The sequence below is a fragment of the Lissotriton helveticus genome, chromosome 8 (assembly GCF_964261635.1).
Source record: "Lissotriton helveticus chromosome 8, aLisHel1.1, whole genome shotgun sequence".
NCBI lineage: Eukaryota > Metazoa > Chordata > Amphibia > Caudata > Salamandridae > Lissotriton > Lissotriton helveticus.
In genome coordinates this window covers 1,609,113,991-1,610,267,423 of record NC_136069.1, presented here as the reverse complement: position 1 = coordinate 1,610,267,423, position 1,153,433 = coordinate 1,609,113,991, and positions in this window count along the sequence as shown.

Genomic DNA, 1,153,433 nt, shown 5'->3' with positions numbered 1-1,153,433 from the left:
GGATATGGAAACTTACTCTATGAATTAAATACACTGAGTCTGCTAGGGTGTAAGTTGTAGTGAATTTCACCAAGGGGGTGAATGAATCCAGAATGAAAATCTGCATTTTCAAGTCATTGCAACATTGTTACTTGGCATCTCAGCTTATGAGAGCATGGCTTATTCCTCACTCCAACATACAAATAATTAAAGGAGGGTTCAAGGGACGGTTTAATGACCTGCGGACAGTTATTATCCCCCTAACAGACTATGAGAAAAACATCGAATAGCTGTGGGTCAAAAACAACATAAGATTATGTGTGTCTAGCTGGCTCTGGGTCTGTTTAAGAGTGTGAAGTGAAAACAGACTAAAGGACAATCACCCTTTGTGAAAATATGACCATCAGTTACGTATTCTGTACCACCCAGTACATCATTTGGTCTACTCCACAGTAGGTAGTCCTTGTTGCATCTCCAGAGATGGTAACAGGAGATAGTTGTCGAAAGCGGATGTCTGGTAGATGTTAGTTAGGTCGTAACTGAAAGCAGTGCATTAGTGATAAGTGAAAAAATGAATATGTGTTGAATAAAATTGGATAGTGCACGAGGCGAGGATTTCTCTCCTTACAAATTAAGGTGAGCCCATGATAATTTAATTGATGGGAGACATTGAATGGTTATTATACCATAAATGTTAGGCATAGCAATTGAGTAATGTGATTTGATAGCCCTTACTAATGAAGGTGTGTTATCTTATGTCTTGTTTATGTGTGTGTATGGTGGCGGCTCTACATTGGGATCCTCTGACTCCTTCAGGAGGAGAACCAGAAGTGAACAGGTGACATTTAAGCATTTTTGTTCACGTTTGTCCTTTTTGTATATATTAATCACGTTTAAGCAGTAGCAATTAAGTTAATGGGTCCTGAGGAAGTGTCAGGTACAATGTTTGGCCTTTAAATGTCCGCAGAAACATGTCGACCAGATTACCCAGTCAGTAGTTATTTATTTGCACCATCTGACTTTTTTGCACTTGATTGATTTTAGCGTTGGAGGTGCATGACTCCAGAATAAAGTTACATTGCGTGCACTATCCAATTTTATTCAACACATATTCATTTTTTCACTTATCACTAATGCACTGCTTTCAGTTACGACCTAACTAACATCTACCAGACATCCGCTTTTGACAACTATCTCCTGTTACTATCTCCGGAGATGCAACAAGGACTACCTACTGTGGAGTAGACCAAATGATGTACTGGGTGGTACAAAATACGTAACTGATGGACATATTTTCACAAAGGGTGATCGTCCTTTAGTCTGTTTTCACTTCACACTCTTAAACAGACCCAGAGCCAGCTACACACACATAATCCTATGTTGTTTTTGACCCACAGTTATTCAATGTTGTTCTCTTATTTCTCACTCTACATGTTTTATATTACTACACTGATACCAGCCATCTCTGGGATTAGATAAGTATAACACTGGGCCACACACTAGACATGCCTTTACAATTAATTAGAATACTCGTCCTTTTACATGATATAGCAGATTTGCTCATAGTGAAAGACCATCAATGCCGTTTAGTAGCCTCGACTATGACTGTTGCATCTAGAGACACTGGAGGACCCCACACCTTTCCACACATGATGAATGGCTGCAAGACATATATAAGTCAGCCTCCTTTGAGCACCCTATCTACAGACTACAAGATATCCAAGACATAATTCTGCACATCTGATCATCTTTCATTGGTCTACCTCCGGTCTTCACGTATGGATAGCAGTCTTTTTGAGCTTTGGGATGGGACCTGACTTTTCTTGTTTTTTTTTATTTAGGTGTTTCTTCTTCTCTTATCATGCCTGGAGTATTTCTTGGCAGCCACACCCCACTTCCTTTTGATGAGTTAGCCATGCTGGATACCTGGTCAGACCCAATTTCCAACCCTTTTCCTGGTACAACTCTGTCCTACACATCCTCACCTTCCTGATCCATCTCCCTCTTCCTTTCTCCATCCACCATACTCCCTCGTCAATTTGTTCTTTGTACCAACTGCATGTTAAGCCATTATTTATTGGTAATTTAGGGCCACTATATCTAACTTCAATAGTAGTAACTTACCTTTGTGAATACTGAAAAGTGTTGAAGTTAGACTTAGTAAACATACACAAAAGTGTAAGTTAACCTTTCTGAGTAAGGCCCTCTGTGTTAAATTCTACATCATAGGCTATGGCCTTAAAGGAGAGTTAATATTCCAATAAAGGGTTAGCCATTGTCTACATGTTTTAGCGGTCAAGACAGATACACTGGACACTGGTCAGAACTGCCCACTATGAGGAGTCTAAAAACCAGAAATACAAAACCACCGAAAAAAAGACATTGCATCACATGCAGTACTTACTATTTTACAGCTTAACTCTTTGATACATATTACAAAATGTAGTTATGGAATAACTTTAAAAATAAACCTCCACAGGCCACGACTAGCTGACGCCAATAGGGCTGTTTCATGTTTGTTCAAACAAATATATGTTTGCTTGGCATGTACATGGTCCATCTTGGTTTAGATACATGCATATTACATTTTCAGTGCCTCATTCTGGATTCCCCATATTGTAAGACAGTATTTTCCTGAAAATTAAAGAACAAAACTTTGCGGAATTTCTTGTAGAAACACTGTAGCATCTACAAATGTCAAAGACCTCTACTTTGTGCAGCCTTATGGTGTTCCTTCCCTTCCCACTAGTGAGGTAAAGATTGGAAAGTGGTCCTTCCTTCATGGCTTTAAAGTGCCAGCAATACTCAAGATGCACATTTCTATTGCCGGTGGCTTTATGTACTGATATACTTCATTTTCATTAATAAATTTTGATGACATCACTTTCTTTTCACTTTCTCTTGTATGTTAGGATGTCTTGAAGGTAAGGAAAGATTTCCATTATTTTCTCATTTTGCACTTGCAATAAGTTGACTCAATTTTTGAGTCATGAGGTTTCATTTGTGATTTGTTTTCATGAAACACTGCTTTCCATGGAATAATCCTAATGAGTAATTGCCACCAACAAAATATCATTTGCACAAAAAAACCTAGGCACAATCAAAATTTCAGGTTCTTCTGTGTAATGTGTGTTTACTCCCAAATTGTTGATGTGACATCACATGGAACAAAGGAACAGAACCCGGTCAAGTCCATTCTTCATGAATTATGAACTTTATTTAATTAATTTTGCAGATGCAATTTATTACTATCAGTGAAGGCTGAACTAAACTAAGAAGGACTTGCTCTGTACCTAAATGTCACTAATGCTAAATTTCTTTCAATTACCATATATCCACATTTTACATTAGATGCGGAGACTATATAACCCCAGTGATGTTTGTTCCTGTGCTAAAAACAGAACATGACAGCATGCGTCTAGTGTGATTTACTGGTAATTATGCCTCTACAGCTCAAGCAGAATGGACTTTACAACAGGTGGGATATTTTGCTCAAACTTTATGTGAGGGCATTAGAATGACTTCTCCCTTCCTAGCATTCATAGACAAAACCACTAAACTTTCAGCAGCTGTTGGAAGGCTTCCTGTAATATTCAATAGTTTTTTCTTCTTTTCCTCCCCATTACTTACCTATTTATGCCTAATACCCCTCCTGGGGAGAGAATTGGGCTGAAAACCATGTTATGCCATCTCTGGAGGGCAAATGTGTAGTTTTCTTTCATTGCTACATCCAGCACCACCCACCTATGAATCCTACCACTAGGGGCATAGCTTGGTCATTAGAACTGGGGGTGTGTAACCTTCAGACTATCCGAATCCAACACGCACGCTATAGCTATAATATAATTGTATCATTATATAAGAAGCAGTACATGAGGGGGGCTTAATCCCTTCGCTCCCAGGCCTTTTCCTCCAATGTGCCAAGCCTTTTTGTTGGCTATGTGGGGTAGTTCACCCTTAGGCCCCCGTATCGATTTGTTAAACATAAGGTGTCCATGCCAAATTTGTGTCCTTTTAGTAACATCCGGGGGATTCTAATGGTACCCAGGGTTTGTGAAATCCCCTGGAGGGATCCAAGAAAAGAAATTAGAAAAGAGTGCTGCTGAAGAAAGTGTTTGTTTTTCCCTGCAAATGGAATATTTGAAGGGTTTATTGTGCTAAAATCACCATCTTCCCAGCTTTGAGGATCAGGCAGACCTTCATCAGAAAACAACCTTTTTCAAGGCAGTCTTGTCATTTTAGTGGTACAGAGACCATTTTTCTTATTTTTTTGTGTTTTCAACCTCCTTTCAGTTAGTGTCAGTTAGTGTTAGAAATGTGCATAAAAACAACAGTGGATCCCAGAAAGCTATACATTTCTGAAATGTGAACAGAGTTCTGAATTCAGCAAGTGGTCATTTGTGTAGATCGTTCAAGTTTTTCCTATTGAAAGTAACTAGTTAAAAAAAAAATATTGAAATTCAGTTGAAAAAATACAGCCATTTGTGCTACATTTTCAACTGTAACTTCATCTAACTATGGTAGATTTTTTGAAGAAATATACTGTTACTTCGACTTGGTCAGAACCAATTTCCATTATTTCTCCTGGCTACAAGTCTGTCCTTCACATCTTCACCTTCCTTATCCATGTACCTCTTCCCTTCCCCATCACCCATACTCCCTTGTCAATTAGTTTTTTGTACCAACTGCATGTTAACCCATTATTTATTGGTAATTTAGGCAGCTATTATAAAAGGCTGATCATCTCAAGGTGCCAACAGATATTTGCTTTTGACAATGCAGGTGACTTCAAAGTTAATCAGGTTCCTGGACCCACCCAATGGGTCTTCATACCAGAGAAGTAAACAGACCATCCTACATCCAGGCCAATGTCCCTTCTCTGGGAGCATGTTGGATACCTTATTAAAGCCAAGTAGAGGTTGTGAAGCTTCTCGAGAGCTGTTTCAAATTAGCCTCAATGACATAAAGGTACAAAACACATTACTTTCTAATAGTAACTTTTTCAAAATATTTATTAAAAATCTGAATTTGGCATTTAACTTAACATTTAATTGAGCATTTAATCATTATTCAAAATAGTGGTTTAATATTTTTTCTAATGGGCTTCAAAGAGCAGAATCTTATTCTGTACCTCAGATTTCCATATGGGGCAGCCAGGCCTTGAAACAGAGAACATAACTTCTGGGGCCTTGTCATCGTACCATGCACCTTGACTTGTGAACTTGTGAAAAATATTTTCAAAAGGGGTATGTTGACCGCTCAGACTGTAAAGTTAATCTGCAGCATTCAGGATAAAAGTCATGTTCCCTTTCACACTATAGGAGCATACTAATTGCTGTAGTCAACCAGTAACAATAGATTTTCCATACCCTGGTCCTGATTCAAAATAGTAAACTTACACTTTGGTATGAATTTACTAAATTTTCGTATTCACAAAGGTAAACTTAGATCAAAAGTCTTTGTTTACTACTTTACAATAAACTTAGACCACAGCCTAACTTTACTACCTTTTGGTATTCACAAAGGTAAACTTAGACCAAATGTCTAACTTCACTAGTAGCAACTTACCTTTGTGAATACCGAAAAGTAGTAAATTTAGACTTAGTACACATACACAAAAGTGTATGGTAACCTTTGTGAGTAAGGCCCTCTGTGTTAAATTCCACGTCATATGCTATGGCTTCAAAGGAGAGTTAATATTCCAATAAAGGGTTAGCCATTGTCTTCATGTTTTAGCGGTAAAGACAGATACACTGGACCCTGGTCAGAACTGCCCAATATGCAGATTCTAAAAACCAGAAATACAAACAACCGAAGAAGAGACATTTTATCACCTGCAGTACTTACTATTTTACAGCCATATCTTTAGCTTAACTCTTTGATACATATTACAAAATGTAGTTCTGGAACAACTTTAAAAATGAACTTCCACAAACCACGACTAGCTGACGCTAATGGTCCTGTTTCATGTTTGTTCAAACAAATATTTGTTTGCTTGGCATGTACAGGGTCCATCATTGTTTAGCTACATACATATTCCATATTCTGTGCCTTATTCTGGGTTCCCCTTACTGTAAGACAGTATTTTGGTGAAAATTAAATACCAAAACTATGAGAAATTTCTTGTATTAACATTGTAGCATCTATAAATGTCAAAAACCTCTACTTTGTGCAGCATTATTGTGTCCCTTCCTTTCCCACTACTTTTAGTGCTAAACGTAGGCAGTTTGTTTGTGAATTAGGGATGAATGATAAACTACAAGGCTTGCACTAAATAGTATCCCTCTCTCCTGATCATGATCAAATCTACTGTTTTTTTTTTTACAATATTCACATTTTTAGAAACGGTATCTATCTTATTGACCATGATGTGAATTAGACATTTGTCAATGCTGACCTCATGTAAGTTTCTTTTTCATTTGTTGCTACTCAATGCAATGGTTCTGCATAAATAGTGAGGTAAAGATTGGAAAGTGTTTCTTCCTTCTTGACTTTAAAGTGCCAGTAATACTCAAGATGCACAGTTCTATTGCCGGGAGCTTTACGTACTGATATAAAAAAAATGTCATTAATAAATGTTAATGACGAGGAGGAGCTTCGCGCGCAACCAAGATGGCCGCGTGAGCTTAGGGCTCCCGAGACCCTCGTAACCTCCCGCATTTATCCTGTCATCTATCCTGTTCCTCATTGACGTATCCGTGAAGGTGAACCGCGAGTGAGGCGAAACTCGCTTTCAGATTCTGAATCAGACCCCGGAAACCGGTGTTACGGAGCTTCAAAGATTGAGACCTACGTCTACGTGAAGCCCGGCTGTGGAGTTGGCATGGTGCCAGAGCAGTAATTGAACAACATCAGCTTGTGGGGGCTGGGACGTCCGGTCTGGTTACTTTCACTTTCGATCTGGTTCCAGGGAAGACCTGTGACTGGTGAAGAGCCCACCCCAGTCCCCGAGTATTGCCGCCCTGTGTCACCCACGAGTGTTACTCTTCATCGCCGTGCCGATCTTTGAGACCATCCGGCCTGTGCCCTCCAGCTGTGATTTCTTAAGCCCTAGGTGGGACGAAGACCGCCATCGTCCAGCATTGTCTCATCGGCCAAGATTCGACTTTCGCCCGCAATGACTGGGAAACTAGAGGGTGCCACGCAGAAACTTAAGACCACTCGGCGAGGTGGCTATACCCAGACTAATAGCATGGATCGCTATGCCCAAGTTAAGGGTTCCCCCGGTGGATCGGGTAGGTCGCAGGAAGACTTGAAAGGCCCACCGACTCCGGCGACTGAGCTGACCTTACAGGATGTAATGGCCGCGATCAAGGGGATTAAGTCCACATTGGGACAACAAATAGCGACTCTCGACCATAAGCTTGATACTGTGGCAATAAACGTCAATTTGATCCGTATAGACTTGGCGAAGACTAATGAAAAAGTCAAGTCTTTGGATCTTAAGACTTCCAGCCTGACGGGTGATGTCGCTAGTTTACAGACTGAAGTCGGTCGCTTGAGAACTACCAGTGATATCCTCGCACGTCGTCTGGAGGATTATGAAGGAAGGGCCAGGCGGAACAATGTTCGTATTATTGGGGTTCCGTAGAAAGCCACGGAACCAGCGGTGGACCTATTTGTGGAGGATCTCATTGTTAACCACCTTGCACCTAAAGGACTGAGTAAGTTTTTTACGGGTGAACGGGCCCACAGAGTTCCGGGCGGATGTCCGAAACTGGGTGCACCACCTAGGCCTATCATTGCGAGAATTTTCAATTTTCGTGATAGAGACGCTATCCTGCAGGCCTCCCGGATGGATGGCCACGCAAAGTTCGAGAATACTACCATCAGTTTCTACCCGGACTTCACTCAATCGGTCCAGAAGCAAAGACTTGGATTTCTGGGGGTGAAGAGGCGATTGCGCGACATGGGTCTCAAATACGCCATTCTTTTCCCAGCCAAACTACGAACCGAACATGCAGAGCAAACTTATTTTTTCGATAGCCCTGAAGTGGGTTCTGACTGGTTGGACGCTCTGCCGAAGCAGTATCCACCGGAAGAGCAGTCTTGCGGGGCAAAAGGTGGTCCAACGGAACAGGGATAAACTCCGGTTGCTTGGTACTCTGGGGTCTGTTGTTGGCCTCAAACTGTGGTTCGATAATCCTGACAATTGATCAATGGGACATTGAGGGGGTTGTGGGGCCATTGGTGGGTCCTTTTCCTCCTCTGAGTTTCTTTTTGTAGTTTAGGTAGATGTGGGGGCGATAGGCACACTGCAAGTTGGGGTGGCTTTTTAGTCTTAAGCAGGGGTGCAGGGTGGGGGGTTTTGAAACGGGATGTGGGTGGGAAGGACCGGGGGTTCTGTTGGGGTGTGTGTTTGTTTTTTTGCAAGGCTATGTATCCTTAGAGTGTTTGATGGACGTGACGGGTTCTGTCAGGGGTTGGATCCTCTTTCTCTTTATGGATGGAGGGTAAAGGGCTGAAATTGATAAGTTGGAATGTGAATGGGCTCGTAGATAGGATAAAACGTGGTGTGGTATTGCAACTGTTGAAGCGTTTCTCCCCTGATGTAGTCCTTCTTCAGGAGGCGCACTTGATTGGTAATACTTGTCATGCTCTTAACAGGAAGGGTTATCGTTTGGTCGCCCACTCTGGGTTTTCCTCTGGCTCCAGGGGAGTCGGTGTCCTCATTAAAAACTCTCTCCCGTTTGAGATTGACTCCACAGTCATAGATGATCGAGGGCACTATGACGCTCTCACGGGTAGGTGGGAGGGCCGGACTCTTTCCCTGGTTTCTGTATATGTCCCCCCTAGTTTACAGTCCACCACTTTTGCAGACTTGGGGAGAGTTATTCTCGCCCTCCCTGAGGGGTCATTGATTTTAGGTGGTGATTTTAACGCAGTGGTTTCCGGTCTGGAGGATTGGCACCCTCCCAGGGACCTGAGGGGAGCACAGAACTGGCTTCATGATTTCCTCAACACTTTGGGACTGGTGGATTGTTGGAGGTTGTTGCACCCCACACAGAAGCAATATACGTTCCTTTCGGGCGCTCATGGTAGTCTCTTTAGGATTGACTATGTTTTGGTGCCATCTGCATAGGCCCTCACTGTCGCTGAGGCCAGGCATTTGGCTCGGGGAATTTCAGACCACTCCCCACTGTGGCTTAGGATAGTGTTGGACTCGGGGACTGAGGGACGGGTCGCCCCGATTAACCCTTGGTATCTCCGTAACCCTAAAACTCGTGTTGCCCTGATAAAAGCTCTCGACCTGTATTTCTTGGAAAACGAGGGTTCAGTTTCGTCTGCCGTATCGCTTTGGGAGGCTTTCAAGACCGTCCTCAGGGGTCAGGCCCTATCCTTGATAGCGGATGTTAAGAAACGACGTGATGAGGAGGTTGTTAGGATCGAGACGGAGAAAGCGGACTTGGAGCTTGACCTGGGGCGGGGCGTCACCCGTGCTGCGACGCATGTTCTAAGGCTCAAACAACTTGAATACAGGGCATTGGTCACCGATGCGGCTAAGGTCATGAGTAGGGAGCAGCAGGGACGTTTGTATGATGTGGGTAATAAGAAAGATAGAGCTAGTCGGGTGGTGCCTGTTGTCGAGCTGGCTAGTGGCGTTCGGGTCTCAGATCCTAAAGAAATCGCTCAGTGTTTCGCGAAGCACTTCCAAACAGTGTACTCCTCCCTGTCGGACAGGCCAGAGGAGGACTCACATCTATTGTTGCGAGATATCGCTTTACCACGCCTCTCTGATGTTGACAGGGAACATATGGATGCTGCAATAACGGCTGACGAGGTGGCTATTGCGATCCGTTCCCTGCGTTCGGGGAAAGCGATGGGTACCAATGGCTTGCCTATTGAGCTATATAAATTGCGGCTTGACAAGATGGCGCCGTATCTACGTGACATGTTTTTGGAATCTCGGGAGTGTGGTTCTCTCCCCCGTGATCAGCGTCTAGCGACTATTGTGGTGATTCACAAGGAGGGGAACCGCGAGATCGATGTGCGTCATACCGACCTATTTCTCTTCTCAACGCCGAACCTAAGATTCTTGCAAAAGTGTTGGCTAACCGATTGATCACTGTTATTAGTGAGTTGATACATCCGGATCAATCCGGTTTCATCCCGCACAGGAACACTGCCCTTAATCTTCGACGTGTGAATGGGGTTCTCGCAAGAGCCGCAACGTTGTGTGAGCCGGCCATCTTGGCGTCGCTGGATGCCACAATGGCTTTCGATACTGTGGAATGGCCATATTTATGGGCCGCTTTGGCTAAATTTGGGTTTTGTCCTGTTTTATCGGTTGGGTGAGACTCCTCTATGAGGACCCCCTCGCACAAATTGTTGTTAGCGGCCGAGTTTCTGCTCCGTTTAGTCTTGGGAGGGGAACTCATCAGGGGTGTCCTTTATCACCCCTCCTGTTCGCTCTGGCGCTTGGGCCCCTTGCAGCGTGGATTCGATGGGAGCGCTTGATGAAGGGTATTCGGTGGTCCTCGGAATTTGAAGATTGCATCTCACTTTATGCGGATGATATCTTATTGTACTCGACATCTCCCCGGAATTCCCTGATGGTATTGTGCGATGTCTTGACTTCATTTGGTAGGAATTCTGGCCTCATTATCAACTGGTCGAAATCCTATCTGTATGTCCTTTCTGGCAACTTTCCTCTTCTTCCGAAAAACTGTCCCATCCAGATCGCACAAACGGGGTTTAAATACCTTGGTATTTATATAACATTGGACCCCGCACTTCCATATGAGCAAAATCTCCTCCCACCACTGTCTAGATTGAAGCAAGATGTCGAGGGTTGGCGTAAGCTTCCACTGTCCCCGCTTGGCAGCGCAGCCCTCTTCAAAATGATGTTGCTGCCTCGTTTTCTTTATGCTCTCCAAAATGCTCTTGATGTAGTACCGGCTAGCTATTTCCAGGCAATTGAAGATCTTCAGAGGAAGTTGGTATGAGACGGGAGACCTCGTATTGCGCTAGCTAAATTAACACTCCCGTGGTACGACGAAGGTATCGCTCGCCCCGATATAAAAGGTTACTATTGGGCGTCGCAACTGAGTGCCATAAACCATAGTCTATATAGTCCCGAATTGAATCCCGCCTTTGCCATGGACAGATGGATGTTACCTGGGGGTAATTACTATAGAGCGCTGTATTCTCACTTGGTGATTAAGGATTTGTCAGGATCTACCAGGACAGCTGTACGCCTGTGGCAGGACGCGAATAGTTCCATGGGGTGGAAAGATCGCGTGACTTGAGCAACTCCGCTTTTTGACTCTGATAAACTCGGTAAACTGTGGAATGCCAAAGGGTTCGATAAATGGGATCTTATTGGTATTAGTAAGGTGGGAGACCTCTGGGTTAAGGGTCAGGTTAAATCATTCGAGTCATTGCGGAAAGAGTTCGAGTTAGGTGCATTGGAATACTTCCGGTATTTCCAGGTTCGTCACGTGCTGCGATATGTTTTCCTGGAGGGAGAGGTGGTCCCCGAATCGTCCCAGCTTGAAGATAGGTTGCTGGACGGCCATGTGCCGGACAGCACAATCTCCCTAGTCTACAAGAAATTAATAAATGATAGATCAAGCCTCCTATCACATCTTCGTGACTTGTGGACCCGTGACGACCTAGAGCTGGATGACGAGGACTGGCAGTCAGCAATCTCCTCTCCGAAGGAGGTCGCAATTCCATCTCGACTCCGGCTTGTTCTACTAAAGATACTCCATTGGATATACGTCACGGGCCCACGTTTGGTTTGCATGGGCTTTTCCGAGGAGGGGTTGTGTAAGCGAGGATGTGGGCAGGTAGGGACATTTCTCCATATTATCTGGGAGTGTTGAGGGGTGGCTACCTTCTGGAGTGGGGTACATGAAATTATGAAGGACGTTACGGGGATTGCCCTTTTGCCAGAGGTCAGACGATGTTTATTGAATGTCTGGGAGCCCACAGATTACAACGCAGCTCAGACTCAGTGGGCGGCCCTGGGGAACATGATTCCCAAGCGAGACATTGCTCAATTGTGGGGCTCCCAAAGGCCACCTACAGTAGAAGTGTGGAAAAAGAACATGGACTGGTGCATGTTTAGAGAAAAAACAGTATATTTGGCCCAGGGTCGACCCCGAAAATGGTGTAGAGTGTGGGGTCCTTGGAATAGCTACCGTGGAGACATATGTACACCACCTATTGTAGATAACCTTGACCCATCGCTTTCCCCCTGAACCCGCATTCTGATTATTCTATTGTATGAACATCTCCTTTACCCTTGCCCTCCCCCCTCCCCTTCCCTAACATTAACTGTTGATTTCATTGTATTGTTTTTCTCTTCCTTCCCTGTCTGGAACTGGTGCTTCGTGTAATGTAATCCTTGTCTTGCTGTTTGTATAATTTTTTTCTAATATAAATTTAAAAAAATAAACAAATAAAAAAAAAGGTAATGACATCACTTTCTCCAAAGGTAAGGATAGATTTCCATTATTTCCCCTGTTTGCACTTGCAATAAGTTGAATTTGTCAGAATTACATTTCAATTTTTGAGCCATGTGGTTTCATTAGTGATTTGTTATTTCCATGAAACTCTGCTTTCCATGGAATCATCTTGGTGAGTAATTGTCGTCAACAAAACATCATTAGTACAAAAACACCTAGGCTCAACAATTTTGTTATGGTTGGTGAGTTTAATGTGGTTGCTCCCAGATTGTTGATGTGACATCACATGGAAAAAAGGAACATAACCAGGTCAAGTCCAGTGTTCATGCATTATTAATTGTATCATATTAATTTTGCAGGTGCAATTAATTACTACCAGTGAATGGTGATCTAAACTAAGAAGGACTTGCTCTGTACCTAAATGCCACTAATGCAAAATTTCTTTTAATTACCATATATCCACATTTTACATTAGATGCAGAGTCTATATAACCCCAGTGATGGATGTACCTGTGCTAAAAAAAATCTAAACATGACAGCATGTTTCTAGTGCGATTTACTGGTGATTATGCCTCTACAGCTCAAGCAGAATGGACTTTACCACAGGTGGGATATTTTGCTCTAACTTCATGTGAGGACATTAGAATGACTTCTCCCTTCCTAGTATTCATGGCCAAAACACTAAACTCTCAGCAGCTGTTTGAAGGCTTCCTGCATTAATCAATAGTTTTTTTTTCTTTTTCTCACCATTACTTACATACTTATGCTTACTACCCCTCCTGGGGCGAGAATTGGGCTGACAACCATGTTTATGCCATCTCTGGAGGGCAAATTTGTAGTTTTCTTTCATTGCTACATCCAGCTCCACCCACCCATGAATCCTACCACCAGGGGCACAGCTTGGTCAGTAAAACTGGGGAAGTGTAACCTTCAGATTATCTAACACTCATGCTATAGCTATATTCATATATATCTAGAGCATGCTTATGCAGAGAACACACATTATTCAGTTTGCCCTTCACTTTCCTCTGACAGTTTCTTGGAGCTGCGTTAGTAGTGACTGGATGGTTCAAGGCAGAAAAAACATATTTACTCTTGCCACATGAGACAGGAAAAGTAGCATCCAATAGAAAAGTCCTACACCCTATCAAATGCCCAAGTCCTACCTATGAGTTGCTCTGATGTATAGGTCTTAGCAGGTCTGCCCTCTGGGGTGGAACTAGCATATTGCCTGGCGCTGGCCACAGGCGGAAAGAGGATGGGTGCAGGCGGACTTGTCTTTGGCGTGCCTTTGGTGTACCGGCGACGCCTCCCCTGCAAGTTTGAGCTGAGGGCATCATTTTATAAACTTAGCCTCTTCCCACTCATCCATGGAGCTATGGAACAATAGAGAATGCCCAATACAAAACGGTGTCACTCTATGACTAAAAACAACTTTTCAGTAACCCTGATTTTGCCCCAGGCCTCCGATGTGGTAAGATCTCCCTTTACCGTAACAGTAGATAGAGCAACTGACAGCAATACTGAAAACCTAATCTACATGTGTAACACAAACAGAGCTGTGCTGAAAAAACACTCATTGAAGAATCTACACACATTTTTCATTTCATTACATTTCACTTTTCACATTTTATGACATAAAATGTTATTCCTTTAAAAAAAATGGCAGACAGTTTTCCTTAAAACCGTACTGATATAAAAAATGTTCATTAATAAATGGAGACTCACGCCAAGACCCTTTTTTGGATGCCCCTTATTAGCTTACCCGCTCTGCAGCCATCATTTTATAAACAAAGCTTCTTCATATTCATCTGTGAAGCTATGGAATACTAGAGTGCACATTAGTCTGTGTTCAAGTACTTCTTCTTCCAGCAACCCTGACTGTGACTGTGGCCTAAGACTTGCTAAGATATTTCTTTACCACATCAAACAGGAGATAAAGCAAATGACTGCAATGCCTAAAACCTAATCTACATGTGTTAAAAAAATGAAGCCATTAAGAAAAATAAAAACGTAATCAGAAAAAAATAAATTTCAACATTTCAAGGTGCATGATAGCAATTGTAACAAAAAATATGACACATGTTGGACACGTTGCATTTGGTGATATTCTAAAGTATATAGGGTGACAAGAAAAAGTCAGCATACTCAAGGGGCAGTGACTGCACACTGGAGTCTACAGGCTACTGGAACTGTATCACGTGATCCACATATATACATCGTTTGTGATTCAGCTCAACGGGCTCGCTATATGCCCCTTGAGAAAGTTGAATGCCCGGACAAAATTTTGTTGTAAATTAATATGACAATGCTTTATGAAAGTCATGTATAAGAATGCCCTTGTTACAAAATTGCCAAAATGAGGTGGTCTGTAGATTATTAATAATTGGATAATTGCATTTGATGCAGTTATTTCAGCAACTCTATTCATATTGACAGTTGATTGATACCTACGAGCATTTATTCCTAGGCCTTACTGGTTTATGGTAAGGTCTTGTAGCTACATTCATCACTCTGAAAAAGTTAGCATTTTTCTGCCCTTAGCCCTTTTGTGACTGCAGCCATTCTTGGGTCACAAAACTTGCAATTGCAAGCTAGACTTCCTGATTTTTTTCCAGACAGTCACACAATAGAAGGATTAGGTGTGCCTGAATGGGCCATCTGCTGGCAAGATGGAGGGCAGAGCTGAGCACAGCCCCACTTGCAACTGAGTAGGGAGGGTTTTTCTTTATACATAGGACCCATCACCTCCACTTTGTCACTGCAGCTAGCTTGGACCCAGGGCTGGGGAGTCAGGAAATTCAATGCACTTCAAAGCCACAGTTTAGAAGTATCTCCCACTTTCCAGAAGGAGACTTTCAGGGTATAAAGGAGGACCTTGGATACCAACTTTTCAATACAATTCCTGTGGATACACTGTGAGGATGAAGGACTGTTGTGCTGCTGAAAGGACTGCCACTCTGCTGGACTGCTGACCTGCTGCCTTGCTGAACTGCTCCCTTTCTGCCCTGCTACCACCTTCCCTGGGGAAGCAAGATTAGACTTGCAACTTGAACCTAGGAACACCATATTGATGATGAAGGGCTAGGTTGCTGGTCTCCTGATCTGAGCATCGGGGACACAAAATGAAGGTTCAACTTAAGATTTTATTGCAGGCAGTGAAAGATTGGGTTTTTATAAGGAATAAGATGGGAGTAAAGTACTACTCTAATTATTCTCCGATTTGGGGTTCACCAGATACGCCAGAATGTCTGGATGATGTCCTCAGACTGCCATTGAAACAAGCAGGCTCTCTCTGTTGGGGAGATTTGAAATCATGTGAGGGCTTGATGACATGGGAATCATTGTCATTATGTACTCAAGGATAGTTAACCCGATTTAAATACTATCAGCATTCAGCCTAGTGGGCCAGACAGTAGTGGCTAGAACATCAGGATGATGAGTGGTTAATTCAGGCTATGAAGACCGAACAAACCAATAAGGAGGTTGCCTGGTTGTATCGTATGCTTATTCAAGCAGAGGATAATCTTGCTAATGATATTCAACAGTTATGGCAAAATGCATTAGAAAATATTGATTTGCACAATGCTTGGCAAGCCTCCTTTACATTGCTAGGGGAAATAGTTAGACCAGCATATTTTAAGCATAATCACCTGTTCACCCTTTACGGAGTTTATTGGACCCCTGCAAAGGTAACAACATTTTTTGGGAACTCAACATGTATGTTCAAGATGTAAGAATCCTCTAGCGAACGACCATCATATGTTTTTAACCTGCCCAGCGTTAGCCAAATTTTGGGTTGATATTGTTGAATTTTTGAAGGACGTCACAGGAATTCAGCTAGAAATTACACTGTTGTTTATTTTTTATGTTTCATGTCAAGATAATGTATTGACATGTGATAAGAGGGCCACAAGATTAATTTTTTATGTTATTTTATTTGGAAGACGAGAAATATGTAAAGCCTGGAAATCGGCTGTCCCACCCCTTTTCTCTGAGTGTAACCAAATATTATACGAACCAGCCAATCAGATATTGCATGTGATCCTAGAAGCCAGGATAAGGTTTGGGTCTTGTTGGTTGACTGGTGTCAGAGATTGGGGTCCAATGATTAAGTCGCTTGTAGTTGTTGGTCCTGTTCCCTCTCATTCGTGAGATATGAGGGGTAGGAATGGAAGCAGCTATTTCTTGTCTGGAAAGACTCTATTTCCACCCGGCCCTCAGTTTCGGAAATTGAGTATCACAAGAAGTTAATTGACAGGATGAGGACCTTTTAAAAAATATATATATATATATGTTCCCTTCGCCTTAGACATATACCCAAACCCAGCCTGAGTCCTGACCTTCCAAGTGGTGTTCCATCGGTCCGGGACCCTTGGTTGTGGTGCCAAATATGCCCAGATGGCCAAATCCCAAAACAGAGGGCGTAGAACATTTGTAGCCAACAACTGCTCTGACAACCTGGAAGAGACCATAATAAACAAGCTAGCCTATTTGCCCATGGTATATAGCCAGTTGGATTGGCTGCACAGCTTCAACTGCTATGTTCTTCTCCACAGCAGCAAATCGTGCTCAGCAGTCCTCAACCAAAGGGTTATCTAGAATTGTGAATCTGTCTTCGGCTACAGCCCTCTGCTTTAACCCGCTGCATATTCTCAACTTCTGAAAAAGAGTCCAAACATAAACATCTTCACTGCAGCTTCAACCCAAGTCTCCCGCATGATGGCTCACACTCCTCGGATACCACCGGCTGAATATTACATTCTCAAAACATTTTTCTCAGCAATTCTTCAAGCTAAGCGCTGATCAGTCAAATTCCACTTCTTGTATTTGAACCTTATCCCATCACAATCAGTCATATTTTTGACTGACCCAGTCTCATAAGATTAGATGTCCATAGTTGGCACTATGATCTTTTAGGCGCTGAAACTATTTACTCCAGTTAGGGTGTCAAATAATTTATTTAACTTAGGTTTTATCTTGGGTGGTGTTTTCACTTTGTTTGTGTGCTGCATAACCTCTAAGTTATGCCTGACTGCTTTTTCTGACAAGCTACCCAGGGGTATGCACAGGTCAATTTAGTGACTTTTTGTAGTTCACCCTGAAAGGGACCATGGCTGGTGCTTGAATAGGGCTCATAACCACTTCAACCAACAACTCAATTTTTCACATTGTGTCAGGAGTGTGGATCAGGACTTATATTTATGCTGTACTATACAATGATTTGTGTTACACAAAAACCCAAGATAAATTATTCAAATCTTCCTTAGTTTTTTCAATTGCCCATTTGTAAATGCAAGTGTCCTAACAGCGGTGTGGATCAGGACTTGTAATTGTGCAGTGACATACAGTGATTTGTGTAACACAATATCCTAATTAAATTGTGTAATACCAAATTGAGCATTTTTAAATTCTCCTTAGTCTTTCATTGGCTGTTTTCCTCTTTATTAAATGTAAGTACCATACCCTCTTCTTTTTACTACAGAGATGGATCTGATCAATGCTGACAACCTCAATAGGCTCTGTAAGCAAATAGGGTTGAATGTGTGCAGGAAAACGTTCCAATGCAATTTGTAGAAAATCCTCTGGGTCTATGAAGAAATGTAAAGGTTGCAGGTAGCAACAGTAGAGGATAACCATGAGGAGGACATGGACTCCGTTAAAGAGGGAGAGAAGGATCCAGAAAGGAACTCTGAGCTGCAAGAAGAGCCCAACTGGACCCCAAAGAGAAACACTGATAACCAAGATGGGGTTAGGAGCAGTATATCTCCAGCTGAAGTTGGAGCTGCCCAAATTAAAGCTGGATAAGGAGAAAGCTGGGAGGGTCCTAGTTGAAAGGACAATACTGTTGGAACTTGATAAAAGCATGAGGGATATGGAGATAAATACAAGGCACCCTTCAGGACACAACAGTAATGGTGACATTGTACCAATTGTGTCTGCCGCTTAGGTGGCAGTCTGCATACCACAGAAGGCAGTGCCTATGTAGTTGGAGATTATATAGCCAAGAGGTTTGCTACACATGACATTGCACTCAGGGTGCACAAATTCCCAAAGGAATAGTGGGATGACAGCTTGTGGAAATGCATGCCCACAGTGGGGATGGATACTATCCTTACACTAGAGGCAAGGGAATATGACAAAGTAAGCCCCATGAAATGTATACTTGCTGTTAGATTTGGGCTGGTATCAGAGGTTCAGGACAGCAATAAACTCCCAAACCAGTCCTAAGTGAACTTTTAAATTATTCCAGCACGGCATTAAAGGGTTGGGTGAGGAGCAGCAAAGGCAAACATTTTACTAGGATGAACAACAATATTTTGAGGGAGCACGTGCTTAATATATGTTTTACAGAGCTGTGCTGACACCAAGTGGATAGCATTCTTTCTAATCCCAGAAGCTTTTTCAGGAGGCAGCCTCCTGGGTCAGCACCGGAAAGTCTAAAAGGGCACCTGGAGGGCACACCCAAAAGTGTGGTCATAGTTCCCAAAAGAAGAAAGAGGGAGGAAGATAAAAATATTATGAAGGAGTTCTCTCAAGGCCCCCAGTAAAGTACACAAGGGCCCCAATCCTAATCTGGAGACCAGAAGAAATGCTTCATAGACAAGAATGATGCAAAGTTGGTCCCTAGGTCCTAAGAATGCGACCAATATGGGCATGTCAAGGGAGATGCCAAGTGCTTCAAAAGGGCACCACCCACCGTCATAGGCAGTCACAGGGATTGGCTAGCATAGCACTTGAGAAGGAGATGGTCCCAGTTTGTGAGTCTACCCTAGTGTCCTGGGGTGGAAAGGAGATGGTGCCCAAAGCTCACATGCCCTTCAATAATTAAAAGTATAGGCAGTGTGTCACCATCAATGGGCAGAGGGTAGAAGCTCTGAGGGACAAAGGAGCCAGTATGACTACTGTCAGGTGTCAGGTATTATTTTGTATCCTCAGAGCAAGAGATCTCCTATACATTCCACCAGGTTTTAGTAGCAGACAGCTAGGAGAGGCACTACCATGTGGCTCTGGTTCCCTTTTACTGGGGTGGGGTCTCAAATCCTCTGAACATTGTTGTGAGCTCTGCTATGCCTGTGGACTATCTGTTGGGGAATGACCTGGTGCACACTTCTATGAAGAAAGAAGAGCTCAGGTTACACCAAGATATGCTAGCATTGCCTGAGTGGGTCTGTGCAGTCACCTGTTCCTTGGCTGCCCAGGATGGGATTCAAGAAGGTCTGGAGCATGGAAGAATGGTCCAGACAGCTGCCAGGAAATGGACGGGCAAGGGGCGTGGGAACCCAGCCCCTGCAAGTCCCATAACACAGGTAGTTGGGGCACTGGAGCATGTGCCTCTAAGCCTATTAGGGAGTACAGTGTCTTCCTTGGTCACCTGTCTGAGCTTTTTGGATGGCAAGTGGAAGAGGTACCCTCTAGAAAGGAAATATTCAAGTCACAGAAGAAGTGCCCAATCCTTGAGGGCCTGAGCGGGTAAGCTGTAGCCCAATGGAAATCACCTTATATATTAGGAGAATTACCTACTTTATTGTGTGCCTAAGGCTCCTGTGCATGGGGCAACTCATGTACCAGGCTAGTGGGAAGACTTTTAAAAAGCTGTAGTGTTATTCTTTTTCCTATGCCTGTCGTTGTTACACCATTTGAGACGGTTGGCTTTGTAGGATCCTTGTACCACCAAGACAGCCTTAGGCAAGAGGTTCATCTGGGTGTTGGTGGACCATTCCACTAGGTAATCAAGGCAATCCCACTGAGGACTGTCACTGCACTGTCACCACGGCCTTGATGGGGATTTGGGCCATAGTGGGTTTCCCCAAAGAAGTGGAGCCAGACAGAGACACCAACCTCATGTCTGTGTACATGATGTCAATCAGCAAGGAGTGTGGAGTCACTCATAAGTTCTCCACACCCTACCACCCACAAACCAATGGGCTTGTGGAAAGTTTCAACAAGACCCCAAAAGACATGATTATGGGCCTGCCTGTGGTCATGAGGCAGAAATGGGGTGGCTTCTTACCATGCACGCTTTTTGCTTAGAGGAAGATACCAAAGAAGAGAATGTGGTTTAGCCCATTTGAACCTCTGTATGGTCATCCTGTCAGAGGACCTCTTAGTCTGGTGAAGGATGGGTGAGAGCAAGCTCCCAAGAATCTCCCTCAGGATGTGGTTCGCTAAATTCTAGCCCTTTGGAAACAGATGACTAAGTTCTGAAAGAAGGCTTCTGATATTTTTGAGGTTAGGCAGGAGTAAATGAAGCAATGGTATGACTAAGCAGTTACCAAAGTAGAATATCAGCATGGACTGAAAGTATGGTTGATGGAGCTAATGCAGCCCAGGGTTCTCAAGGACCCCTGGACAGCTTTAGGAGGTGATGAACAGGAAGGGTGAGAATCCAGAATTGTTAAGGTGGTCCATTTCACTGAAAGGTATGAACTTTGTGGTAGAACAGCATACTTGGTCAGACTACACCAGTGCTAATGGTCTATCCAAGTTTCTGTACCTTCATGAAGGTAAATATCATAGTTTGGGTGCAACCAGGTTTCAATTTGAGTGTGTCATTCTGGGCTCCACTTATTGCAAGATAGCAGTTTGCTGCAAATTAGATATCTAAACTACGAAGAATTGTATGCAGACTTTTTTTGCATATGCACATTTTAGGCACCATTACTTTGTTCAGCTTTATTATATCCCTTCAAATCTCACTGCTTTTAGGGCTAAATGTAGGCAGCTAATTGGTGACCTTGGGTCGAGCAGTACAGTGCCAACTTTGTATTAAATTGTTTCCCTATCTCCTGTATATGCTCAAATATATCAGATTTTGTGCTGACAATATGTTAATCTTTATAAATGGTATATTCCTAATGGAACATGACGTGGAATAATAATTTTCCCAATATTGACATCATCTCTTGATACATGTGTATGTTGCATTTTCATTTGTTGCTACTAAATTGCATTGATTGTTAATTAGTTGTGAACTCAACTTTGGATTTTGTTCTTTTTTATTTTGCTTTAGAGTGTGAGCAATACTCAATATGCAAGTTTTGCTGCTGAATGGGTTTATATCCTGGTATTTTATTATACAATTTTTATTCCTAATCTTTTTCCTAACTTTCTTCTCTCTATCTTAGCGTGCCTTGATGGTAAGAACAGTTTTTTTTTAATTATTTACCATGATTGTACAAAAGCGTAGTATAAGATGACTCTGAATATGTTTATTTCAAATTACATTTTTAACTCATGATGTTTGATTTGTTATTTGTTTGGTTTCATGAAGACATGCTTTCCAGGGAATATTGCTAGCGATTCATTGCCACCCACAAAATATTATTGGTACAAAAACACAGGTGCACAATGACATTATCCGATTTGTGATTGCACAGTGTTAGGTTCAAAATTTCATTGGGGCAAAATATAGATACTGGGAACAGAAACGGCGTATGTTCATTGTAATAACAATATGTGTGGTAGCAGGGGTTACTGCACATATCACACATAATCAGGCTGCCCACAATTGGGTCAAAGTATTTTCTCCACACTAATTTCCATGGCAAGCAGTCATTCAAATAGGTCAATATAGGCCAATATAGATTCATGCATTCATTATTCTACCAGGAAGATTTAGATTCACCACATCCATCTATAGAACCATCTGTTTGTGCTCAGTAAGCTATTCATCCATGCATTCATTCAATCATTCTTTCATTGAGGCATTCTAATATGCACCCACAAAAAAATAAAAACTCATAAATAATCGATTTCATTTATAAAAGAGACATATTGACATTGTCCTGGCTTCCTATTTTGTGCGGCCTTACTATGGGAAAAGAATCCTGATCTATTAGTTGATATTTAAAAATCAATATATATGAATAAAATGGCACAAAATCACCCAATGTCTAAACATTAGCTCTAGCAATATTGTGTAGTTTTCATGCAAAAAATATTCATGAGCGCCCAAGTATCCCATGTCATGGAAGAACATATATGACAGCACAATGGCATAACAATCTCAAAAGAAATAATGCAATGGAAAGATGGTACCCCTCCTTACAAGGAACCTTAGACAAAGCCTCCCTATACCTGACCAATCCCTACAACTATTACTCTAATACTCCAAATATACAAACTTAATTTAAAACTCTGAAAATCAATCTCATATTTAAATAATGTATTGATCATTAATATTCGGTTAAAAATATATATTTAATTTGAAGCAAAAGCCAGTCAGATTGAAAATGAAAAGTACTTAAATAAAGAATAATTAAATAACAGTAAAAAACAAACACCTTTTAAAATGAAAAAAAAGTAAAACAATGCATAATACCCTAGAAAGCAAATAGTAAATCAAAGAACTTTAAAATACATAAATATTGCCCACCCATAAGCTGAAGTCCAGGAACACCAAGGAATCCTCATGCTCACTAAATGTGCTCTTAAAGTGCGATTTGTTCAACAAATTACTCTTAATTTCATGAGGAGGAGCAATCACATAATTATTGATAATTATTTTAAAAGAGTAAAGTGGAATTACTGAAAATATTCCAAATACAATGGCGTAATAAAAAATCTTCCTAGTCCTAGAGATCACTAGATATGAAATCACCCAAGCAATCACTCATGTGTGCTGCAATAAGGCCCCACAGAACAAGGGTTTTCATGTGAATTTTTCAAATGGCTTAAACTAGATCCCATGGAATCACTTTAAAGTGCCATTAAAAAGTGATATGCTCCAATGGTCTATGTTGGTATTATGTTATCAGTGTTTTTTATAGCAATACCCTGTGGGTATCCTCACTGTAGCAGGTGTGTGAGGATAGCTCTAGTGACATATTTGAAAAGACAGGTCTTCAGCTACTTGCAAACCTCAAGAATAGAGGAGGAGATGTTGATGTGTTGTGGAAGGTAGTTCCTGGCTTCAGGGACCAGGTATGAGAATGTGCACCCTTACCCTGCTTTTGTGTATGTGTGGGCTGATTATGAGACAACAGAGTTTGTTCAGGTAGGCCGGGTCAGTGCTGTGGGGCACTTTGTAGGAGATGGAGAGGAGATTGACGTTTGCACGCTTGTGTATTGTGAGCCAGTGGCGTTAACTATGGTTTGGTGTAATGTGGACTCTGTGCAGGAGTGTGAGGGCTAGTGAGGCTGCTGCATTTTGCTTGCTGGTTGGCTATCCCTGTACCCAGTGCATTTCTGTAGTCTAATCTTGATGGTGATGAGAGATTGATTGATAGTTTTCCTGGTGTTGTCTGGTAGTCATTTAAGATTTTCTTCAGCATCCCAAAGGTGTAGAAGCAGGGCAAGACCATTGTGTTGACTTGGGCAGTCATTTCATTTCATTTCATAAAGCTTTATTCGGTGCATATCAACAATGACCATAAAAGCACATAACAAATACAAACAAATATTTACAACTAGTAAAATTGCAGAGGTAGTTATTACAGACAATCGTATATTAAAAACAGTTAAAACACCATATTTTTTCTTATATGGATTGATTTATAAAGATAGGTAGCAGTAAAAAAGCAGACATCGGGGTGATGCATGTTAAAAAGCATATGCAACCTCGGAAGATAGTGTTAAAAAGTATATAGAACTTAACACAGTAAATGTTTTAAATCCACAACAAACAAAACAACTAGAGGAAGACATCACAGTAAGAGAAATTAGAGAGGCTATTAACTCCTTAGCAACAGGGAAAGCAGTAGGGGAGGATTCTATTCCTCTGGAACTATACAAATGCTGTGCCGAGGAATTAATACCTTTATTATTGGAAGTGATCCGGGCAATTGGTAATGGACAACAAGCACCTAAATCTTGGAATCTAACTCAGATCATTTTTTTCTTAAAAAAGGGTAAAGTACCTCATGAGAGGGGATCATATCGACCAATCTCACTTATCAATAGCGATGCCAAAATTTTTGCTAAAATATTGGCCACTAGGCTTGCACCAGTTATGTCTCAATTAGTATCTTCCCAACAACATGGATTCATACCAAAACGTGATACAACAGCACACATTAATATGGCCATCTCTGCTTTTGATGTTGCACGGATACAGTCCGCCCCACTCGGTATGATCTTACTAGATGCAGAAAAAGCATTTGACCGAGTGGGGTGGGGTTTTCTGTGGCCAGCCCTACAGGCATACTGTGTATGTGTGGGCTGATTATGAGACAACAGAGTTTGTTCAGGTAGGCCGGGTCAGTGCTGTGGGGCACTTTGTAGGAGATGGAGAGGAGATTGACGTTTGCACGCTTGTGTATTGTGAGCCAGTGGCGTTAACTATGGTTTGGTGTAATGTGGACTCTGTGCAGGAGTGTGAGGGCTAGTGAGGCTGCTGCATTTTGGATGTCCTTTTTGCTTGCTGGTTGGCTATCCCTGTACCCAGTGCATTTCTGTAGTCTAATCTTGATGGTGATGAGAGATTGATTGATAGTTTTCCTGGTGTTGTCTGGTAATTATTTAAGATTTTCTTCAGCATCCCAAAGGTGTTGACGCAGGGCAAGACCATTGCGTTGACTTGGGCAGTCATATCCAGTTTGTTGTGATGATTCTGAAGTTAATTGCTTGTGAGTAGGGATTGGAGGTGTGTCCAAGGTTCCATGGTGAGGCGATGTACCAGAAGACTGCAAGTTCAGTTTTAGGCAGTTAGATTTTATCCAAGTGGCCACTTCTATCATACATGTGGTGAACGTGTTTCTGGTGTTGGGTGTTTTGTCTGAGAGGGACAGTATCAGTTGCATGTTGCCAGTATATGTGAGGATGATTATGTTGTGAGCTTGATTGATGTTGACCAGTGGCATCATGTAGATTCCACTAGACGATCATATCTATCCAATAAAGTGATTTCTGTCTTCCCTAAAAATGGGAAAAATACTTTGGACTGTATGAGTTACCACCCAATATCCCTTCTTAATATGGACTGCTTGCCAGTATCTTGGCTGCCTGGTTTAAACAGGTAATTTGTACCTCATCCACACCTCAGTTGACTAGTAGACTTTGCACCTGACTGTACCTCCTGTAACCATATGTGTATGCTCTCACTCAACTTTGGCTATTTAAGGATTTGTTAAAGGACACACATGCCATGTTGTTCAATGCAGAGAAGGCATTTGACCATATAGAAAGGGGATGATTTCATTACCAAAGTCACATGTCTCCATAAGTCCCCTAGGGCAAAGGTAAATTGTGGTGGTTTTTTTTGGACCCCTTTCCTATCCACGGAGAAAATGGCAGTTGATGTTCCTATAGGCCCTAATAACCCTCTCAGTGGCTAGCCTACAATCATCAGACATCAGCAGTATCCCCACACCTGCAGGCGCTTCCAAATTCCTCCTGTATACTGATGATAATCTCCTTACACTTACCAATGTGGACACATCACTCCCTACTTTCACATTGACTATAAATGCTTTTTCCAATATGTCAGGCAATAAGATTAACTGGCGGAAGAACATTGCTTTGCCAATGCTGCACTTATGATGAGAGTTGCCATAGAAGGGTATCAGCTCCAATGGAAATCATAATGCTTCTGGTACCTGGGGGCATACAATAACAGGGGCCTACGCAACATGGTACCAGGCAATCACAACCAACAACAATCAGGAACCTTAATCACAAAAGCCCAGTCAGACTGTAGGAGATGGACGCACCTCCATCTCTTGCTATGGGGTAGGTTACAATCCATAACGATGGTTGTGGTACCCCGGTTCACATATTTCCTCGGATATACCCAATTCCTTTAAAGCTCCGGATTTTGAGAACTATCGATACCACCATCAACATATTAGTAATGGGTGAAATGAAACTTCAAATCAGTCTCTCCAAACTGATTAATAACAGACGATACAGGGGCCTGAGACTCCCTTGTGTGGAACTCTGCTGTACTGAACTACAACTGTCATAAGTAGTTTACCTTTTGGCCAGAGACAAGATACACGCTCCAATGGGTCCATTTGGAAAGGCAGAGCACACAAAGTGGCCCTGATAATGCCAGACTTCACCCCCAGGTACGCCTACTCGGAGAATTCCAGCTTGTGCATAGAGGGGTTTCCCTTAAGTTGGGAGATTTGGTAAGGGAAAGGCATACTCACCCTTAGTCATTTGTTGGCTCAAGGGACTCACAAACCCTTTGTGGTCCTGCAGGTGGAATTCAATCTTCCAATCACATGCATAGCATTACACAAAACATATACATTGCATGTCGCATACTGGGGGGAGTACTCATTGAACCATTCATCAATATCTAAAAACACTGGGTTCTTGATAAGGGAGTGTTGTTCCTCATAAAGCCTTCAACCTGACAGCCTGACACTACTTTCAACCCCTTTTCGTTTCATGTTGTGCAGGAAATGGCAACTTACTCTATGAATTAAATACACTGAGACAGCTAGGTTGTAAGTTGTAGTGAATTTCACCAAGGGGGTGAATGAATCCAGAATGAAATTCTGCCTTTTCAAGTCATTGCAACATTGTTACTTGGCATCTCAGCTTATGAGTGCATGGCTTCTTCCTCACTCTACATGTTTTAGCTTGCTACACAGATACCAGCCATCTCTGGGTTTAGATAAGTATAACACTGGGCCACATACTAGACATGCCTTTACAATTAATTAGAATACTCGTCCTTTTACATGATACAGCAGATTTGCTCATAGGGACAGACCATCAACGGCGTTTAGTAGCCTCAACTATGACTGTTGCATCTAGATACACTGGAGGGCCCCACAAATTCCACAGATGATGAATGGCTGCAAGAAATATATAAGACAACCTCATTTGAGCACCCTATCTACAGACTACAAGATATCCTAGACATATTTCCGCACATCTGATAATTTTTCTTTGTTCGACCCCCGTATGGATAGCAGTCTCTTTGAGCTTTGGGATGGGACCTGACTTGTCTGATTTTTTTTTGTTTAGTTGTTTTCTTCTCCTCTTATCATGCCTGGAGTATTTCCTGGCAGCCACACCTCACTTCCTTTTGATGAGTTAACAAATTTCCATCCCTTCTCCTGGTACACCTCTGTCCTACACATCCTCACCTTTCTTAGCCATCTCCCTCTTCCTTTCTCCATCACCCATACTCCCTCGTCAATTTGTTCTTTGTACCAACTGCATGTTAACCTATTATTTATTGGTAATTTAGGGCCCCTATATCCAAAGGCTGGTCATCTCAATGTGCAACCATACATTTGCTTTTGACAAGGCAGGTGACTTCAAAGTTAATCAGGTTCCTGGACCCACCCCAATTGGTCTTCATACCAGAGAAGGAAACAGACCATCCTGCATCCAGGCAATTATCCCTTCTCTGGGAGCATTTGTTATACCTTAACAATGCCAAGTAGAGGTTGGGAAGCTACTGGAGAGCTGATGCAAATTAGCCTCAATGACCTACAGGCACAAAACAAATTTTGTTCTAATAGTAACGTTTCCAAAATATTCATTAAAAATCAGAACTTAGGATTTAACTTAACATTTAATTGAGCATTTAATCATTATTAAAAATAGTGGTTTAATCATTGTTCTAATGAGTTTCAAACTTGAGAGAGTGTACCTCAGATTTCCTTATGGGACAGCCAGGACTTGACACAGTGAACATAACTGCTGGGGCTTTGTCATCGTACCATAAATTGTGAACTTGTGAAAATGAGTTTCAAAAGGGGTTATGTTGACCGCCCGGACTGCAGACTTAATCTGCAGCAGTCAGAATAAAAGTCATGTTTTTCCTTCCACACTAGAGGAGTGAATAAAATTTGCTGCAGTCAACTAGTAAGAATACATTTTCCATGCCCTGGTCCCAATTCATAATGGTAAACGTACACTTCTGTATAAATGTACTACATTTTGCTATTCGCAAAGGTAAACTTAGATCATAAGTCTTTGTTTACTACTTTACAATAAACTTAGGCCACAGCCTAACTTTACTACTTTTTGGTATTCACAAAGGTAAACTTAGACCAAAATTCTAACTTCAATAGTAGAAACTTACCTTTGTGAATACCGGAAAGTATTAAAGACTTAGTAAACATACACAAAAGTGTATGTTAACCTTTCTGAGTAAGGCCCTCTGTGTCAAATTCTACATCATATGCTATGGCCTTAAAGGAGAGTTAATATTCCAATAAAAGGTTAGCCATTGTCTACATGTTTTAGCGGTCAAGACAGATACACTGGACACTGGTTAGAACCTGCCCACTATACAGAGTCTAAAAACCAGAAACACAAACCACCGAAAAAGAGACTTTTTATCACATGCAGTACTTACTACTTTACAGCCATATCTTTACCTTAACTCTTTGATACATATTACAAAATGTAGATATGCAATAACCTTAAAAAATATACCTCCACAGGCCACAACTAGCTGAGGCTAATCGGACTGTTTCATGTTTGTTCAAACAAAAATATGTATGCTTGGCATGTACATTGTCCATCATGGTTTAGCTACATGCATATTCCATTTTCACTGCCTCATTCTGGGTTCCCCATATTGTAAGACAGTATTTTGATGAAAATTAAATAACAAAACTATGAGGAATTACTTGTAGAAACACTGTAGCATCTACAAATGTCAAAAACCTCTACTTTGTGCAGCCTTATTTTGACCCTTCCCTTCCCACTATTTTTAGTGCTAAACGTAGACATTTTGTTTGTGATTTAGGGTTGAATGATATACTACAAGGCTTGTACTAAATAGTATCCCTCTCTCCTGATCTTTATCAAATATACTGGTTTTTGACAATATTCACATTTTTAGAAACAGTATCTATCTTATTGACCATGATGTGAATTATACTTTTGTCAATGCTGACCTCATGTAAGTTTCATTTTCATTTATAGCTTCTTAATGCAATGGTTCTGCATAAATAGTGAGGTAAAGATTGGAAAGTGGTCCTTCCTTCATGGTTTTAAAGTGCCAGTAATACTCAAGATTCACAGTTCTATTGCCGGGGGGCTTTATGTACTGATATACTACATTTTCATTAATAAATGTTGATGACATCATTTTCTCCTCACTTTCTCTTGTATCTTAGAGTGTCACACAGGTAAGGATAGATTTCCTTTATTTCCCCATTTTGCACTTGCAATAAGTTGACTCTGAATTAGTCAGTATTACATTTACATTTTTGAGTCATGAGGTTTCATTTGTGATTTGTTATTTTCATGAAACTCTGCTTTCCATGGAATAATCCTAATGAGTAATTGCCACCAACAAAATATCATTCATACAAAAAAACCTAGGCACAATCAAAATTTCAGGTTCTTCTGTGTAATGTGTTTGCTCCCAAATTGTTGATGGGACATCACATGGAAAAAAGTAGGTGGGGGGGAATTTGTGTAATCGCGTTACGCAAATCTTGGCAAAAGAGTAAAAAATCTCTGTGAACACGCAGAAATTCCGTGAACACGCGGAATTGCTTGTTCGCGATGCCTTTATCCTGTTCACAATCGCTGCTTGCGTGCTCGAGGGGAAATATCTTGCAAACGCGCATTTTGAGAACGCGAACAAACAAACAATTTCGCGAAGCCGTGGAATGCAGACTTTTGGGCAATTTCGCGTTCTCCGCGGAGCGCGAAATTACCTAAATTCCGCAAGCGGAACGGAATTTACCGCCCAGGCCTAGAAAAAAGGAACAGAACCAGGTCAAGTCCATTGTTCATGAATTATTAATTGTATTTCATTAACTTTGCAGGTGCAATTAATTACTATCAGTGAAGGCTGAACTAAACTAAGAAGAACTTGCTCTGTACCTAAATGCCACTAATGCTAAATTTATTTCAATTACCATATATCAACATTTTACATTAGATGCAGAGTCTAGATAACCCCAGTGATGGTTGTACCTGTGCTAAAAAAATAGAACATGGCAGCATTAGTCTAGTGTGATTTACTGGTGATTATGCCTCTACAGCTCAAGCAGAATGGACTTTACTACAGGTGGGATATTTTGCTCAAACTTTATGTGAGGGCATTAGAATGACTTTTCCCTTCCTAGTAATCATAGACAAAAACACAACTCTCAGCAGCTGTTGGAAGGCTTCCTGTATTATAAAATAGCGTATTTTTCTTTTCCTCCCCATTTCTTACTTATTTATGCCTACTACCCCTCCTGGGGTGGGAATTGGGCTGAAAACCATGTTTATGCCATCTCTCGAGGGCACATTTGTAGTTTTCTTTCATTGCTACATCCAGCTCCACCCAAACATGAATCCTACCACTAGGGGCATAGCTTGGTCAGTAGAACTGGGGGGTGTAACCTTCAGAATATACGAATTCGACACTCACGCTTTAGCTATAATATCATTTCATCATTATGTAAGAAGCAGTACATCCCTTCACTCCCAGGCCTTTCCCTCCAATGTGCCAAGCCTTTTTTGTTGGCTATTATTGGTAGTACACCCGTAGGCCCCCGTATTGATTTGCCCACATAAGGTGTCCATGCCAAATTTGTGTCATTTTAGCAACATCCAGGGGATTCTAACGGTACCCAGGGTTTGTGAAATCCCCTGGAGGGAACCAAGAAGTTTTTGGGGAAAAATCAGAAAAGAGTGCTGTAGAAGCAAGTGTTTGTTTTTTCCCTTCAAATGGTATCATTGAAGGGTTTATTGTGCTAAAATCACCATCTTCCCAGCTTTCAGGAACAGGCAGACCTTCATCAGAAAACAACATTTTTCAAGGCAGTCTTGTCATTTTACTGGTACAGAGCCCATTTTTCCTATTTTTTGTGTTTTCAACCTCCTTTCAGTTAGTGTTAGAAATGGGCATAAAAATAACAAAGGATCCGAGAAAGCTATATATTTCTGAAATGTGAACAGAATTCTGAATTCAGCAAGTGTTCATTTGTGTAGATCCGTCAAGTTTTTGTAATTGAAAGTAACAAGTTTAAAAAATCAAATATTGAAATTGAGTTGAAAATATAATGTTAAGTCCACTGGACCCTTCTATTTACAGGGATATATAGGCTTGTACTTTCACCAAGATACCCAGAGGCAATAACTGAGCTGCACCTGGCAATGGCTTTTCATTGTATACAGTGTATACAGCAATCCATATGGTGAAATGCAAAGAATGAAAAATAAGTATCAAGGAACCCTATGTGTCTCCAAAATGGGAAACAAGATATGAAGTTTAGAATCAGTAGTTTTTTGCACATCTCTGAATTTGTGGGTACCTATACTACCATGTGATGTAACAGGCATTTTTCAAATTGTCTTCATTTTTATACACTGTCTTACTTGGAAGGCAGAAATGCAGAGAAAGACATTTGTTAATTATAGTTGTTATACTATTCTGTATTTTTCTACGACTGCTGATGAAAATGGTACCTCACTTGTGTGGGTAGACCTACTGCCCGCGACAGGAAATGGCCCAAGACACAGTACAAACACAACATATTTTTCCAATGAAAACTGTCCCTCTTTTTCAATGTGCCTAGCTGTTGATTTTTTGACCTAGCTCAGCTGGCATCTAGGGCAACCTAGCAAACCTGTACATTGTTTTTAAACTAGACACCTAGGGGAGTCCATTAAGGGCTAACTTGCATAGATCTCAATGTTTTCATACCCAGAATCCCTTGCAAACCTGAGAATGTGTCTAATAAAAACATTTCCGTGATGGAAATTCTGGAATCCGTGGGGAACCACAAACTTCTACCCACCCAGCATTCCCTCAAGTCTCTCTTGTGTATGTGGGCCTAGTACCTGAGACAGGAAACGGCTAAAAAAACCACGTTTTTCCACTGACAACTGTCCCTCTTTGCATTGGGCCTTTCTGTGGATTTTGGGCCCTAGCTGAGTCAGTATCTAGGGAAACCTAGAGAAACCTAGCAAACCTGTACATTTTAAACCTAGACGCACAGGGAGAACTAGGATGGTGTTACTCGTGTGTTGCACTTTCCAGGGTCTCTCACCCAGCATTCTTTGCAAACCACAAAATTTGTCTAAAAAACTAATTTCTCTCACATTTCTGTGACTGAAAGTTCTGGAATTTGTGGTGAGACACAAATCTCCACCCCCCCAAGACCTTGATAACAACAGTGCCTCACTTGTGTGGGTAGGCCTAGTGTCCACGACAGGATATGGCCCAAAATGTACCTTAGATATATCAGAATTATCTATCACAAAATGACCTGATTTTGCAAGGGAGTAACCAGTGTTTTTGGTCTCAAGTTCGACGTCCATCTAGGGAAACCTATCAAACCACACACACTGTCAGCCAAATGCTATTCCATGCACACCACCAGTCAAATACCAGTCCAAACCCACTGCCAGCTAAGAGCCAGTCCATGCATACCACCAGACAAACGCCAGTCCACGCACACCGCCATCCCATTTGCTTTAATAAAACAGAAAACACAAACCAATTGGTAGTAGATGCAAAAGTATAGACCTCTGAAAAAATTGATCTACAAAGTGATCAAGGACAGGCCAAATCTTTAAAAAATGGTCACAATGATGGAGCTCATGTTGCAGCGCTAAAACATTATCAACAAAATGCAGCATCTATTGAAGCAAATACCAATTACGACTCATGGTTTCAGGAAATATAGCTGTTGCCATCAAGGGACTAGTAGACCAATATGAAGCCAGTGATGGCTTCCTTATCAGGACCATCACAAAATGTAAAACCCACAAACTACTTCAACTCATGCAGATTGTGGTAGTCCTCCGGGTAGCTCTAGAGTGGGGCTTAGTCTGGTACTGTTGTCCCTCAAACACTGTTCATCAAAAATTAGTCTGGTCAACATCCTCATTCAAAAATGCCTAATCCATAAAGGACTGAAAGAAATGCATGGGCTGTCATTTTTCTGTATTCACTGTACACCCTGCTAACCATTAAAGGCAGGCAATTAGGCTGCACCATGTTTGAAACAACCCAATGTTAAGCTCTTCCAATGGGAAGCCTTCAGCCCAACATCTGTATCTTCCTCTAAAAGAGACACTTTCCCTGTACTGAGACTAGCTTCATCATCACACGATTCCTCTTGGACAGAAAATTCATGGTCAGAATACTGGCCTGCCTCTTCTGCCTCAGACGCAGAGTCAGTATCAAAATCATGGTCAGAGGAAGATTTGAAAATCATACCAACAACCTGCAGAGGTCATCCTTTGGCTAGCCATGATCCTTGCTAAGAAAAGTAACTTGACAAATATGTCAAAAATACGCAATACTAGAGACACTAGCACAGATGATCAACTGCCCTTACTCTACACAGACACAGCAAGCACCAGAAAGAAACAAAAATAAACAAAATTGCACACAAGGCAGTATATCATATCCACAAATCAATATGTAACTTTGACAGACAATCACACACATAGCTAACAAAACAAATTATACAACCAGGCAAAAGATGCACATTAGGTGAAAAGATTACACATTTAGGTGCTTACTAAACACAATTCCACAAACTGCAGAACTGCCACAGCTGCACCCGCAAACAGGATTCACCAACAAGACAAAGGAAACAACTGGCTTGACAATATAAAAGAAAATTAAAATACGAATTTAATTATAACAACATATCAAAAGACACTGATATTCTCCTGAAAGGAGGCATGACACCGCCAGATGGAAGTAAACATTACACCCGAAGCAGGACTCCCACCATATACACAACCTTACTCCCAGGTGACCCAAGTGTTACCACCCACACTGATGCTCAATCCACTCACAAATCTCTTGAGGGGGCAAAATCACACCCCAGGGCCACCAAGGGCAGTGAGGCTTACCCAGGGGTTGTTCCCTTTCAAAACATAATTCCCTGGTATATAGTAGACTTCCACCCCCACAAGGGGCAAATCCGCCTAAAATGGTGTTATGCTCTTTAGAGGGGTATACAAAAAAATGCCCCCCAAGGTGAGTGACTCCTGCCCAACAAAGCAATCCCTGGTGGTCTTCTGACCACCAGGGGGCAGATAGGCCTAAAACAGCTGATTTGCCCTATGGGAGTAAAATAATTCTTCCCCAAGAGGAGCAACCTCTGCCCAAGGGGGCTCTCTCCGAACAAGAAAACAATCCCTATTGGTTTAGTGGGCTTCCACTCCAGCAGAGGGCAGATCAGGCTAAAAATGGCTGATCTGCCCTCTGTAGAGGTGGAATAGGCAAAACAAAGATCTCCCCCAAGGGGTTACTTCCTATAATTTATTAATTTATGCCAAAATATACATCCTTGACATGGGCAGACTGGATGAATAAAAAACAGCTGTTCTATTCCCCAGCGGGGTTGAAACACAGGGAAACAATTTAGCCCCCAGAGGAGCAAAACTTGCCCAAAGGGTTGCTCTCCCAGCAAGAAAGAAATCCCTGGTGGTCCAGTGGTTGGATTACTGCCCTATGATTGCGAGTCTCACCACGATTGTGGAGCAGGAATCCACTCAAAACAGTTTCCTCGTGTGTCTGTTTTCCCCAAATAAAACACCACCTGGAGAAGGACTCACCAGAAGTACATCCTCCTGTTAGACCCGCTGGAAGCATATGGCCCCCTCAGCATCCCCGGCTGCACTTCATTATGTTGGTGTGCCATGAACACTCCATCTCGTAATATGGACAACGCTGTGCTCCCATCTGACCAACTGTTTTCCAGTAATACAGCAGGCCCGAAGGACAACTCAGCCTCACAATTTCAAACTTTCATTACAGTCAAAGTTACTTAAGAAAGCCAGGAATAAGGCCCTGCGGTCACTTGCAAAAAATCCTGGGAACAGCGAATGTTTAAATCTCTATCAAGCTGCCCAAAAGTCATTTAGGATGGCGACCTTCAAAGACAAACAGAACCACGAAATCAATTTTGGTGCAAACTGGTGTGGGAGAGTAAGAGCAAAAACCCAAGAAAGTTCTGGGCCCTAATAAACCACACCAATCCGAGCACCACCAGCTTCGGATCAGCAAATATACAAGAGTCTGAATGGGCATTATTCCTCACAGATCATTTCAGTTCCCCAGAACATCTAGGACCCATAGGATGTGGACCGTTGAGAGAGACCGCGATCGGGGCCAGCACCCAGCGGAACACACTCAATGAGCCATCAAGCTCACTTAATATGGATCTTCAGGTGTCCCAAGACAGAGTAGCGACGGTTGTGACTAAAGCAAGATCAGATGGAGCACCGGGCCCAAATGGCCTGCCACAGAACCTTTTTAAATCTGATGTAGCTTTTTGGTCAGGAACTCTAACAAACCTTTTCAACTACGCCCTGAGAACCGCAACCATCCCAGACTCATGGCGGGGTGCAATAATACATCCAATTTATAAATCAGGATCTCGCGCTGCCCCTAACAACTACAGACTCATAGCTCTTTTGGACATTGAGGCTAAGCACTATGCAGGCCTCCTCTTGGAGGACCTGAAGCATTGGGCAACGGAACACAACCGGATTCCGATGAATCAAACGGGGTTTGTTGCCAACTCAGGGACTATGACCAATCTCCTAGCAGTGTCAACCATCGTCGACAAAGCACTCTTAACATCCAGGACAGTGCTATGCTGCTTTGTCGATTTCAAAGCAGCATTTGATAGGGTTCCTAGGGCGGCCCTATGGGAAAAGCTAAGGAAGTGGGGAATCCCTGACAAACTACTGGAGGCCATGATTCAACTTCACTCTCGTACCTGGGTACGAGTGAAGTTAGGGTCCGGCACGCATCTCTCCCGGAAAATTATGACAACGAGAGGTGTAAAACAGGGATGCGTGCTGGCCCCCCTTCTCTTTAATCTGTTTATAGCAGATCTGTCACAGACCCTGGATGAAACTAATAGTCATCCTCCAAAGGTGGGCGGCACGGCACTCAGCAATCTGTTATATGCCGATGACCTAGTTCTTTTCAGCCTCACCAAGGTCGGGCTGCAAAGGCTCCTTGACACACTGCTTCGCTACACAATAGCGAATCAATTAGAAGTCAATCTAAAGAAAACCCAAGTAGTCCCCTTTGGGAAGAAACGACATGTCTGCGGTGGGTGGACTTTCAACAACATAAGCCTCGCGATTGGTAAATCGTATAAATATCTTGGTGTCCACCTGGATTCAAGGGGCAACCTTTTAAAACAGCGTCATGAGATTGCAGTTAAAGCCACGACCCTTGCAGTATCTTTAAGCAAGCTTTCAAAAAACCTCTCAGGTCCAACCCTCTCGCCCCTCCTGGAAGTCCTGAGAGCGAAAATCGGCCCCACCCTATCATACGGGATAGAGTCATTCAAGGGTAAATTGAATACGGCCCTAAATCAACATACCACCAAAATCTATAAAAAGGTCCTCCAGTTGCCAACTTCTGCATCTGCTGCACAGATAAGACTGGAGATGGGGCTACCAAACTATGAGGTTTTCAATATTGGTGCATATCTAAACTTGTGTCACAAGCTGAGGCAGGCTAACCCAGGCTCATTAGAATCTCTAGTCTGGCTGGAAATCTCCCAGAAAAATCCAGGTGGAACGTTTGGTCGCCTTTTTAAGGACTACATTCAACAAATGTCAGCAGGTGACCTATGGGCTCTTAACCCCAGTCAGACAGCATTTAAAATCGCCATCAAAAAATGTGTAAGAATGAGATCACTCATCACAGACAAAGCACTCTTCTCAAAACGCAGCCATTCTTGGGCCCTTGTAAATTCTTACAGTCGGCTACTCCCCGCCGCTTACTTTTCCTGCACATATCCACTGTATCTAAAACGAACCCTTATAGCCATTAGAATGGGTGATTGGCGTTTTCTGCAAGATTTACCTCCCTGGAGACGGACAGTGGAAGATCTAACCTGCAGAGGGTGCGGTAAAACAGCCGAAACATTGCTACACGTGGTTTGCCTTTGCCCAGCCTTTAACCTCCAACGCAGGTGCAAACTAAAACCCGAATGGAATAGGTTGGGCGCCCGAACCTGCAGGCAAGCCATCATTGTGGCTCTGAACCCTGAAAACACTGACTTGAATATCAGACTTACAAAGTTCATCCAGCAAGCTTATCGTAATTTTAACTTAAAGAGGTCCTGGTAAATCCTCCCTCTTATTTCCTTTTTCTTTTTTATTACTTAATGACCCTTACGATACATCCCAAATTTCTAGGGGGATGAAACGAAAAGAATATGAGTAGTACCCCTAGGAGAATTGGGTCGTTTTTTAGTTGTTTGATATCCAACTCAGTGAGAGTAAAGAAAATGGGGTGAAGTTCCCAGTATATTAGATTTTAACTTTTGTATTATTTTTACTTTTTTTCTTTTTTCTTCTGGTTTTTATCCTTTATAAAAATAAATAAATAAAAAAGAGAAAAAAAGAGAAGGGAAAGGAAGGAAAATGGACCTAGGAGGCTGAGGATGCGGAAGACCCCTATTTTTATCATGCCTGGCTAATTGACTGTCTTGTTGTTTTTATTTTTAGTAAGTTGTATACAACATGAACTATGTAATCCTCTTTTAAAGATATCTGTGTTATATCTAAATAAAGAATTTCTACTACTCTAAACACTCCATGTCATCAGATTACCAACTGGGGGCTTCCTCTGTGGGTGGGTGCCATGATGGAATGGTTCCGTCATCGGCACAGGAGTGCCATGGCCAATGACGGACCTGTGCAGGTTAAGGGCCAATGGAAAAGAGAAAGGAATGATGATTGTGAGGGATACTTAAAACGTTCACTGACAAAATATCGACTCCCAAAATATCTCCATACAAAAATATCAAGTCAAACATATCTATGTTAAAAATATCAACTTTCTATACTTATAATCGAAAATAAATATATATATTTTTTAATTACAATAAAAAACAAAATGTAGATTTTACAAAAAAATTATAAAATACTAAAAACATTAATAATTATATATCGGTTGAGAGCGTAGACACCATCTGGGAGGCGTTTAAAGTGACGGTCAGGGGGTATTACATATCAAAGAGCTTTGGGGTGCTGCGAGATATTAGGGGCACTATTACGAAGCTGGAGCGAGAATTGAAGGAGCTAGAGTCAAGTATGACTGAGGAACCGATGGGGCCTGTACACAAAGACTTTAGGGACAAGCTCACACAATACGAGGAGGAGGCGGCCAGAGAAGCCAAGTTCAGAGGCAAATATTGGCAAGCGAGGTGATATTGTGAGGGGGAAAGGCCGGACGGGCTCTAGCAGAAATCACCAGACACCCAAGAAATAACACACATATACTGGAATTACACGCACAGGAGGGTAGACTGTGCCAAGATATGAAGGGAATATTGGACATGTTTACAGCACATTATGGAAGGTTATACTCTATGCAAAGTTCTGGGGAAGTACGGTTTGGAGAATTTTTAGATGATGTGGCGTTGTGTTGGCTCAGTGACAACCAAAGACAGTATCTTGGCACTCCTCTCGAAATTGATGAAATTCGGGATGCTATTATGTCCCTCAATAATGGTAAGGCGACAGGATAGATGGCCTGCCGGCCGAATTTTATAAATGCTATATTGATATAATGGCCCTGGTATTAAAGGAGGTCTTTCAAGAGTCCTTGGAGGTGGGAGTTTTGCCCAGGTCAATGAGGGAGGTAGTAATTACGTCTCTTTGAAAGCCAGGGAAAGAACCTACGGAGTGCGATTCATATAGACCGCTATCCCTTATAAATTGTGACGCTAAGATATGGACGAAGGTTCTAGTGACCAGGCTTTCGTTGCTTATGACGAGGATAGTGCTTCCTGACCAAGCGGGATTTGTCCCCGGTAGGTCTACCAATCACAATTTGCGTACCTTGTTTTCTCTGATTCAAACGTAGCGCCTGACCTACCCGTGGCTGCTATATTTCTAGATGCTACAAAAGTGTTTGATTCGGTTGAATGGAGTTACCTCTTCGAAATCTTAGCCAGAATGGGGTTCCCGAAAATATTTATTGCCTGGATACGGCTCCTATATACCGATCCAACGGCAAGGGTGCTGATTAATGGTGAGCTTTCGGCTTAAATATCGATATCCAGAGGCACCAGGCAAGGGTGTCCGCTGTCTCCATTGCTTTTCGCGATAGCGATAGAACCCCTGGCTTGTCGCATCCGACAACTGCACAAGCAGAGCGCCTTTAAATGCTTTCAACGGCAGATCGATATATCGCTCTATGCTGATGACTTGACGTTATATGTTGTGGACCCGCAGACAAATCTTAACCCACTGCTCCGAGAGTTCTTGGTGTTTGGTCGGCTGTCTGGCATACAAATTAATTGGAGAAAATCCCAATTTTTCCCCTTGACTCCTGCCGTTTCTCAATTCTCTCTGGATTACCCGCTTGAATGGTGTGGTTCGGACCTTCGCTACCTAGGTATTCAGGTTTCGGTTGTAAAGGATGAAACGAAACGACTGAATTATGGCACTGCCATCACTAAACTTACGGATGATATTACACGGTTAATATCATTGCCGCTATCCATGGCTGGCAGAGCCTCGCTGATCAAGATGGTGGTCCTGCCCCGTTTTCTATACCTATTTCAGAACAACCCATATTATCCGGGCGCCTTCTTCTTTAAATCGTTGCGGTCGGAATTAGTACGGTTATTTTGGGGAGGCAAGCAACCGAGAGTAGCGTGGTCGGTCATTACCCAACCTTATGTCAATGGGGGATTTGATGTCCCTGATTTTCGGATATATTATTTGAGTGCTCAGGCACAATATGCTTATCATTGGTTTGATCCAACATCGTTCATGCCACAATTGGCTGTGGAGGATTGGATAGTCCGACCTCTTCCTCTGAAAGGTATTATTTATGGCCCGGCCAGTTTTGTAGAGACACCGGCCACCACGGTGACATGCACGATCGATGCATGGAACCGAATTCTTAATATACTGCTGGTCGCGTTCCTATATGCACCGAGCATGCCTCTCGTGTATCATCCAGGGCTTTCCCTGTTGCAGAAGGGGGATTCCACACACTATGTCATAAACTGAAACTGTGTACCTGGGGGCATTTGTTCTCGGGTGGCAAGTTTAAAATGCGTGAACAGTTTTTTCAGGGACATTCGCCCACACCATTTGAACTCTTTTATTACGTTAGGTTACGACAGGGACTGCGAAGTGTACTGCCACGATTCCCGGATTAGCCTGAAGTGGTACTACCTTTACAAGCTATGCTTGTGTCTGCGGATGGACGACATCTGGTTTCGCACCTTTACCGTAGTATTCGCGGGCAGTGTGACGGCTGTGAGAGCAGGGCGCTTAAACACTGGAGTGCAGATCTTGGCAGGGAAATAACTGATACACAGTGGACATACTGCTGTGGCCTCACTGCTAATATGTCGCCCAGCTGCAGACTAAAAATTATTCATTATAAGTTCCTGCAGAGGATGTATTATACGCCGGAGAAAAAGATGAGGTTTCGATTATCGGACAATGCTAGATGTGAACGTTGCAGATCGGACGCGGCGGGCTTCTTGCATTTAGCATGGGAGGTCCCAGTTGTCTTTGACTACTGGACTCGGGTACATCTGGCGCTCCAGTAGATGGTGAGCGAGACGATTGATAAAGATCCACTTACTATGTTGTTGGGCTACACTATGCAGCTGCCTAAATTGATGCGGAAGTTTATGAATGTTGCATTATTGTTGGCAAAACGCAGAGTGGCATGCAGATGGGGGAGGGGACGAGCCCCGAAATTTAAGGACTGGTTGAATGATCTGATTTATTGTCAAGATCAGCATACGGTGTATGCAGACACACAACCGGTGAGCAGTAGGACCAGAGACATATGGGACCCGTTGCGGGAATAATTGCTGGCCACTGCAGCTTCCTCGGACGATGGGAGCCGGGATGATGCGGGCAATGCCACGGTGGGATAGGAAGGATGGCTATATGCTGCAGACTCTGACTAATACACGTCTCTGTTATGTGTTAGGGTATGTTACCTGCAGAATGAATGGCTGTGATTGCCGGATGCCTGGTTTGGGATTGTGTTTCGGTACATGTATGCAAAAGCTGCTGCACTGACTTGATTGTATTGGAAGATGACTTCAGAGCATCCAGTGGTCGATGATGTAGAACTCCAATGCACAGAATGTACCGTTGTGAAGTGTCAACACTTTCTACGCTGATACCCGCTAGCAATGCACAAAAATATGGTATTTTCTCTCTCCACTTTTGTTGTCTTTACCTCGTTATTGTATCATGATATGTTTCTCCTTTCACGTGTCTGTCCTGATGACCAACGCAGCTATTTAGCGGTGCCTGCCTTATGTGCCAGCGCCTCTATGTACATACTGAAAAATGTTGCAACTATAAGATTGTGCTTTACACGACTATTACAGGGAAAGCCCTCCCCCCTCGTTTACATTATGGTTTGATGTTGGACACATAAAAATTTCAGGGACCCCTGGACTTATTTATACCACACAATGCTAAGTGTATGCAAAATTCTAAGGCATTACGCCGTCGGACCTCCGGGATGTCGCACTTAGGCTGTGTATTGATATTGCTGTTGAAAGCGGATTACAACGAACGCAGCTGGCCCGTGAGGTTGTTGGCATCATGCGGTGTTAAACTGTGTTGGTATAATAAAGGTCTTTGAAAAAAAAAGAAAAAGAAAACTGTGGAGTCAATGAGAGAAATGGGGCAGCAGCAGTATGGATTATTTTTATCCCTTTTCTTGAAAACTGGAACATAGGTAGCAGTTGACCAAGAAGGTTTCATACCTTTTTCTTGCTGCTGTTTTCAGCCCCCTGGTTAATACCGGGCCCACACATGTATGTTGTCTTGTATGTTGTAATGTGGAATCCCATCAAGTCCTAGTGCCTTATTCTGGGACAATCCCTCAATGCCCAGACGTACTTCCATCCATCACTATGTCTAATTACTTGGAATAATTTACTTCCCACCATGTACCCCTATAAACACCATTATAACATAATTAATTATCAAATAAATAATATTAATTAACAACTAATTATTATTTAATCAAAATGTATTTACTTTCCATCCTGTACCCCTATAAACCTCACAACACACACCTAAAAAGGAAAAAAGTATTACACAATTCACATAATTAATTGTTAATTAAATAATTCATATTAATTAATAACTGAGTATTAATTAATTACAATTAAATAACTTCCCATCCATTACTGCACAATCTGCACAAAAAATTGAATTTAAAAAATGTATTTCACAATCAACATAATTATTGATTAAATAAATACTATTAATTTCAAAATATTCATTATTTTTTTATAATTAAATTACTTCCCATCCTGTACCCCTATAGACCCACAACCCACTACAGTACTGAAAATCACAAAATTAAATTAAATTACATTTAAAAACTATTACAAATTTAACAACTACATTAACAATCCTAAACAATAATTATACACTATTATTTCATGATATACATTTAACATATCTATTAAAATACATGACAGTTATTTAAAAATTATACCCTACTGTATTTTTGTAAATTATGTTAATGTATTCGATATTTTAAGAAAACAATATTACTTACCTTAAACTTAAACTTATTCTTGACAAAGATATCCTTGCTGATGATATTAGCACATTACAATATTTTTTACTAGATATTTTGGTAAGTTAATATTTTGTACTTGACATTTTGTCTGAAAACAAATAAAAACACATGATTTTGTGAATAACCATGTTTTAGGAACCTTCAAAACCAAGATGAGTGTGTTTGTGTGTTTGTGTGTGTATGTGGTTTTATCTCAGAAAGCATTTAAAGATCCGAGGTGAAATCTGAAAGACACCTAACCATTATGGACTGAAAGCTCTCATGTACGCAACTATAGAGTCGATTACGATGCCATTCGGAAAGCATTCCGTCCAAAATGGTCTCATAATTCTTTCCGACTGAATCGGATCAGGGGAGTCCGACCGATTATGATGCATCCGGATGCTTCCAGATACGATTCGATCAGAATCCCATTGTCTTCTATGGGAGCCTGTGTTCCGACCGAATACACGGGCTCCCATTGAAAAAAATGGGGTGGCTGTGGAAAATTGTGCACCATGTGGCGAGCACACCATGGTGTCTGCCTCACTCTACATGGTTGGAAATGGGGCTTCCTTGGGTACCCCCAAGGTGCAGATTTCAGATTTGGAAGGCCCTTGGTGAACAGGAGCCTGCTACAAGTCCCCATATTCAGATTCCGACAGCCGATCAGAGTCAGAACAACCGATTCGGAAAGGCTGTCTGAATCGGACATCATATTCACTTGTTCAGAAAGCTTCCGAATTGTTCGGAAAAGCAGCCCATAGACACTGAAGTTTAGCCTCCGAATGACTCAGACTTTCCGAATGCCGTCAGGTTCGGATACAGAAGCTATTCAGAAAGTCCAAACATAGTAATTGGTTGTTCTGAAAGGTTGCCGAATCAGTCACAAACAAGGCTTCCGAATCTGATTCGGCAGACCCGATTCGGAGCCTTTCTGAACGACATCATAATCAACCTCTATGTATTAAATAATACATTTATTAGGGGGGTGTAACACCTCAAACAACATCCTCCTCCGTAGCAACTCCCCTACTTACCCTCCTAGCTTGGAATTTGACCCTGATTGAATACATGACATTCCTTCTGGGTTGGTGGTATCACCTTTTACGACTCCTCTTTCCTCAGGGAGGTACTGCAAAAAACCTTTCATGTTCCAAACAAAATCAATAGGCCTGATTGATCGGTGTGCCATGCAAATTACAACTAAATGGCACACCATGGTGGAGTGTACAGAACAGAGCCGGCTCTTATTAACGCCAGTGGTGGATATAGGATTCAATTATTATTTTATTGTTAGTTGACTGTGACTCTTATCCTTGTTAAGGGGTGACCCTTGGAGAGAAGAAACAAATGAGACGAAATATTTATTAGGTGAGCCTCACTTGGAATTTTCTTCAGAAACTAAGGGGAGACTTGGAAAGCTTAGGGAGCATTTGTCAGGTATCAAATAGCTAGCAATTGTCTTTCGATGTTGTAAACCTGAGCATCAGCTACAAGTTGCTTGTAGTAATGGCAGGAACATCACTCTTGTCCTTTGATTCCCATGCTTTATAAGAACTGGTGTGTTCTCTCCCTGTAGGGGTTATCTGCAACTATCTCCCTTTCATATTCAAATGTTCCCATAAATCCATCACGCAGACTCGTGTTTGTGCCAATACATCTCTTTTACTCTAATTGCAATTTAATGATTTCTAAATATTTGATGTAGTTGTTTTTCAGAATGAAAATTTGCTGAGAATTATGAATCATTCAAGTATATTTTAGTCCTTAGCTTGCCCTTTTAATTATTCTTATTAGTATGCACATTACGTATTTCTTCCTCCATCAATTACACTTCATGGGATGGTGAACATCTGTGGTTACCAATTTGTCAAAACAGTTCCAAAGTGCCTCAGGCAGTGCAAATGATAACGTAATTTATTGATTAGGAACTAATAATACGCAGTTTGTTCATGCCCCCCCTGCACTCATATTTTCTTTTCCAACTGAGGAAACATGGTCTTAAAACAAAGTATGTGTTGGTTTCATGAAGCTATGAGATTCAGTTCCAATTCAACACAATAAAACGAAACCCAAAGCAACACCACACCACTTTGATTGATATGAATTTTGTATATTTAGCCCACTCAAGTAGATATCCATGTAATGTCTAAAGCAATCATATTTGATAAACATTCGGACCTGCTACTACCAATTTGTGTGTTCAGTTCGTTTTTCACTTTTTACCAAGAAAGCCTCTGGGATAAACTCTTACTTCAACTAATTATGCCCCAAAACATGTACTTACTGTTGCACTTGCAAAACATTTAACACATGAGACTTCTGAAACCTGGTGGAGAACACTATGCATATCAACGGTATAAAACATTTTATACCGCTGCAGGACCATCGACCCACGGGAGAAATAAGGGTGGGTTATGCATTCATGTATCCAACCGTGTAAATGCAAATAAAATGATTGAATTGAAGAAATCAGAAGTTTATTACCCAATTGTGACATTTGACATTGATAAAATGCATTGTAATGCTCTGTTGATTTTCTTATAATAATGCCCTATCAAACCAGATTGTGGGGGTACTAAGGAATTTGAGCAGTGACCTGAGTTTTATACAGAATGACAATGTAAACGATGTTTGCGTCATTTGGGGTAGGGATTTTAACTCTGCCTTGTGCCTGCATACCTAGAGGAACATTGTTGGAATCACGTCTGAAGATGGGACTAATTGTATACATTTCTTACATACAATCTTTGGCAAATATTTAAATGAAATTATATTTGCACTTGACGTTGGTTTCGCCAATGATTTATGTTCTCTGTTAGTCCCCTTCAGAAATACCTTTAACAGAAGAGGTATGTTCAACCATTGATTTTAACCTTCTGTCAAACAGGCATTTCAGCAGGCTTAAATGTATTACCATCCATAAAAATGCCATGAGTGATCACTTTCCATTAAGTATTACTTTTTTACTCCCGAGCAAAGTGATACATACTAAGGTTGAATCGGCTCATATTGTTCAGAACTTAGTTCTGAGCAAAACAAATGTCTATTCTCTATGCTGGCCTATGGTGGACTCGACTGAATTTTCAAGGTCACTACAAATAAACTGTAAATTCGCCTCTTTAGTTGTCCTTGAAGAGACTACCCCAATGCTGAAATTTTAAACTCTTTCACACAGATCACAAGATATGTTAAAAAGGCCTTAATTGTGGAGAACAGTAAACAAGGCTGGTTCAATGCCAAATGCACTAAAGATTATAGTAAACTGAAACATGCTTTACACAAGCCTACTAGAAATTTACAAGAAATTAAAATGGCACGGGGGATTATAAAAGTGCCCTTAAAGAATGCAAAAGCGCGTTAAGAGAAGAATCATTGGCAGCACTGCACAAAGCCACTTTAACCAAAGATAATACTGCCTTTTGGAAGTCAGTAAATGCCCTTTTTCTGGCCCCTCGAGATATACCAACCCTAGAGATAGCAATTACTAAGGACCAATGAGTGGACCATTATTCGAACTAGTATAATAACAATGTATATGAGACATGAAGGGTTACGTCAGAATAATTTCATGAGATATCTCTACCCAATTACCATCACATAGATGTACATTTTACCTTAGAAGAGGTCAACTGTACCCTTATTGCAAGTTTGCATGGGACAGCTCCCAGCCCTGACAGTGTCCCTATAGACCTTTATAAATCAAATTTGTCCCTATGGGTCCATCAGCTAACCCAAGTAATAGCAGCATGTATGTTGCTCTTCTGGCTTCATGACAACTTAGTCAGAATCAACATTGGTCCTAATTTTTAAGAAAGGAGACTGTCATATCCCTGCATGCTATCGACCAATATCATTGCTAGATTCCTTGGTCACGGTGGTGTGACGCATTATACTGAATAGATTACAGGGTTGAAGACAATGGCATCATAACTGAGCTACAATTTGGTGTCCGACAGGGCCTAGGCATGGTCGATCAGGGACTATTCTTAAACATCTGTTTGGGAAAGTACACACTAGCCAAGCAGGTAGGCTCTATCTGGCATTTGTAGATTTAACTGCAGCCTTTAACTGTGCCATAGATGACAAACTATGGAAGATCTTAGAAGATATGGGTGTGGAAACCCCACTTATTCACTTCTTGAGGCAGCAAGCTTTGTTATGGGACCCATATGAAGTGTACAGCTATGTTCAAAATACGGAGAGAGAAAAAAAAGGATGTGTTTTAGCACATTTTTTATTTACTTTGTATAATAATGAATTAGGTCAAGTCATAGCGAATCAATGCTAGGACCTGCCACAAATCGATAAGTGTACTATACCCATACCTACTGTATGCAGACAATGCTGTTTTGATGTTGCAAATGCAATTGGGGATCAAAGGCTTGTGACTAGTTTTTCCACATTTATGCATAATTTGTGCCTTAGAGTGAATACCGCTGAAACGTTTCTCATGAAATGTGAGAAAGATAATATGAAATGTGGAGACATATTTATTGAACATAATAAGGTTGAAATTACCAAGAGATTTTCTTATTTAGGCATTAGGAGACATGGTTCCAGGCTGTTAAAGCAAGAAAATTATTATTTATGAAAGTTATTGCTACACTTGCCAACTTTGCCATTAAACTGGGAAGATGACCGGTCATCCAAATATTACATATCTGTAAAGCAAAATGTGTCTCTATGGCAATCTAGAGTGCAGGCATCTGGGGCTGTGTAACAATCAAACCCTGCCATCATTTAAGAATGGCTTTTTTAGATTTTTGTTGGTAGACCAAAATGGTATATCATTATCTACTCATATATGTCATTCTGAACTAGGGATGCCACATACATCCAACCTTATACAAATACAACCCATTGTATCATGGCACAGGATATGGTCCACCTCTATAACCAGATTTAATCAGGATATTCTAAATGATAGCTTAACATTACAACAGGCTTCTTGTATCTCATAGTTAAAATATGTCAAAAAATGTTATGAAAGACCTTGGGCATCCAGAATACTTTGACAACCCTGGTACCATAATTACAGTTTCGAGAAATAATCTAAAAATAAGTTGTTAGATGCTCCTTGAGACACACAGATTCCCAACTGAAATATTAAAGCCAACTACTGGTAATCTTTCATAGGCTAATCAGTTTCCGCATCACGAATGATTGGTCTAGTATCATGACTTTGTGCCCATGTGATGATAAGTCTCTGCAAGCAACAACGCATGTTCTTTTAGTTTTTTAATTTTCTTCTGTACCAAGAAAGAGGTGGAGTTGACCAATTTTAAGCCTACTTGGTCCTAGACAATGTCACCCTGTGTTTTTAGTGTTACAGTTTTTAGAGAACAGACATTTCACAAGGTCTATAGCTTCATTCTTAAAAAGTGTCATTAAATACAGGAAAACTATTTATATATGCATTTCTCATAATATGTTATTTACAGAAGGTTTCTTTTTAAGCATGTTATGCTTAGTATTTTTAGTGTTTTTCCTTTAATGTTGAACTGTTTATAATATTATTTAATATCATGTGTTTTTATTATTTTTTTGCAAAAATCTAATAAAGCTCATTTGAATTGAATTGAGAAGCAAAGAAAAAGCTAACAAAGACTTCCTTACCTGTAAAAGTGTTATGTAAAGGGTGAGACCTAAAATTGACACAACAAGCTGATCTGCAGCCAAATCGAGCAGAGGGTCTTAATTGCGCTAAGAGCCGGTGTATGAGCTGAGCCCTGAAAATGTTTTCATATAAATCAGCAAATATTATGAAAAAATTAGGAAAGTCCCTTTAAAATTAAATAAATATATATTTGTGAACATGCTGAAGCGTTTCACCTTAGTACAGGAATCTAGAGTGATGTATCCCACCGCCCCCCCAGCCTGATGACTTTGCTATTAGTGAACTATGAGGCAAGTCACTTGACATGCAACCTAAATGTTATCTACTTTTTTATTACATATGGGTCAACATTGAAGAATATTACATCAAAGTCAAGTGGTTTTTGTACAGCACAAATCTCAAGCTCATGTAGGTTAAAAAGTTCTCTTACGCAATTATAAAGAAAAATTACACTTAAAATCTCGTTTCATTTAGGGTTGAGGGGCCAGGAGGAGCTCAAGCTGAGCACCTGGCTTGAGAATTCTGAGACTCACCCACTCCTAGGTGAATATAATCTATACTAATATAATAAAGAGAGAGCCCAAACCTTTGAGGCTGGTAATCTCAGGAACCACAGCACAAATCACACACCCAATACAGCGTTGGAAAGGGCAGTTGCAGCAGAAGGACATAGGCTATGCAGACGCCCACCATATACATTTAAAAGGTAAAAGAACCATGCCATCAAAGTAGTCCCTTGTGGGCGTGTCGGCATTGTGCTATGGGCGTGTGCTGGGGCGTGACAAACGCTGGGGGCATGTGGTACGTTCCGGCCTTCATGCCATGTCTCATATCGTGTGCTGTGGGCATGTGCTGGGGGCGTGGGCGTGTGTGGGGCGCGGCATTACGGGAAAAAAGCGAGCGTTGTGCCCAATATTTCATTGTTTTTTCTTCCCAGGTTCTGTACATTCCAGCTCCGGGTGTCCACCCTGCTCCCTTTAAATACCCCTGCACCCCATAATCATAACCCACCCATACTCCTTAAAATACCCCAACACCTTTAAACACTAACCCATCTTAACCCCAATGAATATACCCTGTACCCCAAAACCCAAACCTATCCCTGAACCCTAAAAATACCCCTGAACACCAAAACCCAAACCTAGCCATGAACCCTATAAACACCCCTGTACCTCAAAACCCAAACCTACACCTGAACCCTAAAAATACCCCTGTACCCCAAAACCCAAACCTACAGCTGAACCCTAAAATACCCCTGTACCCCAAAACCCAAACCCTGAACCCAAACCCCAAACCTAGCCCTGAACCCTTAAAATACCCCTGTACCCCAAAACCCAAACCTACCCCTGAACCCTAAAAATACCCCTATACCCCAAAACCCAAACCTTGCCCTGAACCCTAAAAATAACCCTGTACCCCAAAACCCATACTTATCCCTAAACCCTAAAACTACCCCTGTACCCCATAACCCAAAACTATATCTGAACCCTTAAAATACCCAAACACCCCAAAACATATACCTCAGTACCCCAAAACATATACCCCTATACCTATACTTACCTTATCCCAACATTTAAAAAAAAACATGCTTTTACCATTCATGCATTTACAATGAATTTCGTTGTTAATGTATGCGTGGTAAAAGCATATAAAATGTAATGCCATGCGCTATAATGGCATTGCGGAGTCATGGTACTTTCATAAATAAAGTATGCGGAGTGATGGTATGCGGAAAGAAAGTTGCGGAATAATGGGTGTTTACCCTCCCCCGGTAAGTACATTGGTGGCACGGCGGCCCACATCTCCAGCAACAAACACATATTTTTTCACCACCGATTTGAAAAATGCACAGGTCTCTCTCATTGATGGCCAGCACCGACATACACTTTTAGACACACCTCCCGCCACAAGTTCTACAATTGCGAACTTTAGAGCTGGGGAGCTACGTGCGAATCTCGGCATCAGCTCAACATCCTGTGATTCCAGGCAAATCGCTTTGTCTCCCCGTGCCTACCACAAATTAATGTGTTCTTCGGTAATGTAAATTGTGCTCATGCCATGTTGTCGAGTTCGCGCTATATAATATTGCAAGGAAAAATAAAGTAATAAAGTAGGGAAACTCGAGTTCACACACTACTGAACGCGCACTCTTCAGTGCATCAGTAGTGCACTGTGAATCAGAGTGTTTCACAGGCTTGTCACAGATAAGAAATGCTATCAAAACGAAATCCTACAAAACAATATACTACTGGCTGGCAGCAATTCATACCCGGACAACGTTGGGACTGGCTGCTAGAATTAAGATAAAGACTTGAACAACCTTATGGCTTTCAGTGGAGGAGGACTACACAAAGCCCCATTCCCCTGTTCATTTAACGGGATGCAGTTTGTGACTATCTGGTTAAACACACAGACATTTGAAGGGATCACATTAACCAAATACGCTGTCTATAGCATAAAATAATACATTCCACGCCAATTACTTTAACTTGTATTTAAAGTGTATACCTTGCATTTTATATGCATTTACCTGAAGGCTGAAAGGCCCACAAAACAGTTGGAGTATTGTGTTCCCATGTAGGCCCTCACTCTCACATTCAGGGTCACAGTTCCCATATTTAATGTACTTCAGTTTCTGGATGACCTGCAAAGTTCTTTTTAAAAGGCTGTCACTGCACTCTATCTGCAGCGCAGCCCTTTTAGCCAGGTCTAAAACACACGACGAGGTGGCTGAAGCCCTTTTAGCCCAAAGTGTGTTGCATACCTGTACTAACTACATATTGCTTAATGTCTGACTAGCACCACATCATCAGTACTTACTGGGAAAGCAGCTTGCTGTTAGATTTCTTAAAATCCTAAGGGGAGGATTGAGCTACTGAAGTTGGAATGCTTTGGGGACTTTTCCAATAATACATGTTGTTGATGAATTTGTGATGTGTCATATTTTGCAAACTGAGATATTGGACATTGCTTTTGTCACTCTCGCCCTCAATTCTGTTAGGAAAATAAAGTTGGATATTATAATATAGGTAAGTTTCTGTATGAGAAATAAGAATGACATCAGATTTGTGTTAATTCCTTGCAGCTCTGAAGAAGCGTCCATAAAGGCAACAAAACACCTGCTGGCTTTAAAGACGTATCTCAACAATTTGTCCAATGCAATAGATTTACAGAATAGCTAATCAAGATATTTTGTCTGAAGAATATTGGAACATTGCATATCTGCTGTAGTGCAATTCCTAAGAACCTGGTGTCAAAAATCATTTGAATGATAGTTCTCGTTTGTACACATTTTGGAATTTTGTTGTACTGTCATGTACTAAAAATGTCATATGAAACAATTGGGTATTAAATACATTTGTGTGATTTCATGTGTTCTTTGGCATGTATTTTTTTCTTTTTTGCTCCCCATTGGAAAACAATGTTTAGATTTTGAAACAAATGTTGGTTTGCTTAACAAGTAACAGTGGGTGTGAGCCAGCATGATGCTTCATACATCCTTAACCCAATTAAGTTATATAGATATTTTATATAAAGGATTAGCACAGTGCCACCCATGCTGAGCTAGAAAGGGACAAAGTATTCTTTCAAATTTTTACAGTGAAGTCGTTAAGCATATGATTAGCACAGTGTAACCCTCAACAAGCTGTAAAATGAGAAAAGCTGTTTACCACTCCATGCACGGTATTATTAAATGTGTTTCACTATCAATATAGCTGTTCAGATGTTTAACTTTGTCTCCGAAAAAGAGGGGATACACAGTAAAAGCCTGGGAGCCTGGGCAGTCCCCAGTAGGTAGTTATAGTTAGGACCTTGTTTCTATTCCAAAAAACTTTGTTTTTTAGCCAATATCTTTAGCACCATTTGATGAATCTTTGAGAAATTTTCCAAAGTAATGGGCCGTTCCGGTCAGGTCCAGTGTTGAAAGTTTTGGGGTGATTCATTGAACAGGGCTGAGGAGAAAGGGGTGTCCCAAAGCCTGTTTTCTACATGTTAATGTCCATAGGAAACTTTTGTTGCAGGTACAGCCTGAACTGCTGAACAGAATTACACCAAATTTGGCAGAGAGGTAGCTATTGGTCTAGCGTGCACTCTTTGCTTTAACTGCTGTAAATCCGATTAGTAGTTCCTGAGAAAATGATATGTACAAATATTAGTATCTGGCCACCGCAGTGGATCTGCAAACCCTTCTGAGGGCCCAAAAAAGCCTTTTTTTCTAAAAAGAATTTGGCAGTATTCACATAGGGTCCCTGAGTCCTGCCAAAAATAGAAAAAAAAGAAGCACGGTATCCCGCGCGTTATTTCTTTTAAGCCCCCAGATGGGCCAGGTCCTGGGGGCAATAATTAAGTAATAAGCAGGGGCACGTGGGGGCCTCCACTGCCCCAGTAACCGTCACCTCCCTGGGGCTTTTTTTAATAATGTGCAGGATGGCAAGCAGCCCCCTGGAGCAATGGGGACCACCACCATCCCGGGGCTTTTTAAATTAGGCCCCCCCAAGCCTCAGCGACTGCACCCTTCCTGAGTTTTTTAATACAAAATAGCGCAGGGGGACTCCTGCCGACCCAAGCTGCCCAGGGACCGCCACCTCCACGTGGCATACATCAATTAAGTGCGGGGTCCATTTTGGTCCCCTGGTCCTGGGGACCACTACCTCCCCAGGGCAGTACAGAGATGGGAGGGGGGCTGCCTGGCTCCCCTCTAGGTGCCCACCTAGGTATTGGGGACAAGGACCCCCCAGGACTGGCTTTAGAATTGTCCCAGGGTGCCCTCCCCTAGTACAATGCTGTTTGCTATGGCAGGGCAGGAGCACTGCTTCCACTCTGCCATCGCAAACTTTTGCTTCATTTCATGAAAGCGTTAGCAGGAAAACTGGTCTTGCTTCCATGAAGCGCAGCAGAATTCCTTTTGGGCAAAAGGAAATGCATGTGTACAGCTCCCTTTGTCCAAAAGAAATGCCAGCTCCCACAGGAGGTGGAGAGCTGGCTGGGACCATGGGGGTATTGGGGCTCCCTCCACGGTCCCAAACGTGAGGGCATGCCCCAGATGATGTGGTCCTCAGGGTAGACATTTAGTAATGGGAGTGGGGAGCATTTTTTTCTCTTGATTTTGGAGTTGTGAACTCATCGCAGCTCTCAGTACTGCCCCAGTGTAAGGTTGCTTTTGATTCGCAGATACACCTCAAATAAATAATTTAATAGCATATAATTTAGAAGGTAGTGTTGCATTTGTGAACTTGTTTTATATAGCTAGAGAGATTGAATTTAATAATAACATTACATTTGATAGTTAGTAATAATATAAAAAATAAGAATTACAAATGAAACCTACAAAAGTGTATTGTGTTGTAGTGCATTGAAATAAGGCTTTTCTGCATCCATACATCATTCATTCATGCATCCACCCATCCATCATTCATCCATCCACCCATCATGCATGCATCTATGCATCCATACATACATCATTCATGCATCCACTCATCCATCCACCCACCTATCCTGCATCCATACATCATTCAGCTCTGGAAATCTCTTATGATCTTCAGATCACATGCAAATTGTGGCAAGGCCTGAGCGGCGTTTTATCCTTCTGGGGAAGATAACATGTATGTCCCATTGCTTTGGGCCACAGCATCATGTTTTATGTATTTACAGCAACACGAAGGTAAACGCTATGGCAGAAAGCACTACATACATTTACATTTTCGTTTGGCGAGAGCCCTCACTGGGGCGCCGAGCTGTGCATGATCGATGCAGACAGAGAGCGAGGCCCAGCCACCCCGGGGTGCCCTGCGTCATGACGTGTGGCCGGCTAGTAAGATTACACAGAAGGCACATTATCTGCATGATCTCTGTAAACACTCCAAGGTTTACCTCTCGCACGCGCCGGCTCCTCGTTAGATAAATATAATGATGGTATCTGCGCGTGCCAGCCATGCTTGCCAGCGGCAAACCAGCTCTCAAACATGCCAGGTTACAATCTTCACCAGAAACTGCCAACCTCTATGAAAGGAACGGCCACAGAGCTCGGCAAAGGGCCTTGCTGGAAGCAGCCCTCTGTACGTCGTTGTTAAAGCCAGAGGTCAACAGGAAATCGCTCATTGACCGGAAGTGGGGTGACATTCTGAGATTTGAAAGCTTGGTTATTCGAGAGAGGAAACTCATTAATACACTAAAGGGGCCCAACGCTGATAGGTTCTCTTTGATTAAACTGTGCATTTTGGAATACACACCGGGAAGTGTTGTCTTTCTTCACTTTTCCCCTTGTGTGACCTTTATTGAGAGATAATGCATGTTCAAGAGCAAGTCTGACATGTAACAATAACAATTGTATATTCATGAAACCTTTGGGTGTTCTTGTGCAGCAGAACTACACCATTGTCCTAAACGTAGCTGTAAACAATAACAAATGTTCCATATGTAGTAGGATTACCTTAGTGTTAGCGCTTATACAGAAACTTCTCCTGGCGCTGCAGGGGCACAGGTTACTCTACGCCCAGAGCACGCCCATTAGGAGACCGAAGGGCTCCTAATGGGCATGCGCAAAAAAGCACGAACACAAGTGCGCATGCGTGGGCATGGGTAAAAACTTCACCCTCCGTCCCCACGCATGCGCACTCGTGTTGCTGCCTGCCTGGTGACAATCATGTCAATCAACATGACGCCTCCCAACGTCATGCTGACTGGCATGCAGTGTCAGTTCTCCCTCGGTGTCTCCTGCGAGCGGCTGCGGGCGGGGGGGCTACGCCCCCACGCCCCTATGGACGCACCGCGCCTGATCTTTCATAGGCTAATCAGTTTCCGCATCACGAATGATTGGTCTAGTATCATGACTATGTGCCCATGTGATGATAAGTCTCTGCAAGCAACAACGCATGTTCTTTTAGTTTTTTAATTTTCTTCTGTACCAAGAAAGAGGTGGAGTTTACCAATTTTAAGTCTACTTGGTCCTAGACAATGTCACCCTGTGTTTTTAGTGTTACAGTTTTTAGAGAACTGACATTTCACAAGGTCTATAGCTTCATTCTTAAAAAGTGTCATTAAATACAGGAAAACTATTTATATATGAATTTCTCATAATATGTTATTTACAGAAGGTTTCTTTTTAAGCATGCTATGCTTAGTATTTTTAGTATTTTTCCTTTAATGTTGAACTGTTTATAATATTATTTAATATCATGTGTTTTTATGATTTTATTGCAAAAATCAAATAAAGCTCATTTGAATTGAATTGAGAAGCAAAGAAAAAGCTAACAAAGACTTCCTTACCTGTAAAAGTGTTATGTAAAGGGTGAGACCTAAAATTGACACAACAAGCTGATCTGCAGCCAAATCGAGCAGAGGGTCTTAATTGCGCTAAGAGCCGGTGTATGAGCTGAGCCCTGAAAATGTTTTCATATAAATCAGCAAATATTATGAAAAAATTAGGAAAGTCCCTTTAAAATTAAATAAATATATATTTGTGAACATGCTGAAGCGTTTCACCTTAGTACAGGAATCTAGAGTGATGTATCCCACCGCCCCCCCAGCCTGATGACTTTGCTATTAGTGAACTATGAGGCAAGTCACTTGACATGCAACCTAAATGTTATCTACTTTTTTATTACATATGGGTCAACATTGAAGAATATTACATCAAAGTCAAGTGGTTTTTGTACAGCACAAATCTCAAGCTCATGTAGGTTAAAAAGTTCTCTTAGGCAATTATAAAGAAAAATTACACTTAAAATCTCGTTTCATTTAGGGCTTGAGGGGCCAGGAGGAGCTCAAGCTGAGCACCTGGCTTGAGAATTCTGAGACTCACCCACTCCTAGGTGAATATAATCTATACTAATATAATAAAGAGAGAGCCCAAACCTTTGAGGCGGGTAATCTCAGGAACCACAGCACAAATCACACACCCAATACAGCGTTGGAAAGGGCAGTTGCAGCAGAAGGACATAGGCTATGCAGACGCCCACCATATACATTTAAAAGGTAAAAGAACCATGCCATCAAAGTAGTCCCTTGTGGGCGTGTCGGCATTGTGCTATGGGCGTGTGCTGGGGGCGTGACAAACGCTGGGGGCATGTGGTAAGTTCCGGCCTTCATGCCATGTCTCATATCGTGTGCTGTGGGCATGTGCTGGGGGCGTGGGCGTGTGTGGGGCGCGGGATTACTGGAAAAAAGCGAGCGTTGTGCCCAATATTTCATTGTTATTTCTTCCCAGGTTCTGTACATTCCAGCTCCGGGTGTCCACCCTGCTCCCTTTAAATACCCCTGCACCCCATAATCATAACCCACCCATACCCCTTAAAATACCCCAACACCCTTAAACACTAACCCATCTTAACCCTATGAATATACCCTGTACCCCAAAACCCAAACCTATCCCTGAACCCTAAAAATACCCCTGTACCCCAAAACCCAAACCTAGCCATGAACCCTATACACACCCCTGTACCTCCAAACCTACACCTGAACCCTAAAAATACCCCTGTACCCCAAAACCCAACCTACCGCTGAACCCTAAAATACCCCTGTACCCCAAAACCCAAACCTAACCCTGAACCCAAAACCCAAACCTAGCCCTGAACCCTTAAAATACCCCTGTACCCCAAAACCCAAACCTACCCCTGAACCCTAAAAATACCCCTATACCCCAAAACCCAAACCTAGCCCTGAACCCTAAAAATAACCCTGTACCCCAAAACCCATACCTATCCCTAAACCCTAAAACTACCCCTGTACCCCATAACCCAAAACTATATCTGAACCCTTAAAATACCCAAACACCCCAAAACATATACCTCAGTACCCCAAAACATATACCCCTATACCCATACTTACCTTATCCAAACATTTTTTTAAAAACATGCTTTTGCCATTCATGCATTTACAACGAATTTTGTTGTTAATGTATGCGTGGTAAAAGCATATAAAATGTAATGCCATGCGCTATAATGGCATTGCGGAGTCATGGTACTTTCGTAATTAAAGTATGCGGAGTGATGGTATGCGGAAAGAAAGTTGCGGAATAATGGGTGTTTACCCTCCCCGGTAAGTACATTGGTGGCACGGCGGCCCACATCCCCAGCAACACACACATATTTTTTCACCACCGATTTGAAAAATGCACAGGTCTCTCTCATTGATGGCCAGCACCGACATACACTTTTAGACACACCTCCCGCCACAAGTTCTACAATTGCGAACTTTAGAGCTGGGGAGCTACGTGCGAATCTCGGCATCAGCTCAACATCCTGTGATTCCAGGCAAATTGCTTTGTCTCCCCGTGCCTACCACAAATTAATGTGTTCTTCGGTAATGTAAATTGTGCTCATGCCATGTTGTCGAGTTCGCGCTATATAATATTGCAAGGAAAAATAAAATAATAAAGTAGGGAAACTCGAGTTCACACACTACTGAACGCGCACTCTTCAGTGCATCAGCAGTGCACTGGGAATCAGAGTGTTTCACAGGCTTGTCACAGATAAGAAATGCTATCAAAACGAAACCCTACAAAACAATATACTACTGGCCGGCAGCAATTCATACCCGGACAACGTTGGGACTGGCTGCTAGTATTAAGATAAAGACTTGAACAACCTTATGGCTTTCAGTGGAGGAGGACTACACAAAGCCCCATTTCCCTGTTCATTTAACGGGATGCAGTTTGTGACTATCTGGTTAAACACACAGACATTTGAAGGGATCACATTAACCAAATACGCTGTCTATAGCATAAAATAATACATTCCACGCCAATTACTTTAACTTGTATTTAAAGTGTATACCTTGCATTTTATATGCATTTACCTGAAGGCTGAAAGGCCCACAAAACAGTTGGAGTATTGTGTTCCCATGTAGGCCCTCACTCTCACATTCAGGGTCACAGTTCCCATATTTAATGTAATTCAGTTTCTGGATGACCTGCAAAGTTCTTTTTAAAAGGCTGTCACTGCACTCTATCTGCAGCGCAGCCCTTTTAGCCAGGTCTAAAACACATGACGAGGTGGCTGAAGCCCTTTTAGCCCAAAGTGTGTTGCATACCTGTACTAACTACATATTGCTTAATGTCTGACTAGCACCACATCATCAGTACTTACTGGGAAAGCAGCTTGCTGTTAGATTTCTTAAAATCCTAAGGGGAGGATTGAGCTACTGAAGTTGGAATGCTTTGGGGACTTTTCCAATAATACATGTTGTTGATGAATTTGTGATGTGTCATATTTTGCAAACTGAGATATTGGACATTGCTGTTGTCACTCTCGCCCTCAATTCTGTTAGGAAAATAAAGTTGGATATTATAATATAGGTAAGTTTCTGTATGAGAAATAAGAATGACATCAGATTTGTGTTAATTCCTTGCAGCCCTGAAGAAGCGTCCATAAAGGCAACGAAACACCTGCTGGCTTTAAAGACGTATCTCAACAATTTGTCCAATGCAATAGATTTACAGAATAGCTAATCAAGATATTTTGTCTGAAGAATATTGGAACATTGCAGATCTGCTGTAGTGCAATTCCTAAGAACCTGGTGTCAAAAATCATTTGAATGATAGTTCTCGTTTGTACACATTTTGGAATTTTGTTGTACTGTCATGTACTAAAAATGTCATATGAAACAATTGGGTATTAAATACATTTGTGTGATTTCATGTGTTCTTTGGCATGTATTTTTTTTTTGTTGCTCCCCATTGGAAAACAATGTTTAGATTATGAAACAAATGTTGGTTTGCTTAACAAGTAACAGTGGGTGAGAGCCAGCATGATGCTTCATACATCCTTAACCCAATTAAGTTATATAGATATTTTATATAAAGGATTAGCACAGTGCCACCCATGCTGAGCTAGAAAGGGACAAAGTATTCTTTCTAATTTTTACAGCGAAGTCGTTAAGCATATGATTAGCACAGTGTAACCCTCAACAAGCTGTAAAATGAGAAAAGCTGTTTACCACTCCATGCACGGTATTATTAAATGTGTTTCACTATCAATATAGCTGTTCAGATGTTTAACTTTGTCTCCGAAAAAGAGGGGATACACAGTAAAAGCCTGGGAGCCTGGGCAGTCCCCAGTAGGTAGTTATAGTTAGGACCTTGTTTCTATTCCAAAAACCTTTGTTTTTTAGCCAATATCTTTAGCACCATTTGATGAATCTTTGAGAAATTTTCAAAAGTAATGGGCCGCTCCGGTCAGGTCCAGTGTTGAAAGTTTTGGGGTGATTCATTGAACAGGGCTGAGGAGAAAGGGGGTCCCAAAGCCTGTTTTCTACATGTTAATGTCCATAGGAAACTTTTGTTGCAGGTACAGCCTGAACTGCTGAACAGAATTACACCAAATTTGGCAGAGAGGTAGCTATTGGTCTAGCGTGCACTCTTTGCTTTAACTGCTGTAAATCCGATTAGTAGTTCCTGAGAAAATGATATGTACAAATATTAGTATCTGGCCACCGCAGTGGACCTGCAAACCCTTCTGAGGGCCCAAAAAAGCCTTTTTTTCTAAAAAGAATTTGGCAGTATTCACATAGGGTCCCTGAGTCCTGCCAAAAATAGAAAAAAAAGAAGCACGGTATCCCGCGCGTTATTTCTTTTAAGCCCCAGATGGACCAGGTCCTGGGGGCAATAATTAAGTAATAAGCAGGGGCACGTGGGGGCCTCCACTGCCCCAGTAACCGTCACCTCCCTGGGGCTTTTTTTAATAATGTGCAGGATGGCAAGCAGCCCCCCTGGAGCCATGGGGACCACCACCATCCCGGGGCTTTTTAAATTAGGCCCCCCCAAGCCTCAGGGACTGCACCCTTCCTGAGTTTTTTAATACAAAATAGCGCAGGGGGACTCCTGCCGACCCAAGCTGCCCAGGGACCGCCACCTCCACGTGGCATACATCAATTAAGTGCGGGGTCCATTTTGGTCCCCTGGTCCTGTGGACCACTACCTCCCCAGGACAGTACAGAGATGGGAGGGGGGCTGCCTGGCTCCCCTCTAGGTGCCCACCTTGGTATTGGGGACAAGGACCCCCCAGGACTGGCTTTAGGATTGTCCCAGGGTGCCCTCTCCTAGTACAATGCTGTTTGCTATGGCAGGGCAGGAGCACTGCTTCCACTCTGCCATCGCAAACTTTTGCTTCATTTCATGAAAGCGTTAGCAGGAAAACTGGTCTTGCTTCCATGAAGCGCAGCAGAATTCCTTTTGGGCAAAAGGAGATGCATGTTTACAGCTCCCTTTGTCCAAAAGAAATGCCAGCTCCCACAGGAGGTGGAGAGCTGGCTGGGACCATGGGGGTATTGGGGCTCCCTCCACGGTCCCAAACGTGAGGGCATGCCCCAGATGATGTGGTCCTCAGGGCAGACATTTAGTAATGGGAGTGGGGAGCATTTCTTTCTCTTGATTTTGGAGTTGTGAACTCATCGCAGATCTCAGTACTGCCCCAGTGTAAGGTTGCTTTTGATTCGCAGATACACCTCAAATAAATAATTTAATAGCATATAATTTAGAAGGTAGTGTTGCATTTGTGAACTTGTTGTATATAGCTAGAGAGATTGAATTTAATAATAACATTACATTTGATAGTTAGTAATAATATAAAAAATAAGAATTACAAATGAAACCTACAAAAGTGTATTGTGTTGTAGTGCATTGAAATAAGGCTTTTGTTTTGCAAATCTGCGACGCGCTCCTAAATCCCCCCAAAAATATAAAAATAGTATGTATGTTTAAAAAAAAATCAAATAAAGATTCATTGTTGGGTGGTTCTTAAAAGAGACCTTGTTTCCATTATGACTTTGTTGGAGCTACATGTAAGTCCGGATGCACAGCTTAAGGTTGTTGAGAAATACTCTGTTTCCTTCATCTGTGAAGTGTACTCCATCAGTTCTGTAGATATCATCCATATCAAAAGTTAGATTGTTGTAATAGATGGACCCCATTCTAAGGCATTTGCGGTAAACAGAAAAAGCTACATTGACATTCTTCCTAGCTTTCTTAAACTGTGGACAATATTGATTTGACCACTTCCATTTATGTCTTTGGCATATATCAGAGTATACAAAGACAGTTTGAGGCAAAAACAACGTCAAGTGTGCAAAGGTATCCTTAATTAGCATTTCCAGACCTACCCCTGACAATTTGCCTAGGTCATTGCCACCACAGTGCACAATCATGATGTCAGGGGGTTGAAGATGCAAAACATGTTTAGTTAAAGGCATCAATTGGTGCCACTTTAATTCTCTCTGTGCAATCCATTTATTATCCACATTTCGCAAACCTAGGTCTTTGTCAATACTTCTGTGTTCAGCATACATTTTGCACCATAAAACATAGATGTGTCCTAAAATCCATACTGTAAGCATCTTGAAGGGATGTCTGAATGACAAGAAGTCTGTAGTTCAGTTAGTCAGTTGGTAGAATGAGAGGTATCTAAAATGGTGGAGAAGATGCTGTTTTTGAAAAAGCCAATAAGTGATTTGCTGTTCATTAACATTGTGCAATCAAAAATAGGATGCATGTTACTTTCCTGAAGAAGCATGTTTATTATTGGTTATTCAAAAACATTTTGAAAGGCACAGTAAATACGATACAGTAATATTTTCCAAAAGACAACCACACCTGCTATTTGCATTTGGAAGCTACTGTGCTGAGCTTGAAAATAAGGCAAACCTCTGACCTGCCAGTACAGTTGAATGTTGCAGAAACTGTTACTATGAAACTGGCATTAAGCAGAGTGATGGATGGGTTGAAACTTAAATGTGGTATCAAAATAAGAAAACCTAATTTAAATGTAAGTGGTATGCTATTAATGTTATGTTTTCCAAAATCAGTAGTATGTTTAGAAGTAGTGTGTTGTTAACAAATAATACTAGTATTATTGTAAATAGGTTTTTGAACTCCTGCAGGGTTTGCAGCTCCATTGCGATTCTACTGCAGCACCATGGGGAGTCACTGTTGTAGTTCTATCGAGGACCCTAATTCAATATTCCTGATTCATGCCCTTGTGTGGTTATAATAAATAATATCCTTATAAAGGCATAAGAATCATATCCATATTTAGTCATATCCCATGCTGTCCAAATTAAGCAAGGCTACTTCCCCAGGCTCCTAGAAAGTTCAACGAGTTCTGTAAACAAACCAAACCTCCAGCAACCTTGGAATTCCCCATTGCTTTTGTTTTGATTTCGTCCTAGAACTCCTGGGAGCACTGTAAGAACGGCCAGTTCTTAGTGACATCTTTATTGACGTCTTATGTCCAACCTTACGTCAAACCCGGCACCTTTCAGGTATAAATATACCAACGTTGCCTTAAGCAAACACACGGTGGTGGTTTTGGAGCAGAGCGGCTATCTACTTGCCCGAGAGCCCAGCTGATGCGGGAGCCCACGGACACCGCCCTTTCCTTTTGATGCACTGAAAGAGATGCTGTCTTTTCTCCTGCCGAGAAATCCAGCTCCGGTGTTTCCAGATACCCTCGCGGGTTACTGGGATATCGAGTCCTGAGAGAGATACCAGACCTCCTGCTTTCTAAATACCCAGGTACGGAACTGATTAAACCCTTTAAGAGAATTCTTGATTCAGATTCATGGCAAAACCAACTTAACTTAAACTGCTACTTACTTACTCCATCCCACGTATTAGGCTTAGGTCAGATACACCGGGGTAGGCGTATTTAGAAGCACCAGTTGAGTACGTTAGTCAATGTATATTTGTATGTATATATTTTATCTATTTTAAGTATCATATGGCTAAGAAACCATATCAATGCTTTTACAGTATTATTTCATAATACTCCTTTTACTGTACGCACTTTACTTTATGCTAAGTATTGCAATTGTGGCAATTCATTTCTCTTGTATGAGAAAGAAGACTGCTCAATAAATAACACCTTTTATTGAAAACGCCCGTCTCTCTTTTCTCTGCACTCTGGTGAAACTAAGTATGCACACTTGACTGAGTGAAATAGCTGTCTATTGTTTTCACACGACTCTAGAGATACACTCTTATTCTGAGGGAGCAAAGTTGTCATGTTTTATGGTTGTCAGAAGCTAATCCCTTCTTGTCTATCCAGGGAGGTTAAACTCCTCCTCGTTTATTCGTGAAAGTTTCTAGTGACCTCTGAGCTAGCTGGCAAACCTTAAGTCTAATATAGTCAGTAGAGACCTAGTCGACCTCAGTCCTACGTCTGCACTGCTGAATATATTATTCTAATGCACTGAGCCTATTGGGAATATAGGAACTACACTACATGGCGCCCAACGTTTGGTAAGGCGATAAATCTAACGCAAGACGTTAGAGTAACTCAGTCGTGCTTTTTCACACAGACCCCTTTTCCCGTAAAATACTCCAAAAGACGTCTGGAGTGGGTAAAAGGTTAAAATCCGCCGGAACTTAGTAGGAAGAGATTCCTATGTATAGTTTTTGGTTTAGTCAACGTTGAAGGATACAGTGTTCCAAAATATTGTGCATCTAATCTTTGTTTCCTTGAAACTTGATCTGCAACAAAAAACTTTCTGTCAGTAAAATGGGGGAAAGTGAAGACGAAAGGGAGGCAGCTAGAATAGCAGCTCAACTCCTAGCGGATGACACAAGTCTCCAAGACAATGACCCGAATGTTATACTCATTCCGGTCCACATAAGAAAAACTATAACTCTTAAACTTATGGAAAATGGACTGACATCACGAGGTGGTATAGTCATATTCGTGATAGAGGCCCATGAATATTGGCAGACAGAGGTATTCTATTCATGGATAAACTTTCCAGCAGCAAACGCTGTAACACACGAATTCCACTATTACAAAATAGAGGAACCTCCGGATGTATACACTCCTTTCGAGGAGATTGAAATCCCATTAAATTATCAAGAGCACCTGCTCTGGTTTAAAGGCGCCCTAAAACATAACAATCACATCACCAGGCTTGGTCCACTAGGTAGAGCAGGAGCAACGTGGCCGGTTCTAGCCAGCTACACACCACATCCAGACATTGATAAAATGTCAGTACCAGAACTTTTAGCCCAGCTAAAACAACTGATTAAAATACATAGACAATTAGTCCAATATGTAATGCGGACTACAACTGTCCAACCAGCAATTAACATTCCACAGCTGACCCCTCATCAGGGGAACACAAACAAAATAACACCACAGAACATACAATCCTGTCTTGGTAAAACACCCGCAAAACGGGAACAAATTCCTTTCTGGTTAGCAGAAAAAATCACTCAAATAGAGGCAGTATTTCCTGATACTACACCTACTGAGAAACACATAATTCTGACTATCTGTCTTCCAATGGGGATCGCACCTCATGTGGAGGACTGTGACACTTGGGGCACAGTCTTTGCTTCCATTTAGACAAAAACACATGGTGTTCAGTCCATGGCGGTAATACCAGATGTGCTAAGACAGATTCAAAATGAATACAGTCCAGAACCTGCTTTAACTCTGGGTATGAAATTACTGAAAGACGTCAAGCAGGTCTCAGCTATATTATTAGCCAACATAAAAAGAGAAGCAGCATTTGTGGCGATCCGCCAGAAATTGGAAGAAACAGATATAGCAGAACAGCCATTTGAACTTGCCAGAATCATAGAAAAATCCTATCAAGAACTAGGTAGAGATAGTTTGGGTGGGAAACAAGTAAACCCCCAACTAACTGAGAATCCTGAAAAAATCTTTATTAAAAATAATCTAAATAATCCAAAAAAGAGTTGGGTTGGAAATAAACAATCCACTCACAAAGAAAAACAATTCCAGTCCAGAGGAAGGTCTCCTCAACGAAGAGAAAGATCTCCTGACCGAGGAAACAAGTCTCCCCAGAGGGAGCCCTCTGAGAAAAGATACAACCTTAGAGATAGGGATAAATTGAGAAAACCTGATAGATATCAAGATATTGATACACGTCCCTCTCGATCTTTTCAGACTTCCTCACAGAAATCGGAAAGAAGAGGACGGTCAGAACACAAGGAAGAGCACGTCAAGTCCAAAGACAAGGAACCTGCTCAACAAAGTAAAAAGTTACAATTTCCAAGAAAGAAGGTAGCCAGTATTAAAATAATTAAACATGCCGAGGATACTGAGGACACAACTGAAAAACGGAGAGTGAGCCCACACAATGCTAGACAGCGCAGCAGAAGTGACAATAGCTCGCAAGATCTTGATGAATCTTCTGGAGACAGTGGACACGAGTGAATATATTCAGGTGGAAACTGCAGATACCAGAGTTAGCAAACCTCATAAAATATACGAGATAAATGTATGTATAGAGGGAGATAAGACCAGGAAAGTAAGGGGTCTCTTTTGGGATAATCTTTCAAAAGGCTATGGCATCCTTTTAGCTGAAAAAGACTGGCCACCAGAGTTTGTCAGGGAGTGTCCTCATGGCGAAGAAATGATTATGCCTGCCTTCTCAAATCATATTCCAATACATAAAAAATATACATATGCAAGAAAATGGGCAGTAGCCCAAGCTCCTGCATTATATAAAAATCATGTAGGATGGGATGAGGACTCTCCTCCTCACAAAATCCAGTTAAAATATCAACCCACTGCACAAAGGCAGTACCCAATTAAGCAAGAAGCAAAAAAGCAAGTCAGGGAGATCTTTGTTTCCTGTCTCCAGCCCAGACGATTCATATAGTCTAGTTTTGGACTACAGGCACCTTAACTCATGTTGCAAAACATTTGCAGTACAAAATTCACACAGTGCAGAACTAATGAATAACATTGTGCGCAAAAAATATAAAACGACATTAGACATCTCTAATGGATTCTTTTGTCAAAACATTGCACCTGAAAGCAGGTATTTGACCGCTTTCTCAATAATGGGGTCACAGAAAAATTTCTGTTGACTCCCACAGGGATTCAAGAATAGCCCAGAATTATTCTCAGCAAGGGTAACAGAGTTACTACAAATATATGATGATGAGGCATTATCCTATGTCGACGACATCTATCTAACAGATGATGACCTGGAGACTCACTTGAAAAGAGTGAACACCATAATACTTGGGTTCGCAGCTGAAGGTTACAAATTCAATTTTAAAAAATTCACGAATTGCCCATCTAACTGTCCTGTTTTTAGGATATGAATTATCACGTGAAGGCAAAAGCCTAGCAGACAACCTCTTAGAGAAGTGCGCTGTACTCCAAGCACCAAAAACGCTGAAGAACTTACAATCAATACTAGGTTTCCTGAATTTCGGAAGAATATACATTCTAAATTATGCAGAGAGGGTTAAACCTCTCTATGAATTAATAAAACCTGATTTCAAACCAATCAATTGGACTCAGAAACACACAGAAATTTTGAGATCATTGCAAACAGACATGTTAGCTGAAACAAAATTGCAAACATGCGAAAACATATGCAACCTTGTAATCCGAGTCATCCCAGGAAGATGCGGATTCACGTACCTAACCTCTAATGAGGGAGAAACAGTACCAATAGCTTATAAATCAAACTTGTACACACAAGCTGAAAAGACGTTCAGTCTTACGGAAAATATTGTAAATGCGGTTCAAACTGCTGTAGCAAAAGAAAGAGCCCAAGCCCAAAGCAAAAGGATAACTGTTTTTACAGCAGAATCAGCCTTTGAGGCATTAACAAGCCCATGCAATTTGACTAAGGTGGCATTAGATCCAAAATGGATACAATGGGAAAATTCGCTTGCTGCAGTAGACGTGAAATACTATTTTGACCCGAAAATGAAAAAACGGAAAGATCTAAGATATGAAAAAGAATATCCTATGCCAATCGAGATTCTGCCTCTCGAACAATACACATGTGTAATCTATATGGACAGATTTGCACAGCATTACGATGTAGAGAAAAAATCCTACAACGCAACGTGCGTGATTGTTAAAGGTCGCTGGCGCTTGGGTAAATTCAAACCTTTAATTACCAAAACTGAATCAGTCAGAAACTGTTCAAGTCAGCGAGCTGAAATAAGATCTTTAAAGATGGCGCTTGAAAATGCCGATCGCGAATTCCCCACACTAATAGTGTGCGATTCGCATTACTGCGTCAAATCTTACAATAATGACTTGCAGATCTGGGTTCAAAACGATTACAAAGATAACACAGGTGCCACAATAAAGCATAAAACGCTTTAGGAACAAGTAGTTCTTTTACAGAAAGAACTACGAAAGACTCACGTGATACATACACTGAGTCATCAGAGTGATGGCGTTCACGCTGCAGGGAATTCATTGGGTAACACAGCCACAGCGGAAGCAACTAATCCGGCTTCCGTAGCCACAAAAAAGCGTTCAGAAAAATACATAGACGGGGAAACCATGCTGGCGGTAAAAACGTCTTCTAAAGGCGACTGTGCAGCACTACCTCTGAACTATCCACTCACTTATACATACATAATTGATGCAAAATCCGTTCCTTTTGCTCGAATCCCTGGAGTGGGGGATAGAGTGATTCCAAACACGAACAGGAGAATCTTCTTGATTCAAGAAGCACATATGGGATTAGGTCTAAGGCACCAGGGGATCATGAAATCTCTGAAAGAATTACTGTGAGACTTGGCCCTTTCCCCAGAAATTTTTCGCTTTTTATCCCCTGTTAATTTAGGATGCCCCTATGGAAACAACAGTGTATAGGCCTTGGGTGGTGGAGAATGCCCTGTTTAGTTTAAAACTAGTGTTAAAATGCAGATACCTTCTACACCTAACATGGCCGCCACAGACCTCTGCTGCAGCAGCGTGGTTTAAAGGGCGCATTCTAGTAGCCAGGGGCAGGCTGGAACCCTCAGGCAATGTATCCATCCTAGCCTGCCAGCCTGTCCACAGGTAGAATGGTGGAACCTCCTGGAAGCCTCTGGAACCTTCTGGGAGAGGTGAGGTGACACCAACTGACACCAACTGACACTACCAACTGTCAACTGGCTCTATAAAAGGAAAGGGAGGGAACTTTCCTGAGGAGAAGAAGGAGAGAAGCTGAGGGGAGGAACCTACGCAGGAGTTTAGGCAGAGGGGCCTAGTCAGGGACTATGATGCTGGAAGTGACAGTACTTTGAGTACTGCCTTTCAAGTATTGAGCACACCTGTAATCCCCCCTGACCTAGCCCGGCGGAAGGGAACCCCCAGGGACCACTTGAGGGGATTGGCTGAGGAGATCCAACACCAGCCACCAACTTAACCCCCTTCAAGGAAACAAGAACCCAACTGCTATTTACAAGGGCGCCAGAAACAGCTGCGCCAAGAAGAAATCAAGGAACCAGAAACCAAGTAACTAAACTAAGGGCACAAGAAACATCACGCCAAGAAGAAAACTAAATCACCACAGGACTTTTGAGGAACCCACCAGGTATTGGCGCTGTGTCGCTCCCTGTGCCCCCCTGACGCCACCTGGGGTTCCTGCGCTAACCTGCCACTGCTGTGTGGCTTGACCTGTGAACTGCCCTTGTTTGAAGACAGCTACTGCTGAAGCGCTAGCCTCCTAGAAACTGCCTAAGCGCTACATTGCCCTCCAAGCGCTTATCTACCGTGTCCCTGTGAGAAGCACTGAGCCTGCTGATATTGCCAGAGTGCGCTGTGATTCTTGAGGCTATAGTGATCCTGAAGCGCTAGAATCCTGAAGCGCTATATCTGCCTGGATTGTTGTCCTGTGAGCTGCTTTTATTTTAAACCCGCTATGGATGAAGCGCTGTATCAGAGACTGCCTGGCCTGTCAAGTTGCTTGTAAAGCGCTGTGAACTGTTGCCCCTGAGAAGCGCTCACCTGTTGTGAGGTACTGCCCCTGAGGAGCGCTATACATGTCTCCCAAGCGCTATTGTAGAGACTGCCCAGCGCTGCAATCTGACAGAGCTGCTGTAAAGGCCCCTCGGAGGAGTGTTGGACCCCGGCATCCTGCTATCTGAGGAGCGCTATACATGTCTCCCAAGCGCTATTCTGTTATCAAACTGCGGGGCCCACCAAGTGATGCATGCCCCTTGAAGCGCTGTCACTTCCAGGCGCTATTGCTGAATTGCCCAAAGCGCTGAGCCCAAGACGCGCTACCGGCGCCACTCACCGCTACAAGCCCGGAGCTGCTCACGATCCCTGAGGCGCTGTTGGTCGTCCGGCGTTGTTGCCGCCACCGCACTGAGCCCTGAGCCCTAGCAGAGCCAGCGTCATCATCGTGACCCCCCTCGGCGGCCCCCATGTGCCAGGAGAGGGCCGCCGCATTGTAAATCATTGAGGGGGCCTCCGCGCATTCCAGTCGGGCCGCGTTAGGCCTGAAGCAAGCCTACCCCTCTCACGTGATGGGGGCGCCTCGTCATAGGCCGCGCCCCCGCCGGAAGTCGCTCCACCATTTGATCAGCGGCCGGCACTGCATTGAGGAAACCTACGTGTAGGAGACCTCGGGGAAAAGCCTGGCCGGGCCCAGCACTCATCGGGAGGGGGCCGTGAAGCCTGAGAGCCCCCTCCGATTTGCCCCACAACGTCTTGGACTTGCCTCGCGACCGGCGCTGGTGCTCTGTAGCTGCTCCCTGCACCGCGCCCGGTCGTGTGAGGCTCCAGAACCGGCGCATGGGCCCCGGAGGGCCGAAGCAAAAGGTAATCCCCCAGGGGAGGAGGGCGGAAGGCCCCGTGTTCGCCCCTCCCCGGGGGTAGATGTCACTGGGCCCCATTGGCCCACATTAATTGCTGAGAACTGGTGACTGGGTCCAGTTGGCCCTAATTAATTACAGAAGCCCTTCAGGCATGGGGACTGGGCCCACGAAGGTCACTGTGGGTCTTCTGCGGTAGGAACCTTGTACTCCTGCAGTGAGATAATTATTAAATTGGGCTGCATTGTTGATTAATGTTTTTCCCTTGCCTTATGGGAATGTTCCCTGATTAATAGGAGCATTTTACTGCTCATTTATGCACCAGCCGATGTGTAGTTTGCCCAATGAAAGGTTCATTCAAATATGCTTTGAGTAATGCTCTAGGTAAAGGAATGGTTATTCCTCCCAAGTGAAACTGGTAATTAACTGTCTGGTTAGTTTATGACTAATGAAATGTTCTGCCTTTACTCTCATGACAGGTATATTACTGCCTAAGGCACTGTTATTTGAATGCTGTTGCTACCTCAGGAAATGTTTATACTACATTATTACATGGTTCCTGGGTCATATGTCATGCATACTCCTGCCTAATGCAATGGTTCCCAAAGACCTCTAGGTATATAAGGAGATGGTTACTCCCATTAAAAGAAAGGTTTATTCTTACCTGATGACATGGGTAATGCTGGTTAAATGAAATGTTTTCTTCCACATAGGGCTATATTTATTAGAAACTTATAGTGATCTATTTACATGTTGCTGTTCTGAAACGCTCAGCCTTGTTTGGGGAGTAAAAAGTAGAAACCTACTGTTATCTATTGAAATGCTTTCTGTTATAACTCCTTAAGGTATTTTGATGCAGGTGCTGACCAGGAGCAAGGCATAGGTCAGGCCTGTGTTATACTAAAAATGTATTTATTCAATATTTAATATTTATAGAATATTTAATATTTATGAGTTATTCATCCAGTATTTAATGCTAGGTGTTCTCACACATGTATTTTAGTGGAAAGCTAATAAGCTAATTTTATGATGAATTCCTAATACCCTGATCCTGCTCTATCTTAATAAAGTTGACTTGAGTTTTTACACAAGCTCACTGGAGTGGTGTCACTAATTGCGTGCCCATGTTTCTGATTCAGTGGTTGCGTGTGCTGCATGGTCGCTTAACACATGTGCTTTCGGATGCCTACCCGCTCGTGCCATGCTACCCTAGGGGACTGGTGACCTCAGTTCCAACAATTACAATCAGAATACTGGTGGCCGGGGATGAGCCTGCATAACTACAAATTTGCGATGGGCTGTCAAAACTGCAACAGAGATCGCAGTGGCGAACCGGCCGGAGTAATGCCAGGACACTTCTTTTAGAAAGCATAAGGCGATCTATAGGCAAAAATCGAACAGAAGAAATGCGTCCCATTGATGTTCAAGACTATATTCACTTACAATGTAGACACCAGCGCTCGGCTGATGCCAGAACTGTTATAAAAGATTTGCGAGTCTTTATCGGCACATACACAATTAGCATGCTACATTCTGACCAGGGTCCTGCTTTTAGCTCTCGAGCTTATAAGGAGGCCATGACCAGCATGGGCATTGCATTGCGGTACTCTTGTCCCTTCCATCCTGAGGGAAATGGGATAGTGGAAAGAAAAAACCATGACAAAAAGCAATCTATAACGGCGAGGGTATTAGGTTCGGGTGATGGGTGGGTCCAACATTTAACAAGTGTCCAACGTAGTCTTAATAATCTGCCAAGAAATTCTCTAAAAGGTTTCAGTCCGTACGAACTATTGTTCGGGACTAGAATGCATATTCAGGACCTTCAGACTTCAGGGGTAGAAGAAAAATGCTTTGATATCAAAGATCGTTTGGCTATTTTACAGGACTTAAATGAAACAAGAAAAGGCCTGAGCAACGTAAAGTTAAAACAGCAGCCAACAGCCACTGAAGATAAACCACCTGTCCCAGCAAGGCCTGTCTGGATTCCAAAGATTGGGCATCTGGTCAGAGAGAAGATCGCGGTGAAGAAGGAATTTGGGCCTTCTTACAGAAAAGCAGTACCTGTCTTAGCTGTCAGCGGAACAAGATCAGTTGTACTACCGCCCCTTGCTGGTAAAAAGGAGAACCGAGTTGTATCCATCGACCTGGTAAAACCACAATCATGTGGCCAATAATAAGTAGTAGGCCCAGTGGACTCCCAAGAAATAGCAGAGTACCAAAATCTGCTACAATACAATAGGTTCAAACTGAGAGACTAATCACATTCGACAAACCTGCAGTGAATAAAAAAGGACTATGCAACAATGCCATGGAACTTGTACCTCTTGAAACCCAAATTGTAACAGTTCGTCAAGAAACACCAGTCTACAACGATGTAGCCTCAGACTATGCTAGTGAAACAAAGAAAAATCCAGAAGCAAATAAAAACCCGGAAGCGATTCCAACAATTGACAGAACTGCATCTGGCTACTTCATCAATTTCGATGACTTTTCTGAAGATCTAAGCGAGCCTGAAGAATCGCCAGCAACAAAGACTTTAAAAGACAAAGCAACATAACTCTTTCATCAACTCAAAGAAACCTGATTTCTCCATGGATTGAATTTTGGAATGTGGTAGGTGTACTTTTCCTCCTGCTTTGGATCATCATGATTCTTTGTTTGGGAAAATTTATTGAGGGAAAATATAGTACAATGGACACAGCAAGTCAGAACATCAACTTGGTCCTGAAGCCTCACAAGTCATCTCACATAGAGAAAAGAGAACTATCATCAGTGAATGTCACAGCCAATCCAATACCCGGTGGGGTAGCAAAGGACAAAACGAATTACGAAATCTATGGCCCGGTTGAGCTCTTGAAATATCCACATCAGTTCAAGGTTTCATTAAGTGACTTTGTAAAGCCAAGTACATTCTCTGATGATTGGGACTTTGAAAGTATTAATGATATGATGTCAGATTTAGTAATGTCAGCAAAATTTACAGAACATGATTACTTACAGGGTTCATCAAATTATGAAGAAATGTATTGTTATAATCACTTTGCACATGACTATTTGCATAAATCTGCTCAACCTAGAAATGTTTTTAATTATAATCAATGGGAACATTGTGCAACTCCACCTAAAAGCAGTTCGAAAACATTTTACCAGAAATTCCCATTATTCTCAGGGTTTAACACAAGTGATGCAGAAACGTTTTATTTCAAACTGTTAAATAAGACAGGGGTAAAAACAATGCTGACAAATACTAAATTGATCTATTCGGAAAAATTTTATGAAAAAATGAATATGTTTGGTTTTGATTTCTGGAAAAACAACATTGAAACGAAAACTATCTGGGGTACCAAAGCTTGGCAGGTCCAAGGTTTAGAAGCATTATTTAGAGCCTGCATGATCCCAGAACAAATAATATTCTTGAATGATACCATTCAACAGACTACTTGTCTTGGCCTAGCCAAGATAAAAGATTTAAATAAACCGTCTATTCCAAAGCCAACACCTGACAGTAATAGCACTACAGATTTTGAGATAGACGTATCCCATATTTGTAACCAAAACAGAACACATCCTGATTGGAAAAAATGGTTGATCTGGCCCACAGACACAAATAACTGTCAAGATAGATTCCTGAACAAAATACAGGGGTTAAAAATGACCAGGCCAGACCCAAGATACTCCCAGAGACAACATCCAGTGATAGTCACAACATACAGTGTAGGGAAACTATGCCTCGAATGGCTGCAGAAATCCACACTGGCTGAAATTAAGCAACACTTGACTTTACTTAAAGACGGTGCTGACTTGCGTGATTTCATTCTGGGACCACGCAAACAGCATCAAAAACGTTTCATAGCGGCCGGTATATACGCTGCGTACAACGAAGCTTGGAAAGTAATGCAAATTGAAACAGCAGAAAAAATACGAGAAATTGATTGTATTAATTTGGAAAAATCACTGTCTGTTGTGGACAATGGGTTAACGACTCTGTCCTCCAGAATATATTCACTGGACAGTATTGTATCATCTGCTATTGATATAATAGAGCAGGACTTACTAATGTTACAACACGGTCAGTCCCAATTATGTTCTATTGTGCAGCTTGGATGGACGTTTCAAAATCTGCGTTCAGGCTACGTACCATGGCGTTTAATCAACACAACGTCTTTATTCTCTATCTATAACCTTACTGATCAACAAATCAGTTTGGCACAAAAAGGAGCAGACTATACGATTCTTAGCATTGTAAAACTTGAGAGATTACCATTGCCAATTTTAGAAAGACCTGTCATTAAATGGATAATACACAGAATAATTACAATTCCAATAACAACTTTCCAATTTAAATACTGCCAAGAGTATATACCAGCGGGCCAGTATGAAAGGTTGGGTAAAGGGTACATCAAGTCATCATGGAAATTACCTTATACACACACATGCTACAGTGAAAAGAAAAGAAATGTATTTCTTAGTGGTAACAAATGTAAAAAATCACTGAGCGGTACACTTCTTTGCGAAGGCATTAACCTGCATGAAGCCTGCGAAGGATCTTCAAATAACCTTTCATGTCACCAGCAAGGCACACCTGCAACACAGATAGAGCCATTCTTTAGACAAATTTCTAACGGGAGTTATATTCTAATAAATGACCACAGCTGTTGTGGCATGGTGCCAGGAAAAGCCTATCTCGTCAGCGTGAGTTCCATGGTCACTTGCTGTATGCAAGTATTGTATCCAAACAGCACTCCAGATACGGAGGCAACAATTTGGCCTTCTTTGAATATCTCTTCTATTTGAATTGATACTTTAAGCAGAATAAAGTCTGTTCTTTTACAGACAACGGTGCCCTTAACGTTATCAAAAGAAACGTATGATCTGCAAGTCGCAAGGACAACGGCAGAGATACATACCCTTTTATCAACAAATTGCCCCGTGCATTTCGTAGAAATGCTAAGCCAAATCGTAAATATGTCAGATACCAGTGGTATCCCACATATATTTAAGACAATTTTTTCGGGACTGTTAACACCCTTCGAAACAGTCCTGGGCATTTTTCCTAATTTTGTCCATTCTGTCTTTGGCGGCCTACCACTTCTTTTGGGACTCGTAGCAGGAATTTTATTTTTGATCCTTCCGCTCTGATATGGCAAGCCAAGTCGCAGACAAGACTCCAGCAACGATGGAAGAAACGATCCTAGCTATACGCTATCGGGACCGCATAACTAAAGTCCTTGGATTAGCCCGGCTAAGAGACCTGAATATGACCTGGTTTCTTTCATTCAGACCCATCTGGCAGAATTGCATCTTACCTGTGCTTCGATGTATGCTATGCAAAGAAGAATGCGTGTTGGACGTCTGTCTTACACTACCATCAGCGGTACCATTGGATACAGATACTTTGCTAAGTCCTGTAACGGCTCATGCATCATGTTGTCCCCAGCGGCTACCCATTCTGATGACGGCATTCGTTGAGACTTCACCGCTACGATTAGGGGGTAGTGAAGTACGAGGTGAGAGCAGCATCACCCAGGTACAACCTTCAGTGAGCATTGCTGATCCTGACATCGATGATAGCAATCATTCTCACGACTGTACTGTTTCGGCATTTTCAAACTTGGTCGAACTTTCACCTGATGTCATAGACCAATTTTTTGAGAGTCTTTCTGAAATGATGTTCTCCCCTGAACAGAAAGAATAACTTTTAAAGCAATGAGCACACAGCATTCCATGAACTCTGACTTCGGCCTTCAGCTTTGATAAACAAAAGCTACTGAAAGTATTTGGAACTATTTTGTCCCCTGAAGCGAATTTTTTTGTTTCCCTTCCAAAATATTTACCTTTTTTCTGGCACTTGTACTCTGCTTAAAGTAAAACTATTCTTAGAGAACAGAGCTTCTATTTTAGGAACTCTAGAGACAACATTTTACCTCAGCCTCTAGCACATGTACAGCATTTTGTATTAATATGTGATGGAATGGTCTCGACCTTCTTTTCTGTATTAAGAGCCATTTCATGTGTAAATTTTTGCAATTCATTCAGCTGATATATATATATGCATTTTTTAACTGAATGATACCACTGCTTGAAAAGCGTACAGTACCAATACTCATTTTCGTGTATTGCCATATACCATTTCAATATGCAAATTTATGTATTTTGGGGTGGGTTGGAAAACACATGCATCATTATATGTTTATATGTTTACTATTGCTTAGTTTTAAGTAGTGAGGGACATTAGGTCATGGATTGGGTGTTGTAGTTCTATCTAGGACCCTAATTCAATATTCCTGATTCATGCCCTTGTGTGGTTATAATAAATAATATCCTTATAAAGGCATAAGAATCATATCCATATTTAGTCATAGCCCATGCTGTCCAAATTAAGCAAGGCTACTTCCCCAGGCTCCTAGAAAGTACAACGAGTTCTGTAAACAAACCAAACCTCCAGCAACCTGGGAATTCCCCATTGCTTTTGTTTTGATTTCGTCCTAGAACTCCTGTGAGCACTGTAAAAACGGCCAGTTCTTAGTGACATCTTTATTGACGTCTTATGTCCAACCTTACGTCAAACCCGGCACCTTTCAGGTATAAATATACCAACGTTGCCTTAAGCGAACACACGGTGGTGGTTTTGGAGCAGAGCGGCTATCTACTTGCCCGGGAGCCCAGCTGATGTGAGAGCCCACGGACGCCGCCCCTCCCTTTTGACGCACTGAGAGAGACGCTGTCTTTTCTCCTGCTGAGAAATTCAGCTCCGGTGTTTCCAGATACCCTCGCAGGTTACTGGGATATTGAGTCCTGAGAGAGAGATACCAGACCTCCTGCTTTCTAAATACCCAGGTACGGAACTGACTAAACCCTTTAAGAGAATTCTTGATTCAGATTCTTAGCAAAACCAACTTAACTTAAACTGCTACTTACTTACTCCTTCCCACGTATTAGGCTTAGGTCAGGTACACCGGGGTAGGCGTATTTAGAAGCACCAGTTGAGTACGTTAGTCAATGTATATTTGTATGTATATATTTTATCTATTTTAAGTATCATATGGCTAAGAAACCATATCAATGCTTTTACAGTTTTATTTCATAATACTCCTTTTACTGTACGCACTTTACTTTATGCTAAGTATTGCAATTGTGGCAATTCATTTCTCTTGTATGAGAAAGAAGACTGCTCAATAAATAACACCTTTTATTGAAAACGCCCGTCTCTCTTTTCTCTGCACTCTGGTGAAACTAAGTATGCACACTTGACTGAGTGAAATAGCTGTCTATTGTTTTCACACAGCTCTAGATATACACTCTTATTCTGAGGGAGCAAAGTTGTCATGTTTTATGGTTGTCAGAAGCTAATCCCTTCTTGTCTATCCAGGGAGGTTAAACTCCTCCTCGTTTATTCGAGAACGTTTCTAGTGACCTCTGAGCTAGCTGGCAAACCTTAAGTCTAATATAGTCAGTAGAGACCTAGTCGACCTCAGTCCTACGTCTGCACTGCTGAATATATTTTTCCAATGCGCAGAGCCTATTGGCAATATAGGAACTACACTGCAGACAGTTACAGAACCAGTGTGGGCACTTTTAGAAGATAGTTGGAAAGGGTTAAAATGTTTAACCAATTGAAAAGTGTTTCACAATTTGAAATAGTGTGGATAGCAATATGAGTTGTTACTTACATATATTTGTCTAGAGAAAGAGAGGGAAACTTTGCATTTACTGGTTGTACATTGTTGAGAGTGCTGCATTATATGTATTGTGTGAAAAAGAAAATATATATCTATTTGTATGTTTCTTTTACACATTATGCCACTAGTAAAAGGTCCTGACAGAAGCATGTGTAGTTTCGATAATAGTGTGAGACTTATAAAGAGAGATATGAAGGGTTGGTTGTTTATATTTTCCTAGGAGCAAGACTCTGACTATTCACAGATAAGTGAAGGTACGTGATAAATCGGGGGGTTTGGACAGGTTGGCACAGGGATTACTGATTAGGGAAGCCACCTAATTGTAGGTTTCTTTTTTAAATAAGAACTGCAGTATGTCAAGTTTTAAGGTCTGCAAGTTTTTTTGAATGAGGTATATTTCTACTTGGACATGTATGCTCACATGTGTTATGGATCTGTACATGACATTAGCAAAAGGTACAGAATCCTGCATGCATTCTTTTAGTAATATGGTTAGGCCCAACACTCTCTGTAGTTGCTGAATATTGATGCTGAAGCCAAAAAGTGAGGTTAAAGATATGTAGGCAGAGGGAATAGTGATTAGACACCATTGTATAAGTCTGTGAAAAAGTACACTTGAAAAATGCTGTTTAAATGTAGATGTCTCTTTCAAATGGGAAATGGGAAATGGAGTCTGACAAGTTCAAAGTTCTTTATTGTCTTGTGACTAAGGTACATCTCTACTTACGTATGTATTCTCACACATGTTATAAGTATGAAGATGGTAGAGGTATAAAACACAGGTATACATCTATTTGTATGTTTCTTTTATAAATGATGCCACTAGTAAATGGTAGAGACACATGTATGCATGCTTTCAGAAATATGGTGAGACTTGCAACAGAGATATGTGAAGGGTTGCTCTTTTATATTTGGATAGATTTAACACCTGAGAAGTAGTAGAATGGTGAATGTACAGTTCAAAAGTGAGATTTAAGAGATGTTGGCAGATGAACTAATGATTAGGCTAATTTGTATAAGTCTGTGGAAAGGTACACTTGAAGTACACCCCATAAATCTGAGGTATGCTTCTATTTACTCATGCATTCTCAATATGTGTTATGCATCCGAAGGTATACGTCTAGTTGTATGTTATTTTGATATATATTGCTACACCCAACACTGTCAGTAGTTGCTGAATAGTGATGCTGCAGCACAAAAGTGAGGTTTAAGAAATGTTGGCAGAGGGCTCAGTGATTAGGCAACCTTGTATGAGTCTGTGAAAAAGTATATTTGAAAAACGCCAGTTAAATTTAAGTGTCTCTTTCACATGAGAAGTGGAGTATGACAAGTTTAAATGCCTTTCTGACTGCGGTATATATGTACTTGCCGATGTATTCTCACATGTGTTATGACTATGAAGATGGTACAGGTATAAAACACAGGTATACTTGTATTTGTATGTTTCTTTTATGTATGATGTAACTAGTAAAAGGTATAGACTCAAGCATGCATGCTTTTATGAGAGAGTTACAACAGATGCATTAAAAAAGTTGATTGTTTATATTTGGCAAGCCCCAACAATTTCAGTAGTTGCTGAATAGCTGAATAGTAAAGCTGCAGCACAAAATAAGGTTTAAAAATATGTTACATAATATTAGGTGTCTCCTTGAAATGGAAGTCTGTCAAGTTTAAGAAACTTTATAGTCTTATAGTCTTATGAGTGAGGTATGTCTCTACTTGCACTTGCTTCTTTGTGGATCCCTCTAAGTCTATCTGCACTGGTCTTTGCTCTTTTTCTACCTCTCTTATCTGTTTTTGCAGCTTTCTTGCCTCTTTTCGGACATCTCTCATTCTTTCTGAATCTTCTTTAACCTTTTGGCTACCTCTCCTATCAATTTGAGGAGCTCTCTGTGTTCTTTCTCTTTATATTGTGTTTATATGGGCACGTGTTTCTTTTGTCTGTACTTGTTTGCCTCTATGTCCAACTTGCTTTTCTTTTTGTGCACCTCTGTTGCTTTTTTACCATTCTGCTTGTGTCTTTCACTATTGTTCTTTCCTCTTTGTGCACCTCTGTACCTTGTTTGTGCACCTTTCATGCCTCTTTCTATATCCTTTTTGCCCTTTTCTGCACCTGTTACTAATTATTTGCACCTATCCTGTCTTTTTTATCTGTTCTTTCCTGTCTTTCTACACTTGTGCTGTGTGTTTTTGTAATTGTATTGGTTCTTTTTGTACTTTTCTTGCTTGTTTCTCTTCTTCTTTGTCTCTTTCTGCATTTTCTTCAATTCTCACAGTTTTCAGTTGCTGTGGTGTTGTTTCTGTATTTCTTTACATTGTTTCTAAACTTTGTTTTTGTCCCTTTCTTTCTGTCAGCACAATTCCTTCTCTTTCTGCAGTTCACTTACTTGTTTCTACACTTTCTTTTTGTATTTGTTTTAAAGAGAATAATAATGCAATTGTAACTAATTGCTTACTAGTTATTATAAATATTGAGATGCTATTAATTTTAAATTGTTAATTGATGTAACAAACTTTTCTTTGTTTTTCAGAAAATTATTTTGTTTCAATTATAAATTGAAGATGGCAAGAAAACATGAAAAGAGACAAGAACAAAGAAAACAGAAGTACTTAAATAACTTGAAAAAGACCAAAATGATATTGAGGATAAAGTCTCTTCTGGTAAGAGTACTAAACAATTTATTAAAACACTTGTAGAGAGATTAAAGAATGAAAGTAGTAGTGAAAGCAAAAAGGAAATTTTTAGAACAAAGCACAAGCAAATAAACTGATGTAATGGAAAATATAACATTAATTTATGGAAAAACAACATATATTTAAAAGAAAAAACTGTCTAAACAGATACATATACGATTATTTTGAAGTAGAGTAATTCAAAATGTATTAAAAGATTGCAAAAAGTATAAAAGAAGATTAGCAGCATATAAGAAGAAGCAACACATTGAAAGAGTAGTAGATACTGCTTTTTACTGGTTAATAGAAGTAACTTTTTATAACATTTTCACTGGTAAATAGAAGCATACTTATAGTACTGAGCCTTTCTTTAATGAAGAAAGTTATTTTCAACAGAACACATCAGTTCAAGCAGTTGATACTAGTGGTCGGTGCTATGAGATTAAAGATGGTTGCCCCATTCCAAAAGAAAAGATGGCTACTAGGAATGTGGAAGAGTAATAGCTGAAAAAGTAAAAGGGAGGCGTACATAGGCTCCGGTATATAAGTGGGATTGTAGTAGTATTTGCAGTATTCAACAGGAATCTATTGACATATTTTGAATTTGTTATGGAGAATATGCTGAGAAAAAGTCTTAAACAGAAGATTAAGATGTTATTAGGGCTAGATCCATGCAAAATAAGAAAGTATACTAAGTTGCAGCGTCATTCTCTGGCTTGTCTTTCAAGAAAGGTTTGTAAAAGTATGTTTTATCATTTAAGAATATTAGCAGTACACCACTCATAAATGTGGAAGTTAGTAGGGAGACTCTACTATGTAAAACGTCCTGCATTATCTTCAAGTTAAATGAACACAGCTCCTTTGCACGGTTCAGATGTAAAAAAAAGTTTGTGATGATATACAATTTTGTTTTTTGGGATTACAAGTGGAGTGTAGCAAAAGTGTGAGCTTGATAAGAGTAGATTATGACGAACAGGTGGAGGATATGAGAATTGACGAGTTTGCAGGAGAAATTAGAAAGTTTAAGACAATTTCATCTCAAAACCCAAACTATGTTTGTGTTTGCTGTTGACATACTAACTATAGAAGTCAAACTAGGAATGTTGATTTGTATTTAAAAAGTGAAAAGGAAACAATGATAAGTGGCAGCAATTTGGTGCTTATTTGTTGGTAGAAGGTCAGTTTGAGTTGGCTACTGATCCACATATTTGTAAAAATTGTTACAACAAATTTGAAGAGAATAAAATGCCAGCTTGAGCAGTAAGTAATAACTTAGAGTTTATGCCTTTTACTCCAGGACTGGCAGATTTGAACACATATGAGCCCATTCTTAATCAATCTGTGCACCCATTTCAGGCAATAGTTCACATGGAGCCTAAAACAGGTTAACTGCCTCCAACAGATTTACTTTCTTTTTTTTATTAATATTTTTTTTCCCAAAAATTATATCTACATGTCTTGGCCAATTCATCAGAAAACAATACATTGAAGCTTTTACAATACAATGGCAAAATCAGCAATAGAAATTCATGACAAAATTTCATAGTCCAGACCCAAAAAAAAGAAAAAAGAAGCATTCCATTACTAATCTGTAAATTGTCTCGTCCTGATTTACTCTATCCAGCCTAGATTTTTTGCCCCAGCTTCCGTCTCCTTCGTCCTCCTAACCTATATACTGAAGATTCACTATTATATATAGCCAATATCCTAGACCGCCAATTAAAGAAATTATGAGAGTCAGGACTTATCCATTGAGAGGTAATACATAATCGCACAATAACAATTACAATAAACAAGAATCCAATCACGGATCTCTGCCTCGCATTTTCCCCCATGTTACCCTCAATGCCCAGAATTACAAGATCTTGTGTAATTGCTAACAAGATCCCTCAAACCGTATTCAAAAACGATTCGATATCCTGTAGAAACTTCCCTAAATTAGGGCAGGAATAAAACATGTGTATGGTATCAGCAGCCTGCAACCTACATCTGCTACATTTACCTCTCCCCACCCCCCCCCACTTAGTTATCTTTGCAGGGGTATAGTAAAGGTCGAAAACAGACACATAATGTTGACTCCTAAGACTTCCGGTTATTAAAATCTGATTGGATAATTCAAGTGAGTCTTAAATGCTTATTCCTTCCTTCCCAAACTTTCTCTCCCATCTGGTATTCTGACTACATATATCATTGGAAAGAGCTTCCAATAGATTTTGATAGATATCCCCAATTTCGAGATTTAGTTTGTATTATTTCTACCAAATGTATCTTTTCAAGATTTAAGACTAACCCCTGCGCATTCCTCCCCAAAAAAATCTGAATCTGCAAATACTTAAACAAATCTCATTTGTACAGACCAAACCTCTCTTGTAAAAACATAAATGAAACAATTTGGTCTTCATTACATAAGTCTCTCAAATCATTCATTCCAATATTCCCCCTTCTGAAAGTAGTTTGGTTTTGGAAAATTGATCTCAATATGCCACAAGCCGAAAATGGAGTATATACATTTATGTTTAAGATCTTCAATCTACACCGTATCTGTCTCCAGATCGAATAAGCCAGCTTAATTATTTTAAATCTAGTCTTTTTGTAGTAGCTGCATTCTAGTATCCTAACCAAACATTGCTTTGCTATTATCCCCCAGCCCTATTTCAAATATAGTTGGTCTGACAGACACCGGAATTTCAAACTTGGCCCCAACTAAGAGTATCCCCATATGTTGCAGCTTAGACGCCCAATAATAAAGAAGGAGGTTGGGCACAACCCACCACCCCTGAGTCTTGGAAGTGCCCATCTCAAACTATGATGCCCCCATAGAAATCTAGAACATATCATTTCTACCACTTGTAGAAAACTCCAGGGGAACGGTCCTGAAGAGGTATAAACTTTTAGGGAAAACCAACATTTTAATAATGTTACATCGTCCATGTAGGGATAGATGTAGATGATCTGAACCTCCACAGTGTCCTATGGACATTATCAATCATTGGCCCAATCTTTAATTTATGGGTTCGGTCTACCGCTACTGAAATCCTAATCCCCAGGTATATTGCTTCAGAAGTGATTGGGAGATCTGCAGTGAACATAGTAACAGAATGAAGAATCTGAGTCTTTGTCAATATTTAATTTGTACCCCGAAGAGATCCCAAATTTCTCTGCCAAAGCCTTCACTGCTGGGAAAGCCGAGGTGATTTTGCTGGTAAGTATCACAATCTCATCAGCATACGCCAGTGTCTTAAACTCAGTATCATTGACCTTCACTGGTTTGATATTTATACGCAATTCTAGTTTGTTAAGAAAAGGATTCATTGATAACACAAACAGCAGCGAGAACACGGACACCCCTGCCTAGTGCCTCTACTTATACTGAATGGTTATGATTCCTGTCCCGATATACAAATCCCAGCTTCCGGTGATTGATAAAGTGCCTGTACTGCTTGAATAAATTCAGTGCACATCCCCTTCCATAGCAGGACAGACCACAGACACTGCCAGGAGACCCTGTTGAAGGCTTTCTCAGCTTCCAACAGGACCACCTCTAACAGTGATTCTGTGGCCTGAGCCCAGTCAAGAAGGGCAATGATGCATCCAACATGATCAGTCGTGTCCCTACTTGGGATAAACCCATGCTGGCGAATGGAAAGCAGAAGGGTGATAATCTTTCCTAACCTAGAGGCTATTATTTTAGAATAGATATTTATGTCAGAATTAATAAGCGAAATATGTCTGTATGAAGATGGGCTAAGTTCAGGTTTGTCTTTCTTTTTAAATACTGCTATGGTAGTCTTTCGCCAAAAGTCAGGAGTACAGCCCCTTTGACCCAGCGAAAATCGAGACATAATATGTAGCCGAAGTGATTGACAAAATGTCCTAAAACATTTTAACAGGATGCCATCCGGACCCACAACCTTACCAATAGCTAAAGAAGTTATACCACTTTTAACCTCTTCCCATGTAATCAGGGCTACAAGAATCTCATTTTGATCAAATGTAACCTTTGTTATTTGGAGGTCTCCAAGAAACTCCTCAGGAGATTCTTCCCCTTTCACAGCTGCTTCCTCAGTATAAAGCTGCTAGTTAAAATTCTGAAATACATACAGAACTCCTGTTGGAGATTCCTTAATCTTATCAAGATGATCTTTGATCCTACATATTCTATTTGAAACTTTCCTCTATTGTAAATTCTCCGAGTTCATATATTTTAGCCCTATACTGCACATACTTAGTAGCAAGCTCTTCCCGAAAATACTGATGTATTCTAGATTTGATAATAGCTATTGACTGTTGGCACTGTTCTGTGTCTTGACCCTCCCCTATTTTCCTCATGAGCTCAATCTCAGCCGGCCTGAGCTGTTCGGCCCATCCCCTAATCTTCTCCTGTACAGCCTTCTGACAGTAGAAAGAAAAGCTAAGAGTCTCACCACGTGCGGCCGCATTAAATGCATCCAAGACTACAATTTCAGAAGCTGTATTACTATTAATATTGAAAATTTCAAAAATCCACTTAACCATGTGTTCACAGTATGACTGGTCAAGCAACAATTTCGTTGTGAAAGTCCACGGCCTCTGGATTCCTACCACCCCCACCTACCCTACAGTCTGGATTTCTAAAATGCAGCTTAGTGGGAATTCTACTACTAATGGGTTGTGATTGGAAATGACTCTGGGAAGATCTCAATGCTGACTCTCTCAGCCATTTGATGTGAAATAAAAAAAGAATCCAGGCGGTCCAATTTTATGAGGAACTGAGAAAAAAGTGAACCCTGGATCCTCTTGTCTATGCCTATACCAGGCATCAACCAACCAGTGTTACCTAACCAATTCTTGGAGGGCCTTAAACGTTCTGACCTTTCTTCCTTTATATGGAGAATTACTGAAAAGGTTAAAATTACAATTCAAATGAATATTGAAGTCTCCACAGAAGATTAGCAGATGCGACCATAGGTCCAATTCTATGCTTAAGTGATTCAAAACTTATGGATCATCCAAGTTCAATCCAGACAGTGCCAATAAGCATTACAGATTAAACCAAAATCTCCTATTATTCTTACATAATGACAAATGCCATGACAATATATGGAAAACACCCAGCACTCTACCACCCCACCTACCCTCCTCTCTAGCTTCAGATTCTTTAATCCTGACTGCAAAATCAGAGCAAGTCTTTGCGACCCTACGTATTGAATTCTGTAATTTACGACACACACCCGGAGAACGTGAGCTCTCCAACCGGGTCTCATCCGGATAAACCATGATACTCTGATAGATAGTAGCAATTTCATCGGGATCATCTAGATTTACACTTGAAGCTTTATTGGGCATCCGTCTAGCAGCAGCTTCACACCCATCCAGTTAAGGGAAAAAAGAGTAGTCCCACACCATTGAGCCGGTCAAACCTAAAGCCTTATTTGGCAAGGCATCTCCTTGCTCCCATTGCTTGCGAACCATTCCAGGAGTATGTGGAATAGGATCTCCTGTCTCTCCCTCTTACAGGTATAAACTGCTTGCATCATTTTCATCTTCAGCCCAGTCTCTTCCAAGACTATCATCCACCAAGGAATTGAAGTGATCCGACATGGAATAAAATGTATCCCCTGAATCCCCCTCCTTTACAAAACCTGTAGCTGAATGTTCTTCTTGATGTCCCTGCTGAGGCTCCATTTCCATTATTTCAGCACTCTTGCTAAGGATGGCCGACCATCACTTTTTCCTGGCTAATATCTTGAGAGGCTACAGTTCGCATAAAGCTTGTTTCTTGCTGTTTATCAGATATCCATCCCCTCCAGCAAACAGCGCTGCAACAATAATCAGAGTTTCTAGTTTCCATGAGAGCCAATAATGCTGGGGAATTGACTTGAACCTTCCAGTGCCCCCCTTACCACACTCTCCATACTCAGCTCATTCACATCCACCAAAGATGAAGATACAGTACCTTGAGAAAGCCCTTCCCGAAGTGCTGCGGATGTCCCAGATGTAACTGGTACCATTGAGTTTTTATTGTGGCATTACCTCCAGCAGCTGTATCCCCTGTATTTTTGATTTTTCCAGCCTGTGCCTTGAATAGTGTGGGGACCGTCTGGCATCCACAAGCCTGGACACTTCCTTTGCCTACTCGCTACCCAGTTCCTTAAGGTCCAGTAGATACCCCCACAGCTGACCGGCGTGATTCCGCGTCTATGCCATCGCCATCAGTGGTAGCTTTTCCGGGACTCCCAAAGCCTGCAAGTGGCCCCCGGGTCCTAGTGCCTCTGGTGGAAGTCTTAGCCGGCATCGGGAGGATCTAGTGGGTGAAAGCAGTGGTGAATGCACTGGGAAAGAAAGGACTAGTGTGAACCAGCCTAGAAGGTGTAGACTGTTCCCAGAGCCACAGCCACGAGCACCAGATCATGCCGAGAGCCCCCATTACAATTGTTCTTCTCCTCTAGTGAATTGCTCGGGACCGGGTGAGGAGGGGGGGAGAAGTTAGCCAGAAGAACATTGGAGAACCAGTCACTCGGCCGACAGGGTGGCTGCCATCTTGCCTCCAGCACCAGCTTGAACAGTACATAACAACTTAGAGTTGGTAGCTATTCCTCAGGAACTGGCAGATTTGAATGCATATGATTCTATTCTTATTTAATCTGTGCACCCATTTTAGGCTGTATTTCATATGGAGCCTAAAAACAGGTAAGCTGCCACCAACAAATTTACAAAGGGGTCTGAAAGGAAGAGTAGTGTATTTACCTTTAGATTTTGAGAAGAATATTGAAACTATTGGTATAGACAGGGAGGAAAATGACCCAGTAGTTATTCTAGTTAATGGTGTACTACCAAAATGTCGTAAAATATAGCAAGAGATTGTAGATGTTAGTAAACTTCAAAGGCTACGTTATATCTGGTACAGAATAATATTTATTATGAGAATGTAAATGTTAATGAACTGGAAATATGCTTAGAAGATGAGACAGAAATTTCAAGTGGCCAAATTGAAAAAGTGAATAAGTTTAGGACTGAAGAGATCTATGAACATTACACTATACATCCCCCAAATTCAAAAGAAGTGATATGAAACAGTATTGAATTATTTCAAATGAAGGAAAGAAAGGGAACTCCCATGAGTGTAAGGGAAAAACGTTTAGAAACTCATTGTTTTCCACAGCTGTTCCCCACTGGAAAAAGTGGATGATTTGATGATTGAGCAGTTCAGATTCCAGCTTCAGATCACTGCTCTACACGATTGTACCATGAAGAGCCGAGATATTGACAGTGCATTCCATATATATTTCTTCTTTTGTTTGACAGTGATTTGTCTGTACTTTCATATGCAGTGAAACACATTAAAAACAGGAGTTCATCTTCAACATGTTTCTGCAAAAGAATTCATGAACAAAGTTCAACAAAGAGATGAAAATTTAGAATCACAGTTATTTCATTTGATGGCATGTCAACGTGGTACCAATGAACAACAATTTCATTGTTATAGTGAACTCAAATGCATGTTAAGAAACTTGGGTAACCCTACATGGTTTGTAACACTTAGCTGTGGGACGATTTACTTGAATTTCTATGAGAAACACATTTAAATGTAAAAATATATTGAATTGAAAACATCTGGAGTATGATGTAATTTAATTGTAATAAAAATATTCCTCCTCTTGGAGAAGTTACAGAATTCTTTTGGTGAAAAGAGTAACAAGCCAGAGGTGATCCTCATCTACATAGGCTATTCCGAATCAAGAATGCTCTAAAATTTGGAACTGATACAGATGAAGTATCTTGTCTTTCATCGAACAGTATGTTACCTGTGCCATTTCAGGAGAAGGAGGAGAAAACAGCTTGACACAACACGTTTTATTGTTTCAAAGTAATTGATATCGAAATTACTGTAGATAAATATACAAGTCTAAAGGAAAATTGTATACAAAATGTGGTTTTGGATTCCCATGTCCAATAATTTCTAAAGGAAGAGTAAATAGTTTTATGTCAGCAGTAAGGCATACAGTAACTCAATATTCTCTGAAGAATACATACAACTTAAAAAAAACAAAGATTCAAAGTATATTAATGACTACAATCTAGTGATTTTGAAAATGTGCAATGCAAACATGGATAGTCAATATGTTGCAGATAATTCAATTGCTATTGCTCGCTATGTTATATCATATATGACCGAATTAGAAAGTATACAGCTCTATCTTGAAGATGCTTTCCCATTGAGAGATGTGTTCCAATGATTGTTTGGATAGCTTGAGCTCTGCCAGTTTATATTCAAAGTTAAGAGGAATCTGTACGTTTAGGTCTTGCTTCCTCATGAAAGAGAGTATTGAAAACATTACAATTAATCGAATACTTAGCACTCAAGGAACCAGAAAGTACAGATATTCTTAAAGCTAATTTTCAGGATACATACTATCACAAAAGGAGTTCACATTTGGAAAAACTATGTCTGTATGAAATACTTCAACATTACAGCTTTAAAAGAAACGTAACAGAAAATATAAAAGAAGAAAGATATGCAGTAATTAGATGTGATGAATGTTTAGTAAAACATGCCAAAGGAAATCTTATTAACCTGAGAAAACTCAGCTGCCAATGTCTAGATAAGAAGGAATGTTTCTATTTAGCACTGCTACAAATGTTTAAGCCTTGGCGTAGTGAAACGTTATTACTTGGACATTTTGACTGCTATGAACATAGCATTCAATGCACAATTTTCCCTATATATCTACAAATGATAAATGATAAATGAAGATATTGAACAAGAAAGTACTATTGCAGCTGAAATAGCTGAAATAGCTAGAGACAGTTCTCAGGACAGTCAAAGTTCTGTTCCTCTAAGTCAAGATCCACTGGGACAACCAATTATTGATAATGAACCAGCAATAGCCATGAATGAGGTAGAAACTGCAATGCAACAAGCACAACAAGATATTACTCCATTGGAAACCTTAGAAGAACAACTAAATATTGAACAGAAAGAAATATATCTACAAGTGAAAGAACAGATCCAACATGGTTTGCTACATGACAAAAAAATAATACCAATGTTCATCTTTTAAACCTATTCTAATGTACATCAGCGGTCAAGCTGGAAGTGGAAAAGGTTTCTTGATTAATATTTTGACCAGTAATCTACAGAAAACTACAGAATCACATTTATATTGTGTTGTAACAGCTCAAACTGTATTAGCAGTACACAACATTAAAGGAATTACTTTACTTTAAATACTTATGCTACCTTTTGAACATGATAATAAATTGGAATATTGGAACCTATCGGGAGAAGTGTGTTATGAAGTCTCAAGGGTAATGGAGAAAATGAAACATTTAATCATTGATGAGGTGAGCATGGTCACAAACGTAATGCTTGCCTTTGTACATTTAAGAATGCAACAGATTTAAAAAACAGATTACGATGTTTTGTTTGGAGGAAAACATTTAATTGTATTCGGAGATCTACTACAACTTACTCCATTAAAAGGACTACCTGTTTTTCAAACACTTGTCCATGTAGAAACTAGGAAATCTTTGGGAAGTATTGGAAATGTGAACATTTAGTTACATTTTGAATATAAAGAACTTATTCAAATATACAACAAGCTAATGATGAATATTATGGAAATATTATTCAAGAAGAAGCACAGTGGCTGGAGTAATGCATGATACGCTTGGATAAAACAAGTCTTTAGTTTGCCTAATGCCTACACTGCAAGAGTGTTCTACATTTAATCAAAAACGTTTGAAACTGGAAAAACAGGAACAAGTGCAAATTGAAGCTATCAATAAAATTGAACACCAGAGAGTGACTATTCTTCTTACAGATAAACTACAGGCTAAATTGCATTCTTTGGAATAGTCTCTATCTAAAACTGCAGGCTTTGTAAAGACTGTTGGGTAATTATACAGTGTAATTTGAATGTAGAAGAAGGTTTAGTGAATGGAGCAATGGGAAAAGTTGTTGATTTTGTGAAATTTCAAAACAGAGACGGAATAGAATTTTTGATTATAAAATGTAATCAGATTAAAGAGGTAAGACAAATTGGGCATTGTGTTGTACATTTTTTGCTTGCAAAAGATGCGTATGTTTGCAGAAAACAGCTTCCTCTGTTCTTAGCATATGCAGTAACTATTCATAAATCTCAGGGTTACAGTATAGACCATGCTTTTGTAAATATCAGAAGTGCAAAGTTCAAAGAGGGAATATAAAAAGAAAGTTAGTGCTGATGCAAATTGTGTAACAGAGTATAAGCGTTTAAGAAGACTTTATGCTTCTACTCTAGGTGATTATCCCATATATGAGAAACATATAGTCTGTCTAAAACGAAAATATCTCACAGATGAAATTGAGGTTCAAAAAAAGGAAAATTTGAAGAGAAACTTGAAGGTGTAAAGAAAAAGAAAATGGAAACTGTTGATGAGAGTGTAGGATACCAGTTGGGAAATAGTTTAGAAATCAACTGCTATGCTAATGTGATTCTGAATGTTGTGTTTTATCTAGAAGATCCACATTGTGAAATCATGGTAAATCATGAAAAAGATTCTGTTCTTTATTACATCATGTATTTCAACAGTTGATAACTGACAGAAGTAAAATCCATACTGATTTTGACGTTCAGCATTTTTTGGATAAATGCACTGGTGCAACGACATTTACTCTTAATGTACAACAACATGCACAAGAATTTCTAATGCTTATGCTTAGAATGTTAGAACATGAAGCACTACAGATTGAAAACTTATTTGGACTAAGTTACAGATGGGGTCTTAAATGTGAAGAGTGTTCATTTACCTCAATCACTGAAATACAAACAGAACAATTCATATGCTTGACAATACCAGACTACAAATCAGTACCTTTTAAGAAATTGATTAAAACAGCCAATCAGGACATGACATGTTCACATTGTAGATCATAGATATTGTCTACATTACAAATAGAAAGATTTGGAGGGGGCGTGGCTTGGACATCATCGGGCATGGACGCGTGAGCTAAGAGCTCCGTGTCGGCCTCGATGTACATCCTTCTGGTGAGGTTCCCCGGGGGGCGTCTGCCGCTCTGAGGAGGGCCCCAAAGGTCAAGGGGTGGCCTTGGGCTGCTCCCCCGGATGTTGCTGCCGTTCCCCTCGGAGAGGACCGGCCATCTTAGTTGCGGCCTGTGGAGGGCCCTGCATCCCCGGCCTCATGTAGATAGGAGGCCGCCGGAGGGAAGTGGCGCCCTGGTGGAGGCGGAGTTTGGCGCCGAGACGGGCAGTGGATACCGATGACACAGGAAGGCATATCGCTGATGGTGGCGGACTGGGCTGCGCAGCCGGTGCTGGCTTCGGGAAGTGCATGGGACGCCGCAGACCACTAGCGGCATAATTAGTCGGCGAGACATACAGTGCGAGGTCGGAGCTGCCGGTTTGCCAGGCGGTCATCTGTGAGGTGCGGAGCTGGTGGCGTCGGACGGTGAGGCTCACAGCACTGCTGAGGGGACTACACTTGAGGTCAGCAGGGACCCACCCGGGCCCGACAGGTGACTGAAAGTGGAGCTGGAGGCGGGGATGGGTGGTGGGTTGAGCCAGCTTGGGGGAGCAGTCGCAGGAGCACTGAGACTGCTTGGGCATTGAGGAGGCCCTTTCTTATGTGAACCCCCCCCCGCGCCCATCTCCCTCTGTATATCGGGGTGATGGCAGGCCTTACCCGCGGATAGACGAGAACAGAGAAGGCGGCTTCTCACCACGCCGTAATTTTAGGGTTGGGGGCCCGGCGCCTGAAGGGACAGGAGAACTGGCGGTTCCCCGGAATTAATGAGGTGGCCACACAACAGAATTGGAGGCGGTGGGCTGGTGGCTGCTCCCCCCCCCCTCTGTGGCATCGCTCCGGAGGCCAGCCCATGTCAGATGCTATGGAGCAGAGAGACCCGCTTGGCGACAGTTGGAGATTCCGGGTGAGGATTGGGGCGGAAGCTGGCGACGCTGCGGCAGCACTTGAGAGCGGCCCGTCCTGGCTAGGAGGTGGGCAGTGGAGGCAACTGAGGGCAGCCGAATCGTGGTCCAGAGGACGGAGACTGGTGGAGATGCTCGGCTGGCTGGCAGTGGCTGACTTCCTTGGCTTCCGTTCTGCGCCTAGCGGGCAGAGAGGTCCCCCTACAACGTTGAGGGCCAATCGGGCAAACGGAGGCAGTGTGGAGTGACTGACTGGCCTGTATATATTTGTTCCTGGAGACCACGACTGAGAAACATAGTCCTTGATTTCGGTGCTGGAGAACTATATTGGGGACAGGACTATGGGGAAGCCACGACGGATACAGGGGGCGGCGCAATCAGAGCAAGCTGAGGACTTCCTCGAGAGCCAGGAGCCTGGAACTGCTGGGACTCCGGCTGTGGGGCTACAGCAACAGCAGATGGAACAGATCCTCAAAGCTATATCGGACACGAAGGAGGCACTACACCAGGATATCGCACAGGTGTCGACGAGCCTAGGACTACTGCGGGCGCATCATGGTAAGCTAGCCGACCGCGTCAAGAGCACAGAACTCGTGCTGGAAAAGCTGGAGCCGGCTCATAAGACGATGGACGCAACGGTGGGTGATCTGTTGCGCAGAGTACATCAGCTGGAGAGGAGGGCTGAGGATGCAGAAGGGCGCAACAGGTGCAATAACATACGGGTGGTGGGCCTTACCTAAAAAGTTGAAGGGGACAACATGGTTGCCTATCTGGAAGCATGGCTACGGGAGGTGGTCATCCCCGAGGGCCTGACTCAGTTCTATACCTTGGAACGGGCTCACCGTGTGCCGGCCCGCCCTCCGGCTCTGGGTCGCCCCACTCGACCGGTGGTTGCACGTTTGTGGCATTTTAAAGACCGTGACATTATACTACAGAATGCCCGGACGTCTGGCCCCTATCGTGTGGACAATGCCTCGGACTCCCTTTACCCTGATTACTCCCAGGAGGTCCAACGGAGCCGCTTTTCATTTCCTGCGGTCAAGAGAGCCCTACGAGAGGAGGGTATACAATATGCTCTGCTATTCCCGGCGCGATTGAAGGTGATGGTAGACGGGAATACGACCTTCTTCGACACGCCGGAGGACGCAAGGCACTAGATAGAAACGTATCGTGCAGGAACGGACAGTACTGGCGGGTGGGAAAAGGTGGCCGAGACTCAACCGAAACCTCGCAGGGGCCGTCGCACTAGGAGACGCGGGATGAACAAACAGTCGCCTTCGACTTCCCAGACGGCGCTGGAGAGACAAGCGGCCTTACAACCGGTTTCTGTTATTTCTGGTGCTGTAAACACGGCCTCGTTAGGGGATTCGGGATCCCAGCAGGGGTCTGGAGAGGTGGGATTGGAGGGATCTGAAGAGGACTCCGGCAACCTGCCTCAGGTTACGCCAGGGGCTGCCGATGGCCTATTAGATGAGTGACTATGCTGGACTCCGGGCTGTGTACAGTAAGGGGGCATGCTTTTGGAGGTGTCCCATGTTGGGGGGGAGTGAGAATGGTTTTGTTGAAAAATGCGGGAGGCGTGTTCCCTTGTGGGAGGGGGTGGCGAGGGGGGAGGTAGGTTCCTTAAGTGGGGGGGGCTCTCCCGGGGTGGGACGCTGTCAAGGGGAGGGGAATTTCATATACAAGGCTCGACTAAACATGGGGACGATGCGATTGTTGTCCGGCTCATTTTGGTGTAGGGCCACCTCCTCTACCTCACATTTATTGTGAGACTCTGGTAGCTACCAGAGTAGTTCCCTTAGTAGGGATTGAGTTTGGATGGGTAACTATGGTTTAGCGCCTATTCTGGGGAAGGGTGGGTTGGGAGTTTGTTGGGGATGTTCTGAAACTCAGGGGTTGGTCAGTCTGCCCTTTAGGCTGTGTTGTTGTTGCATACTCTCCTATGGCGACCCGACCTGAGCTCAAATGTATTACTTGAAATGTGCGAGGGCTGAATTCCATGAGGAAACGTTACAAAGTGCACGCATATTTAGTCCGTAGGGGGATGCAGGAAGCCTTCTTACAGGAAACACACATAGATCAGGCGGAGGGGCGGCCACTACAGAGGAGATGGAGGGGACAGTTGTTTTACACCACTTATTCTGCATTCACCAGGGGGACCTTAATTTGGGTGTGATCAGGGGTTCCCTTTCAACCCATGAACACAATAGTAGACTCAGAGGGGAGGTTTGTGGCGGTGCTGGGCTGCCTCGACGGCAGAGAGGTCACCTTTTGTAGTGTGTATGCCCCAAATTCGGAACAAACCGCATTTTTTTCGCGGCTTTCTAGGAGGTTGGCATCGTTCTTAACAGGCACGGTGTTTGTGGGGGGAGATTTTAACTCCATCACAGATGTGGAATTGGATCGTTCCCTCCCCCCACTGGCCCAATCAGTGGTGCATAGAATGGCTAAGGTGAAATGGGAATGGCAGGAAGCGTGGGACCTCACAGATGCATGGCGGGAACACCACCCCGCAGACAGGGACTATTCGTTCTACTCTGTGCTGCACGATTTACATGTACAACTTGATAGTATTCTGTGTACCCCGGGGGCCCAGGAAGCGAGTATCTGGCAAAGACGCTCTCAGACCATAACCCTTGCTTGATAACAGTCCTATGGTTGCGACAGCGGCAAGCGATTCCGACGTGGCGTCTGAACCCGGCGACGCTGGAAGACCCAGTATTTTATGCAGAGGTCAGAGAGGGCATTGAACATTATTTTTTAGAAAATTCGGGGACGGCGTCGAGTAGAGCCCAGGAGTGGGACGCCTTCAAAGCGGTGGTGAGGGAGATATGCATCTCGTCCATCATGGGGACATGGAAGACGTTGTTGCAAGACATAGATCGGGAGGAGGATCGCCTACGCCAAGCAGAAAAAGATAGCCAGTCGAATGGGACTGGGCAGGAGGAGGTGTTGGCAGCACGACAGAGGGTGGCCACCCAGGTTGAGGCGCTTCGCTGCTATGATTATAAAGAATATATGGTACGTGCACACACTGAAAGAGACAGGGTGGGGTCGCTATTGGCATGTCTGGCCAACCCGACTGCCAGGGGCTGCCCCAATAGTGTCACTGGCTACTCAGGAGGGGGGACTGGTATACTCCCAGAGAGAGGTCAATGACCAGTTTCTAGATTATTATACATCGCTCTACCGGAGTAAGATGAGGGAACCGCCTGATGGTCTTAATGATTTTTTAGAAGCGGCACGGTTGCCACAACCGGATCCGGAACAGAGCGTCAAACTGGGTGCAGCTATTTCACTGGGAGAGATCAGAGCGTCGGTTAAACTCATGGCCAGGAGGAAGACCCCGGTGGCTGATGGCCTCCCGGTGGAGTTTTATGCCACGTATATAGACCTCCTCATACCACACTTGCAAGCAGTGTACAGTGAGGCCTAGGAATTGGGCAGACTGCTGCTAACCACGAGAGTAGCGATCATAGTGCCAATACTGAAGAAGGGTGGTGCCCCGACTTCTAGGTCGGCGTACCGGCCTCTCTCGATGCTCACGGTAGACTACAAGGTGCTGAGCAAGATCTTGGCCACGCGCCTGTTGGATTACATGAGCACGCTGGTGCACCCAGACCAATCGGGCTTCATCCCCGCTAAGAACACTGCGACGTGTATACAGCGGCTGATACGGATCATGGGAGAGGGAGGTGAGAGGTCGCCGGTGGCTGCGGTATTGTCGATAGATATCGAAAAGGCCTTCGACAGTGTGGAATGGCCGTACCTTTTCCGGGTACTACGAGGATTTGGCCTAGGAGATCATTTTGTACGATGGACAGGACTGTTATACAGCTCTGCCTTGGCTAGGGTTCGCACAGGGTGCGCCATATCGGCGGCATGCCAGGTGGAGAGAGGTACCCGTCAGGGTTGTTCATTATCTCCGCTCTTGTTCGCTTTGGCTATCGAACCACTGGTGGCGCATGCTCGACAGGGACGGTCGTATGAGGGTGTTCTGCTGCGGGGAGAGATTCATTATATCTCCCTCTACGCAGATGATCTTTTCATGTATCGGGCTGATGCGGAAGATTCCCTGCGGGGTGCTAGAGCTCTCCTTCGGGAGTTTGGCCAAATGTCGGGTCTACCAGTCAATTGGAACAAGACCTGTTTGTTTCCCTTGGCCCCAGAGGGCCAGAGGCCCTTGGCGCTGGAAGAGCTACAATGGGAGGCTGAGTGCTTGCCGTATCTGGGCGTCCGCATATACCATGCTCACTCCGACCTTTTCGAGGGGAATGTGGGCGGTGCAATGAGGGGGCTCAGAGGCAGTTTGGGGTTCTGGCGTACACTCCCCCTGTCGGTGGCGGGGAGAGTGGCACTCCTAAAGATGGTGGCACTCCCACGGCTGCTCTACTTCTTTCGTACTTTACCAATATGGATTCCTGTGTCCTTCTTCAAGACACTGCGGGCACTGATGACAGGGTTTATTTGGGGCACAGGCAGAAGTCGTGTTGCATTGAACACCTTGATGAGGCCGAGGGGGGAGGGGGCACTGGCGGTCCCAGATTTTGAGTGGTATTATTTAGCGGCACAGCTGCAGTGGCTTACACAGGCCGTAGCGCGTGAGTTTAAAGGCCCGGACAGGCTGCAGGGTAGAGTGATTCCCCGCCATGTGCTGTCATTCATTGTGCTTAGACAGAGAATTAGGCTGGACCACCTCACTCTTGAGGATTTTAAGCCAGAAAAGGGCGGGTTTTATCAACCCATACGCTCCAGAAATTCCCTTAGGCATGTGCACAGCTCTCCCGCATGGAGGGGACTGGTCAGCGCTGGCCGGCTGGGAGGAGCGAGGGGTCCATATGATTGGTGACTTATATAGAGACGGCACCCTACTACCTTTTGCAGAATTGCAGAATATCTTCGACCTGCCGAAGGGAGATTATTTATTGCACCGGCTCTGGTGGCGGGAATCCAGAAACAGTGGAGGATGGGACTGACGGAACCCCCGACTTCGTTGGATTGCCAATATGTTACTATGGCGGCGGGTACATACAAAGCTATCACCTGCCTGTATAGACGACTGTCCACAGAGAGACTCTCACCCTTAGATGGGTTAAAGGGGAAATGGGAGGAGGACCTTGGCAGGACCATACCTGAGACGACATGGACGCAGCTCCAGAGGAGGGCTTGGACGGGCACGCGTAATGCCCGGTTCAAAGTGCTTCAATTTTTTACTCTTCACAGGGCCTATTTAACTCCGGTTAAACTTCAACAGTATTTTGGGGGAACTCAATCTTCATGCCCCAGATGCAACGCGGAAGGCGCAGATTTTGGTCATATGTTTTGGGCCTGCGCAGGACTGGGATCTTACTGGGCAGATGTGGTGACGTGCCTGAACCAAGTAACAGAGCGTGAGCTAGTGGTAGAGATGGGAACTCGCCTTTTGCTGTGGTTTCCGCACACTCCCAATACTAAAGTTACTAGCAAGTTCTGTGATTTGGGGTTGATACTGGCTAAGAGGGAGCTCACCATGCATTGGAAGGCGAGAGCAGGCCCTAATTTTCGAAGATGAAAGGCGGACAGTGAAGGGACGCTTCGTCTTCAATTAGCCAGGTGTACCGCTAATGAGAAGGCACTGGAGTCAGAGAGAGCTTGGGGGGTATTAGTTACAGAGCTACATCCATCTGTAGAAGTGGATGAGGGGGATGGAGGTGACGCAGGAAGAGGCCAGGACGAGGAGGCTATTCCAGGGAATACTGGGGAGTGAGATGGGGAATGGGGATAGGAGGCCTGAGCATACCTAAGTAACTGAACGGAATATCTTGCTTTTTGAGACTGGAGATGAGATCATCATCCGTTGATTTGTGATCCTTGCTTTGACATAGGTGGGTTACCAGTTTGGATGAAGGGGGTAGACACGGGCACACTGACAGGGCGGGGTGGGAGTAGAGAGGGAGGCGGGTAGGGTAGTTAGGGGGAGAACGCTGAGAATTTATTTTCCTGTTGTTATACATTTGCTTGTGGACCATCTGGGCAGATGGTCTTGAGTGTGGTTTTGTAATAATGGTTTGATAGATGGAAAAAACAATAAAAATTATTTTAAAGAAAACAAATAGAAAGATTTGGAAAAATATCTAATTTTAATGCTACAACGTTTTAGAGCAAATGGAAGAAAATTGGAAACAAAAATGTAAAATTTAAATGCAAGTCAAATATCTATTTCAGGAAGATCTTTTATAGCAGTGGCTATTATTTTCCATGATGGACCTACTACAACATATATACACTATACAGTGTAGTTGAAGTATAATAAAGGATGGACACATTGCAATGATGCCAACTTGGAATTCAAACCTATATTGCCTTATGAATGACCAAATTCATATTTGTTATTTTTGAAGCCAAAGTTTTGAGTACGTCATTCAGTCAATTAGGAAGATATGAAAAGAAACTAAACAGGAATGCAAACTATTAGTATTTATAATTAGTGCTTGGATTATTATTTACAGTAATTGATATTGCATTTGGAAATAGTTTATATATGTGTTGTCTATTTTGAACCATATGTAAATGAGAGTCTATATATTGGAAAATGTATTTGAGATAAATAATATAATTTATGTAGATGAAGAACGTAATTAACAACGTGTAGATAGAAAAACACATAGCTACACATATTGAAAATTATGCTTTATGAAAGTTTTCTTTTCTACAATCAATCAGATTGTTTATTTCCCCGCTGTTCAATTATGATACCACATTGAAATCATTGTGTCTACTGAAGTTAAGTGGAATCTGAGAACAGCAAAAAAGGGAATCTGAAAATGTTATTTAATTCTAAATTTATGTTGAGTTGTTAAAAAATATAATCTTACAATTTCAGTAATACATTATCATTAAATACCAGTTTTTCTGCTTCTTCTTTATAGTAGTTACTGTTGAAGTTCAAGAAGAGTTTTAATGCTGTTTACGACAATACTACTCTAAAATATTTCTAATGAGCAATGTATCTAAATTATGTAAAAGAATACTTAATATAATATGCATGATAACGTGAAACAATGTTTAAAGTTTAATTATATGTTATTTGTTTCTAATATAAATAATGATGATCCTTTAGACTACTACAACATTTTAATTATGTTGCTCATGTAATCTAGTAGACAGTTATCCTTACATTGATACCTTATGCATACACTTATGCATTCTCTAAAGCACAAGCTTTGCCTTAATAGCAAAACACAGTCGTTATGCTTGCATTATTTCTTTTACACAGGCACTACCCATGCACTCATTAAATTACCCAGGCAGTACTGCTGCACGTATGCAATCACCTAGGTACTACTGATGCACTTATGCACCAAAATGCTAATCTTCCACTCAACAAATTCACTCAGGCACTACTCATGCACTCATTCATTCACTCAGGCACCACCCATGCACTCATCCAGTGATCCAGGAATTACCCTTGCAATCATACTTTCACCCAGGTACTTCCCATGCATTTATGCATTCACCCAGACACTACACATGCGCTCATGCAATTACTCAAAATGCATCCATATAATTATGCAATCACTCTTGCACTCAACCATTCACCCAGGCACTAACAATGCACCCATGCATTCTCTCAGGTACTACCAGTACACTCTTCAAATGATGCAGGCATTACTCTTGCCATCATCCTTTTACTCATGCAGTACCCATGCACTGATCTAATCACTCAAACATTACTCCTGCACTCATGCAATCACTCTGGAATTATTCTTGCACTCACCTATTCACTCAGCGACTACCCATGCACTCATCCATTCTCCAAAGTATTATGCATACACTCATTCAATGACCCAAGCAGTAGAGTTGGATTATTACATTCAGTGACACAGTTCCCATGGAGTCATCCATTCACTAAAGCAATACCCATACACTCATGCAAAGGCACCATTCTTGCACTCAACCATTCATTCAGACACTACCCATACACTCATCTATTCATCCAGGCAGTACCCATGCACTTTTACAATGACACATGTTTTACCCTGCACTCATCCTTTCACACATGCACTACCCATGCACAGATCCAATCACTCAGAGTACAGTCATGCAACTGTTCATGCACTACTCTTGCACTCAACCATTCACTCAGGCACTAACTATGGACTCATCCATTCTCTCAGGCCGTACCCATATACTCATTTAATGGCCCAGGTATTACCCTGGCACTCACGTTTTACTCAGGCGCTTCCAATAAACGCATCCAATCACTCAGGCAACTGCCCCTTCACTTATGCAATCACTTAATCACTATTCTTGAACTCAACCATTGACTCAGGAACAACCCATGCACCCATCCAATGACCCAGGCACTAACCATGCACTCATCCATTCTCTCAGGAACTACCCATGCACTCATACAGTGACCCATGAATTACTCTTGTTCTCATTCTTTCACTCAGGCAGTATGCATCTATTCACCCCATTACCCAGGCGCTACCCTTGCACTCATCCATTTACCCTGACATTACCCATGCACTCATCCAATAACCCAGGCAGTACTCCTGTACTCATGCAATCACCCAGCTACTACCCATGCACTCATGCTATCACTCACACACTGCTATTTCACTCAACCATTCACTCAGGCACTACCCATTCACTCATCCATTCTCTCAGGCACTACCCATGCACTCATCCATTGACCCAGGCATTTCTCTTGTACTCATTCTTACACTCAGGCAGTATGTATTCACTCATCCAATCACCCAGCCACTAACCTTACACTCATCCAATCACTTAGGCACTACCTATGCACCCGTCCAATTACCCAGGCAGTATCCCAGTACTCATGCAATCACCCAGGCACTACCCATGCACTCATGCTATCACCCAGGCACTACTGTTTCACTCAACCATTCACTCAGGCAATACCCATGTACTCATCCATTCTCTCAGGCACAACCCATGCACTTATTCAATGACTTAGGCATTACCTTTGTACTCATCCTTTCACTCAGGCAGTAGGTATCCACTCATCCAATCAACCAGGCATTAGCCTTGCACTTATCCATTTACTCAGGCACTAACCGTGCACTCTTCTAATCACCCCAGCAGTATCCCTGTTCTCATGCAATCACACCAGCACTACCCATGCACACATGTTATCACTCAGGCACCAGTGTTTCACTCAACCATTCATTCAGGCACTACCCATGCACTCATCCATTCTCCCAGGCACTACCCTTGCACTCATCCAATGACCCAGGCATTACCTTTGCACTCATTCAGTCACTCAGGCAGTACTCATGCACTCATACAATGCCTCAGACATTATCCTTGCAGTAATTCATCCAACACATACAAGTTTGTAAATCTTTAACCAAATAGGCGGTTCTAAAAAGAAGCATTTTTGTCTTCTTTTTTCTTCTTTTTTATTTTTTCTTCTTTTTTAAAAACTTTTTTATTTATTTATTCATTTTTTTAAAAGCTTGAAAAAAATAAGGCAATGAACTGTAAAAACATTTTAAAACATTTTGGAATTAGAAAGTCATTGCAAAAACAAACAAATAAATAACATATATTTTGCAACAACAACAACTGCTGCAATAGACTGTTTGCCTGCAAAAAGAAGTTTCTTGCACTTTATGCAGTGCTGTTCCACTCCTGCAACATCTGGTACAATTAACGATGTTTGCATTGTTGCAGTGGATCCCGCAGAAGTCCTAGTTCCTGTGACTTTATCATCATGTCGTCTTTCTTGCATTTTTCAGTGATGTTGTTCCTGTGCAAGACGGTTTGGGTTCATCATTTGAAGATGCTTCATCGTAGATAAAACTTTGTCACACACAATGCAAGTGACCTCACCAGGTGGAATTGAGAAAAAAGCCTACACAACACTTTCCTTCCATTTCTTGGTGGTTATCCCAGCTCCACTTCATCTTCAGGAACATACTGTGGTGGATTTTGAGATGCCATTTCTTTGGTTGAAACCCCCCCCAAAAAAAAAAAATGAAGAGGCACAGAAAACACAAGAGGCGTTTCTTGTAAAGATGCTCCTGGAAGAATGAAAAAATTGGGTGGGGTCCTCCAAGTACTGGAATAGAAAGCTTCTTAACCAATTAAATGCTTTCTTTTGAAGTCACATGGAATTTGCGTACTGGACACGCATTCACCGCCCACCAGACGCATTTCCCAAAAATATGATTAACGATAATATATATTTATTCCAGTTACAAAATAGTAAACTTACGAATTTGAATGTAGATCTCTTGGTATAATAAATATTATAATTTATATATAGATATATTTTTAGAACTAAAATATGCGCTGGATTCACGTACCTATCAGGTACCCAGAAATATGTGTGTTAAGGTATGCGGGACAATCGCAGCTCCCATAACTTCATTCTAAGAACTCTAATATTCAAAATGTTTATGTTAACATCATTTTTATAACTCTTTCAATAAAGCATATACGATTGATTAAAAAAATATAGTATATAACATGTATTTACATTTTATAAAAATAAAAAATGTGGGAATTGCGTACCCATCGCACACCCTACGCGCATGCTAAATGACTAAACAATTATGGTGGCACAATGTTTGGATTTGTGCACTCACCGCCAGCGGTACGCGATTGGTACACGATTAACACAATTTTTTACAAACAATATATACATTGCTAAATATATATGAAACAAAGGATTCTAAAATTACATCACCTTTCTGAATGCAAAAAATATTTTGAAGAAACAGTCTTAACATGTATTGTAACTTGTATACACTGCACTTCTTCAGAAATAGTCGAACATGTAACAGCATGTTGTTCTACTCTAAACATTTCAGTACTAGTTACAAAGCATTACATTTTCACTTAAAAACACAGGTTTCAAGGATGTTAGACTTAAACATTTACAGTTCAATGACTTTATAGTTAGGGATTAGCGTTTAAAAAACCTTAGAAATTTGCTGAAAAAAACAGAGGTTTCAGGAAGGTTATAGTTAGGGATTAGCATACAGAAAACCTTAGAAATTCACTGAAAAAAACACAGGATTCAGGGTTATTATAGTTAGCTGAGCTAACTATAACTTGTGCCCCCGCAATGCACTGCTGATGACGTTGCATATTACATTCCTCATGACATGGTCAGTGACATCACTGATGACATCTCAAATTACATCACTGATGATATCATACACTTAATATCTGATGCACCTCATCACACCCTAATATAACCTTTGATACACCCACTCTAAAATACAGATTACCATTCTCCAAACCATAGACACACCAATACCAGTTAGTACATAACCCCTTCCGATTGATAGATCTACACACAAATCCACTCTCTAACTCATACACGTAGTCACTCATCAATACAGTCAATGATATATGCACTCATTCACCCATACACACACTGCCACTCATCCATAGAGTTACTCAAGCACCTATTCAGTCACCCAAAGAATCAGTCACTCAACCATTTATTCACCAATACAGTTATACACACATGCCACCTCACTTATTCATACAGATAGGAATGCATACTTACTCTCTTCTACAATCACTGACACAAGCACACACTCATCCATACAGCTACTCTCACAATCAATCACTCTCACATTTTGTCACTTATTAACTTCAACACTCACATATACTGCCGTTCACATATGTAGTTACGTACACATATACCACTGAGACATCCATTCACTCACCAACACAACAATGTGTATACTCACTCACCCATACAGCCCCTTGCAAATGCACTCATGAGCCCATACATCCAGTGTATCACACAACGAACATCCATGCAGGGATCCTCACACCCCCACCCACCGATACAGATAGTCAGGCACCCATACAGATAGTCAGACAATGAATCATTTAACACATATAGACACTCATGTAGCTACTCAACAACTCATACAGCCAATTACACACCAACTGACAGACTGATACAGACAGTCATACAGTTTAGTCATTCACCCATGAATTCACTAGGATGACTTTAATCACTCACTTATACAGTCAGTCATGCACCCACTAAATCATCCATTCAGACACACCTACACCCAATTATTCTGCAATACACCTTGGCGTATATATGTGATCAAGGCACTTCGGTGCTGAAACGCGTTATGGCCGACAGAGTACAACCCGAATAAAGGGGATTCTGTGCACTCAAAGGTGGTCTGTGCTCCTATGTGTGTGATTGCAAAGGTCGGCTGGCAGAGGAGTCTTTCAAGATATATACGATTTATATATATATATATATATATATATATTCACTGAAAAAACCATAGGTTATAGACCATATATAGTTAGGAATTAGCATTTAAAAAACCTTATTTTACTCACACAAAACCATTGAAATTCCATATATAGTTAGTTGCACTAACTATATATCGCGCACCCGCAATCCACTGCTGATGATGTCACATATTACATCATTCATGACATGGTCAGTGACATCACTGATGACATCACTGATGACATCATCTAGTGTCTGTGTGTTTTTGTAAAGTTTAAATACGTTTTACATATTGAAGAATGACTGGATGGATGGAAGACTGAGTGTGTGTGTGGCTGGCTGGGAGGTGTGTGACGCTGTGCATATCAATGTGTACTTGTATCAGTGATTGTATAAGAGAGTAAGTATGTGTTAGTATATGTGTGAAAAGTATGGTGTTCTGTGTTTAACTATAGATGAGGAAATCGAAGTGTGATTGATTCTTCACAGGACTGACTAGGTGTATGAGTGCATATGATAGTGTTCTAATAATAACTGACTGTATGTATGAGTAATTGTATGGGTGAATGAGTGAATGTGTGTGTAGACGTACGAATCAGTGAGTGAGTATGTAGTAACTGGTATTGGTGTGTCATGATGTCATCAGTGATGTCATTTGAGATGTCATCAGTAATGTCATTTCAGATGTCATTAGTGATGTCAACAGTGATGTCACTGAAGTATGGTGTTCTGTGTTTAACTGTATAGATGAAGAAATGGAAGTGTGATTGATTCTTTACAGGACTGACTTGGTGTGTGAGTAACTCCATGGATGAGTGGCAGTGTGTGACTGTCTGTATAGGTGTATGAGTGCATATGATAGTGTTGTAATAATGAGTGACTGTATGTATGAGTGATTGTATGGGTGAATGAGTGAATGTGTGTGTAGACGTAGGAATCAGTGAGTGCGTATGTAGTAACTGGTATTGGTGTGTCATGATGTCATCAGTGATGTCATTTGAGATGTCATCAGTGATGTCATCAGTGATGTCATTTGAGATGTCATCAGTGATGTCATCAGTGATGTCACTGACCATGTCATGAATGATGTAATATGTGACATCATCAGCAGTGGATTGCGGGTGCGCGATATATAGTTAGTGCAACTAACTATATATGGAATTTCAATGGTTTTGTGTGAGTAAAATAAGGTTTTTTAAATGCTAATTCCTAACTATATATGGTCTATAACCTATGGTTTTTTCAGTGAATTTTCAAGGTTTTGTAAATGCTAATTCCTAACTATATATGATCTATAACCTATGGTTTTTTCAGTGAATTTCAATGGTTTTTTAATAGCAAATATCATAAGCTGTCGAATGTCAAGTAAGTGGTAAGTGAAAACATTTTCGTGTTTATGCACACTGATCTGCTTTGAATGGTGCCCCCCCCCCTCATTTCTATTAGGAGTACTCTCTCTTTGCACATAGTGAAGGGTAGTTAACGCAGGCCTTTGCCCCCGTTGTAATACGGCGTGCCTGCTTCTCTCTCCATTTGATTGATTGTTATCCAAGTATTTACTGTTTTAGAATTGGTTCTCTTTGGTTCATTCTCTATTTACAAACAAACACAGAGTCGCAATACTCTGTTTAGTCTTTGCAGATAATGAAAAATCGTGTAAAAAAAAAAGAAAAGGAATCGAGCAAAATCAGTAGGCCACTAACGGGATCTCTTTTTGACCTCGCTAAAATAGAAACAACCCCTCATGACAAATACAAAACTAGTGAAATGAACTGAACTCCACACAATGATGGCTGCAAAACAGCTCGACTCCGCCACCCACCCCGCCCAAAATAACGATAAAGAGCGGCTGCCATGATTGGTTGCGGAATGGCCACGACGGAGCTACGAAATGGTACTGCTCTCATGCTAACCCCAGCTTCAGTCTGAAACATCCAGAAACACTGTAGACTACCAATTCGATCAGTTCCGGTAGCGCCCCAATGTAACCCGGTAGAGAAGAACTAGCCCTCCCCTCTTTGACTGATGGTTCTTGTTGCCTGTCCCTTCTGTTGTCATTTAACAGAACTATTTAGCCTGCTGAAAGGGGTTGTGTTCCGACCGCTGGTTGGTGGAGACATTTTGACTATATTCTGGACCTGCGTTGTCGCGTAATACGTCATATGACGCGCCGCGTTAGCGCATCCGGAAGTCATCCGGGGCGCGCAGCGCGTAACGTAAGCATAACAAGTCATGTGACTTGTTAATAAAACTTTTCATTGGTTCATTTTACTTTTCTTATTCTAATGATGAAAGGCTTTGTCATATGACCTAAAAATTACGCTTTTTATTACTTCCGAACATTATTTTTTCTTAAATATATGTTATAATGTTCCAGGCTAATGTACTTTCCCGGAAAATTTACAACTGTCCTGCAAGTAAAATATATTCTTTTTTCGAGAAAAAGAGCGTTTCTTCGTCCCATGACGGAGCCGTTGAGCAAAAGAGGGTCGACCTGCTGTCTTAGTCGCCGATACGCCTGAATATGAGATTCTTATCGATCACTTTATGTTGCAGGAATAGAAAACACAACAGCCCTTGACCATTTATCTTTACTGCGTTCCTTCGTATTATACCTTTTACCCTTCATGTAATTGGTCTGCTTTATTTCACTTGCCTTTTAATGATTCTAAAACAGTGACTATTATTAAAAACTTTACCAATGTATATACTACTACCATGTTTTCTTTTAAAAACCTTTATTGTGAAAATTTCATTATACAAATACGAGCCTATAACCACGTGGGCCTGCCACGGAGCAAACTGTAATCGTATATGATGAGTAGACATTTACACTGTAGAGGAACGTAACGGGCGGGCCATTAGGTTGCAAGAACTAAGATGTCAAACAGTTACGGAATCGGTGGACGTACATTTTATAATTAAAATACGACAGGGCCAGTTACAATAAAATTATCTAGATATGCATTTGCGGGCAAGTACCATGGGTGACGTTAATTCGAACTTTCAATAGTACAGTAATCAATAACACATCAGAACTTAATATCAATAGGGATGTCGAAATATTCAATCAATTCTCGTCCCTGCCCGCCATGTGCTTCAAAACTGCATACGTATCTCGTGATTTCAAGGTTCTGCAACCAGTACACAACAAGGAGTTACGAGTCCCATTTATTCCGGCGCCATTTTGGGCGAGGACGGGCAGGTCCAGGATATAGTCAAAATGTCTCTACCAACCATCGACTATGATGATGTTCATATGCTGTATTTATTAGAGTAACACTCATCTGTCCACATGAAATTAATTTGCCACAATCTAAACATGTCATTTTAATCTTTCCAAAGTTCTTCTAAATATTTGGGACCGTTTCCCTTGCCTCTGATGCTGTCAGTGCCACTTCTTTGATGAATGTACTAGCAGGTCAGGGGTTCTCCTCCGAATCTCTCTTTTATGCAGCACTATAATTAATTGGTGCCACCTCTCCATATGACGATGCATGGTATAGTTACCATAACTATATTTTTTTTCGGTTCCTCTGGAGAGTTCATCGTGGCAGATGAAGCGTGTAACGTACCGGGCATTTACCTTTTTTTGCATGTACAGGAAAGGAAAAAAAAATCGAGCGTCTGAGTTCTAAGGTGTCCCAGGGCCATTTTAGTGGACCAGGCCCAAATCCAAAGAACAGGCCGCCATTTTGAGAGTCCTGTTGCAGCCGCCTGTCGCTGTAGCATCAAGAGCAGCCGAAACTCAGCTGAATGGCAACTGAAACGGTAAAGGGGCGCCCCGCTACAGCAGACGAGCCTCCACCTAGGAAGGTCCGTTCACGCCGCCTCCCCCCCCCCCTTCGGGCACCCCACGCCGTTATTCGGAGCAGTATTGTAGGATAGCCACACCAGTGCGGCAACTTGCTAGACATCACCTCGGTGGTAACCGAATCTCAACGCCTTGTGGTGTCTTCTATTCAGAAAACATCGTTATGCTGCCTTCGACCTATTCGCCGCAAGTGCGCACACAACTCAACTGCATAGCTTGCTAGACACCACCTCGGAATCTCAGCGCCTTTTGGTGTCTTCTCTTCAGAAAATATTGTTGCGCTGCCTTTGGCCCCATTCGCACATCGGTCCGCTACTGACGCCATCTCACAGGCTAATGGGGCGCCCCACGCCGACTTTCAGCATTGTAGGATGACCACACCAGTACAGCAACTTGCTAGACATCACCTCGGTGCCATCCGGATCTCGGCGCCCCACTGCAGATGAAGTGCCTCTCAACTATGAAACCACCACGGTGACATCCGGATCTTGGCGCGTTGTGCTGCCTTCGGCCTATTCGCACATCGGTCCGCTACTGACGCCATCTCACAGGCTAATGGGGCGCCCAACGCCGAGTTTCAGCATTGTAGGATGACCACACCAGTACAGCAACTTGCTAGACATCACCTCGGTGCCATCCGGATCTTGGCATCTCAACGCCTAGTGGTATCTTCCATACAGAAAATATTGTTGCGCTGCCTTTGGCCCCATTCGCACATCGGTCCGCAACTTAGACATCACCTCGGTGCCATCCGGATCTTGGCATCTCAGCGCCTTGTGGTGTCAGTCAGAAACTATTGTTGCGCTGCCTTTGGCCCCATTCACACATCAGTCCGCTACTGACACCATCTCACAGGCCAACAGGGCGCCCCACGCTGACTTTTACCATTGTAGGATGGCCACACCAGTGCCACAACTTGCTAGACACCACCTCGGTGCCATCCAGATCTTGGCATCTCAGCGCCTTGTGGTGTCTTCTATTCCGAAAATATTGTTGCGCTGCCTTTGGCCCCATTCGCACATCGGTCCGCTACTGCCGCCATCTCACAGGCCAACGGGGCGCCCCACGCCGACTTTCAACATTGTAGGATGGCCACACCAGTGCGGCAACTTACTAGACACCACCTCGGTGCCATCCGGATCTTGGCGCGTTGTGCTGCCTTCGGCCTATTCGCACATCGGTCCGCTACTGACGCAAACTCACAGGCCAACGGGGCGCCCCACGCCGACTTTCAGCATTGTAGGATGGCCACACCAGTGCTGCAACTTGCTGGACACCACCTCGGTGCCATCCGGATCTTGGCGCGTTGTATTGCCTTCGGCCTATTTGCACATCGGTCTGCTACTGACGCCGCCTCACGTGCCAACGTATTTTCTCCGCATTTTATACCCTATGCTGCATAACAGGTCATGTGACTTGTTTATAAAACTTTTCATTGGTTCATTTTACTTTTGGTTTCCTAATGATGGAAGGCTTGATCATATGACCTAAAAACAACACTTTTCATTTTTTTTCCCAAACGATGAAAGCCCCACCTTGTTTCTGGATGTTTCAGACTGAAGCTGGCGTCAGCATGAGAGCACCACCATCTCGTAGCTCCGTCGTGGTCATTCCGCGAGCAATCATGGCAACCGCTCCCCACCAGAAGCCTACAGGAGTCGGGGGCCCCCAAAACTTTTGATGAATTCTCAAGGCGGAGGGGACGCTTTCGAGAATGGGGTCCAAGACCTAGCAGACAAGTGTCCGATTTCCAAGGTGTCCCAGGGCCATTTCAGTGGACCAGGCCCAAAAAGGAAAGAGCCTGCCGCCATTTTGAGAGTCCTGTGACAGTCGCCTATCGCTGCACCGCAAGAGTGGGCGCAACTCAGCTGAATTGCGGCTTTTGACACAGTGGACCAAAAACGGACGGAATGGCAACTGAAACGGTAAAGGGGCGCCCCACTACAACAGATGACACTCCACCTGGAGAGGCCCGTTCACGCCGCCTCCCCCGGGGCGCCCCACGCCGTTATTCGGAGCAGCATTGTAGGATACCAAAACCAGTGCGGCAACTTACTGGACATCACCTTGGTGCCATCGTTCTGCTGCCTTGGAACTATTCGCACAACAGTTTGCTACTGATGACCCACCCCCCGCGACGCCCCACGCCGGAAATTTGGACGTTGTGCTGCGTTGGGACTATTCGCACAGCCGACCGCTACTTCGTTGTTTTTCCCTAAAAATGTTTATATGTTATTACTATTTTTGTTTTCTTGTATATATTTATAAATTATTAAAGTTTTATAATCTTACTACTTTGTCGGAGTGCTATATATTTTTAATGTGACACATAATTGTAAAAACTTTGATGTACAAAGAGTCATCCCTGGAATCTTCCGCTTCAGGCTCGGTCCCCTCCCCAATCACAATACAGGATGGTTTTCAGATAATAGGAACGCGTCTGCTGTGACGGATCTCATCGAGTGTGGGCCTTGATCTACTGTAACTCCTTTGAAGAGGGGTGATTCTTTACAGCTGGGGCCATAAACTACATCTGCAGGACTAGCTGATACCCTAGGACCAGCCTGGACAATCGGACACAGAGGAAAAGGAGTGTCAGAGGGTGCGGTAGTGAATAGGGCGAAAGGGAGGTGTCGGGCGGGCACAGGGTGTGATTCTCAGGGAAGAGCAGCGCAGATGGGGGGAGGTTTATTACCCATGCATAAGACAGAGAGCGGGGGTGACCACTGCCTGGGGGAGATGCTTGCGAGGGTGGGGAGCCATGCTAAGGATCGACAACGTGCACAGAGTGGGTCTGGTCAAGGCATCTAAAATGGCTGCCGTGCACGACAAAAGTGTGGCATTTGAAAAAAGACAAGATGGCGCAGACAATGTTTTTCAACACTTCCTGATTTCCTTCGAATCGAACGTTAACAGACGTTGGGGCATATTACCAAAGTTAAGCGATATTTATCCCTAACGATGCTTAGCAACGATTTTTTTACCGCTAAGCATCGTCAGAAATTATCGCAGATAAACCTTGCTATTATCAAGGTTTATCGCAAATACGATAATAAACGACCGCAATGCATTAATATCGCTGAAAACTCAGCGATATTCATGCATTACCGAGCTAATGCTCTTAGCCATGTTATCCACCTCCCATTGGATAACATGGCTAAGAACTGCTCAGGGCAGGTGCTAGCTTTTGGAGATATTCGCGCTTATCTCGAATATTTCCAAAAGTTGATAATAGGAGATAGCGATGTTAGCGACTGTTTCCAGTCGCTAACATCTTGGCATGCCCACTTTGCATGTCATTAGTGATAAATATCACTCACATGCAAAGTGGGGCCCAAGATGGTCGCTATCTCCTACTAGCCGTCGCTAACTGGTGTTAGCAACAGCTAGGTAATACAGATATAATTTTATCTCCGCGAAGCGGAGCGCTGTTACAGATATATATCTTGTTTTTGAACGTTAATTTCTCAAAATCCACTGAAGCACATATATTGAGACCTAGCAAAGGCACATCGAGCTACCAGTCCCTACAATTTTGCCAAGTTTCGTGCAAATCCATTCAGCCGTTCGATTATTATTATTATTTTTTTTTTGCCCCGCGGGGCCCTTTTAAAACCTCCACATCAAACCTAAGAGGTCAAGGAGGATCTACTATGCCCCCTTATGGTCATTTGCCCCTTCGCTTTGGCCTCCTCTTGTCTCTCGATCCTACAGAGAGACAAGATGGCGGCCGCTACGGACTGTTTGCAATGTTTACAGACGCCGGAGAACCAATCAGCTTCGCAAACCTCCGTTACGCGAAGCGAAGCGCTGTTACAGATATATATCTTTTTTTGAACGTTAATTTCTCAAAATCCACTGGAGCACATATATTGAGACCTAGCAAAGGCACATCGGGCTACCAGTCCCTACAATTTTGCCAAGTTTCGTGCAAATCCATTCAGCCGTTCGATTATTATTATTTTTTATTTTTTTTGCCCCGCGGGGCCCTTTTAAAACCTCCACATCAAACCTAGGGGGTCAGCGAGTATCTACTATGCCCCCTTATGGTCATTTGCCCCTTCGCTTTGGCCTCCTCTTGTCTCTCGATCCTACCGAGAGACAAGATGGCGGCCGCTACGGACTGTTTGGAATGTTTACAGACGCCGGAGAACCAATCAGCTTCGCTTCACAAAGCTCCGTTGCGCGAAAAGTAAGCGTACTGGAGCGCTGCCCGGTCCGCTGTTACAGATATATATCTTTTTTTAAACGTTAATTTCTCAAAATCCACTGTAGCACATATATTGAGACCTACAAAAGACACATCGGGCTACCAGTCCCTACAATTTTGCCAAGTTTCGTGCAAATCCATTCAGCCGTTCGGGCTAAAAGTGAGGCCAACCGCCCTATGGAAAACTCAATGTTAAAAACACGTTTTGGGACCCCCCTTTTTTTTCAACCCCCCCTGGACGAACCCCCCCCCAATTTTCAGGGGCTGCTCAGAAACAAAATGTGCCATTTTCCTGAAAATTTCAGCCAATTCCGCCCACAAACGCCAAAGTTATTTGACATAGAATTTTCAAAAATCCCATAGGAAAAAAATCCTAACTATATATACCTACTGGCGACCGCCAGTAGGTAATATATATATATACACATATTCACTGAAAAAACCATAGGTTATATACCATATATAGTTAGGAATTAGCATTTAAAAAACCTTATTTTACTCACACAAAACCATTGAAATTCCATATATAGTTAGTTGTACTAACTATATATCGCGCACCCGCAATCCACTGCTGATCATGTCACATATTACATCATTCATGACATGGTCAGTGACATCACTGATGACATCACTGATGACATCTCAAATGACATCACTGATGACATCACTGATGACATCTCAAATGACATCACTGATGACATCACTGATGACAACATCCAGTGACTGTATGTTTCTGTAAAGTTAAAATATGTCTTACATATTGAAGAATGAGTGGATGTAGAAGTGTCTGAACAAAGGATTTAGTAGGTGCATGACTGACTGTATGAGTGAGTGATTAAATGTGTCTCACTGAGTGCATGGGTTAGTGACTAAACTGTCTTAATTTGTGCATCATTATGTCTGTTGTTGTGTAAACTGCTGCATGTGTTGATCAGTAGCTATATGATTAACTATATGGGTTATTGATTGGTTGCCCAATTATTTGTATGGGAGACTGAGAGTGTGTATGGGTGGCTGGGAGGTGTATGACTCTCTGCATAGATGTATGGGCTCAAAAGTGCATGTGGAAACAGCTGTATGGGCGGTTGACTGTGTGCATGACTGTATTGGTGAGTTAATAGATATCTCAGTGCTACATGTCAAAGTAAGTACATATGTAAATTACAGTACATGTGAGAGTTGACATATATAAATAAATGTGCATAAGAGTCAGTGAATGTGTGAGTGGCTGTATGGATCATTGTGAACTTGTATCCAGGATTGTATAAGTGAGTAAATATGTTTTAGTATATGTTTGAATAAGTAAGGTGTGTTTAACTGTATAGTTAAGGAAATGGAGGTGTGATTGATTGTTTGCATGACTGACTAGGTGTGTGTGTAACTTCATGGATGAGTGACAATCTGTGAGTCTGTGTTTACACTGAGTGTATCTAAGGTTATATTAGAGTCTGAAGAGGTTCATCGTATTATCACATGAATGATGTCATCAGTGATGTGATCAGTAATGTCAAATGAGATGTCATCAGTGATGTCATCAGTGATGTCATTTGAGATGTCATCAGTGATGTCATCAGTGATGTCATTTGAGATGTCATCAGTGATGTCATCAGTGATGTCACTGACCATGTCATGAATGATGTAATATGTGACATGATCAGCAGTGGATTGCGGGTGCGCGATATATAGTTAGTACAACTAACTATATATGGAATTTCAATGGTTTTGTGTGAGTAAAATAAGGTTTTTTAAATGCTAATTCCTAACTATATATGGTATATAACCTATGGTTTTTTCAGTGAATTTTCAAGGTTTTGTAAATGCTAATTCCTAACTATATATGGTCTATAACCTATGGTTTTTTCAGTGAATTTCATTGGTTTTTTAATAGCTAATATCAAAACCTTTACAATGTATTATTCTTTAAATAGAAAAATATTTTTTACATGTTTTTAATACAATTTTTTTTTTATTATTTTTTTTGTTTCGCTCCCGGTACGCGTACCGGGAGCTAACCTCGCGAAATTTTTTAAAAAAAATGTTTTTTTTTCGCACATATAAACCTCCTCAGCCACCCTCAGAAAACCTAGGGGGTCAAGATAACTCTACCGTGCCCCCTTCTACCCATTCCGAACATTAATTGCCCTCCATCTTGTATCTTAATTCGACCGAAACACAAAATGGTGGACTCCCGGAACGCTTAAGGTCCGCGAACCGAGGCGCTCAACGGTTCGCGTACCTGGTCACTCCCTGGGAAGATAAAGGAAATAAAAAATAATCAAAAAATCCAACAATCAATTAACATACAGCATTTGAAAAGACTATCATTCATTTTTCATTGTAGTACGCTCCCCAGAACGCTTCCCGGTTCGCGGACCGGGCGCTAACCACGAAAAAAAACAAAAATTTTTTTTATTTTTTTTTGCCCCGCGGGGCCCCTTTAAAACCTCCACATTAAACCTAGGGGGTCAGCGAGGATCTACTATGCCCCCTTATAGTTATTTCCCCCTTTGTTTTGGCCTCCTCTTGTCTCTCGATCCTACCGAGAGACAAGATGGCGGCCGCTCCGGACTGTTTAGAATGTTGACAGACACCGGAGAGCCAATCAGCTTCGCTACGCGAAGTTCCGATACGCGTAAGGTCCGCGAACCGGGGCGCTGCCTGGTCCGCGCTTACAGATATATATCTTTTTTTGAACGTTAATTTCTCAAAATCCACTGCAGCACATATAATGAGACCTACAAAAGGCACATCGGGCTACCAGTCCCTACAATTTTGCCAAGTTTCGTGCAAATCCATTCAGCCGTTCGGGCTAAAAGTGAGGCTAACCGCCCTATGGAAAACTCAATGTTAAAAACACGTTTTGGGACCCCCCTTTTTTCTCGGCCCCCCCTTGACAAACCCCCCCCAAATTTTCAGGGGCTCCTCAGAAACAAAATGTTCCATTTTCCAGAAAATTTCAGCCAATTCCGTCCACAAACGCCAAAGTTATTAGACATAGAATTTTAAAAAAACCCATAGAGAAAAAATCCTAACTATATATACCTACTGGCGACCGCCAGTAGGTAATATATATATATATATATATATATATATACACATATATATATATATATATATATATATATATATATATATATATACACAATTCTTACACTTTTTAAAAGCACTCAGTCAGTGGATGGTGTCATCTGTGATGTTATCCTTGATATCATTTGAGATATCATCAGTGATGTCACTGAACATGCCATTAGTTATGTAATAGGTGACTTCATCAGCAGTACATTGCAAGGGAGTGAGTTATAGTTAGCTCAGCTAACTATAATGGACAAATTTCTCTGTTTTAGTACGAATGAAATGTCAGCCTAACAATAAATTCCTAAATTCTGTGTTTTTTTCAATGACTAGTAGGTAGTTATAGTTAGGACCTAGAAGCTTTTTTTGATTTGCCAATATCGTTGGCATCGTTTGACAAATCTTCACAAAATTCCTAAAACTAATGGGGCATTCCAGTCAGCTCCTGTCTTTAAAGTTTCAGGGTGATTCTTCCAGCAAGGGCTGAGAAAAAATGGGGCTTCAAAATGCGTTTCCTTCATGTTAATTTCAACAGGAACTTTGTTGCGGCTACAGCTCGAACTGCCAAATGGAATTACACCATATTTGGCAGAGAGGTAGCTGTTGTTCCAGAAGGTAAACTTGCTTCAAATGGTGTAAATATGTTTAGTAGTTCCTGAGAAATATGAACAAAAAATATTGATATCTGGTGACCGCAGTGGATTCGCTAACCCTCACGATCACGAGCTTCATTTTGATTGGCTAACAACACTCCAAACCAAGCAGTGTTGGCAGCCATCTTGTGACTCTGTAAAACCCAGTCACAAGAGAAAATGGAATAAAATGATTAGGAAAAGAAAAGGGGGCAGCGTAGGAACACCCTGAGCCCCTAGGGCTGCTCAAGCGGTCCCACAGGGACCCAGAGGGCACAAAAAAATCTTATTTGTTTTTAAATCAGCGGGATTCGCACAGGGTGCGTGAACCTTGCTGAAAATTAAAAATAAAAAAGCTGCGGGCTCTGGTGCTTCGTTTTTGTTTAAGCACACGGGTGGGCCAGGTCCTGGGGGCAATAGTTAATTATGTAGCAGGGGCCTGTGGGGGACCCTGCGGCCCCCAGTGACTGCCACCTCCCCAGGGCTTATTTTATCATATGCGGGGGCACACAGCCTGCTACCACCTCTCAGCATTCCCACTGACTGGGACTTACTGGAGGTAGCAAGTTGGCTAGTTGGCCCCGAAGGACCCCCAGCAGTGAAGGGGACTCCAATCCCCATCTGTGAGCTTGCCAGGGAGTGCATTTGCAGAGTGGTGGGCAAAGGGGCATTCCCTGCCATGAGAACTTAGCAATCCTGCTGAGTAGGACTTACTGGAGATGAAATGAGGGATAGTTGGCCCTCAAGGATGTCCTAGTGCACCAACTACCCCTCCTGTTACCTTCAGAAAGTCCCACACAGTGGGATTGCTAAGAGGTCTTCGGAGGCCATGCCCCATTCTCCACCACTATGCAAACACGCCTCCTAGCACACCACTGGTTGGGGAATGAATTCCACTTTACTCCTGAGGGACTTTGGGGGCCGAGTAGTCTTCCTGGTATCCACTGTGTGTCCAACGCAGTGGAATTCCTGAGCGCTGGTTAAGGCCCAGCACCATTTCACCTTGACTCTGCAAACATGACTACTAGTTAATGAAGTATTTGCAATGTAATAGGTCTATCATTAGTCTGTTGCTTCTTTCTGCACTTCTCTTGCTTCTTTCTTTACCTTTCTTTTTCTTTCTGCACTTTTGTTCCTCTTCCTGTACCTCTCTTTCCTCTTTCTGCACTTCTCTTGCTTCTTTCTGCGCCCTTCTTCCTTTTTTTTGTACATGTTCTACCTATTTAGGCATAGTTTGAAATTAGCATTTAAAAAAAACCTGAGAAATTCACAGAAAAAAAACCACAGGCTTCAGGGATGGTATAGTTAGGGATTAGCATAAAAAACTTCTAAATTCACTGAAAAAACGATAGGTTTCAGGGATGCTATAGTTAGAAATTATCATTTAAAAAACCTTTGAAATTCACTCAATATAACTTTTCATACACCTACTCTAAACTTTAGACTACCGTTCTCAAAACCATAGACACACCTTATTAATTACAACCTCTGAAGTCGGAAGAAAGGAAAATGCACTGTTCCTCCAAATCGATCAAGTTCAACCTGAGGAGTTTGAACGGAAATTGTCATTCATCCCCGAATACTAGACTAAAGGAAGCCAGGACACGCTAAATAGAGGAAATCTTTTGAGGCTCTTCAACAAAATTCCAGAGCTAAAAGGAACCCGCTCTTGTGACCTAATATTGGTTGAATTCAAACAAACAACCAAGAGGGGAGTCGAAGAGACACTGACAACCTGGTCACGTAAGGACTTGGTGGACAAAATAGTGGCAATGAGTGCTTGGTTCGGAGCCTGGGGAATTTTGTTGAAGGTTCACCAGTGCCCAAGGTACCCGCATCCACTCCTCAAAAATGTAATAGAGTCGGATACTTCGGGGAAACCCTATACTACATGTGTACGCGGCGCGCGTTCTACCTCACCAGCAACATCCTCCAGTAAGAACAGGTATAACGCAAGAGAATGTTCCGGGAAGAATGAGGATCACTCACAGGAAGCCAGGGACTGGTCTTGGGTGCCCAGAACTCTAATAAGTATCCCTAATCAAGCCAAGAAATGCACTATTACAGAAAGGAGGACGTTCCCCCATTACGGTAGACTCCTGCACCACCAACATCACGCTTTGCTCGTGGAACGTTCACGGATATAAAGATTTGGGGCAGGATTACAAAACTTTATCATTCTTCATCCAACAAGACATAATCTTGCTCCAGGAAACCTGGAATCTGGTTGCTAACCCAATTCCAGGATTCATAGAACATCACTGCATGGCAGAAAGACCCTCAACCTTTGGACACCCAAGAGGGGGCCTATCAACTTTCATCACTCAAAAACTGAATTGGACATCAGAAGAACTAGATACGGGGACCAATTGGATCCAAGCGACCAAAGTTAGCAGCAAACACATGTCCGATGAACTAATGAGGCAACTTCTATTAATAAATGTCTACATCCACCCAGAAAGAAAAATGTAGAAGGGAAAATATATAATTCTAACCAATTTAATAAAATCAATGCAGAGAAGCCAAGAGAACTGTCACATTGTTATCTCAGGCGACTTCATTTGCAATCTCCTAGCTAGTACCTCGCCTGGATGCAAAAGAAAAGATACTAAGGGAGCAAGAACCCTACTGATCAAAGTAGAAGCTCTTGACCTGACAATTCTGAACGGTAATACCCCGGGGGATATTCCAGCTGCCGCAACATACCTGAGCGGAAAAATCTCCTCAACTATAGACTTTATTATTATCAGTAACAACCTGCTCCCTCAAATTGACAAGTTCAATATCACTCCACGAGCCGAAAGCGATCATCTTCCTCTCATTTTAAAAATGAGTATTGAAGCAAAGTTGGCACAACAAATCAGGTCCATTATGCAACCGCCTGAAATATTCAACCTCCGAAAGTTAAAGTGGCGGGGAGTGACACCCCAATCCTTCCAGGAGGCTGCCAAGGCTTTCTTGGCCAAACTGGGTCCCAACACAGAGAATGATTGCGTTAACACCTGGGAGCATCTAGCCCAGTTTCTAGTCCTAAAATTCCCAGTCTCCTTGAAAGGCACTCCAAGAATGATGACCATAAGCGATCCGTGGTTCAATCAAGATCTTAGAACACAAAAAAGAAAGATCGCAAGAGAAGTGCGCCTCCAGCTACTAGCGGGAAAACTGGGTCCTTGCACAGACAAATCGAAGCTGCATGAATTAAGGCGTAATTACAGGAGGAACCTGGGGAGAGCTAAAACAGCACACACAGGGTCAATCTGGCTGCAATTATTGTCCGCTAGCAAAAAGCCCAACAGCAGCGAATTCTGGGGCATAATTAACAAACTGGCAATCGGTCCCAAATCTCAACAAGAAGCGGGACTCGGAGAAGACATATGGATTGCCTATGTACATTCACTGTATAAGAACGTAGGGACAGGCCATGCAGGATGGCCCCAGGGGCTGGATTTTGTCCAGGAAGAAATACAATCACTTCCCCCCCCAGGATCATGCAGAAGGTAGTTCATACTGATCAGAGCCACTCAGCAACGAGCCAAACACCTTGACTAACGCGAAGGAGCTAAGAGGCCTAATATTAAAACTTAAGACCGAGGGAGCGGCCGGTCCAAATGGCATTCCCAACGCCATCTTTTAAAACGAACCAGAGTTTTGGTCCTCGTATTTCAACGCTCTCTTCAATGAGATCTATAAGCAAACCAACATCCCGGCTTCCTGGAAGGGGAATATCATCCACCCCATATTTAAAAAGGGAGATCGCCGTAAGTGGGGAAATTATAGACTAATCTCATTGATTGATGTAGAAGCCAAACTGTATGACTCGTGCCTGTTAATCCAGCTGCAAGGCTGGATGGACGAAAAAACATAATCCCAAAGTTCCAGACGGGATTCAGGCAAGGCATGGGAACTACTACGAACCTCGCTACCTTAGCACTACTCACCGAAACAGCACAAAAAAGGAAATCTCGGCTGTTTGCCTGCTTCGTGGACATCAAATCAGGGGGCTGCATTGCAGAGAGGTGTAATGAGGCCACGCCCCTTTTTACAACACTCTGCAACGCAGCTCCGTGGAGCTTACTGGAGGTGCCTGGTGGGCTAGTTGGCCCCCATGTAGCCCCAGTATTCAAGGGGAATTACTTCCCCCTCTGCAAACATGCCAGGGGGGCGCGTTTGTAGAGTGGTTAAGCGAGGGGACTAAGCTTGAGGTGACGGATCGTACCACTGTGCAAACGCGCCCCCTGGCGTGTTTGCAGAGGGGGAACTATTTCCTTTTGAATACTGGGGGTCCCTGGGGGCCAACTAACCCACCAGGAACCTCCAGTATGTGCCAGGGGGCTGCGTTGCAGATAGGTGTAAAAAGGGGCATAGCCTCTTTACACGTCTCTGCAAGGCAGCCCCCTGGCACGTTATGTTATGTTATGTTATGTTAAAGGGGGTACTTTTATAGCGCATGGCTACTCCGAAGAGTGTCCCGGCGCTGAAAGAACCTCATGGACCCAGGAAGAGGATGGCGCGCGAGAAAGGGCAAGGCTCATAAAAGAGCAGATTATTGCGTGAAAAGCAGGGTCTTCAAATCCTTCCTAAAAGCCAGCAGATTGGTGTTGGATCTGAGAGAAAGAGGAAGAGGGTTCCATAGTCGGGGGCAAGATGTTTGAAGGAACGCCCACCACAACGGGCACGTCGGATCACAGGGATAACTGCCCTGGCCTGGGTGGAGGAGCGCAGGGATCTGGAAGGCAGATAGAGGCTGATCCATTTCTGAAGATATCGGGCTCCAGTACCATGAAGGGCTTTAAAGGCAATGGTCAGGGCCTTAAAAGTGATCCGCTTCTTGATGGGAAGCCAGTGAAGAGATCTAAGAAGTTCACTGGCCCTGGCTCTCCTAGTGAGGCAAAAGATAGCCCGAGCCGCAGAGTTCTGCACAACCTGAAGACGCGCAAGGAGGAAATCCGGGAGGCCTAGGTACAGTATGTTGGAATATTCCAGGCGGGAGCCTATCTTTCTATGCTCTAAGGATAAGAGCGGCAAAAATGTCCTCAACATCTTCAGGATCGCGAAACACCTGCCAGTCAGACCAGACACCTGGGCCCTGAAGGAGAGGCTGTTGTAGATCTGGATACCCAGATTTTTAGCAACCTCTGAATCGCTGGCAGGAGGGAACATGGCAACAGGCCACCATTCTTTCAATTTGGGGTCCGCTGGGCAACCGAAAAACAGCACTTCGGACTTATCGGAGTTGCACTTGAGGCTGTTGCGACTAAACCAGTCAAACACAGCCCCGAAGCAGACCCCAATAGACGCCCCATCGAAATTGCGGCCCCTATCACAGGTGAACAGAAGTTGTGTGTCGTCCGCGTACAACACAATTTGGGCCCCATATTCCTCTGCCATGCCGCCAGGGGGGTCATGTAGATGTTAAAGAGCGCAGGGCTCAAAATAGAGCCCTGCGGAACTCCGACTTCCAAAGGCGGCATTGCGGCAGAAAAAGGTGGGGCCCACATTGTTTGCTGGCGATTCAAGAGAAAGGACCTAAACCAGCGGAACACCGTCACCCTTAGACCCACCTCCCAGAGTCTAGAAAGGAGGCGGTCATGGGGGACGGTGTCGAAGGCCGCAGAGAGGTCGAGCATCACTAGCATGGCCTTACCGCCCCTGTCCAAAGTTTCCTTGATGGCCTCGGTGACCTCGAGCAAAGCTGTTTCAGTGCTCAGGTTGGAGGGGAAACCGGACTGTGATTTATGGAGTATGTTGTTTGTTTCAAGAAAGTGGGACAGGGTATTATGGACATGCTTCTCGACCACTTTCGCAAGTGCTGGCAAGAGGGAAATAGGTCTGTAGTTGGCATGGGATTCAGGATTAAGGTTGGACTTCTTGAGCAGTGGCAGAATGAGTGCCTGTTTCCAAGGCTGGGGGACTTCACCCCTACTGAGCGAGAGATTGAGTATTGGATTAATAAGATGGTTAAGAGTAGGGGCCATCTGCGCAAGGAATTTAGCAGGACATTGGTCTAGCGGGGAGCCAGATTTGCAGAGGGGGAACTAATTCCCCTTGAATACTGGGGATGCCTGGGGGCCAACTAGCCCACCAGGAACCTCCAGTACGCACCAGGGGGTTGCGTTGCAGAGAGGTGTAAAAAGGGGCATGGCCTCTTTACACGTCTCTGCAAGGCAGCCCCCTCGTGCATACTGGAGGTTCCTGGCGGGCTACTTGGCACCCAGGGACCCAGGGACCCCCAGTATTTAAGGGGAATTATTTCCCCCTCTGCAAATGCGCCAGGGGATGCATTTGCAGAGTGGTGCCTTAATTTATTGGGGGGGGATCGGCAGGGTACGAGTACCCTACATGTATCCCGGGATTTAAAAAAATAATAATTTAATGGGGGCTTGGGGGTCATTGTGAGACCCCTGAGCAGGCCTAGGGGTCAGGAACCTCTAGTATGCGCCAGGGGGCTGCCTTGCAGAGAGGTGTAAAAAGGTGCGTGGCCTCTTTACAGGACTCTGCAAGGCAGCCCCCTGGCGGGTTTGCAGAGTTGGAACTAATTCCCCTTGAATACTGGGGGTCCCTGGGGCCAACTAGCCCACCAGGAACCTCCAGAATGCGCCAGGGGGCTGCGTTGCCGAGAGGTGTAAAAAGGGGCATGGCCTCTTTAGACGTCTCTGCAAGGCAGTCCCATGGCGCATACTGGAGGTTCCTGGTGGGCTACTTGGCCCCCAGGGACCCCCAGTATTCAAGGGGAATTATTTCCCTGTCTGCAGTCGCGCCAGGGGGCGCGTTTGCAGAGTGGTGCCTTAATTTATTGGGGGGGGGGCGGCAGGGTACGCGCACCATACGTGTATCCCGCGATTTAAAAAAATAATAATAATATTTTTTGGGGGCCTTGGGGGTCCTTGTGGGACCCCCTAAGCAGGCCTAGGGGGTCAGGGGGTTTCTACCCTGCCCCCTTTTCACGTTTTTCGTGTTTCTTTTTATGTTTTCTTGTGCCTCGGTTCTACCGAGGCACAAGATGGCTGCCAACACTTCCTGGTTTGGAGTGTTGACAGACAGATGACAGCCAATGAGCATGCAGCTCGTGCTCGTAATTGTACGTTTTAAAGTACGCTTACCGTACGCATACGGTACTTCGTCTATAGATATATCTATGATTAAAAATTTTTATTTTCTCAGGAACTACTGAACTACTGAACGGATTTACACCATTTAACCAAAAGCGTGATCTGCGAACCGAAATCTACCTTTTTGCCAAATTTGGTTTAATTCCGTTCAGCCGTTTGGGCTGTAGCCCTGGCTAAAGGTCCTATGAGAAATTGCATGGGGTAAACACGTTTTGGGACCCCTTTTTTTCTCAGCCCCCTCTTCACGAATCACCCCCAAACTTTCAGGGAAGGAGCAGAGCGGAGCAGGCCATTTTCTTGGAAAATTTCGCGAAGATTTGTCGATCGGCGCCAAGGTATTCCAAATAGAATGTTGCGGATTTCCTATGGAAACTAGCTCCTAACTATAACTACCTACTGGCCAGTAGGTAATACATATATATATATATATATATATATATATACACCATTCTTTGACTTGTTAGAAACACTCACAGTCATTTGGTGATGTCATCAGTTAATTCATCAGTGATGTAATTTGAGATGTCATCAGTGATGTCACTGACCATGTCATGAATGATGTAACATGTGACGTCATAAGCAGTGCATTGCGGGGGTAAGAGTTATAGTTAGCTCAACTAACTATTACGGCCGAATTTCTCAGTTTTTTTATGAGTGAAATGCCCAACTAACTATAACGTCCTAAACCGTGTTGTTTTTTCAGTAAATATGTATATATATTCACTGAAAAAAACATAGGTTTCAGGGCTGTTATAGTTAGCTGGACATTTCACTCATACAAAACCATTGAAATTCCTCCGTTATAGTTATTTCTACTAACTATAACGTGCGCGCCCGCAATCTACTGCTGATGATGTCACATATAACATCATTCGTGACATGGTCAGTGACATCACTGATGACATCTCAAATGACATCACTGATGACATCATCCAGTGAATGTGTATTGGTTCGATATTTAAATATATATTATATATATAGCAATCTGCATTGAAGAATGAGTGGAAGTATAGGTGACTGGATGAAGGATTTACTAGCATTGTGATTGACTGTTTAAGTGACTAAGTTAAAGTGTGTCACTAAATATATGGGATAGTCATTAAAATGTGTGAATATCTGTATCAGTCTGTCTCTTGTTGTGTAAACTACTGCATAAGTTGGTTAGTAGCTATGTGAAAGTCTATATTAGTTATTGATTAGTTAAGTGAGTATTTGTATGGGAGAGTACATGTGTGTTTGAGTGGAAGGCGTGTGACTGTCCAAAGATGTGTGACTAGTTGATTTTGTAGGTATATGAGGTTAAGATTGCATGTAGAAACAGTTGTTTGGGTGAGTGAATGTCTTTATGGGTGTAGTGATGAGTAAATATATTTGTCAATGATACATGTCAAACAAAGTAGAAATATAAAAGGCAGTGTATGTGACAGTTGTTCTATATAAATAAGTATACATAAGACTCAGTGATTGTATGAGTGACTGTATAGATAAATGTATAATTGTAATAGAGATTTTTTAACACACTACATATGAGTTACTATTTATATAAATAAATGAAGTGGTGTTTGTATAAGTGTATAGCTGAGTAAATGTAAGTATGATCAATTGTTTGCATAAGTGAGTAGGATGACTGCATACGTGAATAGGATGTATGCTGGTTTGTAATGTTGAAATAGGTATATAAGTATATTTCATAGTGTTCTATTGATCTTTGTTGTATGAGTGACTCTAAGTAAGTGTTTCAATGAGTGTGTAGATCTAGCAATCACTGAGTGTTTTTTTAGAAACTTGTATTGGTGTGTCAATGGTTTCAAAAATGGTACTTTGTATTTTATACTGAGTGATTAAAGGTTATACTATATATATAAGGTGTATCAGATGGGCACGTGGATGATGTCATCAATGATGTTATCAGTGACGTCATTTGAGATGTCATCAGTGATGTTACTGACCATGTCATGAATGATGTAATATGTGACATCATCAGCAGTGGATTGCGGGCGCTCAAGTTATAGTTAGTAGTTAGTGGAACTAACTATAACGGAGCAATTTCAATGGTTTTGTACAAGTGAAATGTCCAGCTAACTATAACAGCTCTGAAACCTATCTTTTTTTCACTGAATTTGTAAGGTTTTTTAAATGGTAATTCCTAACTATAACATGTCTGAAATCTTTGGTTTTTTCAGTGAATTTTCAAAGGTTTTTTAAATGCTAATTCCTAACTAGTGTAGTTCCTATATTCCCAATAGGATCTGTGCATTGGAATAATATAAACCGCAGTGTAGACATAGGACTGAGGTTGACTAGGTCTCTACTGACTATATTAGACTTAATTAGTTTCGCCAGCTAGCTCAGAGGTCACTAGAAACTTTCTCGAATAAACAAGGAGTAGTTTAACTTCCCTGGATAGACAAGAAGGGATTAGCTTCTGACAACCATATAACATGACAACTTTGCTCCCTCAGAATAAAGAGTGTATCTCTAGAGTCGTGTGAAAACAATAGACGGTTATTTCACTCAGTCAATCGTGTATACTTAGTTTCGCCAGAGTGCAGAGAAATAGAGAGACGGGCGTTTTCAATAAAAGGTGTTATTTATTCAGCAGTCTTCTTTCTCATGCAGGAGAAATGAATTGCCACAATTGCAATACTTAACATAAAGTAAAGTGCGTGCAGTAAAAGGAGTATTATGAAATAATACTGTAAAAGCATTGATATGGTTTCTTAGCGATATGATACTTTAACCCCTTCAGCGTGGCGCAAATTCTCACGCTGGGCTGAAGGTTCTATTGGGCCTATGGACTCATGACGGAACGGTTCCGTCATGAGCACAGGCCAACCGACGCTCATGACGGAACCGTTCCGTCATGAGCATCGAAGGGGTTAAAATGGATAAAATATATACATACATAAGAACATTGACTGGTGCTTCTAATCTACGCCTACCCCGGTGTACCTGACCTAAGCCTAATACGTGGGAAGGAGTAAGTAAGTTGCAGTTTAAGTTAAGTTGGTTTTTGCCAAGGATCTGAATCAAGAATTCTCTTAAGGGTTTAGTCAGCTCCGTACCTGGGTAATAGAATGTAGGAGGTCTGGTATCTCTCTCTCAGGACTCGATATCCCAGCAACCCGCAAGGGTGGCTGGAAACACCGGAGCTGGATTTTCTCGGCTGGAAAAAAAGACAGCGTCTTTCTCAGTGCATCAAAAGGGAGGGGCGGCGACCGTGCGCTCTCTCGTCAGCTGTGCTCTCGGGCAAGTAGATACCCGCTCTGCTCCACACCACTGTGTGTATGCTTAAAGCAACGTTGGTATATTTGGTATATTTATACCTGAAAGGTGCCGGATTTGACATAAGGCTGGACATAAGACGTTACCAAGAACTAACAGTTCTTTCTGACTCTAGGAGTTCTTGTGCAAATCAAAACAAGAGCAGGGGGATTTCCCGGGCTGCTGGAGGTTTGGTTTGTTTAAAGAATGCGTTGTACTTTCTAGGAGTCTAGGGGAGTAGCCTTGCCGTATTCGGACTGCATGGGCTATTACTAAATATGGATTTGATTCTTATGCCTCTATAAGGATATTATTTATTATAGCCATGTAAGGGCATAAATCAGGAATATCGAATTAGGGTCCAAGATAGAAACACAACACCCACTCCACGAATTAATGTCCATCATTACTAAAAACTAAGCAATATTAAACATAATGATGCATGTGTGTTTTCCAACCTACCCCAAAATACATAATTCGCATTTGAAATGGTATATGGTAAATACACGAAAATGAGTATTGGTACTGTACGCTTTTAAAGCAGTGTTATCATTCAGTTAAATGCATATATATATCAGCTGAATGAATTGCGAAAATGACACATGAAATGGCTCTGAATACAGAAAAGAAGGTCGAGACCATTCCATCACATATTTATACAAATGCTGTACATGAGCTAGAGGCTGAGGTAAAATATTGTCTCTAGAGTTCCTAAAATAGAAGCTCTGTTCTTTAAGAATAGTTCTACTTTAAGCAGGTTACTGCATGCCAGAAAAAGGTAAATATTTTGGAAGTGGAAAAAATAATTTCATTTTCAGGGGGAAAAATAGTTCCAAATGTTTTCAGTAGCTGTGTTTATCAAAAACTGAAGGCCGAATTGAGAGTTCAGGGAACGCTGTGTGCTCGTTGTTTTAAAAAGTTATTCTCGTTGTTCAGGGGAGAACATCATATCAGACAGGCTTGCAAAAAATTGGTCTACAACATCAGGTGAAAGTTCAACCAAGTTCGAAAATGCTGTAATTGTGCATATGTGAGAATGATTGCTATCATCGATGTCAGGATCAGCAATGCTCACAGAAGGTTGTACCTGTTTAGTGCTGCTTTCCTCTCGTACCTCACCGCCACCTACTCGTAGTGGTGAAGTCTCAACGACTGCCGTCATCAGAATAGGTAACCGCTGGGGACAACACGATGCATGAGTTGTTACCGGACCTAGCAAGGTATCTATATCCATATACCGCTGATGGTAGTGTAAGACAGACGTCCAACACGCATTCTTCTCCACATAGCAGACATCGAAGCACAGGTCAGATGCAATTTTGCCAGATTGGTCTTAATGAAAGAAACCAAGTTGTACTTAGATCTCTTAGCCGGGGAAATCTGAGGACTTTAGTGATGCGGTCCCTGTAGGGTATAGCTAGGATCGTTTCTCCCATCGTTGCTGGAGTCTTGTCTGTGGCTTGGCTTGCCATATCGGAGCAGAAGAATCAAAAATAAAATTCCTGCTACGAGTCCCAAAAGAAGAGGCAGACTGCCGAACACAGAATGGACAAAATTCGGAAAGATGCCCAGAACTGTTTCAAAAGGTGTTAGCAGTCCGGAAAAAAATTGTCTTAAATGCATGTGCGATGCCACTGGTATCAGACATGTTTAAAATTTGGCTTAACATTTCTACGAAATGTACGGGGCAATTTGGTGATAAAAGGGAATGTATCTCTGCCGTTGTCCTTGCAACTTGCAGTTCATACGTCTCTTTGGACGAGGTTAAAGACACAGTTGTTTGTAAAAGAATGGATTTCATTCTGCTTAAAGTATCAATTCGTATAGAAGAGATATTCAAAGAAGGCCATATTGCCGCCTCCATGTCTGGATTTCTGTTTGGATACAATACTTGCATACAGCAAGTGACCATGGAACTAACGCTCACGAGATAGGCATTTCCTGGCATCATGACACAACAGCTGTGGTCACTTATTAGAACATAGCTGCAGTTGGAAAGTTGTCTAAAGAATGGCTCTATCTGTGTTGCAGGACTGCCGAGCAGGTGACATGAAAGGTTATTTGAAGACCCTTTGCAGGCTCCATGCAAGTTAATTCCTTGACACAGAAGTGTACCGCTTAGTGATTTTTTACAATTGTTACCACGAAGAAATACCTCATTTTTCCCTTCACTATAACATTTGTGTGTATAAGGTAATTCCCATGTCGACTTGATGTATCCTTTACCCAACCTTTCATACAGGCCTGCTGGTATATATTTTTGGCAATACTTAAACTAGAAAGTTGTTATTGGGATTGTAATCGTCCCATGTATTATCCATTCAATGACAGGTCTCTCTAACATTGTCATGGTAATCTCTCAAGTTTTTCAATGCTCAGAATCGTATAGTCTGCTCCTTTTTGTGCCAAACTGATTTGTTTATCAGTAAAGTTAAAGATAGAGAATAATGACTTTGTGTTGATTAAACGCCATGGCACGCAGCCTGAACGCAGATTTTGCAATGTCCAGCCAAGCTGTACAATAGAACGTAATTGGGACTGACCATGTTGTAACATTAGTAAGTCCTGCTCTATTATATCAATAGCAGATGATACAATGCTGTCCAGAGAATATATTCTGGAGGACAGAGCCGTTAACCCATTGTCCACTACAGAAAGTGATTTTTCCAAATTAATACGATCAATTTCTCGTATTTTTTCAGCTTTTTCAATTTGTGTTACTTTCCAAGCCTCGTTGTAAGCAGCGTATATACCGGCGTATATGAAACGTTTATGACGCAGTTTGCGTGGTCCCAGTATGAAATCACGCAAGTCAGCACCGTCTTTAAGTAAAGTCAAGTGTTGCTTAATTTCAGCCAGTGTGGAATTTTGTTGCCATTCGAGGCATTGTTTCCCTACACTGTCCCTGGATGTTGTCTCTGGGAATATCTTGGGTCTTGCCTGTTCAGTTTTAACCCCTGAGTTTTGTTCAGGAATCTATCTTGACAGTTATTTGTGTCTGTGGGCCAGATCAACCATTTTTTCCAATCAGGATGTGTTCTGTTTTGATGTAAAATATGAGCTACGTCTATCTCCACATCTGTAGTGCTATTGCTATCAGGTATGGGCTTCGGAATAGACGGTTTGTTTAAGTCTTTTATCTTGGCTAGGCCAAGACATGTTGTCTGTTGAATGGTGTCATTCAAGAATATTATTTGTTCTGGGATCATGCAGGCTCTAAATAATGCTTCTAAACCTTGGACCTGCCAGTCTTTTGAACCCCAGATGGTTTTTGTTTCAATGTTTTTTTTCCAAAATTCAAAACCAAATGTAGTCATTTTTTCATAAAATGTTTCAGAATAAATCAATTTAGTATTTGTCAACATTGTTTTCATTCCTGTCTTATTTAACATTTTAAAATAAAACGTTTCTGGATCACTGTTGTTAAACCCTGAGAAGTATTGGAATTTCTCATAAAATGTTTTCGAGCTGCCTTTAGGCGGTGTTGCACAATGTTCCCATTGGTTATAATTTAAAACATTTCTAGGCTGAGCAGATTTATGCAAGTAGTGATGACCATAATGATTATAACAGTATAACTCTTCATAATTTGACGAACCCTGCAAATAATCATGTTCTGTAAATTTTGCTGACATTACTAAATCTGACATCATATTATTAATATTTTCAAAGTCCCAATCATCAGAGAAAGTACTTGGTTTTACAAAAACTGGTGTAGATATTTTAAGAGCTCAATCGGGCCATAAATTTCATAATCCGTTTTGTCCCATGCTACCCCACCGGGTATTGGATTGGCTGTTATGTTCACTGATGATAGTTCTCTTTTCTCGATGTGAGATGACTTGTGAGGCTTTAGGACCAAGTTGATGTTCTGACTTGCTGTGTCCATTGTACTGTATTTTCCTTCAATTAATTTTCCCAAACATAGAACCATGATGAGCCAAAGCAGGAGGAAAAGTACACCTAACACAATCCAAAATTCAATCCATGGAGAAATCAGATAGGTTTCTTTCAGTTGATGAAAGAGTTCAGTTACTTTGTCTTTGAAAGTTTTTGTGGCTGGTGTTTCTTCATGTTCACTTGGATCATCAGAAAAGTCATCGAAATTGATGAAGTAGCCAGATGTAGTTCTGTCAATTGTTGGAATTGCTTCCGGATTTTCTTTAGCCTTTGGATCTTTCTTTGGGACATTAGTATAGTCCGATGCTACATCATTGTAGACAGGTGTTTCTTGACGAACTATTGCAATTTGGGTTTCAAGAGGCACAAGTTCCATGGCTTTGTTGCATAGTCCTTTTTTATTCACTGCAGGTTTATCAAAGTGATTAGTCTCTCAGTTTGAACCTCTTGGATTGTAGCAAGATTTGGTCTTCTGCTATTTCTTGGGAGTCCACTGGGCCTACTACTTATTATTGGCCACATGATTATGGTTTTACCAGGTCGATGGATACAACTCGGTTCTCCTTTTTACCAGCAAGGGGCGGTAGTACTACTGATCTTGTTCCGCTGACAGCTAAGACAGGTACTGCTTTTCTGTAAGAAGGCCCACATTCCTTTTTCACCGCTATCTTCTCTCTGACCAGACTCCCAATCTTTGGAATCCAGACAGGTCTTGCTGGGAAATGTGGTTTTTATTCATTGGCTGTTGGCTTTAACTTTGTGTTACTAAGATTTCTTCTTGTTTCATTTAAGTCCTGTAAAACAGCCAAACGGTCTTTGATATCAAAAGCTTTTTCTTCTACCACTGAAGTCTGACTATCTAAGTCGCTGATATGCATTCTAGTACCAAACAATAGTTCGTATGGAGTGAGGCCTTTCAGAGAATTTCTTGGCAGATTATGAAGACTACGTTGGACACTTGGTAAATGTTTGACCCACCCATCACCCGAACCTAATACCCTCGCCGTTATAGATTGCTTTATGTCACGGTTTTCCACTACCGCATTTCCCTCAGGATGGAATGGAGAAGAGTACCGCAATGCAATGCTCATGCTGGCCATGGCCTCCTTGTAAGCCCTAGAGCTGAACTGAGGACCCTGGTCAGAATGTAGCATGCCAATTGCGTATATGCCGATAAAGACTCGCAAATCTTTTATTTCAGTTCTGGCGTCAGTCGAGCGCTGGTGTCTGCATTTTAAGTGAATCTAGTCTTAATATTTATGGGATCGCGTTTCTCCTGCTGGATTTTCGCGGATAGATAGCCTTATGCTTTCTAACAGAGGTGTCCTGAAACTAGCCTGGTCCGGTTCACGACTGCGATCTTGGTTGCAGTCTGGACAATCCTTTGCAAATTTGTAATGTTGCAAGTTCATCCCCAGCCACCAGTAATCTGATTGTAATTCTTTTAGAGATTTCACGATCTCTAGGTGCCCTAGACCCTCTCCCATGCGTGCGTCTGCTATTAATAGGACTCTCCTGTTCGTGTTTGGAATTACTCTATCCCCCACTCCAGGGATTTGAGCAAAAGGAACGGAGTTTGCATCTATTATTTATGTATAATTTAGTGGATAGCCGAGAGGTAATGATGCATAGTCGCCTTTTAATGAGCGTTTTACCGCTAGCATAGTTTCTCGCCTATGTATTTTTTAAGAACGCTTTTTTGTGGCTACGGAAGCCGGTTGAACCGTTTCCGCTGTGGCTCTGTTAGCCAATGAATTCCCTGTAACGTGAATACCATCACGTTGATGACTCAGTGTATGTATCACGTCAGTCTTTCGTAGTTCTTTCTGCAAAAGAACTACTTGTTCCCAATGCTTTTTATGCTTTATTGTGGCACCTGTGTCATCTTTGAAACCGTTTTGAATCCATGTCTGCATGTCATTATTATAAGACTTGACGCAGTAATGCAAATCGCACACTATTAGTGTGGGGAATTCGCGATCGGCATTTTCAAGCGCCATCTTTAAAGATCTTATTTCGGCAAACATCCTTTACAACGCAACTTTTACCACGCAGTGCCTTTACGACGCAACTTTTACAACGCAAACCATTACAACGCATTGCGCTGGGGGGCGCTCTAGGATAGGGAATAGGTTTAATTTACTATCCAACAACTTCCCTACTATCCACGGGGACTGGAGTTGGAATAGTAAATTAAACTATTCACTATCCAGTGCCCCAAAGCACTATGCGTTGTAAAGGAATGCGTTGTAAAAACAGCGTTGTAAAGGCATGCGTGGTAAAAGCATGCGTTGTAATGTCATACATCCCTTATTTCAGCTCGCTGAGTTGAACAGTTTCTGAGTGATTCAGTTTTGGTAATTAATGGTCTGAATTTACCAAAGCGCCAGCGACCTTAAACAATCACGCACGCTGCGTTGTAGGATTTATTCTCTACATCGTGGTGTTGTGCAAATCTGTCCATTTAGATTACACATGTGTACTGTTCGAGAGGCAGAATTTCGATTGGCAGAGGATATTCTTCTTCATATTCTAGATTTTCTAGTTTTTTCATTTTCGGGTCAAAATAGTATTTCACGTCTTCTGCAGCAAGAGAATTTTCCCATTGTATCCATTTTGGATCTAATGCCACAGCATTCAAATTGCCTGGGCTTGTTAATGCCTCAAGGGCTGATTCTGCTGTTAAAACAGTTATCCTTCTGCCTTTGGCTTGGGCTCTTTATTTTGCTACAGCAGTTTGAACCGCTATTAGAATCTTTTCAGTAGAACTGAATTTCATTTCAGCTTGTGTGTACAAGTGTGATTTATATAAGCTATTGGTACCGTTTCTCCCTCATTAGAGGTCAGGTACGTGAATCCGCATCTTTCTGGGATGACTCGGATTACAAGGTTGCGTATGTTTTCGCGAGTTTGCAATTTTGTTTTAGCTAACATGTCTGTTTGCAATGATCCTAACATTTCTGTGAGTTTCTGAGTCCAATTGATTGGTTTGAAATCAGGTTTTATTAATTCATAGATAGTTTAGTCTCTGCATAATTTAGAATGTATGTTCTTCCGAAATTCAGGAAACCTAGTATTGATTGTAAGTTCTTCAGCGTTTTAGGTGCTTGGAGTACAGCACACTTCGCTAAGAAGTTGTCTGCTAGGCTTTTGCCTTCACTTGATAATTCATATCCTAAAAACAGGACAGTTAGATGGGCAATTCGTGACTTTTTAAAGTTGAATTTGTAACCCTCAGCTGCAAACCCAAGTACTATGGTGTTCACTCTTTTCAAGTGAGTCTCCAGGTCATCATCTGTGAGATAGATGTCATTGACATAAGATAATGCCTCATCATCATATATTTGTAGTAACTCTGTTACTCTTGCTGAGAATAATCCTGGGCTATTCTTGAATCCCTGTGGGAGTCGACAGAAGTGTTTTTGCGACCCCATTATTGAGAAAGCAGTCAAATACCTGCTTTCAGGTGCAATGTTTTTACAAAAGAATCCATTAGAGATGTCTAATGTCGTTTTATATTTTTGGCGCACGATGTTATTCATTAGTGCTGCACTGTGTGAGTTTTGTACTGCAAATGTTTTGCAGCAGGAGTTTAGGTGTCTGTAATCCAAAACTAGACAATATGAATCGTCTGGCTTGGAGACAGGAAACAAAGGATTGTTCATTTGTGAGGTGTATGTTTCAATCACCCCCTGATATTCAAGTTGATCTAAGATCTCCCTGACTTGCTTTTTAGCTTCTTGTTTAACTGGGTACTGCCTTTGTGCAGTGGGTTGACTTTTTAACTGGATTTTGTGAGGAGGAGAATCCTCATCCCATACTACATGATTTTTATATAATGCAGGAGCTTGGGCCACTGCCCATTTTCTTGCAAGTGTATATTTTTTATGAATTGGAATATGATTTGAGAGGGCAGGCATAATCATTTCTTCGCCATGAGGGCACTCCCTGACAAACTCTGGTGAAGAGTCTTTCTCAGCTAACAGGATGTCATAGCCTTTTGAAAGGTTATCCCAAAAGAGACCCCTTTCTTTCCTAGTCTTGTCCCCCTCTATACGCAATGTTATTTCGTATAACTTATGGGGTTTGCTAACTCTGGTGTCTGCAGCTTCCACCTGAATGTATTCATTCGAGTTTACTGTCTCCAGAAGATTCATCAAGATCTTGCGAGCTATGGTCACTTCTGCTGCGCTGTCTAGCATTGTCTGGGCCCACTCTCCGTTTTTCAGTTGTGTCCTCAGTATCCTCGCATGTTTTATTATTTTAATACTGGCTACCTTCTTTCTTGGAAATTGTAATTGTTTACTTTGATGAGCAGATTCCTTGTCTTTGGACTTGACGTGCTCTTCCTTGTGTTCTGATGGTCCTCTTTCTTCCGATTTCTGTGAGGAAGTCTGAAAATATCGAGAGGGACGTGTATCAATATCTTGATATCTATCAGGTTTTCTCAATTTATCCCTATCTCTAAGGTTGTATCTTTTCTCAGAGGGCTCCCTCTGGGGAGACTTGTGTCCTCGGTCCGGGGATCTTTCTCTCCGTTGAGGAGACCTTCCTCTGGACTGGAAACGTTTTTCTTTGGGAGTGGATTGTTTATTACCATCCCAACTCTTTTTTGGAGTGTTTAGCTTATTTTTAATAAAAGTTTTTTCAGGATTTTCAAGTAGTTGGGGTTTTACTGGTTTACCAACCAAACTATCTCTACCTAGTTCTCCATAGGATTTTTCTATGATTAAGGCAAGTTCAAAAGGTTGTTCTGCTATATCTGTTTCTTTCAATTTCTGCCGGATCGCCACAGATGCTGCTTCTCCTTTTATGTTGGCTAATAATATAGCCGAGACCTGCTTGAAGTCTTTCAGTAATTTCATACCCAGAGTTAAAGCAGGTTCTGGACCGTATTCATTTTGAATCTGTCTTAGTATGTCTGGTATAACCGCCATGGACGGAACACCATGTGTTTTTGTGTAGATTGAAGCAAAGACTGTGCCCCAAGTGTCACAGTCCTCCACGTGTGGTGCAATCCCCATTGGAAGACAGATAGTCAGAATTTTGTGTTTCTCAGTAGGTGTAGTATCAGGAAATACTGCCTCTATTTGAATGATTTTTTTGTGCTAACCAGAATGGAATTTGTTCCCATTTTGCGGGTATTTTGCCAATGGCTGATTGTATTTTCTGTGGTGTTATTTTGTTTGTGTTCCCCTGATGAGGGGTGGTCTGTGGAATTTGTATTGCTGGTTGGACTGTTGAAGTCCGCATTGCATATTGAACCAATTGTCTATGTATTTTAATTAGCAATTTTAGCTGTGCTAAAAGTTCCTGGTCTGACATTGTTTCAATGTCTGGATGTGGTGTGTAGCTGGCTAGAACCGGCCACGTGGCTCCTGGTCTACCTAGTGGACCAAGCCTGGTGATGTTATTTTGATATTTTAGGGCGCCATTAAACCAGAGCAGGTGCTCTTGGTAAGTTAGTGGGATTTCAACGTCCTAGAAAGGAGCGTATTCATCCGAAGGTTTCCCTATTTTGTTATATTGGAATTTGTGTGTTACAGCGTTTGCTGCTGGAAAGTTTATCCATGAATAGAACACCTCTGTCTGCTGATACCCATGGGCCTCTACCACGAATATGACTGTACCACCTCGTGGTGATACTCCATTTTCTATAAGTTTTTTAGTTATAGTTCTTCTTACATTTACCGGAATGAAAACAGCATTTGGGTCTTCATCATTAAAACCTGTAACATCGAAACCCGGTTGATTCGCATCTACTGCAGCTTCACCGGTTTCGTTGCTTTCGCCGTTAGTTGACATTGTTTTAATGAAAGTTTGCAGAGTAAGTTTCCAAGGAAACAAAGATTAGGTGCACAATATTTTGGAACACTATCCTTCAACGTTGACTAGACCAAAAACTATACATAGGAATCTCTTCCTACTAAGTTCCGGCGGATTTTAACCTTTTACCCACTCCAGACGTCTTTTGGAGTTTTTACGGGAAAAGTGGTCTGTGTGAAAAAGCACGACTGAGTTACTCTAATGTCTTGCGTTAGATTATCGCCTTACCAAACGTTGGGCGCCATGTAGTGTAGTTCCTATATTCCCAATAGGCTCTGCGCATTGGAATAATATAAACAGCAGTGTAGACGTAGGACTGAGGTCGACTAGCTCTCTACTGACTATATTAGACTTAATTAGTTTTGCCAGCTAGCTCAGAGGTCACTAGAAACTTTCTCGAATAAACAAGGAGGAGTTTAACTTCCCTGGTTAGACAAGAAGGGATTAGCTTCTGACAACCATATAACATGACAACTTTGCTCCCTCAGAATAAAGAGTGTATCTCTAGAATCGTGTGAAAACAATAGACAGTTATTTCACTCAGTCAATCGTGCATACTTAGTTTCACCAGAGTGCAGAGAAATAGAGGGACGGGCGTTTTCAATAAAAGGTGTTATTTATTGAGCAGTCTTCTTTCTTATGCAAGAGAAATGAATTGCCACAATTGCAATACTTAACATAAAGTAAAGTGCGTACAGTAAAAGGAGTATTATGAAATATTACTGTAAAAGCATTGATAAGATTTCTTAGCCATATGATACTTTAAAATGGATAAAATATATACATACATAAGAACATTGACTAACGTACTCAACTGGTGCTTCTAATCTACGCCTACCCCTGTGTACCTGACCTAAGCCTAATATGTGGGAAGGAGTAAGTAAGTTGCAGTTTAAGTTAAGTTGGTTTTTGCCAAGGATCTGAATCAAGAATTCTCTTAAGGGTTTAGTCAGCTCCGTACCTGGGTAATAGAATGTAGGAGGTCTGGTATCTCTCTCTCAGGACTCGATATTCCTGCATCCCGCAAGGGTGGCTGGAAACACAGGAGCTGGATTTTCTCGGGTGGATAAAAAGACAGCGTCTTTCTCAGTGCGTCAAAAGGGAGGGGCGGCGTCCGTGGGCTCTCGCATCAGCTGGGCTCTCGGGAAAGTAGATAGCCGCTCTGCTCCAAACCACCGTGTGTCTGCTTAAGGCAACGTTGGTATAATTATACCTGAAAGGTGCCGGGTTTGACGTAAGGCTGGACATAAGACGTCACCAAGAACTAAAAGTTCTTTCTGACTCTAGGAGTTCTTGTGCAAATCAAAACAAGAGCAGGGGGATTTCCCGGGCTGCTGGAGGTTTGGTTTGTTTAAAGAATGCGTTGTACGTTCTAGGAGTCTAGGGGAGTTGCCTTGCCGTATTTGGACTGCATGGGCTATTACTAAATATGGATATGATTCTTATGCCTCTATAAGGATATTATTTATTATAGCCATATAAGGGCACAAATCGGGAATATCGAATTAGGGTCCTAGATATAAACACAACTGTATTGGTGTGTCAATGGTTTCAAAAATGGTACTTTGTATTTTATACTGAGTGCTTAAAGGTTATACTATATATATAAGGTATATCAGATGGTCACGTGGATGATGTCATCAATGATGTCATCAGTGATGTCATTTGAGATGTCATCAGTGATGTTACTGACCATGTCATGAATGATGTAATATGTGACATCATCAGCAGTGGATTGCGGGCACTCAAGTTATAGTTAGTAGAACTAACTATAACGGAGCAATTTCATGGTTTTGTACAAGTGAAATGTCCAGCTAACTATAACACCCCTGAAACCTATCTTTTTTTCAGTGAATTTGTAAGGTTTTTTAAACGGTAATTCCTAACTATAACATGTCTGAAACCTATGGTTTTGTCAGTGAATTTCAAAGGATTATAATACATTTTATATTTACTTTTTTGATACTGATTGTTTACTTTTTTTAACTATTTATTTTTACATATTTTATTTTTTAATTACACTATATAGTTTTAATATAAATGGAAAAAAGAATGTTTTTTTTAAATATTGAAACTCAAATTTTTTGTTTTATAATTTTTTTAAATATATTTATATTATTTTTTTTTTTTCATTCAAAGCGTACCTTTCTCGATCACTGCGCGGAACCTAGCCACCATTTTAGGATTGTTGTCTAGGATCCGCGTAGGATGTGCGATTGGTGTGTATTTTCCTGCGCGATTGCTATCAGAACAGTACGCGACTCTAGGCACATACGTATTACTTTACGCGACGCTCGCTCGCTCGCTTGTGTGTGACGTCATATAGTGTTGTACTTTTACTTTTAATAAACTCATGTTAGTTTTAAATGCAATTTCGCGAAGTCGCGTTGGGTGCGTGCTGCCTGTACGCACGGTGTGCGGATCCCATGTGACCTTAAAAAAAAAGATTTGATTGGTTCAAAACATTTCCTATTGTAATTATTGAAGGACCCCACCCATTCAAATCATTCTTCTAAGACCTTCTTTGGAGGAACATCTCAGGGCTAAGAAGAACTTTTTTTGCTGACTCACAAGATGCAATTGATTTCCATCTCAAGAGAATGGCTTCTGGACAGCAGCTACCATCAGACACGGAACACTCTTCTGATGATGGGTTTGTTCATGAACCTCCACGCCCAGAAAGATACACCTCTGTCGTGTGGAACTTTTTTTTCCTTTCCTGAAGGACAGAAAAAAGTAAACGCGAATAAAGTCACCTGCAAAATCTGCCAAAGGGTCCTGTTGAGAGGTGATCCAACAAAGAATTACTCTTGCGGGACTGCAAGCATGATGAAAGACCTCAAGACTCTACACCCTGTGAACCTGGCGAACGAGGAGTGCAGAAGACTGTGTGACAACCCTCCACCAGCAGTGGCAAGCACATATGCGGGATCGTCATCTCCAGGTCACCCGGACATACGACCAGAATTCGGACAAGCTAAAATTAGTTGCATTAAATGAAAAAAAATGCTCTGCTGGTCCAGGGAAGACATGGCTTGGCAGTTCGGTCTGGACTGTTCCCATGAGGCACAGGGTCAAGACTGATTTGCATATGGCCATGTCTGAACTGGGGGGTTGATGAGCAAAATAACTATGGTCCCGTGCTCACTAAGCCACTGGAGTCAAGCTACCCTGGCTGAAGATGGCTGATAGCCAGAAACCGGTCCTAGGATGCTTGATTCTGGTCCAGGGAAGACATGGCTTGGCATTTCGGTCTGGACTGTTCCCATAAGGCACAGGGTCAAGACTGATTTGCATATGGCCATGTCTGAACTGGGGTGGCTTGATGAGCAAAATAACGATGGATTAAACCCAGATCTGTGACTGGGGGTGAATATTTTGCCATTGTGCAAAATTCCGTCCATCATCTTGTGTGTTTTGCTGTTCACCCTATGTGGGAAGGGTATGCCCAGAAGTGGGTCCTGTGCTCACTAAGCCACTGGAGTCAAGCTATCCTGGCTGAAGACGGCTAATAGCCAGAATCCGGTCCTAGGATGCTTGATTCTGGTCCAGGGAAGACATTGCTTGGCAGTTCGGTCTGGACTGTTCCCATGAGGCACAGGGTCAAGACTGATTTGCATATGGCCATGTCTGAACTGGGGTGGCTTGATGAGGAAAATAACGATGGATTAAACCCAGATCTGTGACTGGGGGTGAATGTTTTGCCATTGTGCAACATTCCGTCCATCATCTTGTGTGTTTTGCTGTTCACCCTATGTGAGAAGGGTATGCCCAGACGTGGGTCCCGGGCTCACTAAGCCACTGGAGTCAAGCTATCCTGGCTGAAGATGGCTGATAGCCAGAAACCGGTCCTAGGATGCTTGATTCTGGTCCAGGGAATACATGGCTTGTCAGTACGGTCTGGACTGTTCCCATGAGGCACAGGGTTAAGACTGATTTGCATATGGCCATGTCTGAACTCGGGTGGCTTGATGAGCAAAATAACGATGGATTAAACCCAGATCTGTGACTGGGGGTGAATGTTTTGCCATTGTGCAACATTCCGTCCATCATCTTGTGTGTTTTGCTGTTCACCCTATGTGGGAAGGGTATGCCCAGACGTGGGTCCCGTGCTCACTAAGCCACTGGAGTCAAGCTATCCTACATTCCGTCCATCATCTTGTGTGTTTTGCTGTTCACCCTATGTCGGGAGGGTATGCCCAGACGTGGGTCCTGTGCTCACTAAGCCACTGGAGTCAAGCTATCCTTGCTGAAGATGGCTGATAGCCAGAAAACGGTACTAGGATGCTTGATTCTGGTCCAGGGAAGACATGGCTTGGCAGTTCAGTCTGGACTGTTCCCATGAGGCACAGGGTGAAGACTGATTTGCATATGGCCATGTCTGAACTGGAGTGGTTTGATGAGCAAAATAACGATGGATTAAACCAAGATCTGTGACTGGGGGTGAATGTTTTGCCATTGTGCAACATTCTGTCCATCATCTTGTGTGTTTTGCGGTTCACCCTATGTCGGAAGGGTATGCCCAGACGTGGGTCCCGTGTTCACTCAGCCACTGGAGTCAAGCTATCCTGGCAGAAGACAGCTGATAGCCAGAAACCGGTCCTAGGATGCTTGATTCTGGTCCAAGGAAGACATGGCTTGGCAGTTCGGTCTGGACTGTTCCCATGAGGCACAGGGTGAAGACTGATTTGCATATGGCCATGTCTGAACTGGGGTGGCTTGATGAGCAAAATATCAATGGATTAAACCCAGATCTGTGACTGGGAGTGAATGTTTTGCTACTGTGCAACATTCCGTCCATCATCTTGTGTGTTTTGCTGTTCACCCTGTGTGGGAAGGGTATGCCCAGATGTGGGTCCCGTGCTCACTAAGCCACTGGAGTCAAGCTATCCTGGCTGAAGACGGCTGATAGCCAGAAACCGGTCCTAGGATGCTTGATTCTGGTCCAGGGAAGACATGACTTGGCAGTTCGGTCTGGACTGTTCCCATGAGGCACAGAGTCAAGACTGATTTGCATATGGCCATGTCTGAACTGGGGTGGCTTGATGAGCAAAATAACGATGGATTAGACCCAGATCTGTGACTGGGGGTGAATGTTTTGCCATTGTGCAACATTCCGTCCGTCATCTTGTGTGTTTTGCTGTTCACCCTATGTGGAAAGGGTATGCCCAGATGTGGGTCCTGTGCTCACTAAGCCTCTGGAGTCAAGCTATCCTACTTTCCGTCCATCATCTTGTGTGTTTTGCTGTTCACCCTATGTCGGAAGGGTATGCCCAGACGTGGGTCCTGTGCTCACTAAGCCACTGGAGTCAAGCTATCCTAGCTGAAGACGGCTGATAGCCAGAAACCGGTCCTAGGATGCTTGATTCTGGTCCAGGGAAGACATGGTTTGGCAGTTCAGCCTGGACTGTTCCCATGAGGCACAGGGTCAAGAATGATTTGCATATGACCATGTCTGAACTGTGGTGGCTTGATAAGCAAAATAACGATGGATTAAACCCAGATCTTTGACTGGGGGTGAATGTTTTGCCATTGTGCAACATTCCGTCAATCATCTTGTGTGTTTTGCTGTTCACCCTATGTGGGAAGGGTATGCCCAGACGTGGGTCCCGTGCTCACCAAGCCACTGGAGTCAAGCTATCCTACTTTCCGTCCATCATCTTGTGTGTTTTGCTGTTCACCCTATGTGGGAAGGGTATGCCCAGACGTGGGTCCCGTGCTCACCAAGCCACTGGAGTCAAGCTATCCTACTTTCCGTCCATCATCTTGTGTGTTTTGCTGTTCACCCTATGTCGGAAGGGTATGCCCAGACGTGGGTCCCGAGCTCACTAAGCCACTGGAGTCAAGCTATCCTTTCTGAAGACGGCTGATAGCCAGAAACCGGTCCTAGGATGCTTGATTCTGGTCCAAGGAAGACATGGCTTGGCAGTTCAGTCTGGACTGTTCCCATGAGGCACAGGGTCAAGACTGATTTGCATATGGCCATGTCTGAACTGGGGTGGCTTGATGAGCAAAATAAGGATGGATTAAACCCAGATCTGTGACTGGGGGTGAATGTTTTGCCATTGTGCAACATTCCGTCCATCATCTTGTGTGTTTTGCTGTTCACCCTATGTGGGAAGGGTATGCCAAGACGTGGGTCCCGTGCTGAATAAGCCACTAGAGTCAAGCTATCCTGGCTGAAGACGGCTGATACCCAGAAACCGGTCCTAGGATGCTTGATTCTGGTCCAGGGAAGACATTGCGTGGCAGTTCGGTCTGGACTGTTCCCATGAGGCACAGGGTCAAGACTGATTTGCAATTGGCCATGTCTGAACTGCGGTGGCTTGATGAGCAAAATAACGATGGATTAAACCCAGATCTGTGACTTGGGGTGAATGTTTTGCCATTGTGCAACATTCCGTCCATCATCTTGGGTGTTTTGCTGTTCACCCTATGTGAGAAGGGTATGCCCAGACGTGGGTACCGTGCTCACTAAGCCACTGGAGTGAAGGTAATCTGGCTGAAGATGGCTGATAGCCAGAAACCGGTCCTAGAATGCTTGATTCTGGTCCAGGGAAGACATGGGTTGGCAGTTCGGTCTGGACTGTTCCCATGAGGCACAGGGTCAAGACTGATTTGCATATGGCCATGTCTGAACTCGGGGGGCTTGATGAGCAAAATAACGATGGATTAAACCCAGATCTGTGACTGGAGGTGAATGTTTTGGCATTGTGCAACATTCCGTCCATCATCTTGTGTGTTTTGCTGTTCACCCTATGTGGGAAGGGTATGCCCAGACGTGGGTCCCGTGCTCACTAAGCCACTGGAGTCAAGCTATCCTACATTCCGTCCATTATGTTGTGTGTTTGGCTGTTCACCCTATGTCGGAAGGGTATGCCCAGACGTGGGTCCCGTGCTCACTATGCCACTGGAGTCAAGCTATCCTAGCTGAAGATGGCTGATAGCCAGAAACCGGTCCTAGGATGCTTGATTCTGGTCCAGGGAAGACATCGCTTGGCAGTTCAGTCTGGACTGTTCCCATGAGGCACAGGGCCAAGACTGATTTGCATATGGCCATGTCTGAACTGGAGTGGCTTGATGAGCAAAATAACGATGGATTAAACCAAGATCTCTGACTGGGGGTGAATGTTTTGCCATTGTGCAACATTCCGTCCATCATCTTATGTGTTTTGCTGTTCACCCTGTGTGGGAAGGGTATGCCCAGATGTGGGTCCCATGATCACTAAGCCACTGGAGTCAAGCTATCCTGGCTGAAGATGGCTGATAGCCAGAAACCGGTCCTAGGATGCTTGATTCTGGTCCAGGGAAGACATGGCTTGGCAGTTCGGTCTGGACTGTTCCCATGAGACACAGGGTCAAGACTGATTTGCATATGGCCATGTCTGAACTGGGGTGGCTTGATGAGCAAAATATCAATGGATTAAACCCAGATCTGTGACTGGGAGTGAATGTTTTGCTATTGTGCAAAATTCCGTCCATCATCTTGTGTGTTTTGCTGTTCACCCTGTGTGGGAAGGGTATGCCCAGATGTGGGTCCCGTGCTCACTAAGCCACTGGAGTCAAGCTATCCTGGCTGAAGACGGCTGATAGCCAGAAACCGGTCCTAGGATGCTTGATTCTGGTCCAGGGAAGACATGGCTTGGCAGTTCGGTCTGGACTGTTCCCATGAGGCACAGAGTCAAGACTGATTTGCATATGGCCATGTCTGAACTGGGGTGGCTTGATGAGCAAAATAACGATGGATTAGACCCAGATCTGTGACTGGGGGTGAATGTTTTGCCATTGTGCAACATTCCGTCCATCATCTTGTGTGTTTTGCTGTTCACCCTATGTGGGAAGGGTATGCCCAGACGTGGATCCCGTGCTCACCAAGCCACTGGAGTCAAGCTATCCTACTTTCCGTCCATCATCTTGTGTGTTTCGCTGTTCACCCTATGTCGGAAGGGTATGCCCAGACGTGGGTCCCGAGCTCACTAAGCCACTGGAGTCATGCTATCCTTTCTGAAGACGGCTGATAGCCAGAAACCGGTCCTAGGATGCTTGATTCTGGTCCAAGGAAGACATGGCTTGGCAGTTCAGTCTGGACTGTTCCCATGAGGCACAGGGTCAAGACTGATTTGCATATGGCCATGTCTGAACTGGGGTGGCTTGATGAGCAAAATAAGGATGGATTAAACCCAGATCTGTGACTGGGGGTGAATGTTTTGCCATTGTGCAACATTCCGTCCATCATCTTGTGTGTTTTGCTGTTCGCCCTATGTGGCAAGGGTATGCCCAGACGTGGGTCCCGTGCTGAATAAGCCAATAGAGTCAAGCTATCCTGGCTGAAGACGGCTGATACCCAGAAACCGGTCCTAGGATGCTTGATTCTGGTCCAGGGAAGACATTGCTTGGCAGTTCGGTCTGGACTGTTCCCATGAGGCACAGGGTCAAGACTGATTTGCATATGGCCATGTCTGAACTGCGGTGGCTTGATGAGCAAAATAACGATTGTTTAAACCCAGATCTGTGACTTGGGGTGAATGTTTTGCCATTGTGCAACATTCCGTCCATCATCTTGTGTGTTTTGCTGTTCACCCTGTGTGGGAAGGGTATGCCCAGATGTGGGTCCCGTGCTCACTAAGCCACTGGAGTCAAGCTATCCTGGCTGAAGACGGCTGATAGCCAGAAACCGGTCCTAGGATGCTTGATTCTGGTCCAGGGAAAACATGGTTTGGCAGTTCAGCCTGGACTGTTCCCATGAGGCACAGGGTCAAGAATGATTTGCATATGACCATGTCTGAACTGTGGTGGCTTGATGAGCAAAATAACGATGGATTAAACCCAGATCTTTGACTGGGGGTGAATGTTTTGCCATTGTGCAACATTCCGTCCATCATCTTGTGTGTTTTGCTGTTCACCCTATGTGGGAAGGGTATGCCCAGACGTGGGTCCCGTGCTCACCAAGCCACTGGAGTCAAGCTATGCTACTTTCCGTCCATCATCTTGTGTGTTTTGCTGTTCACCCTATGTCGGAAGGGTATGCCCAGACGTGGGTCCCGAGCTCACTAAGCCACTGGAGTCAAGCTATCCTTTCTGAAGACGGCTGATAGCCAGAAACCGGTCCTAGGATGCTTGATTCTGGTCCAAGGAAGACATGGCTTGGCAGTTCAGTCTGGACTGTTCCCATGAGGCACAGGGTCAAGACTGATTTGCATATGGCCATGTCTGAACTGGGGTGGCTTGATGAGCAAAATAAGGATGGATTAAACCCAGATCTGTGACTGGGGGTGAATGTTTTGCCATTGTGCAACATTCCGTCCATCATTTGTGTGTTTTGCTGTTCGCTCTATGTGGGAAGGGTATGCCCAGACGTGGGTCCCGTGCTGAATAAGCCACTAGAGTCAAGCTATCCTGGCTGAAGACGGCTGATACCCAGAAACCGGTCCTAGGATGCTTGATTCTGGTCCAGGGAAGACATTGCTTGGCAGTTCGGTCTGGACTGTTCCCATGAGGCACAGGGTCAAGACTGATTTGCATATGGCCATGTCTGAACTGGGGTGGCTTGATGAGCAAAATAACGATGGATTAGACCCAGATCTGTGACTGGGGGTGAATGTTTTGCTATTGTGCAACATTCCGTCCATCATCTTGTGTGTTTTGCTGTTCACCCTGTGTGGGAAGGGTATGCCCAGATGTGGGTCCCGTGCTCACTAAGCCACTGGAGTCAAGCTATCCTGGCTGAAGACGGCTGATAGCCAGAAACCGGTCCTAGGATGCTTGATTCTGGTCCAGGGAAAACATGGTTTGGCAGTTCAGCCTGGACTGTTCCCATGAGGCACAGGGTCAAGAATGATTTGCATATGACCATGTCTGAACTGTGGTGGCTTGATGAGCAAAATAACGATGGATTAAACCCAGATCTTTGACTGGGGGTGAATGTTTTGCCATTGTGCAACATTCCGTCCATCATCTTGTGTGTTTTGCTGTTCACCCTATGTGGGAAGGGTATGCCCAGACGTGGGTCCCGTGCTCACCAAGCCACTGGAGTCAAGCTATGCTACTTTCCGTCCATCATCTTGTGTGTTTTGCTGTTCACCCTATGTCGGAAGGGTATGCCCAGACGTGGGTCCCGAGCTCACTAAGCCACTGGAGTCAAGCTATCCTTTCTGAAGACGGCTGATAGCCAGAAACCGGTCCTAGGATGCTTGATTCTGGTCCAAGGAAGACATGGCTTGGCAGTTCAGTCTGGACTGTTCCCATGAGGCACAGGGTCAAGACTGATTTGCATATGGCCATGTCTGAACTGGGGTGGCTTGATGAGCAAAATAAGGATGGATTAAACCCAGATCTGTGACTGGGGGTGAATGTTTTGCCATTGTGCAACATTCCGTCCATCATTTGTGTGTTTTGCTGTTCGCACTATGTGGGAAGGGTATGCCCAGACGTGGGTCCCGTGCTGAATAAGCCACTAGAGTCAAGCTATCCTGGATGAAGACGGCTGATACCCAGAAACCGGTCCTAGGATGCTTGATTCTGGTCCAGGGAAGACATTGCTTGGCAGTTCGGTCTGGACTGTTCCCATGAGGCACAGGGTCAAGACTGATTTGCATATGGCCATGTCTGAACTGGGGTGGCTTGATGAGCAAAATAACGATGGATTAGACCCAGATCTGTGACTGGGGGTGAATGTTTTGCTATTGTACAACATTCTGTCCATCATCTTGTGTGTTTTGCTGTTCACCCTGTGTGGGAAGGGTATGCCCAGATGTGGGTCCCGTGCTCACTAAGCCACTGGAGTCAAGCTATCCTGGCTGGAGACGGCTGATAGCCAGAAACCGGTCCTAGGATGCTTGATTCTGGTCCAGGGAAGACATGGCTTGGCAGTTCGGTCTGGACTGTTCCCATGAGGCACAGAGTCAAGACTGATTTGCATATGGCCATGTCTGAACTGGGGTGGCTTGATGAGCAAAATAACGATGGATTAGACCCAGATCTGTGACTGGGGGTGAATGTTTTGCCATTGTGCAACATTCCGTCCATCATCTTGTGTGTTTTGCTGTTCACCCTTTGTGGGAAGGGTATGCCCAGACGTGGGTCCCGTGCTCACCAAGCCACTGGAGTCAAGCTATCCTACTTTCCGTCCATCATCTTGTGTGTTTTGCTGTTCACCCTATGTCGGAAGGGTATGCCCAGACGTGGTTCCCGTGCTGAATAAGCCACTAGAGTCAAGCTATCCTGGCTGAAGACGGCTGATACCCAGAAACCGGTCCTAGGATGCTTGATTCTGGTCCAGGGAAGACATTGCTTGGCAGTTCGGTCTGGACTGTTCCCATGAGGCACAGGGTCAAGACTGATTTGCATATGGCCATGTCTGAACTGCGGTGGCTTGATGAGCAAAATAACGATGGATTAAACCCAGATCTGTGACTTTGGGTGAATGTTTTGCCATTGTGCAACATTCCGTCCATCATCTTGTGTGTTTTGCTGTTCACCCTGTGTGGGAAGGGTATGCCCAGATGTGGGTCCCGTGCTCACTAAGCCACTAGAGTCAAGCTATCCTGGCTGAAGACGGCTGATACCCAGAAACCGGTCCTAGGATGCTTGATTCTGGTCCAGGGAAGACATTGCTTGGCAGTTCGGTCCGGACTGTTCCCATGAGGCACAGGGTCAAGACTGATTTGCATATGGTCATGTCTGAACTGCGGTGGCTTGATGAGCAAAATAACGATGGATTAAACCCAGATCTGTGACTTGGGGTGAATGTTTTGCCATTGTGCAACATTCCGTCCATCATCTTGTGTGTTTTGCTGTTCACCCTGTGTGGGAAGGGTATGCCCAGATGTGGGTCCCGTGCTCACTAAGCCACTGGAGTCAAGCTATCCTGGCTGAAGACGGCTGATAGCCAGAAACCGGTCCTAGGATGCTTGATTCTGGTCCAGGGAAGACATGGTTTGGCAGTTCAGCCTGGACTGTTCCCATGAGGCACAGGGTCAAGAATGATTTGCATATGACCATGTCTGAACTGTGGTGGCTTGATGAGCAAAATAACGATGGATTAAACCCAGATCTTTGACTGGGGGTGAATGTTTTGCCATTGTGCAACATTCCGTCCATCATCTTGTGTGTTTTGCTGTTCACCCTATGTGGGAAGGGTATGCCCAGACGTGGGTCCCGTGCTCACCAAGCCACTGGAGTCAAGCTATCCTACTTTCCGTCCATCATCTTGTGTGTTTTGCTGTTCACCCTATGTCGGAAGGGTATGCCCAGACGTGGGTCCCGAGCTCACTAAGCCACTGGAGTCAAGCTATCCTTTCTGAAGACGGCTGATAGCCAGAAACCGGTCCTAGGATGCTTGATTCTGGTCCAAGGAAGACATGGCTTGGCAGTTCAGTCTGGACTGTTCCAATGAGGCACAGGGTCAAGACTGATTTGCATATGGCCATGTCTGAACTGGGGTGGCTTGATGAGCAAAATAAGGATGGATTAAACCCAGATCTGTGACTGGGGGTGAATGTTTTGCCATTGTGCAACATTCCGTCCATCATCTTGTGTGTTTTGCTGTTCGCCCTATGTGGGAAGGGTATGCCCAGACGTGGGTCCCGTGCTGAATAAGCCAATAGAGTCAAGCTATCCTGGCTGAAGACGGATGATACCCAGAAACCGGTCCTAGGATGCTTGATTCTGGTCCAGGGAAGACATTGCTTGGCAGTTCGGTCTGGACTGTTCCCATGAGGCACAGGGTCAAGACTGATTTGCATATGGCCATGTCTGAACTGCGGTGGCTTGATGAGCAAAATAACGATGGATTAAACCCAGATCTGTGACTTGGGGTGAATGTTTTGCCATTGTGCAACATTCCGTCCATCATCTTGGGTGTTTTGCTGTTCACCCTATGTGAGAAGGGTATGCCCAGACGTGGGTACCGTGCTCACTAAGCCACTGGAGTGAAGGTAATCTGGCTGAAGATGGCTGATAGCCAGAAACCGGTCATAGAATGCTTGATTCTGGTCCAGGGAAGACATGGGTTGGCAGTTCGGTCTGGACTGTTCCCATGAGGCACAGGGTCAAGACTGATTTGCATATGGCCATGTCTGAACTCGGGTGGCTTGATGAGCAAAATAACGATGGATTAAACCCAGATCTGTGACTGGAGGTGAATGTTTTGGCATTGTGCAACATTCTGTCCATCATCTTGTGTGTTTTGCTGTCACCCTATGTGGGAAGGGTATGCCCAGACGTGGGTCCCGTGCTCACTAAGCCACTGGAGTCAAGCTATCCTACATTCCGTCCATCATGTTGTGTGTTTGGCTGTTCACCCTATGTCGGAAGGGTATGCCCAGACGTGGGTCCCGTGCTCACTATGCCACTGGAGTCAAGCTATCCTAGCTGAAGATGGCTGATAGCCAGAAACCGGTCCTAGGATGCTTGATTCTGGTCCAGGGAAGACATCGCTTGGCAGTTCAGTCTGGACTGTTCCCATGAGGCACAGGGCCAAGACTGATTTGCATATGGCCATGTCTGAACTGGAGTGGCTTGATGAGCAAAATAACGATGGATTAAACCAAGATCTCTGACTGGGGGTGAATGTTTTGCCATTGTGCAACATTCCGTCCATCATCTTATGTGTTTTGCTGTTCACCCTGTGTGGGAAGGGTATGCCCAGATGTGGGTCCCATGATCACTAAGCCACTGGAGTCAAGCTATCCTGGCTGAAGATGGCTGATAGCCAGAAACCGGTCCTAGGATGCTTGATTCTGGTCCAGGGAAGACATGGCTTGGCAGTTCGGTCTGGACTGTTCCCATGAGACACAGGGTCAAGACTGATTTGCAGATGGCCATGTCTGAACTGGGGTGGCTTGATGAGCAAAATATCAATGGATTAAACCCAGATCTGTGACTGGGAGTGAATGTTTTGCTATTGTGCAACATTCCGTCCATCATCTTGTGTGTTTTGCTGTTCACCCTGTGTGGGAAGGGTATGCCCAGATGTGGGTCCCGTGCTCACTAAGCCACTGGAGTCAAGCTATCCTGGCTGAAGACGGCTGATAGCCAGAAACCGGTCCTAGGATGCTTGATTCTGGTCCAGGGAAGACATGGCTTGGCAGTTCGGTCTGGACTGTTCCCATGAGGCACAGCGTCAAGACTGATTTGCATATGGCCATGTCTGAACTGGGGTGGCTTGATGAGCAAAATAACGATGGATTAGACCCAGATCTGTGACTGGGGGTGAATGTTTTGCCATTGTGCAACATTCCGTCCATCATCTTGTGTTTTTTGCTGTTCACCCTATGTGGGAAGGGTATGCCCAGACGTGGGTCCCGTGCTCACCAAGCCACTGGATTCAAGCTATCCTACTTTCCGTCCATCATCTTGTGTGTTTCGCTGTTCACCCTATGTCGGAAGGGTATGCCCAGACGTGGGTCCCGAGCTCACTAAGCCACTGGAGTCAAGCTATCCTTTCTGAAGACGGCTGATAGCCAGAAACCGGTCCTAGGATGCTTGATTCTGGTCCAAGGAAGACATGGCTTGGCAGTTCAGTCTGGACTGTTCCCATGAGGCACAGGGTCAAGACTGATTTGCATATGGCCATGTCTGAACTGGGGTGGCTTGATGAGCAAAATAAGGATGGATTAAACCCAGATCTGTGACTGGGGGTGAATGTTTTGCCATTGTGCAACATTCCGTCCATCATCTTGTGTGTTTTGCTGTTCGCCCTATGTGGCAAGGGTATGCCCAGACGTGGGTCCCGTGCTGAATAAGCCACTAGAGTCAAGCTATCCTGGCTGAAGACGGCTGATAGCCAGAAACCGGTCCTAGGATGCTTGATTCTGGTCCAGGGAAAACATGGTTTGGCAGTTCAGCCTGGACTGTTCCCATGAGGCACAGGGTCAAGAATGATTTGCATATGACCATGTCTGAACTGTGGTGGCTTGATGAGCAAAATAACGATGGATTAAACCCAGATCTTTGACTGGGGGTGAATGTTTTGCCATTGTGCAACATTCCGTCCATCATCTTGTGTGTTTTGCTGTCACCCTATGTGGGAAGGGTATGCCCAGACGTGGGTCCCGTGCTCACTAAGCCACTGGAGTCAAGCTATCCTACATTCCGTCCATCATGTTGTGTGTTTGGCTGTTCACCCTATGTCGGAAGGGTATGCCCAGACGTGGGTCCCGTGCTCACTATGCCACTGGAGTCAAGCTATCCTAGCTGAAGATGGCTGATAGCCAGAAACCGGTCCTAGGATGCTTGATTCTGGTCCAGGGAAGACATCGCTTGGCAGTTCAGTCTGGACTGTTCCCATGAGGCACAGGGCCAAGACTGATTTGCATATGGCCATGTCTGAACTGGAGTGGCTTGATGAGCAAAATAACGATGGATTAAACCAAGATCTCTGACTGGGGGTGAATGCTTTGCCATTGTGCAACATTCCGTCCATCATCTTATGTGTTTTGTTGTTCACCCTGTGTGGGAAGGGTATGCCCAGATGTGGGTCCCATGATCACTAAGCCACTGGAGTCAAGCTATCCTGGCTGAAGATGGCTGATAGCCAGAAACCGGTCCTAGGATGCTTGATTCTGGTCCAGGGAAGACATGGCTTGGCAGTTCGGTCTGGACTGTTCCCATGAGACACAGGGTCAAGACTGATTTGCAGATGGCCATGTCTGAACTGGGGTGGCTTGATGAGCAAAATATCAATGGATTAAACCCAGATCTGTGACTGGGAGTGAATGTTTTGCTATTGTGCAACATTCCGTCCATCATCTTGTGTGTTTTGCTGTTCACCCTGTGTGGGAAGGGTATGCCCAGATGTGGGTCCCGTGCTCACTAAGCCACTGGAGTCAAGCTATCCTGGCTGAAGACGGCTGATAGCCAGAAACCGGTCCTAGGATGCTTGATTCTGGTCCAGGGAAGACATGGTTTGGCAGTTCAGCCTGGACTGTTCCCATGAGGCACAGGGTCAAGAATGATTTGCATATGACCATGTCTGAACTGTGGTGGATTGATGAGCAAAATAACGATGGATTAAACCCAGATCTTTGACTGGGGGTGAATGTTTTGCCATTGTGCAACATTCCGTCCATCATCTTGTGTGTTTTGCTGTTCACCCTATGTCGGAAGGGTATGCCCAGACGTGGGTCCCGAGCTCACTAAGCCACTGGAGTCAAGCTATCCTTTCTGAAGACGGCTGATAGCCAGAAACCGGTCCTAGGATGCTTGATTCTGGTCCAAGGAAGACATGGCTTGGCAGTTCAGTCTGGACTGTTCCCATGAGGCACAGGGTCAAGACTGATTTGCATATGGCCATGTCTGAACTGGGGTGGCTTGATGAGCAAAATAAGGATGGATTAAACCCAGATCTGTGACTGGGGGTGAATGTTTTGCCATTGTGCAACATTCCGTCCATCATCTTGTGTGTTTTGCTGTTCGCCCTATGTGGGAAGGGTATGCCCAGACGTGGGTCCCGTGCTGAATAAGCCACTAGAGTCAAGCTATCCTGGCTGAAGACGGCTGATACCCAGAAGCCGGTCCTAGGATGCTTGATTCTGGTCCAGGGAAGACATTGCTTGGCAGTTCGGTCTGGACTGTTCCCATGAGGTACAGGGTCAAGACTGATTTGCATATGGCCATGTCTGAACTGCGGTGGCTTGATGAGCAAAATAACGATGGATTAAACCCAGATCTGTGACTGGGGGTGAATGTTTTCCCATTGTGCAACATTCCGTCCATCATCTTGTGTGTTTTGCTGTTCGCCCTATGTGGCAAGGGTATGCCCAGACGTGGGTCCCGTGCTGAATAAGCCACTAGAGTCAAGCTATCCTGGCTGAAGACGGCTGATAGCCAGAAACCGGTCCTAGGATGCTTGATTCTGGTCCAGGGAAAACATGGTTTGGCAGTTCAGCCTGGACTGTTCCCATGAGGCACAGGGTCAAGAATGATTTGCATATGACCATGTCTGAACTGTGGTGGCTTGATGAGCAAAATAACGATGGATTAAACCCAGATCTTTGACTGGGGGTGAATGTTTTGCCATTGTGCAACATTCCGTCCATCATCTTGTGTGTTTTGCTGTTCACCCTGTGTGGGAAGGGTATGCCCAGATGTGGGTCCCGTGCTCACTAAGCCACTGGAGTCAAGCTATCCTGGCTGAAGACGGCTGATAGCCAGAAACCGGTCCTAGGATGCTTGATTCTGGTCCAGGGAAGACATGGCTTGGCAGTTCGGTCTGGACTGTTCCCATGAGGCACAGAGTCAAGACTGATTTGCATATGGCCATGTCTGAACTGGGGTGGCTTGATGAGCAAAATAACGATGGATTAGACCCAGATCTGTGACTGGGGGTGAATGTTTTGCCATTGTGCAACATTCCGTCCATCATCTTGTGTGTTTTGCTGTTCACCCTTTGTGGGAAGGGTATGCCCAGACGTGGGTCCCGTGCTCACCAAGCCACTGGAGTCAAGCTATCCTACTTTCCGTCCATCATCTTGTGTGTTTTGCTGTTCACCCTATGTCGGAAGGGTATGCCCAGACGTGGGTCCCGAGCTCACTAAGCCACTGGAGTCAAGCTATCCTTTCTGAAGACGGCTGATAGCCAGAAACCGGTCCTAGGATGCTTGATTCTGGTCCAAGGAAGACATGGCTTGGCAGTTCAGTCTGGACTGTTCCCATGAGGCACAGGGTCAAGACTGATTTGCATATGGCCATGTCTGAACTGGGGTGGCTTGATGAGCAAAATAAGGATGGATTAAACCCAGATCTGTGACTGGGGGTGAATGTTTTGCCATTGTGCAACATTCCATCCATCATCTTGTGTGTTTTGCTGTTCGCCCTATGTGGCAAGGGTATGCCCAGACGTGGTTCCCGTGCTGAATAAGCCACTAGAGTCAAGCTATCCTGGCTGAAGACGGCTGATACCCAGAAACCGGTCCTAGGATGCTTGATTCTGGTCCAGGGAAGACATTGCTTGGCAGTTCGGTCTGGACTGTTCCCATGAGGCACAGGGTCAAGACTGATTTGCATATGGCCATGTCTGAACTGCGGTGGCTTGATGAGCAAAATAACGATGGATTAAACCCAGATCTGTGACTTGGGGTGAATGTTTTGCCATTGTGCAACATTCCGTCCATCATCTTGTGTGTTTTGCTGTTCACCCTGTGTGGGAAGGGTATGCCCAGATGTGGGTCCCGTGCTCACTAAGCCACTGGAGTCAAGCTATCCTGGCTGAAGACGGCTGATACCCAGAAACCGGTCCTAGGATGCTTGATTCTGGTCCAGGGAAGACATTGCTTGGCAGTTCGGTCTGGACTGTTCCCATGAGGCACAGGGTCAAGACTGATTTGCATATGGCCATGTCTGAACTGCGGTGGCTTGATGAGCAAAATAACGATGGATTAAACCCAGATCTGTGACTTGGGGTGAATGTTTTGCCATTGTGCAACATTCCGTCCATCATCTTGTGTGTTTTGCTGTTCACCCTGTGTGGGAAGGGTATGCCCAGATGTGGGTCCCGTGCTCACTAAGCCACTGGAGTCAAGCTATCCTGGCTGAAGACGGCTGATAGCCAGAAACCGGTCCTAGGATGCTTGATTCTGGTCCAGGGAAGACATGGTTTGGCAGTTCAGCCTGGACTGTTCCCATGAGGCACAGGGTCAAGAATGATTTGCATATGACCATGTCTGAACTGTGGTGGATTGATGAGCAAAATAACGATGGATTAAACCCAGATCTTTGACTGGGGGTGAATGTTTTGCCATTGTGCAACATTCCGTCCATCATCTTGTGTGTTTTGCTGTTCACCCTATGTGGGAAGGGTATGCCCAGACGTGGGTCCCGTGCTCACCAAGCCACTGGAGTCAAGCTATCCTACTTTCCGTCCATCATCTTGTGTGTTTTGCTGTTCACCCTATGTCGGAAGGGTATGCCCAGACGTGGGTCCCGAGCTCACTAAGCCACTGGAGTCAAGCTATCCTTTCTGAAGACGGCTGATAGCCAGAAACCGGTCCTAGGATGCTTGATTCTGGTCCAAGGAAGACATGGCTTGGCAGTTCAGTCTGGACTGTTCCCATGAGGTACAGGGTCAAGACTGATTTGCATATGGCCATGTCTGAACTGCGGTGGCTTGATGAGCAAAATAACGATGGATTAAACCAAGATCTCTGACTGGGGGTGAATGTTTTGCCATTGTGCACATTCCGTCCATCATCTTGTGTGTTTTGCTGTTCACCCTGTGTGGGAAGGGTATGCCCAGATGTGGGTCCCATGATCACTAAGCCACTGGAGTCAAGCTATCCTGGCTGAAGATGGCTGATAGCCAGAAACCGGTCCTAGGATGCTTGATTCTGGTCCAGGGAAGACATGGCTTGGCAGTTCGGTCTGGACTGTTCCCATGAGACACAGGGTCAAGACTGATTTGCATATGGCCATGTCTGAACTGGGGTGGCTTGATGAGCAAAATATCAATGGATTAAACCCAGATCTGTGACTGGGAGTGAATGTTTTGCTATTGTGCAACATTCCGTCCATCATCTTGTGTGTTTTGCTGTTCACCCTGTGTGGGAAGGGTATGCCCAGATGTGGGTCCCGTGCTCACTAAGCCACTGGAGTCAAGCTATCCTGGCTGAAGACGGCTGATAGCCAGAACCCCGTCCTAGGATGCTTGATTCTGGTCCAGGGAAGACATGGCTTGGCAGTTCGGTCTGGACTGTTCCCATGAGTCACAGAGTCAAGACTGATTTGCATATGGCCATGTCTGAACTGGGGTGGCTTGATGAGCAAAGTAACGATGGATTAGACCCAGATCTGTGACTGGGGGTGAATGTTTTGCCATTGTGCAACATTCCGTCCATCATCTTGTGTGTTTTGCTGTTCACCCTATGTGGGAAGGGTATGCCCAGACGTGGGTCCCGTGCTCACCAAGCCACTGGAGTCAAGCTATCCTACTTTCCGTCCATCATCTTGTGTGTTTTGCTGTTCACCCCATGTCGGAAGGGTATGCCCAGACGTGGGTCCCGAGCTCACTAAGCCACTGGAGTCAAGCTATCCTTTCTGAAGACGGCTGATAGCCAGAAACCGGTCCTAGGATGCTTGATTCTGGTCCAAGGAAGACATGGCTTGGCAGTTCAGTCTGGACTGTTTCCATGAGGCACAGGGTCAAGACTGATTTGCATATGGCCATGTCTGAACTGGGGTGGCTTGATGAGCAAAATAAGGATGAATTCAACCCAGATCTGTGACTGGGGGTGAATGTTTTGCCATTGTGCAACATTCCGTCCATCATCTTGTGTGTTTTGCTGTTCGCCCTATGTGGCAAGGGTATGCCCAGACGTGGGTCCCGTGCTGAATAAGCCACTAGAGTCAAGCTATCCTGGCTGAAGACGGCTGATACCCAGAAACCGGTCCTAGGATGCTTGATTCTGGTCCAGGGAAGACATTGCTTGGCAGTTCGGTCTGGACTGTTCCCATGAGGCACAGGGTCAAGACTGATTTGCATATGGCCATGTCTGAACTGCGGTGGCTTGATGAGCAAAATAACGATGGATTAAACCCAGATCTGTGACTTGGGGTGAATGTTTTGCCATTGTGCAACATTCCGTCCATCATCTTGTGTGTTTTGCTGTTCACCCTGTGTGGGAAGGGTATGCCCAGATGTGGGTCCCGTGCTCACTAAGCCACTGGAGTCAAGCTATCCTGGCTGAAGACGGCTGATAGCCAGAAACCGGTCCTAGGATGCTTGATTCTGGTCCAGGGAAGACATGGTTTGGCAGTTCAGCCTGGACTGTTCCCATGAGGCACAGGGTCAAGAATGATTTGCATATGGCCATGTCTGAACTGGGGTGGCTTGATGAGCAAAATAACGATGGATTAGACCCAGATCTGTGACTGGGGGTGAATGTTTTGCCATTGTGCAACATTCCGTCCATCATCTTGTGTGTTTTGCTGTTCACCCTTTGTGGGAAGGGTATGCCCAGACGTGGGTCCCGTGCTCACCAAGCCACTGGAGTCAAGCTATCCTACTTTCCGTCCATCATCTTGTGTGTTTTGCTGTTCACCCTATGTCGGAAGGGTATGCCCAGACGTGGTTCCCGTGCTGAATAAGCCACTAGAGTCAAGCTATCCTGGCTGAAGACGGCTGATACCCAGAAACCGGTCCTAGGATGCTTGATTCTGGTCCAGGGAAGACATTGCTTGGCAGTTCGGTCTGGACTGTTCCCATGAGGCACAGGGTCAAGACTGATTTGCATATGGCCATGTCTGAACTGCGGTGGCTTGATGAGCAAAATAACGATGGATTAAACCCAGATCTGTGACTTTGGGTGAATGTTTTGCCATTGTGCAACATTCCGTCCATCATCTTGTGTGTTTTGCTGTTCACCCTGTGTGGGAAGGGTATGCCCAGATGTGGGTCCCGTGCTCACTAAGCCACTGGAGTCAAGCTATCCTGGCTGAAGACGGCTGATACCCAGAAACCGGTCCTAGGATGCTTGATTCTGGTCCAGGGAAGACATTGCTTGGCAGTTCGGTCCGGACTGTTCCCATGAGGCACAGGGTCAAGACTGATTTGCATATGGTCATGTCTGAACTGCGGTGGCTTGATGAGCAAAATAACGATGGATTAAACCCAGATCTGTGACTTGGGGTGAATGTTTTGCCATTGTGCAACATTCCGTCCATCATCTTGTGTGTTTTGCTGTTCACCCTGTGTGGGAAGGGTATGCCCAGATGTGGGTCCCGTGCTCACTAAGCCACTGGAGTCAAGCTATCCTGGCTGAAGACGGCTGATAGCCAGAAACCGGTCCTAGGATGCTTGATTCTGGTCCAGGGAAGACATGGTTTGGCAGTTCAGCCTGGACTGTTCCCATGAGGCACAGGGTCAAGAATGATTTGCATATGACCATGTCTGAACTGTGGTGGCTTGATGAGCAAAATAACGATGGATTAAACCCAGATCTTTGACTGGGGGTGAATGTTTTGCCATTGTGCAACATTCCGTCCATCATCTTGTGTGTTTTGCTGTTCACCCTATGTGGGAAGGGTATGCCCAGACGTGGGTCCCGTGCTCACCAAGCCACTGGAGTCAAGCTATCCTACTTTCCGTCCATCATCTTGTGTGTTTTGCTGTTCACCCTATGTCGGAAGGGTATGCCCAGACGTGGGTCCCGAGCTCACTATGCCACTGGAGTCAAGCTATCCTTTCTGAAGACGGCTGATAGCCAGAAACCGGTCCTAGGATGCTTGATTCTGGTCCAAGGAAGACATGGCTTGGCAGTTCAGTCTGGACTGTTCCAATGAGGCACAGGGTCAAGACTGATTTGCATATGGCCATGTCTGAACTGGGGTGGCTTGATGAGCAAAATAAGGATGGATTAAACCCAGATCTGTGACTGGGGGTGAATGTTTTGCCATTGTGCAACATTCCGTCCATCATCTTGTGTGTTTTGCTGTTCGCCCTATGTGGGAAGGGTATGCCCAGACGTGGGTCCCGTGCTGAATAAGCCAATAGAGTCAAGCTATCCTGGCTGAAGACGGATGATACCCAGAAACCGGTCCTAGGATGCTTGATTCTGGTCCAGGGAAGACATTGCTTGGCAGTTCGGTCTGGACTGTTCCCATGAGGCACAGGGTCAAGACTGATTTGCATATGGCCATGTCTGAACTGCGGTGGCTTGATGAGCAAAATAACGATGGATTAAACCCAGATCTGTGACTGGAGGTGAATGTTTTGGCATTGTGCAACATTCCGTCCATCATCTTGTGTGTTTTGCTGTCACCCTATATGGGAAGGGTATGCCCAGACGTGGGTCCCGTGCTCACTAAGCCACTGGAGTCAAGCTATCCTACATTCCGTCCATCATGTTGTGTGTTTGGCTGTTCACCCTATGTCGGAAGGGTATGCCCAGACGTGGGTCCCGTGCTCACTATGCCACTGGAGTCAAGCTATCCTAGCTGAAGATGGCTGATAGCCAGAAACCGGTCCTAGGATGCTTGATTCTGGTCCAGGGAAGACATCGCTTGGCAGTTCAGTCTGGACTGTTCCCATGAGGCACAGGGCCAAGACTGATTTGCATATGGCCATGTCTGAACTGGAGTGGCTTGATGAGCAAAATAACGATGGATTAAACCAAGATCTCTGACTGGGGGTGAATGTTTTGCCATTGTGCAACATTCCGTCCATCATCTTATGTGTTTTGCTGTTCACCCTGTGTGGGAAGGGTATGCCCAGATGTGGGTCCCATGATCACTAAGCCACTGGAGTCAAGCTATCCTGGCTGAAGATGGCTGATAGCCAGAAACCGGTCCTAGGATGCTTGATTCTGGTCCAGGGAAGACATGGCTTGGCAGTTCGGTCTGGACTGTTCCCATGAGACACAGGGTCAAGACTGATTTGCAGATGGCCATGTCTGAACTGGGGTGGCTTGATGAGCAAAATATCAATGGATTAAACCCAGATCTGTGACTGGGAGTGAATGTTTTGCTATTGTGCAACATTCCGTCCATCATCTTGTGTGTTTTGCTGTTCACCCTGTGTGGGAAGGGTATGCCCAGATGTGGGTCCCGTGCTCACTAAGCCACTGGAGTCAAGCTATCCTGGCTGAAGACGGCTGATAGCCAGAAACCGGTCCTAGGATGCTTGATTCTGGTCCAGGGAAGACATGGCTTGGCAGTTCGGTCTGGACTGTTCCCATGAGGCACAGCGTCAAGACTGATTTGCATATGGCCATGTCTGAACTGGGGTGGCTTGATGAGCAAAATAACGATGGATTAGACCCAGATCTGTGACTGGGGGTGAATGTTTTGCCATTGTGCAACATTCCGTCCATCATCTTGTGTTTTTTGCTGTTCACCCTATGTGGGAAGGGTATGCCCAGACGTGGGTCCCGTGCTCACCAAGCCACTGGATTCAAGCTATCCTACTTTCCGTCCATCATCTTGTGTGTTTCGCTGTTCACCCTATGTCGGAAGGGTATGCCCAGACGTGGGTCCCGAGCTCACTAAGCCACTGGAGTCAAGCTATCCTTTCTGAAGACGGCTGATAGCCAGAAACCGGTCCTAGGATGCTTGATTCTGGTCCAAGGAAGACATGGCTTGGCAGTTCAGTCTGGACTGTTCCCATGAGGCACAGGGTCAAGACTGATTTGCATATGGCCATGTCTGAACTGGGGTGGCTTGATGAGCAAAATAAGGATGGATTAAACCCAGATCTGTGACTGGGGGTGAATGTTTTGCCATTGTGCAACATTCCGTCCATCATCTTGTGTGTTTTGCTGTCACCCTATGTGGGAAGGGTATGCCCAGACGTGGGTCCCGTGCTCACTAAGCCACTGGAGTCAAGCTATCCTACATTCCGTCCATCATGTTGTGTGTTTGGCTGTTCACCCTATGTCGGAAGGGTATGCCCAGACGTGGGTCCCGTGCTCACTATGCCACTGGAGTCAAGCTATCCTAGCTGAAGATGGCTGATAGCCAGAAACCGGTCCTAGGATGCTTGATTCTGGTCCAGGGAAGACATCGCTTGGCAGTTCAGTCTGGACTGTTCCCATGAGGCACAGGGCCAAGACTGATTTGCATATGGCCATGTCTGAACTGGAGTGGCTTGATGAGCAAAATAACGATGGATTAAACCAAGATCTCTGACTGGGGGTGAATGTTTTGCCATTGTGCAACATTCCGTCCATCATCTTATGTGTTTTGCTGTTCACCCTGTGTGGGAAGGGTATGCCCAGATGTGGGTCCCATGATCACTAAGCCACTGGAGTCAAGCTATCCTGGCTGAAGATGGCTGATAGCCAGAAACCGGTCCTAGGATGCTTGATTCTGGTCCAGGGAAGACATGGCTTGGCAGTTCGGTCTGGACTGTTCCCATGAGACACAGGGTCAAGACTGATTTGCAGATGGCCATGTCTGAACTGGGGTGGCTTGATGAGCAAAATATCAATGGATTAAACCCAGATCTGTGACTGGGAGTGAATGTTTTGCTATTGTGCAACATTCCGTCCATCATCTTGTGTGTTTTGCTGTTCACCCTGTGTGGGAAGGGTATGCCCAGATGTGGGTCCCGTGCTCACTAAGCCACTGGAGTCAAGCTATCCTGGCTGAAGACGGCTGATAGCCAGAAACCGGTCCTAGGATGCTTGATTCTGGTCCAGGGAAGACATGGCTTGGCAGTTCGGTCTGGACTGTTCCCATGAGGCACAGAGTCAAGACTGATTTGCATATGGCCATGTCTGAACTGGGGTGGCTTGATGAGCAAAATAACGATGGATTAGACCCAGATCTGTGACTGGGGGTGAATGTTTTGCCATTGTGCAACATTCCGTCCATCATCTTGTGTTTTTTGCTGTTCACCCTATGTGGGAAGGGTATGCCCAGACGTGGGTCCCGTGCTCACCAAGCCACTGGATTCAAGCTATCCTACTTTCCGTCCATCATCTTGTGTGTTTCGCTGTTCACCCTATGTCGGAAGGGTATGCCCAGACGTGGGTCCCGAGCTCACTAAGCCACTGGAGTCAAGCTATCCTTTCTGAAGACGGCTGATAGCCAGAAACCGGTCCTAGGATGCTTGATTCTGGTCCAAGGAAGACATGGCTTGGCAGTTCAGTCTGGACTGTTCCCATGAGGCACAGGGTCAAGACTGATTTGCATATGGCCATGTCTGAACTGGGGTGGCTTGATGAGCAAAATAAGGATGGATTAAACCCAGATCTGTGACTGGGGGTGAATGTTTTGCCATTGTGCAACATTCCGTCCATCATCTTGTGTGTTTTGCTGTTCGCCCTATGTGGCAAGGGTATGCCCAGACGTGGGTCCCGTGCTGAATAAGCCACTAGAGTCAAGCTATCCTGGCTGAAGACGGCTGATAGCCAGAAACCGGTCCTAGGATGCTTGATTCTGGTCCAGGGAAAACATGGTTTGGCAGTTCAGCCTGGACTGTTCCCATGAGGCACAGGGTCAAGAATGATTTGCATATGACCATGTCTGAACTGTGGTGGCTTGATGAGCAAAATAACGATGGATTAAACCCAGATCTTTGACTGGGGGTGAATGTTTTGCCATTGTGCAACATTCCGTCCATCATCTTGTGTGTTTTGCTGTTCACCCTGTGTGGGAAGGGTATGCCCAGATGTGGGTCCCGTGCTCACTAAGCCACTGGAGTCAAGCTATCCTGGCTGAAGACGGCTGATAGCCAGAAACCGGTCCTAGGATGCTTGATTCTGGTCCAGGGAAGACATGGCTTGGCAGTTCGGTCTGGACTGTTCCCATGAGGCACAGAGTCAAGACTGATTTGCATATGGCCATGTCTGAACTGGGGTGGCTTGATGAGCAAAATAACGATGGATTAGACCCAGATCTGTGACTGGGGGTGAATGTTTTGCCATTGTGCAACATTCCGTCCATCATCTTGTGTGTTTTGCTGTTCACCCTTTGTGGGAAGGGTATGCCCAGACGTGGGTACCGTGCTCACCAAGCCACTGGAGTCAAGCTATCCTACTTTCCGTCTATCATCTTGTGTGTTTTGCTGTTCACCCTATGTCGGAAGGGTATGCCCAGACGTGGGTCCCGAGCTCACTAAGCCACTGGAGTCAAGCTATCCTTTCTGAAGACGGCTGATAGCCAGAAACCGGTCCTAGGATGCTTGATTCTGGTCCAAGGAAGACATGGCTTGGCAGTTCAGTCTGGACTGTTCCCATGAGGCACAGGGTCAAGACTGATTTGCATATGGCCATGTCTGAACTGGGGTGGCTTGATGAGCAAAATAAGGATGGATTAAACCCAGATCTGTGACTGGGGGTGAATGTTTTGCCATTGTGCAACATTCCATCCATCATCTTGTGTGTTTTGCTGTTCGCCCTATGTGGCAAGGGTATGCCCAGACGTGGTTCCCGTGCTGAATAAGCCACTAGAGTCAAGCTATCCTGGCTGAAGACGGCTGATACCCAGAAACCGGTCCTAGGATGCTTGATTCTGGTCCAGGGAAGACATTGCTTGGCAGTTCGGTCTGGACTGTTCCCATGAGGCACAGGGTCAAGACTGATTTGCATATGGCCATGTCTGAACTGCGGTGGCTTGATGAGCAAAATAACGATGGATTAAACCCAGATCTGTGACTTGGGGTGAATGTTTTGCCATTGTGCAACATTCCGTCCATCATCTTGTGTGTTTTGCTGTTCACCCTGTGTGGGAAGGGTATGCCCAGATGTGGGTCCCGTGCTCACTAAGCCACTGGAGTCAAGCTATCCTGGCTGAAGACGGCTGATACCCAGAAACCGGTCCTAGGATGCTTGATTCTGGTCCAGGGAAGACATTGCTTGGCAGTTCGGTCTGGACTGTTCCCATGAGGCACAGGGTCAAGACTGATTTGCATATGGCCATGTCTGAACTGCGGTGGCTTGATGAGCAAAATAACGATGGATTAAACCCAGATCTGTGACTTGGGGTGAATGTTTTGCCATTGTGCAACATTCCGTCCATCATCTTGTGTGTTTTGCTGTTCACCCTGTGTGGGAAGGGTATGCCCAGATGTGGGTCCCGTGCTCACTAAGCCACTGGAGTCAAGCTATCCTGGCTGAAGACGGCTGATAGCCAGAAACCGGTCCTAGGATGCTTGATTCTGGTCCAGGGAAGACATGGTTTGGCAGTTCAGCCTGGACTGTTCCCATGAGGCACAGGGTCAAGAATGATTTGCATATGACCATGTCTGAACTGTGGTGGATTGATGAGCAAAATAACGATGGATTAAACCCAGATCTTTGACTGGGGGTGAATGTTTTGCCATTGTGCAACATTCCGTCCATCATCTTGTGTGTTTTGCTGTTCACCCTATGTGGGAAGGGTATGCCCAGACGTGGGTCCCGTGCTCACCAAGCCACTGGAGTCAAGCTATCCTACTTTCCGTCCATCATCTTGTGTGTTTTGCTGTTCACCCTATGTCGGAAGGGTATGCCCAGACGTGGGTCCCGAGCTCACTAAGCCACTGGAGTCAAGCTATCCTTTCTGAAGACGGCTGATAGCCAGAAACCGGTCCTAGGATGCTTGATTCTGGTCCAAGGAAGACATGGCTTGGCAGTTCAGTCTGGACTGTTCCCATGAGGCACAGGGTCAAGACTGATTTGCATATGGCCATGTCTGAACTGGGGTGGCTTGATGAGCAAAATAAGGATGGATTAAACCCAGATCTGTGACTGGGGGTGAATGTTTTGCCATTGTGCAACATTCCGTCCATCATCTTGTGTGTTTTGCTGTTCGCCCTATGTGGGAAGGGTATGCCCAGACGTGGGTCCCGTGCTGAATAAGCCACTAGAGTCAAGCTATCCTGGCTGAAGACGGCTGATACCCAGAAACCGGTCCTAGGATGCTTGATTCTGGTCCAGGGAAGACATTGCTTGGCAGTTCGGTCTGGACTGTTCCCATGAGGTACAGGGTCAAGACTGATTTGCATATGGCCATGTCTGAACTGCGGTGGCTTGATGAGCAAAATAACGATGGATTAAACCAAGATCTCTGACTGGGGGTGAATGTTTTGCCATTGTGCACATTCCGTCCATCATCTTGTGTGTTTTGCTGTTCACCCTGTGTGGGAAGGGTATGCCCAGATGTGGGTCCCATGATCACTAAGCCACTGGAGTCAAGCTATCCTGGCTGAAGATGGCTGATAGCCAGAAACCGGTCCTAGGATGCTTGATTCTGGTCCAGGGAAGACATGGCTTGGCAGTTCGGTCTGGACTGTTCCCATGAGACACAGGGTCAAGACTGATTTGCATATGGCCATGTCTGAACTGGGGTGGCTTGATGAGCAAAATATCAATGGATTAAACCCAGATCTGTGACTGGGAGTGAATGTTTTGCTATTGTGCAACATTCCGTCCATCATCTTGTGTGTTTTGCTGTTCACCCTGTGTGGGAAGGGTATGCCCAGATGTGGGTCCCGTGCTCACTAAGCCACTGGAGTCAAGCTATCCTGGCTGAAGACGGCTGATAGCCAGAACCCCGTCCTAGGATGCTTGATTCTGGTCCAGGGAAGACATGGCTTGGCAGTTCGGTCTGGACTGTTCCCATGAGTCACAGAGTCAAGACTGATTTGCATATGGCCATGTCTGAACTGGGGTGGCTTGATGAGCAAAGTAACGATGGATTAGACCCAGATCTGTGACTGGAGTGAATGTTTTGCCATTGTGCAACATTCCGTCCATCATCTTGTGTGTTTTGCTGTTCACCCTATGTGGGAAGGGTATGCCCAGACGTGGGTCCCGTGCTCACCAAGCCACTGGAGTCAAGCTATCCTACTTTCCGTCCATCATCTTGTGTGTTTTGCTGTTCACCCCATGTCGGAAGGGTATGCCCAGACGTGGGTCCCGAGCTCACTAAGCCACTGGAGTCAAGCTATCCTTTCTGAAGACGGCTGATAGCCAGAAACCGGTCCTAGGATGCTTGATTCTGGTCCAAGGAAGACATGGCTTGGCAGTTCAGTCTGGACTGTTTCCATGAGGCACAGGGTCAAGACTGATTTGCATATGGCCATGTCTGAACTGGGGTGGCTTGATGAGCAAAATAAGGATGAATTCAACCCAGATCTGTGACTGGGGGTGAATGTTTTGCCATTGTGCAACATTCCGTCCATCATCTTGTGTGTTTTGCTGTTCGCCCTATGTGGCAAGGGTATGCCCAGACGTGGGTCCCGTGCTGAATAAGCCACTAGAGTCAAGCTATCCTGGCTGAAGACGGCTGATACCCAGAAACCGGTCCTAGGATGCTTGATTCTGGTCCAGGGAAGACATTGCTTGGCAGTTCGGTCTGGACTGTTCCCATGAGGCACAGGGTCAAGACTGATTTGCATATGGCCATGTCTGAACTGCGGTGGCTTGATGAGCAAAATAACGATGGATTAAACCCAGATCTGTGACTTGGGGTGAATGTTTTGCCATTGTGCAACATTCCGTCCATCATCTTGTGTGTTTTGCTGTTCACCCTGTGTGGGAAGGGTATGCCCAGATGTGGGTCCCGTGCTCACTAAGCCACTGGAGTCAAGCTATCCTGGCTGAAGACGGCTGATAGCCAGAAACCGGTCCTAGGATGCTTGATTCTGGTCCAGGGAAGACATGGTTTGGCAGTTCAGCCTGGACTGTTCCCATGAGGCACAGGGTCAAGAATGATTTGCATATGACCATGTCTGAACTGTGGTGGCTTGATGAGCAAAATAACGATGGATTAAACCCAGATCTTTGACTGGGGGTGAATGTTTTGCCATTGTGCAACATTCCGTCCATCATCTTGTGTGTTTTGCTGTTCACCCTATGTGAGAAGGGTATGCCCAGACGTGGGTACCGTGCTCACTAAGCCACTGGAGTGAAGGTAATCTGGCTGAAGATGGCTGATAGCCAGAAACCGGTCCTAGAATGCTTGATTCTGGTCCAGGGAAGACATGGGTTGGCAGTTCGGTCTGGACTGTTCCCATGAGGCACAGGGTCAAGACTGATTTGCATATGGCCATGTCTGAACTCGGGTGGCTTGATGAGCAAAATAACGATGGATTAAACCCATATCTGTGACTGGGGGTAAATGTTTTGGCATTGTGCAGCATTCCGTCCATCATCTTGTGTGTTTTGCTGTTCACCCTACGTGGGAAGGGTATGCCCAGGCGTGGGTCCCGTGCTCACTAAGCCACTGGAGTCAAGCTATCCTACATTCCGTCCATCATGTTGTGTGTTTGGCTGTTCACCCTATGTCGGAAGGGTATGCCCAGACGTGGGTCCCGTGCTCACTAAGCCACTGGAGTCAAGCTATCCTAGCTGAAGATGGCTGATAGCCAGAAACCGGTCCTAGGATGCTTGATTCTGGTCCAGGGAAGACATCGCTTGGCAGTTCAGTCTGGACTGTTCCCATGAGGCACAGGGTCAAGACTGATTTGCATATGGCCATGTCTGAACTGGAGTGGCTTGATGAGCAAAATAACGATGGATTAAACCAAGATCTCTGACTGGGGGTGAATGTTTTGCCATTGTGCAACATTCCGTCCATCATCTTGTGTGTTTTGCGGTTCACCCTGTGTGGGAAGGGTATGCCCAGATGTGGGTCCCATGATCACTAAGCCACTGGAGTCAAGCTATCCTGGCTGAAGATGGCTGATAGCCAGAAACCGGTCCTAGGATGCTTGATTCTGGTCCAGGGAAGACATGGCTTGGCAGTTCGGTCTGGACTGTTCCCATGAGACACAGGGTCAAGACTGATTTGCATATGGCCATGTCTGAACTGGGGTGGCTTGATGAGCAAAATAACGATGGATTAAACCCAGATCTGTGACTGGGGGTGAATGTTTTGCCATTGTGCAACATTCTGTCCATCATCTTGTGTGTTTTGCTGTTCACCCTATGTGGGAAGGGTATGCCCAGACGTGGATCCGGTGCTCACTAAGCCACTGGAGTCAAGCAATCCTACTTTCCGTCCATCATCTTGTGTGTTTTGCTGTTCACCCTATGTGGGAAGGGTATGCCTAGACGTGGGACCGTGCTCACTAAGCCACTGGAGTCAAGCTATCCTACTTTCTGTCCATCATCTGGTGTGTTTTGCTGTTCACCCTATGTCGGAAGGGTATGCCCAGACGTGGGTCCCGTGCTCACTAAGCTACTGGAGTCAAGCTATCCTGGCTGAAGACGGCTGATAGCCAGAAACCGGTCCTAGGATGCTTGATTCTGGTCCAAGGAAGACACGGCTTGGCAGTTCAGTCTGGACTGTTCCCATGAGGCACAGGGTCAAGACTGATTTGCATATGGCCATGTCTGAACTGGGGTGGCTTGATGAGCAAAATAAGGATGGAATAAACCCAAATCTCTGACTGGGGGTGAATGTTTTGCCATTGTGAAACATTTTGTCCATCATCTTGTGTGTTTTGCTGTTCACCCTATGTGGGAAGGGTATGCCCAGACGTGGGTCCCTTGCTCACTAAGCCACTGGAGTCAAGCTATCCTGGCTGAAGACGGCTGATAGCCAGAAACTGGTCCTAGGATGCCTAATTCTGGTCCAGGGAAGACATGGCTTGGCAGTTCGGTCTAGACTGTTCCCATGAGGCACAGGGTGAAGACTGATTTGCATATGGCCATCTCTGAACTGGGGTGGCTTGATGAGAAAAATAACGATGGATTAAACCCAGATCTGTGACTGGGGGTGAATGTTTTGCCATTGTGCAACATTCCGTCCATCATCTTGTGTGTTTTGCTGTTCACCCTATGTAGGAAGGGTATGCCCAGACGTGGGTCCCGTGCTCACTAAGCCACTGGAGTCAAGCTATCCTACTTTCCGTTCACCATATTGTGTGTTTTGCTGTTCACCCTATGTCGGAAGGGTATGCCCAGACGTGGGTCCCGTGCTCACTAAGCCACTGGAGTCAAGCTATCCTAGCTGAAGATGGCTGATAGCCAGAAACCGGTCCTAGGATGCTTGATTCTGGTCCAGGGAAGACATGGCTTGGCAGTTCAGTCTGGACTGTTCCCATGAGGCACAGGGTCAAGACTGATTTGCATATGGCCATGACTGAACTGGGGTGGCTTGATGAGCAAAATAACGATGGATTAAACCCAGATCTGTGACTGGGGGTGAATGTTTTGCCATTGTGCAACATTCCGTCCATCATCTTGTGTGTTTTGCTGTTCACCCTATGTAGGAAGGGTATGCCCAGACGTGGGTCCCGTGCTCACTAAGCCACTGGAGTCAAGCTATCCTACTTTCCGTCCATCATCTTGTGTGTTTTACTGTTCACCCTATGTCGGAAGGGTATGCCCAGACGTGGGTCCTGTGCTCCCTAAGCCACTGGAGTCAAGCTATCCTGGCTGAAGACGGCTGATAGCCAGAAAAAGGTCCTAGGATGCTTGATTCTGGTCCAAGGAAGACATGACTTGGCAGTTCATTCTGGACTATTCAAATGAGGTACAGGGTCAAGACTGATTTGCATATGGCCATGTCTGAACTGGGGTGGCTTGATGAGCAAAATAAGGATGGATTAAACCCAGATCTGTGACTGGGGGTGAATGTTTTGCCATTTGTTCAACATTCCATCCATCATCTTGTGTGTTTTGCGGTTCACCCTATGTGGGAAGAGTATGCCCAGACGTGGGTCCCGTGTTCACTCAGCCACTGGAGTCAAGCTATCCTGGCTGAAGACGGCTGATAGCCAGAAACCGGTCCTAGGATGCTTGATTCTGGTCCAAGGAAGACATGGCTTGGCAGTTCGGTCTGGACTGTTCCCATGAGGCACAGGGTGAAGACTGATTTGCATATGGCCATGTCTGAACTGGGGTGGCTTGATGAGCAAAATAACAATGGATTAAACCCAGATCTGTGACTGGGAGTGAATGCTTTGCTATTGTGCAACATTCCGTCCATCATCTTGTGTGTTTTGCTGTTCACCCTGTGTGGGAAGGGTATGCCCAGATGTGGGTCCCGTGCTCACTAAGCCACTGGAGTCAAGCTATCCTGGCTGAAGATGGCTGATAGCCAGAAACCGGTCCTAGGATGCTTGCTTCTGGTCCAGGGAAGACATGGCTTGGCAGTTCGGTCTGGACTGTTCCCATGAGGCACAGGGTCAAGACTGATTTGCATATGGCCATGTCTGAACTGGAGTGGCTTGATGAGCAAAATAACGATGGATTAAACCAAGATCTCTGACTGGGGGTGAATGTTTTGCCATTGTGCAACATTCCGTCCATCATCTTGTGTGTTTTGCGGTTCACCCTGTGTGGGAAGGGTATGCCCAGATGTGGGTCCCATGATCACTAAGCCACTGGAGTCAAGCTATCCTGGCTGAAGATGGCTGATAGCCAGAAACCGGTCCTAGGATGCTTGATTCTGGTCCAGGGAAGACATGGCTTGGCAGTTCGGTCTGGACTGTTCCCATGAGACACAGGGTCAAGACTGATTTGCATATGGCCATGTCTGAACTGGGGTGGCTTGATGAGCAAAATAACGATGGATTAAACCCAGATCTGTGACTGGGGGTGAATGTTTTGCCATTGTGCAACATTCTGTCCATCATCTTGTGTGTTTTGCTGTTCACCCTATGTGGGAAGGGTATGCCCAGACGTGGATCCGGTGCTCACTAAGCCACTGGAGTCAAGCAATCCTACTTTCCGTCCATCATCTTGTGTGTTTTGCTGTTCACCCTATGTGGGAAGGGTATGCCTAGACGTGGGACCGTGCTCACTAAGCCACTGGAGTCAAGCTATCCTACTTTCTGTCCATCATCTGGTGTGTTTTGCTGTTCACCCTATGTCGGAAGGGTATGCCCAGACGTGGGTCCCGTGCTCACTAAGCTACTGGAGTCAAGCTATCCTGGCTGAAGACGGCTGATAGCCAGAAACCGGTCCTAGGATGCTTGATTCTGGTCCAAGGAAGACACGGCTTGGCAGTTCAGTCTGGACTGTTCCCATGAGGCACAGGGTCAAGACTGATTTGCATATGGCCATGTCTGAACTGGGGTGGCTTGATGAGCAAAATAAGGATGGAATAAACCCAAATCTCTGACTGGGGGTGAATGTTTTGCCATTGTGAAACATTTTGTCCATCATCTTGTGTGTTTTGCTGTTCACCCTATGTGGGAAGGGTATGCCCAGACGTGGGTCCCTTGCTCACTAAGCCACTGGAGTCAAGCTATCCTGGCTGAAGACGGCTGATAGCCAGAAACCGGTCCTAGGATGCTTGATTCTGGTCCAGGGAAGACATGGCTTGGCAGTTCAGTCTGGACTGTTCCCATGAGGCACAGGGTCAAGACTGATTTGCATATGGCCATGACTGAACTGGGGTGGCTTGATGAGCAAAATAACGATGGATTAAACCCAGATCTGTGACTGGGGGTGAATGTTTTGCCATTGTGCAACATTCCGTCCATCATCTTGTGTGTTTTGCTGTTCACCCTATGTAGGAAGGGTATGCCCAGACGTGGGTCCCGTGCTCACTAAGCCACTGGAGTCAAGCTATCCTACTTTCCGTCCATCATCTTGTGTGTTTTACTGTTCACCCTATGTCGGAAGGGTATGCCCAGACGTGGGTCCTGTGCTCCCTAAGCCACTGGAGTCAAGCTATCCTGGCTGAAGACGGCTGATAGCCAGAAAAAGGTCCTAGGATGCTTGATTCTGGTCCAAGGAAGACATGACTTGGCAGTTCATTCTGGACTATTCAAATGAGGTACAGGGTCAAGACTGATTTGCATATGGCCATGTCTGAACTGGGGTGGCTTGATGAGCAAAATAAGGATGGATTAAACCCAGATCTGTGACTGGGGGTGAATGTTTTGCCATTTGTTCAACATTCCATCCATCATCTTGTGTGTTTTGCGGTTCACCCTATGTGGGAAGAGTATGCCCAGACGTGGGTCCCGTGTTCACTCAGCCACTGGAGTCAAGCTATCCTGGCTGAAGACGGCTGATAGCCAGAAACCGGTCCTAGGATGCTTGATTCTGGTTTAAGGAAGACATGGCTTGGCAGTTCGGTCTGGACTGTTCCCATGAGGCACAGGGTGAAGACTGATTTGCATATGGCCATGTCTGAACTGGGGTGGCTTGATGAGCAAAATAACAATGGATTAAACCCAGATCTGTGACTGGGAGTGAATGCTTTGCTATTGTGCAACATTCCGTCCATCATCTTGTGTGTTTTGCTGTTCACCCTGTGTGGGAAGGGTATGCCCAGATGTGGGTCCCGTGCTCACTAAGCCACTGGAGTCAAGCTATCCTGGCTGAAGATGGCTGATAGCCAGAAACCGGTCCTAGGATGCTTGCTTCTGGTCCAGGGAAGACATGGCTTGGCCGTTCGGTCTGGACTGTTCCCATGAGGCACAGGGTCGAGACTGATTTGCATATGGCCATGTCTGAACTGGGGTGGCTTGATGAGCAAAATAAGGATGGATTAAACCCAGATCTGTGACTGGGGGTGAATGTTTTGCCATTGTGCAACATTCCGTCCATCATCTTGTGTGTTTTGCTGTTCACCCTATGTCGGAAGGGTATGCCCAGACGTGGGTCCCGTGCTCACTAAGCCACTGGAGTCAAGCTATCCTACTTTCCGTCCATCATCTTGTGTGTTTTGCTGTTCACCCTATGTCGGAAGGGTATGCCCAGACGTGGGTCCCGTGCTCCCTAAGCCACTGGAGTCAAGCTATCCTGGCTGAAGACAGCTGATAGCCAGAAACTGGTCCTAGAATGCTTGATTCTGGTCCAAGGAAGACATGGCTTGGCAGTTCGGTTTGGACTGTTCCCATGAGGCACAGGGACAAGACTGATTTGCATATGGCCATGTCTGAACTGGGGTAGCTTGATGAGCAAAATAAGGATGGATTAAACCCAGATCTGTGACTGGGGGTGAATGTTTTGCCATTGTGCAACATTCCGTCCATCATCTTGTGTGTTTTGCTGTTCACCCTGTGTGGGAAGGGTATGCCCAGATGTGGGTCCCGTGCTCACTAAGCCACTGGAGTCAAGCTATCCTGGCTGAAGATGGCTGATAGCCAGAAACCGGTCCTAGGATGCTTGCTTCTGGTCCAGGGAAGACATGGCTTGACAGTTCGGTCTGGACTGTTCCCATGAGGCACAGGGTCGAGACTGATTTGCATATGGCCATGTCTGAACTCGGTGGCTTGATGAGCAAAATAACGATGGAATAAACCCAGATCTGTGACTGGGGTGAATGTTTTGCCATTGTGCAACATTCCGTCCATCATCTTGTGTGTTTTGCTGTTCACCCTATGTGGGAAGGGTATGCCCAGACGTGGGTCCCGTGCACACTAAGCCACTGGAGTCAAGCTATCCTACTTTCCGTCCATCATCTTGTGTGTTTTGCTGTTCACCCTATGTCGGAAGGGTATGCCGAGACGTGGGTCCCGTGCTCCCTAAGCCACTGGAGTCAAGCTATCCTGGCTGAAGACAGCTGATAGCCAGAAACTGGTCCTAGAATGCTTGATTCTGGTCCAAGGAAGACATGGCTTGGCAGTTCGGTTTGGACTGTTCCCATGAGGCACAGGGACAAGACTGATTTGCATATGGCCATGTCTGAACTGGGGTAGCTTGATGAGCAAAATAAGGATGGATTAAACCCAGATCTGTGACTGGGGGTGAATGTTTTGCCATTGTGCAACATTCCGTCCATCATCTTGCGTGTTTTGCTGTTCACCCTATGTGGGAAGGGTATGCCCAGACGTGGGTCCCGTGCTCACTAAGCCACTGGAGTCAAGCTATCCTGGCTGAAGACGGCTGATAGCCAGAAACCGGTCCTAGGATGCTTGATTCTGGTCCAGGGAAGACATGGCTTGGCAGTTCGGTTTGTACTGTTCCCATGAGGCACAGGGACAAGACTGATTTGCATATGGCCATGTCTGAACTGGGGTGGCTTGATGAGCAAAATAACGATGGATTAAACCCAGATCTGTGACTGGGGGTGAATGTTTAGCTATTGTGCAACATTCCGTCCATCATCTTGTGCGTTTTGCTGTTCACCCTATGTGGGAAGGGTATGTCCAGATGTGGGTCGTGTGCTCACTAAGCCACAGGAGTAAAGCTATCCTGGCTGAAGACGACTGATAGCCAGAAACCGGTCCTAGGATGCTTGATTCTGGTCCAGGGAAGACATGGCTTGGCAGTTCGGTCTGGACTGTTCCCATGAGGCACAGGGTCAAGACTGATTTGCATATGGCCATGTCTGAACTGGGGTGACTTGATGAGCAAAATAACGATGGATTAAACCCAGATCCGTGACTGGGGGTGAATGTTTTGCCATTGGGCCACATTCCGTCCATCATCTTGTGTGTTTTGCTGTTCACCCTATGTGGAAAGGGTGTGCCCAGACGTGGGTCCCGTGCTCACTAAGCCACTGGAGTAAAGCTATCCTGACTGAAGACGGCTGATAGCCAGAAACTGGTCCTAGGGTGCTTGATTCTGGTCCAGGGAAGACAAGGCTTGACAGTTTGGTCTGGACTGTTCCCATGAGGCACATGGTCAAGACTGATTTGCATATGGCAATGTCTGAACTGGGGTGGCTTGATGAGCAAAATAACGATGGATTAAACCCAGATCTGTGACTGGGGGTGAATGTTTTGCCATTGTGCCACATTCTGTCCATCATCTTGTGTGTTTTTCTGTTCACCCTATGTGGGAAGGGTATGCCCAGACGCGGGTCCCGTGCTCACTAAGCCACTGGAGTCAAGCTATCCTACATTCCGTCCATCATGTTGTGTGTTTGGCTGTTCACTCTATGTCGGAAGGGTATGCTCAGACGTGGATCCCGTGCTCACTAAGCCACTGGAGTCAAGCTATCCTAGCTGAAGATGGCTGATAGCCAGAAACCGGTCCTAGGATGCTTGATTCTGGTCGAGGAAGGAAATGGCTTGGCAGTTTAGTCTGGACTGTTCCCATGAGGCACAGGGTCAAGACTGATTTGCATATGGCCATGTCTGAACTGGAGTGGCTTGATGAGCAAAATAACGATGGATTAAACCAAGATCTCTGACTGCGGGTGAATGTTTTGCCATTGTGCAACATTCCGTCCATCATCTTGTGTGTTTTGCGGTTCACCCTATGTGGAAAGAGTATGCCCAGACGTGGGTCCCGTGTTCACTCAGCCACTGGAGTCAAGCTATCCTGGCTGAAGACGGCTGATAGCCAGAAACCGGTGCTAGGATGCTTGATTTTGGTCCAGGGAAGACATGGCTTGGCAGTTCGGTCTGGACTGTTCCCATGAGGCACAGGGTCAAGACTGATTTGCATATGGACATGTCTGAACTGGGGTGGCTTGATGAGCAAAATAACGATGGCATAAAAACAGATCTGTGACTGGGGGTGAATGTTTTGCCATTGTGCAACATTCTGTCCATCATCTTGTGTGTTTTGCTGTTCACCCTATGTGGGAAGGGTATGCCCAGACGTGTGTCCCGTGCTCACTAAGCCACTGGAGTCAAGCTATCCTAAATTCCGTCCATCATGTTGTGTGTTTGGCTGTTCACCCTATGTCGGAAGGGTATGCCCAGACGTGGGTCGCATGCTCAAGAAGCCACTGGAGTCAAGCTATCCTGGCTGAAGACGGCTGATAGCCAGAAACCGGTCCTAGGATACTTGATTCTGCTCCAGGGAAGACATGGCTTGGCAGTTCGGTCTGGACTGTTCCCATGAGGCACAGAGTGAAGACTGATTTGCATATGGCCATTTCTGAACTGGGGTGGCTTGATGAGCAAAATAACGATGGATTAAACCCAGATCTGTGACTGGGAGTGTATGTTTTGCTATTGTGCAACATTCCGTCCATCATCTTGTGTGTTTTGCTTTTCACCTTGTGTGGGAAGGGTATGCCCAGATGTGGGTCCCGTGCTCACTAAGCCACTGGAGTCAAGCTATCCTGGCTGAAGACGGCTGATAGCCAGAACCCCGTCCTAGGATGCTTGATTCTGGTCCAGGGAAGACATGGCTTGGCAGTTCGGTCTGGACTGTTCCCATGAGTCACAGGGTCAAGACTGATTTGCATATGGCCATGTCTGAACTGGGGTGGCTTGATGAGCAAAATAACGATGGCATAAATACAGATCTGTGACTGGGGGTGAATGTTTTGCCATTGTGCAACATTCTGTCCATCATCTTGTGTTTTTTGCGGTTCACCCTATGTGGGAAGTGTGTGCCCAGACGTGGGTCCTGTGCTCACTTAGCCACTGGAGTCAAGCTATCCTGGCTGAAGACGGCTGATAGCCAGAAACTGGTCCTAGGATGCTTGATTCTGGTCCAGGGAAGACATGGCTTGGCAGTTCGGTCTAGACTGTTCCCATGAGGCACAGGGTCAAGACTGATTTGCATATGGCCATGTCTGAACTGGGGTGGCTTGATGAGCAAAATAAGGATGGATTAAACCCAGATCTGTGACTGGGGGTGAATGTTTTGCCATTGTGCAACATTCCGTCCATCATCTTGCGTGTTTTGCTGTTCACCCTATGTGGGAAGGGTATGCCCAGACGTGGGTCCCGTGCTCACTAAGCCACTGGAGTCAAGCTATCCTGGCTGAAGACGGCTGATAGCCAGAAACCGGTCCTAGGATGCTTGATTCTGGTCCAGGGAAGACATGGCTTGGCAGTTCGGTTTGGACTGTTCCCATGAGGCACAGGGACAAGACTGATTTGCATATGGCCATGTCTGAACTGGGGTGGCTTGATGAGCAAAATAACGATGGATTAAACCCAGATCTGTGACTGGGGGTGAATGTTTTGCCATTGTGCAACATTCTGTCCATCATCTTGTGTGTTTTGCTGTTCACCCTATGTGGGAAGGGTATGCCCAGACGTGGGTCCCGTGCTCACTCAGCCACTGGAGTCAAGCTATCCTGGCTGAAGACGGCTGATAGCCAGAAACCGGTGCTAGGATGCTTGATTCTGGTCCAGGGAAGACATGGCTTGGCAGTTCGGTCTGGACTGTTCCCATGAGGCACAGGGTCAAGACTGATTTGCATATGGACATGTCTGAACTGGGGTGGCTTGATGAGCAAAATAACGATGGCATAAAAACAGATCTGTGACTGGGGGTGAATGTTTTGCCATTGTGCAACATTCTGTCCATCATCTTGTGTGTTTTGCTGTTCACCCTATGTGGGAAGGGTATGCCCAGACGTGGGTCCCGTGCTAACTAAGCCACTGGAGTCAAGCTATCCTACATTCCGTCCATCATGTTGTGTGTTTGGCTGTTCACCCTATGTCGGAAGGGTATGCCCAGACGTGGGTCGCATGCTCAAGAAGCCACTGGAGTCAAGCTATCCTGGCTGAAGATGGCTGATAGCCAGAAACCGGTCCTAGGATGCTTGATTCTGCTCCAGGGAAGACATGGCTTGGCAGTTCGGTCTGGACTGTTCCCATGAGGCACAGAGTGAAGACTGATTTGCATATGGCCATTTCTGAACTGGGGTGGCTTGATGAGCAAAATAACGATGGATTAAACCCAGATCTGTGACTGGGAGTGTATGTTTTGCTATTGTGCAACATTCCGTCCAACATCTTGTGTGTTTTGCTTTTCACCTTGTGTGGGAAGGGTATGCCCAGATGTGGGTCCCGTGCTCACTAAGCCACTGGAGTCAAGCTATCCTGGCTGAAGACGGCTGATAGCCAGAACCCCGTCCTAGGATGCTTGATTCTGGTCCAGGGAAGACATGGCTTGGCAGTTCGGTCTGGACTGTTCCCATAAGTCACAGGGTCAAGACTGATTTGCATATGGCCATGTCTGAACTGGGGTGGCTTGATGAGCAAAATAACGATGGCATAAATACAGATCTGTGACTGGGGGTGAATGTTTTGCCATTGTGCAACATTCTGTCCATCATCTTGTGTTTTTTGCGGTTCACCCTATGTGAGAAGTGTGTGCCCAGACGTGGGTCCTGTGCTCACTTAGCCACTGGAGTCAAGCTATCCTGGCTGAAGACGGATGATAGCCAGAAACTGGTCCTAGGATGCTTGATTCTCTTCCAGGGAAGACATGGCTTGGCTGTTCGGTCTGGACTGTTCCCATGAGGCACAGGTGCAAGACTGATTTGCATATGGCCATGTCTGAACTGGGGTGGCTTGATGAGCAAAATATCGATGGATTAAACCCAGATCTGTGACTGGGGGTGAATGTTTTGCCATTGTGCAACATTCCGTCCATCATCTTGTGTGTTTTGCTGTTCGCCCTATGTGGGAAGGGTATGCCCAGACGTGGGTCCCGTGCTGACTAAGCCACTGGAGTCAAGCTATCCTGGCTGAAGACGGCTGATAAGCAGAAACCGGTCCTAGGATGCTTGATTCTGGTCCACGGAACACATGGCTTGGCAGTTCGATCTGGACTGTTCCCATGAGGCACAGGGTCAAGACTGATTTGCATATGGCCATGTCTGAACTGGGGTGGCTTGATGAGCAAAATAACGATGGATTAAACCCAGATCTGTTACTGGGGGTGAATGTTTTGCCATTGTGCAACATTTTGTCCATCATCTTGTGTGTTTTGCTGCTATGGAGAGCAGTCCATTGACCTTACCTGCAGAGCGGAGAAAAAACACCCGTGTTAAACATATTTTTTTTTTCTGAAGTTCATTGTTTTGTTCCTCCAGTTCTCATTTTTTTCTATTAAAAAAAAATCAGAAAATCGTTAAAAAAACGACAAAAAAATATAAAACAAAAAAAAAGTTCTTTTCAGAACTAACTTCTCTGGTTAAAAAAAGAGCTATATTTGTATGATAGTGTGTGAAAGTTTGGTTGAATGTATGCGTAGTGCATAATTAACTGAAAGAATGCATTAGTAGTGTATGGTAAATGTATACGTTTCGAACTGTAAGGAATTGCTGCAGCATGACACTGTTACCTCTTTAGGTGTAGTGTGCTGTGGTACTTCCAAAGCACAGGGATGCAAAATATGTCCATAAATATGTTGCAAGTCTATCCTTCACACTGCACTGCTGCTTAAACTGCAGCCATGCGGTGACACAGGCACCCTTGCACCATGGTGCAAGGATATCAGTGTCATGAGGAGTTTGTTTTTGTGCATGAAGACTCACCTTCCTCCACAAAAACAATCAGTGAATGCATTTTTCTCCTTCAATGTAGATGTGCAATGCAGCATATATTGAAAGAGAAAAAATGAGGAGAAATGAAAACAATTCTCCTTGTTGAGCCTTGCTACACCAATTGGAGAATGGTGCAGCATTCACACACATATCCAGATTTATGTTTTCTGATAAATCTGGAGATGTGTCTTGTTTAAGCCTGGCGGAGAACTACGCTCCGTTCGCGGAGTTTGCGAAGTTTCGGCAACTTCGCACTACGCGGAGAGCGCGAAGCTGTCGCCTACTTCGCAATCTACAGCGTAGCGTAGTAGTTTTTCTTCCTCGCGCGCTCAATAGCATTCTCGCGTGCGCGATAATGACTTACCATGGTTCTGCGTTCGCTTTCTCGCTTTTCTCTCCCGGTCGCGTTCGCTACGATGTTTGGAATCTGGCCGCACAATCCTATGCGACTTTGAGCCCGCGAACATGTCATTGGGACGTGCGATCCTCCCATGTTGGTAAGATCGCGTTTCTGAACCCGCAGAAACTGCATTCTGGCACAGAATATCTCCCGAGCATGTTAAAATCTTCTCAAAAATGTTCATTTAACCCCTCAGATTGTTATTTGGCTGTATTTTTTGGGGCTAGGAGTCTTCTTTTTGTTTCTACTCTTTTTTTCAAGAGAAAGGAAGTGCCCCTGAGTCTCCAACTTCCTGTTCCTGTCCACCAGGCTCCTCCCAGTGCTTTGTCCATGTGGTGTTCACTTTCATTTGGAATTGGAGCTGGAAGGATCACTCTTTGTGTTTGTCTGCTGCATCATAGCAAATGATTTAATTGGATTTATTGAGGAATTTTGGATTTGAACTTTTCTTTCACAAGTAAGTTTGAGAATTGAGAATTGGTGTACTGTATAAATGGTTTTTTTTTTTAACTACAGTTTTCTGTGCTTCTTAACCTTTCCTAAATATTCTTTTTGGGGGAGGCCTGTACTGTTTTTGCATGTTTGCACAGTGCTGCAACGCGACCTTACAGTTTTTGTCTTCTTCGCGCGCTCAATGTGCGTGCTCGGGCGCCCGATCACGACGTTTTGTACAGTTCGCGCCGCCGAACACGCCGAATTTGCATTCTCGCGAGCAATATCTCTCGAGTTGCCTAAAATGTTCCCGAAAATGTAGATGCTGTTTTTTTTGCTAAAAGAAACTCCTCAGGTTGTCATTTGCTTGTAGTTTTTGGAGCATGGGCCACTTACTGTTTCTGTCCTCTATGTACCTTGTTGTTAGACGGTGGCCTGACCATGTGGGCGGCTTGGTGGCGGCCATTTTGTCAAGCCAAGCATTGTCCTTTTGCCATGGGAATGTATTGGCTGTCTTCTCTTTCATTTTATGTTTTTGGGGGTGGCCAGGCCATGTGGGGGCGGCCATTTTGTGTGACCTTCCATCCTGGTTGCCGGCTTGCCGCAGGCCTAGAAAGTTGTGTGATTTTTTTGCTGCCAGTAGGCCTAGAGTCCCAGAGCTAGTCAGCGGGATGCTTGATGTAGCGGTTTCCATTTTGTATGTTGAATTTAACATCATTTAGGGCATGGGTGGCCATGCATTAAATTTTCAAATGTGGTGTTTGGGGTGTAGTTAACTGTTTGGGGGAAAACTCCAAATGCCTTTGTTGTTTGTGTTGTTGTGTAACTTTCAAACCTTGTAGCCATGGGGATTTTCTTTTTTGCATTAAGCTGTGATGTATGCATCCTCCTTTTTCTGGCCATATAGGGAGGGATATAGGCCTGGTTGAGTTTATTTTTTTCTAGCCTTTGCCCTTTACCCATGTACCTGTGATGAGTGCCCATGTGGAGCTGTGGTGGTAGTAGTAGTGTGCCGTTTGTTTTTGACAAATTAGCCTGTGTCTTGCCATTGTTCCTGTTGGCTTACTAGTTGTTCACATCCCCATTGCTATCTGCTGCAGGTCACTGATGCTGCATCCATGATGCACAAATTATGGATAAACAAGTTCCACTTCCACTACATTTGCATATTAATTCTTTGCTATTCTTACTCTTACTGGATGTGCTAATACTTCTAGTAGTAATTAAAGCTAAAAAAAAATCCATATTCGACTGATGTTGTTCTGCCTTCTTTGCTTGTAGGTGCACAAAAGACTGAAGAGGAGGTGTCTGTCATCATTCATCGCCTGTTCTACTGCCAGACGGACGTCCTTCAGTACTACGTCACGTGTGGTGTGAGTGACTAACCTGACCAGACATCATTCTCAGCAACTGAGAGCTGCTGCTGACATCTGAGGAAGATGGGCCCAAAGAAAGCAGGTACCAGGTCCTCCAAGACCAAGAAAGTTGCTGAGAAGAAGGAAGAACAGAAGAAGGAACTGACACTTAAGTCTGGTGTTGACCCGAAAACCTTTTTTGGGAAAAAAAAAAGTACACCTGCAGCAGCAGTGACCGGGGTCCAAGCTGGGTCCAGCACCTCCGCATCAGTGGGCCCAAGCCACCACCCCAGGCCCAAGCCGATGAGTGGGGAAGAGGTAGCCAGCTTAATGGTGGAAAGCAGTGATACTGAGCCTGACCTGAACTTATCTCAATCTCAAAGTAGTACACATTCCACGCAAGAGGGAACACAGCAGAAAAGTGGTGAACAACAACCAGCGCCCGCAATAGTAGATGTTCAACAACCACCGCCCGCAATAGTAGATGCTTGTAACGGGCCGGGACTGTCCCTAAAACAGGGGAAGATACGAAGAGAGATTAAACAGAACTCTGGTACCATTGCTCATCACTTATACTCCCCACAGAACGTCGACGACGAGCTGGAACAACCAGATGAGGAGACGGGTCAATGGCCCGTTAACTTTGAATGGAGTGGCGAGTGGGAGGAGTCACATCACGACGCGGAGGCGTCTTATACAGAGAGAGACGAATCAACAGTGTGTTTATTCACCCGGAGGGAGCGAGTAGGAGGCCGGAGCGGAGAGGAAGGAGAAGACGACGCGGAGACGAGTTCGGAGGAGTTGGGCAAGACGGAGAAGAGGCGCCGAGAAGAAGAGGAGAAACGGGAGACGCCAGGAGGCCAACGACCCTGCGATTCGCCCAGCCATACACCTGCGGGAGGTGTATGGCTAGCACAGGTACGCGACAAGATCAGGGGCTGGGTTCGTAATAAGGGGAAGCCCGCTGAATAACCTCCGCACTCCCACATCCTTGGCACTGGGTCCCCACCCTGAGCACTTCCACCTCACGGCATCAGTTTTACTAGATGTGTGTCACGAGTTATTAGGTCCTCACTCCCTTTCCTGTAAAAACATCGTATACAAAGTGAACGTCCAACTGATACGGTGTAAAAAATTAGGAGACATGAAAACAATTCTCCTTGTTGAGCCTTGCTACGCCAATTGGAGAATGGTGCAGCATTCACACACATGTCCAGATTTATGTTTTCTGATAAATCTGGAGATGTGTCTTGTTTAAGCCTGGGCGGAGAACTACGCTCCGTTCGCGGAGTTTGCGAAGTTTCGGCAACTTCGCACTACGCGGAGAGCGCGAAGCTGTCGCCTACTTCGCAATCTACAGCGTAGCGTAGTAGTTTTTCTTCCTCGCGCGCTCAATAGCATTCTCGCGTGCGCGATAATGACTTACCATGGTTCTGCGTTCGCTTTCTCGCTTTTCTCTCCCGGTCGCGTTCGCTACGATGTTTGGAATCCGGCCGCACAATCCTATGCGACTTTGAGCCCGCGAACATGTCATTGGGACGTGCGATCCTCCCATGTTGGTAAGATCGCGTTCCGAACACGCAGAAACTGCATTCTGGCACAGAATATCTCCCGAGCATGTTAAAATCTTCTCAAAAATGTTCATTTAACCCCTCAGATTGTTATTTGGCTGTATTTTTTGGGGCTAGGAGTCTTCTTTTTGTTTCTACTCTTTTTTTCAAGAGAAAGGAAGTGCCCCTGAGTCTCCAACTTCCTGTTCCTGTCCACCAGGCTCCTCCCAGTGCTTTGTCCATGTGGTGTTCACTTTCATTTGGAATTGGAGCGGGAAGGATCACTCTTTGTGTTTGTCTGCTGCATCATAGCAAATGATTTAATTGGATTTATTGAGGAATTTTGGATTTGAACTTTTCTTTCACAAGTAAGTTTGAGAATTGAGAATTGGTGTACTGTATAAATGTTTTTTTTTTTTTTTTAACTACAGTTTTCTGTGCTTCTTAACCTTTCCTAAATATTCTTTTTAGGGGAGGCCTGTACTGTTTTGGCATGTTTGCACAGTGCTGCAACGCGACCTTACAGTTTTTGTCTTCTTCGCGCGCTCAATGTGCGTGCTCGGGCGCCCGATCACGACGTTTTGTACAGTTCGCGCCGCCGAACACGCCGAATTTGCATTCTTGCGAGCAATATCTCTCGAGTTGCCTAAAATGTTCCCGAAAATGTAGATGCTGTTTTTTTTGCTAAAAGAAACTCCTCAGGTTGTCATTTGCTTGTAGTTTTTGGAGCATGGACCACTTACTGTTTCTGTCCTCTATGTACCTTGTTGTTTGAGGGTGGCCTGACCATGTGGGCGGCTTGGTGGCGGCCATTTTGTCAAGCCAAGCATTGTCCTTTTGCCATAGGAATGTATTGTCTATTTGTCTGTCTTCTCTTTCTTTTCATGTTTTTGGGGGTGGCCAGGCCATGTGGGGGCGGCCATTTTCCATGTGGAGGGCGGCCATTTTAATTCCTGGTACTAGTAGCAGCCTCTGTGTTTTTGCCATAGGCCTCCAAGCTACTAGAGTCCTCCTCATCATGGGTGCATGAAAGTTGTTCAATTGTTATAGGGGTGTTTATGTTGTAAGTGTAACATCATGTAGGTCATGGATGGCTTTGGATTAATTAGCAAAATGTGTCTTTGGTGTTGAATTGCAGGTTTTGGTTGTGTTGAATAATATGGCTTTTTCCTGCGCACTAGGTAACCCTAGAATTCAGCTCGCGTAGTTTTGGTAAGTTTGCACAGTGCAGCAACGCGACCTTACAGTTTTTGTCGTCTTCGCGCGCTCAATGTGCGTGCTCGGGGGCGCGATCACGACATTTTGTTCAGTTCGCGCCGCCGAACACGCTGAATTTGCATTATTGCGAGCAATATCTCTCGAGTTGCCTAAAACGTTCCCGAAAATGTAGATGCTGTTCATTTTGCTAAAAGAAACTCCTCAGGTTGTCATTTGCTTGTAGTTTTTGGAGCATGGGCCACTTACTGTTTCTGTCCTCTATGTACATTGTTGTTAGACGGTGGCCTGACCATGTGGGCGGCTTGGTGGCGGCCATTTTGTCAAGCCAAGCATTGTCCTTTTGCCATAGGAATGTATTGGCTGTCTTCTCTTTCATTTTATGTTTTTGGGGGTGGCCAGGCCATGTGGGGGTGGCCATTTTAATTCCTGGTACTAGTAGCAGCCTCTGTGTTTTTGCCATAGGCCTCCAAGCTTGTGGCCTACTGTGCCAGTAGGTAGGCCCAAGGGTACTACTAGAGTCCTCCTCATCATGGGTGCATGAAAGTTGTTCAACTGTTATAGGGGTGTTTAAGTTGTAAGTGTAACATCATGTGGGTCGTGGGTGGCTTTGGATTAATTAGAAAAATGTGTCTTTGGTGTTGAATTGCAGGTTTTGGTTGTGTTGAATAATATGGCTTTTTCCTGCACACTAGGTAACCCTAGAATTCAGCTCGCGTAGTTTTGGTAAGTTTGCACAGTGCAGCAACGCGACCTTACAGTTTTTGTCGTCCTCGCGCGCTCAATGTGAGAGCTCGGGGGCGCGATCACAACGTTTTGTTCAGTTCGCGCCGCCGAACACGCTGAATTTGCATTCTCGCGAGCAATATCTCTCGAGTTGCCTAAAACGTTCCCGAAAATGTAGATGCTGGTCATTTTGCTAAAAGAAACTCCACAGGTTGTCATTTGCTTGTAGTTTTTGGAGCATGGGCCACTTACTGTTTCTGTCCTCTATGTACCTTGTTGTTAGACGGTGGCCTGACCATGTGGGCGGCTTGGTGGCGGCCATTTTGTCAAGCCAAGCATTGTCCTTTTGCCATAGGAATGTATTGTCTGTCTTCTCTTTCTTCATGTTTTTGGGGGTGGCACTGGCCAGGCCATGTGGGGGCGGCCATTTTGTGTGACCTTCCATCCTGGTTGCCGGTTTGCCGCAGGCCTAGAAAGTTGTGTGATTTTTTTGCTGCCAGTAGGCCTAGAGTCCCAGAGATAGTCAGCGGGGATGCTTGATGTAGCGGTTTCCATTTTGTATGTTGAATTTAACATCATTTAGGGCATGGGTGGCCAGGCATTAAATTTTCAAATGTGGTGTTTGGGGTGTAGTTAACTGTTTGGGGGAAAACTCCAAATGCCTTTGTTGTTTGTGTTGTTGTGTAACTTTCAAACCTTGTAGCCATGGGGATTTTCTTTTTTGCATTAAGCTGTGATGTATGCATCCTCCTTTTTCTGGCCATATAGGGAGGGATATAGGCCTGGTTGAGTTTATTTTTTTCTAGCCTTTGCCCTTTACCCATGTACCTGTGATGAGTGCCCATGTGGAGCTGTGGTGGTAGTAGTAGTGTGCCGTTTGTTTTTGACAAATTAGCCTGTGTCTTGCCATTGTTCCTGTTGGCTTACTAGTTGTTCACATCCCCATTGCTATCTGCTGCAGGTCACTGATGCTGCATCCATGATGCACAAATTATGGATAAACAAGTTCCACTTCCACTACATTTGCATATTAATTTTTTGCTATTCTTACTCTTACTGGATGTGCTAATACTTCTAGTAGTAATTAAAGCTAAAAAAAATCCATATTCGACTGATGTTGTTCTGCCTTCTTTGCTTGTAGGTGCACAAAAGACTGAAGAGGAGGTGTCTGTCATCATTCATCGCCTGTTCTACTGCCAGACGGACGTCCTTCAGTACTACGTCACGTGTGGTGTGAGTGACTAACCTGACCAGACATCATTCTCAGCAACTGAGTCTTGCTGCTGACATCTGAGGAAGATGGGCCCAAAGAAAGCAGGTACCAGGTCCTCCAAGACCAAGAAAGTTGCTGAGAAGAAGGAAGAACAGAAGAAGGAACTGACACTTAAGTCTGGTGTTGACCCGAAAACCTTTTTTGGGAGAAAAAAGTACACCTGCAGCAGCAGTGACCGGGGTCCAAGCTGGGTCCAGCACCTCCGCATCAGTGGGCCCAAGCCACCACCCCAGGCCCAAGCCGATGAGTGGGGAAGAGGTAGCCAGCCTAATGGTGGAAAGCAGTGATACTGAGCCTGACCTGAACTTATCTCAATCTCAAAGTAGTACACATTCCACGCAAGAGGGAACACAGCAGAAAAGTGGTGAACAACAACCAGCGCCCGCAATAGTAGATGTTCAACAACCACCGCCCGCAATAGTAGATGCTTGTAACGGGCCGGGACTGTCCCTAAAACAGGGGAAGATACGAAGAGAGATTAAACAGAACTCTGGTACCATTGCTCATCACTTATACTCCCCACAGAACGTCGACGACGAGCTGGAACAACCAGATGAGGAGACGGGTCAATGGCCCTTTAACTTTGAATGGAGTGGCGAGTGGGAGGAGTCACGTCACGACGCGGAGGCGTCTTATACAGAGAGAGACGAATCAACAGTGTGTTTATTCACCCGGAGGGAGCGAGTAGGAGGCCGGAGCGGAGAGGAAGGAGAAGACGACGCGGAGACGAGTTCGGAGGAGTTGGGCAAGACGGAGAAGAGGCGCCGAGAAGAAGAGGAGAAACGGGAGACGCCAGGAGGCCAACGACCCTGCGATTCGCCCAGCCATACACCCGCGGGAGGTGTATGGCTAGCACAGGTACGCGACAAGATCAGGGGCTGGGCTCGTAATAAGGGGAAGCCCGCTGAATAACCTCCGCACTCCCACATCCTTGGCACTGGGTCCCCACCCTGAGCACTTCCACCTCACGTCATCAGTTTTACTAGATGTGTGTCACGAGTTATTAGGTCCTCACTCCCTTTCCTGTAAAAACATCATATACAAAGTGAACGTCCAACTGATACGGTGTATTCTCCTTTTTGTTTACATTGAGTCACAAGACGGATCCGGACAAATCCCTGTATCGACGGACACCTGAAAGAGGCCGTCGACTAGAACCCCCGGAGTCAAGTTATAGAAGAACAGCAAGAAGCCGTTCACCGTGTGGGACTATAATTAAGGGAAAGAAAAGCTCAGACTTGTTGTTCCGTAAAATAAAAGATAAGAAAACAAGAATACGTTTGTAGCCAATTAATCCCGCACCTGTAACAGTGGTGGAGAATGCGGGCATAGCTACCATCTCTGGAGAAAAGATGGAAACCGTGGTGCAACAACTAGTGAAAGGGCAGGAAAAACTCGAATGGGTACTAGAACAGCATTTGGTGTCCGCCCAGGCAGATAGGGAAGTACTAAAAAAAGCCATTGAGGAAAAAACGGAACCGCCTTGGGTTGACCCCGTGGTTAGGGGAGGAGCCGCAGAAAGACCCGTGGCACATGGAACACCAGCCGTTTCCCTACAAATATATAGATCAGGAGAAGACCCGGATGCCTTCTTATTACATTTTGAAAGGGCAGCTAGAGCCTGTGGCTGGCCCGTAACGAAATGGCCTTTCTTCTTAGCTCCACTACTAGGGGGGGAGGCTCAGGCCGCATATCAAGTGGCCAACCCCAACGGAGATACTACCTATGCAGAGATAAAAAGAATCATACTAGATCATCTAGGACTAGATCCGGAGGCCTACCGGCTGCGCTTTCGTAAGGAGAGAGGCACGGTGGGAGAAAATCCAAAAACCTTGTTTGTGCGCTTAAAAATGGCCGCGGATAAGTGGCTTACCCCATACACTAGTAGCAAGGAAGAAATACTTGACAGAATATACCTGGAGCAGTTTCTGGAGGCACTCCCCTATGCTACCCAAAAATGGCTTAGACAACACCATAGCCTAACAACCGCCCAAGCCGTAGAGATGGCATCATCCTTTTCCAGAGCACAACCAAAAAACGTCCCGTTTGACCTGGAGAGAGAGAAAAAAATATTTACACGACCCGAAAGAAATTTCCCTAAGGGAAAAGAACCAGTACGAACTCGTACCTGGCGGACAGAAACCCCAGGGACATTTGGACCACAATGTTTCGATTGTGGACAGTGGGGTCATATCGCACGCTTGTGTCCGAAAAAAAGACTGGATGAAGAACCTATGGAAGTCGGGTACCTCCCCAAAACGGTACTCTACTCAGCGGAGCTTGGCAGTTCATTCCGAGTAAGTGTGAAAGTTAATGGAAATTCACTATTAGCCTTGTTAGACTCCGGCTGCAGGCAGTCGGTTATACAATCCCAATATGTGTCCTCAAAGCAATACATCCCTCTGGGTACCGTTAATATTAAGTGTGTTCACGGGGATATCAAATTATATCCTATTGCTAACATTGAAATAGAACCTACAGTAGGGACTCCCCAGACAGTGAGGGTGGGAGTGATGTCCAAATTGCCTGAAGATATAATCATTGGGACAGATAATCCCCGCTTCTTGAACATGTTTAAAAAAAAGTTGGAAGATACTCACAAGCGCTCGATAAACGAATACAAACCTACCGGGGAGGGAAGCAAAGAACAGGGGGTAGAACCGCGGGAGGTCTGTCTTAACTTCGTAAAGTTATCGGAACACGCAACATCCCCCACCAAGGGTTCGGCCAAAGCGGCCGGATATGATTTGTATAGTGCCTATGAATATGACATACCAGCCAAAGAAAAAGCCTTGATTAAAACCGACCTGCAAATTGCAGTTCCGCCCGGCTGCTGATCGCTCCTCGTTCTGGATTAGCCGCTAAATACTTCATAGACGTGGGGGCGGGCGTTATTGATGAGGATTACAGGGGTAATGTAATCATTTTCCTGTTTAACTTTGGGACAGAGAAATTTTTTGTACGTAAAGGGGACAGAGTGGCACACCTAATATGTGAACATATAGCATCCCCTACAATACATGAAGTGGATAAACTAAACGACACAGGTCGAGGAGAGAAGGGGTTTGGATCCTCTGGACAACATAGCGAACCGATACATGCGGTTCTGGCACAGGACCCCTGGGTCCTCGATAAAATCTTTAAGTTTGCGCAAATTAGCGACACAACTCTTTTCAATGCATGGGAACAGGCACACCTGAGGCCCAAGGAGGCTGACTCTTATCCCGGATTTGTTATTCAAGACGGGCTACTGTATAGAATAGGTAAACGGGGTGACTCCCCTCAACTCCTGGTGCCTGTCTCCTTTAGGGAGCAAGTCCTTTTTTTTGGTCATAGCCACCTGATCGCCGGTCACACTGGCGCCGAAAAAACAACTCAAAATATACTCAGAATTTTTTTTGGGCCAGGGATCTATAAGGACACCGATTCATATTGTAGGAAGTGCGAGATTTGCCAACGGTGCAATATGACCAAGCCCCCGGCTGTCCCCCTTCAGCCGTTGCCGATAATTGGGAAGCCATTCGAACGCGTGGGAATGGACCTTATTGGTCCGTTACCTAAGACATAAAAAGGCTTCCAACACATTTTGGTCGTAGTCGACTATGCAACTAGGTTTCCGGAGGCTTTTCCCTTATCTGCTGCAAACTCTAAACAAGTTGGGGATAAGATGATAGAACTGTTTAGTAGGGTGGGTTTTCCAAAAGAAATTTTGACGGACCAGGGTACTCCCTTCATTTCGAAACTAATGAAGGAGATATGCCTCATGTTGGACATCCACCAGATCCGTACCTCTGTGTACCACCCCCACACCGACGGTCTGGTGGAACGTTACAACCGCAACCTGAAGGCCACCCTCTGCAAAATGATGGTAGTCAGCGGGGCGGATTGGGATAGGATGTTGCCTCTAGCACTTTACGCCATAAGAGCTCAAAAACAGTCCAGCATGGGGACGTCGCCATTTGAGTTGCTTTATGGGCGTCAACCCCGCTCTCTTTTAGAAATGACTAAAGATGCATGGGTTAATGAAGCTCCTGAGGAAACTGCAGCGACACTAGACTATGCTAGAGACCTGAAATCTAAACTGGGCAAATTAAGGGATCTTTCCTTTACCAATTTGGATGCTAGCCAGCGTCGACAACAAGTTGCATATGACAGGGGAAAGAAATGGAGACAGCTACAGATCGGTGACTGGGCCTTGGTTCTGTTGCCTTCCTCTTCCCACAAATTTAAAGCAGAGTGGATGGGTCCCTATAGGGTGGTAGAAGTGATTGGCCGCACTAGCTATAAGTTACAGGTTAATCGCGACAAGCAACAATCATACTACATCAACCTTTTAAAGAAGTGGCTAGGCCCTCCTCCTTCCCAGGTGAACTTGGCGGATGTCTCCCGCCCCGGGGAATCTACAGTTGAGTTGCTTACACATAATGAGGAGTTGACGGATGTGCAACGGAGAGAACTAATGGATACTCTGAAATCTTACGAGTGTGTCTTTTCCAGTCGACCGGGACGTACGTCCCTGGCAGAACACTGTATTGTGACCCCGCCGGACAAGAAAATTAGAATTAGACCATACCGAGTCCCTGAGGCAAGGAGAGCTGCTATTAAAAATGAGGTGGATGAGATGCTTCGCCTAGGGGTCATACGTCCTTCTAAAAGTGACTGGTCTAGCCCCATAGTCATGGTGCCCAAACCTGACGGCAGCAGGAGATTTTGTATGGACTTCCGAGCTTTGAATGAAATCTCACTCTTTGACGCCTACCCTATCCCCAGGGTGGACGAGTTGATTGAAAAACTTGGCAGCTCGAAATACATCACTACCCTGGATTTGACTAAGGGATATTGGCAAGTTCCTTTACATCCGGAGGATGCCAAAAAAAACGACTTTTCCACACATGAGGGACATTTTGAATTCACGGTGCTTCCCTTCGGACTGCATGGGGCGCCAGCAACATTCCAGCGCTTAATGAACACTGTCCTGGCTGGCTTGTCCGAATTCACGTCGGCATATCTAGACGACATGGTGATATACAGTCCGGATTGGCAATCACATATAGGCCATCTGCACAAAGTGTTCGGTGCCCTCCGGAAGGCGGGGCTCACGGTCAACGCAAAAAAATGTAAGATGGCCTTTCAGAAGGTAAAATATCTTGGCTATGTTCTGGGCCACGGACTAATTGAACCGCAGATCGAAAAGGTTCGGGCAATTGCCGACACCCCTTTCCCGTCCACCCGAAAGGAAGTGAGATCCTTTTTGGGGCTCGTCGGTTACTACCGACGATTTATTCCGCAATTTGCGGACATAGCTGCCCCCCTGACGGATGCACTGAGGGTAGCTGGGAAATCGTCCACTCCGGTTCAACCTTCCGATAAAATGCTGGAAGCCTTTAGAGTATTGAAGTCCATTATAACATCTACGCCAGTGCTCTCTTCCCCAGACTTTTCTCGGCCATTTTCTTTGCATACGGATGCTTCTGACTATGGTATTGAAGCAGTTCTCTCTCAAATGGGTGCTGACGGTCACGACCATCCGATACTTTATGTCAGCAGGAAGCTGTTCCCGCGCGAATTGAAATATGCCACAATTGAGAAGGAGTGCCTCGCGATTAAATGGGCTATTGACAAACTTGCCTATTATCTCGAGGGAAGGAGGTTTGACCTCTTTACGGATCATGCTCCGCTACTATGGATGGCTCGCAACAAGGCCAATAATGCTAGAGTTCTACGCTGGTTCCTGTCCCTGCAGCCTTACGTATTTACGATACATCACAGGAAAGGCACTGAGAACGTAGGCGCTGACTTTTTGTCCCGTCATCCACTCACCGATCGTGAGTTTCCTGAGGGGGAGGTATGTAACGGGCCGGGACTGTCCCTAAAACAGGGGAAGATACGAAGAGAGATTAAACAGAACTCTGGTACCATTGCTCATCACTTATACTCCCCACAGAACGTCGACGACGATCTGGAACAACCAGATGAGGAGACGGGTCAATGGCCCTTTAACTTTGAATGGAGTGGCGAGTGGGAGGAGTCACGTCACGACGCGGAGGCGTCTTATACAGAGAGAGACGAATCAACAGTGTGTTTATTCACCCGGAGGGAGCGAGTAGGAGGCCGGAGCGGAGAGGAAGGAGAAGACGACGCGGAGACGAGTTCGGAGGAGTTGGGCAAGACGGAGAAGAGGCGCCGAGAAGAAGAGGAGAAACGGGAGACGCCAGGAGGCCAACGACCCTGCGATTCGCCCAGCCATACACCCGCGGGAGGTGTATGGCTAGCACAGGTACGCAACAAGATCAGGGGCTGGGTTCGTAATAAGGGGAAGCCTGCTGAATAACCTCCGCACTCCCACATCCTTGGCACTGGGTCCCCACCCTGAGCACTTCCACCTCACGTCATCAGTTTTACTAGATGTGTGTCACGAGTTATTAGGTCCTCACTCCCTTTCCTGTAAAAACATCGTATACAAAGTGAACGCCCAACTGATACGGTGCATTCTCCTTTTTGTTTACATTGAGTCACAAGACGGATCCGGACAAATCCCTGTATAGACGGACACCTGAAAGAGGCCGTCGACTAGAACCCCCGGAGTCAAGCCATAGAAAAACAGCAAGAAGCCGTTCACCGTGTGGAACTATAATTAAGGGAAAGAAAAGCTCGGACTTGTTGTTCCGTAAAATAAAAGATAAGAAAACAAGAATACGTTTGTTGCCAATTAATCCCGCACCTGTAACAATGCTCAACGAAAAGAACAACCACAACCACCACCTGTAATAGCAGTGGTTACACAACCCCTGCCCGCAATAGTAGATGTTCAACAAAAACAACTACCACAACCACCGCCTGCAATAGTTGTTCAAGAACCACCACTGGCAATAGTAGTTGTTGTTCCTCCCGTAGTCGGGGCAGTTCAGGAAATTGAGCCTAATGCAGAGCAAGAAGAGGCAGCACATCATGCAGGAGATCTATTGGTTTCCAAATCCCCACCAAGGAAAAGGAGGGTCCATTTAGTTCTTCGCCAAGCATCCCTTCTGATGATCTTGACATCACTTGGGAGCCAGAACGATCTGAGCATGAGAGGGAGAGACATCCCAAGAAGACCAGGCTAGGGAAAAGGAAGGTTCCAGGAAGCCTACCACTTATGGAGTGCGATGTTCAGCAGCCGGATAATGATGGTGATGATGAGTCAGACCCAGTCATCACAAGCATTACTCCTGGCCCTGAGGACATGGAGACCAAAATTTTAAACCTATCAAGAATGGCTGCGACTAGGGATGTAGTAGCACGCATACCACCAACACAGGCCACACCAAAACTACCTCCAGCTTCCATTTTTACATTTGCACAAAGCCGGCAGCGTCCTACATCCAGCACAAGTTCCACCTCAGCAGAAGGAGGTAGTGGTACTACTGCACAGCCACATAGTGCAGTTCACCACACAACCTCCAGTTCATCCGGCATTGGAAGTGGCACTTCTAGCAGGAGACAAAAGTTAAGCTCCTCAGTGTGGGACTTCTTTACAGTTAGCGCAAATGAGGACAACATTGCTATATGCTCCATTTGTCATTCCTCTGTTAGTCGTGGTAAGCTTGGCACAAACTATGGTACCGGAGGCCAAATGACCCATATGAAAAAACACCACCCAATCAGGTGGGAGGACCACCTACGTAACATAAAAGCAGGAACCATTAATGTTGGTGGGGAAGCAGTATAAGGTCCACGGGTAACCGGACAGGATGAAGAGGGAGACATTCTATCTGGTAGTGGTACACTAAGTACCCCTGTCCCACTCCCCAGCACTGCAGTGGTAGAACCCAGATCCTCCGGATCAGCAACATCTCTGTGGCACCAGAGTAAGAGTAACCCGGAGACACCAAGGAGTACGGGTGCGAAGTCTGCGACACGAAGTACTGCATCGGGCATATCTGAAAGAAATAGCAAGCAGCGTACCATTCTTAGCATGTTTAGGCAGGAGGGGAAGTACGAGCGCAACCACCCAATAGCACGTTTGTATAATGCTAAGCTTGCTAAAATGTTAGCTCTGGACCTTCTCCCTTTTTCTTTTGTTGAAGGGATGGGTTTCCTGGAATTTGTGTCAACCCTCTGCCCAAAATGGAATGTTCCCAGCCGCTACTATTTTGCCAGAGTTGCTGTTCCAGCACTACACCACGACGTGCTGGAATTGCTTGGAAAAGCCTTGCAGCAGAGTGCTGTGCATAGTATCCACCTGACAACAGACATGTGGAGCAGTAGTCAAGCCACAGATTACATGTGCATCACAGCACACTGGATCTCTTTTTCAGGTGTTAGAGACAAGATATCTACAGGCATTGACACTACTGAGATTTTTAATGATACTCGCAAACATGCTACTGTAGCCATGTTTTCTATGGAGAAATCGCATACTGCTGCAAACATTTTGGATGAGTTCAACAGCAAGGTCTTTGAATGGCTCCAACCAAGAGGCCTCAATATTGGTTTTGTTGCCACCGACAATGGCAGTAATGTAGTTAAGGCCATGGAAGATGGCCGCTATTTCAGGGTCCCGTGTTTGGCACACTGCATTAACATTGTGGTTCAAGACTTTCTGAAAAGTGAAAGCAAAGTCAGCAACTTACTGACCATTTGCAGAAGAATCTGCACACATTTCAATCATTCTTTTAAAGCCCGGAAGCAGCTACGGGTCATTCAACGTGAGTGTAACATGCCAGTCAAAGCACTCATTCAGGAGGTACCAACATGTTGGAACTCTCTGTATTACATGCTTGAACGGCTGTTTGAGCAGTACATACCACTTAATGCTTATGTCATGACAAGAAGATCAGGGGATAATGCTGTTAAAGCCATGACCGTTGAGATGTGGCAATGGGACCTCATTAAATGCCTGACTGAGATGCTACTTCCTTTTGAGGTCTTCACACGTGCAGTCAGCAGGGAGGACTGTACTATGAGCCAAGCAATCCCATTGTTGTACATGCTTGAGCAAGAGCTGAAGGAGGTGTCTGAAACGTACGAAGGTGTGGAAGGAAAACGTGAAGCATGTAATTTAGCGAAGTCCTTAGCAAGCCGCTTACCTGAGAATACAAGGATTCAAAATAAGATTGTGTCACATCAACATTACATTACTGCCACAATTTTGGATCCACGGTACAAATTATTTGTGAACAGTAATGCAGTAATACCTTTTTCAGAAGAGGATGTTTCCAAGTACAAAACTGTAATAGCCTAGGAAGCCACTGATTTAGAAAACGAATGGCTCTCAATTAGAGGACTGCCAGTGCCAGCCCAGGACAGTGCAAGTACTACTGAGCATCCTACAGAGTCATGTTCTTCTTCACAGCATGCAAGCAGTGCGTTTGCTTCCCAGCAGTCACCAACTCAAACAATAACACCAACCGCACCAACAGGATCTGATTCATCAGACACAAGCAAAAAAATAGCTGCTTGGTTTCTACAGAAAGGGATGGGGAAGTCCGTTGCTGTCGCAAAGCAAAAAGAGGACGAGCAAACCAGAGCACCAATGAACATTGAGCGGATGGTCCAGGCCTATCTGGATGACACAACAGAGGTGTTCATGGAGCAAAGCCCATTGGTGTATTGGTGTAGGACAAGAAGCCAATGGCCACTGCTCAGCAGGCGGGCGATAAAGTATCTAGCTTGCCCTGTTGCAAGTGTCTCTTCTGAGCGTGTGTTCAGTGCTGCTGGTGCCATTGTGACTGTGAGAAGGACCAGTCTCTCGCCCAAAAGCGTGGAGAGGTTAACTATGATAAAAATGAACCAGCACTTGATACCACCAGACTACCAAGTCCGTGAATCAGAGCTGGAAGAGGAGAGCGAGTCGGAAGAGATAAGTATTGGGTTACAGGACCTACTTCTGTCAGAAGAGCCACCAGGGTTTGAGGACGAGCTCCTCTTCCCTGACAACTAGGCTTGGAAATTGTTACATTCTTCCTTCCTTTATTTCTCCCATCCTTAGTTATTTGTGTGTATCTGTCTTTCTGACTCAAACTTGAAAACCAAGTCCATCTTCCTTTCTCTTTTAATTACCTATTGGAGTTGCACATCTGACCATTTACTGTGCACTTCACTCATCAGAGTCCTGCTCCATCTCCCTGACTCACCCTAAATACATTTCCATCTTGCCATACTTTGGATTGAGATGGACAATAGTGCAATAATGTAGCCTCTAACAGTCCCTCCATAACAATTGAAACGTACGTGACTATAGCCATCTTCTGTTTTGTTTCCAATCTGAAATGCATCACTGTCTTAAGGCTACACCTCTGTCTGCAGGCATACACAACTCTTCAATGTCAGAACTTGAACAGGGCTCCAAAATTAAACTAAACTCGTCATCACTTTCAGAAGGCTCTGCTGCATCTGTGATCTGACAGTCACAAAGAAGAGAAAGACAGGTATATGAAATAAATGATGCCATACATTGCTTTGGCTGCTTGCTGACTCAGAGCAAATGTGCATGAAGTCGAAGTATACTAGTAGTTTCAAAGTGCTTGTGTCTCGCGTGATGGTCAATGTTTCCATGTTGTTTAATAATATGTATCCAATTGTACTCCTACTACTGCAGGTGCAGTCTGGACTTAATCGTAGTCACTCAATACATACTTAGTTGCTGTTTTTGGTCAGTTGGAGAACACGTACACGTGCCACACCGGATGATGATGTCAGTCAGTTTGATCAGAGATGAATGATGGAATATGTTCAGGAAGTGGAATACAAGGTAAACACACAACCAATCAAGAAGAAGCACAGCAGACCTAGGCTACATGTGTGTGCAGTGGTGGAATGGAATAGTGGTATGATTGACATTGGCGCATTGATTTACAATTACATTAATCTCTTGCTTTGGAAATACTAGGTTGATGTATATGCCTTTTGTCTGAAACTCTGAAAAATGTAGGTAAATGGACTTTGGGCCACAGACTCACGTCCCGGTGTTGTGGCCCTGTAACTGTTCTGTGCTGGCTCCTATCTTGTTGTTCTTTCTGATGACTGCTGTGCAACTAGAAGAGTAGAGTTAATCAATGTATCCAATTAGCCTCAGTCTGAAAATGTTCTCGCTCACGAGCCTTGTCTTTTTCGCACTACACCGTAATTGATTTCTATGTTTTCATTCTGTTAACTTATTTTGTAATACCCCATTTCTTCTTTCATCAACACTTACAGGACAGCCTTTCACCCAGCGCTACTATATTATACGTGGAGCAACAACTCACACTTACCTTACCAATCCTCCTCATCATTCTGCCAGAGGCGCCCAAGGATGATATAATCAATCAATCAGTCACAACAGTGTCCATGGAAGGGAGGAAAAAATGAATGACGAGATACAACTACACATTTGGCCCTGGATAATACATTAACTTTAGTATCATTTTCATATTTTTCTTTGATTCCTTTTTCCTCTTCATTTATTTTATGCTTGTGTTTGGTAATTGATTGTTCACTTAAAGTATCTCAATTTTGTTTGCTAGCTTTCAGCCCGCTACAACAGGTATTACGGTTTCTCAGAGGGCATACAGCCTAGGCAAAAGTCATATCATTCATATCATAAGAAGTACTTCCTTTGAATTGTGTAGTAGTAGTTAAGTGATTACCACTTCTTATTAATCATCCAGTTAATGAAACCTTCATCGTGCATCCATTTCGTTGTTCTTAATTGACTTTACATTTATTGTGGAATTGTGGATCAGCATTCATCGTCTTCATTGTTTTGCTTTTTGTCTCCATGCGTATTGTTTTTCTTTGTCAAACCTTTCCCCAAACCCCCGTTCCCATCCATTCATCAAACCCTAACCCTCTTCCCCCAGGCTGTGTGGTTTTTATTGAGGTGTGATGTTACTACATTAAATGTACACCAACAATTGATCACACGCTTGCTGGGGCAGATGTGGTGAAACCAACACTAATAAAATCAAAAGTCAACGAGGCAGGGCGAGGATCTTCTTCTGCTTGCCCACCCAAGCTCACTCTATGTAATAGTTTACAAGGGAATCAATTTCCCAAAGTGACCCAACGAATAAATGTAAATCATTGCTGGGATTGTTTGAATTTAATTTTAGAGCATGTACGTTTACGATTTGTATTGTGTTTTAATGACTACAACGCAACTACAGTTATCTTCTTCTACTTTTTCAGTCCCCGACACCATTAATTTCTTTGAGTTCGTTTAGCTGTTGCAATATTGTTTGTATTTTTGGTCCGTATAATGTACTGTCATTTTCTACTTCTCTCACATTCTTTCTCAGGCAAATTACCGTCTCTTTGTTTTTGTTTTCCAATGCTAGTGCCAGTGTCTAGGACTAGGAGTCTACTTGACTACTATCACACAACCACGGCATATTCTCCGTTGTCTTGGGAAACCATGCAGCCCTTGCGGTGCCAAACGTAATCATCATCAATCACAGGTAAGAAGAGCAGTTTGCTGGGAGGTCTAATGGAGGAGAGGCTGGTAGTACTAATAGGACAAATGTTACTTTGAGTGAGGGGCACAGCATCTATCTGCTTGCATGTTACACATGTGGTCAGTTAATAAAGTATTTCAATCAAACACTGGCCGCTGCCCTGCATGTAGAGTAAACCTTGTGACGTACAACAGTAACCCCACCACAAAACAACATCATATCATATCTGTGTTAGTTGAAAATAAATAACATTTATTCATGTATAAAAATATCCTCCTATCCCCACCCTAACCCCAACCATAGTCCAAGTCCAAAGAATGTCCCACAAAAATAACCCCAACACCCAATTCCCACCCACCAACAAAAGTATTAAAAAAGGGGCAAATCAACAGGGTCCATTACAATTGGCGGGCTTTGAGATGTTTGTCCACTAAAATCTTTACACGCTCCTCTAATTGGTCCTCCAGCTTGGCCACCCGGAGGAGAAGTTGTTGCCGAAATGCACGGCACCTACATTTGCATCCATGCTGTGAGGGGGTGGCATATGTTGAATGGCGGCGGTGGGCGGCTGCCTGGCCGCGGCGCCGTACTCCTGCAGGTGGAGCCTTGCTGGGGCCAGACGCATTGGAAGAGGCAGCAGCTGCTGCCGCCGCCTCTTCCTCCTCCTCAGCCTCAGCCAACAGCTTGCGGTACTCCTCCACAATGGCCTGCAGTTTCCTTTGCCGGGCCCTGGCTGCCAACTCCTTCCGTGATGGTTTTGAGGAAGGAGTAGGAGTATCTATAAAAAAAGAAACAGAATTGTAGCAAACTCTTCTTCATAATGAATTCAACAGTACATAGTGGCATTGTAGCACTATCAAGCGCAGTCCATACAATTGGTGTCAACTTTTAGTATCTATCTAATCTGTCCTCCTGCTTCCCCTGCCTGTAGCATTTGTTGAAGTTTTTTCCGACATTATACTTGCCCTAGTACTGGGTGGGCTTGAGTAAACATAAGAACAAAAGTCTTTTTTGTATCTCCTTTTATTTTTTCAAAGTAAGACTCTGCTTCCAGTGACAGTCTTCACCTATGATGAATACAAATACATTTAGGGGGCATCCACCCATTAAAAGTAAATGTCTATCATTCTTTATTATCGGCTTAGCTGGTTTCACTTTCACCAGCAACCCAACCACCCATGCGTCCACTCCTTCCTTGCCTTGGGTTTCATTGACACAAACTCCGCTCATGATTCTTGCTATCCACTGTATCCATGCACCCATATTCTTTTGCCCAACCAGGCCTGCATTTTCTTTGACCTTACAGTTCTACCCATCCTTTAACAACCCATGCATCCGATTCATATCAGCCATGTGAATGAACCTTCCAAAGTATCCTTCTATGGTAGTTAGTCTTATTATTACATCTCTGAGTCCTCCCTTCCTCCTTCTACCCTAGTTCACTTCTTTCCCTTTTTGTTCAACACATGCCTCAAGGTCATCTGATCTGACTTTTAGTCTTCTCCATAAGTTTCACAGCTGAGTTGGAGTCTGATGGAAGAGGCCTTGTTTACTCAACTAAAACTGGTAATGCTACAAAGGGTGTCTTCTTCAACCATTGTTTATTGTCCAGTACAACTTAAAATTCATACTTTCTTAATAAGTCTCATAGCACAGTGAGGAAAAAAATGTCCTTCATCCACCTAGTAATGCAAATAAGTAATGAATATAACTTACCACCGCCCACCGCTGAACTTTCCTCCCCCACTGATGCTCCTGCAGGTGCCGCATCCTCTGTCCCCTCCTGGATGGCAATCTCTTCGCCGCTGGCCCCGTCGGCACTGGTGGTTAGTATTGATTGTGCACCTATGAAATCAAGTACACCTTTTTAGATGCCTGCACACCTCCCCCTATTTTACTAGTTGTACTTTTTTAACCAGGAAGGAAGATTGAAAAAACAGTTACGTATAACATGAATCGTTGTGACAGTGTAACTAGTCCAAATTGCGTCCTAATGTACAGCAGTCATATTAGACAGAGTTTAGTTTTCATTTATTAGATGGTCCCTAGGGTCATCTAATCTACTCCTACTCTAGTCTTTGAAAAGTTAGCCTGAGCCATATAACCATTTTTAGATCCGTGTCTACTGCTTTGCCCATGTTACCTCGCAGCTTGTTGCACAGTAAGAAAGACACCATTGAGGCCACATGAGTGTCGCATACAATTGACAAACCAGTATTGGTAGTCCCTGTTGCTTATCCATAATGTAATGTTGCACTTTTTGCCATGACTGCTAAAAACTGGCATAGTTTTATTCACTGTCTAACGTGCAACATTTTTCTCATAGGCAGATGAGAAGAGAAGATTGCTTTACGAAACAAGGGATTTGCAGAGCTTTCGAAAGATGCATGTGTAACCACTTACAGTATACGTTCAACGGTGAGAGGTCTCCCACAATTCACACATTTCTCTATCGTGCACTAGATGTACAAAATGTACAGTATTTAATCTTCTTCATTTTGCATGGTGGAGCAGGATGTTTTTCATGGAAATACTTACAAGTTACAACAATACAAAGCTTGTTATTAAAAAAAATAAAGTTTTTGAACTTGCACGTAGACTCTGTGGTATATTATTTTCAGTGTCTGGGGTGTTGTGGAGTGAAACGAGTGAGTGAGCGAAAGGGTCTTCTTCTTCTTCTGTTCTGGGTTGTGTAATAAAATCATTGGGTATATCTAACTATCTTCGTGTGGGGGTCGGGAGTGGGACAAATGACTATGACCAAGACACTTAGGTAGGTAGACTAGACGGTCATTGGATTATGGGTTCTTCTGACTGAGTTCTGTGACCAGGGGGTAAGGTCCAACCTCCCTATCACCAACATCAACAACATCCTAATTTCTTGTGCATAGTTCTGTATGTGTATGTGCAGAGAATAATAACCACAACAGTAGTAGAAGTATACTAACTGAACAAAAATTAGTAGGTAAACATCTGGTTGTGCATTTTTGTTGGTGGGAATTGACAAAGACTGGAGATTACAGTGGACAACGCAAAAGACAGGAATGGACCCAGTGCCTACAGCTATTCTATCACAGCTTTATTCAAACGAATACCTTAACTAAAGAGTGGCCCACAGGGCAAGCTTAGCTACACACAGTCTAATAGTAGTAGCACAGAGAGTCTTGTGGCAGAGGCAGTTTGAAGGAACTGAAAGTCAGAGATGGCATTGGATAGTTAGTGACCCAAAATTTGGAAAACAAATTTAAGACCAAAGAAGGTTTTGCTAACATTGAATTAGGAAGGAGGATTAATCGGTTGGAAAAAATAAAGTGCGTTAAAAAGTTAGGGAAATATAATTGTTAATATAAGCACTGTAGGACATACTGGGGCCAGCAGCAGGATCCCCGGTAGAGGAGCGCTCCTCTTGTGGTTGTCCCGCCAACTCGGACCCCGTCTTCTTGCCCTTGGGTGGTGCTGATCATGTAAGAAATAATAAAGAAAGAGAAACATTAAGTGCTGTGAAACAAAGACCTCATTCAAAAATCCTCTCAAACATTTTAGGGAACAACAATTCCAATAAAATTGACTTCAAAGTATAAATGCAAGATCCACAGACCGTCTACTTATAGAACACTAATCAAATGTGCCATAAACATTCTGATTGCAGAATATGCTAAGGAAGCCAGTACCACCTGACATACAACACCTATTCAAGAATCCAGATGGGCCAATTGTTCAGTAAGTCGGCATTGCAATTTTATTTTTGCCCGCAAACATGCATAGATGATGAGATGGAGGACACATGCATAAATTTGTACATACACGTAATTGTTGGTTGCTTGCATCAGAACTGCTACTGACTCACCTGACCATGCTATTGCTGTGCTGCTAAGCCTACCACTCAGTAAACAAACTCAAACTGGTTTCAATGGAGGGGTGGGGTAAATAAGAACTAACTAAGCATTCAGTGACAGAGGAGGCGTCATGCAGACCGTTAAAAAATATGAACTAATACTATCCATCCACCACTATTTCACTAAAGGACAATGTAAGGACTAGACTCTAGCAATAGCATCAACTAACTTCAGTTCTCTAAAAACTCTAACATCAATAATCAGCAGCCCAAGCCAGCGCTAAGTTACAAACCAGTAAGAGAAGTGGCGAGCAGCACCTGTGTCATACAATAACAGAAGAATTTTAGACGGAATTCATCGGCAATGTAACTAAGCACACCAGTAACCGTGTTACTTATTCGTCCAAGAATTATACACAATACTTATACTACTATAATATATATTAAATTATTAATATTACTAGCTACTCACCAAGCCCCACGACTTCAACACCTAGCAGGTCCAACAGCGTCCTGCTCCCTGTCCAGAATGTCTGCCCACCGGTGGGCCAGCTGCTGGTGGGTGCGCCGGATTTGCGAGCGACGGTACACTTCCCGGCGCACCTTCACCCACCGGCGGTGACGCTCCTCTGTGAGGTAACCGGACCCTGGCCTGCCGCCTGCTGCCAAGGTCAAGGGTAGGTGGCGCTGCATGAAAAAAACCAGGGTGGCCACCTCCGCCTCCCCGAAAAGATTCCGGGCCTGCACCCCTGCAGGTCGCATTCTGTCGCAAGGCAGCCGGCTCTTCTTGGGCGCAGGCGCCTTGCCCTTCGAGCCGGTTCTGCTGCTCCCCTTTGCCATGGTTCTGGGGTGGAGGTGGAAAAGAAAAGTTAGAACAAAAGGAAAAAATGTTAGGGGGAAGAAGTAGGAGCTTAAATGAAGAAGTAAAATAAAACAGTAGAAAAGCTAAAAAGAAAGCTGGAAAAGTAGAAATAAAATGCAAAATATAAACTTAGGGACAGAGAGAAATAGATGAGAAGTAAAAAAAGTAAGAAAAACTGTGAAAATAGGTAAAAGATTGAACAGATATAAGGTGGATAGAAAACTAGGCCCAGAACCATAGCATACAGTGTGAAAAACAAGATGGCCGCGCCCATCGCGACCACGTGGGTAAGTTTGCGCGAGATTTCACGCGAACACGCACTTTCTCAGTGTGAACAAGTCGTTGTGTTCCCGAACAAGACGGACCCACGCGAACGCGTTATTCGCGACCCGGAAGAGGAAATAGGGGGCGCGGGCGGGCGGGACAATTGAAAAAACAAGATGGCCGCGCCCATAGCCCAACCACATGGGTAAGGTCGCACGCTACAATCCCCCGAACACGCAGACAGCGCCCCGACCACGCACTACGCGCTCCCGAGCAAGAAAAACGGCTCGCGAACGGGACCAGCAAGCTTCTACGCATGCTCGCGAAGCTCGCGTAGTGCGCGAACGTCTTCGCGTAGCTTCACGTAGCGCGACTACGCGTACTACGCCCAGGGTTAGTCTTGTTCTATGAGTGTTCTGTACAAACACGCGCAGCAACACCCATAGAACACCCCTTCAACACAAAGTGGTGTGCATGATTAGGTCGTATTTACATGAAAAGAAAAGATACACAGAGTGCCTTTCCCTTTCCTTGTAAATATGAAAGAGTGTCTCGCGCCATCTCTATGTTACAAAAAATGACATATTGTTGGTACATGATGCTTCTAAATTTCCCCCATCAGTGCTTAGGTATTGGCAGACTGTTACAATAAAAACATATTGATAATACATTGTTTGAAAAATTGCATGAGATTGACAGGAGGTAAGCACAGAGTTATCGCTCCAAAGATGCTCGAAGAAGAATGATTGAATTGATTACAATGGGAAATGTTATGAACCAATCAAATCTTTTTTTTTTCAGGTCACTTGGGATCCTATGACAGAGTGATTCCAAAACTACTAGGTATGTTGAAGACTGTATTAATACGTTTGTAGCTTCTTGCAGGTCTGCATGCATAGTATATAAAGAAATTGACTTGTTCTAGGGTTAGGGGCTAGGTCAATCCTTAACTATTTGACTAATAAGTAGAGTAATTTCAGTAGTGCAATCAGAGAACAACATAAATTTATAAGTACTTAGGTTTTGGCAAAGTGATAGGACATGTTTATAGAGTGGTGAAGGGAAGGGATGAGGCCTTATGTGGCATGTGCAAACACTCTCTGTGACATGTTTTAAGTTGAGGAATTAAGTCTCTTTTAATATTGAAAGTCCCTGGGTCCTACTAGCACAACATGTCTCTCTATTGAACACCATACAGCTGCTTTGCAGAGAGGTGGTTCGAAGCCATGTCCCATTTTACACCTCTCAGCAATACAACTATCTGGCACTTTCTGCACATATCTGGTGGGTTAGTTGGCCCCCAAGGACACTCAGGATTCAAAGCAACTTTATCCTGTAACTTAAAACGCCCACAGAGCATCTTTCAACACATATCTACTCCGTCCATCCCCCCTTTTTTCACCAGTGTGCAAAGACAGCCCAATATCCATTTTAATGCTTAGTTAATCTTACCTTCACAGTAATAGATATAAAAAACACTAAACATTTTTTTCAGTTGTTTTTTATAACATACATTTCGGAAAATGTCATATTTTAGAATTAGGATCTGTGAAAGAGAAGAATAAATACAGTTATAATATATAATAATATATTTTTTACAACACAACATAATTTTAACATTTTATAAATTATTTTGTTTGCCTTTTTTGCTGTTGCTGTTGAATGTCACTACAAACAGTGATTTCAATGTTACTCATCACATAACAGCTGGCAAAAAAAAAAACAATCAATAAGATTGTTTAAAAAAAAAAGTACCCCTAAAATATTTTTAATATACTCAACTATTTCTGAACATTCCATAAAAACTACATCCTCAATAACATACTATATAATACAAATCACACATATATAAAATGCTCTCTTCTAAGAAAATGTTCCTACTTGAATTTCTATACACTGTAAATGTTGGTCTTTAAAAATATATGCTGAGAGAATGTGCAAGAAAAAGTCCATAATTCAAATATATACCTTTCCTCTAGGCCAAATGGTATTACTGAAAGCCTTTATATTGAAATTGTCCAATAGTAATCGTATTAATACATATTAATGAATTCCTCAGAGTCTGAATTATGTTCCTAAAACTTTGGCTTTAAAAATATTAGCTAGGAATTTGGTAATTCACTAGGCAAACGTTGTTTATTAACCAATTGAGCATCATTGCAATATGTCCATCCTTTATCACATTTTAAATAGGCACTGTAATGTCCAAATGTTGTAGAAGGACCATCATGGAATATTATTGGTACTGCTACGAAAAAAGTTCTGATGTTGATAGTTGACTTGCTACAAAATGTTTAATTAAAGTTTCCAACTTTCTTCCATAAACTGTACAACGTTGCATCATTAAAATTATATATTGTCCATATCTTCATATAAATAATGTTGATAATATTTTTGATTTGCATTGGCTACACTACATGTTTTGATTTGCTGCTTTAACTAGTTTGTTGAAAGACACTGATTTACAGTCTGGTAATGTCAAATATATAAATCTTTCAGTGTCTATGTTAGTGGTACAGGTAAACGTACAATTTTCACATTGATGTTACCATTGATAACAAAGGTCTAAAAAGATTTTCAATTTCTATGCCTTCCTTTTCCAATACGGTAAGCATATACATTAGAAATTCCTGAGCATCTTGTTGGATATTCTGCGTAAATTGTGTAGAACCAGAACATATATCCAAAAGGTTACGAATTTTAGAAACGCTTTGCATTTTACTTTTATCAGTTGTCAATTTTTCATAAACAGAATGCAACAAGTAACAAAATCTTTTTTCACGATTCTCCATAATTTGCTGTTGCAAACTTTCAAGAAAAAAACCAACATTGACCACTACATTAGCATAGCAGGTGATTCCTGAACTATTTTAAACTGATAACCAACAATCTCTTCAACAGTGTTCTTTTTCTTTTTGCTTGCAATCTCAACATTATCTTGATTTGTTTACTTCTCTATAATTTCACTACAGATATTCTTTCTTTTTGTTTTTATATAATTTTTATTGAGAATTAATTGGCACAGAAAAATAACTTCATAGTACAAAAAATAGATATTGTTCGACATTAAAACCACTAAAACCGCTTGCAGCCTTAGAAAAGAGAGACACCATATATACATAATCATACATTTACAAATTATACAATGATCAGAGAAGAGTAAAAACCATTATATACATTACTATGTATTTCTACGATGTGTTATTTAATGCTACAGCCTTACGGCCCTCCATTTATCCAAGGGTGCCCAGATCTTTAAACCCATCTCCCGTGCTTTTCTGCCCTTAAGCTCGTATAAAACGGCCTCTAGATAATGTATGCCTTAAAATCTGGCCATCCACATCCCGAAAGATGGTGAGACTGTATCTTTCCAAGCAGCTGAAATAAGGATGCGTAGGACTGCCACTGATATAAAAACCAAAGCTTCCGTCTCTGCCTTAAGGGCCAACTTACTTTCGCAACCTAAAATCATCAATGTTGGGGATAGACTTATCTTGATGTCTAACAGCCTCTCCCAGAATGCCTCAATCTCACTTTTAATCATACTAAGTTTTTCGCACTGATGAAACATGTGCAGTAAATCAGCTGGACCCTCCAAACATCTGGGACACCTGTTATCCTCTCTCTTCCCCCATTCAAACACCTTAGAGGGTGTATAATATAGATTAAAGAGTGTTTTAAAATGTTGCACTTTTAAATTGGAGGAACGTAAAAATCTTTTATACAGCTGTAAAGCTTTGTCCAGATCTACATCCGGGTCTTCCAGTTTTTTTCCATGTCATCCTGGATTTCATCCATTCTCATATCTCATATCTTCTTTTTCGACCTAGCACATGATTTTCAAATACAGGATATTGACCTAAATTGGGAGCATACGCTCTTCTTATCCTATTATACTCTTTTACACAGTTTGCATCTGCAGTAATCCTTGGCTCATCAAAATCAATCAAAAACAAACCAGATAAAGTTCTGACTCAGGACAAAGCAACATATGCCATACCCTCTTTAAACACGGTACTTCTAATGTTCACCAAAGCACTGTCTACACTTAATCCTTGAGATTTATGAATAGTCACTGCATACGTCAGAGAAAGTGGAAATTGTTTTCTACGGACATAAATCTTTAACAAGCAAAAAACGAACTGAACAACAACCAATTTGTTTTACTTCTTCAATTTGATCAAATTATATTTTTAAAAATTCAATTCCATCTCTATTTTGATAATTAACAAAATCCACAACTGTACCCATTGCTCCATTAACTAAACCTTTTTCTGCATCCAAATTACCCCTTAAAATTACCCGACAGTTTATACATACATATGGATTTTATTCTAAACCAGCAGTTTTGGATATCAATTTTGTTTTCAATTTTTCCATCAAAATAATAGTGATTCCTTCATGCTCTATTTATAAATGGCTTCCATTTTTATTATTTCTTCATTTTCTAGCTTCAAAAGTTGTTCATTGAATATAGAACACTGGCGCAGTGTTGGCATTAAGCAAATTATAGATTTACTTTCTGCAAATTTCATATATATTTTTTCTGGAACTATATTTTCATTTGGAAACAAATTCATAAGTAGTCGACTTTACAAAGCTTGTTTGCCTTGTTCTGTCACAACTCCAATTCTTATGTCTTCAAGAATAGTTCCATAATCAACATCATTTGCCTGTCGCATATTTGTAATGAGTTCTTTGTATTCAAAATATGACCAAATATTAATGTTTCCAACACTTCCCAAAGACTTTCTGGTGTCTTTATGCACACGTGTTTTAAATACTGGTTGTCCTTTATCAGGAGTAAGTTGCAGTAGATATCCAAAAACTATGACATGTTTTCCTTCAAATGAGACATCAGATTCAGTTTTAAGAATTTGCTGCATTCTTAAATGCACAAAAGCAAGCATTAAGTTTAAGACCATGCTTACCTCATCAATAATTACAAGTTTGTGTTTCCTCAGCACTCTTGAAACTTCATAGCAAGCTTCTCCAGATGTAATGTGATTCCTTTAATGTTGTGTGCTGCCAACCCTGTTGGAGCTGTTAGAACACAAGACAAAGGTGAATCAGTTGTTTTCTGCAGATAACTGGTCAATACTTTAATTAAGAAACTTTTTCCTATTCCAGCTTGACCACTGACATACATTCTGATAGGTTGAAATGATGTGCATGGTTCTTTTTACCCTCCATAGGGCTTACTATTCTCCCCAGAGGTTGTCCAAATTCTCAACAGGTTCACCAGTGGCCTGTTCCCGATGTGGCCAAGTAGCAGCCTCAGATGCTCATATGTTTTACGACTGCCCATGTTTAACATCCTTCTGGCAATCAATAGGCAAAACATTAACATCATCAATAGGTTCTACTGTGAACATAGATCTTAGCCTAGTAATCTTCGGGGTTATGGACAAAAAACGTAGTATTAACTACAACCTCTTGTTCTACTCAATGCTGGTGGCACGACGTGAGATTTGCAGGCGTTGGAAAGAGGTCTCTCCTCCGACGCTATATGACTGGAGTACTTCGAAGCTTCAAATATCAAAATTGGACCTTTGCAGGACTGGAAATCCCGAAAAAAGAGCTTTTGGTTGAAACTTGATGGGTTCCAATAAATAGAGTTGTTTTTTTTTTTTTTTCCCAGTTCCAATGATTATGAAGCCATGACACACTCTTTCTGCTCTATCACCTAAGTCCTTGCTCTCATTTAAGGTCAATCGGTGGTAGCGGCAATGGTGGAATCTGGCTAATGGCATACACTACCAAAATGGTATACAAGGATTTGTGATTCTTTGTGAAATCAACATGACTGTAGGGTCCGGGTGCCTCCCTATTACGATCGACCCCCCCTTCCAGTCTTGCGCTGTGACAGTTTGTCTTTTTCTCATACCACATTTTTCCCTGTTTACGATACTATTGGGCCAGCCATGGTTGAGATGAGGAGCAAAAAAAAGTTTAAAAAAAAAAAAAAGACAAAGGTGAATCAGTTGTTTTCTGCAGATAACTGGTCAATACTTTAATTAAGAAACTTTTTCCTTTTCCAGCTTGACCACTGACATACATTCTGATAGGTTGAAATGATGTGCATGTGCATTCTTTCTTTTCATGAACAAATCAATGGTCAATCTGTTGTCTCACTTGCTGATATATTTCTTTCTGTTCAACATTTAGTTGTTCTCCCAAGTTGCCTAAGTCCATATTATCTTCTTAAGCTTGATGCATTGCTGTTTCCACCTCATTCATTGCGATTGCTGCTTCATTTTCAACAATTTGTGATCTTGACTCAGTGAAGCAGAACTTAGACTGTCTTGAGAACTGTCTCCAGCAATCTCAGCTGCAATAGTAGCTTCATGATCAATTTCATCATTTAACATTTTCACTTAATTTGCTAAAACAGTACATTCTAGGGTATCTTTACAAGCATTGATTGAAGGAATCTTCATAGCTCTGAAAATCTCCAAAGAATTCCAATTCTGAACACCACGGTTTGAACAGTTGTAAAAGTACCAACTAGTAAAATTCCCTTTCATCAAGAGTGTCGCAACTCAGTTTTCTGTGATTAATCAAATTTCCTTTCCTTTGTTTCAACAAACATCCTTCGGATCCAATCACTGCACATTTTCCATCATTGATGTTTTCTGTAGTAGTCCGTTTAAAAGTGTGATTTTGCAGCACTTCATAGAGACATATGTTCTCAAGATGATAAGTTCTATTTGGATAATATGTGTGCAACATATTTGTTTTCACAATATCTATACTTTCCGGATCTTTTTCTGCTAAATATGCTAAATATGCAATTTCTTTAACAGATTTAAGTACTCGATTTCGCGTTGCAGCAAGACCTAGACTCACCCAAATGATTCTTCTAGATTTGGAGTATAAATTTGCAGATGATAACCGATCTGAGAATTCATACGCTCCGATTTCTCAATGGGATAACATCTTCAAACTGAAACTGTATAATTTCTTACTTAGACTCTTCTCATGAGAAATCTCTTCCCACATTACTTTCAAGTCGGTCTTTTCTGATTTTGTAATGTAGGATGTTACATACCGAGCAACAGCAATGGAATTATCCTCAACGTACTGAATATCCATATTAGTATTCCACATTGAGAGAATAACCGGATTGTAGTCATTTATGTATTTTGATTCTTCACTTCTTCTCAAATTGTATGTATCTTTTGGAGACTTTCTAGTCATGGTATGTCTCATAGCTGACATAAAACTGTTTACTCTTCCTTTGGATATTACAGGACGTGGAAATCCAAAATGACATTTGGTATAAAACTTTTCCTTAGACTTGTACTTTCATCTACAGTATTTTCCACATCAATGGCTTTGGAATCGTAAGACTTGTTGTCTTAACTTGTTTTCTTCTGTTGTTTTGGGTATGGCACATGTGGCATATTCTTCAATAAAAGACAAATCAGAATCAATTCCGAATTTGGGGGCACCCTTGATCCATATCAGCATATGTATTGTATTCAAAGCTTTATTCGAGGAATAAACTCATAAAAGCACAAACATACATATAAAAGAATATATCCCATTAAACACAATATTCCTCGATTATACATACTTTTGAAAACATTTATACATATATGAGGAGCACCTCTAGCTTGATACTCCTTTCTCCAAAAGAAATCCACAACTTCTCCAAGAGGAGGATTTATGTTATTGTAGATAAAAGACATCATAGCTTCAAATCTATGATTGAAATACCTGCATACATTAACAGGATCCAAAGAGCACAATTCTCCAGGTCTCTTGTATTCAATATTTTCTATATCCGAATTTGCCTCTCGAAGAAATTCAAGTAAATCATCCCAAGCGTATTCAGCACAGCTTAGGGTAAGAAACCACGTAAGAGTTCCTAAGTTCCCTAGCATGCATTTAAGTACTCCAAGATGACTGCACCAATACTCATTAGTACCACACTGACATGACATCAATATAAATCAGCTGGGATTCTAAATGATCATCTCTCTGATGAACTTTATCCATAAATTCCTTTGCAGAAACATTTTGAAGATGTACTCCTGTTTTCAAAATGTGGTTGACTGCATATGAAAGTCCAGATAAGTCACCCTCAAACAAAAGATTAAATATATATGGGATACATTGTCGAAATCTTGGATCGTCTGCATACAATCCTGTTGTATGATATTCAGATGCAGGAATCTGCACAGGGCATTCATCATATCATCCATCTTTTCCAGTTGGAAAGATCTGTGGAAAACAACAAGCTTCCAAACTTTTCTCCCATACACTCATGGGAGTTCCCTTTGCTTCCTTCATTTGGAATTATACAATAGTATTCCCATCCCTTCTTTCGAATGAATTATAATGTTCATAGATTTCTACACTTTTCAACATGTCCAACTTTTTCAATTTAACTACTTGGCGTTTCAGTGTCATCTCCTAAAAGAATTTCTTCTTCTCCCTCTTACACATTTTTATAGTACTCATTGTTTTTTTTAACAGATACCATGTTGCCTTTTGCACTTTCCTAACATCCACTAATTCTTGCCAGATTTTCTTACTCTTAGTAGGAGCGACATTAACTAGAATAACTAGTGGTTCATTTTCTACATTCTCTACACCAATATTTTCAATCGTTTTCTTTAAATCTGGAGGTAAATATACAACTCTTCCTTTTAATCTTCTCTGTAAATCTGTAGGAGACAATTTACCTGTTTTAGGCTCCATACAAACAATAGCCTGAAATGGGTGTACGCAGTGAATCAGAATAGACTCATACATGTTTAAATCTATCAGTTCTGGAGGAATAGTTACCAACTCTAGATTATTATGGACAGCTCTAGCGGGCATTTTATTCTCGTCAAATTTGTTATAACAATATTTGCAAATACACTGATCAGAATCCAAATCAAAACAATTCTCTACCAACAAATAAGTTGCAAATTCCTTCCACTTATCATTATTTTCTCTTTCACTTTTTAAATACAGATCAACACACGTAGTCTGATTTTTATAGTGAGTTCACCGGCAACAAATGCAAGAATAATTTGGCCTTTCACCTGAAATCACCTAATACTTTGTAATTTGATCCTCAACATTTTTTGTAGTAGTATGTTGCACATTCTCTTCAACATTTTCTTCTGTTAATGTCTCAGTTTTTGCATTCTCTTGTTCAGGACCAAAGTAACAAAACTCAATTTCATCACAAACCTTCTTCACATCTGATACTGACCTACGCAGAAGAGCACTGTTCAACTCATTTAATTTTAGTGCTGGACTTTTTGCATAATACAATCTTCTGACTAACTTCCGCATTTGAGAATGATGTACTGCTAACATCCTGAAATGATGAAAAATACTTTGACATACTTTTCTAGAAAGACAAGCCAGAGAATGACCTTGTAAACCAGTATTTGTTCTCACTCTGCAAGGGTCTAGTCCTTGCAACATCCTAATCTTTTGTTTAACACTTTTTTTTAGTATACTCTCGTAAGAAATTGCGTAAAATATCAATAGCTTCCTGCTCTACACTACAAATACTACTGCAATCCCAAGTATACACTGGGGCTTTAGGACATCATCCTGGAACTTCATCAGCTATCACAGCTACATTTCTGGGAACCATCTTCTCTTTCTCTATTGGGCAACCATTGCTAACCTCATAAGCTCGACCACTGGTAACAACTGCATGCAATAAATTATTGGTCTGAAAATAACTTTCTTCATTAAAGAAATGGTCTGAACTTGAACTGTGTTTTCATTCACCCCTAAAAATGTCTCAAACATTAATTCTGTTAATTACTCTTTTCTTCTTACTTTTGGCCTTCATAAAATGGATTGGTTTATCTAGTGATCGAATTCTGTTTAAAATTAAAATGAATAATTTCCTTTTTAATTCAAAACTTTTTGAACAATGGATCAATATGCTTCTTCTTTTTATAAAATAGTGCTCTTTTTAATATGTTTTCAAATCTTTAAGCAAGTTAAAGACAACTCTATTATAAAAAATCTTTTTCCTGATTTCTTTATACTGACTTTGCCTTATTTTACCTTTCAGTGTATCTTTTGAATGTAATTTTCCATTTACTCCTTTCTTTTTACTCATATTCTTTTTTCTGGTCGAAGCATTGTTTATACTTTGTACAATATGCACACTATTTCGAGGCTTTGAAAGTCTTTTAAGGAATTCTTTTGTTGTCTTACCGGAAGACTCTTTCTTTTTACCCACATGATGTTGGTCATCCAATACTTGTTCTGCAGTTTTGTTCAATTAATTATTCTTTTGCTGTTGTTTTCTCTTTCTTGATTTTTCATGCATGATAACTTTATTTTAATGATGATAAACAATATCTGTAAAACATAATTATAAATAAATGTATTTTAATAAATGCATAAATTATTCCTTTGCATTACTATACAAACACATTGCACATGTTAAGGCCTAGCTCACTGTATAAATAGTTAGATATCAAAACAATCATTAGAGTACTACAAGGAGAGTGCCTGGGTGAATTTATACGTTGTTCAGTTTTGGTGCAGTGAATGGATTAGTACATAGTGCTGAATGGGTCATAACAACAGTGCAAGTGCAGTTACAGGATGTTTGCTGGAGTGTATGGATAATGCCTGGGGAAATGAAGGAGTGTAGGATAAGTGTGTGGGAGATTAAAGGACTGCATGCATATTCAATAAAGATGTGTAGCAGTCCATGTGCTAAAGCCTGGCTCACTGCATGACTACTTGTGTACTGATTAAATGATTAGTGTACTGCAAGGAGAATGTCTGGGTGAAATTACAAGCAGTTGGGTTTTGGCAGGGTGAATGCATTAGTACATGGTGCTGAATGGGTCAATACAGGATTGCAAGGGGAGAGACGGGGTGTTTCCTGGACTGTAAGGAGACTGACTGGGGAATTAAAGGCCTCAAACACAAGTGCGTGGATAGTTAGAGGACTACATGAAACTGGATAGTAATTTGAAGCAGTCTATGTGGTAAGGCGCTAAGTCAATCAATGAGTATTTGGGTACTAACTGAATGATTAGAGTACTGCAAAGAGAAAGGCTTGGTGCATTTATAAATGGTTATGTTTTCGCACAGTGAATGGATTAGTACATGGTGCTGAATGGGCCACTAGAGGAGTGCAAGGGGAGTAACAGGGTGTTTGCAGGAGTGTATGGATACTAACTGGGTAATTGAACGTGTGAAAGACAAGTGTGTAGGTGTTTAGAGGACTGCATGCATAGTGGATAGGCGTTTGAAGCACTGCATGCTGTAAGGCATGAGTCTCTCACAATTATTGCCTAAAAGACACAGACTCACAGTGTGATTCTAGACAACCAACACTATTCCTTGGACTTCATCAAAACAAACTCACTAGTCTGGAAGGAGTAACATGACTGCACACATTATACATATTTCAATACTGCGCTCTAGTGTGAAAGCCTGACTCATTTTGCGAATGCATAAGCAATGACTGACTTCTAATACTACTAAAACTTGACAACATGACAGGTTTTAAAGCAGTTATCTGTCTGCAAAGACATGAAGTAACCAAATGCTTCTCTCACAATTGTTGCCCAAATGCACACAGACTCACAGTGTGATTCTAGACAAGCAACACTATTCCTTGGACGTTACCAAAACACATTCACTAGTCTGGAAGGGGTAAAGTTGCTGCAGAAGCCACATGAGACTGTTAAAACGCTAACAGCTATTAACAGCTATCACCAGCATTTCCAGGGGGCTTACCTAGCAGCCTTCACCGCCAGGAGTCAACGGGCACCACCACCAGAGTTGCCGATGCCCCGGGACTACATCTCCCGGCAGCCTCAGTGGCGGCGCGCCTAATCGACGAGGCTAAAGCGCCAGGAGGCGTATTTAGCTGACACTGACCTCGGTGGAGCGGGGAAACTTTGCAGAAGCCACACGAGACTGTTAAAACGCTAACAGCTATTAACAGCTATCACCAGCATTTCCAGGGGGCTTACCTAGCAGCCGCCACCGCCAGGAGTCAACGGGCACCACCACCAGCATTGCCGCCGCCCCGGGACTACATCTCCCGGCAGCCTCAGCGGCGGCGCGCCTAATCGACGTGGCTAAAGCGCCAGGAGGCGTATTTAGCTGACACTGACATCGGTGGAGCGGGGAAATTTTGCAGAAGCCACACGAGACTGTTAAAACGCTAACAGCTATTAACAGCTATCACCAGCATTTCCAGGGGGCTTACCTAGCAGCCGCCACCGCCAGGAGTCAACGGGCACCACCACCAGCGTTGCCGCCGCCCAGGGACTACATCTCCCGGCAGCCTCAGCGGCAGCGCGCCTAATCGACGCGGCTAAAGCGCCAGGAGGCGTATTTAGCTGACACTGACCTCGGTGGAGCGGGGAAACTTTGCAGAAGCCACACAAGACTGTTAAAATGCTAACAGCTATTAACAGCTATCACCAGCATATCCAGGGGGCTTACCTAGCAGCTGCCACCGCCAGGAGTCAACGGGCACCACCACCAGTGTTACCGCCGCCCCGGGACTACATCTCCCGGCAGCCTCAGCGGCGGCGCGCCTAATCGACGCGGCTAAATTGCCAGGAGGCGTATTTAGCTGACACTGACCTCGGTGGAGCGGGGAAACTTTGGAGAAGCCACACGAGACTGTTAAAACGCTAACAGCTATTAACAGCTATCACCAGCATTTCCAGGGGGTTTACCTAGCAGCCGCCACCGCCAGGAGTCAACGGGCACCACCACCAGCGTTGCCGCCGCCCCGGGACTACATCTCCCGGCAGCCTCAGCGGCGGCGCGCCTAATCGACGCGGCTAAAGCGCCAGGAGGCGTATTTAGCTGACACTGACCTCGGTGGAGCGGGGAAACTTTGGAGAAGCCACACGAGACTGTTAAAACGCTAACAGCTATTAACAGCTATCACCAGCATTTCCAGGGGGCTTACCTAGCAGCCGCCAATGCCAGGAGTCAACGGGCACCACCACCAGCGTTGCCGCCGCCCTGGGACTACGTCTCCCGGCAGCCTCAGCGGCGGCGCGCCTAATCGACGCGGCTAAAGCGCCAGGAGGCGTATTTAGCTGACACTGACCTCGGGGGAGCGGGGAAACTTTGCAGAAGCCACACGAGACTGTTAAAACGCTAACAGCTATTAACAGCTATCACCAGCATTTCCAGGGGGCTTACCTAGCAGCCTCCACCGCCAGGAGTCAACGGGCACCACCACCAGCATTGCCGCCGCCCCGGGACTACATCTCCCGGCAGCCTCAGCGGCGGCGCGCCTAATCGACGTGGCTAAAGCGCCAGGAGGCGTATTTAGCTGACACTGACCTCGGTGGAGCGGGGAAACTTTGCAGAAGCCACACGAGACTGTTAAAACACTAACAGCTATTAACAGCTATCACCAGCATTTCCAGGGGGCTTACCTAGCAGCCGCCACCGCCAGAAGTCAACGGGCACCACCACTAGCGTTGCCGCCGCCCCGGGACTACATCTCCCGGCAGCCTCAGCGGTGGCGTGCCTAATCGACGCGGCTAAAGCGCCAGGAGGCGTATTTAGCTGACACTGACCTCCGCGTCGCGGGACGCCGGGCGAAGCCCAGGCAAAGGGCGGGCCGTTTTGTGGCCGTTCGGTGGCTGAGCGAGGCTGGGCTGGGCCCATTCTCTTACGTTCATTTCCTCCACCGCCCGATGCTCGTCGCCTCCAAATCTAAAAGTAAGATGTTGCTGAATCTTATATTGCACATTCTTTTAATGTGCTTAGTTTCCAACTTCATCTAGGATTTATCCTTTAATGCTACATTCTACAAAGTATATTGTACCCTGTTGACACCTATAGGGCACCCCCCCTTGTTGCCCTTTTAGAGCCATTTCACTTGCTGGGTAACGGTGCGGGGGTTCATCGACCTGGGGATTGCACTGCTACTATTATAGTCTGTTTTATGGTAGAGCTAAGTAACTAACAAATACCATCTAACTCTGCTATATTACCTTATTATTTGTTTTTGTTTTCTTCTATGGCTGCCACCCCTGAACAAATTGTGTTGGCTGACGTAGGGGCAAATAGCAAAGGTACCCTGGACAACTATTTTATAAAACTTGCCCCTGACATAGAAAGGGAATCCCTATTGGCTGAGCGTAGGGCAGAGCGCCGTCGCTCTATTGAATCTATTAAATCCAGATCCCCTTTGATAACATCACACCAGTTCAATCCATCGGGAGTAGGTCTGACTCCTGAAAACGAGGATCCGTTATCTACGCAGGGTATTCCAATGCTTCTGCGAGATACTCCCCTCTCATCAGCTGTTCTTAATAGCGTGGGTACAAATAATATATTAAGCCCCAGTGCTATTAATACGGGTATAGAAGTTATATCTGACACTCCTCGAGTAGCAGTGGGTGATTCCAAAAAGAAAGTTGAGAAGCGGGAGGTTTCCAAAGTCTTTGGACCGCCACCAAATAAGAGACGGAGAAGGGGTGGTGCTCCACAAAAAGGTAAGATTAGCCATACTGATTTTGGCAAGGGCAAAAAGGCTAGTGTTACACCTGTACTCACCACAAAAACTACTTTAATTACTGATTCAGCCCAAGAGGCCCGCTCGAAATAATACCTTCTATAAATATCCCTATATTGACTGCACTTAGTCCCGGCTCATTATCTACCAGAAATCCCATGTCCAATGAACAGTCGTCCGCTGTCTTCCTTGACAGCATTGAACATCTACTTAAGTTATTTGCATCTCCCATACTAGAAAGGCTCAAGAGGATGGAGCCACGGCTGGAGGGCTTGGAAATGGCTATTATCAACAAAGCAGGCCTACCGAAAGATACTGCAAAGCCAGTCTCACCCCCCGTAGCCGCAGCCCCAACCTCTACCCCTGCTATTCAAAAGGATCTAGCAACTCCCACACACTTTTAAGGAACCGCTTAAGGGGGGTAATATAGCCGCTACCAGAAATAAACAGGAGGTAAGGGGGAGGGCGAATCCAGATAAAGCAGTAAACCATAGGGGCCGCCAAGTTCAAGTTGAATTACCACCAGACGCAGTCCCCTATGTGGTTATACTTACGGGTGTTCCTACTTTAGAAGATGACAGGAGGGAAGGTTTCAGTCAATTAAAAAACAAAACTATGCATTGGCTTAGCCAACATAGACCGCTCCCATGCAATATCAATGGTGAGATTGTGCATGTGCGACGACTCTCCTGCCTGGGGAGCCGAGGGAAAGACATTGCGGGCGATTTAATCGTCATAAATTTCAGAGATCCAGGTGCGGTCAGACACATCCTAAACTGGAGGCTAGGGACTGCTAGTACAACCATTGTTCCCTGCGATCTGACCTACTTTTACCCAAGATCCCAGGTGATTCCTATAATGCGCTTAGGCGCCCCTTCTGGTTCACTGAATAATCCACCAACAACATTTAACAATCAATATATGTCGCATGCTTCCAATTCTCTGCTGGCAAACAATGTTTTTGGGTGGAATACTGTACCTTATAGGGGACATGGTAATAATTTTGTGGGGCTGGACCACTCGCAAGGAACCAGGGGAATGGAGCATTTGTTGCCATTTACCTTCCTTGAAGTCGCTAACAGATTTGAAGCCTTTTCAGGCTTGGACGACTGTGAATGACGGTTGGGGCCCCCTGCTAACATGTCCCCAATTTTTAAGACAAAAGTCAATAAAGATAATTCGAGTACCCAAAAATATAACCTGGTCCCGGTACATATAATTAGTATACAGGAACCATGCCCTGAGATAGTCCCTCAGCTTGAAACCCAAGTACCTGGGGAAGAAATAACATCGCTCCCCCAGTTGGCTAATCTTTCAGGGATAACTCCCAGTGTTTTATAAACCCCTGTGATATCTACTGATGCAATATGCCCAATTGATACAGAAATTCCCGGTAGTATAATATCGTGGAATATAGCGGGCCTTGATTCAAAAATTAATGACGCAGATTGGCGATTACTAACCATGTCCTACTCCATTATAGCTCTACAGGAGACATGGGCTAGTGAGCAATCCCTTTTGATGGGATATAAAACCTTCTTTACGCCAGCAGTCCCTAGTAAAATGGGTAGACACAAGGGAGGGTTGTCTATATATGTGTCAATTTACTCAGGTCCTACTGTTCGCGGGAGCTTTCTGGACTGCCCATATTAACAAATATTAATGGTAACATGGGGATCTCTTAAAAATCTAGCTATAATTAATTTCTATAACAATGTCCCGAAAGTACACGTGGAAACTGTAATTAAAAAACTGTCAGGCACTCTTAAGAGGTTTGAAGACAGCTGTCCGGGCGACTTGGCTCTTATGTGGGTAGGGGATTTTAATTGCGCTTTATGTCCAAGGAGTCTACAGGGTGTGTGTGGATGGGAAGATGAAAACTTAGGGGCATCAAGCCACTTTGGCCATACAAAATTAGCGGACATGCTAAACAACTTATTGGTGGATTACTCCATGGTATTTATTAATGAGGCCTGTTCCGCGCCTAAAACATTTTCACCCACCTTTAATGGAAGAGGGGTAAAATCAATTATTGATTTCACTTTACTTTCATCTTGCTACGCCCCACTAGTCACTAAATGGGAGACACTCATAAGTGGCATTAGTGATCATTACCCTATCTCAGTCACCTTTAAGCTAAATCTGGATGCGCCGTTCCTTAATATTGCACGTAATTATGACCTTAATCCCATCTTAGGTCAGCGTAACAGATTTTGAATTAAATGGGAGAAGGTAATACCAGAGAGCTTCCTAAAAAAATTAGTGACCATTTCCCAAAAGGAAATTAATACGTGTTTGACGCTAGAAGAGAACGAAAACATGTTTTGGACTCCTTTAATAAAATCTGTTGTTCAATTAAACAACTCTTGACCAGAAACCCGCGCAATACAGTTAAGAGAATCCCTGGGTGGTTTGATTCAAATTGCACAAGGGCACTGAGCGTACTCAAACAAGTATTGCATGCTACCCCGCTAGACAGAGCACAGGTACAAATGGCAAGGCGCAACTATCGCGTCGCCCTGGCTAAGAGAAAGAAAGATATAAAAGCTGAACCTTGGGAAGCTCTTCACGCAGCAGCAATACAAAAGGATACTGTTGCCTTCTGGAAGGCTGTGAACGCTCCCTTTTACCAAGATGACCATGGCCCTCGTTTAGATAACGCCATTACGGCCCAGGAGTGGGTGTGTCATTTTCAAGCCCTTTATGACTCACCGGTTCTACCTGTACCTTGCCCGGAAACATTAACAACTAGGGAGGTTGCCAATTGCCCATTCCCATTAGATATCCACTTCAAACTAGAGGAGGTCTATAACGCTTTGGGGGAAAGCTCGGCCTCTAAAGCACCAGGACCAGACTCTGTCCTTATTGGCGTGTTCAAAATGCATTTAGATCTGTGGGCTTCTCTACTTACTAGAGTCCTGAACTGTATGGGCAAAAGAGGTCTGATCCCAACATGGAAGGAGGCAATCCTGGTCCCGATCTACAAGAAGGGGGACAGGAATGATCCTGCCTGCTATCGGCCCATCTCATTGCTAGATGGCTTTATGAAGATGGCAGGCAGGGTCATTCTTGCTCGCATACAGGATTAGCTTGAGGGACGGGAAGTGCTATCAACTTTTCAGTATGGGTTCAGGGGAGGACGGGGGACAATCGAGCAAGGCTTAAATCTATCCCTAACCATCTCTAAATATATACATGCAAAAAAAAAACAACCTATATGTGACATTTGTAGACCTTAGCTCTGCATTTGATTGTGTTTTGCGCGATAATCTCTGGCAGACTTTAAGGGACATTGGGCTGGACAATAAAATAATAGATTACATTAGAGAACTTTACGCCGAGGCGGGAGCACGAGTAAGATACGGCCAGAGGGGGGAATGCACTGAGCTCTTTAGGATTAATAGCGGGGTAAGGCAGGGCTGCATATTGGCTCCCCTGCTATTTAACCTCTATATTAATGGGGTGGGAGCTTGCTTAACACAACAGTATCACGATTATCCTGCAATCAAAGGCAAACCCATCCCCATTTTACTCTACGCTGATGACGCGGCAATCCTCTCGCAGACAAAGGTGGGTCTTCAGAAAGCTGTACAGACTTTTACCAACTTTATGAAGAATAAGGGGTTACGTGTAAATGTCACGAAGACGTTTACCATGTCATGCGGCCCAAACAAGCAAAGATCACCATGTCTAGTTACTCTAGATGAAAGGAGGGTGGAGCTAGCCGACATCTTTTGTTATTTGGGGGTTCATTTTGACAGGCAAGGCACGAGGAAGCCTGCGGTGAATGCAAGGGCCCTGGCACTTAATAGAGCTACTGGTGCGCTTATGTGCTTTGCAAAAAAAATAGGGAACAGGCCTGTCAGGGAGCTCCTCCAAATATTTAAATCGAAATGTGTGGCTATCGGGACTTATGGGGCGGGTATCTGGGGCTGGCAGCAAGTGGAGGCGTTACAGCGAATCGAGAATAGGTTCCTGCGATTTATAACAGCCACACCGAAGAGCACTCCTATATATGTTTTACATGCCGAAGTTGATCTTTTACACATCACGGTCACTATAAAATTAGCCCCGGTCTTACTTTGGCATAATGTTTGGACCAACCCTGCCACAGAACTGAATAGGTTTATTATTGAGGATTGCTTAAGTTGTCATGGGATGAAAAATATCAAATGGCTTAGCTATATCAAGAACTTTGTCAGTGAGATTGGTCATCCTGAATACTTTACCGACCCAGCCTCACTGGAACAGCTCTCGCGATCCATGCTCAAAAAGACCTTATTGGATCACTTGGAATTGCAAAGGTGGAAGGGTGAAAGGAATAAAAAATCTGTCATCAGCCACAACAATGTGACATCTCAGAGGGGCCCTCAGTTGTATCTTGTGATAGATCTCCCCATACAGCATCATAGGCTCCTGACATACTTCCGCCTGGAAACCTTTTACAGACTCGTATCATTTCCGAACTGTAACGACTGGACGAGAGTAAAAATGCGGTGTCCTGGTGATGACAAATCATTTCAATCAAATATACACTGTATTCTTTTTTGCACTTTATATAGCTATTCTAGACGACAAATTTTAAAACCCCTTCTGTTAACCTGGGCCTAAGGAAAGCAAGAGATGCCTATAACAAACTCAGGTCTTTAGATGATTGTATTACCATCAGCACAGTGAGCCTCTACTTAAATACAATTTTAAGAGTAAGAAGGACCATTGTCAAGGGATAGAAAGAGATACTTAAGCAACTTTTAACTATTATGTACTTAACTGATTGCACTGTTTTATCTATTTTAGCTTTTTTTACTAATTTAAAAAAAAATCTATCTGTAATAATGTTTAATCTTGATTGGAAAAGATGGAATTTTAATTGTGTTTTTATTTGTACACATTTATGAATTGTAAATTCAATTCGAATAAAGTCTTTGAACGAATGACTGCATACATTCTACATATTTCAGGACTACACTCTAGTGTGAAAGACTGACTCATTTTGTGAATGCATAAACAATGACTGGCTTCTAAAACTACTAAAACTTGACAACATGACAGGTTTTAAAGTAGTTATCTGTCTGCAAAGACATGAAGTAACCAAATACTTCCCTCACAATGGTTTCCCAAATGCACACAGACTCACAATGTGATTTTAGACAAGGAACACTGGGGCATATTATAAAGAAAGGGTGTTACAGTATCGCCGCTTTTATCGGCAGGAAACTGCCGATAAACCGGCGATAATGGGCTTGATAATATGCTCTATGAATTCCAATCGAAGCCCATGTTAGATGTCTTCACATTTAACATGGGCTTCGATTGGCATTCCATAGAGCATATTATCAAGCCCATTATCGCCGCTTTATCGGCAGTTTCCTGCCGATAAAAGCGGCGATAATGTAACGCCCTTTCTTTTTCTATTTTTATTTTTTTTTTTTTTTAAAAACCTTTATTGTCCATCAAAAAAGAACAAATACGGGCCCATAACCAACCGGCCGGCCACGGATACATTCGAAGCACCAACGCATGCAACACGGCGACACAGTAACATCTTGTCACGAAAAGCAAATATTCGAAAGTTACACTGTAGATCATGGTGTTACTGCGTCTCAGGATTAATAAAGGTTTGTTTTATATTTTCTGGCAGTTAGGAAGGTCGACATTCGCCATTTTAGCATAAACAAAGAAATCAAAAGAGCAGAGTCCGTGCAGGCATGACGTAATAGTAACCACAATACTATCATGCAATCATGAAACCCAGAAGTAATTCACACAGGCGGAAGAGCGGCTCTGAAATTGTACGCAAGATTATAATAGTCAACGTCATAAACAGTGCCCATCACCACCCACCCACCAACTATCCCAAACACGGACCCAAGAGAAAATAAAGAAAGGGGAACGAAGGCAAAAAGAAAGAAAGCAAAAACAAGGCACCATAGAAACCGAAACCAAACTCAAAACCCATCCCCCAACCCCCACCCTACACGCATGCAGAGGCTACGGCCTACCCCCCCCCCAGCAGTGTGTCTGTCGCCCAATAAACCCGAAATATAGAATAGGAAGAGAGAAGAAAAGGAAAGAATATAGATGACTTCTAAGATATAGGGAGTAAGAAAAGAGCAATCTAATCTATAACTCCCAGTAAAGAAGAAAAGAGGGGGAGGAGCCCACCGGATACTAAGTCTCTCGGACACCCCAACCATACATCCTCTCCTACCCTATACACCGTAACAAGAATAGAGAATATACAGCACAAAGGAAAGTAGGGAGAGCACAAGTGTCATATCAGTATGAACTTAAGAGGCGTCCCCTCCCGAATCCCCACCCGTCAATCAAACCCAAGTAGTCATATCCCCTCATGTGTACCAGCAAAAGCAGTGAGCTACGAGCATCACACAAAGCAAGGAGAGTCACATTAGCACACTGTAAAGAAGTGCTTCAGTCCGAGACCTCGCCAGCCAGGAATGTACCATCCACCAAGGGAATCCGCTAACCCTGGCCAGTCCGCACACGTCTCCCCGGCCAGAACCCTCGTGGGGCAACCCCCACCAGCAGAACAAAGGTACAAGATGGCCGCTCTCTGCAGGGAGTTGTTGTTCCGAGACAAAATGGACGGGTCCATTCCCGACCAGATCCATGAACCCCACTGAATAGCGCCAACAGGTGCCCCCAATGCTGCAAAATAATAAGAGTCAGAAGCGGGGCCAACTGAGCGTGGGCAGTCAGGTGAAGTAGATGCTGCGCCTGCGGCGCCATTCCCGAAGGCAGCATAACCACGGCAGAAATCATGAGCTCCGATAGAGGTGGAAACAGTGTAGCGCTGGTGAAGAAAGCGGGCATCAAACCGCGGTCACCAACACTGCCGGAGAGATGAAGTGTGGAGCACTCATGCGGCAACAATGTAGCCCGATCATGAGTCAGGATAGGCAAAGCGTCACAATGAGAAAAGCAAGCCAGTGGTGTACGATCCACCCCGGGCGCAACAGCCTAAAGTCTCTCGCACAGCGACAGAAAGCCTTCACGCATTTCTGCCCGCAAGTCGTCGATGGCATCGAGAATAGAGCCACGAGTTAGAGCGGCCGGGGGTTTCATCTTTTCCACAATCACAGGCGCGGCCACCAAGACAGTATAGTGCCCAGGGTCCCGCAGCACAGTCCAGTTGTTATCCGGGGCAACGTTGGTAATCAGTGCAGCCGGACCAGCCATCTTAGCCGCCCCACCGGGGAATACACAGGGGCGCGTGGGCGCAAATATCTCGAAACAACAGGGACTCAGGTCGTAATAGAAGCCGCACGCAGTCAAGACGGAGCAGGAGCAGGCTTGTGGGGGGGCTACGGTATTCAGACGTCGGCCACCATGGGGGAGGCTCAGCGCCCCTCACCTGTAGATCCCAGCAGCAGAGGCACCAGCGAGAACCCCCGGTCGGCAGGCACACAGTTCAGGGCAGGCGTAGACCCTTAGCAGACAGCAGCGTCAATCAGGGCGCCAGGTTCGCTCTGCATCCATAACCCCTCGTAGCTCCGGCAGTCGCCATGTCTGGATCCCAGCCTGGGCTTCGGTAACGGGGGCAGAAACGAAATCCGCAAATCGCTCGAAAATACATCGGGTTCTGAGGCAGGCAGGGACATCGGGGGAGCAACAGTCAATTCAGCCCTCTTTCGCCGTCCTCCCGCTATTACGCCATGGCAGGAGAAATATCAGGATATCGTCGCGAGGAACAAAGGATCGAGGAGCCGAGAGACTACACGTCCGTCCTCATCGCCATCTTGGCTCCTCCGTAACGCCCTTTCTTGATAATATGCCCCACTGTTCCTTGGACTTTAGCAAAACAGACTCACTAGTCTGGAAGGGGTAAGGTGACTGCACACATTCTACATATTTCAGAACTACACTCTAGTGTGAACTCCTGACTTTTTTGCGAATGAATAAGCAATGACTGGCTTGTAATACTACTAAAACTTGAGAACATGACAGGTTTTAAAGCAGTTATATATCTGCAAACATGAAGTAACCAAATACTTCTCTCACAATTGTTGCCCAAATGTGCATAGACTCACAGTGTGATTCTAGACAAGCAACACTATTCCTTGGACGTTACCAAAACACATTCACTAGTCTGGAAGGGGTAAGGTGACTGCACACATTCTACATATTTCAGTACTGCACTCTAGTGTGAAAGCCTGACTCATTTTGCAAACTCATAAGCAATGATGGACTTCTAATTCTATTAAAACTTGAGAACAGGATAGGTTTTAAAGAAGTTATGTGTCACAAAAGACAGGAATAAAGCAAATACTTCTCTCACAATGGTTGCCCAAATACACACAGATTGACAGTATGATTCTAGACAAGCAAGACTACCCCCTGGACTTTAGCAGGACAAACACATTAGTCTTATTAAAAACAAAGGCATCACATACAACCTCTCACAAATTAATAACTCATCTTTCAAATTGATTTGTAGATTAAGAAGTATGTCACTCACACACCAGATTTTCTTATACAGAATGTCTGTACTGCACTGCTCTTAGCAAAACCAAAAAATGGCAAACTTTCCCTCTCATTCTGCACACATATATATGTAACTATGGGCGTAAAATCTGTTTCGCGGGCGAATTTGCGGATTTTTGATGATTTCGCGAATTTACCCAATAATCCGCAAATTCGCAAGCTACGAATTATTTTGCTTGGTCGCGCTTTAAAAATACAATATCGTGCGTGCGGCGTTGACTCTGAGCCTGCCGAGTTGTTTTTCTCCCGGTTTTGCGTGTGCTGCGCCATTTTCAATCCTGCTGCGTGATCGCGCGAGAGTTTTTCGAATGCAATTACGTCATCGTGGCTTGCCATCTTGCACAGCGAGAGTTTCACAACCCGAGTACGTCACAAATGCCCGCGACGGCGCGCAGCTGACTTCCGGCGGGAGGTTTGAACAGCTCAAGTTCCCGAAATTGCAAAAATTGCAATTCTGCACGAGAAATCCACCGCAGGAAGCATAAACCTTGTGAAAATGATGATTTTGATCAGAATAACTCCTCAGATTGACATTTGGCTGCACTTTTTGGTGAGGAGTTCATTTTTTGGGGTGGGGTGGGAGAAAGGAAGTGCCTCAGAGTCTCCAACTTCCTGTTCCTGTCCAGCAGGCTCCTCCCAGTGCTTTGTCCATGTCCTGGCCACTTTTTATTTGGCTGTTGAGCTGGAAGGATGACTTTTTCTTGTTGGTGGTGGATTTTTGTATTTGAGGACTTTTTGGAGTTTGGATCACTTTTGGACTTGAGATTTTACAAGTAAGTTGGTGTTGTTTGTTTGGGGCATTGCACTTGAGGCAGCTACGGTTCTAAAACTTTTTTCACAACTTTAACAAAATATATATTGTGGTGGTAGCTAGCCACAGTATCCAGTAGGCCCAGGGTTAGTCATGGGTGCATGATACAACTGTTTCTCTGTTTTTTTTAACTTAATTCTCATATATGTCATGGAATTTTAGCTCACTGTTATATGTTGGGTTTTTTTTTTTTGGGGGGGGGGCCTGTAAAGCCCCACTAGCCAGTAGGCCCAGGGGTAGTGAGTGGTGCATGGGCCTAGTCTTTCTGTGGGGTGTCTTGAATTTAAACATCGTTGAGGGCATGAATGGCATGGGATTGTGGTGATTTTTATGTGTTTTTCGATTTTTGGGGGTGTTGTTGTGGACTGTGCATGTGGGTGGGGGCCATTTTGAGTGCTGGTACAGGCAGGGACGGGCCATGTGCTGGGGTGCAAGGGGCCATTTTGAAGGCAGGCAGTGTTCTCAGGCCTGCACCCATTTTGCCTAGCTTTCATCCATTATGCCCAGGGGTAGTGAGTGGTGCATGGGCCTAGTCTTTCAGTGGGGTGTCTTGAATTTAAACATCATTGAGGGCATGGATGGCATGGGATTGTGGTGATTTTTATGTGTTTTTAAATTTTTGGGGGTGTATAACTGATGTTCCTCTGTCTTCTATTGCTTTTAGGTGCACAAGAGAACCACCAGTTCCAGGAAGAAGTCCTGCAGCGGTGTGTGCAGCACAACGTCACGCGACGTCACGTGTAGCCACAGTCAAGACAACTCTGCAACTCGTGCAACTGCGGCCTGCTGTTCTGACATCTGAAGAAGATGGGCCCAAAGAAAGGTGTCCGTAGCGCCTCAGCAAAGAAAGTTGCCAGTGCCACTGCCAGTAAGAAGGAGCAGAAAAAGCAAGTGGCACCACCTACCAAGGAGACGGGTGTGCCCACCGACACCTTTTTTGGGGAAAAAAACAACGCCTGTAGCAGCAGCGGTGTCCGCTGGGAACCAAGCTGGAAGAAGCACCTCCGCCTCATTGGGGTCAGTGCCACCACGCCAAGTTAGGTCCAAGACCATGAGTGCCGCTGCGGCAGCCACTTTGGTTGTTCAATCACCATCGACCAGTGATGTTGGCTCATCACAAGAAAGTACCATCCAATCAACGCCGGGTGTAACTCAGCAGGCGAGTGTTCAACAACCACAGCCGCAATGACAACCACAGGTGCAACTAGTACAAGTGCAAGTACATGGGCAAGGAGAGGCGCACGGAGAGGCGCAAGTAGAGCCGCAAGGAGAGGCGCAAGGAGAGGCGCATGGACAGGTGCATGGAGAGGTGCAACTAGAGGTTCATGGAGCGGCACAACTGCCTAAATCGCTTGTTCCTCCAGAAGTAAGGGCACATCAGGAAATTGATATTCAAGAGGAGGTATCATCTGAGGAAGCCACTCCTCCTGATGATGATCCATTGTCTTCGCAAGAAAAGGTCAAGGAGGGCTACTACTACAAGTTCTTCTTCAAGCCCCCTTCATTCTGATGACCTTGATCCTGATTGGAACCCACAAATGCAGTCTGAGAGTGAGGCACGCCATGAGCCGACAAAGGTAGCTAAGCCTAAAAGGAAGGTTCCCGCAAGTCTTCGACTTATGGGTGATGATGACGAACAAGAAGTGGTGCCTTCTGCTGCTGATGAAGAGTCTGACGATGACCCAGTCATCACAGATGTCACTCCAGCCACAGCGGGCATGCAGCAGACCAACATTTTAACCCTAGCTCAAATGGCTGCTGAGCAGGATGAGGGTGGCGCGGCCCTGGTGGTACCACCACCAACGCAGATAACTACAACACCAACACGACCTACAGCTTCCATATTTTCTCGTCAGAAGGGCCGGCAGGGACCTCCATCCAGCTCGACCCCCATTACCTCAAGTAGTGGTGCTGTAAGTCAACTACAGGGAAAAATTCAGCCACTCACAACCTACACTTCATCTGGCATTGGAAGTCAAAGTAGCACCTGCACCACCACCAGCAGACATCTCCAGTCCCCAGTTTGGGACTTCTTTACTGTTAGCAAAAAGGCGGAAAACATGGTTGTTTGTTCAATTTGTAAAGTATCAGTTAGTCGGGGTAAGCTTGGTACCAACTATGGTACCGGAGGCCGGAGAGGTCATCTCAAAAAACACCACCCTATCCAGTGGTATAAGCACCTAAGTGACATCGATGAAGCCAAAACAAATCCAAATGTATCCCTTGATATTGCATCTGATGATGATGAGAGGCTGATCGTGCAGGGGGGAAGTGAAGAAGCGACAGGCATTTTTTCAGGTGCACGCAGTACCCCTGGCAGCAGCACTGCAGTGGTAGGGCCCACACCCTCTACCCCTGCAATATGTATGAGGCACAATAAGAGTCTAGGGGACACACCAATGCAAAAAAGTTAATCAATGAGCCTAACTGGTTTGAAGTCTGCATCATCATCATCATCATCATCATCACGTAAAATGGTCCAGCGCACCATTAGCAGCATGTTTTGGTCTGATCCGCCATTTGAACGCAACCACCCAACGGTGCGTCTCTATAACGCAAAGCTGGCTATAATACTAGTGCTGGACCTTCTCCCTTTCTCTTTTGTGGAAGGGGTGCGTTTTCGTGAATTTGTGGCAATAGTCTGCCCTAAATGGAAGGTTCCTAGCCGGTGCTATTTTGCAAGGGTTGCTGTTCCAGCACTACATCAAGATGTGCTGGAGGTGATTGGCGCAGCTATTCTTAAGAGAGCTGTTCACACTATCCACATGACAACAGACATGTGGACCAGTTGCGCAGCCACTGATTACATGTGCATCACTGCACACTGGGTCTCTTTTGCAGGGGTCGAAAGACAGTTAAAACACAAAGATGTTGACACGGAGGAAGTTTTTCAAGCTACTCGCAAACATGCAACAGTAGGCATGTTTGCCATGGAGAAAACTCACACTGCACCTAACCTTTTGGAGGAGTTTAACAGGAAGGTCAATGAATGGCTGCATCCAAGAAACCGCACAGTTGGTTATGTTTCCACGGATAATGGCAGTAATATAGTTAGGGCCATGTCTGATGGTGTCTATTTCAGAGTGCCGTGTTTGGCGCACAGTATTAACATCGTGGTGCAAGCCTTCTTGAAAGCAGAAGAGCCAGTCGTCAATGTACTGATCACCTGCCAAAAAATCTGTAGCCATTTCAACCATTCTTTTAAGGCCCGGAAGCAGCTGAGGAGCCTTCAATATGAACGCCAACTGCCAGTCAAAGGACTAATCCAGGAGGTGGCAACACGTTGGAACTCAACCTTTTACATGCTTGAGTGTCTGTCTGAGCAGTGGGAGGTAATACATGAGTTTTTCTTTAAACTGGGTTCTGCTCACAAAGACTTGATGCTAGAGATGGAGGAATGGAAGCTAATTGCAAGCCTGACAGACATGCTTCGTCCTTTTGAGCTCTTCACGCGTGAAGTCAGCAGGGAGGACTGTTCTTTGACCAAAGCTATCCCATCAACATTCCGAGATGATGGTGAAAAGTGAGAAGCATAAGGTTTGGCGCAGAAGTTATTATGGCGCCTACTTGACAATGAAAGGCTTAAAAAGATACATGCAGAACAACATTACATTTGTGCCACTATTCTTGATCCACGGTACAAAAAGGCACTGCCCACCAATATTTTCTTTCCTTTTTCGGAAGCAGAAGTTTCAAAGTACAAACATTGGCTAGCTGTGTCAGCCACTCGGTTCGAAAGAGAGCGGCAGAAGATTCAAGCAGGCAGCACAAGTACAACCTTTTGTCCACTGACCTTGCTGCGAGGACGCTTGAATCCCTTTGCCAGGAGAAACGCCACTGCTTGCCGGACCCGCTGCGCGGGTCCTGCTTCGTCGAGGAGGACCCTTTGCACCAACGGACCTGCTCCTATCTCCGAGGTCTTCTGGGGTGTGTGTGGGCTAAAGGCAGGGCTGCGAGTGGCGCTACAGGGACTCCAATTCCCAGGAGTCCCTGCTCAGCTGACCGGCACCACCTGGACCGCTCTCCCTGCTTGCCCCGCCCCCAGCACACTTGAACCTTTTAAAACTGTCCCGGCCCAACCCCTCGTGGGAACCTTCTGTCCACTGACCTTGCTGAGAGGACGCTTGAATTCCTTTGCCAGGAGAAACGCCACTGCTTGCCGGACCCGCTGCGCGGGTCCCGCTTCGTCCAGGAGTACCCTTTGCACCGACGGACTTGCTCCTGTCTCCGAGGTCTGCTGGGGTGTGTGTGGGCTAAAGGCAGGGCTGCGAGTGGCGCTACAGGGACTCCAATTCCCAGGAGTCCCTGCTCAGCTGACCGGCACCACCTGGACCGCTCTCCCTGCTTGCCCCGCCCCCAGCGTGTACATATTAGTCCCAGGTGGCCGCTGCGCGGGAGCGACCGGGCCAAGAGCGGGCCCGTTGTAGCCCGTTAGAGACCGAGTAAGACCGGACCGGGCCCAGCCTCTTGGCTTTTAGTTCTGTACTATTACTATTGTTTTGTGCCTATAAGTCCTTTGGAGGGAATTTAGGTATAATGTCTACACGAGAAAGTAGAAGCAGGGCTGCCAAAGGAGGGAAACAGTTAAACGGGACTCTTGACGATTTTATAACCAGGACTAACACTGCCATAGACGTAGAGATTAACAAAATGCAACAGAGAGTTTCTATGGATTTAGAAGCAGCAAGAAGACTATCCCAGGATCTTGCAATGGCCAAGAAATCATCTTTAGGTCACATAGCATCTGCTAAACCCCCCGAGCGCTTGACTGGCCCAGTACCAATTATAACACTGGCGGATGTGCACCATACCTTGGACATATCCCCCCCCATGTCAGCCCCTAATCCAGGGTTACTCCATCCATCCACCAGCCAGAGTTTATCTTTGGATGTGGCGGATTCGTTACCGGGGGCACCCACAGAGATAGTTCATAAGGGCAACGGGGCGTGTGGGAGTAATTTGCGTGATATTAAAGAGGGTGTAAACCAAAAAAGGAAACGTAATATCACATCTGCCTATACTAGGAAAAAGGCTAAAGTAGCAAAGGCCCAGTATCTTAACCTTTTCCATGCTAATGACAAGGTGAACTCGTCATGAGGCACACTGGAGCTGTGCTCATGACACGGTGAACTCGTCATGTATAATGGGATTATCAAACTTTCAGCGCACGAGGGCAAAAGCCTTAGCAGCCAAGGTGTTAATGGCGGGAGGTCTATCGCAGGTGGTGGGAGTGGTATATTCCATCAGGCGTCCCCAATTGTTGAGAAAAACCGTCTGAATGCTGATGAGGCTAATTTAGATGTAGCAGATGGGGAGCAAGACTCCCTAATAGGATCTGAGACTGGTGGGGCGTCCGTGTGTGAGGTAGAGGGAGGAAATGAGGAATTTCTGAAAACTGTATGGGAAACGTTAAAAAAACTCCTAACCCCTCTGGAAGTTAGATTATCACGTATGGAAAACCAGTTGATTGAGGTGGAAAAGAGCATTATAACCCTAGCAAGCCTTAGTATAGTGGGAAACAAACCAAATAGTACAACTGGTGTTGATAAAACTACACCAGCACCTATTGCTATTTCCCCAACATTACCGCTAGTAAACCCCATACCCAAACCCCGATCTAAGGCTCATGAATCCAACGTTAATTACCTAAAAGTGAAGGTATCTAAGCAATTGTCTAGGCAATTGCCTACATAATCTGTACCAGCTCATAAAGATACTGCTGCCTTGAGGGTCAAAGAATCTAGGGCTCATGAATCTAATCTACAGGGGATCCAAACAATAGAGAACATCGGGGGTGCTTTATAGATCTTCCACCAGATGCCAGGCTGTACGTAGTAGTACTAACAGGGGTACCGGAAATAGGCAATCACTATCAGGAAAACTTCTGGTCACTGAGGAATAAAGTAACTCATTGGCTGGATGAAAACAGGCCGTTACCCAACCATTTGAGAAGCAAAATCTAAATGGTGCGAAGGGTGCCATGGATAGGCCCCTCTTACAAATCCTTCCCGGGGATTGTATTGTTGTTTCATTTGAAGATCCAAACACGGCACACCACATATGTTCATGGAACACCTACGGCGGGAACTCACCTATTGAAGCTAGACCACTCACTTTCTTCTATCCCCCGCAGACGCGGTCTAATTATGGGGGGAATTGGTTAATGCCTAGACACCATGTACAGGGAGGAGATGGCTGGCAGGGTACCCACAGCTGGTGGAATGGGGCACCAACTTACAACAGGTTTAGTTGCCTAGAAGAAGTAGATTGACTCACCACAAAGATAGGTTGTACAATTAGCACGAATGGCACATCCCCTACATCTTGCACTGGGTCTATGCTGATTACATGTAACCCAGAAGAAAGTAATCTAGCAGAAAGCATAGAAATGATTGCGGGGGTGGGAGCTGCCAACTATTTAGACATTGAGGCAGTCCCTAAGTTCCCACGAGATAAGATATGCCTGTTAGAACCAGCTGAACAGGGAGTGATGGGAAATGCCTTACAAAGGGAGGTGCATGAAGCACGTAGATTGTCTCAAGATGAGTTGTCTCTTCCGGTGCCACCATTACCGGATGTAGCTACCTCAAATGAAGGACCTCCGAGTAGCAGATATGACTCGCCGTTGACGTTAATCTCGTGGGGGGAGCCTGCTCGGTCCCCCTTGGAGGGCCCTGAGGGGGAAGTTCTATCTTTGATCTCGGATGAGGCCCCTAGCACTGTGCATGACCCCCTTCCGAGCGAACTTGTGTTAGGGCAGGGAGTAGCTGGTGGTGTAGCCCTGAAGGTGGTCAGTTGGAATATAGCGGGTCTTGCACGGAATATCGACATACCTGAATGGAATTCATTTGTTGAATCCTTCGGGATTTGCTTGTTCCAGGAAACATGGTGCTTGGAACCACGCCACAAGGTGGGTTATATCACCTACTTTGTGCCTGCATTACAATCGCCTGGAGGGAAGGGCCGCCCCTCTGGCGGCCTATTAATTTGGGCTAGTGTCTCCCTGGGTTTCTCTATCAGGCCTATAGCCACCAAATCACCAGATCTGCAGAGAATATCAGTTAGAGGACCACGTGGGGGGGGGGGACGCTTGAAGTCTTTAATATCTATGTTAGAGGAACAAGGGGTGGTGCATCCACATTGTCCCTTACGGGCATCGACGAGGAACTTAGATCTAGTGGCGCCGACTCCCTTGTCATACTGGCTGGGGACTTCAATTGCACATTTGAACCACTTGCTAGGGAGGATATATTGGGTACCCGGGAGGACGATGCTAGGAGAGGCATCCCCCCTTACACTATCCCCAATTAGAAGCTGGCCCCAAAGTGCCATTGACCTTAATGCCCTCTGCCTGGAACATGGCCTTAGGGCAACTAACGGTAGATCAAATTCAGACCCTACCGGGGCACATGCGTTTAATAGAGTAGGCCATTCTTCACGAATTTACTTTATTCTTTTGAACTATAAACTTTGGGCTCATTTGATAGACATGGTGGTTTTACCGTCCACTGACAGCGACCACAATCCTCTATCCTTGTCCCAGTCCTCTTTTTGGACGGGAGCAACCTCAGCTCCAACTCCACATGTATGGAAAACAACGCACGAAGTATGCCCTTCTAACTGTGGCAGGCGCCTGAAATGGAATACCTTTGCTGCCAACGAGGGGAAGATTTTGGAAGTAAAATCCATAATGTCCAATATCGTGCCCCGTTTAGACTCCCTCGCACTCAGTATGCATGAGGTTCCCGCTTTGTTTTTCGAAACCACCAACGCCTTAGGTGAATTGTTTTTAGTACGTCCTGTAGGCATAAGGGGCAACGCAAGAGGTAGTAGGGTGGTGGCAGCTCCATTACTACGCTTGGTGTTTTGGCAGATTGCGAGGGGCTCCTCCTCTGCCACGGATATTTAGGGCACACAATTTCATTGACCCACATAATTTGAGAATTGTATTGGACAGAGAGCGTATTTCGAGAATTTATTTTAAAATCACAGGAAGCATTGTTTTTACATTGTAATTTACCTCTGTGCTCCCCTGCACCGATCCACCGCGGCGTGTGCCGTTTGAGTGGCGGGCAGGGTCTCAAACTGATCTCGCAGGCTCCCGCTTCAACCGAACGAATTAGCGTTCGAGTTGGGGGCGGGGCCTGGATTATTTAAACAGCTTTGTCTCCGAGCGCTGGGCGTTATTAGGGTGGTGGCAGCTCCATTACTACGCTTGGTGTTTTGGCAGATTGCGAGGGGCTCCTCCTCTGCCACGGATATTTAGCGCACACAATTTCATTGACCCAAATAATTTGAGAATTGTATTGGACAGAGAGCGTATTTCGAGAATTTATTTTAAAATCACAGGAAGCATTGTTTTTACATTGTAATTTACCTCTGTGCTCCCCTGCACCGATCCACCGCGGCGTGTGCCGTTTGAGTGGCGGGCAGGGTCTCAAACTGATCTCGCAGGCTCCCGCTTCAACCGAACGAGTTAGCGTTCGAGTTGGGGGCGGGGCCTGGATTATTTAAACAGCTTTGTCTCCGAGCGCTGGGCGTTAGTAGGGTGGTGGCAGCTCCATTACTACGCTTGGTGTTTTGGCAGATTGCGAGGGGCTCCTCCTCTGCCACGGATATTTAGCGCACACAATTTCATTGACCCACATAATTTGAGAATTGTATTGGACAGAGAGCGTATTTCGAGAATTTATTTTAAAATCACAGGAAGCATTGTTTTTACATTATAATTTACCTCTGTGCTCCCCTGCACCGATCCACCGCGGCGTGTGCCGTTTGAGTGGCGGGCAGGGTCTCAAACTGATCTCGCAGGCTCCCGCTTCAACCGAACGAGTTAGCGTTCGAGTTGGGGGCGGGGCCTGGATTATTTAAACAGCTTTGTCTCCGAGCGGTGGGCCTTAGTAGGGTGGTGGCAGCTCCATTACTACGCTTTGTGTTTTGGCAGATTGCGAGGGGCTCCTCCTCTGCCACGGATATTTAGCGCACACAATTTCATTGACCCACATAATTTGAGAATTGTATTGGACAGAGAGCGTATTTCGAGAATTTATTTTAAAATCACAGGAAGCATTGTTTTTACATTGTAATTTACCTCTGTGCTCCCCTGCACCGATCCACCGCGGCGTGTGTCGTTTGAGTGGCGGGCAGGGTCTCAAACTGATCTCGCAGGCTCCCGCTTCAACCGAACGAGTTAGCGTTCCAGTTGGGGGCGGGGCCTCGCTTCGTCATAAAGATGCGCTTCACCGAGCGCAGCGGGAGCGCCTCCAGCGCGCCGAAGCCTCGCCAAAGGGGTGCCAGTCTGCGCCAGTCCGCGCCGGACCCGTGCCTAGTGCCTTAATTCCTGGCCGGGTACTACACCATTCCAGTAAGTTATTGAAATACACATCATCTGACCTGTTAGATATAAAAAACACGATGGCCTTGGAAAAATGTACACACTTCAATTTAGAAGAGTGCTCTAACATGTCTCATGTAGCTTGCTTAAATTGTAATTTTAAATTCACTCGTTCCCTCACTCAGATACCACCAGTCCTAGGGGCTTCTTTTAATGAGGCCAAACGCATTAAATGCGCACTGGTGAATGCTAGATCTATGTGCAAACATAGAGAAGATGTGGCCAAATTAATCTCGGCACACAAACTAGATATCCTGTTTATAACAGAGACATGGGCCGATTTGGCTTCCGACCCTGACCTTGTGGCAGCCATTCCTGAGGGCTACTACATCGTCAGACAAGATAGACCGACAGGGAAAAAAGGGGGCGGCCTCGCCATAATTTTACGGTTAGAACTAGCATTAAAAACAGGAACACCAGATAGTATTCCCGCTGAAACACTAGCCTTCTCTATTACTTTGTCTCCCATCCAAATGTTTAATGGTGTTCTGCTTTATCGTCCCCCAGCGGCTCGAGCGCCTTTTCTCCAATCCATTAGTACCTTATTAGAACCAGTGGCAGAAGCCTCCGATTTCACAATACTTAGAGATTTTAATTTTCATTTAGAAAAAATAACAGACAAAGATACATTGAGCCTTATTGAGGATCTTAAGGCAGCTGGGCTAAACCAGTTAGTTACTACAGCCACGCACAAAGCAGGTCATGTTCCTGACGGCCTATTCACGAATAACCCGGCCATTACCCCCCCTACTGTTGTTCCAATTGTATGGTCAGATCACGCAGTGATGGTCTTTCATATCTGTGTCAAAAAACACAAAAATCAACACTCGGCTAAAAGGCAACTGAGGATGTGCAGGGACTGGAAAAATATAGATATAAAAACACTATATGAGAAACTAGAAAATAACAAACCATCTAACGCGTTAGATTCTCAATTAGCAGCAAATAACTACAACCAATGGCTCACAGACACTTTTAATCAGGTAGCGCCTTTAAAGAAAATGCGTCCAAATCGCGCAACACCATCAGCCCCTTGGTTCTCTGAACCTTTAAGATTGGAGAGACAGAAATGCCGCAATCTAGAAAGATGTTGGCGAGTTAATTATGATAATAACGATAAAGAAAGGTACAAACAAGCACTATCAGGCTACAGGAAGCTGTTAAGACTGGAAAAGAGTAAATACTTTTGTGAACAGATAGAGAAGGCCCAGAACTCTAGTAAGCAATTATACCAGGTAGTGGCAACATTAACAAATATACCAACAGCTAATACTGCAGATGTCACCCAAGACTTCTGCAATGAAATGGCTGATTTTTTTAGGACCAAGGTCACAGAAATCTTTGATAAATTTAACAGTAACATGACAGGGGAATCATCAGAAAGCCTCAAGAACACACAACTCACATCCTCATCTTTGAATGAATTCCTCCCTCCATCACTGTCAGAAATAAAAGATCTTATTAAATCTACAATGTCGGGTTCCCCTCTGGATCCCTGCCCACCGACCATCATAAAATCAACAACTGATGTGGTAGCTCCAGTCTTGGAAAACATCTGCAGTACCATCTGCGAATCAGGAAACTATCCTCAAAGATGGAAAACAGCTATAATAAAGCCACTTCTAAAGAAACCCACCCTTAACACCTTGGAATTAAAAAGTTATCGCCCTATAGCAGCGCTCCCATTTCCTTCTAAAATACTTGAAAAAATTATAAATAAACAGCTGGCCAACTACATTGACTATAATAACCTGTTAGACAACACTCAGTTTGGGTTTAGGAGAGGCCATGGAACAGAGACGGCGCTCATAAAGGCTTCTGAGGAGATCAGACAGATCATGGACCAGGGTGGCACGGCAGTCCTGATCTTGCTGGATCTCTCAGCGGCCTTTGACACGGTCGATCATAACATCCTGATCGACCGTGTCACTGCTATGGGCATACAGGGTAAAGCTATGGAGCTCCTGGCTTCTTTCCTGTCTAACAGAGAACAGTCGGTAAAGATGGGGAGCTTCTATTCACCAACGTTTGTGCTGCCCTGCGGAGTCCCCTAGGGATCCTCGCTAAGTCCGACACTCTTTAACATCTATGTGTCGGACTTGGCGAGGGTCATTAAAACCCATGGAATGGGAGTGACTTCGTATGCCGACGATATCAGCTGGTGCTAGCGGTGCATAAAAATGGGAGTGAGGTGGCAGCCAACTTTCAGTCAGGTATGAGAGCCATTAGTCACTGGATGGACAGTAATTGTCTAAAATTAAACACCGATAAGACCGAGGTAATGGTGTTTGGAGACCTAAAACCATCTTGGTCCCCGGTCTGGTGGCCACCAGAAATGAGTAACCCACCCACCCCAGTTTCAAAGGTTAGAAACCTGGGAGTGTTGTTTGACAACAAACTAAGCTTTACCAGTCATGCTAATGCGGTAGTTTCCTCTTCCTTTTTCACGTTACGAAAAGTGAAAAAGTTGTTACCTTTCCTTCCCCTGTCTGCGGGAAAAACCCTTATGTCCTCCTTGGTGTTATCCAAGGTGGATTATTGTAATGGGCTTCTGTTGAATGCCCAGGAGCAGGTTTTTAAAAAACTACAAATGGTGCAGAACGCTGCTGCACGAATTCTGACCAAAACTCCCAAGTTCGCATCCATCTCTCCTATTGTTTACCAACTTCACTGGCTCCCAGTAAAAAAGAGAACCAAATTTAAGGCTTTATGTATCATCTATAGAGCATTGAACAGCCTAGGACCTGACTTTTTTAGGGAATCACTGTTGGTGTATGTCCCTAATAGAGCTTTAAGATCTGCCTCATCCGCATCTCTATGCATTCAACGGGTGAGAACGGTTACATGGGGAGACAGACGCTTCCTGGTAGCCGCCTCGAAGCTCTGGAACACCTTGCCCCACCATATAAAAAGCAGTTCCTCACTGATGATTTTCAGAAAGCAAGTGAAGACATGGCTATTCATCCAATAATGCACAGTAGGTGCCTCTCTGTCTGCCCAGCGCCGAGACACCATTCGTGGTATTTGTTGAGCTTTATAAGTTTAAAAAAAAAAAAAAAGAGGTGGACCCATGGGCAATGTGGGCTGGTTTTCCTCTGCCTGTCGTATTGCCAAAAATGAGCTAATCAAGGCGGTAAAAGCCAAGGATGGTGGCCTGATTAGTATTGCAAGGAGTAATTATAGAAGGGCCGTAGCTAAGGCCAAGGCCGAGCATGAGAACCAGTTTTGGGATGACCTAAAGGTGGGTAGCTTAAGGAAGGACTCAAAGGGATTTTGGGACCTAATAAGAGCTAGGGACAAACCCGTGGACTCGCTCATAACATGCAATATAACGGAGGGCGTGTGGCTTGACCACTTTTCCCAGCTCTACACGATGGCTCCGGGTACTGAGGTATCCCTGATGGAACAGTACCGCATAGATTGTACTGAGCTTAATGAGGAATTCCTGTTTACATCCAAGGAAGTGGTGGGGGCGATTAAGTGCCTTGTCCCCAATAAGGCAGCGGGACCTGATGGCCTCCCAGGAGACTTGCTCCGCATTAATCCAGATGAATGGGAGAGACTCATTGCTTCCCTACTGAATGCTGGATTGGCTGGTGCGGCTCTCCCGGATTCATGGAAGGGCGCAGAGGTCTTTAAGAAAGGCAGTCGGGACGACCCTGCTAACTATCGCCCTATAAGCCTCTTGGATTCCACACAGAAGGTGGCAGGTAAAGTGGTTTTAGGAAGGGTCTTACAGTGGGTAGAGGAGAAGTAAATTCTTTCAGACTTCCAGGCTGGCTTCATATCAGGTATGGGGACTATTGAGCAATCATTCCGGCTAATGTTGCTTTTTTGGAAAGTGGTTGTACTGGGCAAAGTCAGTCTGTACCTTGCATTTATAGATCTATGGACTGCCTTTGACCTGGTCCCACGTAGCCAACTTTGGAGTGTACTCGATGCTCTGGGTATTCCTCCTTACTTATTAAACATGCTGATAAAGTTACATGCAGATATCTTTGCACAGATCAGGTGGGGTAACCAGGGACAAAAAACACCACGAATTCCTTTAAATTGAGGTGTCCGTCAGGGTTGTGTGCTAGCCCCCACTCTGTTTTCATTGTATGTTAACGGACTGGTGGAGCACGTGCTGCAACATCCAGCAGACGCACCATCCCTGGCTGGCAGGAGAATACCTACCCTCTTATTTGCAGATGATACCCTCCTGATCTCCAAAACCCCAGCGGGCCTGCAGAGTCTTTTAACTAGCTTTAATTCCTTTTGTGACTCAAGGGGACTAGTTATAAACACAGGAAAGACTAAGTTTCTGGTCCTAAACCCTCCAAAGAAGACTGTTAAACCACCTACCCTAGAATCAGTTCCACTAGAGAGGGTCAAGGAGTTCGATTACCTAGGCATTCGTCTCTGCGACTCTATGAGTTGGAAATGTCATCACCAAAAGATGCTGCTGACCCAAGAGGGTGGTGGGGGCCCTCCTTAAAGAACAGCATGCCCCATCCCTCAAACCCATTGCACCGGTACTTGACATCTACAGGGCAAGAGGTGTCAGTACAGCTCTTTATGGGGCAGAACTCTGGGGTGTACAGAATGTGGACCAGTTGACTCGCTCCGAAAACAAATTCCAAAGGACCTAATGGGCCTCCTCTACAGCACACCAACTCTTCCACTTCTTTTAGATATGGGTACCCGGCCCATTAGTGACCAGGCGAGGCTGCGTCCCCTTCTTCTGTGGGCGCGTATTTGGAGAGTCCGAGAAATGTCCAGTTATGCCGAGGGTTTAAAAGAGGTTCTATTAATGCCTAGCTGGTCTAAGGTCCGCTGGTTAAGGGAAGTCAAGCGCTTTCTTATAGACCTGGGCCTTGAAGACGCTTGGATTACTGGAACTGCCCCGCCCAAGTCAACTCTGAAGAAGTTATACTGGAGTTGGGTGATTGATGGCAGAAATAGTAATGCCAATTTGAGAAAGACCACTGTGGAATTCCTTCTGGTTAAGGAGGTGCACTTCTGCGAGCCTTATCTGGATATTATTTTAAAATCCTGGGACAGGGCTCTATACTTCAAATTTAGGGTAGGCTTACTTCCAGTAGGGAATCTGACTTCCAGCTGGAAGGTCCCGGCACAGACAACTCCCTTCTGTCCCTTCTGTGTGAATAGGATAGAGTCAGTTCCCCACCTATTGTTTGAATGCCCGGCCTATGTAGTTCCTCGCCGCAGATGGTTAAAGCCACTCTGTAGAGAGCTTGGGACTAGATGCCATAAGGAGGCCTTACGAATCTTAAAAACGGACCCGCGGCCCCTGTTCGCATGTGGTTTGGCAAAATTTCTAGGTTGGACATGGCGTATTAGATCTACTAGGCTTTTGTATCTTGTTTAATATGTATTTTAGACTGTTTCTATACAAATTATTCATGCCACTTGCAATATGAATTGTATGTTTACTATTTATGCATTGGCTTTTATTGTTTTTATGTATATGTGCTGCTTTTTAAGATATGTATTATATCGAAATAAAGCCTAATCTAATCTAATCTAAGTACAACTGAATCAGCAGGCCATCCGGCGTCAAGTTCCACTTCTCAATCCGTGGCCGAAGGGAGTCACTTTCCCTCACAGCCGTTAACGACACCAGCAACCATATCATCACCCTCACCAGCACCAGGCCGCAAATAAATATTGTCGTTAGGGGATTGGCTAACTCAGCAAGGTCCACTGATGAAAAGGTCACAGATGGTACGCAAAGTGGATCAACCCTGGAGAAACTTGAGTCGGTGGTGCAGGCCTATCTGGATGACCCAACAGAGGTCTGTCATGATGAGAACCCACTGGGATATTGGTATACGAAAAGCTCAAAATAGACACAGCGGATTAAAATGCAGGGAGATCTGGATGTTTTGAGATGTCTGGATTGTACAGGGCATATATCAGTCTTTTTTAAGAGCATCAAAAGAAAACCACACATTCTCAACATGTTCCCTTCAAAGCATGTGGAAGTAGAGTGGTGCATTTGCTGTCTCTGTGCCATTTTTACTCGACCTTTTCTTATTTCCTCATTGACAAGGCTCTGTTACTGTGCTAATTATGTTGCCAATCCACTCATAAATGTCTCTTTCATTGTCTGGAGTGGTATGTGGACATCGTGAACACTTTAGAATGTTGTACGTTTTCTCATTGCTTTCTTATCCATCCTTTGGAGACCTCCCTATAAGAAAAGCATTGCATTGCTCACTTTACTGGTTTGAATATATTTTAACACTGAATGTCAAAGAAGTTAGTTCATAAGTAATAATTGCTGTGTTTATTAGGTGCTTCTTTTCATTCAATCATCATAGTTTGTGCTCAAGTCAAAGCCAACCCACAAAAAGGATATAAATTAGTAATATAGATAGAAAACCATTACCCTTTCACCTTCAGGGCATTCCACATTCAGTGTTGGATAAGATACCACAATTGCTCACTCACTAGCAACTGGAAAGGTATCCACTTAAAGCTTTTTCAGCTGCCTTGAAGTTTTCTCTGAGACATGATTAAACAACAGGCTTCAACTGAAAGAAAGCTAACCCATGCCATTCATGAAAGATTGGGAAAAGCAACAAGATTACCAGTGTACCCAGGGGTATCTATAGTTTGAAAGGGTCTCTAACAATATATACTGAAGAAGAAAACGGGAGACAAAACGTTTTTTCAACAATGAGCACACTGTTTGGAAACTGACTGTGGATGGTGAAAATGAAGCACCTCAGCTTTTGGGATTTTTTGTGACTTTAAATACTAGAAATAGTGTAGTGCTTATGGGTTTGATTGATTTCCATTTAGAGTTTTTTGTGATAAATAACCAATAGTGCAACAATTCAAGAAAGAATTCTCTTCAACCGAAGTTATTGTTAGAACTGCAAGTTTTTCTTTCTTTTTTTATTCCTAGGTTTAGGCTTGGTTTATGACTTAGAAGGATATAAAAGCGTTGATTCCAATTTGCCAGAAATACTGCTGTTGGCCAAACTCATAATCAGGCCTTTGGTCTCTAAAATGAAGGTCAAAATAATCTAGAAAGGCATATTTTTGGCTACATCCGAAAACAGTTTTTCAAGCTGGATAGCCGTTGTGTGAGAGTTCACTGACGCCTTTGGTTTAGGTGCAAAAAGCACTGAACAGGAGCAATACACATGTAATAGCTGTGGAAGTGTTCTTATTGGATGGTTAGATTTAACGTTTTTGCCCCTTCAGGATATCTATCTTCTTTTTTAATCGGACTCAAAATCTTCCTGTGGGGCAAGTCTGGAGCTGTATGTGACAAAGTCCCCCGAAATCCTCCATCATTGCTGTGAGGTCCTACTGCAGGGCTTAAGATCCTGAAAGTGTCACACTTTTGTAAGCCTGAACTTTTAAGAGTTTCTGGAGAAGCTCTTTTTTCTCACTTCTAAGCCCCCCAAGACCTCAGGGGCTGCATGGTTGGAGCTGGTCATCTGATTACTTCAGTTAAAAGGACTCTTGAATCTTACATGTGCCTGTTGCCGTAGGTGGTAGCAGCCATTCCAGCCATGGGTGTGTTTAGGGAAATGAGCAGTCGCCCCCTCCTTAGCTTCAAAAACTGTTTCTGGGACCAGATCCTCCACCCATTATTTTCTAGGTCTCCCTTTACAGTAGTAAATGAGTACATGAGTAGGCCTCATTCTTGTCCCATTCAAGGTAATTAAGTGCCTGAACCCTCTCCAGCGGCTCTTTCTAAGCTGATCTGTGCCACATACTTTACACCCAGGTTTTAATGCCAACAGATCTAGACTATTATTTTTTGCTTTGTGAGCATTTTTCAAACCTTATTAAGGTGAAACACAGAGAGGTCGGCTGCTTGCAGCCTAATGCTAATTAGACTACTAGAAGTTCAGGTAGACAAAGTCAAACTTTTTGGAAGCTACTTTTCCTAAATATTTATTAAAAAACAGACTTTACCACTAAATGGGATATGAATTATTCTGATACCTTGTCCTAAATTAAAGTTATCAGAGTTATGATTGTTTTCTCAACTTCAGATTCCTCTTTGGAAAGATACAGTCCTTCACAGTGAAGATACTGTTTGAGGACTATACACTGTGGATGCACGTCAACACAAAATTCTAGAATACATCAGTTTTGAACACTGATAATCCTACTTTGTAGGCTACAAGTTGAACTTTTGGGTGATTTAGTCAACAATTTGAAGTAGTGTTCTTTCCTGTCAAAAAGATGTATTTTAACAGTTCTTCTTTGCAGGTTTAAAGCAGTGGCAGGAGTCAGGTTACACAAGTAGGCTTAAAGCCACGTGACACAGTCCACAGGTGACATTTAACTTCTCCATATCATTGATGTAATTTTTCTACACCACACCATGGCCTTACTGGAAAGTTAATCAGGCCATCTAAGAGTTAGGCACATTTGAAAATGTTTTATTTATCAGAGCACAGACACTGGGGCATGGGCAGCAGTGCCTCAGTGTAAAGAATTAAAAAAACAGGGAAGACATGCAAAAGCGGTCACTGTCTCACAAGCATTACATATTGTTCAGTTGCTGCTTGTGTAGTGTAGTTCCTATATTCCCAATGGGCTCTGCGCATTGGAATAATATAAACAGCAGCGTAGACGTAGGACTGAGGTCAACTAGGTCTCTACTATATTAGACTTAATTAGTTTTGCCAGCTAGCTCAGAGGTCACTAGAAACTTTCTTGAATGTTCAGGAAAGAGTTAACTCTCCAGATTTAGACAAGAAGGGATTAGTTTCTGACAACCGCATAAACATGACAACTTTGCTCCCTCAGAATAAAGAGTGTATCTCTAGAGTTGTGTGAAAACAATAGACGGTTATTTCACTCAGTCAATCGTGCATACTTAGTTTCACCAGAGTGCAGAGAAATAGAGAGACGGGCGTTTTCAATAAAAGGTGTTATTTATTGAGCAGTCTTCTTTCTCATGCAAGAGAAATGAATTGCCACAATTGCAATACTTATCATAAAGTAAAGTGCGTACAGTAAAAGGAGTATTATGAAATAATACTGTAAAAGCATTAATATGGTTTCTTAGCCATATGATACTTTAAAATTGATCAAATAGATACATACATAAAAACATTGACTAACGTACTCAACTGGTGCTTCTAATCTACGCCTACCCTGGTGTACCTGACCTAAGCCTAATACTTGGGAAGGAGTAAGTAAGGTGCAGTTTAAGTTAAGTTGGTTTTTGCCAAGGATCTGAATCAAGAATTCTCTTAAGGGTTTAGTCAGCTCCGTACCTTGGTAATAGAATGTAGGAGGTCTTGTATCTCTCTCTCAGGACTCGATATCCCAGCAACCCGCAAGGGCGACTGGAAACACCGGAGCTGGATTTTCTCGGCTGGAGAAAAAGACAGCGTCTCTCTCAGTGCGTCAAAGGGGAGGGGCGGCTTCCTTCGGCTCTCGCATCAGCTGGGCTTCTGGGCAAGTAGATAGCCGCTCTGCTCCAAACCACCGTGTGTTTGCTTAAGGCAATGTTGGTATATTTATACCTGAAAGGTGCCGGGTTTGAAGTAAGGTTGGACATAAGACGTCAATAAGGACTAACAGTTCTTTCTAGACTCTAGGAGTTCTTGTTCAAATCAAAACAAGAGCAGTGGGATTTCCCGGGCTGCTGGAGGCTTGGTTTGTTTAAAGAATGCGTTGTACTTTCTAGGAGTCTAGGGGAGTAGCCTTGCCGTATTTGGACTGCATGGGCTATTACTAAATATGGATATGATTCTTATGCCTCTATAAGGATATTATTTATTATAACCATACAAGGGCATAAATCGGGAATATCGAATTAGGGTCCTAGATAGAAACACAACACTTGGAGTGGAATGCTGATAGTTGTTTTGGGCACCAATATTCTTATTACAAGATTGCCACTTCATTGTGATCCCTACAGTGGCAATGAGCTGCCCTACTATACCTCCATCATACTGGTGATCTACCACCATTACTTCAACAGTACCCACTACTGGTAGTTTAACTATTTCATAATGGTGTTCCTATCGTACAAGCAAAGCTTCTCCTGAGCTTAAGACATGCCGTGGTGGAGAAGAAAGATTATGTTTAACCATGCACACAGTCCAGCAGCCAAGTTACTGTCAAAATGTTCTAACATATTCAATATTTCCCACACATTTATTGAGTTATATTTCAGAGTGTATTTAGTGACTTTTACACATACTGCTCACCCCATTCACTTTGACATTAGTTATGGAGTGTTTGATGCCCCCTCCTCTATTTTTGGCATCCACTGGTACTCCTACATTAAACTGGAAACAATGACATGAATCATTGGAGGCAGATTTGAAAGCAATGCCTGGAGATTTGTTTATCATTCAAAGATTTATTTGAAAACATTACCAGTTAAGTTGGTCTTTACACACACAGGTGAATATGGTGATGCTTTTGAGGTGGCAGATGAATATGCCAGTGTGTAAAAACACTTTAAAATTCAATTCAATCCTTGGAAAAATGCTATGCACATTTTGGTATGAATAAGTCAATGAACATTGGAGTTAACTGTTGACTCTGTGAGAGCACTATAAACATGTGTAGCCATTTTGTATCTACAGTAAGACCATTAGAGACTAATTAATAAATAAATAACAACATTTAAAAATAGATAATACTAAAAAGAGCATACTTTATACCATGGTTCAAACTTGACATGTATCTGCCAGTCTGAGATTGAAACCTTCTGCTATACTACCTACAATTCTCAAATGTTGATCTCAATAAAATACAATCTGCAGTCTTCACTTGTTAATTCTAAAGCATGCTTAGGTATTGTGATGATGCAACAAAGTAGTCTAAGAAAGATGGTGTCCGTTAGGAGTCATAAATATGGACTGCAAGCTCACAATATGAGGAACATTTGACACAAATAGATTGCAGAGACTTTCTAATAGGCACCTTCCCAATATGTCGGCTGATGATTTCTTTTACTACTTGCATAAGAGCCACTGGTTGGAGTAATCAGGTAAATAGACTCCATGAAGGGGGTTTTCACATCAGTAATATGATGACAGTATTTCCAAAGAATAATTAAAATAATCTCTGTTGAGTCTTATAATGTTTGTTTTTTAACACTGTCTAACATTTATTTGATCTCTTGCATACATGAATGCTTGGGCTCAGCATTAGACCTCCTGGGTAGGGCCTCTTAGAGGCACATCCTCACGTTAGATAGTGCCAGCTGAGGTAAAAACTCTTTTCTTGAAAGAGGAGCTGGCAAAGAAGCCCAAGTGTACACAATTGATCAGAGTATAGTGTTGAGTAGACTGTCCACAGCAGGCCACCTACATGCAATGTAAGCATTTCTTCCATCCCTACTATCTGGGAAGGCAGTTTGTGGCCTGTTGGTAGGGTTGGAAGCTTGCCAGAGCCCCAGCCCCTATGGGCCCAAGATGTCCTGCTGGAGCACTCACTATGCCCGGGGAAATAAGGATGACAAACAGATCCTGGGCAACCCGCCTTATTAAGCAAGTTTCCTTTATTCTGTATACTCTGAATGAAAGAAGAGTATATTTAACTGAATATATATGTTCCTTCGGAGATCTGGCAGGAAACAAATCTTCAAAGGAGCTCAAAAAGGGAGTTTTGGCACAGCTCGCCCTTTAGTCATAAATTTTGATTCCTATGGCTTAAAATGAGACGTCAAATCTCAAATTATAGACATCTCTTCGCACCATGTATTCCTATGGGAGATGGTGTGACTTTCCGCTTGCATTTAGGGGGTAGGCAGGACATGGAGAGACGCTCTGGTCACTATGGTTTGACGCTGCACCATGGACTGACTGAGGGGTGGGGTATTAATATTTAAAAGAAATGTTTAAGCCTTTAAAATTTGCAGTTTATACCTGCAGAGCCCGGCTACACAAGGCAGAGCGGTAGTCGTGTTAACACTGTCACTGTAGTGGATGTTACAATTGGTGCTACAGTCTACTCGTGACATTTAACTTACAGACCTTTTGAATAATGGGGATAATTTGCAAGGGAATAATAGGTAGGTTAGATATGCCAATTACAGATAGGGTGACTTCACCATGTTGAAAGGGGAAGCACAGGCATTTACCACAGTCAGCACAAAATGTGAAAGCAAAATTCTGAGGTACACAACACAAAAGATGCTGATTTCCAATACCAGCCTACTCTCTACCCGTTCCTAGAAATATTTAATAAAGAACAAAACTACTAGGAGCTAAGAAAAGAACAATACCCAACCAAAAACACAACACTAACTAAATAAATGCATGGACTCCTAGTACACAGAGTACATTTATTTGTAACAACCAAGGACTGGCATATCCTGACCGAAAAGCAAGAACCCTATTTGAAAAAAATACTAAACAACAATGCAATTTATCTTCACTAGTACTTGAACACTTGTAGAACGTTAACATTTACTTCTAAACATTAATCAAACACATTTCAAATACTTTTCCATTACCCATAAAAAATATATATTTAGATTTAGACATGGCTCAACAGGCAAGCAAACGGAGTTTTCTAATACAGGGGTACTCTATTAGAACTGTAGATAATGCCATTGCAAAAACAAACAATATACACATATTGGATTTGCTAACTAACAGCCAATTGGGGTAAAATAAGAAAGGTCAATCTGTGCCCCCAGCCACTAACAAAACCACTAAATCAAAGAGAACTGACAATAATTTAAGAATGATGCTAGCATTCAATAAACAAGACAAGGCGCTGAGAACCATCATGAAAAGCAACTGGCCCATTTTCCTAAATGACCCTGTAATAGGCTACCTTCTCCCTAGAAATCCATTGATTGCATTCAGGAGGGCACTCTCCATGAGCCATTCCCTTGTAAAAAGTTGCCCATGGATAGGGTATGGCAATACTTGGTGATCACAATGAAAAGGTTTTCATGAATGCAAAACCTGTAGGGCTTGCCAATACGGTATAAACAAAGTGACATACACCACACCATTTGGCAATAGAGAGGTTAAGATCTCAAAGTTATTGACATGCAAAATGGACCATGTGATATACGTGCTGGAGTGTTCTTCTGGACTACATTATGTGGGTAGCACTAAGCTACAAGCCCACAAATGGATACTCCAGCACATACGGGCAATCACCAACCAGAACCCAACATATCCCATGGCCCGGCATTTCAAGGAGAAACACAAACCTTGAGCATTTCCAATATTATTTTGCTGCACAATAGGAGACGGTCCAACAGGGAACTAGACTCCTAACATCCGGGAGTTCTAAATATGACAGAGGATCTGTTCATGTGTCTTTAAAAACAAAAATAGAAATCAAAATACTCACTGGGCTCGAGAAACTCCATTGACTAAACCATGTGACATGAGAGATGAAATAAGGGGGATCATCAAATCAAGGTCACAAGATATAAGTTAACAAATGAGGGGAACATATGATAGTGTCATAATACACAAAGAATGAACAATATATGTATTTACACATGTATCACATATCGAGGCATATATAACATATGCTGCTAGACTTCCCAAACGAATGTTTTAGCTAAGCACATAAGATTAAGCTTATCAGCACAAGAGCACTTAAGATTGAGACTAATGGGTTAGAATGTACATATAGCACTTTTTATAAAATAGGATTGGGCACAAAACGCACTTTAAACAGTCAGTCCAATAATGATGCTGACATGTAATAAGATGAAGAATGCCGGCATGGTCAATTGTGCTTGGCATGAATAGGATACAGTTTGTACTTCAATATAACCTGCACTGTATTTGCGTGGTTCAAAGTTTTATGTAATGCATTTGAGCATTTTATTTGAAAACAACAACAAGATTTTACAACAACATTGTAAACTATAAGAAAAAATGTACGCTGTTGTAACATGTTTGTCAGTACAAAGCACAATGTATAGTCTTTTGTTGATATCTTTGACTGTGGTAATGAGCACCTGTCACTTAAAAAGAGAAAAACAGCTACGCAGAATTTGTCATGTGATAAAGGCCCGCAAATACTGAAACACTTAATGGCTGAATCAAATAAATATTGATTTACACACGTAGCATGGTCCATGCCAGTTTGTAGGTTTCCAGGATATGGTGGTAATATCTGGATATATATATACTTAATTTTTTGTACCTAATAACATAAGTAAATAAAATGAACTACAACTGAAGTCATGGTCTGTTAAAAGTTGCTCTAAAAAATAAAATCCCTTAACAAATAACAGTCTAAAGAGCACCCACAATGCAGAAATAAAGCAAAGATAAATAGAACATCAAATACAACTTTAAGTATATATGGAAACCACTTAAAACCCTAAAATTGAGTTAAAAAATAAATGGGTGCTCCAGAAAACCTGGTAAATCAAGGTAACATTCATAAATCATTTTTGTTTAAAAGTAGCTCTCCTTTAAAAAAAATGAAACACATCCTGGTTAAACATGAAAGTTCAACATCGGAAAATAGAAACCTGTAAATGAAGAAATACAAACACACTCTGAAATACATTTACATCTCTCTTAGCTTTTTTGTGCTTATCTTACGCAGAGAATTAAAAAAAAAACAAAGTCTAACAATCGAATACACATATAAAATGCTAATATTACATTTCAGAACTTACCACAACACCCTACACTGAAATATAGTTCACACAAAAATACACAAATTCAATATCCAATAATTCAGACTAGCTTAACTAAGTCTAAGCACTGCACCCTATGACTAAACTTTAAGAATACAAACCTTATCTGCATTGGAGACCAGCAACTCGAAGCTGCAAATGCAAACTCCAGGAACAGTTCAAAATTGTGAAGAGAGACAACAACATCAAAGCGATTAAGGCAAATTGGCAAACAAATTAAAACATAAAAAAACTTACATCCCATAGAATCAGTGTGAGCAATGTCTTCATGTGTTAATGTTCATTAATTAATAAACAAACAAATAAAGAAGGGAACAAGCACAAAAATCAGTGACGATATATGTAAATGCTTAATATCACAAAAGATACTCCTTCCTTAGACATCAATATATCATTGAGGACACCATAAAGTTAAGCTAATAGGCATTACATAGTACTGCTGATTGCCAGTACACCTCATTTGAATGTCTGTTAGACTGAAGTGTGTTGAACGTTTCTAAGAGTTAAACAAATCCCTGTTCCTTTTTAGTCGATAATTTGAGATCTAAATATAGCTTCTGGTATTCCAACAATAGGTATTTTAGCCCACACAATTTATTCCCTATGCTGGTGTCAGGAGGGGCCCAATGATGAAACATGCCACCTGAGAGTAGTTGAAGTGTTTTCAGCCTGTAAATGCAGTGCTTTTGCATAATAATTATGCTACCTGTATGGTGTCCTCACTCATCTATTGTCTAAACAAGTAGAATGTTTTAGACTATTAAACGACATGTTAACAATTTAAATAAATATTCTCTGCTGATCAAGATGTGTAATACTATTTTATATATAAACCTATTGAAAAATACCGCTAAGATATAAAACCAACGCTTTCAGAACTTTAAAAAAATGTAAACTTTTACAAAATGCCACTAATTATAACAGCAAGTATTTGTTTTATCATCATCGTCAAAATGTGTTAATAATTACTATACAGCATGTTTAAATTGTTGCAAAAATATAAAAAAGTGTATAACTACAAATCAAATGTACAATGTTAATTATTTTCATGGGCATACATAACATACCAAAAACTCTCAAATATTCCTTGTAAATATTGAAAACTAATGCATAGTAAAAAGAATGTATAGGTTAAAAAATACATTTTGCAATTGTACATAACATTACAATCTAAAAAAAAATGACTTCACAAAAACTAAAGTACAAAAAACACAAAGTTTAGTGTACATTTTTATAATTTTTTAATGTACAAAATAAAATTAGTTTATGGATACACATCTACTATTCCCCTAAAAAAGGAAGCCACATTGGAAAAAATGTTTTTTTATATAATGAGCTACTCCCACTTCAAACATACCTCCTTTGGGAAACGTTGACTTTCAGAAGGGGCTTCAGACGAACTATTCCTAATAAAAACGTAACCACATATGAGAAAATGCTGGAACTTTAGGCTTCAAAATAACCAATGCCTCAAAATGTTCATAGATATTACATTAGAAAAGAATATATTGCTAAAAGATATTTAAATTCCAAAAACAAGCTACAGGGCATAAATAAGGTAAACAGAGATTATTGCAAAACATATTTATCAAATACTTACTATATAATCATAAGTCTTGTAAAAAAAATGCATACAATTTACCAATAGTATATAACATTATAAATGCATTTGTTCAAACCCCAAAAAGTAATGAAATATATTGAAGTATATTTCTTTTAATTAAAACATATTTTTAAGAACAAAAAGGAATTTCAAATAGCAAGGGACAAAATTCTTAAAAAAATCAATGATATGCAGAAATCATTTATTAAACCTTGCAAAAATATAAACTTTAAAATTCTTTTTTTAGTATAATAATTACACATAATATTTACATTTTCCACAAGTAAACATAAAAAATAAAAGTACATATGTACTTTCACAAATATTATATATTTCACAATAGATCTAAAAAACTAATCAATCAAGAACAATTTCAAAACATTTAATTATTTACTCTACACCCAATTCCATTATAAACCCAAAGTTCTACTCCAAAAATCATCATACAAAGAATACTACTATTTAAAATCAAATACAATATATTAATATATAAAAATATACACAACACACTTAAAATCATACTATAAATTGCAATATAAATACAATATAAATGATGCTCTAACACACAAAAACAACGTTAACACTAATGTTACAGAAAGAATTATTATCTTACCTGCTATATCCTGGCCCTAAACATTTTGGTCATCACAATATTTTAGACACAACAATTGAATCTAACTGTATTCTTTCCTATAAAAAGGAATTGCAATACTTCTGTCAATACGGACTTATTTTCTTGCAGCATATACACACTGTTTTTCCATTTCTTGCTACTAAATTGGTTGCTCATATATATTTAGCAATACCCAATATTAGTGCGTTCTGAATGGGAATTCCATGGCTGCAATAATCAAGGCACATGATATTGAAGCAGGGTTTGTTTTATTTGCTGATATTTCATTAAATGTTGCTAGCTAGACATTATTCTCACTTTCACCACTCCACACTAGATATTCACTTCCCAGATAGGAGCACATATGTCTTTTATTTTCTGTTTCCACAGTGTACAATAGGTTGATTCTGAATATGTCAGTTTTAAATGTAATTTTAAACTCATGAGCTTTGAATTATTTTTTCATGAAACATTTCTTTCCAGGGAATTATCTTAGTGTATAAATGTCACCCAGATATAATTATGGTTACAAAAACAACAGGGCAAACCTAAATTTCCATTTGGTGACTGCGGTGCAGCTCAATTCAGTGAATGTGTCTTGCTGGGAGGGCAATTCCTGCATTCCTAGCCTACAATTTGTATATACATATTATGCAGTACCTAGAGCCAAATGATGATCCCTGACACACCTTTTAAAAAATACAACCCTGGGGGTTGGGGTTCCCAGGGCCCAATGAGGCTTGGGGTGGGAGTTCCAACACAGCATATTTTGTCTGGAAGGGCATGTTACCCATAGTAGACAATGTATGCAAAATGCCATTACCTATCAGCAAGAAATTTGTGGTTCTGAAAATTCTAGACTAGTGTAATAATTCTGGACTCGAGAATTAAACTTCGTCGTAACATGACGAATTTGGTATCAAAAGACCGAGAATGGCTAGTACACTATGTACAAGCATTTTCGTCATATTCGAGTGACGATTTCACCTCGAAATCGTCATTTGCGTCCTGAACCCTTGGCATCCATTTTGTGTACGGCAGCCATTTTGTGACTTGCCCTCACATAGGCAAGCGAATTAAGCCAAATTCGATCCCAAAGGACACGTACACCTTAATTGACTTTCCTGTGACCTGGGCAAGTTGGAACCATTGCCCCAGGCCGAACGTGTTTGGTCAGTTCCTCTCCCAGTGGCCGAACAAGATAGCATCAAGGCACAACAGGCCATAAACCCTTTTCATCGCACACACACCCTGCCGAATCTTGCTCACACCTGTCCCTGCTCTTTTCTCTCTCACTTGCTTTATGATGGGGAGGTGCCTGTTTTTATTTGGGGTCCACCGGTATCTGATGGAAATGCTGGGCCTTGCCGGGTAATTTGTTGTGGGCTGGACGAACTGTAATATGGATTTGTCATCATGACTCTGCTTTTCCTTTGTAGTGGAAACATTTCAATGGTATAGTAAAATGTGAAGAATGTTTGCCTAAAGCACAATATTTCGTATAAAAAGAGAAGCCTGACTTTGTGAATTTGAGCAGTCTCCTGAGAATATACATCCCGTGTTGTTGTACTTCTAGGACCTGTTACTTGGTTGCAGCCAATAAAATCGATCCCTGACTTCACCTAGAAGACTCTGAGTTTCTGTGGTCTGAATCAGGAAAGTACTCGAGGTCTTTGGGTGTACCCTGACACCGCTGGGTTACCGGTTCGGTACCGGTTCTGAAAAACCCAGTACCTTAGTTGGCGCCCCACGTGGGGCGATACCAGCGGTACCGGTCCAGCCAGAGGTTCGTGAGGAGCTTCGTGTGAAAATTCTGGAGGAAGGCCGCCACTTCATCGACCCCTGCATGTCGACGTGGTCCGAAAGTCTTTGCTGCGAGGTTCCCCGCTTCCCGACGGCTACAAATGACTGCTGCCCTGGCTATCGCTGTCAGGACCCGGTCTGGTAAACAAGCCACCCTTAGCCAGTTGAACAAATTGCGCAGAATATCGAGTACCCCGCTCTCCTTATGGAGCTGGAGACAGAGATTAGCGCAATCCTGGTCTTATTAGGGAATTCAGTTTACTTCCTGGCTGTGCCACTCTTGTATAAAGTTAGCGCTCTAGTTTGTTATTCTGTCCGCCATTTCGTGCGCTCGCGTTCTACACGCGGCGCACTTCAACTGACATTTTTCTGGTGTTTAGACGTGCTTCCTGTGAGCGCGTCCGTATTTTACCGCTCAAGGAGGTTTTTCCCCGTACATCTCTTGAGAACCCAACTGAATTTTGACTACGTCAGTCCAAGTCTTTGAATCCAGTGTTTCCAGGGTTTTTCCCGGGTTTAGTGCTGTTCAGTCCCCGTTTCGAGTCCATGGTCAGTCAGCGTCTCCAATGGGCAAAGGTCAGTCCCCGTTTGGAATCTCCTCAAGCGGATAAGAATTCCTTCTTCAAGCTTTGTGTACTTCCCAGTGTTCGGCAAGCTGATCTCTCGCTCCTTTGAATGGAGTTTTGAACTGCACAATGGCATAGCTTACAACCTGGGTCCTCAGTCAAGTTTCCAGAGATATCTGTCAAGCAGCAAGGAAGCATAATTACAGAGACTTTCTGCAGCATGTATGTGGGGGTATTTCTAATATATGCATATGTTAAATACTGCTAGATACCAACTTAAAGAACACTTCCAGTCAGCGTAATTATCTCCTGAGCAGGATTTTTCTTCAACCTTCCTTCAATCATCTATCTATAAATGTACTGACAGTTCACCAGAGAGGGGCTCTATTCCACACAGAAAAAGGTATGGTTAGAATAAGGTAGTTGAGGTAAATGTACTGACAAGGCTTTTTGGGAACTGTATTAATCCTCTGCTAAATGTTCTAGGTGTAACTTATCAGCAAAAAGACGAGTTGGAGAAGACACCTGTGTGGCAGTCTCTCTTGTTTGTTATCCACTTCCCCTTTCCCCCATATTCCTGGACTTAGAGAGATCTGGGCCCAGGGGTGTCGGGGAGTTGGGAAATATTCTTCCAGAAGCTTCCTCCCTTCAAGTTGTCTGCCCCCACGGAATCACAGGAATTCAGGTACACTTCTTGACAATCGCCCTGATTTGGACCCTTGAAGTTTGGTAGAGCGAAACGCTAAGACGAGTCTTCTGGTGACGTCATCGATATCTCAGTTAAGTATAAGTGGAGCGTCTCCCAGTCCTTAGTTGGTTCTTAGTTTTGGGTATCCCTTGGGATCTTTATTTGGAACTTGCAAGTGCCAAAGCCGAAGGACTCGTGTATTCACGAGAAATATCGTAATCGATAATCCTTTGAAGTTTGGAGCTAGACTAGAGGGCGAAGATGCCTGGTCTTAGCAGACTTGGAAATTTGTTTTGTCTTGGTTGTAGTAATAGGGATTCCCGATTGGAGGACTCGTGTCCGGTTCCTCCGATTGGAACTCCAACATATGAATTGTATGTGAAACATGGAGTAGGCCCCATCACATATAACGAAGTGTGGATCAAATACACCAGAAAAGATGGTGTTTTGAAATGGCCCCAATATGGTAGCTTTGATACCGAAATCCTGGATAATCTTGAAGTTAAACTTTTTAAGAAGAAAGCCCGGCCGGCGATGTTTGACTCTTTCCGCCTATGGCGTAAGGAGGCCAAACAGAAGGAAATTAAATTAGCGAAGAAAAATAAGAGAGAAAGGGGTATTTCGATAATGCAAGCTGCTATGCAGTTTAAAGACAATGAAGAAGAACAGATGAGTGAGCAGTTGCACAGGCAACGTAAAATGGTGATAGATACATGCTATCCAGTTTTGCCGCCTCTTCAGCAAGATGCAGCAAAAGAGCTTGAAAAAGAGCCGTTAATGGTGCATTTGTTAAGTTCGCCACCCCCCTATGCGCAGAATGCCACGGCACCTGCGCAACCTTTAGCTGCGCAACCCGTAGTTGCATTGCCTCCTGCTCCTCCACAGCACCCACCAGCTACTCTTCAGCTGGCTCCTGCTCCTCCGGTGCAGCCTACTCAAGGGCCACTGACTTTGACATCTGCTCTGCCTTTACCTGCTACAACTTTGACTACCATATCGACTACCACTCCTAGTACTTCTCCTGACACTGCCTCTACATCTGCCTCGTCTAACTCTGCTTTCCCTCTTGTCTTTTCCTCGACTTCTCCTTCTGTTCGTCAGAGAGTGGCTAGCACTGTTACTAGTATTTTGTATCCTTTCTTTAGAGCGGCAAGTCCGGCTCCTGTCTCTGAGCATAAACAGTTGCGTAGCAAACAGCCTGATTCTAGGGAGAAAGAAATGTTAAATCATTTGGCATATAGATGGGTGACTGACCCGACAATATATGATCTAGAATCTGTTATGGATGTCTTCCATCAGTGGGAAGCATCAAAGCAGAGATACGTTTTTGAGAAAATGTGTGCTTTCCTGTGTGAAGATTTAGAGGAAAATGATTTAGACTCTAATCCGCCCGAGTTGAGCCATGTACGGTTTGAGTTTTCAAAAGGCACAATTGTGGGTTCAGATGTTAGGAAAGCAGTTGCAACGTTGTTGTCACTTAGGACTGAAGGTATTTCTCGTTCATTGTTTGAGTCAGATTCCTCTGCTAAGAGGAAGGCGAGACAATATCCCATGAGAGAAGTTCCTCCAGTGTGGAAGGAAGCAGTAGCAGCTGGTCCTGGTAATGTTCCACCACCTGTGCCAGCACATTTTCAGCGTGTGTGGGTACATGTTCCTTGGAAGCGAGCTGAAGTTTTGGCCCTTAAGCAGACATTGCCTGATCCCCGTAAAAATCCTGCAGGGTATTTCAAGGAGTTGTCACAGACTGCTGGGTCATGCATTATGAATTTAGCCAATATCGATATGTTATTTGGGAATGGTGTTCCACAGCCTTTATGGGGAAATATTCGTCATGCAGATCATGATCAGGAGTTAGGTGACTCATGGGCTAATATTGCTGCTGCAGATGCCCTACAAATTGGTGGTGCTAAACCTGAACCTTTAGTAGCAGATCTCCCTGGTAGGATAATTGAGTACATGAAAACTATAATGCCTGCGATGCGTGTAAATTGGGATAAGTTGTCTGCATGTAAGCAGAAGAAAGATGAAACGGTGTCTGATTTCTTCACCAGGTTTGAAGAAACGTTTGTCGACCACAGTGGTCAAGATATGAGCACAGAAGGTGGTAAGCGATTGTTCGTCGATAAATTTGTGCACAATCTGCTTCCCGAGTTGTGTAAAAAATTGAAGGATTCAGAGAGTTCTTGGGCAGTTTCCTCTTCAGCACAAATATTGGCTACTGCACAATATTATGAAAATCAAGACAAAGACGAGAAAGATAGAGCAGAAAAGAAAACTAAAGAGTTGAAAACGAAGGTTTAGTTACAGCAAGCGTATCCGCCACGTGGTGGTGGTGGCCAGAATAATGGTGGTCAGAATAACTATCAGAATAATTATCAGCAGCCTCAACAGTATCAGAGGAACTCGCAAAGAGTAGAGTATACTCAGCCACGTGTTCCTGTAGGTCCCAACCAGTGTTCGTATTGCAAGGAAGAGGGTCATTTTAAGTATAGTTGCCCTATTCTGTTACAGCGCGCAAATGGTGGTTCAAACACAAGAGGTAGAGGTGTTCAGCAAACGCCTAGAGGTAGAGGACGTGGAAACGTCCCCCAGAACGCACGTCCCCTTCCACCTCAAAGTTCTATGAATAGGTTCGATCAGCAGAATATCGCATCTGGTAGGACAGCTCAGTACTATGCTGATGATTACTATACAGAAGATGAGCATTGGGAAGGTAATGATTGCTAGGACAGCCATAGACAAAGAGAGGGAGTTGTTTCAGTTCCAGTAGATCAGAATGGACCATACGTTGAGGTGATTACATCAGGTGTGTCAGAGCCTTTTCTGTTGGATACTGGTGCTACAAAGTGTTCTATTATGCACTCCAAACTCCCTGGCGCACCTTTGTCTGGCGAAATGAATGTTTCTGTAGGTTTTTCTGGCGCCCCGGTTAGGAACCCGATTTCTAGTCCTATGTCCCCTTCTGTTGGTCCTTGTGAATTAGAAGCACCCCTTATTCTGACAACAGGTTGTGGTGAAAACTTGTTGGGATTGGATCTGTTAAAAAGATTGTATGTGACTTTGTACTGTTCTCCTTCAGGAGTACAACTTACTTTAGGTAAGAAAGTGGTTTCTCCTATGTATTTGTCAAGGGATAAACTTCCATCAGAATTGTCGTTTCTCCCTGATATTCTTTGGGCTACTGGTGCTAATGATGTGGGTCTTTTAGAAATGCCACCATATATTGTAACATTGAAAGCCAATGTTAAAATGCCACGAATTCCCCAATATAGAATTTCTAGTGAAGGTGAAAAAGCTTTGCTAGCGATCGTTTACGATCTATACATGCTGCCACGGTTCCACTTTCAAAGTTTTCTTACAAGGCGAAAAGACTGGGCATATACGGAAGGTAGAGGAACATGGCATGAGTAATAAGCAGCAGGTAAAGATAAATGACTTGAAGAATGAAAGGAAAGTAGGACAAATGATAGAAATTTAAAGGAAAAAATGTGTTTACAAAATCTCATCTGGTAATGGATGGAATGGGTCACGGGAAGGTGTAATACAAATTATAAAGTAATGCTTCATAAAGCAGTGATTTATTTTAACACCTTGGCTGCTTGAGATGTTCCTCTGCTGTGCTGGGCCATAATAGAAATGGGTGTGGTCATGATGAGCTCAGCTCGTCATGAGCACACAAGAGGTGTACCTCATGATGAGCTGAGCTCGTCATGAGCACCGAAAGGGTTAAGGAACCTTAGTGCATTTGTACAATAGTGACGGCATTATTCATTTTTCAGGTGGAGATACATCCTATGCTGACAGAGGGCTAGAAACATTACACAATCTACCAATGCTTCATGTTCAACCACCTTCCAACTTCATAACATTCTATTTCACATCTACAATTCGCATGGGCTTCATGAAGTTTTGAGCTCATATTTCCATTTATATAAGGTGCTCTAATGTAAACTATGCCCAAAGTTGTTATTTAATATTATTCACATCATACAACCAATCAGATCTGTTTTTAAAATGTACTGATTTTCCCATACCCTGCTCATGAGGATATCCTTCTCCTCTTAGATCTGTCTTTTCACCCCTATCAATGATGGGGCCAAGTTAGAGCCCTCATGCTTGCACTTAAGAGAAATAAAGCAACAAATGACAGCCGGAGTGTGGGAAGTGGTGCTGCATTACCACATAATTTTAGGGGGTGCTTTGTCCTGGGTGTACTTTGGCAAGCTGCAAGCAATCTTTTTGCTATTTTGTTTTATTAACTTAAGTAACACTAGGGCAGCACAGCACACTTTTAAAATGGATTGCACACATCTCATATAAGAAATGTGTCATGAAGTCAGTTTTCAGCCACTGTTTATCACCTTGGTTTTGGTATACCTTCTTGCAGAAGAGCCGCTCTTAAAAAGATCAGCAGCATATTGGTGATGTTATTTACTTCCCTCACAACAACTTTGCATGTCTTTGCAGCAAACATTTGAAATGCATTCTTATGCTGCCAAATAAAATAGCATGAGCCTATGCATTCCATTGATTAAACAGTGTCTGCTGTGAGTTTGCCAACAGTCTGTCTTAACTACATGTTAATGTTGATGACACCTACCCCAGGCTTGATCGGAGATATTCAAAGAGATTGTTTCATCTATAAATCATTTAAGCTCAATCTTGACAGAACACTCTTTAACGCAGATTTACAAAAGGGACACACAACACAGCACTCAAAAAAATCTGTGTTGCTTTGCGTGACAAGGAGAGCACATAAGAGTGCCATATCTATAGAGATATGGCTCTCTCCTCCTCTCATCATTATGATTGGGCAGAGTTTTGCTGCTGAGTGCCATGTACACAACTCTGCACCATAGTGCAAGGTTGCGTGTGTGAGTCTAGCATAGGTTTTGTAGGCTTCCCAGTACAAAATACTATGATAAGGCAAGTAAATAAACTTTTCCTACTTTGTATGTGGGCTGTCCAGAGCAGCACACATGCAGTCGGAAAAGAAAGGAGAAATGAAAACGACTCCTTTTTAAGGCATGCCTTCAAGCAGCATTATTGTTTGGCACCAAACCCTGTCAACAAGTGTTACTATATAAGAAACAAATGGGAGAGAAAGGGTGTTTGACTGTAAGTCGGGAGGAAACTCCTGGTCCCCTTAATCAGTATTTAACAACAAATAGAGGAGTACCTCTGAAGAGAGGCATTATATAGCCTCTATGAGTTACTCCTCCATTTGTTGTTAAACAAATGTTACTAAACAGGATTTTGCATAAAAAACCCATGAGTGTTGGGTACACAAACAGCAACCTATCTGGGGGTCTGTCTTAGTAGCCAGATCAATGATATCATAACTCTGTACGACAAACCTCATCTGAAGACAGTATCTGCTAAACTGCGCAGCTGGCTTTGACTCCCGTTAAGTATATCCGGGAGGTGTAACGTCATAAGAAGGAACATTCTCCCAAAATGTTTATATTTGTTTCATTCAATACCCTTGCGGGTTCCGTGATCCTTTTTTTAAGAAAGTAGATAGTGTCATATGCAGTTTCATTTGGGCTTACAGGTGTGCCAAGAGGGCTCTCAAGTTTATGAAATTGCTACATGTACGAGGGGCTTTAAGCTCCCAGATGTTAAGCTTTATTACTGGGCTTCCTTCGTTGGTCGGATTTGTGGCTTGCTCTGCGGGCTGGACGCTGGCCCAACTTTGCTGTGTTATCAGTTAGCCTGCTGCCCATTGGTCAGGTTTATGCTGTATACAACTTTTGATCTAACTACTGCAAGTGAGTGAAGTTCAAGGTAGTTAAGGACATTAGTCAGATATGGCAAGATATTAGTAAGCAATATTTGCTTCCTGTGCTGCATCAATGCAGGGTGTTATGGAGTAATCCTATCTGCTCAATATATTTCTGCACTTTCGCTGCGCTTAAAGATGAGTTTGGCCTTTTGCAAAATATGTTCTTTAAGTATCTACAGGTTAGGGACTATTTCATATGAGACAAAAGGTATTATCAATGATGAACCCATCGGTAATTGTGTCCGGTATATATATATACTCTGGCTAAGGGGCTATTGGTCTAGCCTATCAGCAGTTTCTGGCTAGCACCAGTTACAATAGGTTACAGATCACTTCCCAAATAAGTTGGGCTGTCAGAGCTGAAATAATGACAGAGGAAATACAGGAATCTTTTGGCTCATTGGACCAAGGGGTAACAACTGTTAATTTAAAGCTGCAACAGCACTGGGTAGTATATATGCTGTAATATACACCAGAGATGGTATCTAAGTGGGCATCTTGATCTTCTGAAAAGTCACTTTGTCAGAAATGTCAACGGTATGCTGCAGAGCAGGCACATGTTTGTCAACTGTCCAAGGCTGAATATGTTTTGGAGTGGGTCTCCATATTCTTAGTTTGCTCCTTGGTCCAAAATTTCAGCTTACTGAGAAAGAAATATTTCTTGGGATTTAAAGTGAGGTGGCTAGCTATGTTAACTTGTTGGCTCCTAATATTATAGCATGTGCCCGGCTATGTTTTGCCAGAGTCTGGATTGATAATGCCAGTCCTAGTGTTAATGAGTTATGGGTTTTACTCAGACAGACATATGAGATGGAACTCGCATTGGCTAAAGCTAGAGGGCCGTGCTCTCGGTTTGAATTCAACTGGTTTTGGACCAGTCTCCAATGAGAGTAACAAGGCACTATCTCTTTATAATATGGTCTGCTATGGCCTTATGTCAGATGCCTCTTTATTATTTCTTGGTTGTTTATTTTTGGGAAAACGTTGTTGTTCCTTAAATTGTGACTAGTATTGTTTTCTCCAACACCTGATTTATTTGTCACCTCCTTTTCTGGACTACTGTATAAGTTAAAAAACAACAGAGTTATGTATTGTTAGCATTTCTACGGTATTTATGTATTGTATGTCTTACTTTTGCTACACAAAAAAAAAACATGAGTGGTTAAGTGGAATTGCCCATGTACCGCCCACGTAACACCCCTTTGATGCCAAGTAATGCAAACCAGAAACTTTTTCTTACAAACCAGTGCAGGTAACAATTTGCATTTGTTTGTAAATCCCCAAAAAGATTTTACGTCAGGTCTGTGTTAAAAAAGTAATGCAACCCCAATGCAATCCTTGTTAAATCTTGGCCCTAGACTATTGTTGTCGGAATGGTAAATTTGAGACCCAGCAGAAGTTACTCATTTCAACGAAATATACTCCATGCCATATTTCTTATGTAAAACTTAAACCTGGTCTATTTATGCATTCTGGGACTATTCTTTACTAGGCATTCTGAAACATGGGAGAAATGTTTATTCTTGGTGATAACACTATGTTGTTTCTTAGGAGTGACTTCTCATAAGAGAAATCCTACAAATTCTGGAGCATGTCATTTTTGCTTCAGAATCTCTGAGGAGTTTGAGTGAGAATACCTCTACTGCTCATTATGCCAGCTGGCATTAAGGGCTTCAAAGAAGGAACTCTGCATCTGGTTTGTTTTGCATGGATTTCTGTACGGGTACCCGGATGGGGTTTAGTCTTCAGTTCAGCTTCCATAGTTGCCTCCAGGTGTTCTTTTGCCTGAAGAGGCCATGAAGAGCTGTTCTTGTTCTATTCTCACGGTGTGTCTTATCCATCTGCACATTTTTCTAATAATGATTGGGCTGTATCCTCTCTAGCTTGCATCTGGTTAGCAGTTCGTTATTGGAAATGGTTTGCAGCTAGATAATGTGTAAGATTATTCACAGGTTCCTGATGTGGTAGGCTAACAATGTGGTAATGTCACTTTTCATCTCCAAGAGGATGTTTTGTTTTGTACAAACTGAAAGCTGACCTTTCTTGAAATCTGTGATTAAAATATGTGCAAATATGTGAAGGGTATAGTGAGCATAGTTCTAGTTCTCCTGGCGTCTTTCAATGAATGTTTTTTATATTTGAATTTTCCTCTTGCAAAAATTCTAGAGGTGCAGAAAGAGGGAGGAGAGGTGCAAAAAAAGGCATTAGAATTGCTGAAAGAAGCAAAAGAGGTGCATAAAGAGGCAAGAGTGGTGCAGAAAAAGAGAATAGAGGTGAACAGAGCGGGAAAAAGTGTGCAGAAAGAGGCAAGAGCGGTGCAGAAGAAGCTAGATAGGTCTAGGAAGAAGCAAGAGAAGAGCAGATTGAAGCAACAGGGGTGCAGAAAGAGGCAATAGACCTGTAGAAAGAGCCAATAGAGGTGCAGACAGAGGCAAGAGAAATGCAGAGAGAAGCAAGAGAAGTGCAGAAAGAAGCAAAATAGTTGCAGAAAGAGGCAAGGGAAGAGCATAAATAAGCAAGAGAGGTGCGGAAACAGGCAAAATAGGGGCAGAAAGAGGGAAAAGGGGTGCAGAAAGAGGCAAGAAGAGTGCAGAATGAAGGAAGAGAGGTACATAAAGAAGCATGAAACGTGCAGTAACAAGCAATGGAGTGCAGAAAAAGACCAGAGAAGTGCCGACAGAAGCAACTGCTGTACAGAAGAGGCAAGAGAACTCCAAAAAGAGGCAACAGAGTGGCAGAAACAGGCAAACGAGGTGCAGAAAGAGGGAACAGGGAGACAGAGGAAAGATAGCTGTAGAAAGAGGGATGCAAAATGAGGCAAGAGGGGTGTAGAAATTTGCAAGAGAGGTACAGAAAGAAGCAATAGAAATACAGACTGAAGCAACACAGATACAGAGAGGGGCAAGAGGGGTGCAGAAAGAAGAAAAAATAGGTGCAGAAAGAGAAAAGGGAACTGAAGAAAGAGGCAATAGAGGTGCATAATAAAGAGGCAAGAGAGGTGTATGAAAAGGAAGAATGGTGAAGAAAGTGGAAAGAGGGTATAGAAAGAAGCAAGGGACATGCAGAAAGAGGCACAAGGGGTGCAGAAAGAAGCAAGAGAACTATGAAAAAGAGGCAACATAGGTACAGGAAGAAGCAAGAGGGGTGCAGCAAGAGGCAAGAGAAGTACAGCAAGAAGTAAATGGAATGCAGCAAGAAGAGAACTAAAGAAAGAGGCAAGAGAGGTACAGAAACTGGCAAGACAGGTGAAGGAAAAGGGTGGAGGGGTACAGAATAAGGCAATAGAGGTGCAGAAAGAGGCAGCAGATGTGCACAAAGAGGGAAAACATATGCAGAATGAGGTAAGAGGATTTCAGAAGGAAGCAAGAGAAGTGCAGAAAGAAGCAACATAGGTACGGAAAGAGGCAAGAGGGGTGCAGAAAGAGGCAAGAGTAATGCATAAAGAGGCAAAAGGGGTATAGAAAGAAGCAAGAGAGGTGCAGAAAGAGGCAAGAGAAGTGCAGAAAGAAGTAAAAGAGGTACCGAAATAGATAGGAGAGGTGCGCAGAGACGCATAAGAGGCAAGAGGCAAGAGGGGTGCAGAAAGAAGCAAGAGTGGTGCAGGAAGAAGCAAGATAATTGCAGATTGCAGCAACAGGGGTGCAAAAAAGGCATGAGAGGTACAGAAAGAGGCAAGATGCAAGAGAATTACAGAAATATGCAAGAGAGGTGCAGAAAAAGGCGTGCAGAAAGAAGCCAGACATGTACCGAAAGAGGCAAGAGAGGTGCACAAAGGGGAAAAAGGGAGGAAAAGAGGCAAGAGTGGTGCAGAAAGGAGCAAGGGAAGTGCAGAAAGAAGCAACAGATATTCAGAAAGGGGCAAGAGGGGTACAGAAAGAGGCAAAGAGCAACCTCCTTTGAAAAGTCCATACCGTCAAATTCTTTTTGACATTCTCTCACCAGTTAACATGAAAATAAAATGCATCTTGAATGAGAGTATTGTTTTATTGGACTTTGTTATATATATTTGACTAACGTATTAAGTACCGTGAGCTTAATAATCATTTCTCTTCATGAAGCTCTTGAGTTTAATTACTGAATGCACTAAATGGGAATCTTTGATTTATGTCCTGTATGATTAAGGTCTAGGACCATTGTTTTTTGTATCGTACTGCATCCAGGTCCAGGACCACAATCAGGTAACCCCATTTTTTGAAAGATGCAACAGAGCAGCAGAAAGTAGGAAGAAGGGTACAAAAAGAGGCAAGAGGGGTACAGAAATGTGCAAGTGAGGTACAGAAAGAAGTAAGAGAAGTAAAAAATGAAGCAACAGGGGTGCAGAAAGAGGCAATAGGGGTGCATAAAGAAGAAAAAAGACGTGTAGAAAGAGGAAAGAGAACTGTAGAAAAAGGCAAGAGAGGTGCATAAAGAGGCAAAAGAGGTGCAGAAAAAAGAAGAAGGTGCAGAAAGAGACAAGAGAGGTGCAGAAAGAGGCAAGAGAAGTGGAGAAAGAGGCAAGAGAAGTAGAGGAATAAGCAACAGAAATGCAGAAGAGGCAAGCGAATTGCAAAAGTATGCAAGAGAAGTGCAGAAAGTAGCAATAGAGGTGCAGAAAGAGGCAAAGGGGGTGCAGCAAGAAGCAAGATAGGTACAGAAAGAAGCAAGTGAGGTAACGAAAGAGGCAAGAGAAGTATAGAAAAGGGCATGGGTGGTGCAGAAAGAGGCAAGAGAGGTGCAGAAAGAGGGAAGAGGGTGCAGAAAGAGATAAAAGAAGTACAGAAAGAAGCAAGAGGTCCCGAAAAAAGCAAGAGAGGTGCAGAAAGCAGTATAGATGTGCAGAAAGAGGATAGAGAAGTGCAGAAAAAGGAAGAAAGGTGCACAAAGTGTTATATTCCATATAGTTACCTTATATAGGCGCAGGTAACACTGCAATATTTCACCTACATCCTTCCCTACATTATATACATAATGGTTCATAGGAACTGACCTTTTACCTAGATACAACACTGCATTCATAACGCTGGTTTTTTACTTTTTCAAAACTCATACATTATGAATGAGGTTTCTTGGAAGCACATCAGGATGAATATCTATTGTACAATATCTCTGTATAAAGTTCATGCCCAATGTCATCCTTCAGGCTGACAGAGTAACACAGATAGGTAGGACCCCTTGGGAGACCTGTGGGTATATATACATCACACCTTGCTTTCGAATGACAGAGGAGACCGTGACTTCCCAGCAGACACACTGACCAGAGACACTGAGGTTCCTGCCCACAGACACTTCAGCTCGCAGTGGTCTAACATTCCTCGCGGGGTGTCCACCTCGTGACCAGAATGGGGTCCTAGATTCTCTCATTCTCAAATAATGGGGCTGACTAGATCCTAGAGGAATTCTTGGCATAACACCTACATATATGCTAGGTACATTCAGGTACATCTAGTTAGGGAGGCATAGTAGGAGCACTCACTTATTATCATGTGTTTTATATTCTTCCAAAGCTCCTAACGAAAAACTGTCTCACCAACGCTGCCTATCACCACAATACTCACCATTAATCATGAATCACTTATAAAGGCCCATAAACCAACGAGACAATTTTTGAGCGACTGAATCATGTGACTTAATTAATCAGAACTTTTCAAAAACTATTTACATATTTATATACAACTGCAGTTTATCTTTTCTTACCATTGGTTTTAAACATACATCAATCATTTTAATTAAGCCACTAAGGCAAATGGATCAACTGATGGCAACTAGACCATGAATAAACAAGACCAGCTTGTCGTTTAAAATCTAATTTTTATTATCTTCATTATTCAAGGAAGAGCATTTTATAAAGAATCTTTTATTTTATTAGCAATAAGAAAGCAGCATTTATAAATGAAATGATTTATTAGACTGACATTTTCAAAGCAAATCAGTAAGTATGAATAAAAGCAAAATAACAGTTTCCATTCCCTATTTCTATTTCAATGTCTAAACTCGCTTCACCTAGAAAAGAATATTCATTAAAGTCTGCTGTCCTTACGTGCGCCAAAGAATCCAACAGCACGTCACACCATTCAGGAATCGGAAAGCAAGCAGCACCCTCCTGCCCATGAGGTCAGGTTTGATACCTTTCTATCGAACTAAACTTCCTACAAATTATATATTTTCTTAAAAAATGCACGCCGCTCATTGGCTACGCCATGTCAGTCCACGATTAAGGCATTAGGTCATCTCCGTTTCTAAACCAAGTTCAGGTTTTTCTTAAGCCCTATTGTCCTTTGCTTTCGCGTCATTTGGCTTCCTCAAAAGAGATACTTTTCTCTCGAGTTACGGTCCACAACTTCCTTGCCTTGGCAGTCACACTGATATCCTGTCCTTGAGCCTTTTTCTCCATAAGCATATTCAGCACAACTTATTAAACTGCATTTTCTGACAAAAATGTCAACGTGGTAAAAGTTTTCACTTCTGAATATGTGCAAGGCTCCACTCTGGACAAGTTTTCGTAATGCCATTTCTTTGCATGCCTTAGGCCTCATTCGGAAACTATTATTCAAACAAACACAAGACATCAAATAATTAGAGAAGTGAGACCCATTCTGTTACCCACCCCCTTTGATAATTAATAACCCATTAATTTATGTTACCTAGCAGGGCACACAAAGCAGCATTTATATCTATCTTCTTCTTTAGAAACTGCTCGAACTCTTTTAAGCGTTTTGTCACAGAAAGACATAACATAAGCACACAAAATAAGAACATGCCATTAATTAGACAGCCGTATTTAATACTGACAAAGACAATAGACAAGGTTAGTTTATTATTTTCTTTTCGCATTTGCAACATAGAGCACATAAGTTAATCCCACGTGTTTTCTGAATAAATGCATTTTAAAACTAAGTTGATTAATATTTTCACCACATGCTTGTTAATACTGTTACATATATTATGGAAGTTTAACTTTGCGAGTTTGAACAAAATTTTATTCATCAGCTCGCTCCATCAACTCCCTCATCTGGTGATTTCAAAATCACCAAACAGCACCCAAAATTTTTAGAAAATTTTCAACCCTTGAACATATTTTGGACTTTCTTAATATTAGTATTTCTAAACTTTTGATTCAGCTGTTTGTCTGCACATCCCATATTGAGATCTACGAAACTCTTCCAATTCTATTTATTTTTATTTTTCTTTTCTGAGTTTGTAAATTCTTTTCTTTTCCCTTAGATATTTCTTTCTCTTGTGTATCATGCAACTCATTTTTAACAAAAGTATCACTATGACTATGACTATTAAAGGACAAAATATTTTACCTAAAATTGAACTACCAATCTCTTGAAACCAGTTTCTGATTGCTGCAAATCTTTTGCTCAAACGTTTTGAAAAAATTTCATCCTCTAAAAGTTCAACCTCAGCATGTAATTCTGTTATATTCTTGATATACATTTCTATATTCTGACTCTTGTCAGGTATGTATGTACAGCAGTGCTGGACATGTAAAATTCCACAGACTCCTCCTTCTTTTGCGAGCAGAATGTCTAATGCAAGACGGTTCTGCATTACCATAGTTCTCATGGCAATAAGTTCTGTATTCACTAATTGAAATCCACTAGCAGAATCAGTTGACAATCTATCAACAATTGTGGACATTTTTCTGATTTTATTTGCATTCAATGTTGTTCCTACCATAGGTATTACTGCACCAAATATATCTGCCAACATTTCTGAAAAACTTTCCCTTTTGAATCTATTCAGGTGTTTGCCAATTTCAAATGACCCCTTTACATTTCTATCTACATGAAAAATCTTTGGAAAAACTAAACCAACATAACAAGTCCCATACCAGTGGTCTGGGAGATTAAAATAAGCTTTGTTCCCACAAAAAAATAAATTCCAGGAAAAATTGGATCTTTACCTCCTTTAAATCCCTATCCCCCTAAGATACAAAAAGTATCTTCACATTGACTAGCACCTACAAAGTAATTATCAAACATAGTATTATCTCTTATACAAAGCTTTCTACTTACTGAAGTACTGGGTTTTTCAGAACCCAGCGGTGCCAGGGACAACACTCTAAGACTTCGAGTCCTTCCTGTTTCAGACTACAGAAACACAGAGTCTTCTAGGTGAAGTCAAAGATCGAATTTATTGGCTGCAGCCATTAACAGGTATCCTAGAATTACAACACGGTGTATATTCTCAGGAGACTGCTCAATCTTACAAAGCCAACCTTCTCTTTTTATACAAAATATTATGCTTTAGGCAAACATTCCTTATTTTACAGTTGACCATTCATTTTCTCTACAAAAGAAAAGCAGAGTCATGATGACAAGCCCATATTTCAGTTTGTCCAGCCCACAATTAATTACCCGGCAAGGCCCAGTATTTTCATCAGATATCGACGAACCCCCAATAAAAACGGGCACCTCCTCCTCGTAAAGCAAGTCATAAAGAAAGAAACAGAGGCAGGTGTGTGTAAGATTAGGAAGGGTTTTTGTGCGATGAAAGGTTTATGGCATGTTGTGCCTTGATACTATCTCGTTCGGCCACTGGGAAAGGAACTGACCGAACAGGTTTGGCTTTAGGCAGTGGAGTCAGCTTGCCCAGGTCACAGAAAAGTCAAGAAGGTGTACATGTCCTTCAGAGTCGTTTTTAGCCTTAGTCATCGGCCTATGTGAGGGCAATCACAAAATGGCTGCCGTTCACAAAATCGAACCCGAGGGTTCAGGACGAAAACTCTAATTTTCGGGTGATTTCGTCACTCGTATATGACGGAAATGCTTGTGCATAGTCTACTAGTCATTCTCGGTCTGCTGATATCAAATTTGTCATGATACGACGATGTTTATTACACGGGTCCAGAATTTTCAGTACCACAGACCCTCCTTTTGCCCTTACATAGGCAATAACCTATACTCATGCTAATCTGAGTCCGGGTCTATATTCATAAAGTCATTGAGATGTTGCTGTAGCATCATCCTTTTACGTAACTCGTCCCTTGATACAGGTTTCCTTACACATGATATAGCACAGAGGCCACATATTGCAGGAGCACACTGTACGCACAGACAGAACAGGAAAAGAATGGCTAAGATCATCCCAATGACCATCAGAATTTTCCATCCCCAGGCGGATATCAGTTCCCAGAACCATCCCATCAACGACCAATCTCCTTTATCCACATGAATAGATTCGGAAATCTTATTCAGTTTGGAAATGGCCTGGTACACTGTTGGAGCGTTATCTGGAATGAAAACACAGCAACTCGATTGGATCACTCTACATACCCCACCTCGGTCTGCTAGGATGACGTCTAACGCGACCCTGTTCTGAAGGGTCATAAGACGATCCGACTGGAGCTCAGCAGTCAAATTACTAAGGGCACCGGCAGTTTCAACTACGGTGGATTCAACCACCCTCGTCAATTGCCTAATGTTCCTGCTGTTAACCATGGGTCCCCAAAACGGCAGAAAACCCTTCACGAAGTCTCCAAATTCTTGTCCAGCAGTGTCTTCCTTACTGAAGCCACCTCTAACTATCCTTGTCTTATGGTAATCTGCCGTAGCTGTGTAGGTGGGGGGCAACAGGAACGAAATAAAACATGTGCCCGAAAAGTCAGGGGGCAACCATGTATAGGCTCTATCATGGCAGATGAAATAGGTACCCTTAGCTGCTAGGAACGAAGGGGAAATCTGAGACGCAAAAACATATGTTTCAGTGCAGGTACTCTTCCCTAACTGAGCTCTGGGATTCTTGCCATTACCTTGCAGACATAGGTGACCCTGATGGGGTACATTTCAAATCGGGGAATATCTCTTAGCTTGCTGTTTCTCACTCAGAGTAACTCCATATCCGGTCACGTTCCATCCTATATATACTAGTGTCTCATCTCTCGGGATAGTCTCATAGGAAACATCTTCCCTAATCATATCTACTATACCCTTGACTAGAGCACTATTCTTAGGATTATCTTTCACAGAACGTAGGGGGTAGACTTCATGTGCGTAGATGAACATTGTTCTGTATGCCCACACAGAACCATTATGGCTGAAAGGCAGGACCAGATAAGGGATACCTTTATCGGTAGTATGAGGCATAAGACCACACACCCAGCAGTTAGTCGTGTTCACTACTAATTGGTGTTGGTGCAAAAGCTGAACAAAGGAGTTATTGATAAACTCTAATCTTCTAGCGGATTCATGTTCAGGAAGAGGGTGAAAAGAATGTGAGGAACCAGTAGAAGGAGGAGGTATGGGCGATGTAGTGGGTGCAAATGTCACTTGAAAAGAGAATAAAACATATCCTATTAAAAACATCATTACACTAAACAACATGAAAATGCATAATATCAAAAAGCGTTTCTTGGTCATCATTCTACAAATTTTATCTTTAGAGTTCGTTTCTTTGGCAGGTCTCTCCATCTCGAAAAACTCCATCCTCTCTAAATGCTGCTCGCGATGGTAGGGTGTTCTATGCTAAGGAATGCTTCTGTCAGTCCAGGGCAACTCCCTTAGACCAACCAGAACTGTCGACCTAACGTCTTCAGCTGCACCCCAAAGACTTCAGCAACCGCGACCCTACAGCTGAACCCGGATGGTGGTTCGAAAAACAAAAATAAAAAAGTTTCTCAGATGAGAGAGCTGCACTTTAAAACATAGTAAAGAAAAAGGAATTTTTTTATTAGTCCATAGTTCTCGGCCTCAGATTATAGCGTCTTTTCCCAGGTAATGTCTGGTTTTGAAACTAGAGATCAGACTCTGTAGTGTCCAATCGAATTGACGGCGGCACAACTTCTTGCAAAAGATTGTCACTTTCTTGTTCAGAAATTGTTCCTTTGAGATGTGCATCACTGAAAGGCAGAAAACGAGGCACAGTTTCAGTCTCTGAGTCAGCGACACCCTCCTGGACCCACCGGTCGTACGGCAGAGGCAAAGGGACCCTCTTGCAATATACGCCGTGGATGCAGTTTTTCTTTCCTTCCACTCAAACGGCTGATCTCGTTGAGAGAAGAACTAGATGGGGGCCGGTCCAGCGGGGTTGATCTTTCTTTGTTCGCTGAAAATTCTTCACCAGCACCCATGTTCCAGAATCGATCGGATGTCCTGGAGCTTCAGAGACCTGAGGCAGAGTATCGTGAACCTGTTGGTGTAAAACACGCAATTTAGCCGTCAATTCGTACAAATAATCAAGCAGTACAGGGTGTTCGATCTCACTTAATTTTGTCGGCCTTGGCACTCCCCATATGTTGGCCGGGCGGCCGAACACAATCTCGTATGGACTAAGTCCCACTCGTGAATGCACAGTCATTCTTGTTGATAGGAGTGCTAAAGGCAGAGCGTCAGGACATTTAAGGCCAGAGCTTGCTTATATCTTGGCCAGTTTAAGTTTAAGAGTGCCGTTGTAACATTCTACTAATCCAGCTGATTGGGGGTGATTTGCAGCGTGGAATTTCTGTTGGATACCTAGCCCTTCACATACTTTCTTCATCACTCGACCCACAAATTCACTCCCATTATCACTCCAGACCATTCTCTGCATTCCAAATCTAGGGAAGAATTCTTTGACAAGGGCTTTAGCTGTGGATAAGGCAGTGTTGTCTTTCAGGGGATATGCTTCTACCCATCTCGAAAAGGCACAAACAACAACGAGTACGTATTTCAAATTGTTGCACCTTTCCATGTGGATGAAATCTAGCTGCAAAACCTCGAACGGATACGTAGGAGGCGCAAAATGACCAGCTGGAGCTGGGGTTCCCCTACCAGGATTGTATTTCAGACACACCATACAATTCTTGACCACATTCTCTGCACACTTAGGAATTCCAGCGTTTTGCCATACTGGAGCCAACAACTTACAAATCCCTTTCACACTGATATGAGCCATTCCATGGGCCATTGTAACCACTGCAAGCACATACGCATCGGGTAGCAACCATCGCTGATGCTCTGACAATTCAATCCAACAACCATTTGCATCCATTTTACCCGTACTCTCTCTCCACACACTCAACTCTTTTTCTGTAGCTTCAGCTTGAATAGACTTCACACTCTCTATCGTATCTTCACACATTCCAACATCACCAACCCATCTTGCAGGGCCCGCAACATACATTCGACTCATCACATCCCTTGCTGTTTCTTTTGCGACTTCATCAGCAAATGCATTTCCATGACCAACATCATCAGTCACCTTCTTGTGTGCACTGCATTTTACAATCGCAACTTGCAACGGCAAAGTAAGTGACTCAAGAAGTTCATTCACCAACTGACCATGCTGTATCTTAGCTCCATGCGAAGTCAGAAACCCACGCTCTTTCCACAATCGTCCAAAACTGTGAGCCACACCAAATGCATACTGGCTGTCGGTAAATATGGTCACTTTTATTCCTTTTGACAACACACACGCTCTCGTAAGTGCAATCAACTCCGCTGCTTGAGCAGAATTATGTGGGATACGTGCAGCTTCAACAATCGTATGCAAAGTCGTAACAGCATATGCTGCAGTCGTATCACCATTCGGAAGCTTGAAGCATGAACCATCCACCCATAAGGTACCATCACACTTCACAAGAGGAGTGTCCTGAAGATCTACTCTCCCTTTCGTATCTTCTTCTGTTCTGAGAAAACAATCATGCTGTTCTGAAACATCTGTCTCTGCTATAATCGGCAACAACGTAGCTGGATTCAACGTGTTGCATCTTTTTATGTGCACATGACTCGCTAACAGTGTCAACTCGTAACCTGACAATCGAGCACTAGTTAAGTGCTGTGTCTTGGTCCTGTTTAACAACGTGTCCACTGCATGTGGAACCATCACAATCAATGTATTATTCATCACTAAGTAACCGCTGTCTGGGTTGACAGATTGGCCAACCGCACTCTATTGTACTGAGCACCTGGCCATATGGGCTATAGTCACTTTAAACGAATTGCAAGATTGATTTCACGCAGACTGTGACCTGTTTCTTCCCATCAACTTATGTTTGTTTTAATTACCCCACAGAAATGTATTTCCCCTGATGAAGTGCTTTCCAGCACGAAATGCATTGGGCATGTGGATGAACTATTTGTTGTGAACATTTACAAAAAAGAGAACCTATGAGCCCTGATAATGTTGTGAAATAACAACGTTCATTTATAAACTGAATCATAGCGAATAAATTCCAATGGACTAATTGAATTTCTTTGGATTATTTCATTGGCTAAAGCTTTGGATTTACTTGGTTCAAACCTTTGAAGAGGTCACTCTCCCAAAAGAGTGCGGTTGGCCAATCTGTCAACCCAGACAGCGGTTACTTTGCATTTTACTAACTCCCCACAGGGCAGAGGGAGCAGACCGGCCAGCACCTAAATAAGATAGACATTTCTGAACTCTTGAACACTTTACGTGTGCCACGCCACCCCACATTTATTCATCACTAAACCAGCAGACTGCCGAATGTAAACAGCTGCTGCTGCTGTGTCTCTCAAGCAACTCTGCAACGCTTTAGCTACCGGATCTAAAGTCGACGAAAAATACGCGCATGGACGCTGCTTGTCTCCGAACAACTGAGTCAACACTGATAATGCACAACCTTCTTTCTCATGGACATACAATGTAAAGGGCTTACTGTAGTCGGGAGTACCCAACACAGGAGCCGAACATAATGCATTGCGCAATTCGGAAAAACTTTTCTGACACTCTTCAGACCACGGAAGGGGATTCGGTGTATCTTTACAAGTTAATGCCACCAAAGGTTTGGCCAGCAAAGAAAAATTTGGTATCCATTGTCTGCAGTATGATGTAATACCCAAGATGGCACGCACTTCTCTCTGTGTCCTTGGCACACTCAATGTTGCTATTGCCTGAATTCTTTCTGGGGTCTGTTTCCTTCCCTCCTTCGATAAGAGATGGCCTAAGTAGGTCACTTCTTGTCGACAATATTGCAATTTTGAAAGAGACACTTTGTGATGCAGATCAGACAAATGACGCAACAACGACAACGTGGCTTCTTTACAAATCTCCTTAGTATCTGCAGCGACAAGCAAATCGTCAATGTACTGAATAAGGGTAGCGCCCTCAGGTAAAACAATCGTATCAAGCTGTGTCTTTAAAGCCTGACTATATATCGATGGGCTTTCACAGTAGCCCTGGGGAGCGTGTTTGAAGCGGAAGCTTCGGCCTCCTAAACTGAAGCCAAAAATATCCCTACTCTCCTCGGCTATCGGGATGCTGAAGAAAGCATTCTTCAAATCAATCACCGAAAACCAGGTCGCAGAAGCTGGAATCATAGTCAATAGGGCAGTGATATCAGGAACAACTGGAAATTGTGGCACAACGATTTTATTCACCTCTCTAAGGTCAATCACAAACCTGTAAACAGGTGGCTGAGAAGGGTCAGTACGCTTCAAAACAGGCAGAACAGGACTATTGCAAACATTGCCTCTTGTCTCTTCAATTACATCTTTTTCAATCAAATCATAAATGATCGTTAGCAACGCCTTTTCACCTTCACTAGAGATCTTATATTGGGGAATTCGTGGCATTTTAACATTGGCTTTCAATGTCACAACATATGGCGGTATTTCCAAAAGGGACATAGGACTAGAAATCGGGTTCCTAACCGGGGCGCCAGAAAAACCTACTGAAACATTCATTTCGCCAGTCAAAGGTGCGCCAGGGAGTTTTGAGTGCATAATAGAACTCTTTGTAGCACCAGTATCCAACAGAAAAGGCTCTGACACACCTGATGTAATCACCTCAACATAACGTCCACTCTGATCTACTGGAAGTGAAACAACTCCCTCTCTTTGTCTATGGCTGTCCTAGCAATCATTACCTTCCATATTCTCATCTTCTGCATAGTAGTCATCAGCATAGTACTGAGCCATCCTACCAGACGCGTTATTCTTCTGATAAAACCTATTCATTGAATTCTGAGGCGGAAAGGGACCCGCGTTCTGTGGGAAATTTCCACGTCCTCTACCTCTAGGAGCTTGAAAAATACCTCGACCTCTTGTGCTAGGGACACCATTGATACGCTGTAACAAGGCAGGGCAGCTACTTTTAAAATGACCTTCTTCTTTGCAATATGCACACTGATTAGGGCCTACAGAAAAACGTGGTTGAGAAGGCTCGAACCTTTGCGAGTTTCTCTGATACTGTTGAGGTTGTTGATAGTTATTCTGGCCACTACGTGGCGGGTACGCCTGCTGTAAAAGAACCTTCGTTTTTAACTCTTTCCTTTTCTTGTCTGCTCTATCCTTCTCCTCTTTATCTCTATTTTCGTAGTACTGTGCAGTAGCCAATATCTGTGCTGAAGAGGAAACGGCCCAAGAACTTTCTGAATCTTTCAATTTCTTACACAACTCGGGAAGCAAATTGTGCACAAACTTGTCAACGAACAACCGTTGACCACCTTCTGTACTCATATCTTGACCACTGTGGTCGACAAACGTCTCTTCAAACCTGGTGAGAAATCAGACACTGTTTCATCTTTCTTCTGCTTACACGCAGACAATTTGTCCCAATTCACATGCATCGCAGGCATTAACGTCTTCATGTAATTAATGATCCTACCAGGAAGGTCTGCTACTAAAGGCTCGGGTTTAGCACCACCAACTTGTCTATGATTTGCAGCACTAATATTAGCCCATGAGTCACCTAACTCCTGATCATGATCCGCATGATGGATTTTTCCCCATAAAGGCTGTGGAACAACATTTCCAAACAACATGTCTATATCAGCTAAATTCATTATGCATGAGCCTGCAGTTTGTGATAATTCCTTGTAATACCCTGCAGGATTTTTACGGGGATCAGGCAATGTCTGTTTGAGGGCCAAGACTTCAGCTCGTTTCCATGGAACATGTACCCAAACACGCTGAAAATGAGCTGGTGCAGCTACAATACCAAGACCTACATCAGCCTGCACTGCTTCCATCCATACCGGAGGAACTTCTCTCATTGGATACTGTCGCACTTTTTTCTGAACAGAAGAATCAGGCTCAAACAACGACCGAGAAGTACCTTCCTCGCTTCTAAACGATAATAATGTCGCAACTGCTTTCTCAACATCGGAACCCACAATTGTGCCTTTTGCAAACTCGAACCGTCCACGGCACAACTCAGGCGGATTGGATTCCAAATAATTTTCCTCCAATTCCTCAGAAAGAAAAACACACATTTTCTCAAAAACATATCTCTGCTTTGGTGCATCCCATTGATGGAAGACATCCATAACAGATTCTAAATCATATCCTAAAGGGCGAGTAACCCATCTACGCGCCAAACGATCAAACATTTCTCTCTCTCTTGAATCAGGCAGTTGGCTGCGTGACTGTTTTCGTTCCGAACTAGGGGTTACACCAGCTGACCCAAAGAGGGAAAATATAAGACTAGCAACAGTATCAGTCATTCTCTGTCGAACAGAAGGAGAAGTCGATAGAACGGGAGAAAAAGCAGACTGAGAAAAAGGCAACGTAGGAGCAGTAGTGGAAGAGGTAGTAAGAACAGGCGAAAAAGTTACAGGAGGTAAAGTCTGAGCAGGTAACGAAGCAGGTAGCGAAGTCAGTGGCCCTTGAGGAGGCAGGACCACAGGAGTAGGAGCCACCTGAAGAGGAGCTGGCGGTTGTGGAGGAGCAGGAGGCAACACAACAAGAGGTTGCGCAACTAAAGGTTGCGGAGGTGCTGTAGCACTCTGCGCATAAGGGGGTGGCGAACTCAATAAGTGTGACATTAAAGGATCTTTTTCAAGTTCTTTTGCTGCATCTTGCTGAAGAGGCGGCAAAACTGGATAACATTTATCAATCGCCATTTTACGTTGCCTGTGCAACTGCTCACTTGCCTGTTCTTCTTCGTTATCTTTATACTGCGTAGCTGCTTGCATTATCGAGATACCCCTTTCTCTCTTATTTTTCTTCGCTAATTTAATTTCTTTCTGTTTGGCTTCCTTACGCCATAGACGGAAAGAGTCAAACATCGCCGGCCGGGCTTTCTTCTTGAAAAGTTTAACCTCTAAATTATCTAGGATTTCCGTGTCAAAGCTACTGTATTGGGGCCATTTTAAAACACCATCTTTTCTGGTGTATCGGATCCAAACTTCATTGTATGTGATGGGGCCTACGCCATGTTTCACATATAGTTCATAGGTTGGAGTTCCAATCGGAGGAACCGGACATGAGTCCTCCAATCGGGAATCCCTATTACAACCAAGACAAAACAAATTTCCAAGTCTGCTAAGACCAGGCATCTTCGCTCACTAGTCTAGCTTCAAACTTCAAAGGATTATCGAAAACGATAGTCTCGTGAATACACAACTCCCTCAGCTTTGGTACTTGCAAGTTCCAAATCAAAGATCCCAAGGGGATACCCAAACTAAGAACCAAACTAAGGACTGGGAGACGCTCCACTTATACTTAACTGAGGTATCGATGACGTCACCAGAAGACTCGTCTATCGTTTCGCTCTACCAATCATCAAGGGTCCAAAACAGGGCGATAGTCAGGGCAGCAGTCCTTCGTAGCCGTCGGGAAGCGGGGAACCTCGCAGCAAAGACTTTCAGACCACGTCGACATGCAGGGGTCGATGAAGTGGCGGCCTTCCTCCAGAATTTTCACACGAAGCTCCTCACGAACCTCTGGCTTGGACCGGTACAGCTGATATCGCCCCACGTTGGACGCCAACTGAAGTACTGGGTTTTTCAGAACCCAGCGGTGCCATGGACAACACCCTAAGACTTCGAGTCCTTCCTGTTTCAGACTACAGAAACACAGAGTCTTCTAGGTGAAGTCAAAGATCGAATTTATTGGCTGCAGCCAGTAACAGGTATCCTAGAAGTACAACACGGTGTATATTCTCAGGAGACTGCTCAATCTTACAAAGCCAACCTTCTCTTTTTATACAAAATATTATGCTTTAGGCAAACATTCCTTATTTTACAGTTGACCATTCACATATTTTCACTACAAAAGAAAAGCAGAGTCATGATGACAAGCCCATATTTCAGTTTGTCCAGCCCACAATTAATTACCCGGCAAGGCCCAGTATTTTCATCAGATATCGACGAACCCCCAATAAAAACGTGCACCTCCTGCTCATAAAGCAAGTCATAAAGAAAGAAACAGAGGCAGGTGTGTGTAAGATTAGGAAGGGTTTGTGTGCGACGAAAGGTTTATGGCATGTTGTGCCTTGATACTATCTCGTTCAGCCACTGGGAGAGGAACTGACCGAACAGGTTTGGCTTTAGGCAGTGGAGTCAGCTTGCCCAGGTCACAGAAAAGTCAGGAAGGTGTACGTGTCCTTCAGAGTCGTTTTTAGCCTTAGTCATCGGCCTATGTGAGGGCAATCACAAAATGGCTGCCGTTCACAAAATGGAACCCGAGGGTTCAGGACAAAAACTGGGTGATTTTGTCACTCGTATATGACGGAAATGCTTGTGCATAGTCTACTAGTCATTCTCGGTCTGCTGATATCAAATTCGTCATGATACGACGATGTTTATGACATGGGTCCAGAATTTTCAGTACCACATTACAGGTTTGTCTATATGAATCACAACATTTTCGTTTCTACCATTAAGCTTTTCATCTTCTATTTGCCAAAACTTAGATTTGGTTTGTTTCAGCATCTCATTTCGCTTATAGATTGCCCTTGTCTCTTCAACCATATTTAAAAATGATTTTTCTTCCGTTCTCAACTTACATGTTAAATTATTTCTAAAAGCACACTCATAAGTAAGTTCATTAGTTACTATGAAAAATTCCCTCATCTGTTTAGCATGCTTTAGTTTATTCAAGCTATAAACAACTTTTACATTTGCAAAAATGTCATCATAATTAGAGTAATAATATTCTAAACAACATGTTTGATAAAACAGACTAGCTATTACACTCCAAGTGATGCCATAAGTAAGAGGAAGCATATTATATGTCACGCCTTCAGAGACAGAAGTAGGTAATTTCACACAAATCTAACAATCTTTCACATCCATCACCTTAACATATTCAGGTAAAAGTCTTGAAAAGGTATTACTAGAAAAATCTCCAACAGATCTATCTTGGTGGATCTCTGGTTTATGCTCAATGATTTTATTAGTCTTGCCTACAATGTCATGGTTGCCTTGTTTAACCACAACTGTACTAGTCATGTTAGTTTTATACATCTCTTTATCAATTCCAAAAGGGAAAATGACAGCTAAAATCAACCAAACCAAAATTATTAGAATTACATATATAGAAGACATTTTGCAACATCTCCGGAAAATAGAACATCTCGAATTGCTATTAGTAGAAGGCATCTTTACTTTGAAACAAGAGCCTTTAAAAAAAAACTAAAATTAACAAAATCACTAAATATACACCCCCCTATTTTACTTTTTTTTTTTTAAAGAAAACCCTATTTTCTAACAGCTTTTCTTCGACCTATTGTCTTACCTCATGGTGTTTTACCAGTTAACACAATTTCTTCGACCTTGTGTCACCTAACACAATTTCTTCAACCTTGTGTCAGAACAAAATCAATCACTATCACTTGTATCATCTAAATCTTCTTGGCTACTACTATTCACTTCCACCACTGGTGGGATAATGATGTAGGTCCATTCAGGTGACTTATACTTATGATTAGGCTTTATTACTCTTTTTGCTCTATTAATTATAACTTCTATTTTCTTTCCTGCTTGATTTTTCTTATCTGAGTCTCCTTCTTTCTGACTTGAGACCGCATTAACTTGCTCTTTTGATCTGTTCACTAATTTGAATTTTAGACTCTCATTTTCATCGCCCCAATTATCTCCTTTTCTTAATAATTTCTTCTTTGGTTCAGTTACATTACACTCTACTCTCCAAGCTCTTTTCCTTGATCTTTTCATTTTGGATTCATCATCACTTTCATCTGATTCGCTTTCTGTGATATCAGCTCTAGATCCAGGTACTTCTTTACTCAGCAGTTTCACTCTGTTAGGAACATCATCCTTATAGCTGGTACTCGGAATTTCGTCTTCTTCTTCTTCTTCTCCTTCTATTACTTCCAATCCACCAGTTTCAGAATTTGTGTTCCTTCTTCCAGAGCTTCCAATCTGCTTTTCAATACTCTCCGGATCTTGAATCACTTCTTGTTCAGACTCCTTTTTCTGCTTCTTGATCTAGCAGATCTTCATCATTTTCAGAGTCTTGTATCACAATCTCTTCAATTTCTTCATTCAATGCTTCATTCGCATTTGAATTTTCCAGATGTCGACCTTCTTGTCGATCTTCAGGATATGGATTTCTTTCAGGTTCTTCTTCAGAATCTGAATCAGCTGTAGTGTCACCTTCCTCAGGGTTTTCAGGAGCTGGCACACGTATGGTGTAACTAGCATGAATCCATCTCTTCAATCCTCTACACTTTACTGCATTTGTTATGACGAGTGTCACCTGTCTTGCCTACTGCCACCTGGGTACTAGGCAATTTCTTCTTCGGTGTACTTTTGTTCTCACCCAGTCTCCTGCTAACAGATCATGAGCTTGTTCCTTCTCTTTTGTTATCACTTCAGTTCCCACCTGATGGAACACAGAAGTTACCACATCAGATAGATTCTCGCAGTAGTCCAATATGACGCTATCATTAATGCTCAATACTTTACCAACTGGAGCAAATGCTTGTCTCATAACTCTGCCCATGAGAATTATTTCGTGGGGGCTCAAACCTGTTTTTCTATCTGGAGTACTTATCAAAGACATCAAAACAAGTGGAAGTGCGTCAGTCCACTTCATTCCTGTAGCTAGACACATTTTAGCTATTCTATTTTTTATTGTGCCATTCACTTGCTCAACAACACCTGATGCTTCTGGTCTCTAAGCACAATTAAGCTTTTGCTTTATGTCCAGTGCTTTACAAATCAATTGTAACAATCTGTTTTCAAAATGTGAGCCACGATCAGTCTCGACCGTCACTGGAAATCCATACCTTGGTATGATTTCTCTCAAAAGCAATTTTGCCACAGTAACTGAATCATTGTGACGTGTTGGGAATGCTTCCACCCATCTCGAAACAGACAGATTATCACCAAGACCTATCTTAACTTGTTATGAGGTGGCATATCAATGAAACCAAGTTGTAATCTGGTAAAAGGAACACCCTCCCGTCCTATGGTTCCCATGCTCACAACTGTTTTTTTGTTTGGATTGATCTGCTGGCAGATCAAACATCTCTGACAAAAAGATTCTGCAATTAGTCTAAACTTTGGATTGTACCATGTCTGCCTAAACAATCTGATCATTGAATCTCTTCCAATATGTCCTGGACCATGATACATTCGAGCCATGTCAGCAATCATGCTATCTGCATTACTGGTCTGTCATCTTTGTAAACCCAAATCTCATCTTCTTCTCTCTGTCTGCAACCTGCTTTTAAGCATGTGCCTTTTTCCTCATCACTTGCCTCATCTTGTAAATCCTTTACTCCTTGCCAAGTCTCAACTACAGATGTTAGCATAAGTGAGTTCAAAACATGTTCATTGTTTTTTTCCCGATTAATGGACATATTATTCTTTTCACAAAATTTTGCAATTGTGTCAGCATATGCATTTCCTTTTGTCATGTAATCATCTCCTTTCTTGTGTGCTGTGCACTTTACAACAGCAATTTTCTCTGGAAACTGAATTCCGTCAATTATCCTTTTGATTAATTTTGCATTCCTAATTGGAGTTCCTGCAGAAGTTAAATAACCTCTTTGAGACCGGAGCTGGCCATAGTCATGGACTACGCCATATCCATACTGACTATCAGTCACTATGGTAACTTTTAACTCTTTTCCTTTTTCACATGCACGAATCAAAGCAATCAATTCCGCTACTTGAGCTGAACGAATTCCTTTGAGACAGGAGGCTTCAATTACATCTGCAACTGTGCACACAGAGTATGCTGCACTCAGAACACCTTCATCTGTTCTTAAGCATGAACCATCAACAAATAAACCATAATCTGATTCAGCTAATGGGACATCTTTAATGTCTTGCCTAGGTTTAGTGCAATATTCTAATACATCCAAGCATTCATGATCATTATCATTTTCATATCTGATTTCTGTTACAGTACCATCAGGCAATAATGTGGAAGGATTTAAATTCACACATATTGCAATCGATACGTTATCTGATCCAAGAATAACTTTTTCATATTTTGTTAGCCTATTACTTGTCAAATGCTGTGTTTTGCTTCTAGTGAGGAGAATTTCAACTGAATGGGGTACATATACTTTTACAGGGAATCCCATTACTATCCCTTCACTTTGCTCCAAACTTACACTTGTTGCAGCTAAAGCTTTTAAGCAGCCTGGTAATGCTTTTGCAACGGGATCAAGAACAGCTGAGAAATATGCTATTGGCTCTCTCAGTTTTCCATGTCTTTGAATCAAAGTCAAAGTCAAATAAGTCTTTATTTCGACAATTAGTCATAAAAGACAACACAATAAAAACAATAAAAACAACATTTCATACTTGTTACATCCATTGTTCACAGTTTACAGGGAAAATTCATTAATTAATCTATCCAATCGTTGCTATGTACAGGGTGTTCCAACACAACCATTTAAGAAAATAAATACTGTGTGAATATAAAATCCATTAAAATTGTAGTACCATTTTTACTTATCATACATTTTTTGGGTTTCGGGGCCAGATTAAAATAGTGCAGACTACAGTAATTTCAATGTATTCCTGCGTATTGACCACATCCATTTTAAAAATTTTGCAAGTGCAATTACCATGCTATCAGTGCAATCTGTTTTAACAATTCTTAGTGCCGTAGTGCCACTTTGGATGCCTTTCTGTATGCAAATTGGTCTGATCCATTTATGGCGCGGGGCTTTATATGCTGGACATATAAACAAAACATGAGCTAGACTTTCAGATTGGGCTACACAAAAAGGACACAAATGGTGATCTTTGTTACTTGACCATTTGCTAGTAAATGTATTGATAGGAAGGGTTCCCACCCTGTATTGATGGAAAAGTTTCCTATCATTTGGGATTGTAATGAGGTCCCAATATCGCTCGTAAGCAGGAGTATGTTTTTGTTCCAGAAAGGCCCTAGTGAGTGATGGATCAGTATATTTCTGAAACTCCCTCTGAGTTATGTACGCCCAGTACAACTCTTTTAAGGTCTTTTAAGAGGGAAATATATTTTCTGAAGGGTTTTCCCATAGTTCCATCATTCCTAAGGCTTTGAAAAGCGACTTGACCTGTCTGAACCATAGTATTTTACCCCCTGAATCCATATTTCTGGTTTCGAGAAGCGCTAAAGCATAATGGGAAAGTTCGAGTGTAACCCATAGCCTCCTCCAATATGCGATAGGTCTAAAGCTAGATATGTCCTGTATTTTTCGACATCCCAGATCCATGTACAGAGGTACCAGTGGTGTAGATTGCGGGAGCCTTGTTAGGCACCGCAAAAAATTGTTTTGTGCATTAGTCAAGGCTGTGACGTCGGAAACCCCCCACAGTTCAGCCCCATACAGCATTGAGGCCCTAACTTTTGTGTCGTATATTTTAAGTGCTGGGGCTATTGGTTGTGTGGCTGAGGATTTTAACTCTCTAAGTAGGACACCAGCCAACTGTGCATGTTTAGTGGTTAAATAAGTCATGTGTGGCTTCCACTCTAACCGAGACCCCAGTGTGATACCCAAATACCTGAAACTATCTGTTTGTTCTAAGAGCTCGTAATTCATAAAAACTGTGCCCCTTACTTTCTTGTGTCTATGCATTACCATAAATTTTGTTTTCAACACGTTAATGATTAGGCCATAATCATTGCAGAACATCTCAAAACAACCAATTGCTTTCTGAAGCCCTTCTTGCGTTTTGGAGACTATGAGGGTGTCGTCTGCAAACATTAATAGGGGAACTAAGATGCCATTTTGTTTGGGTGCATCTGTGTGTACTTCCCTATAATATTCGGTGACCCTATTTATATATAACATAAACAGTGTTGGTGCCAGGACGCACCCTTGTCTGACTCCCCTTTCTGTTGCAAATTTATCAGTAACCTGGCCCTGGTTTCCCCACCTAACCTGAGCGTAGTTATTTTCATGAAATTTGATCAGGAAGGCAAGGAGTTCATGTGGCATACCTTGCTCATGATGCACTCGCCACAGCCTAGTGCGTGGCACAAGATCAAAAGCCGATTTCAAATCGACAAAGGCTGCGTAAAGAGTGCCCCCTCCAAGGATAACCCATTTCCAATATATGGCAGAACATCTAAAAACTTGATCCACAGTACTCGTAAATGGGCGAAAGCCTGCCTGAAGCGTAGACATGACCCCTCAGTCGTCGATCCAGTTCTGAATCCTAAGGAGCACGAGCCTGGCCACCACCTTCTGAATACATGCAATTAGGCTAATTGGCCTATAGTCTTTGAATCAAAACTGATAATGCACATCCTTCTCTTTCACTGCAATACAGCTCAAATTCCTTCTCGTAGTCTGGCATTCCTAATGCTGGAGCTTCACACAAACTTTTCTTTAACTGCTCAAAAGCTTCCAACTCAGTTTCTGTTAGGGTAATCGGGTCTTTTATGTCTGCCTTTGTCAGTCTCTGCAATGGTTTTACAATTACTGAAAATCCACTAATCCATTGGCGACAATAACCTACCATACCTAGAAACATTCTGACCTGTCTTTGTGTTTTTGGAGGTTGCATTGCCTGAATGATTTTAATTCTCTCAGTTGTCACTTGCCTAATTCCTTTTGCAATTCTGTGACCAAGGTATTTTACTTCTTGTGTGCAAAACTGTAATTTTGCAGGAGACACTTTATGTCCCTCATTTGCCAAATGATTTAAAAGAGTAATGGTTTCTGTCACACAGTTATCTCGTGTTTTTGCAGCCACAAGGAGTTCATCCATATACTGCACTAACGTTGACTTTTCAGGTAAATCTAGATTTTCCAAGGATTTCTTCAGCAACTGATTAAAAATAGATGGACTTTCTGTGTACCCTTGAGGGATTCTACACCATGCTAGGATGCGCTTTTTAAACCTAAACGCAAAAATGTGTTGGCTTTCTGGATGCAATGGAACAGTAAAGAATGCATTACAAAGATCTAGAACTGTATACCATTCTGCATCTGATATAGAATTACCGCTGGGTTTGGCACAACTGGGCAACATGGAACAACTATTTTATTAACCTTTCTCAGGTCTTGAACCATCCTAAAAGTTCCATTTGGCTTTTTGATTCCCATAATCGGTGAATTACATGGACTGCTTTCAATAAATTTTAGAACACCTTGTTTTATGAATTTATCAATTACAGGTGTGACACCTTCAATAACTTCTGCTTTCATTTCATACTGAGGAATGTTTGGGTAACCTGCTCCTTGTTTTACAGATATTTTTACTGGGTCCACATTTTTCATCAAACCCATTTCATCTACAGTGAAATCCCAAATTTTAGCATTGACTATCTCTTTTAATTCTTCAGGCAGATTATTTTTATCAAATACAGGAAATAATTTACTTCCCTCTGCTTCAACCATTAACATTGTTAATTTGTAAAGCCCATCTTCTTCTTGAGTTTGGAGCTCAATACCATCCGGTGAGCAATATATTTTACAATTCATCTTGCAAAGGATGTCCCTTCCTAACAAGTTTACAGGACTGCTGTCACAAACTGCAAATCTATGCTTGTCCTTAAACTTACCAATTTCAACGTCAACTGATTCGGTTAAATCTGTTTTAATTTGTTGATTAGCTACACCCACTACTTGGATCTTTTCCCCAGAGAGAGGCATGTTTTCTATTTCTACTGATCTAACTGTAGAACGGGTAATACCTGTGTCCACCAGAAAAGTGATTTCTACATCATTCACTTTACCATTTACAAATGGACCAGACTGATCTACCTCAAGAGTGGCTCCAAGCACACACTCTTCCTCCTCTCTCAGGCACCGTCATAAGTAATCCTCAGAATCACTCACTCCATTTTATTTTAACCAATACTGTTGAGACATTCACTCTTGGCGATGTGTTTACCTGTTCACCTCCGCAGAATCCTGTTTCTGTATTGTATCTCCTCACATTTACACAGTTTGGAAATGGCGGTTGTGGTATCTGACTTTGCTGAATCACTACCTGTCGCTGTAGCTGTTGCTGCTGATTTATCTCATTCTGCATCTGTGGATTTAATGATGCATTTTTAACATTTCTGGGCGGATTCTTACATTCGTGTTTCCAGTGTCTAATTTCACCGCAATTAAAACATGGGAGTTTTTGCTTTAATTCTTCAATATTTCCCATCAATCTTGGCTTACTATAATTACCTTTAAATTTCCCTTGATTCTGACTAACATTTTTGTTTTCTAGAGTTGCTATTTGTTGTTCAGCCACTTTCACCTGTGTCCACATAGCTTTTTCTTTTAGCTTCTTTTTTTTTAGCATCTAATTCATCACTACAGTATTTTGCTTTTCTCAAAATGTCATCTACTGAGAACGATTGCCAGCCAACTATTCCAGATCTTATCATTTCACCAATTTCAGGTCTCAAGCCATAAACAAATCTGTATATGAAATGGCTCATATCCTTTTCACTCAATTTTTCATAACCACTGTATTGTTTAAATACCAGCAGTAATCTTTCATAAAATGAATGTACTGAATCTTTTGGCTCTTGATTTGTTCTATCTATTTTAACCCAAATATACTTCTTTTGGAGGAATCTTATTTTTCAACCACACAATTACCTTTTCGTACAGATTCATAACATCTGATGAAGGAGCACCTGTTACTTTATCTCGAGTAGGTTCTTCTTTAGGCCAATCTATAGAAATTTTACATTCTGTCCATAGATCTGATGGGACAACTATGTCAAAGAATCCATCAAGATCAATCCACAGAACCTTTGAGACTTTCACAAATCTGTCTACTTGTCGATACCATTCCACAGGTTTTTTCTCTCAGCCGAGGAAAATCATTTGTAAACAGTAAAATGTCCTGCCTTGACCATGGAACATGCACATACCCTCCTCCTGGTATTTCTCTCATTGGAAACTCATTTGCTACTTCTCCTCTTTCTCTTCTGTCTTCGTCTCTTTTTTTGTCCATTTTACTCTCCATTTACTTAATTCACCCAAACTTTTTAGAAACACAATTAAATCTTTTATATGAATAATTCTTCCTGTGGTATTCATGTTTTCAATGTCTTTTTCAGAGAAATCCACTCTATAATGTGTCTGCAAATTTTTCTGACTACTTAAATCTACTTCTAATTCAGCAGCCATTTCCTCTAATTGATCATACTTGGTTTTCGTTTTCCATTGTATGCTTTTGCAAATAAATAATAATTCATCATCCTGATATAGCTTCAAACTGTCAGGTACAATCGTACCAATAATCAATTCCTCCAAATCTGCTTTCAATTTTGCAACATCAAGTAATTTAAATTCTGGGCTTCGTGGAGTATGCGTTAAATCTATTTTATTTATGCTCTTTTCTGGAGTTCCTGAATCAGATTCTGCACCAGATGGAGTTTTATTTGACAAACTTAGATTAAAAGTTAAGTCAGGCATCATTGTTTTCTCTCTGTGAATTTCAGATACATCTGATTAAAGTTTTTCAGCCACTTTCTGAATTTCTGCGTTTAATGGAACAGTTAAAGCTGATTGTCTAACTTCCCTTTGATCAAATACTGGAAGAACAGGTCCAATCGTTACAGGTACTGTTACTGCTTCCATGCTTTTAGTTAACTGCTGTATTAATTCATCTTTTGATCGAAAATATTCTGATGTATTTGGTATTTCCTCACTTCTTTCTGTTCTCATTACATTTCTTGGGATTTCATTTCTCTGAACTGGGGTTTCAGCATACTTTCTATTTTCTCCTGATATACTAGAATTAGATCTTGTTTCTACTCTTTCGGGTGTTTTTCCATTATTCGGATTTAATCTAGGTGGAGGAGCACTTGGAGAAATTCCTGGTGGAACTCTTGGGGAAGACCATGAACAAACTGGTTGGTAAGGTGGCGGCTTCGGTTTTGTAATATAAATCTCTTCTAAAACCGCATCTTCTAAATCACTTTCTTCACCATTATTATTTTTCTTTTGAGCACTCTTTTGACGAGTTGCCTCACCAAATCTTGCTGGATACAAACCATCACACATGTCTGCACGTCTCCATCGAAGCATTCTATCCTCATGAGTTTCACTATTAATGTCTAATCTAGTACCTCTTGTTAAACCTCTATTTTCTCGTTCTAATTCAAACATTTCATCCTCCCATTCAGCTACAGCCTCAAATTGAGTAGGTCTAGGTCTTGGTACAAGAGTCATCATTTTTTCTCTTAAGTTTTTCAAAACCTTAATGTTAAATGATCCATCTTCCGGCCATGCTAATACACCATCATTTTTGGTATATTCCATCCAATTCTCAATCCAAAGACAAGTATGATAACCATATTCACCTAACATATAAGCTGCAGGTGTTTTGTACTTATGAAGTAATCTTCCACCTCGCGTTTCAATTTTCTTGTCAGGTTTAATTTTATTTTTCAATTTCTGAAACCATGAAAGCTTCTTTTTCTCTTTCATGTAATAATAATCCATGTTTTTAAACGATTCCGCTCACTTCGGAATAGATCGTAACTATTTCCTTGTTGTTCCCCAAAACCAACCAATCCTTGCGCGAAACTTACTAACAAGCCAATCAGGTTAAACTTCGTCACTATTTTGCTCAACCAATAGAATTTCTGCTTTTCAGAATAAGCCAATCAGCTGCAAGCCTGCCCAGTCACATGAGCCAATCAGTGCGCGATTACTGTGACGTATGTTAGCCAATCACAGCGCGACACTAGTGACGTATACCGCCGCTGCAACTTCTCTGTCCTCGCTCCGCTCTGACACTGACTCCTCCTTTACAAAATATTTTTACAGCGCGATATTTTACAAATCTTTTCAAAGGATTTCAGTTAGTAACTCCACAAAAACAAACCATTTGTCTGTTTCGCTAAATAAAGTGATAGCTTTCCCAATCATTCAGGTATTCTTTTGTGTGAAATAGACGATGCTATTCTCACAGAATATTTTAAATTCGTTGATAAAGTAAGGCTACTCTACCCTTCTAACAAGTAATAACGAACTTGTTTCTCTCTGAATGCACATATAGTAACAATTCATAGTTTCACTCGATCGTATATTACAAAATCATTTACGCACATTCAAACGGAAAGATCTGTAACCATACATACATGAATCTTGGTAGGTCTTTAACCCACCATAGAAATCCTCACTCGCCAGTAAGATAGACGACGCTTCCTTACCCTTCACTCAAGCTTGGATAAATTCTACTACTCTTTTCACAGTGAGTTTTAAAACAGGACACCAGTCCCTATACTCGAAAGCTACAATTTCATAGACAATCCTCACTATACATTCTACCTTACACACCTAAAATCCCTAAACTTGTGCTGTACGTCCACAACACTAGTGATATATGACAATACCACTATTTTGAAACAGAACAAATGCACTGTGCAACTTCACCTGTTACAATTCACTTTTACTTTGCCGGCAAGCCAGGAATTTTCACACTGCTGGAAAAAACCTTTCGACTACATATAACAACTGAACAAACTTAACATGTTTTAGTCATCAATCCTATGTATTTACCATGTAGCATGTCAGTTACCATAGAAACCATAATTCTGCTACCAAGTTATGGATTCAAGCAAGCCGGGCTGAAGACAGCTGGAATGCCAGAAACCGGTCCTCGGAAGCTTGTTTCCGGTCCAGGGAAGACATGGCTTGGCAGTTCGGGCTGGACTTTTCCCATGAGGCACAGGGTCAGACTGATTTGCATATAGCCATGTCTGAACTGGGGTGGCAGAGTGAGCTAAAGAACGGTGATGGATTAAACCCAGATCTTTTGACTTGGTGTGAGTTTTTGATTGATTCAGATGCCCCGTCCATCACCACCACCTTTTGTACCACCAAGTTATTGATCCAGCGCTCCTAATGAAAAACTGTCTCACCAACGCTACCTATCACCACAATACTCACCATTAATCATGAATCACTTATAAAGGCCCATAAACCAACGAGACAATTTTAGAGCGACTGTATCATGTGACTTAATTATTCAGAACTTTTTACAAACTATTTACATATTTATATACAACTGCATTTTATCTTTTCTTACCATTGGTTTTAAACATATATCATTTTAATTAAGCCACTAAGGCAAATGGATCAACTGATGGCAACTAGACCATGAATAAACAAGACCAGCTTGTCGTTTCAAAATCTAATCTAATTTTTATTATCTTTATTATTCAAGGAAGAGCATTTTATAAAGAATCTTTACTTTTATTAGCAATAAGAAAGCAGCATTTATAAAGGAAATGATTTATTAGACTCACATTTTCAAAGCAAATCAGTAAGTATGAATAAAATAAAAATAACAGTTTCAATTTCCTATTTCTATTTCCCTGTCTAAACTCGCTCCACCTAGAGAAGAATATTCATTAAAGTCTGCTGTCCTTACGTGCGCCAAAGAATCGAACAGCACGTCACGCCATTGAGGAATCGGAAAGCAAGCAGCACCCTCCTGCCTACAAATTATATATTTTCTTAGAAATCCACGCCGCTCATTGGCTACGCCATGTCAGTCCACTATTAAGGTGTTAGGTCATCTCCGTTTCAAAACCAAGTTCAGGCTTTTCTTAAGCCCTATTTTCCTTTGCTTTTGCGTCATTTGGCTTCCTCAAAAGAGATACTTTTCTCTCGAGTTACAGTCCACAACTTCCTTGCCTTGGCAGTCTCACTGATATCCTGTCCTTGAGCCTTTTTCTCCATAAGCACATTCAGCACAACTTATTAAACTGCATTTTGTGACAAAAATGTCAACGTGGTAAAAGTTTCCACTTCTGAATATGTGCAAGGCTCCACTCTGGACAAGTTTTCGTACAAAATATTATTCATCACCCCGCTCCATCAATACATTTACCTTTTTAGTGCTTCTAATCATATATCTCTGCTACTGTCTAATAATTGTTACAGCTCATCTATTTTACACTTGAATAACAACTGTTCAATAAATTCTTATTGACAAATGCCCTGTATGTTTATTCTGTGTATCTCTGGGAGACTCTAAGTGAGAACGAGTGACTGAGCGAAAAGCAGTATATTGTTTCCACATTATTGGGGGATCAGGGTTGTCATGTTTTGAGGTTGCCAAGAACTAGTCTCTCCCCAATAAGAGTAGATTCTAGTGGCAATGTGTGCTAGCTGATACAGACAGCGGTGGGGTGCTCGGAACCAGTCTGCCACCAATCCCACAGTTTATGTTCTCCAAACATGCAGATCCTGCATAGGTAATATAGGAACTACACGACAAAAGAAGCAAGAGAAATGCAGAAAGAGGCAAGAGAGGCGCAGAAAGATGCAAGGGTGGTTTGCGCACCATCAGTACCAATTTAACACCCACATTTAGCAATAAATAACACAGAACCATTCCAGGTTTGCAAAGGGCCTTCCAACAAACTGTAAAACATGATGGATTTTGTGGCAAATGCAGAAAATTTATAATTATGCAAAACTTGATGCAGCCAAACATTCTCATAATTCCAGCGGCCCTATCCATACCTCCGATTAGGTCCAGAAGTGCTCCTCAGTGGCTCCTTCTTTTCTCATTGAATTTATAGTTTAGCTTCTGTGGAAATGAGGAAGAGTAAACCTGAGTTTACCACGCCACAACACAGACTACCATACCACATAATTACTCTCCATAACACATAATCCGACTCTACATAATTCCTATACACTAAATACTACATACTTTCTATCCACATAATTTCACTGCACAACATACCACATAATTCCACTACACACAACATACATCCACTCCAAAAAGCAGTAGTAGAAAACGTTTACATTTACAATGCCAATAGCCCTAACTTTTGCAAAAGCGAGACCTATTTATTTGCAAATGCTTCTTTAAATAGTAGTCGCCTTTACAGAGAGGTGGAGAAAGGGTGCCCATCCCCAAACCAACACTCAGGAATTACGCTGTGTAGGACTTACAGGAGGTACGAGGAGGGCTTCTTAGCCCGAAAGTCCATCAGGAGTAAAAGGGTTTTCATCCCCCAACTATTAGTTTGCCAGGAGGTGCTTTTGCAGAGTGGTGAAGAAAGGGGTGTGTGGCCTCTGAAGACCTCTTATCAATCCCACTGTGTGGTACTTACTGGAAGTAACAGGAGGGGTAGTTGGCCCCAAGGAAGTAATTGAGAGCCAACTGCCCCTACTATTACCCCCAGTAAGTCACACACAGCAGGATTGGTAAATTCTCATAGGAGGCCATGCCCCCTTTACCCACCACTCTGCAAGCATCCTCCCTGGTGTGCTCTTGGATTGGCATTAAAGTACCCTTTCCTTTTGGGGATCCTTAGGGGCCAACTAGCCTACCTGCTACCTCCAGTAAGCCCCACACAGTGGGATTGCTGAAAGGTGGACACAGGCCATGCCCCATTTCTCCATCCATCTGCAAACGCTTCTCCTGGCACACTTTTGGTTGGGGAATAAAGTCCCCTTGCCTCCTGAGGGTCCCTGGGGTCCAACTAGCCCTCCTGTTACCTCTAATAAGCCCCACACAGCTGGATTGCTCAGAGTGCTCAGAGGGCACACACCCTTTTTACACCACTCTGCAAAATGCCTCCTGGCACACTGCAGCTTGGGAGATGAAGTCCAGTTTAGTCCTGAGGTCCTCAGGGCACAAGGGGACCTCATCGCCCCACCAGCAGTGTGCCAAGAGGCATGTTTGCAGTGTGGCATTAAAAAGGGTGTGGACTCAGGTCATCTCTCAGCAATCCCTTTGTGTGGGGCTTACTGGAGGTGCCTGATGGGCTAGTTTGCCCCTAAGGACCCTTAGGACCGAAGAGGACTTAATCCCTCAATCCAGAGTGCACCAGGAGGTGTGTTTGCAGAGTTGTGCAGGGAAGGGGCAGGGCCTCCGACAGTTTGTTGGTTTCTTTTTTTATTTTAGAAAGGGGCTGTGTGGCCCCCCTGAGCTTGTCCCTTTTGGGTCCCAGTGACCCCATCTCCTGGGCCTGACCAATTTGTTAGTTATATTTTTTATGGAAGCGGGGCCAGGTGCCTCCTTTCCCTGGGTCACTTTTGTCCTGGGGCCCCATTCCCGGGGCCCCATTCCCGGGGCCTGCCAACCTATAAAAAAAAAGAAATTTGGATGGGGCCTGCCTGGCCCCCTCCCGAAGCCAATTTTTTCCCCTGGGACACCATCTACCAGGGCCCTCACATTCCATTTTGGGCCCAGGGGACCCCATCCATGGCCTCTCTGTTGGGGGCAGTGGGGGAACTCTAATGCCCCGCGGTCCCTGCCCGCTCCCCGCCTCCTGCAGGAGCCAGCATTGCTTTCAGGGAAAGGGAGCTCCTGACATGGGCGCTTTGTATATTTTTAATGATATTGCTGTGAAACAATATTTTTTTCGATATTGTTGTACTTACCATTATAAGTATAGGATACAATATTTTCGTAAACAATATTTTTTACACAATATTTTTGCTTCACAATATTGTTGTTTTCAATAATGTGTCAGTGTTCCATGTAGGAAGGCAAACTTGTAAACGCAACAATATGAGTGAAGACATGGGGAGAGGAGTTGGCCTCATGGCTATATTGGTCGACCTCAAATCTGGGGAACTGTGTTCGAGGCTCGGCAATAACGCTGAACATCCTGTGATTTTGGGCAAATCTCTTAATCTCACCCCGCCTAACAAAAATGAATATGTCCTCATGTAATGCAACTGGTGCTATTTAAAGAGCTCTGATACCCGATTCGGGTCAAGTTCGCGCTGTATAAAACTTGCTGTATAAAAGTCTGTAAAATAAATACAAATAAAATAACTGTGTAACATGCAATTAATATCATGTCATGAAAATACTTCTGTGATATATGGGTGCTTGTAATCAAAAGACTGCATGTATTTCATTGTGCTAGTGTTCTTATAGTTTAGTGATGAAGACATGCCTTAGGTCATACATAAAGTCTTATCTTCTCATCTTTGAAGGGCTGTATTGTGAACACATCTTTGCTGTAATGCTTCCAGTAAGCAAAGTTTCAGGAGTGTAACTTGAACTGGGGCATTCAGAAATGTCACATCAGATCTAATGCTTGTGTTTAGCATGCCAGATTGTTTTGTTTTGATGAGCAGGACTGCTTGTTCTGTGTTTTTTTATTTTTGTGACATCTTGTAGAAAATATAGTATTTTGAGCGCTAATTTGTTCCATGATCACAATTACCAAATCGATTATCTTTCCCAATGTGATCACAGATATTTATAAAACAGCTCTCAACTAGCTAACTATAGGTAAGAGAAGAAGTTCATTGTAAACAGTGAGACAGCATCTCCGACCCATGTTATCCTCTTTCGTCCATGCTGCCACAGTTCCACCTTCAAAGTTTTCTTATAAGGGGAAAAGACTGGGCATATACGGAAGGTAGAGGAACATAGCATGAGGAATAAACAGCAGGTAAAGACAAATGACATGAAGAATGAAAAGGAAAGTAGGACAATTTACAGTATTTTAATGGAAAGCATCAGTGTACAACATCTCATCTGGTAATGGATGGAATGGGTCACGGGAAGGTGTAATGCAAATTATAAAGGAATGCTCCACAAAGCAGTGATTTATTTTAAGGAAGCTTAGTGCATTTGTACAATTAGTGACCGCATTATTAATTTCTCAGAGAGGCCATGGGTTGAAGATGCATCCTATGCTGACCAAGGGCTAGAAAAATTACACAACCTACCAATGCTTCATGTTCCACCACCTTCCAACTTCATAAGGTTCTATTTCATATCTACAATTCTCATGGGCTTCATGAAGGTTTGAGCTCATAATCCAATTTATGTAAGGTCTCTAATGTAAATTATCAGCAAAGTTGTTATTTAATATTATTCACACCATTCAACTAATCAGATCTGTTTTTAAAATGTACTGATTTTCCCATACCCTGCTCATGAGGTTATCCTTCTCCACTTAGATCTGTCCTTCCACCCCTATCAATGATGGGGCCATATTAGAGCCGGCATGCTTGCACTTAAGAGAAATAAAGCAACAAATGACAGGCAGAGTGTGGGAAGTGGTTCTGCATTACCACTTCATTTTAGGGTGGGGGGCTTTCTCCTGGGTGTACTTTGGAAAGCTGCAAGCAATCTTTTTGCCATTTTGTTTTACTAAGTTAACTAACACCAGAGCAGCACAGCACACTTTTAAAATGGATTGCAGACATCTCATATGAAATGTGTCATGAGGTCAGTTTTCAGTCACTGTTCATCACCTTGGATTTGGTATACCTTCTTGCAGAAGAGCCCCTCTTAAAAAATATCAACAGCAAATTGGTGATGTTATTTACTTCCCTCACAACAACTTTGCATGTCTTTGCCTGAACAGCAAACATTTGAAATCCATTCATATGCTGCTAAATAAAATAGCCATGAGGCTATGCATTCCATGTATTAAACAGTGTCTACTGTGAGTTTGCCCACAGTCTGTCTGAACTGCTTGCTAATGTTTCTGACATCTACCCCAGGCTTGATTGGAGATATTCAAAGAGATTATTTCCATCTATAAACCATTTAAGCTCAGTCTTGATAGAACACTATTTAACCCAGATTTACAAAAGGGACACAAAATACAGCACTCAAAAAATCTGTGCTGCTTTGCGTGACAAGGAGAGAACATAAGACTGCATATCTGTAGAGATATGTCTCTCTACTCCTCTCCTCTTAGTGCTGGGTTCGAATTTTGCTGCTGAATGACATGTACACAACTCTGCACCATAGTGTAAGATTGCGTGTGAGTCTAGCAAAGGTTTTGTAGAAGGCTTCCCAGTACAAAATACTATATAAGGCACATTATTAAACTTTTCCTACTTTGTGTGTGGGCTGTCCAGTGCAGCACACATGCAGTCGGAAAGGAAAGAAGAAATTAAAATGTCTCCTTTTAAGGTCTGCTTTCAAGCAGCATTATTGTTTGGCACCAAACCCTTTCAACAAATGTTAGTAAACAGGATTTTGCATAAAAACCCAGGAGTGTTGGTTACACAAACAGCAATCTATCTGGGGGTCTGTCTTAGTAGCCAGATCAATGATATTGTAACTCTGAAATATGAACCTCTTCTGAAGACAGTATCTGCTAAACTACACAGCTGGCATTGACTCCTGTTAAGTATATACAGGAGGTGTAACGTCATAAGAATGTTCATTCTCCCTACATTTTTATATTTGTTTCGTTCAATACCCTTTCGGGTTCCGTGGTCCTTTTGTTAAGAAAGTAGATAGTATCATAGGCAGTTTCGTTTGGCGTACCAGGAGGGCTCTCAAGTTTATGAAATTACCATATGTACGAGGGGGCTTTAAGCTCCCAGATTTTAAGCTTTATTACTGGGCTTCCTTTGTTGGTTGGATTCATGGCTTGCTCTGTGGGCTGGACGTTGGCCCAACATTGCTGTGTTATCAGGTAGCTTGCGGCCCAACGGTCCGGTTTATGCTGTATAAAACTTTTGATCTAACTACTGCAAGCGAGTGAAGTTCAATGTAGTTAAGGACATTAGTCAGATATGGCAAGATATTAGTAAGCAATAGTTGCTTCCTGTGCTGCATCAATACAGGGTGTTATGAAGTAATCCTACATGCCCAATATATTTCAAGATCCTATTGGGAAAGTTTGTCAATGCAAGGGGATTACCGGGCTGGGTCAACTATATGATGGACGGGGGTTCCGCTCTTTCGCTGCGCTTAAAGACGAGTTTGGCCTTTTGCAAAATGTGTTTAAGTATCTACAGGTTAGGGACTATTTCATATGAGACAACAAATTATTATCAATGCCGAACCCATCGGGAAGAGTGTCCAGTTTATATAGGTACTCTGGCCAAGGGGCAATTGGCCTAGTCTATCAGCAGTTTCTGGCTAGCACCAGTGACATTACCTTACAGATCGCTGCCCAGTCCGGCTATTATGGGCTCTCACTTAGATTACGGCAACATTTTAAAATTAGGACTGCCTGCAGTTACTAATCATACCAGAATAATGTGGCAAGGCTGTTACTCAAATGTCCTTAATTTACTCCCATTGCTGTCATTTACAAGCTTCTTTTTTGTGCTTCAAAACATTATATTGGAGCAGTATTTTATTTTTGCAGCTATTTTTGTCTGCCATGTTCCCTTTTGCAAGTTATGTTCTGCTCAGGCTTCAGCGAAGTATATCCCTAGGATAAACAATTTTTAGTTAGGATGACATGTCTTCTCTCACAAAGAAGCCTCACTTTTGAATTTCCTTCCTCTGGACTTGACAAGCAATGACTTGCTATTTGAATGTTAGTAAAGCAATGAAAACCTAATGATTATTCAATGCTTTTTGCCTTTTGGAATTTACAGGCTATATAAAATGACTAAAGACATGACTAAATTGAAGAAATATACACGGGGTAGCCTAATTTATTAGTGTACATTTTCAGCTAAAGACATTTTTATATGTATGTGTTAGACATTAACAATAATTAAAATATATGTAATTTATTTATATTACCTTAATTATTATCATACACTAAAGTAACATGTATTTTGAAAAAGTAATTTATTAGTTTTGAAATAAAATAAAAATTATACTTTTGATATAATGTTCAAATATGTAATTATATTCATATATGTATATTTAAAAAATTGCAAAACTAATCATTTCTTTAAGATTATTTCCTATGGGGTTTTACATGTTTTGGATCTTTATGTCTGTAGGACCTGCAGATAGATATGGGCTCAATATGTGGGTGGTCGCATATCTCTACTTTATCTCCACTTTAACCCCCATCCACCCCTTAACTCCTCCTTAGTCCTCCCAAAACTACTTGCATACATTAGTAAAGACCCTCCTTTTCCAGCCACTCTCCGTTGCTCTCACATTTACCACTAGAATGCAGGAGTATGTTTATGGAGATTTCCACACAGAAAAGATAGAAGAGGCAGATACCTTCTTATAGAGTTTAGTGCATATCAATGGGAAAAATGTCAGAAGACTGTACAGTCAGAGATATCACAAAGTGATATTCCTAATGTCTCTTCTAAGAATGCATAGTTCAATTAAAGTACCAATAATTATGATATTGAAAAGCATGATGTAGTATGATTTGGGAAATTAAAGGTGGGGTTCAAATAATTGGAAATATGGTGTTACAATTCAAATAGTGTTTTAAATTTGATATTCATTGTGTGTCTGAAGATAAACCATTGTAGCTTAGTGCAGGACCAAATACAAATATCTTATGTGCTTCATTTACATGTCAGGATGTAACTGTGTATGACGCTTGTATAAGGTCATCTGTTGGTGATGGCTTCATGTTTATAGCATCACTTATGATTGAAATATCTGAATTAATAATTATTTTAGTGAATAGATCACATCAAAACATGACTAGACACACTTTTCATTCAAATGAAAAGGTGTGACATACATTTTAAAGGAACATTGAAGATGGTTTAATCAAACATGCTCGCCTGCTCGAAAGGGGATAATAAAACATGTTTTGGGTCAGATCAAGCACGACTAGCAGTTTTTGTCAATGGAAATTCTCTGCCAGCAAACATTCAACGGCAGACACTTGAGAGTCTCTCTCTCTCTCTCTCTCTCTCTCTCTCTCTCTCTCTCTGTCTCTCTCTCTCTCCCTCACGCTGTCTCTCTCTCTCCAGTATTATATAATATCATTCAATCATCCCATACAACAAAGGTAGCCTCACATCTAGGGGCATTTACATCAAATGTAGTCAGATCTTTCCATATCACAATAGGACTGTGTTAGACCTTGGTACTACATGTATCAAGGCCTATAAAATAAATGTAATATTGGCCTTGCCACACATAGTGTGCCACCTACCTAAGAGTCCCTTGAAACAAGAACATGTTCATCCCTGCCATTGCAGTGTGTACAATTTAAAAGTGCTACTTTGACCCGGCAAAATAAACCTTTTGTTAGGCCTAAATGTTTTTTTCTAAAAGATCAAAGTTACCACTTAGGTACGCCCTAAACTGGCTATAGTGCATGTGCAGTGTATTTACTAGTTGAGCTTAACTGGTCTACGCATTTATAGGAGCCTATCTCTCTGTGAGAAAGCATTTTCAAACTAAAACAGTACAATTTCTTCGTAAGACTCTTTTCTACTGAAATGTCTTCCTACATCTCTTTGATCTCAGTTTTTTCCGACTTTATTATACAAGATGTAACATAGAGAACAGCAATTGAGTTGTCTGCAACAAACTGTACATCCATGTTTGCATTTCATATCTTCAGAATCACAAGGTTGATATTATTAATGTACTTAAAGGCCTAAGTTCTTCTTAGATTGAAGGTAATTTTGGGTAATTTCCTGGTAAGTCTCTTCCTTATGAGATGACTGGTAGTGGAACCTGAAACAATGTCTTGTATAACATTTCTCTTTCGCTCTTTATTTTCGCTGACAATATTCTCTACATCTATGATTTTGGAATCGTAGATCATGTTGTCTTAATATATTGTTACTACTCTCCTTTGAGATGGAGCAATCTATTACAGACAATACAGACTCATCACTGTTCCAAACTTTGGGGCAACTTTTACCCACAACAGCATGTGAAAATGGGGAGCACCTCTGGCTAGGTATTCTTTATGCCAAAATAAATTATTCACTTCTCCAAGAGGATGTTTTGTTTTGTTCAAGATGAAAGCCAACCTTTCTTGAAATCTGTGCAAATATGTGAAGGGTATAGTGAGCATAGTTCTCCTGGCGTCTTAAGATGAATGTCTTTTATATTTGAATTTGCCAATTTGCCTCTTGCAAAACTTCTAGAGGTGTAGAAAGAGGGAGGAGTGGTGCAGAAAGAGAGAAGAGAGGTGCACAGAGAGGGAAAAAGGGTGCAGAAAGAGGCAAGAGCGGAGCAGAAAGAAGCAACAAAGTTCTAGGAAGAAGCAAGAGAAGTACAGATTGAAGCAACAGGGGTGCAGAAAGAGGCAATAGAACTGTAGAAAGAGTCAATAGAGTTGTAGAAAGAGGTAAGAAAAGTGCAGAAAGAAGCAAGAGAAGTACAGAAAGCATCAACATAGGTGCAGAAAGAGGCAAGGGAAGTGCATAAATAAGCAAGAAAGGTGCGGAAACAGGCAAAAGAGATACAGAAAGAGGAAAAAGGGGTGCAAAAGAGGCAAAAGGAGTTCATAATGAAAGAAGAGAGGTACATAAAGAAGCATGAAAAGTGCAGTAAGAAGCAATGGGGGTGCAGAAAGAGGTTATAGGGTTGCAGAAAGATACCAGACAAGTGCCGACAGAAGCAACTGATGTACAGAAGGAGGCAAGAAAACTCCAAAAAGAGGCAACAGAGTGATAGAAACAGGCAGAAGAGGTGCAGAAAGAGGGAGCAGGATGACAGAGGCAACATCGCTGCAGAAAGAGGGAAGAGGGGTGCAAAATGAGGCAAGAGGTGTACAGAAATTTGCAAGAGAAGTACAGAATGAAGCAATAGAAATACAGAATGATGTAACACGGGTGCAGAAAGAGGCAAGAGGGGTGCAGAAAGAAGAAGAAAAGAGGTGAGGCAAGAGAAAAGAGAACAGAAGAATGATGCAATAGAGGTGCATAAAGAGGCAAGAGAGGTGCATGAAAAGGAAGAAGGGTGAACAAAGTAGAAAGAGGGTATAGAAAGAAGCATGGGAGATGCAGAAAGAGGCACAAGGGGTACAGAAAGAAGCAAGAGAAGTCCAGAAAGAGGCAAAAGAAGTACAGCAAGAAATAACAGTAATGTAGCAAGAAGAAAGAGAACTAAAGAAAGAGGCAAAAGAGGTGAAAAATGTAGCAAGACAGGTGCAGTAAAAGGGTAGAAGGGTGCAGAAAGAAGCAAGAGAAATGGAGAAAGAGTCAAGAGGGGTGCAGAATGAGGCAAGAGGGCTGCAGAAAGAGTCAGGAGCAGTGCAGAATGAGGCAAGAGTGGTGTAGAAAGAGGCAATTGATGTGCACAAAGAAGGAAAAACATGTGCAGAATGAGGCAAGAGGGTTGCAGAAAGAGGCAACATAGGTACAGAAAGAGGCAAGAGGGGTGCAGAAAGAGGCAAGTGTGATGCAGAAAGAGGCAAAAGGGAGATAGAAAGAGTCAAGACAGGTACATAAAGAGGCATGAGAAGTGCAGAAAGAGGCAACAGAGGTGCAGAATTATGCAGGAGAGGTACAGAACAAGGCATTAGAAGTTCACAGAAGTAAAAGAGGTACAGAAAGAGATAAGAGAGGTGTGCAGAGAGGGAAGAAGGGTACAGAACGAGGCAAGGGGGTAGCAGAAAATAGCAAGAGTGGAGAAGGAAGAAGCAAGAGAAGTGCAGATTGCAGCAACATGGGTGCAAAAAAGGCAAGAGAACTGCAGAAAAAGGCAAGAGAGGTGCGGGAAAAGGAAGAAGGGTGCAGAAAGCGGCAAGGGGGTGTATAAAGAAGCAAGAGAGTTACAGAAATAAGCAAGAGAGGTACAGAAAAAGGCATGCAGAAAGAGGCAAGACAGGTACAGAAAGAGGCAAGAGAGGCGCACAAAGGGGAAAAAGAAGGTGGGAAAGAGGCAAGAGTGATGCAGAAAAGAGCAAGAGAAGTGCATAAAGAAGCAACAGATGTGCAGAAAGAGGCAAAAGGGGTACATAAAGAGGCAAGAAAAGTACAGCAAGAAGCAACAGAAATGCAGAAAGAGGCAATAGGCAAGAGGAGCGCAGAAAGATGCAAGAGAAGTGCAGAAAGAACAAGAAATGTGCAGAAAGAGGGAAGTGGGTTCAGAAAGAAGCAAGAGATGTGCAGGAAGAAGCAAGAGAGGTGCAGAAAGAGGCAAGAGAAAAACAGAAAGTTGCATGTGAGGTGCATAAAGAGGGAAACAGGGGTGCAGCCAGAGGCAACAGAGCAGCAGACAGTAGGAAAAAGGGTGCAAAGAGAGGCAATAAGGGTACAGAAATGTGCAAGAGAGGTGCAGAATGAAGCAACATAAGTACAAAATGAAGCAACAGGGATGCAGAAAGAGGCAAGAGGGGTGCAGAAAGAAGAAAGAAGATGTGTAGAAAGAGGTAAGAGAATTGCAGAAAGAGGCAAGAGAGGTGCATAAAGAGGAAAGAGAAGTGCAGAAAGAAGCAAATGAGGTAATGAGAGATGCAAGAGAAGTATAGAAAGGGGAGAATCTAGTGGCACTGTGAATCAGCTGATACAGACAGGCTAACATATCCAGTGGGGGTGCTCGGAAACAGTCTGCCACCAATCCTGCAGTTTATGTTATCCAAACATGCAGATCCTGGATGGGTAATATAGGAACTACACTACAAAAGAAGCAAGAGAAATGCAGAAAGTGGCAAGAGTGGTGCAGAAAGGTGCAAGAGTGGTTTGCGCACCATTAGTACCAACTTAACACCCACATTTAGCAGTAAATAAGAGGGAACCATTCCAGGTTTGCAAAGGGCCTTCCAACAAACTATAAAACATGATGGATTATGTGTGAAAATGCAGAAATGTATAATTATGCAAAAATTCAGTGCCCCTGTTCATACCTCCGACTATGTCCAGAAGTGCTCCTCAGTGGCGCCTTCTTTTCTCATTGAATTTATAGTTTAGCTTCTGTGGAAATGAGGAAATGTAAACCTGAGTTTACCACGCCACGATACAGACTACCATATGACATAATTAATCTCCATAACACATAATCCCACTCTACATAATTCTTATACACTAAATACCACATACTTTCTATCCACATAATTTCACTGCACAACATACCACATAATTCCACTACACACAACATACATCCACTCCACTCCAAAAAGAATTTTTAAAAAACGTTTGCATTTACAATGCCAATAGCCCTAACTTTTGCAAAAGCGAGACCTATTAAATTGCAAATGCTTCTTTAAATAGTAGTTGCGTTTGCAGAGAGGTTGGAGAGATTGGGCCGGTCCCCCAACCAATAATTCTGCTGTGTAGGACTTACAAGAGGTACGAGGAGGGCGTCTTAGCTCCAAAGTCCCTCAGGAGTAAAGAGGATTTCATCCCCCAACTAGTAGTTTGCCAGGAGGGGCTTTTGCAGAAAGGTGGAGAAAGGGGGGGCTGGCCTCCAAAGACCTCTTATCAATCCCATTGTGTGGGACTTACTGGAAGTAACAGGAGGGGTAGTTGGCCGCAAGGACATCCTTGGGAGCCAACTACCCCTCCAATTTCCTCCAGTTAGTCCCACACAGCAGGATTGGTAAATTCTCATAGCAGGCCGTGCCCCCTTTACCCACCACTCTGCAAGCATCCTCACTGTTGGGCTCTTGGTTTTGCATTAAAGTCCCCTTTCCTACTGGGGGTCCTTAGGGACCAACTAGCCTACCTGATACCCCCTAGTAAGCCCCAGACAGTGGGATTGCTGAGAGGTGGACACAGGCCATGCCCCATTTCTCCACCACTCTGCTAACATGCCTCCTGGCAATCTCTTGGTTGGAGAAGGAAGTTCCCTTGCCTCCTGAGGGTCCCTGGGGGCCAGTTAGCCCTCCTGTTACCTCTAATAAGCCCCACACAGCTGGATTGCTCAGAGGGCTTAGAGGCCACACACCCTTTTTACACTACTCTGAAAACATGCCTCCTGGCACATTGTGGCTTGGGAAATGAAGTCTACTTTAGTCATGAGATCCTCAGGACACAGGGGACCTCATTGCCTCACCAGCAGTGCGCCAAGAGGCATGTTTGCAGTGTGGCATTAAAGATGGTGTTGCCTCAGACCATCTCTCAGCAATCCCACTGTGTGGGGCTTACTGAAGGTACCTGACGAGCTGGTTTGCCCCTAGGGAGGAGACTTAATCCCTCAATCAAGAGTGCACTAGGAGGTGTGTTTGCAGAGTTGTGCAAGGAAGGGGCAGGGCATCCAACAGTTGCTGGTTTCTTTTCTTATTTTAGGAAGGGGGCTGTGTGGTCCCTCTTCCCTTCCCAAGGACCCCATTTCCTGGGGCCTGACCAATTTTGGGTTCATTTTTCTTTATGGATGTGGGGCCAGGTGCATCCTTTCCCTGGGCCACTTTTGGCCCAGGGCCCATCTCCCGGGTCCTGCCAAACTTTAAAAAAAAAAAATTATGGTGGGGTCTGCCTGACCCCCTCCTGAAGCCAACTTTGGCCCCTGTGACCCCATTCCCCAGGACCCTCTCATGCCTTTTTTGACCCCGGGGACCCCATCCATCGCCTCTCTGTTGGGGGCAGTGGTGGAACTCTTATGCCCCACCGTCCCTGCCCACTCCCCGCCTCCTGCAGGAGCCAGCATTGATTTCGGGCAAAGAGAGCTGCTGACATTGGCGCTTTGTATAGTTTTTTATGATATTGCTGTGAAACAATATTTTTTCGATATTGTTGTACTTAACATTATAAATGGAATGCAATATTTTTGTAAACAATATTTTGTACTCAATATTTTTGTTTCACCATATTGTTGTTTTCGATATTGTGTCCGTGTTCCATGTCCATGTATTAAGGCAAACTTGTAAAGCTGAGCAAGAGAATCAGTTTACGCAACAATATGAGTGAAGACATTAGGAAAGGGGTTGGCATAATGGCTAGGTTGGTCGACCCCGTATCTGGGGAACCGGGTTCAAGTCTCTGCAATAACGCTGAACATCCTGTGATTTTTGGTAAATCACTTAATCTCCCCGTGCCTAACAAAAATAAATGTGTCCTCATGTAATGGCTATGTAAAGAGCTCTGATACCCGATTCAGGTCAAGTTTGTGCTGTATAAAACTCTGTAAAATTAACAAAAATAAAATAACTGTGTAAAATGCAATTAATATCATGTCATGAAAAGACTTCTCTGTTATATGGGCGCTTGTAATCAAAAGACAGCATGAATTTAATTGTGCTAGTTTTCTTATAGTTTAGTGTTGAAGACATTACCTATATAAAGTTGTATCTTTTCTTCTTTGAAGGGCTGTATTGTGAACACATCTTTGCTGTAATGCTTCCAGTAAGCAACGTTTCAGGAGTGTAACTTGAACTGGGGCATTCAGAAATGTCACATCAGATCTAATGCTTGTGTTTATCATGCCAGATTGTTTTGTTTTGATGAGCAGGACTGTTTTTTTCAGGGGTTTCTCATTTTTGTGACATCTTCTAGAAGATATGCTATTTTGAGCGCTATTTTGTTCCATGATCACAATTACCAAATCGATTACCTTTCCCAATGTGATCACAAATATTTATAAAACAGCTCTCAACTAGCTAACTATAGGTAAGAGAAGAAGTTCATTGTAAACAGAGAGACAGCATCTCCGCCCCATAGTAGCCTCTTTCGTCCATGCTGCCAGAGTTCCAATTTCAAAGGTTTCTAATAAGGGGAAAAGACTGGGCATATACGGAAGGTAGAGGAACATAGCATGAGGAATAAACAGCAGGTAAAGACAAATGACATGAAGAATGAAAAGGAAAGTAGGACAAATTATAGAATTTTAAAGGAAAGCATCAGTGTACAACATCTCATCTGGTAATGGATAAAATGGGTCACGGGAAGGTGTAATACAAATTATAAAGGAATCCTTCACAAAGTAGTGATTTATTTTAAGGAAGCTTAGTGCATTTGTACAATTAGTGACCGCATTATTAATTTCTCAGAGAGGTCATGGGTTGAAGATGCATCTTATGCTGACCGAGGGCTAGAAAAAATACACAACCTACCAATGCTTCAAGTTCCACCACCTTCCAACTTCATAAGGTTCTATTTCATATCTACAGTTCTCATGGGCTTAATGAAGGTTTGAGCTCATAATCCAATTTATGTAAGGTCTCTAATGTAAATTATCACCAAAGTTGTTATTTAATATTATTCACATCATTCAACTAATCAGATATGTTTTTAAAATTTACTGATTTTCCCATACCCTGCTCATGAGGATATCCTTCTCCACTTAGGTCTGTCCTTCCACCCCTATCAATGATGGGGCCATGTTAGAGCCCTCATGCTTGCACTTAAGAGACATGAAGCAAGAAATGACAGCCAGAGTGTTGGAAGTGGTGCTGCATTACCACATCATTTTAGGGTGTACTATGGCAAGCTGTAAGCAATCTTCTTGTTATTGTGTTTTACTAACTTAACTAACGCTAGGGCCGCACAACACACTTTTAAAATGGATCGCAGACATCTCATTTAAGAAATTTGTCATGACGTCAGTTTACTGTTCATCCCCTTGGTTTTGGTATACCTTCTCGCAGACGAGCCGCTCTTAAAAAATCAGCTGCATATTGCTGATGCTATTTACTTCCCTCACAACAACTTTGCATGACTTTGTCTGAACAGCAAACATTTGAAATGCATTCTTCTGCTGCCAAATGAAATAGCCATGACTGCATGCATTTCCATGTATTAAACAGTGTCTGCTGTGAGTTTGCCAACAGTCTGTCTGAACTATATGCTAATGTTACTGACACCTACCCCAGGCTTGCTCGGAGATATTCAAAGAGGTTGTTTCCATCTATAAACCATTTAAGTTCAGTTTTGACAGAGCACTCTTTAACCCAGATTTACAAAAGGGACACACAACACAGCACTAAAAAAATCTGTGTCGCGTGACAAGGAGAGAACATCAGAGTGCTATATCTGTAGAGATATGGCTCTCTCCTCCTCTCCCCCTAGTGCTAGGGCAGAGTTTTGCTGCTGAATGCCATGTACACAACTCTGCACCAAAGTGCAAGGTTGCATGTGTGAGTCTAGCATAGGTTTTTTAGAAGACTTCCCAGTACAAAATACTATGATAAGGCAAGTTATTAAACTTTTCGTACTTTGTATGTGGGCTGCACACATGCAGTCGGAAAAGGAAGGAGAAATGAAAACGCCTCCTTTTAAGGCCTGCTTTCAAGCAGCATTATTGTTTATCACCAAACCCTGTCAACAAATATTAGTAAACAGGATTTTGCATAAAAACCCATGAGTGTTGGTTACACAAACAGCAATCTATCTGGGGGTCTGTCTTAGTAGCCAGATCAATGATATCGTAACTCTGAACTATGAACCTCTTCTGAAGACAGTATCTGCTAAACTGCACAGCTGGCATTGACTCCTGTTAAGTATATACGGGAGGTGTAACGTCATAGGAATTAAAATTCTCCCTAAATTTTTATATTTGTTTAGTTCAATACCCTTTCGGGTTCCATGGTCCTTTTTTTAAGAAAGTAGATAGTGTCATAGGCAGTTTCATTTGGGCTTACAGGCGTGCCAGGAGGGCTCTCAAGTTTATGAAATTACCATATGTACGAGGGGGCTTTAAGCTCCTAGATTTTAATCTCTACTAATGGGCTTCCTTCGTTGGTCGGATCTGCGGCTTGCTCTGCGGGCTCGAGGCTGTCCCAACCTTGCTGTGTTATCAGTTAGTCTGTGGCCCATTGTCAGGTTTATGCTGTATACAACTTTTGATCCTAACTACTGCAAGCGAGTGAAGTTCAAGGTAGTTAAGGACATTAGTCAGATATGGCAATATTTTAGTAAGTAATATTTGCTTCATGTGCTGCATCAATACAGGGTGTTATGAAGTAATCCAACCTGCCCAATATATTTCAAGATCCTATTGGGAAAGTTTAGCAATGCAAGGGCATTACCCAGCTGGGTCCACTATATGATGGTCGGGGGTTCTACTCTTTCGCTGCGCTTAAAGACGAGTTTGGCCTTTTCCAAAATATGTTCTTTAGGTAGTTACAGGTTAGGGACTATTTCATATGAGACAAAAAGGTATTATCATTGCCGAACCCATCAGGAATAGTGTCCGGTGTATATATAAGTACTTTGGCCAAGGGGCTATTGGCCTAGCCTATCAGCAGTTTCTGACTAGCACCTGTGAGAATAGCTTACAGATCGCTGCCCAATTAGGTTGGGCCGTCAGAGCTGAAATAACGGCAGAGGAAATACAGGAATCCTTTGGCACATTAGACCAAGGGGTAACAACAGTTAATTAAAAGCTGCAACAACACTGGGTAGTATACATGCTGTATTATACACCAGAGATGACATCTAAGTGGGCCTCTCGATCTTTGGAAAGTCACTTGTCAGAAATGTAAACTGTATGCTGCAGACCTCAGGCACAAGCTTGTTGACTGTCCAAGGCTGAATATGTTTTGTAGTGGGGTCTCCATATTCTTAGTTCGCTCCTTGGCCCAAACTTTCCGCTTACTGAGAAAGAAATATTTCTTGGGATTTAAAGTGAGGTGGCTAGCTATGTTAACTTGTTGGCTCCTAATATTATAGCATGTGCCCGGCTATGTTTTGCCAGAGTCTGGATTGATAATGCCAGTCCTAGTGTTAATGAGTTATGGGTTTTACTCAGACAGACATATGAGATGGAACTCGCATTGGCTAAAGCTGAGGGCCGTGCTCTCGGTTTAAATTCAACTGGTTTTGGACCGGTCTCCAATGAGAGTAACGAGGCACTATCTCTTTATAATATGGTCTGCTATGGCCTTATGTCAGATGCTTCTTTATTATTTCTTGGTTGTTTATTTTTGGGAAAACGTTGTTGTTCCTTAAATTGTGACTAGGATTGTTTTCTCCAACACCTGATTTAATTGTCGCCTCCTTTTCTGGACTACTGTATAAGGTAAAAAACAACAGAGTTATGTATTGTTAGCATTTCTACAGTATTTATGTATTGTATGTCTTACTTTTGCTACACAAAAAAAAAACATGAGTGATTGAGTGGAATTGCCCATGTACCACCCACTTAACACCCCTATGATGCCAAGTAATGCAAACCAGAAACTTTTTCTTAGAAACCAGTGCAGGTAACAATTTGCATTGGTTTGTAAATCCCCAAAAAGATTTTACATCAGGTCTGTGTTAAAAAAGTAATGCAACCCCAATGCAAATGTGTGTTAAATCTTGGCCCTAGGCTATTGGGTTCAGAATGGTAAATTTGAGACCCAGCAGAAGTTACTCATTTCAACGAAATATACCCCATGCCATATTTCTTATGTAAAACTTAAACCTGGTCTATTTATGCATTCTGGGACTATTCTTTACAAGACATTCTTAAACATGGGAGAAATGTTTATTCTTGGTGATAACACTTTGTTGTTTCTCATAAGAGAAATCCTACAAATTCGGGAGCATGTTATTTTTGATTCAGAATCTCTGTGTAGTTTGAGTGAGAATACCTCTACTGCTCATTATGCCAGCTGGCATGAAGTGCTTCAATGAAGGAACTCTGCATCTGGTTTGTTTTGCATGGATTTCTGTACGGGTACCCGGATGTGGTTTAGTCTTCAGTTCAGCTTCCATAGTTGCCTCCAGGTGTTCTTTGGCCTGAAGAGGCCATGAAGAGCTGTTCTTGTACTCTTCTCACGGTGTGTCCTATCCATCTGCACATTTTTCTAATAATGATGGGGCTGTATCCTCTCAAGCTTGCATCTGGTTAGCAGTTTGTTATTGGAAATGGTTTGCAGCTAGCTAATGTGTAAGAATATTCACAGGTTCCTGATGTGGTAGGCTAACAATGTGGTAATGTCACTTTTCATCTCAAAGAGGATGTTTTGTTTTGTACAAACTGAAAGCTGACCTTTCTTGAAATCTGTGATTAAAATATGTGCAAATATCTGAAGGGTATAGTGAGCACAGTTCTAGTTCTCCTGGCGTCTTTCAATGAATGTTTTTTATATTTGAATGTTCCTCTTGCAAAAATTCTAGAGGTGCAGAAAGAGGGAGGAGAGGCGCAAAAAAAAGGCATTAGAAGTGCTGAAAGAAGCAAAAGAGGTGCATAAAGAGGCAAGAGTGGTGCAGAAAAAGAGAATAGAGGTGCACAGAGCGGGGAAAAAGGGTGCAGAAAGAGGCAAGAGCGGTGCAGAAGAAGCTAGATAGGTCTAAGAAGAAGCAAGAGAAGAGCAGATTGAAGCAACAGGGGTGCATAAAGAGGCAATAGAACTGTAGAAAGAGCCAATAGAGGTGGAGACAGAGGCAAGAGAAATGCATAGAGAAGCAAGAGAAGTGCAGAAAGAAGCAAAATAGGTGCAGAAAGAGGCAAGGGAAGAGCATAAATAAGCAAGAGAGGTGCGGAAACAGCCAAAATAGGGGCAGAAAGAGGGAAAAGGGTTGCAGAAAGAGGCAAGAAGAGTGCAGAATGAAGGAAGAGAGGTACATAAAGAAGCATGACAAGTGCAGTAATAAGCAATAGGGGTGCAGCAAGAGGTTATAGGGGTGCAGAAAAAGATCAGAGAAGTGCCGACAGAAGCAACTGCTGTACAGAAGAAGGCAAGAGAACTCCAAAAAGAGGCAACAGAGTTGCAGAAACAGGCAAAAGAGGTGCAGAAAGAGGGAACAGGGAGACGGAGGAAACATAGCTGTAGAAAGAGGGAAGAGGGGTGCAAAATGAGGCAAGAGGGGTGCAGAAATTTGCAAGAGAGGTACAGAAAGAAGCAATAGAAATACAGACTGAAGCAACACAGGTACAGAGAGAGGCAATAGGGGTGCAGAAAGAAGAAATAGGTGCAGAAAGAGAAAAAGGAACTGAAGAAAGAGGCAATAGAGGTGCATAAAGAGGCAAGAGAGGTGCATGAAAAGGAAGAATGGTGAAGAAAGTGGAAAGAGGGTATAGAAAGAAGCAAGGTACATGCAGAAAGAAGCAAGAGAAGTATAGAAAGAGGCAACATAGGTACAGAAAGAAGCAAGAGGGGTGCAGCAAGACGCAAGAGAAGTACAGCAAGATGTAACAGGATTGCAGCAAGAAGAGAACTAACGAAAGAGGCAAGAGAGGTACAGAAACTGGCAAGACAGGTGCAGGAAAAGGGTGGAGGGGTGCAGAATGAGGCAATAGAGGTGCAGGAAGAGGCAAGAGAGGTGCACAAAGGGGAAAAAGGGTGGGAAAGAGGCAAGAGTGGTGCAGAAAGGAGCAAGGGAAGTGCAGAAAGAAGCAACAGATATGCAGAAAGGGGCAAGAGGGGTACAGAAAGAGGCAAGGAGCAACCTCCTTTGAAAATTCCGTACCGTCAAATTCTTTTTGACCTTCTCTCACCAGTTAACATAAAAATAAAATGCATGTTGAATGAGACTATTGTTTTATTGGACTTTGTTATATATATTTGACTAACGTATTAAGCAGGGTGAGATTAATAATCATTTCTCTTCATGAAGCGCTTTAGTTTATTTACTGAATGCACTAAATAGGAATCTTTGATTTATATCCTGTATGATTAAGGTCTGGGACCATTGTTTTTTGTATCGTACTACATCCAGGTACAGGACCACAATCAGGTAACCCTATTTTTTTGAAAGACGCAATAGAGCAGCAGAAAGTCGGAAGAAGGGTACAAAAAGAGGCAAGGGGGTACAGAAATGTGCAAGTGAGGTACAGAAAGAAGTAAGAGAAGTAAAAAATGAAGCAACAGGGGTGCAGAAAGAGGCAAGAGGGGTACAGAAAGAAGAAAAAAGACATGTAGAAAGAGGAAAGAGAACTGTAGAAAGAGGCAAGAGAGGTGCATAAAGAGGCAAGAGAGGTGCAGAAAAAAGAAGATGCAGAAAGAGACAAGAGAGGTGCAGAAAGAGGTAAGAGAGGGGGAGAAAGAGGCAAGAGAAGTACAGGAAGAAGCAACATAAATGCAGAAAGAGGCAAGCGAATTGCAAAAGAATGCAAGAGAAGTGCAGAAAGTAGCAATAGAGGTGCAGAAAGAGGCAAAGGGGGTGCTGTAAGAAGCAAGATAGGTACAGAAAGAAGCAAGTGAGGTAACGAAAGAGGCAAGAGAAGTATAGAAAAGGGCATGGGTGGTGCAGAAAGAGGCAAGAGAGGTGCAGAAAGAGGGAAGAGGGTGCAGAAAGAGATAAAAGAAGTAAAGAAAGAAGCAAGAGGTCCCGAAAAAAGCAAGAGAGGTGCAGAAAGAAGTACGGTGCAGAAAGCAGTATAGATGTGCAGAAAGAGGCAAGAGAAGTGCAGAAAAAGGAAGAAAGGTGCACAAAGTGTTATATTCCATATAGTTACCGTATATAGGTGCAGGTAACACTGCAATATTTCACCTATATCCTTCCCTACATTATATACATAACGGTTCATAGGAACTGACCTTTTACCTAGATACAACACTGCATTCAGAACGCTGGTTTTTCACTTTTTCAAAACTCATACATTATGCATGAGGTTTCTTGGAAGCACATCAGGATGAATATCTATTGTACAATATCTATGTATAAAGTTCAGGCCCAATGTCATCCTTCAGGCTGACAGAGTAACACAGAAAGGTAGGACCCCTTGGGAGACCTGTGGGTATATATACATCACACCTTGATTTCGAATGACAGAGGAGACCGTGACTTCCCAGCAGACACACTGACCAGAGACACTGAGGTTCCTGCCCACAGACACTTCAGCTCGCAGTGGTCTAACATTCCTCGCGGGGTGTCCAACTCGTGACCAGAATGGGGTCCTAGATTCTCTCATTCTCAGGTAATGGGGCAGACTAGATCCTAGAGGAATTCTTGGCATAACACCTATATATATGCTAGGTACATTCAGGTACATCTAGTTAGGGAGGCATAGTAGGAACACTCACTTTTTATCATGTGTTTTATATTCTTGTATGTATTCATGATCATCCCAAGATGGTAGAGCTATACCATACATTTACCTTTTTAGTGCTTCTAATCATATATCTCTGCTACTGTCTAATAATTGTTACAGCTCATCTATTTTACACTAGAATAACAACTGTTCAATAAATTCTTATTGACAAATGCCCAGTATGTTAATTCTGTGTATCTCTGGGAGACACTAAGGGCCAGATGTAGGTGTCCAAATACCGGTCTGAAACCGCCGAAAATACCGATTTTCATCCGTTTCCGACCGGTTTTTGGACATTGGTATGTAGGGGTAGGAAAAACATACAGATTCGGTAAGTTTACCGAATCGGTCATTTTACAGATTCGGTAAAATTACCGATCGGTAAAATTACCGAATCTGTAATTTCTTATGTAGGTAGCACTTTAAACAGTGCTACAGGGCCTTTAGAATTTGTTATTTACCACCCAAAACTATTGGGTGGTAAATTACGAATTTCTGTGTACATGCACATCTGTGCATGTACACCTGTGCCATGTGGCACACATACACGTGTCACATGGCACACAAGCCAGAAACAGGGGTGCAACAGCGTGTCAAAGTGACACCCTGTCCCCCTTGGAAATTCAGTATTTTTACCGATTCGGTAATTACCAAATCTGTATTTGCTATTGATTCCTATGGGCTTCAAGGCCCATAGGAATCAATGGCAAATACTTTTACCGATTCGGTATTTACGAATCGGTAATTACCAAATCTTACCGATTCGGTATTTTTACCGATTTTTTTTCCTACATAACAATTACCGATTAGTAAATACCGAATCGGTAAAATTTGGTATTTACCATTCGGTAATTTGCTATTACCTACATCTAGCCCTAAGTGAGCACGAGTGACTGAGCGAAAAGCAGTATATTGTTTCCACAATATTGGGGGATCAGGGTTGTCATGTTTTGAGGTTGCCAAGAACTAGTCTCTCCCCAATAAGAGTAGATTTTAGTGGCAATGTGTGCTAGCTGATACAGACAGGCTAACATATCCGGCGGGGTGCTCGGAACCAGTCTGCCACCAATCCCACAGTTTATGTTCTCCAAACATGCAGATCCTGCATAGGTAATATAGGAACTACACGACAAAAGAAGCAAGAGAAATGAAGAAAGAGGCAAGAGAGGCGCAGAAAGATGCAAGGGTGGTTTGCGCACCATCAGTACCAATTTAACACCCACATTTAGCAATAAATAATACAGAACCATTCCAGGTTTGCAAAGGGCCTTCCAACAAACTGTAAAACATGATGGATTTTTTGGCAAATGCAGAAAATTTATAATTATGCAAAAATTGATGCAGCCAAACATTCACATACTTCCAGTGGCCCTATCCATACCTCCGATTAGGTCCAGAAGTGCTCCTCAGTGGCTCCTTCTTTTCTCATTGAATTTATAGTTTAGCTTCTGTGGAAATGAGGAAGAGTAAACCTGAGTTTACCACGCCACAACACAGACTACCATACCACATAATTACTCTCCATAACACATAATCTGACTGTACATAATTCCTATACACTAAATACTACCTACTTTCAATCCACATAATTTCACTGCACAACATACCACATAATTCCACTACACACAACATACATCCAATCCACTCCAAAAAGCATTAGTAAAAAACATTTACATTTACAATGCCAATAGCCCCTGACTTTTGCAAAAGCGAGACCTATTTATTTGCAAATGCTTCTTTAACTAGTAGTCGCGTTTACAGAGAGGTGGAGAAAGGGTGCCGATCCCCAAACCAACACACAGGAATTCCGCTGTGTAGGACTTACAGGAGGTGCGAGTCCATCAGGAGTAAAAGGGTTTTCATCTCCCAACTAGTAGTTTGCCAGGAGGTGCTTTTGCAGAGTGGTGAAGAAAGGGGTGTGTGGTCTCTGAAGACCTCTTATCAATCCCACTGTGTGGGACTTACTGGAAGTAACAAGAGGGGTAGTTGGCCCCAAGGACATAACTGAGAGCCAAGTGCCCCTCCTATTACCCCCAGTAAGTCACGCACAGCAGGATTGGTAAATTCTCATAGCAGGACATGCCCCCTTTACCCACCACTCTGCAAGCATCCTCCCTGGGGTGCTCTTGGATTGGCATTAAAGTCCCCTCTCCTTTTGGGGATCTTTAGGGGCCAACTAGCCTACCTGATACCTCCAGTAAGCCCCACACAGTGGGATTGCTGAGAGGTGGACACCGGCCATGCCCCATTTCTCCACCCATCTGCAAACGCTCCTCCTGGCACACTTTTGGTTGGGGAATGAAGTCCCCTTGCCTCCAGAGGGTCCCTGGGGGCCAACTAGCCCTTTTGTTACCTGATGGGCTAATGTGCCCCTAAGGACACTTAGGATCGAAGGGGACTTAATCCCTCAATCCAGAGTTCACCAGGAGGTGTGTTTGCAGAGTTGTGCAAGGAAGGGGCAGGGCCTCCGACGGTTGCTGGTTTCTGTTTTTATTTTAGGAAGGTGGCTGTGTGGCCCCCCTGACCTTGTCCCTTTTGGGTCCCAGTGACCCCATCTCCTGGGCCTGACCAATTTTTCAGTTATTTTTTTTTGGAAGTGGGGCCAGGTGCCTCCTTTCCCTGGGCCACTTTTGTCCTGGGGCCCCATTCCCGGGGCCTGCCAACCTATAAAAAAAAAAGAAATTTGGATGGGGCCTGCCTGGCCCCCTCCTGAAGCCAATTTTTTCCTCTGGGACCCCATCTCCCAGGGCCCTCACATGCCATTTTGGGCCCCGGGGACCCCATCCATGGCCTCTCTGTTGGGGGCAGTGGGGGAACTCTAATGCCCCGCGGTCCCTGCCCGCTCCCCGCCTCCTGCAGGAGCCAGCATTGCTTTCAGGCAAAGGGAGCTCCTGACATGGGCGCTTTGTATATTTTTAATGATATTGCTGTGAAACAATATTTTTTTCGATATTGTTGTACTTACCATTATAAGTATAGGATACAATATTTTCGTAAACAATATTTTTTACACAGTATTTTTGCTTCACAATATTGTTGTTTTCGATAATGTGTCAGTGTTCCATGTAGGAAGGCAAACTTGTAAAGTTGAGCCAGAGACTCAGTTTACGCAACAATATGAGTGAAGACATGGGGAGAGGAGTTGGCCTCATGGCTATATTGGTCGACCTCAAATCTGGGGAACTGGGTTCGAGGCTCGGTAATAACGCTGAACAGCCTGTGATTTTGGGCAAATCTCTTAATCTCCCCGTGCCTAAAAAAAATGAATATGTCCTCATGTAATGCAACTGGTGCTATGTAAAGAGCTCTGATACCCGATTCGGGTCAAGTTCGCGCTGTATAAAACTTGTTGTATAAAAGTCTGTAAAATAAATTCAAATAAAATAACTGTGTAAAATGCAATTAACATCATGTGAAGAAAAGATTTCTGTGATATATGGGCGCTTGTAATCAAAAGAATGCATGTATTTCATTGTGCTAGTTTTCTTATAGTTTAGTGTTGAAGACATGCCTTATGTCATACATAAAGTTGTATCTTCTCTTCTTTGAAGGGATGTATTGTGAACACATCTTTGCCGTAATGCTTCCAGTAAGCAAAGTTTCAGGAGTGTAACTTGAACTGGGGCATTCAGAAATGTCACATCAGATCTAATGCTTGTGTTTAGCATGCCAGATTGTTTTGTTTTGATGAGCAGGACTGTTTGTTCTGTGTCTTTTTATTTTTGTGACATCTTGTAGAAAACATGCTATTTTGAGCACTATTTTGTTCCATGATCACAATTACCAAATCGATTACCTTTGCCAATGTGATCGCAAATATTTATAAAACAGCTCTCAACTAGCTAACTATAGGTAAGAGAAGAAGTTCATTGTAAACAGTTAGACAGCATCTCCAAACCATATTATCCTCTTTCCTCCATGCTGCCACAGTTCCACCTTCAAAGTTTTCGTATGAGGGGAAAAGACTGGGCATATATGGAAGGCAGAGGAACATAGCATGAAGAATAAGCAGCAGTTAAAGATAAATGCCATGCAGAATGAAAAGGAAAGAAGGACAATTTATAGAATTTTAAAGGAAAGCATCAGTTTACAACATCTCATCTGGTAATGGATGGAATGGGTCAAGGGAAGGTGTCATACAAATTATGAAGAAATGCTTCACAAAGTAGTGATTTATTTTAAGGAAGCTTAGTGCATTTGTACATTTAGTGACCACATTATTCATTTCTCAGAGAGGCCATGGGGTGAAGATGCATCCTATGCTGACCGAGGGTTAGAAACTTTACAAAACCTACCAATGCTTCATATTCCACCACCTTCCAACTTCATAACATTCTATTTCACATCTTCAATTGTCATGGGCTTCATGACGTTTTGAGCTCATATTTCCATTTATGTTAGGTGCTCTAATGTAAACTATGCCCAAAGTTGTTATTTAATATTATTCACATCATACAACCAATCAGATCTGTTTTTAAAATGTACTGATTTTCCCGTACCCTGCTCATGAGGATATCCTTCTCCACTTAGATCTGTCCTTCCGCCCCTATCAATCATGGGGCCATGTTAGAACCCTCATGCTTGCACTTAAGAGAAATAAAGCAACAAATGACAGCCGGAGTGTGGGAAGTGGTGCTGCATTACCACACCATTTTAGGGGGTGCTTTTTCTTGGGTGTACTATGGCAAGCTGCAAGCAATCTTTTTGCTATTTTGTTTTAATAACTTAACTAACACTAGAGCAGCACAGCACACTTTTAAAATGGATTGCAGACATCTCATATAAGAAATGTGTCATGATGTCAGTTTTCAGCCACTGTTCATCACCTTGGTTTTGGCATACCTTCTTGCAGAAGAGCCCCTCTTAAAAAAATCAACAGCATATTGGGGATGGTATTTACTTCGCTCACAACAACTTTGCATGTCCTGAACAGCAAACATTTGAAATGCATTCTTAAGCTGCCAAATAAAATAGCCATGAGGCCATGCATTCCATTTATTAAACAGTGCCTGCTGTTAGTTTGCCAACAGTCTGAAAATACATGCTAATGTTGATGACACCTACCCCAGGCTTGATCGGAGACATTCAAAGAGGTTGTTTCCGTCTAAGCTCAGTCTTGACAGAGCACTCTTTAACCCAGATTTACAAAAGGGACACACAACACAGCACTCAAAAAATCTGTGCTGCTTTGCATGACAAGAAGAGAACAAAAGAGTGCCATATCTGTAGACATATGGCTCTCTCCTTCTCTCCCCCTAGTGCTAGGGCAGATTTTTGCTACTGAGTGCCATGTACACCACTCTGCACCGTAGTGCAAGGTTGTGTGTGTGTGAGTCTAGCATAGGTTTTGTAGAAGGCTTCCCTGTACAAAATACTAAGATAAGGCAAGTTATTAAACCTTTCCTACTTTGTATGTGGGCTATCCAGTACAGCACACATGCAGTCAGAAAAGAAAGGAGAAATGAAAACGCCTCTTTTTAAGGCCTGCTTTCAAGCAGCATTATTGTTTGACACCAAACCCTGTCAACTAATGTTAGTAACAGGATTTTGCATAAAAACCCATGAGTGGTGGTTACAGAAACAGCAGTCTATCTGGGGGTCTGTCTTAGTAGCCAGATCAATGATATCATAACTCTGAACTACGAACCTCTTCTGAAGACAGTATCTGCTAAAGTGCACAGCTGGCATTGGCACCCGTTAAGTATAAACGGGAGGTGTAGCGTTATAACAATGAACATTCTCCCTAAATTTGTATATGTGTTTCGTGCAATACCCTTGTGTGTTCCATGGTCCTTTTTTTAAGAAAGTATATAGTGTCTTAGGCAGTTTCATTACGGGGGTGCCAGGAGGACTCTCAAGTTGAATAAATGACCATATGTACGAGGGGGCTTTAAGCTCCCAGATCTTAAGCTTCATTACTGGGCTTCCTTCGTTTTTCGGAGTCGTGGCTTGCTCTGCGGGCTGGAGGCTGGCCCAACCTTGCTGTGTTTTCAGTTAGCCAATGGCCCATTGGTCGGGTTTATGCTGTATAAAACTTTTGATCCTAACTACTGCAAGCGAGTGAAATTCAAGGTAGTTAAGGACATTAGTCAGATACGGCAAGATATTAGAAAAAAATATTTGCTTCCTGTGCTTCATCAATACAGGATGTTATGGAGTAATCCTCTGCTGCCCAATATAGTTCAAGATCCTATGGGGAAAGTTTGGCAACGCAAGGGCATTACACGGCTGTGTCAACTATATGATGTACGGGGGTTCCGCTCTTTCACTGCTCTTAAAGACGAGTTTGGCCTTTTGCAAAATACGTTCTTAAAGTATCTACAGGTTAGGGACTATTTCATATGAGACAAAAAGGTATTATCAATGCCGAACCCATCGGGAATTGTGTCCGGTATATATACGTATTCTGGCCAAGGGGCTATTGGCCTAGCCTATCAGCAGTTTCTGGCTAGCACCAGTGAGAATAACTTACAGATCGCTGCCCAATTAAGTTGGGCCATCAGAGCTGAAATAATGGCAGAGGAAATACAGGAATCCTTGGGTACATTAGACCAAGGGGTAACAACGGTTAATTTAAAGCTGCAACAGCACTGGGTAGTATACATGCTGTATTATACATCAGTGATGATATCTAAGTGGGCCGCTTGATCTTCTGAAAAGTCACTTCATCACAAATGTCAACTGTATGCTGCAGACCTCAGGCACATGTTTATCGACTGTCCAAGGCTGAATATGTTTTGGAGTAGGGTCTCCATATTCTTAGTTCGCTGCTCGGCCCAAACTTTCAGCTTACTGAGAAAGAAATATTTCTTGGGATTAAAGGTGGGGCAGCTATCTATGTTATCTTGTTGGCTCCTATTATTATAGCATGTGCCCGGCTATGTGTCGCCAGAGTCTGGATTGATAATGCCAGTCCTATTGTTAATGATTTTTGGGTTTTACTCAGATGGACATATGTGATAGAACATGCATTGGCTAAAGCTAGAGGGCCGTGCTCTCGGTTTAAATTAAACTGGTTTTGGACCGGTCTCCAATGGGGGTAACGGGGCACTATCACTTTACAATATGCTCTGCTATGGCCTCATGTCAGAAGCTTCTTTATTATTTCTTGGTTGTTTCTTTTTGGGAAAAGGTTGTTGTCCCTTAAATTGTGACTAGTATTATTTTCTCAACACCTGAATTATTTGTTGCCTCCTTTTTTGGACCACTGTAACAAAAAAAATACTGAGTTATGTATTGTTAACATTTCTACAGTATTTATGTATTGTATGTCTTACTTTTGCTACACAAAAAAAACCATGAGTGGTTGAGTGGAATTGTCCATGTACCACCACGTAACACCCCTTTGATGCCAAGTAATGCAAACCAGCAACTTTTTCTTACAAGCCAGTGCAGATAACAATTTGCATTGGTTTGTAAATCCCCAAAAAGATTTTACATCCGGTTTGTGTTAAAAAAGTAATGCAACCCCAATGCAAATCCTTGTTAAATCGTGGTCCTAGACTATTGTGTTCGGAATAGTAAATTTGAAAACCAGCAGAAGTTACTAATTTCACCTAAATATACCCCATGCCATATTTCTTTTGTAAAACTAAGACCTGGTCTATTTATGCTCTCTGGGACTATTCTTTGCCAGACATTCTTAAACATGGGAGAAATGTTTAGTAAGCATGGGCGCATTTAGCGAATCTGGCGTACGCGAACTTGCGTATTTACGGATTCGCAATCCGCAAAATCCGCGAACTCTCACGAATTTGAGGATTTTTGTGGTTTTTTGTGTTTGCAAGGTTTCGCGAGGATTTGTGTGCCAGTTCGCAATTGCGAACTTACTTGTCGGCTCGCAACGGCCGCGACTATGTTGTTTCTTCGTCTGCTTCATCATCACAGGTTCACAGCACCCTCTGTTTCACCACTGCCACCCTCTGGTGCACCCATGCCACCCTCTGGTACATCCTCACTGCCACCCTCTGGTTGGTTTATCACTGTAAATTATGGGGGTGAAAAAAAGCAAGCACACCTGCCCTGCTTCAACTGCCATGAATTAATTTGGGGTTGATTAATGTGTCAGTGATTTTGAAACTTCCAGTCTGGCTGGCACCTGCTTCCTTCCTTATCTGTAATTTGCTTTCTGTTGCAGTGCAATTTTTTTTTCACAGGACCTTTATGGCCTACTTGTAGCTATTCTATGAGCCTGCTGTTTGGGTCAGAGCAGGGTCATATAATAGTTGCAAATAGGCAACTGAACTCTGGAGGGGCCCCTCAGGAAGCACTAGAGTGAATGGTTACTAATGTTAAGATTGAACTTTTGCACCTGCTGATTGCTTTCAGTTCTGCAAAAATCGTTTTTCTGCAATTTCGCGCGATTTGCGGGCGCGAATCCGTGCGAGATCGATTTCGGAAGCCGCGAATTCGAGCGAATACACGATTTGTTTTTTTTGCGGAGTGTATGTTCGTGTGATTTTGTGCGTGTTTGCAAGGCGCTTGTAGCGCTACGTTTGTGAAGTTATCCTAGCGGTCGTACATGGGCGCGGCCATCTTGTTTGCGTGACGTAATTCCGTTTCCGGCCGCTATGTGTAATCTCGCAAAGTATGCGGCTCGCTAGTACAATTTCGCGCGTGATCGCGAGGAAAATCTCGCGCGAACTTACCCACGTGGTCGTGAACGGGCACGACCATCTTGTTTCTCATTCATTGCTATGGTTCTGGGCATGCTCTCTGTATCCTTTCTTAATCTCTGCCATCCTTTGCTTTTTTTAAGTTTCTTTTTATCTATTTTACTTATTATCTATCCCTCTATTTTTCTAGCTCTATATTTTTGTGTTTTCTGCTACTTTTGGTTACTTTTGAACTACTTTTTTAAACACTTTTCTTTTCTTCTTCCCTGTTCTATTTCTTCTTTCTTATTTTGCTTCCTTTCTGCCCAGACCATGGCAAAGGGAGCCGGGAAGAAGCCCGCAAAGGGGAAGGGTCCCGCACCCCGTGCCCGGCTCCCGTGCGGGCGTTTGAGGGGGGAGACAGTGATAGCTCGGGAGATTTTTAGTGCGGAGGAGGTGGCCGCACCAATATTTTACGTCCAGCGCCGCCTCCCCAAGACCATCATGGGATGCGGCAAGATCGCAACCGGCTACGGCATTCGGGAGCGCCGGAAGTGGTGGGAGAAGGTGTGCCGGGCCATGTTTAAACTCTCTGGGGTCCGGCGCACTTATAACCAGGCCACCCACCGCTGGACGAATGTCATGGACCAGGAACGCGACTTGCTGGACGTGCTTGGCGTAGAGATCCCCGGGCTTGGTGAGTAGTAGTAGCTATTTCGAGCTATTTCATCACTACTCTACTTTATCCGGCTCTGTTATTTGCAAATGTTTGTTTTTTACCAAGAGCAATAATGCTGCCGATTACATTGTAGGTAAATTATATTTGAAAATCTTCTATGCATTTCAGGTGCACTGCTCTCCTTCTCAGTAGCCTTGCTACTATGCTTATTTGTTTTGTATTTTGTGTTCATTTCATTGGCCTGAGAAATTATGTATGAGTGTAGTGTAAAGAACTGCGTAATGCTAGACACTAAGGGTCATATTTTCAATTACCGGCGCATCCCTGCAAAGTAGCAGGGATGCGCCAGTAATTGTGCGCCATGCCACCACCACCCATGGGCCCAAAACGTCAAAGAAGCCTTACGCATCTGTGCCGTAAAGGCGGCGCATTGCTGGAGTTGCGTGCCAACGATGGCGCAGCTCCAGCAATGCTCTGGGGTGCCCGATCTCCCCAATGCTGCATCAAGCAGTACGTCGGCTTCAAGCAGGCGCAGGGTTTGAGTCACGCATCATTGTCCTAAAAGTGACTGATTGACATCTTGTAGATTTCCCTCAGCCACTTTTAGGATTCGTTCCTGCGCAGGAACGCCCTCCCTTGCGCCGGAACCCCCCCTGATGGCGCAGGGCTTTACAACGTGATGCATCTCCCATATGCGTCACTTTGTTAATATACGCCGCACCATGGCGCCTCTTTTGTTCTGCCGCTGCGTCACAAAAGTCACGCAACAATGGAGCAAAAGAGCCGCAAGGGGCTACAAAATCAGCCCCTACAGACTCAAGTCCAGTCCTTCCTTTAGACACATGGCTATAAGAAGAAATAGTGGTGGTGGTCGGTGGATTTATAGTTTGAGTATTCACTGATCTGCAAGCACGATGGACTTTGTCTGTCACTTTGCGTGCTGCGGACTGCTGCCTGCCAGGCCAAGGTAAACCTTTTTAGTAGTCTGTTTAGTGAGTTACATAGGAACTTTCAAAGTCAACGGTCCGCAAATCAAGCAATACTAATAACGTAGTATACCACATGAGATCGGTCAATATATCCCGTGGAATAGTTGTCTATCTATTTGCTATTTCGCCAAAATATTTTGTATTGTTATTTTGAAATGTTTGATTTGGTTGACAAATATCATCCATGTTTTCTGGTCTTTCTTTCTTTCATGTTGTACATCAGCTCCCCCCAGTGGCAAGAGAACACAGGAGGAGGAGGAGGGTGCTGTTCAGGATGCAGGCCAGGATGGGGCAGGCGAGGGCTCCTTTGCTGGCCCCAGTAAGTTTTAATTTTAATATAGAGTACCTATTTTTTCCTAGCGTTCCTCATTCGATTTTTTCTAAATCGTCTTTGATCTTCTTGTAGACTGGATCTAAATTCTTATCCTGCCTCAACTATGACTCCCTGTGGTATTACTAGATTATTCTTATTAGTCTGTCTGTGTAGCTAACTAAGATTGCACATTTGGCAATTCCATTGGACTCCCATTCTAGTCAGCAATAGCTCTATGCACTGAGTGCAGTCCTCTGGGATTGACCATAATGTCTTTTCAAGTCTTCGAAATGTTTATGCTTTGACAATTGCCAACAATAAAAAGGTGAATGACCACCAAGAAAGAATAAGATACTACTTTACTTTTGGTTTGGATACTAGGACAATCCATTCTACTACTGTTGCAGGGACAAATCTGCACAAACAGAACTATCGACACGAAATAATGCAATAAATTATTACATTGTATTTAGTTTTTTTCACATTTCTTTATTCCTCCTAGACCAAATATTATATAGTAGTGAGTGGTGTATTCTAACATTCTTAAATGTACTTTGTAGGTGGAACATCTGGTGGCGGGGCCAGCGCGGAGGTGGTGGTGTTGGACGAGGACTCTGGGGAGAAGGCGGTGCAAGTGCCGGACGTTCCTGTGAGGGTTCACGCGGTGGTGGCGGGAAGAGGTAAGCTATATATTCCTTACTTATTGAGATTGAAGACTGCATAGTGTGCTTTCTGCACGGGTGTTTTATGAATCAACCAGGTAGTAGCCTCCTCTAAATGTACTTTGACTTAGTTGTGAAGTTTTTGGCGAGAAGAATCCCAATAGGATCTGAGATGAACTTGATGGATGGGATGAACGAAAAGCGAAAGACGGGTGTAAGTAAGTGTGGAATGATGGCTGGCAAAGAAGAATGATATTTGTTTGCTTGGTCCCTGAGGTGGCTGGGAAGGAAAGAAAATGGTATGGTGCATGGCTGGGTGAATGATGAAGCAAGGATGGGTGGAAGGAGAACAGCCTGGGTGGGTGAAACAGAAACTGTATGTGTGTGCATATACTTTGAATGGATGGATGCCTGGATCATGGTATTATCTGACTCTTAGATAGCATATGTGTATCTAGAGAGAGTAGACGGTCACTGGATGAACTAAGTGTTACCTTGAAGAGCATGTAACACCGCACCCGCACGTCCGTTCCAATGTAGGAAAGGCAAGGAAAAGAAGTTGTAATTTTGTCCAAATACTACCATGAATAGTAGCAGTAGTTTGTATTGCAACTGCAAGCACAGCATATATCCGGTTCTTACGGTGGACACTCCCTACCTCTCTTAATAACTTTAGTTTAGTAGTAGTACATCATTCATGTGTGGGTGTATCACTGTTCACTCAATAATAAGCAAAGCACCTAAAATCATCCCATATGTCATCAAATACATCCCATGTGAAGTGATAGATAATCAAATTATTTAGCTTCTTCATTTTCCTTTTCTAGTACTCATTTGCACTGTAGGGTGAAAGCTAAATTAATTAAGCAGTAGCCCTTGTAACAGAGTATTCTCAGTGCCACCCGTAATAGAAAAGGAAGAGCTTCACCACCTGCATGTACTGGACCGGTACAGTAACGCAAGTCTGTCTCACTCATCATGGTGTGCGTCTGTTTTTCTCGGGTGCAAGTTCACTGCGCTGGCATTATGCCGGCTTGCATAAGATAACGTACCAATTTTCCTAAACAAGAGAGAAGAAGAAGAATAATAAGACTGGTGGACTGTCATAGTCGACTGTAATGGAAGTCCATAGTGCTCGTAGAATTAGTTCCTTAAACTCCCACTAATGTTAGAGCAAGGATGAAGAAGTGGGAGGTTAGATAGATACTGTCCTCAATAGTTATGTACTGTGCTTTCAATTTGCTACTTGTGCTGTGACACAACTTTGTGCTCAATCACTTTGTGTTATTAATCTTAAGGAGCATTGGTTACAGACTATGTCTTTCTTTCTTCATATAGTTGCTCCTTCCAAATCAACTAGACCATCACGGAGGGAGCAGGCTTGAGTGGCCCGGCAATGGAGGCTGGATGCCACTGTCACCGAATATCGGCGGCTGGTGGCCCTGGAGGAGGAGGACACGCAGTCAACCGGTACGACAACAACATCTACTGGGACAGCTGCATCCTCCTCCGTGGCCCCACGGGCTGCCAGCCAGCGCAGTGCTCCAGCGGTACGGAGCAGGGCTACCAAAGCCAACCGCCGAGCAGCAAAGACACCAGCTGCCCCCCACAGGAGTTGCAAGGCACGCCAGCGCCGCTTATCCCTAAGAGTGTCCTACCTGGAGCAGGAGGTCCATACCTACAAGAACTTGGTGGAGGGCCTCCGCTTCGACCATGCCACCCTCCGCAAGGAGTATGATGCCCTGGCTGCTAAAGTCCACAGTACCCTCCCGTAGTGTAGTGTCCCTTGCCCCTTTTTTAGAGACTTTGGGGGGTGGGAATTGGGAGTTGGGTTGTGGGACTTTTGAAGGACAATCGTTGGGGTTAGGGAGGGTCTTGCGGGAGATTATTTTGTTAGGGCTACTAAAATATACTTTTTGAAACTTTATCTGACCATACCTGTTTTTTACTGCTTTTGAGTCTGGTGGGTGGGGGTTTAACAGTAAGTTTGTTTTCCTGAGGAGTCCTAGGACTTTAGTAGTACTACCGTCAATCTCTCGTCTATTCCTAATACTCCATTATACTACCTCCCACCAAACGCTTATCTTACCTGTAATTTGTGTTTGAAAGTAGGGCTAGTCCCAGGGCTGGCTCCACAGGAAATGGCGATTAAGGTTGGCAATCCTGGGCGGATTAAATGTCCTCATTGCGGTGGTACTAGTGGTGTGACACAGTGGCAGTTGCATGCATATGGAAAAAAAGAAAATGAAACCTGGTTTGTCCTTACTATAGCATTACAACGGTACGATAGAGAATATAGGAGGTGACAGTTCACTAGAACAGTGCCACATAGAGCCTAACAAATGGTAAAGTAGAAAGTATAACTAGTACTTGTGTTGAATTTCTTTGACATTGGCTACTACTACAAGAAATAGTACTGAAGCTAGCTGAGTAAGTCTAGAATATATCCTCGGATTCCTTCACCAGCCTGTTGCTATGACCTTATCCCCCCAGCAAGTGTGTGGAATTATTGATGTCATTAAGTCACACATCAAGCATTGGGTAGGTTGTGTTGAGAGAAAAAAAAAAGCACAGTATTGACAATCAAGAATTGAAGATAAAGAAATCTTTGGGTACATGGCTAAATCTTTTGAACACTAAGTGCCTCTCACAGAGTAAGTGATCCCCCCTTTCCCACCATGGATTTTCTTCAAGTCGCTTGCAACAAAAATTACACATTCCCACGAGTGCTCTAAAACCCCAGAACTCAGTTGCAAAAACCAAGAACACCCCGAAACACATGCAATCCTACTGCTAGGGCTAACCCTAACGAACCCTAAGTTACAAAAAGTACCAAAACCTTTTTCATCATGGATGTTGTTAAAAGCAGTTTTATCCGGTATTAGACCTTCCCAGCTATGGCCCCAGAGCCGTCAACCCAGGCGAAAACAAGTAGAAGACCCCCAAACTGCCAAAAAGCAAAAGTACAAAAATGTGGACTTAGTCACTTTTCTAAAAATTTGCCAAATCACTCCGCGCGCGCTATGCAGCTAGGCCCTAACTCCCCTCTGCCTCCATGGATTTCCTTCAAACCTCTTGCTATCTAAATTATCCATACCCAGTAGTGCTCCCAGACCCCGAAACCCACCCACAAACACCAGGAAGGCCCCCAAACAGACCCCTGAAAACGCTACATTGAGCAATAAGTCAGAAAAGGGAAAACCTTTTTTCCTCATGAATGTTGTTTAAACCACCTTCCCAGCAATGGCCCCAGAGCTGTCAACCCAGGCGAAAACAAGTAGAAGACCCCCAAACTGCCCAAAAGCAAAAGTACAAAAATGTGGACTTAGTCACTTTTCTGAAAATTCGCCAAATCACTCAGCGCGCTCCCTGCAGCTAGGCCCTAACTCTCCTCTGCCTCCATGGATTTCCTTCAAACCTCTTGCTATCTAAACTATCCATACCCAGTAGTGCTCCCAAACCCCGAAACCCACCCACAAACACCAGGAAGGCCCCCAAACAGGCCCCCCGAAAACGCCACATTGAGCAAAATGTCAGAAAATGCAAAACTTTTTTCATCATGGATGTTGTTAAAAGCAGTTTTATCCGGTATTAGACCTTCCCAGCAATGGCCCCAGAGCCGTCAACCCAGGCGAAAACAAGTAGAAGACCCCCAAAATGCCAAAAAGCAAAAGTACAAAAATGTGGACTTAGTCACTTTTCTGAAAATTTGCCAAATCACTCAGCGCGCGCTCTGCAGCTAGGCCCTAACTCTCCTCTGCCTCCATGGATTTCTTTCAAACCTCTTGCTATCTAAACTATCCATACCCAGTAGTGCTCCCAGACCCCGAAACCCACCCATAAACACCAGGAAGGCCCCCAAACAGGCCCCCGAAAATGCTACATTGAGCAAAATGTCCGAAAATGCAAAACCTTTTTCATCATGGATGTTGTTAAAAGCAGTTTTATCCGGTATTAGACCTTCCCAGTAATGGCCCCAGAGCCGTCAACCCAGGCGAAAACAAGTAGAAGACCCCCAAACTGCCAAAAAGCAAAAGTACAGGTGATTAAAGTTTTAATTATATTAACTTGTGCAAAACAAAGAAAGACAGAAACACAGGAATAAAAGTCAATAAGTACGAAAAAGAAAATGTCTGAATTCATTGGCTCATTTTCAGGCCTCGGTGTCAGGGAAGAAGAGTTCGTCCTCATACTCTGCGAAATGATCAGGCAGGAATAGGTCAGTGTCACCTAACGCAGAGGAAATTCCCTCATCTAAGTTGCTGTCTTCTTGCGTCATGCGATCTGGTACTTTGAAATCTGGTGGTATGAGGTGCTCATTCATCTTGATCATTGTCAATATCTCCACATTTTTGGGTGAGAGGCGGGTCCGTTTGTAAGTTACAATGCCACCAGCAGCACTGAAAACACGTTCAGAAGACACACTTGCGAGTGGGCAAGACAAGTAATGTATAGCCAGGCGGGAGATCTCTGGCCACAATTCTTTTTTCCCATGCCAATACGCCAATGGGTCAGCATTAACATAGACCTCTGTTGAGTCATTCAGATAGTCCTGCACCATCGACTCAAAGTTCTCCACGTTTCCTCCACTTTGCTGAATTTTCGCTCTGACCTTTTCAGAACCATAACCAATCTCAGCTAGCCAATCGTCTTCATCACCCGATATTTCTGTTGTGTCTGGTGCAGATGATGCGGTTGCCGGTGTCTTTAACGGCTGAGAGGTCACTTGTGCCACATCCACAGGTGCAGAAGTGGAGTCTTCTGACTGGGGATGGCCTGCTGATGCTGATGTACTGCCTTTTCCTTCAATTTGCTTCCGTTCTTTTTCAAACCTGATGGCTGACCAGGCTACCCAACGTTTGTACTTTGTAGCATCTTCATAACTAAAAGGAAATAATGCAGAGCCTGCCAGCGCCTTTTTGTAGCGTGGATGCAGAATAGTAGCACAAATGTAATGCTGTTCTGAGTGGATCTTTTGAAGACGTTCATCGCCACGTAGACGCTCTAATAATTTCTCCGCCAAAAGAAAAGCGTCTTGCTTTTCTTCATCGTTTTGAAACTTTGAAGACACCGCCTTCAGTTTGTGCTCCAGCATGCGCAACAATGGGATAGCTTTTCCCAAATTACAGTCTTCCCTGCTGACTGCACGCGTGAAGAACTCAAAAGGACGAAGCATGTCTGTCAGGCTTTTAACTAGCTCCCATTGCGCCGCATTTAACCTCAGGTCCTCCTTCACAGCTGTACCCATTGTTAAGAAATACTGATCGAGTACCGTAAACTGCTCATACAGACGCTCAATCATGTAGAAGGTTGAGTTCCAACGTGTTGGCACCTCCTGGATGAGTGCTTTCACTGGCATTCGACGTTCATGTAGCAGGCTCCTCAGATGCTTCCGGGCCTTAAAAGAATGGCTGAAATGGTTGCACATTTTTCGGCAGGTGACCACTAACTGGCATGCTGGACTTTCTTTCTCCAAGAATTTTTTAACAACCAGGTTTATACAGTGCGCCAAACACGGCACTCTGAAATAGTCACCCAGTTCCATGGCCTTAACTACATTGGCGACATTATCCGTGGAAACATAACCAATGCCGCGTTTTTTGGGAGACAGCCAGTGAAAGACCTTTGTGAGGAACTCATTCAAAATGTTTTCTGCTGTATGACGTTTCTCCAAGCCAAACATGGCTAGTGTTGCATGTTTCCGAGCAGCTTTAAAAACTTGGTCCAGGTCAGCACCTGCGTTTAGCTTTGCTTTAACCCCTGAAAAAGAGACCCAGTGTGCAGTGATGCACATGTAATCAGTGCCTGCGCCACTGGTCCACATGTCTGTTGTGAGATGTATAGTGTGAACAGCACTCTTCTGCAAAGCTGCCCCAATCACCTCCAGCACATCTTCATGTAGTGCTGAAACCGCAACTCGGGCAAAATAGTACCGGCTAGGAACCTTCCATTTAGGACAGAGGGCTGCCACTAATTCGAGAAAACCAACCCCTTCGACAAAAGAAAAAGGGAGAAGATCCAGCGCTAGCATTTTAGCCAGCTTAGTGTTATACAGACGCACCATTGGGTGGTTGCGGTCATATGGCGCGTCTGAAAACAACATTGTTTTAACGTTGCCCTGGCCCATTTTACGGGACGATGATAACTTCTTTGACCCAGTTACGCTCGCTGATGAACTTTTTCGCATTGGTGTCTCACTCTGTCCCACACTCTTAGTGTGGCTCCCAGGGGTACTGGGTGTAAGTGAAGTGTGTGACACTTCTTCCTCCTCGTCATCATCAGATGGAACATCAACTTTTTCTCGACTTGCAATTCGGGCTTCCTTGATCTGCTTTAGGTGCGCCAACCATTGGACAGTGTACTGTCTCTTAAGATGACCTCTCTGGCCTCCAGTCCCATAGTTGGTACCAAGCTTACCACGACTAACTGCAAGCTTACAAATGCTACAAATGGCTATGTTTTCCCTTTTTGTGGAAACACTAAAGAAGTCCCAAACTGCGGACTTGAAATGTCTCTGGGGGCCGGAGGAGGCGATACTGGTGGTGGCCGTGCTGCTAATGCCAGATGAAGTGGAGGATGTGTATTGCTGAACTTTACTATGTTGTGCACTTTCACCACCACTAATTGAGGTCGAGGTGGATGGAGGTCCCTTCTGGCGAGTAAGAAATATGGAAGCAGTACGTTGTGGTGTACTAGTTAACATCAATGATTCTGGTGTTCCCATTGCCTCCTCGTCGACTTCATCATCACGCTCAGCAGCCTGTTGGGCTAGGGTCAAAATGTCTGTTTGCTGCATGCCCACTGGGGCTTCAGTGACGTTAGTGATGATGACTGCGTCGTCGTCGTGAGAGTCTTCAGCAGCAGGAGTATACGCCACTTCTTGTTGAGCGTCATCACACTCCATAACTTTGAGAGTTTCGACGACCTTCCTTTTACGCTTAGCTACCTTTGTCAGATCATGGTGTGCCTCCTCAACCTCACTCTCAGACGGCAGTGGTGCTGGTTCCCAAGTAAGATCCATATCATCAGAAGGAGGTGGGCTTGAAGAAGATGTAGACACCAACACCCTTGATCTTTTCCTTGCTCGGGATGTGGACGACAATGAATGATCATCAGGAGGAGTGGCTTCCTCGAATGATACCTCCGCTTGATTGTCGATTTCCAGATGTGCCCCTACTTCTGGAGGAACAACTATTGTGGCCACTTGTTGTGCCCCTCCATGCACCTCTGCTTGCTCCTCTCCTTGTGCCGCCTCTCCTTCCACATGTACTTGGGTTTGTACTTGCACATGTGATTGTTGTTGCGGCTGTGGTTGTTCAACACTCGTCAGATGAGCTACAACAACATGTGTTGATTGAGGGACATTGCTGCTGCTTTCTTGCGATGAGCCAACATCACTGGTCGATGGTGATTGAAGAACTATACTGGCTGTCTCTGAAGCACTCAAGGGCTTGGACCTAAGTTGGCGTGGTGGTGGTGGCACTGAGCCCAATGGAGCGGAGGTGCTGCTCCCAGCTTGGTCCCCAGCAGACCCCGCTGCTGCAGCAGGCGTACTTTTTTTTCCCAAAAAATGTGGCGGTCGTCATCACAGCAGTCTCCTTGGCAAGTGGCGCCACTTGCTTCTTCTGCTCCTTACTTGCAACTTTCTTGTTAGAGGAGCTACGGGTAACTTTTTTTGGGGCCATCTTCTTCAGATGTCACTCTGAACAGCAGGCCGCAGTTGCACAAGTTGCAGAGTTGTCTGTGGCCACACATGACGTTGTGCTGCACACACCGCAGCAGGACTTCTTCCTGGCACTGGTGGTTCTCTTGTGCACCTACAAGCAATGGAAGACAGAGGAACATCAGTTATACACCCCAAAAAGTCGAAAAAACACACAAAAATCAGCACAATCCCAGCCCATCCATGGCCTGAATGGTGTTTAAATTCAAGAAGACAACCCACAGAAAGACTAGGCCCATGCACCACTCACTAACCCTGACCAAAAGGCCCCAACAGCAGCCCCCAAAAAACGACAAAAAACACAAAATTCAGCACAATCCCAGCCCATCCATGGCCTCAATGGTGTTTAAATCCAAGAAGACACCCCACAGAAAGACTAGGCCCATGCACCACTCACTACCCCTGGGCATAATGGATGAAAGCTAGGCAAAATAAGTACAGGCCTCAGACACTGCCTCTCTTCAAAATGGCCCCTTGCACCCCAAGCACATGTTGCCTGTACCAGCACTCAAGATGGCCACCACCACCACCCACATGGTCAGTCCAAATCAACAGTAGCACCCCCAAAAAAAGGAAAAACACACAAAAATCACCACAATCCAATGCCATCCAGGATGTTTACATTAAAGAGAGTGAGACCCCACAGGCAGACTCAGTCCATGAACCACTCACTACCCCTGGGCAAAAGGCCCCAACAGCAGCCCCAAAAAAACGACAAAAAACACAAAATTCAGCACAATCCCAGCCCATCCATGGCCTCAATGGTGTTTAAATCCAAGAAGACACCCCACAGAAAGACTATGCCAATGCACCACTCACTACCCCTGGGCATAATGGATGAAAGCTAGGCAAAATAAGTGCAGGCCTCAGACACTGCCTCTCTTCAAAATGGCCCCTTGCACCCCAAGCACATGTTGCTTGCCTGTACCAGCACTCAAGATGGCCACCACCACCACCCACATGGCCAGTACAAATCAACAGTAGCACCCCCAAAAAAGGAAAAACACACAAAAATCACCACAATCCAATGCAATCCAGGATGTTTACATTAAAGACAGTGAGACCACCACACAGCCAGACTCAGTCCATGCACCACTCACTACCCCTGGCCAAAAGGCCCCACTAGCAGCCCCAAAAAAACGACAAAAAACACAAAATTCAGCACAATCCCAGCCCATCCATGGCCTCAATGGTGTTTAAATCCAAGAAGACACCCCACAGAAAGACTAGGCCCATGCACCACTCACTACCCCTGGCCAAAAGGCCCCACCAGCAGCCCCAAAAAAACGACAAAAAACACAAAATTCAGCACAATCCCAGCCCATCCATGGCCTCAATGGTGTTTAAATCCAAGAAGACACCCCACAGAAAGACTAGGCCCATGCACCACTCACTACCCCTGGCCAAAAGGCCCCACCAGCAACCCCAAAAAACCGACAAAAAAACACAAAATTCAGCACAATCCCAGCCCATCCATGGCCTCAATGGTGTTCAAATCCAAGAAGACACCCCACAGAAAGACTAGGCCCATGCACCACTCACTACCCCTGGCCAAAAGGCCCCACCAGCAGCCCCAAAAAAACGACAAAAAACACAAAATTCAGCACAATCCCAGCCCATCCATGGCCTCAATGGTGTTTAAAACCGAGAAGACACCCCACAAAAAGACTAGGCCCATGCACCACTCACTACCCCTGGGCATAATGGATGAAAGCTAAGCAAAATAAGTGCAGGCCTCAGACACTGCCTCTCTTCAAAATGGCCCCTTGCACCCCAAGCACATGTTGCTTGCCTGTACCAGCACTCAAGATGGCCACCACCACCACCCACATGGCCAGTCCAAATCAACAGTAGCACCCCCAAAAAAAGGAAAAACACACAAAAATCACCACAATCCAATGCCATCCAGGATGTTTACATTAAAGACAGTGAGACCCCACAATCAGACTGAGTCCATGCACCACTCACTACCCCTGGGCAAAAGGCCCCAACAGCAACCCCCAAAAAACGACGAAAAACACAAAATTAAGCACAATCCCAGCCCATCCATGGCCTCAATGATGTTTAAATTCAACAAAACAGTTGTATAATGCATGGACCCATAACCAACCCTGGTCCTACTGGATACTGTGGCTACCCACAATATATTTTATTTAATGTTCTGAAAAAGTTCCAAAATTGTAGTTGCCGCAACTGTAATGCCCCAACAAACTTACTTGTGAAAGTTGATTTCTAATCCAAAAGTGATCCAAAGAAAGTCAAAAAGGCCTCAAATCCAAATATCCAGCAGCACCCACAAAAAGTAATCCTTCCAATTCAAGGTCCAAATGAAAGTGACCAGCACATGAAGAAAGCACTGGGAGGAGCCTGCTGGACAGGAACAGGAAGTTGGAGACTGTGGGGCACTTCCTTCCTCTCCCCTTCCCCCCCCAAAAAAATGGACTCCTTGCAACAAAAAAGTGCAGGCAAATGTCAACCTGAGGAGTGATTCTGATAAAAATCATCATTTTCTGAAGGTTTATGCTGTTTGCTGGTGGATTTCTTGTGCAGAGTTGCAAAATCTCTATTTCGCGAGTGTGAGATTGTTCCTGCCCGCCGCACCTACGTGTTCGCAATTGCGAACTCTCGCGATGCGTGCTGTGCAAGGTAAGGTGGCAAGCCGCGATTACGTATTCGCGGGCGCCAACTCCCGTGGGATCCCGCAGCAAGATCCAAAATGGCGCAGCACTCGCAAAATATCGAGAAAAACAACTCGGCAAAGGCTGAATGACGGAAAGTGAACGCCGTGCGCCACGCCGCGCGCCGCAATATTGTATCACCAAGCAAAAAAATCCGCCGCGTGCGAATTGATGGATTTTCGGCAAATTCGCTAGAGTTCGCGGATTGCGAATTTACCAAAAATCCGCAAATTCCGCGAGCGGAACGGATTTTACGCCCATGCTTAATGTTTAGTCTTGGGGATAACACTATGTTGGTTTGCAGCTAGATAATGTTTAAGATTATTCACAGGTTCCTGGTGTGGAAGGCTAACAATATGGTAATATCACTTTTCATCACCATCTGGTAATCCGATACGACTGAGAGCTCTACCTCTTATTACATTTTCTACTAAGAAGGCAGAGACATCCTTGCATCTTTTTTTAGGTTTAACTTTGTTTTATTGACATTCTGCAGCCATAAAAGAACATACATCTCAAGGGTGAAACAGCACCTCATCACCACTGCCCTGTTTGGGCCATACATATGGAAATCTGCAGATGGTTTATGGGTGTCATGTGGTCCATGTCTGTCAACAGCTATGAGGTAATCTATAAAGTTTCTGTATGTTCCAGTATAATAAAAATCATACTTATGCAGCAATGCCGAAGGGAGAAAAAACAGAAACAGAAGAAAAAACAAGAACATAACCCCCACCCTCCCCTTCCCACCCACAAACTGGTGTGCCTGAGGCCTATTTGTAGTGGAGCAGAATATTGGGAGAGGGCAAGGGCACTGATCATGAGGTCGGAGTCGGTGTATCCAGAGATGTGAGGCGGAGGAGCCGGAGGTACCTTGGGCATGTGATTTCAATCATTACAGTGGCTAGCAAAGAGATTATTGGCTGCCAAATTTCAGTAAAGTTGGCTGTGGAGTTAGTGAAAGTAGCCTAGTTACCTACACTCCCACGGCAGATGTACGAGTGTGCCCTCTTCCCCACAGCCCCTCCAGCAGGTCGGACTGCGATCCTGGTTCCCCTTGTTAAGGCATACTGGTGACAGTATGTGGCTATTTTAATTGTGAACTCCCTGCTGGCTGTGTTACGCACCGTATGATTTGCTCAGTAGTAGATATCCTTCCATTGAGGTCCCTTCCTTAGTATTTCGCCTATCTTTTATGACTAGCCGTGGGCGCCTAACGTGTTTGGGGGGGAAACAGCCATTACAACGCAACTAAAATAACGCACTACAATTACAACAAAACTTTTACAACGCAGGATCCATTACGACGCATGCCATTATAACGCATGCCATTACAACACAGCTGCTATTACAACGCATGCCATTGCAACGTAAGTATGGGTAAGTATTTAATTTCATTTTAACCCCTACACCATCCAACACTTACCCTACTATTACGCCCCCCTGGAGTTAGAATAGTAATTTTAACCCCTACACTATCCAACACTTACACTACTATTACATTCCCATTAATAAAAAAAGAAAAAAAAAGTGCCCATACTTACGTTGTAATGGCATGCATTGTAATAGCAGCTGTGTTGTAATGGCATGCGTTTTAATGGATCCTGCATTTTAAAAGTTTCATTGTAATGGTATGCATTATGAATGTATGCGTTGTAACGTCATACATCCTTAAGGGGGCTTATCATATCACACAGTTCGGAGATCATTTTCTTATCAGTATTCTTTGTTATTAGCAACTGTTTTTCAACTTCCTGCTCACATTTGGCTGCACCTCCATTTGCAGTAGCCAGTGCTGGAATTGCAGATATTGGAATTGCACCGCTTCGGGAAGGCTATACTCTACTCTGCGGTCAGGAAATGAAAGAATCCCATTGAGGTCAAAGAAGTGCCCTGCCGAGTTACATTCAGTTCCTCGCCACCCCAGAAATACCCTCTGTCCAGCCCCGGTGTAAAGTCTTTGTTCTCCAATAGAGTAGTCATGTGCGAGGGGAAAGAAGTCAGTCTTTTCTCAGTGGCTACACCATCCCAAACCCTGAGTTGTGTGAGTGTGATGAGTGATCCCCGTAACTTTAAGGGCTTATCTGCACTCTTGAGGAAAGGGACCTTCCAAAGGGAAAGTATTGGTAACGTTCTGTCCTGGAACATCCATCAATTTTCTGATTCTGACCTATTCCATTCCACAAAGTACCGGAATTGCGCTGCTCTAAAGTATTCCAGTATGCAAGGAATCCCCAAGCCTCACTCATCGTAGTATCCCTTGTTGTAGTTTATGGAGAGTACCCGGTGGGACCATAGCAGAATTGTCTGGAAGGGATAAAGTGATTTAGGAAGGATGGACATCTTAAGCGCTGCTACACTTCCCAGGAGTGATAGTTGACAGTGCTTCCAATGCTGAGCTCATTAGTGAAACACGCAAGATGATGGACGGAAAGTTGCACATTGGCAAAAAAATTCAATCCCAGTTGCAGATCTGGGTTTAATCCATCGTTATTTTGCTCACCACGCCACCCCAGTTCAGACATGGCCATATGCAAATCAGTCTTGGCCCTGTGGCTCATGGGAACAGTCCAGCCTGAACTGAAAAGCCACGTCTTCCCTGGACCGGAATCAAGCATCCTAGGACCAGTTTCTGGCTATCAGCCGTCATCAGCCAGGATAGCTTGACTCCAGTGGCATAGTGAGCACGGGACCCACGTCTGGGCATACCCTTCCCACATAGGGCGAACAGCAAAACACACAATATGATGAATGGAACATTGCACAATGGCAAAACATTCACACCCAGTCACAGATCTGGGTTTAATCCATCTGTATTTTGCTCACCACACCACTCCAGTTCAGACATGGCCATATGCAAATCAGTCTTGGCCCTGTGCCTCATGGGAACAGTCCAGCCCAAACTGCCAAGCCATGTCTTCCCTGGACAGGAATCAAGCATACTAGGACTGGTTTCTGGCTATCAGCAGTCATCAGCCAGGATAGCTTAACTCCATTGGCATAGTGAGCACGGGACCCACATCTGGGAATACCTTTCCCACATAGGGCCAACAGCAAAACACACAAGATGATGGACGGAATGTTGCGCAATGGAAACATTCACCCCCAGTCACAGATCCGTGTTTAATCCATCGTTATTTTGCTCAGCACGCCACCCACGTTCAGGCATGGCCATATGAAAATCAGTCTTGGCCCTGTGCCTCATGGGAACAGTCCAGCCTGAACTGCCAAGCCATGTCTTCCCTGGACCGAAATCAAGCATCCTAGGACCAGTTTCTGGCTATCAGCCGTCATCAGCCAGGATAGCTTGACTCCAGTGGCGTAGTGAGCACGGGACCCATGTCTGGGGATACTCTTCCCACATAGGGCGAACAGCAAAACACACAAGATGATGGACGGAATGTTGTGCAATGGCAAAACAGTCACCCCCAGTCACAGATCTGGGTTTAATCCATCGTTATTTTGCTCAACACGCCACCCCAGCTCAGACATGGCCATATGCAAATCAGTCTTGGCCCTGTGCCTCATGGGTACAGTCCAGCCAGAACACCCAAGCCATGTCTTCCCTGGACTGGAATCAAGCATCCTAAGACCGATTTCTGGCTATCAGCCGTCTTCAGCCAGGATAGCTTGACTCCAGTGGCATAGTGAGCATGGGACCCATGTCAGGGCATACCCATCCTGTAGGAGAGTAGGGTCTGCTTCCTATGGTCACCCCCACTTTTTGCTGTGATACTCTTTGTTTTTACTTTAGTGTGGCTGTGGGCCTGCTAATCAGACCCACAGCCCAGCTGTTCTCTCTCTAAATTGATACCATGTACTTTAGGTACATACCTAATTGTGGATTGGGTCACCTTTGTGAGCCCCTGTATAGTGTACCATAGGTACCCAGGGCATAGGTGCATCCAAGGCCTACCACGGGCTGATCCATGTATTATGCCACCCTTGGCTGACCATCCAAAATGACACCACAGGCCGATCACTCAGCTTGGGTAAGGTGGTGTAATCACCCCTGACTTAGGTATAGTATACCTATATCTACCCTTATATATAGACACATATATACCTATAAGTCACTCCTTTGGCAGGCCTTAAGAATTCTAAAGACAGAGTGCTTGGTTTTATGTGAGAGGGTGCTCCAGCATGAGCTGAGCCCTTCTGCAGCTTTCGGAACCATCTCCTTATAGCTGTTCTATGATATAGCCATACCATATACTCTTAAGTGCATTATAATCCTCGTGGTTAATGCTAACTTTGGTTTGGCTTTATCAAAACATGTCGTGTAAGGTGTCAAACTCTTTGGAATACTACCCCCCATAAGTTCTGGCGGCGGGGGTAGCATTCCATCCTTCTAGAGGGAGAAGACAGGTAGTTACTGCTTTACCCGGTTAAAGTTAAACAGAGCCTCAGCATCACAAAATGGATGCTGCTGCCACAGACACAAGTCTATCCTCCTGCAGCTGGGGGAAATTCCAGCAAGGGAGGCTTGGACAATAGGTTTCCTGTCGAGGGAGGTGCTAGCACCCCCCCCCCAACAGCCTGTATTGTATTGGGGCAGGGTGGGTTGAATGGAAAGATGCTTTTCCAGACACTGGCTGGGGTACACAAGGTGCTCCATGCACAGCCCAGTTCAAACCAGTTGCTGGGGCACACCAGCCCCGCTCTGGTGCGAAACTGGACAAAGAGAAAGGGGTGTAACCCCCCCTTCTCAGGGTCCACCCATAGGAGGGACCTAGCAGGTAATCCAGCCCCTTAAATCAGTATAATGTAGGAGCTGTGTCTAGAGACCTTAGATTAATCCTGGAAAAAACTTTAATACAAACTCTTGGACCTTTGACGTTCTATATGGACTAGAAGACTGAAGACATCTCCCATGTGGTCAAGGAGTGACAACCCTGTGCAAACAGGCACCATCAGTAACTTGCCAGTTTGCTTTGTTGATGCTCCTGCCGGAACCTGAAGACTCAGCTACTCAGGAACTGGACTTCCAGACTTCTCCAACTCAGATCCACAACGACATCAAACCTGAGACCCGTCCCGGACACGAGAGACGTGGGACTGGACACACTGGACATCCTGCACTTTGCTTAAAGTGCAACCACTGAGGCATCCTCGAAATTGTGCATTGGGGTTTGAGAAGCCCCAGACCCGAGCGCCATTTGCACCAAAGCTCAGCCCTCCACACTCCACGAGTGCCGCGTGAGGCCTGCTCCTGCATTTCAGCTCGACACGTCTTCCCGGTTGCTAGCCCGTTGGCTAGTGAGCCCTCCAAAGATGAACCTTTAAAACTAAACTTCTTTCCTTGTTGCTCCAGGTTTGCTCCAGCTTCCCTCCAAAGGAGAAGCTCCCCAGACCTTGCTGGTCTGACTCGAAGCCAATCTTCACTTCCTGCATTGGTTGCAGTTACCAAGGCTTGTTGGGTCCAGTCCGGATACTGACACCGCAGTCACCTAGATCCTTTGTGGGACAGCTCTGTCCCCTCTGCTTTCAGGTTCTTCTCGTCTCTGATCCACCCTTGAATCCACCCAGACATTTTTCCTCTGGTCGCCTGCAGCACTTCTTTGCGGATCTCCACCGAAAACATTGACGAAACGAAAAGACACCTATGCACCCGGCTTCCCTGGGTGAGGTAACTCGAGTGCTTCGGTGCTCCCGTGGGTGTTGACTCTCTATGTGTCCTAGTTTAAAGGGGTTTTACCGTAGTCCATCCGGAAGTGTCTTTAATCCGTAACTTTGTAACTTCCACGTTCTCCAGTATAAGTCAATGATAACTCGCAAGTGTGTTTAGACACTGCACGCGTCTCACGTGGGTCTCCTGCTTCCTAACCTTTGGTTGTTCAGTGTAGCCTCCGCGATTCCCTAGTCCCTCGGCCCATTCACTATCCTTGAAGTGGTTCTTATACCAATTACTTAGTATATGGTTTGTGAGGCCCCTAGGGCAGAACTGTATTTGTGCAACTTATAGTATGCTTAATGAGTAACTTGTGATGTATTTCGAACTCCGGCCTCATAAAGAGTTCAGAGGGGTTGTGCTAGAAATAAATACATATATATTTGATATATACCTTGTGTGGTGTCCTTTAATTTGGTACTCAGGGATTATAATTGGTAAAAGAGGTTGCTTCACATGCTCTCTGAGGTTGTAGCCTAAGACTGCTGGTTCATGCTACCACTAGGAGAGCTTGTCTATAAGGTTGACTTTACAATCACCATCAATAAGGGTCGTTTATACTGGTGCAAGGTGCCCACTAGAATAGTGGACAACATTTGCCAGGCTACATTCTACCATTGGTGTGCAGCGGTTGGGATAAGAGCTTGCTGTTGTTTTACCATATAATCTTGAGATATCATTTGAAATATCACATTAAGGTACCTGGAGGTACATATAAATCAAGTTCTTATAATACTTAAGTTCTACTGAACTTAGTTGTTGTAGAGCAGAGGGCTTAGCACACCCTGACTACAACTCCTAGAGAGGTTCTAGTAGGAAAACATTTAGTGTAGGTAGGTGCACACACCACACCTCACTATAAAATGTCCTTGAATGCAGGGTCTAGTGTGCCTCTGCAAGAAGAGGATCCTCCCAGGATCCCTTCTAAATATGACACATTACTTTTCATGAACTGAGAAGTCTGTGTATAGCTAGAAAGTTAAGACAAGGACAGAGTCCAACCTTTAATCACCTGGTAGACATTTTAGATGAATATGATGTTGATAAGGCATCAAACCCTACTCAAACAGGTAGTGCAGAGGGGGGCCATCCCTCAACAGATGACCCCACTGATGAACATCAGGGGGACACTGATGATAAAGTGGATGAGGACCAGGTGCAAGTCAGTGAACTGAATCTGGTTAACTTAGATCTACATGGAACTCGAGATAGTAGGAACCAATCCAGACCCCCAAGTAGATCTAACACTGAGCACAGGAGAGGGAGGTTACTATCCAGTGAGTCCAACCACTCTGGTGGCTCAATAGGGTCCAATCCCTCAGCTCTAAGGAGGATGACTTCCCCTCAGAGAACAGAGCATAAACCTAGGATGAAGGAAGTAAATCTTAGGATCAAGAGGCAAGAAATTGCCCTTGCCAAAGAGACCCTGGCTCTTGCAAGAGAGCAAAAGTTGAGTGGGTAAGAACCCACTGGTGGCAGCATAATTCCTAGAGATGGGGAAAGGACTTATGACCATAAAAACCTAAATAAGGTTGTCCTTTTTTTGACTTGACTTGATTGTCCCTCCCTACAAGAGTGGGGATGACATCCACAAATGGATAACTGCTTTGGAGAGGGCCTGCAAAGTACAGCAGGTACCCCAAAGTCATGGGCATCAATCTTATGGCTCTCCTTTTCAGATAAACGTAGAGACAAGCTCCTCACAGTTAGTGATGAGGAGGCTAACAACTACACTGTCCTACAGAGTGCTCTGATATATGGGTTTGGCTTAACCACTGAGCAGTATAGGTTGCGGTTCAGAGACACCCAGAAGACGCAGACTCAGGACTGGACTGACTTTGTAGATTGTGCCACTAAGGCTCCGGAAGGCTGGTTACAGGGCAGTAAGGTCAAAGACTTTGCAGGATTATATAATTTGATTATGAGAGAACAAATTCTTAGTAAATGTCAGAACCAGTTATTGCATCAACACCTGATTGAATCTGATCTGACCTCTCCCCAAGAATTGGGAAAGAAGGCAGACAAATGGGTCAGAACCAGGGTGAAGCAGAAGGTACAAAACCAATCAACATTCGGGTGATTCAATTTGTTTGCCCAAACTATCTCCGTTCTCCCCAGATCATCCTGCTGTTGGTCCATTATTAGCCCAAAAAGTGTACCTATCCTAGTGGTTCGTTTACCCACAGCTTCATATATGGGGATATTAGACAGTGAAATATTTGAACGTTTTGAGCTAAGAATGGTGTTTACCTGAATGATTGATTTATTGATTGATTGATTGATGAACTTAAAAAGATCGGAGGATGGAATATTAAAATTGTTTTGGAGGTTAGAGAACCTAATATCAGGGTCAGCATCAAAAAAGTCACCCACTGAGATTACTCCAAGAGTTTCCCACCTCTTAGCAATATCATCATTCACTTGCCTAGATAGTAAAAAGGAGTGCCATAGCTATGTATATTTATTTATCTTTGGGATAGCGAGATGTTTAGAGACTTTCTTCCATATCTTCCAGGCAGTATTTATAATTTTAAACTTGACATTCTTGTAATAGGAAGGTTCTATCTGTCTCAGCAGGAGTCCCTTTGCTTTGTCCCCCACAGCTAACTCATAAATTGTGGGGATCCTATTTTCTACAACGTTTATAATCATTGGACTTATATTCAATAAGGGAGTCATTCCCTGGAGGAGAGTAGCCCATAAATAGTACATTATATTTGGGAGCCCAAGACCTCCTTTTTTCTGTGGTAGAGAAAGAAGTTTCAACGATCTCCTTACTTTGCCATAGCCCCAAATTAATTTCGAAATTTGTGATTCCAAGGCATTTACCATCTTGTCCTCCAGCATTATAGGGATTGCACGAAATAGATATAATATCCTAGGGAGGATATTCATTTTGACAAAGTTTCCTCTGCCGATAATTGACAGATGCAGACTATTGATCCTCATAAGGTCTTTCTTTATGGCTTCCAGAAGGGGCTCATAGTTAAGTTTGTTAATATTTTCTATCTCAGGGGATATTAATACACCAAGATACATGGCTCTAGCTGCCTTTCTAGAATCTTTAAATTGAATATTGTTAGTACAGATGACTAAGGTTTTGTCCCCAAAAGAAAGAGTGATATTTTCTATATTTTTGATTGCCTCAGAGGGGATAGATGTTACTACCGCCGCATCATCAGCATAGGCAAGTATCGAATGCCAATAGTAATAGGTCTTGTTAGAGTGTTTGAAAGTAGCTTAAGAATCAGGGGATTTTTATATAGAGCAAATAAAATTGGGGAACAGGGACAGCCCTGCCTTGTGCCTCTAAAGATGTTAAATGTTCTGGATTCAAGGCCCATTGTTTGTACCTTGGCGATTGGATCATGGTACATTGCTTGGATGGATTTAACAATGCCAGGTCCGAAGTTATTATATTCCAATATTGCCCAAAGGTATTTCCATGAAACTCGGTCGAAGGCCTTCCGGCGTCAAGGGGGATCATAAACATCTGGCCCCCCGTCGCAGCCATGATGTCGAACAGCGATATAACCCTACGGGTATGATCCGTAGTGACTTTATGAGGAATAAATCCGTGCTGCCACGGGGAGACCAGATGTTCCACAAACCTCCTTAGCCGATTGGCCAAGATCTTAGCATACAGTTTCGAATCTGAGTTAATTAAGGAGGTGGGTAGGTCTGGGGGCTTGCCCTTTTTGGGAAATATTATAATATTGCTTTCTTTCCAGGATTCCGATGTAATACCGTTCCCCTGGATCCCTACACATAAATCTAATATATAGGGTGTAATATCTTCTCCCAAAATTTTATATAGCTCTACAGGGATCTTATCAGGGCCCGCTGCTTTACCGGAAGCGAGTTCAGACAGGGCCACTTGTACCTCTGTTAGCGTAATATCTTTTTCAAGATCATCTCTAGCGATCTCATCAAGGATGTTATTCGAGCCACAATCTATCAGCCATAGCCGCAAAGCTTCTTAAATTTCAGCCAGGTCGAGGATCTCCTCATTTCGGTATAAGTTTTGATAATACCCTCTAAAAACATCAAGAATATCCCCTGGTTCCGTATAGACCCTACCATCTCCTTTAATATTAACAATTGTATTAAGTGATTGTTTTTGCCGAGTGCGTAAAGCTAGTTGTTTTCCCACTCTTTCGCCATCTTCGTAGAGTTTATTACGACTTGTTTGAAAGATTTCTGCTGCTTTCTGATTGATCCTATTATTGAGCGCAGTTTTAAGGATTAGCATTTTACGTAACGAAGCTCCCCCATCTTCACCTCTTGTTATAGCCGCTGTGTGTTCCTGCTCGGCTTTGGCCAGATCTTGCATCTGTTGTTGGTTAGGTTGATTTAGTTATTTCTTTTGTTTGGCCACAAAACTAATGGTCTCTCCCCTGAGGGCAGCCTTAAAACTGTCCCATACTACACCCCTCGACGAGCTATAGCGATTGCAGTCGAAGTATCCTTGTGTCCAAATCTTTATATACTCAATATAATCTCTATTTGCGAGGCGTTTCCTGTCAAATGACCAAATAGAGCGGGGCCTATTTAGATTAGTTAGATTAATAACAAGGACAAGCATATTATGGTCCGAGATTGTTTTAGGACATTTATCTATTTCTGTATCTGCAGCACAGGCGCTAACTACCCAGATATAATAAATCCGAACATATTTATTATGGGGATATGAAAAATACGTGTAGCCTGGATCCGATTGATACCTAGAAGCCCAAATGTCTACTAAATCTAAACTCTTCCTAAGTTGAGAGATAGCTCTAAAGACTTTTGGTTTCCTTCCAATACATGCAGGCATATCTTGTTTTTGACATATACCCGCAGGGCCTAGAGAAACATTAAAATCTCCACAGAGTATCAGTATCCTAGGCCAAGATGCTAGTTCCAATTCTAGATCTTCAAATATTTGTGGGTCATCGTAAATGGAAGCATAAACTGAACAGATTGTAATACCGTGTTCCAATTCAATGATAACCCATCTACCAAAACTATCAACTAACTTGCGTTTGGCCTGTCCCAGAAAAGCCTTGGCTAAAATAGCTACCCCACAAGTTTTAGAAGTCTGCGTGGTGGCTGCCAATAAGTTGTAGCCGGGCATTTTTAACAGATCTCTCTCTTCCCATTGACTATGGGTTTCTTGAAAGCATAGTATATCATAAGCCCCTTGCCTAATTAATTCATATAAACTAGCTCTCTTTGCTCTATCATTGAGCCAGCAACATTCCAGGAGCATATTCTCATCCTCCCCGTGACCCTTTTCGGTTGATTATCCAGGTTATCTCCTTTCCAATTTTAGAAAACATTCCTTTTATTGTTTTTTGTAAATTCAATATACATACTGAGGTGCTATTTTTTTTCTCTTTTTCCCCTTACCCTAACCTCCCAACCCCTTACTACTACCCTCCCCTTACCCCGCCCCCCCAAACACATAAAGTGAGGCATTTAGACTCCATAAGAGTCTATTTGATGGATGTGCTTCCCTGGACCAGTGCCAGAACCATATATATATTCATACTAGCTCTTTTAAAGCATCAGCAGTTTCCAATATTTCAAACAATTTTAATTATAATAACCCCCAAAAAACCACCATGATTGTATTAACACTTTTGCACTTATGCCTATACATAGATACTCTCCCCATTACTTGACATACAAAAAAAACCTCTCTCTGCCCTACTAAGATAGAAACCCTCTTACATCCTACTCCTCTCTAAACACTTAATTAAATTAGAGACCATCAAGATATTCCTTGGCTTTAATTTTGGATGTAAAAAATGTTGTTACTCCCCCATTAAATACTTTAAGACGGGCAGGATTATTTAAATACGGCAACACTTTCTTTTCCTGAAAAGGTTTAATCAATTGGTGGAGATGCCATCTCCTCTCCACAGTCGCGTGGCAAAATTCTGGGCGAACAAAATAGCAGATGGCACCACTAACACGCTTCGCCTCAGGCCTGGCCTTCTCAGAGATCACCTGTCTGAGAAGGAAATTGCCAAAATAGACGAGAATGGCTCGTGGATAGCCCCCACGTCTCACAGGCTGCTTTAGATTCAATGGAACACGATGCGCGAGCTGAATTTCTAAGTCCCAATTCCAAGTAGATAATTCAGGTAGGGAGTCGCTAAATAGTTTAACCACAAATGAGTGGGCGTCCCCCCCTCTAAAGTCTCGGGTCTTCCCAGTACGTGGAGACTATTTCTCAAAGTCTTCCAGTTTACACCTTACGTCTGTCAATTCGGCTTCATGTGATTCAACTAGTTTGTGGTTTGCCGCGATCTCTGTTTCATTGGAGACAATACGGGATTCAAGTTCTACCATTCTATCCCCAAATGTGCTGACAGTTCTGGTTAGCTTGCGTATCACCCCTTGTACTTTCCGTAGGGCGGCTTGGGCCTTACGTCCATCGTGAGAAGTCTCTTCTCGATGGGCCGCGATGGCTTGGAGGACTGTTGCCATTACTGTTTTCAATGTAGTAGCTGGTGGATCTGTGGGCAGGTCTGCGGACCCGGGACCCCCTGAATGATGAGACAGTTGTAGGGCGCTTGTCAAGCTGTGTTTTGAGGTAAGTTGTGTTGTAGGGGTATAATCCCATACCAAATCGGTTGTCCCCTTTTCTTTCTCATTACTGTTTTTGAGCTCCGTAACTTTTTTCGTTGTCACTTCCTTCAGTCGAAATGGAGCATGTCTCGTCAGACCATTCAAGCTCGTCTGAGAAGGAATAGAAGTCAGTCAGATCCTTTTCCAAATCTGTATCTATGGTTTTAGAATTAGTTCTTTTTATCTGAGGATCAATAGATTGACTTGGCGGATTTAAATGAGGAATTTCCCCAGGTAGATTACTTAGGCTCGCTTTTTCACCAACCTCCAAATCAATCATGGGCACTAGTTTTGGTATTGGTATTGGTGCTGAGGTTATGGTCTCATTATGGTCCATATTTATTTCTGCCAACTGAAGAGTCAATACAGGGGGAATACTCTCACCCTCTTCGTTCTCCCCCGTTATACTAGCACCAGCCCCCCCACTGCAATAGTCTTATGTGAGTCAAGACTTACTTCAGTGTTAATAACCTCTGGCACTTGGGAGCGTATGGGGCAGCCTTGATCAGCAACATTCCCGCTATTCATATTGATCAATCCAGGCGCTTGTCCCTCTAAGTCTGCCATCTTGCTCTGCCTTCTCTGACCCGGAAGGGCTGCCCCAGGTGTTTGCCGAAGGAGATCAGCTACCGATGGGCCGGCGATACTCCCCTTCCTTGACACGGCAGCTCCCTGCCTCGGAGTACTTAAACTGACAGTAAGCATGGGCGGATTTTGCGAATTGGCAATCCGCGAACTTGCGTATTTACGGATTCGCAATCCGCAAAATCCGCGCACTCTCGCGAATTTGCGGATTTTTTTTGTGTTCGCAAGGGTTTCTGCCAGTTTGCGAGGGTTGTGTACCAGTTCGCAATTGCGAACTTACTTGTCAGCTCGCAACGGCCGCGACTATGTTGTTTCTACGTCTGGTTCATCATCACAGGTTCACAGCACCCTCTGTTTCACCACTGCCACCCTCTGGTACACCCATGCCACCCTCTGGTACATCACTGCCACCCTCTGGTTGGTTTATCACTGTAGATTATGGGGGTGAAAAAAAGCAAGCACACCTGCCCTGCTTCAACTGACATGAATTAATTTTGGGGTTGATTAATGTGTCACTGAATTTAAACTTCCAGTCTGGCTGGCACCTGCTTCATTATCTGTAATTTGCTTTCTGTTGCAGTGCAATTTTTTTTCACAGGACCTTTGTGGCCTACTTGTAGCTATTCTATGAGCCTGCTGTGAGGGTCAGAGCAGGGTCATAGAATAGTTGCAAATAGGCAACTGAACTCTGGAGCGGCCCCTCAGGAAGCACTAAAGGGAATTGTTACTAATGTTAAGATTGAACTGTTGCACCTGCTGAGTGCTTCCAGTTTTGCAAAAATCGTTTTTCTGCAATTTCGCGCGATTCGCGGGGCGCGAATTCGTGCGAGATCGATTTCGGAAGCCGCAAATTCGTGCGAATACATGATTTGTTTTTTTTGCGGCGTGTTTGTTCACGTGATTTTGTGCGTGTTTGCAAGCCGCTTGTAGCGCAACGTTTGCGAAGTTACCCTAGCGGTCGTACATGGGCGCGGCCATCTTGTTTGCGTGACGTAATTCCGTTTCTGGGAGCTATGTGTAATCTCGCAAAGTGTGCGGCTCGCTAGTACATAATCGCGTGTGATCGCGGGGAAAATCTCGCGCGAACTTACCCACGCGTTCGTCAACGGGTGCGGCCATCTTGTTTTTCATTCATTGCTATGTTTCTGGGCATGCTTTCTGTTTCCTCTGTCAATCTCTGCCATCCTTTGCTTGTTTGAAGTTTTTTTTGTTCTATTTTACTTATTATCTATCCCTCTATTTTTCTAGCTCTATATTTTTGTGTTTTCTGCTACTTTGGGTTAATTTTAAACTACTTTTTTTAACTCTTTTCTTTTCTTCTTCCCTATTCTATTTCTTCTTTATTATTTACCTTCCTTTCTGCCCAGACCATGGTAAAGGTAGCCGGGAAGCAGCCAGCGAAGGGGAAGGGTCCCGCACCCCGTGCCCGGCTCCTGTGCGGGCGTTTGAGGGGGGAGCAAGTTATAACTCGGGAGATTTTTAGTGCGGAGGAGGTGGCCGCACTAGTCTTTCATGTCCAGCGCCGCCTCCCCAAGACCATCATGGGAGGCGACAAGATCGCTACCGGCTACAGGATCCGGGAGCGCTGGAAGTGGTGGGCGAAGGTGTGCCGGGCCATGTTTGAACACTCTGGGATCCGGCGCACCTACAACCAGGCCACCCACCGCTGGACGGATCTCATGGACCGGGAACGCGGCTTGCTTTCTAGCTATTTCATCACTACTCTGTTTTCTCCCGGTGTGTGTGTTATTATATTGCAAATTTTTGTTTTTACCAAGAGCAATAATGCTGCCGATTACATTGTAGGTAAATTATATTTCAAAATCTCCTGTGCCTTTCAGGTGCACTGCTCTCCTTCTCAGTAGCCTTGCTACTATGCTTATTTGTTTTCTATTTTGTGTTCATTTCATTGGCCTGTGAAATTATATATGAGTGTAGTTTAAAGAACTGCGTAATGCTAGACACTAAGGGTCAGATTTTTGCAAAGTAGCAGGGATGCGCTAGTAATTGTGCGCCACGCCACCACCACCCATGGTGCGCCGTATTTACAATGTGGCGCACTATGGGCCCAAAATGTCACCGAAGCGTTACGCATCTGTGCCGTAAAGGCGGCGCATTGCTGGAGTTGCGTCACAACGATGGCGGAGCTCCAGCAATGCTCTGGGGTGCCCAATCTCCATATGCTGCGTCAAGCCGTACGTCTGCTTCAAGCAGGCGCAGGGTTTGAGTCACGCATCATTGTCCTCAAAGTGACTGATTGAAATCTTGTAGATTTCCCTCAGCCACTTTTAGGGTGCGTTCCTGCGCAGGAACGCCCTCCCTTGCGCCGGAACGCCCCCTGATGGCGCAGGGCTTTACAATGTGATGCATCTCCCATATGCGTCACGTTGTTAATATACGCCGCACCATGGCGCCTCTTTTGTTCTGCCGCTGCGTCACAAAAGTCACGCAACAATGGAGCAAAAGAGCCGCAAGGGGCTTCTAAATCAGCCCCTACAGACTAGTCCAGTCCTTCCTTTGTACACCTGGCAATAAGAAGAAATAGTGGTGGTGGATTGATAGTAAGTTTGAGTATTTTAATGACTGGTTAATGTAGTAGGAAACTTTTTAGTGTTGTCGCTGATCTGCAATCACGATGGACTTTGTCTGTCACTTTGCGTCCTGCGGACTGCTGCCTGCCAGTCCTAGGCGAACCTTTTTAGTAGTTTGTTTAGTGAGTTACATAACTTTCCAAGTCGACGGTCCGCAAATCAAGCAATACTAATATCGTAGTAGACCACATGAGATAGCTCAATATTTCCCATGGAATACTTGTCCATTTGCTATTTTGCCAAAATATTTTGTTATTGTTCTTTTCAAATGTTTGATTTGGTTGACAAATATCATCCATGTATTCTGATCTTTCTTTCTTTCATGTTGTACATCAGCTCCCCCCAGGGGCAAGAGGGCAGTGGAGGAGGCTGCTGCTGCTGCTGAACAAGGCCAGGATCGGTCAGGCGAGGGCTCCTTTGCTGGTCCCGGTAAGTTTTAATTTTAATATAGAGTACCTATTTTTTCCTAGCGTTCCTCATTCGATTTTTTCTAAATCGTCTTTGATCTTCTTGTAGACTGTATCTAAATTCTTATCCTGCCTCGACTATGACTCCCTGTGGTATTACTAGATTATTCTTATTAGTCTGTCTGTGCAGCTAACTAAGATTGAACATTTGGCAAAAGGTGTAAAACGAAACTCCCATTCTAGTCAGCAATAGCTCTATGCACTGAGTGCAGTCCTCTGGGATTGTCCATAATGTCTTTTCAAGTCTAAATGTTTATGCTTTGACAATTACCAACAATAAAAGGTGAATGACCACCAAGAAAGAATAAGATACTACTTTACTGTTGGTTTGGATAGGAGGACAATCCATACTACTACTGTTGCAGGGACAAATCTGTACAAACAGAACTATGGACACTAAATAGTGCATTGTTTGTCAATTATAATAGGCGCAGGTAGACTGTCCACATACCTCAGTGATATCAGACTTTGAAGAACCCCCAATTTCCTTACTGACTAGATAGTGTGGCAGAGTCATTTAGCTCCCGAATTCATCGATGATTGATCCCCAATGATGATTATCCAATGCAGGACAAGAGTACGGAGTCAGAGTCCAGAAGTGTCAGAGGCACGGGCTCATGCATTGCAAATTGCAAAACCTTTTGCTCATTCACTCATGACCAAAAACCACAGAGTCTATTTAAGTTTTAAAGCTTTATTAAAAGTAAAAATATTTATTAAAACCAAGCTTGTCATAAAACATAAACGGTTGATTAAAAATGGAAAAGTGCTTATAGTGATTTATTTCATACATTTATTGTGGGCGAGCCGAACCCTCACCTGGTTTGAACTTTAATTTTCTTTTTGGTGCTGAATCGTTGGTCCCTCCGTCCTAGTGATGATGATTTGTTCTTAGAAGTGAAGCTTCTGTCTGTTATGAGACAAATGGTGCGTGTTAAAAAGCAAGCATTTATCAGTTGTGCCAAAAAGTGCAGCAAGACAACACCCTTCCCTGGAAAAAGGGACATTTTTACTTTAGAGTAGACAGTCACAAATTATTAGATTGTTTTCTGTATTCACATTTCTTCATTCCTAGACAAAATACTAGTGATTGGTGTATGTCTATGACATCTAACATTCTTAAATGTACTTTGTAGGTGGAACATCTGGTGCTGGGCCCAGCGCGGAGGTGGAGGAGGAAAGTTCTGGGGAGGAGGCGGTGCAAGTGCCGGACCAAACTGCTGTGCGGGTTGCCACGGTAGTGGCGGGCAGTGGTAAGCTCTTATATTCCTTACTTATTGAGAATTCAGACTGCATAGTGTGCTCCCCGTGAGAAAACATAAGGTTTGTCCAGATGAGAGACATGAAGAAGAATGATTGACATATAGTTTGAATGGATGGATGCCTGAAACATGGTACTATCTGACTCTTAGATAGCATATGTGTATCTCGAGAGAGTACACGGTCACTGGATGAACTAAGTGTTACTTTGAAGAGCATGTAACACCGCACCCGCACGTCCGTCCCAGTGTAGGAAAGGCAAGGAAAAGAAGTTGTAATTTTGTCCGAATTCTACCATGAATAGCAGCAGTAGTTTGTATTGCAAGCACAGCATATATCCGGCTATTACGATGGCCACTCACTACCTCTGTTAATAAGTTTAGTAGAACTCGGTCATTCTTGTGTGGATGTATCACGGTTCACTCAATAAAAAGCAAAGCACCTAAAGTCATCCCATATGTAAGGCAATACATACCATGTGCAGTGATAGATAATCAGATTATTTATCTTCTTCATTTTCCTTTTCAAGTATCTATTCATTGGCACTGTAGGGTGAAAGTTAAATTAATTAAGTAGTAGCCCTTGTAACAGAGTATTCTCAGTGCCACCCGTAATAGAAAAGTAAGAGCATCACCACCTGCATGTAGTGGACTGGTACAGTAACGCAAGTCTGTCTCACTCATCATGGCGGGCGTCAGTTTTTCTTGGGTGCAAGTTGACTGCCCTGGCATTATGCCGGCTTGCAGAAGTTAACGTACCAATTTTGCTAAACAATAGAGAAGAAGAAGAATAAGACTGGTGTACTGTCATAGTCGACTCTAATGGAGTGAGTCCATAGTGCTAGTAGAATTGATTCCTTAAACTCCCACTAATGTTAGAGCAAGGATGAAGAAGTGGGAGGTTAGATAGATACTGGACACAATAGTTATGTACTGCGCTTGCAAGTTGCTACTTCTACTGTGACACAACTTTCTGCTGAATCATTTTGTGTTAATCTTAAAGAGCATTGGTTACAGACTATGTCTTTCTTTCTTCATATAGATGCTCCTTCCAAACCAACCCGGAAGGAGCTGGCTTCACGGGCCCGGCAACGGAGGCTGGAGGCCACTGTCGCTGAATATCGGCGGCTGGTGGCCCAGGAGGAGGGGGACTCGCAGTCTACAACAACATCTACCGGCACAGCTGCATCCTCCTCCGCGCTCCCTGGGTCACCCAGTCAGCGCAGAAGGTCTCCAGCGGTACGGAGCCGGGGTACCGCTGCCGCAGCCACCACCACCGATGAGCAGCAAAGAAATCAGCTGCCCCCCACAGCAGTTGCAAAAAACGTATGCACCGCCTTTCCCTGAGGGTTTCCTACCTCGAGCAGGAGCTGCTCAACATGAAAACCCTGCTTGAGACCCTCCGCAAGGAGCATTTCGACCTTGCCCGGAAAGTCAACAGCAGTAGCCAGCAGTAGGAGGAGAGACTGTCCCTTGCCCCTTTTTTAAAGACTTCTTGGGGGTGGGAATTGGGAGTTGGGTTTTTTCACTTTTTTGGACTTTTCAAGGACATTCGTTGGGGTTAGGGAGTGGGGGTGGGTTGGGTCTTGTGGGAGATTATTTTTGTCAGGGATATAAATATACTTTAAACTTTATCTTAGCATACATGTTTTTTTTACTGCTTTTGAGGCTGGTGGGTGGGGGTTTAACAGTAACTTTGTTTTCGTGAAACTGAAGTGGCATCTTGATTCAAGTTGTGTAATTAATTGCCCAAATGTTTTCAAAACGAAGTGCCTCTCACAGAGTAAGTGAATTCAATAGTCCTAGGACTTTACTAGTACTAGCGTCAGTCTCTCGTCTCTCCTAATACTCCATTATACTTCCTCCCCCCAAACGCTTATCTTACCTGTAATTTGTGTTTTGAAATAGGGCTACCTTTTCGGTCTCATCCAACAGCTCTGGAGACGACACAGACGCCTCCACGTCTGCGTCCACCTCAGGACCACAACCACTCTTACCACCTGGTTTTTTAGCTCGAGGCCGAGGACGCGGACAACCGCCACCACAAAACCGCGCAACCAGAGGCAGGCAATACCAACCTCAAACACCAGGCAACCGCCAAACACGCAATCGCTATTACCAATGGGGCCCTCCTCAATAAATGATGAAACAGGTTCAATCGGAATGACCATCCCCATTTTCAACCTGTCTAACCACACTCTGACACACGAAGAAACCACGCTGTTGTCTCGAGGACTGTCATTTGTGCCCACCGTCAGAACTAACTTTTTAGAACTACAATCAAACCTCCTTAAATTCTTCAGAAGAATCTGGCTAAAACAATTTTTTGCTGACAAATCAGACTCCAGAACAGATCTAATTTCCCCCTTCCGGTTGCGTCCACCTTCAATCCCCCCTCTAACCAAATGACACCAGAAATACTGGCCTTCGAAAGGCTAGTTATGAAGGAAGTTATGGACCTCAAAGCTACACCTCGATTCATCCCCTACAACCTTCCTCTTACAGAAAAAGAAGCTCTCAACTCCCTTCAAAACAACTCTGAAATCGTCATCAAGCCTGCTGACAAGGGCGGTGGTATTGTCGTCCTGAGCAATACTCAATATGACCAAGAAATTGAATGTCAACTTACAAATACTGAACATTACCGTATCCTTACCAAAGACCCCTTGATTGACATCAAACAAAAGATTCTTTCAATTACTACCACAGCTAAGGATCGTAATATCATAACCAAAACGGAATTTGAATTCCTGAACAATCCACACCCAAGGACACCCGTCCTGTACGTCCTTCCGAAAATACACACGGACGCCAGGAATCCTCCTGGATTCCCCATCGTGTCTGGATGTGGCTCTATACTGGAACCCCTTGGAAAATACTTAGACTTTATCATCAAAGAATTTGTACCTGTCACTGACACTTACATACGTGATACGATGGACCTCATTAATACCATAGAAGACCAAACTTTTGACCCTGAGACCCAGCTGTTGGTTAGTATGGATATCGAGTCCCTTTACACCAACATCCCCCACCGTGAAGGACTCGAGGTGATCAAAAATCTCCTACTTTCCAGACCACAACCCACCCAGATCCCGACTGATTTTATCATGGACCTTCTACGTGTTGCTCTGCAGAATAATTACTTCATGTATAAGAACAGCTACTACCTACAAGTGAAAGGAGTATCTATGGGCGCTTGCTTCGCCCCTAATTTTGCCATTCTATTTGTCCACGACATGGAAAAATCTTTGATCCTAAACTCCATCAACCTATACCGGCCCCAAATCCATCTGTGGCGCCGGTATATAGATGACATTTTATTGATCTGGAACGGACCATCCGACACTCTTCTACTCTTTGTTGACTGGCTGAATACTGCACAGGAACACTTAAAATTCACCAGTGAATGGAAATTCAATGACCTACCATTCCTTGACGTCATAATTCATGCTGAAGACAGCGTCCTGGGTACATTACTCTTTCGAAAACCAACGTAACGTAACACATTGTTACATTACTCAAGTTACCATCCTAGAGGCCTACGTGACGGTCTACCCTACGGTCAGTTCCTAAGGATCCGCCGAAACTGCAAATGGCGAAAAGACTATTTCAGGGAGGCAGACATATTGGTCACCAAGCTAATCAATAGAGGCTACCCGCGACGCTTGGTAACAAAAGCAAAGAAACGGGCTTGGTACAATCACCGTGAAGATCTATTGGTGCCAAACAACAACAAAAAGACTATGACTAGAATCCCTTTTGTCTCAGTATACAGCCCTGACAGCAACAAAATCGCGAAAATAATTAAGAAAAATGTGCCTATTCTACGGTCTGAAGAACAATTCCAGGAACCACCTTTATTTTCATATCAAAGGGGCAACAACTTCGCCAACCACCTGGTACGTGCTATTACCTGGCCCACCACAACAACGGAACGGCACACCATCACTGCTGCCTGGGGCTTGAATCCAGTGATCGGACATTTTAAATGCCAATCCTGTAGTGTCTGTGAGCTGACTGCCAACACAAAAGAATTCTTGTACAATGGACATACCCATCATCTCACACACCACTCTAACTGCAAAACCCAAAATGTCATCTATGCCATCCGTTGCCCCTGCGACCTCATCTATATTGGCCAAACAACACAAATGGTCAAACAATGGATAATTCAGCATACGAGCAGGATTAACTGTAAAGTCCTTACAGCTCCCCTGGTCACACATTTCTTGGAAAAGTCACATGCCAATACAGATCTGAGATGGTTGGCTATCGAGAAACTCACACTACCCATCAGAGGGGGCAATATGGCTACCCTTCTGAATAGAGCAGAATGTAAATGGATTGCACGGGTTGATTCTGTCAATCATGGACTGAACACTTTTGATGAGTGGAATAGCACCATTACTGTCTAAAGTGTGCTCTCCTCTAACCACTTAAGAATCTTGCGATATAGAACCCCAGATTTTAGACCACACTGCTCCATTAGGCAATAGTCTCATAATTTGTTCAACTTGAGCCACCTATAGATCTCGATGTAATTAACCCCCCGGTTTTAGACCACACTGCCTTGCTAGGCAAACAATTGTACCCAATCATGTACGGGCAGGTTTACACGTCACCTTATCTGTGTTTGTACTTTAACAAGTGTTATGAACTTGCTGACTATAGACCTTAATTTGTATAATATCTGCATAATTATTGTGCTCCTCTATAAACTATTGTAAGGTCTAGCCCAAATAGATCGATATCTATCAATATATTCACCCAGTCATTATAACCAACTGTAACTGTGCACCGTTTAAAAATCGAATGTCCTTTTTCTTTACTGTTTTTGTTTCACGATATACGCCATGACTGTTGCTGAATTGACCCCTTCAGCCTTGTAATCGTGGGCTTTGCATTTTATCGAACGCATACCAGTTTCCACCAAAACCTTTTCCTGTTTGTCCACGTCACCTGGGCAACCAGCAGACACTCCCACGGCCCGCCTCCCCTCCCGAGCACGCCCCGCGCTGACCCCGCCCACCCTCATTCGTTTCCCATTATCCAAGCCGCCGCCATCGAGCCGCGCGGAGCTCCTGCATTCACTGCGAGCTATGTCCAACTGTGAGAGCCCTTATCGCCTCCTCCGTCCTGTTTCATGCAGGTATGCCTCAGATACGCACCTTCTGTGTGATCGCTTTCTTTCCCTGTCTCCTCTAACCCATTACCCCTCCTTTCCTCCCTGAACAGATGCCGCCCGACCCCGCTGACCAGAGTCTACCGAATCACCGATCAGGTAATTACCAGTACATAGACGGGTCGCCCTCACCCCGAGCGCTTGATCCTTAATCAGCTTCTCCACTTTTCACTTCCCTGTAGCCGTGGACCAGCAACAGACTGCCTGGACCCCAACCATCCACGCGACTTCGCCTTGGGTGACTATGTAAGTGCCCTGTCTCATTTGCGCCCCCCTTTCTCCGTTCCCTACACAGCGCCACTCCTGACTCCCCGGATACCCCAAATTTAGTCATTGGTTTCTAGCCACCAGTCTCCTGACCCGGCTGTTACTATAATCTCGCGCCCCTCCTCTAATTTCTAAATTTAGTCATTAGTTTCTAGTCACCATTCTCCTGACCCGGCTGTTACTATAATCTCGCGCCCCTCCTCCACCAGCACCCTAATTAAATGCAGTAGCGTCCTCACCCGCACGCCCCGGCCACCTGCCTTAATCGCTTAGGTGTACCCACCTCACCCCACATTGCGCTTCCCTTCCTGCCCGCCAACTTACCCGCCCTTCTCTTCCCCCACAGCACTGTTTTCATCGACAACCCTGTCCTGATGACGATCCCGACTGACGGGGATCGAAACGCCGTCGACCTTACAGCTTAACTTTATGGCGCCTATTATGTTTTGTACTCCTGAAAAATTTACTCATTCATGTTTTAAGTGATTACAACTTGATCCTTGGAGACATTTCTGTTTTATAATTTCGTAAATTGTCACAACGCGCCAACTACGCTGTTCACTCCAGCACTTGCACTATCACTATCACCCACTGTATATATCACTGTATATATATCACTTTTCACCAAGTGTCACCGGGTTGTCACATGATTTGATCTGTACAGTGCTGTTCAACTGTATTACCATGTGAAAGACCCCCCTTTCTCTTAAAGTGGTGAATAATACCCTTTCTCAAAAAACTTTAGAGACTCCTTTCTGTTTATTTATGTGATGCGTACTGCATACACTTTTGAAATTGTCTTTTAAATGATACCTGTTGGGAATTGTTCTAATCTACAGTATACACCCATCCCAACGTGGTTTATGGGTCCCATCCTGTTATTCTTACACACATTGAAATAGGGCTAGGCACAGGGCTGGCTGCACGGCAAATGGCTATTAAGGTTGGCAATCCTGGGCGGATGAAATGTCATCATTGCGTTGGTACTAGTGGTGTTACACAGTGGCAGTTGCAGTATCTGAAAAAAAAAGATAATTAAACCTTGTTTGTCCTTACCGTAGCATTAGAACGGTACGATAGAGAATATAGCAGGTGACAGTACACTAGAACAGTGCCACAATGTAGCCTAACAAATGGTAAAGTATTGAAAGTATAACTAGTACTTGCGTTGAATTTATTTGACATTGGCTACTACTACAAGAATTAGTACCGAAGGTGAAGGACACAGCAGCGTAATAATTTGCCACGTCTAGGAGGAGGATGTTCTAATCTTGATGACCTATCAAGTTGATGGCGCACATGAAAATCTGCTTTCATTTGCCAATAGCGACTGAGTGTCAAGCTGAGTAAGAATAGAATATATATCCTCGGATTCTTTCACCAGCCTGTTGCTATGACCTTATCCTCCCCAGCAAGTGTGTGGAATTATTGCTGTCATTTAGTCACACATCAATCAAAACCACACAGCCCAGGGGAAGAGGGTTAGGGTTTGGAAAATGAATGGGAATGGGTTTTTTTTTTGGGGTAAGTTTTGTTGAGAGAAGAAAAAAAAAGCACAGCATGGACAAAAAATAATTGAAGATAAAGAAATCTTTGGGTACAAAGCTAACCCTAAATCTTTTAAGTGACATAAAGGAAGTGCATGCACAACTGCATGCATGGTTACTGAACTATTTTCGACAACCGTGAATGACAGAATGCGACAGTACAGGGCTGCAGCGTTTTCACTTGCCTATCTCTGCACTCAGAGAAACACTTCTTACATTAAATTAGGTTTAAAAAATAGCAGAAGTAAAACCTATAGAATGGCTGCAGGGATGAATTTAGAAGCAGAGAATGGAGATCCAAGAAATGCAGAGTCACACTCATAGAAGTTCACAGCAATAACATTACTTTAAAGATAATTAGAAAAGAACGGATACTGTATCTGTATGTTGTTGTAGTTGTCCTGTTGAATTTGGTAAGTTGCATGCATCAAACCATTCCTCATATTAGCGGGACTCCTCCATTCCAGCTGACGCTCCGTCCATCAATGTTGGTGACCAGAAGACACCCTGTCCACTGCCTGCCTGGCGGATGCTGAATTGCGGCTCGCTAATGTGAAGCCTGACTTCATCCTTTTTTTCCCATTGCACAGACTGAAACCCGGCCTGTAATTATTGATGGAAAAACAGGAAGTGATATTAGAACACCACTGACAAATAAATATAAGGTATGTAAGCTGTGTAGTGCAAAAAGTCACACTTTTAGTTTCCTAAAAGACAGTACAATATTTTTGAAAGTGCGTACTCTGTCTGAGTCTCCTTTTGAAGGATAAATAAGTATGGGCAAATTAATTTAGCAGATATTTCCCCTCAAGCTAGGTGTACTGTAAACTGCGTTTTAGAACAAAATTAGACCTTCCCAGCAGTGCTCCCACCCAGACCCTTACTAAAGCCAGTCGCAAAAATGTAGAAGACCCCCAATCAGATCTCAAAAAACGAGGCCTAGTAGAAAACTGGTGACAAAACGTACTTTGAAAGTAAAAGTAGGCCCAAATCCCCCCTTACCCACCGTGGATTGTATTCAAAGCACTTGCAAGCAAGCAAAAGTATCCATACCCAGGATCGCTCCAAGACTCGCGAACTCCCCCACAAACAGCCCCCCACCCAAACACATGCAATACAAATACTGCTAACCCTAACGAGCCCTAAGTTAAGAATAGTGGCAAACGCTTTCTTTAACTATGCCAAATCCCCCCTTTCCCACCATGGATTTTCTTCAAATCACTTGCAACCAAAATTACACATTCTCACGAGTGCTCTAATACCCCAGAACTCAGTTGCAAAAATCTAGAACACCCCGAAACACATGCAATCCTGCTACTAGGGCTATTCCTAACGAACCCTAAGTTACAAAAAGTGCCAAAAGGCTTTTCCGCATGGATTTTCTCCAAACCAGTTTTATCCGGTATTAGACCTTCCCAGCAATGCCCTAAGACCCGCCAACCCACCCGCAAAAAAGCACAACACCCCCAAACAGCCAAAAAGCCAAAATGGAAAATCTCATATTACTTACAATATTTTTCTGCCTTCTGTCCAAACGCGCTGTGCAGCTAGGTCATAACTCCCGTTTTCCACCATGGATTTCCTGAAAAGCAAATGCAATCAAAACTAGACTGTGCCAGCAGTGCTCCCAGACCCCAAAACCCACCCACAAACACCAGGAAGCACCCCAAACAGGCCCCTAAAAACGCTGTAGTGAGCGAAATGTCAGAAAATGCAAAAACGCTTTTCCTCATGGATTTTCTCCAAAACACTTTTATCCGGTATTACACCTTCCCAGCAATGCCCAAAGACCCGCCAACCCACCCGCAAAAAAGCACAACACCCCCAAACAGGCAAAAAGCAAAAATGAAAAATCTCATACTTAGAATATTTTTCGGCCTTCTTTCAATTCTGTCCAAACGAGCTGTGCAGCAAGGTCATAACTCTACTTTTCCACCATGGATGTCCTGGAAAACAAATGCAATCAAAATTAGACTGTGCCAGCGTTGCTACCAGACCCAAAAACCCACCCACAAACACCAGGAACCCCCCCAAACAGGCCACCGAAAACATGATAGTGAGCAAAAAGGCAAAAACTTTTTTTGCTCAGATTTTCTCCAAACCAGTTTTATCTGGTATTAGAGCTTTCCAGCAATGGCCCCAGAGCCGTCAACCCAGGCGAAAACAAGTAGAAGACCCCCAAACAGCCAAAAAGCAAAAGTACAAAAATGGGGACTTTGTCACTTTTGGGGAAATTTCCAAAATCACTCCGCGCGCGCTCTGCAGCTAGGCCCTAACTCCCCTCTGCCTCCATGGATTTTCTTCAAACCTCTTGCTATCAAAACTATCCATACCCAGCAGTGCTCCCAGACCCCGAAACCCACCCACAAACACCAGGAAGCCCCCCAAACAGGCCCCCAAAAACGCTGTAGTGAGCGAAATGTCAGAAAATGCAAAAACGCTTTTCCTCATGGATTTTCTTCAAAACACTTTTATCCGGTATTACACCTTCCCAGCAATGCCCGAAGACCCGCCAACCCACCCGCAAAAAAGTACAACACCCCCAAACAGGCAAAAAGCAAAAATGGAAAATCTCATACTTAGAATATTTTTTGGCCTTCTTTCAATTCTGTCCAAATGCTCTGTGCAGCAAGGTCATAACTCTACTTTTCCAGCATGGATGTCCTGGAAAACAAATGCAATCAAAATTAGACTGTGCTAGCGTTGCTACCAGACCCCAAAACCCACCCACAAACACCAGGAACCCCCCCAAACAGGCCACCAACAACGCTACATTGAGCGAAATGTCAGAAAATGCAAAAACTTTTTCCTCATGGATTTTGTCCAAACCACTTTTATCCAGTATTAGACCTTCCCACCAATGGCCACAGAGTCGTCAACTCACCCGCAAAGAAGTAGAACACCCCCACAAGTGCAAAGTCTTTCTTCATTGGGCATAATCCAGCCATCTGCTTTGAGGGAAATAGGAGTCTGGAGGAGGAGAATAGAGGAGCATGTTCTTGTGAACTTGTGAACCTGAGGAATGCAGACAGCGGCACCTTCAAATCAATAAGCAAATAAGTGAAGACAGTTCTGCTGATGGGCTTCTTTTTGTGATTGATTAGGTGATTACATTTTTTATTTATATTGACTTTGCAAAACAAACAAAGACATACACACAGGAATAAAAGTGAATAAGGACGAAAAAGAAAGTTATTGATTAATTGGCTCATTTTCAGGGCTCGGTGTCAGGGAAGCAGAGTTTGTCCTCATACTCTGCGAATTCAGGCGGGAGTAGGTCACCTAACAGAGAAGAAATTCCCTCATCTAAGTTGGTGTCCTCCTCGTCTTCTTCCGGCGTGTATTCTCGTACTTTGCAATCTGGTGGTATGAGGTGCTGATTCATCTTGATCATTGTTAACCTCTCCACATTTTTCGGAGAGAGGCGGGTCCTTTTGCAAGTTACAATGCCACCAACAGCACTGAAAACACGTTCAGAAGACACGCTTGCGAGTGGGCAAGACAAGTAATTTATAGCCAGGTTGGTGATCTCTGGCCACAATTTTCTTTTCCCATGCCAATACGCCAATGGGTCATCGTGAATATAGACCTCTGTTGGGTCATTCAGATAGTCCTGCACCATCGACTCAAGGTTGTTCTGCAGGGTTCCTCCACTTTGCTTTCTTTTTGCTGGGACCTTTTCAGAAGCAAACCCAAGCTGAGTTAGCCAATTGTCTTCTTCACACAATGTTCCTGTTGTGTCTGGTGCAGATGATCCGGTTGCTGGTGTCTTTAACAGCTGAGAGGTCACTTCTGCCACAGCCACAGGTGCAGGAGTGGATTCTTTGGGCTCCGGATGGCCTTCTGATGCTGATGTACTGCCTTTTCCTTCAGTTTCCTGCCGTTCTCTTTCAAACCTCATGGCTGACAGAGCTAGCCAACGTTTGTACTTTGAAACTTCTTCGTCACCAAAAGCAAACAATGCTCTGGCTGCCAGTGCCTTTTTGTAGCGTGGATATAGAATAGTGGCACAAATGTAATGCTGTTCTGTGTTGATCTTTTGAAGACGTTCATCGCAAAGTAGGCGCTGTAATAATTTCTCCGCCAAATGAAAAGCTTCTTGCTTTTCTTCATCTTTTTGCAACGTAGAAGACACCTCCTTCAGTTTGTGCTCTAGCATGCACAACAATGGGATAGCTTTTCCCAAACTATAGCCCTCCCTGCTGACTGCACGCGTGAAGACCTCAAAAGGACGAAGCATGTCTGTCAGGCTTTTAACTAGCTCCCATTGCTCCGCATGTAAACTCATGTCCTTCGCAACTGTACCCAGTGTAAGGAAATACTGATCGAGTACCATAAACTGCTCATACAGACGCTCAAGCATGTAGAAGGTTGAGTTACAACGTGTTGCCACCTCCTGGATGAGTGCTTTCAATGGCAGTCGACGTTCATGTAGCAGGCCCCTCAGATGCTTCCGGGCCTTAAAAGAACGGCTGAAATGTGTGCACATTCTTCGGCAGGTGGTCAGTACCTCGCACACTGGACTTTCTTCACTCAAGAATTTTTTAACAACCAGGTTTATACAGTGCGCCAAACACGGCACTCTGAAATAGTGACCCTTATCCATGGCCTTAACTACATTGGCGCCATTATCCGTGGAAACATAACCAATCATGCGTTTTTTGGGGGACAGCCATTTCAAGACCTTTGTGTTAAACTCCTGCAAAATGTTTTGTGCTGTATGACTTGTCTCCATGCCAAACATGGCTAGTGTTGCTTGTTTCCGAGCAGCTTTAAAAACATTGTCCGTGTCAACACCTGCCCTTAGCTTTGCTGTAACTCCTGAAAAAGAGACCCAGTGTCCAGTGATGCACATGTAATCAGTGCCTGTGCCACTGGTCCACATGTCTGTTGTCAGATGTATAGTGTGAACAGCACTCTTCTTCAAAGCTGCACCAATCACCTTCAGCACATCTGCATGTAGTGCTGGAACTGCAACTCTGGCAAAATAGTACCGGCTAGGAACCTTCCATTTAGGGCAGAGCGTTGCCACTAATTCAAGAAAACCAACCCCTTTCACAAAAGAAAAAGGGAGAAGGTCCAGCGCTAGCATTTTAGCCAGCTTAGTGTTATACAGACGCACCATTGGGTGGTTGCGTTCAAATGGCGCATCTGATAACAACATGCTTCTAATGGTGGGCTGGACCATTTTTTTACGGGCAGATGATGATGACTCCTTCGACCCAGTTACGCTCGGTGATGAAGTTTTTCGCATTGGTGTCTCTCCCACACTCTTAGTGTGGCGCACAGGGGGTGTGCTGCTGACAGGGGTACTGGGTGTAGGTGAAGAAATGTTTGACGCTTCTTCCTCCTCGTCATCATCAGATGAAACATCAACGGATACAGTTTGTTGACTTCCAATTCGGGCTTCCTTGATCTCCTTTAGGTGCGCAAGCCATTGGACAGTGTGCTGTCTCTTAAGATGACCTCTCTGGCCTCCGGTACCATAGTTGGTACCAAGCTTACCACGACTAACTGCAAGCTTACAAATGCTACAAATGGCTATGTTTTCCCTTTTTGGGCAAACACTAAAGAAGTCCCAAACTGCGGACTTCAAATGTCTGTGGGGGCGGAGGAGGCGATACTGCTGGTCATGCTGCTAATGCCAGATGAAGTGGAGGATGTGTGTTGCCGAACTTTACTACGTTGTGCACTTGCATCACCACTAATTGAGGTGGAGGTGGATGGAGGTACCTTCTGGCGAGAAAATATGGAAGCGGTAGGTGGTGGTGTACTAGTTAACTGCATTTGTGGTGGTCCAGTTGTCACGTCGCCATCATCACGCTCAGCAGCATTTCGGGATAGGGTAAAAATGTCTGTTTGCTGCATGCCCGCTGAGGCTGGAGTGACGCCTATGATGACTGCGTCGTCGTCAGGAGAGTCTTCATCAGCAGGAGTATACGCCACTTCTTCTTCTGCGTCATCATCACACTCCATAACTCTGAGACTTTCGGGAACCTTCCTTTTACGCTTAGCTACCTTTGTCAGATCATGGTGTGCCTCACTCGCAGGCAGGACTGGTGGTTCCCAATTTTCATCCATATCATCAGAAAGAAGGGGGCTTGAAGAAGAAGTAGACACCATCCTTAATCTTTTCCTTGTTGGGTATCTGGAAGACAATGAATCATCAGGAGGAGTGGCTTCCTCATGTGATACCTCGGCTTCAATGTCGATTTCCTGATGTGCCCCTACTTCGGGAGGAACAACTATTGTGGGCACTTGTGCCGCTCCATGCACCTCTGCTTGCGCATCTCCTTGCGCTGCCTCTCCTTCCACATGTACTTGGGCTTGTACTACTTGCACAGGTGGTTGTTGTTGCGGCTGTGTTTGTTGAACACTCGTCAGATCAGTTACAACAACCTGTGTTGATTGAGGGACATTGCTGCTACTTTCTTGCGATGAGCCAACATCACTGGTCGATGGTGATTGAACAACTATACTGGCGGCCTCTAAAGCACTGAAGGGCTTGGACCTAAGTTGGTGTGGTGGTGGTGGCACTGAGCCCAATGGAGCAGGGGTGCTGTTCCCGGCAGCTTGGTCCCCAGCAGACCCCGCTGCTGCTGCAGGCTCACTTTTTTTTCCCCAAAAAATGTGGCGGTCGGCACACCAGTCTCCTTGGTATGTGGCGCCACTTGCTTCTTCTGCTCCTTACTGCCAACTTTCTTGCTAGAGGAGCTACGGGGAACTTTTTTTGGGGCCATCTTCTTCAGAGGTCAGAACAGCAGGCCGCAGTTGCACGAGTTGCAGAGTTGTCTTGTCTGTGGCCACACGTGACGTCGCGTGACGTTATGCTGCACACACACCGCTGCAGGACTTCTTCCTGGCACTGGTGGTTCTCTTGTGCACCTAAAAGCAATGGAAGACAGAGGAACATCAGTTATACACCCTAAATAGTCGAAAAACACACAGAAATCAGCACAATCCCAGGCCATCCATGCCCTGAATGATGTTTAAATTCAAGAAGACACCCCACAGAAAGACTAGGCCCATGCACCACTCACTACCCCTGGGCATAATGGATGAAAGCTAGGCAAAATGGGTGCAGGCCTCAGAACACTGCCTGTCTTCAAAATGGCCCCTTGCACCCCAAACACATGGGTAGGGCCTGCCTGTACCAGCACTCAAAATGGCCACCACCCACATGGCCAGTCCCCATCAAAAGTACACCTCAAAAAAACCGAAACAAAACACAAAAATCACCACAATCCAATGCCATCCATGATGTTTACATTAAAGAGACCCCACAGACAGACTCAGTCAATGCACCACTCACTACCCCTGTGCAGAAGCCCTCAACAGTAGCCCAAAAAATCAAAAAACACACAAAACTCAGCACAATCCCAGGCCATCCATGCCCTGAATGATGTTTAAATTCAAGAAGACACCCCACAGAAAGACTAGGCCCATTCACCACTCACTACCCCTGAGCATAATGGATGAAAGCTAGGCAAAATGGGTGCAGGCCTCAGAACACTGCCTGTCTTCAAAATTGCCCCTTGCACCCCAAACACATGGCCAGGGCCTGCCTGTACCAGCACTCAAAATGGCCACCACCCACATGGCCAGTCCCCATCAACAGTGCACCCCAAAAAAAACGAAAAAAAACACAAAAATCACCACAATCCAATGCTATCCATGATGTTTACATTAAAGAGACCCCAAAGACAGACTCAGTCAATGCACCACTCATTACCCCTGGGCAAAAGGCCTCAACAGCAGCCCCAAAAATCGAAAAACACACAAAAATCAGCACAATCCTAGGCCATCCATGCCCTGAATGATGTTTAAATTCAAGAAGACACCCCACAGAAAGACTAGGCCCATGCACCACTCACTACCCCTGGGCATAATGGATGAAAGCTGAGCAAAATGGGTGCAGGCCTCAGAACACTGCCTGTCTTCAAAATGTCCCCTTGCACCCCAAGCACATGTGCAGGGCCTGCCTGTACCAGTACTCAAGATGATCACCACCACCCACATGGCCAGTCCACATCAACAGTACACACCAAAAAAACGAAAAACACACAAAAATCACCACAATCCAATGCCATCCAGGATGTTTACATTAAAGAGACCCCACAGGCAGACTCATTCCATGCACCACTCACTATCCCTGGGCAAAAGGCCCCAACAGCAGCCCAAAAAAAATGGGGAAAAACCCACAAAATTCAGCACAATCCCAGGCCATCCATGCCCTCAATGATGTTTAAATTCAACAAAACAGTTGTATCATGCACCCATAACTAACCCTGGTCCTACTGGATACTGTGGCTACCCACAATATATTTGATTTAATGTTCTGAAAAAGTTCCAAAATTGTAGTTGCAGCAACTGTAATGCCCAAAACAAACTTACTTGTGAAAGTTGATTTCTAATCCAAAAGTGATCCAAAGAAGGTCAAAAAGGCCTCAAACCCAAATATCCAGCAGCACCCACAAAAAGTAATCCTTCCAGGTCAAGATCCAAATGAAAGTGACCAGCATATGAAGAAAGCACTGGGAGGAGCCTGCTGGACAGGAACAGGAAGTTGGAGACTGTGGGGCACTTCCTTCCTTCCCCCACCCCAAAATGGAATCATCATTTCCAGAAGGTTTATGTTGCTTGCTGGTGGATTACTTGTGCAGAATTGCAAATTTTGCAATTTCTCGAGTGCGAGATTGCTGCTGCCCGCCGCATCTACGTGTTCGCAATTGCGAACTCTCGGGATGCGTGCTGTGCAAGGTGGCAAGCCGCGATTACGTAATCGCGGTCGCCAAACTCCTGCGGGATCCCGCAGCAAGATCCAAAATGGCGCAGCACACGCAAAATATGGAGAAAAACAACTCTGCAAACGCTGAATGACGGTAAGTAAACGCCACGCGCCGCAAAATTGTATCACCAAGCAAAAAAAATCCGCTGCGTGCGAATTTACGAATTTTCGGCAAATTCGCGAGAGTTCGCGGATTGCGAATTTGCCGAAAATCCGCAAATTCCGCGAGCGGAACGGATTTTACGCCCATGCTTAACTGACAGCCGCATCTGGCCTAGATCCATTATCTTGCCTCTCGGCCCCGGCGTCCTCGCGTTGAGCCTGTTTTGCTGCCGCCCCCGCTGCAGCCCTTGCCTTAGCAGCAGCGGCCGCTCCCGCGTTCTTTGGGCCATCTCCACACCACCTCCACAACGCTCCAGAAGCGGCTCCCGCACAGTCCCTCGAGGGAGGTAGGTTGATTCCACGTCTGTGCTTTTGATTTTATCTTGTACACAATACGTAGCCTCCCTGACGTTTTCGCGGTGATCCCGGCATAAAAAGCAAATTACTGCCAAACCAATCAGAGAGCCCACAATCTTTAGATGAGGTCCAGACGCTACCTTAACTGTATTCGCCTCTGGGTTAAGCTTTTTATTCGCCATCAGCGCCATCGATGCCATTTCCTATTTTATTCTGTTGACCTTTTTAGTATATTGACATAATGTGCACGGTTAAAATGGGATTTTCATATTTTCTTGGGCGGTTTACACACTAAAAAGCTGCTGTTATCTTCTCCCAGCACTGGTCCATCCACACTACGGTCTCACTCGACCGCCATCTTGCCTCCAGCAACCACAACTGCCCCGCTGCTCCCTCAAAAAGCTTCTAATGAGGGGGGTTCCAAGAAATACAAAAAGAAAGAAGGTCCAAAGAAACCATGGTGTAATTTTTGTAAAAGTAATACTCACTGGACCAGTGATTGCACCAAGAAGGAGGCAGCTCCAGCCACCATTGCCCCTAAGGCAACTGCTCCCCCTAGTACAGCTAATAGTGGTGGTTCTCAACAGAAGGGTGTAGTAGGGTTGACCCTGGGAACTGAAGTGGATTCTGGCCTAGTCAGGATACCCACTCAGGCTGTTCTTGTCTGTGATGTGGACATGGCTATGTCATCTACTGTGAGCCCCAGTAACCTGGGCAAGTACAGACAGACTCCTTTGATTAATAATAAAGTGGCTCGGGGAAACATGTGCCATTGTGTGGGAGAGGTGTGGCGTCGCGGCCAGGGCAACTGACGCAGGAATCTGGGGTCCACGGTTCGATCCCCGGCTCCGGCGGCAGGTTAGCCCAGCACCATGTGACTCTGGGCAATAGCTCGCTTAATCTTCCCGACGGCCCCCAGCGCCTAGAGACCCTTACGGGTGATTGTGCGCTTTACAAATGTGGACTTTATTGTCACCATGGTGATGCCTAACTTTGTGGACCCTGGACAGATAATACTAGGTGACAATTACCTAGTGACCAATGCAAGCAATGTCACTACCACCCATAGTATGGCAATTGTTAATTTCTCCTGGGGAGGGGTAACTGGCCTAAAAAGAGTTGTTGTTAGTTCAGACCTCCCTGTAGAATGTCTGCTTGGCAATGATCTGGAATCTGAAAAGTGCAAAACTGAACAGGCCCTGTATCCTGAAATAATGGACTAGTAGCCTACCAAGAGAAAGAGCAGTAGGCTTAAGGCAGTGCCTTCCCCCTTGCCTCAGAGTGAGGATCAGCCTTCCAAGGAAGCTGACTGTGAGACCCTAGAAGGAACTGTCCTAGAAGAGCTTGAGCCTGATCAGGTTGAGTTTCTTGGGACAGGGTGACCTTCAAGGGTAGATCTGAGGCAGGATCAGTTGGACTGCCCCTCTCTTGAACCCTTCAGACAGCAAGCTGATGCTGAGGCTGCTGGGAATGCTACAGGTACCCATAGAGTCTATTGGGATTAAGGGCTCCTGTATTCAGAGGCTAGAGACCCAAGCCTGGTGCTTCCAGGAGGTTGGTCATACATTTGGCATTATGGGGCTTCCTTCTTGCCTTAGCCCATGATATTCCCCTAGCAGGACATCTTGGACAGATCAAGACTTGGGACAGGTTTGTCCCTCACTTTCACTGGCCCCACATGTCAGAAGATACCAAGGAGTTTTGTCGCTCCTGTGTCACCTTCCAAGTCAGTGGCAAATCAGGTGGCACCACAAAGGGCCCCCTAATACCATTATCGGTGGTGGGGGTTCACTTTGAAAGAGTTGGGATAGACGTTGTTGGTCCAATGGATCCCCAAACAGCATCTGGGCACAGGTTTGTTCTGGTGGTAGTGGATAATGCCTCCAGATACCCAGAAGCTATTCCCCTAAGGACCACAACAGCACGTGTTGTGGCAAGAGCCCTCCTGGGAGTTTTCTCAAGAACGGGTTTTCCGAAGGAGGCTGTCTCAGACAGAGGTGCCAACTTCATCTCTGGATACTTGACTGCTATGTGGAAGGAATGTGGAGTGAACTACAAGTTCACCACACCCTATCATCCACAATGGAATGGTCTGGTGGAGAGATTCAACAAGACCTTATAGGGCATGATCAAGGGTTAACCTGAAAAGCTTAGGCGAAGATGGGACATCCTTCTGCCCTGCCTTTTCTTTGCTTACAGAGAGGTCCCACAGAAGGGGGTTGGCTACAGCCCTTTTGAACTTCTCTTCGGGCACCCTCTAAGAGGACCCCTTTGTCTGGTTAAGGAGGGATGGGAGTTACCTCTCAAAGCTCCAAAACAAGACATAGTGAATTATGTACTTGGTCTCCGCTCCAGGATGGCCGACTATGTAAAAAAAGTCATCCAAAAACCTTGAGGCTAGCCATGAACTCCAAAAAGCCTGGCATGACCAAAAGGCTGTGCTGACTGTTTACCAGCCAGGACAGAAAGTGTGGGTTTTGGAGCCAGTGGCCCCAGCAGCTCTCCAAGACAAATTGTCGGTACCCAACACTGTTGTTGAACAGAAGGGAGAGGTAACCTTTCTGGTTGACCTTGGAACTCCCAGGAGCCCCCACAGGGCGCTTCATGTCAACAGATTGAAGCCATATATTGATAGGGCAGACATGGGCGTGCTCATGGCTACAGATGAGGGACAGGAAGAGGAGAGTGACCCACTCCCAGACCTGCTTTCTCAGAACCCTGATGATGGTTCCGTTGATGGTGTAGCCTTGGCAGGCAGCCTCACTGACCAACAGCAACAGGACTACAGACAAGTTCTACTGTCCTATAGACATATGTTTTCACTGACTCCAAGTCAAACAAACTGGTGCACCCATGAGGTGGACACTGGTGACAGTCTGCCTGTGAAGAGTAAAATCTACAGGCAACCATGTCAGGGACTGTATCAGGACAGAGGTCCAAAAGATGTTGGAGTTGGGAGTCATTGAGCCCTCAGAGAGCCCTTGGGCCAGTCCTGTAGTCCTAGTGGCTAAGTCTCACACCCAAGATGGTAAGAGAGAGATGAGGTTTTAAGTGGATTACAGAGGCATCAATGCCTTCACTAGGACAGATGCCCACCCAATACCTAGAATAGATGAACTAATTGACAGATTGGCTTCTGCCAAGTTTTTGAGCACATTTGATCTAACAACTGGCTACTGGCAGATCAGACTAGCTGATGATGCGAAAGCCAAAACAGCATTCTCAACCCCTGGAGGTCATTATCAATTCGTGGTGATGCCCTTTGGCTTAAAGAATGTACCTGCCACATTCCATAGGCTGGCAAACCAAGTCCTCTCAGGTCTGGATGACTATTGTGCAGCTTATCTTGATGATATTGCTGTCTTTACTCCACTTGGGAAGATCACCTGATCCTCCTAAAGAATGTTTTGAAGGCCCTGTAAAAGGCAGGCCTAACTATCAAGGCTACTACGTGCCATATATGGCAGAGTAAGGTTGTGTACCTGGGACATCTTGTGGGTGGAGGTTAGGTTCAACCATTGGAGAGCAAGATTCAGACCATACAGGACTGGACTCCTCCCACCACCCAGACACAGGTCAGAGCTTTCTTGGGCTTGACTGGGTACTACAGGAAGTTTGTTAAGAACTATGGGTCTATTGTGACACCACTTAATGACTTAACCTCAAAGAAATTGCCAAAGAAATTTCAGCGGACAGTAGGCTGTTAAAAGGCATTTGATGACCTGACGCAGGCCATGTGCTCTGCACCTATTCTGAAAAGTCCAGATTACTCCAAAGAATTCATTTTCCAAACAGATGCTTCTGAGTTGGGTGTGGGAGCTGTTCTTTCACAATTGAATTAAGATGGTCAAGACCAGCCAATAGCTTTTATTAGCAGAAGGCTGACCCTAGAGAGAAACGTTGGTCAGCTATTGAGAGGGAGGCCTTTGCTGTGGTTTGGGCCCTGAAGAAACTGAGGCCATACGTGTTTGGTACTCACTTCAAGATTCAGACAGACCACAAGCCCCTCTTGTGGCTAAATCAGATGAAGGGTGAAAATCCCAAACTGCTCAGGTGGTCCATTTCCTTACAGTGGAACATAGACCTGGAACTGACCATGGCAATGTAGATGGACTCTCCAGATATTTCCACTTAGAACATGAAGACTCAACTGGTCAAGGTTAGTTTAATTTTTCCTTCATTTGGGGGGGGGGGGTTGTGTAGGAGAGTGGGGTCTGCTTCCTATGGTCACCCCCACTTTTTGCTGTGATACTCTGGTTTTTCGACTTTAGGGTGGCTGTGGGTCTGCTAATCAGACCCACAGCCTAGCTGTTCTCTCTCTAAATTGATATCATGTACTTTAGGTACATACCTAATTGGGGATTGGATCACCTTTGTGAGCCCCTGTATAGTGTACCATACATACCCAGGGCATATGTGCATCCAAGGCCTATCAGGGGCTGCAGCATGTATTATGCCACCACTGGCTGGCCATCCAAACTGACACCACAGGCTGATTACTCAGCTTGGGTAAGGTGGTGTAATCACCCCTTACTTAGGTATAGTATAACGATATCTACCCTTATACATAGAAACATATATACCTATAAGTCACTCCTATGGCAGGCCTTAACAATCCTGGAGGCAGAGTGCTTGGCTTTATGTGAGAGGGTGCTCTAGCATGAGCTGAGCCCTTCTGCAGCTTTTGGAACCATCTCCTCATAGCTGTTCTCTGATATGGCCATACCATATACTCTTAAGTGCTTTATAATCCTCGCGGTTAATGCTCACTTTGGTTTGGCTTTATCAAAACATGTTGTGTAAGGTTTCAAACACTTTGGAATACTACCCCCCATGCCAGTTCTGGCGGCGGGGGTATCATTCCACCCTTCTAGAGGGAGAAGACAGGTAGTTACTGCTTTACCCGGTTAGAGTTAAACAGAGCCTCACCATCACAAAATGGATGCTGCTGCCACATACACAAGTCAGACCTCCTGCAGCAGGGGGAAACTCCAGCAAGGGAGGCTTGTACAATAGTTTTCCTGTCGAGCTCCCCAGACAGCCTGTAGTGTATTGGGGCAGGGTGGGTTGAATGGAAAGATTCTTTTCCAGACACTGCCTGGGGCACACAAGGTGCTCCATGCATAGCCCGGTTCAAACCAGTTGCTGGGGCACTCCAGCCCCGCTCTGGGTTGAAACTGGACAAAGAGAAAGGGGTGTTACCACCCCCTTCTCAGGGTCCACCTAAAGGAGGGACCTAGCAGGTAATACAGCCCCGAAAATCAGTATAAAGAAAGGAGCTGTGTTTAGAGACTTTAGATTAATCCTGAAACTTTGATACGAACTCTTGGACCTTCGACGTTCTATATCGACTAGAAGACTGAAGACATCTGCAAACAGGCACCACCAGTAACTTGCTGGTTTTCTTTGTCGATGCTCCTTCCAGGACGCGAAGACTCAGCTACTCAGGAACTGTTCTTCCACACTTCCCTGAGTCCGATCCAGATCCACAGCAAAGCTGAGACCCGCGGCAGACATGAGATACCTGGGACTGGACACCTTGGACATCCTGCACTTTGCTAACAGTGCAACTACCGAGGTACTCTCGAAGGTGTGCATTGGGGTTAGAGAAGCCCCAGACTGGATCGCCATTTGCACCAAAGCTCAGCCCTCCACACTCCACGAGGGCCGTGTGGGGCCTGCTCCTGAATTTCAGATCGACGCGTCTTCTCGGTCGCTAGCCCATTGACTAGTGAGCCCTCCGAAGACGAACCTTTAAAACTAAACTGCTTTCCCGGTTGCTCCAGGCTTGCTCCAGCTTCCTTCCAAAGGAGAAGCTCCCCAAACCTAGCTGGTCTGACTCGAAGCCAATCTTCACTTCCTCTGTGGGTTGTGTTTACCAAAGCTTGTTGGGTCCAGTCCAGATACCGACACTGCAGTCACCTAGATCCTTTCTGGGACAGCTCGAAGCCAGCTCCTGGTCATCATCGACGCCTCCTTGTCCTCATGGCTGCAGAGACAAGCTTCACCTCTTCACCTGAATCAACTCGACATCGCCTGGTTCCTTCCTGGTGACTGGCTAGTGACCCGGACTCTGTCCCATCTGCTTTCAGGTTCTTATCATCTCCGATCCACCCAGACTTTTCCTCTGGTCGCTTGCAGCACTTCTTTGCAGATCTTCATATAAAACATCGACGAAACCCGACACGAAAAGACACCTATGCACCCGGGTTCCTTGAGTGAGGTAACTCGAGTACTTTGGTGCTCCCGTGGGTGTTGACTCTCGAAGTTTCCTAGTTAAAGGGGTTTTACCGTAGTCCATCCGGAAGTGTCCTTAATCCGTAACTTTGTAACATCTACTTTTTCCATTAAAAGTCAATGGTAACTCGTGACTGTGTTTAGACACTGCACGCGTCTCCCGTGGGTCTCCTACTTCCTAACCTTTGGTTGTTCAGTGTAGCCCCAGCGATCCCCTAGGCTCTAGGCTTATTCACTATCCTTGAAGTGGTTCTTAGACCACGTACTTAGTATATGGTTTGTGAGGCCCCTAGGGCAGTACTGTATTTGTGCAAATTATAGTATGATTAATGAGTAACTTGTGATGCATTTCGATCTCTGACCTCATAAAGAGTTCAGAGGGGTTGTGTTAGAAATAAATACATATATATTTGATATATACCTTGCGTGGTGTCCTTTGATTTGGTACTCAAGGGATTATAATTGGTAAAACAGCATGCTTCACATGCTCCCTGAGGTTTTAGCCTAAGACTGCTGGTCCATGCTACCACTAGAATAGCTTGTCTATAAGGTTGACTTTACAACCACCATCAATAAAGGTAGTTTAGACTGGTGCAAGGTGCCCACTAGAGTAGTGGACAATATATGCCAGGCTAACTTCTCACACATCCCACATAGGGCGACCTGCAAAACACACAAGATGATGGACAGAATGTTGCACAATGGCAAAACATTCACCCCAGTCACAGATCTGGGTTTAATCCATAGTTATTTTGCTCATCACCCCACCCCAGTTCAGACATGGCCATATGCAAATCAGTCTTGGCCCTGTGCCTCATGGGAACAGTCCAGCCAGAACTGCCAAACCATGTCTTCCCTGGACCGGAATCAAGCATCCGAGGACAGGTTTCTGGCTATCAGCCGTCATCAGCCAGGATAGCTTGACTCCAGTGGTGTAGTGAGCACGGGACCCACGTCTGGGCATACCCTTCCCACATAGGGCGAACATCAAAACACACAAGACGATGGACGGAATGTTGCACAATGGCAAAACATTCACCCCCAGTCACAGATCTGGGTTTAAATCCATCGTTATTTTGCTCACCACGCCACCCCGGTTCAGACATGGCCATATGCAAATCAGTCTTGGCCCTGTGGCTCATGGGAGCAGTCCAGCCCGAAAAGCCAAGCCATGCCTTCCCTGGACCGGAATCAAGCATCCTAGGACTAGTTTCTGGCTATCAGCCGTCATCAGCCAGGATATCTTGACTGAGTGGTTAACTTTGAATAATTTCATTTAACCGTTTGTGAAACGGATGGGATCCAGTTTAATTCCAAGGTATGGGATATATGTCATAACTGGTATCCCCACATAGGTGTCCCTTCACAGCCTATTTGTTGTCCCCTGTTGGTGCAACCAAAGAACCATTGATTTCCCAACGTTGACTCGGAACCCAGATACCTGGTTAAAGGATTCCAGTTCCTGTAAAAATGCCAGGACCGAGCACTGTGTTGATTCGAGGGATGCGATGATGTCATCCTTATAGAGGCTGACCGTTTGTCTCTCCCAGCCAAACAGAATGCCAAAAATGTTGGGATTATCCCTGATCCTCTAGGCCTGGGGCTTGATGCGCAACACGCAGAGGAGGGGCAACAGCGGGAATCCCTGCCGGGTCCCTCTCTGGATCGCAAAGGGGCTGGATGAGACCCAATTGACTCTAATAGTCGCAGTGGGCGCTGTGTAGCACCTCGACACCCTGACCCTGAACCTGTCTCCCAAACCAAAGTGCACTAGGGTCTGGTCTAAAAAGTCCCAGCCCACCCAATCAAATGCCTTCTCGGCATCTTCCAACAGGAGGCGAGCATTCATGTTTGTACGGTGGGCTTTGTTGACCAGGTGTAAAATGCGTTTTGTAATGTTGCTGCTTTGTCTGTTAGGGAGGAAGCCGGACTGGTCCAGTTTGATGATACCCAGCATGAGAGGGCCTAGACTCTCCATGTCTGCATGTGGCAGCTTCATCAACGTGAGCGATGTGGCTTGGTATGTGGTCCCAGGCACCAAGCATTTTTCTGGCTGATGGCCTAGCTTCGCTGTATTTCATGCCGCTTCTGCACCCTGCTCCACTTCATCTGCTGCGTGCCTAGGTCCTGTGCGAATCTCTAGGCCCCTTCACACATCTCACTCTCAGGCAGCTGCTCTGCTCCCTCCGCTGCCGATCTCTGTGTGGAGCTCCCCACAACTCGACACACTGTGGTCAGTCGCCTTCAGTTGTCCTCTGCTCACCCCCGGGGGTGGTCGTCATCTCCTCGTCACTGCAGCCGGGTATTTCTGATGGCTGGTTCTCCGTTGTTTGGATCACCCCCGGTTTTAAGCCCCAGGCGGTTCCCGAGGTGCGCTGCCTCAGACAGTTTCTGCTCTGGGTAGGCTCTCGGCTCAGAGTGGGCCAGATTGTCCATCAGGCCCATTGGCACCGCTGCTTGGGTTGCACAGTCCCTTCTCTCCAGGGGTTGGCGGGCTCAACTGTACTTGGTGCCGGCTCCCTGTATTCACTGTCCGCTGCCCTCGGGCACCAGTCTATGAGCCTGGCTGATGCCCCTCTGTGCCATGTGGCTGTTCCATCATCTGCACTGTTGCTGCCCCTGCTACCTAGCTGCAGGCCTACGTGTACCTCACTAGGTCTTGCTGTGGTCCTGGACCCCAGGTGCACCACTCTATCTCCCCCGTGTAGGGCTGCAGAGAAGCCACAGCTCTGATATTAGGCCTGCAAGGGAGCACCAGTGATAACTCTAGCTGATGCTCCGTTTCAGCAAGCCTGCACCTTCCTGAAGTTTCGCAGTGACTCTCTGTGCGGACTCTTTACGGCCTGTTATGCCGGTACCCGGCAGCTTCCGCTCTCCCTCCATCTTGAAGCCGTGCGTTGGGCGCTCCAACCGGCTTTTCAACATTTTCCACAGCGTCGACTACCTCTCTGGCGGCTCTGAGATCTCAGCTGCTTCTCACCAGCCCCCGTTGGAGCGGACAGATCTGGCTGCCATTTTCAGGTCAGTTCCTCGCATTCCGATGCGTGGTGAGTGAGTCGACTCTCGAGCCCCCAGCCTCAGTCCTTGCTCTGTTGAGGCATCAGACAGACTGAGGGAGAATTTCCCTTGCAAAGTTTGACTTTTAAAGGGTGAATAGCGTAACTTAGGGATGAGTTGAGCACCCAGGAGTGGGGAGATGATGCAAGACACGTCTTACCTTCTCACCATCTTGGCCACACCCTTGCGTCTGCTTTTTAGAGGCATTTGAGATCATTTCTATGGGGGTGAGTTGATTGCTTTACAATGTTGAATAACATTTTTGGTGGTTATTAGTTTATTTAGTCTCCTTTTTGAAATGAGTAGATTTAAATCAAAATGTGTCTTTATATTTGTGTATTGTAATTTGCAAATACACCAGATATTTAGGGGAGAAATATTTATGTCTCACTCATTCAGTTGTTTCACAGTTTTCCTCTGTGTTCAGTTTTTTTGTGCAGATGATTTGGTGTTTTTTTGAACCTATAATAGCTATGATCCCTAGCATTGATTTATATCTCTGGGATGTGCGCCACTGAAATTATGCTCTCATAATATGGTTTGAAGGTGTAAAGTACTCCTAGGCTAGTGACAGAGAGACAATATTCCTCAGACCTCTGTCCCACAGTTTGGGCCTTTTCGTTGTATCTGTGACTACTATTTAAGTGAAATGAAATGAGCAGCAGATGAGAAAATGATCAGTCCAAACCACTGAGACTGGTGTGTTGGTATTGAGTAATCCTTGTTTCACAGTGATAAGGTCAAAGTTTGATGTTTTTGTGTTCATAGTAGCTATACATAAAATAATGAGTTTATTATTGAATAAGTACTGGCATGCCAAGGTATTGTTATTGTATGCATTACAAAACTAAAACAACTGAAATGTCTTCATCTATGCTCAGTAAAGCTGTCAATAAATAAAAATAAATAATTTGTTTGAGTGACTCCTTAAGCCTATCTTTTTAAAATCTCTTTATCAAAGATCAGAGACCAGGAGATCTGAGGAGACAACTATGCATATGAGCTTAGCTTACATTCATGTACTCATGGGAGCAGTGATTTAAATAGAAAAGGGGACTTACTGTCAATGTAAGGCATCCTTGGAAGTTCCTGAGTTACACTTGACCATAGACTCAAACAATTACATTGTCCCTAGTATTGGAATGCTAAGTCTGCTGACCCTCACAATAATCTAAAACATTAGAGAGTATCTGATTTGGGGCCAGATGTAGGTAGGGTTTTACCGGTCGGTAACGGCCGAATTCGGCCGTTACCGACCGGTATTTGGCATTTGATATGTAGGGGCAGGTATACAGGGAAAATCGGTAATTTTACCGATTCGGTAAATATACCGGTCGGTAAATTTACCGACCGGTATATTTACCGAATCGGTAACATTGATATGTAGGTGGGACTCTTCTGAGTCCCACAAGGCCTACAAAATCGGTATTTTACCATCAAATTGTATTTGATGTTAAAATACCGATTCAGGTGTGCATGCACATGTGTGCATGCACACCTGTGCCATATGACAGGCAGACCTGCCCTTAGGGCAGGTCTGCCTGCCATATGGCCCCCGAACCTTTTGTGGGGGTGCTAGAGGGTGTCAAAGTGACACCCCCTGCACCCTTGTCAAAATCGGTATTTACCGAATCGGTAAATACCGACCGGTAATGCCCCATTCATTCCTATGGGCTTCAAAGCCCATAGGAATGAATGGAGCATTACCGGTCGGTATTTACCGAATCGGTAAATACCGATTCTTAACGATTCGGTAAATGGAACATCAAGGCCCAGATGTAGGTAAAACTTATTTACCGATTCTTAATTACCGAATTTTACCGATTCGGTAATTAAGAATCGGTAAATAAGAAGTGGGGGTATGTAGGAACATCCAGATGTTCCATTTACCGAATCGTTAAGAATCGGTATTTACCGATTCGGTAAATACCGACCGGTAATGCTCCATTCATTCCTATGGGCTTTGAAGCCCATAGGAATGAATGGGGCATTACCGGTCGGTATTTACCGATTCGGTAAATACCGATTTTGACAAGGGTGCAGGGGGTGTCACTTTGACACCCTCTAGCACCCCCACAAAAGGTTCGGGGGCCATATGGCAGGCATACCTGCCCTAAGGGCAGGTCTGCCTGTCATATGGCACAGGTGTGCATGCACACATGTGCATGCACACCTGAATCGGTATTTTAACATCAAATACAATTTGATGGTAAAATACCGATTTTGTAGGCCTTGTGGGACTCAGAAGAGTCCCACCTACATATCAATGTTACCGATTCGGTAAATATACCGGTCGGTAAATTTACCGACCGGTATATTTACTGAATCGGTAAAATTACCGATTTTCCCTGTTTACCTGCCCCTACATATCAAATGCCAAATACCGGTCGGTATCGGCCGAATTCGGCCGTTACCGACCGGTAAAACCCTACCTACATCTGGCCCCTGGATGTTCCTACATACCCCCACTTCTTATTTACCGATTCTTAATTACCGAATCGGTAAAATTCGGTAATTAAGAATCGGTAAATAAGTTTTACCTACATCTGGGCCTTGGTTTTTTGTAAGGCAAACAATTGCTTTTTTAAGTACATTTTCTATTCCATCCTTGGGAGGAATAAATATTATACAGTGGCAGTTCCAAGAATGCATATAAAGGACAGATAAAATGCTGGTGCTTAATTATGGTCTTGCGTGTGCATTAATATGAACTTGTTGCCATTACCAGATCAAGTACAAGACTGCTTCTCCTTGAAGGATGCCACAGGAAGATAGATTGCATCTAGTGTCTGTGTGCTAAGATCTCCAAAAGAGGGGTGGGAAAACACACTATGGGTCATATTCACAAAAGTAAACTCATACTTTTGTGTAAGTTTACGTTTGTTTTGGTATTCACGAAGACAGGGAGATAATAGAATATTTATAATTGCAGAGACTCCGCAGTCAGTGTCGAGATAGGATATGCCTATCTTTTTATGTGCCCTGATAGCAGCAGATGATGTACCCATGCTTTTCAAATGCCTGGTATTGTGGTCATATTATTGCGATGTGGGTAAGGCATTGAGTAACATTTTCAAGTTTGAGATTGAGGTAAGCCTTACTCTAATCATTTTCAGAACATTGGAAATGGTCCCAGATGGAAGAGCGAAAAATCAAGATGACAACAAACTGACCTTGTATCTGATGCTTTTAGTAAGAAGAGAGATGTATATATTGTGGATAAGAGTTGACCCCCAACTATCCCTGATTGAATTGTCTCTGTTAGACATGTGCATGCATTAGCCATGGCAAGGTGTTAAGTGAGTGAGACTGACTTATGGTCACCGTTTGAGAACTGGAGAATGAGCGGAATGGGTTAGTCCAGTGATTACACCCTGGCGCATTTCTCCAATACAGGGTCAAAAGGCCGTGTAAGAATAAATGACCATGAATAGACGGTTATATTATAGCTAAGTGTGTGCAATCAGTGGACATAACCGTTGTGTATATGAGGACAAAAAAACTATAAAAAAACAATGCCTTACACCTAAACTTCGTGTGTCAAAAAACAGGAGTAAAAACCCATCAACCTTGTTGGGATTGGGGTAGGGAATTATATACAATAGACAGTATCCCAACTGGTATTATTTGTGGACGATTATGAAGGCTATCTATACAGCATTATCCAACAAGGAACGAGAACAAGGAGACTCAATTTGATTTTCATATGTGCTCAAGGCATCATTTTTATCAGCATATACAAGAATATAGGACAGGTGTAATTAGACTTAGAATTAGCACTGCAATTAATAAATAACAGGTGAAAGCCCAGAGTTGTACAAGGTGCACGAGTGCAAGGGTGAGTGGCACTACGGCGACACAAGTGACAGTGAGAGCAGCGTGGACGGCGCAAGGTGTATTGTGAATAATTATATACAGTGAGTAAAAACAGAGTGGTTTTCAAACAGTTCAGTTTTTGTTTTTCATTCTTTCGAGAACCACTGTGTGAAGGGCGCCTAGTATCTTGCTGGGAAGTCGACGGCGTTTCGATCCATGAGAATAAGGATCATCATCAGGACTAAGGGGCTGGATGCAGTGCTGTAAGGGAAAGAGAAGGAGAATGAGAGGCAGGAAAGGGGGGGAGGACTGTTGGGCTCAAGGGGGGGAGAATGGTGCTCACTATCTAGCAACTGATTTCAAGTAGGGGGTTCCGTGGGTAGGGGATCTGTGGAGAAGTCTCATGGGACGTCCCGGTGCAAAGTGGCACAATTGCCTGGTGTGAGAAGTTGGCCATCTGAGTGATCAGCCAGTTGTGTCAAATATGGAGGCCAGGCCAGGAGGGGCACAATACATGCTGCAGCCCCTGGTAGGCCTTGGAAGCACCTATGCCCTGGGTACCTGGGGTACACTGTTACAGGGGCCAATAAGGTGAACCAATTCCAATTGTGTATGTACCTAAGGTACATGGAGTCCATTTTAAGCAGAGAGCAATTGGCCTGGGGCCCTGAATAGCAGGATCCCAGGCCAACTAGGTCAACAACCAGCTAAACACTAGGCAAAAAGTTTGGGGGTAACCATAGTCAGATATCCACCTTCCTACACCTGGGATCTGAGAACAAAAGACGGAAAGGCAATTTCGGGTGTGGGGCTCGAGGGTCAGGTGTCCCTGGAGTCCATTGTAAGAACCAGGAGGATACTTACCAGGGGGAAGTAGTCAAGACATCAATTATCCGGAACCGGGTAGTCCGTTAAGGGCGAGAGCAGATCTCAGAGCAGTAAGGCGAGTCAATCTGTGGAGAAACGAGAAGGGTCAAGGATCGGAGTCGATCTGGAAGGAATCGGATCAGTATTTATTTTATTTATTTATTTATTTAATGACATTTATAAAGCGCATACAATTACCAGTGGGCGTCTCGGCGCTGTCTGCAAAAATGTCTCTCCCTGAACAGGTGATCCAGAAGCTTGATTTACTGGTTAAATAACCACGTCTTCAGTTTTTTCCTGAACTGAAGGAGTGAGGGGCTTGTTTTTAAGTGGTATGGCAGGGTGTTCCACATTTTAGGGGCCGCAACTGAGAAGCGGCGGTCACCCCAAGAGACTGTTCTGCTTCGTTGAACCACCAGTTGGTTAAGTGAGGTGGATCTGAGTGTTCTGGGCGGATTATAGGGAATTAGTTGCTCTTTAAGGAAACGCGGTCCTTGGTCCTGCAGTGTTTTGTAAACTATGCACAGTGATTTGAATTTTATCCTGTTTTGGATGGTTAACCAATGGTAGCTTTTCAGAGTATCTGAGATGGGTGCAAATTTAGGTTTTTTGGACAGCATGCGTGCCGCCGCATTTTGCACGGTCTGTAGTTTTTTGGTTACTCTGTTTTGTGCATTGAGCAAAAGACCATTACAGTAGTCTAGGGATGTCAAGACCAGGGAGGTGACTAACGTCTTGGCAGCCGAGTCTGGTAGATAAGGTAAAATTTTCCTTATCATTTTGAGCTTGAAATGGGCGTTTGCTGCCACCTTATTTGCATGAGCCAGGAAATTAAGCTGGTCGTCGAATGTTACTCCTAGGTTTCTAACCTTAGCGGTGGGGCAGGGAGGAGTGCCTAGAGCCGATGGCCACCAAACTACAGACCAGACTGGCAGCAAGTTGCCAAAGATAACCACCTCCGTTTTATCGGAATTGAGCTTCAAGCAGTTTTTTGCCATCCACTCACCGATAGCAATCATCCCACTTTGAAACCTCTCTGCCACCTCCTGTCCATCACCCTTTATGGCCAACACCAATTGGGTGTCGTCGGCGTATGAGGTTAGGCTCATCCCATATGCTTTGATGACACTTGCAAGGTCCGACACATATATGTTAAATAGTGTCGGACTTAGGGATGAGCCTTGAGGAACCCCACACGGTAACGACAAATTTGCCGATTGAAAAGGGCCCAGTGTAACCGCCTGGGTTCTGTTAGCTAGAAAGGAGGCGAGTAGGTCCCTTGCAGTGAGCTGAATACCCATCCTTTCGACACGATCGACCAGGATCTTATGGTCGACCTTGTCGAAGGCTGCTGATAGATCAAAAAGGACAAGCAAAGCTGTTCCTCCTTGATCACGGATGAATCTTATATCATCAGCTGCTTTGATGAGAGCGGTTTCCGTACCATGGTGTTTACGGAAACCGAACTGTGTATCATCCAGCAAGTTGTTGCTTTTTATGTATTCCGACAACTGCTGATTCATAGCCTTTTCTGTAACTTTAGCTAAAAAAGGGAGACTCGCTATGGGGCGATAGTTTTTGAGTTCACCCTTATCCAGACTAGGCTTTTTGAGCAGGGGTTTGATCAACGTGTTTTTTAAAGAATCAGGATAAATTCCAGATGTCAGAATTATATTGCAAACATGAGTGATAATAGGGATGATCGTGTCTGGCACCATCGCGATCACAGAAGTTGGACATGGATCCAGGGCTGACCCAGCTTTAATTGATTTAACTATGCCCTTGATTTGGTCAGTAGTAAGGGGTTTAAAACTGGTCATGGTATTTTTTAAAGTAGTCATGGGGGTGGAAGCACTACTGCTGCCAGAGTTAGAGTTAAAGGCCTGGTAAATGTCATTTACCTTTGCGAAGAAAAACTTAGATAAGGCATCACATAATACTTGTGATGGGGGCGAATTGAGATCCGGGGTGTTACCCGAAAGAGTTTTGGCAATGTTAAAGAGCTGTTTGCTAGAGTTATTCGCAGTCTCTATATGAATTGTAAAAAAATGTTTTTTAGCTGCTGTTATCATTGCTTTGTAGGAGGCAAGAGCTTTTTTATATTTGTCCTTATTGTCGCTGTCATAGGTTCCTCGCCAGTGCCTTTCCCTGTTCCTAGTTAATTGTTTTTGGATGTTTAATTCTTCTGTGTACCACTTGGCCGTTGGCGAACTTCTATTTCTTGAAAGGGATTTGATTGGAGCCAACTGAGTCGTGGCATCGCCCAGCCATTTCTGGAATTGATTAGTTGCAATGTTCGGATCAGTAGATAGTTCCGGGCTGGTATTGTTTAAGAGCGACGTTAAGTCATTAGGGTTTATGTCCTTCCATGCTCTAAACGTAGCTGTTTTCGGGTGAACAGTTTTTTTCCTCAACGAGCCTTTAATAGTGAGGCTGCTAAGAATGACTGAGTGGTCTGTCCAGGTCATGGGGGAAACTGAAGTTATGCACAGACCTTCCACATTTGTGAAAATTCCATCCAGCGTGTGGCCTGCCTGGTGAGTAGGCGTCATGACCAATTGTCTGAGGCCCATTATTTCTAAGTCTGATATAAGGGCAGTAGTGTCCCTATCACTGCTATGTTCCAGATAAAAATTGAAGTCGCCCATGATTGTGGTGGACTCTTCTGTAATTATGGACTCAGTAATATTGCTTAGATTAGCGAGGAACGCTGATCTGGTCCCAGGGGGTCTATAAAGAAGTACTCCCTTGAAGTTATAGGTTGAAGTAAGTTTTATATTAAAATGCATGGCTTCGCATGATGTCATGGGAATAGGCGAGAGGCGGACCTCAAATTGGTCTCTTGCTATGATTGCTAGCCCACCTCCTTTCCCTTTGGCCCTATCCTGCCGATAGGCATTATAGCCTGGGGGAGCTGCCGTTACGTAGTCAGGGGCAGATGCCTCATCGGTCCATGTCTCTGTTATGTAGAGAACATCCAGATTAAGATCAATAATGAGATCAGCTTTTTCCTGGCTATGTTTGCACAGGGAACGCGCATTAATGAGTGCCATGGTAATGTGCGCATCTCTCTCAGAAACTGGAGTTTTAGCAGCGATGGTAGGTTTATTAAGCGCGAGCGTAGTGTTGCAGTGTGGGCATTGTATTTGTTGCTCTGAGGGCATATGTAAAAGATCGTATTTGGTGCAGAGAGGGGCATATGAGGGACAAAGCTCCAAGAGCGTACTGCGATTGTACGTAAGAGGAGGGACAGGGGTTCTGGCCCTCGGCCCGGTCCCGGCGCGGACGGGCGCAGACGGGCTTGCCTTTGGCGAGCCTTCGGAGCGCCGCCGGCGCACCCGCTGCGCCCGCCCGCTGCGCGGTCGGGCGATACTGTTGTTAATGTACATAGTTTGGGCGGGACGGGAGGAGGGCGGGAGGGCGCAGAGCTATCCGGCCAGCCTTCCCAATTGAAGATGGCGGCCAAGATGATGCAGAAAGCTTCCCTGCGCCTGGATACAGCGGCGCCGTGGGAAGAGATGTGTTGGAGCCTCGGCGAAGTAATCTCGCCTTAGGGTAGGGCAGGAATGTAAAAACGCACCTTATTAAAATATTTTACAAGTTATAAAACCAATTCGTAATTCAATCGTTTTAGGTAGTAAATAGTGCAAGGGAGCAAAAGACCTCCGGCTTCCGCCTCAGAGGGAAACATCAAGCAATTACTGGCGATGACAGATAACGCCCATTAAATACCCTGGGAGGGCGGGAGGGGCGCAGAGCTATCCGGCCAGCCTTCCCAATTGAAGATGGCGGCCAAGATGATGCAGAAAGCTTCCCTGCGCCTGGATACAGCGGCGCCGTGGGAAGAGATGTGTTGGAGCCTCGGCGAAGTAATCTCGCCTTAGGGTAGGGCAGGAATGTAAAAACGCACCTTATTAAAATATTTTACAAGTTTTAAAACCAATTCGTAATTCAATCGTTTTAGGTAGTAAATAGTGCAAGGGAGCAAAAGACCTCCGGCTTCCGCCTCAGAGGGAAACATCAAGCAATTACTGGCGATGACAGATAACGCCCATTAAATACCCTGGGAGGGCGGGAGGGGCGCAGAGCTATCCGGCCAGCCTTCCCAATTGAAGATGAAGGCCAAGATGATGCAGAAAGCTTCCCTGCGCCTGGATACAGCAGCGCCGTGGGAAGAGATGTGTTGGAGCCTCGGCGAAGTAATCTCGCCTTAGGGTAGGGCAGGAATGTAAAAACGCACCTTATTAAAATATTTTACAAGTTTTAAAGCCAATTCGTAATTCAATCGTTTTAGGTAGTAAATAGTGCAAGGGAGCAAAAGACCTCCGGCTTCCGCCTCAGAGGGAAACAGCAAGCAGTATAGGAGGTAGGAGACAACGAGGAGCATTACCTGGCCTCGAGGTGTGGGCGAGCGAGTGAAGCGCTGTCCGGGGGTTGCTATGGGAATCTGGTTCCCGGGACCGAGCTAAATAGAGATAGGCTGAATAGGCACGCCAGATGACGTGGGGCTGCCTAAGGAAGGTAGGGCCGCAGGGATAGGGCGAAAAGGTTGGGGTGGGGAAGGGGGCGGAACTCCTGTCACGAGAGTTACACAGGAAAGGAGGAAGGCTAGATCGGAGGCGGGCCAGAGGTGTGAACTGGTGTCGATGTCCCGGCGAAGAGTCAGCAGGGTCAAAAGAAGGGTGATGACGCCACAGACAGTTCTTCATTAATGAACCCAAACCGAATGCACCTATGCCACAACGGTTCCACCCACCATCATCTTTCAACCCTCCATCAGCAACCATGCCACCTGAAATCCTAGCCTTTGAACGGTTAGTACTCCGTGACATCGCTGAACTACAGTCGCAACCACAATTTGTCCCTTACAACATTCCCCTCGCTGAGAAACAGGCACTCGAGGCCTTGAAAAATAACACAGAAATTATTATAAAGCCTGCGGACAGAGGCGGAGGAATTGTCATTATACAAGCTGACAAATACGACTGTGAAATTAAACGCCAACTGAGCAATGCCGAACATTACAGCCCACTTACTAAAGACCCACTGCAAGAAATCAGGAAGAAGATCATGGATGTAACTGAACAAGCCAAATTGATGGATATAATCACCCACAAGGAGTGCCTTTTCCTAAACAACCCCCACCCACGCACTCCTGTTATATACGTTTTGCCAAAGATCCACAAGGACCAAAATAACCCGACCGGCAGACCCATCGTATCCGGGTGTGGATCTATTCTAGAACCAGTAGGGAAATACATCGATGCCATCCTCAAAGAATTTGTCCACCTCACGGATACATTCATCAGAGACACCACAGACCTTATAAACACCATCGAGGACCTTGACTACGATGAAGAACAAAATCTCATGGCAGGGCTGGACATCGAGTCGTTATATACAACATTCCCCACCTTAAAGGTTTACAAGTGATCGAAAACCTCCTCCACTCCAGACCTCCAGATCGACTCCGATCCTTGACCCTTCCACACCGCCACCTTCCCGGAGAGCTGGAAGCACGCCGAGCTCAGCGCCCTCCTGAAGAAACCAACAGCGGACCCCACCGACCTGAAGTACTTCCGCCCCATCTCGCTCCTCCTTTTTCCTGCCAAAGTCATCGGTAAGACCGTCAACAGACAGCTCGTCGCCTTCCTCGAGATGAATGGATCCCCCGACCCCACGCAGTCCGTTTTCCGAGCCAACCACAGCACCGAGACCGCCCTGATCGCAGCCACCGATGACATGAGATCCCTGCTCGACAACGGGGAAACAGCAGCCCTCATCCTCCTGGACCTCTCCGCAGCATTCGATACTGTCTGCCACCGCACCCTAGTACAGCGCCTCAGCAACATCAGAATCCAAGAGAAGGCACTGGAGTGGATCATCTTGTTCCTCGCCGGAAGAACCCAGGAAGTCCGCCTCCCCCCCTTCAGATCCAAGGCCACCGAAGTCATTTGCGGCGTACCACAAGGATCATCACTCAGCCCAACCCTCTTCAACATCTGCATGAGCCCCTTCGCAGCCATCGCACGACAACACAACCTCAACATCATCTCCTACGCCGACGACACCCAGCTGATCCTCTCCCTCACAAACGACCCCGCCACCGCCAGAACCAGCCTACACGAAGGGATGAAAGACGTCGCTGAGTGGATGAAGAACAGCGGCATAAAACTGAACTCAGACAAGACAGAAGTCCTCATCCTGGGATCATCGCCCTCCACCTGGGACGATTCCTGGTGGCCCCCTGCCCTGGGGTCCACTCCAAAGCCAACGGACCAGGCACGCAACCTGGGCTTCATCCTGGACTCCTCCCTCTCGATAACCATACAAGTCAACGCCGTCTCCTCATCGTGCTTCAACACCCTGCGTATGCCTAGTAAGATCTTCCGTTGGATCCCCACCGAGACCAGGAAGACGGTCACCCAGGCACTCATCACCAGCCGACTGGACTACGGGAACACCTCTATGCCGGAACCACAGCCAAACTGCAGAAAAGACTCCAATGCATCCAGAACGCCTCCGCACGACTCGTCCTGGACATCCCCCGTCACAGCCACATCTCCGGCCACCTGAGAGACCTGCACTGGCTCCCCATCAGCAAGAATATCACATTAAGGTTCCTCACCCAAGCACACAGGCTCTCCACAACCTGGGCCCCAAGTACCTCAACGACCGCCTGACCTTCTACACGCCCACCCGGCAGCTACGACGACCAGCCTCGCTGCCATACCACGCATCCGCAGAGCCACCGCCGGAGGAAGATCCTTCTCCTATCTGACAGCCAAGACTGGGAACTCCCTCCTCATCCACCTTCGGCTGACCCAGGACCATCTCTCCTTCAGGAAGCAACTCAAGACCTGGCTGTTCGTGCAGTAACATATCCCCTCCCCCAGCGCCTTGAGACCCTTCCGGGTGAGTAGCACGCTATACAAATGTCAAGATTGATTGATTGATTCTCGTTTCTCCACAGATTGACTCGCCTTACCCCTCCGAGATCTGCTCTCGCCCTTAACGGACGACCAGGTTCCGGATAATTAAAGTCTTGACTACTTCCCCCTGGTAAGTTTCCTCCTGGTTCTTACAATGGACTCCAGGGACAACCGACCCTCGAGCCCCACACCCGTAATTGCCTTTCCGTCTTTTGTTCTCAGATCCCAGGCAATTGTGCCACCCTGCACCGGGACGTCCCACGAGACTTCTCCACAGATCCCCTACCCACGGAACTCCATACTTGAAATCAGTTGTTAGACGGTGAGCACCATTCTCCCCCCCCTTGAGCCCAACACTCCTACCCCCCCCTTTCCCGCCTCTCATTCTCCTTCTCTTTCCCTTACAGCACTGCATCCAGCACATATGAAAATCAAATTGAGTCTCCTTGTTCTCGTTCCTTGTTGGATTATGCTGTATAGATATCCTTCATAATCGTCCACAAATAATACCAGTTGGGATACTGTCTATTGTATATAATTACACCTAAACTTCAGCATTAATAAATCTTTTTCATTGCAGTAAGGGGTAGACTTAAAAACAGTAGTAAAACATTCATAGGACAGGTACTCTTTCCATGAGTGCACACAGTAAAATAAAGCACATGCAAATGACAATGTAACAAATTTTAATTACCATCAAACAATAGGCAGAGAATGCATTGTGACACTGTTCGATGCACATACTCATGAATACAGTAACTGGTAGCTTTTTTTTTATAAGCGCAAAAATGAAAGCTTTTTGCCAAGTTCCAGCTATATTTGTACAATGCAGCAAGTGGAAAATCCCAGAGTGTTACCAAAGGAACCATTACAAAAACACTCAATACAGAATAACTCAGATGCTGGCACCAAGGCAGCTCCATTCAGGCTGCTTTGCAAGAATGAGGGGAAGTTATTGAATCACAATTGAGTTTCCAAAAGTATTTTTTAGAGTAAAATATTCTGTGTAATTTTGTTTGGCAAGCTTTCAAATTGACAATGATTACTAAATAGAACTCCTAAAATCTCTTCCTTTACAGCAACACCATTGCAATAGGGAGTAACATGTAACCTTGTTACACTTGTATTATCCTGGCAGTAGTTGCTTAAATTTCCTTTGCAGATATGATAATATTAAAGCCTGAGTTTCAGCTATTTATTGGAAATGTTGGCATTCTAGAGTGTTTTGCCTACTACCTCCATTTTTTTTTCTGGAATTTGTTTTGTCAGTCTTAGGACTCTGTGCACTTTAATCTGCTAACCAGTACTAATGTGCTGGTCCTCATTCTCCTAAACATGGTATGGTTGACTTATACCTGATTGGCATATTATATATATATATATATATATATATATATATATATATATATATATATATATATATATATATATATATATATATATATATATATATATATATATATATATATATATATATATATATATATAAGTCTCTTTTAGAATGAAATACCATATACCCAGGGCCAATAAGTGAAATGCTACTTTTAGGACTGCAAACAGGCACAAGAGGGGCTGGGCCCGATGACACACCCAGACATGGCCTCACCAATAGTTTAATACAAAAAGATGTGAGGGTGTGTGTCTCAAATTGATATTATTTCAACAGAAACCACTATGGCAACTAAAGGGGTTTGGTGTTTTTATTATACCTTCTTAGTTCAATTATTTTTCAGTATACACATATAACATTTATGACATATCAGGACCAAGAAAAACAACAAACAGTTGAGAAATTAACCATAAAATGAATGACACATACATTTGACAGTAAACAATTGCTCAAAAGACACATAACGTTGTAGAAAAATTAACAGTACATCAGTTGGACATAAAGCAATGGCGGTACATATTATTTAAAATTCATAATATTGCACCCTGCCAGCAACAGCTAGTCAAATGTGATATAATACAATTACAACAGGCAAAATGCTATGTTTGAACACCACATTTCTCAATAAATCAAACACAAATTACGACTAGCTGAATATTCACATCTTTTTGCATTAAACTTTTAGGACTGCAGCACTTATTCTGCCACTCAGTTCAGTACCACTTTAAACACGTGTCAGGCCTGTCATTGCAGTCCAAGTACAGTTTTAAACTGCCAATTCGACTTGGCAATGTATTCCTTGCCAAGCCTTAAACTCTCCTTTAATTACATAAAGGTCACGCCTACGGTAGGCCCTAGGTAGCTAACAGGGCAGGGTGAATTGTAATTAAAATGTTGAATATGTACTTTAAAGTTTTACACACCATACTACTGTGTGTGAGACCTACCTATCCCACAGGTAACATTGTTTTTATTTTAATTCCTTCCACACAGTCATACAAATAGAGGGATTAGGTGATCCTGAATGGACCATCTGGTTGCAGGATGGGGGGACAGAGCTGAGCACAGACCCACTTGCAACTGAATAGGTTGTGCTCTGACTTCACACAAGGACTTATCACCTCCCCTTTGTCACTGCTGCCAGGTTGTAGCCAGGGCAAGGGAGTTAAAAAATCCAACGCATATCAACGCACATCAAAAAACCATGCTAGAAGATTGTCCTACCTTCCAGAGGAAGGGCACCAGCTATAAAAAAAGGACCCTCAGACTCACTCACTTCACTTTCTGGACCTGCAGAAAGACTCTCAGAGGACTCCAAGTTTCTGTGACCTTCTGTGCACTCTGCAAGACTGCTTTACTGTAGCCTTCTTTGATCCTCAGAGGCCAGCCCTGGTGTGTGTGCCTTGCATCTTCACTTGAACCCAGGACTATCAGATTGACTACCAAGGGTTAGTTTGCTGGCCTCCTGTTCAGAGCCACTGCAAAACAAAAGGCTTCCACACTCATAAGCCCACACTTGGACCCAGCCTGGGAGAGTCCTGAACTCCCAAGTAGTGCCCTACCAGTTCTGGACCATTTGTGGTGGGGCTACAAGTACCCAGATGGCCTAAATCAAAAACTGCTCTGAGACCCAAGAGAAGACCAGTCCAGGACTTGCCAGCTCACCTATCTGCCTGAAGTGGATCACCGTTTGGATTGACTTTGCAGCTTCTCCAGGAATGTTGTTCTCCGAGGCAGCAAACTGCCCTCAATGGTCTTTGAAAAGCATCTCTGTAGCCAAGCATCTTTGGCTACAGTCTCTCGTGTTGTACCACTAGAGATATTTGACTTCCTAAATAGAGACTTAGGGCCAGATGTATGACCCTTCCATTTTGCGACTATCAAAATGGAATTTACAACAGAGTCTCACACACTGTTTGCAATTCCCATTGGGGTCGCAACTGACCTGCCTCATTAATATTTATGAGGCAGGAGACAATTTATGACACCATTGGGAATGGCCAGCGCTCACAGGGATGGATGCCTGTTGGGGTCAGCAGACCACCTTGTCTGTGACTGCTTTTAATTAAAGCAGCATTTTTTAATGCAGCAGAAAACGGGATGCATTTAAAAAAGAAAAATGAAAGATTTCTGTCTCATTTTTTAAGAGTAGGCAGTGGTCCGTGGGACCACTGCATGCTCTGAGAAAATAGCTTTGCTGCCAGTCATAAAGGAGAAGTATTCCCCTGAGAACCCCTTCCCGTTTACGAGTGGCTTAACATCTTTTTTAAATGCGTGGTAAACTGTGAATGTATTGCGACCGAAATTACGGTACATTGAAGTGAGACTAGCTATTAGGAAGGGACATCCCCTGGCACGGCCCTTCCTAATCGCGAGTCGCAAACCCTATTTTGCTAGTTGGTAATAGGTGACTGACTCGCAAGTTTGGGTTTGCACATAGGGCAGACATTTTTTGTCGCACATCTGGCACGTAGTCTGAACATAGAAATATTCACCACTACTGTGACCCAAGGCTCCACGATACGTATCTACGCTCCCTACTCGCACATCACCTGCAGCCTTGACCTGCTGACCTTTACCTTCTCATAACATTTTGTCTCAAAATGTCTTCTAATCCTAAGGTAAGCACTGACCAGGCCCATTCCCCTTCTTGTATCTGAATCATGCTACATTGGGGTCAGCTATATTTCTTAACTTTAACATGGTCTCTCATGATCAGATGTCTGTGTATTACACTTTGATATTTTAGGTGCTAGTAAAAACTTTAAGAAACTCATTACTCTTGTTCTTCTGACTGGAATTTTTATCATCTATGAGTCAAATAATTTATTAAAATGTACTTTATTTTAAAAAATGGTGTAGGATCTTCCTTATGTTGTGTTTCATGTAATTGCTGTTTATTTGCACCTAAGATTGCAGTATGTTTTCTCGTACTACAAAACATACTATAAATCAGGCCCCACTGTCTGGAGGATGAAGTATACTGTAGTGATTGTTATGATGAAGTAATGAATAGTATATTAACATTGTGTTACTACGATGCCGTGATATATTTTAGTTACAGGGGGATGTGGCTCAGCAGTCAGAGCTGCTGACTCAGGAGCTGGGAATCCGGATTCGAGACTTGGTGTCGGCACAGCATACTCACATTCTGGACAAATCACTTTATCTCCCTATGCCCATGGACATCGCCTGGATACCCTCAAGGAGGATAAACTGCTATAGAAAACTGAAAACATTAACTATATTGTAGCTATAAAGCTGTAGAGTGGAATGTTAGTGACACTATAATGTATTGGGTAATGCTGGTGGTATGGACTACTGTTTAGTAAGGCATTGTCCTTTGAATACAATGCAGTAGGATATTTTAGTGTCCAGAGGGTGAGGGCCATTAGTGTTCAAATAATGCTGAAAAGCGTATGTGTTAGTGTCAATAGGATGTAGTGGATTGTGGTTGGTTATGTGGTATAATATGTAGTACAGAAAGGCAGCATTGCATCTCCGGTATGTAATGCATTTTGGAGAGTTAGAATGCTGCAAGGTAGGGTAGATTTCTACCCACTAACATGCAGTGCACTATACCAGATTTAAGTAGAGAACGGTATTTAAGTGTCAGATCAAATATGTACTAAACGTTTGTATCATCATTTGACATTCATTAGCATCGTGCATCCACCACTCATTCACACACTTTTCACATTTGCCAGAAAGCATCACAGAGAGAACAACTCATTAGAGGGAAAGATATATGATAGAAACGTGCTGTCCTTGAAGGCCCCTGTCCCTGTAATTACAACATATTGCATACAACAAAAAATTGGCACCAGACTAATGAACATCAATTAGGCAGGTGATATTTAACCCCTTGTGATTCAGCATTTTTTACCTAATAGTACATAGCTCAGTTTTCAAAATTCTATTTCATTCACAAAAAGTCTGTGTGCAATTTGCGACCATTTTTTGAAAATGGAATAATAATACAGGAGGACTACCATAATGAGATGGGTGACAATTGTGTTCCCTCCTTATTTGCATTTATGTTTGGTGATAAGTGCCAGTTGAAATCTGCATAATGTACATGTAAAGAGAACCCATCCCCAGCATCTTATTAGGGCTATGACCCAACACCCATAAACTCCCCTCACTTACCTTTTTTACTCCAGCATGGCCAAGATGACCAATTCCAACAGCCTCTACCCTGGAGGAAATCAAAAGAAAGGGTTAATTCAGCAGCCCGGGATCCAACGTCATCAGGAGGGGGCGGACTGAACAGTACACCGGGCCAATCAGATGACAGAGAGGAGAACAAGATGTGTGTCACTGGATACGAGTGAAGAGGCCATGAGGAAAAACCGGAAGACGCCAAAGAGCCAAGCGGGACAGTGAGAAGACACAAAGAGGAGGAAACCCTTTGCACCAGAATGGATCCAGATCCCTACAGGAGCAGGGAGCGGTGCTCCAAAGAGGAAAAGCCTTTGCTGACTGACGAGCCAGGGGACGAAGCTCCAGAGGTCTGGAGGGAAGAGTGGTGGTTGCCCTGGGAGTAATGATGATGCCACCCCCACTCAGGAGAGTTGCCTTTTCCGCGATCCTGGGGCACCGAAGAGAGGAAGAAAGAGAAGAACCTAAAAGAGGAAAAGACAATCAACTGTGAAGAAAGATCACCTGAATACTCCTATAACCTGTTACTCTCACATGACTCTACCTTTTGTACAATAAACCGCTAAGATTGTGAAACACATCAAGCCTCTTAGATTTACTTTTTGCCCATCCCTCCCACAATACAATACTATGGAATCTAATCTGCTTAGCCAGCAGGTAGGTAAATAGTACCAATAAGGTAAAGTTCATCTATATTTTACCCAGATTGTGTTCAGAATGATGGATGCTGAAGAAAGTCTCTGCATTAGAGTTGTGGAAACAGGAATGTGAAACTGTATCATAAACATAGGAAGTGTAGTTCCTACTTCTTAAGGTTTAAAAGTTATCAGGGATCGATCCATATGTAGCTGATTAAAACATCTCCCTTATTTGTCTGTCATTTTTGTGTTTAAGGTCAGGCCATCCAGGTCTGTCTCAGTTCATATCTATGGTTGAATTCCGAAGTCCATCTATCCATAACCTTTTCTTTTCAAATGGAGGTGATGAAAAAGTATGTTTATTCCAAAACTAGTGCATAGATAGAAGAGTTTTCTATATTAAATGCTGCCTAAACAAAATGTTCCAATGTGTTAGACAAGGTTTGTTGCATTCTTACGGATACACATTTTTGGGGAAGTACCACAAAATTCCCTTTTCTTTGATTTTACCAAGACTTCTGTTAAGATTGGTGGACTGAGACAACACACATAATTCACTTTACCAAATGTGTTTCCGGTATTAAAGCTGTTGGACCTGTCAGCCTTAGGGTGGTATTTACCTATAAACTTTACATCACTACTTTTTTCTGAATCAGATTTTATTGGACTTAGGACTCTGTGCACTTTACGTCTGCTAACTAGTGTTAAGTGTTTGTGTTCACCCCGGAATATGGTCAAATTGTCTTACACCTAAATGGCATATTTAATTTACTCAGAAGCCCCTTGTAAAGTCCTATACCATATAAACATTAATTGCTACTAGTGAGCTGTCAACACTGATTGTGCCACACACTTAAGTAGCCCTTCCAAACATGTCACAAGCCTGCCATTTGTAGACTTTTGAGAATTGTAAACTGCCAATTTGACCTGGTAAAAAAAAAACCTTATTCCAGCCTAAAACCTCCTTTTAAATACATATATCACCATTAAGGTATGCCCTAAACAAGTCATAAGGCAGGTGTAGTATATTTAAAACATTGGACATATACTTTTAAGCTTTTCCGGCCTTTTTAGGAACAAAAACCCCAAATTTGTTTTCCCTCCTGTGAGGCCTACCTCTCCCATGAAATAACATTAGGGTTACCTTATTACATTTAAGAAGTGATATTATTTGTGTGGGAACAGGTAGAGATGTCATGTTTGGTGAGTGTGAATGTTCTAAATTTATAATTCACTGTAATTGTGAAGTCAGGTTTTAAGTCACAATTTTGAAAATAGCACATTTGAAAGCTGGCATTTTCGTGTCCTAACCATTTGGTCTGTCAGCCTGTTTCTTGGGTAACATGACTAGTTGTAGTTGACAGTTGACCTGGGTGTATTCCTGCTAGACAGCCACATAGTAGGGGGACAGGGTGTTGGCATGGTGGGTCATTTCAGCACAATGGAGGGACGGAGCAAGGCACAGCCCTACTTGCACCTCAAAGACAATGACTCACAAGGCCTCTGCACACTCACACAAAGAACTTCATACTAACAATTGTGACACCAGACCGAGTTCAGCTTGGACACGGATGCAGAAATTCCCAGACACTTATGTGAAGGGAAAACTTCAGATGTTTCTACCACTTCAAAGCTGGCACCTGGTATAAATGTAGGACCCTCACACCAACTTATCAGTTGACTTTTCGACCTGCGGAGGAGTTTCAGAGGACTTCCCTGCTTCATGTGACCTGATGTGTATTTCAGAGGACTGTCCGTCTGCACCAAGAGGAATGCCCTCTGTGCAGCGCCTGCCTTGTGCCCTCAGTCAAAGGACCTCCCTGCTGCTTGAGTACTGCTCTTCTGCTTACAAGACTACCTGAGCGACTCAAAGAGCTAGTTGACTGTCCTCTTGTTTGAAGCCTCAGGGACATAAAAAACTCCAATCATTGTGAACCCATAGCTGGATCCGGACCCTGAAAGTAGTGTCCCTCCAGTCCTTGGTCAAAATGTACTTTAGGAACTGAGAAGAGACCAGGACCTACCTGCTCGGCAGTCTACCCAAGGTGCATCGCTGTCAGCCTTACTTAACGGTTGAACCCGCTGTGCTCCTGTCTGTAACAGCAAATCATTAGTGGCTCCTCTCTGGAAGGGAATCTGGCCCTATAAATCCCACATTGGCTACAGCCTTCAGCCTCATCCCTCTAGAGATTTTCAACTTTCAAAAAAGAGGCTAAGTCCGAATGTGGAAATCTTCAATGTGATTTCACCCAGTGGGTCCCCCACGATAATCATTCATCCATGGAGACTATAGGCTGCCTTGTCTAACTGAGCTTTGCCTTCTCATAGATTTTTCTCTTAAATTGTATTTAAGTCCAAAGATAAGCAGAGACTGGCCTATCCACTTTATGTATCTGAACCGCATTCCATCATGGTCGGCCATAATGTTTGACTTTGTCCTAGACTCATTCAATGAAATGTTTGTGGTTGGCACTAAATTTCACTAAATTCCAGTACTACTGACTGGATCTGTGTCATTTCTGTGTAAAATAATGTATTACGTTGTCCTTTATATTTTATGAATTGGTGTGTGATTTTTCTTTTCTGGTGTTTTCTCATTTTTACTGTTTGAGTGCCTGCTAAATACTTTACACAATGCCTCTAAGTTAAGCCTGACTGCTTTTGTGCCAAGCTACCAGAGGGTTAAGCACAGGTTAATTTATTGACTGTTTGTAGTCCACCCTGATAAAGATTCTGGTGTTTGCTTGAGAAGGGACCACACACCCCACAACCAACAACCACATTTCTCACAAAAGCTATATCAGAGTGGATAAATGTGGACCTCCTTTTTCATCATATAGTGTGGAAAGGCATTACCATTTAAGGGAATAAAGGGTAAATGTTTGGTGCTTTCAATGGGTTGAATCAAATCCAAACTACTAGCAATACACTGCCATATCGATAATCAGAATTATCAGATATAGGGTGCTATCACCGAATCACCAACTGGTTGCAGCATTCAGTGTCAGGTAGTACCACGGGTTTCAGGTTTTTCCAAGCACCACAGACAAAGGAGTCTATACATCCCATTTGACGTCACCATGGATGCATAAAAGTGTTGTGCTCATGCTGAAGGTTTATGCTAGATGTTCAGTTATCTTATTCAGTGTTTCATCCTGTGTATGATAAACAGTGAGTGTCCTTGAGTGAGAAATGATCGAAGCAAGAATCAAAATATAAAGTGTATTTGGTCCTTTATTGTCCAAAATGTACATTCTGAATATTGTCATGTAACTGCTATGGTGTGGTGCTTTTCTAATGTGTTAATTGATTTTTCTAGTTACTATATGTGAAATAGGACAGCATCAGGGCTCCGCATTCTGAATTATTAGCTATTTGTATCTACCGGTATAGCTGTGACAAGAGGAGCCTATATATGTTCCTCCCCTATAACATATGAATGTGTGCCTCAACACATCCCTGGAAGAATGTCATCCATGCTCCACACTAACCCACATGCTGCACTGTGAATACTCAAGATATTCCCCAAAGAAGATGTAAACAGAATGAAAATCAATGTACATGTTTAATAGGGGAGTGAGGGTTATGTATGCATGAACATGGCTATTGATTTACTTTCAAAGCAAATAGTACTTTTATTTTTTAACTTTCATTACTATGGAGCCTGTCTGGTACAGTGATTCATTTTCCACATCAAAAGGGTCTGAAAGCGGTTGTGTTCTGAACAGTGGTTTCTGGGCAAATAATCTGGCAAGTATTGCTAATATTGAACATGGACCTGTCATGTGACTGTGGGAGGAACGTAGGCTGCTAGGTTCTATCTATACAATTATTATAGCTATGTATGAATACATTCACCTGAGACTGAGCTGAGTATTGCAGAAACAGGCTCAAACATCTCTTTCATCATGAAGCTATTTGTTGTCCTCATTGTTCTGACGCTTCTCTCCTGTGCTGGTAAGTTTATATTCAGTTACCTTTATACATGAGGTAGATTAATAAACATCTTTTCATAGGGTAGGAGAGGAAGTTTCAGTTCTTTTGTAGGAAACTGCCTGTATGATGCTTGTACAAAAATGTGTTCATTGCAAATGTATATACAAATGAATGTGGGATTAGTCGGTGTTCTCATTGTGTATATTTTCCTTGCATTTCCAAGTCTATTTACACCAACATTCTAGGACAATTAAGCCATAACCGTAAGCTGTAAAGCAACAACCCTCCACATTAAAGCACATTAACTGCATTTCTAACCTACCCCCTATCCTCAGGTTTTTAAGACTCAGAGCAGACAGATTTGTGTATTTTCTTTAGTTGAAGGTTATCACGATCATCTGTTGTTTAAATGTTCACTCCTCCTCCCGGAGCAATCAGGTGAAGGGCAGAAGATTGAGAGTGTTATTTCAGTGGCATCTTTCCTGCTTGGGTCTGTTAGGGCCTGCGATGGGCCTTAGGCCAGAGACTTAACTAGAGTAAAAAGCATTATATTAAAATACCACCAGATCACTCTGTAGAGCATCAGTTGGTTTGTAAATGTGCTCTGTAAATACCATTACAATAAAATATAATATAGCACAAGAAGGGATACCACACAACCTTGACATGAACAAAATTGGCATTAGAACAAAAGAAATTGTAAAATATTTCCAAGATAAACTAAAATATATTCTTTGCAGGCAGATGTCTTTTATGTTGCTTACCATTGCAAATCTATCCGGCATCCAATCTATTCATGGGTTTTTCTATATGAGGGCAACAATTGCTAGTTTCAATTATTTGTGGAATTTATCTATAACCTTGCCGCCAGCATGTGGCAGGGAGCCTAACTTAAGCTCTGAATTTCGCTTAATACTAGTTACGCATGAAGGATTATGGAGGTTGAGAGGACATACCTTTGACATGGTGTGATTAATTCTGCTGATGACAGTGTTATCAATAAGGAATCCATATATTAATAACTGCAATATTGATTAACCTTCCTTTTTTTGTTTCCTATTTTTTGTTTTGTAGAATCGTTCGAGTTCCATCCACTGGTAAAAATATGTAATATATATACGTTTTGCTTTGTGAAGTTCTTTAGAATGTGATTTCCAAAAGAGGTAGATTGGGTGAAGTAAATGTAATTTTAGAAGAGACAGAACCAGGTACCTTTGCAGCAAGGCACCTGCCCCCTATCTTTATATGGAATTGCTTTATACATTTTATTTAGATTTCCTTGTATTCAAAGGAAGACACATAGAGAATAAAGAGTAAGTGGGGTGGAAAGTCGGGTGACAAAAATCAACAAATCACTTGCCAACTGAGGAGCATATTTACGAGCCTCATGCAGAGGCAGAGTAAAGCTTTTTGTGATGCTTCGGCAGCGAAGACTACAAAATCATATCTATGAGGCCACACAAAGCCCCTATGCTTAGCTTTGAATTACCTCATAGATATGAAGAAAGGCAAATCAGAGCAAATTACTGCATTGCCTTACTCTGGGCTCTGGAGGCATTTCATGGGCAGTGCTGTGGGTGTTCACATGCAACACCCATGGATTTTGATACTTCCCCAGATGTACAAGACCATGCAACCCAGGGGAAGGGCCAAATACTGTTGCCTTCCAATGTGAACACTAATGAGGAGAAATTACTTTATTTCTCCTTTTTTTGTCCTCTTTTTATGTTTGCTGTATTATGCAGCACACATAGAAAGAGGAAACTGCCAATTATGATTTTTCCTCTGCATTAAAGGGCCACTTCCTGCGCAAAAACAATCCTGCCAACAACACAGGCCCGCTTGTACTAAGGTACAAGGGTGCCTGCATGGGTGCTAAGCGGCAGAAATTGCAATAGCACAGGTGGAAATTACATGGATGCAACATAGTGCATAAATATGGTGCATTCTTGCCCTTTTACTTTGGTATGGGGCAGCACACCAAATCCTCATAAATGAGGGCCTGAATATATATTGTATTGTGTGTAGAGGTAAGTGAGTGGATGTGAGTTACTATATTGCACAATTTCTACTAGTATAACTAGATGAAATACAAAAATGGCACAATATGTGAAATACAGATCCTGGGGTCCCACTAACATGGCCCAAATAAGCATCTCATACTAAAACAAATAATAGCATGCAAACCAGCATGATGGTTGGCACACTTGCACATCGTTTTTGTACAGTAAGTTGTTTTCAGACTCTAGCATGCTCTTTTGTAGCTGACTTCTCTGACTAATCAAACCATATTCATCCTATTCCTGTCCAATTCATATTTTTTAACTTTCTTTTCACTTTTTTGTCTCCTTAATGCACCCCTATGCGTCTATTTCACATCCCTCATTTGCATGGTACATGTGCCTCCTTAATAATGGCAGAGGCAGGCAGTGTGCTTATGCCACACTAGGATGCCAACTCTAGCCATTAAGGGTTCCCCACTAAATATTTTTTTAAGGAAGAGGTGGCAAAACTTGTTATTTGTGCAGCACCACCCCCCTCTTGTTGGTGGCTGGCGGCAGGCATGGGAAGGGTGGTACTTCCTCGTAAAGGAAGGAACAGTGAGGCAAGAGAGAGAGTTAAGATTCACATCCTCAATAGGGTTGTATTTATTGAACGGCATGTAAAACCTGCTGGGCCGATGTGATCGACTGATTGGCAGTGAGCAGAATCTATTGGTACTTCTAGAAAGTGAGGGCCATATTTACAATAGAAGTGGCGGAGAACAGTGCTAGACTTCTTGACTAAATTCAGGACTGCACCATATTTACAACAAAATGGTGCAGCCCTGCGTTTTCACCTGCACAGGCACTAAATGTAGCTGCCAACGCCATAGTGCATGACTGTCTGCGTTGCCGTCAAGGTTGTTTATGTGCAGAAAGGTGTCCCTTCCTGCACTTAAACATTCTTTAAAAGGTATTTTGTAACTTCTATGTGTGCTACCTAATGCAACACACACAGAAGTTGCAAAATGTTATTGTTTTTAATTATTGTTTATGTGCAGGAAGGGACACCCTCCTGCACATAAACAATCAATGGCGTTTTGCTGTTTCCATGTGTGCTGCACAATGCAGCACACATGGAAACAGCAAAAATTTCTCCTTGTTGCGCCTGGGTAATACCAGGTTTACCCAGGTCTTCATTTTGGTGCAGCCCCAAAATGTATGCCACCCTTGTAAATATGGGCAGCGTCAAAATAAATGGGTGTTTCGGTGGAACCGCAACACCAATTGCCCTCCCCTTTCACACTAAGTATAGCATGAAAGGGAGACGTTTTTAAAAGGCAGCGTTAGGCCACATTAAGTTGCTTAGCACACCTTGAAAAATTATGTTTTGGTGGCTATAGGGATTTTAAATATACCCCTGGGGGTTTCACCAAAGCACCAGTAACATTTGTAATTATTATTAACTCCAGCCATCCAAAACCCCAAAATGTCCATCATACCTTAATTTCAATCAGTCCTGATGGGAAACACCCTTTTCCCAACAGGAAAAACCACAACCTTCACTCCCCAGTCACTACCTTAACTGCAATGTTATCCTGCATTCTTTTACCGCAAAACTCTTTACAACGACTTGCTTTAGGGGAGGTGCATTATTGAACTAGTGTTCGATTTTATGTCCAACACCTACCCTACTGATACACTGACTGGATTTGGAATAGTATCTTATACTATTCAAAGGTCCAGTGCCCCCCTAATGTAAGTTGTTGTAACAACTTTTGTGGTAACGTAATGCGTGGTAACGTCACAGTTGGAGTAGTGACTGTGGAGTAAAGGCATGTATGGGAAATGCATGCATGGTGCCTTCATACATTGTCACTCTCCCTATTCTAAACCCTAGGTCAGCAGTAACAAATAAATGCAATACAAAGTGAAAACTAGGGTTGTATGATACAGAGACAACTGCAGGTGCAAACAAAGGCTGTGTAATGCTCTACCTCCAGAACCTAAATCCAAAATGACCATGGAAAAACCTAAAGGAGAATGTTAAGGACAGGAAGAGGAAGTTGCATTCATGTGTACATTAGCCTCACTTTTTTATGGAATTCCCTCGGTGCAAAAACAAAGAAATAAAATAAAAGGCATTTGATGCTCAAAATGTACCCAAAAGGTTCACTCCGGTAAACGAATTAACGCAAAATTGCTTTTACTGGTGCTTGAAATCATTATTCCACTGAGTGGTAATATCATGCATGCGAAGGGGCATAATGGCATAACTTTCAGCATTAGGTGTTATTTTCCCCAGTGCAAAATTCATGACATTATGTTAAATTACTCTGGAGTAAAATAGTTACACTGAGGCCAAGTATTCAGAGTGGTAGAAGAAATCTAAGATTAGTATCTTTATATGGTAGAGTACAGATCTTAATCCTGGATGACTCCTGTAACTATGTGAAAAAGTGAGGATTCAGTCTACCTGGTGTAGTTTGGGGCAATACAGCCTACTTTGAAAGTACATTTCCAATTTCTGATCTCTGATAACTTACGACTAATTGTGAAGTTCCTAAGCCATTATATATCCAATAAAACATCCAATGAAACATCCTTTCATGAGAGAGTCGTACACAAAGATTGCTGGTCTTAATTCATTATCAGATGCCAACTCTGGTTTCTGCCTTGTTGCTCCCTGGTTTCTGTTCCTGCAGCTGTGTGTGAGAGAGGTTCTGTGGCTCTGTATTACATGGATTTCCATGTTTTCATGGAGAAAATTGCAGCAGACAGACATCAACTGCCCTACTGGGAGAATGTATGCAGGACCTCTTTGGTCAGGAGCTTTCTAGTACCACCTCACCTTTCTCTGGTGTTCGTCCAGTGGCATTGCTTGAAATGATGTTCATGACACATATGGTGCCAAAGGAAAAGTGGTGGTGTCACCAATAATAGGCAATGGTAAAGAGCATTGGCACATGCATGTATGTATGTAACCAGAAGTATAATATGAAAAATCAATCTACAGTCTACAAATTCAGGAATACATTATAAGCAATAGGCAGCATAATGACTAGGGGAACATACCACTCTAGGCTATTGTGAGGAGACTAGAGTTTCTGGATCCTTGATACCTTGGTATGGAAATACCAGACCTGGTAATGCCATGTTCGGGAAGCATTGTGCCCAGATTTAGATGTGGGGCTGGGGTAGAGTGGTGGGAAAATAGGAATTAATTAACAAAAAATGTGAGGGATTTACAGAAATGTAAGGATACGTTTAGGAAGAAATAGGCTTCTACAGTCAACAACCCACAAAAGACTAACCACACATCTCTTAACGAACTACACATCTAAGTACCACAACCCTAAACATGGCAAAACAGTAATAAATGTAGTCCAGTCCAGCCCTAAGGTCATTGAAGAAATCCACAAGGCAGCTCACAAGTACTAAAACAAACGCACAAAGAAAATAATGACATGGATTTTAAATAATACTTCATGATAAATAATGAAATATACATATACATATTCACAGAAAAGAAACAAAGGTAATAGGGAGTTTATAGTTATGTTAAAATATCAGTTAAAACATACAGTTTTAAACAAACAAACAAACCCACTGAGATTTAACAAGCATGGGCAGGGAAAAATAAAAAGTGCTGACCTAGCAAATTAAATGTGCATTTTGTCATAGGGGATGAGGTCTCTGGGGCGAATGGTTGGTTTGGAGGGAAGGCCAAGTACACCCCCCTCACCCACTTAAATCTTATTTAAAAATGTGACAGCCTTCAGAAGTCCAGCCCACCTGAGGGGAATGTAAATGAAAACAGAGCTGCCCTTTTCTTTGGTGGTTCTGTGGGGTTCCTACAGGACTTCAATTGGACACCAAAATGGAAAAAGTCCCGGGGTCCCACTAAGGCTATGGGGTCGGGATATCCCTAACCAGCCCCTTGATGTTCTTTTTTAATCAAAAATGTCAGGACAGGCTCCTGTAATGCCTGTTACAACATTTCTTTTCATGCATGTTGCAGCCAGTCAATCAAAGTGATCGCCCTGAAAAAAGCCTTCTCTGCCAATCAGAAGGCTTGAAGTTTTGAATTTCAACCGAATGGTTCAGATATTTATACATATTGAACTTTAAGTTTTCAAAAACGATTAAACAGAATCATATCAAATTACCAAGGCATACTTTTAGGAAGAATATCTAACTTTCTCTCAAATTTGGTGCAATTCATTCAGCTGTTTTGGTTGTGGCACTGTTAAAAATCCCTTTGGAAATTGCATAGCTAAATTGCATTTTGGGACACAATTTGTTTCTCATTCCCCGAAACTTTCTGCGTAGGAGCTGAACTTTCTTTTGCAAAGTTTAATCAAATGGTGCCAAAGTTATAGGTGAAACAAAAAAAAAATGTTACTATAATACTAGGTCCAAACTATAACTGCATATTCACTGACAAAAGGTTAAAGGGATGTTATGAATAGGAAATAGAGTTAAAAAAACCTTAGAAATTCACTGAAAGAACCAAGGGTTGCAGGGAGGTTATAGTTAGGCTCAGAGTTCACTCATACAAAACCATAGCGATTCAGCAGATATAGTTACCTGTGCTAACTATAGCTTGCATTCCCATAATACACTGCTTATGACCACACATATTACATAACTCATAACATGGTCGATGACATCATTGATTACATCTCAAATGAATTCACCCCATTAATGTTTTTGAGACTTAAGGATATAAACAAAACTACAATATAAGTTAGAATACTATTCTTATTTACTAGTAATTAGCCATACTATTTCTATATCTCATCTGAGTGTCTGTGTGACTGTCTGTAGTAGTGTGTGAGTTGATGTCTGAGTTGCTGTATGGGTTTCTGAGTGGATGTATGGATGTGTTAGTGGGTATGAGAATAGCTGTATAGATGACTGAATAGCTGTATTGGAGAGTGAGTGACTGTGGAAGAGACTGTATGGGTGAGTTAATGGCTGCATGAGTGGCTGCATAGGTGTGTGAGTGGCTGTATGTGTATCGGAATGGCTGTGTAAGTGGTTGTATGCGGACATAGTGCGTTTGTGTGTGGTTGTATGGCTAAGTTAGTAGCTGCCAGTGGTTGTATGGATACATGAGTAGGCATGTGAGTAGCTGTATTGATAAGTAAGTAGAAGTGTGAGTGCCTATATGGGTGAGTGAGTGGCAGTATGATGAACTGTATGTGTCATTGAATTTTTGTTTGAGTGGCTGTAAGAACTTATGTATGGGTGTGTAAATGTCTGAATGTCTGGATATGTATGTAGTTGTATTGGTGAAAGAATGGGTGCATTAGAGGCTGTATGAGTATGTTAGTGGTTATATGAGGGGCAGTATGAGTGAGTGGTTATATGAGGGGCTCTAGGGTTGAGTTATTGGTTGTGTGAGTACTAGAATGGGTCTGTGAATTGATATGTGAGTAGTTGTGAGATTGTGGGAGTAGGATTATGAAAGGTTCCATGGGCCGTGAGTTAGTGTGAGTGTGGCCCTGTGGAAGATGTCATCAGTGATATAATTTGAGATGTCATCAGTGATTTCATCAATGATGTCACTGACCATGTCAGCAGGGATGTAATATGTGCCGCCATCAGCAGTGCATTGTAGGGTGTAAGGTACAGTTAGCTGAGGTACTATGCATGTAACCTTTGTTCTTTTCACTACATTTCTATGGTGTATTAAAATGATATTTCTTAACTCGGCGTCTCTGTAATCTTTGTTTTTTCAGTACATTTCTAGGGATTAAAAAAATAAATTCTAACTGTAATCTGTAACATTTCAGAATGAATGAATGTGTGAGTGAGTGAGTGAGTGAGTGTAAGAGTGTCTCAGTGGGTTGTGACTAAGCGTGTGAGTGTTTCAATGGGTATGTGAGTGGGTATGTGACTCCCTGAGTGGGTCTGGTAGTGCCTGCATAAGTGTCTCACTGGGTGTGTGAGTGGGTCTTATCTTATCTTAATAGGAATTTATAAAGTGCACGTTCACCCTGAGGTTTCATGGCGCTGATTAGGCAGATGTCACATCAAGGGGAAGCTACACAAGAGCTTGCTCGTACAGCCAGGTCTTAAGCAATCTTCTGAACCTCAGGAGATTGTTGCTCATCCGGATTGCTGAAGGCAAGGAGTTCCAGAATTTAGGGGCGAGGTAGGAGAACCTAAGCCCTCCTTGGCGTCTGAGCTTGAAGGTAGGGATAGACAGGAGATGAAGATGGGCGGACCATAGGTTGCGGAGAGGAGCATGCCTTGCTATTAGGCATCTGATGAATTTGGGACTACTACCGTACAGGGATTTAAGGATTATACATCCTGACTTAAAGGCAATACGTTGGGCAATGGGCAGCCAATGAAGTTTATCCAACAGAGGTCTAACAGAAAGCGATCTAGGTTGCTTGTGGAGTAACCTAGCGGCCTGATTTTGTACCAGTTGGAGGCGCTTGAGTAGGCACAAGGGAAGGCCAAGGTAGATGGAGTTGGAAAAGTCTAAGCGGGACAGTACCAAAGCAATCACAACCTGTATCAGGGCAGAGTGGGTAAGCAAGTGGGCAATTTTCCTGATCCTGCACAGCTGAAATAGGCAGGCTGAGACCACTGCCCCACTTGGCCACTGAGAGAGAGGTCAGCGTTAATGATGACCCCAAGACTTTTTTCGATGAAGAGGGGACAGGAGAGGGACCCAATTCCACCGGCCAATAATGAGGGCCCCAGGAAAGTTCGCTCTTCCCAGGCAAAATTAATTCGGTCTTGCCAGGGTTGATTTTCAGATGGTTTAAGTCAATCCAGCTCTGAATATGGAGCATAGTGGTTTGGAATTGAAGAATGGAATCAGAGGAAGTGTCCAGGGTAAAAACCAGCTGGAGGTCATCCGCATAGTTAAAGGTAGTAACCTTCATGTTTTTTAAGGAATGAATCAAAGGCTGGAGATAAATATTAAACAGGAGTGTGGAAAGGGATGAGCCCTGTGAGACTCCACATGAAGTCGCATGGGAGCACTGAAAGAAGCAAGGCGAACAGCTTGGGTTCTGCCTTCAAGAAATGATTTAATCCAGTTGTAGGCAGAACCCAATATGCCAGCCTGTTTGACACGGTCCAACAAGATTTTATGGTCGACCGTGCCAAACGTGGCCGACAGATCTAGTAGCACCAAAGCCTGAGGGTCACCTTTGTCGGCATTGGCTCTCATAGTATCCATCATAGCCAGAATCACAGCCTCAGTAGAATGGGCGGGCCGAAAGCCAGCTTGGTGCGGCTCTAGATATTCTGTCTGTTCGATAAAGTTGGAGAGGCTCTTAGTCACATGAGCCTCTAAAATCTTAGCAAGGAAAGGGAGGAGAGAGATAGGCCAGTAAGTGGAGGGATTCAGAGGATCAACCCCCCACTTTTTAAGTAGGGGACGACAATAGCATTCTTAAAAGCAGGAGGGACCCTACCCTGCGTGAGAGATTTGTTAAGAAAGGGTAACACGCTGTGAGGTTGGTTGGAAAGAACGTCCCTCATGATATGGGGGGGCAACAGTCGTTAGGGGAGCCGGATTTAACACGAGTCAGCAAATCTGAAAAGGTCGAAGGGCAAATAGTGGGAAGTTGATCCAGAGTGTATATATTAATTATCAGATTATCCAGGGATTCTCTATGCAATGTAGTTGAAATTGGAATACTGGCTTTGATGGTGGAGATCTTCTCCAGGAAAAAGTTATTCAGAGAATCACATAAATCTTGGGTTGGTGTCTGTACGGGAAGGGTCCTTTCGGAATTACATAGGTCATCGACTATTGAAAAAATGTCCTTCGACTTATTCTGAGCGTCTGATATTCTTTGAGAAAAATATGCTGCTTTAGCTCCCAGAATAGCAGTTTTGTATTCTTTATGAGCTAATGAAAACTGGAGTTTGTCTTCCAAGGAATAGTGAGACCTCCATTTCCTTTCTTTTTGTCGGAGCTCAAGTTTCTGTATTTTTAACTCAGCAGAGAACCATTTTTGGGAGTCGGAATGACGAGCACGGGTGAACCTAGTAAGTGGGGCGTGAGTATGACAGGCTGACAGTAACCAAGTGGAGATATTCGCTTCCATGAAGTTAACATCTGAGTAAAAGGTGGGTACTTAACTGGCCAGTGTATCCGCAAAAGCTTGTTTATCTAAAACCCTCCATTTCCTGGGAACCCCGCCCTCAGATGTGAGGATCTTAGACTTAGAAAGCAGTAAGACATTGAATTGTATTAAATGGTGGTCTGACCATCTGAATGGGTAAATAGACAATTCTGTCAGTGTGAGATGAATGGACCATATAGGGTCCAATGCGTGGCCTTTTGTATGAGTGGCAGAGTGAATGTGTTGGACAACATTTAAATTTAAAAGTAAGTCAAGTAGCTCTTAGCATGGGGCCCACCTAAGGCGTCATTGAACCAATATTTCAGGTCGCCAATAAGTAAGATGTGAGTGAAGTTCATGGCAAGATTGGCCAGCTGTTCACATAAGGAGATGGGAAAATTAGGCATGTTCTGAGGCGGCGGATAAAGCAGGACAAAAATAAGAGCTCCAAAGCTGGAGTCAAGTTTGATAACTATATTCTCCACCGCCGGCAGAGCCAGGGGAGAAACAGAGGTAAATTTGTGATGTTTAAGTATAATAGCGGCGACTCCACCACCGGGGCTACCTGAGGATCGGTTAGCCTGTACTATATAGTAGTCCTAGGGAAGGGTGGCCAGAACATCAGGGATAGAGTCCTGAGACAGCCAGGTTTCAGTAAGCAGAAATATATCTGGTTTGTCTTCAGAAAGCAATAAAAAAAATCAAGCTGATGTTTAACTAAGGAACGTGTGTTAAGGTACATAATGCGAATGACAGAATGTTTAGCAGTGGTTGGGTCAGGGGTGAGGGAATGCAGAGGAGTGCAGATGAGGGTAGGGAGGGAACTGTGTGTATGGGAAATTCCGTTAGACCTGATGCGATGACAGGTGGCTTCATCAAGAGGTAAGCACTGTGTAGCAAAAGATCTAAGTTCCTCAGAGGAATATTTTAGAAAATGGCCATAGTGTCTTGTCCCAGGGCCCATCAGGGCGCGGACGGGCGTAGACGGGCTTGGCTTTGGCACGCCTTTGGCGCGCCTTCGGCGTGCCCGCTGCACGCGTCCTCTACGCACCCGCCATGTTGTGTGCATTTAAGCCTAGGCACTGCCGCCAGCACCTCCCACCTAGCGGCCGATTGGCTGAGGCCTCGGGGTGGTGTCTGGAGCAACAAGAGGGCAGCAAGTGATTCCCTCGATTTCTTAAGTAAGTACATTTTTAAAACACAGAATCAAAAGAGGATAATCTCTGAAGTAACAGCTTTTAAAAACAATTTAGCACAAATAACAGCCCTTCGGCGTGACACACAGGCCTAGAATCGCCTGAGGTCGCGCTGTGGCGATCTTTAAGGCCTAGGCTCTGCCTCCCGCTCCTCCCACCTAGCGGCCGATTGGCTGAGGCCTCGGTGGTGTCTGGAGCAACAAGAGAGCAGAAAGTTATTCCCTCGATTTCTTAAGTAAGTACATTTTTAAAACACAGAATCAAAAGAGGATAATCGCTGAAGTAACAGCTTTTAAAAACAATTTAGCACATATAACAGCCCTTCGGCGTGACACACAGGCCTAGAATCGCCTGAGGTCAAGCTGCGGCGAGCTTTAAGGCCTAGGCTTTGCTTCCAGCTCCTCCCACCAAGCGACCAATTGGCTGAGGCCTCAGGGTGGTGTCTGGAGCAACAAAAGGGCAGCAAGTGATTCCCTCGATTTCTAAAGTAGGTCAATTTTTAAAACTTAGAATTAAAAGAGGATAATCTCTGAAGTAACAGCTTTTAAAAACAATTTAGCACCCCTTCGGCGTGACACACAGGCCTAGAATTGCCTGAGGTCGAGCTGCGGTGAGCTTTAAGGCCTAGGCTCTGCCTCCAGCTCCTCCGACCTAGCGGCCGATTGGCTGAGGCCTTGGGGTGGTGTCTGGAGCAACAAGAGGGCAGCAAGTGCTTCCCTCGATTTCTAAAGTAAGTACATATTTAAAAGACAGAATCAAAGGAGGATAATCTCTGAAGTAACAGCTTTTAAAACAATTTAGCACATATAACAGCCCTTCGGCATGACACACAGGCCTAGAATCGCCTGAGGTCACGCTGCTGCAAACTTTAAGCCCTAGGCTCTGCCTCCAGCTCCTCCCACCAAGCGGCCGATTGGCTGAGGCTTCGGGGTGGTGTCTGGAGCAACAAGAGGGCAGCAAGTGATTCCCACGATTTCTAAAGTAAGTAAATGTTTTAAAACATAGAATCAAAAGAGGATAATCTCTGAAGTAACAGCTTTTAAAAACAATTTAGCACATACAACAGCTCTTCGGCGTGACACACAGACCTAGAATCTGTGAGTGGGTGTGTGAGTGCCTGAATGGGTGCATGAGTATCCGGGTGAGAGTCTGAATGGGTATGTGAGTGGGTATGTGACTCCCTTAGTCGGTCGGGTAGTGCCTGCATAAGTGTCTCACTGGGTGTGTGAGTGGGTCTGTGAGTGGGTTTGTGAGTGCTTGAATGGGTGCTTGAGTAACCGGGTGAGCATCTGAATGGGTCTGTGAGTCTCTGAGAAGGCCTGTTAGCGGATCGGTGAGTGTCTAAGTGGATATGTGAGTGAGTGCATGAGTCCACAAACTCCTGTGGTCTGCAGAGAGTGGTGAGAAGATGCCCCACTCCACCATCTATTCCATCACTTCCCTAAGGTCATAGTTGACCTGAGTGAGGCACAGAAAGACTGAGGAAGCAAATGCTGCTATTTGCAATTCCACAAGCACCGACAATTGCTTTTTTCGGTAATTATTAGTGATAAAAAATAATAAATATGATTTACGTGTTTTAATCTCAAACACAAGGTACTGCATGCAGGCCTGTTTCTGGTCCAGGACACCTGCACAGGTAGGTGCGCATGATGTCGGGTCTGCCATGCACTCACTCTGCAGTTGGAGGCCCTTAGTGGGTCTTTTTCCTGTTGCCAACATGAAGGGACGTTTTGCAGCATCTAAAACATAAGTATCAAAACTTGGTGTTCTGGAAAGATGTTGCTCTGCATCACCCCCTCTAGGCAAGTGCAGGACAGAGACTCATCTTCTGTACCTCATGCCATGACAACCGGAAAGAAGGGATGACACAGAAATAATAACATTTCAAAATAGACATTAATATAAAAAAAAAAGACTTAAAAAGCAGCATGGAGCGAGCATATCAGGACTGTAAGTTAAAAATAAAATAGGAATCATGAATTGTCTGAGCAGGATAGCATTCAGGAGGCAGGTAAGAGCAGGCAGGGCGTTGGTAAGAGGAGACAGTGGTGCCGTGCCTTAGTCCCAAATTGGGTGACTCATGCGGGTCATGTAATGCAACAATCTTGCAAGACTTCTCTTTCACTAATTCCATCCTTGCGTCCATGTTTGTGACATGTTAATGTTAATGCTATTTATAGAGCGCACAAATACCATAAAGGTGACTTGGTGCTAAGGACAGCAAGTATCCCCACAAGATCACCCCCCACTGAAACAACCAGGTTTTCAGGCTTTTTCTGAAACTCATGCGGAAACTGACCTTCCTGATCTCAAGTGGAAGAGAGTTCCACAACCTGGATGTCCTGTGCTGAAAGCTCCGCCCGCCCCAGTGCAAAGTCCGGAACTTAAGCACCACCACCAGATTTACCCCGGTGGAACGGAGCTGTCTAGCTGGCTGATACTAAACAAAAAGCTTCTGAAAAAAAGACATTTTGCATCAGGGCTTTATGAGCCACACAGAGAGCCTTCAATTTAATTATTTGCTCCACTGGCAGCCAGAGAAGCTTCCGAATTCCCTCTGAAACAGACTTATACTGTGGCACTACCTGGAGTTTCCTCAAACATTGCTTCTGGGCAGTCAAATAAAGCCCGTTGGAGTAATCCAGCTTCGACTGTATAAGGGAGGTAATCACCACTTTCTTAGTCTGTGCAGGAATATAGGGTAGTACCTTCCTAATTTTCTTTATAAGGAAATGGGAAGCAAACACGATGGCATTCGTTTGTTGAACAAACGAGAGTCTGTTATCAATCAACACACCCAAGTTTTTAGTTTTTGCCGTTGGAGTAGGCAGGGCCCCCATTTCAGCCGACCACCAAAGATTGCTCCAAGAGGGATGTAGGTTCCCAAAAATCAAGACTTCCGTCTTGTCGGAATTTAATTTAAGACAATGCCTACTCATCCAATTGTTGATCACAGCCATGCAGTTTTGAAACTGCAAGGCAGGCGAGACCTGGTTTTTATATGCTGCTACCACAATCTGTGAATCATCAGCATACGATGTTAACATAAAACCAACGTCTCAGACCAATGGAGCCAGTTCGGAGACATAGACATTGAATAACAAGGGACTCACCGAGCTGCCCTGCGGAACTCCGCAAGGCAACAGATAGGGAGCTGAATGAAACCCATTGAGAGACATCGTCGATCTCCTCTCCTGCAAAAAAGGAAGCTAGCAGTGCAAGAGCCATGCCGTCCACACCCATGATTTTTAATCAGTGCAGCAGGAGAGTATGATCAACAATGTCAAACGCGGCGGAGAGATCGAGGAGAATCAATGCGGCAGAACCTCCTCCATCCATAACCGCTCTGATCTCCTTGGTCACCTTGATAAGCGCTGTCTCTGTGCTGTGTTCCTTGCGGAAACCAAACTGGGAGTGATCCAACAACCCATTGTCATGAGGTACCACCAACAATTTTTGGCATTTGGTAAAATGTTTGCATAATTGTCCGTGAATATGAGAAATTCTCTGAAAGAATGGCATGAATTATGCTCAGGTTTACTTTGCTGTCCTCTTGCATTACTCTTTTATGCAAGGACATACTCTCTAATGGAGATACTGGCACGATGACCTGACAGTTACCAGGAATGACTGACTTATAACCCCTTTTGTCGTGGACGTAAAAGCATCTGCTAAAGTTTTAAGAAATGTACCTGAAAGTGGGCAGATGACAGGACCCTTTTACTCTGTTTACAGAGCAGCGTTCAGGGCTGAATACAGCACCATGGACAGCATGCCTATGAAATATCTCCTAGTGAAACATTTTCTACTTAAACCAGTCTTCCCAGGTGAACATTTAAGCAAAATTACATAATGCAAAAGTAGGCTTTTCCTATTATGTGAAATTTGTGTCTTTTAGTCATAAAGTTTAAATTAAACTCAAGTCAAGTAATTGTCATTAATGCCTCTATTTATCCTCTATAGCCATAAGCCACAATTGGTCGTCTAAGTGTGCAATTCTTGTGTCAGTTTCTTAGTAATTAATGCTTATTCACTTGTGACCTACTCATGAACAATTTGAAAAGCAAAAACAAAGGGGCATATTATCAAGAACAGCGTTAAAATTGTCGCCACTTTAGCGGCAGGAAACTGCAGCTAAAGCGGCGATAATGGGCTTGATAATATGCTCTTGAGAATTCCAAAAGAAGCCCATGTTCACTCCAGAGCATGGGCTTCCATGGGAATTCACAAGGGTTATCAAGCCTATTATCGCAGTTTTAGCGACAGTTTCCGGTCGCTAAAGCGGCGATAATTATGACGCTGTTTCTTGATAATATGCCCCAAAATAGGATAATAATAATAATAATAATAATAATAATAATAATAATAATAATAATATTAATACTGATACTTGTAAAGCGCGAACAGCTACCTCACGAGGAGGTGTCCCGGCGCTAAGAGAGTACTTCAGTAAGACAAGATGCATGGTGAGTTGCTTAGGTTTTCTGCATAAAGAGCCAGGTCTTTAGGAGCTTCTTAAAGCTAGCTTCTGTCGTAGCAGATTGGATGGCAAGGGGCAAGGCGTTCCAGAGTTTCGCCGTGCCAGCAGAGAAAGACCTGCCCCCAAGTCTGGCTTTTCTAACTCGTGGGACAGTTAACTGAAGCAGGGAATTGGATCGTAGGTGTCTCTCCTGATGGTAACGGGGGAGTCTGAATTTTAAATAGGTGGGGCAGGTCCCTTTTAATGCTCTAAACGCCAAGGTAAGAACTTTGAATTTAATTCTGCTCACCACTGGGAGCCAATGCAGTTCGCGCAGATGCGGAGAGACATGATGTCTGAAAGGAATAGGTTTTATCAGTCTCGCAGCCGCATTCTGCACGATCTGCAGGCGTTGCACCAGATATTTGGGCAGGCCAAGGTAGAGGCCGTTCGAGTAGTCCAGTCTGGATGTGACTGTCGCATGGACTACCATTTTGCGACACTCAACTGGTAGAAAAGAAAGGAATTTACGGAGGTTTTTAAATTTGTGGAGACATCCAGTGGTGACCTGCTGTATGTGCGAGGAGAAAGAAAGATTCTCGTCCCATCTTACTCCCAAATTCTTGGCACTGGTTCCGGGAACTGGTGCTGGGCCCATTTCGGGGGGCCACCACAGGTCGGGAGGAGGATGTGTATTTTCTCCAAAGAATAGTACCTCCGTTTTGCTTGCATTCAATTTTAGTTTGTTTGCATTCATCCAGCTGGCCACATCTCAAAGGCAGCCCCTTATTTTACTAAAAGCTGCCTTAAGGTTAAGAGATGTATTCTCCAAGTGGAACAGTGTATAATAACATCTAAAGAAGAAGGACATCTGGGCCCATATTACAAATAGAGTGCTCTTTCCCTGCTCGCACTGTGGCACACCTTTCAACATGTGCCCAGGCTGCAAACAGGTAAAATGTGCTGTATAATGATGAATGTGCTTCCTTAGAGAAGCTTCAAACTTGAAGTGCCTTGATGGAAGCACATCCAGTGAAATATCGAGTGTGTCTTAAAGCCACTCAATCTGGCACAGTGAAGTTAGCAACCCTACTTCAGATTAAAGTGGGGAAAGAGAACCTACTTCAGGTGTGTGCAGTGAGTGACTCCACCAGTCTGCAGGGAGATAATTGAATAGTTCATTAGAATTACTTCCCTCCACTTGGGACACAATTTAGCAGCTGCACTGACAGTGCGCACTGGATTTTTGTGGCACACCATCAGAGCACCTCCTAAGAGCATGTTTGCATCTGAGCCTGTGTCTACAATATGATGCAAGCCCAGAGGCAAAGAGACTCCCTCAACTTTAAAGGGCCACTTCTGTGACCAATTAAGGGGTCTGAGAACTTCCACATTTCGCAAGTCATATGGGTAGCCTTAAAACTGGTATCCCCTACCTCAAATAAATGAAGGGTTGTGGTGGTTTTTGAGTACATGCCTGATACATGGGATCAAAGGTATGCCCTATTTAGAGAAAATCTTCAGATGTTACATGTGCTGGCTCTTATCTGCCCCATCTCTGAGAGGTATGGCAAGAGAACACCATAGAGGAAAAACGCATACAATTCCTTTTCTGCATTTTAGAAAACATATTCAGTATACCTAGAATAATGCTTTAGTATTTTCTGAAGGAAGACAGATTCACTATGTCGATGTGGAATATCAACTGTACCTTTATTGTGTTATACCTCGAAGCAGTCCCACTAGGGTGCTGGGAGCTGCTTAAAAGAATGCTCACCTAGTAGTGACCCTTAGATATGACAAGCCAGCTACTTCTGAGTCTGCTAAAAGAGCCAGCCAGCAGTGGTTTCACATTCAGCAAATGACAAACTAAAATGTATATAAATATCATAGTTTAAGATTATTTTTGAATGAATGAATAAACACACATATACTGTACGTCTTTACATTTCGATTACTTCTTTCTTTGTCTGTTCTACATTTACGCTTGAAGAAAATAATTTTACAATTTTGGTGACACAATTAGGTTTGTGTTCCTATATAATGTTCTATTTCTTTGAGTAATTAGAGCATTTATGGTATCAGTGTATTGCATAATAATTCTATGTGTTTCCTCAAAGTGTAAATCTTGTTCTACATTTCTTACATCTCTGTCTTCTCTTTCTAATTCATCATATTTTAATATTGGTTTCTATATGTTTTTTATTTGTTTGCTCAATGTTTTTGAGTTGCATTCCATTTTTTCTCCAGAAGTCTTGAACAGTATTTTATGCTGGTTACGAAGTCCTGCTATAATTAAACACAAAGGGCCTGATTCACAAAGAAAACTGAGACAAAAGTTCTCTGAATTTCACAAGCAGAGTAGAAAGCATGTTCCATCATTCATAGCAAAAGAGGCAGAAGTGTAATTATGGCAGTGTGATTGATGTTATGTTATGTTATGTTAAATGTATTTTTTGAGCGCACAGCAACCCCAGCAAAGGGGTGTCCTGGCGCTATATCTGAAAAGGAACATAACAAACAACAAAGTAGGAAGCTAATAGGGGAGTGGGAAAAGATGAGTTTTCATAGCTTTCCTAAAAGCAAAAAGGTTTTCTAAAGAGCGAATATGGACTGGAAGTGCATTCCACAATTTGGCGGCCAGCACCATAAACGATCGACCACCCAATCTGCATTTGCGAAATCGGGGAATAGATGCCAAACTTTGGCCAGCAGAGCGCAGACTACGCGAAGGGGTGTAGGGAGTCAGGAGATGCTGAAGAATGGCAGGAGTATCAGATTTCAAGATTTTAAAAGCAAAACATAAAGCTTTAAATTCAATGCGTCTGATGACTGGCAGCCAATGTAGTTTAGCAATTGTACTGCGCCCGACATCGCCATCGCCATCCCAGAGGGCTACAAGATCACCCGGAGGGACCGCACCGCCAACCAGACGGGAGGAGGCATCGCCATCATCCACAGAGACACCATCCGCATCACGACCAACACCGACGACACCCTAACCACCGCCGAACACCTGTACTTCCAGATCCACACCGACCCGAAGACCACCCTCAGAGGCACCCTGATCTACCGACTCCCGGGACCACGCACACGATTCAGCGAGGACATCGCCGACTTCATCAGCCCGCATGCCCTCCCCTCCGCCGACTACATCCTCCTGGGGGACCTCAACTTCCACCTGGAGAACAACAGCGACCGCAACACCATCACCCTGCTCGACAACCTCGCCAACCTCGGACTCAAGCAGCTGGTGTCCACCCCCACCCACCTCGCCGGACACACACTCGACGCCGTCTTCTCATCCAGCAAAGACATCGCCTTCAGCCACGCAACAGGACTCCACTGGACGGACCACAGCTGCGTCCACTTCACCTTCAAAAGAACGACGATCCACCACCACCAGCAACAGGTTGCCCGAAGAAGCTGGAACAAGATCACAGCCGACCAGCTCACCGCCTCCCTGAGCCAGCACCCTCCTGCCGGCTCAGCGAACCCCAGCCAGGCCGCCGACAACCTCACGAAGTGGATCAGCAACTGCGCGGACGAACTCGCCCCTCTGAGGACCCCGCCCAGCAGACCCGGCAGCAGAAAAACCCCATGGTTCACCGACGAACTCAAGAGCTCCAAGAAGAACTGCCGAGCCCTCGAGAAAGTATGGAGAAGGGAACCAACAACGGACAACATGACCACCCTCAAGCTCGCCACCCGGAAACACCACCAACTGATCCGCGCCACCAAGAAAAACACATACAAGGACCGGCTGGACAACAACGCACACAACTGCAAGGAACTCTTCAACATCGTGAAAGAGCTCTCCAACCCCAATGCCGGAAACAACGACATCACCCCGTCGCAAGACCTCTGCAACTCCCTCGCGTCCTACTTCCACAACAAGATCGCGGACATACACAACAGCTTCAGCATCCAACCAACGCACGCCACAACCGCAGCAACGCCACCCACCACCACCCTCCGCGCCTGGACTCCGATCAGCACCGAAGACACCATCCGCACAATGAACTCCGTCCACTCCGGATCTCCGACTGACCCCTGCCCTCACCACATCTTCAACAAGGCCGACGCTGTCATCGCACCCCACCTGCGGGACATTATCAACACCTCCTTCGACACCGCCACCTTCCCGGAGAGCTGGAAGCACGCAGAACTCAGTGCTCTTCTCAAGAAACCTACAGCGGACCCCATCGAACTCAAGAATTACCGTCCCATCTCGCTCCTCCCGTTCCCGGCCAAAGTCATCGAAAAGACCGTCAACAAACAGCTGGCCGCCTTCCTCGAGACGAATGGATCCCTCGACCCCTCACAGTCTGGCTTCCGAGCCAACCACAGCACCGAGACCGCCCTCATCGCTGCCACCGATGACATCCGAACTCTGATGGACAACGGAGAAACAGCGGCCCTCATCCTCCTGGACCTCTCCGCGGCTTTCGACACTGTCTGCCACCGCACCCTAGTGCAGCGCCTCGGCAACATCGGAATCCAGGAGAAGGCACTGGAATGGATCACCTCCTTCCTCGACGGAAGAACACAGAGAGTCCGCCTACCACCGTACAAGTCAGAGGCCACCGAAGTCATCTGCGGCGTCCCTCAAGGATCCTCGTTGAGTCCCACCCTCTTCAACGTCTACATGAGCCCCCTCGCGGCCATCGCACGCCAACACAACCTCAACATAATCTCCTACGCCGACGACACCCAGCTGATCCTCTCCCTGACCAACGACCCCGCCGCCGCCAGAGCCAACCTGCACGAAGGGATGAGAGATGTAGCCGAGTGGATGACGACCAGCCGCCTGAAACTGAACTCAGACAAGACGGAGGTCCTCATCCTGGGCTCCTCGCCCTCAGCCTGGGACGACTCCTGGTGGCCCCCCGCCCTGGGCACCGCACCCAAACCGACGGACCACGCACGCAACCTGGGCTTCATCCTGGACTCCTCCCTCTCCATGACCAGACAAGTCAACGCCGTCTCCTCGTCATGCTTCAACATCCTACGCATGCTACGGAAGATCTTCTGGTGGATCCCCACCGAGACCAGGAAGACTGTCACCCAGGCCCTCGTCACTAGCCGACTGGACTACGGCAACACCCTCTATGCCGGAACCACCGCCAAGCTCCAGAAGAGACTCCAGCGGATCCAGAACGCCTCAGCCAGACTCATCCTCGACATCCCACGAAACAGACACATCTCCGGACATCTGAGAGACCTGCACTGGCTCCCCATCAACAAGAGAATCACCTTCCGTCTCCTCACCCACGCACACAAAGCCCTACACGACCAAGGCCCGAGCTACCTCAACAACCGAATCAACTTCTACGCTCCCAAGCGCCACCTCAGATCAACCAGCCACGCCCTCGCCGCCGTCCCCCGCATCCGAAGAGCGACAACAGGAGGAAGGTCCTTCTCCTACCTGGCCGCCAAGACCTGGAACTCCCTCCCGACCGACCTGCGCCTGACCCAAGACCACCTCGCCTTCAGGAAGAAGCTCAAGACCTGGCTGTTCGAGCAGTAACGGCACTCCCCCCCTCCTAGCGCCTTGAGACCCTACGGGTGAGTAGTGCGCTCTATAAATGTCTTGATTGATTGATTGATTAACTCCTTAGGCCACCAATTTGCACCCCACAGATCTGGCTGTTTACCCAGTACCATCACCTCGGTTTTTAGGGCGTTGAGCTGTAAGCAGTTGGTCGTTAGCCAGCTAGCAACTGCCCTCAAACCATCCGCAAAGTTAGATGCCAGTTGGTCGGAATCTCCGTTAAGGGCCACCGCCAACTGGGTATCATCGGCGTAGGATACCATTGTGAGACCCCATCTCTTCGCAAGCTCCGCTAATGGTTGAACGTAAAGGTTGAAGAGAGTGGGGCTCAACGCCGACCCCTGCGGAACTCCTTGGGTGATGGCACGGGATTTAGATCTGAATGGTGGTACAACCACCTGAAAGGAGCGTTCCGACAGGAACGACTGAAACCAGTCTAAGGCACTGCCTGAGATGCCAGCCTCCCTAAGCCTTTGGACAAGAATGGAATGGGATACAGTGTCAAAGGCGGCACTAAGGTCCAAAAGGACCAGTGCCGCCGTTTGACCGGCATCTAGTACAGAGCGGAGATGTTCAACCATATACAGGAGTGCCGTCTCTGTACTGTGTCCAGGTCTAAAGCCGTTCTGTGTGGGATCCAATATTTGAGCTGAAGTCAGATGTTTCGATAGAAGATTATTCACATGGGACTCTGTGATCTTTGCCACCCATGGAAGGAGAGAGATTGGACGATAGCTCTCCGGCTTCGATGGATCCAGTCCAGGTTTTTTTATAATAGGCATAACACAGGCGGCTTTCCAGGCAGGCGGAACTGAGCCGGTGATTAGGGATTGCTCCACAAGATGACGAATGGGAGGAAGGCAAAGGGGCGCTGATTCCACAAATTGGGCCGGTCTTAAAGGGTCATCTGGGGAGCCAGATTTAACCTTGGCCACCAAGAGGTTAAACTCTGATTCTGATGGTATAGGAAGAGCGGCCATGCCTAGAAAAGTACGAGATGTTATAATTGTACTATCCAGGTCAACTTTGGGAAAAGAGCGATAAATAGCGCTGACTTTTTCCACAAAGAAACTGGCCAGACCCTCACAGTGATCAAGGGAACAGATCTCGTTGTTGGGGAGTCTGTTCACTGTGAGCTCCTTCAGGACCTTAAAAACCAACTTGGAAGGGTTAGAGCTAGCCTGAAATTCCCGTGCATAATAATCAGCTCGGGCCCGACAGACAGCTCTATGGTAAGCCTTGACCTTTAGCAGGTAGACAACTTTTAGGTCTTTCTCAAATCTCTTCCTCCAAGCTCTTTCGGCTTGGTGACAGGTAGCTTTTAATCTCCTGAGATCCTCCGAGTACCAAGGGTTAGACTGGGAGGAACGGTTCCTACTCCAGGTAGCTGGTATCAGTAGGTCAAGCACTCGAACAATCCAGGCGCAAAAGGTGTGATACCCAATTTACACGTCATCCGAATAAACTAAGGGTGTAATGGTCAGAGCACGATGGAAATCCTCCAATTTGAGCTTTTTCCAGGGGCGCCTGAAAGTTGTTTTATCAGGCTTCCCGGTTGAGCAAGCTGCCGTGGTAATAAAAAGCTCAATGAGGTGATGATCACTCCATCCCATAGGTTTAGGGGGGGAGACCTCAATCAGTTGAAGGTTAGTGAAGACCGGATCTAAAATATGACCACCCTCATGAGTCGGATGACGGACCAACTGGGTCAACTGTACAGCTTCAAGATCGTCGAGTAGACCACTAACCGCTGGTACTTCCAAGGCATCGAAATGGATGTTAAGATCGCCGATAATAGTGAGATTGGAGGTGAGCAGAGAGAGAGAACTTACCAGCTCAAGAAGAGCTTTCCTAAAGGCACAATCACTCCCAGGAGGGCGGTATATTAATAGACCTGAGAACGTTTGGTTCGGGCTAGTGCTGATGGAAAAATGAGCACATTCGGCGCCCACCAGGTCCATGGGCTTCCAAGTACAGGTGAAACAGTTTTTAAAAGCCATGGCGATGCCTCCGTCTCTCCCCTTGCGATTCAGGGTGTAAATAGCGTAGCCTGGGGGGAGGGCCAGATTAATAATGGCCGAATCCTCATCTCCTAGCCAGGTCTCCGTCATAAAGAAGACATCAGGGCCTTCTAAAGAGATAGCTTCGTAAATATCTCGGTGGTGCTTGGACAGGGACCTGACATTATGGTGCCACAGTTTAATGACACTAGGAGGAGGAGGTACCTTATTCCGGTGCAACATAGCCTGACTAGGGGCCCTTTGCGGAGCCAATAATTCCCAATGGCCACAAGGACAAATATGGGGACCACACAGGGGATAGAAACCCACATGTGAACAGGGGGGCAATGTATGTCTGATCAGATGTAACGACTCAGAGGAATACTGGTGAATCATTCTTGCGGAAGGGGAATAGAGTCTTACCACAATCCACGCGTCCTGGCGCGGACGGGCGCAGACGGGCAGGACTCTGGCTTGACTCCGGCGCGAGTCAGGCGCTACCGCTGCGCGTCACCGCTGCGCGACTCGGGCGAGCTTTAAATAGGGCTCACCTGTGGTCCTAAGCAGCGCTAGAGCGCTGAACCAAGTGGCACACTCGACCCTTGCCTCCCCCAAGATGGCGACCAGGCGCCAGACACGAGAGTATGAAGGTAAAAGATCCGCTCAAAACGCGGTGGGGGGCACGATTAGAATGCAAGTGTGTGGGCGCAACGTGAAAGATTTAAAAACAGGGAAAAATGCAATTAGAAGAAATAAAATACAAAATGCGGTAGGCCGAGCAAGTGAAATGCTCACCTTAAATAGGGCTCACCTGTGGTCCTAAGCAGCGCTAGAGCGCTGAACCAAGTGGCACACTCGACCCTTGCCTCCCCCAAGATGGCGACCAGGCGCCAGACACGAGAGTATGAAGGTAAAAGATCCGCTCAAAACGCGGTGGGGGGCACGATTAGAATGCAAGTGTGTGGGCGCAACGTGAAAGATTTAAAAACAGGGAAAAATGCAATTAGAAGAAATAAAATACAAAATGCGGTAATTTTAAAACTAAGCTGTGCTTACAAAGAGATTACAGCAGCATAGCGCGCGTGCGTGCTAATACCTTTTCTGTTGGTAATGCCTCACGGAACCACAAGTACCACAGAGGTTATAAACGATTCTTATGCATCTTGCAGATTGATATTCATAGGATCCAATCTTGGCCATACACATGTTTTCGGGTTATGGTGACAAAATGCAGCATGACCCCATGTGGAATAGGAATGCACTGTCTTTTGGGCATGCTTACAGATTCACACCAAGTATTCACATTTGTTAAATGGTAATTTGATGCTATACCAGTTTGAAATATGTCATCAACCAGGCCTAATCTGTTATTATGTTTGTGTATTGATACTTATGAGCCTGATTCAAGATAGAGTAGGTGTGGACCAGCTTGTGTAATATTGCACCGACTGGTTACAGGCTGCATTGCATATCTGCGGGATGTAACAAAACCTTGTAAAATTTGTGAGGCATAAACAGAGGTCTGTCTGGAACAGCAGACTTCCATTCCATGCTTATATCTGCACATGTCAACATTTCTTTTTCAAAGCTTATTTTCCTTGTCACAGGTGTTGTTTAAAATATATATATAATATAAAGACCACTGTACCCTGAATTCACTTACAGTGTTACAGTTTATTTATGATTATGGAACTCCGAAGAGGTCCACATCAGTCAGTCAGTCAAATCACTTTATTCGATCCTTGTTCAAAAAGATCATAAAAGTTCAAATGTACAAATAAGAAACATTCATCTTTATACAAAATATACTATTGAAATGTCCTAACAAAATGTTTTCTTCCTGGGTTATATTGGTATATAACGACGATATGTCTAATGTGGCAATCCGATCAGTTTATGTATTGAATTGCATGTTCTCAATAAGGTTTATCATGAACATACTGTCCCTCACTTAAGTCTCTTGTATGGGGACAACATCCCTGACGAAACCATCAATTTAAGGTCTGAATGGTTCTAGAAGCAAGCCACAACAGATAAGATGGGGCAACCCCGAAGAAACGTGGCATTATTGGGAATTTTTCGAAGGGTGTACAAAACTGGAATGCCTGGTATTTAAATACTGAGATATTCAAGCTATTTTCTGGTTATGCAGCCTTGTTCTCAGTGGTGATTTCAGAATGTTTTCTGAAGGTCACCACTGAGTTCAAGTAAGCATCCTTGTTTTAACCCATTTGTGTTAAAGATAGCTTGTGATAAACCTCTTTCCCCACCCACTAAAACTCTACATCAACTCTCTGTATGGACGATGTGACGTAGCTCTAAAAGGGAACCCCGCATACCCACATTTAAAATCTTACTCAGCAGCAAAGGATGATCTACTTTATGAAATGCTGTGGAGAAGTCAATAAAAACGGAGTATACCTTTCCCCCTCTAACGTTAACATATTTTTCATTTATTATCTGAAGGTCGATTATATTATTAATAACCCTGATCCCTGTTTGCTCCATAGGTATGATTTTATGAGCTTCTGTTCATTCTCTAATCTGGGTCAGTAAGCATTTAGCAAAGACTTTACCCACTGGGTCAAGAAATGGAAATTGGTTGGTTGTTTTCTGGTAGGCTAGTCTCCTTTCCTAAAGAGTGGAACAATGATACTCCCCTTCCAAGAGTGAGGAAACATTTTTCTTTCATAACAATATTTAAAAGTGAGGTGGAAAATTTCCCCCCAAAGAGGGACATTTTGGTTTATAACAGTAGTTGAATTACGCATTCCCCTAATAACAGGTTTCATTTCTATTTCATGGGGTGGTCCATACCGAGCAGAATCTTCCTTTATTATAAAATACTTGGCGGCATCCTAATTTATGTGTAGAGACCCCGGATAAAGCTGGCCCATTAGAGGGGCATATCAGAAAGGGCCGGCGATAATTATCGCTCAGCGGTCTTAGCGCAAGGATAATTATTGCAGTGCTATCAGCAACGCTTATCTCAAAAGCGATACAATTCCAAGTGCAAGCTGCCAAAAGTGCACATATCACTAAAAATCCAGCTATAATCGCGCAATGTTTGGTGATAGCTTGATGATAGAGCAGGGTATACTTAGCCATTATTTCCACCTATCATTGGATATAAAGGCTAAGTCAGACTGAAAGCAGTCGTATGGAAAGTAGAGATAACCGAGGTTAGAGCTACTTTTTTTATCGCTATGCTGTTTAGCGTGCAGCTTGTTAATTGGAGAAATGTCGGTTAGCGACATTTCTCACGTTATTTAGGTGTGGAACGCCCACTTTGCATCTCATTAGAGATTCAAAGGGATGGCATAGGGAAAAAGGGTGCTAAGATGCGGTTATACATGTTAGCACCCTCTTGTTAATAGGGCAAAAGCTTTATCTGCACTTTTCTGGCTTTTAAAGCCAAAGAAGCGGAGATAAAGCCCTTGTTAATATGCCCTTGAGTTCTTCAATAGTGACAGGGATGGATCTAACTCTAGCTTCACAACCCTCTTCAACAAGAGTCCAAAGAAACCTTGTCCTGGCCTTTAAGTATAGTTTCCTACGTTTTATTCAGAATGTATCTTCATCCACCTTTCTTAATCGGCGTTTCAGCCTGGCCCTCCTCCTTTTTAATAACAACACCCTGTCAGATATTTCAGGGGTATAATCAAATATTGTTCCCTGACCAGAGCGTTTATCTCGCAAATTAACTGGAGGAGTGGATGCGGACCCATTTCCTTTGGGTTCACTTTTTTAGCAGTTTGAAGTAATTGCTCCATAGAAGTATTATTACATTCTATTTATTTTCCCGACCAGCCAAACAACTTATCTAAAGAAGTCTCTAGGGTTCCTCTAAGGCATGCATTTACCCTGTAATCCCAATGACTTCTCTCTATTTTCTTATCAAACCTAGCAGACTGGCCATCCATCCCCAAGAAATAATGGGAGGCGTATCAAAATATACAACAACATTTAGAATCTTATGGTAAGTAAGAAAGGTATCAACAAACTTGATATCACCTAATAAAAAGGAAGCAATCCTCCCACCACATGGTCTAAAATCAATGCTCTACTTGGAGTTCTAAGTGTATAGGCTGCGGGTGAGTCAGAAAGTTCCTTCCCATTCATTATGACCCCATCAAACATTCTCAACCCAGTAGCTAAAATTAACCCTATCTTATTAGTTCTTATTTTGGGGGGGAAAAGAGCTTGTGGTATGCACATGGCTTCCACTTTTTCTGTCTCCCGTAACTCATCTAAAGTAAAATTCGATATTTTACAAATCAAATCGCATACCAAAATTATGTGTGCAGGAAACTCCATATCATACCCTTTTTTATTATAGGAAAATACCTCACTTACAAGATCATCATCGGAGGCCTCTGGAGGAATATTAGCAGTTATCAACATTAGCAGGGGTATTCTCAGAATTTCCATAATTTTTAAACAAAGTTACTGCCAAACAAAAGTTACTCAAATCTTCATAACATTTGTATCTTCATTGGATCTTATTAGAATGTAGACATGCCAACCCTTTTGCATGTCCCCTCCTTGCAGGTGTTGCTTTACAGTCTAAAATTATGAAATCATCAGAGATCAATCCACCTGCACACCAGGTCTCCTGGAGACAAACCACATCTGCCTCTAAAGAACTCAGATGATATGACATTTCCCTGCTATTCTTTAAAGCTGCTGCATTCCAGGATATGATTTTTAACTCATTGCTAATAAGAAGGATGTTGCAGGCGGTTACTATGACCAATTCCATTTGAGGTTCTGATCTTTAGACGTTCCCTGTAAGGAAAAAGTGAGGGATTATCCTAGTGACACATGTCTACCATGTTTATCTAAAAGGATTGTTAGGACTTTGAGATCTATCAATAAACATCTGCTGTTAGTTCCGAAGATCAAACGGTCCCGGACTGGAGGACGGCTGTTCTCCTATAATGCGGCCAGGCTTTGGAATCAGCTTCCAGATTCTATCCGCCTTGAAGTTGACCATCTTAGGTTCAGGAAACAGTTGAAGACTTTTTTCTTTGCTTAATTATTGATGAATGATTGCTGTTACAGTATGTGCTGGGATGCCCTTTGGGTAGCCATGCGCTATATAAGTGTGTATTCATTCATTCATTCATTCATCTCTTTTGCGTCAGTTAGTGTTCCCTTTCAAAGTCAGAAATAGACATGGCGAAGACCTTATATCCACGGCACACTATCCATCCTCTTCTAAAATTAGGGTTACAGCAATCCCTCCACTTTTTAAACCTTCATGCAATCTTATTATCAAATTTGCAGTAATTTTAAAATAAAAAGTAGCCCTTGATTTAAAACCAACTTCAAAGGGAAAAGGGAAAACAGATTGCAATCACTACATTGGATAGGCTTCAGACTCTCAATCTCCAAAAAACATCTAAACAATAAGGCCCTATTTACTATTAGTTCTCCATTAAACAAGAGAATACAAACTAACCTATAAATGTCTTCATCACATCAAGAAGGTTATAACCTTTCTAACTCTGAATTGCCTCTCTTCTGTTCCATTGGGTTGAATACAGAAGAAATATGAGAGAGGGACATTCTTTGATCTATCATTGGTGCCCCTAGAGGCCCCTCAGCTAAAGCATAAGCATAACCGGTTTCAAGAGAGGTCAAATTCAATGGAGATGATATGGAGAGATACCATATACACCAGCATTGAATCCACTGTAGGTCCCCTATCCGGTAAAATATCATAACCACTTTCAGAGTCAATACCTTGAGGACATAACTGCTGGGTTGGATTAAAACCTCCATAATAAGTGTAGCTTCTATGGCCTCTATATGTTCTCTAAAACATAGTCTCCTTTGTCTCTTTTTGGCAAATCTATACATAGGTTTATGTTTCCTTTCTCTTTTATTTTCCTTCCTCTCTTTCTCTTTGATCGTGGGGCACCCATATCACCAAAAATTTTCTATAACTAGACTGAATTTTAAAAATGGGAAGCACTTTCTTTTCAACCCTTCAGATTGTTCCTATTGGGAGACGTATCAGAAATAGATTGTATAGATTAAAATGTAGCTACAGCATGACTCTCAGAACTAGAGGTTTATTAACCAGCTTCTTACATTGTGGGTGACCTGCCAGAGTACTAAAATCGATTTGACAACCAACATCCATCTGAGCATTTCATTTACAGCCCTTTACAGAAATGCTTTTATTTCTATTGGTTCAATTGGATCTGCTTCATTTTCCTTTTAATTTCTTATAAGCTCCTTTAATATTTGAGTCCATAACACAGTCAGAGCCACCGACAAATATTTCCAACAGCTTTAAAATGGATGATAATAACCTTTCTAAGTACACTAAAGAATCTGATACTTTGACGTGTTTATTTGGAGGTTGACGGGGTTGGATGCCACTTATAACAAAATAGGGGGACACAGAAAAAATGAGATATCAAAAAAGAATTATTTGAAGACGTGCCACTAAACAATTTCAATCCCATGTGGGCAATCACAGCTGGTGTACCAACAGTCTACACAATCTTACTAATATCATGTGAGTCTTGTCTCCGACAGATGTCTATAAACAAAAGGGGTAAGGTAAAATTCTCACCCTGGACATTTTCTACTAATGAAGAAAAGGAGGGCAGGGAGCCTCTTGAATGATTATATGTGGATTATCCATTAACATCACTGACACTGATAGAGGTGGACCTGAAGGGGTCAGATGGTAAGGAAAGCTATTTTTAGCCCAACAGCACCATACAGGATCCTTCTGTGATGCAGGAAATTCTCCCCCTATGACACCAGGTTCCATAAAATGCAGATTCATATCAACATTAGCATCAGCAACAGCATTAAAACTCCCATTATTAAAAAAATATTAGTCTCCTCTCCATTTGATTCAGACAATACATTTGTTTCCAAGTGAATATATTTCTCCTTGTCCCTTCCTTTTCCCATAAACTGAATATCTTTTTCCCTTTCAACTTTGTAACAGGAGCATCTTTATTCCAGAGAGGGTTACATTTAGTTTTTGTATAGGCTTTTCTCATAGCAAATGACCATATCTCAACTTTCTTGCTGTCACTATTGTTTTTACTCTAGGTCTCACAAACATCGCACCTTCCTGACTAAGCAATGTTAGTTTTCTCCAAGCGTGATTTCAAGATTTTCCAAGATTTCCAAAGTATGCTCAGGCAGCAACAGTATTAATGTACCCAATCCTGCATTTGCAACCTCAGGAGCCTCACAATAAACCACACTCCTCACTCCACCCGGCCTTAACTGCTGATGAAGCCAGAGAAGGAGAGATATCGAAGTCTAACGAGGCATGCCTCACTTTGGAGTAACAATAGCTTAAGAGCATAAGGAGGTGGTGGAGGGGTTGGGGGCAGACCAACCACCACTTCCACCATAAATGGGGCTACTACTCTCTATAGATTATAACATTTTAAAACAGCATTTGTACAGGTGGTTTAAGGCAAAGAGATGGTGAGGAAATAGTCATCTCAGCCTCCTTAGCTGTACAAGGCATCTGCCCACCAAAAATGGCCGGTACAAAGCTTAATCCCAACTTGTTTTAAACTTAATCCAAACTTACTTCCACTGAGAATATGATAACAGTGAGCCCCCAGAAGAGGTTTACAGAGCAAATAAAAGAAATGGGGGAATAAAGAAGGAGTGCAGTGTGTGGGCCCCCCTAACAGGAGCAAACCTCACATGCCTAATGCCAGCCACTTCTGTGCCTGCTGGGAGTCAACAGTAGCCTTATGACCTCACCTGCACCCTTCTACACCCTCCTCACCAAGCTCCAGGAACATGCACCACCTGGTACTAGTCAGCTCCTGCCCTAATCTGGGATCTACCTATCTGTCTGTCTTTCCCCTGCTAGAATACAGACTGGGGCAAGGAGGCCAAGGGCCAGGAAGAGGAGCCCTGAGGCTCCAGATTTTGTGTGGAGTTTCTCCATTTCAGCGTATTCGGCGTCTGACGTCAGCACCCTGCGCATTCACAAACAATCTAAAATGATGTCAAAGGAGAAGTTTGTCCTTTATGAATCAGTACCTACTCCAGGGGACTGATTTACAGAGCTGTTACTGAATGCTACATAGCAACTAATGTTGCTGCACTGGGTTTCATGAGAGGTAGAGAACAGGACATCAGCATATCTATTAAGATATGGCACGGTCCTCCTTTTCCGCCACTATTCATGCAGCTATTACTCACAGTACTTGTAATGCAATGAAACTTTGTTATCACAAACCTAGACCTTATGGGTAGCTGTAGCTGAAGAGCCATGGTAGTTCTCAAGAGACGTGATGGAAGGATAATCCTGATAATCAAGCAAAATGTATATACTTTTTGCAATCAAACGGGAATGATACCTCAAAAATAAAAAATAATTAGATATTCACATATTAGAAAAGTAACCGTTGAGATATGATGATTCCATTAGTGAATTTTTTCTTATGCAATATTGATTTAACATAAGGTCACTATGACATGCACATGTAAATAGAGGTGTCTTCTCAATAATGACACAAAAATTAATGGTGCGCTGCTGTGGTCAAGTAATTGGGGATTTATGTAATCGCTGATCGCGAAGAATTGATGCACCTAAATTATAGCAGAATGATGGAACACATAACAAGTAGTGTCACAAGATGGATAGAGCTTCCACTCTCCATGGCGGGACGCACGTCGCTCATTAAAATTATCATACTTCAAAAACGACTTTATATCTTACTAAATATCCCATACGACCCAGGTGTAAATGTTTTCTCGGCGCTTCGCAGGGAGCTGATACGCCTGACCTGGGGAGGCAAATGACCTCGACTACAATGGGACACACTCACCAGACCATACTCACAGGGTGGGTTTGACATCCCTGACATGGAACTCTATTATCTCTGCACACAGGCGCATTACGATCATTATTGTTTTCATCCTCCCAAATATAGGCCTCAAGTAGCCACAGAACACTGTTTGGCAGACCCTATCCATCTGGAGGGGGCTCTGTTAAGCCCGGTCATGCTTCGGGACCCTGCCCCTACACCAATCATGAGCATTGTTGTAAAGCATTTTAGGACCCTAGTGTAATTTTCCCGATTCGTGCCCTTATATAGGTATAAATCATCATGTCCTGGCATAGAAATCATAACCATATTTAGACATAGCTCATGCAGTCCAAATACGGCATGGCTACTTCCATTAGTTCCGAAAATCCACAACTATTTCGTGAAAAACTCGGCTTCAGCAGGTGGGGCCTTCCCCTTGCTAGAATAATAATTTATCCAAGAAATCATGGAGCTTTCAAAGAACTGAGACTCTTTGTACGCATTATACATTACCAGCCAGGATTACGATTGTAGCAGTTAATTTCTTCTGCATAAGAAAGAAGACTGTTCAATAAATACTTTTATTGAAAACGCCTGTTTCTCTATTTCTCTGCACGTCTGGTGAAACAAAGCATGCACGATTGACTGAGTGAAATATCTATCTATTGTTTCCACAACTCTGAAGATACGTTTTATCTTGGGGAAACAAAGTTGTCATGTTTATGCGGTTGTCAGAAACTAAATCCCTTCTTGTGAATTCGAGGGGCTCTCCTCCGTTCATGGGAAGCCCCTACCTACGGAGCAAAGTCTCCATCATCGTCACGGGGTAGGCTCCTGCCTGGCTTTGTCTGTAGATGCGGGGCTTTCACTGGCACGGGGACCACGCTGGGCCGTCAGGCACACTGCCCAGAGTGGGGTGGGCTCCCACCAGGGTCTTCTGGCCGGTGCTTCTCTTTTGCCCCATGTCCTTCTTACTTGGGCACCGGACGTGGAAGGTGGCAGGACCTGCATACAGTCAGGCAGACATCACTGGCTTCCTGGGTGCCTTGTGATCGCGGCAGATGTTGTTCTTCCTTCGTGTGATGCAAGGCGGAGTGGGCACCAGCCAGACCCAAGGCAGACACGGGGTGGGCACCTGTATTAAAATAATCACAAAAGCGGTGTAGGCTCCCGTTCAATCGGCACCATGCGGAGTGGGCACCCCCGTCTCAAATATGAACATGTAAGTGGGGTGGGTACTCGCCAGTCAGCACAGAATGCAGGGTGGGCTCCCGCTTCAATAAGGAGCTCAGGGGGAATCCCACATGCTGGGATTCCCTCGCAGCTCAGCTCCTCACCCCTTAATCAATTAAAATACAGTGCTCACAAGGCGCTAGGCCATAAAAGTCTTTAAAAAGGCAGAAATAAGAGGGTCTTTGGTGCTGGGGAGAGGACTGCAAAGTGTAGCCACACAGGGACCCCCAGGAATCAGCAGCTAGGTCCCGCGATGGTTCCTCCTGGCAGAGTGTCCTCTCAAAGTAAGATCAAGCACAACACTTTCATGGGGTCACAGCCCCGTCATTTATAGGACATTTACCTTTGTCTGTAGAGAACAGGGCTTGGGGGAACCATTTTCAACTGGTTCTGGAGCACTCTGTTTACCAGCTTCCTCTTCCATATTGGTAGGTGGGGGATGGTCATCAGACACACCACAGGGGGATGGAGCCAGCATTCACTAGGGCAGGCACTATCCTATTCAGGGACCAGGGACTTCCCCTCCCACTACTCAAACTGTAGATGTCGCATTCAGCTTAGCGCTGACTTACCCTGCCCCTCCTGGAGCCACCCACACCTCACCAACCCCTGTCACTCAAAAGCCAGACATGCAATTCACATTAGGCAGGCCGACACATAGCACACAGAAATGCCAACTTCTAAAATTGGCATTTCTAACATAACCACAATATTGTGCAGCATTTATTAATACCATTTCATACATACCAGACTTGACCACGCTGCACCTCTCATATCAGGATTCATCACTGACCCACATTCATCAGGGAATCCTCCATGCATTCCTATGGGAGGGCAGGCAAATCTCACTACATGTAACCCAAAGCACATGCACTTTACACTGGACAGCAGTGATAAAGTGCCTAGAGGCCTAAAACCACAAAGTATACACACAGGGAAAAGGATAGGAGACAGGCAAAAAGTTTAACGGCTGTTAAATATATGTAACCCAGCTGAACAAGACATGTATATCTTCTAACACTGAACATGCTGAAATGGTCTAAGTTTAATCTTTTCTTTTTGTAAGAACACATAAAAATGGTAAAAAATTAATAAAAGAAAAGTATAGGTGTCTTCAAAAATGTTCAATTGCTTGTTGGACTTGGCCTTTCTCCAGGGTCATCCCTGAACTTTTTGCCTTCCTCCAATATTCAATCTGACTTGTTTTTGTTGGTTTAATGACTCAGGGCACTTTACCACTGCTGATAGTGCTAAAGTGCACATGCTCTCCCTACTGTAAAGTAATGTATACATTGATTGGATTCCATGATTGGCTTATTTGGTTTACTATCTGACCCCAGTAAAATACACCAGGAGCGCCAGGGCTTGTAAATACAAATGCTGCTGGTGGGCTTGCAGCACTGGTTATGCCACCCACAGAAGCGGCCTGGTAAAATATGTTCAAGGTCTGCCATTGCAGAACCTGCGTGCAGTCTGGTACTGTCATGCTGACTGGACAAGGGCACCCCCTTGCCAGTCCCTAAACCTTCCCTTAACTTCATATTAGTCACCCCTATGGTAGGCCCAAGGGCAGGGTGCATTGTAATTATAAGGTAGGACAAGCCCTGATGTTTGTGGCATGTCCTAATAGTGAATTACAGCCATTTTTGTTTTTCACTATCGTAAGGCTACCTGTTCTCATAGGCCAGAATGGGCTGTTGGAATTGTTACACTCTATGATCCCAACAGACTCAGGGAACACGGTAGAAATTCAAGTTTAGTATGTTTAAAATCAGAGTAATAAAATACATCTTTTATTAAAGTATATTTTAATAATAATGTGTTTGCAAATACTACGTTTAGAAAGTTAGTATTTGCTTGCCTAACCATTTCAGCCCACCTCTGCTAGGATGTGTATTTGCTGTCTGGTTTCTGTGTGTGACAGGAATGGGGAATTCCAGGAGACTGTCTGGGGCTGACAGGTGGTGAATAGAGAGATTACTCGTAAATCATAAGGTGAGGAGAAGGAAAAAAGAGTTGGATCCAATCACTTTCCTTGGAACGTAATCTTATAAATCAATTGTGGGGGGGTTGGTGCACTTAGAGAGATTACACCAGGATGGGTGGGGGGAGTGCACCTTGACTCTGAATAGGGCTGTGCTCTGCCACCTCAATGCTGGCTCCGCCCCCTGGGGAGCGTCTGATGTCTCTGCCCTGCACCTTGTGAAGAGAGAGGGGAAGACTATCAACATAGTACTCCTGGACTGTACTTGTCACCACAATGCTGGCTCCACCTCCTGCGGAGCGTCTGATGTTCCTGCCCTGCTCACTGAAAGGAGAAGCCAGAGTCTGCAAAACAAAGAGCTCAGGAACTGGACTGGATTAGGTAAAGGCCGCCCTGGCCTGAAAGAACCAAGGATTTTGTGTATAAAACTAGGAGCCCTGCTCCTAAGAAATCAGATCCTGTTTGCGCCAGGAAGAACCACTGCCCGCAGAGAAGGACCTGGAAAAGCTGCATGGAGAACTACTGTCTCTAGCCTGAGAGACTGGCCTGTGGTGGGTGCCTTGCTGCAGGAAGGAGAGGAAAAGATTGAGAGAGACTTTTAAATCTACTGTGCATTCCTTTTGAAATAATCTACAAGGGCTTGGAAGCAAGCTTGCCCCCTGAACTGAGCCCCAGGTCCATTGGGCTCATCTCCTGCCTTCGCTGTCTGTTGCCGGTCTGCTGCCATCTCCTTTTGCCGGAGCCGTGATCCCCAGTGCGCCTCGCCACCTCTTTCGTTCATGACGCTTGTGCCTGGCCGCCACTGCCTCGTTTGAACCCTGCATGAGTTCGAGCCGCTCACCGTCCGTCCCGCTGGGCCGCCCGCACTTTGTCACCTTGTCCTGTTTGCGCCACATTGGGCGCCTCTTACCCCTCCCGCTGGAAGCGAACTCAAGTGCTGCCTTGAGCCCCGGACAGTCCATACATATGAGACGTACCCCAGCCGCCCCGCTCCGCACTCCCGAGTCCCGCCGGGCCGCGCCGCACGCTGTGAGCTCCCCCGTATGCTCCGTACTGTGAGCCCCGTGCCACGCCTGTCCACATTGTACCGCACCGCCCCAGCAGATCCGAAGGTATGGCTCGTACGCCGTGGACGCTTCTCTGCACTACATCGCCTGCCCCGCTCCTTGAGGCCCCCCGCTCTACGTCTCGCACCGAGACCTTCCAGAGCCAGGGCTCGACTCGTAGAGGAGTTGCCCGCACCGCATCAGTGCACTGACGTCACCGCCTACACGTCGGACTCTGCCCCCCTCCTCACTAAGGTAGTTATTCGACGCGCACTACGGTAAACTGCCTTTTTGTTGCCCAGGCAGAGTCGGACAAAGTGCGCAACGCGCCCCACAAAAGAAGATACGCTTATTTACAGAACGCTTTGCCTAAACAATCTTGTGGCTTATTTTTAAAAATGTTATACTGGTCTTGTATAAGTCTGCATAAATCTATATATATATATATATGTATATATATATACAGAAACCTATTTTTACATAAAAACTAGACTGGTGTCCATTTGTGGTGTATTACTGTATGTAGTCATACATGCTTAATTACTAACACCCTGAAGATTAGCCTTGTTTGCTCACACCACACTGCCTAGAGGGTGAGCAGGGGTTATTTGTTGGAGTAAGTCCCTTGCCCTGACTAGAGGAGAGGGTCCCTGTTTGTCACAAGTGTATACCTGTGCCAACCAGAGACCCCCAAATCTAACATTGCTTTATTTTGATTTGTAAATTAGCAGTCATTTAAAGCTAAAGTCTACATTGGGTATTGGTGAGCTCTTCTCAATAAGTAAATAAATAAGAAAAAAAAGTGGTTTACACACTTTCAAGTCATTCTAGTGCCCATCACATTCATATGTCACCGGTCGGAATCCCCTGTCAAACATCTTTCTCCTTGTCATCAACCAACTTGCATACAAACACACACAAGCAAACTTCTATACACTTTTGGTTAGACATGTTGACAGTTGGTGCCTCAACAACTATCCCAAATTAAAAAACAGCATGACTAACTTTTTACTGTCTGTCAATTATCTGCCTCGATTGATGTCCTAAGCATTACTGAGCGAATACCCACAGTAACTTCTCCTATGAGAGCCACCTGTACTTTCACCCAGGAAGGTATACTGCTGTAGATGAAGGAGCAGACTGAGCTGATCCATGAATTGCCTAGTTAAAGAGCCAAGAACCTGAAAGGTGTCATTGAAGTGTAGGCGCAGGTTGTTCCAAACTTTCAGAGTGAGGTAGGAGAAGGCACTACTGACTGTACTGGTTCTGTGTTTGCAGGGGAGGGAGAAAAGAGGAGTTTGGTCAAGCGGAGGTATCTGAAAGGCTTGTTAAATGTAGGGTGGTGGTTGAGATATGCTGGCCCAGTGTATAAGGCTTTAAATATGTATGTGAAGAGAGGTAGCTTGCTGATGGGAAGCCAGTGAAGCTCTTTGAGGTGCAAGGTATGTGCTTAATGGGAAGTTGAGTGTGTGTCAGGCTGCTGCTTTCTCAATGGTTTGTAGTCATCTGGTTAGTTTAGTGAGGAAGTAATTGAGTATCAGGGTGAGTGTGGTGTGTGGTGCAAATAGTTTTAGTCCCTTGGAGAAGATGAAATGACAACATGTAGCTCAACTACCGCAACTATCTGCCTTTAACCTATGCAAGATAAATGTAAAAGCACATCTAGACTCAGCTTTTCACCTCCTTTTGTCTCCTTCAAAGTCCTGACTAATCCCATTTACTGAACCTTTACTGATGCCTTTCATTACAGCAACGTCAAGCTCAAAAAGATCTGTCTTCCACGTGCCTTTACAAACTCACTTTGCTAAATCAAAATCCTTTCAGTTTGTGGATGTGAATTGGCAGGTAACTAAGGATGCCTCAAGAGCTAGATTCCCTGATCGGAGTGAGCATATATACTTTAAAAACGAAGGAAAAAAAGCAAAGTTCCTTAAAGAGCACTTCAAACACTACTAAATTGCTTAAGACTTTAGGTTTTACTACAAAGTTTATTCTGTGACAATGTGGATATGTTATTTGCACTCTTATGTGCTGTGCAGTGACTGTAATGAACTTGTCATATGGCAAACAGTACATCTACCTCGTTGTAAAGGCACATAAAGTTGTCAAGCAGCCCATAAGCAAGTCAAGGATTTTATCAACTAGAGGAAACAATTTGAAAGGCTGCTGCCTAGTGAATTTGTGCCTCATTGAAGGTATATATCAATGCACAGCTTTTGAAAAATATATACTAAGACAGCTCTAACTTAGTCAATTTCCCAATACTTCACTTTTGTAAAGTGCAAAATAAGGCAAGTTGGAAAACAAGGTAAAGCCGGATGGTGGCTATGTGTTAGGTAACACGTTTACTGGGATAATAGGGATCTTAATTCGGTTTATGTATTTTTTGTTTTGTAGAATACATGTTGGTCCTGAGGAGAACCCCGCAATAGGGTGTTCGAAACGCGTCACCAAACATTAGAAGGACTGCATTAGGAAAATACAGGAGTTATTCCAACTGACTCTGTTTTATTACATAATCTCTATGAAGAAATAACTAGGGTTCATGTATATGTATAATTAAGTATTCTTGTTGACAAAGGGCCAGACCTCAGAGGTATATGTTGTATGGTTGTGAATGTGAGTAGATTGTATGGAGTGAGCAAGGTGTGCTGTGGATGTGGTGTAAATTTGTACAGATATTGATGTTTTTGTAAAAATTGTATTGATTTGTATATATTTTGTATATGCACCAAAAAATGTCTTTGAGAAAAATGAAAAAGAATTAGATCAGTCAGAAAAAATGACTTAATAAACTAGTGACGTTAGTAAAAACGGATCGGTATGTTTCATTCATAACAGGTTCTTTTGTTAAAAGCATTCAAGCCAAGTCCAGTATTGGCAGTTGTGTTGTTGTTCACATTGTTAAAAGAGAGGCAGAGTCTTCAAGAAAGGAGGCTGCTATTGGGTACTGGTATTCTAAATACCACATCTTGATCTATATTATTGTTGAATTAGTACACTTGTGTTGTTAGTACCTTAATTGTTTAGTCCACACCTTGCGTTGTATTTCAATGTTTTGCTACTGAATCACATTGGTAGTTGTGTTGAATTCAAACACTGCAAACCTACAACACTGAAGGGGTATATGCCTTTTATACAGAGAGTATTTGATATGGTGGGACATCCTTACTAACTGCTGCTAACTAATCGCATATATTTATTTCTGCTTTAGGCAAAGATTGAGGTAAGAGCACATTTGTATCTTTGATTGAACTTTGTTATGTTCAATGTTCATTCTGTCTCTTTCGAATTGCATTTTCCAATTGTTAGGTTTAAATTGTGATTTATTGTTTTTATGTCATATCTATTCTCTTAGTCGAGCATTCTTATCCTGGTAGTAATATTTGAGCAGGATCTTTCATTTTTTTTTGTCCCCAATTGCTCATCAAGGATTACAAATTATATTTTTGCTCATTGAATCAGTAAACAATTGAAATAGTTTGCATATGATTTTACAATCAGTGAAAAGAGTAGGATAACAAGTTTTGAAGAAGTGTGAGGGAAATTGAACTTCACTCGTAACTTGAAGTAACTCAAAAATAATGAAAATTTATTTTATGCATTTTTTGCAATCGTGCCAGGACATATAATCAAGTTATAAAGTTTGATGCCAGCTCTAGTCAGACTGCATGTTGTTTCCAAGAATGCAGAGTTTCTAACACTCACTTATGTCGAGCTCTGTCACAGGGTGGACATTTGATTTGCACTTTGACTTAAAACATATTTTGTGACTTTTCATAGTACCCTTCCCAGTACTCAGAGATATAAACACCAAACCTGCAGCAGCATTCTGAAGGCATCCAGTCTCGATAACTAGTAAAGTTATTTTATTTTACTTTCTGTATACTGCACAATTATACTCCAGAATAAAAGGTTATGTAGTGCCAATCTATCAGTGAGTTTGTTTAAAGCATATGTGCTACTCATCATCGAGGGCCTACTGCAGACTCATGCTGACAGAGACTGACAGAAAGCCGCTGTCATTGTGGTATTTACTCTCCACTCCTAATGTTTAGAAAGGGAGGCATTGGGAAGATACAGAGAGTGTTAGGGACATGGGGAGAATGGAAGGTACTTGTATGTCTGGTATCTCTGGAGGAGGGATAGCCAGATGGCATTGGGGGTGACTGGCAGAACACCAAGTATGTATTATTTTGATGCTAGAGTTTGGATGAGAGTGGTTGAAAGCAATGAAGCCATGTTGAACTTGACGCCCTCAAGAATCCTCTTTGTCTGTAAATCTAATCCATGCAATCAGCTGCAATGTGGCGGAAATTAGGTGCTCATAATATAACATTGTAAGTGATCAGTCCTCAATATCTGGTATTTGAAGTGACATTATGGGAACTTGAGCTTCCCTCTTTTGATGTCACTTGGTACCCATCATAAAGAGTTACCCAACTATACCTCTGTATGTTCTGCAGTTGGCGTAATTTCTAGCTCATTTAATGTAGCTGATGATCAGCCACCTCTGCGTTTTATTACTCTGGTTTCCCTAATTATATTCAAGCCAGGCTTCAAATCCTCTCCCATGCTCTTCATCCTGAAATATGTTAACAACATATTTGCTTGCAACAGAGCCTTCAATATTGATTTATTTTTCATGGGAATATTTGACTGAAAGTTTTGGGCTTGAAACACTTCTATAACAACCAAAAAGTCTCCTAAATAAAGAATTCTTAACTTACCTAGTTAAATAATTACATGTTGTGGTGTATACCTAAATGTCTCAGGTTGTGACAAGTTTTAGAACATTGTTCTTTATTTGTGATACTTAGAAATAAAAACAAGATAATTACTGTATGATAACCCGTTAGCAAATGCCATTCTAGGGAACCTTTCACTGTTTTCTTAAATATAACTCTTTAAAAAAAAGAAAGAAATGTTAATTCCAGAGTATGCTAATACAAAGGAAAAACAGTGATTTCAATTTGGAGCAATGAGAATGTTATATATTAAGTATTTTATATATTCATCAAAGCAGACTTTTGGTATGATTTGGAGATTGGTATGCAGGATATTCCATTACAAACACTACAAATTACTTTGTCTGAAAAATCACCTGTTCATCTCTCTCACATAAAAAAGGGTGGAATAATAACAAAGAGACACAAAGGAAGATTCAAATATGTATTTAAACTATCATGCTCTACCATTCAATATGTGCACCAAAACTATAAAACCAACGCAGGCCAGTAATGTTATTGGCATATTCAACAGGCTATAGTCAATGAAATCATCTTTCATATTTTTTTTAAGTTATGCCTAAACCCTCCTCACTACAAAAATCTAAGTCATTATAGATTATAGATCTCTGAGCTTAGTGGCAGACCACATACTTTAACATACACAGATTGTTGTTCAACACCCCAGCTGGCACAGTCCTCTCATCTCAGGACCTTTGCTATATCTGAGTGTTTTTGAATCCCACATGCAAAATTACATAACAAAATATGTGTTCTCAAAAACAACAGCTGCGTTTCTCTTTTAAGTCTAGGTGCTAGTGTCTGACCACAAGGAAAAACAATAAGTTAGGGTTGATCTTGCCTAGGCTGTTCCTACTAAATCCCTGGAAAGGAACAAAATATAAAAACATTGGCTGACTATGAGCAAAACTACAATCCGGCAAAAAACAAGTGTGTTATTTGTTAACCTGTGCAAAGCAAAAGTGGCCTACAATGTCCACAATTAGGCTAACATAGGGAAAACAACAATAGGCTTCTAAGGAACACACAACAAAGCAAAGACACTTTGGGTCAGATTTACGATAAGTGACGCATCCCTGCATATCAGCAGGGATGCGCCACTTATTGTGCGCCTTGCCTACGCCACCATGGATGCGCTGCATTTACAATGCGGCGCACCATTGGGCAAAAACGGCACAGATGTGTCACGCATCTGTGCCGTAAAAGCGGCGCATTGCTGGAGTTGCGTCGCAAGCACGACGCAGCTTTAGCAAGGCTTGGGGGGGCCCTATTCTTACAAAGCTGTGTCAATCCTTACGCCTGCTTCAGCAGGTGCAGGGTTTTGACGCAGCTTGGGCCCAAAAGTGACTGAGTGAAATCTTGTAGATTTCACTCAACCACTTTTAGGTGGCGTTCCTGCGCCGGAATGCCCCCCCTGCGCAGGAACGCCTCCTTCTGGCGCAGGACTTTACATCGTGATGTATCTCCCAGATGCGTCACGTTGTAAGTACCAGGTGTAAAGTTGACTACACACAAGAAGATAAGTAAAGTGTAGTTTATTGAAGGAAGCACAGGAGCAAGGTAGGTCACATCCTACACAGGACTTCTTCCTCAGCAACTGGCCAACAGTTGCTAGGAAAGGAATCCTGGATACAACAGAACATAGAATACAGATAATTCTAAGAAATACTTAAAGGGACAACATAACACATCTTCCCATTTATAAAATAATTTAAAAAAAAATAAAAAAAATTAACAAACATAATCTTGCAACCACTTTGGTTTTGAGCAAACACGTTTCTGGTTCACAACTGTATCACTGTTACAATTGGATTCATCAATAGATGTAAAATTATAAACTTGATTAGATGGAATAACATCATGTGAAGTGCACACATTAGACATGTTGGTAGGAGAATCAAAACCATCAATATCACTTGCAACTTCTGGAGTACTGGAACATACGTCAGAGATGGGAACGTTTTCTGTTACAATAAAACCACCATGATCCTCATCATGAACAGATTGAGAAACAGGTACATTGTTTGAACAATGAGAAGAATCATTAGGATCCTTCTTCAAATTTTTCTTTCCTCTGTAAATAGTGATTCTTTTAAGATTCCACACTTTACCATCACTTAAAAGAACAGCATTCCGTAAAACTTTCTTAATCATTAAAGGTTCAGAAAATTGAGAATCCCCTTTGCGAACTCTCCAAGGTTTCTTGACTTTAACCCACATTCCAACATCAACATTCACAGCGCTAGTACGATATTAACTATCAAAATTCCTTTTATACTCTAGATGTTTATCAATAACATTGGTTCTTACTTTATTCATACATATATCCAAACAAGATTTCTTGTGTAACCAATTGGGAATACACTTGGTTCTTGCAACACGACCTCTCATGACTTCAAAAGGTGACATTTTTAAAGCATCATGAATGTTGGTTCTATAAGACCAAACAGCTTTGAAAGCAGAAGTTTCCCAATCCTCATTTTTTTGATTAGCAATTTGAATGGCATTCTTCAGAACTCTATTGAATCTCTCACATAATCCATTACCACTGGGGTTATATAGAGAGGAGGTTTTATGGAGAATACCAACTCTATCAAAATAAGATTGAGTAAATTTAGATGTAAATTGAACACCATTATCACTTATGATCTGGTTAGGGAGACCTTCTTCAATAAAAACCTTATCAATAAAATTTAAAACAGATGAAGAATTAACTTTATCATCAATGGTAATACAGGGCCACCTTGAAAAAACATCAATTATAGAAATTATAAATGTATGATTATCCCCAATAGGTCCCATGATATCCATTGCAACTGTATGCCAGGGACCTTCTGGTATTAAAGGTTCACACATGCCAGGTTTTAGAGTGTTGAGTACTTTATCCGAATTAGAGCATGTAACACACTCTCGTACGATTCTTTCTGTAAGAATATCAACTCCTGGCCACCAATACCATTGTTTGACATTTTGTTTAGTTTTAACAATGCCACAATGGTCTTTGTGACACAACTCAACAATATTATTCCTTAAAGATGAAGGAGGAACAGCTCTGTCACCCCGAAAAATAGTATCCTCACAAACAGTAAGTTCATTCCTAACTTCCCAAAAAGGTTTGAAATCAGGTAACAATTCTTTCTTTTCTGTCCACCCCTCCTGAATAAATGAAATAACAGAGATTAAAATGTTGTCTTTCAAATATTCTTCACTCCATATCTTTTTCTCAATACAGAAAGGATTAGTATCAAGAATAAGAGCAATGTGGAAAGAATCCCATTCATTTACCTCACACTCTTGTAAGTCAGTAGGCATGCGGGAAAGAAAATCAGCAATAACGTTGCTTTTTCCAGGAAGGTATTCAATCTTAATAATAAAATCCTGTAAACGCATAGACATTTTAGCTATTCTAGCTGTAGCACCATAAAGACCTTCAGTAGTAAGAAGTTTGGTGAGAGGTTTGTGGTCAGATCTAACTATACATTTCTTCCCCCACACAAAACTACGAAAATGTTCAAGGGCCCAGACTACTGCTACAGTTTCCTTCTCTATAACAGAGAACTTGCTCTCTGGAATCGAAAGTGCTCTTGATGCGAATGCAACAATACGTTCTTTTCCTAAACCATCAATTTGAGAGAGAACACTGCCCAGCCCTTTGTTGCTGGCATCAACAGTCATCACAAAATCAAGATCTAAATCATAAGGAGATAAAACTGGAGCATTAATGATGTCCAACTTGATACTATTGAATTCATTTTCACAAGAAGCAGACCATTCAAATCTGACTTTACTTTTTAAAAGCTGCCTAATGTTAAAAACTTTGCTAGAAAAATTCTTAACGAATTTTTAATAAAATTTTACCATTCCCAAAAATGATCTTACATCATCTTTACTGGTAGGAGGGGGGGGGGCTTCTTTTATAGCATCAACCAATTTAGGTTTGGTAGAAACACCGTCACAACATAAAACATGACCAAGGTAAGTTACAGATTTAACTGCAAAATTGCATTTTGAAAATTCAATAGTTAATCCTTTTTCTTCAAGAATACTTAAAACTTCTTCAAGGATATAATTGTGTTCATCTTTATCTTCACCATATACAAGAATGTCATCTTGAAAAAATTTAACTTTAGGGTGTTTTCCAAACAATTGATGCATTATGCGTTGGAAAATGACAGCAGACGCTAAGCCAAATGGCATTCTCTTAAATTGGAAACACCCCATGGGAGTAATAAACGCTGTAAGTTGTCTACTTTCTATATCAAGAGAAATCTGATGAAATGCAGCAGAAAGATTTATTGTTGAAAAGATCTTTGCACCATTAACTGAAGATAAAATTTCAGAACTTTTAGGTAAGGGAAATTTATCTATTACAATATTCTCATTCAAATGACGAAGATCAACACAAAGACGGATTTTGCCATTGGCACGCCTTGCGATAACAACTGGCGAAATCCAATTGGAGGACTCAATGGGCTCAATAATGTCTTCTTTAACCAGTTTTTCTGATTCTTTTTCTACATCACTTCGAACTAAAATGGGAATGTTCCTAGCTTTGAAAGTTTTAGGATTAGCATTATCTTTTAGAACGATGTGATGAGAAAATCCCTGACAATTGCCTATTTTACCACTAAAGACTTTAGGAAATTTTTTAAGCATAGATTCTCCAATCTCTACCCCTTCATTGACAACTAAAACAGGATCAGGACTGTTAGGATTCAATATAATATCCAAATCTCTTTGGTCTCTCCATCCGAGAACTGAAGGTCCAAGTTTGGCTACATATAATTTGCCACAAGATTCTCTACCTTTGAACCTAAATTTCAAAGGTTTGAAGCCGATCATGTCAATCTTACCACCGGAAAAACCTTCTGGGGAAATATCAGGTGTGTAGAGATCATTTCCAAGATAACAGGCAAAATCAGAATTCCAGACATTCTCATTAATGATGGCATATGGAGTACCAGAATCAGCGTAAATGTCAATAGGAACTCCACCAATAAGCATATTGCAAATAGGTTTTTTGAGAATATTTCTTTTACAAGAATCATTAATAATGAATATGTAAACTTTTTCAATAGGTTTTGGAATGCAATCATCTTCCATTGAACAAGGTATCACATTTTTAATGCAATCATCATCGACATAACAATGCATGACTTTTTTAGTTAAATCCTCTTCATCATCTGAAGAAGAATCATAAACTACTTTAACTTTTTTACTTTTGACTCTATTACAAGCTCTGGAATAATGCCCAGTTAACCCACAATGCGAGCATTTTTCCTTAATTGCAGGGCAAAGATTATAGTTAGTCAAATGTGAGCTGCTACCACATCGGAAACACCTTAAATTATCTTTTTTTTTAATATCAGTAGGTTTAATTTTTGTTTGAAATTTTTGTTTATAATTAGATTTGCTTTCAACTTTTGAGACAGTTTGATCAATGGTGGATTTTTGTTCAAGAATAGTTTTCTCCTCATTTTTAATTGCTTTTGCACTACGGCCTGAAAGTTCAGCCTTTCTGACAATGGCTAAAATATCTTTAAGGTCTGAATCGCCATTTATCCAAAGTCTGTCTTGAATAGAAGGATCGGAAGCGTGCATCACCACTTGATCTCTTATAAACTGTTCTTGGAGATGGTCAAACTTACAATCTTCCGCTATCTTTTTAAGTTCAGCAATATAAACATCAATTTTTTCTCCAGGTCCTTGTTTCCTGCGAAAAAACGTATAACGAGTAGTACCTATACATACTTTAGGAGAAAAGTGACTATCAAAGTCTTTTAAAATATTATCAAAAACATTAGAATCACCACCACCGCTACCTTTAGACATTTCTTCATACATTTTGAGTCCACCAGCACCTCACGAGTGTAAAAATAGTTTCTTTTTCCTTTCAGGTTTCATTTTACCGTCTTCATCAATAGTATCAATAAAGTTCAGAAAATAAGCTTTCCATTGAAGCCATTTCATACATGGTTCCAAACCTGATGGTCAAAATGGTTGTGGAGATTGAATAGTAAAGTTTTGTGAAGCCATATTGAATTGTAGACTTAAATTACTGTGAAAGCAAAAAAAAAATTTTATGTGAAGAATGAAGCTTACTTGAAGTTTGACTCGATGACTCGCTATAATGTCTTCTCCTTAGACACTCTGAACTTGAAGAAAATGAATATAATGTTAAAGGTTAAATTAACAAACTCTAGAAAATTAACTGAAATTAGTAGCAAAACCAGTGTCTCGTATTCAAATGAAATCAGTGTTGAAATCCGTACTCTACGCTCGTTAAGGAAGTAGTAAACGTTGCCAAGGAGATTTAAAATGGCTGCTGTGCGTAAACGTCAATACATATCAGAGGAAATGCTGCGTCTGAACGTGTAGACGAAGTGACATCACAAGCGGCGGAGGTAGCAACAAGGAAGCGCGTGAGGAAATGGAGCACGATGAAAAGGTAACCGTTTGTGGTTTGAAAGATGCACCGAAATTAACACTTCCTTCCCTTTTTTTGTGAGTTTTTACGAGTAAAAGCGCAAGCGAAAAGTAAATGGAACCGCTATAGTAACGCGCAAAGGTAGAGAATGAAACGGGTAATTAAAAGTCTTTTACTCACGACGAGGAGTCCATTACAAACGATGAGAAGATTCTTCTTAAATGAAGCGGGGGTCGAGTAGACTTCTTCAATTATCTAAGATGAAGATCTTCAATAATTAATCGTCAGTAATGAAGAGAATTCCTTTTAAGTTTTCTTTCCATTTAGTTAGGAATACGAAAATGATGAATTCTTTTTAAAAAATTAAAATAGGGTTCTTGAGTTTCCTGGTGCTTCCTGTGGAAGATCGTCGCCAAAATTGTAAAGTTGACTACACACAAGAAGATAAGTAAAGTGTAGTTTATTGAAGGAAGCACAGGAGCAAGGTAGGTCACATCCTACACAGGACTTCTTCCTCAGCAACTGGCCAACAGTTGCTAGGAAAGGAATCCTGGATACAACAGAACATAGAATACAGATAATTCTAAGAAATACTTAAAGGGACAACATAACACCAGGGTGCATCTTTTGCGCCGCCGCTGCATCACAAAACTGACGCAAAGGCAGGGTAAAAGCGCTGCAAGGGGCTTGTAAATCTGCCTCTTTATGCTTAAAAATGTTTATTTTAACAAGATAATTATACTGCTTAGAAGATTTAAAATAACTATACAGAGTATTAATTAAACAACATTAATCCATCTTTTGAACAATGACAATATTATGAAAATGCTGATCGTAGTGAAAATGTAATCTAGGATCCTAACACCTACAAACCTTCTTCTATGTGCTATACTTTGAGAGCATGGAGTAGTGTAACTTGCATCTAAAGTTTCCAATAGATAATCAATGCACTGCATATGTGTTTTCAGCAAAAGCCTGTAATTATCAGTTGCCAGGAGAGAGTCTTCCATTGAAAGGAAAACATGCATCAGCAAAAGCTCCTCTCCTCTCCCAGTCTGGCAGTCTCTTTCAAGATTTACTGTCATAATCTTTCATGATAATCTGAGGTGAAGGAACTCTCCTGCCAAGTTGTCGCTTGACATGCCTATTATACCATAACGTACATGATATTTGAATTTCTGACATAACCTTAGTAATGTCTGTCATAACCTGCGTGCATCAATATACAAGCAGGAGACACATTATCATAAACAAATAAGGTAAACACAAAATCAAAGCAGACTACTCTTTTGTATGTTATTATTATTATCTGACCTTAAAATAGAGACACCAAGGCACTTGTCCCAGTTTGTCACATCAGCTGTATTATAAAGGTTATTGTCTGAATGACATGACATTTTCACAGTTCTTCAGATAAATAAATACAGTTGCCATCTGCGTTCAAAGGTAGACATTTGATGATTATGCACATAGAGAAAACACAATCTCGTCCAGCTCAAGATGGCTTCTGGCCTTTTGGATTTTACGTCATCCCCGGTTTGTGTGTCTGATTTTAATGTAATAGAGCAGAGCCAAGTTTAGCAAATCATATATTTTATATAGAAATCCATGCTCTAAATAAAGTATGATATTAAAATCTATATCTAAACAATTTCATAAACTTCAACATAAGCCTAAAATTATTATGTGTAAAAATACATAACAATATAAAGAAAGTTATGCAGAAAGATTCACATACATGTTTCTCATTATCCTTGCATGGTTCAAGGAAAGAAATATTTAAAACAATATAATATATAAAATAAATTATCTTTAAGTATACTATTGAGAAATGGGTTTTGCTAATAAAACATATCAGGCATGATGCAGAATATGCCACGGTATTTTGTTTTTTATAGTTGGTTGAATTTTGTCTGTTTCAGAGCAGTTTTTGGGGAAGATACAAGATTCTATGCATGATATGCAAATCACAAGCTGCCCTTCTGATGACAGGTTCAAATGCAATGTAGGACTCTGGGTTGTTGGTTGAGTTGGGTAAAACATAGGTCACGGCAGAGTACGCAGAGTTGTGCTACGTGAAACTCCGTGAAGTGACTAAAAAACTCCACCTCGCTACCTGGAGTTCTGCAAACATGCGGAGTGCCATTTGCACTGATTTTTAGTGCCAGGTATTTGTCCCACATTGGAAAATCAGTGCTAATGGCACTATGCCACAAAGGTGGAGAATGATTTATTGGGGCCAACTGTGCAGATTGAGGGCCTAGATAGTAACCATCAGCCTACTTTGGAGCTATTCCAATTGGCTCTGGAGGAAACGTGTAATAATATAGTTCTGACCGTTTCCTTGGGGTCACCACTGGAGCCCCTCCCTTAGAGGGTGTGGAAGGAATTTAAGGTGGAACTTTTCCTCCGGTTGCATCAGATATCCTGCCAATCGCTACAGGAAGGAGAGGTCCCAGAATGCTGGAAACAGGTAGTAGTGACCCCGCTACTTAGTAACCAACACTTGACACCTCTGATATGTCTAGTTATGGACCTATCTCCTTACTACCTTATCCAGTAAAAATCCTTGAGCGAATAGTGAGCAAGTCTTTGTCCCACTATCTAGGGGCTACTAGATAAACAGCAATTTGGATTCCGTCAGGAGCACAGAACAGAAACAGCCCTAGTAATTATGTCTGATGACATGACAATGCTAGCTGACAATGGACAATTGGTCGTCTTGGTGCTGCTGGATATGTCAGCAGCATTTGACACAGCGAACCATAGAATCCTGCTTGAAAGACTCAGAATTATTGGAGTTAAAGGTCAAGCATTAAAAGGGATTCAGTCCTATTTAGTGGACAGGATGGAGGCAGTAAGCATCCAACCTTTTACATATTTAAAGACAGCTGTTCATTATGGGGTCCTGCAGGGTTCTGCTATCAGTCCGCTTTTATTCGACATCTACCTGTGCCCACTCATTCCCATCATTAAATCTTTTGGAGTGGAACTGGTCAACTATGTTGATGATACACAGCTTATGTTCTCGCTGGAAACAATTTCCATGGATATATTTCATCAGTACATGGAGAGGACTACAAACAGGCTTAGAAACAAACTTTCTCCAATTTGACAGAGACAATACAGAAGTTGGCTTCTGCACCACAAGCAAAATAGCCCATCCCCTTCCTGCTGATTTTCGGCCTACCCCTACGAATAGCGTGTTAACTCCAACTAAAACAGTACGCAATCTGCGGGTGCTGATGGATAACAATTTCCAATTGGATTCACACGTTAACAAAACAGTCAGCACTTGTTTCTCCTTGATTTGAGCTTTACGTAAAATTCTTCCGCTATTACCAGTCTCTGCCAGAATACAAGTGGTGAGGAGTGTTATCTTGAGCAGACTGGACTACTGCAACTCGCTGTGTCTTGGAGTCCCTAACTCAATGATAATGAAGTTGCAAAGAATCAAAATAATAGCAGCAAAGCTGGCCTTAAATCAGGCGTACAGATCTTCTGCATCTCTAGCTCTAAGAGCCCTTCACTGGCAACCGATACAGCAGAGGATTTATTTTAAATCTCTCTGCATTGTTTTTAAGGCAGCACATGGCCTGGGTCCTAGACCACTGCAGAGAAACTTTGCATGGTATATTCCTATAAGAAATCTTCACTTGTCAACAGCTGATCAACATCCCAAGATTTAAAAGAGCTAGGACAGGAGGAAGAGCTTTTAGCTCAGGGGCCTAACGACTGTGGAATGAGCTTCCATCTAACATCAGGCAGAGTGAGAATGTAATTCAATTTAGGAAGAAACTGAAGACATGGTTATTCCAGAGGGAGAAATAATACATAGATGTAATGTCACTGATTCATCTTCTGATCTCGTCTGGTTCTCCCCTCTCTCTCTAACCAAGTTCCTGTAAATTCTTCTTAGGGTGACTTATCAAACATGCTCATAACAACAAGGTATTCTCCCAGCACCAAGATGACCGTAGGGTGGTAGTGCGCTATAGAAATCTATTTTACATTACATTACATACACAGCACAAGAAGAGATGGTTTATCAACATGGGTGATCACGACCATCCACAACTGCCCACCCTCATTGTAAAATCTCACTGGAATGTGGCCTAGGGTAGGGTAGTTTTTTCGGAATCTTGCATGCTCTGTGTTCTGAGTGAAGTTCACTGACCAGGCCTAGTAAACCTGTATTCATCAACAACTCCAATCCTTGTCATGGTGAACCACAAAAGTCATTTCATTAACCTATGCTTAACCCCCTTGTAGCTTGGCATTAACTTAGAAGGAATGAAATGTGGCTTTTAGTCACTGGGGGGATGCTATCAGGCCCCCGTCTCCAATTAATAACATCATTGCATCCTGGCAAGATCATTTTTCTACATTTTACTCCAAGCCACGTAATCCCGATAGTATAGCCAATACCCTTGACCATCCCCATCTATATTCTGCTGATTTATTCACAGGAGCTGAAATCAGGTCCAGCATAGCTTCCATCATAGGTGCCAGGGCGCTGGACCTGATGGCATTTTGGGAGATGTTTTTCTTAATGATGTTGTTGCAAATTTGACTACCTATATTCTAGTACTAGCAAATGGTATTGCAGCGGATGCCACGATTCCACCTTCATAGAAGGGAGCTGAGGTAATCCCAATCTACAAGAAGGGCGATCGATCTTCAACTTCTACCTACAGGTTTAACAGTTTGATGGACTGTGTTCAGAAGGTGTTCGCCCAAGCTCTTCTTATGAAAATACAGGTCTGGTGTAGTCACCTTAACATTCTGTCCCCCTTCCAAGCTGGGTTCAGGCAAAAGATAAGTACTATTGATCGGGTATTTTGCTTCCTTTTAATTCATTTGGAAGACTGTGGTCATAGGTGAGGGAAGCCTTTATGTTGCTTTCATTGATTATGGTTAGTCTTAAACGAAATGGGACTTCCACATGACATCTTATCACTAGTTATTTGTCTCCATGAGACTAATTATGCAAGAGTCTGATCGGGCAGCCAAGGTCAGTTAACAGACCCGATCCAAGTTAACAAAGTGGTTCGGCAGGGCTGTGTACTTGCCCCCACACTTTTCTCTTTTTGGTAATGGAGTCGTCCAACATCTCTCCGATATTCCTGCGAATGCTCCTACCTCAGGGGGTTCAAAAATAGTAACAATCTTGTTCACCGACGATACTGTGTGGGTATCCAAAACCCAGAGTGGGCTACAGATGCTCCTGGCTTGCTTTGAGGCCTTTTGTACCATGCGTGGGCTGGAGGTTAATACCTTGAAAACTAAATTGCTAATGATCAATCCCCACAAATCTTTTAATAGAAAGCTCACATTGGGGAGGGGGTTGTTCCCCTGGAGAGAGTGAATACCTTTGAGTACTTGGGGATCACCCTGATGACAATCACTCATGAAGCTCCATATAGTAAAGCAGAACCTGCAACTCAGACAGATCACAGGGGCTCTGATTAAGGAGCATAGGACCTCCTCTAGCAGACCTATTGCAGTTCCTCTTCACATGTATGACTGTAAGGCAGTGATCTCTGCACTCTATAGTGCTGAACTGTGGAGGTTTGAAATCTTGGATGGTCTCCTGGCTACAGAGAACAAATTCTTTGGAGCCCTAGTTTCACTCCCACAGAGTACCGCCCTGCATCCTCTCAGGCTGGACATGGGTAGAACCTCTATCATTCAGAAGGCTAAGTCCCACCCCCTTTTGTTTTGGTTGCGTCCTAGGAGTACTTCTGATTTTCTCCCATGTGCAGCTGCTCTATCTGAGGTAACTGCCCTCGGCCACTTCAAGAAAATTGGCTAGTTTAACAAACTGAAAAGTCTGCTTACCTCAACAGGGATAGAGGGCTTATGAGATGTTAGGGACCCTGCACAACTTCTCAGTAAGGCCCTAATTAAGAAACAATACTGGGACTGGGACTGGCTGGCCCAGTCTTCTTTAAGTTACCATCAATGGGGCCATTTTACATTGGATCTTTCTTGAGTTCACACTGACAAGAAAAGGTGAGCAATACTTGGAGGCCATTACGGTTCAGCTGAAGATAAAGCTCAACATGCAATTTGGCTTTGGCTCCAATCCGGTGATTTTGCTCACAGCCTCCTGGTGAATGTCTCCCATTCAATTGGGATTTGGTCCAGGAAGTCCCATAGTTGCTGAGTCTATAGCCCACATACTATTTACTTGTCCACTTTATAGAGCCCCAAGATTGAGATGGCTGGCTTCTCTTTTTAAGAGTCACAGTACTCATTGTCATAGAGCAGCACTGCACATTTTAAAATACAATACCAGGCTGCTGATAGTCTGTGCAGTTCCCAAGCTCTTAGGCAAAATGTGGGAAGATCTTTTCTGAGAATTGCTAATTGATTATTGTATTGCCTAGTTTTAACCTCGCACAGTTTATTTATTTAAAATAACTCTTAATGTGGATCCAGAAAGGCAGGACGTATGGCAGTGCGCCTTAGGCAGATTGACAAGCATGTTGGCCCTGATCTTCCCCCGGTATTGGAGGAGCTTTTAGTCAACATTTATTTAAGTCCCTTGTTTTGGATTTTGACACTCTGGGCACTTGTAGCACCGCAACCAAGGGTTTAGGAATGCCCAAATACAACCCCACCATCTCCCTCCCATCCAGCCAGGAGTTGACCCCTTTAGGCACTCTTAATCCCTCTATTGTGTGACTCACTGTGAGAAATTCACAAATCCTGTCAGTTACTATGAGGTATTTGAACCAGCAGAAACTGCAGGGATCAAAAGTCTAAGGGTAGGAAAATGGAAACTTTCTAAAAGGTGTAATTGTGTATAGAAATTTGACTTTGCCTTCAAAGAGGACTTTTCTTTACGATTTCATAGATACCAAGCACAAAATGCTTACTGGGTCGCAATCAAAAGCTTGCACTTATTAAATGTATTAAGACAACTCAATGTTATCCTATGGGGCAAGTTTGCCTTGCAGTAGTGAAAAAGGAATTTAAAAGTGCATGTCCAACCTTTTAATTACAATACACCCTGCCCTTTTTGCTACCTAGGGCCTAACTTAGGGGTAACACATGAAATAAAAGAAGAGTTTACAGTTTAGCCTAGGGGTTATATTACCAAGTTGAATTCGCAGGTTTAAACTGCATTCTGGCTGCATTTATGTGCCTGTGAAATATGGCCTAATGAAACATTTCTACTTAAACCAGTCTTACCAGGTGAATAATTAAGCAAAATGCATAATACAAAAGTTAGGGAAATACCAGGCTTTTCTTATTATGTGAAATGTTTGCGTTTTAGTCATAAAGTGTAAATTGAACTCAAGTCAAGTAAATGTTAATAATGCCTTGATTCCTCCTCGATAGCCATCGGCCACCATTGGTCTTCTTATGGGTGCAATTCTTGCACCATTTTCTCATTACGTAATGCATATTCACTTGTGACCTACTCATAAACAACTTGAAAAGCAAAAAAAAATGAGTTTCAGGGATTTATTTTCTAAGTGGAACAGTTTATATTAAAAGCTAAATAATCCTAGCCCATATTACAAATTCAGTGCTCTTTCCCTGATAGCACCATACTCACCTTTAAACAGGTGAGCAAGGTGCAAACTGGTAAAATGTGCCCTATATTGGTGAATCTGCTGCCCTTAGGGAAGCTGAAAACTTGAACTGCCCTGAAGGAAGCACATCCAGTGAAATATCGAGTGGGAGTCTCAAAGCCCCTCAATCTTGCACAGTGAAGTTAGCAACCCTCTTGCAGATTAGGGAAAGAGAACCTACTTCAGGCGTGTGCAGTGAGTGACTCTATCTGCCTGCAGGGAGATATTTAAATAGTCCATTAATATTACTTCCCTCTACTTAAAACACAATTTAGCAGTTGCACTGACAGTGCACCAGATTTTTGGGGCACACCATCAGTGCACCTCCTAAGAGCATGTTTGCGTCTGAGCCTGTGTCTATAATATCATGCAAGCCAAGAGGCAAAGAGAGTCACTCAATTGTAAAGGCCCATATCTGTGACAATGTACAGTGGCTGAGAAGTACTACATTTCGCACGTCATATGGGTAGCCTTAAAACTGGTATCCCCACCTCAAATAAATGCAAGGTTATGGTGGTGCTTGTGTATATTGTATGGTAGAGGCTGGGCACACCTATCTTTAGGATAATTAAACTATATAGCTCTAACTTATCTATGCGTGCTGCGTAGGTAGGCACGATGTCCCTCTCGTGCATGAACTATTAACACAACTATTCAAGCGCAAACCGCTTGACCTAACGCGCACTGTTGCACTTCCAAATGGAATACACTTTAATGTTATACGTATGGTACGGTTTCATTAGACAATATCACTTTGGATGTGAAAGCATTGTATACCTCCATTCCACACACAGGAGGCATTGAAGCGGTAGAATGGGCACTACTGAAACAAGAAACACTCGGAGCAGATAAAGTTTTTCTACTTGAACTACTTCATTTTTGTCTCCATCATGGATATTTCAAGCACGAAATGAATTCTTTTTACAAAATAGAGGCACATCCATGGGATTTTCTGGGGCGCCTGCATACGCCAATACCTATATGGCGAGATTTGAAGAGACATTTCTACTATCAGATAATGAATGGATGGACAATCTAACCTTATATTGTCGATATACAGACGAAATTTTTTTGATATGGCACAACAACAAAGAACTCCTAGAACAGAAGATCCAACAACTCAACAGATATGATGAGAATTTACAGTTCACTCAAACTATAGAAAGTAAGACGATACCTTTCTTGGATGTGTTAGTACAAATAGATGGAACCAAAATTAATACAGAGGTATACCATAAATCCACTGATAAAAACACAGCACTGATGTACAAAAGCTTTCACCCCAGGAACCTCATTGAAAACTTACCATACTCACAGATGCTGCGAGCCAAAAGGATATGTACAGACACACAGTCACTGAAGAATAACATAGAAATCATTACCGAGAAATATTTGGATAAACAATACCCTGAAACATTATTGGAGGACACTAAACTCAGAATCGCTAACAAAACCAGAGAATCACTACTGTCTCCCGCAGATAAGCCACAAACGAAACGTCAAGTTTTTGTATCCAAATATTCTACTAGTTCAAAAGAGATAAAGAAGAGCATAAATCAACACTGGGACTTATTGAGCAATGAAAATGACTTTCAAGGAGAATTCAAAGAAAAACCGATCTTTGCATACAAAAGATCTAGGAATATCAAAGAAATGTTGAAATCACCATCCAAGAGCGCAGAAGAGAATTTCAGAGGAACTAAAAAATGCCAAAATTGCGTACAGTGCAACAATGTCATCGTGAGTGACAATGTTAAGCATCCATATACAGGCCAAACCATCAAAACAAGACACAACGCAGATTGCAACTCCATGAATCTGATATACGCCATAAAATGTCCCTGCGGACTAATGTACGTAGGTAAAACTGAGCGAAAAATCAAAACCCGTATATCCGAACACAAAAGCACAATACGCAACAACAACCCCAATAGCAGTCTCGCTGTACACTGGGCCAATCATAGACACACCATAGCACAGTTAAAATTTCAGGTACTAGAGGTAGTCAAGCCCACTCCAGGAAAGGACCTGACTAAGATGTTATTGCAAAGGGAAATCTTCTGGATAAGGAAACTAGATTCTCAGGATCCGAAAGGGATCAATGATAGAGTGGATCTAGGATGTTATCTATGAATATTGTTCACGAGTCGCCTGCGTGCGACAGTTGGTTCATAGCACATTTATACAGCTGTAAATAGTTATGAAACTTGTATTCAGCTAATGTTAATACACAATTTGATTTATTTATTTATTTTCTATTTATTTTCCATTTATTTTTTATTTTTAATTTTCTACATGCTCTCAACATCTCTCTTTTCTATTCATAATCTCTATCTGAGTAGCACTTCGTTAGTTCCCCTAATATGGCGCACGCTTCATCTACCTTTTACCTCTCGGTAGTCCGTTTTCAGTATCCACCCCTCGATTATAGATTGCGCATGCGCGACCTCACATACGGAAGCCGATCAGAACAGAGACGTTCGTTTGTATACGAGAGTACCTTCCAGGGCTCCCGGTAAGTCGAATTTCCTAGACGTAACTATTTTCATTAGTGACGGTTGGCAACACAGTATGCTAACCGCGGTTCCCCATTGTTTATAGTTCGAGGAATTTACACGCCGCAACTCCAAAGAGACAGCGGTCAACACGTGAAACGAGATAACTGATATCGAGCGAACTGCAAGGTATGACCCGACCAGTTCTATTAATTTTCTATTCCTTCCGGTAAAATGTTCATGCACTAATGAAGTACCGGTATATTTTACGTTATAGGACTTAACATCCCACTTATTCTGAACCGGTGTAACTATTCGACAGCAAGGTTAGTACAGAAGCTATATGCTTCACTTCGAGTGTCACACTAGGGTGTTCTTACTATTACTATTGGCACCTAGGCATTGTGGAGATCAGTTGAGCTTTTTTGGTCAATTCTCACTTTTCATTTGTGATTTATTTTTCACCCTTCACTCGCACTGGTATTTTCATTTACATTCATTCTCCGACACTCTCATCCAACCACCTGAGTCCACACACATAAGGTTCATGTACTATTGGTTCTAAAAATAATCACGTAGGAACATAGTGGTAACTGTTGTGAGATTGCTCACTCTGCATGTATGAAGGACCGCAACATTACAACAAAATGTGTAATTATTTTTATTTTCTAGATACAGCCCCTGAAGAAGGGCCTGGAGGCCCGAAATGCATAGGGCGGGCAATGCAAAATGAGTTACATACGAATGTCATAATCATGAAAAGTGAAATGTTTATGATGTAATGTTATGAAATTGAAAACTGTGTTTTATGTTTATAAGCATATACAGTAAATTACAATGCAAGTCAAAATACAATGATGGTTTGCTGATTATCAAAATTTGATATTGTCTAATGAAACCGTACCATACGTATAACATTAAAGTGTATTCCATTTGGAAGTGCAACAGTGCGCGTTAGGTCAAGCGGTTTGCGCTTGAATAGTGGTGCTTGTGTATATGCCTGATACATGGGGTCAAAGGCATCCCCTATTTAGGACAAATCTTCAGATGAAACGTGTTGTTTTTTCCCAATCCTATCTCCGAAACATATGACAAGAGAGCACTGTAAAATCCCTCCACAGTATTTTGAAAAACACATTCAATATATCTAAAAGAATGCTTTAGTATTTTCAGAAGGAATATACATTCACTTTGCCAATGTGGACTAACAATTCTACCTTCAATGTTTCCATTCCCAAAGCAGTCCCATGCAAATGCTCACATAGTTGTGACCCTTAGATATGCCAAGCCAGCTACTTCTGTGTCTGCTACAAGAGGGCATCCTTTAATTGAGCGAGACAACAGTGTCTTGACATTCAGTAAATATCAACCTAAAATGTATTTATCTTAGTTTAAGATAATTTTTTAATGAATGAATTAGCAAATGTATACTGCACATCTTTTTATTTCAATTACTTTGTTCTTTGTGCTGTCTACTTTTCCTTTTGAAGAATATCATTTTACAATTTTGGTGACAAAATCAGATTTGTTTTCCTATCTATTGTTTTATTTGTTGGAGAAATTTTATTTTAAAGCATTTATAGTATCGATGTAATGGCTAAGAATTATATGCGTTTCCCCAATAAATAAATCTTGTTTTACATTTCTTACAACTCTGTCTTCTCGTTCTTATTTATTCCCTACGGATTAGTGGTAAGGCATCAATAATTATCTAATTTGGGTCTCTATATTTTTTTTTATTTGTTTGCTCAATGTTTTAGAGTTGCATTCCATTTTTTGCCCACTAAGTCTTGAATAGTGTGTAATGCTGGTTATGAAATTCTGCTGTAATTAAACACACAGGGCCAGCTTCACAAAGAAAACTGAGACAAAAGTCTTACTTTACTACTCATAAATGTCTTTTGTGAATGCTGAAAGTAGAGAACCGAACAAAATGCCTTTTGTGAATACCGAAAGTAGAATTCAAAAAGAAGTAAAGTTAGACTTTTGTCGCAGTTTAGGTCTCAGTTAAATCTAGAGCCAAAACTTAAGTTTAATTAAGACAAAAGTCTAACTTTACTATGCGTAAATGCCCTTTGCCAATGCTGAAAGTTGTAAAGTTAGATTTTCATCTCAGTTTACCTTTGTAAATCGGGCCCACAGTCAGCATGCCCTACATAAGGCTTCAGAATATACTAACATTAGGGCCAGAATGGCACCTCTTTGTACTTCAGTAAAAACTAGGGACAACATTTAGAATTTGCCGTGAACGTCAAAACCTATAGTTCTTAGAGGAAAGTATAAATATGGAGTATAATCCAATGCTGAATTTCTTCAACAATATTTTCCTTAAGGAGGAGGCAATTCTGCTACCGACACCACTTATATCTTTAGTGCCTCCAAGTACCCCAGCCAGTGCAGAAAAGGAAGTTTACTGGTGACAGGTGATGTTGATTCTTTACATGCAACAGCTGAGATCGAGAGATGGTCTTAAGAGAGGGTTCTCTGGATTTCACAAGCAGAATAGAAAGTATGTTCCATCATTCATTGCAAAAGTGCAGAAATGTAATTATGGCAGTGTGATTTATGTACTTGTTGGGAATGCCTCATGGAACCACAAGTACCACAGAGGTTAGATACAATTCTTATGCATCTTGCAGAATGATATTGACATGGTCTGATCTTGTTCATACAAATATCTTTAAGGTTGTTGTGACAAAGTGCAGCATGACCTCATGTTTACAGATGCACAACGACCAGTGAGCATTGTCACTGGATGTATTACATTTGCAAATGGTAATTTCATACTTAGCAAGTTTGAAATGTGTCATCAAACAGGCCAAATCTCCTATTATTTTGTGGTTTGATAATTATGGGCCGGGCTTAAGATAGACTAGTATGGTGGCAACCAGCTACTGTAATTGTGCACTGACTGGTTGCCACCTGCATTGCACATCTGCGTGATGTTACAAATCTTTGAGTACATTTATGAAGGCTAATCACCTTACAAATGGTTGTTCCTACAGGGACAGAGCTCTATCTGGAACAGCAGACCTCCATTCTATGCTTATATTATATGCAAATGTCGACATTTCTTTTTCAAACCTTGACACAGATGTTGTAGTAAGAAAAAAATAATAGGAAGACCACTGTACCCTTACTTCACTTGCCCTTAAGCCACTGACCACCATTTTCACATTGGAAGAGGTCACAAAAGGAAAACTTCCCATTTTTTAAAATAGTTTTACAGTTTATTTTTTTTATGATTAAGGAACTCTGAAGAGGTCCACATAACATTTACAAGAATACAAATGTATAAATGTGATAAGGTTAGTCAAGCATAACAAAATATTCCATGAGATCTGACAATCATAAATGATATCCAAGGTTAAAAAAATTATTTGACAAAATTCCAACAAGCAGCAGCTTGTCATACAGATCAAAATATAAAGTGTGCTTTGTGCCATCAGAACTGGGGATTATGAAATGAAATTAACATTTTTATTGGTATAGTCCTCTTTCAAGATTCACAATATGTTGAAATAGTATAAACAGATTTCCGATTCCTTTGTACCACGATATATCACAAAATACATCATATGCAAAAGAGATTGTTGTTCTCAATTTAAAGCTCTCTAAAATTACAGAAGAAACGCTTTAAAAAAATTAAAACCTTGTAACATACAAATTCATCAGGTGGAGTTCTTATGAGCTAAAGCTAATCCATTGTTCTAAAAATATTATATTTTGTGCAAATTGGATTTAAGAATCAAGAGCGTGCATCTACCAAGCTACTATTTGGTCAGACAAAAAGGAAATTGACCAAATCTTTGATTCCTCCACTACACAAATCACATTGGCCAGTTTTTTCAAAATTACCACCCCAATTTGTTGATATATCTTTTAGCAGTAATGTCCTCAGTCTTAGCATCAGGATGCAATTCCTAACCAATTTAAAACTGAAATATTTGGGAACTCTTTATACTCCTACCTGGCTAGTGAAAGCTTATAATGCTGAAACTGTTAACAATAAAGTTTATCCATTTCATAGCTCAATCTTTGTAGTAGATTTATTCAGAAAAAACTTCAGGAGAACTGGAGACCATCTTTGTAAAAGATTCTTGTAGCATTGGAAGTGCTCCAAAGTAATCTCTAAATTTCCTTTAAACATATTTATTCCTGGACCATCCTTAAAAGTTTCTTGACATATAATTGATCTCCATGTACCTTCAGGTGCATGCAGTAAATTATAAGCCCACCGGCCAAGGTTTGCTATAGATCTTGTATATGCACTCACTAACCCTAATTCCAGTCGGAGTGTGTGAACGTGAGTGGCTTGGCTTTTAACTAAGCAGTGGAAAGAGTTTTCCCTCTTTGATTTAAAAAAACACATCGATTTATAGGAATATATTCTAAACTGTACATTAAAAAAGGGGTAATCTTTGTTTGTTAAATTTCCAGGAGGGCTGAAAAATGTCAGTAGCTAAATAAAACATTTTTATAGCACTATCATGGGATAATATTTTTAATTTAGTCCGTTGAAAATGTGAGGCAGCTCCAATAGACTGAAAGAAAACTCTCCCTATATTAATATAAGTAGATGCTATATCTACTGGAGATCCTCCTAACTTCCAGGTAAAAGGTGTAGCTTTTTTCCTACCCTAAATTATACTATTTTTGTTTTTGAGATATTTATTATGAAAAATAAATTCTCTGTGTAGTTCAAAAGAGCCTCTAAATTGTGCTGCAGCCCAATTGGGGTTAAATCAAATCTAACCACGTCATCAGCTTACATTAAAATATGTTTTTTTTGTGATGGTAATTTAAGTGGAAAATGATTTCCCTCCACTAAGAAATAACGAAAAGAGGAGGGCAGCAAGTAAACATCTGTGTTTAAGACCATTTTGCTTGGAAATCTCTTGAGTTAAACCCTTATCTCCTTCCATCTGTATCTTACACCATGTGGATGTATGGAGCACTACTATTATTCTTAATAAGGTTATCAGAACACCTAACTTCAACGTTTTTCTCCATAGTGAAGGCCTGTCCACATTGTCAAAAGCTGTGGAGAAATCCATAAATAAACTATAGACTACCTGAGCTTTACTAACAACATTTGTATCAATAATAGTTTGCAGGATAGCAATATTGTTAATTACAGAGGGATTTCGACGGCCACAAATATTTTTCCTGTAGCATCAAGGAGGGGAATTTGGTGATAATTACTTGGGGAAAAATGGGAACCTTTTTCAGAAGAGGGACCACTATACTAACTATCCATGAACTCAGAATTTGGCCAGTTTGGTAGTAGTACATAAATAGAGGGGCCAAGAATTTATTCCATCCTTCTATGTTTTCTTTTAGGACCTTCACCGGGATCCTGCCTGTCCCATTGCTGCTGTATCCCTTGCTTTCCTTACATATACTGCAATTTACTGTTGAGTGGGAGACTTTATCTGCTGATTGATCTTGCTGCAGTTTCCATCGCATAGAGATTTCCCAAAGACAATAGTTAATAGGGTTTTTCCATACAGTTTGGATAAGTAAACAACCAATTCTTTTTGTAAGACTGGAGTTGGTGTCAGGGATATTTTATTTACACTGGCTTCTGCAATGATGCCCCAGAAAGCCTTGATTTTTTTTGTCGCACTGCTACTTGCAGGGATACCCAGTATATGTCCATTTGTATTATATTTTCTTTCATGCAGAGCATTTTCGTTTTTTCTTCAGGATTGAAATTTTGGCCTTCCAAGCCAGAGAGAAGTTTGTAAATTGCAGCCTGATTAATTTATTTGATGCCCTAGAAAGGAGGTTTACTATTGAATCTTTCTTTTTTAAGGGATTATTTTTAAAAGGAAGAGACTCCCTCTGCATAGTACTCGGTATCAAAATGTTAGTACTTTCAAAATAGGAGATTGGATTGGCTCTATTGTTGATTTGCTAAATCGACTGGAACTCAATTATCCTACTAATTTATTTGTTAATTTGCCTGTATCTCTCTATACCAAAATATTTGGGTTGGCTTTTGTTTGACTAATACCTCTCTTCTACCATGTGATAGAGACCATATGGAAACAGTGGAATTAAGAAATATATATACATATATATATATATAAAAAATGAATTTGCATACCACAAGAACACAATCGACCATTACGCATGAACAATACATGAAAGATAAATGTCTCCCACATAAAAAACTAGCTCTCAGCCTCTACTACCATCATACTGATGCACCTTCAAATAATATAAAAAAATGAAAAAAATGAAAAACTCTATTACAAAATATTTCATTAGGAGGATCATAAAGTGAATGTAATACTAATGAGGCTGAGAGGAAAGACATAATGGTATCAGACAGTTCCGCAGACATAATAACAAAGCAGGACAAATGATTGATGTTTGCATAGATTACAGACTGGTGATGAACCATACCATTTATCCAGGAGGTTATTTAAAGGAAGTATGCCCTACTCCAACAATATCAAAACAGAGCACACTCCATATGGAAGATTCCATAAAATGTAAATCTTTATTTTGTTTATAAAACAGGAATTAATAGACGGATGGTAACCCTTTTTTAAAATATAGGCCTCCCTGTCCATGAGTAAACTAAAGGAGCAGATGTCCTGTTTCAAAGCAGCTTTTAATTGGTGTGGCATCAAAGTAAAAATAGGAGACTGGTCTAATCGCAACAAATATATTGTAATCATGACAATTCTATAGACTTGTTGAGTCCATGGTAAATTTATTTAACCCATTCTAATCATCTGCATTCCATTCTTTGTACAATCTGAGATATGTCTCTTCCTTTTTCTGGAATGATAGTCATTTCAATTATCTGCCATCCTCTGTGTGTTTTGTTTTCATTCAAATGAGTGACCAAGGGTGCATTCAATACAGGGCATCTTATCCTGCTTTGATGTTGGCAGATGCGTGTCTTGATGGGTTGTGATGCTTGCCCAATATAATGTAATATATATGGATACCATATACAGTAAACCACATTGCACAAATTCCAGTTAGAGAAGAAATTCAAATCTTGTTTAATGTTATAATGCTCAAAGAAATTTGTGTCAAAAGAGAAAGTTTAAGCAATACAGTTTCCACACCAGAAATTACCTTTCACTTGGGGAAGACCCCATGCGGTTGCTAGGGTCCTAGGTTTACAACTTGTACTTCGTTGTGTTAATGAGTGCACTAAATGTTGGAAACAAGGCTTTAAATCAGATGCCAGTTTTTTTGCAATCAGATTTTGGATCTTATTTGTGTGGGTGCCAAAGGTGGCAACACAATTAAATTTTTCAGGGGCAGTTTTGTTTTTGGTAATAAGCAGTTCCTCTCTTGGACAAAACCACACATGTTTTAGGGAGTTCTTTACTATCTTATAACATTTTAAAAATTAAATGTTAGAACAAAATCTATTTTGCTGAGAAAGTGCATATTTTTTTCTCTATATAGTGCATATAGATATTTGCCAGATTGGGAGCAAAAACTGGTCCCATCGACGTTCCAGTACATTGTTGGTAAAAATCACCATCAGACATAAAGTAGTTTTGTTGAAATGCAATTCTCAGGAGAGGAATAATAAAACTGGTGGGAACTTGTTTGTGGTATATGTGTGTATTCAGTATGTTTTCTATTAGCAAAATGCTTTCTTACTAGTGGAACATTGGTATATAATGACAATATGTCTAATGTGGAAGCCAATCAGTTTCTGTAATGAAGGGCATGTACTCGATAATGTTTATCATGAACATACTGTCCCTCACTTAAGTCTTTGTATGGGGACTAAGTCCCAGATGAAAATATCAATGTAACATCCAATAGTTTCTAGAACCAAGCCACAACCGGATAAGATGGGCCACCACGGAGGAGTGGTGGTATTTTGGGGATTTTCTGGCAAGATGTACAAAACCGGATCGCATGGTGTTTCCATATTGAGATATTCTAGCATTTTTTTTATATGTAGCCCTTTTCTCTGTCCTCAGTGGTGAATGTTGTTTTTTATTCTGAATGTCACCACTGAGGTCAAGCAAGCATCCTTGTTTTAACTCATTTGCTGTGAGGTAGCCTGCAATAAATCTCTGTCCCCACCCAATACAACTCTACATAAAATATCAGTATGGAGTATGTGAACTAGCTCGAAAAACGGGACCCGGCTTACCCAAATTTTAAATCTTACACTGCAGCAAAGGATGATCTAGTTTATTAAATACTGTGGAGAAGTCAATAAAAGCTGTTTATACCTTTCCCCCTCTGCGGATAACAAAATATGTATTTATTACTTGAAGGGCAGTCATATTATCAATCGCCCTGAACCCAGTTTTCTCCGTAGGTATGCTTTTATGAGCTTCTGCCCATTCAACAATCTGGGTTAGGAAGCATTAGGCCAAGACTTTATCTATTGTATCAAGAAGTGCAATCTGAGAAAAACATTTTGGATGAAGCTGGTCTATTTCAGTTCCTCAATAGTAAAAGGGATAGGTCTAACTCTTGCACCACAACCCTCTGTAACAAGAGTCTAAAGAATCCTTATCTGCCCTTTTAGTACGGCTTTATTCAGAATCTATATTCCTCCTCCTTTCTTAACTGGCGTTTCAGCCAGATTCTCCTCCTTTTTAATAACAATACTCCAGTAGATCTTTCAGGGGTATAATCAAATACTGTTCCCTGACCAAAGTGTTTATCTCACAATTCAACCAGAGGTGGGTTGGGGAAACCCCTTTTGTTTGGTTTCACTAGTTTTGTAGTTTTAAGTAATTGCTGCCCAAGAGCTTTGAAACTTTCCATTTGCTTTCCTGACCAGCCAAACAATGTGTCTATAGAAGTCTCTATGGTACTTACAAGGCATGCAGTTGCCCCGTAATTCCAATGACTTCTCACTCTTTTCTTATCAAACCTAGCGGACTGACCATCCAACCCCCAAGAATTAATGGGGGACATATTACAAGTTACACAAAAGTTAGAATCTTATGGCCAGTAAGAAAGGAATTGGAAAACTTTAAATCATCCAATAAAAAGAAGGAAGCCCATCCTCCCACCACATAGTCCAAAATAGACTCTCCCCTTGGAGTTTTGCGTGCATATGCTGCAGGTGAGTCAAAAGGTAACTTCCCATTTACTATGACCCTATCAAACTTTTTTAACCCTGCCCTAACATTTTCCATCTCTTATTAGTTCTTATTTTTGGATGAAAACACCTTCTGGTATGGGCATGTCTTCCTCTTTTTCTTTCTCCCCCTAACCAATCTAAAGTAAAATTAGATATTTTATAAATCAAATACCCTACCAACAGTATGTGTGGGGGAAACTCCTTATCATGTGCTTTTTTACTATAGGAAAATACCTCACTTAAAAGCACATCATATTAGGCCTCTGGGGGAATATAAGCAAAACAAAAGTTACTCAAATATTTATAACATTCATATCTTCATTGGATCTTATTAAAGTGTAGACATGCCACCCCTTTGCATGCCCCCTCCTTGAAGGTATTGCTTTACAGTCTAAAATTATAAAATCATCACAAATCAATGCAACTGCATACCAGGGATCCTAGAGGCACATCACATCTGCCTCTAAAGAACTCAGATAATACTATTATTTATACCTGCTGTGTTCCAGGACATCATTTTCTACTCATTGCAAATAGGAGGGATGTTGCATGTGGTTACTATGAGAAATATTGGATAATGCACCGTGTAACCTATTGCATTTGAGATTCTCATCTTTAGATATTCTCTGTAAGGAAAAAGCAGGGGATTATCTGAGTGACACTTGTCTACCATGTTTATCTAAATGGATTTTTATCTATTTTGCTTGAGATAGTGACTCCCATTGAGAGGCAGAAATTGAAATGGCAAAGATCTTTTAATGTATTTAAATAATGTGGACTGGCCCACTATGTGAGTGTAATTATTTTAGTCACTGTTTTTGTGGCCTGAATTAGGACCCACTAGGTGCTATTAAAAGACCCCTCACACACCAACCTGGTTGGTGTCATGCATCATCATCGGGGTCCCGACCAGGCAGCCGAGTGCCACCTGGTTGTGCTACGATGCCTGATTACAGTGGAGCGTGTGTGGGTGCAACAATGTGATGTGATGTGAAAATAATACAGTTAAAAATACCCCTGGGAATCCCTGCCTTTGTATTTTAATGATGTGGCCCAGGGTATCATTTAAAATATTTGTGGTGCAACTACTAAAGGAGTAATTTTCCTATAGGTTGACTTATGTGTGGCGGTCCACATGTTTCAGCCCCCTCTGTGTAATTAATGGGGCTTTCTTCAGGACCAGGACGGTGAAAAGTGAGTGGCGAAAGGTGAAAGTTGCCACGTGAAAAAACAGTGTTATCCCTACACACTCGCTAAGGTGTGTGGAAAAGAAAAATGGCGGCGTACTCACAGACACTTTGGAGTAGCAAAAAATTCCTGTGGGGAAAAAAACAATACAAAACATATGATTTCGCAACATTAAATGCAATCTTAAACATTCATAACAGCGTCATGCATTTCTCATCTTGGAAGGCCATTATGGTGACTAAAATCTGGCTCATGCGGAATGGCATGCATGGATACTGTGTTGCATGCCTGTACCAATTAGAATATAGAGCAATGGCTGCGCTTTCCTACTTTACTGGAAGGGGTAGTTGTGCCAGTGGAGCTCTGTCTGTGAATCTGTGCACTTGTGGCTGCTTTGTCTTTACAGCCAGGAGGAATGGCTGTGCCCATGGTGTACAGAATTTGTGGGAGAAACTGTGGCACAGGTGCGTGCTGGAGGGCTACTGGGGAGAGAACCCAGCAGTCCGCGGCGCGCTGCGTGCTTCCCTTTTTGAGCTACCATTGTTTTTACACATTCTAGTGCACCCATATTTAACTAAAACCATGGCAGACAACCCTGGCCTGGGTTTTACCATGGATGACGCCAACAGCATCTTAGCCAACACCCCACTCATGGCAGACTTCAATGTGGCAACATCCATTGCACAAACAGCAGACTGGGAGAGTCTGAATGAGAAAAAATGTAACCGCATAAGAACCATCCTCCACGGGGTAATTCTCACTGAATATCTAAGAAATAACACTGCCCCGAGAGGCCTCATAGTGACGAATGCCCCACGTATCTTTTTGGATGAAACTACCTTCCGCAAGGGCACAAATAGCGTGGAGATGCACCAGAAATTGGATTGTCCTGATAATCCAGACAGCCAAAGGCCTCTCTGAAGCAATCCTCATTGAAATTCATGCCACCGAATCACACTGCAAAGCCACTCTCACTTCATATAAAAAACGACTGGATGAGACCAACAAAGAAATTAACGAATAAAAAGAAAGCCTGACGCAAAGCAAGATGAATACATTTCAGAAGGATCTCAAAAAGTTTTCATACTCTAAAACATACCCCTACTCGGACACCGACTACAAAGCTCCCAAAAAAAGCGACACTTCAGGAGGATCTTTGGATGAAGACTCATCTGGAATTAGCAACTCCAGCTCAAGCAGTTATAGGAGGAAGCAGCAAGGAAGAGGTAGAAACCCCTGGTGGCAACAACCCTGGCCAGTACCTACCAATGCATCCACCATATGGGTATGGCTGGAACATGCCATTTGGACCCCCACCACATCCCTACCCAAACCAGAACCAATGGTTCCCTTATTTAGGGGGGGGGCATGAGGCCTAGGGAGCAGACACCGAGGGAACCAAGTACACTGGAGAGAGGATCAACATGAGGGAGCCCTGAGGAGGAGCAAATCAAAAGACCAGGGCCCAGCACAAGATGAGCTTGGTCACCAACCTCTCGACCCACAACCTAACACCAAACGAACAGACAGTCCTGGAGAAAGGACTTGGGTTCGTACCTACGGCCTGACTGGATAAATTCCAGCTACATTGCAAACTAGCGACATTCTTCAGAAAACTGAAACATAAAGCCTTTTTTGAAAACTCTCCTCTTGATGCAACACCGGAAGCTGAAGGGGACACCATATTCAGAGCAAAGTCTACCTTTATGCCGCCCCCTACTGCCATTCCTCCAGAAATTACAGTATACGTACAAGCGGTATTCAGAGACATTGAAAAGCTCAATGAGGACCACACCTTTCAGAACACCATAACTGGAGAACGAGCAGCAATCCAGTCATTGAGATCCAACGATTCCATTGTCATAAAACCTGCTGACAAAGGTGGAGGCACGGTCATCATGAACAAAGAAGATTACCAAAAAGAGTGAATAAGACTACTCAGTGACACAAAAAACTATGAAAAACTATCCAGCAACAGTTATTGCTCAAGGAACAGAGATCGATTTACCGTCTTTCCAGCCACAAAACTGGCCTTAATAACAATATCCCTTGGAACAGCCTCAGAAGATGCTAAAACTAAAAACACTTGTCCCATACTCCTGGGCATCCCTCTGCATCTCTTGCACCCACACCATCTCAGATGCCACCACACTAGCATGACACTGTGGTCCCCGATGCCATTTGACATACCACTACAGTAACGCGACATACACCTAGAGTATAATGTCCAATTCAACACTTCTGTAGTGCTTCTGTACCCAAGAGACCATTCGGTCCCCTGCACTACTCTACTGTGCAACTGGACTAGCGTAACTCCGAGCTTACCGCTCAGTTACACTTCTGCTGCACCGCAACACAGGACTTTTGCCCTGCATGCCCACTGGGTGGTCTCCCCCTGCTGTCACGTTTCAGAAAATTACAGCCATTGGGGTTATACGCTCCCCGAAGAGTCGCAAACTCCATGAGTGCTGCCTCTTTACCATTTTTCAACTTAACACGCACATTGTTGGCACTTTATATCTAGTCCAAGCGTTATCCAGCTCTCTACCCCTCTCCAAGATGGCCACCTCAGTAGACTCTAGATCCCAGGCCATCTGCGCATATTCGCGCATGCGCGATCTATCAGTATCCCCGAGTCATGGTCATTCCCGGAAGTGCCCCGGCGCACTTACCAGATCTGCAGCCCTTACTATTTAAACAACAGACATCGGTACCCAGGCACCAGCCAGGACCACAGGGGACCACAGATAGGTTTGCAGCAAAGGACACATTTCTCCCAAGTAAGGCCTTGTGTAATATCGGACGCTGCACCGCAAGTGAACTTATCGCCCCGATATAGTTCACAGCAGAGCTCTTACTTTTAATTCCAGATAGGACCCAGGATGTGGCTCTTCCCCCGAGCTTCAATTTCTGCTTAAAACCTTTTAGCATTGTAAATATTGATGCATGCTTTTAACTTTTCAACTTCTCATTTACTCATTAAGTAGCATTGTAACATACACTGCACCAATTGCGGTTTCTTTACGAGACTTTTCGGGGCTGTGTTTGGGTGTCTCATTCATTTACTCAAATGCATGCCACCAATAACAGCACGCAGCGTGCCACAGACTGCTGGGTTCTCTCCCCAGTAGCCCTTCAGCAAGCACCTGTGACACAGTTTCTCGCACAAACGCTGTGCCCCCTGGGCACAGCCATTCCTCCTGGTTGTATAGACAACGCAGCCACAAGTGCACAGATTCACAGACAGCGCTCCACTGGCACAACTACTGCTTCCAGTAAAGTAGGAAAGCACAGCCATTGCTCTATATTCTAATTGGTACAGGCATGCAACACAGTATCCATGCATGCCATTCCCCATGAGCCAGGGTTTTAGTCACCATAATGGCCTTCCAAGATGACAAATGAATGACGCTGTTACGAATGTTTAAGTTTGCATTTTAGTTTGAGAAACCATACATGTTTTGTATGTTTTCACCACATGAATTTTTTGCTACTCCAAAGTGTCTGTGAGTACGCCGACATTTTTCTTTTACACACACCTTAGCAAGTGTTTAGGGATAACACTGTTTTTTTCACGTGGCAACTTTTACCTTTCAATAATGAGGGTTTGTGCAGTGCACACCTGATATGAACCGTTTACACTAGTTGCCTCTTTCATCAATTGGTAATGGGGTGTGCTGGGTGGGCAGGAGGAAGCTACCCTCCAAATTAAACAATAGATTAACCCAATCAAGTAACAAAAATCACTTGACCCTACCGGCACAGCTATTGGCAGACATCCGTCTGCCCAACTTAATCAACAATTTTTTTTTTATTGTTCTATTATTACAATTATTACACTGAAAAATGAAAGGTTATCTACATATTTTACTGATTCTTTTGGAATGAACATCATCAATTGATAAATTCCTTTAAACTAAACAAAAACAATCCCCTATACTTAGAACACAGCATTATTTTAACAAATAAAGTTGTTATTTCTTGAAAATGCTTCTTGTCCAATCCCAATGCATTTCAGGAATAATCCCTTGTTATGGAGAACAGTAAAAAATGTACCCAAAAAAAACATATGTTTTCACACTGCTCAGCACATTAAATAGCAGAACAAGTCACAATTTAAACCTTTGAAAAATATAGTGTGACCTCCACCGCATGCATGTTTAAAAAAAATATAATAAAAAGTACCAAAATGAGAATCCAAAACCAAAAAATTGTGTCATAAAAATGCTACTCAACAACCGTCTTGCTATTAGAATGAATCTGCAAGTTCGAAGGAACTACAATGAATACCTAAAAAAAGTTTTACAATGATGCTACTCAAACCCGTCCTCCATGGTTGTCAATATCACACTAGTAGTTTACTCGATACTACTATAATCTCTCCCTACTGCCTCCACGAGTACAATGATGTCACATGTAACAAAATATCTGATTCCTAATCAATGCATTCAAATAAACAAAACTCCATTGATTACCTCCTTTTTTGAAAAACCGAGCTTGGAACTTTTAGTCATCAAAATCACTGAAATGTAGTTGACGCCGTCCTCCTTCCTTCCTGATAACCAAGTTGTCCCACTCTGCAAAACGAAATGCTTTCTTAAAAAAGTGTTTGCAGCAACTATATTGCCCATCAATGACACAACGACTCCAAACTTCTGTTTTACCAGAAAAATATTCTGCGCTTCACTGCTGTTATGATTCCAACACAATGCTCCAGTCAAAGTGGATCCTTTTTCTATTTCTTCAATGTGCAGAGAACTTCTTCCTGCAACAATATATATTCCTGCCTCATTAACCATCCTGTATATATCGTTTTTCATTACACAAACCTTTGTGTCAAACAACCACTAATGACTACGAAATGTGGAGCCTTACACCGCTATTTACTGCATTGAAAAATCAAACCATTCATTCCTCTCTTGCAAAACCTCATGCTTCGCCTCCTCCTACCTGCTAATTCAAACTGTCTCATTGTCAAACATCCCACATCTATGGTTATTCAAACTACAAAAACCCAATATAATCAAACCTTCAGTATCTGAACGCGCTGCTCTCAGACATATATCCGCCACTTTGCTGTGACAAGACTATTCCGCTCCGCTTTGCCTGTCAATACAATTCAACACATCAATTACTTACTGCTCACCGCAATACCCAACTTTTGCTAAATATGATTATGTATCAGCCACGTACCTTTAAAGTTGCACTCTCTCGATATAAACTCTCCCATACTAAACTCCTGGTACGACACCATGAAACGCCACTTTACTCATCTAAATACTATAAATAGTAAGCACCAACAAAGGACTCGAATAACCACAAAAAAGCGGAGGCCATCTTAGAATAGTAAAAAGGTTCTATTAACTTTATTACACCCTTTCTAAGTTGTTGCAACACCATAAATCAGAACTCTCTCATACTCAACTGAAGATGCAACACCATAAAACAACGCTCACTCGTCTGAAATGTTATGAATAGTAAACACGAGCGACAGACTCGAATAGATCAAATAAACGACGGACATCTTGAATAGTACAAAATGTTCAATCACAATATTTGGCCACACAAAAACCGCAAGTGTAGGATGATACGTCACCATATGTGATGAAACTTACTGATCAACTTTAAAAAGTGAAAAAAGAAAGAATAATATACAAAAAAAAATCAATAAAATGAAAAACATTAATACAACTTAATGACATTTTTAGGTTCTGCTCAAAGATCCTATTGAATATGTAAACATCGTATACAATGTGTCAACCAAGTACATACTTTTTGATCCATCACAAGTTCATACTATCCAAAACATAGAACATCCAAATTGAGATTTATAGTCATGAATTACTTTTAACCCCTGACTTTCTCTCTTGTGTTTTAGCCTCACTACACTAAAATCCAACTCTTATTATCATAGAAAATAAATCATGTCCAATTTGTCATTGAGGCCCTTAAGCATCATAGTTTCCAAAAAATTGATCCACCAGATCTCCCTTTTAGACAGCCATTTGTCATTGTCCCGATCGGGTTTCACTTTGATTTGTTCTAAGACTTGAAACAGTAATTGCTGTATGGTATGATTCATTTCCATCCAATGCGTTACTAAACTAGATGTAATGGTTTTGTTATGAATTCTGCTTTTATGTTCAGTGATACGCACTTTCACTTTGCTCTCGGTCTTGCCTATTTGATGCTGTAAATTTCTTGAGAAGAATTACAATCAGTCTGACATCTTAATTTTACTTTTCTTGCCAGTTTGTTGATGTAAAATGAATGATCCCTCTATGACATTATTGCAATGTGTGCAATTGTGACATTTCTCGATACCTGGATTCAAACATTGTTCCGGTTGGGATTTTATAACTGTAGTTACCAATTCTTTCAAATTGTTGCTTCTCGTGTATTATAACAACGGTTTACGAGCAAATAATCCTTGAAAGTCTTCTTCTTGTTAAAGTAATTCCCGACGGGCATTCAAAATGCTTTTGATTTGTGAGGACTGTGAAGAAAATTTGGAAACGAACACCACCCTTTCCTTTTTGATCTTTGGTTTGCTTTGTATCAATGTTTGTCTAGGCACTAGTTGCATTCTATTTTCTGCAGTTTGAACAGTTTCACTCGGATATCCACGTTCAAGAAACTTTTGTCTTTGCTTGTCCACTTCTACTGTAATTGCTTGTTTGTTAGAAGCTATGTGCTTAATGCGCAAACATTGTGATTAAGGCAAATTTCTCAGCAAAGCCTTCCGTTGAAAGCTGCTGTACAGTATCTCAATGTTCCTATCTGTAGGTTTATGATAAACCGCAATGTCCAATTTATTCCTATTCAGCTTTACTAGAACATCCAAGAACGGATTTTGAAAATTATCTACAGTGTTCGTCAATTGTATTCTTATATTTTTGGTGTTTAATTCATCAATTTTGGTGATCAACAAAGACTTAGATCCTTTCCACACCAGAAAGATGTCATCAATGATTTTTTAATAAAAAAATTGTGTGTTGGTTCCAAACTGCGTCTGTGAGAATATGATCGTTTTCAAATTTCGCCGTGAAGGTATTAGCGAAAGCCGAGGCCCCAGAAAACCCCATTGATGTACCACTAATTTGTAAATAGTAGTTGTTCTTCCATTTGAAGTATGAATGAACCAAACAAAATTGTAACAATTCCAATATGAACATTTTGTTTGCTGCTACTTGAGGTTTTTTAATAATGCCCATTTTCACGCTTCCATAACTTCTGCTACTGGAATCGATGTATATAATGCGGTAACATCAATAGTACACAAAAGTACATCATCTTCGTCCAAATCAACAGTTTGTATCAATTGTAGAAAATGAGCCGGATCTCTCACATACGTAACCCATCCTTGCACAAAAATCTGTAAAAACTCGTCAATGTAGTGACCCAAAGGCTCAAAAATAGATCCACAACCACTTACTTTTTGGAAGCATATATAATTCAGGACACCTGGGATATTGAGTGGTAAAAAAGGTTTTGGTGTTAACATTAATCCATCCCATTTCCAATGCTTTATTTAAGATCACCTCCAAAGTGTGTGCTATTTATAATACTGGATTGTTAGGCAGTTTCAAGTACTTTGTTTCATCATTAACATGAACAGAGACTTTGGTTTCGTAAAACTCAGTGTCCATAACACCAATGCTCCACCTTTGTCTGCTTTTTTAATAGTAATCATGGTATCTCTCGTCAAACATGTGATGATACTTTGTTCATGCTTATTGATGCTGGATCTGATTTGTTTATTTCAATTTACTTTCTGTAAATCTTGCTTTACTAGAACTTCAACTGTATCCAGAATCTTGTGAGACATCGGTGGCATATAAGTACTCGGTGCTTTGAATTCTTTGTACTCACTTGTAACTTTAGGTTGTGAAAATTTAGGTAAATTAGGTACAATAGTGTTGAAAAAATGCTGTAACCTGAGTGTACGCATGAATCTGAAAAAACACACCTCAGTCTCAAATTTGAGTCTCAGTCTCAAATTTAGAGCAATACGTAGGTACAAATGATGTGCCTTTTTCAAGTACTCGTAGTTGTTGTGTGTTCAATTTTTTACAGGAAATGTTGATTACTGATGTTTGTTTTTGCTCCGTAGATTTTGACTGACTGTTTCTTTTACCACGTATGTTCTTTTTGGAACAACAGCTTCTGGAGGATTTCCTGTGGTCGGTCCCCTGTCTAAAAAACCAGGTTGTTGAATTGTGTGCTACTGGATGCATGGGTACCGTCACTTTCACTCGTAATATGGGATGATTCAACGGTAGTTGGTTGTCTTGAAGTTGATAACTTCTGGTCGGACACCACATTCTCTTGTGAAGTTGTTGCTGATTTGGGAGGAGGTTTTTTAGTTCTAAGATGGCCGCCGCTTTTTCGTGGTTATTCGAGTCTTTTGTTGGTGCTTACTATTTATAGTATTTAGATGATTAAAGTGGCGTTTTATGGCGTTGTACCAGGAGTTGAGTACGGGAGAGTTTATACCAAGGGAGTGCAACTTCAAAGGTACGTGGCTGATACCTAATCATGTTTAGCAAAAGTTGGGTATTGCGGTGAGCAGTAAGTAATTGATGTGTTGAATTGTATCGACAGGCGGAGCGGAGCGGAATAGTCTTTTCACAGCAAAGTGACGGATATATGTCTGAGCACAGCGCATTCCGGTACTGAAGGTTTGCTTATATTGGGTTTTTGCAGTTTGAATATCCATAGATGTGGAATGTTTGACAGTGAGGTAGGTAGGAGGAGGCGAAGCATGAGATTTTGCAAGAGAGGAAAGAATGGTTTGATTTTTGAATGTAGTAAACAGCAGTGTAAGGCTCCTTATTTCGTAGTCATTAGTGGTTGTTTGTCACAAAGGTTTGTGTAATGAAAAACGATATATACAGGATGGTTAATGAGGCAGGAATATATATTGTTTCAGGAAGAAGTTCTCTGCACAATGGAGGAAGGGAAAAAGGATCCACTTTGGAGCAATTTGCTGGAATCATAACAGCAGTGAAGAGCAGAATATTTTTCTGGTAAAACAGAAGTTTAGAGTCTTTGTGTCATTGATGGGCAATACAGTTGCTGCAAACACTTTTTTAAGAAAGCATTTCGTTTTGCAGAACGGGGCAACTCGGTTATCAGGAAGGAAGGAGGACGGCGTCAACTACATTTCAGTGATTTTGATGACTATAAGGTCCAAGCTCGGTTTTTCAAAAAAGGAGATAAACAATGGAGTTTTGTTTATTTCAATGCATTGATTAGGAATCAAATATCTTGTTACATGTGATTTTGTTGTACTCGTGGAGGTAGTAGGGAGAGATTATAGTAGTATTGAGTAAACTACTGGTGTGATATTGACAACCATGTTGAACGGGTTTGAGTAACATCATTGTAAAAAAAATTGTACGTATTCGTTGTAGTTCCTTCGAACTTGCAGATTCATTCTAATAGCAAGAAGGTTGGTGAGTAGTGTTTTTATGACACCATTTTTTGGTTTTGGATTACGATTTTGGTACTTTTATTATATTTTTTTGAAACATGCATGCAGTGAAGGTCACACTATATTTTTTTAAGGTATAAATTGTGACTTGTTCTGCTATTTAATGTGCTGAGCAGTGTGAAAACATACGTTTTTTGTGTGGACATTTTTTGCAGTTCCTCTGAAGAAAGGATTTATTCCCAAAATGAATTGGGATTGGACAACAAGCATTTTCAAGAAACAACAATGTTATTTGTTAAAATAATAGCTGTGTTCTAAGTAGAAAGGATTGTTTTTGTTTAGTTTAAAGGAATTCATCAATTGATGATGTTTATTGCAAAAGAATGAGTAAAATATGTAGATAACCTTTCATTTTTCAGTGTAATAATTGTGATAATAGAACAAAATTTTGTTGATTAAGTTGGACAGACGGACAGACGGATGTCTCCCAAAGTGTGGGTAGGGTCAAGTGATTTTTGTTACTTGATTGGGTTAATCTAACTTTTACCTTTTGCCACTTACTTTTCACCGTCCTTGTCCTGAAGAAAGCCCCATTAATTACACAGCGTGGGCTGAAACATGTAGACCGCCACGCATAAGTCAACTTGTAGGAAAATTACTCCTTTAGTAGTTGAACCACACATATTTTAAACGATACCCTGGGCCACCAACATTAAAATACAAAGGCAAGGATTCCCAGAGATATTTTTCACTGTATTATATTCACATCACATTGTTACACCCACACCTGCTCCGCTGTAATCAGGCGTCGTAGCCCAACCAGGTGGCACTAAGCCGCCTGGTTGGGACCCTGATGATGAAGCATGACACCAACCAGGTAGGTGTGTGAGGGGTCTTTTAATAACACCTAGTGGGTCCTAATTCAGGCAACAAAAACAGTGACTAAAATGATTACACACACATAGTGGGCCAGTCCACATTGTATAAACATATTACGCATCTGGGGAATAGGACGTGCCCCTCATACCCTTGCTCTCTTATTGATTCTTCAAGAGATCTTTTAACTACAACAAAGTCTCCATCCTCTTCTAAAATGAGGGTGGCAGTATTCCCCTTACTTTGTAAACCTTCAGACAATCTCAATATCACATTTGCAGTAATTTTAGAGTAAAACATTGCCCTTGATTCAAACCAACTTCAATGGGAAAAGAGAAAGTAGATTGATATCACTACCTTGGAAAAGCTACAGACCCTCAAACTCTGAAAAACATGCCAGCAATAAAGCCCTATTTAATATTAGCTCCTCAACAAACAAGGGAATAAAATCAAACTTATAAATGTCTACATTACATCAAGAAGGTTCTAACCATTCTAGATCTGAAGTTACTCTCTTCTTACCTGAATCAACAAAAGAAACAACCATTGGGTTTAATACAGAAGGAAGATTAGAGAGGGGCAACCTATGATCTGTCATTGGTGCAGCTACAGTTCCCTCAGCTAGAGCATTAGCATAACGGGTTTCAAGAGCAGTTGGATTCAATGGAGATGATATGGAGAGACACCCTGTACACCTCCATTCAATATACTGTAGGATCCTATTCGGCAAATTAGAATAACCACTTGCAGAATCCATACCTTGAGGACATACTTACAGGGTTTGAATAAAACATCCATATTAGATAGCCTCTAGGGCCTCTATATGTTCTCTAAAATGTAGTCTCCTATGTCTCTTTTTGGCTAATCTAAGCATAGGTTTATGTTTCTTTCTCCTTTGATCACGGGGCACCTATGTCACTAACATTTGTTTTCTATGACTCGACTGGATTTTTAAAATAGGAAACACTTTCTGTTCAACCCTTCTAGATGTACCCCCCAGATATTTTCTATTAGGAGTAGTATCAGAAATATATTGTATAGATTCAAATGTAGTTTCTGGAGGACTCTCGGAAATAGAAGATTTTTAACCAGCTTCTTCCATTTTGGGTTACCTGCCTGAGTACTAAAATCAATTTGACAACTAACATCTATCTGAACAGTCCATTTACAGCCCTTTACGGAAACACCTTCTATTTATATTGGTTCAATGGGATATATTTCCATTTACTCTTAATTTCTAATCAGCTCCTTTAATATTTGAGTCCATACCATAGTCAGAGCCACCAACAAATGTTGCATAAGCTTTAGAATAGATGATATTATCCTTTCTAAGTTCACTAAAGAATCTGATGCTTTTACCTCTTCGTTTGAAGTTTGACTAGGTTGAATGCCACTTATAACAAAATAGGGGGTCACAGAAAGATTATATATCAACAAAGAATTATTTGAAGGAGTTCTGCTAAACATTTCTAAACCCATTGGGGCAAAAACAGCTGGTGTACCAACAGTTGACACAATCTTACTAATATCATATGAGTCATGTCTCTTACAGAGGTCTAAATCCAAACCAGGTAAGGAAAAATCCTCACCCAGGACATTTTCTACAACAAAGAACCGGAGGACAGGGAGCCTCTAGAATGAATATGTGTGGATAATCAATTACCGTCACTGACACTGATAGGGGTGGACCTGAAGGGGGCAGATGGGATGGAAAGCTATTTATATCCCAAGAGCACCGTACAGGATCCTTCTGTGATACAGACAATTCTCATCCATTTCATCTGGTTGCATAAAATGCAGATTAACATCAAAATCAGCAAAAGCATTAACACCAACATTAAAAGGAACATTAGACCCCCATTTGATTCAGACAATACATTTGTTTCCACTTGGAGATGTTTCTCCTTTTCCCTTCCTTTTCCCATTAGCTCCATCTCCATTTTGTTCACTTTCAGCATTGTAACTGGAGCATCTTTATTGCAGAGAGGGTTTGATTTACTCTTTGTACAGGCTCTACCCTGGAGCAAATGACCCAATCTCACCTTGCTTGCTACCACTATCACTTTTACTCTAGGGTCTTATAAAATTTGCACCTTCCTTGTACGAAATTGTAATTTTCTCCAGCGTGAGTTCAAGATTTTCCATGATTTGCAAAATTATGGTCAGACAGCAACAGTATTAATATACCTATTGGACTTGGCCATTTTGGCAGGTTCACCCTGAAACTTTTTGCATTTGCCTAGCCTGTTTCTGGAACCTGTTGTTGGTGATTTTAGACCTCTGCACACTTTTTCACTGTGGTCCAGTGTGAAGTGTGTGCACTCTCTGTGTATGTGTGGTGAGAGTGGCCAGCCCTCCCATAGGAATGCATGGGGATTTGTGTGTCCATGGTAGTCCCTGATGTGTGGGAAGTGCAGGGGCAAGTTTGGTATGTGAAATTTGTGAGATTAAATGCTGCGTGATGATGTGCACAGATTTATTATGTCTAGTGGAGATGTGCCACTTTTAGAAGTTGGCATGTCTTTTAGTGAATGTGAATTGACTGTCTTGCTTGTGATTGGCTGGAGCTGGCTGGTGTGCTTGGCTCCAGGAGCCAGGATGGGTCTGCCCGGCGGTGAATGGAGAGATCTGCATGTTGATAGGAGAGAGGAGTGCACCTGGGACCTGAATAGGGCTGGGCCTTCTCTCCACAATGCTGGCTCCACCCCCTTTAGTGTGTCTGATATCCCTGACCCACCCTGTGAATAGGCAGAGGGGCTGAGCAAAACAAAGTGCTCCAGAACCAGTTTTATCTGGTTCGCCCATTGCCTGCACTTTTGGAAACAAAGGATATGTGTGGAGGGAATCAACAGCGTAGGGATTCACCTGAAATTGCTTAACTGCATTTGCCCCCCCGCTTATTTTAAGTGTTGTTAAGCAGGTGCCCACCCTGCATTCTGGCAGCTTTGTCATACCTAATTACGGGTGACACCCTGCTTATTTAATTGTTTTCCGCATTGTATCTCTGAGGGAGCCTACCCCTCATCCTGCCCCCATATCGTCGTCTGCGGCCCTCCTGACTGTGGGCGGGGCTGCCGGACAGAAGAGACACATGCGGACCGGAAGTGCGGGGGGAGAAGGAAGTCCCGGAGCCTCGCAGGTTCCATCTGCAAAGTCAATCAATCAATCAATCAAGAATTTTATATAGCGCGCTACTCACCCCGGGGGTCTCAAGGCGCTTGGGGAGGGGGGTTTGCTACTGCTCGAACAGCCTGGTTTTGAGTTGCTTCCTGAAGGAGAGGTGGTCTTGGGTCTGACGGAGGTGAATGGGGAGGGAGTTCCATGTCTTGGCTGCCAGGTAGGAGAAGGATCTTCCTCCCATGGTGGCTCTTCGGATGCGTGGAACGGCGGCGAGGGCGTGGCTGGTAGATCGAAGCTGGCGGGTGGGAGTGTAGAAGGTCAGGCGGTTGTTGAGGTACCTAGTGCCCAGGTCGTGGAGAGCCTTGTGTGCGTGGGTGAGGAGTCGGAACGTGATTCTCTTGTTGACAGGGAGCCAGTGCAGGTCTCTCAGGTGTCCGGAGATGTGGCTGTGATGGGGGAGGACCAGGATGAGTCGTGCAGAGGCGTTCTGGATGCGTTGGAGTCTCTTCTGAAGTTTGGCTGTGGTTCCGGTGTAGAGGGTGTTTCCGTAGTCCAGTCGGCTGGTGACGAGTGCCCGGGTGACCGTCTTCCTGGTTTCGGTGGGGATCCATTGGAAGATCTTACGGAGCATGCGTAGGATGTTGAAGCATGAAGATGAGACGGCGTTGACTTGTCTGGTCATCGAGAGGGAGGAGTCCAGGATGAAGCCCAGGTTGGGTGTGTGGTCCGTTGGTTTGGGTGCGCTGCCCAGGGCAGGGGGCCACCAGGAGTCGTCCCAGGTGGAGGAAGATGGTCCCAGGATGAGGACTTCCGTCTTGTCTTAATTGAGTTTCAGGCGGCTGTTCCTCATCCACTCGGCTACGTCTTTCATCCCTTCGTGTAAGTTGGTTCTGGCAGTTGCTGGGTCGTTGGTGAGGGAGAGGATCAGCTGGGTGTCGTCGGCGTAGGAGATGATGTTGAGGTTGTGTTGGCGTGCGATGGCCGCGAGGGGGCTCATGTAGATGTTGAAGAGGGTGGGGCTGAGTGATGCTCCTTGTGGTACACCGCAGATGACTTCGGTGGCCTCGGATCTGAACGGGGGAGGCGGACTCTCTGGGTTCTTCCGGCGAGGAACGAGATGATCCACTCCAGACCCTTCTCTTGGATTCTGATGTTGTTGAGGCGTTGTACTAGGGTGCGGTGGCAGACAGTGTCTGCGGAGAGATCCAGGAGGATGAGGGCCGCTGTTTCCCCGTTGTCGAGCAGGGCTCGGATGTCGTCAGTGGCTGCGATGAGGGCGGTCTCGGTGCTGTGGTTGGCTCAGAAGCCGGACTGCGAGGGGTCGAGGGATCCGTTTGTCTCGAGGAAGGCGGCGAGCTGTCTGTTGACGGTCTTCTCGATGACTTTGGCAGGAAAAGGGAGGAGCGAGATGGGGCGGTAGTTCTTGAGGTCGGTTGGGTCTGCTGATGGCTTCTTCAGGAGGTTGCTGAGTTCGGCATGCTTCCAGCTCTCCAGGAAGGTGGCAGTGTTGAAGGAGCAGTTGATGACGTTTCGGAGTTGGGGTGCGATGACGTAGGAAGCCTTGTTGAAGACATGGTGGGGGGCAAGGGTCGTTTGGTGATCCGGCGTGGATGGTGTTCATTGTGTGGATGGTGTCTACGGTGCTGACCGGGGTCCCGGCACGGAGGGTGGTGGTGTAGTGTGTCGGTTCGGTGGTTGGGTGCGTGGGCTGTGCGCCAAAGCTGTTGTGCATGTCGGCGATCTTGCTGTGGAAGAACGAGGCGAGTGAGTCGCAGAGTTCTTGCGAGGGGGTGATGTCGTTGGTTCCGGCGCTGGGTTTGGAGAGCTCTTTGACGATGCTATAGAGTTCCTTGCTGTTGTGTGAGTTGTTGTCTAGTCGTTCCTTGAATGTTGTCTTTTTGGTGGTGTGGATCAGCTGGTGGTGTTTGCGGGTGGCGTGCTTGAGGGCAGTCATGTTGTCTGTAGTCGGGTCTTTGCGCCAGGCTTTCTCGAGGGTGCGACAGTTCTTCTTGGAGTTCTTGAGATCGTCGTTGAACCAGGAAGCCTTCTTGCTGCGGGGCCTGTTGGGATGGTTCTTCAGGGGTGCGAGGTCGTCAGCGCAGTTGGTGATCCACTGTGTGAGGTTGTTGGCGGCTTGGTTGGGGTTCGTTGTGCTGGCGGGAGTGTTCTGGCTCAGTGCTGTGGTCAGCTGGTCGGTGGTGATCTTGTTCCAGCTCCTGCGGGGAGCCTGTCGCGGATGGTGGTGGGTCATGGCCTTTCTGAAGCTGAAGTGGATGCAGCTGTGGTCTGTCCAGTGGAGTCCAGTGGAGTGGCTGTAGGAGATGTACTTGCTGGAGGAGAAGACTGGGTCAAGCGTGTGTCCGGCGTAGTGGGTGGGGGTGTTCACCAGTTGCTTGAGTCTGAGGTTGGCGAGGTTGTCCAGCAGGGTGGTGGTGTTGCTGTCCTTGTTGTTCTATAGGTGGAAGTTGAGGTCCCCTAGGAGGATGTAGTAAGCGGAGGAGAGGGCGTGCGGGCTAATTGAAGTCTGCGATGTCTTCGCTGAATTGTGTGCGAGGTCCTGGGGGTCTGTAGATGAGGGTGCCTCTGAGTGTGGTCTTGTGGTCGGTGTGTACCTGGAAGTGAAGATGTTCGGCGGCTGTGAGGGTGTCGTTGGAGTTGGTAGTGATGCGGAGGGTGTTCTTGTGAACGATGGCGATGCCTCCTCCTGTCTGGTTGACGCGGTCTCTCCGGGTGATCTTGTATCCGTCGGGGATGGCGATGGCGATGTCGGGCGCCGAGGAGGCGTTCATCCATGTTTCCGTGAGGAAGGCGACGTCTGGAGATGTGGTGTCGAGCAGGTTCCAGAGTTCCACAGCGTGTCTGTGGATGGAGCGGGTGTTGAGCAGCATGCACTTCAGGTGGTTAATGCTGGTGCTCGGCTTGGCGGGTGCGGTGCAGGTCCGGAGGCAGGAGAAGTTGCAGGATTGGCAGCAGAAGGGTCCGTGGGTGCGTCGCGGGGTGGCTCGGTAGCATCCGGGGATCCGGCCTGTGTTGAGTGCGTTGAGTGTGGCGGCGTCGAAGGTCCGGCGGGTGGGATGGCCTCTGCGGGGGCCAGGGGTTCTGGCGCTGGGCGCGGTCCAAGCGCGGAGGGGCGCGGACGGGCGCAGACGGGCTTGCCTTTGGCGCACCTTCGGCGCACAATCGGCGCGCCCGCTGCGCGTCAACGCTGCGCATGCGTGGGGGCGTCATAAGAAGGTAGCCGGGCGGGAGGGTCAGCTGGGTGGCGGGAGCGTGGCGGCCAATGGGCTGGCGCGGGGCCGAGGGGAGCCAGCGGCGGGAAAGTCGCGTGCGGGCGGGCGTCTCAGCGGCGGCTGGGTCGCCCGAAGCGAAGCTCAGGAGCAGGGCACAGGAGCAGGTAGCAGGAGGAGCGTGGGGGCGACCAGGCCTGGGCAAGGCAAGGCTCAGCGGTCGCTCCCGAGGTTGAGGACGTGGTCCCCTTAAGAAGGTAGCCGGGAGGGAGGGTCAGCTGGGTGGCGGGAGCGGGGCGGCCAATGGGCTGGTGTGGGGCGGGGCTGCAGGGAGGCAGCGGCGGGAAAATCGGGTGGGCGGGTGGCACAGCGGCGGCTGGGTCGTCCGAAGTGAAGCTCAGGAGCAGGGCACAGGAGCAGGTAGCAGGAGGAGCGTGGGGGCAACCAGGCCTGGGCAAGGCAAGGCAAGGCTCAGCGGTACAAGATGGGGGACGGGGTAAAGACGGGGGCATAGAGAAGGCGGCGCTCTCATGAGGTGAGAGAGCCCCGCAGGCACCACCGCCTGTGTCCTGTAGAGGGGGAATGCAAGGCACATTGCTGGTGCCTGCCCCCCTGCCGCATTGTGAGAAGAGGCTGGCGTGAGTCTGTGACGCGGGGCTCCCATGCTCGAGGGAGAGCCCCATGGTAGCAGAAGAAGCAGAGAGCTGAGGCCGGAATCCTGCTGCAAAAGGCCCGATGAGTGGGGGCTCCATGTTTTGTGCCCCTCGAGGCACAGGGTCATTGCTACATCCCTGAGCGGCACCATCTTGCAGCGGCTGCTCCACCGTTTTGGGTGCAATTGTTTAAGGAGTCAGGGTGCTCCTGGGGCCAGAGTTGATTCTTTAAAGGAGCCAGGGTGCTCCTGGGGCCATAGTTGAGTATTTAAGGAGCCATGGTGCTCCTGGGGCATAGTTGATTTCAGGAGCCAGAGTGCTCCAAGGCCCCTATTTGTTTTTAGAGCCAGATGGCTCCAGCGTGTGGTACAAATTGTCCTAAGGGCCAATGAGAGCCCCCTGCCACAGTTTACCTTCTATAGCTGCCCAGTAAGTTGTGGGCAGCTGCACCGTTTAGGCGCAATTCTGGTGAGAGTCCCTGAGAGGGGCAGAAGTGGCACAGAGGTGCCAGGCCTTACACTGCTGCGCAGCACTTAGTGCAAGCTGCAACATTTAGGCTCCCTGTAGTGATTCTCAGCTGCCCAGCAAGTAGTGGGCAGCTGCAATATTTAGGTTTACGCAGATGGCGCACCACCTATGTGCTGCATTGGCAGCGTGCCCTGACATTCTGGACACAGGGCATTTGAGCCCCTCTTTGGAGATGGCCAGTTGGCTAGAGGGGCTGGTGGATGTATAGGGCGCAAAGCCCTAATGTGATTGATGTGCTCTTGATGTGGTGCTAGGAAATGTAATGCATTTAGTATGTTTTACGCACCCTGTTTGATACCTCTAGATATGGTTTAGACTTATGAGGTTGTTTTACCTATTTAGGTTTGTGTTAGTAAGATGATGTCTCACTGTTTGATTTACGCCCCTAAATGTGAGTTATACTTAGGGGGTAGGGTCTATTGTGTTTAGACTAGTGAGGAGATTGCATATTGTGTGTATGCAGGTGAGGTTGGCGCAGGATGTAAGTTGCGCCTGATGAGACTGTGCATAATGTAGTTTATGTTACAGGTTGAGGTGGAGTACAGTAATTACCAGTAGTTAATGGTGGTATCTTTATGAACTATTTTTACTTGTACCAATTTCTGCTAAGTGCTGATCCTGACAGTGGCCCACGTGGCCCTGTCTTATGTGTGATTACTATCTGATGTGTTTTGAGAATACAAAGGCTATTTTTATATAACCTTGTGTGGAGTTCCTTTTGTGGTGTGCCGGGTATGTTGTTGCTGTGTGCGGGCGCAAATGCTTTACACATTGCCTCTGGGATGAGCCTGAATGCTCGTGCTAAGCTACCAAGGGGGTGAGCAGGGGTTATCTTTTGTGTGTAACTCCCTTGCCCTGACTAAAGTGGTGGTTTCTGCCTGGCTTTGGCCAGAGGCGTAGCTAGAGCTTCTGGCGCCTGGGGCTATCCCTCAGATTGCCGCCCATGGCAGGGAGCGGGGGGAGGTGCTGGAGAAAAATGACGGCGAGCAGAGGTCCGAGAGACACGTAGTATAGCCGCTAATAGTTACCTTGATCATGCAATTTACATGTTCATACAGGACACAGTCCAAGGCTACCCAGTAGGTAGAAAGGCACATCTTTATAACTTTCACTAGCTCCCTCTGTGTTTTTCACTTTTCAAAGAAAGCAGGGTATGCAGTTGGCACTCAGAGCCACATTATGCCCAGACCCCTCACTCTTATCTCTTCCTTTCAAGCAGCCTCAAGCTCTCTACCTCTTTTCTATCCAGGTGCCACTTGTTGGTTTTAACTCGTTTAAGACACCAAGATAAATATTTGTAGAGTGTGGACTTGGCGCAACGGTCTGCACATATCACCTTCAATGTAGTACGTCATGATAAAGGATATACAGAGAACATAGACACTTGCCTGAGGTAGCTAACCAATTGCATTTACTGTTGTATTGTACCTGAGATTATATTGACCAATGAAGGCACCCAAGGTATTCCTGTTGGTCAGGTATGGTCAGTTCATACCAGAAAATAATTGATATTTACACCCTTGGGCTGCAGAAGTGTGGTGGCAGGCTGGGGGCACAGAAATCCAGTCTTGAGTTGAGAGGTGTACACTGAGGGAGTTTGTCTATGCCTGTTTTCTGTTGCAGGTTTTTCTTCTTCTAGTTCTACTAAGTGCATGATCCCGAGTAACTGAGAATAGAATGCTGTATTTCCTGTATCCAGTAGACACACTTACTTACTCCAAGTGAGGTGTTTACTGGTTGTGAGAAATAGAACACATTCAAAGCTTTTCACTGTGGCATAATGTGCAGAATCAACATTTAACTCACCCAATTTAACATGTTTTCTCGTTTTCAAAGGCCTTTTCCGTCAAATACATTTTCACAAGTTTGACCTGCCAAAATCTGTAATGGTAAAAAAGCAGAGATGCAATTTGTATGTATGTATCTCACAGATCAAAACCCCAATCCTGTTAGGAACTTCTGTTGTTCAAAGCTCATAATCAGGGCCTAACCTTCTGAATTACCCATGCTAAGGGGCTGAGAACATGTCCCTGCCATGGTTTGGCTCACCCCAGGCCACTACAGGCTCCGCTTCCAGGCCTGGATTGTTCTGTAACATCCTAATGCAGTCTGGGATTTGTAGTGATGTTATACTTCCATTGAACTACTTAGACAAGGACACATGACACCAGACATTTGTACGTTTAAAGTAATGACCTGGACAATGGATGTTACCCTAGAAGAGCTCCTCGCATGAGTGTGTTCTTCGGTTTTTAAGGATATGGAAACAAGAAACTCATTAACTTTTAAAATATAGTTGTACAGATGCTCTTTTGCACCACTTACTTCCACCTGAATCAGCTGTTCCGATCCCCCCCGCACTAAAATCCAGGCTTTCCCAGCAGCACTTCCCTAGCAGTAGAGGGGGCTGCTACGCGGTTAGGCAGCAAACCCTGGCGTTTGATATTCGGTAAAACCCTCCATGTTTTATAATCAGCCTCTATCTTGTGTCTAGGGGTTAATTAGGCACGAGCTGCTAGGCTACTGATGCTTACTGATTCACTGAATGAGGTGTGGGGTGAGCAACTAAGGGCTCCAGTCAAGGAGAGTAATGTGTGCATTATTTCCCACCAGCGCCCAGCTTTACTGAGTAGGGATAAAGTAATATCCATTTAATGCCTGCAATGCACAATATGGAACCAGAAAGCCTGGTATTAGTCCCGGCTTCCCTCTTCAACAGCTAAGAAGACTACAATCATAATAAATCAAACAGACCTGCAGTGCTGTTCACGGCTGCCAGCATACTAAAAACCATAAGCTACACACTTGTCTCTCACACCTGCTCATCCACCACACTGCTATGTTCCATAACTCAGTAACCGCAAGTCAGTGGTCATCACGCACAACATGGAAACACTTACCACATAGATTCACAAAATAAAGACAACCCCTTTCCAACCATACAGCCTACATGGATCAACGTGCTGACTGTGTAGTGCTTCAGTGCCCCACATAAGGGTAGGAAGCGCTATATAAATGCAGCAATACAATTATTTTATTACATCATGTCTCCTTTTTCCACATTATCACATGCCGAGACCTTGAAATACCTGAGTTCAGGGTGAGCACGGTACAAAAACCCTGTACAAAAATCTCTCTTGCCATACTATATATTTGCTCCATGTGATAATAATTTATGCCACATGTATGGTGCATGACTTGCCACTTAGTTCATTAATATAGCATTGTCATCATGGATGGTGAGAGTCCATCCTTTCATGTTCCAAAGATATTACTTCTAAAAATGCCTCTCAATGTAGTGATGTAATCTGATGTTCACATGAAATGCTTCTGCATGTGGGAGAAATAAACATAATGATGTTTTAAAAGGCTCAATCATATTTTTGTATGAATTTTGTGTGACTATTAGCATTATTTTTACGTCTTTACTCATGGAAAGAAGGGGCCACAGACCTACGCTTGACCAATACTCAGTTCTCCCTGTTATTTATTGGCCCTATTCACAACAGATATATATGGCCACTGCAGTGGTTGGGTACTTTTTTAATGAGATAAATTTGAAGTGAAAAGTTAACCCTTATATTCATTGTGTAATGAAATTAACACTTAATTTTACATTTCTCCTGTTATCATTAAATTAAAGCACAGTTTTATAGGTATTTTTGTTTTTTTTAAATAAAGCACCTCTTGGAAGTTCTCCCTGTACACAAACGGAAGCCAGGAACTTAATTTTACATATAACCCCTTATTTCATTAAAATGTAGTGAATAGACATATAATTATGTTCTGGTTTCCTTTGTGGCTGGGAATAATGTGTAAGGTATATTATTTCTTTAAAAATAAAAGATGAATGTGAAATGCTGTTTTACTTCAATGCTGTATCAATGTATGATTACCATTGCATTATATACCCTCAACTACATTACAGCACAAATCACATTGTAAACCACACAATGCATAGCCATGATCCAAGGTGTACTTCAAACGAGCACTTATGGCTATCGAAAAAGAAACTTCACAATTACTCGACATAATGATGTCATCTTACCCCTAGTCATAGCCACGTTTGGAAGAATGTCGAGCCTAGAGTGCTTTATCAATGACAGACTGTACCAGATGCAATTGCAGGTATTGAATGGTTTGTCTCCAAACACATCTATAAGTTGAGGGAGGGTAATTAGTGATTTTTAAGTTGACTAAATTCCATGTACTTAAAAGCTAGAGAAGGGTGGAAATATCTAACAACCTACATCATACTAAGGTCAGGTGCCATTTAATGCAGGGGTAAGAGGACGAATTGGGGTATCAAGGACAGGTAAATGTGCTTCTACTTTTGGACCTTTTACCTGTATACGCTTGAAACAATATACATATTGGAATGTAATTCAAATGTTTTTATATGTATTGGAATTTTGCATTATCCAAGCAGACCTAATCTGTCAGGAGGACATAAAAAAATTAGACATCCCCAAGGTCCAGACACCACAAAGGGACACGCACTGGTCAGAAAGGACTTTATGGGCTACGAGACAAATAGTGTATTTTATGGGATAAATTATAAACACTGTATTTAATGCATGAACTATAAAACATGATCGATTCTCAAGACCAGTAGTCCAGCATAGAAAGAGCCTGGTTGCACTGAAAATGGCAAGTGCACGTCGCCTGGTGTGATAGTGAAAGAAGCTATCAACAGCGTCAAGCAAAACATCTAAGTCACTGGCGAATTGTGGTCGTTCCATAGTTCTTATAAAAATTGAACCATGTTGCGATTACCCGATGGTTTAAACAATATTTAATGCATTGATTAATACCATACCATCTATCCATAAGAACTGGAACATTATACAATCACAACTCTCGTGTTTTTAAGGCATTGAAGATTCTTGAGTACTGAAAACTGCTCGGGTTTTAGATGGATGAAAAAAGCATTGTACTGAGATTTCTTTTTTTTAAATTACGGTCCTCTTGCCTACAAACCTGGTGCCCGGCCCCATCTGCGTGGCAAGTGCTGCATCTCCTGCACTGTGGTATGCGGAGCCAATTGTGCTTTCAAGGCTGCCGAAACGGCCTCAAAGTCAGGCAGGATCAGAGCACGATGCAGATAGCAGAAGGCAGGCATCGTGGTTTTCCATGGGCAGGCTAACACTGCTCCTATGTTAGCAGCTTCCTATAACGACGAGGCAAGCACAGGCAAGAGAGCTGAAAAAGCATAAAATATAAACAAACAACGATAGGATACTAAAGTGAAAGACTAGATGCGACCTGTGAGCTTATAGTAGTGTCAGCGCGGGTGTACCCTAATAATTTATTATAAAGGCTGCTGCCACGGGCCGCCGCCTCCAAACTAGTGCCGCCTGGGGGGAACCGTCCCCCCCCCCCCTAGCTACGCCACTGGCTTTGGCGCAAGCCTTAGCCAACCAGAAATCTCATTTCTAACAGTACCTAATCAGGCATTTGCAAACACAGGTGCCTCAGAAGAAACCAAACTCCTCAACTTGACTATCTGCCTGTTTCCCATGCAAGATTAAGTAAAAGCTCGCCTAGACTAAGCTTTTCCTACCAGTACATGTCACTGTATCCTTCAAGTTCTGACGAATCCCATATACTTGCCAGGTGAACGTTTACTAATGCCTTCCGTGGCAGCAACTTAAAGCTCAAAAAGATCTGTCTTTCATGTGCTTTTACAATCAATCAATCAATCATAACATTTTTATAGCACACTACTCACCCGGCAGGGTCTCAAGGCACTTGGGGGAAGGGGCCAGCTATTGCTCGAACAGCCAGGTCTTGAGTTATCTCCTGAAGGCGAGATGGTCCTGGGTCAGCCGAAGGTGGATGGGGAGGGAGTTCCATGTCTTGGCCGCCAGGTAGGAGAAGGATCTTCCTCCGGCGGTGGCTCTTCGGATGCGTGGTATGGTGGCGAGGGCGAGGCTTGTAGAACGTAGCTGGCGGGTGGGCATGTAGAAGGTCAGGCGGTCATTGAGGTACTTGGGGCCCAGGTCGTGGAGAGACTGTGTGTGTGGGTGAGGAGCCTGAACGTGATCCTCTTGCTGACGGGGAGCCAGTGCAGGTCCTTCAGGTGGCCGGAGATGTGGCTGTGTTGGGGGATGTCCAGGATGAGTCGAGCGGAGGCGTTCTGGATGCGTTGGAGTCTTTTCTGTAGCTTGGCTGTGGTTCCGGCATAGAGGGTGTTTCCGTAGTCCAGTCGGCTGGTGACGAGTGCCTGGGTGACCGTCTTCCTGGTTTCGGTCGGGATCCCTCGGAAGATCTTGCGGAGCATGCGTAGGGTGTTGAAACATGATGAGGAGACGGCGTTGACTTGTCTGGTCATCGAGAAGGAGGAGTCCAGGATGAAGCCCAGGTTGCGTGCGTGGTCTGTTGGCTTGGGAGTGGTGCCCAGGGTGGGGGACCACCAGGAGTCGTCCCAGGCGGAGGGCGATGGTCCCAGGCTGAGGACTTCCGTCTTGTCTGAGTTCATGTCAGGCGGCTGTTCTTCATCCACTCGGCGACATCTTTCATCCCTTTGTGTAGGCTCGTTCTGGCGGTGGCGGGGTCTCTGGTGAGGGAGAGGATCAGTTGGGTGTCGTCGGCGTAGGAGATGATGTTGAGGTTGTGTTGGCGTGCGATGGCTGCGAGAGGTCTCATGTAGAAGTTGAAGAGGGTGGGGCTGAGTGATGATCCTTGCGGTACGCCGCCGATGACTTCGGTGGCCTTGGATCGGAACGGGGGAGGAGGACTCTCTGTGTTCTTCCGGCGAGGAACGAGATGATCCATTCCAGTGCCTTCTCGTGGATACCGATGTTGCTGAGGCGTTGAACTAGGGTGCGGTGGCAGACAGTGTCGAACGCTGCAGAGAGGTCCAGGAGGATGAGGGCCGCTCTTTCCCTGTTGTCGAGCAGGGTTCTGATGTCGTCGGTTTCTGCGATGAGGGCGGTCTCGGTGCTGTGTTTGGCTCGGAAACCGGACTGCAAAGGGTCGAGGGATCCGTTCGTCTCCAGGAAGGCTGCAAGCTGTCTGTTGACGGTCTTCTTGATGACTTTGGCAGGAAAAGTGAGGAGCGAGATGGGGCGGAAGTTCTTGAGGTCGGTGGGGTCCGTTGTTGGTTTCTTCAGTAGGGCATTGAGCTCGGCATGCTTCCAGCTCTCCGGGAAGGTGGCGGTGTTGAAGGAGGTGTTGATGACGTCCCGGAGTTTGGGTGCGATGATGGAGTCGGCCTTGTTGAAGACGTGGTGGGGGCAGAGGTCGGTTGGAGATCCAGAGTGGATGGTGTTCATCGTGCGGGCTGTGTCTTCGGTGGTCACCGTGGTCCAGGTGCGGAGGGTGGCGGTGGAGAGCGTTGGTTCGGCGGTTGGGTGCTTGGATGGTGCACCGAAGCTGTTGTGGATGTCGGCGCTCTTGCGGTGGACGAACGAGGCTAGGGAGTCGCAGAGATCTTGTGAAGGAGTGATGTCGTTGTTGCCGGTGCTGGGGTTGGAGAACTCCTTGACGATGCTGAAGAGTTCCTTGCTGTTGTGGGTGTTGTTGTGCTGTCGTTCCTTCAGTGATTTCTTCTTGGTGGTGCGGATCAGCTGGTGGTGCTTCCGGGTGGCGTGTTTGAGGGCGGTCATGTTGTCTGTGGTCTGGTCGCGGAGCCAGGCTTTCTCGAGGGTGCGGCAGTTTTTCTTGGAGTCTTTGAGTTCGTCGGTGAACCAGGAGGCTTTCTTGCTTCTGGGTCTGCTGGGAGGGTTCTTCAGTCGCGCGAGGTCGTCGGCGCAGGCTGTCAGCCACTGCGTGAAGTTGTGTGCTGCTTCGTTGGGGTTCGTTGTGCTGGCGGGTGGGTTCTGGCTGAGGGAGGTGGTGAGCTGCTCGGCGGTGATCTTGCTCCAGCTCCTGTGAGGAACCTGTTGCGGGTGGTGGTGGGTCGTGGTTCTTCTGAAGCTGAAGTGGACGCAGCTGTGGTCGGTCCAGTGAAGTCCAGTGGAGTGGCTGAAGGTGATGTGCTTGCTGGATGAGAAGACGGGATCAAGCGTGTGGCCGACGTAGTGGGTGGGGCTGTTGACCAGTTGCTTGAGTCCGAGGTTGGCGAGGTTGTCCAGTAGGGCGGCGGTGTTGCGGTCCTTGTAGTTCTCCAGGTGGAAGTTGAGGTCCCCTAGGAGGATGTAGTCAGTGGAGCGGAGGGCGTGCGGGCTGATGAAGTCCGTGATGTCTTCGTTGAATTGTGTACGTGGTCCCGGGGGTCTGTAGACGAGGGTGCCTCTGAGGGTCGTCTTTGGGTTGATGTGTATCTGGAAGTGGAGGTGCTCGGCGGTGGCGAAGGTGTCGTTGGAGTCGGTCGTGATGCGGATGGTGTTCTTGTGTACGATGGCGATGCCTCCTCCCGTCTGGTTGACGCGGTCTCTCCAGGTGATCTTGTATCCATCTGGGATGGCGATGGCGATGTCGGGCGCTGAGGAGGCGTTCATCCAGGTTTCTGTGAGGAAGGCGACGTCTGGTGAGGTTGTGTCGAGCAGGTTCTAAAGTTCGATGGCATGTCTCTGGATGGAGCGGGTGTTGAGCAGGATGCACTTGAGGTGGCTGTTGTTGGTGCTCGGCTTGGTGGCTGTGGTGCAGGTCCGGAGGCAGGTGAACTTGCAGGCTTGACAGGTGAAGGGTCAGTGGGTGCGTCTCGGGGTGGCTCGGTGGCAGGCTCTTGTTCGGTCGGGTTTGAGTGCGATGAGGGTGGCGGCATCGTAGGTCTGTCGTGTGGGCAGGCATCGTCGGGGGCCAGGGGTCCTGGCGCTGGGCGCGGGCCAGGTGTGGACAAGCGCAGACGGGATTTCCTTTGGCGCGCCTTCGGCGCACAATCGGCACGCCCGCTGCGCGTCAACGCTGCGCGTATGCATGGGCGTCATAAGAAGGAGCCGGGAGGGAGGATCAGCTGGGTGGCAGGAGCGGGGCGACGAATGGGCAGGAGGGGGGCGGGGCCGCAGGGAGGCAGCGGCGGGAAAGGAGGTCAGAGGGCGGCTCAGCGGCGGCTGGGTCGTCCGGGTTAAAAATGAAGGAAAAACGAAGGCACAAATAAAGGTAAAAACGAAGGCAAAGATAGGCAAAAACGAGGCAGTAGCAGGGGTGTGTGGGGGCGACCTCGCCTGGTTACAGGCTCAGCGTTGTGCATGCAAATGCACAGTGTGCTCTTTTAACATTGTGGCGGGTGCTGGATACAGCACCACCCACCACAATGTTAAATATAAAGGATGCGACCGCCATGGAGGCAGTTGCATCTTAATTGGCGGTGCAGGACCGCCGTACTACTGGCAGCCGGTCCCAGCACCGCTAGGATGGTGGGCGGACTGGAGTCCGCCCGCCTTCCTAATAGACCCCTTAATGTGGAATATGGTGCGACCCAAAGAATAAAGTTGCAGCACTGTGTCACCTAGAAAGAGCAGAACTGCAGAATGTCTCCAAAGAAATGGCCCTTTCGGCTTACTGTGTGGTGCTTAATCCAATGCTGGCACCCTTACACCATAGTGCATGGGTGTTTGTATTAAAGACAAGGGGCAAGATTTACAATCCCCCTTTGGCTGTTCAATCTGCCATCCTCAACTGCTCTCTGCCAGCATTCAGAGCAGTCGATCCCCTGGAAACTTTTCAAAATCCTCAGGGAGCTCAAGTCCGGCTCTCCTTTGGACTCCCGCAAGGCTAGGCTTCTGGCAGCAGTGGCAGAGAGTGTGCATACAGAGGTGAATTGTATTGTCAATATGTCTCTTCAGACAGCGGCTGTCCCTCAGGGGTGGAAGCAGGCTAAGATCGTGCCTCTTCTTAAAAAACCCTCTTTGGATCCACTTATCCCAGGGAATTATAATCCCATCTCCCTCCTTCTGGCCATTGCCAAGGTCTTTGAGAAGGTAGTCAATAAACAACTGATAGAAGATGTGGAGACTGAGGGACTCCTGAACCCAGCACAATCAGGGTTTCGAGCCTCTCACAGCACTGAGACTGTTTTAGTCGAGGTGGTGGAGGCTATTCGGGAGTGCCTCGACACCGGTGGGAGGGCGGCATTTATTTTGCTGGACCTCTCGGAGGTGTTCGAAATGGTCCCTCATGCTCTCCTTTTTGCCCGACTTGCAGAGATTGGGGTATCAGGAGCGGTGTGGGGCTGGCTTAGGTCTTTTCTGGAGGAGCGGGTCAAACAGATTTGGCTCCCCCCTTTTTCTTCCTCACCTCAGCTGGTCACCACTGGAGTCCCACAGGATTCCTCCCTTAGTCCGCTCCTCTTTAACATTTATGTTACACCACTGATATATCTGACAGAGGAGCTTGGGGCTAAGGTGATGGCCCATGCGGACGACACGCAGCTGCTGTTTACCTGGGACAAAACATCTGACTCCATCTCAGTGGCACAACAGTGCCTAGTTTCCATCTTTAAATGGCTGGCCGATGCACAGTTAAAATGTAACTAACAAAAATCCGAGATCATGCTCTATGACTTCCACGAACAGCTGTGGCCATCTGACTCCCCGCTTCCCCATGCATCGGGGCAGCCCGCCAAATTCCGGGAGTATGGTTTTATGAGAGTCTTTCTTTTACAACTCATATCAAAAAACTGGCAGGATGTTGTTTCGGCCTCCTTAAGACTCTGAGGACTTTCTTTCCGCTTCTCCCTCAAGCGGCTAGAGAAACTGTTACATGTGCCCTGATTTTATCTCGCTTGGACTACGCCAATGCCCTCTATGCTGGGACCCCTGGATACCTGCTTAAAAAGCTCGAGGTGGTCCATAATGTGGCCGCCAGACTGCTATTGGGCATTTGGGCGAGGAACAGTGTGGCCCTCCAATTACGATCTCTTCACTGGCTTCCTGTCGCTGACAGAGTTAGGTTCAAATCTTTGGTTTTGGCCCAATTTTGAATTGTTTTTGATCCCATTTTTATTCCTGTAAGGATGAAAACATTAACTAAAGAGGTCATTAAATTAATCTGGGGGAGAGAGTATCTTTTAATCATAGCTTCCCGTCTTTTAAGCAACCAGTTCATGATCTTATATCGAACAAGTTTAGGTGATTTGGGTACCTGGAGGGGGAGGAAATTTGAGCCTCATGACTGATTCGATCAAAAAAAAAGTAAATAAATAAATCCTACCTGTGAAATCCATTTTTGAATCTCTCTAAATATTGTGCAAAGTATGCATTGTAGTAGTCTTTTAGATTTGGTAGCGAGAGACCTCCTTGTTCTATTTCTAAATAAAGTGTAGCTATTGAGATACAAGGAGTTTTTTTACACCACACAAAACCTGAAAACAATTCTACTTTTGAGAAAAAAATGCCATTTTAATCAGTGCAACCCGGCCTAAGATGGATAATGGCAATGGGCTCCACTTAGCAAACAAAGAGCGAACTTTCTGAAGAAGAGGATCAAAGTTAAGTATATATAAGTCTGATACTGAAGCAGAGAACAGGACCCCCAAATATCGTTTGGGCCTTGAATTAATACAGCTGCTTAAATCTGGATGTAATTCTGGCTCTGAGCCTCCGCAGACCAAAATGTAAGTCTTTTTTTTATTAATACGATAAATTCTTCAAAAATCTGTAAAGCATAAGTTTGAGATTGCAAATCTGGTTTAATTAATAACATATCGTCAGCATACAATTTAATTTTGCCCATAGATATAATCGGGGGGGCAATATTCGCACAATTCCGAATAGCGAAGGCTAGTGGCTCAATAAAAAAAGCAAAAAGGATAGGTGACAGAGGGCATCCTTGCCGCCTGCCACGTTTAACTAAAACTGATCCCACCATAGCAGAGTTAATAATCACATTGACTTTAGCGCCAGTGTACAAATTCTGAATTAAATTAATAATTTCTCGCGGTATTCTAAAGTGCTCTCAGATAATAAAAAGTGTTGCCCAAACCACCAAATCAAAAGCTTTTTCTGCGTCTAACAGTAAAATTAAAGCGGAAACATCTCGTGTCGCAAAAAAGTCTAACGCCTCAGTCAAATAATGTGTGTTTCTACATTCTGTCCATCAACTGTGTTTTTTGCAATTTTCACCCCGAGTGGGCTGGGTATGCTCAGACGTGAGTCCCAGGCTCTCCACACCACTGGAGTCAAGCTATCCAGGCTGATGAAGGCTGATAGCCAGAAACCGGTCCTTGGATGCTTGATTCCGGTCTGGGAAAGACATGGCTTGGTAGTTCGGACTGGACTGTTCCCATGAGGCACAGGGTCAGAGCTGATTTGCATATAGCCAGTGTCTAACCCAGGGTGGTGTGGAGTGCAAAAAACGATGGATTTAGGCCCAGATCCTTGTACTGGGGTGAATGTATGACATTGTCCTACATTCTGTCCATCAACTGTGTTTTTTGCAATTTTCACCCCGAGTGGGCTGGGTATGCTCAGACGTGAGTCCCAGGCTCTCCACACCACTGGAGTCAAGCTATCCAGGCTGATGAAGGCTGATACCCAGAAACCGGTCCTTGAATGCTTGATTCCGGTCTGGGAAAGACATGGCTTGGTAGTTCGGACTGGACTGTTCCCATGAGGCACAGGGTCAGAGCTGATTTGCATATAGCCAGTGTCTAACCCAGGGTGGTGTGGAGTGCAAAAAAACGATGGATTTAGGCCCAGATCCTTGTACTGGGGTGAATGTATGACATTGTTCTACATTCTGTCCATCAACTGTGTTTTTTGCAATTTTCACCCCGAGTGGGCTGGGTATGCTCAGACGTGAGTCCCAGGCTCTCCACACCACTGGAGTCAAGCTATCCAGGCTGATGAAGGCTGATAGCCAGAAACCGGTCCTTGGATGCTTGATTCCGGTCTGGGAAAGACATGCTTGGTAGTTCGGACTGGACTGTTCCCATGAGGCACAGGGTCAGAGCTGATTTGCATATAGCCAGTGTCTAACCCAGGGTGGTGTGGAGTGCAAAAAAACGATGGATTTAGGCCCAGATCCTTGTACTGGGGTGAATGTATGACATTGTTCTACATTCTGTCCATCAACTGTGTTTTTTGTAATTAATTGATGACCCGCAATAAAGCCATTTTGGTCCGGATGAATCAAATCAGCAGGAATAGTGTTAAAACAAATTGATAGTAATTTTGTAGTAATTTTGTAGTCTGAATTCAATAATGTAATGGGTCTGTATGAATTGGGATCTTTTGATTCTTTCCCTTTCTTCAGAAAGCTCCCCACCGTACCTTCACGAAAAGACTCTGGAACTTGCCCACCATCGAGCATAGAATTTAACAATTGCAAAAATAAATCTGAAAAAGAGCTAAAAAATACCTTAAAAAATTTAGCAGGGAGCCCATCCGGGCCATAAGCTTTGCCGATTGGAAGGTCCTAAACTACCAACTCCAATTCTTCCTTAGAGAATGAACTCAACATTGTCTCCTGATCTATTTGTGAAAGAAAAGATATCGGATATCTACCCAAAAAATTAGAAAGCTTTTGATGATCTATAACGTGATGTTTGCTATAGATTTTTTGATAGTGAGACAGCATAATGGAGCCAACTTCCCTTGGCTGTGACATCTCACTATTTGTAATGGGGCATTTTAAAGAACGGATCTGATTTGCAGCTGCACGCTCTTTAACCTGCCAGGCTAAGAATTTACCAGTGAAATTACTTTCCTCATAGATTTTTTGAGATTGTCTACGGAAAATGTATTCGCTTTGTGGAAATAGATTAGAGCTAAGTTCTCATTTAGCTTCATTTAATTGCTTTTGAACAGTACCAGAGGGATTAGATTGTCTTTGCAAGGTTAGAGCCTGAATTTTTTGTTGTAATAAATACCTAGATTCCTTGACGGCCGACCAGTCAGCTGCATCCTTACTTATCACTATACCACGAATAAAAGCTTTCAACGAATCCCAAATAATATGAAGAGGAGCTGTTCCAGAATTACGAGCAATAAAATCTGTAATCTCCAATTTAAGTGAAGTGACCCAGTTTTCATTTTGTAAATGTGTCTTATTAAATATCCATCTCTTAGGAACTCTCACCTCTTCTCCCAATTTGAACACAATGGCTAATCTCGCATGATCCGAAAAACCATTATGGAAAACCTGCTGGTAGGAGAAATCTAACTGCTTTGAGGCCAAATAAAAATCGATGCGGGAGGAGTACTTAAACCTACCCGACCAGCAGGTGAAATCTTTTTTTTGTGGTTTCTGTAGACGCCATGGGTCCCACAGATCAAGTATTGTCATATTATTAGAGATTGATCTCCGAGATTTAGGTTTAAACTGTTTTTTTTGAGAACGTAGTGGAGTCTAATTTTGTATGCATAAGAATATTGAAATCCCCACCAATGACGATATCACCCCCACCATTAACAATGATTGAAAGAAATCCTCGTAGATCTGAGGGTTATCGTCCACTGGGGCATAAAAACAAACAAAGGTAATCAGCCTACGTCTATTCTTCGTTAGACATGTAGCCCAACACCACCTGCCTAAACCACCTTCTTCTGATTGTATAATTTCAGCCTCCAAATTCTTATTTAGAAAGAGAGCAACCCCCTGTTGGGACATTGTAGAGGATGAAAACCCCCGGAATGAGGCCCATATCTTAAACATTGAAAACTCATCAATTTTGGCTGCAGAAATATGGGTCTCTTGTAACATTATTACCGCAGGATTTTCAGTTTTATCCATGAATCAAATGCTCACATGTTTTTTCCTATTATTTAGACCGTTAACATTGAAAGAAAGGCCCCTGCTATTAGACATTTGAAATTATAACCATTTAAAACATACATTTCAACAATTATACACAAATTCTGTCCGAGCAGTTTTTATCTTACTACTAATATATGATAATGAAAACATTCAGCTCCACCAAGAAAAACACCACCAACTTCAATATTTTTTTCTTTTTTCACCCCCACCACCCGCGTGTCCCACCCCACCGTCCTACTCCTCGCCCCATAGCCCCTCTCTGCTCCTGTTGCTCCCCCCACACGTTGGCCACAAGGTCCTAACCCCTAATTTAAGAGTGCCTTGTTATTGCACCCCTTAACCCTCTGGGTCCCCCCCTTAACCCTACCCCTCCCCTGCTTACAAGATCCTGCAAAATATATTAATAATTTCCTAGAGAAGAAAAAAGAAAAAAGCCCAAGTTAATCACAACAAAAGAATACAACGCAAAAATAAGATAATTTCAGCACAGAAACAGGTCCTTTCGAACAGAAATACAAGTAACCAGATAGAGATAAGTCAAATCCTTAAATTCTTTCTAATCTTGTGAGATGCTGTTAAGTAGATCTTGTGCTTCATTCATGTCTGACAACATATAAAATTTGCCCTTAGGCAGATTTTTGAGTTTAGATTGTTGGGCAATCATGGCTTTTGCACCTTTGGCCTTAAATAGGTGCAAGATTTTAACGAATTCCTTCCTCCTCTGGGCTGCAGCAGCAGACATATCTGAAAAGATTCGGCATTTCGTAGTGGCATTAGCAGCGAATTGTCTTTGTTTATAGGCTTTAGACAGAATTGTCTCTTTAACTCGGACATCGGAAAAGTTTAGCAAAATAGTACGGGGAAGCATAGGGAACGGCTGAGCTGGCACCCGATGCGCTCGGGTGATCGTTAAGTCCCCTTTGAACTCAGGAATTACTTCTTGCCAAAGAAAAGAGATTACCCATTGCATCATATCAGATCCCTCAATTTTTTCCGGAACTCCTACAATTCTAAGACTCGATCTTCTAATATAGTTTTCCAAATCATCCATAGTCTCTAGATCTTTTGAGGATTTGGAAATGATTTGGACTTCTTTCTTGACTTCCACCATTTGGTCTTCCAAGCTCAAAATTCTGGTCTATGCCTCTTGTGGACGAGCCGGAAAGGAGGACACTGAGTCCTCAATTTTATCCATTCGTTGATGAGTAACTGCGAGTTTGGCTTTTTGAAATTTCTTCATTTCTCTCACCTCGTCTGAAATCAGATTTAACATATCTTTAACAGATATCTGAATTTCTCAGTTATCTCAGTGTCCATCATTAGAATTGGACTGTGTGGATCAATGGCACCCTGAGATCTGAGATCAGCTTGTGAATCTGTAAGGTTTACCGGAACCTCTGTTTCTTTCACAACTGATATTAAGGTTTTTTCGTGTGGAGGTAAGAGATTAGCTGCAATGTTATCAGTAGATTTTACAGCCGAGTCCAGGTTCTCCAAAAGGGGAGTAGCAGTAGATGTGACCGATATATCTGATATATCATTGGATATTAGTCCCATGGCAGGCTGAGTTGAAGTATTAAGCGCTGACATACCGGATTTCTTCTCAAATAGAGGAAATTGTTTGGGAGCTTTAATAGCCGACGTCGGCGTCTTTGGGTCTTTAAGTACCTTCAGATTATTTGAAGTAGATTGCCCACACTGATCTGCCGATATAGCCTTAGAATTGTCCACAGCCCCCTCAGATGCAACTTGTGCTTGTACGAGATTATTTCCTACATTGGGGTAGATATTCCCTAAATTAGGCTGCGCAAACATAATAGGCATAATAGGCATGTCACCCAGAGACTCTTCCTTCTCCTCCCCAGAGCTCTCACAAATATCATCAGGTACTTCTTCCTTGCCTATCTCCATACCTGCCCGTTTAGAAGCGTCTGCCTCCTCTTTAGCTTGCTGGCGTCGTATTCGCGCCTTAGTACGGGCAGTTAGTAGTTTCCCCATCACGTAGATTATTTAAAGTTATAGTCTTCAAGAGGCCCAAAGGAAAGCAGCCACCAACTAATTATGGCAATATCCAAACAATCAAACACAAACAATTGAAGAAGGGTCTGAGGGAAATTGAAAGACCTGCCCAGTTCGTATCCCCCTAACTGTAATCCTAACAACAAAAGAACCGGGGGTCTATAACGGAGCTTCAAGTACTCCGAGCTGCTGCAAAACTCCTACATAAGTGAGTTAGGCGCTAATAGAGCTACATAAGTCTCTATATCAGAATGTGTGCCAGGACAAACCTGTCAAAGGACCTACTGAGATTGTTGGTAAGACCCGTACAGAGATGTGTTGGATTCCCATCAAATAGGTATGTAGATCAAGTGTTCTCATTTGGTCATCCAAAAATGGGGTGGTATGTCTCTTGATCAATGAGACCCATCCATCGCCCTTACTCAATTGGGTCGCACCATCAATCGCTAAGGTACCCATGAACAAATGATAAAGATGGGATCGAGTGCAGTGCAAAAATCAAAAGATGTGTGAGTTAAAAACAAGGGGTAAAAGGATCAATAGGCGAAAAACTCTAATGTAATTTGTCCTTTCCCTCAAACAAACAAGAACAATGCAGAGGAAGCAGTCTAAACATATAACTGCATTTACAAGGCCAACATGTTTCAGCCGGTAGGGACAAGATCCCATGGCTTTCTTCAGGGCCAGAGTTCTAAGCATTAGCTACTGCATACATAAAGTGAACGTAACGACAATCTGTAAAGGATATACATAAATAGTCCAAAATCGTGTTCCTCTGTACCAAACGGTGTCTCTTACATCTGAATAGTACAGGGAGTGTACCTCACCTCTCCTGGAACCCAGCTCAGGAAAAAGGAGGCCCCGCTCTGTCCGGCGTTGTCTCATCGCAGGACCCGAGCTTGGTGGAAGGCCTAACTCACTTATGTAGGAGTTTTGCAGCAGCTCGGAGTACTTGAAGCTCCGTTATAGACCCCCGGTTCTTTTGTTGTTAATATCCAAACAATCTCCAGCAAACAAAAAAAAAAAAAGGAATGTTTCACGCTTTGGCGACAGGTATTGAGAGCCCCGACCAGAAAAAGTCCTCCGGCTACAAAGCACCCGACCCTCACACGGTATCCGCACCTGATGGACCTGCCACAAGGAACCCTGGAGCTTGTAGTCCCTCCCGCACTGCGACCGCTGCCAGATGTCCCAGGGCTGCGGCGCCGGGGGGGACTCAAAGTTATGCAGCGAGGATCAGGGCAAGTGATGAAAGGCAGAATACGAGGCAGCCAATCCAAACTTAGTCTAATGTCCAAATAGTTTTCCGCCTGGCAGCAGGCTCGTCCGTGGGTCGGCTCCTGGCTCTTTCTCAGACAGCTGACAGTTGTGCAGCCAACTCCCACCTCAGCCCTTGCGGCCCCTCACAGACTCCAAGGTATATGTCTCCCTCGGTCCGCACCGAACTCAGCAGTGATTCAGCAAAAACCGCCCGAACGCCAGCATCTCACCACCGCCATCTACCTCGTGGGTGGGGAGGAGCAAGGGAAGGGGAAGGCCAGGTGCTACGTGGAGGCGTGGAACTCCACCGTAGCGTCCGATTCTTGTCAATATTTTTTCAATATGTTTCCCCCCTTTTTTTTTTTTGGATTGTCTTTGTGTGGTAATACTTCATTGCAAAATCAGATATATTAATGAAATAATTTTTCTCAAAAATCTTTTCCATTGTGATTTTACTGTTGTTTATTTGTATGATATACTTTTTGATAATAACCCCAAAAAATTAAAGAAATAGTAAAAGAAATAATAAAAAAAACAGATATATTTTTGCATAATTTGTGTATGTATTACAGTTTTTGTCCATACACTTATGATATAGTTGTAACACATATTAAGCAGTAGCACTCCTGCCCAGTGCAAATTCCTTTTTTCCATTTAATTTGGCCCCCTCTATCTTCAGAGGTGCTTTTCCTTCTACTTTCCATTGCGTGCGCTCCGATCTATGTCCATGTGCCTGGCTCAGGTTCCACTCTTTAAGCTTCAGGGGATGGGCGGTAGCTCTTTTGTGGTGAAGGCTAGTGCAGCCTAGAATGCCCTCCCCCTTGCTTTGCGGTCCATTCAGAACCCAGCTGTGTTCAAAAGGAAACTTAAGACCCACTTCTTTGTTTGCTAGCCTCTCCTTGTACCCGTCTGGCGTCGCATCCGTGCGTGCTACAAGTGAATATAACATAACATAACACATTCACATTGTGATGCATCTATGGAGATGTGTCATGTTGTAAAGCCCTGCGTCACATTATACCTGCGTCAGGTATAATGTATGTGGGGTGGAAGTTCCGACTCAATAAAGCCTTGCAAAAGTGAGGTAGTGAATCTACAAGATTTCACTAAATCACGTTTACGATGCCACTGTGTCAAATCCTTTTCCTGCTTGAAGCAGGTGTAAGGAGTGATGCAGCATGATTGAAATAGACATTCCGAAGCATTGCTGGAGTTGTCTTGTGCTTGCGATACAACTCCATCTATGCATTGCCTTTACGCCAGTAGATGTGTCATGCTTCTGTCAATCCGTGTGCTACAGTGCACCGCATTGTAAATGTGAAGCATATATGGTGGCGCAAGGGTTTTTTGCGTGGTGCAAATTAACTGATGCATCTCTGCTAGTATGCAGAGCTGTGTAATTTCTGCCCCAAGATATATTTTGTGCAGGAGGTTAACTCTTCCTGAATAACAACTACTCTCCTTAAAGAAAAATATATTTCTCCTTCTGTCTCAAAACAATGCCAGGTGTCAGATTTTGTCACAAATCTATGTCTACAAATCATTATAGATATGGATTTGTGTCAAAAACCAAGGGTGAATGCAGGGGGATTCCATGCACCACCCATGGAACGCCTCTCTAAGGGAAAGTAATGCAAGGCAGCACAAAGCACTGTTACTTTTATTTGTGTGCTTTTTAAAAAATCAATTTATTTGTAAAATCCTATGTTGGGTAGGCATGATAAAAGTCATGCAAACATGTTGTAAAACCTTTGTGTGCCTGCCCCTATTTTAGTATAGTAAAATCAAAAGTAGACCATATTTTAATATTGTGGAAGTTTTCAATTTCAATAGACAACACTAAAACTATGCAGATTTTATGGGCCATCACTCTCTCTGGTGGATCAGTGGTCTAGAGTAATTTGGTTTTCTATGGGTAGCAATTGAGTCCTCCTTTGGAGTATGATTGCACCACCAGGGGAAAACATACTTTTAAATAAATAATTATGCCCAGGAATCAGCATATTTCTTAAGGTGGCCGAAGTCCAAAACAACACAAATTAAAGGCTGCCATTTGTTTTTCCCTGGAGGCCACAATTGTGCCCGCTGTTTTGGCGTGATTGTGCCCCCAGATGGAAACATACATTAACACTTTTTTATTCCCATAAGGTGTTTGGCCCTTTCCAAGGGGACCAATCCCCAAAATTCAATAAATTATGGTAGTAATTATGTTTTCCCGCGCAGGGGTGGAATTGTGCCCTCCATGAGGGCACAATGTAACCTCCCAGGGGTAAACATACTTTGACATTTTGCTCCAGAGGTGGATGATGACTCTTTTCCCAGGGGGGCTGACAAGCAAAAGAATTATGACCACCATTCTTTTCCTCATGGGGAGAAAAAATATTCTTCAATTATTTATTTATAATCTTCCATGGGGACCCCCCATTAGCTAGGGGGACCTAGCCCCTCAAGAAAAGGATGTCCACCACTATTTTCTTCTGGAACTAGTGAGCATGCACTCTTTGTAGGCAGAATGCACTCCACCAGAAGAAAATATCCATTTATAATTCTTTATTTGCCTCCCTGAATTTTCAGCCCATTTCTAAGGGGCAGGGGACCCTCCAAAGAAAGACAATCTGTGGTATCCAGAGATTTCCTGCTAACAAAGCTTTGCTATGCCAGGGCAGGATATTAATTGTGCTTGAGTAATCAGGGTAAATGTGGTAATTCCATATTAATCTTTGATGGGGAATACTGATAATAACACAATTATGTATGCTCATTTAATTAATATTAATTTGGGAGAAATAAACCTTACTGTAAGAGCACATTTACAAAGAGGGGAGGTTTGGGTATGAGTGTACGTTCCTGTAAAGATTTTGTATCTTAGTATATCACAGGTAAATCCTTTTTATTTTAATGACAAATTCAGATGTTGCATATTACATTCATTTATCTTCTTAACCCCTTCCATGCTGATGACGAGCTCAGCTCGTCATCAGCGTTACCTGCCGTGTGCTGATGATGAGCTCAGCTCGTCATGAATCGCGGTAATTTGAAAACTGCCGCATACAGCGGGAAAAACGGCCGCACGCATGCGGTTAAAGAATCCATTCTCGTTATAGATTTTCATAACTTTATTGCACAAAGAAGAAGAACAGCCGACACGTGTTTCACCCTGTATGGCAAATAACGACAGGGCTTTCTCAAGGCTAGACAATTATGTCACGTAATTTTCAGATTTTTCCAACATTCAAAGTCACAGTAGGGTAAATATGCATAAACATTTATTTTTAGATCGGAGATGTTATAACAGCAGCGTCCTCCAGTTAATCTGGTATCGGGCAGTGGTCTCGAGAAGATGAATGAATGTAATATGCAACAACTGAATTTGTCACTAAAATAAAAAGGATTTATCCATGCTATACTAAGATACTAACTCTTTAAATGAACGTAAGCTCATACTCAAACCTCAATTCCTTCTTTGAAGCTTCTATGGTCCAGAGCTATGAGCAGAGTTCCCCCGTTGACTGAACCCTTCAGGAAGTAAGATATAGAGCTGGAACCCCTGGACCTTTCATTCCAGTTGCACATTTACAAAGAGTGAGCAGTTGAATTTGACAATATTTCCATAATTCAAATTCCATCCTTGTGTACATTTTGGTCATCAGGGTGCATTTAGTGCTAAGAAACTAGTGGCAATTGCTGGAGGTAATTTGGGAGCAAATCTTAACAAAAGTGCACGTCTAGTGAGCATGGGTGGCTGCTATTCATGATCTGTTGCATTTAGTACTATTTCATAGATTAAAATGAATCCAGTGGCCATTTTTGCACAACAAAAATATAGCTGGATGGAAAATGAGTGTAAGTTTGCGAATCTCACATAATTTTGGGTCAAGTCTGGATGATTATACTTCATGGATTGACTTGAGGTACACCAACCCCTAATGGCTTCTCGTCCGTGATCCACAAGCAAAAAGATAATTGAGGAAATCATCATAGGAAAGGGTAGACTTTCCATTTTCCGATGATGTTTCCCTCATCCCTTGGCTGGGTGTTTTTGTCCTAAATCCCCTGCAGGATTGCGAGAAATGACTCCACTGTTGTTCTTTGTCACTTTGGTGGGGGATCAGTTACTTCATAAACCTCATAGTGTGCTGATATCATAGGTGAGCATGAGTAGGGCGGTGACTCTAGCAGAAGCTATTCTGCTTTGTCCCCACCTATGTACTTGGGAGAGTTTGTGAGATTCAGCCACCAGGGTTAATCTTCTGATGCCAAAATACATTTAATCTCACCTTTGGTCATGTTATCTGGTGCTTGTGTTAAGTGATCTGATGCACTTTGGCAAACTTTGAGCCAAATAACAAGAAATGCAAAAAATACTAATCTTGGGATCTGGAGCAATGTGCTACATAAGTAATCGTTTACTTCTTATCAGGGGTGGATAAAGGTATATAACTATAATACCAATACAGGATTAGAGATGAAGATCTGAGTAACAAAACAAAATAATTGCACTGTACATATCTTGGTCAGCAGCAATGAAATATGTTCCTATTCCTAGGGCAAGATTGACCTCTAATGGACCTTTTCAAGTGGACAATGGCAAACAAGCCAATTCTGTATCAGAGCCTTCACATTAAACCCCCTATTGTGTTATTTGTTAGCTTAACTCCTGTAGTCTACTATGTCAGTTTTTGCCACTATACACAGATCTAAGAGTGCCTACCAATAGACTCACTGACCATACAAGATAAGCCTTTTAGTTTTTATAAGTGTGATACAATACACTGCTAATAAAGTACCCATTAGGACTCTACATGTGAATACAGATAACATGGGTCTTATTTGTGAAAGGGTAGATGTCTACTGACATCAAGAGACTCCAACAAATAAATAAGAAATGCTTGCAAAAAGTAGGACCATGAACATTTGAAAAGGGCAGTATTCAAACCCATTGTTCTTTTATCAACTGTGCAACCTTAGTTTGGACCAAGCCTGTTCCTTCTCCAATAGGAACAGTTCAGCCCAAACTCCCAGGTCATGTACTTTATGAATCAGAACGCAAGTGCCCAAGACCTTTACCCTTATTGGTGATTGTCAGTCGGGTGTAGCTTATTTCCATGCTCATTGTGCTACTTGAAGGCTCATTCATTGGAAAATGTTTTTGAGTTGCTAGTGTTCTGGTTCAGGGACCCTCCTGACCTGGCCTGGCACCTTGTATTCCTTTCATCCAACCAAAACGTTCACATTTTATATGGGAACCAGTCCATAGAAGAAAACGTGTGATGCACCACGTCCCAAGCACAAATTAGAGTTCCATCCTAACACTCCAGTCTGATTGTTAACTGGAAACAGCAGAATGAACAGCACCACTCATATATTTCCTTGTCTATTGTATATATGTGATTGTTGTTTTAGAATCTGCCCCTTTGTGTTCTTAGATAGGAAAGTGACAAAGCTGTCAACAACTGAGACCAGTAGCTAATACATTTGATTGTACTATATACATGTAGCTATAAAAAAGATTAATGTTACTGCAGCATAACAAGGGAATTTGACAATCAGAGTAAAGGAGAATATATGCTCGGGGAATGTTGTATATAAATATGAAGTTTATGCAGAGAACTGAGCATTACAGTATAACCACTTTTTTAATGATGCTCACTGAAAGGACTAAGCTACATTCATTAATATTTCCACTAGCCTATATATAAAAATATATTTTATTGAAGTTTTGCAAAGAGGCTGATCTGACTTCAGTGCAATGCAACACATTTAAAACAAGGATAGACATGAACAATGTGATAAAACATTAGCATTTAAAAAACCTACACAACATAACATATCCCACTGCAATAATCATTTTGATATAACCATGCGTCATCGTAGAAATACCAAGGTCCTGTTTTATGTTCTCAGAACTCAATACCTCACTAAAACCATATTATTGCTTAAATGTTTCTACTTTCCATACAAATGGCTTTACATTATAACTACCCTCATCTACTGAAGTGACCAAAAAATGTCTTCGCAATGTTAATAGTGATGGCTTTAAGACTACTGCATGCACACAAAGTCATGCCCAAATGCTGTTTCCGGATCACATTCAGACTTTTCGGCTTTGCCAATGCTCGTTTTGACTTATGTGCAAAACACTACTTAATAGAATGTGTGAACCACAGTTGTATATTACCTTTCAGCCTTAGCTTTAGCTACACATATCTGTATGTATTACTTGATAATGATCAGTATAATATTGTTTTATTTACACACATTTCATCATCCTTTATGCATGCCAAATTATCTTTAGAATTATATCACCCTTCAAAACATATGTTAGCTTGGTGTGTACAGAAGGTATCAAGCATGCGTGTGGCACATAGTATACCTATCGAGCTCAAACGTATTGGAGTGCAACAGGAAACTGAAGATGGACTATTGTCAAAAAACATGTTGCCGACAGACAGTGTAACTTCAAATTATATGCCATATTACTTCACTCTTGACAGGTTCTATGACATTGTTGATACCATCAATGCAACATCTGAAAAAACGTCACTGATGACAACACTGTGCACAGTGGGGGCACACGATAGTCTCATAATTTCATCATAAGTGTGGTCATTTCAGATGCCATATTGATGTTATCAATAAAACTATAGAATCTTTTATCAGTGAAGTAATATGTGCGGTCATAAGCCGTGCTTGGTGCCAGTCATAGTTACCTGAACTAACTATAACTGGTGAATTTCAGTGTTTCGTGTTTTACTTTAAATATGTTTCGACATACAAGCCTTGATCACAGGTTAATGTGTACCCATAATCATTTGAACTGTATTACCCTTTTAACCAATAAATAAATAAATCAGAGGTAGTAAAGTGCGCTTCTCACCTGTGAGGGTCTCAAGGCGCTGGGTGTGTTGAGAGGCTCCGGATCAGTTGAAGAGCCAGGTCTTGAGGTTCTTCCTGAATGTGTGCAGGGCCGGGGACTGTTAGCATGGCTTGTATAGAGGATATCAAGCAAGTTTGTACATTTATCTAGATCAACCCTATTTGGAGAGTAACATTTGGAGTGCCTTCATTGTTATAATTGAGGCAGAGTCTTCTAGAAAGGAGGGTCCTTTTGGGTACTAGTTTTCTAAATACGATAAATCTTGATCAATTATATAGTTGACTTATTACACTTGTGTTATTAGTGCATTCATTCTTTAGAACACACTTTATAGTGCATTTTAGTTTTTTTCTACTAAATGTGTTTAACTAAACCGTGCAAACCTACAATACTGAAGGGGTCTATGTCTCTGATACAGAGGGGATTTTATATGGTGAGACATCCTTAATATCTGCTGCTAACTAACCTCATGTATTTATCTATTCTTTAGCAAAAGATGGAGGTAAGAGCACATTTGTATCTTTGCTTGAATGATGTTCTGGTAAATGTTCATTCTGTCTCCTGCATGTTAGGGCTAAATTGTGAATTTTTTTTAAATAGTGGTTCTCTTACGAGAGCATTTTTAACCTGGTAGTATTATTTGAGCAGGATATTTAATTATTTTGTCCCCAATTACTTGTCAACGAAAACAAATCATATTTTTGCTCATTGAGTCAGATAATATTTTCAATAGTTTGCACATGATTTTACAATCCGTTAAAAGATAAGGATAACAATTTTTGAAGAAGAGTGAGAAAAATTCAACTCCACCCATTTCTGCATTTTTTGCACGCGTGCCAGGGCATATGATCCTGTTGTAAAGTTTGATGCCAGTCCTAGTCAGACAGCATTTTGATTCCAAGAATGCAGAGTTTCTAACACCCACTAATCATGTCGCGTTCTATCACAGGTTAGACATTTGATTTGCACTTTGACTGAAAGCATATTTTTTAATTTCTCATTGTTCCCTTCCCAGTACTCAGAGATATATACACTAAACCCACAGCAGCATTCTGAAGCATCCAGTCTCTGTAACTAGTAAAGTTATCTTACTTTACTTTCTGTCAGCTGTACCATTATACTCCAAAATAAAAGGATATGAAGTGCCAATCTATCCGTGTGTTTGACTAAAGCATATGTGTTACTCTTCATCGAGGGCCTACCGTGGGCTCATGCTGACAGTGACTGCCAGAAAGCCTCTGTAAGTGTGGTATTTACTCTCCACTCTTAATGTTAAGATAGGGAAGTGCTGTGAAGGTACACCGAGTGTTAGGAGCATGGGGAGAATGGTAGGCACTCGCATGTCTGGTGTCTACAGAGGCAGGATAGCCAGATGGCATCGGGGGTGAATAGCAGAACACCAAGTATATATTATTTTGAAGGTAGATTTAGGATGAGGGTGAATCAAAGCAATGAAGCAATGCTGGACTTGGCTCCCTCAAGAATCCTCTTTCTGTGTATATATATATATATATATATATATAGATATCATCAGTGATGTCACTGACCATGTCATGATTGATGTAATATGTGACATCATCAGCAGTGCATTGTGAGGCGTGAGTTACAGTTAGTTTAACTAACTATAACGGCTGAATTTCTCTGGTTTTATACGAGTGAAATGTCCAACTAACTATAACGTCCCTGAAACCTGTGTTTAGGTTTCGAAACCTGGCGAGGGGCGAAGCCCCTCCCAGATCAAAATCTATTGTTTTCAATAGTGAGGTTAGGACAGCCTCTGTTTCCAATTGGCTAGCTCCATAAATGGAGACTAGCCATTGGGAGACAGAGGCTGTCAATCGCGGTTTCTCACGAAAACGCGATTCGGGGGCGTTTCTGGTGCTTTTTTTAAGACCCGCCCCTTTGTCCCGGGCCGCGCTGCGATTGGCTGCCGGCCCGGGACACCCCCGTGACGTCATTCCCGGGCCGCGCTGTGATTGGCTGCCGGCCCGGGACACCCCCGTGACGTCAGCCAATCACAGCGCGGCCCGGGACCTGACTTGTTATTATTTTGGGATAGACCTTCTACCGCTTATTGCAGGTTGGCGCTGGTACCGTCCTTTCCCATTAAGAGCTCCTGTAAGCACGAGCGCCCTCTGCATGACGAGGCGCTCTGGGCCTGCGCTCAGCTTGCTATTGACTTTGGCTCCGTGTCACGACAGTGCGAAGGGGCTGTCATTGATGGAATGGGCTAATAAGGCGCACTGGCTGCAAACAGTGAAAGCTGGCGCATGCCCTGGGCCTCGCGCATCTCGAGCAGGGTCGGGCTGCCCTGCAAACAGCGCCTTGACTCTTCTCAGTAAGGATTGGACCTGTTTATTGAATCTGGTAATGTCTGCAAACAAGCTTTCCAGGGATTAAAAGAGGGAGGGAGGGAGCGGGCGCGGGCCTCCAGCGAGGGAGGGGCCCTCGCTTTCCTACCCGTAGGGCACTGTCACTCACTACCTCTTTTACACTCATTAGCAATTGTGCCGGGAGGCGCTTGCTGCCCAGGGGTCGGACTGGGGGCCCAAAATCAGTCCTGGTCCTGGAGAGACTGTTCAAAGCAGCCCCGCTTCGTATCTCTCTCGCTTTCTCTTTTAATTCTCTCTCTCTCTCTGTCTCTCTTCCTGTCTCAGACACTCTCTCTCTCTCTCTTTTTCTCTCTGCCCCTCTCTCTCCCTCCTGTGTGCCGCCCGCCCGGTGCCTCACATCTTAGAACGCAGCCACCCCGATTCGTTCAACAACTGAGCAGCAAGAGTTGCAGCCCCCCGGAAATGCCCATTGGGACGAATAGTCAGTCCTACTCTGCGTGTGGGGATTCCTGCTGCCTTTGAATGAGTATGTTTTGCCATGTATTAGTACAAAAAAGCATGCGGTGCACATAGGACACGTCTGGCCCTCCCTGTGGGTAACATCCTTGGCAGCTACTTGCCATTACATTGCTTGATAATATCCGGTCCACCCTCACTGCCCTCTGCTGGCCAGTGTGCGTCGTGCAGGGAAAAGTGCCTCTGCTATAGCAGTAGCGCTGGAATTAGAGCATCTGGGCTTCTCGGAGCTTTGTAGCATCATATGTAAGGCATTCATTTCCCGCGCAAGACACTTATTAACGTTCAGGGCGAGGCACTCTGTAAATGTAAAGAAAACACAAGCAAGTTACTCGGACAGTGTTTTTAAAAGTACTGTTTAACACCTGTCCTCGGCGCCCTTCCCTGTCTGCTCCTGCGCATCGCTTTCCTTTCTGCATCAGATCTGGAAGCGGCGAGGTGACGGTCTCTGCAGGATGCCAACATCCCACCTTTAATCCTCAAAAATGATTGTTTGCAAATATGCCCCAATCTCAGTGTGGGGGAAGAAATCCTTTTTTGAGCGCTGTGTGCCCTCCAGTTAGATGGCGAGGCATTCCCACCGGCGCAGCAAAACATAAAATTCGTTCTCCTCAAACAGTAATCAGCAATTTTTCCCAGAGCAAATATTATGTTTTCCTTGCATCTGTTTATTAATTGCTTTTCACAGCTTGAAATCACATTAGAACTTCATAAACCCCCCTTGTCTGCCTGAAATAACCACACACGCTGCTGCCCTGTGACAGCGTCACTCGAGAGATTGTAACAGCTGGGCACGGTGGCTCAGCTGCGCAAACACGCGCCGTGGCTGGGGAAGGCAGCTCACAAATGCCAATATATTCATTCCCAGCAAAAGCAAAAAAAATCAGATTTTACAACTGCCCCATGCTGCGAAAACGTACCCCCTTTGCTAAAAGCTTGATTGCTCATAGAAGGTCCCATCGGGGAGGAGGCGCTGTGTCACAATAGTATGGGTCATACGCTCCTTACCCAGCATTCTTCTGGCACTAGCAGGGCAGGCTGCTGCCCCAAGCAGCCCTCATAGCAGGCCATGGAGAGCATTAGCGGGCACAGTTACCACTGGTCTGATAACACGGCAGGTAACAGTGCATGCAATATTACAAATAGAAGGCGGTGTTTCTGCGCCTCTGCCTGGACGCTGTGAATTTTCATGTCTACAATGGGGAATAACATGGAAAGTTGTATTCATTTACCATTTTGAATTCTAGGCAATTTTATGGACATCATGCAACCCACTTTTTTTCAAATGGATATATCGCCAGATATATTGTTGAAGGCAAAAATGGGAGATTTTGTCTAAAATTAGGATTAACGCCCATTTTGGAACTAATTTTAAACCACAGACACTTGAGTGGACAGAATAAGGAGCTTGTGAGTGATGGCTCAGTGGGTTTGTTTTGGTGGGGATTCCAATGCCGAAGGACAGAACGAGGCAGATCTGCCCCTAGGTTCTTTATTCATGGATGGCATGCAGGAAAGCACCATAGGTTAGTGGAAGATGGAGGGAGGGTGCCAGGAAAGTTGTGTCCTTTGAGTGAGAGACACTCTTGAGGGCAATGTGGGCGATGACAGCGAGACAGGGATTTATTTTATATATATAAATATTGAGGAAGGTGTGATTTTTTCCGACACAGCTACCCCATTTTTAGAGTTGACTTGTGACATCACAGTTACACGTGCTGAATGCAGCAGTGATAAAAACAAGCATTTGCAGAGCAAATAGGTCGCATCTTGATGACCTATTGGCCTGTACAATGGTTTTAACCACGATGCACAGTATCCCGATGCTGTACCACATGGATAAATTAAAACAACAACAACTTTTATGAGGCTGAAGTCATTTTGTGGGCACACAGACTATGCATGCGTACACCAACAAAATGATGCAGCTACTTTTTAATTATTTTTAATTTCGAGTCGTATCAGTAACTAAAAACAAAACAAAATCTGTAAAAGTGTTTTTTTTTAAATTTATTAAAGCAGGTGATGGGAGAGTAGGACGCAGAAGCAACACAGAAAGGTTGAGGGATACGGAAGTAACACATGGAAGGCTGGAGGACACGGAAGCCACAAAGTGATTGGAGGAGATGCAGCAACAACACAGGGGAGCGCAGGGATACATGAAAGCAACATGAGGGATTGCGTGAAGGATGCAGCACAGAGAAGCACATGGGGAAGCGCAACAAGGAGGGTGTGGAGCCCAAGGAACAGGCAGCAGCACAGGGGGATAAATGTACTAAGGAGATGGCCCAAAAACACCTGTACTCTCTGTGAGTACTTAAACAAAAAGAAAAAAGTAGTTTCCTTGCATCAAGCACAGACACCAGGCAAGTTCACATGGTAAAGAGGCAAAGCTCCATGGGAGGGATAAACATAGGGTTATGAAGTTGGGACATGAATAAGAAGCAAGCAAATCAGAGTGACGAGGGAAAGCCAGTCAATAGTGAGAAATGGGCGGGCTCTAAGCCCTTCTATGTTCATGGTAATGCACAATATGCTCGCAACAGACCGCGCATGCATTGTTTAGTAAGCTTGACCCAATCATCTTCCCAAGCAAAACTCCAAACGGAATTAAAGGAATAAATAACTTCTCAAATTCTCCGGAACTTTGAGTCGCATGAAATGTGTCAGTCATTAACAGATAAGGGAAGGAAATATTTGTTGTTAACTAGTGAGTTGCTGAGATCAGTACATGGATCTTTCTACATGTAACTACACATTTTAAAGAACAAAACTGGCTTTGGACCTGACGCATTAAAAAGCTGAAAATATGTTCGAAAGAAATTACAAGCAGCCCATTGGGAGATTCATGTCTATTGTACTTTCCACATTTTTTTGCAGCAGGAACAGGACAGAATGGGGCCCAAATACTGAAAAGAGGGCAGTTGTGATATTGTGACCATGTAGTATGCTCTACCTCCACCCTCTGACTTGTCCCAAACCTCATTTTACTTCTATGATCTCCCAAATAACCATTTCTAGACTCTTCCCTCTTCTATCCTTCCTTTTTCATAGCTCTAACTTTTGCAAAGGCGAAACCGTTGCATTGTAAATGCTTGTTTTTTCATTGAAGTTCTATGGGTTTTTTAAATGCTAATTTCTAACTATAACTTCCCTGAAACCTATGTTTTTTTCAGTGAATTCAAATGGTTTTTAAATGCTAATTCCGAACTATGCCTACAAATGTAGGACATGTCAAGAAAGAGGAAGAAAAGTGCAGGAAGAAGCAAGAGATGTGCAGAAAGAACCAACAGAGGAGCAGAAAGTCCTTCCATGCCCCCAACTTTTTGCTGAAGGCTACTGGTGGTAACTGACTCTGACTAACCAGGCCTAGAGTGAGTGCTATGCTAAAAGATACTTAGAATACAGTGAAAACACTTACATACTGTGAGAAGTTGGCCTGGCATATGCTGTACACTATTCTAGTGGGCACCTTGCACCAGTCCCAACGATCCTTATTGGTGGTAGGTTAAAGACAAGCTTTATAGAAAACTATCTTAGTGGTAGCTGTGGAGAGTAGCCTTCAGGCTAAGTCTTGAAGGAATGTAAAGCAGCTTGTTTTACCAGTCTATAATCTTGTGAATGACCAAATGAAAGGAGAACCACACTAGGTATATATATAGAAAATATATGTATTTATTCTAAACACATCCCTCTTGTCTCTTAATGAAGCTAGAGGCAAAAGTACAAAAGGAAAACGTATAGTAGCACACAGTAAATTAGCACAATATACGTTGAGCCCTAGGGGTGTACCAAACCATATATCAATAAAGTGGTATGAGAACCATGACTTGCATAGATACAAGGTCTAGAGCCTGTAGAACCACTGGGGCCACCAGGAACTACCAAGGTAGTGACACAGTGGACCCACGATGGAAGCATGCAGTGTCTAAACACAGCCGCGAATCACCATTAACTTTCTATACCACTAGGGATGGTGCTGCCACCATGGGACTTTAGTCCCATCTTCTTTCTAGCTTTTTCAAGCTCTAGGGACTCCCTTTCTAAGGCTACCTGCTGACTTCTAATTCTCAGCTGGGCTTCCTGATACTTCAGTTGTGATTCTCTCTTCTCCTGAGAGGATTCCCTCCTATGAGAAGAGACAGAGGTCCCTATAGATAAACCAGAATGGTCAGACTCCACAGAAGGAGATCTGGTCCTTCTAGGTGTAGCCCCAACTCTTCATGGGGGGACAAAGATAGGGGCACCTTGGCCTTCTTCCTCACCTCCAGTAGGAGCTGAATTGTCCTAGTCAAAGTCATTATCACCTTCCTGGTCAGCATCAGAGTCTGAGTACTGGTGGTTTGTACCACTGGGTTCTCCCTCTGCTGCTGCCCCATCCCTACTGCCTGAACCCTCAGGCTCTGAAGCCTTGCTGAGATCATCTAACAGTAGTACCTTTCTGAGGCATTGGGTATGGCACTTTTGCCAGTCTTCAATTTCCTCATTGTACACAGAGCCCTTAACTCTAGAAAAGGGAAAGTGTCATACTTGAATGCCTGTAACATACTAACATCTGGCAGGGACCCACTAGTTCCTGGCCTTGAATACATTATTGGTGAGGTGTGGTGTATGCACCTGCCTTCTCTAGTTGTAGCCTACTAAACTCTCTTGAGTTGTAGAAAGAGTGTGCTAAGCTCTTGACACAAAACTCTAAGTTCAGTACTTACCGTATTTAAGCTTGTATTATATGTACCTCTGGTACCTTTAGTAATTTTCAGTTAGTCAAACACTTGAGATTATCTGGTAAAGCAATGGCAAGCTGGAATCCCACCCACTGCACACCAAAGGAGAAGTTGGCCTGCCATTTGCTGTACACTATTCTAGTGGGCACCTTGTACCAGTCCAAACGACCCCTTATTGATGGTAGGTTAAAGACAACCGTTCTAGAAAGCTATCCTAGTGGTAGCTGTGGATAGCAGCCTTCAGGCTAAGTCTTAAAGGAATGTAAAGCAGCAGGTTTTACCAGACTATAATCTTGTGAATGACCAAATAAAAGGATAACCACACCCGGTATATATATATATATAAAATATATGTTTTTATTCTAAACACATCCCTCTAGTCTCTTTATGAGGCTAGAGGCAAAAGTACTTAAGGAAAACTTAATAGCACACAGTAAATTAGCACAATATACGCTGAGCCCTAGGGGTGTACCAAACCATATATCAATAAAGTGGTATAAGAACCACGACTTGCATAGACACAAGGCCTAGAGCCTATAGAACCGCTGGGGCCAACAGGAACTACCAAGGTAGTGACACAGGGGACGCGTGCAGGGTCTAAACACAGCCGCGAATCACCATTAACTTTCTATACCACTAGGGAAGGTGCTGCCACCATGGGACTTTAGTCCCATCTTCTTTCTAGCTTTTTCAAGCTCTAGGGCCTCCGTTTCTAAGGCTACCTGCTGTCTTCTAATTCTCACCTGGGCTTCCTGATAATTCAGTTGTGATTCTCTCTTCTCCTGGGAGGATTCCCTCCTATCAAAAGAGACAGAGGTCCCTATAGATAAACCAGAATGGTCAGACTCCACAGAAGGAGATCTGGTCCTTATAGGTATAGCCCCAACTCTTCATGGGGGGACAAAGATAGGGGCACCTTTGCCTTCTTCCTCACCTCCAGTAGGAGCTGGATTGTCCTAGTCAAAGTCATTATCACCTTCCCGGTCAGCATCAGAGTCTGAGTACTGGTGGTTTGTACCACTGGGCTCTCCCTCTGCTGCTGCCCCATCCCTGCTGCCTGAACCCTCAGGCTCTGAAGCCTTGCTGAGATCATCTAACAGTAGTACCTCTCTGAGGCATTGGGTATTGGCACTTTTGCCAGTCTTCAATTTCCTCATAGTACACAGAGCCCTTAACTCTAGAAAAGGGAAAGTGTCATACTTGAATGCCTGTAACATACTAACATCTGGCAGGGATCCACTAGTTCCTGGCCTTGAATACATTGTTAGTGAGGTGTGGTGTATGCACCTGCCTACTCTAGTTGTAGCCTACTAAACTCTCTTGAGTTGTAGAAAGAGTGTGCTAAGCTCTTGACACAAAACTCTAAGTTCAGTACTTACTGTATTTAAGCTTGTATTATATGTATCTCTGGTACCTTTAGTGGTTTTCAGTTAGTCAAACACTTGAGATTATCTGGTAAAGCAATGGCATGCTGGAATCCTACCCACTGCACACCAATAGGAGAAGGTGGCCTGGCATATGCTGTCCACTATTCTAGTGGGCACCTTGTACCAGTCCAAACGACCCCTTATTGATGATAGGTTAAAGACAACCTTTATAGAAAGATATCCTAGTGGTAGCTGTGGAGAGCAGCCTTCAGGCTAAGTCTTAGAGGAATGTAAAGCAGCAGGTTTTACCAGACTATAATCTTGTGAATGACCAAATAAAAGGAGAACCACACCCGGTATATATATATAAAATATATGTTTTTACTCTAAACACATCCCTCTAGTCTCTTTATGAGTCTAGAGGGAAAAGTACTTAAGGAAAACTTAATAGCACACAGTAAATTACCACAATATACATTGAGCCCTAGGGGTGTACCAAACCATATTTCAATTAAGTGGTATAAGAACCACGACTTGCATAGACACAAGGCCTAGAGCCTATAGAACCGCTGGGGCCAACAGGAACCAACCAAGGTAGTGACACAGGGGACGCGTACAGTGTGTGAACACAGCCACAAATCCCCTCTAACTCCTATCGGGTAAGTCGCAGTTGGAATTTTAAAGATAAAGGACACTTAGAAGAGGACTTGTGCAAACCCCTTTATAATAAGGGAGTTCTAGAGTCAACACCAATGGGAGCACTGGAGTACTCAAGTTACCTCACCCAGGGAAGCCAGGTGCACAGGTGTATTTTGGTGTCGGGTTTTGTCGTCATTTTCAATGGCTATCTGCTGCAAAATGCTGCAGGGGTCCAAGCGCTTCATGCGACGGGGGCTAAGTATCTCCAGAGGAGACTCACCTTTTACCAACCGGCGCGCTCCCTGAGGTCAGAATCCTTACTTCTGGCGACCGTTCCACGAGTGAAGCGAGCACGCCTGGGAGGCCGCTCATTTGGTTTACTGGCGCCCCAACTGTGGAACTCTTTGCCCCTGTCTCTTCGGGGAGCATCTAGTTTATTAGCCTTCAGAAAGGACCTTAAAACGTGGTTATTCTCCCAGTAGGCCCCCTGTGTTTTATTTTTTTATTTTGTATCTGTAATTCTCTCTTTTAATGTGTTATGTTAGTTTCACTGCAGCCTCGTTAATTAAAAGCGCCGGGACACTCTTTTTGAGTAGCCGTGCGCTCTACAAAAGCCACTATAACATAACATAACATAACAAGTGGAAAGTGTCCGGAGTGATCCAAGCCTGGATCAGAGATGTGTAGAACTTGAAAGCAGAGGGGACCGAGTCTGGGTCACTAGTCAGGGACCCGGAGCACGATAGACGAATGCCCACCGATGTCGGGTGATTTCAGGTGAAGAAGTTGAAGCTTGACTCTTCAGCCACGAGGACCAGGAGGCGTCAACCATGACCAGGTTCTGGATTCGAGCTGTCCCATAAAGGATGTCGAGTGTTGCTATGTCGGTTTGCCGGATTGGACCCAACAAGCCTTGGCAACAGCAACCCACACAGAAAGCAAGCAGAGATAGGCTTCGGTGCAGACCAGCAAGGTCTGAGGGACTCACCACTTGGTAGAGGGACAAGGCACTTCTGGATCAACCAGGAAAGCCCAAGGAAATCAGAATGGCCTTTGTGGGGACCCACCAGTCAACAGAAGACTGATCACGAAGGAGCCTCTAATGGAAATGCAAGAAGCGGGTTCAAGGAACATTCGTGGAGTGTAGGCCCAGAATCTTTGGAGCAAATGGTGCTGGGCGTGGGCTACAAGTAACCTGTACCACAACTTCAGGAAAGTTCGGGAACTCAATGCACTAGCAAATGTGCACGGTTACCAGGAGTTCCAGTTTCATGTCACTCGTGAAGGCTGCGGGTCTCAGATTTGCCTTCAAGAAGTCTGTAAATCCTCTTCCTGGGCTGCAATCACTTCGGAGTCTGGAGGAAGCTTCGGAGATGCAGACCGGCAAATGCTTCGTTGGTGCCTGCTCGAGCAGGGGAGTCACTCCTTGACCCCAAGGGAGATTCTTCCATTCTCTAGTTTTTAGTAGAGCATCTAAGTTCCAAGATTCAGTTTCAGAGTTTTGTCCAGGTGTAACCTGAAGTCCTTTAGCCAGGGGTACCTTACTTATACTGAAGAAGGGGGTTGGACATACTCTGGGGACACACCCATGGGAGGGTTTGGAAAGAGGGGTGGCTACACCCATTTCCTTTGTCCAGTTTTGTGCCTGAGCAGGGGCTGAGTGTCCCTGCTACAGATTTGAACTGGACTATGCACAGTGATATACATTTGCCCCCAATGCAGACTTTCTTGCACCCTCAGAGTGCACCCACCCAGCCCCAACACTCTAAAGCCTGTCTGGGAGGTGGTTACACCTCCGTGGGACAGGAAACCTATTGTCCAGGCCTCCCCTGCCGGAGTTTCATCCAGCAGCAGGAGGTCAGATGCATGTATGTGGCTGCAGTATCCATTTTGTGATGCTGGGGATCATTTAAACTATTACCAGGCAGACCAATGTGTACATGTCTCTCCCTCTAGAAGGATGGAATTCTACCCCGCAGCCAGGACTGGTGGGGGGGTAGGGTTCCAAAGTGTTTGACACCTAACACCACATGTTTCTATGCAGCCATTCCAAAGTTAGCATTTACCACAAGGTTATAATGCACTTAAGAGCATATGGTCTGGCTGCATCACAGAACAGCTTCAGAAAGCTGCAGAGGGGTCAAGCTCATGCATGGGCACCCTCTCAAACAAAACCAAGCACTCTGCCTCCAGGATTGATACGGCCTGCCTTAGAAGTGAGTGATAGGTTTATATGTGTTAGCGATGAAAGGTTGATATAGGTAACTTTAGTAAGAGGTGCATGCACCACCTTACCCAGGCTGCAGTAGCAGTCCAGTGGTGTCATTTTCAAAGGCTTCCCAGGGGTGGCTAAATACATGCTGCAGCCCTTGGAAAGCCTCTGGGGTGCATATGCCCTTTGGTACCTAAGGTACCATATACTAGGGACTAACAAGGGTACAACAGTAACCACATTGGAGTGTACCTAATGTGTAGACAATCATTTTTAGAGGGAAGCAGCTAGGCTGGGGTCCGGGATAGCAGGGCCCTAGCCAGACTAAAGTTGAAAAACAGAAAAACACCAACAAAAAGTGGGGGTAACCCTAGTAAGCAGATCCTACTCTCCTGCACCGGGTCATTGCTTAGGTACATGGGTACTGATTACAGTACTGTAAGGAGAGTGCATGGTGAATTTATAAGTGATTAGATAAGTAGATGGAACTGGCTGGGTGATAGGAGGAGAGCATGGGTAGAGACAAGGAGATGGCTGCACTGCATCATTAGAGCTCAGGGGATTGTAGCAGTGCATATGTTAGTACCTGGGTCATTGCATGAGTACATGGGTAGTGACTGGATGATTATATTACTGCAAGGAGAGTGCATGGTAAATTTATAAGTGCTTGTGCTTTGGCACAGTGATTAGATTAGTACATGGAACTAGCTGGGTGATTTGAGGACTCCATGGGTAATGACACGGAGATGGCTGGACTGCATCAGAAGTTCTCAGGGGATTGTAGCAGTGCATGTGTTAGTACATGGGTCATTGCATAAGCACATGGGTGCTGACTGGATGATTACAGAACTGAAAAGAATGAGCATGGTGAAATTATAAGTGCTTGGGTTTTGGCTGAGTGATTAGATAAGGAGATGAAACTGTCTGGGTCCTTGGAGGAGAGCATGGGTAGTGACAAGGAGACGGCTGGACTGCATCAGAAGTGCTCAGGGGATTGTAGCAGTGCATGTGTTAGTGTCTGGGTCATTGCATGAGTACATGGGTAGTGACAAGAGGATTAGAGTACTGCAAGGAGAGTGCATGGTTAATTTATAAGTGCTTGGGTTTTGGTGTAGTGATTGGATAAGTACATGGAACAGGCTATGGAACAGGCTGGATGATTGGAGGAGTGCATGGGTAGTGACAAGGAGATGGCTTGACTGCATCCCTCAGTAGTGCTCAGGGGAGTGTTGCAGTGCATGTGTTAGTGCCTGGGTCATTGCAGAAGTACATGGGTACTGACTGGATGATTAGAGTACTGCAAGGAGAGTGCATGGTGTGAATTTATAAATGCTTGGGTTTTGGCTGAGTGATTGGATAAGTACATGGTGCTGGCTGGATGACTGAAGCAGTGAATGGGTGGTGACAAGGAGATGACTGGATTGTATCAGTAGTACTCACGGGATTGTAGAAGTGCATAAGTTATTTCCTGGGTCATTGCATGAGTACATGGGTAGTGACTAGATGATTACAGTACTGCAATGAGAGTGCATGGTGAATTTATAAGTGCTTGTGTTTTGGAGCAGTGATTGGACAAGGACATGGAACTGGCTGAGTGATTGGAGGACTCCATGGGTAGAGACACAGAGATGGCAGGACTGCATCAGTAGTGCTCAAGGTATTGTAGCAGTGCATGTGTTACTGCCTAGGCCATTGCATGAGTACATGGGTCATGCATGGATGATTACAGTACTGCAAGGAAAATGCATGGTGAATTTATAAGTATTTGGGTTTTGGCTGAGTGGTTAGATAAGTAGATGGATCTGTCTGGGTGATTGGAGGAGAGCATGGGTAGTGACAAGGAGATGGCTGGACTGCATCAGTAGTGCTCAGGGGATTGTAGCTGTGCATGTGTTATTACCTGGGTCATTGCATGAGTACATGTGTAGTGACTGGATGATTACAGTACTACAAGGAGAGTGCATGATGAACCTATAAGTGTTTGTGTTTTGGCGGAGTGATTGGATAAGTACATGGTGCCGGCTGGGTGATTAGAGGAGTGCATGGGTAGTGACAAGGAGATGGCCGGACTGCATTAGTATTGCTTAGGGTATTGTTGAGGTACATGTGTTAGTGCCTGTTTCATTGCATAGGTACATGGGTACTGACGTGATTATTACAGTACAGTTAGGAGAGTGCAAGATGAATTATTTATAAGTGCTTGTGCTTTGGTGCAGTGATTAGATAAGTACATGGAACTGGCTGGGTGATTTGCGGACTCCATGGGTAGTGACAAGGAGGTGGCTGAACTGCATCAGAAGTGCTCAGGGGATTGTAGAAGTGTGTGTGTTAGTACCTGGGTCATAGCATAAGTACATCGGTACTGACTGGATGATTACAGTACTGTAAGGAAAGTGCATAGTTAATTTATAAGTGCATGTGTTTTAGCAGAATGATTGCATAAGTGTATGGGGCTGGCTGGGTGATTGGAGAAGTGCATGGATAGTGAGAAGGAGATGGCCGGACTGCATCAGTAATGCTCAGGGGATAGTAGTAGTGCATGTGTTAGTGCCTGGGCCAGTGCATGAGTACATGGGTAGTGACTGGCTGATTACAGTACTGAAAAGAATGAGCATGGTGAAATTATAAGTGCTTGGGGTTTGGCTGAGTGATTAGATAAGTAGAAAGAACTGTCTGGGTCCTTGGAGGAGAGCATGGGTAGTGATAAAGAGATGGCTGGACTGCATCTGTAGTGCTCAGGGAATTGTAGCAGTGCATGTGTTAGTGCCTGGGTCATTGCATTAGTACATGGGTAGTGACTGGATGATTACAGTACTGCATGGAGAGTGCATGGAGAATTTTTTATGAGTGCTTTTGCTTTGGTGATTGGAGGAGTGCATGGGTACTGAAAAGGAGATGGCTGGACTACATCAGAAGTGCTCACAGGATGGTAGCAGTGCATGTGTTAGTGTCTAGGTCATTGCATGAGTACATGGGTAGTGACTAGAGGATTAGAGTACTGCAAGGAGAGTGCATGGTGACTTTATAAATGCTTGGGTTTTGGCGGAGTGATTGGATAAGTACTTGGTGCAGGCTGGATGATTGAAGCAGTGAATGGGTAGTGACAAGGAGATGGCTGGACTGTATCAGTAGTACTCACTAACCCTGGGCGCAGTGTTACGCTCCGCCCATGGAGTGTACATAGTGTTGCCTACTTCGCACTTTGCAAAGTAGGCGTAGTAGGCCACACTACGCACAGTCCGTGGACTGAGCGAAGTTGCCCGGCACCCACCTCCCTCCCGCCCTCTAGTACATGCTTCTATTAATTTAAAATACATTTAAAGTACCTTCAGAGCACTTACCGTATATGCGGCGACCCGGTGCTCCCTCTTCTGATGACGCGGCGAGTTCTTCTAGCCAAAAGCGCAGGCGCCCGCGCATGCGCATTTCTCGCAAGAAAAATGCATGCCCGGCGCCCGCGCATGCGCATTTGGCTAGAAGAACTCGCCGCGTCATCAGAAGAGGGAGCCCCGGGACGCCGCATATAAGGTAAGTGCTAGTTGTAATGTACTTTAACTGTATTTTAAATTAATAGAAGCATGTAGAAGAGGGCGGGAGGGAGGCGGGCGGCGCGTAGTGGGGCTATGCAAAGTGTGTGGATGGGTGTAGCGCCCTCCCCACTTCACGAAGCTTCGCGTAGCCTCACTACGCTCACTACGCCCACCCTTAATACACACGGGATTGTAGAAGTGCATAAGTTATTTCCTGGGTCATTGAATGAGTACATGGGTAGTGACTAGATGATTACAGTACTGCAAAGAGAGTGCATGGTGAATTTATAAGTGCTTGTGTTTTGGAGCAGTGATTGGATAAGGACATGGAACTGGCTGAGTGATTGGAGGACTCCATGGGTAGTGACACGGAGCTGGTTCGACTGCATCAGTAGTGCTCAAGGTATTGTAGCAGTGCATAGGTTAGGGCCTGGGTCATTGCATAAGTATATGGGTACTGACTGGATGATTACAGTACAGTAAGAAGAGTGCATGGTGAATTTATAAGTGCATGTGGTTTGGCGGAGAGCTCGCATAAGTATATGGTGCTGGCTGGGTGATTGGAGGAGTGCATGGATAGTGAAAGGATGTGGCTGGACTGCATCAGTAGTGCTCAGAGGATTGTAGCAGTGCCACCTTGAGGCCACCTTAGCTAAAATACAACGAACACAGAACGCTGCAGCCCGACTACTCATGAACCTTCCCTCCAGAGTGTCAGCTAAACCTGCCATCAAAGCCCTGCACTGGCTCCCGGTGCGTCAAAGGGTGGAATTCAAAGCCATGTGCACGGCCTACAAACGGATTAATGGAGCTGGCCCTCCGATTCTCAGCGACCTGGTAACTCCTTATATAGCTCCCAGATCCCTGCGGTCCGAGAATGAACATCTAGCCAACATCCCCAAATTCAAAAAGACACGCACTGGAGGCCGACGCTTCTCTGTGAAAGCTTCCACCGGATGGAACTCACTCCCCCGTACCCTCAGACTGGAACCCAGCTATCTTATTTTTAGAAAAAAATTGAAAACACTTCTATTTCCGAAATAACGTCCCCCCCTTTTTCTTCTTTTCTTCTTTTTTCTCCTCCATCTCATCTGGATATCAAAATCATTACAGCGCGGGGATGCCTTCGGGTCACCAGGCGCTCTACAAGTCGTTAAAATAAATAAAATAAATAAATGTGTTACTGCCTAGGCCATTGCATGAGTACATGGGTCATGCATTGATGATTACAGTACTGCAAGGAATGTGCATGGTAAATTTATAAGTGCTTGGGTTTTGGCTGAGTGGTTAGATAAGTAGATGGAACTGTCTGGGTGAATGGAGGAGAGCATGGGTAGTGACAAGGCGATGGCTGGACTGCATCAGTAGTGCTCAGGGAACTGTAGCAGTGCATGTGTTATTACCTGGGTCATTGCATGATTACATGGGTAGTGACTGGATGATTACAGTACTACAAGGAGAGTGCATGGTGAATTTATAAGTGCTTGTGTTTTGGCACAGTGATTAGATAAGGATATGGAACTGGCTGGGTGATTGGAGGACTCCATAGGAAGTGTCAAGGAGATGGCTGGACTGCATCAGTAGTGCTCAGGGTATTGAGCAGTACATGTGTTAGTACCTGGATCATTGCATGAGTATAAGGGTAGTGACTGGATGATTACAGTAATGCAGGGAGAGTGCATGATGAACTTATAAGTGCTTGTGTTTTGGCGGAGTGATTGGATAAGTACATGGCGCCGGCTGGGTGATTAGAGGAGTGCATGGGTAGTGACAAGGAGATGGCCGGATTGTATTAGTATTGCTTCGTGTATTCTAGAGGTGCATGTGTTGGTGCCTGGGTCATTGCATAAGTACATAGGTACTGCCTTGATTATTACAGTACAGTAAGGAGAGTGCATGGTGAATGTATAAGTGCTTGTGTTTTTGCTCAGTGATTAGATAAGGACATGGAACTGGCTGGTTGATTGGAGGAGTGCATGGGTAGTGACAGAGAGATAGCTGGACTGCATCAGTAGTGCTCAGTGAATTGTATCAGTGCATGTGTTAGTGCCTGTGTCATTGCATTAGTACATGGGAAGGGACTGGATGATTAGAGTACTACAATAAGTGGAAGAGGAATTTATAAGTGCGTATGTTTTGGTAGAGTGATTGGATAAGTACATGGTGCTGGCTGGGTGATTGAAGGCATGCATGGGTAGTGACAAGGAGATGGCCTGACTGCATCATTAGTGCTCAGGGGATTGTAGCAGTGCATGTGTTAATGCCTGGGCCACTGCATGAGTAAATGGGTAGTGACTGGATGATTACAGTACTGCAAGGAGAGTGCATGGTGAATTTATATGTGCTTGGGGTTTGGCTGAGTGATTAGATAAGTACATGGAACTGTCTGGGTGATTGTAGGAGATTGAGGGTAGTGACAAGGAGATGGCTGGACTGCATCAGTAGTGCTCAGGAGATTGTAGCAGTGCATGTTTTAGTTCCTGAGCCATTGCATGAGTACATGGGTAGTGACTGGATGATTACTGTACTACAAGGAGAGTGAGTAGGAGAGTAGGATCTGCTTACTATGGTTACCCCCACTTTTTGCTGGTGTTTCACTGTTTTTCGACTCTAGTCTGGCTGGGGCCCTGCTATCCAGGACCGAAGCGTAACTGCTTCCTCTCTTAAATGATTGCATGTACTTTAGGTACACTCTAATTTTGTTACTGGGGAACCCGTGTGAGTCCCCAGTATATGGCCCATCATGTACTAAGGGCATAGGTACCCCAGAGGCCTACCAGGGGCTGCATCATGTACTATGCCATCCTTGGGAAGCCTTCCAAAGTGAGGCCACAGGACTGCTACTGCAGCCTGGGTAAGGTGGTGCATGTACCCTTTACTAAGATTTAGGTTACCTATATCTACCTTTAATCACTGACACATATAAACCTACCAGTCACTCCTATGGCAGGCCTTATCAATCCTGAAGGCAGAGTTCTTGGTTTTGTGTTAGAGGGTGCCCATGCATGAGCAGGATTGGAGGAGTGCATGTGTAGTGACAAGGAGATAGCTGGACTGCATCAGTAGTGCTCAGGGGATTGTATCAGTGCATGTGTTAGTGCCTGGGTCAATTCATGAGTGCATGGGTAGTGGCTGAATGATTATAGTACTGGAAAGAGAGTGCATGGTGAATTTATAGGTGCGTTTGTTTTGGTGCAGTGATTAGATAAGGACATGGAACTAGCTGGGTGATTGGAGGAGTGAATGGGTAGTGACAAGGAGATGGCTGGACTGCATCCGTAATGCTCAGAGGATTGCAGCAGTGCATGTGTTAGTTCTTGGGTCCAATGCATGATTACATGGAAACCCCACCACCAAAATATGCTGCTGACCCACAAGAGGGTGATGGGGGCCCTTCTTAAGGAACAATGTGCTTCTTCACTTAAACCCATTGCTCCTGTACTGGACATCTATAGGGCTAGAGGGGTGAGTGCAGCCTTGTACGGGGCAGAACTTCGGGCTATGCAGAATGTAGATTTCTTGTCCCGCTCAGACAACAAATTCCATAAAGATCTTATGGGCCTCCCGTATAGCACATCATCTCTTCCACTTCTCTTAGATGCGGGTACTCGGCCCATTAGTGATCTGGCAAGGCTGCGCCCCCTTCTTTTGTGGGCACAGATCTGGAGGGTCCCAGAACTGTCCAGCTATGCAGAGGGGCTAAGGGAACTTCTCCTAACACCTGGCTGGTCCAAGGTTCGTTGGCTAAAGGAAGTCAAGCGCCTTCTTTTTGACCTGGGCCTTGAGGATTCGTGGTGTAATAGATCTGCCCCGCCCAAGTCAATTCTGAAGAAGTTATACTGGAGTTGGGTGACTGATGGTAGAAATTGCAAGGCCAACTTCTGTAGAACGACTCTTGAATTTCTGATGGTTAAGGATGTGCCCCTTTGCGAACCATATATGGATATGATCTCAAAAATCTGGGACAGGTCACTATACTTTAAATTTAGGGTGGGTCTACTGCCAGCTGGAAGGTTCCGGCACAGACTACACCCTTTTGCCCCTTCTGTGTGAACAGGCCCGGGTCAGTCCCTCACCTACTGTTCGAATGCCCAGCCTATGCTACCCCACGCCGCAAATGCCTGAAGCCACTCTGTAGCACCCTTGGGACTAGATCGTATATGGAGGCTCTATGAATTTTAAGATCAGACCCTCATCCCCTATTTGCTTGTGGCCTCGCCAAATATTTTAGGTTGGGCATGGCGAGTTAGATCCCGTAGGCTCCTGTATCTTGTATAAATATTTATTTAAGTCTGTTCCTATGTGCAATTCCTATGTCATTCTTGCTTGAACTGTATCTTTTTAACTATGCATTGAACCCTTTACTGTTTTTATCGATTTGTAATGCTTTTTAAGATATACGAATTATATCGAAATAAAGCTTGTTTACTACTACTAGATTACATGGGTACTGATTGGGTGATTAGAATACTGCAAGGAGAGTTCATGGTGAATTTATGAGTGCTTGGGTTTTGGTGGAGTGATTGGATGAGTATGTGGTGCTCGCTGGGTGATTGGAGTAGTGCATTGGTAGTGACAGGGTGATGGCTGGACTGCATGGGTAGTGCTCAGGGTATTGTAGCAGTGCATACGTTAGTGCATGGGTCATTGCATGAGTGCATGGCTACCGACTGGATGATTAGAGTACTACAAAGAGAGTGCATGGTGAATTTATAAGTGCTTGGGTTTTGGTGGATTGATTGGATAAGTACACACATCCAACCAACGCCCTCCCTTCACCACTGTGCAAACGCGTCCCCTGGCAGGTTTTAAGTTGGGGGATTAATTCCCCTTGAACCCTGATGGTTCCTGGGGGCCTTGGCACACTTTAAGTTGGAGGATTAAGTCCCCTTGAATACTGAGGGCCCCTGGGGTCCAACTAGCCCAGCAGGTACCTCCGGTAAGCGCCACAGAGCTGCATTGCAGAGAGGTGTAAAACGGGGCGTGGCCTCAGACCACCTCTCTGCAAACCAGCCCTGTGGCGCTCACTGGAGGTACCTGGTGGGCTAATTGGCCCCCAGGAATCCTCAGGATTGAAGGGGAATTAATTCCCTAATTTAAAATGTACCCTAGGGTGTGTTTGCAGAGTGTTGCTGGGAGCGGGCGGGACCTCCGGTGCAATGTCAGCTTTTTTGTATCCATTTTATAGAAGGATGGCTGTTTTGCCCCCTTCCTTTCTAATTTTTTGGGCCCTGGGAGCCCCATCCCCGAGAGCCTGACCCCTATTTTGTTAATTTTATTTTCTTAAAACAGAAGTGGGCCACGCGACTCCCCTCCCAAGACCCCCTCCATTGGAGTATTTAATATTGTATTCTTTTTTTATTTGGAGGGGGCCACGTGGATCCCCATCTCAGGCCATTCATGGCCCTGGGGACCCCATCCCCTGGCCCGGCCTTTCCTTTAAAAACTTTTTTTTTTAGGGGAGAGGGGCCGTGCAGCCCCCCTCCTAAGCCACTTTGGGCCCCGGGGACCCCAACCCCGGCGCCTGGCCATCCTTTTTTTAATTATTTTTTGGAGATTGGCCGTGTGGCCCCCCTGCTCAGGCCAATTATGGCGCGGGGAACCCCATCCCCAGGGGCCGGCCTGCTTTTTTATTTTTTCTTATTTTTTGTATAAAGGGGAGGTGGGCCGTGTGGCCCCCCTCATGGGCCAATTCTGGCACCTGGGACCCCATCCTCAGGGGCCGCCCTATCTAGTGGGGACCTTGAGGGGAACTCCTATTCCTCCACAGTCCCGCCAGCTCACCTCCTTCTGTGGGTGCCGGCATTGCTTTTCTACACATGGAGCTGCTGACATGCAGCTCCTCATGTGGAAAAGCACCCTGCTTTGGATTTGGAGCAAGAGCAGGAAACCTGGGAGGTGGTCCCGCAAATAGCTTGTGTGGCGGTCCCTGGGGCAGTGGGGGGCTGTGAACTCACCTGAGAGATACGCCCACTGGAGTGTAGAAAAAAGACTAAGCTCATGGATATGCAGCACTCACCAAGAAAACACCCGCTTGCTTGCAGCTTGTGTCTCTGAAGAAGGAACTTTGGGCTCTGAAACCGGTCAGACACAGAAACAACGGGCATGTAGGCGCTGGTTTTCCCAAAGTAAATTCTCTGGAAGACCCGCTGTTGTGGTGTGCATCCTTGAGCTTTAGGGCGAACTTGGTGGAAATATATATATGTATATATATATATATATATATATATTCATTGAAAAAACCATAGGTTATAGACCATATATAGTTAGGAATTTGCATTTACAAAACCTTGAAAATTCACTGAAAAAACCATAGGTTATACACCATATATAGTTAGGAATTAGCATTTAAAAAACCTTATTTTACTCACACAAAACCAATGAAATTCCATATATAGTTAGTTGTACTAACTATATATCACGCACCCGCAATCCACTGCTGATCATGTCACATATGACATCATTCATGACATGGTCAGTGACATCACTGATGACATCACTGATGACATCTCAAATGACATCACTGATGACATCACTGATGACATCTCAAATGACATCACTGATGACATCACTGATGACAACATCCAGTGACTGTATTTTTCTGTAAAGTTAAAATATGTCTTACATATTTAAGAATGAGTGGATGTATAAGTGTCTGGATGAAGGATTTAGTAGGTGCATGACTGACTGTATGAGTGAGTGGTTAAATGTGTCTCACTGAGTGCATGGGTTAGTGACTAAACTGTCTTAATTTGTGCATCATTATGTCAGTTGTTCTGTAAACTGCTGCATGTGTTGATCAGTAGCTATATGAGTAACTATATGGGTTATTGATTGGTTGCCCAAGCATTTGTATGGGAGACTGAGAGTGTGTGTGGGTGGCTGGGAGGTGTATGACTCTGTGCATAGATGTATGGGTTCAAAAGTGCATGTGGAAACAGCTGTATGGGTGGTTGACTGTGTGCATGACTGTATTGGTGAGTGAATAGATATCTCAGTGCTACATGTCAAAGTAAGTACATATGTAAAATACAGTACATGTGAGAGTTGACATATATAAATAACTGTGCATAAGAGCCAGTGAATGTGTGAGTGGCTGTATGGATCATTGTGCTCTTGTATCCAGGATTGTATAAGTGAGTAAATATGTTTTAGTATATGTTTGAATAAGTAAGGTGTGTATAACTGTATAGTTGTGAAAATGGAGCTGTGATTGATTCTTTGCATGACTGACTAGGTGTGTAAGTAACTCCATGGATGAGTGACAGTCTGTGAGTGTTTGTTTACACTGAGTGTATCTAAGGTTATATTAGAGTCTGAAGAGGTTCATCGTATTATCACATGAATGATGTCATCAGTGATGTGATCATTAATGTCAAATGAGATTTTATCAGTGATGTCATCAGTGATGTCATTTGAGATGTCATCAGTGATGTCATCAGTGATGTCATTTGAGATGTCATCAGTGATGTCATCAGTGATGTCACTGACCATGTCATGAATGATGTCATATGTGACATGATCAGCAGTGGATTGCGGGTGCGTGATATATAGTTAGTACAACTAACTATATATGGAATTTCATTGGTTTTGTGTGAGTAAAATAAGGTTTTTTAAATGCTAATTCCTAACTATATATGGTGTATAACCTATGGTTTTTTCAGTGAATTTTCAAGGTTTTGTAAATGCAAATTCCTAACTATATATGGTCTATAACCTATGGTTTTTTCAATGAATTTCATTGGTTTTTTAAAAGCTAATATCTATAGCTGTAAAATGTATTCTTCTTTAAATACAAAAATATATTTTATATGTTTATTAATAATTTTTTTTAAATATTTTTTTTGTTTCGCTCCCGGTCCGCGAACCGGGAAGCTTTCCGTTAGCTCAAATAGATGCCGCGACCCGGTCCGCGAACCGATAAGAAATCAACATAGTGACGGTATCGCGTTGCCGCGTAATGCGTCTTATGACGTACTGCGTTAGCGCACCCGGAAGTGCCCCGGGGCGCGGACCGAGGCGCGAAACGCAGCTCCCCGGAAGCGATCCGCGGCGCGTTCCGCAGCGCGTAACATGAGCGTGAGAGGTCATGTGACTTGTTAATAAAACTTTTCATTGGTTCATTTCACTTTTGGTTTCATAATGATGTAAGGCTAGGTCAGGTGACCTAAAAATAACACTTTTCATTGGTTGAGAACTTTTGCTTTTCCCAAATGATGAAAACCCCTCCTTCTTTCCTCACTCTGACTTTCATCTTGGTGAGAGAAAGACCCTTTTACATTCTAGAGAAATGGCTTCCATTGTTGCTTCAGCTAGTGTTCCCCCACCACCACCCCCACCTCCTCAAGGGAAGAAAGGACCACCTGCTCAAGCAATCATAGAAGAAGAGGAAGATCAAGAAGAGGAGCAAGAGGAGGAAGAGCCTGAGTTTTTGCGAGAGGAGCCCAGAAGATACAATAGAAAAGAAAACTACATCTGGCAATTTTTTAAATTTCCAGCAGGGCAAAAAAAAGTCAATGCCAGATATGTGTTTTGCCGTATTTGCGACGATCGACTTTCAAGGGGCACTGAGAAGAAATACAGCTTCGGAAATTATACGATGCACAGGCATATGAGTAGGTGGCACCCAAATAATTATAGTGCTGCCCAGCTTCGTGATGAACAGCAAAATCCCCCGGCAATGGCGAGAAGATCTGTTGTCAAAGAAGTATCGGGACCAGAGACGAGGGAGGTGATCCCAAACATTCAAATGGACATGGGGGAAGTAAAGCAAGTGTGCGTGTGGTGCAACCAAACACTTTGCTACCGAGAAAGTAGCATTACTCTTATAATGAGAGCTATCAATAATCATGTTTGCCCGAAACGCCCCAAAAAATAAATTCTTCTTTTTTTCGTTGCTCCTGTTGAGCCCTTTTCAATTAATCATTTTTGTTTCCCCCCTCCCCCCAAAAAACAAAAAAAATAAAAAATGTTCAGAAAAAACAAAAAATATATAAAAAATGTTCAGAAAAATAATAAAAAAAATTTAAAACAACAAAAACCAAAAAAAAAAGTTCTTTTCAGAACTACCTCCCCATTATAAAAAAAATTGGTAGAATTTTTGAAACTCTGCCAACCTCTATTTCTTTTAGTTCGCTTCCAGTTCGCACTCCGGTACGCGAACCAGGAGCGAACCAAAAAATTTTTTTTAAAAAAAGAACAGTAAGTATAAGGGAAGGAAACAGACAGTTATGTTACAAGAAAGACAGCTACAGGGAGTAAAGAAAACATACTGTTACCCGCAATTCACTTCTGATCATGTCACATATTATATCATTCTTGACATGGTCAGTGACATCATCAGCAGTGGATTGCGAGTAACAGTATCTTTTGTTTACTTCCTATAGCTGTCTTTCTTGTAACATAAATGTCTGTTTCCTATCCTTATACTTACTGTTCTTGTTTTAAAAAGTTTTTGAGATCATTCAGAAACAGTAACATTAATAGAGACAGAATGAGTGAATAATAATGAAGAAGTATGAGAAGAGAGGGACTGAGAAAAATACTGGAAGGAGTAGAATAATTAAGTAATAGAGAAAGGAATGAGAGAAGTAGCAAACACAGGAAAGTAAGGATTAAAGAAATGAAGCAGTAGAACTAATAGATGTTAAATGTGATAGATTAAATGATTGATTCAGGATGACGATAAGGTGTGTCCTCTCCAAAAGTTTGTTTAAGATGAGGCCTACTCAGGGTTGCATATCAAATTTATGCTTGTTGAAGAATACAGAGGAGATAATACATGTGAAGGCCTACCATTGAAGTAAAACATGTCCACTTCACTCTTGAACAACGGCCAGACCTCTTCTGTGTCCATAGACAGACCTAAAGTTCATCTGCACAATGTCATCCGTAAACTTAGAAAACACAAGTAATGTAATTGAAAAACGTGGAGTTTCTTTTGCTCATTTCACAATCACATCACCTGTGTTGCCTTTGCTTAGGTATCTCATAGTGCAGATGTAGTTCAGCATATGAAACAGTACGCAGAAGTGCAGCAGTGTATGCATTAATACATGTGAAGGCCTACCAATGAAGTAAGTCATGTCCACTTATTACATCATTCATGACATAGTCAGTGACATCATCAGCAGTGGATTGCGGGTTAAAAGAGTAGAAAACATTTACCTTATAATTCTTGTTAACTTTTTCAAATATTTTTTCATACTTTCAATCTGTAAAAGAGAGAAGAAACATTTCAAAAATATTAAAACATGTATTTAAAAATTTGAAAAGACAAGGGAAAAGGTTCAAGAAGAAACAGTTTTTCAAAAACTTTGAGATTTACAGAAGCCTCTGCTGCTATACGTCCCCTACACAATCCTAAAGATATATATTTTAAACAAACAGTATCTTGATGCTGATGAAGTGAGGCCTATTTTGGAACATGGTGCATCTTTTGCACTGCTGATGTCTCACAATAGTGATGCAATAGCAGCGCAAAAAAGATGTAAAGCCATCATAAAATTGTGTCTAACATTTTAAATGATTCTTTCAGGATACAAATAAGATGTGTCCTTTCAAGAGGTTTCTTTAAGGTGAGGCCTATTCAGTTTTAAAAAAAAAACAGTACCCAGAAGTGCAGCACTGTAAGCATTAACTTTGACACTTACAGAAGCCTCAGTTTCTCCATATCTACCTCACATTTCTAAATGTATATCATAAGTACAAAAAGTAGAACATTAATTATACATGTTAAATGGTTTATTTTTGCTGTTCTCAGAATGTATCAAATTTCACTTAAATCAGTGACTTGAAAGTATTCATCATGTAACAGCGGGGAAAAAAAAACACAATCAAAATGATTGTGTTTACAAAACCCATACAACATAAGAAATCAGAATTCAGAACTCCTTAAAGTTAACTTACTTTCCATGACGTCAAAGGATGTCCTATGAACAGCTTACACTCTTTTGTGCTGTTATTACTTTCAGCCCGCCACTTTCTGAAAGAAAATCTCCATCGTTTTTAAAAACACGTTACATGCAATAAATGACTTCTTGCTCTCTACCACAAGTTTCCACAAGGCCAAATCTTGTCAGAGCCATTTATAACTCTTGGATTTCTTGTAAGCCAATCCCGTCATTTGGCATTTCCGCAACTTTCAGAATTAAAATGTTGAAGATCATTTTCACAATCCTGGAATAGTAATATCTTCCCCTTCTTGCTCAGTCATGTTCTACATTTCCTATGACACTGATACTGCTTACTATGAAGCAGACTTACACTACCTCTATGACTACTACAATTATTTAATTCTCTACATCACTTTTAATCACAAAGCAATGTAAAACAGTAGACAGCATTGCAGACTTACATTCCCTCTACTCCATGTTTTGATTGGCTGCTTCAATTAGCTTATAAAAAGAAACAGTTTTTCTGAACTCATTCAAAGTGCACGTATTTCTCCATGACGTCCAGTCTTATGGTTAGAAGTTATGTCTCTGAACTACACTTATCCTCAAGGCCAAATTGTGTAGGAGCCATTAGAACTTCTTGAAATTCCACAGAGCACATCCTGAGATTATTTCCCTAAAATGTTGGTTTTAAAAACACCAGGTAAGAGTTTTTAAGGTCATACGGCAATTTTTTTTTTTAAATTAAAACAGAATCATTGCAGAATGACCAGCCATTTCTAGACTTTAAATAAGCTGTGTAATGTCCTGATGTTATTGAAGGGCCGTCATGATATATAATTGCTGCAGTTACAAAAGTCCTTCCTGATATTGACAACTGCGAAGCTACAAAATTTTTAATTAAAGTTGTCAATTTTGTTCCATCAGGCCTACATCGTTGGAACATTAAAATTACATACTGGCCATATGTTCGTATAAATAATGTGGACATCATTTCAGATTTACATTGGCTACACTCCATGTTGTGATCAGCTGCTTTTACTAGCTTATTAAAAGAGACTGATTTACTGTCTGGCAAAGTTAAATATATAAATCTTTCTGAGTCTACACTAGTAGTACTTGATACCATACAGTTCTCGCAGTCATGCTGCCATTGATAAGAAAGCCCAAACAGCTGATCTACATCTACACCTTCAGCATGTAATACATCAAGCATATACATTAAAAACTCCTGACAATCTTGCTGAATATTTTGAGAGAATTGTGTTTGCCCTGAACATCTGTCTAACAGATTTCGAATTTCAGACACACTTTCTATGTTTCTTCTATCAGTGCTACATTTCTCTAACACAGAATTTAACAAACTGCAAAATCTTTGATCAGAATTGACCACAATCTCTTCTTTTACATTTTCTAGAGAAAACAAAACATTAACCACTACATTAGCATAGCAGTTGACACCAGAACTGTTTTCAAACTGAAAACCAACAACATCTTCAACAGAATCCTTTTTGTTTCTGCTTGTAATTTTAGGTTCATTGACTTTTTGTCTTTTTGCTACAACCTCCCCAGTATTGGTCACATTTCTTCGTTTCCGGCCTACCACACGTTTCTCAAACAAAGGATACTGAGGCAAATGTGGCGCATACTCTCTTCTTAACCTATTGTATTCCTTAACACAATCTAGATCCGCACAAATGTTTGTGACATCACACTCAATCAAGTACAATCCCGATAAAGTTCTAATTCGTGACAATGCCACATATGCCATACCCTCCTTGAACACAGAACTGCCAATATTCACCAATGCACTGTCTACACTTAAACCTTGCGATTTATGAATTGTCACCGCATATGCCAAGCAAACAGGAAACTGCTTACGGCGAACATATAAGTCTTTTACAAGCAAAAATCTAGCAGAACAACGACCAATTAGCTGTACTTCCTCAATGCCATCAAATTTAATTTTTAAAAATTCAATTCCATCTCTATTTCTGTATTTCACAAAATCAACAACATTACCCATTGATCCATTTACCAGACCTCTTTCAACATGTAAATTCCTTCTTAAAATTATACGGCAGTTCAAGCACACATTCAGAGTCTTTTCAAAACCTGCAGTTTTAGATATACTCTTCTCTAATGAATCCAATTTTGTTTTCAGATTCTCAGACAAAATAATTGTTGATCCTATATGCTCTACTCTATCAATAGCTTCCAGTTTCACAATCTCTTGCTTTTCTAAATGCAACATTTTGTTGTTAAATTTGGCACATTCTGCAAGAGTTGGCATCAAACATATTCCAGATTTCTTCTCAGTAATTTTCTGAAAAATATTCTCAGGCACAACATCTTGTTCTGGATATAAATTTGACAGTAATCGTGCATGTAAAGCTTCTTTCCCATGCTCGGTCACTTTTCCAATTCTAACATCTTGTAGAATAGTCTTGTAAACTTCATCCTTCGCCTGACGCATATTTTCATGCAGTTCAGCATAATTGAAGTTTAACCATATATTGACGTTGCCAATGCTGCCTAGGCACTTCCTGGTATCTTCATGCGTGAGCATTTTGAACACAGGTTGCCCTTTCACTGGTGTCAGCTGCAGAAGATCTCCGAAAACAATGATGTGTTTGCCACCAAATAACACATCATACTCTGTTTTGAGAACTTCTTGCATCCTCAAATGCACAAAGGCAAGCATGACATTGGAAACCATGCTTACTTCGTCAATGATAAGAAGTTTCATTTTCCTCAAGATTCTTGAAACTTCAAAACAAGCATCTCCAGATAGCTTGTGATATTGTAATTTGTTGTCATGCTCCACTGGCAGCATCAGTAAACGATGTAAAGTAATCCCTTAAATATTATGTGCTGCCAGTCCAGTTGGAGCAGTGACAACACAAGACAGCGATGACTCTGTCCTTTCCTGCAAATAGCATGAAATTGCTTTAATGAGGAAACTTTTTCCAGTTCCCGCTTCTCCACTCACGTACAGTCGGACAGGCTTCAACGACGTACATGAGCACTCTTTCTTATCATGACTTAATCCATGATCAATTTGCATGGTAACTTCGTCATATATTTTCCTCTGCTCAACGTTGAGTTGTCTTTCCAACTCTTCTAAGTTAACCGCATCCTCTTGAGCATGTGCCATGGCTCTTTCCACTTCATTCATAGCAGTGGCAGCTTCATTTTCAATAACAGGTCCTCCTAGTGGATCCTGACTCAATGGAGCAGAACTCTGACTGTCCTGAGAACTGTCTCTGGCAATCTCGGCTGCAATCGTTGCTTCCGGCTCAATTTCCGCATTCAACATTTCTACATATTTGGGAAAAGCAGGACATTCTATGGTCTCCTTGGCGACATTGAAAGAGTCTTCGTAACAGAGGAAATCTCCAAGCAGTTCCTCTTCTGCACGCCAAGGCTTGAAAAGTTGCAAAAGTGCTAAATAGAAAAACTCCTTTTTTTCAGGAGATTCGCCACTCAATTTTCGATGGTTTACCAAGTGGCATTTTCTTTGCTTGACCAGACATCCCTCACTTCCTATTACAGCATACACTCCTTTCTCAGTATCTTCTTTGATGTTCCTCTTGAATATGTAATTTTGAAGAACCTCATACAGACAAACATTCTCGAGGTGAATGCTTCGATTTGGATAATATGTATCCAACATGTTGGTCTTCAAAATGTCGGTACTGTTTGGCTCCTTTTCCGCCAAATACTCAATTTCCCGCACAGGTTTGAGAACTCGATTACGCGTTGCAGCAAGACCAAGACTCGCCCAAACGATACTCCTGGACTTGGCATAGAGACTTGCTGAATACAACCGGTCAGAACATTCGTACGCTCCGATTTCTCGATGCGACAACATCTTCAGACTGAAACTGTACAACTTCTTGCTGAGGCTCTTTTCATGGGAAATGTCCTCCCACATATCCTTCAATTCTGTCTTCTCTTTTTTGGTGATGTAAGACGTCACATACCGAGCCACAGCCATACAGTTATCAGCCACAAACTGTATATCCATGTTAGCATTCCACATGGACAAAATCACCGGGTTGTAGTCGTTGATGTACTTGGACTCTTCGTTCCTCTTCAAATTGTAAGTGTTTTTAGGTGATTTCTTCATGACATTGTGTCGCAGCGAAGACATCAAACTGTTTACTCTTCCTTTAGAAATCACCGGTCGTGGAAAGCCGAAACGACATTTAGTGTGGAACTTGTCCTTGTTTCGGAATTTACGACGGCAGTACTTTCCACATCGATGGCTTTGGAAACGCAGAACTTTTTCTCTTAGGCTTTTCTTCTCCTTTGCGTTTGGAACAGCACACGTAGAATACTGTTGGATGAAACTCATCACTGAGTCTTCTGGATCCGTTCCAAATTTAGGTGCATCCTTGATCCACAGCAACATATGTATATGAGGAGCACCTCTTGCTTGGTACTCCTGATAGAGCGCGCGAGGCCACCCGACCAATAGTTTTCGCCGTTTTCCGGCTTCAGGGCCCATATACTTTCAAATCACCATATACATCGATCAGGTGACTTCACGAGCTCTACCAATTTGTGTGTGTTCTCCCTACTAATAATTTTCAATGCACCCGACTTACCATCCACCGATGCGGGTACCTAATGACCACAATGAATCAGGGAGCTAGCTGTAAAAGAAAAGGCAGCAAAATACAAACCCAACCAATAACATTCAAAATACTATTGAAAGGACCACGGACAACTGGAAGTTTTAAAATGTTTATCTAAAGTTCATTATTTTCTTGCATGAGGTACAGTAAAATAAAGCAATCAATAACCAAGATAACGTAAATTATATAGGCATGAAGAAATAATGACAGGGTAATCATTCAAATGTAATATGGTATGTAGATGGGAAAAATACTATAAAATCTCAGAAATGTTTAAGCATGGACAGTTTATGCATGGATAACTATAGGAGGGCCTATAAAGAGTAACACGCTTCACTTAAGGTGAATGGGCCTTTGAACAATCTAGGCAATGAAATTCTAGACCAAATCAGAAAATTACAAACTGTAATGCAAAATATAATCTCTATCAAATGAGAAGACATAGGAACAAACTTATGAAAAATATGTAATTGACTTTCAATAGTTGCGGAAAGGCATGGAAAATATAACATATGCAATGATGAACTTTATTAAAGCAAAAGTTAGAAATTCAGAAGGTGCAAGATTTTAAGAGTTTCAGAGCAATATTTACCTAGAATGGTGTGGAAACCAAACCCTGGCCACGGGTCAGTTAAGGACAGGAAACCCTCAAGGAAGGATACCCCTCAAAGGACAGCAGGTGCAGAATGGACACCCAAGACAGGACAGGATACCCTCGGAATAGGAATCAGGACAGGACCCTCAGGACAGGACAGCAAACCCTCAGGACAGGACCGCTCAGGACAGGACCGCACCCGCAGTTTGGAAGCAACGCCTGCGCTCCACCCGCTCTGCAGTTATCGATCAAGACCCCGATTGGGTCAGCGAACTCCCAGTAAAGTGCTTCACCAGCACTTTAAGGTTCAGTAGAACCTCAGTCTATGGTCAAATTCGGACAGAGTGCTTCGCAGCGCTCTGTATCTTCAGTCACCTATTGAGTGCGTTGGGTCAGTGACAGGTCAGCTAAACCAGACAAGTCGGACGGCTCCCCAGGGGAACCCAGGGTAGATATACAGTTTGGGGACAGCGTACCACCCCCCAATGTTGCAAAGTGTCAGAATCCCTTAATTTCGATTGGTCCTAAGGTAGGATTTGGGTAACACACCAATCACGACATAGCGCTTCAAGCCTACATTTGCATAATAGGGTACCGCCTAACTAGATTGGGGTTCTCATGAGAACTGGTGCAGAAGTACGATGGCAACTTTAACATTGTTGCTCTGTGAGCACATATGATTGGTTCAGCCGAGTTTTCGGGTCGTTCTCAGGAGCATCTTGCTCATCACTGCCAACTGGCTGCGTTCCATCAGTCAAGGTCTGTTTAGGCCTCGGCAAGTCGCGCAGGCGCAGAAGAGACCTCCAAGATGGTTCCCGGCACAGACAAACCCCATTCCCCGCGGTACATAAAAAGTAAGCGAAAAACAAATTAATACATAATAATGTCATTATGAAAACACATCACAGGATTTATACTTTTGACTCATCATCAAGAAATAAAAAACTATTGCATTTAAATGTTAGCTACATTGACACAGTCACAAGAGCAGTGGCACGAGCAGTACCACATGATAAGCACAGCTATGAATTACGCATGCGCATAACTTTCCCTCCACTTCTGCAGACGCGTCAGGACACGTGAGTGTGGCTGACGCATGCGCAGTAACTAAATACAAGCGGCGGCCATTTTAGATGACTCGAGTAAATTATTTTAGTAAAACACATGTGCAAGCTTCACGATCCTTATCTAAACTAAACATAAATGTTAGTAGAACATACACTTGTTACCGTATTACACATAAACGAGGTTCTTGACTTCGGCAAGCCGCAAAATATGCAAAGCTTTGCTTCATCAATCCCCTCTTTGATGATATTTACTATCATCACAAATTATAATGGAACCAGATGCCAACTTTCTTTCACACTTTATAAAGTTCTATCTCTTCCAGCAACCGTTCTAACTTTTCTCTCTCAGTTTTAGTAGGGTGAGAAGTCTTCACCTTTTTGTATATCTGATCATTCACTTCCTCTAATTCAATCTCATCCACACTTCGTTTCACTCCTCTTGCATTTACCTCGTGCTTTTTGGTGCGCTTGCGGTATTTACAGCACAAGAAAATGGAAAGTATAATAAGACCTATAATACCAATTGGCATCAGAATTTTGAACAATAAGCTTTTACCTATGCTAGCAAGCCAATGACCTACATTTGAGAGACCATCTACCAGTCTCTTCCAGGCACTATCAACCTCGAGTGGTTTGAGTTCTTTTGCCAAATTAGTAATGTTTTTCACATATCTTTTGATCTGTACACTTTTATCCGGAATATAAGTGCAACAATGTTGCGCCTTCAACATCCGGCAGACTCCGCCCTCTTTCGCTAATAAGGTGTCAAGAGCAAGTCGATTCTGCAAAACCATTGATCTGATCGCAACCATTTCAGTATTGACCAGCAGAAATCCATGAGCTGTTTCAGTAGACAGCACATCTACTATAGTAGACAATTTGCAAATTCTGTGAGTGTTCAGAACCACTCCCACTCCAGGTATCAGTGCACTGAAAATACTACCCATAATTTCACCTATACTTTCTCTTTTACTACGCACTAAGCCATTAGTATCTTCATTGCTTCCAGCTTTCCCATTCACATGGTATATTTTCGGGAAGACAATACCAAAGTAGCAGCTTCCATACCAGTGATCCGGCAATTTGAAATAAGCCTTGTCTCCACAAATATAATAAATTCCAGGAAACACAGGCTCTGACCCATTTTTGAAACCCCAACCTCCAATTACCTTGTAATTATGTTCGCATTCACTGGAACCAATGAAAACATTATTATAATAGCTAGTCTTCTCGCGGTGAAGACATAGCTTGCCTTTCTTTTCAAAATCCAGCAACAGAGCAGGACCCGCTCCACCAGATGAGGTGCCTTCCATGTTCTCTGCCCACTTTGGCTTTTTCTGACTTTCGTCATTAGCCTTCTTTTGAATTTTAATTCTTCTTTTCTCTGCCATGTTCAGGAACATCTTTTCCTGCTCACGCAAAGAACAAGTCAAGTTATCTCTGTGTGCGTCTGCTATGTCAATGTTACCTATAGTCAGAAAGTAGTCTCCCATATATCTTATGGTGTCACTTTTGGTATGTACAGGATTCAAGTTCCCACGTATAGGAAGTTCAGAAAAGATCACGTCATTGTTAGAGTAATAGTACTGTAACGGTCCCCTTTTGTAAAATAAACTAGCTAAAATGCTACAGGAGATTCCATATGTCAATGGCAGGTGATGGTATGTCACGCCTTCAGCCACAGAAGTAGGTAGCTTCATGCAGACATAGCAATCTTCAATTTCCATAGTCTCTACATAGTGTATTAACAAGTTTGCGAAAACATTTAAGTGTGTCTTGTTCTTAACTCCATGATAATGTAGTCCTCCCTCATCTGATGCTTCTAAGTTTTGTTTTGTTTGTCTCAGGGCTCTTTCATGTCTTGCTACACTCTGTGTTGTTAGCTCCTCACTGTCAGTATTTACAACTTCAGTAGGGACAATGTTAGTATCTTTACTTACAGCAAAGGGAATGAAAATTGTTAGTCCTATCCAGATAACTATCAGTACTACTACACTACATATACACACCTTGCAACACGTCTTAAAACGGCTGCAACTAGGTCTACCATTCACTGTTGAATCAGACATTTTGACTCAGAAGGAGTTTCTCGACCCCTCTTTTTGGCTTTACACAACTAGCTTACTTTGTGCAAATTCACGGTGGTTCGTCTTCTTCTTCAGCTGAGTACTCAGGGACGGGCTCTCCGTCGCTCACGTCAGTTATATCAAGATCTTCAAGTTCTTCCAAAACCAGTGTCCATTCAGGAGACTTGTATTTCTTGTTTTGTCTTTTTAATCGTTCACTCCTTCTTTTGCTAGAGTTTTCTTCTTGCTCTGCTATCCGTGCACTTCTCCTTGCTTCTGCACGTTTCTCTTCCACCGTCTTTATCCTTAGCCTTAGTCTCTTTATGAACCTAGGCTCAAGGTTGTTTCTTTTCTTTAGTCTCTTAGTTGGTACTTGGACTTCACCTTCTTCTCTTATCCTCTTGTTCTCTTTAGCTTGTGGCAATTCTTCTCCACTTTCTTCTTCTACTTCCCCTATCTGGCTAGTTCCAGGGCTAGCATCAAATTCTTCTGCCTGGTTGCTAATCTGGCCTTGTTCAGGAATATTTTGTTTTTGGCTTTCGATTGTCTCTGTTTCTGTTTCTGTTTCCTGAACCCGTTCTTCTAACCCTCTCTGATCCTGTTCAAGCACTTCGATCTCTTGATTTTCTTCTGCTCGAACTATCACTCTATTTCTAGTCTCTCCCTTATCTGCATCAGGTGTTAGCGGTGGTGTATCGAACACCTGTTCTGTCCCTGTCTGACCTTCTCCTTCCTCAGTTTTGATGTGAATCTCAAGCGGCTGAGGTTCTTCGCCTGTGCCTTGCTTTTCCTGGCTAATCCACTCTCTACCTTCACACAGTCGTTCTCTTGTTCTGATGGGATCTTCGGTCAGATCAATCATCGGTATCCATTCTTCTGGCCATATGCTTGGCAGCTCGTCTTCAGCTACTCCTGGCTCAGTTTCCTGGACCTCTTCAGCAGGCTGGATTCTTGGCAGTTCGTAGTCAACTACTCCTGGGCCAACGTCTGCTGTTCCTGTAGCCTGACTGGTGCTGGGCTGCTCGTTGTCAGCTGCTTCTGGACTGGCTCCTGCAGGGTCCTCTGCTGGTTGCCCTTCTTCTGCAAATTCTTTGTCTGGTAATACCTTCTGGGTGTGTCCAGCGTGGATCCACTGGGGAACACCTGCGACCTTCACTGCAGTGGTTGTTACCAGGATTACTTGGCGTTTCTTTCCCCACCTTGGTGCCAGACAGCTTGATCGAGTGTGCTTCTTTATTTTGACCCAGTCTCCTGGAACCAGGCTGTGGAGAGGAGTCGTTGGATTGAGGATGCCGTCGTCTCCAATCTGGCGAGAGATAGAACGCACTTGGTCACCCAATCTTCTGCAGTATTCAAGCACCAAATCATCAGTAATACTCAACAGTTTGCTTCCTGGCACCCATGCTTGTCTCATTGCTCTTCCCATAATGATTTCATGGGGACTTAGGCCTGTCTTGCGGTCAGGAACACTTCTCAGTCCCATCAGGACCAGGGGCAGGGCCTTCACCCAGGTCATGCCAGTAGCATTTGTCAGCTTTGCTAGCCTGTTTTTGATAGTTCCATTTACTTGTTCCACTATTCCAGAAGCCTCTGGGTGGTATGCACAATGCAGTTTCTGCCTTATTCCAAAGGCCTTACAGAGTTCAGCCAGTATTTCATTCTGGAAATGTCCACCCTTATCTGATTCAATAATGTATGGTATTCCGAATCTAGGTATCAGTTCTTTTAGTAAACACTTCGCTACTGTCAGTGCGTCACTTTTGGGAGTAGGGTAAGCTTCTACCCATTTCGAGAATACGCACACAATGACAAGGACATATCGCTTTCCTTCACAACGGGGCATGGTGATGAAATCAGTCTGTATTTTTATAAAGGGACCCCCTGATCTCCCAATTTTGCTCAGTTCAACCATTGTCCTCTTGCCTGGGTTCATCTGTTGACATGACAGGCACCTCTGGCAGAGGGACTCTGCTACCTTCCTGAACTTTTTACTGTACCAAGTCTGTTGAAATACCAGAATCATGGCATCCCTACCAATGTGTGATCCTTCGTGTATTAATCTTGCCATTGTGCCAAGCAAGTGTCGGGGTAACACAGGCATACCAGTTGGGCCCAAAATCACACCATCCACACGTCTCGGTCTACACCCATCCTCCTTCCATTTCTCTCTTTCTTGCCAAGGAGCCGATTCCTGCCACTCTCTCACTTCATCCCAAGTAGGTACTTCCTCAAACACCTGAAGCTGGCAGCTGGTTCCTGGTCCCCCTCGTTTTGGATTTACAATATACCGATCTTTGGCGCACCATTGGGCCACTCGATCAGCATAATCGTTTCCCAGTGATACTTTGTCCATGCTCTTTTTATGAGCAGCACATTTTACCACTGCCAGTTCTTTGGGCAACTGGATGGCCTCTAAAAGGTCATGAACAACCTTTGCATTCCGAATGGGAGTACCTGAGGAAGTCATAAATTCCCTCTGTAGCCATAATTGGCCAAAGTCATGCACAACTCCATAACAGTACTGACTGTCAGTATACACTGTTATGCGTAAGTCCTTCCCAATTTTGCAAGCTTTTATCATAGCAATCAATTCGGCTACTTGTGCAGACTTGATGCTATATAGGTAACCTGCTTCTTCAATTTTTGTAAAAGAGACTACTGCATAAGCAGCACTCAGGCCTCCTAGTTCATGTCTTAGACAGGAACCATCCACAAATAGTTCTTTATCATGTTCAGGCAATGGCGTTTCTTTTATGTCTGGGCGTGGTTTAGTACTGAACTCTGTCAGGTCAATGCAGTCATGTTCATCATCATCCCCACCTTCCATTTCCAAGGGGTCGGGGAGCAAAGTGGCAGGGTTCAGAATACCGCACCTGACAATGCTTACATTTGCTGCACCCACAAGAATCCTCTCGTATTTAGTCAGCCGACTAGGGGTGAGATACTGCGTTTTAGTTCTGGTCAATAGAATTACTACTCCATGCGAAACATACACAGTCACAGGATGTCCCATGACAATGGACTCGCTCTGTTCCAAACTTGCACAAGTAGCAGCTACTGCTTTCAGACAGCCTGGTAACCCAGCAGCTACTGGGTCCAAAGTGGCAGAGAAATAGGCCACAGGCCTTCTGGTCGTGCCATGTTCTTGAGTCAGGACTGACAATGCGCAATTATCGCGAGTGTCACAGAATAAGGCAAATTCTTTGGAATAATCAGGCATTCCCAGCGCAGGGGCTGTACACAGACAGTTTTTCAGTCTTGTGAAATCGTCCCACTCTACAATATCTGGCATTCCTCTCGTGGTCATTTTTATCAAAGGCCTGGCTAAGGCTGCAAATCCTAGAATCCACTGCCTACAGTAGCCTAGTACACCCAGGAACATTCTGACATCTTTTTGAGTACGGGGCAACTGCATCTTTTGAATTATTCTCACTCTTTCTGATGTGACTTTTCTGACACCCTTTTCTATCTGGTGTCCTAGATATTTCACTGATTTCGCACAGAACTGTAGTTTGTCAGGGGCCACTTTATGCCCTTTCTCACACAGATGATTTAGGAGGGCAATGGTGTCAACTACACAGTCCCTATGACTTTTAGACGCCAGTAGAAGGTCGTCTATGTACTGCACTAACACAGAGTTCCCAGGTAAGATCAAAGTCTCTAGACATTTTTTCAAGATCTGATTAAAGATAGAGGGGCTCTCTGTATACCCTTGAGGGACCCGGTTCCAACAATACACGTGACCCTCGAAGGCAAAAGAGAAAAGAAATTTGCTGTCGGGGTGCAGGGGTATCGAAAAGAATGCATGACACAAATCAATCACAGTGAACCACTCAGCATCCCAAGGAATCTGGTACAGAATCACTGCAGGGTTCGGGACAATAGGGCAGCAAGGAACTACAATTTTGTTTACCTTTCTCAGGTCTTGCACTACCCTATACTTGCCGCTAGGCTTCTTGATGCCCATAATCGGTGAGTTGCATGGGCTGCTCATTACTTCCTGTATGATGTCTCCTTCTAATAATTTTTGAATTTCCAAAGTGACACCTGCTTTCACTTCAGCATTCATTCGGTAGGGCCTAGTGTTAGGATATACTGCATTGTCCTTGATGGCTATCTGTATGGGATCCACATCTTTCATCAACCCCACATCCTTCCCAGTGAAATCCCACACCTCTGGCTTTACTGCTTCCTGGAGTTCTTGGGGCAAGTCCTGCACGGTCAATCTTTTAATTTCTGAGTCAGGTCTAAGTAACAATAGTTTATAAATGCCATCTTCATCTGGGGTCTGTATTTCAACACCCTTTGGTGTGCAAAAGATGGTACAGTTAATTTTGCACAGCAAATCACGACCCAGTAAATTCACTGGACTGGTGTCACAGACGACAAATCTATGCATCTGTTTAAAATTTCCAATTGAAATCTCCATTGGTTCGGTAACAGGAGTACTAATCAATTGATTAGATACACCCACTACTTGGATATTTTCTCCCGAGAGGGGTAGGTTTGGAACGTCCACTGTTCTTACAGTAGAACGGGTAGCGCCAGTGTCCAACAGAAAGGTGACATCATTTCCGTCTACCTTTCCTTCAATGTATGGTCCAGACTGGTCTACCGGCAAGGAAGCGCCAAGTACGCACTCCTCGTCCTCCCCTCTCAGGCCCCGTCAGTCCTGATCATTACAAAGGAAGGTATCATTTAGCAGATACTGCGAAGTTGCTGTATTTCTGTTCTCACCTCTTTCCCAAACTTCTATCTCCTCACCCTCTGCTTGCTTTCCCCTGTATACCTGCTTGGGTGCTCGAGGCACCTGAACTGTTTTTACCTGGGGTTGAGTCTTTCTTGGCCTTTCTTTCTGCGTCTGTGGATTTAAATCAGGAGTATTTGCATTATCATTCATTAATTGAGGACACTCGTTACGCCAGTGTCCAATTTCGCCGCACTGATGGCAGGGAAATTTCTTCATAGCCTCTTCCCTGCTAAATTTTGGCCGGGGCTTTCCTCCACCCCCTCCCCCAGGACTTTTGTTCTCAGCATTTTTAACCATGTTACTCAATTGTTTTTCCTGCTGTTCTGCGAGCTTCACCTGAGCCCACATCACCTTTTCCTTAAGGGCCTTTTTCTTTTCTGCCATCTCGTCCTCGCAGTACTTAGCGTACCGCAGGACCTCATCCATTTTCTTTGTATGCCAGCAGATTTTATTATCTTTTATCCACTGGCAAATTTCAGGTCTTAAACCATTTACAAACCTGTAAATAAAGTGCGTCATGTCCTTCAAATCGATGTTATCAATACCACTGTATGTTTTAAATACCTGCAATAACCTCTCATAAAAGGAGTGCACTGTCTCGTCCCTTTCCTGTGTTGTTCTATCTATTTTTGTCCAATCCGTCTCCTTTGCGGGCACCTTTTCTTTCAAATGCTGAATTACCTGCTCATATTTTCGCATGACATCCTTTGATGGCTCCCCTGTTTCCTTATTTCTTGGGTACTCCTCACTGGGCCAGTCTATGGCTATTTTACACTGGGTCCATAAATCTACTGGAACCACAATGTCGAAAAACCCATCCAGGTCTTTCCACAGACATTTCTGTACCTTCACGAACCTCTCCACCTGCCTGTACCAGTCAACTGGCTTCTCTCGTAATTTTGGAAAATCGTTCGTGAAGGACACAATATCCTGCCTAGACCAGGGGACATGCACATATTTCCCTCCTGGAACTTCGCGCATGGGGTATAACTGCTCAGGTTTTTCTACCTCCCTTAAAGTAAATTCAGGAGTCACTTGTCGGGAGCGAACCTCTTCCCTCTTTTTCGCCCACCTGCTTCTCCATCTTTCCACATCTCCCCATTTCTGCAGTACCCCCATTAATTCTTTAATCTGCAGCTTTTTCCCCGCCACATTCAGGTGCTCTATATCTTTGTCTGAGAAGTCTGCTCTGTACGGTTTCTGTAAGGGCTTGGATTTTGAGATGTCTACCCCCATACTAACTGCTGTTTCGCTCAGTTTTTCGTGGAGCACTCTGGTGTTCCTTGTAAAGCTTTTACATATGAACGACAATTCTTCTTCAGAGTAAGTGTTCAATCGATCCAACCCCACATTTCCTGCCATTAATTCTTCTATTTCTACCCTCAGTTTGTAGAGGTCTAAAGGTTTCGTTTGCGGAGTCTGTTTCTCTAATTCACGACTCCAACTCTCAATTTCATCTGGAGTTACCAGAGAGACATTCCTAGTACCTGTTGCTGATTCTAATTTAATCTCTTTCGCATTAAAAGGGTTATACCTCTGCTGCATTCCCTTTCCGGTCGGTTTGTTTGGCAAGTCCAAGAACGCAACTTCAGACTCGCACTCACTGGAATGATCATCTATGATTATCGGTTCCTGTCTCGGGGTTGCCATGACTGGGGTCATAACTGGAGTAATCGGATTTCCCTGACCATTTCCGTATAACGGGACCACCGGTCCAATAGTTACTGGAATAGTCAATGCCTCAGGACTAGTATTTAACTGGGAGATTTTCTGAATTATTTCTGTCCTTTGTCTAGCTAGAGCCTCTTGCTCTTTTTCCACTAGTATCCTTCTTAAAGTTGGATAACAGGTTAACCCTGAAATCTCAGATCCTGGGGGTGTCGGGCATGTGCTTTGGCATCCTTAGGATGCTGCGGAGGTTCCTTCCTCTGTTATCCGTGGAACATAGGACGCTGACAGTTCAGGCTCTGATTGGGTCCAGGTTGGATTATTCCAACATTCTCTACCTGGGCCTTCCAGAGTACTTGCTGCAGCGCCTTCAAGTGGTGCAGAACGCCGCGGCCAGGGCAATCTTCGGCCTTAGTAGGCGTTCTAGTGCCTCGGGCTTGCTGGTAACGTTACATTGGTTGCCCATTCGCAAGAGGATCGCCTTTAAGGCTCTGACCTTGGTCTATAAAGCTCTTCACAAGGAGGGAGCTAAGTACCTCCAAAAGAGACTGGTCTTTTATCATCCGACCAGGTCTTTGAGGTCGGAATCCCTGCACCTTGCTGTTGTCCCTCGGGTAAAGAAAGCGCGCCTTGGCGGGCGCTCTTTTGGATTGCTGGCATCTCAGCTATGGAATTCTTTGCCGCTGGCCCTGCGGGGAGCCACTAGCTTGCTGGCTTTTAGGAAGGGCCTTAAAACGTGGCTTTTTATTCAGTAGCCGTTCTCTCTTGAACTCCTGGCTCACTGCTCTTTTAGTCTTTCATTTGGTGTTATGTTATTATGTTGCAGCTGCCTTTTGCCTTCTCCAATAAAAGCGCCGGGACACTCTTTTTGAGTAGCCGTGCGCTATAAAAATGAACTAATAACATAACATAACATAACATTAAAGTCGTGTCCTGTAATATCTGTGGGGTCAAGGGAGGAGTAAAACTCGGGGCAGTAGGATGCGTTTCACTTGGTCCCCCACCATAATTTGGTTTCGGAAATAAAGTTCCAGTGTTAAAGGACCTGCGTTCTTCCCCATATGGAGGTTGAACAAAAGGCAGTCCTGAATTTGATGGTTTCTCTTCGCTTTCATACAAGGGTCTGGGGAAAAAAACTTTCGTACTTGAATATTTTTCTTCCTGGCTTGCGGGCACTTTGGGATATATATCCCTTGTTTCCGCCGGTTCGGGTTTCTCAGGATAGGGCAATACTTGACCACCCCCTCCCAGTCCTAAGAATCTGTCTTCTTCCTTGAGGAAGTGGCGTCGGGGAGCATCTCCTACACTGGAAGGTCGGGTTCCCTCATTATAAGGTGGCGGACTTCTGGTACAAATGTCATCTAGCAATTCATCATCTGATTCCCCCGGACCCCCCCAATGTTTACACTTTTCGGTGCTTTTCTCACCTGCTCCAACGTTATGACATGCCGGCATCATGGGAAACAGACCCTCAACAATCATGCTCTGCCTCCACTGTTTCATCCTTTTATCCCTGGACTCCTGTTTCTGCCTGGGGTACCACTTGGTCAAACCCTTGTCCATTCGGGGTCTTTCTCTTTCAAAAGCCTCAATCTCCCATTCCTCTAATGCCTCATACTGCGTTAGTCTTGGCCTGGGATGCAGTTCATTCATTCGGGTTCTTAAATTAAATAAGATCCTTCCATTGAAAGTACCATCTAACGGAAAGGCCAATACTCCGTCATCTTTTGTGTACTTCACCCAATTCTCCAACCACACACAGGTATTGTACCCTCGGTCAAACATCATAAATGAGGCAGGAGTATTAGGTGGTGGGACAAGAACACCTTCCCTAGATTTAATCGGTTTGTCCGTTTTAAAATAATTTTTCACTTTACTTACAAGGGACATTTTTCTCTTGGTTCCGTACATAATATCGTATCTATTAGTCTTCCACTGATCCCTTTCAAACCCTAGGTGCCTTGGATCAGGTCGAGTTCCTGTAGTCTGCGAGTGCCACATACGACTTCTGCGCTAAACTTTGTTTACAAACTACCTCCAATCAGAACGCGCTTCAGAAATTCGTGCAACCAATGGGTGCGCGACACTAAATAAGCTCCGCCAATGGGTGCGCGGCCCCTTCGTGAGACAGTTCCCACGCTCCGGCGCTCACCCCTCCTTTACAATTCCAGCTCCGCTACCCGCCCGCTGCTTCTACCAATCCCAGCGCGGCACAGAGTGACGTCAGAGGCGCTTCGCGACTGACTCCCTCCCTTCACAAGGTAACGGAAACTTTCTTTCTTTTAAAGTGCTCAGTGCTTGGTTATTTTACAACAAATACACATTCGCCACAGTGCTCAAGTGTCTAGACAGAGAAAGAATTGTTTTACTGCAAGTAAACTACTTCCATTTACTTTTCACTCGCTGCGGGCAGATCTCTTCCGCCTACCCTTCACTCTAGCATCGGTGAACCTGTTATTCCCCTAAACTCATCCACTTCTTTCCGGGATATATTCCGAGTTTAAGGTTTCTCAGCGGACCCCTCTGCTTTCACGTTAGCTACGAGGAACCTGCTACTCTTCCGATGTGACCCTTACTAGGTTACGCCACTATGGGAATTTTGCCAATGAACCCCGTTACTGTCATTTATTCACACATGTATTCAGAAAAACCCTAGTTAGTGCTTCCCGGTTATCTTAACCTGCACCTAACTTTCCTCGAGCCTGTGACCTCAGGACAATGGATTCTATTCACCACTTGCCCTTTCAATTCCCCGGGGAGTTCGGACAACATGAAACGATACGGTTTACAAATGCATGGATTAGTACATATAGCAATATAAGAACAAGAATAATAACAATGCAAAAATTCATGAGTTTCAGCAGCGTATTCACAAGAGAATGATCAGGTCTCTTAGAACAGCCGCTCTTCTAGCAGCATCAATATACTAGCAGCTTCCGACTCAACTAGTCCAACTAATCCCTGCCTTACTCTCAACTAGTCCCTAACCATCCTCTAGCTACCAGAAAAACTGATAGAGCGCGCGAGGCCACCCGACCAATAGTTTTCGCCGTTTTCCGGCTTCAGGGCCCATATACTTTCAAATCACCATATACATCGATCAGGTGACTTCACGAGCTCTACCAATTTGTGTGTGTTCTCCCTACTAATAATTTTCAATGCACCCGACTTACCATCCACCGATGCGGGTACCTAATGACCACAATGAATCAGGGAGCTAGCTGTAAAAGAAAAGGCAGCAAAATACAAACCCAACCAATAACATTCAAAATACTATTGAAATGACCACGGACAACTGGAAGTTTTAAAATGTTTATCTAAAGTTCATTATTTTCTTGCATGAGGTACAGTAAAATAAAGCAATCAATAACCAAGATAACGTAAATTATATAGGCATGAAGAAATAATGACAGGGTAATCATTCAAATGTAATATGGTATGTAGATGGGAAAAATACTATAAAATCTCAGAAATGTTTAAGCATGGACAGTTTATGCATGGATAACTATAGGAGGGCCTATAAAGAGTAACACGCTTCACTTAAGGTGAATGGGCCTTTGAACAATCTAGGCAATGAAATTCTAGACCAAATCAGAAAATTACAAACTGTAATGCAAAATATAATCTCTATCAAATGAGAAGACATAGGAACAAACTTATGAAAAATATGTCATTGACTTTCAATAGTTGCGGAAAGGCATGGAAAATATAACATATGCAATGATGAACTTTATTAAAGCAAAAGTTAGAAATTCAGAAGGTGCAAGATTTTAAGAGTTTCAGAGCAATATTTACCTAGAATGGTGTGGAAACCAAACCCTGGCCACGGGTCAGTTAAGGACAGGAAACCCTCAAGGAAGGATACCCCTCAAAGGACAGCAGGTGCAGAATGGACACCCAGGACAGGACAGGATACCCTCGGAATAGGAATCAGGACAAGACCCTCAGGACAGGACAGCAAACCCTCAGGACAGGACCGCTCAGGACAGGACCGCACCCGCAGTTTGGAAGCAACGCCTGCGCTCCACCCGCTCTGCAGTTATCGATCAAGACCCCGATTGGGTCAGCGAACTCCCAGTAAAGTGCTTCACCAGCACTTTAAGGTTCAGTAGAACCTCAGTCTATGGTCAAATTCGGACAGAGTGCTTCGCAGCGCTCTGTATCTTCAGTCACCTATTGAGTGCGTTGGGTCAGTGACAGGTCAGCTAAACCAGACAAGTCGGACGGCTCCCCAGGGGAACCCAGGGTAGATATACAGTTTGGGGACAGCGTACCACCCCCCAATGTTGCAAAGTGTCAGAATCCCTTAATTTCGATTGGTCCTAAGGTAGGATTTGGGTAACACACCAATCACGACATAGCGCTTCAAGCCTACATTTGCATAATAGGGTACCGCCTAACTAGATTGGGGTTCTCATGAGAACTGGTGCAGAAGTACAATGGCAACTTTAACATTGTTGCTCTGTGAGCACATATGATTGGTTCAGCCGAGTTTTCGGGTCGTTCTCAGGAGCATCTTGCTCATCACTGCCAACTGGCTGCGTTCCATCAGTCAAGGTCTGTTTAGGCCTCGGCAAGTCGCGCAGGCGCAGAAGAGACCTCCAAGATGGTTCCCGGCACAGACAAACCCCATTCCCCGCGGTACATAAAAAGTAAGCGAAAAACAAATTAATACATAATAATGTCATTATGAAAACACATCACAGGATTTATACTTTTGACTCATCATAAAGAAATAAAAAACTATTGCATTTAAATGTTAGCTACATTGACACAGTCACAAGAGCAGTGGCACGAGCAGTACCACATGATAAGCACAGCTATGAATTACGCATGCGCATAACTTTCCCTCCACTTCTGCAGACGCGTCAGGACACGTGAGTGTGGCTGACGCATGCGCAGTAACTAAATACAAGCGGCGGCCATTTTAGATGACTCGAGTAAATTATTTTAGTAAAACACATGTGCAAGCTTCACGATCCTTATCTAAACTAAACATAAATGTTAGTAGAACATACACTTGTTACCGTATTACACATAAACGAGGTTCTTGACTTCGGCAAGCCGCAAAATATGCAAAGCTTTGCTTCATCACTCCTTTCTCTGTCGTGTATTTCTATAGGTTCTGAATCAGTCCCCCTATTCCTGACCCTATTCTGGTTAAACTAACTATCAAGTTAACTAACAGTCAGCCCATGAGGCAAGAAAACCCCCATGATGCAGATACCGTTATCTGACGCAGTCACACTACGGCACAGGAACGTGTTATCTGATTAGGTCATAACGCTTGAGATCTAATTAGACAAGCGACATTCCTCCAGCCCCTGATAAGGCATACGACGTTCTCATAACAAATCAAAACTATGACAACCTGGATAATCCGTGCGGCCATTGTTTTGATTTCACAGAGAATTTTAGTAAAGAATGTGCTAACGAGCAAGTCGTATGACATCTTTATTGACGTACCTATGTCCATCCTTACGTCAATCCCGGCACCTTTAAGGTATAAATATTGCCGACCTTGCCCTATGCAAACACACGCGTGGTGACAAGACGGAGCAGCCATACTTGCCGAAGCCGAGAGCAGAAGCAGACCCCGCAGGCAGCAGCCCCGCCTTCCTGACGCGCTGAGAGACGCGCTGCTATCTCAAGCCGAGAGACCCAGCACCGGCGCTTCCGGGTAGCCCTCGCAGGCAGCCTGGAATATCGAGAGCAGAGAAAGAGATACCATTCCTCATTCATCCTAACTTCCAGGTACAGAACTGAATAACCCCTCCTAGAGAATTCTTTAGTTATTCACTTGGCAAAAACAAACTTAACTTAAACTGTAACTTTCTATTCCCGCCCACGCATTAGACTTAGGTCAGGTACACGGGGTAGGCGTATTTAGAAACACCAGTTGAGTGCGTTTAGTCAAATGTATATGTGTATGTAAATATATTTTAATCATTTTAAACATCATATGGCTCAGAAACCATATCAATGTTTTTACAGTATTATTTTATACTATTGCTTCTAATGTATGCACTTTACTTAACTATAAGTATTGCAATAATATCGATCCATTTCTCTTGTACGAGAAAAGAGACTGATCAATAAATAACATCTTTTATTGAACACGCCCGTCTCTTCCTTTTCTCTACATTCTGATGAGACTAAGAATGCACGTACTGACTGAGTAAAATAATTGCCTTGTGCTCACACGACTCTTGAGATTGACTCTTGATTAGGGGAGAGCAAAGTTGTCATGTTCTATGGTTGTCAGAAACTAAATCCCTTCTTGTCTAATCAGGGGAGTTAATCCTTCCTTGAACATTCGAGAAAGTTTCTAGCGAACTCTGAGCTTAGCTGGCAAACCCAAAAATTAAGTCTAGTATCGACAGTAGTAGACCTAGTTAACGTCTGGCCGAGGCCTTTACTGCTGTAGGTACTATTCCAATGCGCAGAGCCTATTGGGAAAATAGGAGCTACACTACATGGCGCCCAACGCGTTTGGAAAGGGCGATAAAACTAACGTAAGACATTTAGAGTAACTCAGTCGTGCTTTCTCACTCAGACCCCTTTTCCCAAATACTCCAAAGACGTCTGGAGTGGGTGAAAGGTTATAATATCCTCCAAAACCTCGCAGGAGGGAACTCCTATGTATGGTTCTTGGTCTAGTCAACGTTGAAGGATAAAACAGTTCCAAAATATTGTGCATCTAATCTCTGTTTCCATAAAGAAACCTGATCTGCAAATAAACATAATACCATCCTGTCAGCAAAATGGACAGCGATGAAGAACGAGAGGTTACTAGATTAGCTACTGAAATAGCAGATGCTGATGCTACCATGCAAGCAGCAGACGCGGATATAATACTCATTCCGGTCGCCAAAAGGAGATCTATAACCTTAAAACTTATAGAAAATGGACTGACACCTAGAGGTGGCACAGTCATATTCGTAATCGAGGCACACGAATATCGGCAGACAGAGGTATACTATACATGGATACATTTTCCAGCAGCTAATACTATAACAAAGTACTTCCACTATTACAAAGTAGAGGAACCTCCTAATGAGTACACTCCTTTCGAGGAAGTGGAAGTACCACTCAAATTCCAAGAGCATTTGCTCTTATTTGATGGCGCCCTAAAACATAATAATCACATTACAAGGCTCGGTCCTTTAGGAAGACCAGGAGCAACGTGGCCGGTCCTAGCCGGATACACACCATATCCAGACATCGAAAGAATGCCTGCAGCAGAGCTGTTAATACAGCTAAAACAACTACTAAAAATTCACAGACAATTAGTTCAGTATGTAATGCGGACTTCAACAATTCAGCCAGCGATTAAACTTCCACAGCTGACCCCTCACCAGGGGAACACAAATAAAATTACACCACAGAACATCCAATCCTGCCTAGGTAAAGTTCCAGCTAAACGGGAACAGATACCATTCTGGTTGGCACAGAAAATTACCCAAATAGAGGCGGTGTTTCCTGACACCACCCCATTAGAAAAACACAGAATTCTGACTATATGTCTCCCAATGGGAATCGCACCACACATTGAGGACTGTGACACTTGGGGTACAGTCTTTGCTTCCATCTACACAAAAACGCACGGTGTTCCATCCATTTCGGTAATACCAGATGTGCTAAAACAAATTCAAGATGAATACGGTCCAGAACCTGCTTTAACTCTTGGTATGAAATTACTAAAAGACTTCAAGCAGGTCTCGGCTATATTACTAGCCAACATAAAGGGTGAAGCAGCAAACGTGGCGATCCGCCAGAGGTTAAAAGAGACAGATATAGCAGACCAACCAGCTGAAATTGCCAGAATCATAGAAAAATCCTATGAAGAACTAGGCAGAGATAGTCTAGGTGGAATACCAGTAAAACCGCAACTGACTACAAGTCCAGAAAAAATATTTTTTAATAATAATAATTCACCAAAAAAGAACTGGGATGGAAACAAACAATCCAATCCTAAAGAAAAGAAATTCCAGTCCAGAGGAAGGTCTCCTAGGCGAAGAGAGAAATCTCCAAACCCGAGACAAAGGTCACCTCAGAGTGAACCCTCTGGGAATAGATATAACCTTAGAAATAGGGATAATATTAAAAAACCTGATAGATATCAAGACATTGATACACGTCCCTCTCAATCTTTTCAGACTTCCTCGCAGAAATCGGAAAGAAGAGGACGATCAGAAGAGCACGCCAAGTCCAAAGACAAGGAACCTGCTCAACTGAAAAAGAAATTACAATTTCCCAAAAAGAAGGTAGCCAGTATCAAGGTAGTTAACAATGCCGAGAATACTGAGGACACAACTGAAAAACGGAGAATGGGCTCAGACAATGCTAGACAGCGCAGCAGAGGTGAGCATAGCTCGCAAAGTCCTTATGAATCATCTGGAGACAGTGGACACGAATGAATATCTTCAAGTGGAAACTGCAGATACCAGAGTTAGCAAGCCCCACAAAATATACGAGATAACATTACGTATAGAGGGAGATAAGACTAGGAAAATAAGGGGACTATTTTGGGATAACCTCTCAAAGGGTTATGACATACTTCTAGCTGAAAAAGACTGGCCACCAGAGTTTGTCAGGGAGTGCCCTCATGGCGAAGAAGTAATTATGCCTGCCTTCTCGAATCAAATACCGATTCATAAAAAATATACACTTGCTAGAAAGTGGGCAGTGGCCTTAGCACCTACTTTATATAAAAATCATGTAGGATGGGATGAGGATTCTCCTCCTCACAAAATCCAGTTAAAATCACAACCTACTGCACAAAGGCAGTACCCAATTAAGCAAGAAGCTAAAAAACAAGTAAATGAAATACTAGATCAGCTAGAATACCAGGGGGTGATTGAAACTTGCACCTCACAAATGAACAATCCTTTGTTTCCGGTCTCCAAACCAGACAATTCGTACCGTCTAGTTTTGGATTACCGACACCTTAACACATGTTGCAAAACTTTTGCAGTGCAAAACTCACACAGTGCTGCACTAATGAATAACATAGTGCGCAAAAAATACAAAACAACCTTGGACATCTCCAACGGATTCTTTTGTCAAAACATAGCACCAGAGAGCAGATATTTAACTGCATTCTCAGTAAATGGCACTCAAAAACAATTCTGTCGGTTAGCCCAGGGGTACAAGAACAGCCCGGGGGTATTCTCAGCAAGAGTAACAGAATTACTACAACTATATGATGATGAAGCATTATCTTATGTCGATGACATTTACTTAACAGATGATGACTTGGAGACTCACTTGAAAAGAGTGAACACCATAATACTTGGTTTCGCTGCAGAGGGTTACAAATTCAACTTCAAAAAGTCCAGAATTGCCCATCTGACGGTCCTATTCTTAGGATATGAGTTATCAAGTGAAGGCAAAAGCCTGGCAGACAATTTCCTAGAGAAATGTGCCGTAATCCAAGCTCCTAAAACACTAAAAAACCTACAGTCAATTCTAGGCTTCCTAAATTTCGGAAGAACATATATTGCAAATTACGCAGAAAGGGTCAAACCCCTTTATGATCTAATTAAACCAGACTTTAAAAGATCCAGTTGGACTCAAGCACACACAGAAATTTTGAGATCCTTACAAACAGACATGCTAATTAAAACAAAATTAGAAACCCGTGATAATACACGCAACCTTGTGATCCGAGTCATCCCAGGGAGATGCGGATTCACATACCTAACCTCTAATGAGGGAGATAAGGTACCAATTGCATTTAAATCGCACTTGTACACTAAGGCTGAAATGAAATTTAGCCCAACGAAAAAAATTCTTACAGCAACACAGACAGCTATAGCAAAAGAACGAGCCCTGGCACAAGGTAAACGAATAATAATCGTGACACCAATACCAGCCTTAGAGGCGGTAACAAAGGCAAGCATTCCAAATGCGAAAGCACTCCATCCGAGATGGATACAATGGGCTAACTCTCTTGCTGCAACAGACGTGGTGTACGAATTTGATCCTTACTTAAAAACACAAGAATTTCTACAATATGAATTCGAATGTCCTCTGCCAACCGAAATTCTGCCTCTAGACCAATACGGCTGTATAATATATACAGACGGATCAGCACAACCCGCAGTAGGGGGTAAACAAGCTTACAGTGCTGCGTGCGCGATTGTTAAAGGTCGTTGGCACGAAGGGAAATTTAAACCAACCCTAACTAAGACCCAATCTCTAGGAGATTGCACAGCTCAGCGAGCTGAATTACTAGCATTCAAGATGGCGCTTGAAAATACCGATCGAGAATTCCCCACGCTCATAGTGTGCGATTCGTATTATTGCGTTCAATCTTATAATGAATACTTGCAGATCTGGCTTCAAAATGGTTTCAAGGATGCGAAAGGAGGCACAATCAAGCATAAAATTCTATGGGAACAAGTAGCTCTTTTACAAAAAGAACTACCAAAGACTCACGTGATACATACACTGAGTCATCAACGTGATGGCGTTCACGTTGCAGGGAATTCATTGGCTGATGAGGCCGCGAAGGCAGCTGTGCAAACGGCTTCCGTAGCTGCCATCACCCGGTCAAAAACAAAAATAGACAGCGAAATATTACAAGCTGTCAGCGCTTCTGAAAAGGATTCGATAGAACCACTCCCTAAAGGCTTTCCATTAAAGTACTCATACATAACAGATGAAAACAATGTTCCTTTTGCTCAAATCCCTGGAGTGGGGGATAGGGCAATTCCAAACATGGAACACAGATTAGGACTAATAATAGCGGCACACGAAGGGCTTGCTTCTACCCATGCTGGCGTCTCAGCCACAGTATCATTATTAAAACAGAGATACTGGGGGCCGCAAATGAGAAGACAAACAAGGAACTATGTTCTAGCATGTGAAATATGTCAAAAAATGAAAGTATCAACTGTGAGACGTCCAGCACAGACGCCCCTTCTAATCTCGGATAAACCATTAGCCTGTGTTTATCTAGACCACTGCGGTCCCTTACAAAGGGACGGTAACTATAAATATATCTTGGTCGCAGTGGACTCATGCACGAGATTCATATGGATGTGGCCCCAGCGAACGGCTGACGCCAGAACTGTTATAAAAGATTTGCGGGTCTTTATCGGCACATACGCAATTGGCATTCTGCATTCGGACAATGGTCCTGCTTTTAGCTCTCGGGCTTATAAGGAGGCCATGGTCAGCATGGGCGTGCAATTGCGGTACTCTTGTCCATTTCACCCTGAGGGGAACGGAATTGTTGAAAGAAAAAACCGTGACATAAAGCAATCTATAACGGCAAAGGTATTAGGTTCGGGAGCTGGGTGGGTCAAACATCTAATAAGTGTCCAACGTAGTCTAAATAACTTGCCAAGAAATTCTCTGAAGGGATTCAGTCAGTACGAATTATTATTCGGAACTAGGATGTTGATCTCTGAGCTTGATAGTCAGACTTCAGTGGTAACAGAAAAAAGCTTTGATGTCAAAGACCGTTTGGCTATTTTGCAGGACTTAAACAAAACAAGAAAAGACCTGAGCAACATACAGTTGAAACAACAGCCAACGACCACTGAAGATTCACCACCTGTCCCAGCAAGACCTGTCTGGATTCCAAAAGTCGGGGATCTAGTCAGGGAGAAGATCGCGGTAAAGAAGGAATTTGGGCCTTCTTACAGAAAAGCAGTCCCTGTATTGTCTGTCAACGGGACAAGATCAGTTGTACTACCGCCACTTGCTGGAAAAAAGGAGAACCGAGTTGTATCCATCGACCTGGTAAAACCACAACATGTGGCCGATAACCAACGGTAGGCCAAGTGGGCTCCCAATAAGTAGCAGAACACCAAGGTTTGCTACCAGTATAGAGGTCCTATCAAAGAGGCTCATCACATTCGAAACGCCTACAGAAGAACAACAAGGACTATGCAACAATGCAATAGAACTAAGACCTCTGAAAACCCAAATAAAGACATTTAGCAGAGACACACCAATCTATACAGAAGTACCAAGTGAAAATGCAAGAAACAAAAATCCTGAACCAATTGGAACAATTGATAGAACTGCATCTGGTTACTTCATCAACTTCGATGATTCCTCTGAAGGTTTCAGTGAACAAAAGACACAGCCATCACCAAAATCCTTTAAAGACAAAGCAAAGGAACTTTTGAAACAACTAAAAGAAACATATCTGATTTCTCCATGGATTGAATTTTGGGTGGGTTTTGGTGCATTTATCCTCATACTTTGGCTCATCATGGTATTTACCTTGGGACGCTTCATTGAGGGAAAATATGCTAAAATGGACACAGCAAGTCAGAACATCAACTTGGTCCTCAAACCACACACATCTTCACACGTCGAGAAACGAGAACTTTCTTCAGAACTTTCTTCAGCCAATTTTACAGCAATTCCAATACCTGGTGGGGCAGCCTGGGACAACTCTGACTATGAAATTTATGGTCCGGTCGAGATCCTGAAATATCCACACCAAATCAAGATCTCCTTGAGTGACTTTGCAAAACCAAACTCATTTGCTGATGATTGGGACTTTGAAAGTATTAACAATATGATGTCTGACTTAGTAATGTCTGCTAAATTTACAAAACATGATTATTTGCAGGGTTCTACAAATTATGACAGCATGTACTGCTATAACCATTATGGTAACCATTTCTTGCATAAATCTGCACAACCTAGAAATGTTTTAAATTTTAATCAATGGGAACATTGTGCTACACCTCCAAAAGGGAGCTCAAGAACCGTGTATGGCAAATATTCATATTTTTCAGGTTTTAACACTAGTAATGCTGAAACATTTTATTATAAATTGTCAAACAAGACAGGGACCAAAACCATGATAACCAACACAAAATTGATTTATTCTGATTCATTCTTTGAAAAAATGAATACTTTTGGATTCGATTATTGGGACAAAAATGTTGATTTGAAAAGTGTTTGGGGCACAAAAGAATGGCAAGTACAGGGTTTAGAAGCTTTGTTTAGAGCCTGCATGATCCCAGAACAAATGATATTTTTAAATGACACTGTTCAACAAACCACCTGTCTTGGCTTAGCCAAAATCAAAGATTTAAATAACCTGTCTATTCCAAAGCCAACAATGTTTAGCAATAACTCTGATACAGATGAAGAAATAGACATAAACCATATACTTAACCAAAACAGAACACATCCTGATTGGAAACAATGGTTGATCTGGCCCACAGATACAAATAACTGTCAAGATAGATTCCTGAATAAAACACAGGGTTTCAAAATGACCAGGCCAGACCCTAGATATCCCCAAAGACATCACCCAGGGATAATAACAACCTACAGTGTGGGCAAATTATGCCTTCAATGGCTACAAACTTCCACACTGCCTGAAATTAAGCAACACCTAACTTTACTTACTGATGGTGCTGACTTGCGTGATTTCATAATGGGACCACGCAAACAGCGTCAAAAGCGTTTCATAGCAGCCTCTGTATATGCAGCATACAATGAGGCCTGGAAGGTTACTCAAATTGAGACAGCAGAAAGAATACGGGAAATTGACCGTATTAATTTGGAAAAATCACTTTCTGTAGTGGACAATGGGTTAATGACTCTGTCCTCCAGAATTTTTTCATTGGACAGCATTGTGTCTTCAGCAATCGATATATTATCGCAAGACTTACTGTTATTACAACATGGTCAGTCACAATTGCGTTCTATTGTACAGCTTGGCTGGACGTTACAAAATCTGCGTTCAGGCTACGTGCCTTGGCGTTTAATCAACACAACGTCACTATTCCAAATCTTTAACCTTACTGATAGACAAATCGGTATGGCACAGAAGGGTGCTGATTATACAATCTTGAGCATTGAAAAACTAGAAAGATTACCAATGACAATGTCAGAACGACCTGTCAGTGAATGGATAATCCACGGAATCATAAATATTCCAATCTCAACCTTCAGGTTTCAATACTGCCAAAAATATATACAGGCTGGCATGTACGAGAAATTGGGAAAGGGGTACCTTAAAACAACATGGAACCTGCCCTATTCACATGCATGTGTCAGTAATAAAGGACAGAAAGTGTTTCTTAGTGGCAACAATTGTGCTATGTCACTAAGCGGCACGCTTCTATGTAACGGTATTAGTTTGCACGGAGCCTGTGAAGGGAATTCATACAACCTTTCATGTCACCAGCAAGGCGCACCTGCAACTGAAATAGAACCATTCTTTCAAAGACTCTATAATGGGAGTTACATTCTTATTGTAGACCGCAGATGTTGCAGTCTTATGCCCGGGACTCCTTATCTAGTAACTACAACAGCGAAGGTCAAGTGCTGTGGACGTTCTTTGTTCCCCAGCTCCTTTCCAGACAGGGAGGCGAGGGCATGGCCCAGTTTGAAAATTACTTCTATTCGAATAGACACTTTAAGCAGAATGAAAACAGTGCTTCTTCAGACGCCTACAAGGCTCACGTCATCAAAAGAAACGTATGATCTACAAGTCGCAAGGACGACTGCAGAGATACATACATTATTATCAACCAATTCCCCCGTACATTTCGCGGAAATCCTGAGCGAAATCTTAAATATTTCTGATACCACTGGGGTCTCAAAGGTATTTAAGACAGTATTTTCGATGGCATTAACACCATTCAAAGCCATACTGGGTATTTTTCCAGATTTCGTCCATTCGATTTTTGGCGGACTTCCCCTGATCCTGGGACTAATTGCAGGAATCCTATTCCTAGTCCTTATTTTTCGTTATGGCAACCCATGTCACAGACCAAACTCTGACGACAATGGAAGAAACGATCCTAGCCATTGGATACCGGGACCGGATATCAAAAATCCTGGGACTCTCCCGGCTTAGAGACCTGAACATGACTTGGTTTCTATCATTTCGACCAATGTGGCAAAGGTGTGTTTTACCTGTACTAAGGTGTCTGCTATGCGGAGAAGAATGCGTGTTAGACACCTGTCTGACGCTACAATCGGATGCGCCGGTGGATGCAGATACACTGCTGGTTCCTACCAAGGTTCACGCACTGTGCTGCCCTCAAAGGCTGCCAATTCTGATGACGGCATTCATGGAATCTTCACCACTGCGATTGAAGAGTAGTGAAGTACGAGATGAAAGCAGCATCGAACAGGTACGACCTTCTGTCAGCAATGCAAATCAGAATGTCAATGGAGACAATCATGCGCATGAATGCATGGTTACCCCTATTTCCGACTTAGAGGAACTTTCCCATGAAGCTGTTGACAGTTTTTTCGAAAGCCTGAATGATATGATGTTCTCTCCGGAACAGAAATAGAGACTTTTGAGTAAACTCGCACACGGCGTTCCCTGAATTCGGCCTTCAACTTTAACAATAAAGTCACATGAACAATTACAATCCAGTTCACGGACATCAACTTTTTTCAGCAAGCCCCTAAAATATTTTTATATATATTTTTTCCCGGGACACTGATCTTCTGCTTAAAGTAAGAAACTATTCCTAGAGAACTAAGATTTCTATTTTTTTTAGATACTTTATAGACTTTATATAGACTTTAGCTGCCCGCTGGTATGTTCACAATATATTTTATGTGATGAAATGGTTTCGACTTTTTTTCTGTATAGCCATATTAAGAGCCATTTCATGTGTATTTCTCATATACCAACAAGCAATAATGCATAACAATGCGTGTTTACTTTTGCATTTCATTCATAGCTTAAGTGCATACAATATATATGACTGCAATTTTTCAGTATATTTGAAAATTTCGAAATGCATTTATGTATTTTGGGGTGGTAAGGTATACACTATACTCTATAGTATGTTGTACTATGTTATACTATGCATAGTTTAGTAGATATGACCATAGTTAGCGTGGAGTGGGTGTCGTGTATTTCTATAGGTTCTGAATCAGTCCCCCTATTCCTGACCCTATTCTGGTTAAACTAACTATCAAGTTAACTAACAGTCAGCCCATGAGGCAAGAAAACCCCCATGATGCAGATACCGTTATCTGACGCAGTCACACTACGGCACAGGAACGTGTTATCTGATTAGGTCATAACGCTTGAGATCTAATTAGACAAGCGACATTCCTCCAGCCCCTGATAAGGCATACGACGTTCTCATAACAAATCAAACCTATGACAACCTGGATAATCCGTGCGGCCATTGTTTTGATTTCACAGAGAATTTTAGTAAAGAATGTGCTAACGAGCAAGTCGTATGACATCTTTATTGACGTACCTATGTCCATCCTTACGTCAATCCCGGCACCTTTAAGGTATAAATATTGCCGACCTTGCCCTATGCAAACACACGCGTGGTGACAAGACGGAGCAGCCATACTTGCCGAAGCCGAGAGCAGAAGCAGACCCCGCAGGCAGCAGCCCCGCCTTCCTGACGCGCTGAGAGACGCGCTGCTATCTCAAGCCGAGAGACCCAGCACCGGCGCTTCCGGGTAGCCCTCGCAGGCAGCCTGGAATATCGAGAGCAGAGAAAGAGATACCATTCCTCATTCATCCTAACTTCCAGGTACAGAACTGAATAACCCCTCCTAGAGAATTCTTTAGTTATTCACTTGGCAAAAACAAACTTAACTTAAACTGTAACTTTCTATTCCCGCCCACGCATTAGACTTAGGTCAGGTACACGGGGTAGGCGTATTTAGAAACACCAGTTGAGTGCGTTTAGTCAAATGTATATGTGTATGTAAATATATTTTAATCATTTTAAACATCATATGGCTCAGAAACCATATCAATGTTTTTACAGTATTATTTTATACTATTGCTTCTAATGTATGCACTTTACTTAACTATAAGTATTGCAATAATATCGATCCATTTCTCTTGTACGAGAAAAGAGACTGATCAATAAATAACATCTTTTATTGAACACGCCCGTCTCTTCCTTTTCTCTACATTCTGATGAGACTAAGAATGCACGTACTGACTGAGTAAAATAATTGCCTTGTGCTCACACGACTCTTGAGATTGACTCTTGATTAGGGGAGAGCAAAGTTGTCATGTTCTATGGTTGTCAGAAACTAAATCCCTTCTTGTCTAATCAGGGGAGTTAATCCTTCCTTGAACATTCGAGAAAGTTTCTAGCGAACTCTGAGCTTAGCTGGCAAACCCAAAAATTAAGTCTAGTATCGACAGTAGTAGACCTAGTTAACGTCTGGCCTAGGCCTTTACTGCTGTAGGTACTATTCCAATGCGCAGAGCCTATTGGGAAAATAGGAGCTACACTACATCTCCAGAAGAAATCCAACACCTCTCCAAGAGGTGGATTCTTCTTATTCATGATGAAAGACATCATAGCTTTAAATCTATGATTGAAGTACCTACATACCTTGACTGGATCCAAAGAGCACAGTTCTCCGGGTGTCTTGAATTCGATGTTATCTACGTTAGCATTTGCCTCTCGTAGAAATTCAAGTAAGTCTTCCCAGCCATACTCGGCACAGCTCAGAGTGAGGAACCATGTGGGAGTACCTAAGTTCCTCAGCATACATTTTAAATCACCATGACGACGGTACCAGTACTCATTAGTACCACGCTGACACGCCATGAGATTAATCAGGTGAGAATCCAAAATACTGTCTTGGACATTGACTTTATCCATAAAGTCACTTGCCGAGATGTTTTGCATGTGTATACCACTTTTCAAGATGTGGTTCACTGCATATGACAGTCCAGACAGATCGCTTTCAAACAGGAGATGAAACAAATAAGGAATGCATTGTCGAAACCTAGCATCTCCTGCATACAATCGCAAAGTCCGGTATTCAGAAGCAGGAATTTGATGAGGTCGCTCATCATATCTTCCTCCCTGACCTGTTGGAAAAAGCTGTGGGAAACACCGAGCTTCCAAACTTTCCTCCCAAACACTAATGGGACTCCCTTTGGCTTGTTTCATTTGAAACAACTCAATAGCATTCCCCATGACTTCCTTGGAATGCAAAGGATGAACACTATAATGTTCATATATTTCTTCACTAGTAGAGGGTTCTACTTTCTCAATTTGACCAGCACACAAATCGCTATCCTCTTCCTCACTTACTTCCTCTTCTGCAACATATACATTCTTATAGTATTTATTATTTTTTTTCAAATACAATGTTGCCTTTTTAACTTTCCTAACATCTACTAAATCTTGCCATATTTTCTTATTCTTTTTCGGAACCCCATTAACTAAGATAACCAGAGGTTCCTCTTCCACTTTTTCTACTCCAATTGTGTTAATGTTTTTCTTCAAATCTAGAGGCAAATAAACAACTCTTCCCTTTAATCCTCTCTGTAAATCTGATGGAGGCAATTTCCCTGTCTTTGGCTCCATTCTTACAATAGCCTGAAAGGGATGGATACTTTGAATCAAAATAGATTCATAAGTATTTAAATCCTTCAATTCAGAAGGAATCTCAACCAATTCCAGATTATTATGAACTGCTCTAGCAGGCATCTGGTTTTGATTTAATTTGCAACAACAATAACTACACACACGTTGATCCAATCCCAAATCAAAACAATTTTCTACCATCAAGTATGTTGCGAAATCCTTCCATTCACTATTATTTTCCCTTTCACTTTTTGCATATAAATCCACTAACTTAGTCTGATTCTTATAATAAGTGCGTCGACAACACACACAAGTGAAATTAGGCCTCTCACTTGATTTCACCTCAAACGTCGCAATTTCCCTCTGGAAATTATCTGTACTGGAAACCTGTACACTATCTTCCACATGACCCTCTTCTTCTTGCTCAATTTCAACATTCTCCTCTTTACTTCCAAAGTAACAAAACTCAATTTCTTCACATATATTCTTCACATCTATTTCAGAACCATGCAAAAGAGCAGCGCATAATTGTTTAAGCATAATTGCTGGACTCTTAGCATAATACAACATTCTAACTAATTTCCTCACTTTATTATGATGCACTGCTAGCATCCTGAAATGATGAAAAACACTCTGGCATACTCTCCTGGAAAGACAAGCCAGTGAATGACCATGCAAACCTGTCACTTCGCTTACTCTGCAAGGATCTAATTCTTGCAACAACCTTATTTTCTGCTTCAAACTTTTCTTATTAAATGACCGTACAAAATCACAAAGCAAATTGATGGAATCCTGTCGCACACTGCAAATACTACTACACTTCCAGGTGTACACAGGACCCTTAGCACGTCTTCCTAAAACCTCATTACCTAACACCTCTTCTGCCTCTGTTGTCACAAGTTTTTCTTTTTCAACTGGACAACCATCTTTCACTTCATAAGCACGACCACTGGTGTCAACTGCATGCACCAAATCATTATCCTGGAAATAACTCTCCTCATTAAAAAATGCCTCACAGCTTGAACTATGCATCCATTCTCCAGAAAAAACTTCACAAAAATTACTACGATTAACTATTCTCTTCCATCTACTATTTCTTTTGAAATCATAAATTGCCTTGTTTAGCTTCCTAATTCTATTGATTATCAAAATAAATAACTTACGTTTAATTTCAAATGCCTGATCAATAACTTTCTCAACTTTTTTTTCTCTTATAAAAAACCAGTTTCTGTTGACCTTTCTTAATATTTTTTAACAAATTGCCAATTATCCTGTTGCGGAACATTCGTTTACGAATCTCCCTAAACTGTTGTTTCCTTCTACTATCATGCACAGAGTTATCTCTTGCTCTAGCAGTAACATTTTTGATTGGCCTTTCCTTTCCATTTGAATTCCTTCTCGTTTTATTGACTGAAACATTTTCTATAGTAATATTTTTTTTACTACACATATTTCTTATGAAATATTTTGTGCTCTTACCCGGCGCTTTCTTCGTGACTTGACAAATCTTTTTGTTAGAGGACTGCTGCTTATTTTCTTTCACCTGCTGTCTTTGACGTTTTGCAGCCTTTCTCTGTCTTTCTATTGTTGGCATGGTGAAATCTTGAAATGATCTGCAGTTGAATCTGTGGTAAAATATAATAAAAAATGTTATTAACCATTATTACCAAACAGTAAAACAATAACAGTGATCAAAAACTTAACACACTACTTGACATTTTAAATAGAAGATTTTTTAGTCCTTGCAAATTTACAATACAGAAATAGCAGAAAAGAAATGACATTTATATTTATGTTACCTGTGCTATTTTATATGTGAATCTGATCTAATTTTATGAGCATATTTTAATATTTTATTGAAGACACTACACATAACCTGCTTTTGAAGGTGTCTTTATTTTTAAATTAAACGGTTTACCTTTTTACTTTTTATTAATTATAAATTTTAAAAATAAATGTTTATATTTCCATAGGCTCAAGCAGGTCAGCTTCCCATCCTATGTCATATAATTCGGACAAATCTGCATCCTCATCACGCTCTTCTTCATCCTCAGGATTTAAATCATCCAAGGGATCAACATCCACTGATGTTTCAATTACAAGTTCAATGATGAGGTCAAAATCAACTGATTGCAGATTGTCGCTCATGTTGAGGTTGTCTTTATCTTTAAAGAAAGATAACAACAATGAGATGTTGCAGAGTAAGAGACAAATCTCAGAGATTATAATAGTAAAATTGTTTAACAAGAGTAATATTTTGCAGCTATTATTTAGCCATGTCCAGCAAATTTTGCTACTCCTTATTTTGCATCAAACTTGTTTGATACATACCATTTGTCTAATTACCATTCGCAAAGGCCGAAATTCGTAGAATTTTGATCTTTGCGAATGCTAATTAGCTTGATACATATGGCCCCAAGTGAGGCCTGTCTTGCGACATGGTGCATCTTTTGCATCACTGCTGCATCGGTTTCATGTGGTACGTTTTTTTTACACCATGACATATCTGCCTAAATGCATCAATTTGTAATGTTGTCGCCTCATAGCAAATCTTTTGCACCGCCGCTGCATCATAAAAGTGACGCACAGTGGCACAAAAGAGGCATACACCTATCATAAATCTGTCCCTAGCATTTTAAATGATTAATCCAGGATGACGATAAGGTGTGGCCTATCCAGAGGTTTGTTTAAGGTGAGGCCTACTCAGGATTGCAGATTAAAGTTACGCTTGATGAAGAATACAGAGGAGATAATACATGTAAAGGCCTACCAATGAAGTAAGTAATGTGCACTTTATTGCGCCAGTCATCATAAATGTATCCCTAAGCTTCTTATCTTGTTACAGATGAACCACCATATGTACCATCAAACTATTTTGCATTTCCTAAATAGCGAATTTTACGGAATAAATAGCAATTCTTTACCATTCCTAATTTGCAATGAGCAAATTGCTAATTGCAAGTTACCCATTCATTTCCATGGGCTAGGAGGCTCATAGGAATGAAGGTTTAATTTGCGATTAGCAATTTGCTCATCACAAATTAGGAATTTTTCCAAGGGTGCAGGGGTGTCTCAAGAACACCCTGCTGCACCCCTGAAAAAGAAATTTGGGGGCATATGGCACACATACATGCCCTAAGGGCATGTGTTGGCGTCATATGGGACCTTTTGTTTTTTTGAAAAAAAGCTTTTTGAAAAGAATTCACAAATTACCACCAATTTACCACAATAGTTTCCAAATCCTTAATGTCATTTTTTACATATTTTTTGTTTGATACATTGCATTTAAGTAGTCACAAAATTTGCAAATCCTTCAGTGCAATTGCAAAATAAGGAATAGCAAATTTTGCTACTCCTTATTTTGCATCAAACTTGTTTGATACATACCATTTGTCTAATTACCATTCGCAAAGGCCGAAATTCGTAGAATTTTGATCTTTGCGAATGCTAATTAGCTTGATACATATGGCCCCAAGTGAGGCCTGTCTTGCGACATGGTGCATCTTTTGCATCACTGCTGCATCGGTTTCATGTGGTACGTTTTTTTTACACCATGACATATCTGCCTAAATGCATCAATTTGTAATGTTGTCGCCTCATAGCAAATCTTTTGCACCGCCGCTGCATCATAAAAGTGACGCACAGTGGCACAAAAGAGGCATACACCTATCATAAATCTGTCCCTAGCATTTTAAATGATTAATCCAGGATGACAATAAGGTGTGGCCTATCCAAAGGTTTGTTTAAGGTGAGGCCTACTCAGGATTGCAGATTAAAGTTACGCTTGATGAAGAATACAGAGGAGATAATACATGTAAAGGCCTACCAATGAAGTAAGTAATGTCCACTTTATTGCGCCAGTCATCATAAATGTATCCCTAAGCTTCTTATCTTGTTACAGATGAACCACCATATGTACCATCAAACTATTTTGCATTTCCTAAATAGCAAATTTTAAGGAATAAATAGCAATTCTTTACCATTCCTAATTTGCAATGAGCAAATTGCTAATTGCAAGTTACCCATTCATTTCCATGGGCTAGGAGGCTCATAGGAATGAAGGTTGCAATTTGCGATTAGCAATTAGCTCATCACAAAATAGGAATTTTTTCAAGCGTGCAGGGGTATCTCAAGAACACCCTGCTACACCCCTGAAAAAGAAATTTGGGGGCATATGGCACACATACATGCCCTAAGGACATGTATAGGCGTCATATGGCACCTTTTGTTTTTTGGAAAAAAATGCTTTTTGAAAAGAATTCGCAAATTACCACAAACTAGAAGTTGGTGGTAGTTTCCAAATCCTTAATATCATTTTTTACATATTTTTTGTTTGATACATTGCATTTAAGGAATCGCAAAATTTGCAAATCCTTCAGTGCAATCGCAAAATAAGGAATAGCAAATTTTGAATTAAGGACATTTTAAGTAATTTCCACATGTGCAGTGTTTTCAAATTATGATTTGAAAATCGTTTTTGGGGAAAAGTAATGGTTTGCAAATTTATGACAAGGACATAATGGTGTATGCTTCTCTATAAGGCATTTCAGTGTCTCTGATGTCATTTTTCCCATATTACATTATAAGACCTTTCCCCATAGAGCACATTCCTTGTAAATATGCTCCCACCTGTGCATGGTGAATTTAGATTTTGACTGTTTGAGTCACATAGCCATGTTAAAAGTCACCCCAAAAAATTGCAAACGCTTTAAAAAAACACATTCATGTGTCTTAAGGACATTTTAAGTCATTTCCCCGTGGACAGTGTTTTGTAAGTGGCGCAAAAGAGGCATACACCTATCATAAATCTGTCCCTAGCATTTTAAATGATTAATTCAGGATGACGATAAGGTGTGGCCTATCCAGAGGTTTGTTTAAGGTGAGGCCTACTCAGGATTGCAGATTAAAGTTACGCTTGATGAAGAATACAGAGGACATAATACATGTAAAGCTCTACCAATGAAGTAAGTGATGTCCACTTCATTGCGCCAGTCATCATAAATGTATCCCTAAGCTTCTTATCTTGTTAGACATCAACCGCCATATGTATCATATAACTATTTTGCATTTCCAAAATAGCGAATTTTAAGGAATAAATAGCGATTCTTTACCATTCCTAATTTGCGATGAGCAAATTGCTAATTGCAAATTACCCATTCATTTCCATGGAGCAGGAGGCCCATAGGAATGAAGGTGCAATTTGCGATTAGCAATTAGCTCATCGCAAATTAGGAATTTTTCCAAAGGTGCAGGGGTGTCTCAAGAACACCCTGCTGCACCCCTGAAAACGAAATTTGGGGGCATATGGCGCACATACATTTTAACAACATTCCTTTACCTCAAAAACGATTTTCAATTCATAATTTGAAAACACTGCCCGCAGGGAAATTACTTAAAATGTCCTTAAGACACATGAAAGTGGTTTTTTATTGCCTTTCCAGCATGGTTGGGTCACTTTTAACATGGCTATGTAACACAAACATTTAAAATCTAAATTTCCCATGCACAGGTCGGAGCATATTTACAAGCAACTTGCGCCACAGAGAAAGGTCTTACATTAAAATGGGAAAAATAACATCAGGGACAGTCAATTGCCGTATAAAGAAGCATACACCATTATGTCCTTGTCATAAATTTAAAAAGAATTCCTTTTCCCCAAAAACGATTTTCAAATCATAATTTCAAAACACTGCACATGGGAAAATTACTTAAAATGTCCTTAAGACACATAAAAGCGTTTTTTGATTGCCTTTGCAGCATGTTTGTATCACTTTTAACATGGCTATGTAACACAAACATTCAAAATCTAAATTTTCCATGCACATGTGGGAGCATATTTACAAGCAATTTGCGCCACATAATTCATAATTTTCTCCTTAAAGCACACTATTCTCTATCTAAATTAAAGAAATATTTTCTCACCTTAGCAAATACTTTGAGTTTGAAAACAGTCTCAGAAACACACCAATTTGTCTTCAGCAGAGCAAAAGGTATGCACTCCAGAGTCTGCAGCTATCAAAAGCACAGAAATGCTGTAATTCTTCACACATATCTCTCATGTCACCCAATCAAAACTCTTCCCTCACTTTTTTTCAAATGAAAACCCTTCCCCCCTCTGCCCTTTCTGCCTTTTCTGCATGGCAACCAACTCTTGGAAGACTTCTGGTGTTTGCAAGTTCACACAACAATGTTGCAATTGAACTCTGAACTCTCAGTGCACCTGCATATCCAGTGCATTCTTTCATTTAATGATTTTGTATTGACCATTCAAAATACATCTTTCAAAGAACACATCCGTGCACCCTAACTTTCTGTTTTCAGCAATCAAAATCCACCAATCACTGTTACTGCTTCATGAACACAGAAACTCCACAGTTTTTTTCATTTTAAACTCTCATTTTTTCAACTGCCATTTCATTGCCACACTTCATCTGACTGCAGGAGAACCTTCTCTCACCATGTTTTCTGTCTGGATTGTTGGACATAGTTATATTCACTGGGCTCAAAGGTACGTTGAAAACAGGAAATTACCTAACCTCAATTTACAAGATGTGGAAATTAAGTGGTTTGGCCACAGAGGATTAAAATGTCACCAATTGATACCATTGGTGAAAACCTTTATGCATTTGCCCAAACCTGACCTGTTAATTGTGCACTGTGGAGGTAATGACTTGGGCACTTTGACTGGTGTAGGTCTGGAAATGCTTTTAAAGGACACCTTTGAGCAATTAATGGCACTTTTTCCTCAGACTGCCTTGGTATATTCAAATATATGCCAAAGACAGAAATGGAGGTGGTCAAACCAATTTTGTCCACAAATTGAGAAGTCGAGGAAGCATGTAAACAAATCTGTTTCAGCTTACATGAGAGACCATGGAATGGGCTCCCTGTACAACAATAACTTGCGTTACTACATGCAAGATATCTACAGAGGAGATGGAGTTCACTTCTCAGATGAGGGCAACAGAATTTTCACTCTGAATTTCAGAATTTGCATTGGTACCTACTTATAAGTACCTAAATGTACCATAAACCCAAAAGCTCTTCTCAGAGCTACCCTACATCTAATCACTCACAATTATTATTTTACTCTAACATTTTTCACTAATTTTCAACAAAGTACGCTCCCTGGGGCGCTACCCGGTACGCGAACCGGGAGCTAACCTCGCGAAATTTTTTTAAAAAATGTTTTTTTTTCGCACATATAAGCCTCCTCAGCCACCCTCAGAAAACCTAGGGGGTCAAGATAACTCTACCGTGCCCCCTTCTACCCATTCTGAACATTATTTGCCCTCCATCTTGTATCTTAATTCGACCAAAACACAAAATGGTGGACTCCCGGAACGCTTAAGGTTCGCGAACCGGGGCGCTCAGCGGTTCGCGTACCGGGTCGCTCCCTGGGAAGCGCACCATCAAAAAAGGTGGGAAAGTAGTTCACAGAAAAGCCACTGGAGACAATTTCACCAAATATAGATTAGCTCATACTACATACCAATCCCTACCATTTTCACAAATTTGATTGGAATTCCATTTAGTCATTTAGCCTGTAGACCTCTCTAAATACCCTGAGGTAAATTACTTCACAAAACACATCTGAAGTGTTGGAATTGACAACCAATGAAAATGTTACTTTCATTTTCTACTTTTTTTACCTGACATTTCATTGGTTATATACCTGAATATATATAAAGGAAGAGAAGAAAACACAGCCATTTTGACTACTACTTCTTGCTGTACATTTCAATAGTATTTTCACTAATTCCTTCAACTTCTTTCTAAAGGTAAGTTTTTATTTTTAAAACTGAAGTATATTGTGCACTATAAGTTAATATGGTAAACTTTTTCTGATAGATATATACTATCCCTCTGTAGTAGTTATAGATTTAGAGAGACTTCTCTGTTATAGTTATTGATGGAGTTAGGCTTCTCTTGTATAATTATGAATTTACTTACGTTAAATCACATACACTTTTTTATATTCCTACTTCCACTCTGATACTATACACTGCCCAAAGATAAATTCACTGATAAAAAATGCCTATCTAAAATTATTCCCACCATTGCCCTATCTCTACTAATATATATTTTTTTAATCCAAATTTCAGGCAAAATGGAAGGCGAAAACCAAGTTTCTTTTGAAATGGACCTGCAAGAGAGCAGCCAAGAATTGATTGATACAATTGATCAAATTGACATTGAATTTTTCGATGAAACTTGGGACAATGAACTACTGCAATGTGTACAAGCAGTAGATAACCTCCTTGCAAATGAGGACATTTTACACCCTCAGAGACTACAATGTATATTCCATGATAATTATGAAATTTCTGACAATGAAATGTTAGAAAGTTTAATAAATTATGAAACACAATCACAATAAAAAAAAATGCTTAAAAAATAAAGAAAATAAAAAATAATCAACAAAACCAACAATCAATTAACATACTGCATTTGAAAAGTCTCTCATTCATTTTTCATTGTAGTACGCTGCCCAGAACGCTTCCCGGTTCGCGGACCGGGCGCTACCCACGCAAAAAAACAAAAAAAAATTATTATGTTTTTTGCCCCGCGGGGCCCTTTTAAAGCCTCCACATTAAACCTAGGGGGTCAGGGAGGATCTACTATGCCCCCTTATGGTTATTTCCACCTTTGTTTTGGCCTCCTCTTGTCTCTCAATCCTACCGAGAGACAAGATGGCGGCCGCTCCGGACTGTTTAGAATGTTGACAGACACCGGAGAGCCAATCAGCTTCGCTACGCGAAGTTCTGGTACGCGCCCCGGTCCGCGAATCGGGGAGCTGCCCGGTCCGCTGTTACAGATATATATCTTTTTTAAACGTTAATTTCTCAAAATCCAGTGGAGCACATATATTGAGACCTACAAAAGGCACATCGGGCTACCAGTCCCTACAATTTTGCCAAGTTTCGTGCAAATCCATTCAGCCGTTCGGGCTAAAAGTGAGGCCAACCGCCCTATGGAAAACTCAATGTTAAAAACACGTTTTGGGACCCCCCTTTTTTCTCCCCCTTCGCTTTGGCCTCCTCTTGTCTCTCGATCCTACCGAGAGACAAGATGGCGGCCGCTACGGACTGTTTGGAATGTTGACAGACGCCGGAGAACCAATCAGCTTCGCAAAGCTCCGTAACGCGAAAAGTACGCGAAGCGGAGAGCTGTTACAGATATATATCTTTTTTTGAACGTTAATTTCTCAAAATCCACTGGAGCACATATATTGAGACCTAGCAAAGGCACATCGGGCTACCAGTCCCTAATATTTTGCCAAGTTTCGTGCAAATCCATTCAGCCGTTCGATTATTGACATTTAGATACGTCTACAGCCTGAATGGCTGAACGGAATTACACCAAACTTGGCAAAATGGTACATCAAACCTAAGAGGTCAGGGAGGATCTACTATGCCCCCTTATCGTCATTTGCCCCTTCCCTTTCGCCTCCTCTTGTCTCTCGATCCTACCGAGAGACAAGATGGCGGCCGCTACGGACTGTTTGGAATGTTGACAGACGCCGGAGAACCAATCAGCTTCGCTTCACAAAGCTCCGTAGCGAAAAGTACGCGAACTGGAGCGCTGCCCGGTCCGCTGTTACAGATATATATCTTTTTTTAAACGTTAATTTCTCAAAATCCACTGGAGCACATATATTGAGACCTACAAAAGGCACATCGGGCTACCAGTCCCTACAATTTTGCCAAGTTTCGTGCAAATCCATTCAGCCGTTCGGGCTAAAAGTGAGGCCAACCGCCCTATGGAAAACTCAATGTTAAAAGCACGTTTTGGGACCCCCCTTTTTTCTCAACCCCCCCTGGACGAACCCCCCCCCAATTTTCAGGGGCTGCTTGGAAACAAAATGTTCCATTTTCCAGAAAATTTCAGCCAATTCCGTCCACAAACGCCAAAGTTATTAGACATAGAATTTTCAAAAAACCCATAGAGAAAAAATCCTAACTATATATACCTATATATATATATATATTACCTACTGGCGGTCGCCAGTAGGTATATATAGTTAGGATTTTTTCCCTATGGGTTTTTTGAAAATTCTATGTCTAATAACTTTGGCGTTTGTGGACGGAATTGGCTGAAATTTTCTGGAAAATGGAACATTTTGTTTCTGAGCAGCCCTTGAAAATTTGGGGGGTGTTCGTCAAGGGGGGGCCGAGAAAAAAGGGGGGTCCCAAAACGTGTTTTTAACATTGAGTTTTCCATAGGGCGGTTGGCCTCACTTTTAGCCCGAACGGCTGAATGGATTTGCACGAAACTTGGCAAAATTGTAGGGACTGGTAGCCCGATGTGCCTTTTGTAGGTCTCAATATATGTGCTCCAGTGGATTTTGAGAAATTAACGTTTAAAAAAAGATATATATCTGTAACAGCGGACCGGGCAGCGCTCCAGTTCGCGTACTTTTCGCTACGGAGCTTTGTGAAGCGAAGCTGATTGGTTCTCCGGCGTCTGTCAACATTCCAAACAGTCCGTAGCGGCCGCCATCTTGTCTCTTGGTAGGATCGAGAGACAAGAGGAGGCGAAAGGGAAGGGGCAAATGACGATAAGGGGGCATAGTAGATCCTCCCTGACCTCTTAGGTTTGATGTACCATTTTGCCAAGTTTGGTGTAATTCCGTTCAGCCATTCAGGCTGTAGACGTATCTAAATGTCAATAATCGAACGGCTGAATGGATTTGCACGAAACTTGGCAAAATATTAGGGACTGGTAGCCCGATGTGCCTTTGCTAGGTCTCAATATATGTGCTCCAGTGGATTTTGAGAAATTAACGTTCAAAAAAAGATATATATCTGTAACAGCTCTCCGCTTCGCGTACTTTTCGCGTTACGGAGCTTTGCGAAGCTGATTGGTTCTCCGGCGTCTGTCAACATTCCAAACAGTCCGTAGCGGCCGCCATCTTGTCTCTCGGTAGGATCGAGAGACAAGAGGAGGCCAAAGCGAAGGGGGAAATGACCATAAGGGGGCATAGTAGATCCTTCCTGACCTCTTAGGTTTGATGTACCATTTTGCCAAGTTTGGTGTAATTCCGTTCAGCCATTCAGGCTGTAGACGTATGTAAATGTCCTATGGAAAATTGCATGGGGAAAACACATTTGAAAGTGTTGAAATTTAGAACCAATTAAAATGTTACTTTGGTTTTGTATTTGTGTGTGATGAAAGTTAATTGGTTATGTATATATGTCAAATGAGAGGAAACCACAGCCATTTTGTGATACTACTGTCTGAGGTACATTTGTGAGGAATTTTTGGTGATGAATTTCTGGTGTTTGATTTACACAGTACTAACACTTCTCCTACTTTTAAAAAGGTGAGTTGTTAATTTGTAAGGGGAACTATGTTGTACACTTGAAGATAATTTGAAAAATGTTTTCTGTTATTTATTTGCAGTCCTTCTGTTATACTAAATACTTGATAAAGTTAGTTTTATATTATGTATTACTAAAAACGATAAATGAAAGTGATTATTTTTTTCTGCAATTTACAGCAAGCAATTTCAAAATAAAATGGCTCACAATGAAGAGACCGTGGCAATTTCTTTGTAAGGGGAACTATGTTGTACACTTGAAGATAATTTGAAAAATGTTTTCTGTTATTTATTTGCAGTCCTTCTGTTATACTAAATACTTGATAAAGTTAGTTTTATATTATGTATTACTAAAAACGATAAATGAAAGTGATTATTTTTTTCTGCAATTTACAGCAAGCAATTTCAAAATAAAATGGCTCACAATGAAGAGACCGTGGCAATTTCTTTTGAATTGTCCACTACATTGATTGAAATTGACAGCACCAATAATGAAATATTGTCACAAGGAGGAGATGACTTGAATGATTCCACTACATTGATTGAAATTGACAGCACCAATAATGAAATATTGTCACAAGGAGGAGATGACTTGAATGATTTTTTTGATCAATCTGTTGATGGCGAATTTATCGAATGTTTGGAGACCATAGAGTTACAAGAATCATCATTGCAGACTTTTAATGAGGAGATTCCAGATGAGATGATTGAAGAGGAAATTCCTGATGAGGACATGTTACTAGTTCTTTCAAATTTAGAAAATTCAGAAGAATAAATTTATATTTAGAAATCAAAAATTGTTTGAGACATTATTCATTTTTATTTTTAATTTATGAGGTTGTAGCGAAGTGATTGTAGTATAAAATGAGACTTATAGTATAGAGTGCAACATTTTTATGTTACATGGTAAGTTTACTCATATTTACTTCCCTTCTCCCACTATATTATCTCTTCATCTCCGGTCTCCTTTCTCTCACTGTGTGTCTCTGATGCATCTTATCGCTGCTATTTTGTGTAAATACAGAAGAGAGTAAAATAAAATAGTTCGGAACGTGAAAAGGGGGCAAAGTAGAGTACCCCTCACCCCCTAGGCATTCTCAGGCGGTCCCAAAAGGATCAGTTTCTGCTTTCCTGAGAGATTATGGTATGAGTTCCATATACCACAATAATTTGCATTACAACATGCAAGATATATATCTCCTATTACCAACTTTTGGAGATATTCGCGCTAAAACTAACACCTGCCCTGAGCAGTTCTTAGCCATGTTATCCAATGGGAGGTGAATAACATGGCTAAGAGCATTAGCTCGGTAATGCATGAATATCGCTGAGTTTTCAGCGATATTAATGCATTGCGGTCGTTTTTTATCGCATTTGCGATAAACCTTGATAATAGCAAGGTTTATCTTTGATAATTTCTGACGATGCTTAGCGGTAAAAAATTCGTTGGTAAGCATCGTTAGCGATAAATATCGCTTAACTTTGGTAATATGCACCAACGTCTGTTAACGTTCGATTCGAAGGAAATGAGGAAGTGTTGAAAAACATTGTTTGCTCCATCTTGCCTTTTTTGAAATGCCACACTTTTGTCGTGCACGGCAGCCATTTTAGATGCCTTGACCAGACCCACTCTCTGCACGCTGTCGATTCGTAGCATGGCTCCCCACCCTCGCAAGCATCTTCCCCAGGCACTGGTCACCCCCGCTCTCTGTGTTATCCATGGGCAATAAACCTCTCCCCATCTGCGCTGCTCTTCCCTGAGAATCACACTCTGTGCCCGCCCGACACCTCCCTTTCGCCCTATTCACTACCGCACCCTCTGACACTCCTCTTCCTCTGTGTCCGATTGTCCAGGCTATCAGCTAGCCCTGCAGATGTAGTTTATGGCCCCAGCTGTAAAGAATCACCCCTCTTCAATGAGTTATAGTAGATCAAGGCCCACACCCGATGAGATCCGTCACACCACACGTGTTCCTACTATCTGAAAACCATCCTGTATTGTGATTGGGGAGGGGACCGAGCCTGAAGCAGAAGATTCCAGGGATGACTCTTTGTACATCAAAGTTTTTACATTTATGTGTCACATTAAAAATATATAGCACTCCAACAAAGTAGTAGGATTATAAACCTTTAATAACTTATAAATATATACAACAAAACAAAAACAGTAAAAACATTTAAACAACGAAGAGACCGTGGCAATTTCTTTTGAATTATCCAATACATTTATTGAAATTGACAGCACCAATAATGAAATATTCTCACAAGGAGGAGATGACTTGAATGATTTTTTTGATCAATCTCTTGATGGCGAATTTATCGAATGTTTGGAGACCATAGAGTTACAAGAATCATCATTGCAGACTTTTCATGAGGAAATTCCTGATGAGGACATGTTACTAGTTCTTTCAAATTATGAAAATTCAGAAGATGTTGCCTGGGGGTGGGTCGTCAGTAGCAGTCTGTTGTGCGAATAGTTCCAAGGCAGCAGAACGCGCTGAAATCTAGATGGCACGAAGGTGATGTCTAGTAAGTTGCCGCCCAGCAAATAACGGCGTGGTGCGCCGCGGGGGTGAGTGAGTAGAGTAGGCACCACAGCTATTCTTACCGGCATTGCAGAATTACTGCTGGGGACAATGCCTGTGCTGTAGCAGGGTCACAGCAGAAACAAAAAGGATTCTGTTGAAGATGTTGTTGGTTTTCAATTTGAAAACAGTTCTGGTGTCAACTGCTATGCTAATGTAGTGGTTAATGTTTTGTTTTCTCTAGAAAATGTAAAAGAGGGGGAGGCAGTCCAAAGTTCTGGTAAAAGGGCAAAGGAAAGGATCGGTGGTTTGAACTATCAGTCAAAAAGGGGAGGGGGTGCAACAATTTTTCCTACCGGGTCACAGTGTGCTTTCACCGGAACTGAGGTTTGCAGCATTCTAGTAATTCAAAGTGAGGCTGGCGCCAGCATGGGAGCGCCGACGTCCCGCGGATACAGTTTCGTCACTCCACGGGCGATCATGGCAGTCATTCCCCATCGGGGGTGTCTGCGGGGGTCGGAGACTCCCGCGGCTCCTCTAGAATCTTCAAGGTAGTGGAGGATTACGGTGGTGGAGTCAACCAGTGACCGGGCCATTTCTTTATGCTGGGCCCGCTCTTGCCAGGTCGATCGCCATTTTGAGAGTTCGGTAGCTACTGGCGATCGCGGGGTCAAATGAGCGGACGGGCTCCACTCTGCCGGGCGAGACGTTGCAGCATCGCCACAGTGGAAGAACCCTTTTCCGGGCGCCTGGAGCGCTGAGGGTGCAGGTGGGAAGCCTCCACTGGGGAGGCGGGAGAGGCCTGTTCGCACCGTCTCTCCCTCCCAGTGCACCCCACGGCGTCTCGCTTGAGATTTGTTATGGCCGGACCAGGCGATGAGGACGAGGGGGGGGGTCGGAGGCATGTGCAAGACATCCCCCCCAGTGTTGTCAAAGTCATTATCCAAGAAAGAAGAAGTGTCCCGTCCGTCTTCGGGCCGGGCTTCCGGTGGATGTCGGCCGGACGCCCCTTGCTCTGGCCCCATGAACGGGTTCCTTGGTTTATCGGCTGCAGCCGGATCCCATCGGCCCCAGCCGTTGGTGGCCGGACCGGTAGAGAATGTGGCGGGACTACCTGAAACTGTCAAGGGCCACCGCGGCCGGACTGGGAGAGAGAGGGGAGGGTCGAGGACACGGACATTCCCCCCCCTGCAACTCTCCAGCGTTGTCAATCCCCCTGGCCGGGTCCCGCTGGCCTCGGCCTCGGCCTCTCCTACGGCTACACCCTACGTGATGATCTCCGAGGCGTGGCAGCAGGACCCGCCTTATATGTGTTGCTTCCGGCTGGGCGTAGCCGAAAACCTGTTGCCCTTTGGAAGTTTCTAGAATGGGGCGGATTTCTGCTGACTTCTATCTTTCCCAGTTTGCCGTTATTTGGCCGTGGCAGGCGGTGGGACAGACACGTTTTGGGGCAGTGAGGGGCGATGTTTTCAGGTTTCTTATTACGGGCTTACTTCTAACGTTTCTTGTTTCTAGGACAATAATAGGTTTTATCATTACGTATTGTTATCGTTTCTTTGTTTGTTATTTAATAAAAAGTTCATCAGTGGCCTACTGATTTTCGTTTTCCTATTCTTTTCTTTCCAGGTTGTTTCATGCTAAAGTTTCTGTTAACAGGATACAGTGATCACTTCGTTATTATTGCATATGTCCTTTTCACTAGGGGTGCTCTCTTGTTGGGCCAGATGACCTATCTCTAGTAAATGGTCCGGGTGAAACAGGTGCATCAATCAGTGGGGAGTAGATAGGCATGACAGATTACAACGGGGGAGAAAGGTCCGCATTACCTACCCTTTCACTACTTGCAAAGATTTTCATACGTTTATTTGCAAACAGGGAATACCTCCAAAAAGAACTAATTCCCAAACAGTCAATGTTCGGACAATCAATCAATCAATGAGGAATGAAATAGGTACGACGTGTTAAAGGCTTGCGTTACCTACCCTTCACTATCTGCAAAGGGAGAGAGAATATTCCTATTCTTCCTCGTTTGCAGGCAGAGAAGATCCTTAAGAGAACCAACTTCGAACAATTCAATGCTCGATTCAAACAATCAACAAGGGGTACTGTGAACACAAATGAACGCCGCTTATGTTCATACACATTGCTATTTTCAACAGGTTGTTCCTAATGTTTCTATTTTAGCGAGGTCAAAAAGAGATCCCATTAGTGGCCTACTGATTTTGCTCGATTCCTTTTGTTTTTTTACACGATTTTTCGCTATCTGCAAAGACTAAACAGAGTATTGCGACTCTGTGCTTGTTTGTAAATAGAGAATGACCCAAAGAGAACAATCAATCAAATGGAGAGAGAAGCAGGCACGACGGATTACAACGGGGGCAAAGGCCTGCGTTAACTACCCTTCACTATCTGCAAAGAGAGAGTACTCCTAATAGAAATGAGGGGTGGGGGGCAGCATTCAAAGCAGATCAGTGTGCATAAACACGAAAATGTTTTTACTTACCACGTACTTGACATTCGACAGCTTATGATATTTGCTATTAAAAAACCATTGAAAGTCACTGAAAAAACCATAGGTTATAGACCATATATAGTTAGGAATTAGCATTTACAAAACCTAGAAAATTCACTGAAAAAACCATAGGTTATAGACCATATATAGTTAGGAATTAGCATTTACAAAACCTTGAAACTTCACTGAAAAAACCATAGGTTAGAGACCATATATAGTTAGCTGGACATTTTATTGACATAAAACCAATGAAATTCCATATATAGTTAGTTGCACTAACTATATATCGCGCACCAGCAATCCACTGCTGATGATGTCACATATTACATCATTCATGACATGGTCAGTGACATCACTGATGACATCACTGATGACATCTCAAATGACATCACTGATGACATCACTGATGACATCTCATTTGACATCAATGACCACATCACTGATGATATCATTCATGTGACAATACAATGCATCTCCTCACATTTTAATATAACCTCTGTTTCACCCAGTGTTAAATACAGAGTATAATTTTTGAAACCATTGACACACCAATACTAGTTACTACATACGCACTCACTGATTGCTACGTCTACACACACCTTCACTCATTCACCCATACAATCATTCATACGTACAATCACTCATCTTTACAACACTATCATATGCACTCATACACCTATACAGACACTCACAGTCTGCCACTCATCCATGGAGTTACTCACACACCTAGTCAGTCCTGTAAAGAATCAATGACACTTCCATTTTCTTGTCTATACAGTTAAACATAGAGCACCTTACATTTTCAAACGTATACTAACACATACTTCCCTTCTTATACAATCATTGATACAAGTACACATTGATCTGCACAGAGTCACACACCTCCCAGCTAGCCACACACACACTCAGTCTCCCATACAAATACTTGGGCAATCAATCAATAACCCATATAGTTACTCATATAGCTACTGATCAACACATGCAGCAGTTTACAGAACAACAGACATAATGATGCACAAATTAAGACAGTTTAGTCACTAACCCATGCACTCAGTGAGATACATTTAATCACTCACTCATACAGTCAGTCATGCACCTACTAAATCCTTCGTCCAGACACTTACACATCCACTCATTCTTCAATATGTAAGACATATTTAAACTTTACAGAAACAAAAAATCACTGGATGTTGTTATCAGTGATGTCATCAGTGATGTCATTTGAGATGTCATCAGTGATGTCATCAGTGATGTCACTGACCATGTCATGAATGATGTAATATGTGACATCATCAGCAGTGGATTGCGGGTGCGCGATATATAGTTAGTGCAACTAACTATATATGGAATTTCATTGGTTTTATGTCAATAAAATGTCCAGCTAACTATATATGGTCTCTAACCTATGGTTTTTTCAGTGAATATATATATATATATATATATATATATGTATGTATGTATATCCATGCTCACTCTCCACAGTTCAACCGGGCACTCTTCAGCGAGTGCGGTCAGCGGTCGTGGGATCACGCTAACATACAGCTCAGTCACTGCTTCGTAGTAGCAAAATGAACCGCACTCACAGGGGGGGGAAACGTTTCGGCAAACTTCTTTATTCCATTATGAACAGATGCATTTCGGCGTCAAGCCTTCTTCGGTGTCCATGCCACCAGGAAGTTACGACCTTAATGAAGTTTTCATTACAGCCAACAATTCATCAACATAAAGAAAGGACAAATCAGCCTCAGTTGAACATTGGCGCCATTTTAACATGTTGTTACTTATTGGTTTACTATGCCCAGTAGCATGCTTTTTCGTAACATTTATACACAAAAGCAAGCCTACTAATCAGCCGAGGTCTTAATTAATTATGCCGTGTATCGGCCTTGTTCCCTACATACATTATGAGTAGGGAACAGAAAAACACTCCCATACCTAATATTCTCAATACAATATTTCCATTGGTAAGTTGGATAAGTGGAAACCACTCAAGTATGGGGTGATAAATCTCATTACGCCGTATATCGGCAACTGTCCCGTCCAAGTAAAGTCTGATGCTTACAAAGTCAGTTTACAATAAAGAATCAAATGAATTAACATTATTTCATAGTTTTGCAAATTTATACACCCTCAAATTGCTGCTATTTAATGGTGTTCTCTTTATCCTTATATAGTTTACAAAGTCCCTCCTGTAGTCCAACAAAAAACTGTGTAAAGATCATTACTTAAATTAGGTCGCAATCAAAATTACAAATTCAATACTTGAGTTGTCACAAAGATCCTGCAAGTTATAAATCATGGAAAATCATGAAAAATCACTGGTGGGTGATATGTAGACATAAAATACCTGTTATTTACAGTATCCATATGGTGCATATCCAATATATACAGTATATATAGTATGTACAATAACCATCGATTTATATGTGGGTCCTTCCAATTATATACACATTTTAACACTGGTATCCATCATCGGTGTGTAGATGTTCAATTAATGTACCACAATCAAGTATATACATATGTTCACAAATATACACCCCACTAACTATATTACTGATTTAAGATCAGAGCCCTCTAGTTGCCCAAATGTACTGCTAGTTCATCCCCACTATTCAGACCTCTTGGGGATTTCGACATAAGGTCTATAATGTACCTAGACTCTAGGCGGCGTAACTTACGCAACCTGTCGCCCCCTCTGATGCTATTAGGGACGAAGTCTAGGCCAAAATATTGCAGTTTGCATCTATCACTTTAATGAAACTCTGCAAAATGCCTTGCGACAGGATAGGCTGGATCAGTCTTATCTATTGCCCTCAGATGTTCCAAGATCCTAATTTTAAGCTGATGCATCGTGCTGCCTATATATCGTAAACCGCATGGGCAAACTAAGCAGTAAACGGCATAGGAGGCGCTGCATGTCATGAATTTGTCAATTGTTTTCAATCGCCCTGTATCCAGTAGATTATAAGACAAAACCTGTTTACTCCCTGCGCAAGCCTTCAATTTGCTACAGGGAAAAAAGCCCCTCATCTCTCTGAGAGTCCCTGTTTTAGGTGTAACTTTTTCAAGGTGACTCCTAACCAGCATGTCTCCTAAAGATCTTGCCTTCCTGAATGTAACCAGGGGATATGCTGGTAAATCATCCCTGATAGTGGAATCCGTCTGTAGGATATGCCAGTTTTTTTGCAAAATTTTTCTAATATGATTGGCTTCTGTAGAGTAGGGGGCAATCATCCGAAATTTCCCGCCTATTTTGTTGGATTTATCTCTCTGCTTATCTAGCAGAAGTTCTGTTCTAGGTATTTGTCTTACTCAACTGAGAGTTTTCTCAAGGGAACCAAGATTGTAACCCCTCATCCTAAATCTACCGATACACTCCGAGGCAGCCGCCTTGAAATCTTGGTCTCTAGAGCTATTCCTTTGGAGTCTTAAAAGCTCCCCATATGGAATGCTCTGAACCAGTTTAGGAGGATGGTTACTACTAGCACTTAAGGTCGAATTCCCAGCTGTAGGCTTACGGAAGAGTGCAGTCTGTATTCTACCATCATCAATGAACACTCTAAGGTCCAAATAGTCAACTGTTACTAGGCTAATGGTGCCTGTGAAGTGTAGACCACACTCATTGTCATTCAGGACATCGATATACCAACGAGCTGTATCCACCGTCCCCTGCCACACGATGAAAAGATCATCGATATACCGATGTCACTGAACCACTCTGCCCCTTTCTAGCCCCTGGCACACCCTAGGCACCCGCTCCTCCCATCAGCCAATGAACAAGTTCGCATAGCTGGGGGCAAAGCAGGTGCCCATTGCCATGCCAGAGGTCTGTCTAAAGAATTGCTCCTCAAATAGGAAGATGTTATTGGACAGACAAAATTCCACAAACTCCAGTATCATCTCATTATGCTGTGCATATCGTAGCTAACGCTTTTCTAAATTATGCCTAACGGCAATCAGCCCATGCTCATGTTTGATATTGGTATACAGACTGGTAATGTCTAGGACCATGAGTAGATAGCTTGAGTCCCGAGAAATATCAGTGATTTTATTCAAAAAGTCTTTTGTGTCTTTGATGTATGGCCATTAACAGAAGACACAATCGGCCTACCAGGTGAATCTTTGCTGTTCTTGTGCAATTTAGGTAGGTGATAGAACGTTGGGATGGTCGGATTGTTGCTGCGTAGGAACAGATGTTCATCTGTCCCAAGCATTTCAAACTGTGTTTGTAGGCATCATTGGTGGTACTCTTATAGTATTTGGCATCAGACAGCTGTCGGATTGCTTCTTGACAATAGTAATCTCTTGTGAGAATGACCACATTCCCACTCTTATCAGATGGTTTGATGATAATTGAGTCATCTTTCATGGGGTCCTGTAGTGCTGCTCTTTCTTCCGAGGTGATATTCCCTGCTTGCACTGTCTTATCTTGCTTCATTCGGAATTTCAGGAGATCACTGATCATGGCCTCCGAAAATTTATCAATCGAGTCCCAAGGCATTTGAGGATTAAAGAGCGATGTGGGTTTAAAGGGACTATCCTCCCTGTCTTGCTCGATTTCTTGTGCTACCGCTCTTTCTGCCAACGTTCTCTGAGTGGCATGTTCCTCTCGTTCTTCTCTTACATTCTCAAGAAGTTCAATTCCTGCCAGATCTTTACCAGTCAGGATGTCAGTTGCTGTTAATCTATGAGATAACATTTTGATGTCTTTAGTGTGCGGTCTCAATTTAAAATATTTATGTAACTTGAGTTTACAAGTCTATGCGAGGCAGTGTATATTCCAATTGACTGCTGGGACAGAATGTCAATCCAAGTCTCAAAAGTTTAGATTCAATATCTGTAAGCTGTCTGTTTGTCAAATTCACCACCGTTAAATTCATTGTGTCGTTTAACGTCTGTTGATTTTCTTCTTGTTCCTGCTGGTCCAGTTTTGCGCTCTTCCTCCCCCTCTTCCTCCCCCCACCTCCTCTGCGGGTTTTTCTGCGTGACTTTCTAGGGGTTTGTTTTTTCCACCCCGCAGCCAAGACTGTCTGATCAGTTTGAATCCATTGTAAAAAGGGACAGCTTTCCCTCTCCCTTCTCCTCCACGATTAGTTTGTTCGTCACTAGAATCATTCTCGGTGACCTCGAATTCAGAGGTTTCAACTCGTGGTGCTGCCGTTTCTAGAACCTTTCTATTTACTTCTTTCCTTGGGGCATCACATTTTTTGGCAAATGTTAGAACCCGGCCTTGTAAATAGTCGTTCTCATCACGGTTATACTTCTCTTGTTTTCGTGTCTTGATTTTTTGTCCGTATTTACTCAAGCGCAGTTTCATTTGTGCTTTCAAGTCTTCAATCTGACTCTTGTCTTCTTCCTTGTCCAGATCATCCTCTAGTGCCTTAATTTCCACTAGTGCCTTCTCCCTATCACTCCAGGCATATTGAACAAGGATCCTTAGAGTCCCCTCCCAATAGTGGGCTGTATGTTCTGCCCAGTCCGTAAGGAATTGGGGGTTCGGGTTTTCATATGATGGTACTGTGTATACCCTTAATCCCCTTGGGACGCGCTTATCATCAATATAACTTTGCAGGCTGGTGGCCTCCCACCACTTTTGTATTTCGTGTTCATATAATCTCTCCATTTTTGCCAATATGTCATTTAGTTTGCTGCTTGGTTGCACTATCGCTGGTGCTGTTTGCAAAGCTACTCCATCCTGTTTTTTTAACATGTCCCTTGCCGCTTCGGGGCGTGTGCTTTCACAGAACATGTCCACATCGGTGTCTTATTTCATGTGGAAGAAGTTTACCTATTCCGTTCCCTGCCCCCTGCTAGTTATGCTGTTGCAGCTAAGACTCGGCTCAGCTTTGGGTTAGCAGTTGCTTTCGTTGTATTCAGCAATCTTCACCGAGAAATTCAGTCCAGAGGACGCCGTTAAACAGCTGCAGCAGGGCTCCGTAGTAAATGTTCACGCTCACTCTCCACAGTTCAACGGGGCACTCTTCAGCGGGTGCGGTCAGCGGTCATGGAATCCTGCTAACATACAGCTCAGTCACTGCTTCGTAGTAGCAAAATGAACGGCACTCACAGAGGGGGAACGTTTTGGTAAACTTCTTTATTTCGATATGAACAGATGCGTTTCGGCGTCCAGCCTCCTTCGGTGTCCATGCCACCAGGAAGTTACGACCTTAATAAAGTTTCATTACAGCCCACAATTCATCAACATAAAGAAAAGACAAATCAGCCTCAGTTGAACGTGGGCGCCATTTTAACATGTTGTTACTTATTGGTTTACTATGCCCAGTAGCATGCTTTTTCGTAACATTTATACACAAAAGCAAGCCTACTAATCAGCTGAGATCTTAATTAATTATGCATGTATCAGCCTTGTATCCTATATATATTGTGAGTAGGGAACAGCAAAACACTCCCATACCTAATATTCTCAATACAATATTTCTATTGGTAAGTTGTATACGTGGAAACCACTCCAGTACGGGGGACTACAGGAGGGACTTTGTAAACTATATAAGGGTAAAGAGAACACCATTAAATAGCAGCAATAAGAGGGTGTATACATTTGTAAAACTATGAAATAATGTTCATTCATTTGATTCTTTATTGTAAACTGACTTTGTAAGCATCAGCCATTACTTGGAAGGGACAGTTGCCGATATACGGCGTAATAAGATTTATCACCCCGTACTTGAGTGGTTTCCACATATACAACTTACTAATAGTGAATTTCAAAGGTTTTTTAAATGCAAATTTGTAACTGTGCCTACATAGATAGGACATGCACAGACTGAGGGAGAAAGGCACAGAAAAAAGCAAGAGAGTGTATAAAGAAACAAAAGAGCTGGAGAAACGGGCAAGTGGGGTGGAGAAAGAGGCAAGAGGGATACATAAAGTACAGAAAAAAATGCAAGAAGTGCTGAAAGAAGGAACATAAGTGCAGAAAGAGGCAAGAGAGGTACAGAAAGAGGGAAGAGGGGTATGAAAGAGGCACAAGGGGTGCATAAAGAAGCAACAGGAGTCCTGAAAGAAGCAAGAAAGGTACAGAAAGAAACAAAAGAAGTACAAAAGGAAGGAATAAAGGAGCAGAAAGAGGCAAGAGGAGAGCAGAAAGAGGAAAGAGTATTGTAGAAAGAGTCACGACGGGTGCAGAAAGAAGCAATAAAGGTACAGAAACAAACAAAAGAAATGGAGAAAAAAGCAACAGAGGAGCAGAAAGAGGCACAAGGTTTTCAGAAAGAAGGGTCAGCGGTGCAGAAAAAGGAAAGAGAAATGGAGAAAGAACAGAGATGCAGAAAGAGGGAGGAGGGGTGGCAAAAGAGGCAAGAGGGTTAGAGAAAGAAGCATGAGAGGTGCAGAAAGAAATGAAAGAAGTAAAAATTAAAGAAACAGAGGTGCAGAAAGAGGCTAGAGGAATGCAGAAAGATAGAAGAGGGGTGCAGAAAGAGGCACGAGGGGTGCAGAGAGAAGCAAGAAAGGTGCACAAAGAAGCAAGAAAAGTGCAGAAATAAGAAACAGAGATGGAGAACGTGGCAAGAGGGACACAGAAAGAAACAAGAGAGTTGCAGAAAGAAACAAAAGAAGTGCAGAAAGAAGGTACAGAGGTGCAGAAAGAGACAAGAGGGGAGCAGAAAGAGACATGAGGGGTACAGAAGAGGCACGAGGGTTGCATAAAGAAGGGACAGAGGTGCAGAAAGAAGCAACAGATATACACAACGGAGGATGAGGGGTAGAAAAAGAGGCAAGAGAAGTATAGAAAGAAGCAAAAGAGATACAAAAAGAAACAAAAGAAGAGCATAAAGAAGGAATAGAGGTGCAGAAAGAGGGATGATGAGTGCAGAACAAAGCACAAAAGGTAAAGCAAGAAGCAAGAGATATGCAAAAAAAACAAAAGAAGTACAGAAAGTAGGAACAGAGGTGAAGAAAGAGGCACCAGGGATAAATAAAGAGGGAAGAGGAGAGGGAAGGAGGCAAGTGGGTGCAGAACGAATCAAGAGAGAAAGAGGGTTGTAGAAAGAGGCATGAGGGGTGCAGAAAGAAGCAAGAAATGTACAGAAAGAAACAAAAGAAATGGAGAGAAAAGCAACAGAGGTGCAGAAAGAGGCACAAGGTTTTCAGAAATAAGGGTCAGCGGTGCAGAAAAAGGGAATAGAAATGGAGAAATAACAGAGATGCAGAAAGGGGAGGAGGGGTGGCGAAAGAGGCAAGAGGGTTACAGAAAGAAGCATGAGAGGTGCAGAAAGAAATGAAAGAAGTGAAAATTAAAGCAACAGAGGTGCAGAAAGAGGCTAGAGGAATGCAGAAAGATGGAAGAGGGGTGCAGAGAGAGGCACGAGGGGTGCAGAAAAAAGCAAGAAAGGTGCACAAAGCAACAGAGATGAAGAAAGGGGGAAGTGGGAAGGAGAAAGTGGCAAGAGGGACACAGAAAGAATCAAGAGAGCTGGAGAAAGGAATAAAAGAAGTGCAGAAAGAAGGAACAGAGGCTCCGAAAGATGCAAGAGTGGTGCAGAAAGAGAGAAGGTGGTGCAGAAAAAGGCAACATGGGTGCAGAAAGAAGTGAGAGATGCAGAACGAAACAAAAGAAGTGCAGAAATAGCAACACAGAGGCAAGAGGACTGTGGGAAGAGGGGTGTGAAAGAGATGCAAGGGGTGCAGAAAGATGCAAGAGAGGTATAGAAAGAAGCAACAGACGTGCAGAAAGAGACAAGCGAGGTGCAGAAAAAAGCAACATAAATGAAGAAAATGCAAGAGAGGTGCAAACAGTGGGTGGAGAGGTACACAAACAGGCAAGTGGATTGCAGAAAAAGGCAAAAGGGTGCAGAAAGAAGCAAGAGAAGTACAGAAAGAAGCAAAAGAGTTGCTGAAAGAGGCAAGAGGGGTACTCAAAGAGGCAAGAGGGGTACAGAAAGAGGGAAGAGGGATACAGAAAGAGGCAGCCGCAAGAGGGGTATAGAAAGGGGCAAGCAAGGTACAGAAAGATGCAAGAGAACTGCAGAAAGAAGCAAGAGGGATGCAGAATTTGGAAGAAAGGAGCAGAAAGAACCAACAGAGTTTCAGAAAGAGGCAAGAGAGGTGAAGAAACAGTAAGGCTAGGTGTAGAAAGAGGGAACAGGGATGTAGAAAGGGGCAAGAGATGCATAAAGAAGCAGGAGACGTGCAGAAAGAGACAGGAGAGGTGCAGAAAGAAGCAATATAAATGCAGAAAATGCAAGAGAGATGCAAACAGAGGGTGGAGAGGTACACAAACAGGCACGAGAATTGCAGAAAAAGGCAAGAGGGTGCAGAAAGAAGCAATAGAAGTAGAGAAAGAAGCAAAAGAGTTGCTGAATGAGGCAAGAGGAGTTCACAAAGAGGCAAGAGGGGTACAGAAAAAGGGAAGAGGGATACAGAAAGAGGCACGAGGGGTGTAGAAGTAAGCAAGAGAAGTCAAGAAAGAATCAACAGAGGTGCAGAAAGAGGCAAGAGAGGTGTAGAAAGGGGCAAGAAAGGTACAGAAAGATGCAAGAGAACTGCAGAAAGAAGCAAGAGGGATGCAGAATTTGCAAGAAAGGAGCAGAAAGAACCAACAGAGTTGCAAAAAGAGGCAAGAGAGGTGAAGACACAGTAAGGATAGGTGCAGAAAGAGGGAACAGGGATGTAGAATGGGGCAAGAGAGGAACAGAGAGTTAGAAAAAGAGGCAAGAGAACTGCCGAAAGAGACAATATGGTTAAAGAAAATGGCAAGAGAGGTGCATAAAGAAGCAAGAGATGTGCAGAAATTAGCAAGAGAGGTGCAGAAAGAGGGAAGATAGATACGATAAGAGGCAAGAGAAATGCAGAAAGAAGCAAGAGCGGTACAGAAATAAGCAAGAGAAGTGAATAAAGAAGCAAGAGAGGTACAGATAGATGCAAAAGGGGTGCAGAGAGAGGCAAGAGAGTTACGTACAGAAAGAGGGAAGACAAGTGCAGAAAGAAGCAAGAGTGGGGTAGAAAAAGGCAAGAGAAGAGCAGAAAGAGGCAAGAGACATGTAGAAAGAGGGAATAGGGTACCGAAGGAGGCAAGAAAAGTGTATAAAGAAGAAAAGGAGGTACAGAAAGAGGCAAAAATAACTGCAGAAAAGGCAAGAGAAGTAAACAAAGAGGCAAGAGGTGTGCAGCAAGAGAGAGAGAGGTGTAGAAAGAAGCAAGAGAAGTGCAGAAAGAAGCAATAGAGGTGCTGAAGTAGGCAAGAGGGGTGTGGAAAAGGACAGGGGAAATGCAGAAAGAAGTAACAGAGGTGCAGAAAGAGGCAAGAGAGGTAGAGAAACAGGCCGGGATGGTACAGAAGGGAACAGGGGTGCAGAAAGAGGTAAGAAGAGTGCATAAAGAGGGAAGAGGGTGTATAAAGAGGCAAGAGGAGTGCAGAAAGAAAAGAAGCAAGTGAGGTAGAGAAAGATGCAAACGAGGTAGAGAAAGAGACAAAGGAGGTGCAGATCGAGGCAAGAGAAGTACAGAAAGTAGCAACAAAGATGCAGAAAGAGGCAAAAAGGAAGCAGAAAGAGGCAAGAGAAGTGCAAAAAGAAGCAAAAGAAATGCTGAAAGAGGCAAGAGGGGTACACAAAGAGGCAGGAGAGGTATTGAAAGAAGGAGGAGGGGTACAGAAAGAGGCAAGAGGGGTGCAGAATGAAGCAGAAGAACAGAAAGAAGCATGTACGGTGCCAAAAGAGGCAAGAGTAGTGCAGAAAGAGGAAAGAGAAGTTAAGAAAGAAGAAAGAGGGATGCAGAAATTTGCATTAAAGGTGAAGAATGAAGCAAGAGCAGTGCACAAAGAACGAACATAGCAATAGAAAGAGGCAACGGAGGTACACAAACAGGCAGGATAGGTACGGAAAGAGGGAACATGGATGCAGAAAGAAGCAAGAGAGGTGCAGAAAGAGGCCCCAGAATGCAGAAATAGGCAAGAGAGGTGCAGAAAGAGGGAAGATGAGTACAGACAGAGGCAACAGGGGTACAGAAAGAAGCAAGAGAGATGCATAAAGTAGGAACAGAGGTGCAGAAAGATGCACAAGAGGTGAAAAAAGAGTCAAGAGAGGTGCAGATAGAGGCAAGAGATGTTCAAAAGGAGGGGGAGAGGGTGCAGAAACAGGCAAAATAAGTGAGTTAAGAAGCAAAAAAGTACATAAAGATGCAAGTGAGGTGCACAAAGAAGCAAGAGTGGTGAAGAAATAGGTAAGAGAACTGTAGAAAGAGGCAACAGGGGTGCTGAAATAGGCAAGAGGGGTGCAGCAAAGGGCAAGAGGGGTCCAGAAAGAAGAGAGAGGGGTACAGAAAGAGGCAAGAGGGGTGTAGAAAGAAGCAAGAGAACTTCAGAAAGAGGCAAGTGAGGTACAGAAAGAGGTAACAAGGATGCAGAAATTTTCAAGAAAGGTGCAGAATGAAGCAAGAGAAGTGCAGAAAGAACCAACAGCGAATTAGAAAGAGGTAAGAGAGGTGCAGAAACAGGCAGGATAGGTGCAGAAAGGGAGAACAGGGGTGCAGAAGGAGACAATAAGGGTACAGAAAGAGGAAAGATGACTGCAGAAAGAGGCAAGATTGGTGCAGAAAGAAGGAAGACGAGTGCAGAAAGAGGAAACAGAGGTGCAGAAAGAAGCAAGAATGGTGCAGAAAGAAGCAAGAGAAGTGCAGAAAGAGACAAAGGATTTAAGAGGGGTACAGAAAGAGGCAGGAAACATGCAGAAAGAAGCAATTGAGGTACAGAAAGAAGCAAGAGAGATGCAGAAAAAGGGAAGAAGGTGCAGCAGGAAGCAAGAGAGGCGTAGAAAGAAGCAAAATAAGTGCATAAAATAGCGGGAGAGGTACAGAAAGGCAAACAGGATACAGAAAAAGGCAAGAGAGGTACAGAAAGAAGGAAGACAATTGAAGAAAGAGGCAAGACAGATGAAGAAAAAGGGAGGAAGGTGCAGAAAGCGAGAGAGGTGGAGGAAGAAGCAAGAGAACTGTATAAAGAGGCAAGAAAGGTGCGGAAAGGCAAAATGGGTGCAGAAAGAGGGGGGACAAGTGGAGAAAGAGGCAAGAGGGATACATAAAGTACAGAAAAAAATGCAAGAAGTGCTGAAAGAAGGAACATAAGTGCAGAAAGAGGCAAGAGAGGTACAGAAAGAGGGAAGAGGGGTATGAAAGAGGCACAAGGGGTGCATAAAGAAGCAACAGGAGTCCTGAAAGAAGCAAGAAAGGTACAGAAAGAAACAAAAGAAGTACAAAAGGAAGGAATAAAGGAGCAGAAAGAGGCAAGAGGAGAGCAGAAAGAGGAAAGAGTATTGTAGAAAGACTCACGACGGGTGCAGAAAGAAGCAATAAAGGTACAGAAACAAACAAAAGAAATGGAGAAAAAAGCAACAGAGGAGCAGAAAGAGGTACAAGGTTTTCAGAAAGAAGGGTCAGCGGTGCAGAAAAAGGAAAGAGAAATGGAGAAAGAACAGAGATGCAGAAAGAGGGAGGAGGGGTGGCAAAAGAGGCAAGAGGGTTAGAGAAAGAAGCACGAGAGGTGCAGAAAGAAATGAAAGAAGTAAAAATTAAAGAAACAGAGGTGCAGAAAGAGGCTAGAGGAATGCAGAAAGATGGAAGAGGGGTGCAGAAAGAGGCACGAGGGGTGCAGAGAGAAGCAAGAAAGGTGCACAAAGAAGCAAGAAAAGTGCAGAAATAAGAAACAGAGATGGAGAACGTGGCAAGAGGGACACAGAAAGAAACAAGAGAGTTGCAGAAAGAAACAAAAGAAGTGCAGAAAGAAGGTACAGAGGTGCAGAAAGAGACAAGAGGGGAGCAGAAAGAGACATGAGGGGTACAGAAAGAGGCACGAGGGTTGCATAAAGAAGGGACAGAGGTACAGAAAGAAGCAACAGATATACACAACGGAGGATGAGGGATAGAAAAAGAGGCAAGAGAAGTATAGAAAGAAGCAAAAGAGATACAAAAAGAAACAAAAGAAGAGCATAAAGAAGGAATAGAGGTGCAGAAAGAGGGATGGTGAGTGCAGAACAAAGCACAAAAGGTACAGAAAGAAGCAAGAGATATGCAAAAAAAAACAAAAGAAGTACAGAAAGAAGGAACAGAGGTGAAGAAAGAGGCACCAGGGATAAATAAAGAGGGAAGGAGGCAAGTGGGTGCAGAACGAATCAAGAGAGAAAGAGGGTTGTAGAAAGAGGCATGAGGGGTGCAGAAAGAAGCAAGAAATGTACAGAAAGAAACAAAAGAAATGGAGAGAAAAGCAACAGAGGTGCAGAAAGAGGCACAAGGTTTTCAGAAATAAGGGTCAGCGGTGCAGAAAAAGGGAATAGAAATGGAGAAATAACAGAGATGCAGAAAGGGGAGGAGGGGTGGCGAAAGAGGCAAGAGGGTTACAGAAAGAAGCATGAGAGGTGCAGAAAGAAATGAAAGAAGTGAAAATTAAAGCAACAGAGGTGCAGAAAGAGGCTAGAGGAATGCAGAAAGATGGAAGAGGGGTGCAGAGAGAGGCACGAGGGGTGCAGAAAAAAGCAAGAAAGGTGCACAAAGCAACAGAGATGAAGAAAGGGGGAAGTGGGAAGGAGAAAGTGGCAAGAGGGACACAGAAAGAATCAAGAGAGCTGGAGAAAGGAATAAAAGAAGTGCAGAAAGAAGGAACAGAGGCGCCGAAAGATGCAAGAGTGGTGCAGAAAGAGAGAAGGTGGTGCAGAAAAAGGCAACATGGGTGCAGAAAGAAGTGAGAGATGCAGAACGAAACAAAAGAAGTGCAGAAATAGCAACACAGAGGCAAGAGGACTGTGGGAAGAGGGGTGTGAAAGAGATGCAAGGGGTGCAGAAAGATGCAAGAGAGGTATAGAAAGAAGCAACAGACGTGCAGAAAGAGACAAGCGAGGTGCAGAAAAAAGCAACATAAATGAAGAAAATGCAAGAGAGGTGCAAACAGTGGGTGGAGAGGTACACAAACAGGCAAGTGGATTGCAGAAAAAAGCAAAAGGGTGCAGAAAGAAGCAAGAGAAGTACAGAAAGAAGCAAAAGAGTTGCTGAAAGAGGCAAGAGGGGTACAGAAAGAGGGAAGAGGGATACAGAAAGAGGCAAGAGGGGTGTAGAAAGGGGCAAGCAAGGTACAGAAAGATGCAAGAGAACTGCAGAAAGAAGCAAGAGGGATGCAGAATTTGGAAGAAAGGAGCAGAAAGAACCAACAGAGTTTCAGAAAGAGGCAAGAGAGGTGAAGAAACAGTAAGGCTAGGTGTAGAAAGAGGGAACAGGGATGTAGAAAGGGGCAAGAGTTGCATAAAGAAGCAGGAGACGTGCAGAAAGAGACAGGAGAGGTGCAGAAAGAAGCAATATAAATGCAGAAAATGCAAGAGCGATGCAAACAGAGGGTGGAGAGGTACACAAACAGGCACGAGAATTGCAGAAAAAGGCAAGAGGGTGCAGAAAGAAGCAATAGAAGTAGAGAAAGAAGCAAAAGAGTTGCTGAATGAGGCAAGAGGAGTTCACAAAGAGGCAAGAGGGGTACAGAAAAAGGGGAGAGGGATACAGAAAGAGGCACGAGGGGTGTAGAAGTAAGCAAGAGAAGTCAAGAAAGAATCAACAGAGGTGCAGAAAGAGGCAAGAGAGGTGTAGAAAGGGGCAAGAAAGGTACAGAAAGACGCAAGAGAACTGCAGAAAGAAGCAAGAGGGATGCAGAATTTGCAAGAAAGGAGCAGAAAGAACCAACAGAGTTGCAAAAAGAGGCAAGAGAGGTGAAGACACAGTAAGGATAGGTGCAGAAAGAGGGAACAGGGATGTAGAATGGGGCAAGAGAGGAACAGAGAGGTAGAAAAAGAGGCAAGAGAACTGCCGAAAGAGACAATATGGTTAAAGAAAATGGCAAGAGAGGTGCATAAAGAAGCAAGAGATGTGCAGAAATTAGCAAGAGAGGTGCAGAAAGAGGGAAGATAGATACGATAAGAGGCAAGAGAAATGCAGAAAGAAGCAAGAGCGGTACAGAAATAAGCAAGAGAAGTGAATAAAGAAGCAAGAGAGGTACAGATAGATGCAAAAGGGGTGCAGAGAGAGGCAAGAGAGTTACGTACAGAAAGAGGGAAGACAAGTGCAGAAAGAAGCAAGAGTGGGGTAGAAAAAGGCAAGAGAAGAGCAGAAAGAGGCAAGAGACATGTAGAAAGAGGGAATAGGGTACCGAAGGAGGCAAGAAAAGTGTATAAAGAAGAAAAGGAGGTGCAGAAAGAGGCAAAAATAACTGCAGAAAAGGCAAGAGAAGTAAACAAAGAGGCAAGAGGTGTGCAGCAAGAGAGAGAGAGGTGTAGAAAGAAGCAAGAGAAGTGCAGAAAGAAGCAATAGAGGTGCTGAAGTAGGCAAGAGGGGTGTGGAAAAGGACAGGAGAAATGCAGAAAGAAGTAACAGAGGTGCAGAAAGAGGCAAGAGAGGTAGAGAAACAGGCAGGGATGGTACAGAAGGGAACAGGGGTGCAAAAAGAGGTAAGAAGGGTGCATAAAGAGGGAAGAGGGGTGTATAAAGAGGCAAGAGGAGTGCAGAAAGAAAAGAAGCAAGTGAGGTAGAGAAAGATGCAAACGAGGTAGAGAAAGAGACAAAGGAGGTGCAGATCGAGGCAAGAGAAGTACAGAAAGTAGCAACAAAGATGCAGAAAGAGGCAAAAAGGAAGCAGAAAGAGGCAAGAGAAGTGCAAAAAAGAAGCAAGAGAAATGCTGAAAGAGGCAAGAGGGGTACACAAAGAGGCAGGAGAGGTATTGAAAGAAGGAGGAGGGGTACAGAAAGAGGCAAGAGGGGTGCAGAATGAAGCAGAAGAACAGAAAGAAGCATGTACGGTGCCAAAAGAGGCAAGAGTAGTGCAGAAAGAGGAAAGAGAAGTTAAGGAAGAAGAAAGAGGGATGCAGAAATTTGCATTAAAGGTGAAGAATGAAGCAAGAGCAGTGCACAAAGAACGAACATAGCAATAGAAAGAGGCAACGGAGGTACACAAACAGGCAGGATAGGTACGGAAAGAGGGAACATGGAGGCAGAAAGAAGCAAGAGAGGTGCAGAAAGAGGCCCCAGAATGCAGAAATAGGCAAGAGAGGTGCAGAAAGAGGGAAGATGAGTACAGAAAGAGGCAACAGGGGTACAGAAAGAAGCAAAAGAGATGCATAAAGTAGGAACAGAGGTGCAGAAAGATGCACAAGAGGTGAAAAAAGAGTCAAGAGAGGTGCAGATAGAGGCAAGAGATGTTCAAAAGGAGGGGGAGAGGGTGCAAAAACAGGCAAAATAAATGAGTTAAGAAGCAAAAAAGTACATAAAGATGCAAGTGAGGTGCACAAAGAAGCAAGAGTGGTGAAGAAATAGGTAAGAGAACTGTAGAAAGAGGCAACAGGGGTGCTGAAATAGGCAAGAGGGGTGCAGAAAAGGGCAAGAGGGGTCCAGAAAGAAGAGAGAGGGGTACAGAAAGATGCAAGAGGGGTGTAGAAAGAAGCAAGAGAACTTCAGAAAGAGGCAAGTGAGGTACAGAAAGAGGTAACAGGGATGCAGACATTTTCAAGAAAGGTGCAGAATGAAGCAAGAGAAGTGCAGAAAGAACCAACAGCGAATTAGAAAGAGGTAAGAGAGGTGCAGAAACAGGCAGGATAGGTGCAGAAAGGGAGAACAGGGGTGCAGAAGGAGACAATAAGGGTACAGAAAGAGGAAAGATGACTGCAGAAAGAGGCAAGATTGGTGCAGAAAGAAGGAAGACGAGTGCAGAAAGAGGAAACAGAGGTGCAGAAAGAAGCAAGAATGGTGCAGAAAGAAGCAAGAGAAGTGCAGAAAGAGACAAAGGATTTAAGAGGGGTACAGAAAGAGGCAGGAAACATGCAGAAAGAAGCAATTGAGGTACAGAAAGAAGCAAGAGAGATGCAGAAAAAGGGAAGAAGGTGCAGCAGGAAGCAAGAGAGGCGTAGAAAGAAGCAAAATAAGTGCATAAAATAGCGGGAGAGGTACAGAAAGGCAAACAGGATACAGAAAAAGGCAAGAGAGGTACAGAAAGAAGGAAGACAATTGAAGAAAGAGGCAAGACAGATGAAGAAAAAGGGAGGAAGGTGCAGAAAGCGAGAGAGGTGGAGGAAGAAGCAAGAGAACTGTACAAAGGGGCAAGAAAGGTGCAGAAAGGCAAAATGGGTGCAGAAAGAGGCGGGACAAGTGCAGAAAGAGGCAACAAGGGTACAGGAAGAAGCAACAGAGGTGAGGAAAGAAGCAACAGACGTGAAGAAAGAAGTCACAGAGGTGCAGAAAGAGGCAAGAGAGGTGCAAAAATGTGCATTAGACATGCAGAAGAGAGGGTGCAGAAAGAGGCAAGAAGGGTGCAGAAAGATGCAAGAGAAGTGCAGAATGAAGCAACAGAGGTACAGAAACATGCAAGAGAGGTGCAGAAACAGGCAGTATATGTGCATAAAGAGGGAACAGGGGTGCATAAAGAAGCAAGAGAGGTGGAGAAAGAGGCAAGAGAACTACAGAAAGAAGCAATAGAGGGCTGCAGAAAGAGGGAAGATGGTTGCAGAAATAGAAACACGGATGCAGAAAGACTCAAGAGAGGTGCAGAAAGAAGCAAAAGAAGTGCAGAAAGAGGCAAAAGAGGTGTAGAAAGAGGAAAGAGGTATACAGAAAGAGGCAACACAAGTATAGAAAGAAGCAACAGAGGTGTTAAATGAAGCAACAAAGGTGCAGAAAGAGGCAGGAGAGGTGTGGAAGAAGGCAAGAGACATGCAGACAGAAGGAAGGAGGTACAGAAAGAGGCAAGACCAGTACAGATATAAACAAAAGAGGTACAGAAAGAAGCAAGAGAAGTGTAGAAAGAAGCAACAGGGGTGCAGAGAGAGGCTAGAGGGGTGCAGAAAGATGCAAGAGATGTCAAGAAAAAAGAGGTGCAAAGGAGGCAAGAGATCTATAGAAATAGGCAGGAGAGTTACAGAAACAAGCAAGAGCTGTGCTGAAAGAAGCTAGAGAAGTGCAGAAAGATCCAAAGAGGTACAAAAAGAGGCAAGAAGGATACAGAAAGAGGGATGAGAGGTGCAGAAAGTGAGAAGACAAATGCAGAAAGGGGCCACAGGGGTGTAGAAAGATGCAAGAGAGATATAGAAAGAAGCAATAGAAGTGCAGAAAGAGGAATGAGAGGGGCAGAAAGAGGGAAGAGGGCTGCAGAAAGAGGCAAGCAAAGTGAAAAAAGAAGCAACAGAGGTGCATAAAGAGACAAGAGAGGTGCACAAAGAGGCAAGAGAGGTGCAGAAAGAGGCAAGAGAGGTGCAGAAAAAGGGAAGAAGGTGCAGAAAGAAGCAACCAAGTTGTAGAAAGAGGAAAGAGAAGTGTAGAAAGAAGCAACAGAGGTGCAGAAAGAGGGAAGAGAAGTGTAGACAGAGGCTAGAGGGGTGCTGAAAGAGGCTAGAAGGGTACAGGAAGAGGCTAAAAGGGTACAAAAAGATACAAAAGAAGCACAGAAAGTAGCAACAGAGCTTCAGAAGGAGGCAAGAGAACTCAGAAAGAAGCAAGAGAGTTGCAGAAACAGGCAGGGTATGTGCAGAAAGAAGCAAGAAAAATGCAGAAGGATATAAGAGAGATGCAGAAAGAGGCAAAAGGGGTGCAGAAAGAGGCAAGAGAGGTAAGCATAGAAAGAGGGAAGACAAGTGCAGAAAGAAGTAAGAGAGATGCAGAAAAAGGCAAGAGAAGAGCAGAAAGAGGCAAGAGACATGTAGAAAGAGGGAACATGGTGCCGAAGGAGGCAAGCAAAGTACATAAAGAAGAAAAGGAGGTGCAGAAAGAGGATAAAGAACTGCAGAAAAAGGCAAGAGGGGTACACAAGGAGGCAAGAGGGGTGCACCAAGAGAGAGAGGAGTGTAGCAAGAAGCAAGAGAAGTACAGAAAGAAGCAACAGAGGTGCTGAAGTAGGCAAGAGGGGTGCGGACAAGGGAAGGAGAAATGCAGAAAGAAGGGACAGAGGTGAAGAAAGAGGCAAGAGAGGTGGATAAACATTCAGGAATGGCGCATAAAGGGAACAGGGGTGCAGAAAGAGGTAAGAAGGATGCTGAAATAGGGAAGAGGGCTGCAGAAAGAGGCAAGGGGAGTGCAGAAAGAAAAGAAGCATGTGAGATACATAAAGAGGCAAACGTGGTACAGAAAGAGACAAAGGAGGTGCAGATAGAGGCAAGAGAAGTGTAGAAAGTAGTAACAGAGATGCAGAAAGAGGCAAGAGGGGAGCAGAAAGAGGTAAGAGAAGTGCAAAAAGAAGAAAAAGAAATGCTGAAAGAGGCAAGAGGGGTACACAAAGAGGCAGGAGAGGTATTGAAAGAGTCAAAAGTGGTGTAGAATGAAGCAGTAGAATGGTGTAGAAAGAGGAAACAGTACTAAAGAAACAGGAAAGTGGAATGCAGAAATGTACAGGAAAGGTGCAGAATGAAGCAAGAGCAGTGCAGAAAGAACCAACAGATCAATAGGAAGAGGCAAGGGAGGTGCACAAACAGGCAGGATAGGTGCAGATAGAGGGATTATGGTTGCAGAAAGAAGCAAGAGAGGTGTAGAAAGAAGCAACAGAACTGCAGAAATATGCTGGGGAGGTGCAGAAAGAGGGATGACGAGTGCAGAAAGTAGGAAAAGAAGTGCAGAAAGATGCAATAGAGGTGAAGAAAGAGGCAAGAGAGGTGCAGATAGAGGCAAGAGACGTTCAGAAAGACGGGGAGAGGGTGCAGAAGTAGGCAAAAGAAGTGTGTGAAGAAGCAAAAGAGGTACAGAAAGAGGCAAGTGAGGTGCAGAAAGAAGCAAGAGTAGTGCAGAAATAGGTAAGAGAACTACAGAAAGAAGCAACAGGGTGTTGAAATAGGCAAGAGGGGTATAGAAAAGGGCAAGATGGGTGCAGAAAGAGGAGGGAGGGGTACAGAAAGAGGCAAGAGGGGTGTAGAAAGAAGCAAGAAAAGTGCAGAAAGAGGCAAGTGAGGTGCAGAAAGAGGCAACAGTCAGGCAAAAAGAGGCAAGAGAACTCCTAATTGAGGCAACCCGGAATGCAGACATTTTCAAGAAAGGTGCGGAATGAAGCAAGAGAAGTGCAGAAAGAACCAACAGAGGATTAGAAAGAGGTAAGAGAGGTGCAGAAACAGACAGGATAGGTGCAGAAAGTGGGAACAGGGGTACAGAAAGAAGCAAGAGAGATGTAGAATGTAGGAAAAGAAGTGCAGAAAGATGCAATAGAGGTTAAGAAAGAAGCAAGAGGGGCAGATAGAAGCAAGAGACATTCAGAAAGAGGGGAGAGGGTGCAGAAACAGGCAAAAGAAGTGTGTGAAGAAGCAAAAGAGGTACAGAAAGAGGCAAGTGAGGTGCAGAAAGAAGCAAGAGTGGTGCAGAAATAGGTAAGAGAACTACAGAAAAAAGCAACAGGGTGCTTAAATAGGCAAGAGGGGTACAGAAAAGGGCAAGATGCGTGCAGAAAGAGGAGAGAGGGGTACTGAAAGAGGAAAGAGGGGTGTAGAAAGACGCAAGAGAATTGCAGAAAGAGGCAAGTGAGGTACAGAAAGAGGCAACCGGAATGCAGACATTTTCAAGAAAGGTACAGAATGAAGCAAGAGAAGTGCAGAAAGAACCAACAGAGTATTAGAAAGAGGTGCAGAAACAGGCAGGATATGTGCAGAAAGAGGGAACAGGGGTGCAGAAAGAGAAAAGAGGGGTACAGAAAGAGGAAATATAACTGCAGAAAGAGGCAAGATTGGTGCAGAAGGAGGGAAGAGAGTGTGGAAATAGGAAACAGGGGTGCAGAAAGAAGCAAGAGGGGTACAGAAAGAAGTAAGAGAAGTGCAGAAAGAGACAAGAGAGGTAAAGAAAGAGGGAAGAGGGATACTGAAAGAGGCAGAAAAAGTCCAGAAAGAAGTAAAAGAGGTACAGGAAGAAGCAAGAGAGATGCAGAAAAGGGGAAGAATGTGCAGAAGGAGGCAGGAGAGTTGTAGAAAGAAACAAAAGAAGTGCGTAAAGAAGCAGGAAAGGTACAGAAAGGCAAACAGGGTACAGAAAGAGGCAAGAGAGGTACAGAAAGAAGGAAGACAATTGAAGAAAGAGGCAAGAGATGGAAAAGGGACGAAGGTGCAGAAAGCAAGAGATGTGCAGAAAGAAGCAAGAGAACTGTATAAAGAGGCAAGAGAGGTACAGAAAAGCAAAATGGGTGCAGAAAGAGGCAAGCGAGGTATAAACAGAGGGGAGACAAGTGCGTGTAGAAAGAGGCAACAGGGGTGCAGAAAGAAGCAATAGAGGTATAAAAAGAAGCTATAGAGGTGCAGAAAGAGGCAGGAGAGGTGTAGAAGAAGGCAAGAGACATGCAGACAGAAGTAAGAAGGTGCATAAAGAGGCAAGAGCAGTACAGATTTAAATATGAGAGGTACAGAAAGAAGCAAGAAAAGTGCAGAAATATGCAGAGAAGTCCAGAAAGAAGCAGCAGAGGTACAGAAGTAAGCAAGAGGGGTACGGAAAAGGGCAAGAGAAATGCAGAAAGAAGTAAGAGAGGTACAGAAAGAGGCAAGAGAGGTGGATAAACATTTAGGAATGGTGCAGAAAGGGAACAGGGGTGCAGAAAGAGATATGAAGGGTGCAAATAGAGGGAAGAGGGGTGCAGAAAGAGGCAATGTGAGTGCAGAAAGAAAAGAAGCAAGTGAGGTACAGAAAGAGGCAAACGAGGTACAGAAAGTGGCAAAAGAGATGCAGAAAGAGGCAAGAGGGGATCAGAAAGAGGTCAGAGAAGTGCAAAAAGAAGCAAAAGTAATGCTGAAAGAGGCAAGAGGGGTGCACAAAGAGGCAAGAGTGTTATTGAAAGAGGAAAGAGGGGTAAAGAGTCAAAAGGGGTGTAGAATGAAGCAGAAGTATAGAAAGAGGCAAGCACGCTGCCAAAAGAGGCAAGAGTGGTGCAGAAAGAGGAAAGAGAACTGAAGAAAGAGGAAAGTGGGAAGCAGAAACTTTGTAAGGAAGGTGCAGAAAGAAGCAAGAGCAGTGCAGAAAGAACCAACCGAGCAATAGAAAGAGGCAAAGGAAGTACACATACAGGTAGGATGGGTGCAGAAAGAGAGAACATGGTTGCAGAAAGAGGCAAGAGAGGTGCAGAAAGGGGCAACAGAACTACGAGAAAAAGTCAGGAGAGGTGCAGAAAGAGGGAAGACTAGTGCAGAAAGAGGTAACAGGGGCACAAAATGAAGCAAGATAGATGCGGAAAGTAGGAAAAGAAGTGCAGAAAGATGCAATAGAGGTGAAGAAAGAGGCAATAGAGGTGGAGATAGAGGCAAAAGACGTTCAGAAAGAGGGGGAGAGGGTGCATAAACAGGCAAAAGAAGTGTGTAAAGAAGCAAAAGAGTTATAGAAAGAGCAAGTGAGGTACAGAAATAAGCAAGAGTGGTGCAGAAATAGGTAAGAGAACTACAGAAAGAGGCAAGAGGGGTGCTGACATAGGCAAGAGGGTTACAGAAAAGGGCAAGAGGGGTGCAGAAAGAGGTGAGAGTGTTACAGAAAGAGGCAAGAGGGGTGTAGAAACAAGCAAGAGAAGTGCAGAAAGAGGCAAGTGAGGTGCAGAAAGAGGCAACAGTCAGGAAAAAAGAGGCAAGAGAACTGCTGAAAGAGGCAACTGTGTTGCAGAAATTTTCAAGAAAGGAGCAGAATGAAGCAAAAGAAGTGCAGAAAGAACAAACAGAGGAATAGAAAGAGGTAAGAGAGGTGCAGAAACAGGCAGGATAGGTGCAGAAAGAGAGAGCAGGGGTGCAGAAAGAGACACGAGGGGTACAGAAAGAGGAAATCTAACTGCAGAAAGAGGCAAGATTGGTGCAGAAAGAGGGACGACAAGTGAAGAAAGAGACAAAAGAGGTACAGAAGGAGGGAAAAGGGGTACTGAAAGAGGCAGGAAAAGTGCAGAAAGAAGTAAAAGAGGTACAGAAAGAAGCAATAGATATGCTGAAAAAGGGAAGAAGGTGCAGAAGGAGGCAAGAGAGGTGTAGAAAGAAACAAAAGAAGTGCATAAAGAAGCAAGAGAGGTACATAAAGGCAAACAGGGTACACAAAGAGGCAAGCTAGGTACAGAAAGAAGGAAGACAATTGAAGAAAGAGACAAGAGAGATGAAGAAAAAGGAAGGAAGGTTCAGAAAGCAAGAGAGGTGCAGGAAGAAGCAAGAAAACTGTATAAAGAGGCAAGAGAGGTACAGAAAGGCAAAATGGGTGCAGAAAGAGGCAAGAGAGGTACATCAAGAGGGTAGACAAGTGAGTGTAGAAAGAGGCAACGGGGGTGCAGAAAGAAGCAACAGAGGTGCAGAAAGAAGCAATGGAGGTAAAGAAAGAAGTAACAGAGGTGCAGAAAGAGGCAGAGAGGTACAAAAAGAGGTATTAGGCATGCAGAAGAGAGGGTGCAAAAAGAGGCAAGACAGGTGCAGAAAGAGGCAAGAGAAGTAAATGTAAATAAATGTAAATGTAGTATACTTGTAAAGCGCACAGCTGCCCCAGCAACGGGGCGTCCCGGCGCTGTATAACTCTGGGGAACCCGTCCTGGCTTTCCCTGTGGGATGGTCCCTTGCTGGGAGTCCCCAAGGTGGAGCCAGGCATCCCCGGAATTGGTGGGGCCGTTGTGGAGATTAGGCAAGCTAATGCCCAGAGTTGCCGAGTGGAACCCCTGATTATAGTAAGCACCGAAGCGAGAATTATCGAGTCTGCTGACCAAGGTCCACGACCCTGCCGCGTCGGGAATTGAACCCTGGTCCCGGGCTGACTTCTGCTCTCAGGCCTGCCGCCTCTAACCAGTGAGCCACACTACTCCACAGAAGTGCAGAATGAAGCAACAGAGATGCAGATACATGCAAGAGAGTTGCAGAAACAGGCAGTATATGTGCATAAAGAGGGAACAGGGGTGGTGGAAGAGGCAAGAGAACTGCAGAAAGAAGCAATAGAGGGCTGCAGAAAGAGGGAAGACAATTGCAGAAATAGGCAACAGGGGTGCAGAAAGAATGAAGAGAGGTGCACAAGTACTGAAAAAGTCAAAAGAGGTGCAGAAAGAGGGAAGAGGGACACAGAGGTGCAGAAAGAGGCAGGAGATATGTAGAAGAAGGTAAGAGACATGCAGACAGAAGGAAGAAGGTGCAGAAAGAGGAAAGAGCAGTACCGATAGAAACATGAGAGGTACAGAAAGAAGCAAGAGAAGTGCAGAAGGAAGCAACAGAGGTGCAGAAAGAGGCTAGAGTGGTGCAGACATCTGTATGAGATGTCCAGATAGAAGCAACAGAGGTAGAGAAGGAGGCAAGAGAACTGTAGAAAGAGGCAGGAGATTTGCAGAAACAGGCAAGAGCTGTGCAGAAAGATGCAAGAGAAGTACAGAAAGAAGTAAAAGAGATACAAAAAGAGGCAAGAAGGGTACAGAAAGAGGTAAGAGAGGTGCAGAAAGAGAAAAGACAATCGCATAAAGAGGCCACAGTGGTGCAGAAAGATGGAAGAGAAACAGATAGAGGCAAGAGACTTTCAGAAAGAGGGGGAGAGGGTGCGGAAACAGGCAAAAGAAGTGTGTAAAGAAGCAAAAGAGGTATAGAACGAGAAAAGTGAGGTGCAGAAAGAGACAACAGAGATGCAGATACATGCAAGAGAGTTGCAGAAACAGGCAGTATATGTGCATAAAGAGGGAACAGAGGTGCAGAAAGTAGCAAGAGAGGTGGAGACAGAGGCAAGAGAACTGCAGAAAGAAACAATTGCGGGCTGCAGAAAGAGGGAAGACGATTGCAAAAATAGGCAACAGGGGTGCAGAAAGAATCAAGAGAGGTGCAATAAGAACCAAAAGAAGTACAGAAAGAGGCAAACGAGGTGCAGGAAGAGGGACACAGAAAGAGGCAACAGAAGTGCAGAAAGAAGCAACAGATGCGCAAAAAGAAGCTACAGAGGTACAGAAAGAGGCAGGAGAGGTGTTGAATAAGGCAAGAGACGTGCAGACAGAAGTAAGAAGGTGCAGAAAGAGACAAGAGCACTACAGATAGAAATGTGAGAGGTACAGAAAGAAGCAAGAGAAGTTCAGAACGAAGCAACAGGGGTGTAGAAAGAGGCTAGAATGGTGCAGAAAGATGCAAGAGAAGTCCAGAAAGTAGCAACAGAGGTACAGAAGGAGGCAAGAGAACTGTAAAAAGAGACAGGAGATTTGTGAAAACAGGCAAGAGCTGTGCAGAAAGATGCAAGAGAAGTACAGAAAGAACCAAAAGAGGTTCAAAAAGAGGCAAGAGGGGTGCAGAAAGAGAGAAGACAAATGCAGAAAGAGTCTACAGGGGTGCAGAAAGATGCCGAGAGGTACAGAAAGAAGCAAGACAAGTGCAGAAAGAGGGAAGAGGGCTACAGAAAGAGGCAAGGGAAGTGAAGAAAGAAGCAACAGAGGTGCAGAAAGAGGCATGAGAGGTGCACAAGGAGGCAAGTGAGGTGCACAAAGAGGCAAGAGAGGTGCAGCAAAGGAGAAGAAGGTGCAGAAAGAAGCAACCGAGTTACAGAAAGGGGAAAGAGAAGTGCAGAAAGAAGCAACAGACGTGCAGAAAGAGGTAAAAGAAGTATTGAAAGAGGCTACAGGGTTGCTGAAAGAGGCTAGAAGGGTACAGAAAGATACAAAAGAATTGCAGAAAGTAGCAACAGAGCTGCACAAGGAGGCAAGTGAACTACAGAAAGAAGCAAGAGAGTTGCAGTAACAGGCAGGATATGTGCAAGAAGAAGCAAGAGAAATGCATAAATATGCAAGAGAGATGCAGAAAGAGTCAAGGGGGTACAGAAAGAGGCAAGAAAGGTGCAGAAAGAGACAAGAGGGGTGCAGAAAGTAGCAAGAGAGGTGCAGAAAGAAGCAGGAGAGGTGCAGAAAGAGGCAAGGGAGGTATATAAAGAGGCATCAGACTTGAAGAATTATGGAAGAGGGCGCAGAAAGAGGTTAAAGGGGTGCAGAAAGAGGCAAGAGAGGTGCAGAAACAGGCAGGATAGGTGCATAAAGAGGGGACAGGGTGCAGGATAGGTGCAGAAAGAGAGAGTAGGGGTGAAGGCAGAGACAAGAGGGGTAAAAAAGAGGAAATCTAACTGCAGAAAGAGGCAGGATTGGTGCAGGAAGAGGGAAGACGAGTGCAGAAAGAGACAAGCGAGGTAGAGAAGGAGGGAAAATGGATACTGAAAGAGGCAGGAAAAGTGCAGAAAGAAGTAAAAGAGGTACAGAAAGAAGCAAGAGATATGCAGAAAAGGGAAGAAGGTGCAGAAGGAGGCAAGAGAGTTGTAGAAAGAAACAAAAGAAGTGCATAAAGAAGCAAGAGAGGTACAGAAAGGCAAAATGGGTGCAGAAAGAGGCAAGAGAGGTACATAAAGAGGGTAGACAAGTGAGTGTAAAAAGAGACAACAGGGGTGCAGAAAGAAGAAACAGAGGTGCAGAAAGAAGCAATGGAGGTGAAGAAAGAAGTGACAGAGGTGCAGGAAGAGGCAAGATAGGTACAAAAAGAGGCATTAGACATGCAGAAGAGAGGGTGTAGAAAGAGGAAAGAAAGGTGCAGAAAGAGGTAAGAGAAGTGCAGAATGAAGCGACAGAGATGCAGATACATGCAAGAGAGTTGCAGAAACAGGCAGTATATGTGCATAAAGAGGGAACATGGGTGCATTAAGTAGCAACAGATGTGGAGGAAGAGGCAAGAAAACTACAGAAAGAAGCAATAGAGCGATGCAGAAAGAGGGGAGACAATTGCAGAAATAGGCAACAGGGGTGCGGAAAGAATCAAGAGAGGTGCAAAGAGAAGCAAAATAAGTACAGAAAAAGGCAAAAGGGGTGCAGAAAGAGGGAAGAGTGACACAGAAAGAGGCAACAGAAGTGCAGAAAGAAGCAACAGAGGTGTATAAAGAAGCTACAGAGGTGCAGAAAGAGGCAGGAGAGGTGAGGAAGAAGGCAAGAGACATGCAGACAGAAGGAAGAAGGTGCAGAAAGAGGCAAGAGCAGTACAGATAGAAACTTGAGAGGTACAGAAAGAAGCAAGAGAAGTGCAGAACGAAGCAACAGAGGTACAGAAAGAGGCCAGAGTGGTGCAGAAATTTGCAAGAGAAGTCCAGAAAGAAGCAACAGAGGTACAGAAGGAGGCAAGAGAACTGTAGAAAAAGGCAGGATATTTGCAGAAACAGGTATGAGCTATTTCAGAAAGATGCAAGAGAAGTACAGAAAGAAGTAAAAGAGGTACGAAAAGAGGAAAGAGGGGTACAGAAAAAGAGGTGCAGATAGAGAGAAGACAATCACAAAAAGAGGTCACAGGGGTGCAGAAAGATGTAAGAGAGGTACAGATAGAGGCAAGAGACGTTCAGAAAGAGGGGGAGAGGGTGCAGAAACAGGCAAAAGAAGTGTGTAAAGAAGCAAAAGAGGTATAGAAAGAGGCAAGTGAGGTGCAGAAAGAAGCAAGAGTTGTGTAGAAATAGGTAAGAGAACTACAGAAAGAGGCAAGAGAGTGCTGACATAGGCAAGAGGGGTACAGAAAAGGGCAAGATTGGTGCAGAAAGAGGAGAGAGGGGTACAGAAAGAGGCAAGAGGGGGGTAGAAAGAAGCAAGAGTAGTGCAGAAAGAGGCACGTGAGGTGCAGAAAGAGTCAAGATTGATGCAGAAAGAGAGAAGACAAGTGCAGAAAGAGAAGAGAAGTACAGAAAGAGGGAAAAGGGGTACTGAAAGAAGCAGGAAAAGTGAAAAAAGAAGTAAAAGAGGTACAGAAAGAAGCAAGAGACATGCAGAAAAAGGGAAGATGGTGCAGAAGGAGGCAAGAGCGTTGTAAAAAGAAATAAAAGAAGTGCATAAAGAAGCAAGAGAGGTACAGAAAGGCACACAGGGTACAGAAAGAGGAAGAGAGGTACAGAAAGAATGAAGACAATTGAAGAAAGAGGCAAGAGAGATGATGAAAAAGGAAGGAAGGTTCAGAAAGCAAGAGAAGTGCAGGAAGAAGCAAGAGAACTGTGTAAAGAGGAAGGGGTTACAGAAAGGCAAAATGGGTGCAGAAAGAGGCAAGAGAGGTACATAAAAAGGGTAGACAAGTGAGTATAGAAAGAGGCAACAAGGGTACAGAAAAAAGCAACAGAGGTGCAGAAAGAAGCAACAGAGGGGAAGAAAGAAGTGACAGATGTACAGAAAGAGGCGAGAGGTACACAAAGAGGCATTAGACATGCAGAAGAGAGGGTACAGAAAGAGGCAAGAAAGGTGGAGAAAGAGGCAAGAGAAGTACAGAATGAAGCAACAGAGATGCAGATACACGCAAGAGCGTTGCGAAAACAGGCAGTATATGTGCATACAGAGGGAACAGAGGAGCAGAAAGTAGGAAGAGAGGTGGAGAAAGAGGCAAGAGAACTGCAGAAAGAAGCAATAGAGGGCTGTGGAAAGAGGGAAGACAATTGCAAAAATAGGCAACAGGGGTGCAGAAAGAATCAAGAGAGGTGCAGTAAGAAGCAAAAGAGGTGCAGAAGGAGGGAAGAGGGACACAGAAAGAGGCAACAGAAGTGCAGAAAGAAGCAACAGAGGCGTAAAAAGAAGCTACAGAGGTACAGAAAGAGGCAGTAGAGGTGTAGAATACGGCAAGAGATATGCAGACAGAAGTAATAAGGTGCCGAAAGAGACAAGAGCAGTACAGATAGAAATGTGAGAGGTACAGAAAGAAGCAAGAGAAGTGCAGAAGGAAGCAACAGAGGTGCAGAAAGAGGCTAGAGTGGTGCAGAAAGATGCAAGAGAAGTTCAGAAAGTAGCAACATAGGTACAGAAGGAGGCAAGTGAACTGTAGAAAGAGGCAGGAGATTTGCAGAAACAGGCAAGAGCTGTGCAGAAAGATGCAAGAGAAGTACAGAAAGAAGCAAAAGTGGTTCAAAAAGAGGCAAGAGGGGTACAGAAAGAGAGAAGAGAGGTGCAGAAAGAGAGAAGACAAATGCAGAAAGAGGCCACAGGGGTGCAGAAGAAGCAAGAGAGTTGCAGAAAGAAGCAAGAGAGATACAGAAAGAGTGAATAGGGCTACAACAAGAGGGAAGAGAAGTGCAGAGACAAGCAACAAAGGTGCAGAAGGAGGCAAGAGCATCACATAAAATGGTGAGAAAGTGCAGAAAGAAGCAATAGAGGTGCAGAAAGAGGAAAAAGAAGTGCAGAAAGCAGCAACAGAGGTGCAGAAAGAGGCAAGAGAACTGCAGAAAGAAGCAAGACAAGTGCAGAAAGAGGGAAGAGGGCTACAGAAAGAGGCAAGCAAAGTGAAGAGATAAGCAACAGAGGTGCAGAAAGAGGCATGAGAGGTGTACAAAGATGCAAGTGATGTGCACAAAGAGGCAAGAGAGGTGCAGAAAAAGGGAAGAAGGTGCAGTAAGTAGGAACAGAGCTGCAGAAGGAGGCAGGAGAACTACAGAAAGAAGCAAGAGAGTTACAGTAACAGGCAGGATATGTGCAGGAAGAAGCAAGAGAAATGCTGAAATATGCAAGAGAGATGCAGAAAGAGGCAACAGTGGTGCAGAAAGAGGCAAGAAAGGTGCAGAAAGAAACAAGAGGGGTGCAGAAGGTAGCAAGAGAGGTGCAGAAAGAAGCAGGAGAGGTGCAGAAAGAGGCAAGAGAGGTACATGAAGAGGCATCAGACTTGAATAATTAGGGAAGAGGGAGGCAGGATAGGTGCATAAAGAGGGGACAGGGTGCACAAAGAGGCAAATGAGGAAGAGAAAGAGGCAGGAGAACTGTAGAAAGACACAATAGTGGTGCAGAAAGGGGGACGCCGAGTGCAGAAAGAGGTGTAGAAAGAGGGAAGAGACATGAAAAAAGAGGGAAGAAGGTGCAGAATGAGGCAAGAGGGGTGCATAAAAAAGCAATCAAGGTAGAGAAAGAAGCAAGAAAAGTGCTGACAGAAGCACCAGGAGTACAGAAAAAGGCTTGAGTGGACAGAAAGACACAGGAGAAGTGCAGAAAGTAGCAACAGTGGTGCAGAAGGATGCAAGAGGGGTAAAGAAGGAGAGAAGAGACGTGCAGAAAGAGGGAAGAGAAGTGCAGAAAGAGGCAACAGGGTTGCAGAAAGAAGCAAGTGAAGTGCAGAAAGAGGGAAGAGGACTACAGAAAGAGGCAAGCAAAGTGAAGAAAGAATCAAAGAATCAACAGAGGTGCAGAAAGAGGCATGAGAGGTACACAAAGAGACAAGAGAGGTGCACAAAGAGGCAAGAGAGGTGCAAAAAAAGCGAAGAAGGTGCAGAAAAAAGCAACTGAGTTGCTGAAAGAAGAAAGAGAAGTGCAGAAAGAAGCAACAGAGGCGCAGAAAGCAGCAAGAGAAGTGTAAAAAATAGCTAGAGGGGTGGGGAAAGAGGCTAGAAGGGTACAGAAAGAGGCTAGAAGGGTACAGAAAGATACAAAAGAAGCGCAGAAAGTAGCAACAGAGCTACAGAAGGAGGCAAGAGAACTACTGAAAGAAGCAAGCGAGTTGCAGAAACAGGCAGGATATGTGCAAAAAGAAGCAAGGGAAATGCAGTAAGATGCAAGAGATTCAGAAAGAGGCAAGAGGGGTGCAGAAAGAGGCAGGAAATGTGCAGGAAGGGACAAGAGAAGTGCAGAAATAGGCAAGATAGGTGCAGATAGAGGCAGAAAAGAGGCAGAAATGGGAATAAGGTGCAGAAAGAAATGAGAAGTGTAGAAAGAGGTGAGGAAAGTGCAATAAGAAGCAATAGAGGTGCAGAAAGAGGCAATAGGGATACAGAAAGAGGTAATAGAGGTATAGAAAGAATGAAGACAAGTGCAGGAGGAGGCAACAGGGGTGCAGAAAGAAGCAAGAGTTGTGCAGAAAGTAGCAAGAGAAGTGCAGAAAGAAGCAGGAGTGGTGCAAAAAGAGGCAAGAGAGGTGCATAAAAAGGGAAGAAGGTGCAGAAAGAAGCAATAGAGGTGCAGAAAGAGGAAAGGGAAGTGCAAAAAGAAGCAACAGAGGTGCAGAAAGAGGCAAGAGAAATGCAGAAGGAGGCAAGAAGGGTGAAGAAGGTGGCTAGAGTGGTACAGAAAGACAGCAGAAGTGCAAAAGCAGCAGCTGAGCTGCAGAAGGAAGCAGGAGAGCTACAGAAAGAGGCAAGAGAGGTCCAGTAACAGGCAAGAGAACTGCAGAAAGTACGAAAAGTGCTGAAACAAGCAATAGAGATGCATAAAGAGGCAAGAGGGATATAGAAAGAGGCAAGAAAGGTGTTGAAAGAGGCAAGAGAAATGCAAAAAGAGACAAGCAATCTGCAGAAAGAGGCAAGAGAGGGGCAGAAAAAGGGAATAAGGTGCAGAAAGAAGCAAGAGAGGTACAGAAAGAAACAAAAGGGTTACAGAAAGAGGCAAGAGAGGTACAGAAAGAGGTAAGACAAGTACAGAAAGAGGCAACAGGGTTGCAGAAAGAAGCAAGAGAGATGCAGTAAGAAGCAAGAGAGGTGCCGAAAGAGACAGGAGAGGAGCAAAAAGAGGCATGAGATGTGCAGACTTAAGGAAGAGGGTACATAAGGAGGCAAGAGGGGTGCAGAAAGAAGCAAGATAGTTAAAGAAAGAAGCAATAGAAGTACAGAAAGAAGCAACAGGGGTGCAGAAAGAGGCAAGAGGTGTGCAGAAAGTAGCAAGAGAGGTACAGAAAGAAACAAAATGGATATAGAAAGAGGCAAGAGAGGTCCACAAAGAGGTAAGACAAGTACAGAAAGAGGCAACAGGGTTGCAGAAAGAAGCAAGAGAGGTGCAGTAAGAAGCAAGAGAGATGCAGAAAGAGACAAGAGAAGAGCAGAAAGAGGCATGAGATGTACAGACTTAGGGAAGAGGGTACATAACGAAGCAAGAGGGGTACAGAAAGAAGCAAGAGAGGTAAAGAAACAAGCAGTAGAGGTACAGAAAGAAGCAACAGGGGTGCAGAAAGAGGTAAGAGGTGTGCAGAAAGTAGCAAGAGAGGTGCAGAAAGAAGCAGGAGTGGTGCAAAAAGAGGCAAGAGAGGTGCATAAAAAGGGAAGAAGGTGCAGAAAGAAGCAATAGAGGTGCAGAAAGAGGAAAGGGAAGTGCAAAAAGAAGCAACAGAGGTGCAGAAAGAGGCAAGAGAAATGTAGAAGGGGGCAAGAAGGGTGAAGAAGGTGGCTAGAGTGGTACAGAAATACAGCAGGAGAAGTGCAGAAAGCAGCAGCTGAGCTACAGAAGGAAGCAGGAGAGCTACAGAAAGAGGCAAGAGAGTTGCAGTAACAGGCAAGAGAAGTGCAGAAAGTACGAAAAGTGCTGAAACAAGCAATCTAGATGCATACAGAGGCAAGAGGGATGTAGAAAGAGTCAAGAAAGGTGCTGAAAGAGGCAAGAGAAATGCAAAAAGAGGCAAGAGATCTGCAGTAAGAGGCAAGAGAGGGGCAGAAAAGGGGGAAAAAGGTGCAGAAAGAAGCAAGAGAGGTATAGAAAGAAACAAAAGGGATATAGAAAGAGGCAAGAGAGGTACAGAAATAGGTAAGACAAGTACAGAAAGAGGCAACAGGTTTGCAGAAAGAAGCAAGAGAGGTGCAGTAAGAAGCAAGAGAGGTGCCAAAAGAGACAAGAGAGGCATAAGATGTGCAGACTTAGGGAAGAGGGCACATAAGGAGGCAAGAGGGGTTCAAAAAGAAGCAAGAGAGATAAAGAAAGAAGCAATAGAAGTACAGAAAGAAGCAACAGGGGTACAGAAAGAGGCTAGAAGGGTGCAGAAAGATGCAAGAGTAGTACAGAAAGTAGCAACAGAGGTGCAGAAGGAGGCAAGATTGGTACAGAAAAAGGGAAGAAGGTGCAGCAAGAAGCAAGAGAGGTGCAGAAAGAGGAAAGAGAAGTACAGAAAGAAGAAACTTACTTGTAGAAAGAGGCAAGAGAAGTGCAGAAAGAGGCAAGAGGAATGCAGACAATGGCTAGAGGGGTACAGAAAAAAGCAGGTGAAGTGCAAAAAATAGCAGCAGAGCTGCAGAAGGAGGCAGGAGAACTACAGAAAGAGGCGGGGGGCGGAGCTAGCCAGCGACGGAGATGGCCGCTTGAACCGCGGGCTCCTCCGCCTAGGCCATTATTCATACAATTATCCTGTGGGCATCGGTGCGTTATACCCCTAAAAGACCCTACCAGAGGCTCCGGACTGTGCAGTGACCCATCTGAGCCCGTGCTCTCCCTGCATGCCCCTGTGGCTCCGTAGCTTTGCGGAGCCCGGCTGGACAGCGAGTAGTAGGGGGTGCGACTCACCGGGAACGAGCTGGTGGCTCTGCCCAGTCCCTCCGGGAGTGTCTGCGGAGTGTGTGCTGCTTGCTGGCTGTCCTGGGGACCTCTGGCGCGTCGCTGCCTTGTGTGCGGTGACGGGGTCTTGGGCGGCCGAGCGGCGACGGGCCGAGCAGCCGAGCGGGCGAGCGCGCCCTGCTTTGCTGGACTGAGGTGCCGCCGCCAAGAAAATTGAGACCCCGGCTCGGCGAGCAGTGGCTGGGCCTGATGCCCCCTGCGGCCTGACGGAGCTGCGAAGCTGTGGATGACAGCAGCTCCCAGCGAATCAGCGAAAGAGCCCGCACTGTGACCGGAGGGGTGAGTCCTTGTGGGCACGGACCTAGAAGACGGCAGGAGGTCCCCATGAACAGTCTAGACACCCGCATGGAGGCCCAGAGTAGGGGGTGCTGAGTGAACACGATTGGAGCGAGTCACACAACTAAGAGAGACTGCTCCTGGGACTCCCTCCTGGAGTTGTCCCTCTTTCTGGTAGATGGGAGGCCCAGTTGTACGCTACGAATGCTGGCATGATAGGGGACGCGGACGTTATAGTGCCCGGCTGCTGACGCCAGTTTGACGCCTGGTGCAGCCACCAAGGCCCCAATGAGGCCTGATACTTCTGGACCTGGATGGAGAGGCATCATACTTACTCCCCAGTGAGTTGACCCTACTGCACACATCCTTCTGCCGTTACTGAGACGGTGTGGCCCAGAGTGCAGTGGAGCCACTGCCCCTGAGCAGCTAGACTGCTGATGTTGCTGGAAGTGTGTACTGGGTCCTTTACCTCGTAGGCAACACGTGGATCCCTGCTGGGCAGAGGCTACAGTCTCAACAAGCGTAATCAGTACTAGGCGGCCGGTAATTGGCCTGGTGGCCCCCCTTCTTTCTTGGTGCACGTAGCAGGGGAGAGTGGCAGTGGATTGCCATGGGGAGACCGGACAGGACGCAGCCTAAACTTACCTTTGGGAAGAATAAGACGCCCGGAGCCATGGACGTCCTGTCCCGCGTGGAGGGAGCGGCAGCTGAGGGTGGGACGAGAGGGGAGACGACTGAACCGGATGTTCGCACTATCCTTCTAGCCATGGAGAAGAATCTACAGGGCGGCATTGCTTCTCTGGGGACCAAACTGGATGCTCTCATATATAGAATGGACCGCATGGCGGAACGGCTTGATAAGCACGCCGAACGCCTCGACATGTCCGAGAGGCGCATAGGGGAAGTGGAGGAAGCACAGATGACCCTGGACACTTGCCACAAGCAGTTGGGCAAGGTACTCCAGGTTCTCCAGGACAAAGCTGAAGATTTGGAAGCGAGGTCCCGTAGATGCAACATACGCATCACGGGCCTGCCGGAGACCACCCAGACCGGCAATATGGAGCTGTTTGTGGAGGACCTGTTGAGAAACTGCTAGGCGAGTCTGCCTTCTCTGGGATGTTTGTGGTGGAGAGGGCGCACCACACATTGGGTCCGTGACCTAAGCCAGGGGCACCTCCCCGCCCTATTGTGGCCAAACTCCTTAACTACAGAGACCGCGATGTGGCCCTGAAACTGGCACGTGAGAAACAACCTCTGCAATATGAGGGGAGTACTCTTTCCCTATTCCCGGATTTCACTGCCAGGGTACAGGAGGCCCGACGACAGTTTGTTCCTATGAAACGTCAGCTGAGGGAACTTGGCGTGGACTATGCAATGCTCTATCCTGCCAAGCTGCGGGTCAACAGACAAGGGAGGTCCACGATTTTCACGGACCCAAGAGCATTGCAGAAGGCCATGAAGGACTGGCCAAAGATCGACACTGCTCGGCGGAAGATGGACTTTCTGGGGAGGCTTCGGGTGGTGCCATGGACGAGCAAGAGTAACTGCGGCACACCCCTTTGAAGGAGATGCTGCCCTGCTACGGTCTTGGGAGTATATGTATTTCTGCATTTGGACATTTGAGCAGATGTTACACAAACGTCCGGACACTTCATTGCAGTATTGTTGAATCCCGAACTGATAAGTACCAAAGGGTAACAATGAGTTTGGAGGGTTGGATGATGGAGGGCTTTCCCCTAATCACCCTCTTATTATTTTTTGTCTATTTTTGATATTGTCTGTGGGGAATTGTGATGATTATTTTTGTGATGATTATTGCATGGTGCGCAACAGTTGAGGGGCCCAGTTTTTCTGACACATGGGGCGGACTAGTTACTGGCGGGGAATTCATCTGCTTAATTCTATATTCCTGTTGTATGTTCAGGGGGCTATGCAGATTGATGGGAAGATGGGGCTAGGAATAGATTTGTCTTGTTTACTCCAGAGAATTCGTAGTGTGATTGGGGAGGCACTGTTTGTCGTATTTTTAGTTTTTGCCTGGGCTCGAGGGGCGGGATGGAGCGGTTGGCCACTGGACTGCTTGTAGACGTAGTATACTTTTGAGCAGGCTACCTACGCCCCAGTGTGTTACCCACTAATTTTGATGTCCCATTTCTTTTCTTTTTTTTTTCTTTTCTTTCTCTTTTTCCCTTTTTGTGTGGTAGTGCACAGGGACTTTGACTTTGGGTTCATTGGAGCCGGGGGTGAGTGGGGAGTGGGGTGGGGGATTGTAGTTCTGGTTTGAGTGGGAGGAAGGGATCCGGGGCAAGTAGGGTGATGGGACGCGGCCTTGTTGGGGTTGGGCAAGCATGGGTGGGGGAAGGGTTGAGAAATGTACCTCCTTTTTGCACTTATTTTTTAACATGACGCACTTGCTTTGTTCTTTCTGGTGTGCTGGTGGTGATCTGCATTGGTACTTTGTCGCATTGCGGGCGAATGTTGGACTAGGGGGTACGGGGGCTTGTTCGGAATCTTGTTGATGTTCGCACACTGCACAGGACAATGGACTATGGATCATGGGCGGTTCCCTCTAATCTTATTCCTATGAAATGCCCACTAACATGACTCAGTTGCCACACACCACGGATACCATTACACTACTGACATGGAACGTGCGGTGACTCAATGACCTCAGGAAGGTCAGGAGGGTTCTACAATACCTCTCAAGTCACACTATTGACCTTGCACTGCTTCCGGAGACACACCTAAGACCTGATAGCCCAACGCTAACTTACAGGGGACTCCACAGGCATGTACACGCTGCAGGTTTCACATCACACGCGCGTGGAGTCCTAACATGGGTGAACCCTAAGTCCAGCTTGACAATCGCGCAGGAGGTCACAGATCCGGAAGGGAGATACACCATCACCAAATGTGAGGGTAAGGGCATGTCTTTGCATGTGGTCAACTCGTATGGGCCGAACTATGACTGCCCTTCCTTTTATCTGAATTTGGCAACCAAGATAAGGGAACACTGTGGGGGTCACGTATTATGGGGGGGTGACTTTAACATGGTAAGACACCCTGTCCTGGATAGATCGGACGGCCCTGATCGCAGACCGTCGTGTTCTGCACGTACACTAGAGGCTGAGATGACTAGTTTGGGACTGCGAGATGTCTGGAGGGCTCGAAATCCGGCACGAGGTGGTTACACGCACTATTCAGCGCAACGCAGCATACACACGAGAATAGATTATTGGCTGTTTCCGGTTCCGCTCCTTTTTAAGTGATTGTTGTGTGTGACATTACCCCGTACGTACTTAGACCACTTCCCTGTTCTCGTCAAGGTGGAAGCGTTGACATCCCGACCCCCTCCGTTTATTTGGCGATTACCTCCATATGCGTTACAAGATGCGGTTTTCCGGGAGGAACTGGCGACTGCAGCCGAGAGGTTCTTTGAGGAAAACGTTGGTTCGGTGGACTCCTTCCTCACGGTATGGGAGGCCTTCAAAGCTTACATGCGCGGCCTGGCTATTGCAAGCAGGGGTCCTAAAGTCGATACGTGCTAGACTCTCCCTTTTAGAAACCAGATTGAAAGATATCGAAATGCGCCGGCTGCGTGATCCTTCTGAGGAGCTGACTAGTGAACTGGCGCGAACTCTTCGCGAGTATCACGAGGATGTTGAAGTGAAGCATTTGGGGAAATACGCCATAGCTAGGTCCTATGGAGAGGAGGAGCGACCGGGTGCTTTGGTGGCACAGCTAGCGTGACAGCATCGTCAGGACACGAGGGTGCCCAAATTGAGTGGTGAGAGTGTGGAGGAGGAATTAAATGATGAACAGGTGGCAGCACGGTTCAGTGAATATTATGCTGCGCTATATGCCTCTAGAGGGCCTGCTTCTGAAGAACGAATCTTAGAATATTTGACGCATATCCAACTACCTGGATTGACAAATACGCATAGAGAGTTTCTGATCCGTCCGTCCGTTCGAGAGGGAGGAAGTAGTCTGGGCTCTGTTGTCGATGAAGGCCAGGAGCGCTCCTGGCAGTGACGGCTTTCCGGCCTCCTTCTACAAAACGTTTTCTGAGATCTTTATACCTAAGCTACTGATGCTAGTTGAAGAGATGGTGGAGGCAGAGGAGATGCCACCGACAATGAGGGAAGCTATAATAGTGACCATACTTAAACATGGGAAGCCCCCTGATGATTGCGCTTCATATAGGCCGCTGTCGCTGCTTAATGTGGGTGCAAAGATATTTGCTAAAATCATTGCGAACCGCCTCAGCCCACTGATCCCGATTCTTGTGGCTCCTGAGCAGGTGGGTTTTGTCCCAGGACGCAATCTGACCTACAATCTTCGGATGGTGTTTACAGCATTCCAGCATACAAGATTAGATGTCCCTGCAGTGGCAGTTTTCCTAGACATGGAGAAGGCCTTCGATTCCGTCGAGTGGCCTTTTCTTTGGTCAGTGCTACGCCGCATGGGGGTGGGTGAGCTCTTTCTGCAACTTTTGAAACACGCTGTAAGCTTCCCCTACGGCTAGGGTCCGGATAGGCTCCATTACGACAGACCCCTTCCCGGTGGAACATGGCATAAGGCAGGGTTGTCCACTGTCCCCCTATTATATACCCTAGTGGCGGAACCTTTGGCCTGTGCGTTGCGCGAGTACCAAGGCCACCGGGGCATTGGGTTTCCCACGTACCACCTGATCGTGTCCACATATGCAGATGATACTCTGTTGTACGTGAGGCACCCGGAGGACAATCTATCAGTGGTTTTGCAGGAAGTGGTGCTGTTTGGTTCCCTGTCTGAGATTAGTGTGAATTGGGGAAAGTCTGTTATGTTCCCTATAACTTCCGCCAATGCGAGAATTGACCCAGATTACCCCATACAGTGGACTACTGACTCGGTCCGCTACCTGGGCATCAAGCTGCATACGGACCCCGATATAATACTCCGGGAAAATTATGGAGTGGCGATCTCTAAGCTAGAAGACGACGTTGATAGGTGGATTGGGCTGCCCTTGTCCTTACTGGGTCGTATTTCATTATTGAAAATGGTGGTTTTACCTGGATTCCTATTCTTATTTAGCACCATTCCTATGGTATTGAGTAAAACGGAAAAAGCCCAGAGTTGCTTGGGATATTTTGACTCGACTGTACGAGTCCAGAGGACTACATGCTCCAGACTTGGAGCTGTACTATCGTGCTGCTCAGGGAGCACATGCATATGGCTGGATTCACGGACCAGCGGAGGCCCCGCACATACGGATTGAAACTCTGGTGGCGTCTCCAGCCCTGCTCCCTGCTTTGATGTCATGGCCTAGAGATCGCCAAACGGGAATACTAGATTCTATGAACGTTGTGACGCACTCGTGGTACCACTTAATGGATGCCCAGGCCTGTTCCCTGTTGTACGCTCCGGAGGCGAAATTGGCTTGGTGCTCGTGGCTGGGTCCATGCAGAGATAAAGGGGTACTTGCTGCCCTGTCTGAATTGAATGTGACTAAAATGGGGGATCTCTTTGTGAGCGATAAGGTTTGTACATGGGATGACCTGACCCCGCGGGAGGGGGCTGGGACGATGTTGCTCCCACGCTTTCAATTTCATAGAGTGCGACAAGCCCTAAGGACCAGCTCGGTGAGGACATGGCAGAGCCACCAACAGTCGTGACGTACGAATACATAGTCACAGCGAAGTCTTCGAACAAACTTATCACAAACCTGTATCATATCACACTGGCTGAGCGGATGGCCGCCTATTCTAAACTACGATTGGCCTGGCAGACAGATTTAGAGATCGACCTGCCGGAGAAACTTGGAAGTACTGCTGGACTTGGTTTATTTGTTCAAGGGGGATGGCCCAAACCTACATTCCTGTAGAAGGAACATCCAGGCATCCATTATAGAAAATATTTTTGTTACTAGAGATTTTTCATTGGTTTTCCCAAGGCACAGTATTAATATTCCTTTATTTACCTGAGACAGCAATGTCAAGCGCAGAAATGAGGGCACATTGGAGACAGGATGATGCCCACTTAAAACACTGCTTAATAAGTTAAAAATCAAAACAACCAGTCACCACATGTATTGTGCAGGTGACTAAAATGTTGGGTGGTTTAAGGGAACACTCAAGACATAGGACCAAAAAGCTTCAATGCTGTGAACCTACTCTACTGGGTAAATAGTATGAAAAAGTGTGTTTCTTCACAGGCAGCAGAGGGAACTCCTGCTGTGCATCACCCAGATGCATTACTTCAAAGTCCTATGCTTTCACTTTCCCATTCAACAGAATCCTCAATACAGTGTCTCACTCAATTGTGTTCCTTCAAGTGCTCATAACCTCCCTAAACTCAAATCCAAATGACCTATTCTACATGTCCCTCCCTCTGGAACCCAGAAACTACCTATATGTCTGCATTCCCTGTTTTCTGCTACTTGATAACTGCTGCTGTGTTGCCAGATTTGAAATACTAAGCAAGCACAATCTCCTATAAGAAGCAGCCCAAAGCTAGCGAAAGGCCTTCCATAAGAAGCCCAAAAGGATCCCAGCTCTAAAATAATGATCAACAAAACCATTAAAAACAATACATTTTCATGAATGGATAAAGCATTTATGTAATATGCCTTAAAATCATACTCAAAATACTTTGTTGATAGCCAAATACTCCCTAACTGATTCACAAAACATATATGTGCCATATCCTGAATATTTGATTTCTACATGTCATATTTGAATATAAAAATAGCATAAATATTTTCTTTCAAAATTGATTTAATTTTTTGTATATGTAAACAGCTTAGCTTAATCCATACAATCTATTGCACATTTGCATACGCACCTATTTTCAAACGGTTCACACATGTTGCATCCCCATAGCAACATGGTCACCCCACTACCATTGTCTGGAATCCTTTTTTTTCCATGCCCTGCTAAATAAAGACCTCCTTTACACTATTTATCCGTCCGCTGGTCAAATTGTACATCATATCTACTACTTAGTCTATAGCTGGCTAAACAGCAGAGATCATGTACAAATTTGCTGGCTACTGGGTAAATAGCAGAGATTTTCTACTATGTGGCCAGCGGCCCGGTAAAGACACTTCCATTTTTTATTACATCTCTCCCTGCATTTTCTACTCTTTCTTTTCAAAATTATCCTTATATGTTTGTAGACAAAATCAGATTTGTTTCCCTATATAATCTTCTATTTTTTTCAAGTGTGTATATTTAAGTGCATTCATGATATCAATGTAATGCCTAAGAATTCTATGCATTTCATCAAAGTATAAAACTTTGTTCTACATTTCTTATATCTCTGTCTTCTCTTTCTTATGTATTCCCTAGCATTTACGGGTAAGGAAAACATTATATCCCAATTTTGGTATCTATGTTTTTTTATTTGTTTTGTCAATGTTTTAGAGCTACGTTCCATTTTTCCCAATAATTCTTGAATGGTGTGTTGTGCTACTTATGAAGTAATGCCCTATATGGCTTTGTAATATACACATTATAAAAGGACTAGACTGGCCTCTGTTTGTCCTTTTAGTATAATTAAGGGCCACATTTAGAGTTTGCAGGGAATTGCAAAGCCTCCAGTTCCAGGGCAAAGTCTAATTACGGAGTAAAATCCACTAGCTGAATTTCTTCAACTATATTATCCCCTGAGTAGAGGAATTCTGCCACTCTCATGTCCGCGACAACACTCCCATATTAATTGGCCCTGAGTACCCAAGCCAGAGCATAAAAGGACATTTGCTGGTGAAAGATTATGTTGTTTTTTTTACCTATGCACACACAAAAAGATGATACCCTGAAAAAAATGTTAATTCCACTTGAACTGACAAGCACTAGGCACTAATTAGTGGGGTGCTGGGCATCTCAAAAAATGTGAAGGAATGTCCTCACACACCACCAGGTGTCTTGCTTCATCATTGGTAGTCCTCGCTCTCTAGAAACTGTGTTTGGTAGAGAGAGGGCCTACACTTGTAGACAGTGAGACACTTCTAATATATAAGTGGGGGCTTGTGATAAAGTGATAGCTTAAAAACCAATATAAACACCAACATACATGTATTTATCAGGTGTTTACACAATATTAAAAATTTATTTGGGGATATGGGGAACTTGTACCCCATCAAAACTAGTGTCATCAACATGTTTCTGCCCAAAGGGTCTGTGGCATTCATCAGGATAAAGGCACTAGGGCTCCCATCTAACCACTTCTGGTTTAGATACTACCACTATGTAGGGTGACCTGTGTCATTCTCTACCTAAGTTAGGTTTCCTTTAAACCTGTAAAAAAAACTAAGATTGTATCAAAGGGGGGTGCCTAGACATATTTTGAGAATCAGAAAAAAAAAAAAACAACATGCATATATCATAATTATGCATGTGGATGTGGAACACGTGTCACTGCAAGAATGGCGTACATCAATAATTGAAATTCATATGTTTTGTGAGACCAGCTCACATTCTTACCCCAAGTAAGTGTCCTAATTGACCACGACATCCCATGACACATGTTTTTACAGAGATCATGGAATGTATTCAAGAATACAGTGTTTTGTTAGAGGACCTTCTACTTGTGGAGGGAACAGACACATTTCCCCTCATTGTTTGTCTTTCTGTGACAAAAGTGATGCCTGAACATAATTCAGTTTAAATTGCATTGTATTGAAAATCTAACATTTCCTAGAAAGCCAAAGGACACAGAGAGCTGATCAGATGTTTTGTCGTCCTTGTTCCTGAATCAGTTGAAATAGATCTGACATGTGTTATCTTAGTACAATGTTCAGTTTTGAAAGTACAACCGGATGTTGTACTTGTTAGAATATTCTAAATTGTCACTACTGATTCCACTATCTCTGGACTTTAAGGACATTGTATTCATGACAGCACAGGTCTCTGTGTTCATCATGGACTCAGTGACACAGGTCTCTATGATCAACACAGACCTCACTGTGGCTGATGTGACACTGAACTATGATTCCCAGAAAGCCACAAACTCTTCCATGTTGTACAAAGACCATTCAATCTTGGATTATCAGTTATACCTTCTAATGGGAAGATATTTTCCCCTCCATGATAAACTGGTATGTCCCCCCGTACTATTTGCCCAGCTGCATGCATATACAATATACTGATTTAATTTTCTGCCCTGGTATCATTTTAATCTAAGTGCAGAAGCCTAAGACTTTGCCTGACTGTGTGAAATCCTGAACCTGACCAGCAATATGGAGGAACACACATAGGTGTCCTCATTATGAGTTTAGGATCACTGTTCTTTTCTGGATACAGAGAATAACATAGCAGCATACCATGGGCTTTCAAGCAACGCAACGCTGCTAGACAACTTGCTGCTCTGCACCGCGTGAACGAGAGGGGAAGCATGTTTCACATCTATCAAGATACACCCAAGCAGGCATCCTTGGTGCAAGAGTGCCTGCATTTCAGACAGGATCGATTTGTGCAGGAAGAGACACAGAGTTGGCTATAAAACGATAGTGTTAAGGTATGTCCAGTTAGAATTCACACTCAATGCAATTTATTTAAGATATCTATTTGTCTTATAGAGATTCACTACATGCTTCATCCCTCCCTTAATATATTTGATTTCTCGCTTAACCTATTTCCCTTACCCACTTTTACCACAGACCTTCATATTTTTGTAAATGTTGTCAGTGATGGGGCTGGTATGAAAACGCTGGACCTAGATGACAATATATCGAGTACTCTGGAAAATGGAGAACAAAGAGTGGAACAGAATGATGTAGTTACTGTGCCTTTTTCTCACAAACCTGGGGTGTACATTTTTAAAACCTCTGGAATTCCATGTGGCACATAGAGTGACTCTGAGGCATGCATTTAAGGCTGATTCTTTAAGACTTGTGTTTTAGCATGTCTGATTCCCACCAACAAGCCAACTAGATCATGACAGCATTTTATATCAAGAATAGGCAATGCCTACACAATAACAATGAGAAAAATGATGCTGGCAGCATTTACCGAACTCTGGGACTTAGTCCCCTGTCCTGAAGAAAAATAAGTCAAATACTTTAAGGGAGCAGGATAGGGATACCCTGACTCCCCAGGCCCACTGGCCCCTAGATCCTAAAGGAAGCCCTGGGTAAAAAAAAATAATAATAATATGCAAAAAATGCTGCATACCAGCTGGAATAAAAACAAGCATTTACAATGCAATAGGTCTCGCAGCATTAAAGTTTGAGTTACTGGTATTGTAAATGACAATCCTTTGCATTCATTTTTTTTAAATTTGCAATTGGTATATAAACATTGTTTGTGAATGGTTAGCTTTTGCTTATGCTAAGCTAAGTTGGCAGTAATATAGAGTGGTAGAATTGCTTGTTATAAGCATGCTGATTTAAAGCGCTCTGATACCTGTGGGTAAAGTTAGAGCTATATAAAAGTGAAAACTAATAAATAAATAAAAAACAGCCTACCTGTACCACATCCGTTCTTATGACAGTAGCATGCACAAAGAGAGAAGGGATAGAGGTGTGCACATACAAGGAAGCAGGGACGTGCACACATGAAACAATGGAAGCGTGCGGACAGCTGGCGGCAGATAAAAGTGTACACAAGAGATCCTAAGAGGGTCAACACGAGGGATGAGGCAGATTAGTGCACACAGAGGGACGGAGACAGGGGGGTGTACAGGAGCACACAGGAGGGCATAGGGAGGAACAGAGGTCACACAGCGGAGGCAGAGAGGAACGCACACAAGAGAGGCCGAGAGGGTCAACATGAGGGATGGGGCAGATTAGTGCACACAGAGGGACGGAGACAGGGGGGTGTACAGGAGCACACAGGAGGGCATAGGGAGGCACAGAGGTCACACGGCGGAGGCAGAGAGGAACGCACACAAGAGCGGCTGAGAGGTGCAACACGAGGGATGGGGCGCAACATATCTCATTCGGTTAATGCACCTGCTGAAACAAACGTGTGACCTGAAACCTGCACATGTGCATTCCTGCAACAGAGCCCAGCAGCTTTACTCCTGTATTGTACAGATGTTTGTGCACCAACAAAGTAAATAATGCACCCCCTGCTGTGTGTGACCTGTAGGACATACTTTTGAATGTCAGCAACATATCTCATTCGGTTAATGCACCTGCTGAAACAAACGTGTGACCTGTGCAGAGTGTGATGGTCCTGAGATGTGCAGTGTGGCGACTCAGATGTGCAGTGCGAGGGTTATCTCCTTGGACTCAGCCCCCTTAGCTGCAGTCAGCTTTAAGTTACATAAATATTTACACACGCGTTCTCACCAATGTGTTGCCTCAAATGTGCTACTTGCATAGCTTGAATCAATCTCTGAGGTTAAAGAAATGTGAACGTTGTGAGCTGCTACCCTTAGAAAACCAACAGAATGTAACTGTTAAGTAAATTACCTTATCACGGTACTCCAGGTGACCTGGAGGAACTGGACTAGAGTGTGTTCAACTAAATGTTCTACACTATATACTCACCATATTAACATGCTTGTTTGTGGACCATATAGTTTGACATTGTTAAGGGACAAGCTATGCTAACTGCTGCTATGTAGACTAGAAGAGATTGTGTGCTTCTGTTCTCTATTGTGAATAACGATGAATAATTGCTGAATGTAACTTTAGCTAGAGAGAGGCTAAGAAAGGAGCCTCCTTTCTCCATCAGGCACTTTATCTATGCCACCCATCACACAAAGCTGCTGCACCGTCCCCCGGGCAACCATCCCCAACAGACAACAGCTCCGCCACACCCATACGGTTCGGTTCCCAAAACCATTTGCCTGGCAATTAGCGATGTGGCGAGAACGGAGAGAAAACGGGCCCTCCGCCAGAACACCAGAAATAGGGCGGGTATAAATAGAGCAGCCCCAAGGCAGACGGGGCTTGAGTCCCCGACCAGACACTGCCTGTTGCATCAGCTACAGGCCCTGTCCCGACAGCCGTGAACGGAGACAACTATTACTGTTATGCGGCATTCAATAGCCAGTCCTCTAATATCTTATTAGGTGGCCGTTTTCCAGGTGTTTATTTTATCGAACTCTGAAATAAGAAAGGCAGAGTAAGTGCTTCTGAAATTCACACCAGTGATACATAAATTAAACAGAGATTTCTGTTGGAGATGGGAACCCCATAAAGCAGTCTTGCAATCACATAACGTGTAATTTGAAAAAAATGGTGCAATGGGTAAATGGAAAAGTATATACATATGAGAGATGCACTTTGGCATCGTGCAATATTGGTGCACCTGCCCGCTTTTTGCAGATTTCTATCCCAGTCATTACCAAACTCAAAGGTTCATATTGCATATTTCTGTCCCAGTCATTACCAACTCAAAGGTTCATATGTTACTGATCTCTTTAAAAAAAAAATCTGAATCAGCCTTTAAGGGTTCATACAGCTGGCCAGTAGCTTGCAAAAAAGTATTGTAGATGATGCCAGCTATCTGCACTGCAATATCTTAGAATGTGTAGGAATGGGACTACTCACTGCCAATTCCTACTGAGTACCTATGCATAACCGATCTTTATTTATTACATCTAACAGCGGTCACAGCTCAGCAGCATCACCGTGGATCCAAATCCAGCACTCAGAGACGAAAATCTACAATGGACATCCATACAACCTGAATGGACGCCAATGCAAAACGTAAAAGGAGCTATGCAAAGGATCCAGCATTCAAACACATAATAACCAAAGCACATATTCCATGACCTTGGGGCTAACTTTAGAGGCACAATAAAAGGTCAGAATGCCACATCTTGAAAACTGGCATTGTGTACCAGAAGGAAACTATATGAAGTCATCATTTGGTTGCCTGCAGGTACCCATCGTAAAGACAGTTCTTTACACAATACTGAGACGTGTGAAAACATCAGTTTGTTCTAGAATTTTTATGAGTCAGAAAAGTATTTACGTTTGAAAACAAAACCGAAGAACATATAGTATCCGATTAGTTAAATAGAAACACAATTAGTCTGATAACTTTATAAATTGTTACAGTAATGAATATGAAACCACAAGCCTGCAGTTATGCACCCGGCGGGAATCTGAATCTAAACACAACAATACGTGAAAGAAAACGAAACCTACCGTGGGGCGGGACTTCCGTCTTCTGAAGCCCGTGCCACGGAGAGAGGAGCAGTGGTGACGCGCGGCTCCCATGCCCGAGGGAGAGACCCGCGGAGGCTGCAGAGTCCGGCGATGCACTGAGTGGGGTTAGTTGGGGGGTCTCTCTGTATGTGTGTGTGTGTGTGTGTATGGGGGCACGGGCGGCAGTGGCGGCGGGGGGGATGTCTGTATGTGTGCGTGTGTGTGCTCGTGTGTGTGTGGGGACTGCGGCGGCGGCTGGGGAGGTGTGGTGTGTGTCTGTGTGTGCGCTCGTGTGTGTGTGTGTGTGTGCGTGCATGCGTGTATGTGCGCTTGTGTGTGTGTGTCTCTGTGTGTGCGCATGCATGTGTGTTGGAGCTTCCCAGGAGACAGGAGATGGCCCGCTCCGATCGCCATGTGCGTGGCCAGGTCCTGTCTTCTGGAAAGCTGAGTCGCTGACAATAGGTCTCTGGCAAGACCGCGCTTTCGCGCGGTTAACGCCACGAGACCTAAAAATTGTGGCTTGACTGCATTTATTAAATGTATCCACCGGGGAGGCCACCACTGGGCTGTTTTCATAACGCTGAGGAGCTGCATGTCCCCCTTCCCATAGCCATTATTGGCCCTGGATGGTTCACCTCCATGGATGAAATTTGCATATAAGCAGAGAGGGACCATGTGGACCTATTTCCGAACCTCCAGGTGCCCGAGGATCCCACCCTGGTACCCAAACTAGTTTAAATCCCCAAACCATTAAAGACACTTAGGGAACAGACCCTGGGGCTGATTACTTTAAGGGAAGGGGTCACATGTCCCCCTCCTTGAGTTAATATTGGCCCTGGGGCCCCATAACTCTGGGCCGGCTTACATGCTATGTCCTGGGGTTCCCACCCCTGAGACATAGTGGTATCCTTGCATAGACCTGTGTTTTTCTCGCTTGGCAGGAGTATTTTGAAAAACTAACACAAAGTAGATCTGTCAGTGAGTCTATGAGTGGGTCTGTGAGTGAGTGCATAAGTCTATGAATGAGACTCCGAGTGGGTGTATGCATTTGTGAGTGGCTATGTGAGTGTATGTGTGAGTCTGTGAGTGTATGCATTAATGTACGAGTGATTGCTTGAATGTATCTATTTTTTTAATGTATTTTGGCTAGGTTGATGACTCTGTTGCAATGCTACATGAGGACCGCACTGAGCACTGCGATTGAGTGGCAAATCCATGTCTGGGGGAAAAAGAAGCTTATTTTCACATTGTAAAACTCTTAACAGGTCCCTCAGTGGCACCTAAAATATAGCCATGAGGTCAGGGTATTTCTATCCAGACACTTTCAACACTCTTTCAAATTCATAACTATCTCCTGTCACGGTCCATAAAATGGCGGTCCTAATTATTATTTTTATTTGTTTCGGTGGCATTCACGCCTCCCTTGCAACTTTACAAAGGGGACCCCGCTGAGCACTGTGATGGGGTCACTACTCCATTCATGTGAGAAAAAAAGTGAATCTAGTAATTCTAAAACGCATAAGGGATGTCTAAGACACCCTAATAATATACCCATAGAGTCAAGATACTCCTACACTGACCCATTCTATGATATTAAATGTTTAAAACATTCTCCCAGGACTGGCTCCACTTCATAAAATGGTGGTCGCAACAATTTCTGTAACTTGCAGTCACCCAATTAGAGCAGTCCTCCTGCCATGTGGGTTCGTGTAGCCCTGCGTTGGAGCCGCTGACCCCGAGTCTCCATTCATGCAATTAAAAAAATCATTAAATAACTCTGCAACTACTAAATGGATTGACAACAATTGATGAAACGGATGATTTCTGGAACACAGCTACCTTTCTGCTAAATTTTACCCCCCTCCCTCTTTTTAAATTGGCCGTGGAAAGTTGGTGATCCTTGGGGCCTGGGGGTCCATGTGGCACCCCTATCAATCAATTAATGAATCAATCAAACAATCAATCAATCAGGGATTTGTAACGTGTGGCTACTCACCCGTGAAGAAATTAGAAAGAGAACCCTGCCGGGACTATATCGTGAAGGTCCTGAAACAGGATCCTAAGGTTTAGAATGTGCAACAATGGGTACCATTAAAGCCACAACATATTTATCACAAGAAGGCTGCCATTTCTTCCGTATTGATTATTTTATTCATATTTTTGTTGATTTTGTGATTCTTCAAATAGAAAAGGAAGCATTTACAAATATCAAAATCTGGATACACTCAATAACATTTAATAGTCAAAAATAGAACAAAAGGTACCACATACTCAACTTTCATTATACACTCATGGCCACAATCATATCAAAACAACTATCATTCAACAATTCAGTCATTCCATACATGTGTGTTGTCTAATCCCCATTCCTGCTGTTTATCCTAAACCCCCCCAGGGAGCCCCCTTCTATTTATTTATTTACTCATCCTTGAGGGTCTCAAGGCACTGGGAGAGGGGCGGCTGCTCCATCTGTGCTATGGTGTTTAGCCGAAGAGCCATGTCTTGATGTCCTTCCTGAATTGGGTCAGTGAAGGGGATGGTCTGAGATGGGTCAGCAAAGTGGCGAGGTAGGAGAAGGATCTTCCTCCGGTTCTTGTCTTGTGGATCTGAGGGACAGCAGCCAAGGCCACCTGGGTGGAGCAGGGGTGACTGATGAGGATGTGGAATGTTCTAAATTTTCAGAGGAATTTCTGGTTGATGCGAGATTAGAGTGCATTGCCGTAGTCTAGTCTGCTGGAGTGTGTGGAAGCATGATGAGGTAATGGCATAGATCTGATGGTTAATTGTGAGCGAGGACTCCAGTATGATACCAAGGTTTTGTGTTGGGTCTGTGGGGCTGAGAAGGTACCCTGTGTGGAGGGCCACCTGAGTCATTCCAAGCTGAGGGTGAGGGTCCTTGGATGAAAACTTCGGTCTTGTCCAATTTCAATTTGTGGCAGCTGCTCTTCATTCATGTGGCAATGGCCTTCATTACTCTGTGGAAGTTGTTTCTGGCGGTTGTTCGTTCATTGGTGAGGGAGAGGATCAATTGGGTATCATCAGCTTAGAAGACAATGTTGAGTCCATAGTTCCTGACGATGGTCGTGAAAGGGGCGATGTAGATGTTGAAGAAAGCGGGGCCCAGGGAGATCTCATATAACAACAATGTATTTTGATATTTATATGGAACTCCAACGGAGGTCCACAAAAATGCACAAATAGATTAAAATGGAATACTTTATGTACAATACAAAAATTGCAGTTAGTGGGAAAGATTCCCTGGAGGGGTGGTGTGGGCCACTGAGGCTCGCAACGGAAAGGTCAGGAGCAGCAAAATAGAGAAAAAAGAAAGAGAAAATAAGGCAGAAAAAGACACTCAAAAGACAGAAAAAAGCAGACAAAGAGAGACAGAGGGCAGTTCAGCAGCAGTGCAGTAATTCTCTACCACATCAGTACCAGGAATGATGCTCTGCAGGAGCCAGCGGGTGGAGAAAGGCCTAAATCACATGAGTTAAGAGTCAGCAGCACCAACGGGGGCAGCAACTACCTGACAGATCTGCACATGGAAAGAGAGCAGTCCACTAGTGGTCAATGCAGTGCCTGACCATCTATTTTTTTATTATTTTCCTTTGGAGGTGGTGGTCCAATGGGTCCAGGGAGATAACCCTATCTATTTTTATGTAAAATGCTATGAAGAGGTGGTGGTCCCTGGAGCCTGAGTGGGTCTGCACTGCCCCCTACCTTAATATAAAGAATAGACCCAGGGAGGAGGTGGTCCCCGGAGGATAAATAACCCCTAGGAGGGGGGCTCTGTGTCCCCCTCATTTTTAATTAAAATACACGTGCCCCTGGAATATGGTCCACCCGGGGCAATATTAAAAGCAAATGTTGGAGACTGCAAATTGTTTTCAAATTCATAGGGATATTCATGAAAAATGTTTTATTTCCCTGGGACCCCAGAACCGAGGCTGGGGGGTTAGGGTATTCCTACCATGCCCCCTTTTCATGGTTTTGTGGGCCTCGAGTAACGGAGTGGGCGTAGTGTTGCCTTCTTCGCCATTTGCGAAGTATGCATAGTAGGCAACACTACGCCCACCCCGCGGGCGTAGCGAAGTTGCCCTCCACCCGCCTCCATCCCTCCCTCCCTAAATACTTAAATTAAATTTTAGAAATGATTAAAAACCACTTACCTTGTCCGCCGCGTCCCCGGGGCTTCCTATCGTCATCGCGCGATTCGCGCCGCCGTCTTGGACACTAATGCGCATGCGCGGCCTCCCGCGCATGCGCATTTCTTGCGAGAAATGCGCATGCGCGGGCGGCCGCGCAACGCATTACTATCCAAGACGGCGGCGCGAATGGCGGCGGACAAGGTAAGTGGTTTTTAATCATTTCTAAAATTTAATTTATGTATTTAGGGAGGGCGGGAAGGAGGCAGGTGGCGCGTAGTGTGGCTATGCAAAGTGCGTAGGTGGGCGTAGTTTCTCGCCCACTTCACGTAGCTTCGCGAAGCTCCACTACGCCCACTACGCCCAGGGTTAGCCTCGAGTCACAAGATTTCTGCCAAAGATCCCTTGTTGAAGTGTTGGCAGCCAATCAGAGCTCTGCAGATCTCAGCACAAGCTCCACATTATTGACAATGGCTGAACATTCATAGAGATACACATTTGGATTTATTTTAATTTCAAGAAAACTACTGAATGAATGTACACAATTAAAGCATGATCTGCATACCAGAATCTACCTTTCTGCTAAATTAGGCGTAATTCTGTTCACCAGTTTGGGCTGTAGTCATTTCCAAAGCCCCTATGGCAATTTACATTGGAAACACAGTTTCATGGACCCACACCCCCATTCTTCCTGGCCCCTGTTTGGTGGATCACCCCAACATTTTCCATGCACAATAAGAAAAACTTGGCACTTTTATGGCAAAATTGCATGAAGTTTTGTTAAATGGCGCTAAAGTAATAGGCAGGTTAAAAAACACTTTTCCTATGGAACCATGGTCCTAACTGTAACTACATATGGGCAGCTGTCACTTGTTATACACATATATGTTTGCATATATATATGTGCACACACACACGCACACATACACATATATATATATATATATGTTTACATATATTACCTACTGTCGGTCGCCAGGAGGTAGTTATAGTTAGGACCTACTTTCCATAGGAAATCCACAACATTCTATTTGGAATAACTTTGGCGTCGGTGGATGAATCTTTGTGAATTTCTCAAACAAAATGGCCTGCTCAGTTCCGCTCCTTCCCTGAAAGTTTGGGGTTGATTCGTCATGTGAGGGCCGAGAAAAAAGGGGGGTCCCAAAACATGTTTTCCCCATGCAATTTTCCATAGAGACCTTTAGCCAGCACTACAGCCCGAACAGCTGAGCGAAATTACACCAAATTTGGCAGAGAGGTAGAGTTCGGTTCACAGATTGTGCTTTTTGTTAAATTGTGTATATCCGTTCAGTAGTTTCTGAGAAAATTACAAGTAAAGTCATAGCGATATCTAGAGACAGAGTTCTACACGCGGACGGAGATCCGTTCAATTACGAGCGCGAGCTGCATGCTGATTGGCTGTGAACTGTCTGTCAACACTCGAAACCAGGAAGTGTTAGCGACCATGTTGCGCCTCGGTAGATCCGAGTCACAAGAAAACAGTAAAACAAAGTTGAGAAATAAGGAAAGGGGGAAGGCTAGAAACATTCTGACCATTTACGCTTACTCAGGGGGTCGTACATGGATGTTTAGACTCTTTTTTTATTTATTTAAAAAAAAAAATTCTCGGTGTACGCATACGGAAATACGTACAATTACGAGCAGGAGCTGCATGCTGATTGGTTGTCAATACTCCAAAACCGGAAATGTTGGCAGTCATCTTGTTTGTCGCGAGAGCCGAGTCACAAGATAACAGTAAAACAAAGTTGAGAAATAAGGAAAGGGGGCAGGGTAGAAACATTCTGACCCTATAGTCTGTGCCAGGGGGTTGGTACATGGATCTTTAGGCTCAATTTTTATTTAAAAAAAAATAAATAATGGTGGGGTACTCGTGCAGTACTTGTACGTGGTGGAAAAGGTGAAAAAAAACAAGAAGTCCGTTTTATTTATTAGGTCCCGGGGGGGCAAATTATAGGGGCAATTTGTAGAGCTATATTTCTACGACAGTATGTAAAACTTTCCTGTTTTTTTTCCTGCATCAGTTGTACTCTCTACGCATGCACAGCCTTGTTTGCAAGTGCACGTTTTTTTCTTTTTCTTCAAGTTCGCAAAGCACACCTCTCCTGATTTTAGGTATTCAATTTGCCGCTTTCTTTTCCCAGGTCATGTGTGTCATCCGGTGGTATACTTTTGTAATATATTAACAAAAACATATTGTATGTATTTATTTGAAATGTAGTGTCGAGGCGCCAAACGTTGATTACATACTCCATCCAACCCCCATTTTAGTAGTTTTCCTCCATTATTTTTATTATACACGTATACCTAGAAACTAATTTGAAGGACGTAAGGCACAGCCATTACAACACGTGTTGGTCAACAAAAAAACATTATTAAGAATATGCGTTTATCATGTGTGGTAAATGCATACTAGTTGTAAAAGCATGTGTGGAAAAGCGATATGCGTGCTAATGGTTTTGTGGTGAGGATCAAGCGTGCTTATGAACCGGGTCTGGGCGTGGTGGAGTCTAGGGTACCAGGCGGAGGGGCACGCAGCTGCTATCATACAATATAAAAGTAATATAGGATTTTTAAAACTTAAAAAAATGTATTCCATAATTATCCTAGATTAAGTCTTCTCTTAGATTAAATACATGAATATATGTTCTTAAACAATGAAAAACATTTGCGTCTTTTTTGTATGGGGCACCGTACATGACGTCACACGGAAGCTTTGATGCGACGTGTAACGTCAAAGGGTATTCGTAGCGTATGCTGAGAATGATTAGCAGTACAAACTATGGTGCGATCACTCTCTCACTGTCAAATCAGAGCACAGGGCTCGCTATGAGAATGGTTAGAAGTGGTCACTCATTGAAGAACCAATTCAGGTGTGTGGCTTATCCACAGTATCATAACGTTATTTTTTAACCTGGTTAAGTTTGGGGTTTGCATTAAATACTATACAATAGGCAGATATGGATGTTTAGGGAGCGCTTATCTGAATAAAGCTTGGTTATTACCATTTACATATAGGTGTCTGAGGGAGGGAAAAGAAGTCTATGTGAATGGCGAGGATTGCACAATAGTACCAGATCAATCCTTAATTTGTAGACACATACAATTGCAAGGCTCTTGTATACAAGATGCGCCTAATTTGGACTGAGTTTTGAAAGGTAGTCCGACACCTGCTATCATAACAACGTTCAGTTTATTTGAAACGGGAGTTATTTACTTTGAAATAATGGAGATTGTTGTACAATGTTAGCAGGCATTGCTTACATGATTACGGTAACTGAGCGTGTGGTTTGATTAAAAAAAAGTTGTGTTAACTCCTCTGCATGGGAAGCTGGATGTTTCCATCTGGCTGTCAATTTCGACCTTGAAAGCAGAGTCAACCAAATGAGTCGTATAAGAGCGCTATTGTCTCAAAAGGAGGTCGCTCTTATATCTGGTACAGAAACATTTGTCCTTCATGTAGCAAACACCCGTACAGAAGTGCATGATTTATTAAATACAGACATGCTCCTGAATTTGGGGAGTTAATTTAGAGTATCTTTAATGTGTCCTTGACTACAGGTTCACCTTACTTTTTTAAAGTTAGAAGCAGTGGCCTTGTGACTTCTGTAGAAAGTATATTTGGTGTCTTTTTGGGATTTTTTCATTCGATTTTTTTCAGCATCTTTGGTGGATTGCGCTTAATACTCGCATTAGTTGCCGGTGTGCTTTTATTAATTTGTTTACATAAATATGGATGCACATCTTGCAGCAGACGACAATATGTCCCGGCTGTTGTTGGTTCGCAACCGAATGATTAGTTATTACGGAGCGCTGCCTTTGGCTACATTGAGTGCAGTTTATGGATTATCGTTTCGATTTTCCTTTTTCACATGCGTTCAACCTGTGTTCCATTGCCTGAGCTGCGATTTCGACTGGGCCCTGGATTTGTGTCTCTGCAGTACGGTGTCTCCCAAAGCGGATTATGACCAGCTGATGAGCCCCTTAGTGGTTCATGATGTGCTCTGTTCTGGCGGTGGGATTATGGCCTTTGCAGTGACACATGGAATAATGGGACGTTGGAATGTTTTAAACTTTCCATTTCTTTGTAAAGGAAGTGGGTGTTTGGTTTTCCAGTGCATATATATATTCACTGAAAAAACGATAGGTTTCAGGCACGTTATAGTTAGGAATTAGCATTTAAAAAACCTTAGAAATTCACTGAAAAAAACCATAGGTTTCAGCCATGTTATAGTAAGGAATTAGCATTTAAAAAATCTTAGAAATTCACTGAAAAAAACATAGGTTTCAGCCACGTTATAGTTAGGAATTAGCATTTAAAAAACCTTAGAAATTCACCAAAAAAAACATAGGTTTCACCCATGTTATAGTTAGCTAGACATTTCTCTCATACAAAACCATTGAAATTCCCCCGTTATAGTTAGTTCAGCTAACTATAACTCGCCCGCCCGCAATGCACTGCTGATGATGTCACATATTACATCACTCATCACATGGTCAGTGACATCACTGATGAGATCACTGATGACATCTCAAATGACATCACTGATGACATCACTGATGACATCTAAATTACATCACTGATGACATCACTGATGACATCATCCTTGTGAAAGAGTGGCAGACCTCCTCTCACCCTAATATAACCTTGATACACACATTCAAAAATAGATACTAACATTTTCAAAAAAAGGAGATACCAATACCAGTTACAACAACATATTCAGTAATTCCAACATACACAGACACATCCACTCATCCACCAACAGTTCTATATAGTCACTTAAACATGTACTCACTGATCATATGTACTCATACACCTATACATCCTGTTACACACTGATACTCATCCATACAGTTACTCATACACATAGTCACACATGCAAATAAACTATCAAACATCCATTTGTTTGCATATACAGCTATACACACACCACTACACTTACTTTTACAGAAACGTACACATACTTACTCTCTTAAACAATCAGTTATAGAAACACATACTTATTTATACAGGAACTTTTTCAATTTGTCACTGTCATACATCCTTACTTATATACATCAATATTCACATATACTAGTTTAGAACATATGTACTTACTCATAAAGACACTATTGAGGCAGTCATTCACTCACTAGCACACCCATACACACATTCATCCACCCGTACAGTCCTGCACACATGCTGTCTTCAAAACACATACAAACAGTGAGTCAGTCATTCATGCATCTGTGCCCTAAGTAATACTCGCCACCAAACCATACAGACACTCATTCTGATACTCAAAAAACCAACTATTAACCCATATAGACACGCGTGTAGCTACTCACCAACCGATGCAGCCACTTATACACAAAGGGAGACACTGATACAGATATTTACATATTTAAACATTACTCGCTAATATATGTATTCACTAAGATACACTTAATAGGTCAGTTATACAATGAAATTTACAAAAAAAACATCCATTTAAACACTTATTTATCCATTTATTCTTCCATCGACCTTTAGATATACATATATAAAAATATATATTTTTCAGAAAGACACACATTCACTGGATGATGTCATCAGTGATGTCACTGACCATGTGATGAGTATTGTAATATGTGACGTCATCAGCAGTGCATTGCGGTGGGAATTTCAATGGTTTTGTATGAGAGAAATGTCGAGCTAACTATAACATGGGTGAAACCTATGTTTTTTTTAGTGAATATATATATATATATATATATACATACACATACGTACACATACATATTACCTACTGGCAGTCAGAGACCTAAGCACCTGAGGCGGAAGCCGGGTGCATTTTGCTCGCATTTTTAACTTGTATCTAAAATTGTTTAGCATTTGCTTTAACCACTGTCACTTACCCCTGAGCACTTCCCCTTGTTACACGCCGCAGGAGACAACACCGTACAGCGGATTTTAGCACTGACGGGTTGAAAGAAACAGTGCTGCCTTTCGCGCGCCAAACCCCCTGGCCACGCCCACTGCTGGAGGCCACGCCCACCTCAACATAGGCTTCTTAAAGCGCACTGAGTGCCAGTCGCGCAATAAGAGACCTAAGCGCCTGAGGCGGAAGCCGGGTGCATTTTGCTCGCATTTTTAACTTGTATCTAAAATTGTTTAGCATTTGCTTTTAACCACTGTCACTTACCCCTGAGCACTTCCCCTCGTTACACGCCGCAGGAGACAACACCGTACAGCGGATTTTAGCGCTGATGGGTTGAAAGAAACAGTGCTGCCTTTCGCGCGCCAAACCCCCTGGCCACGCCCACTGCTGGAGGCCACGCTCACCTCAACATAGGCTTCTTAAAGCGCACTGAGTGCTAGTCGTGCCATAAGAGACCTAAGCGCCTGAGGCGGAAGCCGGGTGCATTTTGCTCGCATTTTTAACTTGTATCTAAAATTGTTTAGCATTTGCTTTTAACAACTGTCACTTACCCCTGAGCACTTCCCCTTGTTACACGCTGCAGGAGACAACACCGTACAGCGGATTTTAGCGCTGACGGGTTGAAAGAAACAGTGCTGCCTTTTGCGCGCCAAAGCCCCTGGCCACGCCCACTGCTGGAGGCCACGCCCACCTCAACATAGGCTTCTTAAAGCACACTGAGTGCTAGTCGCGCCATAAGAGACCTAAGCGCCTGAGGCGGAAGCCGGGTGCATTTTGCTCGCATTTTTAACTTGTATCTAAAATTGTTTAGCATTTGCTTTTAACCACTGTCACTTACCCCTGAGCACTTCCCCTTGTTACACGCCGCAGGAGACAACACCGTACAGCGGATTTTAGCGCTGACGGGTTGAAAGAAACAGTGCTGCCTTTTGCGCGCCAAACCCCCTGGCCACGCCCACTGCTGGAGGCCACGCCCTCTTTCTTCCACAAATATGTGCATTTCCAGGAAGCGCAGAGGGAGCGCCGTTTGCGCGCCGAAGGCGTGCCTAAGGCAAGCCCGTCTGCGCCCGTCCACGCACGAACGGGCTTAGGGCCAGAACCTATGCCGGGCGTGGACACCGATAGGGTGAGTTATTCGCGTCGTGCCTTACTAAGTCTTAGACCTACAAAGAGCACACTGTGTATTTACGTACACAAATCAGATGGACATTTTATAAATTGTGCACTCTGCCACCCGGTCAATTTACAACTGACTCAGGCACCAATTTCACTCTCTGGCCTGAAATTAGCAGAATTGAACTGTAGGTCGCTCCCCAAGCACGCCCTGCTTATTAACCACCTGCTCGTGGACCATGAGCTAGACATCCTGTTTCTCACGGAAACTTGGCTCACCACACACTTGGACTCGGATGTGGCCTTGGCTCTGGCCCCGGGTTTTCTTATCCAGTCCCAAGTACGTCCCTCTGGTAGAGGGGGCGGACTGGCCATTTTGCACAGAGACCATTTCTCATGCAGAATTAGCGATGCTCATATCACGGACTCAGAGAGCTGCCATTTTACCATCCATCTGGCCCCGACAACCTCTCTGGCAGGTCTTCTGGTGTATCGCCCCCCCGGCCATTTTGGTCCCTTTGCTAGCGCCCTACTAGAATCTATTTCAGCACTTGCCCACTCTACACCTAACTTTACTGTGCTAGGGGACCTCAATATTCACTTTGATGATCCCCTAGACACAGGGGCTGCTGACTTGATACTAGACTTGGCTGCTTATGGCCTCCAATTGGCCAATACCGGAGCCACCCATATCAAGGGCCACTTGCTAGACCCAGTTTTTACAAATGTCCGTACCCTCCAGGCCAAACCTTCTTGCCCCCTCCCCTGGACAGACCATTTTTTGGTTCCTCCTTTCTGGCCAGGAGAATTCAGGAAGCCCCACAAGCCCGTCACGTACACCCAGGACAGGGCATGGTCCAGACTCTCTACCGAGGACTGGGCCAGAGCTCTGAAATCGACGACCCCCGCCCCCTCGGGGGACCTTGTCGTAGCTGATAGTAACTTCAGGAAGTGGATTTCCGACTCACTCGACTCCATCATACCTATAAAAACCCGTGAAGACAAGAGTGGAAAGACAGGCTCGGCCCCCTGGTTTAGCCTGGAACTCAGAGCCCTCCGCAAGGAATGTAAAAAAGCGGAGCGACTGTGGAGGAAGGACTGGCTCCATTCTAGTAAAGATTCCTACCGGAGGACTGTGAGAGCATACAAATCTGCCTTGAAACTTTCTAAGGTCTCTTACTATGACGATAGGATAAAAAATGCCACAAACTCCGCGAGAGAATCCTTTCTCATCGTCAAAGAACTCCTAAAGGTACCACAACCCCCTTCATTGACCAGGGCCCTACCGGACAGGAGTAATGAACTTGCAAAATACTTTGACTCTAAAATCTCCCACATCTTAACTTCACTTCCGCAGCCCAGCCAGCTACCCTGCTGGGACAACGTGACGCCTGACACTTGTCCAGTAGGCGACCCTCGCCCGCAGCTTAATGCTTTTAGGGCGGTCTCATCGGACGAAGTTGAAAAGACTCTGGCCAAGATTAAAAGTGGCTCTCCCCGTGACCCTGCTCCCATGAGGTTTTTGAAAGCAGTCGCTTCTGCGATTGTTCCTCCAGCTCTGGAGTTGATCAATGCCTCACTGTCCCAAGGCTCCGTCCCTCCTAGTTGGAAGGGGGCGGTAGTTAAAGCCCTTCTAAAAAAAAAACAATTGGACCCCGCTGATCTGGCCAACTACAGGTCGATCTCGCTCCTCCCGGGCATCAGCAAAATTGCTGAAAAACTGGTTAACGTCCAGTTGTCCCAGTTTCTGGAATCTAACAAACTGCTGCGATGTTCCCAAACGGGGTTCCGCCTTGGCCAAGGTACGGACACTGCCCTCCTCGCCGTCATCAAGGAGGCAAGGTGCATTTTGGATTCAGGGGGGTTCGTGGCAGTGATCCTCCTGGACCTTAGTGCAGCCTTTGACACGGTGAATCAGCGTGTCCTGCTCCACCGGTTGGCCAGGGCAGGACTCGGAGGCACTGCGTTGGCCTGGATAGAGTAATTCCTGTCGGGCCGTTCGTTCCAGGTCTGGGATGGCAACTCCCGTTCTGACTCTCTTCCTTTGACAAGTGGGGTTCCCCAGGGTTCCTCACTTAGTCCCACTCTTTTTAACGCCTATATGGCCCCTCTGGAGGATGTAGTTGCCCCCTTCGACATCAAGATTGTGAGTTATGCAGACGAAACGCAATTGGTCGTCTCTCTCTCACATCTTGATCAATGCCCAGATAATCTCTTGCACTGCCTCCAGAAAATCCATCTATGGATGTGCGAGTCCTCACTCAAACTTAACGGGTCCAAAACAGAAGTTATGCTGATGGGCAAGAAGTGGTCAGCAATTCCATCATCTGTTTGGCCCGATACTATGGGTGAGGTGCCCGCCCCCAAGAAAGAAATTAAGAGGCTTGGGGTCTGGCTCGAACCGGACTTATCAATGAAAACCCAGGCAACTAAAACAGCTGGAACCTGCTTTGGACTTATGCGGTCAGTCCGCAAGATCCTTCCTCTGCTTCCCCTTCAATCCAGGAAACTCCTGGTTCAAGGACTGGTCCTTGCACGACTGGACTACAGCAATGCTGTCTATTTAGGAGCCCCTGAAGCTACTCTGGGCAAGCTACAACGAACCCAAAATGTGGCTGCCCGGATGCTGATGGGTCTTCCTTCCAGAACCTCTGCCAGACCAGCGCTTAAGGCTCTCCACTGGCTGCCAGTGCGAGAGAGGATCGAGTTCAAGGCAATGTGCATCGCTCACAAGCTCCTCAATGGACAAGGCCCTTCGATCCTAGGAGATATGGTCACGCCGTACAAAGTCTCGAGATCTCTGCGCTCGGACAATGAGCGACTGGCAAATGTCCCCAAGTTTAGGAGGGTACGTACTGGAGGCCGTCGCTTCTCCGTAAAGGCAGCCACACGCTGGAATTCGCTTCCCCGCAGTGTGCGGTTGGAACCCTGCTACTTGCGTTTTCGCAAGCAGCTCAAAACTCTGCTTTTCCCTAAATAAGTTTTTTCTCCCCTCTTGGCCAATTTCAAGCTCTCACAGTGCGGGGATGCCTCCGTGTCACCAGGCGCTTTACAAATCTTTAAATTAATAAAATAAAAAATAGGTAGTTATAGTTAGGACCTATTATCCATAGGAAAATTGTAACATTCTATTCCCAATAACTTTGGCGCCGGTGCACTTCTATCTTGAAAGTTTCAGGGTGATTCGGCAAGCGGGCCGAGAAAAAAGGGGGATCACAAAATGTGTTTTCCCCATGTTAATTCCCATAGGAAATTTTAGACATGGCTTCAGCCCGAACTGCTGAACGGAATTACACCAAATTTTGCAAAAAGGTAGACCTTGTTTAAGAAAGTACTCTTTTTGTTAAATGGTGTAAATCCATTCAGAATTTCCTGAGAAATTAATGAAAATTAGGTGAAAAAATGCATTTCTCATAGGAAACTTTATACACGGCTACAGCTTGAACTACTGAATGGAATTACACCAAATTTGGCATGAAGGTAGCCCTCGCCTTAGAAAGAACTCTTTGTCTTAAATGGTGTAAATCTGTTCAGTAGTTGCTGATATCCGTGCACCCTGCTGATCACGAGCTGCATGCTAATTGGCTGTCAACACTTCAAACCAGGAAGTGATGGCAGCCATCTTGTGCCTCGGTAGAACCGAGGCACAAAAAAGCTGTAAAAGAAACATGCATATCGAGAAAAGGGGGCAGGGTAGAAACACCCTGACCCCCTAAGCCTGCTCAGGGGGTCCCACAAGGACCAAAAAAGCATTTGTTTTCTAAAAAAAAGCGGCAAAACGTGCGGATAATCCGTGGACCCTGTCGCAAAAAAAAATAAGCACTAGCTTTGTTATTATTTAGCCCCGGGGTGGGCCAAGTCCCGGGGGCAATGCTTATATTGTAATGAGGGGCCCAAAGGGGTGCCCCAGCCCCGGGGACCGCCAACCCCGGAGTTTTTCAAAAATATTTGTGGGGTGGCTAATGGCCCCCCCGCAGCCCGGGGACAGCCACCACCCAGGACTTTTTTGGAAAAACAAAGACCTGTTGAGGGGGCTTACACACCCTGGGGACCGCCACCTCCCTGGGGCACTAATATTCTAATTTGGGGATCGGTTACGACAACCACCCCCCGGGGCTTTGTCACTGATGGGAGGGGGCTGCACTGCCCAACTTCTGGAGCCTGTGATGGCCCTGGGGACCGCCACCCCATGGCGGGTTCCTGCAGTATATATATATATAATATATATATATATATATATCTGTATGCAGCCTTCGTGTGAAATAAAGGAGTGATTTTTACCTACCAAAGCGGCTCTTCCTCATGAGGTAACTCTGTTTGAATTGAGATATATATATATATATATATATATATATATATATATATATATATATATATATATATATATATATATACCGTGACAAAGGCCCCAAGGCCGAAACGTGGCGGTTGACAGACTGGCTCTGATTGTGAAATAAATCTTTGAATGCAGAAGGATTGCTGTGTGCGGCTAAATTTTGTTAAAAAAAAAATATATATATAGATATAATATTCACTTAAAAAGCTAAAGGTTACAAGGATAATATAGATGGGCTCAGGTTTCAATCGTACAATACCAGTGAAATTCAGCACAGTTAGCTCAATTCACATAACTCATGCCCTCACAATGCACTGCTTATGACCTCACATATTACATCACTCCTGACATTGCCAGTGACAGCACTGGTTAAATCTCAAATGACATCTCTGATGACTGTGATGTGTTTTTAAAAGATTTATGAGTGTAAAATATATATATAAAGGTGTATTGGTGAATGAGTGGCTGCATGAGTGCCTCTATGGATGATTCAGTGGGTGCGTGACGGACTGTATAAGTGAGGTATTAGGTGTTTGGGTGAATGTATAGGTGAGTGATGGGTTGTATGAATGTCTGTACAGTCTGTCAGTTGGTGTCTATGTGGCTTTATGGGTGCGTGAGTGGGTATGTGATTGGTTGTATGGGTGAGTGATTGGTTTTCTGAGTACATGTATGGTTGTCTGACAGTCTGTGTAAGTGGGTGAGAGTGTGTGTGACTGCCTGTATAGATACGTGAGTGGGTGAGTCATTGACTGTATGGGTTAGTGAGTGCATGTATGAGGGGATCTATGGGTGAGTGAGTGTGTGTATGGCTGTGTGGTTGAGTGAGTGTATGTGACAGGGGAAGTGGATGAGTGACTGGGTATGTAAAATTTAGTATTGGTGAGTGATGGGGGATATGAGTGACTGTATGGGTGAGTGAGTGAGTGAATATGAAAGTAGCTGTATGGGTGAGTGTGTGCTTGTGTCAGTCACGGTATAGGTGAGAGAGTATGTGTTAGTGCATATATGGGTAAGTTGTGTGTGTAACTGTACAATTGAGTAAGTGGATGTGTGATTGACTGTATTGGTGTGTGAGTAGCTCTATGAGTGGCTGACTCATTGTCTGACTAGCTGTATGGGTGTATGATTGGATATGTCAGCAACTGTATTAGTGAGTGTGTGAGTATATGAGTGGCAGTATTTGTAAGTGAATAGATGTGTGTATAGATCTATCAATCAGTGAGTGGGTGTGTAGGTACTGGTATAGGTCTTGGAATGGTTGAGTGGGAGTGCGTGTATGAAAGGTACTGTTGGGGTATGAGTGGATGTGTTAATAATTTTGTCTATGATGTCATTAGTTATTTCATTTGAGAAATCATTTGAGATGCCATCAGTGATTTCATCAGTGATATCCCTGCCCATGTCATGAGTGATGTAATATGTGCGGTCATAAGCAGTGCATTGCATAACTGCTGATTTTCACTGGTTTCGTACAAGTGATACCTGAGCCAAACTATAACTTCCCTGTAACCTTCATTTTTTCAAAGAATTTCTAAGGTTTTTTTACATTTTGTTTAAGGCTGGGCATAGTTGGTGGCGTACCACTACGCGGAGTTCTGAAGAATTGAACAAAAACTCAGTGAACTTCACTCCGCAACTCCGTTCCATCTCATCCCAATTAATAAAACAGACACATCACATACCATTGATAAAGCAACAAGTAACTCTATCTTTACATGAAAAAATGCATATAGTCATCTCACAAGAGTGAAAATGAAAATACATCAAGCAGTGAGAGAGGTGATGATTTTAGTGTCCTCCCTAATCTAGAGAGAGAACTAAGCAGATGCATTGAATACAAAGAGCACGTCATGCTGAATGATTGGGTGGTGGTCCCATCCTCCTAGGACCACCCCAAGCACAGTTAGGACCAAAAATACAATCCCAACCAAAGGCCCTGCAAAGCATTATGGGACAATATTGTAGTGAATATTATAGTATCCAATATCAAAACATTCCTCGAGGGGAAGGCTCTTGGGCTCAGCTGAGAGCTAATACTATAATTTTCACTGAATTCTAGAATCTCGCCCCATAATGCTTTGCTTGGCTTTTGGTTGACATTGTATTTTTGCCCAAAACTTTTCTTGGGGTGGTCCTAGGATGATGGGCCCACAGCCAAATCATTCAGCACAATATGCTCTTTGTGTTCAAGACATCCGCTTGCCCTCCCCTAGGTTAGGGGTGGCCCAAAAATCATCACCTCTCTCATTGCCTGGTATTTTTCAAAGTTCACTTTTGTGCTTTTTTTTTTTTGCTTGTAAAGGTAAAGTTGTTTTAAAAAAATTTTGTGGGTGCCGTAGCTAATTCCGCTTGGTGGCGTAGTCGTAATTATTGCATGAATTCCTTGTTTTCACTGTAATGCGCAGTTAACAAATCCCCACAACATCTGCTAGCAGAGCGGAGTTCATTGCCCACGGTTAATTTTATTTCTTTACTATAATGTACCTGTAACTTTTTTTTTTTCAAGGGAACTGCTATGGTTTTTTAGGTCTCATGACCTTTAAATGCGCGCAAGCGCATAGAGGGAGCGAGAATTCAAGTGCTCAAAACAATCGTGAAACCAAGGGTTTCGTTCGTGCGGTTTTCTTGAAGTTCACGTGAATCACGTGAGCAAACAAGCACGCGCATTCACGGCCGCACAGCACATCAAAGGGCTTCGCCCAGCGTGCGCTCTGCGGCTTCTCCTCCCCTAATTAGCAGCTTCCCCCATGTCTCTCCGGCTTCCCTCCGGTCATTTGCCACACTCCTTGCCTCTGTCTTGCCTCCCCCTCCATTCTCCTCCCCTCGCTCGCATTCCCGCCCCCCACCAGGCTCTGCTGGCCGTACTTTCAGTTTCCCGGCCGCGTTACTTGCAGCTTTGCACTGCATCTCCCCGTGTTGAACATAATCACCGTCTTTCTTTGTTTCCTGCTAAAATACATTTCAACTCCCCTCGGCAGCCTTCGTTTGCTATAGTGCGAACAGCTGCTGTGCAACAGGGGATTCTCTATATTTATTTTGCACTACTGGTCTGCTATAAAAATCCCCTTCAGCACATTAATATCTAGTTACATTTGCTCTTCTTGCTCACGCAGAGCTGGGCTTCTTTAATTGCGCGAATACATAACAAATGACGTCGAAGTGGAGACCCAAAGAAACCACTAGGTGGCGCACTTGCCAAACCTCTAAAGCTCTGGACCTGCATTCCCATGCATGATATGACAGAGCGCTTACACGGCTTTTTCAAAACAATGACATAATTCTAACAAATATAAACTCAGGGGTGTGGACACACATTCGCAGGGAGTAGATTCCCCTCCAGCCTTCGTAACATGACCGGCTAAAGAAATCGTCATAAAGACAAAAGCACTCAAGACTTAATTCAGTCACACAGCTCCTAAGATATCGTGTTTTCGCCACGGGGCACCAAACCCCTTACTAATTACGTCAGAAGCTTGCCCTAGATGTTTTTACTTGTTGGCCACGTCCACTTTACATACACTGAGAGTTCTGCAGCGCGCTTGGTATGAATAGAAAACAGGCTTCTGTTTCATGCCCGAAAACAATGTCAACTGGCAATGAACCTAAAACGTGCTAAGGCCAACTGGGGCCAAAGACAAGGACCACATGTAGAAACAAGCACTGGCGTTGCCAATAGGTCTCGCATTAGGAAAGTTTATGTCATTTACAATACCAATAGGTTAAACTTTCCTAATGCGAGACCTATTGGCAACGCCAGTGCTTGTTAACTCATAGTTGCATTTGCAGAGTGGTGGTAAAAGGTGAAGGCCTCCGACAACCTCTTAGGAATCCTGCTGTGTCAGGCTTATTGGAGATAACAGGAGGCCCTTTGGGTGCCTAGAACCCTCAGCATCCAAAAGGACAACATCCCCCAACCAGAAGTGCACCAGGTGGCGTGTTTACAGAGTGGTGCAGAAAGGGAGGGTAGCCTCTGAAGATCCCTCAGCAATCATGCACTGTGGGATTTACTGCAGGTAACAACAGGGCTAGTTGGCCACCAAGTACCCTTTGGAGCCAAGGGGCCTTAATTTCCCTAGCAGCAGCATGCAGGGGGCTCATTTGCAGAGTGGTGGAGAAAGTAGGTATGACCTCTGAAGACTTGTCAGCAATCTCACTGTGGGGTACTTACTGGAGGTACATAAAGGGGTTGCTGGCCCCCAAGGACCCTCTGAGGCCAAGGGGACTTCATCCTGCAACCAGCAGTGTACCAGAAGGCGTGTTTGCAGACTGTTGGAGAAAAGGGGTATATCTGCCAACAACCTCTCAACAATCCTGCTGTGTGGGACTCATTGAAGGTAGCAGGATGACTTGTTGGCCCCAGGACTCTCTGGAGCCAAGGGAACATTATCCCCCAAGCGAAGGTATACCAGGAGGCACATTGCAGAGTGGTGGTGAAGGGGGCGTGGCCTCCAACAACTTGTCAGAGTTTTTTTCCATTTTGTGAATTTCTGTTTAACCCCTTCCATGCTGATGACGAGCTCAGCTCGTCATCAGCTTTACCTACCCTGTGCGGATGACAAGGTGAACTCGTCACTCAACATGTTGATTCTGTAAATCCAGCGCACAGCGGGAAAACCGCTAGCGTGGAAGTGGTTAAGGGAGGGAGGCTGCGTTGCACTCCATTCCTTCTGCTGTTCTCAGACCTGGGGACCCCATTTCCCAGGACTAGTCCTTTGTTAACGGTGGAGAGCAGGCCACCTTCATGGGCCAATATCGGACCTGGGGACTCCATCCCCGGGACCCTGCCTCGAGTGTCGGTGCTCTGGTCCCACCCACTTAGCAACGTTGGGGTCTGCATGGGAGCCTCAAGGCCCCTGTGGGCCCTTCCGGCTCCCGGCCTACTGTGGGAGCTGGCATTCCTTTGACAGAGAGGGAGCTGCTAACAGGCAATTGTGCTTGCTTTCAGCAAGCGGCATGCTGATGATAAACCTAGTTACTATGGTTTGACAGGAGCGCTAAAGGGTTGGGTGTGCACCTCGGGAGTAAGCAGGAGTAGGCCCTGGGGCGTGGCAGTCCCCAGGGCCATCTACGGACATCTATGTCTCCATGAGGGGGGCCACACAGCCCTTCTGTATTGTAGATCACAGCCCCAGGGAGGTGGTGGTCCCCAGGGCTACGGGGGTCGCTAGGTCCCCCTCTGTAATTATAATGATTTCCCCCAGGGAGGTGGTGGTACTGAGCCTTACTATAATGTCCATCTAATCTATGGGTTTTTTTCAGTGAATATATATACCCAAAGGTTTCACACAGATTGGCTGAACTCATGGGCGGATGCTACCATTGATCATGTTGAACATACCTGGAAATGATTGAGACTGAGATGGTTCACGTTCTCTAGTGGTTGCCTCATTTCCATCCTACAAAGAAAAACTGTTTCTTAAATGTTTAAACCAATCTTATAAATATGATTTCACTTTGAGGGTGCTCTGTGCTCTTTTTTTTACTGAAAAAGGTGTAATCACAAGATCTGTTTTGTTTATAAAAAAAAACTTAGAACTTCACAAAAAAAAGTAAAGGGTTAAGTAACGTTATAGTTAGATGTGAAAATGTTGCTGCAGCCCCCCTTCTTGAGCCAATCTCAGCCCTGGGGTCCCCATTTCCTGGGCCTGCTGAAATTCTTTATGGGGAGGGAGGCATGCAGTCTCCCTCCCCGGGCTAATTTTGGCCCCAGAGACTCCATCCCCTCGGACCTGCCATCAGTTTTACAGTGCCGGCGCACATGGCCAAGTTTCCGGGCCAATTTAGGCCCCGGGACCCCATCCCTGGGAAAGGTGGTCACCCTGATGGCCACCCAGGACACACACCGTAGTCTTGTTGGGAGCCACGGAGGGAGCCCCAAGGCCAATGTGGACTGAGTCAGCTCCCCACATCCAGATTTTACTCCTCCTTGCGGCCTTATCGGCCCACACTGAAACAGAAGTAAAGTCCACTGGCGGGAGCATGTTTGACTTGGCATTTACATGGTGTTTGCTATTGTTTGGCAAATCATTTAAAAATGCTTCCAGCAAGTGAGAGCACCACTGGTTTCAGTGCCTGTGCTGCTGCAGGAAGAGAAAATGCTATGTCCTTGGGTTTGTGCTCCCTTGAACATAGCGTGTGAGTTGGCTCAGGGAGATAGAGTCGCCGGAGCCATCAAGGGCTCAGGTTCAGGGTCAGGCTGCCTCCCGTAAAGTAATAGACCCTAAAGCCTTTTGTGACTTGGGGAGGGGAATCATAAGGCCCCCATTTTGTGACCTTTCAGCCCTGGGGTTGGGCTCCATGAGGCCTCTTGAGGTTGGGAAGGGGGGCCCTCTTTCCATGTAAGGTGCTGTCAGCCCAGGGAGGGACATCTGAGGCATCTGGCTTCCCTCCCCTTTATAAAAAATCCAAGGGTAAGTTCAATGGGGCAGACACCAATGAATATGGCCTGACCATTTTTTCCATTTAGTTTTTTCAATTTAGCCTCAGGTGGAGTCCCACTGGGTTCCCCCCATGGGCCAGGGGTTTAGGGTATCTCTGCCCTGTTACAATATTATCATTATTATTATTAATATTTTTAATCTGAGGACAGTAAGTAAGTAAGTAAGTAAGACGTTATTGTCAAAAGATGATTAAAACTGATACAAAAATGAAGATAAAAAGTCCTGCAAATAATGCTTGTAAATGACTAAAACAATTGACTAAAACCAGATAAAAACATTAGGTAATTAAAAAGTTATCCCGCAAGTTGGCAGGGCTGAATAAGACCACTTGTCCTTAAGTTTTACACTCTAAAAACATTTGCCATTTATTTCATTAGCCTGCTTGCGTGAAAATTCACATCAGTTTTATTAGTTGTGTGAGCTTTTGTAGCTGTTCGGGGATTTTCAAAAATGTTTCTGTGGTTTCACCAACCTTTACCAGCTTCTCATCTTTCCGTGCTAAGTAATTCTACTGTGGATCGTCTGAGCTAAAACAGGCTATCAAAGCTTGTCTCCGTGTTCAGATCCATCGCTGATTGAAATGGAACTTGAGCAGGCCTGCTCTTTCTCTTGTGAGACTAGGGCAAGTGCATATCAGGTGAGTCATGTCCTCAACTCTGTTGTTGCACATCCGGCAATCTGGAGACATTTACCCCCGCAGCCTTGGTGGTATGTGCTGAATAGCTGGCAGTTTTGCATGGTTGGAACTACCCAGGCCTGACTGAGACCCATGTTTTTATGTAGTGTTTGCTTGCCAGAGCCACTGTCCCCTGTTGAAGCTCTTGCCAAAGTAGATGGCATAAACTGTTTATGGTGGTGTTCTTGATCTAATGCCAGGACATTATATACACCCCTTGCCTTGCTTGCTGTTGTTTGATGAGTCCAGCTTCTAGCCGGATATGGGCAGCAGATGCATTTGATGGGATGTTGAACAGAATTTCGTAGGTCCGGATTAGGGTGCTGTCCAGGGTATGTGTGTCTCTTCCTCTCAGTGCTTTGCTGCTGTATCTAATCATGGACAGGATTTTTGCCTGTACAATCTAAACGAGTGAAAAAAGCTTCAGGCCAGTAAGCTGGGATTTTATTTGCCTAAGAGTTATCGCACGGGCCACTCCTTTTCTTTTTATTGTCTCAAGCTGACTTGTTAACTGGCCTCTATTGTCAAAGATTACCCCTAGGTATTTTCAACTTGTTGTATTTTGTATTTGGGTATGCCTTAAGTTCTTTGGTGGGGTTTTTCCCCTTGTCTTTTGATGGATATAGACTTGTTTTTTTTCATGTTTAATTACAGAAAGTTGTCATTCATCAATGTACAGGATTCTGGTTAGAGTCTTGCCTCCTAACCTTGGTGCATTGGTCTAGGGTCTGTGTCAGGTCAGCCATATAAAGGTTAGACAGGATTGAGGCAAGCACACAGCCCTGTTTGAACACTTTAGTTGTTGGAACATGACTTGACAAGCATGTGCCATTGCCCAGTTTAACCTGCACCCAGGTGTCAGTGTGCAGGGATATTAGTGCGCCCAGCAGTGACTGTGGGATCGTCCAGTTTGCCAGCTTTTACTAGAGATTGGCTCTCTCTTTGTTATCAAAGGTAACCTTGAAGTCTACAAAGCACAGATGAAGTGACTGTTTTCATGTTACCTTGTCCATAAGTAATGACAGTGTTGAGATATTGGTTGAAGTCCCTGTGTTTTTGGAGAAACTGGTTTGGTTGAGTGGTATAATTCTTTGTTCCGATGCCCATAACTGAAGTTCTTGAAGTAAGGTGCCCACAAAGTATTTGGCTTCATTGTCTAGTAGAGCAACTAGAAAGTAGTTTTAGGAGCAGATTTCTCATCGTTTTTATAGATGGGAGCAATAATGGGATCTTTCCAAGAGGCCAGTAGCTGTCCCAATTGTCCGACTTCATGGAATAGTGGACCCAAAGCCACTGCCCAACAATGGGCGTCCTGCTTAAAAAGGGCTGGGGAATCCCATTGGGCCCTGGGGTTCCTTCGCTCCTGCCTTTGGTGATCTGGCATTTGATTTTTGCAATGTCGGATGGCTCTTGCATTTCCTTGTGCAAGTTATCCATTTTAGAAATGTAATTTGACTGTGTGGGACATTTATTTCATTGCAATGCCTGGGCACATCTCGATGGATGAAGTGCGATGTCAAAAACTCTGACCATGCCTCTTCTGTAACATATGAAGTTAAGTCACCATGCGATGGGAGCATTATTTTGTTTACCTTGAACAAAAAGCATGTGTTATTGTGAGATTTGGAATCGTGTAATAGTTTCACCCATAGCTCATCATCCTTGGAACGTCTCTGTTCCCATTTTAGCTTCTTAAGGCTTTTCCTATGTTGTTGCAGGGATGATTTGAGGTTTAGATCTTCCATTTTGATCCTCAAAAGTCTCAGCCTTTTGTTTAAGCCTTTTTTATTTGCTTGAATTACTTATTTTGGACTCCAAAGAATCCGCCAATTCCCATAGGGTCATTTGGAGGCTGGTATTTGGCTACTGTTGAAAAGGTGCTTGATAAACTGGAATTTAGTTGTTCCCATTTGTCAACTGGTCATTTTGTATGATCATTTAAGTTCTGTAGTAAATCTTTTGCAACCTGAAGCACTTCCCCAGTATTTACAAGAGTAGATTTAAATATATTTGGATTGATTGCATGGTTGGGGAGGGTACCCCTACTAGGGGCTCAAATGTTGGTGGAGTTGCCAGGAGAAAGATTTCCTGTGGTTGGTGGTCGCTGTCCACGTTGTCACCGACTCGTAAAGTGACCACACTGTGGAAGGATGAGAGGGAAATCAAAGTATAATCCAGAGTTGAGGATGCCTTTTTAGAGTAGAAGGAAGCAGGGGGCAGTGAATCATCAAGAAAAATCCCATTGAGGGCCCTGAAGTTGATGTGCTCCAGGTCTTCCAGCAGGCGTTTGGCTATTGTGCTTGGTCTACATTGAAGTTTATGGTTTTGTTGCGGGATGCTCCATGCCACATACCAGGTCTCTCAATCCTCTGAGGAGCATAAGAGGTGATGTCCCCTGAAAGCACCAGTTTCCAGGTATCATGTTTTGAAGTATGTGTTAATATACAGTCCACCAGGAGTTTTGCATCTTTGGATTTCTTTCTCGGGTTACATATTGAAAATTAGCACCTCATTCCATTTCTCATTAGGGACGCGATAAGATGCAGGCACTTGGCATCTTGATTAATTATTTTTGAAGGTACGAGTTACACCCGCAGGAGCGCCTGGCGAGGGCTCCACACTCTGCTTTCCTCCCACCCAGCTCGCAAGCCACACTTACATTCTTTTAATACATTAAGTACAATTGAATGTACACTTTTAAATGGCAGCATCTATTTTTTAAAAGTTACGTTTGCATTGAAATTCACAATTTTATTGATGTCACCTACCACTCACTGAGCAAGGTCACAGGGCGGTGCCTCTCCGGTCCACCGCGGAAAGTTCTGCTTGAGTGGAGGGAGTGCTGCACCACCCAGAAGTGACGCAGAGTCTCTAGGCCTGGAACTACTAAATAGCATGCCCTGGACAACGCGCAGCGGGTGCGACTTTGGCCCGCCAAAGGCAAGCCCGTCTGCGCCCATCCACACCAGTCCGTCGCCAGGAGCCAGAATCCCTGCCGGATTTGCGGTACACAAGGCAGCCGGCCCCAATCTATTGACCAAATACACCAAACAAGAGCTATTAGACATCAGGGACAACACTCAACCTCCCGATGCATGTAAAGCGGTGATCTCCTGCACAGCCAAATTCACAGCATCAATAGAAGGCCCTCTGACATGCCTATCCTGCGGTTTTCAAAGCTTCCCCCCAACTTACCGACGCTCGAAACAAATCTCACGCGTGCAAATCCGGTGAGGAAGGAGCAAGCTGGAACTGCCTGTTGGCCAATGTTCGTTCCCTCCCAAAACACGCAATAAACATCTGGGATCTACTCTCCTCCTTGCTCCCTGACATTGGTTTCCTTACTGAGACATGGTTAAAGGCCTCCTCCGTGCCAGCTATCGCCATGGCCTTACCCAACGGATACCGCATTCTCAAACTAGACAGACCGCGCAAAGCAAAAAAGCCACTATCTTGGACCAATTTAGTAGTGACAAACTGGAAATTTTAATTTTTAGAATTGATCTCCACTCGTAGTTGAGCTGGAAAGGGGCACTTGTATACCGCCCCTCCGGACCCCTTTCAGACTTTACCAGTCTCCTCTTAAACTTGATTGCTCCTCATGTAATATCAACGAACAGATTCCTCCTACTGGGCGGCTTCAATGTCCACAGCGAGAACGCCAAGGACCCTGAGGCCTTCTCTTTCTGACCGAGCTGGCAACACTGGAACTTACAAAAATATATGACGGACCCACGCATATCGCAGGCCACACCCCGGACCTCGTTCTCTCCAAATCAACACAAATACTATACAAAGCCACCAGTCCCCTTACGTGGTCAGATCACACTATCATCAAATTCAGTCTACAGGGTCCTCCTGAGCACACAGTTAAGAAAACACCTATTATACGTGACTACAGACAATTGCACAAACTAACTCCCACACTGTTCGGTGACGTCTTCATCCCTCCTCAATTTACCCCCAAGGATACAGTAGAGGATCGCTTAACCCCTTCCATGCTCATGACGAACTGGTATACCTCTAGGGTGCTCATGACGAGCTGAGCTAGTCATGAACAATGGGAATCAATAAGGTTCAGCACAGGGGAAAAATCTGGGAAGCACCCAAGGTGTTAACGGTCTTTCAAGATGCAGTCAAATCTACCATAGACACTCTCATTCCATCTAAGATATCATCCACTGCTTCACAACGCCCCCAGACCCCATGGTACTCGACATCCCTTCAGACAAGAAAAGCCAATGCGAAAAGATGGAGCGGCAATGGTGTCGAACACAGGCACCTTTAGATAAAGAGATATAAAACAGCCTTAAACTCTTACCACAAAAACATAAAGATCGCACGGAAAAATCACATAGCCAGCCAACTGGGACAAACAGACAACACCCTCAAAGTACTCTTCCAAGTACTCAATACCCTTATCAAGCCTAACCCAGTAGATGCACCAAACGAATCTCTCTCTGATAATATCGCTAGTTTCCTTACACAAAATATTGACAATATCTACAATTAGATAACCTCCTACACTGTAATTTCTGGTCACATCACAATCTTTGATCCTAACCCTCCCGTACCCAGCCCTTATACCTTAAAAACATTCCCTCTGCTCACCATCCAAGATACAAAATCCCTATTATCCACTTCCAAATCTGGATCTCCTAAAGACCTTATTCCTGCCAAAATAGCTAAAACGCCCGCAGTCGAGCTGGCCGCTCCATTGTGCTCTATGTTAAATAGCTCCATCATAGAAGGTAAGCTCCCAAAGGAATTGAAAACCCCCCAGATCATGCCCATCAGGAAAAAACACCAAACTGTCCCTTGACATTATCACAAACTATAGACCCATCTCACTCCTCCCTCTCCACAGTAAATTGTTGGAAAAGCACATTAACACTCACTTCTCAATATTCGTTGAATCCTACAACTGTTTGGGCCATTCACATTCAGGATTCCATCCTAGGTATAGTACAGAATCAGCCTTGACAAATGTCATAGATGACATTAGAATGCACTCGGACGTTGGCCGAGCATTAATTCTCATACAGGTCGACCTGTCCGCAATATTTAACACTATCTCACATAAAATCTTACTGGAAAGGCTACGTACCATAGGTATTCAGGACTCAGCCCTTAAATGGCTGATGGACTTCCTCGAGGGAAGAACCCCAACGGTGAACCTTGGTCCATTTAAATCTAAGACCACAATGGTATCCAAGGGTGTACCTCAGGGTTCCTGCCTCAGCCCCTTGTTGTTCAACATTCAAATCTCCCCTCTATCAGCACTTCTAAGGAAAATGGGGTTCACCCCCATTTCCTATGTGGACGATGCGCAACTTCTCTTCACCTTTGACAAAAACACCCCTAACATCGGTAATATCTTTTCAGAAGGCATGAAAACAATCACATTTTGGATGAGTAGCAACTTCCTCCAGTTGAACGATGACAAAACAGAAATAATGCTATCTAAAAATTCCACCACCAGCTGGTTACCCAACTGGTGGCCAGAGAAACTAGGGCCTCCACCTCTTCTAAAGACAGTGGTAAAAAGTCTCGGAGTATTAATAGATAATCAACTAAACCTGGATGAGCACATAACTGCAACGAAACGGTCCTGATTCCATGCACTCAGCCTGCTTCGGAAAGTCTTCCACTTCCTCCCTACCTCCACATGCAAAACACTGGTACACGCCCTGGTACTCAGTCTCCTAGATTTCAGCAATACCTTGCTGATCTCTGCCAAAGAAACATCGTTAAATAGTCTACAAGTGGTACAGTACACAGCAGCACGTCTTGTAACCAGTGCCCCTCCTTGTTCCCCATCACTGCCCCTTCTCCACAAGTTGCACTGGCTTCCCATACGTAAGAGAATACAATTCAAAATTTGTTGTCTGGTGTTCAAAGGCCTTAATCAGATATACCCCACATATCTGGAACCAACTTCCCCTAGATATTCAACAATGCACCAATTACTTGCTCCTTTAGAAAAAAACTAAAGACATTACTTTTCTAGCTCCTGGTCCTCACCTCTTCACGTCCTCAGCACGGAGATACCACACCCGGGGTGATTCAGGCACTCTACAAAGGATATAAATAAAATAAATAAAAAAGTTAGAGTTGGGGTAGATCTTGATCACATTAACATTTGATAGGGAAGCGGGGGATTCTTTAATTACCTTTGAGATAGTTATTGATACGTAAGTTGCCAACCCGCCTGATAGATGGCCATATTGTGAGATCCTGATTGATGGCATATGAAAACAGATGTAGCCCTGCAATTATAGCGGTTCAGTTGTCCATGTTTCTTGGAGTACAGTTATATCATGTCTTATGAGGTATTGGTTGAAGTCTGGGTCTGCGATTTTACCTTTTAGACCGTTTACACTCCATAAGTAAAGAATGATCCTTGTGTTGCTCTTTCTAGTTGTCCCTAGGGCTTGCTTGGTTTGTCATTGGGGACCCCTTGTCCAGTAAGCGGTTCTAGTGATAAGCTCTGGTGCTCGATGCAAGGGTGATTGCCGAAGAGGATGCTGGCGATGGCTCTAGCAATCGTTTCTTACTAGGTTCCTCAAAGGGGATTTATCCTGGGCCCCCTTGAGTATTGAAGTTGTTTTCTTTTTGGGGCCACCATTGTTCCCTATGTTAGCAAGGAGAGGAGATGGGTTTTCTGTGCTATGATAGCCAGATATAGTTATGCCACATGCCTTGAATGTGGCTTGTTCATCGAGAACTTTGTTGGCCAAGGCCAGTGAGTCTCAAGTAGCCTTAGTCGTCTCCGGCTCAGAGAGCTGATCTGGCTTGATAAATTCTATTGAGAGAAGGTCTGTTGATCTTGTTTCCATTAAGGATGGTATGGTTCATATTAGCTGCAGAATGTTACTTATGTTCAAAATATCCCATAGCCCTTTGGACGTGAATTTTGGCTTCAGAAGCATGATACAGTTGTGGTTGGAGAGCTGATGGACTTTGCTCTTGGGCAGTCATGTCTCCTTGCCAAGGTTTGATTGGATTGTCAGTTCCTGGTGAGGGGCATGCAAAAAGGCCCAGCCTCCTCTGGCCAGTGGTGGCAGGCAGATCCTGATTCTTCCGTTCTTGGGGCTTGCTTCATTGTGGAAGTTTGCTGCGTAGTTTCTGCTGTATAGTTGGTCGTGGTATCAATGTCATTGCTCATAGAGATTACTTGCACAGTCGTTGTGGTCGTGCAGCCCCTGCTTTCACTTGTAGCAATTTCTCTTGAGGCTTCTAGGTTTCTTATATACGCTTACTGTGTGATATGGCCTTGGCCATTTGGTAGAATGCTAGTGGAGGTGTGTGAGATTTTGGACGGTGTGTCTTGCACAGAATTGAGAACTCTTGGTGGGTGATGTCTGTGGTTGAGCTTTTTTGCTTCAATGTTAGCAATGCTTTGTATGGTGGCTTCTATTGGCCCTCCATTGTCACAGATGGCCCCCTGATTTGGGCATGGTTGACGGCTCAATGTTTGTGAAATTGAGCTGGTGCGATCCCCAGGCATGCAGCTATCCCTTGAGCAGAAGAGGAGGTATATGTTTGGCTGCTTTAAATCTGGTCTTCTGCTGCGACCTTTCCTCCTGAGTTGTCTCCTTTGTTTGGCATTTAGTGCAGTATCTCCAGCTCGAGTTGGTGTAAATACTTCTGAGAGGGCCTTGTTGGGTGAGCTTCTTATGTTGTCTAAGTGTGAATTTTTGACATCTTGTCTTGCAGGGTTTTGTATTTTGAGGATTTCAGGATCACTGATCAGTAAGTAGTTATGAAATCTCATTTCTTTTTTCAAGTCCTCAACAAGGTTGGTCAGCCCTATCCGTTCTCAACAACTGGAACACAGCCGCAGATCAGACTTGCATCCTTTTAAGTAGGGGTGGGTGTCAAATTCCGTTCCGCTTGCAGAATTTGCGATATTTTGACATTTTCGCGTTCCGCTGAGAGCGCAAACATGTCTAAACTTTTGCAATCTGCCGCAAAACGGAAGTTTTTTCTTGTTCGCGCTTTAAAAATGCATTCTTGCATGCACGGTAGCGACTTACCGGGTCCATGCGTTCGCCAACGAGTTTTCGTATCCGTTCGCATGCACCACGAGCTGTTGGATTGTTGGTAGCCGGTCGTGCTATCCCGCGAGAGTTTGCGATCGCGTACACGTCATGCGACCCTTAACAGGAAATAAGCATTGCTAGCAAGATGGCCATGCCCATTAGCGACCGCATGGGAAAGTAAAAGATAAATTACCCCACAGGCACGCAAAAACACATCGCGAATGGGCGGGAAAAGCAATCTCCGCATCTTCGCGAAAGTTCCACGTGCTCTCGGAGATTTTGAGCTATTTCGTGATAATTTGCAAAAGTCAATTTCGCAAATTCCGCCCACCCCTACTGTTAAGCTTGAGTTATCAGATTGTTGAGATCCCCAAGTGTGTTGCTTATACTGCCCACTAATAGGGTTATGGTATTAAGAAGTGACAAGTGTATGTCCATCTTTTCTGATTGGTGCAGGAGAGCTGCCATTGATTGTGCATGGTGGTTAGCAGGGAGATGAACACACTTTCCCTTTAGGTGGAGCTGTGTTGTTCAGAGGTGTTCTGCAGTTGGGATCCTTTCCCATACTGGCTTTGCTGGCTCCACTGTCTCTGCTGGGGTTAATTGAAGGTCAAATGAGCAGGAGCCTTTTGGGTAGTCCTGCGAGTGAGAGGCCACCATGCCTGCCCATTCCTGGATGCCAAGATAGGAGAGGACATCCTGGTTGTCTTCTTGTTTCTCTTTAGGACTGGCCTCTATGCAGTGCTTGGGGTTCGCTGATTGAGGTGATGTTTCCAGCTGGCACTCTGGAAAGTGGAGAGGGGTCTGCAATGGACCTGCGGCCATGGTGTTTATTGCATTTTCTTGAGCCAAAATTCCCACCTCTGGCTCCTTGTTGTTGCCAACCACAGGTAGAATAGAGGGTTTCTGGATTTTCAGGGGGAAGCCTTGGTAGTTTGGAAGATTTAGGCGACGGATCCATCTCTTGATGAGTGGCAATATACTCGAGGGATGTCAGGTCTTGAAAGTGCAAATGTGTTTGTGCTGGGTTTGTGCTGGGCCCATCTGCTCCTTTGATCTCCTTGGCTCACCTCTGAAGTGTGGGTCCTGGCATCCTGATCCTGGTCCATTGCGGTGGCCCGCTCCTCTGGCTTCTCAGGACCCGCTTGTTCCACTGCTATTACATTTTCCAGAGGGTGCTTTTCTGGTGCTGTTTGCCAAGCTTGAGATGTTGCAGACATTGAGGACAATGGACTAATGGGTTCCTGAAGATCGTGTATCCCACTGCTGGAAGAAATGATAGAAGAAGCTGAAGCTTTCAAAACAAAACATTTTGAATAGATAACTGGCTGGGAAAGCGTCCGGCATGTCACATTGATTCAGCGGTTCAACAACAACAGATATTTCACTATCATATACTCACCTGGGCCCATAAACTCACAGTACGTAAAACTGCTGGGGGTCAAGTTTGTAATTTTCATTGTTGAAGATTAGTTATTTAATGCTCCTAACTAACATTTCACTGACCAAATAGTTCTTTCCTCTGGTCAATGGACAATTGGTTGAACTAGTTGATGGTGAAAATGACATAAAATTAACTATACTTTTATTTAAAGTAAATACCCATAAACTCTGGAAAGTTTTAAACCTTTATCTAAATGAATGCATGTGAACCATTTCAAAATACAGTGCAGTCACCATCACTCATAGGAGAGAAAATTAAATTTATAAACACCAAGCATAGACTTCAGACTCATACAATAATTAATGCTTAGAAAGGGAGAGTACAGAGAGAAAACAACATCAACAAATAACAAGAAAATATAGTTACCAAGGATGGTGTGAAAGACCAACCCCTGGCCAAAGGGCGGGTGAGGGTCCCCCAGGATAGGGCAGGAGACAAAGACTCCAAGACAGAAATCAGGACAGGATAGATGACCTCTCTAGAATACCGACGTTGGGCTGCACTCCTCTCTGATGCTCTCTTCCTCCTTGAGATTCTTCAGCGATCTTCTGATATAACCTAATTAAATTAGGATAGAAGGTTCTGCTTCAGGCTCTGCATTCAGGCTCTGCATTCAATTCAGTATCTCACAGCATCTCTCCCAGCAACACCATCTCCCGCAATATCTGCAATTCTTCCTCTGACTAACAAACTAAAGCTATCTTAATTATACCTTTCATTCTGCGTGTTCCACCCATTAATGTTTCAATACCTTAGAAGTACGAAATATGATTAGTCAGGCAAGGGAGGAAGCTCCATGACACCATGCTTACATGTCATTAAAATCTGTTCGACTATTGTTCGCAAACCCATCCCCTTAATTTGTATTCATAAATGTAGTTCTCATACGTTGTTTAGTACACTTTACAGCATTTTAATAACATTATGAGTCTTCATCGTTGAACTCTTCCACATCCGTTCTCATGGTGTAACATTCAATCTTGGCTCTCTTTCTAATGCCCAGTCATGGCCTTCATGGCTTCACTAAGTGTGCATGGGCGGAGTTAACGTCATTCAGCTTACTCCAGTTATGCGAGATTGTCCCAAAGACACACTAGTGATAAAGCCAGAAAGACAAATATTAATTTCACTTAGAAAGTGGTCACACTGTATACCACCCACCTCTGCTCTATTCCCCTTTACTTAGTAATACTTTTCCCGCATTAGCATTAGTAAAATAGCTTGTTTTCATTTCAAGTAAGCGGATGCCATGCACATGAGTCTTCAAGACTCCATTTTAAAATCTTCTGCTCATGTGCCAAAATTTCGCTTCAAGCATTAATACATCATACTACATAGATGTAGTTGACGCATGCGCCCAACTGTTCCTCTTTTAAAGCGGTATTAGTCCGTCTTCATTGTTATCTGTATTAGTACACACATAAGCAAGCTTCACTAACCTGTATGTTCACGTGGTGCATATTAGTTGTACATGTCACTTTTTGTTCATAACTTCGTTAGTAAGTTTTCCACAAAACCTTGCACCATCACCATGCTGGGCCTCATGACTCGTAGATGGTAGGTTCTGTGTTGCTCGTTCGAGTTAGATTAGTGGTGTTTCCATCTGTACTTCCTCGCCTGAGTTTTCCGATGCCTTCTTCTTGCCTTACACCCCTCTGGGATGTGGGGAGAGATACCCTTGTTTTCCCTGACCACATGTCCAAGTCAACTGGTTTCCTTAGTTTCCTGGATTTCCTTGGTTTCCTTGGCCGAGCCTTACGCTGCTGGCTGCATTGTGTCCTTGGCTTGAGGTTGCCGTAGTCCTTTTGAGGCCTCTTTCTCCCACTGCCAGACGTAAGGCCGCCAAGGCCACTGGCGCTTTCTGGACTCTAATTCTTGCTGTCTAACATCCGGAGTGTCCTGACTGAGGAGTGCTCTGGTGGGGATTCCTGGTTTGGCTGAGGAGGAAGGTTCACAGCACCCCTGACCAGCTAGGGTCCCTCCCTTTCAGTTGACCATCTCCACCACACTGCTCGCCCGTGCCATGTCCTGTCTCGATCACTGTCCTGACCTCTGTTGGAGAGAAGCGCCTGCAGACCCTGAATGTGGTCGAGGGAGGGGAGGCAGGAGAGGGTGGGGAGACAGGAGTCATGAGATGTACGTAGTTTTTAGGGCAAGGCCGGGCAGAAAGACCTGTGACAGATGACATGTGGGGGACTGACTTGGTTTTAGTAGATAACTTCCCAGACAGAACAGCAGGGCGGGCTCACTGTGAGGGAGCAAGCCGCCCCAGCCTACCACTTGTCGCTTACAACCCCCATGTAACCGGTGCAGCTCTGAGCCTTACCGGCTTGATTGCTGCTGTGTTGCTGCTAGATTGGTACTGGTCACTTCGGCCTCTCCCTTGACCATGGAACACCTCCTACTACCTTGTTGGCAGACTGGTGGCAGAACTTCTGCTGGTGGCGTTCAAGATGGTGGTGGCGGGGTGACAGGACCATGTATCTGAGGCTAGGGCTGTTGCTGAGCAGGCTCAAACAGGCCTGAACCAGATGCCTGACATGGCGCTCCCACCCTGCTGTCCTGCTGCACTGGTCACTCCGGAGCCCCACTGGTGTCCTGCCTCTGGGCCCAGGTAGCCATCTCCAGGAACTGTTTGCGGAACCCAGGTCCTCTGGTCGAATGACGTGAGGGGGAGGGGTGAAATTATGGCTACAGATCTTGGCAGACCTGGGCAACACCCACCTCACAGGCTGCCTCCGCAAGTCCACAATTTTGGCCACAGCTCTTGGGTCAATTTAAGCCTACCTGGTGTGGGACTGTGGGGGGGGTGTGAGGTGGTGAGGGGCTGCAGCTTGTCAGCTGCTGCATGCTTTCTGAGCCAATTCAAGCCAATTCAACCCCCCCGTGAGGGACGGTAAGACTGGTCAGGGCTATAACGGCTGCAGCTTTACGCTGTGATCGGCTCTCGGTCTCACTCCTCCCACTTCCACCAGTGCATGCTTGCTCGTAACGTGACTTGGATTGGGGTCTGCTAGTAGCTCAGGACAGGGGACTTATGGCCAGATGTAGGAAAGCTTTTACTATTTCTCACAAGACTGAATCACTATTTCTGGCAGTTAAGAAATGCTAAATGTGCTTTCCATATGTAAAGGCCATTTGTGAATCACAAAATTTGGTTTCTATCGAGTCGAAAAAGAATTTTGTGATGCCCAAATAGGAAATCGCAAATAGGGAATTCTGATTTCCGATTTCCTAAGCACATGTACAAAGCACTTCCTAAATGTGAAATGGACACTTAGAAAATGCAATTACCACTGACTAGAAGTCGATGGTAACCATGTGCATTTTTAAAAAAGCACATACAAAAATGCTTTCTTTAAAATGCTAAAAACCGCACACATGCCCCTAGGGCATGTGTGCGCTTTACATGTGCACCACTTTTTTTCAGGGAAATTGGGTAGCACAAACCATTCATACCTATAGTTCTTTGGGACCATAGGAACAAATGGATGTGCATTTCCTAAATAGCGATTTCCTAATAGTGATTGCTACTCTGTAGGAATCACAATTAGGAAATCACTTTTTTTGTACATTCCATTTTGCATTTCCTAAATAGTGGTTTCTTAGGATTCGCAATTTAAGAAATGCTGAAATTCAAATTTTGTACATTTGTTCTTAAATTCCCAAGTCCTGTGATGGCCACCAGCAACATGTTCTGGCAGCCAACAGAGCACTCGCTTTCAGAAGAGCAAGACGGCCCAGAGGAAATAAGGCTCCCTAGGCCAATCAGAATGCTCTCATTTTAAATTTGCATTCCTGCAAGATTTTCTTGACACTCTCGTGAACCCAATCGCCAAAATATACAATGATTTTTTTGCCCTAAAAAATCTAAAAAACTAGAGAACAGATTTACACCAAATGACAAAAAGATAAATCTGTGGGCCCAAATCTCATTTACTCCATGTTCATTTCCATAGGAAATTTTGCGACAAGCTACAGCCTGTACTGCTGAAAGGAATTACCCAAATTTGGCAGAATGATAGAGCTTCGTTCAGAAAGCGACCTTTTTTAAAAATGGTGTAAATCCGTTCAGTATTTTTTTGAGAAATTTCGATTGTGCACTAAAGCAGAATCGGGAAGTGGGTCAATTTGCTCACTGCAGGCTAAGACATGTGCACTCTCCCAGGCCCAGTTCCCAACATGCATGCCAAACATCCATGCATGACAAAAACGGGCATCACCATGACACTCCTGGTCGTGGGCAAACAGAGTGCGCACACACCCGTCGTAATCCATGTCAGCTACCTACCCGTTTAAGAGGCACATGTCCATGCACCACTTGGATAGGCACGTGTGACATTTCAATACAGGTTCAATGCAGGTAATGTCCACAATGCAGAAGCTCAGCCGGTAAATGATCCGCAGTACTGCCAAAGCCAGTGCACTCAGGATATGCAGCAGATGTGAAAGGTATAGGTTGACTTGAATGGAGTCAACCATGTGTTTGTGATGCCCTGCTATTGCGTCAGTGGCTCTGCTTATAGCTGCACTTGCTTGCCATGTGCCAGTCTTGTGGATGAAATGGCACAGCTTAGTCCAATGAGACGGGTCCCTGTGCATTGGGTGCAGGGCAGGGGTGTGGTGAGAGTATGTGTCAAGGCCATTTCACACACGTTAACTATGAAGAAGGACGTTTGAGTGTGGGATGTGTACTCGTTCTCAAATCGGGCATTGCGTAGTGTGGGAGATAAATGCTAATATTATCATATCTGTCAGAGGGGGCTGGCCACTTGCAAGTTCCTTCTCAGTAACTTCTCCAGCTGCATTAATTCGGGATGTGTTCAAAGGCCGGTCATGGGTGTTGTGGGATGTCTGCCACCCTGGTCATCATGGATGAGATGCCCAGCACATGGCACATGTGCGGGTTCACTGTGTGTTACGTTGCCAAACAGCTGCTCCTCCCTCCTACGAGCCCCCACACTTTCATGCAGTGCGCTGTTGTATTCCGTGCACTCCTACGGCACACAATTGTAATGCCTATTTGCGCATGTACTGCGGTATTCCAACCACACCGTGACACGGCCGTTTGAAGGTGGGTCCATGCCACTTTACAACATCAACTGCTGTAACTATTGTGGCGACCACACCAGAACACAGAGACACACTCACTGTACTTCCTCACAAATACATTTCTGAGAGAATGAGAGACTTAGATGGAAAGGAAGGAAGACAGTGAGAGAGAGAGTGAAGAGAGGGAAGTGAGAGAGAGAAAGACTCTTCCGCCCCTGCACATCCATGATCAAATAAATACTTGCTATCGCCATGTGCCTGGGAAAGCTGCAGGGCCCGGTCCCACCACCATGGCTTAGTGCATATTATGTGGACCCAATTCATGGCCCAGCAGATCCCAGACATGTCGCTGAATCCTGAGTCATCAATGGCTGAGACCACATCAGCTTTTGGTGCTGCTAACCCTGTGCACTGCAAGTCAGCATCATGTGGTGGTAGGCCGCTGATGGCCATACAACTTAGGGTGCGACTAACCCTGTGCAACTCAAGTCCACGCCACGTGGTGGTAGGTCCCTGACAACCCTATCAGCTTTGGGTGGCACTAACCTGTGCAACTGAAGTCTGCCCCACATGGTAGTAGACGTTTGAGTGTGGGATGTGTACTCGTTCTCAAATCGGGCATTGCGTAGTGTGGGAGATAAATGCTAATATTATCATATCTGTCAGAGGGGGCTGGCCACTTGCAAGTTCCTTCTCAGAGCAGCAGATGTGCTAGTGCAACATAGCTCAGACAAAGAACCTCTCATTCCTACAGTAACTTCTCCAGCTGCATTAATTCGGGATGTGTTCAAAGGCCGGTCATGGGTGTTGTGGGATGTCTGCCACCCTGGTCATCATGGATGAGATGCCCAGCACATGGCACATGTGCGGGTTCACTGTGTGTTACGTTGCCAAACAGCTGCTCCTCCCTCCTACGAGCCCCCACACTTTCATGCAGTGCGCTGTTGTATTCCGTGCACTCCTATTGCACACAATTGTAATGCCTATTTGCGCATGTCCTGCGGTATTCCAACCACACCGTGACACAGCCGTTTGAAGGTGGGTCCATGCCACTTTACAACATCGACTGCTGTAACTATTGTGGCGACCACACCAGAACACAGAGACACACTCACTGTACTTCCTCACAAATACATTTCTGAGACACCCTATTCCCCTTGTCGGATAGGCACAGCCCTGCACTGACCTGTGTACGCTGGACCAGCACACGCTGCTTGTGCATGTAGGAGGATGCATGCGTAGCTACATGTCCGGGCTCACTGCCAACACTGAGGTGACATGGTAACGTCCGCTGAAGATAGCACTCTGTGATGTTGCATGGCCCGTGCCCATCATGCTAACACAATGACCACATGGAAACACTTGCTCAGATGCGGGTTCGGTGGGTGTTGGCAGTACTGTGGTTGTTGCGATGAGTGTTGTGGCCCTCATGGGTATCTGTGTATCATGCTCATTAACTCTATAGCACATGCGGGTGTTCCAGTGTGGGTCTTGGCTGTGGTCCCTTTCATGCTGCAGGTAGTCGTCCTGCTTAACACCAGCAGAAAGCAGGAGTAAAATCCCTGGTTGTGACGCATTGCAGTTTTTGCCTTTTGTTGTGAAAGTTGTGATGTGTTTTTTTTTCGTGTACAGAAAAATAAACAAACTGGGCAGTGTATCCTGTCAAGATGCAGCAACTGACCCACTATTCCCAATCAATATAAATACAATGAGATCTATTAATTGATTTTGTGTGTACACTGTAAATGCACCCTCTACCACAGTGCAATTCAATACAGGATTTTAGTATTTAGAATAAATCGCAAAGGTGCACCTTGTGTCTTTTTACACAGGAACACCTACTCTGCATCTCATTATCAGCACTTTAATGCAACTAAAGCTGAGATAAATCTAACACACTATTCAGAAGCTAGGGAAAACTGCAGACATCACCAGTATTCCTGCGATAAGTGCCCCAAATAACTGTAATAGGAGCACACAGCACTTAAGTAACAACCAAAAACGTTATTGTTTATTTTTCAAACTGTATTTTTCCATTAACGTACATATAGAGGATAAACTAAATTTAACAAACTCAACAAAAAAACAATAAGGCGTAAGACACCAGTCGGGACTATAAATGTCGATGACAAAGTCTGGAAAATAAAGCACAAAATAAGGATGTGTGCAATGCGCATATCAAAGGAGTGAGGCACAGAGAAAGAGAGAAGGCAAAAAAAGGCAGAGAGAAAAATAGAGGGAAGGAAAGGAAGGGAATGAGAAAGGGAGAAGGGAGAGAGAATGAGAGACTTAGATGGAAAGGAAGGAAGACAGTGAGAGAGAGAGTGAAGAGAGGGAAGTGAGAGAGAGAAAGACTCTTCCGCCCCTGCACATCCATGATCAAATAAATACTTGCTATCGCCATGTGCCTGGGAAAGCTGCAGGGCCCGGTCCCACCACCATGGCTTAGTGCATATTATGTGGACCCAATTCATGGCCCAGCAGATCCCAGACATGTCGCTGAATCCTGAGTCATCAATGGCTGAGACCACATCAGCTTTTGGTGCTGCTAACCCTGTGCACTGCAAGTCAGCATCATGTGGTGGAAGGCCGCTGATGGCCATACAACTTAGGGTGCGACTAACCCTGTGCAACTCAAGTCCACGCCACGTGGTGGTAGGTCCCTGACAACCCTATCAGCTTTGGGTGGCACTAACCTGTGCAACTGAAGTCTGCCCCACATGGTAGTAGGACCCTGATGGCCACATCATCTTCGGTTGGCACTAAGCCCATGCAACTCAAGTCCGTGCCATGTAGTGGTAGGCCCCTGATGGCCACATCAGCTTCGGGTAGCACTAACCCTGTGCAACTCAAGTCCCCAACAGGTGGTAGTAGGCCCATGACGGCCATACAGCCCACCGCGCCACTAACCCTCTGCGCAACTTTTCATGGACTGTTTATGATTCAGACCTGTGGAGTGTCCGCCATCCAGTCACCATCGGCACTAACGGATGTGACGTTGTCGATCCATTATTTTTGCATGGTCACATGGCTTTTGACGCATGTGCCGGATGGGTGTGGTATGTGTGCAAACCTGCCATCAGGGAGTGGCCACGGCATGTTGACAACTAGAGCACTGACCTGCACACCAACAGCGAGTACGCCAGTGACAGGTAGCTATGTGTGAGGTGTGAAAATGTGTTTTCTCAATGGATTTTCCATAGTAAACTCTAGACTAGGTTACAGGTCAAACTGCTGAACGGAATTACGCCAAATTTGGCAGGGAGAAAGGCCTTGGTCTTGGCAGGAGGTGTGCAGAAAGAACCAACAGAGGTGCAAAAAGACGCAAGAGGAGTTCAGCAAGTGGTAGGAGAGGTGTACAAAGAGGCAAGGGAGGTACAGAAAGAGGAAGGAAGGGTGCAGAAAGAAGGAAGAGAACTGCAGAAAGAGTCAAGAGAATTGTTGATAGAAGCAACAGAGGTTAGAAAGAAGCAAGAGAAGTGCAGAAAGAAGCAAGAGCAGTGCAGAAGGAACCAACAGAGGTATTAAAATATACAACAGGAGTGTAGCAAGAGGTAGGAGATGTGCATAAAGAGGCAAGAGAGGTTCAGAAAGAGGCAGAAAGGGTGCATCAAGAAGAAAGAGAAGTGTAGAAAGAAGTAAGAGAATTGCTGAAAGAAGCAACAAAGGTGTAGAAAGAAGCAACAGAAGTGCTGGAAGAGGCAAGAGCAGTGCAGAAAGAAGCAAGAGCAGTGCAGAAAGATGAAAGAGAGTGGCAGAAACAGGTGAAAGGGGTGCATAAAGAGGAAGCAGGTAGGCAGAGTAAGGCAAGAGAGGAGTAGAAAGAGGCACTAGGAGTGCAGAAAGAGGCACGTGAGGTGACAAAAGAAGCAGGATAAGTACAGAAAGAAGCAACAGAAGTGCAGAAAGAGGGGTGGAGAGAGAGGCAAGAGGATACAGAAAGAAGCAAGTCAGGTGCAGAAAGAAACAAAAGAAGTGCAGAAAGAACAGAGGTGCAGAAATAGGCAAAAAAGGTACAGAAAGACATAAGAGGAGCACAGAAAGAGGCAAGAGGATACAGAAAGAAGCAAATGAGGTTCAGTAAGAGGTCACAGACATGTAGAAAGAGGCAAGAGAGATACAGAACCTAGAATAGATTTGAAGAACAAGAAAGAAATGTTCAGAAAGAAGCAACAGAAATGCAGAAAGAGGCAAGAGAGGCGCAGAAGGAAGCAAAAGTGACTTGCACACCATTAGTACCAATTTAACACCCAAATTTAGCAATAAGTAGCAGGTGACCATTCTAGGTTTGCAAAGGGCCTTGCAACACGTTGTAATACTTACCGCTGCATTTTTGGTAACGTTTTAGCCGTTTGAGCTAGAAACAAGGCTTTCTTTGTTCAAATCTACAGATTAGGGAGCAGATGATGAATTATGTGGCTAATGCCGAAAATGTATATTTCTATACAGGATTTTAGTATTTAGAATAAATCGCAAAGGTGCACCTTGTGTCTTTTTACACAGGAACACCTACTCTGCATCTCATTATCAGCACTTTAATGCAACTAAAGCTGAGATAAATCTAACACACTATTCAGAAGCTAGGGAAAACTGCAGACATCACCAGTATTCCTGCGATAAGTGCCCCAAATAACTGTAATAGGAGCACACAGCACTTAAGTAACAACCAAAAACGTTATTGTTTATTTTTCAAACTGTATTTTTCCATTAACGTACATATAGAGGATAAACTAAATTTAACAAACTCAACAAAAAAACAATAAGGCGGAAGACACCAGTCGGGACTATAAATGTCGATGACAAAGTCTGGAAAATAAAGCACAAAATAAGGATGTGTGCAATGCGCATATCAAAGGAGTGAGGCACAGAGAAAGAGAGAAGGCAAAAAAAGGCAGAGAGAAAAATAGAGGGAAGGAAAGGAAGGGAATGAGAAAGGGAGAAGGGAGAGAGAATGAGAGACTTAGATGGAAAGGAAGGAAGACAGTGAGAGAGAGAGTGAAGAGAGGGAAGTGAGAGAGAGAAAGACTCTTCCGCCCCTGCACATCCATGATCAAATAAATACTTGCTATCGCCATGTGCCTGGGAAAGCTGCAGGGCCCGGTCCCACCACCATGGCTTAGTGCATATTATGTGGACCCAATTCATGGCCCAGCAGATCCCAGACATGTCGCTGAATCCTGAGTCATCAATGGCTGAGACCACATCAGCTTTTGGTGCTGCTAACCCTGTGCACTGCAAGTCAGCATCATGTGGTGGTAGGCCGCTGATGGCCATACAACTTAGGGTGCGACTAACCCTGTGCAACTCAAGTCCACGCCACGTGGTGGTAGGTCCCTGACAACCCTATCAGCTTTGGGTGGCACTAACCTGTGCAACTGAAGTCTGCCCCACATGGTAGTAGGACCCTGATGGCCACATCATCTTCGGTTGGCACTAAGCCCATGCAACTCAAGTCCGTGCCATGTAGTGGTAGGCCCCTGATGGCCACATCAGCTTCGGGTAGCACTAACCCTGTGCAACTCAAGTCCCCAACAGGTGGTAGTAGGCCCATGACGGCCATACAGCCCACCGCGCCACTAACCCTCTGCGCAACTTTTCATGGACTGTTTATGATTCAGACCTGTGGAGTGTCCGCCATCCAGTCACCATCGGCACTAACGGATGTGACGTTGTCGATCCATTATTTTTGCATGGTCACATGGCTTTTGACGCATGTGCCGGATGGGTGTGGTATGTGTGCAAACCTGCCATCAGGGAGTGGCCACGGCATGTTGACAACTAGAGCACTGACCTGCACACCAACAGCGAGTACGCCAGTGACAGGTAGCTATGTGTGAGGTGTGAAAATGTGTTTTCTCAATGGATTTTCCATAGTAAACTCTAGACTAGGTTACAGGTCAAACTGCTGAACGGAATTACGCCAAATTTGGCAGGGAGAAAGGCCTTGGTCTTGGCAGGAGGTGTGCAGAAAGAACCAACAGAGGTGCAAAAAGACGCAAGAGGAGTTCAGCAAGTGGTAGGAGAGGTGTACAAAGAGGCAAGGGAGGTACAGAAAGAGGAAGGAAGGGTGCAGAAAGAAGGAAGAGAACTGCAGAAAGAGTCAAGAGAATTGTTGATAGAAGCAACAGAGGTTAGAAAGAAGCAAGAGAAGTGCAGAAAGAAGCAAGAGCAGTGCAGAAGGAACCAACAGAGGTATTAAAATATACAACAGGAGTGTAGCAAGAGGTAGGAGATGTGCATAAAGAGGCAAGAGAGGTTCAGAAAGAGGCAGAAAGGGTGCATCAAGAAGAAAGAGAAGTGTAGAAAGAAGTAAGAGAATTGCTGAAAGAAGCAACAAAGGTGTAGAAAGAAGCAACAGAAGTGCTGGAAGAGGCAAGAGCAGTGCAGAAAGAAGCAAGAGCAGTGCAGAAAGATGAAAGAGAGTGGCAGAAACAGGTGAAAGGGGTGCATAAAGAGGAAGCAGGTAGGCAGAGTAAGGCAAGAGAGGAGTAGAAAGAGGCACTAGGAGTGCAGAAAGAGGCACGTGAGGTGACAAAAGAAGCAAGATAAGTACAGAAAGAAGCAACAGAAGTGCAGAAAGAGGGGTGGAGAGAGAGGCAAGAGGATACAGAAAGAAGCAAGTCAGGTGCAGAAAGAAACAAAAGAAGTGCAGAAAGAACAGAGGTCCAGAAATAGGCAAAAAAGGTACAGAAAGACATAAGAGGAGCACAGAAAGAGGCAAGAGGATACAGAAAGAAGCAAATGAGGTTCAGTAAGAGGTCACAGACATGTAGAAAGAGGCAAGAGAGATACAGAACCTAGAATAGATTTGAAGAACAAGAAAGAAATGTTCAGAAAGAAGCAACAGAAATGCAGAAAGAGGCAAGAGAGGCGCAGAAGGAAGCAAAAGTGACTTGCACACCATTAGTACCAATTTAACACCCAAATTTAGCAATAAGTAGCAGGTGACCATTCTAGGTTTGCAAAGGGCCTTGCAACACGTTGTAATACTTACCGCTGCATTTTTGGTAACGTTTGAGCCGTTTGAGCTAGAAACAAGGCTTTCTTTGTTCAAATCTACAGATTAGGGAGCAGATGATGAATTATGTGGCTAATGCCGAAAATGTATATTTCTGAGAAAGTTGGTGCAGTCAAACAATCGCATAATTCCAGTGGGCCTCACCATACATCAGACTGGGTCCAGAAGTGCTCCTCGTGATAAATTCTTTTATTTGTCCCATTGAGTTGATAGTTGAACTTCTATGGAAAAAAAGAAGACTAAACCTGACATTACCACTCCACAACACAGATTACCATACCACACAATTACTCTCCATACACATAATCCCACTCTACATAATTCCTATAAAATAAATACCACATACATTCTATCCACATATTTTTAATGCACAACTTACCACATAATTCCACTACACACAAAGTACATTCACTCCACTCCCAAAATCATTTAAAAACTTTTACACTTACATTGCCAATAGCTCTAACTCTCGCCCTTGCGATACCTATAAGGTGGCAAACACTTATTTAACTGGTAGTCGCGTTTGCAGGGTGGTGATGAAAGGGTCCTCGGCCTCTGACCAGCACTCAGGAATTCTGCTGCATAGGATTTTCAGGAGGTATTATAAGAGCTTCTTGGCCCCTAAAGACTTAAACCCGATCCCGTAGTCTGCCAGGAGGCACGTTTGCAGAGTGGTAGAGAAAGGGGGCATGACCTCTGAAGAGCAATCCTACTGTGTGGGATTTACTGGAGGAAACAAGAGGGGTACTTGGCCCCCAAGGACATACTTGAGGGCCAACTATCCCTCCTATTACCTCCAGTAAGTACCACACAGCAGAATTGCTAAGTTCTCATAACAGGCCAGGCCCCCTTTGCCCTGCACTCTGCAAACATGCTCGCTGGTGCACTCTTCAAAAAGGGATTGAAGTCCCCTTTACTGCTGGGGTTCTTAGGAGCCAACAAGCCTATCCCTTACCTCCAGTGAGCCCCACACAGTGGTATTGCTGAGAGGTAGACAAAGGCCATGCCCCCTTTCCCCACCACTATGCAAATGTGTCCACTGGCATGTTCTAAGTTGGGGAATTGAGTCCCCTTGAATACCTGACAGTCCATGGAGGCCAACGAGCCCACCAGGTACCTCCAGTAAGTGCCATACAGCTGGATTGATGAGAGTGGTTTGAGGCCACACCCCCTTTGTACACAACTCTGCAAAGGCTGCTCCTGGCGTACTGCTGTCCGGGGGATGAATTCCAATTGTGTCCTGACGTCCTCAGGACACAAGAGAACCTCATCACTCCACAAGCAGTGCGCCAAGAGGTAGGTTTGCAGAGTTGTGTAAAAAGGAGCGTGGCCTTGGAGCACTTCTCTGCAATGCAGCTTTGTGGCGCATAATGGAGATACCTGGTGGGTATTTGACCCCCAGGGAGCCTTAGTATTGGAGGGGAATTAATTCCAGAACTTACAAATCACCAGGGGGTACATTTGCAGAGTAGTGCAGGGAGGGGGTGAGGCCTCGGGCAAGGTGCCAGAATTTTTCAATTTACTTTTATTATTATTAATTATTATCTGCCCCACACTAATTATTATTTATAGCCCAGGGAAGGTGGCAGCCCCTGTGGGGCCCGCCAGGCTCCCCTGCCCATATAAATGAAAGCCCCCGGGAGGTGGGGTCCCTGGGGCAGTGTGGGGGGAAGGAGCCTCCCATAAATTTTTTTGAAGAAGCCCCGGGAGGTGGCGGTCCCTGGTGCTGCGGGTGGTCTTCGTGCCCCCCCACAAATTATGAATTAAGCCCCAGGGAGGTGGTGGTCCCTAGGGCTGCAGGAGCCCCCGTGGGCCCCCGCTATATAATCCGGCATTGGCCCAGGACCTGGCCTACCCGGAGGACTATAGTAACTAAGCGCGGGAGGCCGCTCTTCATTTTTTCAAATTTTCTCGGCAAGATTCGTGCACCCAGCGCAAATTCTGTTGTTTAAAAAAATGCTTTTTGTGGCCCTGGGGGTCCTTGTGGATCCCCCTTAGCAGGCCTAGGGGTTCAGGGTCTTTTTCCCCTGCCCCCTTTTCTTATTTTTCACATTTTGTTTACCAAGTCACAAGATGGCTGCCAACACTTCCTGGTTTGGAGTGTTGGCAGCCAATCAGAGTGAAGCTTGTGCCCGAGAAGAGTTGCAACTCCTCCTTCGTGCTCAGATATCGCTATTTTTATTTTTTAAATTACTCAGCAACTACACCTTGACCAAGACCTACCTTTTTGCTAAATTTGGTGTAATTCCATCCAGCAGTTCGGGCTGTAGCTTTGCCTGAAGTTCCTATGGAAATGAATATGGGGAAAATGAATTTTGGGACCCCCGATTTTTTTGGCCCCCACTCGACAAATCTCCCAGAATGTTTCAAGACAGGAGCTGACCGGAGCGCCCCTTTAGTTTTGAAAATTTCACAAATGTTTCATCAGCCGGCGACAAAGATATTGGCAAAACAAAAGACGCTTTTCCTATGGAAAATAGGTCCTAACTATAACTACCTACTGGCGACAGCCAGTAGGATATAGATATAGATATACATATACATATGTGTATATATATTACCTACTGGCGGTCGCCAGTAGGTAGTTATAGTTAGGATTGATTTCTATAGGGAAATCGCAACATTCTTTTTGGAATAACTTTGGCGCCGGTTGTGGAATCAGCCTGAATTGTTCAGCAACTTTGCCTCGCGGCTCTCCGCTCCTTCCCTGAAAGTTTGGGGGGGATTCGTCAAGCGGGGGCCGAGATAAAAGGGGGTCGCAAAACGTGTTTTCTCCATGTTAATTTCCATAGGGCGGTCTGTTTCACTTTTAGCTCGAATGGCTGAATGGATTTGCACCAAACTTGGCAAAATTGTAGGAACTGGTAGCCCGATGTGCCTTTGCTATGTCTCAAGATATGTGCTCCAGAGGATTTTGAGTAATTTAGGTTCATAAAAATTTATATATCTATAGCCGTGCCCCGGTACGCGCACCGGGGAGCACTACGGGCGCGCCACGCGACTTGCGCACGGAAAGCTGATTGGCTCTCTGTTGTCTGTAAACATTCGAAACAGTCCGCAGCGGCCGCCATCTTGTGTCTCGGTAGGATTGAGACACAAGAGGTGGCAAAAATCAAAGGGGGAAATGACCAAAATAGGGCAGGGTACACCCCCCGTGATCCCCTAGGTTTGATGTGGGGGCCATAAAAGGGGCCCGTGGGGCAAATGTTTTTTTTATTTTTTTCCGATTTTCGCGGGAGGAGGTACGCGCACCGGGGAGCGTACTGGGGAGCATACTACGGGGAAAACACAGTGAAACAGGAAAATAATAATTTAAAGTGATTAGAGGTAGGGTAGCTCTGCATAGAGTTGTTGTGTTGTTTGGGTGTTTTAAGTACCAACATGTAGGTACCAATGTTGAGTCTTAAATTTAATGTACACCGTTTCCTCTGTAGATATCTTGCATGTTGTTACAGAAGTTATTGTGATATATGGAATCCATATCATAGTCTGTCAGGAAAGCAGAAAGAACATGGAGGCAGGAGATGTGAAATACACATTGGAGATAATATAGTGGGAGAAAGGAAGTATCTATGAGCAAAATGACTATGTAACAAAAAAAGTTGCACAGTATTCTATAAGTCTGACTTTACATTATAATCAATTTGGTACTAGTTTAAGAATTACATATAAAAATGAATAATGTCTCAAACAATTTTCGAATTATTAAATATAAATGTATTTTTGAGATTCATTTTCCAAATTAAATATAACGTCTAACATTTGACTGTCCGAAATGTCCTCATTTTGAAGGAGGAAATCCACAGATTCTACACATTGTAGAAGTTCATGGTCTCGTGATTCGTCCATGAATTCAATGTCATTTGGGTCAATGTTTTCTTCATTGTTCTTTGCAAGGACAATTTCAAATGAAACTTTTTGTTCTCCTTCCATTTTGGCTGAAATTTGGATACAAAAAATATATATCAGTTGAGATAGGGCACTGTTGGGTTTAAGTTCAGATAGGTAGTTTTTAACAGTGAATTTATCTTTGGGCAGTGTAGGGTATCAGACTGGAAGTAGAAATATAAAAAAGTGTATGTGATGAAACCTAAGTAAATTCATAATTATACAAGACAAGCCTAAATCCCTCCATAACTATAACAGAGAAGTCTATCTAAATCTATAACTATTACAGAGGGATAGTATATAACTATCAAAAAAAGTTTTCCATATTAACTTAAAGTGCACAATATACTTCAGTTTTCAAAATAACAACTTACCTTTCAAAAAGAAGTTGAAGTTCTTAGTGAAAATTTTTATGAAATGTACTTCAGGAAGTAGTAGTCAAAATGGCTGTGTTTCCCTCTCTTTCTTTATATATATTCATGAACATAACCAATCAAATGTCAGGGAAAAAAAGTAGAAAATGAAAGTAACATTTTAATTGGTTGTCAATTCTAACACTTCAGGTGCGTTTTCGTGCAGTAATTTACCTCAGGATATTTAAAGAGGTGTACAGGTTAAATGGCTCAATGGAATTGCATCAAATTTGGGAAAATGGTAGGGATTAGTATGTAGTATGAGCTATTCTATATTTGGTGAAAGTGTCTCCAGTGGTTTTTATGTAAATTACCTTTTAACATTTTTTGGGAGCGCTTCCCGGCAGCGCTACGGGAGTCCTCTATTTTGTGTTTCGGTAGATTTGAGACAGAAAATGGCGGACAAACAACATTGGGAAAGGGTATAAGGGGGCACAGTAGGCACTCCCTGACCCCCTAGGTTTTCTGAGGAGGGCTTAGGAGGCCCATATAGGCGGAAAAAAATATATATTTTTAAATTTTCGCGGGGGGGGGCACCCGGTAGGCGTACCGGGGAGCGTACTTTCGTGAAAAATAGTGAAAAAAGTTAGAAAAAGATAATCATTTGGAGTGATTAGAGGTAGGGTAGCTCTGAAAAGAGCTTTTGGGTTCTGTGGCTGATTTAGGTACCTATAAGTAGGTTCCAATGCACAGTCTTAAATTCAGGAGGAATATTCTATTCCCCTCATCTGAGAAGTGCACACCATCACCTCTGTAAATAGCGAGTCTCAAAACCATGTACAAATGTTTTTCGGTCGCAAAACACTTGCAATTAACACCTACTTCAAGTAGATGGTAATGCATTCGCAAATGGGAAGGGGTCCCCAGGGGACCCCTTCCCCTTTGCAAATGCAGGCAGGCAGAGGTCCCAGGGACCTCTGCCTGCTCTTAAAAAATAAAACAAAAATGTTTCATTTTAATTTTTTTTTTAAATGCATGGTAAACGGGCTGATTTTTTTTTTTAAAACTGCTTTATTTAAAAGCAGTCCCAGACGAGGTGGCCTGCTGAGCCCAGCAGGCCACCATCCCTGGAAGGGCGAGCATTCCCAATGGACTCGCAAATTGCGAGAGGCTCATTAATATTAATGAGCCCCGCAATTTGCGACCCCATTGAGAATCCCAAACAGTGTTAAACACACTGTTGCACATTTCATTTAGCGACTTGCAATTTGCAACTCGGAGTGTGTCGCCAATTGCGAGGCGCTAAATGAAATGCTTGTACATCTGGCCCCAAACTCCTTAGTAGTTTGAAAATGTGTTTTGTGTGTACACATGTGTTTTTTTTACATTATTTTTTTAATATTAGATATTTAACTCATACAAATTGCTTGGGGGTCCCCGGCTTCCAGTGGTGACGCAATGGGGGTCCTCAGGAGTCAAAAGTTTGGGAACCACTGCTCAATGTGATCTTAGTGTGTGTGTGTCTGTGTGTGTGTGTGTGTGTGTGCGTTCAGTCCGGCCTGAGGAAGTTTGTTCTGCAGGGAGACGCAGATAGTCGCATCAAATTATGTGGCAGGATTCTAGAATACTATTTATATAATTGAGATGGTTTTTGGAAGCCTTAGTTAGTGAATGTCAAGTTTCAAGATTTACCGCTGGGTCGGCTCCACATAGCACAGGGTTTGTCGTATTTCATTTCTTACTTCCTTTGGTTTTTTACTTTGTTCTCTGGTGGCTGGCAATGAAGTGTTTGTTTTAGAGGAGATGAAAGGGTGATAAGTAGTGAAATACGACATAGCATGTGCTCTGTAGAAGCGGGGGAGCAGTAATTACCAGTCTGAGTGAAGCACAACTGCGGCGGTCCTTGGTTACAGCAATACATTTTTTTTTACACAGAGGTACGATTGTTTGCATGGTTCACGACCCGCTAACAAAGGCTTGACGGGCCGTCGCAGGCTAGCGAGTTGCACCATGAATAATTCAGGTTGAGAAAAGAAAACATGAAGTGAGTACAGTTGAGATTACGTCAACCACATGAATACAGTTTTAGTATACAATAAATTCAGTTGTGAATATGGATTAAAAGAGGGAACGTATATATTTGAAATAATTATTCAATGATGCAGTGCTTTGAAGCGTAGTTTATTATGTAATATGAGTAAAGATATTATAAACAAAGTAATGGGCATAGTTACTAGTCCATACAACATAAATGGTGGAAGTATAGTATGATGCAAAATGAATAAGGTTTAAAAAAACATATTGTACAGCCTCCTAACCAAATATATTAAATTATATTAAATGTAAGAAGGTGTCTTTTGATTTTAAGTTCAGTAATCATATATGAAAATGCTAGTGGTTAGACATCACCTCAATAACAGTTAGTTCTTTGCATACGAAGCACTATCAAGTTTGATGTATGGTATTGTGTAAGGAAATAAAAAACGCGCAAAAAGCGAGAACTTGGGTGGAGATGCATGTATGTTATCTGCAGGGACGTTCGAAAATCAGTGTTCAGAACAACTACTGTATTGAGATAATTTTTTGAAAGGTTTCAGTACTCGATGTCACATACAGCTCGATAAGCAAGGGTAATATCAGTGTAATCACATACTTTTCAGTTATGAATCAAAAATAGTTCACTGGGCAGAAAACAAAAGCAGCACATGTGTGTGAGGCGGAAATAAGGAGAGAAAGGGAAAATGGCGTTTAACCATATAAAAAGTTATTGTAACTATATACATTTATCACAGCACATTTAACCATATTTTACCAAGCCTTGTTTCGAAAATGTTTCAAATAAGATAAGATAACAGAAGCGAGTGATTTGTTGAAATTAGAGCACCATGAAATGTTTTGAACGAAATCGAGTAGGTGAGGAAAAAAAATTAACTGCACATAAAACACGAAAATCTCACCAGCACGAAATTGCAATGTCCACTGTTAGTAAAGCCAATAGGTCTGTTTATATAAAACAAAAATATATAAAAAAAATAAGAAAAATAGGGACGGAAAAACCAGTTAAGACGTCAATGGCTTGCATAACAGTCATCCTTCCAGTGAGTAGGCAAAGTAAGTAGCAACCGCTTCTAAAAGAAAGTCATTGTTAGCGTCCGAAAACAAGTCAGCCATCCAATTGAAAAGAGGAAATGAACATACATGTTCTTTAATTATCGGAGCCTCTAGTACCATCAGAGGACAACTCGGTGAATTTTCAATGTAGCTGTGTGCCAAGAAATCTTGCGCCGCTGCGAATATATTCCAATGACCCAGAACTCCATGTATCACTGCAAAGGCCATAATCCCTCCGTCGGAACAAAGCTGTTCATGATCGATTAACGGATTCATGAGATGATTGTAATTCACTTCAGGAGATACCGAGTTGCAGAGACATAAGTCCAGGGCCCACATGAAATCACAGCTCAGGCAATGAAATACAGGTTGCACACAGGTGAAATAGGAAAATCGAAATGATAATCCATATGATGCACTCAAAGTCGCGAGTGGCAGAATGCCATACTGGTCAAGCATCCTGTGGCGAAACAGTTCTAAGTGTTCCAGCTCGTTTGGGAAGGCAGGACGGACATCCATTTTGTAATAACGAAAATAGGAACAGAAAAGTAGCACCTGCTGGTAGTAGATCGGGAAGTTCAGAAACATAGGTCAGAGAATATGGAGTGAAGAATAGCAGAATGTCTTTAAATGATTTGAATGCAAAAAAATGATTATCTTCAGGCACGAACTCCATTCTCTGTGACTCCTCTTCATCATCCTCCTCCTCTTCATCTTGACCATCAACGTAATCTTCTGGTGGTCTTTTAGATGGTGGTGGTGGTGCTGGTGGACCAGATGCTCCAGCTGTTGATACTACTGTAGCCATTTTCTGAGATAGATCTCGAAACAGGTCTTCCTCAGTCAAAGGACAAAGTCAGAATAATGAAAAAAGGAGGGGGCTTTCATCAATTGGAAAACAAAAGTGTTCTGGACCAATGAAAAGTGTTTTTTTCAAGTCACATGATCCAAGCTTTCATCATTTGGAAACCAAAACTGATCTGCCCCAAAGAAAAGTGTTATTTTCAGATCACATGACCTGACGTGCTTACTCTATGCGCCCCGGGGCGCGCCCGTAGGCTCTCCTCGGGGCGAACCCCAGGGCGCGCCTCGGGGCGCTTTGCGTAAGCGAGTCGAGACGTTGCGCGATCGTATGCGATCGCGTGCTTCCGGGTGCTCTTACGCAGTGCGTCATATGACGCATCACGCGACGACGTGAAACGTCATGATGTTGTTTTTGTTCGCGGGAATAGCGCTCCCGGGACGCTCCCCGGTACACGCCGCGGAGCGCTTCGTAACATTGCGCTTACCCGTACGTTCACTGGTACGCGCCTCGGGAGCGCCCGGGGGCAAACAATAAAAAAAAGAAAAAAACATATTTACACAATTTAAAATTTGTTATAAAAATTATTACTTTTCATACCTATTTGCTAATAAAAAACCTATGAAATTCACTGAAAAAACCATAGGTTTCACACCAGTTATAGTTAGGAATTAGCATTTAAAAAATCTATTAAATTCACTGAAAAAACCATAGGTTTCACACCAGTTATAGTCAGCTGGAAATTTTACTCGCATAAAACCATTGAAATTCCCACGTTATAGTTAGTTGGACTCACTATAACTTGCACGTGCAATTCACTGCTGATGACGTCACATATTACATCACTCATGACATGGTCAGTGACATCACTCATGACATCACTGATGACACCATCCCTGTGACAGAGTGACAGACCTCCTTTCACTGTAATGTAACCTTTGAAACACATATTCAAAAATAGAAACTAACAATTTTCAAAAAAATGTAGAAACCCATACCAGTTACCTCAACCAATTCAGTAATTCCATCATATATATACACATCCACTCATTCATCAACAGTTCTATGTAGTCACTCATACATATACTCACTCATCATATATAGTGATACACCTATATATCCTGTTACACAACGACAGTCATCCAAAGTTACTCACACACATACTCACACATGCAAATAAACTATTGAACATCCATTTATTTGCATATACAGCTATACACACACTACCATCTTACTTCTAAGAAAACATTCACATATTTACTCTGTTAAACAATCACTTATAGAAAAACATACTTATTTAAACAGGAACTCTTACAATCCCTCACTCTCACATATACTCACTTATATACATCATTATTCACATATACTAGATTAAAACATATGTAGTTACTGATAAAGACACTAGTGAGACAGTCATTCGCTCACTAACACACACATATACACACTCATCCACCCATACAGTCCTGCACATATGCTGTCTTCAAAACACATACAGAGAGTCAGTCATTCATGCATCTACGTGCTAAGTAATACCCCCACCAAACCATGCAAACTCTCATACTGATACTAAGAAAAACATCTAATAACCCATATACATACACATGTAGCTACTCACCAACCCATGCAGCCACTTATACACAAAGTGAAACACTAATACATATATTTAAATATTTAAATATTACTCACTAATATTTATTTTTCAGAAAGACACACATTCACTGGATGGTGTCATCAGTGATGTCATGAGTGATGTCACTGACCATGTCATGAGTGATGTAATATGTGACGTCATCAGCAGTGCATCGCACGCGCAAGTTATAGTGAGTCCAACTAACTATAACGTGGGAATTTCATTGGTTTTATGCCAGTAACATTTCCAGCTAACTATAACTGGTGAGAAACCTATGGTTTTTTCAGTGAATTTCAAAGGTTTTTTATTAGCAAATCTCTATAGGTATGAAAAGTAATATTTTTATAACGAATTTTATACAGTATAATTATGTAATAGTATTTTTTTTATTTTTTTATTTATTTATTTATTTATTTTTGCCCTGGAGCGCTCCCGGGGCGCGTACCGATGCGCTCACCGGTAAGCGCAGCGTTACGCGCCCCGTTTCGCGTACCGGTGAGCTTCCCGTTAGCGCTATTGCCGCGCACGAAAACAACATCATGACGTATCGCGTAGCGGCGTGATGCGTCATATGACGCACAGCGTAAGCGCACGAGGAAGCACCCGAGCGCATACGATCGCGCAACGGGGCTTGTAGCGTAAGCGCGTCGGGTCATGTGATCTGAAAATAACACTTTTCATTGGTTCAGAACAGTTTTGTTTTCCAAATGATGAAAGCCCCCACCTTTTTTCCTCATTCTCACTTTGTTATTTGAGTGAGGAAGACCTGCTTTTTCCTTACAGAGATGGCTACAGTCATATCAGCAGCTGGAATCTGCCCCACCACCACCACCACCACCACCATCAAAAAGACCACCAGAAGATCACATTGGTGGTCAAGAAGAAGAGGAGGAGGATGATGAAGAGGAGGAACAGACAAGGCAGTTCCTGCCTGAAGATAATCCCCCCTACAAACCAAAAGAGCACTTCATATGGGAGTTATACAAAATCCCAAGGGGTTTCAAAAAAGTCAACGCTGCGAAGGTGACTTGTCTGATCTGTGGTGCTGTGCTGTCCAGAGGGAACCCTAACAAAAAATATTCCTTTGGGAATCATACTATGATTCGGCATATGATGCGTTTGCACCCAAACAACTATTGTGCAGCAGAGGTAAGGGACCTCTGCAGAAACCTACCCTTATCAACATCCAGACCCTCAACATCCAAAGAACCCTCTCCATCAGGTCCAGAGGCAAGGGAGACGGTCCCAAATATACAAACAAAGTTTGGGGGTTACAAAATTGTTTGTATATATTGTAACAAATCAATTAGTTATGGTCAGCAGAGCATTACACTAATCAATGTTGCTATAGATAACCACAAATGCCCGAGGAAACCATAATTTTTCCTGATTTTTTTTGTGCTCCAGTTGAGCCATTTAAAACAACAAAAATAATTAAAAAAACAGTTCTTTTTAGAACTACCTCTAATTTATAAAAAAAAATAAAAATTTTTAAATCTCTGTCATTCTTTTTTCTCAACGGTACGCGTAACGGTACGCTCCCCGGTACGCGTAACGGGGAGCGCACCAAAAAAAAAAGAATGAAGGAGTGAGCATGAGGGAAAGGGGACAGAGAGAGTTATGTTAAGAGAAAGAGAGCTAGAGGGAACAACACAAAGGGACTGTGTATTAAATAGTAAAACAGTGAGGGAGGATTAGAAAAGAGAAGTGACTCTAAGTAAAGAGCGGTAAAAGAGGGTGGATAAAAGTGAATAAGGGTAAGACATGGGGAGTGACAGACAGAAAGGAGAGAGACAGTAAAGGAAGAAGTGACTGAAAGGGAGTGAGTGAAGCAGCTAACAAAGGTAAGTGAGGGAGTGTGGGTGAGTTGTAGGGAGTGAGCATGACGAAAGAGTATTGACAGATTGAGGGGACAGAGACAGCGACGATAAGAGAGACAAAGTGAGGGAACGGAAGTGAGGAACTGTGAGGACAGATGGACTGAGAGAAGGAGTGACAGGAGGGAAGTAAATGATTAAGGGAAAGGGAATGAGTGAGGGAGCAAAGGAAGGAACATAGGGTAAGGGAAGTAAAGCAGGGAGACTGAAAGAAGGTGAATCTGCAAGGGGAGTTAGGGAAAGGGGAGTAAACATGGAGGATAAGACTAAGTGAAGGAAGCAGAGTAAGGAAACAGGAGTGAGGTAGGGTGAGAGAATAATAGTGAGGTTAAAGGAAAGGGTGATGACAAACTACATTTTTTTAGTCACACTTACCTTATAATTAATGTAACTTTAATTACATTTTTTTACTACACTTTGTATCTGTGAAAGAGAGAAGAAAAAATAAGTTATAATTAGTAAAATATATATTTAAAAAAAAAAATACAAATGAAGAGGTTAAAAATCATAACAGTGTATTAAGAAATAAAGTATGAGTGAAAGACACAGAAAGGGAAATAAAGTGATGTAAAAGGACAAAAAGAGGGTTAAAGAAATAGAAGGAGAGCAAATTACTAAGAGTAAGGCATATAGATTCACTGAGGAAGAGAAGAAGAGAGAAATGAACTGAAGGTAAGAAAGATACTAAAAGAATGTGAGTTAGCAAAACTAAATCAAGAAACAGGAGTAAGTAAAAAGACAATGACTGAGAGGGAAAGGAGTCTAATTAAGGATGCATTTAGAAGAATGAGGAATGGAAGATAACTGAGAGTAAGTGAAGCAGAGTCATAGAGTGAAGGGATGAAGGGATGAAGGGAGAGAGGATAATATAGAATGATTGAGGGAAAAGGAGTGAGGAAGTTAGTAGACAAAGAAACTAAGGCAAGGACTGAGTGAAGTGGAGTACAATGAGTGAGGAAAGGAAAATGAGTAAGGGAGCAAAAGAAGGAAAGATAGGGGAAGAGGACTAAAGCAGTAGTAGTGAGAGAAAGTGATTCGGTAATTAAAGTAAAGAGAAGAACATTGAAAGATAGGAAATGAGGGGTAGTAATGGAACCGGACTAAAAGAAAGGGGTGAAGAACGATGATAGAGGAGTAGTGAAGTTGTTGTAAGAGAAATGATAGAAGGTAAATAAACACAAGTGAACATAACACAAGGAGAGTGAGGGACTGAGGACATAGAGGTAGTGAACGGAAAATAGAGAGAAGAGGTCAAAAGAAAGGATAGCGAGGGAGAGTGGGTGAGTTATAGTGATAGAGTGCGACAATACTGCTGAGTGAGTGAAGAGGAATTACTAAAAGAGCAAAGGAGGAAAAGACGGAAAAGGAAAGTAAAGCAGAGAGACTGAAAGCTGAAAAGTGATGCAAGGGAGAGAGGGGATGCAGACAGTTGAAATGAGAATGAGGGTTTGTGAAAGAAGTGGAGTAAAGGAACGGGGGTGAAAGAGAGTGAGAGAAAGACATTATAAGTGAGTAAAAAGAGCTGAAACAGGGTGGAAAAAGGAAAGTGAGTGTGAGACAATGAGAATACAATTTAAATTACACAATACAAACTATAGAATAACTTGTACAACATGTTCCATAGTTTATTTTTGCTGTTCTCAGAGTATATTGAATTTCACTTAAAACAGTGAGTTCAAACTACTCATCATATGACAGCGGAAAAAAAAAACCCTTATAAGCTTAAGAATCACAAATGTACACTAATCTTTGATTCACTTACTTTTCCTTTAGGCCAAATAGTATATCATGAAGGTCCTTTTCGTTGGAAAGTACTCTGCTGTTCACTAAAAAATCCATTTCATCGACTTTCTAGAAGAAAAGCTCCAAGAACATCTGAAATATTTTCATTATTTTCATATACTCCTTTTTTTCAGTCATAACTCTTTGCTCATTCCTTCACTTTTCCTTAAGGCCAAATAGTGTCAGATGTATGAGTATAGTTTCAAATTACTTAAAAGAAACTCTAAAATTACCGTTTTCCCAACGTTCTGAAAGAAAGGCTCATACAACATTTTCACAATATTTAAATATTCATAATTCCATCTCTGACTCACTCATGTTCATCATTTTGTATGATACTGATATCACTTACTATGAGATCCACTTACAGTACCTATATGACAACTCAATTTTTTATATTATCTTGATCATTTTTACTCAGATTATAATCTTAAACAGTAAACTAACTTTTATTAACTGCTCCCGTCTACATAGGCCAATTAACTTTACTTAAATTTTGGTTCTAAAAACACTAGGTAAGAATTTTTTACGGCAAACGTTATTTGAAAGTCAAATGAGTATCGTTACAGTTAGTCCAACCTTTTCGACATTTTAAATAAATTGTATAATGCCCTGATGTTGTTGAAGGACCGTCATGATAAATAATAGCTACAGTTGTAAAAGTTCTTCCTGAAATTGATAACTGAGAAGCCACGGAATTTTTAATAGAAGTTGTCAATTTACTTCCATCAGGTCTACATCGTTGGAACATTAAAATGACATACTGACCATAAGTTTGTATAAATAATGTGGACAGCATTGCAGACTTACATTGGGTACATATCATATTGTGATCAGCTGCTTTAACTATATTATTAAAAGACACTGATTTGCAGTCTGGTAAAGTCAAATATATAAATCTTTCACTGTCTATTCTAGTACTACTTGATAAACTACAATTGTCGCAGTCATGCTGCCATTGATAAGAAAGACTAAAAATATTTTTTATATCTACTCCTTCATCTTCCAATACATCAAACATATACATTAAAAATTCCTGACAATCCTGCTGAATATTCTGTGAAAATTGATTTTGACCAGAACATATGTCTAAAAGATTTCGAATTTCTGAAACACTTTCTATTTTTGCTCTATCACTGTTACATTTCTCAAACACAGAATTCAATAAACAGCAGAATGTTTGATCTCGATTTTCAACAATCTGTTCTTGTAGATTCTGAAGAAAAAAAACAACATTAACCACTACATTAGCATAGCAGTTGACACCAGAACAGAAGGGGGAGACTTTTGCCTACTTTTGCCTACTGACTGACCGGGAGCAGCGGAAACACCGGCCGACACTGCCAAGACACTTTTGCCCATGCTGGAGTGCTGAAAATCCTGTTGGATCCTGCGGGACGCTAACACCACCCGCGCCGCCGCTCCGGGACCACGAATCCCGGCTGCCTCTGCGGCGGCGCGCATCACTGACGCGACTTCTGGGCTACAAAGCCACTGACCCCCCCGCGTCGTGCGATGCACGCGGGATGCCCGGGGCGAAGCCCGGGCAAAGGGTGGGCCCTCTGTGGCCCTCAGAGGCCTGCAGAGACTGGACTGGGCCACAGCCCCTGGCTGAAGAGCGACGGTAATTCACCAGAACTGTAAGCCCCCATTGGTTATATCTATACTCTATGATGGCTTATGCACGGGCCCTTATTGGTGTCTATTACGAATACCGAAGGGTGTTTGAAAGTAGGACCTTTTCTTTGCCAGTTCTTTGTTCTTTATTTTTTTCTCAGTATCTGGTATAGCCTATGGAATGCCGGGAAACTAGAAGTATGGCAGCGGCGGGCGCCAGGAAAAAACGAACTGGAACTCTTGATGATTTTATCGTCCGCACTAACTCTTTAATAGACCAAGGAATAGTATTGATGGAAAGGAGAGTCTCCCGAGAACTAGTAGCAGCAAAAAGGTCATCCTTGGGCCATATTGGCTCTGTACGTACTCCCAATACCTCCCCAAGTATTACTAACTCTGCGCTGATCCATGTTGAGCTCTATAATGCCACCTGTAGCCAGCCAGCAACAGCATTGGACCTTACACCCCCTGACGCCCAGTCCTCGTCCCAAACCCAATCCGTCTCGAGCTCAACAGCCATTTTGGCTGACCCCAAAAATGATAACTCCACTATTCGAAAGAGGGGGAAGCGGGAGGGGGTTATCCCTAAATGCAGGCAGCCCAAAACGATTATCCCCAACACTAATAATGCCAGTGAATTAAACCCCGGAAGCACTGACATCCCTACTAGAGAGAGAGAGAGAGACAGTATAGAAGAGGTGAGGGAACTTAACAGAACACCCAATTGGAGTAACACTGGGATAGAAGAGACCCGACCCGAGGCCTTACGATTACCACTGAGCATATTTGATGATACCATTCTGGATAGCACCATGGCCTATATCCTTGAATATAGCCCTGAAGATAGCCCTATAGTTGACAGGTCAGGAGCCCATAGACTAGGAGGCACAGTTGGTGGGGATGAGCCCTTAGCCCACGCCCTGACTAATATTATTAAATCCTTACTTGCTCCCCTAGAAGCTAGGCTTCAAGGAATAGAAAAACTGCTTCAGGATTTACACAAGGACCAAAGACCCCAGGCAACACACCGCGTCAATAGGAAAACCCATACAATTGCCCCAGCCAGTAACCCCCAACAAGCTAACAAACGACCAGCAGCAGCAAAGAATAATATACCTAAGACCCCACTGCTGACCTGCCCCAATCCTGTGCCCAAAAAAGGGGGCGCCCAGCCCCATGCATTAGCTGAGCCCACTAACCATACTAGGTTGAATAGTCATGCTGCCCCCACTTTAAAATCTGATTCAACCCTCCCTGCTAAGAGACAGAAGCGTCGAAATATCAACTTACCACCAGACGCCTGTCGTTATGTAATTGTTTTGACAGGGGTACCGGAATTGGCCCCGACATCTTCAGAACCCTTTTGGGCGCTTAAAAATAAGGTTTCCCATTGGCTAGCTAACATTCATCCATTACCACCTAACACCCGTAGTAACATCTTGATGGTTGAGAGAGCCCCCTGGGTGGGCCCCAGTAGGAAAGTACTGCAGGGGGATTGTGTTGTAGTGACTTTTGAGGATCCTCGCACTGTGGAGCACGTTTGCATGGGGAAACCTGGAACCATCGGCACTGCGATTGTGGCTAGACCATTGCCCTATTTTTACATGTCTGGGGAGCAGCTGGATAATGGCTGGAGGTGGCTGAGGGATACCAATCATTCCTGGGCAGGGAGGAGGCACGAGATGCGTAGGGATTTGAATTGCTTCATCCCAGGTGGCGGGGGAGTAGAGGGATGGAATTTGGTACAGCGTAGAGGAGGGTGGCCTAAGCACAGAGGTAGTCAAAGTAGCGATGAATGGTATAGCCCCCAGTTTATTCAACCTCCCATCCCTTGTTACAATCGGTACAGCGCACTGGAGGCTGTCGATTGACTCATGGAATCTCCAGGATCTTCCCAGCCTTCTTTAGTTTCCTTAAAGACCACAGAAAACACTACCAGTAGTCCACAGAGGTTACACATAGACTGTGGTAATCCACTGCCAGTGCCTCCTCTCTTGGTAACTGGGGATGACGATAACCATAAGGCCCAAGGTACCGACTGTACCCCATGTGAGAGAAGAACCGAGATGGACCATTCTACCCCGCTGGATATAGGCAATTCTGGGCCTGAAGAGCTTATAGCTTTCGCTAACCACAGTATCCCGACTTCCATTGATGGCCATGGGATTGCACCTGTTACATTAGTTACCAATGGTAAGAGTAGAGATTTGAGCGTTGTTTCTTGGAATGTCGCAGGTCTTGGGAATAAAGCACCTCTTCCCGATTGAAATGAACTAATTGACAGGTATGACCTGTGTATCTTCCAAGAAACATGGTGTTTGGAACCAGTGTACAAGCCCGGCTATTCCACCTTCCATGTCCCAGCTACATCCTCTAGACGGGGTCGCCCGTCTTGCGGTTTGCTTGTCTGGATTAAAATTTAAGATCTCCGACTCTCCTAATATCTCTCACGATATGATGAGGTTAACGATTCGGGTTCCCCAAGCCCCAGTGATCCTGGAAGTCTTTAACATCTATGCCAGAGGTATACGAGGGGGTGGTAAATCTCCTACCATAGCCCTACTTGCAGATTCACTTTGTAACTGTTCCCCAGATACTTTGCCGTTAATCACTGGCGACTTCAATTGCACTTTTGAACCGTTAGCTGCCGACGGCGCGGTAGGTTTACTGGAGGAAGATGCGAGATGGGGAATCCCGCAACTGACGACTATGCCGATTAAAAAGTGGACACCAGTTGTTATCCAAGTAAATGCCTTGGTGTTGGAGCATGCTCTGGTAGCAGTGAATGGGCGCACACCATCTGATTTCTCCGGTGCATGCACCTATAATAGGGTTAGCTGCCCCAGCAGACTTGACTATATCCTGGTTGATAAGAGATTGTGGAGATATGTGTCAGATATGACAGTTATTCCTTCTATCCATAGTGACCATAACCCTCTATCCCTTAGCCTGTGCAACCTGATAACTATGGGGAACCACCTGTCCAGCAATAGACTAACAATGGCGAACAGAGAAATAGTACCCTTGAACTGCAAAACGTTCATCAAATGGCATAAATTTACCATCAATGAGAAAAAGACAAATGCCCTGGGGGAAATTGTAAGAGATCAGACCGAGGAGCTTTCTTTACTTTGTACGGATGATCCCGGTTCTGTCCAGGTCAACAAGGTCTATGAGGAGACAATTGACAGGATGGCCGCTCTCTACCTTGAAGGATGCGGGGCAAGCCAGTCGAAGCCTAGGAAGCCCGCATCCAGGTGGTATAACCATGAATGCAGAGGGGCTAAGTCCAAATTGATCTGTGCCATCAAAACCCGAGATCCAACTGAGGTTCGTTTAGCCCGAGCCGTGTACAGGCGTGCATTATTAGTGGCTAAGAGGGCCTGGGATGACTCCCACTGGGAAGAGTTAAAACTGGCCAGTCAGAACAGGAATGGGGAACGATTCTGGGCTTTAGTAAGAAAAAACAATGATTGTGGCTCAGATCCATTACCCAATCATATTACGGACAGGGAATGGTTCGACCACTTTAGGAAACTGTACGAAGGGGTAGAGGTTGTTGAGGACACTGAATTGATAGCGGAATGTATATTACCCCAATACGATACTTTCCCATCCATTGATCCTATAGGGCAGAGTGAGGTAGAGTCTGCGATTAGTAAAATTGTCCTAGGTAAGGCACCGGGCCAGGATGGCATCCCTGGCGATCTGTTCCGTGCCAGCACTAGGCAATGGGCTAAATTCTTCTCCTTCTTGACTAATGCCCTCCTCCTTGGGTCCCCAGTCCCAAACTCTTGGAGGGGGGCAGAAGTGATTCCAATTTACAAGAAGGGGCCAAGGGGTGACCCTGCCAACTATCATCCGATCAGCTTGATCGATGCTGGTCAGAAGGTGGTTGGCAGAGTCCTGCTGGAAAGAATCCTCTCTTGGGCAGAGGAGAATAATATTATTTCCCCCTTCCAGGTGGGCTTCAGGGCCTGCACTAGCACTGTAGATCAGGCTTTCAGGCTGTTACTACTTCATTGGAAGACAGTCTCGATTAGCAAGGGTGGTCTGTACTTGGCCTTTATCGATCTAGAGACCGCGTTTGACCTGGTCCCCCGAGGGCGCCTGTGGGCGGTTCTTCAAGAGGTGGGGTTCCCTCGGCCCATCCTGCTCCTGTTGGTCCGCATGCATGATGGAACACACGCACGCATCCGGTGGGGCACAAAGGAGCAGATAACCGATAAAATCCCGGTGAACAGAGGTGTCCGCCAAGGATGTGTTTTGGCGCCGACCCTCTTTTCCTTATTTGTCAATGGGGTGGTTTCCTTTTTATCTGATTTCGATGCTGACGCCCCGCGTTTGGCTGGCGTAAAAGTTCCCGCCATGCTCTTTGCCGACGACACGCCGCTAGTCTCTAAAACATGTAATTTAAGGGGCTTGGTTATTAACACTTCTAAAACCAATCTCCTCTATTTTAATCCCAGTAGGAAAGGCAATCGCACGCTCACTCTTAATGAAGAGCCATTAGAACGTGTTAAAATGTTTGACTATCTTGGGATTAGGATATCCGACCAACTCAAGTGGAATCCTCACATCGAAAAAACGGCTCTAAACCATAAACGGGTTGTGGGCGTCATAAGCAGGGAGCATAGATCTTCAGTATCAAGACCCATAGCTCCTACCTTAGAGATCTATTCCGCTAAAGTAGTAGGCAGTGCACTGTACGGGGCAGAGCTCTGGGGTTTCAATAATGTTGACTCCCTCGTAATGGCTGAAAATAAATTTTAGAAGGAGCTGTTGTCTATCCCCAGGAGTACTCCTAGTAAGCCCATTCAATATGATCTTGGATGCAGATGCATTAAAGATCTTATAATTCTGTGCCTGATTCTTTATTGGGCCCGCCTGTGGCGCACACCAGAGCTAGAGTGCTACGCAGATGGCCTTAAAGAAGTTATGAACCTGCAGGGGTCTCACAAAATTGTCTGGCTCTCTAAAATGAAGGAACTGCTTAAGGCCACTGGTTTATGGGTCGTGTGGGAGTCCGGTGCTCTAATATCTAAACTGGAAGTCAAGCGGGCCTACTGGCTGTGGGTCGACGCCCAAGAATCTAGAGCGGATAACTTGGGTAGACTTACTGATGAGTTTTGACTGCATAAGACCGTACCCCTGCTTGAACCCTATATGGACTTCATCAGATAACCCAAAGATAGGGCTCTATATGTTCAGTTTAGAATGGGAACCCTACCAGTCCGTGAACGCACCTCGAAATGGAAACTCCCCTACCAAATGCTTGCCTCCTGCCCACACTGCAGCACTGAGCTGGAATCCATCCCACATGTCTTTTTTGTTTGCAGTGCTTACGATAAGCCCAGATCCAAATGGCTAAAACCTGTCTGTCGCCTACTTGGGACTAGAGACTATGCCGCAGCGCTGAGAATTTTACAATCTAACCCTAATACAGTATTGGCGTGTGAGGTAGCCAAATTTCTTAGCTGGGCATGGGTGATCAGATTTAAAGCTATGTGATGAACTTCTTTTTAGATAATTTCTTGTACTTTTCTTATCTTTCCTAAACAACGCAAAGCTGTAAATGGTTTAATACTGTTTTATCTTGTCTTTTTAATTATTTATTAAGTGTTTTTATTAACAACATGAATTGTATTTTTATTCTTATGTGCTTTTAAGATATTTCTATATCGAAATAAAGCTTTGTACTTGTACTTGTACCAGAACTGTTTTCAAATTGAAATCTAACAACATCTTCAACAGAATCCTTTTTTTTTCTGCTTACAATTACAGTTTCATCTACTTTTTGTCTTTTTGCTAGTACCTCACTGCAATTATTCTAATTTCTTCTTTTTCGGCCTACCACAGGTTTTTCAAACAGAGGATATTGAGGCAAATGTGGAGCATACTCTCTTCTTAACCTATTGTATTCTTTAACGCAATCTAGATCTGCACAAATCTTTGTCTCATCACACTCAACCAAGTACAATCCTGATAAAGCTCTGACTCGTGATAATGCCACATATGCCATACCTTCTTTAAACACAGAAGTTCCAATGTTCACCAGAGCACTATCTACACTTAAACCTTGAAATTTATGAATTGGGACTGCATATGCCAGACAAATAGGGAACTGTTTTCGACAAACATATAAGTCTTTCACAAGCAAAAATCTAGCTGAACAACGACTGATTTGTTGTATTTCATCAATGCCATCAAATTTAATTTTAAAAAATTCAAATCCATCTCTATTTCTGTAATTCACAAAGTCAACAACATGACCCATTGCTCCATTTACCAGACCTCTTTCAACATGTAAATTCCTTCTCAAAATGATACGACAATTTAAACACACATTCAGAGTCTTTTCAAAACCAGCAGTTTTAGATATACTCTTCTCTAATGAATCCAATTTTGATTTCAAATTTTCAGATAAAATAATTGTTGCTCCCATATGCTCTATTTTATCTATAGCTTCCAGTTTCACAATCACTTCATTTTCTAACTTTAACATTTTGATGTTGGAGATGGAACATTCTTTCACAGTTGGCATCAAACATATCCCAGATTTGTTCTCAGTAATTTTCTTAAAAATATTCTCTGGAAGAATGTTTTCATCTGGATACAAGTTTGAAATTAATCGTGCATGTAAAGCTTCCTTCCCATGCTCACTTAGTTTTCCGATTCTTACATCGTGTAGAATATTTTTATAATCTTCATCCTCTGCCTGTCGCATATTTTGAAGCAGTTCTGCATATTTGAAGTTTAACCATATATTAACGTTTCCAATGCTTCCTAGGCACTTCCTGGTATCTTCTTGCGTGAGCATTTTAAACACAGGTTGTCCTTTCACTGGAGTCAACTGCAGTAGATCTCCAAAAACAATAATGTGTTTTCCTCCAAATAAGACATCATAGTCTGTTCTAAGAATTTCTTGCATTCTCAAATGCACAAAAGCAAGCATTAGATTTGAGACCATGCTTACTTCATCAACGATAAGAAGTTTCATTTTCTTCAGGATTCTCCAAACTTCAGAACACGCATCTCCAGATAACTTGTGGTATTGCAATTTATTGTCATGCTCAACTGGTAGCATCAGTAAACGATGTAATGTAATCCCTTTAATGTTATGTGCTGCCAGCCCAGTTGGAGCGGTTACAACACAAGACAGCGGTGATTCAGTCCTTTTCTGCAAATAATTTGCAATTGCTTTAATCAGAAAACTTTTTCCAGTTCCCGCTTCTCCACTCACGTACAGTCGGACAGGCTTAAATGATGTACATGAGCACTCTTTTTTCTCATGACTGAATCCATGTTCAACCTGTTCTGTGACTTCGTCATATATCTGTTTCTGCTCAATGTTTAGTTGTTTCACCAAATCTTCTAAGTTAATTACACCCTCTTCAGCTTGTTCCATAGATCTTTCCACCTCATCCATGGCAGTGGCAGCCTCATTTTGAATAATTGGTCCTCCTAGTGGATTCTGACTCAATGAAGTAGAACTCTGACTGTCTTGAGAACTGTCTCTAGCAATCTCAGCAGCAATTGTGGCTTCTTGCTCTATTTCTTCGTTCAACATTTGCAGATAATTTGGAAAAAACAGGACATTCTATGGTATCCTTGGTTGCATTAAAAGAATCTTCGTAACAGAGAAAATCTCCAAGTAGTTCCTCTTCTGTACGCCATGGTTTAAAGATTTGCAAAAGAGCCAAATAGTAAAATTCCCTTTTGTCTGAATTTTCGCAACTCAATTTTCGATGATTAATCAAATGACCTTTTCTCTGTTTCACTAGACATCCTTCACATCCAATGACAGCATATATTCCATTATTGATATCTTCTCTGATGTTTTTCTTATAAATATAGCTTTGCAGAACTTCATAGAGACAAGCGTTCTCAAGGTGAGGACTTCTATTTGGATAGTATGTATCCAACATGTTTGTCTTCAAAATATCTGTACTTTCTGGTTCTTTCTCTGCCAAATACTCTATTTCTTGTACAGATTTTAAAACTCGGTTTCGTGTTGCAGCAAGACCTAGACTCACCCAAATGATGGTTCTAGATTTGGCATATAGACTTGCTGATGACAATCGATCAGAACATTCATATGCTCCAATTTCTCGATGTGACAACATCTTCAGACTGTAACTGTATAATTTCTTGCTTAGACTCTTTTCATGTGAAATGTCCTCCAACATTTTCTTCAGTTCTGTCTTTTCTTTTTTTGTGATGTAAGACGTCACATATCGAGCCACAGCAATAGAGTTGTCAGCAACGAATTGAATATCCATGTTAGCATTCCACATGGACAAAATCACTGGGTAATAGTCGTTGATGTACTTGGATTCTTCGTTTCTTTTTAAATTGTATGTATTTTTGGGTGAGTTCCTAGTCACAGTATGTCGTAGAGAAGACATCAAATTATTTACTCTTCCTTTAGAAATCACTGGTTGTGGAAAGCCAAAATGACATTTTGTGTAGAACTTTTCCTTGTTTTTGAATTTTCGACGACAATACTTCCCACAACGAGGGGATTGAAAGCGTAAAACTTGATGCCTTAAACTGTTTTCCTCGGTAGTTTTTGGAACAGCACATGTTGAATACTCTTCAATGAAACTCATCACTGTTTCATCTGAATCTGTTCCAAATTTGGGTGCATCTTTAATCCACAACAACATATGTATGTGAGGAGCACCTCTCGCTTGATACTCCTTTCTCCAAAAGAAATCCAAAACCTCTCCAAGGGGAGGATTTTTTTTGTTTGTAATAAAAGACATCATAGCTTCAAATCTATGATTAAAATATCTGCATACATTCACTGGATCAAAAGAACACAGTTCTCAAGGTGTTTTGAATTCTACATTTTGTATATTTGCATTTGCCTCGCGTATAAATTGAAGTAAGTCGTCCCATGCATACTCGGCACAGCTAAGAGTAAGGAACCATGTAGGAGTTCCTAAGTTTCTTAGCATACATTTCAATTCCCCATGACGACGGTACCAATACTCGTTTGTACCACGCTGACATGCCATGAGATTGATTAGATGAGATTCCAAAATATTATCTTGCAGATTGACTTTCTCCATAAAGACCCTTGCCGAAACATTTTGTAGATGTGCTCCACTTTTCAGTATATGATTTGCTGCATAAGAAAGCCCAGACAAGTCACTTTCATACAGTAGATGAAACAAATATGGAATGCATTGACGAAACCTTGGATCTTCAGCATATAATCTTAAAGTCCGGTATTCAGATGCAGGAATTTGAAGTGGTCGATCGTCATATCGTCCACCTCGACCTGTTGGAAATAGCTGTGGAAAAGAACGAGCTTCCAAACGTTCTTCCCATACCCTAATGGGACTTCCTTTTGCTGCTTTCATTTGAAACAATTCAATTGCATTCCCCATTACTTCTTTGGAATGCAAAGGATGAACAGTATAATGTTCATATATTTCTTCACTTCTAGACACATCAACTTTTTCAATTTGGCCGGCTGAACAATCACTGTCTTCTTCTGCAGCTATTTCCTCTGCTCCAACACATACATGTTTGTAGTACTCATTGTTTTTGACTAAATACAATATTGCCTTTTTGACTTTCCTAACATCCACTAAATCTTGCCAGATTTTCTTACTCTTTGTTGGAACCCCATTAACTAGAATAACTAAAGGTTCCTCTTCTACTTTTACTATACCAATTGTATCAATATTTTTCTTGAAATCTAGAGGCAAATAAACAACTCTTCCCTTTAAACCTCTCTGCAAATCTGAAGGAGGCAATTTCCCTATCTTAGGCTCCATGCGAACAATAGCCTTAAAAGGATGGACACATTGAATCAAAATAGATTCATATGTATTTAAATCCATCAATTCAGCAGGAATGTCTACCAACTCAAGATTATTATGAACAGCTCTAGCAGGCATTCTGTTTTCATTTAATTTATTATAACAATATTTACAAATACGCTGATCAGAACTCAAATCAAAAGAATTCTCCACCAACAAATAAGTTGCAAAATTCTTCCATTCACTATTATTTTCCATTTCACTTTTTGCATATAAATCAACTAACCTAGTCTGAATCTTATAATGAGTACGTCGACAACACACACAAGTAAAATTAGGCCTTTCACTTGATTTTACCTTAAACTTGGTAATTTCCTGGTCAAACTTTTCTGTACTTGAAATCTGTACATTGTCTTCCACATTACCTTCTATTACTGTGTCAATTTCTACACTGTCCTTTATTTCACCAAAATAACAAAACTCAATTTCTTCACAAATCTTCTTCACATCTAATTCAGTTCCATACAAAAGAGCACTATTTAACTGTTTAAGCTTAAGTGCTGGACTTTTTGCATAATACAACCTTCTCACTAATTTCCTCATTTTGTTATGATGCACTGCTAACATCCTAAAATGATGAAAAAGACTCTGACATACTTTTCTAGAAAGACAAGCCAGTGAATGGTCTTGCAAACCTGTGTTTTCTCTCACTCTGCAAGGATCTAAGTCTTGCAACATCTTAATTTTCTGTTTTAGACTTTTCTTACTATATGTAGGTAAGAAATTACGAAGCAAATCGATTGAATCCTGTCGCACACTACAAATACTACTACACTTCCAAGTGTACACTGGACCCTTAGTACGTCTCCCTAAAACTTAATCAGTTAACACCTCTTCTGCCTTTCTAGGCACAAGATTCTCTTTTTCAATCGGACAACCATCTTTCACCTCATATGCTCGACCACTGGTGTCAACTACATGCACCAAATCATTCTCCTGAAAGTAATTCTCCTCATTAAAAAATGGCTCACAACTTGAACTATGCATCCATTCTCTTGTCTTGTTAAGTGTCCTAATTCTATTGATTACTAAAATAAATAATTTTTTCTTAACTTCAAAAGCCTGATCAACAATTTTCTCTATATTTTTCTTTTCTTGTAAAAAGCAGCTCTCTGTTTACCTTTCTTAATGTTTTTTAACAAATTTAAAACTACCCTATTGCGAAACATTCGTTTACGAATGTCCCTAAATTGGTTTTGCCTTCTATTTCTATACATATTATTCTCTCCTGCTGCAGTATTAACATTTTTGGGGGGCCTCTCCTTCCTCTTCAAATTTACTCTCTCCTTCTGTTTATTCACATTCTCATCTACATATGTTCCGAAAGAAAGACTTAGTTGTCTTACCAGGAGCTTTTTTCCTGTCTATTGAAGTGCTTTAATTCCGTTGCTGTTTTTGATTTTTTCCGCTTCACATCTTTTCTTCTCCTCTGCCTTGAAGGCATATTTCCTTACTATGCAAATCTTGATTTCAATCTGTGATAAAGAAAAAAGATAACACATTTTAGACCACTATTACCAAAGAACAAAGCAATGACAATAAGCAAACGATCTAAACACTACTTTACAACATATCTAAGTTTATATCAAAACAACTATGTAACTAGGATTAAGACAGAGAAAAGGAGCTAGAGGAACTAACACAAAAAGACAGAAAGAGTCAGACAAAGAAACAGGTAGAGGAAGTAAAACACAGAGCAAGAAGAAGACAGCAGCCTTCTTCTTGTGAAATTATGAAATTAAAAACAGACGTCAACCTATGAAGATTTGCTTGGACTATTTACTTGTTTCTCTTGATTCTTTTTGGATTACAAGTATACAGGGTGCTGAGATTGTAGAGACTATTTGGAGCAACATTTACATTACTAATTTTGGAAATAATGATATTGGTGTGCTCAGGTATTGTGTGTATATATATATATATATATATATTCACTGAAAAAAACCATAGGTTATAGACCATATATAGTTAGGAATTAGCATTTTTAAAACCTTATTTTACTCACACAAAACCATTGAAATTCACATATATAGTTAGTTGCACTAACTATATATTTCGCGCACATGCAATCCACTGCTGATGATGTCACATATTACATCATTCATGACATGGTCAGTGACATCACTGATGACATCACTGATGACATTTCAAATGACATCACTGATGACATCTCTGATAACAACATCCAGTGTCTGTATGTTTCTGTAAACTTTAAATATGTCTTACATATTGAAGAATGAGTGAATGTATAAGTGTCTGGATGAAGGATTTAGTAGGTGCATGACTGACTGTATGAGTGAGTGATTAAATGTGTCTCACTGAGTGCATGGGTTAGTGACTAAACTGTCTTAATTTGTGCATCATTATGTCTGTTGTTCTGTAAACTGCTGCATGTATTGATCAGTAGCTATATGAGTAACTATATGGGTTATTGATTGGTTGCCCAAGTATTTGTATGGGAGACTGAGTGTTTGTGTGGGTGGTTAGGAGGTGTATGACGACGGTACCAATACTCGTTTGTACCACGCTGACATGCCATGAGATTGATTAGATGAGATTCCAAAATATTATCTTGCAGATTGACTTTCTCCATAAAGACCCTTGCCGAAACATTTTGTAGATGTGCTCCACTTTTCAGTATATGATTTGCTGCATAAGAAAGCCCAGACAAGTCACTTTCATACAGTAGATGAAACAAATATGGAATGCATTGACGAAACCTTGGATCTTCAGCATATAATCTTAAAGTCCGGTATTCAGATGCAGGAATTTGAAGTGGTCGATCGTCATATCGTCCACCTCGACCTGTTGGAAATAGCTGTGGAAAAGAACGAGCTTCCAAACGTTCTTCCCATACCCTAATGGGACTTCCTTTTGCTGCTTTCATTTGAAACAATTCAATTGCATTCCCCATTACTTCTTTGGAATGCAAAGGATGAACAGTATAATGTTCATATATTTCTTCACTTCTAGACACATCAACTTTTTCAATTTGGCCGGCTGAACAATCACTGTCTTCTTCTGCAGCTATTTCCTCTGCTCCAACACATACATGTTTGTAGTACTCATTGTTTTTGACTAAATACAATATTGCCTTTTTGACTTTCCTAACATCCACTAAATCTTGCCAGATTTTCTTACTCTTTGTTGGAACCCCATTAACTAGAATAACTAAAGGTTCCTCTTCTACTTTTACTATACCAATTGTATCAATATTTTTCTTGAAATCTAGAGGCAAATAAACAACTCTTCCCTTTAATCCTCTCTGCAAATCTGAAGGAGGCAATTTCCCTATCTTAGGCTCCATGCGAACAATAGCCTTAAAAGGATGGACACATTGAATCAAAATAGATTCATATGTATTTAAATCCATCAATTCAGCAGGAATGTCTACCAACTCAAGATTATTATGAACAGCTCTAGCAGGCATTCTGTTTTCATTTAATTTATTATAACAATATTTACAAATACGCTGATCAGAACTCAAATCAAAAGAATTCTCCACCAACAAATAAGTTGCAAAATTCTTCCATTCACTATTATTTTCCATTTCACTTTTTGCATATAAATCAACTAACCTAGTCTGAATCTTATAATGAGTATGTCGACAACACACACAAGTAAAATTAGGCCTTTCACTTGATTTTACCTTAAACTTGGTAATTTCCTGGTCAAACTTTTCTGTACTTGAAATCTGTACATTGTCTTCCACATTACCTTCTATTACTGTGTCAATTTCTACACTGTCCTTTATTTCACCAAAATAACAAAACTCAATTTCTTCACAAATCTTCTTCACATCTAATTCAGTTCCATACAAAAGAGCACTATTTAACTGTTTAAGCTTAAGTGCTGGACTTTTTGCATAATACAACCTTCTCACTAATTTCCTCATTTTGTTATGATGCACTGCTAACATCCTAAAATGATGAAAAAGACTCTGACATACTTTTCTAGAAAGACAAGCCAGTGACTGGTCTTGCAAACCTGTGTTTTCTCTCACTCTGCAAGGATCTAAGTCTTGCAACATCTTAATTTTCTGTTTTAGACTTTTCTTACTATATGTAGGTAAGAAATTACGAAGCAAATCGATTGAATCCTGTCGCACACTACAAATACTACTACACTTCCAAGTGTACACTGGACCCTTAGTACGTCTCCCTAAAACTTAATCAGTTAACACCTCTTCTGCCTTTCTAGGCACAAGATTCTCTTTTTCAATCGGACAACCATCTTTCACCTCATATGCTCGACCACTGGTGTCAACTACATGCCCCAAATCATTCTCCTGAAAGTAATTCTCCTCATTAAAAAATGGCTCACAACTTGAACTATGCATCCATTCTCTTGTCTTGTTAAGTGTCCTAATTCTATTGATTACTAAAATAAATAATTTTTTCTTAACTTCAAAAGCCTGATCAACAATTTTCTCTATATTTTTCTTTTCTTGTAAAAAGCAGCTCTCTGTTTACCTTTCTTAATGTTCTTTAACAAATTTAAAACTACCCTATTGCGAAACATTCGTTTACGAAAGTCCCTAAATTGGTTTTGCCTTCTATTCCTATACAAATTATTCTCTCCTGCTGCAGTATTAACATTTTTGGGGGGCCTCTCCTTCCTCTTCAAATTTACTCTCTCCTTCTGTTTATTCACATTCTCATCTACATATGTTCCGAAAGAAAGACTTAGTTGTCTTACCAGGAGCTTTTTTCCTGTCTTTTGAAGTGCTTTAATTCCGTTGCTGTTTTTGATTTTTTCCGCTTCACATCTTTTCTTCTCCTCTGCCTTGAGGGCATATTTCCTTACTATGCAAATCTTGATTTCAATCTGTGATAAAGAAAAAAGATAACACATTTTAGACCACTATTACCAAAGAACAAAGCAATGACAATAAGCAAACGATATAAACACTACTTTACAACATATCTAAGTTTATATCAAAACAACTATGTAACTAGGATTAAGACAGAGAAAAGGAGCTAGAGGAACTAACACAAAAAGACAGAAAGAGTCAGACAAAGAAACAGGTAGAGGAAGTAAAACACAGAGCAAGAAGAAGACAGCAGCCTTCTTCTTGTGAAATTATGAAATTAAAAACAGACGTCAACCTATGAAGATTTGCTTGGACTATTTACTTGTTTCTCTTGATTCTTTTTGGATTACAAGTATACAGGGTGCTGAGATTGTAGAGACTATTTGGAGCAACATTTACATTACTAATTTTGGAAATAATGATATTGGTGTGCTCAGGTATTGTGTGTATATATATATATATATATATATTCACTGAAAAAACCATAGGTTATAGACCATATATAGTTAGGAATTAGCATTTTTAAAACCTTATTTTACTCACACAAAACCATTGAAATTCGCATATATAGTTAGTTGCACTAACTATATATTTCGCGCACATGCAATCCACTGCTGATGATGTCACATATTACATCATTCATGACATGGTCAGTGACATCACTGATGGCATCACTGATGACATCTCAAATGACATCACTGATGACATCACTGATAACAACATCCAGTGTCTGTATGTTTCTGTAAACTTTAAATATGTCTTACATATTGAAGAATGAGTGAATGTATAAGTGTCTGGATGAAGGATTTAGTAGGTGCATGACTGACTGTATGAGTGAGTGATTAAATGTGTCTCACTGAGTGCATGGGTTAGTGACTAAACTGTCTTAATTTGTGCATCATTATGTCTGTTGTTCTGTAAACTGCTGCATGTATTGATCAGTAGCTATATGAGTAACTATATGGGTTATTGATTGGTTGCCCAAGTATTTGTATGGGAGACTGAGTGTTTGTGTGGGTGGTTAGGAGGTGTATGACTCTGTGCATAGATGTGTGAGCAGTTGATTCACTAGATGTATGAGTTCAAAAGTGCATGTGGGAACAGCTGTATGGGCGGTTGACTGTGTGCATGAGTGTATTGGTGAGTGAATGGATATCTCAGTGCTACATGTCAAAGTAAGAACATATGTAAAACACAGTATATGTGAGAGTTGACATATATAAATAACTGTGCATAAGAGCCAGTGAATGTGTGAGTGGCTGTATGGATCATTCTGAAATTGTATCAGCGATTGTATAAGAGAGTAAATATGTGTTAGTATCTGTTTGAATAAGTAAGGTGTGTATAACTGTATAGTTGAGGAAATGGAGGTGTGATTGATTCTTTGCATGACTGACTAGGTGTGTGAGTAACTCCATGGATCAGTGACACTCTGTGAGTGTCTGTTTACACTGAGTGTATATAAGGTTATATTAGAGTCTGAAGAAGTTCATCGTATTATCACATGAATGATGTCATCAGTGATGTGATCAGTCATATCAAATGAGATGTCATCAGTGATGTCATCAGTGATGTCATTTGAGATGTCATCAGTGATGTCATCAGTGATGTCACTGACCATGTCATGAATGATGTAATATGTGACATCATCAGCAGTGGATTGCGGGTGCGCGAAATATATAGTTAGTGCAACTAACTATATATGCGAATTTCAATGGTTTTGTGTGAGTAAAATAAGGTTTTAAAAATGCTAATTCCTAACTATATATGGTCTATAACCTATGGTTTTTTCAGTGAATTTTCAAGGTTTTGTAAATGCTAATTCCTAACTATATATGGTCTATAACCTATGGTTTTTTCAGTGAATTTCAATGGTTTTTTAATAGCAAATATTAAAAGCTGTTAAATGTATTCTTTTTTTAAAGGAAAAATATATTTTATATGTATTTAATATAATTTTTTAATGTATATATATATTTTTTTAGTTTCGCTACCGGTCCCCACACCGGGTAGCTTCCCGTTAGCTCAATTTTATGCCGCGACCCGGTCCGCGCACCGGGAAACGTCCCGTTTGCACAACTGCCGCGTTCGAGAACAACATCGTGACGCGGTGCGTAAGCGCGACGTATCGCGTTGCCGCGTAATGCGTCTTATGACGCGCCGTGTTCGCGCACTTGGAAGTGCTCCGGAGCACGAACGAGGCGCGAAGCGCAGCACCCCGGAAGCGCTCCGGGCGCGGAGCGGGACGCGTAACGTAAGCGTGATAGGTCATGTGACCTGTAAATAACACTTTTCATTGGTTTAGAACTATTTTTTTCCCAAATGATGAAAACCCCTCCTTTTTTCCTCACTCTGACTTTCATCTTTGTGAGAGGAAGACCTGTTTCTCCTTGTTAAAATAATGGCATCTGTAGTAGCAACAGCTGGTGGAACCCCACCCCCACCACAACCACCTAGGAAGGAAGGACCACCTGCGCAGTTCCTTCCAAACCCAGAGGAAGAGGAAGAAGAAGAGGAAGAGGACGTAGAGCCGAGGCAGTTCTTGCCTGAAGAGTCCCGCAAATCACACCACAAAGACCATTTTATATGGCCATTTTATTCTTTTCCTCGAGACCAAAAAAAAGGTCAATGCCCGATATGTGACATGCCTCATTTGTAAAGCTGTTTTGTCTAGAGGTGCAAACAAAAAGTATAGGTTTGGTAACTATACTATGCACCGCCACATGCAGAGGTGGCATCCACTCAATTACAGCGTTGCTGAGCTGCGTCACCTCCAAGATAACCTACCAACTCCTGTGGCCAGTACATCGTCACAGGTAACTCTATCGGGACCAGAGGCGAGGGAGACGGTCCCAAGCATTCAACAGAATTTTGTGCACATGAAGCTAGTGTGCATTCATTGTGGTGAACTAATTTCATATGGGAATATGAGTATCATTTTAATTAATAGAGCATTTGAAAACCACAAGTGCTCAAAACGCCCCAAGAAGTACATTTTTTTTTGCTCCTGTTGAGCCCTTTCTAATGCCTGTTTTTCGTTGTTCCCCCCCAAAAAACCCCAAAAAAACATAAAATTGTTCAAAAAATATAAAAAAAATCAGAAAAATAAAAAAAATATAAAACAACAAAAACATTAAAAAAAGTTCTTTTCAGAACTACCTCCCATTTCTAAAAAATTACTAACATTTTCAGCACTCTTGACTTCAGTTTTTCTCATAGGTGCGCTTCCCGGTGCGCGCACCGGAGAGCGCCCCGTTAGCGCAATAAAAAAAAAGAAAAAAAAAACAAGAGAAGGAGAGCATAAGAGAAAGAGAAAGAGAGAGTAATGTATAATACATAGTAAAACAGTGTAAAAGATATAAGAAAGTGTAAGAGAGAAAATGAAAAAAATATAAGGCTGTGAAACAAAGAAAGAGAGAAGAATAATACTAAAGCAGAGGCACATGAAGAATGTGAGTGGCTGTAAAGAGTAAAAGGAAAGTGAAAAAATGATGTACAAATAAAAGGTAATAACGGACCCAGATTTAAATAACACTGGTGAGGGATAGAGAGAAAAAAGTAGTGTCCATAACTAAAGAGGGATGAAAAAAAATGGATCAAATCGACTAAATTTAAAACATGTGGATTGACAGAGAGAAAAAACTGAAAGAAGAAAAGAAAGAGTGAAGAGACAGAGACAATTACAGTAAGAGAGACGGACTGAGTGAACGGGAGTGAGGAACTGTGAGAACAGAGGGACTGAGAAAAAGAGTGGAAGGAGTGCAGTAAGTAATTCACCCACACAACACAACAGCTACCCTACCTCAAAGCACTCTAAAATATTATTTTACTGTTTCTCTTGGTTTTCCCCTTGTTACGCTCCCTGGTGCGCTACCCATAGTATAAGTAAAGAGGGGTGAAAGAGGGAGAAATATTGAATTAGGATAACACATGGTGAGTGACATAGAGAGTGGACATAGAGAGTAAAGGAAACAGTACCTGAATGGGCTTGAGTAAAACAGCAAAAAATGTTAAGTAATGCAATGTGTGTGACTTACAGGGAGTCAGTGGGTGTAGGTAGGAGTTTGGGTGTGTAAGGTGTGTCTGTGGGTGTGGTTGTGTGGACTGTTTTGGTGTGGGTAGAGATGAGGGTGTGTGAAATATGTGTGAGAAGTGTATGAGTGTGGGGTGTATATGTGTTCGATGTATGTGTGTGTATGGAATGTGTGTGTGTTTTTGTAGAGTGTGTGTGGGAGGTTTTTTGGTGTGTATGAGGTGTGTGTGTGGTGTGTGTGTGGGTGTATGTTACAGGTGTGTGCATGTGTTGGGAGGGGGATGAGCTATATGTGTAGGAGTAAGGTAAATAATTAAGAAAAAGAGAATGAGTGAAGAAGCAAAGGAAGGGAACAGAGGGTAAGTGAAGTAAAGAATAGGGATCAAAAGAAGTTGAATATGAGAGGGTAAATAGGGAAAGGGGAGTAAACATGGAGAATAAGAATAAGTGAAAGAAGCAGAGTAAAAACACAGGAGTGAGGTAGATTGAGAAAGTGTTAGTGACCTTAAAGCAAAGGGTGATAACAAACTACATTTTTTTAGTCATACTTACCATATAATAAATGTAACTTTAATTTTTTTTACTACAGTTGGTATCTGTGAAAGAGAGAAGAAAAAATAAGTTATAATTAGTAAAATATGTATTTTAAATTAAAAGATACAAATGAAGAGCTAAAAACATCATAACACTCTATTTAGAAATAAAGTTAGAGTGAAGAACACAGAAAGGGAAATAAACTATGGTAGAAGGACACAAAGAGGTTAAAAGAAATAGAAGGAGAGCAAATTACAAAGAGTAAGGCATATAGATTCACTAAGAAAAAGAGAGAGTAGTACAGAGAAATGAACTGTAGGTAAGAAAGATACTAAAACAATGTGAGTTAGCAAAACTAAATCAGGAAACAGAAGTAAGTAAAAAGATAATGACTGAGACAGAAAACAGTCTAATTAAGGATGCATTCAGAAGAATGAGGAATAGAAGATAACTGAGAGTAAGAGAAGAACAGTCATACAGTGAAAGGATGAAGGGAGACAGAATAATATACAACAATTGAAGGAAATGGACTGAGGAAGTTATAACGTAGACACACTAAGAGAAAAACTAAGTGAGGTGGAGTACAATGAGTGAGAAAAGAAAAAAAGTAAGTCTGCAAAAAAAAGGAAAGAGAGGAGAAGACGACTAAAACAGTGGTACTGAGAGAAAATCATTTGGTGATGAAAGTAAAGAGAAGGACATTGAAAGAAAGGAAATGATGGATAGTAACGGAACCAGAGTAAAAGAAATGGGATGAAGAACGATGAGAGAGGAGCAGTGAAGTTGTTGTAAAAGAAGTGATAGAAGATAGATAAACACAAATGAAAATAACACAAGTAGAGTGAGGCACTGAGCACAGAGAAGTAGTGAACGAAAAATAGAGAGAAGAGGTCAAAAGTAAGGAGCAAACAAAGATAAGCGAGGGAGAGTGGATGTCAGAGAATGGGAATACAATTTAATTTACACAATCCAAAGTATAGAATAACTTCTACAACATGTTACATAGTTTATTTTTGCTGTTCTCAGAATATATTGAATTTCACTTAAAGTAGTGAGTTCAAATTACTCATCATATGACAGCGGGAAAAAAAACCACAATCTAAAAGATTGTGTTTTAAAAAAAACCTTACATACTGACAAATGACAAATGTACGCTAATCTTTGATTGACTTACTTTTCCTTGAGGCCAAATAGTATATCATGGAGGTCCTTTTTTCGTTGCACAGTATTTTGCTGTTCACTTACAAATCCATTTCATCGACTTTCTACAAGAAAAGCTCCAAGAACATCTGAAATATTTTCAAAATTTTAATATACTCCTTTTTTTCAGTCATGACTCTTTACTCATTCTTGCACCTTTCCATTTGGCCAAATAGTGTCAGATGTATGAGTATATATGAGTACTCCTCCCGTCTTCATAGGCCAATTACCTTTACCTAAATTTTGGCTGTAAAAACACTAGATATGAATTTATAAAGCCAAAAGGCAAACGTTGTTTGAAAGTCAAATGATTGTCGTTACATTGGGTCCAACCTTTAGAAGTTTTTAAATAGCATGTGTAATGCCCTGATGTTGTAGAAGGACCATCATGAAAAATAATAGCTACAGTTGCAAAGGTTCTTCCTGATATCAATAACTGAGAAGCCACAACATTTTTAATAGAAGTTGTCAATTTAGTTCCATCAGGTCTACATCGTTGGAACATTAAAATAACATAGTGACCATAATTTTGTAGAAATAATGTGGACAGCATTGCAGACTTACATTGGGTACACACCATATTGTGATCCGCTGCTTTAACTAGATTATTGAAAGACACTGATTTGCAGTCTGGTAAAGTTAAATATATAAATCTTTCAGAGTCTATTCTAGTAGTACTTGATGAAGCACAGTTATCACAGTCATGTTGCCATTGATAAGAAAGGCCAAATAGATTTTTTATATCTACTCCTTCATCTTGTAATACATCAAACATATATATTAAAAATTCCTGACAATCCTGCTGAATATTCTGTGAAAATTGATTTTGACCTGAACATATATCTAGAAGATTTCTAATTTCTGAAACACTTTCTATTTTCGCTGTATCACTACTACATTTGTCTAACACATAATTCAATAAACAGCACAATGTTTGTTCCCGATTTTCAACAATCTGTCTTTGTAAATTTTGAAGAAACAAACGAACATTAACTACTACATTAGCATAGCAGTTGACACCAGAACTGTTTTCAAACTGAAATCCAACAACATCTTCAACAGAATCCTTTTTGTTTCTCTTTACAATTACACTTTTATCTACTTTATGCCTTTTTGCTGACACCTCACTGCAATTACTCTCATTTCTTCTTTTTCGGCCTACCACACGTTTTTCAATCAGAGGATATTGAGGCAAATGTGGAGCATACTCTCTTCTTAACCTGTTGTATTCTTTTACACAATCTAAATCTGCACAAATCTTTGTTTCATCACACTCAATCAAGTACAATCCTGATAAAGTTCTGACTCGTGGTAATGCCACGTATGCCATACCCTCTTTAAACACAGAACTTCCAATGTTCACCAAAGCGCTATCTACACTTAAACCTTGAGACTTATGAATTGTCACCGCATATGCCAAACAAATAGGAAACTGTTTTAGGCGAACAAATAAGTCTTTCACGAGCAAAAATCTAGCTGAACAATGACAAATTTGTTCTATTTCATCAATGTCATCAAATTTAATTTTTACAATTTCAATTCCATCTCTATTTTTGTAATTCACAAAACCAACAACATAACCCATTGCTCCATTTACCAGACCTCTTTCAACATTTAAATTCCTTTTTAAAATGACACGACAATTCAAACACACATTCAGAGTCTTTTCAAAACCAGCAGTTTTAGATATAGTCTTCTCTAATGAATCCAATTTTGATTTCAAATTTTCAGACAAAATAATTGTTGCTCCCATATGCTCTATTTTATCAATAGCTTCCAGTTTCACTATCTCTTCATTTTCTAACTGTAACATTTTGTTGTTGAACATGGAACATTCTTTCAGAGTTGGCAACAAACATATGCCAGATTTCTTCTCGTTAATTTTCTTAAATATGTTCTCTGGAAGAATGTTTTCATTTGGGTACAAATTTGAAATTAATCGTGCATGTAAAGCTTCTTTCCCTTGCTGACTTACTTTTCCGATCCTTACATCTTGTAGAATATTTTTATAATCTTCATCATTTGCCTGCCGCATATTTTGAAGCAGTTCTGCATATTTAAAGTTTAACCATATATTAACGTTTCCAATGCTCCCTAAGCACTTCCTGGTATCTTCATGTGTGAGCATTTTGAACACAGGTTGTCCTTTGACTGGAGTCAACTGCAGAAGATCTCCAAAAACAATAATATGTTTTCCACCAAATAAGACATCATAGTCTGTTCTAAGAATTTCTTGCATTCTCAAATGCACAAAAGCAAGCATGATATTTGACACCATTTGATTCCTTTCACTTAAAAAATCCTTTTATTTTATTTTTGTACATCTTGTACAGAGAACCAGAGAGCCCTGATGAGAACCTAGTCATTGACTACCTATGATTCGAAATGCGTCTGCAAAAGAGCATTGAAGAACAAGGGATTGTTCCCTATATTTATTAATTATAAGTAGAATGGCTATATGCTCTTACAGTTACATAGATATTTGTTTGAAGATCTATGTTATTGATTGATTCATTCTATGAGTTGCACTTTAAGTCACAATTTGTTTTTATGGTATTTGTATATAGTTGTACGTACTGTGATTAAGTATGTATAATAGGTTTAATGTAAATTAATGTAAATGTATTTGTAATATATGTAAATAATGCACTATTTTTTCCTTTTCACTCCCCCAAAATCTTTTATGAGAAAATAGAAATAAGTTTCAAGAAAAAAGATATAAATAAAATACAGGTACAAACATAAAGAAATGTGTTTGGCTTAAGATCAAAGAGTGTAAAAGCTTGTAAAAAGTAGGGAGTCAGGCACATTTTGTCTTTTTTGCATTTAAGTGGCCCTGCCTGTCTCTTGTTCCTTTAGGCCAAACTCATTTTGTTGTATTAAAAGGTTTACATTTAGTGCCACAGCTTTCTCAAGAGGCACCTTTTTGTGCCAGGTTCACCTTTTGAAAAGGGGACATGGCACGAACAGGGAAAGTGTGCCCTGTGACTAACATGGTCACTGGTCCCTGGTCCACTGGCCTTTCAAGGGATAAGGCCTCTTGCTGCTTGTTGTGGGTCTATAGCAACATAGGAGGTACCCTTGAAGTCCTCAATGCAAGATGGGGCAGCTCCAGGCGTAAAGAGCTTCTCTCATGTCACAACAGATCCAGGTTGGTGAAGGACAGGCTTATCGGATATTCCCAACAATAGAACATCTTCTCTAGATGGAAATAAGATGTGATGTCTTTAAATTCCAGACCTTTGCCTCAAGTCACAGCAAAGATGTCCTTAAATGGTGAAATAGAATCCCCTCTAAATGGAATTGTGTCAGCTATATGTATGATGTGTTGTAAATATGGCCTCCTTTAAATTAAAATAGTGCACTCTTTTAATTAAATCAGGAGCTAGCTGAAATTTTTCCTGAGAGTTTGAGTAGTCTCTATGAGTGTGATTTAATTCTAGTTCTGAGTCATCAATAAGCTGGAGAGAATAGCAATAAGATCCTTCTTGTTCCTACAATTTCATTGTTCTCCATATTTTCTTCCAACAGTTTTTGATTCAAGTGTTTCCAGTCTAAGAGTCTGCTTGTCTCTGTTGTGTACCTGTTCTGCAAAGCTGAATTCTATCTGCGCTTTGACTTTCTGGAGAAAGTGGTCAAGCTCTGCGAGGACATTTTGAAGTCCTGCTACAGATTGGACATTTCTTTCCGGAATTCGGAATGAAGCAGCTAGATATCAGCTTTAGTAGTTTGGGCTTTTAAATTATGTTGTTCACAACATGCTTAAAATTCAGTGTGGGATGATCCAATAATTTCTTGAGTCAGCCTTTTGTAACTCTTTGGCTGGTAAAGTAGCTCCTTCCTTAAGGAAGTTTTCACAGCTTTAATTTTGGTGGTAGCCTTTGTCGCTCCTCCGTTGTGGGACACATCTCTGTGAGCCTGTCACTGACTCTTCATTGCAAGGGAGGCCAAGAAGGGCTAATCTTTTGCTGCACCGTGGGATGTCTTCTGTTTTGACCAGACTTCGGGGAACATCCAAGCTAGGTGACTGGGATGACCAAATAGAATGTATCACACAATTGCTGGCCCTGGTACAACATTGCAGTTAGGTGAAAACTGCTGCCTGCACCACTTGCCAGACTGGGCCTTTTCATTTAAAGCTCTACAAAGTTGAGTAACAGAACAACAATTCTGTTATTGTTACGAGCACACTGCAACAAGTCTGTTTTTTGTGTGGCTTTTAGGTATGCATATTTTGTAATATTCAGCCAAACACTCTCTCAGTGTTTGAGCTGGAACCATGTAGCAGTTAATCGGCTCTGGTGCTGCCTTCAGCCATGTTTTATTGTTTACACTAGCTGAGTATGGGCAAGAACGCCTTTCTTGGAAGCTAAAGTCTGCTGCTGATCTGTTTTCCAAATCAGTGTGACAAGGATAATATCACTGTTATATATGAAGCCTTTGTGACACAGTGTAAGAAACTACGTTTTTAATTGGGTGGATGGTAGTCCATCACAAGCATTGAACTCAATAGCCTGTTAGGTCCAGTCAAAAGTTATAGTAATTTAAACCCAAGCTCAATCACTGGTCCATAGAGCACAGAGCAGGTGGCCTTATTTTAGAGTAAATGAGTAAAGAATTTAGAAGTACCAAGACAGTTAAAAGTAACCTTGGGCTTAGTTCGCGGAGTTGCACTACGCGGCACAAGCGGCGGAGTACACTGCAAAAATTCCATTCACAGTGATTGCACAGTTCCAGGTGTCTGTCCGCACTGTGCAATCATTGGAATGGCACTATGCACAGTCCAATCGGTCCCTGCTTTCCTTTTCTGCTGCTTAAGTAGATTTTTACTCGCAAACTCTGCGAGCGGAGCGGACTTCACCGCCCAGGGTTAGTTGAAAGGTCAAAATCCCAATCTAATTAATAAATATAAAGTAAAAATGAAAAAAAGCATAATGGCACCAAAATGACCAAAAACAATAAGGGGAATTGGAGATATAAGTTTAGGAGCTGTTGCAAAAAATAGCGACAAAAAACACTAAGTACACCAAACTTTTTGGTTTCAGCCTTAGATTTTTCCTTTGGGCGTAGTCTCCAAAATGAGTGTTGAAATTCTAGAGTACAGGTTGCAGGCTATATCCGTTAAGAGATCCATAAGGTAGGATAGTTGTTGGACGAGGTCCACTGAACTGTTGGTTTCAGTAGAAAAGAACCACCTGAGACCGACCTGGAATTCCACCAACTTAATTTAGATGGCCATAATTTGGGGTCAGTTTACACTGACCATCACTACCAGGAAAACCCTTCCCGTAAGAGGCAGTGAAAACTACTAAATGCTGCTAAGGGGAGGATCATCTTTTCTTTTTCAAAAATAAGAAAAACTACTTCATGATTTTCTTTTTGAAAATAAACAATAGTTTTGTGCAGGGATATGTGATGTTGACAGAGCCCAGCACAAAACAATGAAATGCATTGACAGGAACCACAGTGATGGTGGTTCATGCCAATACTTTACAAATGACCGACAAATTAGCGGTGATTTATAAACCTGTTGGGCGGTCCTGACACCAGATCAATAGAGTAATTTACTCTGTTATCCTTGTGGAATAATTGGCCATCTGCCAGGAATTAAATTGACCCCTTAGTATCTTTCCGGAAGAGGACTCCTCAGCAGCAAAAGGTTGCAGGCTGTATGGGATGATGAGTTCCACGAGGCTGTATACCTTCTTTCTGCTGGCCAACAGAGCAAGATTTGCTTCTGTAGAATAGCTCTAAGTGGGAGAAATATATATATATATATATATATATCCCAGCAAAGTTATGGCTTGGGTGGATTGACTTGGAAAGTTGGACCTGATACTCCAGAAGTTTTAAGGTCCAAAAATGTAAGTCCCAATTTCTTAGTGATTTTAGTCCAGTTAGTTACATCTAAGGGTCCCAGGACCTCATGAACAACATGTGGGAGTTAATACTTAGTCTAGCAGAGGCCATCAGGGTCCTCTTAAGATACTAATGGCCAGATAGAAACTTCAGAAAATAGGCCTGTTGCAGCTTGCAACCCTATAGCCATACTAGAACTCGGCAACAATGCTTCCTCAAGTCTAAAATTAACACAAGTCTTCATTTTGTGGTAAGAGATTATGCTAAACACAACAGAAAATGAATAGCGAGCAGCTCCTCGCTCTCACTAAATGTGCTCATGGGGAAGGATTTTACCCTCCGCTTACTGATGGAATGTAGCACTATTTACTTGCCTCAAAATGCAGCCTTTTGTCCAAATGATGCAAAGATGCCTTTTCACTAAGAAACAGCACTAAATGCCGCAGAATATGACTAGCAAGTGCAAGCAGCCATTCACACTCAATAAATGTGAAATTGCTCTTGCTTTTTACAGTCAAATTACTTGCAGGAGTAGTCAAGTAATTATTGGTAATTCTGCATCATGGAGTAATGCAGAATTACAGAGATTACTTCAATTTCTCCAGCATAATTTGGACATCAGCCAAGGCCTAATTATAACCATGTTTTCCGTATCACACTAGTGGATGGCACAAAGTGTGCTGCAGTCCACAAGTGATATTTTACTTTACTTGCCCTGTATAATTACTGCACCATATGCTAGTTCCTTATAGGAGAGCTAAACTTGCCATTCAGGGATTAGCCAGTCTCTTCATATTTTAAAGTCCTGAGCAGATACACTGGGAACTGGACAGACATGCCCTAATATGAACAATTTTCAGAACCCACAATAAAAACTAGAAAAATTGGGAAGGCATTGAAAAAAGGGTTACTTTCTCAAACATAGTAATATACGTCTTCTAGCCATAACTTCAGCTTCACTCTTTCATACATATTGCATAAATATGCTCTAGAGCAATGTAGGTTTTTCTTAAAAAAACTTTTTTTCAGACTCATAATGTTGAATATGCTACAGATGATCTGCACATCACTATGTCTCCTAGAAGTGCATAACAATTATTACTTGCATTTGTACTTATTTTCGGGTGCTATCATGGTGTCAGATACTCATTCACCTTAAGTATCAAATGTCTGAACTTACCAAGGTATTCCAGATAACATTTACACTAACCACACCAGAGCACACCTTATAATGTTACTTTTTTCCTATGTGTATTAAAGCACTCAACACCACACATGCAGCATTTTCTACTCAACAGTCCAAACAAAGTCCCAAATTTCAAAAGATAGTTGTTCCAAATCCAATCTTTATTTCTCAATACACACGGCAGCCGATGCACGTTTTGTCCTCCTCAAGGCTCATTATGGAAATATATGGCTATATGTATCCCCAACTATTCCATCAAACGTTTTTGATCTCAAGTGTATAAACAGATTTATATGTGTCCAAATCCAGCTAATATCTTCCTTCTCTTGTCAATAGTTTCAAAGTGAACAACCCCGTTTTCATGCAATTGCCACAATTAGTAGACCGTTTCTTCTTACATATCAGTTCTCGGTACGGAACCATAATTCGCTGAGAATCCTAGTGTCTCCATGTTTTTCTGTCGCGTTCCCACTTAAAAAACCTTCTCAATGCATTGCCAGTAAGCAGTAATGGGACTACTGCTGGTTAGTGCAAAAAAATGCACGTCTTTGTTTGGAATGTGTTATGATAATAATCAGGTACACAAGGTATATCCTTAAGTAGATTTATTCTTCAGAGAAAGATCCTAAACAGCTTCTTGCCAGACACAGCTGGACCAACTGATAATAATGCCACAGAGGTAACATCACATTAGAACCTCTGGAACATCATATAGATGTACCATTCTAACATGTGTACAATAGAAACAACATAACATGGAAATATAACAGAAAGGCGGGCATGTTTCAACTTGAGAGCCTTTTTCTGAGATATCCATTATATAAAATAGGTGTTTACAGCAAATTTGATATAAAATCTATAATAATTTCTTGCAGAAAATAACTGTAACATATACACATGTCTCGGACCACTACCGTGTAGCCTAATCATATCACTTCCAATCCCAATTTTAGGGAGAGTTTTGTGACAGTTGGCCAAATTCTAAACTACCAACCTTTGGTGATGACAATATATCCATTCTTTATGAATGGAATCTTTCTAATCGGCCATTAAGTTGAATTATACTTTTGTCAGTACCAACTCTATCTATTGATACACATAAACATAGCACATCCATTTGTTGCTCCAAAATTGCATTGGTTGCTCACACATAGTGAACTAATCCTCGGAAAGTGGTCCTTTTGTGTATGGCTTTAGAGTCCCAGCAATTCGCAAGATACACTTTTTTGCAGTGGAGTGTGTTTTATATATTGGTATTTTATTATTAAATGTTACTAACTAGTCTTTCTCATTATGTTTCCTCTCCATCTTAGAGTGAAATAAGGGTAAGTACTGGTTTGTATTATTTCCCCAGTTTACTCCAGAGCCTAATATATGTTGATTCTGAATAGGCTTGTTTTAAATTACATTTTTAGTTCAAGAGGTATAATGTGTGAATTGCTATTTTTAGGAAATAATATGTAAGAAATTGAGTAATTGGTTGATGGGGTGGAAGCCCCGCTCATGCAAAAAACGCATTCCTTCTCAGTGTGAACCTCAGAAGTCACTAAATTAACCTGTGCTTAACACTCTGGAAGCTTGGCACAAAAACAGTCAAGTTCCACTTAGAGACAATTTGTAAAGTATTTAAGCAGCACACAAACGGTAATAATATGAAAACACAACATGAGAGAATCCCATATCAATTTAGAAAACTAGACGACATTTTAATAAATAAAATGGCCTAAAACAAATTAAATTCAATCAGTATAACCGCAGTTATGAATGTTATTTTATTTATGTTAAATCTTGCTCCTAAATGACCAGATCCGCCACAGCAGGTATCTGGTCATGGAATACCACATGAAAGTCAATAGTTAAGTAGTACTCGGTGGAGCTCTGTGGAACTCCACAGAGTTACCAAAATCCGTTGAGTATTGCTTGGCAAACCCCTGGTTGATACATGTGACTCCAGAAGTGGTTTGTGTATCATATGTAGCCTTATCATCCATTGATGCTGGAACCATTTGTCATTATTATATAATCTGTGACTGTGATCTAATAATTAAAGCCCCTCAAGTACTTCTAATGCCCTGGGACCCTTTATAAACATGTTCTCTCATCTACCCTGAGAGCTCCCTTTTATTTCTTCTTCCTCAACTCACCTCCTACTCAATAAGCAACCATGCCATGTATGCATCATTATAGTCCTTCTTTTTGCAGCTCTGAGTCCTGGAGGCAAGGGGCAGCAAAGTGACGCTGAACACACAGAGCAGCAGAGGAAATGTGAACCAAGTACACATCTTCAAGAGTGGATCAGCGGGTCTGCAAACCTGTGAGACTCAATAGGTTAGGAGGAGCTCACTATGGCAGAAGTAAGTGTCGATAGGCTGCTGGGAGAGGCAAACTCTCATAGGCTGTATTAGAGCCCTCATCAAGGAGAGGAGTTTGGTAATAGGTTTGAGAAGAACACAGGATTCGTGGTCCATTCTAAAATGAAAGCTGCGAGATCATGTCATACTTAAGAAAGCTCTTCGGTGCCTCCTCGGGGGACAAATGACCTCAGCTTCGCTTCCTGATGTGGTGTTCCCCAAGGCTCATCACTCAGTCTCACGCTCTTCAACACGTGTACTGCTGGCCAACATCATCAGATCCCAAGGCCTCAACATAATTTCCTGCACAGATGACACCCTACTCATTCTCTCACTCACCGGCGACCCCACCACCACCAGAAACATTTTCCACTAATAGATGATGAACCTCACTGACTGGTTGAAGAACAACTGCCTGCAGCTGAACACAGACAGGTTAAAAGTATGGAGCTTTGTCACTTGGAATGACTCCTGGAGGCCATCAGACCCAGGACCCGCACCCACTTCCTCCAATCACGCCGGAAACCTCTCAATCACCATTGACAACAAGCTCATCATGAAATGATAGATCAATGCTGTTTCCTCTGCTGCTTCCTCACTCAGTGCATGATGCGTAAGATCTTCAAGTGTCTACCCCTATGCACGAGATGCACAATAACACAAGCTCTCATCACCAGCTGACTAGATTGTGGCAATGCCCTCTACTTAGGAATTGCCACACACCTTCTACAGAGACTTCAGACCACACCGAATGCCACAGCAAGACTCATCCTCGGCCTTCCCTAATGAACTCATGTTACATCCCACCTCAGGAAAGTCCACTGACTCCCCGTACAGAAGACATGCCAAAATATGAACTAAAAGAGAATTCATCACACACTAAAGTCATGTATAAAAGCACTACAGTTTCAGCAGAGCAGTCTTGAATGGGAAACAATATAAAGAATAAAAAAAATATTAATTACTCTAAAAAAAAACCTATGGTGGCATATATAAACATTACAATTACAACAGGGTCATCTTAATTAGAAAGCATGGTACAATATGCCCAAACTGCTGCTTTAGGTAAAGAGTTTACATATAAGTGTGTCTCATCATCCTGCATTCGTAGGAGGAAACTGAATGCCACCTTAACATCTGTAATATTGTCTTTTTTTAATGAGCAGAAGTAAAAAGGGCTTCCTACATCTTAAATAAAATTTGCAAGAGTGCTGCATAGACTGAAAATAACTGTAGCATATACAAATGTCTCGGACCACTACCGTGTAGCCTAATCATATCCCTTCCAATCCAAATTTTAGGTAGAGTTTTGTGACAGTTGGCCAAATTGTAAACCACCAAACTTTGGTAATGACAATATATCCATTCTTTATGAATGGAATCTTTCTAATCGGTCATTATGTTGAATTATACTTTTGTGAGTACCAACTTTATCTATTGATACACATAAACATAGCACATCCATTTGTTGCTCCAAAATTGCATTGGTTGCTCATACATAGTGAACTAAACCTTGGAAAGTTGTCCTTTGTGTATGGCTTTAGAGTGCCAGCAATTCGCAAGATACACTTTTTTGCAGTAGGGTGCTATATATTGGCATTTTATTATTAAATGTTACTAACTAGTCTTTCTCATTATGTTTCTTCTCCATCTTAGAGTGACTTAAAGGTAAGTGCTGGTTTGTATTGTTTCCCCAGTTTACTCTAGAGCCTAATATATGTTGATTGTGAATAAGCTTGTTTTAAATTACACTTTTAGCTCAAGAGGTATAATGTGTGAATTGCTATTTTTAGGAAATAAAATGTAAGAAATTGAGTAATTGGTTGAAGGGGTGGAAGTCCCGCTCATGCAAAAACACATTTCTTCTCAGTGTGAACCTCAGAAGTCACTAAATTAACCTGTGCTTAACACTCTGGAAGCTTGGCACAAAAACAGTCAAGTTACACTTTAGAGACAATTTGTAAAGTATTTAAGCAGCACACAGAAACGGTAATAATATGAAAACACAACATGAGAGAATCCCATATCAATTTAGAAAACTAGACAACATTTTATTAAATAAAATGGCCTAAAACAAATTAAATTCAATCAGTATAACCGCAGTTATGAATGTTAATTTATTTTAGTTAAATCTAGCTCCTAAAAGACCAGAGCCGCAACAGCAGGTATCTGGTCATGGAATACCGCATGAAAGTCAATAGTTAAGTAGTACTCGGTGGAGCTCTATGGAACTCTGCAGAGTTACCAAAATCCGTTGAGTATTGCTTGGCAAACCCTTGGTTGATACATGTTACTCCAGAAGAGATTTGTGTATCATATGTAGCCTTATCATCCGTTGATGCAGGAACCATTTGTCATTATTATATAATCTGTGGCTCAGATCCAATAATTACAGCCCCTCAAATACTTCTAGTGCCCTGGGACCCTTTATAAACATGTTCTCTCATCTACCCTGAGAGCTCCCTTTCATTTCTTCTTCCTCAACTCACCTCCCACTCCCTAAGTAACCATGCTATGTCTGCATCAATATAGTACTTCTTTTTGCAGCTCTGAGTCCTGGAGGCAAGGGGCAGCAAAGGGATGATGAACACACAGAGCAGCAGAGGAAATGTGAAACAAGCACACATCTTCAAGAGTGGATTAGCGGGACTGCAAACCTGTGAAACTCGATAGGTTAGGAGGAGCTCACTACGGCCGACGTAAGTGTTGATAGGCTGCAGGGAGAGGCAAGCTCTCATAGGCTGTATCAGAGCCCTCATCAAGGAGAGGAGTTTGGTAATAGGTTTGAGAAGAACACAGGATTCATGGTCCATTCTAAATAAAAGATGCACGATCATGTCATGCTTAAGAAAGCTCTTCTTTTGTGCCTCCTCGGGGGACAAATGACCTCAGCTTCGCTTCCTGATGTGGTGTCCCCCAGAGCTCATCACTCAATCCCACGCTCTTCTGGGCAACATCATCACATCCTACTGCCTCAACATAATTTCCTACACAGATGACACCCTACTCATTCTCTCACTCACCGGCGACCCCACCACCACCAGAAACAACTTCCACTAATACATGATGAACCTCACTGACTGGTTGAAGAAAAACTGCCTGCAGCTGAACACAGACAGGTCAAAGGTATGGAGCTTTGTCACTTGGAATCACTCCTGGAGGCCATCAGACCTAGGACCCGCACCCACTCCCTCCAATCACGCCGGAAACCTCTCAATCACCCTTGACAACAAGCTCATCATGAAATGCTAGATCAATGCTGTTTCCTCTGCCTGCTTCCTCACTCATTGCATGATGCGTAAGATCTTCAAGTGTCTATCCCTATGCACGAGATGCACAATAACACCAGCTCTCATCACCAGCTTACTGGACTCTGGCAATGCCCTCTACTTAGGAATTGCCACACACCTTCTACAGAGACGTCAGACCACACAGAATGCCACAGCGAGACTCATCCTTGGCCTTCCCTAATGAACTCATGTCACATCCCACCTCAGGAAAGTCCACTGACTCCCCGTATAGAATACATGCCAAAATATGAACTAAAACACAATTCATCACACACTAAAGTCTTGTATAAAAGCACTACAGTTTCAGCAGAGCAGTCTTGAATGGGAGACAATATAAAGAATAAAAAAACTATTAATTACTCTAAAAAATAAATAAACCTATGGTGGCATATAATAATATTACAATTACTACAGGGCCATCTTAATCAGAAAGCATGGTACACTATGCCCAAACTTCTGCTTTAGGTAAAGAGTTTACATATAAGCTTGTCTCATCATCCTGCATTTGTAGGAGGAAACTGAATGCCACCTTAACATCTGTAATATTGTCTTTTTTTAATGAGCAGAAGTAAAAAGGGCTTCCTACGTCTTAAATAAAATTTGCAAAAGAGTGCTGCATACACTGACCATAACCCCCCTCTCAGGGGCAAGGGCATGCATCAAGGTTAATTTAAAAATCTAGAGGGAAGCATACAAATGATTTCAATGTGACAACTCAGAATCGAACAATGAACTACATTCCCTCTGTCCTCTTGCTGTAAAGAGGCAGCTGGTAGGACGCTGATTACAGGCATGTTTAAATATATTGTCACTGTTGGCTCCTTACCATCCATGTTTAATCTAGTGGTAAGCTACAAAATAAACAGGGTTAACTGCTTTTTGTATGTAAATTCACAATAATTTCAGGATCTGTGAAGGCACGCTGTAAACCGAGCTTTTGAAAAACTGACTCCACAGCTGCTAACCATGGGATTTAGTGTCCCCTTCCACATTCAAGACAGTCCCTAGTAACATCCCTGGTTAAAGTGACTTATGCATATTTCGATACTGCCAACCAACGTAATGCAGGGCATGCTCTAATGTGATCTTTATTTTTATGGAAAGACCAGTTCTCCATGGCAGAGCACATAGGAGGATGATAAGGGCACCAACAGCACCTTCCTGCAGAACTCAGCTCCATATGTTGCGACAGGAGTTCACTGAGTTTTGTAAGTATGCAACATGGGCCAAGAGTGCCTCCTCTTGGTGGCTGGGGTACATTACATAGTGAGACAACCACCCTAGACAGCTGAGACCTACACTGACAGATATGAGGCGTCCATGACCCAGAAGCAGCAAAGGTGACCCCAAATAGGAAAAAGTGTTGATGTATCTTAAACTGTTTCTATATAGAAAAAGGGTTGCTAACTGCTTACACATATGACCACATGCCATAATGTAGGCTTTATAAAAGCTGGTTTCTAAGTCCAGGGAACTCATAAAGTTCATAAAGGCATACACCAGTTGACGCAGGGCTTCAGTTCGTGCCATCATTAATGAGTCATCAGCATAAATGAGAGACAGGAGCAGTAGATGGGTACATCGGGGGAAGCAGAGACTAAAAATGGCGATGTTTTATTATTATAAATTATAAATAAAAGAGGGGCCAAAATACAACCTTGTTTCACCCTGTAAAATAATTTCCATCCGTAGTTATTCTCATCCTAGCCTTCATATCTCTGTGTAAATATGCCATAAGTGCATCAGTGTTCATCCATCCCATAAGAGAGTAACGTTTCCCATAACTTGGAGAGATTCACCCACTTAAACACTTGCAACAGGTCCATAATTGCGAAGTATTAAGGGGAACGTATATCTTCCAATAATCAGACATTGCTCGACAATCCCTACTTGATTTCTGAACCTGTATTAATAAATCCTGATTGATTAGTTTTTAGAGAAGTTTTGGATGTACACATCTGTAAACACCGCTCCACTGGTGAATGGCAAAGTTCTTGCTGAACTACACACTAGAACCAGAGCATGGAGTGGAAAAACACTGCAACCTCTACCGGCGGAGCAGAGTTTATCGCCCAGAACTATAGTAACACTGAACCGTGAAGGTTTGCGAATTGGATACAAGGGATGGATTGGGCCCAGTCTTGGCTAGCCTCTGGATATAGAAAAAAACTCTCAAGAAAGTTTCTTGAGAAGGTAGAGTTCAGGTGAACAAGGCAGCAAGCTGTGTCTGAGGAGGAGTGGTTGATGCCAAGTAGTCACTAGATGAACTCTTATTTTAAAGCCATCAATAATGACAGGAAAAACTCTTAGCAGGACAGGTTGGATTTCCAGGCCATTGAGGTTATCATCATTGAAGTGGGGGTGGTTATCATTGAGTCCTGTGAACCTTTTTATCTTCAGACTTGTATAACTCTTTGAAAGTCAAACATCTCCAGTGGGATACAGTTGCAGGCTATAGCCAAAGAGGGCTCCTTAAGGCCACATACCAGTGTTGAGAGGTCATACTTAACAGCATTCACTGCTGTTGAGAAGAACGTAACAGTAGCTACTGCAAAGTCAGGCTGACCGACTATGTACTTTGGGTGGATTGGCTGGCAGTTAGGCCCCAGTGTTCCTCTGGATTGTCCAAAAACTTTTTAGTGGAAAATCAATATTTGGAGGAAAAATCACCAATACTACTACCAATGGTCTAAGATTAGAGGGGACACTACTTGAGTGGTGAGGTCTCACTCCAGCGGAGGTCAACTACAGGGTTCAAGGCTTCTGGAGCTTCGTATGTCCCTCTAGATCACACAGGAGGCCACCAAAATATTCCTTGGAATCACTTCTGGTGGTTCTGGGTTCAAGGAGATGGTTTAGTTTTTCTTCTGGCTGAAAGTCAATCCTTCAAGAAGCAGTACAGTCCTCTGGTAGCAGCAGAATGGTACTCTGGTGCTAGAACAATCCTTCTGAAGGCTTTTACAGGCCCAAAATTGTACTGGGGAGTTGCTTTGAGGGTCCAATATTCATACCTAGGGCCAGCCTTTTGGTTTCCTATGTTCTTTTCTTACCTTGTCAAGGCTCAAAACTAACTGGGGTGACAGCCCGCTTGTGCCAGGCTCCTTTTTGTGTGCTGGAGGCAAGTCCTTTAAATTGTAAGTGAAGCAGGGAAAATCTCCAAACCAACCATCTTTGCAGGATGGCTTATCCTTACTACATGGGTTCCTTTTGAGTCAATGTCTAGGAAGAATATGCAATCCAAAACAGTCATGTGATGCAGGACTCTAGCAGAAGGCACAAGTCTTGTTGGATGCACTTGCATAAGGGAGTACCCCAGGGATTTTGTCTAAGTCCAACCCTCTTTAATATCTATATGGCAGCACTTGCCCGGATCTTGATAGCCTGTGGTGTGGGGATGAGGTTGTATGCTGACAACACTCAACTTCTCATTTCCTTTAGACCAGACCCTGACAAAGTGGAAAGCAAGTTTGCTAACTGTATGAGGGAAGTCGCTGCAAGTGCCTATCTTCAACTGAACAGCGACAAGACCAAGATTATGCTTTTTTTCCCTGGATTGGGCCCAGCCCCTTCTCCTAAGCAGGCTGTTAAAAATCTTGGATTGAAACTGGATCGGTCTCTCTCCATGAAGGTCCAAGTGAACGCCACCTGAGGCTCATGCTCTATGAAGCTTCTGAAAAAGGCTCTTCCATGGCTCCTGAAATTGCTAGAAAAACTCTTGTCCAGGTTCTCATGATCAGTAAATGACTCTTTGTTGATGAAGCTGGAGGTGCTACAGAATACATCTGCTCGATTAATTTGTGATCGTCTCACTCGCTCCCCCTCTTCCCCTATTTTTCGGTATCTCCATTGGCTGCCTATCAGAAAATAGGCATTTTTAAACTCTGCAGTCTGACACATGAGGCACTTAATACATCCCGCCCTGTTGACTTGACAATGGCTCTGCAGTTGTCTGATGGTTTATAGTTCAGTTATCCTCATTTCCTCTCCATTGAATCCACCATATTATTGCAGGGTAAGCAAGCTAAATTGTGCCATGTTCAAAAAAGGAGAAACTTCTATACTAGGTATTTCTTTACCACTTATGCCATGGGAAAAAGAAAAGCTTTACATTTGTTACAGATGTTTTTTTGTCTGTATGCAGCTCACTAAAGATTGACTAAGACAATTTGAACAATCTCTCCCGGCTCCTATGGCATAGACTGAGATTGTGTATCAATATGTCCTGAACCAATTGAAGGCATCTCTTTGTTTTGTTTGTGTTACCAAAATGTGGCACAGAGTGATTTCAATCTTCTTAAACTTTCTGAAGATAGTAATATTGATTATGAATATATTCAAATATTTAGAATACTTCCACGAGCCCCCAATTGTCTAATCCTACCCACAGTGCATCATTCAATTCAGTAATGTAGTTTTACTTCGGCCCTGATTACTCTTATCCTGGAAATGAGAGAAATATTGCGCTCAATATACTTTCACAACATAGGGGCCGATTACTGACTGACTCGCGATATGCGGTTCCGCACGACCTATTACGATGCTTCCTAAAACCGTTCAGAAGGACTGCCATTGACTTCAATAGGAGCCTGTGTTCCGACCGACAACACAGGCTCCTAGTGGGAAAATTAGTGGCTGTGGAAAACCTTACACGCTGTCATGGCATCGAATGGTACCTGCCGCACTGTGCATGGTTTTACAGAGGGATCCCTTGGGTACCACCACAGACTGAACCAGAGACAACAGGATGAAAGAGGTGCCTGCTAGGGTCCCCAAATCAGTTTCAGACAGTCCGACTCAGAAAGGCTGTCGGAAACGCTGTCCTTTGAGCCGTACAAATTGGCTTCGACTGACTCGGAATCTCTGAATGCCGGTTGGAACCGACTAGGAATGACCGAAATGTTCCCCTTCTGAATGCAAGCATCGTAATCAGTTGGTCAGAATTGGCTCCGGCCGAGTCAGCAGACGGGTTCCAACACGGTCTAGTGTAATCCAACTGCCGGTCGAAGGCTTTCTAGAAGACATCGTCACCGGCCTGTACAGAATTGATCAAAATCACTCAGATACAATTGCTTGCTTCATTATTAACCAGACATTTTTCTCTAGTAAATGTAGTTAGGTTTTACCAGCCTAAATATATCCCGAAAAAAATGCTAGGAGCACATGCTCATATCACAAATCATAATGACGATATGTGTGGTAACAGGAGTTACTGCACACATCACACATAATCAGGATGACCGTAAAGGGGTAAATTTACCATTTCTAATCTTAGGCACATTTGGGAAAATGTTGGACTATGAGGGTTTGTATTTACTATTCCCAGTCCAATCAAAGCCACATCATAAAATAGTGTATCTTAATAACATTTGTAAAAATATATATACTTATAGATAAAAATACTGGAAGAGAAAAGCATAGGAGCTGATTGCAATGACAGGCGGACTTGAGTCCGCCCACCATCGTATCTGGACCCCCCACCTGTAATGCGATGGTCCCACACCCCTATTTATGATGCGACCACGACTGCGGCGGTCCCATCTGGCAACTTAACATTGCGGCCAGTGCTGCTAGCTGCAGCACCCGCCGCAATGGTAAATGGCCATGTTGTGCATTTCCCTGCACAACGTGGCAGGCACCGCTCAGTGCCTGCCACCTTGTGCATGGAAATGTAGGGGGGTACCATGGGTACTCACCAGTGCACAACTCCCCCAACATAGAGGGGGCCCTTAACGGGCCCCCCAAAGCCAGCCTCTGCCATAGAAAGGCTAATTGACGCCAGGTTTGTGATCGGGAGGATGGTGCCTTCGAGGCACCGCACCCATATCCCCAGTCTTATCCACTCAGCCAAGCAATTGTTATGATTGCCATTGGTGGAAGCATGGCGGGTACTCCTTGTGCTCGCTAGTGGCACAATTCCCCCAGCCATCCTAATGTGGCAGGAGGAAATGGGAGCCAGATAGCAGAGGGACTGCCACCGCTTGCCCGGCAGGCTCTCCGACATCGTAATGAGCCCCAAACTTTGCCAAAACAGCCATATAATCATGAAAGTATATGTATATTTTTTAAGAAATTATATAAAATATGAAAAAATATTTTTTAGAAAACGTTAATGGCAATATTTGAAAATATCTGCAAATATGAATCACTTGAAAAAAATCTATATTTTTTTAATGTATTCTCACAATTTACACTATTTAAATAACATAAACCTCTAGTTTTCATTGGCTGGCACCATGTCTAAGTAGGGACCCTTATTCTTGTCAGGGTAAGGGGGTTGCACAGCTTAGATAACCCCTGATTACCCCCTTCGTAGCTGGACAGGAGCACTCAGTCTTATCTCGGTGGCAATGTGTAAAGCATTTGTACAAAACACACACAGTTCCATAGTGAAAACTCCACAAATGGACACCACACCAGTTTAGAAAATAATCAATCTTGTGTTGAGAAACTGCCCACTCGCGTTGAGATAGCTGCAGTTTGAGTAAAACTCGACTCAAGCAGCAGAAAGTAAGCAGCGCCCACTTGCGCTGTGCATGGTGCCGTTTGTGATGACTGCACAGTGCTGACAAGCACTTGGCACTGATAATCACCACAAACTGTATTGATCTAAAGAAACTCTGCTGCTTGCGGAGCTCTTCGTAGCACGGCAGAGATTTTTGGTGGCAGCAGAACTCTGCGAACTCTGCAGAGGCTTACAAATCTGTTGTAAGTGCGGTTGCAAAACACTGTTTACTGAACTGTGTGAAATACAAAATAAGAAAGTGAATAATTAATTGCAGCTGATGGATGTCCATCACAAGTTTTGTAGTAACTAACCTGTTAGGTCAGGTGAATGGTTTAGAAAATTTAAACCTGAGCTCAACCCCTGTATCTATGATACAGAGAAGACAGGCTTAACATAGAGAGAAAAAGTATTTAGGAATCCCAAGAAAGTTAGAAAGCCAGAAACACAAAGCAATAAAAATCCCAATCCAATTTAGTGCAATTGAATAATAAAATAACAACTTTATAATGTAATAAATATATATCTTCTTCAAAAAGCTTTATTTCGGTTAGATTTAACCATAAAAGCACATAAAAGTACATACATAATTGTTAAAAAATCATTATTATTTAAGTACATAACAATTTGTCATTAAAATGTCAAAGGGGAGAAGACAATCTGTTAAAACTATAAAACTTTAAATAATTCCCAAGTATTTTTAAAACACATTTACTGATCCACTAAATTGCCTAGTCTCTAGAAATATTACATAATAATGTCCTTAGTCAAGCAATTTCCATCTGATAAACCACATAGAAAACAAGAACTTGGTTATATATATATTTTATTTATTACTTAATTAGCGTCCCACATTACAAGCCCACAAACACAACAGCCCACACTTAAAACATACATAAAATAGATAAAGATACCACAATGTACATAATTGATAATCAATTAGCTAATACATTAATAATTGATCATTATGTGTCAATTAATTGTTATTATAGAATTTGCATAACTAATAATCATTTACATATTTAATAATACATTAATATTTATTATTTAAAGGTATATTACATAGATAACTTCACACCCTATACCCCTACAAGCCTAGCAACTCACAATAGCACTATAAATTACTATTAGCAATTACATTAGAATGTATAAATCACTTAAAATTATGAACTATATTTAAGATTGTAATTAACAGTAATACAACCAATAATAACACATAAAATGTATATATGAACTAAAACACATTAAAGATAATAAAAAAAACATTATTTTTACAACTATGTTAATGTACACGATAATTACAAGAATAATATTCTCACAACATTATTTACCTGAAAGAAATCTATACTCATGACAACAATATTCCTGCATCACAATATTTTTGGTTCACAATATTTGTTTCTGATATTTCTGTATCTTGATACTTATAACTCAATGTTTTGTCCAAATATCCACTTTACCACTGCTAACCCAGCCTAAAGGGGTTATGATCCTTTCCTAAAATATGTTAAAATTGGCCTACTCCTAATTGGTAATTTTACTTTTTGTGTAGGCCTTGTGTAGGCCCTGGGTAAGTGAAACCACATGGACTCAGGGCCTGTAAATTAAAAACTACTGGTGTGACTGCAGTGCTCATTATGCCACCTCACATTTCAAAACATGTCTCAGGACTGCCATTGCAGACAGTAGTCTAGTTTTATACTGTCATTTCAACCTGACAAAATATACCTTTTCCCAGTCTTAAACCTTCTTATCCACCGCTAAGGTAGGCCCTAGAAGCTCCTAGGGCATGATGGATTTACGTTTTACACATCCTGATAGCATTAGCTTTTTGTCAACCCCCCCAGACATTTGGAAGCCAACCCCAGGAAAGGCAGGGATGGGGATAAAAGGTGGAATGCTCGTAACCTGATATCAGATGATGTCTCAACCAGCAGATGACTCCACAAAAGGACTGCCCTGCTGCGGAAGGCTTCCCTGCTGCTGAAAGCACTGCTGTGTTACCATCCTGCCCAAGGACAGATGATTGGAACTGCTCTTTGAACCCAGGACCATCAAAGTGACTCCAAGGGCTAGTTGGGTGACCCCCTGTGTGGGAAACAGCAAGCTCCAGAAACCATGCTACTTATATGCCTGCTGCTGCTGGTCCCTACTGGAGTGAGACCTAGCCCTCAAGAGGTAACTCCCAGGTCCTGGACGCTTGGTGAGGTGCTAAAGTGGCCTCCTGTTACCTAACCCTAAAAGCTGGGACTTGGAAATTTTTTCGCAAAAAAACTGCTCTGAGAACTGACAAGAGTCCCGAACTTACCTGCAAGCTGATCCAACAAAGGGACATCGCAAACGGGATTGGCTTGATCACATCTCCAGTTACATTCTTCTCCACAGCTGGACCTCTCGACTAAGGTGACTCGGAGCCCTCTTCAGGTACATCCTGCAGCCTCATTGAGCTGGAGAAATCTGAGCCCCAGATAAAAGTCTGTTTGTAGAAACCTTCACTTAGGTGGATGACAACTAGTACCCCATCGATGACGATGACCTCCTCAGCCTGAAAATTTAGCTTTGTTTGCTCTGAGTTTCTCCCGCAATCATTACAAAATAACCAAGGCTTCATCCAGTGGCTCCTCATCATGGACAACTCATCCCTGGATAAAGCCTGCTGCCTTTTCCCCCTGACACTCTAGTTTCTCAAGAATTTTTCAGAAATGTCTTCTAATGTAATTCTTGAATGTAAGCCAAGACTTGGCCAATCAACCGCTTGTATCTGACTCATACTCCATCACGGTTGGCCTTAACTTTTGACTTTGGTCTGGTCTCGGTCAACCATACACCTGTGGTTGGAGTTTAACAATTCATAACTTATACAATTTCAATATTTTTTGTGTCATTTTGGTTATTAAAATGTACTCTATTTTCCTAAATTATGTTTTCACCTTATTACAGTTTGAATGCTGCATAAATATTTTATATATTGCTTCTTAGTTATTCCTGACTTCTTTTATGCTAAGATACCAGAGGGTTACGCACAAGTTAATTCAGTGACTTTTTTGTTGTTCACCCGAACAAGAATTGTGGTTGTTACCCCCTTCAACTATTAACTCAGTTTCTTACAGTGTGGTACCAGCTTGCAGGTTGGGATGACTCTTGGATTCTCCTTGACTAATGGGGTAAAGGTTGTAAGCAGAAACTATAGTTACTTCTACAGTAAGTCTTGTTATCCCTACTGCAACAAATCCCATAATATACATTCATCCCGATATCAGATAGACAAGTCCATATTCCCTTGTACAGAGCCTGTGTGTCCACCCAGATGATTGGCCAAGGCAATGAGCATTACTCTCCTCTACATTTACTCAAAACTGGTTCTGGGTGTAGCCCTCCTCCCACTTGGTATAGTGCCAGCCTGACTAGGATACAAAGGCTACTCCTCTTCAGTGTGTAACCTGAAAAATGTTTTTTAAAAGGCAGGCACGTTTGAAGTTGACTAAGTTCCTCGGCCCACGCCAACTGGTCAACCTTCCAAAGGTAGAAAATACCTCCCTACCCCTATACAATTTTCCCTTCTCTTGGAGCAGTTTTGAACCTCATTAATGCTAAGTACATCCTGGGCACCTGCTGGAGAGGTAATGCAAATTAGTACCCAGGAGTTTCATGAAAGAAAAAATAGCTTTTGAAAAGTAATTTTCCCAAAATATTTAGGATAAATCCGACTCCACCAATGAATTGGGCATTTAAATAGCATAAAAATAGTTGTTTAATTGTTTTTGTATCTAGGCACACACAATGCACTGTACTGGAGACTTACTAGTAACTCAGATATCCCAAACAATGACAGAATTGACATTGAGAGGATATGCACTTTCGCACTGAATAGCAGTGATAAAATACCCAGTGTATTAACACCAACTAAAAATAAGACAAAAACAAGAGGTCAGAAAGCAAAAAGCCATGTTTAATATACACTATTGTCCATTTCAGTTTCATTCTTTAATACGGATTGCATGATTTTATTCAAGTGCAATGTATTTTTACTTAACAAATACAACTTCTTGATTCAGTACAAGCAGAGAGTAAAATGCCTGCTGCTTATTCATTTAACAAATATATGTTTACTTGGCATGTACATGGGCAAGCTTAGTTTGCCTACAGAAATTTTTCAATTTCAGTGCTTTATTCTGAATTTTCCAAATTATAAGATGGCTCTTTCCTGAAAATTAAATGTCACACTTATGAGGAATTTCTTGCAGAATAACTGTAACTCATACAAATGCCAGGGACGATTACTTTTGGAACTTTATCATATTGCTCCAATCCCACTTCCTGTAGAGCTAGACATAGTCAGTTTTTTGTGACCTGGGTTTGAATAGTAAACTTTCAGCTTTGCACTAAATTGTTTCCCTCACACTTGTCTTTTCTGAAATGTATCAGTTTTTGTGAAGACAATATACCAAACTTTATATAGCCAATCTTTCTAATGGACCATTATGTGGAATTATAGTTTTGTCAGTACTGACTATACAGATGTACAATTTATTTTCTTTTGTTGCTACTGAATTCCATTGGTTGCACATTATAAGGCACATATAGCTTTGATAATGGTCCTTTGTGTATGGGTTATGGCTCTGGAGGACTGTCAATACTCAGGTTGGACATATTGGAAGTAGTGTGGGTTTTATATGATGGTATTTTTTTATTACATTTTGCTAACTAGTCTCTCTTATCACTTTCTCCTTTCTGTCACAGATTATCATATTGGTAAGGACAGATTTTTATTATTTCACCTTTTTGCAAGAGTGCATTATAAGTTGGCCTCCCTAGAACTTGCCCTACGACCAACACCATCCGCCAACTACATTGGCTGCCGGTGGCAAGGCGCATTGAGTTCAAGACTCCCTGCATTGCCTATAAAATCATGAATCTCTCCTCTTCAGATATACTGGCGAACCTGTTTTCACCTACTCGCGTACTACTATCTGTGGGCCAGCATTTGGCGGTTGTACCTCGGGTGAGGAAAGTGCGAGGTTGAAGACGCTCCTTCAGCACCCTGGCTTCAAAACTGTGGAACTCTCTTCCTGCCCACATCCGTAGCATTGACAACTACCTGGCATTCCAAAAGGCAATTAAAACACACCTTTTCCCTTTGCTTTAGGCTCACCTTCTATTAGGAGCTTCCCAACCTCCACCAGTTGGCGCTGGGATGCCCCTTTGTTGGGCAGCTGTGCGCTTTACAATACCTGTAACATAACATAACATAACTTTGAATATTTTGTTTTTAAATTCAAATTTAAAACAGAACAATTCAAAATTAAATTCATGAGGTCTAATATGTGATTTATTATGTTCCTGAAATACTGCTTAGTGAGTCAGTGTAAACAACAAATTATTACTGGTACATAAATATCAGGGAACAATGAAAACTTCAGATTGGTGATTGTGCTGTTCTTGCTCCCAAACATGGTTAAGGGGAACAGGATCAGCATCATTTTTAACCATATTTGAAATGGTATGCAGGTAAATGAAATTACTACCAATGAAATGCTTAGGTTAACATCATGGGGTCGATTCCGATCCGGTAAAAAGTGCTCCGAATTGCCGTTTGGAGCGTTTTTCCCGTACAAATCATACCCTGCAAAGTCCCCCGTACATACGACGAAGTACGATCCATACCAGGAGCCGTACTCCATAAGAATCGTACAGAGACCGTACGAATAAAATCCCCGTACGAATTTCCCTCGGAACCGGCTGTACGCAACATCTGTACTGTTCGCGGGCGCTTTTTCCGAACCGGCAAGTACGATTCGTGTTGGTTACGCACCGTACAACCCTTTTTCTACGGGAGCTGAAAACAGCCGTTAAAGCAGAGTTTGCCCCGAAACAGGTACAGAAACGCCCCCCCGGGTACAGTGCGTACACCCCATGATCGCAGAGGTACGGTGCGTACCCCTGCGATCACAGGGTGTATGAACCATACCCCGCGATCTTGGGGTGTACACACCGTATGCCATGTACGCTGGGTGTACGGTGCGTACCCCATGTCCGCTGGGTGTACGGTGCGTACCCCCCATGATCGCAGGGGTACGGTGCGTACCCCTGCAATCACAGGGTGTACGCACTGTACGGTGTGTATGTGAATGTGCGCTTTTCCGTACGAATCGCACTTACCTGACGTGGACCGTACAGATCGTGTCATGATACCCCGGTCGGGATCGTACTCGTCGAGTCGTACAGGGTGTGTACGAGTCGTACGGAGACAGCTCTGGATGAGAATTTTACCGGATCGGAATCGGCCCCCATGTGTTTACTCAACTGTGAAGGACATTGATACATACCTATATGGCACTAGTGCAAACTCTCCTGCAATTACCATTTATTCCAATGTTGCCTTACTTCTAGAGTCTACGTGCCCCCAGTAAGGTTTTTTTTACTGTACAAATGGATGCTGCCATCATTTTTCTAGCAGAGTCTACTGGTATGCATGCGTATATAGCCCACAAAGAATGGCCACTTTTACAGGTAGGCAATTTTCCCTTAATTTTGTGTGCAGACATACTAGTAACTACTGTTCTCAGATTTGAGAGAAATAAAGACTAAACTCTTTCTAACTGTCTGAAGTTTTCCAGAATTGTTGGATAATGCAGTTATTTGCTGTGGCTCCCCATTGAATCCACCATTATATTGAAGGGTAAGCCAGATCAATAGTGTCATTGTTAAGGAAGGAGGATCTTTTACACAAGTGATTTGCTAATTACTCATTTCATGCATAATTAAAGGATCTAACTATGTCACAGCTGTGTTTTCTCCTTTGAACAGCTCATGACAAAATAAACAAGACAATTTGTGCAATCTCTCTATACTCTAATGTCATTAACTTAAATTCTGTATCCATAACTTCCACATTAAAATTCATGCAACTCTTTTTTTGTTTGTGCCACCAAAAAAATGACCATAAGTGATTCCTCTCATCTTTAACTTTATGAACACCAGAATATTAATTATGAACACAGAAACTATTTAAGAGACCTCCACTAACATGCTAATTGTCTATTGCTCTTAAAAGTGCTTCATTTAACTCAGCAATGCAACATTACTTAGGCCCCAATCACTCTTAGAAATGGGTGAAACATCATTCTTGATATGCGCAGAAACCACAGAGATCGGAATTGATCTGGTGTGATAAATACCACTCAAATACAACTACTTTCTGTAAAGTTGTGCAAAATGAGGCATAACACTCATCTTAATTTGCCAGACATTTTATATCCGCCTAGCAGCCCGTCCCGATGTTGCCCGGGAGCAATTAGGCTTCAGGGCCCCCTTCCGCCCCGCTTTTGTAACCTGCAGGCATCACTTTTTCCTCCTGTAATTTACTTTGCTTCAGGGCCCCCGCCCGCCCCACTTTTGTAACCTGCACACGTCACTTTTTCCTCGTGCACACGTCATCCACCCCCTTCCCTCCACTCCATCCAAGGGACGCAGGTATTTGTGAAGGAAATATTCCTATATAAATATAATCTCATATAGTGAAGCAAACGCATCTAAACAATAACATTCACCGCTGACAGTTATGTGAGCAAACTCTCCCCTTTTTGACAGAAGGTGGCCTCGTTCGAGGGGGTACAGTTTTTCTCCTGACCGTGTGTAGGCCTTCGTTGCGCACTTTGTTAACGGTGGAGCACAGAGTCCCATTGAGAAGAGCACGGGATTATCCCACGGAAGCCGAGGTGGCTCAAACGTTTACAGCATCTAAAACCCCTCTGGCTACACGTCACTTTTTCCTCCTTTTCCTCCTGTAATGCACCGTTTGTCTGACATTTGCAGTGCACCATTTGCCTCCTCTTTCTTGTCCTCAGGCTTCCCCGACCGCCGCCTGCCGCCCGTCCTGTCCCGTCCCCCGCCGGCCCGTCCCGTCCCCCGGCCGGCCGGGCCCGTCCCCCGCCCGTCCCGTCCCCCGTCCACCCCTAGATGAGTGCCCTTACCTCCGCCGGCGCTGCTCCCGCCTGTCCGCTCGCACCACCACTCCTCCCCTGTGCCATGTCCGCCGCTCCTCGGACGCCGCTCCTCTCCGTGCTCCTAACGTGACTAAGCACGTCGGGCCGGCGCTACTTTTGAGGGACTACTTTTTTTTTAATCTAACATTTGAAATAACGTTTATTTTTTTAATTTATGTAGCCTATAACCATCTACACACCCTGCCGATTTCAACGATGTATCGGGTGTGTAGATTGGCGCAGTGGTTCCCGAGTTTACCCGCCTCAAAGCCTGAAAGTTTCTGCTTTATTATAGTAGTATAGATACATAGAGTAAAATGTTACCTTCCTAAATTTATGAAGGGAATATGATGGGGCTTGGTGCTTATTGCATGAACCATAATGGTGATATGTGTGATAACATGAGTTACTGCACATATAACCTGTAATTACGCCTACTACAACCGGGCCGTGGGATATTCTACACATTATTTCCCCTAAAAGCACTCAGTCAAATAGGGCAATATTCCATCTTCTACCTCACTTTGACCAAAAACTATCATCCAGACAAATCCTAAAAGGGGTACTAGTATCACAGTCTCATTGATATGCCACCAACCTTAGACAGCAAACAACTTTGCATGCAAATATATTCAAACAAGAATTAGCACAGTCAAAGAGTTTTGCTTTTTTAAGAATATTTTATGCTCACATACACAGGTGTATTTAAGCATGTGCATATAAATGTAATGGCTAGATTGTTGTGTAAATGGGTGAATGTATGATTAAATACATGTATTGCTTAACCATTGATTCATACATTTATTATCCCACTATGAACTCATCTTGTTCATCAATGCAACCATCTGTTTATGTATTCACTAACCTATTCAACCATTCATTTGTTCATTCATTCACCCATTCTTTTATTGATGTATTCTCACGTTCACCCACAAAAGCTGGATAACTTTTGAGAACCTTTTTTTTTTGCTTACAAAACAGACCTATCGACTTTGTCAGTGCTTCCTATTTTGTGAGGCCAAAATGTGCAATAACAATACTGATCTGTAATTAGATATTGTTTTTAAAAAATGCATGTTTAAAATGCCAAAAAAATCATCCATTGTCTAAAAGACAGCTCGTGCAATGTTGTGCAGCTACTATACAACTGAAAGAATGACATCTATGAGTGCCTTGGTTGGATCTATAATGTTCGAAAAGCAAAGAATTCTGGGACTGAGCTCGGTTCAAAGACGCCAGTACAAGTACCCTATACCATTGTGGTACATATGTGACAACACCATGGCATAGCAAGCAAAGAGAAATCATGCAGTAGAAAAGTGACATCCAAGGGATAAAAGGACAAAGCCCTTATACACTTCAAACATTTTTTAAATATACAAAAGTAACAAAGCTACCAAAATCGCATAATAGAACAATCTATAACCCAACTAAAACCTAAAATATCAAATCAAATCAAAGAAATGCATGAAATACTGCAATGGAAAGTTCAACTATTTGCTTGTAATGAAAGCCTACCATATGAAGACTCCATAGCAGGCATATTATCCTGAAAATCCAAAAATTACAAACTAAATATAAAAGATAACCTTTAACAACAGGCACATAAGTACAGTGTGACAAAAAATCTGTATTCGGATAAAAGTACAACCATAAAATAGTATAAAATCCTGAAACACATACTACACACCTTATTAAAACACCATACAAAGTTTAGAAAGATAAAATACTGTTAAGGATGCATTACATTGAAAACCTGACATAAAATAATTAGGTTAACCAGGTCTAGACGCTTTTATCTTAAAGCTGCACGTAAAAAACATGAAACAGCAATAAAGACATTTTCATTCAGCAGATGCTGCAGATACATAAGCAGCACTTTCAATAACGGGAGAATAAACTGCTTCCTGGTCATGCTAATGTATTTACAAGACAGCAAAGAATGTGCTGAGCCCGGTGGGGACATATTGTCACAGATTCAGGGCCTCAAAGTTCCTGAATGAGAGCACTTACTAGGAGAAGTCATGGATGGTTCAGCAAATTAAACCTGAACCTCACAACAACAAATCGATCCCTCTCGATAGGTAAAAGAGATAGATAAGGCTCCATACCAGATACAGTTTTTAATAGCATGTGTGTGTTTCATCAACTTTGTGTGTTGGTGTTGCAGTACAACACATTCACAAATAAACTCCAGAGGGTGCAGGGAATGATGATTGTAGAATATATCAGCCCTGCCCATGCTGGCAAAAGCTGCCTTTACATTGGCTATCCAAGGGATTATGGGCCATATGTATCAAGCCGTTTTTAAATCGCAAAGGCCGAAATTCGCAGAATTTTGGCCTTTGCGACTCGCAAACTGCCGTTTTGCATGTTTTGGAATGTATGAAACATTCCCAAAATAAGGAATTGCAAACTTGTGCGATTCCTTATTTTTCCATAGCATTTAGGGAATCGCAAATTTGCGATTCCTTAAATGCTATGTATGTAGCAATTTTGGCTTGCCGATTTTGTTTAGGAATTCGCAAATTACCACCAACTTTTAGTTGATGGTAACTTGCGAATTCTTCCAGAAATGCACAATTTGGCATTTTTAAAGGTGGCATGTGATGCACACACATGCCCATAGGGCATGTATGTGCGCCATATGCACACATATGTTCTTTTCAGGGGTGCAGCAGGGTGTCTTTGAGACACCCCTGCACCCTTGAAATAATTCTCAAATTGCGATTAGCAAATTGCGAATTCGCAATTTGAGAATTATTTTGCATTCATCCTATGGGTCTCCTGGCCCATAGGAATGCATTGGAAATTATTCCTTAATTGCGAATTCGCAAATTGCGAATTCGCCAATAAGGAAGCTTAAGGAATCGCAAATAAAAAGCGATTTTTTTCATACAGACCGTTTTGCAATTCCTAAATAGCGATTCCTTAAAATTCGCTATTTAGGAAATGCAAAATAGTTTGATGATACATATGGCCCTATCTGCGTGAGGTCAAGGGACAGACTGGAGGAAAGGATCAATCTGTTCAGCTGGGTACCCTCCTCAGTCCAAGTCTTAATCCAGCGAAGCAAAGGGCTGAGAGCAACAATATCTTCAATTTATTTTATGACATGCTCTTCATGACCATAAAATGCTGGAGTACTTTGCAGATCCTGCTGAATACATCTTAAAATCATATTTTCTGTGAGCTGGATCTTATCATTTGTGATGTATCCCCATACCTCACTGCCATAAAAAGACTTGGAAACACACTTAGCCTGGTGAAGCTTAACTAAGGGGTCTGAGGACCATGAGCGCAAAAGTCTTGACCAGGTCACATCTCCTGCCCTAAGTTAGGGTTTCGCATCAAATAAAACCCTGAAATACTAGAAAGCTGGAACTGTTCCCAAAGTAGGACTTCACACCTTAAAGGTTTTGGAACTGGTGGACCGGGAGCCAACTACCATGATATATGATGTTGTGAAATTAACCACAAGATCAAAATTGTCTACGAAGCAGACAAACTTGTCCAATATTGACTGCAGTCCCACAGCTGTAGGCACCACGAGGAATGCATCATCGGCATACAGAAAGACCGGTAGCAATTTTGTTCCTACCTGGGACAATCGAAATGCACTTAAAAAATGGCCTGTTCCAACCCATTAATATAAAGGGTGAACAAAAAGGGACAAGTAGATACATAACACTGACGCACTCCCCTCGTGGTGCAAAAATGTTGAGTGAGATCCACCCTCTGTGAATACCTCACCTCGGTTCTCAACCGAGGTTTTAGCATGTAGGTTTGATAAGAGGAGTATTATTTCTGGGTCCACACCCATCACAAGGATCAACTCCCAAAACAACTTATCGTTGACTCCATCAAATGCAAGCATGAAGTTCATGAATGCCAGGTGTAGTGAACATGCCCGGCAACAATGTACTCATTTACAATTAAGTATAGGTTCAGGCACAGTTCAGTTGTTGACTTGCCTGGCCTATAACCATATTTATCATTTGAGAATATATCATTCACATCAGCCCACAGCTCAAACCTATATAAAAGTACCCTCCAAGAACCTTCACTTCTGCATCAAGAAGTAGAATTGATCTATAACACCGGGTATTGTCCTTGTCCCCCTTCTTAAATATCGGAACAATTACAGCAGTGGACCATGAAAGTGGAGTGCCCTACCTCACTGGAGCAATTAAGGCTAGCTCCCTGACCTCAAAGTTATCCCTAAACAAGTCAGGAGGTATTCTGCCGGGTCCTGTGGACTTGTTACAAGATAGTGCCTGGTTGACCTAAGAAACGTCCTCTTGGGTAAAAACAACAATAGCTCTTCCCAACACTAAGCCAATCTGGTTTCCCACACCATCAGCTAGACCAAAGTTATACTCACTTTTAAACCGATCTACCCATTGCTGCTCTGAGATGTGATGACATAGAGCAGACCTTGATGGTTCAGCAAAACAAGACTTATTAATCACCCTCCGAAAAGTGGACTGTCTCTGGTTTGGCTTGCTTGGGCAAAATCATCGCACGCAGACCTGTGAAATATAAGCTTGCCATTGATTAAGGCCTTCTTATATTCCATCTGACATGAAGCCGCATGCTCCCTGAAACTAGGGACCTGCTTTAGGGCAACCTTCAAGTGAAGGGACAGAGAGCAGTCTCAATCTAACCAGTTAGACTCCCGTGAACAATGTTTTGACACTGGGACCATTGACAATACCGGCGCCTTCTAGGCAATAGGTACAAAACCAGACAAGCTCACCCCCCTTTAGGAATTAAAATCCGGACAGGTAGATGTCTCCTGCCAGCACACAATAGAGAGTGATATCATATGTTTGGGCTTAATGGCATCTAAAGCAATGGGGCAGGGACACAGATGGCAGATGAAATTAACTGCTAGTATAAGTTTATCCCGAGCAATGAACAGGATGAAAGAGATGGAAGGATCTTGAGTATGTCGCTCCGTCAGATCGGGGAGATGAGCGCTGATCCCAAGAGAATCATCGAACAGGGTAAGTGCACTAAAGACATTTTGTGTGTCGGAATGCTAGCTGCATCTGCTGACACCAGCGCAGAGACACCCGAGGCCAGATAAAGGAAGGAAAATCGGGATGTGCCTGGTGCGAGGAGCACAAAGACGCAAGGAAATGGCGGCCAAAAAACGAAACTGATAGCTTAACTTCAGAAGAAGGAAACACCTCCGCCATCCCCAGCAGGCGTCGATAAGACAAGAACGGGTACCGATGTGCGGGGAGGCTTGTGTGCGCACCGGCGGACCTAACGAGAGGAAGCCATGAGGGGAATTCAAATACCAGCGACGGGCGAAGGAAAATAAGGGCCCCCCACTCACGGCCCAGCTAAATTACAGAGAGCTCAAACAAAGAACCCACCGAGGCGAAAAACAACTTGGGAACACTAAGGGTACGCTGGTACAAAAAGAATGGTGCAAAGCGGCTGACTTCTCGGCAGACCTCGTAAAGGAAGTAGTGAAAGCGAAACCCCAGGCACCGCGATGCCACAAAATGGCAGAATAGAGTCCATCTACCAGGACGCCTGAACCATACACCAGGCATCTTTGGAACCACAAGCAGGTCACCAAGAACCGGCGCTGCGCAACACCAGAATCGCTGGGAGAAGGGGGCTAGAAGCAGCAGGCAGTTATAGGCCGGGCCCGCCCATATGCCGCCAAAGAAGACGTCCAGGAAATTTGCAACAAGGTCTTCATAATTTTTCGCACCGGCGTACAAGCGCCCCTCCCCGAACCCTGCGGAGGCAGCGGACAACATGGCCATGACTAAAGACGTTTTTCGGAACATGTTTAAGGACTTTGAGACAAAACTTTGGAAGGACCTCAGCCAAGACATCCAGTAACAGTTTATAATCATGTAGGTCTTACTGAACTACCTACCCCTTACCCCTCCCCGCTCTACTCCTCTCCACTTTCCTGCTATTGATTACTGCTCTTAACTGTCCTGGCCCTAGTCCCCACCCTGTTTACCTGTGAATTTTCCCGTGTCGTCTGAGAGCTAGCTATTCTGTTTGATGCCCGATGGAGCTATCTGGTTTAGCTATAGGGGAGACAGGTCGGGGATTCCCTCCTTGGACGTCACCTACCCAGTCAGTCTTTAGCCAGTCTTCCTTTCGTCTCTCCTGTTGTCTCTTCCCGTTTCCTCCCTCTATTTATTATCTCTACTTCTCTCATCTCTCAATTTATTGAGACTGAACTTTTCTGTCTGATGCCCGATGGAGCTACCTGGTTTAGCTACAGGGGAGATGGGCCGTACACTCTCTCCTTGGTCGTCACCTACCTAGTCGGCCTTTAGACAGTTTTCATTTTGTCTCTCCTTGTTGTCTCTTCCCCTATCCTCCCTTTCTTACCTTCCCTGTCCCCTCCCTTCTACGCTCTATTTATTTTGCCATCCATGTTTCTTAAATTGTTTCTTATTGAGACCTAGCTATTTGGCCAAAGCCCGATGGAGCTACCTGATAGCTATATAGGAGATGGGTTTTGGGATTCCCCTCGACCATCACCTACCCAACCGGTCTTTGGGCAGACTTTCCTTCCTTTTTCTGCCGTATCTCCCTCCCATCCTGTTTTTCTGCGAACCTCTTCCCTCGACACCTGAGACCGAACTACTTTGTCTGATGCCCGATGGAACTACCTGGTTTAGCTATAGGGGAGACGGACCGTGGATTCCCTCCGTGGTCGTCACCTACCCAGTCGGTCTTTTGACAGACTTCCTCTCGTCTCTACGGTTGTCTCTTCCCTTATCCTCACTTTCTCATATCACCTACACCCCACTTCTTGTCTCTCTCCTTTCTCTCCTCTCCTAACGTATTTCTGACTGTTCGTTGTAAGGTATAATTGTTGATCTTTTTCTGTGATACTGTAAACCACATTGTTGCACTTCCTTTCGTCCCTCCTGCTGTCTCCTCCCACATTCTTCCCCTTTTTATGCCTCTCCTTCTCCCTTCTCTCAATGTATTGAGACTGAACTTTTTTTGTCTGATGCTTGATGGAGCTACCTGGTTTAGCTATAGGTGCGATTGGCCATGGATTCTCTCATTGGTCTTCAATTTACCCTGTCGGTCCTTAGAAAGATCTCTTTTCGTCTCTCCATATTGTCTCTTCCCATATACTGCCTTTCTCACCTCCCCTGCCTTCTCCACTACCTCTCTCTCTCCTTTCTCCCCTTTCCTAATTGCAATTGCCTATGCTTTGGGGGGATTTAGTGTGTAATTGTTGAAATTTTTAATGTTACATTGTTGATTCTCATGTAAAGCGCTCTGATACCTCCGGGTCTAGCCAGCGCTATATAAAACTCTTTAAATAAATAAATAAATAATGCCATGCCCTACCTAGGAGCCAATAATGGATCATAAAATGGGGAGGATAGAGGCCACGTACAACCCTGATTTCACAATATAAATATTTGTCAGTATTATAGGTGTGGATTAGGGGACATGTAGCTTCAGCGCCTGAGACAGATTTCAATCCAACTTAAGGTCCCCACCCCCTTTGGCCTTCACTGGCATCACTACAGGAGAAACAAATGTTGTATATCCTTCCAAGAAAAAAAGATTAGTTGCTTTCCAGGTTTCCTGCAGACAATCTACATTACATGTCCTAACCAACTGGACCAAGTTGCTGTCATTAAACTTAGTAGACATACCAGTGATATTCCAAGGTAGTAGCCTCAACCCATCCAAGTTACCGGATGGAGTATCTGACGGGGGCGTTGAGGGCAGGATCAGTAGCAGGAGTGTCTCAGGACTAACAAGTCAGTCTCAGGACTCAAGGTTATTCAGGGGCTCAAATCTTTAACATACAGGCAGGATTGGAGACGCCAACAGAGCCGGTATAAGGAACAACAACAGACCCACCCATTCCGTACTTGGATCCACAATGGTTGGCACAAAATTTTGTGTTTGTAAAAACAGCCCAGTAGAAGTGCCAGGGTGTTAGTCGATCTAAGTGATTTGTGTGAGCTTAGGGTAGTTATGACATAACCTCCTGATCATGATTATTGTGTGGTTAATCTCCATGCGTGAGTTAGAATGAGACCTGAATTGTTTTTGCAGTCCACTAGAGTAATGCAGGAGCATTTCAGGAGTACCGCAAGACCTCTGACACAGACATGAAAAATATTGAATTGGTTGAAATCACAGTCATCCTAAATTCAGAGGATGTTTCAACCTTCTTAACTTCATTTTTTAAGTCATGCTTAGGTGTGCTTAGAGCTTGTGCTGTGCCCTACACCATTATTTGCACGTTTGCTATTTTCTGGGTGGGTCAACTATGGCTTCATGTGAGTTGAGTCCAGTTAATGGCTTTATTCATTTAAACTCCTGCTGAACACCTGTACCTATGATAGAGAACAGACAAATATAACTTAGAGTAAAAATGAGCGAAACATTTAGAGCTATAAAGACAAAAGTAAAAAAAACACAACACAATAAAAATCTTACTCCAATGTATAACCCCCTTGTGCCTCTGTACATTTGTGTGCATACATGGTGATAGAGCCTGGGCTCACCTGCTCGAGATTTTACCATACCCACCTGGGCCCATAAAACATACACACCTTGAACAGGTAAACCTACACTAAATCAAGATTTTATTTAACCTTTTAGGACCTATACCTTTGACTTAGCAATCCTAGTCACCGGTACCTAGATTCCTAAGGGATCAAGGGAGTTAGCAAGAAAATAGGTAGTAAATAAACATTTGCACTCATAAAATAACCACAGACTCGGGAAAAGTTTTAACACTTTATCTATGTAAATTCTTAAATGTCAGAGTCCAAGCCAATTCAATTAAAGTGTATTTGATTAGAAAGAATATAATCAAAGCAAGATGATGTAAAAATATTCAAAGACCTTCTTTAAGCATTGAAACATAGGAAGGGTAAGAAAAGGGAAACAGCACACTGACATACCCACATGCACTTTATATTTACCTAGAATGGTGTGAAGACCAGCCCTGGCCATGGGCTGGGGTAAAGGACAGGATCCCCGATAGTTCAGTGCCAACAAGATAGAACAGGTGCAGACCAGAATCAGGATAAGTACGAACCAAATTGGATCAGGACCGCAGGTCAGTCCAGGTACCCACAGCTAAAGTGAAACACCAGCGTCACACCCCTCTCTGCAGCTAACAATCAGACCCCGATTGGGTTATTTGAACCTTCTCCCACAGAACCCGGATTGGATTATCGAATCTTCTGACAGAGTGCTCCGCCAGCACCTCTGTTCTCGATCGCCTATTGAGTGCGTTGGGTCAGTGACAGGTCAGCTATTCGGACAAGTCGGACAATCTAACTAGCTAAGCCTACCTTAGTTATACCATGTTCTAGGGCAGTGTACCACCCCCCCAATGTTGCAAATATGTGTATTCCCTCATTTTGATTGGTCAAAGGACAAGGAGACGTCATCACACCATACCAGAATGAAGTCATTTCATTCAAATATTACAATTTTACATTCCCTTCCATAATTTTATTTTCCCATGCACTTTTATTCCACCCGGCAGAGAATGTATCAATAAGAATTACAATGTGATATTACAATTTGTTCAGCTTCCTTTCAAAGGGACAAAAGGTAAGGTTCCCATGAGCATCTTCTAGCAAGTCAGGAGTCAGCCCTTGTTCAATGCCATGGCTTGTTTACTCAAAATAGAAACTCCCATACCAATGATCAAGCAATTTAAAATGGGCTTTCTTCCCACAAATGTTTGAAACCCCAACCCCCAATAACTTTGAAATTATGTTCATATTCACTGGAACCAATGAATATATTATTATAATAGTCTGTTTTCTCCTTATGGAGACAGAGTTTCCCTTTCTTTTCGAAATCCAGCAACATAGCAGCTTGAGTCTTACCATTAGAGGAATTTTTCGTTTATGATCAGATGCGTTCTTATGGAAATCCTGTCTCCTTTTCTTTACTAAATCTAAAAACATCTTTTCTTTCTCCCGTAACATACATGTTAGATTTTCTGTGTGAGCCTTGGCTGTATCTATTGATCCTACTGTTAGAAAATAATCACCCATGACGTGAGTAGAGTCTCTAGTACTAGAAATACGATTTACATTTCTACGTAAAGGAACTTCAGAAAAGATTACATAAAAATTAGAATAATAATACTGACAATTTCCAGTTCTTTAAAACAGACTAGCTAAAATGCTACATGAAATACCATATGTAAGGGTTAAGCAATGATAAGTTACCCCTTTAGCTACTGATGTGGGCAACTTTATGCACACGTAGCAATCACTGATTTCCGTAGCTTCTACATAATGTATTAACAAATTAGCAAATACATTTAAATGAGTTCTATTTCTAGCTCTTCTATAATGTCAATCTCCCTCATCTGGTGCGTCTAAACCTACTCCAGTTTGCTTAAGACTAACTGCTTTCTCATGTATATGTGTATCTATTGTCTTAGGTAAATCTACTTTCTCAGGTATATTACTTTTGTTCTGCATTTCTTTGCTAATTAGGTAAGGTATAGCTAATGTAAATCCAAACCATACTATAACTACTATAACTATGCTACGTGTGCATATTCTACAACATGTCTTTAGACAATTTCTTTTCGGTCTTCTGTTAACATTATAATCAGCCATTTCTGACTAAGGAGATTTTATCCCCTCTTTGTAACTTTTCCACAAACTTTTAACCTGTGATTCTTTTCTCAAGTTGGCCTCACTTCTTCGTCAGTCTGATCAACAATCAGTTTATCATCACTCAATTCTAGATTTTCAAAATCTTCAAGTATGACGTAGGTCCACTCAGGTCCTTTGAACTTTGTATTCAGTCTTTTCAAACTTCTGGGTTGCTCTGTGGATGGTCCAGCTTGGCTTGATATTTTGTGTACTTGTTCTTCATTTATTGTTTTAAGGCGAAATTTCAGTCTCTTGACAAAACCATGCCATTTATCTCCTGTTCTGAGTGTTTTAGCTGGCACTGTGCTTTGACTTTCTTCAGATGCTCTTTTATTTTCGTTCAGTTGTGGCACTACTTGTTCTCTGTCAACTTCTGAATTCCTCTCTCTCTGACTTGGTCCAGGTCTTATTTTTGTTTCTTCTGCCTGGATACTAATCTGGCCCTGTTCAGGGGTTTGCTGTATTTGACTTTGAATTTGACTTTTTTCGCCTCCTTTTTCCTGAACACGTTTTTCTACCCCTATCTGGTCCTGCTCAGGTCTTTGGTTTTCTTGATTGTCTTCTGCCTGAGCTTTCTCCCTAATACCTATCTTTCCCTCCTCAGACTCTGGAGTTCTGGCTGGAGTTTCAAATGTCTGAGTACACCAATCTTTCCTTATCCGGTCCTCCTCAGAATTACTTTTGACTTGGATTTCTGTAATCTGAGTACATTCTTCTATTCCTGACTCATCCTCATTATCACTCTGTATATCTAGATAGGTTTGACTTCTGGTTCTCAGAAATTCTGCAGGTATGTCGAGTACTGGAATCCATTAATCCTGACTGGTGCTCAGTTGCTACTTTGGGATCAACTTCTCGAGACCCCTCAGCTGCGCAACCTTCAGCTTCTACTTCATCAGCTGCGGTCACCTCTTGGTATTACTCGCGTGGATCCAGTTTGGAATTCCGCTGCACTTTACAGCTGCGGTAGAAACTAATATCACTTGATGTGGCTCTCCCCACCTTGGTGCTAGGCAAGATTCTCAAGTATGTTCCTTTATCACTACCCAGTCACCTGAAGTCAGGTCATGTGCTGGAGTTGATTGTCTGGCAACAGCGTCTTCCCCAACCTGGTGAGAGATAGAACGCACTTGGTCAGCCAGTTCTTTGCAGTACTCGAGCACTAAATCATCAGATATTTTTATCAGCTTGTGTCCTGGTACCCATGCCTGCCTCATTGCTCTTCCCATGAGTATTTCATGGGGACTCAAGCGTGTGTTTCTGTCTGGAAAGCTTCTGAGTCCAATAAGAACAAGAGGTAAAGCATCAGGTCACTCCAATCGGGTAGATTCATACATCTTTCCCAATTGTGAATTGATTGTGACATTCAGTTGTTCTACCACACCAGAAGCTTTTGGGCGATATGCACAGTGCAGCTTGTGCTCAATTTGGAATGCTTCACAGATCAAACAAATTATTTCATTATTAAAATGAGACCCTCGGTCTGATTCAATCGTTACTGGAAAACTGAAACGTGGTGTGAATTCCCTTAGTAGTAATTTAGCTACAGTGATGCTATCATGTCTACGGGTAGGGTAGGTTTCCACCCATTTTGAAAATAGGCAGACAATGACAAGAACTTACTTCAGTGCTCGGCAAGGGAGAAACTGGATGAAATCAATCTGTAGTCGTATGAAGGGACCTTCAGCCTTTCCAATCTTTCCTGGTAACACTACAGTTCTCTTACCAGGTCATTCTTTGGCATGTTATGCACCTCTGGCAAAGACTCTCTGCTGCATTCCTGAATCTCGCATTGAACCAACTCTGTCTGAACTGCCTAATCATTGCATCTCTACCTATGTGTGAACTTCCATGAAACATCCTAGCCGTAGGAGAAAGCATATAATCTGGTAACATAGGTCTCCCATCAAGGTAAACAATTACACCGTCCTCAACCCTTCTTCAGCATCCTATTTTCTCCCACTCTTCCTTTCCCTTAATTTCTGCCTCATTTTGCAAATCTCTCACTTCTTCCCATGTTTTCACACTTTCAAGCAACATAAGTTGGCAGCTGTTTCCATGTGCATCAATTTTCTTATTTTTTGCCATCTTATGTTTGGCACAATGCAGGGCTAGTTGGTCAGAATCTCGGTTACCTGCTGTCACTTGGTCATTTCCAGATTGATGAGCAGCACGCTTGAACACAGCCACTTCTTTTGGTAATTGAATTGTGTTGGAACCGGAGGTCTCTGGTTGGCACAGGTATGCACTTGTGACAAGCAAGGACCCTCAGCTCCACGTCAGGGCAAGGGAACTACTCCTTCGAATAACCCCTGCTCACCCTCTAGGTAGTGTGGCGCGAGCAGACAAGGCTAATCCTCAGGGCGATAGTAAGTTAAGCATTTATGATCACACGCAGTAAACCAACTGACCCACCACAAATGGACACCAGTCAAAAATACGTATCCTTTATATAAAAGGTAGATTCAAGCAGGATTATCACAAGACCAAAATAACGTTTAGCGATTGGAGGCCACCGGATTACAATAGGCAAGCTTAGTCTTTAAATGTTCGTTGTTCAGCAAGGTACGATGACAAGGAAATAAGAACGTTGCGGACCCTGGATCCGATCTGAACTCCGGACCAAATTCAAGTGTACCTTGCTTTTGGAAGTCCGAGGCGTTTCAGGCATGGCTACTGGTGAGGGCGGACCCTGGACGAGGCCGACGGTTCTCCAGAGGATCTCTCCGGCTCAGTCCCCCTCGAGGAGCAAGGCGGGGGAGCTAGACTGTGGAGAGTTGCGGCGATCCGGGATCGATGCAGCTCACTGGGTGAGGCGCCGTTCAGGCCTGCGGGACGTACTACTTCCTAGCACTTCCGGCTGGAGAAGATGAGAGGCACACAACGCGCTCCTTTAGCGGCGAGGTGACAGGAGAGCGGGCATCCCAGCACTGAAGCAGAGAGCGGCTCTGGGACGAGCGGGGCTCTCTACGGCGGGGCGACCAGGCTCCGAGCTGTCACGACCTGGGAGGGGCGAAGGCACCCGAGTCACAACTCTGGCGAGGGAATAAGAACTAAGGCCCAACAGCAGACGGGCACAAGCAGATAGAACCCAATGGTCCTGGGGCTCCGTTCAGGGGGCAAGCTCTTGATCAAGCCCTTGGAGATCGTTTCAGGCACAAGTCTACAAAGTCCTCCCTGGTCCTTTCCTCTCCGTTCTCAGCAAGGCACCAATGCAGGCCAGTCTTACAGGATACAGACTGGTTTCCGTCCTTCAGCTTCTCTTGGTCCTTCTAGTCAGGCAGAGGTTCGTCTGGTCAAAACTGGATCTGATTTGTAAGGAGCGGAGCTCCTATATTTATACTGCGTTTCTTTTGTCTTTGCAGGCCAGGGGGCCTGAGCCTGGTTCAACCCGGTTCTGGAGTACTCTGTTGACAGGACGCTGCCGTCTTCTTTCAGGGTGCAGGGCAGAGACATCAGACGCTCCGCAGGAGGTGGAGCCAGCATTGTGGTGGTGGAGCACAACCCTATTCAGAGTCAAGTACTACTCCGCCCACCCATCCTGGTGTAAGCACCCCATTCACCACCTGGAGCACCTGACTATCCCCGGGAATCTCCCAGCCCTGTCACTCACACAAACCCAGACAGCAGATACACATCCTGGCAGAGGCGGCTGAACAGTTAGGCGAGCAAAGGCTAACTTTCTAAAAGTAGCATTTACAAACACAGGATATTAAAATAAACCTTTCTAAAGGAAGTATTTTATTATTCTGAGTTCAGGCATACTAAACTCGACCTGCTACCGTGTTCCCTGAGCCTTCCGGGACTATAGCGTGTAACAGCTCCGACAGCTCAACTGTCCTAAGAGAACAGGTAGCCCTTCAATAGTGAAGAACGAAAAGGGCGGTAACTCACTATTAGGACATGCCACACTCTAGGCTTTTCCTATCTTTCGCTTACAATGCACCCTGCCCGAGGCCTATCATAGGGGTGACTGATATAAAGGTGAGGGAAGGTTCTGGGACTGGCACGTGTAAGCACTTGCGCAGTCAGATTGACAGTACGAGACTGTACGCGGGGTCAGCAATGGCGGACCCGAGACGTATCTTACGAGGCCGCTTCTGTGGGTGGCGCAACCAGCGCTGCAGGTGCACTAGCAGCATTTGTATCTACAAGCCCCGGCACTCCTTGTGCACTTTACTGGGGACTGACAGTAAACCAAATAATCCAATCGTGGAAATCAATTACACATATACTTTACATTGGGAGCACTTGCACTGCGGCACGGATTGGCCGTGGCGCAGTGCCCTGAGCATCGAACACCAGCAAAACATCTGAGGCACAAAGTGGAAGGGAAACTCACGCCAAGGTGCCAGGTCTAACAAATTGATTCCAGTAAGTCTTTTACATAATGTCCGTTCTCAATAGGAGTACCTGAAGAAGTCAGTAACTCCCTTTGCATCCACAATTGGCCAAAGCCATGCACAACCCCATAACCATACTGAGTGTCAGTGTATATGGTTACTTTAAAACTTTTCCCAAATTTGAAGGCTCTTATCAATGCAACTAATTCAGCTACTTGTGCAGACTTGGCTCTAGGTACATTGGGTGCTTCCACTGGACCCCACAAAGTACACACAGCATAAGCAGCTCTTAATACTCCTTCCTCATGTCTCATGCATGAGCCATCCACAAATAGCTCATATTCAAATGTCAACAATGGCTCTTCTTTTATGTCTGGTCGGGGCTTTGTACTGTATTCTGTGAGGTCGATGAATTCATGCTCGAATTCCCCTTACACTTCTGCTAAGTGTGATTCAGGTAACAGTGTAGCTGGATTTAAGACAGTGCATCTGGCAATGGTCACATTCCCTGCACCTAGAAGAATTCGCTCATACTAGGAGTCAAATACTGAGTACGTGTTCTGGTTAACAGGATCACCACTGATTGTGGGACATACAGCATTACAGGGTGTTCCATAATGATGGATCCACTTTGCTCAAGACTCATGCAGTTTGCAACTACTGCTTTCAGACATCCTGACAATGCAGATGCCACTGGATCTAGTGTGGATGAAAAATAGGCCACAGGACGTCTCATTAAACCATGAGTTTGGGTCAGAACAGACAATGCACAATTTTCGCATGCATCACAGAATAATGCAAATTCTTTTAAATAATCAGGCATCCCTAAGGCTGGAGCTGAGCAGAGACAGTCTTGCAGCTTTAAGAAGGCAGTCATGCTTTCGTCATCCCACTCTACTGGATCTTTTGCTCTTTTCGTTGTCAATTGTATCAGGGGTTTAGCTAGGACTGCAAATCCCACAACCCACTACCGGCAGTAACATACAACCCCCTTCTTTCTGCGTTGGAGGTAGATTCATGTTTCTGATTATTTTGATTCTTTCAGAGGTAACTCTTCTGACACCTCCTTTTATCTGGTGCCCCAGATACTTTACCGATGTAGTGCAGAATTGGAAATTGTCAGGTGACACTTTATGCCCTCCGTCTGCCAAATGATTCAGCAATGCAATGATATCAACAACACAGTCATTTCGAGTCTTTGACGCCACCAACAGGTCGTCTATATATTGCACCAGGACAGACTGTCCGGGCAAAACCAGAGATTCAAGTAATTTTTTCAATATCTGATTGAAAATCAATGGACTCGCTGTTTACCCCTGAGGGACATGGTTCCAAAAGTAGACATGGTAGTCGAATTTGAACGAGAAAAGATATTTGCTATCTGGATGTAATCTATGGAGAAAAATGAATGGCACAAATCAATTACCATGAACCATCCGGCTCCCCAAAGTATCTGGTAAAGAATCACTGCAGGATTTGGCACAACTGGACAACATGGGACAACAAGTTTATTAACCTTGCGGAGGTCTTGTACGACCCTATATTTCCAGCTCAGTTTCTTTATTCCAATTATAGGGGGATTACATGGACTGCTCATTATTTCCTGTAAAACGCCTTGCTCAACCAATCAATCAAACATCCAATCAGGACATTTGTTAAGTGCGCTACATACCCGTAAGGATCTCAAGGTGCTGGGGGGGTGCTGCTACTGATCAAAGAGCCAAAACTTGAGAAGACGTCTGATGGACAGGAGATCCAGGGAATGCCGTAGGTTGGTGGGGATGGTGTTTCGGGTCTTGGCGGCGAGGTGGGAGAAGGATATGCCACCAGCGGTTGTTCTTCGTATGTGCGGCACTCTGGCGAGGGCAAAGTCGGCGGAACAGAGCTTGCGGGTAGGGGCGTAGAAGCTGAGTCGTTTGTTGAGGTATGCTGGGCCGGCGTTGTGGATGGCCTTGTGTGCGTGGATGAGGAGTTTGAAGGTTATCCTCTTGTTGACGGGGAGCCAGTGTAGGTCTCTAAGGTGGGGTGTGATGTGGCTGCGGCGGGGGATGTTGAGGATCATTCGTGTCAAGGCGTTCTGGATGAGTTGCAGCCTTCTCAGGCGCTTGTTTGATGTTCCTGCATAGAGGGCATTTCTATAGCCCAGCCTGCTGGAAATGAGGGCCTGGGTTACTGTTCTTCTCGTTTAGGTGGGGATCCAGTTGGAGATCCTGCGGCGCATTCGTACGGTGTTGAAGCAGGATGAGGATATGGCGTTGACCTAATTAGTCATGGAGAGGGTGGAGTCAAGGATGACCCCCTAGTTGCGTGCGTGGTCAGTGGGTGTCGGGGCTGTTCCCAGTGATGTCGGCCATCACTTTATTTCTGCTACAACACCTGCTTTTATTTCTGGGCTCATTTTGTATTGTCAAATGTTTGGGTAAACTGCACCTTCTTTTACTGTCACTTTTACTGGGTTCACATTTGGCATTAATCCTACATCTTTCCCAGTAAAATCCCACACTTCAGGATTCACTGTATGCTGTAATTCTTTTGGGAGATCTTCCACTAGCATCTTTTTATTTTCAGTTTCTTGTTTGGCCAACATTAATTTATAAACTCCATCTTCGTCTGGGTTTTGAATTTCAATACCACTGAGGTACAAAAGATTGTGCAATTCATTTTACAAATTTGTGCATTTCTTTAAAATTCCCTATTCTGATTTCCATGGGTTCTGTAACAGGGGTAGTAATTTGTTTATTAGAAAAGCCCACTACTTGGATCGCTTCTCATGAGAGGGGTAGATTTGGAACGTCTGCTATTCTTACAGTAGAACGGGTAGCACCAGTATCCAACAAAAACGTAACATCATTTCCCTCAACTTTTTCCTTAGTGTATGGACCTGACTGATCTACCGGCAAGGATGCACCACATACGCACTCCTCGTCCTCTCCTCTCAGGCACCGTCAGTAACTATCTGCCTCAAAAAATGCGTCACTCAAAAGAAATTGTGATATCACTGCGTCTCTCCTTCCACTTCCCTCCAAACTTGTAGTATCTACCTTGTAATTTGCTTGGCTCCCAGAATCTGGCATAGGTGCAAGTGGTAACTAGTTCTGTATTACCTGTTGCTGTGGCTTCCTCGACACCCCATTCTGCATCTGTGGATTCAAAATATCGTTTTTCACATTGTTACTCAATACAGCTTCACATTTGTTTCTCCAATGCCCCATTTTTCCGCACCCATGACAAGGACATTTTTTATTGGCCTCCTCTCTGTTCATTCTACCACTTGGTTTACCCTCATTTCCATCTCCTTGGTTCTGATTATTTTTCAATTGGTTTAACTGGAGTTCATGTTGCTCTGCTAATTTAACCTGTGCCCACATTACATTCTCTTCTAAATTCTTTCGTTTATTGTCAATTTCATCCCCACAATATTTTGCATATTTCATCTACCTGCTTGGCCTGCCAGCAGATTTTATGATCTTTAATCATTTGCAAAATTTCTGGTTTTAACCCTGACACAAATCGATAAATAAAATGTGTCATGTCTTTCGTATCAATGCTTTCCAAACCACTGTACTGCTTGAATACCTGTAACATGCATGTACTCATTCATCTTTATTTTGAGTAGTTCTGTCTATTCTTGTCCAATCTGTTTCTTTCAGGGGTACTTTCCCTATCAAAAATGTCATGATACTTTTTCATCACGTCATCTGATGGTGCTCCTGTCTTTGGGTCTCTTGGGTACTCGTCATTAGGTCAATCAATAGTGATCTTACATTCTGTCCATAAATCGGAGGGTACCACAATGTCAAACAACCCATTTAAATATTTTAGGAACACTTTCGATACTTTTACAAATCTCTCAACCTGTCTGTACAATTCTACAGGTTTCTCTCTGAGTTTTTGGAAATCATTTGTAAATTATAAAATATCCTGCCGGGACCATGGGACATGCACATAACCTCCTCCAGGGACTTCTCTCATCGGGCACAACCTTTTCACTTTTAATAAATATTCATTTGCAGTATTTTTTGCTTAGGCTTCCTCTTTTTTTCTTTGCCCATCTAGCTTTCCTTTGTCTAAATCACCCCACTTCTGCAACAATGATAGTAACTCCTTGATCTGCACATTACGTCCTGACACCTTCATGTTTTCTAAATCTTTGTCAGAAAATTAAGCTTGGTAAGGTTTCTGTAAAACTTTACATTTTTAAATATCAATTCCCATTTCAGAAGCCAAACTCATTACCTTTTAATGAAATGTGTTAGTATTGCGAGTGATACTTCGACATATACATTAAAATTCATCCTCACTGAGAGTGTTTAACCTTTCCAATCCCGCATTTCCAGCCATCATTTCTTCTAATTCAACTCTTAATTTAAAAATATCCAATACCTTCGGCTGAGATGTTGGCTTTTCTAATTCTCTGGACCATCTTTCTATTTCATCTGGGAATACTACAGTAGCGCTTCTTGTACCTGACGATGATTCCATCCGTACCTCTCTAAAACTTCCAGGAGTGTTTTTCCTTATTGAATCACCCACCGGTTCCCTTATAGGTAAATCCATCAGGGAAATCACTGACTTGCATTCACTTGCTTGATCATCAACTATCAAGGTTTCTTTCCTAGATTGCATTACAGGTGTAGTCAGAACGGGAGGTTTAGGACAGGACTGTTTCTCTCCATATAATGGAACAACAGGACCTATGGTTACTGGAATGGTCAAGGATTCAGGACTCATATTCAGCTGTGAAACTTTCTGAATGAATTCACTTTTCTTTTTATTCATAGCTTCTTGTTCCCTTTCCTGTTGCACTTTTTCTAACAAATTTGCATGCAGTACTGGCGGAATCACAGGTGGTTTTAAGAACGGGGCGCAGGGGTTAACTCTATTTGCTTCTTCATGGTAAGGTGGCTGACTTTTCATTAACAAATCCTCCAAGTACTCATCATCTAACACACCAGTAGTCATTACATTTCTCATGTTCTCTGTGCACTTGCTTCCTGACGGTTCCTCTAAGGTTGGTACAGGACATAATCCTTCTACTAACATAGACTGTCTCCATTTCTACATTTGTTTATCTCTTGTCTCTTTTGAAAATCTGGGATTAAATGTACTCCAATTTCTGTTGCCTCTGGGTCTATCTCGCTCAAAAGCCTTGTTTTCCCATTCCTCTAATGCTTCTTACTGAGTTAATCTATGTCTGGGATCTAATTCATTCATGTGTGTTCTCAAATTGTATCAAATTCTACCATTAAAAGTGCCATGTTCTGGAAAATGCCAAAACACCATCATCTTTTGGTACTCTGTCCAATTTTCTAACCACACACAGGTGTGGTAGCCCCTTTCTACCATAATGTATGATGCGGGTGTATTTGGTGGAGAAATAATAATTCCTTCTCTAGTTTTAATCGTTCTATCCTTCTTAAAGAAATTTTTAATTTTCTTAAATAGCGACATTTTTCTCTCTCCTCCGTACATGATATGAGGTCTTCCTCTTATGTATTGCTCGTGCGCAAAACCTATGTACCTCCTATCGGGACTAACTCCTACAACTGTTAAATCTAAATGGCGCATATAATTTTCACCAATAAATGTAATTTGCAGCTACACTCATTAGTTTACTAAATGCTTCAACAATACCAGCGCGTTTCTTATTTTCGAAAACCAATCAGTGTTTAGAATTCAAATACATTCCGACCAATAATTGCGCTGCTTTTCTCGTGAGACAAGTTCTCACTCTCCTGTACTCACCCCTCCTTTACAATTACCTCAGCTACACACCCGCTGTCTTAACCAATTCAGCGCGGATCTAGGTGACGTCAGCGCAGCTCCGCCACTGACTCCCTCCTTTGCAGGTAATAAGAGAACCTATTTCTTTTCACTTTTAAATGCAATATTCATTAATTAACAACGTAGAAACATTTGCCACTCTGCCTTAGTGTCTACTTTCAATGCAAAGGTGATTTGAACCTACTGCGAGTAAACCCTTTCTGCTTACTCTTCATACACTGCAAGTACATCCCTTCCGCCTACTCTATATGCAAGCATTAGAGAACCTGTTACTCCGTCGATCTTACCCTTTCTAGGTGATATAAGGCCAAAGTTTCACCAACAAACTCCTTTGCTATCATTTATTCACACATTTATACAGAAAATTTCCTAATCGGTGCTTACAGTTTTACCTAACCATGCACTTACTTCCTTAGGCAAGTGACCTCACTGCAAAGTGGCTTCCATTTGCCACCCGCTATTCTGCCCCCGGGGATTCCAAAGAAACATAGAACAATACAAACGGGTTTTGCTTAATACATAAAATAAAAATATAATCAATTTATCAATACACAACTAACTACCTATCTTAACTAAACCCTAACCATCTATCTGCTACCAAAAGAATACTGATAGAGCACGGGCTAACCAGCTTGAGATTTTACCATACTCACCTTGGCCCATAAAACATACACACTTTGAACAGGTAAACCTATGCTAAATCAGGATTTTATTTAACCTTTAGGACCTATACCTTTGACTTACCAATCCTAGTCACTGGTACCTAGAGTCCTAAAGGATCAAGGGAGTTAGCAAGAAAATAGGTAGTAAATAAATATTTGCACTCATAAAATAACGACAGACTTGGGAAAAGTTTTAACACTTTATCTATGTAAATTCTTAAATGTCAGAGTCCACACCAATGTGATTAAAGCGCATTCAATTACAAAGAATATAATAAAAGCAAGATGATGTGAAAATATTATAAGACATTCTTTACGCATTGAAACATAGTAAGGGTAAGAAAAGGGAAACAGCACAATGACATGCCCACATGTACTTTATATTTACCTAGAATGTTGTGAAGACCAGCCCTGGCCATGGGCTGGGATAAAGGATAGGACCCCGATAGTTCAGGTGCCAACAGGATAGAACAGGTGCAGACCAGAATCAGGATAAGTACAAATCAAATTGGATCAGGACAGGACCACCGCAGGTCAGGACCGGCACCCACAGCTAAAGTGCAACGCCAGCGTCACACCCCTCTCTGTAGCTAACAGTTGGATCCCAATTGGGTTATCAAACCTTCTCCCACAGAACCCCGATTGGGTTATCGAATCTTCTGACGGAATGCTCCGCGAGCACCTCTGTTCTCGATCACCTATTGAGTGCGTTGGGTCAGTGACAGGTCAGCTATTCAGACAAGTCGGACAATCTAACTGGCTAAGCCTACCTTAGTTATACCATTTTCCTGGGCAGTGTACCACCCCCCAATGTTGCAAATGTGTGTATTCCCTCAATTTGATTGGTCAACGCATGAGGAGAGGTAATCACACCCTACCAGAATGAAGTCATTTCATTCAAATATTAAAATGTTACGTTCTCTCCCATAATTTTATTTTCCCATGCACTTTTATTCCACCCGGCAGTGAATTTATCAATAAGAACTACAATGTAATATAACAATTTGTTCAGCTTCCTTCCAAAGGGTCAAAAGATAAGGTTCCCATGAGCATCTTCTAGCAAGTCAGGAGTCGACCCTTGTTCAATGCCATGGCCTGTGGACTCTTGAAAACGTAGAGCATGCGCAGTTGCGGGACCTAAGATAGAGCAACATTGTAATTGATGGGTCCATACACGAGCTAATAGCAAAGTCAAAGAAGAACAGTTTTAGAACAAAGAATAAATGAATGTACAGTATATCACTTATCTCTACTCTAATCACATTACTTTGTTTTAACTACATCCTTAGGGATTAGGCAGAAAGAACAACTTAGTAAAAGCTGCAATGCAAGCATTAGCACATGAAAACATAGAGCAGCAATTTTTAGTTCTAGTGCGCAGAAGGAAAGTTTTCCCACCAAAACCGAAAGTACGTCAAATCACGTGAGTGTGACAGACGCATGCGCAGAAAAAGTTCTCACATTGCGGTGGGCATTTTGGGTTACTCGAGTTACGGTTAGTAAGAAGCCCATTGCAAAGCTTCCCCAGCTTACTATAAAATTCGTGTTTTGCATTGTTAATAAGATGAACATGTTTATTAGTGTATTACACTTTATTTCGAGAGGGTTGAATCCAAGCAAGTCTCTTTACGAGTGAAACCTTGCTCCATGGGGCAAGAGCATACTTCGACGGTCCCACAATGGTGCTTTTCTATGGTTATCTTATGAACTTTAAAGAGGCACTGCCATGCGACTGCTGAAGCACATCTTCCGAACAAGGATTACAGTTGTAATCCGGCAGATGGTGTGGCGATGACTTTAGCTTTCTTTCTGCAGTGCGCTGGTGTGATGGTCCGCAGAAGGGCTGCCAAAGTCGTAATCAGGCCCTTAGTGAGTGTAATAAAGGAGCACACTTGGAGTCCTGTGCGTTGTATGAAATATTAGTTCCTTCATTGTCCTTCTTTCTTAACACCAACTAGCCAACATGAGTTTCATATTGCACCACCACATCCTCAGGAATTGGTAATCAAAGTTCTCAAGGACTAGTTGATCTCAAATACATGACCACTATATTCAAAGGAGAGTAAGATCCCCTAAGTGCAAGTCTGTTTATTTCTATTTATCGCAGCAGTATTCAAAGGCCATGGTGTGGGTTGCATTCTAGAGTGTCAATGATCAGGCATGCTATCGGTTATGGCATCTTCATCCTCCGGGGGTCTTGTTGTGCAAACATTTTCTAAGTCCCAAATTTTCATACATTTTAGCACATCTCTAGTTAGATACAGCTAGGGGTTCCAGGATATCTGGAATATAATTTGGGGGTTAAGACTTAGTCCTACAGTGGCCATCAACAGGGTCAAGTTACTTCTACACAGCTGGGCACTTCAGAGAAAATGCCGGTTGCAGCTTATGTCCATGTACCCTAGCATGAACTCAGTAAACTGAGTCTTGTAACCCAACTCATTGTCCTGGTAAAAGTGGGATAAGGTTACCACACAGGTCTCATACAGCACTTCTGTGGTCATTCAAAATGGAATCTGGGTTCAGCCCTCCTCCTACTTGTTTTAGTGTCAGCTTCACTATGGGCACAATGGCTGGTCATATACAGATGTAACCTGACATTAGGTTGAGATTTGTGAGGACCCTTTAAGTTATAGAAGTTCCTGGGCCAACCTCAAGTGTTCTTCCTGCCAGGGAATGAAACACATCGCTACAGCCAGGCCAATGTCCTTGCTCTGGGAGCAGTGTTCACACTTCATTGATGCTAACTACAGGCTGGGCAGCTACTTGAGAGCTATTTGCATAAATCTTCTCAATTCATTACCAGCAGGCAGTAATGGAACTGGCACTTGTTTGTTCAAATAAATATGTTTTTGCTTGGCATGTACAGGGTCCATAATAGACTGGGTGCACGCATCTTTCAATTTGAGTGCCTCATTCTGGGCTCCACCTATTATGAGATAGCACTTTGCTGCAAATTAGATATCAAAATGAAGAGGAATTCCTTGCAGAAACACTTTAGATATACAAATATCAGGTGCCCATACATTGTGAAGCTTTATCATATCCCTTCCAATTCCACTAGTTTTTAGCTGGAAACGTAGGCAGTTTTTTAAGGACTTCAGGACATATTGTAAACTACCAACCTTGTACTAAAGTATTTCCCTCTCACCTGTCATTTTTTATACACACACATATATATATATATATATATATATATATATATATATATATATATATATATATATATATATATATATATATATATATATATATATATATATATTCACTGAAAAAAACATAGGTTATAGACCATATATAGTTTGGAATTAGCATTTACAAAACCTTGAAAAATCAGTGATGTCATCAGTGATGTCACTGACCATGTCATGAATGATGTAATATGTGACATGATCAGCAGTGGATTGCGGGTGCGCTATATATAGTTAGTGCAACTAACTATATATGCGAATTTCAATGGTTTTGTGTGAGTAAAATAAGGTTTTGTAAATGCTAATTCCTAACTATATATGGTCTATAACCTATGGTTTTTTCAGTGAATTTTCCAAAGCTTTAAAATGTATTCTTCTTTAATTCGAAAAATATATTTTATATGTTTTTAATACAATTTTTTTATGTTTTTTTTTTTGTTTTGCTCCCGGTCCGCGAACCGGGTAGCTTCCCGTTAGCTCAATTTGGTGCCGCGACCTGGTCCGCGAACCGGTGAACGTTCCGTTTGCGCAACTGCCGCGTTAGAAAACAACATCGTGACGCGTCGCGTAAGCGCGACGTATGGTGTTCTCGCGTAATGCGTCTTATGACGCGCCGCGTTAGCGCACCCGGAAGTGCTCCGGAGCGCGAACCGAGGCGCGAAGCGCAGCTCTCCCGAAGCGATCCGGGGCTCGGCGCGCAGCGCGTAACGTAAGCGTAACAGGTCATGTGACTTGTTATTAAAACTTTTCATTGGTTCATTTCACTTTTGGTTTCCTAATGATGTAAGGCTAGGTCATGTGACCTAAAAATAACACTTTTCATTGGATTAGAACTATTTTTTTCCCAAAATGATGAAATCCCACACCTTTTTTCTCACTCTGACTTTCAACTTTGTGAGAGGAAGACCTATTTTGATTACTAAGAAATGACTTCAGTAGTAGCTGCAGCTGGTGTACCCCCACCGCCACCACCACCTCCTAGGAAGAGAGGACCACCTCCTCAGGTTATCCTTCAGCAAGAGGAGGAAGAAGAGGAATAAGAGGAAGAGGAGCAAGGGGAGAGGCAGTTTTTGCCTGAGGAGCCAAGAAGGTCCCATGTAAAGGAAGATTTCATCTGGCAATTTTATTCATTTCCCCGGGGCCAAAAGAAAGTAAATGCCCGCTATGTTACTTGTCTCATCTGCAAAAAAGATTTGTCCAGAGGGACTGATAAGAAGTATAGTTATGGCAATTACACTATGCATCGGCATATGGAGAGGTGGCACCCTATTAATTATAGTGCTGCGCAGGTACGTCACCTGCAGGATAACCCCCCTCCTGTGGCCAGAAGATCAAATGAAGAGGCAGTGACGGGACCAGAGGCGAGGGAGACTGTCTCAAATATCCAGCTGAAGTTTGGGAATGTGAAACAAGTGTGCGTTTATTGCGGCCAATTGATTTGCTACAGGGAGAGTAGCATAAATTTAATCAACGTTGCTATTGACAATCATAATTGTCCAAAACGCCCCAGAAAATAAATTATCTTTTTTTTTTGTTGCTCCTGTTGAGCCCTTTATAATGAATCATTTTCGTTTCCCACCCCAAAAAAAACTAAAAAATATAAAACCGTTCAAAAAATACAAAAAAAGTAAAAAAATGTTCAGAAAAATAATAAAAATAAAATAAAAAAACAATAAAAAAAAGTTCTTTTCAGAACTACCTCCCCTTTATAAAAAATTGCTAGAATGTTTAGCACTCTGGCAACCTCTATTTCTTTTGTTTCGCTTCCCGGTTCGCGCCCCGGTACGCGAACCGGAAGCGAAACAAATTTATTTTTTTTTTAAAAAAAAAAGAAGAGTAAGTATAAGGGAAGGAAACAGAGAGTAATGTTAAAAGAAAGACAGCTAGAGGGAGTAACAGAGAGATACTGTTTAACAGATCTATTTACCAAAGAAAAGATGTAAGAGGGTATAATTGAGAAAAACAAAATAGATAAGGAAGTGAAAGAAAAAAAGGAGAGTAGAAGAATAATAAACAAGAGTTTCTTAGAGAATGTGAGTGAATGTTCAAATTAAGAAGAAAAACAGTAAAGGATGTGGAATGAGAGGTAGGGATAGAACCGGACTAAAAGAACAATCCTGAGGGAAAGTGTTAAGAAAACAGTGAGCGAAAGTAAATGGAATAAAACAAGATGTATGACAGTGACTAAGGTTAAAACATGTGGAATAACAGAGAGAAAAAACAGAAAGCAGAAGAGAAGAAGTGACAGAAAAGGAATGATTGAAACAGCAAAGAAATGTAAATAACATAGGGGCATATTATCAACACAGGCGATAAAATTATCGCTGCTTTTATCGGCAGAAAACTGCCGCTAAAGCCGCTTTTGCGGCAGAAAACTGCCGCTAAAGCCGCTTTTGCGGCAGTTTCTGCCGATAAAAGCAGCGATAATTTTACTGCCTGTGTTGATAATATGCCCCTTAGTGTGCTTGAACTACAGGGAGAAAGCATAATGAACAAGTAGTGAAAGAGTGATGAGTCAGAGATAGTGAGAGTAATAGAGACGGAGTGAGTGAACAGGAGTGAGGAACTATGAGAACAGAGGGACTGAGAAAAGGAGTGGAAGGAGTAGAGTAAGTAAGTAATAGAAAAAAGAATGAGGGAAGTAGCAAAGGTTAAAGAAATGAAGCAGTGGAACTAATAGAAGTTAAATGTGATAGAAATGTAACGAAAAGAGTACAAAACACTTACCTTATAATTGTCGTTAACTTAGTCACTTGTTATTTTTATACTTTCAATCTGTGAAAGAAAGAACAAAAATTATGAAAAATATTAAAACATGTATTTAAAAATTAGAAAAGACAAGGGAAAAGATTGAAAATCATCCAATTTTACAAAGAAATAAAGTTAGAGATAAACATGCAGAAAAAAAGAGAAAGAAACGGTGATAGACAGTCAGAGACAAAAAGAAATTGTAATAGAGTAAATTAGTAAGAGAAAAAAAGGAAGATACTTTCAGTGACAGAAAAGAAGGATAAAAGAGAAAACTAAATTGAAGTTGTGTAAGCTACTAAAAGAAAGTGAGTAAGGTAAACTATATAAGGAAAGGGTGAATAAGAAAAAGAGAGTGAGGGAGAGAGGAGACAGAGGAAGTGAAGGAAAGAGTGTCAGATACAGACTGAGTGAGGCAACAAAGAAAGATAAATGAGTGAGGGTGAGTTATACTAACTGATTGCACCAAAAAAGGAGAACCCAAAAATATTTAATTTAGAAAACAAAGGGAGGAAAGATGGAAAAGACAAGCGAAGCACAAGGTTTAAAAGCTGGAAAATGGTGCAAGGTAGAAAAGAAAAAAGCAGAGTTGGATTAGGGAAACAAAGGTTGAACGATAAGTGGAGTTAGATAGCAAGGGTGAAAGAGAATAAAACAAACGCAATGTGAGTATGTAAGGAGGATTGATAGAAGGTAGTAAAAGATGAGTGAGCATGAGATAAGACGAGTACAAATTAAAATTCACTATACAAAGTACAGAATTAATTATACATGTTAAATGGTTTATTTTTGCTGTTCTCAGAATATATCAAATTTCACTAAAAACAGTGAGTTGAAGGTATTCATCATATAACAGCGGGGAAAAAAAACACAATCAAAATGATTGTGTTTAAAAAACCCATATAACATAACCAATCAGAAATCAGAACTCCTTAAAAGTAACTTACTTTCCATGACGTCGAAGGATGTCCTATGAACAGCTTATACTCTGTTGTGCTGTTATTATTTTCAGCCCGCCACTTTCTGAAAAAAAAGCTCCATCATTTTGACAAATATGTTACATACAATAAATGACTTCTCGCTCTCTAACGCACTTCTCCTCGAGGCCAAATCGTGTAAGAGCCATTTATAACTCTTGGAATTCTTCTAAGCAAATCCTGTCATTTTCTTTTTCCGCAACTTTCAGAAAGAAAACGTCCAAGATCACTTTCACAATCCTGTACTAGTAATATCTCACCCTTCTTGCTCACTCATGTTCCACATTTCCTATGACACTGATACTGCTTAATATGAGGCACACTTACACTACCTCTATGACTACTACAATTATTTAATTCTCTACATCACTTAAATCACAAAGCAATTTAAAACAGTACATAACATTATATCAACTCCTAGAATCATTATAGGCCAGTTACCTACCCTAAATTCTCTCTTCTGAAAACAGAAAGCTTTTTTTACATTTTCAATAAGCTGTGTAATAAGCGGATGTTGTCAAAGGACCATCATGTCATGTCATATAATAGCTGCAGTTAGAAATGTTCTTCCTAAAATCAACATTTGTAATTAAAGTTGAAAACTTACTTTCATCAGGTTCAGGTCATTATAACCAAAAGTTTGTACAAATAATGTGCACAGCATTGCAGACTTACATTACCTCTACTCCATGTTTTGATTGGCTGCTTGAATTAGCTTATTAAAAGAAACAGTTTTTCTGAACTCATTCAAAGTGCAGTTATTTTTCCATGACGTCAAGTGTTATATTAAGAACACCGTTTGCTTTGGGAAATACTCTGTTGTCCTTTAACTAATCCGTGCCCACCACTTTCTGTAAGAAAACCTTCTTTTTTTCAGGAACTACTTAAAACTCAAAAATAACTTTTTACTCTGTACTACACTTATCCTCAAGGCCAAATAGTGTAGGAGCTATTAGAACCTCTTGAAATTCCTCAGAGCAAATCCCGAGATCCTTTCCCTAAAATTTTGGTTGTAAAAACACCAGGTAAGAATTTTTATGGTCAAAAGGCAATTTTTTTTAAAAGTTAAAACAGAATCATTGCAGAATGACCAGCCGTTTCTAGACTTCAAATAAGCTGTGTAATGTCCTGATGTTGTTGAAGGACCGTCATGATATATAATTGCTGCAGTTACAAAAGTCCTTCCTGATATTGACAACTGCGAAGCCACAAAATTTTTAATTAAAGTTGTCAATTTTGTTCCATCAGGCCTACATCGTTGGAACATTAAAATGACATACTGGCCATATGTTCGTATAAATAATGTGGACAGCATAGCAGACTTACATTGGCTACACTCCATGTTGTGATCGGCTGCTTTTACTAGCTTATTAAAGGACACTGATTTACTGTCTGGCAAAGTTAAATATATAAATCTTTCTGAGTCTACACTAGTAGTACTTGATACCCTACAGTTCTCGCAGTCATGCTGCCATTGATAAGAAAGGCCAAACAGATGATGTACATCTACACCTTCATCTTGCAATACATCAAGCATATACATTAAAAACTCCTGACAATCTTGCTGAATATTTTGAGAGAATTGCGTTTGACTTGAACATTTGTCTAACAGATTTCGAATTTCAGACACACTTTCTATTTTTGTTCTATCAGTGCTACATTTCTCTAACACAGAGTTCAGTAAACAGCAAAAACTTTGATCCGAATTGATCACAATCTGTTCTTTTAAAGTTTCTAGAGAAAAGACAACATTAACCACTACATTAGCATAGCAGTTGACACGAGAACTATTTTCAAATTGGAAACCAACAACATCTTCAACAGAATCCATTTTCTTTCTGCTTATAATTTTGGGTTCATCGAATTTTCGTCTTTTTGATACAACCTCCCTACTATTGGTCACATTTCTTCATGTCCGGCCTACCACACGTTTCTCAAACAAAGGATATTGAGGCAAATGTGGCGCATACTCTCTTCTTAACCTATTGTATTCCTTAACACAATCTAGATCCGCACAAATGTTTGTGACATCACACTCAATCAAGTACAATCCTGATAAAGTTCTGACTCGTGACAATGCCACATATGCCATACCCTCCTTGAACACAGAACTGCCAATATTCACCAAAGCACTGTCTACACTTAAACCTTGCGAATTATGGATTGTCACCGCATATGCCAAGCAAACAGGAAACTGCTTACTGCGAACATATAAGTCTTTTACAAGCAAAAACCTAGCAGAGCAACGACCAATTAGCTGTATTTCCTCAATGCCATCAAATTTAATTATAAAAAATTCAATTCCATCTCTATTTCTGTATTTCTCATAATCAACAACATTACCCATTGATCCATTTACCAGACCTCTTTCAACATGTAAATTCCTTATCAAAATGATACGGCAATTTAAGCAAACATTCAGAGTCTTTTCAAAACCAGCAGTTTTAGATATAGTCTTCTCTAATGAATCCAATTTAGATTTCAAATTCTCAGACAAAATAATAGTTGCTCCCATATGCTCTATTCTGTCAATAGCTTCCAGTTTCACAATCTCTTGGTTTTCTAAATTCAACATTTTGTTGTTGAAGATGGCACATTCTGCAAGAGTTGGCATCAAACATATTCCAGATTTCTTCTCAGTAATTTTCCGAAAAATATTCTCTGGCACAACGTCTTCTTCTGGATACAAATTTGACAGTAATCGTGCGTGTAAAGCTTCTTTCCCATGCTCGGTCACTTTTCCGAATCAAACATCTTGTAGAATATTCTTATAATCTTCATCCTTCGCTTGACGCATATTTTCACGCAGTTCAGCATAATTAAAGTTTAACCATATATTAACGTTGCCAATGCTCCCAAGGCACTTCCTGGTATCTTCATGCGTAAGTAGTTTAAAAACTGGTTGTCCTTTCACTGGTGTCAGCTGCAGAAGAGCACCGAAAACAATGATGTGTTTGCCACCAAAGAACACATCATACCCCTTTTTGAGAACTTCTTGCATTCTCAAATGCACAAAGGCAAGCATGACATTGGAAACCATGCTTACTTCGTCAATGATAAGAAGTTTCATTTTCCTCAAGACTCTGGAAACTTCACAACAAGCATCTCCAGATAACTTGTGGTATTGTAATTTGTTATCATGCTCCACTGGCAGCATCAGTAGACAATGCAAAGTAATACCTTTAATGTTATGTGCTGCCAGTCCAGTTGGAGCGGTGACAACACAAGACAGCGATGACTCAGTCCTTTTCTCCAAATAACATGAAATTGCTTTAATGAGGAAACTTTTTCCAGTTCCCGCTTCTCCACTCACGTACAGTCGGACAGGCTTCAATGACGTACATGAGCACTCTTTCTTCTCATGACTTAATCCATGATCAATTTGGTTGGTAACTTCATCATATATTTTCCTCTGCTCAACGTTGAGTTGTCTTTCCAAGTCTTCTAAGTTAACTACATCCTCCTGAGCATGTGCCATGGCTCTTTCCACTTCAATCATGGCAGTGGCAGCTTCATTTTCGATAACTGGTCCTCCTAGTGGATCCTGACTCGATGAAACAGAACTCTGACTGTCCTGAGAACTGTCTCTAGCAATCTCGGCTGCAATCGTTGCTTCCTGCTTGATTTCCGCATTCAACATTTCTAGATATTTGGGAAAAACAGGACATTCTATGGTCTCCTTGGCGGCATTGAAAGAGTCTTCGTAACAGAGGAAATCTCCAAGCAGTTCCTCTTCTGCACGCCAAGGCTTGAAAAGTTGCAAAAGAGCTAAATAGAAAAACTCTTTTCTTTCAGGAGATTCGCCACTCAATTTTCGATGATTTACCAATTGGCATTTTCTTTGCTTGACCTGACATCCCTCATTTCCAATTACAGCATACACTCCTTTATCAATATCTTCTTTGATGTTCCTCTTGAATATGTAATTTTGTAGAACCTCATACAGACAAACATTCTCGAGGTGACTGCTTCGATTTGGATAATATGTATCCAACATGTTGGTCTTCAAAATATCTGTACTGTTTGGCTCCTTTTCCGCCAAATACTCAATTTCCCGTACAGGTTTCAGAACTCGATTACGTGTTGCAGCAAGACCAAGACTCGCCCAAATGATACTCCTAGATTTGGCATAGAGACTTGCTGAAGATAACCGGTCAGAACATTCGTAAGCTCCGATTTCTCGATGCGACAACATCTTCAGACTGAAACTGTACAACTTCTTACTGAGGCTCTTTTCATGGGAAATGTCCTCCCACATATCCTTCAATTCTGTCTTTTCTTTTTTTGTGATGTAAGATGTCACATACCGAGCCACAGCCATACAGTTATCAGCCACAAACTGTATATCCATGTTAGCATTCCACATGGACAAAATCACTGGGTTGTAGTCGTTGATGTACTTGGACTCTTCGTTTCTTTTCAAATTGTATGTATTTTTGGGTGATTTCCTCATCACATTATGTTGCAGCGAAGACATCAAACTGTTCACTCTTCCCTTAGAAATCACCGGTCGATGAAAGCTGAAACGACATTTTGTGTAGAACTTGTCCTTGTGTCTGAATTTACGACGACAGTACTTTCCACAACGATGGCTTTGGAAGCGCAAAACTTGTTCTCTTAGGCTTTTGTCTTCCTTTGTCTTTGGAACAGCACATGTAGAATACTGTTCTATGAAACTCATCACTAAGTCATCCGGATCTGTTCCAAATTTGGGTGCATCTTTGATCCATAGCAGCATATGTATATGAGGAGCACCTCTTGCTTGGTACTCCTTTCTCCAGAAGAAATCCAACACCTCTCCAAGGGGTGGATTTTTCTTGTTCATGATGAAAGACATCATAGCTTCAAATCTATGATTGAAGTACCTGCATACATTCACTGGATCCAAAGAGCACAGTTCTCCGGGTGTCTTGAATTCGATATTTTCAATGTTTCCATTTGCCTCTCGCAGAAATTCAAGTAAGTCTTCCCAGCCATACTCGGCACAGCTGAGAGTGAGGAACCATGTGGGAGTTCCTAAGTTCCTCAGCATACATTTTAAATCACCATGTCGACGGTACCAGTACTCATTAGTACCACGCTGACATGCCATTGGATTAATCAGGTGAGAATCCGAAATACTGTCTTGCACATTGACTTTATCCATGAAGTCCCTTGCTGAGATATTTTGCATCTGTATACCACTTTTCAAGATGTGGTTCACTGCATATGACAGTCCAGACAGATCGCTTTCAAACAGTAGATGAAACAAATAGGGAATGCATTGACGAAACCTAGGATCTTCTGCATACAATCGTAAAGTCCGGTATTCAGAAGCAGGAATTTGATCAGGTCGCTCATCATATCTTCCTCCTTGACCTGTTGGAAATAGTTGTGGGAAACACCGACCTTCCAAACTTTCCTCCCAAACACTAATGGGACTCCCTTTGGCTTGTTTCATTTGAAACAACTCAATAGCATTCCCCATGACTTCCTTGGAATGCAAAGGATGAACACTGTAATGTTCATATATTTCTTCATTTTTAGAGGCTTCTACTTTCTCAATTTGTCCAGCACACAAATCGCTGTCCTCTTCTTCACTTACTTCCTCTTCTGTAACATATACATTCTTGTAGTACTTATTGTTTTTCTTCAAATACAATGTTGCCTTTTTGACTTTCCTAACATCCACTAAATCTTGCCAGATTTTCTTACTCTTTGTTGGAACCCCATTAACTAAGATAACCAGAGGTTCCTCTTCCACTTTCTCTACTCCAATTGTATTAATGTTTTTCCTCAAATCTAGAGGCAAATAAACAACTCTTCCCTTTAATCCTCTCTGTAAATCTGATGGAGGCAATTTCCCTGTCTTTGGCTCCATTCGTACAATAGCCTGAAAGGGATGGACACTTTGAATCAAAATAGATTCATAAGTATTTAAATCCTTCAATTCAGAAGGAATCTCAACCAATTCCAGATAATTATGAACTGCTCTAGCAGGCATCTGGTTTTGATTTAATTTGTTACAACAATAAGTACACACACGTTGATCCGTTGATACGTTGATGCGAAATCCTTCCATTCACTATTATTTTCCCTTTCACTTTTTGCATATAAATCCACTAACTTAGTCTGATTTTTATAATAAGTGCGTCAACAACACACACAAGTGAAATTAGGTCTCTCACTTGATTTCACCTGAAACGTGGCAATTTCCTTCTGACAATTATCTGTACTGGAAACCTGTACACTCTCTTCCACATTACCTTCTTCTTCTGGGTCAATTTCAACATTCTTCTCTTTACTTGCAAAGTAACAAAACTCAATTTCTTCACAAATATTCTTCACATCTACTTCAGAACCATGAAAAGAGCAGTGCATAATTGTTTAAGCATAATTGCTGGACTCATAGCATAATACAACATTCTAACTAATTTCCTCACTTTATTATGATGTACTGCTAGCATCCTGCAATGATGAAAAACACTCTGGCATACTCTCCTAGAAAGACAAGCCAGTGAATGACCATGCAAACCTGTCACTTCTCTCACTCTGCAAGGATCTAATTCTTGCAACAATTTCATTTTCTGTTTTAAGCTTTTCCTATTAAATGTCCATACAAAATCACAAAGCAAATTAATGGAATCCTGTCGCACACTGCAAATACTACTACACTTCCAGGTGTACACTGGTCCCTTAGGACGTCTTCCTAAAACCTCATTACCTAACACCTCTTCTGCCTCTGTTGACACAAGTTTTTCTTTTTCAACCGGACAACCATCTTTCACCTCATATGCTCGACCACTGGTGTCAACTGCATGCACCAAATCATTATCCTGGAAATAACTCTCCTCATTAAAAAATGCCTCACAACTTGAACTATGCATCCATTCTCCTGAAAAAACTTCACAAAAATTACTACGATTAACTGTTCTCTTCCATCTACTATTTGTTTTGAAATCATAAATTACCTTGTTTAGTTTCCTAATTCTATTGATTATCAAAATAAATAACTTTCGCTTAATTTCGAATGCCTGCTCAATAATTTTCTCAATGTTTCTCTTTCTCTTATAAAAAGTCACTTTCTGTTGACCTTTCTTAATATTTTTTAACAAATTGCCAATTATCCTGTTGCGGAACATTCGTCTACGAATGTCCCTAAACTGATTTTTCCTTCTACTACCATGCACAGAGTTATCTCCTGCTCTAGCAGTAACATTTTTGAGTGGCCTTTCCTTTCCGTTTTAATTGGCTCTCTTTTTCTGGAGTAAAACATGTTCTGTAGTGATACTTTTTTTTCTGGAAATGTTTCTTAGGAAAGATTTCGTTCTCTTACCCGGAGCTTTTTTGGTGACTTGACAAGTTTTTACTGTAGAGGACTGCTGCAAGCATGTAGTAAGCTGCTGTGTTTGACGTTTTGTCGCCTTTCTCCTTCTTTGCTTCGATGGCATTATATAATTTTGAAATGATCTGCAGTTGAATCTGTGGTAAAATATAATAAAAAATGTTATTAACCACTATTACCAAACAGTAAATCAATAACAGTCGTAAAAAAATTAACACACTAGTTGTCAATTCTACATACAATAATTTTTAGTGCATTGGCAAATTTAAAACTCACAAATAGTAGCAAAAAAATGGAATGCTTCTACATTTGACCTGTGCTCTTTTATATGTGAATCTGAACTAATTTTATTAGCATATTTCACTATTTTATTAAAGACACTTCACACAAGCTGTTTTTGAAGTTAACGGTTAACATGGTTACTTTTCATTTCCAGTCATTTAAATTTATTTTTAAAAGTCTTTATAGGTTAATAGGCTCGAGCAGGTCAGCTGCCCACCCTATGTCATACAATTCTGACAAATCAGCATCCTCATCATATTCTTCATCATCCACAGGATATAAATCATCCAAGGGATCTACTTCCACTGACGTTTTAATGACAAGTTCAATGATAAGATCGAGATCAACAGATTGCTCATTATCACTCATGCTTGATGTTGTCGTTATCTTTAAAGAAAGAGAACAACAATGAGATGTTGCAGAGTAAGAGACAAATCTCAGAGACTTTAATAGTAAAATTGTTTAACAAGAGTAACATTTTGCAGATATTATTTAACTATGTCCAGCGATGCTGAGGAGGTGAGGCCTATGTCCAAGTTTTCAGTGAACAGGACTCATCTCTTCTTAACCTTGGATAAGCTTCACCAACTCTGTGTCCCTTGCTCATACTTAAATGTAAAGGGGCAGATTTATGTTAACTGGCGCATCCCCAGGGATGCACCAGTTAACGTGCGCCGCTGCTCTGCCTCCCATGATGTGCCGCATTTACAATGCGGAGCACCATTGAGCAAAAACAGCACAGATGCGTCATGCATCTGGGCCACAAAAGCGGCGCATTGCAGGAATCACGTCGTAAGCGCGACATGTCTACTGCAATGCACAGGGGCAAGCCACACATTGCATGGAGCATCACTCCTTATGCCTGTTTCAAACAGGCGTAAGGATTTGATTCAGCAATGCCATAAAGCTGACTCAGTGAAATCTTCTAAATTTCACTGTGTTAGTTTTACAGGGCTTTCATGCAAATGACTGCCCACCCTGCAACAAAACGCCCACATGAAACCAGACGCAGGTTTCATGTGGCACAGGACTTTACAGCGTGACACATCTGCCTAGATGCATCAAGTTGTAAATATGTCGCAACATAGCGCATCTTTTGCGCCGCCGCTGCGTCACAAAAGTGACGCACAGCGGCGCAAAAGAGGCGCACGGCCATCATAAATCTGCCCCTAACATTTTAAATGATTGATTTAGGATGACAATAAGGTGTGGCCTATCCAGAGGTTTGTTTGAGATGAGGCCTACTCAGGGTTGCAGATGAAATTTAGGCTTGTTGAAGAGTACAGAGGAGATAATACATGTGCAGGCCTACCAATGAAGTGAGTCATGTCCACTGCACTCTTGAACAAAGGCCAGACCTCCTCTGTCTCCCTGGACAGGCCTAAACCTCATCTGCACAATGTGATTCGTAATGTTAAGAAACACAGGTGATGTAATTGAAAAACGTGCAATTTCTTTTGCTCATTTCACAATCACATCACTTGTGTTTCCTTTGCTTAGGTATCTCATTGTGCAGATGTAGTCTAGCATATCAAAGAGTACGCAGAAGGTGAGCACTGTATGCAACAATTTTGACACTTACAGAAACCTCAGCTTCTCCATGCCCCTACACTGTCCTAAATGTATACAGTTTAAACTGACGGTATCTTGTTGCAGATGAAGTGAGGCCTATCTTGCAACATGGTGCATCTTTTGCACCACTGCTGCATCACAAAAGTGACGCAACAGCGGCGCAAAAGAGATGCACGGCCATCATAAATCTGCCCCTAACATTTTAAATGAATGATTTAGGATGCTGATAAGGTGTGGCCTATCCAGAGGTTTGTTTGAGGTGAGGCCTACTCAGGGTTACAGATGAAATTTAGGCTTGTTGAAGAGTACAGAGGAGATAGTACATGTACAGGCCTACCAATGAAGTGAGTCATGTCCACTGCTCTCTTGAACAAAGGCCAGACCTCCTCTGTCTCCCTGGACAGGCCTAAACCTGATCTGCACAATGTGATTCGTAATGTTAGGAAACACAGGTGATGTAATTGAAAAACGTGCAATTTTTCCGCTCATTTCACAATCACATCACCTGTGTTTCCTTTGCTTAGGTATCTCATTGTGCAGATGTAGTCTAGCATATGAAAGAGTACGTAGAAGGTAAGCACTGTATGCAACAACTTTGACACTTACAGAAACCTCAGCTTCTCCATGCCCCCTACACAGTCCTAAATGTATACAGTTTAAACTGACGGTATCTTGTTGCAGATGAAGTGAGGCCTATCTTGCAACATGGTGCATCTTTTGCACCACTGCTGCGTCACAAAAGTGACACAACAGCGGCGCAAAAGAGATGCACGGCCATCATAAATCTGTCCCTAACATTTTAAATGAATGATTCAGGATGCCGATAAGGTGTGGCCTATATAGAGGTTTGTTTGAGGTGAGGCCTACTCAGGGTTACAGATGAAATTTAGGCTTGTTGAAGAGTACAGAAGAGATAGTACATGTGCAGGCCTACCAATTAAGTGAGTCATGTCCACTGCACTCTTGAACAAAGGCCAGATCTCCTCTGTCTCCCTGGACAGGCCTAAACCTCATCTGCACAATGTGATTTGTAATGTTAGGAAACACAGGTGATGTAATTGAAAAACGTGCAATTTCTTTTGCTCAATTCACAATCACATCACCTGTGTTTCCTTTGCTTAGGTATCTCATTGTGCAGATGTAGTCTAGCATATGAAAGAGTACATAGAAGGTGAGCACTGTATGCAACAACTTTGACACTTACAGAAACCTCTGCTTCTCCATGCCCCCTACACTGTCCTAAATGTATACAGTTTAAACTGACGGTATCTTGTTGCAGATGAAGTGAGGCCTATCTTGCAACATGGTGCATCTTTTGCACCACTGCTGCGTCACAAAAGTGACGCAACAGCGGCGCAAAAGAGGTGCACGGCCATCATAAATCTGCCCCTAACATTTTAAATTATTGAATCAGGATGACGATAAGGTGTGGCCTATCCAGAGGTTTGTTTGAGGTGAGGCCTACTCAGGGTTGCAGATGAAATTTAGGCTTATTGAAGAGTACAGAGGAGATAATACATGTGCAGGCCTACCAATGAAGTGAGTCATGTCCACTGCACTCTTGAACAAAGGCCAGACCTCCTCTGTCTCCCTGGACAGGCGTAAACCTCATCTGCACAATGTGATTCGTAATGTTAGGAAACACAGGTGATGTAATTGAAAAACGTGCAAATATTTTTGCTCATTTCACAATCACATCACCTGTGTTTCCTCAGCTTAGGTATCTCATTGTGCAGATGAAGTCTAGCATATCTAAGAGTACGCAGAAGATGAGGACTGTATGCAACAGAGCAATACACATTACTCACCTCCCTTGACACTTACAGAAGCCTCAGTTTCTCCATGCCTCCTACACAGTTCTAAATGTATATCATTATCATCATAGTGACTATGAAACTCTTGCAGAACATATTGTGAAACCTTAGTGACTGCAAGAAACGTGTTTTTAAACCGGCAAACAAGGAAAATTATTCTGACATATTCATGGTGGAAAGTGAAATATTTATGTAAAGAAGCAGACACCAATATGACCTTGTCATAAATGTGAAAAGGATTTCTTTTTTTAAAAAAACGATTTTCTGGTCATAATTTGAAAACACAACACAGGTCCTATGTAGAAGCACACCCTGTCAGTACTTAAATTTGCCAAGCACACATGGGGGCGTATTTACAAGGACCTTGCACCACGGGGAAATGACTTAAATTAAAATGGGGAAAATAACATCAAAGTGACTCAAAGGCCTTCTAAATATGCCCCAGGCAGCCTATGAAACTCTAGTAGTACATATCAAGAAACCTAATTGACTTCAAAAAACGTTTTTAAACACATAAAAAAAACAATTATTTTCCCACATTCATGAGGAAGTGACTTAAAATGCCCTAACACACATGAAAACGTATTTTTAAGGCCCTTGCACCATTTTTGCGTCACTTTTAACATGGCTATGTAACTCAAGGAAACAAAGTCTAAATTTGCCAAGCACACATGGGGGCGTATTTACAAGGACTTAGCACCACAGGGAAATGTCTTAAATTAAAATGGGGAAAATAACATCAAAGTGACTCAAAGGCCTTGTACATATGCCTCAAGCAGCCTATGAAACTCTAGCAGTACATATCAAGAAACCTAATTGATTTCAAAAAACGTTTTTAAACACATCAAGTAAATCACTTATTTACCCACATTCAGGGGGAAGTGACTTAAAATGCCCTAACACACATGAAAGCGTATTTTTAAGGCCCTTCCACCACTTTTGCGTCACTTTTAACATGGCTATGAAACTCAAAGAAACTAAATCTATTTGTAAAACACTTGAGACAAAGCAACATTTTAAATACACAACTTTCTTCATAAATTTATCCCTAAAGCAAACTATTCTCTATCTAAATTAAATGAATCTTTTCTCACCTTAGCAAATACTTTTTGAGTTTCAAAACAGTCTCAGACACACACCAATTTTTCTTTAGCAGAGCAAAGGGTATGCACTCCAGAGGCTGCAACCAACAATGGCACAGAAATGCTGTAATTCATCACACATATCTCTCATGTCACCCAATCAAAACTCTTCCCTCACTTTTTTCAAATCATCACCCTTCCCCCCTCTGCCCTTTCTGCCTTTTTTCCATAGCAACCACCTCCTGAAAGACCTCTCATGTTTACAAGTTCACACAACAATGTTTCAATTGAACTCTGAACTCTCAGTACACCTGCGTATCCAGTGCAATCTTTCATAAAATGATTTTTTCTTGACCATTCAAATTACATCTTTCAAAGAACTCATCCATGCACCCTAACTTTCTGTTTTCAGCAATCAAAATCCACCAATCACTGCTACTGATTCATTAGCACAGAAACTCCACAGTTTTTTTCATTACATACTCCTACTGTTTCAACTGCCATTTCATTACCACACTTCATCTGACTGCAGCAGAACGTCCTCTCACCATGTTTTCTGTCTGGATTGTTGGACATAGTTACATCCACTGGGCTCAAAGGTATGCTGATAACAGAAATTTACACAACCTCAATTTACAAAATGTGGAAATCAACTGGATTGGCCACAGAGGCTTAAGATGTCACCAATTGATACCATTGGTGAAAACCTTTTTGCATTTGCCAAAACCTGACCAGTTAATTGTGCACTGTGGAGGAAATGACTTGGGCACTTTGACTGGGGTAGGTCTGGAAATGCTTTTAAAGGACACCTTTGAGCAATTGATGGCACTTTTTCCTCAAACTGCCTTGGTATATTCAAATATATGCCAAAGACAGAAATGGAGGTGGTAGACTCAGACATGAGTCCCTTTCTCACTGCTCCATCAGGATTCAAGCAAGCCGGGCCGAAGAGGCTGAAATGCCAGAAACCGGTCCCCGGTAGCTTGTCTCCTTTCTGGTGAAGAATTGGCTTGGTAGTTTGGTCTGCCCTGTTCCCATGATGCACTGGGCCAGGGACAGACTAATTTGCATATAGCCAGGTTCTGAGCTGGGATGGGGCAGTGAGATAAATAACGGTGATGGATCAAGCCCTGATCTTTGGACTGGGTAAGAGTGGTCTGCTTAATTCAGACACTCTGTTCATCACCACCCCCTTTTCTGTATCGTTTTTGGCCACTATAGGTGTGGCAGGGTATACTCAGACATGAGTCCTTTTCTCACTGCTCCATCAGGATTCAAGCAAGCCGGGCCGAAGAGGCTGAAATGCCAGAAACCGGTCCCCGGTAGCTTGTCTCCTTTCTGGTGAAGAATTGGCTTGGTAGTTTGGTCTGCCCTGTTCCCATGATGCACTGGGCCAGGGACAGACTAATTGCATATAGCCAGGTTCTGAGCTGGGATGGGGCAGTGAGATAAATAACGGTGATGGATCAAGCCCTGATCTTTGGACTGGGTAAGAGTGGTCTGCTTAATTCAGACACTCTGTTCATCACCACCCCCTTTTCTGTATCGTTTTTGGCCACTATAGGTGTGGCAGGGTATACTCAGACATGAGTCCCTTTCTCACTGCTCCATCAGGATTCAAGCAAGCCGGGCCGAAGAGGCTGAAATGCCAGAAACCGGTCCCCGGTAGCTTGTCTCCTTTCTGGTGAAGAATTGGCTTGGTAGTTTGGTCTGCCCTGTTCCCATGATGCACTGGGCCAGGGACAGACTAATTTGCATATAGCCAGGTTCTGAGCTGGGATGGGGCAGTGAGATAAATAACGGTGATGGATCAAGCCCTGATCTTTGGACTGGGTAAGAGTGGTCTGCTTAATTCAGACACTCTGTTCATCACCACCCCCTTTTCTGTATCGGTTATGAAACTCTAGCAGTACATATCAAGAAACTAAATGACTTCAAGAATCGTTTTTAAACACATCAAGTAAGCAAATTATTCTCCCTAAATCATGGGGTAAGTGACTTAAAATGCCCTAACACACATGGGGGCGTATTTACAAGGCCCTTGCACCACTTTTGCGTCACTTTTAACATGGGGAAAATAACGTGAACGTGGCTCAAAGTCCTTGTAAATATGGCCCATGCTGGCTATGAAAACTCTAGCAGTACATATCAAGAAACCTAAATGACTTCAAGAAACGTTTTTAAACTCATCAAGTAAGCAAATTATTCTCCCTAAATCATGGGGTAAGTGACTTAAAATGCCGTAACACACATGGGGGCGTATTTACAAGGCCCTTGCACCACTTTTGCGTCACTATTACCATGGGGAAAATGACGTCAAAGTGACTCAAAGGCCTTGTAAATATGCCCCAAGCAGGCTATGAAACTCTAGCAGTACATATCAAGAAACCTAAATGACTTCCAAAAACGTTGTTAAACACAACAAGTAAGCAAATTATTCTCCCTAAATCATGGGGCAAGTGAAATATTTGTTTAAAGAAGCAGACACCATTTTTTCCTTGTCATAAATTTAAAAAGCATTCCTTTTCCTCAAAAACGATTTTCAAGTCATAATTTGAAAACACAGCACAGCTCCTATGTACAAGCACACCCTGTCAGTACTAATACTTCACATTATCTCCAATTACAATTTCTTAAAGAAACAAAATCTATTTGTAAAACACTTGACAGAAAGCAACATTTTAAATACACAACTTTCTTCCTAATTTTCTCCCTAAAGCACACTAGTCTCTATCTAAATTAAATGAATCTTTTCTCACCTTAGCAAATACTTTTTGAGTTTCAAAACAGTCTCAGACACACACCAATTTTGTACACCTGTGTATCCAGTGCAATGTTTCTTAAAATGATTTTTTCTTAACCATTCAAATTACATCTTTCAAAGAACTCATCCATGCACCCTAACTTTCTGTTTTCAGCAATCAAAATCCACCAATCACTGCTACTGAATCATTAGCACTGAAACTCCACAGTTTTTTTCATTACAAACTCCTACTGTTTCAACAGCCATTTCATTCCCGCACTTCATCTGACTGCAGCAGAACCTCCTCTCACCATGTTTTCTGTCTGGATTATTGGACATAGTTACATCCACTGGGCTCAAAGGTAAGCTGATAACAGAAATTTACCAACCTCAATTTACAAAATGTGGAAATCAACTGGATTGGCCACAGAGGATTGAGATGTCACCAATTGATACCATTGGTGAAAACCTTTTTGCATTTGTCACACCCTGACCTGTTAATTGTGCACTGTGGAGGAAATGATTTGGGCACTTTGACTGGGGTAGGTCTGGAAATGCTTTTAAAGGACACCTTTGAGCAATTGATGGCACTTTTTCCTCAAACTGCCCTGGTATATTCAAATATATGCCAAAGACAGAAATGGAGGTGGTCCAACCAATTTTGTCCACAAATTGAGAAATCGAGGAAGCATGTAAATAAGTCTGTTTCAGCTTACATGAGAGACCATGGAATCGGCTCCATCTACAACAATAACTTGCGTTACTACATGCAAGATATCTACAGAGAAGATGGAGTTCACTTCTCAGCTGAGTGGAACAGAGTTTTCATCCTGAATTCAAGACTATGTATCGGTACCTACTTATAAGTACCTAAATCTACCACAGACCCAAAAGCTCTTCTCAGAGCTACCCTAACTATGATCACTATAAACAAATTTTAAATGTAACTTTTTTTTAACTAATTTTCACAATTTACGCTTTCCGGAGCGCTACCCGGTACGCGCACCGGACGCTAACTGCGCGAAAATTTGAAAAAAAAAGGGTTTTTTTCGCACATATGGGCCTCCTCAGCCACCCTCAGAAAACCTAGGGGGTCAGGATACGTCTACCGTGCCCCCTTCTACCCATTCTGAACATTCTTTGCCCTCCATCTTGTATCTCAATTCTACCGAAACACAAAATGGAGGACTCCCGTAACGCTGCCGGTTCGCGTACCGGGGCGCGCACCGGGAAGCACTCGCTTAAAAAAGGTGGGAAAGTAATTCACTGAAAAACCACTGGAGACACTTTCACCAAATATAGATTAGCTCATACTACATACCAATCCCTACCATTTTCACAAATTTGATTGGAATTCCATTAAGCCATTTAGCCTGTAGACCTCTCTAAATACCCTGAGGTAAATTACTTCACAAAACACATCTGAAGTGTCGGAATTGACAACCAATTAAAATGTTACTTTCATTTTCTACTTTTTTTACCTGACATTTGATTGGTTATGTACCTGAATATATATAAAGAAAGAGAGAGAAACACAGCCATTTTGACTACTACTTCCTGAAGTACATTGCAAGAGCATTTTCACTGACAACTTAAACTTTTTTTAAAAGGTAAGATGTTATTTTGAAAACTGAAGTATATTGTGCACTTTAAGTTAATATGGAAAACATTTTCTGATAGTTATATACTATCCCTCTGTAATAGTTATAGATTTAGATAGACTTCTCTGTTATAGTTATGGATGGATTTAGGCTTGTCTTGTATAATTATGAATTTACTTAGGTATCATCACATACACTTTTTTATATTTCTACTTCCAGTCTGATACCATACACTGCCCAAAGATAAATTCACTGTTAACCACTTGGCTGCTAAGGTACTCCCTCTTCTTCCCATTGACTTTCCATTGAAATCAATGGAAACTCCATGACGAGTTACCCTTGTCATTAGCACTGAAGGGGTTAAAAACTACCTATCTAAAATTAATCCCAACAGTGCCCTATCTCTACTGATATATATATATTTTTTATGCAAATTTCAGGCAAAATGGAAGGAGAACAAAAAGTGTCATTTGAAATTGTCCTTGCAGAGACCAATCAAGAAAACATTGAACCAAATGACATTGAATTCATGGATGAATCACGGGACCATGAACTACTACAATGTGTACAATCTGTGGATTTCCTCCTTCAAAATGAGGACATTTCAGACACTCAAATGTTGCAAGTTATGTTCACTCAAAATAAGGACATTTCGGACACTCAAATGTTGGAAGTTATGTTCACTGAAAATGACGACATTCCGGACAGTCAAATGTTAGACGTTCTATTAAATTTTGAAAAACAATCACCAAAATAAATGTATATTTAATAATCAAAAATTGTTCGAGACTTTAATCATTTTTATATGTAATTCATAAACTAGTACCAAATTGATTATAATGTAAAGTCAGACTTATAGTATACTGTGCAACTTTTTTATGTTACATAGTAATTTTGCTCATAGTTACTTCCTTTCTCCAACTATATTATCTCCAATGTGTATTTAACATCTCTTTTAACCCTGGGCGTCCGATTCGGCTACGCCCACGGAGTAGGCGTAGTGTTGCCTTCTACGCATTTTGCGTAGACAGCGTAGCCGGCAACACTACGCCCACTCCGTGTGCGTAGCCGAGTCGGCCGCCACCCGCCTCCCTCCCGCCCTACCCTAGATACATTATTTAAGCAACTACACTGAATAAAACAATTTTAAAGCACTTACCTTGTCCGGGGCTCGTCCGGGGCTCCCTCTTTGAATAGCGTCCTTTCCTGGAAACAAATGCGCATGCGCGGGCGGCCGCGCATGCGCATTTCTCGGGAGAAATGTTATATATATATATATTACCTACTGGCGGTCGCCAGTAGGGATATATAGTTAGGATTTTTTTGAATAGGGATTTCTGAAAATTCTATGTTGAATAACTTTGGCGTTGATGGACGGAATTGGCTGAAATTTTCAGGAAAATGGCACATTTTGTTTCCGAGCATCCCCTGAAAGTTTGGGGGGGTTTTGTCAAGCGGGGGCCGAGATAAAAGGGGGGTCCCAAAACGTGTTTTTAACATTGAATTTTCCGTAGGGCGGTTGGACTCACTTTTAGCTCGATCGGCTGAATGGATTTCTATGAAACTTGGCAAAATTGTAGAGACTGTTTGCCCGATATGCCTTTGCTAGGTCTCAAGATATGTGCTCCAGTGGATTTTGAGAAATCAACGTTCAAAAAAATATATAAATCTGTGACAGCATCCCGGTTAGCGCCCCGGTTCGCGTACCAGACGCGTAACGGAACTTCGCGAGGAGAAGCGGATTGGCTCTCCGGTGACTGTCAACATTCTAAACAGTCCGGAGCGGCCGCCATCTTGTCTCTCGGTAGGATCGAGAGACAAGAGGTGGAAATAAACAAAGGGGGAAATGAATGAAAGGGGGCAAGGTAGACTCCTCCTGACCCCCTAGGATTGATGTGGGGGCTATTAAAGGACCCCGCGGGGCAAAAAAAGAAAATAATTTTTTTTTCGATTTTTCGCGGTGGAAGCGCTACCCGGTACGCGAACCGGGTAGCTCACCGGTAGCGTAACGGGAGTCCGCCATCTTGTGTTTCGAACGAATTTAGTCACAAGATGGAGGATAAGCAATGTTGGGAATGGGTATAAGGGGGCACGGGAGACATATCCTGACCCCCTAGGTTTTCTGAGGGTGGCTGAGGAGGCCCATATATGTAAAAAAAAACACCTTTTTTTTTAAAATTTTTGCACGGTTAGCGCCCGGTCCGCGCACCGGGTAGCGTTCCGGAAAGCGTAACATGGGGAAAACCAAGGGAAATATAAAAATAATATTTTAGAGTGCTTTGAGGTAGGGTAGAGCTGTTGTGTTGTGTGGGTGATGTAAGTACCAACATGTAGGTACCAATGAAGAGTCTAAAATTCAATGTACTCCGTCTCCTCTGTAGATATTTTGTATGTTCTAATATGGGTTATTTAAATGTAAATGTGTGGAAAAGCACTTCATGCTTTAAAGCAATTGTATTTTTTAACTGATTGTTCTTTCCTCTTAGTCCTCCTCTTTGTTTGTTTTTCCCCACACTCTTCTTCAGCATGATAGTTGATAAATTCGTTCCCTCAAAACATTTATATACATACAAAAATTATGTCATCAGTGATGATGTCACTGACTATGTCATGAATGATGTAATATGTGACATGATCAGCAGTGGATTGCGGGTGCGCGATATATAGTTAGTGCAACTAACTATATATGCAAATTTCAATGGTTTTGTGTGAGTAAAATAAGGTTTTGTAAATGCTAATTCCTAACTATATATGGTCTATAACCTATGGTTTTTTCAGTGAATATATATATATATATTACCTACTGGCGGTCGCCAGTAGGTATATATAGTTAGGATTTTTTCTCTATGGGATTTTTGAAAATTCTATGTCTAATAACTTTGGCGTTTGTGGACGGAATTGGCTGAAATTTTCAGGAAAATGGCACATTTTGTTTCTGAGCAGCCCTTGAAAATTTGGGGGGGGTTCGTCAAGGGGGAGCTGAGAAAAAAGGGGGGTCCCAAAACGTGTTTTTAACATTGAGTTTTCCATAGGGCGGTTGGCCTCACTTTTAGCCCGAACGGCTGAATGGATTTGCACGAAACTTGGCAAAATTGTAGGGACTGGTAGCCCGATGTGCCTTTTGTAGGTCTCAATATATGTGCTACAGTGGATTTTGAGAAATTAACGTTTAAAAAAAGATATATATCTGTAACAGCGGACCGGGCAGCGCTCCAGGACGCGTACTTTTCGCGCAACGGAGCTTTGTGAAGCGAAGCTGATTGGTTCTCCGGCGTCTGTCAACATTCCAAACAGTCCGTAGCGGCCGCCATCTTGTCTCTCGGTAGGATCGAGAGACAAGAGGAGGCCAAAGCGAAGGGGCAAATGACCATAAGGGGGAATAGTAGATCCTCGCTGACCCCCTAGGTTTGATGTGGAGGTTTTAAAAGGGCCCCGCGGGGCAAAAAAAAAAAATAATAATAATAATCGAACGGCTGAATGGATTTGCACGAAACTTGGCAAAATTGTAGGGACTGGTACCCCGATGTGCCTTTGCTAGGTCTCAATATGTGTGCTTCAGTGGATTTTGAGAAATTAACGTTCAAAAAAAGATATATATCTGTAACAGCGCACCGCTTCGCGTACTTTTCGCGTTACGGAGCTTTGCGAAGCGAAGCTGATTGGCTCTCCGGTGTCTGTAAACATTCCAAACAGTCCGTAGCGGCCGCCATCTTGTCTCTCGGTAGGATCGAGAGACAAGAGGAGGCCAAAGCGAAGGGGCAAATGACCATAAGGGGGCATAGTAGATCCTCGCTGACCCCCTAGGTTTGATGTGGAGGTTTTAAAAGGGCCCCGCGGGGCAAAAAAAACATAATAATAATAATAATCGAAAGGCTGAATGGATTTGCACGAAACTTGGTAAAATATTAGGGACTGGTAGCCCGATGTGCCTTTGCTAGGTCTCAATATATGTGCTTCAGTGCATTTTGAGAAATTAACGTTCAAAAACAAGATATATATCTGTAACAGCGCTCCGCTTCGCGGAGATAAAATTATATCTGTATTACCTAGCTGTTGCTAACACCAGTTAGCGACGGCTAGTAGGAGATAGCGACCATCTTGGGCCCCACTTTGCATGTGAGTGATATTTATCACTAATGACATGCAAAGTGGGCATGCCAAGATGTTAGCGACTGGAAACAGTCGCTAACATCGCTATCTCCTATTATCAACTTTTGGAAATATTCGAGATAAGCGCGAATATCTCCAAAAAGTAACAGCTGCCCTGAGCAGTTCTTAGCCATGTTATCCAATGGGAGGTGGATAACATGGCTAAGAGCATTAGCTCGGTAATGCATGAATATCGCTGAGTTTTCAGCGATATTAATGCATTGCGGTCGTTTTTTATCGTATTTGCGATAAACCTTGATAATAGCAAGGTTTATCTGCGATAATTTCTGACGGTAAAAAAATCTTTGCAAAGCATCGTTAGGGATAAATATCGCTTAACTTTGGTAATATGCCCCAACGTCTGTTAACGTTCGATTCGAAGTGTTGAAAAACATTGTCTGCGCCATCTTGTCTTTTTTCAAATGCCACACTTTTGTCGTGCACGGCAGCCATTTTAGATGCCTTGACCAGACCCACTCTGTGCACGCTGTCGATCCTTAGCATGGCTCCCCACCCTCGCAAGCATCTCACCCAGGCAGTGGTCACACCCGCTCTCTGTCTTATGCATGGGTAATAAACCTCCCCCCATCTGCGCTGCTCTTCCCTGAGAATCACACCCTGTGCCCGCCCGACACCTCCCTTTCGCCCTATTCACTACCGCACCCTCTGACACTCCTTTTCCTCTGTGTCCGATTGTCCAGGCTGGTCCTAGGGTATCAGCTAGCCCTGCAGATGTAGTTTATGGCCACAGCTGTAAAGAATCACCCCTCTTCAAAGGAGTTATAGTAGATCAAGGCCCACACTCGATGAGATCCGTCACAGCAGAAGCGTTGCTATTATCTGAAAACCATCCTGTATTGTGATTGGGGAGGGGACCGAGCGTGAAGCGGAAGATTCTAGGGATGACTCTTTGTACATCAATGTTTTTACAATTATGTGTCACATTAAAAATATATAGCACTCCGACAAAGTAGTAAGATTATAAAACTTTAATAATTTATAAATATATACAAGAAAACAAAAATAGTAATAACATATAAACATTTTTAGGGAAAAACAACGAACTAGCGGTCGGCTGTGCGAATAGTCCCAACGCAGCACAACGTCCAGATTTCCGGCGTGGGGCGTCGCGGGGGGTGGGTCATCAGTAGCAAACTGTTGTGCGAATAGTTCCAAGGCAGCAGAACGCGCCGAAATCTAGATGACACGAAAGTGATGTCTAGTAAGTTGCCACCCAGCAAATAACGGCGTGGGGCGTCGCGGGGGGTGGGTCATCAGTAGCAAACTGTTGTGCGAATAGTTCCAAGGCAGCAGAACGATGGCACCAAGGTGATGTCCAGTAAGTTGCCGCACTGGTTTTGGTATCCTACAATGCTGCTCCGAATAACGGCGTGGGGCGCCCCGGGGGAGGCGGCGTGAACGGGCCTCTCCAGGTGGAGTGTCATCTGTTGTAGTGGGGCGCCCCTTTACCGTTTCAGTTGCCATTCCGTCCGTTTTTGGTCCACTGTGTCAAAAGCCGCAATTCAGCTGAGTTGCGCCCACTCTTGCGGTGCAGCGATAGGCGGCTGTCACAGGACTCTCAAAATGGCGGCAGGCTCTTTCCTTTTTGGGCCTGGTCCACTGAAATGGCCCTGGGACACCTTGGAAATCGGACGCTTGTCTGCTAGGTCTTGGACCCCATTCTCGAAAGCGTCCCCTCCGCCTTGAGAATTCATCAAAAGTTTTGGGGGCCCCGACTCCTGCAGGCTTCTGGTGGGGAGCGGCTGCCATGATTGCTCGCGGAATGACCACGACGGAGCTACGAGATGGTGGTGCTCTCATGCTGACGCCAGCTTCAGTCTGAAACATCCAGAAACAAGGTGGGGCTTTCATCGTTTGGGAAAAAAAAAAAGTTTTCATCCAATGAAAAGTGTTGTTTTTAGGTCATATGATCAAGCCTTCCATCATTAGGAAACCAAAAGTAAAATGAACCAATGAAAAGTTTTATAAACAAGTCACATGACCTGTTATGCGGCATAGGGTATAAAATGCGGAGAAAATACGTTGGCACGTGAGGCGGCGTCAGTAGCGGACCGATGTGCGAATAGGCCGAAGGCAATACAACGCGCCAAGATCCGGATGGCACCGAGGTGGTGTCCAGCAAGTTGCAGCACTGGTGTGGCCATCCTACAATGCTGAAAGTCGGCGTGGGGCGCCCCGTTGGCCTGTGAGTTCGCGTCAGTAGCGGACCGATGTGCGAATAGGCCGAAGGCAGCACAACGCGCCAAGATCCGGATGGCAGCGAGGTGGTGTCTAGTAAGTTGCCGCACTGGTGTGGCCATCCAACAATGCTGAAAGTCGGCGTGGGGCGCCCCGTTGGCCTGTGAGTTTGCGTCAGTAGCGGACCGATGTGCGAATAGGCCGAAGGCAGCACAACGCGCCAAGATCCGGATGGCACCGAGGTGGTGTCTAGTAAGTTGCCGCACTGGTGTGGCCATCCTACAATGCTGAAAGTCGGCGTGGGGCGCCCCGTTGGCCTGTGAGATGGCGTCAGTAGCGGACCGATGTGTGAATGGGGCCGAAGGCAGTGCAACAATATTTTCGGAATAGAAGACACCACTAGGCGCTGAGATGCCAAGATCCGGATGGCACCGAGGTGGTGTGTAGCAAGTTGCCGCACTGGTGTGGCCATCCTACAATGCTGAAAGTCGGCGTGGGGCGCCCCGTTGGCCTGTGAGTTTGCGTCAGTAGCGGACCAATGTGCGAATGGGGCCAAAGGCAGCGCAACAATAGTTTCTGACTGACACCACAAGGCGCTGAGATGCCAAGATCCGGATGGCACCGAGGTGGTGTCATAGTTGAGAGTTCTGAGCAGCGGTTGTAACACTGTCTGAAGCTTATTTGCAGCTGCTGCAGCTTCACTACGCGTCAAGATCCGGATGGCACCGAGGTGGTGTCTAGTAAGGTGTACTGGTGTGGCCATCCTACAATGCTGAAAGTCGGCGTGGGGCGCCCCGTTGGCCTGTGAGTTTGCGTCAGTAGCGGACCGATGTGCGAATAGGCCGAAGGCAGCACAACGCGCCAAGATCCGGATGGCACCGAGGTGGTGTCTAGTAAGTTGTCGCACTTCTGTGGCCATCCTACAATGTTGAATGTCGGCGTGGGGCGCCCCGTTGGCCTGTGAGATGGCGTCAGTAGCGGACCGATGTGCGAATGGGGCCAAAGGCAGCGCAACAATATTTTCTGATTTGAAGACACCACAAGGCGCTGAGATGCCAAGATCCGGATGGCACCGAGGTGGTGTCTAGCAAGTTGTGGCACTGGTGTGGCCATCGTACAATGGTAAAAGTCGGCGTGGGGCACCCTGTTGGCCTGTGAGATGGTGTCAGTAGCGGACTGATGTGCGAATGGGGCCAAAGGCAGCGCAACAATATTTTCTGACTGACACCACAAGGCGCTGAGATGCCAAGATCCGGATGGCACCGAGGTGATGTCTAAGTTGCGGACTGATGTGCGAATGGGGCCAAAGGCAGCGTAACAATATTTTTTGTATGGAAGATACCACTAGGCGTTGAGATGCCAAGATTCGGATGGCACCGAGGGGATGTCTAGCAAGTTGCTGTACTGGTGTAGTCATCCTACAATGCTGAAACTCGGCGTGGGTCGCCCCATTAGCCTGTGAGATGGCGTCAGTAGCGGACCGATGTGCGAATAGGCCGAAGGCAGCACAACGCGCCAAGATCCGGATGTCACCGTGGTGGTTTCATAGTTGAGAGGCACTTCATCTGCAGTGGGGCGTCGAGATCCGGATGGCACCGAGGTGATGTCTAGCAAGTTGCTGTACTGGTGTGGTCATTCTACAATGCTGAAAGTCGGCGTGGGGCGCCCCATTAGCCTGTGAGATGGCGTCAGTAGCGGACTGATGTGCGAATGGGGCCAAAGGCAGCGCAACAATATTTTCTGAAGAGAAGACACCAAAAGGCGCTGACATTCCAAGATCCGGATGGCACCGAGGTGGTGTCTAGCAAGCTATGCAGTTGAGTTGTGTGCGCACTTGCGGCGAATAGGTCGAAGGCAGCATAACAATGTTTTCTGAATAGAAGACACCACAACGCGTTGAGATTCGGTTACCACCGAGGTGATGTCTAGCAAGTTGCCGCACTGGTGTGGCCATCCTACAATACTGCTCCGAATAATGGCGTGGGGTGCCCGAAGGGGGGGGGAGCCGGCGTGAATGGGCCTTCCTAGGTGGAGGCTCGTCTGCTGTAGTGGGGCGCCCCTTTACCGTTTCAGTTGCCATTCAGCTGAGTTTCGGCTGCTCTTGATGCTACAGCGACAGGCGGCTGCAAGAGGACTCTCAAAATGGCGGCCTGTTCTTTGGATTTGGGCCTGGTCCACTAAAATGGCCCTGGGACACCTTAGAACTCGGACGCTCGATTTTTTTTTCCTTTCCTGTACATGCAAAAAAAGGTAAATGCCCGGTACGTTACACGCTTCATCTGCCACGATGAACTCTCCAGAGGAACCGAAAAAAAATATAGTTGTGGTAACTATACCATGCATCGTCATATGGAGAGGTGGCACCAATTAATTATAGTGCTGCATAAAAGAGAGATTTGGAGGAGAACCCCTGACCTGCTAGTACATTCATCAAAGAAGTGGCACTGAGAGCTTCAGAGGCAAGGGAAACGGTCCCAAATATTTAGAAGAACTTTGGAAAGATTAAAATGACATGTTTAGATTGTGGCAAATTAATTTCATGTGGACAGATGAGTGTTACTCTAATAAATACAGCATATGAACATGATCATAGTCGATGGTTGGTAGAGACATTTTGACTATATCCTGGACCTGCCCGTCCTCGCCCAAAATGGCGCCGGAATAAATGGGACTCGTAACTCCTTGTTGTGTACTGGTTGCAGAACCTTGAAATCACGAGATACGTATGCAGTTTTGAAGCACATGGCGGGCGGGGACGAGAATTGATTGAATATTTCGACATCCCTATTGATATTAAGTTCTGATGTGTTATTGATTACTGTACTGTTGAAAGTTCGAATTAACGTCACCCATGGTACTTGCCCGCAAATGTATATCTAGATAATTTTATTGTAACTGGCCCTGTCGTATTTTAATTATAAAATGTACGTCCACCGATTCCGTAACTGTTAGACACCTTAGTTCTTGCAACCTAATGGCCCGCCCGTTACGTTCCTCTACAGTGTAAATGTCTATTCATCATATACGATTACAGTTTGCTCCGTGGCAGGCCCACGTGGTTATAGGCTCGTATTTGTATAATGAAATTTTCACAATAAAGGTTTTTAAAAGAAAACATGGTAGTAGTATATACATTGGTAAAGTTTTTAATAATAGTGACTGTTTTAGAATCATTAAAAGGCAAGTGAAATAAAGCAGACCAATTACATGAAGGGTAAAAGGTATAATACGAAGGAACGCAGTAAAGATAAATGGTCAAGGGCTGTTGTGTTTTCTATTCCTGCAACATAAAGTGATCGATACGAATCTCATATTCAGGCGTATCGGCGACTAAGACAGCAGGTCGACCCTCTTTTGCTCAACGGCTCCGTCATGGGACGAAGAAACGCTCTTTTTCTCGAAAAAAGAATATATTTTACTTGCAGGACAGTTGTAAAATTTCCGGGAAAGTACATTAGCCTGGAACATTATAACATATATTTAAGAAAAAATAATGTTCGGAAGTAATGAAAAGCGTAATTTTTAGGTCATATGACCAAGCCTTTCATCATTACAATAAGAAAAGTAAAATGAACCAATGAAAAGTTTTATTAACAAGTCACATGACTTGTTATGCTTACGTTACGCGCTGCGCGCCCCGGATGACTTCCGGATGCGCTAACGCGGCGCGTCATATGACGCATTACGCGACAACGCAGGTCCAGAATATAGTCAAAATGTCTCCACCAACCAGCGGTCGGAACACAACCCCTTTCAGCAGGCTAAATAGTTCTGTTAAATGACAACAGAAGGGACAGGCAACAAGAACCATCAGTCAAAGAGGGGAGGGCTAGTTCTTCTCCACCGGGTTACATTGGGGCGCTACCGGAACTGATCGAATTGGTAGTCTACAGTGTTTCTGGATGTTTCAGACTGAAGCTGGGGTTAGCATGAGAGCAGCACCATTTCGTAGCTCCGTCGTGGCCATTCCGTAACCAATCATGGCAGCCGCTCTTTATCGTTATTTTGGGCGGGGGTTGGGTGGCGGAGCCGAGCTGTTTTGCAGCCATCATTGTGTGGAGTTCAGTTCATCTCACTAGTTTTGTATTTGTCATGAGGGGTTGTTCCTAATGTTTCTATTTTAGCGAGGTCAAAAAGAGATCCCATTAGTGGCCTACTGATTTTGCTCGATTCCTTTTCTTTTTTTTTACACAATTTTTCGTTATCTGCAAAGACTAAACAGAGTATTGCGACTCTGTGTTTGTTTGTAAATAGAGAATGAACCAAAGAGAACTAATTCTAAAACAGTAAATACTTGGATAACAATCAATCAAATGGAGAGAGAAGCAGGCATGACGGATTACAATGGGGGCAAAGGCCTGCGTTAACTACCTTTCACTATCTGCAAAGAGAGAGTACTCCTAATAGAAATGAGGGGGGGGGGCACCATTCAAAGCAGATCAGTGTGCATAAACACGAAAATGTTTTCACTTACCACGTACTTGACATTCGACAGCTTATGATATTTGCTATTAAAAAACCATTGAAATTCACTGAAAAAACCATAGATTATAGACCATATATAGTTAGGAATTAGCATTTACAAAACCTTGAAAATTCACTGAAAAAACCATAGGTTATAGACCATATATAGTTAGGAATTAGCATTTAAAAAACCTTATTTTACTCACACAAAACCATTGAAATTCCATATATAGTTAGTTGCACTAACTATATATCGCGCACCCGCAATCCACTGCTGATCATGTCACATATTACATCATTCATGACATGGTCAGTGACATCACTGATGACATCACTGATGACATCTCAAATGACATCACTGATGACATCACTGATGACATCTCAAATGACATCACTGATGACATCACTGATGACATCACTGATGACATCTCAAATGACATCACTGATGACATCTCATTTGACATTACTGATCACATCACTGATGACATCATTCATGTGATAATACGATAAACCTCTTTAGACTCTAATATAACCTTAGATACACTCAGTGTAAACAGACACTCATAGACTGTCACTCATCCATGGAGTTACTCAGACACTTAGTCAGTCATGCAAAGAATCAATCACACCTCCATTTCCTCAACTATACAGTTATGTACACCTTACTTATTCAAACATATACTAAAACATATTTACTCACTTATACAATCCTGGATACAAGTTCACAATGATCCATACAGCCACTCACACATTCACTGGCTCTTATGCACAGTTATTTATATATGTCAACTCTCACATGTACTGTGTTTTACATATGTACTTACTTTGACATGTAGCACTGAGATATCCATTCACTCACCAATACACTCATGCACACAGTCAACCGCCCATACAGCTGTTTCCACATGCACTTTTGAACCCATACATCTAGTCAATCAACTGCTCACACATCTATGCAGAGAGTCATACACCTCCCAGCCACCCAGACACACACTCAGTCTCCCATACAAATGCTTGGGCAACCAATCAATAACCCATACAGTTAATCATATAGCTAATGATCAACACATGCAGCAGTTTACAGAACAACAGACATAATGATGCACAAATTAAGACAGTTTAGTCACTAACCCATGCACTCAGTGAGACACATTTAATCAGTCACTCATACAGTCAGCCATGCCCCTACTAAATCCTTGATCAAGACACTTATACATCCACTCATTCTTCAATATGTAAGACATATTTTAACTTTACAGAATTATACAGTCACTGTATGTAGTCATCAGTGATGTCATCAGTGATGTCATTTGAGATGTCATCAGTGATGTCATCAGTGATGTCACTGACCATGTCATGAATGATGTAATATGTGACATGATCAGCAGTGGATTGCGGGTGCGCGATATATAGTTAGTGCAACTAACTATATAAGGAATTTCAATGGTTTTGTGTGAGTAAAATAAGGTTTTTTAAATGCTAATTCCTAAGTATATATGGTCTATAACCTATGGTTTTTTCAGTGAATTTTCAAGGTTTTGTAAATGCTAATTCCTAACTATATATGGTCTATAACCTATGTTTTTTTCAGTGAATATATATATATATATATATATATATATATATATATATATATATATATATATATATATATATATATATATATCTACATTTGTTTCTGTGATGGCAATATTACATTTGTTCTCATCTTTATAAATTGTACTTTTCAAATAGACAATGATGTGCAACTAAACTTGTGTCAATACTGACTTCATGTTACATTTTCATTTGATGATACTAATTTTCATTGGTTGCTCATGATTAGTGAACTAGGCCTTGGAAAGAGGTCATTTCTGTGTCATTTTACAGTGTCAGAAATAGCATGTTGTTAATAAAGAGTGGGTTTAATACAGTGGTATTTTATTACATTTAACTAACTAGTCTTTCTCATATTATTCTCCTTTTTTCCTTAGGAGGCTGTGAAGGTAAGAGCAGTTTTATTTTACCTGTTTGCACAAACATGTTTTATAGGTGGACGCTTAACATGCCTGCTTTAAACTGAATTTTTTTCTCTTGGGGTTTGATTCATAATTTTTTTTTTCTTTAAATATTGCTTTGAAGAGAATAATCTTAGTGAGAGAAACTGAAAGATTGTTTTGAGCAGAGTGCATAGGTACTTATGATTATGCAATCCAAGCAGAATGGACTATTGTAGGTGGACTATTATGTTGCGGACACAATCTCCCTTCCTTGTATTGATAAACTTACATAGCAAACTCTATGCAGCCATCTGGAGGGTTCCATTATCGTTGAAAAGTCCAGTTATCCTTTTTTTCTTCTTCATTGAATGCACCATTATGGCACAGAGGAGGGTAGGTCAACGGTGTAATGGTTCATGCTGAGTAGTTTTTTAAGCTTGTGACTTCTTAACCACTCATGCCAAGATTAATTTAATGCTATAAATACGTCATAGCAGCGTGCTTATTTTTAGACAGTCTACCACAGAATAGGCTAATACAATTTGAGCAATATTTCTAGGTTCTTATGTCATAGAGTAAGATTTCCTAACCACAACTTCCTGAAACATTTTCATACAGCTCTTCATTTTTTTTTGTGTCACCAGAATATGGGCTATGTGATTCCACTAACCCTAAACATGTTGGGCACTAATAACAAAGCTACAGTTAGACCAAAAGTCTAACATAACTACTATTTGGTATTCACAAGGGTAAAGTTAGACCAAAAGTCTAACTTAGACCAAGAGTCCAACTTTACTACTTATCAGTTTTAACAAAGGTTCGTTACTACTATTAAAGTTAGGCTTTTGGTCAAAGTTTACCTTTGTGAATACCAAAAAGTAGTAAAGTTAGACTTTTGGTCTAACTTTACCTTTATGAATTCCTAAACATAGTCAAATTAGAATTTTGGTCTAAGTTTACCTTTGTGAATACCGAAAAGTAGTAAACTTAAACAGATGTGGAAGTTTACCTTTGGGAATAGGGCCCTATGAGTTTACATATTGATTATGGATGCACTCAAATGTTTAAGAGACGTCCACAAGCCTACTAATTGTCTATTGCTGCTGACAGTACTTCATTCAACTCAACAATTACATTTTATATAGACCTTGATTACTCTCGTCCTGGAAATGGGTGAAATATGGCAATAGATATAATCTGACAACACAGAGAGGAGAATTTATATGGTGTGATACATTTGCCACAAATATGAATATTTCCTGTAAAACGTTTCTCTAGTTACACCATGTGGTATTTTGTCAAACCTGTTGATTGCCATGATTTGCAATACATTCGGGCTACAGCCTTGTTTTTATTGAGAATGTCTAGCAATACAATATGTCTCATCATGATTTCCTATTGCAGATTGGTGCTCTAATATCATTTTTTAGGTGGAAAGTTGTACTTTCCACATATTGGAGCCTTCAAGGGAACTCAAGATTATACATGCAAGGATCAATGGAATATGTGGTGAACTGAGTGATAGTTCTCTCTTTCCCATTATGTGAAGTATATATTGTACAGCTTGCTTTGTCCTCCCAAGCCTTATCTCTTTACATTTGTGAAACTCACTCAGCATTTCCAGCCATGTTGTTTTGGTAGGTGATTGGAAGTGACTATGTAATAGAATATTTTTAATGGATCTTGACTTCCAGCATTATATTGACACATGGCTGTCTACTGCTGGCCTCAGAACTTGAACTGAGCTCAGAATGCTCCAGTGTATGTTAATCAGATGCCTCACTTTATCAGATTTACTTTTAACGTTGGTAATAAACCTGATCTGACTGTCTAGAGGTTCCTTTTTTTAAGTTAATAGTAGTTTTTTGGGGGTTTGCACTTTGATCCACGTCAATTGTAGAATCTTCCCAGGATCACCTCTTTCCTTGAGCCTATTCAAGATGTTACTCTCATCCATATCTTAAAGTTTGTCTGTGAAACAGTTTATTTTGGCCTAGAGCAATTTCCAATGTGAAATGCTCCATTTGAGTTGAGAATGATGGTTTCTGTGTGGGATGCGCTTTTGCAACCACTATCCTTCCTAAACAGTTTGGTTTGGTCAGTTGTCCATTCAATACTGACAGGAGGGCACCCAAATATTTAATGAGTTCCCATCGTATTTTTTGCCTGAAGGTGTGCAAATTTATCTGCAACCTTTCCTCAAATTCCTCAACTCCCTCAAGATATATATATATATATATATTCACTGAAAAAACCATAGGTTTCACACCAGTTATAGTTAGCTGGAAATTTTACTCGCATAAAACCATTGAAATTCCCACGTTATAGTTAGTTGGACTCACTATAACCCTCGCGTGCAATGCACTGCTGATGACGTCACATATTACATCACTCATGACATGGTCAGTGACATCACTCATGACATCACTGATGACACCATCCAGTGAATGTGTGTCTTTCTGAAAAATACATATGTGTTATATATGTATATGTTATTGAATATATTAGTGAATACATATATTAGTGAGTAATGTTTAAATATTTAAATATATGGATTAGTGTTTCACTTTGTGTATAAGTGGCTGCATGGGTTGGTGAGTAGCTACATGTGTATGTATATGAGTTATTAGATGTTTTTCTTAGTATCAGTATGAGTGTTTGTATGGTTTGGTGGGGGTATTACTTAGCACATAGATGCATGAATCACTGACTCTCTCTTTGTATGTGTTTTGAAGACAGCATATGTGCAGGACTTTATGGGTGGATGAGTGTGTATATGTGTGTGTTAGTGAGTGAATGACTATCTCACTAATGTCTTTATAAGTAACTACATATGTTTTAATCTAGTATATGTGAATATTGATGTATATAAGTGAGTATATGTGAGAGTGAGGGATTGTAATAGTTCCTGTTTAAATAAGTTTGTGTTTCTATAAGTGATTGTTTAAGAGAGTAAGTATGTGTAAGTTTCCTTAGAAGTAAAGTGGTAGTGTGTGTATAGCTATATATGCAAATAAATGGATGTTCAATAGTTTATTTGCATGTGTGAGTATGTGTGTGAATAACTTTTGAATGACTGTCGGTGTGTAACAGGATGTATAGGTGTATCACTACATATGACGAGTGAGTATATGTATGAGTGACTATATAGAACTGTTGGTGAATGAGTGGATGTGTATATAGATGGTGGAATTATTGAATTGGTTGTTGTAAGTGGTATGGGTATCTCCATTTTTTTGAAAATTTTAGTTTCTATTTTTGAATATGTGTTTCAAGGGTTACATTACAGTGAAAGGAGGTCTATCACTCTGTCACAAGGATGGTGTCATCAGTGATGTCATGAGTGATGTCACTGACCATGTCATGAGTGACGTAATATGTGACGTCATCAGCAGTGCATTGCACGCGCAAGTTATAGTGAGTCCAACTAACTATAACGTGGGAATTTCAATGGTTTTATGCGACTAAAATTTCCAGCTAACTATAACTGGTGTGAAACCTATGTTTTTTTCAGTGAATTTAATAGGTTTTTTAAATGCTAATTCCTAACTATAACTGGTGTGAAACCTATGGTTTTTTCAGTGAATTTCAAAGGTTTTTTAAATGCTAATTCCTAACTATAACTGGTGTGAAACCTATGGTTTTTTAGTGAATTTCAATGGTTTTTTAATAGCAAATCTTTATAGGTATAAAAAATATGAAATTTTAAAACGAATTTTAATTGTATAATTATGTCAAATTTCGTTCTTTTTTTTTTTTGCCCTGGTGCGCTCCCGGGGCACATACCGGTGAACGCACAGGTAAGCTCAATGTTGCGTCGCGCCCCGGGGCGCGTACCGGGGAGTGTCCCGTTAGCGCTATGCTCGCGAAACGAAAACAACATCGCGATGTTTCGCGTAACCGCGTGATGCGTCATATGACGCACTGCGTAAGCGCACCCGGAAGCACGCGAGCGCATACGATCACGCAACATCCTGACGCACTTACGCTATGCTGCCCCGGGCGTGCCCCGGAGCGCGACCACGGGCGTGCCCCGGGGCGCGCAGCGTAAGCGCGTCGGGTCATGTGACCTGAAAATAACACTTTTCATTGGTTGCTAACAGTTTTTTTTATAAAGAATGAAATCCCCACCAATTTCCTTCACTTCTTCTTTCACTTTTGTGACTGAAAGACCTCCCTTTTTGCTCTTGGTTCTTTGTTGGATATCTTGGATTATCATGGCTGCCAGACCATCCAGCAGTGAAGATGACTCCGATGAATTCATCAATGAAGAGCCTCCTCAGCCAAAACTGAAAGAACATTTCATCTGGAATTTTTTTTCCATACCTGCTGACCAAAAGAAGGTAAATGCTCCAAAAGTGGAGTGCAGGATCTGTCACACAGTCCTGTCACGGGGTAACCCCACTAAAAAATATTCTTTTGGGAACTACACAATGCTTCGCCATGTGCAGAGAAGGCACCCCCAGAATTTTGCAAGGGAAAGTGTCAGGGCTCTGGCACAAGAAGTTCCCAGAGATGGGGCCTCTACATCAACCGGAGGACGAACACCATCGGTGAGGGGGAGATCACAAGAGTTGGTTCCGAACATTCAGCCTGCATTTCACAAAGGCATCCTTAAATGCAAAGACTGTGATCAGCTACTTTCCTGTGGGGAGCAAAGTGTTCTGCTCATGGTTCGAGCATTGGAGAACCATCACTGCCGTTCCCAGCCCTAATTTTTATTTTTTATTTTTTACTCCTGTTGAGCAGTTTCCATTCCCTGTTTTTGTTTTTGTTATAAAAAAAGAAAAAAGAAAAAAAAAAGTTATTTTCAGAACTACCTCCAATTCCCATCAAAGAGCTATATTCTTAAAAAAATGAAAAAGAGTAAGTGAAGTGGAGTACATTGATAAAGGAAAGGAAAATGAGTAAGAAAGAACAGAAAGGTATGAGAGGAGAAAAGAAGTGAAGTAGGGGGACTGAAAGAAGGTGAGTGTTGGGAACGAAAGTAAGGAGAAGGAGAGTGAACATGGGGAATGTGGTTATTCAAAGAAAATGTAGAAAAGGAACGGGAGTGTGGAAGGGTAAGAAAAGATGCATTGCTGGAGTTGCATCATTTTTGTGACACATTCCAGCAATGCATCACTTTTGCGCTTACAGATACGTCTGAAATACTGACGTTTCTGTAAGTACTTGCGTCATAATACGTCATATATTTAATATGACGCATGACTAGAAGACTGAAGGCCTCATTTATGAGGCCATGCGTCACTTTTACACCACCGGTGCGTCACTTTTTGTGACGCAGCAGTGCTGTTAAAAATACACCTTATTCAGTAATATTTACCAAGTGATGCATCTAGGTAGATGCGTCACTTTGTAAACCCCTGCGCCACATTATACCTACGTCATGTGTAATGTATGCAAAATGGACGTATTGACGCAAGAAAGGGTCGTAGAGGTGACGCAGTAAAATCTGTGAGATATCACTACGTCACTTTTATGACCCTGTTGCGTCCAAATCTTGCACCTGTTTCACAGCAGGCGTAAGACTGATGCAGGCCCTTTCACATGGGGCCTGTCCCCATGTGAAAGGATGCATTGCTGGAGTTGCATCATTTTTGTGACACACTCCAGCAATGCATCACTTTTGCGCTTACAGATACATCTGAAATACTGACATATCTGTAAAACTTGTGACATAATACGTCATATATTTAATATGACGCATGACTAGAAGACTGAAGGCCTCATTTAGGAGGCCATGCGTCACTTTTACGCCACCGGTGCGTCACTTTTTGTGACGCACCAGTGCTGTTAAAAATGCACCTTATTCAGTCATATTTACAAAGTGACGCATCTAGGTAGATGCATCACTTTGTAAACCCCTGCGCCACATTATACCTACGTCAGGTGTAATGTATGCAAATGGGGTGTATTGATGCAAAAAAGGGTCGTAGAGGTGACGCAGTAAAACTTGCGACATAATACGTCATATATTTAATATGACGCATGACTAGAAGACTGAAGGCCTCATTTAGGAGGCCATGCGTCACTTTTACGCCACCGGTGCGTCACTTTTTGTGACGCACCAGTGCTGTTAAAAATGCACCTTATTCAGTCATATTTACAAAGTGACGCATCTAGGTAGATGCGTCACTTTGTAAACCCCTGCGCCACATCATACCTACGTCAGGTGTAATGTATGCAAAATGGACGTATTGACGCAAGAAAGGGTCGTAGAGGTGACGCAGTAAAATCTGTGAGATATCACTACGTCACTTTTATGACGCTGTTGCGTCCAAATCTTGCACCTGTTTCACAGCAGGCGTAAGACTGATGCAGGCCGTTTCACATGGGGCCTGGCCCCATGTGAAATGATGCATTGCTGGAGTTGCATCATTTTTGTGACACACTCCAGCACTGCATCACTTTTGCGCTTACAGATACGTCTGAAATACTGACGTTTCTGTAAGTACTTGCGACATAATACGTCATATATTTAATATGACGCATGACTAGAAGACTGAAGGCCTCATTTAGGGGGCCATACGTCACTTTTACGCCACCAGTGCATCACTTTTTGTGACGCACAAGTGCTGTTAAAAATGCACCTTATTCAGTCATATTTACAAAGTGACGCATCTAGCTAGATGCATCACTTTGTAAACCCCTGCGCCACATTATACCTACGTCAGGTGTAATGTATGCAAAAGGGGTGTATTGACGCAAAAAAGGGTCGTAGAGGTGACGCAGTAAAAAAACTGGGTTTTCCCCATGTTACGCGCCCCGGTACGCTCTCCGGTGCGTGTACCCAGCGCCCCCCCGCGAAAATCGAAAAAAATAATAAAAAAATGTTTTGCCCCGTGGAGCCTTTTATGGCCCCCACATCAAACCTAGGGGGTCAGGGGGGGGTCTACCCTGCCCCCTTTTGGTAATTTCCCCCTTTGTTTTTTACCACCTCTTGTGTCTCGATCCTACCGAGACACAAGATGGCGGCCGCTGCGGACTGTTTCGAATGTTTACAGACACCCGAGAACCAATCAGCTTCCCGTGCGCAAGTCGCGTGGCGCGCCCGGAGCGCTCCCCGGTACGCGTACCGGGGCGCGGCTATAGATATATACATTTTTTTTAACCTAAATTACTCAAAATCCTCTGGAGCACATATCTTGAGACATAGCAAAGGCACATCGGGCTACCAGTCCCTACAATTTTGCCAAGTTTGGTGAAAATCCATTCAGCCGTTCGAGCTAAAAGTGCGACCGACCGCCCTACAGAAATTAACATGGGGAAAACACGTTTTGGGACCCCCCTTTTATCTCGGCCCCCGCTTGACGAATCCCCCCCAAACTTTTAGGGAAGGAGCGGAGAGCCGCGAGGCAAAGTTGCTGAAAAATTCAGGCTGATTCCTCAACCAGCGCCAAAGTTATTCCAAATAGAATGTTGCGATTTCCCTATGGAAATCAATCCTGACCGCCAGTAGGTAATATAGATAGATAGATAGATAGATAGATAGATAGATAGATAGATAGATAGATAGATAGATAGATAGATAGATAGATAGATAGATAGATAGATAGATAGATATATATATATATATCTCCAATGCAATCCTTGACGAGAGCGCATCAGAGAAAACAGCTGCTCCAACGTAGTGACATTGATACTGGGTATTTATTTAGGCAAAGGAAAGACGCCTTTTGATCTCAAGATCTTGAACACTTAGCCCTTTTTACAATCATGTGTTTTTATACCTCGTCACACACAACGCGATTCCCTAAACATAAGCAACATAGTTTGTAAGTGGAAGTCTTCTTTTTCCTCCTCAATAGAATTTTACATTTTAATTGAAATGAACTTTACACAAAACGACAACTGCTTCGAAGGATTTAAAGAAGGCATTGCCTAATTTCAACTATTGTATTCCGTATTGTGGTGTAACGTCAGTTCAAAAGTATGTACTGTGACATTTCACTAGTTTGGTTTCATAAAGCAAACATATATTGTCCTTAGTGAACATAATCATGTTTAACTCATGTGCTTAAGAATGACATTATATGTATATATATATATATATATATATTCCTCCGATTTAGTTAGTTGTACTCACTATGTTTCGCGCCCCCTCAATCCACTGCTGATGATGTCACATATTACATCATTCATGACATGGTCAGTGACATCACTGATGACATCTCAAATGACATCACTGATGACATCACTAAGTGAATGTTTGTTTGGTCCATTATTTAAATATGTATTATACATATAGCAATTTGCATTGAAGAATGAGTGCATATATAAATATAAATATCTGGATGGAGGATTTAGCAGCAGTGTGATTGACTGTTTACTTGACTAATTTAAAATGTCTCACTAAATATATTGGATAGTGACTAAACTATGTGAACATATGTATCCCTTTGTCTGTTCTTGTGTAAACTGCTTCTCCAGTTGGTTACCAGCTATTTGAAAGTCTATATTAGTTATTGATTAGTTAACTGAGTATTTGTATAGGAGAGTGAATGTGTGTGTGGTTCAGTGGGGTGTGTGTTACTGCCCATAGATGTGTGAATAGTAGATTCAGTAGGTATATGAAGTTAAAACTACATGTTATAACAGTTGTTTGGGTGAGTGAATATCTTTATGGGTGTGTTGATGAGCAAATATCTATCTCAATGGTGCATGTCCAACAAACTAGAACAATAAAAGGCAGTGTATGTGTCAGTTTTTGTTTATAAATAAGTATACATAAGACTCACTGATTGTATGAGTGACTGTATGGATAACTGTTTACTTGTAATAGTGAGTTTATAACACAGTAAGTATGAGTTACTATCTATATGAATAGATAAAGTGGTGTTTGTATAAGTGTATAGCTAAGTAAATGTAAGTATGATCCATTGTTTGCATAAGTGAATAGGATGACTTCATAAGTGAATAGGATGTGTGCTGGTGTGTAATGTCGATAAAGGTGTATAAGTATATTTGATAGTTTTCTATTGATCATTGACTGCATGTATGAGTGAATCTATAGGTAATTGATTAGATGTGTGTATAGATCTAGGAATCAGTGAGTGGGTTTTTAGAAACTTGAATTGGTGTGTCAATGGATTCAAATATGGTACTCTGTATTCTACAGTGAGTGAAGAATGGTTATAATAGTGTGTTGATGAGGTGTATCTGATTGTCACGTAGATGATGACATCAGTGATGTCATCAGTGACGTAATTTTAGATGTCATAAGTGATTTCATTGACCGTGTCATGAATGATGTGACATCATCAGCAGTGGATTGCAGGCGCGTGAGATATAGTGAGTACAACTAACTATATCGGAGGAATTTCAATGGTTTTGTACGAGTGAAATGTCCAGCTAACTAAAACACCCCTAAAACCTTTGTTTTTTTCAGTGGATTTCTGAGGTTTTTTAAATGCTAATTCCTAACTTTAATAGGCCTGAAACATATGTTTTTTCCAGTGAATTTGGAAGGTTTTTTAAATGCTAATTCCTAACTATATCAGGCCTGAAACCTATGTTTTTTTCAGTGAATTTCGAAGGTTTTGTAAATGACAATTTTTAAATGTATTAATTGTTATATTTATGTTTTTGATACTGATTTACTACATTTTTTAAACTATTTATTTTCAGATATTTTATTTTTTTAAATTATATTATAATTACATCATACATTACATTACAAAATATACTTTCTCAGAATGAATTACTTTAGTTTAAACACTTTCCAAATAGGCAATAGCCTTTTAAGTATAGTAGTTACAGTTGTTGCAATGGGCAACACAATTTCAAACACAATGCAACATTGACCTCAATGTGAATTTCTAGTTAAATGCAATTAGTTACTTTATGAATTACTTTTCTAACCACAGGACTGGATCCTAGATTCAGGCCTTGGACATCTCCTAACGGTTGAGTAAAAGCGTTTTAGTTACAGTAGTGATTTTTAAGGAATATTATTGTATTTTAAAAGTTGACATTTTTTTTCACATAGAATCACCAATGTTATCCTATGGCAGGAAATTCCTTTAGCAGGTAAGTAGTTCTATCGTCACTTTTTCTAACTCAGTGGTGGATCCTGGATGCAGCACTGGTGCATCTCCTGTAAACAGTTGAAAGAATGCGTTTAAGTCATACAGGCAATTTTTAGGAATATTTTTAGTTTGTGAAAATAGACAAACTTTTGTGGTGAAAACCAGACAATGGAATCCTATGGAAGAAAAAACAAGTTACTGGTAAGTATGGTTAGAATTATTTTTCAGGGTCAGTGCTGGGCTAAAAGATTCAGCACTGGGTTCTCTCTTGATAACAAGTGAGTAAATCGGAATTCGTTGTTCGTATGATTTTAGGAGAATATTTTAAAGTTCCAAAACTACACACTTAGAAGAATTTCCAAGTGAAACCAGTCTATGTTAGCCTATGGAAGGAAAATCAAGTTACTGGTAAGTATGGTTAGAATTACTTTTTATGATTAGTACTGGGCTCAAAGATGCAGCACTGAAGTCTCTTCTGCTAACAGGTGAGTAAATCGGAATTGTAGTTCTGCTGATTTTATAGGAATATTTTAAAGTTCCAAAACTCCACACTTAGAAGAATTTCCAATTGAAACCAGTCAATGTTACTCTATGGAAGGAAATTCACTTAGCAACTAAGTAGTGTTATCAATCAATCAATCATTTGTAAAGCGCACTACATACCCTCGAGGGTCTCAAGGCGATGGGGGGGAGGCGCTACTGATCGAACAGCCAGGTCTTGAGCATCCTCCTGAAGGTCAGCAGGTCTTGGTGGGAGGGTGTTCCATATATTGATGTTGAGGTGAGAGTAGGATCTCCCACTGGTGGTTGTTCTTCGGATGCGTGGGACGGTGGCGAGTGAGAGGTCGGCGGAGCGTAGCTGGTGGTTGGGGATGTAGAAGGAGAGCCATCTGTTGAGATAGGCTGGGCCAGTCTTGTGGAGTGCCTTGTGTGCGTGGATGAGGAGCTTGAAGGATATCCTCTTGTTGACGGGGAGCCAGTGCATGTTTCTCAGGTGGGGGTGATGTGGCCGTGGCGCGGTATGTCAAGGATCAGTCGTGCCGAGGATTTTTGGATGCGTTGAAGTCATTTTATGAGCTTGGTCGGGGCACCTGCGTAGAGGGGGTTTCCGTAGTCGAGTCTGCTGCTGGCGAGGGCCTGGGAGACTGTCTTTCTTGTATCTGTCTGGATCCATCTGTAGATCTTGCGGAGCATGCAGAGGGTGTTAAAGCAGGAGGAGGAGACGGCGTTGACTTGCTTGGTCATTGAGAGCGTTGAGTCGAGGATAATTCCCAGGTTGCGTGTGTGGTCGGTGGGTGTCAGGGCTGCCCCCAGTGCCGTCGGCCGACTAGGAGTCGTCACTGGCTAAAGGGTTGGAACTGACGATGAGGACCTCCGCCTTCTCTGATTTCAGCTTCAGACGCCTGGTCTTCATACAGTTGGCGGCGGCCTTCATTCCTTCGTGGAGGTTGGCTTTGGCTGTGATGGGGTCCTTGGTGAGGGAGAGGATCAGCTGAGTGTCATCGGCATAGGATATTATGTTGAGGTCATGCTGTCGGGCTACCTGTGTGAGCGGGGCCATGTAAATGTTGAACAGCGTCAGGCTGAGGGAGGATCCCTGGAATACGCCACAGATGATCTTGGAGGCTTTGGAACAGAATGGGGGAGGCAGACGCTCTTGGTTCTGCCGGAGAGGAAGGAGGTAGTCCAATCCAGAGCCTTGTCTCGGATCCCTGCTGCGTGGAGGCGTGTGCATAGTGCGTAGTGTGTACTGCAGTGTTTTCTCCTTTGGGCCATTCTTGACAAAATAACTAAGACAATTTGTGCAATCTCTCTTTACTCTAATGTCATTAACTTAAATTCTGTATCCATAACTTCCAAATACAAATTTTTGCAACTCTTTTTTTGTTTGTGCCACCAAAAAAAGGCCATATGTGATTCCTCCCATCTTATACTTTATGAAGACCAGAATATTAATTATGAATACAAAAAACTATTTAGGAAACCTCCACTAACAAGCGAATTGTCTATTGCTCCTAACAGTGCTTCATTTAACGCAGCAATGCAACATTACTTAGCCCCAGTCACTCTTGGGGGAAACATCATTCTTGATATGTGCAGACACCACAGAGATCAGAATTGATCTGGTGTGATAAATACAACTATTTTCTCTGTAAAACGGGGCAAAATGAGGCAAACACTCATCTTAATTTACCAGACTTTTTATATCCGATACATGGAGTATCATTTTACATTCCTAAATTTATTAAGGGAAAATGCAGGGGTGTGGTGCTTATTGCGCAAACCATAATGGAAATATGTGTAATAACATGAGTTACTGCACATATAACCTGTAATTAAGCCAACCACAACCGGGCAATGGCATATACTACAAATTAATTCAACTAAAAGCACTCAATCAAATAGGCCAAAATTCCATCTTCTACCTCACTTTGACCAACATCCACCATCCTAAAATCCTAAAAGGGGTACTAGTATCACAGCCTCTTTGATATGCCACCAACCTTTGACAGCAAACAACTTTGCATGCAAATACATTCAAACAAGCATTAGCATTAGCACAGTCAAAGGGTTTTGCTTTTGAAAGAATGTGTTATGCTCACACACATAGGTGCATTTAAGTATGTGCTCATAAATGTAATGGATCGATTTTTGTGTGAATGAATGATTAAATACATGTATTGCTTAACCATTGATTCATACATTTATTATCCCACGACGAACTAATCAGGTTCATCTATGCAAGCTTCTGTTTATGTATTCACTAACCTATTTAAGCATTCATTCGTTCATTCATTCACCCATTCTTGTATTGATGTATTCTCACGTTCACCCACAAAAGCTTGATAACTTCTGAAAATCTTTTTTTGTTTACAAAACAGACCTATTGACTTTGTCAGTGCTTCCTATTTTGTGAGGCCAAACTGTGCAATAATAATACTGATCTGTAATTAGATATTGTTTTAAAAAAATGCATGTTTAAAATGCCCAAAAAATAATCCATTGTCTAAAAGACAGCTCGTGCAATGTTGTGCAGCTACTATACAACTGAAAGAATGAAGTCTACGAGTGCCTTGTTTGGATTTATAAAGCTCGAAAGAACAAACAACTCTTGGTTTGACATTTTACTGAGCTCGGTTCAAAGACGCCAGTCCTTGTACCCTATACCATTGTGGTACATATGTGACAACACCATGGCATAGCAAGCAAAGAGAAATCCTGCAGTGGAAAAGTGACATCCAAGGGATAATAGGACTAAGCCCCCATACCCTTCACAAATGTTTTACATATAAAAAAGTAACAGAGCTACCAAAATCGCATAATAGAACAATCTATAACCCAACTAAAACCTAATATATCAAATCAAACCAAAGAAATGCATGAAATTCTGCTAGGGAAAGTTCAACTATTTGCTGTTAATGAAAGCCTAATATATTAAGACTCCATAGCAGGCATATTACTCTGAAAATCCAACAATTTCAAACTAAATATAAAATATAACCTTGAACAACAGGCACATAGGTACAATGTGACAAAAAATCTTTTTTCTGTTATAAGGAAAACCTTAAAAGAGGATAACATCCTCAAACATAGACTACTCACCTCATTGAAACACCATAAAAAGCCAGGAAAGATAAAATAGTGTTAAGAATGCATCACATTGAAAATCGATCTCAAAGCTGCACGTAAAAAACCTGATACAGCAATGAAGACATTTTCATTCGGCAGATGCTGCAGATACATAAGCAGCACTTTCAATAACGGGAGGATAAACTGCTTCCTGGTCATGCTAATATATTTACAAGACAGCAAAGAATGTGCTGAGTCCAGTGGGGACATATTGTCACAGATTCAGGGCTTCAAAGTTCCTGAATGAGATAACTTACTAGGAGAAGCCATGGATGGTTCAGCAAATTAAACCTAAGCCTCTCAACAACAAATCGATCCCTCTCGATAGGTAAAAGAGATAGATAAGGCTCCATACCAGGTACAGTTTTTAATAGCATGTGCCCACTTACTGTGTGTTTCATCAACTTTGTGTGTTGGTGTTGCAGTACACAATAAGTCTCTCACCCTTTTAAACTCCAGAGGGTGCAGGGAATGATGATTGTAGAATATATCAGCCCTGCCAATGCTGGCAAAAGCTTCCTTTACATAGGCTATCCAAGGGATTATCTGCGCGAGGTCAAGGGACAGACTGGAGGAAAGGATCAATCTGTTCAGCTGGGTACCCTCCTCAGTCCAAGTCTTAATCCAGCAAAGCAAAGGGCTGAGAGCAACAATATCTTCAATTAATTTTATGACATGCTCTACATGACCAGAACATGCTGAAATACTTTGCAGATCCTGCTGAATACAACTTAAAATCATATTTTCTGTGAGCTGAATCTTATCCTTTGCGGTGTATCCCCATACCTCACTGCCTTAAAAAGACTTGGAAACACACTTAGCCTGGTGAAGCTTAACTAGGGTGTCTGGGGACCATGAGCGCAAAAGTATTTACTGCCCCTGTGGTCTTGACCAGGTCACATCTCCTGCCCTAAAAGTATGACTCCACACCTTAAAGGTTTTAGAACTGCTGGACCGGGAGCCAACTACCATGATATAAGATTTTGTGAAGTTAACCACAAGATCAAAATTGTCTATGAAGTAGACAAACTTGTCCAATAATGACTGCAGTCCCACAGCTGTAGGCACCATGAGGAACGCATCATCAGCATACAGAAGGACCGGTAGCAATTTCGTTACTAACTAGGACAATCGTGATGCACTTAAAGAAGGGCCTGTTCCTACCCATTATTATGAAGGGTGAACAAACAAGGGACAAGTAAATACCAATGACGCACAACCCCCTTGTGGTGCAAAAATGTTGAGTGAGATCAGCCCTCTGTGAATACCTCACCGCAACCGATGTGTTAGCATGTAGGTTTGATAAGAGGAGTGTTATTTCTCCATCCACACACATCACAAGGATCAAATCCCAAAACATCTTATGGTTGACACAAGCATGAGGTTCATGAATGCCAGATATAGTGATCCTGCCCAGCAACAATGTACTCATTTATAATTAAGTATAGGTTCAGGCACAGTTCAGTTGTTGATTTGCCTGGCCTGTAACCATATTGATAATTTGAGAACATATCATTCACATCTGCCCACAGCTAGAACCTATATAAAAGTACCTTCTGCATCGACAAGTGGAATTGATCTATAACACCGGCATTGTCCTTGTCCCCCTTCTTAAATATCGGAACAATTACAGCAGTGGACCATGAAAGTGGAGTGCCCTCCCTCACTGCAGCAATTAGGGCTAGCTCCCTGACCTTAAAGTTATCCCTAAACAAGTCAGGAGGTATTCTGCCGGGTCCTGGGGCCCTGTTACAAGCTAGTGCCTGGTTGACCTGAGAATGTCTTCTAGGGTAAAGACATCATTAGCTCTGCCCAACACTAAGCCAATTTAGTTCCCCACACCATCAGCTAGACCAAAGTTATACTTACTTTCAAACTGATCTACCCATTGCTGCTCCGAGTTGTGACGACATAGAGCAGACCCTGATGGTTCAGCAAAACAAGACTTATTAATCACCCTCCAGAAAAGGGGACTGTCTCTGGTTTGGCTTGCTTGGGCAAAATCATCGCACGCAGACCTGTGAAATATAAGCTTGCCATTGATTAAGGCCTTCTTATATTCCTTCTGACATGAAGCAGCATGCTCCCTGACACTAGGGACCTGCATTAGGGCAACCTTCAAGTGAAGGGTCATAGAACAGTCTCAATCTAACCATTTAGACTCCTGTGAGCCATGTTTTGACACTGGGACGGTTAACAATGCCGGTGCCTTCTAGGCAATAGGTACAAAAACGGACAAGATCATCCCCCTTTAGGAATTAAAATCTGGACAGGTAGATTTCTCATGCCAGCGCACAGTAGAGGGTGACAGATGGAAATCCTTTGGGTCTACTTGCAACCACCACAGTCGTCTACCATGGTCAGAGAGAGTATGGACCCACTTTGTGTCTCCATCAATAGCCTAAAACTGCCCTTTACTCCTTCGATGATGAGAGACAGAGGATTATGGTAATTGAAGGGGCTGTGAACTATGCACATTCCTCCCTTTAAATGAGGGGAAAATGTGGTTTAACTGAGTTTATTAAATTCTCTATTTGGAACCCATCTGCTATCATAGGTTTGGGCTTAATGGCATCTAAAGCAATGGGGCAGGCACACAGATGGCAGATGAAATCAACTGTTAGTATAAGTTTATCCTGAGCAATGCCATGCCCTACATAGGAGCCAAAGGTGGATCATAAAATGGGGAGGATAGAGGCCACATACAGCCCTGATTTCACAATAAAAATGTTTGTCAGTATGATAGAGCGCGAGGGTCAACCTGCTCATTTACCATACTCACCTGGGCCCATAAACAATTAAACATTTACCATGGACAGGTGAACCATGAGCACACTACCAATTTGTGATTACCTACTAGGTCCTATTTCATGGACTTACCAATCCTTGTCGCTGGTACCTGTAAACCTATTGGATCAGGGAGTTAGAAGGAAGATAGGTAGCATAATAACATTTCTTGAATAAAATAACCACATACTTGGAGAAAAGTTTAAACTCTTTATCTATGAAAATTCTAAAATGTCATAATCCAAACATTAGCAAGAAGAAAATTGTCAATTAAGAAGATAACGATTAAATATGACTGTGTTCAAGCATTTAACGAATAGGGAGGGGAGAGATAGAAGGAAACAAATACAACAACAAACCTCACACTTATTTATTTTTACCTAGCATCGTGCGAAGACCAACCCTGGCCACGGGTCAGTTAAAGGATAGAACCCCAAAAGTGCAGGTGCCAGCCAGACAACAGGTGCTGACCAGAAATCAGGACAGGTGCAACCAGATTTGGATAAGGACAGGACCGCCACAGGCTAAGACTGGCACCCACAGTTAAAGTTGATACGCCAGCACTACAACCCTCACTGCAGCTAACAGTCAAACCCCGATTGGGTTATCAAATTCTCCGACAGAGTGCTCCACCAGCACCCCTCCTCCCAGAACCCCGATTGGGTTATCGAATCTTCTACTGAGTGTTTTGGGTCAGCGACAGGTCAGCTATTCGGACAAGTCAAACAAATTAACTAGCTAAGCCTACTCTAGTTATACCATTTTCCAGGGCAGTGTACCACCCCCCAATGTTGCAAGTGTAAGAATCCCCATGTTAGATTGAAAAAAAAGAATGAAGAGAGGTCATCACACCATACCAAAATGAAACTTTTCTCATAGGATATTTAAATTAACGTTCCCGCCCATCAATTTTTATTACCCATGCATCTTTATTCCACCCAACAATGGATTGACTTAATATCGAATACAATGTGTTAACATTGGTACAGTTGGTCTTCCTCTCGTGGGGTCATTAGTTGACTTTCTCAGGCGCATCTTGGCTGAGACTGTCCTTGGCTCTGATTCAATGACAAATGACTTCAGCTCCTTCTGGAGTTTGACATGCGCAGTATGATTTTTCAAGATGGAGTAATAACACCTCCCAGGCCCAAGATTATCGTTACATGAAAAAATAGAAAATAAACAGTTTTAGAACAGGAATAAATGAATGCACTTTATACCACTTATCTCTAATCTATTCCCATTACTTTCTGTTCACTATTTCATTAATAATTAAGCAGAACGAACAGCTTAGCAAAAGCAGCAGTGCAAGCTTCTTGCATGTGAGGAAACAGAGCAGCCATCTTAGTTTTAGTGTGCAGAAGCAAAAGTTTCCCACCAAAGCTGAGAGTACGTCATGTCACGTGAGTGTGACTGACGCATACGCAATAGAAAACTCTGCGTAGCAGTGGCCATGTTAATGCAAGCGGATTACAGTTAGTAAAACACATGGGCAAGCTTCCCCTAGATGAACAGTAAGTTGAGTAATGCAATATTAATAAGACAAAACATGTTGGTTAGTACATTACGAGTTATTAGAGATAGTTGAATACAAGCAAGTCTCTTTACATATGCAACATTGCTCCATCAAGTACTATAGGTGTGGATTAGGGGACATGAAGCTTCAGGGCCTGAGACAGATTTCAATCCCACTTAAGGTCTTTGATGTGACCACATAACTCCAATGCCACAAAATGACCACACCCCCTTTGGCCAACAGAGCCGGTATTAGGAACCACAACAGACCAACCCACTCCGTACTTGGATCCACAATGGTTGGCACACAATTTTGTGTTTTGTAAAAACAGCCCAGTAGAAGGGTGTTAGTCGATCTAAGTGATTTGTGTGAGCTTAGGGCAGTTATGGCACAACCTCCTGACCATGATTATTGAGTGATTAATCTCCAGGCATAAGTTAGAATGAGACCTGAATTGTTTTTGCAGTCCACTAAAGTAATGCAGCAGCATTTCAGGAGTACCGCAAGACCTTTGACACAGAAATGAAAAATATTAATTTGGTTGAAATCACAGTCATTCAAAATTCAGAGGATGTTTCAACCTTCTTAACTTATTTTTTTAAGTCATGCTTAGGTGTACTTAGAGCTTGTGCTGTGCCGTACACCATTATTTGCATTTTTGCTATTTTTTTGGGTGGGTCAACTATAGCTTCATGTGAGTTGAGGTCAGTTAATGGCTTCATTCATTTAAACTTCTGCTGAACACCTGTACCTTTGACAGAGAACAGACAGACATAACTTAGAGTAAAAATGAGCAAAACATTTAGAGCTACAAAGAGAAAAGTAAAAAACACAACACAATAAAAATCTTACTCCAATTTATAACCCCCTTGTGCCTCTGTACATTGGGATGCAAGTATGGGGATAGAGCCGGGGCTCACCTGCTCGAGATTTTACCATACTCACCAGGACCCATAAAACATACACACTTTGAACAGGTAAACCGACACTAAATCAGGATTTTATTTCACCTTTTAGGACCTATACCTTTGACTTACCAATCCTAGTCACCGATATCTAGAGTCCTAAGGGAGTTAGCAAGAAAATCGGTAGTAAATAAACATTTGCTCTCATAAAATAACCACAGACTAGGGAACATTTTTAACACTTTATCTATGTAAATTCTTAAATGTCAGAGTCCATACCAATTCAATTAAAGCACATTCAATTAGAAAGAATATAATCAAAGCAAGATGATGTGAAAATATTATAAGACCTTCTTTAAGCATTGAAACATAGGAAGGGTAAGAAAAGGGAAACAGCACAATGACATACCCACATGTACTTTATATTTACCTAGAATGGTGTGAAGACCAGCCATGGCCATGGGCTGGGATAAAGGAAAGGACCCCCAATAGTTAAGGTGGCAACAGGATAGAACAGCTGCATTCCAGAATCCGGATAAGTACAAACCAAATTGGATCAGGACAGGACCACCACAGGTCAGGACCGGCACCCACAGCTAGAGTGCAACACCAGCGTCACACCCCTCTCTGCAGCTAACAGTCGGACCCCGAATGGGTTATTTGAACCTTCTCCCACAGAACCCGAATTGGATTATCGAATCTTCTGACAGAGTGCTCCGCCAGCACCTCTGTTCTCGATCGCCTATTGAGTGCGTTGGGTCAGTGACAGGTCAACTATTCGGACAAGTCGGACAATCTAACTAGCTAAGCCTACCTTAGTTATACCATTTTCCAGGACAGTGTACCACCCCCCAATGTAGCAAATGTATGTGTTCCATAAATTTGATTGGTCAAAGGACGAGGAGAGGTCATCACACCATACCACAATGAAGTAATTTCATTCAAATATTAAAATCTTACGTTCCCTCCCATAATTTTATTTTCAAATGCACTTTTATTCCACCCTGCAGTGAATGTATCAATAAGAATTACAATGTAAGATAACAATTTGTTCAGCTTCCTTACAAAGGGTCAAAAGGTAAGGTTCCCATGAGCATCTTCTAGCAAGTCAGGAGTTGGCCCGTGTTCAATGTCATGGCTTGTGGACTCTTGAAAACATAGAGCATGCTCAGTTGTGGGACCCTGGTTGGAGCAACATTGTACTTGATGGGTCCAAACACGAGCTAATAGCAAACTCAAAGAAAAACCATTTTAGAACAAAGAATAAATTAATATACTGTATACCGCTTATCTCTACTCTATTCCCATTACTTTATTTTAACTACAGCATTAGGGATTATGCAGAACGAACAACTTAGCAAAAGCTACAATGCCATGTTTAGTTCTAGTGCGCAGAAGCAAAGTTTTCCCAACAAATCAGAAAGTACGTTATTTCACTTGAGTGTGACAGACGCATGCGAAGAAAAAGTTCCCCGTTGCGGCGGCAATTTTGGGTTGCTCGAGTTACGGTTAGTAAGAAGCTCATTGTAAAGCTTCCCCAGCTTACTAGAAATGTTGTGTTTTGCATTGTTAATAAGACAAAACATGTTTATTAGTGTAGTACAGTTTATTTCGAGAGGGTTGAATCCAAGCAAGTCTCTTTACGAGTGAAACCTTGCTCCATCAATCCCTTCTTTGATGATATTTATATCATCAGATATTATAGAAACAGATGCCAACTTTTAAACATTTACTCATTTCTATTTCTTCAAACACTCATTATACATGTGGAAGTTTTTCATCCTTTTATACAAATCCCCATTTAATTCTACAAGCTAGATTTCACTGAAGTTTCTTTTCTTCCCTTTCTGATTTACTTTATGTTTTTTTATGTTTGCGACATTTGCAACAAATTATTATCCCTAAAATCAGTAGTGCTACCCCCACCATTGGCATCAGTATTTTACCTTCAAAACTCTTTCCTACGTTAGTGAACCAACTACCTACTGAGGAGAGACCACTAATTAGTCTCTTCCTTGCACTGTCAACCTCCAGTGGTTTCAATTCTTCTCTCAAATGGGTAATATTTTTCGTGTACTTCTTAATTTCTATGCTTTTGTCTGGAATGTAAGTGCAACAATGTTGCGACTTCAGCATTCTACAGACTCCGCCCTCTTTTCCCAATAATATGTCAAGAGCAAGTCGATTTTGTAAAACCATTGATCTTACCGCAACTAATTCAGTATTGATCATCAAAAAATCCACTAGCAGTGTCAGTCGATAAGCGATCTACCACTGTTAACAATTTGCAAATTCTTTGAGTGTTCAGAACCACTCCCACTGAAGGTATTATTGCACTAAATAGGTTACCTCCAATTTCAGCAAATGAGGCTCTTTTACTACGAGTTAATACATTAGTTTCTGCATTGCTTTCAATGATTTTCTCCACATGGTACACCTTTGGGAATACTATTCCAAAATAGCAACTCCCGTACCAATGATCAGGCAATATAAAAAAGGCTTTGTTCCCACAAATGTAATAAATTCTAGGATAAACTGGTTCAATTCCATCTTCGAAACCCCAACCCCAATAACTTTAAAATGATGTTCAAATTCACTGGAACCAATGAATATATTATTTTACTATTCTGTTTTCTCCCTATGGAGACAGAGTTTCCCTTTCATTTCGAAATCCAGCAACTCTAGGCCCATAGGAATGAATGGGGAGGTATTCCTTAATTGCGACTCAATTTGCGAGTCGCAATTAAGGAATATTAAGAAATCGCAAGTTTTTTTACCGATTTATTCATGCATAGCCTTTTGCTATTCCTTACTAGCGGGGTTTATAGGGGAATAGGGTGGCAAGTAATTTAATTATAATTAATTAAATATGTAAATTTAATAATTGGTAGTAATATTTAATTGTTAATTAAAAAATATGTGTTAATTAATTAAAATGTAATTGGTAATTAATTTAATTTAATTGATTAATTGCTAATTATTTTAAATTAAATTATTTATTTCCTGTAGCGGGTTGTGGGTTTATAGGGGAATAGAGTGGGAAGTAATTTAATAATAATTAATGAAATAATAACATTTATTTAATTGTATTTAATATAAAATAATTAATTTTTAATTATCAAATAAATAATTGGTAATTAGTTATACATTTGTATTAATAGGTAACTAATTGAAATATTTATAGTTAATTAGTAATTTTAATATATTAATTATTATGTATATTAAATAGTTAATCATTTTTAAATAAATTTATATTGATATTATTTTGTAATTTATTTATTAATATATGAAGTATTTACTTTCTCTAATGTTGCACCCACTGGAGTGGGAATAATAATTTTAACCCTTACGCTATCCAACGCTTTCCCTACTGTTGCACCCACTGGAGTGGGAATAGTAATTTTAACCCCTACGCTATCCAACGCTTTCCCTACTGTTGCGGGAAACATCCTTTACAACGCAACTTTTACAACGCACTACCATTACACCGAAACTTTTACAACGCAGAAACTATTACAACGCATGTTTTTACAACGCATGTTTTTACAACGCAGATACCTTTACAACGCATACCATTACAACGTAAGTATTGGTAAGTATATAATAATTTTTTTAATGTAAATTTTTGTAATTTTTGGGTAAAGGGGTATTTTTAGGGTTCAGGGTCAGGTTTTAGTTTTTGGGTAAAGGGGTATTTTTAGGGTTCAGGGTCAGTTTTTAGTTTTTGGGTAAAGGGGTATTTTTAGGGTTCAGGGTCAGTTTTTGGTTTTTGGGTAAAGGGGTATTTTTAGGGTTCAGGGTCAGTTTTTGGTTTTTGGGTAAAGGGGTATTTTTAGGGTTCAGGGTCAGTTTTTAGTTTTTTGGTAAAGGGGTATTTTTAGGGTTCAGGGTCAGTTTTTAGGTTTTGGGTAAAGGGGTATTTTTAGGGTTCAGGTCAGCTTTTAGTTTTTTGGTAAAGGGGTATTTTTAGGGTTCAGGGTCAGTTTTTAGTTTTTGGGTCAAGGGGTATTTTTAGGGTTCAGGGTCAGTTTTTCGTTTTTGGGTAAAAGGGGTATTTTTAGGGTTCAGGGTCAGTTTTGGGTTTTTGGGTAAAGGGTTTTTTTTAGGGTTCAGGGTCAGTTTGGGGTTTGTGGGGTACAGGGGTACAGTGTAAAAATAAAGTAAAATTAAATTTACATTAAATTAATTTAATGAAATTAAATTAAATTAAATTATATTAAATTAATTTTAAATAATTTAAATAAAAAAAATTATTATATACTTACCAATACTTACGTTGTAATGGTATGCGTTGTAAAGGTATCTGCGTTGTAAAAACATGCGTTGTAAAAACATGCGTTGTAATAGTTTTTGCGTTGTAAAAATGTTGTTGTAATGGTAGTGCGTTGTAAAAGTTGCGTTGTAATGTCATATATCCACTGTTGCACTCTTTGGAGTGGGAATAGTAATTTTAACCCCTACGCTATCCAACGCTTTCCCTACTGTTGCACCCACTGGAGTGGGAATAGTAATTTTTACTCTTTTGTATTTGTACGTTAATAATATTGGCTATTATTTAATTAAATGTTGTTACTATATATATATATGTTTTAGGAAATATGAATAAAAAAATATTATTTTGTTACTTTCATTAAATATTTAATTATTTCAAAAGTTATTTTAAGTATTGTTAAGTATATTTTAGTAATTAATTTTTTATATTAATGTAATTAAACATTGTTTTTATTAAAGTCGATATTTTTTACAACTATATTTTTGTAAACGATATTTAAAACTCGATATTTTTGTACTTTCCTGTTCGTACATAGAAAGTCTATATTTTGACAGTCTATATTTTGTCAACGATATTCTTGAAGGTCGATATTTTGTCACTCGATATTATTTCAGTGATCCCTCACTATCACTCTGTCTATCTAGATAGGTTTGACTTCTGGTTCTCACAAATTCTGCAGGTATGTCGAGTACTGGAATCCATTCATCCTGACTGGTGCTCGGTTGCTCTTCATCAACTACTTTGGGATAAACTTCTTGAGACCCCTCAGCTGCTCAACCTTCAGCTTCTACTTCATCAGGTACGGTCACCCTCTCGGTATGACTAGCGTGGATCCAGTTTGGAATTCCCCTTCACTTTACAGTTGTGGTAGTAACCAATATCACTAGATGTGGGTCTCCCCACCTTGGTGCTAGGCAAGATTCTCGAGTATGTTCCTTTATCACTACCCAGTCACCAGGATTCAGGTCATGTGCTGGAGTTGATTGTCGACAGCGTCTTCCCCAACATGATGAGAGATAGAACGCACTTGGTCAGTCAGTTCTTTGCAGTATTCCGGCACTAAATCATCAGATATATTTATTTGTGTCCTGGTACCTATGCCTGCCTCATTGCTCTTCCCATGAGTATTTCATGGGGACTCAAGCCTGTGTTTCTGTCTGGAATGCTTCTGAGTCCCATCAGAACAAGAGGTAAAGCATCAGACAACTCCAATCGGGTAGATTCATAAATCTTTCCCAATCGTGACTTGATTGTGCCATTCAGTTGTTCTACCACTCCAGAAGCCTCTGGGCGATATGCACAGTGCAGCTTTTGCTCAATTTGGAATGCTTCACATATCAAACGAATTTTTTCATTATTAAAATGAGAAATTACTGGAAAATCATTACTGGAAAACCGAAACGTGGTATGAGTTCCCTTAGTAGTAATTTAGCTACGGTGATGAGCTAATTTCTACGGGTAGGGTAGGCTTCCACCTATTTTGAAAATAGGCAGACAATGACAAGGACGTACTTCAGTCCTCAGCAAGGGGGCAACTGGATGAAATCAAGCTGTAGTCGTATGAAGGGACATTCAGCCTTTCCATTCTTTCCTGGTAATGCTACAGTTCTCTTACCAGGATTCATTCTTTGGCATGTTATGCACCTCTGGCAAAGACTCTCTGCTACGTTCCTGAATCGCGCATTGAACCAACTCTGTCTGAACTACCTAATCATCGTGTCTCTACCTATGTGTAAACTTCCATGATACATCCTAGCCATAGGAGCAATCATACAATCTAGTAACACAGGTCTCCCATTAAGGTAAACAATTACACTGTCCTCAACCCTTCTTCGACATCCTATTTTCTCCCACTCTTCCCTTTCCTTCATTTATGCCTCATTTAGCAAATCTCTCACTTCTTCCCATGTTTTCACTCTTTCAAGCAACATAAATTGGCAGCTGTTTCCATGTGCATCAATGTTCTTATTTATTGCCATCTTTTGTTTGGCACAGTGCTGGGCTAGTTGGTCAGCATCTCGGTTAACTGCTCTCACTCTGTCATTTACAGATTGGTGAGCAGCACACTTGACCACAGCCACTTCTTTTGGTAATTGAATTGATTCTAGTAAGTCTTTTACATAATGCCCGTTCTTAATAGGAGTACCCAAAGTAGTCAGAAACTCCCTTTGCATCCACAATTGGCCAAAGTCATGCACAACCCCGTAACCATACTGACTGTCAGTGTATATGGTCACTTTCAAAATTTTCCCAAATTTGCAGGCTCTTGTCAATGCAACTAAATCAGCTACTTGTGCAGACTTGACTCTAGATAAGTAGGATGCTTCCACTGGACCCCACAAAGTACACACAGCATAAGCAGCTCTTAATACTCCTTCCTCAATTCTCATGCATAAGCCATCTACAAACAGCTCATATTCAAATGTCAACAATGGCTCTTCTTTTATGTCTGGTAGGGGCTTTGTACTGTATTCTGTGAGGTCGATGCAATTATGCTCAACTTCCCCTTACACTTCTGCGAAGTGTGAATCAGGTAACAATGTAGCTGGATTTAAGACAGTGCATCTGGCAATGGTCACATTCCCTGCACCTAGAAGAATTTACTCATACTTAGTCAGCCGACTAGGAGTCAAATACTGAGTAAGTGTTCTGGTTGACAGAATCACAACTGAATGTGGGACATACACAGCTACAGGGTGTCCCATAATGAAGGATTCACTTTGCTCAAGACTCATGCAGGGTGCAGCTACTGCTTTCAGACATCCTGGCAATGCAGATGCCACTGAATCTAGTGTGGATGAAAAATATGCCACAGGACGTCTCATTAAACCATGAGTTTGGGTCAGAACAGACAATGCACTATTGTCACATGCATCACAGAATATTGCAAATTCTTTTGAATAATCAGGCATCCCTAAGGCTGGAGCTGAGCAGAGAGAGTCTCATAGCTTTAACAATTAAGCATGGTTCAAAAATCTGTTCCAACGCGAAATTTGCAGATTTTCGGCAATTTTGTGATCCGCAAATCTCGTGAAATTGCCGCAAAATTCGGAAATTCGCTCGCGGGCAGATCATTTTTTTTTTTGATGGCCAGCTCACTCAAGGGACCACAGTTACAGGCACGCACGGTCACTGGAGGCAAATCTTCGGGCCCTTTACGCATGCTGCAGTGTAGGAAAAGCACTATATATTTACCCAATGAGGTAGCACTTACTGATTAGCCAGTAGAAAGTACTCCAGTTGAGTAGAGGCATTGCACAAAACGGTGGCATCTTCGTGGATAACTATGTAGGGCAGGATTCATTCTGCATGAGGCTCCTGTCAGTAGAAAGTATTCCAGTTGAGTAGAGGTGTTGCACAAAACGGTGGCATCTTCGTGGATAACTATGCAGGGCAGTATTCATTCTGGCACGATCCTGTCACAAAAATTAAACCTCAACAGGAAGCACTTACAGATATAAATAAAGCAGGTGCCCGAGTTGAAGCTCAAATTCAGTAACATTTTAATCAGCCCAAAACAGTGAGCACGGTCGACGCTCCAGTACTCCAGCTGAGTAGAGTGCAAATCGCAAAAAAATCTGCGATTACGTGGGAAAATCCAAAAATGTGTGTTGTTTTTTTCGCGATTTTGTGCGAATTTGCAGACCACAGATCCGCAAAATTTGCCCATACTTATTAGGAAGGCAGTCATGGTTTCGTCATCCCTCTCTTCTGGATATTTTGCTATTTTCGTTGTCATTTGTATCAGAGGTTTAGCTAGGACTGCAAATCCCACAATCCACAGCCTGCAGGAACCTACAACCCCAAAGAACATTCAGATTTCCTTCTGCTTTGGAGGTAGATTCATGCTGCTGATTATTTTGATTCTTTCAGAGGTAACTCTTCTGACACCTCTTTCTATCTGGTGCTCCAGATACCTTACTGATGTCCAGTCATTTTTTCAATATCTGATTGAAAATCGATGGACTCTCTGTGTACCCTTGAGGGACAAGGTTTCAAACGTAGACATGGTCGTCGAATTTGAGCGAGAAAAGTAATTTGTTATCTGGATGTAATGGTATGAAGAAAAATCCATGGCACAAATCAATTACTGTGAACGACCCGGCTCCCAACGGTATCTGGTACAGAATCACTGCAGGATTTGGCACAACTGGACAACATGGGACAACAATTTTATTAACCTTGCGAAGGTCTTTTACAACCCTACCTTTCCTGCTTGGTTTCTTTATGCCAATTATTGGTGAATTACATGGACTGCTCATTATTTCCTGTAAAGTGCCTTGCTCAACCAAACGCTTTATTTCTGCTGCAACACCTGCTTTTATTTCTGGGATCATTTTGTATTGTCAAATGTTTGGGTAAACTGCAACTTCTTTCACTGTCACTTTTACTGGGTCAACATTTGCCATTAATCCTACATCTTTTCCAGTGAACTCCCACACTTCAGGATTCACCTTATGCTGTAATTCTTTTGGGAGGTCTTCCACTAGCATCTTTTTATTTTCAGTTTCTTGTTTGGCCAACATTAATTTCCAAACTCCATCTTCGTCTGGGGTTTGAATTTCAACACCACTTAGGGTATAAAAGATTGTGCAATTCATTTTACACAGCAAGTCCCTACCTAATACGTTCACTAGACTGGAGTTGCACACCACAAATTTGTGCATTTCTTTAAAATTCCTAATTCTGATTTCGATGGGTTCTGTAACAGGGGTAGTAATTTGTTTATTAGAAACGCCCACTACTTGGATCGCTTCTCCTGAGAAGGGTAGTTTTGGAACGTCTGCTGTTCTCACAGTAGAACAGGTAGAACCAGTATCCAACAAAAAGGTAACATCATTTCCCTCAACTTTTCCCTCAATATATGGACCTGACTGATCTACCGGCAAGGATGCACCAAGTACGCACTCCTCTTACTCCCCTCTCAGGCACCGTCAGTAACTATCTTCCTCTCCTTCCACTTCCCTCCCAATTTGTGGTATCCACCTTGTAATTTGCTTGGCTCTCAGAATCTGGCATAGGTGCAAGTGGTAACTAGTTTTGTATTCCCTGTTGCTGTGGCTTCCTTAACACCCCATTCTGCATCTTTGGATTCAAATGATCGTTTTGCACATTGTTACTCAATACAGCTTCACACTCGTTTCTCCAATGCCCCATTTTTCCGCACCCATGACAAGGAAATTCTTTATTGGCTTCCTCTCTGTTCATTCTACGTCTTGGTTTACCCCCATTTCCATCTCCTTGGGTCTGATTATTTTTTAATTGGTTTAACTGGAGTTCCTGTTGTTCTGCTAATTTTACCTGTGCCCACATTACCTTTTCTTCTAAATTATTTTGTTTATTGTCAATTTCATCACCACAATATTTTGCAAACCTAAATATTTCATCTACCAGCTTGGCCTGCCAGCAGATTTTATGATCTTCAATCATTTGCGAAATTTCTGGTTTTAACCCTGACACAAATCGATAAATAAAATGTGTCATGTCTTTCGTATCAATGCTTTCCAAACCACTGTACTGCTTGAATACCTGTAAAAGGTGTTCATAATATGCAAGTACTGATTCATCTTTATTTTGAGTAGTTCTGTCTATTCTTGTCCAATCTGTTTCTTTCTGAGGTACTTTCCCTTTCAAAAATGTCATGACTATATGATACATTTTCATCACGTCATCTGATGGTGTGCCTGTCTTTAGATCTCTTGGGTACTTGTCATTAGGCCAATCAATAGTGATCTTACGCTCTGTCCATACATCGGCAGGTACCACAATGTCAAATAACCCATCTAAATCTTTTAACAACACTTTCAATACTTTTACAAGTCTCTCAACATGTCTGTGCTACTCTACAGTCACATAACCTCCTCCAGGCACTTCTCTCAATGGGCACAACCTTTCCACTTTTTCTGGTTCTTTTAATAAATATTCATTTGCAGTCATTTTTGCTTGGCCTTCCTCTTTTTTCTTTGCCCATCTAGCTTTCCATTTGCCTAAATCACCCCACGTCTGCAACAATGATAGTAACTCCTTGATCTGCACTTTACATCCTGGCACATTCATGTTTTCTAAATCTTTGTCAGAAAATTAAGCTCGGTAAGGTTTCTGTAAAACGTTAGATTTTTCAATATCAATTCCCATTTCAGAAGCGAAACTCATTAACTTTTCATGAAATGTGTTAGTAATGCGAGTGATACTTCGACATATAAACAAAAATGCATCCTCACTGAGAGTGTTTAACCTTTACAATCCCACATTTCCAGCCATCATTTCTTCTAATTCAACCCATAATTTAAAAATATCCAATACCTTATGCTGAGAATTTGGCTTTTCTATTTCTCGGGACCATCTTTCTATTTCTTTTGGGGATACTACAGTAGCACTTCCATGTTTCCATCTGTACCTCTCTAGAACTTCCAGGAGTGTTTTTCCTTATTGAATCACCCACCGGTTTCCTTATAGGTAAATCCATCAGGGAAATCACTTACTTGCATTCACGTGCTTGATCATCAACTATCAAGGTTTCTTTTCTAGATTGCATTACAGGTGTAGTCAGAACGGGAGGTTTAGGACAGGACGGTTTCTCTCCATATAATGGTTACCGGAAGGGTCAAGGCTTCAGGACTCATATTTAGCTGTGAAATTTTCTGAATTAATTCACTTCTCTGTTTATTTATGGCTTCTGTCCTGTAGCACTTTTCCTAACGAAGTTTCATGCACTACTTGCGGAACCATAGGTGGTTTTAAGAGCGGGGTGCTAGGGTTAACTCTATTTGCTTCTTCATGGTAAGGTGGCGGACTTTTCATTAACAAATCCTCCAAGTAGTCATCATCTGACTCACCTCTAATCATTACATTTCTTGTTTTCTCTGTGCACTTGCTTTCTGACGGTTCCTCTAAGGTTAGTACAGGATATAATCCTTCTACTTACAAAGACTGTCTCCATTTCTTCGTTTGTTTATCTCTTGTCTCTTTTGGAAATCTGGGATAAAATTTACTCCAATATCAGTCGCTTCTGGTTCTATCTCGCTCAAAAGTCTTGGTTTCCCATTCCTCTAAGCTTCGTACTGAGTTAATCTATGTCTGGGATCTAATTCATTCATGTGTGTTCTCAAATTGTATAAAATTCTACAATTGAAAGTACCATGTTCTGGGAATGCCAAAACGCCATCATCTTTTGTGTACTCTGTCCAATTTTCTAACCACAAACAGGTGTGGTAGCCCCTTTCTACCATTATGTATGATGTGGGCGTATTTGGTGGAAAAATAATAATTTCTTCTCTAGTTTTATTCGTTCTATCCTTCTTAAAGAAATATTTTATTTTCTTAAATAGTGACATTTTTCTCTCTCCTCCGTACATGATATGAGGTCTTCCCCTTATGTATTGCTCATGCGAAAAAACCTAAGTACCTCCTATTGGGTCTATTTCCTATAACTATTGGATCTAAATGCCACATATAATTTGCACCAATAAATTTAATATGCAGCTACACTCAAGTGTTTACTAAATGCTTTAACAATACCAGCGCGTTTCCTATTTTCGAAAACCAATCAGTGTTTAGAATTCAAATAAATTCCGACCAATAATTGCGTGGCTTTTCTCGTGAGACAAGTTCTCACGCTCCTGTAATCACCACTCCTTTACAATTACCTCAGCTACACACCCGTTGTCTTAAGCAATACCAGCGCGGATTGAGACCAGGGCCAGTCCCCCCTGCTTATCTAAATACAACATCAACTCAAATTTCGCATACTTATTCAAGTACTCAGTTGCTTGACATAAAAAATTTCAATAATAATCAATCTTGCATTCCTTTTAAGGAGGAAGCGCTATTTAATATACAACTTTCTACCTGCCCTAAATGTAGTCTTAATATAGAACCAACTAAAGGTCCCTCATTCCTTAGAACTCATGCTCCTTTAACTAAACCTGACACTACCTATTTCACGCTCCTAAATGTTCGATCCCTACCCAAGCATGAGCTTGAAATACATGAATTTCTCACTCATCACAATTTGGACCTCCTATTCCTAACTGAAACCTGGGGAGATCTATCCTCTGGTCCTGATTTCTGTGCTGCTACCCCCGAAGGCTACTGTCTATTCAGACAAGACAGAATGGGAAGGAAGGGCTGGGGCTTGGCAATTATCTATCGGGATGAATTTACAATTAAAACTGACACCCCGAATTTCTCAGTATGTGAAGCTTTAACTTTCTCTCTTACGCTTTCCAACATCCAATAGTTTAAAGGAACACTACTATTCCGACCACCAGGCTCTTGTTCTGATTTCCTCGCGGAACTACAATCCTTACTAGAATCAATTGCGGTTATACCAGAGTTTACCATCGTGGGAGACTTTAATTTCCATTTGGAATGTCCTTCAGACACGCAAGCCTCCACTCTGATCGCCGATCTGTTAGCATTAGGTTTACTTCAATTGGTCACCTTACCCACTCATAGGGCAAGCCATACACTAGATGGGCTATTTACTAATAATGGTAACATCTCTCTAAACCTAGTTACCCCCTTGATCTGGACAGATCACTCTGCAATAATGTTTACTATTACGACAAAGACAACCAATCCGAGAGGGATCAGCCGTTAAACACCCAAACAGATCCAGGCATGGAACACAATCAATGCCTTGATTGAATGCCCAACACTTGGAAGAATCTGTGTCCTCTTCTCATTACACTCCATCAGAAGAGCCCAAAATAGCCTCCAATAACTACTCTGACTGGTTCCACAATATGTTTGCCCTATCAGTACCTTTTAAAAAGATCTCTACCAATCGCAAAGTGCGTTCCGCACCCTGGTTCTCAGAGGAACTAAGACTCGAGAGACAACACTGCATGAACCTAGAGAGACACTGGCGTAAAGATTACAATAAAAATGCTAAAACGCTATGCAAAGAGGCAATAATAAAATACAAACATTCGATCACCTTGCAAAAGAGTAACTACTACCGTACTCGAATAGAATCTGCCCAAAATTCCCCGAAGGAACTTTTTCAAGTTGTTACCAAACTCTTCACACCCCCCCCCCCAAATAGGTACCACGCTTCAAGCATCCCAAGATCTGTGCAATTCACTAGCTACATTTTTTAAGGACAAGGTAACTTGCATCTACTCTGACTTTGCCACTCAGACTAATCCAGACCAGCCAACACTCAAATACTCCTCTAATACGCACTCTACTTCTGTGTTTTCAGAATTCACTCCGGTTTCCCATGAGCAGGAATGCAAACTTCTCTTTTCCATCAAATCCGGTTCCCCCTTAGACCCTTCGCCACCTTCAATTCTTAAATTAATTTCGGACCCTATTGTTAACATTCTTAGTGACATTTTTAACTCTATGTGAACACTGGGGTTTACCCAACAGTCTGGAAAAAGTCTATTATTAAACCTTTACTTAAGATATCCAACTCAGATCCGGTGGATCCTAAAAATTACCATCCTATAGCATGTCTCCCTCTCCCATCTAAAATCATAGGAAAAATCATAAACACTCAACTAACCCAATACATCGACAATAACAACCTGCTCGATCATACACAATTTGGGTTTAGGAAGGAGCGTGGGACAGAGACAGCTCTTATTAAGGCCTCCAATGGCATCAGGATGACTCTGGATAAGGGTGGAGCAGCAGTCCTTATCCTGATGGATCTGTTAGCAGCGTTTGACACGGTCGACCACACCATCTTGATCTACCATGTCTCTGCCATTGGCATCAGGCAAACGGCCAGGTCCTTACTCACTTCTTTTCTTGAAAATTGCACACATTCTGTCAAGCTGGGCGACTTCCAATCTCCGGTCTTCTCCCTTCCATGTGGTGTGCCTCAGGGATCTTCCCTAAGTCCGACCCTATTTAATATATATGTTTCGGACTTGGCTAGAATCATCAAAACCCATGGGATGGGTCTGAGCTTTTATGCCGACGACACCCAACTTGTACTTGCTATCGATAATGATGGAGTAGAACTGGCAGCCAAATTTCAGGAAGGAATGCGTGACATCAGTCTCTGGATGTCTCGCAACTGCCTGAAATTAAACTCCGATAAAACAGAGGTAATGACTTTCGGTAATTTAGTCCCAAGTTGGACCCCAACCTGGTGGCCAACCGAATTGGGACCTCCCCCACTTCCTGTATCAAAGGATAGGAATCTGGGAGCGATGTTCGATGATAGACTTTCATTTATACATCATGCCAATGCTCTTTCGTCCTCTTCTTTTTTCAACTCTGAAAATGATCAGGTTACTCCTTCATTTCCTTCCACCGAGTGCAGGAAAAACTCTGATGTGCACTTTGATCTTATCTAAGATCAACTATTAAAATGGTCTTTTTTTAAATGCTCAGGAAGAAGTCCTGAATAAACTGCAGCTAATTCAATATTCAGTAGCTAGAATACTATTAAGCACACCCAAGTTCAAATCGATTTCCCCGGTAATATGCCAGCTTCACTGGTTGCCTGTTAGGAATCGAATTAAATTCAAAGCTCTCTGTATAGCATACAGAGAGGTTAACAATTCAGGACCTAAGTTCCTAAGTCACTAGGGCGTTATACCCCCAGTAGACTACTGCGCTCCTCCTCAGCCTGCCTTTTAACTGTCACTCATACTAAGACATCTTCATGGGGAGGCAGATGTTTCTCAATCGCCACAGCGAAACTATGGAACACCCTGCCCCCTCACATCAGGGCTCGCCCCTCTCTCCTTATCTTTAGGAAGTTAGTAAAAACGTGGCTTTTCAACCAGTAAACAATATTTCTACCTGCTCTGTATTATTGTTTTTCAACGCCGAGACAGCTCCGAGTATTTGCGCGCTTTACAAATTACATAAATAAATAAATAAATCTAGGTGACGTCAGCGCAGCACCGCAACTGACTCCCTCCTTTGCAAGGTAATACGAGAACTTATTTATTTTCACTTTTAAATGCAATATTCACTCATTAATAACGTAGAAACTTTTGCCACTCTGCCTAAGTGACTATTTTCAAAGAAAAGATGATTTGCACCTACTGCGACTAAAAACTTTCTGCTTACTCTTCATAAACTGTGAGTAGATCCCTTCCGACTACTCTTCATACAAGCTTTAGAGAACCTGTTACTCCCTCGAGCTTACCCTTTCATGGTGATATAAGGCCAAAGTTTCACCAACGAACTCCTTTGCTATCATTTATTCACACATTCATACTGAAAATTCCCTAATCAGTGCTTGCAGTTTTACATAACAATGTACTTACTTCCTTAGGCAAGTGACCTCACGGTAAAGTGGCTTCCATTTACCACCCACTATTCTGCCCCCGGGGATTCTAAACAAACATAGAACAATACAAACGGGCTTTGGTTAATACATAAAATCAAAATATAATCAATTTATCAATACACGACTAACTACATATCCTAACTAAGCCCTAACCATCTATCTGCTACCAAAAGAATACTGATAGAGTGCGGGCTCACCTGTTCGAGATTTTACCATACTCACCTAGGCCCATAAAACATACACACTTCGAACAGGTAAACCTACGCTAAATCAGGAATTTATTTAACCTTTTAGGACCTATACCTTTGACTTACCAATCCTAGTCACCGGTACCTAGAGTCCTAAGGGATCAAGGGAGTTAGCAAGAAAATAGGTAGTAAATAAACATTTGCACTCATAAAATAACCACAGACTTATCTATGTAAAATCTTAAATGTCAGAGTCCATTGCAATTCGATTAAAGCGCATTTAATTACAAAGATTATAATCAAAGCAAGATGATGTGAAATATTATAAGATCTTCTTTAAGCATTGAAACATAGGAAGGGTAAGAAAAGGGAAACAGCACAATGACATACCCACATGTACTTTATAGTTACCTAGAATGGTGTGAAGGCCAGCCCTGACCACGGACTGGGATGAAGGACAGGACCCCAATAGTTCAGGTGCCAACAGGATAGAACAGGTGCAGACCAGAATCCAGATAAGTACGAAACAAATTGGATCAGGACAGGACCACCACTGGTCAGGACCGGCAACCACAGCTGAAGTGCAACGCCAGCGTCACACCCCTCTCTGCAGCTAACAGTCGGACCCCGATTGGGTTACCGAACCTTCTACCACTGAATCCCGATTGGGTTATCAAATCTTCTGACAGAGTGCTCCACCAGCACCTCTGTTCTCGATCGCCTATTGAGTGCGTTCGGTCAGCGACAGGTCAGCTATAAGGACAAGTCAGCCGATCTAACTGGCTACCTTAGTTAAACCATTTTCCAGGGCAGTGTACCACCCCCCAATGTTGCAAATGTGTGTATTCCCTCAATTTGTTTGGTCAAAGGCCGAGGAGAAGTCATCACACCATACCAGAATGAAGTCATTTCATTCAAATATTACAATTTTACATTCCTTCCCATAATTTTATTTTTCCATGCAATTTTATTCTACCCGGCAGTGAATGTATCAATAAAAATTACAATGTAATATAACAATTTGTTCAGCTTCCTTCCAAAGGGTCAAAAGGTAAGGTTCCCAGGAGCATCTTCTAGCAAGTCAGGAGTCGGCCCTTGTTCAATGTCATGGCTTGTGGACTCTTGAAAACGTAGAGCATGCGCAGTTGCGGGACCCACGATGGAGCAACATTGTACTTGAAGGGTCCAAACACGAGCTAATAGCAAAGTCAAAGAAGAACAGTTTTAGAACAAAGAATAAATGAATGTACTGTATATCACTTATCTCTACTCTAAACCCATTACTTTATTTTAATTACAGCATTTGGGATTAGGCAGAACAAACAACTTAGTTAAAGCTGCAATGCAAGTGTTAGCAAATGCAAACATAGAGCAGCCATTTTTAGTTCTAGTGCGCAGAAGCAAAGTTTTCCCAGCAAAGCAGAAAGTACGTCATGTCACGTGAGTGTGACAGATGCATGCGCAGAAAAATTTCCCGCATTGCAGTGGCCATTTTGGGTTACTCGAGTTACGGTTAGTAAAATAGCCCATTGTAAAGCTTCCCCAGCTTACTATAAATGTCGTGTTTTGCGTTTTTAATAGGATGAAACATGTTTATTAGTGTATTACAGTTTATTTCGAGAGGGTTGAATCCAAGCAAGTTTCTTTAAGAGTGAAACCTTGCTCCATGGGACACATGTAGTGCCCCACTATATTTTTGTAAATCCAGTTTCTTCAGGGGGAGGAATGCACAACCTGGTGCACTCCTTCCTCTGCAGGAACATATTTCGACGGTCCCACGATGGTGCCTATCTTATGAGCCATAGAGAGGCACTGCCATGGGACTGCTGAAGCACATCTTCCCAACAAGGACTACAGTTGTAATCCAGCAGATGGTGTGCGGACGGCTTTAGCTTTCTTCCTGCAGAGCGCTGGTGTGATGTTCCGCAGAAGGGCTGGCAAAGTCGTAATCAGGCCCTTAGTGAATGTTATAAAGGAGCACACTTGGAGTCCTGTGCGTTGTAAGAAATATCAGTTCCTTCATTGTCCTTCTTTCTTAACACCAACTAGCCAACACTAGTTTCATATGGTACCACCACATCCTCAGGAATTGGTAATCAAAGTTCTCAAGGACTAGTTGATCTCAAATACATGACCACTATATTAAAAGGAGAGTAATATCCCCTAAGTGCAAGTCTGTTTATTTCTATTTATCGCAGCAGTATTCAAAGACCATGGTGTGGGCTGCATTCGAGAGTGTCAATGATCAGGCATGCTATTGGTTATGGCATCTTCATCCTCCAGGATCTTGTTGTGCAAACATTTTCTAAGTCCCAAGTTTTCATGCATTTTAGCAGATCTCTAGTTAGATACAGCTAGGGGTTCCAGGATATCTGGAATATAATTTGGGGGGTTAAGACCTAGTCTACAGTGGCCACCAACAGGGTCAAGTTCACGTCCGGTTACTTCTATACATCTGGGCACTTCAGAGAAAACGCCTGTTGCAGCTTGGTATGTCCATGTACGCCAGCAGGAACTCAGTCAACTGAGCCTTGAACCCCAACTCATTGTCCTGGTAAAAGTGGGATAAGGTTCCACCCAGGTCTCATTCAGCACTTCTATGGTCATTCAAAATGGAATCTGTGTTCAGCCCTCCTCCCACTGGGTTTAGGGTCAGCCTCACTAGGGGCACAAAGGCTGGTCATATACAGATGTAACCTGACATTTGGTTGAGATTGGTCAAGACCCTTTAAGTTATAGAAGTCCTTGGGCCAAACTCAAGTGTTCTTCCTGCCAGGGAATGAAACACATCACTACAGCGAGGCCAATGTCCTTGCTCTGGGAGCAGTGTTCACACCTCATTAATGCTAACTACAGGCTGGGCAGCTGTTGGGGAGCTATTTGAAAACATCTTCTCAATTCATTACAAGAAGGCAGTAATGGGAATGACGCGTGTTTGTTCAAATAAATATGTTTTGCTTGGCATGTACAGGGTCCATCATAGACTGGGTGGATGCATCTTTCAGTCTGAGTGCCTCATTCTGGGCTCCACTTATTGTGAGATAGCACTTTACTGCAAATTAGATATCAAAATGAAGAGGAATTCCTTGCAGAAACAGTTTAGATATACACATGTCAGGTGCCCATACATTGTGCAGATTTATCATATCCCTTCCAATTCCACTAGTTTTTAGCTATAAACGTAGGCAGTTTTTTAAGGACATCAGGACGTATGGTAAACTACAACCTTGTACTAAAGTGTTTCCTCTCACCTGTAATTTTTTTTATATATATTTGTTTTTGTGATGACAATATTTAATCTGTTCTCATCTTTATAAATTGTACTTTTCAAATAGTCAATGATGTGCAATTATACTTGTGTTAATACTGACTTCATGTTACATTTTCATTTGATGATACTAATTTGCATTGATTCCTCATGATTAGTGAACTAAGCCTTGGAAAGAGGTCATTTCTGTGTCATTTTACAGTGTCAGAGATAGCATGTTGTTAATAAAGTGTGGGTTTATACAGTGGTATTTTATTATTACATTTTGCTAACTAGTCTTTCTCATATTATTCTCCGTTTTACCTTAGGTTGCTGTAATGGTAAGAATAGTTTTATGTTACCTGTTTGCAAAAACTTGTTTTATAGGTGGCCGCTTAACATGCCTGCTTTAAACTGATTTTTTTTCTCTTGGGGTTGGATTTATGATTTGTTTTTTTCTTAAAATATTGCTTTGAAGAGAATAATCTTAGTGAGAGAAACTGAAAGATTGTTTTGAGCAGAGTGTATAGGTACTTATGATTATGCAATCCAAGCAGAATGGACTATACTCCCTTCCTTGTATTGATAGACTTACATAGCAAACTCTATGCAGCCACTTGGAGTGTTCCATTATCGTTGAAAAGTCCAGTTATCCTATTTTTCTTCTCCGTTGAATGCACCAATATGGCACAGAGGAAGGTAGGTAAATGGTGTAATGGTTCGTGCTGAGTAGCTTTTAAGCTTGTGACTTCTTAACCACTCATGCCAATATTAATTTAATGCTATAAATATGTCATAGAAGCTTGCTTGTTTTTAGACAGTCTACTACAGGATAGGCAAATACAATTTGAGCAATATTTCTAGGTTCTTATGTCATAGAGGAAGATTTTGTAACCACAACTTCCTTAAACATTTTCATACAGCTCTTCATTTTTGTTTGTGTCAATTGGAAAATGGGCTATGTGATTCCACTAATCCTAAACATGTTGGGCTTGATTAACAAAGGTACAGTTAGACCAAAAGTCTAACTTTACTACTTTTTTGTATTCACAAGGGTAAAGTTAGATGAAAAGTCTAACTTAGACCAAAAGTCAAAGTTTACTACTTTTCAGTTTTCACAAAGGGTAATTACTACTAGTAAAGTTAGGCGTTTGGTCAAAGTTTACCTTTATGAATACCAACAAGTAGTAAAGTTAGATTTTAGGTCTAACTCTACCTTTATGAATTCCTAAAAGTAGTAAAATTAGAATTTTGTTCTAAGTTTTGATCATTTGAGAATATATCATTCACATCAGCCCACACTCGAACCAATATAAAAGTACCCTCCCAAGGACCTTCACTTCTGCATCGACAAGTGGAATTGATCTATAACACCGGGTATTGTCCTTGTCCCCCTTCTTAATTTTCGGAACAATTACAGCAGGGGACCATGAAAGTGGAGTGCCCTACCTCACTGCAGCAATTAGGGCTAGCTCCCTGACCTCAACATTATCCCTAAACAAGTCAGGAAGTATTCTGCCGGTTCCTGGGGCATTGTTACAAGATAGTGCCTGGTTGACCTGAGAAACGTCCTCTAGGGTAAAAATTAACATTAGCTCTGTCCAGCACTAAGCCAATATGGTTCCCCACACCATCAGCTAGACCAAAGTTATACACACTTTTAAACCGATTGTCCCATTGCTGCTCCGAGATGTGATGACATAGAGCAGACCCTGATAGTTCAGCAAAACAAGACTTATTAATCACCCTCCAGAAAAGAGGACTGTCTCTGGTTTGGCTTGCTTTGGCAAAATCGTCATACGCAGACCTGAGAAAATATAAGCTTGCCATTGATTAATGCCTTCTTATATTCCTTCTGACATGAAGCAGCATGCTCCCTGATACTAGGGACCTGATTTAGGGCAACCTTCAAGTGAAGGGACATGGAGCAGTCTCAATCTAACCATTTAGACTCCTGTGAGCCATTTTTTGACACTGGAACTGTTAGCAATGCCAGCAACTTTTGGCAATAGGTACAAAAACAGACAAGCTCATCCCCTTTTAGGAATTAAAATCCGGACAGGTAGATATCTCCTGCCAGCACACAGTAGAGAGTGACAGATGGAAATCCTGTGGGTCCACTTGCTGCCACCTCAGTCATCTACCCTGGTCAGAGAGAGTATGCATCCACCTTGTCTCCACCAATAGCCTAATCTTGTCCTTTACTCCTCCGATGATTAGGGACAGAGGATTATGGTAATTGAAGGGGCTGTGAACTATGAACACCCCTCCCTTTAAATGAGGGGGTCATTAAACGTAGTAGACAGACCAGTGATATTCCAAGGTATTAGCCTCAACCCATCCAAGTTACCGGATGGAGTATCTGACGGGGACGTTGAGGGCAGGATCAGTAGCAGGAGTGTCTCAGGACTAACAAGTCAGTCTCAGGACTCAAGGTTATTCAGGGGCTCAAATCTGTAACATAAAGGCAGGATTGGAGACGCAGACAGAGCCTGTATAAGGAACCACAACAGACCAACCCACTCTGTACTTGGATCCACAATGGTTAGCACACAATTTTGTTTTTGTAAAAACAGCCCAGTAGAAGCGCCAGGCGGTTAGTCGATCTAAGTAATTTGTGTGAGCTTAGGGTAGTTATGACACAACCTCCTGACCATGATTATTGTGTGATAAATCCCCATGCATACGTTAGAATGAGACCGGAATTGTTTTTGCAGTCTTCTAGAGTAATACAGGAGCTTTTCAGGAGTACCGCAAGACCTCTGACACAGACATGAAAAATATCGAATTGGTTGAAATCACAGTCATCCTAAATTCAGAGGATGTTTCAACCTTCTTAACTTCATTTTATAAGTCATGCTTAGGTGTACTTAGAGCTTGTGCTGTGCCTTACACCATTATTTGGATTTTTGCCATTTTTGCGGGTGGGTCAACTATGGCTTCATGTGAGTTGAGTCCAGTTATTGGCTTCATTCATTTAAATTTCTGCAAAACACATGTACCTATGACAGAGAGCAGACAGACATAACTAAGAGTAAAAATGAGCAACACATTTAGAGCTACAAAGACAAAAGTAAAAAAACACAACACAATATACATCTTACTCCAATTTATAACCCCCTTGTGCCTCTGTACATTGGGGTGCATGCATGGGGGGAACATGTAGTGCCGCACTATATTTTAGCAAATCCAGTTCCTTCAGGGGGAGGAATGCACAACCTGGTGCACTCCTTCCCTTGCAGGAACATACTTCGACGGTCCCACGATGATGCCTTTCTATGACTATCTTATGAGCCTTAGAGAAGCACTGCCATGGGAATGCTGAAGCACATCTTCCCAACAAGGATTACAGTTGTAATCCGGCAGACTTGAGAGGACGGCTTCAGATTTCTTCCTGCAGAGCGCTGATGTGATGTTCCGCAGAAAGGTTGCCAAAGTTGTAATCAGGCCCTTAGTGAGTTTAATAAAGGAGCACACTTGGAATCCTGTGCGTTGTATGAAATATCAGTTCCTTCATTCTCCTTCTTTCTTAAAACCAACTAGCCAACATGAGTTTCATATGGCACCACCACTTCCTCAGGAATTGGTAATCAAAGTTCTAATGGACTAGTTGATCTCAAATATATGACCACTATATTCAAAGGAGAGTAGTCAGTCAATTTTCTTTATTCGATTATTGAAAATCATAAAAGAACGAGCAGTGTTACATATCACAGTTTCGATGAAGCACAAAAATTTTTTACCGAATTTAAAACGTACAGTCATTATTATAAAGACAATTAATCTACAATACAACATACATAAATATTTAAAAAGAGCTAAGAAGAAGGACTTATTAAAACACAACTCATTTAGATAAAGTGGAAAAAAGAGAAAGTTCATTTATCGGAGATAAAGTGCCTGTGCCTTGTGCGATGCTTGTTTAAACGTGCACCTGCAACTAGAAAACTAGCAACTGAGAAAGCTACTTTAACATCAGGGAGAAGTAGCAAGAACAACAGGGCTGGTTTAACCTGAATAAAGCCCTGGTTACGTAAAATAGGGAGCAGATAACCTTTCCTGATCTCATTGTAATGTCCGCAGAACATAATAAAGTGCATCGTATCCTGTGTTGAAAAGTGGTCACAGTCGCATGGTTCGGCGTCATCAGGTCTAGACCAAATTCTGTAGTTGCCCAGTACGAAATGAATTAAATCAAAGCGAAATCTCGTTAAGAGAAAACGATGATAAGGATTTGTAATAAAGAGGAGGTAAGGTTCCAGTCCTGGAGCTGAGGAGAGAACACAGTGCTTCCTGACCGTAGGTTTTTTTAGCTCTACTTCTTCCCTCTCCATGACGTATAGGTTTGTCAGGGTGTTTTTGACTGATTTTAAATCATCATAAGTTATCCCGTCAGGAGAAGAGAAAAGCTCCAGGCGGCCTGCCAAAGTAAGCTGCGTTTTGACGTATCTTAACCAAGGAATGTAGAGGGCTCTATCCAGGGCTAAACAATCTTTTAAGATGGTATGATTTAGAGTGAGCTCCTGGTTGAGCCATGTTTTTATCCAACCAATCACTGGGGCTAGTTTTAAAGTATCAGAGATATAGCCCAGACCTAACTCTGTGTGTAATGCGAAGGTCGAAGTTGATTGGGGAACAGAGAGCAAAGATCGCAAAAATTTATTTTCTACATTCTGTATTTTAGCTAAGCTAGTATATCCCCAGATTACAGAGCCATACTGGGCGACTGACAAGCATTTGGATTTATAAACTTTGATGATACTTTCCATGGGACGAGCACCCAGTTTCTTGGCAAACCCTAGCAGCCCTGCGGCCGCTCTAGCGACAGCGCTGCTTTTGGCCAAAAGCTGGGGGCCCCAAGTACCCCTATCGTCAAAAGTCACTCCTAAGTATGGAAAGGAGGGGACTCTCTTGACCTCCTTTCCTGCACAGAAAAATGTTAGCGACTTTCTTTTCCTGCCTGCGGGACCAGCAATCATTACGTGTGATTTATCTGTATTAATGTTCATGTCCAATGATGACATAAAAGCCCCAAAAGATGCAAGGAGTTTATTTAACGCAACTCCGGAGCGTGCCAGGAGGACAGCATCGTCCGCGTACAGGAGTACAGGAATCATTGTCTCGCCTGCACACGGAAAATCACTGTGGGATGTTATCATTACTGCCTCTAGTTCATTGATATATAAAGAAAAGAGGAGGGGGGCAAGTATGCACCCTTGCCTAACCCCCCTCTCTGACTTAAAGTGACAAGTGCATCTTCCTTCCCTAGTTACTCTGACTGAGGTCATAAGATCCTTGTGTAGCTCAGCCAGGTATTCAACCAAGGGGGGGTCAAGACCCATGGCCAGGAGGATCCTCCACAGCTTTGCCCTGTTGACCAGGTCAAACGCTGATGACAGGTCCATGAAGGCCATGTATAATGACCCCTCCCTGGCGATCACGTATTTGTTTAAGATTAATTCTAAGTTAAGGCACTGATCTAAAGTTCCTCTTTTGGCTCTAAAGCCATATTGTGCATTAGATAAAATGCCCTTACTTTCTAAAATAAGGGTTAGTCTTGATAAGAGGACTCTGCCCAGAATTTTTACGCTCGAATCAATAAGGGAAATTGGCCTATAACAGGCTGGATCCGTCCTCTGTCCCTTCTTAAAAATTGGCACAATGATCGAATTTGCCCAGCTGGAGGGAAAAATAAATTCCCTTGTAGCATTAAAAATATTGGTTAAGATCTTTGAGCTAAAATCAGGGGCGCTCTTAAAAAAGTCTGCCGGAACCCCATCTGGTCCCGGCGCCTTTTTGCAGAGTGCATCATTGATAGCTTTTTTCACCTCCTCCTGAGTAAAAGGGGAGATGGAATTTGACGATTGGAAAAGAGGAAATGCACATTCTGTGATCGTGTTAGTGTGACGGTAAATGTTACTAAAGTGTGTCACCCAATGTTCATCTGGGATAATACAGTCCGCTCTTTGATGGTCTAAACCTACAAAATACGGATGATTTATGACTGCTCAAAATTTAGCACTATCTTTCTGTGTCTCGGGCAGTAACAGATTATTCCAGGCTTCGTCTTTTATCTCGGATTTCCTCTTTCTGATAGCTAAGTTATATTGTTTTCTTAGGGATGCTACCAATACTCTGTCTCTAGGTTTGTTCTTTAAGGCTTTGAGTAAAGTTGAGTGAGCCTTAGAACAGTTTGTATCAAACCATTTGGGGCCCTTTGTCTTATTTGACTTTGCCTTCATAGTCAGATCTAAATTGACCTGGCGACAAATAACGCTGAAGGCCTCAATCATAGAAGCGCTAGAGTTTTCGTTATCTAAACAAATGGCAACTTCTCCTTCGACCTTGGCCAATGTGTCTTGTAGGAAGGTTATAGGGGTGACTTTGTCCCATTTAAGCCTTCGATTTTGATCTCTCAACACAGGGTCTGTTGCGCAGAAATTGTCAGACGTCCTATTTCCCAAGACTCCCTGAGCTAAAACCTCTAAAATCACAGGATTGTGATCACTAAAAACAGAAGTTAATACTTTATAGACAAATATATCAGAAAGAATTCTAAAAGATACGAAAATATAATCAATAATTGTGCCTCGGTCCTTGCCCTCATATGTCGGCAACCTCAAGTCATTAGAGCAGGTACAAAATTCATGAAGATTAAAGGTAGCCAAGAACAGTTCCAGAGCCTCGCCACTGAGTGTGTGTTCAAAGTGCGGCGTAGGAGCGTATAAAAGAGGTTCCTCTGTTTCTCTTTGACAACCCGCCTGGCAAGGGTGAATGTTAAAATCTCCCATGAGGATCACCTCATACCCATGAGAACTGTTCGCAGTATAAGTGGATAAGAGATCCTCTAGGGATACCAAATGCTCGGTGGGAAATTGACTGGCTGGGGAATTATAGAAATTAATAAGTAAAATGGGATGGGAGTTTGAAGAGGTCAATTCAACCATTAAACAATTTTTAGTATTAGACTTAATGTGCCTTGGTTTACCTTTAACCTCAAGTGAAATATATACAGCCAACCCACCCCTTGCTCTTCCTGCTTTACTGGGATCTGCAGGTACATAAAAATGGGAATAGCCATCTAAAGCCAAACAATCTGATGTTTCCCAAGTTTCCTGGAAAGCGAGAATATCATAGTTTCTAATTAAGTCCAGCCAAATCTTATCTTTAAGTTTGGCTCTTAGCCCGGCGATGTTCCAGCTCATGATTCTTCGAACCTCGACACTTGCTGAAGAATGAGCTAACGGGCCAAAGGCAGGCTGTGAGCCCTCAAGGTTGTTATCTCCGGCTGGCAAAAGTCAGTCGTTTTGGTCCATAAATGAGAGTGGCGCAAAACGGTTGAAAAGTTCAAGTGGCTGTGTAACAGGGTTAAACGTTGGAGGTTGATGACGGTGAACTGAAGCGTTATTCCTTAAATCTTGGCTCCATCTGAAGTGAGGGACCCAGTTGGTATCCCACCCTGGGGCAGGGGTCCTTGGGAAAGATACGTTCTGCTGTTCCCCATGAAAGAATTTCAAGGTAAGGGGAACCACAGTGCCTCTTCTTCGTTGGGGAGGAAAAATATTTGCAAGGATATTGGGAAGAACGTCTGGGTTTGAAAAGCTCACCGCCACACAGTCCCCTTTTAATTTTTTGGGCCGGTTTCCCAGCCAAGGAACCCTGGTTGCAGATTTAATCACGCTTGCAAGATGATGTTTCCCCCCTGGTGCTAGTCGCATATTACTAGTTAACCAATGTAGGGCTTTGCTGCAGAGGGAGTTTGGACTTTCAACTGTGCCCCCTTCTAATGGGGGAACGTTTGCGAGGACCAGGACCACAGGTGTGGCCTCGACGATGAATTGCAAGGGGTCCGTGGAATGAGTTTGAGCTTGTACTTGTATTTGTGCAGGGGGAATGTTAGCCAAGGAAGTTGGATCTGATGTGGAGCATGCTGGTATGGAACCCTCATTTATAGCTGTTTGGATTAGTTGCGTTGGATTCGCCCCAAGCAGTTCTATTCCATCTCCAACACCCTTATTACTTCCAGCTTCAGCTCCTCTAGGATTGTTATCCAGATGAGTAATTATCGTTGTAATTTTTTCAATGCCGCTTGTGAGTGTGTTTTGGAGTGCACCCAACTTCTTGACCTCTGCTTGTAATTTATCGATCTTGGATATGAGAGGTTTAACAATGATATTAATTTTCATCTCAATAAGATCAGCGATTTTATCAAATAGGGCTTCCTCAGAGGAACAAATAGGATGATCCTCAACATGAAGTCACTTGTTTATGTTTTGGGGTGGTTGCCCTCTTCCGCTTGGTCCCTGAGCGTAAACCCCCCCGCTTGGGGGGATTCTTTGTACATTGACGTTTAGGTCTGCCAGCATGTCCTATAAGGGATTGGTCTAGGACGGAGACCTGTGACTGTGTATCTTGCTCAAGGTCGTGATCAATGTCAATGTCTGTATTAGCTTCAATGGGCAATCCTTCAGAAGCCGGAGTTACATTCTCCGGAGTACCAGGTGTAGCTTGGGATGTTATATCAGCAATAGAGTCTAGACTGTGAACGTCCTGCGTTATTATTCCATCAGACAGAATAGAAACAGATATAGGTGGCGATGGACAAAGCAAATCAGGCGATAGGCTCAACCCCAAGGACTCCCTCCTTTGCATATTGATTTTCTGAACAGTCTGAACCATGTAATTATTGATCTTGTTTTGTTGAACTGCAACAGGTTTTTTAGACATTGCTCAGATTGTATAATATATTTAGATGACACACACAAGACTTACTTGAGGGTAAATCACGAAGGAGCCACCAGCAGCGTTTCTGGCCCTGCCCCTGCCTCTTCCTGCCGATGAGGGCCGTAGAGGGCCCGCCCTTTGCCCGGGCTTCGCCCCGGCCGTCCCGCTCGCGTCCCGCGAAGCGGGTATCTGAGGCGCTTTTGTGCGCCTCCTGGCGCCCTCGCGTCGTTGGAAAGCGCGCCGCCGCGTAGGCTGCCGGGAGTTGAAGTCCCGGAGCGGCGGCGCGTGTGGTCCGATGGCAAATGACTCTCGGCGGTGGCGGCTTGCTTCCAGGTGCCTGTGTGCCTCAAAGAAAACTCCTGGCGGTGGCGGCGTGACGGCGTCAAGCAGGTAAGTTTGCTGTGTCTCCCCCGCTCCGCCGGTATCTGAGGCGCTTTTGTGCGCCTCCTGGCGCCCTCGCGTCGTTGGAAAGCACGCCGCCGCGTAGGCTGCCGGGAGTTGAAGTCCCGGAGCGGCGGCGCGTGTGGTCCGATGGCAAATGACTCTCGGCGGTGGCGGCTTGCTTCCAGGTGCCTGTGTGCCTCAAAGAAAACTCCTGGCGGTGGCGGCGTGACGGCGTCAAGCAGGTAAGTTTGCTGTGTCTCCCCCGCTCCGCCGGTATCTGAGGCGCTTTTGTGCGCCTCCTGCGCCCTCACGTCGTTGGAAAGCGCGCCGCCGCGTAGGCTGCCGGGAGTTGAAGTTCCGGAGCGGCGGCGCGTGTGGTCCGATGGCAAATGACTCTCGGCGGTGACGGCTTGCTTCCAGGTGCCTGTGTGCCTCAAAGAAAACTCCTGGCGGTGGCGGCGTGACGGCGTCAAGAAGGTAAGTTTGCTGTGTCAAAGGAGAGTAAGATCCCCTAAGTGCAAGTCTTTTTATTTCTATTTATCGCAGCAGTATTCAAAGGCCATGATGTGGGCTCCATTCTAGAGTGTCAATGATCAGGCGTGCTATCGGTTATGGCATCTTCATCGTCCGGGGGTCTTGTTGTGCAAACATTTTCTAAGTCCCAATTTTTCATACATTTTAGCAGAACTCTAGTTAGATACAGCTAGGGGTTCCAGGATCTCTGGAATATGATTCGGTGGTTAAGATTTAGTCCTACAGTGGCCACCAACAGGCTCAAATTCACGTCCTGTTACTTCTATACTGCTGGGCACTTCAGAGAAAATGCCCTCCTCCCACTGTGTTTAGTGTCAGCCTCACTAGGGGCACAAAGGCTGGTCATATACAGATGTAACCTGACATTTGATTGAGATTGGTCAGGACCCCTTAAGTTATAGAAGTCCCTGGGCCAACCTCAAGTGTTCTTCCTGCCAGGGAATGAAATACATCACTACAGCCTTGATAATGTCCTTGCTCTGGGAGCAGTGTTCACACTTCATTATTGCTAACTACAGGCTGGGCAGCTATTGGAGAGCTATTTGCATATATAAATCTTCTCAATTCATTACCAGGAGGCAGTAATGGGACTGAAGCTTGTTTGTTCAAATAAATATGTTTTTGCTTGGCATGTACAGGGTCCATCATAGACTGGGTGCATGCATCTTTCAATTTGCGTGCCTCATTCCCGACTCCACTTATTGTGAGATAGCACTTTGCTGCAAATTAGATATCAACATGAAGAGGAATTCCTTGCAGAAACACTTTAGATATACAAATGTCAGGCGCCCCTGCATTGTGCAGCTTTATCATATCCCTTCCAATTCCACTTCCAATTCCACTACTTTTTAGCAGGAAACGTAGGCAGTTGTTTAAGGACTTCAGGACATATGGTAAACTACCAACCTTGTACCAAAGTGTTTCCCTCTCACCTGTAATTTTTTATATGTATTCGTTTTTGTGATGGCAATATTTAATTGGTTACTCATGATTAGTGAACTACGCTTATTCAAGAGGTAATTTCTGTATCATTTTACAGTGTCAGAGATAGCATGTTGTTAATAAAGAGTGGGTTCAATACACTGGTATTTTATTATTATATTTTGCTAACTAGTCTTTCTCATATTATATCATTTTATTCTCTGTTTTACCTTAGGAGGCTGTGAAGGTAAGAGTTTATTTTACCTGTTTGCACAAACATGTTTTATAGGTGGACGCTTAACATGCCTGCTTTAAACTAATTTTTTTTCTCTTGGGGTTTGATTTATAATTTGCTTTTTTTTTAAAATATTGCTTAGAAGAGAATATTCTTAGAGAGAGACACTGAAAGATTGTTTTGAATAGAGTGTATAGGTGCTTATGATTATGCAACCAAAGGAGAATGTTCTATTATAGGTGGACTATTATGTTGTGTGCACATTCTCCCTTTCTTGTATTGATAGACTTACATAGCAAACTCTATGCAGCCATCTGGAGGGTTCCATTATCGTTGAAAAGTCCAGTTATCCTTTTTTTCTTCTCCGTTGAATGCACCATTATGGCACAGAGGAAGGTAGGTAAATAGTGTAATGGTTCGTGCTGAGAAGTTTTCAAGCTTGTGACTTCATACCACTCATGCCAAGATTAATTTAAGGCTATAAATATGTCATAGCAGCTTGCTTGTTTTTAGACAGTCTACTACAGAATAGGCTAATACAATTTGAGCAGAATTTGTAGGTTCTTATGTCAAAGAGTAAGATTTTGTAACCACAACTTCCTGAAACATTTTCATACAGCTCTTCATTGTTGTTTGTGTCACCAGAATATGGGCCATGTGATTCCACTAACCCTAAACATGTTGGGCCCCATTAAAAAAAGGTAAAGTTAGACCAAAAGTCTAACTTTACTACTTTTTGGTATTCACAAGAGTAAAGTTAGACCAAAAGTCTAACTTAGACCAAAAGTCTAACTTTACTACTTTTCAGTATTCACAAAGGTAAGTTACAACTAGTAAAGTTAGACTTTTGGTCTAACTTTACCTTCATGAATTCCTAAAAGTAGTAAAATTAGAATTTTGGTCTAAGTTTACCTTTGTGAATACCCAAACGTAGTAAACTTACAGAGATGTGGAGGTTTACCTTTGTGAATAGGGCCCTCTGAGTTTGCATATTGATTATGGATGCACTCAAATGTTTAAGAGACGTCCACAAGCCTACTAATTGTCTAATGCTGCTGACTGTACTTCATTCAACTCAACAATGACATTTTATGTACACCTTGATTACATGATGTCATTTGAGATGTCATCAGTGATGTCATCAGTGATGTCATTTGAGATGTCATCAGTGATGTCATCAGTGATGTCACTGACCATGTCATGAATGATGTAATATGTGACATGATCAGCAGTGGATTGCGGGTGCGCGATATATAGTTAGTGCAACTAACTATATATGCGAATTTCAATCGTTTTGTGTGAGTAAAATAAGGTTTTGTAAATGCTAATTCCTAACTATATATGGTGTATAACCTATCGTTTTTTCAGTGAATTTTCAAGGTTTTGTAAATGCTAATTCCTAACTATATATGGTCTATAACCTATGGTTTTTTCAGTGAATTTCAATGGTTTTTTAATAGCAAATATCAAAAGCTTTAAAACGTATTCTTCTTTAAATCGAAAAATATATTTTATATTTTTTTAAGTATATATTTTTTTTTTATTTTTTTTTTTGTTTCGCTACCGTTCCGCGCACCAGGTAGCTTCCCGTTAGCTCAATTTGGTGCCGCGACCCGGTTCGCGAACCGGTAAACTTTCCGTTTGCGCGACTGCCGTGTTAGAAAACAACATCGTGACGCGTCGCGTAAGCGCGACGTATCACGTTGTCGCGTAATGCGTCTTATGATGCGCCGCGTTAGCGCACCCGGAAGTGCTCCGGAGCGCGTACCGAGGCGCGAAGCGCAGCACCCCGGAAGCGATCCGGGGCGCGGCGCGGAGCGCGAACCGAGACGCGAAGCGCAGCACCCCAGAAGCGATCCGGGGCGCGGCGCGGAGCGCGTAACGTAAGCTTAACAGGTCATGTGACTTGTTAATAAAACTTTTCATTGGTTCATTTCACTTTTGGTTTCCTAATGATGTAAGGCTAGGTCATGTGACCTAAAAATAACACTTTTCATTGGTTTAGAACATTTTTTTTTCCCCAAATGATGAAAGCCCCCACCATTTTTTCTCACTCTGACTTTCAACTTTGTGAGAGGAAGACCTATTTTCATTAATAAGAGATGGCTTCATTAGTAGCTGCAGCTGGTGCACCCCCACCACCACCACCTCCTAGGAAGGAAGGACCACCTACCCAGTTCTTTCCCAACCCTGAGGAAGAGGAGGAAGAAGAGGAAGAGGAGGTACAGGAAAGAGTATTCTTGCCTGAACAGCCGCGGAAATCCCACCATAAGAACAATTTTATTTGGCAATTTTTTTAATTTCCAGAAGGCCAAAAGAAAGTCAATGCCCGTCATGTGACATGCCTGATCTGTAAAGAAGTTCTGTCCCGAAGCACAGATAAAAAGTATAGCTTTGGGAACTATACCATGCATCGCCACATGCAAAGGTGGCATCCAAAAAATTACAGCGTGGCTGAGGTGCGTGACTTGCGTGAAAACCCACAAACTCATGTGGCCACCACCTCAACACAGGAAAGTTTTTCGGGACCAGAGGTGAGGAAGACGGTCCTCAATATTCAGAGCAATTTTCAGCACATCAAGCTGGTATGTATTTATTGTGGAGGACTACTTTGCCACGGGGAGATGAGTGTCATTTTAATGAACAGAGCATTTGAAAATCACAAGTGCTCAAAACGCCCCAGAAAGTGATTTTTTTTTGCTCCTGTTGAGCTGTTTCTAATGCCTGTTTTTCGTTGTTCCCCCTCAAAAAAAACATTTTTTTTTTAATTGTTCCAAAAATACAAAAAAAAAAAAAAGTTCAGAAAAATAATAAAAAAAATATAAAACAACAAAAACAATAAAAAAAAGTTATTTTCAGAACTACCTCCCATTTATAAAAAATTGCTAAAATGTTTAGCACTCTTGCAATTTTTTTTGGGATTCGCTTCCTGGTTCGCGCGCCGGTACGCGAACCGGAAGCGAACCAAAAAAAAATGGAAAAAAAAATCAAGAGTGAATATAAGGGAAGGAGACAGAGAGAATAATGTTAAAAGAAAGACAGCTAGAGGGAGTAACACAGAGATACTGTATAATAGATAATTATACAAAGAAAAGTTATAAGAGGGAAAAATTGGAAAAAAAAAATAGAAAAGGAAGTGAAAGAATAAAAGAGTGTAGAAGAATAATAAACAAGAGTTACTTGGAGAATGTGAATGAATCTTCAAATTAAAAAGAAAGAGAATAAAAGATGTGGAGTAAGAGGTAGGGATAGAACCAGACTAAAACAACAACCCTGAGAGAAGGTGTTAAAAAAACAGTGAGTGAAAGTAAATAGGATTAAAACATGTGGAATGACAGAGAGAAAAAACAGAAAGAAGAAAAGAAGAAGTGATATCAAAAGAATAATTGAAGCAGCAAAAAAATTAAAATAAGATAGTGTGCTTGAACTACAGAGAAAAAGCATAAAGAACAACTAGTAAAAGAGTGAAGAGACAGTGACAGTTTGTGTTAGAGAGACGGACTGAGTGAAAAGGAGTGAGGAACTGAGAGAACAGAGGGACTGACAAAAGGAGTGGAAGGAGTGGAGTAAGTAAGTAATTGAAAAGGAATGAGGGAAAAAGCAAAGGAATGAAACTGAGGGTTAAGGAAATAAAGCAGTGGAAGTAATAGAAGTTGAATATGATAGAGATGTTTGGGAAAAAGTACTAAATACTTACTTTATAGTTGTTGTTAACTCCATCACTTATAATTTTTTTAATTTCAATCTGTGAAAGAAAGAAGAAAAATTTGAAAAATATTAAAACATGTATTTAAAAAATAGAAAAGACAAGGCATAAGGTTGAAAATCATACAATTTTACAAAGAAATAAAGTTAGAGATAAACATTCAGAAAGGAAAATAAAGTAACAGTGAAAGACAGACAGAGTCAAAAAGAAATAGAAATAGAATAAATTACTAAGTGAATAAAAAGAAGGATAGATTCAGTGACAGAAAAGAAGGATAGAAGAGAAAAATAAACTAAAGATGTGTAAGATACTAAAAGAATGTGAGTAAAGTAAACTAAATAAGGAAAGGGTGAATAAGGAAAAGAGAGTGAGGGAGAGAGGAGACACAGAAAGTGAAGGAAAGAGTGTCAGATACAGACTAAGTGAAGCAACAAAGAAAGATAAATGAGTGAAGGTGAGTTAAAGTAACTGATTGCAACAAAAAAGGAGAACCCAAAATTATTTAATTTCGAAAACAAAAGGGAGAAAAGATGGAAAAGAGAACCGAGGCAGAGGGTCTAAAAGCTAGAAAATGGTGCATGAGAGAAAAGAAAAAAGCAGAGTTGGAATAAGGAAACAAAGGTTGAAAGATAAGTGGAGTTAGAGGTCAAGGGTGAAAGAGAATAAAACAAAAGGCAATGTGAGTATGTAAAGAGAATTGATATAAGGTAGTAAAAGACAAGTAAGCATGACAGAAGATGAGTATAAATTAAAAATCACAATACAAAATATAGAATTAATTATACATATTAAATGGTTTATTTTTGCTGTTCTCAGAATATATCAAATTTCACTAAAAACAGTGAGTTGAAGGTATTCATCATATAACTTACTTTCCATGACGTCGAATGATATGCGATGAACAGCTTATACTCTGTTGTGCTCTAAAAAATCCGTGCCCGCCAGTTTCTGAAAGAAAAGCTCTTTCTTTTTGAGTAATATGTTAGAAACAATGAATGACTTTTTGCTCTCTACCACACTTCTCCTCAAGGCCAAATCGTGTAAGAGCCAATTTAATCTCTTCGAATTCCTCAAAGCAAATCCCGTCATTTTCTTTTTCCCCGACTTTCATTAAGAAAACGTCCAAAATCACTTTCACAATCTTGTACTAATAATATCTCCCCTTCTACTTTACTTTTATTTCACATTTCCTATAACATTGATACGACTTAATATGAGGCACACTTACTTTACCTCTATGACTTTTCCAATTTTTTCATTCTCTTGATCTCAGTTACTAACAAAGCAATTTTAAACAACAGAGTAAATCATATCAACTCTTTGAATCATTATAGGCCAGTTATGTACCTCTATGACTACTTTACATTTTTAATTATCATGATCACTCTTATTCACAAAGCAATTTAAAACAGCAGATTACAATTTATCAACTGCTCCAATCTTCGTGGGCCACTTTCCTTCCCTAAAATTTTGGTTGTAAAAACCCTAGGTAAGAATTTTTTAAGTCAAAAGGCAAACGTTGTTTGAAAGTTAAAACAGAATCATTGCAGAATGACCAGCCTTTTCCAGATTTTAAATAAGCTGTGTAATGTCCTGAAGTTGTTGAAGGACCATCATGATATATAATTGCTGCAGTTACAAAAGTCCTTCCTGATATTGACAACTGCGAAGCCACAACATTTTTAATTAAAGTTGTCAATTTCGTTCCATCAGGTCTACATCGTTGGAACATTAAAAAGACATACTGGCCATAACTTCGTATAAATAATGTGGACAGCATTGCAGACTTACATTGGCTACACTCCATGTTTTGATCGGCTGCTGTTGCTAGCTTATTAAAGGATACTGATTTACTGTCAGGCAAAGTTAAATATATAAATCTTTCTGAGTCTACACTAGTAGTACTTGATAGCCTACAGTTCTCGCAGTCATGCCGCCGCCAACTTCACCCTATGGCTATCCAACACCGCCGACACCTTAGCACCACTGAAAAAACACCAAAGCAAACCTGGCAACAAGAAGGCCTCATGGTTCAACGATGATCTTAAGAAGTCCAAGAAACTCTGCCGCTCCCTTGAAAAGGCCTGGAAAAAAGACCCAACCACTAGCACCAAGGACGCCTTCAAAAACGCCACCCGCACTCACCACCAACTAATCCGAAAAGCCAAGAAAACAGCATTCAAGGATCGACTCGACAACAACGCCCACAACAGCAAGGAACTTTTCAACATCGTCAAGGAATTTTCCAATCCCTCGGCCAACTCCAACGACATCACCCCCTCTCAAGCCCTCTGCGACTCCCTAGCCTCATTCTTCCACAACAAAATTGCAGACATCCACAACAGCTTCGACAACCAACCCGGAGACCAACCCACCCAACCATATGCTGAACATTCTCCCCCCGTGAACACCCTTAACGACTGGAACCCAATCTCCACTGAGGACACCATCCGCCTGATGAACTCTATCCACTCAGGATCCCCCACAGACCCATGTCCTCACCACATCTTCAACAAAGCAGACTCCGTCATAGCACCGCACCTCCGAGACGTCATCAACTGCTCCTTCAACTCCGCCACCTTCCCGGAAAACTGGAAACACGCTGAACTCACCGCCCTTCTGAAAAAACCCACAGCGGACCCCACCGAACTCAAAAATTACCGCCCCATTTCGCTCCTTCCATTCCCGGCCAAAGTAATCGAGAAAGCTGTCAACAACCAGCTCGCCGCTTTCCTCGAAGCCAACAAATCCCTCGACCCCTCACAATCTGGCTTCCGAGCAAAACACAGCACTGAGACCGCCCTCATCGCAGCAACAGACGACATTCGAACTCTACTGGACAATGGAGACACAGTCGCCCTCATCCTCCTCGACCTCTCTGCAGCATTCGACACAGTCTGCCACAGCACCCTTTTACAACGCCTCAGTAACATCGGAATACAAGGAAAAGCACTTGAATGGATCACCTCGTTCCTCACCGGAAGAACACAGAGAGTCCGCCTCCCACCATTCAAGTCAGAGGCCACTGAAGTCATCTGCGGCGTACCACAAGGATCCTCACTCAGCCCCACCCTCGTCAACGTATACATGAGCCCCCTCGCGGCCATCGCCCGCCAACACAACCTCAACATCATCTCTTACGCGGATGACACTCAACTAATCCTTTCTCTCACCAATGACCCTAGCACCGCCAAAACTAACCTACACGAAGGAATGAAAGAAGTTGCCGAATGGATGAAACTCAGCCGTCTGAAACTGAACTCAGATAAAACAGAAGTCCTCATCTTAGGTACATCCCCCTCTGCATGGGACGACTCTTGGTGGCCGGAAGCCCTTGGAAAAGCACCCATCCCGACAGACCACGCACGGAACCTAGGCGTCATCCTGGATTCTTCACTCTCAATGAACAGACAAGTCAGCGCCGTCTCCTCATCCTGCTTCAACATTCTTCGCATGCTCAAAAAAACATTTCGCTGGATCCCAACCGAAACCAGGAAAACAGTCACCCATGCTCTGGTCACGAGCCGACTGGACTACGGAAACACCCTCTACGCAGGTACTACCGCAAAACTCCAGAAGAAACTCCAACGAATCCAAAACGCCTCAGCCAGGATCATACTAGACATCCCGCGCAACGAACACATCTCTGGTCACCTGAAAGACCTCCACTGGCTACCCGTCAATAAGAGGATCACTTTCCGAATGCTAACCCACGCACACAAATCACTCTACGACATCGGACCAGAATGCCTCAACTCACGACTGTCCTTCTACACCCCCTCCCGCCAACTACGTTCTTCCAGCCAAGCCCTCGCCACTGTACCTCGCATCAACAAGACCACCATGGGAGGCAGATCCTTCTCATACCTGGCTGCTAAAACATGGAACTCACTCCCCACTTACCTTCGCCTTACCCAGAACCACCTAGCATTCAGAAAGCAACTTAAAACGTGGATATTTGACAAGTAATCCTCCTCCCCTCCCTAAGCGCCTTGAAACCCTCTGGGTATGTAGTGCGCTATATAAATTCTTTTGACTTGACTTGACATTGATGAGATAGGCCAAACAGATAATCTACATCTACACCTTCATCTTGTAAAACATCAAGCATATACATTAAAAACTCCTGACAATCCTGCTGAATATTTTGAGAGAATTGCGTTTGACCTGAACATTTGTCTAAGAGATTTCGAATTTCAGACACACTTTCTATTTTTCTTCTATCAGTGCTACATTTCTCTAACACAGAATTCAACAAACAGCAAAATCTTTGATCCGAATTGACCAGAATCTCTTCTTTTAAAGTTTCTAGAGAAAAGACAACATTAACCACTACATTAGCATAGCAGTTGACACCAGAACTATTTTCAAATTGAAAACCAACAACATCTTGAACAGCACCCATTTTCTTTCTGCTTACAATTTCGGGTTCATCAACTTTTCGTCTTTTTGCTGCAACCTCCCTACTATTGGTCACATTTCTTCGTTTCCGGCCTACCACACGTTTTTCAAATAAAGGATATTGAGGCAAATGTGGCGCATACTCTCTTCTTAACCTATTGTATTCCTTAACACAATCTAGATCTGCACAAATGTTTGTCTCATCACACTCAATCAAGTACAATCCAGATAAAGTTCTGACTCGTGATAATGCCACATAAGCCATACCCTCCTTGAACACAGAACTGCCAATATTCACCAAAGCACTGTCTACACTTAAACCTTGCGATTTATGGATTGTCACCGCATATGCCAAGCAAACAGGAAACTGCTTACGGCGAACATATAAGTCTTTAACAAGCAAAAACCTAGCAGAGCAACGACCAATTTGCTGTACATCCTCAATGCCATCAAATTAAATTTTTAAAATTTCAATTCCATCTCTATTTTTGTAATTCACAAAACCAACAACATTACCCATTGATCCATTTACGAGACCTCTTTCAACATTTAAATTTCTTCTCAAAATGATACGGCAATTTAAGCACACATTCAGAGTCTTTTCAAAACCCGCAGTTTTAGATATAGTCTTCTCTAATGAATCCAATTTAGATTTCAAATTTTCAGACAAAATAATTGTTGCTCCCATATGCTCAATTCTGTCAATAGCTTCCAGTTTCACTATGTCTTGGTTTTCTAAATTCAACATTTTGTTGTTGAAGATGGAACATTCTTGCAGAGTTGGCATCAAACATATCCCAGATTTCTTCTCAGTAATTTTCTGAAAAATATTCTCTGGCAGAACGTCTTCATCTGGATACAAATTTGACAATATTCGTGCATGTAAAGCTTCCTTCCCATGCTCAGTCACTTTTCCAATTCTAACATCTTGTAGAATATTCTTATAATCTTCATCCTTCGCCTGACGCATATTTACACGCAGTTCAGCATAATAGAAGTTTAACCATATATTGACGTTGCCAATGCTCCCTAGGCACTTCCTGGTATCTTCATGCGTAAGTAGTTTAAACACTGGTTGTCCTTTCACTGCTGTCAGCTGCAGAAGATCACCGAAAACAATGATGTGTTTGCCACCAAATAACACATCATATTCTGTTTTAAGAACTTCTTGCATTCTCAAATGCACAAAGGCAAGCATGACATTGGAAACCATGCTTACTTTGTCAATGATAAGAAGTTTCATTTTCCTCAAGACTCTGGAAACTTCACAACAAGCATCTCCAGATAACTTGTGGTATTGTAATTTGTTATCATGCTCCACTGGCAGCATCAGTAGACGATGCAAAGTAATACCTTTAATGTTATGTGCTGCCAGACCAGTTGGAGCGGTGACAACACAAGACAGCGATGACTCAGTCCTTTTCTGCAAATAACATGAAATTGCTTTAATGAGGAAACTTTTTCCAGTTCTTGCTTCTCCACTCACGTACAGTCGGACAGGCTTCAACGATGTACATGAGCACTCTTTCTTCTCATGACTTAATCCATGTTCAATTTGGTTGGTAACTTCGTCATATATTTTCCTCTGCTCAACGTTGAGTTGTCTTTCCAAATCTTCTAAGTTAGCCGCATCCTCCTGAGCATGTTCCATGGCTCTTTCCACTTCAATCATGGCAGTGGCAGCTTCATTTTCGATAACTGGTCCTCATAGTGGATCCAGACTAAATGAAGTGGAACTCTGACTGTCCTGAGAACTATCTCTAGCAATCTCGGCTGCAATTGTTGCTTCCTGCTCGATTTCTGCATTCAACATTTCTAGATATTTGGGAAAAACAGGACATTCTATGGACTCCTTGGCTGCATTGAAAGAATCTTCATAACAGAGGAAATCTCCAAGCAGTTCCTCTTCTGCACGCCAAGGCTTGAAATTTGCAAAAGAGCTAAATAAAAAAACTCTTTTCTTTCAGGAGATTCGCAACTCAATTTTCGATGATTTACCAATTGGTATTTTCTTTGCTTGACCAGACATCCCTCACTTCCAATTACAGCATACACTCCTTTATCAATATCTTCTTTGATGTTCCTCTTGAATATGTAATTTTGTAGAACCTCATACAGACAAACATTCTCGAGGTGACTGCTTCTATTTGGATAATATGTATCCAACATGTTGGTCTTCAAAATATCTGTACTGTTTGGCTCCTTCTCCGCCAAATACTCAATTTCCCGTACAGGTTTTAGAACTCGATTACGTGTTGCAGCAAGACCAAGACTCACCCAAATTATACTCCTAGATTTGGCATAGAGACTTGCTGAAGATAACCGATCAGAACATTCATATGCTCCGATTTCTCGATGCGACAACATCTTTAGACTGAAACTGTACAACTTCTTACTGAGGCTCTTCTCATGTGAAATGTCATCCCACATATCCTTCAGTTCTCTCTTTTCTTTTTTGGTGATATAAGACGTCACATACCGAGCCACAGCCATACAGTTGTCAGCCACAAACTGTATATCCATGTTAGCATTCCGCATGGACAAAATCACTGGGTTGTAGTCGTTGATGTACTTGGACTCTTCGTTTCTTTTTAAATTGTATGTCTTTTTGGGTGATTTCCTCGTCACAATATGTCGCAGCGAAGACATCAAATTGTTCACTCTTCCTTTACATATCACTGATCGTGGAATCCCAAAACGACATTTTGTGTAGAACTTGTCCTTGTTTCTGAATTTACGATGACAGTACTTCCCACAACGATGATTTTGAAAACGTAAAACTTGTTCTCTTAAACTTTTGTCTTCCTTTGTGTTTGGAACAGCACATGTAGAATACTGTTTTTATGAAACTCATCACTAAGTCATCCGGATCTGTTCCAAATTTGGGTGCATCTTTGATCCATAGCAGCATATGTATATGAGGAGCACCTCTTGCTGATTACTCCTTTATCCAGAAGAAATCCAGCACCTCTCCAAGAGGTGGATTTTTCTTGTTCGTAATGAAAGACATCATAGCTTCAAATCTATGATTGAAGTACCTGCATACATTGACTGGATCCAAAGAGCACAGTTCTCCTGGTGTCTTGAATTCGATATTTTCAATGTTTCCATTTGCCTCTCGTAGAAATTCAAGTAAGTCTTCCCAGCCATACTCGGCACAGCTGAGAGTGAGGAACCATGTGGGAGTTCCTAAGTTCCTCAGCATACATTTTAAGTCACCACGACGACGGTACCAATACTCATTAGTACCACGCTGACATGCCATGACATTAATCAGGTGAGAATCCAAAATACTGTCTTGCACATTGACTTTATCCATAAAGTCCCTTGCCAAGATATTTTGCAGCTGTACACCACTTTTCAGGATGTGGTTCACTGCATAAGACAGTCCAGACAGATCTCTTTCATACAGTAGATGAAACAAATAGGGAATGCATTGACGAAACCTAGGATCTTCTGCATACAATCGTAAAGTCCGGTATTCAGAAGCAGGAATTTGATCAGGTCGCCTATCATATCTTCCTCCTCGACCTGTTGGAAATAACTGCGGGAAACACCGAGCTTCCAAACTTTCCTCCCAAACACTAATGGGACTTGCTTTGGCTTGTTTCATTTGAAACAACTCAATAGCATTCCCCATGAGTTCTTTAGAATGCAAAGGATGAACACTATAATGTTCATATATTTCTTCATTTTTAGAGGCATCTACTTTCTCTATTTGTCCAGCACACAAATCGCTGTCCTCTTCTTCACTTAGTTCGTCTTCTGCAACACATACATTCTTGTAGTACTCATTGTTTTTCATCAAATACAACGTTGCCTTTTTGACTTTCCTAACATACACTAAATCTTGCCAGCTTTTCTTACTCTTTGTCGGAACCCCATTAACTAGGATAACCAGAGGTTCCTCTTCCACTTTGTCTACACCAATTGTATCAATATTTTTCCTCAAATCTAGAGGCAAATAAACAACTCTTCCCTTTAATCCTCTCTGTAAATCTGAAGGAGGCAATTTCCCTGTCTTAGACTCCATTCTAACAATAGCCTGAAAAGGATGGACACTTTGAATCAAAATAGATTCATAAGTATTTAAATCCTTCAGTTCAGAAGGAATGTCAACCAATTCCAGATTATTATGAACTGCTCTAGCAGGCATCCGGTTTTGATTTAATTTGTTAAAACCATAAGTACACATACGTTGATCTGATCCCAAATCAAAACAATTTTCTACCATCAAGTATGTTGCAAAATCCTTCCATTCACTATTGTTTTCCATTTCACTTTTTGCATATAAAGTCACTAACTTAGTCTGATTCTTATAATAAGTCCGTCGACAACACACACAAGTGAAATTAGGCCTCTCACTCGATTTCTCTGTAAACGTGGATATTTCCTTCAGAAACATATCTGTACTGGAAATCTGTACACTCTCTTCCACATTACCTTCTTCTACTGGGTCAATTTCAACATTGTTCTCTTTACTAGTAAAGTAACAAAACTCAATTTCTTCACAAATATTCTTCACATCTACTTCAGAACCATGCAAAAGAGCAGAGCATAATTGTTTAAGCATAATTGCTGGACTCTTAGCATAATACAACATTCTAACTAATTTCCTCACTTTATTATGATGCACTGCTAGCATCCTGAAATGATGAAAAACACTCTGGCATACTCTCCTGGAAAGACAAGCCAGTGAATGACCATGCAAACCTGTCACTTCTCTCACTCTGCAAGGATCTAATTCTTGCAACAACTTCATTTTCTGTTTTAAACTTTTCTTATTAAATGTCCGTACAAAATCACAAAGCAAATTGATGGAATCCTGTCGCACACTGCAAATACTACTACACTTCCAGGTGTACACTGGTCCCTTAGGACGTTTTCCTAAAACTTCATTACCTAACACCTCTTCTGCCTCTGTTGACACAAGTTTTTCTTTTTCAACCGGACAACCATCTTTCACCTCATATGCTCGACCACTGGTGTCAACTGCATGCACCAAATCATTATCCTGGAAATAACTCTCCTCATTAAAAAATGCCTCACAACTTGAACTATGCATCCATTCTCCTGAAAAAACTTCACAAAAATTACTACAATTAACTGTTCTCTTCCATCTACTATTTGATTTGAAATCATAAATTACCTTGCTTAGTTTCCTAATTCTATTGATTATCAAAATAAATAACTTTCGCTTAATTTCAAAAGCCTGATCAATAATTTTTTCAACATTTTTCTTTCTCTTATAAAAAGCCACTTTCTGTTGACCTTTCTTAATATTTTTTAACAAATTGCCAATTATCCTGTTGCGGAACATTCGTCTACGAATGTCCCTAAACAGATTTTTCCTTCTACTACCATGCACAGAGTTATCTCCTGCTCTAGCAGTAACATTTTTGAGTGGCCTTTCCTTCCCGTTTAAATTGGCTCTCTTCGTCTGGACTAAAACATGTTCTGTAGTGATACTTTTTCGTCTGCAAATGTTTCTTAAAAAAGATTTTGTTGTCTTACCCGGAGTTTTTCTGGTGACTTGACAAGTTTTTATTGTAGAGGACTGCTGCAAAGGTTTACCAAGGTGGGGTGTAAGTCGCTTTGCTTCTTTTCTTTCTCTTTGCCTTGAGGGCATTTTTGAATTTTTCAAAAGTTCTTGAGTTGAATCTGTGGTAAATATTTTTAAAAAAAGGTATTAACCACTATTTCTAAACAGTAAACCAATAACAGTAGGCAAACAATTAACACACTAGTTGAGGTATGAGGGCGTATTTACAAGGCCCTTGCACCACTTTTGCGTCACTTTTAACATGGGGAAAATAACATGAACGTGGCTCAAAGGCCTTGTAAATATGGCCCATGCTGGCTATGAAACTCTAGCAGTACATATCAAGAAACTAAATGACTTCAAGAAACGTTTTTAAACACATCAAGTAAGCAAATTATTCTCCCTAAATCATGGGGTAAGTGACTTAAAATGCCCTAACACACATGGGGGCGTATTTACAAGGCCCTTGCACCACTTTTACGTCACTTTTAACATGGGTAAAATAACGTGAACGTGGCTCAAAGGCCTTGTAAATATGGCCCATGCTGGCTATGAAACTCTAGCAGTACATATCACGAAACCTAAATGACTTCAAGAAACGTTTTTAAACACATCAAGTAAGCAAATTATTCTCCCTAAATCATGGGGTAAGTGACTTAAAATGCCCTAACACACATGGGGGCGTATTTACAAGGCCCTTGCACCACTTTTGCGTCACTATTACCATGGGGAAAATGACGTCAAAGTGACTCAAAGGCCTTGTAAATATGCCCCAAGCAGGCTATGAAACTCTAGCAGTTCATATCAAGAAACCTAAATGACTTCAAGAAAGGTTTTTAAACACATCAAGTAAGCAAATTATTCACCCAGATTCATGGGGAAGTGACTTAAAATGACCTAACACACATGAGGGCATATTTTACAAGGCCCTTGCACCACTTTTGCGTCACTTTTAACATGGAGAAAATAACGTGAAAGTGGCTCAAAGTCCTTGTAAATACACCCCATGCTGGCTATGAAACTCTAGCAGTACATATCAAGAAACCTAAATGACTTCAAGAAACGTTTTTAAACACATCAAGTAAGCAAATTATTCTCCCTAAATCATGGGGAAGTGACTTAAAATGCCCTAACACACATGAAGACGTATTTACAAGGCCCTTGCACCACTTTTGCGTCACTTTTAACATGGGGAAAATAACGTGAAAGTGGCTCAAACATGAGAGTGTATTTACAAGACCCTTGCAACACTTTTACGTCACTTTTAATATGGGGAAAATAACATGAAAGTGGCTCAAAGTCCTTCTAAATATGCCCCATGCTGGCTATAAAACTCTAGCATTACACATTAAGAAACCTAAATGACTTCAAAAAACGTTTTTGAACACATCAAGTAAGCAAATTATTCTCCCTAAATCATGGGGCAAGTGAAATATTTGTTTAAAGAAGCAGACACCATTTTTTCATTGTCATAAATTTAAAAAGCATTCCTTTTCCTCAAAAACGATTTTCAAGTCATAATTTGAAAACACAGCACAGCTCCTATATACAAGCACACCCTGTCAGTACTAATACTTCACATTATCTCCAATTACAATTTCTTAAAGAAACAAAATCTATTTGTAAAACACTTGACAGAAAGCAACATTTTAAATACACAACTTTCTTCCTAATTTTCTCCCTAAAGCATACTAGTCTCTATCTAAATTAAATGAATATGTTCTCACCTTAGCAAATACTTTTTGAGTTTCAAAACAGTCTCAGACACACACCAATTTTTCTTTAGCAGAGCAAAGGGTATGCACTCCAGAGGCTGCAACCAACAAAGGCACAGAAATGCTGTAATTCATCACACATATCTCTCATGTCACCCAATCAAAACTCTTCCCTCACTTTTTTCAAATCAACACCCTTCCCCCCTCTGCCCTTTCTGCCTTTTTTCCATAGCAACTACCTCCTGAAAGACCTCTCATGTTTACAAGTTCACACAACAATGTTTCAATTGAACTCTGAACTCTCAGTACACCTGCGTATCCAGTGCAATGTTTCTTAAAATGATTTTTTCTTAACCATTCAAATTACATCTTTCAAAGAACTCATCCATGCACCCTAACTTTCTGTTTTCAGCAATCAAAATCCACCAATCACTGCTACTGAATCATTAGCACTGAAACTCCAAAGTTTTTTTCATTACAAACTCCTACTGTTTCAACTGCCATTTCATTCCCGCACTTCATCTGACTGCAGCAGAACCTCCTCTCACCATGTTTTCTGTCTGGATTATTGGACATAGTTACATCCACTGGGCTCAAAGGTATGCTGATAACAGAAATTTACACAACCTCAATTTACAAAATGTGGAAATCAACTGGATTGGCCACAGAGGATTGATATGTCACCAATTGATACCATTGGTGAAAACCTTTTTGAATGTGCCACACCCTGACCTGTTAATTGTGCACTGTGGAGGAAATGATTTGGGCACTTTGACTGGGGTAGGTCTGGAAATGCTTTTAAAGGACACCTTTGAGCAATTTATGGCACTTTTTCCTCAAACTGCCCTGGTATATTCAAATATATGCCAAAGACAGAAATGGAGGTGGTCCAACCAATTTTGTCCACAAATTGAGAAATCGAGGAAGCATGTAAATAAGTCTGTTTCAGCTTACATGAGAGACCATGGAATGGGCTCCATCTACAACAATAACTTGCGTTACTACATGCAAGATTTCTACAGAGGAGATGGAGTGCACTTCTCAGATGAGGGGAACAGAATTTTCATCCTGAATTTAAGACTGTGCATTGGTACCTACTTGTAGGTACCTAAATCAGCCACAGAACCCAAAAGCTCTTTTCAGAGCTACCCTACCTCTGATCACTCCAAATGATTATCTTTTTCTAACTTTTTTCACTATTTTTCACCAAAGTTTGCTCCCCGGTACGCTTCCCGGTGCGCGTACCGGGCGCTACCCCGCGAAAATTAAAAAATATATATATTTTTTGGCCTATATGGGCCTCCTAAGACCCCCTCAGAAAACCTAGAGGGTCAGGGAGTGCCAACCGTGCCCCCTTATACCCATTCCCAACATTGTTTGTCCGCCATTTTCTGACTCAAATCTACCGAAACACAAAATGGAGGACTCCCGTAGCGCTGCCAGTACGCGTACCTGGGCGCGCACCGGGAAGCGCTCCAAAAAAATAATAAAAGTTAATTTACATAAAAACCACTGGAGACACTTACACCAAATATAGAATAGGCCATACTACATACCAGTCCCTACCATTTTCCCAAATTTGGTGGAATTCCATTGAGCCATTTGAGCTGTAGCACTGTCTAAATATCCTGAGGTAAATTACTGCACAAAAACACATCTGAAGTGTTAGAATTGACAACCAATTAAAATGTTACTTTCATTTTCTACTTTTTTTTCCTGACATTTAATTGGTTATCTACATGAATATAAATGAAAAATGAGAGGGAAACACGGCCATTTTGACTACAACTACCTGAGGTACATCTTGGAAGGATTTTCGCATTTTGTCTTCTTCACCTCTCTATAAAGTAAGTTGATAATTTCTAAGGGGCACTCTAAGTTATTTATTAAAAACATTTTCTGATAGTTATTTACTGTCCCTCTGCTATAGTTATAGATAGAGATAGGCTCCTCTGTTATATTTATAGATTGACTTAGGCTTTTCTGCTATAATTATGAATTTACTTACACTTCTTCACAGGCACTTTTTAATATTTCTACTTCCTGCCTGTTACCATACATTGCCCAAAGTGAACTTCACTATTAAAAAATCAAAACTACCTGTCTGTACTTAAACCCAACAGTGTCATATTTCTACTGATTTGTTTTATGCAAATTTCAGCACAAAAATGGAAGGAGAACAGAACATTTCCTTTGAAATTGTCCAAGAGATGAACAATGAGGAAATCATTGAACCCATTGACTTGGAATTCATGGATGAATCACGGGACCATGAACTTCTACAATGTGTAGAATCTGTGGATTTGTTAATTCAATATGAGGACGTTTCTGACACTCAAATGTTGGAAGTTATGTTCAGTCAAAAAGAAGACATTTCGGACAGTCAAATGTTAGACGTTCTATTAAATTTTGAAAAAGAATCAGAAAAATAAATTTATATTTAATAATCAAAAATAGTTCGAGACATTATTCATTATTATATGTAAATCATAAACTAGTACCAAATTGATTATAATGTAAAGTCAGACTTATAGTATACTGTGCAACTTTTTTGTGTTACATAGTAATTTGTGTGTGGGTGTGGGTGTGGGGGTGTAGGGTTGTGTGCGTGTGGGTGTGTGTGGGACATACTTTTAGGTACCTAAAATAGCCACAGAACCCAAAAGCTCTTTTCAGAGCTACCCTACCTCTGATCACTCAAAATGATTATTTTATTATTTATTATTATGATTATATAATTTTTTTCACTATTTTTCCCCATGGTTCGCTCCCCGGTACGCTCCCCGGTGCGCGTACCGGGTAGCGCTCCCCCCGTGAAAATCGAAAAAAAATTATTTTATTTTTTTGCCCCGCGGGGCCCTTTAATAGCCCCCACATCAATCCTAGGGGGTCAGGAGGGGTCTACCTTGCCCCCTTTCATTCATTTCCCCCTTCGTTTATTTCCACCTCTTGTCTCTTGATCCTACCGAGAGACAAGATGGCGGCCGCACCGGACTGTTTAGAATGTTGACAGTCACCGGAGAGCCAATCCGCTTCTCCTCGCAAAGTTCTGTTACGCGTCAGGTACGCGAACCGGGGCGCTAACCGGGACGCTGTCACAGATATATATATTTTTTTGAACGTTAATTTCTCAAAATCCACTGGAGCACATATCTTGAGACCTAGCAAAGGCACATCGGGCAAACAGTCTCTACAATTTTGCCAAGTTTCATAGAAATCCATTCAGCCTTTTTTCTTGGCCCCCGCTTGACGAAACGCCCCCAAACTTTCAGGGGACGCTCAGAAACAAAATGTGCCATGTTCCTGAAAATGTCAGCCAATTCCGTCTATCAACGCCAAAGTTATTCAACATAGAATTTTCAGAAATCCCTATTAAAAAAAATCCTAACTATATATACCTACTGGCGACTGGCAGTAGGTAATATATATATATATATATATATATATATATATATATATATATATATATATATATATATATATATATATATATATATATTCCCTGAAAAAACCATAGGTTTCAGGAGTTATATAGTTAGGAATTAGCTTTTAAAAAACCTTTGAAATTCACTCAAAAAACTATAAGTTTTAGTTTATCCATAAAGTCCCTTGCCGAGATATTTTGCAGCTGTACACCACTTTTCAGGATGTGGTTCACTGCATAAGACAGTCCAGACAGATCACTTTCATACAGTAGATGAAACAAATAGGGAATGCATTGACGAAACCTAGGATCTTCTGCATACAATCGTAAAGTCCGGTATTCAGAAGCAGGAATTTGATCAGGTCGCCTATCATATCTTCCTCCTCGACCTGTTGGAAATAACTGCGGGAAACACCGAGCTTCCAAACTTTCCTCCCAAACACTAATGGGACTTCCTTTGGCTTGTTTCATTTGAAACAACTCAATAACATTCCCCATGAGTTCTTTAGAATGCAAAGGATGAACACTATAATGTTCATATATTTCTTCATTTTTAGAGGCATCTACTTTCTCTATTTGTCCAGCACACAAATCGCTGTCCTCTTCTTCACTTAGTTTGTATTCTGCAACACATACATTCTTGTAGTACTCATTGTTTTTCATCAAATACAACGTTGCCTTTTTGACTTTCCTAACATCCACTAAATCTTGCCAGCTTTTCTTACTCTTTGTCGGAACCCCATTAACTAGGATAACCAGAGGTTCCTCTTCCACTTTGTCTACACCAATTGTATCAATATTTTTCTTCAAATCTAGAGGCAAATAAACAACTCTTCCCTTTAATCCTCTCTGTAAATCTGAAGGAGGCAATTTCCCTGTCTTAGGCTCCATTCTAACAATAGCCTGAAAAGGATGGACACTTTGAATCAAAATAGATTCATAAGTATTTAAATCCTTCAGTTCAGAAGGAATGTCAACTAATTCCAGATTATTATGAACTGCTCTAGCAGGCATCCGGTTTTGATTTAATTTGTTAAAACAATAAGTACACATACGTTGATCTGATCCCAAATCAAAACAATTTTCTACCATCAAGTATGTTGCAAAATCCTTCCATTCACTATTGTTTTCCATTTCACTTTTTGCATATAAAGTCACTAACTTAGTCTGATTCTTATAATAAGTCCGTCGACAACACACACAAGTGAAATTAGGCCTCTCACTCGATTTCTCTGTAAACGTGGAAATTTCCTTCAGAAACGTATCTGTACTGGAAATCTGTACACTCTCTTCCACATTACCTTCTTCTACTGGGTCAATTTCAACATTGTTCTCTTTACTAGTAAAGTAACAAAACTCAATTTCTTCACAAATATTCTTCACATCTACTTCAGAACCATGCAAAAGAGCAGAGCATAATTGTTTAAGCATAATTGCTGGACTCTTAGCATAATACAACATTCTAACTAATTTCCTCACTTTATTATGATGCACTGCTAGCATCCTGAAATGATGAAAAACACTCTGGCATACTCTCCTGGAAAGACAAGCCAGTGAATGACCATGCAAACCTGTCACTTCTCTCACTCTGCAAGGATCTAATTCTTGCAACAACTTAATTTTCTGTTTTAAACTTTTCTTATTAAATGTCCGTACAAAATCACAAAGCTAATTGATGGAATCCTGTCGCACACTGCAAATACTACTACACTTCCAGGTGTACACTGGTCCCTTAGGACGTCTTCCTAAAACTTCATTACCTAACACCTCTTCTGCCTCTGTTGACACAAGTTTTTCTTTTTCAACCGGACAACCATCTTTCACCTCATATGCTCGACCACTGGTGTCAACTGCATGCACCAAATCATTATCCTGGAAATAACTCTCCTCATTAAAAAATGCCTCACAACTTGAACTATGCATCCATTCTCCTGAAAAAACTTCACAAAAATTACTACGATTAACTGTTCTCTTCCATCTTCTATTTCATTTGAAATCATATATTACCTTGCTTAGTTTCCTAATTCTATTGATTATCAAAATAAATAACTTTTGCCTAATTTCAAAAGCCTGATCAATAATTTTTTCAACATTTTTCTTTCTCTTATAAAAAGCCACTTTCTGTTGACCTTTCTTAATATTTTTTAACAAATTGCCAATTATCCTGTTGCGGAACATTCGTCTACGAATGTCCCTAAACAGATTTTTCCTTCTACTACCATGCACAGAGTTATCTCCTGCTCTAGCAGTAACATTTTTGAGTGGCCTTTCCTTCCCGTTTAAATTGGCTCTCTGCTTCTGGACTAAAACATGTTCTGTAGTGATACTTTTTCATCTGCAAATGTTTCTTAAAAAAGATTTTGTTGTCTTACCCGGAGTTTTTCTGGTGACTTGACAAGTTTTTATTGTAGAGGACTGCTGCAAAGGTTTACCAAGGTGGGGTGTAAGTCGCTTTGCTTCTTTTCTTTCTCTTTGCCTTGAGGGCATTTTTGAATTTTTCAAAAGATCTTGAGTTGAATCTGTGGTAAATATTTTAAAAAAAAGGTATTAACCACTATTTCCAAACAGTAAACCAATAACAGTAGGCAAACAATTAACACACTAGTTGAGGTATGAGGGCGTATTTGTCACTTTTAACATGGGGAAAATAACATGAACGTGGCTCAAAGGCCTTGTAAATATGGCCCATGCTGGCTATGAAACTCTAGCAGTACATATCAAGAAACTAAATGACTTCAAGAAACGTTTTTAAACACATCAAGTAAGCAAATTATTCTCCCTAAATCATGGGGTAAGTGAATTAAAATGCCCTAACACACATGGGGGCGTATTTACAAGGCCCTTGCACCACTTTTGCGTCACTTTTAACATGGGGAAAATAACGTGAACGTGGCTCAAAGGCCTTGTAAATATGGCCCATGCTGGCTATGAAACTCTAGCAGTACATATCAAGAAACCTAAATGACTTCAAGAAACGTTTTTAAACTCATCAAGTAAGCAAATTATTCTCCCTAAATCATGGGGTAAGTGACTTAAAATGCCATAACACACATGGGGGCGTATTTACAAGGCCCTTGCACCACTTTTGCGTCACTTTTAACATGGGGAAAATAATGTGAACGTGGCTCAAAGGCCTTGTAAATATGGCCCATGCTGGCTATGAAACTCTAGCAGTACATATCAAGAAACCTAAATGACTTCAAGAAACGTTTTTAAACACATCAAGTAAGCAAATTATTCTCCCTAAATCATGGGGTAAGTGACTTAAAATGCCCTAACACACATGGGGGCGTATTTACAAGGCCCTTGCACCACTTTTGCGTCACTATTACCATGGGGAAAATGACGTCAAAGTGACTCAAAGGCCTTGTAAATATGCCCCAAGCAGGCTATGAAACTCTAGCAGTACATATCAAGAAACCTAAATGACTTCAAGAAACGTTTTTAAACACATCAAGTAAGCAAATTATTCACCCAGATTCATGGGGAAGTGACTTAAAATGCCCTAACACACATGAGGGCATATTTTACAAGGCCCTTGCACCACTTTTGCATCACTTTTAACATAAGAAAAATAACCTGTAAGTGGCTGAAACATGAGAGCGTATTTACAAGGCCCTTGCACCACTTTTGCGTCACTTTTAACATAAGGAAAATAACGTGAAAGTGGCTCAAAGTCCTTCTAAATATGCCCCATGCTAGCTATGAAATTCTAGCAGTACATATCAAGATACCTAAATGACTTCAAGAAACGTTTTTAAACACATCAAGTAAGCAAATTATTCACCCAGATTCATGGGGAAGTGACTTAAAATGACCTAACACACATGAGGGCATATTTTACAAGGCCCTTGCACCACTTTTGCGTCACTTTTACCATCGGGAAAATAACATGAAAGTGGCTCAAAGTCCTTGTAAATACACCCCATGCTGGCTATGAAACTCTAGCAGTACATATCAAGAAACCTAAATGACTTCAAGAAACGTTTTTAAACACATCAAGTAAGCAAATTATTCTCCCTAAATCATGGGGAAGTGACTTAAAATGCCCTAACACACATGGGGATGTATTTACAAGGCCCTTGCACCACTTTTGCGTCACTTTTAACATGGGGAAAATAACGTGAAAGTGGCTCAAACATGAGAGTGTATTTACAAGACCCTTGCAACACTTTTACGTTACTTTTAATATGGGGAAAATAACGTGAAAGTGGCTCAAAGTCCTTCTAAATATGCCCCATGCTGGCTATAAAACTCTAGCATTACACATTAAGAAACCTAAATGACTTCAAAAAACGTTTTTAAACACATCAAGTAAGCAAATTATTCTCCCTAAATCATGGGGCAAGTGAAATATTTGTTTAAAGAGGCAGACACCATTTTTTCCTTGTCATAAATTTAAAAAGCATTCCTTTTCCTCAAAAACGATTTTCAAGTCATAATTTGAAAACACAGCACAGCTCCTATGTACAAGCACACCCTGTCAGTACTAATACTTCACATTATCTCCAATTACAATTTCTTAAAGAAACAAAATCTATTTGTAAAACACTTGACAGAAAGCAACATTTTAAATACACAACTTTCTTCCTAATTTTCTCCCTAAAGCATACTAGTCTCTATCTAAATTAAATGAATCTTTTCTCACCTTAGCAAATACTTTTTGAGTTTCAAAACATTCTCAGACACACACCAATTTTTCTTTAGCAGAGCAAAGGGTATGCACTCCAGAGGCTGCAACCAACAAAGGCACAGAAATGCTGTAATTCATCACACATATCTCTCATGTCACCCAATCAAAACTCTTCCCTCACTTTTTTCAAATCAACACCCTTCCCCCCTCTGCCCTTTCTGCCTTTTTTCCATAGCAACTACCTCCTGAAAGACCTCTCATGTTTACAAGTTCACACAACAATGTTTCAATTGAACTCTGAACTCTCAGTACACCTGCGTATCCAGTGCAATGTTTCTTAAAATGATTTTTTCTTAACCATTCAAATTACATCTTTCAAAGAACTCATCCATGCACCCTAACTTTCTGTTTTCAGCAATCAAAATCCACCAATCACTGCTACTGAATCATTAGCACTGAAACTCCACAGTTTTTTTCATTACAAACTCCTACTGTTTCAACAGCCATTTCATTCCCGCACTTCATCTGACTGCAGCAGAACCTCCTCTCACCATGTTTTCTGTCTGGATTATTGGACATAGTTACATCCACTGGGCTCAAAGGTAAGCTGATAACAGAAATGTACACAACCTCAATTTACAAAATGTGGAAATCAACTGGATTGGCCACAGAGGATTGAGATGTCACCAATTGATACCATTGGTGAAAATCTTTTTGCATTTGCCACACCCTGACCTGTTAATTGTGCACTATGGAGGAAATGATTTGGGCACTTTGACTGGGGTAGGTCTGGAAATGCTTTTAAAGGACACCTTTGAGCAATTGATGGCACTTTTTCCTCAAACTGCCCTGGTATATTCAAATATATGCCAAAGACAGAAATGGAGGTGGTCCAACCAATTTTGGCCACAAATTGAGAAATCGAGGAAGCATGTAAATAAGTCTGTTTTAGCTTACATGAGAGACCATGGAATGGGCTCCATCTACAACAATAACTTGCGTTACTACATGCAAGATATCTACAGAGGAGATGGAGTGCACTTCTCAGATGAGGGGAACAGAATTTTCATCCTGAATTTAAGACTGTGCATTGGTACCTACTTGTAGGTACCTAAATCAGCCACAGAACCCAAAAGCTCTTTTCAGAGCTACCCTACCTCTGATCACTCCAAATGATTATCTTTTTCTAACTTTTTTCACTATTTTTCACCAAAGTACGCTCCCCGGTACGCTTCCCGGTGCGCGTACCGGGCGCTCCCCCCGCGAAAATTTAAAAATATATATATTTTTTGGCCTATATGGGCCTCCTAAGACCCCCTCAGAAAACCTAGAGGGTCAGGGAGTGCCAACCGTGCCCCCTTATACCCATTCCCAACGTTGTTTGTCCGCCATTTTCTGACTCAAATCTACCGAAACACAAAATGGAGGACTCCCGTAGCGCTGCCGGTACGCGTACCGGGGCGCGCACCGGGAAGCGCTCCAAAAAAATATTAAAAGTTAATTTACATAAAAACCACTGGAGACACTTTCACCAAATATAGAATAGGCCATACTACATACCAGTCCCTACCATTTTCCCAAATTTGGTGGAATTCCATTGAGCCATTTGAGCTGTAGCACTGTCTAAATATCCTGAGGTAAATTACTTCACAAAAACACTTCTGAAGTGTTAGAATTGACAACCAATTAAAATGTTACTTTCATTTTCTACTTTTTTTTCCTGACATTTGATTGGTTATGTACATGAATATAAATGAAAAATGAGAGGGAAACATGGCCATTTTGACTACAACTACCTGAGGTACATCTTGGAAGGATTTTCGCATTTTGTCTTCTTCACCTCTCTATAAAGTAAGTTGATAATTTCTAAGGGGCACTCTAAGTTATTTATTAAAAACATTTTCTGATAGTTATTTACTGTCCCTCTGCTATAGTTATAGATAGTGATAGGCTCCTCTGTTATATTTATAGATTGACTTAGGCTTTTCTGCTATAATTATGAATTTACTTACACTTCTTCACAGGCACTTTTTAATATTTCTACTTCCTGCCTGTTACCATACATTGCCCAAAGTGAACTTCACTATTAAAAAATCAAAACTACCTGTCTGTACTTAAACCCAACAGTGCCATATTTCTGCTGATTTTTTTAATGCAAATTTCAGCACAAAAATGGAAGGAGAACAGAACATTTCCTTTGAAATTGTCCAAGAGATGAACAATGAGGAAATCATTGAACCCATTGACTTGGAATTCATGGATGAATCACGGGACCATGAACTTCTACAATGTGTAGAATCTGTGGATTTGTTAATTCAATATGAGGACGTTTCTGACACTCAAATGTTGGAAGCTATGTTCAGTCAAAAAGAAGACATTTCGGACAGTCAAATGTTAGACGTTCTATTAAATTTTGAAAAAGAATCAGAAAAATAAATGTATATTTAATAATCAAAAATTGTTCGAGACATTATTCATTATTATATGTAAATCATAAACTAGTACCAAATTGATTATAATGTAAAGTCAGACTTATAGTATACTGTGCAACTTTTTTGTGTTACATAGTAATTTGTGTGTGGGTGTGGGTGTGGGGGTGCAGGGTTGTGTGCGTGTGGGTGTGTGTGGGACATACTTTTAGGTACCTAAAATAGCCACAGAACCCAAAAGCTCTTTTCAGAGCTACCCTACCTCTGATCACTCAAAATGATTATTTTATTATTTATTATTATGATTATATAATTTTTTTCACTATTTTTCCCCATGGTTCGCTCTCCGGTACGCTCCCCGGTGCGCGTACCGGGTAGCGCTCCCCCCGTGAAAATCGAAAAAAAATGTATTTTATTTTTTTGCCCCGCGGGGCCCTTTAATAGCCCCCACATCAATCCTAGGGGGTCAGGAGGGGTCTACCTTGCCCCCTTTCATTCATTTCCCCCTTCGTTTATTTCCACCTCTTGTCTCTTGATCCTACCGAGAGACAAGATGGCGGCCGCACCGGACTGTTTAGAATGTTGACAGTCACCGGAGAGCCAATCCGCTTCTCCTCGCAAAGTTCTGTTACGCGTCAGGTACGCGAACCGGGGAGCTAACCGGGACGCTGTCACAGATATATATATGTTTTTTGAACGTTAATTTCTCAAAATCCACTGGAGCACATATCTTGAGACCTAGCAAAGGCACATCGGGCAAACAGTCTCTACAATTTTGCCAAGTTTCATAGAAATCCATTCAGCCTTTTTTCTTGACCCCCGCTTGACGAAACTCCCCCAAACTTTCAGGGGACGCTCAGACACAAAATGTGCCATTTTCCTGAAAATTGCAGCCAATTCCGTCCATCAACGCCAAAGTTATTCAACATAGAAATTTCAGAAATCCCTATTAAAAAAAATCCTAACTATATATACCTACTGGCGACCGCCAGTAGGTAATATATACATTACCTACTGGCGGTCGCCAGTAGGTATATATAGTTAGGATTTTTTCTCTATGGGATTTTTGAAAATTCTATGTCTAATAACTTTGGCGTTTGTGGACGGAATTGGCTGAAATTTTCAGGAAAATGGAACATTTTGTTTCTGAGCAGCCCCTGAAAATTTGGGGGGGTTTGTCAACGAGGGGCCGAGAAAAAAGGGGGGTCCCAAAACGCGTTTTTCCCATGTTAATTTCCATAGGGCGGTTGGCCTCACTTTTAGCCCGAACGGCTGAATGGATTTGCACGAAACTTGGCAAAATTGTAGGGACTGGTAGCCCGATGTGCCTTTGCTAGGTCTCAATATATGTGCTCCAGTGGATTTTGAGAAATTAACGTTCAAAAAAAGATATATATCTGTGACAGCGTCCCGGGTAGCGCTCCGATTCGCGTACTTTTCGCGTTACGGAGCTTTGCGAAGCGAAGCTGATTGGCTCTCCGGTGTCTGTAAACATTCCAAACAGTCCGTAGCGGCCGCCATCTTGTCTCTCGGTAGGATCGAGAGACAAGAGGAGGCCAAAGCGAAGGGGCAAATGACCATAAGGGGGCATAGTAGATCCTCCCTGACCCCCTAGGTTTGATGTGGAGGTTTTAAAAGGGCCCCGCGGGGCAAAAAAAAAAAATCGAACGGCTGAATGGATTTGCATGAAACTTGGCAAAATTGTAGGGACCGGTAGCCCGATGTGCCTTTGCTGGGTCTCAATATATGTGCTCCAGTAGATTTTGAGAAATTAACGTTTAAAAAAAGATATATATCTGTGACAGCGTCCCGGGTAGCGCTCCGTTTCGCGTACTTTTCACGTTACGGAGCTTTGCGAAGCGAAGCTGATTGGTTCTCCGGCGTCTGTAAACATTCCAAACAGTCCGTAGCGGCCGCCATCTTGTCTCTCGGTAGGATCGAGAGACAAGAGGAGGCCAAAGCGAAGGGGCAAATGACCATAAGGGGGCATAGTAGATCCTCCCTGACCCCCTAGGTTTGATGTGGAGGCTTTAAAAGGGCCCCGCGGGGCAAAAAATAAAAAAAACGTTTTTTTTCGTGGGGTGCGCCCGGTTCGCGTAACGGGAAGCGGACCGGGGAGCGTACTACAAGGAAACAAGAATGATTGACTTTTAACTTATTGTATGTTTATAGACTTTTTTTTTTCTTTTTTTTCTGCTGAGTGACGTCTCGGCCTATCTCCACGGGATGCAGTCCCTACCATCTCGGCGTTTAAGCCCAGGGGGACCGGTAGTGTGGGAGAGATAACATCTGTTAACGTTCGATTCGAAGGAAATCAGGAAGTGTTGATAAACATTGTCTGCGCCATCTTGCCTTTTTTCAAATGCCACACTTTTGTCGTGCACGGCAGCCATTTTAGATGCCTTGACCAGACCCACTCTCTGCACGCTGTCGATCCTTAGCATGGCTCCCCACCCTCGCAAGCATCTCCCCCAGGCACTGGTCACCCCCGCTCTCTGTCTTATGCATGGGCAATAAACCTCCCCCCATCTGCGCTGCTCTTCCCTGAGAATCACACCCTGTGCCCGCCCGACACCTCCCTTTCGCCCTATTCACTACCGCACCCTCTGATACTCCTCTTCCTCTGTGTCCGATTGTCCAGGCCGGTCCCAGGCTATCACCTAGCCCTGCAGATGTAGTTTATGGCCCCAGCTGTAAAGAATCACCCCTCTTCAAAGGAGTTACAGTAGAACAAGGCCCCCACCCGATGAGATCCGTCACACCACACGCATTCCTACTATCTGAAAACCATCCTGTATTGTGATTGGGGAGGGGACCGAGCCTGAAGCGGAAGATTCCAGGGATGCCTCTTTGTACATCAAAGTTTTTACAATTATGTGTCACATTAAAAATATATAGCATTCCAACAAAGTAGTAGGATTATAAAACTTTAATAACTTATAAATATATACAACGCAACAAAAACAGTAAAAACATTTAAACATTTTTAGGAAAAATGAAGCAACAATGGTCAGTAGCTGTGCTTTGTGCGAATAGTCCCAAGGCAGCACAACGTGCTGAGTTCTGGACGGCACCCAGGTGATGTTGCCTGGGTGCCGCACTGGTTTTGGGTATCCTACAATGCAGCTCCGAAAAACGGCGTGGGGCGTCCCGGGGGGTGGCCTCGTCAGTAGCAGTCTGTTGTGCGAATAGTCCCAAGGCAGCAGAACGCGCTGAGATGTGGATGGCACCCAGGTGATGTCCAGTAAGTTGCCACACTGGTTTTGGTATCCTACAATGCTGCTCCGAATAACGGCGTGGGGCGTCCCGGGGGGTGGCCTCGTCAGTAGCGGTCTGTTGTGCGAATAGTCCCAAGGTGTGATGTATTCCTATAGGTTCTGTATCGATCCCCCTATTCCTGACCCTATTCTGGTTAACAAGTTAACTAGCAGCCATCCCATGATGCAGAAACCGTTATCTGATTACGCCAGACCACGGCACAGGAGCGCGTTATCTGATTAGGTCATAACGCTTGCCATCTAATTAGGCAAAGCAATATTCCTCCAGCCCCTGATAAGGCATACGGAGTTCTCAAAACAAATCAAACCTATGACAACCTGGGAAAAACCCTGCGGCCATTGTTTTGATTTCACAGAGAACTTCAGCAAAAGAATGTGCTAACGACCAGTTCGTATGATATCCTTATTGACGTATCTATGTCCATCCTTACGTCAATCTCGGCACCTTACAGGCATAAATATTACCGGTATTGCCTTAAGCAAACACACGCGGTGGTGACGAGATCGGAGCAGCCAGACTTGCGGAAGCCCAGAGCAGAGCAGACCCCGCTGGCGCAGCCCCGCCTTCCTGACGCGCTGAGAACGAGACGCTGCTTTCTCCTGCCGAGAAATCCAGCTCCGGCGCTTCCGGGCAGCCCTTGCAGGCAGCCTGGAATATTGAGACCAAAGACGAGAGATACCATCCCTCAACCATCCTAGATTCCAGGTACAGAACTGAATAACCCCTTGCAGAGAATTCTTGAGTCAGTCACTTGGCAAAACAAACTTAACTTAAACTGCTACTTTCTATTCCCGCCCACGTATTAGGCTTAGGTCAGGTACACTGGGGTAGGCGTAGTTAGAAACACCAGTTGAGTACGATTAGTCAAATGTATATGTGTATGTATCTATTTTATCCATTTTAAACAACCATATGGCTTAGAAACCATATAAATGTTTTTACAGTATTATTTTATACTTCTGCTTTTATTGTATGCACTTTACTTAACCATAAGTATTGCGATAATATCGATCCATTTCTCTTGTATGAGAAAAGAGACTGATCAATAAATACCATCTTTTATTAAACACGCCCGTCTCTTCCTTTTCTCTACAAACTGGTGAAACTAAGAATGCACGTACTGACTGAGTAAAATAAGTTGTCTTTTGTTTTCACACGACTCTAGAGATACACTCTTGATTAGGGGAGAGCAAAGTTGTCATGTTCTATGGTTGTCAGAAACTAAATCCCTTCTTGTCTATCCAGGGAGGTTCAACTCCTCCTTGCCTATACGAGAAAGTTTCTAGTGAACTCTGAGCTAGCTGGAAAACCCAAAACTTTAAGTCTAATATCGACAGTAGAAGACCTAGTTAACGTCTGGTCTAGGTCTATACTATTGGAGGTATTATTCCAATGCGCAGAGCCTATTGGGATAATAGGAACTACACTACATGGCGCCCAACATGTTTGGATAGGCGATAAAACTAACGCAAGACTTTAGAGTAACTCAGTCGTGCTCTTTCACTCAGACCCCTTTTTCCCCATAATACTCCAAAGACGTCTGGAGTGGGTAAGAGGTAAAATCCGCCAAACCTCGCAGGAGGGAACTCCTATGTATGGTTCTTGGTTTAGTCAACGTTGAAGGATACACTGTTCCAAAATATTGTGCATCTAATCTTTGTTTCCATAAGAAACCCGATCTGCAAACAAACGGAATAACCTTCTGGACAGTACAATGTCAGACAGCGAAGGAGAAAGAGAGGCAGCTAGAATAGCAGCTGAACTCGTAGCAGCTGATAATACTATGCAAGAAGCAGACCCGGATATAAAACTCATCCCGGTCAACATAAGAAGATCTATAACGTTAAAACTTATAGACAATGGACTGACACCAAGAGGTGGTACAGTCATATTCGTAATTGAGGCACACGAATATCGGCAGACAGAGGTATTCTATTCATGGATAAACTTTCCAGCAGCAAATGCTGTAACAAAGGAGTTCCACTATTATAAAATAGAGGAACCACCAGATACCTACACTCCTTTCGAGGAAGTGGAAGTACCACTCAAACTCCAAGAGCACCTGCTCTTGTTTAATGGCGCCCTAAAACATAATAATCACATCACCTGGCTCGGTCCACTAGGTAGACCAGGAGCAACGTGGCCGGTTCTAGCCGGATACACACCACATCCAGACATCGAAAGGATGTCTGCAGCAGATGTTTTAGTACAACTAAAACAACTAATTAAAATATATAGACAATTAGTCCAATATGTAATGCGGACTTCAACCATCCAACCTGTAGTTAAAATTCCACAGCTGACCCCACATCAGGGGAACACAAATAAAATTACACCACAGAACATACAGTCCTGCCTAGGTAAAGTACCAGCTAAACGGGAACAAATACCATTCTGGTTAGCACAAAAAATCACCCAAATAGAGGCGGTGTTTCCAGACACCACCCCTGTGGATAAACACAGGATTCTGACTATCTGTCTTCCAATGGGAATCGCACCACACGTGGAGGACTGTGACACTTGGGGTACAGTCTTTGCTTCCATTTACACAAAAACACATGGTGTACCATCCATGTGGGTAATACCAGATGTGCTAAAACAAATTCAAGACGAATACGGTCCAGAACCCGCTTTAACTCTCGGTATGAAATTACTAAAAGACTTCAAGCAGGTCTCGGCAATATTACTAGCCAACATAAAAGGAGAAGCAGCGAATGTGGCGATCCGCCAGAGGTTAAAAGAGACCGATATAGCAGACCAACCAGCTGAAATTGCCAGAATTATAGAAAAATCCTATGAAGAACTAGGTAGGGATAGTTTGGGTGGAATACCAGTGAAGCCCCAACTAATTGAAAGTCCTGAAAAAATATTTATTAAAAATAATCTAAACAGTCAGAACAGCAGAATCGGCCTTTGAGGCATTAACAACACCGTGTAATTTACCAACAACAGCATTGAATCCGGAATGGATACAATGGGTGAATTCAATTACAACGGACAGAGTAAAATACTACTTTGATCCAGAATTAAAAGAATTGAAAAATCTAGAATATGAAAGAACATTCCCTCTGCCAATCGACATTCTGCCATTACGACAGTACGCATGTGTAATCTATACAGACGGACATGCTCAACCCTCCGTTTGGGGAGAACAAGCATACAACCCCACATGTGAGATTACAAAAGAGGTGTGGCGCGGAGGTAAACTAAGACCTCTATTAACAAAAACACACTCAGTAGAAACTAATTCAGAACAACAGACTGAAATAATAGCATTGAAAATGGCGCTAGATAATGCAGATCGCGAATTCCTGACACTTATAGTGTCCGATTCATATTACTGCGTCAAATCATATAACAACGATTTGCAGAAATGGATTCAAAACGGTTACAAAGATGACACAGGTGCAACAATAAAGCAAAAACTGCTTTGGGAACAAATAGTTCTGTTACAAAAAGAACTACCAAAGACTCACGTGACACACTCACTGAGTCATCAGCGTGATGGCGTTCACGTTGCAGGGAATTCATTGGCTGAGACAGCCACAGCGGTAGCAACTAAATCGGCTTCCGTAGCTAGAAAAAAGCGTACAGTGAAATGCATTGACGGTGAAACAGTGCTGGCGGTGAAAACGTCATCAAAAGGCGACTGCTCAGCGCTACCGATCAACTATCCACTCAATTACACATACATAATCGATGCAAACTCCGTCCCTTTTGCTCGAATCCCTGGAGTGGGGGATAGAGTAATTCCAAACATGGACAGGAGAACTTTGTTAATTGTAGACGCACATATAGGTGAGGGTCTTAGTCATCTCAAACTAAAAGATTCTCTGGAAGAACTACAATCAGTATACTGGTGCCCAGGCATGAGCCTGCAGCATCACATTTTTGTAAAAAAATGCCCGGGCTGCAACAGAGATCGCAGCGGCGAGAGGAACGGGGTAATACCATGGCGTTTCACTCAATAAGGGCTAAACAATAATCAGTAAAATCAGTGTAAATAATGCGTCCCATTAACAAACAAAGACTAGTTTCCACTTATAATGTAGACCCCAGCACTCGGCTGACGTCGGGACTGTTATACAAAGATTTGCGAGTCTAAATGGCATATACGCTAGGAGCATGCTACGTTTGACCAATGTTTTCACTTTAGCCCTCAAGCCTGTGGGGAAACATGGCCAAATGAGCATAGCACAGCGGGATTCTTCTCACTTCCTTCCTGAGGGATACGGGATGGTGTAAAAAAAAACCAAGGCATAAAGCTATCTATAACGGAAAGGATATTAGGTTCGGGAGCTGGGTGGGTCAAACATCTAATAAGTGTCCAACGTAGTCTAAACAACCTGCCAAGAAATTCTCTGAAGGGATTCAGTCCGTACGAATTATTGTTTGGGACTAGGATGCTAGTCTTAGATCTTGACAGTCAGACTTCAGTGGTGAAAGAAAAAAGCTTTGATATCAAAGATCGCTTGGCTATTTTGCAGGACTTAAACGAAACAAGAAAAGACCTGAGCAACATAAAGTTGAAACAGCAGCCAACAACCACTGAAGAACCACCACCTGTCCCAGCAAGACCTGTCTGGATTCCAAAAGTCGGGGATCTAGTCAGAGAAAAGATCGCGGTAAAGAAGGAATTTGGGCCTTCTTACAGAAAAGCAGTTCCTGTCTTGTCTATCAACGGGACAAGATCAGTTGTACTACCGCCGCTTGCTGGTAAAAAGGAGAACCGAGTTGTATCCATCGACCTGGTAAAACCACAATCATGTGGCCGATAACAAACAGTAGGCCAAGTGGACTCCCGATAAGTAGCAGAACTCCAAGGTTTGCTACCAATACAGAGGTCCTAACTAAAAGGCTAATCACATTCGAAACGCCTACAGAACAACAACAAGGACTATGCAACAATGCAATGGAACTCACACCTCTGAAAACCCAAATAAAAACATTTAGTAGAGACACATCAACATACAATGAAGTAACAAACGAATATGCAAGAAACAGTAATCCTGAAGCAATTGGAACAATTGACAGACCGGATCCGGCTACTTCATAAACTTCGATGATTCCTCTGAAGACCTCAGTGAATCAAAGACACAGCCATCAACAAAAACTTTTAAAGATAAAGCTAAGGAACTTTTGAAACAACTGAAAGAAACCTATCTGATTTCTCCATGGATTGAATTTTGGGTGGCCTTTGGTGCATTTATCCTCATACTTTGGCTCATCATGGTACTATGCTTGGGACGCTTCATTGAGGGAAAATATGCTAAAATGGACACAGCAGGCCAGAAAATCAACTTGATCCTCAAGCCACACACGTCTTCACACGTCAAGAAAAGAGAACTTTCTTCAGTCAATTTCACAGCCAATCCTATACCGGGTGGGGTAGCATGGGACAATACTGACTATGAAATTTATGGTCCGGTCGAAATCCTCAAATATCCACACCAAATCAAGATCTCGTTGAGTGACTTTGTAAAACCAAGCTCATTTGCTGATGATTGGGACTTTGAAAGCGTTAATGATATGATGTCTGACCTAGTGATGTCTGCTAAATTTACCAAACATGATTATTTGCAGGGTTCGTCTAATTATGAAAGTATGTACTGTTACAACCACTATGGTAACCATTTTTTACATAAATCTGCACAACCTAGAAATGTTTTAAATTATAATCAATGGGAACATTGTGCAACCCCTCCAAAACTCTGCCTTCAATGGCTAAAAACTTCCACACTGACAGAAATTAAGCAACACCTAACTTTACTTACTGATGGTGCTGACTTGCGTGATTTCATTATGGGACCACGCAAACAGCGTCAAAAACGCTTCATAGCAGCCTCTATATATGCGGCTTACAATGAGGCCTGGAAGATAACTCAAATTGAGACAGCAGAAAGTATACGGGAAATTGACCGTATTAATTTGGAAAAATCACTTTCTGTAGTGGACAATGGGTTAATGACTCTGTCCTCCAGAATTTTTTCTTTGGTCAGCATTGTGTCTTCAGCAATCGACATAATATCGCAAGACTTACTGTTGTTACAACACGGTCAGTCTCAATTGCGTTCTATTATACAGCTTGGCTGGACGTTACAAAACCTGCGTTCAGGCTATGTGCCTTGGCGTTTAATCAACACAACGTCACTATTCAATATCTTTAACCTTACTGATAAACAAATCAGTATGGCACAGAAGGGTGCTGATTATACAATCCTGAGCATTGAGAAACTCGAGAGATTACCATTGACAATGTCAGAACGACCTGTCATTGAATGGATAATACATGGGATAATTAATATTCCAATATAGACTTTCAGGTTTCAATACTGCCAAAAATATATACAGGCTGGCATGTAAGAAAAATTGGGAAAAGGGTACATTAAGTCAACATGGAACTTGCCCTATTCACATGCATGTGTCAGTAATAAAGGACAGAAAGTGTTTCTTAGTGGCAATAATTGTGCGATGTCACTAAGCGGTACACTTCTGTGTAATGGAATTAGTTTGCATGGAGCCTGTGAAGGGAACTCAAATAACCTTTCATGTCACCAGCTAGGCACACCTGCAACAGAGATAGAACCATTCTTTAAAAGACTCTATAACGGGAGTTACATTCTAATTGTGGATCGCAGATGTTGTAGTCTACTGCCCGGGGTTCCTTATCTCGTTAGTACGACTGCGAAGGTCATGTGCTGTGGATGCTTATTGTTCCCCAGCTCCTTTCCAGACAGGGAGGCAAGGGCATGGCCTAACTTGAAAATTACTTCTATTCGAATAGATACTTTAAGCAGAATGAAAACAGTGCTTCTTCAGACGCCGACCAGGCTCACGTCATCAAAAGAAACGTATGATCTCCTAGTCGCAAGGACGACTGCAGAGATTCACTCATTGCTATCAACTAATTCCCCCATACATTTCGCGGAAATCCTGAATGAAATCTTAAATATTTCTGATACCAGTGGAGTCTCAAAAGTATTTAAGACAGTATTTTCAATGGCATTAACACCATTCAAAGCCATACTGGGTATTTTTCCAGACTTCGTCCATTCGATTTTTGGCGGACTTCTCCTCATTTTGGGACTAATTGCAGGAATCCTATTCTTGGTCCTTATATTTCATTATGGCAAACCATGTCACAGACAAAACACCTGCGACAAGGGAAGAAACAATCCGAGCCATTGGATACCGGGACCGGATATCAAAAATCCTGGGACTATCCCGGCTTAGAGACCTGAACGTGACTTGGTTTCTTTCATTTCGACCAATGTGGCATCGATGTGTTTTACCTGTATTAAGGTGCATGCTGTGCAGAGAAGAATGCCTGTTGGACACCTGTCTGACGCTACAATCGGATGCGCCAATGGATGCAGAAACATTGTTGGGTCCGGTAACGGCTCATGCATTGTGCTGCCCTCAACGGCTGCCAATCCTGATGACGGCATTCGTGGAAACTTCACCACTACGATTAAGGGGTAGTGAAGTTCAAGATGAAAGCAGCATCGATCAGGTACGACCTTCTGTCAGCAATACTAATCAAAACGTCAATGGAGACAATCATGCACACGAATGCATGGTTACACCTTTTTCCGAGTTAGTGGAACTTTCACAGGAAGCTGTTGACAGTCTCAATGATATGATGTTCTCACCAGAGCAGAAATAACGACTTTTGAGCAAGCTAGCACACGGCGTTCCCAACACCCTGAATTTGGCCTTCAACTTTAATAACAAAATAGCATGAACAATTTTCCCTCCAGTTCACGGACAGCAATTTTTTCAGCAGCCCCAAAATATTTTTACGATTTTTCGGGACACTTATCTTCTGCTTAAAGTAAGAACTATTCTTAGAGAACTAAAATTTCTATTTTTAGAAACTTTATAGACATTAGCTGCCCGCTGGTATGTTCATAATTATTTTACTCTGTGATGGAATGGTCTCGAACCTTTATTCTTCTGTATTAAGAGCCATTTCATGTGTAATTCTCATATTCGATTAGTAATAATGTATACATATGCGTGATTACTTTAGCATTATTCTACAGCTTGAGTGCATATAGTACATGTGACTATTTTTTTCGTATATTACATAATTTCGAAATGCATTATATGTATTTTGGGGTGGTAAGGTATACACGATACTCTACAGTATGTTTTACTATGCCTAGATTCGTAAATATGGCCATAGTTAGCGTGGTGTGGGTGTGATGTATTCCTATAGGTTCTGTATCGATCCCCCTATTCCTGACCCTATTCTGGTTAACTAGCAGCCATCCCATGATGCAGAAACCGTTATCTGATTACGCCAGACCACGGCACAGGAGCGCGTTATCTGATTAGGTCATAACGCTTGCCATCTAATTAGGCAAAGCAATATTCCTCCAGCCCCTGATAAGGCATACAGAGTTCTCAAAACAAATCAAACCTATGACAACCTGGGAAAAACCCTGCGGCCATTGTTTTGATTTCACCGAGAACTTCAGCAAAAGAATGTGCTAACGACCAGTTCGTATGACATCCTTATTGACGTATCTATGTCCATCCTTACGTCAATCTCGGCACCTTACAGGTATAAATATTACCGGTATTGCCTTAAGCAAACACACGCGGTGGTGACGAGATCGGAGCAGCCAGACTTGCCGAAGCCCAGAGCAGAGCAGACCCCGCTGGCGCAGCCCCGCCTTCCTGACGCGCTGAGAACGAGATGCTGCTTTCTCCTGCCGAGAAATCCAGCTCCGGCGCTTCCGGGCAGCCCTTGCAGGCAGCCTGGAATATCGAGACCAAAGACGAGAGATACCATCCCTCAACCATCCTAGATTCCAGGTACAGAACTGAATAACCCCTTGCAGAGAATTCTTGAGTCAGTCACTTGGCAAAAAAACTTAACTTAAACTGCTACTTTCTATTCCAGCCCACGTATTAGGCTTAGGTCAGGTACACTGGGGTAGGCGTAGTTAGAAACACCAGTTGAGTACGATTAGTCAAATGTATATGTGTATGTATCTATTTTATCCATTTTAAACCACCATATGGCTTAGAAACCATATAAATGTGTTTACAGTATTATTTTATACTTCTGCTTTTATTGTATGCACTTTACTTAACCATAAGTATTGCGATAATATCGATCCATTTCTCTTGTATGAGAAAAGAGACTGATCAATAAATACCATCTTTTATTGAACACGCCCGTCTCTTCCTTTTCTCTACAAACTGGTGAAACTAAGAATGCACGTACTGACTGAGTAAAATAAGTTGTCTTTTGTTTTCACACGACTCTAGAGATACACTCTTGATTAGGGAAGAGCAAACTCTGAGCTAGCTGGCAAACCCAAAACTTTAAGTCTAATATCGACAGTAGAAGACCTAGTTAACGTCTGGTCTAGGTCTATACTATTGGAGGTATTATTCCAATGCGCAGAGCCTATTGGGATAATAGGAACTACACTACAAAGGCAGCAGAACGCGCTGAGATGTGGATGGCACCCAGGTGATGTCAAGTAAGTTGCCGCACTGGTTTTGGTATCCTACAATGCTGCTCCGAATAACGGCGTGGGGCGCCCCGGGGGGGGGGGTGAGGTGGCGTGAACGGGCCTCCCCAGGTGGAGGCTCGTCTGCTGTAGTGGGGCGCCCCTTTACCGTTTCAGTTGCCATTCCGCTCGCTTTTGGTACACTGTGCCAAAATCCGCCATTCAGCTGAGTTGCGCCCACTCTTGCGGTGCAGCGATAGGCGGCTGCCACAGGACTCTCAAAATGGCGGCAGGCTCTTTCCTTTTTGGGCCTGGTCCACTGAAATGGCCCTGGGACACCTTGGAAATCGGACGCTTGTCTGCTAGGTCTTGGACCCCATTCTCGAAAGCGTCCCCTCAGCCTTGAAGATTCTACAAAAGTCTTGGGGGCCCCCGACTCCTGCAGGCTTCCGGTGGGGAGCGGCTGCCATGATTGCTCGCGGAATGACCACGACGGAGCCACGAGATGGTGGTGCTTTCATGCTGACGCCAGCTTCAGTCTGAAACATCCAGAAACAAGGTGGGGCTTTCATCGTTTGGGAAAAAAAAAAGTTTTCATCAAATGAAAAGTGTTATTTTTAGGTCATATGATCAAGCCTTCCATCATTAGGAAACCAAAAGTAAAATGAACCAATGAAAAGTTTTATAAACAAGTCACATGACCTGTTATGCGGCATAGGGTATAAAAAGCGTAGCAAATCCGTTGGCACGTGAGGCGGCGTCAGTAGCGGACCGATCTGCGAATAGGCCGAAGGCAGTACAACGCGCCAAGATCAGGATGGCACCGAGGTGGGGTCCAGCAAGTTGCCGCACTGGTATGGCCATCCTACAATGCTGCGCCGAAAGTCGGCGTGGGGTCCCCCGTTGGACTGTGAGGCGGCGTCAGTAGCGGACCGATGTGCGAATAGGCCGAAGGCAGCACAACGCGCCAAGATCCGGATGGCACCGAGGTGGTGTCCACCAAGTTGCCGCACTGGTGTGGCCATCCTACAATGCTGCGCCGAAAGTCGGCGTGGGGTGCCCCGTTGGCCTGTGAGGCGGCGTCAGTAGCGGACCGATGTGCGAATAGGCCAAAGGCAGCACAACGCGCCAAGATCCGGATGGCACCGAGGTGGGGTCCAGCAAGTTGCCGCACTGGTGTGGCCATCCTACAATGCTGCGCCGAAAGTCGGCGTGGGGCGCCCCGTTGGCCTGTGAGTTTGCGTCAGTAGCGGACCGATGTGCGAATAGGCCGAAGGCAGCACAACGCGCCAAGATCCGGATGGCACCGAGGTGGGGTCCAGCAAGTTGCCGCACTGGTGTGGCCATCCTACAATGCTGCGCCGAAAGTCGGCGTGGGGCGCCCCGTTGGCCTGTGAGTTTGCGTCAGTAGCGGACCGATGTGCGAATAGGCCGAAGGCAGCACAACGCGCCAAGATCCGGATGGCACCGAGGTGGGGTCCAGCAAGTTGCCGCACTGGTGTGGCCATCCTACAATGCTGCGCCGAAAGTCGGCGTGGGGCGCCCCGTTGGCCTGTGAGTTCGCGTCAGTCAGTGGGGGCTGTTTGAGGATCTGACTGCATTGGAAAGCAATGTGATGCTGTGCGTCGCCCCCAAGATGAAGGTTCCTCGGCTGCAGTGGGGCGCCCCTTGGTGTTTCACTCGCTATGCAGCTGAGTTGCGTGCGCACTTGCGGCGAATAGGCCGAAGGCAGCACAACAATATTTTCGGAATGGAAGACACCACAAGGCGCTGAGATTCGGTTGGCACCAAGGTGGTGTCTAGCAAGTTGCCGCACTGGTGTGGCCATCCTACAATGCTGCTCCGAATAACGGCGTGGGGTGCCCGAAGGGGGGGGGGGAGGCAGCGTGAACGGGCCTCCCCAGGTGGAGGCTCGTCTGCTGTAGTGGGGCGCCCCTTTACCGTTTCAGTTGCCATCCAGCTGAGTTTCGGCCGCTCTTGATGCTACAGCGACAGGCGGCTGCAACAGGACTCTCAAAATGGCGGCCTGTTCTTTGGATTTGGGCCTGGTCCACTAAAATGGCCCTGGGACACCTTAGAACTCGGACGCTCGAATTTTTTTTCCTTTCCTCTACATGCAAAAAAGGTAAATGCCCAGTACGTTACCTGCCTCATCTGCCACAATGTACTCTCCAGAGGAACCGAAAAAATATATAGCTATGGTAATTATACCATGCATCGTCATATGGAGAGGTGGCACCGATTATAGTGCTGCACAAAAGAGAGATTTGGAGGACAACCCCCGACCTGCCAGTACATTCACCAAAGAAGTGGCAGTGACAGCATCAGAGGCAAGGGAAACGGTCCCAAATATTCAGAAGAACTTTGGAAAGATTAAAATGACATGTTTAGATTGTGGCAAATTAATTTCATGTGGACAGATGAGTGTTACTCTAATAAATACAGCATATGAACATCATCATAGTCGATGGTTGGTGGAGACATTTTGACTATATCCTGGACCTGCCCGTCCTCGCCCAAAATGGCGCCGGAATAAATGGGACTCGTAACTCCTTGTTGTGTACTGGTTGCACAACCTTGATATCACGAGATACGTATGCAGTTTTGAAGCACATGGCGGGCGGGGACGAGAATTGATTGAATATTTCGACATCCCTATTGATATTAAGTTCTGATGTGTTATTGATTACTGTACTATTGAAAGTTCGAATTAACGTCACCCATGGTACTTGCCCGCAAATGTATATCTAGATAATTTTATTGTAACTGGCCCTGTCGTATTTTAATTATAAAATGTACGTCCACCGATTCTGCAACTGTTAGACACCTTAGTTCTTGCAACCTAATGGCCCGCCCGTTAGGTTCCTCTACAGTGTAAATGTCTACTCATCATATACGATTACAGTTTGCTCCGTGGCCGGCCCACGTGGTTATAGGCCCGTATTTGTATACTGACATTTTCATAATAAAGGTTTTTAAAAGAAAACATGGTAGTAGTATTTACATTGGTAACGTTTTTAATAATAGTCACTGTTTTCGAATCAGTAAAAGGCAAGTGAAATAAAGCAGTCCATTACATGAAGGGTAAAAGGTATAATACGCAGGAACGCAGTAAAGATAAATGGTCAAGGGCTGTTGTGTTTTCTACTACTGCAACATAAAGTGATCAATAAGAATCTGATATTCAGGCGTATCGGCGACTAAGACAGCAGGCCGAGCCTCTTTTGCTCAACGGCTCCGTCATGGGACGAAGAAACGCCCTTTTTCTCGAAAAAGGAATATATTTTACTTGCAGGACAGTTGTAAATTTTCCGGGAAAGTACATTAGCCTGGAACATTATAACATATATGTTTAAGAAAAAATAATGTTCGAAAGTAATAAAAAGCGTAATTTTTAGGTCATATGACCAAGCCTTTCATCATTAGAATAAGAAAAGTAAAATGAACCAGTGAAAAGTTTTATTAACAAATCACATGACCTGTTATGCTTACGTTACGCGCTGCGCGCCGCGCCCCGGATCGCTTCCGGGAAGCTGCGCTTCGCGCACCGGAGCACTTCCGGATGCGCTAACGCGGCGCGTCGTATGACGCATTACGCGACAACGCAGGTCCAGAATATAGTCAAAATGTCTACACCAACCAGCGGTCGGAACACAACCCCTTTCAGCAGGCTAAATAGTTCTGTTAAATGACAACAGAAGGGACAGGCAACAAGAACCATCAGTCAAAGAGGGGAGGGCAAGTTCTTCTCTACCGGGTCACGTTGGGGCGCTACCGGAACTGATTGAATTGGTAGTCTACAGTGTTTCTGGATGTTTCAGACTGAAGCTGGCGTCAGCATGAGAGCACCACCATCTCGTAGCTCCGTCGTGGCCATTCCACGAGCAATCATGGCAGCCGCTCCCCACCAGAAGCCTGCGGGAGTCGGGGGCCCCCAAGACTTTTGTAGAATCTTCAAGGCTGAGGGGACGCTTTCAAGAATGGAGCCCAAGCCCTAGCAGACAAGCGTCCGAGTTCCAAGGTGTCGCAGGGCCATTTTAGTGGACCACGCCCAAATCTGAAGAGCCGGCCGCCATTTTGAGAGTCCTGTGGCAGCCGCCTATCGCTGCACCGCAAGAGCGGGAGCAACTCAACTACATGGTGAGCGAGACGCTGTAGTCGAAAGAGCGGGCGGTAAACAGCTGAATAGCGGAAGAGGCACAGTGTAGCAAAAGCGGGCCGAATGGCAACTGAAATGTTAAAGGGGCGCCCCACTACAGCGTGTCTTTAGGTGAAACGGATTGTGGGACAAGGTCAAGAATGGAAGAGTCACCAAAAGGCAAAAAGTTCCGCTTGACCCCGGGAGCCGGCCACCTATGTCGGGGGCGATCTCAGGCCACACCAGGGCAACACGACTTGGGGAGGGGGCCGGAGCCAAGCGCCCCCTCCGAGTCCGCGCCATCACACCGTCCCTCGGGGGCCTCCGTCAAGCGGTTCAGGGTGGCACCGCATCACATTGTTTTCAAATGCAGTGACGTCCTCAAACAGCCCCCACTTACATTGAGAATAGTGAAGCTGTAGCAAGTGCAAATAAGCTTCAGACAGTGTTACAAGCACTCCCCAAAACTTTGAACTATCAGAGTGCATGAGTTTCATGCTCGATCGATTGAGCTAGCCGGATCGGGCAACAAAAAGTATAAAATAGTTATGTAAATAGTTATTTAATAAAATGTTTTACCCTGTTACTTTGCTGGTGTGTTGTATATATTTGTAATATTTGCATAGAGTTTATCGTTATTTTGGGCGGGTTGGGTGGCGGAGCCGAGCTGTCTTGCAGCCATCATGGTGTGGAGCTCAGTTCATCTCACTAGTTTCGTATTTCTCATGAGGGGTTGTTCCTAATGTTTCTATTTTAGCGAGGTCAAAAAGAGATCCCATTAGTGGCCTACTGATTTTGCTCGATTCCTTTTGTTTTTTTACACGATTTTTCACTATCTGCAAAGACTAAACAGAGTATTGCGACTCTGTGCTTGTTTGTAAATAGAGAATGAACCAAAGAGAACCAATTCTAAAACAGTAAATGCTTGGATAACAATCAATCAAATGGAGAGAGAAGCAGGCACGACGGATTACAACGGGGGCAAAGGCCTGCGTTAACTACCCTTCACTATCTGCAAAGAGAGAGTACTCCTAATAGAAATGAGGGGGGGGGGCAGCATTCAAAGCAGATCAGTGTGCATAAACACGAAAATGTTTTTACTTACCACGTACTTGACATTTGACAGCTTATGATATTTGCTATTAAAAAACCATTGAAATTCACTGAAAAAACCATAGGTTAGAGACCATATATAGTTAGGAATTCGCATTTACAAAACCTTGAAAATTCACTGAAAAAACCATAGGTTAGAGACCATATATAGTTAGGAATTAGCATTTACAAAACCTTGAAAATTCACTGAAAAAACCATAGGTTATAGACCATATATAGTTAGGGATTAGCATTTACAAAACCTTATTTTACTCACACAAAACCATTGAAATTCCATATATAGTTAGTTGCACTAACTATATATCGCGCACCCGCAATCCACTGCTGATGATGTCACATATTACATCATTCATGACATGGTCAGTGACATCACTGATGACATCACTGATGACATCTCAAATGACATCACTGATGACATCACTGATGACATCTCATTTGACATCAATGACCACATCACTGATGATATCATTCATGTGACAATACAATGCATCTCCTCACATTTTAATATAACCTCTGTTACACCCAGTGTTAAATACAGAGTATAATTTTTTAAACCATTGACACACCAATACTAGTTACTACATACGCACTCACTGATTCCTACGTCTACACACACATTCACTCATTCACCCATACAATCATTCCTACATACAATCACTCATCTTTACAACACTATCATATGCACTCATACACCTATACAGACACTCACACTCTGCCACTCATCCATGGAGTTACTCACACACCTAGTCAGTCCTGTAAAGAATCAATCACACTTCCATTTTCTTGTCTATACAGTTAAACATAGAGCACCTTACATTTTCAAACATATACTAACACATACTTACTCTCTTATACAATCATTGATACAAGTACACATTGATCTGCACAGAGTCACACACCTCCCAGCCAGCCACACACACACTCAGTCTCCCATACAAATACTTGGACAATCAATCAATAACCCATATAGTTAATCATATAGCTACTGATCAACACATGCAGCAGTTTACAGAACAACAGACATAATGCTGCACAAATTAAGACAGTTTAGTCACTAACCCATGCACTCAGTGAGACACATTTAATCACTCACTCATACATTCAGTCATGCACCTACTAAATCCTTCGTCCAGACACTTATACATCCACTCATTCTTCAATATGTAAGACATATTTAAACTTTACAGAAACACACAGTCACTGGATGATGTCATCAGTGATGTCATCAGTGATGTCATTTGAGATGTCATCAGTGATGTCATCAGTGATGTCACTGACCATGTCATGAATGATGTAATATGTGACATCATCAGCAGTGGATTGCGGGTGCGCAATATATAGTTAGTGCAACTAACTATATATGGAATTTCAATGGTTTTGTGTGAGTAAAATAAGGTTTTGTAAATGCTAATCCCTAACTATATATGGTCTATAACCTATGGTTTTTTCAGTGAATTTTCAAGGTTTTGTAAATGCTAATTCCTAACTATATATGGTCTCTAACCTATGGTTGGTGATGGATCAAGCCCTGATCTTTGGACTGGGTAAGAGTGGTCTGCTTAATTCAGACACTCTGTTCATCACCACCCCCTTTTCTGTATCGTTTTGGCCACTATAGGTGTGGCAGGGTATACTCAGACATGAGTCCCTTTCTCACTGCTCCATCAGGATTCAAGCAAGCCGGGCCGAATAGGCTGAAATGCCAAAAACCGGTCCCCGGTAGCTTGTCTCCTTTCTGGTGAAGAATTGGCTTGGTAGTTTGGTCTGCCCTGTTCCCATGATGCACTGGGCCAGGGACAGACTAATTTGCATATAGCCAGGTTCTGAGCTGGGATGGGGCAGTGAGATAAATAACGGTGATGGATCAAGCCCTGATCTTTGGACTGGGTAAGAGTGGTCTGCTTAATTCAGACACTCTGTTCATCACCACCCCCTTTTCTGTATCGTTTTTGGCCACTATAGGTGTGGCAGGGTATACTCAGACATGAGTCCCTTTCTCACTGCTCCATCAGGATTCAAGCAAGCCGGGCCGAAGAGGCTGAAATGCCAGAAACCGGTCCCCGGTAGCTTGTCTCCTTTCTGGTGAAGAATTGGATTGGTAGTTTGGTCTGCCCTGTTCCCATGATGCACTGGGCCAGGGACAGACTAATTTGCATATAGCCAGGTTCTGAGCTGGGATGGGGCAGTGAGATAAATAACGGTGATGGATCAAGCCCTGATCTTTGGACTGGGTAAGAGTGGTCTGCTTAATTCAGACACTCTGTTCATCACCACCCCCTTTTCTGTATCGTTTTTGGCCACTATAGGTGGGCAGGGTATACTCAGACATGAGTCCCTTTCTCACTGCTCCATCAGGATTCAAGCAAGCCGGGCCGAAGAGGCTGAAATGCCAGAAACCGGTCCCCGGTAGCTTGTCTCCTTTCTGGTGAAGAATTGGCTTGGTAGTTTGGTCTGCCCTGTTCCCATGATGCACTGGGCCAGGGACAGACTAATTTGCATATAGCCAGGTGCTGAGCTGGGATGGGGCAGTGAGATAAATAACGGTGATGGATCAAGCCCTGATCTTTGGACTGGGTAAGAGTGGTCTGCTTAATTCAGACACTCTGTTCATCACCACCCCCTTTTCTGTATCGTTTTTGGCCACTATAGGTGTGGCAGGGTATACTCAGACATGAGTCCCTATCTCACTGCTCCTTCAGGATTCAAGCAAGCCGGGCCGAAGAGGCTGAAATGCCAGAAACCGGTCCCCGGTAGCTTGTCTCCTTTCTGGTGAAGAATTGGCTTGGTAGTTTGGTCTGCCCTGTTCCCATGATGCACTGGGCCAGGGACAGACTAATTTGCATATAGCCAGGTTCTGAGCTAGGATGGGGCAGTGAGATAAATAACGGTGATGGATCAAGCCCTGATCTTTGGACTGGGTAAGAGTGGTCTGCTTAATTCAGACACTCTGTTCATCACCACCCCCTTTTCTGTATCGTTTTTGGCCACTATAGGTGTGGCAGGGTATACTCAGACATGAGTCCCTTTCTCACTGCTCCATCAGGATTCAAGCAAGCCGGGCCGAAGAGGCTGAAATGCCAGAAACCGGTCCCCGGTAGCTTGTCTCCTTTCTGGTGAAGAATTGGCTTGGTAGTTTGGTCTGCCCTGTTCCCATGATGCACTGGGCCAGGGACAGACTAATTTGCATATAGCCAGGTTCTGAGCTGGGATGGGGCAGTGAGATAAATAACGGTGATGGATCAAGCCCTGATCTTTGGACTGGGTAAGAGTGGTCTGCTTAATTCACACACTCTGTTCATCACCACCCCCTTTTCTGTATCATTTTTGGCCACTATAGGTGTGGCAGAGTATACTCAGACATGAGTCCCTTTCTCACTGCTCCATCAGGATTCAAGCAAGCCGGGCCGAAGAGGCTGAAATGCCAGAAACCGGTCCCCGGTAGCTTGTCTCCTTTCTGGTGAAGAATTGGCTTGGTAGTTTGGTCTGCCCTGTTCCCATGATGCACTGGGCCAGGGACAGACTAATTTGCATATAGCCAGGTTCTGAGCTGGGATGGGGCAGTGAGATAAATAACGGTGATGGATCAAGCCCTGATCTTTGGACTGGGTAAGAGTGGTCTGCTTAATTCAGACACTCTGTTCATCACCACCCCCTTTTCTGTATCGTTTTTGGCCACTATAGGTGTGGCAGGGTATACTCAGACATGAGTCCCTTTCTCACTGCTCCATCAGGATTCAAGCAAGCCGGGCCGAAGAGGCTGAAATGCCAGAAACCAGTCCCCGGTAGTTTGTCTCCTTTCTGGTGAAGAATTGGCTTGGTAGTTTGGTCTGCCCTGTTCCCATGATGCACTGGGCCAGGGACAGACTAATTTGCATATAGCCAGGTTCTGAGCTGGGATGGGGCAGTGAGATAAATAACGGTGATGGATCAAGCCCTGATCTTTGGACTGGGTAAGAGTGGTCTGCTTAATTCAGACACTCTGTTCATCACCACCCCCTTTTCTGTATTGTTTTTGGCCACTATAGGTGTGGCAGGGTATACTCAGACATGAGTCCCTTTCTCACTGCTCCATCAGGATTCAAGCAAGCCGGGCCGAAGAGGCTGAAATGCCAGAAACCGGTCCCCGGTAGCTTGTCTCCTTTCTGGTGAAGAATTGGCTTGGTAGTTTGGTCTGCCCTGTTCCCATGATGCACTGGGCCAGGGACAGACTAATTTGCATATAGCCAGGTTCTGAGCTGGGATAGGGCAGTGAGATAAATAACGGTGATGGATCAAGCCCTGATCTTTGGACTGGGTAAGAGTGGTCTGCTTAATTCAGACACTCTGTTCATCACCACCCCCTTTTCTGTATCATTTTTGGCCACTATAGGTGGGGCAGGGTATACTCAGACATGAGTCCCTTTCTCACTGCTCCATCAGGATTCAAGCAAGCCGGGCCGAAGAGGCTGAAATGCCAGAAACCGGTCCCCGGTAGCTTGTCTCCTTTCTGGTGAAGAATTGGCTTGGTAGTTTGGTCTGCCCTGTTCCCATGATGCACTGGGCCAGGGACAGACTAATTTGCATATAGCCAGGTTCTGAGCTGGGATGGGGCAGTGAGATAAATAACGGTGATGGATCAAGCCCTGATCTTTGGACTGGGTAAGAGTGGTCTGCTTAATTCAGACACTCTGTTCATCACCACCCCCTTTTCTGTATCGTTTTTGGCCACTATAGGTGTGGCAGGGTATACTCAGACATGAGTCCCTTTCTCACTGCTCCATCAGGATTCAAGCAAGCCGGGCCGAAGAGGCTGAAATGCCAGAAACCGGTCCCCGGTAGCTTGTCTCCTTTCTGGTGAAGAATTGGCTTGGTAGTTTGGTCTGCCCTGTTCCCATGATGCACTGGGCCAGGGACAGACTAATTTGCATATAGCCAGGTTCTGAGCTGGGATGGGGCAGTGAGATAAATAACGGTGATGGATCAAGCCCTGATCTTTGGAGTGGGTAAGAGTGGTCTGCTTAATTCAGACACTCTGTTCATCACCACCCCCTTTTCTGTATCGTTTTTGGCCACTATAGGTGTGGCAGGGTATACTCAGACATGAGTCCCTTTCTCACTGCTCCATCAGGATTCAAGCAAGCCGGGCCGAAGAGGCTGAAATGCCAGAAACCGGTCCCCGGTAGCTTGTCTCCTTTCTGGTGAAGAATTGGCTTGGTAGTTTGGTCTGCCCTGTTCCCATGATGCACTGGGCCAGGGACAGACTAATTTGCATATAGCCAGGTTCTGAGCTGGGATGGGGCAGTGAGATAAATAACGGTGATGGATCAAGCCCTGATCTTTGGACTGGGTAAGAGTGGTCTGCTTAATTCAGACACTCTGTTCATCACCACCCCCTTTTCTGTATCGTTTTTGGCCACTATAGGTGTGGCAGGGTATACTCAGACATGAGTCCCTTTCTCACTGCTCCATCAGGATTCAAGCAAGCCGGGCCGAAGAGGCTGAAATGCCAGAAACCGGTCCCCGGTAGCTTGTCTCCTTTCTGGTGAAGAATTGGCTTGGTAGTTTGGTCTGCCCTGTTCCCATGATGCACTGGGCCAGGGACAGACTAATTTGCATATAGCCAGGTTCTGAGCTGGGATGGGGCAGTGAGATAAATAACGGTGATGGATCAAGCCCTGATCTTTGGACTGGGTAAGAGTGGTCTGCTTAATTCAGACACTCTGTTCATCACCACCCCCTTTTCTGTATCGGTTATGAAACTCTAGCAGTACATATCAAGAAACTAAATGACTTCAAGAATCGTTTTTAAACACATCAAGTAAGCAAATTATTCTCCCTAAATCATGGGGTAAGTGACTTAAAATGCCCTAACACACATGGGGGCGTATTTACAAGGCCCTTGCACCACTTTTGCGTCACTTTTAACATGGGGAAAATAACGTGAACGTGGCTCAAAGTCCTTGTAAATATGGCCCATGCTGGCTATGAAACTCTAGCAGTACATATCAAGAAACCTAAATGACTTCAAGAAACGTTTTTAAACTCATCAAGTAAGCAAATTATTCTCCCTAAATCATGGGGTAAGTGACTTAAAATGCCGTAACACACATGGGGGCGTATTTACAAGGCCCTTGCACCACTTTTGCGTCACTATTACCATGGGGAAAATGACGTCAAAGTGACTCAAAGGCCTTGTAAATATGCCCCAAGCAGGCTATGAAACTCTAGCAGTACATATCAAGAAACCTAAATGACTTCAAAAAACGTTGTTAAACACATCAAGTAAGCAAATTATTCTCCCTAAATCATGGGGCAAGTGAAATATTTGTTTAAAGAAGCAGACACCAATTTTTTCTTTGTCATAAATTTAAAAAGCATTCCTTTTCCTCAAAAACGATTTTCAAGTCATAATTTGAAAACACAGCACAGCTCCTATGTACAAGCACACCCTGTCAGTACTAATACTTCACATTATCTCCAATTACAATTTCTTAAAGAAACAAAATCTATTTGTAAAACACTTGACAGAAAGCAACATTTTAAATACACAACTTTCTTCCTAATTTTCTCCCTAAAGCACACTAGTCTCTATCTAAATTAAATGAATCTTTTCTCACCTTAGCAAATACTTTTTGAGTTTCAAAACAGTCTCAGACACACACCAATTTTTCTTTAGCAGAGCAAAGGGTATGCACTCCAGAGACTGCAACCAACAAAGGCACAGAAATGCTGTAATTCATCACACATATCTCTCATGTCACCCAATCAAAACTCTTCCCTCACTTTTTTCAAATCAACACCCTTCCCCCCTCTGCCCTTTCTGCCTTTTTTCCATAGCAACTACCTCCTGAAAGACCTCTCATGTTTACAAGTTCACACAACAATGTTTCAATTGAACTCTGAACTCTCAGTACACCTGTGTATCCAGTGCAATGTTTCTTAAAATGATTTTTTCTTAACCATTCAAATTACATCTTTCAAAGAACTCATCCATGCACCCTAACTTTCTGTTTTCAGCAATCAAAATCCACCAATCACTGCTACTGAATCATTAGCACTGAAACTCCACAGTTTTTTTCATTACAAACTCCTACTGTTTCAACAGCCATTTCATTCCCGCACTTCATCTGACTGCAGCAGAACCTCCTCTCACCATGTTTTCTGTCTGGATTATTGGACATAGTTACATCCACTGGGCTCAAAGGTAAGCTGATAACAGAAATTTACCAACCTCAATTTACAAAATGTGGAAATCAACTGGATTGGCCACAGAGGATTGAGATGTCACCAATTGATACCATTGGTGAAAACCTTTTTGCATTTGTCACACCCTGACCTGTTAATTGTGCACTAAGGAGGAAATGATTTGGGCACTTTGACTGGGGTAGGTCTGGAAATGCTTTTAAAGGACACCTTTGAGCAATTGATGGCACTTTTTCCTCAAACTGCCCTGGTATATTCAAATATATGCCAAAGACAGAAATGGAGGTGGTCCAACCAATTTTGTCCACAAATTGAGAAATCGAGGAAGCATGTAAATAAGTCTGTTTTAGCTTACATGAGAGAGCATGGAATGGGCTCCATCTACAACAATAACTTGCGTTACTACATGCAAGATATCTACAGAGGGGATGGAGTGCACTTCTCAGATGAGGGGAACAGAATTTTCATCCTGAATTTAAGACTGTGCATTGGTACCTACTTGTAGGTACCTAAATCAGCCACAGAACCCAAAAGCTCTTTTCAGAGCTACCCTACCTCTGATCACTCCAAATGATTATCTTTTTCTAACTTTTTTCACTATTTTTCACCAAAGTACGCTCCCCGGTACGCTTCCCGGTGCGCGTACCGGGCGCTCCCCCCGCGAAAATTTAAAAATATATATATATTTTGGGCCTATATGGGCCTCCTAAGACCCCCTCAGAAAACCTAGAGGGTCAGGGAGTGCCAATCGTGCCCCCTTATACCCATTTCCAACGTTGTTTGTCTGCCATTTTCTGACTCAAATCTACCGAAACACAAAAAAGGAGGACTCCCGTAGCGCTGCCGGTACGCGTACCGGGGCGCGCACCGGGAAGCGCTCCAAAAAAAATATTAAAAGTTAATTTACATAAAAACCACTGGAGACACTTTCACCAAATATAGAATAGGCCATACTACATACCAGTCCCTACCATTTTCCCAAATTTGGTGGAATTCCATTGAGCCATTTGAGCTGTAGCACTGTCTAAATATCCTGAGGTAAATTACCTCACAAAAACACATCTGAAGTGTTAGAATTGACAACCAATTGAAATGTTACTTTCATTTTCTACTTTTTTTTCCTGACATTTGATTGGTTATGTACATGAATATAAATGAAAAATGAGAGGGAAACACGGCCATTTTGACTAGAACTACCTGAGGTACGTCTTGGAAGGATTTTCGCATTTTGTCTTCTTCACCTCTCTATAAAGTAAGTTGATAATTTCTAAGGGGCACTCTAAGTTATTTATTAAAAACATTTTCTGATAGTTATTTACTGTCCCTCTGCTATAGTTATAGATAGAGATAGGCTCCTCTGTTATATTTATAGATTAACTTAGGCTTTTCTGCTATAATTATGAATTTACTTACACTTCTTCACAGGCACTTTTTAATATTTCTACTTCCTGCCTGTTACCATACATTGCCCAAAGTGAACTTCACTATTAAAAAATCAAAACTACCTGTCTGTACTTAAACCCAACAGTGCCATATTTCTACTGATTTTTTTAATGCAAATTTCAGCACAAAAATGGAAGGAGAACAGAACATTTCCTTTGAAATTGTCCAAGAGATGAACAATGAGGAAATCATTGAACCCATTGACTTGGAATTCATGGATGAATCACGGGACCATGAACTTCTACAATGTGTAGAATTTGTGGATTTGTTAATTCAATATGAGGACGTTTCTGACACTCAAATGTTGGAAGTTATGTTCAGTCAAAAAGAAGACATTTCGGACAGTCAAATGTTAGACGTTCTATTAAATTTTGAAAAAGAATCAGAAAAATAAATTTATATTTAATAATCAAAAATTGTTCGAGACATTATTCATTATTATATGTAAATCATAAACTAGTACCACATTGATTATAATGTAAAGTCAGACTTATAGTATACTGTGCAACTTTTTTGTGTTACATAGTAATTTGTGTGTGGGTGTGGGTGTGGGGGTGTGGGGTTGTGTGCGTGTGGGTGTGTGTGGGACATACATTTAGGTACCTAAAATAGCCACAGAACTCAAAAGCTCTTTTCAGAGCTACCCGACCTCTGATCACTCAAAATGATAATTTTATTATTTATTATTATGATTATATAATTTTTTTCACTATTTTTCCCCATGGTTCGCTCTCCCGTACGCTCCCCGGTGCGCGTACCGGGTAGCGCTCCCCCGTGAAAATCGAAAAAAAAATTATTTTATTTTTTTGCCCCGTGCGGCCCTTTAATAGCCCCCACATCAATCCTAGGGGGTCAGGAGGGGTCTACCTTGCCCCCTTTCATTCATTTCCCCCTTCGTTTATTTCCACCTCTTGTCTCTTGATCCTACCGAGAGACAAGATGGCGGCCGCACCGGACTGTTTAGAATGTTGACAGTCACCGGAGAGCCAATCCGCTTCTCCTCGCAAAGTTCTGTTACGCGTCAGGTACGCGAACCGGTGCGCTAACCGGGACGCTGTCACAGATATATATATTTTTTTGAACGTTAATTTCTCAAAATCCACTGGAGCACATATCTTGAGACCTAGCAAAGGCACATCGGGCAAACAGTCTCTACAATTTTGCCAAGTTTCATAGAAATCCATTCAGCCTTTTTTCTTGGCCCCCGCTTGACGGAACGCCCCCGAACTTTCAGGGGACGCTCAGAAACAAAATGGGCCATTTTCCTGAAAATTTCAGCCAAATCCGTCCATCAACGCCAAAGTTATTCAACATATAATTTTCAGAAATCCCTATTCAAAAAAATCCTAACTATATATACCTACTGGCGACCGCCAGTAGGTAATATATATATATTCCCTGAAAAAACCATAGGTTTCAGGAGTTATATAGTTAGGAATTAGCTTTTAAAAAACCTTTGAAATTCACTCAAAAAACTATAAGTTTTAGTGGTGTTATAGTTAGCTGGACATTTTACTCATACAAAACCATTGAAATTGCTCCTATATAGTTAGTTGTACTAACTATATTTCGCGCACCCGCAATCCACTGCTGATGATGTCACATATTAGATCATTCAAGACATGGTCAGTGACATCACTGATGACATCTCAAATGACATCACTGATGACATCATCCAGTGAATGTGGTTTGCTTCGTTATTTAAATATGCATTATATATATAGCAATTTGCATTCAAGAATAAGTGGATATATATAAATAAATATTTGGATGGAGGATTTAGTAGCAGTGTAATTGACTGTTTACTTGAACAATTTATAATGTCTCACTAAATATAGTGGATAGTGACTAAACTGTGTGAATATCTGTATCACTTTGTCAGTTGTTGTGTAAACTGATTATACTAGCTATGTGAAAGTCTATATTAGTTATTGATTAGTTAACTAAGTATTTGTATGGGAGTGTGAAAGTGTGTGTGGTTCGGTGGGGGATGTGTGACTGTCCAAAGATGTGTGAATAGTTGATTCAGTAGATATATGAAGTTAAAACTACATGTTCTAACAGTTGTTTGGGTGAGTGAATATCTTTATGGGTGTGGTGATGAGCAAATATATTTCTCAATGGTACAGGTCCAACAAACTAGAAAAATAAAAGGCAGTGTATGTGTCAGTTGTTGTATATAAATAAGTATACATAAGACACAATGATTGTATGAGTGACTGTATGGATAACTGTATACTTGTAATAATGATTTTATAATTCACTAAGTATGACTTACTATCTAAATGAATAGAAGAAGTGGTGTTTGTATAAGTGTTTTGCTAAGTAAATATGTAAGTATGATCCATTGTTTGCATAAGTGAGTAGGATGACTTCATATGTGAATAGGATGTGTGCTGTTGTTTAATGTCGATATAGATGTATAAGTATTTTTGATAGTGTTCTATTGTTCATTGACAGCATGTATGAGTGAATCCATAGGTAAGTGATTAGATGTGTGTATACATCTATGAATCACTGAGTGGATTTTTAGATACTTGTATTTCTGTGACAATGGATTTAAATATGATACTCTGTATTTTACAAAGAGTGATGAAAAATTGTAATAGTGTATGAAAAGGTGAATGTGATTGTCACGTGGATGATGTCATCAGTGATGTCATCAGTGATGTCATTTGAGATGTCATCAGTGATGTCACTGACCATGTCATGAATGATCTAATATGTGACATCATCAGCAGTGGATTGCGGGTGCGCGAAATATAGTAAGTACAAATAACTATATAGGAGCAATTTCAATGGTTTTGTATGAGTAAAATGTCCAGCTAACTATAACACCACTAAAACTTATAGTTTTTTGAGTGAATTTGCAAGGTTTTTTAAATGCTAATTCCTAACTATATAAGGCCTGAAACCTATGGTTTTTTCAGTGAATTTCAAAGGTTTTTTAAATGCTAATTCCTAACTATATAAGGCCCGAAACCTATGGTTTTTTCAGTGAATTTACAAGGTTTTTTTAAATGCTAATTTCTAACTATATAAGGCCTGAAACCTATGGTTTTTTCAGTGAATTTCAAAGGTTTTTTAAATGCTAATTCCTAACTATATAAGGCTTGAAACCTATGCTTTTTTCAGTGAATTCGCAAGGTTTTTTAAATGCTAATTCCTAACTATATAAGGCCTGAAACCTATGGTTTTTTCATTGAATTCGCAAGGTTTTTTAAATGCTAATTCTATTAGCGGATCACGTTTTTATATATTAAAACGTTTTTTAAATCTCAAATGCCTGCTTTGCTAACAGAGTTTTTAAGCACAGGCTCTTTTGTCTCTGGTGGCCATCTTGGGAGACTGCATATCAGAATTTTTTTTATGAAATATAAGAGGCTTTGAGAAGTCACTCAAAATGTGCCCTAATTTTTCTTTCTTCAGCACTAATCATAATTTCTATGGCAAAATGAACCCCCTAATTTTGTTTTTTTGCAAATTAAATGTTTTAAGTGTTAACACTTTATTCCAATCAAGATGACTTCAGGTGTGCCATACGTTTGTCATAAGTAAGACTGTTAGCGCTCTAGTTGTTCTTTAGAACACTCTGGGACATTCTGTCATCGGGCTATAGTTGGGCTACATCTGGCTGATATTTGGGCTACATTTGTTTTTTTTTGTCTCTGGTGGCCATCTTTGGGCTACATTGGGCTACATTGGGCTACATTTGGGCTCTAACATATATATAGCCCAATGTAGCCCAATATATATTTTTTCAAAGTTAATTTTCGTAAAAACCACTGGAGCACATATCTTGAGACATACCAAATGCACATCGGGCTACCAGTCCCTACAATTTTGCCAAGTTTGGTGGAAAACCATTCAGCCGTTCGGGCTAAAAGTGAGTCCCACCGCCCTATGGAAATTAACATGGGGAAAACACGTTTTGGAACCCCCCTTTTATCTCGGCCCCCGCTTGACGAATCCCCCCCAAACTTTCAGGGAAGGACCGGAGCACCGCGAAGCAAAGTTAAGGAAAATTTCAGGAAGATTCCTCAACAATATATACATATATTGCCTACTGGCAGTAGCCAGTAGGTATATATAGTTAGGATTGTTTTCCATAGGGAAATTGCAACATTCTATTGGGATTAACTTTGGCGCCGGTTGAGGAATCTTCCTGAAACTTTCCTTAACTTTGCCTCGCGGCGCTCCGGTCCTTCCCTGAAAGTTTGGAGGGGATTCGTCAAGCGGGGGCCGAGATAAAAAGGGGGTCCCAAAACGTGTTAATGAGTATATGTGAGAGTGAGAGATTGGAAAAGTCCCTGTAAGAATAAGTATGTGTTTCTATAAGTGATTGTTTTAAAGAGTATGTATGGGTAAGTTTCTGTAGAAGGAAGTGTGGTAATGTGTGTATAACTGTATATGCTAGTAAATAGATGTTTTATTCTTTATTAGCTTGAGTGACTATATGTGTGAGTAACTCTATGGATGATTGGCGGTGTGTAACAGGATGTATAGGTGTATGATTACATATGATGAGTGAGTACATTTATTAGTGACTGTATAAGACTGTTGGTGAATGAGTGATCTGTATGTAGATCTTGGAATTACTAAAATGGTGTGTTGTATGTGGTATTGGTATGTTAATTGTTTTAAAAATGTTAGTTTCTATTTTTGAGTGTGTATATCAAAGGTTATATTAGGGTGAGTGGAGGTCTGCCACTCTATCACAAGGATGATGTCATCAATGATGTCATCAGTGATGTCATTTGAGATGTCACTGACCATGTCATGAGTGATGTAATATGTAACGTCATCAGCAGTGCATTGCTGGCGCACGAGTTATAGTGAGCTGAACTACTTATAACGGGGGAATTTCAATGGTTTTGTATGAGTGAAATGTCCAGCTAACAATAACATGTGTGAAACCTATGTTTTATTCAGTGAATTTCTAAGGTTTTTTAAATGCTAATTCCTAACTATAACATGTGTAAAACCTAAGGGTTTTTTCAGTGAATTTCAAAGGTTTTGTAAAGGATAATTTTCAAATGTTATGATTATTATATTTCTTTCTTTCTTTTTATACTAATTTCCTACATTTTTGTTATAAATATTTATATTTATTTTATTTTTTAAGTTAAATTTCATATTCTTAATGTAAAATAACAACACTAAATAATTTTTTTAAATTTATTAATTATTATTTTAATTCCTATTCCATATTTTTTGGGGGGGGGTAATCGTACCGTACGCGTACGGTGATTGCACCATTCTGATAATCGTACTATGTGCGTACCTGTGGCTACGCTATGAATCCGCTTTGACGTTATGCATTGCATCAACGCTTCCACGTGACGTCATGTACGGCGCCCCGCACGCTTACGGCGCGAATGTTTCTAATTGTTCAAAAACATATATTTATGTATTTAATGTACATCTTAAGGGAAGACAATATCAGGGATAATCATGAAAATTGTTTTTAAAAACTTTTAATAAGCGTAAATTACTTTTAAAAGCAATTACGCAAATCGTGGCGGTACGTCGTACGTACTCGCAGCGTAAGAGCACCGTAAGCGCACCGTAAGCGTACGCAAAGCCATGTGACTTAAAGAAGAGATTTGATTTGGTTCATAACACTTCCTATTCCAACTGTTGAAAGACCCCATCTATTTTAATCATTCTACTTTGACTTTCTAAGAAGCAGCATCTCTTCTCTGAATCCTATCAAAATGGAAGGAAGATCACCATGGCAACACCTATGGAGTTGTCTTCCAGCCATTCATCTGAGGGAGAATTCATTCATGGGGAGCCTCAGAAGAAGAAAAAAGAAGCACTGATTTGGAAGTTTTTTACTTTCCCTGAAGGGGAAAAAAAGGTTAATGCTCCACTAGTAACCTGTAAAATATGCCAGACAACACTTTCTAGCACAGAGAGTATGGTGCGACACGTGAAAAACTTGCACCCCAACAACTTGCAAGAGCTGCAACACGGAGGTTGCAGGCAAACCCACCTGCTGCTGTACCAAGTACATTGACTGCACCACCACCACTTTCGGGAAGCAGTCCACACCCTCAGATTGAATTCGATTTCGGAGAACTAAAAATTCTATGCATTTTTTGCGATGAACTTTTGTGTTATGGGGAACAGTCAATTGACCTCATAAAACGCAGTAAGCGGGAGCATCGTTGTCCTCGACATTGTTTTTTTTTTCATTCTTTTGTTCCTGTTGGACACTTTTTGAGTTCCATTTTAATTTTTTTGTTTAAAAAAAAAAAACTAAAAAGACATAAAAAAGAGTTCTTCTCAGAACTACCTCCAATTGTCAGAGAAAGACCTATATTTCTATGATAGTGTGTACAACTTTGTCTGAATGAATGTGTAGTGCATAAATGAATGAATGAATACATTAGTACTGTATGGTGAATTTGAAAGTGCAGAAGTATAAGGAAGTGCTGAAGCATAAATCTATAAGGTGTTTACCTATAGTATACTGTAGTATCTCCGAAGCACTTCAATGTAACATATGCACATAAATATGTTACAAGTCTATGCCTTAATTTGCACTGCTGGTGAAACTGCCTGGATGAATTTGTGTGTGAGGGGCGGATTTACAACCCCCTTGTGCCTCATTTACACAGCTGTTGCATCACTTTTGTGACACAGCGGTGGTGCAAAAGATGTGCCATGTTGTGTGGTATTTACAATGTGACGCATTTGGAAGGTGCATCACATTGGAAAGCCCCACACTAAAAGGAGGCTTTCCTGCGCATGGGGAGGGGATATTCTGGCACCGGAACGCCTCCTAAAAGTGACTGAGTGAAATCTATAAGATTTCATTCAGTCACTTTTGGGCTTATGCTGTGTCAAAACCCTGCACCTGCTTGAAGCAGGTGTTAGGATTGACACAGCATTGTAAGCATAGGGCCCCAAAAGTATTGCTAGAGCTGTGTTGCGCTTGCAACACAAGTCAAGCAATGCGCTGCCTTCACAGCACAGATACATCACATATCTGTGCCGTTTTTGCCCTATAGTGCACCACATTGTAATTACGGTGCAACCACGGTGGTGATGTCACAGTGCACAATAACTGGCATATCTCTGAGGATGTACCACTTATTGTACATCTACTGATTAGTGTTTTAATGTAGTGAATGGATTACTACACACTGATCAATGAGTCACTACTAAACTATAACAAGAGTGACAGAGTGTTTGGTGGAAGTGTAAGGATAGAGACTGGGTAATTGAATTTATAAAAGGCAAATTTGCAGGAGCATAGAACAGTGTATCCATAGTCTATAGGGGTTTGAAGCAGTCCATGCCCTAGGGCCTACTTTACTACATGAATATTTAGGTACTGACTGGATGATAAGAGTTCAGCAAGCAGTGTCATGCTGAATGTGTAACTGCTTCACTTTAAGAACAATGTATAGATAAGCACATACAGCTGTATGGTTCACTACAATACTGAAACAGTAGTGTGAGGTTGTTTGGTGAAAGGGTAATGATACAGACTGGGGAATTGAAGGTATAAATGGTAAGTTTGCAGGTGCATAGAAGACTGCAAGCATAGTCTATAGGGGTTTAAAGAAGTCCATGCCCTAAGGCCTACTTTGCTCCATGAGTAGTTGGGTACTGACTGGATGATTACAGTTCTGCTAAGAGAGTGACTAACTAAATGTATAAGAGCTTCAGTTTTAGTACACAGAAATTGTACCATTTACACCATTACATTCATTGTACCATGCAGTGCTTTTTGTCAGAGAGAGCAGCTTACATGCTGCTCTCTCTAATGAAAAGCAATCTGCTTTCCTACTTGAAAGAGAGAGCAGGTTTCCGTGAGGCTCCCGCCCTACCATAGCAAACAGCAGTGTCCCGGTGGTAGGCATTGTAAAACCCCCTAACCAGCCCTAGGGGGTCAGGAAGTCCTATAGCAAATAGCAAACTTTTCCTGTCAATCTACACACTCGATCTACATACATATACAAATAAATAACAAATCACATTTATTCTCACATAATATCAAAACGAAACACACTTTTCTATTGTTTGAACTTTTGAACCCTTTCCAACTGACAACACTTTCAACCCTTCCCCCATTCCACATTCTGCCAGTTACCATAGAAACACTTCAGGGAACACCTAACTGAGCACACAGGTCAAAAGTTCATCATACATTGTTTCAAATCAAAACAGCAAGTGTGCTTGACTTGTCAATATACCAGCTTATCTTAAGTAAAGTTCTTTTCTATCACCTTTTCTTAACCAATAAATACCAGGCTTTTAAAAAACAGAAAATGTAACCCTAGTTTTCTATCTAAAAAGTTTTCAAACAACCAATCAATTCTTTGCTTTTTTCAAAACTCTACTTATCCACCATTTTAGAAAAAAGAAATCTTCAAACTTCACTTTCATTTACAGAGACCATCTGAGTGCCCCCAGACCTCTTTTCAAGATGCTTAGAGTGTGGATTGTGGGACACAGCTATATTTTCTGGAGTCAAAGGTACGCAGCACAGAAAGGAATTCACAAAGACCTAGGTTTACCAAATGTAGACATTAAATGGATTGGACAGAGAGGGTTAAAGTGGCACCAATTGATGCCATTGGTGAAATCCTTTCTGCATCTCTAACACCCTGACCTCATAATTGTTCACTGTAGTGGCAAAGACCTAGGCACTTTGACTGGGGTAGGTCTGGAAATGTTTATGAAGGACACCTTTACTGAACTGATGTCACTTTTGCCCCAAACTACCTTTGTCTATTCTAATATATGCCAAAGGCAGAATTGGAACTGGTGCAATCAATTTTGTCCACAAATTGAGAAAGCTAGGAAACATGTGAATAAATCTGTTTCTGCTTTTCTCCGAGACTATAGAATGGGGTCCATGTACAACAACAATCTGAGTTTGGTGTACATTTTACAGATGAAGGGCACAGAGTCTTCCTCATGAACTTTAGATTCTGCATTGGAACTTACTTGTGTAGGGACTAAAATCTCCCAATAAACATAAGGGCTCTTTTTAGAGCCACCCCACATGTAAACACATACACTTCATAAATATCTAAATGTTTTCTTGCTTAGGTCCGCTTAAGGGACGACTTACAGACTTTGCATCGTACGTACGTGCATGGTACGCGCACAGTAAATCTACCAGAAAAGAAATATAGCCTCTATCACAATTATTTTATAATCCCCAGGGACCCCATCCCCCGGGGCTGAAATATAACGTTGGGGGCCGTGGGGGGAGCTACAATACCCCCACGGTCACTCCCCGCGTCCTTCGGGAGCCGGCATTGCTTTTCGTCAGAGAGAGCAGCTTACATGTTGCTCTCTCTGATGAAAAGTAATCTGCTTTCCTACTTGAAAGAGAGAGAAAGTTTCTTGCTCTCTATTTCAAATAGGAAAGCAGTTTGCTATGGTGTGGTGGGAGCCACGAGGCTCCTGCCCTACCAAAGCAAACAGCAGTGTACTGGGGTAGCCACCCCGGGACACTGCAGGAGCCGGTCCTGGGAGGTGGTGGTCCCCAGGGCCATCAAAGGCTCCAGGAGGGGGCCGCGCAGCCCCCCTCCCAACATTCAAAAGCCCCGGGGGGGTGATGGTCCCCGGGGCTGGAGAGTCCTTCCCAGACCCTCTTTTTTCAATATTAGAGCCCCGCGGGGCGTGTAAGGGGGCTTGAGCCCCCCCACACAGGTTTTTTTAATAAAAAGAAGCCACCGGGGGTGGCGGTCCCTGGGGTTGTGCTGGGCCATGAGCCCCCCCACATACATATAGTTAAAGCCCCGGAAAGGTGGTGATCCCCGGGGCCCCTATTATGGAAAAAAATTCCCCCCAGGATTTGGCCCCCCTGGGGGCTAATTAAGAATAAAGAGGGCTTCGTTTTTTTTCTTCTTTTTCACCACATACGCGTACCATATGGGACCCCCTGAGCAGGCCTAGGGGGTGAGAGTGTTTCTACCCTGCCCCCTTTGTGTGTTTTTCGCGTTTCTATTGCTGCTTTCTTGTGCCTCGGTAAATCCATGGTAAATAACGATTCGGTAATGGCCTGTATTTACCGATTCGGTATTTTACAGAATCGGTAAATTTACCGAATCGGTAAATATACCGAATCTGTAACTTAAATGCAACCTACATGTCAATTCCCGAAATCGGCCGTTACAAACCGGTAATTGGCGACCTACATCGGGTCCTTAATCTCCACAACGGCCCCAGCAGCGCTTGGATGCCTGGCTTCACCTTGGGGGTGCCCAGGAGTGGACATTTCACAGGAAAGCCAGGATGGGTTCCACAGCGGTATGAATACGGCGCTACGAGACCTCTGGGTAGAAGTGCGCTATATAAATACAAAAACATTTACATTTACATTTACATTTCACTTGTTTGTTTTCATAAAGCAAACATATATTGTCCTTAGTTTACATAATCATTTTTAACTCATTTGTGTAAGAATCACATTATATATATATATATATATATATATATATATATATATATATATATATATATATATATATATATATATATTCACTGAAAAAACCATAGGTTATAGACCATATATAGTTAGGAATTAGCATTTAAAAAACCTTATTTTACTCACACAAAACCATTGAAATTCCATATATAGTTAGTTGCACTAACTATATATCGCGCACCCGCAATCCACTGCTGATCATGTCACATATTACATCATTCATGACATGGTCAGTGACATCACTGATGACATCACTGATGACAACATCCAGTGATTATGTGTTTCTGTAAAGTTTAAATATGTTTTACATATTGAAGAATGAGTGGATGTATAAGTGTCTGAATAAAGGTTTTAGTAGGTGCGTGATTGACTGTATGAGTGAGTGATTAAATGCGTCTTACTGAATGCACGGGTAAGTGACTAAACTGTCTAAAAGTGTGCATCAGTATGTCTGTTGTTGTGCAAGCTGCTGCACGTGTTAATCAGTAGCTATATAAGTAGCTATATGGGTTATTGATTGGTTGCACAAGTATTTGTATGGGAGACTGAGTGTGTGTATGGCTGGCTGGGAGGTGTGTGACTCTGTGCAGATCAATGTGTACTTGTATCAGTGATTCTATAAGAGAGTAACTATGTGTTAGTATATGTTTCAAAAATGTAAGGTGTTCTGTGTTTAACTGTATAGATGAGAAAATGGAAGTGTGATTGATTCTTTTCAGGACTGACTAGGTGTGTGAGTAACTCCATGGATGAGTGGCAGAGTGTGAGTGTCTGTATAGGTGTATGAGTGCATATGATAGTGTTGTAAAGATGAGTGATTGTATGTATGAATGATTGTATGAGTGAATGTGTGTGTAGACATAGGAATCAGTGAGTGCGTATGTAGTAACTAGTATTGGTGTGTCAATGGTTTCAAAAATGATACTCTCTATTTAACACTGGGTGTAACGGAGGTTATATTAGAGTGTGAGGAGATGCATTGTATTATCACATGAATGATATCATCAGTGATGTGATCATTGATGTCAAGTGAGATGTCATCAGTGATGTCATTTGAGATGTCATCAGTGATGTCATCAGTGATGTCACTGACCATGTCATGAATGATGTAATATGTGACATGATCAGCAGTGGATTGCGGGTGCGCGATATATAGTTAGTGCAACTAACTATATATGGAATTTCAATGGTTTTGTGTGAGTAAAATAAGGTTTTTTAAATGCTAATTCCTAACTATATATGGTCTATAACCTATGGTTTTTTCAGTGAATTTTCAAGGTTTTGTAAATGCTAATTCCTAACTATATATGGTCTATAACCTATGGTTTTTTCAGTGAATTTCATTGGTTTTTTAACAGCTAATATATGTAGCTGTAAAATGTATTCTTCTTTAAATCCAAAAATATATTTTATATGTTTATTAATAACTTTTTTTTTAAATATTTTTTTTTCTTCGTTCCCGCTTCGCGAATCGGGAAGCTTCCAGTTAGCTGACCTTGATGCCGCGAAATAGACCGCGAGCCGGTAAACGTTTCTTTACCGCAACTGCCGCGTTAGAAAACAACATCGTGACGCCTCCCGTCCGCATGACGTTTCGCGTTGTCGCGTGATACGTCATATGACGTGCTACGTTAGCGAACTCGTACGCTTACCGAGTCGCAAAGCACAGGTTTCTGGAAGCAAACCGGGAGGCCCTGCAAAGCGCGTAACATACACACAGCAGGTCATGTGACTTGGTAATAACACTTTTCATTGGTTCATTTCACTTTCGGTTTCCTAATGATGTAAGACTAGGTCATATGATCTAAAATGAACACTTTTCATTGGTTGAGAACTATTTTTTTTCCCAAATGGTGAAAATCCCTCCTTCTTTCCTCACTCTGACTTTCATCATTGTGAGAGAAAGACCCTTTGTTACCAGTGAGCAATGGCTTCTTTACTAGCTTCAGCTGGTGCTTCCCCACCACCTCCACCACATCCAAGGAAGAGTGGACCACCTGCTAAAGTTATAATTCAGCAAGAAGAGGAAGAAGAGGAACAGGACGACCTAGATAATCTCCCTATTATGGCCAGAAGATCTGTTGTACCGGAAGTAACGGGACCAGAGGGCAGGGAGATGGTGCCAAATATACAAACGAGATTTCGTGAAGTAAAACAAGTCTGCGTACATTGCAGTGGATTCATTTGCTACGCAGAAAGTAGCATCACTCTGATCAACAGAGCTATTGACAATCATGCTCATGTTTGTCCGAAACTCCCCAAACAATAAATTCTTTTTTTTTGTTTTCTTGCTCCTGTTGAGCCCTTTACAATGAATCGTTTTCGTTGCCCCCTCCGAAAAAAAAACAAAACAAAAAAAATTCAAAAAAAGTAAAAAAATGTTTAGAAAAATAATATTAAAAATATAAAACAACAAAAACAATTTAAAAAAAAGTTCTTTTCAGAACTACCTCCCCGTTATTAAAAAATTGGTACAATATTTGCAACTGTGCCAACCTCTATTTCTCTTAGTTCGCTTCCCAGTTCGCTCCCCGGTACGCGAACCGGAAGCGAACCCAAAAATTATTTTTTTTTAAAAAGAACAGTAAGTATAAGGGAAGGAAACAGACACTTATGTTAAAAGAAAGACAGCTATAAGGGAGTAAACTAGAGATACTATTACCCGTAATCCACTGCTGATGATGTCACATATTACATCATTCATGACATGCTCAGTGACATCATCAGCAGAGGATTGCGGGTAACAGTATCCCTAGTTTATTCCCTATAGCTGTGTTTCTTTTAACATAACTGTCTGTTTCCTTCCCTTATACTTACTGTTCTTTTTAAAAAAAAATTTAGATCAGTCAGAAACAGTGAAAGTAATGAAATATAAAAGACTACGTAGAATATGAGCACTGTATGCAACAACTTTGACACTTACAGAAGCCTCACCTTCTCCATGCCTCCTACACAGTTCTACATGTACATCATAAATGCAAACAGAACAGAATTAATTATACATGTTAAATGGTTTATTTTTGCTGTTCTCAGAATGTATCAAATTTCACTAAAACAGTGACTTGAAGGTATTCATCATATAACAGCGGGGAAAAAAAAACACAATCAAAATGATTGTGTTTAAAAAACCCATACAACATTAGAAATCAGAATTCAGAACTCCTTAAAGTTAACTTACTTTCCATGACGGCCAAGGATGTCCTATGAACAGCTTACACTCTGTTGTGCTGTTATTACTTTCAACCCGCCACTTTCTGAAAGAAAACCTCCATCGTTTTCAAAAACATGTTACATACAATAAATGACTTCTTGCTCTCTACCACAAGATTCCACAAGGCCAAATCTTGTCAGAGCCATGTATAACTCTTGGATTTCTTGTTAGCCAATCCCGTCTTTTCGCATTTCCACAACTTTCAGAATTAAAATGTTGAAGATCATTTACACAATCCTGGACTAGTAATATCTTCCCCTTCTTGCTCAATCATGTTCTACATTTCCTATCACACTGATACTGCTTACTATGAAGCAGACTTACACTACCTTTATGACTAGTACAATTATTTAATTCTCTACATGTAAAACAGTAGACAGCATTGCAGACTTACATTCCCTCTACTCCATGTTTTGATTCGCTGCTTCAATTAGCTTATAAAAAGAAATAGTTTTTCTGAACTCATTCAAAGTGCACATATTTCTCAATAACGTCCAGTGTTATGGTAAAAAGTTATGTCTCTGTACTACACTTATCTTCAAGGCCAAATAGTGTAGGAGCCATGAGAACTTCTTGAAATTCCTCAGAGCACATCCCGAGATTATTTCCCTAAAATTTTGGTTTTAAAAACACCAGGTAAGAGTTTTTAAGGTCATATGGCAATTTTTTTTTGAAAATTAAAACAGAATCATTGCAGAATGACCAGCCATTTCTACACTTTAAATAAGCTGTATAATGTCCTGATGTTATTGAAGAACCATCATGATATATAATTGCTACAGTTACAAAAGTCCTTCCTGATATTGACAACTGTGAAGCCACAAAATTTTTAATTAAAGTTGTCAATTTTGTTCCATCAGGCCTACATCGTTGGAACATTAAAATGACATACTGGCCATATGTTCGTATAAATAATGTGGACATCATTTCAGATTTACATTGCCTACACTCCATATTGTGATCAGCTGCTTTTACTAGCTTATTAAAAGAGACTGATTTACTGTCTGGCAAAGTTAAATATATAAATCTTTCTGAGTCTACACTAGTACTACTTGATACCCTACAGTTCTCGCAGTCATGCTGCCATTGATAAGAAAGCCCAAACAGATGATCTACATCTACACCTTCAGCATACAATACATCAAGCATATACATTAAAAACTCCTGACAATCTTGCTGACTATTTTGAGAGAATTGTGTTTGGCCTGAACATCTGTCTAACAGATTTCGAATTTCAGACACACTTTCTATGTTTGTTCTATCAGTGCTACATTTCTCTAACACAGAATTTAACAAACTGCAAAATCTTTGATCAGAATTGACCACAATCTCTTCTTTTACATTTTGTAGAGAAAACAAAACATTAATCACTACATTAGCATAGCAGTTGACACCAGAACTGTTTTCAAATTGAAAACCAACAACATCTTCAACAGAATCCTTTTTGTTTCTGCTTATAATTTCAGGTTCATCGACTTTTCGTCTTTTTGCTACAACCTCCCCAGTATTGGTCACATTTCTTCGTTTCCGGCCTACCACACGTTTCTCAAACAAAGGATACTGAGGCAAATGTGGCGCATACTCTCTTCTCAACCTATTGTATTCCTTAACACAATCTAGATCCGCACAAATGTTTGTGACATCACACTCAATCAAGTACAATCCCGATAAAGTCCTAACTCGTGACAATGCCACATATGCCATACCCTCCTTGAACACAGAACTGCCAATATTAACCAATGCACAGTCTACACTTAAACCTTGCGATTTATGGATTGTCACTGCATATGCCAAGCAAACAGGAAACTGCTTACGACGAACATATAAGTCTTTTACAAGCAAAAATCTAGCAGAACAACGAGCAATTAGCTGTACTTCCTCAATGCCATCAAATTTAATTTTTAAAAATTCAATTCCATCTCTATTTCTGTATTTCACAAAATCAACAACATTACCCATTGATCCATTTACCAGACCTCTTTCAACATGTAAATTCCTTCTTAAAATTATACGGCAGTTCAAGCACACATTCAGAGTCTTTTCAAAACCCGCAGTTTTAGATATACTCTTCTCTAATGAATCCAATTTTGTTTTCAGATTCTCAGACAAAATAATTGTTGATCCCATATGCTCTACTCTGTCAATAGCTTCCAATTTCACAATCTCTTGCTTTTCTAAATGCAACATTTTGTTGTTGAATTTGGCACATTCTGCAAGAGTTGGCATCAAACATATTCCAGATTTTTTCTCAGTAACTTTCTGAAAAATATTCTCAGGCACAACATCTTCGTCTGGATATAAATTTGTCCGTAATCGTGCATGTAAAGCTTCTTTCCCATGCTCGGTCACTTTTCCAATTCTAACATCTTGTAGAATAGTCTTGTAAACTTCATCCTTTGCCTGACGCATATTTTCATGCAGTTCAGCATAATTGAAGTTTAACCATATATTGACGTTGCCAATACTCCCTAAGCACTTCCTGGTATCTTCATGCGTGAGCATTTTGAACACAGGTTGCCCTTTCACTGGTGTCAGCTGCAGAAGATCTCCGAAAACAATGATGTGTTTGCCACCAAATAACACATCATACTCTGTTTTGAGAACTTCTTGCATTCTCAAATGCACAAAGGCAAGCATGACATTGGAAACCATGCTTACTTCGTCAATGATAAGAAGTTTCATTTTCCTCAAGACTCTTGAAACTTCAAAACAAGCATCTCCAGATAGCTTGTGATATTCTAATTTGTTGTCATGCTCCACTGGCAGCATCAGTAAACGATGTAAAGTAATCCCTTTAATGTTATGTGCTGCCAGTCCAGTTGGAGCGGTGACAACACAAGACAGCGATGACTCTGTCCTTTCCTGCAAATAACATGAAATTGCTTTAATAAGGAAACTTTTTCCAGTTCCCGCTTCTCCACTCACGTACAGTCGGACAGGCTTCAACGACGTACATGAGCACTCTTTCTTGTCATGACTTAATCCATGATCAATTTGCATGGTAAGTTCGTCATATATTTTCCTCTGCTCAACGTTGAGTTGTCTTTCCAACTCTTCTAAGTTAACCGCATCCTCCTGAGCATGTGCCATGGCTCTTTCCACTTCATTCATAGCAGTGGCAGCTTCATTTTCGATAAGAGGTCCTCCTAGTGGATCCTGACTCAATGAAGCAGAACTCTGACTGTCCTGAGAACTGTCTCTGGCTATCTCGGCTGCAATCGTTGCTTCCTGCTCAATTTCCACATTCAACATTTCTACATATTTGGGAAAAGCAGGACATTCTATGGTCTCCTTGGCAGCATTGAATGAGTCTTCGTAACAAAGGAAATCTCCAAGCAGTTCCTCTTCTGCACGCCAAGGCTTAAAAAGTTGCAAAAGTGCTAAATAGAAAAACTCCTTTTTTTCAGGAGATTCGCCACTCAATTTTCGATGGTTCATCAAGTGGCATTTTCTTTGCTTGACCAGACATCCCTCACTTCCTATTACAGCATACACTCCTTTCTCAGTATCTTCTTTGATGTTCCTCTTGAATATGTAATTTTGCAGAACCTCATACAGACAAACATTCTCGAGGTGACTGCTTCGATTTGGATAATATGTATCCAACATGTTGCTCTTCAAAATGTCGGTACTGTTTGGCTCCTTTTCCGCCAAATACTCAATTTCCCGCACAGGTTTCAGAACTCGATTACGCGTTGCAGCAAGACCAACACTCGCCCAAACGATACTCCTGGACTTGGCATAGAGACTTGCTGAAGACAACCGGTCAGAACATTCGTAAGCTCCGATTTCTCGATGCGACAACATCTTCAGACTGAAACTGTACAACTTCTTGCTGAGGCTCTTTTCATGGGAAATGTCCTCCCACATATCCTTCAATTCTGTCTTCTCTTTTTTGGTGATGTAAGATGTCACATACCGAGCCACAGCCATACAGTTATCAGCCACAAACTGTATATCCATGTTAGCATTCCACATGGACAAAATCACCGGGTTGTAGTCGTTAATGTACTTAGACTCTTCGTTCCTCTTCAAATTGTATGTGTTTTTAGGTGATTTCTTCATCACATTATGTCGCAGCGAAGACATCAAACTGTTCACTCTTCCTTTAGAAATCACCGATCGTGGAAAGCCGAAACGACATGTGGTGTAGAACTTGTCTTTGTTCCGGAATTTACGACGACAGTACTTTCCACATCGATGGCTTTGGAAACGTAGAACTTTTTCTCTTAGGCTTTTTTTCTCCTTTGCATTTGGAACAGCACACGTAGAATACTGTTCTATGAAACTCATCACTGAGTCGTCTGCATCCGTTCCAAATTTAGGTGCATCCTTGATCCACAGCAACATATGTATATGAGGAGCACCTCTTGCTTGGTACTCCTTCCTCCAGAAGAAATCCAACACCTCTCCAAGAGGTGGATTCTTCTTATTCATGATGAAAGACATCATACCTTCAAATCTATGATTGAAGTACCTACATACATTGACTGGATCCAAAGAGCACAGTTCTCCGGGTGTCTTGAATTCGATGTTTTCTACGTTAGCATTTGCCTCTCGTAGAAATTCAAGTAAGTCTTCCCAGCCATACTCAGCACAGCTCAAAGTGAGGAACCATGTGGGAGTTCCTAAGTTCCTCAGCATACATTTTAAATCACCATGACGACGGTACCAGTACTCATTAGTACCACGCTGACACGCCATGAGATTAATCAGGTGAGAATCCAAAATACTGTCTTGGACATTGACTTTATCCATAAAGTCACTTGCCGAGATGTTTTGCATGTGTATACCACTTTTCAAGATGTGGTTCACTGCATATGACAGTCCAGACAGATCGCTTTCAAACAGGAGATGAAACAAATAAGGAATGCATTGTCGAAACCTAGGATCTCCTGCATACAATCGCAAAGTCCGGTATTCAGAAGCAGGAATTTGAAGAGGTCGCTCATCATATCTTCCTCCCTGACCTGTTGGAAAAAGCTGTGGGAAACACCGAGCTTCCAAACTTTCCTCCCAAACACTAATGGGACTCCCTTTCGCTTGTTTCATTTGAAACAACTCAATAGCATTCCCCATGACTTCCTTGGAATGCAAAGGATGAACACTATAATGTTCATATATTTCTTCACTAGTACAGGGTTCTACTTTCTCAATTTGACCAGCACACAAATCGCTATCCTCTTCCTCACTTACTTCCTCTTCTGCAACATATACATTTTTATAGTATTTATTATATTTTTTCAAATACAATGTTGCCCTTTTGACTTTCCTAACATCTACTAAATCTTGCCATATTTTCTTATTCTTTGTCGGAACCCCATTAACTAAGATAACAAGAGGTTCCTCTTCCACTTTTTCTACTCCAATTGTGTTAATGTTTTTCTTCAAATCTAGAGGCAAATAAACAACTCTTCCCTTTAATCCTCTCTGTAAATCTGATGGAGGCAATTTCCCTGTCTTTGGCTCCATTCTTACAATAGCCTGAAAGGGATGGATACTTTGAATCAAAATAGATTCATAAGTATTTAAATCCTTCAATTCAGAAGGAATCTCAACCAATTCCAGATTATTATGAACTGCTCTAGCAGGCATCTGGTTTTGATTTAATTTGTTACAACAATAAGTACACACACGTTGATCCAATCCCAAATCAAAACAATTTTCTACCATCAAGTATGTTGTAAAATCCTTCCATTCACTATTATTTTCCCTTTCACTTTTTCCATATAAATCCACTAACTTAGTCTGATTCTTATAATAAGTGCGTCGACAACACACACAAGTGAAATTTGGCCTCTCACTTGATTTCACCTCAAACGTCGCAATTTCCCTCTGGAAATTATCTGTACTGGAAACCTGTACACTATCTTCCACATTACTCTCTTCTTCTTGGTCAATTTCAACATTCTCCTCTTTACTTCCAAAGTAACAAAACTCAATTTCTTCACATATATTCTTCACATCTATTTCAGAACCATGCAAAAGAGCAGCGCATAATTGTTTAAGCATAATTGCTGGACTCTTAGCATAATACAACATTCTAACTAATTTCCTCACTTTATTATGATGCACTGCTAGCATCCTGAAATGATGACAAACACTCTGGCATACTCTCCTGGAAAGACAAGCCAGTGAATGACCATGCAAACCTATCACTTCTCTCACTCTGCAAGGATCTAATTCTTGCAACAACTTCATTTTCTGCTTCAAACTTTTCTTACTAAATGACCGTATAAAATCACAAAGCAAATTGATGGAATCCTGTCGTACACTGCAAATACTACTACACTTCCAGGTGTACACAGGACCCTTAGGACGTCTCCCTAAAACCTCATTACCTAACACCTCTTCTATCTCTGTTCTCACAAGTTTTTCTTTTTCAACTGGACAACCATCTTTCACTTCATAAGCTCGACCACTGGTGTCAACTGCATGCACCAAATCATTATCCTGGAAATAACTCTCCTCATTAAAAAATGCCTCAGAGCTTGAACTATACATCCATTCTCCAGAAAAAACTTCACAAAAATTACTACGATTAACTATTCTCTTCCATCTACTATTTCTTTTGAAATCATAAATTACCTTGTTTAGCTTCCTAATTCTATTGATTGTCAAAATAAATAACTTACGTTTAATTTCAAATGCCTGATCAATAACTTTCTCAACTATTTTTTTTCTCTTATAAAAAACCACTTTCTGATGACCTTTCTTAATATTTTTTAACAAATTCCAAATTATCCTGTGGCGGAACATTCGTTTACGAATATCCCTAAACTGTTGTTTCCTTCTACTTTCATGCATAGAGTTATCTCTTACTCTAGCAGTAACATTTCTCATTGGCCTTTCCTTACCATTTGAATTCTTTCTCCTTTTCTGGACTGAAACATTTTCTGTAGTAATATTTTTTTTACTACACATATTTCTTATGACTGTTTTTCGACTCTTACCCGGTGCTTTCTTGGTGACTTGATAAATCTTTTTGTTAGAGGACTGCTTCATTATTCCATGGTCCTGCTGTCTTTGACGTTTTGCAGCCTTTCTTACTCTTTCTTTGCTAGGCATCCTAAAATCTTGAAATAATCTGCAGTTGAATCTGTGGTAAAATATAATAAAAAATGTTATTAACCACTATTACCCAACAGTAAATTAATAACAGTCATCAAAAACTTAACACACTACTTAAGTATATAATATACTGAAGCCTATCTCCAATTTTTCACTGAACAGGACTCATCTCTTCTTAACCTTGGATAAACCTCACCTACTCTGTGTCCCCTGCACATAATTAAATGTAAAGGGGCAGATTTATATTAACTAGCACATCCCCAGGGATGCACCAGTTAACGTGCACCGCTGCTCTGCCACCCACGGTGTGCCGCATTTACAATCAGATAGGACAAAGCTACATCAAAACCCTGCGCCTGCTTGAAGCAGGCATAGATCTTGACGCAGGTAGGCTGAAAGCTAAAGCAACAACTAAGTGTCGTGTGCAGAAGTTACAAAAAAGGAAAAATGGCGTTTAAACCAGTAATGAGACCATGCTAACGTAATACAGAGTAAAAATATCCAGGATCTACATCAGTTTGGGGTTCACGAACCTGGCAGGTACAAGGCACTGAGGCTTTCCACCGTGCATGTCTCATCCCAAAACATATGTGGTTTGTGAATGAAACAATTTCCCAGACCAAATGCTTTGGATTGGCTACTTCTAAAAAATTAAACACCCCTACTATCCCGGAGTTAGAGGAATATGATGGTTGGAGTAATTTTACTCGTTGTCTATTAAAGATTTACAGGCCCTACTCCGTAATTCTTCCTTTAACATTTCCAGTATAAATCCAAAAGGTTGACTGCTTTGGCAACGTGCCTTATCCACGGTTTAATAACGCTGCCTTTTGCTTTATATAAGTTTTCAAATTGTATGAAATATATACCAATAGGTCGTTATTAACCTTTAGGTAGTGGTTTTCTTCATGAAGTCTGGTCGCTTCCATACACATACAGATTTTCAAAGATGATCAAGAACTTTATCTGAATGGAGAGGAATGCACTGAGACGCCAGATCATTCACTAATGTGTAGGCACATACAGTTACACGGTTCATGCAACAAACACCGACCAAATATGGCTTGCGTGTTGCAAGGCACACCAGTTCCTGCTATCATCCCCACGTTCAAGTTCTTGGAAAATGGTAGTTATTTGATGCTCAATAATGAAGATTGTTCTGGGTTAATTAAAAGTATTCATTTTATCGTAACAGTAAATGAACGGGTTATTTGCTGCAGAAATGTTCTATTTCCTCCCACACATGAACATAGGGAGTTTTCAATCTGGCCACAAATACCAACCTTGGCAGCACATTTCAACGGCATGGCAAGAATAAGAGCTATTTTGTCTCAGAGAGAGGTGGCCTTGAGCGAACACCCGTACAGAGGTGCAGGTGCAGACCCTTTTAAATACAGATTCGCCTTTCCATTTCAGCAAGATGGTTCGGACTATCTCTAACGCGTCCTCCACAAAGGGCCTGGCGCACTTTTTTAAAATTGTTACCAGTGGTCTCGTGACTTAATTTGAGAAAATCTTTGGAGTCATCCCTGCTTTCTTACATTCTATTTTTTCCACTCTGCTTCGTGGATTCCCATTTTTACTTGCATTACCAGCGGACGCTCTTGTGCTTTTTTACATTTTTAAATATGGATGTCCCTCCTGTGCAAGCTCCCGCCCTGCAGCTGCTGACACTGTTCCGCAATCGCATGCTAGAATATTATGGCACAATGCCGTTGGCGATATTAAGCACGGCATATGGATTATCTTTTCTATGCTGATGTGATTCCTTCAAATCTAAGACACTAAAGTATCGGCACGCCCTAAACCAACACAAAGAGACCTTCTTAGCAAATAATATATTATGTGTATTAGGGAGGGTGAGATATAAGCAGCCGCGGGCCGTGGAGGGAGTTACGGTGGGGCAGGGATGCGGGGAGGGGGAGGGGCAGGGTGGAGCCCTCTCCACCCTGCCCCTCCCCCTCCCCGCCTCCCTGCCCACCGTAACTCCCTCCACGGCACGCGGCTGCTTATAAGTGTTGCTAACTCTTATTCATTTACAGCATGTTAACATACTGTCACCATTCGCTTTTTATGTACTATTGACTATGCTGGTAATTTTGCTACTGATAATATGTGTACTTGTATAATCTAAGATACTACGCCTGAGAAGACGGCATTAGTAAATAAACATTTCAAATACACATGTGTTCTTCTTAACTCCATGTTCTCGTTTCTAAGAAATATATAACGACCGACTGTTCATGAGTTCCCCGTATCCTGAGGTACTATAAGTTCATATTCTGGATTGTCTAAACATTGAGAGTTTGTTATATCCAATGTGACACTGTACCTAGCTTACTAAGGAGTTTTTGATTACTAACGTGAGTTTTGGGACACCCTAATTCGCCGAGGTTCCAATCCTCTGTCCACAGTTCTGTGTCAGAACAGAAACCCTGCGACAGGGGCACCCCTCAACCTTACTGGAGCTTCATCACACTTGCGATACAACTCCAGCAATACGCCAACTTTACGGCACAAATACGTCACGCATCTGTGCTGTTTTTGCCCCATGATGCGCCGCATTGTAAATGCAGCACACCATAGGTGACGGAACAGCGGCACAGAATGACTAACACATCCCTGGTGATGCGCCAGTCATCATAAATCTATCCCTATGCTTCTTATCTTGTTAGAGATAAACCGCCATATGTATCATCAAAGTTTTTTGCATTTCCTAAATAGCGAACTTTAAGGAATAAATAGCGATTCTTTACCATTCCTAGTTTGCGATGACCTATTTGCTAATTACAAATTACCCATTCATTTCCATGCAGCAGGAGGCCCATAGGAATGAAGGTGCAATTTGCGATTAGCAATTACCTCATCGCAAATTACGAATTTTTCCGACGGTGCAGGGGTGTCTCAAGAACACCCTGCTGCACCCCTGAAAAAGAAATTTGGGGTCATATGGCGCACATAAATTTTGAAAACATTCCTTTACCTCAAAAACGATTTTCAACTCATAATTTGAAAACACTGCACATGGGGAAATTACTTAAAATGTCCTTAAGACACATAAAAGCATTTTTTGATTGCCTTTGCAGCATGTTTCAGTCACCTTTAACATGCCTATGTAACGGAAACATTCAAAATCTAAATTTGCCATGCACAGGTGGGAGCATATTTACAAGCAATTTGCTCCACAGACAAACTTCTTACATTGAAATGGGAAAAATAACATCAGAGACTCTCAATTACCTTATAAAGAAGCAGACACCATTATGTCCTTCTCATCAATATTAAAACCATTGCTTTTTCTCAAAAACGATTTACAAGTCATAATTTGAAAACACTCCACAGCTCCTATGCACATAAAAGCCCTGTCAGTACTAATACTTCACATTTTCTCCAATTACAATTTCTCAAAGAAACAAAATCTATTTGTGAAACACTTGAGACAAAGCAACATTTGAAAAACACAACTTTCTTCATAATTTTCTCCTTAAAGCACACTATTTTCTATCTAAATTAAAGAAATCTTTTCTCACCTTAGCAACTACTTTGAGTTTCAAAACAGTCTCAGAAACACACCAATTTGTCTTCAGCAGAGCAAAAGGTATGCACTCCAGAGTCTGCAGCTATCAAAAGCACAGAAATGCTGTAATTCCTCACACATATCTCTCATGTCACCCAATCAAAACCCTTCCCTCACTTTTTTTCAAAGCAAAACCCTTCCCCCCTCTGCCCCCTCTCTGCTTTTTCTGCATAGCAACCACCTCTTGCAAGACCTCTCACACAACAATGTTGCAATTGAACTCTGAACTCTCAGTGCACCTGCATATCCAGAGCATTCTTTCATTTAATGATTTTTTCTTCGCCACTCAAAATACATCTTTCAACGAACTCATCCATGCACACTAACTTTCTGTTTTCAGCAATCAAAATCCACCAATCACTCTTACTGCTTCATTAACACAGAAACTCCTCAGTTTTTTTCATTTTACACTCTCATTTTTTCAACTGCCATTTCATTGCCACACTTCATCTGACTGCAGCAGAACCTTCTCTCACCATGTTTTCTGTCTGGATTGTTGGACATAGTTACATATATTGGGCTCAAAGGTACGCTGAAAACAGGAATTTACCTAACCTCAATTTACAAGATGTGGAAATTAAGTGGTTTGGCCACAGAGGATTAAAATGTCACCAATTGATACCATTGGTGAAAACCTTTATGCATTTGCCAAAACCTGACCTGTTAATTGTGCACTGTGGAGGTAATGATTTGGGCACTTTGACTGGGGTAGGTCTGGAAATGCTTTTAAAGGACACCTTTGAGCAATTGATGGCACTTTTTCCTCAGACTGCCTTGGTATATTCAAATATATGCCAAAGACAGAAATGGAGGTGGTCGAACCAATTTTGTCCACAAATTGAGAAGTCGAGGAAGCATGTAAACAAATCTGTTTCAGCTTACATGAGAGACCATGGAATGGGCTCCCTGTACAACAATAACTTGCGTTACTACATGTGAGATATCTACAGAGGAGATGGAGTTCACTTCTCAGATGAGGGCAACAGAGTTTTCACTCTGAATTTAAGAATGTGCATTGGTACCTACTTATAAGTACCTAAATGTACCATAAACCCAAAAGCTCTTCTCAGAGCTACCCTACATCTGATCACTCACAATTATTATTTTACTCTAACTTTTTTCACTAATTTTCAAGAAAGTACGCTCGATCCTACCGAGAGACAAGATGGCGGCCGCTACGGACTGTTTGGAATCTTGACAGACGCCGGAGAACCAATCAGCTTCGCTTCACAAAGCTCCGTTGCGCGAAAAGTACGCGTCCTGGGCCGCTGCCCGGTCCGCTGTTACAGATATATATCTCTTTTTTAAACGTTAATTTCTCAAAATCCACTGGAGCACATATATTGAGACCTACAAAAGGCACATCGGGCTACCAGTCCCTACAATTTTGCCAAGTTTCGTGCAAATCCATTCAGCCGTTCGGGCTAAAAGTGAGGCCAACCGCCCTATGGAAATTAACATGGGAAAAACGCGTTTTGGGACCCCCCTTTTTTCTCGGCCCCCCCTTGACGAACCCCCCCAAAATTTTCAGGGGCTGCTCAGAAACAAAATGTGCCATTTTCCTGAAAATTTCAGCCAATTCCGTCCACAAACGCCAAAGTTATTAGACATAGAATTTTCAAAAAACCCATAGAGAAAAAATCCTAACTATATATACCTACTGGCGACCGCCAGTAGGTATATATAGTTAGGATTTTTTCTCTATGGGTTTTTTGAAAATTCTATGTCTAATAACTTTGGCGTTTGTGGACGGAATTGGCTGAAATTTTCTGGAAAATGGAACATTTTGTTTCTGAGCAGCCACTGGAAATTTGGGGGGAGTTGGTCCAGGGGGGGCCGAGAAAAAAGGGGGGTCCCAAAACGTGTTTTTAACATTGAGTTTTCCATAGGGCGGTTAGCCTCACTTTTAGCCCGAACGGCTGAATGGATTTGCCCGAAACTTGGCAAAATATTAGGGACTGATAGCCCGATGTGCCTTTTGTAGGTCTCAATATATGTGCTCCAGTGGATTTTGAGAAATTAACGTTTAAAAAAAGATATATATCTGTAAGCGCGCTCTGGGCAGCGCTCCGGTCCGCGGACCTTAAGCGTACCGGAACTTCGCGTAGCTAAGCTGATTGGCTCTCCGGTGTCTGTCAACATTCTAAACAGTCCGGAGCGGCCGCCATCTTGTCTCTCGGTAGGATCGAGAGACAAGAGGAGGCAAAAGCGAAGGGGCAAATGACCATAAGGGGGCATAGTAGATACTCCCTGACCCCCTAGGTTTGATATGGAGGCTTTAAAGGGGCCCCGCTAAGCAAAAAAAAAAAAAAAATTTTTTGTTTTTTTTCGTGGTTAGCGCCCGGTACGCGAACCGGGAAGCGTACTGGGGAGCGTATCACAATAAAAAATGAATGATAGACTTTTCAAATGCTGTATGTTAATTGATTGTTGGTTTTGTTGATTATTTTTTTTTTTTTTAAGTTTTTTTTATTGTGTTTCATAATTTAATAAACTTTCTAACATTTCATTGTCAGAAATTTCATAATCATGGAATATAGATTGTAGTCTCTGAGGTTGTAAAATGTCCTCATTTGCAAGGAGGTTATCTACTGCTTGTACACATTGCAGTAGTTCTTGGTCCCAAGATTCATCCATAAATTCAATCTCATTTGGATCAATGATTTCTGTGTTGGACTCTGGAAGGACAATTTCAAATGAAATGTTTTGTTCACTTTCCATTTTTCCTGAAATTTGCATAAAAAAAATATATATTAGTAGAGGTAGGGCACTGTTGGGATTAATTTTAGATAGGCAGTTTTTAACAGAGAATTTATCTTTGGGCAGTGTATAGTATCAGAGTGGAAGTAGGAATATAAAAAAGTGTATCTAAATTTATAAGTACTACAGAGGGATAGTATATAACTAACAGAAAAAGTTTGCCATATTAACTTAAAGTGCTCAATATACTTCAGTTTTAAAAATAACAACTTACCTTTAAAAAGAAGTTGAAGTTATTAATGAAAATTCTAATAGAAATGTACACCAGGAAGTAGTAGTCAAAATGGCTGTGTTTCCTTCTCTTCCTTTATATATATTCGGGTACATAACCAATCAAATGTCAGGTAAAAAAAGTAGAAAATGAAAGTAACATTTTAATTGGTTGTCAATTCCAACACTTCAGATGTGTTTTGTGAAGTAATTTACCTCACGGTATTTAGTGAGTTCTATAGGCTAAACGGCTAAATGGAATTCCAATCAAATTTGTGAAAATGGTAGGGATTGGTATGTAGTATGAGCTAATCTATATTTGGTGAAATTGTCTCCAGTGGCTTTTCTGTGAACTACTTTCCCACCTTTTTTGATGGTGCGCTTCCCAGGAAGCGACCCGGTACGCGAACCGGTGAGCGCCCTGGTACGCGAACCTTAAGCGTAACGGGAGTCCACCATTTTGTGTTTCGGTCGAATTATGATACAAGATGGAGGGCAAATAATGTTCAGAATAGGTAGAAGGGGGCATGGTAGACTTATCTTGACCCCCTAGGTTTTGTGAGGGTGGCTGAGGAGGCCCATATGTGCGAAAAAAAAACATTTTTTTTTCAAATTTCGCGAGGTTAGCTCCCGGTACGCGTACCGGGTAGCGCCCCAGGGAGCGTACTTTGTTGAAAATTAGTAAAAAAAGTTAGAGTAAAATAATAATTGTGAGTGATTAGATGTAGGGTAGCTCTGAGAAGAGCTTTTGGGTTTATGGTACATTTTGGTACTTATAAGTAGGTACCAATGCACATTTTTAAATTCAGAGTGAAAACTCTGTTGCCCTCATCTGAGAAGTGAACTCCATCTCCTCTGTAGATATCTTGCATGTAGTAACGCAAGTTATTGTTGTACAGGGAGCCCATTCCATGGTCTCTCATGTAAGCTGAAACAGATTTGTTTACATGCTTCCTCGACTTCTCAATTTGTGGACAAAATTGGTTTGACCACCTCCATTTCTGTCTTTGGCATATATTTGAATATACCAAGGCAGTCTGAGGAAAAAGTGCCATCAATTGCTCAAAGGTGTCCTTTAAAAGCATTTCCAGACCTACACCAGTCAAAGTGCCCAAGTCATTACCTCCACAGTGCACAATTAACAGGTCAGGTTTGGGCAAATGCATAAAGGTTTTCACCAATGGTATCAATTGGTGACATTTTAATCCTCTGTGGCCAAACCACTTAATTTCCACATCTTGTAAATTGAGGTTAGGTAAATTCCTGCTTTCAACGTACCTTTGAGCCCAGTGAATATAACTATGACCAACAATCCAGTCAGAAAACATGGTGAGAGAAGGTTCTCCTGCAGTCAGATGAAGTGTGGCAATGAAATGGCAGTTGAAAAAATGTGAGTTTGAAATGAAAAAAACTGTGGAGTTTCTGTGTTCATGAAGTAGTAACAGTGATTGGTGGATTTTGATTGATGAAAACAGAAAGTTAGGGTGTAGAGATGTGTTCTTTGAAAGATGTATTTTGAGTGGTCAATAAAAAATCATTAAATGAAAGAAAGCACTGGATATGCAGGTGCACTGAGAGTTCAGAGTTCAATTGCAACATTGTTGTGTGAATTTGCAAACACCAGAGTTTCTCCAAGAGCTGGTTGCTATGGAAAATAGGCAGAAAGGGCAGAGGGGGAAGGGTTTTCATTTGAAAAAAAGTGAGGGAAGAGTTTTGATTGGGTGACATGAGAAATATGTGTGAAGAATTACACCATTTCTGTGCTTTTGATAGCTGCAGACTCTGGAGTGCATACCTTTTGCTCTGCTGAAGACAAATTGGTGTGTTTCTGAGACTGTTTTCAAACTCAAAGTATTTGCTAAGGTGAGAAAATATTTCTTTACTTTAGATAGAGAATAGTGTGCTTTAAGGAGAAAATTATGATTTATGTGGCGCAAATTGCTTGTAAATATGCTCTCACATGTGCATGGAAAATTTAGATTTTGAATGTTTTTGTTATATAGCCATGTTAAAAGTGACGCAACCATGCTGGAAAGCCAATCAAAAAATGATTTCATGTGTTTTAATGACATTTTAAGTCATTTTCTGATGTGCAGTGTTTAGAAATTATGATTTGAAAATCGTTTTTGTGGAAAAGGAATTGTTTTTAAATTCATGACAAGGATATAATGGTGTATGGTTATTTATAAGGCAATTGACTGTCCTTGATGTTATTTTTCTCATTTTAGTGTAAGACCTTTCTCTGTGGCGCAAATTGCTTGTAAATATGCTCTTACATGTGCATGAAAATTTTAATTATCAATGTTTGTGTTACATAGCCATGATAAAAGTGAACCAACCATGCAGGAAAGCCAAAAAAAAAACGCTTTCATGTGTTTCAATGACATTTTAAGTCATTTTCTCATGTGCAGTTTTTTGAAATTATGATCTGAAAATCGTTTTTGGGAAAAAGGAATTGTTTTTAAATTCATGAGAAGGACATAATGGTGTATGGTTCTTTATAAGGCAATTGACTGTCCCTGATGTTATTTTTCCCATTTTAATGTCAGACCTTTCTTTGTGGCGCAAATTGCTTGTAAATATGCTCCCACCTGTACATTGAAAATTTTGATTTTGAATGTTTATGTTACATAGCCATGTTAAAAGTGACCCTACCATGCAGGAAAGCCAATCAAAAAACGCTTTTATGTGTCTTAAGGACAATTTAAGTAATTTTCCCATGTGTAGTGTTTTGAAGTTATGATTTGAAAATCGTTTTTGAGGTAAAGGAATGTTGTTAAAATTTATGTTCGCCATATGCCCCCAAATTTCTTTTTCAGGGTTGCAGCAGGGTGTTCTTGAGACACCCCTGCACTTTTGGAATAAATTCCTAATTTGTGATGAGCAAATTGTTAATCGCAAATTGCACCTTCATTTATATGAGCCTCCTAGCCCATGGAAATGAATGGGTAATTTGCAATTAGCAATTTTCTCAAACAAATTTGGAATGGTAAAGAATCGCTATTTATTCCTTAAAATTCGCTTTTTTGGAAATGCAAAATAGTTATATGATACATATGGCGGTTGATGTCTAACAAGATAAGAAGCTTATGGATACATTTATGATGACTGGTGCAATGAAGTAGAAATCACTTACTTCATTGGTAGGCCTTTACAATAAATTATCTCCTCTGTATTCTTCATCAAGCATAACTTTAATCTGCAATCCTGAGTAGGCCTCACCTTAAACAAACCTCTGGATAGGCCACATCTTATTGTCATCCTGATTTAATCATTTATAATGCTAGGGACAGATTTATGATATGTGTATACCTCTTTTGTGCCACTTAGAAAACATTGTCCATGGGGAAATGACTTAAAATGTCATTAAGACACATGAATGTTTTTTTTTAAAAACGTTTGCAATTTTTTTGGGTCACTTTCAACATGGCTATGTGTCTGAAACAGTCAAAATCTAAATTTGCAATGCACTGGTGGGAGCATATTTACAAGGAATGTGCTTCATGGGGAAAGGTCTTATAATGTAATATGGGAAAAATGACATTAGAGATACTGAAATGCCTTATAGAGAAGCATACACCATTATGTCCTTGTCATAAATTTGCAAACCATTACTTTTCCCCAAAAACGATTTTCAAATTATATTTAGAAAACAGTGCACATGTGGAAATTACTTAAAATGTCAATAATTCAAAATTTGTGATTCCTTAAATGCAATGTATCAAAAAAAAATATGTAAAAAATGATATTAAGGATTTGGAAACTACCACCAACTTCTAGTTTGTGGTAATTTGCGAATTCTTTTCAAAAAGCATTTTTTTTTTAAAAAAAAAAAGGTCCCATATGACGCCCATACATGCCATTAGGGCATGTAGATGTAACATGTGCTCCCAAATTTCTTTTTCAGGGGTGCAGCAGGGTGTTCTTGAGATACCCCTGCACGCTTGAAAAAAATCCTATTTTGTGATGAGCTAATTGCTAATCACAACTTGCAACATTAATTCCTATGAGCCTCCTAGCCTATGGAAATGAATGGGTAATTTGCAATTAGCAATTTGCTCATTGCAAATTAGGAATAGTAAAGAATCGCTATTTATTCCTTAAAATTTGCTATTTATAATATGTAAAATATTTTGATGATACATATGGCAGTTCATCTGTAACAAGATAAGAAGCTTAGGGATAGATTTATGATGAGTGGCGCATCCCCAGGGATGTGACAGTCATCCTGCGCCACTGTTCCGCCACCCATGGTGTGCTGCATTTACAATGCGGCGCAGCATGGGGCAAAAAAGGCACAGATGCGTGACGCATCTGTGCTGTAAAGGTGGCACATTGCTGGAGTTGTATCGTAAGTGCGATGCAGCTCCAGCAAGGATCAGGGGTGCCCCATCTATACAATGCTGCGTCAAGACCTATGCCAGCTTCAAGCAGGCGCAGGGTTTTGAAGCAGCTTTCTCCTATCTGATTGTAAATGCGGCACACCATGGGTGGTAAAGCAGTGGTGCACATTAACTGGTGCATGCCTGGGGATGTGCCATTTAATATAAATCTGCACTTTAACATTTGAGTATGTGCAGGGGACACAGAGTCGTTGAGGCTTATCCAAGGTTAAGAACAGATGAGTCCTGTTCAGTGAAAAATTAGACATAGGCTTCACCTGCTCAGCATCGCTGGACATGGCTAAATAATAGCTGCAAAATGTTACTCTTGTTAAATAATTTTACTATTATAATCTGTGAGATTTGTCTCTTACTCTGCAACATCTCATTGTTGTTGTCTTTCTTTAAAGATAAAGACAACCTCAACATGAGCGACAATCTGCAATCAGTTGATTTTGACCTCATCATTGAACTTGTAATTGAAACATCAGTGGATGTTGATCCATTGGATGATTTAAATCCTGAGGATGAAGAAGAGCGTGATGAGGATGCAGATTTGTCCGAATTATATGATATAGGATGGGAAGCTGACCTGCTTGAGCCTTTGGAATTATAAACATTTATTTTTAAAATTTATAATCAATAAAAAGTAAAAAGGTAAACCGTTTAATTTAAAAATAAAGACACCTTCAAAAACAGGTTATGTGTAGTGTCTTCAATAAAATATTAAAATATGCTCATAAAATTAGATCAGATTCACATATAAAATAGCATAGGTAACATAAATATAAATCTCATTTCTTTTCTGCTATTTCTGTATTGTAAATTTGCAAGGACTAAAAAATCTTCTATTTAAAATGTCAAGTAGTGTGTTATGTTTTTGATCACTATTACTGATTTACTGTTTGATAATAATGTTTAATAACATTTTTATTATATTTTTCCTCAGATTCAACTATGCCTACAAAAATAAGAGAGATGAAGGCTGCAAAACGTCAAAGACAGCAGGAGAAAAAAAAAATGCAGCAGTCCTCTAACAAAAAGATTTCTCAAGCGATGAAGAAAGCACCGGGTAAGAGCTCTAAATATTTCATAAGAAATATTTATAATAAAAAAAATATTAGTACAGAAAATGTTTCAATCCATAACAACACAAGTAAATCAAATGGAAAGAAAAGGACAAATGAAAATGTTACTGCTAGAGCAAGAGATAAATCTGTGCATGATAGTAGAAGGAAACAACAGTTTACGGAGATTCGTAAACGAATGTTCCGTAACAGGATAATTGGCAATTTGTTAAAAAATATTAAGAAAGGTCAACAGAAATTAGTTTTTTATAGGAGAAAAAAAAAAGTTGAGAAAGTTATTGATCAGGCTTTTGAAATTAAACGTAAGTTATTTATTTTGATAATCAATAGAATTAGGAAGCTAAACAAGGCAATTTTTGATTTCAAAAGAAATAGTAGATGGAAGAGAATAGTTAATCGTAGTAATTTTTGTGAAGTTTTTTCTGGAGAATGGATACATAGTTCAAGCTGTGAGGCATTTTTTAATGAAGAGAGTTATTTCCAGGATAATGATTTGGTGCATGCAGTTGACATCAGTGGTCGTGCTTATGAAGTGAAAGATGGTTGTCCAGTTGAAAAAGAAAAACTTGTGACAACAGAGGCAGAAGAGTTGTTAGGTAATGAGGTTTTAGGAAGACGTGGTAAGGGTCCTGTGTACACCTGGAAGTGTAGTAGTATTTGCAGTGTGCGACAGGATTCCATCAATTTGCTTTGTGATTTTGTACTGTCATTTAACAAGAAAAGTTTGAAGCAGAAAATAAGGTTGTTGCAAGAATTAGATCCTTGCAGAGTGAGAGAAGTGACAGGTTTGCATGGTCATTCACTGGCTTGTCTTTCCAGGAGAGTATGCCAGAGTGTTTTTCATCATTTCAGGATGCTAGCAGTGCATCATAACAAAGTGAGGAAGTTAGTTAGACTGTTGTATTATGCTAAGAGTCCAGCAATTATGCTGAAACAATTATGCGCTGCTCTTTTGCATGGTTCTGAAATAGATGTGAAGAATATATGTGAAGAAATTGAGTTTTGTTACTTTGGAAGTAAAGAGGAGAATGTTGAAATTGAGCAAGAAGTAGAGGGTCATTTGGAAGATAGTGTACAGGTTTCCAGTACAGATAATTTCCAGAGGGAAATTGCGACGTTTGACATGAAATCAAGTGAGAGGCCTAATTTCACTTGTGTGTGTTGTAGACGCACTTATTATAAGAATCAGACTAAGTTAGTGGATTTATATGCAAAAAGTGAAAGGGAAAATAATAGTGAATGGAAGGATTTTGCAACATACTTGATGGTAGAAAATTGTTTTGATTTGGGATTGGATCAACGTGTGTGTACTTATTGTTGTAACAAATTAAAACAAAACCAGATGCCTGCTAGAGCAGTTCATAATAATCTGGAATTGGTTGAGATTCCTTCTGAATTGAAGGATTTAAATACTTATGAATCTATTTTGATTCAAAGTATCCATCCCTTTCAGTCTATTGTAAGAATGGAGCCAAAGACAGGGAAATTGCCTCCATCAGATTTACAGAGAGGATTAAAGGGAAGAGTTGTTTATTTGCCTCTAGATTTGAAGAAAAACATTAACACAATTGGAGTAGAAAAAGTGGAAGAGGAACCTCTGGTTATCTTAGTTAATGGGGTTCCGACAAAGAATAAGAAAATATGGCAAGATTTAGTAGATGTTAGGAAAGTTAAAAAGGCAACATTGTATTTGAAAAAAAATAATAAATACTATAAGAATGTATATGTTGCAGAAGAGGAAGTAAGTGAGGAAGAGGATAGCGATTTGTGTGCTGGTCAAATTGAGAAAGTAGAACCCTCTACTAGTGAGGAAATATATGAACATTATAGTGTTCATCCTTTGCATTCAAAGGAAGTCATGGGGAATGCTATTGAGTTGTTTCAAATGAAACAAGCCAAAGGGAGTCCCATTAGTGTTTGGGAGGAAAGTTTGGAAGCTCGGTGTTTCCCACAGCTTTTTCCAACAGGTCAGGGAGGAAGATATGATGAGCGACCTCATCAAATTCCTGCTTCTGAATACCGGACTTTGCGATTGTATGCAGGAGATGCTAGGTTTCGACAATGCATTCCTTATTTGTTTCATCTCCTGTTTGAAAGCGATCTGTCTGGACTGTCATATGCAGTGAACCACATCTTGAAAAGTGGTATACACATGCAAAACCTCTCGGCAAGTGATTTTATGGATAAAGTGAATGTCCAAGATAGTATTTTGGAATCTCACCTGATTAATCTCATGGCGTGTCAGCGTGGTACTAATGAGTACTGGTACCGTCGTCATGGTGATTTAAAATGTATGCTGAGGAACTTAGGTACTCCCACATGGTTCCTCACTCTGAGTTGTGCCGAGTATGGCTGGGAAGACTTACTTCAATTTCTACGAGAGGCAAATGCTAACGTAGAAAACATCGAATTCAAGACACCCGGAGAACTGTGCTCTTTGGATCCAGTCAATGTATGTAGGTACTTCAATCATAGATTTGAAGCTATGATGTCTTTCATCATGAATAAGAAGAATCCACCTCTTGGAGAGGTGTTGGATTTCTTCTGGAGAAAGGAGTACCAAGCAAGAGGAGCTCCTCATATACATATGTTGCTGTGGATCAAGGATGCACCTAAATTTGGAACGGATCCAGAAGACTCAGTGATGAGTTTCATCCAACAGTATTCTACGTGTGCTGTTCCAAACGCAAAGGAGAAGAAAAGCCTAAGAGAAAAAGTTCTGCGTTTCCAAAGCCATCGATGTGGAAAGTACTGCCGTCGTAAATTCCGAAACAAAGACAAGTTCTACACCAAATGTCGTTTCGGCTTCCCACGACCGGTGATTTCTAAAGGAAGAGTAAACAGTTTGATGTCTTCGCTGCGACATAATGTGATGAAGAAATCACCTAAAACACTTACAATTTGAAGAGGAACGAAGAGTCCAAGTATATCAACGACTACAACCCGGTGATTTTGTCCATGTGGAATGCTAACATGGATATACAGTTTGTGGCTGATAACTGTATGGCTGTGGCTCGGTATGTGACGTCGTATATCACCAAAAAAGAGAAGACAGAATTGAAGGATATGTGGGAGGACATTTCCCATGAAAAGAGCCTCAGCAAGAAGTTGTACAGTTTCAGTCTGAAGATGTTGTCGCATCGAGAAATCGGAGCGTACGAATGTTCTGACCGGTTGTCTTCAGCAAGTCTCTATGCCAAGTCCAGGAGTATCGTTTGGGCGAGTCTTGGTCTTGCTGCAACGCGTAATCGAGTTCTCAAACCTGTGCGGGAAATTGAGTATTTGGCGGAAAAGGAGCCAAACAGTACCGACATTTTGAAGACAAACATGTTGGATACATATTATCCAAATCGAAGCAGTCACCTAGAGAATGTTTGTCTGTATGAGGTTCTGCAAAATTACATGTTCAAGAGGAACATCAAAGAAGATACTGAGAAAGGAGTGTATGCTGTAATAGGAAGTGAGGGATGTCTGGTCAAGCAAAGAAAATGCCACTTGATAAACCATCGAAAATTGAGTGGCGAATCTCCTGAAAAAAAGGAGTTTTTCTATTTAGCACTTTTGCAACTTTTCAAGCCTTGGCGTGCAGAAGAGGAACTGCTTGGAGATTTCCTCTGTTACGAAGACTCTTTCAATGCCGCCAAGGAGACCATAGAATGTCCTGCTTTTCCCAAATATGTAGAAATGTTGAATGCGGAAATTGAGCAGGAAGCAACGATTGCAGCCGAGATTGCCAGAGACAGTTCTCAGGACAGTCAGAGTTCTGCTTCATTGAGTCAGGATCCACTAGGAGGACCTCTTATTGAAAATGAAGCTGCCACTGCTATGAATGAGGTGGAAAGAGCCATGGCACATGCTCAAGAGGATGCGGTTAACTTAGAAGAGTTGGAAAGGCAACTCAACGTTGAGCAGAGGAAAATATATGACGAAGTTACCATGCAAATTGATCATGGATTAAGTCATGATAAGAAAGAATGCTCATGTACGTCGTTGAAGCCTGTCCGACTGTACGTGAGTGGAGAAGCGGGAACTGGAAAAAGTTTCCTCATTAAAGCAATTTCATGCTATTTGCAGGAAAGGACAGAGTCATCACTGTCTTGTGTTGTCACTGCTCCAACTGGACTGGCAGCACATAATATTAAAGGGATTACTTTACATCGTTTACTGATGCTGCCAGTGGAGCATGACAACAAATTAGAATATCACAAGCTATCTGGAGATGCTTGTTTTGAAGTTTCAAGAATCTTGAGGAAAATGAAACTTCTTATCATTGACGAAGTAAGCATGGTTTCCAATGTCATGCTTGCCTTTGTGCATTTGAGGATGCAAGAAGTTCTCAAAACAGAGTATGATGTGTTATTCGGTGGCAAACACATCATTGTTTTTGGAGATCTTCTGCAGCTGACACCAGTGAAAGGGCAACCTGTGTTCAAAATGCTCACGCATGAAGATACCAGGAAGTGCCTAGGCAGCATTGGCAACGTCAATATATGGTTAAACTTCAATTATGCTGAACTGCATGAAAATATGCGTCAGGCAAATGATGAAGTTTACAAGACTATTCTACAAGATGTTAGAATTGGAAAAGTGACCGAGCATGGGAAAGAAGCTTTACATGCACGATTACTGTCAAATTTATATCCAGAACAAGATGTTGTGCCTGAGAATATTTTTCAGAAAATTACTGATAAGAAATCTGGAATATGTTTGATGCCAACTCTTGCAGAATGTGCAAAATTTAACAACAAAATGTTGCATTTAGAAAAGCAAGAGATTGTGAAAGTGGAAGCTATTGATAGAGTAGAGCATATGGGATCAACAATTATTTTGTCTGAGAATCTGAAAACAAAATTGGATTCATTAGAGAAGAGTATATCTAAAACTGCAGGTTTTGAAAAGACTCTGAATGTGTGCTTGAACTGCCGTATAATTTTAAGAAGGAATTTACATGTTGAAAGAGGTCTGGTAAATGGATCAATGGGTAATGTTGTTGATTTTGTGAAATACAGAAATAGAGATGGAATTGAATTTTTAAAAATTAAATTTGATGGCATTGAGGAAGTACAGCTAATTGCTCGTTGTTCTGCTAGATTTTTGCTTGTAAAAGACTTATATGTTCGCCGTAAGCAGTTCCCTGTTTGCTTGGCATATGCGGTGACAATTCATAAATCGCAAGGTTTAAGTGTAGACACTGCATTGGTGAATATTGGCAGTTCTGTGTTCAAGGAGGGTATGGCATATGTGGCATTGTCACGAGTTAGAACTTTATCGGGATTGTACTTGATTGACTGTGATGTCAGAAACATTTGTGCAGATCTAGATTGTGTTAAGGAATACAATAGGTTAAGAAGAGAGTATGCGCCACATTTGCCTCAGTTTCCTTTGTTTGAGAAACGTCTGGTAGGCCGGAAACGAAGAAATGAGAACAATACTGGGCAGGTTGTAGCAAAAAGAAAAAAAGTGAATGAACCTAAAATTACAAGCAGAAACAAAGAGGATTCTGTTGAAGATGTTGTTGGTTTTCAGTTTGAAAACAGTTCTGGTGTCAACTGCTATGCTAATGTAGTAATGAATGTTTTGTTTTCTCTAAAAAATGTAAAAGAAGAGATTGTGGTCAATTCTGATCAAAGATTTTGCAGTTTGTTAAATTCTGTGTTAGAGAAATGTACCACTGATAGAAGAAACATAGAAAGTGTGTCTGAAATTAGAAATCTGTTAGATAGATGTTCAGGCCAAACACAATTCTCTCAAAATATTCAGCAAGATTGTCAGGAGTTTTTAATGTATATGCTTCATGTATTACATGCTGAAGGTGTAGATGTAGATCAGCTGTTTGGGCTTTCTTATCAATGGCAGCATGACTGCGAGAACTGTATGGTATCAAGTACTACTAGTGTAGACTCAGAAAGATTTGTATATTTAACTTTGCCAGACAGTAAATCAGTCTCCTTTAATAAGCTAGTAAAAGCTGCTAATCACAACATGGAGTGTAGCCAATGTAAATCTGAAATGATGTCCACATTATTTATACGAACATATGGCCAGTACATCATTTTAATGTTCCAACGATGTAGGCCTGATGGAACAAAATTGACAACTTTAATAAAAAATTTTGTAGCTTCGCAGTTGTCAATATCAGGAAGGACTTTTGTAACTACAGCAATTATATATCATGACGGCCCTTCAATATCATCAGGACATTACACAGCTTATTTAAAGTCTAGAAATGGCTGGTCATTCTGTAATGATTCTGTTGTAATTTTCAAAAAAAAATTGCCGTATGACCTTAAAAACTCTTACCTGGTGTTTTTAAAACCAAAATTTTAGGAAAATAATCTCGGGATATGATCTGTGGAATTTCAAGAAGTTCTAATGGCTCCTACACAATTTGGCCTTGAGGATAAGTGTAGTTCAGAGACATAACTTCTAATCATAGGATTGGACATCATGGACATGTATGTGCAGTTTAAATGAGTTCAGAAAAACTGTTTCTTTTCATAAGCTAATTAAAGCAGCCAATCAAAACATGGAGTAGAGGGAATGTAAGTCTGCAATGCTGTCTACTGTTTTACATTACTTTGTGATTAAAAGTGATGTAGAGAATTAAATAATTGTAGTACTCATAGAGGTAGTGTAAGTCTGCTTCATATTAAGCAGTATCAGTGTCATACGAAATGTAGAACATGACTGAGCAAGAAGGGGAAGATATTACTATTCCAGGATTGTGAAAATGATCTTCAACATTTTAATTCTGAAAGTTGCGGGAATGCCAAATGATGGGATTGGTTAACAAGAAATCCAAGAGTTATACATGGCTCTGACAAAATTTGGCCTTGTGGAATCTTGTGGTAGAGAGCAAGAAGTCATTTATTGTATGTAACATGTTTTTAAAAACGATGGAGATTTTCTTTCAGAAACTGGTGGGCTGAAAGTAATAACAGCACAAAAGAGTATAAGCTATTCATAGGACATCCTTGGACGTCATGGAAAGTAAGTTAACTTTAAGGAGTTCTGATTTTTGATTTCTGATCTTGTATGGGTTTTTTAAACACAATCATTTTGATTGTGTTTTTTTTTTCCCCGCTGTTACATGATGAATACCTTCAAGTCAGTTTTTAGTGAATTTTGATACATTCTGAGAACAGCAAAAATAAACCATTTAACATGTATAATTAATTCTGTAATGTTTCCATTTATGATGTATATGTAGAACTGTGTAGAAGGCATGGAGAAGGTGAGGCTTCTGTAAGTGTCAAAGTTGTTGCATGCAGTGCTGCACTTCTGCGTATTCTTTGATATGCTAGACTACATCTGCACAATGAGATACCTAAGCAAAGGAAACAGAAGTGATGTGATTGTGAAATGAGCAAAATAAATTGCATGTATTTCAATTACATCACCTGTGTTTCCTATCATTACGAATCACATTGTGCAGATCAAGTTTAGGTCTGTCCAGGGAAACATAGGAGGTTTGGACTTTGTTGAAGATTGCAGTGGACATGACTCACTTCATTGGTAGACCTTCACATGTATTATGTCTTCTATTCTCTTCAACAACTTGAAATTTCATCTGCAACCCTGAGTAGGCCTCACCTGAAACAAAACTCTGGATAGTAGACATCTTATTGGCATCCTGAAGCAATTATTTTAAATTTTAGTGTCTTGCGACACTTTTCTGAGAGAACAGCAATGCAAAAGATGCACTATGTTTTAAGATAGGCCTCACTTCATCTGCATCAAGATAGTGTTACTTTAAAATGTATATCTTTAGGACTGTGTAGCTTCTGTAAGTGTCAAAGTTATTGAAAAACTGTTTGTCCTTCAATCTTTGCCCTTGTCTTTTGTAATTTTTCAATACATGTTTTTATATTTTTCAAATGTTTGTTCTCTCTTTCACAGATTGAAAGTATAAAAATAAAAAGTGAGGAATTTAACGACAATTATAAGGTAAGTATTTTGTACTCTTTTCGTTACATTTCTATCACATTGAACTACTATTAGTTCCACTGCTTCATTTCTTTAATCCTCAGTTTCCTGCCTTTGCTACTTCCCTCATTCCTTTCTCTATTACCTACTTACTCAACTCCTTCCACTTTTTTTCTCAGTCCCTCTCTTTTCATAGTTCCTCACTCTTGTTCACTCACTCCGTCTCTATTACTCTTAGTGTCTTTGACTGATCACTGTATCACTATTTGTTCATAATGCTTTCTCTGTGTAGTTGAAGCACACTAAGGGGCATATTATGAATGCAGCCAATAAAATTATTGCTCTTTTTATTGGCAGAAAACTGGTGCAAAAGCGGCTTTAGCGGCAGTTTTCTGCCGCAAAAGCAGCTTTAGCGACACATTTCTGCCTATAAAAGCTGCAAAACTTTTATTGCCTATGTTGATAATATGCCCCTATGTTATTTACATTAGGGCTATATTGTCCAGTATAACAATCAAAATTGCTCTCCAAAGACACCAGGCAAAGCAGACGCTCCCTCAAACAGATCACCAAGCGCAATTTACCCTACTTACAATCTAGCCTGTTCTCTGTCGAGACTTTAGCAATCTTTAGAGCACAAGATAAGATTTTTTTACATGGAAGAGCCATACGTATTGCAATTCTACTTAAGAAACAAGCATTGGCATAGACAATAGGTCTCGCCTTTGGGACCTTATACGTGTTTAGCCATGCAACAGTTGATGTTGCTGCACCAAGGATATTATGCTGCATAACTAAAGACTTAGAAGGTCCAAAAGTCGATACCTATTGGCTATGCCAAAGCTTGTTTTTCTTTCACTTCGTTATCTATTTTGTTTTTCACAATTATACCATCTTCTGTCTGTTTTTTGGTAAATAGATCTATTAAATAGTATCTCTTCTTTACTACCTATAGCTGTCTTTCTTGAAACATCACTCTCTGTTTACTTTCCTTATACTTACTCTTTTTTTTAAAAAGTTTTTTTTTTGGTTAGCTCCCGGTACGCGTACCGGGAAGCTAAACCGGAAGCGAACCAAAAGAAATAGAGCTTGCCAGAGTGCTAAACATTCTAGCAATTTTTTGGGAAAGGGAAGGTAGTTCTGAAAAGAACTTTTTTTTTTATATTTTTGTTGTTTTATATTTTTTTTGTATTTTTTGAACATTTTTTGTTTTTTTTGTATTTTTTGAACGATTTTATATTTTTTTTGGGTTTTTTTGGGGGGGGGGGACAACAAAAAACAGGCGTTGAAAAGGGCTCAACAGGAGCAAAAAAAAATTACTGGGGGCGGTTAGGGCAATTATGATTGTCATAAGCCAGGTTGATGGCATTAATACTCATGTTACCACATGATATCAACGCACCACAGTGCATACAAGTATGTTTCATGTGCCCAAAATTCTCTTGGATGTTTGGCACAGTTTCCCGTGCCTCTGCTGGTGTCAATGATATTGACGATGTTGACCTGGCCACAGGAGTTGCTGTTGGGTTTTGTTCCATATCCCGTATTTCCGCCCGGCTGTAATTAAGTGGATGCTTCCTGGTCATGTGCCGATGCATGGTATAGTTCCCATAGCTATACTTTTTATCAGTCCCTCTTGATAATTTCTCTTTGCAGATGAGGCAGGTCACATACCTCGCATTCACTTTCTTTTGCCCTGGAGGGATTGAATAAAACTGCCAGATGAAACTGGCTTTCCTATGGGAAACCCGGGGCACCTCTTCCAAGAACTGTGGTTCTTCTCCCTCCTCTTCCTCCATTTCTTCCTCTTCCTCCTCAGTGTTGGTGATGACCTGGGGAGGTGGTCCTCTCTTCCCATGAGGAGGTGGAGGTGGTGGTGGGGGTGCACCAGCTGAAGCAAGTACTGAAGCCATTGCTCTACTATGAATAAAGGTCTTCCTCTCACAATGATGAAAGTCAGAGTGAGGAAAGAAGGAGGGGTTTTCATCATTTGGGAAAAACAATAGTTCTCAACCAATGAAAAGTGTTATTTTTAGGTCACCTGACCTAGCCTTCCATAATTATGAAACTAAAAGTGAAATGAACCAATGAAAAGCTTTATTAACAAGTCACATGACTCTAACTTTCATGTTACGCGCTGCGGAACGCTCCCCGGTTAGCTTCCGGTTCGCTGCGCTTCGCGCCTCGGTCCGCGCCCGGGGACACTTCCGGGTGCGCTAACGCAGTACGTCACAAGACGCATTTCGCGGCAACGCGATACGTCGCGCTTTCGCGCCGCGGATCGCTTCCGGGGAGTTGCGTTTCGCGCCTCGGTCCGCGCCCCGGGGCACTTCCGGGTGCGCTAACGCAGTACGTCATAAGACGCATTACGCGGCAACGCGATACCGTAACTATGTTGATTTGTTACCGGTTCGCGGACCGGATCGCGGAATCAAATTGAGCTAACGGGAAGCTTCCTGGTTCGCGGACCGGGAGCGAAACAAAAAAAAATTTAAAAAAAATTATTAATAAACATATAAAATATATTTTTGGATTTAAAGAAGAATACATTTTACAGCTGTAGATATTAGCTTTTAAAAAACCAATGAAATTCACTGAAAAAACCATAGGTTATAGACCATATATAGTTAGGAATTAGCATTTACAAAACCTTGAAAATTCACTGAAAAAACCATAGGTTATAGACCATATATAGTTAGGAATTAGCATTTAAAAAACCTTATTTTACTCACACAAAACCATTGAAATTCCATATATAGTTAGTTGCACTAACTATATATCGCGCACCCGCAATCCACTGCTGATCATGTCACATATTACATCATTCATGACATGGTCAGTGACATCACTGATGACATCACTGATGACATCTCAAATGACATCACTGATGACATCACTGATGACATCTCAAATGACATCACTGATTACATCACTGATGACATCTCATTTGACATTACTGATCATATCACTGATGACATCATTCATGTGATAATACGATGAACCTCTTCAGACTCTAATATAACCTTAGATACACTCAGTGTAAACAGACACTCATAGACTGTCACTCATCCATGAAGTTACACACACACCTAGTCAGTCATGCAAACAATCAATCACACCTCCATTTCCTTAACTATACAGTTAAACACACCTTACTTATTCAAACATATACTAAAACATATTTACTCACTTATACAATCCTGGATACAAGTTCACAATGATCCATACAGCCACTCACACATTCACTGGCTCTTATGCACAGTTATTTATATATGTCAACTCTCACATGTACTGTATTTTACATATGTACTTACTTTGACATGTAGCACTGAGATATCTATTCACTCACCAATACAGTCATGCACACAGTCAACCGCCCATACAGCTGTTTCCACATGCACTTTTGAACCCATACATCTATGCAGAGAGTCATACACCTCCCAGCCACCCATACACACTCTCAGTCTCCCATACAAATACTTGGGCAACCAATCAATAACCCATATAGTTAATCATATAGCTACTGATCAACACATGCAGCAGTTTACAGAACAACAGACATAATGATGCACAAATTAAGACAGTTTAGTCACTAACCCATGCACTCAGTGAGACACATTTAATCACTCACTCATACAGTCAGTCACGCACCTACTAAATCCTTTGTTCAGACACTTCTACATCCACTCATTCTTCAATATGTAAGACATATTTTAACTTTACAGAAACATACAGTCACTGGATGTTGTCATCAGTGATGTCATCAGTGATGTCATTTGAGATGTCATCAGTGATGTCATCAGTGATGTCATTTGAGATGTCATCAGTGATGTCATCAGTGATGTCACTGACCATGTCATGAATGATGTAATATGTGACATGATCAGCAGTGGATTGCGGGTGCGCGATATATAGTTAGTGCAACTAACTATATATGGAATTTCAATGGTTTTGTGTGAGTAAAATAAGGTTTTTTAAATGCTAATTCCTAACTATATATGGTCTATAACCTATGGTTTTTTCAGTGAATATATATATATGAAACAATCCCAATTTTCTCTCGCCTGGAGCCCAGTCACGGATACCTTTGGCGCAGAAATGAAGAGGAGACCCAAGTGCAGGTGAGCAGTTTTATTAAGTCGTGGGGAAGGCGCACCTCAGCATATATATATATATCATACCAAAATCCCAGCAGTGCAACCATCCAGGGCAGCAGCGCAGAACTGGGAAACAGACTCCGTAGGCAAGGCTTAATGCTTAGTGGTGTTTATTAAGAGCATCATTTGTCCAAATGACGCGTTTCGGCTGCCAGACATGCGGATTTGATCACATAGCGCTTACAATGGTGAAGAAGTGCAATATATACAGTGGGAAGAATGGCAGTATTTTTACTATGTTCATCACAATCATTTGACAGGTTTACTATGTGTGGTAATGCAACATGTGTGACATCACTGGTTTACTACAACTGATATGTTGTAAAGCAACTAGACATAGTGGTAGGACTATAAAAGCTGAGCACATGGATCTGAGCTGGTGATAGCCACAGATGGGTTGTGTTTGCCAGCGAGGTTCGTGAATTGCTGCTGATACTCGGCCAGGGAGAAATACAACAGTATAATGCGCTAAAATGGTGAGTGTAAGGAACCCCGTGTGTGTGAATTATATGAGCCAGATATGTGCTACAAATTTATAAGTGCGGACATATCATGTTATATGGTGCGCGGCGGAGGCAGCAAGGTGAACAGAGGCATCTGCCAGAGTATATGAGTCTTGCGGCTGCTCAGCGGCAAAGTAAATATTACAGCATAGTGATTCATACAAATGTATAAGTATAGACATGTCATGTTATGTAGCGTGTGGCGGAGGAGCAAGGTAAACAGAGGCATCTGTCACAATCTGTGAGTATTGTGTCTGCTAGATCAATATTACAGCATAGTGCTAAACACAATATGCGGCTTGCCAGTATTCAAATGAACGATCTCTATGCGTCATGTCTAAACGCGCCTGATACGAAAAATGTGAAGTGGTAAATTACATATAAAAAACATAATGGTATGACGCCTGCCGCTCTTCGTGTGGATAATGAATATGAGGGGAAGTTATCGGTGATGAAATGTGTGTGTATATACATAATGAGACTGGCATGCAAGTGCTTAATGTGCTAATGTACAGTGGGATTTGTAGAAGTGAAGCCAGACTCAAAGGTAATGGAGCTGGTCCAAACTACCTAATGTGAAAAAATGATTGTGACATAGAAGCATCTTGGTGATAAGATGACTACCATCTTGTATCATGCATCAATTATAATAAACATAATATCGTCCATCTAGCAGCAGAGTTAAGGTAGAGCCTCTACCTGACTCACAGAATGCAACAAACTGTAGGGTGCCTATCAGCATTATGTTGTTTGCTTCGGTATTTAAAAATGTAATATATATATAGCAATTTGCATTTAAGAATGAGACTTAAGATAAAAAGGGATAAACCGAAAAAGTGAAGGAAAAAAAAAACCTTTAGGGGGAATAATTGGAAAAGAAGAAAATAAAACATAAAATAAGGAAAAGGGCAAATAAACAATAAATTTAGAAGAAAAAAAAATCAAAAAAACCACAGCATCTCTCTGCAGGGGGCTTGGGGAGGGGACGGAGTGCCATCAGCCAGACTTGCTCCGGTTAGATAGCACAAGGGTTCCTCAGGGGAGGGGGGGGGAGGTTGGGGCACTAGGGGGGTTAGGGGGGGGGAATTAAACACAAAATTTCCTCATCTACGTTTAGAATGTTGGCTATTCTTTTTCTACTTTAATATGTGGGTAGTGAATCTAAAAATAGCAGGAGTAAGTGTTGGCTCTTGTGGCACTAAATCTAGAGTTTCTACGGTTATGATAGGGTCCTTGAGTCATGAGTAATCTCAGGATTCTCTCCTGGAATGTTAATGGCCTGCGCACCAAGCCAAGAGCAAATAGGATCATGCAATACTTGCACGATATACATGTGCAGGTCATTATACTCCAGGACACACATCTAATCGAAGCTGAGATGCTCGAAGTGGTTAAGAAAAATAGATGGATTGACACCTCAGTATCCTCTTCCCAAACCTCGAATACAAGGGGGGTGACCATTCTTTTTTAAAAACCCTTAAATGCAAGAATTATCTCACAGGAGGTTGATTCTGGTGGGGGATGGGCTATCGCGTCTATAGATATGGGGGGATTTTGTTTGACTCTTGCAGGTTATTACGAGCCTAACCAGGATAATTCTTTAGCTCTTGAATCACTATTTTTTCATCTTTTAAATTTTCCAGAGCCTATTATTATAGCAGGGAACTTTAACATCGTATTGAATCCCCTGCTTGACAAATCCCAAGTAGTAGACAGTTAACTTCCTCAAAAAGTAGAGCCTTTCTTCTTAACTGCATGATTCAATACGGTCTCATGGACATATGGAAGGTGAGAGAGGTGTTGGAACCAGGATTTTCCTTTAGAAATTTTTAATATCGGCATCAATCCAGAATCAACTTTTTCCTAATTAATCGTAACTTGGTTGACTCAGTTAAAAATGTAAGATACCTGCCCTCGCATCTGTCTGACCACTCCTTAGTATCATTGACTCTACACGGAATATCTACATCACGTTCTAGATCTTGGTCTTTTGATTGTTCACTCCTTGCATCATCGGATGATATCTTATCTATAAAAACTGATACCCGAGAGTTCATGCAACTAAACATTGGCTCAGCGGACCATTCTACAGTATGGGACGCATATAAAGCTTTTCTTTGAGGGGTAATTAAAAGTAAGGTTGTGTTTCGTTAGAAGCAGTATACTCAAGACATCGCATCTATCGAATCTGACCTTCTTAGAGTACAGGCTGAAATAGAAGCCATTCATAGTGCCTCTAATCAGGATCCTATATCCCTACAGAATAACCTGCTCACCCTGAAAGAGAAAATGGCCACGGTCCTGAATCAATGTATCCTCCAAAGATGGGAGAGTAGCAAACTATCCCATTTTGAATATGGGGAGGGAGCCGGCAAATTATTGGCCTGGAAGACCAAAACTGAGCAAGCTCGAAACATCATTGCCTCGGTAATTACGAACAATGGCACCCTCTCTTCGGACACAGAAATCAGAAAAGCTTTCAAGGACTTCTTTAAAAAGATATATCAAGAGGACAGGAACATCCCCTTAGATAATGTAGATAGTTGGTTAGAAGGTGTCTCCCTTCCATCATTTTCTTTAGAACAAAGTGCTTTTTTGGATGGGGAGATTACAGAGGAAGAGGTTACATCAGCTATCCAGGGAAGCAAGAGCAACAAGGCAGCAGGCCCTGATGGCCTGCCAGCTGAAATTTATAAAAATCTGGCGGCTGAAATATCACCCTTCCTTGTTATACTCTTTAATCACATACTGCAGGACGGGGCCTTACCACCTACATCCTGGATTGGCGTGTCTATCACGCTCATTTTGAAACCAGGCAAACCTGCTAACAACTGTGGCTCGTATCGTCCCATATCAATCCTGAACGTGGATTATAAAATCTTCGCATCTCTTTTAGCAAACAGGATGGCCCAGGTGGCCCCTGATATCTTACATCTTAATCAGAAGAACTTTGTGAGGGGTCGTCAGTTGCACGAACTCACTTACGATCTCATAGGTGACATAGAAATAGCAATTAAGGATTCTATGCCTTTGTCTATCCTCACGTTGGATGCCACCAAGGCCTTCGACAGGGTTAATTGGACTTTCCTGTCGGCGGCCTTAAGAAAATTCAACGTGGGAGAGGGTTTTCGCAGGGCTGTGAAATTGCTGTATAACTGTCCATCAGCCTCCGTGCTGGTTAACGGGGCTTTGTCTGAACCCTTTGCAGTAACTAGAGGTACACGGTAGGGCTGCCCTCTATCCCCTCTCCTATTTGATCTCTATATAGAGCCCTTTGCGCAGAGATTAGGAGAGGATAATACCATCAAATCCTTCTTATATGGAGATTGGTAAAAGAGGGTGGCCCTCTATGCAGACCATGTCATGATAATGACCTCGGATATCAGCACCGCATTTCCTGCAGCAATTAAAATAGCACTGGAATTCGGGGAAGTGTCTGGTTACGAGGTAAATGCTTCAAAAACTGAGGTTATGACTTGGAACGATGATGCGAGTTGTTTTAATCAACATCTTAGTGAAAACCTGCGTTACTTAGGGCTGAATATAGTTAAAGACATCAGCCAGATTGCCCCCTTAAATTTTGCAGCAATAGCAAATGAGTGTTGTAAGCTAATGAGATCTTGGCAACACCTCCCCTGGTCCTTGTTGGGAAGAGCGAATCTTGTACAGATTCAATCCTACCAAAGGTTTCATTTTTGTTTAATACAATCCCACTTTTTTTTTACCCTTCTTTGCTGGCTAAGATACAGGGATACAATTTCTGCGAGCACGCAAGCAGCTTGTTATACTGCTACACAGCGCCACGTTAGAGAACAATTCTAACTGTATTGCCTTGAAGTTTACAATTTTTAAATTGAATTATATTGTTGTGCACTGTACCTTCGTTTTTTAAAAATCACCTCGTTTTTTAAATTTCACCAAGTAGCACACAGCTACACTGCTGCTGACCCGCATTTGTTATTTACTTTCACTCGCTCGCTCGATACCTGCCGAATTAGGGCAAGGCACCGAGCATTAGGGATTCTAGTGGCGGCCATCTTAGGGCGGGACAGCGCGATGAGAGAGCGCTAGTCTCTGCCATAAAAGGAGCCCCAAACAGTGTCTTGCGAATTTCTGCGAGCACGCAAGCAGCTTGTTATACTGCTACACAGCGCCACGTTAGAGAACAATTCTAACTGTATTGCCTTGAAGTTTACAATTTTTAAATTGAATTATATTGTTGTGCACTGTACCTTCGTTTTTTAAAAATCACCTCGTTTTTAAAATTTCCCCAAGTAGCACACAGCTACACTGCTGCTGACCCGCATTTGTTATTTACTTTCACTCGCTTGCTCGATACCTGCCGAATTAGGGCAAGGCACCGAGCATTAGGGATTCTAGTGGCGGCCATCTTAGGGCGGGACAGCGCGGTGAGAGAGCGCTAGTCTCCGCCATAAAAGGAGCCCCAAACAGTGTCTTGCGAATTTCTGCGAGCACGCAAGCAGCTTGTTATACTGCTACACAGCGCCACGTTAGAGAACAATTCTAACTGTATTGCCTTGAAGTTTACAATTTTAAATTGAATTATATTGTTGTGCACTGTACCATCGTTTTTTAAAAATCACCTCGTTTTTAAAATTTCACCAAGTAGCACACAGCTACACTGCTGCTGACCGGCATTTGTTATTTACTTTCACTCGCTCGCTCGATACCTGCCGAATTAGGGCAAGGCACCGAGCATTAGGGATTCTAGTGGCGGCCATCTTAGGGCGGGACAGCGCGGTGAGAGAGCGCTAGTCTCCGCTATAAAAGGAAACAGTTCCACTCCGCGATAGCGGACGCGTTTTAGCGGACGCGCCTCGTCTTCGCCGGAGTCCAGCCAGAGTCAGCCCGTCTGTGCCCGTCCGGGCCAGGACGGGACATAGGGCACAAAACTCTGCCTCCCCATTACACAGGTATGACGCTTTCTGGGGAGTCTCTTAGAGCGCTACGCCCTGCTAGACATGAGAAATGTATAACGCTGAACCCGTTGTGTGCTGGAACACAAACTTGCCCTGAGTGTTCTATCACTCTGTCCAATTACCAGCCTTACCCAGATACCTCTCACAGCCCTTCTTATAAAATCCTCCGACAGGAAGACTGTCCTAGTACTTTTACATTCTATCTGGTAAATTGCCGTTATAACCCCAACATAAACTAGACATCTTCCATCTCCTATTGGAGGAGAAGCCAAGTGCAATATTTCTCACAGAGACCTGGCTTCACGATAGTGCAGGTCCCGATGTAGCCACGGCACTCCCCCCGAGCTACGCTATTGTAAGGAGGGACCGGATTGGCCAAACAGGAGGGGGCATTGCTATTATTTATAGAAGAGACTTCGTATGCATTTTTGAACCTGTAGACATTCCTAACTGTGAAGCGGCATCTTTTAAAATTATCCTCAGTCCTAATTTCACATTCTCTGGCCTACTTATTTATCGACCACCAGGTAATAACCCTTCTTGGTCAGAAAATTTGGTAAACTTTATTTTACCTCATCATTTAAAAGCTCAAAATCTTACAGTACTCGGGGACTTGAATCTCCATTTGGATGACGACAACAATAAGATCTGTAAAAATCTCATAGATGATTTCATGGCTTTAGACATGTCATTGCGCAACAAGGGCCCTACCCACAAAGCGGGACATCTGCTTGACCCTATCATCTCTAACATGAAAGAATTATCATGGCTGAATACTACTCCCATCTGTTGGTCAGATCATCTTCTCATACTCTTCTCTATTTCTCTTAAACCCAGCAAACGCCCATCCACTACCCCCTCTGTTTCTTTTAGGAGAAACTGGAAAACCCTAAATTTTGATGATCTCAATAATGCATTGAATAAAGACCACCCATGCCTTGACGGAGACATGGATAATATATCTAATGCCATACAGACATGGCTAAATGACGCAGTGAACGCCAGTCTGCCCCTATCCCGTCATAAAGGGAAAGTACATCGTCCCCTGGCCCCTTGGTTTACAGAGGCCCTCAAGAAAGAAAAATCTACCTGCAAAAATCTAGAGAGACAGTGGCGTAGGAACTACGAACTGCATCAAAAAGAGATCTACCGCAAAGCCAGAAACAGCTATCATTCGGCTTGCATGAAAGCTAAAGCAAGCTATGTGACTACTACCATAAATACAGCTGTTAACAAAGTCCAGACTCTTTTTAACACTGTGAAGGAATTGGCTGGAGAAAACTCTAGAGCGGAGGTGGCTCCACTCAACACCCAGCAGTGTCAGGATCTGGCGACCTTTTTCACTGAAAAAATTGAGAAGATCGTCTCTAATATCAACAAAAATAGCACCATCACTTATAACCAAGAGGAAACCTCACTAATCTCTAAAGGAAACTGTCATCTCGAAGCCTGGCCTCCTATTACATTAGATCAACTGAGGAAACTTTTAAAATCGATTAAATCAGGCTCCCCTCGCGACCCCATTCCCATCAGTATCATGAGCCAATTGGAGGACTCTACCCTGACGCCCATCATAGAAATACTTAATGCCTCCATGGAACAGGCTTCAGTTCCTTCTTTATGGAAACACGCCATAGTCAGCCCTCTGTTAAAAAAACTGACCGCCGATCCTACGATATTGGCCAATTATCGGCCAATATCGTTACTCCCCGCTTTCTCCAAAATGTTGGAAAGGCATATTCATGAGGCACTTTCCACATATGTGGAAAACAATGAACTACTTCACCCGTCCCAGTCCGGCTTTAGGAGTGGACACTCTACCGAGACCGCCTTGCTCGGGATTACGGAAAAGATCAGAGAGCTCAGAGATGATGGACAAACTGTAGCACTTGTCCTGCTAGATCTAAGTGCGGCCTTCGACACAATTTCTCACTCCAGACTGCTTGCCAGGTTGGAGGAGTGTGGTGTCGAGGGCAGGGCGTTAGAATGGATTAAATCATACTTATCCCTACGCACCTTCCAGATCACCTCTGCTGAGGCCTGTTCGGATGTTTTCTACTCTCCCCATGGTGTACCACAGGGATCTATTCTGAGTCCCCTGATGTTTAATTTGTATCTTCGTCCGTTAGCCAATCTTGCAGAGAACTTTGGTCTTATTTTAATGACTTATGCAGACGACTCTCAGATTTTGTTTTCCCTCTCCAAATCTGATTCGTCCGCTCCTTCTGCACTTAGAATGGGCCTTCATGAGATATTTTGCTGGATGTCGGCTAACCAGCTTAAATTAAATGGGGACAAAACAGAGGTCCTCCTCTTAGGGAATAATAAGGACCTTTGGAGCGATCCACACTGGCCGACATCACTGGGCAAGCTTCCGCCCCCAGCCACTCAGGTCAGAAATCTTGGGGTCATCATTGATGACAACCTCTCCATGACACAGCAAGCCAACAAAGTAGCGGGCATCTGCTTTACCATTCTCAGATGGCTACGTAAAATTGTCTGGATGTTGCCTCCTATCACCCAGAAGACCGTAGTCAATGCCTTAGTAACTTCTCGGCTTGACTACGGTAACATCTTGTACCTGGGTGCAAACAAAGCAGTAGTAAGACGCTTGCAACTGGTACAAAATGCTGCGGCCAGACTGCTTTGTAGAATCCCCAGACACGCCAGGATTACTAAACATCTCAGGGACCTTCACTGGCTCAGGGTTGAAAACCGGATTCGCTTTAAAACCCTGAGCTATCTGTTTAAAATCAAAGCTGGGACCGCCCCCAAGTATCTTCAAGATCTTGCCAAGCCCTACCTTCCCAATCGTAATCTTCGTTCTGTTACATCAGCGACCTTTACGGTACCCAGGTATAAACGGGCTAGAATGGGCGGGAGATCCTTCTCATATCTGGGTCCAACTCTTTGGAATACATTGCCCACCCAAATACGCAAAGAAGAAAACTACAGGAACTTTAGGAAAAGCGTAAAGACCTGGTTGTTCGACAAATAAATACTCTCGGACGTGTTCTCCCTCTAGCTGTGCCCTGTGTTTCATTAATTCGGCGCCGGGAAACCCTTTGTGGGTAGCTGTGCGCCTTATAAATAATATAAAATAAATTTCTTCCTTTCTCTGGAAAAACAAAAATCCTAGGATAGCCTGGAAAAAGATCAGGCGCCGTAGGGAGAAGGATGGACTGGCGGGCCCTGATATACAGATATATGCATGGGCGTTTCAGCTCTCGCACTCACGCATGCTTCTCAAAACACCAACAGAAGAGGGAGTAGGCAACATGTTCTTGGCTCTCCTACGCTGTGAAGGAGTTGGTCAATCAGGTTACCTCTTCAAGTTCGGAGATCCCACATTTTTTTAAAAAGTACAATTGAAGGTGCTTTATGGCCTGGCAAGAACTTGGGCAAATATTAGATCTGCAAATAATTTGGGGTATTATTCTAGTAGATCTCCAATTTGGGAACTACCCCTGGCTCCAAGCTGGGCGAGTGATGTACTAGCACTCCCACTAAGAGAAGCCGGAATATCTACCTGGGGAGATTTGTTTGGTGAAGGGACGTTGCTTCCTTGGGAGTATCTAGTAAATAAGGTGGGGCCCAACATGTCTAGATTTAAATATCTACAAATATCGAGTTGGGCTCAAGCTGCTACCACTCAACCTGCACGACGAACAAACTTGCCACTAGGAGGAGGCTGTGAACTCGAAACTCTTCTGGTAGATAAACCACCAGCAAATAAAGAGATCTCTGTGTGGTACAATTTAATATTAGAGGAGATTGATGGTAACTTCCCTCTCCCAGAGTTACTGTGGGGAGAATTAATGCCAGGCGTACATGTGAAAGATCTCTGGCCATTCTCTTTTAGGGTTCTTTGGGATTTAGTTAAACCAGCTTGGCTGCGTAGAAATCATCTTTTTACCCTACATAGGGCATATTATTCCCCACAGAGGTTGTCAAAGTTTTCTCTTGGAGGCCCTGTGGCTTGTCCAAGGTGTGGTTTAAAAGAGGCCCCGGATACTCATATGTTCTTCGATTGCCCCCAGCTGACGATCTTTTTGGACTCAATTAGCAGCACACTTTCATCTTCTTTGGGCTCAAATGTAGTGATTAATCTCTGTATGGTTATCTTTGGAGTTGTGGATCAGACTCGTAGTCCAGCAAAGAACTTATTATTTTACTCCATTCTGGCAGCTCGAATAGAAATCTGTAAACATTGGAAAGATGCTTCCCCCCTACGTTTTACGATTGGTGTAACTCTATTTTACAGATCTCAAAATTAGACCTTGCCAGGGCTGGGAAGGAAGATAGAAGAGCCTTTTGGCATCTGTTGGACTGGACACATTGAACCTGTTTTTTTTTTTTTTCCCAGGTCCGATGATTACACTGCCATGGTTCAATCACTCTGCTATGCCCAACTAACTGTTGGCATCAGCTATGATAGCAACTGGCTTATTGGTGTCATCTGCCACTTGTGCAACATAGTTGGTTTGTTGGGAATGAGTCAGTTGTTGCTGAATGGAACTGTTATCACCATCTGCTTGTCTTCCCAGCCAGTTTCGACTGAGTCAGCACGATTGTACTCTATGTGCCCCACTACCTACTTTTGGAGCTTGGCAGCTAGAAACCATGAACGTGGATGAGGATACAAGAAAAAAAAAAACCAATGAGTGGATATATAAATATAAATATCTGGATGAATGATTTAGTAGCAATGTGATTGACTGTTTACTTGCCTAATTTAAAGTGTCTCACTACATATATTGGATAGTGACTAAAGTGTGTGAACATCTGTATCACTTTGTCTGTTGTTGTGTAAACTGCCTTTCCAGTTGGTTACTAGCTATTTGAATGTCTATATTAGTTATTCATTAGTTAACTGAGTATTTGTATGGGAGAGTGAATGTGTGTGTGGTTCGGTGGGGGGTGTGTGACTGCCCAAAGATGTGTGAATATTTGATTCAGTAGGTACATGAAGTTAAAACTACATGTTATAACAGTTGTTGAGTGAATATTGTTATGAGTGTGGTGATGAGCAAATATATCTCTCAAAGGTACATGTCCAACAAACTCGAAAAATAAAAGGCAGTGTATGTGTCAGTTGTTTATAAATAAGTATACATAAGACTCAGTGATTATATGAGTGACTGTATGGATAACTGTATACTTGTAATAGTGATTTTATAACACACTAAGTATGAGTTACTATCTATATCAATAGATAAAGTGGTGTTTGTATAAGTGTATAGCTAATTAAATGTAAGTATGATCCATTGTTTGCATAAGTATATATGATGACTTCAAAAGTGAAGAGGATGTGTGCTGGTGTGTAATGTCGATATTGGTGTATAAGTATATTTGATGGCGTTCTATTGATCCTTGACTGTATGTATGAGTGAATCTATAGGTAAGTGATGAGATGTATGTATAGATCTAGGAATCACTGAGTCGGTTTTTAGAAGCTTATTTTGATGTGTCAATGGATTCAAATATGATACTCAGTATTTTACAGTGAGTGATGAAAGGTTATACTAGTGTATGATGAGCTGTATCTGATTGTCACGTGGTTGATGACATCAGTGATGTCATTTGAGATGTCATCAGTGATGTCACTGACCATGTCATGAATGATGTAATATGTGACATCATCAGCAGTGGATTGCGGGCGTGTGAGATGTAGTGAGTACAACTAACTATATCGGAGGAATTTCAATGGTTTTGTACGTGTGAAATGTCCAGCTAACTATTACACGCCTAAAACCTATGGTTTTTTCAAAGGTTTTTTCGATGCGAATTCCTAAATATATCAGGCCTGAAACCAATGGTTTTTTCAGTGAATTTCGAAAGTTTTGTAAATGACAATTTTTAAATGGATTCGTTGTTACATTTATTTTTCTGATACTGATTTACTACAGTTTTTTAACTATTTATTTTGAGATATTTTATACATTACAGTACAAAATATACTTTCTCTGAATGAATTACTTTAGTTTAAATACTGTCCAAATAGGCAATAGACTTTTAAGTACAGTAGTTACAGTTGTTGCACTGGGCAACACAATTTCAAACACAATCCAACATTGACCGCAATGTGAATTTCAAGTTAAATGCAATTAGTTACATTATGGATTACTTTTCTAACCACAGGACTGGATCCTAGATTCAGTCATTGGACATCTCCTGTAAACATTTGAGTAAAAGCGTTTTAGTTACAAAAGTGATTTTTAGGGAACAATATTATATTTTAAAAGTTGGCACTTTTTTTCGCATAGAATCACCAAAGTTATGCTATGGCAGGAAATTCCTTTACCAGGTAAGTAGTGCTATCGTCACTTTTTCTAACTCAGTGGTAGATCCTGGATCCAGCTCGGGTGCATCTCCTGTAAAGAGTTGAAAGAATGTGTTTAAGTCATACATGCAATTTTTTGTAATATTTTTAGTTTGTGAAAATAGACACTTAGAAACTTTTCTGGTGAAAACCAGACAATGGATTCCTATGGAAGGAAATACAAGTTACTGGTAAGTATGGTTAGAATTACTTTTCAGGGTCAGTGCTGTTCTAAAAGATGCAGCACTGTGTTCTCTCCTGATAACAGGCGAATACATCAAAATGCATTGTTTGAATGATTTTAGGTGAATATTTTAAAGTTCCAAAACTCCACACTTAGAAGAATTTCAAAGTAAAACCAGTCAATGTCACCTTATGGAAGGAAAATCACTTAGCAAGTACGTAGTGTTATCAATCAATCAATCAATCAATCATTTGTAAAGCGTACTACATACCTGCGAGGGTCTCAAGGCGCTGGGGGGGCTGCTACTGATCTAACAGCCAGGTCTTGCGTGTCCTCCTGAAGGTCAGCAGGTCTTGGGTCTGTCATAGGCTCAGTAGGTGGGTGTTCAATGTCTTGGCGGCGAGGTGGTTGTTCTTTGGATGCACGGGACGGTGGTGAGTGAGAGGTCGACTGAGCTTAGCTGGCGGTTGGGGAGGTAGAAGGAGAGCTGTCTGTTGAGGTAGGCAGGGCCAGTCTTGTGGAGTGCCTTGTGTGCGTGGATGAGGAGCTTGAAGGATATCCTCTTGTTGACGGAGAGCCAGTGCAGGTTTCTCAGGTAGGGGGCGATGTGGCCGTGGCATGCTATGTCGAGGATCAGTCGTGCCGAGGCGTTTTGGATGCGTTGTAGTCGTTTGATGAGCTTGGTTGGGGCTCCCGCATAGAGGCCGTTTCCGTAGTTGAGTCTGCTGCTTACGAGGGCTTGGGTGACTGTCTTTCTTGTATCTGTCAGGATCCATCTGTAGAACTTGCGGAGCATGCGGAGGGTGTTGAAGCGGGAGGAGGAGACGGCGTTGACTTGCTTGGTCATTGAGAGCGTTGATTCGAGGATAATTCCCAGGTTGCCTGAGTGGTCTGTTGTAAACCAATCTAGGACCCTATTTAAATATTCCCGATGTATGCCCTTATGTGGTTATATCAAATCATATCCTTATAAAGGCATAAGAATCATACCCATATTAAGACATAGCCAATGCAGTCCAAATACGGCAAGGCTACTCCCATAGACTCCTAGAAAGCACAATGCGTTCTTAAACAAACATAGCCTCCAGCAGCCCAGGAATTCCCCCTGCTTCTGTATTTATTTGTCCTAGAACTCCTGGAGTCCATAAAGAACTGCGAGTTCTTAGTGACGTCTTTTGTCCAACCTTACGTAAAACTCTGCACCTTCCAGATATAATTATACTAGCATCTGCCCTAGCAAAACACACAGTGGTTTGGAGCAGATTGACTATCTACTTGCCCGACGTCCTGCTGTAGCGAGTACCGAAGGAAGCCGAACCTCCCATTGACGCACTGAGAGAGACGCTGTCTTTTCTCCTGCCGAGAAAACCAGCTCCAGTGTTTCCCTGTCACCCTCACGGGTTGCTGGGAGATAGAGTCCTGAGAGAGAGATACATGACCTCCATCATTCTATAACCAAGGTATGGAGCTGATTAGACCCTTAGAGAATTCTTGATTCAGATTCTTGGCAGAAACTATCTAAACTCAAACTACAACTCATTTACTCCTTCCCATGTACTAGACTTAGGTTAGGTACACCGGGGTAGGCGTATCTTAGAAGCACCAGTTGAGTACGTTTAGTCAACTTTTATCATTTTATGTATTTTATCCATTTTAAGTATCTTATGGCTTAGAAACCATATAAATGCTTTTATAGTATTATTTCATAATACTCCTTTTACTGTATGCACTTTACTTTATGACAAGTATTATAATTGTAGCAATCCACTTCTCTTGCATGAGAAAGAAGACTGTTCAATAAATAACCACTTTTATTGAAAACGCCCGTCTCTCTGTTTCTCTGCACTTCTGGTGAAACTAAGCATGCATGATTGACTGAGTAAAATAGCTATCTATTGTTTCCGCGACTCTGGAGATATACTCCTTGTTCTAGGGGAGCAAAGTTGTCATGTTTATACGGTTGTCAGAAACTAATCCCTTCTTGTGTACTCGAGAAAGTTTCTAGTGACCTCTGAGCTAGCTGGCATGCATAATTAAGTCTAACATATTCAATAGAGACCTTGTCGACCTAAGTCCTACGTCTAAACTATTGTTTATGTTATTCTAATGCGCGGAGCCTATTCGGAATATGGGAACTACACTACAGGTCGGTGGGTGTTGGGGCTGCCCCCAGGGCCGTCTGCCAACAGGAGTCATCCCAGGCTGAAGGGTTGGAGCCGAGGATGAGGACCTCTGCCTTGTCCGAGTTCAGCTTCAGACGGCTGGTCTGCATCCAGTCGGCGACAGCCTTCATTCCTTTGTGGAGGTTGGCTTTAGCTGTGAAGGGGTCCTTGGTGAGGGAGAGTATCAGCTGAGTGCGAGTGGGGCCATGTAAATGTTGAACAGCGTCGGGCTGAGGGAGGATCCCTGGGGTACGCCGCAGATGATCTTGGATGCTTTGGAATGGACTGGGGGGAGGCGGACGCTCTGGGTTCTGCCGGAGAGGAATGAGGTGGTCCAAATCGGAGCCTTGTCTCTGATCCCTGTGGCGTGGAGGCGTGCACGTAGTGCGTACTGCTGTGTTTTCTCCTTTGGGCCATTCATGAAAAAATAAAAAGACAATTTGTGCAATCTCTCTATACTCTAATGTTATTAATTTAAATTCTGTATCTATAGCTTCCACCCAAAAACATGGCACTTTGTGATTCCTCCCATCTTATATTTTATGAAGACCAGAATATAAATTATGACCACAAAAACGATTTAGGAAATCTCCATTAACAAGCTAATTGTCTATTGCTCCTAACAGTGCTTCATTTAACGCAGCAATGCAACATTACTTAGGCCCCAATCACTCTTCGAAATGGTTGAAACATCATTCTTGATATGTGCAGACACCACAGAGATCAGAATTGATCTGGTGTGATAAATACCACTCAAATAAAACTATTTTCTGTTAAACGGGGCAACATGAGGCAATACACTCATCTTAATTTACCAGACTTTTTATATCCGATACATGGAGTATCATTTTACATTCCTAAATTTATGAAGGGAATATTCAGGGTTTTGTGACTATTGCGCAAACCATAATGGAAATATGTGTAATAACATGAGTTACTGCACATATAACCTGTAATTAAGCCAACCACAACCGGGCCATGGCATATTCTACACATTAATTCCCCTAAAAGCACTTCTCAAATAGGCCAATATTCCATCTTCTACCTCACTTTGACCAACATCCAGCATCCAGACAAATCCTAAAAGGGGTACTCGTATCACAGCCTCTTTGATATGCCACCAACCTTAGACAGCAAACAACTTTGCATGCAAATATATTCAAACAAGCATTAGCACAGTCAAAGGGTTTTGCTTTTGAAAGAATGTGTTATACTCACATACATAGGTGCATTTAAGTATGTGCTCATAAATGTAATGGATCGATTGTTGTGTAAATGGGTGAATGTATGATTAAATACATGTATTGCTTAACCATTAATTTATACATTTATTATCCCACTACGAACTCATCTGGTTCATATATGCAATCATCTGTTTATGCATTCACTAACCTATTCAAGCATTCATTCGTTCATTCATTCACCCATTCTTTTATTCATATATTCTCAGGTTCACCCACAAAAGCTTGATAACTCGTGAAAACCTTTTTTTTTGCTTACAAAACAGACATATTGACTTTGTCAGTGCTTCCTATTTTGTGAGGCCAAACTGTTCAATAATAATACTGTAAGTAGATATTGTTTTAAAAACAATGCATGTTTAAAATCATCCATTGTCTAAAAGACAGCTTATGCAATGTTGTTCATCTATCATACAATTGAAAGAAAGATGTGTATGAGTGCCTTGGTTGGATCTATAATGTTCGAAAGAGCAAACAACTCTTGGATTTACAGAGCTTGGTTCAAAGACGCCAGTCCATGTACCCTATACCATTGTGGTACATATGTGACAACACCATGACTTAGCAAGCAAAGAGAAATCATGCAGTAGAAAAGTGACATCCAAGGGATAATAGGACAAAGCCCCATACCCTTCACACATGTTTTAAATATAAAAAAGTAACAGAGCTATCAAAATCACATAATAGAACAATCTATAACCCAACTAAAACCTAATATATCAAATCAAATCAAAGAATGAAATACTGCAAGGGAAAGTTCAACTATTTGCTGGCAATGAAAGCCTGACATATGAAGACTCCATAGCAGGCATATTACCCTGAAAATCCAAAAATTACAAACTAAATATAAAAGATAACCTTTAACAACAGGCACATAAGTAGAGTGTGACAAAAAATATTTATTCTGTTATAAGTATAACCATAAAAGAGTATAACATCCTGAAACATAGACTACTCACCTCATTAACACACCATAAAAAGCTAGGAAAGAAAAAATAGAGTTAAGGATGCATCACATTGAAAATTGTCTTATAAAATAATGAGGTTAATCAGTTCTAGATCGCTTTGATCTCAAAGCTGCACTTAAAAAACATGACACAGCAATGAAGACATTTTCGTTCGGCAGATGCTGCAGATACATAAGCAGCACTTTCAATAACAGGAGGATAAACTGCTTCCTGGTCATGCTAATATATTTACAAGACAGCAAAGAATGTGCTGAGCCCAGTGGGGACATATTGTCACAGATTCAGGGCCTCAAAGTTCCTGAATGAGAGCACTTACTAGGAGAAGCCATGGATGGTTCAGCAAATTAAACCTGAACCTCACAACACCAAATCTATCCCTCTCGATAGGTAAAAGAGATAGATAAGGCTCCATACCAGGTACAGTTTTTAATAGTATGTGCCCACGTACTGTGTGTTTCATCAACTTTGTGTGTTGGTGTTGCAGTACAACACATTCACAAATAAGTCTCTCACCCTTTTAAACTCCAGAGGGTGCAGGGAATGATGATTGTAGAATATATCAGCCCGGCCCATGCTGGCAAAATCTTCCTTTACATAGGCTATCCAAGGGATTATCTGCGCGAGGTCAAGGGACAGACTGGAGGAAAAGATCAATCTGTTCAGCTGGGTACCCTCCTCAGTCCAAGTCTTAATCCAGCAAAGCAAAGGGCTGAGAGAAACAATATCTTCAATTTATTTTATGACATGCTCTACATGACCATAAAATGCTGGAGTACTTTGCAGATCCTGTTGAATACATCTTAAAATCATATTTTCTGTGAGCTGGATCTTATCATTTGTGATGTATCCCCATACCTCACTGCCATAAAAAGACTTGGAAACACACTTAGCCTGGTGAAGCTTAACTAAGGTGTCTGGGGACCATGAGCGCAAAAGTATTTACTGCCCCTGTGTTCTTGACCAGGTCACATCTCCTGCCCTAAATTAGGGTTTCACATCAAATAAAAACCTGAGAAAGCTGGAACTTTACTAAAGTATGACTCCACACCTTAAAGGTTTTAGAACTGCTGGACCGGGAGCCAACTACCATGATATAAGATTTTGTGAAGTTAACCACAAGATCAAAATTGTCTATGAAGCAGACAAACTTGTCCAATAATGACTGCAGTCCCACAGCTGTAGGCACCATGAGGAACTCATCATCGGCATACAGAAGGACCGGTAGCAATTTTGTTCCTAACTAGGACAATCGGGATGCACTTAACCAAGGGCCTGCTCCAATCCATTATTATAAAGGTTGAACAAAAAAGGGACAAGTAGATACCAATGATGCACAACCCCAATGTGGTGCAAAAATGTTGAGTGAGATCCACCCTCTGTGAATACCTCACCGCAACCGATGTGTTAGCATGTAGGTTTGATAAGAGGAGTGTTATTTCTCCTTCCACACCCATCACAAGGATCAAATCCCAAAACATCTTATGGTTGACACAAGCATGAGGTTCATGAATGCCAGATATAGTGATCCTGCCCAGCAACAATGTACTCATTTATAATTAAGTATAGGTTCAGGCAGAGTTCAGTTGTTGATTTGCCTGGCCTGTAACCATATTGATAATTTGAGAACATATCATTCAGTTTCAGGTTTCAAGTCTTTATTTCGATTTGATAAATCATAAAAGACACATTGTAATACATTTAGAACATATCATTCACATCTGCCCACAGCTCGAACCTATATAAAAGGACCTTCACTTCCGCATCGACAAGTGGAATTGATCTATAACACCGGCATTGTCCTTGTACCCCTTCTTAAATATCGGAACAAGTACAGCAGTGGACCATGAAAGTGGAGTGCCCTCCCTCACTGCAGCAATTAGGGCTAGCCCCCAGACCTCAAAGTTAAGTCAGGAGGTATTCTGCCGGGTCCTGGGGCATTGTTACAAGCTAGTGCCTGGTTGACCTGAGAAACGTCCTCTAGGGTAAAAACAACATTAGCTCTTCCCATCACTAAGCCAATCTGGTTCTCCACACCATCAGCTAGACCAAAGTTATACACTCTTTCAAACCGATCTACCCATTGCTGCTCCGAGATTTGAGGACATAGCGCAGACAATGACGGTTCAGCAAAAGAAGACGTATTAATCACCCTCCAGAAAAGGGGACTGTCTCTGGTTTGGCTTGCTTGGGCAAAATCATCCCACACATACCTGTATTATAAGCTTGCCATTGATTAAGGCCTTCTTATATTCTTTATGACGTGAAGCCACATGCTCCCTAAAACTAGGGACCAGCTTTAGGGCAACGTTCAAGTGAAGGGACATGGAGCAGTCTCAATCTAACCATTTAGACTCCTGTGGGCCATGTTTTGACACTGGGACCGTTAACAATGCCGGCGCCTTCCAAGCAATAGGTACAAAAACGGACACGATCATCCCCATTTAGGAATTAAAATTCGGACAGGTAGATATCTCCAGTCCAGCAAACATTAGAGAGTAACAGATGGAAACCCTTTGGGTCTACATGCAACCACCTCAGTCGTCTACCCTGGTTAGAGAGAGTATGGACCCACCTTGTGTCTCCACCAATAGCCTAATCCTGCCCTTTACTCCTCCAATGATTAGAGACAGAGGATTAGGGTAATTGAAGGGGCTGTGAACTATGCACACCCCTCCCTTTCAATGTTGGGGAAAATGTGGTTTAACTGAGTTTATTAAATTCTCTAGAGCAAAAATGACAATATAAGTGTTTAAAAATATGTTCTATTCCGTACCCTCAGATGTATGAACCATTTGGAGCCCATCTGCTATCATAGGTTTGGGCTTAATGATGTTTTCTGAATCGTAAAGCTATGGGGCAGGCACACAGATGACAGATGAAATAACCTGCTAGTATAATTTCACCCCGAGAAATGTCATGCCCCGCCTAGGAGCCAATAGTGGATCGTAAACTGGGGAGGATAAATGCCACGTACAGCCCTGATTTCACATTATATAAATGTTTGTTAGTACTGTAGGTGTTGATTAGGGGTCATGCAGATTCAGGGTCTGAGACAGATGTGAATCCCACTTAAGGTCTTTGATATGACCACATAACTCCAATGCCACAAAATGACACCACCCCGCCCCCTTCACTGGCATCACTTCAGGAAAACATATCTTTTTGTATCCTTCCAGGAAAAAAGAGATCAGTTGCTTCCCAGGTTTCCTGCAGACAAATTACATGATATGTCCTAACTAACTGGACCCAGTTGCTGTCATTAAACGTATTAGACAGACCAGTGATATTCCAAGGTAGTAGTCTCAACCCATCCAAGTTCCCAGATGGAGTATCTGTAGGGGGCAAGCTCAGTAGCAGGAGTGTCTCAGGGGTAACAAGTCAGTCTCAGGACTCAAGGTTATTCAAGGGCTTAAATCTGTTACATAAAGGCAGGATTGGAGACGCCAACAGAGCCGGTATAAGGAACCACAACAGACCAACCCACTCTGTACTGGGATCCACAATGTTTGGCACACAATTTTGTGTTTGTAAAAACAGCCCAGTGAAATTGCCATAGTGTTAGTCGATCTAAGTGATTTGTGTGAGCTTAGGGTAGTTATGACACAACCTCCTGACCATGATTATTGTGTAATAAACCTTCATGCATAAGTTAGAAGGAGACCTGAATTGTTTTTGCAGTCCACTAGAGTAATGCAGGAGTATTGCAGGAGTACTGCAAGACCTCTGACACAGACATGAAAAGAATCGAATTGGTTTGAAATCACAGTCATCCTAAATTCAGAGGATGTTTCAACCTTCTTAACTTCATTTTTTAAGTCATGCTTAGGTGTACTTAGAGCTTGTGCTGTGCCTTACACCATTATTTGCATTTTTGCTATTTTTCGGGTGGATCAACTATGGCTTCATGTGAGTTGAGTCCAGTTAATGGCTTCATTCATTTAAACTTCTGCTGAACACCTGTGCCTATGACAGAGAGCAGACAGACATAACTTAGAGTAAAAATGAGCAATACACTTAGAGCTACAAAGACAAAATAAAAAAAACACAACACAATAAAAATCTTACTGCAATGTATAACCCCCTTGTGCCTCTGTACATTGGGGTGCATCCATGGGGGGTCACATGTAGTGCCCCACTATATTTTTGCAAACCCAGTTCCTTCAGGGGGAGGAATGCACAACCTGGTGCACTCCTTCCCGTGCAGGAACATACTTTGACGGTCCCACGATGGTTCCTTTCTATGGCTATCTTATGAGCCTTAGAGATGCACTGCCATGGGACTGCTGAAGCACATCTTCCCAACAAGGAGGGCGCTGGTGTGATGCTCCGCAGGAGGGCTGCCAACGTCGTAATCCGGCCCTTAGTGAGTGTAATAAAGGAGCACACTTGGAGTCCTGTGCGTTGTATGAAATATCAGTTTCTTCATTGTCCTTCTTTATGGCAATGGCACTGACGTTTGTTTGTTCAAATAAATATGTTTTGCTTGGCATGTACAGGGTGCATCATAGACTGGGTACATGCATCTTTCAGTTTGAGTGCCTCATTCTGGGCTCCACTTATTGTGAGATAGCACTTTGCTGCAAATTAGATATCAAAATGAAGAGGAATTCCTTGCATAAACACTTTAGATATACAAATGTCAGGTGCCCCTACATTGTGCAGCTTTATCATATTCCTTTCAATTCCAATAGTTTTTAGCAGGAAACGTAGGACGTTTTTTGAAGGACTTCAGGACATATGGTAAAAAGTGTTTTCATCTCACCTGTAATGTTTTATATATATTTGTGTTTGTGATGCCAATATTTAATTTGTTCTCACCTTTTTGAATTGCACTTTACAAATAGACAATAATGTGCAACTATACTTGTGTCAATACTGACTTCATGTTACATTTTCATTTGATGATACTAATTTGCATTGGTTGCTCATGATTAGTGAACTAAGCCTTGGAAAGAGGTCATTTCTGTGTCATTTAACAGTGTCAGAGATAGCATGTTGTTAATAAAGAGTGGGTTTAATACAGTGGTATTTTTTTTATTACTACATTTTGCTAACTTGTCTTTCTCATATTATTCTCCGTTTTACCTTAGGAGGCTGTGAAGGTAAGAGCAGGTTTATTTTACCTGTTTGTACAAACATGTTTTATAGGTGGACGCTTAACATGCCTGCTTTAAACTGAATTTTTTTCTCTTGGGGTTTAATTTATGATTTGTTTTTTCTTAAAATATTGCTTTGAAGAGAATAATCTTAGTGAGAGAAACTGAAGATTATTTTGAGCAGAGTGTATAGGTACTTATTTTTATGCAATCCAAGCAGAATGGACTATTAAAGGTGGACTTGTATGTTGCGGACACATTCTCCCTTCCTTGTATTGATAGACTTTCATTGCAAACTCTATGCAGCCATCTGTAGGGTTCCATTATCTTTTTTTATTTTTTTTGTCCTCATTCGCCTTTAACCCTCTTGAAAAGAAAACCAACCGCCTTTCGTAACCCTGCTGACCAAGCTCTGAACCAGTCATGAACAAGCTCAGGAGACTTTGATAGGACAAAAAAAGTCAGACCGGGATAAGCTCACAAAACTGGAGGGATGTCAAGGGGTGAGGAAAGGTTTTTTATTCCACCTTGGTCTATTATAGACCTACCGGACCATATCAGTGACCTGGCAAAGCCATAACAAAAGTCCAAGGAGTAATCAGGAAAGGCATAATCATAGGACCCGGGAGAAGAAAAAAAAAACGGCTCCCTATCTCCGTTGTAACAATAAATCCCAGAATGCGATCTTATTCTTCCTGCAGGATCTAGCCATGTCCATCTTAGATACTTCATATAACGAGGACAGCCATTCTGAGTGGGATGGTGCTACTGAGTCCACCCAGTTCTTGCATATTTGTCTCCTAGCCATTAGAATTGCTTAAAACAGAGATCTAGCGGGGCCCGTAATGTGGTCATTGAGGCCGAAGATGATTAGCGGCAGACTGATATCCAATGGTATCTTCAGGATGGACTCAAGAGACTTCTTCCCATTTTCCCAAAAGGGGCAGATAGAGGAGCAATCCATAAACATATGCACATCTGAAGCTTGCGGCATCCCACATTTGTTACAAACTTTCCCTATCTGAAATTTCGATAGCTTAAGTGGGGAAAGATATGCTCTATGGGCGGTGATCAGATGATTTCGCTTCAACCAGGCCGGTTTAATTATTCTGTGCAAGGTACTAAATTAATCTATCCAGATCGAATCACCCTGAACCTCCTTCAACTCTCCCCATAGCTCTTCTGGTACTTTAAAGACACCATCAATTTCTTCCTCTATTGCCCAATACCACACTGAGACCTCCTTTTTGCCCGCCGACCTCACCACAAGTTGTTCTTCCAATTTACTGGTCTGCCCTAAAACTATATTATGGCTAATCTGTTCCTGAGCCCAGATTTTAATCTGAATGTACTTAAATCTAGAGAGGCCAGACCCCACTCTCTCTCGTAGATCTTCCCAAGAGAGTAGGGAACCCCAATTTATCAAACCCCCCCACGTTGTGATCCCGGAGTCTCTCACTGGTTTGATCAAACTATCCTGAAAGCATGCGGGTGAGCCTGGGGAATCCCACCGTGGTGCTTATCTGGAGAAATAGCTGAGCCCCAATTTTCTTCTTATTGTGGCCAAGTTTTTTACTATCGATTGGAGAACCTTTAATTTAACTTTTTTGAAAAGTTTTTGGTCACCAAAATTAAACATAAACCCATCCTCAGGTAGCCTTGCCCCCCTTAACATAGCCCTAAACATCTCACCTCCCGCTGTACTAATGGGAATTTTTAACAACATCCTTGAATGTGAGAGCTGAAAAGCCCAAGCATAATATTGCAAGTCGGGTAATGCCAATCCCCCTTTATCCCTTCTCCGCCTAAGCATCTTCCAAGCCAGCCTAGTTGATCTATATCGTTGGCATTATCAAAAGAGAGTGGGATGGTGTTGAAGAGAAAAGTGATCTTAGGCAAGATTGACATTTTCACTAAATTGATCCTCCCTAAGATAGATAAGGGAAGGTGAGCCCACAATTTGATCTGCTTTTGAACGACTTTGAAGGTGCGACCGAGGTTGTATTGAGAAATGTTATCAACTCCTGCAAAATTATAATCCCCAAATATCGCAGAGAGGAACCAATTTGGAGTTGTGTGTTTTTTATATTCCATGCCATGATTTCAGTTTTGCTGGCATTAATTTCATACCCCGAGATTTGGCCGAAATCCTCTGCCTGTTTAATAACAGTAGAGAAGGCTGAGTCCAAGTCAGCTGTTAAAATAAGGATATCACCTGCATACAAGGCCACCCGCCTCTCCCACTCTCCAAATTTTAAAGGAATGATGTTATTGTCTTTCCTAAGAACCTGTGCAAATGGTTCAATATATAGGTTAAAGAGTAGCGGGGAAAGTGGGCAGCCCTGTCTCGTCCCCCTGGTGATTTTAAATACATCAGTCAACATTCCATTAACTAATAGTTGGGCCTTATATAATAGTCTCATGGCTCGACAGAATTTATCCCCCGATTGAATTACATCAGACTTTTACTTTGCTGGGTGATTTCAACTATCATCTTGAAAATATGGTCTCCAGTGATACTTCTTTCCTGGTGGAATCCTTAGCCTCGTGTGGCCTGATAAAACTTGTGGACAGCCCTACCCATCTAGCCGGCCACACATTGGATGGAGTCTTTTCCAACTACTCTAGATTAAATAAAGGCTCCCCTATCCCTCTTGCGTGGTCAGACCACCTGGCTGTCCCGCTGGAATTTAAATTCCATCATTCTCTCCCCTCCTCCTCCCATCTTAGGAAGTGGGAATTAAGAAGGAACTATAGGGAGGTCAACGATGAAACCCTTTGCTCCATTTCTGATCAGACCATGCCCTCTCATTGTGAGGGATACCAACGCCGCTGCCCTTGAATTCTTCAATTCTATCTTGAGAGCAGTGGATTCTTTGGTCCCTGCCAAACACCATTACTCGGCTAGAAAGAGACCCTGGTTTTCTGAACCGCTCCGGCTGCTAAGGCAGGGCTGCCGAAAACAGGAGAGGCTTTGGCGGACCCATCTCGATCCTAAAGAGAGAGATATACACAAAAAATTCCTTAAAGAATACAAACTGGCTATAATAGAGGAAAAAAAGTCCCATTTTGTCAACCTGACGGCCTCTCTCAACTGTCCCAAAGACCTGTTTAGGATCGTAGACTCCCTCTCTAGCCCTCAGTTGGTGGACCCTATAGTGAGCTCTCAGGAACTGTGTGATAAGATATCTACTTTCTTTCACACTAAAATAGTAGACATTTACATTTCCCTTGAATCCCTTAACCATGACTTGGGTGTCTCCTCTTTCCCTGCTTCTTTCGCCCAGGAATGTCGAGCAAAAGAACTCCGCCCCAGCTTCCTTAATTTTACTCTCCTTACCTCTGAAAGGATTAATCAGCTTCTTGATAAAACGAAATCCGTCTCTCCCCTGGATCTGTGCCCTCTTAAAATAATTAAGGAGTGCAGGGAGGTGGTTATTCCTCCCCTAATAGAGGTGATGCAATCATGGAAGGAAACTTCCTCCTCTCCTGGAAAATGGCGGTTGTTAAACCCCTCTTGAAAAGGGCTACTTTGGACCCTGGGGTCCTAAAGAACTTTCGCCCAATATCCCTGTTACCCGCACCAGCAAAAATGCTTGAGTCACACCTCAATCAGCATTTAAACATCTTTTTGGATGACTTTAGTCTGCTGGACTCTTCTCAACACGGATTTCGAAGAGCTCAAAGTACCGAATCCGCCCTTATGGTGGTTATCAATAACATCCAAGCAAAGGTCGACATGGGCCAGTCTACTCTTCTGGTCCTACTCGATATTACCGCAGCTTTTGACACTCTGTCTCACCTCTATTCTGGTTGCGCGGCTTTGGGAGATTGGAGTTGGAGGCCCAGCTTTAAGACTCTTGTCCTCTTTCCTTAACCAAAGGGAACAGAGGGTGAAGCCGGGCAAATTCCTCCCCCCCCCCCCAAACCTGTGCAGTGTAGGGTTCCTCAGGGATCGTCCCTGAGCCCCACACTTTTTAATATCTTTGTGGCCCCACTTGCCAGGTTAGTAATATCCTTTGGGTTAGAGGTGTTGTCATATGCTGATGACACCCAAATCATTGTTTCTCTCTCTCAATCTGTGAGTATCTCCGCTCTTAAGTTCAGGAACTGCATGGAAGCAGTCTCGCTATGGATGATTCAGAATTCCCCGAAGTTGAACGGAGAGAAAACAGAGGTTCTGATTTTCAGGGATCTGGTCAAGTGACTGGTGGCCACTGTCTCTCGGGGTGTGTCTCCTTCCCTCTCAATCTGCCAGGAATCTGGGTGTGCTGATAGACTCCACGCTCTCCTTTGACCATTTCTACATGCTGTGGGATTATGAGAGTCCTGAGAAAGATCACTTACTACCTTTGTCCTGAAGCTCAGAAGCAGGTCACGGTGGCTTTCGTCTCTTCGAGACTAGATAACTGTAAAGCGCTTTACTCAGGCATCAATAAGAGTCTCATTCAGCGCTTACATATAGTGCAAAATGAGGCACCCAGGATGACTCTTAACCTTCCTAGACTATCGTCAGCCTCTCTGGCGAGGAATAACCTGCATTGGCTGCCCATCCAGTCTAGGATCTCATTTAAGATCCTTTGCCTTGCCCATCTGGCCCTGTATGGCTCAGGCTCAGAAGGCATTAAGTCCCTTTCACACCCTTACTCTCCCAGCAGACCCCTCCTCTCCTCAAATAAAAACCTTTTGTCAGTTCCTCGCTTTCGTAAAGCAAGGTGGGGAGGGAGAACCTTCTCCTCCCTGGTTCCTAGGCTGTGGAACACCCTTCCCCCTGAACTGGAAGGACAATCTTCCATCATGCTCTTTCGTAAAGCACTGAAAACGTGGCTCTTTGCAGAGGCTTATCTGTAGTCTTGCTCTAGAAGAACTACAAGCTGTACAATCTTTAGGCTAGGTTGCTGGTCTCCTGATCTGAGCACCGGGAACACAAAGTGTTCCCTTTGCCTTAGACCTATACCCAAACCCAGCCTGAGTCCTGACCCTTCAAGTGGTGTTCCATCGGTCCTGGACCCTTGGTTGTGGTGCCAAAAAAGCCCAGATGACCAAATCCCAAAACAAAGGGCGTAGAACATTTTTAGCCAACAAATGCTCCGACAACCTGGAAGAGACCATTATAAACAAGCAAGTCTATTTTCCCATGGTATATTGCCAGTTGGATTGGCTGCACAGCTTTAACTGCTATGTTCTTCTCTACAGCAGCAAATCATGCTCAGCAGTCCTCAACCAAAGGGTTATCCAGAATTGTGAATCTGTCTTCCGCTACAGCCCTCTGCTTTGACCAGCTGCATATTTTCAACTTCTAAAAAAGAGTCCAAACATAAAAATCTTCACTGCAGCTTCAACCCAAGTCTCCCACAGGATGGCTCTCCCTCCTCGGATACCACCGGCTGAACTTTACCTTCTCAAAACATTTTTCTCAGCAATTCTTCTAGCTAAGCGCTGGTTAGTCAAATTCCACTACTTGTATTTGAACCGCGCCCCTTCACAATCAGCCATATTTTTTCACTGACCCAGTGTCATAAGATTAGATGTCCATAGTTGCCGCTTTGAACTCTTAGGCGCTGAAATGATTAACTCCAGTTCTACTGATTGGATTTTTGTCATTAAGGCGTCAAATAATTCATTTAAATTGTCTATATTTTTATAAATTGGTAAAAGTTTTATCTTGGGTGTTTTTTTCACTTTGTTTGTGTGCTGCATAACCTCTAAGTTATGCCTAACTGCTTTTTCTGTCAAGCTACCCAGGGGTATGCACAGGTTAATTTCGTGACTTTTTGTAGTTCACCCTGAAAGGGACCTTGGCTGTTGCTTAATTAGGGCTCATAACCACATCAACCAACAGCCCAATTGTTCACATTGTGTCAGGAGTGTGGATCAGGACTTATATTTATGCAGTACTATACAGTGATTTGTGTCACACAAAAATCCAAGATAAATTATTTGACATCATAGTAACCCCTTTTTCAATTCTTCCTTAGTTTTTTCAATTGCCCATTTGTAAATGTAAGCATCCTAACAGCGGTGTGGATCAGAACTTGTAATTGTGCAGTGACATTCAGTGATTTGTGTAATACAATATCCTAATTAAATTGTGTAATACCAAATTGAGCGTTTTTAAATTTGCCTTAGTCTTTCATTGGCTGTTTTCCTTGTTTGTAAATGTAAGTACGATACCCTCTTCTTTTTACCATGGAGATGGATCTGATCAATGCTGACAACCTCAACAGGCTCTGTAAGCAAATAGGGCTGAATGTGGGCAGGAAAACTTTCCAACACAAATTGTAGAACATCCTCTTGGTCAATGAAGAAATGTAAAGGTTGCAGGTAGCAACAGTAGAGGATAACCATGAGGAGGACATGGACTCAATTAAAGATGAAGAGTAGGATCCGGAAAGGAACCTTGAGCTTTAGCAAGGGCCCAACTGTACCCCAAAGAGGAACATTGATAACCAAGATAGGGCTAGGAGCTGTGTATCTCCAGCTGAAGTTGGACTGCCCAAATTAAAGCAGGATAAGGAGAAAGCTGGGAGGGCCCTAGTTGAAAGGAAAATACTGTTGGAACTTGATAAAAGCATGAGGGAGCTGGAGATAAATACAAGGCACCCTTCAGGACCCAACAGGAATGGTGACAGTGTACCGACTGTGTCTGCTGCTTAGGTGGCAGTCTGCATACCACAGAAGGTGGTGCCTATGTATTTGGAGATGATATAGCCAAGCAGTTTGCTGCACATGACATTGCACACAGGGTGCATAAATTCCCAGAGGAATAGTGGGATGACAGCTTGTGGAAATGCATGCCCACAGTGGGGATGGATACTATCCTTACACTAGAGGCAAGGGAATATGACAAGGTATATTTGCTTTTAGATTTGGGCAGACATCAGAGGTTCTGGACAGCAACAAACTCCCAAACCAGTCCTGAGTGAACTTTTTAAATTATGCCAGCAAGGCATTAAAGGGTTGGGTGAGGAGCAGCAAAGACAAACATTTTACTGGGATGTACAACAATATTTTGAGGGAGCACATGCTTAATTCACGTTTTACAGAGTTGTGCTGACACCAAGTGGATAGCATTCTTTCTAATCCCAGGAAGCTTTTTCAGGAGGCAGACCCCCGGGTCAGCACCGGAAAGTCTTAAAGGGCACCTGGAGGGCACACCCAATAGGGCGATCATAGTTCCCAACAGAAGAAAGAGGGAGGAAGATAAAACTATTATTAAGGAGTACTGTTCACAGGGGCCCCAATCCTAAAATGGACACCAGAAGAAATGCTTCATAGACAAGAATACTGTAAAGTTTTATCCCTAAGTCCTAAGAATGCCACCAATATAGGCATGTCAAGGGAGATGCCAAGTGCTTCAAAAGGGCACCACCCACCTTCATAGGCTGTCACAGGGGTTGGCTAGAATATCACTTGAGAAGGAGATGGCCCCAGGTAGTGAGGTTACCCTAGTGTCCTGGGGTGGAAAGGAGATGTTGCTCGAAGCTCACATGCCCTCCAATAATTCAAAGTATAGGCAGTGTGTCACCATCCACGGGCAGGGGGGTGGAAGCTCTGAGGGAGACAAAGGAGGCAGTATGACTACTATCAGGTGTCAGGTATTATTTGGTATCCTCAGAGCAAGAGGTCTCCAATACATTCTACCAGGTTGTAGTAGCAGAAATATAGGAGAGGCACTACCCTGTGGCTCTGGTTCCCTTTTACTGGGGTGGGGTCTCAAATCCTCTGAATGTTTTTGTGAGCTCTGCTATGACCGTGGACTATCTGTTGGGGAATGACCTGGTGCACACTTCTATGAAGGAAGAAGAGCTCAGGTTACAACTAGAAATGTTAGCATTGCCTGAGTGTGTCTGTGCAGTCACCTGTTCCTTGGCTGCCCAAGAGGGTAGTCAAGAAGTTCTGGAGCATGAAAGAATGTTCCAGACAGCTGCCAGGAAAGGGACTGGCAAGGGTCGTGATAACCCAGCCCTACAAGTCCCATAACACATTTTGTTGGGGCACTGGTGCATGTGCCTCTGAGCCTGTTAGGGAGGACATTGTCTCCCTTGGTCACCTGTCTGAGCTTTTTGGATGGCAAGTGGAAGAGGGACCCACCAGAAAAGAAATATTCAAGTCACAGAAGAAGTGCCCATTCGAACCTGAGCGGGCAAGCTGAAGCCCAATGGAAATCACCTTATATATTAGGAGAATTACCTACTTTATTGTGAGCCTAAGGCTCCTGTGCATGGGCAACTCAAGTACCAGGCTACTGGGAAGACTTTGAAAAATCTGTAGTTTAGTAGCTTAGCAGCATTCTTTGCTTCTTTAGCTTGCAGACGGAGAGCTTTCCCCTTACGTGTGTTAAGTAATTTCCTCATATTGAAATTTCTGGACCTCCAAGCGTTTAAAGCCCTTAGCCAATGAATGTCAACAAGTACAGCTGAGGCAGCTCTTGTAGCTAGAAAAAGTTCACTTGCACCACTGGCATAAAAATTTTCTACTAACAGCCGCAATCCATTTGATATCAGAAAACAAAATCAAGTCCGCACGACTGTGGAGCCTGAAAGCTGTGGGGAAAGGCGTACTGCGCTGTTTGTATTTTTAATGCCCAGCCCGACTCTGCACCTCACAATGTCCGCCCCCAGCACCAGCCAAAAAAAAAAGACTCACCGCCACTCCTATGAGGAAACTCCGGCAGGAATCCAAGTAAAGAGAATGAGTGAAGTATATTGGCTAAGAGTGCGTGAGTCCTTGAATCAAAGGGCGCAGCGCAGGTCCGGCGCAGACTTCAAACTTCGGGCTTCAGGCAGGGAGGTTAGGCTTGATAAAGGCTCGACTTATACCGGGAGAAATTATGCTTCAAGAAACTGTGTTAGAGTCCGCTGGAGAATATCGCTGTTGCTCCGTCAGTCAAAGGAGCTACTAACGCCTAGAAGACACGCTGGATTTGTGCAAAAGCGGGAGGCAACAATAAACGCCTGCTACCTGCAGCTACCTGCCGCCATCATCCTTGTGGGGGGGAGGAGCAAGGAGCCGGGATCCCAGGTGCTACACGGAGGCATGGAGCTCCGTCATAGCGCAAATGTAATGAGGATGTTCCATCTGAGAGCTCAGATGACTCTGGAGGGGTCTCTTATGGAACTTCCTAATCAGATCGACCCAGGAGAGGAGACAGGGCCGGCGAATTTCGACTTAGAGGCTTATCAATTCACTATAGCGGCTCATCCTCATCTTACTCAAGAAGATGTAAATATAGAAAAGAAGATTAAGACACCAGGCGTGTTAAAGGGAGCAAAGCAGTTTCCATTGTTTGATAAAAAAACGGGAGTGAATTCTACCTGTAGCCCTGCTCAATCAGCTGTTTTTTCTACAACAAGCAATTCCCCAGACCCACCTGTTGTGATTGCGGCTTCAGGGAACCTATGCCCAACCATTGACACTAATGCCATTGTCCCCGCACCCATCATGATCTCCCCTCCAGGGAAAAAACTATCAGTATCCTCTGTTCAAAAAGAAGACGAGGTGGGGAAGGATGGGGTGAATGTGGTGAACGTGGTTGCGCTACAAGCTGACACCCGATCCGTTGTTCCGGCTGAGTCGGCTGACTCGGCTGACCCAGCTGACCCATTCAGCCCTTTGCTAGATTTGAACACTGAGACTTTGGGGGAAAGCCAGATGTCAGTAAAGGACATGCTAAATTTAATTCTAGATGAGGTGTGGGAGATGAAGAGGTTTCAAAAGTCAGAACTGGCTTCAATTCACCAGCGATTGGAAAAGATTGAGGATCTAGTCTCCACCTTCCCAGGTCGTCTTCAAGAAGCTGAGAGCCGAGTATCGAATTGCAGGATCCAATGACAGAGGATAAAAAAGACGATAAATTGATCTCCAAGTCTACATGGACACTGGAAACGAAATTGGATGATTTGGAGAATTATAATCGCAGATCGAACCTTCGAATAGTGGGGGTTCCGGAAGGAATAGAGGGGTCTAATACGGTCCAATGGGTCACTTCCTTTTTAAAACAAAGTGATTCCTAAACACGAGGGCGACTTAACAATTACGAGAGCACACCGTGTACTTGCCCAGCACTTTCCAAATTCCACTCTCCCTTGTACAATTTTGTTAAATTTCGCAGATGTCCGGATAAAAGAGATTATTCTTTCCACGGCTATTCAACAAAGACAATTTACAGTCAATGAAACAGCTAAATGCCAAATCTTTTCTGATATGTCTGCTATGGCTGGGTTCAAACTGAAAAGGCATGGTGAGCAAAAAAATTATGGATTTAGGCCCAGCTCTCTGTACTGGGGTGAATGTATGACATTGTTCAGCATTCTGTCCATGACCTGTTGTTTTTGCTTTTGTCACCCCGAGTGGGACGGGTATGCTCAGACATGCGTCCCGTGCTCTCCATGCCACTGGAATCAAGCTATCCAGGCTGATGAGGGCTGAAAGCCCAAAACCGGTGCTTGGATGCTTGTTTCCAAGTCCAGGGAGGACCTTGCTTGGCAGTTCGGGCTGGACTGTTCCCATGGGGCACAGGGTCAAGACTGATTTGCATATGGCTGGGTTCAAACTGGAAAGGCATGGTGAGCAAAACAACGATGGATTTAGGCCCAGATCTCTGTACTGGGCTGAATGTATGACATTGTTCTGCATTCTGTACATCACCTGTTGTTTTTGCTTTTGTCACCCCGAGTGGGACGGGTATGCTCAGGCGTGAGTCCCGTGCTCTCCATGCCATTGGAATCAAGCTATCTAGGCTGATGAGGGCTGAAAGCCCGAAACCGGTCCTTGGATGCTTGTTTCTGGTCCAGGGAGGACCTGGCTTGGAAGTTCGGGCTGGACTGTTCTCATGGGGCAGAGGGTCAAGACTGATTTGCATATGGCTGGGTTCAAACTGGAAAGGCATGGTGAGCAAAAAAACGATGGATTTAGGCCCAGATCTCTGTACTGGGCTGAATGTATGACATTGTTCTGCATTCTGTCCATCACCTGTTGCTTTTGCTTTTGTCACCCCGAGTGGGACGGGTATGCTCAGGCGTGAGTCCCATGCTCTCCATGCCACTGGAATCAAGCTATCCAGGCTGATGAGGGCTGAAAGCCCGAAACCGGTCCTTGGATGCTTGTTTCCAGTCCAGGGAGGACCTGGCTTGGCAGTTCGGGCAGGACTGTTCCCATGGGGCACAGGGTCAAGACGGATTTGCATTTGGCTGGGTTCAAACTGGAAAGGCATGGTGAGCAAAAAAACGATGGATTTAGGCCCAGATCTCTATACTGGGGTGAATGTATTACATTGTTCTGCATTCTGTCCATCACCTGTTGTTTTTGCTTTTGTCACCCCGAGTGGGACGGGTATGCTCAGACGTGAGTCTTGTGCTCTCCATGCCACTGGAATCAAGCTATCCAGGCTGATGAGGGCTGAAAGCCCGAAACCGGTCCTTGGATGCTTGTTTCTAGTCCAGGGAGGACCTGGCTTGGCAGTTCGGGCTGGACTGTTCTAATGGGGCAGAGGGTCAAGAATGATTTGCATATGGCTGGGTTCAAACTGGAAAGGCATGGTGAGCAATCAAAGCGATGGATTTAGGCCCAGATCTCTGTACTGGGCTGAATGTATGACATTGTTCTGCATTCTGTCCATCACCTGTTGTTTTTGCTTTTATCACCCCGAGTGGGACGGGTATGCTCAGGCGTGAGTCCCGTGCTCTCCATGCCACTGGAATCAAGCTATCCAGGCTGATGAGGGCTGAAAGCCCGAAACCGGTCCTTGGATGCTTGTTTCCAGTCCAGGGAGGACCTGGCTTGGCAGTTCGGGCAGGACTGTTCCCATGGGGCACAGGGTCAAGACGGATTTGCATTTGACTGGGTTCAAACTGGAAAGGCATGGTGAGCAAAAAAACGATGGATTTAGGCCCAGATCTCTGTACTGGGGTAAATGTATGACATTGTTCTGCATTCTGTCCATCACCTGTTGTTTTTGCTTTTGCCCAAGTGATGATAGCTCAGCAGTCTAAGCTCAAAGTGCTGGTCAAAGGCAGATGTGAATCCCACTTAAGGTCTTTGATATGACCACATAACTCCAATGCCACAAAATGACACCACCCCGCCCCCTTCACTGGCATCACTTCAGGAAAACATATCTTTTTGTATCCTTCCAGGAAAAAAGAGATCAGTTGCTTCCCAGGTTTCCTGCAGACAAATTACATGATATGTCCTAACTAACTGGACTCAGTTGCTGTCATTAAACGTATTAGACAGACCAGTGATATTCCAAGGTAGTAGTCTCAACCCATCCAAGTTCCCAGATGGAGTATCTGTAGGGGGCAAGCTCAGTAGCAGGAGTGTCTCAGGGGTAACAAGTCAGTCTCAGGACTCAAGGTTATTCAAGGGCTTAAATCTGTTACATAAAGGCAGGATTGGAGACGCCAACAGAGCCGGTATAAGGAACCACAACAGACCAACCCCCTCTGTACTGGGATCCACAATGTTTGGCACACAATTTTGTGTTTGTAAAAACAGCCCAGTGAAATTGCCATAGTGTTAGTCGATCTAAGTGATTTGTGTGAGCTTAGGGTAGTTATGACACAACCTCCTGACCATGATTATTGTGTAATAAACCTTCATGCATAAGTTAGAAGGAGACCTGAATTGTTTTTGCAGTCCACTAGAGTAATGCAGGAGTATTGCAGGAGTACTGCAAGACCTCTGACACAGACATGAAAAGAATCGAATTGGTTTGAAATCACAGTCATCCTAAATTCAGAGGATGTTTCAACCTTCTTAACTTCATTTTTTAAGTCATGCTTAGGTGTACTTAGAGCTTGTGCTGTGCCTTACACCATTATTTGCATTTTTGCTATTTTTCGGGTGGATCAACTATGGCTTCATGTGAGTTGAGTCCAGTTAATGGCTTCATTCATTTAAACTTCTGCTGAACACCTGTGCCTATGACAGAGAGCAGACAGACATAACTTAGAGTAAAAATGAGCAATACACTTAGAGCTACAAAGACAAAATAAAAAAAACACAACACAATAAAAATCTTACTGCAATGTATAACCCCCTTGTGCCTCTGTACATTGTGGTGCATCCATGGGGGGGTCACATGTAGTGCCCCACTATATTTTTGCAAACCCAGTTCCTTCAGGGGGAGGAATGCACAACCTGGTGCACTCCTTCCCGTGCAGGAACATACTTCGACGGTCCCACGATGGTTCCTTTCTATGGCTATCTTATGAGCCTTAGAGATGCACTGCCATGGGACTGCTGAAGCACATCTTCCCAACAAGGAGGGCGCTGGTGTGATGCTCCGCAGGAGGGCTGCCAACGTCGTAATCCGGCCCTTAGTGAGTGTAATAAAGGAGCACACTTGGAGTCCTGTGCGTTGTATTAAATATCAGTTTCTACATTGTCCTTCTTTATGGCAATGGCACTGACGTTTGTTTGTTCAAATAAATATGTTTTTGCTTGGCATGTACAGGGTCCATCATAGACTGGGTGCATGCATCTTTCAGTTTGAGTGCCTCATTCTGGGCTCCACTTATTGTGAGATGGCACTTTGCTGCAAATTAGATATCAAAATCAAGAGGAATTCCTTGCATAAACACTTTAGATATACAAATGTCAGGTGCCCCTACATTGTGCAGCTTTATCATATTCCTTTCAATTCCAATAGTTTTTAGCAGGAAACGTAGGACTTTTTTGAAGGACTTCAGGACGTATGGTAAAAAGTGTTTCCATCTCACCTGTAATGTTTTATATATATTTGTGTTTGTGATGCCAATATTTAATTTGTTCTCACCTTTTTGAATTGCACTTTACAAATAGACAATGATGTGCAACTATACTTGTGTCAATACTGACTTCATGTTACATTTTCATTTGATGATACTAATTTGCATTGGTTGCTCATGATTAGTGAACTAAGCCTTGGAAAGAGGTCATTTCTGTGTCATTTAACAGTGTCAGAGATAGCATGTTGTTAATAAAGAGTGGGTTTAATACAGTGGTATTTTTTTTATTACTACATTTTGCTAACTTGTCTTTCTCATATTATTCTCCGTTTTACCTTAGGAGGCTGTGAAGGTAAGAGCAGGTTTATTTTACCTGTTTGTACAAACATGTTTTATAGGTGGACGCTTAACATGCCTGCTTTAAACTGAAATTTTTTCTCTTGGGGTTTAATTTATGATTTGTTTTTTCTTAAAATATTGCTTTGAAGAGAAGAATCTTAGTGAGAGAAACTGAAGATTATTTTGAGCAGAGTGTATAGGTACTTATTTTTATGCAATCCAAGCAGAATGGACTATTAAAGGTGGACTAGTATGTTGCGGACACATTCTCCCTTCCTTGTATTGATAGACTTTCATTGCAAACTCTATGCAGCCATCTGTAGGGTTCCATTATCTTTTTTTATTTTTTTTGTCCTCATTCGCCTTTAACCCTCTTGAAAAGAAAACCAACCGCCTTTCGTAACCCTGCTGACCAAGCTCTGAACCAGTCATGAACAAGCTCAGGAGACTTTGATAGGACAAAAAAAGTCAGACCGGGATAAGCTGACAAAACGGGAGGGATGTCAAGGGGTGAGGAAAGGTTTTTTATTCCACCTTGGTCTATTATAGACCTACCGGACCATATCAGTGACCTGGCAAAGCCATAACAAAAGTCCAAGGAGTAATCAGGAAAGGCATAATCATAGGACCCGGGAGAAGAAAAAAAAACGGCTCCCTATCTCCGTTGTAACAATAAATCCCAGAATGCGATCTTATTCTTCCTGCAGGATCTAGCCATGTCCATCTTAGATACTTCATATAACGAGGACAGCCATTCTGAGTGGGATGGTGCTACTGAGTCCACCCAGTTCTTGCATATTTGTCTCCTAGCCATTAGAATTGCTTAAAACAGAGATCTAGCGGGGCCCGTAATGTGGTCATTGAGGCCGAAGATGATTAGCGGCAGACTGATATCCAATGATATCTTCAGGATGGACTCAAGAGACTTCTTCCCATTTTCCCAAAAGGGGCAGATAGAGGAGCAATCCATAAACATATGCACATCTGAAGCTTCCGGCATCCCACATTTGTTACAAACTTTCCCTATCTCAAATTTTGATAGCTTAAGTGGGGAAAGATATGCTCTATGGGCGGTGATCAGATGATTTCGCTTCAACCAGGCCGGTTTAATTATTCTGTGCAAGGTACTAAATTAATCTATCCAGATCGAATCACCCTGAACCTCCTTCAACTCTCCCCATAGCTCTTCTGGTACTTTAAAGACACCATCAATTTCTTCCTCTATTGCCCAATACCACACTGAGACCTCCTTTTTGCCCGCCGACCTCACCACAAGTTGTTCTTCCAATTTACTGGTCTGCCCTAAAACTATATTATGGCTAATCTGTTCCTGAGCCCAAATTTTAATCTGAATGTACTTAAATCTAGAGAGGCCAGACCCCACTCTCTCTCGTAGATCTTCCCAAGAGAGTAGGGAACCCCAATTTATCAAATCCCCCCATGTTGTGATCCCGGAGTCTCTCACTGGTTTGATCAAACTATCCTGAAAGCATGCGGGTGAGCCTGGGGAATCCCACAGTGGTGCTTATCTGGAGAAATAGCTGAGCCCCAATTTTCTTCTTATTGTGGCCAAGTTTTTTACTATCGATTGGAGAACCTTTAATTTAACTTTTTTGAAAAGTTTTTGGTCACCAAAATTAAACATAAACCCATCCTCAGGTAGCCTTGCCCCCCTTAACATAGCCCTAAACATCTCACCTCCAGCTGTACTAATGGGAATTTTTAACAACATCCTTGAATGTGAGAGCTGAAAAGCCCAAGCATAATATTGCAAGTCGGGTAATGCCAATCCCCCTTTATCCCTTCTCCGCCTAAGCATCTTCCAAGCCAGCCTAGTTGATCTATATCGTTGGCATTATCAAAAGAGAGTGGGATGGTGTTGAAGAGAAAAGTGATCTTAGGCAAGATTGACATTTTCACTAAATTGATCCTCCCTAAGATAGATAAGGGAAGGTGAGCCCACAATTTGATCTGCTTTTGAACGACTTTGAAGGTGCGACCGAGGTTGTATTGAGAAATTTTGTCAACTCCTGCAAAATTATAATCCCCAAATATCGCAGAGAGGAACCAATTTGGAGTTGTGTGTTTTTTATATTCCATGCCATGATTTCAGTTTTGCTGGCATTAATTTCATACCCCGAGATTTGGCCGAAATCCTCTGCCTGTTTAATAACAGTAGAGAAGGCTGAGTCCAAGTCAGCTGTTAAAATAAGGACATCACCTGCATACAAGGCCACCCGCCTCTCCCACTCTCCAAATTTTAAAGGAATGATGTTATTGTCTTTCCTAAGAACCTGTGCAAATGGTTCAATATATAGGTTAAAGAGTAGCGGGGAAAGTGGGCAGCCCTGTCTCGTCCCCCTGGTGATTTTAAATACATCAGTCAACATTCCATTAACTAATAGTCTAGCTGTTGGGGCCTTATATAATAGTCTCATGGCTCGACAGAATTTATCCCCCGATTGAATTACATCAGACTTTTACTTTGCTGGGTGATTTCAACTATCATCTTGAAAATATGGTCTCCAGTGATACTTCTTTCCTGGTGGAATCCTTAGCCTTGTGTGGCCTGATAAAACTTGTGGACAGCCCTACCCATCTAGCCGGCCACACATTGGATGGAGTCTTTTCCAACTACTCTAGATTAAATATAGGCTCCCCTATCCCTCTTGCGTGGTCAGACCACCTGGCTGTCCCGCTGGAATTTAAATTCCATCATTCTCTCCCCTCCTCCTCCCATCTTAGGAAGTGGGAATTAAGAAGGAACTATAGGGAGGTCAACGATGAAACCCTTTTCTCCATTTCTGATCAGACCATGCCCTCTCATTGTGAGGGATACCAACGCCGCTGCCCTTGAATTCTTCAATTCTATCTTGAGAGCAGTGGATTCTTTGGTCCCTGCCAAACACCATTACTCGGCTAGAAAGAGACCCTCGGCACCCTGGTTTTCTGAACCGCTCCGGCTGCTAAGGCAGGGCTGCAGAAAACAGGAGAGGCTTTGGCGGACCCATCTCGATCCTAAAGAGAGAGATATACACAAAAAATTCCTTAAAGAATACAAACTGGCTATAATAGAGGAAAAAAAGTCCCATTTTGTCAACCTGACGGCCTCTCTCAACTGTCCCAAAGACCTGTTTAGGATCGTAGACTCCCTCTCTAGCCCTCAGTTGGTGGACCCTATAGTGAGCTCTCAGGAACTGTGTGATAAGATATCTACTTTCTTTCACACTAAAATAGTAGACATTTACATTTCCCTTGAATCCCTTAACCATGACTTGGGTGTCTCCTCTTTCCCTGCTTCTTTCGCCCAGGAATGTCGAGCAAAAGAACTCCGCCCCAGCTTCCTTAATTTTCCTCTCCTTACCTCTGAAAGGATTAATCAGCTTCTTGGTAAAACGAAATCCGTCTCTCCCCTGGATCTGTGCCCTCTTAAAATAATTAAGGAGTGCAGGGAGGTGGTTATTCCTCCCCTAATAGAGGTGATGCAATCATGGAAGGAAACTTCCCCCTCTCCTGGAAAATGGCGGTTGTTAAACCCCTCTTGAAAAAGGCTACTTTGGACCCTGGGGTCCTAAAGAACTTTCGCCCAATATCCCTGTTACCCGCACCAGCAAAAATGCTTGAGTCACACCTCAATCAGCATTTAAACATCTTTTTGGATGACTTTAGTCTGCTGGACTCTTCTCAACACGGATTTTGAAGAGCTCAAAGTACCGAATCCGCCCTTATGGTGGTTATCAATAACATCCGAGCAAAGGTCGACATGGGCCAGTCTACTCTTCTGGTCCTACTCGATATTACGGCAGCTTTTGACACTCTGTCTCACCTCTGTTCTGGTTGCGCGGCTTTGGGAGATTGGAGTTGGAGGCCCAGCTTTAAGACTCTTGTCCTCTTTCCTTAACCAAAGGGAACAGAGGGTGAAGCCGGGCAAATTCCTTCCCCCCCCCCAAACCTGTGCAGTGTAGGGTTCCTCAGGGATCGTCCCTGAGCCCCACACTTTTTAATATCTTTGTGGCCCCACTTGCCAGGTTAGTAATATCCTTTGGGTTAGAGGTGTTGTCATATGCTGATGACACCCAAATCATTGTTTCTCTCTCTCAATCAGTGAGTATCTCCGCTCTTAAGTTCAGGAACTGCATGGAAGCAGTCTCGCTATGGATGATTCAGAATTCCCCGAAGTTGAACGGAGAGAAAACAGAGGTTCTGATTTTCAGGGATCTGGTCAAGTGACTGGTGGCCACTGTCTCTCGGGGTGTGTCTCCTTCCCTCTCAATCTGCCAGGAATCTGGGTGTGCTGATAGACTCCACGCTCTCCTTTGACCATTTCTACATGCTGTGGGATTATGAGAGTCCTGAGAAAGATCACTTACTACCTTTGTCCTGAAGCTCAGAAGCAGGTCACGGTGGCTTTCGTCTCTTCGAGACTAGATAACTGTAAAGCGCTTTACTCAGGCATCAATAAGAGTCTCATTCAGCGCTTACATATAGTGCAAAATGAGGCACCCAGGATGACTCTTAACCTTCCTAGACTATCGTCAGCCTCTCTGGCGAGGAATAACCTGCATTGGCTGCCCATCCAGTCTAGGATCTCATTTAAGATCCTTTGCCTTGCCCATCTGGCCCTGTATGGCTCAGGCTCAGAAGGCATTAAGTCCCTTTCACACCCTTACTCTCCCAGCAGAGCCCTCCTCTCCTCAAATAAAAACCTTTTGTCAGTTCCTCGCTTTCGTAAAGCAAGGTGGGGAGGGAGAGCCTTCTCCTCCCTGGTTCCTGGGCTGTGGAACACCCTTCCCCCTGAACTGGAAGGACAATCTTCCATCATGCTCTTTCGTAATGCACTGAAAACGTGGCTCTTTGCAGAGGCTTATCTGTAGTCTTGCTCTAGAAGAACTACAAGCTGTACAATCTTTAGGCTAGGTTGCTGGTCTCCTGATCTGAGCACCGGGAACACAAAGTGTTCTTTGCCTTAGACCTATACCCAAACCCAGCCTGAGTCCTGACCCTTCAAGTGGTGTTCCATTGGTCCTGGACCCTTGGTTGTGGTGCCAAAAAAGCCCAGATGACCAAATCCCAAAACAAAGGGCGTAGAACATTTTTAGCCAACAAATGCTCCGACAACCTGGAAGAGACCATTATAAACAAGCAAGTCTATTTTCCCATGGTATATTGCCAGTTGGATTGGCTGCACAGCTTCAACTGCTATGTTCTTCTCCACAGCAGCAAATCATGCTCAGCAGTCCTCAACCAAAGGGTTATCCAGAATTGTGAATCTGTCTTCCGCTACAGCCCTCTGCTTTGACCAGCTGCATATTTTCAACTTCTAAAAAAGAGTCCAAACATAAAAATCTTCACTGCAGCTTCAACCCAAGTCTCCCACAGGATGGCTCTCCCTCCTCGGATACCACCGGCTGAACTTTACCTTCTCAAAACATTTTTCTCAGCAATTCTTCTAGCTAAGCGCTGGTTAGTCAAATTCCACTACTTGTATTTGAACCGCGCCCCTTCACAATCAGCCATATTTTTTCACTGACCCAGTGTCATAAGATTAGATGTCCATAGTTGCCGCTTTGAACTCTTAGGCGCTGAAATGATTAACTCCAGTTCTACTGATTGGATTTTTGTCATTAAGGCGTCAAATACTTCATTTAAATTGTCTATATTTTTATAAATTGGTAAAAGTTTTATCTTGGGTGGTTTTTTCACTTTGTTTGTGTGCTGCATAACCTCTAAGTTATGCCTAACTGCTTTTTCTGTCAAGCTACCCAGGGGTATGCACAGGTTAATTTCGTGACTTTTTGTAGTTCACCCTGAAAGGGACCTTGGCTGTTGCTTAATTAGGGCTCATAACCACATCAACCAACAGCCCAATTGTTCACATTGTGTCAGGAGTGTGGATCAGGACTTATATTTATGCAGTACTATACAGTGATTTGTGTCACACAAAAATCCAAGATAAATTATTTGACATCATAGTAACCCCTTTTTCAATTCTTCCTTAGTTTTTTCAATTGCCCATTTGTAAATGTAAGCATCCTAACAGCGGTGTGGATCAGAACTTGTAATTGTGCAGTGACATTCAGTGATTTGTGTAATACAATATCCTAATTAAATTGTGTAATACCAAATTGAGCGTTTTTAAATTTGCCTTAGTCTTTCATTGGCTGTTTTCCTTGTTTGTAAATGTAAGTACGATACCCTCTTCTTTTTACCATGGAGATGGATCTGATCAATGCTGACAACCTCAACAGGCTCTGTAAGCAAATAGGGCTGAATGTGGGCAGGAAAACTTTCCAACACAAATTGTAGAACATCCTCTTGGTCAATGAAGAAATGTAAAGGTTGCAGGTAGCAACAGTAGAGGATAACCATGAGGAGGACATGGACTCAATTAAAGATGAAGAGTAGGATCCGGAAAGGAACCTTGAGCTTTAGCAAGGGCCCAACTGTACCCCAAAGAGCAACATTGATAACCAAGATAGGGCTAGGAGCTGTGTATCTCCAGCTGAAGTTAGACTGCCCAAATTAAAGCAGGATAAGGAGAAAGCTGGGAGGGCCCTAGTTGAAAGGAAAATACTGTTGGAACTTGATAAAAGCATGAGGGAGCTGGAGATAAATACAAGGCACCCTTCAGGACCCAACAGGAATGGTGACAGTGTACTGACTGTGTCTGCTGCTTAGGTGGCAGTCTGCATACCACAGAAGGTGGTGCCTATGTATTTGGAGATGATATAGCCAAGCAGTTTGCTGCACATGACATTGCACACAGGGTGCACAAATTCCCAGAGGAATAGTGGGATGACAGCTTGTGGAAATGCATGCCCACAGTGGGGATGGATACTATCCTTACACTAGAGGCAAGGGAATATGACAAGGTATATTTGCTTTTAGATTTGGGCAGACATCAAAGGTTCAGGACAGCAACAAACTCCCAAACCAGTCCTGAGTGAACTTTTTAAATTATGCCAGCAATTCATTAAAGGGTTGGGTGAGGAGCAGCAAAGGCAAACATTTTACTGGGATGTACAACAATATTTTGAGGGAGCACATGCTTAATTCACGTTTTACAGAGTTGTGCTGATACCAAGTGGATAGCATTCTTTCTAATCCCAGGAAGCTTTTTCAGGAGGCAGACCCCCGGGTCAGCACCGGAAAGTCTTAAAGGGCACCTGGAGGGCACACCCAATAGGGCGGTCATAGTTCCCAACAGAAGTAAGAGGGAGGAAGATAAAACTATTATTAAGGAGTACTGTTCACAGGGGCCCAATCCTAAAATGGACACCAGAAGAAATGCTTCATAGACAAGAATACTGTAAAGTGTGTCCCTAAGTCCTAAGAATGCCACCAATATAGGCATGTCAAGGGAGATGCCAAGTGCTTCAAAAGGGCACCACCCACCTTCATAGGCTGTCACAGGGGTTGGCTAGAATATCACTTGAAAAGGAGATGGCCCCAGGTAGTGAGGTTACCCTAGTGTCCTGGGGTGGAAAGGAGATGTTGCTCGAAGCTCACATGCCCTCCAATAATTCAAAGTATAGGCAGTGTGTCACCATCCACGGGCAGGGGGTGGAAGCTCTGAGGGAGACAAAGGAGGCAGTATGACTACTATCAGGTGTCAGGTATTATTTGGTATCCTCAGAGCAAGAGGTCTCCAATACATTCTACCAGGTTGTAGTAGCAGAAATATAGGAGAGGCACTACCCTGTGGCTCTGGTTCCCTTTTACTGGGGTGGGGTCTCAAATCCTCTGAATGTTTTTGTGAGCTCTGCTATGACCATGGACTATCTGTTGGGGAATGACCTGGTGCACACTTCTATGAAGGAAGAAGAGCTCAGGTTACACCTAGAAATGTTAGCATTGCCTGAGTGTGTCTGTGCAGTCACCTGTTCCTTGGCTGCCCAAGAGGGTAGTCAAGAAGGTCTGGAGCATGAAAGAATGTTCCAGACAGCTGCCAGGAAAGGGACGGGCAAGGGTCGTGATAACCCAGCCCTACAAGTCCCATAACACATTTTGTTGGGGCACTGGTGCATGTGCCTCTGAGCCTGTTAGGGAGGACATTGTCTCCCTTGGTCACCTGTCTGAGCTTTTTGGATGGCAAGTGGAAGAGGGACCCACCAGAAAAGAAATATTCAAGTCACAGAAGAAGTGCCCATTCGAACCTGAGCGGGCAAGCTGAAGCCCAATGGAAATCACCTTATATATTAGGAGAATTACCTACTTTATTGTGAGCCTAAGGCTCCTGTGCATGGGCAACTCAAGTACCAGGCTACTGGGAAGACTTTGAAAAATCTGTAGTTTAGTAGCTTAGCAGCATTCTTTGCTTCTTTAGCTTGCAGACGGAGAGCTTTCCCCTTACGTGTGTTAAGTAATTTCCTCATATTGAAATTTCTGGACCTCCAAGCGTTTAAAGCCCTTAGCCAATGAATGTCAACAAGTACAGCTGAGGCAGCTCTTGTAGCTAGAAAAAGTTCACTTGCACCACTGGCATAAAAATTTTCTACTAACAGCCGCAATCCATTTGATATCAGAAAACAAAATCAAGTCCGCACGACTGTGGAGCCTGAAAGCTGTGGGGAAAGGCGTACTGCGCTGTTTGTATTTTTAATGCCCAGCCCGACTCTGCACCTCACAATGTCCGCCCCCAGCACCAGCCAAAAAAAAAAGACTCACCGCCACTCCTATGAGGAAACTCCGGCAGGAATCCAAGTAAAGAGAATGAGTGAAGTATATTGGCTAAGAGTGCGTGAGTCCTTGAATCAAAGGGCGCAGCGCAGGTCCGGCGCAGACTTCAAACTTCGGGCTTCAGGCAGGGAGGTTAGGCTTGATAAAGGCTCGACTTATACCGGGAGAAATTATGCTTCAGGAAACTGTGTTAGAGTCCGCTGGAGAATATCGCTGTTGCTCCGTCAGTCAAAGGAGCTACTAACGCCTAGAAGACACGCTGGATTTGTGCAAAAGTGGGAGGCAACAATAAACGCCTGCTACCTGCAGCTACCTGCCGCCATCATCCTTGTGGGGGGGAGGAGCAAGGAGCCGGGATCCCAGGTGCTACACGGAGGCGTGGAGCTCCGTCATAGCGCAAATGTAATGAGGATGTTCCATCTAAGAGCTCAGATGACCTGGAGGGGTCTCTTATGGAACTTCCTAATCAGATCGACCCAGGAGAGGAGACAGGGCCGGCGAATTTCGACTTAGAGGCTTATCAATTCACTATAGCGGCTCATCCTCATCTTACTCAAGAAGATCTTACTCAAGAAGATGTAAATATAGAAAAGAAGATTAAGACCCCAGGCGTGTTAAAGGGAGCAAAGCAGTTTCCGTTGTTTGATAAAAAAACGGGAGTGAATTCTACCTGTAGCCCTGCTCAATCAGCTGTTTTTTCTACAACAAGCAATTCCCCAGACCCACCTGTTGTGATTGCGGCTTCAGGGAACCTATGCCCAACCATTGACACTAATGCCATTGTCCCCGCACCCATCATGATCTCCCCTCCAGGGAAAAAACTATCAGTATCCTCTGTTCAAAAAGAAGACGAGGTGGGGAAGGATGGGGTGAATGTGGTGAACGTGGTTGCGCTACAAGCTGACACCCGATCCGTTGTTCCGGCTGAGTCGGCTGACTCGGCTGACCCAGCTGACCCATTCAGCCCTTTGCTAGATTTGAACACTGAGACTTTGGGGGAAAGCCAGATGTCAGTAAAGGACATGCTAAATTTAATTCTAGATGAGGTGTGGGAGATGAAGAGGTTTCAAAAGTCAGAACTGGCTTCAATTCACCAGCGATTGGAAAAGATTGAGGATCTAGTCTCCACCTTACCAGGTCGTCTTCAAGAAGCTGAGAGCCGAGTATCGAATTGCAGGATCCGATGACAGAGGATAAAAAAGACGATAAATTGATCTCCAAGTCTACATGGACACTGGAAACGAAATTGGATGATTTGGAGAATTATAATCGCAGATCGAACCTTCGAATAGTGGGGGTTCCGGAAGGAATAGAGGGGTCTAATACGGTCCAATGGGTCACTTCCTTTTTAAAACAAAGTGATTCCTAAACACGAGGGCGACTTAACAATTACGAGAGCACACCGTGTACTTGCCCAGCACTTTTCAAATTCCACTCTCCCTTGTACAATTTTTTTAAATTTCGCAGATGTCCGGATAAAAGAGATTATTCTTTCCACGGCTATTCAACAAAGACAATTTACAGTCAATGAAACAGCTAAATGCCAAATCTTTTCTGATATGTCTGCTGCAGCTGCGCGCAGAAGGAAGGAATTTGTTAAAATTCTACATTTATTTAAAGCTAAGGGTGCACAAGCAATGATGCATATGGCTGGGTTCAAACTGAAAAGGCATGGTGAGCAAAAAAATTATGGATTTAGGCACAGCTCTCTGTACTGGGGTGAATGTATGACATTGTTCAGCATTCTGTCCATGACCTGTTGTTTTTGCTTTTGTCACCCCGAGTGGGACGGGTATGCTCAGACATGCGTCCCGTGCTCTCCATGCCACTGGAATAAAGCTATCCAGGCGGATGAGGGCTGAAAGCCCAAAACCGGTGTTTGGGTGCTTGTTTCCAGGTCCAGGGAGGACCTTGCTTGGCAGTTCGGGCTGGACTGTTCCCATGGGGCACAGGGTCAAGACTGATTTGCATATGGCTGGGTTCAAACTGGAAAGGCATGGTGAGCAAAACAACGATGGATTTAGGCCCAGATCTCTGTACTGGGCTGAATGTATGACATTTTTCTGCATTCTGTACATCACCTGTTGTTTTTGCTTTTGTCACCCCGAGTGGGACGGGTATGCTCAGGCGTGAGTCCCGTGCTCTCCATGCCATTGGAATCTAGCTATCTAGGCTGATGAGGGCTGAAAGCCCGAAACCGGTCCTTGGATGCTTGTTTCTAGTCCAGGGAGGACCTGGCTTGGCAGTTCGGGCTGGACTGTTCTCATGGGGCAGAGGGTCAAGACTGATTTGCATATGGCTGGGTTCAAACTGGAAAGGCTTGGTGAGCAAAAAAACGATGGATTTAGGCCCAGATCTCTGTACTGGGCTGAATGTATGACATTGTTCTGCATTCTGTCCATCACCTGTTGCTTTTGCTTTTGTCACCCCGAGTGGGACGGGTATGCTCAGGCGTGAGTCCCATGCTCTCCATGCCACTGGAATCAAGCTATCCAGGCTGATGAGGGCTGAAAGCCCGAAACCGGTCCTTGGATGCTTGTTTCCAGTCCAGGGAGGACCTGGCTTGGCAGTTCGGGCAGGACTGTTCCCATGGGGCACAGGGTCAAGACGGATTTGCATTTGGCTGGGTTCAAACTGGAAAGGCATGGTGAGCAAAAAAACGATGGATTTAGGCCCAGATCTCTATACTGGGGTGAATGTATGACATTGTTCTGCATTCTGTCCATCACCTGTTGTTTTTGCTTTTGTCACCCCGAGTGGGACGGGTATGCTCAGACGTGAGTCTTGTGCTCTCCATGCCACTGGAATCAATCTATCCAGGCTGATGAGGGCTGAAAGCCCGAAACCGGTCCTTGGATGCTTGTTTCTAGTCCAGGGAGGACCTGGCTTGGCAGTTCGGGCTGGACTGTTCTCATGGGGCAGAGGGTCAAGACTGATTTGCATATGGCTGGGTTCAAACTGGAAAGGCATGGTGAGCAATCAAAGCGATGGATTTAGGCCCAGGTCTCTGTAGTGGGCTGAATGTATGACATTGTTCTGCATTCTGTCCATCACCTGTTGTTTTTGCTTTTATCACCCCGAGTGGGACGGGTATGCTCAGGCGTGAGTCCCGTGCTCTCCATGTAACTGGAATCAAGCTATCCAGGCTGATGAGGGCTGAAAGCCCGAAACCGGTCCTTGGATGCTTGTTTCCAGTCCAGGGAGGACCTGGCTTGGCAGTTCGGGCAGGACTGTTCCCATGGGGCACAGGGTCAAGACGGATTTGCATTTGGCTGGGTTCAAACTGGAAAGGCATGGTGAGCAAAAAAACGATGGATTTAGGCCCAGATCTCTGTACTGGGGTAAATGTATGACATTGTTCTGCATTCTGTCCATCACCTGTTGTTTTTGATTTTGCCCAAGCGATGATAGCTCAGCAGTCTAAGCTCAAAGTGCTGGTCAAAGGCAGATTCTATATGCTGTCAGATATAGACGAAGCACAGCATCTGCTTCAGGAGATTTGGAATTAGAAATTGTGGGGTTTAGTAATTACTTGATTACATTACATTATGGCAAATAGGATTAAGGGCTTTAGAAGTCAGGGGAGGAAGCAGATTGGTTTGGGGCAAGGGGACCCGGGGGTCAAGGGGTGTAATAACAGGACACCCCAATGTTAGGGGGTAGGTTCCCATGGCCAGCGTGGGGGAAGGGAGAAGGGCCACTGGAGGTTGGGGTGGGTGAGAAAGAGTTCATGGGTGGGGGGTAAAAAAAAAGTATGGACAAATGAAGCTGTCGAGAATATATAAAAGAAAAGGGGTGGCTAGACAGAAAATCTATAAATGTGGTTGAAACGGATCACTGACTAAATATCGAGGGACAAAATATAGACTACCCAAAATATAGATTCCAAAATATCGACAGACAAAATATCGAATTCCTATCTACAAACAGGTAAGTACCAAAATATCGAACCCAAAATATCGTATATATATATATATATACTTTGTAAAAATATTGAATTTCTTAAAAATAATGTAAAATTAAAACAATATTTAAAATAAATAACTAAAATATACTTAAAAATTACCTTAAAATCATTAAATACCTAATTTAACTTATAAAAAAATATAGTCATATCTGTTAAAACATATATAGATATTAACATAATATTATTAGAAAATACACAATATTATTATCGTAGGATAGCGTAGGGGTAAAAATTACTATTCCCACTCCAGAGAGTGCAACAGTAGGGAAAGCGTTGGATAGCGTAGGGGTAAAAATGACTATTCCCACTCCAAAGAGTTCAACAGTAGGGAAAGCGTTGGGGTAAAAAGTACAATTCCCACTCCAGAGAGTGCAACAGTAGGGAAAGCGTTGGATAGCGTAGGGGTAAAAATTACTATTCCCATTCCAGAGAGTGCAACAGCAGGGAAAGCACTGGATAGCGTATGGGTAAAAATTACTATTCCAACTCCAGAAGGGGCAACAGTAGGGAAAGCGTTGGATAGCGTAGGGGTAAAAATTACTATTCCCACTCCAGAGAGTGCAACAGTAGGGAAAATGTTGGATAGGGTAGGGGTAAACATTAGTATTCCCATTCCAAAGATTGCAACAGTAGGGAAAGCGTTGGATAGCATAGGGGTAAAAATTACTATTCCCACTCCAGAGAGTACAACAGTAGGGAAAGCGTTGGATAGTGGAGGGGTAAAAATTACTATGCCCACTCCAGAGAGTGCAACAGTAGGGAAAGCATTGGACAGCGTGGGGGTAAAAATTACTATTCCAACTCCAGAGGGGGCAACAGTAGGGAAAGCGTTGGATAGCGTAGGGGTACAAATTACTATTCCCACTCCAGAGAGTGCAACAGTAGGGAAAGCGTTGGATAGCGTAGGGGTACAATTACTATTCCCACTTCAGAGAGTGCAATAGTAGGGAAAGCGTTGGATAGCGTAGCGGTAAAAATGACTATTCCCACTCCAGTGAGTGCAACAGTAGGGAAAGCGTTGGATAGCGTAGGGGTAAAAATTACTATTCCCACTCCAGGGAGTGCAACAGTAGGGAAAGCACTGGATAGCGTGGGGGTAAAAATTACTATTCCAACTTCAGATGGGGCAACAGTAGGGAAAGTGTTGGATAGCGTAGGGGTAAAAATTACTATTCCCACTCCAGAGAGTGCAACAGTAGGGAAAGCGTTGGATAGCGTAGGGGTAAAAATGACTATTCCCACTCCAGAGAGTGCAACAGTAGGGAAAGGGTTGGATAGGGTAGGGGTAAAAGTGAAAATAAATTAATATAATTCACATCATTATCAATTAATCAATTAATAACATTTAATTATCAATTAAGATGTAATTAGTTATCAATTAAAAATTAATTAACAATGTATTCAAAATAAATACCAATACATTAATTAACATATTTAATTAAGTATAATTAAATTACTTCCCACCCTATTCACCTATAAACCCACAACCCACTACAGAAAATAAATTAATTTAATTCACATAATTATCAATTAATCAATTAATACAAATTAATTATCAATTATGAATTAATTCATTACCAATTAATAATTAATGAACAATTTATTCTAAATAAATACCAATTAATTAATTAACATATTTACGTAATTATAATTAAATTACTTCCCACACTATTCCCCTAAAAACCCACAACCCCCTGCAGAATTAAATTACGCAAAAATTAAATAACATAAAATGAATTACTTAAAATAAATCACAAAAATATATACACGTTTCGCACATATACTAACATACAAAACACTTACAAAAATTCGATATTATTAAAAATTCGATATTTTTAATAAATTATATTATGTACTTCGATATTTTGACTGTCTATATTTTTAAAATTAATATTACATTACTTACCTTCAAAACGATATTTTGGATGTTTATATTCTGTCCATTCGATATTTTGTCCATTCTATATTTTGGAGTCGATATTTAGGTTAGTCTATATTTTGAAATCGATATTTTGACCATTTACCGGTTAAAACAAGGCTTTAATGTTTAGTAAGGAGAGTTTGAAAATAATTTCTTTCAATGTTAATGGCTTAAATAATATTAAGAAAAGGCGGGCGGTAGAAATGTGGATCAAGGCAGAAAACCCTATTGTAATATTCTTACAGGAGACACACATTCCCATCTCTAAGATTGAAGAGTTCCTGATGTTTAAATCATGGGCTTCGTATCGCGGTTTTTCCTTGTTTACTGAATCTCAACGAGGGGTTGCGATATTTCTAAATAAGAATATATACGCTGAAATTATGCTAACAGAAGAGGGTGGCTCAGTATGTTGGTGCTGGGCCACATGTAAAATTAAAAATAGACAGAGACCTATTACTTTTGTTAGTTTTTACGGACCATTAGATGATAACTTTAGAGTGTATGAAGATTTGTTTCAATCTTTACTGATGGTGGCAGGAGATATTGTTATTGGAGGCAACTTTAATGTTCTTACGAATTCTAAGCTGGATTCAACTACTCAATCGAGAAAGCAGCATAAACCAAAAGTATTGCAAACTATTCTTAACTATAAAACAATACTTGATCTCTGTGACCCTTGGCGCACACAAAATCCATACAAAAGAGAATATACTTGCTGGTCAGGGAGATTTTAGTCTTCTTCCCGGATTGACTTTTTTCTCGCTTCCCAAAAACTTAGTCTGTGCCTCCAGAGGATCGTGTATAATGGGTTTTCAGATCACGCTATGCTGGTCATCGAGCTCATTCTAGGGGACAATTTAAGGACTCCCAAATGTTGGGTGTTTAATAAAACATATTTGAATGACGAAATATGGGTCGCCTCATTAAAATTAGAGATTAGAGAATGTATTACTCGCAATATTGAAACAGCCCCACTTAACATTGTTTGGGACGCTTTAAAGGCTTTTATCCATGGTATATCATAGGGAAAGACGCAGCCGCACTGACTGCTACTAGGTCTATTAAAAATTCGTTGGAACATTGTATACAGGCTTTAAGTATCCTAAGGCAAAAGAACCCCTCGAAGAGCATTAGAGAACAACTGAACAAAGCTAAACGGGAATTTAGTGTATATTTATATGATCAGAGTGAGGAGTTTTTTCGAAGTCAATCTCAAAAAATATATGAAGAGAGTAACTTCAGGGGGAAATTCTTAGCCTGGCAGGTCAGAGAACAAGCTTCCACCAATTTGATCCGAGGTTTAAAGTGTCCAGTGACTCATGTGCATACAGTAGATCCGGTTAGGATAGTAGAAGATAATGATCACTCACTATAATAATATTTATAGTCACCAATATAAAATAAATCAACAAAGATTAACTGGTTTCTTAGGAAAATCTGCTTTGCCTTCCCTTTCTCAAATTAAACAATTGGCAATGGTGAGCCCATTTTCGCTGGAAGAAATAGAGCTGATAGTGAAAGATCTCCCGAATGGCAAGGCCTGTGGGCCAGATGGGCTACCCGCTGAGTTCTTTAAAGTTTTTTTTCCGCCTTTTTCGATATTTTTTTAATTGCAATTACTTAACTCTATGTTGGAAGGAAAACCTATCCCAGAATCTTTCCGGGAGGGCACGGTGGTCAACTTTTTGAAGAAGGGGAAAGATGCTAAAGACCCTAACTCATATCGACCAATCACTCTATTAAATTCCAAGTAGAAAATAGCTACAAAATTACTGTCAATTTGGTTTAACCAAATATCAACAGATCTGATACATCCTGATCAGAATGGATTTATTGCAGGCAGACAATTGATAACAAATACTCATTATTTGATTGAAGCCTTAGATTATTTTGAGACACAGGGGATTTCAGCTTTAATTGTGTTATTAGATACGGAAAAAGCTTTTGATTTGGTGGTTTGGGAGACACTTTTTATTATTTTGCAATATTTTAGCATTCCGGATAAAATTATCAATTTAATTCGAAATCTTTATACCGGTGCAAAAGCCAATGTTATTATAAACACAGCAAAGGTAGGGTCAGTTTCAGTTAAACGGGGTACGAGGCAAGGCTGCCCTTTATCACCTGTTCTTTTTGCTTTTTTATTGAGCCCCTCGCAATCGCAATTCGGAATTGCGTTTAGATTTCCCCTCCCGTCCCATTAATGTCGAAGATCAAGCTCTACGCGGATGATATTATGCTGTTAATTAAATCCGATCTACAATCTCAAGCCTAAGTATTTCAGCTTTTCGAAGAATCCGAGGCTTTTGGAGGGTATCGGATCAATAAAAAGAAAACAGAAATACTAGTCGGCGGAGGCAGAATTCCTGAACTACTTCCTGATTTAAGTGGCTGTATCAATGATAAACCGAAAAGATACCTCAGTGTTTTTTTTTCAGTTTCAGTTAAAGGCTTGCATAGCCTCAACTTTGATCCCCTTCTTCGAAAGGTTCGCACAATGTTCTCCCGGTGGAATTCATTGCCATTATCAATCCTTGGACGAGTTGCTTTGATAAAAATGTCCATTCTACCCTTATTTAATTTTCTGTTCTCTACCATTCCTTGTTTTTTGTCAGGAATATTTTTTTCTAAAGTTGAATCTATGTTTTCAGGTTTTGTTTGGGAAAAAATAAAACCTCGAATTGCAATGAGCACTCTTTATGAGGATTTGGATCAGGGAGGCCTTTCCCTACAAAATCTTAGAGAATACGATAATGCCTATTTTGCTCAGTGCTTGTCAAGATTTAAAGAGTAAACTCCACATCAAAACTTATTTAACAATTTCTTTTTCGACCTAATTTGCCTCGAAAGTCAGATACCTTCCCCTCTGCAGGTCCTTAAATCCTCCAAACTCGTGCGCTATAAGACATTAATATGGTTCCTTAGGAAACGTACTGCCATGCTCAAAAGATATTCTTTGTCCCTCTTTAATTCAACTTTGTTGCTCTCTAACTTACTTTCATTTACAGGGAGTGGGGTAGGACCTGAGATAATGGAAAATTGGGCTAAGGTAGGATTTAGTAAAGTGACCAATTTTCAAACAAATGGAGTGTGGATATTCCCGCTCGAGATGACATGTCTAGTCCAGGAGAATTTTCGGTTAGCTGGATCTTATAATAGGATATATAAAATTCTGGAACAATTTGATCCCATACAGTTTATTCAGTTATCCCCACTGAATAAAAACCTTTTTTTTAATGTAGTGATAAGGAAACCTGGAGACTGGAAACGCTGCCTAGCACAGACTAGGGGGGTTTCTCTGGGCCTTAAAGCCGCTAAAAAATGGCTGGAACAAGAATATCATACATTATCTTTGAACACTTCGAGGATTATGAATAAATTTAATTTCAGTACATTAAGGGGTGCCAATTGGCGTAGAATGTTATTTTTTGGTAAATGGCTACTATATTGTACACCTGCGGTAATTTCCAAAATGTATAGCAGTCATTCATCGAATTGGTTTAGATGTTTAACTTACGCTCCGGCCAATTGGTCGCATGTAATGATTCATTTCCTGAAGGTTAAAGTATTTTGGGACTAGATTTATGCTTTCTTAAGAACCTTTGATCAGATTATGATTTTTTCAAATGTCAAATTGATGCTTCATGGTTTTGATCCGAATCTCAGGCTCCCTGAACCACTGGCCAAATTGGTGTATATCGCCATGGCAGTGGCCAGATCTTTGTTACTTCAGAATTGGTGGTCCGAACAGATCCCATCCATGCAGGAATAGTTACAGAAAATGCGGAGAGTTAGGAAAAGTGAGCAAAGTTATGCTCTGAGGGTTGGGGGGTAAGAAAATTCGATAATATTTGGGGTACATACTTCGATTAAGTTGTATAAAGATTATTGTGTGAGAAGCCCAAACTTTGTTAGACACTGGTCTCTGACAGCTGGATATGTGTTTTGATAAATGTTGTTCTATTTTTTATTATCAATTTGCAAGGACACTACATGACTTCAATGAAAAAAAAATATGTAGTGTTCTTCTTTTGCCAATGCATGTCATTGTTACACAATTTGAGATGGTTGGCATTGTAGGATCCTTGTACCACCAAGAGATCCTTAGGCAAGAGGTTTATCCGCGTCTTGGTGGACCATTCCCCTAGGTAATCAAGGCAGTCCCGCTGAGGACTGTCACTGCACTGTCACCAGGGCCTTGATGGGGATTTGGGCCACAGTGGATATTCCCGAAGAAGTGAGGCCAGAGAGGAACACCAACCTCATGTCTGTGTAAGTGATGTCAATCAGCAAGGAGTGTGGAGTCACTCATAAGTACTCCATGCCCTACCACCCACAAACCAATGGGCTTGTGGAAAGTTTCAACAAGACCCTAAAATGCATGATTATGGGCGTGCCTGAGGTCATGAGGTAGAAATGGGGTGTCTTCTTACCATGCCCGCTTTTTGCTTAGAGGAAGATACCAAAGAAGAGAATGTGGTTTAGCCCATTTGAACCTCTGTATGGCCATCCTGTCAGAGGACCTCTTAGTCTGGTGAAGGATGTGTGAGAGCAAGCTCCCAAGAATCTCCCTCAGGATGTGGTTTGCTAAATGCTAGCCCTTCGGGACCAGTTGACTAAGTTCTGAAAGAAGGCTTCTGATAATTTTGAGGTTAGCCAGGAGTTAATGATGCAATGGTATGACTAAGAAGTTACCATGGAAGAATATCAGCAAGGACAGAAAGTATGGTTGATGGAGCCAATGCAGCCTAGGGTTCTCAGGGACCCCTGGACAGCTTTAAGAGGTGATGTTAAGGTGGTCCATGTCACTGCAAGGAATGGACTTTGTGGTTGAACACCATACCTGGTCATACTGCGCCAGTGCTAATGGTCTATCCAAGTTTCTGTACATTAATGAAGGTGAATATCATAGTTTGGGTACATCCAGGATTCAATTTGAGTGTGTCATTCTGGGCTCCACTTATTGCAAGATAGCAGTTTGCTGCTAATTAGATATCTAAACTACTAAGAATTTCATGCAGATTTTTTTTGCATATGCAAATTTTAGGCACCATTACTTTGTGCAGCTTTATTATATCCCTTCAAATCTCACTACTTTTAGGGCTAAATGTAGGCAGCTACTTGGTGACCTTGGGTCGAGAAGTACAATGCCAACTTTGTATTAAATTGTTTCCCTATCTCCTGTATATGCTCAAATTTATCAGATATTGTGCTAACAATGTATTCCTCTTTATAAATGGTATATTCCTAATGGAACATGACGTAGCATAATAATTTTCCCAATTTTGACATCATCTCTTGATACATATGGATGTTGCATTTTCATTTGTTGCTACTAAATTGCATTGGTTGCTCATTAGTGGTGAACCCAACTTTGGAATTTGTTCTTTTTGATTTGGCTTTAGAGTGTGAGCAATATTCAAGAGGCAAGTTTTGCTGCAGAGTGGGTTTATATCCTGGTATTTTATTTTACAATTTTGATTCCTAATCTTTTTCCTAACTTTCTTCTCTCTATCTTAGGGTGCCATGATGGTAAGAACAGTTTTTTGTTTAAATTAATTACCCTGATTGTACAAAACCATAGTATAAGTTGACTCTGATTATGTTTATTTCAAATCACATTTTTAAATCATGATGTTTGATTTGTTATTTGTTTGGTTTCATGAAGAAATGCTTACCAGGGAATATTTCTAGTGATTCATTGCCACCCACAAAATATTATTGGTACAAAAACAGAGGTGCACAATCACATTCTCTGATTTGTGATTGCACAGTGTTAGGTTCAACATTTTTATTGGGGCAAAATATAGATAATAGGAATAGAAACTGCATACGTCCATTCTAATGACAATATGTGTGGTATCAGGGGTTACTGCACATATCACACATAATCAGGCTGCCCACAATTGTTCAAAGCATTTTCTCCACACTAATTTCCATAAAAAGCAGTCATTCAAATAGGTCAATATAGGCCAATGTAGATTGGAATGCATTCATAAACCATTGATTCATGCATTCAGTATTCTACCAGTAAGATATTGATTCACCTCATCCCTCTATAGAACCATCTGTTTGTGCTCAGTAAGCTATATCCATGCATTCATGCATGGATATCCGTTGCTAGCAGTAACTAACACTGCTGCCTGGTCCGGTGACACGAGCAGAGGAGGATAATTGCTGCCTTCAAATCGTTTGTGATAAACTTGCTAGTCGCATCTAGAAACTGTGCTGGGATTTAAACGCGCTTTCCCCGCAAGCCGACTTCATAACTGTGCTGTGGTGCTACGCCATTGAAACCTTTGCCGCATTTTCGACTTTTGTCTAAAACAAAGAGCCGCCCAGTAGATTGGTGAACTACATAAAGAATTACAGCCCAGAACTCAAGCAACTCTGATGTACAAGAACTCATTTTCTTTGTCGCCAACTAGCCAAATATTTTGATGTACGCTGTCTACGTAGAAAATAAGAATCTATCCGGCATAAAGGGTCATCTACTATATGTAGAAATTCCTTGTCCTGATGATGGTCTGATGAATAATCTCTAAAAGACCGAAACGTCGACTAATTAGTCCAAGCCTGCATGTAATTCATTATACCATTTTTGATTTTCTTCTATTTAGTTGAAGTCACGATGTTATCTTGTGTTTAGCAGTCTGGACTTTCTCAGATATACTAAAGGACTATATAATTTGTACTGTGTATATTTGATGTTAACATTCTGTGTATGTACCCTATTTTGTAAGAATTTGTTTTCTTCTTTTGTAAAAAATCATATCTTTTGTCTTGAAAAAGAAAATAATAATATTCAGACAATATAAAACCCTGGTTTTTGCATTATTTACTTTGTTAGTGTGGTAACAATGTATGTATTGATTATGATCTGAAGTTATTAAATTAGCACAGCGATTGACTGATTACAATTAGGTGCTCAGATTTATTATAACAGAGTCCTAACACGCTGACAAATAATACTTGAATAAAGTCCCTTGCTGGTCCAACTTCCTTTTATAACGAATATTGCCCGAACCCGCAAGGGTAGATTGGGTTGCTCACCTCAATATTGTATCACAATTGTTCAAAGCATTTTCTCCACACTAATTTCCATAAAAAGCAGTCATTCAAATAGGTCAATATAGGCCAATGTAGATTGGAATGCATTCATAAACCATTGATTCATGCATTCAGTATTCTACCAGTAAGATATTGATTCACCTCATCCATCTATAGAACCATCTGTTTGTGCTCAGTAAGCTATATCCATGCATTCATGCAATCATTCTTTCATTGAGCCATTCTAATATGCACCCACAAAAACTCGAAAACTCATAAATAATCGATTTCATTTATAAGACAGACATATTGACATTTTCTTGGCTTCCTATTTTGTGCTGCCTTACTATGAAAAGATAATCTTGATCTATTAGTAGATATTTAAAAATATATATATATATATATGATTAAAATGGCACAAAATCACCCAGTGTCTAAACATCAGCTCTAGCAATATTGTGTAGTTTTCATGCAAAAATTGTTCATGAGCGCCCAAGTATCCCATGTCATGATAGAACATATATGACAGCACAATGGCATAACAATCTCAAAAGAAATAATGCAGTGGAAAGATGGTACCCCTCCTTACAAGGGACCTTATACAAAGCCTACCTACGCCTTACCAATCCCTATAACTATTACTCTAATACTCCAAATATAGAAACTTCATTTAAAACTCCGAAAATCAATAACATATTTAAATAATGTATTGATCATTAATATTCGGTTAAAAATATATATTTCATTTGAAGCAAAATCCAGTCAGACTGAAAATTAAAAGTACTTCAATAAAGAATAATAAAATAACAGTAAATCACAGAAACACCTTTTAAAATGGAAAAAAAGAAACAAAAAGAAACACAATGCATTATACCCTAGAAAGCAAATAGTACATTCATCAGGCTGCTGTAAGTGGGACCAATGGGAGCAAGATGGCAGCCGTGTGAAGACGGTCGTAGGTGGCTCCCACAGGGGGTGATATAAGTATTGTTCAGACAATATAATCCCCGGTACCTAGCACCCAGAAATGCAGTCGTTCCACGTTAAGGAGAGAGCGCCCTTCTTACATGGCGTCAAAGAGTGGGTGGCAGCGCTGACGGCGGCTGCAGAGGTGCTGATCGCCGGCTGTGTGACGTTCGAGAGCGGCGGGACTTGACGTCAGGCGGTATTCGAGAAGCCATCATGATGCCACCCAAGGGCAGTGTGAAAGGCAGGGGGGTCCCGCGGAGGCTGCCCCCCTCGGTTCTCCTAGAGGGGATGTGGTCGAGCCTGTAATTACCCCTGTGAGAAAGAGAAGGCTCCGGACAGAGAATCCCCTGGACGGGAAGGGGAGGGGCTCGGGCTCGCAGCCCCAGCCTTAGCCGACCCTCATCGATCTGCTCCGGGGGCCGCAGACAGCGCGGACAGAGGAACAAGCAGGGACTGGCGGCCAAAAAAGGAAGCCACCGCCAGGGACAGGGGAAGCGGTGCATGATGCGGATTCTATACAGGGTGGGCTATCTGAGACTGTGTTGGTATCCTCCACTGAACGAAGGGACATTGAACATTCAAGAGACCTAGGGGGCTCAGAAGCAAATCGGATGAACGCTAAGGAGGCCCTGACAGAGGAAGCAGCTATAGCTGACAGCATAAAGCTCCCCACTAGCGATGGTAGTACTTTGACCTCCTTTACTCTCCCAACCCTTATAAACACCCCTAATCCAGATGCCACAACCAACACAGGCACCCCCAACTTTGTCAGCGAGGGGGGCAAGTCTCCCCAACAGGCTGGAGAGGAGTTTGATGCACAGAGAGGGCCTACAATCAGGGGGGGGCACAGTGAACTCCGGAGGGGGGCGGACCATCATAACTGGAGAAGGAGTAGAGACAGAATCCATTGGACCCAAAAAAACACATAAGGTGCCAAGGGAGAAGGATGTTGACTCCGTGGCAATCGACTTCTATTCTTTATCGGACGCCGCCTGGTCTGGGCTGGAGTCAGAGTTAGAGTCAGAGTCAGGATTTAACATCAAATCTAGCAAGGATAGTGGTACCAGCGGTAGGAAAGCTACTCAGGCCACCCGAAAGCCAAACATCAGAGCCCATAGTTTAGATAATGTCAAGTCACAGGAGCTAAGGTGGGACTACTCCCTTGCGGACCAACTGGTAGGGATGGAAAAAGGAGCAGAAAAACATGTGACTAAAGAAGTGGCAGCAACCCAATCCCCTCCTACACTAGAATCCATCCTTCAGTGCGTTGTGGCACATCGTGAGGAAGCCCGAATGGAGAGTAAACATGCAAAACATTTTGCGAGGAAACTACAGGGGGCCATGAGGAAAGTTGGGAGAACCTGCAATAGCATTTGTGACAGGATGACCGAAGTTGAAACAAGAACGGCAACCCTTGAGGAGGATCTCGCAGGCTCAAAGGGGAAAGTGACGCACATGAGGCACAACTCGTAGATATTCAATGGAAGCTTGAGGAGAGAGAGAATCGTCAAAGAAGGTACAATCTGTAATTCATGGGGGTTCCGGGAGAGAAGGAGGGGTCAGATATGAGAGAATTCATGGTGCAGATGCTGCAAAAAGCCTTTCCAGATCTAGAAGGCTGGAGGTGGTCCCTGGAAATACAGAGGGCGCACCGAGTTCCGTTTAATATACGACAACCAATTTGTGCCAATGCTAAACCCCGGGCAATCTTAGTTTACTTCTGGAATTTCTTATTGAGTCAACAGGTGTTTGAGAAGGCCAGACCTGATGCACAACGGTCGGTGGATGGGTTCTCTTTTTTGCTACATGTATCCTAGAATAAAATTCACTGACCCTTACGTTTCTTATATGACAGAAAAAATAAAAATAAATGTTTTGCATAATAATGCCTGAGATATTTATATATGTATTCTATGTATTTTTTTGGGTTTAGGTTTCTGTTGTACATCACCATGTCTGTAACTCACGAATGACGGTCACCTGACAAAGGCCTTTTGGCCGAAACGCGCGTAGTTCCACTCCACCGCATTGCCTTCCTCCAATCTTCCATCGACCGAATATATCGTATAGCACTTTTTTTGTATTGTTATCTTTTATTTCTTCTTTCCCTGCACTGTCATGTGAATATATGTAATATATGTATTTCAATGTTAATTTATATGAACAATATATCTCTTTTTTTTTACCAACAAAACAGACAAAAAGTATGATTAACACAAAAGAAAAGATAAAAATATAAATAAAATGGTTTCTAAATTTTGATATATCACTTTGTCTCAGCTAATAATCATTTAAGGTAGCATAATATTATGAATATGTGTGTGATAAGGGCGGTATAATTATCACTGGTTTGCTATATATTTCCTTTATCTAAATTTGTTTATGTACTCCCTACGAATAGCAAACGAAATAACATGTAGGGGTCCCCATTTTTCCAATTATTGGGTTCTCTTTTTTCACCAGCCCCGATTTCTGCCACATCATGGTGGAACGAAGGTGACGCTTGCGCCAAATGATTTCTCAGTTCCAGGAGAAGGGAGCACAAGCCTTCCTATTAAACCCAGCTTGGTTAAAAGTCATTTGGAAGGACTGGGTCAGAGTCTTTACATCTGAAATAAAGGCTATGGAGTTCTTACATGGTGGAGGCAAACAAAGTCTGTGTGGACTGGTGGGCAGGGCACATGTGTATATAAAGTCTGACCAGAACTCTAGAGCTTTCTTATCGGTCATAAGACTGTTTTTTAAACCACTGTCCTTCTTTTTTTTTTTCCTCTTTTTTTTCCAAATAATAGTGATCTGGTACTGAAGACTGTTGGAAAGGTGGAGGACTAGAATGGGGGGAATCGGCGTCTCTTTCTTATCTTTTTGATGTATATATGTCACTCTAGTGGGGGTTCACCATTAACCATCACCCACAGACCAAGCTAGGTCTGTTGTTCTATGACACAGGGTGGGCAGGGAGGGGGTAGGGAGCGGGTTTGGTGGTGGGGGTGGTGGGAGGAGGGGAAGAAGAGGGGAGAAAAAACAAAAAAAATTCAGGAAAGTAAATCACAGTATAATGAATAGATTCAGGGATCAAGGTAGTTGGATGGCTTGGCTCATGAAGCAGAATAGGCGAAGCTGGTACCAAGGGAAATATTGGGATGGGTAAGCTAACCTTCTGTACGATCAACATTGGGGGGCTGAATGATCGTGTGAAGAGAGACAGAACTGGTGAAGCATTGCGAGCTCTTGTCTTGGATTTTATATGTCAACAGAAGAGCCACCTTCCCTGGCAAAAGAGAGGTCTTAAATATATTCTGGGCTTTACACAAATAATCTGTTCTTCACAGACCTCTAACACTAGGGAGGTGGCAATACATGTTTCTAACCGACATCGCACACTTTCCGATAAATGGGGCCAGTGGGCAATTGCAGTAATTTCCACCTTCGGTACACTCTGCACTATATATGGGTCGAATTTAGACGACGCAGATTTTTTGACAGAACTTGAAGTAGAGCTTGCTTCTTGGCCTGCTCCACTGATAATATGTGGGGATTTTAACATTCATTTGGATTCAAGTGGGCTAGGGAGGGAAGGATATCAAGGTAGGAAGCCACAAGTTTTTTATGCAGTACAGGCGCTAGCCGATAGCCATGGATTAGTAGATATTTGGCCTATAAATAAATCTGAAGATCCAGGATGCACAAATATCTCGTGCCCACATAGGAAATGTGTTAGGCTGGACTATTTTTTTATCCCTGTTTCATTAGTGGACAAAGCCTGGATAAGGAAGCTACCTAAGGTTCTCTCAGGCCACAACCCTCTGGTTCTGGATATTGAGAACCCAGGGTACACAAAACCTCCTGCAAATTGGACCGAGGGATTTATTGACCGTATTAAGCGCTGGACCATACAGTTATTTTTACATCAATAGGTACAGTACGTCTAGGGAAATGGTACGGGACGCATATAAGTCTGGGCTCAGAGGGGAGGTAATTAGCTTTGCAGGGTTTCATAAGGAAAATCAACAAGAGGCTATTGGTTTGTTGGTTCGTTGATGCAGGATCTAAGTAGATATGAGTTAGAACATATGGCTACTATTGCCCAAAAACAGACTCAGCTGCAATCAGAGATCGAACTAAAAATAATTAACACTAAAGCTAAGATAAATGGGGTGTATAATCAATCTATAGCCGAAAGGATTCAAAGTGGTCGTCAGGCTCACTATGAATACGGGAAAAAGACAGGGAAACATCTGGCTCTTCGGATCAGACAAAGAACAGCGGCAAGTAGTATCACAGAGTTAAAAAGATAGGATGGTACAGTGTCCTGCGACCCTCAAGAAATAGTGGGTATCTTTCAAGACTTCTATCAAGATTTTTATAAGTCCAGGCTTCAAGCCACAGCAGATGCTGGCACCAGGCCCCCACCATTGATTCATGAGCTAGAGGGAGAAATTTTACTGGAAGAACTGAATGAGGTCTTGCTGTCTATGGCTTCCAGGAAGGCAGGAGGCCCGGATGGGCTACTCATGGAGATCTACATGCTATTACATAAGGAACTCACCCCTCTGTTGTGGGACTTGTTCTTTGCAGTCCAGCAGAACGTTATCCCTCCCCAATCATGGCAGGAGACTAGCATATTTTTGAAAAAAATGGGAAAGCCGCTGAAGATCCGGCTTCCTATAGACCTATCACGCTGATAAACACAGATGAGAAGCTATATTCTAAAATCTTAGCGAGGAAACTATCAAAGGTTATTGATTCTCTGGTCAGCCTGTGGCAACACAGCTTTATCCCCGGTCGAAGTACAACTGACCATATAAGAAGGGTAATTTCATTATTTAACATCGCTGAGACATCAGGGCAACAAATGTCATTAATACTACTAGACGCTCAAAAACCGTTTGATCAAGTTGAATGGGGGTATCTTTGGCAGAACTTAAGATCAAATTGCTTTGGACCCCGTATACTTACTGCTCTAAGAGCAATGTATGTTCAGTCATATGCAAAAATACAATTGATGGGGCAGCAATCCGGACAGGTTAAGATCACAAGGGGGACAAGGCAGGGCTGCCCATGCCCCCCTATCATTTTTTCATTATACATGGACCCCTTAATTAGAGCTATTTTAAATGATTCTGCGATTCCGCCGGTGGTGGTCAGGGGATATGGCATTAAAGTGTTAGCCTACGCAGATGACATCGCGGTAGCCCCCCCGCCCCCAGGCGACAATTACTAGAATAGAAGTTCTGGCCCGAGAGTTTGGGGAGGAATCCGGGTATGGGCTAAATGCGGACAAAACCAAGATTGTTTGCTCTAGGTCAATTCTTTGGCAGGACCCCAGGAGGTCAGAGGTAGCAACTTATTTAGGGATCTAAGTGGCAGAAGATGTTGATACTATTTGGAATATTAATGCAGACCCTCTTTTTAGCATAATAGGTGCTGATTTAAAAAGGATGGACAATCTACACTTATCTATCATTGGAATGCAAAATGTCATAAAAATTACAATGTTTCCGAAGATACTCTATCTGCTACGTTGCATACCACAGGAGCCTACGAACCACTTTTTTTAAAAAGGCGGGGCAATTTTTTCGCAGTTTATCTGGGGATATGGGAAGGTAAGGAGATCTTTGAAATTTATGTCCCTTCCCCAAAACCGAGAGGGGCTAGCAGCGCCAAATATCCTATAATATCACTGGGCCATTATGCTCCAACAAATGACAATATTATTTAGACCAACGCCGGCAACACAAGATGTAGAGATTCCACCATCCATCTTTGAACTGGCTGTGGGCAACCATGCTTCAGGGTATTGCTTAGACAATAGGAGAGTAGCTACTATAGGAAAACGTGATTTAAACTGCTCAGAGCAGCATGGAGGGTCTGGCAGAGAAGCAGTAAATTGTTAGATATTCCAAAAATGCATTGCTTCCTTTTATTATGGCGGTCATCATTCTTCCCAGACTTCCTGTTTGATAAGATCGGTAGCAAGTGGGAACAGGCGGGAATCAATCATGCTGGAGGTATTATTAGTTCATCTGGTATTATGTCATTTGCTGAGATTCAGGATCGGTATGGGATAGACTCAAGAAGTTTATTCAAATATTTACAGCTAAGGGAAACTACTAAAACAGTCATGATGCATCTTACCTCCTATCTAAGCGTTCCAATCTTAGATATTCTGATCCGTAAACAACTCCAAGTGAAGGAAGCATACGCCATGTTGACGGAAGCTAGTGATGACGATATAGTCAAAGTAGAAAGTGCGTTGGCAGTTAAACTTGGAAACCATGATGTGGACTTATGTAGATCCCTTAAACTGTCTAAGAATGTTCTCCTATCGGCCAACTTAAAGGCTCAACATTTTAAAACTATATTCAGGCTATATTTTACACTGGCTAAACTTTGTGCATTTTTTTTTTTTTGCCGAGTTTTATATAGCGCGAACTAGACCCGAACCGAATCAGGTATCAGAGCGCTTTACATATTTTTCCAGTTACGTTACATTTTTACGTTTTCCAGTTTCTTTCATTTTTAGGCACGGGGAGATTAAGTGATTTGCCCAGAATCACAGGAGGTTTTGGCGTCGTTACCGAGACTCGAACCCAGTTCCTCCAGGTCCGAGGTCGAGCGCCCTAGCCGTTAGGCCAACTCCTCTCCCCAATGCATGGGGGAAAAGGGAGTTGAATGAATGTCCAAGATGTGGGCAAGACCCTGCCAATATGATTCATATGTTCGCAGATTGCCCGGAATTGGAATTGGTAAAGCAGGGGATTGAATCCTTTCTTAGCAAGACTATTGTACGTTCAGTTATATTGACTCCCACTTTAATTATTCAAGGTTGGGACGAGTCTTTGCAACTAGAAGTAGCTCAAGCGTACTTTGGCTTCATGGTAACAGCAGCGCTGCGCATAACAAAAGCCTCCAAGGGGAATGATAAGGATTCCCCGTTATATCAGGGATTGGTATTCTAGACAGTTCCATATATTTAATTTAGAGATCGCATTATACAAATGCAAAGGGAGCAGAGCCAAGAAAAAAGGGCAGCAAATTTGGGGACCTCTGCTGGACCTGCAGAGATAGGGTTGAGGTTGGAAGTTGGGGGTGGGAGGGCAGAGGGAGGGAGGGGGAGAGGGGGGACCTGGTAGATGATTAAATGTTTATCTCTTTTCGTCTTTCTTTCTTTTCTGACTTTCCTCCTTTTTCTCTCCCTCTCTCCTTTTTTTCTTCCTCCACTCAGTGCTTTAAAAAAAAAAAGTATGATGCTCTTTTTGTTTTCATTATATTATGTGTTTCTGATTACAAATTCAGTGTATCGTTCATGAAATAAAATATATTAAAAAAGACAGAAAATAGTAAAACAAAGAACTTTAAAATACATTATTAGTGCCCACCCTTAACATTTTTTATAAAATTTAACATGTTTTTGAAGTTGAAGTTCATGAACACCAAGGAATCCTCACGCTCACTAAATGTGCTCTTAAAGTGTGATTTGTTACACACATTTACACAGTAAAGTGGAATTACTGAAATTACTCCACATACTCTGGCGTAATAACAAATATTCCTAGTCCTAGAGATCACTAGATATGAAATCGCCCAAGCAATCTCTCACATGTGCTCCAATAATGCCCCACAGAAGGAGGGTTTTCATGTGAATTTTTCAAATGGTTTAAACTAGATGCCATGGAATCACTTTAAAGTGCCATTAAAAAAGTGAAATGCTTCAATGGTCTATGTTCTTATTATGTTATCGGTGTTTTTATAGCAGGTGCAGGTAATTTCTGAATTTAGCATTTAACTTCACATTTAATTGAGCATTTAATCATTATTAAAAATCGTGGTTTAATCATTGTTCTAATGAGCTTCAAACTTGAGAGAGCAGAATCTTATTCTGTACCTCAGATTTCCTTATATGGCAGCCAGTACTTGACACAGAGAACATAACTGCTGGGGCCTTGTCATCGTACCATACACCTTAACTTGTGAACTTGAGAAAATGGGTTTAAAAAGGGGTTATGTTGACCGCTTGGACTGTATGCTTAATCTGAAGCAGTCTGGCTAATAGTCATGTATTCTCTTCCACACTATAGGAGTGCAAAATAATTGCTGCAGTCAGCCGGTAACAATACATTTTCCATGCCCTGGTCATGATTCAAAATGGTGAACTTAAACTTTTTTGTGAATTTACAAATGTTGGTATTCACAAAGGTAAACTTGGATCAACAGTCTATGTTTACTACTTTACAATATTCCCAATGGTAAACTTAGACCACAGCCTAACTTTACTACTTTTTGGCATTCACAAAGGTAAACTTAGACCAAAAGACTAACTTCTTTAGTAGCAACCTACCTTTCTGAATTGCGAAAAGTAGCAAAGTTAAAATTAGTAAACATACACAGAAGCTATGGCTTCAAAGGAGAATTAATATTCAAATAAATGGTTAGCTGTTCTCTACATGTTTTAGCGGTCCAGACACATACTCTGGACACTGGTAAGAATTGCCCACAATGAAAAGTCTAAATACCAGAAATACAAACCACCGAAAAAGAGACATTTTATTACATGCAGTACGTACTATTTTACATATCTTTAGCTTAACTCTTTGATACATATTACAAAATGTAGTTACGGAATAACTTTAAAAATAAATCTCCACAGGCCACAACTAACTGACGCTAATGGGCCTGTTTCATGTTTGTTCAAACAAATATATGTTTGCTTGGCATGTACATGGTCCGTCATGGTTTAGCTACATGTTTATTCCATTTCCAGTGCCTCATTCTGGGTTCACCATATTGTAAGACAGTAATTTGCTGAAAATTAAATAACAAACTATCAGGAATTCCTTGTAGAAACACTGTATCATCTACAAATGTCTACAACCACTACTTTGTGCAGCTTATTGTGTCCCTTCATTCCCACTACTTTTTGTGTAAAACGTAAACAGTTTGTTAGTGAGTAAGGGTTGAATGATAAACTACAAGGCTTACACTAAATAGTATCCCTCTCTCCTGATCTTTATCAAATATACAGTTTTTTGACAATATTCACATTTTTAGAAACAGTATCTATCTTATTGACCATGATGTAAATTATACTTTTGTCAATGCTGACCTCATGTTAGTTTCATTTTCATTTGTTGCTACTTAATGCAATGGTTCTGCATAAATAGTGAGGTAAAGATTGGAAAGTGGCCCTTCCTTCATAGCTTTAAAGTGCCAGCAATACTCAAGAAGCACAGTTCTATTGCCGGGGGCTTTATGTACTGATATACTACATTTTCATTAATAAATGTTGATAACCTCACTTTCACCTCACTTTCTCTTGTATCTTAGGTTGTCCCAAAGGTAAGGATAGATTTCCATTATTTGCAATAAGTTGACTCTTAATTTGTCAGTATTATATTTAAATTTTTGAGTCATGCGTTTTCATTTGTGATTTGTTAGTTTCATGAAACACTGCTTTCCATGGAATAATCTTAGTGAGTAATTGTCACCAACAAAATATCATTAGTGCAAAAACACCTAGGCAGTAGGCACCTAGGCACAATCACAATTTCAGGGTGGTGAGTGTAATGTGTTTTCTCCCAAATGGTTGATGTGACATCACATGGCAAAAAGGAACAGAACCAAGCGATCATGGATTATCAACTGTATCTCATTAGTTTGCAGGTGCAATTAATTACTATCAGTGAATCCTGAACTACACTAAGAAGGACTTGCTTTGTACCTACATGCAACTAATGCAAAATTTCTTTCAATTACCATATATCCATATTTTACATTAGCTGCAGAGTCTATATAACCCCAGTGATGTTTGTTCCCATGCTAAAAAAAGCAGAACATGACAGCATGAGTCTAGTGTGATTTACTGGTGATTATGCCTATACAGCTCAAGCAGAATGGACTTTACTACAGGTGGGGTATTTTGGTCTAACTCTATGTGAGGGCTGTAGAATGACTTCTCCCTTCCTAGTATTCATAGACAAAAACACAAAACTCTCAGCAACTGTTAGAAGTCTTTCTGTATTATTCAATAGTGTTTTTTTCTTTTCCTCCTCCCCACTACTTACCTACTTATGCAGACTACCGCTCCTGGGTGAGAATTGGGCTGAAAACCATGTTTATGCCATCTCTGGAGGGCAAATGGTAGTTTTCTTTCATTGCTACATCCTGCTCAACCCACCTATGAATCCTACCACCAGGGGCATAGCTTGGTCCGTAAAAATGGGGAGATTAACCTTCAGATTATCCTACACTCATGCTATGGCTATAATATCACGTTATCATTATATGAGAAGCAGTACATAAGGGGTGCTTAATCCCTGTGCTTCCAGGCCGTTTCCTCCAGTGTGCCAAGCCTTTTAGTTGGCTATTTGGGGTAGTTCACCCTTAGGCTCCATATCGATTTGTCCACATGCCAAGTTTGTGTCATCCTGGGTATTCTTATAGTACCCAGGGTTTGTAAAATCCACTGGAGGGAACCAAGATGTTATTGAGGAAATTAGAAAAGAGTGATGCAGAAGAAAGCGTTTGTTTTTTCCCTGCAAATGGAATCAATGAGGATTTATTGTGCTAAAATCACCATCTTCTCAGCTTTTAGGAACAGGCAGACCTTTAGCAGAAAACAACCTTTTTCAAGGCAGTCTTTTCATTTTACTGGTACAGAGACCATTTTTCCTATTTTTTTGTGTTTTCAACCCCCTTTCAGTTAGTGTTTGAAATGGGCATGAAAACAGCAATGGATCCCAGAAAGCTTTATATCTCTGAAATTTGAAGAGATTTCTGTACTCAGCAAGTGGTCATTGGTGTAGATCATTCACATTTTTCTGATTGAAAGTAACTAGTTAAAAAAAGAAATATTGAAATTGAGTAGGAAAAAACAGCCATTTGTGCTAGATTTTCAACTATAACTTCATCTAACTATGGTGGATTGATTAAAGAAAAATACTGTTACATCCACTGGACCCTTCTATTTGCATGGAAATATAGGCTTGTAGGTTCACCAAGATACCCAGAGGCAATAACTGAGCTGCACCTGGAAATGTTTTTTCATTGTATACAGTGTATACAGCAATCCATATAGTAAAATGCAAAGAGTGAAAAATAAGTATCAAGGAAACCTATGTGTTTACAAATTGGGAACAAGATATGAAGTTTCGAACAAGTAGTTATTTGCACATCTCTGAATTTGTGGGTACCTAAATATGATTTAACAGGCATTTTTCAGATTATCTTCATTCCTACACACCGTCTTACATTTGGAAGGCAGATATGCATAGAAAGACATTTGTTAATTATACTTGTTATACTATTCTGTATTTTTCTACGACTAGTGAGAAAAATGGTACCTCACTTGTGTGGGTAGGCCTACTGCCCACAATAGGAAATGGCCCAAGACACAGCAAAACACAAAATATGTTTCTAATAAAAACTATCCCTCTTTTGCAATGAGCCTAGCTGTGGATTTTTTGACCTAGCTCAGCTGGCATCTAGGGCAACCTAGCAAATCTGTACCTTTTTTTAAAGTAGACACCTAGGGGAGTCCAGGAATGGCTGCCTTGCATTGCTCTCCGTGTTTTCATACCCAGAATCCCTTGAAAACCTCAGAATGTGTCTAATAAAAACATTTCAAGGATTGAAATTCTGGATCTGTGGGGGAACCACAAACTTCTACCCAGCCAGCATTCCCTCAAGTCTCACTTCTGTGGGTAGGTCCCGTACCTGAGACAGGGAAAATCTCAACACCCCAAGATTTCCACTGACAACTGACCCTTTTCTGCATTGTGCTTTATGTGGATTTTGGGCCCTAGCTCAGCCAGTATCTACGGAAACCTAGAGAAAACTAGCAAACCTGTACATTTTTAAACCTAAACACCCAGGGAGATCTATGATAGGGTTACTCATGTGTTGCGCTCTCCAGGGCCTCTCACCCAGCATCCTTTGTAAACCACAACATTTGTCAAAAATATAAAATTTTCTAACATTTCTGTGATTGAAGGCTCTGGAATTTGTTCTGGAACAAAAACCACCACCCACCAAGTATTCCACAAAGTCTCCTGATAACAATGGTACCTTACTTGTGTGTGTTGACCTAGTGTAGGCAGTAGGATATGGCCCAAAATGTACCTTAGAGATATCACAATGTTCTATCACAAAACTAACTTATTTTGCATGGGAGTAAACCACGTTGTTGGTCCCGGGTTCGACGTCCATCTAGGGAAACCTACCAAACCACACAAACTCTCTGCCAAATGCTAGTCCATCCACACCACCAAACACCAGTCCAAAACCACTGTCAGCTAAGAGCCAGTCCATGCACATCACCAGCCAAACACTAGTCCACGCACACCGCCATCCCATTTGCTTTAATAAAAAAGAAAACACAAACCAATTGGTGGTAGATACAAAAGTATAGACCTCTGAAAATGTATCTACAATGTGATCAAGAACAGGCCAAATCTTTAAAAAATAGTCACAATCAGGGTGATCATGTGGCAGTGCTAAAGCATTATCAACAAAATGCAGCATCTAATGAAGCAAATACCAATTACAACTCATGGTTTTAGGAAATATAGCTGTTGCTATCAAGGGACTAGTAGACCACTATGAAGACAGTGATGGCTTCCTTATCAAGACCATCACAAAATGTAAGATCCACAAACGTCTTCAACACATGCAGATTGTGGAAGTCCTCCAGGTAGCTCTAGAGTGGGGCTTATGTCTGGCACTGTTGACTCTCAATCACTGGTCAGCAAAAATTAGTCTGGTAAACAACCTCATTCAAAAATGCATCATCCATAAAGGACTGTGAGTTGATTATGAGACAACAGAGTTTGTTCAGGTAGGGAGGGTCAGTGTTGTGGGGCACTTTGTAGGTGATGGAGAGGAGATTGATGTGTGTACACTTGTATATTGGGAGCCAGTGGCGTTAACCATGGTTTGGTGTAATGTGGACTCTGTACAGGAGTGTGAGGGCTAGTTAGGCTGCGGTATTTTGGATGTCCTTTTTGCTTGCTGGTTGGCTATATCTGTATCCAGTGCATTTCTGTAGACTAATCTTGATAGTGATGAGAGATTGATTGATAGTTTTCCTGGTATTGCCTGGTAGTCATTTAAGATTTTCTTCAGCATCCCAAAGGTGTTTAAGCAGGCCAAGACCATTGTGTTGACTTAGGCAGTCATATCCAGTTTGTTGTGATGATTCCAAAGTTAATTGCTTGCAATGAGGGATTGAAGGTGGGTCCAAGGAACCAAGGTGAGGCGATGTACCAGAAAACTGAGAGTTCAATTTGAGGCAGTTAGATTTTATTCAAGTGGCCACTTCTCTCATACATGTGGTGATTGTGAACTTATTTCTGGTGTTGGCTTTTTTGTCTGAGAGGGACAGTATCAGTTGCATGTTGCCACTGTATGTGAGGATGAGTATGTTGTGAGCTTGATTGATGTTGACCAGTGGCATCATGTAGATTCCACTGGAGGATCATATCTAACCAATAAAGTGATTTCTGTCTTCCCTAAAAATGGGAAAATTACTTTGGACTGTAACAGTTACCACCCAATATCCCTTCGTAATATGGATATCAAGCTGCTTGCCAGTGACTTGGTTGCCTGGTTTAAACAGGTAATTCGTACCTCATCCGCACCTGAGTTGACAAGTAGACTTTGTACCTGACTATTACTTCTGTAACCGTATGTGTATGCTCTCACACAACATGAGCTATTTAAGGACTCCTTACAGGACACACATGCCTTGTTGTTCAATGCAGAGAAGGCATTTGACCATATAGAATGGGATTTTGTGTTCCATATGCTACGGAAACTCATCCTGGGGATGATTTCATTACTAAAGTCCAATGGCAAATATCTCCATAACTCCCCTAGTGCAAAGATCAACTGCGGTGTGTTCCTTTTGGACCCCTTTCTTATCCACGGGGAAAATGGCAGTTGATGTTCCTATAGGCCCTAATACCCCTCTCAATGGCTAGCCTAAAATCACAGGACATCAGCAGTATCCCCACACCTGCAAGAAGTCAGACAATAAGATGAACTGGTAGAATAACTTGGATTTGCCAATGCTGCACTTAGGATGAGAGCTGCCATAGAGGGGTATCAGCTCCAATGAAAATCAGAATGATTCTGGTACCTAGGGGCATACAATAACAGGGTCTGGCAACATGGTACCTGGGAATTTGAAACCCTAATCACAAAAGTCCAGTCAGACTGTGGGAGATGGACGCACCTCCATCTCTAGTTATGAGGTAGGTTACAAACCATAATGATGGTTGTGGTACCCCAGTTCACATATTTCCTGGAGATATCCCAAATTCCTGTAAAGCTCCTGATATTGATAACACCATCAACAAATTAGCAATGGGTGAACTGAAACCACAATTCAGTCTCTCCAAACTGATTAATCACAGACGATACAGGGACCTGAGATTCCCTTATGTGGAACTCCACTGTGCTGAACTACAACTGTAAAAGCTAGTTTACCTTTGGCCAGAGACGAGATACACGCTCCTATGGGTCCATTTGGAAAGGCAGAGCACACAAAGTGGCCTGATAATGCCTGACTTCGCCCCCATGCACAGCTACTGGGAGAATGCCAGCGTATGCATAGAGGGGTGTCCCTTATGTTGGGAGATTTGGTAAGCGAAAGGCATACACACCCTGAGTCACTTGTTGGCTCAAGGAACTCACAAACCCTTTGTGGTGCTGCAGGTGGAATTCAATCGGCCCATTGCTGGCATGGCATTACACCAAACACATACATTGCATGTCGCATACTGGGGGAATAAACATTGAACCATTCATCAATATCTAAAACACTGGGTTCTTGATAAGGGAGTGCTGTTCCTCATAAAGCCTTCAACTGAAAGCCTGACACTTATTTTCGACCCCTTTTCTATTCATGTTGCGCATGAAATGGCAACTTACTCAATGAATTAAATACACTGAGGCTGCTAGGGTGTAGGTTGTATTGAAGTTCACCAAGGTGTGAATGAATCCAGAATGAAATTCTGCCTTTTCAAGTCACTGCAACATTGTTACTTGGCATTTCAGCTTATGAGAGCAGGGCTTCTTCCTCACTCTACATGTTTTATATTACTAGAGAGATACCAACTATCTCTGGGTTCAGATAAGTATAATACTGGGCCACACAATATATATGCCTTTACAATTAATTAGAATACTCATCCTTTTACATGATACAGCAGATTTGCTCATGGTGACAGACCATCAACGGCATTTAGTAGTGTCACAAAGATTCTGCTCCTACACAGAACTCTGCATAGAGACTTGGAACCTCAATAAATTAGGGTATGCCAAAACTCACATTAGAATCCCAACTCCCCTACCAGACTAGCAATCAGTGTCTCATTGGTTCTTCCATACCCCAAATGATTAGACAACCCAGAACATGGACTTAGAACACCTCAGGTAACGTGGAACACATAAACACTCTTTCGTTATACTATCAGATCAGTCCAAAACAAGGAGTAAATGAGGCCACGTGCAAGTTTGAAATATTTATTTCTAATGCAGTGTTCTCAAGCGCAGTATCTTAGCTAATACAAGCAAACATATTATAAGCAATAAAGTTATCAGCATAGTTACAGTTCCATAAAATACAAAGGGAGAAAGCATGTTAAAATGCTAAAGGGAAGAAGGCTAATTCTTACCCTCCCTTGCTAGTATATTATATTATATCTACAGAAGGTCTCTTGGGATTACAAGGGTGCCCCATACCTCTTGGTTCTGGTAGAAAGGGATCACATCATTTTCTACACCTCTGCGCAGTGAATTATTTAAACGCGCCAAAAACTAGAGGTGCCCACAGCTGCATATGAGTTATGTCTAGAACGTGCGCTGATCAGACCGAACAACTACTGTGTTGAATTAACCTTGAAGGCCTCAGCACTCACTGTTCAGACATAGCTTACTAAGCAAGACTGATACTATAGGAAAAATATATTATTCTCGTGTGAAGCAAAATATTCTGCTAGACTCTAACCATTGATAATATCATGTACCATGTGCCGTGTGCAAAAGCAGCAGAGAGAAAAAATGGCGTTTAAACTTCTCATAAGCTCATGCTTGCTTAACACAGTGTAAAGGCAAAAGTCATCACCATGACAGTAGCCTCCGTTGCATCTAGAGACACTGGAGGGCCCGACAACTTTCCACACATAATGAGTGGCTGCAAAGGATAGGGTCCTTTTAGAACCCTATCTACAGACTACAGGATAACCTAGACATATTTATGCACTTCTGATCATCTTTGATTGGTCTACCCAGCATTCACGTATGGATAGCAGACTCTTTGAGCTTTGGGATGCGACCTGACTTGTCTTGCTTTTTTTTTGTTTTGGTATTTTCTTATTCTCTTAACATGCCTGCCGTATTTCTTGGCGGCCACACCACAGGTGTAGTCAGAACCAATTCCCATCCCTTCTCCTGGTACATCTCTGTCCTACACATCCTCACCTTCCTTATCCATGTACCTCTTCTCTTCTCAATCACCCATAGTCTCGTGTCAATTTGTTATTTGTACCAACTGCATGTTAACCCATTATTTATTGGTAATTTAGGGTAGATATTATCAGAGGCTGGTCATCTCAAGGTGCAACCAGACATTTGATTTTGACAAGGCAGGTGACTTCAAAGTTAATCAGGTTCCTGGACCCACCCCAATGGTTCTTCATACCAGAGAAGTAAACAGACCATCCTACATCCAGCCATTGTACCTTCTCTGGGAGCATGTTGTATACCTTATTGTATACCTTATTAAAGCCAAGTAGAGGTTGTGGGGCTTCTAGAGAGCTGATGCAAATTAGCCTCAATGACATACAGGCACAAAAACAAATTACTTTCTAACAGTAACTTTTCCAAAATTTTTATCACAAATCTGAATTTGGCATTTAAATTAACATTTAATTGAGCATTTCATCATTATTAAAAACAGTGGTTTAATCATTGTTTTAATGGGCTTCAAACTTGGATGACCAGAATCGTATTCTATACTTCAGACTTCCATATGGTGCAGCCAGGTCTTGAAACAGAGAACATTACTGCTGGGGGCCATGTCATTGTACCATGCACCTTGACCTTGTGAACTTGTGAAAATGAGTTTCAAAAGGGGTTATGTTGACCGCTCTGACTGTGGAGTTAATCTGCAGCAGTCAGGCTAAAAGTCATGTTCTCTTCCTCACTATAAGAGTGCATACTAATTGCTGTAGTCAACCAGTAATAATATATTTTCCATACCCTGGTCCTGATTCAAAATAGTAAACTTACACTTTTGATTTTACTAAATGTTGGTATTCACAAAGGTAAAGTTAGATCAAAAATCTTTGTTTACTACTTTACAATAAACTTAGACCACAGCTTAACTTTACCACTTTTTGGTATTCACAAAGGTAAACTTAGACCAAAAGTCTAACTTCACTAGTAGTAACTTACCTTTGTGAATACCGAAAAGTGGTAAAGTTAGACTTAATAAACATACACAAAAGTGTACATTAACCTTCGTGAGTAAGGCCCTCTGTGTTAAATTCTACATCATATGCTATGGCCTTAAAGGAGAGTTAATATTCAAATAAAGGGTTAGCCATTGTCTACATGTCTTAGCGGTAAAGACAGATACACCGGATACTGGTCAGAACTGCCCAATATGCAGATTCTAAAAACCAGAAATACAAACCACCGAAAAAGAGACATTTTATCACATGCAGTATGTACAATTTTACAGCCATATCTTTAGCTTAACTCTTTGATACATATTACAAAATGTAGTTCTGGAATAACTTTAAAAATGAACTTCCACAAGAGAGGACTAGCTGACGCTAATTTGTTTGCTTGGCATGTACAGGGTCCATCATGATTTAGCTACATGCATATTCCATTTTCTGTACCTCATTCCCCTTATTGTAAGACAGTATTTTGGTGAAAATTGAATAACAAAACAATGAGAAATTTCTTGTAGGAACACTGTAGCATATATATAATGTTGAAAACCAATACGTTGTGCAGCCTTATTGTGTCCCTTCCTTTCCCACTACTTTTAGTGCTAAACGTAGACATTTGGTTTGTGAATCAGGGTTGTATGATAAACTACAAGGCTTGCACTAAATAGTATCCCTCTCTCCTGAACATTATCAAATATACTATTTTTTTACAATGTTCACCGTTTTAGAAACGGTATCTATCCTATTGACCATGATGTGAATTATACTTTTATCAATGCTGACCTCATGTAAGTTTCATTTTCATTTTTTGCTACTTAATGCAATGGTTCTGCATAAATAGTGAGGTAAAGATTGGAAAGTGTTCCTTCCTACATGGCTTTAAAGTGCCAGTAATACTCAAGATGCACAGTTCTTTTGCCGGGAGATTTATGTACTGATATACAAAATGTTCATTAATAAATGTCAATGACATCACTTTCTCCTCACTTTCTCTTGTATCTTAGAATGTCTCGAAGGTAAGGATAGATTTCCATTATTTCTCCTGTTTGCACTTGCGATACGTTGACTCTGAATTTGTCAGTATTACATTTCAATTTTTGATTCATGATGTTTCATTTGTGATTTGCTATTTTCATGAAACACTGCTTTCCATGGAATAATCTTGGTGAGTAATTGTCATCAACAAAACATCATTAGTACCAAAAGGCACAATCAAAATTTCTGGTTGGTGAGTGTAATTGTTGAAGTGACATCACATGCAATAAAGGAGCATAACAAGGTCAAGTCCAGTGTTCATGGATTATTAACTGTATTATATTAATTTTGCAGGTGCAATTAATTACTACCAGTGAATGCTGAACTAAACTAAGCAGGAATTGCTCTCTACCTAAATGCCACTAATGCAACATTTCTTTCAATGACCATATATCCACATTATACATTAGTTGGAGAGTCTAAATAACCCCAGTGATGTTTGTTCCTGTGCCAAAAAACTGAACATGACAGCATGTTCCTATTGTAATTTACTGGTGATTATGCCTCTACAGCTCAAGCAGAATGGACTTTACTACAGTTGGGATATTTTGCTCTAACTTTATGTGGGGGCTTTAGAATGACTTCTCCCTTCCTAGTATTTATAGCCAAAAACACTAAACTCCCAGCAGCTGTTGGAAGGCTTCCTTCATTATTCAATAGTTGTTTTTTTCTTTTCCTCCCCATTACTCACTTACTTATGCCTACTACCCCTCCCGGGGCAAGAATTGGGCTGACAACCATGTTTATGCCCGCTCTGGAGGGCAAATTTGTAGTTTTCTATCATTGCTACATCCAGCTCCACCCACCTGTGAATCCTACCACCAGGGGCATAGTTTGGTCACTGGGAAAGTGTATCCAACACTCACGCTATAGCTATAATCATATATATCTAGAGCATGCTTATGCAGAGATCACACATTAATTAGTGTGTCCTTCAATTTCCTCTGACAGTTCCTTGGAGCTGCGTTAGTAGTGACTAAGTGGTTCAAGGGAGAAAAACATATTTACACTTGCCACATGAGACAGGAAAAGAAGCATCCAATAGAAAAGTCCTACACTCTATCAAATGTCCCCGTCCTACCTAGGAGTTGCTCTGATGTATAGGTCTCAGCAGGCCCTTGGAGTGGAACTATCATATTGCCTGACCACAGGCAAGAAGAGGATGGGTTCAGACGGGCTTGTCTTTGGCGTGCCTTTGGTGCCCCAGTGGTACAAAAGGGGTTGGTGATGGACGGAGCATCTGGACCAATCAAACACTCACACCCAGTCAACAGATCTGGGTTTAGTCCATCACCGTTCTTGAGCCCACTCTGCCACCCGAGTTCAGACATGGCCATATGCAAATCAGTCTGACCCTGTGCCTCATGGGAACAGTCCAGCCCGAACTGCCAAGCCATGCCTTCGCTGGACCAGAAACAAGCTTCCTAGAACTGGTTTCTGGCATTACAGCCGTCTTCAGCCAGGGTTGATGAATCCAGTGGGAAAGTGAACAAGGGACTCACATCTGAGCATACCCTGCCAACTTATGGTGAACAAAGTGGTACAAAAAGGGGTGGTGATGGAAGGAGCATCTGAACCAATCAAACACTCACACCCAGTCAACAGATCTAGGTTTAATCCATCACCATTCTTTTGGTGCACCTGTGACACGTCCCCTGCAAGTTTGAGCTGAGGGCATCATTTTATAAACCAAGCCTCTTCCTAATCATCCATGGTGCTATGGAACAATAAAGAATGCCCAATACAAAATGGCATCACTCCATGACTAAAAACAACTTTTCAGTAACCCTGATTGTGCCCCCAGCCTCCGACGTGGTAAGATCTCCCTTTACAGTAACAGTAAATAGAGCAACTGACAGAAATACTGAAAACCTAATCTACATGCGTAACACAAACATAGCTGTGCCTAAAAAAACACTCATTGAAGAATCTACACACAATTTTCATTTCATTACTTTTCACTTTTCACTTTTCACATTTTATGACATAAAATGTTATTCCTTTAAAAAAATGGCAGACAGTTTTCCTTAAAACCGAAAAATGTCCCCTCTACCCCTCAATACAGTGCTTGAGACGGAGAATGCTGACTCACTACAAAGACCTATTGTTTGGATACCTAGTATTAGCTTGCCCGCTCTGCAGCCATCATTTTATTAACAAAGCTTCTTCATAATCATCTGTAGAGCTATGGAATACTAGAGTGCACCCAATACAAAATTACTCTGTGTCCAAATACTTCTTCTCCCAGCAACCCTGACTGTGCCTGTTGCCTCAGACATGCTAAGATATTTCTTTACCACATCAAACAGGAGATAAAGCAACTGACAGCAAGGCCTAAAACCTCATCTACATGTGTTACAAAAACAAAGCCATACAGAAAAATAAAAACTTAATCAGAAAAAAATACATTTCAACATTTCAAGGTGCGTGATAGCAATTGTAATAAAAAACTGAGACACATGTTGGAAATGTTGCATTTGGTGAATTTCTAAAGAATATAGAGTGACAAGAAAAAGTCAGCGTACTTAAGTGGCAGTTACTGCACACTGGAGTCTGCAGGCTACTGGAACTGCATCACGTGATCCACATATACACATCAGTAGTGATTCAGCTCAAGGGGCTGGCTATATGCCCCTTGAGCAAGTTGAATGTCCAGAGAAACATTTTGTTGTAAATTAATATGACAATGGTTTATGAAAGTCATGTATAAGAATGCCCTTGTTATAAAATTGTCAAAATAAGGTGGACTGTAGTTTATTAATAATTGGATAATTGCATTTGATGCAGTTATTTCAGCAACTCTATCCATATTGACAGTTGATTGATACCTATAAGCATTAATTCCTAGGCCTTACTGCTTTATGGGAAAGTCTTGTAGCTACATTCATCACTCTAAAAAAGTTAGCATTTTTCTGCCCTTAGCCCTTTTGTGACTGCAGCCATTCTTGGGTCACATAACTTGCAATTGAAAGCTAGACTTTGTGATTTTTTTCCAGACAGTTACAATAGAAGGATTTGGTGTGCCTGAACGGGCCATCTACTGGCAGGATGGAGGGCAGACCTAAGCACAGCCCCACTTGCAACTGAATAGGGAGGGATTTTCTTTATATATAGGACCTATCACCTCTACTTTGTCACTGCAGCTAGCTTGGACCCAGGGCTGGGGAGTCAAGAAATTCAATGCACTTCAAAGCCACAGTGTAGAAATATCTCCCACTTTATAGAAGGAGGCCTCCAGGGTGTGAAGGAGGACCTTGTACACCAACTTTTCAATACCGTTTTTTACCTGTGGATACACTGTGAGGATGAAGAACTATTGTGCTGCTGAAATGGCTACCACTCTGCTGGACTGCTGACCTGCTGCTGCCTTGCTGAACTGCTTCCTTTCTGCCCTGCTACCATCTTCCCTTGGGAAGCAAGAGTGGACTTGCAACTTGAACCTAGGAACACCATATTGATGATGAAGGGCTAGTTTGCTGGTCTCCTGATCTCAGCATCAGGGACACAAAATGTTCTCTTCGCCTTAGACCTATACCCAAACCCAGCCTGAGTCCTGAGCTTCCAAGTGGTGTTCCATCGGTCCTGGACCCTTGGTTGTGGTTCCAAATATGCCCAGATGGCCAAATCCCAAAACAGAGGGTGTAGAAAATTTTTAACCAACAACTGCTCTGACAACCTGGAAGATACCATTGTAAACAAGCTAGCCTATCTGCCCATGGTATATTGCCAGTTGGATTGGCTGCACAGCTTCAACTGCTATGTTCTTCTCCACAGCAGCAAATCGTGCTCAGCAGTCCTCAACCAAAGGGTTATCCAGAATTGTGAATCTGTCTTCGGCTACAGCCCTCTGCTTAGACCCGCTACATATTTTCAACTTCTAAAAAAGAGTCCAACATAAAAATCTTCACTGCAGCTTCAACCCAAGTCTCCCACACGATGGCTCTCCCTCCTCGGATACCACCGGCTGAAATTTACCTTCTCAAAACATTTTATTCAGCAATACTTCAAGCTAAGCGCTGAACAGTCAATTTCTACTTCTTGTATTTGAACCTTGCCCCATCACAATCAGCCATATTTTTTGACTGACCCAGTCTCATAAGATTAGATGTCCTTAGTTGGCGCTTTGATCTTTTAGGCGCTGAAATTATTAACTCTAGTTCTACTGATTTTTTGTCATTAAGGTGTCAAATATTTAATTAAATTGTCTATATTTTTATAAATTGCTATAGCTTTTATCTTGGGTGGTGTTTTCACTTTGTTTGTGTGCTGCATAACCTCTAAGTTATGCCTAACTGCTTTTTTTGGCAAGCTACCCAGAGGTATGCACAGGTTAATTTAGTGACTTTTTGTAGTTCACCCTGAAAGGGACCGAGGCTTTTGCTTGAATAGGGCTCATAACCACATCAACCAACAACCCAATTTTTCACATTGTGTCAGGAGTGTCAGGACTTATATTTATGCAGTACTATACAGTGATTTGTGTTACACAAAAATCCAAGATAAATTATTTGACATCATAGTAAACCCTTTTTCAATTCTTCCTTAGTTTTTTCAATTGCCCATTTGTAAATGTAAGCGTCCTAACAGAGTTGTGGATCAGGACTTGTAATTGTGAAGTGATTTACAGTGATTTGTGTAACAAAATATCCTAATTAAATTGTGTAATACCAAATTGAGCGTTTTTAAATTCTCCTTAGTCTTTCATTGGCTGTTTTTCTTTTTTTTCTAAATGTAAGTACCATACCCTCTTCTTTTTACCATGGAGATGTATCTGATCAATGCTGACAACCTCAATAGAATCTGTAAGCAAATAGGGTTGAATGTGGACAAGAAATCTTTCCAACACAATTTGTAGAAAATCCTCTGGGTCTTTGAAAAAATGTAAAGGGTGCAGGTGGCAACAGTAGAGGATAACCATGTAACCATGAGGAGGACATGGACTCAATTAAAGATGAAGAGTAGGATCCAGAAAGGAACCCTGAGCTGCAGGAAGAGCCCAACTGTACCGAAAAGAGAAACACTGATAATCAAGATGGGGCAAGGAGCAGTGTGTCTCCAGCTGAAGGTGGAGCTGCTCAAATTAAAGCTGGATAAGGAGAAAGCTTTGAGGGCCCTAGTTGAAAGCCAAATACTGTTGGAACTTGATAAAAGCATGAGGGAGATGGAGAAAAATACAAGGAACCCATCAGGAACCAACAGGAATGGTGACATTGTGCCAACTGTGTCTGCTGCTCAGGTGGCAGTCTGCATACCACAGAAGGCAGTGCCTATGTAGTTGGAGATGATATAGCCAAGCGGTTTGCTGCACATGACATTACACTCATGGTGCACAAATTCCCAGAGGAATAGTGGGATGACAGCTTGTGGAAAGGCATGCCCACAGTGGGGATGGATACTATCCTTACACCTGAGGCAAGGGAATATGACAAAGTAAGCCCCATAAAATGTATACTTGCTGTTAGGTTTGGGCTGACATCAGAGGTTCAGGACAGCAACAAACTCCCAATCCAGTCATGAGTGAACTTTTTAAATTATGCCAGCAAGGCATTAAAGGGTTGGGTGAGGAGCAGCAAAGGCAAACATTTTACTGGGATGTACGACAATATTTTGAGGGAGCCCATGCTTAATATATGTTTTACAGAGCTGGGCTGACACCGTGGATAGCATTCTTTTTCAGGAGGCAGACCCCTGGGTCAGCACCAGAAAGTCTAAAAGGGCACCCGGAGGGCACACCCAAAAGGGTGGTCATAGTTCCCAGCAGAAGAAAGAGGGATAAAGATAAAACAATTATTAAGGAGTTCTCGCAAGGCCTCCTGTACAGTTCACAGGGACCCCAATCCTAACCTGGACACCAGAAGAAATGCATCATAGACAAGAATACTGCAAAGTTGGTCCCTAAGTCTTAAGAATGCAACCAATATGGGCATGGCAAGGGAGTTGCCAAGTGTTTCAAAAGGGCATCACCCACCATCATAGGCAGTCACAGGGGTTGGCAAGTATAGCACTTCAGAAATAGATGGCCCCAGTTAGTGGGGTTACCCTAGTGTCCTGGGGTGGAAAGGAGATGGTGCCCAAATCTCACATGCCCTCCAATAATTCAAAGTATAGACAGTGTGTCACCATAAATGGACCGAGGGTGGAAGCTCTGGGGGATAAAGTAGCCAGTATGACTACTGTCAGGTGTCAGGTATTATTTGGTATCCTCAGAGCAAGAGATCTATTATACATTCTACCAGGTTGTAGTAGCAGACAGCTAGGAGAGGCACTACCCTGTTTCTCTGGTTCCCTTGTACTGGGGTGGGGTCTCAAATCCTCTGAATGTTGCTGTGAGCTCTGCTATGTCTGTGGACTATCTGTTGGGGAATGACCTGGTTCACACTTCTATGAAGGAAGAAGAGCTCAGGTTACATCTAGAAATGTTAGCATTGCCTGAGTGGGTCTCTGCAGTCACCTGTTCCTTGGATGCCCAGGAGGGGAGTCAAGAAGGTCTGGAGCATGGAAGAATGGTCCAGACAGCTACCAGGGAAGGGACAGGCAAGGGGTGTGGGAACCCAGGCCCCTGCAAGTCCCATAACACAGGTAGTTGAGGCACTGGAACATCTGCCTCTGAGCCTATTATGGAGGACATTTCTCCCTTGGTCACCTCTCTGAGCTTTTTGGATGGCAAGTGGAAGAGGGACCCACCTGAACGGAAATATTCAAGTCACAGAAGAAGTGCCCAATCCTTGAGTGCCTTAGCGGGCAAGCTGATGCCCAATGGAAATCACCTTATATTTTAGGAGAATCACCTACTTTATCATGAGCCTAAGGCTCCTGCGCATGGGGCAACTCATGTACCAGGCTAGTGGGAAGACTATGACAAAGCTGTAGTGTTATTCTTTTTCCAATGCCTGTCGTTGTTACACCATTTGAGATAATAGGCATTGTAGGATCCTTGTCCCACCAAGACATCCTTAGGCAAGAGGTTCATCCGGGTCTTGGTGGACCATTCCACTAGGTAATCAAGGCAATCCCGCTGAGGTCTGTAACTGCACTGTCACCAGGGCCTTGATGGTTATTTGGGCCACAGTGGGTTTCCCCAAAGAAGTAGGGCCAGACAGGAACACCAGCCTTATGTCTGTTTACATGATGTCAATCAGCAAGGAGTGTGGAGTCACTCATATGTTCTCCACACCCTACCACCCACAAACTAATGGGCTTGTGGAGAGTTTCAACAGTACCCTAAAAGGCATGATTATGGGCCTGCCTGAGGTCATGAGGCAGAAATGGCGTGTCCTCTTGCCATGCCCACTTTTTGCTCAGAGGATGATACCAAAGAAGAGAATGTGGTTTACCCCATTTGAACCTCTGTATGGTCATCCTGTCAGAGGACCTCTTAGTCTGGTGAAGGATGGGTGAGAGCAAGCTCCAAAGAATCTCCCTCAGGGTGTGGTTCGCTAAATGCTAGCCCTTTGGAAACAGTTGACTAAGTTCTGAAAGAAGGCTTCTGATAATTTTGAGGTTAGCCAGGATTTAATGAAGCAATCGTATGACTAAGCAGTTACCATGGTAGAATATCACCATGGACAGAAAGTATGGTTGATAAAGCAAATGCAGCCTAGGGTTCTCAAGGACATCTGGGCAGCTTTAGGAGGTGATGAACAGGAAGGGGGGAGAATCCAGAATTGTTAAGGTGGTCCATTTCACTGCAAGGAATGGACTTTGTGGTAGAACACCATACCTGGTCAGATCACACCAGTGCTAATGGTCTATCCAAGTTTCTGTACCTTAATGAAGGTAAATATCATAGTTTGGGTACATCCATGTTTCAATTTGAGTGTGTTATTCTAGGATCCACTTATTGCAAGATAGCAGTTTGCTGCCAATTAGATATCAAAACTAACAAGAATTGCATGCAGATTTATTTGCATATGCAAATGTTAGGCACCATTACTTTGTGCAGCTTTATTGTATTCCTTCACGTCTCACTACTTTTAGGGCTTAATGTAGGCAGCTACTTGGTGACCTTGGGTCGAGCAGTACAATGCCAACTTTGTAATAAATTGTTTCCCTATCTCCTGTATATCCTCAAATATATCAGATTTTGTGCTGACAATATATTCCTCTTTATAAATGATATATTCCTAATGGAACATGACGTGGCATAATAATTTTCCCAATATTGACATCATCTCTTGATACATATGCATGTTGCATTTTCATTTGTTGCTACTAAATTGCATTGGTTGCTCATTAGTGGTGAATTCAACTTTGGAGTTTGTTCTTTTTGATTTGGCTTTAGAGTGTGAGTAATACTCAAGATGCAAGTTTTGCGGCAGAGTGGGTTTATATCCTGGTATTTTATTATGGGATTTTGATTCCTAATCTTTTTCCTAACTTTCTTCTCTCTATCTCAGGGTGCCAATGCCATTATGGTAAGAACAGTTTTTGTTTTTAAATTATTTATCCTGATTTTACAAAACCGTAGTATAAGTTAACTCTGAATATGTTTATTTCAAATTACATTTTCAACTCATGATGTTTGATTTGTTATTTGTTTGGTATCATGAAGAAATGCTTTCCAGGGAATATTGCTGGTGATTCATTGCCACCCACAAAATATTATTGGGACAAAAACGCAGGTGCACAATCACATTCTCCGACTTTCGATTGCACAGTGTTAGGTTCAACATTTTTATTGGGGCAAAATATAGATAATAGGAACAGAAACAGGGTATGTCCATTGTAATAACAATATGTGGGGTAGCAGGGGTTACTGCACATATCACACATAATCAGTCTGCCCACAATTGGGTCAAAGTATTTTCTCCACACTAATTTCCATGGCAAGCAGTCATTTAAATAGTTCAATACAGGTCAATATAGATTGGAATGCATTCATAAGCCATTGATTTATGCATTATTATTCTACCAGTACAATATAGATTTGCCTCATCCATCTATAGAACCATTTGTGTGTTTTCAGTAAGCTATTCATTCATGCATTAATGTAATTATTATTTCATTGAGTCATTCTAATATGCACCCACAACAACACAAAAACTGATAAATAATCAATTTCATTTATAAAACAGACATATTGACATTGTCCTGGCTTCCTATTTTGTGTGGTCTTAGTATGGAAAAATAATCCTGATCTTTTAGTAGATATTAAAATATATATATATATATATATATATATATATATATATATATATATATATATATATATATATATATATATATATATATATATATATATGATTGAATTGCCACAAAATCACCCAATGTCTAAACATTAGCTCTAGGAATACTGTGTAGTTTTCATACAAAAAATATTCATGGGTGCCCAAGTATCCCATGTCATGGTAGAACATATATGACAGCACAATGGCATAAAAATCTCAAAATAAATATTGCAGTGTAAAGATGGTACCCCTCCTTTCAAGGGACCTTAGACAAAGCCTCCCTACACCTTACCAATCCCTATAAATATTACTCTAATACTCCAAAAATACAAACTTAATTTAAAACTCTGAAAATCAATAACAAATTTAAATAATGTATTGATCATAAATATTCGGTTAAAAATATATATTTAATTTGAAGCAAAATCCAGTCAGACTGAAAATTAAAAGTTCCTAAATAAAGAATAATAAAATAACAGTAAATCACATAAATATTGCCCACCCATTAAAATTTAATAAAATGTAAAATGTTTTTGAAGCTGAAGTCCATGAACACCAAGGAATCCTCACGCTCACTAAATGTGCTCTTAAAGTGTGATGTGTTCCACAAATTACTATTAATTTCATGAGGAGGAGCAATCACATAATTATTGGTAATTCCATTAGAAGGGTAAAGTGGAATTATTGATATTACTCCAAATACTCTGGCATAATAAAAAATCTTCCTAATCCTAGTCCTAGAGATCACTAGATATAAAATCGCCCAAGCAATCTCTCACATGTGCTGCAATAATGCCCCATAGAAGTAGGGTGTTCATGTGAATTTTTCAAATGACTTAAACTAGATGCCACCGATTTCACTTTAAAGTGCCATTAAAGAAGTGAAATGCTCCAATGGTCTATGTTGTTATTATATTATCAGCGTTTTTATAGCAATACCCTGAGGGTATCCTCACTCTGTAGCAGGTGTAGGAGGATAGCTCTAGTGACATATTTGAAAAGACAGGTCTTCAGCTACTTGCAAACCTCAAGAATAGAGGAGGAGACGTTGATGTGTTGTATAAGGTACTTCCTGACTTCAGGGACCAGGTATGAGAATGTGTACCCCTAACCCTGCTTTTGTGTATGTGTGGGCTGAATATGAGACAACAGAGTTTGTTCAGGTAGGCAGGGTCACTGTTGAGGGCCACTTTGTAGGCAATTGAGAGGATATTGAAGTTTGCACACTTATATATTGGGAGATATAGATTTCCTCGTGTTGTCTGGTAGTCATTTAAGATTTCCTTCAGCATCGCAAAGGTGTTGAAGCGAGGCAAGATCATTGCATTGACTTAGGCAGTCATATCTAGCTTGTTGTGATGATTCTGAAGTTAATTGCTTGTGAGTAGGAATTGGAGGTGTGCCCAAGGTCCCATGGTGAGGTGTTGTACCTGAAACCTACAAGTTCAATTTGAGGCAGTTAGATTTTATCTAATGACCACTTCTCTCATGCATGCGGTGAACTTGATTCTGGTTTTGGGGATTTTGTCTGAGAGGGACAGTTTCAGCTGCATGGTGCCAGTATATTTGAGGACGAATATATTGTGAGCTTGATTGATGTTTATCTATCCAATAAAGTGATTTCTGTCTTCCCTAAAAATGGAAAAATCACTTTGCACTGTATCAGTTACAACCCAATGCCCCTTCTTAATATGGATATCAAATTGCTTGCCATTATCTTGGCTGTCTGGCTTCAACTGGTAATTTGTACCTCATCAACACCTCAATTGACAAGTGGACTGTGTACCTGGCTGTACCTCCTGTAACCATATGTGTATGCTCTCACACAACTTTGGCTATGTTAGGCCTCCTTACAGGACACACATGCTAGGTTGTTCAATACAGATAAGGCATTTGACTATATAGAGTCGCATGTTATTTTCCACATCCTACAGAAACAGAGTCCTGGGGATGATTTCATTACCAAAGTCAAATATCTCCATAACTCCCCCAGTGCAAAGGTCAACTGTTGTGGGTTACTTTTGGACCCCATTCCTATCCACGGGGAAAATGTCAGTTGATGTTCCTAGAGGCCCTAATACCCCTCTCAGTGGCTGACCTACAATCACAGGACATCAGCGGTATCCCCACACCTGCAGGCACTTCCGAATTCCTCCTGTATACTGATGATAATCTCCTTACACTTACCTAAGGAGACACATCACTCCCTTCTCTCACATTGACTATAAATGCATTTTCCAAGACATCAGGCAATAAGATTAACTGGTTGAAGAACTGGGATTTGCCAATGCTGCACTTATGATGAGAGCTGCCATAGAGAGGTATCAGCTCCAATGAAAATCAGAATGTTTCTGGTACCTAGGGGCATACACTAACAGGGGTCTGTGCAACATGGTACCTGGCAATTTGAAACCCTAATCACAAGGAGATGGATGCACCTCCATCTCTTGCTATGGGGTAGGTTACACACCATAATGATGGTTGTGGTACCCCAGTTCACATATTTCCTAGCGATATCCCAAATTCCTGTAAAGCTCCTGATATTGAGAACTATAGATAACACTATCAACAAATTAGTAATGGGTGAAATTAAACCACAATTCAGTCTCTCCAAACTGATTATTCAAAGTCGATACAGGGACCTGAGATTCCCTTGTGTGGAATTCTGCTGTACTGAACTACAAGCGTCAAAACTAGTTTACCTTTGGGCAGCGACGAGATACATGGCCTTCTGGGTCCATTTGAAAAAGCAGAGCACTCAAGGTGGCCGTGATATTGCCAGACTTCACCCCCAGGCACAGCTACGGGGAGAATGCCTGCTTTTGCATAGAGGGGTGTCCCTTATATTGGGAGCTTTGTTAAGGGAAAGGCATACACACCTTGAGTCACTTGTTGGCTCAAGGAACTCACAAACCCTTTGTGGTGATGCAGGTGGAATTCAATCTACCCATCACAGGCATGGCATTACACCAAACATATACATTGCATGTCGCATACTGGGGGAACAATCATTGAACCATTCATCAATATCTAAAACACTGGGTTCTTGATAAGGGAGCGATGTTCCTCATAAAGCCTTCAACCTGATAGCCTGACACTTACTTCCGACCCCTTTTATATGCATGTTGCGCATGAAATGGCAATTTACTCTATGAATTAAATACACTGAGGCTGCTAGGGTGTTAGTTGTAGTGAATTTGACCAAGGGTGGGAATGAATCCAGAATGAAATTCTGACGTTTCCAGTTACAGCAACATTGTTACTTGGCATCTCAACTTATGAGAGCAGGGCTTCTTCCTCACCCTACATGTTTTATATTATTAAACACTCGTTTCCCACCGTTTTTGTGATCTTTCTGCACTTTCTTTTGACCTTTTGCCCTCTGTGCCATTCGTTTCCCTCATTTTCTGTGAACTTTTTGCCCCTCCGGTGACCTTTTTGCCTTCTGTGCCACTTATTTCCCCCTGTATTATTGTGACCTTCTTGCCCTTTTTGTGACCTTCTGCCCTCTGTGCCACTCGTTTCCCCTCAATTGTTGTGCCCTTTTGCCTTCTGTTTACTTTGTCACCCCTCACCGCCCCTGACTGCGTCCCAGGTGACTCCGCCCCCCTGACTGCCCATTTGCTGCCCCCTCCTCCTGCCTCTCAGCTGCTCCTCACTCCTTCCTCACCACACTGCTGCCCCCTCCTCCTGCCTCTCAGCTGCTCGTCACTCTCACCTCCCCACAGATGCCGGCCGCTGCACGGTCGTGACGCTGGCACGCAGCAAGCCCGCCTGTGCCTGGACCGTGCCCAGCGCATGAACCCCTGCCCCGGCACCCGCCACCACTACGATGCCAGCACTCTGCATGCTCTCAACCCCGAACTGACCCACAACTGCTTCAAGGCCGCCCCGGAACGCACACACGGTCCCTTCACCTGCCGGAGCAGCAGCTACACCAGCCACAGAGCCGACAAACAACCCGCCAAGAAAGACCTCAACCACCTCCGATGCTTACTACTGAACACCTGCTCCGCACACAAACATGCCGCCGAGCTCTGGGACCTGCTGAACACAACCTTCCCAGACGTCGCCTTCCTGACAGAGATCTGGTTGAAAAACTCCTCCGCACCTGACATCGCCATAGCTATCCCAGACGGCTACAAGATCTCCCGCAGAGACTGCACCAACGGAGTCAGAGGAGGAATCACCATCGTCCACAAGAACAGCATCAGGGTCTCGACTAGCACCGACGATGCGCTCAGCACCGCCAAACACATCCATTTCCAGATCCACACAGACCCCAACTCCACCCTCAGAGGCACCATCGTCTACTGACCCCCCCAGACCCCGCCCCCAGTTCAGTGACTCCATCACCAACTTCATCAGCACGCACGCCCTGACCGCCACCGACTATATCCTCCTCGGAGACCTGAACTTTCACCTTGAGAACAACGACAACAACTCCACAACCCTGATCGATAACCTCGCCAACCTCAGACTGAGACAACTCATCACAATGCCCACCCACTCCGCCGGCAACACGCTCGACCCCGTCTTCTCCTCAAGCCCGCACGTCTCCGTCAATCACACGACTGAACATCTCTGGACCGACCACCGCTACATCCACTTCACCTTCCAGAAACCCACCACACACCACTGCACCCAACAGATCCCCCGCCGCTGCTAGAGCAAAATCACCGAAGACCAACTACACGCAAACCTTGCTCTCAGCCCACCCATCGAACCCTCCAACACCGACGTTGCTGCCCACAACCTCAGAAGCTGGATCGAGGACTGCACCAACACCCTCGCCCGGCTGAAGAAACCCCCCCACAGAGACACCAGCAAGAGGGCCAGCTGGTTCACCCCAGAACTCCTAGATTCCAAGCAAGACTGCCGGAAACTAGAGAAGAAATGGCACAGTGAACAAACTCCGGACAGCCACGCAGCACACAAGGACACGATCCACAACAACCACCACCTCATCAGGGCTGCCAAGAAGACCTCCTTCAAAGACTGCCTTGAAAATAATGCACACGACAGCAAGGAGCTCTTCAAAATTGTGAAGGAACTCTCCAATCCCAGCTCCAACACCAACGACATCCCACCGTCGCAAGCCCTGTCCGACTCTCTCGCCACCTTCTTCCACCGCAAGATAGCAGACATCAACAACAGCTTCAACACCAAGACAGCCCCAACAGACAGCAACACAACAGACCCTCCACACACCATCGACCACTTCCCCTCCTATCCTAGAACAGCGTGAGCGTCGATGATATCATCAAGACCATAAGCACAATCCACTCCTGCTCTCAGTCAGACCCATTACCGCACAACGTCTTCAACAAAGCAAGCAGTACCATCGCATCCCACCTACGCAATGTCATCAATCTCTCCCTTGAGACCGCAACCTTCCCAGAGAGCTGGAAACACGCAGAGATCAACGCCCTACTCAAAAAACCCAAGGCAGACCCAAGAGACCTCTAGAACTTCCAACCCATCTCTCTGCTCCCCTTCCCGGCCAAGGTCATCGAGAAAATTGTTAACAGCTAACCTGATACCTCGAAGAGAACAGAATCCTGGACCCTTCGCAGTCAGGGTTCTGCTGCAACCACAGCACCGAGACCGCCCTCATCGCCGCCACCGACGACATCAGGACCCTGCTAAACAATGGGGAGACTGCAGCACTCATCGTCCTAGACCTCTCCGCCGCCTTCAACACCGTCTGCCAGCGCACGCCTCCACGTTGCAGGGATCCAAGACAAGGCTCTGGAATGGACCACCTCCTTCTTCTCAGGTAGAACCCAGAGCATCTGCCTCCACCTTCCGTTCCGAAGCCTCCGAGATCATCTGTGGCGTACCTCAAGGATCCTCCTTCAGCCCAACACTGTACAACATTTACATGGCCCCGCTCGCACACGTCGCCCGACAACACAACTTCAATATAATCTCCTACGCCGACAACACTCAACTGATCCTCTCCCTCACCAAGGACCCCATCACCGCCAAAGACAACCTCCATGAAGGAATGAAGGCCGTTGCCGACTGGATGAAGATCAGCCATCTGAAGCTGAACTCAGTCGGCTTCAGGCTCATCATCCATGCACACAAGGCACTCCACAAGACCGGCAAAGCCTACCTCAACAGACGGCTCTCCTTCTACACCCCCAACCGCCACCTATGCTCCGCCGATCTCTCAATTGCCACGGCCCCACGCATCCAAAGAACAACCACCGGCGGGAGATCCTTCTCACACCTTGCCGCAAAGACATGGAACAACCTCCCACTGAGCCTACGACAGACCCAAGACCTGCTGACCTTCAGGAGGATACTAAAGACCTGGCTGTTCGATCAGTAGTGGCCCCCACCTACCACCCCCTCGCCCAGCTCCATGAGACCCTTGAGCGCTTAACAAATGACTGATTGAACAAATGACTGATTGATTGATATCAACCATCTCTGAGTTCAGATAAGTATAATACTGGGTCACACAATAGACATGCCTTTACAATTAATTAGAATACTCGCCCTTTTACATGATACTTCAGATTTGCTCATGGTGACAGACCATCAACGACATTTAGTAGCCTCAGACTTTTCCATCTAGAGACACTGGAGAGACCCACACCTTTCCACACATGATGAGTGGCTGCAAGAAATATATAAAACATCCTCCTTTGAGCACCCTATCTACAGACTACAAGATAACCTAGACATATTTCTGCACATCTGATCATATTTCATTGGTCTACTCCCAGCCTTCATGTATGGATAGCAGACTCTTTGAGCTTTGTAATGCGACCTGACTTGTCTTGCTTTTTTTTTGTTTTGGTGTTTTCTCATTCTCTTAACATGCCTGGCGTATTTCTTGGCGGCCACACCACACTTCCTTTTGATGAGTTAGCCATGCTGGGAACCTGGTCAGAACTAATTTCCATCCCTTCTCCTGGTACAACTCTGTCCTACACTTCCTCACCTTTCAAATCCATGTACCTCTTCCCTTCTCCGTCACCCATACGCCCATGTCAATTTGTTCTTTGTACCAATTGCATGTTAACCCATTATTTAGTGTTAATTTAGAGCCGCTATTATCAAAGATTGGTCATCTCAAGGTGCAACAAGACACGTGCTTTTGACAAGGCAGGTGACTTCAAAGTTAATCATGTTACTGGACCCACCCCAATTGGTCTTTAGTCTAGAAAAGTAAACAGATTCTCCTACACCCAGGCCATTGTCCCTTCTCTGGGAACACTTGTATACCTTATTATTGCCAAGTAGAGGTTGGAAAGCTTCTGGAGAGCTGGTGCAAATTAGCCTCAATGACATAAAAGGCACAAACCAAATTACTTTCTAATAGTAACTTTTCCGAAATATTTATTAGAAATCTGAATTTAGCATTTAACTTAACATTTAATCAAGCATTTAATCATTATTAAAAATGGTGGTTTAATCATTGTTCTAATAGGCTTCAAACTTTAGGCAGCAGAATCTTATTCTGTACCTCAGATTTCCTTATATGGTAGCCAGGTCTTGACACAGAGAATATAGCTGCTGGGGCCTTGACATCGTACCATGCACCTTAACTTGTGAACTTGTGAAAATGAGTTTAAAAAGGGGTTATGTTGACCGCTCGGACTGTAGGCTTAGTCTGCAGCAGTCAGGCTAAAAGTGATGTATTCTCTTTCACACTATAGGAGTGCAAAATAATTGCTGTAGTCAGCCGGTAACAATACATTTTCCATGCCCTGGGCCTGATTCAAATGGTGAACTTACACTTTTCTGTGAATTTACAAATGTTGGTATTCACACAGGTAAACTTAGATCAAAATTCTATGTTTACTACTTTACAATATTCACAATGGTAAACTTAGACCACAGCCTAACTTTACTACTTTTTGGTATTCACAATGGTAAACTTAGACCAAAAGTCTAACTTCATTAGTAGCAACTTACTTTGGTGAATACCGAAAAGAAGCAAAGTTATACTTAGTAAACATACACAAAAGTGTATGGTAACCTTTGTGAGTAAGGCCCTATGTGTTAAATGCTACGTCATATGCTATGGCTTCAAAGGAGAGTCAATATTCCAATAAAGGGTTAGCTATCTTCTACATGTTTTAGCGGTAAAGACACATACACAGGACACTGGCCAGAACTGGCCACTATGAAAATTCTAAATACCAGAAATACAAACCACCGAAAAAGTGACATTTTACCACATGCAGTACTTACTATTTTACAGCAATATCTTTCGTTTAACACAATGATAAATATTAAAAAATGTAATTCTGGAATTACTTGAAAAATAAACCTCCACAAGCCACGACTAGCTGACGCAAATGGGCCTGTTTCATGTTTGTTCGAACAAATATATGTTTGCTTGCAATGTACAGGGTCCATCATAGTTAAGCTACATGCATATTCCATTTTCAAGTGCCTCATTCTGGGTTCCCCTTATTGTAAGACAGTATTTTACTGAAAGTTAAATAACAAAACTATCAGGAATTACTTGTAGAAACACAGTAGCATCTACAAATGTCAAAAACCACTACTTTGTGCAGCTTATTGTGTCCTTCATTCCCACTACTTGTTGTGCTAAACGTAGACAGTTTGTTAGTGAATAAGAGTTGAATGATAAACTACAAGGCTTGCACTAAATAGTATCCCTCTCTCCTGATCTTTATCATATATACTGTTTTATGACAATATTCATATTTTTAGAAACAGTATTAATCTTATTGACCATGATGTGAATTATACTTATGTCAATGCTGACCTCATGTAAGTTTCATTTTCATTTGTTGCTACTTAATGCAATGGGGGGTTTATGTATTAATTGTTCATTTATAAATGTTAATGACATAACATTCTCCTCACTTTGTCTTGTATCTTAGGATGTCCCGAAGGTAAGGATAGATTTCCATTATTTCCTCTGTTTGCACTTGCAATAAGATGTCTCTGAGTTAGTCAGTATTACATTTCAAATTTTGAGTCATGAGTTTTCATTTGTGATTTGTTATTTTCATGAAACACAGCTTTCCATGGAATAATCTTAGTGAGTAATTGTCACCAACAAAATATCATTAGTACAAAAACACCTAGGCACAATCACAATTTCAGGTTGGTGAGTGTAATGTGGTTTCTCCCAAATAGTTGATGTGACATTACATGGCAAAAAGGAACAGAACCAGGTCAAGTCCATTGAGCACGGATTATCAGCTGTATTTCATTAATTATGCAGGTGCAATTAATTACTATCTGTGAATCCTGAACTACACCAAGAAGGACTTGCCTTCTACTTAAATGCCACTAAGCAAAATTTCTTTCAATTACCATATATCCATATTTTACATTAGTTGCAGAGTCTATATAACCCCAGTGATTTTTGTTCCCATGCTAAAAAAACAGATGATGACAGTATGTTTCTAGTGTGATTTACCAGTGATTCAATTATTATTCACTAGTTTTTTTCTTTTTCTCCCCATTACTTAGCTACTTATGCCTACTACCCCTCCTGGGTGAGAATTGGGCTGAAAACCATGTTTATGCCATCTCTGGAGGGCAAATGTGTAGTTTTCTTTCATTGCTACATCCAGCTCCAACCACCTATGAATCCTACCACCAGGGGCATAGCTTGGTCAGTAAAACTGGGGGAGATGAACCTTCAGATTATCCGACACTCACACTATAGCTATAATATTATGTTATCGTTATATAAGAAGCAGTACATAAGGGGTGCTTATTCCCTTCACTTTTGGGCTGTTTCCTCCAATGTGCCAAGCCTTTTAGTTGGCTATTTGGGGTAGTTCACCCTTAGGACCCTGTATCTATTTGTCCACATAAGGTGTCTATGCGAAGTTTGTGTCCTTTTAGCAACATCCTGGGGATTCTAATAGTACCCAGGGATTGTAAAATCCCGTGGAGGGAACCAAGACGTTTTGGGGGAAAATTTGAAAAGAGTGATGCAGAAGAAAATGTTTGTTTTTTCCCTGCAAATGGAATCATTGAAGGGTTCATTGTGCTAAAATCACCATCTTCCCAGCTTTCAGGCACAGGCAGACCTTTATCAGAAAATAACCTTTTTCAAGGCAGTCTTGTCATTTTACTGGTACAGAGCCCATATTTCCTATTTTTTGTGTTTTCAACCTCCTTTCAGTTAGTGTTAGAAATGGGCATGAAAACAGCAATGGATCCCAGAAAGCTATATATCTCTGAAATGTGAGCAGAGTTCTGTACTCATCAAGTGGTCATTAGTGTAGATCGTTCACATTTTTCCTATTGAAAGTAACTAGTTCAAAAAGAAATATTGAAATTGAGTTGGAAAACAACAGCCATTTGTGCTACATTTTCAACTATAACTTCATCTAACTATGGTAGATTGATTACAGAAAAATACTGTTACATCCCCTGGACCCTTCTATTTGCAGGGAAATATAGGCTTGTAGGTTCACCAAGATACCCAGAGGCATTAACTGAGCTGCACCTGGCAATGGTTTTTCATAGTTTACCGTGTATACAGCAATCCATATAGTAAAATGCAAAGACTGAAAAATAAGTATCAAGGAAACCTATGTGTTTTCAAATTGGGAACAAGATATGAAGTTTAGAATCAGTAGTTATTTGCACATCTCTGAAATTGTGGGTACCTATACTAGCATATGATTTACCACGCATTTTTCAAATTATCTTAATTCTTACACACTGTCTTACATTGGGAAGGCAGATATGTAGAGAAAGTCAATTGTTAATTATACTTGTTATACTATTCTGTATTGTTCTACGACTACTGATAAAAATGGTACCTCACTTGTGTGGGTAGGCCTACTGCCCACAACAGGAAATGGCCCAAGACCCAGCACAAACACAAAATATGTTTCTAATAAAAACTATCTCTCTTTTGCAATGAGCCTAGCTGTGGATTTTTGACCTAGCTCCGCTGGCATCTAGGGCAACCTGGCAAATCTGTACTTCTTTTTAAAACTAGACACCTAGGGGAGTCCAGGAATAGCTGACTTGCATTTCTCTCCGTGTTTTCATACCCAGAATCCCTTGCAAACCTCAGAATGTGTCTAATAAAAATATTTCGGTGAAGGAAATTCTAGAATCTGTGGGGAACCACAAACATCTACCCAGCCAGCATTCCATCAAGTCTCACTTGTGTGGGTGGGCCCAGCACCTGAGACAGGGATAATCTCAACACCCCAAGATTTGCACTGACAACTGACCCTTTTCTGCATTGTGCCTTTCTGTGGATTTTGGGCCCTAGCTCAGCCAGTATCTACGAAAACCTAGAGAAAACTAGCAAACCTGTACTTTTTTAAACCTAGACACCCAGGAAGATCTATGATAGGGTTACTCATGTGTTGTGCTCTAAAGGGCCTCTCACCCAGCATTCTTTGTAAACCACAAAATGTGTCCAAAATATACATTTTTCTAACATTTCTGTGATTGAAGGCTCTGGAATTTGTTCTGGGATACAAACCACCACCCACCAAGTATTCCACAAAGTCTCCTGATAAGATTGCTCCCTTACTTGTGTGGGTTGACCTAGTGTAGGCAGCAGGATATGGCACAAAATGTACCTTAGAGATATCACGATTTTCTATCACAAAATTACCTGATTTTGCAAGGGAATAAACCACGTTGTTGGTCCTGGGTTCGACGTCCATCTAAGGACATCTACCAAACCACACACACTGTCTGCCAAATGCTAGTCCATGTACCCCACCAAACACCAGTCCAAAACTACTGTCAGCTAAGAGCCAGTCCATGCACATCACCAGCCAAACACAAGTCCACGCACACCGCCATCTCATTTGCTTTAATAAAAAAGAAAACACAAACCAATTGGCAGTAGATAGAAAAGTATGGACCTCTGAAAATTGATCTACGAAGTGAACAAGAACAGGCCAACTCTTTAAGAAATGGTCGCAATCAGGGTGATCATGTGGCAGTGCTAAAGCATTATCAACAAAATGCAGCATCTAATGAAGCAAATACCAATTACGACTCAAGGTTTTAGGAAATATAGCTGTTGCTATCAAGGGACTAGTAGACCACTATGAAGACAGTGATGACTTCCTTATCAAGACCATCACAAAATGTAAGACCCACAAACTTCTTCAACTCATGCAGATTGTGGAAGTCCTCCAGGTAGCTCTAGAGTTGGGCTTAAGTCTGGCATAGTTTACTCTCAATCACTGGTCAGCAAAAATTAGTCTGGTAAACAAGCTCATTAAAAAATGCTTCATCCATAAAGGACTGTGAGCTGATTATGAGACAACAGAGTTTGTTCAGGTAGGCAGGGTCAGAGTTGTGGAGCACTTTGTAGGTGATGGAGAGGAGATTGACGTTTGTACGCTTGTATATTGGGAGCCAGTGGTGTTAACCATGGTTTGGTGTAATGTGGACTCTGTACAGGAGTGTGAGGGCTAGTTAAGCTGCTGTATTTTGGATGTCCTTTTTGCTTGCAGGTTGGCTATCCCTGTACCCAGTGCATTTCTGTAGACTAATCTTGATAGTGATGAGAGATTGATTGATAGTTTTCCTGGTGTTGTCTGGTAGTCATTTAAGATTTTCTTCAGCATCCCAAAGGTGTTTAAGCAGGGCAAGACGATTGTGTTGATTTAGGCCGTCATATCCAGTTTGTTGTGATGATTCCAAAGTTAATTGCTTGCAATGAGGGATTGGAGGTGGGTCCAAGGAACCATGGTGAGGCGTTGTACCAGAAAACTAAAAGTTCAATTTGAGGCAGTTAGATTTTATCCAAGTGGCCACTTCTCTCATACATGTGGCGATTGTGCACTTATTTCTGGTGTTGGCTTTTTTGTCTGAGAGGGACAGTCTCAGTTGCAAGTTGCCACTGTATGAGAAGTTGACCAGTGGCATCATGTAGATACCACTGGACGACCATATCTATCCAATAAAGTGATTTCTGTCTTCCCTAAAAATGGGAAAATTACTTTGGACTGTAAGAATTACCACCCAATATCCCTTCTTAATATGGATATCAAGCTGCTTGCCAGTGTCTTGGTTGCCTGGTTTAAACAGGTAATTCGTACCTCATCCACACCTGAGTTGACAAGTAGACTTTGTACCTGACTATTACTCCTGTAACCATATGTGTATGCTCTCACACAACATGAACTTTTTAATGACTCCTTACAGGACACACATGCCTTGTTGTTCAATGTAGAGAAGGCATTTGACCATATAGAATGGGATTTTGTGTTCCATATGCTACAGAAACTCATCCTGGGGATGATTTTATTTCCAAAGACCAAAGACAAATATCTCCATAACTCCCCTAGTGCAAAGGTCAACTGCGGTGGGTTCCTTTTGGACCCCTTTCTTATCCAAGGGGAAAATGGCAGTTGATGTTCCTATAGGTCCTAATACCCCTCTCAGTGGCTAGCCTACAATCACAGAACATCAGCAATATTCCCACACCTACAGGCGCTCCCAGATTCCTCCAGTATACTGATGATAATCTCCTTACACTTACCAATGTGGACACATCACTCCCTACTCTCACGTTGAGTATAAATGCTTTTTTCCATCAAGTCAGGCAAGAGGATTAACTGGTAGAAGAACTTGGATTTGCCAATGCTGCACTTATGATGAGAGTTGCCATAGAAGGATATCAGCTCCAAAGGAAATCAGAATGTTTCTGGTACCTGGGGGCATACAATAACAGGGGCCTTCACAACGTGGCACCTGGCAATTTGTAACCTTAATCACAAAAGCCCAGTCTGTGGGAGATGGACGCACCTCCATAACGATGATTGTGGGACCCCAGTTCACATTTTGCCTAGGGATATATCCAATTCCTGTAAAGCTCCTGATATTGAGAACTATCGAAAACACCATCAACAAATTAGTAATGGGTGAAATGAAACCACAAGTCAGTCTCTCCAAACTGATTAATCACAGACGATACAGGGACCTGAGACTCCCTTGTGTGGAACTCTGCTGTACTGAACTACAATCGTCTAAAGGAGTTTACCTTTGGCCAGAAACAACGTACACGCTCCTATGGGTCCATTTGGCAAGACAGAGCACCCAAAGTGGCACTGATAATGCCAGACCTCACCCCCAGGCACAGCTACTGGGAGAATGCAAAACAACAGGTGATAGACAGAATGCAGAACAATGTCAAACATTCACCCCAGTACAGAGATCTGGGCCTAAATCCATCGTTTTTTTGCTCACCATGCCTTTCCAGTTTGGACCCAGCTGTGTGCAAGTCAGTCTTGGCCCTGTGCCCCATGGGAACAGTCCAGCCCGAACTGCTAAGCCAGGTCCTCCCTGGACTGGAAACAAGCATCCAAGGACCGGTTTCGGGCTTTCAGCCCTCTTCAGCCTGGATAGCTTGATTCCAGTGGCATGGAGAGCACGGGACTCACGTCTGAGCATACCCGTCCCACTCAGGGTGACAAATGCAAAACAACAGGTGATAGACAGAATGCAGAACAATGTCATACATTCACCCCAGTACAGAGATCTGGGCCTAAATCCATCGTTTTTTTGCTCACCATGCCTTTTCAGTTTGGACCCAGCTATGTGCAAATCAGTCTTGACCCTGTGCCCCATGGGAACAGTCCAGCCCGAACTGCTAAGCCAGGTCCTCCCTGGACTGGAAACAAGCATCCAAGGAACAGTTTCGGGCTTTCATCCCTCTTCAGCCTGGATAGCTTGATTCCAGTGGCATGGAGAGCACGGGACTCACGTCTGAGCATACCCGTCCCACTCAGGGTGACAAATTCAAAACAACAGGTGATAGACAGAATGCAGAACAATGTCATACATTCACCCCAGTACAGAGATCTGGGCCTAAATCCATCGTTTTTTTGCTCACCATGCCTTTTCAGTTTGGACCCAGCTATGTGCAAATCAGTCTTGACCCTGTGCCCCATGGGAACAGTCCAGCCCGAACTGCTAAGCCAGGTCCTCCCTGGACTGGAAACAAGCATCCAAGGACCGGTTTCGGGCTTTTAGCCCTCTTCAGCCTTGATAGCTTGATTCCAGTGGCATGGAGAGCACGGGACTCACGTCTGAGCATACCCGTCCCACTCAGGGTGACAAATGCAAATCAACAGGTGATAGACAGAATGCAGAACAATGTCATACATTCACCCCAGTACAGAGATCTGGGCCTAAATCCATCGTTTTTTTGCTCACCATGCCTTTCCAGTTTGGACCCAGCTATGTGCAAATCAGTCTTGACCCTGTGCCCCATGGGAACAGTCCAGCCCGAACTGCTAAACCAGGTCCTCCCTGGACTGGAAACAAGCATCCAAGGACCGGTTTCGGGTTTTCAGCCCTCTTCAGCCTGGATAGCTTGATTCCAGTGGCATGGAGAGCACGGGACTTACGTCTGAGCATACCCGTCCCACTCAGGGTGACAAATGCAAAACAACAGGTGATAGACAGAATGCAGAACAATGTCATACATTCACCACAGTACAGAGATCTGGGCCTAAATCCATCGTTTTTTTGCTCACCATGCCTTTCCAGTTTGGACCCAGCTATGTGCAAATCAGTCTTGACCCTGTGCCCAATGGGAACAGTCCAGCCCGAACTGCTAAGCCAGGTCCTCCCTGGACTGGAAATAAGCATCCAAGGACCAGTTTCGGGCTTTCAGCCCTCTTCAGCCTGGATAGCTTGATTCCAGTGGCATGGAGAGCACGGGACTCACGTCTGAGCATACCCGTCCCACTCAGGGTGACAAATGCAAAACAACAGGTGATAGACAGAATGCAGAACAATGTCATACATTCACCCCAGTACAGAGATCTGGGCCTAAATCCATCGTTTTTTTGCTCACCATGCCTTTCCAGTTTGGACCCAGCTATGTGCAAATCAGTCTTGACCCTGTGCCCCATGGGAACAGTCCAGCCCGAACTGCTAAGCCAGGTCCTCCCTGGAATGGAAACAAGCATCCAAGGACCGGTTTCGGGCTTTCAGCCCTCTTCAGCCTGGATAGCTTGATTCCAGTGGCATGGAGAGCACGGGACTCACGTCTGAGCATACCCGTCCCACTCAGGGTGACAAATGCAAAACAACAGGTGATAGACAGAATGCAGAACAATGTCATACATTCACCCCAGTACAGAGATCTGGGCCTAAATCCATCGTTTTTTTGCTCACCATGCCTTTCCAGTTTGGACCCAGCTATGTGCAAATCAGTCTTGACCCTGTGCCCCATGGGAACAGTCCAGCCCGAACTGCTAAGCCAGGTCCTCCCTGGACTGGAAACAAGCATCCAAGGACCGGTTTCGGGCTTTCAGCCCTCTTCAGCCTGGATAGCTTGATTCCAGTGGCATGGAGAGCACGGGACTCACGTCTGAGCATACCCGTCCCACTCAGGGTGACAAATGCAAAACAACAGGTGATAGACAGAATGCAGAACAATGTCATACATTCACCCCAGTACAGAGCTCTGGGCCTAAATCCATCGTTTTTTTGCTCACCATGCCTTTCCAGTTTGGACCCAGCTATGTGCAAATCAGTCTTGACCCTGTGCCCCATGGGAACAGTCCAGCCCGAACTGCTAAGCCAGGTCCTCCCTGGACTGGAAACAAGCATCCAAGGACCGGTTTCGGGCTTTCAGCCCTCTTCAGCCTGGATAGCTTGATTCCAGTGGCATGGAGAGCACGGGACTCACGTCTGAGCATACCCGCTTGTGCATAAAGGGGTGTCCCATAATTAAGGTGGGAGGCTTTGGTAACGGAAAGGGACTCACAAACATTTTGTGGTGCTGCCGGTTGAATTCAATCTACCCATCACAGGCATAGCATTCCTCCAAACATATACATTGCATGTCGCATACTGGGGGGAACAATCATTGAACTGTTCGTCAATATATAAAAACACTGGGTTCTTGATAAGGGAGTGTTGTTCCTCATAAAGCCTTCAACCTGATTGCCCAACACTTACTTTCTATCCCTTTTCATTTCATGTTGAGCAGGATATGGCAACTTAGTATATGAATTAAATACACTGAGGCTACTAGGGTGTAAGTTGTAATGAATTTCACCAAGGGAGTGAATGAATCCAGAATGAAATACTGCCTTTTTAAGTCATTGCAACATTGTTACTGGCATCTCAGCTTATGAGAGCAAGGCTTCTTCCTCACTCTACATGTGTTATATTATTACACAGATACCAGCCATCTCTCGGTTTAGATAAGTATAACACTGGGCCACACACTAGACATGCCTTCACAATTAATTAGAATACTCTTCCTTTTACATGATATAGCAGATTTGCTCAGTGACAGACCATCAACGGTGTTTAGTAGCCTCGACTATGACTGTTGCATTTAGAGACACTGGAGGGCCCCACACCTTTCCACACATGATGAATGGCTGTAAAACATATATTCAACAGCCTCCTTTGAGCACCCTATCTACAGACTACAAGATATCCTAGACATATTTGTGCACGTCTGATCATCTTTCATTGGTCTACCCCGGCCTTCACATATGGATAGTAGTCTTTTTGAGCATCTGGGATGGGATCTGACTTTTTGCTTGGTTTTCTTTAGGTGCTTTGGTAAGGGAAAGGCATACACACCCTGAGTCATTTGTTGGCTCAAGGGACTCACAAACATGTTCTGGTGCTGCAGGTTGAATTCAATCTGCCCATCACAGGCATAGCAATCCTCCAAACATATACATTGCATGTCGCATACTGGGAGAACAATCATTGAACTGTTCTTCAATATCTAAAAACACAGGGTTCTTGATAAGGGAGTGTTGTTCCTCAGAAAGCATTCAACCTCATAGTCCAACACTTACATTCTATCCCTTTTCATTTCATGTTGCATTCATGTTGCATTGCAGGTATTGGATATATCCCTAGGAAAAATGTGAACTGGGGTCCCACAATCATCGTTATGGATTATAACCTACCCCATAGCAAGAGATGGAGGTGCGTCCATCTCCCAAAGTCTGGGCTTTTGTGATTAAGGTTACAAATTGCCAGGTGCCATGTTGTGAGGGCCCCTGTGAATGTATGCCCCCAGGTACCAGAAACATTCTGATTTCCTTTGGAGCTGATACCCTTCTATGGCAACTCTCATCATAAGAGCAGCATTGGCAAATCCAAGTACTTCTACCAGTTAATCTTATTGCCTGACTTGTTGGAAAAAAAGCATTTATACGCAACTTACTATATGAATTAAATACACTGAGGTGCAAGGGTGTAAGTTGTAGTGAATTTCAGCAAGGGGGTGAAATAATCCAGAATGAAATTCTGCCTTTTCAAGTCATGGCAACATTGTTACTTGGCATCTCAGCTCATAAGAGCATGGCTTCTTCTTCACTCTACATATTTTATAATATTACACAGATACCAGCCATCTCTGGGTTTAGATACTTGTCCTTTTACATGATATAGTAGATTTGCTCAGTGACAGACCATCAACTGCGTTTAGTAGCCTCGACTATGACTGTTGCATCTAGAGACACTGGAGGGCCCCACACCTTTCCACACAAGAAGATGGCTGCAAGACATATATACGACAGCCTCCTTTGAGCACCCTATCTACAGACTACAAGATATCCTAGACATATTTGTGCACATCTGATCATCTTTCATTGGTCTACCCCAGCCTTCACGTATGGATAGCAGTCTTTTTGAGCATCTGGGATGGGACCTGACTTTTCTTAGTTTTCTTTTGTTTAGGTGTTTCCTTCTTCTCTTATCATGTCTGGAGTATTTCTTGGCAGCCACACCCCACTTCCTTTTGATAAGTTAGCCATGCTGGCTATCTGGTCAGAACGAATTTCCATCCCTTCTCCTGGTACAACTCTGTCCTATACATCCTCACCTACCTTATCCATCTCCCTCTTCCTTTCTCCATCACCAATACTCCCTCGTCAATTTGTTCTTTGTACCAACTGCATGTTAACCCACTATTAATTGGTAATTTAGGGAAACTATATCCAAAGGCTGGTCATCGCAAGGTGCAACCAGACATTTGCTTTTGGCAAGGCAGGTGACTTCAAAGTTAATCAGGTTCCTGGACCCAATTGGTCTTCATACCAGAGAAGGAAACAGACCATCCTGCATCCAGGCCATTGTCCCTTCTCTGGGAGCATTTTGTATACCTTATTAATGCCAAGTAGAGGTTGGGAATCTGCTGGAGAGCTGATGCAAATTAGCCTCAATGACCTACATGCACAAAACAAATGTTGGTCTAATATTAACTTTTCCAATATATTTATTAAAAATCATAATTTAGCATTTAACTTAACATTTAATTGAGCATTTAATCATTATTAAAAGAGTGGTTTAATCACTGTTCTAATGGGCTTCAAACTTGAGAGAGCGGAATCTTACCCTGCACCTCAGATTTCTTTATGGGACAGCCAGGTCTTGACACAGTGAACATAACTGCAGGGACTTTGTCATCGTACCATGCACCTTAAATTGTGAACTTTTGAAAATGAGTTTCAAAAGGTGTTATGTTGACCGCTCGGACTGCAGACTTAATCTGCAGCAGTCAGGATAAAAGTCATGTTTTCCCTTCCATACTAGAGGATAGCATAATATTTGCTGCAGTCAACCGGTAACAACAAATTTTCCATGCCCTGGTCCCAATTGAAAATGGTAAACCTACACTTCTGTATACATTTACAAAATGTTGGTATTCACAAAGGTAAACTTAGATCAAAAGTCTTTGTTTACTACTTAACAATAAACTTAGACCACATCCTAACTTTACTACTTTATGGTATTCACAATGGTAAACGTAAACCAAAAGTCTAACTATAATAGTAGTAACTAGTAAAGTTAGACTTAGTAAATATACACAAAAGTGTACGTTAACCTTTGTGAGTAAGGCCCTCTGTAGTATATTCTACACCATATGCTATGGCCTTAAAGGAAAGTTCATATTCCAATAAAGGGTTAGCCATTTTCTACATGTTTTAGCGGTCAAGACAGATACACTGGACACTGGTCAGAACTGCCCACTATGCAGAGTCTAAAAAACAGAAATACAAACCACCGAAAAAGAGACATTTTATCACATGCAGTACGTACTATTTTACAGCCATATCTTTAGCTTAACTCTTTGATACATATTCCAAAATGTAGTTATGGACTAAGTTTAAAAATAAATCTCCATAGGCCACAACTAGCTGACGCTAACGGGCCTGTTTCCTGTTTGTTCAAACAAATATATGTTTGCTTGGCATGTACATGGTCCATCATAGTTTAGCTACATGCATATTCCATTTCCAGTACCTCATTCTGGGTTCCCCATATTGTAAGACAGTATTTTGCAGAAAATTAAATAACAAATCTATGAGAAATTTCTTTTACAAACATTGTAACATCTACAAATGTCACAAACCTCTACTTTGTGCAGCCTTATTATGTTCCTTCCCTTCCCACTACTTTTAGTGCTAAACGTAGACAGTTTGTTTGTGATTTAGGGTCGAATGATATACTACAAGGCTTGCACTAAATAGTATCGCTCTCTCCTGATATTTATCAAATATACTGTTTTTTTACAATATTCACATTATTAGAAATAGTATCTATCTTATTGACCATGATGTGAAGTATACTTCTGTCAATGCTGACCTCATGTAAGTTTCATTCTCATGTGTTGCTACTTAATGCGATGTTTCTGCATAAATAGTGAGGTAAAGATTGGAAAGTGGTCCTTCCTTCATGGCTTTAAAGTGCCAGCAATACTCAAGATGCACAGTTCTATTGCCGGGGGCTTTATGTACTGATATACTACATTTTCATTAATAAATATTGATGACATCACTTTCTCCTCACTTTCTCCTGTATCTTAGGGTGTTTTGAAGGTAAGGACAGATTTCCATTATTTCCCCATTTTGCACTTGCAATTAGTTGACTCTCAATTTGTCAGTATTACATTTCAATTTTTGAGTCAGGAGGTTTCATTTGTGATTTGTTATTTTCATGAAAAACTGCTTTCCAGGGAATAATCCTAATGAGTAAATTCACCATCAAAATATCATTAGTACAAAAAAACCTAGGCACAATCAACATTTCAGGTTCTTCTGTTTAATGTGTATACTCCCAAATTTTTGATGTGACATCACATGGAAAAAGGAAAAGAACCAGGTCAAGTCCATTGTTCATGATATATTAACTCTGTGTCATAAATGTTGCAGCTGCAATTAAATACTATCAGTGAAGGCTGAACTAAACTAAGAAGGATTTGCTCTGTACCTAAATGCCACTAATGCAACATTTCTTTCAATTACCATATATCCACATTTTACATTAGATGCAGAGTCTACATAACCCCAGTGATGTTTGTTCCTGTGCTAAAAACAGAACATGACAGCATGAGTCTAGTGTGATTTACTGGTGATTATGCCTATACAGCTCAAGCAGAAAGGACTACAGATGGGATATTTTAATCAAACTTTATGTGAGGGCATTAGAATGACTTCTCCCTTCCTAGTATTCATAGACAAAAACACTAAACTCTCAGCAGCTGTTGGAAGGCTTCCTGTATTATTCAATAGTTGTTTTCTTTTCCTCCCCATTACTTACTTATTTATGCCTAATACCCCTCCAGGGGAGAGAATTGGGCTGAAAACCATGTTTATGCCATCTCTGGATGGCAAATTTGTAGTTTTCTTTCATTGCTACATCCAGCTCCACCCACCTATGAATCCTACCACTAGCGGCATAGCTTGGTCATTAGAACTGGGGGGGTGTAACCTTCAGATTATCCGAATCCAACACGCACGCTTTAGCTATAATATCATTTTATCATTATATAAGAAGCAGTACATGACAGGGGCTTAATCCCTTCACTCCCAGGCCTTTTCCTCCAATGTGTCAAGCTTTTTTTGGGGGGCTATTTGGGGTAGTTCACCCTTAGGCCCCCGTATCGATTTGTCCACTTAAGGTGACCTTGCCAAATTTGTGTCCTTTTAGCAACATCCTAGTGATTGTAACAGTACCCAGGGTTTGTGAAATCCTCTGAAGGAAACCAAGACATTTTGGGGGAAAAATCAGAAAAGAGTTCTGCAGAAGAAAGTGTTTGTTTTTTCCCTGCAAATGGTATCAATGAAGGGTTTATTTTGCTAAAATCACCATCTTCCCTCCTTTCAGGAACAGGCAGGCCTTTATCAGAAAACAACCTATTTCAGGGCAGTCTTGTCATTTTACTGGTACAGAGCCCATTTTTCCTATGTTTTGTGTTTTCAACCTCTTTTCAGTTAGTGTTAGAAATGTGCATAAAACAACAATGGATCCCAGAAAGCTATACATTTATGAAATGTGAACAGAGTTCTGAATACAGCAAGTGGTCATTTGTGTAGATTGTTCAAGTTTTTCCTATTGAAAGTAACTGGTTAAAAAAAGAAATATTGAAATTGAGTTGAAAAAATACAGCCATTTGTGCAACATTTTCAACTGTAACTTCATCGAACTATGGTAGATTTTTTAAAGAAATATACTGTTACATCCACTGGACCCTTCTATTTGCGGGGGAATATAGGCTTGTAGGTTCACCAAGATACCCAGAGGCAATAACTGAGCTGCACCTGGCAATGGTTATTCATTGTATACAGTGTATACAGCATTCCATATAGTGAAATGCAAAGAGTGAAAAATAAGTATCAACTGAACCTATGTGTTTCCAAAATGGGAACAAGATATGAAGTTTAGAATCAGTAGTTACTTGCACATCTCTGAATTTGTGAGTACCTATACTAGCATGTGATTTAACATGCATTTTTCAAATTGTCTTCAATTTTACATACTGTCTTACATTTTCAAGTCATATAAGCAGAGAAAGAAAATTGTTAATTATACTTTTTATACTATTCTGTATTTTTCTACGACTACTGATAAAAATGGTACCTCACTTTTGTGGGTAGGCCTACTGCCCGCAATAGGAAATGGCCCAAGATACAGCACAAACCTAAAATATTGTTCCAATGAAAACTGTCCCTTTTTTGCAATGAGCCTAGTTGTGGATATTTTGACCTAGTTCAGCTGGCATCTAGGGCAACATAGCAAACCTGTACATTTTTTAAAACTAGACTCCTAGGGGAGTCCAAGAATGGCTGACTGGCATTATTCTCCATGTTTTCATTCCCAGAATCCCTTACAAACCTCAGGATGTGACTAATAAAAACATTTTTGTGATTGAAATTCTGGAATCCGTGAGTAACCACAACATTCTACCCACCTAGCATTCCCTCAAGTCTCACTTGTGTGGGTGGCCTAGTACCTGAGACAGGAAACGTCTCAAAACCCCAAGAGTTCCCCTGATAACTGACCCTTTTTTGCATTGTGCCTTTCTGAGGATTTTGGGCCCTAGCTCAGCCAGTATCTACAGAAACCTAGAGAAACCTAGCAAACCTGTACATTTTTAAACATAGACACCTAGTGAGATCTATGATGGGGTTACTCGTGTGTTGCGCTCTCCAGGGTCTCTGACCCAGCATTCTTTGCAAATTACAAAATTTGTCTAAAAAATGTATTTTTCTCACATTTCTGTGATTGAAGGTTCTGGAATTTGTGGTGAGACACAAACCACCACCCACCAAGCATTACCCCAAGTCTCCTGATAACAACACAATCTTATTTGTGTGGGTAGGGCAGCAGGATATGCCCCAAAATGTACCATAGATATATCAAAAGTATCTGTAACAAAATTACCTAATTTTGCAAGGGAGTAACCTACGTTGCTGGTCCCGGGTTCGACGTCCATCTAGGGAAACCTACTAAACCACACACACTGTCTGCCAAATGCTAGTCCATGAACACCACCAGTCAAACACCAGTCAAAACCCACTGCCAACTAAGAACCCGTCCATGCACACCACCAGCCAAACACTAGTACAGCACACCGCCATCCCATTTGCTTTAATAAAAAAGAAAACACAAACCAATTGGTAGTAGAAGAAGTGTGGCTCAGGGGTTAGAGGCAGCAGACCCGAAAGCTGAGATCGGTCCTGGACCAGGGTTCAATTCCCCGCCTCGGCGGGTCTTGGGCTAAAAATTCCACGGACTCGATAATTCTCGCCCCGGTGCCTCCTTGACTCACGGGTTCACACTCTGCGACTCTGGGCAATAGCTTGCTTAATCTCCACAATGGCCCCTCGCGGCGGGATGCCTGACTTTCACCTTGTGGATACCCTGCTATCTCACAGGGGAATACCAGGAAGGGTTCCCTAAGCAAGCGCCGGGAAACCCACTGCGGGTAGCTGTGCGCTATATAAGCTCAACTACATTTACATTTACAGATACAAAAGTATAGACCTCTGAAAATGTATCTACAATGTGATCAAGAACAGGCCAAATCTTTAAAAAATAGTCACAATCAGGGTGATCATGTGGCAGTGCTAAAGCATTTTCAACAAAATGCAGCATCTAATGAAGCAAATACCAATTACGACTCATGGTTTCAGGAAATATAGCTGTTGCTATCAAGGAACTATTAGACCACTATGAAGACAGTGATGGCTTCCTTATCAGGACCATCACAAAATGTAAAAGCCACACACTTCTTCGACTAATGCAGATTGTGGAAGTCCTCCAGGTAGCTCTCAGAGTTGGGCTTAAGTCTGGCACTGTTGTCCCTTAAACATTGGTCAGCAAAAATTAGTCTGGTCAACAACCTCATTCAAAAATGCATCATACATAAAGGACTGTGGGCTGATTATGAGATAACAGAGTTTGTTCAGGTAGGCAGGGTCAGTGTTGTGGGGCACTTTGTAGCTGATGGAGAGGAGATTGAAGTTTGTTCGCTTGTATATTGGGAGCCAGTGGCATTAACCAAGTTATAGTGTAATATGGACTCTGTACAGAAGTGTGAGGGCTAGTTAGGCTGCTGCATTTTGGATGTCCTTTTTGCTTGCTGGTTGGATATCCCTGTACCCAGTGCATTTCTGTAGTCCAATCTTGATGGTAATGAGAGATTGATTGATAGTTGTCCTGGTGTTATCTGGTAGTAATTTAAGATTTTCTTCAGCATCCCAAAGGTGTTGAAGCAGGGCAAGACAATTGCATTGACTTAGGCAGTCATAACAGTTTGTTGTGATGATTCTGAAGTTAATTGCTTGTGAGTAGGGATTGGAGGTGTCCAAGACCATGGTGAGGTGTTGTACCTGAAACCTACAAGTTCAATTTGAGGCAGTTAGATTTTATCTAAGTGGGCACTGCTCTCATGCACGTTGTGAATTTGTTTCTGGTGTTAGGGGGTTTGTCTGAGAAGGACAGCATCAGTTGCATGTTGCCAGTGTATGTGAGGATGATTATGTTGTGAGCTTGATTGATGTTGGTCAGTGGCATCATGTAGATTCCACTAGACGATCATATCTATCCAATGAAGTGATTTCTGTCTTCCTAAAAATGGGAAAATCACTTTGGACTGTATCAGTTGCCACCCAATATCACTTCTTAATGTGGATATCAAATTGCTTGCCATTATCTTGGCTGCCTGGCTTCAACAGGTAATTCGTACCTCATCAAGACTTCAGTTGACAAGTGGACTTTGTACCTGGCTGTACCTCCTTTAACCATATGTGTATGCTCTCACACAACTTTGGCTATTTAAGGACTCCTTATAGGACACCTATGTCAGGTTGTTCAATACAGATAGGGCATTTGACCATATAGAATGTCATGTTATGTTCCACATGCTACAGAAACAGAGTCCTGGGGAAGATTTAATTAATAAAGTAAAATATCTCCATAACTCCCCCAGTGCAAAGGTCAACTGAGGTGGGTTCCTTTTGGACCCCTTTCCTATCCACGGGGAAAATGGCAGTTGATGTTCCTATAGGCCCTAATACCCCTCTCAGTGGCTAGCCTACAATCACAGGACATCAGTGGTATCCCCACACCTGCAGGCACTTCCAAATTCCTCCTGTATACTGATGATAATCTCCTTACACTTACCAATGTGAACACATCAGTTCCTTCTCTCACATTGACTATAAATGCTTTTTCCAAGACATCAGGCAATACGATTAACTGGTGGAAGAACTTGGCTATGCCAATGCTGCACTTACGATGAAAGCTGCCATAGAGGGGTATCAGCTCCAATGAAAATCAGAATGTTTCTGGTACCTAGGGGCATACAATAACAGGGGTCTGGCAACATGGTGCCTGGCAATTTGATAACCCTAATCACAAAAGCACAGTCAGACTGTAGGAGATGGACGCACCTCCATCTCTAGTTATGAGGTAGATTACATAGCATAATTATGGTTGTGGTATCCCAGTTCACATATTTCCTGGAGATATACCAAATTCCTCTAAAGCTCCTGATATTGAGAACTATAGATAACACCATCCACAAATTAGCAATGGGTGAAATGAAACCACAATTCAGTCTCTCCAAACTGAGTAATCACAGACGATACAGGGACCTGAGACTCCCTTGTGTGGAACTCCGCTGTACTGAACTACAACTGTCAAAACTAGTTTACCTTTGGCCAGAGACAAAATACATGCTCCTATGTGTCCATTTGAAAAGGCAGAGCACACAAAGTGGTCTGATAATGCCAGACTTCATCCCCATGCAGAGCTACTGGGAGAATGCCAGCTTATGCATAGAGGGGTGTCCCTTATGTTGGGAGCTTTGGTAAGCGAAAGGCATACACACCCTGAATACCTTGTTGGCTCAAGAGACTCACAAACCCTTTGTGGTGCTGCAGGTGGAATTCAATCTGCCCATTGCCGGCATGGCATTACACCAAACATATACATTGCATGTCGCATACTGGGGGAACAAACATTGAACCATTCATCAATATCTAAAACACTGGGTTCTTGATAAGGGAGTGCTGTTCCTCATAAAGCCTTCAACTGAAAGCCTGATACTTACTTTCGACCCCTTTTCTATTCATGTTGCGCATGAAATGGCAACTTACTCTATGAATTAAATACACTGAGGCTGCAAGGGTGTAAGTTGTAGTGAATTTCACCAAGGGCTGAATGAATCCAGAATGAAGTTCTGCCTTTTCAAGTCACTGCAACATTGTTTCTTGGCATTTCAGCTTATGAGAGCAGGGCTTCTTCCTCACTCTACATGTTTTATATTATTACAGCTATACCAACTATCTCTGGGTTCAGATAAGTATAATACTGGGCCACACAATAGACATGCCTTTACAATTAATTAGAATACACATCATTTTACATAATACAGCAGATTTGCTCATGGGGACAGACCATCAACGGCATTTAGTAGTGTTGCAGGGATTCTGCTCCTACACAGAATTGTGCATAGAGACTTGGAACCTCAGTGAATTAGGGTGTGTCACATTAGTATCCAAAATCCCCTACCAGACTAGCAATCAGTGTATCATTGGTTCTTCCATACCCCCAATGATTAGACAACCCAGAACATGGACTTAGAACACCTCAGGTAACGTGGAACACATAAACACTCTTTTGTTATACTATCAGATCAGTCCAAAACAAGGAGTAAATGAGTCCACGTGCAAGTTTGAAATATTTATTTCTAATGCAGTGTTCTCAAGCGCAGTATCTTAGCTAATACAAGCAAACATATTATAAGCAATAAGGTTATCAGCATAGTTACAATTCCATAAAATACAAAGGGAGAAGGCATGTTAAAATGCTAAAGGGAAGAAGGCTAAATAGCACCTAATTCTTACCCTCACTTGCTTGTATATTATATTATATCTACAGAAGGTCTCTTGGGATTACAAGGGCGGCCCCATACCTCTTGGTTCTAGTAGAAAGGGATCACATCATATTCTACACCAGCTCTCTGCATGCGAATGTTCTCCAACTGTGTCTGCATGCTCTGTGCGGTGCATTATTAAAACGCGCCAAAAACTAGAGGTGCCCACAGCTGCATATGTGTTATGTCTAGAACGTGCGCTGATCTGACCGAACAACTAGTGTGTTGAAATAACCTTGAAGGCCTCAGCACTCACTGTTCAGACATAGCTTACTAAGCAAAGACTGAAACTATAGGAAAAACATATTATTCTCGTGTGAAGCAAAATATTCTGCTAGATTCTAAACATTTATAATATCATGTGCCATGTGCCGTGTGCAAAAGCAGCAGAGAGAAAAAATTACGTTTAAACTTCTAATAAGCTCATGCTAACTTAACACAGTGTAAAGGCAAAAGTCATCACCATGACAGTAGCCTCAGCTATGACTGTTGCATCTAGATACACTGGAGGGCCCCACACCTTTCCACACATAATGAGTGGCTGCAAGAAATATATAAGACAGCCTCCTTTGAGCACCCTGTCTACAGACTACAAGATAAACTAGACATATTTATGCACTTCTGATCATCTTTGATTGGTCTACCCCCAACATTAACGTATGGATAGCAGACTCTTTGAGCTTTGAGATGCGACCTGACTTGTCTTGCTTTTTTTTTGTTTTGGTGTTTTCTTATTCTCTTAACATGCCTGGCGTATTTCTTGGCGGCCACACCACAGGTGTGGTCAGAACAAATTCCCATCCCTTCTCCTGTCTTACACATCCTCACCTTCCTTATCCATGTACCTCTTCCCTTCTCCATCACCTATAGTCTCTTGTCAATTTGATATTTGTACCAACCGCATGTTAACCCATTTTTTATTGGTAATTTAGGGCAAATATTATTAAAGGCTGGTCATCTCAAGGTGCAATCAGACATTTGATTTCGACAAGGCAGGTGACTTCAAAGTTAATCAGGTTCCTGGACCCACCCCAATGGTTCTTCATACCAGAGAAGTAAACAGACCGGTGTACAGCCTTTACAACGCAACTTTTACAACGCACTACCATTACAACGAAACTTTTACAACGCAAAATCCATTACAACGCATGCATTTACAACGCAGTCATTACAACACATGACACTACAATGCACACCACTACAACGCATGCCATTACAACTCAGTCATTACAATGCATACCATTACAACGCATAACTTACCATCCAACACTTACCCTACTGTTGCACCCCCTGGAGTTAGAATAGTAATTTTTACCCCTACACTATCCAACACTTACCCTACTGTTGCACCCTCTGGAGTTAGAATAGTAATTTTTACCCCTAAACTACCCAACACTTACCTTATATGCAATGTAATGTAATGCGTTGTAATGGTATGCGTTGTAAATGTAGTATGCGTTGTAGTGGAATGCGTTGTAAAGGTAGTTTCAAAGAATTCATTGTAATGGCATGCGTTGTAATGGTGTGCGTTGTAATGGATGTTGCGGTATAAATAATGCGTTGTAAAGGTAGGCGTTGTAAAAGTATGCGTTGTAACGTCATACATCCAAACAGACCATCCTTCATCCAGGCCATTGTACCTTCTCTGGGAACGTGTTGTATACCTTATTGTATACCTTATTAAAGCCAAGTAGAGGTTGTGGAGCTTCTGGAGAGCTGATGCAATTTAGCCTCAATGACATACAGGCACAAAACAAATTACTTTTTAATAGTAACTTTTCTAAAAATGTTATTACAAATCTGACTTTAGAATTTAACTTAACATTTAATTGAGCATTTCATCATTATTAAAACAGTGGTTTAATCATTGTTTTAATGGGATCCAAACTTGGATGACCAGAATCGTATTCTATACCTCAGATTTCATATGGTGCAGCCAGGTCTTGAAACAGAGAACATTACTGCTGGGGGCCATGTCATCGTACCATGCACCTTGACTTGTGAACTTGTGAAAATTAGTTTCAATAGGGGTTATGTTGACCGCTCAGACTGTAGAGTTAAGCTGCTGCAGTCAGGCTAAAAGTCATGTACCCTTCCACACTATAGGAGTGCATACTAATGGCTGTAGTCAACCAGTAACACTTTATTTTCCATACCCTGGTCCTGATTCAAAATAGAAAACTTACACTTTTGATTTTACTAAATGTTGGTATTCACAAAGGTAAACTTAGATCAAAAATCTTTGTTTACTACTTTACAATAAACTTAGACCACAGCCTAACTTTACTACTTTTTGGTATTCACAAAGGTAAACTTAGACCAAAAGTCTAACTTCACTAGTAGTAACTTACCTTTGTGAATACCGAAAAGTAGTAAAGTTAGACTTAGTAAACATACCCAAAAGTGTACGTTAACCTCATGAGTAAGGCCCTCTGTGTTAAATTCTACATCATATGCTATGGCCTTAAAGGAGCGTTAATATTCAAATAAAGGGTTAGCCATTGTCTACATGTTTTAGCGGTAAAGACAGAAACACTGGATACTGGTCAGAACTGCCCAATATGCAGATTCTAAAAACCAGAAATACAAACCATCGAAAAAGAAACATTTTATCACATACAGTACTTACAATTTTACAGCCATATCTTTAGCTTAACTCTTTGATACATATTACAAAATGTAGTTCTGGAATAACTTTAAAAATGAACTTCCACAAGCCACGACTAGCTGACGCTAATGGTCCTTTTTCATGTTTGTTCAAACACACATTTGTTTACTTGGCATCTACAGGGTCCATCATGATTTAGCTACATGCATATTCCATTTTCTGCGCCTAATTCCGGATTCCCCTTATTGTAAGACAGTATTTTGGTGAAAATTAAATACCAAAAGGATGAAAAATTTCTTGTTGGAACACTGGAGCATCTTTACATGTTAAAAACCACTACGTTGTGCAGCCTTATTGTGTCCCTTCCTTTCCCACTATTTTTAGTGCTAAACGTAGACAGTTGGTTTTTGAATCAGGGTTGAATGATAAACTACAAGGCTTGCACTAAATAGTATCCCTCTCTCCTAAACATTATCAAATATACTATTTTTTTACAATGTTTACATTTTTAGAAACGGTATCTATCCTATTGACCATGATGTAAATTATACTTTTGTCAATGCTGACCTCATGTAAGTTTCATTTTAATTTGTTGCTACTTAATGCAATGGTTTTGCATAAATAGTGAGGTAAAGATTGGAAAGTGTTCCTTCCTACATGGCTTTAAAGTGCCAGTAATACTCAAGATGCACAGTTCTTTAGTCGGGAGCTTTATGTACTGATATACAAAATGTTCATTAATAAATTTCAATGACATCACTTTCTCCTCACTTTCTCTTGTATCTTAGGATGTCTCGAAGGTAAGGATAGATTTCCATTATTTCCCCTGTTTCCACTTGCGATGTTATCTCAGAATTTGTCAGTATTACATTTCAATTTTTGATTCATGAGGTTTCATTTGTGATTTGTTATTTTCATGAAACACTGCTTTCCATGGAATTATCTTGGTGAGTAATTGTCATGAACAAAACATCCTTAGTACCAAAACTCCTATGTACAATCAAAATTTCTGGTTGTTGAGTGTAATTGTTGATGTGACATCACATGCAAAAAAGGAGCATAAAAAGTTCAAGTCCAGTGTTCATGGATTATTAACAGTATTATATTCCTTTTGCAGGTGCAATTAATTACTACCAGTGAATGCTGAACTAAATAAGAAGGACTTGCTCTCTACCTAATTGCCACTAATGCAACATTTTTTCAATGACCATATATCCACATTTTACATTAGTTGGAGAGTCTATATAACCCCAGTAATGTTTGTTCCTGTGCTAAAAAACTGAACATGACAGCATGTTTCTATTGTAATTTACTGGTGATTATGCCTCTACAGCTCAAGCAGAATGGACTTTACTACCGTTGGGATATTTTGCTCTAACTTTATGTGGGGGCTTTAGAATTACTTCTCCCTTCCTAATATTTATAGCCAAAAACACTAAACTCTCTATGTAGAGCATGCTTATGTAGAGATCACACATTAATTATTGTGTCCTTCAATTTTGTATGACAGTTCCTTGGAGCTGCGTTAGTAGTGACTAGGTGGTTCAAGGGAGAAAAACATATTTACTCTTGCCACATGAAACAGGAAAAGTAGCATCCAATAGAAAAGTCCTACACCCTATCAAATGCCCCGCCCTACCTAGGAGTTGCTCTGATGTATAGGTCTCAGCTGGTCGGCCCTTTGGCGTGGAACTATCATAATGCCTGGCCACAGGCGAGAAGAGGATGGGTGCAGACAGGCTTGTCTTTGGCGTGCCTTTGGTGCACCAGTGGTAGAAAAGGGGGTGGTGATGGACGGAGCATCTGAATCAATCAAACACTCACACCCAGTCAACAGATCTGGGTTTAATCCATCACCGTTCTTGAGCCCACTCTGCCACCCCAGTTCAGACATGGCCATATGCAAATCAGTCTGACCCTGTGCCTCATGGGAACAGTACAGCCCGAACTTCTAAGCCATGCCTACCCTGGACCAGAAACAAGCTTCCTAGGAACGGTTTCTTTAATTTCAGCCATCTTCAGCCAGGCTTGCTTGAATCCAGTGGGAAAGTGAGCAAGGGACTCACGTCTGAGCATACCCTGCCAACCTATGGAGAGCAAAGCGGTACAAAAGGGGGTGGTGATGGACGGAGCATCTGAACCAATCTAACACTCACACCCAGTCAACAGATCTGGGTTTAATCCATCACCATTCTTTTGGTGAACCAGTGACGCGTCCCCTGCAAGTTTGAGCTGAGGGCATCATTTTATAAACTAAGCCTCTTCCTACTCATCCATGGAGCTATGGAACAATAGAGAATGCCCAATACAAAATGGCATCACTCCATGACTAAAAATAACTTTTCAGTAACCCTGATTGTGCCCCCCGCCTCCTACGTGGTAGGATCTCCCTTTACCGTACAGCAATACTGAAAACCTAATCTTCATGTGTAACACAAACATAGCTGTGCTTAAAAAAACACTCATTGAAGAATCTACACACAATTTTCATTTCATTACTTTTCACTTTTGACTTTTCACATGTTATGACCTAAAATGTTATTATTTAAAAAAAATGGCAGACAGTTTTCCTTAAAACCAAAAAAATCCCCCTCACCCCCTCAATACACTGCTTGAGACGGAGAATGCTGACTCACTCCAAGACCTTTTTTTGGATCCCTAGTATTAGCTTGCCCGCTCTGCAGCCATCATTTTATAAACAAAGCTTCTTCATAATCATCTGTAGAGCTATGGAATACTAGAGTGCACCCAATACAAAATGCTATTACTCTGTGTCCAAATACTTCTGGCCTCAGACATGCTAAGATATTTTTTACCACATCAAACAGGAGATAAAGCAACTGACAGCAAGGCCTAAAACCTCATCTACATGTTTTACAAAAACGAAGCCATACAGAAAAATAAAAACTTAATCAGAAAAAAATGTCAACATTTCAAGGTGCGTAATAGCAATTGTAATAAAAAATGAGACACATTTTGGAAATGTTGCATTTGGTGAATTTGTAAAGAATATAGAGTGACAAGAAAAAGTCAGCGTACTTAAGTGGCAGTTACTGCACACTGGAGTCTGCAGGCTACTGGAACTGCATCACGTGATCCACATATACACATCAGTAGTGATTCAGCTCAAGGGGCTCGCTATATGCCCCTTGAGCAAGTTGAATGTCCAGAGAAACATTTTGTTGTAAATTAATATGACAATGGTTTATGAAAGTCATGTATAAGAATGCCCTTGTTATAAAATTGTCAAAATAAGGTGGACTGTAGATTATTAATCATTGGATAATTGCATTTGATGGAGTTATTTCAGCAACTCTATCCATATTGACAGTTTATTGATACCTATAAGCATTTATTCCTAGGCCTTAATGGTTTATGGAAAGGTCTTGTAGCTACATTAGTCACTCTAAAAAAGTTTGCATTTTTCTGCCCTTAGCCCTTTTGTGACTGCAGCCATTCTTGGGTCACATAACTTGCAATTGAAAGCTGGACTTTGTGATTTTTTTCCAGACAGTAACAATAGAAGGGTTAGGTGTGCCTGAATGGGTCATCTGCCGGCAGGATCGAGGGCAGACCTGAGCACAGCCCCACTTGCAACTGAATAGGGAGGGTTTTTCTTTATACATAGGACCTATCACCTCCACTTTGTCACTGCAGCGAGCGTGGATCCAGGGCTGGGGAGTCAGGAAATTCAATGCACTTCATAGCCACAGTGTAGAAATATCTCCCACTTTACAGAACAAGGCCTCCAGGGTATGAAGGAGGACCTTGTATACCAACTTTTCAATACCGTTTTTTACCTGTGGATACACTGTGAGGATAAAGAACTGTTGTGGTGTTGAAATGGCTACCACTCTGCTCGACTGCTGACCTGCTGCTGCCTTGATGAACTGCTTCCTTTCTGCCCTGCTACCATCTTCCCTTGGGAAGCAAGATTGGACTTGCAACTTGAACCTAGGAACACCATATTGATGATGGAGGGCTAGGTTGCTGGCCTCCTGATCTGAGCATCAGGGACACAAAATGTTCCCTTCGCCTTAGACCTATACCCAGCCTGAGTCCTGAACTTCCAAATGGTGTTCCATCGGTCCTGGACCCTTGGTTGTGGTGCCAAATATTCCCAGATGGCCAAATCCAAAAACAGAGGGCATAGAACATTTTTAGCCAACAACTGCACTGACAACCTGGAAGAGACCATTATAAACAAGCTAGCCTATCTGCCCATGCCCATGCCAGTTGTATTGGCTGCACAGCTTCAACTGCTATGTTCTTCTCCACAGCAGCAAATCGTGCTCAGCAGTCCTCAACCAAAGAGTTAGCCAGAATTGTGAATCTGTCTTCGGCTACAGCCCTCTGCTTTGACCTGCTACATATTTTCAACTTCTAAAAAAGAGTCCAAACATAAAAATCTTCACTGCAGCTTCAACCCAAGTCTCCCACACGATGGCTCGCCCTCCTCGGATACCCCCGGCTGAAATGTACCTTCTCTAAACATTTTATTCAGCAATACTTCAAGCTAAGCGCTGATCAGTCAATTTCCAGTTCTTGTATTTGAACCTTGCCACATCACAATCAGCCATATTTTTTGACTGATCCAATCTCATAAGATTAGAAGTCCATAGTTGGCGCTTTGATCTTTTAGGCGCTGAAATTATTAACTCCAGTTCTACTGATTTTTGTCATTAAGGTGTCAAATAATTTATTTAAATTGTCTATATTTTTATAAATTGGTATAGCTTTTATCTTGGGTGGTGTTTTCACTTCGTTTGTGTGCTGCATAACCTCTAGGTTATGCCTAACTGCTTTTTCTGGCAAGCTACCCAGGGGTATGCACAGATTATTTAGTGACTTTTTGTAGTTCACCCTGAAAGGGACCAAGGCTTTTTGCGTGAATAGGGCTCATAACCAAATCAACCAACAACCCAATTTTCACATTGTGTCAGGAGTGGCAGGACATATATTTATGCAGTACTATACAGTGATTTGTGTTACACAAAAATTGCCATTTGTAAATGTAAGCGTCCTAACAGAGTTGTGGATCAGGACTTTTAATTGTGAAATGAGATACAGTGATTTGTGTAACACAATATCCTAATTAAATTGTGTAATACCAAATTGAGCGTTTTTAAGTTCTCCTTAGTCTTTCATTGGCTGTTTTTCTTTTTTTTCTAAATGTAAGTACCATACCCTCTTCTTTTTACCATGGAGATGTATCTGATCAATGCTGACAACCTCAATAGGCTCTGTAAGCAAATAGGGTTGAATGTGGACAAGAAACCTTTCCAACACAATTTTTAGAAAATCCTCTGGGTCTATGAAGAAATATAAAGGTTGCAAGTAGCAACAGTAGAGGATACCCATGTAACCATGAGGAGGACATGGACTCAATTAAAGATAAAGAGTAGGATCCAGAAAGGAACCCTGAGCTGCAGGAAGAGCCCAACTGTACCAACAAGAGAAACACTGATAACCAAGATGGGGCAAGGAGCAGTGTATATCCAGCTGAAATTGGAGCTGCTCAAATTAAAGCTGGATAAGGAGAAAGCTGGGAGGGCCCTAGGTTAAAGAAAAATACTGTTGGAACTTGATAAAATCATGAGGGAGATGGAGAAAAATACAAGGCACTCTTCAGGAACCAACAGGAATGGTGACATTGTACCAACTGTGTCTGCTGCTTAGGTGGCAGTCTGCATACCGCAGAAGGCAGAGCCTATGTAGTTGGAGATTATATAGCCAAGCAGTTTGCTGCACATGACATTACACTCATGGTGCACAAATTCCCAGAGGAATAGTGGGATGACAGCTTTCTGGAAATGCATGCCCACAGTGGGGATGGATACTATCCTTACACTAGAGGCAAGGGAATATGACAAAGTAAACCCCATAAAATGTATACTAGCTGTTAGGTTTGGGCTGACATCAGAGGCTCAGGACAGCTACAAACTCCCAATCCAGTCATGAGTGAACTTTATAAATTATGCCAGCAAGGCATTAAAGGGTTGGGTGAGGAGCAGCAAAGGCAAACATTTTACTGGGATGTACGACAATATAAGCTTAATATATGTTTTACAGAGCTGGGCTGACACCAAGTGGATAGCATTCTTTTTCAGGAGGCAGACCCCTGGGTCAGCACCAGAAAGTCTGAAAGGGCACCTGGAGGGCACACCCAAAAGGGTGGTCATAGTTCCCAGCAGAGGAAAGAGGGATGAAGATAAAACAATTATTAAGGAGTTCTCTCAAGGCCCCCTGTACAGTTCACAGGGACACCAATCCTAACCTAACCTGGAAACCAGAAGAAATGCATCATAGACAAGAATACTGCAAAGTTTGTCCCTAAGTCTTAAGAATGCAACCAATATGGGCATGGCAAGGGAGTTGCCAAGAGTTTCATAATGGCATCACCCACCATCATAGGCAGTCACAGGGGTTGGCAAGTATAGCACTTCAGAAATAGATGGCCCCAGTTAGTGGGGTTACCCTAGTGTCCTGGGGTGGAAAAGAGATGGTGCCCGAAGCTCACATGCCCTCCAATAATTCAAAGTATAGACAGTGTGTCACCATAAATGGGCCGAGGGTGGAAGCTCTGGGGGATAAAGTAGCCAGTATGACTACTGTCAGGTGTCAGGTATTATTTGGTATCCTCAGAGCAAGAGATCTATTATACATTCTACCAGGTTGTAGTAGCAGACACCTAGGAGAGGCACTACCCTGTTTCTCTGGTTCCCTTGTACTGGGGTGGGGTCTCAAATCCTCTGAATGTTGTTGTGAGCTCTTCTATGTCTGTGGATTATCTGTTGGGGAATGACCTGGTTCACACTTCTATGAAGGAAGAAGAGCTCAGGTTACATCTAGAAAAGTTAGCATTGCCTGAGTGGGTCTCTGCAGTCACCTGTTCCTTGGATGCCCAGGAGGGGAGTCAAGAAGGTCTGGAGCATGGAAGAATGGTCCAGACAGCTACCAGGGAAGGGACAGGCAAGGGGTGTGGGAACCCAGGCCCCTGCAAGTCCCATAACACAGGTAGTTGAGGCACTGGAACCTCTGCCTCTGAGCCTATTAGGGGGGACATTTCTCCCTTGGTCACCTGTCTGAGATTTTTAGATGGCAAGTGGAAGAGGAACCCACCAGAACGGAAATATTCAAGTCACAGAAGAAGTGCCCAATCCTTGAGTGCCTTAGCGGGCAAGCGGATGCCCAATGGAAATCACCTTATATTTTAGGAGAATCACCTACTTTATCATGAGCCTAAGGCTCCTGCGCATGGGGCAACTCATGTACCAGGCTAGTGGGAAGACTATGACAAAGCTGTAGTGCTATTCTTTTTCCAATGCCCGTCGTTGTTACACCATTTGAGATATTAGGCATTGTAGGATCCTTGTCCCACCAAGACATCCTTAGGCAAGAGGTTCATCGGGTCTTGGTGGACCATTCCACTCGGTAATCAATGCAATCCCGCTGAGGACTGTAACTGCACTGTCACCAGGGCCTTGATGGTTATTTAGGCCACAGTGGGTTTCCCCAAAGAAGTGGGGCCAGACAGGGACAACAGCCTCATGTCTGTTTACATGATGTCAATCAGCAAGGAGTGTGGAGTCACTCATATGTTCTCCACACCCTACCACCCACAAACCAATGGGCTTGTGGAGAGTTTCAACAATACCCTAAAAGGCATGATTATGGGCCTGCCTGAGGTCATGAGGCAGAAATGGGGTGTCCTCTTACCATGCCCACTTTTTGCTCTTAGGATGATACCAAAGAAGAGAATGTGGTTTACCCCATTTGAACCTCTGTATGGTCATCCTGTCAGAGGACCTCTTAGTCTGGTGAAGGATGGGTGAGAGCAAGCTCCAAAGAATCTCTCTCAGGGTGTGGTTCGCTAAATGCTAGCCCTTTGGAAACAGTTAACTAAGTTCTGAAAGAAGGCTTCTGATAATTTTGAGGTTAGCCAGGAGTTAATGAAGCAATGGTATGACTAAGCAGTTACCATGGTAGAATATCACCATGGACAGAAAGTATGGTTGATAAAGAAAATGCAGCCTAGGGTTCTCAAGGACATCTGGGCAGCTTTAGGAGGTGATGAACAGCAAGGGGGTAGAATCCAGAATTGTTAAGGTGGTCCATTTCACTGCAAGGAATGGACTTTGTGGTAGAACACCATACCTGGTCAGATCACACCAGTGCTAATGGTCTATCCAAGTTTCTGTACCTTAATGAAGGTAAATATCATAGTTTGGGTACATCCATGTTTCAATTTGAGTGTGTTATTCTAGGCTCCACTTATTGCAAGATAGCAGTTTGCTGCCAATTAGATATCTAAACTAACAAGAATTGCATGCAGATTTATTTGCATATGCAAATGTTAGGCACCATTACTTTGTGCAGCTTTATTATATTCCTTCACGTCTCACTACTTTTAGGGCTTAATGTAGGCAGCTACTTGGTGACCTTGGGTCGAGCAGTACAATGCCAACTTTGTAATAAATGGTTTCCCTATCTCCTGTATATCCTCAAATATATCAGATTTTGTGCTGACAATATATTCCTCTTTATAAATGATATATTCCTAATGGAACATGACGTGGCATAATAATTTTCATTTGTTGCTACTAAATTGCATTGGTTGCTCATTAGTGGTGAATTCAACTTTGGAGTTTGTTCTTTTTGATTTGGCTTTAGAGTGTGAGTAATACTCAAGATGCAAGTTTTGCTGCAGAGTGGGTTTATATCCTGGTATTTTATTATAGAATTTTGATTCCTAATCTTTTTCCTAACTTTCTTCTCTCTATCTCAGGGTGCCAATGCCATTATGGTAAGAACAGTTTTTGTTTTTAAATAATTTTTCCTGATTTTACAAAACCGTAGTATAAGTTGACTCTGAATATGTTTATTTCAAATTACATTTTCAACTCATGATGTTTGTTTTGTTATTTGTTTGGTATCATGAAGAAATGCTTTCCAGGGAATATTGCTGGTGATTTATTGCCACCCACAAAATATTATTGGTACAAAAACGCAGGTGCACAATCACATTCTCCGACTTTCGATTGCAGTGTTAGGTTCAAAATTTTTATTGGGGCAAAATATAGATAATAGGAACAGAAACAGCGTATGTATATTGTAATAACAATATGTGGGGTAGCAGGGGTTACTGCACATATCACACATAATCAGTCTGCCCACAATTGGGTCAAAGTATTTTCTCCACACTAATTTCCATGGCAAGCAGTCATTCAAATAGTTCAATACAGGTCAATATAGATTGGAATGCATTCATAAGCCATTGATTTATGCATTATTATTCTACCAGTACAATATAGATTTGCCTCATCCATCTATAGAACTATTTGTGTGTTGTCAGTAAGCTATTCATTCATGCATTCATGTAATTATTCTTTCATTGAGTCATTCTAATATGCACCCACAACAATACAAAAACTGATAAACAATTTCATTTATAAAACAGACATATTGACATTGTCCTGGCTTCCTATTTTGTGTGGTCTTACTATTGAAAAATAATCCTGATCTTTTAGTAGATATTATAAAAAAAATATATATATATATATATATATATATATATATATATATATATATATATATATATATATATATATATATATATATATATATATATATATATATATATATATATATTACCTACTGGCGGTCGCCAGTAGGTATATATAGTTAGGATTTTTTCTCTATGGGTTTTTTGAAAATTCTATGTCTAATAACTTTGGCGTTTGTGGACGGAATCGGCTGAAATTTTCAGGAAAATGGCACATTTTGTTTCTGAGCAGCCCTTGAAAATTTGGTGGGGGTTCGTCCAGTGGGGGCCGAGAAAAAAGGGGGGTCCCAAAACGTGTTTTTAACATTGAGTTTTCCATAGGGCGGTTGGCCTCACTTTTAGCCCGAACGGCTGAATGGATTTGCACGAAACTTGGCAAAATTGTAGGGACTGGTAGCCCGATGTGCCTTTTGTAGGTCTCAATATATGTGCTCCAGTGGATTTTGAGAAATTAACGTTTAAAAAAAGATATATATCTGTAACAGCGGACCGGTTAGCGCTCTGGTTCGCGGACTTTTCGCGCAACGGAGCTTTGTGAAGCGAAGCTGATTGGTTCTCCGGCGTCTGTCAACATTCCAAACAGTCCGTAGCGGCCGCCATCTTGTCTCTCGGTAGGATCGAGAGACAAGAGGAGGTCAAAACAAAGGGGGAAATAACTATAAGGGGGCATAGTAGATCCTCGCTGACCCCCTAGGTTTGATGTGGAGGTTTTAAAAGGGCCCCGCGGGGCAAAAAAAAATAATAATAATAATAATCGAACGGCTGAATGGATTTGCACGAAACTTGGCAAAATTGTAGGGACTGGTAGCCCGATGTGCCTTTGCTAGGTCTCAATATATGTGCTTCAGTGGATTTTGAGAAATTAACGTTCAAAAAAAGATATATATCTGTAACAGCGCACCGCTTCGCGTACTTTTCGCGTTACGGAGCTTTGCGAAGCGAAGCTGATTGGCTCTCCGGTGTCTGTAAACATTCCAAACAGTACGTAGCGGCCGCCATCTTGTCTCTCGGTAGGATCGAGAGACAAGAGGAGGCCAAAGCGAAGGGGCAAATGACCATAAGGGGGCATAGTAGATCCTCGCTGACCCCCTAGGTTTGATGTGGAGGTTTTAAAAGGGCCCCGCGGGGCAAAAAAAAAAAATAATAATAATAATCGAACGGCTGATGACCATAAGGGGGCATAGTAGATCCTCGCTGACCCCCTAGGTTTGATGTGGAGGTTTTAAAAGGGCCCCGCGGGGCAAAAAAAAATAATAATAATAATAATCGAACGGCTGAATGGATTTGCACGAAACTTGGTAAAATATTAGGGACTGGTAGCCCGATGTGCCTTTGCTATGTCTCAATATATGTGCTTCAGTGCATTTTGAGAAATTAACGTTCAAAAACAAGATATATATCTGTAACAGCGCTCCGCTTCGCGGAGATAAAATTATATGTGTATTACCTAGCTGTTGCTAACACCAGTTAGCGACGGCTAGTAGGAGATAGCGACCATCTTGGGTCCCACTTTGCATGTGAGTGATATTTATCACTAATGACATGCAAAGTGGGCATGCCAAGATGTTAGCGACTGGAAACAGTCGCTAACATCGCTATCTCCTATTATCAACTTTTGGAAATATTCGAGATAAGCGCGAATATCTCCAAAAAGTAACAGCTGCCCTGAGCAGTTCTTAGCCATGTTATCCAATGGGAGGTGGATAACATGGCTAAGAGCATTAGCTCGGTAATGCATGAATATCGCGGAGTTTTCAGCGATATTAATGCATTGCGCTCGTTTTTTATCGTATTTGCGATAAACCTTGATAATAGCAAGGTTTATCTGCGATAATTTCTGACGGTAAAAAAATCTTTGCAATGCATCGTTAGGGATAAATATCGCTTAACTTTGGTAATATGCCCCAACGTCTGTTAACGTTCGATTCGAAGGAAATCAGGAATTGTTGAAAAACATTGTGTGCGCCATCTTGTCTTTTTTCAAATGCCACACTTTTGTCGTGCACGGCAGCCATTTTAGATGCCTTGACCAGATCCACTCTGTGCACGCTGTCGATCCTTAGCATGGCTCCCCACCCTCGCAAGCATCTCCCCCAGGCAGTGGTCACCCCCGCTCTCTGTTTTATGCATGGGTAATAAACCTCCCCCCATCTGCGCTGTTCTTCCCTGAGAATCACACCCTGTGCCCGCCCGACACCTCCCTTTCGCCCTATTCACTACCGCACCCTCTGACACTCCTTTTCCTCTGTGTCCGATTGTCCAGGCCGGTCCTAGGCTATCAGCTAGCCCTGCAGATGTAGTTTATGGCCACAGCTGTAAAGAATCACCCGTCTTCAAAGGAGTTATAGTAGATCAAGGCCCACACTCGATGAGATCCGTCACAGCAGAAGCGTTGCTATTATCTGAAAACCATCCTGTATTGTGATTGGGGAGGGGACCGAGCGTGAAGCGGAAGATTCCAGGGATGACTCTTTGTACATCAAAGTTTTTACAATTATGTGTCACATTAAAAATATATAGCACTCCGACAAAGTAGTAAGATTATAAAACTTTAATAATTTATAAATATATACAAGAAAACAAAAATAGTAATAACATATAAACATTTTTAGAGAAAAACAACGAAGTAGCGGTCGGCTGTGCGAATAGTCCCAACGCAGCACAACGTCCAGATTTCCGGCGTGGGGCGTCGCGGGGGGTGGGTGATCAGTAGCAAACTGTTGTGCGAATAGTTCCAAGGCAGCAGAACGCGCCGAAATCTAGATGACACGAAAGTGATGTCTAGTAAGTTGCCACCCAGCAAATAACGGCGTGGGGCGTCGCGGGGGGTGGGTCATCAGTAGCAAACTGTTGTGCGAATAGTTCCAAGGCAGCAGAACGATGGCACCAAGGTGATGTCCAGTAAGTTGCCGCACTGGTTTTGGTATCCTACAATGCTGCTCCGAATAACGGCGTGGAGCGCCCCGGGGGAGGCGGCGTGAACGGGCCTCTCCAGGTGGAGTCTCATCTGTTTTAGTGGGGCGCCCCTTTACCGTTTCAGTTGCCATTCCGTCCGCTTTTGGTCCACTGTGTCAAAATCCGCCATTCAGCTGAGTTGCGCCCACTCTTGCGGTGCAGCGATAGGCGGCTGTCACAGGACTCTCAAAATGGCGGCAGGCTGTTTCCTTTTTGGGCCTGGTCCACTGAAATGGCCCTGGGACACCTTGGAAATCGGACGCTTGTCTGCTAGGTCTTGGACCCCATTCTCGAAAGCGTCCCCTCCGCCTTGAGAATTCATCAAAAGTTTTGGGGGCTCCGACTCCTGCAGGCTTCTGGTGGGGAGCGGCTGCCATGATTGCTCGCGGAATGACCACGACTGAGCTACGAGATGGTGGTGCTTTCATGCTGACGCCAGCTTCAGTCTGAAACATCCAGAAACAAGGTGGGGCTTTCATCGTTTGGGGGAAAAAAAAAGTTTTCATCCAATGAAAAGTGTTGTTTTTAGGTCATATGATCAAGCCTTCCATCATTAGGAAACCAAAAGTAAAATGAACCAATGAAAAGTTTTATAAACAAGTCACATGACCTGTTATGCGGCATAGGGTATAAAATGCGGAGAAAATACGTTGGCACGTGAGGCGGCGTCAGTAGCGGACCGATGTGCGAATAGGCCGAAGGCAATACAACGCGCCAAGATCCGGATGGCACCGAGGTGGTGTCATAGTTGAGAGTTCTGAGCAGCGGTTGTAACACTGTCTGAAGCTTATTTGCAGCTGCTGCAGCTTCACTACGCGCCAAGATCCGGATGGCACCGAGGTGGTGTGTAGGAAGTTGCCGCACTGGTGTGGCCATCCTACAATGCTGAAAGTCGGCGTGGGGCGCCCCGTTGGCCTGTGAGTTTGCGTCAGTAGCGGACCGATGTGCGAATAGGCCGAAGGCAGCACAACGGGTCAAGATCCGGATGGCACCGAGGTGGTGTCTAGTAAGTTGTCGCACTTCTGTGGCCATCCTACAATGTTGAAAGTCGGCGTGGGGCGCCCCGTTGGCCTGTGAGATGGTGTCAGTAGCGGACTGATGTGTGAATGGGGCCAAAGGCAGCGCAACAATATTTTCTACTATATTTCCGGTGTAGAAGACACCACAAGGCGCTGAGATGCCAAGATCCGGATGGCACCGAGGTGGTGTGTAGCAAGTTGCCGCACTGGTGTGGCCATCCTACAATGCTGAAAGTCGGCGTGGGGCGCCCCGTTGGCCTGTGAAATGGCGTCAGTAGCGGACCGATGTGCGAATAGGCCGAAGGCAGCACAACAATATTTTCTGACTGACACCACAAGGCGCTGAGATGCCAAGATCCGGATGGCACCGAGGTGATGTCTAAGTTGCGGACTGATGTGCGAATGGGGCCAAAGGCAGCGTAACAATATTTTTTGTATGGAAGATACCACTAGGCGTTGAGATGCCAAGATTCGGATGGCACTGAGGTGATGTCTAGCAAGTTGGTGTGGTCATCCTACAATGCTGAAACTCGGCGTGGGTCACCCCATTAGCCTGTGAGATGGCGTCAGTAGCGGACCGATGTGCGAATAGGCCGAAGGCAGCACAACGCGCCAAGATCCGGATGTCACCGTGGTGGTTTCATAGTTGAGAGGCACTTCATCTGCAGTGGGGCGCCGAGATCCGGATGGCACCGAGGTGATGTCTAGCAAGTTGCTGTACTGGTGTGGTCATCCTACAATGCTGAAACTCGGCGTGGGTCGCCCCATTAGCCTGTGAGATGGCGTCAGTAGCGGACCGATGTGCGAATAGGCCGAAGGCAGCACAACGCGCCAAGATCCGGATGTCACCGTGGTGGTTTCATAGTTGAGAGGCACTTCATCTGCAGTGGGGCGCCGAGATCCGGATGGCACCGAGGTGATGTCTAGCAAGTTGCTGTACTTGTGTGGTCATCCTACAATGCTGAAACTCGGCGTGGGTCGCCCCATTAGCCTGTGAGATAGCTGTTCTTTGGATTTGGGCCTGGCTCGTCTGCTGTAGTGGGGCGCCCCTTTACCGTTTCAGTTGCCATTCAGCTGAGTTTCGGCTGCTCTTGATGCTACAGCGACAGGCGGCTGCAACAGGACTCTCAAAATGGTGGCCTGTTCTTTGGATTTGGGCCTGGTCCACTAAAATGGCCCTGGGACACCTTAGAACTCGGACGCTCGATTTTTTTTTCCTTTCCTGTACATGCAAAAAAAGGTAAATGCCCGGTACGTTACACGCTTCATCTGCCACGATGAACTCTCCAGAGGAACCGAAAAAAAATATAGTTGTGGTAACTATACCATGCATCGTCATATGGAGAGGTGGCACCAATTAATTATAGTGCTGCATAAAAGAGAGATTTGGAGGAGAACCCCTGACCTGCTAGTACATTCATCAAAGAAGTGGCACTGAGAGCTTCAGAGGCAAGGGAAACGGTCCCAAATATTTAGAAGAACTTTGGAAAGATTAAAATGACATGTTTAGATTGTGGCAAATTAATTTCATGTGGACAGATGAGTGTTACTCTAATAAATACAGCATATGAACATCATCATAGTCGATGGTTGGTAGAGACATTTTGACTATATCCTGGACCTGCCCGTCCTCGCCCAAAATGGCGCCAGAATAAATGGGACTCGTAACTCCTTGTTGTGTACTGGTTGCAGAACCTTGAAATCACGAGATACGTATGCAGTTTTGAAGCACATGGCGGGCGGGGACGAGAATTGATTGAATATTTCGACATCCCTATTGATATTAAGTTCTGATGTGTTATTGATTACTGTACTGTTGAAAGTTCGAATTAACGTCACCCATGGTACTTGCCCGCAAATGTATATCTAGATAATTTTATTGTAACTGGCCCTGTCGTATTTTAATTATAAAATGTACGTCCACCGATTCCGTAACTGTTAGACACCTTAGTTCTTGCAACCTAATGGCCCGCCCGTTACGTTCCTCTACAGTGTAAATGTCTATTCATCATATACGATTACAGTTTGCTCCGTGGCCGGCCCACGTGGTTATAGGCTCGTATTTGTATAATGAAATTTTCACAATAAAGGTTTTTAAAAGAAAACATGGTAGTAGTATATACATTGGTAAAGTTTTTAATAATAGTCACTGTTTTAGAATCATTAAAAGGCAAGTGAAATAAAGCAGACCAATTACATGAAGGGTAAAAGGTATAATACGAAGGAACGCAGTAAAGATAAATGGTCAAGGGCTGTTGTGTTTTCTATTCCTGCAACATAAAGTGATCGATAAGAATCTCATATTCAGGCGTATCGGCGACTAAGACAGCAGGTCGACCCTCTTTTGCTCAACGGCTCCGTCATGGGACGAAGAAACGCTCTTTTTCTCGAAAAAAGAATATATTTTACTTGCAGGACAGTTGTAAAATTTCCGGGAAAGTACATTAGCCTGGAACATTATAACATATATTTAAGAAAAAATAATGTTCGGAAGTAATGAAAAGCGTAATTTTTAGGTCATATGACCAAGCCTTTCATCATTACAATAAGAAAAGTAAAATGAACCAATGAAAAGTTTTATTAACAAGTCACATGACTTGTTATGCTTACGTTACGCGCTGCGCGCCCCGGATGACTTCCGGATGCGCTAACGCGGCGCGTCATATGACGCATTACGCGACAACGCAGGTACAGAATATAGTCAAAATGTCTCCACCAACCAGCGGTCGGAACACAACCCCTTTCAGCAGGCTAAATAGTTCTGTTAAATGACAACAGAAGGGACAGGCAACAAGAACCATCAGTCAAAGAGGGGAGGGCTAGTTCTTCTCTACCGGGTTACATTGGGGCGCTACCGGAACTGATCGAATTGGTAGTCTACAGTGTTTCTGGATGTTTCAGACTGAAGCTGGGGTTAGCATGAGAGCAGCACCATTTCGTAGCTCCGTCGTGGTCATTCCGCAACCAATCATGGCAGCCGTTCTTTATCGTTATTTTGGGCGGGGTGGGTGGCGGAGCCGAGCTGTTTTGCAGCCATCATTGTGTGGAGTTCAGTTCATCTCACTAGTTTTGTATTTGTCATGAGGGGTTGTTCCTAATGTTTCTATTTTAGCGAGGTCAAAAAGAGATCCCATTAGTGGCCTACTGATTTTGCTTGATTCCTTTTCTTTTTTTTTACACGATTTTTCGTTATCTGCAAAGACTAAACAGAGTATTGCGACTCTGTGTTTGTTTGTAAATAGAGAATGAACCAAAGAGAACTAATTCTAAAACAGTAAATACTTGGATAACAATGAATCAAATGGAGAGAGAAGCAGGCACGACGGATTACAATGGGGGCAAAGACCTGCGTTAACTACCTTTCACTATCTGCAAAGAGAGAGTACTCCTAATAGAAATGAGGGGGGGGGGGCACCATTCAAAGCAGATCAGTGTGCATAAACACGAAAATGTTTTCACTTACCACGTACTTGACATTCGACAGCTTATGATATTTGCTATTAAAAAACCATTGAAATTCACTGAAAAAACCATAGGTTATAGACCATATATAGTTAGGAATTAGCATTTACAAAACCTTGAAAATTCACTGAAAAAACCATAGGTTATAGACCATATATAGTTAGGAATTAGCATTTAAAAAACCTTATTTTACTCACACAAAACCATTGAAATTCCATATATAGTTAGTTGCACTAACTATATATCGCGCACCTGCAATCCACTGCTGATGATGTCACATATTACATCATTCATGACATGGTCAGTGACATCACTGATGACATCACTGATGACATCTCAAATGACATCACTGATGACATCACTGATGACAACATCCAGTGACTGTATGTTTCTGTAAAGTTAAAATGTGTCTTACATATTGAAGAATGAGTGGAAGTATAAGTGTCTGGACAAAGGATTTAGTAGGTGCATGACTGAATGCATGAGTGAGTGATTAAATGTGTCTCACTGAGTGCATGGGTTAGTGACTAAAGTGTCTTAATTTGTGCATCATTATGTCTGTTGTTCTGTAAACTGCTGCATGTTTTGATCAGTAGCTATATAATTAACTATATGGGTTACTGATTGATTGTCCAAGTATTTGTATGGGAGACTGAGTGTGTGTGTGGCTGGCTGGGAGGTGTGTGACTCTGTGCAGATCAATGTGTACTTGTATCAATGATTGTATAACAAGGTAAGTATGTGTTAGTATATGTTTGAAAATGTAAGGTGCTCTATGTTTAACTGTATAGACAAGAAAATGGAAGTGTCATTGATTCTTTACAGGACTGACTAGGTGTGTGAGTAACTCCATGGATGAGTGGCAGACTGTGAGTGTCTGTATAGGTGTATGAGTGCATATGATAGTGTTGTAAAGATGAGTGATTGTATGTATGAATGATAGTATGGGTGAATGAGTGAAGGTGTGTGTAGACGTAGGAATCAGTGAGTGCGTATGTAGTAACTAGTATTGGTGTGTCAATGGTTTCAAAAATTATATTCTGTATTTAACACTGGGTGAAACAGAGGTTATATTAAAATGTGAGGAGATGCATTGTATTGTCACATGAATGATATCATCAGTGATGTGGTCATTGATGTCAAATGAGATGTCATCAGTGATGTCATCAGTGATGTCATTTGAGATGTCATCAGTGATGTCATCAGTGATGTCACTGACCATGTCATGAATGATGTAATATGTGACATCATCAGCAGTGGATTGCAGGTGCGCGATATATAGTTAGTGCAACTAACTATATATGGAATTTCAATGGTTTTGTGTGAGTAAAATAAGGTTTTTTAAATGCTAATTCCTAACTATATATGGTCTATAACCTATGGTTTTTTCAGTGAATTTTCAAGGTTTTGTAAATGCTAATTCCTAACTATATATGGTCTATAACCTATGGTTTTTTCAGTGAATATATATATATATATGATTGAAATGCCACAAAATCACCCAATGTCTAAACATTAGCTCTAGCAATATTGTGTAGTTTTCATACAAAAAATATTCATGGGTGCCCAAGTATCCCATGCCTTGGTAGAACATATATGACAGCACAATGGCATAAAAATCTCAAAATAAATATTGCAGTGTAAAGATGGTGCCCTTCCTTTCAAGGTACCTTAGACAAAGCCTCCCTACACCTTTCCAATCCCTATAAATATTACTTTAATACTCCAAAAATACAAACTTAATTTAAAACTCTGAAAATCAATAACAAATTTAAATAATGTATTGATCATTAATATTCGGTTAAAAATATATATTTAATTTGAAGCAAAATGCAGTCAGACTGAAAATTAAAAGTTCTTAAATAAAGAATAATAAATAACAGTAAATCACTGAAACACCTTTTAAAATAGAAACAAAGAAACAAAAAGAAACACAATGCATAATACCCTAGAAAGCAAATAGTAAAACAAAGAACTTTAAAATACATAAATATTGCCCACCCCTTAAAATTTAATAAAATGTAAAATGTTTTTGAAGCTGAAGTCCATGAACACCAAGGAATCCTCACGCTCACTAAATGTGCTCTTAAAGTGTGATGTGTTCCACAAATTACTATTAATTTCATGACGAGGAGCAATCGCATAATTATTGGTAATTCCATTAGAAGGGTAAAGTGGAATTTTTGATATTACTCCAAATACTCTGGCATAATAAAAAATCTTCCTAATCCTAGTCCTAGAGATCACTAGATATGAAATCGCCCAAGCAATCTCTCACATGTGCTGCAATAATGCCCCATAGAAGGAGGGTGTTCATGTGAATTTTTCAAATGACTTAAACTAGATGCCACCGATTTCACTTTAAAGTGCCATTAAAGAAGTGAAATGCTCCAATGGTCTATGTTGTTATTATATTATCAGCGTTTTTATAGCAATACCCTGAGGGTATCCTCACTCTGTAGCAGGTGTAGGAGGATAGCTCTAGTGATATATTTGAAAAGACAGGTCTTCAGCTACTTGCAAATCTAAAGAATAAAGGAGGAGACGTTGATGTGCTGTTGAAGGTACTTCCTGACTTCAGGGACCAGGTATGAGAATGTGCACCCCTAACCCTGCTTTTGTGTATGTGTGGGCTGAATATGAGACAACAGAGTTTGTTCAGGTAGCAGGGTCACTGTTGAGGGCCATTTTGTAGGCAATTGAGAGGAGATTGAAGTTTGCACACTTATATATTGGGAGATATAGTTTTCCTCGTGTTGTCTGGTAGTCATTTAAGATTTCCTTCAGCATCCCAAAGGTGTTGAAGCGAGGCAAGATCATTGCATTGACTTAGGCAGTCATATCTAGTTTGTTGTGATGATTCCGAAGTTAATTGCTTGTGAGTAGGAATTGGAGGTGTGCCCAAGGTCCCATGGTGAGGTGTTGTACCTGAAACCTACAAGTTCAATTTGAGGCAGTTAGATTTAATCTAATGACCACTTCTCTCATGCATGCGGTGAACTTGATTCTGGTTTTGGGGATTTTGTCTGAGAGGGACAGTATCAGTTGCATGGTGCCAGTATATTTGAGGACGAATATATTGTGAGCTTGATTGATGTTTATCTATCCAATAAAGTGATTTCTGTCTTCCCTAAAAATGGAAAAATCACTTTGCACAGTATCAGTTACCACCCAATGCCCCTTCTTAATATGGATATCAAATTGCTTGCCATTATCTTGGCTGTCTGGCTTCAACAGGTAATTTGTACCTCGTCAACACCTCAGTTGACAAGTGGACTGTGTACCTGGTTGTACCTCCTGTAACCATATGTGTATGCTCTCACACAACTTGGGCTATGTTAGGCCTCCTTACAGGACACACATGCTAGGTTGTTCAATACAGATAAGGCAGTTGACCATATAGAGTGGCATGTTATGTTCCACATCCTACATAAACAGAGTCCTGGGGATGATTTCATTACCAAAGTCAAATATCTCCATAACTCCCCCAGTGCAAAGGTCAACTTTTGTGGGTTACTTTTGGACCCCATTCCATTCTACGGGGAAAATGTCAGTTGATGTTCCTAGAGGCCCTAATACCCCTCTCAGTGGCTGACCTACAATCACAGGACATCAGCGATATCCCGACACCTGCAGGCACTTCCAAATTCCTCCTGTATACTGATGATAATCTCCTTACACTTACCAAATCATACACATCACTCCCTTCTCTCACATTGACTATAAATGCGTTTTCCAAGACATCAGGCAATAAGATTAACTGGTTGAAGAACTGGGATTTGCCAATGCTGCACTTATGATGAGAGCTGCCATAGAGAGGTATCAGCTCCAATGAAAATCAGAATGTTTCTGGTACCTAGGGGCATACACTAACAGGGGTCTGTGCAACATGGTACCTGGCAATTGGAAACCCTAATCACAAGGAGATGGATGCACCTCCATAATGATGGTTGTGGTACCCCAGTTCACATATTTCCTAGCGATATCCCAAATTCCTGTAAAGCTCCTGATATTGAGAACTATAGATAACACTATCAACAAATTAGTAATGGGTGAAATTAAACCACAATTCAGTCTCTCCAAACTGATTATTCAAAGTCGATACAGGGACCTGAGATTCCCTTGTGTGGAATTCTGCTGTACTGAACTGCAAGCGTCAAAACTAGTTTACCTTTGGGCAGAGACGAGATACATGGTCTTCTGGGTCCATTTGGAAAAGCAGAGCACACAAAGTGGCCGTGATAATGCCAGACTTCACCCCCAGGCACAGCTACAGGGAGAATGCTTGCTTTTGCATAGAGGGGTGTCCCTTATATTGGGAGCTTTGTTAAGGGAAAGGCATACACACCTTGAGTCACTTGTTGGCTCAAGGAACTCACAAACCCTTTGTGGTGCTGCAGGTGGAATTCAATCTACCCATCACAGGCATGGCATTACACCAAACATATACATTGCATGTCGCATACTGGGGGAACAATCATTGAACCATTCATCAATATCTAAAACACTGGATTCTTGATAAGGGAGCGATGTTCCTTATGAAGCCTTCAACCTGATAGCCTGACACTTACTTCCGACCCCTTTTATATGCATGTTGCGCATGAAATGGCAACTTACTCTATGAATTAAATACACTGAGGCTGCTAGGGTGTTAGTTGTAGTAAATTTCACCAAGGGTGGGAATGAATCCAGAATGAAATTCTGATGTTTCAAGTTACAGCAACATTGTTACTTGGCATCTCAGCTCATGAGAGCAGGGCTTCTTCCTCACTCTACATGTTTTATATTATTAAACTCTTGTTTCCCCCGTTTTTTGTGACCTTTCTGCACTTTCTTTTGACCTTTTGCCCTCTGTGCCATTCGTTTCCCTCATTTTCTGTGAACTTTTTGCCCCTCCGGTGACCTTTTTGCCTTCTGTGCCACTTATTTCCCCCTGTATTCTTGTGACCTTCTTGCCCTTTTTGTGACCTTCTGCCCTCTGTGCCTCTCGTTTCCCCTCAATTGTTGTGCCCTTTTGCCTTCAGTTTACTTTGTCGCCCCTCACCGCCCCTGACTGCGTCCCCTGTCACTCCGCCCCCCTGACGGCCCATTTGCTGCCCCCTCCTTCTGCCTCCCAGCTGCTCCTCACTCCTTCCTCACCACACTGCTGTCCCCTCCTCCTGCCTCTCAGCTGCTCCTCACTCTCACCTCCCCACACATGCCGGCCGCTGCGCGGTCGTGACGCTGGCACGCAGCAAGCCCGTCTGCGCCCGCCCGTGCCTGGACCGTGCCCAGCGCAAGAACCCCTGCCCCGGCACCTGCCACCACTACGATGTCAGCACTCTGCATGCTCTCAACCCCGGTGTGGTAAATAAATAAATAATACCCTATTTTTGACTAGACTTATAGCATAACAGATAGCTCAATAAATAAGAGTCAAGATTCGAGGTAGTAGGAGTTTCTGCAGGTTTATTACAGCATAAGGACAGGATCAGGACAACCTGCATAGGAATAGGACAATAAGGCCCGGCAGCTGCCGGGGCTGGGTCTGGGATGAGCGCGCTAACATTCAATAACAAAACATTGACTTATATACATAGCGCAAACACATAGCATTACATTGCAGTAGGCGTAACAGTAGGTGGAGTAGAAGGCGTGACGCGTAGCAGTCGCGAGAGATAAGGAAAATAAGAGGTGTAACTGGGAGTATACATAGACATGTGATGCAAAACGTAACAGAATATGTCATGAATGGGCGGAAACTTTGGAGGGGGCTACCTAAGGAGCCGGGACCTCTAACCTAATGGTGCGCGAAAACTGGCAATGACGTGTTACTAGGAGAAGCTGGGGGCTACGAACTCTGTGCTAGGAGCAGAGACTAGAGTCTGGAGGGTCGGAGCGACATGTACCTAAACCCTATCTGGTATCTAATGTTTAGGGAACATGTTGATATAAACTAGAAGTCATGAGGGGAAAAGCTAACTTGATTCTAAGACTGGACCATGCATTATTCTACATGTAGTACGTGAAGAATATTAAATGACCATTAAATACAGTATTTCTCTAACATGGAGACGAGAAGGCTAGACAAATGACGGAAACTATTGATGCAGTTCAGTAGCTTAGGAATGCAGAGGAGGAGGACTGAACTGATAGCAGGAACTATAACATACTTTTGGCAGACTCAGAGGCAGAGCCGGGGTGCACCGGGCACTGCGAGGCAGGAAGTAAGTGAAGGGTCGAGGATACAGGTGGGGGCTGTATCGCTCCTCAGCGAGGCTTTCAGGAGACAGGAGCTGAATCTGTGGTCCGGGCCCTTTTGAGGCCTGGAAACGGAGACTTTATAATTGAATAACGTGCACACTGAGAAACGTGGCAACATCACTTACATAGGCCTGATATTCGTAGTATTCACGAGGACTGGAAACTAACATACTAGAGGTGGACACAACTGTAATTGCGTCTTTAATCAGAAATGGGGAATAACATATGCATATTGATCATGCACACATAACACATGATGGATGAGGCGTAGGGACACAGAACATGGCAAAATTTACTTTTCCACATTCCCTCCTTGTCACTACGTTTCCATCAGGAAACATCAATATTCATGATACCGTCTATCATTTCATACAGTACCATTTGCTCGTCTCGAATTGCCTTGGAACGAGATTTAGAACAGGGCTTGGGACGGGGAATACTGGGAATACAAGAGGTAGTACACATGCTGCAAATCGCAGGGCCACATTGTATACAGAGGCAGCAGCTAAATATAATCGCTACTGCAATACCTAGAAAGGACAGGACTTTCCATCCCCAGGTGGAAATTACATTCCAGAACCAACCGGACCATGTCCAGGTGCCTGGATCTTGGTGTAACAGATGGGCAATTTTATGGAGTCTGGTTATAGCTGAATAAACAGACGGCGCGTTATTAGGAATGAAAATACAACAACTGGATCCGAGAATTCTACAGGCCCCGCCCCTATCGGCCAGTATGACGTCAAGGACGAGACGATTCTGTAAAACGACAATTCTCATAAAGGATTGCTCTTCAGTTAAATTACCTAGAGCGGAGGCAGTCTCATCTACTACTGCTTCAAGGGTTCTTGTTAACCTACGGATTAGCTTACTATTTACAACTGTACCTAAATAAGGGAAAACACCTTTATCTATATCAATGAATTGCTCTGCGGCAGTTTCAGTATAATCGACAATCGGGAGATTTCTCTTGTGTCTAGTGTGTACTAAGAAAGAATTCCTATGATAGTCAGGTGGGGCTAGAAAGACAGGTGGCAGTAGGAAAGCAATGTAACAGGTTCCCTCCCAATCGAGGGGCAGACGGACATATGCAGTTTGGCCACAAACAAAATAAGAATGACGTGAAGCTTTAAAAATAGATTTCCTACTGTCACTATACTCGATAACAGTAGTACATTCACTATGACCTATATGTACAGAACCATAACTACGGACACATAATTCGCCTTTGACTGGTAGTACTGAAATAGCGGGTGAGTCTGGAGTAGTATCAGACTGAACATTCAGGACCATGAAATTCGACGAATAATTTCCTAAATTATATACTTCATTTTCTAAATCTAAACCTGTTCTGTGGGGAAGACCTTGCTTGTCTGGAAAACATGTACTGTTAAGAAAAGACATATCTGTTGAGGATGACGTTAACGTGGACCATGCTCCACACGAACCATTGTGTGAGAATGGGTAAGGAAAGAGTGGCAGAACTCCCTTCGGTGTCTGGAAAGGGGGGAGTCGACCACACACCCAACAATTAGTGGCATTGCTGGTCTGGTGTGAATAATGTAGCATACGGATAAATGTGTTATTACGCATAGCGAGGCGGTATGCATATTCGTGAGGAGGCAGATCACTAAACGTGTGCTCTACTGTAGCATGAGCAGACATATTTACATGAGGAACTGAAAAACACAGATAGAAAGCATAGCTGGTGCAGGAAATCATTATGCTGAGAAATAATATGAAACTCAGAAAAACGATACATTTGATTGAGCTTTGACTGACTCTCTCACTATGGGGGTCTATTTTATACATGTCAGAAACAGTCTAACCGTTTCACCTAGGGGAGGACTTATACAATCAAACTGGCTGACTTATTAGACCTGAGCTTTAACTTATACTCCTGTTGCGGAGTTTTCTCTAACAAGGGAGGGGTTGTAACAATGTCTTGTGCGGGACAGTCCTTTAAAACAATGTTCTGGCAATCCTTCGAATCCTGGGAAATGTTCTTGGGAATGTTTTTAAAGACTGGTTTCGGTCCTTTGAAAAGTTTTACATGAGAAAGGTGGACCCACCCCTTCCTGCCTTCCAACTTGACGGCAGTTCGGGTGGTCAAGAGGACCTGACGTGGCTCCTTCCAACGTGGTTCCAGCGGACTTGATCTGTCGAAATTTCTGATCATCACTAGGGAGCCTGGAACGATCTCGTGCGGTGCCACCTCGGTATTGTCTGGAAATGCGGCGGCAACCTGTGAACGACATGAGTTGAGGGCAGACATCAAGGAAGCTAGGTAATCTGTCAACATATTACATGAAACATCGGTAATACTTCGGGGTCTAGGAGTACCCCACATGTTAGGGGGGCGGCCGAAAACGACCTCATACGGGGACAGACCTGATCTGGAATGTGCGACCATACGCATGTAAAACAGAGCGACTGGCAAAGCTACTAACCAATCCACACCCTTGTCTTTACAGACTTTTGCTATACGGATTTTCAGAGTCTGATTATGCCTTTCGACTAGTCCAGCTGCTTCTGGATGGCGTACACAATGGAACTTCCACTGGTACCCTAACAACAGGGAAACGTGTCTCATGAGTTCAGATGAGAATGGCTGGCCGTTATCAGAATATACGACTCTAGGGAGTCCGTATCTAGGGAAAAATTCACGAACCAACTGCTTGGCAGTGGTCGCGGCTGTGTAATCTGGGACTGGATATGCTTCTGTCCATCTGGACAAGGCGCATACAACTACAAGGACATACTTGAAACCTCGACATCGCTCCATTTGAATATAATCCATCTGGAGGACCTCAAAAGGGTGGTCAGGGGGCTGGAAACCACCTTGTTCCACCGGGACACTTTTACCTGGATTAAACTGACAACATATCATACAGGTACGGACTTTCTGCTTGGCTGCAGCTCGTAAATGCTTGTTGAACCAAATGTTCTGGATACTGTCTAACATAGCTTTTTCTCCTAAATGTGCTGGACTATGTGCGGTATTGATAATAACTTGAACCATAGAATCGGGAAGAAACCATGTGGCTCTACCCTTCGTTACCCATCCCTGATCTGTCTGGACCCCTCCTTGTACAGACCATTTCTTGATTTCATCGGGAGTAGCATGTGACTGGATATCTATGACATCTTGAGTAGGGTCCTTAACTGTCATGCATGTAATCGGATCTGGAGTATGTGTCTGTGTCTGATTAACTGGAATGTCTGGTGTCTGTGCTGTAAGCTTGGCTGTGCGGTCTGCTAAATCATTACCTTGGGAAATAATGTCAGTGACTTTCGTATGTGCTTTGCACTTCATGATAGCAATAGATGTCGGTAAATGTATGGCATCTAACAGGGCTTGAATAAGGAGACCATGCTGAATCTTGGTTCCATGAGAAGTCATAAAACCTCTCTCCTGCCAGAGCACTCCGAAGTCGTGTACAACTCCGAATGCGTAACGTGAATCTGTGTAAACATTAACCTTCAGGTTCTTGGCATGTATACAGGCTTGTGTCAGAGCGACTAGCTCTGCTGCTTGAGCGGACAGGGTATCAATACGGTGTGTTTCAATAACTTCAGTGTCAGTAGTCACTGCATACGCGGCGACTAGTTCTCCTGTACTAGTTCTCATACATGAACCATCCACATAAAGTGTCAGGTCAGGATCTGGTAACGGAATATCTGTCAGGTCTTGTCTTGGCTTTGTCGTAATGTTAACTACTTCCACACAATCATGTGTGTCTGGATTTGAACTAACTGATGGTAACAGTGTAGCAGGATTCAGGACGTTGCAGCGTCTAATTTCTATGTGTGGCTGGAACAGTGTCAATTCATAACCTGTTAAACGTGCAATTGTTAAGTGCTGGGTTTGTGTTCGGTTTAAAAGAACTTCTACTGAATGTGGAACTTGTACTGTCAGGGAATGTCCTAGAACTATAGAATCACTTTGTCTGATAGCTAGTGCTGTGGCTGCAACTGACTTGAGGCACGCAGGCAACGCCTGGGCGACTGGATCTAATGTGCTCGAAAAATAAGCACAGGGCTTGTATTGTCCTGCTTGATCTTGTGTGAGAACAGATAATGCTGTACCTTCGCGTTCAGTAACGAAAAGTGTAAAAGGCTTACTGTAGTTCGGTGTAGCTAGAACTGGAGCTTGACATAGGGCTTTCTTTAACTCGTTGAAACTAAGTGTATGGTCAGATGTCCAAGGGAGGACAGTCGATACGGCTGCCTCCTGTGTCGTTAACTGTATCAGTGGCTTGGCTAGAAATGCATACTGGGGAATCCATTGTCTACAATAAGAAGTAAGGCCGATAAAGGCACGTACCTCCTTCTGGGTTCTGGGCTGGGGAAGACTCGCTATTAACTGGATACGGTCGGGTGTCAACTGCCTACCCCTCTTGGACAGCAAGTGTCCTAAGTATACCACTTGCTGGACACAGAATTGAAGCTTCGAAGGTGACACCTTGTGCCCCATCTCGGCTAGAAAATACAGAACTGTAAGTGATGCTCGCTCGCAGTCACGTTCAGAACGGGCTGTGATCAGTAGATCATCGACATACTGGAGCAGGGCAGTGTCAGTTGGCATGTGAATATTGTCTAGTTGTCTCTTGAGTGCTTGACTGTAAATACTAGGGCTTTCTGTGAAACCTTGAGGAGCGCGTGTAAACATATAGCTCCTTCCATATAAACAAAATCCGAAAAGAAACTGGCTGTCTGGATGAATTGGAACACTAAAAAATGCATTCTTGAGGTCAATAACAGTGAAAAACATGGCTTCGGAATCAATGGCTGTTAACAGGGAAGAAATGTCTGGAACAACTGGGTACTGAGGAATAATACATTTATTAAGCTCTCGTAAATCAATCACTAATCGATATACTGGGGGTGCATTTGGATCAGTACGTTTCATGACTGGAATGATCGGAGAATTACACACATTGGAGTCAGTTTCTACAACTACTCCTTGAGCCATGAGCTCGTCAATAATTTTGGATAAGGCTGCTACAGCCTCAGGTGGCAATCTGTACTGCCTGATTCGTGGTAACACTACACCTGGTTTGAGAGTCACACGATAGGGTGTGATTTGCATGTAACCTACATCAGTTGGACTTTGCGCCCATAAATGCTGCGGAACATTAGACAATCTTGAATCAAAATCTCGTAATACATAGTGACCCTTAAAGTCACGTAGGAACAGACGTATTCCCTCTGGGGAACAGCAAATAACTGCACCTAATTCTTTCAGTGTCTTAATACCCAATAGATTTTCTGGACATGACTTAGTGAGTAACAGATCAGTAGTACGGGACAATGGACCTACTTCTAGAGTAACTGGCTTTGATATCTCATTAACTATGGGTTTTCCTGAAAATCCAAGGGAAACATTTCTTGAGCCTGAGAGCGGAGCCCCTGGAACTTCGGCGTGACTAATTGTGGTCCTACTTGCCCCTGTATCGATCAAAAACTTTCTGTCTTTCCCTAATACTTGACTATGAACATAGGGACCTTCTTGGTCTACAGGTATCTCGATGAGAGGCAAGCCTACCTCCCTCTCTAGGCTGTTTCATGAATATGACTGGTACTCTGGATACTCGGATTGTGCATACTGGTACATCTGCGATGTAACGTGCTGTGTTGCAGCAATAGGCTGCGGTACTGTAACTGTCTGTGGTGCATTCTGTGACTGAGGAGTCTGTGAAACTTGTTCTTGTCTCGGCGGACGTGGTCTTTCTTTAGTCTTACCAGTAGCTATGTTGTGTTTCAGAACTGCACACTCGTTTATAAAATGACCTGGCTGTTTACAATAATTGCAGTTCCCTTTAACGGGAGCCGCAGGATGACTGGCTTGATTCGGACCCCTCTTCTGACTGTCTTGAGGAATAGATTGTGCAACTAGCACTTTCATTTTCGTGTCTTTCATACGTTTTCTTTCGTGTTCTTGCTCTTCTCTGATTCTATTCTGGTGGTACTGGAGCATCTGGAGCATCTGGGACGGAGTATTTGCTTGCCAGGTGCTTTCGACTTTCAAAACTCGGTTTTTAATTTGTGGACTTGAATTCTCGACTAATTTGGTAACGAAAAGATGAGGGTATGACTCACTACTTGTCTTGAGACCACTGTTAATACTAAAACATTTTTCGAATCTAGAATAAAAATCACTAATGTCTTCATCTTGTTTCTGTTTACAGGCTGAGATTGCATCCCAGTCTTCTTTCCTAGTTGTCAATAATCTGGGTAAAACTTGAATCAATAATTCTGGTAATTCTTTACATTTATCTCCAAGACCGGTACCTGGTACTCGTGCCTTGTCTTCAGCTTCTAGAGCTGCCCAATCGATCTTTTTCTCTCCCACCTCCCATTCTTTTTCTTTTAACTTTTCATACACCCCTGCGGGTAGCAGGACCTTTAACATTTTAATGATATCTGGGTAAGTGTATTCTCCCATACGGAGCATGTCTTTTAATTCTCTATGGAACCCCGCTGGATCTTTGTCATGACAGGGGATTAATTTCTTCATTTCAAGAAGTTCCATCTTTGATATCGGAGTGTATACAAACACTCGTTGCATTACGCCACCCGCCCCTTGGACTGGGTGGACTTCTCGTAGCGGATTCTGTCTGTCTATGTAGAATGGTTTACTTTCTGGGGGTGAGACATGAACAAAATGCGGGTTCAGGAACGTTCTATACTTGTGGCGCTGTTCTAGAATGACACTAATTAAATCGGTACCTAGACCTCTCCATCTGTACTGGAGTAACTCGTTCAGGATATCATGTAACGGGCCTGGATCAGAATGTTGACCCTCATACAGGGTAATGAGGTGCTGGATCATATACATACCCACCAGTCGTTGCTCGGCTGGGGGCAGTTTCAGAAACATTTGTGCCACTATTTCGTCTGGAAAAGTGGTAGAATCAGTAATCCATCGGACTGCTGATCGGGCTAGTTCTTGTTCGTGCATGGTACTTAATTCGCTATAACCGACTCGTGATTTCAGAATGTGATCGGTAGCTTGAAATACTTGTTCTAAAGAGCTTTGTTCTGGTGCTAGATGTTGAAAAATAGACTTGGGTTCTAGACGTAAATGGCGATCTGGAAATCTGGATTTTCCTACATACGCTATTCTGGCGGGATTCTCGTCTTCCTCTTCAGGATCAGAGATACTTTCTTTCTCGCTTACTTGTGCTGCTTTACGCTGTTCGTGTAACCTTATTATTTCTTTACGAATTTTCTTGTACATACTTTCCATGGCACTAATGGTCTTGTGCTTACCCTCGGCTATATTATCACTCCACCTTGTTAAGATTCTCATTTCGGCGGGATCTTTAGACGGATAATCTTGTTCTCTTATTAGACAATTGATCAGGAACTTTAATATCATGAGCTGAATCTCGGCTTTCCTTTGAGACATAATCTCGCCAATACTTTCTGGATCATCCCCTGTACGGATGAAACGATATATTCTGTCTAGATCTTCTTTCATATTTGGTAAGGTGACTAGATACTCGGTCACCCTTCTTACGCGTACGGAATATAAAACCATATTATACTCGCCTGGGACTGTGTCATAGACGCATTCGGCAAGGGCTTGCCTGATTTCTGTAACAGACTTATTACTTTTTGGAGTACGCTGTGATGCTTGAGCATGTAATTCGAGTGCTGACAAACGTTTGTGTGGCGGCGGGGTTTGAGGAGGACCTCCTCCTGCGGCCCCTAGACTAGAATCGTCGACTGACATTCTTCGTGCTTGCAGGGTCGGTAATTGTAACGTGGGCTGAACTTGTATGACAGGCTGACCCGGGGGTACCGTAACAGGTACTCCGGTGTCTGGAGAAACGGGAAGTGCCTGATTTACAGGGACAGGTGGAGCGCGAACTGGATTTGCATATTCTGGAACTGTGTCGTCCAAATAGGACGAAATAAAAATATCAGCTGCGGTCGGTTTGTGACGTAGCTTGGTCGGAACTAATGGTGGCGGGAAATTACTGGGTGCCTCTGGGGTCGCTTTTGGCAAGCCCTCGGCAAGAAGAGGATACATACCCTTAATAAGGGCATGCCTCTGTCTGTCTGACTGTTCGGCTTTAACTTGTTCACCTATCTCGATTAATTCTCTTTCTTGGGCTCGTTCTTGGGATTCTCTACTTAACTCTGACTTTCTGACTTCCTTTTCCGTTCTTCTATGCGCTTCCTTACGCCATAACTCGATGGCATCTTTCTGTGACTGTCTGGCTTTCTTTTTCCATAATGCTTCTTCTACTCGCATGATACATTCGGCATCCCATGTACCCGATACGGGCCATCTATACTTTTCTTCTAACTGTTTGGTATACTCTACCCATAAATCTAGATACAATATGGCGCTTATGCCATGTTTCTGATACATAAAGTGACCTGGACTGTCCCTAGGCGGAACAGGAACTGCTGCTTCCAGCAGACCCTTTCTAGTTTTTAACTGACGTAACTTGGAAAAGAGCGGCATTCTAAACTTGAATCGGAACACAATACAATACACGAAAAACAATAACAATTGGGAAAACAATTCAGGCATACCACGACATTGGAAATACATTAAACAATATCATAACATAACAGTTCGAACAGAATACTACCTGAAAATACTGAAAACAGAAACAGAACAGAATTCTCGAGAACGGAACAGACTAGAGTTACTGGATGCACTGCTATAACAGTACGGAACATACCGGTCCCATAAAGGAACGCATCAAGACCCGTATCCACCTAGGTGAACACTTCGTTTGTGGGCTTGGGTACCACCAACCCACGGACCAGGAGTCAATTTAGACTGACCCTGTCTAGACACTACCCCAGCAATGGTACTCACCGGGCAGCACGGAACGGAAGGCCTCGGACGGGACTGGACTACGACGACGAACTTCGGACTTCGGACTTCAGTTACGGGTAGGCCTCCGGATACCTCGGACCTTGGACTCTCGGCTTGGGCTCTGGTCGGGACTCGCCGCGCTCCTCCACCGTCTCGTTCGGATGCTGGACCGCCTCCTCCGTCTCCTCCGTGGGCCTGAGGGATACTTGAAGCAGAAATATCTGCACTTGGCCAGTATGGTTCCGTCACGACTGCAGAGGGTCAGGGGGTCGGCGTGGCTTCACCGACGCGTGGGGAAAGGGCAAGTCCCTATTCGGGCGCCATTATGTGGTAAATAAATAAATAATACCCTATTTTTGACTAGACTTATAGCATAACAGATAGCTCAATAAATAAGAGTCAAGATTCGAGGTAGTAGGAGTTTCTGCAGGTTTATTACAGCATAAGGACAGGATCAGGACAACCTGCATAGGAATAGGACAATAAGGCCCGGCAGCTGCCGGGGCTGGGTCTGGGATGAGCGCGCTAACATTCAATAACAAAACATTGACTTATATACATAGCGCAAACACATAGCATTACATTGCAGTAGGCGTAACAGTAGGTGGAGTAGAAGGCGTGACGCGTAGCAGTCGCGAGAGATAAGGAAAATAAGAGGTGTAACTGGGAGTATACATAGACATGTGATGCAAAACGTAACAGAATATGTCATGAATGGGCGGAAACTTTGGAGGGGGCTACCTAAGGAGCCGGGACCTCTAACCTAATGGTGCGCGAAAACTGGCAATGACGTGTTACTAGGAGAAGCTGGGGGCTACGAACTCTGTGCTAGGAGCAGAGACTAGAGTCTGGAGGGTCGGAGCGACATGTACCTAAACCCTATCTGGTATCTAATGTTTAGGGAACATGTTGATATAAACTAGAAGTCATGAGGGGAAAAGCTAACTTGATTCTAAGACTGGACCATGCATTATTCTACATGTAGTACGTGAAGAATATTAAATGACCATTAAATACAGTATTTCTCTAACATGGAGACGAGAAGGCTAGACAAATGACGGAAACTATTGATGCAGTTCAGTAGCTTAGGAATGCAGAGGAGGAGGACTGAACTGATAGCAGGAACTATAACATACTTTTGGCAGACTCAGAGGCAGAGCCGGGGTGCACCGGGCACTGCGAGGCAGGAAGTAAGTGAAGGGTCGAGGATACAGGTGGGGGCTGTATCGCTCCTCAGCGAGGCTTTCAGGAGACAGGAGCTGAATCTGTGGTCCGGGCCCTTTTGAGGCCTGGAAACGGAGACTTTATAATTGAATAACGTGCACACTGAGAAACGTGGCAACATCACTTACATAGGCCTGATATTCGTAGTATTCACGAGGACTGGAAACTAACATACTAGAGGTGGACACAACTGTAATTGCGTCTTTAATCAGAAATGGGGAATAACATATGCATATTGATCATGCACACATAACACATGATGGATGAGGCGTAGGGACACAGAACATGGCAAAATTTACTTTTCCACACCGGACTGACCCACAACTGCTTCAAGGCCGCCCCGGAACGCACACACGGTCCCTTCACCTGCCGGAGCTGCAGCTACACCAGCCACAGAGCCGACAAACAACCCGCCAAGAGAGACCTCAACCACCTTCGATGCTTACTACCGAACACCCGCTCCGCACGCAAACATGCCGCCGAGCTCTGGCACCTGCTGAACACAACCTTCCCAGACGTCGCCTTCCTGACAGAGATCTGGTTGAAAAACTCCTCCGCACCTGACATCGCCATAGCTATCCTAGACGGCTACAAGATCTCCAGCAGAGACCGCACCAACAGAGTTTGAGGAGGAATCACCATCGTCCACAAGAACAGCATCAGGGTCTCGACTAGCACCGACGATGCGCTCAGCACCGCCGAACACATGCATTTCCAGGTCACACAGACCCCAACTCAACCCTCAGAGGCACCATCGTCTACTGACCCCCCGGACCCTGCCCCCAGTTCAGTGACTCCATCACCAACTTCATCAGCACGCACGCCCTGACCGCCACAGACTATATCCTCCTCGGAGACCTGAACTTTCACCTTGAGAACAACGACAACAACTCCACAACCCTGATCGATAACCTCGCCAACCTCGGACTGAGACAACTCATCACAACGCCCACCCACTCTGACAGCCACACGCTCGACCCCGTCTTCTCCTCAAGCCGCACGTCTCCGTCAACCACACGACTGAACTCCTCTGGACCGACCACCGCTACATCCACTTCACCTTCCAGAAACCAACCACACACCACCGCACCCAACAGATCCCCCGCCGCTGCTGGAGCAAAATCACCTAAGACCAACTACATGCAAACCTTGCTCTCAGCCCACCCATCGAACCCTCCAACACCGATGTTGCTGCCCACAACCTCAGATGCTGGATCGAGGACTGCACCAACACCCTCGCCCCGCTGAAGAAACCCCCCCACAGAGACACCAGCAAGAGGGCCAGCTGGTTCACCCCAGAACTCCTAGATTCCAAGCAAGACTGCCGGAAACTAGAGAAGAAATGGCACAATGAACAAACTCCGGACAGCCACTCAGCACACGTGATCCACAACAACCACCACCTCATCAGGGCTGCCAAGAAGACCTCCTTCAAAGACTGCCTTGAAAATAACGCACGCGACAACAAGGAGCTCTTCAAAATCGTGAAGGAACTCTCCAATCCCAGCTCCAACACCAACGACATCCCGCCGTCGCAAGCCCTGTCCGACTCTCTCGCCACCTTCTTCCACCGCAAGATAGCAGACATCAACAACAGCTTCAACACCAAGACAGCCCCAACAGACAGCAACACAACAGACCCTCCACACACCATCGACCGCTTCCCATTGCTATCCTAGACCAGCGTGAGCGTCGATGATATTATCAAGACCATGAGCACAATCCACTCCTGCTCTCAGTCAGACCCATTACCGCACAACGTCTTCAACAAAGCAAGCAGTATCATTGCATCCCACCTACGCAATGTCATCAATCTCTCCCTTGAGACCGTAACCTTCCCAGAGAGCTGGAAACACGCAGAGATCAACGCCCTACTCAAAAAACCCAAGGCAGACCCAAGAGACCTCTAGAACTTCCAACCCATCTCTCTGCTCCCCTTCCCGGCCAAGGTCATCGAGAAAATTGTTAACAGCTAACCTGATACATCGAAGAGAACAGAATCCTGGACCCTTCGCAGTCAGGGTTCTGCAGCAACCACAGCACCGAGACCGCCCTCATTGCCGCCACCGACGACATCAGGACCCTGCTAAACAATGGGGAGACTGCAGCACTCATCGTCCTAGACCTCTCCGCCGCCTTCAACACCATCTGCCACCGCACGCCTCCACGTTGCAGGGATCCAAGACAAGGCTCTGGAATGGACCACCTCCTTCCTCTCCGGTAGAACCCAGAGCATCTGCCTCCCCCTACCGTTCCGAAGCCTCCGAGATCATCTGTGGTGTACCTCTAGGATCCTCCTTCAGCCCGACACTGTTCAACATTTACATCGCCCCGCTCGCACACGTCGCCCGACAACACAACCTCAATATAATCTCCTACGCCGACAACACTCAACTGATCCTCTCCCTCACCAAGGACCCCATCACCGCCAAAGACAACCTCCATGAAGGAATGAAGGCCGTTGCCGACTGGATGAAGATCAGCCATCTGAAGCTGAACTCAGTCGGCTTCAAGCTCATCATCCACGCACACAAGGCACTCCACAAGACCGGCAAAGCCTACCTCAACAGACGGCTCTCCTTCTACACCCCCAACCGCCACCTATGCTCCGATGATCTCTCACTTGCCACCGCCCCACGCATCCAAAGAACAACCACCGGCGGGAGATCCTTCTCACACCTTGCCGCAAAGACATGGAACAACCTCCCACTGAGCCTACGACAGACCCAAGACCTGCTGACCTTCAGGAGGATACTAAAGACCTGGCTGTTTGATCAGTAGCGGCCCCCACCTACCACCCCCTCCCCCAGCTCCTTGAGACCCTTGAGCGCTTAACAAATGACTGATTGAACAAATGACTGATTGATTGATATCAACCATCTCTGAGCTCAGATAAGTATAATACTGGGCCACACAATAGACATGCCTTTACAATTAATTAGAATACTCGCCCTTTTACATGATACTTCAGATTTGCTCATGGTGACAGACCATCAACGTCATTTAGTAGCCTAAGACTTTTCCATCTAGAGACACTGGAGAGACCCACACCTTTCCACACATGATGAGTGGCTGCAAGAAATATATAAAACATCCTCCTTTGAGCACCCTATCTACAGACTACAAGATAACCTAGACATATTTCTGCACATCTGATCATATGTCATTGGTCTACTCCCAGCCTTCATGTATAGATAGCAGACTTTTGAGCTTTGGGATGCGACCTGACTTGTCTTGCTTTTTTTTTGTTTTGTTGTTTTCTCATTCTCTTAACATGCCTGGCGTATTTCTTGGCGGCCACACCACACTTCCTTTTGATGAGTTAGCCATGCTGGGAACCTGGTCAGAACCAATTTCCATCCCTTCTCCAGGTACAACTCTGTCCTACACTTCCTCACCTTTCAAATCCATGTACCTCTTCCCTTCTCCATCACCCATACGCCCATGCCAATTTGTTCTTTGTACCAATTGCATGTTAACCCATTAATTAGTGTTAATTTAGGGCCGCTATTATCAAAGATTGGTCATCTCAAGGTGCTACCAGACATTTGCTTTTGACAAGGCAGGTGACTTCAAAGTTAATCATGTTACTGGACCCACCCCAATTGGTCTTTAGTCCAGAAAAGTAAACAGACCCCCCTACACCCAGGCCATTGTCCCTTCTCTGGGAACTCTTGTATACCTTATTATTGCCAAGTAGAGGATGGAAAGCTTCTGGAGAGCTGGTGCAAATTAGCCTCAATGACATAAAAGGCACATACCAAATTACTTTCTAATAGTAACTTTTCCGAAATATTTATTAGAAATCTGAATTTAACTTAACATTTAATCGAGCATTTAATCATTATTAACAATTGTGGTTTAATCATTGTTCTAATGGGCTTCAAACTTTAGGCAGCAGAATCTTATTCTGTACTTCAGATTTCCTTATATGGTAGCCAGGTCTTGACACAGAGAATATAGCTGCTGGGGCCTTGACATCGTACCATGCACCTTAACTTGTGAGCTTGTGAAAATTAGTTTAAAAAGGGGTTATGTTGACCGCTCGGACTGTAGGCTTAGTCTGCAGCAGTCAGGCTAAAAGTGATGTATTCTCTTTCACACTATAGGAGTGCAAAATAATTGCTGCAGTCAGCCGGTAACAATACATTTTCCATGCCCTGGGCCTGATTCAAATGGTGAACTTACACTTTTCTGTGAATTTACAAATGTTGGTATTCACACAGGTAAACTTAGATCAAAAGTCTATGTTTACTACTTTACACTATTCACAATGGTAAACTTAGACCACAGCCTAACTTTACTATTTTTTGGTATTCACAAAGGTAAACTTAAACCAAAAGTCTAACTTCATTAGTAGCAACTTACTTTGGTGAATACCGAAAAGAAGCAAAGTTATACTTAGTAAACATACACAAAAGTGTATGGTAACCTTTGTGAGTAAGGCCCTATGTGTTAAATGCTACGTCATATGCTATGGCTTCAAAGGAGAGTCAATATTCCAATAAAGGGTTAGCTATCTTTTACATGTTTTAGCGGTAAAGACACTTACACAGGACACTGGCCAGAACTGGCCACTATGAAAATTCTAAATACCAGAAATTCAAACCACCGAAAAAGTGACATTTTACCACATGCAGTACTTACTATTTTACAGCAACAGCTTTAGTTTAACACAATGATAAATATTACAAAATGTAATTCAGGAATTACTTGAAAAATAAACCTCCACAAGCCACGACTAGCTGACACAAATGGGCCTGTTTCATGTTTGTTCAAACAAATATATGTTTGCTTGCAATGTACAGGGTCCATCATAGTTAAGCTACATGCATATTCCATTTTCAATGCCTCATTCTGGGTACCCCTTATTGTAAGACAGTATTTTGCTGAAAGTTAAATAACAAACCTATCAGGAATTACTTGTAGAAACACAGTAGCATCTACAAATGTCAAAAACCACTACTTTGTGCAGCTTATTGTGTCCTTCATTCCCACTACTTGTTGTGCTAAACGTAGACAGTTTGTTAGTGAATAAGGGTTGAATGATAAACTACAAGGCTTGCACTAAATAGTATCCCTCTCTCCTGATCTTTATCATATATACTGTTTTATGACAATATTCACATTTTTAGAAACAGTATCAATCTTATTGACCATGATATGAATTACACTTATGTCAATGCTGACCTCATGTAAGTTTCATTTTCATTTGTTGCTACTTAATGCAATGGGGGCTTTATGTATTAATTGTTCATTTATAAATGTTAATGATATAACATTCTCCTTACTTTGTCTTGTATCTTAGGATGTCCCGAAGGTAAGGATAGATTTCCATTATTTCCCCTGTTTGCACTTGCAATAAGATGTCTCTGAATTAGTCAGTATTACATTTCAATTTTTGAGTCATGAGTTTTCATTTGTGATTTGTTATTTTCATGAAAAACAGCTTTCCATGGAATAATCTTAGTGAGTAATTGTCACCAACAAAATATCATTAGTACAAAAACACCTAGGCACAATCACAATTTCAGGTTGGTGAGTGTAATGTGGTTTCTCCCAAATAGTTGATGTGACATCACATGGCAAAAAGGAACATAACCAGGTCAAGTCCATTGAGCACGGATTATCAGCTGTATTTCATTAATTATGCAGGTGCAATTAATTACTATCTGTGAATCCTGAACTACACCAAGAAGGACTTGCCTTGTACTTAAATGCCAATAAGCAAAATGTCTTTCAATTACCATATATCCATATTTTACATTAGTTGCAGAGTCTATATAACCCCGGTGATTTTTGTTCCCATGCTAAAAAAACAGATGATGACAGTATGTTTCTAGTGTGATTTACCAGTGATTCAATTATTATTCACTAGTTTTTTCTTTTCCTCCCCATTACTTACCTACTTATGCCAACTACCCCTCCTGGGTGAGAATTGGGCTGAAAACCATGTTTATGCCATCTCTGGAGGGCAAATGTGTAGTTTTCTTTCATTGCTACATCCAGCTCCAACCACCTATGAATCCTACCACCAGGGGCTTAGCTTGGTCAGTAAAACTGGGGGAGATGAACCTTCAGATTATCCGACACTCACACTATAGCTATAATATCATGTTATCATTATATAAGAAGCAGTACATAAGGGGTGCTTATTCCCTTCGCTTTTGGGTTGTTTCCTCCAATGTGCCAAGCCTTTTAGTTGGCTATTTGGGGTAGTTCACCCTTAGGACCCTGTATCTATTTGTCCACATAAGGTGTCCATGCCAAGTTTGTGTCCTTTTAGCAACATCCTTGGGATTCTTATAGTACCCAGGGATTGTAAAATCCCGTGGAGGGAACCAAGACGTTTTTGGGGGAAATTTGAAAAGTGTGATGCAGAAGAAAATGTTTGTTTTTTTCCCTGCAAATGGAATCATTGAAGTGTTCATTGTGCTAAAATCACCATCTTCCCAGCTTTCAGGCACAGGCAGACGTTTATCAGAAAATAACCTTTTTCAAGGTAGTCTTGTCATTTTACTGGTACAGAGCCCATTTTTCCTATTTTTTGTGTTTTCAACCTCCTTTCAGTTAGTGTTAGAAATGGGCATGAAAACAGCAATGGATCCCAGAAAGCTATATAGCTCTGAAATTTGAACAGAGTTCTGTACTCAGCAAGTGGTCATTAGTGTAGATCGTTCACATTGTTCCTATTGAAAGTAACTAGTTAAAAAAGAAATATTGAAATTGAGTTGAAAAACAACAGCCATTTGTGCTACATTTTCAACTATACCTTCATCTAACTATGGTAGATTGATTAAAGAAAAATACTGTTACATCCCCTGGACCCTTCTATTTGCAGGGAAATATAGGCTTGTAGGTTCACCAAGATACCCAGAGGCAATAACTGAGCTGCACCTGGCAATGGTTTTTCATAGTATACCGTGTATACAGCAATTCATATAGTAAAATGCAAAGACTGAAAAATAAGTACCAAGGAAACCTATGTGTTTTCAAATTGGGAACAAGATATGAAGTTTAGAATCAGTAGTTATTTGCACATCTCTGAAATTGTGGGTACCTATACTAGCATATGATTTAACAGGCATTTTTCAAATTATCTTAATTCTTACACACTGTCTTACATTGGGAAGGCAAATATGTAGAGAAAGTCAATTGTTAATTACACTTGTTATACTATTCTGTATTGTTCTACGACTACTGATAAAAATGGTACCTCACTTGTGTTGGTAGTAGGGTGACCAACTGGCATTTGTGCAAATTCAGGACGGTGAGTGTAAAAATTCAGGATATAGGGTCAAAATTCAGGACACAAATTCAGGACAGAGGTCAAAATTCAGGACAAAACTTCAGGACAATAGGTAAGTTTTACAGACACATCAGAGGTCGCGCAATAGTATATAAGTAAGCCCAGCCATTTCCAAACATATTCAACCATTTGCAAACATATCCATCATGTATCCTTCCATCTATCATTTCACTCATCCATCCCTTCATCCATCCTTTCACTCATCCATCCATTATCCATCCATCCACCCTTTCACCCTATCCATCTGTACACTTATCCATCCACTCTTCATCCCATCCATCCATTCACTCATCCATCCAGACATTTACCCGTTCACCAATCCAGCCATCCTTTCACTTACTAATCCTTCCACCCATCCACTCTTTTAGTCATCCATCCTCCCTTTCTCTCTCCATCGACCTTTTCACTTAGCCAACCTTCCTTCCATCATCCACCCATCCATCCATCTACGCATCCACTCATGAATCCATCCATTGACCCTATCTCTCTTCCATCTATCATTTCACTTAGCCAACCTTCCTTCCATCATCCACCCATCCATCCATCTACGCATCCACTCATGAATCCATCCATTGACCCTATCTCTCTTCCATCTATCATTTCACTCCTTCACACATCTATTCATCCTTTTGTCCATCTACCCTCCCTTTCACTGACTCATCCATCCTTACATCCACCCTTTCACTCATACGTCCATTCATTCACCCTTGCACTTATCAATCCATCAATCCATCCATCATTTCACTCATCCACCCACCCCCCCATCATCCACCCAACCATCCACCCACCCACCATCCACCCACCCATCCACTCATCCATCTTTTCACCCACCATCCACCCACCCACCTGCCCACTCATCCATCCTTTCACCCACCCACCATTCACCCATCCACTCATCCATCCATCCTTCCTTTCACCCACCCACTCATCATCCATCCATCCTTTCACCCACCCACTCCTCATCCATCCATCCATCCTTTCACCCACTCACTCTCCATCCATCCATCCTTTCACCCACCCACTCATCATCCATCCATCCTTCCCCTCATCATCCATCCATCCCCTCATCATCCATCCATCCATCCTTCCACCTACCCACTCATCATCCATCCATCCATCCTTCCCCTCATCATCCATCCATCCTTTCACCCACCCCTCCATCCATCCATCCTCCCCCTCATCATCCATCCTTCCTTCCCCTCATCATCCATCCATCCTTCCCCTCATCATCCATCCATCCATCCATCCATCCATCCATCCATCCTTCCCCTCATCATCCATCCATCCTTCCCCTCATCATCCATCCATCCATCCATCCTTCCCCTCACCATCCATCCATCCTTTCACCCACCCCTCCATCCATCCATCCTCCCCCTCATCATCCATCCATCCTTCTCCTCATCATCCAACCATCCTTTCACCCACCCATCCATCCATCTATCCTTCCCCTCCATCCATCCCCTCGTCCATCCATCTTTCACCTCATCCATCCATCCTTCCCCTCATCCATCCTTCCTTTCATCCATCATCCATCCTTCCCCTCATCCACCCATCCGTCCCTCCATCCATCCATCCATCCTTCCCCTCATCCATCCATCCTTCCCCTCATCCATATTTTCCCTCATCCATCATCCAGCTACCCTTCCACCCATACATCCAGCTATTTACATTTTCTCCCATCCATCATTCCCCTCACTCATCAATCCATCCATCCATTATCTCTCATTATCCATTTATTCACTCTTTCATTCATCCATTTACCCTTTCACTAATTCATCCAGCCATCCATCCATCCCTTTACTTACTCCCTCGTCCACCTTTCCATATTCATTTTGAGCTGAGCCCTTTTGAGAAGAGGCCCATCAAGAACTCCACCCTCAATGCAGGAGCCATTCCAAGACTGGGACAGAATCCAACCAGGGCAGAGACATGATCCACCACATGGGGGACAGGAGCCATCACAGGCGGGGGAGGGGGGAGGACAGGAGCCTTGCACAGCTACCCCATAGCAAGAGATGGAGGTGCGTCCATCTCCTACAGTCTGGACTTTTGTGATTAAGGTTACAAATTGCCAGGTGCCATGTTGTGAGGGCCCCTGTGAATGTATGCCCACAGGTACCAGAAACATTCTGATTTCCTTTGGAGCTGATACCCTTCTATGGCAACTCTCATCATAAGAGCAGCATTGGCAAATCCAAGTTCTTCTACCAGTTAATCTTATTGCCTGACTTGTTGGGAAAAAGCATTTATACGCAACTTACTATATGAATTAAATACACTGAGGTGCAAGGGTGTAAGTTGTAGTGAATTTCTGCAAGGGGGTGAAATAATCCAGAATTAAATTCTGCCTTTTCAAGTCATGGCAACATTGTTACTTGGCATCTCAGCTCATGAGAGCATGGCTTCTTCTTCACTCTACATATTTTATAATATTACACAGATAGAATGGAATAGAATGGGGATTTGTAAAACGCGATGGCTACCCAGGGGCGTCCCAGCCATCTCTGGGTTTAGATACTTGTCCGTTTACATGATATAGTAGATTTGCTCAGTGACAGACCATCAACTGCGTTTAGTAGCCTCGACTATGACTGTTGCATCTAGACACACTGGAGGGCCCCACACCTTTCCACACAAGATCATGGCTGCAAGACATATATACGACAGCCTCCTTTGAGCACCCTATCTACAGACTACAAGATATCCTAGACATATTTGTGCACATCTGATCATCTTTCATTGGTCTACCCCGGCCTTCACGTATGGATAGCAGTATTTTTGAGCATCTGGGATGGGACCTGACTTTTCTTGGTTTTCTTTTGTTTAGGTGTTTTCTTCTTCTCTTATCATGTCTGGAGAATTTCCTGGCAGCCACACCCCACTTCCTTTTGATGAGCTAGCCAAGCTGGCTATCTGGTCAGAACCAATTTCCATCCCTTCTCCTGGTACAACTCTGTCCTATACATCCTCACCTACCTTATCCATCTCCCTCTTCCTTTCTCCATCACCAATACTCCCTTGTCAATTTGTTCTTTGTACCAACTGCATGTTAACCCACTATTTATTGGTAATTTAGGGAAACTATATCCAAAGGCTGGTCATCTCAAGGTGCAACCAGACATTTGCTTGTGGCAAGGCAGGTGACTTCAAAGTTAATCAGGTTCCTGGACCCAATTGGTCTTCATACCAGAGAAGGAAACAGACCATCCTGCATCCAGGCCATTGTCCCTTCTCTGGGAGCATTTTGTATACCTTATTAATGCCAAGTAGAGGTTGGGAAGCTGCTGGAGAGCTGATGCAAATTAGCCTCAAGGACCTACATGCACAAAACAAATTTTGTTCTAATATTAACTTTTCCAAAATATTTATTAAAAATCACAATTTAGCATTTAACTTAACATTTAATTGAGCATTTAATCATTATTAAAAGAGTGGTTTAATCACTGTTTTAATGGGCTTCAAACTTGAGGGAGCAGAATCTTATTCTGCACCTCAGATTTCTTTATGGGACAGCCAGGTCTTGACACAGTGAACTTAACTGCTGGGACTTTGTCATCGTACCATGCACCTTAAATTGTGAACTTGTGAAAATGAGTTTCAAAAGGTGTTATGTTGACCGCTCGGACTGCAGACTTAATCTGCAGCAGTCAGGATAAAAGTCATGTTTTCCCTTCCATACTAGAGGATAGCATAATATTTGCTGCAGTCAACCGGTAACAATAAATTTTCCATGCCCTGGTCCCAATTGAAAATGGTAAACCTACACTTCTGTATACATTTACAAAATGTTGGTATTCACAAAGGTAAACTTAGATCAAAAGTCTTTGTTTACTACTTTACAATAAACTTAGACCACATCCTAACTTTACTACTTTATGGTATTCACAATGGTAAACTTAGACCAAAAGTCTAACTATAATAGTAGTAACTAGTAAAGTTAGACTTAGTAAATATACACAAAAGTGTACGTTAACCTTTGTGAGTAAGGCCCTCTGTAGTAAATTCTACACCATATGCTATGGCCTTAAAGGAAAGTTCATATTCCAATAAAGGGTTAGCCATTTTCTACGTGTTTTAGCGGTCAAGACAGATACACTGGACACTGGTCAGAACTGCCCACTATGCAGAGTCTAAAAACCAGAAATACAAACCACCGAAAAAGAGACATTTTATCACATGCAGTATGTACTATTTTACAGCCATATATTTAGCTTAACTCTTTGATACATATTCCAAAATGTAGTTATGGTCTAACTTTAAAAATAAATCTCCATAGGCCACAACTAGCTGACGCTAATGGGCCTGTTTCATGTTTGTGCAAACAAATATATGTTAGCTTGGCATGTACATGGTCCATCATAGTTTAGTTACATGCATATTCCATTTCCAGTGCCTCATTCTGGGCTCCCCATATTGTAAGACAGTATTTTGCGGAAAATTAAATAACAAAACTATGAGAAATTTCTTTTACAAACATTGTAACATCTACAAATGTCAGAAACCTCTTCTTTGTACAGCCTTATTATGTTCCTTCCCTTCCCACTACTTTTAGTGCTAAACGTAGACAGTTTGTTTGTGATTTAGGGTCGAATGATATACTACAAGGCTTGCACTAAATAGTATCCCTCTCTCCTGATATTTATCAAATATACTGTTTTTTGACAATATTCACATTTTTAGAAATAGTATCTATCTTATTGACCATGATGTGAATTATACTTCTGTCAATGCTGACCTCATGTAAGTTTCATTCTCATTTCTTGCTACTTAATGCAATGTTTCTGCATAAATAGTGAGGTAAAGATAGGAAAATGGTCCTTCCTTCATGGCTTTAAAGTGCCAGCAATACTCAAGATGCACAGTTCTATTGCCGGGGGCTTTATGTACTGATATACTACATTTTCATTAATAAATATTGATGACATCACTTTCTCCTCACTTTCTCCTGTATCTTAGGGTGTTTTGAAGGTAAGGACAGATTTCCATTATTTCCCCATTTTGCACTTGCAATTAGTTGACTCTCAATTTGTCAGTATTAAATTTCAATTTTTGAGTCATGAGGTTTCATTTGTGATTTGTTATTTTCACGAAAAACTGCTTTCCATGGAATAATCCTAATGAGTAATTTCACCAACAAAATATCACTAGTACAAAAAAACCTAGGCACAATCAAAATTTCAGGTTCTTCTATTTAATGTGTATACTCCCAAATTGTTGATGTGACATCACATGGAAAAAAGGAACAGAACCAGGTCAAGTCCATTGTTCATGAATTATTAACTGTATTTCATAAATGTTGCAGCTGCAATTAAATACTATCAGTGAAGGCTGAACTAAACTAAGAAGGATTTGCTCTGTTCCTAAATGCCACTAATGCAACATTTCTTTCAATTAACATATATCCACATTTTACATTAGATGCAGAGTCTACATAACCCCAGTGATGTTTGTTCCTGTGCTAAAAACAGAACATGACAGCATGAGTCTAGTGTGATTTACTGGTGATTACGCCTATACAGCTCAAGCAGAAAGGACTACAGATGGGATATTTTGATCAAACTTTATGTGAGGGCATTAGAATGACTTCTCCCTTCCTAGTATTCATAGACAAAAACACTAAACTCTCAGCAGCTGTTGGAAGGCTTCCTGTATTATTCAATAGTTGTTTTCTTTTCCTCCCCATTACTTACTTATTTATGCCTAATACCCCTCCTGGGGAGAGAATTGGGCTGAAAACCATGTTTATGCCATCTCTGGATGGCAAATTTGTAGTTTTCTTTCATTGCTACATCCAGCTCCACCCACTTATGAATCCTACCACTAGGGGCATAGCTTGGTCATTAGAACTGGGGGGGGTGTAACCTTCAGATTATCCGACTCCAACACGCACGCTTTAGCTATAATATCATGTTATCATTATATAAGAAGCAGTACATGACAGGGGCTTAATCCCTTCACTCCCAGGCCTTTTCCTCCAATGTGTCAAGCCTTTTTTTTTGGGCTATTTGGGGTAGTTCACCCTTAGGCCCCCGTATCAATTTGTCCACTTAAGGAGACCTTGCCAAATTTGTGTCCTTTTAGCAACAACCTAGTGATTGTAACAGTACCCAGGGTTTGTGAAATCCTCTGAAGGAAACCAAGACATTTTGGGGGAAAAATCAGAAAAGAGTTCTGCAGAAGAAAGTGTTTGTTTTTTCCCTGCAAATGGTATCAATGAAGGGTTTATTTTGCTAAAATCACCATCTTCCCTGCTATCAGGACCAGGCAGACCTTTATCAGAAAACAACCTTTTTCAAGGCAGTCTTGTCATTTTACTGGTACAGAGCCCATTTTTCCTATTTTCTGTGTTTTCAACCTCTTTTCAGTTAGTGTTAGAAATGTGCATAAAAACAACAATGGATCCCAGAAAGCTATACATTTATGAAATGTGAACAGAGTTCAGAATACAGCAAGTGGTCATTTGTGTAGATTGTTCAAGTTTTTCCTATTGAAAGTAACTGGTTAAAAACTATGGTAGATTTTTTAAAGAAATATGCTGTTACATCCACTGGACCCTTCTATTTGCGGGGGAATATAGGCTTGTAGGTTCACCAAGATACCCGGAGGCAATAAATGAGCTGCACCTGGCAATGGTTATTCATTGTATACAGTGTATACAGCATTCCATATGGTGAAATGCAAAGAGTGAAAAATAAGTATCAACTGAACCTATGTGTTTCCAAAATGGGAACAAGATATGAAGTTTAGAATCAGTAGTTATTTGCACATCTCTGAATATGTGAGTACCTATACTAGCATGTGATTTAACATGCGTTTTTCAAATTGTCTTCAATTTTACATACTGTCTTACATTTTCAAGTCATATATGCAGAGAAAGAAAATTGTTAATTATACTTTTTATACTATTCTGTATTTTTCTACGACTACTGATAAAAATGGTACCTCACTTTTGTGGGTAGGCCTACTGCCCGCAATAGGAAAAGGCCCAAAATACAGCACACACCTAAAATATTGTTCCAATGAAAACTGTCCCTTTTTTGCAATGAGCCTAGTTGTGGATATTTTGACCTAGTTCAGCTGGCATCTAGGGCAACATCGCAAACCTGTACATTTTTTAAAACTAGACACCTAGGGGAGACAAGAATGGCTGACTTGCATTATTCTCCATGTTTTCATTCCCAGAATCCCTCACAAACCTCAGGATGTGACTAATAAAAACATTTTTGCGATTGAAATTCTGGAATCCGTGAGTAACCACAAAATTCTACCCGCCTAGAATTCCCTCAAGTCTCACTTGTGTGGGTGGGCCTAGTACCTGAGACAGGAAAAGTCTCAAAACCCCAAGATTTCCCCTGATAACTGACCCTTTTTTGCATTGTGCCTTTCTGAGGATTTTGGGCCCTAGCTCAGCCAGTATCTACAGACACCTAGAGAAACCTAGCAAACCTGTACATTTTTAAACCTAGACACCTAGGGAGATCAATGATGGGGTTACTCGTGTGTTGCGCTCTCCAGGGTCTCTGACCCAGCATTCTTTGCAAATTACAAAATTTGTCTAAAAAATATATTTTTCTCACATTTCTGTGGTGAGACACAAACTACTACCCACCAAGCATTACCCCAAGTCTCCTGATAACAACGCCACCTTATTTGTGTGGGTAGGGCAGCAGGATATGCCCCAAAATGTACCATAGATATATCAAAAGTATCTGTAACAAAATTACCTAATTTTGCAAGGGAGTAACCTACGTTGCTGGTCCCGGGTTCGACGTCTATCTAGGGAAACCTATTAAACCACACACACTGTCTGCCAAATGCTGGTCCATGAACACCACCAGTCAAACACCAGTCAAAACCCACTGCCAACTAAGAACCCGTCTGTAGTATTCCATGTTGAATAGCATTCCATGTTAGAATTGTTATTGTACATGCTCACTGTGACATTCTCTGTGTGGTTACCAGATTAGACTCTACTGGTATTATGCTGAAGGTGGTTGTTTAAGCTGTCTCTCTGAATAAACTCCTCTAACTTCATTTGGACTACTTGAAGTAATTACTACATGAATTTGGCGACGATCGGGATTTATAACCCAGTGGTCCAGAGAAGAACCCCGTGTTTTTAAGAACTTATATTGAAGAAGTTTTAAAATACTGACAGCGTTCGCCTTTACAGCTCAAATTTTACCAGGTATTTATAATTTCTTGTTGTGTATAAAGATTACACCAGTGGCTGATTATATTACCAAGTGCTTTGATTGCACCAGCGGGAGTTATTTCCTATTCATTCCGCTTTTGGATTTTCTTGACTGAAAAACCGTTCCTAACTGCTCTTTGAGCTGTCGAGCGCTGCTGTTGCGACGCATTTTATTTACCGCTGTGTTTTTTTTTTGTTTGGACATTTTCATCGTCCTGTGCTGATCTGTTGTGACTTTGCATCATTCGATTGTGGAGTTTGCTGAGCGCGCGCTGCTGTTGTTGCACCATTGCCGCATTTTTTAAAGACAAGAGAAACTTACCGAACGCGCGCTGTGCACTGTCTTCCGTGCCTTCTCAACGCCGACTTGTAACGAAGGAGCACAACACGCGTCATTCTGACGTCAACACGCAGCACGTCTTTGCGTATGCGTTTCAGCGGCCATTTTCATTGTTGTCATTTGATCGTTTACACAGCAACGAAGCCACGATCGTATTTTAAGGATTCAACTTGTTTTAACTCATTACTCTTCCTCGTTTTCATTGTTAAGTACTCTGTTTTCAACAAAAGATATTTTATCTACATTTATGTAATGTTTACCATTTAAAAAAAAAAAAAAGGAAATTTGAAAGACTTGGCAGTGGATATTTCCTGCTTCTCTATCCTTCACTACAGACAACGGTGACTACTTTTGTTGTTTTTGGGTATATTCTCACTTTCAATCTTGTCATTTATGATGTAACTGAAGTATTTTTGACTCATAATGTCTAATAACATTACTTCTCCTGCACATTTCTTACCTACTGCTGGAGATCCAAAAGTAGAATGGGATCTTTGGTACCCCACATTTTTAGCTTATGTTGATGTCATTGAAGAGGATGGTTGTTCTCCTAAAAGAAAGTTAGCATTATTAAAAAACTGTTTAGGTGGTGCAGGACTCAAAGAGTTAGAAAATGTACCTCCCATTGAGAATGTTGGTTCTGGTGATGCAAACATTTTTGAGTTAGTCATAAAACAACTAAGCACTAGATTTGGAAGAAAGATCAACATTGTAATGGAAAGGTTTAAATTTTATTCTAGGATACAAAAAGATGATGAATCCATAGAAAATTACGTAGCTGCTTTACGCACTTTAGCTGGATCCTGCGCTTTTGAAACTATAAATTTTGAACAGGTCCTGAGAGATCAAATTATGATGCGTACCAAAAGTAAAAAAATTCAAGAACGCCTCTGGATGGGTACTGATTCTTCCCTCAGTGCTGTATTAAACATTGCTAAGGGCATCGAACAGTCTGAACTGTTTGTAAATGAAATCAGAAACCAGGATGTCAAAAGTAAGGTAGTTATCCCTGAAGTTTCATTGGTAAAAAATTTCAATAATTTTAAGAAAACTTCCGTTCCTTTTAGAAAGGATTTCTCTGGAAGAGAGAATAGATTTCCGATTAAAAAGACTCAAATTATTTGTTATAGATGTGGTGCAAATGACCATGTAGGCAACTATAGAGGATGCCCTGCTTGGAACAAAATCTGCATTAAGTGTAAAAAATCTGGTCATTTTAGCAAAATGTGTAAGTCTTCTCAGAAAGTAAACTTTTTGCCTTATGAAGAATGTGAGGATGCTGAACAACCTTCCGAAATCAACACTTTGTTGTGTGTAGGTGATTCAAAATGTGAAGGGTTTCCCTCTGACATTATTACTATTAATGGTAAGGAAATCCCTATGTTAATAGACTCTTGTGCTTGGTACACCCTAATTGGCAAAAATGTTTTTAACCGTTATTGGCACTCTACCAAGTTATTACCACCTGATGTACACCCTGGTGGATATACTGGTAAGAAGATTGACATTGAAGGTTACATGTGGGCAGACATCAAGTTTAAAGACAGGACGATTAAGGGAAAAGTTTATGTTTCTTCTAAGGGTGCATCCTTATTATGTTGGCCTCATCAACATGATCTAGGCATCAAACTTGATCCTAATGCTTCACCTCCTGTCTATGTTGTCCCTCCAGTCTGTGTTGTCCCTCCTGAAAACGACTTCATTATTCAATTGAAGCAAAAATTTTCATCCATCTTTTCAGATAATTTGGGAATTTTCACAAACTTCAAACACCGCATCATTCTTAAAGATTCGGCTATTCCTATCCGGCACAGAGTAAGAAATGTCCCTTTAGCCTATCGTGAAAAATTGAAGGGGATTTTAGCGGATTTAGTTGACAAGAAAATTATAGAGCCGGTGGAATCCTCCCCATGGGTTTCGCCAGTAGTTTTATCCCTCAAAAGTAATGGCGAACTCCGTCTGTGTGTTGACCTTCGAAGTTTAAACAAGGAAATTTGGATTGATAGACATCCTTTGCCCCATATCCATAAACTCATTGCTACCCTGTCAGGTGCTTCAGTATTTTCTACTCTGGATTTAACTAGCGCATACCATCAAGTTTTGCTCCATGAGGAGTCAAAGTTTTTAACGACTTTTATCACACCGGAAGGCATGTTTCAGTATTGCCGAATGCCTTTCGGTTTAGCCAGTGCGGCTTCTGTCTTCCAAAGGCTCATGAAGACTGTTTTAGAGGGTTGTTTGGGTGCCATCGCCTTTCAAGACGATATTCTCATTTATGGGAAAAATTATGAAGAGCATGATGCCAATTTAGAGAAAGTCTTAAAATGTGTTCAAGAAAAAGGTTTAACTCTAAAGTTATCAAAATGTAAATTCAGGCAAAGCAAAGTTGAATACCTTGGTCACGAGATCTCCTCAGAAGGTATCAAGCCTAAGTTTAATCACATACAGAGCATTTTAAAAGCACCAGCACCGCTGAACAAGGAACAATTAGTGTCATTTCTAGGTTTAACTGAATTTTATAGTAAATTTGTTCAGAGCTACGCTTCAAAAGTACACCCGTTAAGATCTCTATTAAAAAAAGATGCAAAGTTCGTCTGGTGCAACGAGCAACAACTTGCTTTTGATTCAATGAAGCAAGAAGTAGCGAATGCTCCATTTCTTAAACCATTTGACCTGGGTAAAGAATGCATAGTATGTGTGGATGCAAGCAATGTAGGATTGGGTGCTGTTCTAATCCAGAATGACAAAGGGGATGAACATGTAGTTTCATATGCTTCGAGGACGCTACGTGGTGCTGAATATAACTATTCCACCATAGAAAAAGAGCTATTAGCGTGTACCTGGGCCTGTGAGCATTTTAGGCAGTTTATTTGGGGAACTAGGTTTCGTTTAAGAACTGACCATAAGCCTTTGATAAATATGTTGGCAGCTGGAGGTGGTAGAACTTTAACTGCACGTTTGGCCCGTCTTGCAGCAAAACTACAAGAGTTTCAGTGTATTGTGGAGTACATCCCTGGTCGTCTGAATGTACACGCCGATTGTATGTCCAGGTTACCGTGAGTCAATTCTATTTGCTCTGGACAATCTGATTCTGATGTTGTGTTTAACATTGATGATGTCAATGAATGTAGCACCACAGGCTTATCTGATGGCATATCCGAGACTGCTTGGAGGGAAGCGATGACTAATGACACTTGTTTATCTGGAGTGGTGGATTACTTGCAGCATGGTTGGCCCCAAGAAAGGTATCTTTCTGGTGATGTTCTCTCGTTTTTTAAAATTAAGGATGAACTTATGTTTGACCAAGGTTTCGTAATCAGAGGTGACAAGATTATTCCCCCTTTTATTTTGAGAGAAAAAATTGTTTCCATGGCGCATGAAGGCCATATGGGGATGTCCAGTACCAAAAGACGTATCCGTGAATTTTACTGGTGGCCTGGGATTGATAGAATGGTGGATAAGTGGGTAAGTTCTTGTTCCCTGTGTGCCAAAAGTGACAAGACTGTCAAACCTTTATCCACAAACGTTTCGCCTATCGAATTTGTCACCTGTCCTTGGAAAAAACTAGGTATTGATATTATTGGACCTCTATCTCTGTCTCCCAATAAGGAGGTATTTGCTTTAGTCTTAATCGACTACTTTTCTAAATGGCCTGAACTCAAGGTTGTGGATAAGGTTGGTTCCACACAGGTTATTCAGTTTCTGGATGAAGTCTTTTGTAAGGAGGGAATCCCAGCTGAAATTGTATCGGACAATGGTCCACAATTTATCAGTAGAGAATTTGGATCTTTTCTTGATAGATGTGGCATTGTGCATAAAAGGGTGTCCAATTATAATCCTCAGGCCAATGGTCAAACGGAACGCTTCAATAGGGTTATCAAGGAATCCATTCAACTGGCCATTAAGAGTAATCTGGATTGGAGAAAATCTCTACGTGCTACGCTATTGTCTTATCGAACTTCTCCCAACTCGGTCACAGGTCTGTCCCCTTTTGAGATGCTTAGGGGTAGAAAACCTGGTTCTAAGCTTCTTCCTTGGTGGTTGAAAACCAAACTCCCGTTTGAATCTTCTTTTGACTGTGATGAGGTTAAAAATAGAGTTTTGAAATACCAAGAGAAAATGAAAAACAATTTTTTGTCCCTAAATAGCCAGAGTAGGAAGATCAGGGTTGGTGATTTTGTACGAGTCAAGTTTGGAAGGTCTGTTGGGAATAAATGGAACAAGTGGTCAGATCCTTGCAAGGTGATCGAAATTTTTTCTAAAGCTGTTCGTGTTGCAGGAGGTAAGGTATGGAATTTCAGAAGAGTGTCTTTATGCAAGAATCTGAGTCCGGAAGAAAATCTATGCCTATCAAATTCTTCTTTAGTTAACATACCTAAGAATTCTGCTGTAGAAGACGGTGCTTCTTATTCTGCTATGGTTGACACCTTTTTACAGGAGAGTCAAGGTTTTACCGTTCCTATTCCTGTAATTGATTCCTCTTCTCAAGGTTCCCCTATTGTTGATGAGAATGATGTCAATAATTCCAACGTTCAAGAAACTGTTTCTATTTCTCAAAGTCCTGTTTCCCAGGAAAATGTAGTTCCTAGTTTAGTACAGAGGATAAGTTCTCGCATCAAGCAGATTCCTGTGAAGTTACATGATTACTTATGCTGAAGTTTTTCTCCATCTGTTCTTTATTTTTGTTGTTTTTTTAACTATTTTGTTTGGTATTTTTTTTGTTTTTTTAGGGGGGAAGGTGTGTAGTATTCCATGTTGAATAGCATTCCATGTTAGAATTGTTATTGTACATGCTCACTGTAACATTCTCTGTGTGGTTACCAGATCAGACTCTACTGGTACTATGCTGAAGGTGGTTGTTTAAGCTGTCTCTCTGAATAAACTCCTCTAACTTCATTTGGACTACTTGAAGTAATTACTACACCGTCCATGCACACCACCAGCCAAACACTAGTACAGCACACCACCATCCCATTTGCTTTAATAAAAAAGAAAACACAAACCAATTGGTAGTAGATACAAAAGTATAGACCTCTGAAAATTGATCTACAATGTGATCAAGAACAGGCCAAATCTTTAATAATTGGTCACAATCAGGGTGATCATGTGGCAGTGCTAAAGCATTTTCAACAAAATGCAGCCTCTAATGAAGCAAATGCCAATTATGACTCATGGTTTCAGGAAATATAGCTGTTGCTATCAAGGAACTATTAGACCACTATGAAGACAGTGATGGCTTCCTTATCAGGACCATCACAAAATGTAAAACCCACACACTTCTTCGACTAATGCAGATTGTGGAAGTCCTCCAGGTACCTCTCAGAGTTGGGATTAAGTCTGGCACTGTTGCACAGCTACTGTTGCACAGCTACTGGGAGAATGCCAGCTTATGCATAGAGGGGTGTCCCTTATATTGGGAGCTTTGGTAAGCGAAAGGCATACACACCCTGAATCATTTGTTGGCTCAAGGGACTCACAACCCCTTTGTGGTGCTGCAGGTGGAATTCAATCTGCCCATTGCCGGCGTGGCATTACACCAAACATATACATTGCATGTCGCATACTGGGGGAACAAACATTGAACCATTCATCAATATCTAAAACACTGGGTTCTTGATAAGAGAATGCTGTTCCTCATAAAGCCTTCAACTGAAAGCCTGATACTTACTTTCGACCCCTTTTCTATTCATGTTGCGCATGAAATGGCAACTTACTCTATGAATTAAATACACTGAGGCTGCACAGGTGTAAGTTGTAGTGAATTTCACCAAGGGGTGAATGAATCCAGAATGAAATTCTGCCTTTTCAAGTCACTGCAACATTGTTACTTGGCATTTCAGCTTATGAGAGCAGGGCTTCTACCTAACTCTAGATGTTTTATAATATTACACAGATACCAACTATCTCTGGGTTCAGATAAGTATAATACTGGGTCACACAATAGACATGCCTTTACAATTAATTAGAATACACATCATTTTACATAATACAGCAGATTTGCTCATGGGGACAGACCATCAACGGCATTTAGTAGTGTTGCAGGGATTCTGCTCCTACACAGAATTGTGCATAGAGACTTGGAACCTCAGTGAATTAGGGTGTGTCACATTAGTATCCAAAATCCCCTACCAGACTAGCAATCAGTGTCTCATTGGTTCTTCCATACCCCCAATGATTAGACAACCCAGAACATGGACTTAGAACACCTCAGGTAACGTGGAACACATAAACACTCTTTTGTTATACTATCAGATCAGTCCAAAACAAGGAGTAAAAGAGTCCACGTGCAAGTTTGAAATATTTATTTCTAATGCAGTGTTCTCAAGCGCAGGATCTTAGCTAATACAAGCAAACATGTTATAAGCAATAAGGTTATCAGCATAGTTACAATTCCATAAAATACAAAGGGAGAAGGCATGTTAAAATGCTAAAGGGAAGAAGGCTAAATAGCACCTAATTCTTACCCTCACTTGCCAGTATATTATATTATATCTACAGAATGTCTCCTGGGATTACAAGGGCGGCCCCATACCTCTTGGTTCTAGTAGAAAGGGATCACATCATATTCTACACCAGCTCTCTGCATGCGAATGTTCTCCAACTGTGTCTGCATGCTCTGTGCAGTGCATTATTAAAAAGCGCCAAAAACTAGAGGTGCCCACAGCTGCATATGTGTTATGTCTAGAAAGTGAGCGGATCAGACCGAACAACAACTACTGTGTTGAAATAACCTTGAAGGCCTCGGCACTCACTGTTCAGACTTAGCTTACTAAGCAAGTCTGATATTTTAGGAAAAACATATTATTCTCGTATGAAGCAAAATATTCTTCTAGACTCTAAACATTATTAATATCATGTGCAATGTGCCGTGTGCAAAAGCAGCAGACAGGAAAAATGGTGTTTAAACTTCTAATACGCTCATGCTCATGACACCCTCCCTTGATTCAAGTATGGATAAGATAAGAAAAGAGAAGATAAGATAACATAAGATAACATAAGATAAGATAAATGGCAAATTTCGGAAAGCAGAGTTCAAGAACGAGAGTTAGAAGCAGTCTCGAATTTGCACACTGGAAAAAAATTCTAAATAAAAAAAAAAACATCATAAGCCAAGTATAGTTCAAATTCAAGAAAAGCAGCCATGGACATAGTCAATAGGCCTGGGCAGTAGAGGGAGAAAAAAAACCTCATTTTCGAGAAAAAAATGTTGATCTCAATAACATCCGATGTCTAATTTGTGAACTCGGTAATGGAAGAGAGAGAAGCGATGACACATTTCAGTCTAATAAAGAATATGCAAAATATGCAGCAACAGCCTCCAACAAGAAGTCACTGTTTTCATCCGAAAACATTTCAGCCATCCAATTTAATAAAGGGAAAAAACATACATGTTCCTCAACTACTGGAGCCTCTAGCACCATCAGAGGACAACTCGGTGGGTTTTCCATGAAGCTGTGTGTCGAGAAATCTTGCACTGCAGCGATCACATTCCAACGACCCAGGACTCCATGCATCGCTGCAAAGGCCATAATACCTCCGCCTGAACAAAGCAGGTCATGAGCAACTAAGGGGCTCATAAGCTGATCATAATCCACATCAGGAGACAGCGTATTACAGAGACACAAATCCAGGGCCCAGTCGAAATCGCAACTCAGGCAATGAAAGACAGGTTGGACACATGTGAAGTAGGAAAATCGAAACGATATTCCATAAGCCGCACTCAATGTAGCAAGAGGCAGCGCTCCATAATACTCAAGCATCCGATTACGGAGCATCGACAGCTGTGACAGCTCTCCCTGTAACGCAGGACGTGCATCCATTTTTAAATAAACAAAATTGCAGCAAAACGCCTGCAACTAGAGCCAGCATCAAGGGAAATCCGGCAAACAGGCTGGAAAAAATGAAATGAAAAAAAGCTGGGAAGACCTCAAAAATGGCTTGAAAAGAAGTCACAAGGCTACTGCTTACAACTTTAAAGAAGTGTGCCAGCCCTGTGGTGGAGGATGCGTTGAAGATTGTGTGAATCAACTCACCGAAATTCAAGGGCAAATCAGTATTTAATAAAGTATGCACCTCTGTGCGGGTGTTTGCCACGTGAAGGACGAATGTCCCATGAGCAGATATGAGGGCAACTTCTTTCTGGGACAATAGAGCTCTTATGCGACTCATCTTGTTGAACTCTGCTTTCAAGGTCGGAATCGTGGGCCAGATGGAAACATCAAGTTTCCCATGCGGGGGTGGATACATTACATTTTTACAGCAAACCACACGCTCACTGACTGTAACTACATAATCAATTCCGGCTACCAACCCACAAAAATCTTCATTATTTAAAAGTAAATAACTCCCGTTTGCCAGTAATGTGAATGTGGGTACGATAGCAGGCATAGGTGTACCTTTCAAAACGCATGCTAAATTCGGCCTGTTCTGATTACAAGAGCCATGCAACTGGATGTGTCTGCACATTAATGAATGATCTGGTGCTTCAGTGGATTCCTCACCATTCAAATAATCTTCCTTACCCTCCCTAAGGCATCTATAGGTAAACGGAAGTGACCAAGCTTCATGGAGATAAGCAGTGCCTAGAGCCTCATATCTACCACTCGCATAGTACTTCATACTGCCATTGAACCGGAATAGAGAGAACGGGAGATATATCAACCCGTGGATAAGCCATGTTGCTGAATTGGCTTCAGCCACTGAAAATGGTAAAGGTTCTACCTTCTCAATGTGTAACATGGAAAAAGTGGCATCTTTTATTTACCTCAAACGCTGCATGTCAGTCAAATTGAATGGTGCAAACAAAGACTTCATGTAATGCCATGGCACTTTGCCAGCTTTTAGGGTCTGCAGAGCCAATGCAAACTGCATAATAGAACGCAATTGATTTTGACCATGATACAAAACAGACACTTCATCCTGTACAATATCAACAACTGAGGAAACAATATTGTCTATGTTCTAAGGTGTAAATGCGGGGAGAGAGTGTGTTAATTCTGTTACCCACAACTGCTAGCACTTTCTCTAAATTAGCCTGATCTATAGCTCTAAAGCTCTAATGCAGGTAGCCGCCTCACTCACTGTTCCTCGTTCCTCCAAGCGGAGCAGGGAGGCTGACAAGATTGATAAAGAGCTGGTCAATTGCTTAAAAATACCACCAAAATAGAATTGATGAGGAGGACGGTGCTGGAATTATTGAAGGGATCAAGTCATACGCAGCTCCATAATCCCTGTTTTAGGGGGACCTGTCTATAAAATTTGGTGGCTCCCTTGACCTCAGATACATCACAGAATATAAGAAATCTAAAGGATTTTGTGTTTGGGATATGAAACCAGTTGGACCATACAAGTAAGAAGCACCCAAATACAAAAGAGCGACTTGGTGAAGAAAATCCTCTAATTGACTACAGAGGTGGAATTTATTCCCTTCTTCTAATTAACAAGAACTTTGTCCTGATGAAGGTGTTATTATACAAACCGAAACGCTGCGTCGACAACTTGTTTTTAAATTGCTTTTTATGTGAATTGACACATTTTTTGTCTTTTTGTATGGCACTTTAATTTTGTAATTTTGTATTTATTAATGCGTTGTATGTAATAAATTGTACAATTTCCATATCAATTAATTTTATTCTTTATATGTTTGCATTTAATTTTTGAAATGTGGTTGCTAATTTGTTGATATTTTGAGTTATGAGGGGATATATAAAATAGATTTATCCCTTAGGGAAACATTGGGACTTCTCCCTCTTTGATTACATAACCTTGGAAGGGGACTTTTCAGTCATTTTAAAATAAAATGCATTGGGATTTGACTGATTAAAATCAGTAAAATATGAACCTTTTCAAAAAGGAAGCAGAACTGCGCTGTACAGGAGCCGGACAATGTTCCCATTGTGTGTAATTAACAGTATTCCTCATGGTATTAGCCTTAAGCAGGTAATGATTGCCAAAATGTTGGAAACAATACAAATCACCATAATTAGCAGATTCTAAATACAGATCTTCAGCATCAAAGGCAGCATAATATTTCAAATCAGCAAACAAGGCTTCTACGGCCTGAACATCCCAATCATCAGAACGTATATTTTGATTAATAACATCCCCCATAGAAACTCTAAGCACATTAGGGACATTTATAACCTCAGTGGGCCCATGTATTTGAAATTTAACAGCATCCCATACAATCCCATCTAAGATGGGCCAAGCAGTTATATTAACATAAGCCAGGTCCCTCTTCAATCTGTGTGATGAGGAATGGGGAGCCAAAGTTCCATTAATATATTGAATACCAGTTCGCTCCTCGACATAATGTCCGTTGACAAGGCGAAAAAAATACACCACAAAGCCAATTGACATGAACATGTAAATCGAAAAAAGCACCAACCAAATGTAGGTCCAAGGTGGAATCAAAAAATGTTCTTAAAAAGTGTTGCCAAAACAAAAATGTTTGAAGGGGTCTGCGATGTGTGAGAGTCAGTGTCAAATGAAAATCTTGATTCTGTAGCCAAATGAGTTTGCAAATAAAGCCTCAATAAGTCAGTGGGGTAAGTGTAGTCAGTGTCATCATGGTGAGCACCAGGCAGTGAACTCAATAAAGGACTTAAAACTGCAGGCATCTCAAGGGCAGCATCAGGCCTGTGATCAGAAGCCGGGGCCAAAACAGAATATCTCAAAATCGTTGGCCATGAGACTGTCGGATCATACTAAGAAGAATAGGCCACTCTGTGTATTTTGACATTGTCAATGGAGATATATCTCTTTTCTTTACGACCTGGAAGTGGTGGTAAAATGACTGTTCTTGTGCACTTCACTCCAAGCACTGGAACTGGAGCTCGATACGTGGGACCAAACTCCTTCTTGTTGTCGATCTTCTCTCGAACAAGTTCTCCAACTTGGGGTAGCCAGCCAACTACCGGAATCTGCAATGCAGCTTCAGATGTGCAGGGCAAATTTTCTTTTGCAAGACTGTCTCTCGTCTTTTGGAGATCCTGTAAAACATTGCAATGTTCATCTACGTCAAAGGAGGCAGCAACAGCCGCCGAGTCTAGACCCTCAAGGTCCGGGACGAACATCTTGATACCAAAGAGCATTTCATATGGGGTCCACCCACCCAGAGACCTTCTAGGGAGATTATTAAGGGCACGATGCACGCTATTGAGGTGGGCTAGCCAATTCCTGCCAGTGCTTATAACTCTAGCTGTCAAAGACTGCTTTAAGACTCGGTTCATTCATTCCACAACACTATTACCCTCAGGCCTGTATGGAGACGAAAACTTGACTTGGACCCCCAACAAAGCCATGGCATCCTTATACGCCTTGGAGGTGAAAGCAGGACCCTGGACTGAATGGAAGGTGCCACAGGCAAAAATCCCTGACCGCAGTGATCCAAATAAACACAACCAAGTGGTTTATGAGAAATGTACAACTGTGTCTGGGGCGGATGCGCAGCAGTTGAAGGCTTAATCTGCTGGCTAATGTCACATTGAAGGACATAATCACGCGTCTGTGTAAACAGCCTCCGGCACCAGAAACATCGTTTTAGCTGAGAAACAGTAGCCGAAACGCCCGCATGCGCAGACGCTACACCTTCATGGGCAGCAGTAAACAGAGTGGGCCTGCGGTGCGCGTTGGGAATCAACCGTTCACCAACATCGGGTATTTTCACATAAGGGACTTTATCAGGACTAAAGTGATAAGAATACTTCGAAGGGAACACCTTAGGATATTTACTTTCCTTCTCAGTGGCAGCAACAGCTGCTAAGATGTCATCATCAGTCTTACTTTTGGAACGCGTAACTGCTGCAACCAAACATGTCGATACTGCTGTTTTTGGAGCTTCATCAGCCAAAGAATTCCGGACAGCGCGAACTCCTACGCGCTGATGACCGAGAGTGTGAATTGCATGCACGAGAGGCAACCGCTCTTTAAGCTCAGCCACTTGGACCCAGATTATTTTATGTTTTATTGTGCTACCCTTGGAATCGCGAAAATCATTCTGAATCCAAAAATGCAGGTTCTCATTGTAAGACTGGACACAGTAGAAAGAATCACTCACAATAAGAGTAGTCACACTAGGATCAGCGTACTTTAATGCAAGCATCATAGCACGGAGCTCTGCCAATTTTGCGGTACAGTCCCCTAAAGTCTGCGTGTGCACAACTTTGAACTTGAATTCATCATTCACCATGTTACCAACCACAATAGCGCAAGCGGAAACGTATGCGTGCCTAGACCCATGCGCAACTTGCGCCGAACCATCAGTGTAAATGATACAATGGAAATCCTCCAAAGGCCGCATAGTCAATGGCTCAGGATGAACAAATTTATACTGCAAAACCTCTTACGAATGCAAGGAGGCATCAAAAATAAACGTGACATCCGGAGACGTCAAAGATGATGCCCATTGTATCCACCGAGGGTGCAAAGCTTTAGCATTTGGTACACTGGCTTTCGTCACTGCCTCTAGTGCAAGATATGGGGTTACAACCAACATGTGCCTTCCCTGCGACAGTGCACGTTCCATTAGAATTGTCATTTGCACTGCAGTCAAAACTTTTTCTACAGTGGAAAACCGCAATTCAGCCGAAGTGTACAAGTGTGACTTGTAAGCAATGGGTACTGTGTCTCCTTCGTTAAAAGTAAGGCACGAGTCAGTAAGAATTTAGATTCTAGAAGATCAGCCTGGAAAGACTGCAATATAGCTGAATGTTCTGGCAGCCAGCAAGATTTTGTAAAAGTAGGTTGTATCAAAGCATACAAAGGCTTGATACACTGGGCATATTCAGGAATGTATGTACGCCCGAAATTCAAAAAACCCAGCAAGGACTGTAGTTTTTTAAGTGTTGAAAGAGCACACAGTTTTGCCCATTTCTCCAAGAAGTGAGGGGCCAACCCTCATCCTTCATTGTCCGCCTCCTCCCGTTCAGATCTGAGGCCACCGAAGTCATCTGCGACGTACCAAAAGGATCATCACTCAGCCCCACCCTCTTCAGCGTCTACATGAGCCCCCTCGCAGCCATCGCACGCCAACACAACCTCAACATCATCTCCTACGCCGACGACACCCAGCTGATCCTCTCCCTCACCAATGACCCAGCCACCACCAAAACCAACCTACTGGAAGGGATGAAAGACGTAGCCGAGTGGATGATGAACAGCCGCCTGAAACTGAACTCAGACAAGACGGAAGTCCTCATCCTTGGATCATCACCCTCTGCCTGGGACGACTCCTGGTGGCCCCCTGCCCTGGGCATCGCACCCAAACCAACGGACCACGCACGCAACCTGGGCTTCATCCTGGAATCCTCCCTCTTGATGACCAGACAAGTCAACGCCGTCTCAGCATCATGCTTCAACATCCTACGCATGCTCCGAAAGATCTTCCGATGGATCCCCACCGAAACCAGGAAGACGGTCACCCAGGCACTCGTCACCAGCCGACTGGACTACGGAAACACCCTCTACACCGGAACCACAGCCAAACTACAGAAAAGACTCCAACGTATCAAGAACGCCTCCGCACGACTCATCCTGGATATCCCCCGACACAGCCACATCTCCGGATACCTGAGAGACCTACACTGGCTCCCCGTCAGCAAGAGAATCACGTTCTGACTCCTCACCCACGCACACAAGGCCCTCCACGACCTGGGCCCCAGGTACCTCAACAACCACCTGACCTTCTACACTACCACCCGCCAGCTACGATCAACCAGCCACACCCTCGCCGCAGTTCCACGCATTCGAAGAGCCACCATGGGAGGAAGATCCTTCTCCTACCTGGCAGCCAAGACTTGGAACTCCCTCCCCATCCACCTCTGTCTGACCCAAGACCACCTCTCCTTCAGGAAGTAACTCAAGACCTGGCTGTTCGAGCAGTAGCGGACCCCCCCTCCCCCAAACGCCTTGAGACTCTCCGGGTGAGTAGCGCGCTATATAAATATCTTGATTGATTGATTGATTGATTGAGCTTGTAGCCAAGGAACAACACTGTGTACTCTGCAATATGAGACTTTGCAAAGTTAATTTTGTAACCGAAGTCTGCAAAGCTACAAATAATGCGGTCAACTCGACACAGATGCTCCCAAATTTCGTCGTCTGTGAGATAAATGTCATCCACATACGAACACGCATCTGGGTCAACTCTCTCTAAGAGAGAGACTATACGGGCGGCAAACACGCCTGGACTATTCTTATACCCCATAGGTAAACATTTGTATTGGCGTTGTTTGCCGCCACAGGTAAAACTGGTCCATTGGGGACTAAGACCATCCAAATTGTGGGCAAAAAAAACATTGGAAATGTCAAGTGTGGTTTTGAACAGTTTTCGTACAAGACCATCCACTAAAGCAGAGCCGTCGGTATTCAATACTGTACAGGTACGACAATGCGAGTTCAAATGCCGGTAATCCAATACCAAACGGAACGAGCCGTCTGGCTTGGTCACAGTAAAAATAAGGTTATTCATCGGTGACACACAAGTTTCAATTAAACCTTGATATTCTAATTGTTCAGGATTTCCTCAACGGAAGCCTTAGCTTCACGTCGGATGTGATATTGAGATTGAGCCTGTGGCATAGACCGTAAGGGAATCTCGTGGTGTGGGGAAAATGTATCCCAACCACAGTGAGTATGGTACAGAGCTGGTGCAAGAGCTTTAGCCCATTGTTCTGCAAAATTCAGCGCATACTCCTTTGAGACAGTGTGCGCGAAACTAGGGAGGATCACCTCCTCCCCACGCGGAGCTGCGAGAACAAAAGGTGGGGGCCAGTCAGCCTACACTAACAAAATATCATAGGTAGTTGTAAGATTTTCCCAAAATACCCCTTTTATGGTACGTTGTATGTCACCTTCAATTAAAAGGACAATTTAATAAAGTCTATCAGGGGGAGCTGCTCTGGTATCAGCTGTCTCCACAACAACATACTTGTCAGTCGCTGACACCTTCAGTAGTGGACGCAGGGCCTCTCGCACTATGGTAATCTCTGCCACGCTGTCCAGCAAGGTCAGAGCCCATGTCAGAATCCGAAGCTATGTTCTCACTTTCTGTGTCATATCTCGCTGTTAAAGCGGCAACTTTTTTCTTCTGAAACTGTGTTCTTTTCGGCCACCCCTACATCTGCCGCCTCCTCCACCACTGGTCGGTGAGGCTGAAGAGTCCTGAAAATAACGAGGAGAGCGTTGTTTAGAAACCTGAAAACGATCAGGAGATTTTATCGTTTGCTATCGTGCAAGTTATAAACACGTTCTGTAAGTGCAGGCACTGGAGATGCAGGACGTGACCCCTGTTTATGTTGCTGTTGTTTACCCAGCTTTTGTTTTTTCTTCCAATTTTGCTTCTTAGCCTTGGGCTGGTCGTCTGTTTCCGACTCTCTGCCCTTTGGGTTGTTTTTTCTCTTTTGTAGAAAAAGGCTTGACACCCAAACTGTTACGGCCCATGGTCTTATAAGCCATTGTAATAATTCTCGGTAACTGGCGGGGTTTATCGGCATCGGGAACTGCCTGCAAAGCATTAGACACAGGAAAGCTTACTGCATCTCCCTTGACATTCGCAAGTACGAATACCCAATTCAACTGCTGCCTCTGATCCGTGCTCGTCTTGAATACGCTTAATGACCGAGGTTAGGACGGTCATTGGCGGAGTGCCAAGCACCTCATATACACCGCCGCAAAAATCTTACCCCAAGACTCACAGTCATCTGCCTCTGGTATCAAGTATTTAGGTAAACTAATTGTCACAATCCTGTGTTTTTCAACAGGAGTCGTGTTAGGAAATACTGCTTCCAGCTGGTCAAATTTCTCAGCACGCCAGAAAGGCATATCATCCTTATCCTGGGGCGCGTGCCCATCACTGCATTAACCATGACAGGACTAAGCTTCATACCGCTTGGTCCAGGTGGAAGCGCCGCAGCACCCGGGGCCCCGCCCAGGAGATTGCGGGTAATGTATTGCACTAACCTGACTACACGCAGAGGTACACGGAAAGCCTGACCAACGGATCTCTGTGTATTGCATATTGAATGACTGAATATTCAGTAGAGCAGCAGCACCATTTTTAATCTCGAGTTACGGAGCACTGTATGGATGACTACTATCTCTGCAGTGGATATTTTAAAAACTTGAATCAAATGTGAGACAGTGTTTTGGGGAATTTATTCACTGTAACTTACTTTTAAAAATCGGCGCTTTCTCTCCCCGGTCCACCGCAGCTTGTGCAGATTGTGTGGAGGGAGGCTGCAAGCGCGACACATGGAGAGCGAATTTGGCACACTTCCGGGGGCACATCATTGGAGGCTATCTCTGGGCGAGGTGACGGTCTAGTCTTTTGGGCTAGGACGGTATTCCTCCCCTCCACCCTATATCAAACACTGATGACGTGGACGCGCAGTGGACGCGCGCAGGGGGTGCGCCGATGGTGCGCCGAAGGGGCGCCAAAGGGAAGCCTGTATGCACCACGACCGAGCCCAGGGCCAGAGACGCTGTCCCTCTAGTTCCAAACACACGGCTCATGAGGGAATTTATAATGTCACTCAATACTGGCCCAAATACAAACACATGCATCCAGACTTTGACCATGGCGAATTGGGTGGGACCTGTGAGCTGTAAACACTGTAGGGAAAGGTTTGGGTTTTGCGAAAAAGCACAAGAAAATAGTTGGTCAAAAGTTCTGCGAGGTGGATTCATCAATGTATGATCAATGAGCAAACATGCGCTGCATATCTATGACCTTATAATGGAAGAGGATCAAGATTGTCTCTTTATAACTGAGACATGGCTGACTCCAGAGAGTAATCCGGATGTTGTAAATACTCTTCCCCCTGGTTACCTTATCTCGAGGGAAGGTAGACCAAACCAAAGGGGAGGGGGCCTTGCCATCATTTATTGGGATACCCTCCAGTGTCAAACCTTTGACCTCTTAGACCTTAAAGGAGCAGAGAGCATGGGTTTTTCAATGAAGGCCCAGGACTTATTTACCTTTGCTGGATCATTAAATGTATCGACCACCAGGGAAGCATAAGGAGTTTCTGGAGAGTATTGGGGAAGTGCTTAGCAACCTAGTTCTTAGGTATGCAAACTTTACGCTCTTAGGGGACTTGAATGTACACCTGGACTTCCCTACAGACCCTGCGGCAATGTGCCTTAAGGACACAATGAATGTATTGGGGCTAACGCAACTTACAACAGACACCACACATAAGGCAGGTCATATACTTGACTGCATCGGCTCCAACCTGGGCACTCTTAATGTGAAAAGGCCCCAAATACAAACATGGACAGATCATAATTTTATCGCTTTTGAACTCCCAGTCAGGGTCGGACCAGCGGCAAAGAATACAGGAAAATCGATAGGGCTACCTAAAGGAAGGCCCTGTTTGAAGAACATTATAGGTTATCTGGAGTTCTTGAATGTAGCTCTAGAGAAGAGACCCACCCTGACAAGAGACCCAATTAGAGATAACAAGCTATTTGGGGAATGGATAAATGTACTCAGTTCAGAGACAGGCCCCACTACCCTTAGGACGGTCCCCAGAAAGCAGGCGCAGAACAAGAGGACATCTGCTCCTTGGTTCTCAACGACCCTAAAAGAAGAACAGGGGAAAGTGAGGGCTCTAGAATGGAGATGGCGCCGGAATTATGAGGATAATGACCTCAACACGTATGAAGAGGCGCATCAACAGTATCACACCATGACAGAAAAGGCGAAAGTTGACTATTATACGAGAGCTATAAATAATAATAACAATAAACAAAAAGACATTTTTAAGATAGTCAGTGCATTTATGAACTGTAAAACCATGCAGAAAGACAGTCCCCATTCCCAAAGTCTTTGCAACACGATAGCTGATTACTTCGATGAAAAGATCCAGGCCCTCACTAAAGATTTTCCTCCCTCGCCGGTACAATATGAAATAGGTGGCATTAGGACAGACACAGGCCACGCCAGCATGACTATGTTCTGGCCGATCAGCATAGAGGAAACTCGGAAAACAATATTGGCTATCAAATCAGGCTCCCCTTTCGATCCTTGCCCGCCCCTGGTCCTTCATGCTATGGTGGACATCGTGAACCCCACCATAAACAGCATGATAACTTCATCACTCGACCAAGCCTCAATCTCGGATGAATGGAAATTAGTAGCAGTAAAACCCCTACAAAAGAAATAGCTATCGGACCCAACGATCCTCTCAAATCTACGGCCCATTTCACTACTTAAAGCTCTATGTAAACAAACTGAGAAATCTGTAAATACACAGCTAACCGCCTATTTGAAGGCAACATCTGGCATCCAAACCAAGCAGGTTTTAGGGCCCAACATTCCATGGAATTATTCACCTCTGAGACACTGCGGGCCGCATTGGACCAGGGAAAGAAGGCCATCCTGGTACTCCTGGATCTATCCGCGGGGTTCGATACGGTCTCACATGCCATCCTTGTGGACCGTCTAGCCGCAGCCGGGATAGCAGGCACTGTACTGGGCTGGATCAGAAATGTTTTAGTAAACAGGCGACAAGTGATCACGTTAGGTCATTTTAGATCGGAGGACAAGCGACTTACATCACGGGTACCGCAGGGCTCATGTTTGAGCCCTACGCTCTTTAATGTATATATGACCCCCCTGATTGCACTAATAGCATCCTTTAAGATTAACACCATTTCGTATGTGGATGACACACAGCTCATCCTGGTGTTAGATGACGACACTACAGAGGCTGAAATTAATTTGAAAAACTGCCTCAAAGCCACCTCTGAATGGATGAGAAATAACCATCTTAAGTGCAATTCAGGCAAAACTGAAATCCTGCCATATGGACAAAACAACCTTTTTAGTCCCACACAATGGTGGCCAGAAGATGCATCCGTCCCCCCAAATTACATTAAGACAGTTAGAAACCTTGGGATTAAATTCAACGCCACTCTATCTTTTAAACACCAGGCTTTGGCCGTGGCAGGAGCATGTTTCAGCATCATTAAGGGCCTGGGAAATTTTTTCGATCTGTTACCATTCTCAGCTCGGAAAATGATGGCAGTAGCGCTAATTACATCGCGACTTGATTACTGCAACAGCCTATATGCAGGGACAAACAGGACAGTTGGTTATAAATTACAGATGGTCCAGCATGCGGCTGCTAGATTGGTGCTGAGATGGCGTCAGAGAACATCTGCCACAGCGCCAATGGATATCCTCCATTGGCTACCGATACATAAGAGGGTGCTTTTTAAAGTTCTTTTAATTACGTTCAGGGCCTACCACTCAAGAGGGCCCAGCTACATCCAGTAGATGTTTGAGCGTTATAAACCCTCACGGAATCTGAGATCCTCAAACGCCAATCTCCTTACCATCCCAACTTTTAGGCAAAAAACTAGGGGAGGAAAGGCTCTGGCGGTCTTGGGCTCTAAGGCTTGGAATAAACTACCCCTGCCTCTTTACCAAACAACCTCAGAAATAGTCTTCAGAAAATCGTTACAAACCTGGATATATAGCCTACCTGACACCCTATGCAAGAGTTCAATATGAAGCGACAAGATCCACATGAGATATAGCTGACATAGTGCCATCTTACCCCTGCCGGGTTTCTCGAAGCACCAAGATGCTCCTGAGAGTGATAGTCGCGCTATATAAAAACCCCTTTACATTACATTACATAACAACCTAATTAGAATAATTGTGACTGTATGTAGCAGCCGTAAATCCGCAATGGGTACCGCTCCAGGTCTAGGATGTGGTGTAAATCCAGCCAAAACAGGCCAAGTAGCGCCTGGAATGGACAGAGGACCTAACCTTGAGACTAACAAAGAGTGGGGAAGGGCGCCATTAAACAAAACCCGGTGCTGCCAAGCATTAATCGGAACTTCCTGTGTCCTATAAGGAACATATTCCTGTGGCACGGCAGTAGGAGTATAAGTGTAGAACACATCAGTATTTGCGTTTACTGCAGGGAAGGTCACCCACAAATAGAACATTTCGTATGAGTAAGCTACTTCTGCACTCACTACCATACTAACTGCAATGCCCTCTAACCCGACGTCATAAGCCCGCAAATGATTGTGAACCACAATTCGACTATGTTGCGGTATGTCAATGTCAGCCATAGTGACACAGTAAGAAAGAGGTACAACAAAAACTACGTAGCACAACTGGGTAGTAATTCAAAGGGAAACCATTTGAAAATATTCAAGCTTGAAAAGACCACGTACCTATAGGTAGGTTTGTCCAACACTACTACTATCTAGAAACAATAGTGGCTGAGTTAAGGACTGATAGAAGTACTACTCAAGTGTCATGCTATAAGACCACCATTGTTAGGGCGCCATGTCACAGGGATTCTGCTCCCACACAGAACTGTGCATAGAGACTTGGAACCTAAGTGAATTAGGGTGTGCCAAAACTCACCTTAGTATCAAAAATCCCAAACCAGACTAGCATTCAGTGTCTCATTGGTTCTTCCATACCTCCAATGATTAGACAACCCAGAACATGGAATTAGAACACCTCAGGTAATGTGGAAGATATAAACACTCTTTCGTTATACTATCAGATCAGTCCAAAACAAAGAGTAAATGAGGGCAAGGGAAAGTTTGAAATATTTATTTGTAATGCAGTGTTCTCAAGCGCAGTATCTTAGCTAATACAAGCAAACAAATTATATGCAATACGCTTATCAGCATAGTTACAATTCCATAAAATACAAAGGGAGAAAGCATGTTAAAATGCTAAAAGGAAGAAAGATAAATAGCACCTAATTCTTACCCTACCTTGCTAGTATATTATATTATATCTACAGAAGGTCTCTTTGGATTACAAGGGCGGCCCCATACCTCTTGTTTCTAGTAGAAAGGGATCACATCATTTTCTACACCAGCACTCTGCATGCGAATGTTCTCCAAATGTGTCTGCATGCCGTGCGCAGTGCATTATTAAAACACGCCAAAAACTAGAGGTGCCCACAGCTGCATATGTGTTATGTCTAGAACGTGCGCTGATCAGACCGAACAACTAGTGTGTTGAAATAACCTTGAAGGCCTCAGCACTCACTGTTCAGACATAGCTTACTAAGCAAGACTGAAACTATAGGAAAAACATATTATTCTTGTGTGAAGCAAAATATTCTGCTAGATTCTAAACATTTATAAAATCATGTGCCATGTGCCGTGTGCAATAGCAGCAGAGAGAAAAAATGACGTTTAAACTTCTAATAAGCTCATGCTAACTTCACACAGTGTAAAGGCAAAAGTCATCACCCTGACAGTAGCCTCAGCTATGACTGTTGCATCTAGAGACACTGGAGGGCCCCACACCTTTCCACACATAATGAGTGGCTGCAAGAAATATATAAGACAGCCTCCTTTGAGCACCCTATCTACAGACTACAAGATAACCTAGACATATTTATGCACTTCTGATCATCTTTGAGTGGTCTACCCCCAGCATTCACGTATGGATAGGAGACTCTTTGAGCTTTGGGATGCGACCTGACTTGTCTTGCTTTTTTTTTGTTTTGGTGTTTTCTTATTCTCTTAACATGCCTGGCGTATTTCTTGGCGGCCACACCACAGGTGTGGTCAGAACATATTCCCATCCCTTCTCCTGTCTTACACATCCTCACCTTCCTTATCCATGTACCTCTTCCCTTCTCCATCACCGATAGTCTCTTGTCAATTTGATATTTGTACCACTGCATGTTAACCCATTTTTTATTGGTAATTTAGGGCAAATATTATTAAAGGCTGGTCATCTCAAGGTGCAACCAGACATTTGATTATGACAAGGCAGGTGACTTCAAAGTTAATCAGGTTCCTGGACCCACCCCAATGGTTCTTCATACCAGAGAAGTAAACAGACCATCCTTCATCCAGGCCATTGTACCTTCTCTGGGAGCATGTTGTATACCTTATTGTATACCTTATTAAAGCCAAGTAGACGTTGTGGAGCTTCTGGAGAGCTGATGCAAATTAGCCTCAATGAAATACAGGCACAAAACAAATTACTTCTTAATAGTAACTTTTCTAAAATTTTTATTACAAATCTGACTTTGGCATTTAACTTAACAATTAATTGAGCATTTCATCATTATTAAAACAGTGGTTTAATCATTGTTTTAACCACATTGGTGTTAAGGCAATTCCCGCTGGGTGCTGCATTCCATGATTTCCCATTGTTCATGACAAGGTCAGCTCGTCATTAGCACAGCTCCAGTGTACTGCATGACGAGCTGACCTTGTCATGAGCATGGAAGTGGTTAATGGGATTCAAACTTGGATGACCAGAATCGTATTCTATACCTCAGATTTCATATGGTGCAGCCAGGTCTTGAAACAGAGAACATTACTGCTGGGGGCCATGTCATCGTACCATGTACCTTGACTTGTGAAAATGAGTTTCAAAAGGGGTTATGTTGACCGCTCGGACTGCAGAGTTAATCTACAGCAGTCAGGCTAAAAGTCATGTTCCCTTCCACACTATAAGAGTGCATACTAATTGATGTAGTCAACCAGTAACAATATATTTTCCATACCCTGGTCCTGATTCAAAATAGAAAACTTACACTTTTGATTTTACTAAATGTTGGTATTCACAAAGGTAAACTTAGATCAAAAATCTTTGTTTACTACTTTACAATAAACTTAGACCACGGCCTAACTTTACTACTTTTTGGTATTCACAAAGGTAAACTTAGACCAAAAGTCTAACTTCACTAGTAGTAACTTACCTTTGTGAATACCGAAAAGTAGTAAAGTTAGACTTAGTAAACATACACAAAAGTGTACGTTAACCTTCATGAGTAAGGCCCTCTGTGTTAAATTCTACATCATATGCTATGGCCTTAAAGGAGAGTTAATATTCAAATAAAGGGTTTTACAATTTTACAGCCATATCTTTAGCTTAACTCTTTGATACATATTATAAAAAGTAGTTCTGGAATAACTTTAAAAATGAACTTCCACAAGACACGACTAGCTGACGCTAATGGTCCTTTTTCATGTTTGTTCAAACACACATTTGTTTGCTTGGCATCTACAGGGTCCATCATGATTTAGCTACATGCATATTCCATTTTCTGCGCCTCATTCCGGATTCCCCTTATTGTAAGACAGTATTTTGGTGAAAATTAAATAACAAAACGATGAGAAATTTCTTGTAGGAACACTGTAGCATCTTTAAATGTTAAAAACCACTCCGTTGTGCAGCCTTATTGTGTCCCTTCCTTTCCCACTACTTTTACTGCTAAACGTAGACAGTTGGTTTATGAATTAGGGTTGGATGATAAACTACAAGGCTTGCACTAAATAGTATCCCTCTCTCCTGAACATTATCAAATATACTATTTTTTTACAATGTTTACATTTTTAGAAACAGTATCTATCCTATTGACCTTGATGTAAATTATACTTTTCTCAATGCTGACCTCATGTAAGTTTCATTTTAATTAATGCAATGGTTCTGCATAAATAGTGAGGTAAAGATTGGAAAGTGTTCCTTCCTACATGGCTTTAAAGTGCCAGTAATACTCAAGATGCACAGTTCTTTTGTCGGGAGCTTTATGTACTGATATACAAAATGTTCATTAATAAATGTCAATGACATCACTTTCTCCTCACTTTCTCTTGTATCTTAGGATGTCTCGAAGGTAAGGATAGATTTCCATTATTTCCCCTGTTTCCACTTGCGATGTTATCTCAGAATTTGTCAGTATTACATTTCAATTTTTGATTAATGAGGTTTCCTTTGTGATTTGTTATTTTCATGAAACACTGCTTTCCATGAAATAATCTTGGTGAGTAATTGTCATGAACAAAACATCATTAGTACCAAAACTCCTTTACAATCAAAATTTATGGTTGTTGAGTGTAATTGTTGATGTGACATCACATGCAAAAAAGGAGCATAAAAAGTTCAAGTCCAGTGTTCATGGATTATTAACTGTATTATATTAATTTTGCAGGTGCAATTAATTACTACCAGTGAATGCTGAACTAAACTAAGAAGGACTTGCTCTCTACCTAAATGCCACTAATGCAACATTTCTTTCAATGACCATATATCCACATTTTACATTAGTTGGAGAGTCTATATAACCCCAGTAGTGTTTGTACCTGTGCTAAAAAACTGAACATGACAGCATGTTTCTATTGTAATTTACTGGTGATTATGCCTCTACAGCTCAAGCAGAATGGACTTTACTACAGTTGGGATATTTTGCTCTAACTTTATGTGGGGGCTTTAGAATGACTTCTCCCTTCCTAGTATTTATAGCCAAAAACACTAAACTCTCTATCTAGAGCATGCTTATGTAGAGATCACACATTAAATATTGTGTCCTTCAATTTCCTCTGACAGTTCCTTGGAGCTGCGTTAGTAGTGACTAGGTGGTTCAAGGGAGAAAAATATATTTACTCTTGCCACATGAGACAGGAAAAGTAGCATCCAATTGAAAAGTCCTACACCCTATCAAATGCCCGGCCCTGCCGAGGAGTTGCTCTGATGGATGGGTCTCAGCTGGTCGGCCCTTTGGCTTGGAACTATCATAATGCCTGGCCACAGGCGAGAAGAGGATGGGTGCAGACGGGCTTGTCATTGGGGTGCCTTTGGTGCACCAGTGGTAGAAAAGGGGGTGGTGATGGACGGAGCATCTGAACCAATCAAACACTCACACCCAGTCAACAGATCTGGGTTTAATCCATCACCGTTCTTGAGCCCACTCTGCTACCCCAGTTCAGACATGGCCATATGCAAATCAGTTTGACCCTGTGCCTCATGGGAACAGTACAGCCCGAACTTCTAAGCCATGCCTACCCTGGACCAGAAACAAGCTTCCTAGGACCGGTTTCTTTCATTTCAGCCGTCTTCAGCCAGGCTTGCTTGAATCCAGTGGGAAAGTGAGAAAGGGACTCACGTCTGAGCATACCCTGCCAACTTATGGAGAGCAAAGCGGTACAAAAGGGGGTGGTGATGGACGGAGCATCTGAACCAATCTAACACTCACACCCAGTCACCAGATCTGGGTTTAATCCATCACCATTGTTTTGGTGCACCAGTGACGCGTCCCCTGCAAGTTTGAGCTGAGGTCATCATTTTATAAACTAAGCCTCTTCCTACTCATCCATGGAGCTATGGAACAATAGAGAATGCCCAATACAAAATGGCATCACTCCATGACTAAAAATACCTTTTCAGTAACCCTGATTGTGCCCCGGCCTCCTACGTGGTAGGATCTCCCTTTACCGTACAGCAATACTGAAAACCTAATCTACATGCGTAACACAAACATAGCTGTGCTCAAAAAACACTCATTGGAGAATCTACACACAATTTTCATTTCATTACTTTTCACTTTTGACTTTTCACATGTTATGACCTAAAATGTTATTATTTAAAAAAATGGCAGACAGTTTTCCTTAAAACCAAAAAAATCCCCCTCAACCCCTCAATACACTGCTTGAGACGGAGAATGCTGACTCACTCCAAGACCTTTTTTTGGATCCCTAGTATTAGCTTGCCCGCTCTGCAGCCATCATTTTATAAACAAAGCTTCTTCATAATCATGTGTAGAGCTATGGAATACTAGAGTGCACCCAATACAAAATGCTATTACTCTGTGTCCAAATACTTCTTCCCTCAGCAACCCTGACTGTGCCCGTGGCCTCAGACATGCTAAGATATTTCTTTACCACATCAAACAGGAGATAAAGCAACTGACAGCAAGGCCTAAAACCTCATCTACATGTGTTACAAAAACGAAGCCATACAGAAAAATAAAAACGTAATCAGAAAAAAATTTCAACATTTCAAGGTGCGTAATAGCAATTGTAATAAAAAATGAGACACATGTTGGAAATGTTGCATTTGGTGAATTTGTAAAGAATATAGAGTGACAAGAAAAAGTCAGCGTACTTAAGTGGCCGTTACTGCACACTGGAGTCTGCAGGCTACTGGTACTGCATCACGTGATCCACATATACACATCAGTAGTGATTCAGCTCAAGGGGCTCGCTATATGCCCCTTGAGCAAGTTGAATGTCCAGAGAAACATTTTGTTGTAAATTAATATGACAATGGTTTATGAAAGTCATGTATAAGAATGCCCTTGTTATAAAATTGTCAAAATAGGGTGGACTGTAGATTATTAATCATTGGATAATTGCATTTGATGGAGTTATTTCAGCAACTCTATCCATATTGACAGTTGATTGATACCTATAAGCATTTATTCCTAGGCCTTACTGGTTGATGGGAAGGTCTTGTAGCTACATTAGTCACTTTAAAAAAGTTTGCATTTTTCTGCCCTTAGCCCTTTTGTGACTGCAGCCATTCTTGGGTCACATAACTTGCAATTGAAAGCTAGACTTTGTAATTTTTTTCCAGACAGTTACAATAGAAGGGTAAGGTGTGCCTGAATGGGTCATCTGCTGGCCGGATGGGGGGCAGACCTGAGCACAGCCCCACTTGCAACTGAATAGGGAGAGTTTTTCTTTATACATAGGACCTATCACCTCCACTTTGTCACTGCAGCTAGCTTGGATCCAGGGCTGGGGAGTCAGGAAATTCAATGCACTTCAAAGCCACAGTGTAGAAATATCTCCCACTTTACAGGCCTCCAGGGTATGAAGGAGGACCTTGTACACCAACTTTTCAATACAGTTTTTTACCTGTGGATACACTGTGAGGATAAAGAACTGTTGTGGTGTTGAAATGGTTACCACTCTGCTCGACTGCTGACCTGCTGCTGCCTTGCTGAACTGCTTCCTTTCTGCCCTGATACCATCTTCCCTTGGGAAGCAAGATTGGACTTGCAACTTGAACCTAGGAACACCATATTGATGATGAAGGGCTAGGTTGCTGGCCTCCTGATCTGAGCATCAGGGACACAAAATGTTACATTTTTAGCCAACAACTGCTCTGACAACCTGGAAGAGACCATTATAAACAAGCTAGCCTATCTGCCCATGCCAGTTGGATTGGCTGCACAGCTTCAACTGCTATGTTCTTCTCCACAGCAGCAAATCGTGCTCAGCAGTCCTCAACCAAAGAGTTATCCAGAATTGTGAATCTGTCTTCGGCTACAGCCCTCTGCTTTGACCTGCTACATATTTTCAACTTCTAAAAAAGAGTCCAAACATAAAAATCTTCACTGCAGCTTCAAGCTAAGCGCTGATCAGTCAATTTCCACTTCTTGTACTTGAACCTTGCCCCATCACAATTAGCCATATTTTTTGACTGACCGAATCTCATAAGATTAGAAGTCCATAGTTGGCGCTTTGATCTTTTAGGCGCTGAAATTATTAACTCTAGTTCTACTGATTTTTGTGATTAATGTGTCAAATAATGTATTTAAATTGTCTATATTTTTATAAATTGGTATTGCTTTTATCTTGGGTGGTGTTTTCACTTTGTTTGTGTGCTGCATAAACTCTAGGTTATGCCTAACTGCTTTTTCTGGCAAGCTACCCAGGGGTATGCACAGGTTAATTTAGTGACTTTTTGTAGTTCACCCTGAAAGGGACCAAGGCTTTTGCGTGAATAGGGTTCATAACCACATCAACCAACAACCCAATTTTTCACATTGTGTCAGGAGTGGCAGGATCTATATTTATGCAGTACTATACAGTGATTTGTGTTACACCAAAATTGCCATTTGTAAATGTAAGCGTCCTAACAGAGTTGTGGATCAGAACTTGTAATTGTGAAATGAGATACAGTGATTTCTGTAAGACAATATCCTAATTAAATTGTGTAATACCAAATTGAGCGTTTTTAAATTCTCCTAAGTCTTTCATTGGCTGTTTTTCTTTTTTTTCTAAATGTAACTACCATACCCTCTTCTTTTTACCATGGAGATGTATCTGATCAATGCTGACAACCTCAATAGGCTCTGTAAGCAAATAGGGTTGAATGTGGACAAGAAACCTTTCCAACACAATTTGTAGAAAATCCTTTGGGTCTATGAAGAAATATAAAGGTTGCAAGTAGCAACAGTAGAGGATACCCATGTAACCATGAGGAGGACATGGACTCAATTAAAGATAAAGAGTAGGATCCAGAAAGGAACTCTGAGCTGCAGGAAGAGCCCAACTGTACCAACAAGAGAAAAACTGATAACCAAGATAGGGCAAAGAGCAGTGTATTTGCAGCTGAAATTGGAGCTGCTCAAATTAAAGCTGGATAAGGAGAAAGCTGGGAGGGCCCTAGTTTAAAGAAAAATACTGTTGGAACTTGATACAATCATGAGGGAGATGGAGAAAAATACAAGGCACTCTTCAGGAACCAACAGGAATGGTGACATTGTACCAACTGTGTCTGCTGCTTAGGTGGCAGTCTGCATACCGCAGAAGGCGGTGCCTATGTAGTTGGAGATGATATAGCCAAGCGGTTTGCTGCACATGACATTACACTCATGGTGCACAAATTCCCAGAGGAATAGTGGGATGACAGCTTTCTGGAAATGCATGCCCACAGTGGGGATGGATACTATCCTTACACTATAGGCAAGGGAATATGACAAAGTAAGCCCCATAAAATGTATACTAGCTGTTAGGTTTGGGCTGACATCAGAGGTTCAGGACAGCAGCAAACTCCCAATCCAGTCATGAGTGAACTTTTTAAATTATTCCAGCAAGGCATTAAAGGGTTGGGTGAGGAGCAGCAAAGGCAAACATTTTACTGGGATGTACGACAATATTTTGAGGGAGCCCATGCTTAATATATGTTTTACAGAGCTGGGCTGACACCAAGTGGATAGCATTCTTTTTCAGGAGGTAGACCCCTGGGTCAGCACCAGAAAGTCTAAAAGGGCACCTGGAGGGCACACCCAAAAGGGTGGTCATAGTTCCCAGCAGAAGAAAGAGGGATACAGATACAACAATTATTAAGGAGTTCTCTCAAGGCCCCCTGTACAGACACCAGAAGAAATGCATCATAGACAAGAATACTGCAAAGTTTGTCCCTAACTCTTAAGAATGCAACCAATATGGACATGGCAAGGGAGTTGCCAAGTGTTTCAAAAGGGCATCACCCACCGTCATAGGCAGTCACAGGGGTTGGCTAGTATAGCACTTAAGAAATAGATGGCCCCAGTTAGTGGGGTTACCCTAGTGTCCTGGGGTGAAAAGGAGATGGTGCCCGAAGCTCACATGCCCTCCAATAATTCAAAGTATAGACAGTGTGTCACCATAAATGGGCCGAGGATGGAAGCTCTGGGGGATAAAGTAGCCAGTATGACTACTGTCAGGTGTAAGGTATTATTTGGTATCCTCAGAGCAAGAGATCTATTATACATTCTACCAGGTTGTAGTAGCAGACAGCTAGGAGAGGCACTACCCTGTTTCTCTGGTTCCCTTGTACTTGGGTGGGGTCTCAAATCCTCTGAATGTTGTTGTGAGCTCTGCTATGTCTGTGGACTATCTGTTGGGGAATGACCTGGTTCACACTTCTATGACGGAAAAAGAGCTCAGGTTACATCTAGAAATGTTAGCATTGCCTGAGTGGGTCTCTGCAGTCACCTGTTCCTTGGATGCCCAGGAGGGCAGTCAAGAAGGTCTGGAGCATGGAAGAATGGTCGAGACAGCTACCAGGGAAGGGACAGGCAAGGGGTGTGGGAACCCAGGCCCCTGCAAATCCCATAACACAGGTAGTTGAGGCACTGGAACATCTGCCTCTGAGCCTATTAGGGAATACAATTATCCCTTGGTCACCTGTCTGAGCTTTTTGGATTGCAAGTGGAAGAGGAACCCACCAGAACGGAAATATTCAAGTCACAGAAGAAGTGTCCAATCCTTGAGTGCTTTAGCGGGCAACCTGATGCCCAATGGAAATCACCTTATATTTTAGGAGAATCACCTACTTTATCATGAGCCTAAGGCTCCTGCGCATGGAGCAACTTATGTACCAGGCTAGTGGGAAGACTATGACAAAGCTGTAGTGTTATTCTTTTTCCAATGCCTGCCGTTGTTACACCATTTGAGACATTAGGCATTGTAGGATCCTTGTCCCACCAAGACATCCTTAGGCAAGAGGTTCATCCGGGTCTTGGTGGACCATTCCACTAGGTAATCAAGGCAATCCCGCTGAGGACTGTAACTGCACTGTCACCAGGGCCTTGATGGTTATTTGGGCCACAGTGGGTTTCCCCAAAGAAGTGGGGCCAGACAGGGACACCAGCCTCATGTCTGTTTACATGATGTCAATCAGCAAGGAGTGTGGAGTCACTCATATGTTCTCCACACCCTACCACCCACAAACCAATGGGCTTGTGGAGAGTTTCAACAATACCCTAAAAGGCATGATTATGGGCCTGCCTTAGGTCATGAGGCAGAAATGGGGTGTCCTCTTACCATGCCCGCTTTTTGCTCCGAGGATGATACCAAAGAAGAGAAGGTGGTTTACCCCATTTGAACCTCTGTATGGTCATCCTGTCAGAGGACCTCTTAGTCTGGTGAAGGATGGGTGAGAGCAAGCTCCAAAGAATCTCCCTCAGGATGTGGTTCGCTAAATGCTAGCCCTTTGGAAACAGTTCACTAAGTTCTGAAAGAAGGCTTCTGATAATTTTGAGGTTAGCCAGGAGTTAATGAAGCAATGGTATGACTAAGCAGTTACCATGGTAGAATATCACCATGGACAGAAAGTATGGTTGATAAAGCAAATGCAGCCTAGGGTTCTCAAGAACATCTGGGCAGCTTTAGGAGGTGATGAACAGGAAGGGAGGAGAATCCAGAATTGTTAAGGTGGGCCATTTCACTGCAAGGAATGGACTTTGTGGTGGAACACCATACCTGGTCAGATCACACCAGTGCTAATGGTCTATCCAAGTTTCTGTACCTTAATGAAGGTAAATATCATAGTTTGGGTACATCCATGTTTCAATTTGAGTGTGTTATTCTAGGCTCCACTTATTGCAAGATAGCAGTTTGCTGCCAATTAGATATCTAAACTAACAAGAATTGCATGCAGATTTATTTGCATATGCAAATGTTAGGCACCATTACTTTGTGCAGATTATTATATTCCTTCACGTCTCACTACTTTTAGGGCTTAATGTAGGCAGCTACTTGGTGACCTTGGGTCGAGCAGTACAATGCCAACTTTGTAATAAATTGTTTCCCTATCTCCTGTATATCCTCAAATATATCAGATTTTGTGCTGACAATATATTCCTCTTTATAAATGATATATTCCTAATGGAACATGACGTGGCATAATAATTTTCCCAATATTGACATCATCTCTTGATACATATGCATGTTGCATTTTCATTTGTTGCTACTAAATTGCATTGGTTGTTTATTAGTGGTGAACTCAACTTTGGAATTTGTTCTTTTTGATTTGGCTTTAGAGTGTGAGTAATACTCGAGATGCAAGTTTTGCTGCAGAGTGGGTTTATATCCTGGTATTTTATTATACAATTGTGATAACTAATCTTTTTCCTTACTTTCTTCTCTCTATCTTAGGGTGTGAATGCCATTATGGTAAGAACAGTTTTCGTTTTAAAATTATTTACCCTGATTTTACAAAACCTTAGTATAAGTTGACTCTGAATATGTTTATTTCAAATTACATTTTCAACTCATGATGTTTGATTTGTTATTTGTTTGGTTTCATGGAGAAAGGCTTTCCTGGGACTAATGCAAGTGATTCATTGCCACCCACAAAATATTATTGGTACAAAAACACAGGTGCACAATCACATTGTCCGACTTGTGATTGCACAGTGTTAGGTTCAACATTTTTATTGGGGTAAAATATAGATAATAGGAACAGAAACAGCGTACGTCCATTGTAATAACAATATATGTGGTAGCAGAGGTTACTGCACATATCACACATAATAAGTCTGCCCACAATTGGGTCAAAGTATTTTTTCTGCACTAATTTCCATGGCAAACAGTCATTCAAATAGCTCAATACAGGTCAATATAGATTGGAATGCATTCATAAACCATTGACTTATGCATTCATTATTCTACCATTAAGATATAGATGTGCCTCATCCATCTATAGAACCATCTGTTTGTGCTCAGTAAGCTATTCATTCATGCATTCACTATTTTGTGTGGCCTTACTATGGAAAAATAATCCTGATCCATTAGTAGATATTAAAAAAAATATTACCTACTGGCGGTCGCCAGTAGGTAGTTATAAATGATGAAGCATGTCACCAACTAGGTTGGTGAGTGAGGGGTCTTCTACAAGGATATGCATTATCCTTAAACAGGTTGGGGCACATTGTGCTTAATTGAGTACATAAGCCCATGTCCAGAGAAACCCTTTTTTTCTCTGTTTCTGAGTGGACACTCCTCCATTGTTTTTGTAACTAATTCCGGGGACCAGGAGTTCCCAACTCACATAGATAAGTGTACATTTTCCCTCACTCTCTCTTTTGTTATTGAAAACTTAGACCACAGCCTAACTTTACTACTTTTTGGTATTCACAAAGGTAAACTTAGACCAAAAGTCTAATTTCATTAGTAGCAACTTACTTTGGTAAATACCGAAAAGAAGCAAAGTTAGACTTAGTAAACACACACAAAAGTGTATGGTAACCTTTGTGAGTAAGGCCCTCTGTGTTAAATTCTACATCATATGCTATGGCTTCAAAGGAGAGTTAATATTCAAATAAATGGTTAGCTATGGTCTACATGTTTTAGCGGTCAAGACACATACACAGGACACTGGTCAGAACTGCCCATTAAGAAAAGTCTAAATACCAGAAATACAAACCACCGAAAAAGAGACATTTTATCACATGCAGTACTTACTATTTTACAGCAATATCTTTAGCTTAACGCAATGATAAATATTACAAAATGTAGTTCTAGAATTACTTTAAAAATAAACCTCCACAAGACACGACTAGCTGACGCAAGGGGGGGTGTGGCTGATTGCCGAGCATGGTAGACGTGAGCTAAGTGAACTCTGTCTTCCGCCCGATACTATGCTCAATATCCTGAGATTCCTGGGTCGCCGATACCTGCTTTCAGCCCCCCGGACGGCGGAATACTGAAGGAGTGTCCAGATGCTCTGCGAAGTCTCTGTCTGGCCGATACCCCGCTGAATTTGCCTGCGGTCCGGCGCGACTCTGGGCAGACGAGGACAGGAGGCGAAGTTACGTCTGTGCCGCATGGTGGGAGAGGGACGCTTTGGGCTTGAACTGACTTGGCGGCACGGAGAAGCCTGAACTGTGAATGCTGACTGTGGAGGGGCATGCAACCTACTGTGCCAACTGGGATCCTTTCCTTTCCTCTCCGGCGAGGATTGCCTTGATGCAGTGGAGCCCACCTCGATGATGCAAGCCAAGATGGCGGCCGCCAGCGAACTATCGCGCATTGGTGAGAGGGCTGTCCACGCCTAATTTGCATATTGACTTGTGGTGTGGTATACACGTGGAGAGTGTAGGTGCCCCCACCACACCCCCACCCATCATGAACTCGCCCGAAGGGCGCATCAATACAGTGGCGAACCTGGGGGGCGGGGTGCTTATGCAGAGTGCACAGCCTGTGAGTTGCCCGGTGCTTGTGACGAGACACTGTTGGAAAAAAGGCGCGCTACGGACAGTCCCCATATATAGTGCCCCTGCGAGTGGCAACCGGCAGGGCATGGATTGGATGGCCCTGCAGATTGCCCAGCTAACGCAGTGACTGAAAGGCAACACGGACACTAGCTCACGATCCTCCACGCATAGGACACGGTGCTACCAATGCATGCTGGGCCCCTGAAGCCTCCTTGCGAAACGCCCACTGACCACAGCAACGGTGTGCCCTTGGCAATGAATCTGCCATTCCCAGAGGTTTCTGTGTCTACTCCGGGGCTGTGGCCGGCCCCTGTTGCATGGACGGCATAGTGCTCTTCATGGATCCTGTCACGATGTCATACAGGGCACCACACCTAGCACTACCACAGAGAATGTGCCCTCCGGACACACTGTGAAGAGGCGCATTTACCCTCCTACAACACAAGTCGCAGCCTCTAATGTTGGCCACCCGTTGATGCGCCGGGTGGGAGAAAGCACCCACACCTAGATATACTGGAGCAGAGACGAGAGGGGGCCCGGAGAGGCACCATGGAACGCACTAAGCCAATGCAGACTGATGCCGCTGCGGACGCCACGACACAATCCACATCCCTCCGGACAATGAAGTTATCACACCATCGGGCATGGTTCCCCATGATGCCAAGCTGGATTTGATACTAAAAGAAATCCGGGATTCCAGAAGGGTGCTGGAAATGCGAATGGATACGATGTCATTAGGGCTTACTCTACTACGAGCTGACCATAAAAAACTGGTTGACAAGGTCAAATCGAACAAGCTAGCTCTAGATGACCTTATCCTGCAACACACACTGCACTTCACACTACTCGAAGTATTGCAGCGCCAACTTCGGGGACTCCAGTAGAGGGTAGATGATGCAGAGGGGATATCCCGACGCAACAATGTTCGCTTTTTGGGCATTCCGGAGCGCAGTGAAGGGTCTAACCTCAAGCAGTTTGTGGAAGACTGGCTTAGGGATAAGGTTGTCACGACATGCCTTACTCCACTCAGTGTGGAAAGAGCGCACTGTGTGTAGTCTCAGTCGCCCAGACCGGGTGCGCCCCCCCGCCCGCTAATAGCGCGCATCCTGCACTACAAAGATCGTTAGCTGACACAAGGGGCACAGGTGTGGGGTAAAGGGTTATCTAAATTTAAATACCTGCAGATGCAAAGTTGGGCAAACAAGTCGGACACTGTTATCGGTCTCCAAAATGACTTTGAGGGCAAAATATTTTCTCCACAATCATTCAAGAAGGAAGTTGCGATATGGTACTGGGCAATGGTGGAGATGGAAGATGGCCCGTTTACATTGCCGGAACTGCTATGGGGAGATTGCTTGCCGGACATCGCTACAGAAAATCAATGGCAAGTAATGATGACTATACTTTATAAAACAGTAAAATCTGCAAATTTAAGGAGAAATGTTCTGTTTACTATCCATAGAGCCTATTGGACTCCCCGTAGATTATCGAAGTTCAAATCTGGTGGACGAGTTGAGTGTCCAAAGTGTAGAAATATAAATGTGGATGACCTGCACATGTTCGTGGAGTGTTTGAACATCAGGAAATTCTGGGAGGCGGTAAGCGACTGTTTGTCACAATCGATTGGGTGCACGATAGAGGTAAGCCCTGAACTAGTTATTACTGGGAGATATGATTTACATGACAATAGAATGAACGATAAAGTAAAGCTAGTCTTTTTTGGGGTTCTGCTAGCCCGTAGGGAAATCTGTAAGGTATGGGTAGAAGCTACGACACCGACACTTATGGATTGGCTAAAGAGTATGAGACACTTTGCGATACTAGATTCCAAAGGTCGGATTAATAAGAAGCACAGATTTGGGTTACTTTTTCTGCAACACTTTGGGTAAGGAGTGGGCCTTCGCCTTGGTATAGTATAAGAAACTAAGACATAAAACTGAAAAATCCTATGATTAAGGCCTTGGCCTATCTCGCAGGCGTGTTGAACAGGTCCGTCCTTCGTGAAGGCGGAGTTAGAGACCGGGCTGCGGCCTCCGGTAGGGCTGTGCCATTGTCTTTACAGGGTGGTACAGAGGATTTTGGCCCAGAGCTGGCTGGAGAGCCGCATATGCCCGTGTCCATAGCCAGCATATGAGATAAAAAGCCCAGGGCGGAAACAATCGAACAATGGGTGGCGTAAAGGCTAATGAGGATTAAAAATAAACAATAAAAAAATAAAAAAAAAGATCGTGATACCATTCTAAGGGCGGCCCGAGAGAAGTCACCAGTGAAATTTGAAAACAAAACTGTCTCACTTTACCCGGATTTCACACCAGCAGTCCAGAAGGCTAGAGCAACGTTTCTGGGAATAAAAAGAAGCTTGCGAGACCACAACTTGAAATATGTCTTACTCTTCCCGGCGCGCCTAAAGGTGATCCATAATCAAAAGTCATAATTCTTTGAGACGCAGAATGGGTTGAGATCACCTTCGCGTAGGACCTCTCTCAAGATCCACTCTTGCAGACCCATCCAAGCATCGTCTCCTCCCGGAGAACAGCGGACCAGCAAGAACTGGGTCGCAAATGTGATGGAGGCCCCTCGGCACCGGCTCCAACGCTGGAGCAAATCACCTCCAGCCAAAACAATGCACTACTAACGCCAGCCATCCTGTCGGCTCATGATGCCCGAACTGTCAACCACGTGGAACACTTATCAGATATTAACACAGTCTGTTCCGAATCAGACACCAGCCAACCACTTTTTCCATCGATCACGGCGCAGATAGCGAATGACTTTTGACGCCGACCGGGGTACCCTGCAGTGGTAACGTATGCACCAGGCCTGATGTGGGGGACATCTCTGTACACCCACCGATCCAGAGACGGTGCACCAGATTGGTTCCGACTATGACCCATGACTAATTCAGTAAGGCTACCTGTCCCACTCTCGAACCTCGCACTGCATAACAGATTGATTCCTACTATGACCCACTACGGATTCAACCAGGCCACCTGCCTGAGCCCCACAAACGAATTAACCCTGAATTACCAGACCCTCTATGACGGTGTTCCAATCACCCGTGCCGTGCTTGCCTTTCCAAACAGCGCTGATCACGTCCACCCAGTCAATTGGACCCACTATTGAACCAGTGATTCCTCCGCTTAATATCTACTGAATCCAGCACCCTCCTAACAGCACAACCCAGTCCTGAAGACGATCCCAATTGACGAGGATCGAAACGTCGTCGACAACACCACGCAATACATGGCGCATCCTCTGTGATGGCTCCTTTAAATCGCTAACTATTTATTATTGAAATTACCCTCAAGCTCACTGTATATATTTTCACTCACCTTGCGCCGTTCACACTGTTCAGTATTGTCACTTGCGTCGCCACCTATGCCACCTGCACATACCTGAGCACCAAGTACAATCGGGTTGTTATTGAGTTTTTCCGTACAGTGCTGCTTTAACTGTATTTTGTTTTCCCCTTTCCTTTTGTAAAAAGTATATGATGAATAACAACGAATAACTATATATTTGATTCAAGTCGCCTTATTTCTGTACCAGTAATGCATTTAGCATACATGCTTAATTGTCTCCTGAATAATACCTGTTGGGATATTGTTTGCTTTCCCTACCTTCCTACCCTGTTCCCGACTTGGTTTACGGGTAATAGTCCTGTAGTATTTTACGAGCTGTATATATGGGACGAATACTGAGCAGGAAAAATACTTAGCAACACTCAGCACGGTACTGACTGAATGGGCTGATTATCACTGGATACTAGGCGGTGACTTTAATGCTGTGCTAGACCTCACCTTAGATAGATCCCACCCTCCATTACACGCCACTGAAAATAGAAAACAAGCAGATGCACTCAAAGGTTGGGCAAAAGGCTGGGATCTACGGGATGCCTGGAGGACAAAACACATGGAGCACAGGGAATATACATTTTACTCCCCACCACATGGCTTGCACACTCGAATAGACCGTTGTCTGTGCCCCGCCACGCTGATGGAATCCATCACCTCAGCAAACCACATGGGGAAGACCCTATTAGACCACAATTCAGTGGAGCTGCGAATACAATGGGGTAGAATACCGACATCGATCCCCACATGGAGACTACAACCAGATATGCTGGAAGACCAGGTCTTCCGAACGGCTTTGTCTGAGGCAATACCGCACTATTTTGAAGAGAATGTAGGAACTGCTAGCTCCCGACAGACAGAATGGGACGCCTTTAAAATGAGGGTACGGGGAGTAGCCATTAGTACTAAAATTGGAGGGCAACAGGCTCTCACTCACCGGCTCAAGAGTGTAGCAGAGGAGCCGGCTGCGCTGGGAGGCGAGGCAGTGAGCACGAATGACCAACTCACACAACTGCGGGAGGCCAATATCCGATATGCGGAGCTATTAGAGGAGCTCCAGGTGGTGGATTACCGCCCGTACACTCAAAAACAACACTCACAAGCAGAGAAATCCGGACCACTACTTGCGCGATTACTTCGCAACACACCTGCTCCCACTCCTATCATCCACATACACGACAGCACTGGTGTGGAGGTTAACACACAGCTGGACATTAACACCGCATTCAAAGACTATTATGCCCCCCCACCACAGATAGATGGCCCTTTTGCTGAATTCTTTGATGGCATATGTATGACTCAACTGACACGGGATCAGCAGAAAAACCTGGCACGTCCCATAACAGGTGTGGAAATACGGCATGCTATTATGGCATTAACACGCAATAAGACTCCAGGAAGCGACGACTTCCTGGCAGAGTTCTATGCCACGTTTGCTGACATACTAGTTCCCCAATTGCAAATTCTCTACCAGGAATCCCTTGAACACCACAGTCCACCACACAGGACACTGCAAGCGCTGGTGGTCTCGTTGTTAAAACCAGACAGAGACGCCCTGCATATCCCCAACTATCGACCCTTGTCCCTTCTCAATACCGTCTACAAAATCCTTAGCCGCCTACTGGCTACCCAATTGAACCAATTTATTCCTTCTCTTGTACATTCGGACCAATGTGGCTTTGTGTCAGGCCGTAGTAAGGCCCTCAATATCAGGCGTTTACATCAGATTATTCTAGGTGCCTGCTTACCGGGCAATCAGGAGGGATGCATTTCCCTCGACCTTAGACAAGCGTTTGACTCCCTGCATTGGAGCTACATGTTTCAGGCCCTAAAATGCTTCGGAATACCACAGGAGTACATTGCATGGGTACGTTTATTGTTCACAAACCCTACTGCGCGTGCCCATACAGGCCGCCATATCTCCGGGCAATATACGATTGCTCGAGGGATGCGGCAAGGCTGTCTTTTATCCCCCCTTTGTTCATCTTAGCATTAGAGCCCCTGTTGAACCTGTTCGCACTTTTGCGTCCCCCAGAGGTGTGGTACGTGGCTTTACAACCCACACGCAGATGATCTTATACTCTACTTAAAGGACTTGGGTGCAGATCTTGACCCAAACCCTAGTATATTTGCTACCTTTAGCACGCTGTCTGGCCTCACTATAAATGAGTCTAAGTCTCATGCATACTATTTCGACGATGCGCGGATTGGGGGCTCCGTGCGATTCGACCCTTAGGTATTCCAGATAGCGCCTGCTACCTTCAAATATTTAGGGATACATGTGTACCGTAATACCCGCGACCTCCTAGATGGAAACCTGGTCAGGACGCTCATGACGCTTAGATCTCACATCTAGTTCTGGACTTCCCTGCCTTTGTCGATTGCCGGTAGAGTAGCTATCATGAAAATGGTGATGCTGCCACGACTGATATATTTTTTTCACTAATCTCCCACTGCCGATTCTCGCACGGACTTTTCAATGAACACCCTACTGACAGACCTTATCTGGGCTACAGGGCGGCGCCGTGTCAGTCTGGCGAAGCTAAAAGTGCCTAGTTATGCAGACTCTGGAGTCACGACTCTAGGAGATTTCTTCCGGGAGGTCACCCTAATGTCACTTGCGGAATTCGTGCACACGCATGGAAGCCCGCCCACATTATTACTACTGCATGCCCATATTACCCACTATATTCGCACTACATGGGGGCCTTATGGGGTTGAACCACGCAGTACTTGATGGGTAATGTCGCACATTTGGTGAACGAAAAGAAGCTCTCCCTGCAGCTGACACTGGACAAATGGGAGGGGGATGCAGGCCGCACGTTCACGGACACAGAATAGAACAAGGTCCTAGAGTTCCCTAAAAAGGCCAAACAAAACCCTAAATTTAAGTTCATACAGCTTATGCTGCTACACAGTGCGTACTAGACCCCGCGACGCTTACAGGCTATATTCCAAGCCGCGTCGGATGAGTGCCCGAGATGCCATTCGCCGCAGACGGGTTTATTGCACATGCTATGGTCCTGCCCTAAGCTGCAAGTTTATTGGGACACGGTCCGTGACAGTCTGACAGCAGTGGTTCCGGCACGCCCATATGATTCCCTGGAAGATTGCATCCTGGGACTGGGGTCTCATGCGCAGAAAGGTAATCCCTCCGCGCGCTTTGTTAATCTTTCGCTTCTCTTGGCCAAACGCACAGTGACAACCTGATGGAAGTCAATTAGACTCCCATACTCAATGGAATGGAATGCAGAGGTGCTTTACTGGGGTACTGCAGAAGGGGCGGAATTACGCAGAGAGGAATATAGGGGACTGAGGCGGAAGCCCATTTCCTTAGAATGGTATGCGTTACTGAATATTTTCGCTGCACTGGATGTCACTGTCTGATGAGCGCGCACCCTCCCTGTGGTGCGTGCCCCACGGATACTGCGGGGGTCGACGGGATGCACCTCTGATCCCATGGTGTGCATTTTGGTGTAAGCAGCAGCTAACCTTATGACACAGATCAGTGATGACCGATAGCATTACACTTGCGTACCACAGGAGGACAGGAACCTAAACACATTTTCGTTGAATAATAGGAACTGAGCACGGGTGAAGTTGGGGAGGGGGGTAGTATGTTTTGAGTTCATGTCTTGATTTTTTTGCTTTAAGGCATTACAGGTTATATATAAGACTATTTGTTTGAAAACTAATGAAGGTACTGGTGTTATGTTCTGGTAATAATTCAAGTAATGCGCTGCCTGTTATAAGCGTCTGAACTACGTATATGGACTAACTGGACAATTACATTGGCACACATATTGTTTTTCTATTATATGGTCTGCATTTACAACAGTATGATTTGCGGGCCCCGCCTAGTTGTACAGTCGACAACACTGTGGTATAATGATGATGTATTGTCCTCTGTTTGATTTTGAAACAATAAAAACATATTAAATAAAAAAGAAAAAAAGACTAGCTGACTCAAATGGGCCTGTTTCATGTTTGTTCAAATAAATATATGTTTGATTGCAATGTACAGGGTCCATCATGGTTAAGCTACATGCATATTCCATTTTCAATGCCTCATTCTGAGTTCCCCTTATTGTAAGATAGTATTTTGCTGAAAGTTAAATAACAAATGTATCAGGATTTACTTGTAGAAACAATGTAGCATCTACAAATGTCAAAAACCACTACTTTGTGCAGCTTATTGTGTCCCTTCATTCCCACTACTTGTTGTGCTAAACGTAGATAGTTCGTTAGTGAATAAGGGTGGAATGATAAACTACAAGGCTTGCACTAAATTGTATCCCTCTCTCATCATCTTTATCAAATATACTGTTTTCTGACAATTCTTATTTTTAGAAACAGTATCTATCTTATTGACCATGATGTGAATGATACTTTTGTCAGTGCTGACCTCATGTAAGTTTCATTTTCATATGTTGCTACCTAATGCAATGGTTCTGCATAAATAGTGAGGTAAAGATTGGAAAGTGGTCCTTCCTTCATGGTTTTAAAATGCCAGCAATACCCAAGATGCACAGTTCTATTGCCGGGGGCTTTAAGTACTAATGCACAAAATTTTCATTTATAAATGTTAATGACATAACATTCTCCTCACTTTGTCTTGTATCTTAGGATGTCCCGAAGGTAAGGATAGATTTCCATTATTTCCCCTGTTTGCACTTGCAATAAGTTGTCTCTGAATTAGTCAGTATTACATTTCAATTTTTGAGTCATGAGTTTTCATTTGAGATTTGTTATTTTCATGAAACACTGCTTTCCATGGAATAATCATAGTGAATAATTGTCACCAACAAAATATCATTAGTACAAAACACCTAGGCACAATCACAAGTTCAGGTTGGTGAGTGTAATGTGTTTTCTCCCAAATAGTTGTGACATCACATGGCAAAAAGGAACAGAACCAGGTCAAGTCCATTGAGCATGGATTATCAACTGTATTTCATTAATTTTGCAGGTGCAATTAATTATTATCTGTGAAGCCTGAACTACACTAAGAAGGACTTGCCCTGAACCTAAATGCCACTAATTCAAAATGTATTTCAATTACCATATATCCATATTTTACATTAGTTGCAGAGTCTATATAACCCCAGTGATGTTTGTTCCCATGCTAAAAAAAACCAGAACATGACAGCATGTTTCTAGTGTGATTTACCAGTGATTATGCCTCTACAGCTCAAGCAGAATGGACTTTACTACAGGTGGGATATTTTGCTCTAACTTTATGTGAGGGCTTTATAATGACTTCTCCCTTCCTAGTATTCATACCAAAAAACACTCAACAGTGTTTAGAAGGCTTTCTGTATTATTCAATAGTTTTTTTTCTTTTCTTCCCCATTACTTACCTACTTTTGCCTACTACCTCTCATGGGTGAGAATTAGGCTGCAAACCATGTTTATGCTATCTCTGGAGGGCAAATGTGTAGTTTTCTTTCATTGCTACATCCAGCTCCACTCATCTATGAATCCTACCACCAGTGGCATAGCTTGGTCAATAAAACTGGGGGAGATTAACCTTCAGATTATCGGACACTCACACTATAGCTATAATATCATGTTATCATTATATAACAAGCAGTTCATAAGGGGTGCTTAATCCCTTAGCTTCCAGGCCGTTTCCTCCAATGTGCCAAGACTTTTAGTTGGCTATTTGGGGTAGTTCACCCTTAGGCACCCATATCGATTTATCCACATAAGGTTCCCATGCCAAGTTTGTGTCCTTTTAGCAACATCCTAGGGATTCTAATAGTACCCAGGGTTTTCAAAATCTACTGGAGGGAACCAAGACATTTTTGGGGAAAAATTTGAAAAGAGTGATGCAGAAGAAAGTGTTTGTTTTTCCCTGCAAATGGAATCAATGAAGGGTTCATTGTGCTAAAATAACCATCTTCCCAGGTTTCAGGCACATACAGACCTTTATCAGAAAACAACCTTTTTTAAGGCAGTCTTGTCATTTTACTGGTACAGAGCCCATTTTTCCTATATTTCGTGTTTTCAACCTCCTTTCAGTTAGTGTTAGAAATAGGCATGAAAACAGCAATGGATCCCAGAAAGCTATATATCTCTGAAATGTGAGCAGAGGTCCGCACTCAGCAAGTGGTCATAAGTGTAGATTGTTCACATTTTTCCTATTGAAAGTAACTAGTTCAAAAAAGAAATATTGAAATTGAGTTGGAAAAAACCAGCCATTTGTGCTACATTTTCAACTATAACTTCATCTAACTATGGTAGATTGTTTAAAGAAAATATTGTTACATCCACTGGACCCTTCTATTTGTAGGGAAATATAGGCTTGTAGGTTCACCAAGATACCCGGAGGCAATAATTGAGCTGCACCTGGCAATGGTTTTTCATTGTATACTGCAATCCATATAGTAAAATGCAAAGAGTGAAACATAAGTATCAAGGAAGCCTATGTGTTTTCAAATTGGGAACAAGATATAAACTTTAGAAACAGTAGTTATTTGCACATCTCTGAATTTGTGGGTACCTATACTAGCATATGATTTAACAGGCATTGTTTAAATTATCTTCATTCTTACTCACTGTCTTACATTTGGAAGGCAGACATGCAGAGAAAGACAATTATTAATTATACTTGTTATACTATTCTGTATTTTTCTACGACTACTGATAAATATGGCACCTCACTCGTGTGGGTTGGCCTGCTACCCACAACAGGAAATGGCCTAAGACACAGCTAAAACACAAAATATGTTTCCAAGAAAAACTAACCCTCTTTTGCAATGAGCCTAGCTGTGGATTTTTTGACCTAGCTCAGTTGGCATCTAGGGCAACCTAGCAAATCTGTACATTCTTTAAACTAGACACCTAGGGGAGTCCAGGAATGGGTAACTTGCATTGCTCCCCATGTTTTCATACCCAGAATCCCTTGCAAACCTCAGAATGTGTCTAATAAAAACATTTCTGTGACAGAAATTCTGGAATCTGTGGGGAACCACAAACTTCTACCCACCCAGCATTCCCTCAAGTCTCACGTGTGCGGGTGGGTCTAGTACCTGAGACAGGAAAAATCTCAACACCCCAAGATTTCCACTGACAACTGACCCTTTTTTGCATTGTGCCATTCTGTGGAATTTGGACCCTAGCTCAGCCAATATCTACGGAAACCTAGAGAAAACCAGCAAACCTGTACATTTTTAAACCTAGACACCCAGGGAGATCTATAATAGGGTTACTCACGTGTTGCGCTCTCTCACCCAGCATTCTTTGCAAACCACAAACATTTGTCAAAAATATACATTTTTCTAACAATTCTGTGATTGAAGGTTCTGGAATGTGTTCTGGGACACAAACCACCACCCACCAAGTAGTCCCCCAAGTCTCCTGATAACAATGCTGCCTTACTTGTGTGGGTTGACCTAGTGTAGGCAGCAGGATGTGGCCGAAAATGTACCTTAGAGATATCACATATTTCTATAACAAAATTACCTGATTTTGCAAGGGAGTAACCTACGTTGTTGGTTCCGGGTTCGACGTCCATCTAGGGAAACCTACCAAACAACACACACTGTCTGTCAAATGCTTGTCCATGCACACCACCAAACACCAGTCTAAAACCACTGCCAGCTAAGCGCCAGTCCATACACATCACCAGCCGAACACTATTCCACGCACACCGCCATC